The 1,016,416-nt window shown below is 45.3% G+C and overlaps 1 protein-coding gene across 1 annotated transcript; it reads left to right on the top strand.

Annotated features, from left to right (window-relative positions):
* Positions 1–162,707: 162,707 nt before the first annotated feature.
* OGDHL (oxoglutarate dehydrogenase L) lies at positions 162,708–826,958 on the top strand. Its single transcript, XM_069240663.1, has 23 exons — positions 162,708–162,820; positions 212,092–212,333; positions 290,876–291,061; positions 301,655–301,757; positions 328,165–328,280; positions 376,718–376,872; positions 378,076–378,222; positions 380,966–381,056; positions 426,910–427,089; positions 428,092–428,220; positions 439,810–439,989; positions 440,713–440,865; positions 470,587–470,689; positions 478,996–479,124; positions 512,430–512,580; positions 545,881–546,008; positions 647,269–647,447; positions 708,339–708,410; positions 737,788–737,913; positions 789,714–789,786; positions 795,689–795,852; positions 811,114–811,268; positions 818,327–826,958. The coding sequence occupies exons 2-23, from the start codon at positions 212,127–212,129 to the stop codon at positions 818,448–818,450; spliced, it is 3,051 nt and encodes a 1,016-aa protein (XP_069096764.1). The 5' UTR covers positions 162,708–162,820; positions 212,092–212,126; the 3' UTR covers positions 818,451–826,958.
* Positions 826,959–1,016,416: the final 189,458 nt, after the last annotated feature.

Here is a 1,016,416-nt window from a genome sequence, read left to right as displayed (position 1 = left end):
ATACTTTCTCAAATGGAAGCTGATGTTCATTTAAGGCAAATAGATCAGGCAAACTTAGAGAAAGCATTAGCCATTGTTTATAATGTTGTCCACTGTCATTTACACATTACACAACATTGTGTCATCTGCTATAGACAATATACAAAATAACATGTAATTTTTGCAACATGAACAGAGTCAGCTTAGGTCCATCATGCAGTTGAGTTGGACTTTACAAGTTCTGAAATTGAACCATGTGCCTTGGAAGCACGAAACTCGAAAGAATTGTTTTCACCATTTAACCTAAAATGCAAACAAAATATAATGTCGAAGAGGGGTGCGACACACATGATGCCTAATATAGAAAAGTTAGCAAAGTTTCATTTTAAAGTGGCTGAAAAAGAATCCTCAGTGTGGTTAATACATGGAGTAACCTTCCTGCCAATATCGAGTGTTCAATTCACTTTATGTTAAAACATTTTCTGGTAGGCAGGTTTGAAGGTATAGGGGAGAGTTTTATTCATGAGGTGTGTGACCTGCCTTTCAATACAAATGCATGAGCAGGGAAAATGAAGCTTTTTCTTAGCTGTAGTGACTGTGAAACCTCTGTAAGCCACTCAATGATTTGTAAACAGGTGGCATTCTACAGCATATGTAATGCTTCAGCAGTTAATTTTGCTTGCTACTTGAAGGGTATTCCCATACCCTTGATTTGCCCAGTGTTTCAGTTACCTTTAAATGAAAGTTACTACATTTTGAGTGATCAAGGATGCTGTGGGATGAGAGAAGGTGCTCCATGTGTGTTTTTAGTTTCTCCAATAGTGACCTGCTGTGGAAATGTGTTATTCCCCCTATGCATGAGATTAAGGTATCAGGTTTGTGGCCTTCCATTCCTACCTTTAATGCTAACTTCAACAATCTGAGCCAACTGAAAACACTATTGTCCCAAAAACATGTGGCACTCACCTGTGAAACATTCGAATTGCATTTGACGAGGTCATCTGCTGAGACACAGTGGCTTTTAAATACACGGTAAGGCACTTCAGTGAACTTGCGAGCCACATTTTTAATGCTTCCAACATTGTGGATGTTGTGCACTTTTTTAAGACGATCAGGTCTGGTTTTGTTAGCACTTTCCAGACTGTTTTTAAATTAAAACCGTCATTCATCCATGCTCTATTTTTGCTTGTTTTTTTAGGTATACAGCTGGTATTGGCATTATTTGGCAGTATTTTGCTATTACTAATTTTGCTTTGTAACGAATGTCCCATTTCAAAGCCAAATGGTGGTGGGGCCACCACATGTCCAGCTGTGTTGTGAACACATGATACAGCTCTTTGGAGTATGTTTATTTGAGGAACTAAGCCACAAATGGTCTCTGTCATTTAGACCGGTTTGATTTATTCTGGGCAGCCTGTGTTCTGCTGTCTTTGGTACTCTTTCAAGTGTGCAATGGATGTGTGTCTTGCAAAGCAATTACTACTATCAACGGACATGGATCTTGTGATGTTCCTGTTGAGGGTTCATTTCTGGAGGTGTCCGATGAGACTACGACTGCTCCAAGATGACTTTTATGAGCTATCCTACTTGGATATGGATGTTATCGTTCCCATGATGTACCTGCTTGGCTCTACAACTGAGGGCATTGCACAGGGTGCTGCTGCCTCGGCGGAGGTTGAGGCTTCAGATCATGCATGTTCCTTCGATCTTCTCACTGAGGCTTTAGTGACTATGGGGGTCATTACAACCCTGGCGGTAAAAGCCGCTTACCGCCGTGCAGAAGATCGCCAATACACTGCCGCGACCGTGGAATTCCGCCACGGTCATTATGACCCAAAGCCCGGATTCCGCCAAAATCTAGACACCCACACAAGTCCGCCACACCAGAAGTCAGGGATAAACTGGCGATAAGAAATCCTCCACCATCACGCCAACAGGAATACGCCCACACTATCACGACCCACGAATCCACGTGGCGGTCTTTCAACCGCGGTATTCCATTGGCGGTACACACCGCCGTGCTCAAAATACACACACGTTTACAAAACATTACCACATTGGACAATTCCAAATGCACACACCTGATACACATATACACACCACTCCCACACACCCAATACAATATAAAACACACACCCACATCACCCACAAACCCCTACGACAACAATTGTGACTGAAGGCCAGAGAGAGACACCACCATCTACAAACGAGCATCCACAGGCACTCAACACCATCACCCACATAACATCCACGCACCTCACACAACACACCACTAAATATTACCCCCCACATCACAACAGACACCACCCCACACATCACCCACACCACCCCATGGCACCGCAAAGACACCCCAGGTTCTCTGAGGAGGAGCTCAGGGTCATGGTGGAGGAAATCATCTGGGTAGAGCCACAGCTATTCGGATCACAGGTGCAGCACACCTCCATAGCTAGGAAGATGGAGCTATGGCGAAGAATCGTGGGCAGGGTCAATGCAGTGGGACAGCACCCAAGAACTAGGGATGACATCAGGAAGAGGTGGAACGATCTGCGGGGGAAGGTGCATTCCGTGGTCTCCAGACACCACATTGCGGTACAGAGGACTGGCGGCGGACCCCCACCTCCTCCCTCACAACTAACAACATGGGAGGAGCAGGTCTTGGCTATTCTGCATCCTGAGGGCCTCGCAGGAGTAGCTGGAGGAATGGACTCTGGTAAGTCAAATCTTTCACTACTTCATCCCCCACCCTACCTGCATGCTATCACATACCCCCACCCTCGCCCTCACCCCCATCACTCCTACTCCTCACACGTGTCCCAATATCACAAACCACCCATCCCAACACCAAGCCCTGCATGCAACATCAAAGCATGGCCACTGCACATACCCATACACCCCCCTAAACCATCATCACACAAGGTCCTACACAGGAATGCAAGCACTGGGGTACACGGTCACCCACCCATTGCACACCATGGCACACACAGATGCAATAATCATGCTTTTACACCCCTGCAGGACCCCTACCCAACGTCACCGGTAAGGAGGGTCCAGACATGTCCACTCCACCCACAGAAGAGGTCCACAGTGATGACAGCAGCTCTGTCCAACTGGATCTAGACAACCAGCCCGGCCCATCTAGTACCTCGGGACAGTCGGTTCCCCTCACACTGGCACAAGCCACTACAGGGCTTCCCCCCTCTGGAAACACCAGCACAGCACCCACCCAGCGGGCCCATACCTCTGTCCCCAGGACACGTCAATCAGCAGTGTGTCCACCACTTCAGGGAACCCAGGCTAACCCACCACCCCAACAACAACAGGGACCTGGGAGCAGTGGCAGTGGGCACACGGTTCAGGGGACAGAGGCCCAGGAACACAGGGGAACTGGGAGGGCTGCTGTGCGACAGGGGGAGGACAGGCCCAGGGAACCCACTCTCCACGAGGCCTTCTCCAACATCATGGGAGCCTACCACCATTCCCAGGTGACGATGGCAACGGTACTGGCCAAGTTTCAGGAGACCCAGCGGCTGCAGGAGGAACAGTATTTGGGGTTCAGGGAGGAACTCAAATCCATCAATTCCACCCTGGGCACCATTGTAGGGGTGCTGAAGGAACTCGTCAACACCAGGAGGGACACTGTGGCACAAGAAGGGGCCCATGACACTAGCCTGGACGATGAACTGCCCACCACCTCCACCGGCGCTAGTGGACAGGAGGCACCGCCACAGGACCACCACACCAGCACCCCACCCCCTGCAGAGGGAGAACCACCCCGCAAACGGTCCCTGAGATCCAGGACAAAGACAGAGAACGATGCCAAGACCCCTGCCAAGAAATGAGACCACCCTGATTGTCATCCATTTGTCCCACCTTGTCACCCTGTCCATTCTTAAACTGCCCCAGCTCCACTTCCTATGCCCCTTTGGACAATGCACCTGTGAGACTAATAGACTGGACTCTGCCATGGACATTCCTCCACCATCACCCCTCACCATTTTACAACCCCCTCCAATATTGAGCACTTAAATAAACTCCCTGAAAGCACAAAACAATCTGGAGTCTGTCTGTGATTTCGAAATAGTGTATTAGCAATTACAGTGCCAAGGTGCTCTTTCAAATGTAATGTCAACATACCTATGTCACGCAGCTATACTCCATGAGGAAACAAAGCAGATGTCACACAGTAGGGCCCACATCTGTGAAATCGGAAGGGAAATTGACAACTCAGAGACCATACACTGGGTGAAAAAGACAGACAGTAGAGAGGTATTAGATTTAAATTAGATGTAGCAAGCAGTGTTGTCTTCTTACCTGTGACTCACTGGAAGTATTGCAGGATCACCATGTTCCTGTTGTCGATATCCTCTTCTTCTGCTTCCTCGTCTTCACTGTCCACAGGCTCCACAGCTGCCGCAACACCTCCATCTGGACCATCCTCCTGCAGAAAAGGCACCTGTCGTCTCAAAGCCAAGTTGTGAAGCATACAGCAGGCCACGATGATCTGGCATACCTTCTTTGGTGAGTAGAATAGGGAACCATCTGTCATATGGAGGCACCGGAACCTGGCCTTCAGGAGGCCGAAGGTCCGCTCTATAATCCTCCTAGTTCGCCCATGGGACTCATTGTAGTGTTCCTCTGCCCTTGTCCTGGGATTCCTCACTGGGGTCAGTAGTCATGATAGGTTGGGGTAACCAGAGTCACCTGCAAATGGCGAGGGACAACTGTTAGACACACACTAACTCTTAGGGACATACCCAGACACCTAGTCACACTGTATTGGGTCCATGTCCTCACCTAATAGCCACACCCGGTGCCTCTGTAGTTGCCCCATCACATAAGGGATGCTGCTATTCCGCAGGATGTAAGCGTCATGCACTGAGCCAGGGAATTTTGCATTAACTAGGGAGATGTACTGGTCTGCCAAACACACCATCTGCACATTCATGGAATGGTAACTCTTCCGGTTTCTGTACACCTGTTCACTCCTGCGGGGGTGCACCAAGGCCACATGTGTCCCATCAATGGCACCTATGATGTTGGGGATATGTCCCAGAGCATAGAAGTCACCTTTCACTGTAGGCAAATCCTCCACCTGACGGAAAACGATGTAGCTGCGCATGTGTTTCAGCAGGGCAGACAACACTCTGGACAACACGTTGGAAAACATAGGCTGGGACATCCCTGATGCTATGGCCACTGTTGTTTGAAAAGACCCACTTGCTAGGAAATGGAGTACTGACAGCACCTGCACTTGAGGGGGGATTCCTGTGGGATGGCAGATAGCTGACATCAGGTCTGGCTCCAACTGGGCACACAGTTCCTGGATTGTGGCACGATCAAGCCTGTAGGTGATGATCACATGTCTTTCCTCCATTGTCGACAGGTCCACCAGCGGTCTGTACACCGGAGGATGCCGCCATCTCCTCACATGCCCCAGCGGACGGTGCCTATGGAGGAAAACGGCGAGCACAGAGTCAACCAACTCTGAGGTACGTAAACACAGCTTAATCTGAAAAGATTCATAAATCAAAATTTGCCTGTATGAGTGTTTAGGCAAGGCCTAGGTATGTGTGACGCTGTCAAAAATAATGCCATGTGGGCCCCTGAAATGGCGGCTGCTTGACCTGTAAGGTGGGACAAGGGGATAGGAGGTAACTGCGCTGGCGTTGTACACCGTCGCGTTAGGCGGTCGAAGACTGCGGCGCAATTCTGCATTGGTTAACATTGGACCCTATGGGTCCCAGGAGCCAATGACGATGTACGCCAGCGGTGACGGTTCGCACCGCGGCAGACGTGACTGCCATTTTCTCTCTGTTCAATCACTCGATACCTGATCTTCGACAGGAGAGGACCTACACTGCAAGTGCTGCTGTGACCTCAGTCTGGAAGAGACAATGGGTCGTGTGTATGGGGAAAGGGCCCCTGCCTTCAGCACAGAGGAGTTGGAGAAACTCGTGGATGGGGTCCTCCCCCAGTACACGCTACTCTACGGTCCTCCAGACAAACAGGTAAGTACACTGTGAGCATGCTGTATGGGCAATGCCTGTGTGGAGTGGGGTGGATGAGAGATAGGGGGGGGTGAGAATGAGGCGTGCATGAAACGACGGTGAGTGCATGTGCGACATGGCAAGGGTAGGGATGCGGGCCAATGAGAGTGACGGTGCAGTTGGTAATTACTTCTCTTTTTCCCCTGTACAATTCTTGTAGGTCAGAGCCCACCAGAAGAAGGACATCTGGCGTGCCATCGCCAAGGAAGTCCGGACCCTCGGGGTCTACCACAGACGGAGCACCCACTGCCGGAAAAGATGGGAGGACATTCGCCGCTGGAGCAGGAAGACGGAGGAGGCCCAGCTGTGGATGGCCTCCCAACATGGGAGGGGTGCCCGTCACACCATGACCCCCCTGATGTTCAGGATCCTGGCGGTGGCATACCCGGAGTTGGATGGGCGCTTGAGGGCATCACAGCAGCAACAAGGGGGTGAGTACACTCTCATTCTGCTGATTCAGCGCGCAATGTAGATGTCTGGGTGGGGGAGGTGGGTTGTGGATTCCCCTAGGCCAGGGCGAGTTTGGTAGTTAAGTTCCCTTCTTCAGGCAGGCCTGTGTACAGTGCCAACTACACCTAGTCAGGCTCCTGTGACATCCATGTGTGCAGAAATCGGCCATAGTCTTGTAAGCCATGTCCCAGGGATTGAATAGTGGACCCCAAGTGTGCGGCGTAGTGCAGGGGGATTCTGTGTCTGTCGTGTCCGCCAACGGTAGCGGTATTGCATGCACTGAACATGTCTTCTGTCTCCCCCCCCCTTTTTGTGGTCTCCCTGTTCTTGTGTGCATTAGCATCATCAGGTGGAGGAGCAGTGGCACCGGAGCAGGAGGGAGCTGCATCCCACATGGCCCTGGAGGGCGACACTACGGAGTCTGAATACACCAGTGGGACGGAGGGCGGGGGGAGCTCCACGGCGGGGGCAGGAGCTGACACCAGCGATACGGACTCCTCCTCTGATGGGAGCTCCTTTGCGGTGGTGGCCCATCTGTGCCCCCGCATCTACAGGTACAGCCGCCAACCCCCCTACCAGCATCGCCCTCCCAGCAGCCCCTCAGCGTTTGCCCCGTGCCCGCTCACCCAGGAGGGTGGGCATCACCTTCTCCCCAGGCATCTCAGCCCCTGCCCCAGTCACCCCTGCTGCCCTCAGTGAGGAGGCCACTGACCTCCTCAGGTCCCTCACTGTTGGGCAGTCTACCATTTTGAATGCCATCCAGGGTGTAGAGAGGCAGTTTCAACAAACCAATGCATACCTGGAGGGCATTCACTCTGGTCAGGCAGCCCTTCAGCAAGCTTTTCAGACTCTGGACTCAGCACTGATGGCAGCCATTGTCCCTGTCTCTAGCCTCCCCCTCCAACTTCCTCCACACAGACCCACACCCCTGTACCTCAGCCTATCCCAAGCACACCATCAGACCAGCATGCACACACCTCAACACACAAGGGAAGCTCTGGCAAACATAAACACCACACATCCCACAGGCACTCATGCAAGCATCACACACATCCACAGCCTCCACTGTGTCCCCCTCCTCCCTCCCAGTCTCGTCTCCACTCACACCTGCATGCTCTACTTCCTCAGCCACTACGTCCATCACCAGCACACCCACCACCACACCCCGCTCACGTGCAGTCACCACCCCCACTACCATTCACACATCCCCTGTGTCCTCTCCCAGTGTGTCTGTGAGGCCACCTCCCAAGGTACACAAACGCAGCCACACACCCACCCAACAGCCATCCACCTCACAACAGCCTCCAGCCCATGCACCTTCACCCAAAGTCAGCAAACGTACACATCCTTTAACCACAACCTCTTCCTCCACTCCCAAACCGCCTCCAGCTACCCGTCCCAGTGTTGAACGAGAAACTTTTCCTGTCCAACCTTGACCTCTTTCCCTCACCTCCCCCACCCCTTCAGTCTCCTAGGGCCTGACTCTCCAGGTCCCAACCTAGCACCTCAGCCACAACATCGGCGGGACCAGTGGTGCACCGGATTATGGAGTGCACCAGGCTTCAGGGCAGCCAGCGTGGCAAGGAGCCACAGCACGGACAGTCCCCCACCTGTCAAGCATAAAAAGTTGGAGTGTGGAGACAGCTGTGACACCATCCAAGGTGGGGAAGGGGCACAGTAAAACCGGCAAGTCTCGGAAGATCAGCACGACGGACAAGACCGCCAGCAGCCCCGCTGCCCAGGAGACGACCGCCAGCAGCCCAGCTGCCAAAGACAGGACCGCCAGCAGCAGCCCCGCTGCAAAAAACAGGACCGCCAGCAGCAGCCCCGCTGCCCAGGAAACGACCGCCAGCAGCCCAGCTGCCAAAGACAGGACCGCCAGCAGCAGCCCGCTGCCCAAGAGACGACCGCCAGCAGCCCAGCTGCCAAAGACAGGACCGCCAGCAGCAGCCCCGCTGCCAAAGACAGGACCACCAGCAGCAGCCCCGCTGCCCAGGAGACGACCGCCAGCACCCCAGCTGCCAAAGACAGGACCGCCAGCAGCTGAACCGCTGCCCAGGACTCGACCGCCAGCAGCCCAGCTGCCAAAGACAGGACCGCCAGCAGCTGAACCGCTGCCCAGGACACCGCCGCCAGTTGAACCGCTGCCCAGCACACCGCCGCCAGCAGCACCGCAGGCCAGTGAGCGCCAATGATTCCGACGCTACTGAGTCTGCCACAGGCAGGATGAAGCACTCTGGGCACAAAGCCCCCTCCAGAACCATTGGAGAAAGGCATCCACTACCTTAGTCCTTGGCAGGATGAAGCACTCTGGGCACAAAGCCCCCTCCAGAACCAGTGGAGTATCACATCCACTACCTCTGTCCTTGGCAGGATGAAGCACTCTGGGCACAAAGCCCCCTCCAGAACCAGTGGAGTATCACATCCACTACCTCTGTCCTTGGCAGGATGAAGCACTCTGGGCACAAAGCCCCCTCCAGAACCAGTGGAGAAAGGCATCCACTACCTCTGTCCTTGGCAGGATGAAGCACTCTGGGCACAAAGCCCCCTCCAGAACCAGTGGAGTATCACATCCACTACTTCTGTCCTTGGCAGGATGAAGCACTCTGGGCACAAAGCCCCCTCCAGAACCAGTGGAGAAAGTCATCCACTTGAGAGACTGTGGCTTTGCACTCCCCAGGATTGAACAGTGGGCATGGAGCCCCCTCGTGGATCTGGCGTCGTGCACTCAACCGGCTGAGGTGCCCCCCCTTCCCTTTCCCCTGAGGTGCCTGTTTTATTTCTAAATGATGCCCCTGCAGTGCTCTCTCTGTTCGGAGTCTGGTATTGAGTGTGGGCCTCGCCCATGCCTTTTGGGCCCAGTGATCCACGGACTATGATGGTGGAATCCCTTGGACTTGTGTTCTTGGTGTATATAATTGTATATGGTATAAATGTATATATCTGTAAATATTTTTGATGTATGTAATTAAATATATCACAATTATTCGAATCATTTCCTTTTGTCCTTGCATTCTTCCAGGGAGGGTTGGGGGGTGTAACTGTAATGTATCATGATGTATTAGTGCGTGTGTTGTCGTGGGTGAGGGTGGGAGTGTTGCGTGTTGTGTGTGTGTCACTGTTTTTTCCCTCCCCATCCCCTGTGTCGTAGGTGCAGTACTCACCGTGGTCTTCGCCGCCAGCGTTCGTGCTCCTGGTAGAGGAGCAGGAAGATAAAGGCTGGCAGAATCTGGAGCTCGGGTTCCATGGCGTCCTGATTCCTCGTGGGGTGTGTAGAGGTGAGCGTTTTCCCTTCGAAGTCCTGTTTCCGCCGTGTTTTTGTTCGCGGTGAATCCGCCCCGGAAAAGGTGGTGGATTGGTGGGTTGTAATAGTGTGGGCGGTACACTGTCCTCCGCCTGTCTGTTGGCGGTAACCGCCGCGGTGTTTGTTTGTACCGCCGTGGCGGTCAGAGTGTTAAAGTGGCTGTCTGTGTTGGCGGTTTCCGCCACGGTTGTAATTCCATTTTTTTCCCGCCGGCCTGTTGGCGGTTTTACCGCCGCTATAACACCGACTGCCAGGGTTGTAATGACCACCTATGTCTTCTGCGGATGTGGAATCCTCTTGGACTTCCTTTCTATTGATGTGTTGGATAACATCATGAATGCCTCTGATGACCTTTGAATTCGGCCTTTGTTTTAAGCAAACTGTTCATTTTTAATTGGCTTGTTTTCATTGATTGCTTTGCTTTTTGGTGTGAACATTTTATATTGTCTAGTATTTTAGGATGGGTTTTAGAATCTGTCTACTATAACTGGCAAAGGGAGGTTGTCGTGAGGGCCTGTAGGACCCCGGTTGGTCACCCCTGTTTTGGTTTAGTTTTACAGCTCATGTTTTCATTCACATTTTATTCATGTTAGTAAGGCTAATTTTTAGCGATGGTGTTTTACACATTTTATCAGTTTGCTTTTATTCCAGGAAAGCAAGGAACACACTGCTCATTTAATTAGCCTTTGCACCATATAATCAATACGTTTTGTCCATGGCTGTGGAACACAGTACATGATATGCTAACTTGTGTTGCCCATTCAGGAGACAGCTTCTACCACCTAGATACAGCTTTGCACTGGAACTGTATTTCCAATGTGGTATCGTTTATTATATATATGGTGCACTGACCCACGGAGTGCAGAGGGCATTCCAGCCATGACTATCCTGGGGCACATGCTGTTTGACATGCAGCCCAGCTGGCAGTGATCTGCCAGTTCTCTCAGAGGACTGCCATCTACACCCCAGGCTGATTCCTGACACTTATTCCTGGTATGGGAATAATCACTTAGATCGGGCCAGAGGTTACCACCGCTATGCTCTCAGAAGTAGACCTAGGGTTAGGTAGGAACTTCTAGCACATCTAGAACCACAAACATCATGGTTGGATTGTTCATCTTCTTTGCCACGTTCATAATGCTGATTACTTTGCTTTGTTTCATTTGCTTAATTATCACAGTTCGCTCTTTTTTTTGTTAGATTGCGATTGTTTCAGTAAATGTATTGAGAATGTTTCTTGCCTGTTTTTGTTTCTCCTTGGCATGCATGAGTAATAGTATGAAAGTGATACGATCTATTTCCAAACCCTGGGGAGTCCGAGTGTCATGTTCAGGTTGCCATAATCGCCTTTTATCCCAGTGGGGTTGGAGGTTTGGGTGAGCACTGTGAGTTAGCCAGGAGTTAGGTTGGTAGCTACCAACCGTGTGGATAGACTCATTCTCCTTCACCTCGCTCTTCTGCTGTCCTAAACACACGGTCCTATTACCAAAGTAGGAACCACACAACATGGCGCTCGCAATGTATCAAGGCCAGGTACTTATTTAATGAATCTCCCAAGTAATTTTCTCTGGTATGCCTGAGATGATCTATTCATCTATTATACGGAGTCATCGACGGTATTAGGGAAATATGCGACTCAGCTGTATAGGTAGCACCTATATTTGTCTGTAGGCTTTTCAAGCTTGAATAGTTAAAATGATACTCTGACTTCTGTTTTCTATGAATGGTGAATCCAGTAGTTATTCCAGTAAATTGTAGACATGTTGTCACACAACATTTACTTCTAAATGAGCTACCAAATGGGAGTGGAGATATTACATTTGTGCTTGAAGCACACAATGCGTACAAAACAGAAACATTTTATTTATGGGATGGCAATCCTCTCAGGCAGCTGGCAGATCAGTGGCAGCCGAGCTGTAAGTCACACAGCATGCATCCCAGGATAGTCGTGGCCGGAATGCCCTCTGCCCTCCTTGGGTCAGTGCACGGTATATGTCATAAACCATACCACATTGGAAATACAGATGTAATGCATGCTTTGTCTAAGTGATTGAAGCTTGTGGAAGGCTGAGAGGGAGTCAATCTTCCTCATCACAAAGGAATACACCGGGACTAATGCTTTCTGTTTTCACAAATGTCTTTTATTATGCACTGTGGTTTCTGTCAAGTTTTAATGGAGCTTCTCTCCATTTTATTCTTTCTTTTCCTTTCTTATGGTATGACTCATCTTTTTCTAGGTGACGGACTGCTGGCTCTTGCGTTGTCATCAACCTCGGACAGAACAAGCATGGAATCAGGTAAGTTATTCCCCAGCTTCGGAGTTATGGGTTTAGGTTTAGGTTTAGGTAGGGGTGGTGCTCATAAGGGGGAAGTGAGGCAGTGTTGAGGGTTCCTTTGGTGCTCAATCTTTATTAATGTTTTTGCTTCCCAATCTCCCTTGTGTGACCCCCCTCCTTCTCAAAGCACTGCACCACTCCCTCTCTTTTAATGCCTCTTTACCAGTATAGAACATACTTTTGATAGCCACATCCCTCCTGGGACGTGGCTGGGTCTCTGGACCATGTCTTCTTCTCTGGGACTTCTCACAGCATCGTCTCTCCTTCCCTCTGTATCCTCGCTCTCTGCCTCCAGTTTCTCTCTCCGCTCCTCTGTCTCCACTTGCTCCTCGTCTGTTCGCTCCCTTTGTGTCTCTGTCTCCTCTCGCTCGTCGTCTCTCCTCTTGCTCTGTGTCTTCGTCTCCTCTTGCTCCTCGTCTGTCTTCTTCTGCATCACAATCTTCTCCTGCTCTTCATCTCGACGGACGCTCTTCTCCGGCCTAATCATCCACAAGTCAGAAGGACTTCCTGGTGAAGGTCTCTCCATGGTTCCCCCGGTGGCCCAGGAGGGTGGCCCCCCACGCTCAAAGAGTCATCCTCGCAGCACTCCAGAGCAGCAGCCCTGTCACGAAGCTGTCTCCTGAACAAACAACACAAGTTAGCACATCTTGTCCTGAATTCAATAGCCCTGGACAAAAGTACTGATTATATGTTGTGCAATGGCTAACTAAATGAGCAGCATGTTCCTTGCTTGCCTGGAGTAAAAGCAAACTGATAAAACTTGTAAAAAGCCATTGCTAAAAAGGAGCCTTACTAACATTAATAAAATGTGAATAAAAACATGAGCTATAAAACTAAAATAAAACAGGGGTGACCAACCCAGGTCCTAGAGGCCCCACAACACCTCCACACCTTATTATTATTACTACTACTGTGCCTGCCTGAGGTGTATAACGGGAATGCACTCCCCCTTTGAAGCTCCTTTGTCTCTAGAAGTGACTTGCCTCCCCCTGAGGTGCAATTGTGACTGCTTGGCAGCTTATGGCTATGTATGATCCATTTGAGAGGGAGCTGGACCAATATTAAGATGGCCCTGAGGGGTCTCTGGAGCAAGACTTGGTGGAAATTCTTGATGCTGGGTCAGGCAGATGGAGAATAAAACCTTGGTTAGGGCCTTGGGCCCTTTTACGTGACATCTTCGTGGCTATGCAAGTTAGCAAGGATGGATCTCTGCCCCTCCCTTTTTAACTGTAGATGATAGCCCTCCTCGCAGTCAGGGTAAGTCCATAGGGAAATCTGCGAACGGACTTCACTCTGTGGCCTTTAGGAACGTTGCAGACTCCCTTTCGGAGGATCACACATATAGCGCTCCTCCTGTTAACTCCTTTGCAAAAATTTGGGGATTCGGATTCTTGTAGCTTCAATAGCTCAGATCATGATGACAAGTCCCATAGGCATCCCAAGGTGCTGGATTTTGAACCAGGGGACATCATTCACCCATGTTCCACCAAGTGGTTTCCCCCGCAAGAAGTGGCTGATTATGTTCAGTCCCACATTCGGCAGGGATTTGATAAGAATGTCAGAGGCTGACTGCACTCTGAGTGCCCCAAACCTGATTCTCCTAGCAAGGTGACCAAAACCCCTGAAGTGGATCCCACTTGTGCCACGTTCCTCAAGAAGGGACTGGACCATGCCTGGTGCAATTCTCAGGATAAATGATTAGATGTCACTGGCCCCCTCACCAAAATCCTGGAGTTAGCTTTCCAAGCCAACAGTTCGGCGACTACCATCGGCCTAACATGCTAGTAGGTTGGGCTCAACGAGCCATGTGTCAGCTTAGCAATGCAAACTGTGCACACTCCACTGAGCGTAGACGCTCCATACGAATGAAGATTGAACCCAAACTCAGCGAGCTGGCATCATTGGATGCAGATCCAGTGGCAAACGATCTCCTCTTTGAGGCTCTGTTACTCAAGGAGCTGTCTAAATTCGTTTCAATGTATAAACTCTTGATACGTCTCAAGGGTCTCTTACAAAGGTGTTCCATCAATCCCTTTTTAGTAGGGCCAGATGTTTTAGGGTGTGCGTGTCTGGCCGGGATTATAGCCGAAGCCTGCAACATGGTTACTACCAGTGAGGTAGAGGTCTTGGACAACTCCACCTTCTACCCTTCCTGCACCCATGAAACCACTTAAGGAAAGGGCAAGATACAGAGGTGCACCCAGGTGTCCAGATCTACAGGTGAGACTTATTCCTCTCTGAAAGGTCTCTTTGAGCAGAAGGACTAGTTTTTTCTTACACAATTGGAAATCATTAACCCAAGACTCATGAGTTCTTGAGTGCATATAACGGTCCAGATTGGAGTTTTACAATACACCTTTCCAGGGTTCCCTGCCAAATGAGATGTCTTTTTTCCAACAATTTCATTACTTTAGAAATTAAGGCTCTCCAAGTGAAAAGGGCTATGGAGTGACCAGTCCTCACCAGAACGGCTTTCTCAGCTTTATCTTCCTTGTAAAAAAGGAAGGAGGCGGGTCACATTGTGTTCTCAACCTGAAAGACTACAGCGCTTGGATAGTTTACCAACACTTCAAGATGTAAGGCATACATCTTCTAGGGACATTCTTGAGGAAGGGGATTGGATGGTGTGTTTGTATTTAGAGGATGCATACTTGACTGTTCCAATGTATTTTCCTCATTGTTGTTTTCTGCAGTTGCTGCAGCAAGGGTGTTTCTTCAGGTTCAGAGTCCTTCCCTTTGGCTTCTCCTCTGCACAAAGATTTTGAGGCTGGTGCTAGAGACCCTTTGGGGCAAAGGGAGTTCACTTGATCATCTACCAAAACAACATCTTTCTTGTGGCCCAAAGTCCTCAGACTGCCTTGACCCATTTGGAATGGGCGAGTCTCCTCCTTCAAGATCTAGGTTTCATTATCAATGTTCAGAAGTTGTTTCATGTCCTGACTCAATGCCTGGAATTCCTGGGGTTTCAGGTGGACTCAGTCCTAGGGCAGCTAGTTCTTTCCATTCCAAAGATCTGAATGTCAAGAAGGAGTTGAATTCTACTTTGTGCAAACAGACAATATCATTGAGATTAATAGCTCGGCTTGTAGGACTTCTCCTAGGCCCTCTCCTCTACAGAGCCTTTAATGGCTCAAGATCCAACACCTCTGCAAGGGTCTCAATTATTCAGAGCAAGTCACTTTGTTGGGGGAGGCCAGGACAGAAATATCCTGGTGGTTGGCTCACATGGAGGCCTGGAATGGTAGAGCGATATTTGACTCACCTCTGGAAATGATTATCAAATTGGATGCTAGCCAGTGGGGCTGAGAAGCGAAATGCACCACAATTTCCATGGGGTTCGCTGGTCCAAATCTGAGCATTCCCTCCATATCAAATTGTCTGGTGGTATTTTCTGGTTCTTTTGCAATACAAGTCTCTTCCCGAAGAAGATAGACTGTTGCATCCTTCTGCGGATCGTCAAAATTTCTCCAGTTTCGTCTGTTAACATATTGGGTAGAACCAAATCTTGCCTCCTCGTGGAGATAGCCAAGGACTTTTGGCACTTTTGCCTTCAATATCAGATCTCGGTGGTGGCAGGGTATCTTCCGGGCTAACGCAATACAGTTGCGGATTGGCATTCCCAACACCTTAAGGATATCAGCAATAGGAGACCTGAAGATCTTCAACGCGATTCACCGCCAGTGGGGCCCATGCTCATTGGACCTTTTAACTTCTTGCCTCAGCCGGCAACACCCAGCATTTTTCAGTTGGTGCCCAGATCTGGAAGCTCAGGCCACAGATACTTTCCTTCAGGACTGGTCCCTCTCTTTTGATCCACGCATTACCCCTGTCAATGATGATTCTCAGGATTCTTTTCCAGGTGAGGCATGAGAGAGGGGAGATGATTCTAGTAACGCTATTCTGGACAGCGCAGGCGTGGTTTCCAATAGTCTTCAAATTGAGTTGTGCTTGCCCTACATTGATTACATTCTTCTGGAACCTGTTGCTGGACCCAGTGGGGAAGTCTCATCCTCACATCCTCTCAGGACACTTGTGGTTATTGGTATGTAGGGTTTCCAGGAGAGATGGAGTCTCCCAGGAATTTCTCAAGAAGCTGCGGCCTTCATCAGACAGGCATGGTCTGCTGGCACACATAGATGTTATGCCTTAGCATGGCGCCATTGGTGTGGTTGGTGCCTTGAACGGGGTGCAGATCCCATTCGAGCAGATTGCTGTTTAGTCATAAACTTTTTTTATCTTCTTTGGAGTCTGCAGGTATGGTCTATTGGTTGATTAGCAATTTTAGATCAGCGATTTCCACGGTCATCTTCTGTTGGATGGTTAACCTACTGGTGAGCATACTATGGTGTGTAAGCTTTTGAGGGGTATTCAAATGTCCAACCCCCCTCAACCAAGGTATTCAAATTAGTGGGACATCAACATAGTCCTTAGAGTTTTGGAGAATTGGCCAGATAATAAATATTTATCACACAAGCAAATGTCAGACAAACTACCTATGCTTTTATGTTTAATATCCTGTAAAGGAGTGTCTAATGTTCAAGTGTTAAATCTGTCACCTACAACATTCTTTCCTGAACGATTTTTCTTTGTTATCACCAGGAGAACAAAAACCAACTGCAAGGTGGTTTCCTATCCAGGGTTACCTGGTAATAGCAAGCTTTGTGTGGTACAATGTTTAAAGGCTTATGAGGTGAGTATCAGTGAGTTTCATTCTGATATGATCAGTTGTTGATTACATTGCAGAAGCCCTTCAGGTCATTAATCGCTGCCACCTTAGCCCGGTGGATGCGCTGGCTGCTGTCAGAGGCTGGAATTTAAACTTCCATTTTTGGGCCAGCCATTGGTTATCCATGGCTTCAAAGTCTTTTTCTATAGGGTCTTGGTTAAATGATATCCTTAAAGCAGTGAGCTAGTCATCTGAATCCACTTTTATTATAAGCCTGTCTTGGATGTTGCTTCAGTGATGGTGGCTCAGCGTTGACAAGCATAATCGGAGCCTTAGGTCCTAATATAGAATAAAAATATTTCTAACATTTACAATAAGAACTTTCATTTCTATTAAGGACACGGAAGCGAGTGTTGAAGTAAGCCTCAGCAGGGCCTACTAGTGCAAGGGGTTTACCTTTCTCTGCACAAAGTCCTCAGACCATGTAGGAAGAAGTTGGCACAGAAACTGGAATAAAAGACAAAAGTTTATTAACCTCCTGAGGTGGTACTACAGTTCAAACAGCACCCTAGGGTAATGTCTGAAGTAGCACACTGAACTGAGAGAGCATGGTCCTTTTATACCCACACAGGGGCTAAAAGGAGATGGTACAATTATGGAAACAAGACTTGTATACATGTAAGGTCATGTGGAAAATGCACAGTCGACAGGTAGGAGGAGCTGACAGTTTCCAAGGACTAACAGCTACAGACCTTACTGAGCATGTGCGAAAGTAAGAGATGCTAAATATAACTTGTCACTAGGCAGATTTCAAGAGCAGTTAACAGAAAGGTAGGACAGAGCACATGGTGAGCACATGGCAGCATGTAGCAGAGAAAAAGGCTGCCATGAATACAAAATGGATTCCGCAAAATGTTCACAATAGTTACTAAATACAAGATGTCTTCTGCTAATGCTTAATCTAATCACTGCTAAATTACAACAGACGACCCTTTCAGCATTAGCTGAAGACATTCGTCTTTCTGGGATAATCTAAATATTCATCCTGTATATTTATGCTCATCATTTCAGCTATTTCCTTATCTAACATATGTTGTGCCTTCATTTCTGTAATATTTCTTTTGGTAGGCATACAAGCAGTAATACACATGGAGCAGAACATTGGACCACACTGAATACAGATACAGCATGTAAAAAATATTGCAATTATTACACATAGGATAGTCAGTAGTTTCCAGCCCCAGGCGGAAACAAGAGCCCAAAACCATCCAGAAAAAGTCCAAGTGCCAGTCTCTGTATGGATTTCTGCAGCAATTTTATGCAATTTAGATATTGCATCATATACTGAAGGTGAGTGATCTGGGATAAAAACACAACAACTACTACCGATGATTCGACATGCACCACCTCGATCAGCTAGTATCACATCTAGTACCATACGATTTTGGAGCGCTACAATCCTCGCAACTTGGAGCTCCTCAGTAATATTCCCAAGTGCCAGAGCTGCCTGATTGGTAACAGCTTCCACAACCCTAGTCAATTGTCTCACTTTCCTACTGTTTAACGCAACAACTACAAAGGGGAACAATCCTAAATTAAAATCAACATATTGTTGCAGGCTAGTATCCGTTTGGTCTACCTCATTTGTACTTATTTCCCTTTTATATCTATTGTTAATGATGTCATTGGACAGTTTTAAATCTCGGTGATATGATGCAGGAGCCAAAAACACAGGGGGTAATAGAAAAGATACATAACACACACCTGACCACCCAACAGGTAGTTGGTAATATCCATAGTTACCACAAACAAAATATGTATTATGTGAAGCTGTAAAACTACTATTATTTACACTCTCAATAGTTATAATCAAGGTACAATCGCTTATCCCTACTGGAATTCGTCCAGTGCTTCGTATACATAAATCTGCTTTAGTTTTTGTAACAGAAATCACAAATTGTTCTTTCTTGTCAGAGTCTCGTATATTTGTGAAGACATATGGTATTGAAACATTGTCCGGTTGATACTCTTCCGATTCCCATTTAGTTCCTTTAGCTTGGGGATACCCATCTTTGTCTTGGTAGCACACTTTATTAAGGTGAAATAGAAGTCCGCCCTCTGTACGTTTTCCAGATGCAAACAAAAGCATGTACCAAGCTTGACAAGAACCATTGTGTGAAAAAGGAAGAGGAATGAAAGGTGTTCCTCCTTTCTTTTGATGCACAGGTATCATTCCACATACCCAACAGTTAGTAGTATTTGTAGCATTATGAGTATGATGCAACATCTGAATGAAAGTATTATTTAAGTATGATTGACGGCGCTTCTGCTCCTGATAGGGAAGCGTAAAGTAATAGTGATCCTCTGGTACTGGAGTAGTGGCAACAAAAAACTCACGAGCAGGAGACTTCTTTTCAATAAACCAGGTGATTGTTGCTGTAACCACCAAAACAACAACAAACCCCATAATACTAATGATCAATTTGTTATTCATTTTAGCAACAGTGATAATCGACCCTTTCAGAAATGAATTAAAAACAATCGTTGGAGCTCTTATCCCTGGGCAGCCGCTGATTTCTTCACCACGGGCCAAGACGGGTGTCACTACTCTAATGCACGGCTGATCCACCCCCCTTGCCACATTGGCTCTCCGTTTCACTAACCCAGGGCGGTAGCTCAACCAGTCTTTTCAAAACAATTTTCAGATTCTTTCCTTGGTCTCAAATTATATCGCGACACTCCAGAGGTCGTATGGTCCGGGAAGACCTCTGCAGATTCGTCAGGTGATATAGCACGGCCTTTCTCCGTAGTCAAAATCTCTCGATGATCGGTCAGCACAGCAGGTTCCACCAAGGTAGGTAGCACTCTCTTGCAGTGAGTACTATGGACCCAATTCTTTCGGTTCGTCACTCGAACCGCTGTCCTTGTCGCAAGGAGCACCTGTTTTGGGCCTCGCCACCTTGGTTCCAAGCTGCTTGATCTTTCAAAAGACTTAATCATCACCTGGTCACCAGGTCGGAGTTCATTGCCTTCACCTGTAGATCTGTCAGGAAGTGCTTCTCGAACCTGTTGATGAATAGAAACCAAATTGTCGGTTAACTGTGCCAAATAATCATTCATCAGGACACAAGGTACATCATATACAGATTTTGGTTTAGGAACTCCCCAAATATTCATTGGTCTCCCAAATACTACTTCATAGGGGCTAAGGCCAAGTCGGGAGTGTGGCACTGACCTAATAGACAATAATGCCAATGGTAATGCATCCGGCCAAGTTAAGGATGTGGAAGCCTGTATCTTCGCTAATTTCATCTTCAATGTAGCATTATACCTTTCCACCAACCCTGCTGATTGTGGGTGGAAAACCGCATGGAACTTCTGTTTGATCCCTAATCCTTTCAGGACATACTTAATAACTTCCCCAACGAAATGAGGTCCGTTATCACTCCATAAAAGTCTGCAAACACCAAACCTAGGGAAAAATTGTATCAAAAGCACCTTCGCTGTGGTAATAGCAGTATTATCCTTTGTGGGGTACGCCTCTATCCATTTACTGAAGGCACAAACCACCACCAAGACATACTTTAAATTGTTGCAGCGTTCAAGCTGAATATAATCCATTTGTAGAACTTCAAAAGGTGCAGTTGGTGTAGCAAACCCTCCTTCAGGAGTACGTGTCCCTTTTCCAGGATTGTATTGTAAGCAGATCAAACAAGACTGTACTACTCTCTTAGCTGTACTGGAAATTTCTGGATGCTCCCAAACTTGCGTAAGCAACTTCGTTATTGTTGAAGCTCCAACATGTGCCAGCCCATGTGCCATCTGAACCATAGGTTGTACAAAAGCTATAGGCAATTTCCATTTATCCATCTGCTTATTCCGCCAACAGCCCTCATCATCCAATTCTCCATCTTTAGACCATTGCTCACGTTCTTTCACAGAAGCAGATTTCTGTATATCTAATACGTCTTGTCTAGCATTATGCCAACGTTCAGCTTGTGACTTCACTACATACATAGAAGTAGTACTTCGCTGCATCGCAGTCTCACGTGCTACACGGTCTGCAAGAGCATTACCTTGCCCTATCTTATCGGTCACTTTCTTATGTGCACTACATTTCACAATAGCTAGTTTATTTGGATATGTCAATGCAGTCAAGAGGTTATGCACTAATTCTCCATGCACTATCTGCATCCCGTGGGATGTGAGAAAACCTCTCTCCTTCCAAAGCAAACTAAAATCATGAGCCACTCCAAAAGCATAGCGGCTGTCTGTGTAAATGTTCACACTTAAATCAGTACTAAGCTCACATGCTCGTGTCAAAGCTATTAGTTCAGCTGCTTGAGCTGACTTCTGTGGTATACGAGCTGTCTCCACTACCGTGTGTATTGTGGTGATTGCATATGCAGCTGAGGTCGTACCATCTGGCAACTTCAAACAAGACCCATCAACCCACAGTTCCCCGTCTACATCTAAAAGGGGCGTATCTTGTAAATCAACACAACCCTTTGTCTGTTCTTCGGTAAGGAATATACAATCATGTGTTTCTTTTGACTGAGGCTGAGTCACCGGATATGGCAACAAAGTAGCTGGATTTAGTGTCGCACATCTCTTCAGTGTAATGTGAGGAGCCAACAATGTCAACTCATAACCTGTCATACGGGCGCTAGTTAAATGTTGTGTCTTTGTTTGATTTAAAAGAGCATCAACCGCATGGGGTACTAGCACCAACAGCTTATGTGACAAAACTATCCCTTCACTCTGACGTATTGAGACAGCTGTTGCGGCAACTGAACGAAAACACCCGGGCAACGCTCGAGCGACAGGATCAAGTACTGCTGAAAAATATGCACAGGGACGCTGCTTATCGCCATGTGTCTGTACTAAAACTGACAATGCACATCCATCTTTCTCGTGTACGTAAAGTGCAAAAGGCTTCATGTAATCTGGAGTACCTAACACTGGTGCAGAACAAAGGGCTTGTCGCAGCTGCCGGAAAGCAGTCTCACATTCATCTGTCCATGGGAGGGGCATTGGAGTATCTTTAGTCAAAAGTGCTAGCAAAGGTTTGGCAATGTGTGAAAACCCTAATATCCATTGCCTACAAAAAGAAGTAAGACCAAGGAATGCACGAACATCTTTCTGAGTAGAGGGTACTGGTGTGTCTAAAATTGCTTGAATACGATCTGATGTAAATGCACGGCCCTCCTTAGACAAACGTGACCTAAATAGGTTACCTTTGGTCTACAATATTGCAATTTCTTTCGTGACACTTTATGATGGTGTGAAGCAAGAAAAGAAAGTAAGGACAAAGTGCACTTTTCACATTGCTCCGGGGTATCAGCTGCCAACAAAATATCATCAACATATTGTATGAGAGCCACACCTTCAGGCAAAACAAAAGAATCAAGTTGTCGTTTTAACGCCTGACTATAAATACTTGGACTCTCCGTATAGCCTTGAGGAACTCTGCAAAATCTATATGATCGTTTATTCAAAGTAAAACCAAACAAATATCGGCTGTCAGGATGAATAGGGATCGAAAAGAAAGCATTCTTCAAGTCTATCACAGAGAACGTAGTTGCTGTCGGGGGAACCAAAGTAAGGAGTGTCGTGATGTCAGATACCACAGGATATTGTGGTATCACAATCTTATTGACTTCTCGTAAACCAATAATGAATCGGTAAATCCTAGTATCAGTATCCTTTTTCAGAATAGGAAGAATCGGAATGTTACAAACATTATACAGAACTTCCTCGACAACTCCAACTGCAATAAGATCATACACAATTCGTGTGAGTGCTTCTTCGCCCTCCTGTGAAATTTTGTATTGAGGCAAACGTGGCAATACAGCTCCCTCCTTGACACTAATATGTACCGGTGGAATAATCATTTGTCCCACATCAGTATCTGAAGTAGCCCACAAAGTACTAGGGAGTGAAGCTAATGCAACATCCTCTTTAACAAGACAAACTCTTTCCATCACAGGATGATTATCATTTAAAATAACACGCACCCCTTCAGGAGAGCATCGTATTGTAGCCCTGAAATACTTGAGCATATCAAGACCCACAATATTGTCTGGTGTATTTGGAGAAAGCAAAAATGGACATGGAGCAGTAAATTTATCAACATGGAATGCAAGTGGTTGTGACAATGGGCTAGGGGAAGGTGTTCCATCGAAACCTATCGATGTAATGGTTAAGCCAGACAGGGGAGCCCTTGGAATCAATTGTTTAGACAAGGCGCTACGAGTAGCTCCTGTATCAACCAGAAACTGATCAGTAAGACCCAAAACATGTGCTGTAACATAGGGACCCCTCTGATCTACTGGAACTTCAACTGATTCCTTACCCAATCCTAGGCAATCCTATGCATAAGCAGAATCTTGGAAATCAGGCTGCACATGATCAGACATCTGGTATTGGTTCCGTCTATCAAAAGTGTTAAACCCATCCTGCCCTCGTGTATTAGCAACAACCCTAGCATGATCATTTGTGCTTCTTCTAGGTCCTGAATATCCTGAGCGATTTCTCATTTGTCCCCGACCACGTGAACACTGCTGAGCACGTAGTGCTGGACAATCGGCAGCCCAGTGCCCAAATTTCTTACAATACGCACACTGATCATCAGACAAATTCGAACGAGTGTAAGAAGAACCATAAGATCCACGTCCACCTCTATCACTACCTCTAAAAGGCGGACCATAAGCTTGAGCCAACATAACCTTCGTCTTTAATTCTTTAATCTTTTTCTCCTCGCTACCTTTTGCTTCTAATTCCTGTCGTTCATAATACTGAGCCATAGTCAAAAGAGAAACCGGAGTAGAGGTAGTCCATGAACTTTCACTAGCTTTTAGACGACTAGCTATTCCTGGTAACAGATTTGCAACATATTTATCGACGAACAAATGTCTGCCCGTATCATCTGACAATGACTGACCGCTAAAATCATGAAATGCTTCTTCAAAGCGTGTAAAGAAATCAGAGACCGATTCATCTGCCTTTTGTTTACAAGACGCTAAAACAGTCCAATCTATCTTTTTAGGGGGATAATCGTTTTCAACTTAACTAATATGGCTGCAGTAAGATCTAGAATCAACTGATATGGCTTTTTCGCAGGTTCCCTATCCCCGTCCATCTGTTCTATTTCTTTCCATGATGCCCCAAAAACTGTACGATCATCAATTTTACGAACAGTTCTCCACATATCTGGCGGTAATATCAATCCGAAAAATAAATCAATGTCAGCCAAAGTCATAGTACAAGAACTAATTGCTCCCTCAACTTCCTCATAAAAGGCGGCTGGATTTTTCCGCGGGTCAGGTAATGCTGTTTTAAGTGCCATTACATCTGCCCTATTCCAAGGAGTATACACCCAATTATAAATAAAATAACCCTTAGCATCAACAGAAGTTTTATCATCATTTGTACCCAATCCTTTAGGAGGAACATACAAAGGCGCGGCCTCCCGCATTGGTTTCGCGTGAACTATCATAGTCTTATCTGTTTCAAAGATGGAAGCTTGCGCCCCTTCGGTCTGAGATGCTCGTGCAACCGCGTCCGCAGCCCTTTTCTCTTCTTGCAAACGGACTGCCACAATACGTAATTTCATTAAACGCCTGATTGCATCAGCCACCTGGGAGAAAACAAAAAGACCATCACGCATTTGCTTATGATCAGCTGCTACATCATCGGGCTCTAACTCATCAGAATATTTCCGATATAGTTCAATAACTTCTGAGCCAAATGCCTCAGTAAAATATAGCTGCTCCTTTTCCGTCCACCCTTTCATGTTGTCTAAAAGTTCAGAAGCAGAAACAACGCTACGAATTGTTTTACGAGCAATAGATCTAAGCTCAGACGCACGGTCAGCAGGCAGCATAGAGCGACTGTCCCGCATCTTCTGTTGCTCCGAACTGGAGACTTTAGGTAACTCATGAGGGGCAGAAGGGACGACATACGGAGGTGGAGGGCGATCTAGTAAGAATAAATCATCATGTGGTTTATTAAGGATAGGATAGAGAGGTTGCCTAACAGTGTATTGGTCAGTTACCTGTAGCTTACGTTCTTTCTCTTCTAGCTCCTTTAACTCATTTATTTATTTATTTCTCATTTTCAATGCTTTCACATATACATTCTTCCGCTGCTCTTTCTCAAGCAAGGCTTGCTCACGCTTCACTCGTCCACGCGCTTCTTTCTCCCACATTCGTACACAGTCAAACATATCTTGCCTAGACTTTCGCTTACACATACATTGTTCCACATACTCAATCTTTCGCAAATCAAATGACCCATGCATAGGCCAACGTAACTCAGGATCCGCGCGGGTGTATTTATTCCATAATGTGCTGTACATTATAGAAGAAAGACCATGTTTAACATACATATCTCTATTTGGCGTCCCCTCTGGGGGTGCCGGTTGCGATTCTTCCAATCTCAAATTGGTACCATTACAAAAGCAACACATCCTACAAAGTGCGCTAAAAACAGGCATGCCAAAAATAGTGCAGAATATGCAATATTATAATCAAAGTAGCACTTAAGGTGCCGTTCAAATCAAAATTAAATTGGAGAAAATTCTCCTCATTACCTGCCTATATAAATTGCAATTTATATATCAAATCCAAAGAATACAAATTGACTAGTCACCCAAATCACGAGAGCCACAGTAAGTAGTGCTAAACTACATTACCAAACACAGGCATCAAAACCCACAGCAAGTGCCGTAAAACGGCTCTTACCAATCACAGGGTGTCCAGGTTCCAACTGCCAAGTTCTAAAATCGACCAAATGGTCACTGCATGACGAATGAACAAAAAGGATCTCAGTCGAGGACCGGCGCCACCTGGATGGTCAAATCAGAAAGAAGGGAAAAACGCCATGGTTGCCAAGACTCGGGTCTCCTCAGGCATTGATCGTCCGCAGCGAGATTCCAATCCTTCGTCGCGACCAATCTGTTGGGCATCCGAGTCGCCGATGAGTCCCTGTTCGGGCGCCAATTTGTTGAAGTAAGCCACAGCAAGGCCTACTAGTGCAAGGGGTTCACCTTTCTCTGCACAAAGTCCTCAGACCATGTAGGAAGAAGTTGGCACAGAAACTGGAATAAAAGACAAAAGTTTATTAACCTCATGAGGTGGTACTACAGTTCAAACAGCACCCTAGGGTAATGTCTGAAGTAGCACACTGAACTGAGAGAGCATGGTCCTTTTATACCCACACAGGGGCTAAAAGGAGATGGTACAATTATGGAAACAAGACTTGTATACATGTAAGGTCATGTGGAAAATGCACAGTCGACAGGTAGGAGGAGCTAACAGTTTCCAAGGACTAACAGCTGCAGACCTTACTGAGCATGTGCGAAAGTAGGAGATGCTAAATATAACTTGTCACTAGGCAGATTTCAAGAGCAGTTAACAGAAAGGTAGGACAGAGCATATGGTGAGCACATGGCAGCATGTAGCAGAGAAAATGGCTGCCATGAATACAAAATGGATTCCGCAAAATGTTCACAATAGTTACTAAATACAAGATGTCTTCTGCTAACGCTTAATCTAATCACTGCTAAATTACAACACGAGTATAATCCCACCCTAACTATTTATGTATGGATACGCATTTATTTGATAAAGATATGCTGATTGCAGATGATATAAGATCCCAACCTGTTATTCGTACTATGTAATGGAATTAGTTCATTATGGTAGCCAGTGATTATGGCTTCAGTGTTCTTTTTCCTCACAGGAAACACTTGAGAAGTAACACCATCTTGGGTTAAGTTTGTGTGATGTTGGAGTGTTCTACTTCTATGGTTTCTTAGCCTCAGCGGATGTTTTCTGTCTTCAGAAGAGGTCACTGATCCCCTGGAGCAATGGTCTTCAAGTTCGGACTCCAATTGATTCCTCTGGGACTTTTGTTGTAGGATTCTGGAGAGATGGACAGTTATTTCCACATCTGGGCAAAGAAAGATGACATAAGATGGGGTTTTGGGGTTGTAAAGGGCTTGGTCTCTATGAATGGTAAATGTGATTGTTTGTGTTAATGGGAAATGTAGTATTTTCCATTTAAAAGTTCTGTGGCTGCTGTAATAAATAAAGTAAAGAAAGAGAAACATAATCCTCGCTTTCATGTCCTTAACAGAATTGAAAATTCTTATAGCAAATGCTACAAACTTTTTTATACCCCACCTCTAGCTGAGGCCATGGAACTGCAGGTTTGAAACGCTAGTTGAACTACCAATTGATGGCAGGTTACCTGTCTCATCAAACTTTTAATTACCCCCTTCATCTGCTTGATGTCTCTGCCTTCAACCCAATGAGTTTAGAATTCAGCCAAACAACAGATTTTGCGAGCAATCATGTTCACTGATCCAATCTAATGCTGCTAATAAACTATAATGCACTGGGGAGAAGATGCAGCGAAACTGCCATGGCTCCTGACTTTGAAAGTGGGGAATCAGGTTCGAGTCTCTGTGACTGCTCAACATCCTGTGATTCTGGGCAATTCACCTAACAATCTTGTTCTTAAAAAAAGTAATATTATATGACCTTATGTAATGTAACTGCTGCTCATATAATGCGCTCCAATACTTTCTTGTGGAGTTTGCGCTATCTAAACCTGAAAAAAATAAAATAATAACACAGGGTAAACTAAACAAAATCTGTACTTTCCCATAAGGCACTTGCACCTAAATTAAAAAAATAAAATCTTGATGATTGACTAGGGTGACCAGATGTTCCTGATTTCCCCATATAGTCCCGGTTTTCTCTGGATTGTCCCAGAGTCCTGACACTTTTCTTCATTTAAAATGAATGTTCTGGTTTCTGGGACAAAGGTCAGCTAATTCGGCAAAGCAGAGTTGCAAATGTTATGCTCTCCTTTCACTGTTGCCTCTGAAGACAAAAACAAAGAGTCATTCATCTGCCAGGCAGTGCAGGACGTGCGTCGCTGGGCTGAATGCTCCTAGCAGAAGGGAGACAGAGTGGGGAGGAGGGCAGGGGCGCCAGGGTGGAGGTTATGTCATCCTGCCATGGAATGTTAAGACAATGTAGCCTTATTAATGTGTGCTACTGGCGGTCACGAATAGGTAGATAGAGTTAGGACCATGTTTCCATAGTAAAAGCTTTTATTGACTTGCCTATATCTTTGCCACCTTTTGACGAATCTTCACAAAATTTTCCAAAAAAACGTGTTGTGGTGATTTGGTGATTCTTGTTGTGCATGGAAAACTTTGAGGTGATCCGTCAAGCAGAGGCTGAGAAAAAGGGGCTTAAATAACATAGCGTTTCCCATGTTAATTTCTATAGGATTCTTTAGACACGACAACAGGCCGAACCGCTGGACAGAATTACATCAAATTTGGCAAAATGCTAGCTATCGGAACGCAGATCACGCTTTTGCTTATTTGAAGTAAATCTGTTCAGTATTGTTTGAGAAATTTAGGGAAATTCAAATTTGTGTATCTCTGGACGCAAAGTATTCGCGATTAAAGACGAGCTTGTGCAGAGAAATGCACAGCTCTGATTGGATGCCAACACTTCAAACCAGGAAGTGTTGGCAGCCATCTTGGTACTCAGCTTGAGCCAAGTCCAAGAAAAAAGTAAAAATAAATTAAAAGGGGCCAGGGTAGGGACACCCTGACCCCTTAACACTGGTGGGGGTTTGGACCCCCAAGAGCAAAAAAACATTTCTTTTATTATTTTTTTTGCCGAGAGTTCGCAAGATTCACAAATTTGCGAGAATTTTGTTTTTTTAAAAACAAGAGCAGGCTCCAGCTCTTGTTTTTTATATAGGCCCCCGGGTGGGCCAGGTCCCGGGCGCATTAACATGTAATGTAGCTCCAGGGAACACCACCTCCACTAAGCTTTTATTTTCCTTTATAAGGGGGGGGGGCGTGCCTCCCCCCCTGACCTGGGGAATACCACCTCCCCAGGGCTTCCATTTTTATCTATGCGGTGGGTGTGGCCCCCCCACTGTCCTAGGGACTGCCACATCCCCAGGGCTTCTTATTGAATACATGCGGGTGGATCCGCGCCCCCGCGTGCCTGGGGACCACCACCCCCCAGGGCTTCTTATTAAATACATGCGGGGGCCCACGGCTGCCTGCACCCCTGGGACCACCACATTCTGGGGCAAAGTGTAAAAAAACAGAAAGAGGGTCGCCTTGGGACCCCCCACCGACACCCTGATGCACCCACTCACAGACCCGCGCACATACTGACGCACCCACTTAAACACGGATGTACGCACTCTCACACCCAGACTCTCTGACAGCCAGTCTTTTCCCCAGATACAGCCTCTCACATGTATTTTCACTTCCACAGAGGGCGCAGCTAACTTCCGCCGTGCATGTTCAAAGGGCGTGCACAACATCGAGTTGGGTAGTTAGGGAGGTTGGCCGCAGGGACTGGCTGCAGGTCAGCCTTTGCAGTCAACCCTTACTGCGCACGGGAGAAGGCAGTGCACGGTACAAGGTTGGGTACTTATAGGGGGTTAGCCTCACTATAGTAAAAAAGATATAGAAATTCACAGAAAAAAAAGAAAGGTTACAGGGACATTATAGTTAGGTTCTGAATTTACTTGTACAAAACCATAGAAATTCAGCAGTTTTAGTTAGAGTTCTTTCAAGTGACTAAAATTTACGCCCTAAGGCACCTACACCTGTGCCTTTGCCATGCACGGCTAAGACTAAAGGCTTTTGTCCTACTTTTATTTCTGGCCTATTCGGTTTTAAGTACTCGAAATCTGGTCACCCTATCATTGACCATCACAGTATGAACAACAATCATCCGCTACAAAATTCTCGAATTTAGAAAACACTCCCAAGAAAATATGAATTCCACAATTAAACGCACTGCGCCTCCGCCTACGAGGATTCGTTAATGCAAAGGGGACTGATTGGACGGCAGCTAAATGTCATTGAAATAAATTAGGGTAATCATATGTCCCACATGTAATTTACGCAAGGGGGAGAGGAAAATAAAAGCCCCCAGCAAATTCTATTACCGAACCCTTAGCTAACTTTATCATCTAAATGCCTACACTGTAAGGTAATTATTCTGCCGGCGTTTGAGCGCATTACTCCTAGAGTTGCCTCAGGGGCCCATCTCGAGACGAATTGTATTAATCAGGTGCCAGGGAAAGGGGGAGCGCAACTTCATCTCTGTCACAAACAGGAGTCCTACAAACAAGATGGCATTTCTATTCATAATTGCTTGACACGCATCCGTTCAGGGTCATGGCTACGGGGTGCCCGATATCGTTCTGTGTTCCATGAAAACGGAGACTTGCACAAGAGGCGAGACAGGAAGGAAAAATAACACGTTCTCTATCTACTGTGTGGTCCCCGACTGCGTATTGCCCTGACAGGTTGTATTGAGATCGTGCCTTGCCCTCTTCAGCGCCTTAGTGTTTGTGATTGCTTAATCGTGTCAATTTGTGCTTTGTTTTACATGGACTTGCGAGTTTGGTGGCAAATGAGGTCATTCAGGCCTGACTAGTCTGCCTAAATCCCTATCTACTGTATGAAGTAATTGTACTTTGCCCTCAGAGCTGTCCTTTCACCAAAAACAGAAACACCCATGTAACCTTACCAAATCATCCTTTTAAAAGTGTGTTAGTCCAATTGACTTAGTTGAAGATGAACTAAGAAAACAGCTACCAGAGGGCAATATACATGACTGGACTGAAAACCACAGGAATTCTTGTCCAAAGAGTCCAAACAAATCATCTCTCTTGCTCTACTGTCTGTCTCTCTGACTATCCATCCACTCATTCTTTCCCCTCATCCTCATTTTCATTCTCTCTCTCCCCCTCCCCGCCCCTGTGGTGCCTGCTGCTATGAATGTAGTGAAGTTGGAGAAAGAGAGTGAGGCACCAGCAGCAATCCCAGGCCTGTGAAAACTGGCCTCCAATGGCTCCAGCCTCTCAGGAAAATCGCCCAGTAGAATAGATAGCCAGTCCGGCCGTAGGAACAGGATAACATTGTGTGTCTGACGACATGGAGTCATCTGGTATCCTTTCTACTCATGTCTGTTCAGGCCCTCTTGTAAATTCAATCAATCAATCAATCACTCAGGAATTTGTAAAGAGCACTACTCACCCGTGAGGGTCTCAAGGCGCTGAGGAGAGGGACGGGGATGGGGGGGGAGGTGCTGCTACTGCTCGAACAGACAGGTCTTGAGAAGTTTCCTGAAGGTAAGGAGGTCTTTGGTCTGGCGCAGGTGGGTGGGAAGAGTGTTCCATGTTTTGGCGGCGAGGTGCGAGAATGATCTACTGCTGGTTGTAGTTCTGCGGACGCGTAGGACAGTTGCGAGGGTGAGGTCGGCGGAGGAGCGGAGATGCCGGGTCGGGGTGTAGAAGGCAAGCCGTCTGTTGAGGTATTCTGGTCTGGTGTTGTGCAGTGCTTTGTGAGCATGGGTGAGGAGTTTGAAGGTGATTCTCTTGTTGACTGGGAGCCAGTGCAGGTTTCTCAGGTGGTCTGTGATATGGAAGTGGCGGGGGATGTCCAGGATGAGGCGTACGGAGGCATTCTGGATGCGTTGCAGCCTCTTCTGGAGTTTGGCCGTGGTTCCTGCGTAGAGGGCATTGCTGTAGTCCAGTTTGATGCTTACGAGGGCTTGGGTGACTGTTCTTCTGGTTTCAGTGCGTATCCATTTGAAGCTCACTGCTAGAGGTGCGTGATCCAGCAAAAAGCTTGAGCTAAGCTGTAGCCAGATGCATGGCTCTGGCTCAGCTCAAGGTCCTTTTGAAACCCCAAGCCCAAAATGAACCCAGCTTTCATGTGGCTTCGGCCCTTTACCCACGCTCTAACCTCATGCATCAATAAATAAAAACAACACATTAAACTTTGATGCAAAAAAGGTGAGAAAAAGAGTAATCTAGTTAGTGACTGAATCAGCTGAACAGTACAAAGTGAAACCAAAAAGCAGGGCTTTCCTGCTTAACCAAATTGTGTGATCCTAGGCAAATATTTTATTTTACGGGGCCTCCTTTTCCTTAATTATCACAGAAGGGAGCAGAATACAGGCTGCACAAAACAGTTTGTGTTTGATTTAACAAACTATAATTGTGTTTAATCTATAATAAGAATTTAGGCCAAGTGCACAGTGCGCATGACATCTAACTTGCCTCTTAGTTCACTAATGGCATTGTCATCGGCAGAGTGTGGCAGGAAGTTTAAAAACTGTTACTTTTAAGTACCTTTCCTTGTAGTGATAAAATAAGATGTACTAAGATGAAACAATTCCGGGCAAGTTAAAGAAATGCGTGTTTTTGAATTTAGGAGACTTTCTCTTATTTTACATGATGGTTTCTCCATGAGTTAGACGGCAAACATTTTCAGGGATCGGCTCGTGCATGAGCTCTTACAGCCAGGCCAGACTCTTGCCTGGCCACTGGGTCGGCTCACCCTGTTAATCTGGTGGCTTACCCACCTCTGCCCACTACTTCCTGTTGCAAGGGACTTCCATACATTTATCAACCTGTGTGCGAAGATCATTCATGTTATAATGTTATACCTCAGCTTAGCCTCCCTAATGTCCATAACTAGCAGCTGTTAGAGACACAGGCGGTCATTCTGACCGCGGCGGGCTGCGGTAGCCGCCTGCTACGCGGTTACCGCCATATGGCCGCTCCGCGGTCAAAAGACCGCGGCGGCCATTCTGGCTTTCCCGCTGGGCCGGCGGGCGACCGCCAAAAGAGCGCCCGCCGGCCCAGCGGGAAAGGCCCTGCAACAAGGAAGCCGGCTCCGAATGGAGCCGGCGGAGTTGCAGGGGTGCGACGGGTGCAGTTGCACTCGTCGCGATTTTCACTGTCTGCTAAGCAGACAGTGAAAATCTTTATGGGGCCCTGTTAGGGGGCCCCTGCACTACCCATGCCAGTGGCATGGGCAGTGCAGGGGCCCCCAGGGGCCCCACGACACCCGTTCCCGCCATCCTGTTCCTGGCGGTAAAAACCGCCAGAAACAGGATGGCGGGAAGGGGGTCGGAATCTCCATGGCGGCGCTGCTTGCAGCGCCGCCATGGAGATTCAGCCCATGCATGGGAAATCCGGCGGGAAACCGCCGGATCCACTTTTCTGACCGCGGCTTTACCGCCGCGGTCAGAATGGGCTGGGAAGCACCGCCAGCCTGTTGGCGGTGCTTCCGTGGTCCCCGGCCCTGGCGGTCTTGGACCGCCAGGGTCAGAATGACCCCCACAGTGACATGCTGAAACATGCTAACCTCACTATAGCAGTAACTCCTCAGCTACTAAAATGTATTTTATTTTCCCCCCACCGTGACTTTATTATTTATATTTATGAAAAGCCTGTAGATGCTTCGAGAAAGCCATAACACCTGGATAAAATACTAACCTTGGGTTTCTGGAGTATGACGCTTCCCACCATAAAGCTATTTAGCTCCTCGTTGGAGTCAATGTATAAATACAATTAAAGTACAATATGTTTTGCTTGTTTGGCATGTTAGTCATGAGTGAAGCTTGGTGTGACTGAAAAAGTACAACCAGTGGTGTTACAAAGGCCCCTGCTCCTGAGTGAGTTCGGAGAGGGGACCCTCCATGTACTTTGCAGGGGGGAACTTCAAGGTTCATTACGCCACTGAGTGCAACTGAGAAAGTGATTGGGCAGTATTGTGTGGTGCTCGGTCTAAAAAACGAGATCATGCAGTACCAAAGTGTGGCCAGTTAGTGGCAACAGTTAGCAAAATGAGTGTTAAGTTTTAAGCAGAAGTGAGAGTGAAGGGATGCCGAGGTAAAAGCTTAGGACTAGGTGCAACTGTTGATGGCTTTGAGGGGTTCACCTTGACTCCACTGGGCCTGCTTGAACGTAATAATAAGGAAGAGAGTGTAATATATTGAACATGTGGTCGATACCCTAACATGCTAAAAAACTATGTTGGGGCAAGGTCAACAATCCCTTTAGGGATTGTGGCAGTTTTTTATATGGTTGGTCACTGTCTGTAATGGCACAGATGAGTTAAATACAATTGAATGGAACACACCACAATAATTACAGGTGTTTACAATAGATGTAAACATGTACATGTGTCTGTTGGTGTTGTAGAGTGAATCCCCTTAGTGGCAAAGATATGGCCAATTACAAGTTCTGAGCTCATTGTGTCCCCGGAACTTAAATTGCACCTTATCAATAATGCCCAATTAGTGTGAAACACTTGTCAGGTTAATTGTGTTTATGTGCATGTGGAGACATTGTCTAGCTGCTAAGACCAGACTGTCCATTTCGCTTCAGTGCCAAGAGATATGGTTAATCCCTGCCCATACTAAAACAATTAAAAAATATAGATGGAACGGAAAGAGCACAAAATAAATGTCAGTGGTGCAAACTGGCTCAAGCATTTCAATCCGTCATCTTTTCACTACCACAGGAGTTCTGGTCTCGATAAGCCAGTAAATGTTTTGGGTCTTTTGGTTGATGACTACCACCTTGAAATAAAGTGTAAGGAATGGGGAGATGAAGTGATCACCCAATTTGTAATATTGTGTGATGATCACCATGAGCAAAACTCTTCATCAAGTTGTCAAATCTTGTGCCTCGCCTTGTATTTTTTACATGGGACACCTGCATTGTTACCCTATTGCTCCCTAAAACAGCTACCTACAGGGACTATAGGGACAACACCCCAAATAATTTGCTTGGTTACCAAAACAAAGACATCATACGAGAACAACACCTTGGATGCAGTGTTTTTCATACCCTTATGGATATATTTCCTTTGCTTGATTTAACCTTTAAATGACTCTAACCCCCTTTAGATGTTTCATTCCACTTTGGCTCTAATCAACCCCAGCAGCCATGATCGCTGCTAGAAGGCTGCCCGGGATCAACTTGTGCTCACTAGCACCGATACACTGTGCCCAAAGAGAAATGCTACATTGACCCACCAGAACTTAAACCCATTTTGAGTAGGGTGGTGTGGATGTAGAACCCCTTACTTATCGGTATTGTTAGGAATGTTCCTTTAGAGCCACCTGATTAATCCTACATTCCTAACACATCTAGTGAGAAGTAGAGATATGCTTTCAAGAGGAGAGCTGATGCTATTGCCCTTCTCTGAGTCTGGTAAAAGAACAGATGCACAGGTCCTTGTATGAGTCTTCTTATTGGGCTCAGTATGACTGTGCCATTGCCATGCTAATAGATATTAGATAATTGGACAACCAAGTAAGCAACTAGTTGCCAACACTGATGGCTGACTGGCGGGCTATGGACACACAGGGGTATGTTCAACCATTGCATGGGAGGGGAAAACTGGCCTCGCTGCCACCCCAACAATGATGGTGATTAGGACATCAAGGGAAGGCACTAACAAGACTCGGTTGGAAGGAAAAACCACACTAGAAACTTCCTTGTGGGATGCAGCAGTCTTGACCCCGCTGCAAAAGGTGGAAGGAGGAAGGAAGTGGGGCTTGTTGAGGATCTCAAAAGTGGGGTATATTTGGACAGAATCAGGCATTATGTCATTTTACAGACCTGCAGGCACAGTATGAACTTACACGGACTCAATATCTAGGGTATCGCAGGTTAAACATATACTGCAGAAGAGTAATGCAATGCCTGAGGAGGTACCTGATAAAAGTCCCCTAGAATATAGAATATTGGGAGCCCCACAGAAATGCCTTCTTACTAATATATAGAACAGTACTAGTCAACATCACATCCCCGTTGACAGCACGACGGGACAATTGGGAAGGAGCTCTGCGAATCATTAAAGACGATACATAGAGCAAAGCTTGTGGATACCTCCATGAAGTCACAATCAGAACAGGGTTTAGGTTCATCCAAATTAAAATCCCACACAGAGCATACTGCACAAGGATTCAACTATTCACAATGGGCAGGGTGCTTCAGATCACTGCCTGGGAGGATGCGCACAACAGGGTACGTTGGATCACACGCTTTGGGACTGTCCTAAGTTGGATCCTTTTTGGAGGGGTGTCCAAAACCTGGTAAGACAAGCCACTGACCAGCCACTGGAGCTCAACCCTGCTGGGTATCTGGGGGGAAGCAGACATTAGATAATTATGCAAATTTTGTAATGTGGCCTTGATGGTTGCCAGATGCAACATAGTGAAACTATGGGGGATGCTCAGTGTACCAAAGGTGGCTGGGCGGGAGTCCAACATGGATTGGTGTATGAGGGCTGAGCAGCAGATCTAAAAGGCCAGAGCATACTCAGGTAAGTTTAACAAGCTATGAAGACCCTGGCAAGATCTGATGGAGGATACAGAATAGGTTATTGGATGCTGACCCTTGAGCTTAAGCTGCGGAGGCAGGCCACTACGCATTGCAGCAATGTGGGGAGGGTGTGAGGTGGTCTACCACATCCTGTCAGGGCAGGAGGAGGACTTAGAGGGGGTGGAGGACCCACTGGAACTGTAAATGAATGTATTATGCTTTGGTTTCCCGGTGCCTTCTCTGTTTTGTTGGGTTGAGGGGGCACTCTATAATTAAAATGGTTTTTTTTCTTCCCATTGACAATGATTTCAAAAACTTGAATAAAAAGAGTTAAATACAAAAATATGCAACTAGTTCTGAACTGGATATCCCCCAGATTCCACATCGATTTAGTAGGAAGAAAACGGATTGGTGAAAACATAATGCCCATACTGGCATTAGCTGTTAACACTAGGAGATCATATTTACAAGGAGCTTACACTGCTGCTGCAACATTTTTTTTGACACAACGACATTCAGTGCTCCATATTTACAAAGTGACGCATTCAGTGAAATGCATCACTTATCCCAGTTCTGCAGCAGTTTTTTCTTGTGCAACTATCGCCTCAGGTAATGTTAATCTTATGCAAGCTAGGCATTCCCACTTAAAAACCCACGCAGAACTGACACATCCATATGTACAAGATTTTGGGAAAGTGACGTATCGCTGGCAAATGACGTACTGATTCCAAAATGCATTAAAATTCCTGTGCATCAGCAAACAAGGTGTAAAAATGACTCATTGCCACTGGTACATTAGCAGAACATGCCCAAATCACTCAAGCTCAACCTACGCCATGGAACTACTCCTACTGCAGCTTGGAGCACCAAGAAGAAGATAGCCATCACCCCCACTACCACACTACCCCCACCCACAGACAGCAGAAACAACTGGAAAACAAGCAGGGCTTTTATGCCATTGCCAGGCTTCCACCTGAGTTGGGGGCAATAGACTGCACCCTTGTGCAACTGGTGCCTCCTGCTGCTACCTTTCACCTGTATCGAAACTGAAAGCACATATATTCCATCAACATGCCTGCCATAGTGGACCATCTTGGGAAGTTCTTCAATGTGCTGCCAAAGTACCCTGGAAGTGCGTATGATTCATACATCTTCTGACATTCCATCATCAACAAGTGCTTCAAGAACGGGAGAAATGAGAATGGTCTACTGGTTGATAAGTAATTTCAAACACATGGAATGCATTCAATACATTCCCAGATGTACAAGGACATGTTGAACTTCACATTTTCCATATATATATATATATATATATATATATATATATATATATATATATATATATATATATATATATATATATATATATATATATATATATATACATACACCTCCCCAGGGTAGGTGCAACAAGGACAACATTATTCCATTTTTTTTATTAGTTACTCTTCATATAAGCCTTTCTTGCTTGTCCATATGCATGAAGGTTTCCCTTACGGCATAAAAACAAGTGAGTCCACAATGCAGACACACCTGCACCATGCTACAAGGGGCAAGGGTTGCCACCATTCACCAATTTGTGATATTGCGCATGCAGAAGAAACACAAATGTGCCGTATTTCATACATATGACACATTCATGTCCTTTTCATTTAATGCAGGGCAGTGCAGCAAAGTAACTCTCTCTGCTGCCCTGGAAATGAGTCCCTGTGTGTGTCTCAAAATGGTGGAAAGATCCTCAGCAATGCAACAACATGTAAAATGCAGTGTTGCAATACTGGGTTCAAGGAAGGGCTTCCATTTTTGATGTCTGTGTGTCTACAGGTAACTCCCATATTCATGAGGAATGTCATGTATCCAATACCTGTGAAACTTAATGAGGACCAAATATTTGATCATACCCAGCGCATGTGCACCATGGGATATTGCCTCACTTGTTAAAAACACCTGCCATACTGTGTCTGCTCCATTTTGTAATACAAAAACCTAACCAAGCAGTCACCCAAGGCTTCCCAATGTGCAGCAAGGTAGGCCATTAGGCACAAAGTTTAGCTCATACACCAGGCAGCCATGCATTCACCATTTCTATATTTTGTCTGTCTTGGTGCAATGCTGCCCATTGTCTACAAGTGCAGGGGGCAAACCCACAACAATGCATCATGTAGAAATATGTTTCCAACACTGTCCTCAATAAGTGATGCAGGGTAGTTTTGAGGGGTTGACAGATGCACTGTACAGTGCAAAACATTAACAAATCTCTCAAGTTTGTACTATCAAAACAGTGGACACAGTTCACTGCAAGGGGAGACTATCATGTAGCATAATGTCATGCACGTATAAACTCTCCATGGCTGTAGCTAATGAACAACAGTGATCACTACTGTCACATCCAAATTTGTTTGAATAAATGGGACAACAGCATCAGCACTTGCCAAATTTTAAACATTCAGCAATGTATGAGGTCAGACATGCCAGCATAAGTTCCCAAAAATAATTTAGAAGTGTGTTAGAAGTGCCAGCTCAATTTCTTACTTACTATCCAGAAGATTAATGGCTCACCACGGTCATGGCATTTGCAGTCACAAGTTAAACAAATAGTAAGTGTAAAACCAAGGCCAGTACACTTGTATGTGCAGTAGTGTGTCAACCATAACAAAAATTAAAGTCAATCAATCAATCAGTGTATTTGTAGAGTGCACTACCACCCGTGAGGGTCTCAAGGCACTGAGGGGGGGGGGTGCTGCTACTGCTCAAATAGCCAGGTTTTGAGCCACTTCCTGAAAGTCGGCAGGTCTTTGGTCTGTCGTAGGGGCAAGGGAATGGTGTTCCAGGTCTTGGCGGCGAGGTGGGAGAAGGATCTGCCTCTGGTAGTCGCTCTTCGGATGTGGGGGACGGTGGCGAGGGTGAGGTCGGCTGAGTGGAGTTGGCGGGACGGAGTGTAGAAGGTGAGTCGTCTGTTGAGGTAGGCTGGACCGGTCTTGTGGAGCGGCTTGTGTGCGTGGGTGAGGAGCTTGAATGTTATCCTTTTGTTGATGGGGACCCATTGTAGGTCTCTCAGAAGGGGAGTGATGTGGCTGTGGCGGTGGGCAATGAGGATCAGAGGCGTTTTGTATGTGTTGCAGTCGTTTGAGGAGTTTGGCCGGGGCTCCAACGTAGAGGACGTTTCTGTAGTCAAGTTTGCTGCTGACGAGGGCATGGGTGATTGTTCTTCTTGTATCTGTGGGCATCCATCTGTAGATCTTGCAGAGCACGCGGAGGGTGTTGAAGCAGGATGAGGAGACGGCTCTGACTTGCTTGGTCTTGGAGAGTGTTGAGTGAAGGATGATGCCCAGATTGCGTGCGTGGTTGGTGGGTGTTGGGGCTGCTCCTGGAGCAGTGGGCCACCAGTAGTTGTCCCAGGCTGAGGGGTTGGCGGCGAGGATGAGGACCTCCATCTTATCTGAGTTCAACTTCAGTTTGCTGTTCCTCATCCATTTGGCAACGGCCTTCATTCCTTCGTGGAGGTTGGATTTGGCGGTGATTGGGTTCTTGGTGAGAGAGAGGATCAGTTGGGTGTTGTCGGCGTAGGAGATGATGTTGAGGTTGTGTAGCCAGGCGACGCGGGCGAGCGGGGCCATGTAGACGTTGACAAGTGTAGGGCTGAGGGAGGAACCTTGGGGAACGCCGCAGATGATCTTGGAGGCTTCGGAGCGGAAAGGGGGGAGGCGGACGCTCTGGGTTCTGCCAGAGAGGAAGGAGGTGGTCCACTCCAGAGCTTTGTCCCGGATCCCTGCGTTGTGGAGGCGTGTTGATAGGATGCAGTGGCAGACGGTGTCGAAGGTGGCCGAGAGGTCCAGGAGGATGAGGGCTACGGTTTCGCCGTTGTCAAGCAGGGCCCTGATGTCATCGGTGGCGGTGATGAGGGCGGTTTCGGTACTGTGGTTGCTGCAGAACCCTGACTGGGATGGGTCCAGGATGTTGTTTTCTTTGATGTAGTGGGTCAGTTGTCTGTTGACGATCTTCTCGATAACCTTGGCCAGGAATGGGAGCAGGGAGATGGGACAGAAGTTCTTGAGGTCTCTCGGGTCCGCCATGGGTTTCTTGAGTAGGGGTTTGATCTCAGCATGCTTCCGGCTCTCTGGGTAGGTCGCGGTCTCGAAGGAGATGTTGATGACTTTGCGGAGGTGGGGTGCAATGGTTTCTTTTGCTTTGTTAAAGATGTGGTGCGGGCATGGGTCTGACGGAGATCCAGAGTGGATGGTACCCATGGTTTTGGTTGTGTCGTCTTCGTTCACGTTGGCCCAGACGAGCAGGGGGTCATAGTTGAAGGTGGGTGGAGAGTCTGAGGAGTCGGTGATTGGTGAGGTGGTCTGGCTGTTAAAGCTGTCATGGATGTCTATGATCTTGTGGTGGAAGAAGGCGGCGAGGGAGTTGCACAGGTCTTGTGAAAGTGGGATGTCGTTTGTGCTGGAGCTGGGGTTGGAGAGTTCATTCACGATGTTGAAGAGCTCCTTGCTGTTGTGTGCGTTGTTGTCCAGGCAGTCTTTGAAGGAGGTTTTCTTGGCAGATCTGATGAGGTGATGGTGATTGTGGATGGCGTTCTTGAAGGTTGTCCGGTGTCTGTTCGAGGAGCCACTTTCTCTCCAGTTCCCGCCAAGTTTGCTTGGAGGCTCGAAGGTCCGAGGTGAACCAGCTGGCTCTCTTGTTGGCACCTCTGTTGGAAGGTTTGTTGAGCGGGGCGAGAGTGTTGGCGCAGTCGTCGATCCAGCGCCAGATGTTGCAGGCTGCGAGGTCGGGATTGGTGGGTTCGGTGGGTGGTTTTCGAGCGAGGCTGGTGTTCAGCCAGTCTTGGCTGATTTTGCTCCAGTTGCAGCGGGAGATCTGTTGGGTGCGGTGGTGCGTGGTGGGTTTCTGGAAGGTGAAGTGGATGCAGCGGTGGTCGGTCCATGGGAGTACGGTGGTGTGGCTGACGGTGACAAGGGGGCTAGCGGAGAAGACGGGGTCCAGCGTGGTCATGTATGTCAAACAATGTCAGTACACCTCATACAGTGTGAGAAAAGTGATTGAGTGAATCAGGACATAAAACATTATGTAAATGAATGAGGGCACAGCAACCATTATGAACATTGTCTGATTTTTTCCCCTCCTATCTTTGCAGCTGACCAAGCATATGGTCTACAGCTATGAGTCATGACCCCATAGGCACATTCCTAGACAGAGGCACAGTGCAACTACAATACTGTCCTCAATAGGACCCGGTCCATTGTCAAGCAGACTTTCCTGATTCTGTAATCACGCTTTAGATGTCTTGATATGTCCCGGAGGGGGAGATTCCTCTACTACCCTCCTAAGGTCTGTAAAAGCATCCTGGTCTGCTGCATTCTGCACAATATTGGCGTGTGACAAATGTTCCATGGGATGCAGAAAATGTAGAGCAGGAAGGATGAAGAGGAAGATGAGGTCAAACATCAAAATGTTGCATCAATTGCCGGGGCACATGGAGAGACCAAATTCTGAATAATGTTTTCACAGAGGCATGAGACAATTAAAGCCAATTACAAATGCATTTTCTACCCAACAAAAGAATTATCAACAAAAATATTCTATACCACTTGCAATGTGTAAGCTTTCTTTATTCCAAGTTACTGTAAACCACTAAAACATCTAATCATATCTGCTAGTCATTAGCACACAAACATTTTTTATGTAGCAATGTGTAGCAAACAGGGCTGGACAACATCTTATAATCCAAAATTAGTGTCCATGTCAATGACCTGTGGCAAATGCAGGTATGTTGGGAATACAGACCACAAACAACTATTGTAATGTGGCAATGTATGTACAACTCATGATAATACGTTATGTTGCATTGTAAATAATGTCAGTCAACAAAACATGTACAAAAATGTATTTAAAAGTAAATATTGTCCAAATACTATACTTGTGTTGTTCAGGTACCCATTTGTACTGCCACATACTTGTGAAGGATAGTAGAGTGAACTCACAGTCTGATGCATATCGGCTGAGGCATATGGTATGTGCGTTGGAACCCAGTCCAACCCGTACAGTTGACATATGCTTCATCAATGTGAGCAGGCAAATATAAAAAAAAAAATGTGATATATCATAACACACCTGTCACTTAAAAATACACAAACATGGCAGTACAAGTTGTCTATCTACTATCAATGCTGTCACGTTAGCCCCACAAGGCGATTAGGGGAATAGACCAAGCACGGATGTCTCATGCCATGTTCCTGTGTTGCACTCAGATACAAACTCATCTAACAACATTTCACATGTGAATGCTAAAACACAACACAAAGAGTCTGATCATGTAAACTTTACACAGAAGCAAGGACTAAATGGAGGCTGTATCCAGCCAAGTTACCATGCAGTGATGCATTCCAGGTCAGAGTGACAAAATGTGACAATAAATACAAAGCTTAACAACTTGTGTGAATGCATGACCACATCTGAAGCACAAGTTGCCCATCAATAGTTCCACATATGGCGATGTCTGTCAATACCAAATGGATCCCTTCTTGGAAAAGATCTGACTTCTTTTTAGCTAGCCAAGCTAGCCTCATGAACACAAAGATGATGTGCAAGATATGAGTTGAAAACTATTGTATGATGGCATTGTGTCCATGCAACACATATTCTTCAAGACCCAAGTTCATACAGCAGTTCATACACCAGATGTGTGTGTCCCATGACATCATCTGGTGGTTGTTCAACAAGACTCTCTGGTACCTGTTGGTATGCACATATCAACATGGACCTCAGGTGGCACATGCATCTCAAATATATCCTTGAGGGCATACCAAATCACCCTGTGTGGCTTATCCTGATCTCATAGCTGTCAGCTAAATCAGGGCACCTCAGTAGGCTGCCTTGATCTACTCTGTGTCATGTGTGCATGCTATGCGACTTGCAGGGAATTTTGAGAGCAACACACATGGATATTCAGGATTAGTAAAGTAAATTTAAGTATTAAAACTTGGAGTAGCAGAAAAGCTTATGCCTTTATCCACTCTGATGTCAAGTTCGATCAAAGTCACCTATCCAGCTTCATTTACATAAACCATACATGATTTTGTTTGGCATGTACCATATGTGCTGCATGCTGCGGCACACATGGGAAGTTGAAAGTCAAGCAGTTTTTTTAATAAAGATTCACCTTGTCACATCTCTTCTGGGGATGTGTCAAGGTTTGGCCCTGTACCTGGTTCATGTGAGTCTAAGAACCCAGGTCAGTGTCAAACTCCTTGGGTCTTTATTGTGAACACCCACTGCAAAGCACATGCCACACCTTCTTGATACTGACTCAAGCTACACTGTGCTTCATACTTCCCTGCTTTACCCAGTGAACAAGAGGTCATGCACAGCTATGCATGCTTGCTTTGCTTTGTACAAATAGTATGAATGAAAATCCTGTGCACCACAACATTGAAGAAAGGAAGTTTTCTGTGGGGCAGGATCCTTCTATATGAGCAGCCAAATGTCAAGAAAAGTTGCACATTCCTACCATTTTGTGTCAACATTGCACCACTATTGTTACGCATCCATTAGCCAAAAAGTCCAAACTCAGTCCAAAAGCCAGGGAAAGGGCAATCTGACATCTCTTGTGTGTGCCTAAAATACATTTCTACAAATCTGCGTCAAGTAATGCAATACATTACATCTCATTCAGGAAAACATTCCATGTGGGGAACATGATCGTTATCATGCATCCACCCACGGATTTCAGGCAATAACTGATTAGACAAGGTATGTAACCCATAGTTGAAACTTCACCAACGCATCACCGAGGATGTTGTGACCATGAGAGAATATGTCTCTAACATTACCAATGACTTTTTCCATATGTGCTGTTTTCTGCAGCACACACAGGGAAAAGGAAACAACTTCATTTATTGTATTTCTATATTTTGTATAGGAAGGGATCCCTTTTGCCACATAAACAACTGTGCAAACAACCCAGATGCCCTTGCACCTTGCTGCAAGGATGCCTGTGCTGGTGTTAGTCTGCCTACACTGCATGAGCACAAAGAGACCCAGGAAAACCAGTATCTCTTCATGTTCATGCAGGATTTCGAACCTGTTCATACCATGAAACGCAGTGCATTAACTTACCTTTCTTCACTGCATAGCGTCAATATTTAGTCTGCAAGGGGATCTGTGATAGCCCATGAAATGGCAGCTCGGTGTGGCATGCACAATACAACATGGAGCTGGTCTGAAAAAATGCTTCATGTAACACTTCAGTGTCCAGCCAGGAGGGCAATGCAACTCTGGCCCAAACCTGGGCTTAGTGGAAAATTTAAATTGTGTGCATTTTTTGAGTTAGTGCAGGATGCACCTCTTGTAAACGGTAGTGTTACACAATTAGAAGTAATGTCCATTACAGGTAGTGGGTCACTAGTTATGCAAATAGTCACACATATTCGCACTCTCAACATGCACATGCAACACATTCATATACACTACCCAAGCCCACACCAATAGTCCTATGCAATACACTGATTTATGTACTTGTTTACATGCATTTCAACATACTCTATACTGTAAAACACACATGTGTACCATTGCATAAAAAAAAACACATTCACGTAATGAGGGAATTTTTGAAGCCATCTCATCAGGCAGATGTGACGCTTCTCAGCCGATGTGTCAGAAATACCGCATGGTGCCTTGTCAGGCCTTGTGTGAAATTCATGCATTGGCTAGGTTTACATTGGGAGCATCAAAAAAACGATGCATTAGCTGAAAACGTGAGGCATCCACCCAGTAAACCAACCAGGAACTGTGAAGTTACTTTCACTTTGCCTCACAGTCTATCTGCCTGTGCTTGGTAGATGGTATGTTTTGTCTGTGCTGGAGTGTATCTTGGTGTATTTTTGCAATTGTTGTAGTGTGTGCTGTCCCTGTAGTGTCCCTAAAGTTTAATTTGTGCTCTGTATTTATTTATTGTATTGCTTTGTGCTGTGTATTGTTGGGTGTCTGTGTTTTGGGGTTTTATTAGTCGTAGGGGTAGTTGTGGGTTTTTGGGGTATTTTCAGATTTTTGGGGGTCAGATTGTTTTTTGGGTGGGACATATCTGGGAAGGGAAGGGCATGGAACATGAATGCCCCAGACTTTGGTGGCTTCCTTTGGCTCATAACCCACTCTCTGCCCAACATGATAGCCTGTGGTGGACAGGTGATCCCAGGATACCCAACGCAGGAACAGAAGACCAGGTGGGAGAAGGTGCAGGAACACATGATTCGCATCTACAACGTTAACTGGATGATACACCAACTCAAACATCGCTGGTCGGATGTGGTCAGCCAAGAGGGTGACCTCCGGAGCTACAATGGTGTCCCAGTTGGTGGATATGTTGATAAGTACACATATTCTGTGAGTTCTTCCCTGTGTCTCATTTGCCTGTGGATGATTTGTGTCCATGGTTTCTGTGGCTCACATATGTTTTTGTGCACAAGTGCCATGACCCCACAAAACTATGTTTAAAAGATGAAGCATGCCACAAAGGCATTAAAACACTGGGTTGTCATTAGCCCACACTAACTATTGTCCCTATTATACATAGTGCACACTTTCTCTGTTTGCACCACGGTGCATATGAAAACAGGTTTGCTGTCACAAACAGATAAAGTGTGCACCATTCCATGTAATAGCCGGCACCCAGGGCAGCCGAAACTTGCGCCGCCCTGGGGTCAGTGCTCTTACCTGAAAAAATGGAGCGTGTTTAACGAAGCAGCTCTGTGGATGCGCCAAGCCACCTGCGCTTTTAAGGGTGTTTAGAGAGCCCCTTGTAGAAGGGTGGAGTGACTTTACCGGCCTGCTAGGGAATGTCTGGGGGGTCCTGAATACCCTGTTTTCCCCCTCCAGATGGCTGCCATCAGCGAGCACACTGACAGTTCGCCTCCTTTTAGGGGATGTGCTGTCAGTGCACCTCCTGACAGATTATTTGCATCTGTGCCTGCCTCTAATATATGACGCAAAAACAGAGGGAAAGGGAGTCCCTCATTTGCATGTGGCCACACCCCCATGCAAATGCGGGAACATGCTGTGACGATAACACTGGCACTAAATGTACCCCAGTGCTATCAGTGTCACAGAAAGGGCAGCACAAGTGTCTGTGGCCCTTTTGGTAATACAAGCGTGTCCCAGGGAAGCATAAAGCACCCGCACATGCCCCTAACATCCCCTGGGCAACTTCTCTGATACTGACCTAAGTACTGCAGGGCAGCTTCAGAGGTACTTCTTGCACCACAAGCATTTGGCAGGTGCTGTTGTGAGCATTACAGAACACAAATGACACACAAAGGTTTCAGCAAAACTCTGTGGGAGCGCAATGCACAAGTTATTTTGCAGGGCAGTTCAACAAGGCTTCTGGCTGTGCTGGCAAGCATCAAAATGAAAGTGCAGAATTATTCTGAAGTCATGACATATGGGGCATTCCATTGTGTTATGCCTGCACAGGGGCTCTATTTGGTGTCTTAAGCAAACACAGGCACCCTTGCCCCATGGTGAAGGCATGCCTGCATTGTTGACACAATTGTTTTTTGTACTGGAAGGGACACCTTCCTGCACAAAGACATTCAATGGAGGTGTTTTCCATTTTCTATGTGTGCATTGTAATGAAGCACACATCCAATACTGAAAAACACAAAGATAATTGCTGATGATCCTCCTCATTATGCCTCCCCTGGCTAAGCATACAGTAATAAGGCTTTGGGGCGTGGCCAACATGGCGACTGGAGCAGCTGCATAATCTGAAGCTCCGCTCCCTGCCGTAGCAATTATCCTGGTAGCGGCGCCTCCCGGCTCCTCTTGACAGGCGCCGGCCTCCCTGCTGCCCGGGACCCCCTTGGAGAAGCTTGTGGGCTCTGGTCCTGTCAACGGAGACATCCCTCGGCGACAGCAGCGGCTCGAATGGAGGAGAGGCGGGGCCCGTAGCCTGCGGCCAGGTCGCGCGCCGCCTGGGGGGGCTGGGGCCCGGCGCCGCCACTGAGAAGGCGCCAAGACGTTGAGTCCCGCGGGACTACAAGTAAGCGGGCTCATGACGGGTATTTCGGCCCGAGCGGACCCAGGCGCTCATACGGGAACCGGCGTCAGCCGGCGGGGTCTGGCCTGGGGTTCTTCGGTGGCGCGAATCGAGCCGCGGCGCGCACAATGAGGCCCAATTCCCTATCCAGGACGGAGGAAACTATTGTGGGCGTGGACCGGCAGCAAACACCGCAGCGGCTACCATACGAACTTTTGATACCCCATGTGCCCCACCCGCGGGGTATTGACTCCTATACACCCTTGAAGTTGGGCGTGAACGGGGCCGTCCGCTTCCTTCTCCCCGTTGCCTTCCTGCGCCCTGGTTGATTGGTGGGCCTGGAGGGGATCGGGGTGCGAGGGCCGGGAGCCCCTGCTGTGGACCCATACGACAGGTCCTGTGGCCAAGCAGCGCTCAACCAATGTAACCGGGTTGCACCGCGGATCACTGCACAGCACAAAGCAAGGAGGGGATCCGGGCCCTACCCCTAACCGAACCCGGACACGACTGCGGTGGGGAGAGCGCGCGGGCAACCCACTGAGAAGGATCGTGAGGAGGAGTGGATCGAATTGCAGCGCGAACCACGCACTCTTCATCACGATTGGCAAAAGCTACCTCCAATACCTCTAGGAACACTGGTCGTGCCCGAATCGCAGCAGGGGCCCGCACTTATTCCCCATCGCTACATGGCGGACGACTAACCAGCATAGGACAATGGCATCCTAGTCGCGTCGTCTAACCTGGGAAGCAAACGACTAGGCGCACAATACCTTTAGCCTTTAACTGCCGAAGGCGTCAAATGGGCAAGCCGAAGACCCCATGGGCACCCCCGGGGACCATGGAATAAAATGCTCCTCCCCCGGTGACCACAAAGTGACATGTCAAGTGCTACAGAAAATGGAACGCACCCTACACACCCATACAGCGCAGTTCGAAAAGATACTACAAGCCATCTCAGACACCAGGATTACTCTAGAAGCGAAAATAGGATCTGTCGCGGCAGACGTCAGCATACTACGGACAGACCAACATGCACTGTCAGATCGTGTGATAGAACTGGAAAAAGACATAGCAACCCTTCCCCGACAGTGAAGGAATTACAAGCACAGATGAGCCATTTGGCAGTGGAAGTAGACGACCTAAAACGCAGAGCTGAGGATGCGGAGGGAAGGTCACGGCGCAACAACATCCAACTAGTGGGGTTCCCAGAACGTGTCGAAGGCCCCAGCACAGAACTATTCGTGGAACAATGGCTCACGGAGATGATTCTAAAAGACAAAGTCCTGAAGGTCTTCTCAATAGAACACGCCCACAGAGTGCCTGGCAGACCTCTACCACCTGGAGCGCAGCCCCGCCCCTTGATAGCAAGGGTACTTAACTATCGAGACAGAGACCTCATATTGCAGTTATTCCGCAAAACAGGACCTGTACGCTTTGAAAACTTAACAATCACAGCCTACCCAGACTTCACTACGGAGGTACAAAGGAAACGTAGCTCTTTCTACCGAGTCAAGGAACGCCTCCGCGAGCACAACATCAAATACGTGCTGTTATACCCAGCCAGGCTCCGTGTACAAGATAACTCCCAAGAGCATTTCTTCACCACTCCGGAAGACGCCTGGACCTGGCTACACACCAAGGGCCTGGCCGGCTCGGCGGACGCTGAAAACACAGAGGAAAGTTGGTCCCCCTCAAAGGCAAAACGCAGGCAGCGCAAAAAACAGGGAACTAAACCCACACCAGAACAATCAGTCGAAGAGCGCTCCTGACTGCTGCAGGCTACATCGCGATTTGTAAATGAATCCCCAATAACTATGTCCAGTCATAAGGATGTCGAACTGGACCGAGACGCCCACTCGGACTCCACAGACTCCCCCCGGGGCCCGTCCCTTCCTCCACGCTTGGCCGACGATATTTGACACACACCTAATGCCCGGTCATTCACCAAACTTATGATGTAGCAGGCCTGCAGACCTTAGAGTTTTCTCAAGCAGATAACCAAGCGCCCGACTGGCTGGCGCAGAGGGCCCACGGCGCTACACTCCACTGCGGGGCCTGTGACAGGGGTCCCGGGCGGCAGGCTGGGGGACAGCTGCATAAGGGACTGGGAACTCTGACGACCAGACCCCATTAACTCTATGTACACCCCACTCCATATGGACCAGTCTCTCCAGTCGTTAATCGGTGGAATTCTACCCGCTGTGGCACAGCTAATGTTAATGTTTTATATAGTTATTTGTTCTTTCATCACCCAATGGGTTTTCCCCATGACGTTTACACGGGTACATATCATCAGCATTGCATGTCACATGTGCTCCACAAGCCGTAGCGTGATCAACAGAACCAAGGGTACAAACATGTCAGTGTCGGGTGGTAGAGGGCGTCTCTCAAACACAAAAGAGGTGGGGGTCCCGCTCGATCCTCAACCAAATAAACCCACAACCTCACATGGCTGCCGAAGGTCAAAAATACATCCCACGATATAATGTGCTCACATGGAACATAAGGGGAATGGCGTCACAGCGTAAGCATAACCAACACGACTTCTTATGCACACTATCAACCGGAATTTTGGCAACCCGGCTGCAGACGGTATATGGGGTGGTGATTTCAATTGCGTCTTAGATATCCACATGGATAGCTCCTTTACCCCACTCGGCACCGCACCGACCAACCGCGCCTCACACGACCTGGTAACTTGGGTCTCAAACAATGGCTTGAGAGATGTTTGGAAGTCTGGGCATCCAACTCATCGTGAATACTCCTAGTATTCCCCAGTGCACAGCCTACACACCAGGATAGATATGCTCCTTGCGTCAGCGGCAGTAATCCACAAGATATGTACATCAGACTAACTGGCCCACACCATATCAGACCATAGCCCGTTATGCTCAACATTAGAGTGGGTTCGCACACACACACGCATACCCACATGGCGCCTACAAACAGAGACACTCGCAGATCTCCCCTTCCACGCAGAACTAGCCAAGTGCTTGTCCACTTATTTCTCCCTGAATAATAACACAACTGCATAACGCACAACCGAATGGGACGCCCATGAAGTTGTGGTGCGTGGGCACTGCCTAGCAGCTTCAGCTGGGGTAAGGCGTACACTAACCAAAGAGCTGAAAGGATTAGAGACTAAGTTACGAGAGGCAAAGGTGGCGGACTCCAGAAATGAGATGCCAATGGAAGAGCTGAAATGATTAAGGGCTAGACACAGAGAGGCAGACAACAGATTGTGTAAACATGATTACTGACATTATACGACACGTCAATTCGCAGAAGGAGATAGATCAGGATGGCTATTGGCGTGGCTGGTTCGCCAGCCATCGCAACCCTTACCCATAGGTGTGATCCGGCTGCACTCAGGTAATATTATTAACACTCAGGTGGAAATTAAAGAGGCCTTTTATACATTCTACCGTTCCCGATACTCACCCCCTCCTCCATCAACCATGCAGCAAAGGACTGAATTTTTGTCAATAATCCCCCAAAACCGACAACTAACCGAAAACGCAGACGTACTGGATAGCCCAATCACTATAGAAGAAGTCCATCTGGCGCTGTCACAGATGGCACGCAGCAAAGCACCCGGCTCAGATGGTCTGCCAGTAGAATATTGAAACTCTCAAGCAACCCATCTTTTGCAGCCACCACTAAAGGTGTTTAACGAAGCGCACGACTGGGTGCAACTGCCAGACACTATGCGCAAAGCTCTAATTGTGGTGCTTCCGAAGCCAGGCCGCGACCCCCTAGATGTCAGATCATACCGACCACTTTCCCTACTTAACTCTGATTGCAAGCTTCTTGGGAAAATCCTAGCAAACAGATCACTCCCCGTTCTACCAAGTTTGATACACAATGATCAATCTGGATTCATACCCGGGAGAAGCACCTTCTTAAATATCAGAAGATTAATCCATATAATACACAGCGGCGTGGGTGGGGAGACGGTAGCATTGTCATTGGACATAGAAAAAGCGTTTGACATGCTGAGTTGGGACTTCGTCGTGCACACTCAAAGCGCTGGGTTTTAGCACCGGCTATAGAAGATGGATTAAAACTCTATGGCCCTCATTACAACCCTGGTGGTCGGTGGTAAAGCGGCGGTAAGACCGCCAACAGGCTGGTGGAAAAATCAATGGAATCACGACTGTAGCGGAAACAGCCAACATAGACAGACACTTTAACACTCCGACCGCCTCGGCGGTACAAACAAACAGCTTGGCGGTCACCGCCAACAGGCAGGCGGAAGACAATGTACCGTCCACACCTCTACACACCCCACGAGGATGCCATGGAGCCGGAACTCCAAATACTCCCTGCGATTGTCTTCCTGCTCCTCTACCAGGAGCACGACCGACGGTGGCGACGACCACAGTGAGTACTGCACCTACAAAACAGGGAAGGGGGAGGGAAAAGAGAGTGACACACACACGCCACACGCAACACCCCCACTCTCACCCACAACAACACCCACACAAATACATGCTGAAACGTTACATTTCCCCCCCCAACCCTCCGAGGAAGAACGCAAGGACAAAAGGAAATGATTTGAACGAATGTAATCAAGAAAAATCCATTTCTCAAAAAAGTATATACACTATTAACAAATATGTACACCAAGAATTCAAGTCCAGGTACTGCACCTATATAGTCCGTGGACCACTGGGCCCAAAATTGTATACACAAGGTACCCGATCCAAACAGAGAGACCACTGCAGGGGCATCAGATCGAAATAAAACAGGCACCTCAGGAGGAAGGAAAGGGGGGGCACCTCAGCTGGATGAGTGCACGACGCCAGCTCCACGAGGGGGCTCCATGCCCATTGATGTATTCTGGGGAGTGCAAAGCCACAGTCTCTCAAGTCTCTACAGTGGGTGGTTTGCCCACTGCTTTATACTGGGGAGTGCAAAGCCACAGGCTCTCAAGTCTCTCCAGTGGGTGGGGTGCCCACTGCTTTATCCTGGGGAGTGCAAAGCCACAGTCTCTCAAGTCTATCCAGTGGGTGGTCTGCCCACTGCCGTATCCTGGGGATTGCAAAGCCACAGTCTCTTAAGTCTCTCCAGTGGGTGGTTTGCCCACTGCTTTATCCTGGGGAGTACAAAGCCACAGTCTCTCAAGACTCTCCAGTGGGTGGTTTGCCCCCTGCTTTATCCTGGGGAGTGCAAAGCCACAGTCTCTCAAGTGGATAACAGTCTCCACTGGTTCTGGAGGGGGCTTAGTGCCCAGAGTGCTTCATCCTGCCAAGGACTGAGGTAGTGGATGCCTTTCTCCACTGGTTCCGGAGGGGGGCTTTGTGCCCAGAGTGCTTCATCCTGCCAAAGACTGAGGTAGTGGATGCCTTTCTCCACTGGTTCCGGAGGGGGCTTTGTGCCACCCAGTGTGCTTCATCCTGCCAGGGACTGAGGTAGTGGATGCCTTTCTCCACTGGTTCTGGAGGCGGCTTTGTGCCCAGAGTGCTTCATCCTGCCAAGGACTGAGGTAGTGGATGTTATACTCCACTGACGGTGGGGCAACATGGAAGCTGCCCAGGCCCCTGGAACTGACCACCAGCCTTGTACGAATGACCACTGGGGATGGCAGCCATGTCTGCAGTGGTGTCACTGGCTCAGGATGTGGCGTGGCCGCTGGCGGTGCTGGCGGCGGGCTCAGTAGCGGCGGTGCATGCAGCGGTCCTTGGGCAGCGGTGCTGGTGGGGGGCTCACTGACCTCAGTGCTGGCGGCGGTGTCATGAGCGGCGGTGCTGGTGGGGGGCTCACTGATCTCTGTGCTGGCAGCGGTGTCATGAGCGGTGGTGCTGGTGGCGAGCTCACTGACCTCGGTGCTGGCGGCGGTGTCATGAGCGGCGGGGCTGGTGGCGGGCTCACTGACCTCGGTGTTGCTGAAGGGCACAGTGTCTGCGGTGCTGGTAAAGGGCTCAGTATCTTGGCGGTCTTGTCCGCCGTGCAGGTTGGCGGCAACTTGCCTTTCTTTTTCAGGCCCTTCCCCACCTTGGATGGTGGCGCAGCTGTCTTGCCACTCCCAACTGTTGTCTTGGCTGAGCCCTTGGTGGCAGGTGTTTTGGCCTTCTCCCTCCGGGATGTGGGCAACTTCTTCTGTTTTGGAGGTGGGGGAATGTCCTTTGCCTCGCCTCTTGGGACACTGGCAGCCCTGCTGCTTGGCGCACTCCAGAAGCCGGTTACTGCTGGCACCACTGTGCCCGGTGATGTGGTGGCTGAGCTGCTGGGTTGGGACTTGGAAAGGCAGGCCCTAGGGGACGGAAGGGGTGGGGGAGGTGAAGGGAAGAGGTCAAGGTTTAACAGGAAAAGTTTTTTAGACACACTGGGACGGGTAGATGTAGGGGGTTTGGGAGTGGAGGAAGAGGTAGTGGTTGTAGGAGGTGTCCGTTTGCTGACTTTGAGTGAAGGTGCATGGGCTGGAGGCTGTTGTGAGGTGGATGGCTGTTGGGTGGGTGTGTGACTGCGTTTGTGTACTTTGGGAGGAGGGCTCACAGACACACTGAGAGAGGACACAGGGGATATGCGAATGGTAGTGGGGGTGGTGACTTCACGCAAGCGGTGTGTGGTGATGGGCGTGCTGGTAATGGAGGTAGTGGCTGAAGATGTAGTGCATGCAGGTGTGAGTGGAGACGTGACGGGGAGGGAGGAGGGAGTCGTGGAGGAGGGGGACACAGTGGAGGTAGTGGATGTTGGTATGTGTGCATGGGAATGATGCTTGTGTGAGTGCCTGTGGGATGTGTGGTGCTTATGTTTGCCAGAGCTACCCTTGTGTGTTGAGGTGTGTGCATGCTGGTCTGATGGTGTGCTTGGGATAGGCTGAGGTACCGGGGATTGGGTCTGGGTGGAGGAAGTTGGAGGGGGGAGGCTGGACACAGGTACAATGGCTGCCATCAGTGCTGAGGCCAGAGTCTGAAATGCTCGCTGTTGGGCTGCCTGGCCAGAATGAATGCCCTCCAGGTATGCATTTGTCTGTTGCAATTGCCTCTCTACACCCTGGCTGGCATTCGGAATGGTAAACTGCCCAACAGTGAGGGATCTGAGCAGGTCAATAGCCTCCTCACTGAGGGCAAGAGGGCTGACTGGGGCAGGGCCTTAGGTGCCTGGGGCGAAGGAGATGCCCACCCTCCTGGGTGAGCGGCCACGGGGCACACGTTGAGGGGCTGCTGGGAGGGCGGTGCTGGTAGGGGGGGTGGCGGCTGTACTTGTAGATGCAGGGGCACAGAGGGGCCCACCACCGCAATGGAGCTCCCATCAGAGGAGGAGTCGGTGTCGCTGGTCTCTGCTCCAGTCCCCGCCGTGGAGCTCCCCTCGCCCTCCGTCCCACTGGTGAATTCTGACTCCGTAGTCTCACCCTCCAGGGCCATGTGGGATGCAGCTCCCTCCTGCTCCGGTGGCACAGCTCCTCTGCCTGATGATGCTAATGCACACAAGAACAGGGAGAGCACAAAAAGGGTGGGGGAAAGAAAGTAGAAAGACATGTTCAGTGCATGCAACACCGCTACCGTTGGCGGACACTACAGACACAGCAGCCCTCTGCACTACGCCATGCACTTAGAGTTCCCTAATTTATCACAGGGACATGGGGTACATGGCCTATGCCCGATTTCTGCACACCTGGAAGTCACAGGAGCCTGACTAGGTGTAGATGGCTCTTACTACCGGTGGGTTTGGGATGCCACTTAGCCTGCCTCACAAAGGGTCCTTGCCTACAAGGCTCGCCCTAGCCTAGAGGAACCCACAGCGCACCTCCCCCACCCAGACACCTCCTAATGCGCGCAGAGTCACATGGGTGTGACTGTACTCACCCCCTTGTGGCTGCTGTGATGCCCTCAAGCGCCCATCCAACTCCGGATACGCCACTGCCAGGATCCCGAACATCAGGGGGGTCATGGTGCAACGGGCACCCCTCCCACATTGGGAGGCCAACCCCAGCTGGGCCTCCGCCGTCTTCTTGCTCCAGCGGCAAAGGTCCTCCCATCTTTAACGGCAGTGGGTGCTCCGTCTGTGGTGGACCCCCAGGGCCCGGACGTCCTTGGCGATGGTATGCCAAATATCCTTCTTCTGGTGGGCGCTGACCTACAGGAATAGGACAGGGGAAAAGGTCAAACATTAACCGTCCGGACCGTCACAATCATTGACCCACATTCCCACCCTTGCCCTGGCACACATACTCTCACCGCCGTATCATGGACACCTCATTCCCCCCATCTCCCACCCACACCACTCCAAACAGGCATTGCCCATACAGCATGCTCACAGTGTATTCACCTGTTTGTCTGGAGTACCGTAGAGTAGCGTGTACTGGGAGAGGACCCCATCCACGAGTTTCTCCAACTCCTCCGATGTGAAGGCAGGGGCCCTTTCCCCAGACACTTGAGCCATTGTCGCTTCCAGACTGAGGTCACAGCAGCACTTGCAGTGTAGGTCCTTTCCTGTCGAAGATCAGGTATCAAGTGAGTGAACAGAGAGAAAATGGCGGTCACGTCTGCGGCGGTGCGTACCATCACCGCCGGCGTACATCGTCATTGGCTCCTGGGACCCATAGGGTCCAATGTTAACCAATGCAAGATTGCGCCGCGGTCTTCGACCACCTACCGTGACGGTGTACAACGCCAGTGCAGTTACCTCGTATCCCCTTGTCCCACATTACAGGTCAGGCAGCCGCCATTTCAGGGGGCCACATGGCATTAATTTTAAATGCGTCACACATATCTAGGCCTTGCATACACACTAAGACAGGCACATAGCGGATTGACAATTGTGTGCAATAAAGTTGTTTTATTTGTACCTCAGTGTTGGCTGAACCTCTGATCGCTGTTCTCATCCATAGAGCATGTCCGCTGGGGCAGGTGAAGAGATGGCTGCATCCTCCGGTGTACAGACTGCTGGTGGACCTGTCGACAATGGAAGAGCGACATGTAATAGTCACCTACAGACTTGATCGTGCCACAATCCAGGAACTGTGTGCCCAGTTGGAGCCAGACCTGATGTCAGCTATCCGCCATCCCACAGGAATCCCCCCTCTAGTGCAGGTCCTGTCAGTACTCCATTTCCTGGCAAGTGGGTCTTTTCAAACTACAGTGGCCATAGCATCAGGGATGTCCCAGCCTATGTTCTCCAACGTGTTGTCCAGAGTGTTGTCTGCCCTGCTGAAACACATGCGCAGCTACATCGTTTTCCCTCAGGTGGAGGATTTGCCTACAGTGAAAGGTGACTTCTATGCCCTGGGACATATCCCCAACATCATAGGTGCCATTGATGGGACACATGTGGCCTTGGTCCCCCCGCAGGAGTGAACAGGTGTACAGAAACCGGAAGAGCTACCAATCTATGAATGTGCAGATGGTGTGTTTGGCAGACCAGTACATCTCCCATGTGATATCCAAGTTTCCTGGCTCAGTGCATGACGCTTGCATTCTGAGGAATAGCAGCATCCCTTAGGTGATGGGGCAACTCCAGAGGCACTGTGTGTGGCTATTAGGCGAGGACAAGGACCCTATACAGTGTGAATAGTTGTTTGGCTCTGGGGTTGTCCCAAAGGGTTGGTGTGTGTCTAACAGTTGTCCCTCACCATTTGCAGGTGACTCTGGCTACCCCAACCTGTCATGGCTACTAACCCCAGTGAGGAATCCCAGGACAAGGGGAGAGGAACGCTACAATGAGGCACATGGGCGAACTAGGAGGGTTATAGAGAGGACCTTCGGCCTCCTGAAGGCCAGGTTCCGGTGCCTCCATATGATGGGTGGTTCCCCTTACTATTCACCAAAGAAGTTGCGCCAGATCATCGTGGCCTGCTGTATGCTGCACAACTTGGCTTTGCGACGACAGGTGCCTTTTCTGCAGGAAGATGTTCCTGAAGGAGGTGTTGTGGCAACTGTGGAGCCTGTGGACAGTGAAGAAGAGGAGGCAGAAGAAGAGGACATAGACAACAGAAACACTGTGATCCAACAATACTTCCAGTGAGACACAGGTAAGAAGACATCACTGCCTCCTCCATCTGATAAAATTGTTCGACCTCTCATCTGTCTGTCACTTTCACCCAGTGTATGGACCCTAATTTGTCACTTTCCCTTTCGATTTCACAGATGTGGGTCCCACTGTGTGACCTCTGCTATGTTACCTCATGGACTAGAGCTGTGTGACATAGGTATGTTGACAATAGAATGGACATTGCTGTTTCCTTCAGTTATTGCAAAAACACATTTGTGAAAGCACAGACTGACTCCAGATTGTTTTGTGGTTCAAGGGTGTTTATTTAAGTGCTAAATAGTGGAGGAGGTTGTACAATGGTCAGGGGTGATGGTGGAGGAATGTCCAGTCTATTTGTCTCACAGGTGCATTGTCCAAAGGGCATAGGAAGTGGAGCTAAGGCAGTTTAAGGATGGACAGGGTGACAAAGTGGGACAGAAGGATGACATTCAGGATGGCCTCATTTCTTGGTGGGGGTCTTGGCATTGTTCTCTGTCTTTGTCCTGGATCTCAGGGACCGCTTACAGGGTGGTTCTCCATCTGCAGGGGGTGGGGTGCTGGTGTCGTGGTCCTGTGGCGGTGCCTCCTGTCCACTTGCGCCGGCGGAGGTGGTGGGCAGTTCATCGTCCAGGCTAGTGTCAGGGGCCCCTTGTTGTGCCACAGTGTCCCTCCTTGTGTTCACGAGGTCCTTCAGCACCCCTACAATGGTGCCCAGGGTGGTATTGATGGATTTGAGTTCCTCCCTGAACCCCAAATACTGTTCCTCCTGCAGCCGCTGGGTCTCCTGAAACTTGGCCAGTACCGTTGCCATCGTCTCCTGGGAATGATGGTACGCTCCCATGATGTTGGAGAGGGCCTCGTGGAGAGTGGGTTCCCGGGGCCTGTCCTCCCCTTGTCGCACAGCTGACCTCCCAGTTCCCTGGTTTTCCTGGGCCTCTGTCCCCTGAACCGTGTGCCCACTGCCACTTCCCCCAGGTCCCTGTTGTTCTTGGGGTGGTGGGTTAGCCTGGGTTCCCTGTAGTGGTGGACACACTGCCGCTTGACGTATCCTAGGGACAGAGGTATGGGCCCGCTAGGTGGGTGCTGTGCTGGTGTTTCCTGAGGGGGGAGGCTCTGTGGTGGCCTGTGACTGTGTCAGGGAAACCAACTGTCCCAAGGTCCCAGATGGGCCGGGCTGGTCATCTAGAACCAGTTGGACAGAGCTGCTGTCCTCACTGTGGGCCTCTTCTGTTGGTGGAGTGGACATGTCTGGAACCTCCTGTCTGGTGACGCTGGGTAGGGGTCCTGCAGGGGTGTAAAGGCATGATTATTGCATCTGTTTGTGCCATGGTGTGCAATGGGTGGGTGACCCCGTACCCCAGTGTTTACATTCTTGTGTAGGACCTTGTGTGTTAATTGTTTAGGGGTCTGTTTGGGTATGTGTAGTGGACATGCATTGGTGATGGGTGTCCATGCTTTGTTGTTGCATGCAGGGCTTGGTGTTCGGATAGTGGGACATAGTGAGGAGTTGGAGTGATGGGGATGAGGGCGAGGGTGGGGGTATGTGATAGCATGCAGGTAGGGTGAGGGATGAAGGGGCATATTTATACTCCGTTTGCGCCGGAATTGCGTCATTTTTTTTTACGCAATTTCGACGCAAAACGAACTCCATATTTATACTTTGGCGTTAGGCGCGTCTAGCGCCAAAGACCATGGAGTTAGCGTCATTTTTTAGCGTGGACACCTACTTTGCGTTAATTATATGCAAGGTAGGCGTTCCCGTCTAAAAAATCGACTCCGAGGCATGTGCGTCGGATTTATACTCCCGAGCAAAAATCACGCCCGGGAGTGGGCGGGTCAAAAAAAATTACGTACAGCCGCTTTTGCGCCGTTTTTTAGCGCCTGCAAAAGGCAGGCGTTAAGGGACCTGTGGGCTCTGAAGGAGCCCAGAGGTGCCCTCCCATGCCCCCAGGGACACCCCCTGTCACCCTTGCCCACCCCAGGAGGACACCCAAGGCTGGAGGGACCCATCCCAGGGACATTAAGGTAAGTTCAGGTAAGTATTTTATTTTTATTTTTTTGTGGCATAGGGGGGCGTGATTTGTGCCCCCCTACATGCCACTATGCCCAATGACCATGCCCAGGGGACATAAGTCCCCTGGGCATGGCCATTGGGCAAGGGGGCATGACTCCTGTCTTTGCTAAGACAGGAGTCATTTCTATGGGGGTTGGGAGTAAAAAAAAATGGCGCAAATCGGGTTGAGGCGAAAAAATTGCCTCAACCTGACTTGCCCCATTTCTTGACGCCCAAGCCCCATATCCCCCTACGCCAGCGCTGCCTGGTGTACGTCGTTTTTTTTAACACACACCAGACGGCGCCGGCGGCTAACGCCGGCTAACGTCATTCAATAAATACGGCACCCGCATGACGCTTCAGAATGGCGTTAGCCGGCGCTAATTTTTTGGACGCAAAACTGCGTTAGCGTAGTTTTGCGTCAAAAAGTATAAATATGGGCCGAAGTACTTAAAAATTTGACTTACCAGTGTCCATTCCTCCAGCTACTCCTGCGAGGCACTCAGGATGCAGTATAGCCAAGACCTGCTCCTCCCATGTTGTTAGTTGTGGGGGAAGAGGTGGGGGTCCGCCGCCAGTCCTCTGAACCGCAATGTGGTGTCTTGAGACCACGGAACACACCTTCCCCCGTAGGTAGTTCCACCTCTTCCTGATGTCATCCTGTGTTCTTGGGTGCTGTCCCACTGCGTTGACCTGTCCACGATTCTGCGCCATAGCTCCATCTTTCTAGCTATGGTGGTGTGCTGCACCTGTGATCCAAATAGCTGTGGCTCTACCCGGATGATTTCCTCCACCATGACCCTGAGCTCCTCCTCAGAAAACCTGGGGTGTCTTTGCAGTGACATGGGGTGGTGTGGGTGATGCGTGGATGTGGATGTGTGATGGTGTTGTGTGCCTTTGTATGCTGGTGTGGTCTTTGCTTTGCTGTCGCTCTGCTTCTGCCAAATTGTTTATTGTAAGGGTTTGCGGGGAATGTGGGTGTGTGCTTTATATTGTATTGGGTGTGTGGAAGTGGTGTGTGTATGTGTATCAGGTGTGTGTATTTGGAATTGTCCAATGTGGTAGTGTTTTGTAAATGTGTGTGTATTTTGAGTGCGGCAGTGTGTACCGCCAATGGAATACTGCGGTTGAAAGACCACCGCGTGGATTCGTGGGTCGTATTCCTGTTGGCATGACGGTGGAGGTTTTGTTATCGCCAGTTTATCTTGACCTTTGGTGTGGCGGACTTGTGTGGGTGTCTAGATTTTGGTGGATTCTGAGCTGTGGGTCATAATAGCTGTAGCAGATTTCCGCGGCGGTGTGTTGGCGGTCTTCTGCACGGTGGTAAGCGGGATTTACTGCCAATGTTGTAATGAGGGCCTATATGCTAAACCCACAGCCCGTGTCAAAACAGGACAAGTTATCTCTGAATCATTTCCAATAGGAAGAGGCACTAGGCAGGGGTGTCCGCTATCCCCCTTATTGTTCGCGATAGCCATGGAACCACTAGCGATCAAGCTTCACAGCCATGCCTAAATATGGGGCATCCCAGAATTTAACACATACCACATTATGGCCCTCATTATGACCCTGGCGGTCGGCGGAGAAGTGGCGGTATTACCGCCAACAGGCTGGCGGAAAACAAAATTGAATTATGACCATGGCGGTTACCGACATGGTTATCCGCCACTTCTCCGTTCCGACCGCTAGGGCGGAGACGACCGCTGGGCTAGAGACTTGGGTCTCCAGCCTGGCGGCCGTCACAAGACACATACTCACACGCACACCTCCATGCACGCACACAACGCCCCCTCACCCCCTTCCCCTAACGGACTATCGACTCACCTGGTCCGTTAATCCTCCAGGAGGGGACAGAATCCATGGGGGCTGCTCCACCGCCAGCACCACGTCACCAGAACACCGCCACGCCGAATCCCGGAACGTGATTCTGTGGGCGGTGTTCTGATGTCTGGGCGGTGGAGGTGGAGCAACCTCCACTTCCCCGCCGACTGCCAGTATGGCTGCCAGCAGTCATAATTCGCCGAGCGGAAAACCACCTGCACTGGCGGTCTTCAGCACGGCGGTCCCTCGGCGGTCTTTCAAAAAGACCGCTGAGGTTGTAATGATCACCTATATCCCTATACGCAGATGACACCCTGATATATTTACGCGATCACGCCTCCTCCATAGCTGGGGTAATGACAATCCTGGACACCTTTGCATCTACCTCCGGCCTACGAATTAACTGGAATAAGTCATGCATCTTCCCTCTAACTCCTATAGCAACTGAAATACGCAGGGCACTACCGGAATATCAACTACCATGGTCCCATTCCACCTTCAAGTACTTAGGCATACAGATGTATCACTCCATGGCGGACCTCAAAGAAGGCAATATTGATAGAGTTCTCAGATCTGTCCGTAGCTCCTTACCGTTCTGGGGTTCGCTCCCCTTATCCCCTATGGGATGGGTAGCCATAGCCAAAATGCTTATCCTCCCGAGATTTCTATATTACTTTGCTGCGCTCCCGATACTCCTACCACGATCGTTCTTTCAATCACTGCACTCCCTGGTGACTGACCTACTCTGGGGCAGAGATAGGCGCAGAGTAGCATTATCCACAACGCAACATCCGCAGGACGTGGGTGGATTAGGCATGCCAAATTTTGAATTATACTAGGCCGCTGCCCAACTGCAATGGCCATCCACGTGGCTCAGTGAGTCCCTTTCAGAAGAGCGTAAAGTGATAAAGGAATCAATAGCACCGCTCCCGATCCTAAGTTCGCTATTAGCTAGTCCCCACCGCCCACAGAAAGGGCTATATTGCTAGATGTAGCCAGATCTTGCTGGCACAGATTCGTCCAGGGCAGAACCCCTACGATTCCTTACTCTCCCTCGCTGCTGTTGGCACAACTACCGGGGGCCCAAAAGTTATCAATGCATCACAATATACGCAGTGTGGGGCTGTTAAGTGTAGGCGAATACTCTTCAGGCTCTACGCTGTGTTCCTTTGGGGATCTAGTGGACTCGGGGGAGACTCACGCAAGGGCCTTTCTGACATGCGGCGCAATCAAACTACTACTCGACAACATATGGGAGCACGGTAACGCTGAGCCACAGGAATCACAACTGCTCACCGCGATTCTCACAATGGGCAATACAAAAGGCATAATAACAAAACTATACAAGCTGCTCCTAGCTGGAGCTTGCTCGGAATTACCACAAGCCAATTCCCGCTGGGACACGGCCCTCCCTTCACCCTTACCCCAGAATACCTGGTCCGCAGCATTATCAATGGTCAAAAATGTATCTCGCAATACTAGACTGCGCTACACTCAGTTCAACTACTTTCACCACTCCTTTCTATCACCGGCCTGCATAAAAAAGATATACCCGAACTCAGACCCAGAATGCCCCAGATGCGCTACCCCAGCAGCAGATTTCTATCATATGGTGTGGAGCTGGTCCCCTGTGAACACGGCCTGGCAACGTATCACCGACACCACAGCTGACATTGCTGGACACTTCCTAACACCCACCCCAGAATCTTGCCTGCTAGGCATACGTCAGCGTGGCAAAGGTCGCAAACAGCTTCATAAATTTATTGACTTAGCCTTTGTGGTGTTCAAGCGCTTGATAGCCACGCATTGGAAGGCCCCACACGCCCTGATACATGCTACCTGGCTCCGAGACTTGCTCAGATGCTCACAGGCAGAGGGTCAGACATTACAACAGCTACCACACAGGGGATTGATCCAGGGCGACGCTGAAATCTGGGATACTTTTGTGGTAAACTTTGAGGCCAGAGATGATACATATCCGCCTTGAACCCCAGGTAAACTACATGAAACAGACCTCGTTAAACCCTCATACTGTATATCCCCCCAGGGGCCACTGTAGATAACCCAGACATCATACTCATAGTACACCACTTAGGGCCCATGCCCACAAGTTAAGCAAGTTCCCCCCCTGCAGCAGAAACCTTTGTTGCCACGATGGGACCACCTCCAGTGTAATACCCACTCCAGGTTCAGCCAAATTCCTCCCACAATCTGCAGACATAACCAGTGCGCCACATCCCCTCTCCAGACAAAGACAGCCCAACCCACTCCACATACCCGTTAACCCACATCAAGGATACAAATGTGACGTTATTTATAAGTTTTTATGTTATGTGTTATTTCGCAGTACGGCAAAATACGAACTGCATTACATAAGTTTATATATGCTTGTAAACAGAATACCAGAATTAATGGAGAAATGTACTGCCGCTTGTTTATCATGATTAATAAACAGATAAAAAAAAAAAAATACAGTAAGAAGGCCTTCTATGATTTACACAGTTTTGCAATTCTGGGAAGGTGTCAAAACACATTTCTTTTGTTAGGGACTGAAATTGCAATGGAAAAGGAATGCCTCCTTGATGTAGAGTATGACTACACTGTGCTGTACACTGCCATCCCTTACTCCATACCTCTGAAAGCATGCCAAGCCATGCAGGGTGGCTTTACATGGCCTCATAGAAATGATTGAGAGGGCTGAGAACGGTTCTTATAAATGACACTCCAGTTGTTCATGCCTCTTGTAAATGAGGCATGATGTATGTTACAGGGGACCCCACTCACATGTAACGTTATCCAAATGTCTGACAGGCTGAATTAGACACTTCTGAACATCTCTCATACATGTTAGTGTTCAATGTTCCAAAATTCATCTTAGGGGCTGCACAGGACATATATGGACAAGGTCTGGAAGTATGCAGCACTGACGGGTACTGATCTCAGTTAAATTAAGGAACAAGGATGGCTACTGTGTGATGTATATAGCGTAGTCATGGACATGCAAAGATATCATAAAGGCACAAGTATTGCAACACCTTGCAGAGTGTGGTATGTGAATTCTTTGGGTGCACAGAGTCATGAAAGTTAGCTACTCTTGTGAGAATTTGAAGTAGTGAGGTATTTAAACTGGTTCCACAATCTGGCCACCAGGTGCATGTTTTGGCTAATCATATGTATGTATACTTCAGCCTGCCTTACCGATGTATTTCATTTACGCATGTCAACTGTGCCATTTGATTCATTACAACCTGAAGAGTGGCATAGCCAATTGCTATTCATATATAATGTGGTTCACTTGCCCACCGTGTATGTGTTCTACATTCACAGTGCAATGTAATATGTTATGTCTCATAGGTGGACCAGACCTCTACACAGTCGGTGAGGTGAAGAAATTCAAAGAACTTCATATTACCAGTGAGTGTCATCCTGAATGCTTATTGTGTTTAGAGAGGAGTGTGTGATGTAGGATGCTGTGTGCAATGCCATGTTCAATGTACATCCCTAACACAAACGAAACATGTGTCATATAAAGAATTGATCAGAAATCTAGATTTTAATTGTAGTGTGTGCAGTTGCATCTGACTTGTGTCAAGGTGAATATATTGCCAATCTCTGAGGGGCTGACAGAAGAGCCATGACCAAAATGCCATAATCTGTGAAAATATGTGGTAGTGGATTTTTAGGTGAACATGACTGGGAATGGTAAACCTTCCAAATGCATGTCACATGCACAATTCTACTGTGGGTGCTCACATTGTATTCTCTGTCTGATTTGTAAGGCTATTCCACACAGGAGGGGAGGAATCACACCACAGTAAAGACAGAAAGACCATGGCCCATATTTACAAGGGCATTAAAAGCCACGCATGGTGGCTTTACGTGGGCTTGTAAATATGGCCCTGCTGTGTGTGCCACAGCACTGTTACTAAAAGTGACGTTTCAGTGGCACAGAAGGACTTGTAAAAAGTACCTAAGTGTAGCAAGCCAGATATCATCATTCCACACATGGTAATGCATTTGAAGGCCTCACTCATGTTGTCTAATGCCCCATACTCTATATACTCTATGGTGGATACATAAACATACCTTTGCCCTGTCTGCCTAACAGAAATTCCAAGGTGTGTTTGATCTGAGGCATGCCTGCACAGCCTAGGCATCCAACATGCCATTGCCCAATCCACCTTCAGAATGTGTTGCCCATAACAGTCTCCAAAATGTACCACAAACAGGATCACACTTTGGACAGCAATTGCTTTTCACATCACAAAATACCTGGGTAGGTGAGATGTAGAGCAGGCATGCACACACCCATCACATGGATGTGCTGATGTGCTGATGTGCAGCAACATGACATTAATATCTGACAAGTAGGGACAGACACTAGGCTGTATAGAGGGACACATGCTATTACATCGGTTGCTTCTAATGAGCCATAGCATGGCCCACCAAGGACTTACATCAGTTCATTTTGGAGATGTTTTATACATCTCTGTGTGACGTGAGTTAGCTACCCACTCTCCATTCTTAGATCTAATACATGGCAAATGTTATGTCTAGGTAGCAATGTATTTAGATATGTGTCCTTGCCATATAAGGTACCCAATGTTGTGACACAATACATGTACTTTGCTGATATTGCTCATCTTACTTTGGCTAAGACTAATGGAATCAAGGCCATTGAGGGTTGCAGAAAGGACACTAATGATCAGTAATTATTAAATGTGTACCATAAAATGGGTACACAACAGCATTCTTCCTAAGCATACTCTGTACTTACATTGTCATACCTAGATGTGCCAAGATGGTGCAATTGTATTGGCCAACATTTGCTAAGCCTTGGTACTTTGGTGCTAGTAAATTTAGAGATGATCAATATTAGGTAGATGTATGCTCACTTTAACCTTAGAGATAATTTTAGGGTTTAGGAAATGCAGCATGTGATGTTTGAAAATGAAATGACATATTATGATGATTGTACCATTTCCTAATTACCCTTTGTCTGACAGTTTTTCACTCTGCCTAAACAGACAACATGACCGTGCAGCAGAAGAGGGTGCATTACATTGATGCAGAATGTTACCACCACATCCAGCTCATTGCCAAAACCTATAAGGCAATGAGAAAGCAATTTGTTGAGGAGAGGGCATCAGGGAAATGGTGCATCACACCACGGGGATCACCAAAACCAAGACAAGCCTACCAAAGCCCAGGATTTTGCTGCAGACCAGGGTGGTTCTGTAGAACCTGTTTCCAGCACCTCCACCAGCCAGGCCACAAGAGCAGCCTTACCCCAGACTCAGGCCACAGGACAGGTCAGCTCCTTTTAGCAGCTTATTTTGAAGGATGTTTCTAACCTCAAGTACCAAGTTGCTGGCCTGGAGTACAAAATGAACACAGTAATTCAGCTCCTCCACGATCTGTAGAAGGCTGTAGTTAGACTTTCATTCCTCCCCCTTCCCCCAGTGAGCCACAGGGACCCTTTCTGCCCTTCCCCATGTTTATAGTTGCTTTTAGGAAATAATGTTTATAGAGTTTACGTTAGGGTTAGTTAGTGTAGATATAGTACAGGTATAGTCGTTTTAAGGTCTTTGGTGGGTGTTGTACAATTTTAGCGGGTAGGGGTATTTAGGATTGTTTGTGGGTGTGGGGTTGATGTGTTGTATATGTGTTTTAAAAATAAACACAGTTTTAAAAAAATCCCCAAAAATAGATATTTGTTTACAGTTTTATGTGTAGGTAGTTTTTGTATAGGTGTAGTATCTGTTGATTCTACATGTAGATGTGTATTAATGTGGGTTTTGGGATAATGTTTAACCTGTTGAGTTATATGTTTAGAGTAGGCTAAGCTAAGATGTCTTTAGGGTAAGATAGTATAGTTTATGTAGCTTACTTTAGATTAGGTTTAGTTTAGTTTAAGTAGGTTAAGGTAGTGCAGTTAGTTATTTTTTAGGCTAAGTTTTATATTTACATAAAGTATGCTTGAAATCTACATACGAGTCTAGCTCATGTTTTCTATGTAGGTGGTAGCATATGTGCCTACGTAATATGAACTGCATGCATTTGTCTCTGCTAGCATTGTTTTTAGACATGTGTGACTCAGTGAAATGCCTATGGAGAGGAATCTGTCAGGTTGGGCACAGAATTTCATCATGATTGACAAACATAGCTGTACAACATAAGTGACACTCTTAATGTGAAAGGGGAGACAGGTCAAACCATGTTTCCTCACGTTATTGCTGTGTGCGCGTGTGTGTGTTTGGGTGTGTCATGCCACATGCACTGGAGGTGTGGTGATGTAAAACCATTGTCCAGAATCCTGAACCTCCATGGTCACACACTGATTGACAGGTCCTTGCATAGAGTCTTCCACCATTTGCTTGTCACAGTAGTGTAGTGTTGTTTGGCTACTGTTAATGGTTAGACTCCCCTCCACACTGTGACTTCATTCACCATCGACATTGACTGCATCTTCCATGCTGCATTCATGCTTGGGACCTTAGAAGACTACATTCTGGTCTGCATACACATAGGGTTCACATGATCTGTTTCCCTCAACCTGTGGAGTTTTGTCCATGGCACCATTACAAATGTGTCCCTTTGGGGACTATGTTTTGTTTTTACCTCACGCATACGATCAGGTTCTATTTAGTCCATACTCCTACAGATATACAACACACAGATTTGCATTGTTTACATGTGCAGTGTAACAAAATCAACCCTTAAACACATGGATGCATGATGTGCATGGTAGACAGCACAACAAGTTAGAGTCACATAGACCCATATTTATACTTTTTTAGCGCCACATTTGCGTCACTTTTTGACACAAAAGCGGCACAAACGTACATAATACAATTGTATTTTGTATGTTTGCGCCAATTAAAAAAATTATGCAAATGCTGCGCAAAAAAAGTATAAATATGGGCCATAGTGTATAGTGTGAAACCGAGAGGGCAGAATTATAACAAAATCATGAGCAGAGCCACACCACATGCACTGGGGCAGTGGGATAAATACTGGAACAGGGAATGCAGCCACCCTGGGGATAAGGTGCAATCTGAATAGTAGTGGGGTCAACATGTCAAAACACAATCACTATAGGCATCATGTCAACCAATTCCAATTACTGACACAGATGTTGAGATGATCGCTTCACCTATGTCCAGGATTTGTAGGCCCAGTGACCTGTGTAACAGTGTTGCAATATGTGTCATGAGTGCAAAAGTCTGCTTGGGCACACTGTGGTCGTAGTGATAATACAGAGATACTACTATTAGAAAGGCAAGTACAGTACAACTTGGACTCAAAGACTACATGTAACAGACATCCAAGACAAAAATGCTGTTTTGAAATTCAAACATTACCAAGTCAGATTGTAAAATAGTTTAACCATGTCAACATCTCACGAAGGACACCCTTAATATTCCTCCCTCATTGCAGAGGATGTACCTACACCTCCAGAGTAGCTGCCTGTCCGGGATGCCGGCTGAGGATGACAGCCTGCCCACCCCTGATCAAGATTCCCTCTGGGAAATCCTGGGTCCCTGAGACATACCATCTCTGGTTGTGAGAAGCACTGACCGTGTTGCAGGTTGTCCAAAGGATCCAACCAGCACACAGCAAACACCACCTGCCACAGCATCCCCAGCACTGGACTCTGAGGACCCCCAAGTAGAATTCCAAAGTCATGCGGTAGGAGTCCAGCGGGAGATGCTAGATGCTCGGCGGGTGGGTGGTGATGGAGGCAACCCCAGGCCCCTTAAAGGCAGCCCATAGGTGCCTCAGTCCAAATAAGAACACACATAAAAGAAATTGATAGACTGCACAAATGTGTGAGGGCATGCATGTACTTCCCATGTAGTTCCGATTTCTGTCTCCTCATTCCTAATGATTGATTACACTTTTGGGTCCATCATTGTGGACAGTGGGCACTATGTACGCAATCTGAGGCTCTGGTCAACGTCACACTAGGTAAATTAGTAGCACTGACACTCCCCCCCAGTTGATACTTGCCAGATTAGAGTATCTGCATAGAGTGACACATCCTGCGACTCTGGGCAGCTCGCTTGTACATTGACATGTCTCCTTTGCCACTCTTCATTTAGGCCCAGGGACACAACTTACTGCTGCACAGTGATGTGACCCAGATCATATATTGACCATGTCCAATGTACTTACATGTCTAGCTGTTATTACGGGGTATGGTTCAAGCTGTACCCACATGGTAGTATTGCTGGAAATAGTGACATGGATTTATCTAGTTTGGCAATATGGCTGATAGCATCCACCTCAGTCTTCAACCATCACTGACTTCTGCTGTTTGTGTTGGCCATCTATTTTTACATGTCCCTGGACAGATCCATATTTCACATCTTCCCACCGAGAAATATGTGGCAAGGTGATACAATTTCCCTTCAGACTCCCTCCTGCCAGATGCTACCTATTCACCCAGGACCACAATACATGTAGGATGGTGTACCCCAATTGACTCTTCTCTGTCTACCCTTACCAGCTGCAACACAAGAATGACACTGTCAGACACAGCAGTGCATAAGTATTGGTTAGGTTACCTTGACAAATATGTGTCCATTCTGATATCCTTGCTATGCAATGTCTCCCCATTCAGACACAGTGGCAGGTCCACCTACTGAGCCATCATTTACAAAGCACTTCATAACCAAGGGTCCAGCTGGGCACCAGACCATCTTTGATTTCAACACATATGGACCTCTGATGTGCATCACTTGCATTTATCCTGACCCAATCAGATTTAGTACGAGATGGCATGAGTTAAGGAGGTCCCTACTATGGCAGCTGACACATGTATGGTCTCACCACACACATCAGGGAAGCTGTGTGCTATGTATTGTCATGCCAGTCAAGGTACAAGAGTCTCTTGGTATGTTCCTACATGTTTATACTTCACATTCTCCACACCTGACCACTGGCTCAGGTGGGATGATTCTTCTTTTACAGGCACATGCCTTTGATTTCTTTAACAATGCATATAAATGTTTGCATGCTCATGCAAGACACAGTGGCCTCAGTGCAAGGTGGTATTCATTGTTAATATCAAGTTGTATAGGTGTCAGGTGTCCATGCATAAGGTGTAATTCCAGTCCAGAAAGTATATGTTAATACAACTTCCACCACCACTACATCACTTTTTGTAACACAGCAGCAGTGCTAACTGCAGACCCTTTTCGACAAGGCCACAAGAGGCCAGGATGCTTGTGTTTGGCCCTTAGCAGCCCAGTGTGCATCAGCGCAGGGGGGAGAGGACAAGAATACATGTCATATTGTTGGTACAGGCCATTCCTCCCTTTTCCTTGTGACACAGGACAGCGCAGCAAGGTGACTTGCATTGCTGCCTTGCACCACCTAGCTTGTGATTTGGCCTCCATGTCTTTGACTTTGTATTGTGTGACTTGTAGTTCTGGTGACTCATGTTGTGCGTAGCACTACAAGTGCAAGTATTCACAGGTTGGGCAGGACTGGTGCTGCACTATACACATGTAATGGATACATGTGACAGAGCCTGACTGAGTTGTGCAACATATTACTGGACAATGTGAGTGACATTTCAGTGGCATTTGGAGGAACATAATCCATATTCCTGCCCTATACCCTGCAGATAGTGCAGTGGATCACTGCAATATAGCTAGTTGAACTGCACAACATGACATTCTTTGCCCCTTGTTGATATTTACCCTGTGTCTGTGGTGGTTCCTTGTGTGCTGTGCTGTCCTGTCTGGGGATTCCAGCAACTAACTCATCTGGGATGACAGCTGCCACTTGCTCTTTCAAGGCATCCAGCTCCACCATGGGCGCAGTGTTCCCTTCTCCGGTCTTCATTGCTACCTTCACATTTTTAGCCAATTTCTCCTTTGTCTCGCGCTTCTAATCGTGCCAGCACTTCTTGCAGTTGGTAATGGTCCTCTTTGCTTTCTCCACGATGGACTGCAAAATAGCCTCTTTCCTCCCTAGTGGCAATCTAGAGGTGAAAAAGAGCTGATGTTGATGCTCTGTCACCTCAGTGATGAAGATGTCATTCTCCTTATCAATAAAGTTCCAATTCCTCTTCCCCTGTGAGTCTCATCATGGCTAATTCTGGGGTTGCTGTCTTTGCTGTTACTGTCTGCTGCCTGGCCCATGGCTGCCTTCTGTGTAGTATGCCCTTTTTTTCCTACAAAGCATCATTTTTTGAACTTTTTTTTGCTTACGCATTACACTCTCAAAAGTGACGTAGGCCCAATTTGCATCACTTAACGTGCTACAAGTCAGCCCTGCATCACTTCTGCAATATTGATGTGAGATTTCCCTATGACATGGCACACACGGAAGCATCCTTTTTTCTGCCACAGCAAGGTTCCTTAAGCCATGGTGCACCATTTTGTAAATACAACACATGAATGACATAGGATTCTGACGTCCTGACTTGTAAGTTATTCAGACGCATTGCTGACGCAACTCAGCAATGCGTCAATTCTTGTAAATATGGCCCTTGATCTGTGAAACTAAACACATGGATGCATATGCAATCAATTAACAAACATTATAAAAACAAGTGCATTTACGTTACCCAATACATTTCTTTACCTTTCATCATGTGGTGTACCCAGGTATAGCTTGGCAAAAACAAGGTCAATGGTTAAGCGAGGGCTGACAGTAATGGCTTTGGAGAACATATAAAGAAATAAAAACAAACTGGTGTGTGTTAAACACACTCATTTAGAATTCTGTATACAGAAATATAGGACTTAGTAATAAATGTGATTGGGTTAAACAGGAGTTGTGGGAAAGGGGTTATAGTGATTGCAGAATGGATGAGGTAATAGAAAAGTAGAAAACGATTTAGGGAGGGAAATGCTAATACAAGCAAAACTCACATTAGAAGGAGATAATTGGTATTTCAAAATACACTCCCAATTCTAACGTAGCACCGATAGTGACAAAAAGCTTAAATGTACCCCAGCCCAACTTTGGGGTAGGTCAAGTACATACATGATCAATCGCTAGTCCTGCAATACACTCCGATAGGAAACAATGCAAACTGGCAGTAACATCAACACCCCACAAGAAATACGGTAAAATGAATTACATTAATTCTAAATTTAACATATATAGATATTCTTAGTGTTGAAATTGTAAGTGTAATTAATGCTGTATTTTATTATTTTTTATGTTTAATAAAAACACTTGCATTTAAAATAAATGAAATTACATATTCAACTTAGTTCAAAAAGTCTAGAATTATTACAAATTAATTAAAAACATAACATAATCACATTTTTTACAAATTAAACAAAAATTAATAGGGTCAGGCGTGGTAGGTTGTTTTAATGTTAAAGCATTGTTAAAAATATTTAAACAATTCATAAATACATTTTGTTTCATGAACTTTATTGGTTTTGTGCAGTATTGTATAAACATAATATTGCAGATATCAAAACATAAGCAATATTGCATCCTGCATGTCTCATTGCACGTCTTACTTAACAGTTGGTATTAGGGTGCAGTGTAGGAGGAACAGTACATTGGGCTTGTCAACTATTAAGAATGAATGTAAGCAAATGACAAGTTTCATTTGACATGGATTACCAAACACCGCAATTAGCTAATTTACTCTCAAACTATATCTAGCTAGTCTTTACAGAGGAATAACCCCAGTCAACTTTTAAGGTCTGCAGCAAAACATGTCAAACTTCTGAACGGCACACTCCACCCTCCACTCCTCCCCAGGTCTGCTAGCGTGTTGAATGTTGTGTTTGGTATTATGAGGATACTTGTTGGACAGTCTATCTATCAAATACCTCACTGGCTCAAGATATGCAGGACCTTTATGATAGTCCCTGGTCATCTTTATGCTCTAGCTGATGGTCAGGCTTTTCTGGTCAGGCATTACCATCCCCAGAAAGGGGGTGGTCATTCATCTCTTGTAGGTCAGATAACATAGCCAATCAGGCTCGCAAATCCTCTTTCAATCATTCATATCTTCTAGCATGACGCATTCACACTTCCTCTGCACTTGCTCATTCCACTACATCTTTCAACCATGTTTTATGGCTAAGGGGCATCAGCCTGAGCCACACCAGGGCTATTAACCTTTTTGGCCAGTACTAGTCCTAAGAGGATAAAGTTCCTGGTTAACTATTTAGGTGCAGGCGAAGGGACTAACCCCAGCACCACTTGTCGAATTTCCAGCCAGATGTCTTAACCCAACATCCTGTTAACTCTCTGCAGCATATTTTACCAATGCTCGGATAGGGACGGGTATGACCATATAATATTCAGGAAGTCTGCTGTTTGCGCGCTGCAACAGGGACAACCATCCGGTTGCCTATTATATATTGTATGGAGTGTCTGTGGGGTGAGGTAGGTCTGATGGATAAAGTTATACTTTGAAGCGGGCATTGGGACTGACTCTACGTACGTCCTCATGGACCTTTTCCCATTCTTTGGGCGACAGTGGCTCCCCCACCATCTCTTGCCATTTGGTTTGAACCGGGAGGACCACACAAGTAAGATCATCGCGGAGCACCCGATACAGGTGAGTGATCAATGATCTGCCCCCAACAATGTTTAACAGGGTCGATAAAACAGCTGATCTTTTGGGTTCTTCAAGAAAGGAAAGCCATTGTTCGCAAGCTGTACTCAAACTCTTCTGTATTGTAGGTATTGACCCCCTCCCAAAGAAAAAGTCTCTATGGCCTTGTCTCTGGTGATAAAGCACTGTCCATAGTAGTGATCACCCTCCATTTCACACCCCAAGTCTTCCCATCTCCGTACTGACATGGAGTTTGCAATTTGGACAAAGGGTTCGATCACCCACAGGGGCATATCTGGAGAATATGAGGCATGGCCGACAACCCACCCGATTGTATCCTCCCAAACCCCTGCCACCATTTGGATGATTTGGGCAAAAGTATGGGGGACCCTTCGACCCATCATCAACAGGAACTGCAATGTGTGCCTCTCAAGAGCTTCCGTTCCCAATTATCTTCTTGATCAAACCAATGAACTGTGTATTGTAGTTAGGCCGCCATATATTAGAGTTCCAGATGGGGAACCTCGAGTCTTCCCCAATCCCATGGATGCTTAAGGTGGACTAACTTAACTCTTTAAGTCTGGTTCCCCAGAGTAGTTCTACTATCAGACTGTCTAGTGTCAGAAGGTATTGTCGGGGGATCGCTTATAAGGTGTTTTGCAAGGCATCAAGGCACTGGGGCAAAATTATCACTTGCATAGTGGCAATCTTACCCAGTAGTGATAACGGGAGCTGTTTCCAGAAACGTAGTGAAGAACGAACACCCATCACCACTCGGCCTATATTCCGCTCAAGGTCCATCAGGGCTGAATGCGTTAAGTGAATCCCAAGTTATCAGATCTTTTCCAGTTCCCGTGGGATACCCACTCTAGCAAGATCATCATCTGGGATCCCCATCAGGTTGCCCAGCGGAAAAAGTTTAAGCTTGTTCTGGGTAATGTATAGTCCTCAGACTTTGCCAAAAGCATGCATTATGTTGAGTAGGATAGGAACGGAGTACGTCGGTTGCTGTAGATACCCTAGTGCATCATCAGCATATAAGGCGATCACATGCGTGGTATCACCCAACATTATGCCCCACAGGCTCAGTGCCCTTTGAAGAGTCACTGCCAATGGGTGCAAGTCCACAGCAAACACGAGGGAAGCCCTGCCATGTGCCCCTATTGCGTCGCAAGGGATCAGACACAGTTCTGCCTTAACGAATGCGGGCATACGAGTTGGCGTACAGGAGACAGACCCATCTGATGAATCCAGTTCCTAGACCTGGTATCTGAAGTACGTGCCATAGATATTCCCAGTTTAGGAAATCAAATGCCTGTTTAATATCTAAGGGTACTAAGGCATGATCATCGGTTTAGAGCTTCGGTGCATGATAAACATGGGAAACTGCCTTAAATTGTGTAAGGTGCACTGGCATGGTATAAAACCCAATTGATCCTGGTGGATCAGGGTGGCCATATAGGGAAGAAAACGGGCTTCTAGGACACTGCTGAATATTTTCATGTCCATGTTTAATAAAGATATTGGTTTATACGCAGAGGCACTGTTGAATCCTTACATGGTTTTAGAATCATGACCACTAAAGCCTCACAAATAGAAGTTGGCAATATGCCTGCCTCTAGTGCCTTACTGTAGACCTCCAGCAGGTGGTCAGCCAATACATCAGCATAATTGTGATAAACTTCCGTGGGTAGATCCTCGCTGCCAGGGGTCTTTGTGTTTTTTAATCACTTAATTGCCATTAGTATCTCCTCTTTAGTGAGTGGGGCATTCACACGTGCAGCAGAATCCTGGTCCAGATGAGGGAGATAGACCCCCAGGATGAACTCTGGGAGAGTCCCTGGGAGGTGCTCACTCAACATGTATCGCTAAGGTGGTTGAAAAATACTTTATTGATCGCCCTTTGTGTGTGGACTAGAGCTGTCATATCCAAGTGATAACATGGTGTGGTCTAGGGACCCCGTCTGAGCACCCTGGCCAATATAGCACTCGTCCTATCACCCTAGGCAGGCAAATGTTATCCATAGGCTGTGTAATTGTGTTTTTCTAGACGTACCATTCGTCTCATAGATCAATGCGTGCTCTGTGCCAGGCTTTCATCACATGAGGGACAAAAGGCAGCTGAGCTTCAAGCTTAGTTATTTTCTTTTCTCGCAATTGTATATCTCGCTATAACTGGTGCCAAACCCCATAAGACATTGTGATGCAGACCCCTCTCACCACAACCTTCAGGGCCTCCCAATCAAGGGCCTTGGTACTTGCCGAGCCCCAATTATCTAAAAAGTAACATGTGTGAGAGTCTTGGGCTGTTTGTGCAAACAGTGGATCCGTTAGGGCTTCTGCTCTAAGATGCCATATAGGAATTGCAGAGTGACTTGTTCCCATCCCCAAGCTCATTAAGACCAGTGATTTTTCTGAGAGATACCTGGGCAGATAAGAGATGTCATCAATCTCAGGAGCTACTCTGGCTGAAATCAAAAAGTAAACTACCTGGCTAGAAGTGTGTTTCGCAGATGAATAACAGGAGAACTGTTTTTGCATGGGGTTTGGCTCCTGCCAGACATCACAGAGGTGCAACCCCGCCAGTATGTCCTCAAGTGTTGCTGTAAGACAGGGCTTAGTATCACAACTGGGGGGTTCTCGATCAAGCCCTCTATTCAGAATGCAATTACAGTCACCGGCTATCACTATGGTTGCGTCCATGTATGGCAACGCTGCCACCATAACCTTGTGGAAAAGATCCAGGATATCCGTGCTAGGTGCATATACATTAATAAAACAAATCTCCCGGCAACCAAGTGTCCCATGGAATATAAAATAAAGGCCGACTGGGTCCACTGCATGATTTTTTTAGTTGGAATGGCACCCTGGGGCCACCCAGATAGAAGTCTCTTGTGCATAACCAGAGTAAGAGTTGTCATAAACTTGCTTCCTCCAGCGCCTACGCAAGCTTGGAATACAGTCCCCCCACACATGGATTTCTTGGAGGAATAACTTTGGTCTTATTATCAGTCATCCTCCCTTAGGCACGACAATGTACCAATCACTGTTCCAGAGGTGTCCATATTCGAGTCCTCAACATTTTAACCCCTACTGGACTGGATACAGGCCCCTAGTACACACAAGCATCATCCCATTTTTTAAGTGTTCCCCAACAGACAAAAATAAAAATGTTCCCAATCCCCTCACCCTTTTGGTGGTGGTGCCCACCCACCCTGTCCCAACAGAGACACAATGGGAGTCTGCAAGCCCCCTTAAATGTAGCAGGAGCAACTACTCCTACCCACCAATTTTAACTTGTGCTTCGCAAGTGGCTAGCTCATCGGGAAGGTGCGAAGCCGGGGGACTCAAGCTCCCTCCCTGTGTCTGCTGGCCTCTAACTTGAAGGCACTCCACCGATATCTCCAAATATCAAGGACAGGGAAGCATTAATTAGCAGTTCCTTTTCCCCTCTGTTAAAAAAAGATAGAAGGTTACATGACTCATAGCACATCATGCGAGTAGTCCTGTCACACCCTATCCCTGGTGGGGTCACAAAGGGTCCTCATGCCAGGAAGGTGGGGGGTAGCATCCACCAGGGCATAAGCCTAGAATTGCCTTTTTTCAGTAACTTCCAATAGTCCCATCAGGCCTAGATCAAACGTGAGCCAAGTTAAAATCTGCAACTTCTTGATCTTCTGGGAGGTCCTGAGAGTTTTCCATCGACTCTGACACCACCTCCGTCACCTACAATGTACCATCTGGGTGAACAACTATTTTCTCCAGCCTTCGACTCTCCTCCATGTTCCTCCATCATCCTCTGCTCCGTCGCTGGCGCAATGACAGATTGTGGACCACAGAGTGTGATGATGATGCCTGAGGTCTGCCACCCCCCAGCATCCAGCCAGTCACTGGCTTCCTGTGCAGTAAAGAAGAAGTGAGCCTTCCCTTCATGCTGGACCCTCAATTTCGCCGGAAAGACAAGGCTGTATTTTAGATTAAGGTCTTGCAGCCGTCTCTTAACTGATATAAAGTTCTTCTTCTGTTCCTGTATCATTTATGTATACCCCAGGTATATGGATATAGGATGACACTCAAACAATAGGGGTCTGCGAACCCTGGCTGTCTGGAGGATCGCATCTCACCCACATAAATTAAATAATCTGGCAGGGATCGCCTGAGGCGGGGCACATGGTTTAGGAGGAGGGGCGAGTGCTCATTGCACCCTCTCAGTTGTAAAGAATTTTGAAAGTTTATTTGGAAGAAGGCTGGTAGTAATCCAGTCTTCTAAAAAGAGTTTTGTTGTCTGACTCTGCTCGTTCCAGGCAGCCCACAAATCTCAAGCTGCTCCTGTGGGACCTGCCCTATGAATGCTCTTGATGCTCATCCAGGAGTATTATTTGCTTTTGTAGTTGAATTACTGTGTTTCTGAGCACCTGGACCTCTTGCCGCAGGGTGGACACCCGTTGTTCTGTGGTGGCAAGCCATTCCGCCACCTTACGCAGGTCAGTTCGGAGTAAGTTAACATCTATGGAGACGGAGTCTATTTTATGCCCCAGCTCATCGCACAAGGTCTGAATTGCTGCCATGAGGTCCGCCAGAGAGTGTGATGCCACGGATGTGCCCTCCACAGGAGGGGCCTGGGTATCATCATGTTTTTTATTGTCTTGAGGGGGGAGTTGCGTGTAGTTGAGAATTTTATTTGACTAAGATGACTTGGTAGATTTGTCTTTGCCCATGATGCTGGGTGTCACTGTCAATCCAGATAGGTGGAGTCAAATGTTAACACACTCAGCAGACCTCAAAATACTCCCTTTGATGGCTCCCAGAGGTGACCCAGCCCCTTGAGGTGATCTGCCCTCTAGGGGCGGGCTATATCCTCACCCAGAGAGTAGCAGGATTTTTTAATATGCCTCCAGGACCAAATTATAAATCCCAAAATGAAGATGAGTGCGAGTTCATGCATAGATTGACCAAGATCTTGAGTCTTTATTACTCTGCTGGGAGGGGTGTACAAGACATGTGTAGTTTGGAGTAGCACTTTTTAGTCAGTTCTCTCCTCCATGGACTGTCCGCATGTTCCATAGCCAGGGTACGCCCAGCCTTGTTTCACCTCTCTTCCCCCTCAATGGTGCCTAAGAGGGGGCCCCAAGATAGTCTAGAGGGAGTGTCATCCAACTGATCAGTATCAGGCCCACTCTTCTCTCCCACCTGGCAAGATCCCAGACCACATCGTTGTTTATTATGTCCCTGCAGTGGGGCCAATCTTGGCGTCAGTGACAAGGTGCCAGTCATACAGTAGTCGCACCACAGCCCCAGGTCACTGTGAAGTATGAGTCTCTATGTGCCATAGTGGGATCAAAGGCGGCCACCCTCTAGGGGCTCAGTCCACAGCCAAGGGCACCCCCCCTTGATTGAGACTTCTCGCCCCTGCGGGTGCCAGCACACCAAGCCCACAGTCTGGTTGTAATAACTGCTTGCAGGGGAGCCAGCACCATGTCCCACAACCCCCCGGAACCCAAAGCGCTATGCAGGAGTCTTCAGGTGGCTGAGGGCTGGTCCGTCTATGTCACTCACTGGGGCAGTTTTAAGTTCAGGGTCGCTGCCATGACCTCCTGCAGGTGCCTGGTTCGACAGTTGCCCTCGTGGGCTCTGTCTCGCAGGCCTCCTCCAGTCAGAATGGGTGGCAGGCGGGTGGGCTCCCAGGCGATGCCGGGCTCTCCCATCTATGTTTTCCTGTCGCGCAGCCATGCTTGAGCCACGCAGCAATGTCAGGGTTAACCAGGCTCTTCGGCTGTGTCCCGTCTGTACACTGTACGGGCCAGGGCCACCGCACTCAGACCACACCTGCAACACCCAACCTAGCCCCGGTGAATATAGGTCAAGGGGCTCATCAGGCGGAGTCCCCTCAGGGGGCAGCCACGGTGGACACCACAGCCTCTAGACGCACCCCAGCTGCTCGTTCCAGAAATAAAGATGGTGGCAAGTCCACTCCAACCAGGACCACTCCCCTTCAGTGGTTCAGAAGCTGTCCATCCTTTGTGACACAAGTTGCTCAGGAGGTGGCCCCGGTTGCTCTGATAGAGTACAGTGGTCCAAGGGTTACTGTCCCTCGGATGGAGCAGGATACAAGCAGGATAATTTTGATCCCGGCAGTAGCGCTGGGAAAAGATGTCTGAACGTCCACCTTGCCTGGCCACGCCCCCCCCCATAGATGCATTTAAATGAATTTTCAATTTAAGGAGCAATTGTGGTATATGCTTTTTCTTCAAGTAGTCATAGATTTGTATATTAAGTTTAATTTTATTTTGCATTACATTGTTTTTTATTTTTAACTAATACACTTTGTTAAATTTGCTTATATTTCCCTTTGGAGAGACTGTATCCAGGTGGTGGAGATCTCCACATACAGGTTGAAAGTATCTTTATACTCATAACATCTGTCATATGAGACTCCACCTCCTCATTTGAAGAAGTTGAGACTCTTAAGTTTAGCTCTAGATCTAAATCTCCACTCAGAAATTAATGGTGAACAGCAAAAAAGTGGAGATGTATACCTAGAGCCGGAATACGAGTCTGGCATTCTCAAACCGCCAAACCCACGGCTGTGGAGGTCAGACCACCATGCTACACCCTTGCAGTCCGACCGCCATAGTACCGCCGTCTCCGCCAGGATCTCTGATGCCGACCAGATGACGGCAGTCTTGGTTGTGATCCGCCAGGGCAGTGCTGAAGTCAGCACCGCCCTGCCGATTACAACCTTGTTCTCCACCAGCCTTTTCAGGGTGGTCTAACCACCCTGAAAAGGCTGGTGGAGAACAACTGCAGTGGGCAACAGGGGGGCCCCTGCCCAGCACCCTTGAAATACGCATTGTCTGCTGTGCAGAAAAACGCATTGCAAGGGTGCTGGTGTAGCCTGCATGTGGCAGGATTGCCGCCAGCTCAATTATGAGCCAAGAACAATGCAGCCACACCTTTCCCACTGCGCTGTTCCCGCCCATCAGGCCACTGGGAAAGTTGAAAGTTATAATGGGGAGATGGTGAGCACCGTGGTGGTTTCCTCATCAGGAGTTTAACGGTCGGATGATTCCGACCGCCAAACTTGTAATGACCCCCTAGTCTCAGTCTCAGAGCAGATCTACCCTTCAACAGATCTAAACATACAAACTTACCTTTGTGAATCAGGCCCTGAGATTTGATTTATTTGAATTTTTCTTTAATTTTGTTGGGGATTTATTGGGCGGGTAGGGTTTTATTGTAAATATAGCTTATTCTAAATTTTAAGATAGATGTATCATTTAATTGATAAATATTTGTTTAATTGAAAACACACATTTGGGGTTTATTAATTGGTTTATCTAATTAGTTTTAGTCAAACAGGTTGTATGTTCTGTCTGATGATCAGGTGAGTAGTATTTTATACTTTTAATTAATAATTAAGGCTCCCAGTTTTTCGTTTTTACTGATTTGTACATATAAATATAGACAGAAAACAGTGTATTTTCTGTCTGTGTTTATTTTTAAAAGCAGAAAATTACTGAAAATTATGTTTTATGTGAAAGACACTCCGTGCAGTCTTTGATGAATTCCAGGCAAGAGCTAAGCAGATAGACAGATAGGGAGTTACAAAACAGGATCAGATTTCCTTAAATACAGTCAAATGTTAACAAATATTTGTATTATAAAGCTAATATGCATCTATGGGTGTAGTGTTTTGTTATATGTGGCTGCTTAGTCTGTCGAAGCTCGACAAGCTTCCACATATGCGTGCACATCTGAGAAAAATGTGGAAATGTACCATTTTATGACTCCATTTATTCTCAAAACACAAAATAAATATGGATAAATACCAATAAGATGGCCAAAAAATAAATATGGATAAATACAGAAGGAAATGATTTTAAAAAACCACCATAAAACCGGGAGCCCTATTAATAATTAACAAGTATATGGGAGGGGGAGTTAAAGTGGCATTAATGCTTTTAGGAAATATCATTTGTGGTATCTGTAAAAACATTGTTAGAAAATAAAAGTTGGGGGGTCAGCATTCAAGTGAATATGTAAAGTAAATAGAAAACAATACTGGGGTTTCGATTTTTTGTTGTGTTTGTATGTATGTTTTTAATTTTTGGTAGGACTCTATTTAAGTTAAAATTATATATGAAAACAATATTATTTTAAGAATAAAACTGTAAGAATACCATAAAATTACCTCTTGATAAAATAAAAATATTTAAAAAATGTTGTAATATTAGTTTATGAAGTTAAAAATATCTTTTGATTGAAATTCATATTTTATGTGAATTTCCCTATGTATGCACTTCTATAATATTTGCAGAATTGGAGATAGATGACCTCTCCAACATAAGCACTTTCCCTGAGGTGTGGGACTTGTGTTATAATATTAAATAAGGCCCCGTCCAAGATATACACTTTCCTTACTGTTTGTGGGAGAGCAGCAATAATAGTAAATCTTACCCCTCTCAAGATATGCAGTTTCCAAAATGGATTTAGGGATTGGAGTTAGAGTAGTAAGTGTGACCCCCATGTAATATGTATACTTTCTCCATTATCTGTAGGATTGGAGTCAGAACAGGTAATGTAACTCACCAATATATCTGTTTTCCACAAAGTGTGTTGGATTGTAGTTAGAATAATAACTTTGCCCCCTTTCAGGATATAAACATTTTTCCAAATGTTTTAGGATTGAAGATAGAATGGTCCGCATGAAACTCCTTCTAACATTTACACGATCCTCAAAGCGTGCAGGATTGAAATTAGAATAGTAATTATGACTTTTTTACACTACAATAATATCTACATTTACTCAGTATATGGGGAATTGAAGTTATAATACCGAAATCCGATCCACCCTCAATAAGCACACCTTCCCCATGGTTTGTGGGATTGCAGTTAGAGCACTAATTATGAACCCCTACACAATATATGAACTTTCTCAATGTGTGTGGGATTGAAGTTCAAATAGTAACTATAACTCTACTCTTTATAAGCACATTCCCTGAGGTGTGTGGGATTGGAATTGCAACAGCAAATCTGACTTCCCCAATGTATGCCTTTTCCCTGGTGTTTGTGGGATTGGAGTTAAAAGAGGAAATTCAACCCTTCCCCTATTTCACCCCTTCCAACAGATACACTCAGGCTTATGTATGGCGGACTGAAGTCAGAATAGTAAATTTGACCTCCTTCATGTATGTGTTTTTCTCAGTGTTTATGGGAGAGAATATAGTTAGTATTATTTGAAAAAGTATGTCTTTTTCAAGAGTGTTAATGGAAGTTAAGTTAGATTAATAAATAACAACAAAAATGTATTTTTTTTTAAATCTTTGTAGAGTTGTAATTAATATAGTGAATTAACAGACTTTGGTTTTTTAACTTTAGAATGTACATTTGTAAATCATTTTATGAATGTTTATTATATTTATGAAACATTTTTAAAATGCATTTCAATTATTTATTTTACTATACAATAATTTATTTTTACTTCTTCCATTTGTTTACAATTTTAAAATATATATGATTAATTATTTTAAATTGTATTTTAATAAAATTGTGTATATAATGAATAAGTAAAGAGGAACTATGTTATAATTAAAAGTATTTTGTAAAAAAAAAAGTAGCTACATTTTACTATTATTTTAATTAAATTATAATACAATATATATACTTTATTTGTTAATTTAGAAAACATATTTCTTTTGCATGGCAAATGTTTGCAACTATAGTATGTACTTCAATTAAAAAATTAATTAATTCAGTTTTTATTCAATTGATTTTTTTTCAGATTAGAGCATGGTTTTTCAAAATGTGTCTTTAGGATATTCTTTACAAACAAAAAAATTGTTAAGTAAATATTTTTTAAAACACAGTTTGTACTTTACATGACTGTAGTCAATATTTTGTAACTGCTATATTTTTACTGATGATATTTTAGTTGTTTTCGTTTACTTTCTAAGTACTGGATATCAATAATTTTCTTTTGATATTTGTGGCATAATATATTTGTTTTAAAATATTTTGTAGTCGATGTTCTGACATGCATTCCCAATTAACAGTATGTGGAAATGTGTATAGCGTACAACTTCGCATTGGGAACAGGTAGCCCACAGTGCAAATGCACTCTATAAATAAAGGCACACGTCCCACCAATGTCAATTACTAGTCCATCTCCAATTTTTTATTGCGTGATGCTCTTCTCTTCACAGCATAGCTTCCAATTAGGCTCTGATGTTATCACCAACCACTCTTGCCAACACGTGTTTCGTCAGGGAAATCACCCGTAGACTTCATCAGGGCTGCAATTACACATCAGATATTACATAATATAATATATCCAGATACCCTGGTACCCATTGATACACCTCTGTAAATATTGTAGAAATCAATACATATTGTACACCAATTTTCTTAACCTACCAGTGAATAAAGTGGTCATCCAACTAAATGTATTTATATCCATGCTAGTACATAATTACACTTGTCTTGCATCAATTTGCACCATTAACAAAGCATATTATGCCCGTGTACATCCACACACATGTGAGACTCCACTATATAGTCGATTATTTTTATCTCAATAAAATGTATTGTAGAACTCATAGTAGGTACCTGTAATCCAATAAGTCGTCCACCAAAGTGATAATCACTAGTAATTCAAATGTACACCTTTCTTCTTCATGTAAATATACCTGTTTTTATGTCACATAAATTCCCTTCCCCTTTGGGTTTTCTGAAATCGCAATTATCAGTATCATTGTGTTAATGAGTGTCCACGTTATTAAATGCACCAAACTCATAATATTGTTTCACCTTCTACCTTCAGTTGTCGCAATTACATCCGCTAATGCTTATTCATTATACTGCTTATATCAGTCCCTCTTTTACCTTTCCCCACATCAAGTGCCTAATCGTACCCTTCATTGTTTTTGTTACTCTAATTAATATTACCAACCACAAATGGCTTCTTCCACGGTTTCTTATTTATACTACGTGTTATTATTTAGTTACTTATCCAAAATATTGTGCCGCTCGTATCATTAGCGCCAGACTTGCGCCGGAATATAATTAGCCTGCTTATTTCCCTCATATCGCTTACCCGCCTTGCTGATGTGAGTCCGCGGGTACGCTCCTCGGTTTCGACGTGAGTATGCTTCCAAGTATCTAGCAGTCCGTATTCGCCCTCTTCCATTTAAATATCCGCCTTAACGCAAACGACGCTAGCCACACTTCCTCTCCTAGTGATAAGTCCTACTTCTATGTCATCTGTTCCCTATTTTATAAGCTAGAGACATAAAAAAAGGACTGCTGTACCATGACAACTCTAATTATTTTGTATTCACCCAATATTTTAGTGACCCATTTTCTACATTAAATTATAGAATTGTTCCCTATTCTTTAAACTAGAGACATAAAAAGTGGACTGTTTTGCCGTGACATCTCTAATTATTTTATACTCACCCAGTATTAAATTACAAAATTAGTTCTAATAGTACAAACTATTCAATTCTTACTATATATCCATCCTATGATGATTATCTTCATTATAATATAACTTCTGCCCACTTTCCAATTCCTCCTGAGTTCTATATGTCCATAGTTGAATCATTAGCTTGTGAATTCTACGTGTCAATAGTTGAGTTCTAGCATGTCTGTAAAAGTAGCTATAAAATTCATGCCCATCCAATTTTTCATCATTCATGGCAAAATCATGTACAAATTAGTCAAATCAAACCATTATTCATATTGAGCATTCAGAGACATCGACTTCACGACCTAGTCAGCTATCTATTTTTACATTCCTAAAAAATATTCTAGTTCGTGATCTGTATTCAATCCCTCCTCAACAGCTTGTAATTTCATGATCCATAGGGACTCCCTTCATCTTAAATATAGTTCCCTGTTACCTCCCCTGGGGTCCACAGGAATGTGTTAAAATTCAAAGAATTTCACACTGTCATGAACATTTTGTATTTCACATGTTTTTAAATGTTGTACAATCGGATATCTGTCATCTCTTTGTTTAATTGCCCTCAAATGTTCGCCAATTATCATTCTGAGAGGGCGAATTGTACTTCCAACATATAAGCGTTCACATTTAGATATTATTATATAGATTACATACTTTGTTCCACAAGTAATATTTGTTCTTATTTCAAAACTGTTTCTTTTCTGATCAACATATTCTCTAATACCACGCCATGCCCATTTACAAACCCCGACTAAATAATAATATTTAGTATAAATAAGAAACCGTGGAAGAAGCTATTCGTGGTTGGTAATATTAATTAGAGTAACAAAAACAATGAAGGGAACGATTAGGCATTTGATGTGGGGGAAGGTAAAAGAGGGACTGATATTAGTAGTATAGTGAATAAGCATTAGCGGATGTAATTGCGACAACTGAAGGTAGAAGATGAAACAATATTATAAGATTGGTGCATTTAATAACGTGGATACTCATTAACACAATGATATTGATAATTGCGATTTCAGAAAACCTGATGGGGAAGGGAATTTATGTGACATGAAAATGGGTATATTTACATGAAGAAGAAAGGTGTACATTTGAATTACTATTGATTATCACTTTGGTGGACGACTTATTGGATTTCAGGTCCCTACTATGAGTTCTACAATACATTTTATTGAGATAAAAATAATCGACTACATAGTGGAGTCTCACATGTGTGTGCATGTACACGGGCATAATATGCTTTGTTAATGGTGCAAATTGATGCAAGACAAGTGTACTTATATACTAGCATGGATATAAATACATTTAGTTGGATGACCTCTTGATTCACTGGTACGTTAAGAAAATTGGTGTATAATATGTATTGATTTCCACAAGATTCACAGAGGTGTATCAATGGGTACCAGGGTATCAGGATATATTATATTATGTAATATCTGATGTGTAATTGCAGCCCTGACGAAGTCAATGGGAGATTTCCCTGACGAAACACGTGTTGGCAAGAATGGTTGGTGATAATATCAGAGCCTAATTGGAAGCTATGCTGTGAAGAGAAGAGCATCACGCAATAAAAAATTGGAGATGGACTATTAATTGACATTGGTGGGACGTGTGCCTTTATTTAGAGTCTGTTAATCAGCAATTCATTGCTGACTCAGGGATTTGGGGTGTTTGCCCTGGTTAGTGCACCGTCTGAGAACTCATTAAATATTGCATTTGAATGTTGGATACAGAGGCCAGGTAGCGCCACAGTACTCCTGAAAACTTCCTGTAAGACTAACATCACAGTGCAAATGCTCATTGCTTTTTTTTAACGTGCAGCAACAAGTTAGAGGTGCCTCTTCCTGAACTGCTCATGGATGATACTGATGGTAGTGTGGTGTCAATTGTGGGTTACATCCACACCCGTGGCAGTCCGTAATGTGAGTGTGCTGTGGGGTGGACCCCGCATGCATACAAATACTCACCCATGCACACTCACTCACACTCAACCGTTCACAAGTGCACACATATACACTCACTGTTCATAAACACGTATTGATGCACACACACATTCACAGCACAAACTTGCAAATAAACATACACTCATACATGCATGCACACACCCAAACATTTTTTTAAAAATTGTACTTACTGGGCTGCATCTGAGATGGAAGGTCTATTGGAGGGAAGGCTGGAGGCACAGAAGGGAGCTGCACACTTTGGGCCATAAAACAAGCATATCCTGCTTCCTCCTCTCACTGATTGACCTTGTCATGGGTCACCCATTGAGAGCAGGAAATTTGTTCACTCTCCACAGAGTGGGCTGGAGACACTGAGGGGCATACTTATACTGTGTTTGCGCCAGATTAGCGTCATTTATTTTGACGCAAATTCGGCGCAAAACTAACACCACATTTATACTTTGACCGCTAGACCCCGCTAACGTCAAAATATCTCAGTGTTTCATTTTCTGGATGAGTGAAACCATCTTGTGTTAATGACATGCAAGGTAGGCGTTCCCATCCAAAAAATTACTTAAACACCCATGCGCCATATTTATCCAACCGCGCAAAAATCCCGCACAGCTGGCAGGCGGAGTCGAAAAATGCCGCACATCCCAATTTGCGTCAAAAATTCGCGCCTGGGTCAGGGCAGCCGTTAAAATGGGGCAAACACACCAGTACTTAAGGAAAACCCACAGAAGCAATATCAGAGCTCCAAAAGGAAGACAGGGATGTGCTATTCATCCAGCATGCATGAAGACGCAGAGCACAGAAGCAAAGGCAGCAGCTTCCACCACACCAACAGGGACCCTAAAGGCAACGCCAAAGGCAGGAGAGGATATTTGGGACCAGGACAACCCTACAGGGCCTCAGGGAACATGACATCATCCAGAGGTACAGACTAAACTGGCAAGCCATACAGCAGCTGCTGCGCCACATTGAGCCACAGTTGGCACCCAGCTTGCAGACACCCCACATCATTCCACCAGAGACCAAGCTGCTGGCTGTCCTCCACATGCTGGCAAGTGGCTCTTTTCAAACCACTGGTGCCCTGGTTGCCGGAATCTCACAGCCCTCATTCTTTGCCTTCCTACCCAAGGTACTGGATGCCATCATCTCCCTCACACCCCGCCACATCAGCTTCCCCAACACACAGCAGAGGCAGCAGGAGATCAAACAGGGCTTCTTTCAAATCAATGGCTTCCCACACGTGCTTGGTGCCATTGACTGCACACATGTAAGGATTGTGCCACCTGCTGCAACCGAGCATCTATACCGCAACAGGAAGCACACACACTCCATCAATGTGCAGGCCATTGGGGATCACCGGGGATTGATCACCAACATTGTCGCAAAGTATCCTGGGAGTGTGCATGATTCATTCATCTTCCGCCACTGCACAATCAATCAACACTTCCAGGATGGACAATATGGCAATGGCCTATTTGTTGGTAAGTACAGAAACCTAGTTATATACACACAGCACAGCAACCCTACAGGACACACAACACATACACCACTACATGGACACGTGGCCAGGAAGACACTGAGGTTATGACACTGCTAGTCATGTTTGATATCCTGACCCAATAGGATACACACCTATGGACAAAAGACAGATGCAAATAACAACAGATGCCACTCCAGAGCAACAAGGGACCAATTTAAAACCACACAGTGACAATGACATGGGCTTAACTGGCAGTACAACTTGGAAGATGAATCTTACAATATCACATCAATAACACTCAATCACACACCCTTCCAAGCAATACGTACTGTGTAAGGGGTGTGTAATGTGTTTTGCTGCAGGTCAAACACCATGAGACACATAGCATGATGATGATGACTCTAATGAAGGTGACATGGAATCATTGAGGCAGTACCAAAATCTCACATCACTCCTGGGGTGACATTGCCTGCTAGCAATAAGGAAGTAGACTGTGCTAAGAACGCATATTGATGTGACAATATTGCAAAGTGCACACTGCTACACATACGGATTGAGACAATTACACACACACACAACAGATGTACAGACACATGGACCTTCTGACACTTAACCTTCACCCCCACAACCAAGTTAGCCTGCTTACCTGGACCAGGTTCAGTAGTGTAGGTACACGTTTGCACATGAGCCAACTCGGTGAGGGCACAAAAATAGGTTTGCATAGAACTTGTCACACATGGGATATTTGTGCATTGTCAGTTGTGAACACTTCAGTGCTACCAACTTATGGAGATGTGTTGTACATTGTCACCTAGCCAAATCAAAGAGCCTCACTGTTGTTTTTCACATGCTATTACATATGTTGAATTGGATGGGATGTTCAGGCCAGATAGTGCAACCGTGTTACCACCACAGTGGAATCGATTCTGTGTGTGGAAGTATCATGTCACCTCCAGCGAAGGCACATGGACACTTCTTTCACATGACATAATGCATGGGAGATACACAATGAACTGCAAGTTTACAAACATACCGCTGATATCCGGTCAATCAACCAAACACCAGTTTTGATAATTAAACAACCCAATGCTGAAAGAACATCCTAGAAGCCTAGTATCCCACACACTAACACAAACACAGCTTAGTCACAGATGACACAAGATAACAACTGCCATGCAAAGTGATAATCAAGGTGCAACCAACATCCAAATATTTACACTCATTTTCTCTTTCAGCTAATCAGGGTTATGAGATCCAGCCCAACCCAAGCACAGCATCAGAGCATGCCTATAATGAGGCACATTGGAGGACACGAACCATAGTAGAGAGGACCTTTGGCATCCTGAAGTCAAGATTCCGGTGCCTCGACATCACGGGAAGCAGCCTCATATATTCACCTGAAATGGTCTGCAAGATCATTTTGACCTGTGCCATCCTGCACAACATTTGTGTAAGGAGGAACATTCCCCTCTATGAACCAGACCCACAAATGCCTGAAGAAGAGGAAGAGAAGGATGCTGTTCGTGAACATGAGGGGGACCATCCAAACACTGCAGCAGGATTGCGTCAGAGACAACACATTGTACAAAACATCTTCTAACTATAGTCACCATCACCACTTTGTTACCATATATCATTAAACACCTCACTTCATCACTCAATCATGCTCTGGGTAACTATTTAGGCATCACATGATCCCTAGGAATCATAATCAGAGTTTAGCCTCATGGAGCATTGCAAAAATACAGATTAGGATACTGAAAAAGCCACATCACATTTGATGGGTATGAATGTACAGCAGTATCACACACAGTGGAAATGACATATGTCCTGTCTATTTCACATGTGAAGGGCAAAATCAGAGGACCACAGCTATGACACACATCCATGTTGCCAACATGGTTCGTTGCAGCACATGATACACAACTAAGAAACCATCGATCATAAGGGAAAAAAGTGTTTCATACATGAGGCAGTGGCTGTGCTATTGCATTGGTAACAGGAATGTATCACCAGACCCTTGACAGCAGTAAGTGTGACATCAGCTACCTTTGCAAGGAGCAAGTGTGACAAGGAGTCCAACTAAGCTGAAAATGGATAGCACGAGTGGCCCAGGCATGACAAGCATTGCTCACAAGACATCCCCTGCGCAGTCCATCCCAGGTAATAAGTCCTGCACCTGCCATGTTTTCAGTCTCTGCCACCCTTCTCTAAGGGGCCCTGTAAATGGACTACCTGTACCCTGATAACCTTCATCTACATACACCCAGACTCCCATTCTGACTCCTGTGTGCTTCCCTCTTCAGTATGGCATGCTATAGTCATAGTTCATCAGTCTGCATGGACTTCTGTTCCGATAATGCACTGCCTGGTAGTCGGTAGGACCTGTAATCAGCTGTCCATTGCTTCTCATGTGAAAGGTCCAGTTGGCCTTTTGAACTGGATTCTCAACTACAGGACTTGTGAGAGACTGAAGCTGCACACACCTGTGAGCACTTCCATGCAGACCAGCCATTTGAACCTTCCATTGCTTCTGCCTGGAACTGCTTAGAATCTGCCATTTTCTGAATCTCGCAGTTGTGCATTGGTGTACAAATCACTTGTGTACCAGAGCCCTTGGGGGATTGTGTAACGTTGCAATGTTAGAATCTGCCATTTTCTGAATCTCGTAGTTGTGCATTGGCGTACAAATCACTTGTTTACCAGAGCCCTTGGGGGATTGTGTAACGTTGCAGTCCACAGCACAAATACAGTTTTTAGTTCCCATAGTGTTGTTCCAACTTTTCCCAGTCAGAGTCACTGTGTATTTGCCTTGTTCATGTTTGTTCCTGACAGAGCCTGCATCCTGTTAGCCTGACTGGTTCCTGTCTTTGCATTAAGCATAAAGGTTCCCTGTGGCTACATTTGGCTCATAGTTGCTTTCCATGCCCTCTCTTTCCTCCTGGAGTATTGTGTCTGGTAGGTCTACGATGAATCCTCAAATTTATAGTGTAGTTAATCAGTTTACTTATCGTATGCTGTTCTGGGACATGTTTTCAATGGCCTAATCCAGGCCCCATCCCTTGTCTGGGTTTCATGTATTCATGAGTGCCAAACAGTGACAGTGTACTATGGCTGTATGCATGGATTTGGTACCGTGCCTCCAGCACAACAAACAAAGGTTGCTAATGTGTATGTAAGGACAAAACATGTTTGTGCCCTGACGGTCCACACACAGATTCACTTTGGCCGCCACCTTTTGATGAGGCTTGCGTGGTGACTAGCTGTGAGATTAATCAGCACGGAGGCACTGATGTTCCCTGTTGCAGTGGGAATTTTACAGCCCACCCTGTGTACAAATGTTGTGATGAAACCTGCCTGTTTCCTATTACTGATCCATTAGGTTTTTGAGCACACCAAGGTTGCCCTGTTGTCAGCCTTATAAAAGTTCTGCAGTGCCATAGCTGGACTATCCCCATGGGTGTTGTCAATTTATCTTTGGCTTTAGGTCAATTCTGCTTTGAAGGATACTCTGTTAATGCAGGCAATGGCTCCACAGACTCATGACTAGACCTGCACATAACTGTGACAACATGGAGGCCAATACATACACAGGGTACACATGGCCACACACTTGAACTGGACACCTCTGTGCAATGAACCACTGGAAATATGTGAACACATGCAGCATGGTCTGCTGGTCCTCCACAGCCACAGGAGAAACATAGGTCATTTACATGACTCAAACTGTGGTGTACCATAACTTTTTTGGATTGGTGTTGGGACTCTGTGTCACAAACACTGTACCTACCTAGCCTGTTCAAATGCCTGACTCATGGGTAGTATACACACAAGTGACCAGGAAGTGGTATCCAACATTCCAGTACATGTGATGGCTTACCTTTGTAACATTGCCATTATCAACCATCCTCGATCTATCCTGTGCATAGTTTGTCATGTGAGATGTTTTGTCCCCAAAGTCAGGGAAGTTCACACAGCATAAGACACTACGGGTATGACAAACACATATCCTGACTGATGTACCTCAATGAGTGGCATCTGAGGGTTATCCACAATTACAACACATGCATACAAGCACATTATGCAAAACACGTCTTGTGACGTTCACCCAGAGGCACAACAACAATTGAAATAGCCAATTTCACAGACATAAACACACAGGCCATGAGTGAATGTATTAAGTTGCGTAGCCTTGCTATCCTCTATTGATGCACCACCTGTTCAAACTAGGGAATACAATTTAAATTCCAAATGTTTGGGTTGCTGTTGCGTCAGTTAAGAGTGCTAATCCAGCACAACAACATGAGTATTATGGTCTGCCACATGTGCCCAAACACTGGAACACACACTGCAGGCCCTAACAGCCTATCTCTGTATAGTTACAGCTTTCATGTACATTAAAAATGAGAAAAATGACACAAACACAGTTAAAGACAGATATTTTGACGCAAACGCATAAAAAATTACGCATATGCGACAAAATATGCCCCATGTGTGTTAAAAAATTACGCTCACAACCATTATACATCGATTGGTCCCTAGCCGTAATTCCAACACTGCACCCCATGAAATTGGTTATCCATGAAAAATATATTGATCTTTGAATGCGGGGTAATTTTTAAGCATATGCATCAATAAATATTGACGCAAAGCCCGTAAGCGGCATTAAATTTTCACGCATCATAATATAAAGCACCGCATGTGAGACAGGAAGTGATGTAATAGGATATCCTGTTTACAGAAATGGTGCAGTGGGTGTACTTTCACTTTCACTTTGCAGTCTGTGATTCTTCTAGACTGTGTGGCTGTATTAAGAGTTGTGTCTGTCCAAATTGTGCTTTTGTCTCCTGTGTGCCATTCCAATTGTCATCTGTTGTTTTTGTAATTGTCTCAGTAAATCAGTGTAAGTGTACTTTGTCATTTTTTGTGTCTAAGTTATTCTTTGTACTGTTGGGAGTGTGTAGTGGGTATTGTTAGTTGGGGTATTGTTGGGCTGTTTGTGGGTTCTTTAAGTTTCATTTTCCTACCTCCTTTCCCTGTATTTTCATCTTTTCCCTTTTCTATCCCTATTATTTTTGTCCTGTTGGGAAGCCCACATCTGGGGAGAATGGGTGAGGAGGAGCTGGGGGCTTTCATTTGGCTGGTGTGCCACTTCCTCCCCCTGATGTTAGAGGCTGGTGGCAGGGTGATACAGGGGTATTACACTGAGGCGAGGAGGCTCAGGTGGTCCAAGGTGCTGGTCCACCTGAAGAGAGTATTCAACGGCCAGTGCAACGACCACCAACTCAAACATCGCTGGGCTGACCTTGTGGCCAGAGAGCAAGACCTGCTGGACCGCCTGGGTGTGGTGATTGGTGGCCCTGTTGGTGAGTACAAATCAGACTAATGTGTACATTAAAATGTTCTGTAGTGACAGTAGCAGATTTGGTGACATGCTGCATGCAATGTTTATGGACATGTGAAATGCAAGTTGAACATACAGTGGCCCTGATTTGTACAATATTTGCTACGCATTACCGTCATTTGTTGACGCAAAAGGTGCACAAACTTACAAAACACAACCTGATCTTGTAAATTAGTGCTGCTGTGCCGTCAATAGATGATGGTAATGCGGCACAAACAAATGTTCTATTCATGGTTTGTGAGTGTACCAGGAATGAGATGTATTTCACATGCTAAAGCAAGGAACGAATATAGTCCCCAATAATTTTGAATACATGTCTGAACTGTATTCATGGCCATACGTACCAAGATCTTCCTAACGTTTGGTAATATCTTAGGCTGATACTTTGACTTGGTTTGTGCAGCATTTAAATTAATTATGGATGCCAAAGTAATGCACACTTGATAATATCTAAATGTTTGGTGCTACTTTCCATAGCTGTAGCGTAAAAATGTGAAGCAAATGCTACAGATAATTTTTTTTTTTTTAAATCTGGCCCTATGTTCATTGTTCCTGTGTGTTTTAATTTGCCTTGGGCACAATTGCTGGTACAGAGCTGATGCATATGCCATCTGTGTCACTTTAGAAGCCAAGCAATTTTCAGAAGTTAATGGGTCATCATGGGATCCCTGAAATTGGTGAATGCATGGCCACAAATTATTTATTTGCATGATGTTGTGCAAGGGACCCCTGACTGCTTCCATCATACATTTAAAGTGACCAAATAGTTTGGTAGTTTACGTTTGGTACACCCCTGCTGATCTAGTGCAGCGTATGTACAATTGTTAACTTCTCAGTATGAAAGCTATCACAGACATGGGTGTATGCTAAGATCAGCAGACCAGCATTCGTGTGACTGCTGCCATTCCCAAAGTGCATACAAATTGAGACCTACCTTAGCAAGATTGCCACAGTAAGACATTTGCTAAACCAAGTTTCAATTAGGGAACAGTGTCAGTTTGTTGTATGACCACAGATCACCCAACTTGGCAAATGTAGATGATGAATGTGGCTAACTGTGATCTACAATACCTGATGTAGGTACACAGGGCCCTGAGTAACACATTTCAAGTACAATGACTACACCTGTGCCCATGCATTCTGTCACGGATGATCAAATTAGACACTGTTAGCATACATTTCTTTGTTGTATTGATTTAGATAAATAGCCAATCCATGTTTAGCGTAACATTGTCATCAAGTAACACACAGGATCCCTGCCATCATGGTGTTATTGGGGTCATATACAGCTCTGGGTACACTGGCAATGTGGCATATGTCACCTACAGACAACACAAGCCCACATATAATGGACCATAGAAAGCACAATAATTCAAGAGCTAAACTCAACCCACATGAGCATCACCCAGTCACTGATTGCCCCTTGATGCACAAGCCACAATACCTGAGTGACTGGTATTGCAGTGCACCAGGAATGTGGCTTTGCATGTCTCTCATAACAACACACGAAGAAATGGAGTACCCTCTAGTAATAAATATGCACAAAATTGAGTAATCATGTTTGTCACCACATGATTGTTAGGGCCAGTGCATGTGTGCATATGTGTTTCTATCACTCACTGGAGTGACAGGGTCAATACATGTTTGCAGTGGTATGTCTGTTGGGGTGTCTACATGCCTGAGGTGCTGCTTTATCATATAAAATGTCACACACAGTGAGTTTTTGTTCCACGTTTTGTACAGTGAGCAGACATTGAGCACATTTCACCCTTCCATGTTTTACAGATGGACCAGCCCCATACACAATTGGAGAAGTGGCTCGATTTGCGGACCCAGACATATCCAGTAAGTGTTGATATGTTAGTTCTGTGTTGTGTTTGGAGCTGTTGTGTGATTGACTCCTGTGTGTTGGACACATAGCAAGGTATGATGTGCTGACACATGATCTGATATGTGACCTGACTGGACTTTGACATTTTGTTCCATGTTTGAGTTGGAAAATCAGTGGCGGAGAGTCATATTTTGGGAATCTAGTGCTGCGCTGTAGGCATTGGCAGGTGAACGGGATGATATTTGCTGCTACATTTATGCCAATGATAAATTTGGAGGTGGCCATGTTCATGATTTAGTCAGCAAGTCATACCCTGATTCACACAGACCAGTGATGCTGAAGTATTACCCACAGACTTGAGCCTCCTTGTTAACTAATGAACATGTAGGACTGTATGTTTGACTTCCTAGCAGCATCTAGCTCCACATGTTGTGCTACGTTTACGTGGCACTTGAGTAGAATGTCATAGGTGTGCATGCAGCTCAAGCCCAGATGGCTGCTTGCATCTATGTGCTTGTTTTTGGAAAGGTATTAGTGAGATCAAATGATGTTGACAATTGTCCGCAATTAGGAACATAAATGTGGATGTGATTGTCCAATGTTTGAGTCAATCGTAGTTGGCAGCCCTCCTTACCTGTGGTGGCCTGACTAAACCCATGGACAGCTGTCCAAAGCTTCCTGGCTGTCCTTGATGTTTGAAAGTAAGAGTTGCATGTCCATCACCCCCTGAGCCCCAGGGTTAGGGTTATGAAATATGTGTACCTAGATGTGAGGATCCCAGTGTAGAAGACAGACATGTAATTCCAACATTCCTTTGTTCCAACCTTGGATACCCCTCATGATTAGCAACTGCATACCGTCCTGGCAATTCCATTTACAAATCACAGATCTTGTGGGCCTTGATTGTCATCCAGAAGATAGTCATTAGTTGGCCTGTCAAATGTGGTTTACTTGCAGCATTTGTTACGTGACTAGTGGCAGAACAATGATGCACAGATCATTTAAGTAAGTACACATCTTTTTGAGCATTGCTGTGCTGTTAGATAGGAGATGTGTAGGCTGCGTTGGCATGTCATTCCTCAGGGACAATCTATGATCTGTACTGTGATTTGGACTGTTTAAGCTAATTTCGAGGAAGTGTTAGACTATCATCAGTAGATGTATCACACAATGATGTCACTAATGTTTGGCTTTCTCTATTTTTACAGCTGCCAACATGAATGCCAATCAGATCAGGGAATTCCAGAGGCTGGTGATGCGTTACTGCCACATTCTAGATGTGGAGTTTGGGTTCCGCAACATGGCACGGCGTTATCGCCATGAGAGAGCCACAGGGGTCTGGAGGGCATTTGCCCAAGGGGGCCATCCTTGCCCACAACAGCCACCACCACCAGCACAACCGCTCCAACCACAGTCGCACAAAGGATGACAGCCACTGTTGCAGGTCCCTCTACCTCATCAGCTCCAGGCCCCTAGAGTGCAGCTCCTGCACCTCCCCCTCAAAGCATGGCACCGGCACCAGCACCAGCACTACCATCCACTAGTGGCACACAGACAACCCCCTGCGGCAGTGATAGACAATGCAGAAGTGCAAGCAATGAGACGTGACATGCCACGGATGTTGCGCAGGATGGACAGGCAGCCGCAGGAGGTGTCCCGCATTAGCAGGAGACTGCGTGGAATAAAGAAGATCCTGCAGAGGGCAAATTTGTAACTTTGTGACCCTAAGCCATGATTCCCTCCCCTCCCTCCTCTTTCCTGGTTGTTATGTTTAGTGGGTTTAGGGGGCTTAGTATTAGGTTAGAATAGGCTGTTAGTTTAGTTAGTATAAGTGGGTTGAGGGTGGAGGGGGTTATGTTATTACATGTGTTTTTTTTGGTGGGTGGGTGGGTGGGTGGGGGATGATGTTGGGTTTATGTGTGTAAAAATAATAAAAGAAATAAAAAGAAAAGAAAAAATTAAATACCAAAAAGTATATATTTGTTTAGGAAAAGATAGTATGTTTTTAGGTTAGTATATGTTGTCCTACATGTGTCCCGTCATATAAGGGGGGTGGATGGTTGATGTTTAGAGTGTTTAGTTAAATGTGATAGGTAAGTTTAGCTTAGGGTAGTTAGGGCCAGTTGTGGGTAATGTGTAGTTAGGTTAGTTAAGGTGTTTCTCCTAGTTTTATTATCCTTTTTTACTGTTCAATAAATATTTAGGTACTCCTTTACAGTATGTGTCATATATGTGGGGATCAGGGCCTTGGCATGGGTGAACAGAGTCAATTTAGTATTTGCATTTGTGTACCATCCTGCATCTAAATCCCATTATTGACATGGTTATTCACAATTCCTAATGTGCAGTCACATTGGCAGCTACACCACAGCAACTTCTCAATGCATCTGCCATCCATTGCACCCACCACTCAAGGTTACTATGGTTCCCAATGTGTTGTGAAGTTTGGATATGTGTTTTAAATCTGTCATTGTTTGAGACCTGATTTGGAATCTTGGCCACTGTGGTACGTCTGCCTGCAGCCTGATGTTCACGTGAACCCTGAAAAGTTGAATGATGTTATAATCTTATGTACGAGTGTATACATAACTCACACCTATCATTTCTTACATTGTTCTCCCAGGTTACATAGATGTCCATACACTCGTACACATCCATTCCTGGTGTGTGTGTGATGAAAGTTTATAGTCAGATGTCACATACATAAAGATTGTCTTGAAGGGAATTTTGAACCATTGATTTTCAGCTTAAACATACCTTGAAGCGAATTTTTTCAGTCCAACACAGCATTATACTGTTAGTTTTCAATTTACTTCAGAAATAAGCCTCAGGAAGCGCAGATGAAGATACAATCCAGACCCCAGTGCATAGTTATCAGCCCACAATCTTTCAACGCAGTTGTATTGACATTCTATGGCCATTGACATGTGACATACATCACTAATCTCATACACAGTTGTATTGTCACATTACACAGAGACAAAGTGGTTGTGTAAGTGATATTTATTTTAAAGTGCTGTAGTGCAATAATTACATAGTCCAGGATTGTGAGTCCATTAGTGTGACACCTTCTATTGTGATGCTACACAAGTGCAATGGGACATGTCATTGGACATGCTGGGGTGAAGTGCCATACAGTGCAGAGGAACATGAATTGCCAATGAGGTAGTGAGAGACAATCGCAGAGCATAGTGTCAAGGTAAACAGTGTGCTGGAGAACGGTGCATGTGAGCAGCTGTTGCAAGACTGGCATGTTTAGAAGCACAGGACCTAGGAAATCTGTGCCCATGTGGCATGGACTTGTGCTACCGGGTACTCTTACGGGTGAAAGTGATCTGTTCCACGTCTTCATCCTCTGATGTGTGTGTCGTCTCCTCTGCCCTTGGTGGTGGTGGGTTTGAAGGTGCAACACACACTTCAGTGTTTGAAGACGTGGAGTCAGAAATCCCAGTGGCTGCCAACTGTGGGGCTATTAAGGATAGCAGCTACATCACTGTGGTAGACAGTCAGGTCAGCCCTGAGGGGGTCATGATTGCATTCGTGCACGCAGTGAAAGGTTTGGGGTGCGAGGAGTTGTGGCAACTCCCTTACTGCAGTGGTGAATTCCTTTACACTTTGTTGTAGTCCTTGCAGGATGGATGTTAGCGCTTGCATGGCTGATGCCTGTTCTGTAGATGACATCATGCACAAACGCTTCCCCTCAAGCCTGGCTGCCATATTTTGCATCCCCACCCGCACCTCCTTGGCCATCTCCCACTGTACTCCAACTACAGTCCTCTCAAAGGTGATACCAGTGTCCTTAGAGTCCTCAGCTGGGTTGGAGCTGGCAGGTCGTAAAAGTGGGGTGGTGGGTGGGTCCTCTGTGATGGCTGCTACTTCTGGGCTCCTCCTTGCGACTGACGGTGGGGTCTGGAGAGTTCCAAGGACATCTTGGAGGGTCTGCTGGCTAATGTATGTCAGCTCGTCATCCATGTCATCAAGGAAGTCCAGGACAGGCATATCCCCAGGAGAACCTTCGTCCTCTGCAATAAGATATTGTACAATTAGTGTGTCTGTGTTGTGGCATTTGTAACGTGACATTCCTGACTTCCTATTAGTTGCACATTGTGATCTTGGTTCCTGTTCATTGTTCCTGTCATTAATATTAGCATTTTACCAGGCCTATGCCCCACCTGCATGTCACATGTAGTGTGGGCAGTTTGGGGAAATGTCTGCGTCACATCCTCTAGTGTAGGTTCTGTCCAAATTGTATGTTGCCACCTTCTTGTACTATTCAACCCTCTGTCTACTCCCGTTATCATGGTGTGGCCTTGCACTGGCTGTGGGTGTTCTGATGGCACTTGCACCACACTTAGCAATCTGGAACTGACCCAGTCTCTGATATTTCACATCCACTGATATGTTGCTGAGACCGAGCATATACTATGTATAGCATTGGCATGGCACGATACGGGTGTCAGCATTGGTAGTGTGTACTGCTGATGTTGGGGAATGTGTGCTACATTGGATTGCACTGGTGGTCCTAGCAGTATTCCATTTCCTCTTATGACTGTGCGGGTGTGTTTCACTAGCTAGAAACATATGTCCTCCCCCTCAATGCTGTTGTCTTAGCACTATGACACTTGAGATGTTGCTTGGTGGCATTGCAGCTATTGTAACACAGCACAGGGTAGACCCTGAAATGTGCAGCATGGGTATGACATTACTGCTGTGTACTGGTGGTAGTGGCAACTGATGTCATTGTTAAATACCACTTGCGGATATGGCCTGAGACTGGAAATTGAGCCAGAGTTCATGTAGCGACAATACCAGCTGTTGTGTGACAACAGGCCTGTTTAACGTTGTACCCTACCCTCCTGGACTGGCTTTGTACCCCCATGCAAAGGTTGTTGGTGTAGTGTTGTACTGTGCCCCTGGTTTCCCCTGCACAGCCCATGCACCTGTGCCGTGCCCCTTTGCCCTTTCCACTACCTGATTATCATGACTGACATGCATTGTGTAGTAGGTATGTCCCCCCCTGCTTGCAGTTCACAATTAGGCATTTTAGTTCCCCATGCCACTTACCCTGCATTTGTGTTGTATCCTGGTAGTCTGCGCTGTCCTGTCCTTGAATCCCTGTGACGATCTCCTCCATGTGGTCCAGGGCATCCTGTGGTGCTGGACTCCCACCTCCAGTCTGCAGTGCTGCCTTCCTGTTCCTTGCCATCTTTTCCTTGGTCCTGCGCTTGCAGTCATGCCAGCGTTTCTTGCACTCGGTGACTGTTCTCTGTACTTCTGCCACACTGTTGATCTTATCAACAATTTGTTGCCAAATTGCCTCTCTCCTCCCAATTAGCAATTTAGAGGTGCCAAAAAGTTGATGCTGGTTCCGTCACCTCTTTCACCAGTATTTCCTGCTCCTCTGCACTGAACCGACACTTCTTTTTCTTCTGCTCCCTCTCCTGGGTCTTGTGTGGGTCCTCCTGGCTGGTTCCTGGTCAGTTGTCATCTTCCTGGGGTCTCTCATGGCTTCTGGAATCCATTTTGGGGCTCCTTTCCACATTTTGCTGTGTTTGCACCGCTTTTTGATGCCATTGCAGCAAAAAAAGGCACTTATCCGGTTTGCGATGCCGTAACCCGGATTAAAGATATTTTTGCCGCATTAACGTTCTTTTTCTTTACAACGTGGCGCATTGGTTTGAGTAAAAAAAAATGACTAACCCTTGGTTTGCGCTGCTGAGTGCCAAAGTATGAATTTGAAGCCCGGGTGGCGCAAAGAAATGGTGTTAGCCGGCGTTAAACTTTTTGACGCAAAACTGCGTCATCGCAGTTTTTCATCAAAAAGTATAAATATGGCCCTGAGAGTTGCTGACCCCACCCCACTTTGTGACAAGGCGTCATTGCCAGGTTTAACAGTGACTCTCACCATGAAGGAGAGGACATCTGACTTTGCTGGGCTAGTGACGTCTTGTACATTTAGTGCATGTACAGCGCCTGGCTGTCTGACCTGAAAATGATGAGTGTCTGTCAGGATGGCTGTTTCACAGCTTGACAGATACTCTTCATGCTATGTAAAAGGGAGGACCCCTGTACCCTTAATGAGGGGACTCGCCTGCCTGCCTGCCACCCACATGTTTGAGCAGATAATTAATAATTTCTAGACACTCCTCTTTATTATTTGCTGGTTGGTTGAAACTAAGCGGTATTTAAGTGATTATATCTGCTTATTGTGCTGAAATGAGTAGCCAATACGTCTTTCATTCTGGCGTATACTACGCATGCTTTGATAAGGCCTGCTCACGCCACTTGTTCTGTAAATGGTCAGTAACTCTCTGATCTTGGAAGCAGTTCTGAAAGCTATCATTTTTTTATTTTTCATTTTCTGTTGTCTTCCCCTTCGGGATCATTTTTCCCAAGGAGTGACCCCCCTTCCCATACATTGCCAAGGTGGTTGAGTTGTTCCTTAAGCCTTCCCACACTATAAAGAGATTTACTCCAGGATTTTGCTGGAACAAATCTCTGACTATTTCCGGGCTCTGAATGGGTAAGAGTGGAGTTTGCAAAAGCCCACAAACTCACAAATTTGTAGGCTTTCACAAACTCTCAAGACAAACTATGCCTTGAATAGCCAACTCCTTGTGTGGGTTTTACTGAAGCATAATTGTATGCAGCTATTCTTTCCAAATACACTGTAGTAAAAGCACCTCTATCCTGGCTTTTGTGCTGACTATTTACCAATACATGCCTTTTTCGATTATCCCTGATTCTTTTGTAACCCATTGTGCACCTATTGCCCATGCTGAAAAGACTAGCAGCTGTCTAGAAACTCTTCTTGCTGTGTGGATGCTATCAGTTTACTATATTTTTGTTATAGTGCGTTACATCAAGAAAAATAATGTTGGAGTCTGACTGGGCAAACTTGCAGGCGCCTTGGTTGAGTGATATGCTCCAACTTTCCAGTTGTAGGTAAGGATGATTGGTGCACCATAGGGTGTGACCTGAAGAAGGTACATGACACATATCAGGCTACTAATCATGCTAAAACATTCTGACTAGAAATATTAAGAGTAAGACACAGTGCTCTTGTTTTTAATTCTCTGCAAGGGAAGCACCAATTAAGCTATATTGCTTACCTTCACACACCTTTAGTCTATGAATACCCATTGACACTTAGACAGGAGAGTTGACTTCCTGCATCAAAAGCAAAACAATATCATATTTGTGTAGCAGATATGTAGTTAAATTCTGAGTTTCTAGAACTCTGACGAGTGGAGAAAGTCCCACAAACAAAACCCCTTCCACTCAAATATTATGTTCAGACCTTGCAGATTTCTATCTTATTAAGATCTCTACTTTATTATCTTCTCTCAGCTTGGCCTCCATGCTTGAAGAGAAAACAGGACTTGCTATTGCAGTATTATATTTCTAGTCCAATTTCATTTATCTGACTGGCAAAATAACTCTTGTTAAAATAAATAAGGTTAACTGAGTGTCTCTGTTAGATCCTTGTCCTGTCAAAATGTTCACATATATTGGTCATGCAGTTACACCAACTATTATGGCTCTTTGCAGTAAGTCTTTGGCTGCAGGCAAGGTCCCCCTCTTTTTTTAAATGGCTCTTGTCACACGTCTCCTCGAGAAGCCTTTACTCGATCTTAATATTTTAGAAAACTATTGTTCTATTTTTCTTCTTTCTTTTGTTAACAATTTTTTCGAGAGTTTGGCCTATCCCAACTGTCTCAATACCTGAACGAGAATAATATTTTTTATTTCTTCCAGTCAGGTTTCAGGCTGTGCAGGAGTACTGAGACTGTGCTCTTCACCACCGTCAATGACATCTGCATGTTTCTTGATTCAGGGGGCTCAGTGGCCCTCATTCTTTTAGATCGGTCAGCAGCATTTGACAGGTCTCACGTACCATCTTATTAACCAGGCTTCAGGATATAGTCATTCAAGGTAATAATGTACAATTATGGTTTGAATGATGCTTGACGTCTAGAAAACAAGCAGTTCAATTGCCACCTTTCCACTCCAAGGTGAGTGATCTAGGATGTGGGGTCCCACTGGGCTCTGCCCTCAGTCCGACACTGTTTAATGTATATGTGACTCCACTGGTGAATCTTATTGCCTCTTTTGGGTATAAGATTTATGCTTATACAGATAGTACACACATAATTGTATGCATACACAGTATTTCCAATTGTTTACAGGGAAATTCTAAAAGGTGCTTACACGTGGTAGCAAACTGGATGAATACACACTCACTGTCTAAATTGTGACAAAACTGAGGTCCTCATCTTTAAAGGGACTCCTGCTGGTCCCCTTCTTGGTGTCCAGTATCTATGGGTACATATCCTATTGTAGAGGATCCCGAGCGCCCACTTAACCCTAACATAACACCCCTTTCTGGTAACATATCCTATTGTAGTTACTAAGGCACAAAATGTGGGTCAGATTTCTGACTCCAAATTCTCCTTTGCAGCCCATATCAAGAAACTGACAGTTGTCTTTTTTAATTCTATGAAAACCTTCAAGAAAATTTTCCCCACCATGCCACTGATAAGTAGGCAGCCATTTATACAAGCCTATCAGTAAAAGTGATTATTGTAATATTCTGTATGTTGTCCTAGTGCCTACTTAATGCATAGACTGCAGCTAATTCAAAAAGCTGCAGCGTGATTCCTATTGGGCTTTAGTATATACAATAATCTTAAAACCCTACATTGGCTCCCTGTTCAGAAGAGTAGTCTTTTTAAAGCTCTTTGTTTCTGCCAAAAGTCTGTTTCCTAACCACCGTCCTACATACATTTCCGATATGTTCATGCAACAAATCCCCGTCAGACTGTTGTGTTTCTCTTCTTCTATTCAGGTGGTTGTTCCCAAGTTCAGTAAGGTTAGATGTGGCAGACAAGCTTCCTCGTTTATTACAGCGCAAGCATGGAATACACCTCCTATTGATACCTAGCAGAACCCAGCCTTTTAGATTCTGTAAGTCTTTGAAAACGTTTTTGTTTCAACAACTTTAATAGTTTTTGTCATTATCTAAGACTCTTTTTCTGCTCACACAATCTTTGTTTTTCATTTCCAGAACACATTCGAGTTATTGGGCGCTTTATAAATTAAACAGAAATATAAGAAGCGTTAAAATGCACCAGGAAGGGCGTCCAATACACACAGGGGGGAATTAAATGATTGATCTTGGTAATAAATAATAACATATCATCAAAGTACTTGAAATTGGGAATTATGAGCACTACCTTAATGTGTGTGTATCTGGTTAAGAACTTCAGGACAGACGTCTGAACAGACAGTCGCAAATAGTGAATGCAAATCATGTACCAGCCTGTGATTTTGCAATGTGATTCGTGTACTGATAAATGAAATCTCAAAATGACCATTTGCAGGAGGTTGCTTAATTAGACATATTGCTATTTGCAACTCGTGCGTTGAATAACAAACAATGCAGAGATGATGGCATGCAAGTGACTACACATCTCAGTTATAGCGTTCTCGTATTGAAGTGGGAAAAAAATGAAGAAGCCTTTCTTCCTTAAAGGAACATTTGCCGCTTTCCCAAAAATGTTTTCAGTTGACCACTATCTGCCCTCCCTGTGGTTGCCAGGAATGACACCCACATGGAAGCTCTCCCACAGGGACAACTTCCTATTTGTCAACTAGTTACCCTCAAGTGAAGTGACAGTATGCAGTCAAAGGTTTGCAAGTTCCGTTTAGGAGACATGTCATTGACACACAGCATTCCAAATCACACTTAGGAAAGGACACGTCTTTCACATCCTATTTTAATGACAATTTAGAATGAGCCTTAAAGCCCCTTTTGTGAGTTGGAAATGCCTTTGTGACTCACAAAAGGGATCTAGTGCAAGGCCAACCACCGTTTTCAAATTGGACAGCCATGATTTTGAGTACTTCAGGATTTGTGAAAGCAAAATAGTTTCATACACCTGTCTATTTGCTTTTACAAAATGAAAACACAAGTGATGTAGCAAATGTCACTGAGGGCTTCATTACGAGTTTGGCCATCTGAGGACCGCCACAGTGGAGGTGGCGGTCGCACGGCCGGTGCCTGGCAGAGAAGACCGCCAAATTATGACCATGGCAGTGTTCCCAACAGAACACAGCTAATACACCGCCAGTACTGCCAGTGCAGACGGACCACCAAAGCCGGCATCTCCAGTCCGGTAGGGACCATGTTACAGCTGAGCATAGTATGAGGTTGCACACCGCCAGGATTTCCTGGGCGGTCGGACCGCCACCAAAACCCTGGAGGAAACTAACAGTATAAAAGGAGACACTCACCTTCAGGAACACGAACACGTCAGGAGCCGCCATGGAACTTGAACTTGAAGTCTTCCGACTGCTCCTGATGGCACTACGACTCCAGACCCAGTGAAGGCGACGAAGACAACAACCGTAAGTACACCCACCTAGAACACACTGGAGGGAAAGGCATTAGTACACACCCACCCACATCCGGGATGGCTAGCCACACACACGCAAACAAACACCCATACCAACACACACAAACACAAACTACACACACCACGATAAACATACATGTGCCATACACACACCACCCCGCACACACACACATCACCGCCATTGTCTAACACAAACATACACAACACCACAGACTCACACAATGACATCACTACCACAATCACACAAAGGCATTGGCAAGAAAGAACACTGCACACCTCCACATGAAAACACATACTGACAGCAACACGTAACAACCATACACAACCAATCAATACCAAGACACTGACATACAACGTGTCAGATGTCACACCACATCCACACAACACACATGACAAATTCATCACCACACACACACAATGCCACACATCACACCAAGTATAAAGCACAAGTAAACCACACAACACATGCTGCAACATAATCCCATCACATAAACATAACACACACAAACCAAATCGCACAAACACAACACATCAATCATGAAGGAAAGGCAGGACAAGTATGTCTCCATCGAAACCAACAGGCAGATGGTCCATATATATTAGGCATGAATAGATAATATTAAATAATCTGTACAAAATGGACCAACTGGCCAGTCCAAACAGTCCAAGTGCCCCAGGCACATATGAAACTTGTAATTGCCCCAACTTGACTCCTGACTGCAAAGTGGCCTCCACATGGTGGGGCATCAAGGGGGCAGGAAGGCACCTCAGGGGTGATGGGGTGGTGTTTGGGGGGGGGGTTCTGTGGGGGTCCCTGGGTTTGCCCTTGGGTTTGGGGGGGGATCTTGGGCTTGGGTTTTGGTGGAGAGTCTTAAGGTTTGTCCTTGGGAGGGGGGAAGCTTGGGTTTGGGGGGTGTTGATTTTTTTGGCAGGGGGAGGGGCATGGGCAACATCAGGAGGGGCAAGGGAGGATTGAGAGGTGGAATGATTGGGCTCAGGGAGGGACACAGTGAGCTTTGGGGAATCACGGAGTGGGAGAGTGGTGGGGAAGAGGGAAAACTCATAAAGGAATCTTTTCTTATGGACACAAAGGAGGTCATGGGAAAAGCGTTTGGGAGTGGAGGGAGAGGGAGTGGTTGTGAGGTGTGTTCGTGTCTTGGGTGCAGGTGCATGGGTGGGAGGCATGTGTGTGCTAGGTGGCTGTTGGGTGTGTGAGTGCGGGTGTGTAGGTGTTTTGGTAGGAGGGGGTGGAGGTGCAGGGAGATGCCATGGTGGATGGGTGACTGACTGTTGGGGTGGTGCCTGCAGGTAAGGTGGATGTGCTACATGTGGGGGTGTTGGTAGTTATGGTGAGTGCGCTTGTGGTGAATGGGGTGGATGTATGCAGGTCTGGAAGTGTGGTGACTGTGGGTATGATGGGACTTGTGGCTGGACAGGGAGTGTTGGTGTTGTGCCAGCAGGTGTGAGTGGTGTGGGGATCGGTGTAGGGAGTGGATATTATAGTATGTGCAGGTGGGTGTTGTCTGTGTGCATGCCAGTGGTGGGTCTTGTGGTGGCTGTGTTTCTCACTGCGAACCGTGCCTGTTGAGGTGGACGAATGGTGGTCTGACTGTGTGCTCTGGATGGGTGGGAAGTAGGGATATGGGATTGGGCATTGGTAGCTGGAGGGGGAACAGAAGACAAAGGGACACTGGTTGCCGTCAACAAAGAGGCCAGAACCTGAAAGGATCTCTGCAGGCCAGCCAGGGCACTGTGAATGCCTTCCAGGAACGTATTGCTCTGCTGTACCTGAGCTGCCAGTCCCTGGATGGCATTCACAATGGTTGACTGACCCACAGAGATGGACTTCAGGAGGTCAATAGCCTCCTCACTGATGGCAGCAGGGCTGACTGGGGCAGGAGCACAGATGCCTGCAGTGAAGGCACGGACAACTGGGTGGGGAGCTACAGGGAGGGTGGTGCTGGTCCCAGATGAGTCCGCCCCAGCCAGGGAGCGTCCATTGGAGGTTGAATCTGAAGATGATGCATATGATCCCGTCTCCCCCATGGCACTCCCCTCCCCCTCCCTCCCACTGGTCACCTCGGCTCAGCTGGTGTCAGCCTCCTGGGTCGCGCGGGCTGCTGCTTCCCAACTCAGCGGTGCCCCTTCTCCTTTGCCTGATTATGCTGATGCACACAAAGACAGAGGAGGAGAGGGAAGGAGGGAGAGAAAGATAGGGTGGAATAGGATCAATACCTACCTATCATTAACACAGATCAACATGTACATGTCTCCAATTATATTATGGCATGCCATGCCAATACAATGACACTGCATTTCAGAAAATACATGTGAATAGCAAGATGCGGTGCTCAAACACCTGCTATTGTGGGAGCATTTTGACTTAGTGAATTGGTCAAGGCTGAAAAACTGCATAGCAGCATTGTGATTGCTAGGGCGATGTCATTCATGACATTTAAACAATAGGGTTAGACTCCCACATCTACTAACATACCATAGTTGGAAAGGCTGGACCACGGAATGATAGCTTCTACAATATAATTTGCTGTGCTATTTGCCACCATAGAGTCACATGTAGCAGAATGCCATGGTTGTTTCCCTACACATATCCTACACTCTTGGGTCAACATATGTCAGCATGGTAGGGTATCATATCCAAAATACTGTCCCATTGAGGCCATCCATGTAGAGGACCCCTGATGACACCCCCACAATCAGTCCATGGCAGCTACTGTGCAAGATAGAGACAGGCTCCGTCATAGTGGGAGACACATACTGATGTGATAGCACTTACACCTCAGGTACACTGATGAAGATGGAAGAAGCTGGTCTGATACAATGTGTGCAGGGGTCCACACTCACCCAACCATCGAAATCATCAATTGGATATGCAGTGACAGCATTGTATTGCCACACATAATTGATTAAGAGCCTGCCAGGGTGACTGATACCCATTGTTGATGTGCATCTACCACTGATCACATGCACATCTGCCCACAAGTAAGCCACCCAATCCCAAACAAGGCCAATCAAATGGGAGGTGGGAGCCTGTACTTACCCCCTTGTGGCTGCTGTGCTGCTCTCAAGCGCCCATCACCTCAGGGTAGGCCACTGCCAAAATGTGGGCTATTAGGGGGTTCAGGGTCCAACTGTCACCCCTCCCTCATTGGGAGGACGTTCCCAGCTGGGCCTCTGCGGTCTTCCGGGCTCAGCATCCCAGATCTTCCCACCGATTTCTGCAGTGGGTGCTCCACCGGCTATGGACCCCATGGTCCGCACTGGCTTGGCGATGGCACGCCATATCCCCTTCTTCTGATGGGCACTGACCTGTATCAGTGACACAGACAGAAGGAAAAAGTCATGTAGCGGGGCAACACATCAGTAGCAGTGGACTAATCACATCATGCACATCTCATGCCCACACTAACTTTTCTTCACAGCACAAATGCATGTACTCTATGGCCCCTGCATGCATCCATTCCCTGTGTGGCATGGAAATGCCTTCCAGCCTCAAACGCCTCTATCACACAGGACAATGGAATTGGGCTCACCTGCTCCTCTGGTGCCCCATACAGCTGTCCATACAGGGGTAGTACCCCATCCACAAGCTTCTTCAGCTTCTCATGGGTGAAGGCTAGGGCCCTACCACCTGCAGGATGTGGCATGATGTCTCCCAGAGACAGTACACAGCAGCTCACGTAGCGGAGGTCTTGCTTGCACGAGTGTCAGGAGTCAAGTGCGCTAGGCGGCAGAAAATGGCAGTTTCGGCCACCGCTTACATGACTGTCCCAACCGGCGGTGATCATCATTGGCTCCAGTCCCCCGTAGGCAGCAATGTGATCGAATAAGGAGTTGCACTGCGGTTGCGACTTCCTACCGCCATGACGACATACACTGGAGGAATTAAGTCACTTCCATCTTTCCAGTGCACGCAGGAGAGGCGGCTTCCATTTTAGGTACATTTAATGGTTTGTAAAGAAAAAAATAAGTGCGTCATGCTAGACATATGTAACGAATGCAGTATAGGCCTATTTTCTGCCATCATGGCTGGGCCCATTAATGTGATTATCATGCCACAGTGGTGTACGATGGGCGGGTGTCAATTCCAGTGAATGTCCAGCGGCTTGGTACCACATAAGCGGTGTAACCATATTAGGCACTGGCATTTGTACATACGTGGGACGTGCTGCACAAATATGCTGCTTTTACATGGACCATTGAACATGTGATGTGTGTGACATGCTGTTGTCCAGGCCCTGTAACTGGCAGCTAGGTTATTTTACATGGGCCCTCTACATGGCCATAGTGGTATGTGGCAACTATTGGGGCCTGTCTCAAGTGTTTGTTGTGTGCAACAAGGATCTTGTTAGCTAGCATGTGTTGAGTGGTCATCAAGTTTCACATTCTCCCCTATGTAACCTAGATAACCAGTATTGGGGATAATGAGACATGCACCAGTGTACCACCTGCTAGTGGACCTTTCAACCCTGGAGGAATGACACATCATCCACATCTATTGCCTGAGTCGTAACACCATAATGGAACTATGTACCCAGATCTTTTGCCTGCTATACATAATCCCTATGCCATTTCTCCTACAGTACAGGTCTTGTCTATGCTACACTTCTTTGCCTCTGGCTCTTTCCAGATTACAGTGGGTTTGGCAGCAGGGATGTCACAGCCCATGTTCAGTCTTGTGTTGACAGATGAACTGTCTGCTTTACTGAAACACATGGACAGCTTCATCAGGTTCCCTCAATGTGTGGATTTGCCTGTTAAGGTTTACTTCTATAATACTGGACGCAACACTCGTGTAATTGGGGCCGTTGCTTTGGTCCCTCCCAGGGCCAATGAATACGTCTATGGGAACAGGAAAAAACACTACTCCATCAATGTACAAGTGGTGTGACTCACGGACCAGGACATCTCCCAAGTGACGGCCAAGTATCTAGGATCTGTGCATGACTCCTTCATTCTGAGAAACTGCAATGTCCCACACATGATGGCACAACTACAGGGAGACAGAGGATGTGTGTCACTTTAATGTCAACTGTCATCCCATTTAGCCCTGTGCCTCTACCAGTAATGTGACAGGTCCTACCTTTGTGATCACAGGTGAGTCTGGCTATTCTAACCTTCTCTGGTAGCACCAGTGAGGTACCCTATCACGGATGGGGAACACTGTTTCGATGAGGCTCAGGGCACAAGAAGGCACGTTATAGAAAAAACTGTTGGGCTCCTGAAGGCCACATTTAGGTGCATCCATGTCTCTGGAGGTTCCCTCCTCTACACTATCCAAAATGTATGGCAGATCATAGTTGCCTGGTGCATGCTACACAATCGGGCCCTGAGACGTCAGATTCCATTACTGGCTAATGAGGAGGAGGAGGCATATGGACCAGTGGCTGATGATGTAGACATGGAAAGTGAGTGATGAGGAGGCTGATGAGGAAGGTGCTGTCACGGTTTCTGGTGGGTCTGATCAGGACTCTGGTTGGGGCACCCCTTGAGGTTACAGAATATCCCAAAGAGGTAGTCTACTGGGGCAGAAGAGCAGCTAAAGGCATACACTGGAAAGGACAGCTATGGACAGGCACAGGAAACAGGAAAGTAAAATCCGAGCAACCCTTGTGTGAACAAACAGGAAACAGATTACTAATGGACAAACACACTGGGGTTGTACACAGGGTAGGGCGCAGAACCTCCCACAGCAACAGGGAATGTCAAGCCTCTGTGCAGTTTGCTCTTACAGCTAGTCACCCCGCCAGCCCCATAGAAAGGAGGCAGCAGAAGTGATTCTGTCTCTGGACCCTAAGAGCACAAACACACATAGGGGGTCATTACAACATTGGCAGGAAAAGGCGCTTACCGCCGTGCACAAGACCACCAATACCCCGCCGCGGAATTCCGTCACAGCTATTATGACCCACATCTCGGAATCCGCCGAAATTCAGACACCCACACACCTCCGCCACACCAAAGGTCAGTGATAAACTGGCGAAAACAAAACCTCCACCTCCACGCCAACAGAAATACGCCCACACTATCACGACACACGAATCCACGCGGCTGTCTTTCAACCGCGGAATTCCATTGGCGGTACACACTGCCGTGCTCAAAATACACACACATCTCCAAAACACCGCCACATTGGACAATTCAAAATACACACACCTGAGACACATACACACACCACTCCCACACACCTATTACAATATAAAACACACACCCACATCACCCACAAACCCCTATGACCACATTTACTGAGAGAAGGCCAGAGAGAGAGCACAGAATAGACAACCCCACCACACAGAGGCACACAACACCATCACCCACACAACATCCACGCACCAAACTCCACACACCACTACACATCACCACACTCATCACCACATACACCACCCCACACATCACACACACCACCCCATGTCACACCAAAGACACCCCCGCTTCTCCGAGGAGGAGCTCAGGGTCATGGTGGAGGAAATCATCCGGGTAGAGCCACAGCTATTTGGCTCACAGGTACAGCACACATCAATAGCCAGGAAGATGGAGCTATGGTGCAGAATAGTGGACAGGGTCAACGCCGTGGGACAGCACCCAAGAAATAGGGAGGACATCAGGAAGAGGTGGAACGACCTACGGGGGAAGGTGCGTTCAACGGTCTCCAGGCACAACATCGCGGTGCAGCGGACTGGCGGCGGACCCCCACCTCCTACCCCACAACTAACAAAATGGGAGGAGCAAGTCTTGACCATCATGCATCCAGAGGGCCTCGGAGGAGTCGGTGGAGGATGGGACACTGGTAAGTCAAATCTTAACTATCAGATCCCCCTCCCTACCTGCATGCCATCACACACCCCTACCCTCACACCCTCCCCTATCACTCAAACTCCTCACTAATGTACTAATAACACAAACCACACATCCCAACACCAAGCCCTGCATGACACAACTAAGCATGGTTACCCCTCACTAAAGCATGCTCACTGCACATACCCAGAACAACCCCCTAACCATCATCACACAAGCCCCCACACAGGAATGCTTGCACTGGGGTACACAGACACCCACCCATTGCACACCATCACACACACATGCAATAATCATGCTCTTATTCCCCTGCAGGAACCCTAAGGACCGTCACCACACCAGAGGGTCCAGACAACACCACTCCACCCCCAGAAGAGGCCCACAGTGACGATAGCAGCTCTGCCCTACTGGATCCTGATGACCAGCCCGGACCATTGTGGGCCTCGGGACAGTCGGTTCCCCTTGCACAGGCACAGCCCAACACTGACCTTCCACCCTCTGGTAACACCAGCACAGCACCCACCCAGCGGGCCCAAACCTCCCTACCCAGGACAGGTCAATCAGCGGTGTGTCCACCACTACGGGGAACCCAGGATAACCCACCACCCCAACAACAACAGGGACCTGGGGGCAGTGGTAGTGGGCACACGGGCCAGGGGACGGAGGCACAGGAACACAGGGGAACTGGGAGGGCTGCTGTGCGACAGGGGGCGGACAGGCCAAGGGAACCCACTCTCCACGAGGCCCTCTCCTCCATCATGGGAGCATACCACCTCTCCCAGGAGACGATGGCGACGGTCCTGGCCAAGTTTCAGGAGACCCTGCGCCTGCAGGAGGAACAGTATTTGGGGTTCAGGGAGGAGCTCAGGACCATCAGCTCCGCCTTGGGCACCATCATAGGGGTGCTGAAGGACATACAGAACACCATGAGGGACACCGTGGCACTCCAAGGGGACCCTGACACTAGCCAGGACGATGAACTGCCCACCACCTCCGCCTGCGCTAGTGGACAGGACGCCCCGCCACAGGACCAACACACCAGCACCCCACACCCTGCAGACGGACAACCACCACGCAAGCGGCCCCTGGATCCAGGAACAGGACAGAGCAAGATGGCAAGACCCCCGCTAGGAAATGAGACCACCCTGTTTGTCCTCCCACTGTACCACCTTGTTACCCTGTCCATACTTAAACTGCCCCAGCTCCACTTCCTATGCCCAGATGGGCAGTGCATCTGTGAGACTAATAGACTGGACTCTGCCATGGACATTCCTACGCCATCACCCATCCTCTTTTTACAACCCCCTCACATTTCTGAGCACTTCAATAAACACCCTTGAAACACAAAACAATCTTGAGTCAGTCTGTGATTTACTAATTATGTATTATCAATGACAGTGTCATAATGCGTTTCCCATTGTAAGGCTAACATACCTATGTCACACATCACAAGCCCTTGAAGGATGCAAGCAGATGACACGTTGGTAACCACACCTGTGAAACCGTAATGGAAAGGTACAACTCAGTTACCAAATAGTGTTTGAAATCGACAAACCGGATAGAGGTAGACGTGTGAAAGTCAATGTAATGTTAAACATGCAAATGTTCTCACCTGTGTGTCACTGGAAATATTGCTGTATGACTGACTCCCTGTTGTCGTTCTCTTCTTCCTCACTTCCTCCTCATCAATGTCCACAGGCTCCACAGCTGCAACAACACCGTCATCTGGATCATCCTCCTGCAGAAAAGGCACCTGGCGTCGCAAAGCCAAATTATGGCGCATGGAGCAGGCGATGATGATCTCGCACACCTTCTTCGGTGAGTAGAATAGGGATCCACCTGTCATATGGAGGCACCTGAACCTGGCCTTCAGGAGGCCGAAGGTGCGTTCGATCACCCTCCTAGTCCGCCCATGGGCCTCATTGTAGCGTTCCTCTGCCCTGGTCCTGGGATTCCTCACTAGGGTCAATAGCCAGGAAAGGTTGGGGTAACCAGAGTCCCCCTATAGCCATACACGGTGCCTCTGGAGTTGACCCATCATATCAGGGATGCTGCTATTTCGCTGGATGTAGGCGTCATGCACTGAGCCAGGGAACATAACATTTACCTGCGAGATGTACTGGTCCGCCAAACATACCATCTGGACATTCATTGAATGATAACTCTTCCTGTTCCTATACACCTGTTCACTCCTGTGGGGAGGGACCAGAGCTACATGGGTGCCATCAATGGCACCTATGACGTTGGGGATATGTCCAAGGGCATAGAAGTCACCTTTCACTGTAGGCAAATCTGCCACCTCAGGGAAAATGATGCTTCTCCGTACGTGTTTCAGCAGGGCAGACAGCACTCTGGACAACATGTTGGAAAACATAGGCTGGGACATCCCTGATGCCATGGCCACTGTTGTCTGAAAAGACCCACTTTCAAGGAAATGGAGCACTGACAGCACCTGCATGTCAGGGGGGATTCCAGTGGGATGGCGGATTGGTGACATCAGGTCTGGCTCCAACTGGGGACATAGTTCCTGGATTGTGGCACGGTCAAACCGGTAGGTGACAATGACATGTCGCTCTTCCATTGTCAACAGGTCCACCAGCGGTCGGTACACCAGAGGATTCTGCCATCTTCTCAACTGTTCCAGCTGACGGTGCCTACGAAGGACAACAGCGAAGAATCAGTCATTATTCCTCCAGGTATGTACCCACAGTTACACACAAGACTACACCACTCACAGAACCCTTCCTGTATGTGTGTTGAGTGTAGGCCTAGCTATGTGTGACGCAGAGGTAAATTAAGCCATGTGGGCCCCTGAAATGGCGGCTGCCTGACCTCTAAACTGGGACAATGGGATTGTGGGTTAACTGCGCTGGCGTTGCACACCGTCGTGGTAGGCGGTCGTAGACAGCGGCGCAATGCTGCATTGGTTAACTTTGGACCCTATGGGTCCCAGGGGCCAATGAACAGGTGCGCCGGCGGTGATGATGCGCACCGCCGCGGACGTCACCGCCGCGGACGTCACCGCCATTTTCTATCTGTTCAATCACTAGTTACCTGACCTTCGACAGGAGAGGACCTACACTGCAGGTGCTGCTGTGACCTCGGTCTGGAAGCGACGATGGCTGCTCCGTCTGGGAAAAGGGCCCCTGCCTTCACTGCACAGGAGTTGGAGAAACTGGTAGACAGGGTCCTCCCCCAGTACACGCTACTTAGTACACAGGGAGCACGTGGGATGGGCTAGGCCTGGGTGGAGAGGGCTGGTTGGAAGAGGGAAGGGGGCAGAGTTCATAGTACATTAATGCATGGGAATGAATGGGCCACATGGCCAGAGTAGGGAGGGGGCTACTCACAACGACGGTGCCGTTGTTAATGACTGTTCCTCTTTCCTTGTGCATGTCATGCAGGTCAGCGCCCACCAGAAGAGGGACATTTGGCGTGCCATCGCCAAGGAGGTCTGGACTCTGGGGTCCCACCAGAGACGGGGCACCCACTGCCGTAAGAGATGGGAGGACATTCGCCGGTGCAGCAAGAAGATGGCGGAGGCTCAGCTGGGGATGGCCTCCCACGTGGGAGGTGTGCCCGTCGCACCATGACCCCCCTGATGTTCCGGATCCTGGCGGTGGTCTACCCGGAGTTGGATGGGCGCTTGAGGGCATTACAGCAGACACAAGGGGGTGAGTACACTCTCATTCAGCGGACTTTGCGCGCAGTGGAGGTGTCTGGGTGGGGGAGGTGGGCTGTGGGTGTCTCTAGGCCAGGGCGAGTTCGGTAGGCAAGGCCCCTCCGTAATGTAGGCCATGTGGCACGCTACCCCAACTCAGCAGAGTGTCAAGTCGAGGTATAGTTGCCCCTGTGGCATCCATGTGCGCAGATGTCCACCATTGCCATGTAGGCCATATCCCAGGAATTGCATGTGCAGAGGGCAGGAGCACGGCGTAATGCAGGGGGCTGCTGTGTCTGTCTTGTCCGCCAACTGTAGCGGTATGCCATGCACTAAAACGCTCTTTCTTCTGTTTCCCCCCCTTTTTCTGCTCTCCCTATCCTTTTGTACATCAGCATCATCAGGCGGAGGTACAGTGGCACCGGAGCACGAGGGAGCTGCATCCCACATGACCATGGAGGGCCAGACCACGGACTCTGAATGCACCAGTGGGACGGAGGGCGAGGGGAGCTTCACGTCGGCCACCGGATCACCAAGCAGCGACACGAACTCGTCTGCCGATGGGGGCTCCCTTGTGGTGGCGGCACCATCTGTGTGCCCCACTTCTACAGGTACAGCCGCCACCTCCCCTACCAGCACCGCCCTCCCAGCAGCCCCTCAGCGTTCGCCCTGTGCCCGCTCACCCAGGAGGGTGGGCATCACCTTCGACCCAGGGACCTCAGGCCCTGCCCCTGTCACCCCTGCTGCCCTCAGTGAGGAGGCCATTGACCTCCTCAGGTCACTCACTGTTGGACAGTCTACCATTGTGAATGCCATCCAGGGTGTAGAACGAGAGTTGCAACACGGTAATGCATTCCTGGAGGGCATTCATTCTGGTCAGGCTGTCCTTCAGCGAACCCTGCAATCTCTGGCCTCAGCACTGATGGCAGCCATTGTCCCTGTGTCTAGCCTCCCCCCTCCAACCTCCTCCACCCAGACCCAATCTCCTGTACCCCAGCCCATCCCAAGCACACCTACAGACCAGCATGCACACAAGTCAGCACACACAGGTAGCTCAAGCAAACATAGGGCACCACACATCCCACAGGCACTCACACAAGCATCACCCACATACTGACACAGCAACATCTACTGCCTCCACTGTGTCCCCCTCCTCGTCGTCTCCCTCCTCCCTCCCAGTCTCGTCTACACTCTCACCTGCATGCACTACATCTACAGGCACCAGGACTCGCACCAGAACACCCAGCACCACACCCCGCTCACCTGCATTCACCACCTCCACTCCCATTTACACGTCCCCTGTGTCCTCTCCCAGTGTGTCTGTGACGCCCCCTCCCAAAGTACACAAACGCCGGCAATCACTCACCCAACATCCATCCACCTCACGACAGCCTCCAGTACCTGCACCCAAAACACCTAAAGTGACACCTCCTACAACCACCTCCTCTTCCTCCACTCCCAGGCCCCCTCAAACTACCCATCCCAGTGTTCGTCAGAAACTGTCCCTCTGTAAAGTTGACCTTTTTGCCCCCACCCACCCCCTCTCCAATTCATCAGTCCCGTCGTAGCGCCTCAGCCAAAAAGCCTCCAATACCAGTGGTGCCTGTTCAAGGTTTGTGGAGTGCACCGGCCACCAGGGCAGGCAGTATGACCCGGAGCCAAGGCACTGGCAGCCCACCCCCTGTAAAGGCTCTAAAATTGGAGAGTGGACGACGGGACCGTGTGAAGACTCCTGGTGGGAAAACAACTCACATGGGTTCCAAAGGGATTGGAGAGTCAGCTGTGACTCCACCAAAGGTGGGGAAGGGCCAGAGGAAGTCTGCCCAGCCTGTTGTGAGTGTCACGGCGGAGAAGTGCGCCATAATTTCCGGCGGTCGAGACACAACCGCCAGCACCGTCGTCACTGGTCCAGAGACCACCGCCAGAGTCAGTGCCCAGTAGGGCCCAAGTATCGTCACTGGTCAGGAGACCACCGCCAGAGTCAGTGCCCAGGAGGGCCCAAGTATCGTCACTGGTCAGGAGACCACCGTCACCGCCGGAGTCACAGCCCAGGAGGGCCCCGGCTGCCACAGCCCAGTTGGGCTATGATGGAACAAATACAGAAGTACACTGTTCCAAAACGGGAAATGAGGGGAACCTTTATCTACAGGAGTAAGAGCCCTCAAGAATCACATTGGATGTCTGGTTTCATCATCGGGAATCACTCCTCGTTAGGCCGGTGTTGCAATGCCTAACGGGCTCCCCGAAGAGAGCTCTTAACCGTATTGCAGATGGAATTACGTTGAAGTACTCACGCAATAATGGAGAGAGAAATAGTAAAATTGGTTATCCATCTAATTGTTATAATCATGAATTTTAATCAGTTGTGATAAGATGGAGACCAAGGTTAAAAACAGGAAGAGAGACAAAGGGTGAGTGGTGATGCTCACATGCTCTCAACATATAAACAAGCGGAACTAACTATTTGTTATCCTACTTGATGTGAGGTCTACATGTTTCGCGTCTATTGGCCCAAAAGGGTCCGCTGACGCTTCATCAGGACCAAAGGTAACAAGAACTTCTCCAACAAAAATTAATAATTGTACCCTACTCGGGGTAGTTTTTCCGGGACACGGTCGGCAGGGTAGGTCTAATAACCTACGAACGACGTACTTATACCGTCAGTTCCAGTTTCTGATTAGCGATCCCAAGGAGCTCTCTCCTAAAATCGGGGATGGGCGACCTTTTTGACATAACAGACGCATCAATGTAAGTGACTGTTCTATTATCCTTTTCCCGAGTAGGGTACAATTATTAATTTTTGTTGGAGAAGTTCTTGTTACCTTTGGTCCTGATGAAGCATCAGCGGACCCTTTTGGGCCAATAGACGCGAAACATGTAGACCTCACATCAAGTAGGATAACAAATAGTTAGTTCCGCTTGTTTATATGTTGAGAGCATGTGAGCATCACCACTCACCCTTTGTCTCTCTTCCTGTTTTTAACCTTGGTCTCCATCTTATCACAACTGATTAAAATTCATGATTATAACAATTACATGGATAACCAATTTTACTATTTCTCTCTCCATTATTGCGTGAGTACTTCAACGTAATTCCATCTGCAATACGGTTAAGAGCTCTCTTCGGGGAGCCCGTTAGGCATTGCAACACCGGCCTAACGAGGAGTGATTCCCTATGATGAAACCAGACATCCAATGTGATGCTTGAGGGCTCTCACTCCTGTAGATAAAGGTTCCCCTCATTTCCCGTTTTGGAACAGTTTACTTCTGTATTTGTTATATGTTATTCGGGAGACTGTACACTGGACCACTAATCTCCCGGTCCCTCCTCTGTGATTTCGGGCTATGATGGAACATCATGCCACACACCAATGCCCAGTGTAGGGAACGTCATGCCACACACCAATGTCCGTACCAGAACCACCATGGCAAAGCACCGCTGAACAGGGCAAAGACCGCCATGGCAAAGTACCGCTGAACAGTCCTGAACCGCCATGTCGAAGCACCGCTGAACAGGGCAAGCACCGGGTAGGAATGATTAGACCGCCACATCAGGCATCCTTATCCCATGTGCAGCTGGGACAGTGACAGGACAGGAACTTTCACGGGGAGGCTCATCCAGTCTGGGCACCAGTCCCCCCCAGTACCAGTGGAGACCTGCATCTACTTGAGAGACTGTGGCTTTGCACTCCCCAGGATGGCACAGTGGGCAACCCCACCCACTGTAGAGACTTGAGAGACTGTGGCTTTGCACTCCCCAGGACCAAGCAGTGGGCAACCCACCCACTGGAGAGACGTGAGAGACTGTGGCTTTGCACTCCCCAGGATGGCACAGTGGGCACCCCACCCACTGTAGAGACTTGAATGACTGTGGCTTTGCACTCCCCAGGATACATAAATGGGCATGGAGCCCCATCGTGGATCTGGCTTTGTAGTCATCCGGCTGAGGTGCCCCCCCTTCCCTTCCCCCTGAGGTGCCTGTAGTATTTCTATCTGATGCCCCGGCAGTGTTCTCTCCGATTGTGGTCAGGTATCCTTGCATCCTCGCCCATGCATTTTTGGACTGTTGGTGCACGGACATTGTTGTGTACATATCTGCACTACTTCTCGTACTGTATATAATTATGACTGATTTTCATATATATCTGTATATTTTTGTATGACATGTATATTGCCAGATTACAATGTTTGACCGAATTTCGCTTTGTCTTTTCATTCTTCCGGGGGGATTGTAGGTTGTTACTGTGATTTTTGTGAATGCTTTGGTGTGTATGTTGTATAACGCGAGGTTGGGGTAGGGGTGGGGGTGTTTGGTGTTGGTGGGTGTCCCCCTAACTTTTGCCTTCCCCCCTCCCCCATGTCGTAGGTGCAGTACTCACCATTGTCTTCGGCGCCTAAGTAGATGATGGTCGTAGAGAAGCAGAAAGACAAGGGCAGGGAGTATTTGGAGTTCCGGGTCCATGGAGTCCTCGTTCCTCGTGGGATGTGTTCAGGTGAGCGTTTTCCCATTGCAGAAACTGTTTCCGCTGTGTTTTTATCCACGGTGAATCCGCCCCGGAAAAGGTGGCGGATTGTGATACTATGGGCGGTACATTGTGTTCCGCCTGTCTGTTGTCGGTGACCGCCGCGCTGCTTGTCTGTACCGCCGTGGCGGGCGGTGTGTTAAAGTGCCTGTCTTTGTTGGCGGCTCCCGCCAGGGTAATAATTCTCTTTTTTTGTCCGCTGGCCTGTTGGCGGTCTTACCGCCGCTTTAACACCGTCCGCCAGGGTTGTAATGACCACCATAGTACTGTCACGACTCACGTGCTGCTTGCGCCTGGAATTTGCAGATCTGGTGGCGTGAATCTTCAATGTTCGGCTTTGGCCCAAAAAGGGGCGACTCTTTCTGGTAGCCACGGTGCTGTAGGTAATGGAGACACCAAGAACAGACCGTGCCCTTCAGAAAGTAGCGCCAGAGGGAAAAAACCCCTTAAAAAGGGGAAAAAACCTCCAAACAGGAAGACTCCTGGAGAAAAACAAGAACAAACAAACAGGAATCCAAAAGGAGCAAAAATCAGAAAACACAGAATGCTGAATCCAAAACCAAAAGGCAAGGAAATCAGGAGCGAAGACACTAACTGAGCAGAAAGTGTTGCAGCGCAAAGAAAGAGGAAAAACACAGCCCTTATATACCAAAAAACAGGAAGTGACCCACAGGAAGTAAAAGGACACCATCTTAGATAGGGAAACAATACATAGAACAGAATAGTAGAGGAACCATAGAGAATAGGGAACAAGGAATGCTGGGAAAGCACAGGAATCTGGGAAGGAGGAAAAAACATAAAGAAAGGCACACAACAGACTGCAAAAAAGAAGAAGGACAAAGAAACGAAGAAAAACAGGTAAGAGGGTTCAGAGACCCCTGGGACAGTGAAAGGCAGAAGGAAGAACGAGGCCCCAAGCAAATCTGGGGCCTCGAAACGCGCAGGAAAGGCTGGGGGCGCGCCGCGTCTTAATAACGCGGTGCGCGGCCCGAGCCGAACGCCCGGCAGAAGTCGAGCTCTCGGCTCGCGCCGCACCGCGCGGCGCGACAGTAGGTCCCCCTCCCGAAGGCCCAGGTTTAAGAGGGAATAAACGGTGAAAGCGTTGAATCAGGAGAGGAGCGTGAACGGAAGAGGCATCTTCCCATGAACATTCACTGAGAGGATAACCCTTCCAATGAATCAGATACTGAAGTCGTTTATGAAAAAGACGAGAGTCACAAATTTCCTGCACTTCATATTCAGGAGCATCATCCACAAGGACAGGAGGTGGACAAGGAAACTGACGTGAGTAAGGATCAGGCACATAAGGTTTAAGCTGAGAAACATGAAAAACCGGATGGATCTTCCATGTATGGGGTAAGTGAAGACGGACAGTGACAGGATTGACCAACTGGAGAATACGGAAAGGCCCATAGTAACGAGGTGTGAACTTGTTTTGAGAGAGACGTGAGGGCAAGAATTTGGAGGAGAGCCAGACTTTATCTTGCAGATGATAATTTGGATTGGTTGTACGTCTCTTGTCTGCAGCCTTCTTCATATACCTCTTGGTATGTAACAAATTAGATCGAATTAGTTTATGGAGTTGGAGAAGGCGTTTGGAGAAATAGTTAATAGCAGGTAGAGGAGAGTTGGATTGTGGAGAAGTAGGGAAAGAGGTAGGATGAAAACCATAGGAACAGAAAAAGGGAGTGACCTTGGAGGCACTATGGACTGAGTTATTGTAGGAAAACTCAGCTAAAGAGAGGTAAGTGCTCCAGTTACTTTGGGTAGAATTGCAAAAGCACCGAAGATATTGCTCTAGTCCTTGGTTCAGACGCTCAGTCTGTCCGTTGGTCTGAGGATGGAACCCTGAAGACAAGGCTCTATTTATATTCAGGGTTTTACAAAAATGCTTCCAAAATCGGGAGATGTACTGAGGTCCTCTATCAGATATTATGGTATGTGGAAGTCCATGGAGACGGAAGACATGATCTATGAATATTTGACTTAGTTCTTGAGAAGTAGGCAGCTTTTTTAGGCCAGTGAAATGAGCCATTTTTGTGAAAGAATCCACTGTGACCATGATAACCCGGTTTCCTGCTGATGGTGGGAGCGAACACATAAAATCAGTAGAGATAGTATGCCATGGGGCCGATGGAACAGGCAAAGGCTGTAGTAATCCTGCCGGTCTGGTGTGAGGTATTTTGACTTGGGCACATATGGGACAGGCCTGAACGTATTCTTCCACATCCAGTTTCCAGGTAGGCCACCAGAAAAATCGTGAAAGTAGTTCTTGTGTGGCTTTGATGCCTCTGTGACCAGCTACAGGGGAATCATGGCACATTTGTAATGCTTTCTTTTGCACCTTGTTTGTAGGGAGGAATATCAGGTCTTGGTAACAAAAATATCCTTGTTTCTTGTACAATAATGGTCTTAGTTCTTCTATGTCATGGTCCGATAGGTTGGCGTATTCTTGTTGTACTTCTTCCAGGAAAGACTGAGCCACTCCAATGATCTTACTGGGTACTAGAAGATACTGGGATGAGGAAGGAGAACACTCTGGATATCGGCGAGACAGAGCATCAGCCAGAATGTTTTGAGATCCTGGAATATATGTAATATAAAAATCGTACTGACTGAAGAAAAAGGCCCAGCGGGCCTGACGACTATTCTGGCATACAAAATTTCTTAAACATTGTAAATTACGGTGGTCTGTCCTCACCTCAAATGGTTCCTTGGAACCCATCAGAAACTGTCTCCACTCAAGGCAGGCTGTTTTCAGAGCCAATAATTCCCTTTCAAGTACAGAATAATGTTGTTCAGCTGTGGAAAGGATATGAGACAAATAGAAAACAGGATGTTCAAGGCCATCATCCTCTTGTCGTTGGAGTAAGACAGCTCCGATGGCTCTCTCAGAAGCATCAGTTACTACTATAAATTGCTTGGTGGTATCTGGATGTCTTAAGATGGGGGCTTGGGTGAAGGCTCTCTTTAAGCTTTGAAAGGCTGCTTCAGCAGCCTCAGTCCAGACAAACCCCTTCTTTAAATTGTCCTTCTTTAAGGTGTGAGTTATGTGGCTAGTCTGACTGGCAAAGTCTAGAATGAATTGTCGATAGAAGTTTGCTAAACCTAGGAAACATTGTGTTTCTTTTATGGTAGAAGGAGAAGGCCACTCTAGGATAGCTTGTACCTTTTCTTGATCCATAGCTATGCCGGTGGGACTTAAATGATAGCCCAGATATTTGACTTCCGTCATGTCGAACTCACATTTCTCTGGTTTGCAAAATAGTTGATGATCACGAAGTCTTTGAAGAACTTGTTTAACATGGGAGGTATGGAGTTCAGGATTTCTAGAATAAATAAGAATGTCGTCTAGGTAGATCACGACTGTCTGATTCAGTAGGTCTGAAAACACTGAGTCCATAAATCTCTGGAAGATTGCGGGGGCGTTAGTAAGACCAAACGGCATAACCCTATATTCAAAATGGCCAAATGGGGTCCTGAATGCTGTCTTCCATTCGTCGCCTTCTCTTATGCGTAAAAGGTGGTAGGCTCCTCGTAAATCCAATTTAGTAAAACGTTGGGCCCCTCTGATTGCTTCCAGTATGTCCCTGATGAGAGGCAAAGGATAACGATCTTTAATGGTAATTTTATTCAGACCTCGAAAATCCAGGCACGGACGAAGATCCTTAGTCTTCTTGGGCACAAAAAAGAGAGGGGCCCCAGCCGGAGACGACGATGGAACAATAAGACCACTCTGTATATTTTCGTCCAGATACTCCTTTAGAACTTCCTTTTCGGGTTCCGTGAGGGAGTACATCCTCCCAAAAGGAACAATTGTGCCGGGTTCCAATGGAATTGCACAATCATATTCTCGATGTGGAGGTAGCACAGGTTTTGACGGTTTTTGGAAAACATCCTGAAACTCCAAATAGTGGTCTGGGATCCCTTGGACCGTATTAATGGACATACCAGTGGCACCTTCAGTAGCTAAGGATCTTTTCGGAGACCAATACTTGTCGGAAGTAAAACAGTTCTCATGACAAAATTGCGAAGACAAAGAGACTGTCCGGGTAACCCAATTTATATATGGGTTATGTCTGATGAGCCACGGAATTCCAAGAATGATGGTATGGTTAGGGGACGTAATAAGATCGAAGGAGATGTGTTCTTGATGGTTTCCCACCTGTAGACTTAACATCAGGGTAGTGGTGTCTACAGGACCAGAGGATATCAAAGATCCATCCACAGTGTGTACCTGTTCGGGTACTTCTTTTGCTTGAGTAGGGACTAGGTTAGCAGCAGCCCACGTCTTGTCCATGTATATACCACTAGCACCACAATCTAGTAATGCCATAGTCTTTTCTTGACGACCGTCCGGAAGTTGTAACAGGACCGGAAAGATGAACAAGGCAGTTGTATTGTCATCAAAGGAGCTGATGGAAGGTATAGCTGTAGATCCCGTCCCCTCCCTTCTTACAGAGGACGGGAGGTGGCGTTTCCCGAAGGCCTGGACGGACGTACTGGACAGGTACGGAGCATGTGACCAGCAGAACCACAATACAGGCACAACCCTCTCTTGCGTCTGTCTTCTCGTTCACTAGCAGAGAGCGGACCTCGGGTAGTATCCACCTGCATGGGTTCCCCTTCGATGTCTCTAGCAGGAGTGCGAGGTTCCTCGGAACGCTGCAGGTATGCACGTGAGCTACTTGGCTGGGCAAACCCTCTACTCCTTTTCTTCTCCGATCTCCGTTCCTGAAGACGATATTCGATGGACAGTGCTTGATCCATCACGCCACGAAGATCTTCCGCTCTGGTAGAATGCACTAGTTCATCTTTTATTTCTTCTTTGAGTCCTCTACGAAATAATGTTACCAGAGTACGTTCCACCCAAGTGGTCTCTGCCGCCAGCTGACGAAAACGGGTTATATATTGCAGGACGTCTTGGGAGCCTTGTTGGATGTCGCACAAGGCTTCTTCAGCGGAGGCTTCCAATCCAGGACGACTAAACATCTGTTTGAAGCGACTCACAAAGGCGGAATAGTCTGACAATACAGGGTCGTTGGAGGACACCATCGGGGTTGCCCAGGCCAAGGCTGGACCGGATAAGGCACTGATAAGATAACCCACCTTGGTCCTGTCGTGGGAGAATTGAGTAGGTCGGAAGGCGAAATACACCGTTAAAGCATCCAAGAACTCGCGAAGCTTGGTTGGTTCACCAGAGAAACAAGGGGTAGAAGCGGAGATTGTCGGAACATCACTGGTGCGGAGGGCCAAAGCCTGTCTTAACGCAGCATTTTCATTACGTAGTTGTTGCAATTCCTGGGCTTGTTGCTGAATCGTGGTCAACAGAGATTGCTCCGGATCTGCAGCAGCCGCCACTGTATTATCCATGGTGTTTGAGGACGTCGGAATGGTTTGGCGCTGCAATCTGTCACGACTCACGTGCTGCTTGCGCCTGGAATTTGCAGATCTGGTGGCGTGAATCTTCAATGTTCGGCTTTGGCCCAAAAAGGGGCGACTCTTTCTGGTAGCCACGGTGCTGTAGGTAATGGAGACACCAAGAACAGACCGTGCCCTTCAGAAAGTAGCGCCAGAGGGAAAAAACCCCTTAAAAAGGGGAAAAAACCTCCAAACAGGAAGACTCCTGGAGAAAAACAAGAACAAACAAACAGGAATCCAAAAGGAGCAAAAATCAGAAAACACAGAATGCTGAATCCAAAACCAAAAGGCAAGGAAATCAGGAGCGAAGACACTAACTGAGCAGAAAGTGTTGCAGCGCAAAGAAAGAGGAAAAACACAGCCCTTATATACCAAAAAACAGGAAGTGACCCACAGGAAGTAAAAGGACACCATCTTAGATAGGGAAACAATACATAGAACAGAATAGTAGAGGAACCATAGAGAATAGGGAACAAGGAATGCTGGGAAAGCACAGGAATCTGGGAAGGAGGAAAAAACATAAAGAAAGGCACACAACAGACTGCAAAAAAGAAGAAGGACAAAGAAACGAAGAAAAACAGGTAAGAGGGTTCAGAGACCCCTGGGACAGTGAAAGGCAGAAGGAAGAACGAGGCCCCCAGCAAATCTGGGGCCTCGAAACGCGCAGGAAAGGCTGGGGGCGCGCCGCGTCTTAATAACGCGGTGCGCGGCCCGAGCCGAACGCCCGGCAGAAGTCGAGCTCTCGGCTCGCGCCGCACCGCGCGGCGCGACAAGTACTTACATACACAAGACAAGCTCTTGTGGGTCCAGCTGGAAACACAGTGGCAATTCCTGGAAAAACAGCAATAGCACACTGTCAATGTTAGGCACTAAAGACAACGTATAGCACTAGACAAAGGATGGGGGATGGAATTGCCTCCTGGAACCCAGGAGCCAATCCCAAAACAAAGGAAAACACTTATACACTGGTGAAGACTGATAGAACACTTACCAGACACAAATACCCAAGAGGAAATGGAAATAGAATGAACAAACTAGGAGGCAGGAACTGGGAACAGGCTCAGGCTGAAGCTAAGGCAGGAAAGGGACTGGAAAACAGAGCACAAGCTCTGGCTGGAACAAACAGAAACAGGAATGTGAAACAGAGAGCAGGCTCTGGCTGGATCCAGCAAGGACAGGGCTGGAATACAGGGAGTAGGAATAAGCAGTAAACAGGACTGGGAAACAGAGCAGGCTCTGGCTGGAACAAGCAAGGACAGGGCTGGAATACAGGGAGTAGGAATAAGAAGTAAACATGACTGGGAAACAGAGAGCAGGTTCAGGCTGAAACAAGGCAGGAACAGGACAGAGAAACAGGGAGCAAGCTCTGGAAGAAACAAACAGGTACAAGGCTAAGAGATAAGGAGCAGACTCTGGCTGGAACAATCAGGAGCAGGGCAGAGAAACAGGAAACAGGTTCAAGCTGGAACAGAACAGGAAAAGGAACAAGACTGGAACACTATCCAATAAGGGGTCTTTAACACAAAGGAATCAAACTCCAATGCACGGCGAGGATCTTGAGGAAATGGCTGCTTATAAGCAGTTCCAAGCTGCAGAAAACCCCAGTTGGAATCACATGACTGGGCTGCACAGGAGAGATCTCAGGTGTGTGTAGTTTCAGATACTCGCAAGTCCTGGAGGAGAGGATCCGGTAAAAAGGAGCAACTGGATTTCTCCCATAGAAAACAATGTAAAACAGAATCCAGGTTTTCCTGACTACCAGGCTGTGCATTATGGAATTTACAGTCCCAGGAAGCAAATGTAATACTACATAAGCATACCATGGCAAAAAGAGAAACAAACGGGAGTCAGCAAGGGACTCTAGATAAGTGTTCAAGGTGATTCCCAGGCTACCGACAATCCCCTTACAGTGCCCCCTAGAAATGGGACGACAGAGTCGTAACAGGTGCAGCCAAATCTAGGACTAAGCTGATCAATCATTACTTCCAGTAACATACAGGTATGTTGTGTGTGTATTGTCAGCTGTGTTATTTACAAATTGCCTTATGACATTGCTCCTCATGAACAGGTACATCATTGGAGATGTTCAGTGTACCTATCCTTCAGTGTGACTTATGGTAGGAGACAGCCTATCAGGAGCTGTGTTACTGATGACATCTCACTGACGTGTGTTGAATGCAGATTGGTAGGTTGACATTTCCTATGTACAGGCATGTGGTGTGTCATTTGTCCTGCAATCTCCGGTGCAGATGTTTTCCCAACTAAAGATTGTGTAGTGTGTCTCACTCCCTATCAAAACTGTTGGCTGTGGCATCCATGGACATTGTCCTTTCCTAACAGTAATAAGTGTAATTATTTACCTATTTCTGCTGTGGGCTACTGCATAATAGTCATATTATTCCTGATCCTGTGGGTGTGGCATTGTCTTCTGTTGTTCCCTGTGTTGTTGCCAATCCACACTGTGCACAGCAACAATGTACTGGATATGTGCTGTGGCTCCCACCTTGCCTACTATCCTAATGTGAGTCCCTGTCTTGGTCTATTTTCAGGTTGGATTTGTGGATCTACTCCTCTGTGTGGCTCAGCTAGGGACTACCTTGCAACTAGAATTTGTACCTTGTCTGGGTTAGGGGATCATCTGGAGGGAATGCCTCCCTCTGCTGTCCATGTGACATACTTTTGGTGAAGGGGAATTGCCACACATTACATTTCACTAGGATTTACATTCGTACATGTGACAAGAAAGACACAAAGACAGTTCCTGTGTTCTATGTGTTTATTGTGAACAAAGTGTGGAAGAGTTCATGAGTGGGGTCATGGTTGGAGTAATCATCAGAGGAGGTGGCCTAGCTGTAGGCAGTACAGGTCCAGTATCCAAGGGCCATGTCAAAATGGAGTAATGACATTGAACAGCCAACAGGATGCCTCAGTGGCACACAAGGGAGAATTTTCAGAAGAAGGCCATTTCCTGGCATTGGGTTTGGTATTGGAATCTGCTCCTGCAGGATGCCTGCTGGATGCCATAGAACGCACCTTCATCCTAAGGTCATTCCACCTCTTCCAGAAGTCCTGGCTTGTGCATGGATGGTTGCCCACTGAGTTGACCCTGTCAACAATTCTCTGCCATAACTCAATTTTCCTGGCTATGGATGTTTGCTGGCCTGTGCTCCAAACAGTTGTGGCTCTACCCTGACGATTTAATCAATCATGATCCTCAACTCATTGTCTGCGAAGCGTGGGTGTTTTTGACAGGACATAGTGGTTGTGTTTGAGTGTGTGTGTGTGTGTGTAGCGTGCAAGGATGCAGTGTAGGGTGCTTGGTGGGCTGGGGGGTGCTTGGTTTTGTTTGCTGGTTGTTTGTGGTGTTTGTGTGGTGTGACGATGTGTGTATAGTGTCAATGGTGCAGTTGTGTGCTGAGTGTTGTGTGTGATAGTGCATATGGTGTATGAGTGCAGTGTCTTTGATTTGTGTGGTCCTCGCTGTCAGTGTATGTCGTTTTGGCTGTAAAGGGTTGTGGGTTGTGTGGGGATGTGTTTTATAGTGGTGTGTATTGGTGTGTCTAATGAATGTGTGTCAGGTGTGGGGTATTCAAATTGTCCAATGTGGTGCTGTGTTCTGGTAGAGGTGTGTTTTTGACCGCGGCGGTTCACACCGCCAATGGTTTCCCGCCGTGCAATGACCGCTATGCTGATTTCTGGGTCGTAATATGGAGGGCAGTATATGTTTGTCGTTGATGTACTGGTGGTGGGACCGCTTCTATCCTGCCCTTGGTCTTCCTGGCGGTGTCGGATTTGTGGATGTTTTTCAGCAGATTTATTTGTGGATTCAATACGGTGGGCAGGATACCACCAACATTGGCTGTCTTTTGGCACCCACAACAGCAACAGTGTTGCTAAAAGATCTCTAAACTCGTAATAAGGACGCAAGTCTCCACAAAGCTGGTATTGGACAACAAGCTGTGCTAGCACAGGTTCATGACTGTTTGGTGGGGATATGCTTTGGAAAATTGCGTGAAAAGAATAATTCCATATCCAAAGGAGCTACCCTTTGAAATGCTGTAACACCAGAGGTAGTATAGACAGGCAAGTCCTGAGTTGTGTGCAAGAGGGAGACACAAGATATGATTGTACAATGTGCTGTATTTCAAGTATTGTGGGATTGGTATTTAGTTATCATTTCTAATTTACGAGAAGCTCAAACTATTTTGGAGAAAATTAAAGAATGTATTGTTGAAATCTGAATTAGTTGGTAGATAGTCAAATGAGGTGGACAGAGGTGCGAATCATAAAATCATTTTTGAGTACAGGAAGTAGTACATCAGTTGTACTAATTCCCTTACCTACAAACACTATTCACAAATCTCCAGCTGGAGATCTCCACCTATGTCGATCCTACCTCTGATGTGAAGAGATCACCTCCAAGGGTGCGGAGATCTCCACATACAGATGTATACTTGTTTGTAGTAACAGTTTGAGAGACAAGGGGAGTGGAGAGAACATGGGATATATTTACTATTAAGTTGGTGGGTTTAAGGGAAATGTATGAAGAGGTTTATGGCAGGATAGGCAAAAACTAGGATACACTCAGAAAAGTGTAAGTCAATTGCTATTCATAAAAATTACATCTAAATCTACTACACTGTTATTACTGACAAAATAGGATCAAATCCACTGCAGGCAAGCCTTATAGTAAGTTAAGCACCAGTCAATCACTGGTTCTGCAACACACTGTCGTAGAAATCATTGGAGGCAAGGAATAATACGAACAACACCTGGGAGAAAATAGTTAAATAAATATAAAAATATTTTTGAGTGACTACTTTTTCTTACATTATGTTTTGTTTTTAGTTAGTTTAAATATAAAAATTAAAACAACTTTAATTTTAGCTTCAATTCGTATAAAACAAATATATATATTCCAATGGGACTTCAAACACATGCAGCACACCTGCTATGGCAAGTGGAGGGGAGTGAACAGTTGGAACTCCACCACACTACTAGATGAAACTCATTACAATACAAACCAATCACACACAGGCTGCTCTCAAACGAAAGAAAGAAACAGATTGAAAAAATATATTTTTCAGCATGTCTGTGACCACTTTAGTTGCTTTATCTCTCATTTTGAGTACAAATTATTCAAGAATGCGAGAGAGGGTTTACAGGATAAACATCTTTGGCATGTCAATGGACTTAGTCATTGCTAGATATTACTTGTCTCACTATGTAGTCACTAATGTGGCTGCAGACTAAGAGCAGGAGCTACTTGCCCCACAGCAAACTGACAGACCATACCTGCACTCGAGAAAATAATGGCTGTACTCCATTATCTGGCCACTGATGCTTTCTTTAGGACCAGTGGAGACACCATAGCTGTCTTACAGGAAGCTAATTACAATTCTTGTGAGAGAAACTGAGATACATTACTAGAAAACTGCACCAGTTTATCGCCCCGCCGCAGTTGGAAGTAATTTCCACAGCCACCTCAGTGGCTTGATTCATCATCAGGCATGTTTGCATACACCCTGTCCCATCATGTACTGGGGTGCAGCTTGGTTAAAATTTTCAGCTCTGTATCAGAAATAGGGATCTTATAAAGAGTGCTTAGACAGAATGTAAAAGAATTTATGGATGTTCTTAGGGCATAATCACCCTCCCATCACTAGATTCTTTGCCAACATGTTTCAGCCATTTTCCTTTCCGCCTCTAAGGGTCAATGGCCTTTGTTAAGACCAAGATGTCTCTGTCTTACCCAAAGAGTCAGTTGTTGTCAAGGTGGAGGGTGAGGAACGGCTTAATGTAAGAAGAAACATGGAGAAAAAGAAGGATCATTGCTAAAAGGAAGGAAGAATGAAAGGAAGCAAGGAATTAAACATGAAAGCAAGGAAGGTGAAAGGAAAGGTTGAAAGAATTTTGTAAAAAAGAAGAATGAAAAGTTGTGTGCTACATGGGTGAAATGACGGATTGTTAAATGGATGGCTGCAAAGGTGAAAGGGCGGATGAATGGTTGATGAATTGATAGAAATATGAAAGGATGGATTGATAAAGTAATGGAGGGTTGGAAAGGTGGTGAGAACTCTCCTTGGAAGGGCCACACTCACTCTTTTGGCTTGATGCCATTAGAGGTAAGGTTCAAAGGGGTCAGTGTTTTTATTTTCTGGCTATTCCCTTGTGGGAATCTGTGCAATGGCAATAATTTGTACTGTGAAGCAGAAGGTCTGAGGTGGGAGGAAGATGTTCAACTTTTGTAAGAAGCTTACAATGCTCCTGGGCCTTATTATGCATAGAACCCCAAGGTATTACAGAAGGGACTGCAGACACTTGTGCAACCCCTTCTGTAATACTGATAGTGCTGGTGCACATGTAGAACCAGTGCTAAAATGAGAGGACATGCCCTCATTTGTATGGGGAAGTGGCACCATGCAAATGAGGGGCTCACTTTGTCTCTGCGCCTATGGCATTCACAGAGGCAAACATACCCTTAGTAGGCACACTGACAGTGCACCACTAAAATGTGGTGCACTCTCAGTGCGCCCTCCTGGGTGAAGCCCTCTTGAGAGGGGGACGGGATTCCATGGATTCCCAAGGCATTCCCCTGCAGGTGGGTGCAATCACTCAGGGTGATCTCTCTCCCCTCTTTAAAACTCTGTGAAACATGGAATGGCTAGGAAGCTGCTGCTCAGTATTTCTGGGCAGTGCAAGCTTCAGAACAGGGCGCACTATCCTCGTCTGTCCGAGGCACACTTTTTGAAAGTCGTGCAATAGCGCAAACAGGGACGGGGCGCCCAATGTATAATAGGGGCCCTGAAAGGTAAAACTACGTTTCTATTTCTGAACTAAACGTATGGAGTGAGAACATTTGTTTTCACACTGAACACCATCGGCGGGTACCTCACTCACAAGACAAAACAAGGGTGGTCTTGGCTAGTTGTATTGAATGCATCATCTGTTCAGTGCGGCTCAGTCAAAAAGGATGCTATGAAAAATAGATTTGTCAACGACAACAGCAGACTCTCTCGGGCCAGTGGGGATACCCCAGTAGGGGAATTGCATCTGAGAGCTGTCAGCTTTGAGGAGCTGCAGGACGTTGATTATGGCTCAGAAGCCTGCGGCCGAGGCACCTCTTAGCAATTACAATCAAACACCACCTCAGAGGCTTCAAACGTTTCATTAGCGCCCGCCAACCCCTACCCTGTATCAAGGGGGGTGCTTTAAAACACGCCAGATAATAAATAAGCTGTGCCGATCAAGAGGTTTTGACTCCTATTTTATGGCGTCTCTTGAGTTTTACATTTTTGACAAAAACAACATAATTACAGCCAGTGTCTGTGAAAAAAACACACACTCAAAGCCAAACGGCAGCTTGCAGCGCTCTCCACAGACCTTTAAATTTCACGTCGCAGAAAATATTATTTCAGCAACTTCGCCGATAGAGAGATCCAAGCAAAACTCTGACAGAAACGGATTAGATTTCAATAGGAGCAGCGCATGGCGACTACCTGTCCGAACAGTAACCCAATATACCTTATAATACCATACTACAAATGTTAAGTAGACCCGCCTCGGGACAATATACATAAAAATGTCCTAAAAATCGAATGAAAGGTGCGTGGCAACGTCACGTGGAAACCACATTGACCCATATTTATACTATTTTTGAGCCGCATTTGCGTCTTTTTTTGACGCAAAAACGGCCAAATTTACAAAATACAATTGTATTTTGCAAGCTTGCGCCACTTTTGCGTCAAAAAACGACGCAAATGCGGCGCAAAAAAAAAGTATAAATATGGGCCACAGTGCTTTACACAGTTGAACAAATTCTTGCACAGGAGGGTCGCGGTCCAGCGCCAAATATGGTAGATGACTGCCCCAGGAGCTCCCAGTCAGAAGTATGTGATGCCTCGCCCTCTGAAGAGGACCGTTCACTACGCTCGTGGCCTAGAACTAAGATCGTGAGGAAAGCGGAGACGGACAGTGATCTCCTTTTTGATGCATGGGGGACCAGCGTTCACTTCCGGAGCCACAGAGTTGGGGGCCTACACTTCGGCCAGCGGACGCTGGTGCAAGGACCACTGATTACTTATTTATTTAAAGGTTTTGCACAGTGCCATATATCAAGAGACACAGGAGCCCTTTACATAGTAACATAATAGAGATTTATGTTACTTAATCCAGAACTTCCGAAAGTTAGGGAGTAGGTGGTTTTGGGCTGTGTTTATGGCTGAGGCATCATCCTTAAACATGGGCACCTCTCAGTTCTGAACAGAGAGGACCCATGGTATGGCTCTGCCAGACCACGGGGAGAACGCATGCCTGTAGAGACTAACAGCGACCAAGACAGGTTGAAGCCCAGATTACAGCCTTGACCTACGGGGAGGGCTTGAGGTGCCATTAAAAGCAGCTATTCCGAGATGTATGGTACATACCAAGCCTTTTTCCTTGTTTCGTTCTGGCAGATTTTACCTTCTAAAATGTGGTCAGGAGATGCAGACTTTATGGCATCCTGGTAATTACTGGGTGTGGGAAACATTGTATAATGGGCAGTTACCATCCCTGTTCGAACGGTTGAGAACTTCATGAAGAGCTTTGAACGCTGGAAATAGATATATATATATATGGTGTGCAGTTCTGCACACGCGTGTCTTAGTTTTGTCACTGAGCAACACAGGAGCAAGATGGGGATTGTTACCACGCTCGACTCTTTTTTTAATGCCAAGAACAGAGGCCCTTCAATGGAATGAAAGAAGAGCAATACAAAGGAGCACAGAAACTGCGAGGGGGGATGTTTGTTTGCTTTTAGGGCCTCGTCAGTAAGAATGTATGAATATAATTTAAATTTCATTTAACTCAAAATGCATGCCATGCCTCTTCATACCTCCCTGACGGTCCCAACGGGTTCTCTTCAACACACAAATTCTTTCCCCCGTCCTATTCCTTGGGTTCAATCACCTGTACCATCAATAGGAAAGCTGGTCCTGGGCGCACTCCTTCTGTCTTCAGGCTGTCCCTTTCCCCTCCTTTTTTGTTCACCCCCTTTCTCCCTCCCACTTCATACAGCCCCAGCCAACTGTGTTATTTCCACCATTGGTAGTCCGGCAGCCATAAATAACATAAGGTTATATATAGGTGGGTAAAAAGTAAGTAATGGGGATTTTTTAACCTCAGGATTCTGAGTGACAAAGGAAATCTCAAGGTTCTCTCTCATTGTCTATTTGATGTCAGTCGGAACCCCTCGGTGAAAAACATCCATATTATCTATCTATAATGGTATATGTCGCAGAGATCCTCCTGTTCTTGCAGGTCACAAGGGTCAATACTGGTAAAATAGCCGAGTGAACGCTACACTCACTGCATCATTTTGCACGTAACATGTAAGGTGTATACATGCAGGTTTTATCTCAATTTTTATGCTTCTAAGATTGATAAAATAATTACCAGGGAAATGGGTAGGATTTAAAACACATATTTAAAAACCTGCAGTCAGCCCGTTGCATCAAAGCACATTCGCAAGTGAGCAACCCATGCTGACCACAGCTTTTGGTAGTGCACAGGGACGGCTGACTGCAGGGTGTTGTCTTCAGCCAGGCCATACAACCAGCCCACCAATAGCAACCATGCAGGGCCTTGAAGCTGATAGGGATCAGCTCTTTGATTGATTTTGGTTGGCGAGTAACAAAAGAATCGTGTTTGTTTTTTTGTTTTTGAGGAGTGTTTTTTTTACCCATTTTTTAACTTCTGTTGTGGCAAAGGGCCACTTCTAAACGTTTTTCTTACCAATAGTACTTCCTGAAATGTTCTTCCATTTTTTCTTCACCTATTCCTTTGTACTGTTCACCATGTCATATGTGAACCTGGCACTCCACAGAGTTGAGCACATAGATTTTGAGGTGCAGATGTGTTACCGCTCTTCCTTGTCTAGCACCTTTGGAGAAACACTTCTCAGCATTTCACCCCCCTTCAGTATATGATCTCACCCTCTACTACACTGAATGCTCCTTTTCGTGCTTCAACTTTCATGGTTGATGTACGAAATCAGTAGTGTATTTTTGTCACCCTGTTCAGTTTTTGGTTAAATAGCTGGGACGTGACCGGATGAACATTCATTATCTTCTCCCTGAGAGGATGGATGAAGAACTCCCACACATCTGACTGCTTCTCAACAAGTCTATCCTCTCCTTCACTCTGGCTGTCATCTTCCTCTATGTATGAAGTAGCAGCGGCTGATCTAGGGGGCTCTCTTTGTGCAGAATGTGCTAAAGTTGAGCTGAATGAAACTTTGAATAGGAGCAGACCTGGTCAGGTCTGTTCATTCTCACAACATGTTGGATGTACCTTCTGTTGCAAGGAAAAGTACTTGTCATGTGGTCCAAGGGTACCTGAGTTTCAGCCAATGAGCTCATTATGCCCTACAAAATGTAAAATAGGCCACCGACTTGACAGGAAGCCTGCAGACTACACATGAAGTGGTCTGTGCTAGGTGTTCTGGCAGACTCATGAGAATGACCATGGACTCAGCGCACTAAAAATGTTGAGTTCAGCAAAATAAGACCCCTTAAAAATTTAATGTGGTGCCAGAGCCCAGCTAAGTGGGCCCTTTTATTTGGGGAAAGTATTTTTTTAGTTGTATGTGGCCTCTGCATGTGCCCGTCATCTACCGATGTTTGTTAGAGCCCGCACAACTGGCACACACAAAATGACACCCATAGTCTGTGGCCTCAGCACCTAAACCACAGACCTGAAAGGCACATATCCTCTACCTTCCTCCCACCCAAATTCTGCACTCATAATCTGTGACTTCAGGACTGAATCTGCTGACTATAGAAGGGGATTCAATATCGCTTCATATAGTCCACGGTCTGATTATTAAGGTTGCGGTCTTGGTACATTCACAATGGCACCCATAGTTCACTGCCTTGGTGTTAAGACTGTAGACTAGGAAATGTTGGGTAAAACACGCAAAAGTTGATGAGAGGCTCCTTGCAATAAGTCTAATCACTGGCAAAGGCTGGGTCCAAACTGAAGTGGCATGGTAAGCAAAAGAACGATGGGTTGGAATGCTACCCCAAGCGATTGATACTGGTTAGACAACTTGCAAGCATTCCCACCATCACTTTTTGTGTGTTTCATGTATGGCCCAATGTGGTATAGGTTGCCCAGATGTGGGTCCCGTGCTCACTGTGTAACTGAAACCAAGCTGTACCTGGCTGATGAGCCCATAACTAGGGTGAAACCAGTCCTCGTTTGCATGTGTTCCGGTTCAGGGTGGAACTGGCTTGGCAGTTTGGGCTGGGCTGTTCCCATGAGGAGCAGGGTTAAGACTGGTTTGTATATGGTTCGATCCAAACTGAGGAAGCATGGTGAGCAAAAGAACCATGGGTTAAGATGCTACCCCAAGTGATTGCCAGTGGTTAGACAAATTGAAAGCATTCCTCATCTTTTGTGTGTTTTAGTAAATGGTGGGTGCCTTTCCTAGTTCAAATACCAAAACCACACATTCGGGGACCTGGATTTGAGGGGGCAGTGGCTGTTGGGTTCCATGGTTATTTCACAGAGTTTGCCGATCCAGTATTACTGACAACTTTTTTTATCTGATGTATTGTTGATTCTTTGGGGGATGCTCCACATAGGCATGGGAGTTATGAGGCCTGTCTCAAAGGTTCTGCAGGATGAAGGTACCATGCCCAGTATCCTATAAAGGAGGATGCAAGAGAAAATATTGTTTTGCAGCCAGCCAACCGGATAGCTGAATTCTGCAGTCTATTTTGATGTTTGCCAACTTGAAATGGTTGAAGGGAGAATAAAACCCCTCAACCAATAGATTTGAGTAGTTTCAAAACTCTGGCTCTGTGTTTTGTTTTTGAACTGTGAACTAGCAGTCCAGATAGCTCTATCCTGACTGATATGTAGACCTAATTTAAGAGATACAAAAAGAATTCTAATTTGAATTTCTCATAATCTATTTAATGTACTTATACCAAAACAGGCATTGCAGTTCCTTGAAAAAAGTTCTATTGTCATATCAAGTTTGGTTTAATATGTTCAGTAGTGTTAAAAAAAAAGTGTTGTATAGGCCTCCAATTGAGCAGGCCTTTCAATCAAACGTAGGATAGTGATAGCTTTATAGTTGAAAGTTAGTTTTTTCGTTTGTCTATAACCTTAGTAGAGCTAGATGCATTAGCACAAAATCTGGCAGACGTTTAGTATGACTTGCTTAGTCATTGTATTTTTAAATTTCAGTAGATTCATCAAACGGGGGCAGAGTTAAGATCAAAGAATCAAACAAGTGTTCATTTGGTTCTAACTGAGGCATCATTTGAATTAGTAGATTAATCCACACAACATTTGGCAGACATTTAGCATGTTTATTTGTCTGTAGGTATGGCAAGTTTCGTGCTCCCCCTGCTCCAACAAGGGCAGGGGGGACACGGCTAAAAGCAAAGGAGAAAAATGATTTAATGTGCAAATATCTTGCTTGGTAATGAATCTGAATCAAATCTGGCAGACTGGTAGCAAGCTGAATCCAGTATAAGAATCTCAGGCTTCATATAGATTCGACAAGGGAGGAAAATCAAATGGGGGCCAAAAACAATTTGATTTGCTTATAATTTTGACATAGTTTTCCGGATATGCACATTTGGGACTAATGGTATTGCAAATTTAATAAAAATCCATCACAAGAGGCAACACTTAAGGATTGCCAAAAAAGCAGTGTTTCCTATTTTAACTCCTGTAGGAATCTCTGCTCTCTACTAAAAAAAAATCCTTCAAAGAATTACAACAAACCTGGCATCATTCTACAACGGTACTCAAGAAAGTGCCTTTGCTTTGTTTGGTGTAAATCAGTTGAGCAGTTTTTGAGACATTAGCATCACAAAGAAGTAATGAGTGGCTAAAAATGGTAGAAAGTTAGAGATATCTAGAGTGCTAGTACATGGACAGTCCTCAAACCAGATTAGTGGACAATCTCCGAACCTGATTTTTTTCTATAAAGAAGGCCTCCATTGGAAGAGCGAGCTCTTTTCTCCCATCGTCCATTACAAGTCCATGGTCCCAAAGATGGATCCTCAAAGGCCAAAAAATGGTCCTCAAACCTTTAAAAAAATGTAAAAATATTTTCTAGACCACAGACCAAAGTCTATGTGTAGAAGGGTTCACTGGCCAATCCCCGTTGTGCATGGCCTAAGGCTATGCAAAGTAGGGATTGGATGCTGGCAGTGTTAGGTGCAGGTCTATGTGGAAGGCCAAGTTCTGTTGCCAACTTCTGCTGTGTGCAGCATTGAGCTCTATAGGCCCTGACCAACCTCATTTATCTATGGCCCTTTCACCTTTTCCTCCTTTGCAGACTGTGTTGAAACATAAGACCCCTGTACTCGGCTTAATGTGGCAGGAGCCTGTCAAGTATCATGTAGATTCATACAGATTCATTAACTGGTACCAGAGTTCTTAAGTCCTTAGCATATGAGCAGTTTTATGACATGTTCCCCAATTTAACTGTGCCTCTCCATGATAGACTGGAATGAAACCCAATACATCAAGAATAAGCTAAACATGATAATGGTCTACCAAATTTCATAGCGATCCGTGATAAGGTACCATAGTTATAAGCACAGCAAATATTTTTTGCCCCTCCCCTTTATACTTGCTCTCCTTTTCTTCAGCTACATACACCTTGACATATCAAGGGGAAACTAAACAAACTAAAGGTATGAAAAATGTCATGCAGACTCGTGAAATGCTGCCACAGTTATTAGTAAATGCACACTTTCTTGACCCCTCTTTTAACTGTGCCTTCCTTGATAAATCAGCACAAATTTGAAGACGTTAAAAGGTAAAAAAATCATTTAAAACATACCATTTTAACTAAACAAAAGTTATAACATACCAATTTAAATGAACAAAACCACTGAAATTCAACAGTTCTTTATCTCAAGTAATTATAGCTTGTGCCCTCTGGTAACTATAACTTGTGGTCCCACCATGCACAGAATTGTCATCAATTATGTCATTTCAGAAGTTGCAGTGGTTATCAATGATGTCATAGAACATCATAAGTGATGTACTATGTAAGGTATTTAGCAGCAAATCGCAAGGGTGTGAGGTATAGTTACTTTAGAGCATGAGTTATCGTTACTTGAGATAACTATAACTGGTAAATTTCAGTGGTATGTTCTACCTGACATTTTCACCAAACTCCAACGTCCCTTTAACCGTTGTTTTTTTTCAGTGATTTTTTAAGGTTTTTTAAAAATGTAAAGTAGGATATTATTACATTTCCTAACTATAATGTCACTTTTACCTATGGAGGTTTTCAGTGAAAATGTATATTTTGTTAGATCAGAGTTTACACTGAAAAGGCATTTTTTATTTTCTGAATAACTTTGGTGCTGTGACATCTGCACAAAACTTTCCAATAAAAAAGTTGATTCGTTTTGGACGTGCCATGGCAAGTTTCACGCAGATCTACAAAGCGGGGGCAAAATGGGGAGTAGGTGGTAAAAATGCAGACATTTCACATTTGAATTTGCTTACAATAAGTTGCTCTCTGATGGATAAACAAACAGATGAAGTGAGTTAGACCAAACCTGGAATGACGGTAGACATTTATTGAAGAAAGTGCCTTTGCTTGATTTGGTGTAGACTTTCTCAGTAATTTTTGAGAAATTAGTATTTTAGACTGGCTTGATAGGTTTAAAAAGATATAGCCATTTGGACATTTGGAGATCTGCGAACTCAGGTTTGCCGACCTTCGGCAGGTCCAAATTAAAAAATATGAAAAATGGCTTTTCTCCTGTCATCCATTTTGTGTCTGCAAACCCAAAATCTGAATGTCTGGGCACTATTGTAAAACATGCTCCAGCCACCATTGCACGAGTAAGGCTCACTTCCAGAGTCCTGAATAGGAAACTGAAAAGAGCCTAAAGTGCCATGGGTAGCATTTTATTACCGCTCACTCAGATAGGGGGTGGAGGAGGTTCAAAGAAATCTCCCTTCTGTCAGAATAAAAATACATTGATGCAGGAATTGCAAATCACAGAACTTGGTTTGTGACTTCCAGCTCCAACTCATGAACCCGTGAACTCTCGAAGGGTACCCCAACACATGAGAAGGCCTCCTAGACCCGTGCAGGACATGCAGGTGGCATCAAGGGCCCGTACTGGGGTCGTGAACCAGGAAGGATGTGCAACATGGGATAATCCCTTAAAACTGTATTAAAATGATAAAAAATACATGAAAAATCAAACAAGCTTTGGCTATAGGCCACACACTGCGTCCTTATCCTTGCTAGTCACAGCCAAGAAGAGAGTGAAGAGCAGAGCTTAGAGGCGAGTAGGTTGGGTACTAGGAACTGTTTTGGATGTGTTGTATGATAAAAAATATCACTGATTACTGAAGAAACAAAAGATAAAGTGAATTTATAGGTACTTTTGGTGCTAAATCTTTAAACATAGGTTAAAAAACTCAGAAACCCATGTTAAAAAAGCAAAGTTAAAGTGCACGTATGGTTACAAAGCACAATTTAACAGCTATGGTTAGGGAAATGTGTCAGTTCCTCAATTAGACAGTATTCTAATTTCCCTAGGCCAAATTGGGTTGCTTAGAGTGGCTAATATGTTTAGGGTAAAGATGATCCCTGTGACATTTTGGCAGACTGCGCTCTAACCAATGGGTGGAATGTGTTTGCTGGTGTATCGCTATTTGGGGTGGGTCCCTAGGAGGATTAGCAGAAGCGCTTTGGAGACACTTTGGGCGAGGTTCCTGGTCCTCCTTCAATGACCTTTTCTTGCATTTTAGAGTTGCTGACTGTCTCAAAAATATGCTTGCATTTTTAATTACTTCCATCTATATTTTCTGCATTGCACTTGAGACTTTGTAAAATACCCAAACTAGGCTCTGACTTCTGCACCTCTGCTTCTTTGTGTCTCTTCACCAGTTATGTATTACTGTTCTTCACCAACATCTGATTCAGTTGTTGTGGATTGCAGACATATTTGGAGGGAGGTATTGAGTTGCTTCCGAGTGCAATCTGAGTATGTTGCCCTCTTGCTTCCAATCTGACATGTTTGCTGGAAGACATCTACTTCAAAGTGTTTCCTCCATGGATTGATAGGAGGTTCCATGGGCTATTGTGTGTGAGATTGTTGTTGCTCCTCCCTCCTTGTACTTCTCTTGGACTTTAATTTGCTCTTTTAGATTGTGTTTGCATTTTTAATAATACAATCTATATTTTTTACATTGACTGGGGGGTGTTTGTGAAATACTCTGACAGTAGTGTTTGACTTTTTATCCTTTGCAGCTTTGTGGACATTCCTCTGTTAGAATTACTGTTGCTCCCCTAGGTTACTATGTGTTGCTGTGGGTGGCTGACACATGGATGGTAGGGTTCATTTGACGTCATCTTTGCTCTCACTTCCTGGAGGGTTGTGTTTGCCTTAAGACTGCTAGTAAGGGGTGGCATCTAAGCAGGCCAAAAGAAGTCTCTTGAGGGTTCTGGTGAGGTTGTTGTTGCTCCACCCTCCATGTATTTTTCTTAAAGTCAGTGTTGGTGGCTTTACAGCTTTGCATGTTTGCATTTTTCATTACTACTATCTATATTTTCTGCATTGTTATTAAGACTTTGCAAAATACTTACACCGTACTTTGAATTCAGCCCCTGTGCTGCTTGGTGTCTATTCACCAGTTAGGTATTACAGTTGTTCTCTGATTAAGTTGCTATAGACTACTGATTAGTGAGGCTTCCGTAGAGGCCACTGTGGAACTCTGCAATCTCAACTGGACTTTGCAAAGGAGGTTGCTGCTGCTCATACCACCTTGTAAGTCTCTTTCACTTTAGCGTTGTTTACCAATTCACATCATCATTTAACCACCCCACACTTAAATTCATCCTATTTTTTCACACATTGCCAAAACAATAAATACATTACCACCAACAGACCTATCATCCAGAGTTAAATACCAAGCAGACGTCAACGTATATAGAACCCCAACCCAACCAGATACTTTGTTTCTTTTTCCTTATGGAATGTCCTATGTGTTTGCAACAAGGTTCTTTTTTTACTGAACACTCTGTCTTCAATTTCCCCGCCTCACAGTTATCCCCAAAACCTGGATTGAGACAAAGACTCTGCCACATCCACAGCTATTCACACTGATGATACTGCCTTCGCCTACTGACCTTAATAACTCTGGACATGTTAGTAGTATTCTCTTCAAAAGGGCTCTCACAACTGCCACTGTCCCACCACTCTTCACACCATCATCCTATCTTGAATATCACTCCAGTTCAATCATAGTCCCCTTCAAAGCCAACTTCTTCGCCTGATACTGCCCACTAGGTGCCATTGGATCATTCTTTGAAAATGATGACTGTTAGACGTGGCATCCATGGTGTGTCCCCCCCCCCCTAACCTTTTGCCTCTGTTTCCCCAGTTGTTTCTGTGTGCTGGACTCTTGTTTTTGCTGTTTTGTTTGCTCTGGACAAATTACCAGTGCTAAAGTGTGAATGTTCCCTGTATAAATTATATGTTTACATTGTCTCATCCATGATTGACATATTTGATTTACCAGTAAGTCCCTAGAAAAAGTGAACTGGTGGTGCCCAACGCCTGTAAATCAAATGCTACTCGTGGACCTGCAGTACTGGTTGTGCCACCCACATGCGTAGCCCTGTAAACATGGGTCAGACCTGCCACTGCATTGTTTGTGTGTGCAGTTGTAAACTGCCAATTCGACTTGGAAAGTGTACCCACTTGCCAGGCCCAAACCTTCCGTTTATACATGTAAGAAACCCCTAAGGTAGGCCCTAGCTAGCCCCACAGGCATGGTGCAGTGTATGTTAAAGGTGGGACATGTACTAATGTGTTTTACAAGTCCTGACAGTGAAAAATTGGCAAATTTGTTTTTCACTGTTGCAAGGCCTATCTCACTCATAGGTTAACATGGGGGCTGCCTTTAAATATCCTTAAAGTACAGATTCCCTTTGGGAGCAGATAGAAATTTGGAGTTTAGGGTTTCTGAACTCACATTTTAAAAATACATCTTTTAGTGAAGTTGGTTTTTAGATTGTGTGTTTGAAAATGCCACTTAAAAGTAAGCATTTTCTTGCTTAAACCATTCAGTGGCTCTGCCTGTTTGTGGATTTCCTGTGTGGGTCAGTTTGACAGTTGGGCTGTTTGCACCTCTCCTCTAGACAGTAACACAAAGGGAGCTGGGGTGTGACCTCCATATCCTGGTGGACCATCTGGGCTGAGGGGAGGGCAGGAGTGGTCACTTACACCTGAAAAGGCTGTGCCTACACTCATACAATGCAGTCTCCAACCCCATGGTGTGTGTCTGGGGCCTGGCCTGGGCAAGGCAGAATCTTGAAAACAACAGAGACTTTTCTTTGAAGTAGGCCTTCTTCAAAAGCAGAAAGGGGTATAAGAAGATGACCCAAAACCCCTGAAAATCAGATTACTTCTGGAACCAAGAGGAACCTTGGAGAAGAGCTGGAGAAGCTGGAGGAGAAGTACTGCCCCTTTGCCTCTGATTGTGTTTTGCTGGGTTGGCCTTCAGTAGCTGTTCCTGTCTGAGAGAAGACAAAAACTGACTTTTGTGTGACTTCCCACTGGTGATAAATCTCCAAGGGGGCTTGAACTGCGCTTGCCTCCTGTTGTTGAAGTCTCAGGGACAACAAAGACTTCTCTCTTCCAGCACCTGGGCTTTCTGCTGAGAGTCCTGCCTGCCAAGTGGTGCCCTAACCTGTCTCTGGGCACTTGAAAGGTGCAGCTGGTGAAAAAGGACAGAAATCCACGCAAAGACCACCGTGCAGGGAATCTTTCGACACATCACCCTCCCCTCGGCTGAAAAACGACTTGCTGCCACCTTGCGTGTCAAATCGATGCTCCACTTGCATCGCGGCTGGAAAATCGAGGCAACGCTCCTGGAGAAACAATGCACAACACCCACTGCGGCTGCTGTTACCAACACAAGCCCCCACATAGTGCGGTTCCTTGACACAGTGCAACCGGATTTCAACACAACATTGCTGGGCGCAGAAAATCAACGCAAAGCCTGGCCGGACTCAAGATGCCCGTCCAGGATTGACGCATCAGTCTCTTGCGGGAGAGTATAAATGACGCACGCTGATCCAACTGGAAGAGGAATGACACACGGTCTCGCTTGCGAGTGAGAAATCATCACATCGCTGGCCTTTTTCGATGCACACTCACCTGTGCAGCTTTATTTTGACGCTACCTACGTACTTTGTGCAATAACAGCGTTCTCGCTGTTTTCTAAGGATTAAGGGGGTCATTCTGACCGCGGCGGACGGCGGTCGCCGCCCGCCAAGCGGTTCCCGCCGAAAGACCGCTCCGCGGTCAAAAGACCGCGGCGGTCATTCTGGCTTTCCCACTGGGCTGGCGGGCGACCGCGGAAAGTCCGCCCGCCAGCCCAGCGGGAAACACCCTTCCCACGAGGACGCCGGCTCAGAATGGAGCCGGCGGAGTGGGAAGGTGCGACGGGTGCAGTTGCACCCGTCGCGAATTTCAGTGCCTGCAAAGCAGACACTGAAATTCTTCGTGGGGCCCTCTTACGGGGGCCCCTGCAGTGCCAATGCCATTGGCATGGGCACTGCAGGGGCCCCCAGGGGCCCCGCGGCACCCCCTACCGCCATCCTGTTCCTGGCAAGAGAACCGCCAGGAACCGGATGGCGGTAGGGGGTGTCAGAATCCCCATGGCGGCGGAGCGCGCTCCGCCGCCATGGAGGATTCTCAAGGGCAGCGGGAAGTCGGCGGTACACCGCCGACTTTCCGTTTCTGGCCGCGGCTGAACCGCCGCGGTCAGAATGCCCAGCGGTGCACCGCCAGCCTGTTGGCGGTGCTACCGCCGACCTCCGCCATGGCGGTAATTACCGCCAGGGTCAGAATGACCCCCTAAGACTCTTATTCTTTTCAAAAATCATATCTTGACTTGTGTATGTTGGATTTTTGTTGTTTTGGTCTTGTTTTGTTTAGATAACTATTATCTACTTTCCTAAACCTGTGTTGTGTCATTTTGTAGTGTTTCCATTGGGTTACTGTGTATGTTGGTACAAATACTTTACACATTGCTTCTGAAGTTAAGCCTGCCTGCTCATGCCAAGCTACCAAGGGGTTGAGCAGAGGTTAACTGAGGGTGATTCTCCTTTACCCTGACTAGATTGAGGGTCATTGCTTGGACAGGGGCTAACCTGACTGCCAACCAAAGACCCCATTTCTAACAATGACAATGTCCTTTTTAAAAATTGAGGTCCTCATTACAACCCTGGTGGTCGGTGATATAGTGGCAGTAATACCGCCAACAGGCCGGGGGTAATAAATATGAAATTATGACCACGGCGGAAACCGCTCAGACAGACAGCCACTTTAACACACCGACCGCCAGGGCGAAATTACCAGGCACCGCGGCGGTATCCGCCTACAGCCAGGCAGAAGACAATGTTCCGCACACTGCATTATGAGACACCAATCCACCACCTTTTCCGGGGCGGTACCAACGACATCAAAAGCCTGGCAGAAACACTGCACAGAAGGGAAACGACTCACCTCTGGAGACTCAAGGAAGAACCACGCCGCCATGGAGCCCGAGTTACATGTGTTCCCCATGATCTTCTACGTTCTGCTCCACTACGAACACCGATGCTGGCGAGGACGACCACGGTGAGTACTGGCACCTAGCACAAAGGGGAGGGGAGGGAGGAAAAAGAGAGTGACACACACACACGCAACACCCCCACCCCAACACCATACACACAAACAGATGCACAAACATTACATAGTCCCCCTGAAACCCTCAGGAATAATGCAAGGACAAAATGAATTGATTAAAATGAGTGTAATAAGATAAAATACTATAAATACATGCATCCAAATCAACAAGTATATACATATTTACAAATGTAGGGACACTGCCCAGTCCTCAATGTCTGTGGGCCGCAGGGCCACATCACATAGTACAAGGCCCCACCTCACTCCTGCAACAACACGGGAAGAACACTGCAGGGGCATCAGGTCGAAAATAGCCAGGCACCTCAGGGGGACGGGGAATGGGGGGCACCTCAGCCAGAAGATGGTGCAACGCCACTGGTCCTGGAGGGGGCAACTTGCCCATTACTCTGTCCTGGGGAGTGCAAGGCCACAGTCTCTCAAGTGGGTGACTTGCCCACATGCTCTGAAAGGGGCAACATGCCCTGTGCATGATCCTGGGGAGTGCAAGGCCACAGTCTCTCAAGTGGGTGACTTGCCCACATGCTCTGGAGGGAGGCAACATGCCCTGTGCTTGGTCATGGGGAGTGCAAGGCCACAGTCTCTCAAGTGGGTGACTTGCCCACATGCTCTGGAGGGAGCAACATGCCCTGTGCTTGGTCCTGGGAAGTGCAAGGCCACAGTCTCTCAAGTGAGTGACTTGCCCACATGTTCTGGAGGGTGGCAACATGCCCTGTGCTTGATCCTGGGGAGTGCACGGCCACAGACTCTCAAGTGGGTGACTTGCCCACTGGTTCTGGAGGGGGCATTGTGCCCAGTAAGCGTCATCCTGTGGAGGATGGGGTGAGTGGATGGCTTCTCCACTGGTTCTGGAGGGGGCATTGTGCCCAGTGAGCTTCATCCTGTGGAGGATGGGGTGAGTGGTTGGCTTTTCCACTGTTCTGGAGGGGGCATTGTGCCCAGTGATGCAGATCTTGGGGAGTGCAAGGTCACAGTCTCTCACCAGGGTGTCAGACCCACAGGATTTGCTGGGGCCAAGCCGCACAACAGCCCATGGAGGCAGGACTACACACTGTCTGCCGGCGGCAACGGCTGCTCAGTGGTGGTAGTGGTGGTGCTGCTTGTGGAGCTGGCAGTGGTAGGGGGAGGCTCCAGCCCATCCCCTGCAGCCTCGGACAGCTTCCCACTGGGGCTGCTGCTGCTGGCAGTGGTGCTGGTGGCGGTGCTGGTGGCAGTGCTGGCAGTGGTGGGGGGAGGCTCCAGCCCTTCCCCTGCAGCCTCGGACGGCTGCCCACTGGGGCTGCTGCTGCTGGCAGTGGTGCAGGTGGTGGTGCTGGCAGAGGTGGGAGGAGGCTCCAGTCCTTCCCCTGCAGCCTCGGATGGCTGCCCACTGGGGCTGCTGCTGGCAGTGGTGCTGGTGGCAGTGTTGGTGGTGGTGCATGTGGTGGTGCTGGGGGAAGGCTCCAGCCCTTCCCCAGCAGCCTTGGTCGGCTGCCCACAGGGGCTGCTTCTGCTGGCAGTGGTGCTGGTGGCAGTGCAGGTGGCGGTGCTGGCAGTGGTAGAAGCGAGGCTCCAGCCCGTCCCCTGCAGCCTCGGATGGCTGCACCAGGCCCCTTGTCTCTACTGCCTGCTGTTGCAGGCCCCTTGCCCCTCCGTCCTGCAGCTGGTACTGCCTCCTTGCCCTTCCATCCTGCAGCTGGTGCTGTCTCCTTGCCCTTCCGTCCTGCAGCTGGGGCTGACTCCTTGCCTTTCCTCGATGCACTTGGAGTTGGCACCCTGGCCGTCTGCCTGGCTGGTGGCCGGGATCCTTTCCCACCTTGAGTAGTTGGGGACCATACTGTGCCCGTGGACTGGGTGGCTGAGGTGGTTGCCTAGTTTTGAACTCCCTGGCCTGACGTGAAGGAAGAGGGGGAGGAGTAGGGAAGAGGTCAATGGTGGAGAGGAAAAGCTTCTTAGGAACATTGGGGCAGGAAGAGGGAGATGGTTTGGGTTGGAGGAAGAGGGAGTGGTGGTAGGAGGTGTCAGTCTGCTGTGTTTGGGTGCAGGTGCATGGGCTGGATGCTGTTGTGAGGTGGATGGCTGTTGGGTGTCTGAGTGCTTGCGTTTGTGTTGTTTAGGAGGAGGTGGCACAGACACAGTGGGTGAGGACATGGGGGCTTGTGCATGGATGTGTGGGTGGTGACTGCCAGTGAGTGGCGTGTACTGTTAGGTGGGCTGGTGATGGTGGTAGTGGATGAGGATGTAGTGCATGCAGGTGTGAGTGGAGACGCAACTGGGAGGGAGGTGGATGAGGAGGAGGAGGCCACAGTGGAGGCAGTGGATGTTGGTATGTCTGATTCTGGATGGTATTTGTGTGAGTGCCTGTGGGATGAAGTGTGGTGCTTGTGTTTGCCATGTCCACTCTTGTGTGTCATCTTTTGTGTATGCAGGTCTGACTGTGTGCTTGGAATAGGTTGGGGTTGAGAGGAATGGGATTGGGTAGAGGATGTTGGAGTGGCGAGGCTGGAAACAGGGACAATGGCTGCCATCTGAGAGGAGGCCAGAGCCTGGATTGATCTATGTTGGGCCGCCAAGCCAGTGTGAATGCCCTCCAGGAATGCACTTGTCTGTTGCATTTGGGCTGCCAGCCCCTGGATGGCATTCACAATGGTTAACTGCCCAAAAGAGATGGATCGCAAGAGGTCAATAGCCTCCTCACTCAGGGCAGAAGGGCTAACTGGGGCAGGGCCTGAGGTGCCTGGGGCAAAGGAGATGCCCACCCTCCTGGGTGAGCGGGCACGGGAACCTCGCTGAGGGGCTGCTGGGAGGGCGTGCTGGTACCGGGGGTGGTGGCTGTGCCTGTAGCTGGGGTGGGCACAGAAGTGTCCGCCTCCACCAGGGAGCTCCCATCGGAGGAGGTCTCCATGTCCGAACTGTCAGAACCTGTCTCTACAGTGGTACTCCCCTCACCCTCCGTCCCACTGGTGCCCTCTCCGTCGGTGGATGCGGCCTCCTGGGTCCTGTGGGATGCAGCTCCCTCCGTTGCCAGTGCCTCTGCTCCTCCGCCAGATGACGCTAATGCACATAAGGACAGGGTGACAAAACAAAAAGGGGGGGGAGACACAAAGGATACACTTGGTCAATGGCGCCAACAACACCACCGTTGGCGTACACAACACACTCACACACAGGGAACAGCCCTACGCACTAGGAAATGCACTACCAGTCACAATGCTAGTCACCAGCCCATGGATAGGGACACCTAACGCCAATTGCAGCATACTTGAGACCCACAAACCCCTGTCCAGTGGTGGATGCCTACTATCTTGGTTGGAGTACTTTCACATCAGAACCCTGCCCAATATGGGGACCTACCCTGCAATGCCAGGCCTGGCCTAGGGGCACCCACAGGGCCCCCACCCGGATACCACCCCACCAGGTGCAAGTTGTATATTTGGGCACTGTACTCACCCCCTTTGTGGCTGCTGTGATGCCCCTAAGCACCCATTTAGCTCCGGATAGGCCACCACCAGTATGTGGGCCTTCTGGGGGGTCAGGGTTCGACAGGCACCCCCTCCTCATTGGGAGGCTATCCCCACCTGGGCCTCCACCATCTTCCTTGCCCAGCGTCTCAGGTCCTTCCACCGTTTCCGACAGTGGGTGCTCCGCCTGCCGTAGACCCCCAGGTTCCGCATGTCCTTGGCGATGGCACGCCATATACCCTTTTTTTGATGGGCTCTGACCTGCAGGGAAATAAACACAGTGAAAGGTATTAGTCCGACCGTCCTGCCTGTTACACTCATGGCCCACCATGCCCCTTCCCATCCTCATTTGCCCAGCCAAGGCTGACCAAAAATGCTGCACCCTGCCCAAGGCCCATCCACCACCCACCCCCTACATGAGGCATTCACACACAGCACTCCATGCATTCATGCACCATGCATCGTACTCACGGTGTACTCACCTGTTGGTCTGGAGGCCCATAAAGCATTCGGTACTGGGGTAGAACCTCATCCACCAGTCGCTCCAACTCCGCCGAGGTGAAGGCAGGGGCCCTTTCCTCAGTCACACGAACCATGGTCAGTTCCAGACACAGGTCACAGCAGCACATGCAGTGTAGGTCCTCTCCTGTTGTGTTGAAGGTCAGGTAGCAAGTGAGGAATTAGATAGAAAATGGCGGTTACGTCTGCCGGCGTACATCTCCATTGCCCACTGTATCCCCATAGGGCCCAATGTTAACCAATGGTGAGTTGCACAGCGGTTCTCGACCGCCTCCCGCAACGGTGCACAATGTCAGCGGAATTACCTAATTTCCACCTGTCCCTCCATACAGGACAGGCGGGGGGGCAGGCCATAGATCCTAACTGCATCACAGTACACAAATGCACCATTTAGCCATCTCCAACAAAATACTGTTACAATCAAAATATGCATTGAACTGTAGTGGTTGGAATTAAGAGATAATGACCAGCTGCTCACTATTTTACCCCATAGTTTGCAACTGCTGTGGATGAATAGGAGCTGGAGACATCCCCCTGTGTACAGACCCCTGGTGGACTTGGCAACAATGGAGGACAGGCACATTATCCTCACCTATCCTCACCTATCGACTTGACAGGGCCACAATCACGGAGCTGTGTGCTCAATTGGAGCCTGACCTAATCTCTGCTATCCGTCACCCCACCGGGATCCCCCCTCTTGGGCAAGTGCTATCAGTACTCCATTTCCTGGCAACTGACAGTGGGCTTGGCAGTAGGAATGTCACAGCCAATGTTCTCAATAGTGCTTACCAGAGTGTTGTCTGCCCTGATAAAACACATGTACAGCTACATCGTTTTCCCCCAGGTGGAGGATTTGGCCACAGTGAAAGCTGATTTCTATGCAATGGGACATATCCCAAACATTATTGAGGCTATTGATGGAACACATATTCCATTTGTATCCCCCCCACCCCGGAGACATGAACAGGTGTTCAGAAATCGAAAGAACTTTCACTCCATGAAAGTGCAGATGGTGTGTTTGGCGGACCAGTACATCTCCCACGTCAATGCAAAGTATCCTGGGTCTGTGCATGATGCCTTTATCCTGAGGAACAGCAGCATCCCAAATGTGATGGCACAACTCCAGAGGCTCAGATCAGAAGTTACCACTTAAAAGTATACAAGGGAATATCCAGTGCTGGCCTGTGAGCGGAGCAGGCTTCACAAAAGTGAAAAAATGACTTTGCTGTTTTTCACTTTCTGGACATATAAAACTTCCAAGCATTTGTCCTGCCTTTTAGTACATTGCACTCTGCCCTATGGGCTACCTAGGCCCTACCTTAGGATGACCTATATATAATAAAAGGGGATTTTAAGGCTTGGCAAGTAGTTGTAAATGCCATGTCAAAGTGGCAGTGAAACTGCACACATAGGCCTTGCAATGGCAGGCCTGAGACATGATTAAGAGGCTACTTACATGAGTGGCATAAACAGTGCTGTAGGCCCACTAGTAGCATTTAACTTACAGTGGCTGGGCACATGCAGTGTGCTTTACTAGGGACTTACAAGTACATTAAACATGCCAGTTGGGTATTGGCCAATGTTACCATGTTTTGGGGAGAGAGCACATTAGCACTGGTTAGCAGTGGTAAAGTGTCCAGAGTCCTAAAGCCAACAAAAAAGAGGTTAGAAAAAGAGGAGGAAGGCAAAAATGTTTGGGGTGACCCTTCAGAGAGGACCATTTTCCAACAGTTCTCAAATCACAAGTGGTAGCACTACCAATCCACAAATCATTCTTGGAGATTTTAACCTAAATATGCGCAATCAACGTCAGTATATTCTTTTCTCGTAGCTCCAAGAGGACTTTGTGAAAAACAAACAATTTAATGCTTCACTTCTGCTAGTGCACTCCTTTGTGCCTGTGTCTCAGCTAGGGATTACATGTTCCCCTAGGATAGAGAGTGGCTTGCTACACACTACTGACTTTTTAGGTAGGGTGACACGTTTACTGGCAGACTACTATTCAGGGATGATTTCTCCCAGGGTGTTCAGCCAGTGCAGGAAAGCAGGCACAGCATCAATGCATCAAAGGCATGTTTAATAGAATGTATCTTCACCTGTTCAGTGACCCATAGTGCCAGGGTACTGGGTTAGACTAGGGCAGAAAAAGCAGGGGCACCAAATTAAAAGTAGCCTCCGTTAGCAAATCAGATTTGTAAAAAACTAGGCCACATTTGCAAATTGGGCCGTTTTGAAATTGTAAAGATAAGCTAAAGAGGTGCTATGTAAGGCATATTGGAACAAATTAATGAGTGTGTGTGTGTGTTTATCAACTCTTTGCTCACCTCTGAAGTTGTTCCACCACTGTCCAACATTACAGGGAGTGCAGAATTATTAGGCAAATGAGTATTTTGACCACATCATCCTCTTTATGCATGTTGTCTTACTCCAAGCTGTATAGGCTCGAAAGCCTACTACCAATTAAGCATATTAGGTGATGTGCAGCTCTGTAATGAGAAGGGGTGTGGTCTAATGACATCAACACCCTATATCAGGTGTGCATAATTATTAGGCAACTTCCTTTCCTTTGGCAAAATGGGTCAAAAGAAGGACTTGACAGGCTCAGAAAAGTCAAAAATAGTGAGATATGTTGCAGAGGGATGCAGCACTCTTACAATTGCAAAGCTTCTGAAGCGTGATCATCGAACAATCAAGCGTTTCAATCAAAATAGTCAACAGGGTCGCAAGAAGCGTGTGGAAAAACCAAGGCGCAAAATAACTGCCCATGAACTGAGAAAAGTCAAGCGTGCAGCTGCCACGTTGCCACTTGCCACCAGTTTGGCCATATTTCAGAGCTGCAACATCACTGGAGTGCCCAAAAGCACAAGGTGTGCAATACTCAGAGACATGGCCAAGGTAAGAAAGGCTGAAAGACGACCACCACTGAACAAGACACACAAGCTGAAACGTCAAGACTGGGCCAAGAAATATCTCAAGACTGATTTTTCTAAGGTTTTATGGACTGATGACATGAGAGTGAGTCTTGATGGGCCAGATGGATGGGCCCGTGGCTGGATTGGTAAAGGGCAGAGAGCTCCAGTCCGACTCAGACGCCAGCAAGGTGGAGGTGGAGTACTGGTTTGGGCTGGTATCATCAAAGATGAGCTTGTGGGGCCTTTTCGGGTTGAGGATGGAGTCAAGCTCAACTCCCAGTCCTACTGACAGTTCCTGGAAGACACCTTCTTCAAGCAGTGGTACAGGAAGAAGTCTGCATCCTTCAAGAAAAACATGATTTTCATGCAGGACAATGCTCCATCACACGCGTCCAAGTACTCCACAGCGTGGCTGGCAAGAAAGGGTATAAAAGAAGGAAATCTAATGACATGGCCTCCTTGTTCACCTGATCTGAACCCCATTGAGAACCTGTGGTCCATCATCAAATGTGAGATTTACAAGGAGGGAAAACAGTACACCTCTCTGAACAGTGTCTGGGAGGCTGTGGTTGCTGCTGCACGCAATGTTGATGGTGAACAGATCAAAACACTGACAGAATCCATGGATGGCAGGCTTTTGAGTGTCCTTGCAAAGAAAGGTGGCTATATTGGTCACTGATTTGTTTTTGTTTTGTTTTTGAATGTCAGAAATGTATATTTGTGAATGTTGAGATGTTATATTGGTTTCACTGGTAATAATAAATAATTGAAATGGGTATATATTTGTTTTTTGTTAAGTTGCCTAATAATTATGCACAGTAATAGTCACCTGCACACACAGATATCCCCCTAACATAGCTAAAACTAAAAACAAACTAAAAACTACTTCCAATAATATTCAGCTTTGATATTAATGAGTTTTTTGGGTTCATTGAGAACATGGTTGTTGTTCAATAATAAAATTAATCCTCAAAAATACAACTTGCCTAATAATTCTGCACTCCCTGTAATGTCACTGTCCCACTGATCAAGAAGCCAGGACTAGACCATGAACATTTTAGAAAGCTAACATTCCATTACCATTCTCTGATCCATTTCCAAATGTATGGAAAAGTACCTGGCTAAATGGCTCTTTTGATATTATGACTCTTTCCGGATCCTTAAACAGTCTCAACTTTTTTTTATTCCATACATTGAACTGACTTGCCCTGGTTGCTGTCCTCCATGAGTTGCAAGCCAAGAGCCTGCCTATATATTTTTGGGATCTTTTTGCAGTTTAGACATGGTGAGGTGTTCCAATCTGGTTGGCTCTTTGAGAGCTGTGATCCTGGCTAAACAGGCACTCGACTGGATATTTTCTAGCAGGCCATACCCAACCAGACTCTTTGCCTCCTTTCAGGTTTTCTGAATTCCCCTTCAGGTCTGGAGTACACTAAGGCTTGTCATTATCTCCTACTTCATTTAATTAATACTTTCAGCTGCTGTGCTCTTCTTTGCTCCCTATTTTCTCTCAGGACACTGGAAACACCTCGTCACTACAGTATGCTTTGCATAACATTTACATTCATCTGCACTGCACACACACAGATGTAAAGTGTTATTTTCATATTAAAGTTGAGCCATAGTTAACGTAGGCCTCAGTTTAAAGGAATCATGTTATAATGAAATGCTCCCTGTTGTGTATTTCCTTCTTTCTCTAATTTCAGGGGCCAAACTACAACAGAATACACTAATTAAAATGGTATCATAATTGTTATAGTTTCTGTGTGAATGTTTATCTGTATGTGTTCCATGGAGAGCTGGATAATGGACCTCTGCACATGCACAAAGAGCACGCTGACTGAAATGTATCATCCTACTATAAGATATCTGTTGAAGGTCGTGTAGCAGAGACATCAATTGTGCAATGGCTGTGGAAAAGGCTAAAACTGCCTCATCAGAGAATGTTTAATCCTAATTGGGTCTCTTCATGGGAATAGTGGGGAGCTGATTTCGACTGAAGACCTGTACTTGTTGAGTTAGTTGGATTTGGATGCCCTGTCCCACTCTCCTCAGAGGAAATGATTCTTTGCTCCTGCCTGATAGACTCCTGTGCAAATCAATTCTCACTTATTTGACTGAATCTTCATGTAATTCTGCCTTTAGAGGCTTTACTGGCTGACACCTCCTGCCTGAATTCACACATAAACTTCTAGATTTCCTCTACCTTACCTTATTGGGCAGCTTCCCTCAAGAGAAGCAGAGCCTTTTTAATTTGTTTTCAGACAACTTTAAGCAATTTGTCTTTGTAATTGCTATTTTTAATTGATTTTCATTATACTAAATGATATATTCATCTATTGACTACAGCTTGTTGACAACATATAATGACTTTAGGTAATACCTTTGCTAATCTGGTAATAAACCATTACGGTTTGCAAAGCAACTACTCTCAGTCATCATTGTGGGGCCTAATGTGGTTCACTGTCATTGATGTGCTGTGATTTGGTTATGTCACACCTCAATCTGGGACTAAAGGTCCATCCGCTAGACTGCAGCTTGTACTTGAAGTTTGCACCAATGATTTGCAAGGTGCAAATTCCACTGCACATCCAGTGACACCTAGCTGTTGTTGAAATTTCACCAGCACTCCAGTGACTCTATCTACAGATTAGTAGACTGCCACCTTCAAGTTAATGTTTGGTTGTCTGATAGCGTTCCGAAATTCAATGGGGTCAAGATGGGGTCATAGCTATTGTTTACAACATCTTTTGCTAAACTGCAAGGCTCTTCTCCGATAGTTTAGGGCATATAGCTTCTGTTGCTCACAAAGGAAAATAATTTGAAGATATTGTTCGACCAACATTTTCCTTTGATGATCATGTGTTCAGTTTCTTGTTGGCTGGATACTTGCAGCTCAAAGTTGTTTGTAATGTTCAGGTTTTTTCGAACATTCCCATCCCCCTGTGGCGGTGGGTGTGCTGTGTCCTCTCTTTGCTGAATTACTGAAATACTACTTGATAACAACACGGATTCAGCTGTATAACCAGGAATTAAGACTGGTTTAATCATTAAAGAAATCTGATCAGATTTTCTTTGCTCGCCAGGCAATAAAATGGCTCCTGATAAAGCAAAGCATCTGGTTCAAGACCTTTTCCATGATCGACAAGTCTTCTGCAAAAACACACCTTTTCTCTCAGATGTGTTTGTTATCATAACAATTACCCAAGCCTAGTTCTTTCACCGGTTCAATTCTTCAAATGTGCTGGATGCAAAGGCAGGGCTATCAGGGTGTTTCGCCTCATAGCCATGGAATCCCCTGAACATGGAAGTCCGTTCCATGTTGGATTCTGCCAATTTCATTAGCCTAATCTTTTTAGATTGTGGTGAGTTATTTCAGTTTCTCCCTGTTAGGTCTCTGGGGCTCCAAACACCAAGATGCCTTCAAGCACTTTAGAAGTAAAGAAGTAATCTTTCTAGACAGTGCCAGCACCTTTTTGTCTGTTCTGAACTCTGTGCTTAACTGTATTGGGAGTTTCAGGTAGTGGACACATCGGTGATTTTGGGAACTGGTGCTTGTTTTTCATTTTCACACTTGACCTAGACCGAGAGAGAAAGAGTCAGAATGGATAAATAAGGTAGAAGAGAAAGATAGAAAACCATAACAAAGCGATAAATCAGGCACAGGAAATTACCTGTAAGACTGAGATAAAGAGAAAAGAAGTGTAGCAAGGAAACAGCATGAGGTGGAATCAAGACCAGGTGCAGCACTGCCAAGTACCAAGCACTTCAGGTTAGAATAATGCATTTCGAATTTCTTACCTTATCACTGTGAACACCTGAGATTGTCACACAATCAGAGTATCAGCATGCTTGATGTTTGTCACAAGCTGTCGCCAGTTCCACCTCACGTGTTAAGAATGCACTCCTACACAGATGCATGCACAGGTCTCTTCTTCTGAGCTTGCTCCACAGGGCCATGAGAGGTAATCTCTGATGGTGATCACAATGGGAATATGCTCATCACACTGTGCTCTAGTGAGTGTCTTTTACTGGCTCCCTCAAAGCCTACTTCAGCAGTGACTGGGTGAAACTGAGGCTGTACCCATGTGCATACTGTGTATAATGCGGGTAGGGCCCACGGAAGAAGCTGGTAGCTAAAGAAACAATGGCACAGGACCTAAAGTGCTCCCCACCCAGACTTTGCTTTTGCAACTGCTGCAAGGAGCTCCCTGAACACATGTACTCAATTTGGGCCTGATGTTCGAAATTTCCATTAGCAAAAAGTGGTCGCACACTGTGCATCAAGTTTTTTATGAACAGAAAGGAATTTTGCCAATCGACCTAGTACTATCGATCAGTTCACAATATTCTGTATCATAATGGGTCACAATCTGACCCACCTCATCAATATTTATGAGGTACATCGCAAATTGAGACTCACTACAATTGGATGCCATCATGGAGAATGGCAGCTAGCTTGGGTCTGCAAACTACCGTATGTGTGATCCTACTATTAATAAATGTAGCCCTGTTTTCCTTTACATAAATTGGGCTGCATTTACAAATAAAAGGGATTTTTGTTTGTTTGGTTGGTTTTTGAGAATTAGTTGTGGTCCCATAGAGCACGGCCTACTTCCCAACAAACACTTTTTTGACAATCACATAGGAAAGGGTCCCAAGGGGACCCCTGCCATTTGTGAATTGATTATCACCTCCTTTGGGGTTTTGGTAAAATGTAAATGATTTGCGACCACATTTCAGTCACAAAACATTGATACATACCATTACTGATTGTTATGTGGAAGTAGCACCATAACCACACCTTTTCCAAATAGCTATTCATTGTAGATTCTTAAAGCCATTTTGCAATTCGGTAACTATTACCAAATCGCAAATTGGTTTAGAGCATTACAAGTATTCATTTTGCAATTGAAAATCTTGTAATGTTGCAAATCACAGTCTTTGAGACCTAAAAATGGCTTTGTACATCAGGACCCTTATTCTGGGCATGGCACACATCTGACCCTGGATCACTGCTGTCACGGTGCTCTAAACAGAATAAATATTAAAGAGCCAGAAGCGAGAGGCCTTGACTTAACCAGCTTGGCTGAGGTATGGCTGTAGCACACTATGGGCTGCCTGTACTAGGCCAGCTGCTTAGAGCAAACCAGCACTTGTCTCAGCTTGCTAAGTCTGAGACTAGTGCTGGTGGCCATACAACAGGCTGGGCAAACCAAATAGGATCAACTCCACCTTGCTGAAACTTATCCAGCACTGAAGTGGTTATGTCCATAAAGTGAAACATTAATTTGTAGTGGAGATAATGTTTTTAAATTTGTTTGAAAGTTGGCTGTTGCTATGAAATGGGACGCAGTTGTAGAATTCTTTAGAGCCCAAATGAAAGAGGATTGATGACAGGTTGGTTGAAGTACAATATACTATACACATCTTTTTAAGTGTCTCTGTGGCAATTCTCTATGATTTCAGCACTTAAATAATACAGGTCTTATACCCGGTGCCACTTCATTAACCTGCATACCCACATTGCTGGGTCCTGGACATCATGGGTTCCCCCAGTGATTCTTCTCCTTGACAGAGCATATTAAATAGAAGATTGTTTTACGGTTAGGGTGGGGGCAAGTTGCTGACATTTTTTCTTTGGGTAAGCAATACTTGGCGAAGAGGTGACTTATAGCATATGATTATCCTTAACTCCTATGTTTATGTCTCTTATGTGTGCAATGTTATTTTTATCCTCTCCTGTTCTGAAGATACTGTTATTTTACCTTGACATTTGGAATTTATACTGCGGTAAATGACTGTATTTTCGAGAGAAAAAAAACAACAAAGTATGGTTTGAAAGGTGGCTGTCTGTTCTTGCAAGTGTTTGATCTTAACAGCACTACTTAATATTAAGAGCCTAGACCTACAATGTTGCTCATTTTATCTTTCTTTTCTAGTTACATATTTCACAATTCAAAGAATGGCATATATTTCAAATATTTTTCTACGTAAGTTTAAATATATTCTTTCTAGGTAACAGCACAAGAGAAATTGTAATGAGACCCTCCACACATTTAGAAGGATGAAGGAGTACACATTAAACGTTGGTGTCTGTATGAAAGTTAGCAATGTATGTTCTAACATGAACAGGGCTTTGAAGTGTTGTTTGTTAATGCTATTTACCTATTCAGTTCACCCCTGATTCTGTGCGGCTAATTCAGAGACAGAGTCCTACATTAGTGTTTAGGCCTAGCTCAAAAAGCCAGGTCATCAGCAGAGGAGGCCCTTTTGTGTAGCGACAGGTCATTCCACACTTCAGGAGTGATGTGAAAGGACGATTGACTACTGGATCTGGTTTTCCATTTGGGTAGGATGTGTACAAGTTGGAGTCTGGACAAACAAAGGCATCAGGAAGGTTTGTGAAACCAGATGCACTTTTTGAGATATGTTGGGCTAGTCTTCTCTAGGGCCTTGAAAGTTTGGGAGAGGTGTTTGAATTATTCTCATTTGTCTTTGAGGACCCAGTGGTGATCCTTCAGGTATGGTGTGATGTGTGGTGTGAGAGATATGGGAATAACTGCTTAGTCTTACATGTGTAAAAAGATCTCTCAAGGGTCACACGTAAGACACTAAAACGATACACACAATCACAATGCAGACATGGAAATGCCACAGATATGCAAACTGACAACTTGGCACTTATGAAGATGGAAAGGTCGACATTCTACACCGCTATTGTTAACGCTGAAATCTCACTAATGAATATTTATGTATTCTGAATGTTAAAGCTGCATTGAAAATGAGTAATATAGAAAATAATACACAAGTTTAAAAATGTGCCTACTTGGGTGACCACCAATAATCGTGAAGTGTACTTATTAACGGCTTACTAATGTAAAATGTCGAGCTCATGTTTGGATTAATGTAGTAGTATGTCATATTGATGGCTATGTATTGTGTATTTGCTTTCTTAATCATAGGCCTTAATTTAGCAATGTCTTGGGCCTAGTTGTACAGCTTCATGTTAAGTTGCCTTACTTAGACAGATCATAAAATGGCTGCTTAGAGAATTAATTTGTAATTTTTATCGCATTAACCGAATGTTAGTAGCTAGAATTCTTTCCCATGAGAACTGCTTGCTAGAAAATGTTGTACTAGCTAAGGATACTTTGTAAAACTTAGATTGTGCAGAGGTGATGTTCCCAGGAACTAACAAAGTATGCACTGACTGGAGTATAAGCTGATACAAATTTATTACCTGACGATCCCAACGATGGGAACAGGAGGACAGTAGCCAATCATCGACATGTGAACAATGGTTTAGTAAATTCTCAGATTTGAGGTTCTACTTTCATTGGACTAAATGTAAACGTGCAATTCTTTGACCAACAGCAACGTGGGAAGTAGTTTTAGGGGATCTAACTTAGCCAGACTGCACGGAGAGGAGATACACTATTATCTTTCTTGACCTTTCCGAGAGGAGATGTGCTCACTTCTTCCTAACGCTATATTGAGAAGCGACATTCTAATCTGTCCGTTCCTGAGATATTTCTATCTTGAACTTTAATGCTGAATTCCGATGCTTTGCTGACGGAACAGATGTCCAATTGACAAAGACAGTTGCAGCTTGCTGAACCATACTGAGGCAAGGTATAAGACGATGTTACTGATTGCTATGTCTATTTGCTTTTGTTCTTATGTTCCAACCGCTAATTTTGATAGAGCCATAATTAGATGTTTTCCAAATTTGTGTTGACTAAAGTGTTTTGCATGAAGCCCAAACATGATATTCTAATCAAAAGGGTAGTTAAGTGGCTCACTGATTGATACCTGCTAGGTATTAACAACAGTTGATGTATTTTCTTTGCTGAATCTAAATGCATGCTATTTCTATTGCACGGCTATTCTTGCTATTGATTTGTACTGTAACTCTAGCATGTGTAGTGATCCAAGCTTTGATTAAACTGAGATTCTTTAAAAGATTCAGTCAACCAGTATTGTTTTTGTATGCTTATCATTTGAGACTAAGTTACGTGATATTAGCATTGTTAATACAGGAAAATAAACATTCTAATTTTTACATAAAGGTGTGGTTATTCATGGCCAAGGGGTCATGGTGCATGGAAATTATTGATTCCCAAGATTATTGATGTTATTGATTGGTATTGCTATTGATTTGTATTGGAACCGAGTCTTGTGGTGAGAATGACTCTAAGCAAAGACAAAAGGTCCCTCAAACCCCTAATGCGTCCCCTTATAAACTAATGACAAACAACCGAATAAGGTCAGACGCGGTGACACTCTCTTAAAATAAGCTTTGGGCCCACGCAGTTATTTTCTATTCCTTTTTCTTAAGAAAGCCAGCAGACTGTATTAATATAACCAGTAAATAAATTAATTTCACGTATGTCCGTCCATTGGCATGCACGAGAACCTCCTCACGCGCCTCAGGAACAAGGACAAGTTTTGTTTCCACTCAGGCTAAGTAGCCTAGCTACACCAGCGGAAGTAAACACGGTACCGAAAAGGCTCTGAATCTGACACCAAAAGGCAAGCCGTTATTAAGAATCCCTTTTAGGTAGCGGTGTCAGACAAGACGTCCTAACGTTCGACGCATAACAAGCACACCCTGCGCGAAGATTACAGCTTCCGGCGCTTCAGCACCGCGGAGAGCAGCCGCATGTCACGTGCGCAACTTCGGAGCAAGAAGTCCCGCCCCTTTCTTCAGATGATCACGCTGCCCTCTGTGACGTCACCGCGCTGACAAGCTTCGAACGCTTTGACCTGGATCGTGATTTGGGTCGTTTTGTGTTAAGTGGTCTGTCGCTGCATCACGTTTTCAGGTACTGGGATGTGGGGTGCCGATAAGGGAGTGCGTGTGAGGGGGCATTTCGCTACCTCCTCTGCGGCTGCGTTACTACTTGGTGGCATAAAAGATGGGATGAAAACAGGAGGGGGAAATCGGTGATGGACAACAAGGGCAGGAAATAGAGACAGGACAAGAGACTGAAGAGGCGGAGACACGGTGGTGAGGTGACAGTTGAAGACAGAAGGAGCAGTCTAAGGAGGGAACAGTATATGGTAATTTTAGACAGTTAAGCGGGAGCAATAAGGAAGTAAACAGAGACACGCTTTAACTGAGTTCAAGGTTGATTAGGAGAGAGCCCGAAGAGGTACAAAGGGAGGAAAGAATCCCCCGCTGGGCTCAGCTCTGTGTGGATACAGGAAGGCTCTTTCTCTGATGGGCTTTGGAGGAGAGAGTGATCCACTGGGGGAGCAGCAGCCGCTTGACCATTTTTTAATGAATCCCTTACGGACACTATTTTTGAGTGTCTTTTACCAGACTAGCCTGATTCATCCTGCATATGTGCCCAGAGAAAGTGTCCATTTAGGGCATGCATTGTAGTTGGAAGTGGTTTAGCTCACGTGCAGACTTTCATTTTCAGCACAAGAGACTGGCAAGGCAGGACGTCTCGGAGTTCTATGAAAGTGATACTTTATGATTAGGAAAGGTGGATAACATGGGTGGGTTCGGTATTCCTGCCTGTACCGAGTGACTTCTATTGAATCAGTTCTTGTCTGTTGCTGTACTGAGATTACTCTTTTATTCTTCATAATAGGCAAGCATACAACCAAAATAAAACATACCTCTCCTTCTTTGGATTTCTCCAGGTCTCCACCACTTAAGAGATCGAGGCATGGCATAAGAATTGACAAGGACGAAAAAAGTAAGAGGCCACTTCTAAAAACAGTGGTCTCTTTAGATTAGAAGATTTATATTAATCTAACTACGAATGTTCCAGAAGAGGATATCGTATATTCTGATTTGTTTATACCCATTGATATGAATGATGCGGTGCCTCCTAGGGAACAAAAAGGGAAATGCATTACTATGGATACGTCAGAGGACGTTTACCATGTGAAGGCAAATGTGGAATTTTCAGTGCCTCCGGCTTCTGGAAGGTCTGAAAAAATGTCCATCAGTTTCAGCGAACACCTATTCTAGGACTTCCTATTCACCCTTATATGTTAAATGTCATAATCAGAGAGTGAAAGTGGAAAGACCCTGACAGTATACATGCGCTGAGACTTGTGTTGTAAATTTATCCTCTAGAACACATTAATACCAAAGTGTCTGATTCTATTCCTGTTAATTCTTTAGTGGGCAGTTTTGTCAGAAGAACTTCAGTGACTGAAGAGAATATGCTGAAAGATTCAGCTGATTAAATGTTTGCTTAAGATTTAGACAAATTATATTCAGGCTCTCATCTTGCTTTAAGAGCAGACATCTCAGGTGCTTGTATTTCACAATAATTAATTTCAGAATTCAAAAAGTTGTTCCTCCGAGCACAAGTTGTCTTTCAGACAATCATTCAGAAGGGTGCAACCACTGAAGCAGTTCAGGACATCTCATGAAAAGTGCTTTACTGACAGATATTCCAATAAACAGAAACAGGATCCTTCTGAGAAAAATCTTGGTTCCTACTTGTGCCGATTACCAGGCAGACGCGGCCCATAGTTGCTGGTTGGAGATATTCTTCTGCATTTTCTGGAAGAATGAAAAAATAAACTTCAGATGCCTGAATATTGAAGATAGGTCACGGGGACTGCAAGACAGCATTTCTGTCTCTTATGCCAGATGGAGGAACGGCAGCAGCTTCTGGGCAAAAGGTTGGACCCCCCCACTTATTATTTTACAAAGTAACTATTGCCTACTCCTTGGCCGAAGGAGACAAGTAATGAGACAAGGTATAGCTGACATGGTGAAGAAGCAAGTTGTAATTCATTTTTTTAGTATCAGCGATGGGTAAAGGAGACAGTCATTTTCCGGGTTCCCAAAGTAACTATTGGATTTCAAACGATAATAGACCCAAGGAGAGTAAATAAATGGATGATGAATACTCAATTAAACATGGAAACGATAAAAGGAATAATTCCTTTTTTACTGTGCCTGTTTTTTTTTTTAAACAGTAGCTCTGATGAATGCATATTTCTACAACTCTATTGGAAACTGCATCAGACGTTCCTAAAGCTTTGTGCCCAGAAATACCATTGTAAGTTCTGTATTTTTTACTATGATCTCTGCTCAGCTTCAAGCATCTTCCCTAAGATGGTAGCACCATTTTTATCTTCAAGGAATTAAGAATTTCCATATCTACAGTGGCTGATCTATACTCCGTCAGTAATCAACACACTGCAACACCTTGAGGTGAAAAATAATTATGTTCATTGTCATTCTTCTGAAATGCCAAGTACTCCGACCCGAGGGTCTGACCTTTATTGGAGTCTGAATCAGGACAGATTTAATCATTTTCATTAAGCCAATATCACTTCACAGACGATTGAGATAATAAGTTCAACTCTAGATGCAACCTGTCCTTAATACAGGACCAAACAGGAGGGCTTCAGAAACATGATGTTGAACTGCCTTTCAAGCAAATGATCTGGCAAATGGTGTGGGCCTGTTGGAAATCACAGTGGGACAGAACCAGTGTAGGACTTTAGAAAGTTGCATACTGGGATTATCCCCTCACTTCAAGAAAGGGAAAGCAGATACGAAATTTGCAGATCTTTTTTTCCTGTTGGCCAAAATACCTGTTACAGTGAACTGGGCATCTGTGGTGAGCGCTACTATGGCAAGGTGTAGTCCTACAGTGGTGTATGTGTGAAAGACAGACTTCCAATAGGGAGGAGTTCTGTGACACTAGGTAACACCCACTAGCATGCACCTGCATGAATCAGTGCTTTCTTTCACACAGGCTTCCAAAGCGACAATATGCTTTCCTGAAGGGTATAGCTGGTTTACTCAGTCCTGTACTAGGCACTTCTTTATTAGATGGGGTTGTATATTTGTGTTTAGAATAGAGGTGTTTGCGCATGGCAGAAAAGCCTTAACTTAATTTAAGAAACCTTGAATTTATCTTCTGGATTCATCATCACAAGATACTTCCTTACTGTCTCAAGCACCCTGCCCCTTTTTTCGGTATCACAGGCAAATCCAATATATATATTTCCTTATGTGGAAGAAAGAAATTGGATTAACATTTTGGGTGGGTGACTACCCATCTCAAGGAATGGAATAATCACAAGGCTTGTCAGGGTGAACACTTTAAAGTCAGTAACTTAACTTTGGTATCTACAACACAAAGCAGACTGGTTTAACTTAGGGCAATGTGTATAGTATTAAAGCTCTATCAAAACAGTGATAGAGCCAAAATGCAATACCCAAACTGAATTGGACAATTTAATAAACAAAATTAAAAATATCCAATAAGGGTAACTGGAGCTATGAAATGTAATTTTTTAGGTAGAAATAGTGCCAAAAAGCACAACTCGCTAATGATAGTCATTTGTCACGGTGGGCCGGGACCAAGGCGCAATTTGAGGCTGACCTCAATGGAGCATATTTTGGATACCCCAACCTGAGTGGTCGTGGTCAAAGATTACACCTCTGACTTAGTCTTTTAAGTCCCAGTCCAACACATGCATACACTTCTGTAGCCCCACTAGACCTCAGGGAGGCTCTTTGAGACTAACAGGGTGTCAGAAAGAGGCCAGCAGCAGGGCCCGTTCAGGTTCACTTGCTACAGGGCAGCTGGATACTTCCAGGAAATGGCCTCAGGTAGCTTGTTGTTTTTGTGTTGCCAAGACCCTGGTTTCTCAGGAACAGTGCCCTCAAATGCCCACCTTCCGGCAGCACCAACTTTGATTCAAATATCACAGAGGCTGGGAGAGGCCAGATGAGGGGAAAGGAGTTAGAAAGGATCTCTGGGGAGGAAGACCTTGAACAAGATGGTAGTTCTGTTTAACCCCTTCGCTGCTAAGCCTTTTCCCACTCCTGTGCTAAGACTTTTTTTTTGTGGTTATTTGGGGTAGTTTGCAGTTAGCCCCCCATATCTTTTTGTGCACATAAGCTATCCATGCTAAATTTGTGTCCTTTTTTCCAACATCCTGGGGGTTCTAAAGGTACCCAGGGTTTGTGAATTCCGCTAGTGGGTACCGAGAAATTAGCCAAAACACAGCTAAACTTTGTGTTTTTGGGAAAAAAAATGGAAAAAAGTGCTGCAAAGAAAGCATCTGGTTTTTCCCTGCATATGGCACCAACAAATGCTTTGCAGTGCTAAAATCACCATCCATCCTCCCACCTTTTATGAACAGGCAACCTAAAATCAGAAACCCACATTTTCCAACACAGTTTTGGTGTTTTACTGGGACATACCCCATTTCCCCCATTTTTTAATGCATTCAAAATCCTTCCAGTTAGTGACAGAAATTGGACTGAAACCAATGGTGGATCCTGGAAAGCTATACATTTCTGAAAAGTAGACACAATTCTGACTTCAGCAAGGGGCCCTTTGTGTAGATGCTTCAAGGTTTTCCTATAAAAAGTAACAGTTGGAATACAAAATATTGAAATTGTTGAAAAAAAACATACATTTCTGTCTACATTTTTATCTATAACTTTTTCCAGCTGTGGCAGATTTTCAAAAGCAATATCGTCCGCTGAACCCTTCTAATTGCGGGGATATATAGGGCTTGTAGGTTCACCAAGAACCCAAGGTACCCAGAGCCAATAAATGAGCTGCACCTTGCAGTGGGTTTTCATTGTATACCAGATATACAGCAATTCATTTGGTGCAATGTAAAGAGTGAAAAATAGGTAATAAAACCTACCTATTTCTGAAATGGGCACAACATATGAGGTTTAGAAGGAGTGTTTATCTGCACATCTCTGAATTTGGGGGTACTCATACAAGCATGTGAATTACAGGGCATTTCTCAAGTTGACTTATTTCTTACACTCTGTCTTACATTTGGAAGGTGCAAATGCAGATAATGACAAATGTTAATAGCACTTGTTCTGCTATTCTGTGTTCCCCCAGGTCTCCGGATAAAAATGCTACCTCATTTGTATGGGTAAGCCTAGTGCCCGGGACACGAAACACCCCAAAATACTGCATGGATACATCACAATTTTCCACTGAAAGCTGACACATTTTTTGCAAAGTGCCCAGCTAATGATTTTGAGCTCTAGCTCAGCCGGCACCTAGGGAAACCTAACAAACCTATACATTTTTGGAAACTAGACACCTAGGGGAATCCAGGATGGGGTGACTTGTGGGGCTCTCACCAGTTTCGGTCTCCCAGAATCCATTTCAAACCTCAGAAATTGTCCCCAAAAATTTTTTCCTCACATTTCAGTTATGGAAAGTTTTGGAATCTGAGGGGAGCCACAAACTTCCACCATTCCCCCAAGTCTTCCAATAAAAATGCTGCACCACTTGTGTGGGTAGGCCTAGTGCCTGCATCAAGAAAAGGCCCCAAGACACAACATGGATACATCACATTTTTCCTCAGAAAACACGCTTTTTTCAAAGTGCCTAGCTGTGGATTTTGGGCTCTAGTTCAGCCCTCATCTAAGTAAACCTAGCAAAACTGTACATGTTTGAAAACTAGACACCTAGGGGGATCCAGGATGGGGTGACTTGTGGGGCTCTCACCTGGTTCTGTCACACAGAATCCTTTGCAAACCTCAACATTTGGGTAAAAACACATTTTCCTTACATTTCGGGGATGCAGAGTTCAGGAATCTGAGGGAAGCCACAAACTTCCTTCTAGCCAGCATTTTCCCAAGCCTCCCGATAAAAATGCTACCTCACTTGTGTGGTTAGGTTTAGATCCGGCGACAGAAAATGCGCTCAAAATGCAATGTGGACCTATCACATTTTTCCACTGAAAACTGACTCGTATTTTTCTAAGTGCCTTACTGTGGATTTTGTGCTCTAGCTCAGCTGGCACCTAGGAAAACCTAGCAAACCTGTACATTTTCTGAAACGTAGACACCTAGGGAAATCTAGGATGGGGTGACTTTTGGGGCTCCCACCAGGTTCTGTCACCCAGAATCCTTTACAAACCTCAAAATTTGTAAAAATACTGAAAACACATTTTTCTCACATTTCTGTGATGCAAAGTACTGGAATCTGAGGGAAGACACAAACTTCTTTCCACCCAGCATCCCCAAAGTCTCCTGCTAAAAATGCTACCTCACTTGTGTGGGTAGACCTAATGCCCGCGACAGGAAACATCCCAAGACACAACATGGGCATATCACATTTTTACACTGAAAACGGATGCATTTTTTGCAAAGTGTGTAGCTGTGGATTTTGGGCTCTAGCTCAGCGGGCACCTAGGAGAACCTAGCAAACCTATAAATGTTTTTAAACTACGCACATAGGGGAATCCAGAATGGGGTGACTTGTGTGGCTCTCACCGAGTTCTGTCACCCAGAATCCTTTGCAAACCTCCAAAATCTGTCTTAAAAAACACATTTTCCTCACATTTCGGTGATGCAGAGTTCTGGAATCTCTGGGGAGTCATGAACTTTCTTCCACCCAGCATTCCCCCAAGTCTACAGATAAAAATGGTACCTCACTTGTGTAGGTGGGCCAAATGCCGGTGACTGGGAAGGGCCCAAAACACAATGCGGACACCTCAAAATAATCTATCACAAAACAACCTGTTTTTGCAAGGGGACATCTGCGTTTGTGGTTCCGGGCTCGGCGGCCATCTAGGGAAACCTACCAAACTAGATATTTCTGAAAACTAGACACCCAGGGGATTCCAGGGAGGTGTGGCTTGCTTGGATTCCCCAACGTGTTTTTACCCATAAATCCCCTGCAAATATCAAATTTAGCCAAACAGTCAAATTTTCCTCACATTTCCTTGTGGGATCAGCGCACCGGCACAAATTTCCTACCACCCAGTGGTCCCTTCGGTGTCCAGATAAAACTGATACCTTACTTGTGTGGTTGCCCAAAGCAGTCGGCCTAAATTCGTATTAAAAAAACTGCGCTTATGAACACGCTTTGCTGCCCCCTAAATCTCTACATGTTTTTGGCCCTTCCTTGTCTTGGGCACTTGGCCCACCCACACAAGTGAGGTAGCATTTTTATCGGGTGACCGAGGGAAACGCTGGGTGGTAGAAAATGTCTGGTTTATTTACGTTTCTGGAAGAATATGGCACAGAAATGTAAGGAAAATATGTGATTTTAGTCACATTTTGAGGTATCAGGGCATTGTGGGTAAGAACGCTTGTTGGGATCCACAAGAGGCACACCACCCTGTACTTCCATGTGTGTCTATTTTTCGAACATATCTAGAGTTGAGAGGTTTTTCCTAGACAAGAAGCGAGCATGCTACCAAGTCTCTAACTTCAGTGATGTCCCAAACGTTCAAATTGTGAAACAAAAATGCCCTTAGATTTTGTTAAAAAGACCTCTCACCCACTATACTAGTTGGTAGCATCCTTCGTCATTGGGGTCCCACCCGAGACACCTAGCGTGTCAGGGTTGTGCTTCAATGCATGATTACAGCCGATCGGGTTTTTTTCGTGACAGCATATGCATACTGGTTGGATTTGGCACGAGTGTAAGTGATGGTTCAATATATAAAATTATATTAACAAGAGATTTCACAAAAATGAAATGCTCTGTTATTGATATGTAAAAAATGGAACTAATAGCTAATAACTAGTGAGCTGTAAAGCCACAACAAGGCACCAACTGCTTTACAGGCCATTCACACCTTTCATACATGACATACACAAGGCCAGTCGCGGCCCAGCACATTACACACTCACATCAACAGACAGCGCCATTCAAGGGCCCATCACTTTCAAACACCCACATGCCTGACAAAGCAATCACACCAAGTGACAGAGTGTGTGGTCTGGCGTTTGTCCAGCAGTGTGTGTTGTGACCAGCAAGCAAGTCACTACTCACACACCGCCAGCCACTCACCAGCCCATACACACTGCCAGCCAATCACCAGCCATGCACACCCCCAGCCAAGCGCCAGTCCACACACACACCCAGCAAGTGCCAGTCCATGCACACCACCAACAAAAAAAGAAAACACAAACAAACTGTAAGTAAATACAAAACTACAAACACAACAGTAATAATTAAATACATCACAATAACACCAACAGTAAAACTGAACAAAAAATATAAAATGATACAGACCAGGCAACGCTCACGGGTGCTCCCAAAAAGTATTTGTCTTGTGGTACAACAATCTCACCCAAAAATACATTGTCCATAAACAACTCAAATTTTAGGCAAAATGTTTTCAGTATTCACTCTACACCCTGCAACACCAGTAAAGGCAGGCAACTCCAGCTGCAGTCATCCTGTGGCTAGCCATGATCCTGCCTGATAAAAGTAACTTGACAAATACGTTAACAACAACCAACACTGTGTAAAATATATAATAAACAAAGTGTGGCTTTATCACAAAGACCTATATACAAAAAAATGATAGCACCTAGTTGCCAGAGACAGCCAGACTCACCAGCTCCTACTCTGCAAAGACACAGCAGGCACCGACGTTATCCCATTGAAAAGGAAAAACAAAATACAGTTACACACAAGACACCACAATACACATAGTGCTCAAATCCAAGGAGAATTTCACACACAATAAAACATAAGCTAAATATGCTGCTGTTATCACACCATTTACAAAAAACTAATCCGCACATGGCAATGATACTCACGGAAATAAACAGCACAAAAATATTTCTCACCAAATACAAGCACCTATGCAAACTGCAGATCTACCACTGCCGAAACCGCAAGCAGGAGTCAGCAAAGGAATCAAAAGCTTAGCACTAGAATAAAAAAGGAGTAATAAACATTACGATCACAAATGCAAATAATGGGTTGGTCCACACACCAAGCTGGGGGGCAGTTGGGCCTAAAATTATGGCCAAAATATTCACCTCCTAAAGGAGAGCGACCCTTGCCCAAGGGGCCGCTCCCTATAGCAACAACAGCAGCAACATAGTGAATAAAATATCCCTGTTGTCTACCGGTTTCTGCCCCCCCTTTGGGGCAGATGAGCCTTAAAAATGGCCGATCTGTCCCCAAAGGGGGAGGGCAGAAGTGGCCAAAATATGTGCCCCTAAAGGGCAGCGACCCTTGCGTAATGAGGCGCTCCCATACATCAAAATACACACACAAACAAAAATCCCTGGTGGCCCAGTGGTATTGCTGCAGCACGCGATCGCGACCCCACGCGCAATCATGCATCAGGAATCCTTTTCAGAGTGGCACTGAGAGAAAGGAAAAGCTCTTTCCTACCGGTGACACCGCCCCCCTCCGAACAAAACATACCTATGGTCTCCTCCGGAGCTGGAAGCCCAAATGTTTTGTTCTATCCAACGTTTAGAATGGTCAGGATGTTTAGGCAGTCGGTGGACATGACACCATGGGACGGCTTGTTTTCGAGGAGTTACGGCTGGAATAAAGAGCTTCTGTTCCTGGAAGAGTAATTAGTACCATACAGAGCGGGCCTTGCTTTGAGCTTGCCAAATATCTAATTGTTTCTCTTCCTATGGCTGTAAGTGAATGACAGTAATTAAAGCTTGAATATTTCTAATGGGGCCCATCTGCATTTATTTTCTCTTATCTGGCACTCATTTATTTAATTAATAGTCATGACCTGAAGTTGAGTGAAGCTGTGCGACAAGTTGGGTTTGGAGTGGCCTCAGTGCATCTAGGTCTGTAAGGAAAGATGTGTTTTTGCTGCAATTAAATTGGCATGGGCACTTTGGGATGCTTACTGCCCCAACCCTCTGGACTTTCTGCGGCCTCTGAATGTCATTGCAGAGGGTTTGTAAGAAGTAGATGTGAGCCAGTCAAAACTTAATATAATTGACATTGTTTCAGGGAGGCCAGAAGTGCTGGGGAGGGGCAAGTGTCATTGCTCTCAACCATTTGCTGCAGAATGGATGGCGAGAACAAGGTCTGTCTAAAATGATTATTTACAACTGACAATTATATAATTCTCATTCTAAAAAAACAAAAAGGATGCTGATGTTACATGCATGTGAAACCTTTTGTGATATCAAAGTCACTCCATATAAAAGAATGTTACTCATTTTTTATAAAACTTAAATAAAATGTAGAGTTAAACTTGCTGAATGTCAGATCTGTCTCCTGAAGCCCCAGGATGTTTTCTAAGCAAAGTGGGCTCTAATTCCAGATTTTCAATGATCTTGATCAGTGAACGAGTAAGCTAGGCCTTCGCTCTTAAGGTCTTTATTTAACTGACAGATTCAGAGTAAATCAAGTTTGGCAGACATGGCTTTAACCAGGTAGATGCAACAAGTACCATTGAGGTAATAGAAACACTTGTTATTTCCATTGTTATGGAGTGGCACAGTTACTTCAGCCGCTTCATAGAAAGTTTTTCTTTACTCAGATGTTTTTTGCAATAAATGTAAATGATAGGATGTTTCCAAAGTGAGTATTCATATTTGCTTTCGTATGGAATGCTTGCTAGGGTGTATGTTTATATAAGGTTATCTGGTGTGATTCTGTTCAGTGCCGATATTTATGCTCTACAGAATGTGTAGCTTTTTACATACTAAAAAAATGATGTCATGAATGTTGTTAAAGAAGAGTTAAACAATTGCACAATACACACTATTCTGCAAAGAAAGATCAGTGACATGACATGCTAGCTTTCTCAGAAGTGGGAATAGCCACCATTGTACAATTTTGCTTGAATCTCATGACCCTACCAGCACCATCTGTAAATGCAGGTTTTCAGATGCCTTTATTCCATGAACAAATCAGAAAGATCCTCAGTGTCTGTACAGTCTCTTGAAATGCATATACTACTATTTTAAAGTTATCTGAAGTGATCATGTTTCTTCATTTATGCCGATATAAATAATTTCTCACTAACAATGAAGTGCAAGTGTGCATTGTTTAAATGTGGAAAAACACTACCAGCAGCACCTCCTTTTGCCTGCAAACAAAATAAACGTGGATAAATGCAGATAAAGTGACTAAAAAATAAATATGGATAAATACAAACAGAAATTTCATAAAAATAAATACCATAAAACCGGGAGCCCCAATCATAAAGCCGTTCAGAGACTTATAGTCAATGTAAGTTCAGACTTCACCATTGGTCCTAGGGCCAAAAAACAGAGGGGATGTGGCTTGACATTTAAAAGGCCACTTGAACCAGTCATAAAGATATTTATCCTGGTATTCTTATAGGTGTTTGCACTCTTGCTGTGTGAGAGCATAGATCCTGCTGCATGGTATTTTGTCACCTGGCACTAGGTCGATCTGGAAGTCGTATGTTCAGTCCTGTGGGAGAGTTTTCACCTTGCTTTTATTGAAGACATCTGAGGACTTGTATTCCTGAGGAAGAGTAATATCCTGTTCTGAAGCAGTTGCAATCAAGTGAATTGTTGCTAGAGCATTACTAATACCAGAGAATGATTGGGATCTTTTATAGAATTGGATGCACCATTCAGAAACAAAATGCACATTTTGTCTCATCCCAATAAATTCTAGGTTTATAAGCTTTTATTCATGGCATTCCCACAATGATCGTTGACTGTGGTGCATCTATAAGTTCGAAGCGATCCTCTTCCCCATGACTAAGTCATTCCTGAATACATGTCACCTGAACCAATTGAGTTAACTTGACTGTTGTCCTCGAGGCCAGCATGGTACCGTCTACGGCTCTCAGAACCTCCGGTTGATCTTTGCCAATCATGGGTATCTCTAGACTATGGCAATATTTGGTGTCGCTGAAATTTTCTGTGGCTCCTGAGTCTATCATGACCACTTTGGGTACATCTTCACTCAAATGTTTTAAAAAAAAATCAAAGTGTTGTAAGGCTGAGCTTTGCAGAGTGTTTGCCATTGACCGGTCAGGAGATTGTTTTCATAAGCTCAAATGACCCTCCTGGTTAGACCTTGAGCTGATTAGTTTCCCTCATCCTTGCCAGAGGTGCTTAAGGTCGATCTTTTAGGGATCTTTTGTTTCGCTAAATAGTCTTGCACAAAATTATCCTTTTTCCCACAGTAAAGATGTTGTCCATTCTTTTGACAGAGTTCTTTTTCCTTGGGTGCCACAGGTCCTTGAATTCCACCAATGTCCATAGGTTCCTCAGAGTTTTCAGATGATGAGTCTATCTTGTACTTGGGTTTAACAAAAACTCTCTGGGGTTTCCCTTGTCACCTTTTCATTAGGCTAACCAGTGGTCTAGCTGTAAGGTGAGGTTTTTGAGGTCGGCAGAAGTTACTGGTTGGGGTCAATTTGGGCCAAGTTGTCTTTCCTCTTGTCTTTAAGGCCTCAGTAATAAACTACAGCTTTCTTGTCTTTGGGGCAATTGGTCTCAGGGTTCAGCCAATTGAATTGGGTTCAATTGGTAATTCAATCCCTGTTGCCATGTTTGAGATCTAATAGTTCTCTAGCAGCATAATTTACTTTGTTTCTCTGATTAAATGTCTTTTCTAATTATTATTTTTTAATCTCTCCTGTTATATAAGGGGTCATATGAATTGACTAAGTGGCCAGCCCAGGTTGCTATATCTCCACTGAAATAAGAGATTAAGAAGGCTATGCATGATTGCGCATCTATGAAGGCAGTACGGCAAACCATAAAAGGGAGTCGGAGTGGCCTCAAAGGTTTAAGAAACCGTTCTGGGGGGAGGGGGGGGGGAGGGGGGGTTGGGTCAAGGGGCTCAGGGGTAGGTATGGTGACTGAAACATCAGAAGCTGGGGTTGTAAGGACTCGATTGACTGGAGAGGTCACAATGTGAGGGACTCTAGGGGTACCAAGCTGGCTCCTTATCTGAGCAACATGGATAGTCAAGGCTGCCTTCGCTAATTGAGCTCTGATTAAACCCCTCAGCATGTTCACTAGCATCCTACGTAGATCATCCATAATTGACATCCTCAGGATTCCCCAGAAAGACGTAATAACGTTCGCCCTGGTATTCTGTCTTCACCCTGGTCCGACAGAAGCAGTGCCCTCAAATGCCCAACTTATGACAGCACCAATTCTGAGTTAAATATTCCAAAGGCTCAAATTTGTCAAATGAGGGGAAGCAAATTGGGGAGGTGTTAGAAATGGGATTTCTGCTTGGCTAGGGTATGTACCTAAGCCAGACAGAACCCACCACTCTGGTCAGGCCAAAGATAACCTTTGGTAGCTTTGCACCGAGCAGTCAGGCTTATCCCCAGAGGCAATGTGTAAAGCATTTGTGCAACACAATCACACCACTGACACAGTGAATACACCACAAAAGATAAGCCTCCACACAGGATTATATAAAATAAATTATGTCTTATATTGTAAATATATCGTTAGACCAGAACGTCATAGACTCTAAATATTGTGCAGATGAAACAATTATTGCAGTGTAACTCAGTATCCTAATTATGCAGGAATCAACATGACATACATGAGGCAGTGCCTTCGAGGCTTAGTAGAAGGCTCATATGGTGAATCAACATGAATTATACGGTCAGTCTAAGCAATGCAAAAGACAAGCATGTATGGCAAAACACAAGATCAAAACAATACAAGTTATATGGGTATTCCTAAGGGGCTCAAGCACCAAAGACCAAGTTGTGGCTCCAAAGCAACTTGAACAACAAATACCTGGCGCCCGTCTTACGCAGGGCAGCTACCCGGAGCGCAGGTCCAAGTGACCTAGAGGGTGGCCTGCCCCATACCCTACAGAATGTCCTCCGCCCAGGAGGGCTGGGGCCAACCGTCTGGGAGAAGTAGTGGCGATAGCTGCACGGTTCTGCCCTTGGCTGGCTGAGTTCTCCTTTCGTAAGCGTGGCGGTCTCCAGCAGGGAACACTAGGAGCAGGGCCAACCATCACCACAGCAACCTTGGCCACAGCTGAAAAGACAGTAAGCGGATGTAGCCCTTCCACTGTTGCAGCATGAAGTGCTGCTTGTTCCTCCACAAAGTTATTTCCTCTAGCAGCATGCTCTGTAGGCATACAAAGCCTTTTGTGGTTGTAGCACAAGGGCAAGAATGGAGCAAGGAAGTGTTTTATTAGTTCCAAGAGTGCTCTGAAAACATGGGTTCAGAGCCTCTGAACGTATGCTCATAAATGCCTTTGATGTATGGTGACTTTAAAGGAACCCTTTCAAGTGTATAGCAAACCCCTTTCAACCCAACCCTGGCTCCGGAAATTGGTAGGGGGTAAATCAGCCCTTTGTGTGAGGGCAGGATACAACCTTTAGACATGTAAGATGTGAACGACCTCTCTCTCTCTCACTCCCCACCCAGGAGACTATCAGTATGCAGTTGAATGCAGATGTATCTGCTGTTGTCCCCAGCCCTTCCTGTATCATGGCTGTCTGGAAAGTATGCACCAAATGTAGCTGTCACTATGCCATAGACGTGGTTTGGAGTCAGGCTGCAAAGCCCATAGAGTTATAAGCACAGAGAAATGCCCACTTTCTAAAAGTGGCAGTTCTAAAATAGCAATGTAAAATCCAGCCACACCAGTAAACATGGTTTCTCACTGCATTCCAAACATACCAAACATGTCAATGCTACTCCTTTCAGATCAGAAATTAACACTTAAAAATATAGAAGGGAATTCCCTGTGCTAACCATTGAGAGTAGCAGCCCTCACTGTAGTAAAAAATGAAATAGGCTGTTTATCACTACTGGAACATGCAAACCATAAGAGTACTTGTCCTACCTTTTACATACACTGTACCCTGCCCATAGGGCTACCTAGGGCCTACCTTAGAAGTAACTTAGGTGTAGTAAAAGGGAGTTTAGGCCTTCGCAAGAAGTTTGAAATGGCAACTCAATGTGACAGTAAGCTGCACATGCAGGTCCTTCAGTGGCAGGCCTAAGACTAGTTTGAAAGGCTACCTCTGTGGGTGGTGGTATCAGCGCTTCAGGCCCAATAGTAGCATTTAACTTACAGGCCCTGGGTATATTGTATACCACCTGCTAAGGGATGTACAGGTCAATTAAATATGCCAAACAGGTGTAATCCAATCATACCATGTTTTAAGGGAGAGAGTGCATGCACTTTAGCACTGATTAGCAGTGGTAAAGTGCCCAGAGTCATACAGCCAACACAAAAAAGGTCAGAAAAATTGGAGGAGGAAGGCAAAACGTTTGGGGATAACCCTGCAGAAAGGGCCATTTCCAACAGGAGGTTACTGGGTGGAGAGAGATCTGGAAGGAGATGGATGTTGCTGTTAAAGTTGTCTGTCGTAGGAAGCAGTACCATCATGCAGTCTTTTAACAATCACTTGTAAAACAATATGTTATTCTTACTTGAAAAAGAAGAGTGATTAGCCTCGATTGACTGTAGCAATAAGCCTTGTGCTTGACAATAATCCTAAGAGTTCCATGAGTTTTCCTCTGTGGAGAATAATTTTACAACACCTTGGGCAACACAATTCCTTAGAGTTTGCAAATCACGCTAGATTATTCCTTATTTCAAAATCACAGTTTATCCACACAATGGGGGTTATTCTAACTTTGGAGGAGGTGTTAATCCGTCCCAAAAGTGACGGAAAAGTGACGGATTTACCACCAGCCGTATTACGAGTCCATTATATCCTATGGAACTCGTAATACGGCTGGTGGTATATCCGTCACTTTACCGTCACTTTTGGGACGGATTAACACTCCTCCAAAGTTAGAATAACCCCCAATATTTCTTCCCAAGCAACAATTGAACTCCGGAAAGGCCTTACTTGAATGAAACAGTATTTCTTCGAAACAACTCGAATAGATTAAGCCTTACCCAGATTCAGGGGACAGAGCCTGGATTCTTAAAAAAAGTCAATTTGCAGACCACCTCCACTGTTCCTCCCATGATGCCAGTTACTGACAGAGCAGCCGGAACTCTCAAAGCGACTGCTCTCAGGAGCAGCAGCCACGATATTTTCAAGCACATCTATAACAGGTGTTCTCTTCCAGGATTGGTCGCCTTTTACAGACACACTGATCTAAGATGGCACCCAGGGCTAGCGAGAACTTGCAACTGTGAGTTCTTATGCTGCTCTGGAGAAAGGAGCTGCAATACTGATAATTCATGGTATTTAAACATGTGTGCAATGGAAGGCACTTAAACACAGTAGCACTTGAGCACCACAGATGTGACTGCAAGCCACCTGTCCTTCAGACAGCAGGGATGTACACAATAGCACATGTTGTAAGGCGCAGAGCTATAAATCACAAGGTAAGAGCATAATGTTGTCAAACACATGTTTATAGGCACAGTGCAAATGGGACAGTAAGAACGTTTGACAGCACAGTGCGACAAGACCAGGCGGTTACCAAGCATAATGAAGGCATAGCATAGGGTGTATATGTTGAGATTCTCAGTGCAAATAGACCAGCAAGCACACGCTGATAGCATAGTGCAACAGTGACAGATCATGACAGAAGATTTGAACTTTATAAAGCTGACAGGAGAAGAAAGTGTAAGTTGACCCTTGGAGACCATGACCTTGTCCTTGGTACAGAAGGGAGAAGGTCCAGGCCTTTAGAGCTCCTCCTGGTTCATCTGAAGCAGGTCCAGTCCTCTTCTGATCTCTCGCAGGTCCAGGTTTGTTCTGGAGTGGGTGCCTTGCAGAGCCACATTTATACCTGACTCTAGCTAATAGTTGGAATGACTCCTGGGCATGCCCTACCCTATGGGGTAAATGTTCCCATGGTCAACCTTACACACTTCAGCATTTTCAAAACGGCCACATTCTTTGGCCACACTAAAGTTTGGCTCTGAGGGTTGGGATGTGTGTGTAGGCAAAGTAGTATGGTAATCACAGTGTCCTTTCACATCTGACACTAAAATCCAGCTTGGAGTCGGTACTGTTACCACAACAACCCCAAACCCAGAGTCAGAAGGCTGGTAGGACGCTCCAGATCTCACCCATGTTAACTCTGATGAAACATGTGAGTAAGGTATACGTTCTTAGCTAAAGTCATCCAATTTTTTTGTAAAACCCTCACTCGAAACCAGCTGTCAAACCTGGAACCACATACATTGCACATTCAGTGGAATATGTGATGCAGCACCGTCCCCAACAACTTTCTTCTCAGCAGGAGGAATTACTACATTTACAGGAATTAAGAGAGTTTTATTGATTTACTTTGACAAGTCCAGATTCTTTAGAAAGTCAGACCACTTTTTTTTTTTTTAGTCATGTTAATAGTGCATGATCTATAACCATAGGTAGATTGATGAAATCAATCATTTTGTGGGTTTATCTAGGACAAACATTTTCTCTTCTTGAAGGAATTTAAGTGCATTCTACCAGAGGGATATCTGCCTTTTGAGCAGAATTTAAAAGTGTTTAAAGAAAGTATATGGAGCTGGTATTTGGGGAATATGAATATACTTTCATTAGGTATTGTCATTGCAAGGAATACTGAAGGACGCTAAACATTATGATTGCGGAGTTCACAATTCTGTAAAATCATAATATAGTATTTCTGTGTTTATGTTTTATGATTTTGTTTATTTATACTGTTACATTTCAGTCACCATTTGTGCATTAAAATTTCATGGGTTTGCATTTAGTAAATGTGGATTATCTATCTTGTTGAAGACCTATAGTCTTGGGTGCATCTAAAAAATAATCTCTAGTCTGACAAATGCAGGTCACTTTACTGGTAATCTTAACTGCTTTTCGTCCTTCTCGTCCTCACTGTAGGGCCTGACTTCATAAGTATTGATTGGATTGAGGACGAATAGGACGAAGAGTAATTAAGGTTACAGGTAAGTAATTACATGTTATCGGACCTGGATGAGATAAAGGACCATGTAATTTGTAACTTAGATGGCATTATGAGGAATAAACATCATGCTTTTTGAGTGCCTTTTGTGCACTTTGTCAGTTTTGAGTTTAACTCTTTTTAGTGTTTTATTCAAATTTTAACAAGTTTAGCCGCTTTTAACCTTGCTACTACATATCTTCATCGGCAAGTATACTTCCTCGATGTGAGGATGTGAGTAAGATCAGCAACCAGGCACAGAGCATGCATTTCAGTTCGTAGCCCTGCTCCAAGAAACGTGTAGTATTTTGCAGAAAGCTAAGTTTCACCTTGTAATAGATTCAATCTCCAGCTTCCCCAAAAAGCAGCAAAATCGACCAGGAAAATATTTAGGCTGCAGTTTTGCTGAAAATGAGTAGCCTACCTCCTAAGTCAGTAGAGTTGGAACGTAAATTAATAGTGTGAGCTATGGTAGCTTCAAGCTGTAAAGATTGGGTAGTGAGTCATTAACTATTTCTAGTGGACTGAAGCAGATTCGGCAACACAGATACACAAGCTACAGACTCTTCTAGTCAGATGTGTCTTTTGAACTCCGGAGATCACGGGACAAGTCATAATTACACCTGGAATCTAAAGATTACAGACTTTCTTCACCACTCTTATTCTACCTCTCTCTTTGTCTTATTCTCTTCCCATACTTCACCAGCACCTTTGTGAATATGTCACAAACTTAAAATTGGTGTTCTATTTATGCATGTTTTTTTCATCTATTTTGCAGAATTAGCTTTAATTAAGGAGTTATCATGCTTAGTACAATGCCAAGTGCATGCCTGAACCTTTAAGACAGTAGCAGGGAGAACTCAGCATGAGTGGCTGAGCACAACACATAGTAGAGCTGGAGGAAACCAACGACTCCTTTATTCAGGGACACATTTTGGTTGTTTATTCTAGTCTTCAGTGTTGCTGCGGGCAAAATATTATTTCATAGTCTTAAATGAGCTCAAGCCCCGCATAGCCTGGCAACTTCCCATCAGCTAATGATACACTACTTATAAACAATTCCCAGATTTTTGCCTGCATAGTAAATACCATCACTGACCTTTGTATGTTGCACAGAAATATTAATTTAATGTTTCTACAAACTCTGCCGGTAGACTCTTCTGTGTATTAATGGGCGTTTCACTGCAGAATTTATTTTATGCTGGTACTCTCAAGACTTCCTCTCTAGTTTTGCACTGAAAATGCCTTCATAACTTTTAGGAAATTGCCTGTCACATTACCCATTTTTTTCTTTCCTATATTTAATGTATTTTTGAACCCCTTCTCTTGGGATCTCAAGGGCTCCTTTCATAAGTCTTCATTGGATCTCAAATGAACTTTGCCCAGACAGACTGATTGGGTCTTATTTGATCCTTAAAGAGAAATCTAAACTCTCACCAAGAGCATCCTTGCACAGACCTAAATAGATTAATTTGGACAATTAAGAACATCTGCTCAGTGACACTCCCATGATCATTTCCCAGTTGTCATTTTATCCCAAAGTTTTTTGCACAGACCTGCTCACAGGGTTCAATGAGATTTCCTACCAGACATGCTTATCAGATCTCAGTCACCTGCCCTTACAGTGAGTCAAAGAGTGCTAGCTGCATAAGGTGCCTGCTGCAACCAACATCTTGCGTAATATAAATTGTATAGTTTTTTTGGGCTAGACGTCTCTTCTCTACAGAGAATCGAAAGCTACATAGTACTCAACATGTTAGAAGCACCATCTGTTGCACTGTAGCCCCCCCCACACCTTGCTTGCTGGGAGCCCTTTGATGTGTGCACTCTGACCTGCCACACTGTGTGCTTTATGGTATTTGCCACTGTAATCTTACAGCCTGCCTTACAGTTTTAAATCTGACCTCTTTCCTTTCCACAATATGACATCTGCTTTCTCCACTAAATGGGTTATGTAACAATACAAAAACGTGTTTAATATCTACAACTCCAGTTTTTACGTTTTGAAATAACATGTGACAGGTGCTACTGATCCCAGATTTGACTGTATTCAGTTTATCGATCTTGGCAAAGAATGAACATCGATTTTACCATGCTAGGAATGTGATTGTTAATGGTTATGCATATGAGATAGATGTCATCTTATCCGCATCTGAATTCCAATGCTTTCATTAATCCAAAATTGTTCAACTGTTTAAACGATCAAATATCTACATTATGTGTGAGCATGAAGCCTTTCTTCAAAGTGTGCAAAATCTAGTTTTCTTCAATTTTTACCAGGCTACCAGAGAAGTCTGATAGTATGCCTTTTCTTGAATTGATGAGTGCTGGTTCAAAAATATTTGTGGGAACCAACCCACGACTAAGGGAATGTAACTAGAATTTTAAAATGAAGCTAGCATGGCAGCATAAAGAATTCAGCGTACCAGCTGCAGGAAAATAGACCCCCTGCTAGAAACCAAATGCAGATACTCTGCAGCTTAAACTGTTAAACAACACAATTTTTCTGAGGGTGATTTAGAGATAGTCTGCTACTTTCAGTAGCAGGTATTTCAATCAAAGTTTTCATTTCATCCTGTATAAATTATACAGTTATTTGATATTGTCTCTGTGGAACTTCTTTCTCTGGCTAATTCTCCATTAAACGTCCTTCACCACATCTGCCATAATTTACCCCAAAAAGTTTGCCTTTGGCCATTTCGAATAATAATCAACATTATGCATTCTTTCCTTGTAACCATTCTTCAACAAATGGACCATAAATATCCATTCTCGCATGCTGCATGCTTGTGAAACATTATAGACACAGTTGGTGATGCCCTCAAAATGTATGACTTATTGCTCATGGTACATGGAATCCCTGGTCATCTAAAATCTAGACTCACTTTCCTTTTCTTGAAAGACTTGCTGCTACGTCCTTCATGCAAAATTTCCACCAACCTTTCATAAAACCCCTCTGTAACCCAAAAATTGTCTGATCTGCAAGAAATACTCCTTCCTACAGATAGTTCTGACTAACCCATTCTATACTTCTCCAACAAATCGCACTTCTTCATTCTTGTTAAATTTTACCCTAATTTTGGCATGACCTCTGTCTTGCTGACTTTCTGTACGTTTTCCTTCCACATAACCTCACCTGTTGCACCTCAAAATTGCCACCAAGCAGTCTTTCTCTTCGTAGGCCACCTTCTTCCTGAACTAGCTTTTGAGGCATGCAGTCCACGTTTATGTTGAGAGTGCTAAGAACATATTTTAACTCAATGTAAGTTCTTGCAAGTACATGTATATAGCTAACTGATGAGTAGCTTTTCCTTCTCCTTTTCTTGAAAAATCAAAACTCAGAACTAGTACTTGTAGGAAATGACCATATTTTGCGAGCTGTACCCACAGATGTTTGCGGAACTGTTTTTGCTGACTGTAGAACTCTGTGAACTTTACCTGTGCTATGCACTGATAAAGTGCTTGTGCTCCTCCTTTCAACATGATGACATTGGTATTGGCACATACAACCTACATATAGGCCCCTAGTATAAGGTACAAGTTGTACTTAGGGCCTGTAACAGGGATGTGGAATTCCTATCGCCCGAGTTTGGGGTCAAGGGCAACAAGTTTTTATGTTTACTTTGTCCTTGGGACAAGTAGGCCCAACCCTCTGCAGCACAAACCCTATGGCTGCCTGTTTACAGAGAGTGAAACCCTCTGCAGTTGAGGTAATGTGTTTCCAAAAGACAATGCTGTTCGAACTTGTATTTATGGTTCATTATTTGAAAGCCTTCATTATTATGGTAAGTGCTGTAAATAAATGTTTTACGGTCACACTTCACTACTGACGTTGGTTCCAGTACAAAAAAACAAACAAACATGTATACACATTTTTGAAAAGTTTAGGCTATGAGGCTAAGTATAATGCTCCCAGAATGCTCTCTGATTAGATGCAAATGAAGTGTCATTTAGTAAAATGTGTTGATGCATGCTAGTATTTCCCAAAAATATTTCTAATGGAAAATCAGTGTAACCATTTTCAACACGATTATGGGAAGCATGAAAATAAACAAACACTGACAAAGCCAACTGATCTGACATATTTTTATAAGTCTTTTAGTTTCATCAATGCGTGTCTTATTTTGACATGGCTTTTGTAACACTTTATTGTTGTGGGAGCTACCAGGCCCTCAACATTGTAACAAACACTGGCAAAAACTCTAAAAGCACACGTTGCCACCAGTGGCATAACGAAGGCCCCGCAGCCGCCTTCCAGGGGGCCCCTTCAGCACAGCACCTGCCCTGAGTGAGTCTGGAGAGGGGGCTCCTCTATGTTCTTTGCAAAGGGGCACCCTCCAGTTTCGTTACGTCACTGATTGCCACTGTAGTTTCTGACACTGAACAAAACTACTTTGTGTGCCAATATGCTCCGTGTGGAAGAGCAGAATGCGATCACTCACAGTAAAGCCAGCCGAAAGAGAGAGAAATAGAAGTTTAATAAAAACAAATTGTCTTTGTTAACACTAGACCTAATTAGGGACCAAGACCCACATGTAGGTAGCTTTTTGCATGTCGAAACTGCGACTTTAGCTGTTTGCGACGTGCAAAAAGCACATTGCGATGCACAAACTCAGTTTTGCGATTCGGTAACCTGGTTACTGAATCGCAAAACGGGTTTGCGACTCGCAATTAGGAAGGGGTGTTCCCTTCCTAATTGCGACTCGCAGTGCAATGTAGGATTGTTTTGTGACCGTGAACGCGGGCGCAAACCAATCGCAGTTTGCACCCATTTCAAATGGGTGCTAACACTTTCGCAAAACCATTGTGAATGTCACTGTAAACATTTTTTCAGAGCAGGCAGTGGTCCTGCGGACCACTGCCTGCTCTGAAAAAATGAAACGAAAACATTTCATTTTTCGTTTTTGTAATGCATCTCGTTTTCCTTTAAGGAAAACGGGCTGCATTACAAAAAAAAAAAAAATGCTTTATTGAAAAGCAGTCACAGACATGGTGGTCTGCTGTCTCCAGCAGGACACCATCCCTGTGAGGGCTGCCATTCGCAAGGGGGTCGCATATTGCGACCCACCTCATGATTATTCATGAGGTGGGCATTTGCGAAGCCCTTGCGAATCACAGATGGTGTCAGGGACACCATCCTACATTCGGATTTGCTCTGACTCGCAATTTGCGGGTCGCAAATCTGAACCTACCTACATGTGGCCCCAAATTCTTAAAGAAAGTCACAAAAGTGTACCCATGGTATATGTCGTACCCCTATAAAATATTTGTGAACTGCATTTTAGCATGGGTAAATACGATGTGTAGATTTGCTCATGTGAAAATCTATTGAGCATTTGCAAGTTCATTTTCCCTCCAGCCACTTTCTTCCCAACCCTGGAAGAAGTTCTAATTCTGCCATTGTCAGGAGCAAATGTCCAACCTTTCTTATTATGGGAAAATATTGGAGAGAAGCTGGTGAAAATCTTTAAAACATGCAGGTTAGTAGGTTTGCAGACTCAAAGGCATTCCAGCCCTGCAGCTATTGCTTACTGCTTCCTCCAGCCCCAGTATGCAGATCTGCAGAAAGGTGGCAAAATAAGGAAATTGCTACAGTAGGGATTGAAACTGCAAGCCCTACTATGGTAGTAGCCCTGGCATAATCAGAGAGGCTATTATCAGAGCTCTTACATAATGAGATCGCTGCCATAATTTGTCGCCACACTACATGGCACCAAAGGGACAAGTAGATCTTTTTACAGGACAAGTAGATTTGAGAAGCAACCTGTCCCCTGGACAAGTAGATATTTGAATAAATTCCACAACCCTGAGCCTGTAAGTTAAATGTCAGTAGTGGACTGCAGCACCTATTGTGCCGTCCAATACAGTGACAGTGTAAAACATGGTTTCAGGCCTACTATTGTAGCTTGTTCGTCAATTTAAATACTTAAATTCGACCTGTCAAAATTACCTCTTTTTTCCCTTCTCTGAGCTTTTTCACAGTAGCAAATCCTATTTAGCAGGCTCTGGCGGTAAAGTATCCGGCCTTGGGCAGCCCTTTTCAGCTACATCCTGCTGCCTTGCCCTGCTGAAAAAATCTTCAGCTCCAAAAAAGTGACTAACTGCAAGCAAAGAAATCTTGACAGGGTGTAGGTGCCAAAAGTATCCAGTTGTAGAGCGACATTCCTGATCGTCAAATTCAAAGTCCTCCTGCTTTGCCAGCCAAAAAGTCAGCTCCTTGACCAGGACCTTATCTGATTTGTCTTACCAGCCCTCCTGGATCACAGCCTGCTGTCTTGTTCCGCTGAAGAATTTGTTAAAACTTGTAACTGGGTCAAACCTGGTTGCTCTGTCGGTCAGCAATCCATCATGATAGGCCTCAAATATCGCTTAGGTTCTGGTCTACTGCGACCCAGTGGCTGCTGTCAGCACTTAATGCTTTTTGGCAATTTTTTTTACTTAAATGTTTAAACCTTCATGTCTCTGCTTCTCATTATTGGATTTCTGTAATTATCGTGTAATTTTATTTATTAATATTGACTCTTAATTTTCTGAATTGATTTCGGATTTTACTTTTCTTGTGTTTTGATTTTATTACTGTTTTGTTCCCCCATAAGTAATTTACAAAGGTATGTTTTCTCCTTGCCACATCTACGAGGAGGGTTGAACTGAGGTTTAGTGGCTTTAGTTGTTCAACCCGACGAGGATTGTGCTTATTTTTTGAGTTGAGTATTTACCGCCTCAACTAATACCCTTTTTCTTACAGTTTTAAACTCCATAATCACCCACTGACACACCAACCTCTCAATCTTAATTTCAGAAATACAGACTCTGCAGGAATTAAAGTTCATTCCACGCTGTCCTTCACTTGCATGAGCACAGCACTGAGCCTATATGTCTTGGTGGCAGCTACAGCAATACGTTCATTAGTTGGGTCATCATACGGGTTTAAGAACTGAAATATATCTATATATCTGTTAACCTCCTGGAAAGAAGTCTCACACTTGTCAGACAATGCAAAACACTTTTCTTCAATAGCCCTCTCATTTCCTTTTAGCATTTTCACTGCCACGCCTAGAAATAAATGTAACTACACTTTGTTAACTGGACTGGATAATTCTGAATGACACTGATAAGTTTCAGTGTTGGTTTAATGCCATCTCCAGAAATAGTGTGTCCTAAATATTCATACTCAGTGACAGCAAACTTATAGTTCTCAATACCAGTAGTCAAACCTGTCTCCTGCAATATGTCCAAAACTCTGTTCATCACCCTGTCTTCATTAGCTTTGTCTTTCTCCCTTGCCAGATTGTCATCGTGAAAATATATCACTTGAGACAGACAGGGCATGAAACAATTGTGTACTGTACATTGGATAACAGATGATGCAGGTGCAAAACAGAAAGGAATCCTTAAGAACCTCTAATCACCCACTGGCTTGATGAATGAGGTTAGGTGCCTGGAATGAGGGTGAAGCATAATCTGGTACTGAACACTGAATGAATACAGAAGTGTGAACACCCTCACCTCGCCCTTGGCAGTTAAAATTTCATTAATGTTGAGCAATGAGTACGCATCCTAATTTTACTTTTTACATTGCATTCCAAACTCTTTGCACTGAACCAATCCGAAGCCTTGTTCGATTCTTTTATTTCTTTTCTGTACAGTCTGTGTGAATCCATCTTCAAATCTTCCCTCAGAGTTAATGGCACATTCCTTACCTTGAACCTTGATGTGTCAGACCCTGGCAAATTAAATTGGTAAATAATGCTGAGAATATACAGGACAGTAAAGAGGCAATCAGGACACGTTTTAGAAATGTATATTAAATGGATTAGGAGCTTATTTAGACCTTGGCAAACATAGCACTCTACCACAAATGTGGCAGAGTGCCCCGTTTGTCAAACTTGCAGTACTCTACTCTGTTTTAGAAGAGGGTGAACGGTCATGTTTCTACCAGTGAACCCAGAGGATAATCTTTGCCCATCTGGCCTATGTAGGGCTGATGTTCCAGCATAATAACTAAATTAGCCCTATATGCTGGGGGGAAACTCCCAGGATGTGAGGACCATTTGTTTTTTTTCTTTTTAAAAATAAACACTCTTTGGGACCATTAAAGAAGCTCTTGTTCTGCCTGTTTGTTTGAAGAGTTGGAATTATGAAGAGGTTGGCCATTTGGACATGAACTGAGCCTGATTAAGATAAAGGTGATCTGCTAAGTATTTGTTTATTAAGTAACAGGGCAAAATGTTTTTACTGGTCTGCTAACAAGGAATAGGCGTACATCAGTCTGACACCTATATGTTGCAATAGATTAAGGTATCCTTGTTCTCCTTTTGTTTGATTACATGTATGCTTCCAAACCTTAATAAGTACATCAGGTGCCATTCATCAGTTTAAATTTTTTTATTTAATCTCAAATTTTTAAATAGTAATAATGTCCTTGAATGAACATGAAAATCGTAGTACATTTTTAAAAACATTTCTGTAGGCTGCATTTCCAAACCATCAAACATTTTCATTATGTGGATTATTAAACATAATTATCTTAGTCTTCTCAATATTTAATTTTGTATCCTGAAGCTTCAAGATATAGAAGATTTGCTCTGTGACAATCCTTGTTAGGCCCTTCAAGGAGACATGGAGACAAAGTATGCTGCTTAGCCAACTGTATTTTTGTATACATTTGTAATTAAGTGATTGTGTACCTAATAGTTGCCTCTGGGAAAGTTTACCCTCAAAACAGCATGCCTGAGTTGGTTATGGTGGCTAGCTACAGACCTATGCACTGGGAAAAAAGTTATGTTTAATACTATAGGTCTGATCTCCTTAATATAAAAAGTTATGACAAAGGTAATAGACCTAGCTCATTTATTAGGTCTTGTCTGAGACAGTGCATGTTCACTTGTATTTTCTTCCCTTTCATTAGAGAGCATGTGTCAGTGAATGTCGGCTTCATGCTGTCTCAGTGTTTGTTTTCTTCCCTGGAGCATGGACCAAGTACTTATTGTTTTTTTGATTAGTATTCTTCTGTTCTGCTTGTGCTCAGATTGTTTTACTTTTTTTGTGTGTGTGCATTGTTTTTCTTTTTTTACACACTCCTATGCCTCTCATGTTTTTTATGCTTTCATGCCTCTTCATTTTTGCTTTTTCATCTTGGGCCTTGCCCCCAATTCTCATTTTTCAAACCTTCATTTTTTAGTAATCCGCTTTTCACTGACCAGTTTTGTCTGAGCTGAATAACTGCACCACAAAAACAATTCATAAACTGGTAATAAAGTTACATGCTACAGCCTTAACTAAGGGTGTATTTGTTTATGGTTTGTTCTCGATTTGGTCACATTTCGTGTATTGCTGCCTTCCTTCCCAATATGCCAAAGCAAGTTAAACATGTTTAAATTGTACCAACTGGTGATAACGGACTATAACCGTACACTGCAATGATAGTCCACACCATTTCATACCATATTATATTGTAGTATACAATAGCAGAAACACATCATGCAATAATAGCCCATACCTACTATAAACCAACAGGCCATACTATACCATACCATATCATTACATAATATACCATACTGTACAGTGACAGGCCTGTAGCTAGCCACCAAAATCATACTATCCAATTATGTCACCCTCACCTCCCCTTACCTCTGACCACCACTGAGCCCTTAAATCACCCTCACCTCCTTTTTTTTCTACCCACCACAGAACCCTCAATTCACCCTCACCATCCTTTACCTCTACCCACTTGGGAGCCCTCAAGCCAGACTCATCTCTCTTTACTTCTACCCATATCCAAACCCTGAACCTTCAAGTTACCCTCACCTCTTCCGCCCCTGAACCCTCAAGTCATCTTCGCGTCCCTTTACCTCTACCCTCCATGAACCTTCAAGTCACGCTCACCTCCCTTTACCTCTACTCACCCCTCAGCGCTCAAGCCACCCTCACCTCCCTTTACCTCTACCCACCCCTGAACCCTCAATTCTCCTTCACATTCCTTTATCTGTACCCAACCCCTGAGCAATGAAGTCATCTTTACCTCCTATTACCTCTACCTACCCTTGAAACCTTAGTCACCCTCTCCTCCCTTTACCTCTACTTACCCCTGAGCCCTGAAATCATCCTCACCTCCCTTTATCTCTACCCACCTCTGAACTTCAAGTCGCCCTTACCTCCCTCTGTCCACCCTTGAACCCTTGTCAGCTTCACCTCCCTTTACTTCTACTCATCCCGGAACCCTCAAGTCACCCACACCTCCTTTTACCTCTACCCACACCTGAGCAATGAAGCCACCTTTGCTTCCCTTTGCCTCTACCCACCACTGAGCACACGTTTTGGCTTGTGGCAAAGCTAATACTGAGTACAGCAGGACTTAGTTAGTAATGGTGACAAGCCAATGATCATGGCTATAGGCCTGATTTGTTTATTGTTAATTGTTGCAGTAAAGGTACAGGCCTGACAAATTTAATGTAAAACGCATATGTTAACATCCATGCATTTAAATGTGAGTTTTTAGCGCTGTGTTGGAAAGCCTGCAAAGAAGGATTTTGTTACTTGGAATCACACAGCTTGCTGTATTTAGGCAAGGGCAATTCACCCTCAACTTCTTTTACCTCTACCCATCCCATAACCCTCAAGTAATCCCCTCCTCCTTTGACCTCTACCCATCCCCGAACCCTAAAGTCACCCCTACCTCTCTTTCCTCTAGCCAGCCCTAAACCCTAAAATCCTTTTTTTCCAAATATCATACAGTTTGTCTCGTCCCTGAAAACCTTATACTTTAGGTTTTGCCTAGGACAGCGCGTGTGCTCTGTCGCTTGCAAGACATTTTGTTTACTTATGGCACTTCGAGCCTGCTCGTTAGTTGTCTTCATCATCACTCTTATCGCCTTGCTTCTTTTTGGTCAGCAACTTCTGGCTTTACTTCCTGTTTGTGTGCTTGTCCTTACACTGGAGCATTGATCAAGTACTGCTTCTTTTATCCTTTGTCCTTACAATTCTTTCTGCTTTCAAAGTTACTTTTTTCCTTTTACTTGCACTTGTTTCTTCCCTGTCCATTGTTGCTTGTCCTGCCCCCCAACCTTCTCTTGTGTTGTTGTTTTTCTGGTCTGCCCATCCCCAGTTGTAGCTTGCCCCATACACCACCACCACCACCACCACCACCACCACCTCCCTGTGTAGAAGGCAAAGAGTTTGGTGTTGGCCACCCACTCTGACAAACCCTGGGGATATCGGTGAGATGATTCTTGTTGAGCCCTATTAATAAGGATTTTTATTTATTTTGCAAACTGTATTTTTCTACATATTTCTAATTTTAGAACTGTGTGCTTGATGGTTGCCAGTTTATGTGCACTCCAGTGTGTCTGTTTTGGTTAAGGTGTCAACACAATAGTTAAAGCTATAGGCTGTATTGGTTCATTGGTAAAAGTTATGTCAGTTCCATAGGTTTGATCTGTTTATTTTGTCTTGTAATGGCAAAGCTAGTAGACGTGACCTAATTAATGTAAAACGCACGTGATGAAGGCATTTATTTATTTTGGATGAACCATTTTTTACACTTTGCTAAAGCCTGTACGTGGCTAATTTTGTGTATATTTGTAATTCTATAACTGTATGCCTGATGGTTACCTTGTGTGAAAGCTAATACTCAGAACAGCCTGTCTGATTTGTTTATGGCGACAAGCCAACAATAATATTGATTGGCCTGATTGATGCACTGGGAAAAGTTATGCCAGATGTCACCAGCCTGGTCTGTTTATTTTGACAATTTATGACAAAAGCAGTATACCTGGCTTAGTTTCACGAAATGTGTCTGTTAAAGAGTCAATAGGCCTCTATCTGTGGATTGTTCTCCAACTAGGTTAAAGGCTGTCTACAGGTAGTATGTTGCATGTAATCTCACAGATTACAATAGCAGGCAAGGGTTTTGGTGTTGATTACCCTCTCTGACAAACCCTTGGATTAGACGATTTCACACTGATGTTTCCTGTGAAGCCCTATTGAGAAGAGTTGTATATTGTGTTGCCAATAGTTTTGTACATACTTGTAATTTTATAACTATGTGCATGATGGTTGCCAGCATTTGTTGGCCTGTACTAGTTGTAGTGCCAAGCTAATAGTAAATGTAATCGGCCTTTTAGGTTCACTGGAATACATTAGGGCAGATTCTGTAGGTGTGATCTGTTTATAAAGACATGTTATGACAAACAAAGTACACTTGAATCACTTATTGTGAAAATCATTTGTTAAAGACAATGAACTTCTAAGCTTGGATTGTTGTTAAAGTTTGCTAAATCCTGTAGGCAGTTAGTTAGCTGGAATCTCGCATATTACTGAAGCAGGCCAGGATTTTGTTGGTTATGGCCCATCTGAACAAACTGTCAGAACAGAAGATCTGCACTGTGATAATATTTCTTAGACTCCTTTAGGGGGGATTTTATAGTGTTTTGACAGCTATAATTTTGTTTAAATTTGTAATTTTAGTACGGTATACCAGATGGTTGCCTTGTGGGAATGCTTATGCCTACCACAGTAGCTCTGTGGTGTTTATGATGACAAGCCAGTGATAAAGGGTATATGCCTAATTGTTATGAAATGTTGTGATAAGGCTTTAGGCCTGACATTGGCTGTGAAAAGCACATGACAACTTAAAAAGGCTTTACGGTGGATTGTTATTGCTCTATATCAAAGCCTCCAAATGGGTGTTTTGTTATATGGAATCCCAAAGGTTACCATAGGGTTTGGGTGTTTGATACTCGCGCTGTTGATCCCTGGGTATAGAAGAATTTTACTGTAACAATCATTGATAGGCCATCTTAGGAGAGAGATAGTATTTTGTTTTGCAAACTGTAATTTTGTATATGTTTGCAATTTTGTGGTTATGCCTCTGATATTTGGCTTCTAGGAAAGCTTAAGCTCAATGCACTAGGCCTGAGTTGAATATGCTGGCAAAGCAATGATAAAAGCTATTGGTTTTATTTCTTCACTAGGAAATATGTATTTCAGATGCCATTGGTCTGATATGTTTATTATGAAAAGCTATGTTAATGGTAACATATATGATTTGTTTATTGTGTAACATATGTTAAAGCCAAAAATAATTTACTGGTGGATTATTTTTGTAGCATTTTAAAGCCGGCAGTCAGTTATTTTGTTACATGAGATATCACAGATTACCTTTGAAGGGAACAATTTTTGATATTGATTGACCAACCCTGCAAGTAGATGATTTGCACTTTAGTAGATATTTTTTGAATCTCTTCAGAAGGCCTTACAGGCTTAGCTTTCAGACTGCAGGTTGTAACGAAAAATCATTAAATAATACATACATCCACATACATAAATATTCACTGAAAAAAGCCATAGGTTAAAGTGATGTTACAGTAAGGTAAATATGTCAGTGACCACATTAGCGTTTTGAACTGAAAAAATAGCACAGAAATTCACCAGATATAGTTAGCAGGGCTTACTATAACTTGTGCCCTGCCATGCACTGCTTATGACCTCCCATATTACATCACTCAATAAATGTTCTATGACATTGTTTATAACATCACTGATATCATTTCAAATGATGTTATTGATGACATCACTGACATCCCTGATGACATCATCCAATAAGTATGTTTGTTTCATTGTTTACATAGTGGCGGTAAGTACCATATTACTTCTCTACCTAATTTTGTACAGTCTGTGTCCAGCTAGTGAGTATAGGTGTTTACAAAACCCATGTGTTGCTAATGCATCATAGGTGTGTAGATGTATTGAACACAATATAAATCTTTGTTTTCAAGAAGATCTCTGTGTGCAGTTGGCAGTTGATGAAGGGATCGCATAAAAAAATGCAGAATTATTTTTGGGGGGCTCTGGATCAGCCCTTCAAGGCCTAGGGGGTAGGGTATCTCACCCCTTCTCCATTAATTTACTTATTGTTTTAATTAAGATCAGGGGACTAAGTTCTCAAGTCATGTAATGTCTAGCACCAAATATTTTCTCATGTTGCTGTCAGCCAGTCAGAGCGTTCACTCCTGGGGGAGTCTTATTCCTGCAGGAGCGAATTGGCCTAAGGATACTGAAGCTCCCTAGGCTAGTCAGAATGCTCTGTTTTTAAATTGGTGCTCCTGCAAGATTCTCAAGAGACTTGGTGTAATTCCCCTTAGCAGTTTTTTATAGTAGCGGTTCTTAAAGAAGTCTATGGATCACCCCTAAGCTTGCCATGCACAATCTATACAAAAAAGAGCAATTTTGGGGGAAAATTTTGTGAAGATTTGTCAAGGGGTGCCAAAATGATAAACAAAGCAAAATAGGCATTTCCTACGGAAATGCTGACTTAACTATACCTATCCAGTGATGTCCGTCTCTGGGTAATATATCCTTTAAGATAATTAAAGGTTGTAAGAAAATTTGTTTTTTGGCATCATCACCCCTAGAGTTTTGGACTGATGCTTCTGGTTTTTCGCCACTGACAGTGTACTGAGGCCTGCTAACCAGACCACAGTGCCAGTGCTCTGACCCTTGAAAGTGTATCAATAACTGGCCACTATAGATAAGTAGAGTAGTTTTAAACCGCTAACTCAACTTTGCCATTTAAACAAATGACAAAGTCCAAACCTTCAGTTTAAACATAAATGTCATCCCTGTTGGACCCTAAGGTAGGGTGCTGTATATTATAATGTTGGATATTTATATTTGTATGTCTTAACAGTAAAAAACCCAAATTTAGCCCTTTTGGCAAATACAGGGTTACATGCCGCCAACTCAGCTGTGCTAACTCCTGAGTGGAACTGCTAAAGTTGATACTGCAGGTTATCAAAAGAATCATGACAATAACCCCGGCTTGATCCCCATGTCGATTTTAATGTAACTTTTTAGTAAAGGTGACTTCAGAAAGTTACCACTCTGTTTCCCAAGATTTCCAGTGTCTGTTTACTGTTGCTGTCCACAAGAAACCTTCTGCTCTCCTGAGTAGAAGTGTTAACGACTCCCAGGAAAGGACAGAATTGCCGCTGGAAGAGGTTTTACCTTTTTTTTTGCCAGGAACCCACACCCTGTGTGGGCCCAAAAGGCGAGCTTCAAAAGGGAAGCTGCCTTTGAAGGGCAAATGGTGGACAGACTTGAGAGGGGCTGCTCTTTTGTTCTGATAGACAAGTTGATGTCCGGGACAGAAAGGGGAACACAGTTGCCAGATCGTTTTTTCATTGGGTGTGTTGGCCTCTGGTAGCCAGACTTCTAGGGTGTGCTACCCAGCCCCACACATAGAGAGAATGGTTCTGCCATCTTGATAGTGGGCAGAAAATTGTACTCTGCAATAGCTAGATGCCACACATTTCAGGAAGTCGTCATCGGGCGGGATGGGACCTTGTAGCCCATTGGCTAGTAGTTACAGCATTCCGAGGGCAAGTTGTGAGCATAAAAGCGGCACCCCTTGCACTCAGACCTCAGGTCACATCTGTGCTGGAGAGAGGACAGAACAACTGCCCTGCGTTCCTTGGCCCTGGCAAAGAGAGGCTGCTTCAAAGACTGGACTGCACCTGCTACTCCTGGGCTATTAAAGACAGAACTGTGCCTGTGAAGCCCTTCTCAAGGGGATGTCGTCCCCTGAGCCCCAGACAGAAGAAGTGAACTCCCGGAGTCAGTTGTCTGACTTCCTGTTACAGCTCCAGGGCCACAAAAGCTGAAGAACTTGCCTTGGTGAGTTGGTAGCCACAACCGCTTAGTTGCAGCTGACTGCTGAAGAGCAGCACAGGAGAATGACCTCGAACACTGAAACATTGCACCTGAGTCTGCTGGACCTGGGAGTTGTCAAAGTGCAGCTTGGTTGCTGAAGATGGACACTATCCTCAGTTAAAAGGAACTGTTGAGTTTGCTGTGATCTGAAAACAAGAGACCAGTGGCTGGACTTCACTTAGACCTTGAGGGACATAGATCTCTGTGGCCAAAGTCGCCCAACTATTTTGTGGACCGAGAGAGCCTCAGGAAGACCCTCTTTGACCGTATCAACATCCTTGGCATCTTCAGCATTCGGTATCACTTGCATCAGGACCACTCTGTTGACGTCTGTGACGGTTTGCCCATAGAGCCTAGAACTGGACTGGAGACTGCTTTGACTGCAAGGCAACTGTCCTGCTAAGCCTTTTTGGCTGCTGTGACTTGCTCCCTGCCGAAGTTGGCATTCAAAGTGTGCAGGAGTACTCAAATTCAACTTCATGAAAGGTTTTAAAAAATGTTCAAAGTAACTGCTAACCACGCTAGTTACTAATGCTTGTTTGCATTTTGAGTGAAAAGCAGTCATTTACGATTTGCTTAATAATTACCTCTGGTGGATTTTGGTATTTAAAAATTGAAAAAAATAATATCTATTTTTATAAATTGGTGTAGGATATCTTCTGTGTTGCATTCCGTTCTTATTCAGTTGTTTTGACACTTCTAAATTCTTTGCACTTGTTTCTTTGTTACAACATAACTGCTTGAGGTCGCAGCAACCCACTATTAAGCTAAGGTTTTACATCCAAACCTGTCTGGACCCAAGATGGGTTTATGAGTTTATTATATGGTGAGGCTGCCCAACCACAAAATATAATAAACAACAGTTCCTCACATTTGAGACTAGTGGTGGGATCCAGCACTTGTGTCTAGCAGTAGCATGCAGTTTTTTCAAAATGTATTTATCTATTTTCAAACCACGAACAGGCGGTTAGGGGGGAAGGGAAACAAGGGAGGACGTTACAAAAAGCAAGGCATCATGAGATAATGACATTTTGGCAAGCACAGTGGACGTCATAGCACAGAAGGCAGCCACAGTCCACTTCAAGGAGAGACAAAAGCGGAGGTCATGCAGAAATGGGTCCCTTCAGACACATGGCCGATTGTGAATGAAAGTCACTCACTAACAAGAGTCAACTCTGAGTCAGCGGAGCCGCCACATCCTTTGAATTCTAAAGCCTCATCCTGCCTCCACAAATAGAGAGTGAGTGGGGCCCAGATGTCTTTGGGCCAGGAGCACATGGCATAATTCCCCAACAGTGAGACAGTGTACCGCCCTACAACCAATCAGAGATCTTGGGTGCAGGCAGTCTCCCCCAGTGGATAGCCACCCGTCATTTAGCCAGCAGAAGCAGGATTGCAGTGAGGCTCCTAGGCTCGGAGGGACCCCTTTGACATACCCCAGGAGAGCTACCATCAGCATCTTCCGAGGAAGGTAACTGGTGATCTGTGCCATCGTAGCATACACACTGGACCAGAAACATGCCAACTTTGGGCAGTTCCAGGCTGTAAGTAGGAAATGGCCTGTGGAGCAGTACATTACAAGCACTGGGCATCCCCTGCAAGTCCCATCGTGAGCAGCTGAACAGGTGTGCGATAGAGTCTGTGGAGGAGTTGCAGTGGATACGATGTAGTAGATAGTTTGGGGAATTCGAAGATAGGGCCTTGGATTGGGTGCAGCAGTAGCACCACTGCACTGCAGTGATGGCGGAGCAGTGGTCTTTGTCCGCCTCCCAGGCAGCACGAGGCCAAGGGTCACATGCGGGCGCCTTCTAGTGCATCGTGATCTGTAGAATAGAGATTAGGTTGCTTGGGGGAGGGACTGGCAATCGAATGTCCTAGAGCGTGAAGTATGGGACGATCTACTGGAATTGTGCTGTGTAGAGCCCGGCATGTAGCGCATAGCTGGTGATATAGCAGGACCTCGAACGCAGTGGGCTCAGAGTGAGTGTCAGTGGCAAGAGGTGAAAGAAGCTGGGTATAGATTGCCAAACGTGAGTAATCTAAACTTTTGAGTACGTCAGCCTGTCCCCTTATCGGTCAGCATGTGGAGAAGAGGATTTTTGGCTTGTGGCATGCTGAGCACATATAGGTGGGTATTATGTGCTTGCCTCCACAGTCAATCCCAGGCCCAGCGGACACACGCAATTGTGCCGACCTGGGCACGGGGGTCTCTGTATGTCTGGTATAGCTCTGTACTCAAGGCACGTGGGGCCACTTGATCAGCCGTCGCCGCAGTGTGTGGTTGAAAAGAGGTAGGTTGAAGCCAGAAATTAATTAAATGGATTTGTGCACAGTAGGCAAAAAGACATGTCTATGGTGTTAAGACCACCTTGCTGAATAGGCAAGGGTTCCCATGCTACTTTTGGCTGCCCAGGTCAGGAACACTAAGTTTGAACGCAGCCTTTTAAAATAATGTGTAGTGAGCGGGAGTGGGATATTTATGAATAATTATAGGAACTTGGGGAGTACATCCATTTTGATGATAGCTGTCCTGCCTGCCATTTATAAGGGCAAGCGGGTCAAGGAAGGAATACACTCCTCAAGCCGTGTTATGGTTTGTCCGCAGTTTACCCACCACAGCTCGTCAATATCCCTACTTAGCCAGACGTCCAAATGTCAAATTGGTTCAGTCGCCCATTGGAGTGGATCTCTGGTTTAAACAGACCTGTGACAGCAGTGAGAGGGAAGAGTGTGGACATCGACCAGTTGATGAAGATTCCAAAGAGACCACCAAACTGAATTGCCTCACAGATTATAGGAGAGGGATTTGACTAGGGTTCCCAAACATATAGAGTGATATTGTCTGAATACATAGATACCAGAATCCCCCTGGGAGTGAAGTAGAGGCCCCTGTCAGCGTGGTGGTGGGGTAATCTGACAGCCAAGGGCTCCACGGCTATTGCAAATAAAATAGGGAATAGAAGGGAACCCTCGCCTGGTGCCACTAGCGATGGGAAATAAGGTGGAGCAATCTCCCCCCCCCCCCCATTGATGAAACGCTGCACCTTAGGTGAGTGATACAATAATCTGATCAAGCGCAGGAAGCACGCACTGAAGCCGAGGCGGGGAAGAAGGCCAAATAAGTACGGCCATTCCATCTAGTCACACACCTTTGTGGCATCTAGGAGCACTACAAGGGCCTCAAGCTGAGCTTATATAGTGCACATCAGTGCACACAGTGTGTTGAGGTTGTGCATAGCCGCCTGACCGGGCACGAATCCAGATTGAGCTGCAGAAGGCGGTTAGCTATTAGTTTGGCAAATATCTTATTATCAATGTTTATCATCAACAGCGGGCGATAGTAGTCGCACCTATCTGCCAGCTTCTCCAGGTTTCAAAATAGTTACAATGACCGCTTCACGCAGTGACAGCAGGAGCTGGCCTGAGGTCAGGGAGTCTTCATACATTGCTAATGAGAGCAAGGAGCGAAACATATTATTTGTAGAAGAACATAGTGAGTCCATCTAGACCTGGTGCCCGGTCACTCGACATGCTCCAAATTACCTGCACTATTTCCTCTGTCATAAAGAGGACATCCAAATACAAGCGGTAAGCGTTGTCAAGCCACATGAGCTGGAATATGTCCAGGTATGCGTCTAGAGCCTCTGAGTCAGGGGCCATAGTGGCAGTGTACAAGTTAGAGTAGAAGATCATCATGACCTGCACTATCTCATCCGGCCTGATGTGGAGTACCTGCTAATCATCCAGGAGTTCTGGGATGTATGAGCTGGCCCACTGTCTACGAAGAAGACCCACCAGCATCTTGCTGGATCTATCTCCCACACTATATCCGTTATTGCCACCTTGTTCAGAAAGTGGGTTTCCTGAGTCGCCTCCTCTGCATATTCAGACATGTTTACCCTGAGGACAGCAAGGATAATTAGTGGTGTAAAATTCCAAATCTAGTGCCCAAATGTCTGCTTTTCAGATGCCGATTTGTGTATGGATTGTTAAGGATGCTAGATTGTTTTGTCATGCAAATGTCTTATATAACATCCTTGAATGCCTTCAAGAACGTGGAGTGGGAGTCAGCTGACCCCAGGTTATGTGCAAAGAAATCTAGGATGGCCTTGTGAAGTTCATCCCGAAACACAGCATCCCGTAGTGTGTTCGGGACTAGCTTCTATATGAAGAACCAAGATGGGTGTTGGGGTTAGTGAGTTCCAGCAGGACCGGAGCATGGTCCGAGAGGGTTTGGGGGAGATGAGTTACATTTGTAGTCCAGGTGAGGGCATCGCGCAAGACTAAGTGTTGTGTGAGGAGTTGAAGCAGACACCCTCAGCGCTGTTGACATGTTGCTAGCGCCAAAAAGCCATGTAAACAGTAGTCTATAATGATAGTGTACAATTGATCCCTGGTGCCTGGTTTGGGCTCCTAGGGTCAACAGTGTTGTCTTTGATAACATTGAAATCTCCTCCTCAGATAATCTTACCAGGCACCAATGTGGTAGTAAAGCGCCAGATGTCCATGAAAAATTCCAGACTATCTGTGTTTGGGCCATATATGGAGGCTACTATTACTTGGAAGTTATGTAGGATGCCCTGGATAATACCAAATCTGCCTTCCAGGTTGCAGAGAGTACCAGTGTGTACCAGTGTAGTCCCTTGCATAGGACAATGGGCATTCCATGGGCATAATTAGAGTACAGAGAGGCATGTGGCTTGAAATTGCCAAAGTCAGATGTAGCTGCTGGAGGAAACATATGTCAATGCAATATTGAGGTACCCATGTAGGAGTCACACCTTATTCTGGTCATTGGTTCCCTAGATATTCCAGGTAAAGCAGTTAATGGATGTCATAGTAGTTGCAGCATGCGTGGGTGAGCCTCCACTGCAGCGCCAAGGATTTCTATTTCTAGTGTGGAGCTATTAGGAAAGGGGCAGCTCCAGCATGTCAGGTAAGGTATGCAGAAAAACACAAAGGTAATACAACATTCAAAGACCCACCCTCCACCCACTTCAACCCCTCCAACTGGTTGAAATGATCCATCCTATCCTCCACCCAAACCCAATACCAATACCAATAAACAATGTAGTACATTGGGAATCATCCCACAGGGGCAGTAGAGGACCAGACGAACACCCCAGACGGAGGTTGTCTGGGTGGCCGAAGGGAACTGAGAAGAACCCCTGTAGGAGTAGGTGCAAGTGTTACAACAGGATAGATGAACGGCGGACATGACTCCGTGATAAGGCTGTTGCCCCAGCTGTGAAACAATGAAGGCATCAGAACTACAAAGGGTAGGTCGGGGGAGCTACAATCTCACCCGCTTCAGAGGAGCAACACAACACACAAAAAAACAAACAAACAGATGTTAGCTTATTAGTCATTGTCACTGAGGCGGCCATCCCCATCAGGTGCAGGACCATCTGAAGCAGCCGTCTTGGCAATGGCTAAGCACTGGTAAAACTTAATGGCAGCCTTTGGATCCGTTAAGAAGTGTTGTTTTCTGTCTAGTTGAATTTGCAAGATAGAGCAAGGAGTACGTAATCTTGGATGTCTGGAGTAAACATTTCACTGGGAGGATCTTTCTGCAGGCAGCCTGAATCGCAGTAGTGGAGCCGGGGTATATGCTGATGGTATTGCCTTGATACTGGACCCCTCAGCGCTTCCAAGCAATCCTTAAGATAGTGTCTCTATCTCTGTAATTAAGCATCCTGGCAACAGTGGGTCACACAGGTGTGCAAGGAGTGGGGGGTGTGGGTCCAGCGCTCAATGCGCTCCCTCAACAATGAAGACAGGTGAGAGGGCATCATCAAACAGGAAGAACAACATGTTTTCAACTTATGTTTCCATTTTGCCTCCAGCCATGGACTCAGGAACCCCTAGGATGCAGAGATTATTTCGTCTGGAACTGAGTTTGAGGTCTTCATTTTTCAGCTTAATGACTTATAGCACTTTCTCCATATGTAGAAAATGGTCACTTGCAGTAACACGTGAGTCTTTAATATCAGAGGTGCAAGTCTCCATGGTGATCAAGACATTTATCATGCTTGTCCGCTCTTTCTTTTATGTGGTCTATTCTGCTTGTCAGTATATCTATTTTCAAGTCACTGTTACAGAGGCTGTTTTTGACATCAACCAGCATGTCTCTGATGTATTGATCCAGTGTGGCAACCCAGTAGGGGACTCATTAGTGGAGCTGGAGCTCTTGTCCGGATCAGTTTTGCATGCTTGTCATTTGCCCTCAAATGGCAGACTAGGGTCCGGCTTCCCCAGACCGGGCAATCTTCATCTGCTCCTATTTAATGATTCACACCTTACACAAGCGCAGGGATCCTCACTAGGCCCCGGGGGCACAAGCAGACTCCCGCAGAAACTTGGGCAGCGAGGTCAGGCAAAATGGGCAGAGCGCAGGGTCTCCACAATCCACGCATATATAGGGCAGCCAAAACTGTCCACCAGATGGCAGGAGTGGCATAGTGGGCAAACATAAGTCAGTTGCGCTCTCCCTGGCAAGGGTCCGCGGTCCCCACTCCCTCAAGTCCCGCCTTGCCCCAGCACCTCAAGTAGGCATGCGAGTGGGGGGGGGGGGGGAGTACAAGCAGGTCCTTGCCAAGAAGCACTGTAGGACTCGTCTCAGGAGGCAAGCTCCGGTTGTTGCAGGTCTGTGGGCAGCCTGAAGGGGTGGGAAGAAGGAACCCGCCCTCAAGTGCCGCAGATACTTGGGCCCACCCAGGGCCATCACGCCGGCAGTGCTTGCAGACTCCCCTCTCTAGGTCTTAGGGCCAGAGCAGGGTTGCCTGGGCCCAGCAACATCCTCACCTGCTTCATGACGGCTCACTCTGTCACAGTACCGTCCTTGGTGCGAGATTCAGCATGGGGCACCCCATAGCCAATCTAGACCGCAGCCGAAGCCCCTCCGCCCGTGTGGCGCACTGTGATCCGGGGCACAGTGCGCTGCTCTGCAAATCCAAGCATGTGCACCCAGCCCAAGGCGGCCCACCAGGCACAGCCGCGGTGCTCTCCAAGGGCCTCTAATGTGAGAAATCAGGAGCCCGGCCATCTTACTCCACAGACCTCTGCAGATATCAGCTGTTTTCTGGTTTTCTGAAAGATAATAGTCCCCACACCCCAGATCTTTGAAGGATTTATTTTTCGGACGGCATAGCCTTGCTAGGTGGCAGCCATCTTAAAGGCGGACTCTGGCACCCCCCCTCACAGTACCATACAATGAATAAGTCTGAGACCACCAAAAATCTTCCACGTTAACACCTAGAAGGAAGTTCGTGTAATTTCTAACCAAGTTGCCAAGTTTTGGAGTCTACAGAGCACTGTTTTTAAACTGTTAGCAAACTTAAAAAGTTTTTAAAAAGTTAAAAAAGTTTGTAAATAGTTTGCCAACATTTTTGTATTGATCCTAAAGATTGCAAAAATGGCCAGGATACATGGAGATTGACCCGGCCATTGTGCCCTTCATGACATTCCATGAAATGAGGGCAGGGTGCAAAAATAGGAAGATCATGGTGGATCCCTTAGCTAAAAAGGAGGTCCTAGAGAAAGCCCTCGGGGCTTAGAAGAAGCCTATGAAGCCCAACGACTATTGGATAATAGTCATCCCTGACAGTGGGGAAGAAAATGATGATGAGGATGCCATTGAGGATGAGTGGGGCCATGACAGCCTGGTCCCCCACTATACAAAGGAGATACCCCTCTGCATCTGGTAGTGATTGGAGCACAGCATCAGAGAGAGAGTCAGGGAACCTTGAGGCCCAAGTTAGCCTCCTGGAGTTGGAGGAAAGGAGACAGGCCTTGGAGGAAGGAAGACTGGCACTTGATGAGAGAGGAGTCAAACTGTTCTTGAAGGTCGAGGCGAATGGAATCGCAAATAAGACATATATGTAACTGCAGGGGTGCCTATGATCGTAGGTTGCTCAAGGGTGTTGTTCCTAATATGTTGAGAGAGGTGACATTGATAAGTGGCTGGCAATCCTTGAGAGAGCTTGTACTTTGAGAAAAGTGGGTGTTCAACACTAACCCTGAACTGAAGGGCCTGGTGCCTGAAGGGAGGATGTTCCTTTGGCAGACTTTCCAGAGCTGGCAGAACTGCAAGGGCAGGTGTTCCATCCAGTGAGGAATTTAGCCAGGGGCAAAAGACTTGTCTCACTCTTAAAGGCCCAAGGTAGCATGCTGAAAAGCTTGGTGGTGGTACCAATAAGGTATAATGGGAGGAGGGAGTCCTGTACAGTGAGGCAAGGAACCCCAAACCTGGGGCCACCAGAACAGTGGTGGTCTCTCAACAGTACAGAGAATTCCTCCTTAAACTAGCCCTTGACATCTTCGTAGCTTACCATCTGGGGCAGACCAAAACCTGGGGGAGGTTGGGTTAGTCAATTATATTCACCTGAAATTTCAGATTAAGTGGAGGAGTTCTTTTGTTCCTCTATATGATGTCAAGCCAATGGCACAACAGGGGTTAAGCCAGAGGCTCCCCTGTTGCCACGTCACGTGGTGGAGACTCCCTTTCAGAGAGTGGAGATTTAACTTGTTGGTCCCCTAAACCCTCAGACTGCATTTGGAAACAGGTTCATCTTAGTGGTAGTGGACCATACCACTATATATCCAGAAGCAAGTCCTCTCAGCACAGTAACAGATCCTGCAGTGGCTAGGGCCCTACATGGGATATTCACAAGAGTAGTTTTTCCTAAGTAAGTAATCTGAGATAGGGTGATTAACTTTGCCTATCTAAAAGCAGTGTTGGATTGGGGTGGTGTTATCTACAGGTTCACCACTCCCTACCATCCCCAAGGGAATGGTCTGGTTGAAAGTTTCCACAAGACCACGAAAGGCATGATAATGGGTTTGCCAGAGACCCCTGAGGAGATTGGATACTCCCCTACCATGCCTGCTGTTTAACTACAAGTCAGTACCTCAAACAGGACTGGGGCTCAGGCATTGTTGGCACCTCTTTAGTAACCCTGTAAGAGGTCCACTGAATTGAGTAAGAGAATGATGGGGTGGGAAAGGCTCATCAAGTAACCAAGCAAGATATTGTGGACTATGTACTAGTCCTTCGCTCCAGGATAGTAAAGTACATGAAGAAGGGAAACAAGAATTTTTAGACCAGCCAGGAGCTTATGAAGCACTGATAATACCAGAGGTCCTCCTTGGAAGAGTACCAACCAAGACAGTTTGTGTGGGGGGGATTTAGAGCCTGTAGATCCCATGACCCTCCAGGATAAGTGGACTGGACGCCAACCCATTTTTTTTAAAGAAAGGAAAATTCACCTATCAGTTAGACTTAAACACCCCAGGAAGCACTCACAGGATTATCCATGTCAGTAGACTAAAACGTCATCATGACAGGGCAGACATGACTATTCCCATGGTGACAGGTGGAGAGGTAAAAGAGAAAAGTGAACCTCTCCTTGACCTACTGTCAAGTGATGCTAAGGATGGTTCAGTGGATGGAGTAGTCCTTTCTTCCACTCTGACAGACAATCAACAGAAATGTTATTTCAGACTCCTGCAACAGTTTGCTGGTCTGTGTTCATTGAGCTGTGCTAATTTATGATTTGGACTACAAAGGTTGTATCAAAATAATCATTTCATTCATCTAACTTGATGCCTATGTTGAATTGTTTTTAAATACATTGTTTATTGTTTGCAGCTATCAGAAACAATACAAATAAAGAGACTTGAACATTACAGCCATCCCCATACAATTGACATGCGGAATTGAGTTATCGCAGATCAGAGCCCATCGAGTTAAAAATCACATGTATATAAGTCTCAATAATCCCCCCCTCCTGGTACCATATACGCCACAGTTCCTATACCAAGAGAAGCTTACTCCTCATCCTCAGAGGATACAACCTGCAGCCCCTCCCTCCCCCGCCCTCAAACTTGGTCAGTAGTGCCCCCATGCCTGGGGTCAGCTTCCACCCTTTCATTGCATCTGCATTTTCAAAGGCGTACTTCCTCAGCCACTGTCCACTCACCAATATCCCTCACCCAGCCATGCTCCCTAGGGCCCATCTGTCCCATACAGGTCATTGGGACTCTCCTTTTCGCCAACAGCAGTAGCAATTGCAGGAATTTAAATTCCATTTTTCTGCCTTTACTCTTTTTAACATCTCTCAACAGGCAGGCAACTAGGTTCTGCTTTATCATTGCACCAAACACCATTGCCATTCGCCTCACCACAGAGTCCCAGAAAGTGCTGACTTAGTGAGCAGTACCATGCAAGGTGCAGAAAGGAGGCCACCTGCTTCTGGCATCAATGGCATCCACCAGCTTTATTGGGGTCTATCCGATGAAGCAGTGCAGTATTAATGTATGTATGATGCAGAAATTTAAATTGACCAATTTAAATCGTGCATCACAGAATACCATCCTGACCATAGAGCAAGACTTGCTCCAATGTGCATCCTCAAGGGGCATCCCCAGTTCCTCCTCCTATGCAGCTCTGGCCGGAAAGTGATTTTTGGATTTATCTGCAAGCATGGCTTTATATAGGTGTTAGACTAGGTGGTGGGCTCCCCCATCTCCAGCAAACCTCCAAACAGGAGTGAGGTGATGGAGCAGTAGGGTACGTGAGCCATATTTCTTGGACTATGGCAGCTATACTGGTGTAGAATGGCCTATTTCTTACATCAAAGACCCCTGGGCCGCATCCAAGGTGATAAAGTTCCCATTATGATACAAGTCACCAAGAGTCTGACATCCGCCGCGCCTCCTCCCCAGAGGAAGAGTGTTGAGCGAGTGCTGTAATGTGCATAGGCACCATAGCAGAAACACCATTTTAACCACAACCACTCTTCCATCAGAGACAGTGGGAAGGTGTGCCAAAATTTCACTGGGGCGCCCAGACCCTCTGTGATTCTGTCAGTGTTACAGCACTTTTGCTGCTGCTCAGTGCATTCCACTGTGATCCGCAAATAACAAAAATGTTCAGGTTCTCATCATAATGGCAGGGAAGCAGGATCCGTAGCCGCCAGCAATCCCAGCTGGAATACCAGTGACTTACCCTGGTTGATCTGTAGACCATTATGCTCCCCAAAATGCATCCAGGTATCGTAAAAGCAAAGGTAAGGATTCATGCGGCGCAGTAAGATAAAAGAGGGTGTCAACATAGAGGGACACCAAATGACTTACATCCCTCACTCGTATACCACATTCCAGCATTTCCTGCAGAATTTGAATTTCCAGTAGCTCTAGCGCTATGGAAAAACATATGGGCTAGAGCGGGCTGCCCTGTCACGTGCTCCTGCCCACCACCCATGGTTCAGGACATAAGTGACCATCCTTCACCCCGGCCGTTGGTGCATTATAGAACAAATGCACTTATGACCGAAACTACAGGTCGAATCCCATTGCTTCCAGTACACACATCAGGTAGTGCCAATCCACCAAATCAAAAGCCTTGGCAATATTGATAGAGACCACTGCCATTTCCTCTCTCCTCTCTTCAACCTCATGCATGACATGCATCAGTTGTCTCAGGTTCATAGTAGTGTTTCGTCCCGGGATAAACCCGCACTGGTCCAGCACAGAGATCACTGGTTGCAGCCGCAGAGCAAAGATCTTACAGAAAACTTTTGTGCCTATGTTGATCATTGTAAGCAGGTGATAAGCGCAAAGGTCAGAGGCTACTGCGCCTGGCTGTAACACCATAGTAATGCAGCCTTCTCACAAGTTCGTGGGCAAAGCACCTCGTTCATGGGCCTCTTGGTACACCTCAAGCAGCTGCTGGGTAATGTTTGGAACAAAGGCCTAATAAAACTCGGCTGAGAAGCCTTCACTTCTCAGCGTTTTCCCTCCTGTAAGGAGCCATACTAACCTCCTCCAATGTGAGTTCTGCATCTAGCTCCTGAGCTGCTACACCCCCAAGCTGCAGCATAGGCAGACTTATCTGAAAATTAGCAACATGCTCAGGACCTGGGTGCTGTGGTGTTAGAGACTGTACTATTTTGTGCTGGGTACATGCATCCTGCCCTGGAATAGTCTTGAGATGTAAAATAGGATGACGTGTTGTCTCTCGACGGAGGATCCAGGCGAGGAGCTGTGCTGAGCTATCCCCCTTCCCTATACAGGAACTGACGATAAGACTTCAGGGTGTAGCATTTAAGCCAGTCTCTCACCAAGGGCACCTGATGCTATGACATCGGGGGGAAGCCTCTGGAGCTCTACCAGCGCTTCCTCGTTTTGAAGGAGCTCTGCCTCTAATACTCGGAGCACCCTACAGTTGAGATCCACACACCATCCCCTCAGGACAGCCTTCATTGCTTCCCATTCCATCGCCCAGCTCTGAATAGTTGCCTAGTTGATCTCAAAGTAGTCTTTCAGGGCGCCTGATAGGACAGGGTCCTGCAATATCTCCAAAGGGAACCTCCACGTCTGTGGCGACCGAGGACCAACCCCTTTCAAACAAGCAAGTTACCAGAGCATGGTCCGAGAGGTAGTGGGACAAATGGGATACCTTCTGCACTTTGGGAACCAGATGAGTGGATAATAAAATATTATCAAGCCTGATAATAGTACCATGTATCGGGGAGAAACAGGTGTACTCCTGCTTTCGTCAGGTGGGATCCCCTCCAAACATTGCACAGCCCCAATTGCACCGTGACCACCCGCAATTTGGATGTCATCCTTGGATTAGTATGTCGCCATGGTGGGTGACAATCAAGCATGCCATCAGTAATACAGTTGAAGTTGAAGTTCCCCACGCAGAACAGACTGGATTCAACCGGCGGGAAGACAACATCCCATCATTCACATTCTGCCCATAGGAGTTAACCCTTGCCACATCAACACCATCCAGCCTGCCTTGAAGCAGCAAATAGTGCCCCTCCACATCTGCCTCCATATGTCAAACAGGGCACCAGTGGTAAAACACACCAACACCCCATGGGAGAATGATGAATAATTGGCATGCTATACCTTACTCATCCGTTTTTTCTTTCCAGTTTTCCCAAGTCATATTTAATGTAACATTTTAGTATAAGGCAAATCTAGAAAGTTGCAACTCTGTTACTCAATTTTCCAGTGACTATTTACAGTTTCTGGCAATGAGACAGCCTCCTGACCTCCTAGGTAAAGGTGTGAACGACTCCCTGGAAAAGACACATTAGAGGCCTGCCGTTGGAAGGGAAGTTACCTCCCCCTGGCAGAAAGCCAAACAGGGAGTGGGCCCAAAAGGCGAGCTTCAAAAGGGAATCTGCCTTTGAAGGGCTGGGTGCCACACATTGCAGGAAGTCATCAGGTGGGAGATGACCTGATAGCCCATTAGCTAAGAGTCAGTGCATCCCTCGTGGGCAAGTTGAGGGCATTAAACTGGCACCACGGACACCCAAACCCAGATCATGTCTGTGCTGGAGAGAAGACTGAAGAAGCACTACCCTGCTGTTACGTAGACCTGGCAAAGAGAGGCTGCACAAAAGACTGGACTGCACCTGCTGCTCCTGGGCTGGAAAAGAGAAGACTGCGCCTGTTGTACCCAGCTCAAGGAAAAGTCATCCTCCAAGCCCCAGACAGAAGAGGTGAACTCCAAGCGTCAGTTGGCTGACTTACTGTTACAGGTTGAGGGCCATAATTGCCTAAAAAACTGTCTTTGCGATTTGGTAGCCACAATAACTTAGTCGTTGCTGGCTGCCAAAGCACGGCCCATGTGACAGAGCCCTGACACTCTGTGGTTGCACCTGTGTCTGTTGGACCTGGGAGGATCATCAAAATTCAATTTGGTCGCACAAGACGGACGCTAGTCTGAGTTAAAGGGAACTGCTGGTTTTGCTGTGACGGAAGAAAAGTGGCAATTGTTTAGTGACTGAACTTCACCTGGACCTCTGTGACCAAAGTCACCCCACAGCATTCGTGGACTAAGGGGTGACCACAGCAAAACCACTATCGACTGGATCAGCATCCTAAACATCTTCAGGATCCTGTATCCCTTACATCAGGACAACTCCTTTGATGCCTTTGATGGTTTGCCCATAGAGTCTGTAACTAGAATGGAGAATGCTTTGACTGCAAGGTAACTGTCCTGCTAAGCCTTACTAACCCCTGTGACTTGCTCCCTGTCGGAGTTGGTCGACCAAAGCGGGATGGAGGACCTGAACACAACTTCATAAAAAGACTTCAAAGTAAACTTCAACTGCGATAGCTGCAATTTTTGTTTGTATTTTGAGTGAAAATCGGTGATTTAGGAGTTGCTCACTAATTTATATCTCAAGAACCTTTCGGCTGAATTTTGTTCATTTTAGTCTCTAAAAATTCATTAAAATGAAGTCTGTTTTTATAAATTTGTGTTGAAGTTCCTTGTGTTGTGTTTTTTTGTTACTCAATTGTTTTGGTACTTCTAAATGCTTTGCACTTGTCCCTTTGTTAAAGCTTGCCTGCTCGAAGTCACAGCTACCCAGGATGGAGCTAAAGTTTTACAAACGAGCCTGACTGTATCCAAGATGGGTTTGTGAGTTTAATACATGGTGCGGTTGTGCAACCATGCCATATAATAAACCACATTTCCTCACAGAGGGCCTGTGGGCAGTCATTTTCTATCATTGGTGTGTATGAATATAATTTACATTCTGCTTCCATCAATGACTGTGTACTGCACTGGGTAATGGTGGCCTTGTGAATGACAGCGTTTTCTTATCGCATGTGCACATCCACCTGAAAATTTGTGTTTCATTATCGGGGACAATTGGGTTGCCCTTTAGTTTTGATTTCCTCCATTTATAGTCTTCCTTTCATCTCTTTGCTTTTTCATATTTTATTTTAATTTCCTTAAGAGAATACTACGCCACTCCAGGTTTCCGCTTTCTTGCCTCCCGCGTGGCTATTTCCTCTAAACCAGGTGACCATTGCAGGATGCAGCTGTCTATGGTGCATAATTGCTTTACTATTCCATGACAGCCATCTTGGTGGTCTAACATGGCGGCCATACTGGAACTTTACAACTACTATAAATTACAAAACCATTGCAACACAGATATCCACTGCTATGTTTAGTTTTGTTATTTTAGGTACATTCCGGCTATGTTTAGGATGCAGCATGTTTTTTATTGCATGTATTCTTTTAACATATCCTAGATATGTTGTTGAGTTTGTGTTTTGTTGTGGGTGTGTCAGAGGTTGGATTCAAGAATGTGTCAGTGAATGGATGCATGAGTGGAAAGACGTATGATTACTTTTTCTATCAATGACTCCAAATGCACTTTATTTCATAAGGCAGACCTATTGGCATTGCCAGTGCTTGTTGTTATGTGTAATAAGTTCTCCTGGTTATGTAGATGTTGATATTTGATGTGGCCGCTCTGGTTTGTAGGTAGTGCTTTATGACGGTAGATAACTTACCTAGTGCTAATAAACATTATGAAATCATTTTAGGCTCCTTTTACCTACCCAACATATTTATATCGCCCGATTCTGTATAGTAATGCTGTCCATGCATGCTTGAAGCGGAAGCTTTCCACGTAGGTTTGTGTGTCAAAGTTGCTTGAAAGATTTCTTGTTAGAGCTTATTCTGCTTGGCGCGAGGAGCCACTGCATTTTATTGTAATTACTGAATAATAAGTGATATGACCTTGATTTTACATTAAAGTGGAGTGTGTCTAATCTGTAGCTCATAAGCATTCAGTCAGATTTTTGTAGTTTGACCTGACAGGACAAACCTGTTCCTGTCGGAGCTCACGTACTAGGAAAACTGGATACTGTCAGTTTTATCGAGAGCCTTTGCTTACTGTAAGCAAACATTAATGTAGTTAGTTTGGAATTCTTCAGTTTTTGGTATATCTGTGTGATGCATCTCTAACACTTTTACCCCTTCATTTTCTTTAGGCCAAGCTCTTGCCTTATGCCCACACACCATCACCATGAGCCACCTGAAGCTGCTGGCTGCCAGGCTGAGACCGTGCGCTTTTCCTCTGCTCTCAAAGTACTCTGCAACCTCACAGATATGTTCACGTGGCAACCGTGTCTTCTCATCGGGGGGCACAGAAACTTTCTTGAGTGGGACCAGCTCAAATTATGTCGAGGAGATGTACTATGCGTGGCTTGAGAATCCCAACAGCGTTCACAAGGTAAACTGAGATTTGAATCGTAGGTGAAAGTGTCAGCACTGCAAAATCTTTGGATTGTTGAAGACGAAAATTCTAATATTTAATGACAAATCCTGCGGATCGTCATGAAACTTTGGCAAATTGTTGGCTTCTTATCACAAGTCCCTTTGTATTTTTGTTATTGAATCTTAAATATGGAGCAAGAAATATATTGCTCTTCTGCACAGTCGGATTTTGGGTGGTTTTTTTGCTGGTTTTCGCTTATGTACACTTGAGCAATTTGCTTTGCTATCGATTTGTAACTATATACCTAGATTCGGGTGGCTTGCGTGAATTGTTATTAAAAAGGTTTTATTCAAATGTATATTTAAAAATGTTGCCCCTAAGTTGAGTTTTAGTATTGTTTTAGCATTCCACGAAGTAAGAAAACTAATGCTGACAGATTAAGTGAAATTCAATTCTCCTAAATTTTAGTGACAAACGTAGCAGAAAGAAACCAGAAATTGATGAAACCATTACCTTGTAGTACTTGAGGAAAATTAAAAGTGCAAAACACCAATTAAATGTATGTACAATTGCAAATATATCCTAGTTTCCAGCTAGCAGAGCAGCTAACACTGTTCTCTGAGCAATACGGTCTGATTTTCATTGATAAACTGAATTATAAGCCACAGCAGTGCCCTTTTGTTGCTAAAACGCTGTAGTGATTACTCAGTCATAGACCTTTTCTACTAGTCTGTTGCTGTAAGGCAGATTTTCAGTGTTTTACATAAGCACAGTTGAGTAGAATGTCCTTCTTTGAAGTGGAGAGTACTTAGTTGAAGGGACAAGTATATTAATTTCAATGTTTTGTTAGTTGGACATCAATGGCTGTGCTTCCACTTTGAACATTGTGAAATCATGACATTCTTAATAGCTTGTTGAAGCCACGTGTTGATTATTGTATAGGGCTGGCTCATACAGGATACAATCAATCAGTCACAAAAACCTGTGGCCATTGGTTGTGTGAATTCCTCCATGAACAATGTAAAGAAAAATGAATTAATTTCTGGAATCCTTTAGAAGTTCGTCATCTAGTGAAAAATTACAAACTAAAGGGATACCTCTTCTTGAAGAATGTAAGACGTCCAGCAACAAGGAAAAACACAAGCCTCCGGCTTCACACCCCTTGCCTTTTTTGTATAAAAATAAAATCATGTTTAGTCAGTAAGTAGTATAAACTGCCTCTGGCAAAGTTGAATCAGAAGGTGAGCCACAGCTTTGACAGAAGCCATATTATTAGCAGCCATACCAGCGATCATCATATATTTTACCGGGCAGAAACGCTTTTCTACTGCAAGTCTATGTCAGCATTAGAGTTCAGCTCGTAGAACACAATGTTTGAGTGAAAAACCAAGGCTTCCACCGCGCCTATTATGTGGACATGTACTTAGCTCAGTTTTATGGTTTAAGTGATTTGGAAGATTCCAAAAATGCAGTTGTCATCAGGTTCCTACTCCTTGTCATTGTATATAAACATTTAAAAAAATGACTGCCAATTGGACCATCTGCGATTTGAGCTCTTTAGAGCACGAGAGTGTATAGTACTGGAAAACAAAAGACAGCAGAAAGTTTAATCCAGTCCTATGCAAAGCTTTTTGTAAATTAATCTGCTGTTTATTAGCAGGTGACAAAGTTAAAATGTAGATGCTACCATATAGTGATTTCAGTTTAATTTAATATAGATGCACAAGCCGACCTCGTCCATTATAGCGGTTCCACTTGGAAACCCCTCCCTCCCGTCTCCCCCTCCCAGGCTAGGTAGCAAATCTGATACACTAAGGTGTGAAAACTGATGCTGTTTCTCATTAATCTAAGTGGTAAATCCAGAAGTTATCTATGGAATTCACATGAGCAGAGAGGCTAAGTGCACAATCTATTCACAAACCCAGATTTCTTTTTTGTGACCTTTAACAGTGCAGAAATGATGTGATAGGCCACTGATGTGATCGGCTACTGAAGATAAGTTCCTCATTCTTTGTTAGGCTGACTTTCCAGGAGAATTGTTGCAACAAAGACTGGGTATGAAAAAACATATGCACGGTGTTAAAAATGGGGACTTTGGTTGACAGTCAGGTTACCCCCCTGTTCAAGCAAGGACCCTCACTTTAGTCAGGGTAAAAGAGAATCACCCTCAGCTAACCCCTGCTTATCCCCTTGGTAGCTTGGCAGGGCAGTAGGCTTAATTTCAGAGTGCTAGGTGTAAAGTATTTGTACCAACAAACATAGTAACTTAATGAAAACACTACAAAATGACACAACACAGGTTTAGAAAAATAGGAAATATTTATCTAAACAAAACAAGACCAAAACAACAAAAATCTGACACACACAAGTCAATTTATGAATTTTTAAAGATTTAATTAAAAAATAGCGCTTAGAAACACAAAATGCTTCGATGAGGTGTTAACACGGCATCGTGGCTGAGTCGTTCCCAACAATCCGACAACAGCGGCTCCGGCCACGGAGTCACGCGAACCCCCAGGTACAGTACCTTGGTGAAGAGTGAAAACAAGCGGATGCATGAAGTTGGGGATCGCGGCGTAGGTGCGAAACGTTGAATCTGCGCACTTCGAGCGTCATCGGTCACGACGTGGTGCGGCGACTTCCACGGAGTCGTGGACTTCGGCGGGGCTGCACCAGTGTCGGGCCTGCAAAGGTCGTCGCGTTCCAGTGAAGATCACGGAGTCGGTTGCAGGCGGCGTCACCGGATTCAGCAGCGGCGTCGGTCCGGAGTCGTCCTAAGCTGATTTCCTTGGATTTTCACCAGCTTTTCCTTTCAAGGGCCCAGGGACTATATTGGGCACCACTTGTCAGGGCAGGAGTCTCAGCAGAGAGTCCAGGTGCTGGTAAGGGAAGTATATGATGGCCCTGAGACTTCAAATAGGGGGCAAGCTCAGTCCATGCCCTTGGAGAGTCCTTCTCAAGCAGGAATATACCACAAAGTCCAGTCTTTGTCCCCTTGCACAGGCAGAAGCAGCAACTGCAGGATAGCTCCACAAAGCACAGGCAGGGCAGCACTTCTCCTCAGCTCTTTTCCAGGCAGAGGTTCCTCTTGATAGGAAGGCGGGTTGGGAGCACACTGCCTCACATCCCAGTCGAGTTCGCCCCTTTGCATCCTGGTAAATGCAGTTCAAATTTAACGCTTACTTGAAAGTGTCCGTAGTTTTTCACTAAAGGTAGTGCAGTCATTGCTGTTCATCTCTATACACATGTTTCTGGGTTATTGCCCTTCATCAGTAGAGAGTAGAAAACATCGAAAAATATTTGGGGTTGCTGGAAATGCTGCCAAAATCGTCTCAGGTCTAGTACCACTCACAGGCTCACAGGTGCATCTCCAGAGCTCGTCAGCTCAATGGCTCAAGGGAGCCTTTTAAACAGGAAGGCGGGTTGGGAGCACACTGCCTCACATCCCAGTCAAGTTCGCCCCTTTGCATCCTGGTAAATGTAGTTCAAATTTAACGCTTACTTGAAAGTGTGCGTAGTTTTTCACTAAAGGTAGTGCAGTCATTGCTGTTCATCTCTATACACGTGTTTCAGGGTTATTGCCCTTCATCAGTAGAGAGTAGAAAACATCGAAAAATATCTGGGGTTGCTGCCAAAATCATCTCAGGTCTAGTACCACTCACAGGCTCACAGGTGCATCTCCAGAGCTCGTCAGCTCAGTGGCTCAAGGGAGCCTTTTAAACAGGAAGGCGGGTTGGGAGCACACTGCCTCACATCCCAGTCGAGTTCGCCCCTTTGCATCCTGGTAAATGCAGTTCAAATTTAATGCTTACTTGAAAGTGTCCGTAGTTTTTCACTAAAGGTAGTGCAGTCATTGCTGTTCATCTCTATACACGTGTTTCTGGGTTATTGCCCTTCGTCAGTAGAGAGTAGAAAACATCGAAAAATATCTGGGGTTGCTGGAAATGCTGCCAAAATCGTCTCAGGTCTAGTACCACTCACAGGCTCACAGGTGCATCTCCAGAGCTCGTCAGCTCAATGGCTCAAGGGAGCCTTTTAAACAGGAAGGTGGGTTGGGAGGTTCCTTTTGATGTCCAGAAGTGATCTAAAGTCTGTGGTTTTGGGTGCCCTTCTTATACCCAATTTCTCTTTTGAATTAGGCCTACTTCAAAGCAAAGTCTCTTGTGAATGTGAAATCCTGCCATGCCCAGGCCAGGCCTCAGACACTCACCAGGGGTTTAGAGACTGCATGGTACAGCCCTTTCAGGTGTGAGTGACCACTCCTCCCCTCCCTCCTAGCACAGATGGCTCATCAGGATATGCAGGCTACACCCCAGCTCCCTTTGTGTCACTGTCTAGTGTGAGGTGCAACCAGCCCAACTGTCAAAGTGACCCAGACAGGGAATCCACAAACAGGCAGAGTCACAGAAATCATATAAGCAAGAAAATACTCACTTTCGAAAAATGGCATTTTCAAACACACAATCTTAAAATCAACTTTACTAAAAGATGCATTTTTAAATTGTGATCTCAGAGACCCCAAACTCCACATGTCCATCCGCTCCCAAAGGGAATCTACACTTTAATCAGATTTAAAGGTAGCCCCCATGTTAACCCATGAGAGGGACAGGACTTGCAACAGTGAAAACTAACTTAGCTATATTTCTCTGTCAGGACATATAAAACATGTTACTATATGTCCTACCTTAACCATACACTGCACCCTGCCCTTGGGGCTACCTAGTGCCTGCCTTAGGGGTGTCTGACATGTAAGAAAAGAGAAGGTTTAGGCCTGGCAAGGGGGGTACACTGTGGCAATGGCAGGTCTGAGACATGATTACAGAGCTACTTATGTGGGTGGCACAACCAGTGCTGTTGGTCCACTAGTAGCATTTGATTTACAGTCCCTGGGCATCTCTAGTGCACTATGCTAGTGATTTACTAATAAATCAAATATGCCAATCATGGATAAGCCAATTACATACACATTTTGTAAAGGAGCACTTGCACTTTAGCACTGGTTAGCAGTGGTAACGTGCCCAGAGTATCAAAAACTGTAAAATCTGAGTCCAGCACACATCAACAACCTGGGGAACAGAGGCAAAAAGTTAAGGGAGACCAAACCAAGGATGAAAATTCTAACACTTGTCCCCCCCAGCTGAAAGTGGGTAGCAACTACCCAACCTCATGGGAGTTCTCATCACTAAGGCTGAAGAACCTGGACAGACCATCAGCATTGGCGTGCTCTGTACCGGGATGGTGTTCCACTGTAAAGTCCATCCCCTGTAGGGAAATGGACCACCTCAACAGTTTTGGATTCTCACCCCTCATCTGCATTAACAGTCTGAGGGGCCTGTGGTTGGTCTGAAATCGGAAGTGAGTCCCAAACAAGTAGGGTCTTAGGGGGTCATTCTGACCTTGGCGGTCCATGACCGCCATGGCGGAGTGCGGCGCAAGCACCGGCAACAGGCTGGCGGTGCTTCCTGTGCGATTCTGACCGCGGCGGTAAAGCCGCGGTCGGAAAAGGGGAGCCAGCGGTTTCCCGCCGGTTTCCCACTGGCCCAGGGAACCCGCCATGGCGGCGCTGCTTGCAGCACCGCCATGGGGATTCCGAGCGCCTTCCCGCCAGCCTGTTTCTGGCGGTGTCCACCGCCAGAACCAGGATGGCGGGAACGGGTGCCCTGGGGCCCCTGGGGGCCCCACAAAGATTTTCACTGTCTGCTGTGCAGACGGTGAAAATCGAGACGGGTGCCACTGCACCCGTCGCACCCCTTCAACTCCGCCGGCTCCATTCCGAGCCGTCTTCATTGTTGAAGGGGCTGTCCCGCTGGGCCGGCCGGCGGTCTTCTGGCGGTTGCCCGCCGCCCCAGCGGGAAAGCCGGAATGGCCGCCGCGGTCTTTTGACCGCAGAGCGGTCTTTCGGCGGGAACCGCTTGGCGGGCGGTGACCGTCGACCGCCGCGGTCAGAATGACCGCCTTAGTTTCTTCAGTGCCCAGACCACAGCAAATGCTTCACGTTCTATGGCACCTACGTTCCCTGGGTAGTAACCTCCTGCTAATGAAGCCTGCGGGTTGATCTAGGCCCTCTTCATTAAGCTGTGAGAGTACTGCTCCAATGCCATGCTCTGAGGCGTCTGTTTGCACAACAAACTCCTTGGAGTAGTCAGGTGCCTTCAGCACACGTGCTGTGCACATGGCAGCCTTCAGGGCATTAAAAGCGTTCTGGCAAGCCTCTGTCCAGATCACTTTCCTGGGTTGCTTCTTAGAAGTCAACACAGTTAAGGGGGTAAAAATGGTACCATATCCCTTAACAAATCTCCTGTAATAACCTGTGAGACCTAAAAAGGCTCTCACTTCAGTCAGGGTCTTGGGAGGCTCCCAAGCCAGAATTGTATCAATCTTAGGCTGTAGGGGTGCCATCTGGCCACTACCCACCTGGTGTCCTAAGTGCACCATAGAACCCTGCCCTATTTGACACTTGCTTGCCTTAATAGTGCAGCTTGCCTTCTGCAGGGCCTCTAACACTCTCCAGAGGTGTTGCAGGTGTTCCTCCCATGTGGAACTAAACACAGCAATGGCATCCAGGTAGGTGGCACTGAACTCATCCAGTCCTGCCAACACCTGGTTGACCAACCTCTGAAAGGTGTCAGGGGCATTCTTCATCCCAAATGGCATCACTTTAAATTGAAAGTGTCCATCTGGGGTAGGGAATGCTGACCTCTCCTTGGCCCCCTCAGTTAAGGCAATCTGCCAGTAACCAGATGTTAAATCAAACATACTGAGGTACTTGGCAGCGCCTAACCGGTCAATGAGCTCATCAGCTCGGGGGATGGGGGGTGCATCAGTCTTGCTGACCGCATTGAGCCCCGGTAGTCCACACAGAACGCGAGTTCTGGAGTGGCACCAGGTGCAGCAGCCTTTGGGACCAATACCACTGGGCTGGCCCTAGGACTGCTAGAGTGCTCATTAACCCCTAGGGCAAGCATTTTAGATACCTCATCCTTAATGCATGCCCTGACCCTGTCAGTCACCCTGTAAGCCTTCTTTTTAATAGGTGTACTGTCCCCAGTGTCCACATCATGTGTGCACAAGTGTGTGACTCCTGGGATCAGGGAAAACAGTGAGGAAAACTGTCCTAACACATGGCGACAGTCACCTTGCTGCTCCTCAGTCAGGGAGGGGGAGAGGATCACTCCCTCCACGGGACCATCTTTTTCTCCTGCAGACAGGAGGTCAGGAAGAGGCTCACTCTCCTCCTCTACCCCATCATGTGTCGCAAGGAGCATTCACAGCTCAGTCTGCCCAAAGTGCGGCTTGAGGCGGTTGACATGCAGGACCCTTAAAGGGTTCCTTGGAGCCTGCAAGTCCACCAGGTAGGTGACTTCGCTCTTGCGCTCCACCACCTGAAATGGCCCATTCCACTTATCCTGGAGCGCCCTAGGTTCCACTGGTGCCATCACCCACACTTTTTGTCCAGGTTGAAACTCGACCAGAGTGGCATTCTGGTCATACCAGTGTTTCATGTCCTGGCTTGCTTCCAGGTTCTCCGGAGCGAGACTCCTGAAGCGGGCAGTCTGGATTCTCAAAGCCAGCATGTAACTGAATACATCCTGGGGGGGTTTACTAGGAGCTTTCTTCAAAGCTTCCTTAACCAGACTCAAAGTTCCCCTCATAGGGTGGCCATAAATCAGCATAAAGGGACTAATCCCAAGTCCCTTTTGAGGCACCTCCCTGTAGGCGAACAGAAGGCATGGCAAGAGGACGTCCCACTTCCGCCTCAAGGGCTCCGACAGGCCCATGATCATGCCTTTTGAGGTGCGGTTGAATCTCTCAACTAGACCATTACTTTGGGGGGTGGTAAGGGGTGGTGATCTTGTAGGTTACCCCACACTCCTTCCACAGAGACTTCATATACATGGATATGAAGTTGGTGCCCCTATCAGATACCACTTCCTTTGGGAACCCCATGCGGGTAAAACCCCCCATCAAAGGACTACCCACCACAGGGGAGGTGATTGATCTCAAAGGAATGGCTTCTGGGTACCGGGTGGCATGGTCCACCAAGACCAGGATAAACCTGTTGCCCATGGCTGTCTTAGGATCCAGAGGCCCCACAATGTCAATGCCCACCCTCTCAAAGGGAGTACTGACAACAGGCAAAGGCTGGAGGGGAGCCTTACATTTCCTCCCACTCTTGCCACTTGCCTGACAAGACCTGCAATATGCATCGAGGTCATTGCCTAGCAAATAATCAACAGGCATGATTGGACTCACAACTACCTTAAAGGAACCTGAGATCCCCCCCCCCCCCCCCCCCCCCCCATTCAAAGGGAACCTGCGCAACTCTGCACAGGCGCTCTGAGTTGTCCACTGCAACTACTTGGTGAAGTACCCGGGTATCTATCTGCTCTTCAGACACCAGCTGACTCATCAATGTAGTCACGCTGGCTCCTGTGTCTCTCAGAGCCTCCACCCTCTGTCCATTAATGGTCACCCACTGCCTGTACTTCTTAGTGTTTTCAGGCACTAGGGTTCTCTGGACCATCTCACTGTGTCCTAGTGAGACATGGGTCATCTCAGCTGGTTCCCACCCACCTGAAACCAACTCCTCCCCAAGTGCTACACTGGCCAAACCCTGGGACTGCGCATCAGTGGGTGCTGGTGTACTTTTGGGGCATTTGGGGTCCCCCCTCACATGACCCACCTCTTCGCATGCATAGCACTTACGTGGGGGACCACCTGCCACTGGCTTCCGTTTGGAGAACTATGGCTTCTTCTCACTGGGGGGTTGGGAATCCTTACCCTGGGAATCAGGTTCGAACCCTTTAGAGAACTCCCACTGTTTACCCTTACCTCACCCTTTCTTCTGAGAGGGACCCTGCCCACCCTTGGCGTGGTCTCCCTGTCGTAGTTTGGACTCTTGCCCTGGGCATGACTGCTGGTTTAAGGATGACTGTACTTATGTTTGTAGGTGACTATGCTTTCCTACAACAAGTCACAACTGTAGCCCCAACCCTTCTGGCTCACTAGCAGTACCTCACCAACAACCGAAACAGTCAAAGGTGAATTGTGGCAGCCTTTACACATGGACTCAGAAGTATGACGTCTCAGGGAATGTAGTGGTTAAACTGAGATTACCACTTTCTCACAGATATATTATATCTCAACCAAACACAGGCAATGATAAAGATGCAGTAATGTTTCAATAGTTTTGATTCAACATAATGTGGTAAATCGTATTGGCTGCAATGATTAGGATAATGAACAGTACAAGAGATAGCATTGTAAAGTCGAGGGTCATGATTTTGAAGACCCCAACCATCTTGTATTAGCATAGGAAGACATAAAGCGTATCATATGTCCGTGTACCCTATCATGATAGACCTAACCTTCTAGCTAGAGGAGTGCTGGGTATGTTAAACCTAATCTGCCAATGCCATGTCCCTGGAAAGAGCCCCCAACCCTGGTTACCTTGAATGAGTTCTCGAGCTTAGACTTCGGCAGAACACGAAGTCCTGGGTCAGCGTCAAGGCGACGTGCAGCATAGATAGCAGCAATGGAATCTGGTCAGAATCCCTCTGATTATCTGTCTAAAGTGTGATGTATTTATACAGATCTACTTGGACCCCTGACGTAGGTTGTTCCAAAACAATAAATAACGCTGCATGCTTGGGACGGTAATTTCTAATGTGATCCCCTATAGTTTGTTTGTCTTTGTTGCATGAGTTGACGCCTTGGCAAGGTGACACTGATAACATAACTCTAAACAAAAAGGCATAACTATAAACACGGCAGCCATCTTAGAAGATTTAATTAAATAAATGGTCTAAGACAGAACAAGTTAAGTAGGTTAAAAGTCACTAGGTGACGGGGGCACAAGTCTGCAAGCCAAAAGCTGAGCTAACTCCCATTATCCCATTAAAACAAACTAGGATTCACTACACCCCCATAGCTCTTTCGGACCCTGGTGCTCTCCCAGCGGTCCGCTTCATGCGCAAGCTTCCTGGGGTCAGTCATCTTGCTGTCAATCAGGTGCTGGCGCAGCTCTGGAAAACATAAACTGTAGAAGTGCTCCCAAGCAATCAGATTGTAAAGCCCGTCATACGTAGTTACCTTACTGCCCTTCACCCAACCATCTAGTGACCTGCAATAAGAATCAACACATTCCAACCATGTTTGGGAGTCCATCTTCTTGTAGGATCTAAACTTATCCTTGTACTGCTCAGGGGTAAGACCATACCATGTAAGCAAGGCATCCTTCATGCTAGAGTAGGTGAGATTCTGAGCATCCCCATAGGCTGTCAGTGTATCCCTCCCCTCTACCTCAAAGTGCTTCCAAAGACCCGCCCCCCAATGATCTTCAGGGACCAGATTCATATGGATAGCAGACTCATACCCATTAAACCGCAAGTATATGTTGTCCTCCCTTTTATAATCCTTCACAAGATCTTTAGGAATGTGCACCCTCCTTTCAGGCTGCACTGTGATGTGGCTGCCACCATCCCTACTAGACTGGCTCCTCTGATCCAGCTCCCTCAAGCTGAGCTCATTAGCCAACAACAACTTTTTCTCTTCAGTGGCCATCCTAATTTTCTCCAACTCCCTCTGGTGCTCCCTCTCTGCCTGTCTGTCCTGCAATTCCTCAGGGGTCAGACCCTTAGATGAGACACTGCTACCTGCCCTGGAGACCCTCTCCCTGGACATAACAGGCCCACCCACAATACCATTGTGTATGGACTGCCCTTCCTCCTCATCATCCTCCTCATCCTCTGTGTGCCCTTCAGTGCTCTTGGCTGTCACCCAGGCCCTCAGTGCCTTTTGTAGGTCCTCCTTCTTGGATGAGCTCTTAATGGGACAGTCAAAACCTTTACAGAACTGCTTTAGCTGAGCATTGGTATAGCTATCCAATTTTTCCAGGTCAAAAGCAGCTCCAACTGATGCATCTCCAGACTGAGACATGTTGAAAAGTCAACAAAAGTGCAAAGTTCCAAAAAGCAGAAAAGTTCCCAAATGAAGTTCAGAAGTTAATCAAAGATTACCACGAAAATGGATGTAGGGAAAAATCCAAGCAAAAGAGAAAAAGTCAAAGATCGCGAAACAATTAGTATGTGGTCATGTAGTGGTCTGCACTCAAAACAGTAGTGTACACCTAATTACTGTATGTCAAGTACAAATACAAGTCCAAATCCCAACCGCTGATCACCAATGTTAGAAATGGGGTCTTTGGTTGACAGTCAGGTAACCCCCTGTTCAAGCAAGGACCCTCACTCTAGTCAGGGTAAAAGAGAATCACCCTCAGCTAACCCCTGTTTACCCCCGTGGTAGCTTGGCAGAGCAATAGGCTTAACTTCAGAGTGCTAGGTGTAAAGTATTTGTACCAACACACACAGTAACTTAATGAAAACACTACAAAATGACACAACACAGGTTTAGAAACATAGGAAATATTTATCTAAACAAAACAAGACAAAAACGACAAAAATCCGACATACACAAGTCAAGTTATGAATTTTTAAAGATTACATTCAAAAATAGCGCTTAGAAACACAAAATGCTTCGATGAGGTGTTAACACAGCGTCATGACGGAGTCGTTCCCAACAATCCGACACCAGCGGCGCTGGCCACAGAGTCACGCGGACCCCCAGGTACAGTACCTTGGTGAAGAGTGAAAACAAGCCGATGTGCGAAGTCGGGGATTGTGGCGTCCATGCGAAACTTTGAATCTGCGCACTTCAAGTGGCGTCGGTCACGACGTGGTGCGGCAACTTCCACGGAATCGCGGACTTTGGCGGGGCTGCATCGGAGTCGGGACTGCGAAGGTCGTTGCGTTCCAGCGAAGATCACGGAGTCGGTTGCAGGGGGCGTCACCGGATTCAGCAGCGGCGTCGGTTTGGATTCGTCCGAAGTCGATTTCCTTGGATTTTCACCAGCTTTTCCTTCCAAGGGCCCAGGGACTTGATAGGGCACCACTTGGCATGCAGGAGTCTCAGCAGAGAGTCCAGGTGCTGGTAAGGGAAGTCTTTGATGGCCCTGAGACTTCAGAACAGGGGGCAAGCTCAGTCCAAGGCCTTGGAGAGCCCTTCTCAAGCAGGAATAAACCACAAAGTCCAGTCTTTGTCCCCTTGCACAGGCAGAAGCAGCAACTGCAGGATAGCTCCTCAAAGCATAGTCACAGGCAGGGCAGCACATCTCCTCAGCTCTTCAGCTCTTCTCCAGGCAGAGGTTCCTCTTGATGTCCAGAAGTGATCTAAAATCTGTGGTTTTGGGTACCCTTCTTATACCCAATTTCTCCTTTGAAGTAGGCCTACTTCAAAGCAAAGTCTCTTGTGAATGTGAAATCCTGCCTTGCCCAGGCCAAGCCCCAGACACTCACCAGGGGGTTGGAGACTGCATTGCGTTAAGGCAGGCACAGCCCTTTCAGGTGTGAGTGGCCACTCCTCTCCTCCCTCCTAGCACAGATGGCTCATCGGGATATGCAGGCTACACCCCAGATCCCTTTGTGTCACTGACTAGTGTGAGGTGCAACCAGCCCAACTGTCAAATTGACCCAGAAAGGAATCCACAAACAGGCAGAGTCACAGAACTGGTATAAGCAAAAAATGCTCACTTTCTAAAAGTGGCATTTTCAAACACACAATCTTAAAATCAACTTTACTAAAATATGTATTTTTAAATTGTGAGCTCAGAGACCCCAAACTCCACATGTCCATCCGCTCCCAAAGGTAATCTACACTTTAATCAGATTTAAAGGTAGCCCCCATGTTAACCTATGAGAGAGACAGAGCGACCTCTGACCCTGGTTCTCAGTCAGGTCGCTCCCCTCACCGCCACGCAGCCTCCAGCGTGACCGCTCTCGCTCCTGTGCCCTGTGCTCCTGTGCCCTGACTGCCTTTTCCCGCCTCCAGTGACCTAGCGCCAGCGTCCTCTTCGTTTTGTGCCTGAGTGCCTGTGTCCGCTCTTTCTTCTGTACCCCGAGTGCCTGTGCCCCTGGTATTGTTCCACTGTACATTTTACCTTTTTGCCCTTACTGTGTTCTTTTTTCTTCCAGCCTCGCCGCGTCACCCCATCGCCGCCCGTTTTTTCCCCGCTGCTACACTCCGGTAGCTCCGCCCCCTTGCTCCCCATTGGCCGCCCCTCTCCCACCTCCCAGCTGCTCCTCCCTCCCTCTTCCCCTCATATGGAGGCCGCGCAGCGATAGAGAGAGCGACCTCTGACCCTGGTTCTCAGGCAGGTCGCTCCCCTCACCGCCACGCAGCCTCCAGCGTGACCGCTCTCGCTCCTGTGCCCTGTGCTCCTGTGCCCTGACTGCCTTTTCCCGCCTCCAGTGACTTAGCGCCAGCGTCCTCTTCGTTTTGTGCCCGAGTGCCTGTGTCCGCTCTTTCTTCTGTACCCCGAGTGCCTGTGCCCCTGGTATTGTTCCACTGTACATTTTACCTTTTTGCCCTTACTGTGTTCTTTTTTCTTCCAGCCTCGCCGCGTCACCCCATCGCCGCCCGTTTTTTTCCCGCCGCTACACTCCGGTAGCTCCGCCCCCTTGCTCCCCATTGGCCGCCCCGCTCCCACCTCCCAGCTGCTCCTCCCTCCCTCTTCCCCTCATATGGAGGCAGCGCAGCGGGCGCGCCGCTGGCGCGCCGAAGGCGCGCCAAAGGCAAGCCCGTCTGCGCCCGTCTGCGCCCGTCTGCGCCCGTCCGCGCCCAGCGCCAGACCCCCTGGCCCCCGCCGCTGCGAGCCTACCCGCCGGACCTACGAAGCCGCCACCCTCATCGCACTCAACACCGGCCGGATCCCCGGGTGCTGCCGTGCCGCCCCAAGACGCACCCACGGACCCTTCACCTGCCAATCCTGCAAGTTCTCCTGCATCCAGACCCGCACCGCGCCCGCCAAACCAAGCACCAGCAGCAACCACCTGAAGTGCATCCTGCTCAACACCCGCTCCATCCACAGACACGCCGTGGAACTCTGGAACCTGCTCAACACCACATCTCCAGACGTCGCCTTCCTCACAGAAACCTGGATGAACGCCTCCTCAGCGCCCGACATCGCCATCGCCATCCCGGACGGATACAAGATCACCCGGAGGGACCGCGTCAACCAGACAGGAGGAGGCATCGCCATTGTCCACAAGAACACCATCCGCATCACGACCAACTCCGACGACACCCTCACAGCTGCCGAACATCTCCACTTCCAGATTCACACCGACCCCAAGACCACACTCAGAGGCACCCTCATCTATAGACCCCCAGGACCTCGCACACAATTCAGCGAAGACATCGCAGACTTCATCAGCCCACACGCCCTCCCCTCCGCTGACTACATCCTCCTAGGGGACCTCAACTTCCACCTGGAGAACAACAACGACAACAACACCACCACCTTGCTGGACAACCTCGCCAACCTCGGACTCAAGCAACTGGTGAACACCCCCACCCACTACGCCGGACCCAGACTTCTCCTCCAGCAAGTACATCTCCTTCAGCCACTCCACCGGACTCCATTGGACAGACCACAGCTGCGTCCACTTCAGCTTCAGAAAAACCACGACTCACCACCACCCACAACAGGCTCCCCGCAGGAGCTGGAACAAGATCACCACCGACCAGCTCTCCACATCACTAAGCCAGAACCCCCCCGCCAGCTCAGCGGACCCCAACCAAGCAGCCAACAACCTTACACAGTGGATCACCAACTGCGCTGACAACCTCGCACCTCTGAAAACCCATCCCATCAGGCCCAACAGCAAGAAAGCCTCCTTGTTCAACAACGACCTCAAGAACTCCAAGAAGAACTGCTGCACCCTCGAAAAAGGCTGGCGAAAAAACCCGACTACAGACAACATGACCGCCCTCAAGTACGCGTCCCGTAAACACCACCAGCTGATCCACACCACCAAGAAGACAGCATTCAAAGAACGACTAGACAACAACGCACACAACAGCAAGGAACTCTTCAGCATCGTCAAAGAGCTCTCCAACCCCAGCGCCGGAAACAACAACATCACCCCCTCACAAGACCTCTGCGACTCACTCGCCTCGTTCTTTCACCGCAAGATCGCCGACATACACAACAGCTTCGGCGCACAGACCACGCACCCAACCACCAAACCGACGCCCCCCAACACCACCCTCCGCGCCTGGACCCCGGTCAGCACCGAAGACACCATCCATACGATGAACACCATCCATTCCGGATCACCAACCGACCCATGCCCCCACCACGTCTTCAACAAGGCCGACTCCGTCATCGCACCCCATCTCCGGGACATCATCAATTGCTCCTTCAACACCGCCACCTACCCGGAGAGCTGGAAGCAGGCCGAACTCAGCGTCCTCCTGAAGAAACCAACAGCAGACCCCACCGACCTCAAGAACTACCGCCCCATCTCCCTCCTCCCGTTTCCTGCCAAAGTCATCGAGAAGACCGTCAACAGACAGCTGGCCGCCTTCCTCGAGACTAATGGATCCCTCGACCACTCACAGTCCGGCTTCCGAGCCAACCACAGCACCGAGACCGCCCTCATCGCAGCCACTGACGACATCCGAGCCCTGCTCGACAACGGGGAAACAGCGGCCCTCATCCTCATGGACCTCTCCGCAGCGTTCGACACTGTCTGCCACCACACCCTAGTGCAGCGCCTCAGCAACATCGGAATTCAAGAGAAGGCACTAGAGTGGATCATCTCGTTCCTCACCGGAAGAACCCAGAGAGTCCGCCTCCCCCCGTTCAGATCCGAGGCCACCGAAGTCATCTGCGGCGTACCACAAGGATCATCACTCAGCCCCACCCTCTTCAACGTCTGCATGAGCCCCCTCGCAGCCATCGCACGCCATCACAACCTCAACATCATCTCCTACGCCGACGACACCCAGCTGATCCTCTCCTCCACCAACGACCCAGCCACCGCCAGAACCAACCTGCACGAAGGGATGAAAGACGTAGCCGAGTGGATGATGAACAGCCGCCTGAAACTGAACTCAGACAAGACGGAAGTCCTCATCCTTGGATCATCACCCTCTGCCTGGGACGACTCCTGGTGGCCCCCTGCCCTGGGCAGCGCACCCAAACCAACGGACCACGCAGCAACCTGGGCTTCATCCTGGACTCCTCCCTCTCGATGACCAGACAAGTCAACGCCGTCTCATCATCATGCTTCAACATCCTACGCATGCTCCGAAAGATCTTCCGATGGATCCCCACCGAAACCAGGAAGACGGTCACCCAGGCACTCGTCACCAGCCGACTGGACTACGGTAACACCCTCTACACCGGAACCACGGTCAAACTACAGAAAAGACTCCAACGCATCCAGAACGCCTCCGCACGCCTCATCCTTGACATCCCCCGACACAGCCACATCTCCGGACACCTGAGAGACTTGCACTGGCTCCCCGTCAGCAAGAGAATCACGTTCCGCCTCCTCACCCACGCACACAAGGCCCTCCACGACCTGGGCCCCAGGTACCTCAACAACCGCCTGACCTTCTACACTCCCACCCGCCAGCTACGATCGACCAGCCATGCCCTCGCCGCCGTGCCACGCATTAGAAAAGCCACCATGGGAGGAAGATCCTTCTCCTACCTGGCAGCCAAGACTTTTAACTCCCTCCCCATCCACCTCCGTCTGACCCAAGACCACCTCTCCTTCAGGAAGCAACTCAAGACCTGGCTGTTTGAGCAGTAGCGGTCCCCCCTCCCCCAGCGCCTTGAGACCCTCCGGGTGAGTAGCGCGCTATACAAATTTCTTGATTGATTGATTGATTGCCTTGCAACAGTGAAAAACGAATGTAGCTATATTTCACTGTCAGGACATATAAAACACATTACTATATGTCCTACGTTAACCATACACTGCACCCTGCCCTTGAGGCTACCTAGGGCCTACCTTAGGGGTGTCTGACATGTAAGAAAAGAGAAGGTTTAGGCCTGGCAAGTGGGTACACTTGCCAAGTCGAATTTACAGTAAAAACTGCACAAACAGACACTGCAATGGCAGGTCTGATACATGATTACAGAGCTACTTATGTGGGTGGCACAACCAGTGCTGCAGGCCCACTAGTAGCATTTGATTTACAGGCCCTGGACACCTCTAGTGACTGTACTAGGGACTTACTAATAAATCAAATATGCCAGTCATGGATAAGCCAATTACATACACATTTTTTAAAGGAGCACTTGCACTTTATCACTGGTTAGCAGTGGTAAAGTGTCCAGAGTAACAAGCACAGTAAAATCAGAGTCCAGCACACATCAACAACCTGGGGAACAGAGGCAAAAAGTTAAGGGAGACCATGCCAAGGATGAAAAGTCTAACACACAGTGACTTGCAGAAATTGAATTTGGAATATTCTGAAAATAACTTTGGTTTTAAAGTTTGCATGTAAATCAAGAAACGAAAGAAGTCAAGGAAAAAAGAAATCTAAATTCAAAACATGCTGTGAAATATTACATTTCTGGGTTTTCCCAATGGAAATGGGTTGTTTCGGGAATTCGTTGGCAGGAAGGAAAAAATTGTATGTCTGGGTCTGTGAAAATAATAAGCAACCTAATGTAAGACCGCAAACCCCACTCCAACCTTTTATGTTATGTTGATTTTTATAGCACACTAATAACCCTACATGGTACCCAGTCGTGGGGACAGGTGTGTAGTTTTGTAGTTACCAAGGTGCATATATGAACAGCCAAGTCTTCAGCTTCTTGCGGAACTCAAGAAGTGAGGAGGAGGCTCTGATGTGTAGGGGGAGGTTGTTCTATGTGTTGAGCGCGATGTGGGAGAATGAGCAACCTCCAGTTTTGATATAGTGGATACGGGGAATGTGTGCGTGTGAGAGTGTGTCAGAACGTAGGTGTCTGGAGGGTTGTTGAAAGTGTATGCGGTTGTTTGGGTATTCTGGTCTTGGGTTGTGCAGGGCTTTGTATGTGTGCAGGAGAAGTTTGAATTGGCTGCCTTTGTGAATGGGTAGCGGTGTGGTATCGGTGCGGAGTGGGTGGTCAAGTTTGAGGTCATGTTAAGCTGGTCATCTAGTATGCTCCCTAGATTTCTTGCATGGTCTGTGGGCGTGAGTATTAGTCCTATCTCCGAAGGCCACCAGGTGGAGGCACATGGGGAGGTCTTGTTGCAGAAGACCTGTGCTTCAGTCTTCTCAGAGTTGAGCTGCAGGCATTTGGTTTGCATCTAGTCTGCTTCCATGGTCCTTCTGTTGGTGAAGTTGGTTCTGGAGATGGTTGTTTTGTCAGTCAGGAAGAGAATGAGTTGGTTGTCATCAGCGTAGGAGATGACGGGATGCCTTGTGATTGAATGATGTAAGCAGGTGGTGTCTTGTATATGTTGAAAAGGGTGGGGCTATATTGATGACATTGGCTGATGGCTAGGTGAAATCCTTAATGTTGAGAATATTTCCGTGCAGCTGTTTGAGCTTCCTTTCATGAGGTCCAATTGTGCTTATTTCTTGGTATCTCTTATTTGCTGCTGATAGCGTCTGAGTGCAGCCTTGTCAGTAGTGTCTGTCTTGTGACTGGCTCTCTATTTCCTCTCTAGCTGATTACAGAATTGTTTTGAGTCTTTGCGGTCTTCTGTGTCCCAGCTGACCTGGTATTGTGATCTACTATGCTTGTTGGGTTTGATGAGTGTGAGAGAGTCTGCGCAGTGCTTGATCAAGTTGTTGAATTTGTTGATGTCCTTGTTGAGGTTGTCTGTTGGGGCTAGGTTGATCTGTACTGACGGCGCTGAGTCAGTCTGCTTCAGTGATCTTGCTCCAGCTACGGCTTAGAATGCTGAACCTGGTGGGGTGTTCATTTGAGGTGTGTTGATTTGGAAGTGGATGATGACGTGTTCGGTCCATCTGAGTGGTGTGGTGGAATTGTTTTCAATGCTGGCACTTGTTGTGAAGAAGGGGTATCCTGTGGTGCGTTCTGGGGCGAGTTGGGTGAGTCCGATGTTACTCAAGCTTTTGAGGAATGCTGTGGAGCAGGGTTCATTACAGTCTTCCAATGAAAGTTGAGGTCACCAAGAAAAATGTAGGCTCTGGATTCAGTGGTTAGTGGAGTGACGAAGTTGGTATTGAGGCTGGCAAAGGTGGCTCATGGTCCCGGTGATTGGAGGCATTCGGAAAGTATTTTGTTGTTGATGGAGGTAAAACAGCTGGCAGATATGTAGTAGGTGTAGCATGTTGACACCATGGAAATTGGTGCCAATGTATAAAATTGTGTGAACACTTGTTGCGCAGAGTGGAAAAGATAATAGGGTTCACTAAGACCCCGGCGGTGAAAGCCACTTACCGCCGCAGCGACGGCCGCCTAAAGACCGTTGCCACGGCTACCAGCCGTCCGCCGGATTATGAACCACAGCCGGATTTCCGCCAGAAGGATGGCGGTAAGGTGGCTCTGTTGCCAGCAGCAACGCCTCGCTAGGAGACTGCCGCCGGCCGTATTATGAGAATAATACGGCCTGGCGGAGTTGCGTTGGCGGACGCTGCTGCTGGCAGCAGCGCCCCGTTTCGTCTCCTGCCGAAGGGCCCCCTGACTACAGGTAAGTCGGGTGCTCTGACGGGAGGGGGATGGGGGATGTGTGTAAATGTGCGTGCATGTATGGGGGTGTGTGTTGCATGTTATGTGTGTGCGCTTGTATGGATGTGTGAGTGCGTGTGTGCGTGTATGTATGTAAGTGTGTGTGGATGTGTGTGTGTGAATGGATGTATGTATGTGTGGATGAATGTTGGAATGGGTGTGTGTATGCGTTTGTGCGTGTGTGAAGGGAGGGGCGTTTATGGGGGGTCTGGAGAGGAAGGAGGTGGGGGGAAAACCTGTGGAGGGGGAGGGGGTGGGGAAGACCCCTATCAATGACGGGGAAGAGATTCCCTGTCACTGATAGTGCCTACCGCCATGGTTTTCGTGGAGTAAGGATGCCATGAAAACCATGGCGGTAGGCAGGGCCATAATCCCGCAGGTGGGCAAGTGACGGCCGGTGGGCTGGAGAGTGAAGTCTCCAGCCCGGCAGTCGTTACTGCTGTGGCGGTCAGTGTGGTACATTGGCGGTTTGGCTATGTCATAATATGGAGAAAAGTACCTACAGCCTGTTGGCAGTACTTTCCTCTACATTAACGCCGACCGCCAGGGTCATAATGACCCCCTATGTTTTTGAACTCCATTAAAGTTCTACGACTGTCATCACAATTAGCTTGGCAGGCTAGATTTCAAATTGGCTAAAACCAAACTGGGCCGGGCAGGCTTACAATGAGTATCTCAGAAATCTGCAAATGGGTCACTGTGATATCTTTCTGAGACTTGTGAACAGCAGAGGAAATAGTTCTTGGTGGCTAGCATTTGTGGTACAGTAGCATTACAAAAACTCCCAAATATTTTTGAAGGACCTAGGTCAACTGATTGCCGAATAATGTGTCCCATGAATTCTCTTTGTACATTGTTTGGCTCACTCATTTAGAATCCCATTTAGTTTCATGGCATATGAGCCTGATTTGTATTGTGACAATAGAAATGTTTAGCTATGCTACAGATTGAGCACGTCTACTTATAGGTTCCTAAGTGTTCTTAGTGCACAAACTCTATTGTTTTGTTTCTGTGGCAGATCTTAAATTATTGAAATAGTTATACAAGTATCTCCTAATTGCATGGGCTGTAGCCTGTGTGTTTGAAACTGTTTTCTTTATAAGTCACTGTGTCAAATCTGATTGACAAATCAATCTGAGTGGAATGGGCAGTCTTTTTTGTGAACAAAATTCTGCTGGATCATCTTCAGCTGCCATCAGTTTTGACTCTAGCAAGATGGGGATGAAGTTTAAACATTGCAGGTATCTCTGTTTTTTATAATCTTGGTAGCCACTTTGTGATAAGCAAATTTACTTGGATCTCTTAATCTGCTGGAATTTTAACTGAGGATTGTCAAGAAATGTGTGATCCTTGCAAGTTGTTGGGAGAATACAATGTCTTAGGGTCTTATATAGATAAGAATACAGAAATGAACAATAGGTGTGCTGTGCAAAAACAATTTATTTTCTATCTCTGTGCACTTCATGCTTGTTGTATCTGTACATTTGTCCTTTGACTACTCAGGATAGGCTATAGCACCACAACTGGAACTGAACATTTTTTAGTAGGATCGTTCCAAATTTATAATACTATTTTTAAACACTTCAAGGTATTTTTTTGTTAATTTTCAGAGCTATATTGGTTGCAAACTGGCATTGCACAGCTGCTTCAATTCTGTGAGATCCTGTATGTGACTTAGCTAGGAAGCATTTTTTTTTAAATAATCTTTGTTGACGTTTCAACATTATATTCCCGACAAGTTTAAAATAGCCACAGGTTCTATCAGGTTTACAATTCATCAATACGATCATAATACCAATAAATTCCCTTCCCAACCCCCATCTGCTCCTGCAACAAGCATCTCTTAAACATAAAAGGCATTATAATACATATCTTCAAGTTTAGCAAACGTTTAAGTTTTATCTGTGCTGCAAGGTATTTCACATGAATGATCTGAGTTATCCTTGGAGGAGGTGTCCTTAAGGTCCATCAGCATGGTTGTCCATGCCATTAGGTCATCTGACAGTTTGTCATCAGTGCACACATATTTCATGCAAATTTCTTCTGCAGTTGCCCATTCAAAAATATCCCTGAGTGAAGCAGAGTGTAAGGGGGCGAAGGGCTCAGACTTTATAACGTTTCTTACCCAAAGGAGAAGGCATGAGACCTAGGAGTAGATTTGTTGTGTCTGATGGAATAGTCCAACCCGTGGCACTATGAAGGCTATCTAGCACCTGTCCAATAAGGTTAAAGGATAGTACAGTTACAGACCATATGTAAAAAGTCAGCATTCGGGGCCTGGCAGCGGGGATACCTATTGGAGCATGTGGGGTAAATCCTAATGAGTGTGATGGGGAGAGGTATGTTTTGTGAACAAAATTGTACTGTGTGAGTTTAAAGGGAGCATTAGTGCTTACAGTACGGTCTCCTTTGTGTATGGGCTCCCACTCTTTATCTGTCAAGGTATCAGATTGTAGTTTCTCCCATCTAGCTTGGATTCGTATCTAGCAGTGCCTGATATAGATGTGTAATTATGTGTTGTCCTCCAGCCATTTGTACCAATGTGGTGATAGAATTAGTGGGAGATGGTGCATCGGGAAATGTGGACAATATCTCGTGTCCTGTGGCTGAAATTTTCATGTATTTTAAAAATTGGCCAAGACCCAAGGTGAATGTGTGTACTGCGCCTACATAGTAGATAAATCAACCTCCCGGATTCGGGTCTCCTAGTAATAGACATCCCCTAGCTTTCCATCTTTGTATCAACATAGAGTCCTCTATTTTGCTAAAGGGTTGCAATATCCATATAGGGATATCTGGGACATAGGGGGCTTTTTGGAGCACCCTCTTAACTGTTTCTTACCAAATCTCGGCCACTAGATGTATTTTGTAGGGTGTGCCTGGAAGGAGATTCAAACCAGCCATCAGTAGTGTAGGGAATGTTGTGTCCCCATAGGTACCTTTTAGGAGGACAACCAGTGAATGGAATGTTGCATGTGTGTAGCCATATAATACAATTTTAAGTGTGGGATATCAGTCTCACCCCGGACCAGGGTCACTTTAGGGTAGAAAAGCTGACACGTCTACGTGTATCAGCCAGTCACAAATTGGTCAATATACCGTCTAGTTGCCGAACATAATGATGGGGAATTTGAAATGAAGTGCTCTGGAGGGCATACAGACAGCGGGGGAGAATAATCATTTTAGCTATTGCCATTTTTCACATAAGGGAGAGTGTGGTAAGTTTCTCCAGAAACCGACTGATGTCTTAAGAGCAACAAGAACTCTGCTTGTATTTAGTTCTAGCAAATCCGTCTCTGTAAGGGCCAGGTATATCCCCAAATAGCAAACATCCTGGCTTTTCCATGGTATCCCAGTGGAGGACAAAGCGGTGGCTTCAACTCCTAATTCTTCGCTCATGGGGTATGAGGTAGATTTGGAAAGATTAACACACAACTCAGAGACTTACTGAATTCCTGCATCACTTGCACAAGCTCTGGGGTTGAACGGGACGGATGACTGAGATAGACCAAGGCGTCATTTGTATAAAGGACCACCACATGCATAGTCCCTCCTATCGGAATCCATCAGGAGTGGAGTATGTGGCGCAGTCACATCCCTATAGGTTCCATCGCCAACACAAAAAGAATGGGCGAGATGGGGCAACCTTGTCTGGTGCCCCTGTTTAAACTAAATTGATCGGAAATCAACCTTCTAGTGTGCACCAGAGCACATGGGCCTGTATGCAATAATTGGACCCATCGGATGAACATGGGACCCAAATCTGCCTTACCAAGTAACTGCCAGAGATAAGTCCAGTTAGGTAGTCAAAGTCTTGCTCAGTATCAAGGAAGGCCAATGCATAGTTATCGTTGAGGTGTTGCGAGGTATGGTATATGTGGGAGAGTTGTCTCAAATTACGTAACGTGTTTCTCCGGGTAATAAGCCCTGATTGGTCTGGTAGTATGATGGACTGAAGATGTGGTCGAAGGTCATTGGCAAGGACACTACTCAGACTTTTAACATCTACATTAAGGAGAGAGATGGGTCTGTAAGCAATGGCTATGGTAGGGTCCTTGCCAGGCTACGGGAACATTACCATGCCAGCTTCACAGAGCATGGGAGGGAGGGTTTCTCTTTATAAAGCATCCTGAAATACCTCTAATAACTTATCACTTAGGATATAAGATTTTTTTGTGTAGAACTCCACTGGAAGATCATCGTTCCTTGGAGTTTAGCCGTTTTCAATGTCTGAGTGACAGCGAGGAGCTAGTCTTGTATGAGGGGTTCATCTAGGGACATACCATCCTCTGTGGAAAGCGCAGGGAGTGGGGTGGCAAGAAGGTATTCTGTTATATTGTCTGGTTGGGGTTGTTCAAGGCTTGCATACATCACGCTTAACTGGGCGTAAATGATGTCCTTGAATGCCTTTTGTGTATAAACAGGATGGCTCGACTTATTGTGTAAAGATAGGATCGGGGTCTTAAAGTGTTCCTGTTTGGTCAGTCGGGATAACATTACACCATTTTTATCTCCCTCTGCGTGGAGTCTTTGGCGATGCGCCGTAAAGGTGTATTTTTGTTGTTGGTGCTGATCATCCAGGAGGGACTTGTGTGTGTCCTTCCAGTTCACTAGGCGTTCCGGGTGAGAAGGGAGATTCCTCTCAATATCACAAAGGGTCTGCTCCCTCTGAGTGATGTCCCTCTCTGTTTGTTTTTTAACTCCATAAGTGTTTTTGAGACAGATCCCTCGAATCACTGGTTTCATTACATCCCAGTCGTTTACCCCATTGCTCCTGGAAATAATGTACAAGGGCGTCTCTAAGTGTATTTGCAAAGGGAAGATCTGTGAGGGCTTCTGAATAAAGCCCCCAAAGTGGGATCCTTGGTCTGCCCTCTAGCCGCCCTGATCAAACAGGATAGGGGAATGGACTGATAAGTACCTGGGTAGATAAGAAATGTGATAGACCCAAGGCACCAAGGAATCTGAAATGAGGGCATAGTCCAGCCTACTATGGGTTCCTGTGGCTGGGGTATAACATGAAAATTGTTGAACTTCAGAGTTTTAGACCCTCCACAGAGGTCACATAAGTGTATTCTCGCATGAGATCATGTATGGCCTCTGTCATATGAGGTTTGGTGTGGTGTTGTGGGGGATGACGGTCTCTATTGCCCTCTAGTATACAGCTGCAGTCCCCTGCCATGATCACCTCCGTCCCTAAATACGGAGCAGTGGCCTGGGTTACAGTGGTGTAAAAGTCTGGGGAATCGGTGTTAGGAGCATAAATGATAATTAAATGGATTACTCTACTATCTAAAGTGCCATATAAAATGATGTATCGTCCCTCTGGGTCTAAGACATAATGATGATGATGTAGAAATGGGCCACCCTGGGCCAATCGGATTAGAACCTCACAGGCATAACCGGAAAAGGACGTGGCATAAAGCTATCCTTTCCAGCGTTTACAAAGACATGATATACAGTTACTCCAGATGTGGGTTTCTTGCAGAAAGGCGATAGAGACCTTATAACGAATAAACCTTCTTCCTCTTATCCAGGTGGGCAATGCTACAGACATTCCATGTCAATAATTTAGCCATGTGTACAGCAATAAAAACATCATAATAGGTTTATTATAGTCTCTACCTTTCTCAGATATGCAGTTGAAAACCCTCCTTCATCCTGTACTTGATGGAGGGTGTTTCGGTATTGGTAGATGCTGCGACAGTACACAAGATCAGAGTACACCATGTCTAACCTATAAACTTTAATAACTCCCACAGAAATGCCCAGCCCCCCCTCCCCATGGGCAGTAGCACCATATCCACTCACCAAAGTGGCCGTGGTAGGGGGAACAGCCACCCCATTTCCCAAGGCAGTAACTTGTTGCAGGTCAAAACATAAAACCAATAATACATGTGAACACTCAGTTGCTTTGCTAGAATCAGGGGCGAGAGACAGGAAAACGAGGTGGAAAGTCCTCAAGCTCCTTCCCCCTCCCTCACAACTCTCTCCTAGAGCTTCCCATTGTAGGAATCGGAAAACAGGATAAACATTCCTTCAGGAGGTCTATATAATAACCCAACCATCCTTGCAATCAAGGAAAGCATCCACATACAATATGCAAGCTCCTCGATCTACGGGATATTGAGTTGGTAAAAGCAACTTCCAGGTACCGTCAAGAAGTTCAGTGTTCATTCCGTGCCAGACCCCTCACTGTTTGACACTGAGAGATCTTGAGACTCCTGATACAAGTCCCTCGAGTCCTTGATTATAGCCTCTGTTTGGAGTGTACCATCCAGGCACACTATAATTTTTCTTGTTTTGGAGGGGTAGTGATAGCCTTTTTTTTCCCTTTGTCCTGAACGATTCTGGCGAGCCAGTCGGTTGCGCCACCGAGGTGAGTCACAGGGCAGGGACCCCTCAGAGGTCTGGGGCAGCGTGTCCAACCAGTCACTTGCTTTCAAAGTTGAGCCTTTATATTAGATTTGAAGTTTCACTGGAAAGAGGAGACTGTACCTCAGATTGAGTCCCTGAAGACGCTTCTTGGCTGACATAAATGTTTTTTGATGTTCCTACATACTTTGTGTGTAATCGGGGAGAATGGCAATGGCTATACCTTGATACATCGGGGGATCGGAGGCTCCCGTGCTTTGTAATGTAGCATCTCGAAAGTTGAAGAGACGGGCTGTTATAGCTTGTGGAGGCGCACATGGTTTTTGAGGGCGGCACTAATACTCTGTGGGCCCGTTAAACAGAAAATAATTTGGAAAGACATTTTGGTTTAAGGATTGTAGTCATCCATTCCTCTAGGAAGAGTTCGGCGGTGGGCCCCTCTGCTTTCTCAGAAAATCCCACAAAACAGAGGTGTTCCTTCTGGATCTGCCCTTGGCATCTTCTACACATTCGTCAAGGCGTGCCGTAAGTTTTTGGAGTGATATAGCAGTAGTGCGTAAATTGTGGACATCCTGGTGCAGTTCCTCCACATTTTTCTCCGTTAAGGTAACCCTCTCTGAAATCTTCCGAAGATCTTCTCGGGGAGGGTGACGTCCACTGCTACTTTTTCGTTCTGGGTAACCACTTCAGTTTTGAAACTCTGGAACATATGCGTTAAATCGGACAGGGAAGGGGTTTGAGTTGCAGGGTCCGTGGAGGGCATCTCAGTGTTGAGAGGCCCCCCTCGTCCTCCACCTGGTCAGCAGGTGGAATTGAGTGGGTATAGTGCTTATTTTGTTTGCCTGGGCAGTTTTTGAATTTTTATCGTAACTCATGATAGGCATGTTAGGGCAGAATATTCTGTGTCTCAGGTTGAAGGGCAGTCTTCAGAAGTGGATGCTGGGGGCTCCAGATGAACTCTCCGTCAGAGTAGCACAGGTACCACTCTAGGGGTCCCAGGGATGCTCCACAGGGTGCCTGTGGTGGGGTAGGCCCCCACACGCCCACGCCAGTGAGATTGGTACCTCAGTCTCAGAGAGAGTGAGGTTCACACCACATTGCAGGGTAATGACAGATGGGGAAGTCTCTGGGAGCGATCGACACAGTAGTTCTTTAAGACAGCTCTGGCTGCCCGTTCTGGCTGGTAAGTCCCCAGGTGTTCCCCCTCTTTCCCCCGCACACCCTCTACGCAGGGGTCACTCAAGTGGATTATGTAACTTCACTTTTCCGGGTTGTCCAGTGACTAGAGGGATGCAGGCTAATTTTTTTTAAAGAAGGACTTAGCCAACTCAGCGGATACATCATGACCCCATCCGATAATAGCACTGTAGGCATCAACATCTAGTGGCTCCAAGCCTCTTGGAGGGGAGAGAAATCTAGGTGGATGGGGGAGGGTTACATGGCAACGAGTCTGAAGAAATGTCCAGCATGTACCTCCTTGTGCCCAGGATCACACCCTCCTCATTGACCCCACTCACACGGCCTTAGTCATGTGTCAATGTTTATTGTTCAACAGAATGGCCAGGTAATAAAGTAAAGGGCACTGGAGCTCCATTTACTCACTCAGGAAACTGTAGGAGGTCAGTATGCAGGTAGGTGATCTTGCAAGTTTGTGTTATTTGAGGAGGAATGGTGTAGGGGGTCGGGCCCGGACATCACCTGATTCCCCTACTAGTCTCCGAGCACCCTAGGCCCCAACACCGCCAGGGCCTGGTCATCCATGGAACTTTCTCGCGGGAATGCATAAGTGCTGCCTCGTCCGCTGCCTCCCAAAATCTGTATATGTTGCTCCACTGGGTCCTCGGAGCAGGCGTGTGAGGTAAACCAGGAGAGTGACAGAACAGGTGGCCCCCAGATCAGAACCCCTGTTCTCCAGCCAGAGGCTCCACCAAAGCACCCCGGGCCTCAGGAAGGAAAATAGTAGCTGGACATGGGGAAGTCGCACACTCACCCGATCAGCCGCCTGCCAGGCCTCTCCAGCTCGGCCGCTCAATGAGTCAGGTGAGGAATCTCAGAATCAGTGGGATTGCCTCAGGGCAGACAGCTTCCTACAGCTTCCCTGCGCTGGCTTCCTTCCACGTGATGCCCCGGACCGCCCCCGTGGTTGGCCTCGCGAGCCCTGTACCACCACCATGGGGACATAGGTGGCACATCTGTTTCAGTTGGGGATGTAGAAAGTCCCCTCTGTGTAGGCTACAATCCAAGTGTACAAACAGGTGGAGAGGGCTGGGTATAATGTAGGATGTTAGCCAGATTCTCCTTGCAAGCATGAGAGCTTCTGAGGGAGCATCTAGTCGGCCATCTTGCTTGGCTCCTCCCCTCTTGGCTAGGAATTATATCCTTTACATTCAGTGTAAAGCCATCTGCTGTCATTATTGTATTCCAATAGGGCTTCTCCTCGGTATTCATCCGGTCAGTGGTAGGAGAATATGGACTTTCTACTGCATTCACATTGTGTATTTGGGTCTAATTTAGCTTATCTGAAAGAACAGAAGATCTCATTAATTTCATGACAACTGTGAAGCATAGATTAATTTTCGTAGAAGAAACTTTGATTTAAGTTCCCACTGACTTGAATGGCAGCTTGGGTACGAAGCAAACTTTTCCAAAAATGCAGCTAAGTTGTAAGTGCACAGACGCTATAGGTAAAGCCACACCTGGTGATGACTAACAGCTCAACAGTTTTTGCTACATTTAGGTATTTTTGACAACAATTAATTTTTGTAATTATTATCATAGGCACATGCGAGCTAGTCATCCTTGATACAAATAGCTGTAATCCGGTAAGTTGTTGTGTGTTTATACATAGATGTTGGATAGGACTTACACAGTACGTCCTTACTTATAATGTTAAACCCAGGATACAAGCTTCAATTCAAAATGCTGTTGGACAAAAAGCCATCATGGGTTGAATTTGTCTCAGATGTTTTGGGGCATGATGGCAGCCATTTAAAGCCTATCACCCCCCCCAACACCCAACCCACCCCGCACCCTCCTACCACCCTACTACCCCCCCCCCCCCCACCAGACTGTCACCGAACCATGCTGCAGGTGCTGTTTTGGGGCCACAGGAAGAATGGAAAGTTACACTAACTGCTGCAGTGGCAGGGGTGTTTCAGGTCAGCATATTATAGCAAGGGGTCACTTGGGTCAGGATGGTATTTGAGTCACACCCAGAACTACAACTAACTGCAAGGATTTACTATGGGATATTGTTGCAGTTTTGTTGAGGCAGGTCAGGTGGCCAGGAGTTGGCAAACTACACTGCTGTATTAGACTGATTATGTGATGTCCATTGTCAAATTTCCCAAGAGGAGATTGCAGAAGCCTTGTGTCCCCTCAGGGCACGAGTGTGCATTGGAGCATCCCATGTAACTGGCACAAAGATATCGAAGACTGCAAGTGACAGATGGAAAAAAAACAGCAAGTGATCGAGAGAGAAATAAATAAATAATTGGGGGATAAGAAGATGCAACAGTGCAAAACATATAGAGGGAAGACTGTGGGGGAGACGGAAAGGTAGATATAGTAGGAAAAAGAGGAAGATAGATAATTTAGCCAACTGAAAGTCTGAAATACAAAGGGCAAAAACAGACCACCAAGTCTAGATTCTTAGAAATAGAATAAGTAAAGGAAATAATTTCTTCTTTTTATTTCGCATACAAACAGAAATAATTATTCACATCAACATATTGTCCCTCTGTGCACTAATTGGTTCTCCATTGGATAAGGTGAGTGCTCTTTTTTTAGGGCTTCCAGCTTGCCAACCACAACGCCTTCAGCTAGAACAAATTTGTAAAGCCTGTCTACTTTTAAACCTACCACGTGATGCCCCCAAATGTAGCCATGTCTGTTCTTTGCTGTTGAAAAACACTTTGATTTCAAATGCTTACGCAGTGTTTTAGATCTTTACATAGTTGTTACCTTGCCATTATAAATTAATTATTTTCTTATGGGCCTTCAAGAGTACTTCGCTATTCATCCTCTCATTTTCTCGAGGGTCCCAAGTTCAAGAAAACTTGAGGTCCTTTCCCTAAAAGCTCACAATACTGTGAAAAATATTTTCCCTGCACCCAGCAATAAATAGTAAAACCTAAAGAGGGTCGTAGCTGAGGCAATGCGAGACATAGCCAGAGCAAACAAGCATCGGCAAAGGCAATTGGTCTCTCCTGTGCATAAGCTATTGGCTTTGCCAATGTATTTTAGCCATGTTCTTCACCAGCATGGCTAAAAGTTAGTGGCATCAAGGAGAGTGGTGTGGAGTGTCGTAGAGTGAAACTGCGAAGAGTGGAGTATAGTGTTGTAGAGTGTAGTAGCAGAGAGTGTTGTGTATTGGAGTGGCATAGTGTAGAGTCGCTTAGAGTGGCATAGAAAAGAGTCGACTGGTGTAGAATGCATTGGTGTATAGTGCCGTAGAGCGTAGTGGCATTGAATTCAGTGATGTACAATGCAGCATCATAAATGCAGTGGCGTAGATTGGAATGGTGCTTAGGAGAGTGGAGAGGTGGAGAGTGGAGTGGCGCACAGTAGAGTGGCGTAGAGTTAGGGTTGCGTAGAGTGGTGCAAAGTCGAGTAGCGTACAGTTGAGTTATGCAGAGGTGCAGAGTAGAATCGAGTGGCATTGAGTGCAGTGGCATAGAGTGCAGAGTCGAGTCAAGTTACGTTGAGTGCAGTGACACGGAGAGGTGTAGAGTAGCATAGAGTGGTTTAAAGTAGAGTGCAGTGGCATAGAGTACAGTGACGTAGAGTGGAGTAGTGCAGAGTAGAGTGGTGTAGAGTTCAGTGGCAGAGAGTGCAGTGGTGCAGAGTAGAGTGTCAGAAGTCAGTGGAGTAGAGTGGCATAGAGAGCAGTGAAGTAGAGTACAGTGATGCAGAGTAGAGGGCATTGGTGGAGAGTGCAGTGACAGAGGGCAGTTGTGTACGGTGTGTTGGCGTAGAGTGCACAGGTTAAGAGTAGAGTGGCTTTGAGTGCAGAGGCATAGAGTGGAGTAGAGTGCAGTGGTGTAGAGTAAATTGTTTAGTAGTAGAGTGAAGTGGCATAGTGTGGAGTGTTGCTGGGTAGAGTGGCATAGAGTGTAGTGGCATAGAGTAAAGTTGGCTAGAGCGCAGTTTTGCAGCATAGATTAGAGTGGTGTACAGTGGATTGGTGAACGGTGCAGGGGCATAGAGATGAGTGTTACAGAGTAAAGTGCATTGTCATAGAGTGTATTAGCATTGAGTGTAGTGGTGCAGAGTACAGTGGCATAGAGTGGCGCTGTGCAGAGTGTATTGATGTGTCCTAGACTGGAGTGGTCTAAAGTGCAGTGGCGACGAGTGCAGTGGTTTAGAGTAGAGTAGCAAAGAGTCTGTTAGCATAGAATAGAATGGTACAGGGTAGAGTAGGGAGGCGTAGCATGAACTGGCATAGAGTGGAGCGGTGCAGAGTGCAGTGGCGTGGACTGGTGTAAAGTGGAGTGGTGCAGAGTAGAGTTCAGTGGAGCGGAGCAGATTAGAGTGGCATAGAGTGGGGTATTCTTGGTGTGGTAGCACAGTGTCATTATAGACAACACATTTTCAATCGAAATGAAAATTACATTTGCACAGACATACAGTTTTACTAATAAAACTATACAGTGCACAGATAAAAATGTGTGGAAATTGCATCACCTAGATTATTGATTTGTTTTGAACATATTAAAGTATTTGTGTACAAAGCACTTCAGAAATACCCCCAAAAAAGTGCTTCATTTGTGTGTTCATAATTCTGATATATTCTGAAATACGTTTACAGTTCATTTAAATGTTGTTGTTGGCTAGAAAACAAACTGTCTTTCCCCCAGTATCAAGCAAGATTAGCACATAAATACTCTCACTTTGATGTCAGAGAAAGTAAAGTAAACAAGTGCCCTTGGAAGAAAGAGCCTGACATTTGACCTCAGTCTTTGAATGCACAGCATATATGATGAGATAAGAACAAGATTTAAAGACCTGTTAACAAAGCAAGTTTGTGGAACAAAACAGAAAACACGGTTTAGGCAAATGTAGGGACAAACTGAATCTGAAGCGCCTAATGCAAATAAAGCCTGCAAATGGAAAACCAGAAAGTGTGAGTTTCAAACCACAAAGGTAACGGTAATCAACGAGCAGAATGCATTCCTAGGTCAACTTTCTGAAAGTCACCAAGATGTCTTTAGCAAACCAGACAGCTGTGCTGGCTGTTATGCTGTGACCTAAAAGGATGGAAACTGGAGAGATGGGCCATAAGCTGGAAAGGGTGCCTGGATGGCCGGGGATTATGTCTGGTGAGGCTGTATAGCTTTGAACTGTTTTCATGAACTTTTTCACCACCATTCCCTTCGTGTTAGTTGGGGAGGAAAGATGACAAGATCCAGTTAATTTAGGTGGGCAAATGGGGTAAATAAGATATGGATAACTTGGGGTTAATCATGTTATGGGGACAGTTTGTAATACAAGTTAACATCCTTCAAATTATATTAGTGGTCGGTGCCAGAAGGTTCAGAAGGAATTCCCTTGGCTCTATGTTCAAGAGGAGCTGAGTGGGAGACATAACGATGAAGTAAAAAGCATGGAAAATAGTGTGGAGTCAACTAGGGGGAATGTGTGTTCTAGAGGATATTGTTAACTGGAACCGTTAAAGATGGGAGAGTAGCAGTAGCTAAGTGGGGATGAAAAGGATTATGGCAACAAGGAGTTAATGGGAGTGGGGTGGGTGGCAGCAACAGATGGGGTGTGATGGAAGACTTTAACTGCTTATTAGGTGAGAATCGGGTTCTCATTCCAGCAGATATACATTTCACTGTGAGAAGAGTGGTTTGCTGACATGGCAAGGATGTAATTTTTGTATATTTAGTTCTATTACTATACTCTAAATTACACCACAAGATGAGGGTGAGATGGTAGACAAAATGAGAGCACAGTTACGAGAGACAAAACAAAACCTGATGTGTCCATTTATGGACATCTTGTAGTTAATAGTTCTGCACGATACCCCTGGGACATTACTTTTTTTAAACAATATTTCACTGCTAGCATCCAACACCCACACACATCCAAGCAATACTACAAAACACCAATGCAACAGTAACATGACATGACTATAAAACATGTGAACACTTTCACTAAAGCACAAAATAAATCACGGCAACCGAAAGCAACAACAGACCACAACACACAAAATTACCTTAAAAGAAGACACAACAAAAACCATAGAACAGTGCAACAATAACGCAATAAAGCAGCATAACACCAAAAACATTATATTAAAACATCAAGACCAGACAGCACAGTGCACCATATCATAATTTAACCTAACCGGCCATGAAACTAAACAGTTAAAATAGATAGAAAAACATATTGAAATTGAAGTTAGAACTCTACATTGAGTCTGATTTATACATTCATCTTTAAAATATAATTATTCCTGCTCATGCTTTAGATAAATACACCACAGTGTGACAAAAGTACAACACAGCTTCCGTCGAATGCTGGCGCATCAGGAGAATTCATAACGTGAGGAATCCACAGCCAGCTACTGTATCCACCAGAAAAAGTGTCACTGAAGGTAAGTACCTTGTATATATATGTTCGATGGCATGTGTAGCTGCAGATACACATGCTGTGCATACGTCTGTCATCTAGTGTTAGGCTCGGAGTGTTACAAGTTGTTTTTCTTCGAAGAAGTGTTTTCGAGTCACGGGATTGAGTGACTCCTCCTCTTCGGCTCCATTGCGCATGGGCATCGACTCCATGTTAGATTGTTTTCTTCCCGCCATCGGGTTCGGACGTGTTTCCTTTCGCTCTGATAGTTTGATTTGGAAAACCTTGAAAACGCTTCATTTCTCGTCGGTATTGTTTAGATCGCGTTACACCTTCGATCCACACTTCGGTACCTTTGGAACAAACATCTCTACTTGCCCTTCGAAGCGCACGTGCCCAACTCGGGCCTGGTTTGGCTGACCGCGTGGAAGCCTCATGGATTGGACTCCATTCCCATTTTGTTCTCGGTGCCACGCTAAATTCCCCTGTACAGACCAACACCTCGTCTGTAATCTCTGCCTTTCCCCCAACCATCGGGAAGAAAATTGTGAGGCCTGCAGATCCTTTTGGTCGAAAAAGACACTCCGGGACAGAAGAGTACGGAGGCTCGAGATGGCATCAAAAAGCTCTGAACATCTCAACATCGAAGAGGAAGAGATCATGCAGACCGCAGTCTCTGTTCCAGGATCCGAATCCAACCAGGATTCTGAGGAAGACAGACCAGTCACGGCAGGACAGCACGTGAGTACGCCTGCCCCTGTACCCTGTAAGCCCAAACATAAGGCCTTGGGGACGCCACTGCCGGAAGGCCATGGCTCGGCCCAAAAAAAGACGCTCAGTGACCAACCCATTAGCTCGGCACCGAAGAAGGCCATCCCACCGAAGCCATCGGACTCGAGCCGCAGCTCCATCTCGGAGCCGAGCAAACACTGCTCTTCCGAAGCCAAATCTCGAAAATCATTTTCGGAGCCGATATCATCCTGAACCCCATCTTTTTTGATACCGAAGAAGGCAGATCCGGGCCGAAAAGACCTAGTTATGCTGAGGAGCATGGACTTTCAAAAACACTTAGAGAAAGCCATAAATCTACTGAGGAGGGCTCACAAATACAACCAATCATGGAAGTAATGGATGAAAGGCAAGCCAGGATTCATATCCATAAAGAAACTGGCAGAATTTTAACTGCACCTCCTCCAAAACCAAAGAGGAAATTAGCCTTTCAGGAGGAATGTCACCATGCACACTGAGCCATTAGAGGATGATTTCTTATTTAATACACTCTCCTCCACGCATGCAACATATCAGTCGCTTCCTATGCTCCCCGGCATGCTAAAACATGCTGACCAAATATTTAGCAAGCCTGTAAAGGCAAGAATAATTACTCCTAGAGTAGAGAAGAAATATAAGCCACCTTCCGATCCTGTCTATATTACCCAGCAACTACCTCCAGACTCAGTAGTGGTAAGCACTGCCAGGAAGAGGGCAAACTGTCAGTCGTCCGGTGATGCACCCCCACCAGACAAAGAGAGTAGGAAGTTTGATGCTGCAGGTCAGAGGGTGGCATCTCAGGCAGCCAACCAATGGAGAATAGCCAACTCACAGGCGCTGTTGGCTAGATATGACAGGGCCCATTGGGACGAGATGAAAGATATAATCCAGCATCTCCCCAAAGAACTGCAAAAAAAGAGCACAGCAGATAGTGGAGGAAGGCCAAGCCATCACTAACAATCAGATCAGGTCTGCCCTGGACTCAGCAGATACAGCGGCCAGAAGCATCAATACTGCTGTAACCATAAGGAGACATGCATGGCTTAGGTCCTCAGGATTCAAACCTGAAATCCAACAGGCAGTGTTGAATATGTCATTCAACCAAAAACAGCTTTTCGGCCCAGAGGTTGACACTGCTATAGAAAAAATGCAGAAGGATTCAGATGCCTCAAAAGCCATGGGTGCACTATACACCACACAATAAAGGGGATCCTTTCGCAAACCCCAGTTTAGAGGTGGATTTAGAGCCCAAACTGCGGAGTTATCCACATCACAGCCAAAGCCGGCCTACCAACCTCAATACCAACGAGGTGGTTTCAAAAGCACTTATAGAGACCAGTACCCCAGAGGCAGGTGAAAATATCAAACACCAAAACAAGCCTCACAACAAAGTAAACAGTGACTTGTGCCACTCCTTTCCAATCCACACCTCCCCTGTGGGAGGAAGACTGCAAAAGTTCCCAAAAAATTGGCTAAACATTACCACAGACAACTGGGTATTATCAATTATCTGCAATGGTTATTGCCTAGAATTGATACAAACTCCACCAAACATTACACCAAAACCACACAGGCTATCCACAGAACATATCACTCTGTTACAGGAAGAAGTCAAATCTCTATTACTCAAACAAGCAATAGAAGCTGTGCCACAAAATCAAGTATGGACGGGAGTTTACTCACAGTATTTCCTCATTCCCAAAGAGGATGGCACCCAAAGGCCAATATTAGATCTCAGAACCCTCAATCTTTACATCCTGTCAGAACACTGTCATATGGTAACCCTACAGGGTGTTATATCACTACTTCAGCAACATGATTTCATGGCAACATTAGACCTCAAAGATGTGTATTTTCCTATACCAATCCATCCTGGGCACAGAAAATATCTCAGGTCTGTCATTCAAGGAAAGCACTATCAGTTCAAGGTGTTACCCTTTGGAATAACAACAGCTCCAAGGGTATTCACAAAGTGCCTAGCGGTAGTCCAGCCTACCTAAGAAGACAACACATACATGTCTTTCCATATCTAGACGATTGGCTGATAAAATCAAACAGTCATAAGCAGTGTCAAAACCATGCGCATTATGTAATACAAACTCTGCACACGCTAGGGTTCTCAATAAATTACCAAAAGTCACAACTACAGCCTGTGCAAATACAGCAGTATTTAGGGGCAGTACTAAATACTCAAAAAGCGATTGCAAGTCCAAATACCCAAAGAATACAAGCATTCCAGAATATAATAGCACAAATACAAACAAATCAACAGTACACCATCAAATTTGTCCTGAAAATATTAGGGATGATGGCATCATGTATTGCAATTGTTCCACATGCAAGACTAAACATGTGGCCCTTGCAACAGTGCCTCGCACAACAATGGTCACAAGCACAGGGTCAACTTCAATATCTAGTGTTGATAGACCGCCAAACATACATGTCCCTTCAGTGGTGGAATTCCACAAATCTAAACAAACGGCGGCCATTTCAAGACCCTGTGCCTCAGACCATAATTACAACCGATGCATCAATGATTGGCTGGGGAGCTCACCTCAACAATCACAACATCCAAGGACTAGCACTCCAAGCTTTTCAGCCTCTCCTCATTCACAAAAATGTCCTGATTAAAACAGAAAACATGACCGCCATGTATTACCTAAACAAACAGGGAGGGACACATTCGTCCCAACTCTCCCTCCTAACTCAAAAGATTTGGAAATGGGCAATACACAACCAAATTCACCTGGTAGCACAATACATTCCAGGGATACACACCCAATTAGCGTATGTTTTCAGCAGAAATCATCAACAGACACACAAGTGGGAGATTCACCCTCAAGTACTTAAAAAATACTTTCAACAATGGGGAACACTAGACATAGATCTGTTCGCCACCAGCGAAAATGCAAAATGCCAAAACTTTGCATCCAGATACCCACAGCCCCTATCCAAGGGCAATGCTCTCTGGATCAATTAGTCAGGGATGTTTGCTTACGCTTTTCCCCATCTCCCACTCATTCCATTTCTAGTCAACAAATTGCGTCAAAACACGCTTAATCTGATACTCATAATGCCAACGTGGGCACGTCAACCGTGATACACAACACTATTAGACCTGTCAGTAGTACCACACTCCAAACTCCCAAACAGACCAGACCTGTTAACACGAAACAAAGGGCAGATCAGGCACCCGAATCCCAAAACACTCAATCTGGCGATTTGGCTCCTGAGGTCATAGAATTTGGGTATTTACAACTATGAACAGAATGTATGGAAGTAGTTAAGCAAGCAAGAAAACCCACTACTAGACAGTGCTATGCGAACAAATGGATAAGATTTGTATATTACTGACAATCTAAACAAATTGCCCCTCTTTCAGCATCAATACAAGATATTGTATGCTATTTCCTTCATTTACAAAAATCTAATTTAGCATTCTCTTCCATAAAAATACATCTCACTGCAGTTTCCGCATATTTGCAAAATGTACAGCACAGCTCTCTATTTAGAGTACCTGTTATCAAAGCCTTCATGGAAGGCTTAAAACGTATCATTCCACCCAGAACATCTCCAGTTCCTTCGTGGAACCTAAACATAGTGCTTACATGACTTATGGGCCCACCATTTGAACCTATGCACTCGTGTCAAATACAATTCTTAACATGGAAGGTTGCCTTCCTAGTCGCAATTACCTCATTGCGAAGAGTCAGTGAAATTCAAGCTTTCTCTATTGAAGAACCGTTCATACAAGTACACAAACATAAAGTCGTACTACGAACTAACCCCAAATTTCTTCCAAAAGTAGTATCACCTTTTCATATCAATCAAACAGTGGAACTGCATTCTTCTTACCACAGCCAGATTCTGTGGCAGAAAGAGCTCTACATACATTAGATATTAAAAGAACACTAATGTATTTTATAGATAGAACAAAACCATTCAGAAAAACTAAACAGTTGTTTGTAGCCTTTCAAAAACCTCATACTAGTAACCCCATTTCAAAACAAGGATTAGCAAGATGGATAGTAAGATGCATCCAAACATGTTACCTTAAAGATAAAAGACAACTTTTAGTTGCTCCTAAGGCACATTCTACAAGAAAAAAAGGTGCTACAATTGCCTTTTTAAGAAACATACCGATGGCTGAAATATGTAAGGCAGCTACTTGGTCAACACGACACACGTTTACTAAACACTATTGTGTAGATGTTTTAGCAACACAGCAAGCCACAGTAGGTTAAGCTGTACTAAAAACATTATTTCAAACAACTTCAACTCCTACAGGCTGACCACCGCTTTTATGGGAGGACTAACTGCTTTGTAGTCTATGCACAGCATGTGTATCTGCAGCTACACATGCCATCAAGCTGAAAATGTCACTTACCCAGTGTACATCTGTTCATGGCATGTTCCGCTGCAGATTCACATGCACCCACCCACCTCCCCGGGAGCCTGTAGTCATTTAAGTTAAACAATACTTGTACATATGTAGATATTTATATATATTTAACATTCCATTAGCCTGGACATCTCTTTTCTTTATACTCTATCACTCCTACCTTACCCTCTGCGGGAAAACAATATAACATGAAGTCGATGCCCATGTGCAGTGGAGCCAAAGAGGAGGAGTCACTTGATCCCGTGACTCGAAAACACTTCTTCGAAGAAAAACAACTTGTAACACTAGATAGCAGACGTATGCACAGCATGTGAATCTGCAGCGGAACATACCACGAACAGATGCACACTGGGTAAGTGACATTTTCCATTATATATATATATATGTATATATATATATATATAAAACAGGCCACTACAGCAGACACTTTACTTGGTTAAAAGACTAGATATGTTGCATTCCAAGGGATGAAAATGAATGAACAGAGCTTGAGGAATCTCTTTGGTTTTCCTTATGACTTGATTATTCTGTTCACATATGGTTCATTAGAATGTATTGAAAATGTAAGAATATTTTATAAAATTAGGATGTATTAGTCATTGTGTTGTTTGTGTATTTTTACCAGTTGAATTCATTGTTTTGTGCATAAGTATATGGTACTTGCATTGTGCAAACATAGCTGAAAGTCAGAGAACTGTATGTCATTCAGAGGCTAAGAACAGAGCATATGACTTCTTCATGAATAGGGTAAATCTCTAGAAATCATTGTGAAACCATTAACAAAAGGAAAACAGCCCAGATGTAAAAGATGCTACTCTTGGGAGCTGCAGTGTTCTTGGAAGCTCCGAGTTCAGCAGAGCAGCAGGCACATGAATGGCCATTATACAGTTAAGCCTTTATAAATATGTCCTAAGGAGTTCTCCCAGGAGTAAAAGAGAGCAGCCCTTAGGAATGGGCAGTTGTACAAACATTGATGACATATACCTTGAGGAGTTCACCCAGGAGTTGTAGTTATGTGCCTCCTGTATGCATTGGCATTATCTTAACAGCACTGGTACGTGGCCTGAGTAATCCTGCCAAAAGCAGCAGGAAGAAACCCATTAGTAGGGGCATTGTGCCCTACTAATGGGTTTCTTCCCAAAGTGTATATTGTGAGGAAGCCACGCAATAGCATCAAGGATCAGTCCATAGGAATGGACGGGATACAACCAGCCAATGTATGTGCCCCACCTTGGAGTGACAGAGTTTTCTAATGCTTATAGGAGTGGATATTAAACAAAAGGCCTTAGTTTAAGTTTGGAGGAGTCCACCAAGGAGCATCAGAGAGCAACTCATACGTGGGTGCGGCTGTAACACTCACTGAATGTAATAGCTGATAAGTTCTCTCTGGGCGATGGGGGCAACCCCTAAAGAATATCTGGTGCACCAGAGTTTAGATGTTGATTTAAGTGAACATTTTTGGGAGGCAAACAGTTCGATTTGGATGAGGCGAAGGAGAAGGGAGTTAGTAGAGGAGAGGTGCTGAAAGACAGAGTGACCTAAGAGTCCACTCGAGAGCTGGTCAGTGTAACGCACAGGAGTGGTTGACACTAGGGATAACATGATGATACTAAGAGGCTGTAGGTCCCACATGTACCTTCTTACTGTGGTCACTTCCCGTTGCTCCATGCCTGCTGAAGCAAAGGAACATAGTGCAGGGTATGTATACCTGCTTGTCTCTGTAGCCATTTAAGAACAGAAACCCCACAAGAAAGAATTGGTAAGGACGCCAAATATTGAAATCTTACCTCATTGCCACCTGCAGTGGAACAGCGACCACCTGTCCACACGAGACATGAAAAATGGTGGCAAGATGGAGAAGGAGGAGTTATCAGTAGGCAAATAGGAAGACAGGTAGTTTGGAAACAATATCTAAGTAAGGTACTTATTGTGAAATCCTTGTTGTTTTTTTTTCTTAACTTGTTGTGACAAATCCTCTGCAAAACTTTGGTTACATTGTGCTGCAACGCCCTTGTACTAGGCCCAACAGTTCAGCTATTTTCCAGTGGTGAGCCTGTCTTAATCCTGCCAGTTCCCTGCAGATAATCCTTTTCACATTACGTTTTTGTATACCTCTTTTTGAGTGATAGCAACTACTTTCCTAAAAGTCCAAGTCCTAGCTATGCATTGGTGGTAGCATGCGTACCAGCAGGAGTGAATGTCAACTTCTGCTCAGTAGCCACAGACCAGAGCCACAATGTTATTTTTTACTGCAGATTTATCCGTTGACTGTGGCTTGCACAGAATCCAGGTTGTGTGCTAGATTAAATTTGGCAGTGTCAGATGTTTAGATGTCAAAGTGTATTTCACGAAGGGCTTCAACTAGTGAAGAACTAGGTGATCTGTTTCATTTTACAATCTTAGTAAATGTCAGCATGTTTCATATGCCTCACTAACTTCCAGTTGTTCAGTGTATACAATTAAATGTACTTTGCTTTTCTCACGAGGCTTTTTACTTGGCAGAGACTTAAGAAGCATCTGTACTAGGCCCTTCCATCTTGTTCCGGTGCACCTTTCGCTCCATGAGTCTATTTCTCTGCCATATAAGTGTCGTTCATCTTTGGAATTCGGTGTACAGGGTATGTCAGTTTACAGTGCATAACCTTCAGCCTGCCAGTCTGGAACAAGAGTTTGTGATCATTTAGTTACAATATTTTGTGGTTATGTTTTTTTGGTTATGTCACAAACAGTGTGGACTGAGGGTTAAGAGGCATGCAAGGCGATATTAAGATGAGCCATTGGATAGGCTGTGGCCAGTACCGTGATATGTTTTCAGTTTGATTTCCCAGCTCACAAATAAGTTGCATAAAGGCATGCCACACACTGTATACCCCTTACGATGGACATAATCATATCATTTACTTCTTTAGGCTTCGCCTGCACAAATCTCTTGTATTGAAAAAATCTTAAATGATGTTTAGAGCCTGCCAGTACTTTCTTTTACTTACCATGTGTTAGAAACTGGGTCTCTAGTTGGCAGAGGTATACACCCTTGTCCAAGTAGGTACCACAATCCTAGTCAGGGTAAGTCACAACACAATCCAAATTATTCTGTGCTCACCCTCTCGTACCTTGGCACAGAGCAAGCAGGCTTAACTTAGAAGGCAATGTGTAAAGTGTTTATGCTGTAACTAATACAGTAACACAGTGAAAACACTACAAAACGTACTCCACACCAGTGTTGAAAAATAGATATTTATCTGAGTAATATAAGATCAAAATGACAAAAATCCAATATGCACAAGGTGAGATATCTCTTTGTAAAGGTTTAAAAGAGTCTCAATCCTTAAGATTCAGTGGTTATATCATCGTAGCACACAGTACCTGGGATGGGTCAAAAATAACAATGCACAGTGGCAGCAAAGGAGGAGATGTGTTGAAAAGGAATGCGCTGCGTTGGATTTTCCAGTGCATCACAAACAATGCCTTGTTTCTTTCCACGCTGCAAGGTGATGCGTCGATTACCAGGAGTGCAACCTTGGGTCCTCACTGCGATGTGGGGATAATTTGATGCCCAGGGACGATCCTTGATGAGCTGGTAGAAGGAGCAGGCACTGCGTCGATCCGGTAGGCGATGCAGCTCTTATTCCACTGCAAGGCAGACGCTGCTTTGATTTCTGCAGGTGTTGCATTGATTTTTCATCGCACAGGGATCTTCTTCTCTGGGGTGAAGTCTTTGTGGCCCTGAGACTTCAGAACAGGCGGGAAGCTCATTCCAAGCCCTTGGAGAGCACTTGTGGGAAGGCAGGGTCCTTCCCGCAGAGTCAGAGTCCAGCAAGCAGCACAGCAACTAGCAGGACAGCAGTCCTTCTCAGCAAAGCAGTGCAGATGAGCCATTTGGGCAGACTGACAGTCCCTCTGACAGAGTCCAGGTGTAGGTCCATAAGTGTCTCATTGGATGGGGTCAGAGACGCAGTATATATACCGAAAAGAGCCTTTGAAGTGGGAGAAACGTCAAAGAGTGGTTTTGGAGTGCACAAGTTCCTCTTTCAGCCCAGTCCTGTCTGCCAGGATCCCTGTGGGTGGGTTATCAGTCCTTTGTGTGAGGGCAGGTTACTGGCCTTTGAAGTGTAAGAGAGAGCCCCTCCACCTTTCCTGCTCAAGGACACCCATTTAGTATGCAGATGAATGCAGATGTGATTGAGTGTCTTGTGTTTTATGGCTGTCTGTGTGGAATGCATAAGGGGAGCTGTCAACCAGCACAGACCAGACGTGGATTGGAGACAGGTTGCAAGGCACAGGTGGCAGTAAGTGCAGAGAAATGTCCACTTTCTAAAAGTGGCATTTTCTAAAATAGTAATATTTAATCCAAATTTAGTAAGTAAGCAGGATTCTCTATTACCATTCTGGCCATACTATACATGACAGGGTTGCTCCTTTGACATCAGAATCTACCACCTAAAAGTATATAAGGACAGTTCTAATGCTGGCCTATGAGAGGAGCAGGCCTTACAGTAGTGGAAAACTAAGTTGCGAGTTTTTCACTACCAGGACATGTAAACCACATAGGTACATGCCCTGCCTTTTACTTACAGCCCTATGGGTTATCTAGGGCCTACCTTAGGAGTGACTTATTTGTAGAAAAAAAGGATTCTGATGGATACAACTACCTGTGGATTCCTCACCTAATGAATTTTCCCAATGAACCAGCATTCGACGGAAATTTTATTCCAAGCTCTGCACGTCGACGAGGATGTCACAATTGCCCGACTCCCATGCGACACCGTCTGACGTCATCGAGGCAATAAGATGTCCTTGCGGCGTGCTTACGTCAGTTCCCTTTTTTCCGGGCCTTTGAGTAACGTTTTTTTCTCCAGGCTCTAGGGAGCAACTGTTTCTCAGAAAGTGATAATTTGTATTATGTCTCTTCCTAGGAAATCCGGGCTTAAGCCCTGTAGGGAGTGCAGGGCCATATGTCGGTGATGGACCCGCACAATGACTGCTTGTGGTGTTTAAGCTCCGAGCACGATGTGGAGGAGTGCGGTTTGTGCCAACGGATGAATCCGAAGGCGCTCAAAGAACGTGAAGCCTAGTTGTTTTTGGCTAAGTCGAAGAAAAAGGAGAAGCGCCGACATCGGAGGTCGTCTTCCAAATCTTCGAAGACCCATAAGCGTCGTCGTCATGACTCCCGACATCGGTCTGAGAGGGTCAGGTCTTGTTCAAGGTCTCCATCAGCTCGGCTTCGTTCCACGTGGGAGATCAGCCCAACAGTGACGCCTCAGACCCAGAGCCCTCTGGCTTCTCCGGTGCCATCGGTCTTTGAATTTGATCATTAACAGAGCCCTGGCTTCTCGCCAGCGCAATTGGAGGTGCCTGATCCGACGCCGGCTCCACAGGAGTCTATGGCACCGACGCCGCAAGGGTATCTGACGCCGCAGGGATCCCTGGTGTTCCTGGCTCTAGGTGCGGATCCGGCCGCATTTTTTAATGCGATGTTCAATATCTTCGGCTCCATGGCCCCTGGCGCTGCACCGCCTGGTCCCTCAGGTCTCTTGGCCTTTGATTTTGGTGTTTCGGCTCCACGCAGGCCGACGCCTTCCATGCCCTTCTGTCCGGTAGAGGGTGCTGGTTTGGTGCCGGTACCGTTGGCGTCACCAAGAAGAACTGCGACGTCAAAAACTTCTGCTGCCCCAGCGCCGTTGACTTCGCCACGGCTCCAGTCAATGCCGGTGAAGAGGGCCTGCCTGTCCATAGCGCCGATGGATCCGGTGTCGGGCGAATCCGAAGATCTACATCATCCGAGGTCTTCGACGTCGGTTAACTCCTTGTCGACGCCAAGGATAGAGGCCAGGTTGTACTCCAGGAGAAAGGGTCTGAGACTGTTAGAGGGGCAGGAATATAGAAGGCAGCTCCTGGAGGAAGGAGAGAAGTATTGCCTCCTGCTTCAGCTCCTCTTTAACAAGACGCTCACAGAACCGATTATGGAGTTGTGGAGAAAGCCAGTATCTTCGCCTGCTGTGAGTAGATCTGTGGCAAGGAGATACCGAGTGGCTCCTGGGGATCTAGATTTCCTTTCAAGGCACCCGACTCCGGAGAGTCTGGTGGTACAGGCCTTGTGTTCCTCACGCACAGCTCCTGGGTCCTTTCCTGGGGCCCCGTCGGACAGAGAATCGAAAAAGATGGAACAATCTGCAAAGAAAACTTTCTCATCCTGCAGTATGGCCCTGAAGTCTACCAACGCAACCTGTGTCTTGGGCAGGTATATCTATGCTTTGATGGACGCGGCCAAGACTGCGCAGCCTGATTTGTCCCAGGATGTTCTCGGCCTTCTGACTGATGCGCAGGCAGCAGCCAATCAGGTCATCCAATCAGGACTAGATACATCTGATTCGGTGGCCAGGGCGATGGGCACGTCTATAGCAACCAGGAGGCATGCTTGGTTGAGGTCGTCAGGGTTTTCATCTGATGTGCAATTGACCCTCCTTTTGATGGGGACAGACTGTTTGGTACTAAGGCTGATTCTGCCTTGGAACGTTTCAAGGAGAGCAGGGCTACCGCTAAGTCTCTGGGCTTGCAGGCTTCTACCACCACCCCTTTTAGATCATTCAGGAGGTTCAGGGGGTTTGGGCTTGGCTCTTCCTTTCGGGGGAGATTGCAGCCAGCAGGCCAGCAACCTACCACTACTCTTCCCTATAGGTCATATAGGGGGTGGGGTAGAGTTAGGACCAGAGGGGCTGCCCAGCAGCACCTTGCCTCTTCCTTTTCCTCGGGAGGGGTGCAACAGGGAAAACAGCCTTAGTCCTCCAGCCATTCCATTCCATACTTCTCCTGTAGGGGAAGGCTATTGCATTTTCTCCGTATGTGGGAGTCAATCACATCGGACTCCTGAGTCATCAATATTGTGGAGAAAGGCTATGCCCTTCCTTTTTGGGAGTTTTCTCCTCCCATCCCTCCCCGCCCATCCTTCTGCACGGAAGCCCATCTCCTGATGTTGCAGCAGGAGGTTCTTGCCTTTTGTCAAAAGGTGCAGTGGAGTTGGTTCCAGGTCGGGAAAGGGGTCAGGGTTGTTATTCAAGATATTTCCTGATCCCAAAGATGGATGGTCGGTTGAGGCCTATCCTGGACCTGAGGGTTTTGAAGTGGTTCCTCAAACAGGAGAAATTCAAAATGCTGACCCTAGCGCAGGTGCTTTTGGTATTGAACAAAGAGGATTTGATGGTGTCTGTCGATTTGCAGGATGCTTACTTTCATATCCCCATTCTGAAGTCGCACAGGAAGTATCTCCGGTTTGTGGTGGGATCGCAACACTACCAGTTTGCGGTCCTTCCTTTTGGTCTTACTTCCGCACCTTGAGTCTTCACGAAGGGGATGGCGGTGGTTGCAGCAAATCTCAGGAGGAAGGGAATAATATTCCTTTACCTGGACTATTGGTTCATTAAAGCCAAGTCTCCAGATCTCGTGCTGCATCACCGGCGGTTGACAACCCAGTTGTTTTTCGACCTGGAATTTTTGGTGAACCTGCCCAAATCTCACCTGGAGCCCTCTCAACGCCTCCTGTTCATAGGGGCAGTACTGGACACAACATTGAATCGTGCCTTTCTTCCACCTCAGCGGATTCAGGACATTCAGGCTTTGATTCCAATGTTTTGAAGTGGAGCGGTTGTTCCAGTCCTCAAGGTCCTTCGTCTGCTTGGTCTGTTCGCTTCATGCATTCTGTTGGTCACTCATGCACGCTGGCACATGAGGGCTCTTCAGTGGTGCCTCCGCAGGCAGTGGTTTCAACACAGAGGGAATCTCGAGGAGTCAATAAGGATCTCCAGTGACACTGCGGCGGATCTGCAATGGTGGGCTGTGGATGGCAAACTTTCCCAAGGAAGGCCGTTTTCACTACCACCGCCAGTGGCCACGGTCATAACGGATGCTTCCAGTCTAGGGTGGGGAGCTCATCTGGGGGACCTGGAGATCAAAGGTCATTGGTCTCCAGTGGATCAGAGGTTTCATATAAATCTGTTGGAGTTGTGGGCGATATGTCTAGCTCTCAAGGCCTTCCTCCCTTCCCTTTGCGGTCAGTCGGTTCAGGTCCTGATGGACAACACTACCGCAATGTGGTACATCAACAAGCAGGGGGGAGTAGGGTCATACCTTCTCTGCAGAGAGGCTCTGCGGCTCTGGTCCTGGGCACAGGACCATCGGATTTGCATAGTAGCAAACCATTTGGCCGGAGTTCTGAACGTACGTGCGGACAGTCTCAGTCGGAACATCTCGACCGATCACGAGTGATGTCTCCATCCAGACCTGATCCTTTATATCTTTCGGATGTAGTGATTTCCATAAGTAGACCTGTTTGCCACCCGAGAGAACGCGCACTGCCCGCCGTTCTGCAGCCTCCAGTATCCGGTGCAAGGAGCGTTGGTGGACACTTTTCAGATGTCCCGGTTCGACCACTTGCTTTACGTGTTCCCCCCCATGCCCTTGATTCCTCGGGTTCTGAGGAAGACTCGCCAGGACCGGTCCCAAGTTATCTTGATAGCTCCGGATTGGCCAAGAAGGGTGTGGTACACAGATCTTCCCCAACTCTCACTGTGCTCTCCGCTCCGTCTCCCTCACAGGGCAGACCACTCGCAGTCGCAGGGGCAGATTTTACACCCTCACCTCCAGAGTCTGCACCTACATGCCTGGAGATTGAACAGGGCAATCTGAGTTGCTTTTCTCTCCCACCAGAAGTGGTGGATGTTATTTTATCGGCCAGGCAACACTCCACCAAATCTATCTATGCTGGCAGATGGGCAAAATTTGTGGCTTGGTGTGGAGAGAGTCAAATTGATCCCTTATGTGGCCGTTTGTTGGACGTGTTATCGTTCGCATTATCCTTGGCGCAGAGGGGTTGTGCAGTTGCAACTGTTAAAGGCTATTTGTCAGCACTGTCAACCTTTCTGTGCCTGCCTGATCAACCTTCCTTATTTAAGTCCCCTATAGTTTTAAGGCTCTTAAAGGGCCTTTCTAACAGGTTTCCTCCCACTCCTTTTGTTATGCCTCAGTGGGATTTAAATTTGGTATTAACATTCCTGATGGGTTCACCGTTTGAACCTTTGCATTCGTGTCCTTTAAGGTTTTTGGTTTTAAAAACAGTTTTTCTTATAGCCATTACATCGGCTAGGCATGTGAGTGAGCTTCAGGCGCTTAGTGTTAAGCCCCCTTTCACTTCCTTTCTTGTGGACAAGGTGGTGTTGAGGACCAAGGCGGCTTTCCTACTGAAGGTTGTTACACCCTTTCATTTAGGACAGTCTATAACTCTCTCGTCCTTCTGTCCTCCTCCCCATCCATCAAAGGAGGAGGAGAGACTGCATCGGCTGGACCCAAAAAGGGCGTTGAGTTTCTACATCGACAGGACAAGAGAATTCCGAGTGGAGGATCAGCTCTTCTTCGGTTATGTGGGGAAGAGGAAAGGCAAGGCTGTCCACAAGCGAACACTATCAAGGTGGGTTGTTCTTTGCATCAAAGTGTGTTATTCTTTGGCAGGGAATATTCCTCCTGTGGGAATTGGAGCCCATTCCACCAGGGCTAAGTCGGCCTCTTCGGCCTTGGCTAGAGGTGTTCCTTTGGCTGACATTTGTAAGTCCGCAACTTAGGCATCCCTCCATACTTTTGCAAAGCATTATTGTTTGGATTCGAAGGTTAGGAGGGATGGCCATTTTGCACGGTCCGTGCTGCAGGATTTTTTGGTTTGACCACTCAGGCACCCACCACCGAGTGCGGTACTGCTTTGGGACTCTATTCATTAGTTGAGGAATCCACAGGTAGTTGTATCCATCAGAAGAACATGTTACTTACCTTCAGTAACGCCTTTTCTGGTGGATACACTAGCTACCTGTGGATTCCTCATGGTGCCACCCGCCTCCCCGTTGCCTGGATAGTCTTGCGAGGATATCCTTTGTATACAAGATTGTGTATTTTTGCTTGATGGTATATGTATATATTTGTTCACATGTGAGGTTATACGTATATATATATATATATATATATATATATATATGGTATTTTGCTATTTATGTCAAATTAAATTTTGTGTTTTATATTTGATTGATGTACTCATGTCAAGTATGTTTTGTCGGTAGTCACCGGTTCGCCTCAAAGGCACGTAAAAAAATGTTGAAAACTGACGTCAGCACGCCGGCGAGGACATCCTATTGCCTCAATGACGTCAGATGGCGTTGCGTGGGAGTCAGGCAATTGTGATGTCCTCATCGACGTGCAGAGCCTGGAAGAAAATTTTCATCAACTGCTGGCGCATTGGGAGAATTCATTAGGTGAGGAATCCACAGGTAGCTAGTGTATCCACCAGAAAAGGCGTTACCGAAGGTAAGTAACTTGTTCGTTTAAGGCTTGGGAAATAGTTTTAAATCCCAAGTTGAAGTGGCAGTGAAACTGCACACATATTCTTTACGGAGGCCTGAGACATGTTTAGGGGGCTACTTGTGTGGGTGACACAATCAGTGCTGCAGGCCCATTAGTTGCATTTAATTATAGGCCCTGGTCACATGTAGCGTGCTTTACTAGGGACTTACAGGTAAATTAAATATGCAAATTGGGTAGGAACCAATGTTACCATGTTTAGGGGAGAGAGCACATGCACTTTAGCACTGGTAACAGCGGTAAAGTGTGCAGAGTCCTAAAACCAGCAAAAACAGGGTCTCAAAAATGGAGGGAAGGAGGCAGGCAAAAGGTTAGGGGATGACCACCCTGTGGCTGTCAGATCTAACACCATGGCTGGCTCCCATGTCACTCTTGTTTCCTTGCTTCCTATTTGGCAGCACCTCCTCCTTTTCCCATCATCCTCCTGGGCTTCGAGCCTTCGTCCTGCACTGGAGCCTGAACCAAGTACTGCTTCATGCCACCAGTGGCCTTCCACCAACGCCCATATATCTGTAACCCAACCAAGTAGAACGTGATGGAACGATACCTGTGTTAAGTTCACAAGCCAGGTCATCTCCATGTGAGAGTGGACTTGTGTCATGTAATTATTTTAGATGCCATTTGATACTTTTGGAGTTTAAAAATATGGAATTTAAATGCACATTTGCAAGCACTGCCAAGCCACACCCCACCGCATGTCATGAATATTATCACCTTGATCCCCCCTTCATTCTTAGCCAGAACCTGAATTTCAGAGTACACACCTCGGTCTCTATTATCTGGTGTGTAAAACAGTGACCCTCGCCGAGGTGACGCACACCTCTGGGCACACTCGGGAGAGCAAGCACCAGGCAAGACGCGTGGAAGAAAGGAGCCTAACATAATTTATTACTGAGGGAAAGAACATAACAAGCATTGGCGACAGCCACCTTTTTGTCTTTACAGAAGCCTTGATCAGCCTCAGTGTATCGCATGCACCCAGTAGGAATTAGTTTGTGAGAAACTGGGCCAGGCCCCCGCCCTCAATTCTGCGGTGCCATCGCCGACACCATCGGCTCCCACGCCCTCGCTCACGGACTACATGCTCCTCAGCGACCTGAATTTACACCTGGAGAACACCAACAACAGCAACTCCTCTGCCCTACTGGACAACCTCGCCAACCTCGGCCTAAAGCAACTGGTCACCTCGCCCACCCACTCAGCCGATCACACATTCAACGCCATCTTCTCCTCCAGCAGCCACATCACCTTCACTCACACCACCGAACAGACCACCGTTGTGTTCATTTTTCCTTCCTGAAACCCACCAGCCACCACCAACAGCTTCGGATGCCCCACCGCAAGTGGAACAAGATCTCCAAGGACCAATTGATCTGCAACCTTGCCCACGCCCTACCACCCACAACCAACAACCCCAACACCGCCGCCCTCAACCTCACACAATGGCTCGACAACTGCGCCAACACCATCGCTCCACTCAAGAAAACCACCATCACCCACGCCAACAAGAAAGCTCCCTGGTTTACCGCAGACCTTCAGGCATCCAAATGAGAATTCCGGAAAGCCGAGAAGATCTGGCGCCAAGAACAATCAGGAAGCAACCTCGTCGCCCCCAAATCAGCCATCTGCAAACACCACCAGCTCATCCGGACCACCAAAAGATCCTTGTACAAAGAACGAATTGACAACAACGCGCACAACAGCAAGGAGCTATTTATCATCATCAAGAAACTCACCAACCCCAAGTCCTGCTCTGCCGACCCACCCCACTCGCAAGACCTCTGCGACTTCCTCGCCACCTTCTTTCAGCGCAAGATCACAGACATCCATGGAAGCTTCACACCGCTGTCTCCTACCACCACCACTGCCAAGATCGACCCCAACGGACCCGGCCGCACCAACGTACTGAGCGCCTGGACCCCCACCAACGATGAGGAAATCACCAGGACCATGAACACCATCCACTCCGGCTCCCCCGCTGGCCCCTGCACTCATCACATCTTCAATAAAGCCAGCCAAATCATCGCTCCCCAGCTTCGGACCATCATCAACATCTCCTTCGAGACCGCCATCTTCCCGGAGAGCTGGAAACACACCGAAGTCAACGCCTTGCTCAAAAACCCCAAAGACGACCACGAAGACCTCAAAAACTACCGACCTATCTCCTTTCTCCCCTTCCCTTCAAAGGTGATCAAGAAGATAGTCAACAACCAAATTTCCCGCTTCCTGGAGGACAACGACCTACTCTATGTCTCCCAATCCAGATTCCGCAAAAACCACGGCACCGAGACCGCACTCATCACCTGCACCGACGACATCAGCAGCAGGCTCGACAAAGGTGAAACCGTTGCCCTCATCCTCCTTGACCTTTCCGCAGCCTTCGACTCTGTCTGTCACCACACCCTGCGCACACGCCTCTTCGATGCCGGAATTCACCACAAAGCCCTGGACTGGCTCACCTTCTTCCTCTCTGGAAGAACCCACAGAGTTCACCTCCCACCGTTCCTGTCTAAGGCCACCAAGACCATCTGCGCAGTTCCACAGGGTTCCTCTCTCAGCCCCGCCCTCTTCAATGTCCACATGGCTCCACTCGCCAACATCGTCCGATCCCACAGCCTCAACATCGTCTCCTACGCAGACGACACCCAGCTCATTCTCTCTCTCTCACGAAGGACCCCGCAACCAATAAGAACAACCTCCACACCGGACTCCACGCCATCGCCAACTGGATGAAAGCAAGCCGCCTGAAGCTGAACTCGGAGAAGACAGAGATCATCATCTTCTGCCCCAACAGATCAGCATGGGATGACTCCTAGTGGCCTGCCACTCTGGGGTCAGCCCCAACGCCAACCACCCACCCACGCAACCTCGGCTTCATACTGGACTCTTTGCTCTCTCTAACCCAGCAAGTCAACGCCATCTCGTCCTCATGCTTCAACACCCTTCGAATGCTCTGCAAGACCTTCAGGTGGATTCCCGTGGAAACCAGAAGAACGGTCACCCACGCCCTCGTCAGCAGCAGACTGGACTACGGCAACGCCCTCTATGCAGGAACAACGGCCAAGCTCCAGAAGAAACTCCAGCGCATCCAGAACGCCTCAGCACGACTCATCCTCAACCTCCTTCACCACGAACACATCTCAGCCCATCTCAAAGACCTCCATTGGCTACTCGTCAACAAAAGGATCGTCATCAAACTCCTAATCCACGCCCACAAACCTCACCACGACGCCGGACCGGCCTACCTCAACGAGCGTCTCAACTTCCACGTCCCAACACGCCATCTTCACTCCGCCAACCTCGCCCTGCATCTGTCCCCCGCATTCACCGTACCACAACCAGCGGCAGATCCTTCTCCCACCTTGCGGCCAAAACCTGGAACTCCCTCCCCGTCATCCTACATATGACCCAGGACCTCCTGACCTTCAGGAAGCGCCTCAAGACCTGGCTCTTCGAACAGTAGCAACCCCTTCCCCCCAAATCCCACACCCAGCGCCTTGAGAACCTTCCGGGTGAGTAGCGCACTTAACAAATTACTGATTGATTGATTGAAACACGATGAGTATACTACACTTTCACTGATGTGCAGTGTAACCGCTATGAGAAAGTGACATTGATGCTCTCTCTAGCAAACAAAGAAATCATCATTGATATTGGAATTTTTTGCCACATGCCCCAGTCTTGTAATATATGCAAGATAATTATCCTAAACGTGCTGAAGTGCTACAAAACAAAACTGTTGAGGACACCGTCAATGACCGTTGAAAATTAATATGTACAACCATCTTTTATAGGGTCTGTTGTTGGATGTCTTAGTCTGCTAGTGAAGCCAATAGAGTAGTGTGTACAGAAAAATATGAGGGCAACATAAATCGTTTAAATTAATCCTAAAACACTTCTTCGGACTGCTGGACTATCACCCATTAATTGATGTTAGGAATGCCATAGTGCAATTACTTTGTCCTGAAGAGGAACCCCTGTGGCTATTTCCATACTTAGCTGTCAGTGCATTCTTTCCAACCAAACCCCTGTTGAGGACTGCATCTAGAAACAACTCACGAGAACTCACTCAGGAACAACAATTAAAAGCTCTTCAGTGCTTTCACACTGGTAGGGGATGCTTTACTATACCTGTCCACGTCCACCCAGCATACTGAATGATATTCTACAAACGTAACTCGACAGATTACTCGTACGACAGTTTTCAAGAAATAGGAACGATAGTGAACAAGCCATGGCAAAGCCAATAAATTTCGCCTCTGTGAAAGCTAAAGGTTTTGTCATTGTGTTTTTTAAGACACGTTGCATAGCGACACTATCTGTGGTAAAGCATGGCCCAAAGTTTAATGAAAGCGCTATGATGTCGGCAGCGTTGACCACGTTTCTTTAAGCCTTGCAGCACAGCAGTTAGTGCTGCTGTTTAACAGATATTTTTCCTGTGTGAGGGAGACCGAAGAGAAATATCTTTTGGGAAATGCCATGTAATAACGTAAGCCGTGTTCAGCTATATTTCACCGGTTGCTTGTGGAAGGTCATACACCTACAATATATCCCTTAGGCTTAAAGTGGCACGGTTTTGCTTTGTTTCTCTATTGCTCTTGAGTTTATATCTGTCATTACATCAGTTCTGTCTCCTCGGTCGTTAGATTACCAAAGGAGCGATGTTCCCTAGATCTAGTTAAGAGAGAGTTTATTTTAAAAAGTCTCTACTCTGTTGTCTGCTTTGGTCTTCTGGGAAAAGCAGAATTATTCAGCGCTTCCTATTTGCGTGAAAACAAAAACTATTGAGCAATTTTGTTACAAAAAACTGCTTCCACACCAACGTCTGCGATGGAATGCTCAACTAAATGCTCTAGTTGTCTTGAAAAGCAGTGCTTAAGTTTGCCTGGGCCGCCACACGGTGCAAGAAGCACCTTTTTGCCTCAGAAGCACGCACATCCTGGCGCTTTACATGTGAAATAATTATTTCGCACATTGAGCACAGTCCTTTTCTTTGCACCATTGGCATGGCTGCAAATCATTTAACAGACACCATGTCCATTTTTGTTCATATTTTTCTTTGTTTCTGATGCCACTGTGCTTTTTTTTGTTTGTTTGTTTTTTGGGAGGCCGACAGAACAGTGAAAGTACCTGAGCTTGATCATAAACTGTGCATTTTATCATACTTTTCAAGGGGACCGAACAGAAGCTTCCGTGCAGAGTTGGTATTTGCTTAGTGTTTAACTAGACAACAGGTTGCAGGAGCAGCTGTACCCTTTCATCCAGTTTTGTTCAAGTTACTGGTTAACATATGCTTCCACTTAAAGCAGAGAGGAAGCTGACGTCCTAGATAATGTAATGTTTAGCTTGATGTACATCCTAAATGCTGTTAGTTGCAAATCAGTTTGGAGGTGCAAGGGTCATATTTTCCGAGACAATGTGCAAATGCAATGTTCACAGAACAAAGCACTTTTGGCATAAAGCCCCACGCTTTGTCTTTGAAATAGCCTGAAGTATTTTCGTCTCTGTACGTTAAACAAGGTTACCACGCTGATATGCATTGCAGCGTTTGCAGTCGCCCCCGCCTTTAGTAGTTATGCTCTTGCCAATAGAAAATCTGATAATGTTTGCTAGAATGTATTCTAGTAAGTGCAACTTCAGCTAGTGGCTTTGAAAGCTGACAACCTAGTCTAAACATTGACACGTGCGTTCATTGGCTGCTTTCGAAAAATACTTGTCTATTGCTCGGTTTAGGTTGGTTGTTATCTGTGACACCTCATTGCCCATTATCAAACGTTAATGGAGTTGTGTGTGCTGTTTTCTCTTACAAGTAGATATGTTATACCTATTGGGTTATTATGTATTGCACACAGACTGTCAGTAATTATAAACTATGGTTAACGAGACTATCAATTCAACATTAGCCGACTCATATGAAGAGTGATTCAGTCTACTAGTATACAGAAAAGTTTGCTTCGCTTAGGTTTTTTAATTGTAAGCTGTTTCCGAAAAAAAAGAGATTAGTAATTACACATTTAGTATGATTGATACATAAAATGTACAAATGAAAACTGAATGTACATGCCTATGTCTAACCTTCAACAGGTGGATTATCTATAGCTGACCCTTGTAGCACCAGAAGGAAATTCCCAAAAGGGATTTTTATGACAATCCAACAAGTTAGAAATTAGTTTGTGCCCATCAGCATCTTTTCAGTGACTACCCAAAACTTTCCTCCATCATCACTCCTTTTGCCACTCTCCTCCTAACTCTGAATGAGAAGGATCGCCTACACTAGCGGGTTCTCCACAGTTAGAAATGTAATATACTCAGCACCGAAAACTGAAGGTGTGGGACCTCCTCAGTTCCAGGTGGCAAACACGGAAGAATTTTAAAGAAGCACCTGATATTGGTACAGTTCTGCAAAACTGCTGCTCTGTAGATGATAACACACTCATCGAGAGGGTCAGAACTAAGTTGGGCAGTACAGTGGAGACAATGGAGTACATTATTATGTTAAATAAGGGACTTCATAATTGTAATATTTGTGTACTTTGTACTTTCAGAAGGTTGGGGATGTCTCTCTTCATTAGGATGCTCTACTCTTCTAACCAGCTATCTTCTGAAACAAATGTCAACTTAGACTAACTTATTCATTAACACCTTGTGACTGTTTCAGCCAGGGCCCACCATAGAGTACTTCAGTCTTTCCAAATCTCCGTTTTAGATGCTGTCAGAGCACAGGCCACGAAGTTTTCTTGCCCTGCCTGTGCCTGCCTTCTGTTACCTCTGCTCTTTCATAAACGCACACTTTGCATCAAGAATGGGGTGTAATTGGAGCCCCTATTTCCCACGTTGAATGTACTCTCCTGAGCTACAATTCTATCATACACAGCAGTGAACGATCAGCAGAAGAGTCCACGAGTTGCCTCCCTCTCTCATTCTCCTGGGAAGATAGGGGTTCGCTGCAGTTGCCGAGCTGCATACATGGCCCGGTCTTATATGTGCCTCTAAGAAGAGACTTATAGATTTTCCTCCCTTCTGAAAAAATAAGTAGGTTTATCCTTCCCTTTGCCTGAATACCTATTCATCTATGTCTTTCGGCTAAGGCTGGGAAGCTAGTCTCTTGTTTAACATCCCAACCCACTGAAGTAGTCTTCCTGCTGAAGTTTTTCAGCTCTTCTGGAAAGTGCAGTCATTCTTCTTTTTCAATGCAGGAAGTGTAGGTGCTTGGAATTTGTATGCGCCTGTCCATGTAAAGCAGTGAACGGGAGAATGTGCAGCCTGGAAGAGCCTTTTGGGTGATCTACCTCTGCATACATGCATAGATTACTGAGCACGTTCAACGCTGGCTCTCTAAGTGTGCAGATACGTCTGATTGTCTAGAAAATCAGAACCAATTCAAAATTGTGTTTAGTCAGGTGATTGCTAGTCCAGGTTGGAGTTTGAATGCGAACAGAGGCAACATGGTAGACTTTTAAGTATAATTGTTACTTGATGAAGCTATCACCCTCATAGAAGAATCCACCTTTATACAGTTACTTAGCTCAAATGCTTATGATTATTGACAGAGAATAAGGGTTAGAAGTCAAATGGGTCTGCAAACCCACTGATTAGAGGTCATGGTCCCCAAGTGTCTACGCTCTACTGGGTAAGAACTGCTGTCCTAATGCATACATTGATTCTGGCTATATGCTTTCTAGCAGTGGTTACATTTTAGTTCTGGCTTTGACCTATCGTTATCAGTTCTTAAAAATATACATTCAGTGGACTCCGCCCAAGGAGTATATCCCTCTAATCTCATGCGGTTTGCTTTTTGATGTATCATTGAGTGTCCTCTTGAGTGCTTGCAGTGCAATGTAAAGCATACTATTTTACTTCACAGATGTACTCTGCATCATCACAAATTGTCACTGAAGCAGGTTTTTGTTAATATTTTGGTCAGAACTCAAAATGCAAGCCAGGCCCCTTGGCTTTGCCAGTGATTGTTAGCTTCGATCATGAAAGAGGACCAGTGCTACCCTTGATCCTAAGAGTAATATTCTTCAATATTATTATGCCATGTCACCTATGTTCATTCGGGCGCTTTGGTTTGGGTGAGGGAGGGGAAGAGGGACTAGGGCAGTGTAGAGAACTAGCTGAAGTATCCCAATTTATTGACCTGTAGTCTCCGTGCTCCCTGAAAAGTTGGGTGCTAGAAACACCCCCCTCCTCACCGCTAGACTGCTGTTGACATGAAGTTCTAGTTTGCACCTTACAACTGTGCTTTCTCAAGCTTCTTTTCATGCACTCCTTGGGAAGAAAATAACTGGTACAAAAACTACATACACACCAGCTGGCTGGATTAGAGATCCTGCGTTATGGCATCCAGAGAGGGCTTGTGCTAGACCTACTCGCTGCCAGTGGCTTCAGCTAGATTTTTTAAAATTAATAATAGTATCAAAAGTATCTTTGTATTTCGTTTCCATTAGGCAGAAGAAGCATGCTTGCTGTCGGGTGCACAGCTGCAATCTGTGTTACAGTTCATTGTTATCTTCTACTGACAGACTGCTGCTGCTTTCACCTCTGGACCAATCATTAGTATTACACCAGAATAATAGTGCATAATATGTGGGGTAGACCCGACAAAGTATCCTACACTGCATGCAAATCAGTCGTTTGAAAATGAAGCCTAGGCGTGCTTTGTATCTGGAGGTGACGATGAACAAGATTCCAGGGAGTTCAATTTCCGTTTCAGTTATGTTTTTTTTTGTTTTGTATACCTTTAAGGTTGACAGTCGGACCTCACACATTCTGTCACACCAGGAAAGTTAGCAGTGTGTCCAGTATCACACCAGGTAATTAAGTGTAGATGCCAAGATTAATTAATTACTCTTTTCCGAATTTAGCTGCTAGGCGACACCTCTGTCATTTCATAGTCCTAAATTCGTTTTCAGTGGTTGGTACTTAGAGATAGCCCTAGGACGCTCAGTAAGGTAACAAGATGCTGAAGGTCATGGTAGTAATTTGGGGTGATTTAAGGCTCTCACATTCTTCTCTTCTCCAGAAACATCTAAGATTTGTCCCTTCGCACAATAGATTTGGGGTTTGACGAAGGCAGATACATGTCTGAATCTTTACAAATGACGACTGCCAGCATGAGCACCTAACACCTGAGGCTCTTCTGGGAATAGAGGAGACTGAAATGGCGCCATTATTTACGACCGTTGAGGCCTGTCAGGTGCATAGATCACTGGTCCGCATCCTGACAACCTTCAGTTATTAATGCCACATGATTGATTGCAAACGTGCCCCTTTGGATGTTAGACGTATGAGATGACATGTGCAGCTTGCCTGCCAGGGACTATTGACCTGGTGACCCGCGAGGTTGTTTTGAAATATGTTGTGTACAAGCATGACAATAATAAAGCCTGTGCTTGTGAAAAATCAAATGAAACTGGAATCTAATAGTCTCGGAAGTTATCAAATCAATGTTTCTCGTGCATGTCACTCTTCTGAAAAGCTATCAAGGTAGTGTTGACTGCTGAAAGAGAAGGCTGTGGGGGTACAGATTTTACTAATCTCACTGCTCTCCACATATAAAGGCTTAGTTCTCATTCTCCGGCGACAGCTAGCCTGGGAAAGGTCTTGACTGAGATTTATGAAAACAGAATTCTTACATGTGAGCCACAACTACCTGACAAAAGTCAAACGTGATGGTAGCTGTTTGAGCTGGGGAGGTTTGTGGTGAGGGGTTCTCAAAGGCCTAACCAAAGTTAGGGCCTCTGTCTGTCTTCAGAGAATATGTGGGGTAGCTGTCTGTTTAAGGGCAACTACTTGAGGCAGTTCTCTGGCTATAGAGAGTGAGTTTTGCTTGTTGGTCGTTGTGTGGCAATAGATTGTAGTAGATTTCTTTGCTTGTTCATTGAGATATGTTAATTTGCGCACTGTGAAAATCAAGCATTATTTGGTGTCAGGCTATGGAGAGCATTCTACACTGCCTCTACCTACTTGGGTATTTGTTTTAGGTAGCTGTCCAGTTATGATTAAGTGGTTTGCGGCAGCAGTCTAGTTGTGAAGAGTTCTATATGATTTCATTTGTCTGACCTAGAGGATTGTATAGCAGGCACTGTTAGTCCAAGGAGAGTGCTGTGTTCCGTAAAGAGTTTGCCCTTGCTGTTGTCTGGCTATGTGGAATGACTCAAGTAATTTTCTAGTTACAGAGAGTGGTTGGTTTCAGCTGAATGATCATTGAGGGTGTTTTATGCCATTTTCTCACCTGTATAAAGTGACCCCCAACGCAACTGGAACAATATTTCAGACATCCGCTGGGTGGACACTCTCAACGCCTCCAACCCAGCTGCCCCCAACCTGGAACAGGGAATTATGAACTTCAACAACTGGATCACCAACTGTGCCAATAACATCTCCCCTATCAAGAGCAGCAATCGCAGAAGATCCCCCAAAAAGGCCAGCTAGTTCATCCAAGAATTCAGAACAGCGAAACAGGACACCAAGCAGCTGGAGAGGAGATGGCGCACCAGCAAGGACACCCCTGCAGAGCAGCCTTTTGGACCTCCTTCAAACATTACCACCAGCTAACAGCAACAAAGAAGACAGCTCTGGCCGCTCAAATCAAAACCAGTAACAGCAAGGAACTTTTCAAAATTGTTAAGGAGTACTCCAACCCAGCAGCCAGCGAAAACAACATCACACCCTCACAAGAGCTCTGTGACAGCCTCGCCAAATTCTTCCATGACAAGATCGCAACCATAAACAGAAACCTCAAACCCTAACCTACACCCATAGACTTCCTCTACCAATACAACCTCACCGCAACTGACAAAAACACAGACTGACCACCTGGGACCAGCTCTCCAACCAGGACACCACCTCCATCATGAAATCCATCCACTTGGGAGCTCCCACTGACCCATGCCCGCACCACATTTTCAACCTCGGAAATCAAAGGATCGGCAGGAACTCACCACCCTGCTCAACACCTCAATCACCACTACAGCAATTCCGATGCCTGGAAATATGCCTAAATCAGGCCACTACTCAAAAATCCCTCCACCGATCCCAGCAAACTCAACAAATACTAGCCTAACATCTTGCTCCCATTCCCATCCAAATTAGTGGAAAAGTCTATAAACAAGCAACTCACAACACACTTAGAGCAAAACCAGCTACTCAATGCTTCTGAATCCTCCTCGACCAAGGAGAAACAGCAGCTCTGATCCTCCTCAAACTATTGGTAGCCTTCAAAACCATTTCTCGCCACACGCTGATTGAAAGACTCCACCACATTGACATCCAAGGGGACGTGATCTGATGGATCACCTTCTTCACCGGAAGAACACAGTGAGTCCACCTACCACCTTCGAACCCAAGGATATCCTTTTCAGTGTCCCCCCAGAGCTCATCCCTCAGCCCTACTCTGTTCAACACATGCATGATTCCACTGGCCAACATATCCTATGCAGTCAACACCCAACCCATCATCTCCCTGATGACCCTACCACCACCAGGACCAACTTTCACAGATGCATGACAAATGTTGCCAACTGGATGAAGACCAACTGCCTGAAGCCGAACATGGACAAGACGGAAGTACTGATCTTTGGCAACAACAACAACCCCTGGAATGACTCATTGTGGCCCCATGACCTGGGGCCCAGCACCCAGACCAAGACGTCCACACCATAAACCTAGGAATCATCATTGACAACAAGCTCACCATGAAATTACAACGTGTCAGGAAAGCCCTTGAACCTCAAGTTGTTGTGACGAGCTCTGCCCTCCGCGTCCTCCACTTTTGCCCGCAGATACTTAGTCACAGCAGTAAGGTTGGTCATATTCTGTTTCAAATTGTTCACTGAGTCTTCCACCCCTGATACCATTGTTTTGGCTTCTGTAATCCGCTCAACGGCTTTCTGAAGATCTTGGCGGAGCAGCATAACATCGGTGGCCACCCCACTGCTCTGATTTTAGCATCAAGCTTGTCACGCAACTAAGTGATAGCTGCCAGGAGTGCAGCATTATCTGGAGTCAGATCATCCTGTCCGCACACCCCGATGAAAGAGGAGGACCCCTGGGGCTAGGCGCATTTGTTGAGAGTGCGTTGTTTAGTGCCGGGTGAAACCTTGTCTTTGGGTATGATGAGGGTTGCAGGGAACAAAGGTGCTTCGTCATCTCAGCATGGAGCAGCACAATTGACCCGCCAGGCCTGACTCCACCATGATATAGTGCGGGAGGCGGCACAAGCAGTCAAAATCCAAGGCCCTCTGCAGTTGCAGCAACACGGGTGCCTCCACGACGGCTGAAGAGAATGGCTTAGAGGCGCAGAAACAGAGTGGGGGGGTGGGGGGGGGGGCGCACCGCTGCACACCACACCAAGACCGTGCCTAGCGGTCTCTGCAGTGGGTATACCCTCCCCCAGCGCAGCCCCATAACCAGGTCACCCACTAACTCAATGGAAGGGCCTAATAGGGGCTCCGGTGTTCAGGCACAGTAGGAGGAGAAGCGAACAGGCACAGCTTACCACACCATCAGACAATACCGATGCCCTCAGATGTGCACCACTAGAATTGCCGATAGCTCAGTTCACCCCAGGATCCACAGTCGTCTTAACTGCAGAAGTCGCCTGCGTCTCATGAGAGACTCATGAGAGACAATTAAACCAGGCTGAGTCCTGACTGCCACCGGCGTATGTGTCCAGGCCACAAGCGATAGCCAGCCTTGACTGCACTGTGAGCCCAGAAGAGACAGCTGCTCCCAGCAGAAAAGTCCACAGCATCTCTCACGTGTGGGTGGGGAGGGGGTCGGGGAGGAAGATGCTCACACAGTCAGACAAAAGTAGTGGCCCCTGAGGCCAGCTGCCCATGGTTTCCACACCACTGTTTACCCCGGGGCCTGCCGCCTCCTTACCAGCATCCATTGCTCTTGTTGTGCGGAAGGTATTGGGGTCAATACAGAAGGTGAGTCTCGCCCTCCCCCCCTGACGTAAGCAATGGGGCCAGAGTATTCTTAGAGATGGGCTTCTGGGATAAGTGGAAAATTACAATGGTGCACTCCACAACTGCTCCTCGATCGATGCAGAGCGAGGCCAGTACCACCGCATGCTGCATCATCTGCCTTGGCCCGTACTGTACAGCCACATCTTCCTGCCAGTGAAGACTGCTCTCTCCAGTCTGGTAGCCAGGGGGGCTCAGTCGTCAGGTGGGAGCATGACGGTCCGTCCAGAAATTTCTTCTCCCTGATGTCAGCCAGGATTTAGGTCAGATTGCCAGAGACCGCACAGAGCGTTATTAAAATACGCCCACCATAATCCGCATCTAAGCCACGCCCAGTTTATCCCATTTATGACTCTTTTTATCTGTTTATGCAATTCTTGTTGACTCTGCCTGTGCCTCTGTTTCCTGCTGGCCTGCATCCTGCACACCTCCTCAGCCTGTCCACGGCCCCAGCTCTGCTTCCCCCCTTCCCATGACCTATTTTATGGCAGCTGCAGTGAGGACAAACAGTGGGCACACTGCTATAGTGCTGAAGGTGGGATTGTCTCCGCCCTATCACGTCTGACTACCCCAGAGCCAGAAACCCTGGTCCCCCAAACCCACGACAACCTGCTGCATTGCCCCACACTCTTAATACCAGTCACTTCTTTCCACACTGCTGCTACACTGCACCCCACACCATAGAGGGAGGATCCACCTGCTAATTTGTGTGCACTCCCCCACACCCACCAATCTTCTATCCAGCATCCCCTTTGATCACACAAATCAGCCACCAACCAAGCAGCACGCCGCACTTGCTTGCATGCTCCTCAACACCCGCTTACTCACACAACACAGCAGAGATATGAGACCTCCTACATGACCACATCCTGGACCTGCTCTGCCTCACATAAACATGGCTGAACCTAACCTCTGCAGTGGACATACCTATAGTCATCCTCACTGACTGCAGGATAGCTAAGCAGGACCCTCAGCTAAAGCCAAAGGGAAAGTTGCTATCATATTCAAAGACACCATCAGCTGCACCACCTTCCCAGACCCCTCCACCTGTTACGTGGAACACATTACGTAGAAGCTCAAGCTCCTCCATCTGCTAAATCCTCATCTGCAGGCCGCCAGGACCCCACACCAACTTTGCCAGCGACATTGCAATAATCATCACACCCCTCATCATCAACTCCTGTGCCTTCATCTTCCTCAGGGACTCACCTAAATTACACAGCACTCCTAGAAAACCGTGGAAATCTCAGCCTCGTACAACATGTGACAAGACCCACCCAGGATACTGGGCATCCATTGGACCCATATTTCATCTCCCTCATCAACATCACAGTCAACAAGCCATTACCGATGACCTGGACAGACCAAACCCTCTCATTTTCAGCATCCCAGTCCAGCAGAACCATCTGCCGCAGATGGAAAAACATCACTGAAAAGGACTAGGCTTCCGCCCTCTCTGCACAATGGCCTGAGCACACCAGCAGCCTGCTGAAGGCCATCAATACCTTTAACAGGTGGATAATGGCATGTGCCACTACCCTGTGCTCCATCTAGCGCAACCCAGCGACAAGAGCACGACAACACAACAGCAGGTATACAGAGGAACACAAAATATCGAAATGTTGATGTGGGCAACTAGAGCACATGTGGAAAACTAGGCAAGACACCTCAGACAAAGAAGTTCTTCAGGTCCGTCATAAACTGCTACAACCATTAGTTCTGAAACACCAACTGCACAGCTTTCACAGACCTCGCCAAAGAGTTCACAGGTCTTCCAGCACGCGTTAGCAACATTACCCCCTCACAAGGCATCTGCAGCACGCACTTGGAATTCTTATGTAGCAAAATCACCTTCATATACGACAACTTCAGTCCTCAGCTGGACCCTGTCACCCTCGGATCTCAGCTTCCCATAATGGCCAAAGAACAAACCCTGACTGTGTGGCCCGCCTTCGCCACTGATGTAAGCACCACTACCATGAAACCCATCTACTCAGGGGCCTCGTCTTAACCCTGTCCCCACCACTCCTTCACCAAAGTGTTCCTTCCAATCAACAAAGCACTAACAACCCTCCTCAATGCCTCCCACAACTCAGCCACATTCCTGGACACCTGGAAACATGCCACTGTCCATCCCCATTCAAGAAACCATCCATCAACCTGGAAACATTCACTAATTACAGACTGGTCTCCATGCTGCCTTACCTAGCCAAGGTATTAGAGCTCCTCACCAACCAACAACTCGCTGACCACCTCAGCAGCCACAGGCTCCTCAATGCCACAGAGTCCAGCTTAGGGCCCCACCACAGTCCGGATACAGCATGCATTGCCACCACAGACGACATTAGCATGATCCTAGATAAATGAGAAATGACAACCCTCATCCTACTGGACTGCTCTGCAGATTTTGATGGTGTCTCTCACCCCATCTTCATCAGTTGCCTGCACAAGATTGGCATTCAAAGACCCTCTTTTTGCTGGACTTGCTTCTTCTTAACGGAAAGAACAGAAGCTTGTCAGCCTGGCACCTTACTCCTTGGAAGCCTGCAGACTCACCTGTGGATTGCCTCAAGGTTAATCCTTCAGCCGCTCTTTCTTCAGTGCTTACATGGCCCTCTCGCCAACACCATCCGTGCACACAACATTATCATCCTGTCCTACACCGATACACAACTCATACTCTCCCTCTCAGACAAGACCCCCAACATAAGGTTCAAATTCACGGCCTGCATCACTGAAGTCGGAAAGTGGATGAAAGCAAACTGTCTCAAGCTCAAGACAGAAGTAGTGTTCCTTTGACAAGAACTCCTCACCATGGGACTCCAGTTGGTGGCTAACCGAACTCAGCCCCACACCTATGCCCAGCAGTCATGCCGGGAACCTCAGAATCATCATTAACAGCAAATTAGACATCTCCTCAAGTCGGTGCTGTTACCGTATGCCTACTTCTGCACCCTAAAGATGCTGAGAAAAATCTTCAAATGACTCCCAAGCAAAATGAGAAAAAAATGTCCCTCACTCCATAATCACCAGCAGGTTACACTACAGGAACATCCTCTACGCCTGCATCACCAAGCAGTGCACAAAAACCATCAAATCATCCCGAGCACAGCAGTTAGACTCATACTCAACCTCCCATGCAGAACTCACATCACACTGCACTGCACCGCACCGCAGGGATCTCTGGTGGCTTCCAGTATTTCCTGTTCAGAGACCTCACTCACACATTCAAGGCACTACATAACCTAGGCTGCATGTACCTGAACAATCACATCTCCTTCAAACAACCACCCACACACATCTGCTCTGCAGGACTCCTCTCACACACATCCCACGCATACATAGAAGCAGAACCTGAGTACGAGTCTTCTCTTACACCGCTCCTAAAGAGTGGAACACACTCCCACTTCACATCAGAGCCACCTCCTTTCTTTTTGAATTCTACAAAACCTGAAGACCTTGCTTTTCAAATAAGCACCCTGCTGTTGGCAAGCCTAGGCACACAACCAGCTCAATGCCAGGCTACCCTCACAGATGTGGTGCCCTATACAAATCCATATAACTTAGCACAGTATAACAAAGAAGATGGACTGGTCTTTACTGCTTTGAAATCAATATTCTGTATTCCGGTATGCATTTGGTGTAGCTGCCTTGAACACTGCCACCAGTGCCATGTTATCACAATAGGATGATGAAGTCAGGAAGGCTGACGTCAGTCCCCTATCTAACCATTCAAAGCCGATGATATCTACAGAAATGAAGTATCATATTTATAAGTAGTTATTGGTATTCTGCCAGTGAGAAACATGTTTTTGTATTAGTGACACTCTCTAGATGGGGCTGCCAAGCCCGTTGATCTAATGCCGAAACATTTCAGGTGTACATTTTGTAAAGGTCAGCCAGGTGCCTCAGCCGATGAGACATGGCCTAACTCATTGATGAGAAGGGTAATGGCTTTGAATACCTGGATCATGTTCTATTATGTACATGTCTCCAAAGTAGGATGGATGTTTCACGGATGTGGTCCTAGTAACATCTTGACATACATCCCCAGCGGTCGCTCTGGGGCACCCGGGAAATGGGGTAATGCCATGGTTTGAAATCAAACATGTGTCTTCTGCCATTCTGGGTGCCCAGTTGGCAGCTCAGAGAGTCAACTTTTTATATAAGTCACAGAGTGACTTGTAACTGTGAGCCAGGATGCTCCTGGCACTTAGGGCAACCACTGGCAATGGCTGTACATGACTATAGGGCAGGTATGTTGCTTCAGGAGAAACTATTATATCCACCATCTTGTTAACTCTGTGCACAAGATCACTCTCGTCACCCACTGTATTTGTTGGATGCCAGGAGTGTCACTGTTAGAATGTGCCTAACATAAGGTAAAATGCTTACTGATCAAAGTTAGCTTGTACTGCTAAATATATGTTCACTTCATTAATTACCATTTGCAACTAGATTATACTAGATTACAAGACTATCAAGATATTATTTTACCTTGTTTCCAAATAGGATCTTGGAATTCAGCAAGCCTTTCAGGCTCCACTTTATTTTATTTTTTATTTTTATCACGCAAAGCCCAATATGACAAACACCAGTTTAGAAACATTCCCATCCAACAGTACTAGTCCGTCTGCAGACTATGAATTAAAAGTATTCATTTAATCTGTTGTTTGTTTCTGTCTTTTTTGCCTGCAGATCCTTACCCCATTGAGGCTACCCTGACTCCTTATTTCCTCTCAGACCTTGTTTCTCTTTCAATAGGCCTTCTGTCGTTCCGTATTAGACCTGTGTTTATGACCATACACCCCTATCTGGATGTCTTCTAACAGACATTGGTGCGCCTTGATTCCCTCAAGATCCTTCTTATGACATGCAATGGTGGAACTGAGAGTTGTTGTGACTTTCATGGAATGGATGATAGGATTTGCCTAGCAGTGCTATATGTTGTCACGAACAACCTCAGAAGTTCTTGATGGATAAACAGGACCAGCATTCCAAAGGATTACTCACCCACGCCAAAAAAAATAGTTTAATGAATGGGCACTGTAAAGGTATGGACATCGACTTACCAAAATGTCAGGTATAGTTGAAGTGACATCATGCACCTTTTGACCTCAGATGCCATCATAATGCTGACTTTCTACACATTCATTTCCTCTCGGCAGCCTGGTATTTGTTGCTGAGTGATAAGGGAAAGGGTAAAAAAAAGTAGAGACTAGTAAAATTAAACCTGGCCCTGCATATTGTCTGTTGTTGCTTCTACCTACGAATTGCAAGGGGAACCCATTCCTCTGTACTAGTAGTAGTGCTGATTGATGCCCGTGCTTTTTGTCCTGCTCAGAAGTTAGAAACATAGCATTTCATTGTAATGATTGATAAAATCATACAGATTGACTTTCCCTAAAGGAAATTAGTAGGTTGGAGCTTTGAGATTCAGAGTATTCGCCCAAAAATGCATCATTCAGGATCCTCTAATTGCTTCTTTGTCTCAGGACAAAAGTTTGGACCTTGGTTACCCCAAACCTCTGTTAAGCCCAGTAAGAATTCTGGCTTAATTGAACCTTTGATAACTTTTCAACATGTAGTGTTATTTCTTCTTCTGAGAGTATTAATAAATGTTAATTTTCATCACCACATTGTAGGACCCAAGGCACAGATAAGTAAAATGAGCAATTAACAACTGTTAATGTCTAGAAGAACGCTAGTATACCAGACTACTTCATGTTCCTGCTCCAGACTTTTAATAAACGTTAAATGTAGGGAGTCATCTGCAGTTAATGGCAGTATTGTAAGCATTCTAATTAGCGGAGCTAACCTCAGCATCTCAGCAATCTTTAGAAGGTGCGATGTTAAGAATTTTCAAATTGAGCCATGGGATTCCAAGATTGCTCTATGTGCTCAAGATGAATTATTTGTTGGGGTCATTTGCAGACATCATCCAAAGTTCCTTTTATTATACAGTAGCATATGTATAGCACTTCACATGCCCATTGTTATGTGCCAGGGCACTCACCTAGAGGCTAGGTCAAAAGTCTACCCTGTTAGACACATGCAAAAACTTTTTTTCTGCTTTACTCCTTTAACCTGCTCAAGTTGACATGAAATCCAGCAAGTTTCATCCCAATGTATTGCATAGTTCCTTCACAAAACAATAAGGGCTTTGAGTTATGACCGTCAAACATCTGCAATACTCTACAAAAAGTGCTCCCTTTATTCGGCTCTGATTACAAACTGTATGCCCTTATTCAGTCCCTACCCAAAGCTGCATGCCATTAGGCTTATTTTTCAACATGTACTTGGGTTTGTTGCTACATCTCGACAGGTATCCCACAAATGCTTCCGTCTCACAAATTGGTAATCACTTGCCTGCAATTTAATAATTTCCTAAGCTTCCTCTACCCTTTCTGTACACCCCTACAAGCATTCCCACAAACTAACATACCCACAAACCCTTCTAGCAATGACATCTAAATCTCCAGTGGGTGCTTACTCTGCGCCATCTATTCACGCCACCAATCATTCAAGTGAACTTACAAAAATCACCCAACGCTATGAAATTCTAACTCCCTCTGATTCCACCACACACAGACTGTGATAATGCACATAAGGTTTTCTTCTTAGGACACAAGACTGAACGTGATAACCAGAAATCACTAAATTAACCACAACGCCTGGGTTCCTGAGTAGCATTCTATTCACCAGAAAGTGCTTTTGCATCTTGTTAGGGATAGCATTGGCCAGATGTATGACCTTTGATTTGCAACTTGCAATTTGCGATCCGTTTAGGAATCGCAAATTGCGAGATGCAAAACAAAATGTACAACAGTATTGGGTACACTGTTTGCGATTCCCAATGGTGTCGTAAATGACCTACTTCATCAATATTCATGAGGTACGTCGCAGTTTGCAACCTCATTGGGAATGGCCGCACTCACATTGATGGTGGCCTGCTGGGGATAGCAGACCACCATGTCTGTGACTGCTTTTTAAATAAAGCAGTTTTGTTCTTTGAAATGCAGCCCGTTTCCCTGAAAGGAAAACGGGCTGCATTTCAAACAAACAAAAAAATGAAAAATTTTCTTTTCATTTTTCCTTGGGACAACTACCTGCTCCGAAAAAATATTTGTGCTTCCATTCACAAAGGGGAAGGGGTCCCTGGGGACACCTTCCTGTTTGTGATTGGGTTAACACTAATTTGAATTGGTGTTAACTGCGATTGTTTAGCAACCGCCGCATTCATGGTCGCAAAAGAATCATACATACCGTTTAGAGTCGTATTAAAAAGGGATGCCCTGAACACGTCCATTCCTAATACCGAATCTCAAAACCCAAATTGCAATGCAGTAACAAGTTACTGAATCGTAGTTTGGGCTTTGTACATCTCAAAAAACATTTTTCTAGTCGTAAACGGGGCGATTTGCGGAATCGGCCCATTTGTGACTAGAAAAATGATTTGTACATGTGGCCCGAAGTGATATAAATGCAGTTACAATACAACTTGTGGCAGTGCTTAGACTTGAAGTGAAGCAAAAGGGTGTGAGGCACTTTTGGAAGCGCTTATAGTTACCGACCAACTTCCAGTTGTCAGACGAACAGACCATTGTTTTCTGCATTTAGGTTAACCTGAGAACAGGATCAAGTGTTCAGGAGTTGACAGTTCTTTACAGTTTTTTTGCAGCTCGAGGTGGTTGTAGAGGGTCCATTTTCTTACTGGTAAAAAGTTCTAGAGCATCACTCTGTACTGGTCACTAACTTGAAATGAAGAAAACATTTGTAACTTGGACGGATCTGCCAACATTCATTTACTTGGATAAATCAAGTGACTATGGAGCCTTAGATCCTCTTGTATTAAGATATTTAATTGCAGGGAAGTTACAGGAGGTTTAATTGTTGTAGGCATTCTTTAGGGTACTTAGCACAGAAAAGCTTAGGGCCATATGTACAAAAGGTTTTAGTGGTCACAAAAGGTGAATCAAGCCTTTTCACATGTACTAACCCTATTTTGCGATCTGGTAAACTATAACTGAATCGCTAAGTAGGGTTTGCGAGGTTGTATTAGGAAGGGGTGTGTTAAGGGCATCCCTTTCTAACAGCGAGTCACAGGGGCATGTATAACTGTTGTGCGATCGAAATGCGGTTGCAAAACATTCACATTGTACTGACTCCATGAAAGAGGTGGTAACCCAATCTCAGATGGGAAGGGGTTCTCAAGGGAGCCCTTCCCCTTTGTGAATGAGGGCACCAAGATTTTTTAAGAGCAGGCAGTGGTCCTTTGGACCACTGCCAATTCTTACACAAAAAAAAGGAAACTTTTCATTTTGAAATGCATCCCGTTTTCCTTTAGGGAAACAGGCTGCATTTAAAAAATATTGCTTTATTGAAAAAGCAATCGCAGACATGGTGGTCGCAAAAAGTAACAGTTAGGAACGCGCAAAATGTAGCGATCGTACATGTGACCCTCGGTTCTCTGTTTCAACAAGCAACAATGATGTTGAAGGATACCACTTTCCTTCTCTGACACGGGAATATGGTTTCTTGCAGGCTAAAAGTTTCCATAATGGAAGAACTGTTCCCTTAGTTTTGCCCGGTAAAATGGGGTCAGTACTCTGGGCAGTAAAAAAATGATTTCAATAATAGTTCGTACTGAAATTTGCAGGTGGGATGGGACACCTCATTCCAACCGCAAGTAGCTCATCTGCTACTGTTGCTTGATCTGAAGAAGGTATCTGAACTGAATTCACCTCTGACTTTATTAACTACAATTTACTAGCTTGATGCCTTATATTAATTTCCACAAAGGTGCTGCTGTTTTAAGAAGAAACCTGTTTAAAATATTCCTTTTGCAAGTGATCGTTGATTATTTTACTCCCATTTGTAAAGGATTTAAATGATCAGTCTTGAAAATCGTGCTACTTATTGGAGCCTCCGTTTGTATTTTGTTTCGACGGAACAATCCTAGAATTGTGCATTGCTGTCTAAAAAAGAAACAGAACAAAAAAGAAATAGAAGAAGGAACAGTTGGTGTGGGTCCGAGAGGCGTGACGCTGTGCAGTTACGTGTTGGACCTCGGAGGCAGGCGCCGTGAGAAGCAAAGCTGCTTGCTGCCTGTATGACTTCAGGCTCTACAGGAGTTCTCATACTTGAGAGGTTTTGAAGGCCTTGATTGATGTGTGCCTACAACAATTACCAGGACAGAAAACGAATTTTGTGTAGCCAAGTGATGCTTTTTTCTCCTGATGACATGTCCAAACCACTCCGCGCAGCGGTCAATACATCCAGGAAGCTCCGTGTCTAAAGAAAATAGTCTTTTTTGTGTTCTTGCTAAATGAATCTTTCACGGTCAGGTGCGAGCGGCTGGAGCCAGCTTTCCTATAGAAGCGTGGGGACTAAATGAGAATGGAAACACTACGTTTTTGATAGATGCAAAATGCCACGAAGTCGTTTGTTGTCATGTGAAATTATGAGTATAAACTTGCTGAAATGCTGGGTTCATAGCAACTGACTGGCATTTAAGTGCTTCACAATATAGTGTAATAATGTAACATTAAGTTCAGTGCTTACTTTGTAAAATAATAAGTGTGTCGTCGAGAGTTTTTTTTTTTTTTTTTTTACCGAATGCCAAGGTATATCGGTCTTGAATCCGAAGTAAATACAAAACCTGTAACTAGTGGATATGGGTGAAAAAGAAAGAAAGGAACTATAGTCTATGTAGAACGTGCTGGGACGAAAGTATTAAAATTGAGTCGGCAATGCATTCTTAGGAGGAAGGAGACGCTGAGCCAGTGTTACAGTTTCATTTCACGTGAATGTAGTCACTTTGGGGGGAAAGTACTAGACAGAAGTGACAAATGTTTCCAGAACAGCAAGGCTGTGGGCTACTGGGGGTGTGCTGACAACATTCAATGAATCATTCAGGGTCTCTAGGAGCATGTCCTAAGTAAATGCTACGGGGCATCTACAGAGGCCTGGCCTCCTCCCTGTCTTGTCCTCTGCCCTCAGCCCACCAAAGCAGGGTATAGCGCCACCCTGCAAGGGAAGGAGAGGACTTAACTTTTCAATGTGCAATGATAGTTTGTTTCACTATAAGGAAGACAACATTAGCCAACCATGAAGCCATTCTGTCTTTCTGGAATATTTTCTAGATAACTAGTGCAGCCGATACCCAAACATGGAGATGAGCTTGACTATGACATTGAATACTGAATATATTATTTCGGCCCAGTAAGGCCCTAAAGAGGGGCATGCTCAAACCATGTGTTAGAAGTCGGCTGATTCTGTATGGCAATGCGGAAAAGTGGTGCTTGCCTGCAGGTAGCATTTATGAATAGTGGCAAGGGAGAGGTAGACCCTATTTACAATATAGAACTGTTTGAATTTAGCATTCTTGATACTGAATATGAAAAGGTAAGGTCCTTTGACCGTTCATTTTTATGATGCACCTTGATCGCCTCCGTCACTGACTTGTCATGTAGCAGCAATAGCAAAAGAGTTGTGAGGGAGAGCTGGTCCTTGCAAAACTAAGGGCCTGATGTAGAGTTTGGCAGAAGAGTTAACTCCATCTCAAAGATGACAGATATATTACAAGTTATATAACCTATAATGGAATTGTAATATGGTGGATGGGATATCAGTCACGTTTGTGATGGAGTATCCCTCTCCGCTAAACTCTAAATCAGGCCCTAAGTGACGTGGCTGTGACCTAGTCCCATGGTGAAGATGCCTTGAAATAAGGATTGCGACTGACTTGGTGTCAGTAATGGACCAGTATTTGCAAAGGGTGTGTTGTATAGTGTGGTACATAAAGAGTCGGCCTCTGTGTAGGTCAATTCGGTACCAGATTAGCAAATGACAAAAGGAGGCCCTCTTCGAACAGGTTGCTCAAGGCCATTAGGTTAGAAGCATACCAGTGGCTTAGGTTCCATTGTCTAAAGTGGCCACCTGGGTTGGGAAGGCCACCGAAGAGGAATAGTTGGGGCATCTTGAGTCTTCCATTGGGTGAGGTTTGTAGTGCACGAGAACAGAACCATAAAGTAAATGGGAGGAGGCGAGGGTGGAATTGGGGATCAACAGGTATTTGCCTGCAAGAGACCATTTAATTGTATAGTTGAAGTGGACATCAGTGAGTATCAGGTTGAGATCCGAGAGCCAGCTGCACAACTGTTGTAGCCATTGGAGCAAGGTAATAAAATTCGAGGAAGGGAGCCTCCAGACTTCCCATGTAAAATTGAGGTTGGAGCATGGCAAGAGCCAGTCTTTGCCTCCAGGTGTGCCAGATGAATTCCTCTAAAAGCTTGTCCAAGACTTGGAAAACTCGTTTGAAAAGGTAATAGGTAAATTGGTTAAATAATATAATCAGTGGAGCAGGACTACCATTTGTGAAAGTGCCACTCACTCTATTGGGGGGGGGCAAGGGGAAACTCTTCTAAAAGGCCACCTGAGAAGTGAGGGCAAGGCCACCTTGGTTAAATTGCCATTTAGCAGATGCCTACCATTGTGGTAGAATCTGATCCCCAGATAGTGAAAAGTATCACCATCCTAGAGAAGGGGACTACCCTCCATACAATCCTCTGGGGCTTTTGGACTAAAAGGAAAGATAGAGGACATCGACCAGTTGACACGCAGGCCTGAGGTGTCAGCAAAGTCTGAGAAGAGCTGGACTGTCACAGCAGCACCACCTTTAAAGTTCCTAAGATATAATAATAATTATGTAATATGCTTCATGAAATCCAATAGCACGTTCCAAACTCCAATCATGAATCACCATACACAGGGAATCCTTGTTGGTGATACAATATTGGGTAAATGGGCCTGCTTTTTCCCATATAACCCCTCATAGCCAGCATCATGTGATAATTTAGCAGTTAAATATGTCCAGTTGGAACCTGTCACATTCAAGTGAAGAATTTGTATCACTCTAAAGTTAGATGCAAATTCCACTTTTATGTAAAATGGACCTCAGATCATTAACTGTCCCCTATACTTACAAATGCCACCTGCCACAGTAATCTCTCTATGAAACTGTACTTCGCTGATGATTATACTGAGACCAGCAGTAAATCCTGCCACAGCTTTCCAATTATGCATTAAGCCAATAATCTTGTACAGCTTCTTAGCCTATTAGTAATAGGTCTTGTGTTGATGCTTGCTGCTACTTTCTTTTTCTTGGCAGCACCTATGAGCAGCCTTTCCCTAAGAGCAAATTGTTAGTCCCTTCGGGGGACAGGAACACACGGAAAGGAACCAGAGGAAGCAATATTCATAGAACTGCTATCCTCTCGGAAGGATATAGCACAGGGTAGCACCCTGGAAGATACCATTTTCAGGTTGAAGAGTAATGACCTTGAATTGCTGATTAGTTACGGTTGACTGGAGATGATTGTTGGCCTGAAAACTGAAAAAGAGTTAAACGCTAGAGCTAGAACTGAGGCTGAAGTGTCATTAAAGTTTGAAACAGAAATTCTAAAAGAGAAAGAGTCAGCAACTTTAAAAAAAAATCTTTTTATTTTGAAAGCAATGCAACACATTACAATACTAGGATGATACAGTAACCAGGAGGCGAACTTTCCAGGTCAAATTGTGCTGTAAGAAATGACGTTCATATTCTTCCGCAGTCAAAGTAAATGAATGGTCATTACCTTTATTGTTTGTGAGATGATGAATAACGCACATGCATACACGTATAAAATGATCACAGACATAAATAGTATTGCAAGGATTATTTCATGTGTCTTCATTCCTCGGCCAAAAAAGGTCCCTGTGAGGCACGACCAAACACGGCTTTCATCATGAGTAAACTAATCATGGACTTCATTCAGTTTATTTAGACTATTCCTATTGTAGTCTTTTTACTCATGAATACAAAGTGAGTTGTTCAGTATGCATTTACAACATTCTGAGCCTACAGTGGCATAGACACTGCCCTTACCAACCAGGGCAGCATTGAGAGCCATTCTGTTTTGTAAAATGACAACTCAGCAGGTATTCAGTTGATTTGAGACAAGTCCCAATGAGGTAGCTGTAGCATTAGCTATTTCCACCAAGATTCTAGCATCAAGTCAGGTCTCATGGATAGCCTGTCCTACTTCATCCATAAGGAAGAGAATAGAAATCTTATGGGGGAGTCTTTGTCGAGGAGGAAGCTGGGTAGGATTGTGATGGATGGGAGGTGTGACATAGGAATATTAAGTCCCATACTAGTCCAGTGGCAATCAGCAGTAAGCTTGTTTACCACATACAAAATATATCTCATATTTTTCGTTAAGCAAACTGTGGAAATACAGGACTCTTTAAACAGTTCAAAAGGTATATAGTTCACATAGTCTGGACCACATCAGTGACCCTGCAAAATGCATTTTGGTCTGCTCCCATTGCGAGTCTTACAAAACATGGACCAAGAAAACGAGGCCATCATCATGCACAGGTATGTTTGTGAGGATGGGTAATCCTCTTAGCGATGCCCATGAAAGTAAAAGTGAAGATAAGACTCATCTTTAATGAGGTATGCATGAATCATTAGCAAGATTTCTAAAGCATTGGTGGGTAAGTGATTGCAGATCCAGTAAGAAGAAAGATTGAAGCCTTGTTAGTACCCTTCCAGTAGATACAGATTGGTGTTGTCTTGATAAACAGAGTGGCAGTCACTTCGATGTAGTACCAGACAGGGATCCAGAGCACAGACCTGCTGCAGAGACACAAGGCCAGAGCCATAGAGGGATTCTGTAACATGTGGCTAGCTGGTCAAAGCGGACAACAATAGTAGTGGTGAAAAGAAGCTGCATCTCGTCAGGGCTGAGGCTGTGAGGGTGCATATGGAGAAACCCATATCTTTGAAACCTGCACCGACTGCTTAAGAGGGGAAGGTCTGGCAGCTGGAGGCTTGTTGGCGGTAGCAAAAAAAAAAGAAGAGGTGGCAGGAATGATGTCACTGACATTAGGAAGAATGCTCCCAGGCAGGGTGCTGTCAGCTCTCGCATCAGTGTTGGTAGTCTTATGGGGTCTTCTCCAGTGTAGCAGCAGGCACAACTTCTGTCGATGTTTTTTTACAAAGATCCTACAACGGGGCTTCAGATCATCCTGGCAGGCTTCACAAGGACAGTCAGGCAGGACAGTTTGGATCTTGGAATGGAAACTTCATCTTTATACCTAACCACACATAGTACAAAGCATACTACATTAATTAAATGTTTTTGGATGTTATTGCACCTTGCATGTTTCATTCTCTTACAATTTGGACTTTGGCTGTTTTTTGACATTGTAAGTACAATGCACTGTCAGTCATAAACGAACAATTAATTGTGTTACTTTTCTCTGATGTAAGTACAATTTTCCTTCAGTCAAAAAAAATCGCCAAAAAAATCAAGTGTACTAATTTTCGTGATTGCTCATAGAGGGTAGCACAGTAAGTTTATATATAAAGCGATGGCCCATGTATGTCACCGTCATAAATAGTGCGTGTATGTATACGTTGCTACGGTGCAGAGTAAAAAGCCATAGTGATAATTACAAGGAACCTGCAATGTTATTTGGAGACTTTAAAAAGCGCACTCGCTAGGCGTCCTCACACGGAGACGCCGGTATTCGGAATACTGATGTGATGATCTTGAATATCGGAACTTCCATTTGGATAATATATACGTTGAAGCACATTTGGATTCGGGTTAACTGTTATTACCGCTTGTTTCTTAAATATTGGTGGATAAATAAGCTCTGAAGAAGTCGTAAGGGATGTAAACATTTCCCAAGACGAAACACGTGTTGGCTGGAAGCACAAATCTCTTTGGATTTCAGACTGTCTAATGTGAAATCACATTCTGAATAAACTTTGGACTCATCGATTGACTCTATTGGTTGACTCTAGGACCTGTTTGGTGCAATATGGACTGATATATGTAATTATTTTTCCATGTGAATTGTGTATTTAAATTCTCTTTTTTACTAGAGGGATCCCTCATTGTGCATTTTCTTAGTTTTGAGGTTGTTTTCAACTCTAAGGGTAGGGTGTTTCCCTAGTGAGGTTCCCCGGTATATACATAGGGTGGTTTGGAATCCTGAGCGCCACATCTCCTCAATTTACACCCCGTTCCATTATTGCTATTTGGAGACTTTAGCCTTATTTTTCATTTATTTCAAGACAGATGCAGTCATACTCCTTTCTTAACTCCATGTAGATGTCAATCAGTTTAGCTTCTCATGTATTTTCATCAAGGTTCAGGGATTAGATTGTTTTAACACTCCTTGCATATTTGCAGTGTAAGTGGTACATGCTTCACATTTCGTTTTATACTTGTCATCTCACAATACTACTCATATTTTAATCTAAATGTGACTGCCATGATACTTATTGAAGTAGAGATACAATGGTGAACATTAAGCATTAGGCTGATTACACCGTGTATACTTTACATCTGTGAGTATGTATATATTTAATATGAACAGTCGACCTATAACTTCCAGTCTGATAGGTGAATAACCACCACCGACTTCTTTGCTCAATTTTACGTTTCTGCATTATGTTTTTAATTCATGCTGCTACACTTTGCGATTCATTTATTTTTTCGTCATTCCTCTGCAACTGCAGTTGTTTTAATTTCATAACAGAGTATACTTATCATCCTGTATTGATCTTTTGAGAACCTGTCATTGTCTGTGCTTATTACTAAATGTAACATATCTGTCCATATTTCTATTTTTTCCTCTGCTATTTTAACAACTCCTATCATTAAGCTGTTTGCGTTTTCTTTATTATCGTCAGTTTTTCAGACCAGCGTTGCTCGTCTTGTCTGCTTTCTGATCATGGTATTATACTGTTTTAAACATATAGGATCTCCTCTTTGGTAGAATTTCTGATTTGATGTAACTTTTCGATTGTTGATCAGAGTGTCTTTGAACCACTTAATGAAAAGCATCTTTGAATGTATCATTTTATCGTAACGGAGTACGAGGCCTCGTACAAGGTATTTTAATGTATCACGCCCTCTGATTCGGTCAATCTGAGGGCCTGTAACCGATAAAACAGTTCCTAAAATGTATTTAACCTAATTAACGATTTGGAATTTTCTGAATTGTTAAACTGGTTTAAGAAACAATAAGGAATGCGTATTTGGGCATCCCTTCAAAATACCGATTTCATATGGTGTGTATTAATGTTTTGCAACTGAAATCCGGTCTCAAAACATTAATATTTATTCGCAAGCAAGAAGAAGTTCGTTTGTGAATATTGACAAACGCTTTTTTTAGGAGTAGGCAGTAGTTTTTGAGACTACTGCCTACTCCTAAAAAAGTTTGTGTTACTTTTCATGTTTTTTTTTAATGCATCCCATTTTCCTTTACGGAAAACCTGATCCATTAAAAAAAAAAAATTATATTTGAAAGCACTCACAGACCTGGTGGTTTTGCTGCACCCACAGGCCACTATCCCTGTGATTGTGACAAATCACCGTGGGTAAAAAGATTATGTTAAAAGATGTTCATGTGGGAGTGACCCCCCTTAAAATATTTTATTATATCTCATCCTTTGCCCCTGCAGTCTTGGGATGCGTTTTTTCGTAAATCGGATCCGGATGCCATCAGTGGAGAAGGGCTGAGTCGGCCACATCTGACCAGGCCTGAGTCCAGAGTGGCCCTGAGCCAGACTCTGGGAATGAACCCAATCAATGCAGAAAAGCTGGTGGAGGATCACCTGGCAGTGCAGTCCTTGATCCGGGCATACCAGGTGAGCAGATCTTTTTTCATGTTGAGAAGAGTATGCTGCCAGGTATAGATATGGTTTCGTGAATCACATAACCCAGGATGTATTATTTGACTTGGAAAGTGAACATGGAGCCTCAAAGTGGCAGATGTGTGTTCTGCTTACAAATGTGATCAGTGCAGGGTTAGCCCATTAGCTTGTCATCCATGTTTCACGCCCACATGCCAGAGACTGTCATCTCCCCATCAACACCACTATTGCTGAGGATGTTGCAGAACAAGCCATATTTTCTCACTCTCACCATATGAGGTGAGACTTTGAAAATTGATGGGCAGGGACCTAGTTCAGACTGTCTTTTTGTGGCTATTTGGGGTCTAGTTCGGACTTGCTTTTTGTGGTTGTTTCGGGGAAAAAGAAGATGATTTGGTATCAGGAACGTCAGGGCTGAGAGGGAAATAAAAACATTTGCATGATTTTCTACACTGGCATATTGAGTGAAAACAATAATCATTAGTACCTCTGTTTTTATTAGTCCAAGGCGTGGGTACGCAAGGGCCAGTATACTTTTTCTGTGAATTGTAAAAAAACGTTTTAAGTGTCCTTACTTCAATTCACATTGTGGTTTTTGGAGGGTGAATTCGGTGTCAGAAACTTACAAAGGTCATCGTGTAAAAATGCATTTCTTATGCGTTTCTCCTGTTTTCTTTGGTAAAGCGGTTTCATACTATTGTTACACACCGTAGTGTGATCCAGCTCATGGCATTGCTTATTAATGCACCTTTTGTATCACATAATCGTTCCTGTTTTTATTTTGCTGCGTTAATACTTTGAAGTTACATGGCTAAACTATTAAAACAGGAGAGTGGCATGCTGCAGTAAGTTAGAATAGTCTTGATGTTACCTGACTCTTTCCAAGAGTTCCCCATAGCACAATTGCAAGAAGCATAGCACACTGGCACCTTTTTATGCAATCAGTGCCTCACAGGAAGGAGTGCAACCACGCCATGGCGGACATTAGAACAGTTCTTCCTCCAAAAACAGCAGAAGCAATTCTTCAGTTGCAGTCCCAATATGGTTTATTTGGCTAACAGGGGTTTCTAGGTAGTCACTCTGGTCTCTCATGTTGTCTCTGTTGCTAAAACGAGCGCCCCACAACCATTCATACCACTGACCCTTACCCTCATCAGTATGGACCCACGTTTATCCCCATTTAACCTCCAGCCACCTGCATGTGCCTGTTCATTTAAAAACATTTTATTGCCATTTAATAAGTAATGCATTACATGATAATGGCAGTGACTTAAGAGTTCAATGATATAATCACATATCCAAGAGGTCAAGCAGAGAAAAAAACCCTAATCTGAACCTTCTTTCAACTCATCACTTTACCATTAACTCAAGCAAATCACCATTTTTTTTTTGTGACCTGGTGAACCAATCCAGTGCTGTTCCTCCATATTAACTCCCCTCATATTTTCACAAACGTTTGTGAGCAGCCCCCCGTTGTCACGCCGTGATTTCCAATGCTAGGCAGTAATTCACCCCCTATGCTGTGATTCCAGTGGTAGTGGTGATACTTTGCACCGCTATCATGCAGTCTCTCTTTTAGCGATGATCAGGCCAATCCATAACAATGCCGATTTATAGTGACTAGAGCCGCATCATTTGTCACATGCAGTAGTGCAAACTTTGGGTGAACAGGGAATTTCCAACCTAATACCTCCTCCAACGTTTAGTAGAACCACTTCACAGGCTGGTTTTATTTTAAAAAAATTCTAAACTGTATGCCAAAAGTCTCTTGTTAGCTGTTTGCATCTACTACTCATTGAGATATTGATTTGGCTATATTTCCACAGCTTAACACGAGCTAGATATCCTCGGTGTAGATATTTCAATGTAAGTAATCTAAACTGCGCAGCAGTGACTGATTCACATGGGGCTTTTCTCGCGTCTTGACGCTCATAATCAGTCAGCACCGCCCATATCATCCTTCCTCCTCTGTTTCAGCTTGTCAGAGGAGTCAGGGTGTTCCACAACGGCGAACAGTACAGAAGGAGTATTTTCTGCATACATGTTTCCCCCATTATTATCTTCTCCTCCAACGGAGGAAACCTAGATATTCGGTCAGATTTTCTATACTATATATGGAGTAAGTGTATGGTAAAGCTGGAGGTAACAGAACTTGAACTTATTGTCTTCCTTAATATCTTCAAAGTAGTAAACAGAATTGTTTTATTTCTCCCGGCAAACCATATTCCAGAAATTACTGTAGGAGAGCTGCATGCTTAAGTGAATTGTGGAAAGCAAAAATGAGGAGAACGAAATCATGGACAAGAGGTTGAACCAAAACAATAGCCAACACATGGGACACCATTAAACTGACAAAGCTGGTCATATGCGCAGTGACCCGAGTATCCCAAACCTCTACATTGCTTAATTTGTTAAAAAAATATAAGCGTTGGGGACAAACCTTTTGTTCAGAAGCCAGGTCAGGGTTCTGAATAAAAAAGCTGCGTTGTCTTCATTCCACACCAAGACTCTTTAATCCACACACAGACGCTCCTTGTCTCTTTATCTGACTCCTGTGAGTTCTTTTTCATCCCTGCTTTCTCCTTGCCACTGGTTTCTGTCTTTCTCTTCCTCCTACTTCTCCTTTAGCTCTTTATCTTTCTTGCTCTGGATCAAAGTCTGTTGAGGCAAAATAAGTGCTTTTGACCTAAAATAAGTGCTGGCGTACTACAACTGCAACCAGCAGCTCAAATTAGGCTTCTGCTGTTTGACATATACATTCCTCTTAGAGCCCAGGGTGTTGTACCTAACTCATTGTAGTGGCTTTCTCTCTTTGTTCGTTTTCCAGATTACAGACTATTTTGCGAAGTTTCTAAATGACAGCATGGATACATAAACTTTATTCCTGACACACTGAAATCAGTAGCGTGCCCTTCCTTTACTCACTTTCCCCACCAAATTTAGGTTCCTGTCCTTACAGTAGTATACTTCTCATTTAAAAATGTGCATGTTTGATTTTGGCAACATATTTAAATGATTTTTGCATAGTTTTTTTTACATTTTTTTTTACATAAAAGGCGTTTGGCCAATAGTGTATTTTTAGTAAAGAAAAAAAAATTGACTAAGGGATTTCATCCATCATCTAAATGAAAGCTTTAGTAAAGTAAATCGGATATCATTGATGTGCAGCATTCCACTACTCCTTCAAACTCAGCATTGCGTGGAGAGTATCGAATCACTATGCATGGCCCAGTTGGATCACTGCAATGTGGTTTATAGTGACTACCTAAGAAACCCCATAGATTGACTGTTAGTTTAGTCCGATTTGTGAAGAAAAACAATTTTGAAAGTAATCTGTTCTGCTTCTTAAGAATCATGGAACTATGGTGCCTGGTGCTGTCAACCTGCTTTCTTGAATGAAAGTCATCTTTATTAGAGAAATCCAACTTCTTCAAAAACAACTTGTACAGTGTTCCTCAGTGATGGAAATGTTCTTTAAACTTGCTCCTGCCAAACGGTCATCTAGTCATAAATAATCTGAATACTTTCCCCGCGTGACCTTTTGCTAAATTCCCTTTAAGTATGTTAAAGAGTCCTTCTAGTTTTGTGTTCCTCAAATTTTACTTATAAAGCACAAAGCAATTGACCGCTACAATCAAAATATGTGTTACCTTTGCTGACTTTAAACCATTGAATCTGACAACCAAAGTCCTTCCGAATGCTTTGCTGTTTGGCAAGGGAGTGCCAGAAGGTTTCCAGCAGAAGCTTTTCTAATGTTATCTACTAAGCAATGTCTAATTTGAGTGTCTGCTTCAGAGTTGATAATTACAAGCTCATTTAGAGTTGGTTGGATAAAGGACATCTGACAAAATTACTGGATGCCCTCACCATTATTATACAAATTCTTTGATGTCAGCAGCACTGTAAATACAGCCGAAGAGACAAGTACCATCTCACAAAAAACCCTTCCAATCACTACCATGCATATTGGTTTAGTAGTATTGCCCCCTACGAAACCTGAGCAATCTCAACGGGCCTAAACTTTTCCTATAATAAGCTCAGTGGTACTACTGTTGATGCACACATTGAATCAAAGTACTCAGGGAAATACAATACTCACTTAAAAAGATAGGAGACACCTCATGGAAGCTACCAAAAGTGACACTGAAGAGTCATTGCAGTGCCTCGACTTATCATCAAAGGCATAATTCTCTGAGTGCAAGAAAGATGTAGCTATGCGTGACTAATTTACTGAAGCCACTATGATCATAAAAGGATGGTATTGTGGTGTTGCCCTACTAACGTGTGGCCTACTTATGTCCTATCCCTCTACATGTAGATGTATTCTCTCAATCCAGACATTTGTCTTTCTCATCTTATGTGACTTAAAACTGTGTCTAAGACAGCCTAATTAATTTTTTGGTTTAGGTTGCTTAGTGCATTGTTAAAAATAATCGTGCATGTTCAGATCTATTAGTTACGACTTACCAGCATGTTTATATGCCTCTGGTTATTGTCACACTTTCATCATGTGGGAAAACAACAAGGTGATGGATGAAATGCTTGAATTAGTCTAAGCCACTGGCAATCTTTCGGGCCGCATTCCAATCCATTGTTTTTTTGCCCATCTTGCCATTCCAGTTTGGACCCAGCCATATGCAAATCAGTCTTAACCCTACTCCCTATGGGAACAGTCCAGCCCGAACGGCCAGGCCAGTACCTCCCTGGACCAGACACAAGCATCCTGGAACCGGTTTCTGAGTATCACCCCTCATTAGTCAGGCTAGCTTGAATCCAGTGGCACACTGAGCCCAGACCTACGTCTGGGCATACCCGGTGCCCTTAAGGAAGCAAATGCAAAAAGAACACAGTGATAGATGAAATGCTTGAATTAATATTAGCCACTGGCCAGAGGACCTGCTTGTTATGTATTATTCACCACAGACCTGCAAGGGATTAACCATTAGAGAAAAGAGGAGAAATAATCAGGACCCACTTTATGTACTACTGTTCAAACCTAAAAGGCAATATCAAGAGATAATGGGCCTCGCTGCAGTGGCGGTCGGACCCCCGCCAATGTGGCAATCTGACAGCCACATTATGACCTCTTACAAAACTCTGTTTCCGCCTGCTGTCCCAGCGGCAAACTCTTAATAGGGGCCGCGGGAAGGGAACCACACTGGCAGTAACCTGTCTGCGGGACTTCAGTGGACGGCCTTTTCCATCTGCCAAAGTCATAATTAGGGCCAATGTGTTTACCTCAAGCCTGCATGGCCAAACTTTAAATAAGGCCCCCACTTTGACCCAGATATGCTGTTGCAAACTTAGCTAAACCGTCTGGCTTTCCTGTCAGCCTTAAGGAAAGGGGCTGTGTCATTTGTACCCTTACAGCCCTCTTCCCTCTCTATGGCCCGTCAACTTCCTCTCTGACATAAAAATGACTATTATATCGGCTGGAAGAAATGGAAATGTTCAGGAAGCAGAGCACCTACGTGATTAGGTTGGGGACATCGTGCATGTGTCAAGTTTTTGAGCATTTTTTTTTTAAATGGTCTTGCCTTCAACATCTGAGGGACAGCTAGTCGCTCACTCTAGATGACAGGGCCTCTTGGACTGGGAGTGCAAACATCTCCAAGGTTATCCCCCTCTGATCCCGTAGATGGTTATATTCAATAAGCAGTATCCTTGTCCCTTTCATTTCGCTTCTCTACCTGGCTGTTAATGCTTTGCTACTTTTTCACTGCTGATATGTATTTTTCAAAGTCTAGTTGTTGAGAGTAATTCATTTAAATCCTCAAGAATGTTTCGCGGAACAAGTCAATCATAATGGTGCAGACACGGCTTGCGCTAAAAGTTAAAATGTTGCCCTGTCAGCTGACTTAAAACTGAAGCAATGTACCTTTCTCCTTAAACAGAAAACTAGCAGGATCAAAAAGTTGGCTAAGCGCGCTTTTAAGTCTGGTTTCTTGGTGTTTTGTCACTGTGCAGTTTTATGGAAACCACCTTTTGTGCGCTGCCAGAGCAGGACAGTAGAAGTCGTAGAAGTCCAAAGAGGGATGGTGAATACAATAAGGTTCCTTAGAGTCAGGAATTTGTCTTAAGTTCACCTCTGTCACCAGCAGAAAAACAGCCAGTAATTGGATATATGTTAAAAAATATTATAACAATAATAATTGACTGCAGCCGTTGAGATTGATTGAACGCCTCATAGCACACAATGCCTGAAGTCTTACCTTTGGCATTTTAATTAAATGGCAAATTACACCAAAGGCAACAATTAATTTTTGGGAAGCTCTGTGGTGCCCAGTAACATCCTCTGGGGACTGGCAGGAGGAGGTGTTTAAGATGTGGCAGCTGTCTTTCCAGTCACCTCTTCATATCGTTTGCTTGTATTTTTGAAAATATTGAATAATTAATGCATTTTCTACTAAAAGATAAAACCATGATGGGGCCTGTTTGGCGCCTGTGATAGTGCCCTTTGACGGCTTCTGATATGGCCTTGGTCGTAGTAAATTCATACCTCTGTGTTAAAGGAGGGGGCAGGCAAGGATGCAGTGCAACAGGTGCTGATTTGGGCAACAGCGATACATATTACATTTGCTCATTTGGAGGCTTAGGCAATCAGCAACAAACCATGTATGCAGTATTCCTTGGGTGTGCATAGGGCACCAGCAGAGACCACAGGCCATGAAGCATGGTGCACTGCTTTGCACTTGAAGCGTGTTGAGGTGTATAGAATTGAATCACTGGAAAAGACCACTCACTAGTTTATTAGCTAGTGCATGACATATTTTTGCCAAGTCGTTTAGGTTCACTGAGATTTTGGTTGATGTGTATTTTGGAAAAGAAGTACTAGAAATGTTTTCAGTAGGTTCTTAAACTAAAGGGTTAGATATGTGCAGCCCTTTGTTTTAGACAGGATAACATCTCCCCTTTCTTTCTCGAAATGATGTGGTGTCCACTTGTTGAGAGGAAAGTGCAGGGAACCCTTAATAAGGAGGAACTGCCCGTTGATGCCCTGCAATAGGGCATGTGAGGTGCTTGTTGAAAACTAGCATGTGGGGTTCACCCTACCTTTTGGCACCCAGTCTACCTCCACCTTGCATTCATAGTTGAAGGAAGCCAGTCAATAAACAAATTTCTCGCAAACAAATACACCATGAAATGCATTTCAATATAATATGCTCTTTGGGAAACAACTGTTACTTATGCCCTTATCTTTGTTATATGGAGTTTTGGGAAACAGCCAAGTTTAAAATGTTTGTGCAAGTGGAGAAGTTGAGTTTCTATACTTGAGTGAAAAGGAAGTGAATTTCGTAGTTTGGCTCAAATAACACAAAAGACGCAGCCTTGGACTGACGTGTCGAAAACAGGGAACCACTAGCAGCTGGCTATTGAGGATCCAAAGACTTAGATTTGGAGTACCAGAGAAAAAAACAGTAAGAAATCTAGTACCTGTGTAACCTTTTGGTTGCCTATAAGCGAGGAAAAAAAGGTTGCTGGCAGAAATCATTTCACATCGAGAGCAGCCATTGAACTTTCTTTCTTGCATTAAATCCAGAGTTTAACTCCTGACTTGCACATTATTCCTTTATTAAAAAATACACACACACAAGCCAGGAAATTTTAAGCAACAGGCCGCCAAATTGCCTTATCTTCCCTTGGAACCATCAGGCATTCTGTCAGCATGTAGGGCTAGTCACACATTCAGCCAATCTAGCCACAGATGACATCACATTGAACACCAATCACACATCTCCCTCAGATGTATTCTGCACAGGCACTGGGTGGCCTATGTGGGCCTGATTGCAAGCGTCTCGGAAGCACTGAGGATAATTATTGCCCCCATTAAAATGTGGTACTCCTGGAATCATAATTTATTAGGTGAGATAATTATTGCCTATTAGAAGTTTAGCCCCTAGAAACTGGGGAAACAATAGAGATTTACCAAAGTCATCACACAAATATCTGAAATCCCCGATCTTTATAGACTATTTTTCCGTGGTATAGATTTGAAGGATTAACCTATCAAGGATTGGGGGAAATTGCAAGGCCTTATTACATCACTCATGGTTTTGACTTCTGCAGAGACACAGCTTTGCACAGCCGTTGATATTTCTTACCAGTTATAGTGTAAGCCTAGGTAGTCCTAAAGTGCACTGTGAAGAAAATATGGGGACCTACAGGTTTTAATAATCCACTGTCTACATGGGAAAAGGGCTAAATCCCATTCCATTGAATGCACACGACTTGCATTATATTGAAAAGGAAATATAAACATATTTTTGCCATTTCACTTCCTTCTGTCTGAGTCATTGGTGTGAGATAGTTAATCTCTGTTTTGGTGATCACCCAGGTGATGTGCTACTGCTATTGATTCTATTTTTATATTAGCATTGCACAAAAAACAGCACATTCCTTAATGTTGGCCAGTGTTGGGCCAGCATCAGGCATGTGGTTTCTGTCTTTGTTCATTTGGTGTCCCACAAAGAGCTGGCATGGCTTGATGCGGGGGAAACTCGCCCCACAAACCAGTAGTGAGTGCTGTAAGCTGACTACTTGCCAAGGTGTTAGTACCACATCAGCAGCCCTCCTGTGTTCAGGTGGCAAAGATGTCATGGACTACTCGTTTTTATGTCTTTGTCCCACAGGAACTACAGAGAGGTCTTGATTTTTGCAGGTTCTGCCTTGACTCAGGTAGGGGCGGCCCTTTCTGGTAGCCACGGTGCTGCCGATGGAGGGAACGCCAAAAGCAGTCCGTGCCCTCCAGAAGGACTCCCAGAGGGAAAAACCCAAAAGGGAAAAAACCTCTAAACCGGAACTCCCTGGAACAAAACAAAAAGTAAAAAGGTAAGTCTTTCCAACAGGACAAAAATAGTATTGAAAAAAGCTGGAACAGGCTAGGAAAAAATGTAACTGGTGAAGAAGAAGCAGTAGCGAAGATCACCAGCAAAGGAAGTGTTGCAGCGCAAGGAGAACAAGAATCACTCACTTTATATACCGAAGAACAGGAAGGGACCAACAGGAAGTAGAAAGGCACCATATTGGATTGGGAATAAATCATAGAAACATATAGAGAAAGACACCATGTTAGAAAAGGTTCCTAAGGCATGCAGGGAGAAAGAAGGCATGCTGGGAAGAAGAAAGAACATGGCAGCTGGAGAAGTGCATAAATACAGGAGGAAAAGAAGAAAAAAGAAAAGAAGAAAGGAAAAAAGGACAGACTCATGAGGTAAGTGGTGGGTGTGGAGGGAGGTGTCCAGGAAAATAGTGAGGCTGTGCCGCACCCGCAATTTGCCAAGGCCCCATGCCCAATTTGGGGCCTCGGCAAAAGTAAAGAATTGAAGGGGCGCGTCCATGCCATGGACCGTGGCCGTGCCCCAAGCCGAATGCTCGGCTTGCTCCGTGGTCCGCCGCGGCGCAACAAAACATTCCTAGAAGCAACACTTCCAGATCCAACAGATCCAACAGATCCTTCACACGTCTGATTTGAACACATACTTTTTCACCTGCAAGAATTCCATCTATGATATGCCATGACTTTGAGAAGTTAATTTTCCATTTTTTTTCCCTGTGAAATCCTTCAGCTCTTGCTTTCTTTGTTCTCTATGGCAAGGATATTTACTCTCGCCCCTAGTTCTCCTTCAGTAGTATGAGAAGATGTATTTGGCTAGAGCATGGACTTAGCAGCAACCTGCACCAATTTTGGGTTAGAGGGATCTTGGACTCCATTTTTCCCACGGTGAAGAACCATGCTATACTTGGAATCAATGAGATTGTGAACTTGGTGCCACCATCAACTTTGGAGAGAGGAAAGATGCTGTGAATTAACAAATAATTAAAGGCGATGTGTCTTTGCAATGGAGATGCCATGTGGTTCTGGGGTCATGTTGAGATAATGAAGAGTTTGCTGCTTCACAATAGGTAGTGACATAGGTGATTCTTTAACTGCCTTCTGTGTAAAGATGTCTTGTAAAAGATTATTCGGATTCACCTACATTATTATCTATGTCTGATCTAGACAGAAGATGTCAGTCATGTTCCAGTATGCAAAGTAATTGGTGGGGAATCTGCAATCATTAAATTGATTTGTATGTTATAGTTCATTTCGTAAGGCTGTGTTCATTTTGTAACCTATAAAATGCTCTAGATTGTAAAATACTGAAGCTCAGTGTTTTCTCAGACATTACTGTTTCTGTACTCCTCTGACCCATGTCTCCCCCCCACTGCTGTTGGTTAGAAAGTTTGCACCTTCATGAAACATCTTTTGTTGCAACGTTTTGTGGGTAACCTGTGATAGGGATATAGGAGCTATGTTTGATATAGGAGCTATGTTTGTTCAGAAAGTGAGAGGGAAACTAGTTTGTAGGATTAGTGAGTCAGTCAGTGCCTGTTTTCTAATTTGCAGGTCAGGGGTCACCATTTTGCGAACCTGGACCCTCTAGGTATCACCAAAGTCTTTTGTCATGATTCAGTGAGTGAAGAGGCAGTGGAGCGCTTAAAGATAGGTGAGCTCCCTCCTCCCCTGACTGTTACTCTTTGACATTCTGCACAGTGGTGTTTATTGCCTTTTCTCCCTCCCTCTCCTAATGCAACCCCTCCATCCAGATCCGAGGACATCACGTGGCCCTGCTGGATCCTCTGGGAATCCTCGATGCCGACTTGGATTCGTTTGTTCCCTCTGATTTAATAACTACTCTTGATAAGTTGGGTGAGAGTTTTGCATGTTACATGGGTTCATGAAATTGGCTTTGTAGGTCCAAGTTAAACCCTTGCCCCCCTTTCCATACAGTGCAAGTCAGTGGTGTCCAGCAACAGCTCCATAAACCTGCCTGAATGGTCCAGTAATTGGATTTTTGATTGTGAGATGTGAATTTAAAATAAGGGAATTCTTTATCTTTTCCCTGAGAACTTAACACAGTTAGCCATTATATTTTGATGGTTAATTACAACATTTGTCTCTAGAAAACCTCGCGTTATCCTACAAGATACTAAAATGGACAACTATGTCTGGCTTATGGCAACTGTAGCCTACTTTAGTATGCTCAGTGAAAGTAGCATATTTGCTTGGACACCGCTGTTAACATGCTTCTCTCTTCCTAGTTCTCTTCATCCCATCATGGTGAAATTATTTGTACTCCAGCACTAGGTTTCTCAAGGTTTTGTAGAAGCCATAAATCTGCTTTGGACACTTTCCTTAAGAAATGGTTATCTTTGTGAAAAATGCACAAATATAGACTTAATTGTAGTTCCTCACAATAAATTGTCCTTCCGGCCTACACATCAAGTCTCAGTCTTCTGAAATAGCCAGGTCCCAAAGAGCCTTGGCGTGTCCCTTGCTTTGATTTGGTGTCCCTATCCTAGTCCCATCATTCCTTCTTGAGAAACCCTGGTCTGGGACCACAAAAGCTCATTCAGTGAGATTGTCTCATCAGTGGTTGTGGTAACACTCATGCTTGTTGCATGTAGATTCAAACTGTGTAACTGATGAAGTAAACCTAGGTTAGTTTGTGATGATTCTATGTGGTGAGTTTAAATATTAAGTCTGAATTGGATCTTGTTGTCAAATTGTTTGAATGTTAATGCTTTGAAGGAGACATTTTCAACGCAAAATGTATTATTCCAATTTTATTTTATTTGAAACTGCAGTTGCTTTAAATTATTTGCAAATAAAACCAAGGGGTAGGGTTGCCCTTCTTTCCACACATCCTCCTCTTTATTATCATCTTCCACTTTTTTCTCACTTTTTGACTATTTCCCTCCTTCCTACTTTCCAGTGATAATTTCTCCTTGTCTCTTTCACCAGTGGAGTGCCCTCTCAAGCCCTTTTTTATACCCTAAACCAGTGGTTCCCAAACTTTTTCGACCCGTGGCTCCCTTGACCTATTGGCCATTGGCTGCGGCTCCCTGTTATGTCACTTTTTTTGACGGGTGGGGGGATGTAAGCCAGGATTTGGGAGCACTTCCATTTTCCTTCCTAAAAAATAATTGGTATGAAGGTGATAAAGGGCTTCTGCGATAGGGACTTGTCTTTAGTGGCTTGGAGTAAGCACTGCCAGTAATCTGCTGCTGAAGGCCAGTGCACAACATTTTTATCACACTCTTGTTGCCTGCCATTGCGCTTTCTCCTTGTTCCTGGCAAGTTAAAAAAAAAACAGCACATTAGTATTTTTGATCTCAGATCCTCCAGCACCACACTTGGAAGTCCCATATATGACAATAGACCTGATTCAGGCCTCAAGGGGAGAAATACATTCTCCTGATTCTTATTTTTTCAATTTCCCGCTTTCCTCTTAAATGTTTACATTTTTGTAATTTCATGATTACCCTCTTTTCTTGAGTAGCTGCAGAACACTGACAGAAGTGACACTCTATCATTGTCCTGATTGGGCCTGACCCTGCCTAAATGGACATACTCTTTATTTATTAGGCAAGACGTCATGTGCTAGTCCAAACCATTCCAGACGCTGACAGCTGTGGCTTCCATAACATCCCCACATGGCATTCCCACATGGGTTACTCAGGGCTGCAAATGCACATTGCAAAACCCTAACAAGTTTGATTTTTGCACTGTGATTCTTTCTTTATCATACTACCGTACGGCTCTGTTCCAAACATAACATCTTTATAATGGAGCCGTATGGTAGTATGAAAGAGAAAGAGTCGCAGTGCTAACAGTGCTTAATTTGAGCCAGTGCTTTCCGCAGGGATTAATTTGAGCAGGTGGTTTCCGGTTTTCTGCATCAGACATTTAGGAAGAGCAAAAGATACATATGGGAAACGTGGAGGAAGAGAAACTAAAAAGCATCACTAAGGGAGAAAGTAGAAAGCTGCATGAGTGAGCTGAAGGAGTAGGGAGTGGCTGTAAATGGATTAAAGAGGCCCGAGAAGGCTCGCACATTTAAATGCAGCATCCGCTTGTTTCAAAAGAGAGCTTTCATCACCATCACATTTTTATCTACAAATTAAGCACTGGGTATACAGTGGGGGGCACAGCACTTATTTTTAAGGACTGGCACTTAGGCCCATATTTATGAAACGTTTGTGCTACATTTGCATTATTTTGTGACGCAAAAGCAACGCAGACTTACAAAATATACTTATATTTTGTGAGTTTGCGCTGCTTTTGCATAAAAAAATGACACAAATGCGGCACAAACTTTTCATAAATATGGGCCTTAGTTTTCTGCATCAGGCATTTACTGTGAGCAAAGGCACATATGGGAAGGATGAAGAAAAAGAAGGACGTAAAAGCTCCACATTGGGAGAAAGATGCAAGAGTGAGCTGAAGGGGCAGGGAGAGGCTGTAAATGGATTGAAGAGGCCCAAGATGGCTTTAGGATTACTGCTGCCTCAATATTCTGTGCATGCATATTTAACTGCAGCAGCCACATGTTTCAGAGGAGAGCTTTCAGGCATGTTTTTATTTATAAATATTTAAACACTGAGTGGAAACAAATCAAACTTGATGGGTTTTACAATTTACTATGTAACATTGCAAAACCCTAACAAGTTTGATTTATTTCCACTGTGATTCTTTCTTTTTAATACTACTGTTCGGCTCCATTCTAAACTTAACTTGTCCTTAGAATGGAGCCGTACAGTAGTATGAAACAGAAAGAATTGCAGTGCAGATAAATCAAACTTGTTAGGTTTTTGCAATGTTATGATGTCTATTGTAAAATCCATCAAGTTTGATTTGTTTCCACTGCAAGTCTTTCTCTGTCATACTACCATGCAGCTTTGTTAGCTGTACCGTAGTATGAAAGAGAGACTCGCAGTGGAAACAAATCAAACTTGATGGGTTTTACACTTTACAACATAACATTGCAAAACCCTAACAAGTTCGATTTATTTCCACTGTGATTCTTTCGTTTTCATACTCCTGTAAAGCCTCATTCTAAATGTGATGTATTTTTAGAATGGGTCCCTACGGTAGTATGAAAATGAAAGCATTTCAGTGTTCCTTTGAAGTGTGCGGCGCCCCTGGTGAGTTCTGATGGCGCACCAGGGAGCCACGGCGCGCACTTTGGGAAACACTGTCTAAAGGGGTTGCAGTTTGGTCCCCCATGTGTGCCAATAATAAAGTATTCCCAATATCAACCCCACCTCCTCTGTGTGCCGAAGGCTGTATGTGTCCAAAGTGCTTTGACATCCATGTTGTTGTAACTAAACAGTGAAGGCTCACAAACTCCCTCCCCCGGTTAAGTACTCCGTGTACCAAACTGTGAGTGAATGAAGACCTATCACTTAGTTTGTTAGCGTCTGTTCACAACATGTTGACTTCCAGTGATATGATGTCTATTTTGTTCTCAAGGGCTTGCCTCGAGCTTTAGATTGCTGATAATATCTGAACTCCCCTTGGTTCAGTGCTTGACGTTGGCCCCGTGCTTCTTAACAAACCTCTGTTGCCCTGTCAGTTCAGGAGCTTGTGCAAACTTTTCTGTTTTACTTTGTTGGGGTCCCTTGGGAGGCCTCTCTCTACCTATGTAGTCATGTATCCAGAACATTCAAAGTTTCTGGCTAAAATAGGGTTTGTCGCTGCTACCCCTTGATCAGTTGAGCATCTCAAAAAGCCATGTCTACTCATTTTTGCTACGGAGTAACATTTAGGGGCCCTTTTAGATCATTCCTGGATCGGCTGCTGAGATACAGCACTTACCCCAGCAGGAGAGGAGACAGTAATTCAGGAAGTACGGAATTGGAAAAGGTCTCCGACCTCCAGTACACTTTAAATGTCTGGTGTGCAAATTTCTATTCTACCAACAGGGGAAAAGGAGAAGCCACCCACATCAGTGCAAGTGTGGCCGGCCCCACATGCACCACCACCTCCAAGTCTGTGTCAGTAGGACTCCATTCAGGACTACACAACCCACACAGTTTCTGGGAGTGCACAAAGGCCAGGCCATTGATAGCTGGATCACAGCGACCTCAATAACGCAGCCACCAGACGTGGGAGGTAGCCAGAGTGTGCACCTGCCAGTTCAGATGGCATCTCAAGCCCAGTCCCAGAGGGGTTCTTGGGGGTCTCCGGAGGCCCCCAGGTCTCACACCAGATTGACTGAGCCCGCACACCTACAGGGTAGCTCCACCTCATTGCCTCGTCTTCCTCAGGACAGCGTGCTCCGCAGTGGCGCATCTAGGCAGGAGGACCACACCACAAGAGCACTCTTGCAGTCCAGTGAGGCGAACTACCAGAAAAACTGCCCACTTCAGCTCCACTCATCCACTCGAACAAGTGTCCAAAGTCCCAGCTCTCTGTCTGCTCTTGGGCGACTCAGGCACTCTGGTTTTCAGTCTGCTGCTGTAGCACTTTTTATTGCTCAAAGTTCGCCCTCCTGGCGACAGCATCCAGCCGCAAGTGCCATGTTATACAGAGCAGAAATGCTTAGGCCAGGGTCAGGAACATCAGTCTCCTCAGGCTAAAGCTGCCCACCCTCTTCGGTATTGGCCTTGTGACGTGGAAGGTAGGCATGACAAATTAATTTCCCACACTTGGGGACAGGATACTGGAGGATCGCGACGGGACCTCTAGCTTAATCCATCTTGTTGGCCATAGTGCTAGTTTCCGTTCTGCCACTGTACAGTCTTAAAATGGTTTAAGAACCATTCCAAGATGGCTGCCTGTGCTTATGCATTTAAACAAATGCGTAAGTGGCATCTTTGAATGAATTTTCTTTAAACCTAAGAACATTAATTGAAAGATGCCTGTTGTAAATGCATGTGTATTCAAGCCAGCCATATTTTAATGGGTTTTCTCTTATACATTCGAAAACTAATTCAAAGATGCCAGTCATAGGTATTCATCGCTACCCGCTGGAGGTAAAACAAGCCTTGGCGAAGTCAGAAGGTTACAGGTGTCAGACCTGTTGGCTTTCAAGTGCTTATTTTCTTAGTAACAATGTAAACACTTTCCCTATTTTGGAATTTGGGTAAGATCTTTTCCTCTTTCCAAATCTGCCAGATTTCCATCAACTTTTTGCTGGTGACTTTGAAAATGCACATGTGGCAGGTCGGCGCTATTTTTTGGGGGATCTTGGACTTCTTTTGTACCATAAGACTTGACCCAGAACAAGAGAGAGGTGGACGAAAATAGAAGCATGGTGAATAGAAAGATGTTAAAACAATCAAGAGGTTTAGAGCAGGAAAGAAAAAGAACCTACAAGAATGAGATAACGTTGCTGGAAATGTAGAGCGGAGGGAGAGAGGGGTATTAAGTGGAATCAAAACTAAGCCTTTTTGTATTCAACAACACCAGCATTTGGCAGCGGGGGGTCCCTAAGAAAACGTTTGGCAGCAACGAGCTGCATTTTTGTGAAGTAAATATTTCTCCCTTTCACAAAAACTGAGCCACAGACGAGGTCGAGCCGGGGCGTTAGGGGTAGCATTTTTTTCTTATGTGACCTCTGATCTAGAGCTCCAACATTTTGGGTGCAGTTCTGAACAGCTCCTGGGCCAGAGGAGGCAGTAGCACAAGGGCAAAATACACAGATGCTGCCGTGGCAGTGAACGCTTTAGCATTTGCACTGAAACGAGTGTTTCATTTCTCATGGCATCACTTAGAGTTCGGAGGAAAGTGACGATTCTCCACTTTCTGAGGAAATATCTGAATACTGAGTACCATCTATCAGTTGAATTTCCTCCGCTATAGATACAGTATGGTGGAAATTTAGCCGGAGGATACGCTCCTTATTTAGAGGTTTCCTCCAGTCTGTAAACCAGGCCCTTAGTTTCACTGTCTAAGAAGCTGTCTGTGTCGTTAAGCACCCTTAGCCATGTTTTAAACGAAATAGAAGCATAAGGGGAGTGTGGATATATTCTGTAATAGTTCTTTATCTTGGCAAATCTTGTTGCTACTTTTGCTGTAATAGTAATTTGGGAGTGTTGCTTGTGTGGGTAAGAACCTTCTCGCTTCCAGTCCAATTTGCCATGGAAACAGCCCAGGAATGTGTGGGTCCTTAAGCTGCCTTTGACCATCCGCTCTACAGGTTGCTGTACTCGAGGTGCAGCCTGCGGGACACTAGGACACATGGACGGAGGAAGCAGGTCCTTTCCAGCCGGCCACTAGCGCAGTAATGCAAAATATGGTTGTAAAATTGAACCAAGTGCGTTTAGATCCCCTCTGAGGGAAAGGTTCACCATTTAAAATATACAAAACATCTTAAGACTTCAAGTCATAGCGACTCAGTTCTCTTAATTTTGCAGGTGATGCCCTGACCCAGCTACTCTTAAAATGTTAAATAAAAACCACTTCTAAGCATGGTTGTGCTTTTCCCTCCTTGTCGCATGCAAAATTCAGCTGCTGATCTTGGTGCGGCTGCTATGTGAACATTTTGATTGACACATCTATAATCAAGGTATTTTCCAATATGTATGGGAACACTGTCATTACCACTTAGGCTTCGGGGAGTGAGCTGCGTGACAGATGTGAAAGCTGTGGCCGTTTGTATTGTAATTTTTTCGTGTCATTGCAGTTAATCCTATAAAGTAGTCGTTGGCTTACTAAAATACAAACTTTAAAATGCCATAGTAAATTGTTCCAGGAACTTCTAAACTCGAGGTGACTGCCGTGTTATTCTTAGGAAATTGTAATACATTCCGTTTTGTTGATAGAGCTCCCCTAAGGTCTCTACAAAAGTGTGTGCGCTTTCCAGCTGTCTCCCTCGTGTGCTTCTCTGCCCAACCTGTCTCTGGGTTGCTCTGACTTACTGTGTGCTTCTCTGCTCGTCCCTCATTTCTTTGTTGCTCTGTGTCACGTGATGCTTCTTGGCCCTCTATCCCCAGTCTTCCAGTGTTGCTTTTTCTCGCTCGGTGATCCCCCACACGTGTTTTTGTTGCTGTGTCTCCTAGTGTGCTTCTCTGCACCTCCCATGTTGTATCCATCACCAGGGTTGTTCCTCATTTCTTTATTGCTGTGTTTCGACATGTGCTTCCTGTCTACGTATTGCTCTGCCTCACCGTGTGCTTCTGTGCTCCTCCATGTTGCTTTGCCTTGCAGAGTACTTCTCTTCCCCTTTCTGTGTTGTTTCCTACGCCCATGTAGTTTCATACCAGGTGAACTGATGATGTACTGGAGCGTAATCTGTATCTGACTGTGACGCGCGGTTTCTATCTTCCTCTCCTGGAGACACAGAGTAGAAGGTTCCCCCTTTATGAAGCACCTGTAAGCTCCGCCCGCTGAGCCACGCCCCGTCAACCCTCGAAATAGGTAGGGGAATTTCCCACCTCTTGCCAGAATGATGGACAGCTTTCCAAGGCGACCCCACTGCGTTTGCCGCCGACTCGCGTGGTGCGTCGTTGATGCGCAGGGGCGCGAGGACATCTCCGCGGGGACGCACTAGTGGCAATGACATTGCCGGGGGCACACAAGGTTGCTGAAGACGTTTTGCCCCCGTGGCCCATCACGTACCCTAGTGTACAATGTGGACGCGGCAGATGCCGCGGTTTGAAGCTCACCTTCTGGAAAGGACGGCCCACCCTGGCTCTTGGGCTTAGCAGGGATGGGGCGGGGCGGGGCTGTGCGCTCAGAGATCCCATGGCGGAGGGGATCTGGAATCCTTCCTGGAGGTGAGCTGATGATGTGCTGGAGCGTGGTCTGTGTCTGACTGGGACGCGCGGTTTCTGTCTTCCTCTGCTGGAGACACAGAGTGGAGGGTTTCTCCCTTTGTGGAGCACCTGTGGGCTCCGCCCGCTGGGCCCGCCCCGTCCACCCTCGAGGTAGGTGGGGGAGTTCCCGCCTTTTTACCAGGATGATGGATGGACGACTAAGTATTTTTTACCCATGTTTCTAATTATGTATTGTATGTGCAGATGTGTGTGTATAGTCATGTGTGTGTGTGTGTATAAATATATATATATATGTGTATATGTTGTTTCTGTGCCTGGCATGTTTCTATGAATTTCTGCTCTCTTTTTATCACACTTATCTACTCATCGCTCTTATGTCATGTCTCTATCAAACTATCCTCCATTCTCACTCGGACTCATCCCAAATCCCTTCGACCACTTCCATCTCCTAAATATCTCTGCCTAAGCTCATCCCTCCACCCCCACATCTAACTCACCAAACCTCACTCTACCTCTGTGACCTCCCACACAACCCTACTAAATTCTCCTGCATTCATCTCACCCTGCTACTATGCTCTCCCTAACCCTTCCACATCCTCTTTCCCCTCCGCCCCCCTTTTATTCATCTCAAGCCTTTGGATTGAGCAAATGAAGGATAAACTCCCAATTAACACTTCTGGATTTCTTTCCTCCTCCACCCCTCCATTACTCCAGTCAATCTAACTAACAAACTCTCATATCCGCAACTCAAATTAACTCAAAATAATACTAAAACTGTACTCCTTATTAAATTATACTAATCCATCACTAATTCTTGTTGGGTACCGGAGTAGCGTGCTACTCATCGAAAAGCGCTTCGACGCCTCGTCAGGGGTAGTAAGCGCTATATAAATACGATTACAATACAATACAATACAATACCCTGCTTTCGTCCTCCATTTTGCTTCTCTGCCCATCTGTGTCCCTCGTTTTACTTATGCGCCCCTCCTCTGTCATATTTTATTTTTTGAGTTACCGATCCAACTAGAATCGATAACAAAAAAAAGTACTGCGTAATTATTTAGGCGCACGCATGCGTGTTGCGTGTGCCTCCAAATTGACTTAAACTCCTGCGTCAAAATGTTTTCATTCTTTCATTTTTCATTTTTCATATTTTAGCCATGTTGCACAGCATCAAGGGTGCTATGCAGTATAGTTAAAACCCTTTGGCAAAGCAAATAGGTCCCCAGAGCGAGAACTATTGGCTTTGCTATTGCTTGTTTTTGTTTGTGATGATTTAATTGTCAATTGCTGAAAATATATATTTTTTAATTTTCCTCCACACTGGCCACAAATCTGTTTGTAAGGGTCCCTAGTATAACCAGTAGAATAGAAGTGGGTTGATTATGAGGTTGAGACGGAAACACAAGTCTCGTAAAAGCATTAGTCCCCGTATTCTGCATAAGTTCTGTGTGCATTGTGCTTTACCTGGTGATGTAGTATGTAGAAGCCTCTGCCTTCAATTATCAAAGCTGTGAATGCCACATTTTTTTACGGAACCACTAACCGGACGTTGTAGACATACTTATACTCTCCCTCACCAAGGACCCTGCCAGCGCCAAGACCAACCTACAAGTGGGTATGAAGGACGTCGCAGATTGGATGAGGCTCAGCCGCCTAAAGCTGAACTCTGACAAAACGGAAGTCCTCATCCTCGGCAACACCCCGTCCGCCTGGGACGACTCCTGGTGGCCCACGGCCCTCGGCACTGCACCGACCCCCACAGACCACGCCCGCAACCTCGGCTTCATCTTGGACCCCCTTCTCACCATGACCAAGCAAGTCAACGCCGTGTCCTCCGCCTGCTTCCTCACCCTCCGCATGCTCCGCAAGATCTTCCGCTGGATCCCCGCCGACACTAGAAAAACCGTGACCCACGCCCTCGTCACGAGCCACCTGGCTACGGCAACACCCTCTACGCTGGGACCACCACCAAACTCCAAAATCGCCTGCAACGCATTCAAAACGCCTCGGCCCGCCTCATCCTCGACGTACCCCGCAACAGCCACATCTCTGCACACCTGAGACCCCTGCATTGGCTCCCAGTCAGCAAAAGGATCACCTTTCGACTTCTCACCCACGCACACAAAGCCCTCCGCAACAAGGGACCGGAATACCTCAACCGACGCCTCAGCTTCTACGTCCCCACCCGCCTCCTCCGTTCCTCTGGCCTCGCGCTCGCTGCCGTCCCTCGCATCCGCCGCTCCACGGCGGGTGGGAGGTCTTTCTCCTTCCTGGCAGCCAAGACCTGGAACTCCCTCCCCACCAGCCTCAGGACCACCCAGGACCACTCCGCATTCCGGAGACTCCTAAAAACCTGGCTTTTCGAGCAGCAGTAACCCCCCCCCTTTCCCCTAGCGTCTTGAGACCCGCACGGGTGAGTAGCACGCTTTATAAATGTTAATGATTTGATTTGATTTGATTTGATTTGACGTATGCTGTTAAGGTCAATTGCCAACCGAGCATCAGCCCCAATTAGGATCAACTGTCAGGAGTAGGGCTTCCCCAGGTCCAAGGTTGTGTGATCTTTCCCATCACTTTGACAAAGCGTAAAATGGCCCTGATTTAATTAAAACAGCTTGAACCAAAGAGGCTGGAAGACAAATGGCAATAGTACCAGTGTAACGGATGAGGCCCGTCATTTCATGTGTCATAGAGCCTTCCCCCTTTCTCCAGCACCTTCTGGCGAGGGTCCGCTTTTTTGGAACTCGCGCTTATCTGACTAATAATGAGGATGTAAAATGGAAAATAATTTTCTGGTGTTGATTCTTTTGCATTGCTTGGGTTACAAAACGTTTATAGAATGGGTGAAAAGGCTCCCTGCTGCTAACACCAACACCCACTCAAACCCAAAGGCAGCTGGTCAAAAACAATGCTCATGTCAAGGTTGGCTCCATTTGCACAGCTGATCAATTTTAAATGCAGTTGTCTGCAGAAAAACATGTCTAGAACAATAACTTGTTTTGTATCTGTTTTTAAGGAAATCAGTGGGAAATAAACCTAACACTCCTGCATACCAGCTTCCTTTCTTCAGACTAATGCGGTGTACAGAAGGTTGACCGGAGCATTTGAGTACAGCAGAATAAAAGTTTTGCGTTCTTCCAGACCCTGCTCCAGTGGCATTTGCTAGCTCTCCTAAGGCTAGTAGTCCCTTTTCGTTTCTTGATGGATCACGATACCTTGAACAGCTAGTAAATATGTTATTTGTTCTCAATACTCTTGCAGAAATTAATCTTCTGCTGTCTTCAGACTTCCCTGCTTTCCTTTATTGACTCCCTGTTATACTGTAGGTAACTAGATTTCAGGAAAACGTGTTCTGCAGATCTCACTCCTTGGAAGTTGACTTTTACCTGTTTCACATATAGTGCTTGGGGCATGACAACTCCAAACACACATGCCTTATGCATGATTCTTCTTCAGCTGAGCATTGAAAGTTGTCATAAGGAAGGGACATTTTCGAAAATGTCACTGCTGTCTGCGAGTGGGGCTTGCTTCATGTTGACAGTATAGCCTAACACCAACGATCGCCCTGATGACCCTTCCTCAGCATATGCCAACATATCCTGCTGCCTAGTCCAGCAGCACCACACTGCCTGTCAACAAAGGATCTGAATTGGTCTGGGGGATTTGCAAGAAGCATAATGTTAGCATTTGCTTCCTGTAGAACCCATAAATATCTCCTTGTCTGGGTTGCGAAGAAGGTTGTATGGTGAAAAGAAGGGAGTATAAATGGGGCGAAGGGGCATTTTCCCGGCCCTGTAGTAGCCACAGCCTTGAGATATTGGGGTATCCATATACACTCTTACAGGATCATTGATGACGATCTTCTCTCCATAAAGCTTTGTGGAGGGGTAATGAATCATTGTTCTTGAATTGCCAGACAGTAAGGAAACATACAAAACATGAATTACGGGTATAGTTAGGGCCATATTAAAGAAACTTTGCAACGGTACAAAAAATCAGAGGCAACACATTTTGCCCTGTTATGTTGCTTCAGTAATGTGGAATGCAGAAAAACTGTTTTGCCCGACTTCGTTACAGGAAGGTTTTTGCGGCAGGGCACAAAAATATAAATGTATTTTTGAGCTATTTCTAAATATTGTCAGAGTACCACAAGTTTGATAATAAAGATTAGGACGCATACTCCGGTTTCTGACCAAGCGCTTCTAAATGGTCACTTGTAACCTGGGTTTAGTTGGGATACAGTGCCTTGGAATAGATGCAGTGGTTCGCTAGTGGAAGGCGTACAGAATGAGGGTGATGCAGTTTCTAATTCCTAAGTGTATAGGATAGGACCACATTATCTTGAATGTTAAAAGCCACACAGCGTTGTTGTTCAAATACTTAATATAGCTAGAAGTCGTGTGTTACCCATTTGCAATGCTTCTCCATTACCTCACTATTTTATGACCTATGAATCAATATAACCTCCAGAAAGCTGCAGCAACAAAGCGAGGCCTTCCTCATTACCCATCAATATTCCAGTTTAAAATGCTTTTTTTTTTAACGAATTCCATCTCGTCTTATGCAGTTCATCATTTTCTCCATTCCTAATTCCGACATTGCATGCAATTCATCAACGTATTAATCACTCTGCTGCTTTATGTTAAAAAGACAGTAATTTATTGAGCATTTAGGCCTGCCACATCGATGGTGCCCCGTTGGAATGTGACCTTTGCTGGTGCATGCTGCCTCTTGGCCTGTTTAAAGCTGAAACATTAGTCTAGCTTCTGCTGCATTTTAGCAAGAGTTGACAATCCTTTTTGATGTTTCGTTGCTCTTGTTGGTGTATAAGGTGAAGGTGGTCATCCTGAATTTTGAAACTAAAATATGAAGAGAGGCAGTTCAGTTCAGTTCATTAGCTTTACTCGGCCAATACAAAATAGCCTTAAAAGTACATAAATATACAAGTACATATTCAACATACTCCTATCCTAATTCATAATACAGATACTAGCTAATCATAATAAATAAAAAATATAAATATATGATATATAATAACAATAACACCGACCCCCACCATATTCACAGTAACAATTATCTTAAAAAGAATAATAAAAAGCTAGTTTATTGCACTTATCCAGTTTCGCCAAAAATCAAAACAAAACTTTTCCTGACTTGTATGGCATTTCATATATGTATATATTTATAGATATATATATATAATGCTACCCTATAACACACATGTGTTTTGTTAAGTGTTAACAAAAATTCCAGTGCCACCTGATGGGTTCTTATGCTATATTTTCTAAAAAGGGATTTTAGTTTAAAAAAATTCTAGCATGTTCATAAAACTTGCAAAATAACATAAAGTGCAAAGTGCTTAAGACAAGACCTCATACTAGGAAATGCTACTAAATGATGCACTATACCCAGTCTTAATCTTGTCAGAACGAACCAGTGCTGCATATCAGTAACACCAAGTTGGTATCCTTCCTCTACTTGCCTCCAGTGAAAGAGACATATATATGCCAACAGTGGGTTTTATGGATTCATTTGTTCTTTATACATTTCTTTGATAACATCAGCACTTCCTCTGGGTCTGATTTTATATTTATATTGAATACAGATTTGAACGAGGAATCAATAAAAGCGAGCCATGGGATACACATAGCATTATCCAGTTTTAAACAGTCTAGAATAATTTGCTTAGTGAAAACAGTTTCCTCCTTGGACAAAATACTACGCCATAGGAGCAAGGGGCTCTCCCACAACACGTCCTCCAAAAACTGGAGGCCCACCTCTTGGTGTACAATCCAATTAGATGCTGAAGTAAGTAAACATAACAAACGTTTTAAAAAACAGTTTTCTTCTAATTGTAAAGGGGTGCTTTTTGTGTACCCCTATACGCCGGCCCCATACTCTACTGTGGATAATGCTCTAGCCCTATATATGTTTACCATAGTGGAAATGGGGTGACTCCCTAAATTGCTAGCAAGTCCAAAAATGGCACTAGAATTCCTTCTTAACTTATCCTTTCCCAACTGAATATGTTGTTCCCATAGCCCCTTGCTCGAGAACAATACACCCAACTATCTAAAATAATTTATAGTGGTAATCTCCCTATTTTGGATATAAAAACTCTTGCATTTCTTTACCCTTTGGCCACAGGTCATAGTAAAAGATTTAGATTTGTTAATCACATTTGAGGTCATGAACTGTTCTAGACCATCCATTAGTTTTTGGAGCCGCACTGGGGTCCTAGAAATCAGGACATCATCAACATAGAGTAATGTGGGTACGGGACACCCTGCCACATTGGGAGGGGGGGGTTTCCACCTTAATTTGCTGCAGGAAATTGTCCCCCCTGTTAATAGATAGAGAAAACAGTAAGTGGCCAGTACACAACGTTGGCGAATACCTCTTTAAATTTTAAAAGGGATAGTGCACTCTCCCAGTTGGCCAAAGCGGACTTTGCATGTTAAGTCTGCATAAAGGTGGGCAATGAAGTCAATGATGTACTTTGGGGCACCCATGTCCAGTAGTATGGTCCAAAGAAGGGCATGCTCAACTAGATCAGAGGCACTACTAAGATCTGCAAAGCAGAGGTAGAGAGCCCCCTTTTTGGCCTTTGTATACTTGCCTATGATCAGATCTAAGCTAACACATTGATCAATAGTGCCCAGTCCTGTCCTAAATCCAAACTGGGCAGGTGAAAGAATATTATTATCCAATGCCCAGTCATTAAGTCTTGCCAAAATTACCCTACTAAAAATGTTCATGGATGAATCCAGGAATGATATTAGGCAAAAGTTTTTGGGATCAGCTTTGTCACCTTTCTTATATATAGGTATAATAATGGACATAGTCCAAGACATCAGGATTTCCCCGGCCATGGCTATATTAAACAGCCTAGTCAGAATAGGTACCCAAAAATCACTTAGATATTTAAGAACATGCATTGGTAGTCCATCCGGGCCTAGGGCCTTGTCCCCAGCACTTTCGGAGATAGCTGCTAAAACCTCATCTATGGTGATTTGTAAATGGTTGGGAAACCCCATCTCCAGTTGCCTAGTTATATCTCAAAAGTGGTCCACCCCTGCTACATAGGATACACTAGAACCCAGTTCGAGAGGTGCCCATTTGGTCAGAAAGGGGGAATTTACTATTTCCCAGAACAATTTAGAATTATTTGAATCCGTCACTAGCATCAGATTTGTCCATGCCTCTTCCCTCAACTCTTCTTTCTTCATTCCAGGGGTTCCCTGTATTTTACCCGCAGTGACCTGATTGCCACTGGGTCACTTGTAGATGTATGAAGGGCTAGTTTAAGATCCCCCTGGCTTTGATACATGCGTGGTCAAACCACCATTTATTCTTCGTAGTCTGCCTAAATTGGGGGGAATATGTCAGAACACCCTTAGTATGTGATATAACTTTACTAAAACTACTGAGCAACCGTGAGGGTTCTATTTCCTCTTGTAGGCAGTAATTAATTGCTGACGAGCACCCTCGTACAATCTGTAAAAGATCAGCTGGATCTGTATCTTCCCATTTCAGTCTCACTCCATTTATTCTGTGTGCCTCTAACTGGTTTGCAGTAATATGGAGCTCTTCATTGGGGCCCCAAAATGCTGTCAAAAGAAAATCGGATCATGATCGCTCAGTAATGACTGAGGAATATATGAGGTATCACATACGTTGTTAACAAATGAGGATGCTACAATATGATCAATTACAGACGAGGAATTAGTTCCTCTAAATGATTGTATTACCTCACCATTAATACCTTGTTTACATTCCATTAACATCAACTCATATTTTGACAGAATCATATTGAGCGCCTCTCCATAATCATTATGATAGAAATGGTCATACCCTACGCCCTCATGACTGGTTAGCCCACATGTTCGAGATATTGGTAGGGAACATGATTGGATGTTAAAATCAGACGGCATAGAACGTAGGAATTTATCTAGGTTCTGATCTAGAGCATGAGCTACTCTACAGCAGGTAGAATCAAAAACATTATTATAATAATTAATTAATACCACATCAGTCATACTCGGATACCTCAGCCACAACAGTTGAAAGTTTGGGGTCTCCCAGGAGGGCTTTTTAACCACCATAGGGAATTTATTTGAAGTAAGCACCTGGAGCCCACTCTTTGCCCAGATTAAGAACTAATAGCTGGCAAGAAGTATGAAGTAAATCCCTGCATATGAACCAGGGAAACACACCATGTTTCTTTAATACCAGGTCAAGTTTATTAATGTAATTGCCCCGCTTCTTTGTCTCAGTCTTACTACGTAGACCTTGACCTTTCTATGTAGCAAAGCTCTGGCACTCTTTAATATTTCGAATGAACTCTTTTTCGCCATTCCTTGCTTCTATTTGTCTGTTGGTACTTAGAAAATTTCCACTTAGTTCCCTATGAGAGTTATTAGTACAGCTTCATAGTCCGACCCTTCTGTCCCCTGGGTCTCTATGGGGGCATTGCTAAAACCAGTAGACGTTATCTTTCCACTGAACCCCACCATACTAGACCCTTTCTTTAGACTATCTGCGTGTCCCCTATATTTTTGTCAATCGTTATCTGAAAGTGTACTCAATGCCTAATATCTATTGCTTAGTGGCACTGAGGCGCTATGGTAAAACTTTTTAATTAGCACAGAATAGTGTTGTACCGGTGGCTGCCCTGATTTTACAGGTTGCACATGTTGATAGAATGTACCCAACGGGAGCAATGATGGAGAATTAACATGGTGTGGGTTGAAGGTAGCCCTAAATAAGATGTCCCTCACAAGTCGAGGGTTTCTAAAGTTGATAATTATACAATCTCCCCCACACTCTTTCTCTAACGGGCCCACCCAAGTTACTCTTCGAGTTAGGATGATCTGGTGGGCATTATCTATTGTAAGTAAGTTGTTTTGAACCAACCAATGCAATACTTTGTTCTTCAGAGTCCCTTGGGGTTCACTCTGACCAGGCCGTAAAGGAGGAGGAGCATTGGCCATGATAATTACATAGGGGCAACACTCTGGTGGTAAATTAATAGCTGGAGGATTCTCCCTCAGTTGCAACAGGACTGGCGCAGGGCTCGTTGAGTTCAAAATGTCACAACCAGTGATCCACGATAAGGTGTGTGTAACTCCCAAACGAGACCCTGAACTTATCACCTTCCTACTCAAGATGGAACCAGGCCCAATAAAAGTCCTTGGGAGTACTCTGAAACTTTGTCAAGATCGTCTGCTGGACATAGTTGGTTTCCTGGGGAGGATAATAGATATGTCCGAAGAGGCGTATATTAAAGGTCTTCCTATTGATTTGGATCTCTTGCGAGGATTGAGCCAGCGGGCCATGGTCCTTTTGGACAGTGCCAATGCTGGACTTAACTCTGAGAGTCGCAAAGTAGTATTCCTCAAAATTAACCCTCAGATTGGAGATTTGGCTGAGGTTTACCCTTTGGGGACAACATGGTCAAGAGCCTGTGAAAATACGTGGCCACATTCACTGCTCTTGATAAAGCTTAAAGTAATATGCACAGGCTTGTTAACCCATTCTTTGGCAGGGACAGCCGAAGGCGACTTTCTGTCGGCCGAAACCACCAAATGTCCCAATTCAGCAGTTCCAGTCCAACAGGAGGCTACTGTAGAGGTTACCAAACACCACTCCAGAGTTAGTACTATCATCTCTCTTCCTTTTTCTCACCAAGGAAGTGTAGGGGGATGCCGCAAGTATTTTTTCCAGGCCTGGGAAACTATTAGTAAGAATCCTCGGATGCTACAATGATACAAGGCTTTAAAATAGAATTTTGGGAGACTCCCTCTCAAACTTTCAATCCAAAAGAACTTGTTTTAAGAATAGAACAACAAGTAATTGTGGACAAAGAGGTAGAATCTATGTTCTTAAAAGGTGCCATCTGGAAATGGGTTTAGATAAGAGTATTCACCAGCAAACTGTTTCTAGTAGGGAAAAAAAGACAAAGGTTGGAGACCCATGATAAACCCCTGAGATCTAAACAAATTCTTAATTTACAGACACTTCAGAATGGAAGGGATCCATCTTTTAAGAAACATATTACTAAAGGACGACTGGTTAGTGAAGTTGGATCTGAAGGACACCTACTTCACAATCCCCATGCATATAGAGTCCCAACCCTATCTTCAGCTCACCTGGCGGAATATTCTCTACTAATTTTGCTCTCTCCCATTCGGATTGTCTTAAGCTCCTTGGTGCTTTACCAAAGTAATTAGACCAGTAGCTTCCTATCTTAGGGAAAGAGGTGCCAGAATGATACATTTTGGTAATGTCCCAAAGTTTTTCACAGGTTCTTGAGGACTTGAAACTAGTCATGTCCCTACTAGCTAGTTTGGGTTTAATAATCAACAAAGAGAAATCAGTTCTTATCCCTTTCTCTGGAATTTCTTGGTTTTACAGTAGATAATGTAAACTTCATTTTTCTCCTTCCCTTGAAAAAGATAAACAAAATTCTGAAAGAAATAAAATGTGTTCTCAGTCAGGATTCTTTAACTTTGAGAGAGTTGGCAAGACTTTTGGACCTATTATCATCTTCCATCCAGGCTATTTTCCTGGGCATTTTACACTGCAGTGCCTTACAGAGGATAAAAGTGAGTTCAGGTTTTTGGTATGGGGCCAAATCTTTTATTAGCTCAGACAGCAAAGACAAAGCTGACTTGGTGACTCGACAATTTAGATGCCTGGAAAGGCCAGGCAATTTTTGGTTGCTCTCCAGACTTTATTCTGGAATCAAATGCAAGTCTGATTGGCTGAGTTGTGCATCTGGGGGTTCAGGAGACTGGCGGATCATGGTCAAACACAGAGAGACAACATCATGTAAATTTTTTAGAGTTAACTGCAGGACTTTACACTCTCATGCAGAGCATGATACAAGGCAGAGCAGTATTATTGAAAATGGACAATGTCTCTGTGATAGCTTATATAAATCTCTTAGACGGTACAAAATCCACACATCCAGCATTCTTAGGGAGGAATCTTTAGTTTTTCTGTCTAGAACACAAGATCAGCCTAAGGGCAGAATGTTTGCCTTGGGAGTCGAATGTTTCCGCAGATTGGAATTCAATATTTTTAAAGGATTACAGTGACTGGAAAGTGAACGAAGTGTGTTTCAGGAAAATATTCCATATTTGGGACACATTAGAGAGAAATCTATTTGCGAGCAGACTAACCTTTCAACAGAAGAAATACTACAGGTGGATGCCAGGCCCGAGTGCTCTGGCAGTGAATGCATTTGTTCAGACTTAGAAAGGAATGAAAACATATGCCTTTCCACCTTTTGAAACAATCCAGAGAATCCTTCAGAAAGTGAGACAGGAGAAATGCTTCCTTATTCTAAGAACTCCGTTTTGGGTTTCACAAGCATGGTTTCCCATGACTTTGGAACTCGCTTGCGTCATTCCATTCTTTCTTCCTGCTATGCTTTTGAAAGACTTAGATGGAAGGGAACACCCACTGGTGCATACAGGGACTATGAATCTCTTTGCATATAAGCCACCAGACGACCTGCTGAGTTGCCAGGCCTTTCGGGAAAAGTTGCGGAGCTCCTCGAAAAGTCTTGGGCTCCAGGAACTTGATCTAGATATAAGGGGATCTGGAAGATCTGGGTACGTTGGTGCTTGGAAAGGGACTTGGATCAAGTGGAGACTCCTGTAGTTGAAGAGGTTAACTTCCTTGTAAATGAATTTCATAAGGGTGTAAGTTATAGGACTATTAATTGCCACAGATCTGCTATCTCTGCCTGCCACAATTTGGTTATGGTCAAAATGTAGGGAAGAATGTTTTAGTTTGTCATGTTCTTAAGAGAAAAGCATTAGTTTAAGAAGACCACCTCAGAGCAAGATATCAAACTCTTTGGGATGTAAAATTAGTTCTTACCTTGTTTCAGGTTGGCCAATTAACAGATATTTAGATAAAAAGAAACTCTCTGTGAAACTGGTGTGTTTGTTATGTTTAATCTCCTGTTGTAGAGTTTCAGATGTCAAAGTATTGGAGGTGAGTAATACAATGTATGACCTCTTTTAGGGTCACCTTTGATATTACAAAAAGAACATAGAAAGAAAATGTCTGATACTATCTTTTATCCTTAGCTCGGTCCTTGTAAAAAAAAAAAATGTGTGTGTAGTTGAGTACATGAGGGAATATGACTCACCTACAATTGAATTTAGACCTGATGGTGTCAGTTATAATTTAATTAGTTAAACCTTTTCATGCAGTTTCCGCAGCAACAATTGCTATGTGGGTAAAATATATTATGCAAGAAGCTGGTGTTGACTTAAAAAAATCTGTGCACATTCCTTGAGAGGTGCCATGGCCAGCGAAGGCTTATGGGTGGGTGTAAGTTTAGAGGGCATTATGAAAGCAGGCGATTGGTCTAATGCTGCCGCTTTCGCTAAACACTATTGTAAACCTATTGAACACAAGTAAAATTTTGTTTTAGAGGACTACCGTCATGCATAATGGTAGCCTTCGGTGTTGTCATGAAATAGCGATTCTCAAAGTTTTAATGTCTTGAGAATCTGATTTTCAGTAAAGAAATGGAAGCTAACATTATCCCTACCTCTCATCCCAGTAAATATATTTTAAAGTTTAAAGAGTTAAGTAAGTAATAGAAATATGTTTAAAATGAAATGATGAATTAAGAAAAAAAGGTTTAAAGATACATGTATCTCTACTTTGAGTTTCAATAGTAATATAATGATTCTCAAGTGTATTATTTGTTATGATACATCCTTTAGTTGTTCTGGTCTAATCAATTTCTTTCTTTCAGACAATGCACAGTGTGGTGACTCTTCTAATTGACTATGTTTCCTGTTTCTTCCTGTGTTTCTTCTTTACTGTATAAGAGAAAAGTTCATGTTTTATTTATCAAGTCATACATTCTAAAGTGAACGGTTGTTTTATACATGGACCTTTTGTCTATTGCTATGGATTCATTCTTGACAGCATTTCTTTATGATGTAATGTACTTTTAAGTGCTGCTGTGTGGAGTAGCATTAAAAGATTGATGCATAATGTTAGCCTTTATGTCTTTAATGACATTCAGATTCTCGTGACATTAAAACTTTGAGAATCGCTGTTCTCTAGAAACAGTAGTATCTAATTTCTCTAGAATCTGTTACTCGTGACCCACCAAGTCGCTGATTATAAAGAAAAGATGTCGGAACTCTGCCATTTTAAGTTATTACAGTTGAGTTCTGGCGTCACAATGCCTCCTGCCAGAGCCAGCAGGCAAGTCAAAGGCAGGCCATGGAGCATAATTAAAGCAGCTGTTTAAAGTAACACAGTGAAGGTTGCTTTCCATTCTTCTGCTTTTTTAATAGCCTATTTCAAGCAGAGAGAATATGTTTATTTTTTGAATTCTTTAGATAGAAAAAAGCTAGAATCGTTTTAGTACCTGCACTGGAGGCAGGCTGGGAAAGGGCTAAAAATTTGTCCCTGCCACCAGTGGATAGTTTTAACCAGGGAATTGCTACTGCTATGAACCAATTGGCCCCTCTTAAGGCCTATAACTCATGGAAAACAAAAAAACTTAGCCAACTTTGGTTTACAAAGGACCTTAAGTTATTCCAAAGAAAGTATCACCAACAAGAGCAACAATGGAAATTTAATTCTACTCCTATTGAGAAAGAAACATTAAGAATTGCTCTTAAAAATTATAAAGAGGGAAGCACTAAAACTAAATCTGAATATTACACCTAAAAAATTCAAGAGGCCTGCAATGCCCCCAGAGAACTTGTTAAGGTTATTAATGCACTGACTTCTCCCCCGCCTCTGTTAGAGTTGGGGAATTCACAGGAATTTTGTAATAAAGAGGCCTTACATTTTGAAAATAAAATTGTACGAATTGATGATAGTTTTAATCATCCTGAGGAGAGGGAGGGCTTCCCTGATGTAGTCAATATTGAATCAAATACTAACTACTCGACACTAACTAATTTTCAACCCCTATTTCCTGAAAGGATAAAAAAGTTTATTTCAGAAATCAAATCAGGCTCCCCCTCCGATCCTTGCCCCCCTTTTAGTCTTCAATTAGCCCCTGATCCTGTTTTGACAGCCTTAGCTCCAGGTCCTCACTTCTGGAGTCTATCCTACTTCTTGGAAGGAGGTTACAATAATTCCTTTGAAAAAGAAACAAGATGGAATCAGTCATGACCTGAATAATCTGCCACCGATTTCCTTACTTCCTTTTCTGGCCAAGATCTTGGAGAAGCATATTAGTATGGAATTAGACAATTTTGTAATGGATTCAGGAGGACTAGATGCCTCTCAACATGGTTTTAGGAAGGCACATAGCACAGAATCAGCCCTCATTACCTCATCGGATTCGATCCGGAGAATGGTGGATGAAGGACAAGGGGCTATATTAGTCCTACTGGACCTATCTGCGGCATTTGACACTATTTCTCCACAGGTTATGATATCTCGCTTATATCAAGCAGGGATTAGAGATGAGGCTCTTAAGTTGCTGGAATCTTTTCTGAAAGATAGATGGACCACTGTGAGCTGTGGCGACTTTACGTCCCCTGCATACCACTTACCTTGTGATGTCCCCCAAGGATCATCACTTAGCCACACTTTATTTAATTTGTATGTTGATCCTCTAGCCAAATTGATTCGTTCTTTTGGCTTTAGGCCAACCTCCGATGCTGACGATACCCAATTGATCATCCCAGTCAATAAAAATTGGGAGGAATCGCTTTAATGAATGTAGGCGTGAAGTCAATGGATGGATGAACTCAAATTCGCTCAAATTAAATGGTGATAAAACTGAAATAGCATGCTTTGGATCAGGAAAGGAATTGTGGGACTCTCGCTGGTGACCGAAAGACTGTGGCACGCTCCCAGCTCCTATTACTGCTACAAACAATTTACGTGTCACTTTTGACAATTGCCTCTCCTTTAGATTGCATGTCAATCAAATTGTTAAAACTAGTTTTTGGACATTGAAGATGCTAAAGAAAGTTTGCCCTTTCCTTCAAAGCGAATGGAGAATTACAGTGACTTTAGCATTGATAGTATCCAAATTGGACTACTGCAAAGCTCTGATGCTTAATTTGGATAAAACATCTCAAAAGAAACTTCAGCTGATTCAAAATACTGCTGCACGGGCTATTTTGAACCTCCCATGTTCAGCATCGGCCAGTAGCAGTTTAAAACAATTGCACTGGCTTCCAGTGGCCCAGCGTATTATTTTTAAGACCTTATGTCTGGCTTACAAAGCAGTACACGGAAATGGTTCTAAATATTTGACTTCCAGGCTACGTTGGTATAAACCCAATCGAGAACTCCGCTCGGTAGGAGCTTTCAGAATTCAGGTCCCCCGCACCTATAAAGCAAAATGGGGAGACAAACCTTTTACGGTGGCTGCATCTAAATGTTGGAACTCTTCCCCTGGTTATCAGGAAGGAACAACATTTCTTAGCCTTTAGGAGGTTGGTCAAAACATGGCTTTTTCTGCGCTAGTGTTCTCCTTTGAATTTATCTTTACTCTGTGGGCTCTTCTCCTTACCGTCTTAGCGCTTCGATGCCTCGGTAGGAATGCGCTTTATAAATACAAAATACAAATACAATACAAATTTCTGCAGGTTTCTACATGTTCCGAGGTACAGCTGATTTTTTTTTTAACTAACTTGTGTTGAACTGTTTTTAATATCTGTTTGCAAAAAATATCTAAAAGGATTTTGATGTGTTTAATTTTGCACTTAAGGTTTTATTTTTATTCTTCATGTTTGCAAACATGCGTGCTCTTTCATATGAAAGAGCTCTTGCACCAAGGTTTTAAGTGATTTGTGGATGTAGGAGCTTGGCCTTTGGCCTCATTCCTCTATATGGTTATGGAACTGCTTGGTGACTTGCTATAGCCTCATTATGTATGGTAAGGGGTACTTTATCACTAGTATATTTGTGACCACTACAGCTGAGCTAGATAGTGAGAATTGGTAACTAGAAACACTATTCAATCGTATTGAGCACTTGTTTTCTCTCTTCTTAGTGGCAGTGTGTGGTTTTTGTTCCCGATTGCATTGCCTGCCTCTCTGTAAAGTTCTTCCTATGGAAGGATTCCATCAGAGAGAGGGTAGAAGTTAAGAGTACTAGTTTTGGTAGACAGTGTCCTCTTGGAAGAGCCATACACTTATATCTGGAGGACCCAGCCTACCGGGTTGATTTTATCAGCAGCTGAAAGCACTACTGCTCAAATGAACACACACCACACCTGTTGGGAGCATGGCTGAGTGTAATCATTTAGAGCCATCACTGCCCAGAAACCCTGAATCTGAACATGTACAGCTAAGGTGGACCCCTCATAGCAGAGCGCCAGCTCTTATCTGCTACCAGCCCAACATTTGAGTGGGTTTAAACACAGCATTGTATCCACAGGAAGCTGTGTCCTGTATGGCGTCAGTATAAGGTTAGATGTGCATTCATATAGGCCAGTTGTACTTAAAGTATGGGTCGCGTGCAGCCCTCCTGACCTTCACATGAAGGGCTCCGTTGAACGAATGCACTGGGCTGCTGTTTATGTCAGAGAGGACTACATCTGACTAGATGTTAAATGAACAGACAAGCGTTTATTTACACACTAACTTATGTAAAAGTAAAAAAGCAAATAAGGTGGCCTGCGACATTTCTTTTTTAAGACATCTTGTAACAAACGTGTAAAAATATGTTGAAGTCTTCAACATTGAAAAAATTGTGTTTCATTAATATGCAGAAGCGTTTCACCTTAGTAGTAAGATTACATCAGTGCATCGGAAGTATATTTTAACCTGACAACAATGCCAATAGTGAACATAGAGGCGAGTCAGCTGTCACGTGGAACCCTCTGGGCACGTTGGGGTTGTTATTATACATAGACAACATTACAGTGTATTAAATCAAACACAAGCGAAGGTTTGTACAGCATATATCCTCATGTATTTCAAGATGCCCTTATATGTCATAATTAATTAAAAGAAGGCAAAGTGAAATTAGACAATTTCCTGGAATCTCACAATTTGGTCAGGTGTGGAAACCAGGATTCATCCTTGGTTTTACGGTTTCACATTGGGCAATTCTGTTTCATTCCAATTCACTAATCAAGTTACTTTCTTTTTACACTTGAATCTCCCAAGAAAGTGATAGCAAGCAGAGAAGGCTTACCTCAAGGTGCAGCAAAGGGATTCAGATACTACATTGCACAGTTTTGCCAAATCTATGACATCTCTAGAGACTTGTGCCTTAAGTTAGAGGATAGTATGAAATGAAACTCTCAAGACAACTCCTTAACTAACTGACCACACCATGTATATGATTTGCTTTGACTACACCCACCTTTTTCCCATCCCCTATAAAGTCCCTCTGCCACCGTGCTGGTATTATTGCGGCCAGCAGGCACACCACAGACCATAATTTGTAACACCTGGGACAATAATTGCGAGTACCCATGATATAGGCTACATATGTTAATGAAGCCAATCAATCAGAAATAATTGTCTGGCTTTGTAACAGTGCTGTGATCCTGCTCCTGTGGCTCAAGAAGTGAATCTTAATTATCAAAAGTTTCCTCTTCTGCCGGTCTGTAAAATATAACAGTTACTCAGTTAATTTATTTGACAATTCTCCATTTTTTAAGTGGAGTGGACCATTTCTCTTGATTGCATGTCGCGAAAAATAATGGCATTGAATAGCCTTATACTCTATTCTAAAAAGGTCAATACCTTAGTTCACAGTATTATGCATGGATGAATGTCTTAGTATGCTGCATGATAAATGTTTAGCTGTGCATTTAAGTGAGCGAGGTACATTTTCAGTCTTCGGGCGGAATAAATGCTTGCATGTGCAGTGTTGTGCAGAAGGCAATGTCTGAATTTGCTGTATTCTGTATTGGGAAGTGCTTTGTCGTGCAGGGTGTGACACCACCAACTATAGCCATCACCTTCAAGAGCTGGACAAACTGACCTGGCAATAAGATTGATGTGTATGTTGGCATCTGGACTGAGGATCAGCACTAACATTGTCAGTTACTCCCGGAGGGTCTGCAGATGTTCTTCTGCTTGCTTGACTTGTGGGATTCTGCTCATTTTGTAGCGTTATTCATGGCCCGCTGTGCTTGCAGCAAGTCTGCATGGACAACAGTGGCACCGAAATCATACTGTACCGCTTATCTATGACAATTCATCCCAAGGATCAGAAAGCTCTTAATAACTTTATGTACATATTTCACACTGAATCAATCTTGTATTCCCCTTAGTGCTTGATTTATTCTCCACACAAGGTGAAATGGCTCTATTGAATCAAGCTTTGAGTCAGTAGCCTGCAGCTTTGCATAGATCTCTGTAGGTGCCTGTGCCAGCTGAGCGGTCTCTGCATGCAACGCCAAATTAGTTCTAATTCACTAACATGCATAACCCTTGATTACATTAATCCTGTTTCAGACATGAGCATATTGTATTGTGCTGTGGTGTTTACTAGTGTGCTTGTGTTGCACTTGAGGTTGCTTACTATACTCATTGTGTGCCTTTTGATGTCTCCCCTGGCCTTCAACGACACAGGGTTTTACGGCTTGCATGAATCGGACCTGGACAAAGTGTTCCGGCTACCTACTACCACGTATATCGGAGGCAGCGAGAGCGCTCTCTCTTTGAGGGAGATAATACGAAGGCTAGAGGTCAGTACCGCATTAACATTTTTTTTTTTTGTAGCAGAAATCATTCCTCGATACCCATGACTAGACCCTCTGCGGTACCATCCACCCTCTGGAATATTAAAAGAAGTTGCACCTGAAATATTGTCTGATCTCTCTTGTTCTAAGTATATTAGGTCTAAGCCTCTAAAACCCAATTTAAAACGCCACTAGACCCGTCAGCTTAACTAGTACTTGGCTGAACATCTAGAGTGCAAAATCAGGAGTGGTAGCAAATAGGGTATTGCAGTATTCAGCCAGGTAACACATTTTTGTCAAGTGTTTGGCCAAGCCGTATTCGAGACCTGCTTGATATTGTTTAATATGTACATTTCCATCCACAAGAAGCATAACTGAGAAACACTCCTGAATTTTTGTTTGCACGTTAATTTAATTTCTCTCTTTTTCATCTGCACATTGTATGAAATTAAAACATTGAAGTGTGAAACATGAGAATTATGTGAAAACATTTTAATTCAATTTCTGTAACATCACATAAATTTTGTCTGAATAAGCATGAGAAGAATGCAGGGTTTACTTTTCGGCTTTAAATAAGTAAATAAAGGCATGCCAAATGGCTGGATTTTGATCTTCATTGTTTGTTTTCCATGTTTTACATCTTCTTTTGGTAATTTGCTGCATGGCCTGTGGGATTTGTGCACCTCCAGCCTCTTTGTCTCTTCAGGTGAAGTCGCCATATGAGAATATGTAGTCGCCAGCAGAATTACATTGCATTTCAGCTGGGCCAAGTTGCTGGTATACCCTTAGAAATGTAATTCACGGCAGAATAACAACACATCCCGTGACGTCCCTTGGTGTGGAGTGATTTAAAAAAAAATCTGGTGCCCAGAAAAAGAACATCACATCCTGTGAAATACCATGCAGTGAGAGCCCGTAGAGAAATGAAGTTTCCTTGTAGGACGACAGTGACGTTTTGAGGACGTTAATCCCCTTTTATACTTTCTTTTCACTTCTTTATGGTTATGCGCTTCCCGCTCCATAAGCCATTCAGACCCCCATTCTCCACATGTACTGACAACACACTTACCCAGTCACTTACAATGCCAAAAAACGTTTCCACTTCCCTCACACGTTCACATTTTCTCTTGCGTTCCCCTTCAACCACTCTCGAGTACCCCTCGAAAGCCCACTCACAAAATCAAACACTTTACCACTGTTCCAAAGCACTCATGTTTAGGCCAGCAAGTTCATTCATAAGTCAAACTCTGCCCCTCACAATATCATTCAACATCAGGCACTGGCTTCACTAGTCACCCTCAGCTACTCACATCACAGTTTGCTCACTGGCATTCACAATAGTACAGCGACAGCCACTTGGGGTATCACTAACTGCACACATGACAGTCAACCACTTCTGCACCACTCACACTCAGAAATTAATATCACCACCAGGCGCGGCCTGTCCTTTAGGGCAAAGGGGGCACGCCCCCCACCTTTTGCCCCTAATGAAGAGTATCTTTCTGATGGATACACCTACCTGTGGATTCCTCACCTAAAGATTCCTCACATAAAGAATTCTCCCCTCGCGCCAGGTTCGATGGAAATTTCTTCTAGCTCTGCATGTCGAAGATGACGTCACAGTTGCCCGACTCCACGCGACGCCGTATGACGTCATCTAGGCAATAAGAAGCCCTCGTCGACGTGCAGACGTCAGTTCCCTTTTTTCAGTGACTTCGAATAACGTTTTTTCTTCGAGGCTAACAGGGAGCTACAGTTGCGCATCTGTAGTTACAATGTCGCAGCCAATAAAATCTGGTTTTAAGCCTTGTAACCAGTGCGGGGGTCGAATGTCGGTCATTGACCCCCATGAAAATTGTATCTGGTGCCTTAGTTCCGACCATGAGGTCGAGTCATGCGGTTCCTGCCAGCGCATGAACCCTAAGGCGCTTAAGGAAAGGGAGGCTAAATTATTCCTGGCCCGTTCCAAGAAGAGAAAGGAAAGGTGACATCGGAGAGAGTCCTCTTCGAAATCTTCAAGGACTCATCGTCGTCATGGAGACTCTCAGCGCCGTCACGACTCCAGGCGCCGATCGAGTAGAGGTCGGTCCAGGTCCAGATCTGCATCTCCGTCAGCTCGGCGCCGTCTGACGTGGAAGATTAGCCCGACCGTCACTCCTCCACCTCCTACAACTCCGACTTCACCTTTGTCGGTGTTCGAAGTCAACCCTCTTCAGGAGCCGGCGGCTTCTCCGGAGCAGGAGTTGCCTGGCCCTTCATCGGCTTCTATACCGGCACCGACACCGCAAGCATACCCAGCTTTCCCAGGGCTGGGTACGGATCCTGCGGCATTTTTAAATGTCATGTTCAATATCTTTTCCACCATTGCGCCTGGTGGAGGGCATGCGGGTCCGTCGGGCCCTTTGGCTTTTAATTTGGGTGCTCCGGCTCCCTACAAGCCGGTGCCCTTCATGCCCTTTTTGCCGCCTGGAGCCGCTACGGCGACGCCTACAACGTCTGCAACTCCGGTGCCAGTGGATTCTCCACGGATCCAGCCTACTGTCAAGGTGCCTGTGGCGCCGGAGGGTCCGGCGTCGGATGGATCCGAGGAATGGCGCCGGCGAAGATCTTCGGCGTTGGCCGACGCCTTATCGACGCCGGGTCTCGAGTCCAGACTCCAGTCCAGACGTCTAGCTTTGCGCCTTCTAGAGGAAGAGGAGTATAGCAGGCAACATCTGGAAGAAGGCGAAATCTTGGAGCCTTTGGGTGATTTTCAAGGGCTGGACACTGCGAGCGGTATTGATACTTCCCCTGAATGGGATTTGGCTTCCCCTGGGGAGTATACTGAAGAGGCTGCATCTTTTCATGCAGTGATAAGGAAGGCTGCAGTCTTTTTAGATCTTCCTCTTCCTGCTGCTGAGATGAAAAGGAACCTTTTGACGGAAGTGCTGCATCCAGCCTCTGTGGTGGCAGAGCCTCTCTTGCCCTTCAATGAGGCTCTCCTGGACCCCATCAAAGACATTTGGAAGAAACCTGTGACTTCTACAGCTGTCAACACGACGGTAGCAAGGCGCTATCATGCAGCTCCAGGTGACCCGGACTTCCTCTCCAAACATCCAACTCCGGAGAGTTTGGTTGTTCAGGCTTCCTGTTCTTCCCGGTCCTCTCCTGGTTCGTTCCCCGGGACCCCTGCGGACAGGGAGTCAAAGAAAATGGACCACGCTGCAAAGAAGGCCTTTTCGTCATGCAGTATTGCCTTGAAGTCGACCAATTCAACCTGCATTTTGGGACGCTATATTCATGCCCTTATGGAGGAAGCAAAAGGTCATCCAAACTTGCGCAAGAGGTGTTGCATTTGCTAGCGGACGCTCAGGCGGCGGCGACCCAGGTGATCCAGTCTGGGTTGGACACCTCTGACTCTGTGGCAAGGGCTATGGGCACATCCATAGTATCGAGACGTCAGGCTTGGCTGCGCTCATCCGGCTTTTCTACGGACGTGCAGGCGACTCTCCTGGATCTGCCTTTTGATGGAGAAAAACTCTTTAGGAAAAAGGCAGATTCTGCTCTTGAACGGTTCAAAGAGAACAGGGCCACAGCGAGGTAGTTAGGACTTCAGGCAGCTACTTTCTCTTCCTTTAGATTGTATAGGAAGTTTAGGGGTTTTGGACGTGGCTCCTCCTTTCGTGGCAGATTCCAGGCGCCACAACAACAATGTGCAAGCTCCCTGCCTTATAGATCCTTTAGAGGCAGGGGCAGAGTACGTACAAGAGGAGCAACCCAGCAGCACTCTGCCTCTTCCTCGGGTGGGGTGCAGCAGGGAAAGCAGCCTTAGTCCTCCTCCACTCCCTGTTCACTTGTCTCCGGTAGGGGGGAGACTTGCCCAATTTCTTCCAATGTGGGAGTTTATAACATCAGACTATTGGGTCATTGACATTGTGAAATCTTCCCTTTCGGGAGTTCCCTCCTCCCTTCCCTCCCCGCCCATCCTTCTGTTCGGAAGACCATCTTCTGTTACTGCAACAGGAGGTGTTATCCCTATTAGCAAAAGGCGCAGTAGAGTTGGTTCCCGAGCAGGAGAGGGGTCAGGGCTGTTATTCAAGATATTTCCTGATCCCCCAAAAGGATGGTAGGTTGAGACCAATTCTGGACTTGAGGATTTTGAATTGGTTCCTCAGGCAGGAAAAGTTCAAAATGCTGACCCTTTCACAGGTTCTTTTGGCGCTGAACGAAGGAGATTGGATGGTGTCTGTTGATTTGCAGGATGCGTACTAACATATTCCGATCCTCAAATCGCACAGGAAGTATCTCCGGTTTGTGGTGGGATCGCAGCATTATCAGTTTGCGGTCCTCCCGTTTGGTCTTACTTCAGCGCCTCGAGTCTTCACAAAGGTGATGGCGGTGGTAGCGGCAGAGCTCAGAAGAAGAGGGATAGCGGTGTTTCCCTATCTGGACGATTGGTTGATCAAAGCCAAGACTCCGGAGCTCGTGCAGCGTCACCTGCAGTCAACAACTCAGTTGTTGTACGACCTGGGTTTTTCAATAAGTGTGCCCAAATCTCACCTGTTCGCCTCTGTGGCTCGTAAAAAATGGTGATAACTGACGTCTGCACGTCGAAGAGGGCTTCTTATTGCCTAGATGATGTCATACGGTGTCGCGTGGAGTCAGGCAATTGTGACGTCATCGTCGACGTGCAGAGCTAGAAGAAATTTCCATTGAAGCTAGCGTGAGGGGAGAATTCTTTAGGTGAGTAATCTTTAGGTGAGGAATCCACAGGTAGTTAATGTATCCACCAGAAAAAGCGTTACCGAAGGTAAGTAACTTATTCGTCAGGCTGAACAAAGGTCAGCCTGACAGACACTCTTCATTTTCAGCTCAGACAGCCAGGAGTGAGACATGCGCGATTTGCGCATTACAGTCTGCCTGAGCTGAACTTTGCTATGCTGAAGAGGTCACAGCTCCTATGGGCGTGACCTCCTCGGCTCAGCAAAGGTGCCTCGAGGCCCCCCTGGGTGACGAGGAAAGTGTGCCCCATTGACTTCGACCTAGGTGCTTCAGGTTTAAGCCCTGAAGCGCCCAGGGCAAGTGTCAATCAGTGACACTTCATCACAGAGTGTGGTGGGGTCAGCAGTCTCACTGACCCCATCCCACTCTGTGACAAGGCTGGGACTGCTGCCCTCCCTCATTGGCTACCAATGAGGGAGGGCAGCAGTCCCAACCCTCCTGGGACCTCGAGGCTGAAGGTAAGTGTGTGTGTGTGTGTGTGATGTTTTAGAATGAAAGTTTGGTGCGTGCCTTCATGTTTGAATGTTATGAGTGTTGTTAATGGATGTGCGTGCGTGTGTGAAAGAATGAGTGTATGTGATCTTTTAAAATTAATGTTTGGTGCCTTGCTGTATGTTTGAATGTTATGAGTGTTAATGGATGTGCGTGCGTGTGTGAAAGAATGAGTGGGTGTGTGTGATGTTTTAAAATGGATGTTTGGTGCATGTTTGAATGTTATGAGTGTTGTTAATGGATGTGCTTGCGTGCGTGCGTGTGTGAAAGAATGAGTGTGTGTGAACTTTTAAAATGAATGCTTGGTGCATGCATGCATGTAATGAGTGTTGTTAGTGGGTGTGCCTGTGTACATGTGTGTCTGTGTGTGAAAGAATGAGTGTGTGTGTGCTTCCCGCCCGCCCCCCCTCCCTCCTAAAGCTGGCCAGTGGGTGCTTCCCTCCCTTTTTGCTTACTAAGCTGGTCATCCTTCCCACAGCATATTAGTGTCATTTGCTGCTGAGGCTGCTATGGGTGCATCTTCTTGGTATTTCCCACATTTCTCAAACTCGGAGAAAAGATTACTTTCCACTGTTCTATTCCTTTCAGTGGACAGGAGTCTGTTTTCTGCTTTCCTAAGTAATTTTCTGGCACTGCTGTCACCAAACCCGCCTTGCCATATGTCTCGTTCATTGAAAGATTTGAAAATTTCCCTACGCTACTCTTTATGAATATATGATTCTCTGCTCTGAAAACGAAATTCTGCTTCTCAGTTCAACTTGAAATTACACTTTCTATTATAGTTACCTATTATTCAGTGCCCAGCAAAGTTTTTTTTATTTTTTTTATAAAACTTTTTTATTAGTTTTACATAGAACAGCACAAACAAAACCCAACGGGTCACAGGTACAATTGGCGCAATTACAATAACACATTAACACATCGGGTAGGTCCAAGGCTGAAACACACATTGGAACCACCGCCCCATTCGCTGCACTACACATCCCACCCCCCCTCTGATAAGACTAGATTCCTTGCCCCATCCCAGCTTCCCCACACCTTTGTATACTTGGCTGGGCGCCCCGTGCTTCATAGACCAGTTTCTCCTGCTGAGCACACCAGTCCACCCCACGATGCCACTTGGTAATCGCCGGGGCGGTCTTTGCCTTCCAGTTCGCTGCAATGTCTCTCTTGGCCATCAAGCAGGCCATCCCCACAAATGTCCGGAGTGCTCTGCTGGGACCCACCCCATCAAGTACCCCAAGAAGAACTTGCAATGGAGCGACCTCGACCTCCATTTGTATAACTCCTGAGATCTCTCTGAGCACTGCTCTCCAGTAACTGGCTATCTAAAGACAGGTCCACACCATGTGAAAGAAGTCTGCACTGGGGCCTGCACAACGGGGACAATCCGCCTGGGGCCATAGGCCGGCTCTATGCAACCTGTCGGGTGTGAGGTATGCCACATTTAGAAAGTATGTCTGCACCACTCGGAGCTGGAAGGCCATGGTCAGAGACCGCGGGGCCATCAATGCCTCTCTCCACTCGCCATCATCGATCGGGCCCACCCACTGCTCCCGGAGCTTGGCAAGCATTTGGTTTGTGTTAGCGACCAACGAGCGGTAGATGCGCGACACCCCTCCCTTACCCAGAGTGCCCATCATAACATTGGCCTCTATGGGGCTAAATTCTGGGAGATCCATCCCTGCCTAAATATGTATCTGTAATGCATGCCTGAGTTGCAGGTATTTGTGAATTTAGGATTTATTAAGCTCAAATTGCTCCTGAAGCTCCTGAAACGACCTAATGTGGGAGCCAGTCCAAACATCACCTAACTGGGAGATACCTATGAGGTCTCATTTGTGCAACCCCTGAAGAGCTGAGACCTCCCCCACCCACAGACCCCTCCACATCGGCGTCTGCTGGGAGAGACGGCGCCACCACCCCGTCGTCTGCAGCGTGGCCCTCCACCCCGCCAGCACCACCTGAGTCACTTCCGGAACGTTACGCGTTAGGGGGTTGTAAGGAAATGCCTCCTTGGCATGGTTACCCCCTGACTTTTTGCCTTTGCTGATGCCAAGTTATGATTTGAAAGTGTGCTGAGGCCTGCTAACCAGGCCCCAGCACCAGTGTTCTTTCCCTAACCTGTACCTTTGTTTCCACAATTGGCACACCCTGGCATCCAGGTAAGTCCCTTGTAACTGGTACCCCTGGTACCAAGGGCCCTGATGCCAGGGAATGTCTTTAAGGGCTGCAGCATGTCTTATGCCACCCTGGGGACCCCTCACTCAGCACAGACACACTGCTTGAAAAGCTTGTGTGTGCTAGTGGGGATAAAACAACTAAGTTGACATGGCACTCCCCTCAGGGTGCCATGCCAACCTCACACTGCCTATAGGTATAGATAAGTCACCCCTCTAGCAGGCCTTACAGCCCTAAGGCAGGGTGCACTATACCATAGGTGAGGGCATAAGTGCATGAGCACTATGCCCCTACAGTGTCTGAGCAAAACCTTAGACATTGTAAGTGCAGGGTAGCCATAAGAGTATATGGTCTGGGAGTCTGTCATGCACAAACTCCACAGCCCCATAATGGCTACACTGAAAACTGAAGTTTGGTATCAAACTTCTCAGCACAATAAATGCACACTGATGCCAGTGTACATTTTATTGTAACATACACCCCAGAGGGCACCTTATAGGTGCCCCCTGAAACCTTTACCGACTACCAGTGTGGGCTGACTAGTTTTAGCAGCCTGCCACACACCAGACATGTTGCTGGCCACATGGGAAGAGTGCCTTTGTCACTCTGTGGCTAGTAACAAAGCCTGCACTGTGTGGAGGTGCTTCTCACCTCCCCCTGCAGGCACTGTAACACCTGGCGGTGAGCCTCAAAGGCTCACCCCCTTTGTTACAGCACCCCAGGTCACTCCAGCTAGTGGAGTTGCCCGCCCCCTCCGGCCACGGCCCCACTTTTGGCGGCAAGGCCGGAGGAGATAATGAGAAAAACAAGGAGGAGTCACCGGCCAGTCTGGACAGCCCTTAAGGTGTCCTGAGCTGATGTGACTCTGACTTTTAGAAATCCTCCATCTTGCAGATGGAGTATTCCCCCAATAGGATTAGGGATGTGCCCCCCTCCCCTCAGGGAGGAGGCACAAAGAGGGTGTAGCCACCCTCAGGGCTAGAAGCCATTGGCTACTAAACTCCCCAGACCTAAACACACCCCTAAATTGAGTATTTAGGGGCTCCCAGAACACAGCAAGATAGATTCCTGCAAACTAAGAAGAAGAGGACTGCTGAACTGAAAAACCTGCAGAGAAGACGGAGACACCAACTGCTTTGGTCCCAGCTCTACCGGCCTGTCTCCCCACTTCTAAAGACACTGCTCCAGCGACGCGTTCCCAGGGTCCAGCAACCTCTGAAGCCTCAGAGGACTACCCTGCATCTAGAAGGACCAAGAACTCCTGAGGACAGCGGCTCAGTTCACCAAAGACTGCAACTTTGCAACAAAGGAGCAACTTTGAAACAACACATGTTTCCTGCCGGAAGCGTGAGACTTTGCACTCTGCACCCGACGCCCCCGGCTTGACTTGTGGAGAACAAACACCACAGGGAGGACTCCCCAGCGACTACGAGACCGTGAGTAGCCAGAGTTGACCCCCCTGAGTCCCCACAGCGACACCTGCAGAGGGAATCCCGAGGCTCCCCGTGACCGCGACTGCCTGCTTCAAAGACCCGACGCCTGGTAAAGACTCTGCACCCGCAGCCCCCAGGGCCTGAAGGATCTGACCTCCAGTGCAGGAGCGACCCCCAGGTGGCCCTCTCCCTTGCCCAGGTGGCGGTTACCCCAAGGAGCCCCCCCCCCTTGCCTGCCTGCATCGCTGAAGAGACCCCTTGGTCTCCCATTGATTTCTATTGCAAACCCGACGCCTGTTTGCACACTGCACCCGGCCGCCCCCGTGCTGCTGAAGGTGTACTTTTTGTGTTGACTTGTGTCCCCCCCCCGGTGCCCTACAAAACCCCCCTGGTCTGCCCTCCGAAGATGCGGGTACTTACCTGCTGGCAGACTGGAACCGGGGCACCCCCTTCTCCATTGAAGCCTATGTGTTTTGGGCACCACTTTGACCTCTGCACCTGACCGGCCCTGAGCTGCTGGTGTGGTAACGGTGGGCTACCTTGGACCCAAACTTGAACCCCGTAGGTGGTTTACTTACCTGCAAAAACTAACAAACACTTACCTCCCCCAGGAACTGTTGAAAATTGCACTGTCTAGTTTTAAAATAGCTATATGTCATTTATGTGAAAACTGTATATGATATTTTGCTAATTCATAGTTCCTAAAGTACCTACCTGAAATACCTTTCATTTGAAGTATTACTTGTAAATCTTGAACCTGTGGTTCTTAAAATAAACTAAGAAAATATATTTTTCTATACAAAAACCTATTGGCCTGGAATTGTCTCTGAGTGTGTGTTCCTCATTTAATGCCTGTGTGTGTACAACAAATGCTTAACACTACTCCTCTGATAAGCCTACTGTTCGACCACACTACCACAAAATAGAGCATTAGAATTATCTCTTTTTGCCACTATCTTACCTCTAAGGGGAACCCTTGGACTCTGTGCATACTATTCCTTACCTTGAAATAGTGCATACAGAGCCAACTTCCTACAGGGGTCACCATACAACATCCCCAACAGGCCAGGGAGGACCAACTTCAAGAGTTCTAACTGGTATGCTGGGTCTGACCAGCCCCCTCTCAACCAGTCGTGAACGACCAAAAGATGCATCGCTATGTGATAAAGGTGCAGGTTGGACATCCCCAATTCCCCTTCGTAGACATCTCCCTGACAGGTACGGAGTATCAGCCGTGGGCGCGAACTGTGCCAGAGGAACCGCCGTGCCACTGCCTCCATCTCATTAAACCACCTCTTAGGAATATGGTGTGGAAAGTTTTGAAGCATGTAGAGGGGCCGAGGAAGCACCATCATTTTATACAATGCGATTCGACCCAGAATATTGAGGGGTAGCGACCGCCAGCCCTGGAGGTCCTCTTTAAGTCTCTTAGTCAAGGGTGCCACATTAAGGGACCAAGCTAGCTCAGGTAAGAGTGCTACCTGTACTTCAAGGTACCGGAAACTATTTCTGTGAAGGGGGATACCATGCTGCGAATCAGAGCTGTCCCTGGTCAGACTCAGTGGGACCAGGAGAGACTTACCGGGGTTTACTAAAAGACCTGACGCCTCTGCGAACAGGCCTAAAAGCTGCAACACCCGTGGGCCGCTGCTAGCTGGATTTGCCAAGAACACAAGCAAGCTGTCTGCGTACAACGTTATGAAGTCCTCCTGCCCAGTGGGCCAGGCCCACCCATCAATCAAAGGATCCTCCCTTATCAGCCTCGCCAGCAACTCCATTGCCAGTGCGAACGAAAGAGGGGAGAGAGGGCAGCCCTGACGAGTCCCCCTCCGGATGGGGAACAGATCCGACACCACCTTGTTCACCTGCACTCGGGCCGTGGGGTTAGAGTAGAGGAGTCTCACCAGTGCCCGAAACCGCGGTCTAAACCCGGCCCTCTCCAGTAGTCCACGGAGATAGGACCAATCCACTGTATCAAACGCCTTCTCGAAGTCCACGAGAAGCAGTGCCAGTGGAGGGGCCAGTACAGCCCTGTTAGCCAGAGCTATGTGTAGTCGTCTGATACAATGCCTAGTACTCCTATTCGTCATGAAGCCACACTGGTCTGGATGTATTAGCGAGGTCAACACTTTTCTCAGCCTGGCAGCCAGAATCGTGGAGAAAATCTTAACCTCCGTGTTAAGGAGTGAGATGGGACGGTACTCCGCGCAACTCCGCTAAGGGGGCTTCGTCTTAGGAATTACTACAATAGTTGCCTGATCGAGTCCCGATGGGAATCCCCCGGTCCTCTCTGCCTCCTCAAACATGGCTTGTAAACTTGCTATAGAACTCAGCCGGGAACCCATCCGGGCCTGGAGTCTTACCCGCCGCTAGTTCAGATATGGCCACTCCGACTTCTTCCACCCCAGTAGTCTCATCCAACTCCTGCCTGTCCGCTACCGAAATCTTCAGGAAGGATACCTCATATAAAAGGGGGTCGTTCCTCTCCGCCATGGGCCTGGGGTGCTCCTCATACAGTTTCGCAGAATAGGCGGCAAAGCTCTGTGCAATCTCGCTGGGTGATTGCAAGACCACTCCCAAGTTGTCAGTGACTTCCGGAACAATTCTTCCCGCCATCGGGCTAGTCGCTAGCCAGTGTAGAAGCTTGCCATTTTTGTCTCCCCACCCATAAACCCAGGCCACAGATGCCCTCCACATGTTCTTCGCCGTCTCGAGAGTAATGTGTTTAATCTCTTGCCGAGTCAGAATAATCTGTCTTGTGATCGCTTCACTTTTGGCCTCAGCAAGGCAGCCCTCCAAGTGCGTCGCCCGAGCTTCCAACACTGACACCGCCTGACTGCGCGCCCATTCCCGCACACGAAGAAGGTGCTTGGCGTGCCCTCGAAGGGTGGTTTTACACTATCTTGAAGAAACCAGGCGTTGAGCCGCCACACCGGGCGGCGACCCGCATCAGCATCATCCAACCGAAGCAAGAGTGGCACATGATCCGAGACCCCGTGTGGGAGCAATTCCACCCCGAGACCCGGCGTACGTCGAAGGCCGGAACAAGAAAGAGATCTATCCTGGCGTGAATATGGTGCGCTGCTGATTTGTGGGTGTACCGCCGCAACCGGGGATGCCATATCCGCCAGACATCACAGAGCTGAAGGCCCTCCACCCAATTAAGCAGCCCTGATGCCCTGGCAGCTCGAGCCGAAGACAAAGGCCCCACGACGTCCAACTCTGGATTCAGTACAGAATTGAAGTCTCCCCCCAAGACAATCAGCCCCGGGGGAAGCCCCGCCACCACACTCCTAATGGCCGTCAGAAAACTCTGCAGCGCCCCCGAAGGGGCATAAACACTAAGGATATTGATGGGTTGCCCTCCCACCAGCCCGGAGATCACCACATATCGGCCCTGCGGATCCGAGTGAGAGGTAGTCACCACCATGGGTAATGAACGGTGCAGTAAAATGGCCGTCCGTCTTGAGCCTCTGGAAAAGCCCACATGATAGGCTCTATCGTACCCTCCCCTCAGCAGCATGGGGCATCTAGTACCAAGCAGATGGGTCTCTTGCAACAGGACCACAGACGGAGCAAAGCGATAGAGGGTGCTAAACACCGCTGACCATTTCATTTTATCGAGGAGCCCATTTACGTTCCAGGATAATACCCGCTTAGCAGATTTGGACATAAGCAAGAGATGAAGGACCGTGTGCCCCGAGTACCAACCCGGCATTTCCATTGTGACCTGTCAAGCCCATCCTGAAAAGAAAAACATTGTGTCAACCATAGCAAAAAACAGCTAAACAACCCCTGAACTCTCCCCAACTGCTCCCCTCCCCATACTTCCACCCCAGAAGCATCTGTCACCCCAAACAGTAGGTACAAAGTGTCTACAGTAGTTGTGGAGTGGTGGACCCCTCCATTTAGGTCAGAGTTCTGCAATTTGGCCAACCGCCGTCCTTCACCTCGTCTCCGGGAGGGGGTATTCACCCACACTCTCCCAAGTATACACAGTACAAAGGATCAGAATCAGGAGAGCAAGGGAGATTGGCTCGGGCGCTCCCCCTCAACATCTCAGGTCGTCCTCTTCCCCTCAGGGCCACCCAGCGCGGTCTCTCCTCCAGAGGGAGCCAAGTCCAGTTAAACATCTTCCACTGAGTCCACACAAGGACCACTTCTCCTTCTCCGATGGGACTGGGTGTGTCCGAGGCACCCCCGCATCCCCGGGTGGCCCGCCTAGCCCGCCGCCGACATTGGGTCAAAGATCAGTGGTGCGGTCGTCCGCCGTCTTGGCAACGATGGGGGGGCGCCCATTCGGCCCCCCCAAGTATACAGAGAGTATACAGGTCAGCATCAGGAGAGCAAGGGAGATTGGCTCAAGTGCTCCCCCCAACATCCGGAGCCGATAGTTTTTTCACCGGGCCATCTGGCGCAGCCTCCCCACCGTCAGGTCCCGACTGTACGTCCTCCAATGAACCGCTGCGGAGGCCGCTCCTTCGCCTCCGATGGGACCGGGTACGCCTGCGGCTCTTCCTTGGCCACGGGGAGCCAGACAACCTGAGTTGTTGAGGGGGAGCACCCCCCGGTCGGGGGGAACTTCCCCGGTTCACACGTTGTTCTCCCGTGACCCACTCCCACGCCGCCTCCGGCGAGTCAAAGAAGAAGGATTTCCCCGCCATCAAAACCTTGAGGCGCGCGGGAAAGAGGAGCATGTATGTCAACTATAGTGCCCGCAGCTTCTGCTTGATCCTTCATACGAGCGCCCGCCAGGCCTGAACCTCCCCGGGTTAGTCTGGGAACACCAGGATCCTGTGGTTATCCCAGCGGAGGTCCGGCTGGGCCCTACCCTCCCGAAGAACAGCATCCCGGTCTCTGAAGCTAAGGAATCTTGCGATCATCGGCCGCCAAATCCCCCCAGGCGGCCGGGGCACCAGGGCCCTGTGGGCATGCTCAGTGGCGAATCCGGGAGACAGCCGCTGATCAGGGACCCACTTCCGAATCCAATGCTACAGAAAGACGACAGCTGAGTTTGCCTCTACGGCCTCCGGGAAGCCCACAAAGCGCAGGTTGTTGCACCTGGAGCGATTTTCGGCGTCCTCCGCCCTATCGTGTAATTCGCCCGTGCGTGTCTGCACCTGGGCAACTTTAATTTTGAGTTCTGCAATCTCATCTTCAGCCTGGGAAACACGGTCCTCAACCTCTTTGATGCGGTCCACTGCCTTCGGAGGTCTTGACGCAGCAAACCCACATCTTCTCTCACCTCGCCGACCTTGGTTTCAACAGCCAGCTGCGTTTGGATGGCCTGAAGGATAGTATTCACCCCATCCGCCGCTGGGGCCTCGTGTCCTGGTTCTCCTGCCGCTCGTAGGGCAGCCTGTCTGGCAAACTGGTCAATGCGCTGCTACGATGCTGGAGGCTGCTTGGTCGTTTTATCCTTCCCCATGGAGCGTATGGACCCAGTGCCGATGGATCGCCACCAGTTTCTTCCACCAGCTCAGACACAAAGGGGGCCTCTGGGGACTCCCAACAGGGCACTCCGGGGGGGGGGGAATTGGAAAGGAAGGCAAGCTGGGGTCCGCCGGTCTACTCTCATCAGTCCGCCAGGGCCTCCTTCAGGGCATCTTCAGCCCCTGTGGTCCATCGCATCCGGGGCCCCCTGAGGCCGGCCCTCACCTCCAGAGCACCAGTCGCTGGCCGTCGCCAACGCCAGCCTCAGGGCGGATCTGGTCCTCTGCCGCATCTACGGCCTCTCCTCCTGACCTGGGCCGCAGCACGGGTCCCCAGCCGCAGTCCCGATGGCCTCCTCACCACCCTTCCTCCTCACCACCAACTGGCAGCACCCCAGCCCGGGGGGGGGGTTAGGACGGTGGCAGCCCCCCAGCCCGGGCGCGCCGTCGGCAGATCTGAGCCCCACCCCCGAGGGGACCGGCCCACTCCTCCAAATTAAGTCCTCTGTTGGCGGCACTGGCTTCACCCCCCCCCCCCGCCTCACCAGCCCCTCACCAGGCCCCGGGCCACAACACGGACCACAGGCCACAGCCCGGGGGGCCGCCACACCGCTCTTCTTCCTTGCCGCGGGACGCAGCGCAAACTCCAGGCACGGCGGACGACGCCCCCGATCTGGGAGGTGCCCTCGCCTGTGCAGCAGGTCGTCTTCCGCCGCTGCCCAGGCCCAGCCGCAGCCCGCCTTCTCCTTCTAGGCCGCCCGCACCAGCCGCAATCGCTGGAATCCGTTCACGGCTCCACCGTGGGTTTCTGGTGAAAAGTTGGCTCCCGCTGCCGGACCGCACCTCCTTACAGGCGGGGCCCCCGGTTGGGGCGAAATAGGCACCAGGACAGCGTGGCTTATTAGGGCGAATGACGGAGGGGTCCGGAGCACTCTTAGAGTCCGACCGCCATCTTGACGCCCTTGACCACACCCGCCCAGAAAAGTTTTAAACTATGGTTTGAGTTGCTCATGAATTTCACGCTTATGATTGTAGCAGATTATCCCATTTACATGACCACTTGGTCCGATCTTAAATACAGCTTTCACTCTTGCTATTCATTCTGCAAGCTAATAAACACGCAATTCAATCAATTTTTTATCTATATCACACACCCACAGCATCTTGAGCCACACAATTCCAGATGCTCACACTATTACTACGCCACCACTGACTTGACCATGCACATGAAGAATTTGCAGCTTTATTTATCTGCAGCTCACCCAAATTACCTGCAACGATCCTCAACGCATACCCCTATCTGCTTCAACCCACAACTTCCACCACTTACAGGTCTCATGATCCCTGTCAGTAACACACAAATTCACTTACTTCCAGTGACCTCACCTTTTACCCACCAATCACCCAAGGTTCTCTCATCCAGGTTCAACATCACCATTCCCTTACAGATTAGCTTAACTGTGTAATCATTGAATTGATACCAACACATGCTTACTACTCTCTTAATAATCTCAACTGTAAAACATGCACAGATTGCAGCGAGGTGGTCTGGATTGGGGCAGATTGTTTTGGATTGGAACAGGCTGATTGGTTTGGATTGCAGTGGGACAGATTTGACTGTTTTAGATTGGGGCAATTGGAGTGGGACAGATTGTTTTGGATTGGAGTGGGGCAAATTGGAGTAGGGTAGATGGGAGTGGGGCATATTGTTTTGGATTGGAACGGGCAGATTGTTTTGGATTGGAGTTGGACACATTTTATTTGGATTGGAGTGGGGCAAATTGGAGTGGGGTAGATGGGAGTCGGGCATATTGTTTTGGATTAGAGTGGGACAGATTGTTTTAAATTGGAGTGGGGCAGATTGTTTTGGAGTGGTCCAAATTGTTTTGGATTAGAGTGGGGCAGATTAGATTGGAGTGAGTTGGGAGGATTGGAGTGGAGTGGGGTGGGTCGGACTGGACTGGACTGAGTAGTTTGGTTTGGAGTGGGATGGATTGGTGTGGGGTAAAGTGGGATGGCTTCCAGTGGGGTGATTTGGGGTGTACTGCACAATCATGTGTTAAAGCATAATTTCATAAATTACACATAATAAAGAAACAACATCACATTGCAATATTTTGAACAAGATATTCTTTTGAGATGAGCCCACGAGCAAAAACAAAATGAAATATGAGTGGAAAGTGAGAAAAGACGACTTGGCAAAATAAAAGAAAGTTAGCTGTAAAAAGAAAACTTTCCAATTTTGCTTGTCCTGCTGGATACGTGTTTGCCAGTCACAAGCCTTCTGTTTGCAGGGCACTAGAAGTCAAAAAGAACAAAGTAGTACCTTGATCACATTGGGAGCAGCGAACTAGCATTGGTTAAGTTGAATCATTCAGTGCTTGGTCCCTGTGTAAGCACCACAATGGAAATTATGCCAGGCCTGAAGTGGATGAATTACTAGGGTGTAAAGAAGAGTGCCATGCAAGCCAACAAATGGTGAGCAACAGACGGCCTCCATGCCCTTTACTGTATACAACAGAGTCCCTAGCAAGCAAGATGCATGCACTAGCAGGCTTGACCCTATAAGGGGCTCTCGGCATTCAGATATCTCTCTTTTTTTAAAATTTGCAGTCCCCCACGATTACCAAGGTACTCCTGCAGGACAAACCGTCCAGATATCACTATATTGGGAACCTTAATTTCTCTAAAGCAGTGGAGCAAATTTACACCAAATAACAAAAAGCATGCTTTCTGAGTAAAAATCTATTTTTTTTTCCAAATTTGGTATAAATCAGTCTTCCAGTATTTTCTGTATGGCTTACCAAAATTCCTATTGGAAATTGCATTGAAGAAAGACGTTTTGGCACTCCCTCTTTACATGCCCCCCTCTTGATGGATCACCCAAAAAACCTTCCTGGATGAGCTTAAGAGAATTAACTTTTTTATTTTTTGGAAAGTTTTATTAATAATCGTCAAATAGTGGCAAAGGTATTAGCAAAAGAAGAAATGGTCTTCCTATGGAACTTTGTGACCTAACTATAACTACCCATATTTTAAATGTTACATTACTCATGCCATGTTAAATTACATCATTGATGACATCACTGATGACATTGTACATTAATTGTGATATCGTCCTATAGGGCTTGTGGACTTGAAGTCATTAAACATGCTACTCCTCTGGACAATATTCTACTCTCCTTAATGAGAGTGCCCTCTTAAACACTTCACATGACCTACAATTTTAGGTCAGAAGGATGACAGGTATACATTTTCCACTACAAATACACCTTCAGGCAACGTAGAGCTTCGTATTGTTTTAAATGCACTACATTTATTCCTGAGATGGGCATAATGGCCTTCAACCTTAAACCCTTCAACCTTAGAAATGATCTTCCTATGGAAACTTGTGACCTATCTATAACTTTACATATATTAAATAAAAAATAATCAAAGGTTAGCGAAATTATAGATAGGTACTGAAATAAGATATGACCTAACGTTTAAAAACAAAAAAAACTCTGAAATTCACCAGCTATAGTTTACTGAGCTAACTATAGCTTGCACACCGTCCTGCACTGCTTATGACCTCACATATTAAATTACTGTGGCATGTTAAATTACATCATTGATGTAATCACTGATAACATCTCATATTACATCACTGATAATATCATTGATGACATTGTATATTAATTGTGATATTGTCCTATAGGGTTTGTGGATTTGAAGTGATTAAACGTGCTACTCCTCTGGACAATATTCTACTCACCTTAATGGGATTACCCTCTTAAAGACTTCACATGACCTGCAATCTTAAGTCAGGAGGTTGACAGGTATACATTTTCCGGTGTAAATACACCTTCTGTCAGGCTACATAGACAGCGCTTCGTAGTTTATTAAACACACTACATTTATTTCTGAGATTGGCATAATGGCCTTCAACCTTAGAGCCTGCCAGTATGAGATAAGCCACCTCTAATTGGAGCATCCCAACATTGTACATTATTAAATAATCTGTAGTGCCTCGAAATTGTTAATGAAGTTTTGAAAGTAAACATTCATGTCTTATAGAATTGGTACATAGCATAGTAATATAGCTGTTTAACATGGGCATGTGCCTAGATATTACCGAGTGGTGTATATATTTTTAACCACATTTGCTTTGGCTTTCCTCACACATTTTTAATACAGGCTTTGGCTTCAAAGTACAATCTACTATCAAATATACCTCTGCATCCCATGTCAGGTGCACTTAGCCCTTATCTTGCTAAACGGATAGTACTTCTTCCACACCAGACTTGAATGATTTGTAAACAGTGCAGCTTATAACTTTTAAAATGAACAGTTAAAATTATCTGCAGGACCAATGTTATTTCCATGCTAATGACCCACGTGTGTACATGCAGTAACTTTATGCTGTGTATGACTATGGTGTTATCGCTGATATCATCAGTGATATAATTTGAAATGTCACCAGTGATGTCATCAATGATGTTATTTAACAGGTCATAAGTAGTGCTTGGCGGGGTTGCAAGTTATAGTTATCTGTAGTTTTCTCACCCGAGAAATTCACTGAAAAAACAAAGGTTATTGTGATGCTAAAGTAAGATGTGGTGATAATATCTTACATTTTACATTAAAGAAAACCCTTTAAATTCACTGCAAAAAACATAGTTGAAAGGGGCGTTATGGGTAGGTGAAAATGTCAGTCATAACGTGATGTTTTAAACCCAAAACGCCACAGAAATTAGCCAGCTGTATTTCAGCAACCTAACTATATCTTGCGCCCTCACAAGGCACTACTTATGATTTCACATATTACAGCACTCATAACATGTTCAGTGACATCATTGGATTAGGACACTGCTATTCTTGCGAAACTGTAAATTACAAACACCTTTCACTACTCCAGGAGTGATGAAGGCGTTTGTCATTTACAGCTTGGCAAGGATAGAACTGTGCTAATTCTGTGCCTAAAAATGTTGCTGTATAAACAGCAAAAGACTTTGGGCCTCATTAAGAGTTTGTCAGTCCCTCCACAGGACAGCCAAACTTGCTGGGAGGACACCACTGCCATGGCATCCCCTCCTGCCCTATTACAATGTTCCTGCCAGTCTGACCGGTGGGAACCTTGCAATAGAGCGTTCAACAGGAACAGTGCTAATAAATAGAACTCGGGTCCCTTAAAGGAGCCGAGTACTATCTCATAGCACATAGGCCGAAGAGCACGCTCTGAATGCGCACTGTCTGCTAAGCAGACAATGTGCATTCTGAGGGTGCTGGGCAGGGGGGCCCTGGACTGCCCATGCCATGCGCGTGGGCAGTGCAGGCCCTCCCCTGTGGCCTCCAGTACTTGTTCTCCACCACCCTTTTCATGGCTGGGTCCCTATCATGAAAAGGCTGGTGGAAAACAAGGTTGTAATCAGCCAGGCAGCCCTGAGTTTAGCGTCGCCCTGGCTGACTGCAACCAAGACCGCCATCACCCTGTCAAGATCTCTGATCCTAGCGGGACGGTGGTCTTTAGGTGGGTCCGCCCATCAAACTCATAATGTGGCAGTCCGACTGCCACAGCCACGGTTGTCTGACCGCCAGCCTTGAAATTAGGCCGTCTGTCATTTTGTAGCTCGGCATAGATGGCACTGTGCTAATCCTGTGCTTAAATCTTTGCTAGAAATACAGACATTTGAGGTGAGAAAATATTGTAGGGTGCTCTATACTTCACCTGCTCTTCACCTAAACTTCGGAACTACCCAGAGTTCTCTCTTCTCTTTTGCATACTTTACGTGCCACTCTAACCCTGAAAGGGTTTTGTTTAGACTTACACTGGATGGTCGCTTGTGTCTGGACAAAGCTAATCCTCTCTGAAGAGCTATAATGATAGCGAAAAACTTGTCAGGGGTTGCTTTTGCTCATTCCAGGTTGGCTTGGATAGTATTTTACCAGTTCAGAGCTGTAATAATGTGCCTGGAGTGGTGAAAGGATTTTGTCGTTGTCTAGCTTGACTTGGATGGCACAACTATGCTTAAAAACTTTGATAGAAAAAAAACCAGACATTTGAGGTGAGCAAATCTAGAGTGTAGCTGGTGTTGTAGGGTGCTCTATTCTGGGGCTGCTCTCCACCTAAACTTGGGAACTACCCAGAGTTCTCTCTTTTTTGCATAATTTATGCGTCACTCTAACCTTGAAAGGGTTTTGTTTTGACTTATATTGGGTGCTCCCTTGTGTCTGGGAAAAGCTAAACCTCTCTGAAGAGCTATAATGATAGCAAAACATATGTCAGGGGTTGCTTTTTCTGAGTCCAGGTTGGCTTGGATGGTATTTTTACTATTTCAAAGCTATAATACTTTGCCTGGAGTGGTGAAAGACTTTTGTCATTTACAGCTCGGCAAGGATAGCACTGTGCTAATCCTATGCTTAAAAACTTTGCTGTATAAATGGCAAAAAACTTTGGGCCTCTTTACGAGTCTGCCGGGCCGAAACCCGGACTGCCAGACCAATAGAGGTGGGGGGAGACCACCATGAGGCTGGCGGGCTCCACCACCCCACCCTTGTTACGAGGTTTCCACTGAGCTGACTGGTGGAAACTTCAGAAATTTGACTTTTCCACCAGTCAGCCCAGTGGAAGCCCCGAGGAGGCATTGGCCTCGGCTCCTCATGGAGCCGAGGCCAATGCCGTCACACAGAGGGTTCCCCCAGCACCCTCGGAATGCGCACTGTCTGTCGTACCAGAGAGTTCGCATTTAAAGGGTGCTTGGCAGGAGGATCTCTGCACTGCCCACAACACGGTTGTGGGAGTGCAGGGGCCCCTTTCTGACCCCAGCACTTCCTTTCCGCCTGCCCTTTCATGGCTGGGACCCCACTATGAAAGGCTGGCAGAAAGGGGACTCGTGATCAGCACTTCGGCCCTGAACTGACCATGATTCTGACCGCCAGCGCCCCATTGGGAACCATATTCCTGGCGGTGGTGACGGTTCCCTGGTGGTCTGTCTGTGTTATTATGTAGCGGTTTGTTGTTTTAATTGTGCCTAGCATTTTATGGTTGCTAATAAGCTACAGAATAAAGTTTATTGAATAGAATTAACCCCTTCAAAGTTTACTTTCTAGTTGATTTTTTAAATTCGTTTTATGTTTTAGCATCATTATTTTGTGATTTATTTGTAAAATTTATTTTAGTTTGAGTTTTATATTTTATTGGATATTTTATTTTTCGGCTTAATAGTATGTTCATTAAATTTTTTTACTTTTATTAATTGTTTTGTATAGGTTTATATTTATAATCTAATGTTTTCTGTAATTATTGTTAATGTTTATTTAATAATGTTATTTACATATTCTGTTTAATATTTTTTCACATTTATGTTTACGTATATATTTTTATTTTATGATTTTAAGTCATAAATATGTATTTATATTTTAAATGCATATTTTAATACATTTACTTTGTTTATATTTTTAAAGTTAAAATAATGTTAAATATTTTACATTTGATATACTTGATATAGTTCTATTTAATAATTAGATTTTTGTCCACTATATTTTTGCAGTCAATATATTTGTACTTTATATAGAAAGAGTGTAAGTCGATACTTACATCCTCAGTATTTTTTGTGATATTTAGAATTACTTTATTGTTCTTGGTGATGTTATAGAAGCCTACTGCAGGTGACAGGGTGTGATGAATCCCAGAAAGAATATGCAAAAATGACAAGCTACATGCCCGAGTACTGTGTATCCAGGGCATGCTTCACCAGTCCATGTATGGCAGTTTGTGGTCCTTGTCTTGAGTTTTGTGCACTTTCTGTGCACTTCAGCAGCAAACATGATCAATAAAAACATTGGAAAATTGTGTGTTATCCAAATATGGATCCTCATATGCCTCGTGGAAGTCACCTTCTTAAAAAAACACAACCCAATAAACAACAGAATTGCTGTTAATGAGCTCCAGACAAAACACTGATTATCATTCCACTCAAACCTTTCATAGCCTAGAACAAGCAAGCACAACATGCTTCAGAGTCTAATGCTTGGGGGCCACGTGTGATTCATTCACTCAGCAAATATATTTGTCTTTCACCAATATCTCAATTTCCTTCAATGGAAGATGCCTTCATCCCCAGGGAGAACATTTGGTAATGAATAGTGTAGGAAGTTGGCTCTGTATGTGCTATTTCAAAGTAAGGAATAGCATGCACAGAGTCCAAGGGTTCCCCTTAGAGGTAAAATAGTGGTAAAAATAGATAATACTAATGCTCTATTTTGTGGTAGTGTGGTCGAGCAGTAGGCTTATCCAAGGAGTAGTGTTAAGCATTTGTTGTACCTACACATAGACAATAAATGAGGTACACACACTCAGAGACAAATACAGCCAATAGGTTTTGTTATAGAAAAATATCTTTTCTTAGTTTATTTTAAGAACCACAGGTTCAAATTTAACATGTAATATCTCATTCGAAAGGTATTGCAGGTAAGTACTTTAGGAACTTTAAATCATAAAAATTGCATGTATACTTTTCAAGTTATTGACAAATAGCTGTTTTAAAAGTGGACACTTAGTGCAATTTTCACAGTTCCTAGGGGAGGTAAGTTTTTGTTAGTTTTACCAGGTAAGTAAGACACTTACAGGGTTCAGTTCTTGGTCCAAGGTAGCCCACCGTTGGGGGTTCAGAGCAACCCCAAAGTCACCACACCAGCAGCTCAGGGCCGGTCAGGTGCAGAGTTCAAAGTGGTGCCCAAAACACATAGGCTAGAATGGAGAGAAGGGGGTGCCCCGGTTCCGGTCTGCTTGCAGGTAAGTACCCGAGTCTTCGGAGGGCAGACCAGGGGGGTTTTGTAGGGCACCGGGGGGGACACAAGCCCACACAGAAATTTCACCCTCAGCAGCGCGGGGGCGGCCGGGTGCAGTGTAGGAACAGGCGTCGGGTTCGCAATGTTAGTCTATGAGAGATCTCGGGATCTATCCTGCGCTGCAGGCAGGCAAGGGGGGAATTCCTCGGGGAAACCTCCACTTGGGTGAGGGAGAGGGACTCCTGGGGGTCACTTCTCCAGTGAAAGTCCGGTCCTTCAGGTCCTGGGGGCTGCGGGTGCAGGGTCTCTCCCAGGCGTCGGGACTTTGGATTCAAAGAGTCGCGGTCAGGGGAAGCCTCGGGATTCCCTCTGCAGGCGGCGCTGTGGGGGCTCAGGGGGGATAGGTTTTGGTACTCACAGTATCAGAGTAGTCCTGGGGTCCCTCCTGAGGTGTTGGATCTCCACCAGCCGAGTCGGGGTCGCCGGGTGCAGTGTTGCAAGTCTCACGCTTCTTGCGGGGAGCTTGCAGGGTTCTTTCAAGGCTGCTGGAAACAAAGTTGCAGCCTTTCTTGGAGCAGGTCCGCTGTCCTCGGGAGTTTCTTGTCTTTTCGAAGCAGGGGCAGTCCTCAGAGGATGTCGAGGTCGCTGGTCCCTTTGGAAGGCGTCGCTGGAGCAGGATCTTTGGAAGGCAGGAGACAGGCCGGTGAGTTTCTGGAGCCAAGGCAGTAGTCGTCTTCTGGTCCTCCTCTGCAGGGGTTTTCAGCTAGGCAGTCCTTCTTCTTGTAGTTGCAGGAATCTAATTTTCTAGGGTTCAGGGTAGCCCTTAAATACTAAATTTAAGGGCGTGTTTAGGTCTGGGGGGTTAGTAGCCAATGGCTACTAGCCCTGAGGGTGGGTACACCCTCTTTGTGCCTCCTCCCAAGGGGAGGGGGTCACAATCCTAACCCTATTGGGGGAATCCTCCATCTGCAAGATGGAGGATTTCTAAAAGTCAGAGTCACCTCAGCTCAGGACACCTTAGGGGCTGTCCTGACTGGCCAGTGACTCCTCCTTGTTGCTTTCTTTGTTCCCTCCAGCCTTGCCGCCAAAAGTGGGGGCCGTGGCCGGAGGGGGCGGGCAACTCCACTAAGCTGGAGTGCCCTGCTGGGCTGTGACAAAGGGGTGAGCCTTTGAGGCTCACCGCCAGGTGTCACAGCTCCTGCCTGGGGGAGGTGTTAGCATCTCCACCCAGTGCAGGCTTTGTTACTGGCCTCAGAGTGACAAAGGCACTCTCCCCATGGGGCCAGCAACATGTCTCTGGTGTGGCAGGCTGCTGGAGCTAGTCAGCCTACACAGACAGTCGGTTAAGTTTCAGGGGGCACCTCTAAGGTGCCCTCTGTGGTGTATTTTACAATAAAATTCACACTGGCATCAGTGTGCATTTATTGTGCTGAGAAGTTTGATACCAAACTTCCCAGTTTTCAGTGTAGCCATTATGGTGCTGTGGAGTTCGTGTTTGACAGACTCCCAGACCATATACTCTTATGGCTACCCTGCACTTACAATGTCTAAGGTTTTGTTTAGACACTGTAGGGGTACCATGCTCATGCACTGGTACCCTCACCTATGGTATAGTGCACCCTGCCTTAGGGCTGTAAGGCCTGCTAGAGGGGTGTCTTACCTATACTGCATAGGCAGTGAGAGGCTGGCATGGCACCCTGAGGGGAGTGCCATGTCGACTTACTCGTTTTGTCCTCACTAGCACACACAAGCTGGCAAGCAGTGTGTCTGTGCTGAGTGAGAGGTCTCCAGGGTGGCATAAGACATGCTGCAGCCCTTAGAGACCTTCCTTGGCATCAGGGCCCTTGGTACTAGAAGTACCAGTTACAAGGGACTTATCTGGATGCCAGGGTCTGCCAATTGTGGATACAAAAGTACAGGTTAGGGAAAGAACACTGGTGCTGGGGCCTGGTTAGCAGGCCTCAGCACACTTTCAATTGTAAACATAGCATCAGCAAAGGCAAAAAGTCAGGGGGCAACCATGCCAAGGAGGCATTTCCTTACACAACCCCCCCCCAAACGAAAGAGGATGAGACTAACCTTTCCCAAGAGAGTCTTCATTTTCTAAGTGGAAGAACCTGGAAAGGCCATCTGCATTGGCATGGGCAGTCCCAGGTCTGTGTTCCACTATAAAGTCCATTCCCTGTAGGGAGATGGACCACCTCAATAGTTTAGGATTTTCACCTTTCATTTGCATCAGCCATTTGAGAGGTCTGTGGTCAGTTTGAACTAGGAAGTGAGTCCCAAAGAGGTATGGTCTCAGCTTCTTCAGGGACCAAACCACAGCAAAGGCCTCCCTCTCAATGGCACTCCAACGCTGCTCCCTGGGGAGTAACCTCCTGCTAATGAAAGCAACAGGCTGGTCAAGGCCATCATCATTTGTTTGGGACAAAACTGCCCCTATCCCATGTTCAGAGGCATCAGTCTGCACAATGAACTGCTTAGAATAATCTGGAGCTTTTAGAACTGGTGCTGAGCACATTGCTTGTTTCAGGGTGTCAAAGGCCTGTTGGCATTCCACAGTCCAGTTCACTTTCTTGGGCATTTTCTTGGAGGTGAGTTCAGTGAGGGCTGTCACAATGGATCCATATCCCTTCACAAACCTCCTGTAATACCCAGTCAAGCCAAGGAATGCCCTGACTTGAGTCTGGGTTTTTGGAGCTACCCAGTCCAGAATAGTCTGGATCTTGGGTTGGAGTGGCTGAACTTGGCCTCCACCTACAAGGTGGCCCAAGTAAACCACAGTTCCCTGCCCTATCTGGCATTTGGATGCCTTGATAGAGAGGCCTGCAGATTGCAGAGCCTTCAAAACCTTCTTCAGGTGGACCAGGTGATCCTGCCAGGTGGAGCTAAAGACAGCAATATCATCAAGATAAGCTGTGCTAAAGGACTCCAAGCCAGCAAGGACTTGATTCACCAACCTTTGGAAGGTGGCAGGGGCATTCTTTAAACCAAAGGGCATAACAGTAAACTGATAATGCCCATCAGGTGTGGAGAATGCTGTTTTCTCTTTTGCTCCAGGTGCCATTTTTATTTGCCAGTACCCTGCTGTCAAGTCAAAGGTACTTAGGAATTTGGCAGCACCTAATTTATCTATGAGCTCATCAGCTCTTGGAATTGGATGAGCATCTGTCTTGGTGACAGAATTGAGCCCTCTGTAGTCCACACAAAACCTCATCTCTTTCTTTCCATCTTTGGTGTGAGGTTTGGGGACTAAGACCACTGGGCTAGCCCAGGGGCTGTCAGAGCGCTCAATTACTCCCAATTCCAGCATCTTGTGGACTTCCACCTTGATGCTTTCCTTAACATGGTCAGACTGTCTAAAGATTTTGTTTTTGACAGGCATGCTGTCTCCTGTGTCCACATCATGGGTACACAGGTGTGTCTGACCAGGGGTTAAGGAGAAGAGTTCAGGAAACTGTTGTAGGACTCTCCTACAATCAGCTTGCTGTTGGCCAGAGAGGGTGTCTGAGTAGATCACTCCATCTACTGTGCCATCTTTTGGGTCTGATGACAGAAGATCAGGGAGAGGTTCACTCTCTGCCTCCTGATCCTCATCTGTTACCATCAACAGATTCACATCAGCCCTGTCATGGAAGAGCTTAAGGCGGTTCACATGGATCACCCTCTTGGGGCTCCTGCTTGTGCCCAGGTCCACCAGGTAGGTGACCTGACTCTTCCTTTCTAGCACTGGGTAAGGGCCACTCCATTTGTCCTGGAGTGCCCTGGGAGCCACAGGCTCCAGAACCCAGACTTTCTGCCCTGGTTGGAACTCAACCAGTGCAGCCTTTTGGTCATACCAAAACTTCTGGAGCTGTTGGCTGGCCTCAAGGTTTTTGGTTGCCTTTTCCATGTACTCTGCCATTCTAGAGCGAAGGCCAAGTACATAGTCCACTATGTCTTGTTTAGGCTCATGGAGAGGTCTCTCCCAGCCTTCTTTAACAAGAGCAAGTGGTCCTCTTACAGGATGACCAAACAGAAGTTCAAAGGGTGAGAATCCTACTCCCTTCTGTGGCACCTCTCTGTAAGCGAAAAGCAGACATGGCAAGAGGACATCCCATCTCCTTTTGAGTTTTTCTGGGAGCCCCATGATCATGCCTTTTAATGTCTTGTTGAATCTCTCAACCAAGCCATTAGTTTGTGGATGGTATGGTGTAGTGAATTTGTAAGTCACTCCACACTCATTCCACATGTGTTTTAGGTATGCTGACATGAAGTTGGTACCTCTGTCAGACACCACCTCCTTAGGGAAACCCACTCTGGTAAAGATACCAATGAGGGCCTTGGCTACTGCAGGGGCAGTAGTCGACCTAAGGGGAATAGCTTCAGGATACCTGGTAGCATGATCCACTACTACCAGGATATACATATTTCCTGAGGCTGTGGGAGGTTCCAGTGGACCAACTATGTCCACACCCACTCTTTCAAAGGGGACCCCCACCACTGGAAGTGGAATGAGGGAGGCCTTTGGGTGCTCACCTGTCTTACCACTGGCTTGACAGGTGGGGCAGGAGAGGCAAAACTCCTTAACCATGTTGGACATATTGGGCCAGTAGAAGTGGTTGACTAGCCTCTCCCACGTCTTGGTTTGTCCCAAATGTCCAGCAAGGGGAATGTCATGGGCCAATGTTAGGATGAACTCTCTGAACAGCTGAGGCACTACCACTCTCCTAGTGGCTCCAGGTTTGGGGTCTCTGGCCTCAGTGTACAGGAGTCCATCCTCCCAATAGACCCTATGTGTTCCATTTTTCTTGCCCTTGGACTCTTCAGCAGCTTGCTGCCTAAGGCCTTCAAGAGAGGGACAGGTTTCTTGTCCCTTACACAGCTCCTCCCTTGAGGGTCCCCCTGGGCCTAAGAGCTCAACCTGATAAGGTTCAAGCTCCAAAGGCTCAGTTCCCTCAGAGGGCAGAACTTCTTCCTGAGAAGAGAGGTTCCCTTTCTTTTGCTGTGTTGCAGTTGGTTTCCCAACTGACTTTCCTGTTCTCTTGGTAGGCTGGGCCATTTTTCCAGACTCCAGCTCTACTTTTTCACCCTGTGCCTTGCATTGTGCTCTTGTTTTCACACACACCAGTTCAGGGATACCCAGCATTGCTGCATGGGTTTTTAGTTCTACCTCAGCCCATGCTGAGGACTCCAGGTCATTTCCAAGCAGACAGTCCACTGGGATATTTGAGGAGACCACCACCTGTTTCAGGCCATTGACCCCTCCCCATTCTAAAGTAACCATTGCCATGGGATGTACTTTTCTCTGATTGTCAGCGTTGGTGACTGTGTAAGTTTTTCCAGTCAGGTATTGGCCAGGGGAAACCAGTTTCTCTGTCACCATGGTGACACTGGCACCTGTATCCCTCAGGCCCTCTATTCTAGTCCCATTAATTAAGAGTTGCTGTCTGTATTTTTGCATGTTAGGCGGCCAGACAGCTAGTGTGGCTAAATCCACCCCACCCTCAGAAACTAGAGTAGCTTCAGTGTGGACCCTGATTTGCTCTGGGCACACTGTTGATCCCACTTGGAGACTAGCCATACCAGTGTTACCTGGATGGGAGTTTGGAGTGGAACCTTTCTTGGGACAGGCCTTGTCTCCAGTTTGGTGTCCATGCTGTTTACAGCTATGACACCAGGCCTTTTTGGGATCAAAGTTTTTACCCTTGTACCCATTGTTTTGTGAAGAGGCTCTGGGCCCACCCTCCTGTGCAGGTTTTTGGGGGCCTGTAGAAGACTCTTTACTATTTTTAGTTTTGGTTGTCTCATCACCCTTCCCCTGGGGAGTCTTTGTGACCCCTTTCTTTTGGTCACCCCCTGTTGAAGTCTTGGACACCCTTGTCTTGACCCAATGGTCCGCCTTCTTTCCCAATTCTTGGGGAGAAATTGGTCCTAGGTCTACCAGATGCTGATGCAGTTTATCATTGAAACAATTACTTAACAGGTGTTCCTTCACAAATAAATTGTACAGCCCATCATAATTACTTACACCACTGCCTTGAATCCAACCATCTAGTGTTTTCACTGAGTAGTCTACAAAGTCAACCCAGGTCTGGCTCGAGGATTTTTGAGCCCCCCTGAATCTAATCCTATACTCCTCAGTGGAGAATCCAAAGCCCTCAATCAGGGTACCCTTCATGAGGTCATAAGATTCTGCATCTTGTCCAGAGAGTGTGAGGAGTCTATCCCTACACTTTCCTGTGAACATTTCCCAAAGGAGAGCACCCCAGTGAGATCTGTTCACTTTTCTGGTTACACAAGCCCTCTCAAAAGCTGTGAACCATTTGGTGATGTCATCACCATCTTCATATTTAGTTACAATCCCTTTAGGGATTTTCAACATGTCAGGAGAATCTCTGACCCTATTTATGTTGCTGCCACCATTGATGGGTCCTAGGCCCATCTCTTGTCTTTCCCTCTCTATGGCTAGGATCTGTCTTTCCAAAGCCAATCTTTTGGCCATCCTGGCTAACTGGATGTCCTCTTCACTGGGGCTATCCTCAGTGATTTCAGAGGTGTTGGTCTCTCCTGTGAGGGAACCAGCATCTCTGACTATTATTTTTGGAGTCAGGGTTTGAGGGACCCTGTTCTCCCTAGATAGGATTGGTAGGGGGGAATTGTCCTCCAAGTCACTATCCTCTTCCTCTGAGTTGCCACCCTCAGAGGGGTTGGCCTTTTCAAACTCTGCCAAAAGCTCCTGGAGCTGTATTTTGGTAGGTTTGGGGCCCATTGTTATTTTCTTTATTTTACAGAGTGACCTTAGCTCCCTCATCTTAAGATGGAGGTAAGGTGTGGTGTCGAGTTCCACCACAGTCACATCTGTGCTAGACATTTTGCTTCTAAAAGTTGGAATACTTTTTAAGAATCTACAACTGGTTCTAGAATCTAATTCAAACGTTTACAAACTTTTATACTCTAAAAGAAATGCTAAACAGGATCTAACACAAGGCCCTAGCAGGTCTTTTAAGAATTTAGAAAACTTTTCAAATTGCAAAAATCAATTTCTAATGACAATTTTGGAATTTGTCGTGTGATCAGGTATTGGCTGAGTAGTCCAGCAAATGCAAAGTCTTGTACCCCACCGCTGATCCACCAATGTAGGAAGTTGGCTCTGTATGTGCTATTTCAAAGTAAGGAATAGCATGCACAGAGTCCAAGGGTTCCCCTTAGAGGTAAAATAGTGGTAAAAATAGATAATACTAATGCTCTATTTTGTGGTAGTGTGGTCGAGCAGTAGGCTTATCCAAGGAGTAGTGTTAAGCATTTGTTGTACCTACACATAGACAATAAATGAGGTACACACACTCAGAGACAAATCCAGCCAATAGGTTTTGTTATAGAAAAATATATTTTCTTAGTTTATTTTAAGAACCACAGGTTCAAATTTAACATGTAATATCTCATTCGAAAGGTATTGCAGGTAAGTACTTTAGGAACTTTAAATCATTAAAATTGCATGTATACTTTTCAAGTTATTGACAAATAGCTGTTTTAAAAGTGGACACTTAGTGCAATTTTCACAGTTCCTAGGGGAGGTAAGTTTTTGTTAGTTTTACCAGGTAAGTAAGACACTTACAGGGTTCAGTTCTTGGTCCAAGGTAGCCCACCGTTGGGGGTTCAGAGCAACCCCAAAGTCACCACACCAGCAGCTCAGGGCCGGTCAGGTGCAGAGTTCAAAGTGGTGCCCAAAACACATAGGCTAGAATGGAGAGAAGGGGGTGCCCCGGTTCCGGTCTGCTTGCAGGTAAGTACCCGCGTCTTCGGAGGGCAGACCAGGGGGGTTTTGTAGGGCACCGGGGGGGACACAAGCCCACACAGAAATTTCACCCTCAGCAGCGCGGGGGCGGCCGGGTGCAGTGTAGGAACAGGCGTCGGGTTCGCAATGTTAGTCTATGAGAGATCTCGGGATCTCTCCAGCGCTGCAGGCAGGCAAGGGGGGAATTCCTCGGGGAAACCTCCACTTGGGTAAGGGACAGGGACTCCTGGGGGTCACTTCTCCAGTGAAAGTCCGGTCCTTCAGGTCCTGGGGGCTGCGGGTGCAGGGTCTCTCCCAGGCGTCGGGACTTTGGATTCAAAGAGTCGCGGTCAGGGGAAGCCTCGGGATTCCCTCTGCAGGCGGCGCTGTGGGGGCTCAGGGGGGATAGGTTTTGGTACTCACAGTATCAGAGTAGTCCTGGGGTCCCTCCTGAGGTGTTGGATCTCCACCAGCCGAGTCGGGGTCGCCGGGTGCAGTGTTGCAAGTCTCACGCTTCTTGCGGGGAGCTTGCAGGGTTCTTTCAAGGCTGCTGGAAACAAAGTTGCAGCCTTTCTTGGAGCAGGTCCGCTGTCCTCGGGAGTTTCTTGTCTTTTCGAAGCAGGGGCAGTCCTCAGAGGATGTCGAGGTCGCTGGTCCCTTTGGAAGGCGTCGCTGGAGCAGGATCTTTGGAAGGCAGGAGACAGGCCGGTGAGTTTCTGGAGCCAAGGCAGAAGTCGTCTTCTGGTCTTCCTCTGCAGGGGTTTTCAGCTAGGCAGTCCTTCTTCTTGTAGTTGCAGGAATCTAATTTTCTAGGGTTCAGGGTAGCCCTTAAATACTAAATTTAAGGGCGTGTTTAGGTCTGGGGGGTTAGTAGCCAATGGCTACTAGCCCTGAGGGTGGGTACACCCTCTTTGTGCCTCCTCCCAAGGGGAGGGGGTCACAATCCTAACCCTATTGGGGGAATCCTCCATCTGCAAGATGGAGGATTTCTAAAAGTCAGAGTCACCTCAGCTCAGGACACCTTAGGGGCTGTCCTGACTGGCCAGTGACTCCTCCTTGTTGCTTTCTTTGTTCCCTCCAGCCTTGCCGCCAAAAGTGGGGGCCGTGGCCGGAGGGGGCGGGCAACTCCACTAAGCTGGAGTGCCCTGCTGGGCTGTGACAAAGGGGTGAGCCTTTGAGGCTCACCGCCAGGTGTCACAGCTCCTGCCTGGGGGAGGTGTTAGCATCTCCACCCAGTGCAGGCTTTGTTACTGGCCTCAGAGTGACAAAGGCACTCTCCCCATGGGGCCAGCAACATGTCTCTGGTGTGGCAGGCTGCTGGAGCTAGTCAGCCTACACAGACAGTCGGTTAAGTTTCAGGGGGCACCTCTAAGGTGCCCTCTGTGGTGTATTTTACAATAAAATGCACACTGGCATCAGTGTGCATTTATTGTGCTGAGAAGTTTGATACCAAACTTCCCAGTTTTCAGTGTAGCCATTATGGTGCTGTGGAGTTCGTGTTTGACAGACTCCCAGACCATATACTCTTATGGCTACCCTGCACTTACAATGTCTAAGGTTTTGTTTAGACACTGTAGGGGTACCATGCTCATGCACTGGTACCCTCACCTATGGTATAGTGCACCCTGCCTTAGGGCTGTAAGGCCTGCTAGAGGGGTGTCTTACCTATACTGCATAGGCAGTGAGAGGCTGGCATGGCACCCTGAGGGGAGTGCCATGTCGACTTACTCGTTTTGTCCTCACTAGCACACACAAGCTGGCAAGCAGTGTGTCTGTGCTGAGTGAGAGGTCTCCAGGGTGGCATAAGACATGCTGCAGCCCTTAGAGACCTTCCTTGGCATCAGGGCCCTTGGTACTAGAAGTACCAGTTACAAGGGACTTATCTGGATGCCAGGGTCTGCCAATTGTGGATACAAAAGTACAGGTTAGGGAAAGAACACTGGTGCTGGGGCCTGGTTAGCAGGCCTCAGCACACTTTCAATTGTAAACATAGCATCAGCAAAGGCAAAAAGTCAGGGGGCAACCATGCCAAGGAGGCATTTCCTTACACAACCCCCCCCCCAAACGAAAGAGGATGAGACTAACCTTTCCCAAGAGAGTCTTCATTTTCTAAGTGGAAGAACCTGGAAAGGCCATCTGCATTGGCATGGGCAGTCCCAGGTCTGTGTTCCACTATAAAGTCCATTCCCTGTAGGGAGATGGACCACCTCAATAGTTTAGGATTTTCACCTTTCATTTGCATCAGCCATTTGAGAGGTCTGTGGTCAGTTTGAACTAGGAAGTGAGTCCCAAAGAGGTATGGTCTCAGCTTCTTCAGGGACCAAACCACAGCAAAGGCCTCCCTCTCAATGGCACTCCAACGCTGCTCCCTGGGGAGTAACCTCCTGCTAATGAAAGCAACAGGCTGGTCAAGGCCATCATCATTTGTTTGGGACAAAACTGCCCCTATCCCATGTTCAGAGGCATCAGTCTGCACAATGAACTGCTTAGAATAATCTGGAGCTTTTAGAACTGGTGCTGAGCACATTGCTTGTTTCAGGGTGTCAAAGGCCTGTTGGCATTCCACAGTCCAGTTCACTTTCTTGGGCATTTTCTTGGAGGTGAGTTCAGTGAGGGCTGTCACAATGGATCCATATCCCTTCACAAACCTCCTGTAATACCCAGTCAAGCCAAGGAATGCCCTGACTTGAGTCTGGGTTTTTGGAGCTACCCAGTCCAGAATAGTCTGGATCTTGGGTTGGAGTGGCTGAACTTGGCCTCCACCTACAAGGTGGCCCAAGTAAACCACAGTTCCCTGCCCTATCTGGCATTTGGATGCCTTGATAGAGAGGCCTGCAGATTGCAGAGCCTTCAAAACCTTCTTCAGGTGGACCAGGTGATCCTGCCAGGTGGAGCTAAAGACAGCAATATCATCAAGATAAGCTGTGCTAAAGGACTCCAAGCCAGCAAGGACTTGATTCACCAACCTTTGGAAGGTGGCAGGGGCATTCTTTAAACCAAAGGGCATAACAGTAAACTGATAATGCCCATCAGGTGTGGAGAATGCTGTTTTCTCTTTTGCTCCAGGTGCCATTTTTATTTGCCAGTACCCTGCTGTCAAGTCAAAGGTACTTAGGAATTTGGCAGCACCTAATTTATCTATGAGCTCATCAGCTCTAGGAATTGGATGAGCATCTGTCTTGGTGACAGAATTGAGCCCTCTGTAGTCCACACAAAACCTCATCTCTTTCTTTCCATCATTGGTGTGAGGTTTGGGGACTAAGACCACTGGGCTAGCCCAGGGGCTGTCAGAGCGCTCAATTACTCCCAATTCCAGCATCTTGTGGACTTCCACCTTGATGCTTTCCTTAACATGGTCAGACTGTCTAAAGATTTTGTTTTTGACAGGCATGCTGTCTCCTGTGTCCACATCATGGGTACACAGGTGTGTCTGACCAGGGGTTAAGGAGAAGAGTTCAGGAAACTGTTGTAGGACTCTCCTACAATCAGCTTGCTGTTGGCCAGAGAGGGTGTCTGAGTAGATCACTCCATCTACTGTGCCATCTTTTGGGTCTGATGACAGAAGATCAGGGAGAGGTTCACTCTCTGCCTCCTGATCCTCATCTGTTACCATCAACAGATTCACATCAGCCCTGTCATGGAAGAGCTTAAGGCGGTTCACATGGATCACCCTCTTGGGGCTCCTGCTTGTGCCCAGGTCCACCAGGTAGGTGACCTGACTCTTCCTTTCTAGCACTGGGTAAGGGCCACTCCATTTGTCCTGGAGTGCCCTGGGAGCCACAGGCTCCAGAACCCAGACTTTCTGCCCTGGTTGGAACTCAACCAGTGCAGCCTTTTGGTCATACCAAAACTTCTGGAGCTGTTGGCTGGCCTCAAGGTTTTTGGTTGCCTTTTCCATGTACTCTGCCATTCTAGAGCGAAGGCCAAGTACATAGTCCACTATGTCTTGTTTAGGCTCATGGAGAGGTCTCTCCCAGCCTTCTTTAACAAGAGCAAGTGGTCCTCTTACAGGATGACCAAACAGAAGTTCAAAGGGTGAGAATCCTACTCCCTTCTGTGGCACCTCTCTGTAAGCGAAAAGCAGACATGGCAAGAGGACATCCCATCTCCTTTTGAGTTTTTCTGGGAGCCCCATGATCATGCCTTTTAATGTCTTGTTGAATCTCTCAACCAAGCCATTAGTTTGTGGATGGTATGGTGTAGTGAATTTGTAAGTCACTCCACACTCATTCCACATGTGTTTTAGGTATGCTGACATGAAGTTGGTACCTCTGTCAGACACCACCTCCTTAGGGAAACCCACTCTGGTAAAGATACCAATGAGGGCCTTGGCTACTGCAGGGGCAGTAGTCGACCTAAGGGGAATAGCTTCAGGATACCTGGTAGCATGATCCACTACTACCAGGATATACATATTTCCTGAGGCTGTGGGAGGTTCCAGTGGACCAACTATGTCCACACCCACTCTTTCAAAGGGGACCCCCACCACTGGAAGTGGAATGAGGGAGGCCTTTGGGTGCTCACCTGTCTTACCACTGGCTTGACAGGTGGGGCAGGAGAGGCAAAACTCCTTAACCATGTTGGACATATTGGGCCAGTAGAAGTGGTTGACTAGCCTCTCCCACGTCTTGGTTTGTCCCAAATGTCCAGCAAGGGGAATGTCATGGGCCAATGTTAGGATGAACTCTCTGAACAGCTGAGGCACTACCACTCTCCTAGTGGCTCCAGGTTTGGGGTCTCTGGCCTCAGTGTACAGGAGTCCATCCTCCCAATAGACCCTATGTGTTCCATTTTTCTTGCCCTTGGACTCTTCAGCAGCTTGCTGCCTAAGGCCTTCAAGAGAGGGACAGGTTTCTTGTCCCTTACACAGCTCCTCCCTTGAGGGTCCCCCTGGGCCTAAGAGCTCAACCTGATAAGGTTCAAGCTCCAAAGGCTCAGTTCCCTCAGAGGGCAGAACTTCTTCCTGAGAAGAGAGGTTCCCTTTCTTTTGCTGTGTTGCAGTTGGTTTCCCAACTGACTTTCCTGTTCTCTTGGTAGGCTGGGCCATTTTTCCAGACTCCAGCTCTACTTTTTCACCCTGTGCCTTGCATTGTGCTCTTGTTTTCACACACACCAGTTCAGGGATACCCAGCATTGCTGCATGGGTTTTTAGTTCTACCTCAGCCCATGCTGAGGACTCCAGGTCATTTCCAAGCAGACAGTCCACTGGGATATTTGAGGAGACCACCACCTGTTTCAGGCCATTGACCCCTCCCCATTCTAAAGTAACCATTGCCATGGGATGTACTTTTCTCTGATTGTCAGCGTTGGTGACTGTGTAAGTTTTTCCAGTCAGGTATTGGCCAGGGGAAACCAGTTTCTCTGTCACCATGGTGACACTGGCACCTGTATCCCTCAGGCCCTCTATTCTAGTCCCATTAATTAAGAGTTGCTGTCTGTATTTTTGCATGTTAGGCGGCCAGACAGCTAGTGTGGCTAAATCCACCCCACCCTCAGAAACTAGAGTAGCTTCAGTGTGGACCCTGATTTGCTCTGGGCACACTGTTGATCCCACTTGGAGACTAGCCATACCAGTGTTACCTGGATGGGAGTTTGGAGTGGAACCTTTCTTGGGACAGGCCTTGTCTCCAGTTTGGTGTCCATGCTGTTTACAGCTATGACACCAGGCCTTTTTGGGATCAAAGTTTTTACCCTTGTACCCATTGTTTTGTGAAGAGGCTCTGGGCCCACCCTCCTGTGCAGGTTTTTGGGGGCCTGTAGAAGACTCTTTACTATTTTTAGTTTTGGTTGTCTCATCACCCTTCCCCTGGGGAGTCTTTGTGACCCCTTTCTTTTGGTCACCCCCTGTTGAAGTCTTGGACACCCTTGTCTTGACCCAATGGTCCGCCTTCTTTCCCAATTCTTGGGGAGAAATTGGTCCTAGGTCTACCAGATGCTGATGCAGTTTATCATTGAAACAATTACTTAACAGGTGTTCCTTCACAAATAAATTGTACAGCCCATCATAATTACTTACACCACTGCCTTGAATCCAACCATCTAGTGTTTTCACTGAGTAGTCTACAAAGTCAACCCAGGTCTGGCTCGAGGATTTTTGAGCCCCCCTGAATCTAATCCTATACTCCTCAGTGGAGAATCCAAAGCCCTCAATCAGGGTACCCTTCATGAGGTCATAAGATTCTGCATCTTGTCCAGAGAGTGTGAGGAGTCTATCCCTACACTTTCCTGTGAACATTTCCCAAAGGAGAGCACCCCAGTGAGATCTGTTCACTTTTCTGGTTACACAAGCCCTCTCAAAAGCTGTGAACCATTTGGTGATGTCATCACCATCTTCATATTTAGTTACAATCCCTTTAGGGATTTTCAACATGTCAGGAGAATCTCTGACCCTATTTATGTTGCTGCCACCATTGATGGGTCCTAGGCCCATCTCTTGTCTTTCCCTCTCTATGGCTAGGATCTGTCTTTCCAAAGCCAATCTTTTGGCCATCCTGGCTAACTGGATGTCCTCTTCACTGGGGCTATCCTCAGTGATTTCAGAGGTGTTGGTCTCTCCTGTGAGGGAACCAGCATCTCTGACTATTATTTTTGGAGTCAGGGTTTGAGGGACCCTGTTCTCCCTAGATAGGATTGGTAGGGGGGAATTGTCCTCCAAGTCACTATCCTCTTCCTCTGAGTTGCCACCCTCAGAGGGGTTGGCCTTTTCAAACTCTGCCAAAAGCTCCTGGAGCTGTATTTTGGTAGGTTTGGGGCCCATTGTTATTTTCTTTATTTTACAGAGTGACCTTAGCTCCCTCATCTTAAGATGGAGGTAAGGTGTGGTGTCGAGTTCCACCACAGTCACATCTGTGCTAGACATTTTGCTTCTAAAAGTTGGAATACTTTTTAAGAATCTACAACTGGTTCTAGAATCTAATTCAAACGTTTACAAACTTTTATACTCTAAAAGAAATGCTAAACAGGATCTAACACAAGGCCCTAGCAGGTCTTTTAAGAATTTAGAAAACTTTTCAAATTGCAAAAATCAATTTCTAATGACAATTTTGGAATTTGTCGTGTGATCAGGTATTGGCTGAGTAGTCCAGCAAATGCAAAGTCTTGTACCCCACCGCTGATCCACCAATGTAGGAAGTTGGCTCTGTATGTGCTATTTCAAAGTAAGGAATAGCATGCACAGAGTCCAAGGGTTCCCCTTAGAGGTAAAATAGTGGTAAAAATAGATAATACTAATGCTCTATTTTGTGGTAGTGTGGTCGAGCAGTAGGCTTATCCAAGGAGTAGTGTTAAGCATTTGTTGTACCTACACATAGACAATAAATGAGGTACACACACTCAGAGACAAATCCAGCCAATAGGTTTTGTTATAGAAAAATATATTTTCTTAGTTTATTTTAAGAACCACAGGTTCAAATTTAACATGTAATATCTCATTCGAAAGGTATTGCAGGTAAGTACTTTAGGAACTTTAAATCATTAAAATTGCATGTATACTTTTCAAGTTATTGACAAATAGCTGTTTTAAAAGTGGACACTTAGTGCAATTTTCACAGTTCCTAGGGGAGGTAAGTTTTTGTTAGTTTTACCAGGTAAGTAAGACACTTACAGGGTTCAGTTCTTGGTCCAAGGTAGCCCACCGTTGGGGGTTCAGAGCAACCCCAAAGTCACCACACCAGCAGCTCAGGGCCGGTCAGGTGCAGAGTTCAAAGTGGTGCCCAAAACACATAGGCTAGAATGGAGAGAAGGGGGTGCCCCGGTTCCGGTCTGCTTGCAGGTAAGTACCCGCGTCTTCGGAGGGCAGACCAGGGGGGTTTTGTAGGGCACCGGGGGGGACACAAGCCCACACAGAAATTTCACCCTCAGCAGCGCGGGGGCGGCCGGGTGCAGTGTAGGAACAGGCGTCGGGTTCGCAATGTTAGTCTATGAGAGATCTCGGGATCTCTCCAGCGCTGCAGGCAGGCAAGGGGGGAATTCCTCGGGGAAACCTCCACTTGGGTAAGGGACAGGGACTCCTGGGGGTCACTTCTCCAGTGAAAGTCCGGTCCTTCAGGTCCTGGGGGCTGCGGGTGCAGGGTCTCTCCCAGGCGTCGGGACTTTGGATTCAAAGAGTCGCGGTCAGGGGAAGCCTCGGGATTCCCTCTGCAGGCGGCGCTGTGGGGGCTCAGGGGGGATAGGTTTTGGTACTCACAGTATCAGAGTAGTCCTGGGGTCCCTCCTGAGGTGTTGGATCTCCACCAGCCGAGTCGGGGTCGCCGGGTGCAGTGTTGCAAGTCTCACGCTTCTTGCGGGGAGCTTGCAGGGTTCTTTCAAGGCTGCTGGAAACAAAGTTGCAGCCTTTCTTGGAGCAGGTCCGCTGTCCTCGGGAGTTTCTTGTCTTTTCGAAGCAGGGGCAGTCCTCAGAGGATGTCGAGGTCGCTGGTCCCTTTGGAAGGCGTCGCTGGAGCAGGATCTTTGGAAGGCAGGAGACAGGCCGGTGAGTTTCTGGAGCCAAGGCAGAAGTCGTCTTCTGGTCTTCCTCTGCAGGGGTTTTCAGCTAGGCAGTCCTTCTTCTTGTAGTTGCAGGAATCTAATTTTCTAGGGTTCAGGGTAGCCCTTAAATACTAAATTTAAGGGCGTGTTTAGGTCTGGGGGGTTAGTAGCCAATGGCTACTAGCCCTGAGGGTGGGTACACCCTCTTTGTGCCTCCTCCCAAGGGGAGGGGGTCACAATCCTAACCCTATTGGGGGAATCCTCCATCTGCAAGATGGAGGATTTCTAAAAGTCAGAGTCACCTCAGCTCAGGACACCTTAGGGGCTGTCCTGACTGGCCAGTGACTCCTCCTTGTTGCTTTCTTTGTTCCCTCCAGCCTTGCCGCCAAAAGTGGGGGCCGTGGCCGGAGGGGGCGGGCAACTCCACTAAGCTGGAGTGCCCTGCTGGGCTGTGACAAAGGGGTGAGCCTTTGAGGCTCACCGCCAGGTGTCACAGCTCCTGCCTGGGGGAGGTGTTAGCATCTCCACCCAGTGCAGGCTTTGTTACTGGCCTCAGAGTGACAAAGGCACTCTCCCCATGGGGCCAGCAACATGTCTCTGGTGTGGCAGGCTGCTGGAGCTAGTCAGCCTACACAGACAGTCGGTTAAGTTTCAGGGGGCACCTCTAAGGTGCCCTCTGTGGTGTATTTTACAATAAAATGCACACTGGCATCAGTGTGCATTTATTGTGCTGAGAAGTTTGATACCAAACTTCCCAGTTTTCAGTGTAGCCATTATGGTGCTGTGGAGTTCGTGTTTGACAGACTCCCAGACCATATACTCTTATGGCTACCCTGCACTTACAATGTCTAAGGTTTTGTTTAGACACTGTAGGGGTACCATGCTCATGCACTGGTACCCTCACCTATGGTATAGTGCACCCTGCCTTAGGGCTGTAAGGCCTGCTAGAGGGGTGTCTTACCTATACTGCATAGGCAGTGAGAGGCTGGCATGGCACCCTGAGGGGAGTGCCATGTCGACTTACTCGTTTTGTCCTCACTAGCACACACAAGCTGGCAAGCAGTGTGTCTGTGCTGAGTGAGAGGTCTCCAGGGTGGCATAAGACATGCTGCAGCCCTTAGAGACCTTCCTTGGCATCAGGGCCCTTGGTACTAGAAGTACCAGTTACAAGGGACTTATCTGGATGCCAGGGTCTGCCAATTGTGGATACAAAAGTACAGGTTAGGGAAAGAACACTGGTGCTGGGGCCTGGTTAGCAGGCCTCAGCACACTTTCAATTGTAAACATAGCATCAGCAAAGGCAAAAAGTCAGGGGGCAACCATGCCAAGGAGGCATTTCCTTACAAATAGCATACCTATATATTCTTGAGTTGACTAAGTAAAGTCCCTCTGTATACTGTATTCCCTGTATACTGAGTACCCTGCCTTCACATAGCTGAGAATGCCATTCCAGGTTTCACATTAAAAAAAATTATGGATCTTGATGCTTTGCTCTAAGAGGCTTGGAAGGTGGGCGTGTTTCACTATGGAGCGGCTAAGGTCATCCTCTTTCCTGACTATGCTTAAAGGTGCAGCACCAGTGTTGCACTTTCCAGGCTGGGAAGCAGCATCATTGGACCTTTTCGGATCACATACATGTTGAAATTTCCGGCACACCTCGAGGTGATCCACAACAACCTTTCACTGTTCTTTGACACCCCGGAGATTACCTGGGCCTAGGAGGAGGAGCCCCAGGTCCTGGGGCATGAAAAATGTAGGTCGCCCTCGTCTCCCAGTAAGGACTTGGTTGACAGTCCCTGAAGGCACTTGCCCTGGTACACAAAGTGAAACAGATGGTGATATAGGTCGGATGCGGCGATGCACTACCCTCCAAAGCACATGAGATCAACTTCCGTGGAGGGCTTCCTCAGACCTGGCGGATATGTAACAGTAAGACTCCTTGCAACATCCTGGACCGGCAGCATGTTGAATAGCTGGGGGGGACGTAGGACGTAGGAAGCTCAGCCCCCATGTGCTGTTTAGTTTCTTTGGTAAGTTTTAGTTATCTGTTTACAAGAGTGACAGATGCTTCTAGGGGGGAAGAATAGAGTGCGGGGAGGTATGGGTGTTTGGATTTTGCTGGTTCCCGGGACCCGAAAGGGTGGTTGTTTGAGTTGCAAACGTATTATATTGTTTCACTTGTTCGAGATGTGGGGCCTCACTCATGTCTCTCTTGCCATTGTGTTTCATGCAGTGTCAACTACTATGGTTACGAAAACAGTAGTAGGTCCATTAGGTGAATATACGATAGTCACCTAAAATGTAAATGGCCTTAATGTCAAGATTAAGCAGGGCGGTGGTGATGGCATATGCCAAGCAGTACCACTGAGCTGTTCTTATGCTTCAAGAAACGTACCTTCGGAGGGTCAACTGTTCCTTTCTTGGGCTGGTTGGATATACATGGATCTATAATTCAGATTACACAAGGGGTTCTATTGCAATGGCTATTTTTCTCAAAAAGATGTTTCCACTAGCAGTGTGGGAGGTGCATACGGCTCCCTTGGGGTGGTTTGTGGTTATGCACAGGACTCTTGAGGGTGTAACTTGGAGGTTAGAGAGTGTCTGTGTTCCCCCTCAGCTGTTGAGCACCATGCTGGAGGCAGTAGTCCAGATTCTGATGGTGGCTACTCCTAGATTCGCATTGATGGAGGAGATTTTAAAGCAGTATTGGACCCAAAAAAGGATATTGCCTGCGCTCCCGGTATTGTTCCCTCTACAGATCTTAGGCTGAGGTGTTTTGGGGGTTGGTGGAGACTTGAAGGATGCAACACCGGGCCAAGCAACAATTTACGTATTACTCTCAAACCTGTTAGACCTCTTGGCACCTTGATTATTTTCCTCTCCCCTTCTCAGACTTTGGCTTTGTTACACAGTCCAGTATCCTCCCAGTGAGTCTCTCTGATCACTCCCTGGTGTTGCAGGCAGCCAGGGGTAGATGTCAGGGTGAGCAGGGTCTGGGGCGATTAAATGCCTGGTGATTTCAGGATGGAGATTTTGCAGAGGAATTCCAAGAGACCATCACGGCCTGCTTTGACCTCAATAAAGAAACTGCCTCCACCCCCACTACCCTCTGGAAGGTTTTAAAAGCGGTCCTCCAAGGATGAGATTTCTCCTCCATAGGTGGGCGTACGCATAGGGAGTAACTCCGACTAGGGAATGTGATTGAGGACCTCAAGCAGATGATGCCGGTCTCACCCTCCCCATCTTTGGAGCATGGGTTAGACCAGGCTCTTCAAGTCCTTCGCCAGAAGCTCTTGGATTTGGCAAAGCTGAGCTGGCTTAATTCCCAGTGTCTGGTGGATGAAATGGGGGACAAGGTGGGAAAGTTGATTTATTTGCCAGTCCCCGCCAGCTGCCTGGTGACAGTGACTGCTGCGGGTGTGACGTTGAGAGGCTCAGACATCTTAGCGTGCAGATTTGCTTCTCACTTCCGGCTCGATATGCTGGCCGGGTTCCCATCACTCTGGAACACGATAGGTCCATCATCCATGTCCTGCCCTAATCGTCGCTGTCAATCACAGAGAGTGGAGAACTGGACGTTCTGCTTACTGCCAAAGAGATACACCATGTGATCTCAGAGATGCTCCCTGAGAAGGCCAAATGGGTTCCTGCTTGAACTATAAAAAAAAAAAAATACATATATATTATGTTTAAAAGATACGCCTCTCTGTTAATCCTGCATCTGTTAAAGTTATATGAAAATGCCTTTACCCGCAGGGTGCTCCCCCCGGACATCCAGGGAGAGGCTATTACAGTTATTCCTAAGCCTGATAAGCCCCTTAAGGATTGTGGGTGTTATCGCCCCATCGCCTTAATCAATTTAGAGGTGACAGTCTCAGCCAAAGTTCCAGCCTTGCACTTAGCCACGGTGTTTTGGTTGGTAGTGCATGCTGATCAAAGTGGTTTCATGTCAGGGAGGAGCACTAGACATATGTTTATGCATAGCCAAGGATAGTTTTCATTATTTAGGTATTACGGTGGCTCTTATCACATCGAGGTATTGGCAACATAATGTGGCCCCACTGCTGGCGAGGGCTCGGTAGAACATGGAGGAATCGGCTAAGATGTTGCTCATAATAGCAGGCTGTGGCACACACTTTACAATGGTGTCCCTCCCCTGTTTCCTGTATGTCCTAGAGCATTATCCCCACTCGATCCCACATAGTTTTTTTCACAGATCTGCTGGCACCTATCCCCAGTTTCCTCTGGGCAAGAAAAACACCTACAGTGTCCTTCGAGAATTGTAGTTCACTCCTTTTGAAGCAGAATTAGGGTGGGCAGATATTCAACTATATCATTGGGCCTCACAGTTGATCAACATCAGTGATCAGTTCCAAGTGGACAGAAGTGACCATACTCACAAGTTGGAACTGGACCTGTTGCATCCCCATGTCTTACTTCCATTGTTATACAGAAGGGACCCCCCACTCGCTGCTGCGGTTCACAAAGGTCCCTGTCCATTGCTGGTACCTGGCCCTCTCCCATATTAAGTGTTATGGTACCCTCACAGGGTCAACTCCTCTTTGGCTCTGGACGTGGTTGTCTGAGAAGGCAGGTCTTACTGCATTTCGTTCTTGAGACCTCATAGGCGTCTCCATGTTTGGAGATGTTTAGAGGAAGGGGCACATGTGGTCTTTTCAGGACCTGGAGGCTGAGTTCCAGCTGCACTTCTCACAGTTCTGTTTCTACTTTCAGCAATGTCACACTCTAGAGGGATAGGAAGAAAGACTGGTCACTCTCCCGGAATTTGATCCATAAGAATGTAAGTTGGTGACAGATGAGATGGGCATGTAGTATCTTGAGGCTGTCTAAATCTTTGACAATGAATTCACCAGACCCCCACAGGACCCTGAGGATGCAAAGGAGGGAGGTTCTGGAATCCTCGATGATTAATACAATTATAATACAGTTCCAGTATTTTTATAGGATTTAACATGCCCGGCATGTCTGTGGTCAATGGGATGGGCCTGGGCCCGGAGTGTCTGCGGTGCTGCCGCTTCCCAGGCTCCCTGAATCACGTACTATGGGATTGCCCGGTAGCTCAAGGGTATTGGGGGACGCCAGTGATCGAATTGGGCAGGTTGCTGGCTTGCCATTGGCTCTGGACCCCAAGGCCCTATTTTTGAGAATTATGGATACACTGGTGAGATATAGGCCATGCAAACCCTTGTCTCCATGGCTTATTAAGTGGCCAGAGGGAAATGGCCAGGCACTGGAGGGATGTGCAGGCACTGCCGATACATGAAAGGATCCATGGCATGGACAAGTGTGCAGCAATTGAAAAGTTGGTGTTTAAGGCACAGGGGATCAGCAGAAGTATAAGGAAATTTTGACGCCCAGGACTAGGTTCAAAGGCCCCATGGACTGCTAGTGATGCTGGATGCATAGGGAACCCAAAATGTGTATGTTGTTATGTGTCACCGCGTGTCAGCAGTTTGCTGACTGTCATAAAGCATATGTGGCACAGATTAATTCCTTGTGTTTTGCCCTGCACTTAAACAAATGGTCCTGGAGTTTTGTTACTTATTATTTCACTTTTGACATGAAACCAATAAAATGTGTTCACAAAAAACTTATTTAGTGTGTTGTTTAGTGTATAAATAGCATCTACGTTATTAAATATATTCAATACAGAGAATTTAAGTTCTTGAAGCAGAAGCTGAATTGCTACATCCTTTAGTGGATGAAAGAAATAGTGGCTAGCATTAATATATCCGATAGAGCCTTCTGATTGCAGATTCCTTAACATGGAAATTTCCCCAGTCGTCAGACCGGATCCAGAGATTTTTCTTCGAGCCGTACTCCTGCACGCCATCAAGTGGCATAAGTTGACTCCACGAGTGTCTGTGGCATTGTGGTCACCATAATGACGTTACAGTCATATATCGGTGCCACCGCGGCACACTGATGTCAGTTCTTTTCTTTCCACGCTAGCCTACACGCCGATCCGGAGAGCTACCCCTAGTCATTTTTTTTTTTTACCAACTGCAACACTTTTGTCGATTCTTTTTGCTGAGTTTGGGATGCGTAGGGGGATGTCCCAAAAGACCGGATTCAAGCCCTGCGACTCCTGTCATCGAATGATGTCGGTGACGGATCTTCATTTCGTGAGCCTCTGGTGTCTGGAGCGCGACAATGATCCGAAGTTGTACTCCGAGTGTCAGGCCATGAACCCGAAAGCTTTGAGGGAGCGGTCACTGAAGCTCTAGGCGGCCCGGCACTCGACTCTGCGTCGATCCCGGTCTCGTTTGAGAGAAAGGTCAGGAGACCGGTCGCAGAGTCCTCCCCACTCCTCCCCGTCCAAGTCATCTGGACAGTCCGGTCACAAGAAGAAGACCAAACATCCTTCGACTACGCCCTGTCGCTCGGACAACGCGACACGGGAAGAACGGCAACACTGTAGGCTTCCACCATCGAAGCTTCCGTCTGGGTTGGCTCCACACCTCCCCGACTTTCCGTGAGCCAGTGCCACCCCTTCCCAACTCGAAGAATTTTATGAGACCATGCGCCTCATCTTTGGGCAGACCGACCAACCCTCAGCGCCGTCAGGCCCTGAGGAATCTGCTTCAGCCCTGACGTCAGAGCGCACCTCCAGATCCGTTCCCGGATCCGTCCCGGTGCCGGTCGTGCCAATGTGACCTTCCCCGACGTCAGGACAGACATCGACGTTCCCGACGTCGGCTGGGCCCACAATCGACGTCGACCCTATACTGATCCCCAACGACCTAGAGCCGGAACAGCGTCACTCAATCTTCTGGGCCCAGGGTGGGTCCTGACCCCTATTGCTATGGGTATGGATATGGGGATGGGTAGTCTTCTGCATCAAAATGTGCTGCGCTTTGGCAAAAAAGCAACCCCTCCGAGGGTTTGCACACTCATTCTACCAGAGGAACTGCTGCTACCGCAACGTTGGCAAGCAAAGTTCCAGTCTTGGATATCTGCCAGGCGGCAAAATGGTCATCTTTACAAATGTTCACTAAGCATTACTGCCTGGACAGTCAGTTCCTCAGAGACAGCTACTTTGGCTGTTCGGTCCTGCAGGACTTTTTTGGTGTGGCCTTAGTTCGCAGCCCTCCACCTGGGATGGTATTGCTCGGATAGCTATTCTAAGATAAGGAATCTTTAACTCGGAGTCTCTATCAGATGTACAAGTTACTTACCTTCGGTAACAATATATCTGGTAGAGACATATTCTAGTTGCAGATTCCTTAGAGACCCGCCCATCCTCCCCGCACTGCAAACTGATTTCTAGGGACAGGAACTTCCCTTTAAGGGCCCTAGGTTTGGTGTTCTTCATGGCTCTGCGGTACTGGTGTGGAAAGTTGTGAAAAGAAACAGACGTCAGTGCACTGGGGTGGCGCCTATATATGACAGCAACGTCATCACGGCAACCACAGTGCCAATGATGCCCGCAGATTTGACCGACGGCTAAAAGAAACATTTCCGGATCCAGTCTGACTCCTGGGGGAAATTCTGAGGTGAGGAATCTGAAACTAGAATATATGTCTGCCAGATCTATTGTTACTGAAGGTAAGTAACTTGTACATTACGTATTGTAGAGTGGTGTATAGTACAGTGACATAGAGTGGATTGCCATAGAGTAGAGTTGAGTAGAATTGAGGGGGGCAGACTAGAGTGGCACGGCATGAAGTGGTGTGGAGTGGCGTACAGTGTAGTATAGTGGTTTGTAATTACGTAGATTAAAGTAGATTGGTATTGTGGGAATCGTGCTGTGTTTCATTGAGTGGAATGGCACAGAGTGGATTGGCATGGAGTTGCATGGAGTGGCATTGAGTAGAGTAGACTGGCTTAGACTGCAGTAGTCTAGACTGCAGTGGTGTAGAGTAGAGTGGTGCAGAGCAGAGTGCAGTGGCGTAGAGTGGTGTGGCATAAGATGCAGTGGTGTACAGTGGTGCAGAGTAGAGTGCAGCGGCATTAAAGTGCTGTGGCATGGAGTGGTGCAGATTAGAGTGGCATGGAGTGGTGCAGAGTGGCATGTAGTGACAGAACAGTGATGCAGAGTCGTGCAAAGTAGAGTGTTGTAAAGTGCAATGGCTTGTGGTGCAGAGTAGATTGTCTTATAGTGCAGTGGCCTAGGGAAGATTGGTACAGAGTAGAGTGCAGTGGTGTAGGGTGGTGCAGAGTAGGGTGCAGTGCCACTGAGTGCAGTGAGAAGAGAGTTCAGTGACATAGAATAGAGTTGTGCAGAGTAGAGTAGATTTACATAAAGTGCAGTGGCTTAGAGTGGCATGGAGTGCAGTGGCATAACGTAGAGTAGAGTGGTTTAGAGTAGAGTGGTGCTGAGTTGCATACTGTGCAGTTGCATGCTGTAGAGGTTTGTAGAGCGGAGTACAGTGACATAGAGTAGAATGCAGTTGCTTAGAGTACTGTGTAGAGGGTGGGAGGAAAAAGAAACAACATGGAAGGGAGATGGGTGATTGCGAGTAGAAGCTACATAAACGGGCATATTTGAGACTGTTGGGAGACAGGCTGAAAACACAAACCCTCATATGGAGTGCTTGAACACAAATAAAAAAGTAGCTCCATGTATGGTGTGACAACATGGCACGAGGAAAATGAGAATGATGCTGAAGCTAACAAATGTTAAGGTATGAGTGGACTGTAACTCACTGTATGTTAACAAAATGTCTTGCAAGGAGAGCACATGCGCAGTCTAGGCGAAGCCTAAAATGTATGGGTTAGGCATATCCTTTTGAATTTACTTTACATGAGATCAGTTTACCAATGGAAAAGGACACTCAGTCTAGACTCCAGGATATCAGGTGAAGGTTAGAGAGCTTGTTTGTTTACAGAAAGCATTGCAGGGACACGAAAGTGGTTCCCAGTTGATGATGTTGAATAATAAATCGGAAATGGAATTCTAGAAAAAACAATGCTTGGTGTACATTAATTTTGGTTACATGAAAGGCCAGGGGAGATGCAGGGCTTGTAGTGTGGTTGGAAAGTGAGTAATCTGAATTAGCCCAATAGTTTCTGTCTGCTAGTCTGTACGTTACAATTAATACAATTTTTAATTTGTGCCCTTCTGTAGATTTTTCCCCCTAAGACTATATATGGAAAACCTAACTACACTGTTTTGGGCTTGCTTTCCAGAATTCCTATTGTCAGCACATTGGATTAGAATTCATGTTTATTAATGATGTTCAGCAGTGCCAGTGGATCCGACAGAAATTTGAGACGCCAGGCATCATGAAGTTTACAAATGACGAGAAGAGGACATTACTGGCGAGGCTGGTCCGTTCAACTAGGTATTAAAATTCTTTAGTAGCTTTCGGCAGTGTTTGTAAGTACTTTCAGTTTTGCTTTCCTGAGATAGTAGCTGGTTTCTCTGCTAACAGACTAAGGGCCTGATTATGACCTTGGCAGAGGAGGTCACACCATCACAAATGTGTTGGATATCCCACCCGCCGTATTACAAGTTCAATTATATCCTATGAGACTTGTAATATGGTGGACAGGATATCCGACATGTTTGTGACGGAGTAATCCCCTCTGCCAAGGTTGTAATCAGGCATTAGGATTTTATTCTTAGTTGTTTAATGTAGCTGGATCACTCAATCTCACCAGACAGTAGTTGTGCAGCTGCCCAGCCCAAGCAACTGTTTTGCTTTAGGGGAATCTATTTTTTTATCATTTGAATGTTGGCTTTACTAGCTTGAGAATTGAGGTTACAAAAAGATGACCTAAGAAGCGTTGCACCGCCCTTGTTGCTTGCCCCTTCACTTCCCCCTTTCCGTGTTATTGCTTCACCCGGTACTCTCTCTCCTGCCCCACTACTCCTGTCATTGCTTCCCTCATCCACCTTTCGTTGCTTGCCCAATTACCCTCCCCCTGCATTATTCCCATGTTGTTGTTAATTGCCCACTCCTCTGCTTCCCTCCTGTGTTGTTGCTCGACCCATTGCCCCATCCCCTGCCTCTTTCCTCCTGCCCCCCCAGTCGTTGTTTCATACACCCCACCTGACCCCTTCCCCCTGTTTTTTCTTGGCATGTCCCTCGCTTCTTCCCTCTGTCATTGCTGCCCCATATCCCCTACCTCCTCCGTCATTGCTTACTCCGTCCCCTGACCCCCCCTTTCCTACTGTTGTTGCTTCCCCCTTCCCCTCCTGCCAGAACAAAAGAGCTATGTCATGGCCACTGCTGACTGCAGCATAGCACTTGTAAACCCCCATGGTAAGCCTTACATGTTTATACCTATCATCTCATATGCCACAAATTATCTTGTCCTTTACATGTGAAAAGAGCAACACTCATCATATCAATGAAATGTTTCCTCAGAGAACATCACATAAATATATTGTTGCATTATCCAGTTACCATCATGATTGTAAGCTTCAAAAAAAATTCAGAAACGCAATGTTTGTACTTTACACACCACTCCATAAAAAAGGTACAGGTTTCAGATGCTTCTTAGATAATTAGGGGCTTGTCAACCTTTAATTTTTTCTGCAGATTTGAAGATTTTCTTGCTCGCAAGTGGTCCTCAGAGAAGCGCTTTGGCCTAGAAGGGTGCGAAGTGATGATCCCTGCCTTGAAGACAATCATTGACAAGTCAAGCGAGATGGGGCTGGAATATGTCATCCTGGGAATGCCACATAGGTAATGCAGGCTAGATCAATACTCCCTGGCTAGCACAGCTTAGGAAATAACTCTGTCTAACTTCGATAGCATGCTCAACCAGAGTTGTTTAAGCATTTTAACGTCCTGTCCTGTACCAAGCATGAGAATTATCTGTGATACTTTTGTCCTGCAGAATGCCTGAGTTGAAGAACAAAATAGATGCGCATGTGTTCAGTATTGGTGGCAAACATACTTGCTGGTGAAAAAGTGATGAATGGACGGCCCATTTAGTCGACTAAATTGTTACCCTTTCCAGACATTGAAAAAAAAATCAGTGCAGCTCTCAGTACAAACATTCACAGCTACAGCACTAGTCTAACTCCCCCCGGAGTTCGTGAAGGTGCCCTCCAGCCCATTTTTGTATTGCAGAGATCCTGAGGTGAATCATACCAAAGGTTGCAATTAGACTCCTGTCTTCTAAGGATTAGAGTCTATGGCCCTCATTCCGACCTTGGCGGGCGACTACTGCCGCCCGCCAGGCGGGAACCGCCAAGTGGCCTCCATGCGGCCACTTTACAGCGGCCCACATTCCGACATTCCAGCTTGGCCGGCGGGCGCTAACCATGTTAGCGCCCGCCGGCCCAGCGGGAATGAGGCCGCAACACAGGAGCCGGCTCCTAATGGAGCCGGCGGTGTTGCGGCTGTGCGACAGGTGCAGTTGCACCCGTCGCGCTTTTCACTGTCTGCCAGGCAGACAGTGAAAAGCAGGCCGGGGCCCTGTTAGGGGTCCCCTGGACACCCGTTACCGCCAGCCTCTTCCTGGCGGTGTACACCGCCAGAAACAGGCTGGCGGTAAGGGGGTCATAATCCCCAGGGCAGCGCTGCTTGCAGCGCTGCCCTGGCGGATTATCACCGCCGGGGGAAAATCGGCGGGACACCGCCGTCCCCGGTGGTGCGACCGCGGCTTTACCGCCGCGGTCGGAATGTGGTTTGATTGTTGGCGTGCTTCCGTCATTCTTGCCCTGGCGGTCTTCTATGTACTCTATTGAATTATTATTTTTTATTATAAAATTATAGCCTTAATTGAATCTCTAATTTTAAACTAAATGTAATTAAATATAATTGCTATCCTTAAAGTAACCCTTATGCCAAATGACATTATTAAAATAAATAGGTATTATTAACGTAACTCTGATATTAAAAGTAACCTTTAATTTACACATATTTAAATTGACTATTTCCCTTACCCCTTCCCCATTACTAATTCTAAACGTAATTTAAATTAGATAATTTGTCTTTGACTTAATTCTAACCTCTAATTTATCTTCAAGTAAGTTAAATCATTATTAACAACAACCTAACACTACCACTAATACTGTAATTAACCTGATCCCACTACTAACCATAATCCTTTATTAATTTAGTTTATGTTATACTTACTCTAACACTAAACCTAATCTAGTTCCCTTATGTATATAGTTTCTCTAACTTACTTAATAGTCTTACTCCAATCCTTGTGGTAAAACTAGCCTTAATAACCTATTTCATGGGTTTAATAATCATGGTAAATAAACAATTACCCCGTAATTACATTGCAGTAACTGAAAATTAAAATAAGCATTTGCTGTACTTATCCTGAACATGATAGTACCTTTCTCTGTAATTCCAATCTCAGTGTTTTACTTTTATGTAATGCTGTTGGTGTAGTAGATTATCGAGTTAGTGGATGTCCCCTTAAAGCAAGCACACCACAGTTGTATTGTTACTTATATTTCTAAGTGCTGACTTGCTACTGAAATGGCTTTTTCATGGAAGGGCTAGATGGGTCATGACCACTTCTTGACAGGAGGATGAGCTTGATTGTTCAGCTCCTCTGAAGTGCAAGACGATTATCACTTTTGTTTACAAAATGGAGATGCATTTCATATATTTTAGTAGGTTCATCTGCCACTTTAGACAAAGTAGAAATATACATTGTCACCTGGCTTATATTGTTTGTGATGTGTATTGTTAGTGATGATTGTGGGCCAGTCTTAGTTATATTCTCTTTCACAAATCCTTTTGAAAATATAATTTAGGGTTGAAACAAGTATATTGAATTTATGCTTGCTGCTGGGTGACGTTTTTTCTAGAATATATCCAGTAGGTTGTTTGATACATTAAATCCAGTGTAGATGAGTACTGGTGGATTGCGGTAGTTGGCAAGATCATCTGGAGTGATTTTAATTTAGAGAGAAAAGTGCTGGAGATTAGGGACCACTTTAACATTAGCAGTAGTAGTGACAACAGAAAAAGTAACACTAGTATTGCTAGCATTAATCACATTTGTAAAGTGCTTTTCTGCCGTATCGAGCAGACATAGAACCATTAGAGTGAAGAAAAGGCTAATAGTTCAATTTGTTTCCAAACTGGACATGGTCAGAAAGTAGGAGCAGATTGTAGAGAGAATAATTCCTCAAGGCTGTGTGGCTGAGGAGTTGGGAGTGGATCCTGAGACTAGGACCTCAGTACATGAGGACATATGGTTGCAGTTTATCACAAACATCGCTCAATGTTATCCCATATTTGGACTTATCCAGGATATAGAGCTTACTAAAATGAAATAAATGGGCTGTTTGCCCAGTACATGGCGTCAGCTGGAAACATTTGTTTTCAGGCTTAACAGATCTTTAAGCCTTTTGAATGCAATATTTAATTGCTGCTATCATTATAAATATGGTTTTTAGTGCTGGATAATGACCGTTTGTCTTTATAATGCTAACTGTTGACTTTGGTTTTGCAGGGGGCGGTTGAATGTACTAGCAAATGTGATTCGAAAGGATTTGGAGCAGATTTTTTGCCAGTTTGACCCAAAACTTGAGGCTTCTGATGAGGTGAACATCTTCTGCCTTATTTGTTTCTGTGTACATATTTCTTGTTGACGAACATTTGTGCAGATATTCGTCCACCCAAGCAGGCCAAATAATTTGTAATAACGGCATGGGATTCAGTGTGGTAGCTTTACTCAACACTTTTATGCAAAAAGTACACTCTTCCTTTGCTTTACATTCATATTTAAACTAAGGTTTCAGATTCAGATTTACAGAATCCTCACCTTCCAGCAAGTAGCTTGGCATTTCCTTCCACATACTTCAATTATGAAACATTGCACACACCTTGTCAGGATTTGTTCTGCCCTGTAGTAGATGGAGGTTGGGTAGAAGCATTGAAAGGCCTCAAACCAGAACTACAGTCAAAAACATAGCAAAAGTCTCTTTTCAAAAGTTACCTTTGCTTTCTTTTTTGTTTTATGCAGAGCATAAGGCTACCCTTTAGAAGTGTCAGTTGTAGTTCAACAGGTTTTAAAACATCAGAAAATTGAATGTGAAATGCCCTTACAATATATATTAAATACGGTAAAACATAATTAAGCAAAATGTACCTAAATGTATAAAGGAATCAACCTCAACTGGTATAAAAATCACTACAGGGAAGCTGGGTATAAAATTGAATACATGAAAGGTCGCCCATTAGATACAAATTATTAAATATAATGCTGTCTATTTATGGAGATTTGTTAGCTTCAGCTATCGGATCATGTCACAAGAATAGCACTTGAATGGTCAGCGATCGGCAAGACTACCTGCAGTGGGTTTTCTCTTCCTGGAAAAACAGAATTCACCACAAAAAGCTCATTATGAAGCTTACATCCAAGTCAAAGATTGTTACGCAGTAGATCTTTCCACTTGAAGGACATGTAACAGCAGAGGCACAGAAAACAGAAACATAGCTATACTTGCCTTTACACATATAAAGTTCACTTAAATACCTTTAGCTACTGATACTAATAAAGGACTTTGGCAGTTGTCACCACAGAACCAGCAGTTGATTTGCCCCAAGTATAACTTTGCTCAAATACAAGAGGATATGTGACATTTGCCCAAAGACGAGCCACCCTGGTCAAAATTATATGCAGAAAATCTAAAATGTTTTGTGAGGAGGCAAAGCAGATGAAACTCCTACACCTCATACCTTTAATTATCTTGGGTCAGATCCAGCCATGGTTCTTACTAATGCAAAAAAAAAAGGGAGCACACTGCCTCACACTCCAGCAAAAAGTTGGCCCCAATGCATCTTGGTAAATGCAGTCAGATTTGTTTCACATTAACAAAAGTAATCAAAGTCTTTCACCTTAGTAGGTGCAGCAAGTGCTGTGTATCTCTGGACACGTGTTTCTGGGTTTCGCCCGTCATCAGCAGAGAGCAGCATATTTTGTGGGGTTGCTTGAAATGCCACCAAACGTCTTCTCAGGTTTATGTACCACTCTGGTGCGCAGGTGCCTCACCAAGGCTCGTCAGCCCGTTAGCTCAAGGGAGCCGTCATTCGACACAGTGCAAAAAAAAAGGGAGCACACTGCCTCACACTCCAGCAAAAAGTTGGCCCCAATGCATCTTGGTAAATGCAGTCAGATTTGTTTCACATTAACAAAAGTAATCAAAGTCTTTCACCTTAGTAGGTGCAGCAAGTGCTGTGTATCTCTGGACACGTGTTTCTGTGTTTCGCCCGTCATCAGCAGAGAGCAGCATATTTTGTGGGGTTGCTTGAAATGCCACCAAACGTCTTCTCAGGTTTATGTACCACTCTGGTGCGCAGGTGCCTCACCAAGGCTCGTCAGCCCGTTAGCTCAAGGGAGCCGTCATTCGACACAGTGCAAAAAAAAAGGGAGCACACTGCCTCACACTCCAGCAAAAAGTTGGCCCCAATGCATCTTGGTAAATGCAGTCAGATTTGTTTCACATTAACAAAAGTAATCAAAGTCTTTCACCTTAGTAGGTGCAGCAAGTGCTGTGTATCTCTGGACACGTGTTTCTGGGTTTCGCCCGTCATCAGCAGAGAGCAGCATATTTTGTGGGGTTGCTTGAAATGCCACCAAACGTCTTCTCAGGTTTATGTACCACTCTGGTGCGCAGGTGCCTCACCAAGGCTCGTCAGCCCGTTAGCTCAAGGGAGCCGTCATTCGACACAGTGCAAAAAAAAAGGGAGCACACTGCCTCACACTCCAGCAAAAAGTTGGCCCCAATGCATCTTGGTAAATGCAGTCAGATTTGTTTCACATTAACAAAAGTAATCAAAGTCTTTCACCTTAGTAGGTGCAGCAAGTGCTGTGTATCTCTGGACACGTGTTTCTGGGTTTCGCCCGTCATCAGCAGAGAGCAGCATATTTTGTGGGGTTGCTTGAAATGCCACCAAACGTCTTCTCAGGTTTATGTACCACTCTGGTGCGCAGGTGCCTCACCAAGGCTCGTCAGCCCGTTAGCTCAAGGGAGCCGTCATTCGACACAGTGCAAAAAAAAAGGGAGCACACTGCCTCACACTCCAGCAAAAAGTTGGCCCCAATGCATCTTGTTAAATGCAGTCAGATTTGTTTCACATTAACAAAAGTAATCAAAGTCTTTCACCTTAGTAGGTGCAGCAAGTGCTGTGTATCTCTGGACACGTGTTTCTGGGTTTCGCCCGTCATCAGCAGAGAGCAGCATATTTTGTGGGGTTGCTTGAAATGCCACCAAACGTCTTCTCAGGTTTATGTACCACTCTGGTGCGCAGGTGCCTCACCAAGGCTCGTCAGCCCGTTAGCTCAAGGGAGCCGTCATTCGACACAGTGCAAAAAAAAAAGGGAGCACACTGCCTCACACTCCAGCAAAAAGTTGGGCCCAATGCATCTTGGTAAATGCAGTCAGATTTGTTTCACATTAACAAAAGTAATCAAAGTCTTTCACCTTAGTAGGTGCAGCAAGTACTGTGTATCTCTGGACACGTGTTTCTGGGTTTCGCCCGTCATCAGCAGAGAGCAGCATATTTTGTGGGGTTGCTTGAAATGCCACCAAACGTCTTCTCAGGTTTATGTACCACTCTGGTGCGCAGGTGCCTCACCAAGGCTCGTCAGCCCGTTAGCTCAAGGGAGCCGTCATTCGACACAGTGCAAAAAAAAAGGGAGCACACTGCCTCACACTCCAGCAAAAAGTTGGCCCCAATGCATCTTGGTAAATGCAGTCAGATTTGTTTCACATTAACAAAAGTAATCAAAGTCTTTCACCTTAGTAGGTGCAGCAAGTGCTGTGTATCTCTGGACACGTGTTTCTGGGTTTCGCCCGTCATCAGCAGAGAGCAGCATATTTTGTGGGGTTGCTTGAAATGCCACCAAACGTCTTCTCAGGTTTATGTACCACTCTGGTGCGCAGGTGCCTCACCAAGGCTCGTCAGCCCGTTAGCTCAAGGGAGCCGTCATTCGACACAGTGCAAAAAAAAAGGGAGCACACTGCCTCACACTCCAGCAAAAAGTTGGCCCCAATGCATCTTGGTAAATGCAGTCAGATTTGTTTCACATTAACAAAAGTAATCAAAGTCTTTCACCTTAGTAGGTGCAGCAAGTGCTGTGTATCTCTGGACACGTGTTTCTGGGTTTCGCCCGTCATCAGCAGAGAGCAGCATATTTTGTGGGGTTGCTTGAAATGCCACCAAACGTCTTCTCAGGTTTATGTACCACTCTGGTGCGCAGGTGCCTCACCAAGGCTCGTCAGCCCGTTAGCTCAAGGGAGCCGTCATTCGACACAGTGCAAAAAAAAAGGGAGCACACTGCCTCACACTCCAGCAAAAAGTTGGCCCCAATGCATCTTGGTAAATGCAGTCAGATTTGTTTCACATTAACAAAAGTAATCAAAGTCTTTCACCTTAGTAGGTGCAGCAAGTGCTGTGTATCTCTGGACACGTGTTTCTGGGTTTCGCCCGTCATCAGCAGAGAGCAGCATATTTTGTGGGGTTGCTTGAAATGCCACCAAACGTCTTCTCAGGTTTATGTACCACTCTGGTGCGCAGGTGCCTCACCAAGGCTCGTCAGCCCGTTAGCTCAAGGGAGCCGTCATTCGACACAGTGCAAAAAAAAAAGGGAGCACACTGCCTCACACTCCAGCAAAAAGTTGGCCCCAATGCATCTTGGTAAATGCAGTCAGATTTGTTTCACATTAACAAAAGTAATCAAAGTCTTTCACCTTAGTAGGTGCAGCAAGTGCTGTGTATCTCTGGACACGTGTTTCTGGGTTTCGGCTGTCATCAGCAGAGAGCAGCATATTTTGTGGGGTTGCTTGAAATGCCACCAAACGTCTTCTCAGGTTTATGTACCACTCTGGTGCGCAGGTGCCTCACCAAGGCTCGTCAGCCCGTTAGCTCAAGGGAGCCGTCATTCGACACAGTGCAAAAAAAAAGGGAGCACACTGCCTCACACTCCAGCAAAAAGTTGGCCCCAATGCATCTTGGTAAATGCAGTCAGATTTGTTTCACATTAACAAAAGTAATCAAAGTCTTTCACCTTAGTAGGTGCAGCAAGTGCTGTGTATCTCTGGACACGTGTTTCTGGGTTTCGCCCGTCATCAGCAGAGAGCAGCATATTTTGTGGGGTTGCTTGAAATGCCACCAAACGTCTTCTCAGGTTTATGTACCACTCTGGTGCGCAGGTGCCTCACCAAGGCTCGTCAGCCCGTTAGCTCAAGGGAGCCGTCATTCGACACAGTGCAAAAAAAAAGGGAGCACACTGCCTCACACTCCAGCAAAAAGTTGGCCCCAATGCATCTTGGTAAATGCAGTCAGATTTGTTTCACATTAACAAAAGTAATCAAAGTCTTTCACCTTAGTAGGTGCAGCAAGTGCTGTGTATCTCTGGACACGTGTTTCTGGGTTTCGGCTGTCATCAGCAGAGAGCAGCATATTTTGTGGGGTTGCTTGAAATGCCACCAAACGTCTTCTCAGGTTTATGTACCACTCTGGTGCGCAGGTGCCTCACCAAGGCTCGTCAGCCCGTTAGCTCAAGGGAGCCGTCATTCGACACAGTGCAAAAAAAAAGGGAGCACACTGCCTCACACTCCAGCAAAAAGTTGGCCCCAATGCATCTTGGTAAATGCAGTCAGATTTGTTTCACATTAACAAAAGTAATCAAAGTCTTTCACCTTAGTAGGTGCAGCAAGTGCTGTGTATCTCTGGACACGTGTTTCTGGGTTTCGCCCGTCATCAGCAGAGAGCAGCATATTTTGTGGGGTTGCTTGAAATGCCACCAAACGTCTTCTCAGGTTTATGTACCACTCTGGTGCGCAGGTGCCTCACCAAGGCTCGTCAGCCCGTTAGCTCAAGGGAGCCGTCATTCGACACAGTGCAAAAAAAAAGGGAGCACACTGCCTCACACTCCAGCAAAAAGTTGGCCCCAATGCATCTTGGTAAATGCAGTCAGATTTGTTTCACATTAACAAAAGTAATCAAAGTCTTTCACCTTAGTAGGTGCAGCAAGTGCTGTGTATCTCTGGACACGTGTTTCTGTGTTTCGCCCGTCATCAGCAGAGAGCAGCATATTTTGTGGGGTTGCTTGAAATGCCACCAAACGTCTTCTCAGGTTTATGTACCACTCTGGTGCGCAGGTGCCTCACCAAGGCTCGTCAGCCCGTTAGCTCAAGGGAGCCGTCATTCGACACAGTGCAAAAAAAAAGGGAGCACACTGCCTCACACTCCAGCAAAAAGTTGGCCCCAATGCATCTTGGTAAATGCAGTCAGATTTGTTTCACATTAACAAAAGTAATCAAAGTCTTTCACCTTAGTAGGTGCAGCAAGTGCTGTGTATCTCTGGACACGTGTTTCTGGGTTTCGCCCGTCATCAGCAGAGAGCAGCATATTTTGTGGGGTTGCTTGAAATGCCACCAAACGTCTTCTCAGGTTTATGTACCACTCTGGTGCGCAGGTGCCTCACCAAGGCTCGTCAGCCCGTTAGCTCAAGGGAGCCGTCATTCGACACAGTGCAAAAAAAAAGGGAGCACACTGCCTCACACTCCAGCAAAAAGTTGGCCCCAATGCATCTTGGTAAATGCAGTCAGATTTGTTTCACATTAACAAAAGTAATCAAAGTCTTTCACCTTAGTAGGTGCAGCAAGTGCTGTGTATCTCTGGACACGTGTTTCTGGGTTTCGCCCGTCATCAGCAGAGAGCAGCATATTTTGTGGGGTTGCTTGAAATGCCACCAAACGTCTTCTCAGGTTTATGTACCACTCTGGTGCGCAGGTGCCTCACCAAGGCTCGTCAGCCCGTTAGCTCAAGGGAGCCGTCATTCGACACAGTGCAAAAAAAAAGGGAGCACACTGCCTCACACTCCAGCAAAAAGTTGGCCCCAATGCATCTTGGTAAATGCAGTCAGATTTGTTTCACATTAACAAAAGTAATCAAAGTCTTTCACCTTAGTAGGTGCAGCAAGTGCTGTGTATCTCTGGACACGTGTTTCTGGGTTTCGCCCGTCATCAGCAGAGAGCAGCATATTTTGTGGGGTTGCTTGAAATGCCACCAAACGTCTTCTCAGGTTTATGTACCACTCTGGTGCGCAGGTGCCTCACCAAGGCTCGTCAGCCCGTTAGCTCAAGGGAGCCGTCATTCGACACAGTGCAAAAAAAAAGGGAGCACACTGCCTCACACTCCAGCAAAAAGTTGGCAGTGTGCTCCCTTTTTTCTTTTTGTCCAATGACTGCTCCCTTGAGCTAACGAGCTGACGAGCTCTGGTGAGGCACCTGTGCGCCAGTGAGTGGTACATAAACCTGAGAAGACTTTTGGCGGCATTTCAAGCAACCCCACAGACTTTGGCTGCTCTCTGCTGATGACGGGCTAAACCTAGAAACACGTGTCCAGAGATACACAGCACTTGCTGCACCTACTTAGGTGAAAGACTTTTGATTACTTTTTCAACACAAAACAAAGTGACTGCATTTACCATGATGCATTGGGGCTAACTTTTTGCTGGAGTGTGAGGCAGTGTGCTCCCTTTTTTCTTTTTGTCCAATGACTGCTCCCTTGAGCTAACGAGCTGACGAGCTCTGGTGAGGCACCTGTGCGCCAGTGAGTGGTACATAAACCTGAGAAGACTTTTGGCGGCATTTCAAGCAACCCCACAGACTTTGGCTGCTCTCTGCTGATGACGGGCTAAACCTAGAAACACGTGTCCAGAGATACACAGCACTTGCTGCACCTACTTAGGTGAAAGACTTTTGATTACTTTTTCAACACAAAACAAAGTGACTGCATTTACCATGATGCATTGGGGCTAACTTTTTGCTGGAGTGTGAGGCAGTGTGCTCCCTTTTTTCTTTTTGTCCAATGACTGCTCCCTTGAGCTAACGAGCTGACGAGCTCTGGTGAGGCACCTGTGCGCCAGTGAGTGGTACATAAACCTGAGAAGACTTTTGGCGGCATTTCAAGCAACCCCACAGACTTTGGCTGCTCTCTGCTGATGACGGGCTAAACCTAGAAACACGTGTCCAGAGATACACAGCACTTGCTGCACCTACTTAGGTGAAAGACTTTTGATTACTTTTTCAACACAAAACAAAGTGACTGCATTTACCATGATGCATTGGGGCTAACTTTTTGCTGGAGTGTGAGGCAGTGTGCTCCCTTTTTTCTTTTTGTCCAATGACTGCTCCCTTGAGCTAACGAGCTGACGAGCTCTGGTGAGGCACCTGTGCGCCAGTGAGTGGTACATAAACCTGAGAAGACTTTTGGCGGCATTTCAAGCAACCCCACAGACTTTGGCTGCTCTCTGCTGATGACGGGCTAAACCTAGAAACACGTGTCCAGAGATACACAGCACTTGCTGCACCTACTTAGGTGAAAGACTTTTGATTACTTTTTCAACACAAAACAAAGTGACTGCATTTACCATGATGCATTGGGGCTAACTTTTTGCTGGAGTGTGAGGCAGTGTGCTCCCTTTTTTCTTTTTGTCCAATGACTGCTCCCTTGAGCTAACGAGCTGACGAGCTCTGGTGAGGCACCTGTGCGCCAGTGAGTGGTACATAAACCTGAGAAGACTTTTGGCGGCATTTCAAGCAACCCCACAGACTTTGGCTGCTCTCTGCTGATGACGGGCTAAACCTAGAAACACGTGTCCAGAGATACACAGCACTTGCTGCACCTACTTAGGTGAAAGACTTTTGATTACTTTTTCAACACAAAACAAAGTGACTGCATTTACCATGATGCATTGGGGCTAACTTTTTGCTGGAGTGTGAGGCAGTGTGCTCCCTTTTTTCTTTTTGTCCAATGACTGCTCCCTTGAGCTAACGAGCTGACGAGCTCTGGTGAGGCACCTGTGCGCCAGTGAGTGGTACATAAACCTGAGAAGACTTTTGGCGGCATTTCAAGCAACCCCACAGACTTTGGCTGCTCTCTGCTGATGACGGGCTAAACCTAGAAACACGTGTCCAGAGATACACAGCACTTGCTGCACCTACTTAGGTGAAAGACTTTTGATTACTTTTTCAACACAAAACAAAGTGACTGCATTTACCATGATGCATTGGGGCTAACTTTTTGCTGGAGTGTGAGGCAGTGTGCTCCCTTTTTTCTTTTTGTCCAATGACTGCTCCCTTGAGCTAACGAGCTGACGAGCTCTGGTGAGGCACCTGTGCGCCAGTGAGTGGTACATAAACCTGAGAAGACTTTTGGCGGCATTTCAAGCAACCCCACAGACTTTGGCTGCTCTCTGCTGATGACGGGCTAAACCTAGAAACACGTGTCCAGAGATACACAGCACTTGCTGCACCTACTTAGGTGAAAGACTTTTGATTACTTTTTCAACACAAAACAAAGTGACTGCATTTACCATGATGCATTGGGGCTAACTTTTTGCTGGAGTGTGAGGCAGTGTGCTCCCTTTTTTCTTTTTGTCCAATGACTGCTCCCTTGAGCTAACGAGCTGACGAGCTCTGGTGAGGCACCTGTGCGCCAGTGAGTGGTACATAAACCTGAGAAGACTTTTGGCGGCATTTCAAGCAACCCCACAGACTTTGGCTGCTCTCTGCTGATGACGGGCTAAACCTAGAAACACGTGTCCAGAGATACTCAGCACTTGCTGCACCTACTTAGGTGAAAGACTTTTGATTACTTTTTCAACACAAAACAAAGTGACTGCATTTACCATGATGCATTGGGGCTAACTTTTTGCTGGAGTGTGAGGCAGTGTGCTCCCTTTTTTCTTTTTGTCCAATGACTGCTCCCTTGAGCTAACGAGCTGACGAGCTCTGGTGAGGCACCTGTGCGCCAGTGAGTGGTACATAAACCTGAGAAGACTTTTGGCGGCATTTCAAGCAACCCCACAGACTTTGGCTGCTCTCTGCTGATGACGGGCTAAACCTAGAAACACGTGTCCAGAGATACACAGCACTTGCTGCACCTACTTAGGTGAAAGACTTTTGATTACTTTTTCAACACAAAACAAAGTGACTGCATTTACCATGATGCATTGGGGCTAACTTTTTGCTGGAGTTTGAGGCAGTGTGCTCCCTTTTTTCTTTTTGTCCAATGGTTCTTACTAATCTTTACTATTGGTTACATAATGGCAGTTATGTTTGCGGGCAAAGGTTCATTAAGAAATGCCATTACCAGCTTTGCAGACTTTTTAAATTAAATTCTAATGTTTGGGTAAACTACTAGAATGACTGAAACGCTGTACTGAAATTGTTCCATTTGTTCTAACATTTCTATGCTCTGTGCAGACCCCAAAGATAAGGACCTCAAGTGCCACCGCTTATGTGCTTCAATTCAACATTTTTTAATTATGTGATGCTTATACACTGTGCGGCACAGAGGTTTTAATTGCTTTGACAGGGAAATGACAAAAGATTGAATCCAAAAAGAAAGTGAAGTGTAGGGAGTATTAGTCAAAAGGCAAATGTATGGAGGAGAGGCCTTGTATTCTCAACTTGACCTAATGTTTGAATAGTTGGTTGACAAATTTAGCTGTGATGTGCTAAGTGATAAGTGCCTTGGGTTAAATTGAGAAAGGTGCTGTATCCCAAAAAAGCATTATGATTAATGTCCAGCACAATTTACCTATGGAGTTTATCAGATTATAATAAATTATAGACTGTAATTTGTCATTCATAAAGTAGATTTCTCCGTTTAGCACTTTATCCGATTAACTGTACTTTGCATCAGTTCACAGCTGACAGATAGTGAATTCGGCTGCAATTTTTTAAACTGAAATTGCCATGCTGATTGGATACCAGCTTGCTGTCATGCATAGGGTGGAGTGTGAGTATTGTGAGTTCCAGACGGGTTGTGGTCATGTAACTGCTTTAGGTGTGATTTCTGTTCTAGAGGGTGCTATGTGTTGGAGCATCATTGATTCAGCAGCCTTGTTATTAATTGGGAAAACCATACTGAATAATGTTGCTAACCCATCTCTTGAAATAAGCCACAATAATTATAGAAAGTGTCTTGATGATGTTACTGTTACTGCTGGAGCTCTGTAAAACTATATCACAGTTGAAATATCACAAATATAATATCATAATATCAACCTTACCACTTTATCACCAGTATAGGTAAGTGGATATGAAGGTAAGAATGGTAAATACATGCTTAATGTCGATATTGTGGATGAAGTATTTTTCTTTTTGATTTTAAGAACTTTATTTTTCATTTTATTACAAAACAAGCACACAGCTTCATACAGCATTTCAGCACACATACCTGTAAAAACCATAAATTACCAGTAATATACTTGTAAAACTGGGGAAGCCACTCCACCCCATGCCTTACTTATAGAGTAAACATAGATACGTCCTGATTGTCTGCCTGACTTTACTGTGACTCACCTCTTCAACATGGGCCTCCTATCCCTTTGATCTCTAGGCCCCTTCACGATCTGAATCGTCCGCTGAGGTGGACCCCTCCTCTGGAACATCTGGGTTCAAGAACCGCTCACTAAGCGTTCGCCAAGTGCCCAGATCTTCCTCCACCTTCCTATCTCACCTGGCTAGCCTAATGTACATTTCGTCTGCTAGAGACCACTCTCCCATGTCCCCCAACCATTTCGTCATGTGTGGTGGAGCTGTGCCCATCCAGGTAATGGCCACTCTGCATTTTGCAAGGACCAGTCCTAGTTGCAGGAGCTTGTATGCCATTTTCTTGCCTGTTAGATATGGGGTCTTTGGTTGACAGTCAGGTTACCCCCTGTTCAAGCAAGGACCCTCACTCTAGTCAGGGTAAAAGAGAATCACCCTGAGCTAACCCCTGGTTACCCCCTTGGTAGCTTGGCAGAGCAGTAGGCTTAACTTCAGAGTGCTAGGTGTAAAGTATTTTTACAAAAACACACAGAGTAACTTAATGAAAACACTACAAAATCACACAACACAGGTTTAGAAAAATTGGAAATATTTATCTAACCAAAACTTCGTCAAAACGACAAAACTCCACAATACACAAGTCAAGTTATCAATTAAAAATCAAAAAGAGTCTTAAAGTAGTTTTAAACACACGCTAGTGCTTCTAGCATGAAAATGTACCTGGTGCGCGTCAAAAATAACCCCGCACGGGCTGGTGTGCGTCAAAAAGGGCTTGCGATGCGTCAATATCACTCACGAGCAAGACCTTGTGTCATTTCTCCTTTAATCGGGTCGAGCGTGTCGTTACTTCTCTCCACAGGAGAGCGATGCGTTGATACGGTCAGCACTCTTGGGTCCGGGCAGGCCTTGCGTTGTTTTTACACGCCCAGCCGTAATTGCATCGGAAATCCAGCTGCACGATGATCCGTAAACCACGCAGCGCGGGTTGCGATCTCCCAGCCTCCGTCAGCGATGCTGCGCGTCGTTTCTCCTGCTCCGTGCGTCGATTCTTCGGTCGCGTTTCCAGTGAGCGTTGATTTTCAGCTGCGGAGCCGGCAGCGCATCGTTTCTTCAGCCGCAGATCAGAGCCGCGCCGATCTTTTCCCCGCACGGCGTCCTGAGCGCTGATTTCCTCCTCTTAGGTTGCCAGCTTCTCCTTTCAGGGTCCCAGGAACTGGATGGGCACCGCAGAGTAGGAGTCTCTCCAGAGACTCCAGGTGCTGGCAGAGGGAAGTCTTTGCTGTCCCTGAGACTTCAAACAACAGGAGGCAAGCTCTAAATCAAGCCCTTGGAGATTTCATCTCAAGATGAAAGGCACCCAGAGTCCAGTCTTTGCCCTCTTATTCTGGCAGAAGCAGCAACTGAAGGATAGCTCCACAAAGCACAGTCACATGCACGACAGCTGTTCTTCTTCAGCTCTTCTCCAGGCAGAGGTTCCTCTTGTTTCCAGAATGTTCCTAAAGTCTGTGGGTTTGGGTGCCCTTCTTATACCCAATGTCTCCTTTGAAGTCGGCCTACTTCAAAGCAAAGTCTCTCTTGAATGTGAAATCCTGCCTTGCCTTGCCCAGGCCAGGCCCCAGACAGTCACCAGGGGGTTGGAGACTGCATTGTGTGAGGACAGGCACAGCCCTTTCAGGTAAGTGACCGCTCCTTCCCTCCCTCCTAGCACAGGAAATGCAGACTACACCCCAACTCCCTTTTTGTCACTGTCTAGTGTGAGGTGCAACCAGCCCAACTGTCAAACTGACCCAGACAGGGAATCGAAAAACAGGCAGAGTCACAGAAATGGTATAAGCAAGAAAATGCTCTCTTTCTAAAAGTGGCATTTTCAAACACACAATCTTAAAATCAATTTTACTAAAAGATGTATTTTCAAATTGTGAGCTCAGAGACCCCAAACTCCAAATGTCCATCTGCTCCCAAAGGGAATCTACACTTTAATCAGATTTAAAGGTAGCCCCTATGTTAACCTATGAGAGGGACAGGCCTTGCAGCAGTGAAAAACGAATTTAGCAATATTTCACTGTCAGGACGTATAAAACACATTACTATATGTCCTACCTTAACCATACACTTCACCCTGCCCTTGAGGCTACCTAGGGCCTTACGTAGGGGTGTCTGACATGTAAGATAAGGGAAGGTTTAGGCCCGGCAAGTGGGTACACTTGCCAAGTCGAATTTACAGTTAAAACTGCACACACAGACACTGCAGTGGCAGGTCTGAGACATGATTACAAAGCTACTCTGTGGGTGGCACAACCAGTGCTGCAGGCCCACTAGTAGCATTTGATTTACAGGCTCTGGCACCTCTAGTGCACTTTAATAGGTACGTACTAGTAAATCAAATATGCCAATCATGGATAAACCAATTACATACAATTTATACAAAGAACATATGCACTTTAGCACTGGTTAGCAGTGGTAAAGTGCTCAAAGTTCAAAAGCCAACAGCAATAGGTCAGAAAAAAATTGGAGGCAGGAGGCAAAAAAGTCCAACATTGCCCTTCTGGCATCTAAGATACCCTAGGAGGCAGCTGGCCAGGGTTACCTGAATCTGGATAACCACTGCTTTATTTATCCATTTCACCACCTGTACCCAGTAATTCTGTACTTCTCTGTATTCCCATGCCAGATGCCAAAAGCCCACGTTATCCCTCCCACACCTAGGGCAGCTGTCCAGTCTTGAGGAACAGAATCTGGAAAGATCCGTGGGCGTCAGGTATGTCCACTGAAGGAAATTGAAATGTATCACATTAAAAGGCGCATTACAGGAAACGATGTGCGTAATGGAATGAATGCTGAACCATTTCACCTCCCCCAGCTGCTTCTCTAATGAGTATTCCACACTGCTCGGGAGTGTGGTGTATGTGTCGTCCTGTCCTCTCTCATAGCTCTGTACCGCAAAGAAATCCGGTGGCTACCTGACTTGCAGGACAATAGGATCCCCAGAGTGCGTGATGCCTTGGGTGCATTGGGGTAAGAGGGCCAGATTGCTCTTGCAATGTTAGATAAACCCGCATGTTGCAGGAAATGCCCTTGTCCTAGCTCAAACGTGTCACATGCTTCCTCAAACAACCCCAGGGTAAATGTCGCCTAAAGTGTCTCAGCCTCCATTTCTCCAGTCCTGGAAGGAGGCACTCTCCAACAGCTTCCTTACAGATTGTACTGTCCAGATCGGGAGATCCCTGTGAATGGGGGGCCCACTTCAGGATCTTTTGTGCAAAGTTTTGTCAAATAGACGCTGTGACTCGGGCCACCAGAGGGACCGTGGAGGGAGCTCTAGCTCATTCCATTATTATCGCCACAAGGTAGTTACAATTAGGACCTAGTTCCCATAGGAAAAGCGCTTTTTTGACATGCTTATATCTTTGGCCCCGAATTATGAATGTACACAAAATATTCTGAAAAAACAATTGACGCTCACTTCAGCTGCTGTCTGGTAAGTTTTGGATTAATACGTCCAACGGGGTTATCTCAAGTAACTATAGCTCGTGCCCGAAGGTAACTATCACTTGCGCCCTTGCCATGCACTGCTAATTACCGGACATATTACATCAGTCATGGCTACTTTAAAGACATCCTTGATAATATCATTGCAAAATTTTCTGTAAAACTATTAACAAGAAGATGCATGGCGAGGGCGCAAGTTATTGTTACCTTAGGGCACGAGTTGTACTTACTTGAGATAACTCTAACTGCTGAATGCCGAATTTCAGTGTTTTTGTACCAATGAAATCTGAGCCTAACTATAACTTCTCTGTAACCTTTGTTTTTTTCAATGAATTTATATCTATCTATCGATCTATTTGATTGTTAACTTGTGCCTGTGTAGGTATGTCTTATAGACACTTCTAAATGCAGATTTCTAACTTTAGGGTATTCTCCAAGCATCATGTGGCACCCAGAAAACTTGAGCAGTACCTCTGCTCATCGATAGGCAGTGTTGCTTTGATTCTACATTGTTATGGCAGCTGTGAGTCATACAATTGCACATGCTGCCTGCACAAATTAGGATGCAAGTATTAGTGATAACCTATAGTTAATGAAGGTGCTCCCATGTTATTAACAACATGCTTCCACTAGGGTGCACATTGATCGGAAATCAAAGGTTTACCAACCCCACAATAGAAAACAAACATCCCAGAAAGTGTGCTTCGGTGTCTCTTGTTTTCTATTGTGGATCAGCATTTTTGTTTTTGTGCCGGAAGTGATGTTGCAGTGGCCATATAAGCACAACCTTGGTGTGTGAAATCAGTTCCTTTCGTTCCACACCAACTGCACTGATCCGGAGAGCTACATCAGTCACCTTTTGACTACTTTTTTACGTTTCATCAACCCTCCTTTGAGCGTTTGGTCCTAGTGCCCTTAGGGATATGTTCCCTCCAACACCTACAAGTTTTAAACCTTGAGGGGACTGCCACAGAGAAATTTCAGTATTGGATCCTCACTTGGTTTGTCTCTAGTGCCTGGGATTGGACCACGACCCCAAATCCTGCGCTGAGGGCATGTCCGTGAGCCTCACAGTGACCTGCAAGCAGTTGAAGCTCCTGGTGTTGCAGCAGAAAAGGCCTTACGCTGCACCAGAGGAAGATCTCTGGAATGTACCCATGGAGGCTCGTCTTCCCACTCTAAAACATTCTCTTCGAAGTCAGGTAAGTCGAAGAAGCACAAAAATAAGTAATTGAAGCATTTTTCAGCTTCTCCCACCTGAACCCATGCTTTGAGGCCCCGGTCCTGCACTCCACCTGCGGAGCTACCGTCTAGCAATGCTCTGTGGTTGTGGAGCAACTTTTGCTCTGTTGAATGAGTTCTAGGACATCATACATGCCATATTTTGGACACCTACTCCTTCTGGTATGCCTTTAGGCCACACAGAGCTGAGAGGTGCTCGACAGGGTTACTGCCAGTGAGTCCACCCCTGATGCCAACCAGCTGCTCTGGATCGGCTTCCAGATGTGGATTCAAGCTGCCACTGGTGCCTTCTTCCACTCTGGCTCCTTTCTATCTGACACCATCCCCCACTTTACCGGCGCTGCTTGACATTGAGCCCAGCATAATTTATGCTAGGGCCATCCAAGCTCTACCAACCTGTGGACTTACTGCCCCTAGATAGACCCTTCCTTCCTGAGAGGAGGACCCTGAGCCAGAAGAAAACTGGTATGCAGAGCAGAGTGATGCCAGTGGCTTGGAATATTCTCTGAACTCTGATATGCTTTCCTCTGTGGACCCGGTTTCGGAGGAGGGTGCATCCTTCATCACCATGGTGCACAGGGCAGGGGGGGGTTCCTTGACCTACACTGCCAGCAATTGACTTCAATACCATCGTGGTGCTTCACCATGGTTGGCCTCGGCTGAACTGTTGCTCCCTTTCAATGAAGCCCTGATCGTCGTTCTAATGGAGGCTTGGGCAAAACGTTGCACAGGGGCTCCTGTGCACCACATGATTGGCCGACGTCACCCTCCTGCCCCAGAAGTCCCAGCCTTCCTCTCTCAGTTCCCCTTTCATGAGAGCATGGTTGTGCAGGCTTCACAGCCAAAGTAAACCCAAATGTTTTCCCTTCCCCTCCACCGGACAGGGAATCCAAAAGGTTGGACACCTTTGAGAAGTGCATTTTCTCTTCCACCAGCCTAGCTTTGCAGTTGATGAAAACTGCATGCCTCATGGGCTGATATTCCCATGCCTTCTGAAACTCGGGTGCAGAGCTGCTTCCTGTTATGCCTCGGGAAGGAGTGCCATGTTCAATCAAGTCTTAATGGACGATCTGGATGTAGCGAAGTTCGCCATCAGGTGCGGACTGAATACCATGGACTTTCTGGGTAGAGCCATGGCCTCTATGGTTCTGCTGCTTCTCCACACCTGGTTGCAGGCCACAGGGTTCCTGGGGGATGTCCAGTTGTCCTTGATTGACATGCCCTTTGATGTTTCTCACCTATTTGATGCCAAAGCTGACATGGCGCTCAGGCGCTTCCAGGAGAGCCGGGTCATCACCTGTTATCTTGGGCTTTCATTAACTGTCCATCCCAGCAACAGGCATTTCATCCGTACAGCGGCCATGGTCTGGGCATATTTGGGCGTCTGCAATACCAGCCATCACCTGGAGTCCAGCAGACTACCCAGTCCTTTCGTGGATGAGGTTACGGATCCCAAAGAAGACGCAGGGGCCAGACCCAACGTGCTGGTCAGTTCCCTACTCCTCTGGCTGCCACAGCCTCCACGCTTCTCTAGTGCAACCTCTGTCGAGCACAGCCATCCTGTTGGCAGTAGGATCAGGCACTACTGGCCCCAGTGGTCTGTAATTACCAAGTGGGTGCTTCATTTTGTGCAGAAGGGGTACGCCTTTCATTAATGGAAACCCGTCTGCCTTTGCCACCATCCCAAGAACGTCTGATGGAAGATCATTTATCCCTCATCCATAAGGAAATGTAGGCTTTTCTGGCCAAAGGATTCATCAAGATGGTGCCTGTACCAAAAGTAGGAGATGGTTGCTATTCCCGCTACTTTCAGGTTCTGAAAAAGGATGGAGGACTTTATCCTATACTAGATCTGCACCCTTCGAACACCTTTCTGTGGAAAGAAAAATTCAAGATGCTCAGGTCTTGTCTGCCATGGACCCTGGAAACTGGATGGTAGTGTTGGACTTGCAGGACACTTATTTTCACATCTCCGTTCTGCAAACCCCGATGTGTTACCTGCGGATCACGGTGGACCGTGACGATTTCCAGTTTTGCTGTTCTTCCCTTTAGCCTCACCAGTGCCCGTGGATGTTCATGAGAAGGATGGAAGTATCGCAGCTCATCTTCAGAGGTCCGGGTTCCAGTTTTCCCTTACCTTGACGACTGGCTGCTGAAGGCGGGCTCACCCCAGGCAGTCATCACCTATCTCCAAGCTATGGCAAACCTTTTGCACCCGCTGGGGTACACTGTCAATATACCAAAGTCTCACCTGGCTCCCTTACATCAGAGCCATTCTGGATACAGTGCATTTCCATGCCTATCCTCCAGATCGGAGAATCTAAGACATTTGAGATATGATCCTGATGTTTCAGCCTCAATTCTGGATTTTGGTGAGTGTGTCTCTTGGGCAACTGGGTCTAATGGCATTCTGCATCCTGCTGGTGAAGCCTGCCCGGTGGCATATGCAAGCTCTGCAGCAGGATCTGAAGTCCCAGTGGGCGCAGCATGTGGGGAATCTCTCTGATCTGGTCCAGAGTTTGAGACTGCAAAAGATCTGCAATAGTGGCTGACAGAGTGTAATTGGATTTATGGCAGGCCCCTTTCTCTTCCTAACCTAGAGTTCACATTATTGACCTATGCATCACTTCTGAGTGAGGGTGTCATCCTGGGAGATGTAGAGATCAGAGGACCCTGGTGTCCGGGGTTATCCCATCTCCATACTAAACTTCTGTAACGGAAGGCTATCCACTTGGCATTGCAAGCCTACCTCCCATTTTTGAAGGGAAGGCTGGTTCAGGTGTTTCATGGACAACAATACTTGTGGTATTGCAACAAACAGGGCAGGTTGGGTTGTGGGCCCTGTGCCAAGAGGCTTTCTGCCTCTAGATTTGTCCTGAGTGCCAGGACATCTTCCTGGTCATACAGCACATGGAAGGCTCATTGAATGCTAGGGTGGACAAATACATTGATACCTTGCAGATAGATCACAAAAGGCAACAACATGCAGAGAGTGGCTCTTCTAAGAATGGGGATAACCTTGGCTTGGTTTGTTGGCCCATGCTGAGAACATGCAATGTTAGCAGTTCTGATTGTTGGAGTTTCTAAAGAGGCTCACACTCTGAAACTTATTCCACCTCAAGTGAAATTCAGGACTCCTGAATGCCTTGCCGCCAATACATTCCTGCCCCAGATTCTCAAGAGGACCAGGACCGACTGCCTAAGTCATTCTAGGGGCTCTGGATTTGGCACAGAGAGTATGGTATCCCAAACTCCAGAGCAAGAGCATTGGTGCTTCAAACTGGTTGCACATTTGACAGGATCTCCTGTCGCCAAAACAGGGCATGGTCCTGTACCCGAACCTGTTCATGTTCCACCTACATGCATGGAGATTGAGTGGCAACAGTTGAGAGTTTTCGATCTTCCTGATGAGGCCTGTGATGTCATCCTGGTCGCCAGGCAACCCTCCACTAAACTGTATGTTCCCTTTGGGATACATTTGTGGCCTGGTGACCACAACTCATGTGGACCCCTTTATGCACCACTATCTGAGATGTTGCTGTTTGTTCTATCTTTCGCCCTGCAAGGCCTTGCCCTGGCCACTGTTAAGGGTTACCTATCGGCTATTTCGGCTTTCCTGTGGTTGCTGGATCAACCCTCCATGTTTAAGTCACCATTTGTGACTCAGTTTCTGAAAGGTTTGCAACACTTGTTCCCTCATGCCTCTTTTGTGATTCCCCAATGGGACCTCAATCTGTTCCTCATATGTTTCCCCCGTGAAACCCCCATAGCTTTTATGTTATTATGTTATATTGCATTATGTTATACTATGTTATGTTATGCCTTGTCATGTTATGTTATTTCATGTCATGTTAATGCAATATCTTGTTATGTTAAGTCATGTTATGTTAAGTCATGTTATGTTGTGTCATGTTATGTTGTGTCATGTTGTGTTTTGTTATGTCATGTCATGTTGTGTTTTGTCATGTTGTGTTTTGTCATGTTATGTTTTGTTATGTTATGTTATGGTATGTAAATTTTTATGGCACAGCTAACCACCCTTGAAGTTATCCAGGCACTGGAGCAGGAATGTTGGTGTGGGGCTAACGTATTGGGTTTGAACCTGGCTCTTTTCTATCAAAACTGTCCTTCTTATGGTCATTACATTGGTCGGGAGGGCCAGTGAGCTTCAAGCCTTGTTGGTTCACCCTCCGTACACCAACTTTTTCTCTTACTAACTAGCTCTACAGATGCGTGCCTATTTTATGGTAAAGGTGGTCACTCCCATTTCATGTCTGTCACAGCTTTATTCTGCGTCCATTTCTCGCTCCACCTCATCCTTCCAAAAAGGAGAAGAGACTACATCCCCTGGACCAGAAGACAGCTCTGTCTTTCAACATTAATCACACCAAATACCTTCAGATGGATGATCAGCTCTTCATTGGGTTAATTGAAGTCAAGAAGAGAAAGGCTGTACAGAAGCAGACCATCTCTCTGTGCATTGTACTGTGCATTAAGATCTGCTCTGCATTAGCTAAGAAGCAACATCATGACGATTTGAGGGGCATTTTACCAGGGCAGAGTCCACTACCCATGCATTGAGATGCAATGTACCTGTCCTGGATGTCTGAGAACCCACTACGTCGGTGTCGCTCCACATGTTCTTGAAGCACTACTGCTTGGCCAGTCAGGTCCATCAGGATGGGCTCTACCCATTTGGTTTTCCAGGATTTTCTGGTTTGAGCCAGCTTGCAGACCCACATGGTCAGAGGTATTTCTTGGGTATATATTCTAAGGTGAAGAATCTGTGGTTAGAACTTTCTATCAGAAGAACAAGTTATTTACCTTCTGTAGTGCTTTTTCCAGGAGAGACTAGCAAACCACTGATTCCTCACTAACCCTACCATCCTCCTTTCTGTGCAGACTAGGCTCTTCACCTTAAAAATCCCATTAGACACTGCGCACTGATCAAACATTGGTTTTAGCTTGGCTCTGCATTTGGAAATAGACACAAAAGAAACTGATTTCAGTGCGTCAGTATGGTGCTTATATGGGAACCACAACGTCACTTCTGACGCAGACTCCGCCAGTGCAGAGCTGATTGACACCACCTACCAGCACGCAGAGGTACTGCTCAAGATTTTCCCTATCCAATCTGCTGTCTGAAGAATATTCTAAGCTGTGGAATCTGTGCTTAGGTAGAGCCTCTACCAAAAAAAGTGCTTTTTAAGGGGCGTGTTTTATTTTGTTAATGCATAGATGTTTCAGAGGAATTAAGAGAACAAAAGCTTTCTTTAGCCATCCATATAGTGATTGTACAGAATTGATTGACCAGATCTTTATTTGAGGTAAGCACGTTTTCTAGTGCCTCCAAATTCATTTTGTTCCAAGGTTGATATGTAGTTGAAGGTGAGAGGATTTTATTTGCTGCGAGTTGTGGTGTCTTGTGTTGGAACAAGAAGGTGTGGTCTAACCACATAACTACAGTAATCCTTTGGAATGTGAGTAGGTCTGGGTTGACAAAGATTATATCTAATCTGTGTCTAGTGATGTGTTTATAGAATTGTCTAGAACTGTTGTAGGTTGTATATGTCCAGGCGGGTGAGGATGGTTCAGGGGTGTGACATATTAGGTTTGTCAAACCATATGTTGAGGTCACCAAGGATGCACAGGTTTGATTATATTGTAAGAAGGTTAGAGATTGTGTCTGCCAAAGTGTCAGGAAATGTTGCATTGCTAGGTAGTGGTCTATAAAGGAGAAAGTAACATGAAAAGGCTGGGGTAGGGTTGCATCGGACAAGGAGGGCCTCTCAACCTCGTAGAGAAATATATCTAACTTTGGTGAGATTTGTTGTTTCTTTAAATATAACAGCTAAGCCAACTCCTCCTTTGCCAATGTGATTTTGAGTTATTTTGTGAGTGTACACAGCTAGCGAGCTTGCCCACTGCAAGGGGGACATGGGGGTGTTCTGCACGCAGGAAACGTTTGACGATATATTGGGTTTCACAACACGTTTCATTATCAAACTTTGTCCACTTATTTAATGAATGGCTAGAGATTGGAGACGGGTGCATGGCTCAATGAATGAATAGTTGTGTGGTGAGTAGTGAGTGGATGAATTAATTCAAGAATGCATGCCAATAAATAAAGATTATTAGGTATGTGGAGTAAATGGTCTCAATACACAGTCCAAGGAATGGGTGCTTAGCTTCTGATTTAAAACATTCCCCTTCTCAAACATGCCTATTAGCAGCACTTATAAAACATGCATAGCCTGGATGTTATTAACACAGTGCACTTATTTAGCGCCTAAAAGAGTTAAATACAAAGCATTAAGCTTTGACGTCAAGTGGAAAAGAGAATGAGGAAAATATAGTGGTTGAATTGCACAAAACCTTGCAGCGATCCTTACTTCCACTTGACCACATTCTGTGATCCTAGGCAAGTTTTTTTTTCCACAGTGCCTCCTTTTCCTTTGTCTTCACATGAGAGCACCTTCAAAGATATCATTTCGGGGTGCACGCTGCACAAGAGTAAAAAACTATAGGTTTACTTCATGTATAGTAACAAACTAGGCCACGTATAGAGGACAAAAGACAACTTTCCTCTAGGTTCACTAACACTGTTGTCAGGTGGGCAGTGGAGTGGGGGGAACAAAACCTTTTCTCGTGCATGATTAGAATCTGTCACTTTTAATAATTGCCACTCAATGCAATAGTATAATGAAATATGCTAAACTGAAATGTATTGCAAAGATCACATTATAAAGAAAAATACGCTTATGAACTTAAAATAGTTTTTTATCATATGTGTACAGTGCTCTCTGAGCCCAGAGTAGCCCTTCTCACACCCTCCCACCCTGCTGGTCACTGCTGCTTGAGACTAGCCTGATTTATTTTGTTTATTTTTTAAAACGCCTAAGTGCTGAAGACGGGAAAAGCAGCCGGCCCGTCCCCAGAAACAGAGCCGGTCTCCACCAGCAACTAAACTGGCCCCACCCTGCCAACCCACTTGGAAACCGCCTGGTGTCCCACATCACCAGTTTGGCCCTGCTACTCCTGCATTTAATGGGAGTTGCTTTTTGAACGTGTTCAGTTATTTGGAAAAAGTTTGTGAATACCAAGAAATCCGCAACAATTTAGGTGTTAAACTTATGCAGAATGGCATCCACCCCTTCAACCAGATTTCCTTGTATGAATTCAGCCATGGTAGACTAATTACCTAATTGTGCTGATCATGATTCTGTGGATTAGGATTGTGGTTTTGCGCGTTTACACAAATATTATTTGCTCAAATAGCTTTGTGACTTATTTAAATGTGTCGTACCATAGCTTTCAAAACGTATTATGTGAGTACAGGTTGCACAAAGAAGGCACAATTCATGAAAGAGAAACAAGGTAACAACATCAGTGTAATTTTACCTTACTTTTCATTTTAAGACTTTACCTTGTGCAGTATCAGCTTTGTTATAAAGACAAAGGAGAACCAGTTTAATTAACTCCTGTTGAGAGGCAACGAGTACGAAATACGAAGTTACTTGTTTTTAGGTCAGCCGGAGGCCGTGCAAGATAGTGGTAAAGTACAATGTGTGAGTCGTTTCTAAATTCTAGTATGCACCATGCAAACCCCTGTGAGTCAGACTTCCATGCACATTTTCTGTTTCCATTGAGATTGAAAACATCTAGGACGCTGCTTTTAATCTCTAAAATGGAGGTGTCATAAATTGGAAAAAAATGCATTTAGAAAAATACAAATTCATAGCAAAAAATCCACGTTACGAGATTTAATTTAGAATACCACATTTATTAATTTAATCAGAACAAACCCTTGCTGTAATAAATGATTAGCATGTGAACCCCCTACTGTTCATTGTGAAAGAGGGCGTTGAGCATCGGGTCCAGTGCCACTGATGAACAACCTTTGCTACAATAATCAGCCTCTGATCTCAGTGTAGCGTTTTTAATATATTTTGTCATTCGATATGGTGTTCGTAAGACAATTTGTTTTGTAATAAAAACCGAAGTCTGTTCAATATATTTGTGTAGTTCCTGTTTCCCTTTCAGCTAATTTAGTTAGTGAATTTCATGTACATCTGCTAAACATAACCTTATCCCCTTTGCTTATTTGATTAGTAAAGCTAATAACGTTTTTACCAGGTGAGTAAATCGTGCAAAAACATTGAGACAGTTACGCCCTTGCCTTCGATGGAAGCAGGGAATAATTTGGCAGAAGAGCAGATATAAAAGTGGTATGGCCATTTAATGCATCAGGAGAGAGAAAATGAAGGCGTTAGAGTTTTATTATGTTTTTGTTATTACGGCGCGATATGTTCATTCCTGGCGGTTCGGTGTTAAGATAGGTTGGCCATAATGATAATAGTGAACATTCGCGTTGCCAGCTGTGTTTAGATTATAAAACATCAATTTTTGCATTCTCAAGTCTAAGGGTAGGGCTTTTTGATACCATTGCCTGTCCTTGGTCGGCGGAGCCCCTTAAATATGCCCAAGCAAACCCTTCCCTTTGCACTTTAGCACATTCTTCCTCCTGTTTATTTTGTTTTTGGCATACCTTCGTTTCTGTAGCTACTGTTGGCACATATTTCATCTCTTTGATCATTCTTAAACGAATAAAAGGCTAAGCAATAGTAAAGCGATGCTAATTATTACCTTTAGGCGACACACAGATCTCCTCTTTTTTGATAGCCTGTGAGAACTTCAAGATAATAAATGCAGAGTTTATTAAGCTTTTTGGCCCTCTGTCAGGCGATATGTACCATTTGAGTTTTCAGAGAAAGCATTGGGGTGGATCAATATTTGTGGTTCATCCAAAGTGTTGGAAGTCAGAAAAGTAACTGAGCAAGAGCAAAATGAGGCACCATGCTGTATTATTTTATGGAGTTTTTATATAGTTCAGTGATCCCAATTTCCAACAGCACCTTGTCGCTATGCCCTTAGTAGAGAGATTGTTGAGCCAAGAGATTGTGGCTTTTACTAGGGATTAGGTTGCGTGACCTCAACTTTCAACCGTTCTTTGTGTTCATACTCCTAATTACGTTGTGCTGTTGTATACTGATAGTATCGGTATTTGCAGATTGCATATGCATTTCTTGGACCTTTTCAAGAGATGCCATTAGAAATTCACACTCTTGCTCTCCATGGCATCCCCGACTTCCTGATGACTCAGTTTTTTGTGGGTTATCATCATGGAAATCTTCATGCAGTGTGTGGGGGTGAAAGTTGTGCCTTTGAGTTTTCATTGGGTTGTTGTGAATACTTTAAAGTGTTGTTAAAGTGCCTTTCTTGTATTATAGTATTGGGTGGTACTTGCTTATCTATTTGTGTGCACTGTGCCTTGGTCCATCAGGCATGTGAGATGTTGCGTGGTGATGGGATGGAAAAAGGTAGAAAGCTTGAAATGAAGACCGAGAAAGACTGGAAAACAGAGGAGTAAAATGTCAGTTAGCCAGAAAGAGGAGGAAAGGCTGATCAAGGATAAGATCATATACTGAAAGGATGGATGTATGGAAAATAGTATTAGAGAGCGAAACTCAAGGGTATCAAGTCATAGAGAGGAAAGGAGGAAAATCAAAATGAGGGGGGGCTGCAAGATGATTCAAGAAGATTTCAGGAAATGTTTAATAAAGATTGTGGAAGGGAGACAGCTCCCGCCAAGTCAAAGCAAACACTCCAGTTCCAGTGGGCAAGAGCTGTCAAAGTGCTCACATTTGCTGAAAGTGGAGGTTTATGAAACGACTGCTCTTGCACACAGGGAGCTGCATGTTTAGCAGCTCCCTATGTGCAATAGCAATGCTGGCTCCCACAGGAGATGGGGAGCCGGCTGGGACCGCTGGGGCCTTAAGGCTCCCCCTGCTTTCCCATTGCACACTGGGTGCCCAGGAGACATGGCCGGGCCCCTGGGTATGGGGTCCCCAGGGCTGAAATCGTCCTGGGGAGAGGAACCATGCGATCCCTTTCCCCATTGAATTGTGTTGGGCCCCGGGGAATGGGCTCAATGGGGCTGAAATTAGCCTGGGGAGGGGGGGACACACGGCCCCCTTGCCAATTTGTATTAATATTGACAGGTCTTCCTGCCTTTTGCCGGGATGATGGACAGCTTGCCAAAGGGCCATCCAGTGCGTTTGCTGCCAGTTGTGGCACATTATTGATTGCGAGGGATATGAGGACATCTCCACAAAACAAAGAAGAACTTATGTCATCTTGATAAGCGGAAGTACCCTGGTTGGGTGGGGAGCTACGTCTTTGTAGTCTTGTTGGACTCTCTATAGGAGGATTCACGTTACCACAAAACTTTGGTGAAAGACGCACAAGTCACAATCACATTGTCAAATGCACACAGGGCGCTGGAACTATTTCCTTGTGGTTCACTACACAGGTGTAGTGTAGAACACACACACTGGACATTTACCAAAGAGGCAGAACTCCACTTGGTAAGATATTTTATGCAAAACTGTGGACTCTTGTTGGATAAAAGGGAAGGTGAAGTTCCTTTGTGGCTGAATCACTCACACAGCTACTGACACACAGACACTCATCCACCCACTCACAGACTCACTCAGCCACTCACTCAGACTCTCATGCACCCACTCACAGACCCACTCAGTCTCACGCACCCACTCGCAGACCCACTCAGAACCTCACACCCATTCACATAGCCACGCAGTCCCTCACGCATCCACTCACAGACCCATTCTGAGCCTCCCGCACCCACTCACAGACCCACTCAGAGACCCAGGCACCCACTCACAGATCCACTGAGGTACTCATGCACACACTCACAGTCCCACTCACACTGACGCCACAGGCCAGGCCATGCCGTCAACCCCTGCCGCACACGGCCAAAGGTCTTGCGCAGCGGTCATTACATAAACGTATAGTATTTAAAACTACTTTATGTTAAAAGGCCTTAGAAATTCACTGAAAAAAACAAAAAAAAGAATAAGAACAATAGAAATTAACTTAAAAGAAAACAAAGGTTACACGGACATCATAGTTGGGATCTGAATTTATTTGCCCGAAACCATAGAAATTCAACAGTTGTAGTTATGATTAGCTCAAGTAAGTATAACTTGTGCCCTCGTCATTACCCCAGATATTACAGCACAAATGACAACTTTTATAGCTTCATTTAAAAACATCTATGAAATATTAGCAGTCAAATTATTGAAGAAGAAACTTGTGCATGGTGGGGTCGTGAGTTATAGTTACCTTAGAGCACGAGTTATAGTTACTTGAGCTAACCATAACTGCTTAATTTCTGTGGTTTTGTGCGAGTAAATTCAGATCCCAACTGTAATGCTCCTGTAAATGTTGGTGTTTTTTCAGTGAATTTCCATGTTCTTTTAAAATTCTATTTCCTAACAATAATGCCACTGTAACCTTTGTTTTTTTTCAGTGAATATATACGTTATATGTATATATATATTTACAAAAGTTGTGACCTAGTTTACATAGAAAAAGCATTTTTGACTTGGCTATATCTTCAGCGCCATTTGGCGAATCTCCACGAAATTTTCTAAAAAAAAGTGTGTCTTGTTGTCCATGGAGAGTTGAGTGATCCGTCAAGTGGGACAGAGAAAAAGAGGTTCAAGAAAAAATGTGTTTACCATGTTAATTCCCATAGAATCTTTAGATACGCCTGCAGCCCGAACCTCTGGACATCACAATTGGCAAAAAAGTAGCCTTTGGTCCGTACAACACCCTTTTTATTTGCTGTAAATCTGTTCAGTAGTTTTTGAGATAATAAATGGAAAATAAATTTGTATGTCTAGTGCAGCGGATCCAGGGGTATCTCCTGCTGAGTTCTGATTGGCTGCCAGCACTTCACACAAGAAGTATTGGCAGCAATTTTGGGTCTCTGCTTCAGCCCAGCCCCCCAAAAAAAAACTTTAAAAAAGAAAAGGCAGTAAGTTATGTATTCCCTACCCCCTAGCCTTGGTCCAGGGGTCCCCCGGAGACCACCCCCCAAGGCTTAGAACCTTTTTTTTAAATCACGGACAAAACTCCAGCTGGATCTGTGGAGTTATTTGTTTTTAAAAAAAAAGCATGATTTAAAAAAAAAATGTAGTGTCCCATGTTTAAAAATGCTTTTACCCCTGGGTGGGCCAGGTCCCAGGGGAGTTTTAGGCACAAGGGACTCCCCCCTCCCCCAGGGCTTACTAAGCACCGGCGACCACCACCTCCCTGGGGCAAAATGTACATTAGATGCCCTGGGGACCACCACCTTATCAGGGCAAATAGAATATAAGTAGGGGGACGTACCTCCAGAGCCATATATGTCCCTGGGAACCGCCATCCCCTTGGGCTGGCTCCTGCTACCTCGCTTGGGAGGAAGCTGTTTGCTTTTGCTTGGCCGGAGCCAACAGCTTCCACCAAGGAAAAGCAAACACTCCACTTTAAGCAAGCGGGAGCAGTCAAAATGCTTCAGCTTGCTGAAAGCTGAGATTTCATCTCTTTAAGTGTCCACTGTCATGTGGGCAGGGAAAGAGATCAAAACATTGCCCCTGCAAGCAGGGAACTGCTATTTAAAGCAGATCCCTGCTTGCGGGAGCAATGCCGGTTTCCTCAGGAGGCAGGAACCGCGGCGGCCGTGAGGCTCCTCCTGCTGTCCCCATAAGCAATTAAACGTGTAAAGTAAAAATAATCCAAGTGGATTTCTTTACATTTCCACCTTGTATGGATATCTGATGAAGTCACTTGAGGAACAATCATATTGGCAAACTTAGATACACACAAGGTCACTGAAGATATTTCGTTGGTGTCTTTTACGCAGCTGTAGTATAGGAAATGCACTACACATTTACCCACCGAGGTGGCACTTAATAATTAGCCGTAGAAAGTATTCAATTTGGGTAGACATTTTACACTAAACGCTGGATTCTGGCACAATGCTTGTAGGAAGTTGGCTCTGTATGTACTATTTCAAAGTAAGGAATAGTATGCACAGAGTCCAAGGGTTCCCCTTAGAGGTAAGATAGTGGCAAAAAGAGATAATTCTAATGCTCTATTTTGTGGTAGTGTGGTCGAGCAGTAGGCTTATCAAAGGAGTAGTGTTAAGCATTTGTTGTACACACACAGGCAATAAATGAGGAACACACACTCAGAGACAATTCCAGGCCAATAGGTTTTTGTATAGAAAAATATATTTTCTTAGTTTATTTTAAGAACCACAGGTTCAAGATTTACATGTAGTACTTTAAATGAAAGGTATTGCAGGTAGGTACTTTAGGAACTTTGAATTAGCAAAATAGCATATATACTTTTCACATAAATCACATATAGCTATTTTAAAACTAGACACTGTGCAATTTTCAACAGTTCTTAGGGGGAGTAAGAGTTTGTTAGTTTTTGCAGGTAAGTAAACCACCTACGGGGTTCAAGTTTGGGTCCAAGGTAGTTCACCGGTGGGGGTTCAGAGCAGCCCCAAAGTTACCACACCAGCACCTCAGGGCCGGTCAGGTGCAGAGGTCAAAGTGGTGCCCAAAATGCATAGGCTTCAATGGAGAAGGGGGTGCACCGGTTCCAGTCTGCCAGCAGGTAAGTACCCGCGTCTTCGGAGGGCAGACCAGGGCGGTTTTGTAGGGCACCAGGGGGGACACAAGTCCACACAGAAAGTACACCCTCAGCGGCACGGGGGCGGCCGGGTGCAGTGTGCAAACAGGCGTCGGGTTTGTAATTGAAATCATTGGGAGACCAAGGGGTCTCTTCAGCGATGCAGGCAAGGGGGGGACTCCTCGGGGTAGCCACCACCTGGGCAAGGGAGAGGGCCTCCTGGGGGTCACTCCTGCACTGGAGTTCGGATCCTTCAGGTCCTGGGGGCTGCGGGTGCAGAGTCTTTACTAGGCATCGGGATCTGAGGAACAGGCAGTCGCGGTCAGGGGGAGCCTCGGGATTCCCTCTGCAGGCATCGCTGTGGGGGCTCAGGGGGGGCAACTCTGGCTACTCACGGTCTCGCAGTCGCCGGGGAGTCCTCCCTGAAGTGATTGTTCTCCACAAGTTGAGCCGGGGGCGTCGGGTGCAGAGTAGCAAGTCTCACGCTTCCGGCGGGAAACGCAAGTTGTTTCAAAGTTGCTGCTTTGTTTCAAAGTTGCAGTCTTTGGTGAACAGGGCCACTGTCCTCTGGAGTTCTTGGTCCTTCTAGAGCAGGGCAGTCCTCTGAGGATTTAGAGGTCGCTGGTCCCTGGGGAAAGCGTCGCTGGAGCAGTGTCTTTAGAAGGGGGGAGACAGGCCGGTAGAGCTGGGGCCAAAGCAGTTGGTGTCTCCGTCTTCTCTGCAGGGTTTTTCAGCTTAGCAGTCCTCTTCTTCTTAGGTTGCAGGAATCTAAGTTCCTAGGTTCTGGGGAGCCCTTAAATACTAAATTTAAGGGCGTGTTTAGGTCTGGGAGGGCAGTAGCCAATGGCTACTGTCCTTGAGGATGGCTACACCCTCCTTGTGCCTCCTCCCTGAGGGGAGGGGGGCACATCCCTATTCCTATTGGGGGAATCCTCCAAAATCAATATGGAGGATTTCTAAAAGTCAGAGTCACCTCAGCTCAGGACACCTTAGGGGCTGTCCTGACTGGCCAGTGACTCCTCCTTGTTTTTCTCATTATCTCTCCTGGACTTGCCGCCAAAAGTGGGGGCTGTGTCCAGGGGGCGGGCATCTCCACTAGCTGGAGTGCCCTGGGGCACTCCACGAAGCCTGAGCCTTTGAGGCTCACTGCTAGGTGTTACAGTTCCTGCAGGGGGGAGGTGTGAAGCACCTCCACCCAGAGCAGTCTTTTGTATCTGTCCTCAGAGAGCACAAAGGCCCTCACCACATGGGGTCAGAAACTCGTCTCTCAGCAGCAGGCTGGCACAGACCAGTCAGTCCTGCACTGAACAATTTGGTAAAATACAGGGGGCTCTCTAAGATGCCCTCTGTGTGCATTTTTTAAATAAATCCAACACTGGCATCAGTGTGGGTTTATTATTCTGAGAAGTTTGATACCAAACTTCTCAGTATTCAGTGTAGCCATTATGGAGCTGTGGAGTTAGTTTTTGACAGACTCCCAGGCCATATGCTCTTATGGCTACCCTGCACATACAATGTCTAAGGTTTTGCTTAGACACTGTAGGGGCATAGTGCTCATGCACCTATGCCCTCACCTGTGGCATAGTGCACCCTGCCTTAGGGCTTTAAGGCCTGCTAGAGGGGTGACTTACCTATGCCACAGGCAGTGTGAGGTTGGCATGGCACCCTGAGGGGAGTGCCATGTCGACTTAGTCATTTTCTCCTCACCAGCACACACAAGCTGGCAAGCAGTGTGTCTGTGCTGAGTGAGGGGTCCCTAGGGTGGCATAAGACATGCTGCAGCCCTTAGAGACCTTCCCTGGCATCAGGGCCCTTGGTACCAGGGGTACCAGTTACAAGGGACTTACCTGGGTGCCAGGGTTGTGCCAATTGTGGAGACAATGGTACATTTTAGGTGAAAGAACACTGGTGCTGGGGCCTGGTTAGCAGGGTCCCAGCACACTTCTCAGTCAAGTCAGGATCATTATCAGGCAAAAAGTGGAGGGTAACTGCAACAGGGACCCATTTCTTTACAATGCTTATTTCACAAAAATTAAGGATCAACAGGAAGCACTTACAGGTAGAAACAAAGCAGGCTCTCAAGTTGAAGCTCCACTTCTATAAAGTCCTAATTGCCCTAAAGTCGTGCACTAGATCAAGGCAGCGTGTCAGGATACTTCAATTCGATTTCCTCAGAAGCAGAAGATAACTCCTCAGTCCCGACCCGAGCTACTCACAACGAATATTAATCCTTCGTGCTGAGTACCCCGGAGGGGGAAAGGGGAATGGGATGGTAAAGAGACTGCCACAGAGATGATGAACGCCAGTACTCAGTCTGCCTCTTCACATCTAAGATTGGATACAGCACCTGCAAGAGTCACAGTCGCAATTACTTGGGACATACAACATCAGTTTTTCACTTTCTACTCTCAACACTTAATTCTCTTTAATTCTATTATTTCTTCACTCACCCTGAGTTCTCTGTAGCCTTGCTTCTCTCTATAAATGATAGCTCTTCTTAAAAAAAAATGCTTATTACTGATTCTGGAAAAACTTCTCAACCTTTGTTAGAGATTGGTTTTATGTTGCTATATATATATATATATATATAGATATATATATATATATATATAGTTGGTGACAATGAGTTCTTCAAATCAGCTGATGTTATTTAATTTCTCCTGTCTTATTGTGACTTCTGTCAATACTTGTATTTGTAAATGCTTGTTTATTAAAGTTCGTTTCTCCTTTCTTACTTCGACATTTGTTGATAACTTGTATTTGTAAATGCTTGTTTATTACAGTTAGTTTCTCCTTCCTTACTTCGACATCTGTCGATAACTTGTAGTTGTAAATGCTTGTTTATTTAAGTTCGTTTCTCTTTTAAACTCTATTTTGGTTTATTACCATTGAATTTGTAAATGCTTATTTGTTAACAGTTCGTTTCTCCTTTAAACTTGCCCTTTGTTTATAACCTTGACATTTGTAGATACTTGCTCTTTTAAAGTTCGTTTTTTCTTTGACTTTAATATCTTAAACAAGAATCTTGTAAACATAAGGTTAATTCATACATTAACTCTGTAGCCTTGCCGACTTCCACGGGAACGGTCTACTATCAAACTCTTCTAATAAACCTTGACAATATTTATCTGTTTTCTGTAATATAATCTTCAAATGTAATTTTACCTCACAGGAGTTTCTGTTCTGAAGCGCGCTCTCTCTCCACACAGTTGATTCCTGTCAGACCTCAGTTGAAGTGCAAGGCTTCCAGCTGGAGAGCTCGTAACCTAGCAACCAACCGATTGCAAGACTAGAACTGTAACTAACCTTCAGGACTCACAGCGGCCATCTTGGATCTTCTCTTCTTGATTCTTCCTTTGAAATAAGCGCAAGATTACTCTGCAAACCTTCTTCCAGTTTGGGCTTTGCTGTCTCCACTGAGGATATCTCTTTGCTTTTCTCATGCACTTCTTTGATTTGACTTGCCGAGTTTGTGTGGTAATGACAGTACTCCCCCTCAAGGAACAGTTCTCCAATTTATGTTTGCTTGGCTAGGTTCTATGAAAGTTTCTCACTACTCTTGAAGCATGTACATACTCGTGCGGCTCCCAGGATCGTTCCTCTGGACCATAACCTTTCCAATCAATTAGATAATAAAGCTGGCCATTACGGATTTTGGAATCTAAGATTTGATTGACCTCATACTCTTCTGCAGAGCTAATCTGGATAGGAATTGGAGGGGAGTTTTGACGTAAATTTGGAGGACTGTTCTTTAACAAGGAGACATGGAAAACAGGATGTATCTTTAGATGAGCTGGCAACTGCAATTTAACTGCCACTGGATTGATCATCTTGTCAACTTTGAATGGGCCTATAAATCGTGGCTGAAATTTGCGATTTCCTTTGAGACGTAAATGATGAGTGGATAACCAAACCTTGTCTCCTTTCGAATAAATGGGGCTCTCTCTTCTTTTTCTATCAGCCTGAGTCTTATATGAGTCTTTTGCTTGAATGATGTTTTTTCTAGCCCTAACTAACGTGGTCTGCAAATCCCTCACCATCTCTTCTACTGCAGGCACTGAATCATCTTCTTTACCCAACATTACATTAGGATGTCTACCATGGTTCAGATAAAAGGGGATGAACCCAGTGGTGGAATGAACAGCATTATTGTAAGCAAATTCAGCTGCCCACATCAACTCGGGCCATTCCTTCTCTTTATCGAATAAATTGAGTCTTAAATACTGTTCTAACTCTTGATTCACTCTCTCTGTTTGCCCATCGGTTTCAGGATGGTAACTGGTAGAGTAACGAGAATCAATTCCTAATCTTTTACTAAAGGCCTTCCAAAAGCGAGAAACAAATTGGGACCCCCTGTCTGAAACTAGAATTTTTGGGATACCATGGGCGCGTACTATGTGTTGTGTAAACAACTGTGCAACCTGTGGGGCTCGAGGGACTTCTTTCAAAGGAATGAAATGCGCCATTTTAGTGAAAGTGTCTACAAAAACTAGGATAGTGTTAAAACCTTATCTACTAGGGAGGTCCACTATAAGATCCATAGTAACAGTATGCCAGGCATGGGGTGCAGTGGGCAAAGGTCTTAACAGACCTTGTGAAGCTGTTCTATTTGATTTCCCTCTTTGACATTTGTCACAAGTTGACACATATTGCCTTATCTGAGTTCATTTTTGGCCACCAAAATTCTCGTATTAGATTTTGAGTCTTTTGAATTCCTTTGTGTCCAGCCAATTGATCGTCATGATAAGCCTGAATAATTTTTTCTTGCAGCTCCACAGTCGGAACATACAGTGCACCTTTAAAGTATGGCAAACCTTTTTTGATTTCTCTTCCTTGGCCTTCTTTGGACCACTTCCGCATTCCTTCGAATGTTAAGTTTTCTTGAATTTCTTTGGTTAAATTTTCATACAATATGGCAGATATGAACTGCTCTTGTGGAATAATCAATTCTTTTTCTGGAGGCTCTTTAACTGCACCGGTATCAATTCGAGATAGAGCATCTGCCTTCCCATTTACTTTTCCTGGTCTGAAAGTGATAACAAAATCAAAGTCTGCAAAATATAGGGACCAACGCAGTTGTCTAGCTGTTAGAGTTCAAGCTGATTTTAAAAACTGTAAATTTCGGTGGTCGGTGTAAACGGTCACTTTATGCTTAGCTCCCAAAATGTAATGCCTCCACTCACGAAAAGTTTCTTTGACTGCCAATAGCTCCTTATCCGCAATTGAATAATTTATCTCTGGTGGTGTTAATTTTCGAAAGAAATAGGCCACTGGATGTAATTGACCTGTATCTTTATGACGCTGGGAACGGATACCTCCTATGGCAACATCTGAAGCATCTGCCTCCACATAATATAGCTCATCTGGATTGGGGTGGAGCAAGATTGGAGCTGAGACGAAGGAATTCTTCAAAAAATTAAAAGCATTTTCAGCTTCTTTTGTCCACCCAAACTTCACTCCTTTCTTCAACAATCGAGTAATGGGTGTAACTGTTTGAGAAAAATTGGATATGAATCTTCGATAAAAATTAGCGAACCCCAAGAAACTCTGGATCTCCTTGACATTGCAAGGAGAAGGCCAATGTTGCACTGTCTTTATCTTGGCAGGATCCATACTAACTCCTTCTGGTGACAAAATGAATCCTAAGAACTCAACTCGTTCCACATGAAATGCACACTTCTCTAATTTTACATACAGATGGTTTTCTTGCAAACTTGTGAGGATGGATCGAACATGGGAAATGTGCTCCTGTAGATTGTCGGAAAATATTAAAATGTCATCTATATAAACCACGGCAATCCGGTCGAGGAATTCTCGTAATATATCATTAACGAAATGCTGGAAGGCAGCGGGAGCATTGCATAACCCATAAGGCATCACTTGATATTCAAATAATCCGTATCGAGTCCGAAAAGCGGTTTTCCATTCATCCCCTGAAGCCACTCGAATCAAATGATATGCTCCTCGCAGGTCCAATTTGGTGTAGATTCTAGCATTCTTTACTTGATCTAATAAAACTGACACTAAAGGCAGTGGGTATCGATTCTTGATGGTAACCAGATTGGGGGCTCGATAATCAATGCTAGTTCGAAGACACCCATCCTTCTTTGGTATGAAAAATAGTGGGGATGACACTGGAGATTCAGAAGGACGAATAAAACTATTAGCAAGATATTGATCCAAATACTCCTTTAAATGTTGATTCTCTGCTTCGGTCAATGCGTATATTCTGCTACATGGCAATATCGCACCTGGCTCCAGTTCAATTTTGCAGTCGTAGGGTCGATGTGGTGGCAATTTCTCAGCCTCCTTTTCATCAAAAACGGCGACTAAATCCTCATATTCTTTTGGGATTTCTGCTGTCTTTAGTGCACAGATCATTGAAGAGTGTGATGATAAACAGGCCGCTTGGGACTTGGTGGACACTTCCACTCCATCATGAAAGCAATTCTCTTTGCAGTAAGAGGAATTCATCTTGATCGTTCTTTTGCTCCAATCAATTTGTGGATTATGTTCTGTAAGCCAGGGCAGACCCAAAATGAGTTGAAATTGTGGAGCATCTATCAAATTAAAGATTATCTGCTCCTGATGTCCACCAAAACCTTGCATCTGAATTGGTTCGGTCTCATGGGAAATGGGTCCTGAAGAAAGATTGGTTCCATCCACAGCTCTTACTACTTCCAGAGTAGATTTCTTGATAAATCGAATACCCATTTTACGAGCGTATTTCATATCACAGAAGTTGCCCGTAGCTCCAGAGTCTATCATAACTGAGATCCCTTGAATTTCCTTCTCAAGGGTCTTAACTGATACTGTTTGTACCAAATGTGGCGCTGCCGTTTGTAAGGTATTCGCCACTCGTTGATCTAAAGGAGTTGTCTTGGGTTCTGCTTTCATCAGGGCAACTCCCTCTACTGATGAAGCTGGCCTTTTCCCGACTGAAGAGCTTTGGGTTTCTTGGGACAGTTTTTAACAAAATGCCCAGATGCACCGCAATATAAACATAGTTGATTCACTCTTCTTTTCTCTTTTTCTTCCTTAGATAAAGGACCTCGGATGGAACCAATTTGCATTGGTTCTTCTATCGTTATCCCTTCTCCGGCTCTCGTATGATCATTTCTTACACAATCAATTCTCAGGGGAAATGGTCGATACTCTCTTCTCTTTTCTGCTCTTCGTTCAGTTAACCGGTGGTCAATCTGTAACACAAGATCAATTAACTCCGAAATTTCGGTGGGTCTATTTGGAACTTGTGCTAAGGCATCTTTCAATTCATCTCTCAGTCCACGATAAAATATGGCGGCTCTTTTTGACTCCGGCCAGGCAGTCTCTACAATGAGTTTATTGAAATGAGCCAGCTACTAGATCTTTATTACCTTGCCTGATTTCCAGTAGTTCATTGTCAGTGGCTTGAGCTGCAGTTCGCCGATCAAATATTCTTAAGAACTCTTCCTTGAAATTTTGGAAATTATATAAAACAGGATAATTTCTGGAAATTATTGGCATGGACCATGCGGCCGAATCTCCTGTCAGATAAGACAATATAAATGCCACTTTGGACTGGTCTTTGGAAAAAATGACTGGTCTACATAAAAAATGCAATGAGCATTGGGTCAGAAAATCTGCACCTTATTTGGATCCCCACCGAAGCGCTCGGGTTGAGCCAAAGGAATAATAGGGGAAACCGCATGAATTACTTGAGTGGATATACCTGCAGACTGTGAAGGGCTAGGGATTTGTGAAAACACAGATTCATTTGATTTAGCGGTGTTCCCTAACTAATTTATACGCTGTTTTATTTGGACTGTTTCTTCTATGGTGTTATTTAATTGTTTCTGTAACCCTTCCAAAACGGTGGCTAATGCTTTTATATCAATTCCTTCTGCCATTCTGCTCAGGAGGAAATCCGTTTTTTCCCTAAAATTAGGGTGATGGCACTTCAATCTGTCAGGATACTTCAATTCGATTTCCTCAGAAGCAGAAGATAACTCCTCAGTCCCGACCCGAGCTACTCACAACGAATATTAATCCTTCGTGCTGTGTACCCCGGAGGGGGAAAGGGGAATGGGATGGTAGAGAGACTGCCACAGAGATGATGAACGCCAGTACTCAGTCTGCCTCTTCACATCTAAGATTGGATAAGGCACCTGCAAGAGTCACAGTCGCAATTACTAGGGACATACAACATCAGTTTTTCACTTTCTACTCTCAACACTTAATTCTCTTTAATTCTATTATTTCTTCACTCACCCTGAGTTCTCTGTAGCCTTGCTTCTCTCTATAAATGATAGCTCTTCTTAAAAAAAAATGCTTATTACTGATTCTGGAAGAACTTCTCAACCTTTGTTAGAGATTGGTTTTATGTTGCTATATATATATATATATAGTTGGTGATAATGCGTTCTTCAAATCAGCTGATGTTATTTAATTTCTCCTGTCTTATTGTGACTTCTGTCAATACTTGTATTTGTAAATGCTTGTTTATTAAAGTTCGTTTCTCCTTTCTTACTTCGACATTTGTTGATAACTTGTATTTGTAAATGCTTGTTTATTACAGTTAGTTTCTCCTTCCTTACTTCGACATCTGTCGATAACTTGTAGTTGTAAATGCTTGTTTATTTAAGTTCGTTTCTCTTTTAAACTCTATTTTGGTTTATTACCATTGAATTTGTAAATGCTTATTTGTTAACAGTTCGTTTCTCCTTTAAACTTGGCCTTTGTTTATAACCTTGACATTTGTAGATACTTGCTCTTTTAAAGTTCGTTTTTTCTTTGATTTTAATATCTTAAACAAGAACCTTGTAAACATAAGGTTAATTCATACATTAACTCTGTAGCCTTGCCGACTTCCACTGGAACGGTCTACTATCAAACTCTTCAAATAAATCTTGACAATATTTATCCGTTTTCTGTAATATAATCTTCAAATGTAATTTTACCTCACAGGAGTTTCTGTTCTGAAGCGCGCTCTCTCTCCACACAGCTGATTCCTGTCAGACCTCAGTTGAAGTGCAAGGCTTCCAGCTGGAGAGCTCGTAACCTAGCAACCAACCGATTGCAAGACTAGAACTGTAACTAACCTTCAGGACTCACAGCGGCCATCTTGGATCTTCTCTTCTTGATTCTTCCTTTGAAATAAGCGCAAGATTACTCTGCAAACCTTCTTCCAGTTTGGGCTTTGCTGTCTCCACTGAGGATATCTCTTTGCTTTTCTCATGCACTTCTTTGATTTGACTTGGCGAGTTTGTGTGGTCATGACACAGCGCAAGTGTTTTTTCTCTGCATTTTCACCTTGAAGAATAATCTGTAAACCTTGATCGAGGTGTTTGCATCCTTGCTTTCTTTAAGCCAGTATCTCATGTAGTGAATGTGACGAGTGGGTTCTTTCTTGTTAAGTGCAGTTGAGAGCCAACCCCCACCGCTCGCGCCCAAAGGCTGTGCATGACGTGGGGTGGGTGGTTATAGGGGTTTGGCCTTAGGACCTGGTCATAAGCTAGGCCCTGCGGCCAACCCCCACTGCGCACTGCCAGAGGCCGTGCGTGTCACAGGTTGGGTGGTTCTAGGGGGTTGGCCACCAGGGCTGCCAACCTCTTCGGTCGTGCGCGGTAGTTAGATGAATGTATAGTAATTAAAATTACTTTACACAAAAACATAGAAATTCACTGAAAAGACCAAGGGGGTTACAGGTACGTTATAGTTAGGAAATGGAATTGCAAAAAACATAGAAATTCACTTAAAAAAAACAAAGGTCACAGGGATGCTCAGATTTTGAACTTACAAAACCATAGAAATTCAGCAGTTATAGTTAGTTTTTTCATGTAACTATACCTCATGCTCTAAGGTAACTGTAATTTGTGTTCTCGCCATGCATTGCTAATTACCCCGCATGTTGCAAAACTCATGACATCTTTGATAACGTCCCTATAACCTGTGTGTGTGTGTGTGTGTGTGTGTGTGTGTGTGTGTGTATATTTATTTGTTCGATGGCATGTGTAGCTGCAGATACACATGCTATGCATTGCTTCCCCCATCTAGTGTTGGGCTCAGAGTGTTACAAGATGTTTTTCTTCGAAGAAGTGTTTTCGGAGTCACCGGATCGAGTGACTCCTCCTCTCGGTCATACTGCGCATGGGCATCGACTCCGTTGATATATTGTATTATTTCCGCTGTCGGGTTCGGACGTGTTTCCTCTCGCTCTGAGATTTAGTATCGGAAACTTTAGATAACTTTCTCTGACCGTTGGTCTTGTTTCAATTGCGTTTCCACCCAGAGTCGAACCGATAGTACAGTCACAAAACAAATTTTGCCCTTCTGGGCACGTGTGCCCGACTTTGGCCTGTTCGGGCCTACCACGTTTAAGCCTGATGGATCGGACTCCATTTCGATTTTGTCCCTGATGGCATGCAAAATTTCCATACACAGACCATCACCTCATATGTAATCTGTGTCTCTCTCCTGATCACCGAGAAGATGATTGTGAATATTTTTGATCATTTTGATCTAAAAAGACCCTGCATGACCGGAGAGCCAGGAGACTGGAAATTGCATCGAAGAGTATTGAGTATACCGACACCATGGAGGAAGAACAGGCACAGACGGCAGTTATCATCAGAGACACCGACTCCGAAGAAGACTCGGAGGAAGATAGACTCGTCACTGCCGGTCAGCACGTGAGTACGACCTGCCCCTACGCCCACTCCTAAAAAGTCCTCGAGGGCCTTGGGTGCACCACTGCCAGAGAGCCATGGTTTGCCCCCGCAAGAAAGTTCTCGTCGACCAACCTTTGGGTTCGGCGCTGAAAAAGGCCACACCTCTGTCAATACCGGAGTCGAGCAAGTCCACGAAAAGCTCAACTTCCGACACGAGCTGGCGCCAACACTCTTCGGAGCCGAAGCCTCGACTTCCTGCCTCGGAGCCGAAACAACCAGCTGTATTGTCGGGCCCGAAAAAACTGTCATCTTCAGAGCCGAAAAAGTCTTCTTATTCAGAAGAACAGGAACTTTCGAGCCATCTTAAGCAGAGCTCTAAATCATTTGACGAACAGTCCTCTAAATCACTGAAACCATCTGTATATGTTTCTGAGGACACAGAGATTCAACTCATTCTTGAAATCATGGATGAGAGACAATCAAGGATCCATATCCATAAAGAGACTGGCAGAATAATTACTACACCTCTTCTACAGACCGAGAGAAAGTTGGCTTTTCAAGAACATTTAGATACTGCTCCACCACCAGCAAAGATTTTCAAACGGAAGGAAAAGCCATTACCTATCCATACTTCTGCCCCTCATTTACACAACTTTCTTTTTTGCCACCACCCACTAGCCCACCACCTTTTCCTTCACCAACTCATTCACAAACATATGCTCATGGTGATACGGTTGATCCTTGGGATCTGTGTGATACAGATCTTATTCCTGCTAATTACCCAGACTTATACCCTTTCAAACCTTCCCCACCAGAAGACACTACTGCATACACGCAGGTTATTTCTAGGGCTGCAGCGTATCATGGGGTACTTATGCACAGTGAGCCTTTGGAAGAGGATTTTCTTTTTAATGCGTTATCCTCCACGCACTGGCGACACCAGTGCCTCACAATGCTACCTGGATTGACAAAAAATATAAGCCTGCACCTACAGACCCTGCTTGCATTACCCACAAAGTACCTCCAGACTCAGTGGTTGCTCCTCTCCCTGGCAAAGAGAGTAGGACATTCAGTGCTGCTCTACAAAAGCAGCTAACCAATGGCAAATTGCAAACTCACAAGCCTTGCTAGCAAGGTATGATAGAGCCCACTGGGACGAGATGCAGGAACTGCTACAACACTTGCCAAAAGAGCATCAAAAAAGAGCTCAACAAATTGTTGAGGATGGTCAGGCCATAAGTAATAACCAAATACGGTCAGCCCTTGATGCTGCAGATACAGCAGCTAAAAACGTGAATACTTCTGTCACCATACGTAGACATGCATGGCTACGGTCCTCTGGATTCAAGCCAGAAATACAGCAGGCAGTGCAGAAAATGCCTTTCAATAAAAAAACACCCGTTCGGTCTTGACGTTGACACCACCATAGATAAACTCAGGAAGGACTCGGACACTGCCACAGAAATGGGAGCCTTATATACAACACCTTACAGAGGCTCCTTTCGTAGCAGCAATTTAGAGGAGGATTCAAGCCACAATCCACGGAGGCTTCTACCTCCAAGTCTAAAGAAGGGCAACAACAGCAGTACCAGAGAGGGGGATTTAGAGGTTCTTATAGACGCCAACATTTTAGTGCCAGAGACAAATTCCAGGCCTCCAAACAAGCCACGACCCCATCAAAACAGTGACCTATTAAGCATGCCACAACCCCACACATCTCCTGTGGGGGCAGACTGCAGCAATTCCACTCCCAATGTCAAAATATCACCACAGACCAATGGGTACTGTCAATTACCTGCAGTGGTTATTGCCTAAAATAGGTTTCTACCCGTCCAAACATTCCTCCATGTTATCACAGGTTTTCCCCAGAACACAATGTTCTATTACAACAAGAAGTACAATCGCTACTACTAAAACAGGCAATAGAATTTATCCCACATTCTCGACAAGGAACAGGTGTATACTCACTATACTTCCTCATTCCCAAAAAGGATGGCACTTTCAGACCCATTCTGGATCTCAGACCCCTAAAGCTATATATCCTGTCAGAACACTTTCACATGGTAACTCTGCAGGACATCAGTCCACTACTACAAAAACAAGATTACTTGACTGCATTAGATCTCAAGAGTGCATATTTTCATATACCCATCCATCCAGCTCACAGAAAATACCTAAGGTTTGTGATAGCAGGAAAGCATTACCAATTCAAAGTTCTGCCATTCGGTATAACAACAGCTCCAAGAGTATTTACAAAATGTCTAGCGGTAGTAGCAGTTTACCTAAGAAGACAACCCATACATGTCTTTCCTTATCTAGACGATTGGCTAATAAAATCAAGCAATTTTATACAATGCCAACAACACACTCAATACACAATAGAAACCCTACATACATTAGGGTTCACTCTCAACTACCAAAAATCCCATCTTCAGCCAGCACAGGTACAACCTTACCTAGGTCGTATTCTCAATACACAAAAAGCTTTGGCCTATCCAAATACACAAAGGATACAAGCTTTCTAAAATCTCATACCACAAATGCAGCCAAATCAACAATACACTGTAAGATTTATCATTAAACTATTGGGAATGATGGCATCCTGCATAGCAATAGTATCGCTTGCCAGACTAAACATGAGAACACTACAACTGTGCCTCTCACAGCAGTGGCCTCAAACACAGGGTCAATTGCAAGATCTAGTGTTGTTAAACCGCCAAACACACAGGTTCCTTCAGTGGTGGAATCTGAGCAATTTAATGAAGGGCAGTCATTTCAAGACCCTGTTCCTCAGACCACATTAACAACAGATGCATCCATGATAGGTTGGGGAGCTCATCTGAACAAACTTACCATTCAAGGGGAATGGGATTTAAAGCAGCTAAATTATCACATAAACCATTTAGAATTATTAGCTGTGTTCCTTGCCCTAAAAGCATTTTAACCACTTCTCAAACACAACATGGTCTTGATAAAAATAGACAATATGACCTCAGTGTATTACCTAAAGAGACAAGGCGGGACACATTAATCTCAACTGTCCCTTCTAGCCCAAACAATATGGAAATGGGCAATTCACAATCACATTTATCTACTAGCAGAATATATCCCAGGAATACACAATCAGCTAGCGGATCTCCTAAGCAGAACACATCAATGGATACATGAATGGGAGATTCACTCTCAGGTACTTCATCAGTACATTTAAAAGTGGGGAACACCAGAAATAGACCTATTCGCAACAAGCGAAAACGCAAAATGCCAAAACTTTGCATCTAGACACCCACATCCTCTGTCCAAAGGCAATGCTCTATGGTGAGGGAAATTTGCTTACGCTTTCCCCCCTCCCCACTTCTTCCATTTCTGGTCAACAAACTGTGTCAGACCTCTCTCACCATGATACCCATAGCCCCCACTTGGGAACGACAATATTGGTACACAACACTCCTGTCAGTAGTACCTCACTGCAAACTTCCAAACAGAACGGATTTGCGAACACAAAACAAGAACAAATCAAATATCCAAATCCCACTGATCTCAAATTAGCAATTTTGGCTCCTGAAGCCATAGAATTTAGATACTTGCAACTTCCATTAGAATGCATGGAAGTCTCAAACAAGCATGCAAGCCTACAACTAGGCAATGCTATGCTAACAAATGGAAACAATTTGTTTATTATTGTCAATCTAAAAATACTGACCCACTTACAGCATCAATACAATATATTGTATGCTACATACTTCATTTACAAAAGTCAAATTTAGCTTTCTCATCTATTAAAATTCATCTTACCACAATATCAGCATATTTGCAGACTATACAACATACCTCACTCTTTAGAGTCCCAGTTATAAAAGCCTTCATGCAAGGACTAAAACGTATTATTCCACCTAGAACACCACCTGTTCCTGCTTGGAATTTGAATATTGTCCTCTCAAGACTAATGGGCGCCCCTTTTGAGCCCTTGCATTCCTGTGAGATTCAATTATTAACCTGGAAAGTTGCTTTCCTAGTAGCGATTACTTCATTAAGAAGAGTTAGTGAAATACAAGCATTCACTCTTGAGGAGCCTTTTTTCCAAGTACACAAACATAAAGTCGTACATAGAACTAATCCAAAATTTCTGCCAAATGTCATATCGCCTTTTCACATAAACCAAACAGTGGAACTGCCAGTCTTCTTCCCACAGCCAGATTCAACTGCAAAAAGAGCCCTTCACACTCTTGACCTTAAAAGAGCTCTAAAGTATTATGTGGATAGAACAAAAGAATATAGAAAAACTAAACAGCTTTTCATTGCCTTTCAACAACCACATAGAGGTATTCCTATCTCTAAACAAGGGTTAGCTAGATGGATTGTTAAATGTATTCAAACATGTTACATTAAGGCAAAAAGACAACTTTTAATCACACCTAAAGCTCACTCCACTAGGAAAAAAAGGTGCATCTATGGCATTTTTAGGAAACATACCAATGGCAGACATGCAAAGCAGCCACATGGTCTACACCACATACATTTACAAAGCATTATTGTGTAGATGGATTTTCAAAACACCAGGCCAATGTTGGTCAAGCAGTCTTAAGAACATTGTTTCAAACTACTCCAACTCCTACAGTCTAGCCACCGCATTTTTGGGGGGAGAGTAACTGCTTTGTAATCTATGCATAGCATGTGTATCTGCAGCTACACATGCCATTGATTGGAAAATGTCACTTACCCAGTGTACATCTGTTCGTGGCATGTAGTGCTGCAGATTCACATGCACCCTCCCTCCTCCCCGGAAGCCTGTAGTTGTTGCAGTTTTCTTATTTGTACATATGTATATACATTTACATGAACAACTGTTTTACTTACTATTTTATATAGCATTTATATTCTTACACACTATCACTCCTTCTTTCACCCTTTTGCGGGAAAACAATTTAACAACGGAGTCGATGCACATGCGCAGTATGACCGAGAGGAGGAGTCACCCGATCCCGGGACTCCGAAAACACTTCTTCGAAGAAAAACACCTTGTAACACTCCGAGCCCAACACTAGATGGCGGAAGCAATGCATAGCATGTGAATCTGCAGCACTACATGCCACAAACAGATGTACACTGGGTAAGTGACATATTCTATATATATATATATATATATATATATATATATATATATATATATATATATATATATATATATATATATATATATAAATGTATGTATGTATATATATATATGTATATATATATACACACACACACACACATACATATATACACACACACACACACTAAAATGAGATACAGAAATAAGACTTCCTACTGACCCTTTAATACCCACAGAGAAAGATAACAGCTCACAAATGTTAGCGATACTCCCAAAACAAAGGTGAATAGATTGCTGAATACCTGTGGTCTCTTAGTGAACTCGAAAGAAGTCTTTGTTTTGGCCTGTGTGACACTTTAAGTCACTTAAGCTGCCTTTGTTACTATAATCTGTTATTGTGCATATAAGTGGCACTGTAAAGGCCATTCTATTGTGTTTGATCATACAAATTCAAGATTTCCATTTTAGTGTTGCCAAAGTATTGTAATTAAAGCTCTTCTCTGTATTCTTATCATAGGTCTTAGAAGCTTAGAGGTACAGACTTCGTCTTTGCCTCTTGCGTGCCTACTTGTAGAAATGTTTTACCATACTACCTCATGTACAAGTTGCACATTTTGTTCATATGTCTTTATTGGTAAATTTGAAGTGGTTGATGATGCACATGTGAAACCAGAATGCAGTGCATTTTGTGAGCTGAATTCCTGTGTATTTGCAGGGATAGACCTTTAAGAAGCAATATAGCTCTCTAGATGTTATTTTCAGTGAAGAGGACATGAAAACGATGAAGTTTTGAAACTGATACTGATTGGTAATATTGATAGGGTACCAGCAGTTGCTGTGTCATGTTCTGACTTAATGCATTGTTATTATGATTGTGAATTGAATTTTTCCTCTTCATCCTCAGGAAGATATAACTATTTATTAAATATTTGTGCTCCTCTTTATTCCATTATGTTACAGTATAGTAGATTAGAATCAATACTAAGTGCATTCAGTGGATCCTTTTGTACAAGGCTGTGTTCGCAATAAGCTGTTGTTTTGTCTTGTCTGTTATGGCTGACCTTTCACACTTGTTGCTTAGGGTTCTGGGGATGTCAAGTACCACCTTGGAATGTACCATGAAAGGATAAACCGCAGCACAAACAAGAACCTCACGTTGTCACTGGTGGCCAACCCATCTCACTTGGAAGCAGTGGACCCTGTTGTGCAAGGAAAGACCAAAGCAGAGCAGTTCTATCGTGGCGACACAGAAGGTAAAAAGGTAAGATGCTCTTTAGCTAGCGGTAAGATCATTCTCGTCCGCCATTCTAGGTTTTGTTTACGACTGCTTCTCCGCATCATTGGTGCTGCTCTAGTCTTCGCACTGAGGGGCACTACCGCTACCATTGCAGCACCTTTTCCCAGGCCAGTTCCTATTTTTTGTTTCCCTGTTGATAGGATTCAGGAAACAGCACTTTGGTGCTTTCTCTTTTTGGACTGGTCTTGTGGGGAAGGATTTTGTTTCCTTCCTGCAGCACAGACAGTTAGTACCAATTAAGTTGTGAAGCAGGAAGCGCAAGGAATAAGAGTTGTGGAATCACTATAAAGGCCTTTTTTTTATTTTCCTGCAACAGCGACATTAACACAGAATGATATATTGTTGCGCTGTTGACATGAGCATACAGATTAGGAGCAATTTTCTCAGCTAATATTTTTTTCAGAGCTGACATATTTGAATGGTGGTTTTTAGAAAACTGTAACTTTTTGCATCAACGTAGTCCCCAAAATAACCAACTTAAGTAATTCAACGTTATGAAGGAGGCCTATGAAATATAAATAATTGTTATCATGGTATCCTTTTTGGCTTGTTCACTGATTCAGCACTTGACATTTGTTGTATTCACTGTTGATGGCCTTTCCTTTTAATGATTTACATGACGATTCATCAGTGGTAGCTGTGCATTCTGTTACAAATCTAACATGTAGCGGTTACAGTATCAAAAGGTTTCGCATTAAGTTTGTAAAAGTTTGTGGATGTTCTCTTTGATAGGACAGGTCGCTTTCAAGAACAACTCTGGATCGCACTTTTGGAATATGGATTTTAATGAATTGCGCGTATTGGTTTGATAATGAATTAGTGGTATTCCCTCAAACTGCCTTAACTAAAATGTTTTGTTTATCTTAGCACATTTAATGCATGAGTTCTAACTCCCTGAATTGATAGTCTGTTTCGCTGCTGTATCTGCAACGATTGTTCATATCTATTTTTACCCTCATTTGTTAGGTCATGTCAATCCTTTTACATGGAGATGCTGCTTTTGCTGGACAAGGTGTTGTCTATGAGACCTTTCATCTCAGCGATCTCCCGTCCTACACTACAAATGGTACCATTCATGTTGTAGTCAACAATCAGGTATAGTATTTCGTATATTTACATTTTTGGTAGTGTATGTTCAAACGTTTGCCCCTTGTTTCTTTGGTAGCTCATTTGGCATATTCTGTTTTATTTACCCTATTTTATGTGTTTGAGACATTTCATTCTGTACAGTGAAAGGGTGAAAGACATATTAAAGCCATAAACCTGGCAAAAGTAGAGTAACTATTAGGCAGTATTTACACCAAGATCAAAAAGGACAGGAATTCCAAATGCTAAAATGCTAGTTATGTTGGTTGAGGAGCATTGATCTTTAAAGAGAACTTCGCAGAGAAAGTAAATGTGAAAGGCTAAGTTATTCTACATTCGAAAGGCATAATACCTTTTATATTTCTTTAAAATAGTTGTGTGGAACAATTATCTGGCAAGAGATAGAAGCCATCTGTTACCTACTTTGAAGGAACTGTTACAACTTCTAAGTTCTTTTTGGAGTTGGTTCTTTTACCATTCTATTGCCTTGTTCCGAAGACTGCAAGCTATTTCAGGCACAGAGTTTAAATCTCTTTTTCTCGGGGTTTGTTTTTGTTTTGTTTTATATACTGAGTAAGAGCAGGGGTGTTGAATTCTTATAGGCACGGTCCCGGGACATGTTGTTTGGGGTCACGGGCAACAAGTTTTCATGTTTATTTTGTCCTTGGGACAATGAGGCCCAGCCCCTGAAGGACAAACCCTTTAGCTGCCAGTTTACAGAACTACATTATGGTTAAAGGAAGGGGATTGTCTGCAGTTAAGGCAATATTTGTGTTCATATGTTAATGCTGTTCAAACTCGTATTTATAGTTCATTAATGCAAAGCCTTTATTATTATGGTGAGATCTCTCGGTAAGTGTTGTAAGTTCGGTCATCACTGCTGACAGTGGTCCCAGTATAAAAATGTGTACACATGTTTGCAACGTTTAATAATTTTAGCCATTTGAAATTGGCGTTCTGGATCTCACTTGAATCCGTGCCCCCTTGTAATTTTACCTGAAGTTGGGCACATTATCAGTACTTTAATGTTTTCGCATGTACATGTCCCACATTATCCACGGGTAGGCTTGCACAGACCTCCCTCCCCTACTGCGTACTGACGCCAGGCAGTATGCGTTGAGGGAGGTCATGAGGAAGGAGTGAGGAAGTCACGAGCCACGAGCAAACAGAGCCCACAACACTGAAGAGATGCAGTAATGGCGACGTGAGGAGGACATAAGACCACCGGGACACGGGGAAAAGATGCCTATTGCTCTAGTCCAAGCTTGTTTTAAGAGGAGCCATTATTGTAGCCGAGGGTGCTGCATGCTCGACCGTAGCATTGTATTGGGCTCTGGGAGAATCGGTGCAGCCACAGAGAACAGAGGTAATTATTGCTCGGTCCGCCAGGTTTCTCTCTGCCTAGTAAATGCCTGCTTGTTGAAGTTCAGCAATTTTTGTTAGCGGTTGAGGGTTGCAGGTCTGGCCCCGCACCTACGCCATAAGCTTGGCCTGTGTTTTGACAATCTATGCGGTGAGGGCTTTGTTCCTAATGCCTTTTTCCAAAGAAAGACAAAATACAGCAACAAACTCTGTGACCTTTTAACTGATCTTTAGGTAGTTGGCCAGGCCTAGACGTAGTTAAGAAGAGATGTGGCATCCCTTTAATAGGGGCCACTAGTCCAGCCCTGTGATCTACGACTCCCCTGCTAATATTAAAAAAGGCGTTAAGCGGCTTACTCACCCCTGGTCGTACAAAAGGGTAAAGTATCCGGTATCCTCTCTGGGATGGCACTGGTCAAGGCCACACTACCATCAGGGTCAACAACTCAAGGATTAGTTGATCCAGACTCTGAGGCCCCCGGCTAGAAATGCTGAGAACTCTGACTAGGATAACTAATCAAGAGGCCATGTTGTCGCTAAATGGACAGGTTATGCCTCCCCCTTCTAATGTACTCCCCAGGGTATGTGTTTCAGCAGCTGGTACAATCTCCCAGGAAGGTGCCTGTGGTTTAGAAGGGGGTTCTGATGGAAGGCGTGATAATCCTCTTTTCTTTAAGAATTTCAGCATTCAGGTAAATATCACGCCATCTGAGGCTGAAGCCGACATGGCACCAAAGGAGGCCGATAGACTGCATCATGAACAAGTATCTCAGTTGTCAATGGCTTCACCAATAATGGGGCAACCCCAGGAATTATTTAACCAGGCAGTGTGTCAATCCCAATCATCAGTAGATCTTTCAGGAAAGGGGTGCCAATAGCCAAGTCAGCTGTCTAGAGAGAGTAGTGTTGATCAGACTCTCATGCAGGCTGAGATTTCAGGCAGTCAAATGGAGCAACTCAAGTTTAGGCATAAGAAGGCTACTGTGGATCAGCTCCAGGCGCAGTCACACGCTCTGCTTGAGACAATATTGATGTTATTGCGTGAGCTCAAGGACATGTAGCGAAAGGAGACAGCAGTGCTTATTCAAAGGTTAGACAAAATTGACAGCTCAATTGGAAAAATGTTATCACGTTTCCAGAAATTTGAACAGAGAGAATCAGGTTTGGAAAATCCAGAAAAAGCTGACTCAATCCCAAACTAAAATGGAAGAGATAGAAGACTATGGCAGGAGGTCAAACCTCCATTTCATATGGATCTCAGAGGGGGCAGAAAACCAGGGCAAGCATCAGGATATGCTCCAGTTCATGGATGATGTGATCAGGATTTATATTCTGGAAGAGCACCAGACGATTTGACAATTATGTGAGCACATTGTATTCCTTCCCAACAGCAGCCAAATGCAAAGTTCTCTCATACCACCATCGTCAATTTTGCTGACTTAAGGAATAAAGAACGCATTCTTAATAAAGCAGTACAACAGAAATCTTTCCCTCTGGCAAGGAATGAACAGGTGCAGGTATTTTTCCCGACATGTCTGTAGCTATGTCCCTAAGAACAGGCTGGCATGATTGCACAAGTTAATGCAGCAGAGGCTCAGGCCTCTATTATTAAATAATCAAAGTTATAAGTTTGCCCAAGGGCCAATTTAATTTTAGATGTTTACAGCCTTTTGGATAAGGTTAAGACTGGTTGATGTGGGGACCAGAGCATGTTAATGTATTGGCTATTGGTTTTCAACTGTCAGAGGACCCCATGGCCCGATCCAGCATGTATCTAGTTAGCAATAGGCAATCTAGTAAGGGAGAAGGGGAATCAGCGGGGGTACCATGGCCACAGTTGTCTAAGGTTGCATCATGAGTAGGCTATGTTTTTAGGACAGGAAGGGAGGAGGGAAGGACATGGGGTGTTTGTCCACCTTCCAAGCAGGCCAGGTGCTTTTCCAGGGCACCCAACTTGTAGTTAGGAATGGTTGGGGGTAATGTGAGCTATTCCCCCTCCGGGTTGAGACGGGCACTTGTGGTGGGTTGGGTTTGGTGGTGGGGGTGAGTATGGGGTGCAGTGGATGGGGTGAAATAAAAAAATTAGCATATTCAGCGTGTTTGCATGCAATTTTAGGTAGAGTAGATCCTTTTAAAGTTAGCTTAAGGGAGTTTTGCTCTATAGGCTTTACCTCTAGGAGTCTCTCTCTTGCCATGGCGGTAATGAGCAAAAAACAAGACAAGAGTAAAATAAATGGTGCAGTTGCCGTTTCTATTAAAGTTGAGAGTGACAGTGTAAGGAAAGTTAGGTGTTATGTCTAAAATTACAATTCTTTCATGTAACATTAATGTCATTTTAAAAAATAAGCGAAAATATCGCTCTGCAATGAACTGGTTGGCCATGTTTAATCCTGAAGTAATTTTTCTCTAGGAAACTCATTTGAAAGAGAGCTCACCAAAAATGTTTATACCTGAGACCTATACCCAAGACTTTTTCTTATCTACAGGGTTAGCAGTGCGAGGGGTAGAGTTTTTTTTTTGTCTAGATGGTTAGATTGGGAAGTTAGTGAAATCATTAGAGATAAGGAAGGACAATGGATCCTCTTGAAAGTTCAGGTCCAGGGAGTGTTTATTACCCTTTTCAATTAATATGGCCTAGTCCAAGATAATGACGCTCCCCTGAAGGAATTTTGTTTCTCTGGTGGTGGGTGTGACAAGCCCGTTAATTTTGTGGGGGGGGGGGGGGGGGGGTGATTTTACATTCATACAGGATCTCAAGCTGGATACCTCAAACACATTTTAAAATAGTTGAAACCCAGAACAGCCAAACTGATGACAGCAATAAAAAGTAGTTTAAATTTAATAGATCCATGGCAACTCGACCATAGTGGCCAAGCACAATTTACATGTTTTTCAAGCTGTTATAATACAGTTTCCAGGCTGGGCTATTTTTTTATTTCCAAGTCAGTTAAATGGGAAGGGACCGGGACCTGGGCTAATCCATTTTCAGACCATTTGATGGTTGGGGTTAGCGTGTCAGTTGAGGACATCAGAATTTTAAGGGCATGTTGGTGATTCAATAAACCCTCCTTGTCAATCCGGAATAGGTGAGTAGCACACTAAAATGTATTTAGGAGTTCTTTGAGATTAACCAGGGCACAGCTTTTCGTTTCTCAGTATGGGAATCATTCCTGCATTCCGAGGGCAGATTATTGCTTATAAGTCAGCTCAGAGACGGGTTAGGTCAACAGCTTTCAAGGAACTGCAAGATGCCCTGGATCAAGCACATAAAGCTCTAATTAAGGAGGTGGATGGGTGTAGAATTGACTGTAAGCATAAGTTTGACCAAGCCAGACTTGGGCCCTGCGACTTTTATGTGTGCAAAGAAATTGCCAGCTCAAAAGAATTTCTCCAGCAACACTATGAAGAGAGTCAGCTGGTGGGTAAATTGTTAGCTTGGTCTCTGTGAGGGAAACAAGGAGCGCTGCGGATCAGGGAAATTAAAGATCCAATGTCTAATTTAAATAAAAACGCTGACGATAAAATGGCCCACATTTTTTCACACCATTATCCCAACAGTTACTGCCACAATATGGCTGTTTCTCGACCCAGTCTGGAAGAGTTTTATAGTCAAATTAAGCTTCCAAGTCTGGCAAGGGCCGAGGTCAAGTATAATGTAGCAGATATTACAGTGGAGGCGGTGGCAAAACGCTTCAGCAGATGCCCAATGCCAAGGCAACTGGTATAGATGATATTCGATCTGATGACTATAAGCTACTCCAGAAAGCGTTATTGCCTCAGGTAGTACTTTTAGCTAATCAAATAAGTGATGTTATTAATATTCCAGTGACTTTTAAAGAATCAGTACTCGTAGACTTTCTAAAAAAACTAATATCCTCTCAGTGTCAATTCTTTCTGTCCAATTATCTTACTCAATACTAATTATAAATTACTCGATAAGATTTGGGCATCTCGTATAGTTGATGTTGGGCAGTCTTTGGTCCATAAAGACCACTGTGGAGTTCTGCCAAGCGCATGTTGGCTGCCAATACACAGTATTTGGTTCAGACTATAGACTTCTTGTTCAGTGCCCAGAATGGGGCCGCAATTGCAATGGTCAACGCTGAGAAGGCATTTGATCTGGTGAACTGGGATGCATTTTTTTTGCACTAGAGAAATTTTGATTTTCAGATCAAAATATCTCAATGCTTAAAAGACTATATCAAGGGGCAGAAGCACGTCTCATCATCAATACAAGGCCGTTTGGCAAAGTGAAGATACAATGTGACACCCAGCAGGGGTGTCCAGTGTCCCCTATACTTTTCACACTGTTCATTGATTATTGGCCGAACGCATACAGCGCACTGGCAGTATTACCCCTCCTTTACAAGGGATGTCCAAATTGAAGCTAATCGTGGATGACCTAGTACATTATTTGAATGCCGGCCAGCAAAATATTGAGGGGGCACTTGAGGCTATTCAAGACTATACGAATCCGGGACGCTACAAGATCAAACAGGATAAAATGGAGATATTGCTTTTTTATGCCTGTCCATCAGTGTTGACCCCAGCATTAATCCAGAGTTTTGGTAACAATTGTCCCATAAGGTACCTTGGTAGCATGGTGACGCATAATTATATGGATCTATTCTAACTTAATTATGAAAAAATGCTGCTTAAAGTGAAAAAAGTCTACTTGAAAAATGGTCCCTTCTCCCACTCACGTTACTAGGCAAAACCTCACTAATTAAAATGTCAGCGTTACCATTGTTTTTATTTCTTTTTGCAAATCTGCCTATAAAGGTTAACGACAGTTTTTTAAAAATAATTGGACTCCCTTAATAATACATTTGTATGTAAGATGGAATACATTGACGTATTCCATGTTACAGTTGGATAAAGAGCAGGGAAGTCTGGCTTTACCCGATTTCTTTTCTATTTTAGGCTGCATAGCTGGATACAATGGTTAAAATGGGTCTGGTGGACAGGTGCTCAGTTGGAGGGCTTGATATTTTCTTTATGAGGAAAATGGTTCAGGAGAGTGGAGGTAGTTTGCCCGTATTTCGCAAAATGGCAAAACTGCTAAAAAAATAAAACCAAGGTAAAAGGTGTTAGGTGATATATGCTGGTTTATACAAACGTTTTTTAAATCAAGACAAATTCCGCCCTGTCATTGATTGGTAAGGTTGCAGGCCTGTCAGAGGTTCGATTTGGTAATCACAGAAACTATTTGTAGGATTTGGAATTCTAAAGGGTACTGGACACTTGGTGGTTTTTTTCTTGCCACACGTTTGGCTAATTGGGCGGAGATCATATTCCGAGTGGGGGCTGAGGCCCCTAACATTGGTACAGTTTCAGCCAACTTAAGCCTGATGAACAGCAGTCTTAATGAGATAAAAAAAATTAAGAAGCTATCATCAAATTATGGTACAAAAGTCAGTTCGTCGGAATATGAAATTGGTTTAGGTCTTTATGGAAATATACTGATTCATCATTGATAGAAAGACACCTCACCAAGTTAGAGCATGCAACAGGATGCAGTCTGACAACCAGGGAATGGAACTGTATTTCGATTTTAGGCTATTAATGACTCCGGGCAGCAAATTTTAAAAGAATGTGTTTTCTATCACATTGGTGTGCATACTACACCCCCAAAGCTATCCATACAATGTATTCATCTGTTACTAATGCATGTTTCAAGTGTTTCCAAGAGGAAAAAGTGTACTGGGTACATATTTTTTGATTGCCCCAAACTAGTACCATTCTGGGATCTTGTATTTAGCCAATTGAGCCGAGGAATCCAGTCAACTCTGTCTGTGGATTTGAAGTTGGTACTGTTTGGGGCATTAAATCAAACATCTATCGTTAGCAAGTACATGCTGAGCTTTATTGCTGCATCTTTAGCTGTTGCAAGATCATTGATTCTACAATGTTGGCGCACCACTAAAGTGCCCACTCCTCAGGAGTGGTTGGCAAAGTTAATGGAGGTAGGGCTATTTGCAGAAGCATATGCTAAACGAATGGGATGCCTGAAGGAATATCGGAGCATCTGGGTTCCATTAGACGTGATGAGTCTGTAAGCACCAATACAGCAATGCATTGGTTCTGTGAGGTCTAAAATGCCCAGGGGTTCAGGCTTTATACAAATTGCTTGTGCAGGGTATCACTGCAGTCGATCAAGCCATTTCCATCCAGCACAAACTACTGAAGCACACAGCACATTTGGTGTCAAATTCTATAACTTTCCTTCTCTACTCAATCATGTGTAAATAGCACGTTGTCCTAAATTAAGTATGTGGGGTACTAAAGATTGGTCTTGATTCAGTAGGTCAATATTGTAGAGCATATAAGTACCTCTTTGTATTAATGTACCCTAAAGCTCGCTATTGGGTTTTTGCCATTCGCATTTTTTAAATATTGTTTAATATTGTACAACAAGCTTATATTGGCTCTATATTTGAGTACTGTTAGGCACAACCACTTTAAGAATTTATGCACTTTACTGCAGTAAGAAAAGAAGCTAATTGTGTGAAAAACGTATTGAGTAACACATAGTGTATCATGTTAAATCAGGAGTTTAGGGTGTAAACAATTGGTCCTGATTGAATAGGTTAATATTGTGAAGTATGTAAGACCCCTTAATTATGTATGTGTTTCTACTTTGCCTCTGTAATAAACGGGTTTGGGCTCATTAAAACCTTTGAGTACTGAATCTGGCGTACGCAATGCATTTTATACATTTCTGCACTCTACATAGTCACTTATTGTAGTGAACAAGGAGGTTTGCAGTGTAAAAAGTACTGCGGCACAAAGCACTTTAAGTACTAAATTTTGTAACTCTCTCCTGTACATAGTTATGTTTCACCTGAGTTCTCTTGATTTGTCTATATGAAGTTGCCTGCGTGGTCTTATTATGGATTGTGAAAAATATGCTCAATAAAAAGGATTTTAAAAGAAGGAAAAAAGAACCCTTTAATTAATGTTTTGCTGAACACCTCCTTATGTCGGGCAGTGGTTCCTAAGTCCTGGAGACATGCCTTCTTACTACTCTCCTGAAAAAGTAACTGGAGACCCTGAGGTCTTCTCCAACTGTATGTCTATTTTTCTGCTTCTGGTTCCGAAATAGAGGAAAAAGCTGTAAATGACCAGCTTATCCAGTTTTGAAAAGATAATAATATTTTCCATGAGTCACAGTCAGAGTTTAGACCTTGTTACAGTACTGAACCAGCATTATTGAAGTCTCTGAATTTGTCAAATTGAGTCTTGCTCAAGGGAAGGCCGCCATATGGTCGTACTTGATGTCTGCTGCATTTGATGCAGTCTCACACCCTATATTACTTCAGCTGTTATCTCACTGTGGCATTGGAGGTCCGCCACTGCAATGGAATTTGTCGTAATTATTTGATCATGACCAATTAGTTTTCCTCCCTCCATTCCTATCTTCTTCCATGCCTCTTCTGTTTGGGGTTTCTCAGGGGTCTAGCCAAAGCCTGACTCTTCTTAATATATACTTAGCTCCTTTGGCAAACATTATCCAACATTTGGGATTTAAGATAGTGCCCTGTCCTCAGCTCATACTGTCCTTCTCTGAGGACAACTTGCAATTTACAACAGTCTTTTCAGTTGTGTCTGTTGCGAGTGACAGGTTGGATGAAGCAGAGTTGCCTTAAGCTAAACGCCACTAAAATGAAGGTTCTACTTTTCCACTGTTCATCTTCCTTTTGTACCAGTTGGCCTTTGAAACTTGGTCCACTGGGTCTTCTTGTCTCCGGTGATGGAGGCCAGGAATTTGGGGTCAGATTCGAAAATGAACTCTTTTGCCCCACACGTGAAGGCTCTCGGGTGTGCCTGCTTTTCAGTTTTAAAAAGTTCCTAAACCTGTTTCCAGAATGTGCCAGGAAAACTATAGTTCACACTTTGATTACCTCCAGCCATGGTTATGCAAATATTGTTTATCTTGGCCTTCTGTAATACCTTCTCTAGCATCTACAGCTAGTTTAGTATGCTGAAGCTCGGCTGCTTTTCAATATCCAAAGACAGCAACCTATCTCAGCACACCTAAGGCTGCTACATCAGCTGCCAGTTTATAAGCATATTTCTTTAAAATGTCTATTTCTCACATTCCATGCCTTTCATAATGGTTTATTTCAGAGAGAAAATTCAACTCTATGCCCCTTCCAGATCCCTAAGATCTTCCATTAAACTGTTACTCAGGGTTCCCCCTGTTAGGCATGCACTTTTGGGAGGCCATTCTGTTACTCATCTGGCCCCTAAAATATGGAAAACCATGCCATTTTCTTTTAGGTCATCTCCGGATGAATGCTCTTTTACGATGAGGCTTAAAATTCAACTCTTTAAGTTGTGTTTATCCCCATCATCTTTATTTTCTACATAGAGTGGCAGGACGTCTTTGACAGCTGTACGCATTATAAGTGGTATATTCATTATTCATTCATATTCATATACAATGCTTAGGAAAGAGTCTCCAGACCTATTTTGAGCATTGATCAAATTCCTTGTGACTTACACCAACAGTGTGTGTTTTATGTAGGTATACCGGGTTCAACTCATCCTGCAGGAACAACAAAGCCATGTTTTAATAAGATGTATCTGTAGGTAATACTTGACATCATGCACAGATTTTTGATGATAGAGACCTTTAAAGTGACAACCTTTTTTTAAATTCCAGTATCATGGTCACTGGATTCACAAGCCACATGCATTCATTTATAGATTCAGATAATCTCATTGGAACCTCTTTGCTTTGTGTTTGATGATGCACCCCATTTGCAATGCTGGTTTGTGTAGTTCTGCATTACAACGGCAGAAGGGTTCGTCTTTCTAAAGAAGCATCTATTGGGGCTACTTTTTGCAAAGCCCTGGTTTTTTGATCACCCACCCAGATGAGATCTACAGCAAACAGTAAAGCTTCAGTTCATCAGCTCAGTCTTGGGTAACTGGCTATAGGCAAGGCTTCTAACATTTAGTGTCTGGTACTAGAGATGCCCCTAGATTTTGCAATTGCATTTGAGTCACTCTGATGTTTGGGTGGAGGACCCAGGGGTTGTAAATTGAACCATCTTACAGTGTCACAGTTTCTTCCTATCTAAACATAATCGGTGACAGAAAACTAAGGGCCTGATTTAGAGTTTGGTGGACGGGTTACTCTGTCACAAACGTGACAGATATCCCATCCGCCATTTTGCAATTCCCATAGGATATAATGAGATCGTAGTACGGATGTCTGTCATGTTTGTGACAGAGTGAGCCCTTCCTCCAAACTCTAAATCAGCCCCCAGTTCTGTTATTTTTTTTAAAGTGGTGTCTTCCGGAGCAAGATGATTTTCCTGTTCTAGAATTCAACCACAATATAATCTCTGTAAAAAAATGTTCCCTTTGTGCAATTTCCACAAAAACAGCTACTTTCAAATGTTAGTTGCTGGAAATTTTCACTTCCATGTACACAGCATTTGTGCTTGAATGCAGGATATTTCCTGACATTTTTCACATGAGAAAAAAAAACTAATTTAATTAATGGACAACGCCCTGTTGTGACAGAATGAGGGTTAGTTCAGTAAAAATGTGTATGCAAAAATAAACTCCTCATATGACCTTCTGATTTTGCTGCAGTAACTTGTTTGTGATTTTGGATTGAGTTGAAGTTTTTCAAACACTGCTTGCTGGCATGTTCTTGAGGCCTTTGTGTGTATTAAATAGGGATTGTTGGGCAGTAGCTATACCTGACATCACTCACATTCCTTTTCATGCCACGCAGTCTGTAGCCATCTGAGTCCAAAATGATTTTTGATGTTTCCTGACAGTTCTTTTCCTGGGGACTTTAAGTGCTTGAGGAAATGATCCTGTTAAGTATGGCGTGAAAAGTAAAGGTAACAGATATTTTTTTAATAAGTAGCCACCCACTTGAAATGTATAATTTACCAAGGAAACTCAGATCTATGCAGTTCATTATTTCTTCACTTTTGGGTAAAACTGCATCTTCAACAAAATCTTTTTTTGTTCCTTTTCTGTCTATCCGCCTATTGTTTTTGGATCTGAAACAACCATGTTCAAGGTCTTCTGGGCTTGTGTAGGTACTTTGAAAGCTCTGAATAACATAACAATGAACATAACATAAATCTTGTTGTATGACATGAAATCATGAGCCCTTCAATCTGTGATTGAATATCAGTGACTTAGAAGAGTAGCTTGAACTTCAGACAAAGTAGTAGTCAAGTGACAATTTTGTTTGTTTTTTAGATTGGATTCACCACTGATCCCCGAATGGCACGCTCCTCTCCTTACCCAACAGATGTCGCACGTGTGGTCAATGCTCCCATTTTCCATGTGAATGCTGATGATCCTGAAGCAGTGATGTATGTGTGCAACGTTGCCGCGGAATGGAGGCACACCTTCAACAAAGATGTAGTGATAGACTTGGTGAGTGTGCATTTCCTTAATGTTATTTGTATAGCAAGTAAATGGCTTCCAACATGGATATGTACCCTTACACGTTTCCTTGCATACATTTACAGTGATAGTGAAAATGTCTTATAGTATTGAATGGAGTAAAGTCTGTTGCCATGTGGTGCCATGTTAGGATAAATCTAACAAGCTGTGAATGTTTTTTTCCATGTAATAACTGTTTACACAATTTCTATAACTATTCATAAAACTGGTTTTGAGCAGATTATGGCCTCACAGATATGGCATGGCAATTTGGATCACTGTGATTCAGTAGCCTGGGTATTCCTGTCTTCTCTGTTGGCCATTGTTTCTCTTGGCCTTGGAACAATCCAAACAATCATTATGAATGACCTTTTGACATTCATAATGATTTTACTTTAATTGTCTAACTACTGTCTACAAGGATTGTCTAACTACTGCTTGATTGTCTTCAGATTTTCCTATAGAAAGTTACAACTTGTTTGTGTATCCTGTTGTGTCATATTATATGTTCTCTGTGAAGTTTTTGGTGTTTCATTCTTTGTTCTATTTGAAGTTTCAATCCATGCAAAGAAGTCTGAACATTTATTATGTATAGATCAATGTTTTTCAAAGTGGTTTGTTAACAACATCTTTGTCATGATTTTTCAACCCTTCATTACACTTCGGTGTCCCACTTTTTCTTCTGGTTGGGATAATTGAGCATACTCTTTGCAGGTCTGCTACCGGCGAAGCGGTCACAATGAAATGGATGAACCCATGTTCACCCAGCCTCTGATGTACAAGCAGATCCACAAGCAGGTTCCAGTGCTAAAAAAGTATGCAGACAAGCTAATTGCGGATGGAACTGTGACCCTGCAAGAATTTGAGGTATAGAGTGCCCCAAATAATCCTGTGTGTCTTTGGTTGTTAGTGACTGTTGTGTGACTTTTCTTTTGTAAAAACTAAAAGGTGGTGGGTTAATTATTCATTCATTGATTTCATGTGATGTACCAGAAGTAAAATTAAGCATCCTTCGATATAATGTTGTTACCCTGAGCTCAGTTTGACCAAAGAGAAATGGCTGATGTCCACATTTCATTGTAAGGCATCAGTGTGCCAACAGTAATCCAACTTGACTATTTTATAAGTAGATAAAACAAACAGTTGAAAAAAAAGTATGGCACCGAATGATTGCACATCATAAATTATAACAGTTTTCTTCTTTCATGTAGTATGTTGCATAACACTAATAACATTTAGATGTATAAAATCAGTAAGCAAAAAACAGAAACATTTGTTGTTTTTTATTCCCATGTGTACAACTTTATCAGTATACAAGTCGTAGTAACTGTGGTGCTTGCTAAGGAGTGCTTAATTTCTAAACAAAAATCACATTTTAATCATGATCCTACACTATGTGTTTAGAGGAGTCGTCACTCATTTTAAGATCCATTAGTGCTCCGGCAAGCAAGTGGGTTTTTGGTGTGAGCACCACCTTACAGAACATTTGTCTCACTCCACCACACCTTGAGATTGCGCACTGTTGCACAGCAGTTTCCAGCTAGGAAATTTTAGGGATAAAAAATAACGCAAATGGCAAATGCTGCTATTTACGTGCCACAGACTCGTAAAAAAAGGAAGAAAGCAGAGGCACTGGGGTGCTCCACAGAAAAATAAAAAAGAACTAAGAAGTGGGCGCCAACCAACGTCAATGACATTTTCATTTCCATCACACCCTTCTCCTAGTCAGCCATGATACAGTGCCTCACTTCGTAATAAACCACAGAATTGTAGGAAATTGAGGGACAAGAAAAAACAAAGAGAATAGAGGACCTAACTCACAAATGAAACTGAAAACTGTTTGGTTGAGTTTCTCTGTGGTAATGATATTGTCATGTTGCAGGTAGTGGTGAATTTCCCAGGAAAAAAGCCTAGACGTGCTTTAGAATTTTTTTTTACATATTCATGTTAACAGTAAATGCTACTCCCTTGTAATCTAGATCTTTAGCATTAGCTTTATTGGTTATGACATACTTTTAAGTTTTTGCAATCCCAGAAGGAATTCTTGCTAATGAAAGCTGCTATATGAGTCAAGTGTCCTAGTGCTATAGGATATATGGTGCATGCTTATTTACTTTGAAGCATACTTCATGAACCATATTTTTTGTTCTAGCTGCATTGTCTGTAAGAGTTTTTGTGTTTGCTAAACAAGAACCCAAACATTGAACATATCATTCTTATTGCTTAGTTCAGTGCTTCTTGAAGGTGAAAGGAAGTGTTCCAACCAAATGTAACTTTTCTCACACAAAATACCTTATTTCTGTTTGTAAAATACACATATCTTTATGTGAAACCACAGTACAGTGCTTTTTGGTGCTATATACAGTCAGTTGTTTGAGGCATGCAAAACTCTTTGTTATGAGACCTACTCTGCAGATGCCACTGTGCCACATAGAAATGGAAGTTGACCCCACAGTCTCCAACTGGAACATTAGGACTTTTGGGATTCGCCCAGGTCTTGCACTTTGCTTCAAAGTGCTACTCAAGCCACACAGCAATGCATCGTGACTTGCAGGGGTCAGGGATCCATAGGAAATGATTTCCTGAATTGCTAGACATTTCTGTATACATTTCCTTCTTTACATTGGTGTACAGTCATCAGAAATGTGTGACAGCTGAGCCTAGGTATTCCAACCAGATATGTTTCTCAGACTTCCTAATTTTAAGCAAGAAGGAAGACTCAACCAACTTCCCCCCGCCTTCGACAGTGGCGCTAGATCCCTCCTGTCTTCAGAAGTAAGAAGGGTTTCTTCATTCCACACATACAGTTCGAATGTTCAGTGCCTCGTTCTCTTCCAGAGGATCCTCATCAATAGTCATAAACATTGAATATTCCTGCCCCCGTGCGGGGATCCCGGAGCATATGTAAAACACACATGTAAAAGTATGAAATAAACATGAAAAAATGACATTTTAGTAAATAATTTTCATACAAGAATCATGTATACATGTGCTTAATAGCAATGCAGTCTATGTTGATAAACAGGCTAAAATGCTTTATTTTAAAAAATAAAGTGGCTCAGTGGCTCTGAGGCAAACACACAATGCAGACAGAGTGTGGATCTGACTGGGCCTTCTTCTTCCCACAGGAAGGGCACTTCACAAAAAGAGAAGGCATTTTCCAGACAGGAAAAAATCCCTTCACTCAGAAAAAGGGTGAAAACGGCGAGTGAAGGTGGAAAAATAAGGTTTTTGAATATTTTTCTCTGAAAAACTCAGAAAAAACTTGATCTCAATGCTCCAGTATCCTCTCAGAAGAAGCCGGAAAAAAGTACTGAACTAACTGTGAACCAACTCTCACCCCACCTTCACCCCTGAGGCATGGTGGGATACTGGAGGTGCTCAGGGTCTTAAAGGCACGGTGCCAAATTTTGTGATTCTGCTGTATTGTTGCATGCAGCCTATTGGCTAATAATGCTTTGTTATTTTCAATGTAGTTTTTCTCTTTTCAGATGTGTTGCTTGTATTTTCTGTGCCTTCCAATTTGGCTTCAGAAAGATTTGTAATTATAATGGAGAGTGTTAATGCAGTGGTTCCCAAACTTTTGACTTCCGTGGACCCCCACATTATGATTACTGGAACCCGGGGACCCCCACTGAATCATTATTGGAACCCGAGGACCCCCCACTGAGTCATTACTAATAGCTGGGGGCCTAATCTGTTAATATTATTTAATTTTCCCAGCAGTCGGGGACTCCCTAAGGAGGCTTCGCGGACCCCCAGGGGTCCCCGGACCACAGGTTGGGAACCACTTTGTTAATGTATTTAAAAAATAAATAAAAACTCCATAGAAATAAAGCATTTTAGCCTGTTTATCAACATAGACTGCATTGCTATTAAGCACATTTATACATGATTCTTGTATGAAAATTATTTACTAAACATTTTATTTTTTCATATATATTTCATACTTATACACGTGTGTTTTTACATATGGTCCGGGATCCCCGCACGGGGCGGGAATATTCAATGTTTATTACTTTGATGAGGATACCCCTGGAAGAGAACTAGGATTTACAGGTAAGTAACTTATCCTTCCCGAGGAACTGCCATTCAGTCTCTTAAACCTGTATCCTCCTGTTGTTGAAGATCCATAAAAGTGTACCAGATCACAGGACAGATGAAAGGGCACTGAGTTATTTTAGTGTTCCGTAAAAAAAATTAAGTTCTCTCACTGTTAACATAGTTTCTTACATATTATGCACTTGACTCACAGATGCTGTAGAGAGCACTGGGGTGTGTAGGGTTTTTGGTACTGTGTGGAGATGGATGACACAGATACATATCTTTGGTAGAAACCTCTGAAGTATGTAAAAAGGAACATAGATAATCAACAGTGCTTTAAAATTGTATTATTGGTTGTCAGTGGGCCATATAAAAGCCAGTAATACAGCATGTAAGTGGGCATTAGAAGACACTCAGAAACTGTTCACAGCGTTCCAGTGAGACTGTTTCGAAATCAGAAACATATTCTGTTTGTTAATAAACACAAGGCAGTTATTCACAGCTATTCATGCCTTTTCTCATGATTATTTTCTTCTTTCCTAAGCCCCTTTTTAGGTCTGGCAATACATACTTTGAAAGTGACTTGCTGTGATGGTTTAGTGCTAAGTGAACCACTGTGGTCGAATATACATCTTTGGTTTGTGTGACTCATGGTGGAAAATCACGTTATAATGCATGGTAAATGCACCCTCATTATCCTAGAACAAAGGCAGCTTTTGTGACGTTTATGGGGCAGCACTGTGTCACATATAATAATTTTGAAAACACTACTGTCTGGCTGTACCCCTAAGAAAAGATGTACAGATATGCAACAGTTGCTTATATTTATTTGGAATTGTAGCCCTCCCAGCGTATGTGCAGTGCTTTGCATCATCTTAAAATAAAAGAGCATTTGCACTAGGGTGAGAACTTGAACGTGAATTAGTGATGTATATTGATTTGAATAGTGAAACCTATACAGCTAAGTAACACATGAACATTAAACATTGCAGGTTAGTAGACACATTATAAATACAATATTGTACATGGAATTTGGCTATGTCAAAGAATGAGGTGGATATATAATCTTAAACTCTTCTGCTCCCAATATCCCCTTGAAAATGTGAGCTTAATCGAAGTTAGAGAAAACCATGCACTCACACCAAGGTTAGAATAAGGCCTCTCCTACTCAGAAATACTCTTTAACTGCTCCTTGTGGTTATCCAAAGCAATCTCCTCACACCAGAAAGTCCGAATCTAAAATGGTGCTAGTGGCCTTTATGTGGAGCAAGCACTATCAAACTCAGCATGGAACCAGCTGAACATACAGCAACATACAGTTGTATCACCTGTATTGCTAGAGCCCTCTTTGTTGTGGGGGTCACCTCTGAATGACAAAGTCGCTGAACAGCTTGCAAGAATGCAAGGGGATCAAACCAGCATCCCAGTATGCACCTCAGGTTTGGACATACTACCTGGTGGTTCAACGTTCTGTTGGCTGGAGAGACCCTTCCTTCTAGTCCTTGGATAGTTCTTGGGTGGACCCGTAAGAACACAGACGAACGAAACATGACAGAAAACTTCCAACTAGCCACACCCATCATTACTGATGGGAGATGCAACATCAAGGTAGGTGAAATCACCTGTGAAGTAGGAAAGGTGAGATGAGCAAGTATGATCAGGAATGACATAATTGCTTACAACATAATGTGGAGCTCTTGTGCCCTGACTGTAATACTGCTGATGGCCACCAGACAGCAACATATCAGTTGGAGGGTGGTGTCATTAAGGAATTCAAATGTGTGCCTGATCTTGGAATGAAAGACTGATACGTTTGATATTGGATTTTCCCCATGGGTAATGTCATAATTGTGGTACTGACGTGGTTTACTAAAGGGCACCCCTGAGATGGATCAGGTGAAATTCCGAATTCTCTGTAGAGGGATTCTGACTGGTACACAAGGGAGCTACTCCCAGCTCTTCTCTCCTAGTAGGAAGAAACAGGAGTTTGGAGGAATATGTACTGCATGAGACTACTGGAACCCAGGTGGGGAAAAGTGGAAGACTTGCCCCAGAAGGAAGAATGAGAAGTAGAATGGCCAACCAAGGATATAAGTAACTCATGCAACCCCCAAGGCCCAAATGATCTATTCCTGGAGATTTAGAAGTGATTAGGCATAGGATGATAAAGGAAGACTCAGCACTCAGACAGGTGGATTTGAGAACGTGACTGATTGATTTCCAGGAAGATTGAAACTCATCTTCAGGAGGTAAATGAAGGAAGAGAAGAGGGGATTATCTGTTACAAAGGCGAGGCTCAACATTGATCCCTCTAATGTGGGGGACAAAAGGGTCGAATATGAGACATTTTCAGAAATTGTACAGCGTTGATACATTCTCAACTGACTCTTACTGTTCTACCCTTCAATGAAGCACTGTTGGAGCCTGGAATAGCTGCCTCGAAGAAGGTATTTGAAAGCCAAGCAGACCATAACCAAATCAGTCACCAACACAAGCTTACACCCTGTGATATGATATTCTGAAGTTCTTCTCACACGTCTCTCCATGGAGTCTAGCGGCTCATGCTTCCTCTGTGAATTTGAACACAAATGCCTTTTCACACCCTCTGGGAGCTAACTAAACTGACTGACTGTTTACCGACCAGATGAAAAAGTAATTCTCTGATCTGGTCAAGACAGTTTGGATGCAAAGTGCAGCTGTGATTCAGCAGATATTATGAATTGATGCATGAACGCGGCTGTCACACTACCTCACCACTTTTGAATGTTTTTCACTGGATTCTCAGGAGAGGTTCAGACGACTCATCTATATCCCCTTCAGTGGAAAGCAGCTGTTTGGAGAGAAGACTGACTTCTCCCTGGAGCGATTCAAGAACAGCAGAGCTACAGCCTGCTTGTTGGGAAAAGCCTTTCCTGTGAAACATTTCCTCTAGCAATATAGAAAGTTTTGAGGCTTTTCCAGGACTTAGCGTTTTTGGCAAAGCCAACCTTTGCAGCTAAACCAAACAACCCAGCAAATGCACCCTTACTTTTGCAGGTGGGGGGCTAGAGAAGATGTCATCATCCCCTCCCAATGCCACCACCGTCTGTTGGATGGAGGATCACCCATTCACCCACCTATTAGGGGTGATAACTATGGATTGCTGAGTAATTCCAACTAATTTGTGCTCTGTCTTTTCTACACACTCCTCTGATTGCCCTCCTTTCACCAGGGCGTGCTGTCTGGCACACACCTTGATTTTTGAGCTGGACATTAATGCCCTACTGAACAAAGGATATAGAAGTAGTGCTAATGAAAGAAATGGGCACACAATTTTATTACCTTCATTTTTCGGCCACCAATAAGGATGTGGTATGAGACGCATCCTCGACCTTAGCCTCTTGAACCTTTGTGTTCTGCATTGTAGCTTTAAGATGCAGGCCTTGAGCCCACAGTGAGGGAGATTGACTGTTGTTCTTGGACCTCCTGTTGGAGGTTGGCCCTCTATGTAGTGTACAAAATCGAGCACACTATGCAGAGGGTCTGGCCAACCACACGTTGGTTTCCAGAGGTAAAAATGAGATCACCTAATGCTCCAATTTTTAAGGTAGCTAGTCAAGCAGTTAGGCTAATCCAGGAGATGTGCTAAGCATTTGCTGTAGTCACAAAACCAGTCATGCACCACACACACTCAATGAATAACTAGAGACGAGAATTTATAAAAATACTTCAGACTTTTATATACATTTTAAGACAGGGATCTTTAAAATACGTTAAGTACTTTTAAAGTTTTAGCAAAGTTAGTCTTTCTGTGCGTAACTACGCACCATTGGAATCAATGCACAGTCATCTTTAAAGATGCAGTAAAAATTCACACACTTGAGTTACCAGTCTCTTCTCTTGCATGGTGGTCGCAGCAGTCGATGGTCACACTGTGCCAGCTGGAGAGTCTCTGGTGGCTCCCGGTTCCGGCCGGAGCAGCGTTGGAGAGGTTCTTTGCACAGGCACAGGGCCACCTGGAGGACCCACTTGGAAAAGGAGCTGGTTTGCAGGTGTAAAGATGGTGCCTTGGTGTCTCCTTGGGATGTTGAGGTCGTAAGGGGGTGGGGATCTGGCGCACACAGCAGATCCTGCGATGCAAGGCCCAGGGCGGCCAGGTGCAGGGTGAGTTGGAGGTCCAGGAGCTGTGCGCAACGGAGTCCTTTGGAGCTGGAGGTGAGTCACTTTGAGGGCTTCTTACAGGACAACAGGAGCACTCTGGTTGGAGGTCCGTGGTGCTCCTGATGTCCCTCGGCTGGGGCTTCCTCCTGATACTTTTTCAGCTCTGGGGGAGCTGGTTTTCTGCTTGTCCCACGTCAGCTGACCAATACCCAGGGTATTGGTGTAACACAGCCACTAGAGGGCGCAGTGCCACCAAACTTGGCACAGTTGTAGGTCACATCCGGGCAGGTGTCGGTGTGTCGTCTGGTCCGGCTGTGACTTTCGGTCGCAGAGTTATTGGCGATTCAGTGAAGTGACCCTCACTGGTTTGTTGGTCCTTTGCAGGTTTCTTGATTTACTTGAGTGGTGCCTCCACTCAGGAGGGAGATCTGGGATGATTCTTGAAGCCTGGGGGTCCCCTGGGTTTCTTGGGGTCGGTCCAGTGTCCAGCTCCTCCGCAGAGTCGATTTTCAGGTCCTGGCTGCAGCAGGCAGGGTTTGGCACCTTTTCTTGTGCAGCAAGTCCTCAGTTCTCTTGTTATGATCTTCTTTTGGTTCTGGTCTTTCTTCTTCGAATCCTTTTCAAATCTGATTTCTTGGTCTAGGGGAGCCCACTAAATACTGAATTTAGTGGGCGTTTTAGGGAGAACCTGGTAGTGTGGGGCACTTACACTTGGGTGGCGACACCCAGTACAGTGACCACTTCTTGTGGGAATGGTCACTTCCCTAAACCTGATTGGCTATTTTCCTCCATTCCAAGATTGAGAAAAATGAAATGAAGGCTCCACTTCGCCTGCAAGCCACTTAGGGGTGGTGCAGGCTAGGTGAGGCCACTCCTTCTACCCTTTGTGTGGTTTCCTGCCTTTGCTCACTCCAAAAGTGTGGGTTTGCAAAGGGGGAGGCGATCTGTTGCTAGCAGCAGGCCTGGGGGTCGAGATTCAAGGGCGGCAGCTCCTTGCCAGGGCAGTGCACATTCCTGTGAGAGGCGGAGTTAGCTCCACCACCCAGGAAGTGCTTTGTTTCACAAACCAGAGAGACAGGGCTCTCCCCCAGGGTTTGGGTATTGGCTGTTTGGATGTGGCAGGCTTGCTGGAACCAGTCAACAACCATGCCAGGATAGCTGCCTTTTTCAAGGGACACCTTTAAGGTGACCCCTGGGTACGTTTTATAATAAATCCAGTACTGGTACCAGTTTGGATTTATCATTCTGAGTTTTTTATTATCAAACAACCCAGGGTTCAGAGTAGCCATTCTGTAGCTGGAAAACTCGTATTGACCAGTGTCCAACACATATATTAAAATGGCTGCTCTGTTCACTCATTATGTCCCAGGTTTGGCTAGGACACAGTGGGGACATATTGCTCATGTAATTATGCCCTCTCATATAATATGGTGCACCCTGCCATAGGGCTGGAAGGCCTGCTAGAGGGGCGACTTACCCATAACATATGCAGTGTAGGGTGGACAGGGCACAAAGAGAGTGTGCCATGTCAGGTTTGTATTTTAGATTTGCACCAGGACAGTCAGCCTGGTATGGAAGTGCTGGGTGCACCTGGATGCAAGGCTCTTGAGGGTGGCACAATCCGTGCTCCTACCCTCAGGGGCTTACCCATAGTACCCCAGGCCCTGGGTGCCTAAGTACCTTTCACTAGGGACTTATAGTGGTAGCTAAAGGTGTATCCAATTACTTTTACCATGTTTTAGGGAAAGAACACTGGCACTGGGAGCCTGGTTAGCAGGATCCTAGTGCACTTCAGTCCATGTTGCATTCAGAAACCAGGCAAAAAGTGGGGGGGTACTGCAACAAGGAGCCAGTCTCTCACATTACTCCCCCCAGCTAACAGACCAGGAGACTCAGCCAATATCTGGGAGAGGTGTCCTAGTCTGTCAGGCGTGGAAAAGAAGGGAGACAGGCTGGTTAGTTGCAGGGCCTACTCTGCCTTATATCCTACTGTTCAGGTCATTCCCTTCGGGGAACCGACCTACCTCAACAGTTATAGGACCCGATCTGAAATGTCTTATACCTGTACTACCAGTGTCTGTACTTTCCCCTTCTGTATTGGGGGTCAGAGGTGTCCTCCTCTGCTATCCGTATTTTAGCCAGGGCAACACTGAGCTTACCCAAAGAGACTACCTATAACTGTAGTAACCCCACTATGACCAACAGGGTCATGTGGCCTAACTTACTATTTGGTATAGGGTCAGACCACCATGCCAAGGACAGTGCAGCCATAAAAGCTGACACCCAGCAGAGGCCACTGATAGCTCTCAGTATCCAGAACCACACGTTTAGCTCAATACCCAGGGCTAACTTATAGGCTTTTTTGGTTTCAGGGTGCCTCTCTGCTGTAAGGGAGTAGGGGACCTCTACATCCTGCAGAGAACACCCTCCTTCAACCTCTTTTCTACCAGCTGAGGAGCTACCAACTCAGGCTGAGCATGTACCTTACTAGTCAGGTTTGTTTGTGGGTCAAGCTGGGCTTCACCAGTTCTGTTAGCGCGTCAGACCTTAATACGCAAACTTACAAGGGGACTTGAATAGATCGATGAATCTTTTGACTCGTTTAAGATGATCTCGCCATAGCTCTAGGGCAGAAATCATTTAACTCAATAATCATTAGTAATCAATAAGACCAATAATCAATGGAGTTAGTAAATGTCACACACCATGACCTTTCAGTCACGAAGAACCACACCTTTAATGAAAGTTTAGTAAATTTATTTCCCTTATAATAACAAAGTTAAAGTAATGTAGATAAATCTCAAAATCAAATGAAACACAAATAAGAACATAACTGGTTGTCCAAAGCGACAGAAGAACCACAATCTAATCAAACCTTGAATTACAACACATTCTAAGATTACGGTGCATATTCATAGCAAAGTCAGCTGCAACGAAGTAATGACAAACATAGAATTCAGACAAGATAACTCGTCAAACGTTAGTCCATGTAATTCGTCAATCATTATGTGAATGCCCTCATCTAACCTCAGATTAGCATCAGCCTGTTGGGCTTCATGCAAAACCATTTAGAAACACAAATTTAGAAAAACATCTAACTATGTACCTATCAAACAGCGCAGTTGGTACGTAGAAAGAAAAGGCATAAAATGTATAAAAGTCACATTTCGTCATATCTACCTATCCACGGTTTGGGTCAGCAAGCAGAATCAGTCTTCGTCCTCAGGTCATCAATCGATCAGCAAAGCATCAGGCTCTCAGTTAGAGAGTATGAGCCCAATGACAGAATCTCAAATCTCTTCTAAGGTCTCTTCTTCTCCCAAAATCTGCCTAAGTCTGAATAATTCTCCTTTGTCGCGTTGTTATATCAAAGTCACCTAAACTATCCACTAATTCCCTATTGGTCAGTTAATCGTACATTTATACTTTATCCATAATATCTCTATACCAAATCTATGAATTCTACTATTTCACTCTTCTCTTGAAGTTGATTGGTTCACTTTACGATGTCCTCATCATCCGGCTCAACAGGTAACAATATTGTTGCATCTTCAGCTCCAGTCAGTGTCTTTATTGTTCGCGGCCTGGGAAAGTACATCTCACAAACATTACATACGATTTGTTACTCTAGCGAGACCATCATCTCCTGTTAGTCTGTTCTCACAAAAAGATTATGCTAAGCACTTTTAACAAGACAATGGTCATTTCACAGTTTAGTTCACTCTGTCGGCATTTTTATTAAACTCTAAGAAATACAGCTTCTGCATGAGGACTGGCAAGACTAGGCCAAGACACTTGCTAAGTTAAGACCTGAGATTAATAAAGCTAGAGCATACTTCATAACCCTTGATATGACATATTACTACATTAATCTAGTACATTTTCAATATTTCATAAGTATTAATCATCAATTAGAACATTTAGTGGACAGCGGTGCCCATTGTTAGAGGTCACCTTTACAAACGTGTGCATTATTTTTCTCTACGTTATTCATTTTCTACAAAATTCATCATTCAAATTTACATAAACACTCATCAATAATTTCTAGTTAAAACATCTGCTTTAGCAGTTCCCACAGTGGAGTTCTTCCCTAAAGGAGTAGAAAACCCTCGGCTTTCTGGTGCCTTAGTTAAAGGTTACCCACCTTTCCTTTTCTTTTGTTTTCCCTTTTTCTTCTGGGGCCTACTTGCTCTTACTGCAGGGGCAGAACCTCTAGAATCCTTGGGAGAAGGCTGGCACTGGATCAGTTCCTCTTTTGAACTCGAACCAACCTCTGGGTGGTCATTTCCAAGGAGACAGTCAAGGGGGAGGTCTGTACTAACTACCACCCTTCTCCAGCTAAGGGACCCATCTATCTATGGGCACTACAGCTACTGGCCTATCAGTGACTTTCCCTGGGATAACCCTTACTCTGGCAGTCTCTCCTGGGATGTACTGTTTTTTTTAGCACCAGCCTGTCATGCACAATTGTGTGACTGGCAAAGGTGTCTCTCAGGGCAGTGGTTGGGATTCCATTCACCAGTAGGTGGTGGAAGTGGCTACTCCCCTCTGGAATCTTCAACTCACCTGTGGGGCGCACTTTCCAGTTAAAGATTATGAGGACTTCCTCATCTGAGGAGTCATCCCCAGTGGCTACACTGGCTACCCCTGGGGGCTTACTAGTGGGTCTGTTTCTGGGACAAGAAGTGTCCTTGGTGTAGTGCCCTGTCTTTTGACAATTGTGGCACCATGCCTTAGTGGCATCCAAATTTTTACCTTGGGATCCACTTTTGTTTTGTGAGATGTCATTGGGCCCACCGTCCTGGTCACATTTTGGGGAGGCTAAGGACTCCTTTTCTTTATTTCTAGGGTGCTCCATCTTTTTCTCTTGGGGGGGGGCTTCCCTGACTCTTTCTTTTGGTCACCCCCTCCAGTTTTGGGCACCCTAGGTCTTACCCAATGATCAACCTTCCTCCAAAACTCTTCAGGGGAGACTGGCCCCACATCTACTAGGTAGCGGTGCAACTTTTCATGGACACAATTACTCAAAAAGTATTCCCTTCATCATTAAATTATACAGCCCTTGATAATCATGTACCTTGTTGCCTTCTAACCAACCACCTGGCATCTTTACTGAGAAGTCCACAAATTCTACCTTGGACTGACTCCGGGATTTTTGAGTCTCCCTGAATTTTATGTGGTATTCCTCAGTGGTAAATCCTCAATTAGGGTACCCTTCATGAGGTCATAGGATTTAGCATCAATTTCACTCAGTGTCAGGAGTCTATCCCTGCACTTTCCTGAGAATAATTCCCATAATAGAGTGCTCCAGTGCTTCTTTTGGACATCCCTCCCAATGCAGGCTCTTTCAAAGGAAATTAACCATTTTTAATATCATCTCCTTCTTGGTGGGGGGGGGGGCAACTCCTTTTGGGAGTCTTAAGTTGAAAGGTTTCTCTTCCTCACTAGTTATAAATATGCTGCCACCAGAGATGGGTCCTAGGCCCACTTCTTTTCTTTGTTTTTCTATTTCCAAAAGCTGTCTTTCTAAAACCAGTCTTTTGGTCAGCCTGGCAAGTTCCAGGTCTGTGTCTGTGTCTGCGTTAGAGCTGCTGAGTGAAGAGGTGCTACTCTCATCCCTATTCTCAACAGGATCTTCATCCACCTCAGATGTATCATCATCATCAGCTGAGGGATGATCTCTTTCATACTGGGCCACCAGAAACCCAAGTTTCTCAGTTTTGGGACTTTTTCCAGTTTGAATTTTGTATAGTCTGCAGAGTCCCATAAATTGGTCATAGGTATAAAGTTTCAGGTTGGGCCCCTGGGTTCTGGCCTCGGTGTTAGACATTTTTATCTTACAAAAGTTGGGACCTTTTTGGAATTTAGAGTTCCCCTTTTTTGATAACCAACTAAAGCAAAGACTTTTAAATGTTTTCTAAAGTTGTAGGGATGTAACTAGGGCCCTAACAATTATTTGTAAAAAATTAAAAAAATTGGTAGTCAATTAGAAAAATCAAAAACAATTATCTAAAAGACAATTTGGAGAGGTATTTGTGTGTTGACGCAATTGTAAGAGTGGTATCAGCAAACACAAAAGTGGTCATTCTGACCTCGGCGGTAAAAGGCGCTTACCGCCGGTCAGAAGACCGCCATAACACCGCCGCGGTCGCGGTAAACTGCCACGGTCATTCTGACCCTCAACTGGCAAACCGCCAAAAACCCGACATCAACAAAAGTCCGCCACAGCAACGGCCAGCGCAAAACTGGCGATGACCAAACCTCCACCGTCACGCCAACAGAAGTACGCCCATGCCATTCCGACCCACAAATCCCCGCAGCGGTCTTTCAACCGCGGTATTCCATTGGCGGTACACACCGCCGCGGTCAAAATACACACACCTTTACAAAACACTACCACATTGGACAATTCAAAATACACACACCTGAGACACATACACACACCACTCCCACACACCCAATTAAATATAAAACACAACCCACATCACCCACAAACCCTTACGAACACAATTGCGACTGAAGGACAGAGAGAGACAGCACAGCATAGAGTAGACCATCACACAGAGGCAAATCACAACATCACCCACACAATTTCCACGCACAAAACACCATACACCACCACACTCACCACACTCTACAACACATACACCACCCCTCACCTCATCCACACCACCCCATGGCACCCCAAAGACACCCCAGGTTCTCTGACGCCGAACTCAGGGTCATGGTGGAGGAAATAGTTTGTGTAGAGCCCCAGCTCTTCGGGGCACAGGTGCAGCACACCACCATTGCCAGGAAGATGGAGCTATGGAGCAGAATAGTGGACAGGGTCAACGCTGTGGGACAGCATCCACGAAATCGGGACGACATCAGGAAGCGGTGGAACGACCTACGGGGGAAGGTGCGTTCCATGGTATCAAGGCACAACATTGCGGTACAGCGGACTGGCGGCGGACCCCCACCTACTCCCCCAGAATTCACAGCATGGGAGGAGGAAGTCTTGCACATCCTGCATCCTGAGGGCCTCGCAGGAGTAGGCGGAGGAATGGACTCTGGTAAGTCAAATCTTCACTACTTCATTCCCCCCACCCCACCTGCATGCCAAATCATACCCCCACCCTCACCCCCAACCCCATCACACCAACTCCTTGCAAATGTCTCACCATCACAACCCACCCATCCCAAAACCTAGCCCTGCATGCCTCCCCAAAGCATGGACACCCATCACCAAAGCATGCCCACTGCACATACCCATCTCCCCCACAAGCCACCGTCACAAAAGCCCCCACAAGGGAATGCCAGCACTGGGGTACACGGCCACCCACCCATTACACGAAATGGCACACACAGAAGCAATAACCATACTCTTATACCCCTGCAGGACCCGAACGCCGCCCAGGAGGGTCCAGAGATGTCCATCCCACCCCCAGAAGAGGCCCCCAGTGATGACAGCAGCTCTGTCTCCCTGGACCCAGATGACCAGCCCGGCCCATCGGGGACCTCGGGACAGTCGGTTCCCCACAGACAGCCACAGGCTACAGCAGACCTAACCCCCTCTGGGAACACCAGCACAGCTCCCACCCAGCGGCCCATGCCTCTGTCTCCAGGACACGTCAATCAGCGGTGTGTCCACCACTACAGGGCACCCAGGTTGACCCACCACCCCAACAACAACAGGGACCTGGGGGCAGTGGTAGTGGGCACACGGTCCAGGGGACAGAGGCCCAGGGAAACAGGGGAACTGGGAGGGCTGCTGTGCGACAGGGAGGGGACAGGCCCAGGGAACCGACTCTCCAAGAGGCCCTCTCCTCCATCATGGGAGCATACCACCGCTCCCAGGAGACGATGGCTACGGTACTGGCCAGGTTCCAGGAGATCCAGGTACTGCAGGAGGAACAGTACATGGGGTTCAGAGAGGAACTGAGAAACATAAGTTCCGCAATGGGGACCATCGTCGTGGCCCTTAACCAGATAGTCACCACATTGCGGGACCATGTGGCACCACAAAGGGCCCCTGTCACTAGCCTGGACCAGGAACAGCCTACCACCTCCGCCGGCGCTACTGGACAGGAGGCCCCCACACAACGACAGGCCACCAGAACCCCACCTCCTGCAGAAGAAGAACCACCCCGCAAGCGGAACCTGAGATCTCACAAGAAGACAGAGTAGGATGCCAAGACCCCCGCCAGCAAACGATACCCCCTGATGTCATCCCACTGTCCCACATTGTCACCCTGTCCAAACTTAAACTGTCCCTGCTCCATCCTTCCACAGGCGTATGGACAATGCACCTGTGAGACTGAAAACTGGACTCTGCCATGGACATTACTCCACCATCACCCATCACCGTTTTACAATCATGTCCCTAAATTTAGCACTTTAATAAAATCACTTATTGCACTTAAAAAATGTGGAGTCTGCTTGTATTTTGAACAAATGTATTAGACATAACGGTGCCAAAATTTTCAGTTACATTGTGATGACAACATACCACTGTCACACAGCTGTAGTCCATGGGCAAACAAAGCAGAGGTCACGCAGTGGGGCCCACAGCTCTGAAAACGGAAGGGAAAGTCACAACTCAGTTAACAGGAACTGGGGGGAAACACAGACAGTAGAGAGGCAGGAGACTTTAAGTAAATGTAAAATGGCGTGGTTGATTCGTACCTGTGTGCTACTGAAAATACTGTTGTATCACTGTGTCCCTGTTGTCTGTGTCGTCCCCGTCGTCTTCCTCCTCTTCACTCTCCACAGGCTCCACAGCTGCTACAACACCACCATCTGGACCATCCTTCTGCAGGAAAGGCACCTGGCGTCGCAAAGCCAGGTTGTGAAGCATACAGCAGGCCACGATGATATGGCACACCTTATTTGGTGAGTACATTAGGGATCCACCTGTCATATGCAGGCACCTAAACCTGGCCTTCTGGAGGCCGAAGGTCCGCTCGATCACCCTCCTAGTACTCCCATGGGCCTCATTGTACCGTTCCTCTGCCCTTGTCCTGGGATTCCTCACTGGGGTCAGTAGCCACGACAGGTTGGGGTAACCAGAGTCACCAATTAGCCACACACGGTGTCTCTGTAGCTGTTCCATCACGTAAGGGATGCTGCTATTTCGCATGATGTACGCGTCATGCACTGACCCAGGGAACTTGGCATTTACATGGGAGATGTACTGGTCATCCAAACAGACCACCTGGACATTCATCGAATGATAACTTTTTCTGTTCCTGTACACCTGCTCACTTTCACTGGGGGGAACCAAAGCCACATGGGTCCCATCATTGGCACCAATGATGTTGGGGATATGGCCAAGGGCATAGAAATCACCCTTCACTGTAGCCAAATCGCCCACCTCAGGGAAAACAATGTATCTCCGCATGTATTTCATCAGGGCAGACAACACTCTGGACAAAACCTTAGAAAACATAGGCTGAGACATCTCTGATGATATGGCCACTGTTGTTTGGAATGATCCACTTGCCAAAAAATGGAGTACTGACAGAACCTGCACCAGAGGGGGAATCCCTGTGGGTTGGCGAATGGGGGACATCAGGTCTGGCTCCAGCTGGGCACACAGTTCCTGTATAGTGGCTCGGTCAAGTCTGTATGTCAGTATGACATGTCTTTCTTCCATTGTCGACAGGTCCACCAGCGGTCTGTACACGGGAACATTCCTCCATCTCCTCGCAAGTCCCAGCGGACGGTGCCTAGGAAGGACAACATGGAGCACAGAGTCAAGCAACCCACAGGTACGTAACCACAGCTTGCACAGAACACGATTCGCTATGCATTGAATGGCTTGTATGAGTGGCAATGCAAGGCCTAGGCCTGTGTGACGCAGTACAAATTAAGCCATGTGGGCCCTTGAAATGGCGGCTGCCTGACCTGTGAAGTGTGACAATGGGATGTGAGGTCAATGCGCTGGCGTGGCACACCGTGGCGGTAGGCGGTCGAAGACCGCGGCGCAAAGCAGCATTGGTTAACATTGAACCCTATGGGTCTCAGGAGCCAATGACGATGTGCGCCGGCGGTCGCGGTACGCACCGCCGCGGGCGTGACCGTCATCTTCTATCTGCTTAATCACTCGAAACCTGATCATCCACAGGAGAGGACCTATACTGCAAGTGCTGCTGTGACCTCGGTCTGGAAGATACAATGGCTGCTGCGACTGGGGAAAGGGCCCCTGCCTTCACATCTGAGGAATTGGAGAAACTTGTTGATGGGGTCCTCCCCCAGTATGCGCTACTCTACGGTCCTCCAGACCAACAGGTAAGTACACTGGGACCATGCTTTGTGGGCAATGCCTGTGTTGAGTGGGGTGGATGAAAGATGGTGGGGAGGGGAGCGAATGAGGCATGCATCGCACAACAGATGAGAGCATGTGCCATATGGCAAGGTTGGGGAGGGGGGGGGGCACTCACATCGACCATGCAGAAAATGATGATATTTTTTTTCCCACCCTGTCCATGTCACATAGGTCAGCGCCCATCAGAAGATCCACATTTGGCGTGCCATCGCCAAGGACATCCGGACCCTGGGGGTCCACAACAGACGGGGCATCCACTGCCGCAAGAGGTAGGAGGACATCCGCCGCGGGAGCAGGAAGACCGCGGAAGCTCTGCTGGGGATGGCCTCCCAACGTAGGAGGGGTGGCTCCCGTCAATTGACCCCCCTGATGTCCCGGATCCTGGCGGTGGCCTACCCCGATTTGGATGGGCGCGTGAGGACATCACAGCAGACACAAGGGGGTGAGTACCAGCACATTCTGCTATGTTAGCGCACAGTGGAGGTGTCTGGGTGGGGGAGGAGGGCTGTGGGTATCTCTAGGCCAGGGCGACTTCTGTAGGCTGGTCCCCTCCGTAAGGCATGGCCCTGTGCCCCCGTCCCCCACCTCTTTAGGGTGCTAAGTACAGCTATCCATGGCCCTTGGTCACCTATGTGTGCAGTTGTCGTCCATAGGCTTGTAGGCCAAGTCACAATAATTGAGTAGTGTACACCGAGTGCGCGGCGTAGTGCAGGGGGCTTCTGTGTCTGTCCTCTCCGCCAACGGTGTCGCCAATGCATGCACTCAACATGTCATTTTTTCTTCCCCCCCCCTTTTTTGTGGTCTTCCTGTTCATGTGTGCATTAGCATCATCAGGTAGAGGAGAAGTGGCATCGGAGCACGAGGGAGCTGCATCTCACATGGCCCCGGAGGGCCATGCAACCGACTCCGAGTTCACCAGTGAGACGGAGGGCGAGGGGAGCTCCACAACGGGGACCCGTGGAGACGTCAGCGACACAGACACGTCCTCGGAAGGGAGCTCCCTTGTGGTGGCGGCAACATCCGTGCCCACGGCTACAACAGGTACAGCCGCCACCCCGCGCACCAGCTCCGTCCTCCAAGCAGCCCCTCAGCGTTTGCCCCGTGCCCGCTCGGCCAGGAAGGCGGGCATCTCCTTCGCCCCAGGCACCTCAGGCCCTGCCCCAGTTACCCCTGCTGCCCTCAGTGAGGAGATCATTGACCTCCTCCAGACGCTCATTGTTGGGCAGTCTACCCTTCTGAATGCCATCCAGGGTGTAGAAAGGGAGGTGCACCGGAGCAATGCATACCTGGAGGGCATTCATTCCTGTCAGGCTGCCCATCAGCGATCGTTCAACGCTCTGGCCTCAGCACTGACGGCAGCCATTGTCCCTGTCTCCTGCCTTCCCCCTCCAATTTCCTCATCCCACTCCCCTGTTCCTCTGCCTATCCCAGCCACACCTACAGACCAGCCTGCACACACATCAACACCCAAGGGCAGCTCATCCAGACACAAGCACCACAGATCACACAAGCATTCACACATGCAACATCCACATGCAGACATGCCAACAGCCACTGCCTCCTCTGTGTCCCCCTCCTCCTCGTCTCCCTCCTCCCTCCCTGTGACGTCTCCACTCACACCTGCATGCACACCACCATCAGCCAGTACGTCCATCACCAGCACACCCACCAGAACACTCCGCACACGTGCAGTCACCACCCCCACTGCCATTTACACGTCCCCTGTGTCCTCTCCCAGTGTGTCTGTCACCCTCTCTTCCAAACCACACAAACGCAGGCAGCCACCCACCCAACAGCCATCCACCTCACGACAGCCTCCGTCACAAGCACCTGCACCCAAAGACAGCACACTTGACTCTCCTACAACCACATCCTCTTCCTCCACTCCCATACCCACTGCACCTACCCTTCCCACTGCTCCTAAAAAGTTTTTCCTCTCCAAAATTAACCTCTTTGCATCACCTGACCCACCCCCTCCATCTCGTAAGAGTCCAAACAGCACCTCAGCCACCACAAGCCCTGCACCTACAAGGACCATAGTCCAGGGCTATTGCAGTCCACCAGCTTCTAGGGCAGCAACATCAGCCAGCAGCAAGGGGACAGCCAGCCCACCCCCTGGGAAAAAAACTAAAAAAGGGAAGGGCCGGCGCGAGAGGCCAGAGACGGCATCCCCCAAAGGCAATACCCTGGCACCGTCACCTGGCACATCCACAAAGGGAGGCAAGGGCCCCAGAGAATTGGCGAAGGAGGGCAAGGGCAGCAGGGCGGACATTTCCGGCAGCAGGCGAGCTGCCCAGGAGGGCCCCACCAGCCCCATTTCGGGTGTGAAGGAGGACACCCACGGGCCCAGGACTCCAGCAGAGGAGGGCCCCGCAAGCGAAAGGTCGGATGGCGACTGTGCGGAAAATATTTGCCCGATCTGGTTCCCTGGGAACACATGTCAAGCACCGCTGAACAGGGCCCCGCCGTGGCAAGCACCGCTGAACAGGGCCCCGCCGTGACAAGCACCGCTGAACAGGGCCCCGCCGTGGCAAGCACCGCTGAACAGGGCCCCGCCGTGACAAGCACCGCTGAACAGGGCCCCGCCGTGGCAAGCACCGCTGAACAGGGCCCCGCCGTGACAAGCACCGCTGAACAGGGCCCCGCCGTGGCAGGCACCGCCGAACTGGGCCCCGCCGTGACAAGCACCGCCGAACTGGGCCCCGCCGTGACAGGCACTGCCGAACAAGGCCCCGCCGTGACAAGCACCGCCGAACAGGGCCCCGCCGTGACAGGCACCGCCGAACAGGGCCCCGCCGTGACAAGCACCGCCGAACAGGGCCCCGCCGTGACAGGCACCGCCGAACAGGGCCCCGCCGTGACAGGCACCGCCGCACTGGGCCCCGCCGTGGCAGGCACCGCCGAACTGGGCCCCACCGTGACAAGCACCGCTGAACAGGGCCCCGCCGTGACAAGCACCGCTGAACAGGGCCCCGCCGTGACAAGCACCGCTGAACAGGACACCGCCGTCTCAAGCACCGCTGAACAGGGCACTGCCGTCTCAAGCACCGCTCCGCTGGGCCCTTCATCTCTGCACCGCTCCGCTGGGCCCTTCATCTCAAGCACTGCTCCGCTGGGCCCTTCCTGTCAAGCACCGCTCCGCTGGGCCCTTCATCTCAAGCACCGCTCCGCTGGGCCCTTCATCTCAAGCACCGCTCCGCTGGGCCCTTCATCTCAAGCACCGCTCCGCTGGCCCCTTCATCTCAAGCACCGCTCCGCTGGGCCCTTCATCTCAAGCACCGCTGGCCCATTGGCAGGGCCGGATCTGTGTCGGCCAGGGCTTCACGAAGCACTCTGGGCACCATGCCTCCTCCAGAACCAGTGGAGTCTGTAATCCACTTGATGGACTGTGGCTTTGCACTCCCCAGGATGGTACAGTGGGCAACCCACCCACTGTAGAGACTTGTGAGACTGTGGCTTTGCACTCCCCAGGATGGTACAGTGGGCATGGAGGCCCCTCGTGGATCTGGCGTCGTGGACTGAACTGGCTGAGGTGCCCCCCTTCCCTTCCCCCTGAGGTGCCTGTAGTTTTACTATCTGATGCCCCTGCAGTGTTCTCTCCAATGGAATCGGGTCTCGTGTGTGGGCTTTGCCCATGTGTTTAGGCCCATTGGCCCACGAACAATGGATGATAGCCAATATGGGCCGGACTTTTGACCTATGTATATATTGTTCATGATGTGATATATTTTATTTTTATTTTCATATTTCACTTAACTTCAATTATGCTATAATATACTTCATTTTTAATGATCATTTTATTTTGTCTTTGCATTCTTCCGTGGGGGTTGGGGGGTGTCACTCTGACTTGTTGCTCTGCATTGATGTGTGTGTTGTAGTGGGTGAGGGTCGGGGTGGGTGTGTGGCGTATGTGTGTCCCCGTTATTTTTTGCCTCGCCCCTCCCCTGTGTCGTAGGTGTAGTACTCACCGTTGTCTTCTGCGCCGGCGTTCGTGCTCCTGGTAGAGGAGCAGGTAGACAATAGCTGGTAGGATGTGTAGTTCGGGTTCCATGCTGTCCAGATTCCTCGTGGGGTGTATGGAGGTGAGCGTTTTCCCGTTTGAAGTCTGTTTGAACCGTGTTTTGGTCGGCGGGGCTCCCGCCCCGGAAAAGGTGGCGGATTGGTGAGTTGTGATAGGGTGGGCGGTACATTGTCTGCCGCCTGTCTGTTGGCGGTGACCGCCGCGCTGCTTGTCTGTACCGCCGTGGCGGTCGGAGTGGTAAAGTTGCGGGCTGTGTTGGCGGTTCCCGCCAGGGTCGGAATTCCATTTTTTTGGCCACCTGCCTGTTTGCGGGTTGGCCGCCGCTTTAACACCGACCGCCAGGGTTGGAATGACCCCCAAAGTCTTTAACCCACGCTGATCCACCAAATGTTGGGGCTGGCCCTCTATGAAGTGTATAAAATTGAGCACACTATGCAGAGGGTCCATGGTAAAAATTAGACCACCTAATGCTCCAATTTTTAAGGTAGCTGGTCGAGCAGTTAGGCTAATCCAGGAGATGTGCTAAGCATTTTCTGTACTCACAAATCCAATCATGCATCACACATACTCAATGAATACCTCAAGAACAGAATTTATAAAATTACTTCAGGCTTTTATATTTTAAGACCAAGATCTTTAAAATACGTTAAGTTATGAATTTTTTAAGTTTTAGCAAAGTTAGTCTTTCTGTGTGTAATTACGCACCTTTGGACTCAATGGACAGTTATTTTTAAAAATCCAGTAAAAATCACACAGTTGAGTTACCAGTCTATTCTCTTGAAGGGTGGTCGCAGCAGTCGGTGGTCACACTGTGCCAGCTCGAGAGTCTCTGGTGGCTCCCGGTTCCGGCAGGAGAAGCGTTGGAGAGGTTCTTGGCACAGGCACAGGGCCACTTGGAAAAAGAGCTGGTTTGCAGGTTTAAGGATGGTGCCTTGGGGTCCCCTTGGGCTGTTGAGGTCAAAATGGGTTGGGGACCCAGGGCACACAGCATATCCCGTGATGCAAGGCCCAGGGTGGCCAGGTGCAGGACGAGTTGGGCGTCCAGGAGCTGTGCGCAACGGAGTCCTTTGGAGCTGGAGGTGAGTCACTTTGAGGGTTTTTTTACAGGACAATGGGGCACTCTGGTTGGAGGTCGGGAGTGTTCCTGAGGTCCCTCAACTGGGGCTTCCTCCTGATACTTTTTCAGCTCTGAGGGAGCTGGTTTTCTGCTGGTCTGATGTCAGCTGACCAATACCCAGGGTATTGGCTAACTTAGCCATTAGAGGGCGCAGTGCCACCAAACTTGGCACAGTTGTAGGTCACATCCGGGCAGTTATCGGTGTGTCATCAGGTCCGGCTGAGATTTCTGGTCGCGGAGATATTGGCGATTCAGTGAAGTGACCCTCAGTGGTTTGTTGGTCCTTTGCAGGTTTCTTGATTTTCTTGAGTGGTGCCTCCACTCAGGAGGGAGATCTGGGTTGGTTCTTGAAGCCTGGGGGTCCCCTGGGTTTCTTGGGGTTGGTCCAGTGTCAAGCTTCTCCGCAGCGGCGACTTTCGGGCCCTGGCTGCAGCAGGCAGTGTTTGGCACCTTTTCTTGTGCAGCAGGTCCTCGGTTCTCTTGTTGTGGTCTTCTTTTGGTGCAGGTCTTCTTTTCTTCTTCGAATCCTTTTCAAATCTGATTTCTTGATCTAGGGTAGCCCACTAAATACTGAATTTAGTGGGCATTTTAGGGGAAACCTGGTAGTGTCAAATGGGACACTTACCCTTGGGTGGCTGCACCCACTACAGTGACCACTTCCTGTGGGAAGGGTCACTTTCCTAAACCTGATTGGCTATTTTCCTCAATTCCAAGATGGATAAACATGAAATGAAGGGTCCACTTCCCCTTCAAGCCCCTTAGGGGTGGTGCAGGCTAGGTGAGGCCACTCCTCCTATCCTTTGTGTGGTTTCCTGCCTTTTCTCCCTCCAAGAGTGGGGGTTTGCAAAGGGGAAGGCCATCTGCTGCTGGCAGCAGGCCTGGGGGTCGAGTTTCAAGGCCGGTAGCCCTTTAAAGCTCACTGCCAGGGCAGTGCACATTCCTGCGGGAGGGGAGTTAGCTCCTCCACCAAGGAAGTGCTTTGTTTCACAAACCAGAGAGACAGGCCTCTCCCCACGGTTTGTGTTTTGCCTGTCTGAATGTGGCGGGCTTGCTGGAACCAGTCAGCAACCATGCCAGGATAGTTGGCTTTTTCGTGGGGCACCTCTAAGGTGACCCCTGGGTACTCTTTATAATAAATCCAGTACTGGTAGCAGTTTGGATTTATCATTCTGAGTTGTTTGATACCAAACAACCCAGGGATCAGAGTAGCCATGATGTAGTTCAGAAACTGACCAGTGTCCAGCACATATATTAAAAAGGCTGCTCTGTTCACTCATTATGTCCTAGGTTTGGCAAGGACACAGTGAGGGCATATTGCTCATGCAATTATGCTCTCACATAGAGTATGGTGCACCCTGCCTTAGGGCTGGAAGGCCTGCTCGAGGGGCGACTTACCCACAACATATGCAGTGTAGGGTGGACAGGGCACACAGAGAGTGTGCCATGTTGAGTTTGTATTTTAGGTTTGCACCAGGACACTCAGCCTGCTATGGCAGTGCTGGGTGCACATGGATGCATAGCTCTTGAGGGTGGCACAATCAGTGCCGCTGCCCTCAGGGGCTTACACAGAGTTCCCCATGCCCTGGGCACCTAAGTCCCTTTTACTAGGGACTTATAGTGGTAGCTATTACTTTTAGAGGTAGCTATTACTTATTTATGTTTTAGGGAAAGAAGACCGGCACTGGGTTCCTGGTTAGCAGGATCCCATTGCACTCCAGTCCAAGTTGCATTTAGAAACCAGGCAAAAGTGGGGGATACTGCAACAAGGAGCCAGTCTCTCACACCTCCAGGGTGCTTGCTTTAATCTGTCAATATTACGGGTTCATAGGGCATCAGTACCATTCTGCTGTTTGGACTGACAAGTGCTCTGCTCGTAAAAAACAATGTGATGGCTGTGGTGGAAACTCACTGCAGGGGTCAGAGGACTGTGTATTTCTATTGTACGACTAGGTGGTGAAGGCTGTTATGCCTGCCTTGGCTTGGTCATTGAACAGTTAACAGAAAATGTTCAGCACATCTGGACTCTTCTTCACAAGCTGGGCTTCAGGAACTACAACCAGAAGTCTCATCTAGCCTCTGTGCAGAGGCAAATGTTCAAAGTATCCGTGCTAAACACCACCCCTATGAAGGGTTTTCCTCTTTCTTAGAAGGTTGCTGATATTTAGAATGTTTCTGTTCCTTCTTGCTCAGACCCCGATTTAGGTTGTGCAAGTCCCGTGCTATGTAAGCCTTATGGCCTCAAGAGTCCTGTTGTTGCCACATGCTAGAAGAGGGTTGAGGACCCTTCAGTGGTGCTTAAGGAGACATTAATTGCAGTATCAGGGGAGGCTCTCAGCCTAGGTGCAGATTTTTGACTCCATCCTACCACGTCTGCACTGATGAATGTTAGTGAATCATCCCTTCATTCTTGCATCTAGAGACCTCAATAGTTACAGACACTTCCTTGTTGGGCTGGGTGGGATGTTTATCTCTGCAATATTACAGTGCAGTCTTTAGTCACATTGGAGAAGCCCCTGCACATAAATGTGTTGGTACTGTGGCAGTCCATTATTCCATTAATACCTTCATCCCTTTTTTGTCAAGTAGTGCCATTGACGTTCTGTTAGGCAGCACTGCCACATCCACTACATCAACAGACAAGTTAGTTAGGGGTCATGGATCCTGTGTGTGGTGGCAATTGGTCTGTGTTGGTGGGCCCTACAACTGGCCATTTTCCTAGCAGCAACACCATATCCAGGCACCCTTGTCTTGACAGTGGGTGTTCACTGTTTTCTTTCCTGGAGAAGTGTGAGTGGAAGCTTCATCCTTGGGTAGCAGAAATAATCTTTCACACAATGAGGTGTCCATGCCTAGCTCTCTTTGTCATGGTGCAGAACTGGAAGTGTCCTCACTTTTGGCCCATACACTTCCCTTAGAATGTTTCCTGGGGGGTGTCTATTGATGTGGAGTGCTTTACCCATTCCGGATGATTCCACTTTCATTTATGAGAATCTCTGGAATAAGTTTGCTCATTGGTGCAATTCTGAAGGTCTAAAACCATTTCAGCCATGTCAGTATCTTCCCATAGATTCCTAACTGCCCTCAATCCTCCCATCTGAGTTAGTTCTGTGATTACTACGATCCCACAGTATGCACATATATCATATGCTGTATTTCGCTGTCTTGGATCTTTCTTGATAGGGGGCTTGGAAAAGTGTCAGGTACTGACTTCAACACTTCAGTTGTTAGCTTGTATTCTCTGATATTGTAACACCTGGTGTGGGCAAAGTGGCAGCTTAGGCTTCATAACACCACCTGGCTGTGCTAGGGAAATAATTTCTGAATCCAATCTGGCTGTTGTCAAAAACTCATAGTTGAGGAATCTGCGGGAAGACAGTAACCAACAGAAGTATTATTACCAAAGGTAAGTAACATTTTATTTTCTGCCCATTTAAATCGTGGAATACAATTCCTTTCTATTTGGCAGTCACCGAGGGACAGTAGGGAACAGACACATCCTCTTACTTTGAGAACATTACATCTGTTTGACTGACTTCTAGCAAATTTGATTCTGAGAACATCAGAGATACAGGTTATGCCAAAACTGCAATGCAATAACTTTTACAAGTGTGTCCAAACAGTTTTATTTCATTCATTTGAAGGAGTGGTTATTAAGCCCATCTCATTTCTTGTGGCCTTTTGGCACAGTGGTAAGAGTGTTATGAGACTAATGTGAAATATAGTTGCATACATGAGTGGAGCTTTTCGCTTGTAATGATTAAAAATGTCCTGTAACAGTTTCTCTATGAAAACCCCCAAAAAAGAGAAATTAAAAACAAATATGTATACATAATTATGATGTTTTTCTTGTGAGCAAAGGGAAACAAACGTTTTGAACACCTTCAGGGGTTTCCCTGAATTGGTATAGGATAATGCTTGTGACTCAGCAGCAATGTTGAAGAATCAGTATAACAGATAAGACTAATACCACAGGGTTCTAAGCTGAAGGAGAGGGTATTAGAATAGCTGTGCTGAGGTGAAAGAGGTAGGAGCAGTTAGATATGGAAGTAGAAAATGTTTGTTTGGGAGGAGTTCAGTATTAATAAGTGGAGTACCATCCAGTGCCTAATAGGTACTAAATAGTCTGAGGTGTTCGTTTCTAGGAGCGGCACGGAGAGGACAAACAAATGTATTTGGGTATCTTAGGCATATAGATTGCAAAAGAGGCCTGATAAAGTGACTGCTGGAGGGAAGTGCAGAAGGAGCGATCTCACAACTGTGGCCTTTCGTACACTAGTTGGTTGGAGTGGAGGTATTACATAAGGAGCAACAGGAGAGTGGCAACAAGTGGTGAAAAGTGTAAGAATAGAACCAGCTGTGTGCCTTTCTTGTGGCTGATAGGTTGACTAGAGTTGGGAGCATGGTGTGGTGGTCAACTGTGTAGAACGTAGCGGAGAGATCAGGTATAATATGAATAGAAGATGGCTGGTTGGGGTTAGCAGGCACGACAAATTAGAGAAATTAATGAGAGTGTATAGTGGAAATCATGAAAACCAGAATGGAGTGGATTTGTTAAGTTAGGGGAGGAGTGGTAGTGGGTGGGATGATTGACTTTCAAGGCTTTTAGAAAATCGGGAAGGCTTGGGTTCTATAAGTTAATAGAGATAGAGAAGGAGAATCAGTGCTCTGCTTTTGTCAATAGGATGAAAGTACTCCAGACCTGAGGAATTTGTAAAGAGTAGTGAATGGAACTGTTAACGTGTCCTTTTATGTTAATTTATTACACATTAGGACTTGTTTTAGGCCAATGAATCTTTTGACCCAGTTGAGAGACACCATAGGACGAGATTGCTGATCAATATGTCAACCAATCTATCAATAATGTCATCAATATTTATCACAACAATACATTTCACTTTGGTCAAAGACATTAATCAAATTGACGACGCAACCATGACCTTTCAGCCATGAATAACCACACCTTTAATAGAATTTTATGAATTTTATTCCCTATTAATTACAATCTAAGATTAAGGGTGTCAATCTTAAAGCCAAGAAACACAACAGCATAGTTACGATATGGCAACTTTGGTAAGATTTCAACAAGGCAAAAATCATAAACATTAAAATGTAATACGGCGTAAACATAGATCAGAATATAGCAGAATGTCAAATACGCGTCAGTTCAGCATAGCAATAATGTCAGTCGTTTGTCTATTTGCGTCAATTTGATGATCACCTGTTTTAACCACTAATTAGCATTGGCATGTTGGGCTTCATGCAAAACAATTTAGAACACCAATTTGGAAAACATCTAGCTATGGTCTCTTTCAAAAACGAGCAGTTGGTACCTGGAAAGGAAAAGCAAATAGACAAATTACAAATTGCATTGTCATATTTGCCCTCCAAGGATTAGGTCAGCGCACAGGTTCAGTCTTCGTCCTCAGGACATCAGTCAAAACGCCATCAGTCTAAACTCAACTAAAAGGCATAGGGGCACTTCCCTCTTAAGGAGGAAAAGTGTAAATGGGCAGTCTGTGGGTGAGGATGGTTTTAATAAGTCTCAAAGTCACCAAACAGAGTGACAGAGTTTCTGGATAAAATCAATAGCATTCCCTACCTAATTCCAAAGACCCTTCTGTGACATGGGTTTTTATCCCTTTTTCGTAGTACGTTCCCCCAAAATTCTATTGGACACTTACTATACCCCACTATCTTTAACCTATCAAATTTAGCATTTGGTAATCCCAATTGTCACCCCACATTAATTCGTGGTTCTTTGATTGGTCTTCATAATTGACGTCTTCGGAGGTGGCACATCTGGTGTTACTTCACTCTTTGGCACGTCTTCTGGGTCAGCAGATTCATTGTCCATCGGTCTAAGTGACCTTGTACATTTCATTAATCTACATTTGTTTCAATTTATTCATAACTTTTAAACCAAGGCACCGAATATGCGCTTGGGAACGGAATTTATATGGTTCCAATCGTCTTCCAAGTTGAAGAAAAAGAACATTTGCAGGGTCATGGCCCTTTGCGAGTCAGCACACTGGAAAAACAGAAAAATGCATTTAATATGAGAGCTGGGCAGCTAAACCTTGCAGCTCACGCTAACTTAAGGCCTATAAAGATTCACAATACAGATGAAGTAACATAAATTTTAGTATAAGCTTAATTAAACATAACATAAATATTTTATTCATCATTATTAGTTTGCGTATACATTGGTGGCCACTCTTCGTGGTCATAATTCAGGTGCACGTTTAAGCAAAATCGTTATTATTATTGTTTTCTTTGCAGCATCATTACACATTGATATAAGCATTTCATTTTAATATAGGTTGTGTAAGCTACGCTCTCTCAAACTGATGGATGATACAACAGAGAATGCAAGGAGTTGCATAGGTGGTGGATGGGATGGAGTGGGGAATAGTAAGATAGGCCTTTAGGCGGCTGCAGTGTTTTCCAGGCAGTTCAGATTTTAGATTAAAAATAGGAATACATGTTATTGGCTTTGAGTTTGCTCTGGGTCTTGCAAGTGTAAGTAGAGAAATACTTTGATGATAAGGGTTGGTTTCTGTGGTTGTGGTTTGGGGAAGGTGTTTACATCAAGGTAGTATGTTGCTTTCTTTGAGTTAGGAACTGACTTTGCATTTGCAAAGAAGATCAGTGTGATTCGGGCTGTAAGGGAATTGTGTGTGTGTGTGTGTGTGTGTAGGAGAATGAGTGAAATTGAACATAGGGTAGTTAAAGGTATATATCAGTGTACTGTCGAAGGAGGTAGACAAGGACTGTTATTATCTGTGGGGAATCGGGCAAGAAGAAGCCCTTTCAAGCTGGCATATAATATTTCCATTTGTTTTGTAGGAAGATGTGCTTAATACATGTTGTACCACTAACCTTTTTTCATCCTTTGATGTTTTGTAAGAAAAGTTTTACTGTATATGAAATTTCTGACCCCAGCTTATTGCCCTGCAGGAAGAAATTGCAAAGTACGATAAAATATGCGATGAAGCATATACAAACTCTAAAGACAAGAAGATTCTGAATATTAAGCACTGGCTGGATTCACCTTGGCCAGGTAAAAATACTTTGTATTTAACTGGCTTGCAGTATAAAGTTGGGGTTTAGTTATCATGTTGTCTAGTTACCATTTCTGTCTCAGTCCAGCTGTGATGGCACTGTGGTTACCACATAAATAGCTTCCTTGCTGTTTAGTTTAAAGTCATTTCTGTGCCTGTATCATTATTTGATAAATGCATTGTTTGTACTGATTCCTTTCTTTCAATACCTGTTAACCTTTACACATTGATCTAGTCTTGATAGTTCAAATCTCTCTCCAGTAAATGTGCACTTCTCTAGTTGTCAGAGTATGACCTTCTAGCCTGGATTTGTTTCAGAAGGTTTCTGAAATATTGAAAAATAAAAAGTATACAGCTACCACTCTGGAATTTTGTTACTAGTATAGAAACATGCACTTTTATGTAAACACCACACATGATTTGTCTTTGTTCACGCCAATGTTAATGTCTACACTCAAATACAGACACTAGCTCTAAATATGATTCTCAGTTAGATTGGGCATGCCTTCTAGCCCCCTTGTTTTATGAGGAAAGTAGTGATTCAGTCCACTCAACATGGTACTGATTTAGTTACTTTTATAGATATTGCCCACCAGGTTTCAAAGAATGTGAGAGGGAAAAATTAAACTAACATAAACAAAAAGAGGTGGAGTACATTATATCTCACGGATTTTGGACAAATTCTAAGGTCCTTACTCCCATTTATCTTTAGACGAATATATAATGTGAAGCATGAAGAAATAGTATTGACTTATTCTGTAATAAATGCATACAGGGCCCTATTCACCCAAAAAGTAGTAATACTGATGGATATTTCTAACCACAGATTCCTCATTTGTTAAATTCGAAGAAATGCCAAACTGGATCTGGAACATTTTCAGAAACTGCTCCTGCTTGTTACCACCAGACATCGCAGTACCTGACACTTTGTCCGAAAGTGATGGCCTGGAGCCGTAAATAGGCACCACCCCTACACGCTGACATAATTTCCTTTTATTCTGCTTCCTGTAATGCAGACCCAGACCTTTGATCTCAGATGTTTTGATGGTGTCTTGCCCAACCCAAAATCTTCTTTTTAAAAACTATATGTTAGGAAAATGTTTCCCTTGAAGACTACAGGCTTCAAACCGTGCAGTGACTACAGGAAACTGATGTGGATTACAGATCCGCATGACCTCAGCCTGTGCTATCTAGGGTCCAAGCATAGCTCTTAGGTCTGTGAGAAATGGTCTTCGATGCATCTGCAGGCCAACATATAGTACAAGGTGAAGCTATATGTCGCCAAGCATAAGAAACCAGGTAGGCCAGCACAGCGCACGGGGGGTGGTACCGCTACATGGCTCAGTGCTATTACTTCTGGAGATAGTGCGAGGCCACAATGAAGTTGTTGGCACCACCTACCGGAGCACTGCAGCAATTGCTGAAAAAGTTCCCAATCCAGTCTCATGTCCAGAGGAATTCAAAAGGTGAGGAATCTGCAGGTAAATAGAATTTCCACCAGAAAGAGATTTTTGAGGTATGAACTGGTTCCCCTGCACCTGTGGAAGTAGTCCTACACATGGTTGCAGACTTACTACTTTTTGCTATTAAAAACATTTATAATAGTACATCTGTAATGTGGTGCCAGCCACAGCTCATCAGGCATACTACTGGCAGTCATGCCACAATTTTTAAGGGCTTTTATTTCCCCTTGGTAGATTTCCACAGTGTGTAGAACTTTGCAATGCAGGTATGGAGCCTTCTCTGCAAATGTTTTGGATTATTTTGTTTTTCTGCAGGAGAACTATTTCCCTTTGTTTAAAGCCATTCTCCTACACTCTGCCACAAACCCCCAGAAGTGCGACTGATTAGTTCCCCTTCTCATCTTAGAAGAGGAGTCGGTCCAGCCTTTTGCTATGCTAATTCTCTGACCATTTCCTAAACTGAAAAGGGTAGGAGACAGAATTGTTAATGCCCACAAATGTACTTGTGTTTGGGTGTTTCCAAATATCAAGGCAAACCACACCTTGAAATGCACTACAGGGGATTTCTTCACAACAGTGGCAAACAAATCTAGAATAGTAAATACATGTTCGGTGGCATGTGTAGCTGCAGATACACATGCTGTGCATAGTCCGCCGTCTGGTGTTGGGTCGGAGTGTTACAAGTTGTTTTTCTTCGAAGAAGTCTTTTCGAGTCACGAGACCGAGGGACTCCTCCCACTTTGGTTCCATTGCGCATGGGCGTCGACTCCATCTTAGATTGTTTTTTTTCCGCCATAGGGTTCGGACGTGTTCCTTTTCGCTCCGTGTTTCGGGTCGGAAAGTTAGTCAGAATCAACGGAAAATTCATCAGTATTGTTTCGTTCGGTATCAGGATAGTTAGGGCAAATCGACACCGAGCCTTAAAGAGCTCCGGTAACCCTTCGGGGTATTTTCGATCCCCCGTCGGGGCCTGGTCGGCCCGACCGCGTGCAACATCGAGACTGATGGAACGGACCCCGTTCCGATTCTGTCCTAAATGCCACAGTAAATATCCTTATACAGACCAACATTTGGTCTGTAACTTGTGCCTGTCCCCCGAGCACAAGGAAGAGTCGTGTGAGGCCTGTCGCGCGTTTCGGTCGAGAAAAACGCTCAGGGACCAAAGAGCCAGGAGGTTGCAGATGGCTTCCACGCCGACAGGACAACAAGGGTTCGAGGAGGAGGAAGAAGAAGAAACTTTCTCCATCCGCGATTCGGATTCCGAAGAATTCGACGTCGACGAGCAACCAACCGTGAGTAAGACGTCGAAAGAAAGATCACACGAGAAAACAGACAAAGCCCAGGGGGTGCCACTGCCAACAGGCCATGGCATAACCCATAAAGTAGGTGACCGTCCATCAGCACCGAAAAAAGGCGAGCTGGTGCCGAAGTCGTCCGACTCAGGTCGAGACACAGGCACGCAACACTCTCGGGACCGAGAGAGTGGTGCAGAAAAGGCTCGACACCGAGATAGCGGCACCGAAGCTACTCGACACAGAGACAGCGGCACCGAAGCTGCTCGGCACAGAGATAGCGGCACCGAAGATGGTTGGCACCGAGAGGCCAAGACACCAAAAAAGAGAAAGATCTCGTTGGAGCCGAAAACAACTAAAGACACGGTTTCGGTGCCAAAACACCCGGCAACCGAACCAAAAACCAGTTCCTACTCAGAGGAACAATCACTGTCCTCCCAACTAAAAAAGACACAGATTTGAGGAGGAATTACAAACTACAGAGGTAGATCACACGCAAAAGCGGATCTTTATCCAAAGGGGTACAGGGAAAATCAGCACTCTTCCCCCAATCAGAAGGAAAAGGAAACTTGACTTCCAGCAACAAGACAAGCCACCACAAGCAAAGGTGGTAAAGAGGGTAACTCCACCACCCTCTCCACCTCAGTCAACTCATGTATCACCGGCACAGACTCCACCTCAATCACCAGCTCATACCACCATGAGCCAGGATGATCAGGCAGCATGGGACCTCTACGATGCTCCAGTATCGGACAATAGTCCAGAGTCGTACCCAACTAAACCCTCACCACCTGAGGACAGTACATAATATGCACAGGTGGTAGCTAGGGCAGCCGAATTTCATAATGTATCTCTACATTCGGAGCCTATTGAAGATGACTTCCAGTTTAACACCCTGTCCTCCACCCACAGCCATTATCAAAGCCTTCCCATGCTCCCGGGAATGCTAAGGCACGCTAAACAGATTTTCAAGGAGCCTGTTAAAAGCAGAGCAATAACTCCAAGGGTGGAGAAAAAATACAAGGCACCGCCCACAGACCCTGCTTTTATTACATCACAACTGACACCAGATTCACTAGTCGTAGGAGCAGCTCGTAAAAGAGCCAACTCGCAGACATCAGGCGACGCACCACCTCCGGACAAGGAGAGCCGCAAGTTTGATGCAGCTGGGAAAAGGGTTGCAGCACAAGCTGCAAATCAGTGGCGCATCGCCAACTCGCAAGCACTCCTAGCGCGATACGACAGGGCCCATTGGGACGAGATGCAGCATCTCATCGAGCACCTCCCCAAAGAATTCCAGAAACGAGCGAAACAAGTGGTTGAAGAGGGGCAAAATATCTCCAACAACCAAATACGTTCTTCTATGGATGCAGCAGATACAGCTGCAAGAACAATAAATACTGCTGTGACAATAAGGAGGCACGCATGGCTGCGCACATCTGGCTTCAAACCTGAGATACAACAGGCAGTGCTCAATATGCCGTTCAATGAACAGCAATTGTTTGGCCCAGAAGTGGACACTGCAATTGAAAAATTAAAGAAGGACACTGACACAGCCAAAGCCATGGGCGCACTTTATTCCCCGCAGGGCAGAGGCACATTTGGCACATTTCGCAAAACAACTTTCAGAGGAGGGTTTCGAGGTCAAGCCACAGAAGCCAGCACCTCACAAACAAGACCACCTACCTACCAGGGACAATATCAAAGGGGTGGCTTTCGAGGCCAATACAATTGGCCCCCAATTCCCAAGAAACCGGGGAAAGTTTCAAGGTCCCAAAACCCCTCAAAATAAACAGTGACTCACAGGTCACCCAACCCCTTCACACAACACCAGTGGGGGGAAGACTAAGCCAGATCCACAAATCATGGGAGGAAATAACAACAGACACTTGGGTCTTAGCAATTATCCAACATGGTTATTCCATAGAATTTCTCCAACTCCCTCCAAATGTCCCACAGAAAACACACAATATGTCAAAACAGCATATAGACCTTCTAGGACTAGAAGTTCAAGCATTACTGCAAAAAGACGCAATAGAATTAGTACCAAAAACACAAAAGAACACAGGAGTTTACTCACTGTACTTTCTAATACCGAAAAAGGACAAAAGTCTAAGACCAATATTAGATCTCAGAACACTAAACACCTACATCAAATCAGACCACTTTCACATGGTCACGTTACAAGACGTAATACCACTACTGAAACAGCAAGACTACATGACAACGTTAGATCTAAAAGACGCGTATTTCCATATACCGATACATCCCTCGCACAGGAAATACCTAAGGTTTGTATTCAAAGGAATACATTACCAATTCAAAGTGCTGCCATTCGGAATAACAACAGCACCAAGAGTCTTTACAAAATGTCTAGCAGTAGTAGCTGCACATATCAGGAGGCAGCAAATACACGTGTTCCCGTACCTAGACGATTGGTTAATCAAAACCAACTCGCTAACAAAGTGTTCACACCACACAGATTATGTTATACAAACCCTTTACAAACTGGGTTTCTCCATCAACTATGCAAAGTCACACCTTTTGCCGTGTCAAACACAGCAATACTTAGGAGCGACAATCAACACAACAAAAGGGATAGCCACTCCAAGTCCACAAAGGGTTCAAAATTTTCACAAGGTGATACAAGCTATGTATCCAACACAAAAGATACACGCAAAGATGGTATTAAAACTCCTAGGCATGATGTCCTCATGCATAGCCATTGTCCCACACGCAAGATTGCACATGCGGCCCTTACAACAGTGCCTAGCATCACAATGGTCACAAGCACAGGGTCAACTTCTAGATCTGGTGTTGATAGACCGCCAAACATACATCTCGCTTCTATGGTGGAACAGTACAAATTTAAACAAAGGGCGGCCTTTCCAAGACCCAGTGCCACAATACGTGATAACAACAGATGCTTCCATGACAGGGTGGGGAGCACACCTCAATCAACACAGCATCCAAGGACAATGGGACGTACATCAAAGAAAGTTTCATATAAATCACCTAGTATTGTTAGCAGTATTTCTAGCGTTGAAAGCATTCCAACCAATGATAACCCACAAATACATTCTTGTCAAAACAGACAACATGACGACAATGTATTATTTAAACAAACAGGGGGGAACACACTCGACACAGTTGTGTCTCCTAACACAAAAAATATGGCATTGGGCAATTCACAACCACATTCGCCTAATAGCACAGTTTATTCCAGGGATCCAGAACCAGCTAGCAGACAATCTCTCTCGGGATCACCAACAGGTCCACGAATGGGAAATTCACCCCCAAATCCTGAACACTTACTTCCAAATTTGGGGAACACCTCAAATAGATCTATTTGCAACAAAAGAAAACGCAAAATGCCAAAACTTCGCATCCAGGTACCCACACCGGCAATCTCAAGGCAATGCTCTATGGATGAATTGGTCAGGGATATTTGCGTACCCTTTTCCCCCTCTCCCTCTCCTTCCATATCTAGTAAACAGATTGAGTCAAAACAAACTCAAACTCATACTAATAGCACCAACATGGGCAAGACAACCTTGGTATACCACACTACTAGACCTGTCAGTAGTACCTCATGTCAAACTACCCAACAGGCCAGATCTGTTAACACAACACAAACAACAGATCAGGCATCCAAACCCAGCATCGCTGAATCTAGCAATTTGGCTCCTGAAATCCCAGAATTTGGACACTTGAACCTCACACAAGAGTGTATGGAGGTCATAAAACAAGCTAGAAGACCATCCACTAGACACTGCTATGCAAGTAAATGGAAAAGATTTGTTTGTTACTGCCATAATAATCAAGTCCAACCATTGCATGCATCTCCAAAAGATGTAGTAGGATATTTACTACATTTACAAAAATCAAATCTAGCTTTCTCTTCCATAAAAATACATCTCGCAGCAATATCTGCTTACCTGCAGATTACTCATTCAACTTCCCTATTTAGAATACCTGTCATTAAAGCGTTTATGGAGGGCCTAAAGAGAATTATACCACCTGTTCCTTCATGGAACCTCAACATTGTCTTGACAAGGCTCATGGGTCCACCTTTCGAACCCATGCATTCTTGTGAAATGCAATACTTAACGTGGAAAGTTGCATTTCTCATTGCCATCACATCTCTAAGAAGAGTAAGTGAAATACAGGCGCATACCATACAAGAACCATTTATTAAAATACACAAAAATAAGGTTGTTCTAAGAACAAATCCAAAATTCTTACTAAAGGTTATCTCACCGTTCCACTTAAACCAAACAGTGGAATTACCAGTGTTCTTCCCACAGCCAGATTCAATAGCTGAAAGAGCACTACATACATTAGACATCAAGAGAGCGCTAATGTACTACATTGACAGGACAAAAGAAATTAGGAAGACAAAACAACTATTTATTGCCTTCCAAAAACCTCATACAGGAAATCCAATTTCAAAACAAGGTATCGCCAGATGGATAGTAAAGTGCATCCAAACCTGCTATCTTAAAGCAAAGAGAGAACTGCCTATTACACCAAAGGCACACTCAACCAGAAAGAAAGGTGCTACTATGGCCTTTCTAGGAAATTTTCCAATGACCGAAATATGTAAGGCAGCAACATGGTCTACGCCTCATACATTTACTAAACACTACTGTGTAGATGTGTTATCTGCACAACAGGCCACAGTAGGTCAAGCCGTACTAAGAACTTTATTTCAAACTACTTCCACTCCTACAGGCTGAACCACCGCTTTTGGGGAGATAACTGCTTACTAGTCTATGCACAGCATGTGTATCTGCAGCTACACATGCCACCGAACGGAAAATGTCACTTACCCAGTGTACATCTGTTCGTGGCATTAGTCGCTGCAGATTCACATGCGCCCACCCTCCTCCCCGGGAGCCTGGAGCCGTTTAGAAGCAGATCTTGAACATTTGTACATTTGTAAATATATTACATTAAACCTTCATTTTGTACATACGTATTTATTCCATTGCATGGGCACTATTATTAGCATACACAACTCCTACCTCACCCTCTGCGGGGAAAACAATCTAAGATGGAGTCGACGCCAATGCGCAATGGAACCAAAGTGGGAGGAGTCCCTCGGTCTCGTGACTCGAAAAGACTTCTTCGAAGAAAAACAACTTGTAACACTCCGACCCAACACCAGACGGCGGACTATGCACAGCATGTGAATCTGCAGCGACTAATGCCACGAACAGATGTACACTGGGTAAGTGACATTTTCCTTACGGCCACCAGATATCCGTTTGTCAATTCCTGGCAAGCGAAAGAAAAGGTGTTTTTGACTGTAAACTATTGTTCATTGATGATCCCTTTGTCAGTAGACACCATAGTTGGGACACGTATGGATGCATGAGTGATGCACAAACACGTTCTCTTTTTTCTCTCCCTCTTCCAACCTCACCATTTTCCAGTAGAGCTACACATTTGCAGCAGTGATAAGTATCTACTCAGCTAGATAATTATATAGTTCATCTGAAATTACTGTCACTCAAGTAACATTTTTGCAACAATGTTTTATTATAGGCTTTTTCACATTGGAAGGAGAACCTAAGAGCATGACCTGTCCTCCAACTGGAATCCCCTTGGAAATGTTGGATCACATTGGCAACATTGCTAGCTCTGTTCCTGTGTCGGATTTCAAGATTCATGGAGGTCAGCTAAGTATTTTGATTTGTCTCCTAAGATTCCCTTAATATGTTTGTTTCTTTTAGTTTTCTTGGCCGCTCCTTTGTTCCTCAATGGGCAACATTTCTTAGAAGTTCTCAGTGCACCTTTTGTGTGCATGCCATATGTCATCTTTGTTAAGGAGGGAAATCAGAGTACACGGCCACAGAAACATGGACGTCTGTGCAAATGTGGTCCTGGTTTGTGTTCTAGCTCAGTGCAATACCGCACCCCTTTTCTTTCATCCCATCAGGAAGAATAGGGGCCCATCTATTATTCTTGACCTCCAGCTCCATCTACAAAACTTTCCCCAAGGAAGTCTAATGATAATAACAGTGGTGCTGATCTAAGCAAGTTTTCAACAGCATGATTGCTTTTGTATTGTTAACCTCAAGGATGCCTGTGCTCACATCCTCATCTGAAAACCTCTCAAATATGTGAGTTGTTTTGTTTATGTTAGCTACATTTACCTAATTGAATGTTTTGGTCACAGTTCAAGTTCTCAGTCTTTTTACCTTCAATCCCCAGTTTCCTTATGTGTTCCTTGTTGGTGTGGCTAGTGGAGGAAGTGAGGAAGTAGTTGGTTGGAACTTCAACCCATCCCACAATAAGCATCGCAATAAGCTTGGAGGGAGGAGAGTGGCTGCAAAAACCCCTAGTCCTCCCTCCCATTGCATCCAACAGAAGGTTCTGTGATGGTTTGCTGGGGTAGTAAGGCTTACATGATTTTGCTTTGATTTTCTACACTCCTAGGGTTGGTCATCAAAGAAACTGTAGGGTTCGGTCCTTTGAGGTGTCCAAGTTAATATTTGAGGGAAGCTCACTTTATGTACATGGAGAGACCTCGATCCCTTTGCATAATTATGCATGACATTTATCCCAGTCTTCTGGAGTTCCGTAGAAAAAACAACATTCTGACCTGTTACAGTTTCCTGTATATAGGCATCTTACAAGTTGGCAGCCGTGCATGTGCACTGCTGTTTGAAAAAGAATAAGGGATGTATTTGTTAGACCTGGCATCCTTGGTGTGGTTTCCCCCTGACTTTTTGTCTTCTGACCTCCTGTTTTGCTGACTTCCTTTTTATTGGCCTTAGGATTCTGGTCACTTTGCCACAGCTGACCAGTGCTAATGTGCATGTGCTGTTTCCCTAAAAAATGGTAACATTGGCCTCTCCACAGTTGGCATATTAAATTTACTTGCAGGTTCCTATTAAAGTGCACTATATGTGCCCAGAGCGTGTAAATTTATTGCTACTACTGGGCCTGCAGCACTGATTGTGCCAACCATTTTAGTAGCCCTTAAAACATGTCTCAAGTTTGCAGTTGCAGAGCCTGTGAGTGCTGTTTAAACTGCCATGTGAACTTGGCCAGTTAGATCACTTGCTAGGCCCAAACCTTCCTTTTTAATATATATATGTCACCCTTAAGGTAAGCCCTGGACATCTCCAAGAGCAGGGTGGAGTGTTTTTAAAAACGTGGACCTATACTTTTAAGTTATACATGTCCGGGGTAGTGAAAAACTTTTACATTTGTTTTTCACTACTGCAAGGCCTATCTCTTCCATAGATTAACATTGGCATCACTTTATTCCATTTCATGTGTCGTTTCCAATTTGGAGCACATATTTATTTCCACTTTGGTGTCTCTGGACTCATAATTTTAAACCGCAGATTATGGTAAAGTTGGATTTTAAGCAGCAAGTTTGAAAGTGCCACTTTTAGAAAGTTTACACTTTCTTACTTTAACCATTCTGTGCCTCTGCTTGTCTCTGAGTACCCATCAGGGTGGGTGTCAGCTAGGCTTTTGTACATTCCCTAGGACAGCAACACAAAGGGAGCTTAGGTGTGAATGAGTGGCCATCTGCATGTTGATGGCCCATCCTGAGCAGGACAAGAAGGAGGAGCTGACACACCTGAATGAACTATGGGCCAGATGTACCAAGAAGGCCTTTTGCGAGTCGGAAATAGCGATTTTTAAGAAATCGCTATTTCTGATTCGCAAAATGCAATGTATCACATTTGCGATTCGGTAATAGTGATTTCTTAAAAATCGCAAATGCTATTACCGAATCGCAAATTGCGATACCGGCCCCATTCGCACCTATGGGCAAAACCCCAGGGTGCTGGGGGCCTAAGGCCACGTGTGCTTTACATGTACATTTTAAAAATGCATTTTAAATGCATTTTTAAAATTTGCACATGGTTACCACCAGGTTCAACCTGGTGGTAGATAGCGATTCCTAAATGCCCAATTCGCATTTAGGAATTGCTTCTTAAATATGCTTTAGAAATCGCACGAAATCGCAAATAAGGAATCCTTATTTGCGATATCTTATTTAGAGAGTCGCAATTTGCGACTCTCTAAACAGGGTTGCAATTTTAAGGAATCCCTATTTTAGCGATTCCTTAAAATTGCTTTCAGACTGCCTTTAATACATTCTGAAATGGCTTTTTGGATTAGCAAACGGGCATTCGCACCGTTTGCGAATGCTAAAAGCTTTCATACATCTGGCCCTATGTCTTGAGCCCTCACAAAGGGCTGGAAAACCGCCTGTAGCGTGTCTCGAGCAAGAGCAGGGACTTTGGTCACTTTAAAGGCTCATCTTTGAAGTCTCCCCCACTTCAAAGTCACAGCTTGGGTATAAGTACTGGGCTTAAAATACCACTGAATCAGTACACTTCTGGACCTGAGGATATTCTGCCAGAAAGAAGAGCTGCTATGCTGCTGAAGAGACTGTCACTCTGTTGGAACTCTCTTGGAATTTGCTGGACTCATGCTTTGCTGTACCTACCCTGCTGCCTGCTGCCCTCCTTGCAGGGGAGAGAGAAGGACAGGACCTGTATCTCTACATCCGCCAGAGCCAAAGTGACACCAAGGGCTTGCTGACTTGCTTCCTGTTCTGAAGTCTCAGGGGCATCAGATACTTCATTCAGCTCTGCTACAGCATCTGGACGCTGCCAACTGTAAATCCTGCCCAGCCTAGTAGTGTCAATCCAGCCTTGGGCCTTCGAAATGAGTTCTGCAGGTGTTCCTACAAAATACCCACAGATCACTATCACTGCGCCAATCAAAACCACTGCATCTCTCCTCGACGCTGAAGCATCGCTGCTGAGGAAAGAGACATCATAGCACCAACTGTGTGTCTTGGAACCTGTACACTGCCCTCAGTGCCGACGCATCGCCGGCTGCGGGACAGCGACATATCACCTTCATTGCAAAGGGTTTCATGCTGCACCGCTGCTCGAGGAGATTGTATTGACGACTGCGCAGCTCGACGTTGACAGATCCCTGACTGTGAGGATCTGAACTGATGCATCGCCTTTGCATTTCCACTCTGCTCCTTGCATCAAATCTTCAAGGCAACTCTCCATACTGTTTCACTGGGACAAGATTGGTCCCTGTAGCTGGCTGTGCTCCATCGCGATCGGCCTGAACTTTAGATTTACCATGGTTTAGCATGACCAGATATCCCAGATTGGCACTTTAAGCTTTTAAGAGCTACATTTGCAGGTATTCTTTAAAAATTAACATCCCAGCTTCTACTTATTGGATTTCTGTTGTTTTGGTCTTGCTTTATTTATTATATTAAGATCTATTTTTCTAGCTTAGTGTGGGTCAGGTGACAATTTCCCAGATCTCCAGGCATATATACTTTTTTTTAAAGTGGTTGATCATTATCCTCATTTTCCACTTTTTGTTTGTTTTTAATCTTGATCGCAACTCCTTGAGATAAACCAGTAAAAATAGATTACGTAGGAGTTCCTAATCAATTTTAATATCCACTCTCCTGCCATAAGGAGTGTCTGACCTTTACGAACTTTACGGCAGCCACCCCTGACATATCAAAAGATCTCCGGTAAAGAGCCCCCGAAAGGGGAGCCCGTCAGATATTGCACCGCCGGTCTGACGAGGAGCTTCCCGATGATGAAGCATGACACCCATCTGGGTGTGTGAGGGCTCTTGCTCCTGAAACTAAAACTGTCCCCCTAGTTCCAGGAACAGTGTACCTTTTTGTTGACTTAATCCTAATATACTCTGAAACATCAACACAGTCCTTTTTTTGTTGTGTGCTAGAAACAAATCCCACACCCTTTCTGCTTACACGAGTACTCACCAGGATTGTCCCATAAATTCTCTCACTTTGAAGTCAGGGAGAGAAAAACACCAAGCTCCCTGGCAGAGGAAGCCTGACATTTGACGTCTGTCTTTGAATGCACAGCAAATGTGACAAAATAACATTTAAAGGCCTGTTTACAGGAAGCGAGTTTGTGGAACAATACAGTAAGCATTGTTTGGGCAACGGGAGGGATTAGGTCAAGCTGGACAGCCTAAAGCAAATAAAGCTAGCAAATAAAAAGCCAGAAAATGTGAGTTAAAACCACAAAACCAATGGTAAGCAACAGATGGAATGCATTCCTAAGCCCGCTTTCTGAATGTCCCAAGATGTCTTTAGCAAATCAGACAGCTGTGCTGTTTGGCAGTCTTCGACTTAAGAAGTGCTTTGGGGTGTCATTTGATCATAGAATGTTGTGTAGTGCAAAGAGAAGGGAAAGATGGAAGCATTGGTTAATTCGTTATTACTTTTTACAAGACGTGTGGTTCCTATTAGATATCATCTATGACCAAAACTTCTAATGGAAAGCTTCTCCCAGTACTTGTGCATGGTGGCTCTGTTTATGCATGCGGCTGACAACTTGTGTATTGGTGTTGAGAGAAAAGTTTTGGGATACTGTGCACCTTGAGCTTGGGTAAGCATTGTGTTGGAGAAAAGCACGGCTCTATTTTTTTAACTGGTATTTTAGTCTGTACAGTGCAGCGCCTAATAGTTGCAAGCCTTACTTGATAAAGAAATTCATATATTTTAACTGTGAAACATTTTAAATAATGTGGCATAAAATTTAGAAAGGTAGGGAATCATTTTTTTCCACAAGACGCTTTTGAGGCCAGCTTTGAAAGTGCGTTTGCTGATTACTCATGTACAGTGGAAATATGTATTTTAATAGAAAAATCATTAAGTGCCCAGCAGTCTTGTAACAGGGGGGTACAGCTAGTTTTTTGTACTGAGATATTTTGCCCACCTCTCACTCATTAAAGATCTAGATTTGGCCACATGAAAACTCGATGGCCAATGTAAAAATGGATAGCCTATCTGAGTAAAACTTTTAACGTAGCTAAGTTTAATCTCTCTTGTGAATCTTAAACATCTTATCATTGAATGCATTATAATTTCAGGTATTCGTGGCAATAAAGTAGCACCTATTGGCAAAACTAGTTCTAGTAAGGGTAAAATTGTAGACAAAATGATCTTTTGCAACTATTTAACTAGCGTTCAGCTAACTGACATTTTTAGAGTTTTCCAATCTACAACAGATGTGGTATGTAAGTATTGAATTGTAATAATATTACTAACAAATTGTTTTATTTCTATAACAAGACACATAAGTTGTTTTTGAGGATTCTTGGTATTTGTTACCAAACAAAATTAAATAATTTCCAAAAAGTAATCTTTAATGCCTGTGTAACAGGTATCCCATCAGAAGTCACCAGTCCACCGGAGCTTCCTGTCCATCTCCAAAGTGTGAACGTTTGAATAATTTAAGCAAATAGTAAGCCACACTGAGGGGCGAATATTTGAGGCAGTGACAGGCACTGATAAAAACCAGCAGTGCCCTAGGGCTCAACATCAACGCTCTTAATCGTGGTCCGTTTTAAAAGAGGTTTATAACGGAACCCGAATGAAAGTTGTGGAGTTGAGTCTGAAGGCACTGCGAGTTCCCCAAGTGAGTTAAATTCAATTTTAAAAAATAACTAAAAGGTTTACTTACCTACTGCCTCGGTGCTCAGTGCTCCTTTCCACCTCAACATTAGTCTGTGACTCCAGCACAGGCTCACAGAGCCTCAGCCAGCTCATTTCTACCAATCCACATGCTGCTCTCATGCTGCTTAGACAACATGAGAGCAGCATCAGGACTGGCTTTAGCGGGCTTGCTCGACGATCACTCTGGCACTGACGGCTCATGCCTGCTTTTTACCCGGCTGTTTAAGACTGCTGGGTGGAGAGCACTAAAGTATGCATGTCAGGCTGGCTGTTGCACACTCTAATTTGGGGTGAGCACCACTGCCCTGCTGCCAGTCAGCAGCAGTGCCAACCTCTGAAACACGGCTCGCGCAGTAAATAATAAAACGGTTATAAATTCATTGTATTACCATTTTATTTTTTACTTTGCTGCTCATGCAACAGGGGGGCGACTCTCCGCTGCCCTATTGGAGTGGGGGCCGCTCGTGAGCCAATTCACCTAGTCCAGTCTAATAAAGTGTAAACATTGAGCTACAGTCCACTGCTCAGCACTGCACTGTTCAGCAATTTTCCAGGGTTTCCTACTATTTAGGACCAGTAAATAATCAGCGAGCATCATCTGGGCTGATAGACCAAGCATAACACCTGCCACAGTGCGAGCATGGCTTCATTTTAACACACTCGCAATGTGAGCACGCTCATTCAAAAGACATCCATTTTAGAATATTCACCAACTTCAGCTGTTCACAGTACCCCATACGCATTTGCAATGAGTCCTTTTCTGCACACATTTATGAACAATTAAATCTGTTGTTTTTTTCGAAGAAATTCCAGTATTATACACACGTCCATGTTATTTTAAAAAGTGGATTAAGCCAGCTTTATTTACTCTATTTTGGAAAAGATTACATAATTTTCATCGCACAGGCTTTTCAGGCTGGTCTGCTAGGGAAATACAACTAAAGGTTTTTGCAGAGTTGATAAAACTGGGGCAATAAGAAAGGGCTTAAAAGCGGGAACCAAATTCTTCAAGAGAAGCTTTTGTTCCAAGCGTAGCAGATACAGCTCAGACCTGAAGTCCAATTTGTGACTGTCTCCCATCAGATTTTGATTGTTGAATATCTTTTGTAAAGTCAGCTTGGTTAAACTTTTCCAGGAAGCCAGCTGTCAAAAATCTCCAAAAACTGTCACTATGGAACCTATCCCCAAAGCTTTGATAGTAAAGACAAGACTCCCTGAGAAAAGTGAAGGCCACCCGTATGATGGTTATAAGGTTGTCAAGGCCTTGCCAAAAATAGTGTTTTATGGGTGTCAACATAATTTGGTAAAACTATGGAGTTCAAGGGCATACCTTTTTCAACAGTAATGCCTTATTGCTGCATTTCATGTTGAAATTGCAAATTTATAACATGGACCCAAAGAACTTAACTCCTCAACCAAGCTTTCTCGACAATGGAACAGTCTGCTTGAACACATAAAACGCAAGCCAAATCTACTCTCATTCAGAAAGGACCTAAAGACATTACTCTTCAATCTGACTGAAAGGCTAAGCCTCCCATCTCACCCAAGATGACAAACTTCAGCCCACCGAAAGACTGTATTTTTGTTTTTGCTGCAAGTCGAGGTTTATGCTGTTTTACAATAATCCAAAGTGTATGTACCCGTTGTTACCTTACCTGTTTCTTGTGCCACGTGTGGCTGTTAATTAATAAAAATAGACGACTTTGGCAGTGGCCAGAAAGCCAGTTCTAAAACCCCGGACTGGTACTCTGGTATTAAAATGTTCCGACACACTGTCTTCCTTCAGTGTCCACATTTAAAAAACTGCCCAAGTTCAAGATTCACTAACTAGATGGAAAGGACATTTCATGGTAGAGCTGGTAAAAAGGAGCTCCACAGGGGTATGAACTGAAGGTCAGACAACTAGGCAATGGCAGGAGGAGACTGACAGATATTGAAGGTACTCAGTTGAGTGTGTGTCTTTGCAGATGAGTTATGACCAGGTGGAAACCAAGGCAGTGCCATGTTCTTGTCGTCCAACAAAACTGAATGGGCGAAAAAGTAGAAGTCACAAAGCATTTGCATAGCCTCTTCTGCCAGGGGCAGGAGGGAGAAGGGGAGATAATTTAGGCAACTGTTAGATAGCTAAGTGGCACCTCTGGAATTATGAGGCACCTCTTGAATCAGGCAGCCATCATTAGCATAACTCATTATTGAAAGGGTCAATGGACCTTGGTTGTTCGCATATCGGATAGCAGCCAGAAAACGTGGGTAGATGACAGAACAGGACCAACAACAGGCAGGAAAGGGAAAGCTTTCCAGTAGTTAGTCTGTAGGAGAGTTTACAAGCATGACGTGCGCGCGTGTGTGCATGTGCGCGTGTGTTTTTTTTTTTTTTTTACCCATGTCCATCCAAAACTGCCAAGAGGTCAAACCAACATTGCATTATTCAAACGTTAGTTAAAATAACAGCAGGTTACAATGCTCGAATCCAGGCACAGCCAGCTCAACTGTTCAGCAAACGGAGATCTGTAAAATAAGTACCGTTGAGTTGGAGAAGAGTTGCACCTGCTAATTTGAGTGCCTGCACCTAGTGTATAAGCACTATGAGTTTGTCATGCTTTTTAAGATGATAGTCCGGTGGTGAGGATTTTTTTCTACCTCTCGTTCAAGTGTCCACAGATGTCCATTCAGGTGTTGTAGGAATCAACCACAGGTTTTTGTTAAGAGCACCTTTGAACTTTAGGATGTTTCATGTGTTACTTGTAGGTGCAGCAAGATTTTTTTCATGCATTTTGTAGGTGTCTGTCAAAAATATTACATATTTTCTGGTACCAGGCAAACCTAACTTCCCAATTAAATATTTTTACGTAACCATCTATATCTGTAGTTAAATGTATGTAAATATTCAATTAAAAACAATTCAGTGCAAATAATATTTAAAACCGGTAACTTTCTTAAACATTGTGCAAAAGCAATTACTTTCTTATCCATTTAGACAAAATATCATGTACTGCCAGGCCTTTGTAGTACGGGCGAGTATTCCTTGGTCTTATGAAATGCTGGTTAAAAGGCTCTAATGTGCGGCTTTTACCCTTTCATATATGACCTCTGGCCTACAACCTACTCAGAATGGCCTATGATTTGTTTCATACAATAGTAGAGCGCTCTTGACTTCTAGGGCACACTATTATATATTGTGGGTCCCTGCAGAGTGGAGGAAATTGACTGGTGTCCCACAAATTCTCCTTAGATTGTACTGCAAGGAAAACCCGGATAAGGACTTAAAATCAGAACTGCTAGATATCCCATCATTATTTAGATGTGGGCTCACCGTGAGTCAGACCACATCTCCCTCGATTTAGCAGACATCCTTTGGAATTTTTCTGAAAGACTTTATTATACATAGTAATGAACATGGGGAGCAAACCCGTAGCCGTTAACGAATTATATTGTAGAGGTGGGCGAGGCACGGACAATTTAAGCAGTGCTCGAGCCAGATGCCTGGGTGTGCTCGAGGGCCTCTTATAACCTCAGGACTAAAAAGAGCCGAGCCCAACCCTCACCGAAGTTAATGTGGCCAAGTGGGTACAGCAGCTGACCTGGTAAAATAGGGAACAGGTTTGAATTAGGCCTAGTTTTGGCATCCTGTGAATCGCGGCAAATCTCCCTGTGGCAAAAAAATAAAAATAACTTACAACCTAGACTGTGTTGCTTGTGACTTACTTATATATTCTTTGGCACAGGCTGTGCTATATACAACTACCAAAAATAAATTGCGAATTATGTTTTCATCTTTGCTCTAATTTCATTGTCTGTGAATTAAGGACACAGCTGTAACATTCGGTGTCAGAAAGAAATACCGATCTAGTGACTGAACTAATCCTTGTTTTGCCAAATTGTGTGACAGTAGGCAAACACTTAATTTTATTGACCCTCTTGTTAGTTCATTGTCACATATGATAGCACCTTCAACTACGTCAGTCCAGCATGTACGTTGCGAAAACAACTTTATTTTTTAATAGGCTGTTGTTTTCCTCCATGTGTAATAAGATTCTATCCTACTTAATGGTTTACGCATGACCCCTTTCTTGACTCTTTGTTCACTAATAACCTTGTCATGAGGGCGGGAGCAGGCATGTTTCTCGATTAATGTTTTAAAACTCTCACTATTAATAAGTACTTTGCAATGCAGTGATATAATCCTATGTGATTCGGTGAAATGCTTCCCGGTGTTAAGGAAATGCACTTTTTTGAATATTGAAGACAATATATCATATTCTAACATGATCTTTGAGGCATTATTTCCATACCAAATATTTTTAATGCTCGCTCGTGCACTGGCTCTTCGAGCCAGAGTCGACATTTGGTTTATCTCTTTAATTTGTTGGCTTGCCCACCTCTATCATATTGGCAGCGGTAAGAAGTAAAAATGTATACAATTGAATAACCCAAAACTTGTGTATGTAAGCATGCGTTCTTATGGGATCTGCTTAGAGTTGCCATAAGCAGAAGTGTGATACCAGTGGCACATACCTGTGCTAGGCTCTTGGAGCAGCTCACTAATGCCCAGGAGCTGGATGCTGTTGTTCTTTACAGCCCAGGTAAAGATACCTCCTGCATCCAAGGCCCCTTGATAAAAAGGCTTCTTTCAGCATGTTTGCAGAATAGAGCGCCATTGTGCCGTCTCATGCACAATGTGAAAAAACACATGTGAATCACGGTCTCTGTTCCTCACCCCACGCCTGAGAATCGAGAGTATTATTGTTCTAATACTTACTTATTACCATTCATGACATATATGAGCAACTTTTACTTTACTTGGCCACACACAAATTGACTGCACCATAAGAAACGTTTGTATACCAGTAACATGCCTTTGCATGTAACATAACTCGGTGCTAAAAAATAAATATAGCATCAGGTTATAGGATACATATCATAGGCTGTACAGGCAATAAGATGTAGGTTATAGGGGGTAACGAATTGCGCTACCTGGATGCATGATGATTAAAGTAGCACAGCAAGTAAAAGGAATTGGGTTCAGATACCTATGATGAACATTAGGGAAACACGCCAGTTCATCCCAGGCAGCCAACCAACGGAGAATAGCCAACTCACAGGCGTTGTTGGCTAGATATGACAGGGCCCATTGGGATGAGATGCAAGATATAATTCAGCATCTCCCCAAGGAACATCAAAAAAGGGCACAGCAAATAGTGGGGTAAGGGCAAGCCATCACCAATAATCAGATTAGGTCTGCCCTAGACGCAGCAGACACAGCTGCCAGGAGTGTCAACACTGCTTTAAAAATAAGGAGGCATGCATGGCTCAGGCCCTTGGGTTTCAAACCCGAAATCCAACAAATGGTGTTGAATATGCTGTTCAACAAAAAACAACTTTTCGGCCCAGAAGTGGACACTGCAATTCAAAAATTGCGTAAGGACTCAGACACTGCAAAAGTGAAGGGTGCACTATACACCACACAATACAGGGCATCCTTTCGGAAACCTCAGTTTAGAGGTGGATTTAGGGCTCAAACGGCAGAGACATCCACATCGCAGGCAAAACCAGCCTACCAACCTCAATACCAACAAGGTGGTTTTAAGAGCACAGCCAAGGTACAGAAAACAGCTATTTCCGGGGGTGGGCACCCCGTGGGGAAAAGCAAGAGCTGGCCCTGGAGGGTGGCAGTCCCCAGGGATATCTGTGGCTCCAAGAAGGGGGCCACTTGGACACCCTCCAACATTTGCCTAGCCCTGGGGGGTGGTGATGGTCACCACGGCTAACGGGGATCCCAAAGGGACCCCCTGTAGATTATTAAGTATGTGCCCCGGGGGAAGTGTTGTTCGGGGCATGTGGGGCACTGCGTGCCACCCTGCTCCTAATTCATTGCAACCTCAGGGAGGTGGTGGTCCCCGGAGCTGTCAGAGAGACCATGGGGCCTCCCCACATATAAAAACATTTTTGCCCTGGGGCGCGGTGGGCCACAGACCCCCACATAAATTACATTCATAGCCCTGGGGAGGTGTTGGTCCCCAGTGCAGCAGGAGGGGGCATGTGGCCCCCACACATATGACTCATTCACCCCTGGGAGGTGGTACCCGAGGCAGTGCAAGGGGGCAGGGCACCGCTCCTGTATATTGAAGACACAGCTCTGGGGAGTGGCGTTCCCCAGGGCAGCGGGTGGCACACGCCCCCGCATACATCAATTATAAGCGCTGGGGAGGTGGTGGTTCCTGGGGCAGCGGGAGGCGACCAGGAGGCCCTCCCCCCACATTTGTAAATATAAGCCCCTGAGATTTGGCCAACCCAAGGGCTTTATGATAACAAAGGCCGGGACACCCCGCTTCGTTTTTTATTTTTTTATTTTATTTTACCACTGATCCGATTTATAAAATAAAAAATAAAAAGATGTTTTTTTTTAGCCCTGGCTGGGTCCCATAGGGACCCCAGCACCAGGGCTAAGGGGTCAAGGTGACTCTACCCTATGCCCTTATCTTTTTCTGTTGTCTTTTTTTAGGATTTGGCTGAAGCCGAGTCCCAAGATGGCTGCGAACAGTTTCTTGATGAAGTATTGCCAGCCAATCAGATATAAGCACAGGAAGAGTTGATCCGCAAAGGATCTGAGTCCTTACATATCTATGTTTTTTGGCCCCAAATTACTCTTAAACTATTGAATGGATTTACATCAAACCACAAAAAGCGTGATCTGCGGAACAGAATCTGGCCTCCTGCCAATTTTGGTGTAATTCTGTTCAGTAGTCATGTCTAAAGGTCCTATGAAAAATGAATGGGGTAACGCGTTTTTCTCTGCCCCCGATTGACGGATCACGGCGAAACGTTCAAGACAGAAGCTGAACTTCTGAGGTTTTAAAATGTTGTGAAGATTCATCAAACAGCGCCAACGTTATTAGCAAAACAAAAAATGCTTTTTCTATAGAAACTAGGTCCTAACTATAACTACCTTGTGGCGACCGCTGCTAGGTAACCTATATATATATATATATATATATATATGTCCAAAAGCTCTAAAATGGAGCATACCTTACAGTCAATTCCTGCGGGCGCGCAGGTTATGTTTTGAAGATGATGTTTTTGGGCTAGCTATGGAAGATATGACCCAAAGATTTTTGAAGAGGGGTTATCCCCATAAAATTCTTGTTGATGCTTATAACAGGGTCAAAAGCAAAAATAGAGACGATTTGCTTTTTCAAAATCATTCTATGTTGGACAATCCAGATTCCAATCGATCTCCACCTAGACTGTTTCTGGAATTTAACCAGCAACATATGACTCCGAAAAACATTTTACAACGAAATTGGCATATTCTACAACAGGATCCACATATTAAGGACTGTATTGGCCAACATCCTCATATTACATATCGTAAGACCAATTCGTTGGGAGACTAACTGACAAGAAGTCTATTCATAACTAATGACAACCGGTCATGGTTGACCAAGAAAAGTGTAGGATTCTTTAAGTGTGGACATTGCAAGGCCTGCAATTATGTACGTAATACACAGGAATATCAAACATTTGATGGAAGGAAATGTGATATTAAAGAACGGATCACATGTGACACTCAATATGTCATATATGTGATTGAATGTGGCTACCAAAAAAAATACGTAGGAAGCACCATTCATAAACTCCAAATCAGATTTCTACAACACTTCAGAGCCATTAAGAACCAGGACAGAACCTATCCATTGGCCAAACATTTCTGGGATGTACATGGAGGTGACCGTAGTACGTTATGCTTCTGTGGTATCAAATCTATTAAATTGGGCCCGAGAGCAGGTAATAGATTATCTGAACTAAGGCAAATGGAATCTAAGATGATCCTATTACTTGGTTCAGGAAATCCGTGGGGACACAATTTTGATGGGAACTGTATGTCCATCTATGAAATGACATAAGAACATTAATTTTGGAATGTTTCTGTTGTTTGTTATTGAAATCATTGGTCAACAAATGATTGTATAGCTGTTTTTGCCATGATCATATTGGTGCTGCTATATAACTATCTGGTATTTTCAATTAATGTTTTTTGTTTTTGCTTTTCATTTAGACTTTAGCTAATAACTGTTTTTATTATTCACTGATGATAATCAATTTTCTGCACCAGACACTTTAGGGATATGCCCATGAGCTATTTCAGAAACTATTGGCTGGTCTTCCTCCATTGCTAACAAGAAAGAGATGATATACCTTATGAATTTAAGTTATGATATTTAGGGGCTCAATTCTGTACATTCATATCAATGTTAATGCACTGATATCTCTTAATTATAAATGACCAATTAGGTGTTTATGACGACCATTGACGGGTAGCTTTTTAAGAATAAAAATGAAGGTTTTTTATTGTGTGAACTAACCTTTGAAGCCCTCATTCGATGTTTGAGAAGAATATGTGTTTTGCAGTATGCAAAATACTACTATGCTTGGGTTTTAGATTGAGAATGTAGTTAGATTGACATGAATATTTGTATCATCATTGTACTTTATATCATAGATGACAACATAGAACACTACAATTGTATGCAATGGATGAAGATCGAACAATGTGTTTATTTAAAGATGACCGCCGTCTTTACAAACACCAGTTGATAATGAAAATAGACGAGGGCTTACAAGTGTTATACTTATAGCGTGGGTTTTGAGGGGGCAAACATGTCCAGTTGAAGGCGTTTGCCGAAACACGTAGACATTTTTGTTGGGTGAAAGCGTTTTGTTTTTTTCAATAACGCATTTACAATAAAGGAGACGAACTCCATGGAAGAATTTCTCTTTCCTCGTTATTTTTGCTGATGGTACATTTGAATACGGTACAGCTGTTTGGTGAGCGGGTCTCACCACTTTGAAGCATATATATTTATATATATGTTCGATGGCATGTGTAGCTGCAGATACACATGCTATGCACACATCTCATGGATCGGACTCCATTCCGATTCTGTCTTCAGTGCCACGCTAAATTCCCTTATACGGACCAACACCTAATCTGTAATCCCTGCCTTTCCCCCGACCAGCGGGAAGAATATTGCGAGGCCTGCAGATCCTTTCGGTCGAAAAAGACGCTCCGAGACAGAAGAGCTCAGAGACTCGAGATGGCATCAAAGATCACCGAACATCTCGACATTGAAGAGGAAGATATTATGCAGACTGCAGTCTCCGTTAGAGGATCCAACTCCGACCAGGATTCCGAGGAGGAGAGCCCGGTCATGGCAGGACAGCACGTGAGTACGCCTGCCCCTGTGTCATCTAAGCCCAAACATAAGGCCTTGGGAACGCCACTGCCGGAAGGCCATGGCTCGACCCGAAAGATAACGCTCAGAGACCAACCCACCAGCTCGGCACTGAAAAAGGCCACCCCTCCGAAGCCATTGGACTCGAGCCTAAGCTCCGTCTTCGAACCGAGCACACACCGATCTTCCGAGTCGAAATCTCGAAAATCATTTTCAGAGCCAAGACCATCTTCAACCCCATCTTTTTCGATACTGAAAAAGCCAGCTTCGGAGCCGAAAAAAACTATTTTTACTGAGGAGCATGGACTTTCACAAGCACTTAAAGAAAGCCGCAAAATTACTGAGGAGGACTCACAAATAGAAGCAATGGATGAAAGGCAATCCAGGATTCATATCCGTTAAGAAAATGGCAGAATTTTAACTGCACCTCCTCCGAAACCAAAGAGGAGATTAGCCTTTCAAGAGGAATTGGACACTACACAGCCTCCAGCTAAAGTGCCAAAAACATAGGAGAGACCTCCACCTCCTCAATTTTTTCCTCCTCAGTCTCCTCCTCACTTTCCACATTTACATATCTCTCCTCCTACTAGTCCTACACCTATGCAGTCAACATCTCACTAATTTGATTCGCAGCAGGACAATGTGGATCCATGGGATCTTTATGATCCAGACCCCATTCCAGACAATAACCCAGATTGCTATCCCTCTAAGCCTTCACCACCAGAGGATAGTACAGGCTACACTCAAGTAATACTGAGCCATTAGAGGATGATTTCTTATGTAATACACTCTCCTCCACGCATGCAACATATCAGTCGCTTCCTATGCTCCCTGGCACGCTAAAACATGCTAACCAGATATTTAAAGAGCCAGTTAAGGCAAGGATAATTACTCCTAGCGTGGAGAAAAAAATATAAGCCACCTCCTTCTGATCCTGTCTATATTACCCAACTACCACCAGACTCAGTATTGGTAGGCGCTGCCAGAAAACAGAGCGAGCTCACAGTCGTCAGGTGATGCACCCCCACCAGACAAAGAGAGTAGGAAGTTTGATGCTGCAGCGAAAATTGTGGCATCCGAGGCAACCAACCAGTGGAGAATAGCCAACTCTCAGGCATTGTTAGCTAGATATGACAGGGCCCACTGGGACGAGATGAAAGATATAATCCAACATCTCCCCAAAGGGCAGCAAAAAGGGCACAACAGATAGTAGAGGAAGGGCAAGCCATCACTAACAATCAGATTAGGTCGGCCCTAGACTCTGCAGATACAGCAGCCAGAACTATTAATACTGCTGTAACCATAAGGAGACATGCGTGACTTAGGTCATCAGGATTCAAACCTGAAATCCAACAGGCAGTGTTGAATATGCCATTCAACCAAAAACAGCTTTTCAGCCCAGAAGTCGACAGTGCTATTGAAAAGATGCAAAAGTATTCAGACACCACAAAAGCCATGGGTGCACTGTATACCACACAATACAGGGATCATTTCGTAAACCCCAATTTAGAGCCCAAACTGCTGAGGCATCCACGTCACAGCCAAAGCCAGCCTACCAACCTCAATACCAACGAGGTGGTTTCAAAAGCACTTATAGAGGCCAGTACTCCAGAGGCAGGGGAAAATATCAAACACCAAAACAAGCCTCACAACAAAGTAAACAGTGACTTGTGCCATTCCTTTCCAATTCACTCCTCCCCTGTTGGGGGGAAGACTGCAAACGTTCCACAACAATTGGCTAAACATTACCACAGACAACTGGGTATTATCGATTATCTGCAATGGCTATTGCCTAGAATTGATACCAACTCCACCAAACATTTCACCACAACCACACAGGCTATCCACAGACCATATCACTCTGTTACAGGAAGAAGTCAAATCTCTATTACTCAAACAAGCACTAAAAGCTGTGCCACAAAATCAAGAAGGGACAGGAGTTTACTCACTGTATTTCCTCATTCCCAAAAAGGATGGAACCTTAAGGCCAATATTAGATCTAAGAACCCTCAATCTTTACATCCTGTCAGAACACTTTCATATGGTGACCCTACAGGATGTCATCCCACTACTTCAGCAACACGATTTCATGGCAACATTAGACCTCAAGGATGCGTATTTTCATATACCCGTCCATCCTGCACACAGAAAATATCTCAGGTTTGTCATTCAAAGAAAGCATTATTGGTTCAAAGTGTTACCCTTTGGAATAACAACAGCTCCAAGGGTATTCACAAAGTGCCTAGCAGTAGTCGCAGCCTTTCTAAGAAGACAACATATACATGTCTTTCCATATCTAGACGATTGGCTGATAAAATCAAACAGTCATACTCAATGTCAAAACCATGCACATTACGTAATACAAACCCTGCACACGCTAGGGTTCTCCATAAATTACCAAAAGTCTCAACTGCAACCTGTGCAAATACAACAGTATTTAGGTGCAATACAAAATACTCAAAAAGCGCTAGCAAGTCCAAATACACAAAGAATACAAGCATTCCACAATATAATCTCACAGATACACACAGGTCAACAGTACACTGTCAGATTTGTCATGAAAATATTAGGGATGATGGCATCATGTATTGCAGTACTTCCACATGCAAGACTAAACATGCTGCCCTTACAACAGTGCCTTGCACAACAATGGTCACAGGCATACAGTCAACTTCAAGATCTAGTGTTGATAGACCACCAAACATTCATGTCCCTTGAGTGGTGGAATTCCACAAATCTAAACAAGGGGTGGGCTTTTCAAGACCCTGTGCCTCAGACTATACTTACAGCAGATGCATCAATGATTGGCTGAGGGGCTCACCTCAACAATCACAACATTCAAGAATAATGAGATGCCCAACACAAACAGCTACATATAAATCACTTAGCTGTTAGCTGTTTCCCTAGCACTCAAAGCTTTTCAGCCTCTCCTTATTCACAAAAATGTCCTAATCAAAACAGACAACATGACCACCATGTATTAGCTGAACAAACAAGGAGGGACACATTCTTCCCAACTCTCCCTCCTAACTCAACTTCATTTGGAAATGGGCAATACACAACCAAATTCACCTGGTAGCACAGTACATTCCAGGGATACACAACCAATTAGCAGATGTCCTCAGCAGAAATCATCAACAGACACACGAGTGGGAGATTCACCCTCAAGTACTTCAAAAATACTTTCATCAATTGGGAACACCAGACATAGATCTGTTCGTCACCAGCGAAAACGCAAAATGCCAAAACTTCGCATCCAGATATCCACATCCCCTATCCAAGGGCAACGCTCTATGGATCAATTGGTTAGGGATATTTGCTTATGCTTTTACCCCTCTCCCACTCATTCCATTTCTAGTCAACAAACTGCGTCAAAGCACGCTCAATCTCATACTCATAGCACCAACGTGGGCACGTCAGCAGTAATACACAACACTACTAGACCTGTCAGTAGTACCACACTCCAAACTCCCAAACAGACCAGATCTGTTGACACAAAACAAAGGGCAGATCAGGTACCCAAATCCCAATACACTCAATCTAGCGATTTGGCTCCTGAGGTCATAGAATTTGGATATTTACAACTACCAACTGAATGTATGGAAGTAATTAAACAAAGAAGAAAACCCACTACCAGACAGTTCTATGCCAACAAATGGAAAAGATTTGTATATTACTGTCACTCTAAGCAAATTGCCCCTCTTTCAGCATCAATACAAGCTATTGTATGCTACTTACTTCATTTACAAAAATCTAATTTAGCATTCTCTTCCTTAAAAATACATCTCACTGCATTTTCCGCATATTTGCAAAATATACAGCACAGCTCTTTATTTAGAGTTCCTGTTATCAAAGCCTTCATGGAAGGTTTATAACGCATCATCCCACTCAGAACACCTCCAGTTCCTTCGTGGAATCTAAACATAGTGCTTACGCGACTTATGGGCCCACCATTTGAACCTATGCACTCATATCAAATGCAATTCTTATCATGGAAGGTTGCCTTCCTAGTCGCAATTACATCATTGCAAAGAGTTAGTGAAATTCAGGTTTCCACTATTCAAGAACTGTTCATACAAGTACATAAACATAAAGTCGTACTACGAATTAACCCTAAATTTCTTCCTAAAGTTGTATCACCTTTTCATATCAATCCAACAGTGTAACTACCAGTCGTCTTCCCACAGCCAGATTCTGTGACGTAAAGAGCTCTACATACTTTAGACATTAAAAGAGCTCTAATGTACTACATAGATAGAACAAACCCATTCAGGAAAACTAAACAGCTATTTGTAGCATTTCAAAAACCTCATACTGGTAACCCCATTTCAAAACAAGGTCTAGCAAGATGGATAGGAAGATGCATCCAAACATGTTACCTTAAAGCTAAAAGACAACTCTTAGTTGCACCTAAAGCACATTCCACAAGGAAAAAAGGTGCTACAATGGCCATCTTAGGAAATATACCAGTGGCTGAAATATGTAAAGCAGCTACTTGGTCAATACCACATACATTTACTAAACATTATTGTCTAGATGTTTTAGCAGCGCAGCAAGCTACAGTAGGTCAAGCTATACTAAGAACATTATTTCAAACAACTTCAACTCCTACAAGCAAACCACCGCTTTTATGGGAGGAATAACTGCTTTCTAGTCTATGCATAGCATGTGTATCTGCAGCTACACATGCCATCGAACGGAAAATGTCACTTACCCAGTATACATCTGTTCGTGGCATGTTCCGCTGCAGATTCACATGCACCCTCCCACCTACCCGGAAGCCTGTAGCCGTTTAAGTTAAACAAACAATTGTACATATATATATATATGTTCGATGGCATGTGTAGCTGCAGATACACATGCTGTGCACAGTCCGCCGTCTGGTGTTGGGCTCGGAGTGTTACAAGTTGTTTTTCTTCGAAGAAGTCTTTTCGAGTCACGAAACCGAGGGACTCCTCCTACTTCGATTCCATTGCGCATGGGCGTCGACTCCATCTTAGATTGTTTTTTTTCCGCCATTGGGTTCGGACGTGTTCCTTTTCGCTCCGTGTTTCGGGTCGGAAAGTTAGTTAGAATCTCGGAAAAAAACATCGGTATTGTTTGCGTTCGGTATCGGGTTAGTTAGAACAAATCAACACCGAATTTTGAAGAGCTCCGGTGGCCCTTCGGGGTTTTTTCGATCCCCCGTCGGGGCCCGGTCGGCCCGGCCACGTGCGACTTCAAGGCTCATGGAACGGACCCCTTTCCGTTTCTGCCCAAAATGCCATCACAAGTATCCGTATACGGATCACCATCTGGTCTGTAACTTGGGCTTGTCCCCCGAGCACAAGGAGGATACTTGTGAAGCCTGTCGAGCGTTTCGGTCGAGGAAGACGCTGAGAGACCGAAGAGCCAGGAGACTACAAATGGCATCCACGCCGACAGGTCAAGATCGTTTCGAGGAGGAAGAAGAAGCTTTCTCCGTCCGCGAGTCGGATTCGGAAGAACTCGACGCCGAAGAAACAACCAAAACCGTGAGTAAGACGTTGAAAATCAAGACTCACGAGAAGTCTACAAAAGCCCAGGGGACGCCACCGCCAACAGGCCATGGCTTAACCCGAAAAATAGGTGACCCATTCAAGGCACCGAAAAAGGGCATGCTGGTGTTGAAGTCATCCGACTCCGGTCGAGATACCGCCACACAGCAACCTCGGAGCCGAGACGGCGGCTCCGAGAAACTTCGGCACAGAGACAGCGGCACCGAAGAATTTCGGCACCGAGACACGCCGAAAACAAAGAAGGTTTCTTTGGAGCATAAAAAGACTTCCGAAAAGGTTTCGGTTCCGAAACAGCCAGCCTCGGACCCGAAAACTAGTTCCTATACAGAGGAACAAGGACTAACCTCCCAATTACATCGATTTGGAGAGGAGCTTCAATCTGCAGAGCCTGACTACACACAAAGAAGGCTTCATATTCATGAGGACACAGGGAAGATAACCACTCTTCCCCCAATCAAAATAAAAAGGAAACTTGCCTTTCAACAAAAGGACAAGCAACCACAGGCAAAGGTGGCAAAGAAAACAACCCCACCACCGTCTCCACCACCATCAATACATGCATCACCAGCAACAACTCCACCACTGATGCACTCACCAGCTCATACCACAATGAGTCAGGATGATCCCGATGCATGGGACCTCTACGATGCTCCAGTGTCTGACAATAGCCCAGACTCTTATCCTACAAAACCGTCACCACCTGAGGACAGTACATCCTATACACAGGTGGTCGCAAGGGAAGCCGAGTTTCACAATGTGTCCTTACATTCGGAACCAATTGAGGATGACTTTCTCTTTAACACCCTATCCTCCACCCATAGCCAATATCAAAGCCTTCCCATGCTCCCAGGAATGCTAAGACATTCAAAACAAATATTTCAGGATCCAGTTAAAGGCAGAGCCGTAACTCCAAGGGTGGAGAAAAAATATAAGCCACCGCCCACTGATCCAATATATATTACAACACAACTAACACCAGACTCAGTAGTTGTGGGGGCAGCTCGTAAGAGAGCCAACTCTCATACCTCGGGCGACGCACCACCTCCAGACAAGGAGAGCCGCAAATTTGATGCTGCAGGAAAAAGGGTTGCAGCACAAGCAGCAAATCAGTGGCGTATCGCCAATTCACAAGCACTTTTGGCAAGATACGACAGGGCTCATTGGGATGAAATGCAACATTTCATCGAACACTTACCCAAGGAGTTCCAAAAAAGAGTGCAACAGGTGGTGGAAGAGGGACAAAGTATCTCAAATAATCAGATACGGTCTTCCATGGATGCAGCAGATACAGCTGCAAGGACAATAAACACTGCAGTCACAATACGAAGGCACGCATGGCTGCGCACTTCTGGGTTCAAACCGGAAATCCAGCAGGCTGTGCTCAATATGCCGTTTAATGAACAGCAATTGTTTGGGCCGGAGGTAGACACTGCCATCGAAAAACTCAAGAAGGACACCGATACAGCCAAAGCCATGGGCGCACTCTACTCCCCGCAGAGCAGAGGCACATTTCGGAAAACACCTTTTAGGGGAGGGTTTCGAGGTCAACCCACAGAAACCACAACCTCACAAACAAGGCCTACCTACCAGGGTCAATACCAAAGGGGAGGTTTTCGGGGGCAATTTAGAGGGGGCCAATTCCCAAAAAATCGAGGAAAATTCCAAGGCCCTCAAAATAAGCAGTGACTCACAAGTCACACACCCCCATCACATAACACCTGTGGGGGGAAGACTAAGCCAATTTTACAAACTTTGGGAGGAAATAACAACAGACACTTGGGTCTTAGCAATTATCCAGCATGGTTATTGCATAGAATTTCGCCAATTCCCTCCAAACGTCCCACCGAAAACACACAATATGTCAAAACAACATATAGATCTTCTAGGACTAGAAGTTCAAGCATTGCTACAAAAGGACGCAATAGAATTAGTACCAACTCAACAAAAAAACACAGGAGTTTACTCACTGTACTTTCTAATACCCAAGAAGGACAAAACTCTGAGACCAATACTAGATCTCAGAACACTAAATACCTACATAAAATCAGACCACTTTCACATGGTCACGTTACAAGACGTAATACCACTGCTCAAACAGCAAGACTACATGACAACATTAGATCTAAAAGATGCGTATTTCCATATACCAATACATCCTTCACACAGGAAATACCTAAGGTTTGTATTCCAAGGAATACATTACCAATTCAAAGTGTTGCCATTCGGAATAACAACTGCGCCAAGAGTTTTTACAAAATGCCTGGCAGTAGTAGCTGCACATATCAGAAGGCAGCAAATACATGTGTTCCCGTACTTAGACGACTGGCTAATCAAAACCAACACGCTAAAACAGTGTTCACAGCACACAAAATATGTCATACAAACCCTTCACAGGCTAGGTTTCTCCATCAACTACGCGAAGTCACACCTTCTGCTGTGTCAAACGCAGCAATACTTAGGAGCGACAATCAACACAGCAAAAGGGATTGCCACTGCAAGTCCACAACGGGTTCAAACATTTCACAAAGTAATACAGGCCATGTATCCAACACAAAAGATACAAGTCAGAATGGTAATGAAACTACTAGGCATGATGTCTTCATGCATAGCCATTGTCCCAAACGCAAGATTGCACCTGCGGCCCTTACAACAGTGCCTAGCATCACAATGGTCACAAGCACAGGGTCAACTTCTAGATCTGGTGTTGATAGACCGCCAAACATACATCTCGCTTCTATGGTGGAACAGTACAAATTTAAACCGAGGGCGGCCTTTCCAAGACCCAGTGCCACAATACGTCATAACAACAGATGCTTCCATGACAGGGTGGGGAGCACACCTCAATCAACACAGCATGCAAGGACAATGGGACATACATCAGAGACAGTTTCACATAAATCACTTGGAAATGTTAGCAGTATTTCTAGCGCTGAAAGCATTTCAACCCATAATAACCCAAAAATACATTCTTGTCAAAACAGACAACATGACAACAATGTATTATCTAAACAAACAAGGAGGGACACACTCGACACAGTTATGCCTCCTAACACAGAAAATATGTCATTGGGCGATTCACAACCACATTCGCCTAATAGCACAATTTATTCCAGGGATTCAGAACCAGTTGGCAGACAATCTCTCTCGAGATCACCAACAAACCCACGAATGGGAAATTCACCCCCAAATACTAAACAATTGCTTTCAAATTTGGGGAACACCTCAAATAGATCTATTTGCAACAAAGGAAAACTCAAAATGCCAAAACTTCGCATCCAGATACCCACAAGATCAATCCCAAGGCAATGCTCTATGGATGAACTGGTCAGGGATCTTTGCATACGCTTTTCCCCCTCTCCCTCTCCTTCCATATGTAGTAAACAGGTTGAGTCAAAACAAACTCAAACTCATACTAATAGCACCAACATGGGCAAGGCAACCTTGGTACACGACACTACTAGACCTGTCAGTAGTACCTCATGTCAAACTACCCAACAAACCAGATCTGTTAACACAACACAAACAACAGATCAGACATCCAAATCCAGCATCTTTGAATCTAGCAATTTGGCTCCTGAAATCCTAGAATTCGAACACTTGCACCTCACACAAGAATGTATGGAGGTCATAAGACAAGCTAGGAAACCTACCACTAGACACTGCTACGCAAACAAGTGGAAAAGATTCGTGTATTACTGCCACAATAATCAAATTCAGCCATTAACCGCATCTCCAAAAGATATAGTTGGATATTTACTACATTTGCAAAAATCAAATCTAGCTTTCTCTTCCATAAAAATACATCTCACCGCAATATCAGCTTACCTACAAATTACTCATTCAACTTCACTATTTAGAATACCAGTCATTAAAGCGTTTATGGAAGGCTTAAAGAGAATCATACCACCAAGGACACCACCTGTTCCTTCATGGAACCTCAACATTGTCTTAACAAGACTCATGGGTCCACCTTTCGAGCCCATGCATTCTTGTGAAATGCAATACTTAACGTGGAAAGTTGCATTTTTGATTGCCATCACATCTCTAAGAAGAGTGAGCGAGATTCAAGCATTTACCATACAAGAACCATTTATTCAGATACATAAAAGTAAAGTCGTTCTAAGAACAAATCCAAAATTTTTACCAAAGGTTATCTCACCGTTCCACTTAAATCAAACAGTAGAATTACCAGTGTTCTTCCCACAACCAGATTCTGTAGCTGAAAGAGCACTACATACATTAGACATCAAAAGAGCACTAATGTACTACATTGACAGAACGAAAATAATTAGAAAAACAAAACAACTATTTATTGCCTTTCAAAAACCTCATACAGGAAATCCAATTTCAAAACAAGGCATTGCTAGGTGGATAGTTAAGTGTATTCAAACCTGCTATCTTAAAGCAAAAAGAGAGCTGCCTATTACACCAAAGGCACACTCAACCAGAAAGAAAGGGGCTACCATGGCCTTTCTAGGAAATATTCCAATGAACGAAATATGTAAGGCAGCAACATGGTCTACGCCTCATACATTTACCAAGCACTACTGTGTAGATGTGTTAACTGCACAACAAGCCACAGTAGGTCAGGCTGTACTAAGAACATTATTTCAAACTACTTCAACTCCTACAGGCTGAACCACCGCTTTTGGGGAGATAACTGCTTACTAGTCGGTGCACAGCATGTGTATCTGCAGCTACACATGCCATTGAACGGAAAATGTCACTTACCCAGTGTACATCTGTTCGTGGCATGAGTTGCTGCAGATTCACATGCGCCCACCCGCCTCCCCGGGAGCCTGTAGCCGTTTAGAAGTAGATCTTGAACATTTGTACATTTGTAAATATATTACTTTAACCTTTATTATGTACATACGTATTCATTCCATTGCATGGGCACTATTACTAATATACACAACTCCTACCTCACCCTCTGCGGGGAAAACAATCTAAGATGGAGTCGACGCCCATGCGCAATGGAATCGAAGTAGGAGGAGTCCCTCGGTCTCGTGACTCGAAAAGACTTCTTCGAAGAAAAACAACTTGTAACACCCCGAGCCCAACACCAGACGGCGGACTGTGCACAGCATGTGAATCTGCAGTGACATTTTCCATATATATATATATATATATATATATATTCCATTTGCATGGACATCTCTTTTCTTTATACTCTATCACTCCTACCTTACCCTCTGCGGTAAAACAATCTAACATGGAGTCGAAGCCCATGTGCAATGGAGCCGCAGAGGAGGAGTCACTTGATCCCGTGACTCGAAAACACTTCTTTGAAGAAAAACAACTTGTAACACTCCGAGCTCAACACTAGATGGCAGACGTATGCATAGCATGTGAATCTGCAGCAGAACATGCCATGAACAGATGTACACTGGGTAAGTGACATTTTCCATATATATTGTTAGACCTGACAGCCTTAGGGTGGTCACCCCTATCTTTTTGCCTACCTCCCTCCACTTTGTAGATACTGTTTTTGCTGGTTTTAAGAGACTGCACACTTTCCCACTGCTAACCAGTGCTAAAGTGCATATGCTCTCTCCCTTTAAACATGGTAACCTTGGATCATACCCAATTGGATTATTTAATTTACTTATAAGTCCCTAGTAAAGTGTACTATATGTGCCTAGGGCCTGTAGACTAAATGCTACTAGTAGGCCTGCAGCACTGATTGTGCCACCCACCTAAGTAGCACCTTAACCGTTTCCCAGGCCTGCCATTGTAAGGCCTGTGTGTGCAGTTTCACTGCCAATTCGACCTGACTTTTAAATGTACTTGCCAATCCTAAAACTCCCCTTTTTCTACATATAGGTCACCCCTAAGGTATGCCCTAGGTAACCCATAGGGCAGGGTGCTGTTTAGGGAAAATGCAGGACATGTACCTGTGTAGTTTACATGTCTTGACAGTTTAAAACTCCTAAGTTCGTTTTTATACTGCTGTGAGGCCTGCTCATAGGCTAACATTGGGGCTACCCTCATATACTGTTTGAGTGGTAGCTGCTGATCTGAAAGGAGTAGGAAGGTCATATTTAGTATGTCCAGAATGATGATACAAAATCCTGCTGACTGGTGAAGTTGGATTTAGTATTACTAGAAAGCAAACATTTCTCTGCACTTAAATCCTTCTGTGCCTTACAATCCATGTCTGGCCGGGTTAAGTTGACAGCTTCTTGTGCATTCACTCAGACACACCCCAAACACAGGATACTCAGCCTCACTTGCATACATCTGCATTTTAAATGGGTCTTCCGGGCCGGGAGGGTGGAAGGCCTGACACTTCCATGTCAAAGGACAGTAGCCTGCCCTCACACAAAGGAATGCCACACCCCCTGCTGGGACACTAGCAGACAGGATTGGACTGAAAGGAGACCTTGTGCACTTTTAAGCCACTCTTTGATGTCTCCCCCATTTCAAAGGCACATTTGGATATTTAAACAGGGCCTCTGCCCCTACCTACTCAGACACTTCCTGGAGAAGAGAACCCGAACCAGAATCTGCAACCTGCCCAGAAGAACTGCCTGGCTGCCCAAAGGACTCAACTGACTGCTTTCTGTGAAAGACTGCTGCCTTGCAGTTGTCCTGCTGCCTTGCTGCTCTCTGGCAGTGCTGAGAAGTGCTCTCAATGGGCTTGGATAGAGCATGCCTCCTGTTCCCTGAAGTCTCAGGACCAAAAAAGACATCATCTCTACAAGAAGGACTCCTTGTGCTGCGAAAATTGACACACAGCCTGCCAGAAACGATGCACAGCCTGCATTGCGGTGAAAAATTCACCGGACGTCGAACCGGCCCGACGCAGCCCGACTTCGCAACGAAAAGATCGATGCAGTGCCAGCATAGCAACCGGAAATTTGGCGCACGGTCTACTGGATCAACACACAGCCGAGCCGGAACGACGCAGCCCGACTCCCAGAGAGGAATCAACGCAGCATCTGCCGCGCAGTAGAAATTTCCATGCAACGCCGACTGGATCGACGCAGCCACAGTGACTTTGTCCTGTCAGTGCCGGAAATCCACGCATCCTCCCCCGGGGCATCCGAAAGCCCCATAACCCGAAGAGGATCCACGACTGAGCGCCAGAAATCGACGCACATTGCTGTCCCTGCATAAAAACTAAACGACACATTGCTGTGTGCAGCCTGAGAATCAACGCACACCTCCTTGTTTTCCATGCATCTCCTTCTCTGCGGTTCTTTGCGGAGATTGTGAAAGCAAACCAGGTACTTTTTGTGCTTGAAAGAGACCTTATTGCTTTTACAAGACTAAAGACACTTTATATCACTTTTACAGTGATATCTCAACATATACTTACTGCATCTTAATCGTTTTGACCTGCATTCTTATCAGATAAATATTATATATTTTTCTAAACACTGTGTGGTGTATTTTTGTGGTGTTATACTGTGCTATTGCATGATTTATTGCACAAATACTTTACACATTGCTTCTAAGTTAAGCCTGACTGCTCAGTGCCAAGCTACCAGAGGGTGAGCACAGGATAATTTGGATTGTGTGTGACTTACCCTGACTAGAGTGAGGGTCCCTGCTTGGACATGGGGTAACCTGACAGCCAACCAAAGACTCCATTTCTAACATACATATATATATATATATATATATATATATATATATATATATATATATATATATATATATATATATATATATACATACACATACACATACATACATACATATACATACGTATACACACATTATAGTGTGGAAAGGTCCTCTTTTTGTTATGTGATCTCAATTTGTTCAGTAGTTGTTAAATAATAAGGGACAAAAACTTAGCAATTTATTGGGCTGTGAAACACCGCTATACTTTCACTGTATATCCCAGTAAATGGTGATGACAAAACACAATATTATTGGTTAATGAAAGCCCTTGCAAAATAAAAATGTTGCCATATTGTTTAGTGCACAATTTGTCTTTGTTCTGCATTTGACAGTAAATTATAGCTTATTTCTCTTTTTGTACTCCGTAGGGAGAAATGAAGCACTTCAGCAAAGTCTGTGGAGTTAGGCAAAAGCATTTTTATTTTTTATATTTTTTAAAAAAGTTTATTGGGTACCACTGTATTTCCTCTAAACGATCTAGGAAGTACCACTATACCTATTGAAATCTAAAAAAAAATATGTATGACAAAAGACGTACTACAATATGCCAATCCCCTCCACTCTGTGATACGTCACTTCACTCTACAACACACTACTCCACTCTGTGGCCTTTTTCTCCACTCTACGACACTCCACTCCACTCTCCTCCACTTGAATACACTCTACAACACGCCACTATATGACATGCCGCTCCACTCTAATCTGTGACCCACCGCTGCACTCTTCTCCACTCCAAAACACTCCACTCCACTCATACCCCTCCACATGCCACTCTATTCCACTCTCCAACACTGTACTACACACCACACCACTCCACTCTATGGTATTCTATCCTCTCTACAACATGCCACTCCAGTCTATGACACTCCACTCAACACTACGCTACTCCACTTAATGACATACCACTCCAGATATCTCCAGTCTACGCCACTCCGCTCTAAGACACTTTATGACATGTGACATTGACAAGCCAGTCTACTTTACGACACGCCACTCCACTCTACTGCACTCTACGACATGCCACTCCAGTCAATGGCACTGCATTCAAATCTATGCCACTTCACCACACTCCTCTGTATGAGACCTCACTCCACTCTGAGACGCCACTCTACTCTATGACACACCACCCCGCACCACTCCAGTCTCTGCCAGTCCAGACTGTGCCACTCCTCTCTATACCACACCAGTCTGTTCTACTGTACGGCGCGCCCCTCCGGTCCATGACATGCCTCTGCACACTATAATACTCCACTTTATGCCACTCCACTCTATAATACTTCACTTTACGACACTCCACACACCTTGACTCTGACATGCCCCTCCACTTTACGAAACACCACTCCACACAACTCCAGTCTACAGCACTGCTCTTTAAGACACTCTACAACACGCGGTTCTGACACCCTACCCCACTTTATTCTATGACATGCTACTCCACCCTTTGCCACTCCACTCTACAACACTCTACTCCACACTACTGTACTGCACTCCAGTCTATGCCACTTCACGTCACTCCACTGTACAAGACATCACTTGAGTCTGTGAGACACCATTCCACTCTGAGACACCCCTCCACTCTATGGCATGTGACTGCACTCTGTGCCAAGCCACGTTTTGCCACTTCACTCTGTGATGCCACTCTGTGTGACTCCACCCTATTGCACAAAACTACTCCAGGGCACTCTACACCACAATACTCTGCGACACAACACTGTGCAACACTCCATTCTGTGCCATGACACTCTATGCCACAACACTCCACTCCGCTGTAAGACATGTGACTCCACTCCATGACATGCCACTCCACTCTGTAATACTCCACTTTTTAGCACTCCACAGTGCTCTACTGTACGACATGCCACTCAAGTCTGCAACACCCCACTCCACGACACTCTACAATACACCACTCTATGCCACACCACTCAACTCTAAGCCACACCACTCCGACTCACCACTCTACTCTATGACACGCCAATGCACTGCACTGCACTTTATGCCCCTCGACTCTGAAACTCTACAACACACCACTATATGACACGCCACTCTACTCAAATCTACGACACGCCACAGCACTCTGCAACAAGCCACTCCATGACACGCCACTCACTCCACGTCACAATCACGCAACTCTATGCCACTCCACTCTGCAACACTCTAAGATACTCTACTGCACTTTGTGGCACTTCATTCTACAACACTACTCTATGCCACTCCACTCTACAACACTCTACTATACAGCACTACACCACGACAACAACTCTGTACTCCACCCTATGCCTCTCTACTCTACTCTTTGACACTCTAGGCAACTCCCTCTATTCCACTCCATGCCACTTTACTTTGACACACTACTCCACTCTATGCCACTCCACTCTACCATGCGACTCTAACACACACTACAAAACTCTACTCCACTCTGTTCCACAACTCTACTCCACTTCACACTACGACATTCCACTCTGTGACTCCACAACACGCCACTCTGACATTCTCCTCCACTGTACAAAAATCTACTCCACTCTGTGCCACTGTACGACACTCCACTCCATTCCATGACACTTCAATCTCCGACACTCCGCTCTCTGACACTTCACTCTGCAACTCTCTGCTTCACTCTAAATACAAACAACTTTTTTTTAAATAAAAAAACATACAAATTCAAAGAAAAAACAAAGGTTTAAGATTATAGTTAGGAAAATTTAATTTATTATTTCTGTAAAAACGAACTTAAACTACACAAAACTTAGAAATTATAAAGATATAGTTATAACTTTACACTATATTTTGCACCCCACTCAAAACTTACTAAAACGTGTGCACCTCCGTACGTAGTGTTGTCATTTTGCTAGCCACAGTAAATGAACTATATCTCGTCCCTCTACCAATCACTGTTCTCATAATTGAAATTGTTTTGAGATGTCATGAGTCTTTTTATGAATGCTATCATTTAACATGCTATAAGTGATGTAATATGAAAGGGTATTATAACCAGTGCATGCGGAAGGTGCAATTTATAGTTCATTTACTTTGGCTAGGCATTCTAAGCCTGAAACAGTATAGACTTTATATATATATTTTTTCTGATGAAAAAACACGATTTAAGTGGAGTTGTGATTTTCATTGGTTTCCCAGTTGTAGTTATCCTTCACAATTTATGGTTAGATAAGCGGTCCCTAACTCATAAAATCTTAAATGACACACTAAATGCAATGTGTATGACCTAACCCTTGATCTGCCAGATTCGCTTATAAAGTTTGTAAGTAAGTAATCTTTAAGATGAGATTGAATATCACATTACTCTTAACTCTGTGAATGAAACGAGTGTGAAAAGCATATTACACTCCGTGCATCTGCATATCTACCATTTATGCCATGGTAGTGAAAATAAGTGTAGACCAATTACACATTACTTAGAGCAACTGTACTAATAAAAGCACATTTCCACTTTTTTTCTGCAATCAAAAGTCAAAATCAAATTCATTAGCTCGGTACAGTAAAACTGACTAAGAGAAAATCACTGTTTAGCACCTCACACCTTGTATGCTACAATGCCTTGAGGTAAGAGGCCTTTGAAGTGTGACGTTACCTTATTAAAAACAAATGTAACCTCTGGAATCCTGGATTTGGTCAATACCTTATTTTAAAGACAAATACACATGATACATGCATTGGCACAGTCAATAAGCCTGCCATTGGCCATCAGTCGTTTGGCTTTGTTAATGCCTGGTTTGTTAGGGATTTGCAAAATGTAATTGGGAAGCTGACAAGCCCACGTCAATCTAATAAGAAACACTGGCTGAAAGTAAAAATATTTTTGATGTCAGAAAGCCCACATTTCCATGTCAGACATTAAAATGAACCATTTTGCATGTGAAAGAGAAAAACATGTCACTCACAGTGAGGGTAGTGGCTAAACTGCGTTAATCCATTGCTGTACGCTTTAGTGGGCAGAACACAATGTGAGTGATATGATGATAGACCAATAGATGAATAAACCAGCGTGAAAGTCACAAATAAGTAAGTATATTGCAATATAATTTTAGTAAAATCAAAAAGTCTTGCTCTTGCCATAGCTAAAAATGCCATGTTAGATGGTGCTTTTTATTACCATTGTTGCGAGAGGCCTAATCAGAGTTTCACCTCTTGTCAGATATTACCTTTCCTCACACTCAAAACTTGAAATAAATAGTGTACATCACTCTGCAAACTGCACATTACATACTGGTGGTCGCCACACTGTTCAAATTATGTTCCCATTGAAAAGGCAGTTTTTGAAGTGCATGTAACATGTTACCAAATAAACGGATTTGCACAATTTTTTTTTAACCTGCTGATTCAGTCAGCTGATTTTTAGACTACCAAATTTTGTGATGATCCATGCATGGGACAGAAAACTAACAGGGGTAGATAAAGGAATGGTTTTCCATTTTAGCTTTCATAAGAAATTTTGCTCATACTTACAGCATTAATAGCAGAATGGATTTACGCTAAATGTTACTTGAAAACAGAACTTTTTTTAATCAAAAAAGCATGTTTTAGTTTGGTGTACATCTGTTTAATAGTTTCTGGCATATTATCATTTTAAAAAGCTGCAGAGTAGGGTTTAATGGGTTATACGTTTTCTGTGTTCTGCTATTTTAACTTGGGAGTCACGACCCACAAACCCTGTTAATCATATTTGGATTTTTTACTAAATGTGATTGGCTGTATTAGTGCTGATAATTGTTTTCCCTATCATCTTGAAATTTGTGAGTTGGCTCAGATTGCAGGTTTCTTGCTCTGCAAAAACCTTTTCCACGGTGATGGGGTGCAGCCACCCCAAAGGTGACTGACCACAAGGCAGCCTAGGGGTCCCCAGGACAAAGAAAAAATAAGTCTATTATAAATTGTATACTAGAACATTGCAACACAGCTCGTTTTTCATAAGCTGAAAACAGTTATTGCTTATTACTTGTGTTCTTTTTCTCAACGGCTTTGACGTAAATGGAGTACCTGCCCTGAACATTTTAGAACTGATTTAGTTATAATTTTTCTCCCTTTTTTCTCCCTTTGTCGACCAACCCAACACAGGTCTCTCAAGAATCTTGAAAAGCCGATCGGAGATGACGAAAAATCAAGTTGTGGATTGGGCCCTAGCGGAGTACATAGCATTTGGCTCCCTGTTGAAGGAAGGGATACACGTGCGACTGAGTGGTCAAGATGTTGAAAGGGGCACTTTTAGGTGAGTTGTGTCTCAAAAGAGCCAAAGCAGTTCAATGCAGCATGGATATTTTTCACACCTGGTTTGCTGAGACATACCTCCAAGACGGCGTCCAGTGTTTTGTGTATAGCCGGGTAAAATGGACTGTACTGTCCCCATAGAACTGTTGTGCTGGACACACGCCTCACCACCAACATCTTCACAAAAACACGCACGTACCAAAAACAACCTGCCATACTACACCAAGCCCACGCTTTCACACTACACCGGTTGCCAAAATATATACTTCTTCCGTTAGATAAAAAGTAATAATTTGAGGCTACTTTTTCCAGCCAGAAAAAAAAATATGTTTGGATCTCCCACCCCGGAAAATACGGGTGTGGAAAACCCAAACAATTGATAACCAGGTATTCCGAAGTTAAATCATGCATTCATTTCTTTCTGACCTTGTTATACTCGGGGCCTCAGTTGCTGAAAGTTTTGCCTGCATTTTAAGAACGGGCTTTGTGTCTTCTAACAGTCTAACATTGTCTGCATGGTGCATTTTTGCCAATGAGTTTTAGACACTCCTCTGCGCATCTCGTGGCATCCAGTATTTCATACCACATTGAAACTTTGGCATTTGAAATCTGGCTACGTAGGTTGAGTGGAAACAACATTAAGTGATGGGAGGAATGTTTGACCCTGGCATTCCCTCAAATCGAACTGTAAACCATTGTTTTATGCCAGCTTCACTCCTGATGTGGGGCACCTTTCCGTAAATCACTGTAGATCCTGCTGCAACAGGAAGAATCCAACCGAAATGGCCAGCCCTCCCTTGGGCCGTGTTATGAGCTGATAGACTCAGTGGCTGAGACTTATTCATGCATTGCACTCATTACCTTTTGTTGTTCTTCCCGATTCTTCTAGTTCCAGTATTGGTATGGAGAGAGACTCCTTAGGTTTTGTGGAAAAGGTGAAGTACAGCATTCGCAAACATAGTCCGTTCTTATGAGAGGTATCCCTTTCATACCTTTCCTGTGTACCTTAGCACCAGAGATGGAAAACATAGTTTGGTTAAAATAGGGTATCCTTCGCCCAGTTTTGTATTCCAAAAGCTGAGCTTTACATAAGATAAAAAGTCTATTGCTCTTTGCTATTGATCAGCTAGTCCTCAGGCTTTCCTAGTCAGTGACATCTTTTTGAGGAGTCTTACTGTTTGTTTCTTATTTATTTGCTTTTACATATGTGATACATATATATATATTAGAGACTATGCCCGTTATTGTTCCGGTTACTGTTCCCGTTACTGTTCCTTTTCTTGCTCATTCTGCCTAATCTCATCTGTTGTTAATGCTAGTTTATGGTGTATGTAATAATTAAAACATATACTGGTGGCTGCTATTCATGCAACAAATTCAAACAAGTAACTTTATGGTGGGGGAACATATTCGGACATGGGTTCTACTTAGCCTAAGTATTCTCATTATAAATCGAAATGGTGAATGAGTTCCGTGTTGTTGGTGTGGCTAATAAATAGTATACCAAACGAAAAACAAAAAAATGAAATTATAAAAATACCATTCAATTGGCAGGGAAAAGGATAAGCTGTGGTAAAAGATATGTGTGAGATGCCACAGCATAGTAATATGTAGCAGAGGAAACAAATAGACATCTTCCAACAATGCAAACAGAGACCTTGAGATCCTGATCCTAGTTTTCTTGTTTTTTTGTGTTCCTTGTTTTATTTTGCTTATTCTTAGTTTGCTCTGTGACAATGGAATGTTGGCAAATGGAACACCTCCAAGTTTGTGAGTCTGCTTTCTCTAGTGCTTTGTCTTAACAGTATGGGAATTGGGAGTTGGCAGAGCCCAGGGTCAAGGGAGCTAATGGGACAGCCGGAACTTTTGATGGATACTTTTAACTGCAGGTCCTCAATTTAGAAATATCTCCAGGTGTCAGACTAGAACCTTAAAATGTTCTCAACAGGGCTCCACATACGGTGGCTTGACTATGACTTGACTCTTGCCACTGGAAGTGACAAAGCAGTGCTGCATGTATGTGCCACTCCTTTGTCTTTCAATATCGTTCCAGGGCTTGGGGGGTTGCAGAAATACCGTTGAGGTCATTATTATGTGGCCTGATACCTGGGCAGGATGTTGCCACTCCCTCCCCCACCCCCCCCTCAACAGCACTGATTGGGGTGAGCTCCTCCAATCAGACCCTCTGGGGGAGGGCAAAAAGAATGTGGTTACCTTTGAAGGGTGTATGCTTTCTGCTCCTCCCAGTGGGTGAGGGGTGAGCAGGGGCGTTTTGGGTAAAAAGATTGGTTGGCCTGTTATAGGTTTGAGAGCATTGCCTAATGTTGGTGTGGCCAGCCTTCACCCTCCTTTTCCAATTGGAATCCCTGTGCTTAGTGGGCTTTCTGGCATTGGGGGTCAGAGCGGAGGTAAACCAGTACAGAAATATTGCTTGGAAATTTTGGAGTGGAGAGCACTACCCCAAGTCCAGGGGGCTGCTCTTCACAAATGGCCTCCATGGTTGTCTAGTCGACAGATTCCTACTTAATGAATCACTCTGCTGCTGTGACCCACAGAAATTGATCCACTTGAGATCCTGCTGTAAGGGGGCAATGTTCCCTTTTCAGTAGGACCTCTTCCTCCTGAATCAGTGTTGAGGGACAGAGTTATGCCCCCTGGCATCGATCGAACTGAAATCAATTAGCGATTAATGGCCCTGACTGCTTTCAGTTTCTTTGAGTGATGTCAAGGTTAGCAAAAAACTGATAGATTATACCCTAATCTGTGACTGGAGTGAATGTTTGATTAGTTCTACATTCTGTCCATCAACTGTTCTTTTTGCATTTGTCGCTCCAAGTGGGAAGAGTATGCCCAGACGTGGGTCCTGTGCTCACTATGCCACCAAATTCAAGCTAGCCTGGCTGAAGAGGGATGATACCCTGAAACCGGTCCCAGGATGCTTGTTTCTGGTCCAGGGAGGACCTGGTCTGGCAGTTTAGGCTGGACTATTCCTATGGGGAACAGGGTCAAGACGGATTTGCATATGGCTGGGTCCAAACTGGAATGGCATGGTGAGCAAAAAAACTGATGGATTAAACCCAGATCTGTGACTGGGGGTGAATCTTTGATTTGTTCTGCATTCCGTCTCTCAACTATTATTTTTGTCTTTGAGTGATGTCAGCATGCCGTGCTGCCTTATTGACACACAAATGAAAAAAAAAAAACCTTTAGGACATAAGCGAAACTGTTTCCTCGCATTCTGAAGTTTTTTTTGCTTAAAGCAAGTCATTCTGGTCCAAGTACTAGAAGGCATTTTTTGCCGCTGTGCATTGAATGAACTGTTCTTGTCCTTCACAATATGGAGGTGCGGTGGGCATTTATGTCTTATCCACCTCAGTTAAGAGGTTAAAGGATATCGGTTAGCTCTTTCGGCCTTTCTGTTTTTATCTGATCAGCCAGCTCAACTTAAATCACCTATTAGGAGTCTTTTTATTGGAGATCTGCCTCACATGGTTCCCCCAAAGCAGTTTGTTGTGCTTCAGTTGGACTTGATTTTAGTTCTGACGTTCTTTATGTGCATGGCTTTTGAGTCTCCGCACAGCTGCTTACTGATCGCTATTTTTTTTCTCAAAATAGTCTTACTGATTACCATCACCTTTGTTCTGCACCTGAGTGAACTGCTGATGCTCTCAGTGAAACCACCCTATACCACCTTCTTAATATATAAATCAGTGCTGGAGATCCAGACAGTCTTCTTGAACAAAAGCCTTGATCCATTTCCAATTTGGGCAATCTATGATACAGCCAACGTTTTACACACTGCTTCACCCTTCAAAGGAGGAGGAGAAGCAACACTGGCTCAATGCTTAAAGCCATAGAACGTTTACATTGAACTCACAAGGGATCATTGTTTGGATGATCAGCTCTTTGTAGGATCCCTTGTAGCAAAGAAATGGAAAGTGGTTCAGAACAGAACCTAGCCAAGGTGAATTGCCCTGTTCATCAAAATCTTCTGCCCACTGGCCAAGAGGCAACCCCCACACGGTGCCACTTCTTGGCACACAAGTGCATTGCTTGGAAAATTCTCTGGGTCCAGCCAGGTGCCTGTGACTATTCGGACGGTGAGGAATCAACAGATAGATAGATTATCCACCAAAAAGGCATTACAGAAGGTAAGTAACTTGTTCATTTGTTTCGTATCAGGTCAGCCTGTGGATGGCCAAGGCCATGCATTTAGACGAGCAGTAGAGGTTACTGTGAAAGGGCTTGTTGTAAGGGCATTTGTGTAGTGAAAGACGTGGCAACAAGTTCTGGGCCTCATGTCGGGCAGGACATAAGAGACTAATGGTATGTAGCAGGTATATACTCCAGAGTGCACATGTCACATAGTTGAGCTTCTGCCTGTATATTCGCCTCTGAATTTCCATGTATTTACAGTTGAAAGAATATGTGTTTATCGTTGATTGGCTGAGTACCGATGCATAATTCTGTTTGAATGTGTTTGTGCATATCCATTTCTGCCTGTTTTTGAGCACATGTTGCAGTGCATGTGAATGCATTTTGAGTAGCTGAGTGATGCCTTCTGCGTCTGCATGCTTCTCTGCATTACTGTGAGTGTAAAAGTGTATGTATTTGCACATATTTGTGTATGTGTGCATCTGTACAAACACATTTTAACACATTGTGTACAAGTTTTTCTACAACGTAGGCATGTCAGAATATCCGACTGAGGAGCTCTTGAACCGAGGAGATGTACATTTAGGGAGTGGGGGAGATCGAGGGAGTGTGTTTTTTTAAGAGGGCAACCCTTTCCGTACAGAACTGCACTGATGGTTGCTGCCTCATCCCTGCCAGAAAATACCACCATGACATCATGAACTTTAATTACCTTTTACACTAGAATGCACCTGTTGAGTGTTTATCATTCACAAGCCCGTCGGTACATCAGCGGCGCCCCTTCAGCCCATCAGCAGCAGTGTATTTCCTACACCTCTTGCATCCATCCTTCCAGCTCTCCCAGGCTCCATTAATCAAAATCTGAACGGGGCACCGAGGCACATTATCAAAACAGAGATGACTGGAGCAATTACTGTAATCCATTAACTGCCTGAGTAATGGGTCCGGGCAACTGAGTGTATCGCTCCAATATGTTCGGCTTCTCCAGCAAGGAGGCGGGGCAGACTCGGAAGAGACATCCTGCGTCCAGCCGGTAACGTGGCTGCCAGAATTGAACGGATAAAAAGGTGCTGGTTGCCGTCTGCTCGTCATTTACCCATCCCGCACCTCAGGAACCATGTGAATTGTAGGCCTGTGATGTTACTTAACGTTGGGAGGAGTGGGGCAACAGCGGTATATGACCCCAGGGTATAGAGGGAGCAGTGGAGATAGTGTGTACTTAAAGCCGCGGGAGAGCGCAGGCCTTCAAGGAACCCTGTCAGATCTTCTCAGTCAGTCCTGTGCTGAAAAGCCTGACTACCCAAATCAACGTGGGGTTGTGGGAGAGAGTACAAAATGGAGTGACCTAGGCTTGAATCTAGGCCTCAAATCACGAAAGCTTGTTCCCTGCCTAATCTGCATCTCAGGATGATTGCTTGAAAACGTGATATTCGTTTGTTTAGTTTGCAGCCATACGTTTTTGAACACGATGGCTGTCCACGAGGATATTAGTAGTGTATAATAACTCATAATAATGGGGTGTTAACAAAAAAACAGGTTGATAATTCAAAGAAAGTAAACAACTTTTTGTGAGCAAAACTGCTAATGCAGACTACAGACAGACACACAAATAGGTATTTAATTCCTGTATTTCCACGGCTAATAGTTTTTTTGCTTTTTTAATATGTGACAAAAAGCTACTTATTTCCAAGTATTTATTTTTTTGTTTTTCCAATTTCTTGTTATTCTTTTAACCCCTTCGCTGCCAGGCCTTTTTTTTTGGCTATTTGGGGCAGGGCGCTTAGGCCCTCATAACGTTTTGTCCACATAAGCTTCCCACGCCAAATTTGCGTCCTTTTTTTCCAACATCCTAGAGGTACCCAGACTTTGTGGGTTCCCCTGAAGGAGGCCAAGAAATTAGCCAAAATACAGTGAAAGTTTCGTTTTAAAAAAAATGGAAAAAAGGGCTGCAGAAGAAGGCTTGTGTTTTTTCCCTGAAATTGACATCAACAAAGGGTTTGCAGTGCTAAAATCACTAGCTTCCCAGCTTTCAGGAACAGGCAGACTTGAAACAGAAAACCCAATTTTTCAACACACTTTTGGCATTTTACTGGGACATACCCCATTTTTATGATTTGTTGTGCTTTCATCCTCCTTCCAGTCAGTGACAGAAATGGGTGTGAAACCAATGCTGGATCCCAGAAACCTAAACATTTCTAAAACGTAGACAACATTCTGAATTCAGCAATGGGTAATTTGTGTAGATCCTACAAGGGTTTCCTACAGAAAATAACAACTGAAATAAAATAAATATTGAAATTGAGGTAAAAAAACAGCCATTTTTATATACGTTTTACTCTGTAACTTTTTCCTGCAATGTCAGATTTTTTAAAGCAATATACCGTTACGTCTGTTGGACTCTTCTGGTTGTGGGGATATATAGGGCTTGTAGGTTCATCAAGAAACCTAGGTACCCAGAGCCAATAAATGAGCTGCACCTTACAGTGGGTTTTCATTCAATACCTGGTATACAGCAATTCATTTGCTGAAATATAAAGAGTGAAAAATAGGTATCAAGAAAACCTTTGTATTTCCAAAATGGGTACAAGATAAGGTGTTGAGGAGCAGTGGTTATTTGCACATCTCTGAATTCTGGGGTGCCCATACTAGCATGTGAATTCCAGGGCATTTCTCAAATAGACGTCTTTTTTACACACTGTCTTATATTTGGAAGGAACAAATGTAGAGAAAGACAAGGGGCAATAACACTTGTTTTGCTATTCTATGTTCCCCCAAGTCTCCCGATAAAATTGGTACCTCACTTGTGTGGGTAGGCCTAGTGCCCACAACAGGAAATGCCCCAAAACACAAAGTGGACACATCACATTTTCTCAAAGAAAACAGAGGTGTTTTTTGCAAAGTGCCTAACTGTGGATTGTGGCCTCTAGCTCAGCCGCAACCTAGGGAAACCTAACAAACCTGTGCATTTTTGAAAACTAGAGACCTAGGGGAATCCAAGATGGGGTGACTTGTCGGGCTATCACCAGGTTCTGATACCCAGAATCCTTTGCAAACCTCAAAATGTGGTTAAAAAAATACTTTTTCCTCACATTTCGGTGACAGAAAGTTCTTGAATCTGAGAGGAGCCACAAATTTCCTTCCACTCAGCGTTCCCCCAAGTCTCCCGATAAAAATGGTACCTCTCTTGTGTGGGTAGGCCTAGTGCCCGCGACAGGAAATGCCCCAAAACACAAAGTGGACACATCACATTTTCTCAAAGAAAACAGGTGTTTTTTACAAAGTGCCTACCTTTGGATTTTGACCTCTAGCTCAGCCGCCACATAGGGAAACCTACCAAACCTGTGCATTTTTTAAAACTAGAGCCCTAGGGGAATCCAAGACGGGGTGACTTGTCGGGCTCTCACCAGGTTCTGTTACCCAGAATCCTTTGCAAACCTCAAAATGTGGCTAAAAAAATACTTTTTCCTCACATTTCGGTGACAGAAAGTTCTGGAATCTGAGAGGAGCCACAAATTTCCTTCCACCCAGCGTTCCCCCAAGTCTCCTGATAAAAATGGTACCTCACTTGTGTGGGTAGTCCTAGTGCCTGCGACAGGAAATGCCCCAAAACACAACATGGACACATCACATTTTCTCAAAAGAAAACCGAGGTGTTTTTTGCAAAGTGTCTACCTGTGGATTTTGGCCTCTAGCTCAGCCGCCACCTAGGGAAACCTACCAAACCTGTGCATTTTTGAAAACTAGAGACCCAGGTGAATCCAAGACGAGTGACTTGTGGGTCTCGCACCAGGTTCTGTTACCCAGAAACCTTTGCAATCCTCAAAATTTGGCAAAAAAAAAAACACTTTTTCCTCACATTTCGGTGATAGAAAGTTCTGGAATCCGAGGAGCCACAAATTTCCTTCCACCCAGTGTTCCCCCAAGTCTCCTGATAAAAATGGTACCTCACTTGTGTGGGTGGGCCAAGTGTTTGTGATAGGGAAGAGCCAAAAACAGGTCGAAATTGAGGGGGAACCAAAGTGGGTCCAAAAGGGCAGTTTGAAAAAAAATATTTAGGCTGACAAGTGCAGCAGAAATTTTATCGGTATAGATGAGACAATGCTGTGTGGTAGGATTTTTGTGGATTCCTGCAGATTCGGAAGGTTCCATCGCAAAAATGTGGGAAAAATTTGTGCTTTCCAGCAAAGTTGCAGGTTTGGAGGGCATTATGGGTAAGGAAATGGTGCGGGTGCATGTGAAGCACACCACCTTGGAATCAACTAGATGTTTAGTTTTCAGATGTGTCTAGGTCTTGTGGATTTTTCTACATGGCAGCTTCCCAATGTAAAAACAAAAGTGCAGCCCTCACCATTCCAAGTGGGACGATTTTGAGTTACCAAGGTCTCATGGCCCAAATGTAAAACAAAAAACAAAAATAATCAAATGTCCTCACTTGCCATGGGATAAGATGTTTTAGTGTGCAGGGGAGAGCTGAATGACTGTTAGCCCCTTCAGTTCTGGTGGGGGCATAACCAGGCCCATACTGGTTTGTAGCCACCACTCCACTATTTTCTGTTATTGTTTTTATTCCCTGGCATCTAGTAGACTTTCTGCCCCCCCCCCCCCCGGGTTTGGATCAGGGGTAATTGCCAATATGTCCAATGTGGGCAGAACAACTTTGGCCCCATTCATTTGGGGTGGGGGTATGGCCATACCCCCAACCTCTTATTTTGAAAAAAACAAATCTTCCCTGGTCTCTGGTGGGCTTTCTGTCCCCCTTGGGGGCATGTGAGCCTTCCAAAAATAGGCCAATCTGCCCCAAGGGGGGCAGTTATGGGCAACAGTAATGTGCCCCCATGGAGAGCGACCCTTCCCTAAGGGGCTGCCCCCCAAAACAAAACACACACATACACACACACAGCAATCCATGGTGTCTAGAGGTTTCGATCTGCCCCCGGGGGGACAGAAATGGCCTAATATTAATCCCCACCCCCGAGCGACCCTTGCCCAAGGGGTCGCTCCCCAAACATAAAAAGAAAAAAAAAAACAATAAATAAAATGATACCTGGTGTCTAGTGGATTATTGGCCTAATAATTTTAGGCCGAGCCTAGAAATAAATTGCCCCCCTGGGGAGCAGCCCTTGCCCAAGGGGCCGCTCCCCTTATTTCATAAGCAGAAAAAAAAAAATCCCTAGTGTCTAGTGGCATTTCTGCTGCCCGATCGCATCGCGATCGGGCAGCAGAAATGCTCTTTCGAGACATGAAAGGAGAGGAAAGGCCTTTCCTCTCCTTTCATGCCTCTCTGCCCCCTCCACGTGATCGGAGGAGAAATACTTTTGCATTTCTCCTTCGATCGGGCTCTGGAAGCTGAGCTTCCAGTGCCGGGGGGAAGGCCTCTCATGAGGTCAGCGTGCAAAAGTGCGCTGACGCCATCAGGCGCCACGGGGGGCGGGGGTGGAAGGGGAAGCGATTCTCCTTCCATCTCTGCCCAGGGGAGTGGGGTACTGGCCATAGGGGGGAGCGCTAGCTCTCCCCTGGGGGCCCATAGCCGGACGAGGTGGTCTCGTCCGCGGCACCCAAGCAGTTAATAATCTTATGCAATTAATGTATTAATTCCCCCATAGATGCACACATACTTTTAAGGCTACTTGAGGTGCCAGTTAAGCTTTGCCTTGAGTATTTTACCCTACTGAGTTGAGAGGCTGACCTTGATGTCAAGACTCACACATGATACCGGTAGACCTTCCCCTATGCTTTTCTTACATAGCTTGACCGTGTTTGTTTACCCGATTCCTACATTTCTCAATCTACCACAAATTTTTCAGGAATTACAGACAGGTATTGTGTTGTCAGTACGCATTTTATAGACTTGCTGCAAGTCAGACAGTTGATTTCACAAGGAGATTGAGTGAATTAGGTATTTCTTTGAAGAGATGCATCGATATTTTTACTTTGAGATGGAAAACAAAGATTACGTTTAATCTTCTGGTTCCACTGAAAGAAATTATGAATAACCCTTTGTTATATCCCAATTTCCTCGTGGAAGATATGCGCTGTCAACATTCATTCTGTTCTCAACAACTAAAGGTTTCCACAAACAGACCAGGAAGAAAGTTGTACTGTGAACATTATTAAAAAGAAGGATACGCAGAGAGAGGTAAAGTTCAGCGCACGGCACAGGTGGCCTGACCTTTCATTTAATCTAGTTAATGAGTGTTCGTCTGGCTGCTCTGAAGGCTTGGTGGCGGCTGTTACACTTGTGCCAGCCTGGCTGCATGTTATCACCTTCCTTCTTATTAGCATCTGTGAATGTAAACATATTTTTTTAAAGCTGCAGTTTTCATGTGACTCTGCGCAGTAGCTCCTCCCTTGCAGTCACCCTGCAAACAAACATTGGAACCTCATAGGCACTTTGACGTATTTAATGCCCATAGCATGCATGGTTGCCCAAGGGGCATCCAACTGGTCCACTTCAACTTTCCCATTCTATCCAAATCTAAGAATGGATAAAAATGTGGAACTAGAGATTTATTTAGGGACACTTTACATTTCTGCATCTGCCTTGCCTGAGCCCGTCCAGGATGCTTTTCTGAGAACTCCTGCTGCTCCTGAATATGAAGGTAAAGATGACCTGTGCCTCCTGATATTGGCGGCCTCTCAGCTGCCTTCAATACACAAACCATCCTACTCACATATGCACCCTGAAGTGTCAAATGGGATTCATCAGCAGTGTCTGTTTCTCCACCTAGCTTTCTAACTGACTCTGGGTACTCCAGTTCCCAAAAGAACCCTGTTACCTGCAGAGTTCCCTATTATTCCATACTGTTCCTAGCATCTTCAGTCTCTAAGTGGAGCTGTTTGGTGCTCTACTTACAGAAGAATCAAGCTTCACGAACTTGCTGATGATACACAAGTGTACTTGATAGTCTTCTCTGCTACAGACACCCAAAGCCTGAAAAGCTGCCTGCACTTAATGCATACCTGGATGTCAAGCTTAACCCAACTATGGCCCTTATTACAACCCACAGCGGTAGCAACAAACACCATGGCGGTAACCGCCAACAGCCAGGTGGAAGACAATGTACCGCCCACAGCATTACAACACGCCTATCTGCCAGCTTTTCCGGTGTGGTACGAACGCCATCAAAAGCACGGCGGAAACAGAACACTGAAGGGAAACGACTCACCTCTCGACATTCAAGAAAGAACCACAACGCCATGGAGCCCGAGCTGCACTTTTTTCCAATGCTGGTGTACTGTCTCATTCACCAGGAACACAAACGCCGGCGAAGACGACCACGGTGAGTACTGCACCTAGCACACAAGGGAGGGGGGAGGAAAAAGAGAGTGACACACACATGCAACACGCAACACCGCAACCCCCACCACCCACAACACCATACACACAATCAGATGCAATAACATTACATATACACCCTGTAACCCTCAGGAATAACGCAAGGACAAAAGGAATGGAGTAAAATGAGTGTAAAAGTACAGTTTTAGATATATACATCCTTAAACAATAAACAGTATGTACACTATATACAAAAGGAGGGACAATGCCCACTCCAAAGTGTCCGTGGCCCACTGGGCCATAACACATAGGCCAAGGCCACAGTCTCTCAAGTGGGTGACTTGCCCACTGCTTGGTGTTGGGGAGTGCAAGGCCACAGTCTCAAGTGGGTGACTTGCCCACTGCTTGGTCCTGGGGGGTGCAAAGCCACAGTCTCTCAAGTGGATGCCTTCTTTAACTGGTTCTGGAGGGGGCCTTGTGCCCAGTGTGCTTCATCCTGGCAAGGAGGGGCTGAGTGGATGCCTTCTTCCACTGGTTCTGGAGGGGGCTTTGGGCCCAGTGTGCTTCATCCTGGCAAGGAGGGGCTGAATGGATGCCTTCTTCCAGTGGTTCTGGAGAGGGCCCAGTGTGCTTCATCCTGGATGGGGCAAGGTCACAGTCTTTCACCTGGGTGTCACACCGACTGGTGTTGCATGGGCCAGGACGCACTGCAGCCCATGTAGTCACCACTACACACTGCTCGCTGGTGGTGACGGCTGCTCAGTGGATGCCAGTTGTGCTGCAGGTGGCGGTGCTGGCATTGGTGGTGGTAGCCTCCAGGCCTTCACCTGCAGCCTTAGACGGCTGTCCACTGGGGCTGTTGCTGCTGGCAGTTGTGCTGCTGGCGGCGGTGCTGGCAGCGGTGCAGGTGGCAGTGGTGGTGGTAGCCACCAGACCTTCACCTGCCTCCTCAGACGGCTGCCCACTGGGACTGCTGCTGCTGGCAGTGGTACTGCTGGCGGCGGTGCTGGCGGCAGTGCAGGTGGCAGTGCTGGCCGCGGTGTAGGTGGAGGTGACAGCAGTGGTGGTGGTAGCCTCCAGGCCTTCACCTGCAGCCTCGGACGGCTGAAGTGCAATGGCTGGTGTTGTGTGCCCCTTCCTGCCCTTGGCAGATGGTGGTGCCTCCTTACTTCTGCCAGCTGGTGTCTTTTTCTTGCCTTTGATGGTTGGTGGTGCGTCTTTCCCCTTGCTGGCTGGTGTCCCCTTCTTGCCCTTGCTAGGTGGCGGACCCTTCTTGGCCTTGGCAGGTGGTGCTGGCACACTGGCTTGGCTGACGGGTGCATCCTTGGAGCCTCTCACACCTTCAGTTGCTGCAGAAAACACAGTGACCGTAGTCTGGGTGGCTGAGGTGCTGGGCTGGGTTCTGGCCACCCTGGCCTGAGGTGAAGGATGGGGTATGGAATAGGTCAATGTTGGCGAGGAAAAGCTTCTTAGGGACACTGGGGTGGGAAGAGGGTGAAGGTTTGGGTGTGGAGGAAGAAGGAGTGGTTGTAGGAGGTGTCAGTCTGCTGCGTTTTGGTGCAGGTGCATGGGCTGGATGCTGTTGAGAGGTGGATGGCTGTTGGGTGTCTGAGTGCTTGTGTTTGTGTACTTTGGGCGGAGTGGGGCACAGACACAGTGGGAAAAGACATATTAATATTGAATTTGTTTGAAAATCACCTCTGCTCACCCTTTTTTCACCCTGGAGTTCAACCATTGAGGATTAATAGGAGATGGAGACATCCCTCGTGTACAGACCCCTGGTGGACCTGGCGACAATGGAGGACAGGCATATTATCCTGACCTACAGACTTGATAGGGCCACAATCCAAGAAATGTGTGCCCAATTGGAGCCAGACCTGATATCTGCTATCCACCACCCCACAGGTATCCCCCCTCTAGTGCAGGTCCTGTCAGTGGTCCATATCCTGGCAAGTGGTTCCTTCCAAGTGACAGTGGCCATGGCATCAGGGATGTCACAGCCTATGTTCTCAAACATGCTGACCAGAGTGTTGTCTGCCCTGCTGAAACACATGCACAGCCCTATCGTATTACCCCAGGTGGAGGATTTGGCCACAGTGAAGGCAGACTTCTATGCACTGGGCCATATCCCCAACATCATTGGTGCCATTGATGGTACACATATTGCATTTGTCCCCTGTGCCCCTTCTGCCCCCTGGAGAAATGAACAAGTGTTCAGAACTAGGAAAAGCTTTCACTCTCTGATTGTGCAGATGGTGTGTTTGGCGGACCAGTACATCTCCCATATCAATGCAAAGTATCCTGGCTCTGTGCATGATGCCTTTATCTTGAGGAATATTAGCATCCCATATGTAAAGTCTCAACTCCACAGGCACCGGGTGTGGCTAATAGGTGAGTTTATGGTCCCCACCCAGTTGATGTAGGTATATGGGTGTGGGTTTGGCCTTAAAGGTGAGTGTGTGGCTAACAGGTATCCCTCGATATTTTCAGGTGACTATGGTTATCCCAACCTCTCATGGCTACTGACCCCAGTGAGGAATGCCAGGACAAGGGCAAAGGAACGTTACAGTGAGGCACATGGACGAACAAGGAGGATCATTGAGCGAACCTTTGGCCTCCTGAAGTCCAGAATCCGGTGCCTCCATCTGACAGGTGGATCGCTGTACTACTCACCCAAGAAGTTGTGCCAGATCATCGTTGCATGTTGCACAACCTGGCCTTGCGATGCCAGGTGCCTTTTCTGCAGGAGGATGAGCCTGGGGATGGTCGTGTGGCAGCGGTGGAGCCTGTGGACAGTGACGAAGAGGAGGCAGAGGAAGAGGATGTGGACAACAGAACAACACTAATTCAACAGTACTTCCAGTGACACACAGGTAAGACACTGTAACTTCACCTTCCATTGCAGATTTGTGTTTGACATTGAACATGGCAGCCCAATTTCCCTATTTTCATGGCCACTTACTGTACACATACAGTATCTGTGCCCCACTCTGGCTCCTGGTGTGTTTACTGCTGCCCACTACAGGTCATACCTTTGTAAATATTACAGTACATTTGAATTGCAATGTTTACAGTTTGTGAAACTAATACATATGTCAAACAATTCACAAACTCCATACTTGAATTTGCTCAAATGGTGTTTATTTAGGTGCTAATAAGTGGAGGGGGTATTGCAATGGGCTGGATTGGTGATGGAGGAAAGTCCAGGGTAGAGTCCAGTCTATTTGTATCACAGGTGCATTGTCCAAGGGGACATAGGAAGGGGAGCAATGTCAGTTCAAGGTGGACAGGGTGACAGAGTGGGACAGAAGGGTGACAATCAGGAGAGTCTTATTTCCTGGCAGGGGTCTTGGCAATGTTCTCTGGCTTCTGCCTGGATCGCAGGGACCGTGTGCGGGGTGGTTCTCCTTCTGCAGGGGGTGGGGTGCTGGTGGCCTGTTGTTCCTGTGGTGTGGCCTCCTGTCCACTAGCTTTGGCGGAGGTGGAGAGCTGTTCATCGGTGTGGCTAGTGTCAGGGGCCCGTGAGTGTGCCACTGCCTCCCTCGTGTTGGCCATGTCTGCCAGCATCCCTGCAATGGTGACCAGGGTGGTGTGGATGTCCCTCAGGTCCTCCCTGATCCCCAGCTACTGTCCCTCCTGCAGCCGCTGGGTATCCTGCAACTTGGCCAGTATCTGGCCCATGGTCTCCTGGGAATGATGGTATGCTCCCAGGATGTTTGTGAGTGGCTTGTGGAGAGTCGGTTCCCTGGGCCTGTCCTCCCCCTGTCGCACAGCATTCCTCCCATCTTCCCTGTTGTCCTGTGCCTCTGTCCCCTGAACCGTATGCCCACTGTCACTGACCCCAGGTCCCTGATCGTCCTGTGTTTGTGGGGTTGCCTGCCTGGGGTCCCTGTAGTGGTGGACACACTGCTGATTGACGTGTCCCGGGGACAGAAGGATGGGCCTGCTGGGTGGGTGCTGTGGTTGTGTTTCCTGAGGAGGGAGGCTCTGTGGTGGGTTGGGACTGCGCCTGGGTAACCGACTGTCCAGAGGTCCCTGATAGGCCAGGTTGGTCATCGTGATCCAGGCATGCAGAGCTGCTGTCATCACTGTGGGCCTGTTCTGGGGGGGACTGGATGTGGCTGGCACCTCCTCTCTGGTGACGTTGAGTGGGGGTCCTGTGGGGATGTAAATGCAATGTTATTGTTTCTGCGTGTGCCATCATGTGCATGGGTATGTTTCTTTCTATGGTTAATATTAGCAAGTCAGCTTTGGCTTGTGTGAGTTGTGATTGGTTTGGCTAAGTGATTGTCACTAGTGTGCATGCTGTGGTGATGGGTGTCCATGCAGGTCTGTGATGGGGGTTTATGCATTGCTGTTGCATGCAGGGCTTGATATTGGGAATGGTGGGTTGTGATGGTGGGGTATATGTGAGGTGGTGGAGTGATAGGGGTTAGGGTAGGGGTTGTTGTCTGTGATGGCATGCAGGTAGGGTGGGGGATAAAGTAGTAAGGATTTGACTTACCAAAGTCCAGTCCTCCTGCGACTCCTGCCAGGCCCTCAGGATGCATAATCGCCAAGACTTGCTCCTCCCATGTTGTTAGTTGTGGGGGAGGAGGTGGGGGTCCACCGCCAGTCCTCTGTACAGCTATCTGGTGTCTTGCAACCACGGAACGTACCTTCCACCCTAGGTCGTTCCACCTCTTCCTGATGTCATCCCTTGTTCTGGGTGCTGTCCCACGGCGTTGACCCTGTCCACGACTCTCCGCCATAGCTCCGTCTTCCTTGCAATAGATGTCTGCTGCACCTGTGATCCGAATAGCTGGGGCTCTACCCGGATGATTTCCTCCACCATGACCCTTGGGCTCCTCCTCTGAGAACCTGGGGTGTCTTTGTGGTGCCATGGGTGTAGTGTGAGTGGTATGTGTGAGGGTGGGTGGAGTGATTTGTTGGGGTGTGTGCTGTGAGGTGCGTGGATGGTGTATGGGTGATGGTGTTTTGTGGCTCAGATTCAGTGGGTGCTCCTGCTTGTCTCTCTCATTTGTCAAAATCTTTGGGTCGTAAAGGGTTGTGGGTAGTGTGTGTGTGTGTGTGTGTGTGTTTTATAGTGGTGTGGATGTGGTGTGTGTATGTGTGTCAGGTGTGTGTAGTTTGAATTGTCCAATTTGGTGTAGTTTTGTATGTGTGTGTGTATTTTGAGCGCAGCAGTGTGTACCGCCAGTGGTTTACTGCGGTTGAATGACCGCCGCACTGATTCGTGGGTCATGATGCTGTGGGCGTATTTCTGTTGGCATAACGGTGTGGGTTTTGGTACCACCATTTTATCACTGACCTTTGGGCTGATAGACTTGTGTGTGTGTTTGTATAGTTGCGGATTTCTATGTGTGGGTCATAATATGGGTAGCGGTATACCGCCGCGGTATGTTGACGGTAGTCAGCATGGCGGTAAGCGGCAGTTACCGCCAATGTTGTAATGAGGGCCTAAATCAGAATATTCACAATTAGCCATTAACAACAAACATGAAACAATACAAACCTGTCTCAATCACATGAACCTTGACAGTTTAGAAGCCCAAGTTTTACTGAATACCAGGTCAATTGAAATCACCCTAGACACCATCCTCACCTTCAAGCAGCACATTGCCAAAAAAAGAATGATGGCCTGGTGCCAGCTCTGTCTTCTAAAGAAAGTGAAGTAATTTCTCCCAGAATGCTGTGTTAGCACTGCTGTTCAAATCCTCCTATTCTTACATCTGGATGATGCCAACACCCTGCTCCGGAGCCTCCCACAGTGGGACCTCTTAAGGACACCCCACACACTGCAGCGCATCTCAGCCAGGGCCTAAAGAAATATGATCACATCACCACAATCCTGAGGGAACTTCATTGGCTCTACTTGCTAGCCCACACCAGCTTCGAAGCCAGCATGCCATTTAAAAGCACTCAGAGTCAACAGCTCCTCCCACCATTCCAACAGGCTCACTTTCTAGTTGTTCTTGGCACACCCACAGGTTGGACATTTTGAGACGGCAGACTATGCAGTATAAAGGATTAAAAAAAACAGGCTGCTGACATTCTCCTTTGTGCACCCAAGTTTGGAAGCAACATTTCTATATCCATCAGGATCTCCCTACTGCTGCTCCTATTTAGGGAAGAGTTGAAGAAGCACCTGTCAAAACCTGATTCAGAGAGCCAGAGAGCAAGCAGGAATTACAGAAACAAAAGACCCACAGTGAGTTCAAAAATTTGAATGTCAAGCCTAATACTTAGTTTGGGTAGTGAAGCAGTATTTACTCTACATGCAAAAACAATATACTAAATAATCCACACAGTTATCTTTCAAGGCTAGCGCCCTAGTACAGAGTGCAGCCCCTCGCAGGTTCTCTATCCCTGTTCTAACTGTATGCTAAACACTGCATCCTTGGCGGGTTTCAGGAGGTTAGTCCAGGTGCGGCTCACATTAGCATGTGCATTAGTGTCTGGCTTTAGCCTCGGAAGTTCAGCTCTTCATGTTGTAAACCGGCAAGCTCGTACAACTTCCAAAAGTTTCTGTGGCGCTGCTTCTTCTGTCCCAACAGTGGCTTTCAAAAGCAACCAAGTGTCTTGCCTGCATTCCAACAATGAGCATTTAGCACTGTATCCTCCTGATGTCAGTGAGGTTGGTGCGCTGAGGCAGCAGACAGCACCGCCTTCCAGGTGCAGCAGCTCCTTCTTCTCGGTTCTTGCCGTTAATGTGTTGCAGCAACAGCAGTGCCACACAGTGACGACTTGTATCTATGATTCTCTGACTCTCTGAGTCCCTATGATGGTCTCTGAGACTCCTTTAACACAGGTGATGACCAATGTTCCCTCTAATTTTTTTCCACTGTGTGCGGCAGTGTGCAGTCTCTGTGCGCTGCAGCCAAGGATACGTGCGCCAAGAAATTGACCATTCACGCGTGCGCAGCGCATAACTAGCCAAGATCTTTGGCATTATCCTCTCCATACCACTAAAGCAAAAAAGGGATATCATTGCTCCATGCAATAGGGCATCAAGGCAGTTTTGTGACCTGGTTGCACACCCCAAGGACATGACCTGTTAGGGGAGCACGTATATTGTTCTAAAAGGCTTATTTAGGCTTAGAAAGTGATAACGCATATAAACTACCACAAAGTATAGGAATGGTGGAACATTCGATAACAGCACATTTTCTACTGTTCTGAAGCATTTCCTAGCTCATTAACCATTAATTTCCAAGACAAATATCACTTCCTCGCTTGTATGCTAAAGTACGCCAAATGATGTTTAAAACACTCCCCGCAGCATTTAAACGCTGCTTTCATTGACTTCAATCCAGATTCAAATATGAGCATTATCTGCCTTAGGGGAGCACGTATATCGCTCTAAAAGGCTTATTTAGGCTTAGAAAGTGATAACGCATATAAACTACCACAAAGTATAGGAATGGTGGAAAATTTGATAACAGCACAACGTGTACGCTTGCCAAAGGGGCCTGCGCGATGGGGGAAGGAAAGGTGCGTGCGCGCCTTACAGGGAACATTGGTGATGACCCAGTGTTCCTAGTGGCCCCTTACTGCCATCTGGGGGTCATGGGCATCGGTGACGATCCCCGTGAAGTAGGTTCTTCCAGCCCATGGGTCCAACAGTCTCGGTGACCTCTTTCTGATATAAGGGAGTCCAAAGACAGGTGAAAATCCCAGTAGCCAGAGCTGCCATGGGCAACGGCTCCAAAAGTCTCAGTGGCAATGTGCGGGACCCCAGCACTGTTAATGGTCACCTCAAAATATACGGGAGGTCACAGACACGGGCAATGGCCCCAATGGGACCCATGACCCCACCTACAGCCTGCAACTTCATGGCCTCCCGGCGGGAGTTACCGACTTCTACCAGACAGCAGATGGCACTCTCCAACACTGGTACTGAATGGACCCTGGCCATGCTCACAACGATCCACTTGCCAGAATCCCTTCTCATCCTTGCTCCCTCCAGGCTTTCTCCTCCTCCTCCTCCCAGTGCACACTGGTCTTGGCAGGTAAGAAGTAGGCTGGTGCTCCAGACACAGAGCAGGTGTTCCTGGCTTCCTGGATGATGGCCCATCAGCCATGTGTGAGTCAGACAGACCTACTAATCATGGTTACAGCAACACGCAGCCTTGCAGTCTCCACCTTTCTTGAGATGAACAGTAGTGTTGAACAAAGTGTGGGAGTATGGCTCCCACCTTTATAGTCTGAATCCACAAGCTTCCATGTTATATACCATATGCAAGCACACACATGCATCCTGGCATGCACACACAAGTAAACCTGTGGTATCTGGTGCTACTTACAATCGGTGGAGGCCAATGGTAATTTAACACACAGCCATGGAATTTTGCATGAGTAGGTCAGTAGGCACACTTCAGTGACACAGGTAAAAAGGCCTGTTCTCACTACTTATTACCTTTGAATGAAAAATCGTTATTTTGCCAGCACGGTACTTATGCCATTTAACTTTTGGTAGGGGAGTAATCAGGTACTTTTATGATGGTAGCGCTTGCTTCTCCCCTCCTGGGGTAACCAAACCACGCATTACCTTGGGACAAGCCCGGGTCATGGCACGCTTACATGATCCGTGTTTGCCCATGACCAAAAATCATTCAGTGGTCCAGATATCCATACAGATAGGGAATTAAGTAGGGGTACATGTCTGTCACCATGCAGGGGACTTTTTTGCTCCAACAGCACCACTTTAAAGAGCACTACATGAAAATGCATTGGCAGTTCACAAACCAGCGAGCTCCTCTAACCCTCATCGAATTTATGCTTCTCTGGACCCTCTGGACCCTTTACAGTGCTCCACTACCTTTTGGCTGGGCTTGTGCTATAGAAATACCTCATAGGAATATAATATGTATCTGTTTAATAAATAAACAAAACTTCTTATTCTAACCTGGTGGATCTAGCAACCTTCTACTGCAGTAGTCCCTGTCCCCAATAGGAGAGCTATATTTAACGTAACACACTTTCTAAAGGTCGTAATGCCATGTACTGAAGCTACATTTGGTCAAATACAGATGATAATAATGAAGGACACTTCCGTTCCCCAAAAGCCATCCATCACAAAAATGCATTGCTTTATCAACAGTGTCCCTCCTCTTGCGTGGTTGATAAGGCCTTTGAAAGAAACTAGCTTGCATTTTGAATCCTGATTAAAACATTACAAGAAAGGGCTGCTGCAGGGAAAAAAATCAATTGTTTTCTGTATGCAGTGTATCCATTAAATAAATAATTAAATGTGTGATTAGAAGATAAACGTCTGAATATTCGTGGTTCATGAACGCAAACAACAGGACTTGTAATAATATATTGAAAGGCCAATAAAATGAGATGAGTGAGTTATACTCCTCTTTTAAAGCCAAAAGGCTACTTTATGTAGACTTTAAAAGAATTGGTAACAGTAGGTATGGCAAACAGCAAGCTTTCAAGCTAGACCTATAATGGAGGTTTTGTGGACATACTCTCCTGTTGCACGTTGCTGGGTACGTGTGTCACAATTGACTTAAAAAGTGATTACTCCGACCTGTCTTTTTATCCTCTCTTTAGTCATTGTTTATGCCTTTAATGAGACTCCTTTATGACTGTGGTGGCTTTTAAGCCAATTAAGTTTTGGCCTAATCATATTTCCTCTCGTTTACTACCTTTATGGATCTTTTCCTCCAGCAACCCATAATAATGTTCACTTTCTGTAATGAGCCCTGTACTGTACTTAATGCTCTTGCACTTGTCTACTTATCTTCTTAATGACTATTTCCGACCTTTGTTTTGTGTTTGAATGTGCAAACTTCAGTCTCTTTAACACTTGGTAAATTTTGGCAATTCAACAAGAAATCAATAAAGCTCTTGAATTTCATGCTGTTGTAAAGATTCAAAGGTATTCTGACAAAACTACTTCATGGTATGTTCTGTTCATAGATATACGTGCTCCTTCTTTCACAAATCAGTGGGTATTTCTCGCTTTTGAATATCTCTTTTGTGCACGTAACTACATTCTTTCTTTTGAAATTGTCTGACGATGTGTACTTTGTAAAATTGTTTTTTTAAATGAGTGCTTTGGAGGGGGGTGTGGCTAAGGACGTTAAGATGGCGGTCGCACTCTGAGTGCTTCAGGGTCCCTCCGTCATCTGTCCTAAAGATATGCCATCGAGGGCAACACTTTGCCGTCGGGCACACTTTGATGACTCGCCTGATGTTCAGCTGATGAGAGGTGGTCCCTGTCGCTGGAGGTGAAGGACTGGAAAAGAGGTGGAACTGCAAGGGCCGTGAGGCGACTACAAAATAATGTCCCTCGCGGCTTGGACTGCGCTTGTGCTGGTCAACCGCACAGATGCAGGAATACAGCAAGAGAGTGTAGGGGGCAGAGCCCCTTGGGATGTCTACTGTGGGTCCCTTGCTTGGAGGCCCCCACGACTGTTGCTGGCTGGGGAGTGAGCCGTAGCCCCGCCCCCCGGTCGAGGGCATCCGGATGGGAGTGGAGTAAGAGGAGCAGTGAGTCTGCTGCTGCTGGTGCCTGCCGGGAAGGAGATTGGAGGCAGTATGCTCTGTGGCCCGGGGAGTGGCAGCGGAGCCGTGGGCTGCCCTGACTGGCCCCGAAGAGGGGCGGTGTTCCAGCTCCAAGGATGGAAATGAAAATGGAGGAGCGGTGGGGAAAACGCTGCTGGTGGCTACCTGCCCTGGGGCCGAGTGTTGGTTTTTGGTGCCCTGGTGCACCTGGTCGGCTGACGGAGCCACGGACTGCCCTGGATGACATCCGAGGAGTGGGCAGCCTGGATCCTAATGTTCGCCTGAGGTGACACCGCCGTACCCCTCTCCATTACACCACCCCACGGATTGAGGGAATTAGACACTGGCCCCAACTGGAGGGGCAGGGCCTAGCACATCCTGAGGGGGTCCGGACTCACGCCCTCGGGTCTGGGGCCACACCGACCCCAGGGCCCCCTGTGGATGCTCTGGTCTCTTGGGACCAATCCCCACCCAAGGCTTTCCACTACAAGCTACTGCAGGAGCAGAGATCTGCCAGAGGAAGAGGGCGATCTGGCCTTGATTCTGGTTGGCCCCGCTGATGTGGGGTTCAGAGAGGAGGGAGTGGCACTTGATGCCACATACATTCGATGTAACATACCTGAGATACCTCCATACCGAGCACCTCCCTGGAGTGGCTACAGTACGTGGGCTGGTCGTGGCCCCTGGTGTCCGTATGCAGTAAACGAGGGCAGCACGGGTCCCTGCTCTCCCCGGGATGGAGTCTCATTCGTGGCCGGGGATAGGAAAACGCTGAGACCCCCAATACACTATCTGCTCTGAACACTCTGACTTATCTCAAGTAGTGCTGTGGGGCAGTGGTGACGACATGGCTGAGGCTCTCATTAGAGTGGCTGAGAGACATGAGGAAAGACATGACAGTACCCTCCACAGCAGTCCAGGCTCACATAGACCATTATATTGCCGGCCACACCACTGTTGCCGTTAGGAATTCAGTGGGGGTTAAGTTGCCACCCACAAGCACTGATTTAGAGACTATCCTTCAAGCCATTCAAATATCTCAATCAGCAGTGGAGAAAAAAATTGGAGAGGTTCATGAAGATGTTGCCTTGCTTAGACAGGATATGCGCAACGCGACAGCACGCATTGCTGAAGCGGAATCCAGGAAATCCACAGTGAAAGATGAGGTGGGTGTCCTCAAAACACAAATGACGAAGCTGCTTGCACGCACGTCAGAGCCTAATTGTCGTGATGAGGATGCCGAAATAGATCTTAGCGCAACAACCTTCGACTAGTGGCAGTGTCGGAAGGAGTAGAACCCCAACAAGTAGCTGACTTTCTCGAGGCATGGATCAGGAAATGGATGCCCGCAGACCTCCTCACACCATGGTTTGCGATTGAATGTGCCCACCAGGCTTTGGCGCCAAAGCCACCTCCTGGAGCGCCACGTAGGCCACTTATAGTGCAAATCCTAAATTTTCCTGACAGAGATGCAGTCCTTAAGGAGACCCTCACACACCCAGACCTTCACTGCAGAGAATCTAAGGTCCTTATCTTCCCAGATTATATGAGGGAGGTCCAGCAGCAGAGGCGCTCATATACTGAAGCCAAACAGAAAATGAGGGCCATGGGGCTCCAATATCGCCTCCTTTTCCCAGCTAAATTGCGAGTAATCGATGAGAATAAAACTAATTTATTTGATATGACATGGCAATGGCTTACAGGGGAGTGCCCCCGCCGACACCGTCTGGAGAACCGCACAGGACAGTACCAGACCTGGTGGACACGGGAGGGAAACCTCAGGCTCAGTGTCACAGGACACGCCCAATGCGACGACCGCGGGGGGGCCTCAGACTCCTGCTCCAGGTCCCCCCCTTGCGCAGGGGGGTTCCTCTGCAGTCGGGGATGCATATGACAGCAGGAAAAGATGAGGGAAACACACTAGCTGTAGGCGAGCTGGGGGTACCTCTTCAGGCCAGCGGCTCTATGAACCTGTTCCTACTCGGATACAACTCTTGATTGCGATCACAGCACTGATATTTCACACATAACACAGACAAATAGTAGTACAGAAGGCTAACATTTATCCTTAAGAAGGAGGGGTCCACCGTCACGCTCCTCTTCTTTCTGGGTTCAGTTGGAATTACCCTTCCCCTTTATTTACGGTTTTGTTGTGAATTCTTGTAATGTTTTTATCATTTGGGCGGGGGAACAACAGATGCTTTGTGGAGGGAAGTATGGGGAGGGGTGGGAGTTGGGGGGAAGGGATTCTGTACTGTTTGCTTGTTTGATATTTTGGATGTTTCTACCTTGGATGATACTTGAAGCTTTCACAGGTCCACCTCCGTGAACGTGTTCATTTCCCCTTGAACGTGTTCATTTCCCCATCTTGGCTAATAAGGGTACTCCGTCTGGCCTCTGTTGACCCTTATACAACACCCCAAGCTGGGAGATGTGTTGTGAGGACCCCTTCTCCACCCCTAGTGACCGTTTAGTACAAACCGGAGAATGACACATTTACGTGTCCTGTCATGGAATGTTAATGGCCCACTAGATAGCAGCAGTTTTTTATTTTGTGCACTGCCATTCCCCAGATGTATTGCTGCTGCAAGAGACTCATCTTTTGGGTAGCCAATGTCCCTTCCTGGCCCGTAAAGGATTTGATTGTGTATTTCATGCAGGGCATGCTAGGGGCTCTAGAGGGGCAGCTAATGAGCTGAACAGATCCTTCCCTCTGGTGGTTTCTCCGGGGATCCACAAGGCCCCTTTCTAACCCTGACAGGCACGCACAAGGGTTGCATTTTTAACTTGGTGAGTATATATGCCCTACCCGTGGCACTTCATGTCTTTCTCCTGGACTTGTCATCCAATTTACTTGATCTCCCTCAGGGACTGACTCTGATAGGGGGTGACATCAACACTGTTCTGGATCCTGAGCTGGATACTTCGGCCCACCTTCCGCGTCCCAACACACAAATGCTTGTCACTTGTCAGACTGGATCACCTCATTAGGCTTAAGCTATACGGGGCGGACACGGCACTCAAGACAGCAACAGTTGAATCACATGTCTTCGGCCCATCATACTCACTTAGGCATTGACATGGTATTCATGCTGGTGCGGGACTGCCACTGCATCACTCAAATCTAAATCTTGCCAAGAGGTATCTCAGATCATGCACTTAACCTAGTTCATCTGGGATCTCCCAGGGAAGGCATTCATCCAATGTGGCGTCTTAATGCTTGGTATTTGCAGGATAAATTCCTTGTTCAAGCTCTAGAGAGGGAGATTCAGAATTACTTTAAAGACGATGAGTGTTCGGTCTCTTCTGCCGACACCATTTGGGCCACCAGCAAGAAGACACTGGTAGCTTCACCAAGGGTCATCTGAGAACGCAGGAAAAAGCCTGCCTGCTCCAAATTACCCGTTTGAAAGCCCAGGCCCTGCAGATACAAGCTAATATTGCAAGGGGGTACACTCAGAACGGACATCAGGCCTAAAAAGAGATGATATACATCGGCTCTCTCTTGATGCTGCCAAACACATATGAAGAGCTACGCAGGCAAATATATATGGCCGAAATGATTGATTGATGGATGACACGGCTAACAGAGTACGCACATCCACTGAAATAGCACAAGCATTTGCGCAGTACTACCGTACTCTTTACATGGTCCTGTCTCAACCTGACGCAGAATACTCTAAGCAGTTCCTTGAGGAATATTCCCTCCCTCGCATTTCCAGTTCGAAAGGCCAGTTGCTGGAAGAACCCCTTATGGATAATGAAATCACCGCAGCTCTTGCGGAGATGGCATCCGGAAAAACTCCCGAGGCAGATGGCTTCGCTAAGGAATATTACACTACGTTTTGTGACATTTTAGTTCCTAAACGATTAGCTATTTATCAAGAGATAGAACACACGGACTCTTTTCCATCGGAACTGGATGCAGCAACAATCATAGTAATCCCGAAGACCCAGCCTCCTGCAGTGTCGTGTGGAGCCTACCGGACCATCTCTCTTATCAACTGTGAGGTCAAGATATTTGCCACCTTGTTGTCCTCTTGATTGAGACGTGTTATCCCCACTCTAATCCATCCAGACCAGAGCTGCTTCATGCCGGGGCGGAGCACAAACCACTGTCTTTGACGCCTTCATGTGGCCCTTGCCCGCAGACACCAGCTCCCAGCTTAACTTGCACTGTTATTTCTCGACTACGAGAAGGCGTTTGATATGGTGGACTGGGGTTATCAGAGGGCAGTATTGGTCTGTGCTGGGATTGGTTCCCGATTCTGCAGACTGGTACAGGCCCTTTGCTCCAATCCCACATCAAGAGTGCAAGTCATTGGTGTCCTGTTTGCCTCTCTTGCCGTCGGACAGGGAAACCCGGCAGGGGTGCCCCCTGTCTCTCCTTTTGTTTGCGCTTGCGATTGAGCCTCTGGCATATTTGATTCGTACTGACCCTCTGATTCAGTGCTGGAATTGGGGAGATGGGAGGGAAGACCAGATCACCCGGATGATGTCCTCCTATATCTAGCTAACCCTGCTCTTTCCGGGCCTCTTGCAGACACCTTCTTCAGTGTCTCAGAGCCACCTCGGACTCAGGCTGAACCCTTCTAAGTCGGTGTTGGTGCCCCGGGGCCCCTCTCAGGATTGTTTTGCCTGTCAAAATTACATTCTTATCCTGCGCTCGAGCATGAAATATCTAGGTATATGGGTGTCCGTAGTTCCGTAACTCACGTGGAGTTCTAACCTGGAACCCTTATTTAGGAAAACCAAACAAGATTTTGCTAACTGGCAGCACCTCCTTTAAATGTCACTTGCCAGGTAGCCCTGTTTAAAATGATGGTGCTGCTGTGGTTTTCCATGTTTTTCAAAATATTCCAATTGACATACCACGGAACTGGTTTTGTCTACTGGACAGAGACATGATCTCCTCCTCCCTTTGGAAGAGGATACGCTCCCGGTTGGCACTTCAAAAGTGTTCAACGCACAACGTTTGAAGGGGTTTTGGGTATGACAAACCTGTACCTGTATTACTTGGCGTCCCACATCCTGGTAATTCATGAGTGGCTCAACAGAGGATGGGACTACCCGGCTTTCTGCTTAGGGTTGTCCAAATTGCCGTTACTGGCTTGGAGAATGGCTCTGCACCACATCCAATGGCTGAACAAAATTACACAACAAACGCTTCTCTGGCGCTGCACTTGGCTTCGAAGCATGACGCAGCTGCAGGGCTTTGTGCTGTGGGGCATGACGCAGCTGCAGGGCTTTGTGCTGTGGGACAATATTGGCCTGTCACGAATGGAGGATGTCTGGTCAGTAACGCAAATGAACTCATTCCAGGAAAATTAAGTTTAAATTGGCACTCACAAACAAAAATTTCAATAAGTATCTGCAACTCAGATGCCCAGTGGCACCCCCCTGCCAGAGTTCAATCCCCTTGAAGCCAAACTTTTTTATAGGGTCTGTGGGCAAGGGGAAAATATCTCATATATACTGTACACTCATCTTAAATACCCCGGGAGACCTCAAGACCTTTAGATCTCGGTGGGAGGAGTGGGTGGGACCTCTTGGGGAGGAAGACCTGGGTGATGCCTTGATGGCACCTAGAATGATCACTACTTCATTGCACCTACGGCTAATCCAACTCTGCTAGCTCCATGTCACATACCTCTCCACATCGCAACTTTATTGTGCAGGTCTACACCTGACCCCTGACCCCGCTGTAGCAGTGGTCCGGATTACTTTTATCACATGGTATGGTTCTGCAGCCCAATTTAAAATTAATGGTCGATGGTGGTGGCTGAACTGACAAGGGTTCTGGGATGGGAAGTTCTCCTCTCCCCTATTATGATCCTGCTGGGAGGGATGGAAGGGATTGGAGGACCTAGATCTGCCAGATCATGTTTAGGAACTGCTCTCTTAGTGGCTAAGAGAGATATTGTGGCCTAGTGTCAGGCACCTGGCCCTCCTACCCTTACACAATGGGGTTGTGGAGTGACTGGGGCGCCCTGCAGGTCGATTTATGAGGCCAGAGGTTGTCCCCGTAAACAACAAAATATGGGGGAAATGCTCGGGGCAAATTCTTTAGGTGTGGTGGGGGAGGTTGGGTGAGGGTAGACCTTGCCAAGCAAGAAGAACGCAGGCAGAAAGACGGGGCTGGAAACGGGGAGTGATAAAATGTATATGCAAGGTACTGTTTCTTGGATGAAAAACCTAATAAAATGTGTTATTTAAAATTAAAAAACAAGTGATTTGAATACAGACCTGTACATTAACTTTGTACTGAAGTAGCCACTGGTTCCTAAGCGACATTGCAGGCACTTAGTCTATCTTCTCTGAGCCACAAATTTCAGATGACTGGAAATTATAAAGTACGTTATATGGATAAAAGCTAAATTTTGTTATAAATCACATCTTGTCACAAAATGCTTGCCTTCTTTTCCGATATATTTTCCCATATCTTTAGTTTACTTTCAGAGTTTGTGACTCACTGATCTCCCGGCTCTCAGTACCTCCTTTAACAACCTCCTCTTGTTTGTTTTTTCTTTCCAGCGGTCCTTTGCGCCCACTGACCCACCTTCACTCTTTTACCTCATCCACTCTCATTGTCACCATTCTGAACCTTTCTGCTCTCATTCTTTTGCATCACCCACTCCCTTTCCATGCTCACATCATGACTGTCACTAACCTATTTACTTTCTCTTTGTCCTTTCCACTTTTTACTCACTCATCAGTCGAGTTCCTTCAAGCACATTCGCGCTCTGTCCCCATATTCTCACTCCCAGTAAGACACCCATTGTTTTTTCTCTGCCTCCATAGACTCACTCTCCCAGTGAGACACCCGTTGTTTTTTCCCTTCTTTTCCCTTTGAAGCATTTGAACGCAGCATGTAGTTGCTCTCCAGCCTGAAAAAGTGAAACGCTTCCTACTCAAAATCGAAATTAAATAAACAGCAATGCTGGTCTTCCACCTGTCTGGAGGCAACATACTGCAAAATACCCACCCTTTTCTTTGGCACACCTGAAGGCATTTTACATACTGCGGTTAATCTAATAAAGTCCCTGATGAAATTCTCCAGGTCCACATCATCTTCAAGACCAGCGACATCACCTACGAGGCTTTTAGACACAAAAACCAGCATTACTAGCTGATAAACTAGCAGTCTTTGGAGGACAATTCCACGCTAAGAGCCAAGACAACACCATGTTGGTAAAACCACATGGCAATTCAGAAAAAAAATCTGTAGCCGCAATTATTCACTTAACATTATAATTCCACGTGTTAGTTACCCTCCTATTTTGGCCTTACTGTAAATGTTCCAATACTGTTCTTTGGGGGGGGCTGGGGTCACACTGACATCTAATGATATGTTGTTTCTTAACTGTGTTTGCAGTATAAAAAAACATACATTGTTACAAAAATAAAAACCATTGTAGTAAATTGCATGAGTTTCTTTGTTAAGTACCGTTATGATACTTCATAGAAAATAAACATGCAGCTCACGGCAAATTATGAACTTCTACTTGTATACATATAAATTCAGAGAAATGCTCCTTCTTTGACCATAAATAAAGACTTGTTTAGCTTTTTCCTGTTTTGGCGTACTCTTTCTGTGTGTGTGTGTGTACAGATATCAGCATAAACACTTTCTGCATATGTTTGTATCCACCAGCTAAGCAAATGTATATCTTTTTTTCTATGTGTACAATTATCATTTTAGAAAAGGCACTGACTGCAAATTTCTTGTAAGCAAAATTGAGGAATAATGTGGCACACCCAACTTGAGTTTAGGAGTACAACATAGCCAGTTTGGTTACGTAAATTGCGTATGCTGACTCACGGAATTGAGGTTGAATGGAATTTTATTTGTGCAAAATACATTTGCTTTTGTGAAATTTCCACCGATGTGATGACATTTTGCAGATTTATCATTTGGGTGCCCCGACCTGCAGAAGTTGGGGAATTTTCCCAAGCTGTCACTTTGTAAGTGTACACATACATATCTCAAGTTTTTGGTCACTTTGAACACAAGCAGGACAGACGAGGCTTCATGAGCATTGGGATGGATACTTCCTCCAAATTCTGTTTCGCTGTCGCTTTGGTAGCCAGAATTTCACAATTTGAAGAGTGCCCAGCGCTCAGCCGTACTCCTAGTGCTAGTGGAAGCAAGAGTTGTGGAGGAGCTCTCAAGTAAACCTACAGCCTGGTTTCCTCTGCACTGTCAAATGGGCACTTACAAGATCGCATTGGTAAGGAAGGAATGCTCAGTTATGGCCTGAATGAAACCTGTCTGAGGTACCTTTGAATTAGATGTTCTGTGACTGGTCACTATTTTACTGTTTCTCTAAAGCTTGTAATCTAGTGGCTGATGAAAACTGCCTGAATTATTTTTATACACTTTGGGACAGATGTAGGAAGAAACCAATTTGCGAGTTGCAAATTGCGAGTCCTTCCGACTCGCAATTTGCAACTCGCAAATTGGTATGCAGAAAGGTGTCTCAGACACCTTCTGCGACTCGCTATGGGGTCGCAAAGACCCACCTCATAAATATTTATGAGGTGGGTCGCAGTTTGCGACCCCATAGCGAGTCTAGGCACTCACGGGGATGGTGGCCTGCTGGAGACAGCAGACCACCATGTCCGTGACTGCTTTTAAATAAAGCAGTTTTTTTTTTCTCCATTTTGCAGCCCGTTTTCCTTAAAGGAGTTGCAAAATTAAAAAAATACCGAAACATTTTGTTTCGGTTTTTTTCAGAGTAGGCAGTGGTCCATAGGACCACTGCCTGCTCTGAAAAAATAATTTTGTGATCATTCACAAAGGGGAAGTGGTCCCATGGGGACCCCTTCCCGTTTGCGAATGAGTTACCATCCACTTCAAGTGGATGGTAACTGCGAGTTTATCGGTCGCAAATCAACTTACATTGCGGTGCGAGTCGCAAATAGGAAGGGAACACCCCTTCCTATTTGCGAGTCGGAAACACATTTTGCGAGTTGGTTCTGACTCGCACAATGTGTTTCTGCATCGCTTGCGAGCATTAGCGCCTCGCAAACGGCGTTTTTCGCCGTTTGCGAGGCGCTAATGCCTTGCTACATCTGGCCCTTTGTGTATAGGGTCGTTGATGTTTTAAGACTACAAAAATATAATTAACGAGAAATTAAAAGACTAAAGATGGCATTTGTGGCACTCCTCATCTAGAAAATAATGGCAGTAGAGAACAAGTTATATGCTTTGCTGGCGATGTTACATGGGGTGGAAATAGCAGGACATATATTGGAAAGGAAAATGAGCGTGTGGAGGTCTTCCATTCCCAACTATGAGAAACTAGCAAGACTTTCACTGACTGTCAGCCTTTAGTGCCCATTTAGAGGATAAGCTTGACAACAGCAGAAAGGCAGCTTATGGTTAGCTGATTAACTGGCCTTGGTCTAGAAAGGAAGGTGGGTTAAATAACTCAATTGAGGATTTCTTTAAGAAGAAAATAGGCCCTAACCAGCACCTTGGCTACTTTGTTTTGGGGAAGGTAGAGGGGGTTTCCTACGAAGAATATGAACAAAGCAGGTGGTGTTTCTTGCACAGTGCTTCTAATCTTCTAGTACAGGTGTCTGCAACTAGTTGATCATGAGCTACCAGTAGCTCACAGACACCTTCTGAGTAGCTACATGGCCTGAGTTCATTTTTAAATAAGCACAGGATCACATTTTTCTTTTAACATTAAGGGAAATTTGTATTTATTTCACAGTATTATCATTAGGCTGCAGTTAACACGGCCTTATAAGGATCAGTGCTTGAGTCAGATTTATGACCCAGGGCATAAAGGTGAAGAATAGAAGCACTAAAGTATTTAATTCCTAAATAAAATACCTTCTCAGCTCAATACTGGAGGTAAGAACAAAAATATGTTTCTCAATGCTTTTAAATCAGAAAAAATTACAATGAAAAGTTACCTTATGATTTGTTTTTACAAAGTGTTGCATTTACAAACAGCAGGCATCTTCCTCCCAGTGAGCAGTAGATAACTGTGGCATATTTAGAGCTGAAACATACAGTCATTTTTTTAAATGAGAGAAATTTAAAGTGCAGAAAAAGTTCCACATTATGAATATGTTTGCACTTGAATTTTCTCCCATTTAAAGAAAATGGCTCTATGTTTGGGGGGGGGGCAGGCTGGGCATGGAGGGTGGGGTCTGGTAGTCATGCGTGAGTTGTTTAGCCTTCGGTAGCTCATGATGATTTTCACTGATCAGAAGTAGCCCTCGATACAGAAAAGGTTGGAGACCCCTGCACTAGTCTGAAATACTGCAAGGGTTGGTCCTGGTATGAGCTACTGGATGGATGCAAATTTTATTCCAGGGCTGTTCCAGACATGAGTCTTGAACTGTTGCTGAAAGGAAATACATACAGAGACTGAGGAAAACCTTTGTTGTCTGGGTTGCAAAGGTCAGAATGCTAAAGCCTCAACACTGAGTGATTGTAGGCATAAAACTGTTCCTGTGAATGTGATGTAGGTTGTCAAAGGCTTCACCGTTTTTGGAGATAGTCTAGGACATGGGGTGGCACTTTTTGTGTTCTTTTAGTCTTGATCTGTGGTCTCTGTCGGTCTATTGTTGGTGTTCACAGACATTTATTGCATTTGCACATTTGCATGAAGTGGATGGTGGGTTGTCACATATAACTCGCTGGCCCAGACTTGTGGCCCAGGGCTCAGTAGAGAGGATTTTATTAACAACATGCACCATTTCGAGGTTATTCTATGCAAGTCCTGACCCCCTCTCCCCAAACTTGCCTCTGTAGTATTAATTGGTCAAACCCCTACTTGATATAAGCTATTTATGTTGAAAGTATTGAAATGCTTGGTCCCAGGCTTACCCTTCTGGTGTTTTGCTCTGTTTTAGTGTACTGTTTTTAAGTAAGTTCTAACGTGTCTCTGGGTTGTGAACCTGGACAAAACCAACCTTTTATTTAAGTGAGAAAAAGGCGTTCTCTGTGGAGAGAAAAAGTATGAAATATCCAAATCCACATTTGAGCCACTTGTAAGCTTGTGGAGCGTCCCACAGATTCAAATTTCACATGCATGAACTTAGCACATGCGAGTATTGATGGAAATCAACGCCTGACAGATTTCTAGGAGTTCACCAGAGATTGTTTTTAAATCCCTTTGGAATTTTGCTTCACATGAAGTTATAATCCTACAGGATTAAATTCACGGCATCTTTTCCACTTACTTTGTGTTCACAGCAGTCTCTTTAATGTAAACAGTTTTCTGCCTATATCCATAATATTTTATCTTAAATATCTTGCCCTCGTATGCATGTTAATAGTGATGTCTTTAGAAGTATGTTTACAGCAATCTTTTTTGCATTTGAATACAGTCATCGTCACCATGTGCTTCATGACCAAGATGTTGACAAAAGGACATGTGTACCAATGAACCACCTTTGGCCAAACCAGGCTCCCTACACCGTGTGTAACAGCTCTCTCTCAGAGTATGGAGTTGTGGGTAGGTACCTCTAAATCAAAGGACTTTACTATTTTGTACATCTAGTGTTGTGTTTGATTTTGGCAAATATGTTTAGTTGTACAAGTTAATTTACACCAGATGTTGGTCGGCTATCCTTCAATCTTCTATAGTGAAATACCTTTTTTTAAATCACATGTTTGAAGCTGATGGCTTCTCTTCAAATTGTTAAGCCTTGCGTTCCTATCATAACTTTCTAATGAATCTGTCTAAATCAGAGTCTTTGCCTTTAGAATGTCCCTGGACTCCAGGCTTGATTGAGAGATTGTTCCAGCAGTACTTCCCATGTGCTGGTGAATGCCACCATATGGATCCACAGTGACTTTGCCACACCTCAGAAGTTATAGTGCATAGCTGCATATAAGTAGCAACCCTACACATTGATTTACATTTCTTTCTTTCTTTCTGTGCCCTCCCATGCAGATCTGGAGCTCTGCTCCTAAGTTGTCGGGTTTCTGAGGACTCCAAATTCTTTTCAGTCAGTGTGAAAGGCACGATGTCTTCCCCTGAAGCAATTCAGTTCAAGCCATGCCATAACTGCAAGAAGCAGATGTTGTCGAAGGACCCCACAAGTGTATCTCTGATGCCTGAGCTCTGGTTATGACTCAAAGTCATAAGTGTGGCTCTATACACCTAAAAGCAGTCAGGAAGAGTTAGATGAAGCGTAACGTTACTGAGCATAAGAGGCTGTCTATTTTGAAACAGAGGTTCTGCTCCTGTTCCAAGTCACCGACTCATTAATAGTCGAGGGCATGAGATCAGTGTCCAACTAAGCCAAATTCAAAAAGGTAAGTTATATTTTAAAAGCGTGGAAAAAGTGCAAGTAGGCCTAATGGGACTAGACCCTATCCTGCCACTTAAATTCAGATGAGATGTTGCGAGGGCGACACTTAAAAGGTTCCTACTCTCCATTGTCTTCCAGATATGATCCAGCTCCTCAGTTAGTCCCACTGCACCCTGAAAACCCAAGGCCGTCATTGATCTCACAGAAAACTCCAACCTTCATGGAGGCCATGCTGCAGATATTTTAGATGCTGCCCGCTCCCTCTGGTGCATCGTTGGGCCCTTCAGAGTTGTAGCATCCCTTAGTAGGACACCCTCCGGTTGATCCTCCCCCAACCCTGACTGTTGTCTCTGTCCCCCTTCAAGGGGCTGGACCTAGACGATCCAGACTGCCACACTTGCCTTAGGGTACAAGTCAATTCCTTCTTTGCCAGTGCCAACCACTGGTAATGGAGCCGATTACAAAGGTGGTTCTGACCCCAAACTGTTGTTGGCCTATTCCAGGCATATATTATGTTATGATATAACTAAAGCACAAGGCGCAGGCGTACAGCTAGATGTCTAACCTTGATCTCTCCCCTGGTGCCACTACTATCAGAGAGTAAAGGCTGTCTTTGGCTCCAACTCCATACCATTCCAGGGCATGCCTAATGTCTATCACAACACTGATGATGAGAAGGGGCGGGCAGTCTCCTCCTCTCATTACACTGATGGTGGGGTGTACTTAGATTTGACAAAGGCCAGAAGGCTAGATAGCTGACCAGAGGCAGAGCTAGGCTCTCTACATGGTGCACCAGTCGAAGAAAGTGCTTCTTTAATTGTCATAGTATGAGGAGCAGAAGAACCGCAAGATTTGCAGTTACCTTCTGTGGAAACAAGAGCCATTTTAACGACTTATCGACTGAAAAACTAGGCCAAACTTCATATTAAATTTAACTAAAGAAATCGGATATCCCCAGATACTGGAAGAGGACGCCTTGCCCACATTATTGTGCATGCTTCGTCCTTGGTGTCCTCTCCCCCCAGGGTAGGTAGGTATCACCTTGAGGAACTCAAACAAAAATGTGAGTTCTTAATAAGAATTTCTGGAAATAAGCTAGGATTGTGTCTTTATATCTGTACTAGGGTCTCCACTGGGGTTTATTTTAATGTCTGTCTTTGCATATTGACAACTTTTTGGGGACCAAATTAATGTAAATAGAACAGGCAAACATAACCAGTGCTGCTTGACTTGTAAAATATCTCACTATGGAGTACATATTTTACAATAGGCAAACAAATATCTTGTACAAAGAGGCCAGTATATCGCGTGCTTTTTTAATAGTATTCATTTTTTTATGCATCTGTATGATGTTTTGTGCCCACCATGCATTGTTATATGGGGTGTCTGTTAACCTGGTTACTTCTAAAGAAGCATCTCGCATAACAATAAAGAGACGTGAATGAACCCAAGTATGGCAATCAATCCTTGCAGCGGGGGGGGGTGTCTGCCAAGCAACCACTTTGGAGACAACTGAGTATAAATGTTCAAGACTAGGTGTCACTATAAGCAATCATTTTAAACCCTTTGTAGAGTGTGCCTCAAGGAGGTGTTCCTCATAAAACCGATGAATGAAAAGCAACCATAATAGGGTAAGTTATGATAGGTCACAACACACACAAAATCACTTTTTCAAAGTTGCCATGTTTTTCTGTGATATATTCACTGGGCCACTCGCCGATTTTGTTTGTTTTTTATATACTCATTGTAGGTGTGTGTTGATAGAGACACATATTTTATAACAAACACAATAAGTTGGATAAAATATGTATACTAAAAATACTTGTTTCTCTTTATAATCAGTTGTTCCTGTGTCATTACTCAGGTATAAGAGGGGTAGGCCTCATCACTAACACCCAGAATGTAACTAACACTGTAGATAGCTAGGGATAGCCATAAAACACCACCCTGAAGAAGAAGGCATTTGACCTTGTTGGCCATCTTAAGAGTCTAAAACATGTTGGTAAATGGGTATATGAATCATATTCAGGAAGCATCCCAGTGCAACTCCTTTTAACCATACCACAGAGACTCTATAAATTAAGAGAAACATGCTCTGGGTATACCCATAGGTATTTTTAGTTACTGGATCCTAAGTGAAATTACCACTAAGAACTCCCATTATTGATTGAGTTCCTCAAGGTTGGTGCGTCCATGCTGAGGGGGAGAGGACACAAAAGATTAAGCATGCCACAACAATGTATGTGAGGTGTCCTCTTCCAGTATACCTGATTTCTTTTATGCGATCTAAGATGCATGAACAGAACATTAGGGGCCCATGTGCTTGTTGTGTTTACTATATCAGACTGGGGGGCTGTATGTAGACGTCTTTCCTCCCACTCTCCCTTTAGTGTAAAACCAACTTCATCTGAGACAGTGTTGCAATTTAACAAGTCCCTTACAGTCATTCTCGTGGCTACTTGGTCTAAACAATGCTCAGCACCTGCAGTGAGCCGACATGTGGCCAGTCAGCACAGAACAGCCCCTGGCGACCTTGACATTTTGATTAGACATCCAACACCTGAAAGACTTATGCGGCAAACGTCCATAAGTAATGTTAATTCCAATCAGGAGCATAGCTTCAGTGGGGTGTTTGAGGTGTTACACCAACTAATAAATATATTTTCTGGTAATTAGTTGGGTACAGGTGCTTTCAGTTGGGTATGTGAGGTGTCTGTCAGATTTAACGAGGATTTTTTTACATAAGTACTGGCAAACATCACACACACACTTTACCTCCCTGCTTTGCAAGTCGTCAAAATATTAGTTATTTTACAAAATGTTGTGTTTTTTTCCTCACTTACTACCCCTGCCATTCCTCATATGTCTCCCATTCCAATGCCCCTTTAGCCCCTCTCATGTGTCCTTCTTGTATTTATTGGAAATTCTGAAGCTAACGCTCCCACCAATCCTACTGACCAAGCTACGCCCCTGATCCCATTTCTTTCTGTTTGAACTTCACTGATAGAGAGTAGAAACATGTCAGTGTCTGACAAGAAACTGTTTTCTTCAGCTAGTTTTGCTTTTATGCTCTTTAAAAGAAGTATAAACATGGTTTAGGAGCAATACCAGTTAGATCTTGCGGGCAATTCCGCAGGCCTAAAGAGCTCACTGGCCCAAACGATCCAGGATCTACAGGATGCAGTGAAATAAGTGCTGTGTAGGCAGGCCTAACCACTGTATTTGGGTTATCTATTTGTTAATATTCATGCCAGGCAAGAGGCCACAGTAAGAATACCTTTAAAATTGTGTGGCATCACCCCCACTTCTATATTAGAGTCTGCTTTGCAGTTGCTGAAAAGCATGCAGGTTTTAAAATAGATCACGCTACTAATAAAAATAAATGTTAACTCTATCGATGGTTTTGCAGCTTCAGACTATTCTCGATTCACATGATAAAATGACTGTTACCATATATTTTAATTGAGCAATATATTTTGCTTCGGACACAATACACTGTTAGGGAAAACAGAAACCGAAGAGCTGTTACATTGTGAGGTGGTATGGGTGTCATCATGAGTCATACTGATACAACAGTTTTAGCCGTATATTGTCGAATTAGTGCACATCATGTGAATCTGGAGTAGTTGAAAACTCAAAAAATATTGTTACAGGTAAATAAATGTTTTCCATCCTTTATTTGAGATTTACCTGAAAGTGGGTGGATATGAGAGGAGCACTCTCCCAACTGACGAATGGGGCTGTTTCTAAGTAAGGATCTCTCACAATACCACGTATTTGAATAGCATCATACCCATTAAACGCCTCCTGCACCGGTACATTCGTAGGCATAAACCACAGACAGTTTCAAATAAAACAAGGAAAAGAAATCTCCACAGAGAGAGCTATAAGAGGAAAGGCTAAAGTTAATAAATCAGGAAACGTGCAACAGTACCACATTTGGTGTACCTTGCTACATGTGGAAGGGTTCGGTCTTACAACCATACAGAACAAGGCCTAAAACAAAAACAGGGTAGTAAGGGTGAAGAGATGCCGCACATCTAGGAAGTAAAACAGTATGGTTGGTGGAAAAATCCGGGCCATTGATGAGCTTCTTCAGTTTAGGCGGGCTATTAAGACCTTTTTATTTGTCTAAGTTTATTTGTTGTGTTTTGTCTTCTTTTGCCCGCTTTTAGTGCTGTGTTGTGTTTTCCTTCTCAAAGCGCCGGGACGCCCCTTTGCTGGGGCAGCTGTGCGCGGTACAAATAAAAATAACATAACATAACATAACAGATGTAAATGCAGTCGGAGTCTGGTGCCAGATGTCAGGTGCCTTACTACCCAGTAGGCACAAAATTGAGTACCAAAGTACACAGAAACATCAAAAGCAATGTGACCACAGCACACAGAAATAAATAGTCTAATCACGTAGCAAGGATTTGTATCCCTGGTGGTATAGTTGAAGTTGGAGAGAACAAAAACGTGAAGATCCCAAATCTGTTATGGCAAGTGTCTTTATTTGTAGGCACAGTTAGCCCCAGGATTGTGCATTTATCAAGATACAGCCAACACGTGTTTCGTCACTCAGGTGACTTCATCAAGGCTGGGCCGTCCAGCCAGAGAAGCAAAACTTGGAAGAACCCTATGGTAAGGCAGGTGGGCCTTAGGCGGTAGGTGGAAATCTTGTAAAGTAAGATATAAATATGGGGTAGTAACCTCACAGCAACAGGTGTGATGGGTCCAAGTGGTGACCACGTAAGATTGAAGATAGGAGGAGGCCCTGATAAGCCTGAAGTCAAGACCCTTCACACAGGGCTGGAGCAGTGAGGCAGTCAATAGGCACCCATTTACACGGTGCGTGATTGGACTATTTATTTCTGTGTTCTGTGGTCACATTGCTTTTGGTCTTACAACCATATCCGGTTCTGTGTAGGCTATGTAAGAATAAATAGAACAGTATTGTTGTGTTGGTTAATAAAATGGACAAAAGCAGAAAACACTGTTTGGCATTTGGATAAGTTTCATTTATCAATGTTACTATGTCTTTAAGAAGTAGTGTAGCAGGTAAGGCACTACTAGCATATCAGTAGGCTGATGTGCAATCTTGGCACTTTAGTATGGATATGTATTAGGATTTTCAGTGTGAAGAGAGAATCATGGAGTTGTGGAGACTGGAATGCAGAGGTCTGTTTGAGCATGGATGCATGGTTCTCTGCCCATACACCCACTGATGGCACCCCTGAAGACTCGTAGAGTGAGTTAACAATGGAGATCACTGTGCTGCCATTCAGTGCTGTAGTTGGCAGATCGTGCCCCTCATACCTGTCCCCCGGAAAAAACAGAGAAATCTTTCTCCGTCCTAAACCATATTACTCCAGGAACAAGAGCTAGATCTCTGGTGAAAGGTTCTTGTTCTGGCATGCATGACCGTCCCTGTGCGGTATGGATGGAAGCAAGAGCTCAGGGTCATGAAGAAACTAGGAAGCAGGGGCGTAGCTTCAGGGGAGGTGTTAGGGGTGTTACACCCTCTAATAAACGTATTTTGTGATAAATAGTTGGGTACATGTGCTTTCAGTCTGGTACCACAAGATGTCTCTCGGATTTCCCCAGGAATGTTTACACACAGAAAAAAAAACACAAACTCTCTCTCTCTCCCTCTCTGCGCTTGGAAAGGTTTTACACATGGTATTTCACACCATAATGTGCTTTCTCTCACTTAGCACCCCTAACAATCCGCATTCCTGTTTTCTGCTGTCCTTTGAGCCCCTCTCGTGATCCCTGTTTGTTGTATCACTTATATTAACATGATACGCCAGCGTGATTGTTGGGAAATCTAAAGCTCCCCGCTCCTCAATCTTAGTGACAAAACTACGCCACAGCTGGAAAGTCCTCCTAGACAATACCACACAACAGGACAGTAACACCCGTCCATCCATCCAGTTATTGACTAAGCACTCAGTATTTCATTCATCCATACACTCCAGCTATTGACTCACATTCTTCGCCTGTTCATCAACAAAAACGGATAAACAAACTGCCAGTCACAGAAGAAGCCCTTAAACTTCAACAAGTGCTAGACCTCCTGACTATGCCAATGGCTTTTCTAATAATGTTCCTTACAGGCACATATTCGAACCCCATGTTTAACGCGGTGGCCCGTTTTCATCATGTCACTTTCCAAGCTAGGAGCCATAAGCCGGTGGTTCTTGACGCTTGATTGTAATTGTAGTGATTGATCTGATATCGATCCAGCGCCTAGCCTGTAAATGTTTACTGATTGCTTAATATTTCGATGTGAAACCTCCACATTTATATGGGTATTCGCTCTAATTGTGTGGCCGGTTGCTGCCCCATATTACATCCTCTGTTCCAGGGGTTGCAAGACCTCGCTCTTGGACCCTTCTTTCTGCGAGGTCGTGATTTAACTTGTGTTAATTTTGCATGTGCAGCTTCACAAAGTGAAACTCTTTGCTTAGAGTGCTTGAAAATGTTTACCTTGTGAAATGTTCTCCGCTAGCAATCGTGGGCTGCATTATTCTGACTCAGTTTCACATATGAATGTGTCAGTAACCTCACTCTAACGACACAAACTGCAATATCCAGGTTGGTTAAACCTTAACATCCCAAAGTAACACTGCCCTGCTTAAAAAAATAGTTGTTTCATGTTTCTTAAAACAAAAATATAATTACATTCTTCACATTTTTATGTTTCTAGTGCAAAACAAGTTTTTTCATCCTATAATTCAGTCTCCAGTAATTTACGAACACAATATATGAGGAAGAAACAATGACGATCACCACCACTACCGAACGTTCAGTTAGGTTTCAATCTTCAGAATCTAAAACAATGCCGAAATCAAGTCTAATAAGTAATACAACATTGTCAGTCATTAAAATCCAATAAAATACTTTCAGTATTTACTAATAGCTCCATTTCTGATTTTAAAAAACTGTCGACGTCCCAATGGAAGCTTTTAGAATTACGAGTAAGTGTAGTCTTTATTTTCATGTTCATTCATGTCAGTCCGGACTATGGGTAGGTCTAAGATTTCCTTTTTTTACAGAGCTACACGATAAATAATAAAAACTCCAACCTTGCCCACCCGTGCCCTATCGTGGTCCAGGGTGCCCTACCCAGAGACCTCCTGGAGTAGGAAGTTGATGGATGAGACCTTCCACCATCAACGGAAGGTGCGCGGGATGCTTGTAGGTAGGGCTAAAGTGAACTAGTACCAAGGAGTGCCTATGTATAGTTCAGAGCTGCATTTCTATAAGATCTGCTATAAATAGATTCTTCAATTTTTCGCCTTTCTCATAAATGTTAACATCAAGGGCAGAGCAGCCTTCACATCAGCAAACACTGTCATAATGGCTGTCCCAATAAGCATAAAACGTGTGTAATAGCATCGTAATAACCATCAACTAGATAATAATAGTGACTTGAAAATCTGCATTCATCAAAAGCACCGAAAGGTGACAATCCTCAAGGACTGCTACACAAAGTGTCTTTTTGTATAATTTTACTGTGCCCGCAGAGGGTGGGAATGACAGATAGAAATAATGCCATTTCAACTGTTCGTCTTAAGTGAAGCTGAAAGAAAAGAAGAATCTTGTGCACTTGTGTTTTTCGCAGGTCTTCTTGGTGAGGTTGGTAGCTCTTTCTTCTCACAAAGCATGGGGCAATTGTTTTCCTCTGCCATCGAGGTAACCCAGGAAGAAGTGGCAAGATGTATGCCCGAAATTAGAGCAAAGGCGTAAAAGCATAGTACAAACAAAGCATAGTACAAACACAGGGAAAACCTGGAAATATCTTGTTTTCTTGCTGAATGGACAGGTGACAAATAACCAAAAATGTGAAGCGATTCCTGCTGATAAGTCCTACAGAGGTGAGAGGACTGAGAGCAGATTGGAAAGGACGTAGGAGTAGCAAACAGCAGGAACCAAGCACAATTGCAACCCATCGGGGCGTTGTGCACTGTCCTATGGGCACTAGATAAGTGTCCTCCTTCGGAAGTGTGGTACTCTCATGTTGGATTGGGAAAAGTAAGTTAGAGAGACTGGATTGACTTCATGTTGTGATACATTAAAGACCACAAACAAAATGGTTGTGTCCAAGAAACTTAAGGGAGAAATGGTAACATGGGATAAATATTACCTGCATGGTGTGGTCACAATAAAACAATAAGGAAGACACGGCTGGAAACGGGGCTGGTTCATTAATGTAAGCAAAGTGGGCAGGAACATCTGGGCCTGCACAAGACAGCTGTTTGGTTGGAGTTCTGATATAAGGCGCAGTTGAATGACAAATGAAAATGTCTAAACAGCCAAATGAATCTCTAAAAATATATTGTAAAAAAAGTAAGGGCATGCAAAACCACCATACCGATTTCTAAGGAGCATCTTTCCTGAATATGGACCTGTAATGGGCATTTGGTATCAAAACACTCCATTGCAATACGTCTACCTAAGTGCCATAATAAACATTGTAGGCTGTAGTTTTCCCCAGCTGTAACCTGTTCAATCCAGTAAGATCAACAGCAGTTTAACTTTTCCACAGTGTTCGCCTCTGCTCGATCAGGGTAACCGGGGTAAGAAAAAATAGATTTTTTTAGCATACTACACAGTACGTTTCAAGCATTGTAGTCAAGCATTAAGGCGGTGATTCTAACCGCGGCGGGCGGCGGTCGCCGCCCGCCATGCGGTTACCACCAAATGACCGCGGCGGCCATTCTGGCTTTCCCGCTGTGCTGGCGGGCGACCGCCAAAAGGCCGCCCGCCAGCACAGCGGGAAAGACCCAGCAACGATGAAGCCGGCTCCGAATAGAGCCGGCGGAGTTGCTGGAGTGCGACGGGTGCAATAGCACCCGTCGCGAATTTCAGTGTCTGCTAGGCAGACACTGAAATTCTTTTTGGGGCCCTCTTACGGGGGCCCCTGCAGTGCCCATGCCATTGGCATGGGCACTGCAGGGGCCCCCAGGGGCCCCGCGGCACCCCCTACCGCCATCCTGTTCCTGGCGGGAGACCCGCCAGGAACAGGATGGCGGTAGGGGGTGTCAGAATCCCCATGGCGGCGGAGCGCGCTCTGCCGCCATGGAGGATTCTGTAGGGCAGCGGAAAACCGACCCTGGCCCCGGTGGTCTGAGACCGCCGGGGTCAGAATGACCCCCTAAATCTGTGCAGCACAGAATATGCCAATACAGTATATTCCAGTATATTATCCGAGAACTAACCTGGACCATATGCAAGGATTGTGCCATTTCATTGTGCGGAGAAAGCCAGAGACGTTTCTTAAGCAGCTTGTTGTGCGTCTCTTAGAGAAGGACAAAGACTTTCAAAGTCTGCCACTCTGCCTTTCTGCTTGAACTTCGAAGTAAAGTAAAATGTCAGGATCTGTATGTTCTTGAAGTGCCCTGAAGCCACCGCACCACCTGGAGAAGCTGGTGTGGGCATGACATCATGGCTGCTATTGTAGATTTTTTGCTCTGTTTTGCATCAGGAGCAGGACTACTACACTTCTTTTCAGTTAAGCACTAATAGAAATACAACTGCGATATTCATGTGATTCGTTTTTGGGATGCAGAAATCCCTGTTACACAGCCTGTCTTCACAGTTTCCACGAATGACCGCAATCACCACGTTGAAGCACTGGCTTGTTCCTACTCTTTCGGGAGTAAACTCTTTCTTCAGCTGTATTTAATTCCAGGCCACGTTTTGCAGGTGTTCCTGTAATTGTTATGCACTGACTGTGGAATTGATGAAACGTTCATCACTGACTAATTTTCTTCTCTTGTCGGGACACAGACTATCAACAAACAATTATCCTTAATGAGCTTTGCTTCTTTTAAGATAGTGGTTACTTAAACAAAACAAAAACATCTGAATCTCCATTAGTGTAAATATAGTGTGGTCTCATTCCCAGTTCAACTGTTCCGTCTCAAGTCTTGTGGTCAGAGAGATGGAAAATATTAAAAGAGCCATCCTGCGTGAATTTATGATGCAGTTCAATTATTCTCACAATTTTGCGCACTTCTTTTTTTTTTTTTAAGTGTAACATATCACAGTTTGGTGTCCTGTAGTTAATTATTATTGTAAACCCGGTTTTATCGACATAGCTGTGGGTGACTTTTTCTCTCATCCTTTGTGCTTTAAAAGTTGAACGGACATTCATCTATTATGTCTTTAGTCCTAGATTTGTTGTTTGGAGCAACATTCAAAAGCTCCTTGGAATTGTTATGCGCTGCATCTTTTCTTTTTGTTTCATTTTTGGTTTCATAGTGATAATTGTATGCATGGCTAAATGCCATATGTAGCCTGGCCACATGTATCTTCCAATATCACCGTACTGCAATGTTGATATACAACCAAAACGTCTCTTTTGTGTTATAGATGACATCAAAAGTTATATTTTTGATTACATCTATGGTACTGTTACGTACCAGACTCTAAGGTTCTGTTTTAAAAAAAAAATATTATTAACATTTGCTTATTTAGTTCCTGATGTTGATTTTTTATGGTAAAATTGTAGGGAGCGGTAGGCATATCTCTTTCAAACTGTTGTGTGAACTGGTGCAGGGATTGTTTAGTAGAGATTGTTGATATATTCAGGGCCCAGAGGGCTCGCTGGTTCTCCTCCACTTTGATCCACAAGTGATTGAAGCAACAGTTTCCCACTCACTTGGCAGGTGGAAGCAGCCTTCCCCTTCTCCTTACCAGTTGTCTTCTACTTCTGTCTGCATTTGGGTTACAATCACTGTTTGACACTCACAAGGCAAGTGTAAGAATGGTTGCTCTTGGTCTACGTTAGTACGCAGCAAGACGACCCATAAAGGTGCAGGTGCTTGTTTGGGCCTGTTTGAGTTTTGTGTGTGCATGACGTTGATGTACCGGGACAGTTTAGACTCAACCTGGATCACTGTTACAAAGTACATCATGGGTAGGGTATTGGCAGTATGGCAACCAAGCAGTCCATCAAAAATACTTTTATAAGTGGGAGGAGGAACAGAACAGAATAGGAGGGACAGTTGAGTACCCATGATATTGTTTGAGGAATGCCAAGTTCCTGACTGACTGCTTACCGTAGCAAACTTAATTGTGATAGATATTCAGACTGCGTGATACCTTGGGCTGACCACAGCCTTATATCTTGCACTCTTGATTTATGAGATTAAACAGGATGCAGTGACGAAGAGCACAAGTAACAATGTTTCTGTTGTATACAGCAGATTCCTCACCTTTAGAATATCCCCAGATGCCAGATTGGACCCAAAAACCTTTACACAGCAGTGCTCCTGCTCACCGGGGCCTAGCACTGTGTGACTCAGCGTTGACTTCTTTCCGCCTGAAAGTGATGAATGGAGCCTCGTGTAAGGGCCACCCCTGCACACTGACATCAGTTTTTATTTTGACTCTGTTAGTGCCCTCTTATGCAGAGCCCAAAAACCAATTTGAATACCAATTTTCAGATATTTAATTTAGAAACCTTTTAGATGAAAGAGAGCATTCCACAGAACAGGGAGGCGAGAGGGCAGTGAGGAATCTGCAGTTAGAAAGAGTATCTGCCAGAAAGAGTGTTTAAGGAAGGTAAGCAACTTAATCTTTTGATGGCTAGTTCTTATCATGCATCTTCCACCTTTAGACTAGTTACCAAAGCAGTACCTCCCAAGATGGTGGGTCTGTCTAATGGTCTCAGACCAAAAGGTACAACAGGACAATATGACTTCAATCTCCTTCCTGTCAGACCTGGCTGTCAAGTAAGTAGTGCTTGATGAACATATTTGTCCATGCCCAGGTCGCAGCCTGACAGATGGCCAGAACATGACCTCCGCATAGTAGTGCAGTGATGGCAGCCTTGGCCTTAGTGGAATGAATCCTCATTCCTTCCTGAGGCTGCTTCTTGGACAGTGCATAGCAAATCTTGATGCAGAGATCTATCCGCATTGACAAAGGACTTTTCTTCACCAACTAGCCTTTCTTTACTCCGGATAACCCAATGAAAAGCTGATTGTCAACCTGATGGTCTTTGGTGCTATTAATGTAGACATTCAAAGCTTTCTTGGGGTCTTGCCTGGGGAGGCCCTCCGCCTCCTTCAAGGGGTGAGGTGAGCAACAAACATGGAGAGGGTGATAGATTGTGCCACATGAAAAGGAGTCACAACTTTTGGTAAGAAGAATGCCTCGGTCATCAGCACCAGTTTGGGGAAAAAGGTGGTGTAGGGTTGATGCACCGGGAAAGCCTGAAGCTTACTCATGTGACTAGCTAAAGTAATTGCAATAAGAAGCACAATTTTCAGAGTCAGAAGACAAATTGAGGAGCGCTACATGGCTGGAAGGAAGTACACATGGGGAAAATCAGGCCCAAATTGATATCCACCTGTGACATTACCATGGATTTAGGAGGAATCATTTGTGTGAACCTTTCAGGAACCTCACTACAACAGGTAATTTTATGGACGGCTGGTTTGGCAAATAACAAAAGGCTGAAAAGTCCAAAAAACTACCTTTATTGTTGCCCACAGCAACACTTTGCTGGTCCAAAGACAAAACAAACTATAAGACATCTGTCGGTTTGGCTTGTTGCAGGTTTGGGTTGCAGACACCACATCAGGCAACTAATTTGTCCCACCGCCCTCTGTAATTGAACTTTGTAGAATGGCACCTTGTGGTAAGGATAACATCTACAGCCTCAGGAGGAAGATCAAATGCAGTCAACTACCACTGCTCAGTCTCTTCACATGGAGGTGAAGATTGTGCAGGCTTGGGTACAGAATCCTGCCCTGCTGCTTCTCCCCCACATCTACAACATTGCACATCATTTTTGACAAACATTTGCATCATTTGTCCAGGTGTAAGGTATGCTCTGCGTAGAAAATAGTAGTTGATAAGCTTAAACCTCCCATTACGGGAAACTGTATGAATTATTGAGTATTGAGGATCATTGCTGGTCGGGTTTCTGGGTCTTCATGTCCTCCTCCCATTTATGTCTCAATTCTTCTAGTGGTACATTGGTGTTCGCTTGTGTAGCTTGGTGTAGAAGTGTAACTACTTTGGTTTTCCTGGAGGTTTGCAGAGTATGTGACTACTGTTATGTGTCGGGGGTTCTGCCGGTCTGCCATCCCAATGACTCATAGTGTCCGTACAACTGCGTAGTGCAGGAGGGATTGGCCTTGGGGCAGAATAGAAATGGTCAAAAACTCTTCAAATGACAGTAATTCTCCTTCTCTAAACAAATCCACTAGTCGTTTTATGTCCCTGGCAGACCAGTTGTTAAGGCTTCTAAGGGCCCCTTTTGTGTTTGCACTTTGAGGCACTGCAGTGGCAGATCCTGAGGGTAGGGGCTGGGAGAGGTTGTACGCAGGAGGCAGCATTGCCAGCACGGCTGAACTGTTCCATGGTTCCCCCTTTTATGGGGCTTTTAGGGGTCACAAGCAGTTGAAGTAATACCTGTATCTCGTGAGTGTTCACGGGTGTCACTCCACCAGTATTAAGTTGCATGTGTAGCCACTTGTTGAGCCACTGAAGCTGGGCAGCTAAGAAGTCAGGGGCTGCTAGCCCCCCATCTGATGTAGCCCTTTTTAGTTTAGATAAAGCCACTCTACATCTGCCTTTGCTGCAGATCAACTCCACTAGAAGTGTGTCTAGCTCTCAGAAGGGTCCATGGGGGATTAATAATCATAGCGTAGCGAAGAGTATAGTAGTCGAGGGAACACTTTCATGTTAGCAATTGCGATTCTGCCAGGCACCGATAGTGTGTGGAAGTTCCAGAAGGTCACTCTGGTACGGGACGTCCTGACCGCCTCTCCAATCTTCTCATCAATGATATCCTTGGAGTTGTGGGATATTTTGACTCAAAGATATTTCATAAAAGAACCCTCCTAGCTCAATCCACGCAGTTCTGTAGGGCGCTGCTTCTGACTGGTCAAAGGGAACAGAAGCGACTTCTGCCAGTGGATTGGCAAACCTGAGAGATTGCTGATCTGTTCCATAAGGGAAACCACTCCGGGCAAGTTCTCTCTGGCATTGGCAAGGAGCAGCAGCATATCATCCACGTATAATGCTATATTATGAGTGGTGTCCCAGTGGGTCAGTCCTCGGTACGCCGCTCCCATTCTCGCTCTACAAGCCAATGGCACATTGGCAAATAAGAGGGGGGAAGGGGACAGCCTTGTCCAGTACCCCTCCCCACTAAATAAAAATGAGAAATTACCTTACGAGTGTGGACCTGAGCGATGCGTATAAAGGAGCCAGGTCCATAGGAGAAAGCCCGTTGCCAGTCACATCTTAGCTAATACTTGATCTAAGTATTCCCATTTGAAGCTTTTGAATGCCTTCTCAATGTTGATACAACATGTAATTGACTAATTGACGCCGAAGAAAAGATCCACCCATGGTCCTCCCTACGGTGGGAAGATGCCCTGCAACACCTTGGGGTGCAGGCAGCTTTTTGATCCTTCAGTTGCTGGCGGCTAATCATGTCAGCCCTGGTGTTCAAATATCCTGCCAGGTGGTTCACACTCAGGTAAATCCACTGACACCCCATCCATCTCAAAAGGTGAAGTGCCTCTCGGCACAGAAACTAAAACTGCACAACCAAATCCTTTGTTTGATCCGACCTTCTATGGTAATCATGTGCGACTAAGGGTAAGCTAAAGTGGCTTGGTGTTTGATAACTCAAGGCTAAAGTGGCTTGGCGGCTGATACCTCAGGGTTGCGGGACTGGAATGATAACTTTCCCTGGTGACCTGGACGCTGTTGGCCCTCATGCTGAAAGGACTGGGGAGCCTGCAGAGGATTAGGAGGGAGGCCTAGTGCTGCCTGTTTACCAACCCACTCGAGTATCCTTGAGGGGAATGAATTGCTGGGGAAACAGCTTGACAGGCACAGGAAGGCTCAAGGAAAGAGCTGTGTCTCAGTCTCTTAGAAGTGTTCAAAAGCTTGAATCTGCCTTCTTATCAAACAAGTGATATCTATCAAAAGGCATATCTGATAGAGACTTCTAGTCGCAGATTCATTACCTTAGAGTATTCCCCAAGTACCAGACTGGATCCAGAAATTTACCTGAGCAGTTCCCTTGTGCGTTGGTAGGTGGGGTCAGCATCATCCATCCCAGAAGTGATATGCACAGTACGTTAGGGGCCACCCCAGTCCTCTGACCTCAGTTCCTTCTTTTCTGCGGCATGAGTTTGGATCCAGATTGCGTTCCTCTTGGTCATTGTTTTTTTACAGGATTTTTGTGACTTTTGTCGACATTTGAACACCAGCATGCCTTTTTTTTGTATCAACTACTTCCTGAAAAAGAAAAAGTTCAAAATGCTTACGGGCTCAGGTTTTGCCTGCCCTGGCTTCAATCCCATATCCTGAATGGTATAGCTGAACTCACAGGACGCATATTTCCATATTCTTGTCCTGCAAGCCTACAGAATTTAGCTGGGGTGCATTGTAGGTCAGGAGCATTGCTAATTCCCCATGTTCACCTTCTGCCTTACCAGAGAACCTCGGTTGTTCACAAAGATGTTGGTGGTGATCACTGCCCATCTACGAAAGCTGGGGATTTCAGTCTTCCCCTACCTTGACCACTGCCTTTTGAAGGGGGGCTTGCCCCAGGCAGTTGTCTCCCACCTCCACTGTTTGGTGACCCTCCTGTGTTCGCCATGATTCTCCGTCAACAAGCCTAAGTCACACCTGACTCCTTTTCAGACGTTCTATTTCATTGAAGCCATTCTGGACACAGTGCAATTTCGTGCTTATCCTCCAATATAGAGAGTCAAGAATATTTAGGGTGCCTGACAAACTGAGATTGGGGCAGTGGCAGACCCCTTTCTTTTCCCCACCCGAAGCTCACAGTGGTGACATATGCTTCACTTCTAGGTTGAGACAACAATCTAGGAGAGATGAAGGTCAGAGAACTCTGGTCCCCGGCAGAGTCTCAGCTCCACATCAACTTCTTGGAGCTAAAGCGGTTCGCTTGGCATTGAAAGCCTAAAGGAAAGGCTGGTTTAGGTGTTCACATACAACAACACAACTATGTGTAACTGCAACAAATAGATAGTGGAGTGGAGTCCTTGACCCTGTGCCAGGAAGCTATGTGTCTCTGGACGTGCCTGGGGCGTGTCTGGTTATTCAGCAGCTGTGGGCTCCTAAAACTTCAGGGCGGATGCACTCAGACAGTGATGCCTGGTGGATGACAAATGACATCCCACCTGGTGGTGGTGCAGTGTCTCTTCTGCGACTGGGGTGAACCTTAGTTAGATGTCTTCACAACTGCCGAGAATGTGCAATCCAACACTTCTGCACACTGGAGTTTGCAAGGTGGCTCTCGCTCAGAGGTCCATTTAATCTTGAGTGGAACTCAGGCCTCCTTCTGCCCATCCCACTTCGGCTCAGAGTTCTCAAGAAGATCAGGCCCAAATCATCCTTGTGGCTTCAGATTGAGCACAGAGAGCATGGTATACCAAACTCCTGAGCACGAGCATCAGTCCTCCAATCAGGCTGCCCTTTTGGTAGGACCTCCTGTCACATCAACAGGGCAGGGTTCTCCACCTCTTCCTGCACACTCTCCAGCTACATGTGTGGAGACCAGAAACTGCTGAGAGTGTTCAACCTTGCTCTTGTAGTGTGTGATGTCATCTTGGCAGCCAGGAGTCGCTCAACTCAATCAATGTACGCCTGCCAATGGGACAGATTTGTAGCTTAGTGTATTGCAAAACAAGTTGACCCTCTATCTGCACCCATATCTGAAGTTTTTACGTTTGCACTGTCTCTACCCTGGCAATGCCTTGCTGTGGGCACATTTAAGGGGTATCTTTTGGCCATCTTGGTTTTCTTTCGGTTGTCGGATCACCCCTCCCTGTAACCACAAAACATTTCCACCCACACCTTTTATTATGCCCCAGTGGTACCTTCATTTATATAATACAGTCCTTATGTGATCACCTTTTGAGCCCGTGCACAGCTTCCCTCTTCGAGTGCTCGAAATCAAAACAGTCTTTCTCCTGTCGATTACATCTCCCAGGAGGGTTAGTGAGTTGCAGGCCCTCTCAGTTAACTCTCTTATACCACCTTCTTTCCGGACAAGCTGGTCCTTAGAACCCGTGCCTCCTTTCTACCCAAGGTTGGGAAACCTTTTCATGTCAGTCAGAACATCACCCTACCGACTTTCTTTGCTCCACCTCACCCTTCCAAAGAAAAGGAGAGACTTTCCCACTTGGATCCAAAAAGAGCATTCTAGTTCTACATTGAACTCACTACAGACCTTATTGGTGGACGATCAGCTCTTTGTTGGTTTAGTTGAAATGAAGAAAGACATAGCGGCACACAAGATAAGTACTTCCTAATGGGTCGTACTCTGCATTAAAATTTGCTACACACTGGCCAAAAAGCAACTTCATGAAGGCTTGTGGGCTCCTTCCATCAGATGAACAGGTTATTTACCTTTGGTAATGCCTTATCTAGTAGAGACTCTATCCAGACTCAGATTCCATATCACCGCTCACATCCTCCCCGTTCTGCAAATTACGACTTCTTCTTAAAGAGGTCTTTCTGGACCTCACTCGGGCACACTGGTTTTATGCCTCAGCATGGCTTTGTGCTTTTAGCGTGGACAAATATTCACAAAATGGAGGTCAGCGCACTGGGGTGGCACCTATATAGGCACTGCACATGACACTTTCGGCACAGACGGAGCCAAACAATGGCTCCTACCGGCACACAAGAAAACTTCTCAGAAAGTTTTCTGGATCCTGACTGTAACACCTGTATAAGTAGTCTTTACCTCCACAAATGGCTTCATAGGTCCAAAATATCTGCTTGTCTAATCAGCACAGCAAAGGAAGCACTTTTCTCCTTTGGTGGTCTGGGGGAAGGAATCAAGCCAATATCAGGGTAAGTATTAAGCCTGCTTGCCTCCTGCAAGTCCATGTAGAGATTGGTGTCATCACTAGGAGAAGGAAAGTCATCTTCTTCATCTCCATTATCATCTTCAAAGGCTGTCTGACTCTGAATGGTTGGTGAAGCTCTTGAAGGCGGCTGTGTGTCAGTGCTAACATTCTATCTGACTGAATGGGGATCAGGTATGTCAAAGTAGTTTCGGGTCACAGTCTCAGTGACAACGAGTTTGGCTCGGTCACCAGTATCAGTTGGGGATGGTGTCTTCTTGTGACAGGCTTGGGGCCGAAGTTGAAGGAGTTTGTGGAGATTTTTCGTCAAAGAATGCACAAAGCCGGTGCAGAAGCTGGTTCAAGAGGCACGGATGAAAATGAGGACAGATCTGCCAGTGGTAACCTGACTGGAGGTGGCTGCGGATCCTTGGGGCCCTAAGTCACACCAGAGGGATCCGGAAGAGTGAGAAAGATGCACAATAAGGCCTCCCTACATTTCTCCATTTATTATGAGGTTGTCAATGACTTGGAAGTTAGGGATTTATTAGGATCAATTGTGGAACCAGATCCTCTGTATTTGGAGCGAGACCGAGTAGTAGGTTGACACCACTGCATGTATATCCTGTGTGAAGGGAAAGGTTTCTAAGTGAATGTGCAGCTCATGTAGTGCAGAGAAGAAGAAATAGTTGCTTGTTTGTGGGTGAGTAACCCTCCATGTATCTATGATTCCCCAGTCACCCTGCCAGTCTCTAAACTTTTTAGCCAAGCGCCCCCCAATGCACCAGGCATGGGAGGATGTGAACGTTAGAGATGGGGATCCGCCACCCCATTGAAGCACCCTACTACCCCAAACAGAACAGCTCCAGGTCATGTGTGAAAGTCTGTCCAGGAATCGGGCCTGATCGGTGTTGGAAGCATACTGACCAGGGTAATGACCCTACCCACCAGTCTGCGACTGATGAGAGCATATTGCCCTGCAGTGTCAATGAGCTGGCATGTTACCTGAAAGGGAACCTCAGGGCGCCTCCAAATTAGGATCCCCATGCAAAAGCAGAGTATGTTGTATAATATGTTTCACCCTGCCAGTGCCTGTGGAGTGATATCCTCTCAGCGCCTTTGGAGGGCTACCCCCTCAGTAGCAGTCAAATATGTTTCCTGAAGCAGTGCTACATGCCGCCCCCCCCCCCCCACTGCTTCAAGTAGGCCTGCACCTTCTATGTCTTAGTCGTGTTGTTGAGCCCCCAAACTTTCCAGGATACAGTATTATAGTTTGCATGTTCCCCTGCTGTCAGAGTATGCACCAAGTTCCTTCCCCCCAGCCGCGTCATCTTAGCCTCCAAATGCACTACCCTCAGCTCAATGACAGTCACATATTTTAGTCATACATCATACTGAATCTCCAAACCAAACAACCCCAACTCCCCCACTCCAGGACAGTAAGGCAGCATCGCCCCATCCAAACTAGGCACAAAGAATATAATTCTACCAACGAGTCAGTGAAAGACAGCAGCACCTTTAAGGGAAGGTGGTGTGCATTGCAGGAAGCGGTCCACCAGCTCTGCCACTTACCACACAACAAAGGTAGTCAATTCACTGAACTATATGTGCGTTTCAAGCCACTCCATATTACAAGATGTTCTCCTTCCCCAGCCTCACCAGAGCACACAGTCAGTTAGTGCATCTGCCACATTATGGATCTTACAGTTCTGGCAGGAGCTCAGCCACCAGCACTTGTCACTAATGAAGTCCGCTGAACGTGTATGTCCAATCCAGAAGTCGGGCTCAAGGTGGAGTTCAGTTCAGAGTCTGTATGCTACGAAGGTGAGTCCTCTCAGTCTGAAAGGTCATCTTGCTCATCCTCTCAAAGGTCGCTCCTGCTGTCACTGCACTCAGTTGGTCTTTGTTGGAATGTTCCTTAGTGGGGAAGCTTTCCTAGCAGAACAAGTAGGAAGGTCTGGCTAGCCGCCTTTAAGTTTCTGGTGACAGTTGAGTGAATTTTCTGGGGCCAATGGGTATGTTTTGATCCATTCCTACAACTCTTGCGGTTCAGTAATAAAGCGGGCACCTAAAGCTGTTGCCACCCTCAATTTAGTCAGGAAGAGCATTACATATTTAATGTCCATCTGCCTTGGGTATTTTTTAACTTCCACAAAGGACGACTAGCATTCTAAAGTCCAGATAGATCATTATTTTGCAGTTCTCCAGCAAGAGTGCTCCCTTCTCACAAACTTTGGCCATGATGTGATCTCTGCCCCTGTAATGGAGCAACTTCTCCTCCACCGGCCTGATGGTGCCCCGGGGTGTGTCTCACCAGGACCCTAAGTGTTTGGTCCCAGTGCAAAAAATGGAGAGAGGCTCTCAGGAGCAACAGAGGCTCTGAGCCAGGATTTCGGGAAAGCATATATGTACCTTCCAAGCATTTATGTTGGCCAACAAGCCATATATTATTTCCACATGTTCGGTGTTCAACATCTTCAGCCCTGTGTATAACACCCAGACTCTTCCTCACAGTCCCTGTTGCTGCTCCTGCAGGACACACGTTGTTGGTTCCAGTTCCAGCTAGAACTGTCTAATTGTGTTTGATCCTGTCAGTCATCTTGTGCTGGTCATCCCGTAGTAGGCCAATGTCAGCCACCACATGTCCATTTTCACTGTAGGGTCTCCTTGGTATCCTTGATTGCCAGGAGGATGGCCTCCAGTGAGGTAAAATGCACAGCGTCTGGCATCTAAGAAGGTCTTTGTTCATGGCCCCCTTGTCTGCAAACAAATGCAGCTCCTTCAATTGGTCATCCTCTTTCACTTCCATTTCATATGCCTTCCCATTGCCCTCCTGTTAATCCACCAGGAGGCAGAAAACTGACCAAGTAGCTCAATGACAGCAATAAGTCGATTGGGTCCACCTGGCCCAGAAAGCATTCCCTGGTTAATGTTGCAAAGTCCAGACTCCTCCAGATGAATGCACCCTCATCCACTTGGCACTCCCAGTCATCGCCAGTGGGTGGCAAGCACCCCTCCACTCAACTCTACAAAGTCACCCAGAAGGATATATCATCACCTCTCCCCAGAGAACCAATTATGGCGGCAGGTGCGCGGCAGTCCCCTCCCTTGCACAGGCACCACGCGCTCTGTATCTACTGTGGTAAAGTCAACATACCAATTCTATAGCTTCTAAGCAGGTGCCATCCAGTGTACAATGCTGGGGTGGGGGAGTCACTGCCTGCCATGTGCCATCAGCCCCAGTTTGAGGCATTCAGCAGAAGGCCTCTGTGCTCTTCTAGGGGCCCCAGGTCTTTCCACTGCTCCTTGGCAGCCTAATCTCATGCCCTGTAGTGTCACATGGTTGATCTCTGCCTCTTCTCACCACAAGCCGCATTGCTCTGCTGCTGCAGAATACCTTTTCTTCTGTGCAACTGCTCCCTGTCGTGTCATAATCTATTGTCTTCCTTACAGGACTGCAGCAAGTGCCCATGGTGTCCACCTGGCTACACAGGAACAAGCCTCATTGCACCTCGGCCAGGCAAAATCTATTGTGCCACGTTGGTTGCCCTTTTTTTTTCTGGCTGCCACCCAACCAGAGAGAAAAATGTCGGTCAGTAAAGTCTGTCAGGTCTCCAGCAATGCTTTCAGTCTACTGTCTGTTGTTTACTTGTGCCCTGTGTGTTTTGGGGGCTCACTGGGCAGAATGTGCAACAGGATGGCACTAGATGGCGACACAACACCGCAAGCTTCACAGGGTGCCTCTCACTCAATCAGTGGCAAGCCACCCCTCTGCCCCCCAACTTGTTTTTTTGTGTTTTGTCTTCGATTTGGACATACTTGAAGACTTCGATTGCAACAAGGACCTGCCTTGGAACAACCATGGAACAAGAACAGGCCAGTGCTCTGGACTTTGAATGGGAGCAAGACTTGACAGTTTCTTCTGGTGTTTGGTGACGTACAGCTTTGCTTCACGTTCCCTGGTCACATTCAGATTCAGGAGTGCGCATTCCTCTTTTGACTTAGAGTCATGTTCCAAGCTTGAACATCAAAGGCATATCTTGTGTAGATCTGTCACAGACATTTAGGTGCCACAGCTCTGGCTTTGCTTATTTCCTGTGGATGTTAGGGGGCATATTTCCCTTGCTGAGTGGTTGCAAATGTTTTTGAGAAAACATCTTCCTCAACGATAAAAAGGGGAGCGGCAGTCCATATCAACATTCAAAAGTGCTGAAAGAACTGAACTGACATCAGTGCAGACGGGCGTGGCTCTGTTTGTCACTTCTGGATGGAACAAAGTCAGTGTGGAGCCACATGGTTCCATTTTCTGGCATGATGGAGAGCTGCTATGTAAAGGTTTCCTTATCCAGCCTGGTGTTTGGAGTATTCTAGAGGTGAGGATTCCTAGGTTAAAAGTATCAATCAGAAATTGTATACTCATGGCTTCAACAGTTCCCAATCTGGTATAGAATACTGATGAGTGGTACTTCTCTCTATTACTTTCCAAAGAGTATCCTACCCTTGCTGGATACCCTGTTGAATGATCTCTACTGGTAGGGAAAATTAGAGATATTTTCAATTAAAAGATGTAATTCTCATATCTCGAAAACTCTACTTGCCAACTGTTTTTATCAGGATGAGCTATTTTTAGGGTCTACTGGCCGGTTCTGGTGAGAGAACTCGACCAGGCAAAGAACATGTGTTCTGTTTATTAAGAAAGTGAATGAGTACTAAAGATGATTTTAAATCTTTCTTTTTTAATCTTGTCACAGAGGTCAAATGTGAGTGTTCTCTTCACAAAAATTGCTGCCTATTTAATTGTGTAGATTGTTTTTGCCTTTCCTTCTCTGATTGCAGAGTTAGTGGATTCTGTAAAGTAAATTGTCTGACAATCGTACAGTGGCACAGGGAGTGTGCAGTGGAAGACTGTAGGATGTCAGTTGGTTTTCGAAAGCGCAACATTTAAATAAATTGTAAATGAGCTGTACAACTATTTCAAAATAAATCCAGAGCTAGAAAGGCACATTTTTTGTAATTCTGAAGTGTGGTAGAAACAAATATTTTAATAGGATAAAAAAAATCAGCACATTTTACTATGATAAATGTTTGCTGAAACATGATTTTCACGCATTATCTTTTGTAAACTATAGTTTTATCATTAAAACTGCATGTCGGTGGGAAACTTTGTGGCCATGGAACAATGCGATCTGTTAATGGCAGTGCACTCCCACCTTATGCTTTTGTAATGTATTTATTAAAAGTGAAATGTTTTACCAGGAACTGAGAAACAGTCCTGCCCCACCCTGATGACAAAGCTAATGGGGAACTAGGGGCCAGGTGTACTAACATTGGGGATAGCGATTTCCAAATTGTGATTTTCTGTGACATGCCTTGAGGAAATCGCTATTCCTAATGTATGATACTTTTTTAAAATCACTCATTCCTAGTGGGTTACAAATCAAACTACCTCATGAATATTACTGAGATAGGTCGCAGTTTGCAACCCATTAAGAATCACAGTAATAAGAGGCATGTCAGCCTGGGGACCACAATTCCTGTATTTGCTTTTAAATAAATCAATCGTATTTTTTTTTAAATGCAGCCCGTTTTCCATGAAGGAAAACTGGGAGTGTTTAAAAAAAAAAAAAAAATGAAGTGTAATTTTCATATTTTAGGAGTAGTTCAAAAAATATTTTTGGGAACATTCACTACGGGAATGGAGTTCCTTGCGAACCCCTTCCCATTTCCAAATGTGTTGTGAATGCTTACCACCACCTTTGAAGAAGTGTAGGAATATTAATGAAGCCTCAATACATACCATTCCAATTCAGAATTTGGAAGGGATTCCTTAAACACGCCCCTCCGAAATAGCTCCAACATTCCTGTTAGACTTTTCATCCTTGGCGTGGTCTCCCTTAACTTTTTGCCTCTGTTTCCCAGGTTGTTGATGTGTGCTGGAGTCTGTTTATGCTGTTTTTGTTACTCTGGGCACTTCACCACTGCTAACCAGTGCTAAAGTGCAATTGCTCCAATACAAAATGTGTGTGTAATTGGTTCATCCATGATTGGCATATTTGATTTACTAGTAAGTCCCTAGTACAGTGCACTGGAGGTAAATCAAATGCTACTAGTGGGCCTGCAGCACTGGTTGTGCCACCCACCTTAGTAACTCTATAAACATGGCTCAGGCCTGGCACTGCAGTGTCTGAATGTGCAGTTTTAAACTGTGAATTCTACTTGGCAAGTGTACCCACTTACCGGGCCTAAACCTTCCCTTTTCTTGCATGTAGGACACCCCTAAGGTAGGTCATAGTAGCCTCAAGGGCAGGGTGCAGTGGATGGTTAAGGTAGGACATATATTAATGTGTTTTATGTGTCCTAACAGTGAAACACTGCCAAATACGGTTTCCACTGTTGCAAGGCCTATCCCTCTCATAGGTTAACATGGGGGCTGCCTTTAAATATGATTAAAGCATAGATTCCCTTTGGGAGCGGATAGACATGTGGAGTTTACGGTCCCTGAACTCACAATTTAAGAATACATCTTTTAGTAAAGTTGATTTTAAGATTGTGTGTTTGAAAATGCCACTTTTAGAAAGTGAGCATTTTCTTGCTTAAACCATTTCTGTGACTCTGCCTGTTTGTGGACTCCCTGTCTGGGTCAGTTTGACAGTTGGGCTGGTTGCACCTCTAACTAGACAGTGACACAAAGGGAGCTGAGGTGTAGTCTGCATTTCCTGATGAGCCATCTGTGCTTGGAGGCAGGGGGGGAGTGGCCACTCACACCTGAAAGGGCTGTGCCTGCCCTTACACAGTGCAGTCTCCAACCCACTGGTGTGTGTCTGGGGCATGGCCTGGGCAAGGCAGGATTTCACAAACAAGAGAGACTTTCCTTTGAAGTAAGCCTACTTCAAAGGGCAAAATTGGTATAAGAAGGGCACCCAAACCCACAGACTTTAGAACACTTCTGGAAACCAAGAGGAACCTCTGCCTGGAGAAGAGCTGAGGAAGAAGAGCTGCCCTGCCTGTGACTGTGCTTTGTGGAGCTATCATGCATTTGCTGCTTCAGCCTGGGCTAGAGGACAAAAACCGGACTTTGTGTTGCCTTCCTTCTTGTGAAGAACTCTCCAAGGGCTTGGATTAGAGCTTGCCTCCTGTTGTTTGAAGTCTCAGGGACAGCAAAGACTTCTCTCTGCCAGCACCTGGAGCCTCTGCTGAGACTCCTACCCTGCTAAGTGGTGCACATCCAGTTCCTGGGACCCTGAAAGGAGAAGCTGGCAGAACAAGAGTGAGAAATCCACGCACCGACTGCCGTGCAGGGAAAGGATTGACGCAACTCCGATCTGCGGCTGAAAAATTGACGCGTGTATTTTGGATTTTTTTCGTTTTGGTCTTGTTTTGTTTAGATAAATCTTTTCTATTTTTCTAAACCTGTGTTGTGTCATTATGTAGTGTTTTCATTAAGTTACTGTGTGTGTTGGTACAAATACTTCACACCTAGCACTCTGAAGTTAAGCCTGCCTGCTCGTGCCAAGCTACCAAGGGGGTGAGCAGGGGATAGCTGAAGGTGATTCTCCTTTACCCTGACTAGAGTGAGGGTCCTTGCTTGGACAGGGGGCAATCTGACTGCCAACCAAATACCCCATTTCTAACAATTCCCATTAAAATTAAACTTATTTTTCTATATTTATTTGTCAATTAAATAAAATATTTCATAATTTGTTTTCTTATCTTTTGTGTATTGTTCTGTGGTTCAAATAATCGAAAATGGCTAGGCCAGGTTCCCCGGCTTCAAGTAATGACTTAATGGCAGTCCCCAGGTTCCAATAATGATTCAGTGTGGATCATCAGGTTCCAGTAACGATTAAGTGGGGGATCCACTGGAGTCGGAACGTTAAGAACCATTGCTCTATTCCAATGCAATAAAAAGAAAATTCTTATAAAACCATGTTCAGATGGTACCTCACACCAGTAAGTTTGAAGGTGATGTTCAGTAGCTCTGATTAGATGGGCTCACATCTGCATATGTTGTGGATGTACGAAAACATCAAAGGATTCTGGTAGGCAGCCTTGACTCTTGTCAAAGAAACCATTAATGTACAACTCCCAATTAATCCACTTACTGTGTTACTGGGAGCAAGTTGAAGAGGATGGCCTGTATGCACTCTCTAGGACAATTATTAAGTTAGTCGTGCACTTTCTGTTGAGAACCAGATCATCACTAGCTCAGAAATTTAGGTTCCCCGATCCCCTACAAATGGGAATGTGGTGGACAAAAGTTTGGAAGCTTTACCCCGCGGAAAAAAAACTGGCCAGTTGGCATGATTTGAAACTGTGTGTACTCTTTGTATAGGAATTTGGGCATAATAACATTGAGCATATCTTTGTCAATCGTAAAAATGCTAAAATTAATCCTCCTCATTTTTTTAATATTTGTATTCCTTTTTTTAGAACAAACCTGAGTGTTTGTGCAATGAAACTTTGCACTGTGTTGACACAGCTTTATTGCCATTGTCGGAGAACAGATATTTATTCATAGCCTTCAGACAAGTGAAAACTCCGTTGGTTCTTGATAAGTATGTGATCCTTGTGATTGATAAAAGAACGTATAGTTTATGAGACATTATCATTATCTTCCATTGCAGTGTTGCAATGTATTGATGTTAAAATTATACGAAATGAAAAAGTATTATTTAAATCCCACTAGAGCCAAGAAATGTCAGCCCATGCCCTAAACTTTAAGGAGAAAAATGAATTGCTTTTAGTTGACGATGCCAAAGGAATGGCTTGGTACACAGACTTCTGCAGATAATAAAATACACCACTATAGCTAACGTTGTGCTATACTGTTTTAGATTATAAACATCCTTCAGTTGCATCTGAATTGCTTCAGGCATATTGAAACACCATAAAGAAATTACATCTTTGCAGACTAGGCAAGAGAATGTCCTAGATGTTCTGACCCTTCCTCACAAAATTACAGAACACGTAGGGCAACCTAACTGCACCTTAAAGCACCCTACAGAGCACGAATGACCTCATGTTGCAAAGAGGTATAATATTAACAGCATATCCCATTCCTCACTATATCGTCCCTTCATCCTTAATAGAACCAACAAATCTTGCTATCTCGCACACAGCACAGTAACAAAGGCCATATCGTTGGCAATAGCAAACCACACAACCCAACTGAGCTCGTTCGGCTTAGACAACTGTTAACTAGTGCATCAGAGTAAATGGCAATATAGTTTAGCTTACCGTCACAGACGCACACCACACCGCACCACAGATATCCCCGCAAGCTGAGAAATATTGTATTCATCTCACTGAACAATATGCACCATCACTAATCATTACAGATAACAGACTGGTCATCACTGACCGAACAGAAGGACACGATATCATCTGACTCTCGTCACTGAGATACCTTGAAACCGAATGGAAAGGCCATCCATAATCCACAGCTACTAAGTGGCACTCAAGTGGTAGAACAGCGCTGTACAAACAGTAACAATTTACAGAATCTATGGTGATCACTACATACAGAATGTACACTTGTGGCACTGTTTCTGCTTATGCCTCTCTCCGTCTGCCTTGCTGTTTGTCTTTTTCCCTCAGAAGCACTGACTGTGCAAAATGATTGACAGCAGTCACAGTATGAGCATTTGAAAATTCAGTACAGGCCTTGATGGTAAACAACACCTTAGCCACGCAACTTTGTGAAATAAGTTGCAAACACCGGTGTGGGACAGCTGGAAGTTTCTTAAATTAAGGACTCCTAGGATATTTGTGGGAAGACACGGCAGGGGAAGTATGTGGCCTTGATATGTCTAGCTGGCCATAACAGTTTGAAATTCAGTATATACAATTCTTATTTTCTTGAAGAGAAAACCATAAAACATAGGAGTTTGAAGACATTAAGGCCCTCATTTTACGTCATTGGAAGCAGTATCCCCAGGGTTTCATTATCGGGCAGTTCTGTGGTGCCTGGTGTGAAAAATAAGAGTTCTTACCCATTTAGTGCCTCTAGATTGTTTTGCATCTGTACTACTTGTGTATTTTTTCTCTTCTTTGAGTGAGTCTCACATGTCAGATTTGGTAAAAACGTTTTGAGTGCTAAGGCTTAGGGCCCGCCTTTTAAAATGCAGTCAGCTGCTGCACATCTGGGTTACACTTGATCACTTTTGCACATGCTTGCATATCTCTATGTGGACTGAGCAAGTAGAAATGCTGTGTATCACAGCCCGGTCTATGTGCACAGGTAGCTTGTCATAGATGGGACATTTATTTAATAAATTGTTAATGTCCTGTGCAGGCTTTATAATTGATCTGGGCAGTTTGAAAAGAAATAACCCCATTTCTTTTTTACTATAGTGTGACTCTAAAGTGATTTTCTATGAGTCTGTAGTGCTCTTCTTTATTCACATGACAGATGAAAGCTGCACCAAAATGACCATTTTACATTGGCTTAACCGAGGGAACAGTTTACCATACCTTTGTACAGGTAAACCAAGGTACTAAGTACAAATATAGTATTAATAATGTGGCCGTATTTGCACTCCTTTATGTATTTCGGGCTTTGGTTACGTGTTTCTGGATCCGTTTTTAGATTTGGACTTTAAACATGCTTGTTGAGCCAAGTTACTAACTCTGCTGCCTGCAGATAGAGCAAAGCCTTCCCATCACAATAGGCTTAGCATTAAATACTATTACGATACAATACAATACAATACAATACAATACAATTAGGGGATTAAGACTGTTCCAGGGAGAAGAAAAGGGTGGTGGCAGAATCTGCAGATTGTTTGCATTTATTCTGCCTGACATGTCTAGATATGCCTTTCTCAGAGACAAATAAGGGGGCATCCTGACCTCGGTTTCCATTCTCTACAGGAGGCTTCTTTGAAGGTTTAGTGGGAAGGAACCATTTTGGCGTTGACATTTGAGTTTGGCTTCTTAAAGCTCTCAGACAGCTGCGACCATTGATCACTTGTACCCGCCATTTTGAAAAGTCCAAGGTGCCTGACAGGAGGGATGGGGCAGGTGTGGAAATGTGTGTCATGATGTGTCACCTTTGGATTGGGAAAATGTGCCCTTTTGCTGAAATTTTCCACCTCCCACTTTATAACCCCTGGATGAAGGAGAGGCTTTGAGAAGCACAGTACTCTGCAGTAGACAAAGTCATATGGACCACTCATGGATGAACCCCTGTGTGCAATGGTGGTGCACCTTGGAATTGTACCGACTTGGACTATGGACCTGTGTCTCCAGGGCCAATGGCACTGACCTTTCCAGTCCCTCTGGGAGTCGGTAGAGGTGAACTTGCTGGACCCTGGATGACAGTGTTTTCCTGGAACTTCTGTTTACTGGTCCTCTGGGGTGAGAGCACTAACGGTAGACCCCATGACTCCTGCTGAACACACACATGAATCCTGTAAATGACCAGGAGGCTTTAGTCCTGGGGACTGCAGGCAGGCTGGTAACTTGCTTTGAGGGACACTGGGTGCTGCTGAGGAAGACTGAGAGCCAATGAAATGGTTCACGTGCCCAGATAGAAGAGTGGGCCCTGAATGCTTCCAAGAAACTATAATCAGCAGGTTGCGAGGAATTAAGGACAGGAGGGTACATGAGGGATAGCAGTTTTAAAAAGCAAAATATTTCTGAAAATCACGAAAATTGAGAGGTCAGGAGGCATAAAAGAAACACTCCTGGTAGGCAGTGTGCGCCACCGGGAGCAAAACAAACCAAATTACCTCCCAATCAGCCGTCTGGGATGGAAAAAAGCAACATCTGTCTGGCACCCTCGTTTGCGACATGTGTTGTCTGCCCTATTGTCACTAGGTGAAGGAAGCCACCATCGCATTGAGCAGTTTGTCAGCCAACTTTCCACCAACCCCTCTGCAAAGGATTAGGACAATGGAGAATTGTTCAAAATAAAATGAGCATAGAGTGCTCCCTACCTGCAACTGTGTGCACATCCCTCCGTGGGGTGTGAGCACTGAGAGGGAGTTTGGAGCACCACTAAGCCCCAGTTTAAAGAACTACTGGAGAAGGCAATAGCCCATTCAACATTTAATTTTGGCCTGGAGTTGAGGAGAATGCTTTGTGAGGTGTGGTGCTCCACCTGGGCTGGTACACGTGCATTACACTTCTGCACAGTAGCGAGAGAGCCTAAAGCTCCGGTTCGCCCTGCCTGCACTGCCAGGAGCCCAGAAGGGCAGTGAATGTAGCTTACTCCTGCATCTATGAGGAGTCTTCTCTGAGGCTAGGCTGCAGTTTCGGCTGCAGTTTCGTTGTCCCTTGATTGATAGCCAAATAATATGGATCTGTGGGGTCATTAAGTAGAATGATTACCGAATGTGGATGATTTGCAGATATTTGTACGTTGCTAGTGGAGATGAAGAATTTACTAGGCCCTTTGGATTCCCCAAAGTCAAATACATTGTGAGAACCAACAGTAACCAACCCTTCTTGCTGACCAACGAGGAACATGCACCTTAGTAAATACAGCGCTTACAACTGTTGGTTTTAGCCACGCTAGTCCCTCTTCACTATTGCAGAAAGCATAAATGCTTCACTCACTGTTTCTTCTAACTGACTCCGTTGGAGTCAGGCGGCCTGCAATTAAATCAATGAAGTTGTGTACAAGGAACATTTCTATAACTAAACCATGGCATAGCTCCCTCAAATACCAAACAGCCGAAATTTTGAACATTCATTGATTCTGACTTTAATGGAAAGTCCTGTTCCCAAGTGTGTACGTTGATTTCCTGTTGAAATATTAAAATATAGTTTGTGACTAATAATTTAGAAAATCATGACCTAGGAAAGGGTGTGCCACATAAGGAGGTACAGAGTGCTGCGGAGGGTCACACGGGGATGCTTTCAAGGCTGTATAAATTAATGGAAACTTTGGATGAAAAGGTTTGCCATGTGACTATGGTTAATGCAAATTCCAGTTCTTGCAATTATTGCTGCACAGAAGTTCATCCCTTAGAAGAACACACTGATTAGGGTGAGCATGGGAGCCATTGAAATAGTGGAACATGTACAACTGTATTGCTCAGGTTTTCCAAGGAAAAGGAAACTTTTACTTTGTCTGTTTAGGATGACAACAAAAAAATAGGAGTGAGAACTGATGATGTGATCTCTCAAATACGGGCAGTTGATTGAGTTTGGCACATTTTAAAATTTATTAATTCACAATTTCTACATGTTTTTTCTCCTGCGAATTAGCCTGAGGCTCTTATTGAAACAAACAAGATGGACCTCGAAGTATAAAATAGGTATTTCGCTCAGAGCAAAATTTTCAGACGAAATATCGTGGCTGTTAAGCAGTTTTCAAACATTTGCATAGCTTGAGTATTTGAATAAATATAACAGATGCTAAACGGCAAACATACAGAGAGGTGTTTCCTTCTGAAATAAATATTGATTGCAATCTGACTAGTGGGCCTGGCAGGAAAATAAGGAGAATGAAAAAAAACTGAGGAATTGTACTAATACATCAGGTCAATCAATCGGAACCAGGCGCTTCCACCACCAGTAGCGCCCCTCTGACAGAACGCTACCAGACTTATTACAGGTCGTCATACGGCTGGTGAAGTCCTTTTGGCAGGGCAGGGCCAGTGGTGGAACCGCAGATGCGCCTCCAGCCACCAGCATATGACTACTGAAGGATTTCCGCCCAAAATGTGTACTTGTAATATGGTGTCTTTGTGTGATGATAGTGTGAACTGTTCTGCTTACGAAAGCCGTTTTCTCTTTGATCTTGAGTATTTTTTCAGAATTTTATATTTTATTTTACTTTTTGTGATAACTCCGTGCATATTTTTTGTTGAGCTTTATTTGTGATACTCATGGGTTTAGTAAATAAGTCTCTTCTCACAAGTTAAACATTTTCATTTTCTGTATGTGCTGTGTCTGGGCTTTTGTTTCTATCGTACAAAGTACATTTCCTGCAGGTTTTTCCGCACTTTTCACACATGTTTCTATGTGTAAGTGGTGTGCACTAGTTGACTGATGCTTCTTTGACTTTTTACGTACTACCAATAAGTGTTTCACAGTTATCTTTCGATATCTAAAATATGAAGCTTTATTTAAAAATTAGAGAGTTTTCTTCATTCCTAGTGCACACCTAAAATTTAAAGTTGTTTATTGATACTCATTGTATGCATTTTACTAAGCAATCCATAAACCAAACAATAACGTTTATCATAACTATAGAGATTGTTTCTGACAATCTGCCATAATTTGCCATAATCATGGAGGCTGCACATGACGTCTTAAATTAGACTTCATGTAGTTTGCAAAATAGTTTGATGACGCATTCAAATGCTCTTGTACATAGTTCTAATTTACCGATTTAACCTTACTCCTTATCAGACTTTTACCGTCAAATTCAAGATTTGACTTTTGAACATTTGCATGGAATTTTTGTATTCTACATCGAGTGCATATCAAGGCTTGAAATGGCGCCTTCTTCGGGGAAATTCCAACTGTTTTGTAATTTTGTAGAACACATATTTTCATAAAAGGAAGGCACCCCTTTCAAACAAAAGAGCAGAAGCTATTCAATAAAAATATCACCGTATCAATCAAATAATCCACATTAATACTCTTGATAGAGATTTATCTGTTGTTAGTGAGTAAAAAGTCTGTAAAAAAACAAAAAGTAGACTTTGCAATTTATGCATAGTAATTATTCCTTACATATACTTCATAATGTGTATTGACCATAAACACGTACAATCCGCCTTTTAACTCTTTCCAGCCCCTAAGAGGATTTCGAATGCCCTTTAGGCACAAGTGCAAATGACTGTCCACATCCAGATTTCCTGCAACATTTAAATGTAACTTTGTGATATGTCATTATTTCATTGCACATTCTTTGACATGGTAGTTCAGAAAAGAGCCTTTCTTGGTTTGTCAGTGATGCCAGTTCCTCTGGCGAAAGCTGTGCATATTGCCAGTTGCTAATCAGTAGTGAGTGTTAGTTCATGGCACCTTGTTATCCCTTATCCTCCTTTCAGGAGTAAAGAAAACTCTGCACATTCGCTGAGCAGGCATAGCGAGGGAAGCTACAATTTCAAGTGGTGAAGCCTATTTCTTGGCATATTTGCTTGAGCTCTGAACAAAGAGGGTAAACAAAGTGCTACATGTTCTTATATTTAAGGAGAAAGGGGCCCTTTTTAATACTTACTGCTAATGAGCTGATCAACCGAAGAGTTGCTGCCACTGCTAAGCCATCTTACACAAAGTAGTGAACAGGCCTTTAAGAATTTAGGATTTAAACCCCATTTTTTCCACATCAGATTGAAATCCTTGATATGTGTCAGTTATTCTATTTACATCTTGACCTCAGCCAGAGATTTATTTCTCCACCATATGATTGCATGAAATAAAGTATGACAGACGTAGCCTTTTTTGTCGCGGTATGTGTTTTTTGGACAGCTTTTCCATTTCATTGGTTAATGTGCTAAATCATATTTGGTTTCCATGGTCCAAAGGGCCTAACAGCACAGCCTTCAGTGTAGATTGCACCTCAGTGATGCGTGGGAATGTTGAAATATCTGAAACATAATAATTACTCTGAGTACCTTTCCCCTCCATACTTTTTTAGGTTGTGATGTGTCGTAGCAGATGGAGCCCAGTAATGTGCACATGAGTCTATTCTACTCTGACTATGTGCCGTCCACCCCTAGGACACATGCTAGAGCACATCCTCTGTAAAAGAGAACACAAGTAGAGCAAGTTGAATTCTGGGTGTTACCGGGTCTGATTTATGAAGTGCAGTTTCAGCACCAATGGAACAGTGTGCCTGAGAGCATATGATGCTCCCACATTTTTAAATCCACTGTGCACTTTGTTGGAAGTTATGTGGTTGTTTCACAGCAATTTAATATTGCTGTGAATGAACCATTACTCATAAACTGCTTTAAGTTTGCTTGCTAAAGATTTCTTTGACGCTACATTGCCCCTACACTCATGACCAGTTTCTTAAGTAAAATTGGTGTTTTTCACTAGGTATCAATTAGCCCTGTGTATATTTTCACCACACCCTGTGCTTACATATTATTTTGCACACAAGATTATGTTGATTGTTTGACTCTACAGTACATAATTGTGCCTGTTCTTAAACTGCTGCTGATGAAGGGCATTTCATGAGCTTGATGGCAATCAACCGAAAGCTTTTGTCTCAGACTGAGATTGCAAGAATAACAGTTTATAAAATACAGAGGCAAAGAGCGAACCTGTAAATCCAACCGCTGTATTGTAGTCCATTGGCTGTTATCGTCTGTCGTTTGGCAGATAAGGCCATTCATGAAGTCAGGACCAAGACTAGTTGAATTCAAGAGTGTGTGGTGTGTGCCATTTTGGAGGGATGTGATCTGGTCTTTTGTCATGCTTTATGCAATCATTACTGTCTTGACATCAGCTAAAGGACGAAGATCTGTTATGGATGGATTGTTCTACAAAACCTTTTTTCTTGGGGCCTACTTTCCGGTATGTCCCTCTTAAGTATTTTGTGTTTGGCATTTTCTTGAAGAGAGAAATTCTGTGGAGGTCAAACTATTGATCAGAAATAATTGCTCAATAGCAGTAGTTCTAGCAGTGCATTTTGTTAGCTGGGTCAACACCTGTTCCCACAGCCACCAACCCTGATTCCTTTTGTGGAATGGTCTCTATTCTCCTTCTGGGCCTGAAATAAAAGCGGGACACATTGTACAGAGTCATGCTGTGAAGCATGCTTTGTATGGGACAAGCCAGTTCTATTTCACTTTTTGGTGTTCACATCTATTTCTGGGTGATCCACTATGTTGACATCGAGTAGCAGTAGATTCAAAAGTATGATTGTGCACCATGACGACGAATTTTGTTTGAAAAAGTTTTCCCATTTGTGCGCAGGAAGTAAGAAAACACCAACAGTTATGTTTTTTCAGTAGAACTTGCTGTAGAACGGAGTTGGTCAGTGTTATCTTTTTTCTAAATTTAAAATGTATAATTCAATAATCAGTTTTATCGTACACACTCATTTTCTTTTGCATATGGTTACCATTAAGCTTTATGTGGTTAAAATTTCATATAATTAAATCTATTCATATTTCTGAGCAGTTAATTAAAGCATTATCGTATTGTTCTGCAAAAATGATACACATTAGGTCATGCATAAGCAGTACAAGCACACTAACTGATTTTTATTAATATTTTTTCTGTGTGCTTCGTTTCTGCCATTTCGTTATGTGCAGTAGGGCAGTCTGTCCCATCAAAGAAGCTGATGATTGTTTGAAATCTTTCTTTATTTTGCCTTGATGCCACTGACATGGATATGAATTGTGATTGGTTTAATAATGACTTGTCATCTCAGCTAATTAAAAATGCCATCTTCTGTCCTTATTAGGGACAATGTTCTGTGCAAAGAAATAGCTTATAAACCGTCCAGATTGCACAAGTTCTCAAGCATGCCTGTTTAGCAGATGAAATGGGCCTCTTAATCTTTATTTTAAATTAGTGTGGGATTAACGGCAGTCTGGAGAAATCCATTGATTACACTTTTGGGGAAATAACTGAATTGAATTTCCTTCAGGTACCATTCTTTGTGATGTTTTAAAGAAAGTGCAGACTGTTGTTCTAGTACACCTGTATTCTCAAGACTTGTCCAGCTCTAATAAATCTACGGTATTAATCTACGTAGAAGCATGTGTAAAGTGCGCCCCAAACTTCTGAACATGAAAGAAAAAACATTACTATGGTACACTCAATTTTGAGAAAATAACCTGTAACATATCTCCCCCTAAGTATAACTGATAATCCAAAAAGAAACCTCCACTAAAATAAACTCCGGATCGTGTGTCTGTTGGTGACACTCCTTGGCCAGGCAACAGTGAGGATTTGGCAGGAATACTGGTAGCTTCGGATTAAGTCTGAGAGATTGCTTTGGGAACATTATTGAAGACCCTGGCTGGAGTAAAGTTATTGGAACAATCCGAGAGCTGTGTAGCAGAGGAGCTTTTATGTGCAAGCTGTGCAGCAATACGAACAAAAAATTACCTCAAAAACTCCTCTGAAATGCTTGCAGCTGACATTTAGGAATGGAAGAAGCCTCCCACTGGTCATAGACAAAGCCACCATACCTTGTGAAAGGGCCAAAAATGCATTTGCTATGCTTTTTTACCCTTCGGCACAATTACTTAAACCCACTAGGGCACAAAGTGTACTCTGTCAGCTCAGGCAGCAGGAATTTCACTGCTAACACCTCAGGCAGCCATGTGGTGGCCACAACAAACACCTTCTCCATTTTAGTTCAGTAAGATCCAGTGAGACCAGGGCAAAGACCCGTTGAAAGACAAGGCTGGCCTGAGGGTCTTAGAGATACTGGTGAAGCATATTGGTTGGAAAATAAATATGCTTGACAAAATGTTGATGGTTTAGTTACTTCACCTTAAGCTGTGAGACTTGATCATCTGAGGCTGATGATGGGACAAAAGTGCAGCCACAGAAATGGTCTTTAAAAGACTTCTAATAAAATTAGAGGATCAAAAATATTGTGTCAGTCTTGGCAACTCACTGATGGCTTAGGGTACAAGGGGATTTTGTATGGTATTGATTACTGCAAACTCATACCTAATCTCTAACGCAGTTATGCACCCATCCCCAAAAAGTACTTTTCAATAGCCAGGGGCCACTTTCCAAGGAATAAAGGAGCCCAAGGAGGATAACCAGCATTTTCAGGGTTTCCTTTTAAAATCGAATGTAAAAGTGATCTTTTAAAGCCCTGCAGAGCCTTAACTTTTGAAATATTTCCATCCTTTTTAATATAGATGCTCCGAGAAAGTATGGCTTCCATCTGCTTTTTCTGGCTTTTCGGCAGAAGGTAACACAAGACAATATTGTACAGGCCATAAACTAAATGTGCTGCATCAAGGAAATCAGGTGATCGTTACAGAACCCTGCAAAAATGGATTATCTGAACAGATTTTCTCCACATAATATATACAGGAAGAGTAGTATCACTATAAGAGCATTAATAAAAAAATGTTGAAGATTGTAAGGACATCCTAAATAATGGGGTCCACAAAGCTGGCCCCAACAGCTCTACTGAGAAATTGCTTTGGTTACTCTTGGACCTTCATGAAAATCCATTAGCAGCAAGCTTGAGAATACAATCTGCATTTTCTTTTTTATACCCCTGAAAACTATAGAAGATAGGATGTAATGACTGCTCAGTCTTCACACAGTGTGGTTCCATCCGTGGATGTGGTAACATATGCCTAATGACCCTAGGTTAGAATTAATTTGAAAACTAGTCTTGTGGTCCTTTGCATAATCTATGAGATTAGAACTGAACCTGATGAAAGTTCAATGGAACATAGCTCCATCCCCATTTGCCTCTCTATAAATGCACAGTTTAGATTTATTTAGATCTCTAGTTACTTTGTCCAGTTTTAGAAATCCGAAGGAGCCTTGTAAAGGAAATTCCAGAGGCTGTTGGTATATTTTTAGGGAGGGAGTGTAGACTGACTAGGAGAAATAAAGGTAGACTGCAAGAATGCAATGAGTTTCTGTAAGATAAAGTCGGTATGATTTTGGATACCTCTGCCTGGCATGTGTTATTAACTCTGTCTTCCATTTTAACATGATATTTTAGGTAATTGCTGCAATTGATAAGTTATTTAGAAAATACAGTGATGCACCTTTTTTGCCTTTTAACTCGTGGGGGAACTGTCTTGTCACATTGTTCTGAAAAGAAAGGATGTGAGAAAAATAACTTGGTACTCTCTCAGTTTTTACAGTACATATATTTACGATTTAGTGCTAGCAAGAGGGGTGGTTGTTTTAATATAATTGCAATCATTAAATCTCTTAATACTAGGTCAGAAAGGGTCAAGGTGGGCAATCTTCTTGCACTCAAAAGCAGACTCCATTGGACTAAATTATTCATTTGTCAAGTAAATACACCACTAGATACGTGGACTACTAAGGAGAAAGAAAAGTGAGATACTTTTCTCAACTTCTATCAAAACCTCTTTGACCAAAGGACCGAAAATTCAGTGGACATACAGAAATACTTGTGCCAATGCGAATGGGCCCCCTATAATTCCTCATTATGGGGAGCCGTTTTAAGCCCCCATAGACTGTACTGTACTCATCAAGAGCTCAAATCAATGCCAACAAGAAAATCCCTGGGCAATGGAGGCCTCACACTGGAGTGTCTTAAAAATGTCCTCTCTACAGGATCACATAATCGTATTGTTTAATTACTTTTCCCAGAGAACTAGCCTTACTCCCACAATGTTCAAAGCAGAGATTGCACCTTTTCCCTAACTGGGCAAAGACGCATCTAAGTGTGTGTCCTACTGCCTGATTGCTCTCTTATACAGAGATATAGAACTGTATACAAAAAAATAGCTATGTGGCTAGACCCATACCTTCCAACCTCCCAGGAATAATAGATCTCAACAACATTGGCTTTTACTGGCAATTGTCAGAGAGCTGACATCATCAGGCCTCTTGTTCAACTGGTTGAAAAAGCACACAGACGCATCATCCCATCCCTGTTATTATCTCTTGTCTCTGAGAAAGCGTTCGACCGTGTGAGCTGGGACACTTTGGGGCATAGCATGGCTCCTGCAGTATGCTTGACTAAAAAGCACATGCGTAGCTACTCCAGTTAAAACTGTTCTTAAGATATGGGACCACATGGCTGTTAGAAAAAGCCGCCCCACCTTTCACTCTCTGAACACGCCCGTAGTCAGAAACCCTGACTTCATGCCCGTAATGTCTCCCATGTCATTCACTCAGTGGGCCGAGGGACACTGTAGAAACTTAAAAGTCCTCTTCCTCATTTCATTACTATAAAATGGCTTTTCATGGCATTGCGAAATTCCACCTCCAGATACCTTCAGCTAAGACTTCCGACCCTGGATCTGACAAATATCATGGCCTATGCAAGACCACTCGCACACTTTTAAAAACTAGTTTGCTCTTTCGTGGGCATTAAAGGCCGAGTCTCCAGAATTTACTGCACTATCTAAACAAGTTACCATCCACCGATGCCAATCACAGTGAGAAGGAGATTTAGGAAGGGAACTCCCAACTAAGAACTGGGATAAAATATGGCGAGTCATACCTAAAATGCTAAGAAGCACTGCCTAAGAGATTCAGCGTACAAAGTAATATACCAATGGTACTTAATTCCTGCCTGATTACATCGAATATTCCATGCAGCGTCAGCACAGTGATGTCATTATCATCAAAAGATGAGTTCTTTTGTGCACATATGGTAGTCCAGTGCACTTATTCAAATATTCTGGAAGGAAATACTTGCTCACATTAAAGTGATTCGGGGATATCTGCTGCCAGCCGACCCAGGTAAACTGATCCAAGGAATAAGACCACCAGACATGGGAGGTGTGACAGACTCAGATTGGACACTCATTTGTCACATGTTGGGAGCTGCTAAACAACTTATTGCTTTATTCTGGAAAAAAGACCCCACGTAGCTCACTTTGGTTCCACAGGTTGTGGCATACTTTAGCCACGGAGCAAATAACACATAACAAATCCCACTCTGAAAAGAAATTTGTTGGCGAACGACAACCTTTAATAGATTATGTCCTGGTTGGAATACCAGTGCTTCACACCACTGCGACTTCGAATACTGCAGATCTTTGGCTGATCTGAAGCATCTGCACCCGCACTCCTTCGGTGAGGAGGATTCCATCTTACCCTATTACACTTGCAAAGAAACAAACATGAGGGCACTTACACTCCGGCCGATCAAGCCAGATGACTCGCCCTTGACATTAAATAGCTCTTATCGGACAACAATTGATCTTCCAAGTTCATTTTCACCGTTGGACCATTTGTATTCCACATCATTGACTGGCCTAGCATTTTCTCTCTAAGAGGCAACTCTCCACCCACTTCCTCTTTCCTTCCCCTACTTCCTCACACTTTTCTTTTGTGTTCTCTTGTTTGCAAGTTGCCGGGATGGTGGTGTTGGTGATATTCATGTTTATTTAACTTTGGATCTCTTTGAGTGGGTCAGCGCTAATGTCAGCAGATGTTATGACAGCATGAGAATACTTTCAATCACTTACATTACTGGTATAAGCATAATTAGTAGAACCATATTATATTGTAAACTTTGAAAAAACTGTTTGAGCAAAAAGCTGAATAACTCCTTGAATGCAGAAACGTGCTTTTTTATGTAAAATTTTGGAATTTGGTGTTCACTTTTATTTTCAAAATAAAAAATAACAATAAACAAGGGGAATCATCGGGTGTACCCCATTATGACCACCTTTGTAACATCTAAAACACTCCTGTGCCTCCTTCGGTAAGGCCTCCCTTTACCTAAGTAAGTCAGACAGCTACTTTCTTATGGGTGGCCTACTCAAAAGATCTTCACAAAATGGTAACAGCTCCACACAGTGTTGCAGAGCACGATTAACCCATGTGGCAGTTCTATTTCTTTGAGATTAATGCAGGATTACATAGCATTACAAACAAATGATTCCTCGCCTTGCTTAGAATATTGTTAGCTGTCTTAACAGCATTGGACACAGTGGACCATAGATCATTTTGTGCTGCCTGCAGAGGGCAGCCATGGTCTTACTCACCAGTCTAAAATGGCTCAGACTATTCCTTTCCTTCACAAACCGAGTGCTGAGGTTCTGAGATCGCTCCTCTGCCAGCCCAGTGATCTTCTGTATCCACTGAGCTACTTCACTGACCACCTGTACCAGCTTTGTAAAACCATTCCTGGACCTGTTTCTTTCCTGCTATCGATTTCCCTAGTCAAATGAAGACAATGAGCAAATCTCTCTATATATTGCATGCAGTCAAGATCAATTTTCGGTTGTCTTTGATGGTTAATATAGTGTTGGCTGTCAGAACAACCTCAAATTAGGTGGGTCTAAAACTGAAATGAATAAACTTCAGTCCTTTACTGCACAAATAGCCAGATGCTATGTGCAAATTTTATCACTGAGAAGATGGGCATTAAAATGCTGAATTTGAACTAGACTGCACCTACAGCAAATAGGGTCTCACCTAGCCTTGTCTCATTGTTTGAGCTTGCATGGGTGTGTCGGCCTTTCAGTTTGTTACTATTATTGTATGTGAAAAACAGGGAAATAGAGTTGGCTTCTGGAGGGTCTGAGCAGGCTTTCATAGTGGTACTCTACAAGGTTTATGGATCCACACTTATGCCCATACTGGCCTAGGAGCTAAAATAAAACACAACCTTGGAAAATGGCACAGAATTTTGAACAGTTAAGAGGTCATCACATTTACTGTCTTCAAAGCATATTTTCTGTTCTTGGTTCCTGGCAGCTACTTTTGGTCAGAAACCATCAGGCGTAAAAAAACACTTCATACTGTATGCACCACAGTATAGAAGGGCTGTGCAACTAACCATAGTCTTGTGCGTATATCCTTAGCTATTAAAAACCTTTAATAGGTCGGGTCTCAGTTTGCTCTGTAATCTGCTAATTTGCCTCTGCTCTGTTGTTGTTTCAACCCTTGCAAAAGTGAGGTTGGTGGTATTTAGTCTAGATGATCTTGGGGAATGTTTCCTTCCTACTTCAAATGACATGAATTTATTACTGATTTGTTTCACTTACGTGCCATAACATTACTCTTATAATGTCAGTAGGGATAAAGGCTTCTCATGTGCCTCAGACACATTGTAAAGAAAGTCTCTGGGGCCTTTTCTTGATGTCAGGCATTCACTTAGCTTTAACCCTGTGTCGGGAAGATAGTTTATAAATAGTGTTCCATTGCCAAAATACTGTTGCACTCCAAATTGGATAACTAGGAGGTTCTCTTAGGGACCAGAATCCAGATGTACAAAGATAGTAGTTGCAAAAAAATAGTTGCATTTATGTACCAACTTTTTGCTACCAGTATCTGATTTTGCCAACCAATCTGTGAAATAATAGGTCAGTTCACAAACTATGGAAACACAGGTGGTTGTAGAATTATCTAATATTCAATAGGCAAGTTGCGATTTTCGACCCCTCGTGATTAGCTGCAATTATATGGCTGGTGGCCTATAGGGGACAGCAGACCATCATCTTCTGCAATTGCATTGCAACTCGTAAACTTTTTTTTGTGGGGTGGGGGATTTAAACAGTCCATGTTCCTTGCATGTACCGGGCTGCTTAAAAAAAAAAAAAGGGTTTCTGTCGGACACTGCCTAATCCCCCTGAAGCTGCGAACCCAGATTCGAAAAGCGGAAGGGGTTCTCTGGAGACTCCTTCTCCTTATTGAATCAGGTGACACCCCAACCTGGAGTCAGTAACTGGTCAGTGGTTTGCAACCATATTTGCGATCACAAAGCATTGATACATACCAAACCCACTCGCAGATTTCAAGGAAAGCCCCTTACATGACGCTTCCCAATTGTTATTCAATATGGGTTAGAAACCCCATTTTGCTGTCATGATATGGAGTTAGTGTATATGAAAAACAATTTTTGTGGTCAAAACCCTTAATACAGCTAGCCGCAAGATTCAGAGTAGCAAGGTAGAGTAGTAAAGATTTACATCAGAAGGTGACGAGTCTTAGAGACTCAGAATATGTAGGCCACAATAGATAACTTCAATATCCATTCAGGGATAAAATAGTACACTTAAAAGCATATACATGTCTTAAACCAGATGGTTGGAGAACCTTTTGGAGACAAATCTTGACTGCAAGCATTTTTAACTTCATCATGCACGGTGTTGCTAGAATGACAGATAATAGTAAAGCTTATGGTCATTGTTCTCATATGAGGATAATTTGGGCCAAATCATTAATGTTCAAAATCGTCTGGATTTCTGAAATAAAAATAGGCTTTGGAGGTACAGGATACAAGCAGCGATAGTGGCACCCAAGTTTTACTTTGAGTTACCTGCCTGTGTTGTGAATGGTACCATTGAATAACATAGAGAAACTATCACCTTAAAAAGGCCTTTTCACAAAAATCATAATTAAAACATTATTCCAATGCACAAAAGGTATGTGAAATTTTGGTAATTGCGTGAATGTTTGGGAAAATGACGCACATTTATGAAAAATGCATATCTATCATTTAGTGGTATATTTTTGTGTGAAATGCGTTGTTCTGTCAATTTATTATGCTAGGATGCATTTTCTGCTAAAAAACAAAATTGCGCAAAAAACAAACACCAGCTGTTACTCGTGTCCTGGCTATTCGTGTTATTTGTGTACTATCTAGGTAACATTTTACAACGAACAGTGCTTAAGTGCACAACGTGTCATAATAGCATAATTTGGTGAATTCCTTGTGTCCGTTATCCCTTAATCTGTAGATTTTTCTGCAGTTATTCGGTGTGTCCTGCTGATCACTGGGTACCTGGCAAATGTTTTTTTGATTCTACAACGACCTTCTACACTACTACATGAATAAGTTGAAAAGAACTTCTTGATTTGTCCAAGCTATTGGTTATGATTACCTTTTTTTTGCTGAATAAAGTTCTTTCTTAATATTTATTAAGTTAATTCTTTAATTTTATTCCGGAATGTTTCTTACCACAAATTGAATTAGTGGATCATTCATATTTATTTGAATTGTTCACACCACGTGCTTCAGATAGCCACAATTTATCTGGGGCTGAATTTCTAAGCCCTTCATAAAGGGCTTAAAGTTAGATTCACATGTATGAATCTCAGACTTTAATGTCTCCTGCTTTATATCCTGAATGGTGTCCTCCTCCTGCAACGGGAGGACAGCAAGTCCATGTTGAAATGGTACAAGCAAAACTAAATACGGTTAACAAGCATTTTGCCTTGCAGAAATATCATGTCTTAAATATTGCTTACAAAAATCTGCTCATTGGTCCTAGATTTTCTATTATTAACTCATATGTGGCGATACTTTACAAACGATATTTACGACAGAATATATATCAGACAATATTTTGATTACAGTGTTCTGATATCGTGCCATCCCAATAGGTGCCCAAAATTCTCAAATGCCTCTAACTAATTTCCTACTAGTTGTGGTCGAGATTTTCCAGTGATGAGCACCTACGTAAACTGGGGACACCTTCAGCAAGTGCAACAATGTTAGCAACAGGTGATGTTTAAGTTTACAGGACTACAGAAAAATAATGGTTCAAATGAATCAGGACAACCTTTTCCTGCCTGAGTGACCAGACCCCTGAAGAGGGGTGTGATAACACTGGGGCATAGAAAAGGGTGCTGGGAGCACCTTAGGGAATAGTACAGGTTGAGGCCAAAGCAGGCTCAACCTTCTTGATTCCTCAAGTAGTTGAGAAGGTGGTTCTCAACAGTGTAGCACTTCCCTGTGACAACTTTATAGCTCCTGGGTAGTCTCTGTTTTTAGAAATGTCCTCACGACTGCCCAGTCTAGGCAGGGAATGACAACCATGCAGAGTTTCCCCTCCTGGTGCAAAGATCTGCCTTACACAGATGTGTAAACCTCCTTGGTGTGTTTTGACAAAGATGAACTCAGTAGTGTTTGAGGGCCATTATTAGGTTCTGTGGTGTTCAAAGTCTCAAGGATCCTCTAGTCAAGAGTGAGCAGTTTTCCTGCTGTTACTGGCTTAATGTGCAGACTTCCTGTCCAATGTCCTCAGTGAGACCAGTTTGGGATGTCTAAAGTGTGATATGAATTCACCTCTTTTTGAGACTTCATAGTCAGGAGAGAGAGGCAAATACAGAAAAACTGAGAGGGGTGGGCTTACATTGGTAGCGAAAATTCACTCTGAAACAAATGAGATGGCTGCCTTGCTTGCCCAACAACTACACCGGGTTTAGGAGTGGGCAGGCAAGTGTGTATACACAGGCAGAGATGTTCAGGATTGTTGGGAATACAATCACTGGCTTTGGCTAAGAGCAAAAATATTTTGGGATATGAAAATACACATGGCGGTAGAAGTCCCTGGCGTATAAAGGAGCAACTTTTTAATGTGGGTGTGCTCTTGTGAGAGGGCAGAATGGCATCAGTCACATCGAAGTTAGCCAGTGGCTGAAATTGGCTGACCTCATGTCCCATTGTGTGTGCTTAGTGGGCGGAAGAAAATGTGACTGACACAATAAAACACAAATGTAACACACAAATGTATATTAAATGTATAATTTTAATAAAATCAAAAGGTTTTGGCTAACATCAGGCCTTAAAAGTGTACCTTCCACGGGCTTGTATTGTTGTCAGTCTCACTCGAGAAAAACACACACGGCTCTTCTGAAACGTGCAAAAGCGTGGAGGTAGCGCATTAGACAGCCACGCAGATGACTTTCGTCCCAACACAGTCAGTCATTCAAAGGTGCCCAGATCTGGCCTTGCCGTCAGCTTTTGAAGGGCCTACATTGGGCAGTTACTTCTAAAGGGTGCGTCATCCCAGGGAAACTTCTACCCTCTCGTCACCCGTTATGCAAAGTTCCTGTGACAGCTACATGACACCTGCCAGCCAGCTCTCACGGGCAGCTTTGCACTGAGGTCACGCTGCGCGTGCTGAGAATGACAAGGTGCGCGGTGCTGGCCTTTGCCGGCGCTGCCAGCAGGCCCACTTCACAAACCACTTCCTAATTAAGAGCCTGCCGGTATCTCTGTCTGCACACAGTCAGGGACCTCAGACTAGAAAGGAGCCACCGGTGTAGGGCCACTACCTGGCTCCAATCACTCCTAATTAGGAAATTATTTCTGTATGTGAATTAACAAGTATGTTGGAAACTGCACAGAAAACTGGAATTATTTCCCAGGCTGAATAATCTGTCAACTCCCCTAAAGAGTTCTCGCATATGTTTGAACACAGTGTCAGAATCCATCATTGTATTTATTTGGGCTTTTCGGAGGTTATCCAATACTTTTTTCAGAAGATTAGCGCCGTTGAATCTGATATGTCTACGTGTTTTATTTAGGGTCGTAGTGCAGGACATTATGTCACGATTTCCACAGTTTTACCAGTCAGCCGGATGGGTATTGGACGGTGTGCGAAGTTAAACCTTTTTTCTCGTGACCATAGTTTATGTTTTGCAAAAACGACAAAAAATGTGAAAACGTTGCAAAGTTCTACAGAAGTTGCGCTTTCCCGTGAAAATGAAATGTGGGCACTCACAATATTTAAATGTTGCTGAGTCCACATTTTTAACTTGTAGGTGGTTGTAATTTATTACCGCACCTTTTCCTCGAGTTACACTTAAGGGAAGGCTAAGCACATGTGGGTCTTCCAAAGGCCAGTAATCAGAAACTTGGTGTAGAATCTCCCCTCGCTTCTAGGATGTGACAATGATTACTGAGAGAGTGAAGGCTGAGTGATGAAAATAGAGTCAATAAATCTACCAATAAAACGTTATTTCGAATGTTATCAAAATGCTCATGATAGTATAAGAGAGAACATAGCAATCATAATACATCAAAAGAGGAAGAAAGAAAACGTTTTAAAACATCAATGATTTACCATAACGAACAGCGGACTTTAAAAAGGAAAATAAATAAATTGGCCTCCTGGCTTACAATCTGCAAGAATAGTAAGGCGACCCTGCACCTTTTAAAATGGAGAAGCTTTGACTGAATCATACTCGTAGTTTCCTGTGCTTTTTGTGGTACAAAAATATCACTCTGTTTGGAGCTTACAAGAGGTGCTTGTCTCGTTTAGTGCTCGATTAACAGATATTTCCAATTGGGATTTTCGTCTCCTCACTTAGCAGGACTAACAGTATGCACATGCTTTTCACAAATCAGTATCCGTACAGCCTTGAAAAGATTCTCTCAGCAAGCTGCTGGCTGTTGTTTTTATGTCTCACTCACTAGGCCACTGAGTGTGGAGTCCGCCCATGGCTTACCGTTGGTTGGATTTCCTGTCTCTCTTAATTGTCTGCTTCTCATTGTTGTACCAACTTGTCAATGTTTCGTTTGGCCCTCTCACAAAGAATAGCTTCTTTACCATCTCTTTTGGTTGTGTGCCTTTGATGCTTCCACTGCTTGCTTTTCAAGCACTACATTTTTCTTTTTAGTTGAACACAAGACTGCATGTGTTTTCCAGCTGTTCCCCTTGTGCCATTCTCTTCCCCTGAACTCTGTGTTGCTTACTGTTGCCTGGGTTCCTCTCCCCACTACCCTCCATGTTGGCTTCTCTCTTGTTTCCACACCCTTTGCTTTCACGCCTGGGTGCTTCTCCCATTCCCACCCTACCATGCTCTCTTTCGTCGGTTTGGTCCTCCATGGCTCCACTGTGTCATCTGCTTTCCCCCATCTGAGCCATCCATGTTGCTTTCACCCCTCCAGCGCACCTGTGTTCCATCCGCCCTAGAGCTCTGTTTTGCTTTTTGCTCCCCATGTGGCCCTTCCCACCCACTTTTAAAATGGAGAGAAAACTGCTTTTACATGATTTTTTCTTTTTAGTCACCGATCCAACTTGGATCTGTAAGTACAAATATTAAGGTATCTCATTTTGGAGCATGGTGCGCGGGCCTACAAAATGCCGAGGCCGTCAACGTCAAAGGCTTTTTAAAAAAACTCCTTACCCGTGCTGCCCAGCATCGAGGATACTCGCAGCATGACTAAAAATCAGAGGCAAAGGAAAAAGGTCCCAAATATGTGATCAGTTGGCTTAGCTAGTGCTAGTTTTCTCATAACCCCCTTAACTAGTGTCCCAGTCCTACCCGGTTTAAATAATAAAAATTTGAGCCTTGTATGATTTTTGCGTTTGGCATTATCAAAGACCCTTTGTTTTTTAGTAAAATTAAATATATAACATTCATAATTATTGGATCTTTCTTTGAACCAACCCTTTTCATTCATTGGTCTGTTGTGTCATTTGCATTTTAATTCCACCCTCTTCAACTCTTGGCTAACTTCAGTGTGAGTGATGGCATACTGCTCTTTCAAAAGGAGCACATCCACGTACAACGTAGTTCCCCTTGTTACCATGGACTACTATGAAAATCTATGATTTTTGACAGCATAAATATTTTTGCTTTTTCCACTGTTTTTTTTTATTTTTAACATTGGCAAGGCCCTGGCAGCTACCACACAATGTTTTATAAAAAAAAAAAACCTGGCAAAACAAAACATGCATTGACAAAGCCAAAATGCTGGCAGCCAACGCCAGGCCTCTTGGTTTTGCCAATGCTTCTTTTGTTTGTAATGATTTGCAGTTCTAGTTTAATGCTTACAGTTTTATACGTCGCATGTTCAAAGATCTTTAACAGTATGTGTAGAAAGCTGAGGAACCCAGCATGGATTTAAGTATACAGGGAGTGCAGAATTATTAGGCAAATGAGTATTTTGACCACATCATCCTCTTTATGCATGTTGTCTTACTCCAAGCTGTATAGGCTCGAAAGCCTACTACCAATTAAGCATATTAGGTGATGTGCATCTCTGTAATGAGAAGGGGTGTGGTCTAATGACATCAACACCCTATATCAGGTGTGCATAATTATTAGGCAACTTCCTTTCCTTTGGCAAAATGGGTCAAAAGAAGGACTTGACAGGCTCAGAAAAGTCAAAAATAGTGAGATATCTTGCAGAGGGATGCAGCACTCTTAAAATTGCAGCGTGATCATCGAACAATCAAGCGTTTCATTCAAAATAGTAAACAGGGTCGCAAGAAGCGTGTGGAAAAACCAAGGCGCAAAATAACTGTCCATGAACTGAGAAAAGTCAAGCGTGCAGCTGCCACGATGCCACTTGCCACCAGTTTGGCCATATTTCAGAGCTGCAACATCACTGGAGTGCCCAAAAGCACAAGGTGTGCAATACTCAGAGACATGGCCAAGGTAAGAAAGGCTGAAAGACGACCACCACTGAACAAGACACACAAGCTGAAACGTCAAGACTGGGCCAAGAAATATCTCAAGACTGATTTTTCTAAGGTTTTATGGACTGATGAAATGAGAGTGAGTCTTGATGGGCCAGATGGATGGGCCCGTGGCTGGATTGGTAAAGGGCAGAGAGCTCCAGTCCGACTCAGACGCCAGCAAGGTGGAGGTGGAGTACTGGTTTGGGCTGGTATCATCAAAGATGAGCTTGTGGGGCCTTTTCGGGTTGAGGATGGAGTCAAGCTCAACTCCCAGTCCTACTGCCAGTTCCTGGAAGACACCTTCTTCAAGTAGTGGTACAGGAAGAAGTCTGCATCCTTCAAGAAAAACATGATTTTCATGCAGGACAATGCTCCATCACACGCGTCCAAGTACTCCACAGCGTGGCTGGCAAGAAAGGGTATAAAAGAAGGAAATCTAATGACATGGCCTCCTTGTTCACCTGATCTGAACCCCATTGAGAACCTGTGGTCCATCATCAAATGTGAGATTTACAAGGAGGGAAAACAGTACACCTCTCTGAACAGTGTCTGGGAGGCTGTGGTTGCTGCTGCACGCAATGTTGATGGTGAACAGATCAAAACACTGACAGAATCCATGGATGGCAGGCTTTTGAGTGTCCTTGCAAAGAAAGGTGGCTATATTGGTCACTGATTTGTTTTTTGTTTTGTTTTTGAATGTCAGAAATGTATATTTGTGAATGTTGAGATGTTATATTGGTTTCACTGGTAATAATAAATAATTGAAATGGGTATATATATTTTTTTTGTTAAGTTGCCTAATAATTATGCACAGTAATAGTCACCTGCACACACAGATATCCCCCTAACATAGCTAAAACTAAAAACAAACTAAAAACTACTTCCAAAAATATTCAGCTTTGATATTAATGAGTTTTTTGGGTTCATTGAGAACATGGTTGTTGTTCAATAATAAAATTAATCCTCAAAAATACAACTTGCCTAATAATTCTGCACTCCCTGTATTTTCATGCTCACTTGAAAGTCCAGACTTACTGTCTATGGAAAGTGCCTATATTTGAATACCGTAAAGCTTCCTCTTCCAGATTTATCACTGTTTCCTTTGTTTCCAGGTAGGGCCTTTCTGTGGATGAGCTAAATTTGTCTTTTTGGCAGTGGGCTTGTTTGTGAAAACCACCAATGTGTGATTTACTGCTAAATGTTGGGACCAGAATTTGACACAGCGTTTTTTCCTAGGCTTGCCTGTTATCATTAAGCTATGCAAATAATTTCCAATCTGCTATTTATGTATTTGATTTTGGATATTTGTATGTGGATTTGGAGGACTGGATTGCCCCATCTTGCTAAATGTTGTGATCCTGGGCAAATGTTTTATATCCTTCTTTCATATTTCGCTTATCCCTAATAGTCAGGCGAACTTAAGAACTTTGGCCCAAGTGGCAAATGCTTCATTGAAAAACAGAATATTTATAGTGCTGCTGCGTTGGTTCATTCAAGACTGTAGGGGTTTATAACAGGCCAAATGGGATGACAGAGCCACTGATATGTAATGCTCCTGAGTTCTCGTGCTCAAAAGTTCATAGCTTTATCTTTAAAGCTTGGGTTCATTTATTTATTTGAGTCATTTGCGGGTCATGAACATGATCTTTCATTAGAATAGGTACAGTAGAGTTTATTAGGAGCACACAGGGCCCTCTTTGTTTACAAGGAAAACCAAAGCAGGTTGACTATGTAAACATGTTTAGTGACCTAAAGTTTGACAGTGTACACATTGGCGTGTGCCTTTGCAAAACTACGTTGACAACAGAGGCACTGGTGCGTGGTAAAAGAGCACAAAACAACCTTATCCTCTAATGGCTATACTGCTTCACAGAAGCTTGACCCTAGTCCAAGGTTTGAAAAGTGTTGATGTGGTAGTAGGTTCAGAGCTTGCCTTTCCTACTTAGTAGTCAGGGGAGAAAGATTGTGAGTAGACTCCAAAAGGTTCCTCGCTCGCCTGCGGATCTGACTAGAGTACCATCTTAATTACAGATCTCTAGAACATGAGCAATGCAAAATAAGGAGTATGGAAAGCCTGAAGGATAGACTAACCGCAACTACTCCCAGCAGTCGGGCAGTTTCTCTCTCAATGAAGAACTGATAAGATATGGTCTTAAAGGAAGGGCTTTTCGCATTAGTGCAAGAAGACAAGTTACATCCTGGCTGACTGCCCAGAGAAAACTGAAAGAAGAACGCAACCAGCAAGCTATGTGTCTAAAGTCCCTAACTAAAAGTACCTTACTAATGCTAACTCTGGAACTGAGTTTCTTGAGAAGGATGTCGCTCTCTGGACCGCTCACAGCAAACCAAATCCATTAAATATTAATAATCTAATATTTCTTTCTTTTTGACGGATGATTCATGCATTGGAGTTTTGTTTATTGAATTTCAAAACGGCTTCAAGATTTGAAAAGTGGTGGCAGAATTCTGCTGAAATAGCAACATGTAAAGCAATTAATAACTCAAAGTTACTCTTCGGCCTACTTTTCACTGTAGCTCTCGAATTCTGCATTTTCAGTCCGAGGTAAGTCTCCCTATAACAGAGAAATTGATTCACCATAACCAACATGTAGCATCTTAGTGTGAAAAGCTTATGCTTGTTAATAGTGTCTAGTATCAGTAGCATTTTTACTTTTATCGTGTCTTTATTTGGCGTTTGTCTGACTGTTCAGTCTCTACAGTGGCATAACATTAGCCCCCGCACTCCGCAGTGCAGGGGGTGGCCCGAGCTCCAGGGGTCCCCCTTAGTACAGTACACCGTCCACGGGCCCCTGGCCTGAGAGCTCCTGACTAGGTGGGGACCTTCCATGTACTTTGCATGATGAGGGGCCACCGTCAAGTTACACCCCTTCTCCACTACCTCGTTTTTGTAGGTGCAGGACGTCTGTCCGTTTGTTGAAGTTGGTCTTATTTAATGGTGTGATACTGTCGTTTACAAAATACATGGCCACCACTGCTTGTGCCCTCCTACAGACGCTTTGGTCAGCCTTGGTGCTTGCTAAAGACATGCAGCTGTGCCACTGTTCCTGACATGGAGAACCAACTGGAAATCTGGGGTCCTTCTGTTCCTGACATACCTTAGCTGACCTACACATAGTCTTTACCTTTGTGTGTCCATTTATAGCACCTGTGTTGCCAAGCTTTATCTACTGTATATCTTTGTCAATAAGGCAATATATTTGCCTGTCTGTACAAAAAATGATTAAAATAGATTTGAGTTGGCAAACATTCCTAGGTGGTTTTAGATGGAGTAATTATGCAAACATGGTTGCTTCAGCAGTACAAGTCTTATGTTTTGGATTGACATAACGTGCTTTTTTAGGAGAAACTGGGAGATACTAGAGAGCTTAGGGGAAAAGGAAATCATGTTTCGGGCACCTCTCTTCACCAGTACTTAAATGCTATCCATCTCTATTTTGGGGCATAATCTGTAGTGAATGAGAGTTATTTACTGACTGTCTCAGTACTAGAAAAGACTAGATACTCCTTCCCTTTTGAAGCTTAATCCACTTAATATAAAAAAAATTGCAGCTACTGCCATATTCTATCCTCCTCTACTAGACTCGCTAGCCTTAATTTTATTGAAAGGTTGGACAGTGTTAGTCCCCTCAAAAATCGAACCACTTTAGATTTTGAAACATTTATTGCAGTGTCAAAACGTACCATATCAGGGCGATGGTTGCCAGCGTGGTAAATGTCAAGCTGGTACAGTATGTTAGCTTGCAAAGTTACACTAATTTCTTCAGATAGTATTAAAAAATGGCTGTTGTAGTATTAAAGTAGCTGAATTGGATAGCATTTGTGAGCATTCGACCCAATGAGTATTAAAAAATGACTATTAGAGTATTAAAGTAGCTGAATTGGATAGATTTTTTGAGCATTCGACCCTAACATTGGGGGAGAAACTGCAGTGTTTGTCTTCTTACACTCCTCTCTCAGCATCTGCACAACACATGTCCCTACAGTGAAATAGCAGATGCTTTTTTAAAGTATTTATTTGCTGTTGTACAGTGCAAACCGAGCAAGACAGCAGTGAACTAAAAAAATGGTCAGAAGCCCTGGGTATGATTGGGGGCCATTTAGAGTGAGAGACAGTATTCGTAGATGAAATGTAGTGTGTAGAAATATACAGTTCTCTGATGAGCAAATCTTTAGATACTTTCTGAATTATAAAATGATTTGGAAAGTTCTGATATAGTCACTGTTGTATGTGCTGGGGGAAGGGGTGCACAAATTAAAAGGCGTCTTCTGTTTTATTTTTTGCAGTTTTTTTTTACAGTCTCATTGACTTGACACAAAGGGATGAGGGAAACATGTTTTTCAGAGCTTTTAGAAAACGTAATGCAGTAGGCAACTTAAATAGGGATGGCTGGTCCGGATGGCAGAGGAAAGCCGACAAGGCTGCTGAGTATCCCTTGACAGCCCCCACTTTACTTCCTTGTTGGCTGACAATAAGGCAAACCTGGAGACATTCGGCAGTTGGTCTTTCAAGGGATTGTCATTGTTCTGAGCACACCGGGTGATGAATCTGTTCCCCTTCCCAGTGTACACTGGAATCATAGCAAGCTGACAGAATGACATCTTTTACCTCATAAGATAATTGGAAAGAAGTCTGATGTCCTTACTCAATCTGCAGGCACGAATGTGCAGGGTCTGGAGGTTTGGGGTGCAATGCTTTCCTGTTTCGGCGCCGAGGTATGCCCTATGTAAAAGACAGAGCGTGGCGCATAGGAGTAGTGCATAAGGTCAGAGTACCAGACACTTTTTGGCCAATTCAGTGCGGTGAAGAAGACTTCAGCCCATTCTTTTTGCAGCTTTCTCAGAACCCAAGGAATGAACAGTAAGGGAGATAGCATAGTGAAGGAAAGAGGACTATTCCACTTCAGCTGAAAGGTGTCCTCCAAGGCTCCATGCAATGTATGCTGGAGGGCACAGAACTGCGGGTAATGTGTGTTGTTGTGGGTTGGAAACAGATCCAATCTGAGGGGTACCTTACTGAGCAAAGATTCCACTAATCAAAGGGAAGCTGGATCACTTCTGAAAGGAGATGCCGCTCATGATCGGCAATTGACGCCGACTGCGGCTGTTGTCCATGGTGTTTAGAGTGCCTGCCAAATGTTTGCAACCAGCCACATTTCATGCTTGTGAGGCCACATGTAGTGTATTGATGCTTCCCAACAGAGAAGTTGAGACCCTCCTTCTCACTATTTATTGACATACCACACATTGTTATGTTGCTCATGAAGATCTGGACATATCTGCTGTGAAGGGAAATAAGGACTGCCTTGAGCACCAACTGAATTGCCCTTAGTTCAAGCACATTGATATACAACCACAGGCCTCTGATCTCCAGTTTGTCGTAGTTTGGACTCTGGCTCTGGGCCAGACTGCTGGTTCGAGGATGACAGTACTTATGTTTGTAGGTGACTATGCCTATCCTACAACAAGTTGCAATTGTAGTCCCAACCCTTCCGGCTCACTAGCAGCACCTCACCAACAACCCAAACAGTTAAAGGTGATTTGTGGCAGCCTTTACACATGGACTCAGAAGTATGACATCTCAGGGAGTGTCGTGGTTAAACGGAGATTACCCCTTTCTCACAGTTATATTATGTCTCAACCAAACACAGGCAATAACGAAGTTGCAGTAATGTTTCAATAGTTTTTATTTAATACAATGTGGTAAATCGTATTGGCTGCAATGATTAGGATAATGAACAGTACAAGAGATAGAATTGTAAAGACGAGGGTCATGGTTATGAAGACCCCCACCATCTTGTATTAACATAGAAAGACATAAAGTGTATCATATGTCCGTTTACCCTATCATAATAGGCCTAACCTTCTACCAAGAGGAGAGGTGGGTATGTTAAACCTAATCTGCCAATGCCATGTCCCTGGAAGGAGCCCCCAACCCTGGTTACCTTGAATGAGGTCTTGAGATGGTGTCTAGTTGGAATCCCTCTGATTATCTGTCTAAAGTGTGATGTATTTATACAGATCTACTTGGACCCCTGACGTAGGTTATTCCAAAACAATAAATAACGCTGCATGCTTGGGACAGTAATTTCTAATGTGAGCACCTACAGTTTGTTTGTCTTTGTTGCATGAGTTGACCCTTAGTGCGGTGACACTGATAACATAAATCTAAACAAAAAGGCCTAACTATAAACACGGCAGCCATCTTAGAAGATTTGATTAAATAAATGGTCTAAGACAGAGAAAGCATAAGTAGGTTAAAAGTCACTGGGTGACAGGGGCATGAGTCTGCAAGCCAAAGGCTAAGCTAACTCCTGTTAACCCATTAAAACAAGTTAGGGTTCACTACAAGTTCATCCCTGATGAACCAACCCAGAGTGGATGCACCCATTATCACCACGGCCATGGCTGTAGGATGTTGAAAGGACATTGTTGTCACAAGATTCTCCTCTACACCCCACAAGGCCAAATCCGCAACATTGTGAGAGATCACAAGGGTGTCCAGTAGGTCAACCTAATGCTTGAATGAGTGCCCTTGGGAGAACCACCAAAGGGCCCTTATTTGTCAGTGTGCACAGGTGACTAGGATGATGCAGGAAGCCAGCAGACCTAGCAAGTGTAAAAGAGTTTGTGTTGGAATTTGAACACCTTGAAACATCTGGAGAATATCCAGAATGTCTAGGATCCTCCAGCTCCAAGTGATGTTGTATCCAGTACAGCCCTTTTGAACCAGAGATGATGATTGGAAGCGGGCCCGCAACTTGGAGTGGATCCACAATCTTTTGTGCGACTTGCCTAGTTTGTTTCCTCTGACATACACTGACAAAAGTTGAGAGCAGAGCGTGGAAAGAAAGGAAAATATGTCAACAAGTGGTGACTCCTATATACAGCTCTGTGCTATCACTTTTGGAGTCAACGTGATGTTTGCTGCAGAGCTGGATAGCACCACCTATCAACACGTAAGAGCAATTACGATGAAAAGCTTCTGATCAGATCTATCAAAAGGTAAGGATTTTAAGGTTAGATGTGTCCATCAGAAACACATTTTTTTCTGTTAACTGATTTTCCTCTATATTCAGATCAGACAACTGTAGTGCCAGCATACCTCAAGGAGTGAACATGCACTCCTAAATATGAAATAAATAAGTAACATGAATTTATACTAGTGGAGCCATTGGCAACATCAATAGGTCTGGCATTTTTCTCATATGCACCCGCTCCGAATCATAATCACGTACAACAATTCACCAATCCATGCAAAAGCACTTTCAGATCGAAACTCAACGTTAGGCCCATTCTGGAGTCCTAGGAGGAGCGTATGTGATATATTCCTGTAGAAAAATAACCTGAACTAACTATTTCGTATAATTTCAGAATCTTATATTAACCAGTGGCAAATACTTGAGTAAAATCGGCATTTACAAAATAAAAACTCGTAGCTGCCAAGCAACCCCTTGTCATATATTATACCTTCAGGAATCCCTTGCTTTTTAATCAGCCACAGTTTGTAATATGACACAAGTAGTTTTGCTTAAAACATTTTAAGTATGGGATTAAATCCCGGCACGTAAACTGCTCACAACTACAAAACAATAGTACTGGCTAGGGACATCACACATGACCTGGCTGCTACGGATGGGACATACAATAAGTACCTTGTGATGTGAGCAGGTGTAAACAAAACAAACAGAACAGAACCGTGAGAAATAATAGAATTGAGGTACTGTCGTGTATAGCCACCGATGGTAATGTATGCTCGTAAAAAGGGAAACTTCACAGTACTTCAGAACTGGCATATACAGGTATTCTGTATTCAAATTTCGCAAATATTCTAAAAAACAATTCTGCCGAAACAGCGTAATCCATTAAGACAATCTTCTTCCATTCGGTCCAAAACTTTGATGCACATTCTGTGCCGTGTGAACAGCTATATAGACTTAGGCACATAGATATCATAATTGTTTCAATGTATGTGCACTCAGGTCCAGCTGCAAATACATTAAAGATGACAATTAGAATTAGTGCAACTGCCATTAATTTAGCCATAACTGGTTAGTAAAAACAGGCTTCGGAGAGTAACCACTCATGGTTCATTGAAATATTTTCAATTCCAGCAGCAATGACAAAATGCAATACTTTTTAAAATATTTATGGATCCACCTGTAAAATGAAAGCCTGCACTAGATTGTTCTCATGATATTTTCCAATAGTCACATTGACCCTGCTTGAGTTGATTTCTGAATTCAGTCTTGCCAGTGGTTGTGGACGCTAGCTGATGGGCAGCTGCCCGTCTACAAAAAATTCTGGAATTCATTCTCAGATTTCTGTTAAGTTTTTAATTTTGTAAATAGGCATTCTGGACATGGGGAACGGCTTCCATTGTATTTTAAACCACATTCCCCTCCGCCCTTATTGAAAGAATTAGTTCTGTGATCCTACATTAACTGCACGCATCAACAACTGATGTTAGTCCCGCAACACAAAGCCCAAACTGCATACTGAGAAATGTCTCTTGAACAGACCAAGTTACATGCAAGCCAGCAAAAATTCAGCAACACTGTGGGTACATAGTAAACGTGTCCCATGTTTGGTAGCATGAGGCCGAACATCTAACATTTGGCCTCTGAGACTGGACGTTGAAGTTCTGTTAGAGGAGCTAGATATCTGATGCTTGGCAGTGTCAGGATCATGCACACAACTTTTGCCTAGGTTAGGCACAGCAGCTGGCACTTCCGGTCTAGACTCTGCCAGGCAGAACCAACCCAAGCTTTTGGGAATTTCAGGCTGGGCATGCCACTGTTGCCACTCTCAAGGCCAACATGGCATCAATGTCAGGTCAGGTGAGCATGCAGCCAGTTCCAATGTCAAGGTAGGTAAATGACTTTGCCCATGTCAGGGATTTCAGGCGGTCTTTGCCAGCAATAACAATGGAAACCTAACCTTTGGCACTTATGGGTGGAATGCGACCACTAATGGTACCAGGTTGGTAGGCAACCACTGGCTGGGCGTGTAACCTTTTCACATTGACAGACAATATTCCTGACATTTACCTGTGTCAAGCAAGAAATGCAAGCTTAGTTGGAATCAGTTGTAGGAAAAGCCCAAAAAGTATTATAGCTGTGCTGGATGGCATATTGGATAATCTTCCTCAAGGATGTTATCATGATGGGACAGGTGCAAACAACTAGAACTGTAGGGTGTGAAATATAAAGTATGATTTTGCTGGACGCGGTTGGCACATTGATGGTATTTGTAGCTTATAAAAGAGTGTTGGGTCATACTTGGATAACTGGGAGATCCCTTGGTAAGGTATTCCCAAATTGCAGAACTACGTTTTTAGAGAAAAATGTGTGCAGCTACATGGAGAGAACTCACCAGCTATGTAGGTGTGGTAGTACCAGCAGCAAAACCAAGTTCCTTGCCAGCTGACCTGAATGGGGACTCTTGCCTGGTGACACTGTGGCACGAACCAGTCAGCTATGAAGTGTATACCTATGCAAGATTCTTCACATCTGGCAAGAAAGTCAAGATCAGGCATGAAGGGGTGTGTGAAGAGAGAAAGCACGCAATCACTTAGCTGGAAGAATTGAGGAACTTGCAGTGCGAACTAAAGATTGACCTAAGACAAAAATACAGAGTTACTTTCCGTTCGTACTGATAATTCTGGTGACTACTCTGTCAACCTGCAGGTTCCTCACCTCTTGAAAAATAGAGACATGGATTCGATCTGGAAACTTTTTCTAGCTATCCCATGCTGGATAGAGGGTGCCCACTGCACGTTGGCACCAGAATCAATGTCATGGTAATGTCAGTGAAGCTGTAAAGCACCTCACTGGCTGTGCAATATCAGTTCCCCTTTTTCTGCACCTTCAGCGCAGATCTGGAGCTCTCTTTGTGGAGCTTTTATTGAAGACATTTCCTACCTAAATGTTTGGTGCAGTGCTCATGTCGCCCCTTTATGTTCAGAGTTTGAATGTGTTGTAAAATGCAGTGGGCATATGTCCATCACAAATCCCATGGTGATTGCCTCTAGTGTTCTTGGCTCTAAGCACAGCACCAAAACCTGCAACTCTTGGCAGAGCATGCATGCCAAGGCCGTGAAAGAGACGGAAAGCCAAGCTCTTTATGGCCAGAGCCTGAGATAACAGATGATGCCAAAAAGCCCATCCTTGGTCAAGAACACCAGAGTCTTCCTCATCGCAGTCGAGGAAGAAGCAAAAGAAGGAAAGGAGACTAAGGGAATCTTCCAAATGTCGTTCTGAAGGCAAGACCTCAAGATGATCCCTGACAACGGAGGATTCCTTTTAGGAGCTTGAATTGGTTAGGAGCAGCACGTGCAGCTCCGAGTGACCCGACAACATTCACACTGCAAGATCCAGCACTGGGGCCTCAGGCCCTTCTGGAATTCCCTACTACAGGATCTGATCCTGCCTTCTTTTCAGTGCCATGTAAGACCTGTTTAGGTGAGCTATGGTCCCCCTTGGAAAACCTACAGAGTGGGTGTCTCTCTGCTGGCAGGCCTGCCTTGGCTCTGCTTGCTCCTGTCTTGCTCTTACCATAAGCACCGATGCCTCCAACAGCACCTCTGGTTGTTCCATCAGAATCACCCATTTTCGTACCTCCTTTGCCATGGGCATCATCCCTCTCGTCATCAACCCTGATGACAGCTTCTGTGCCACATGCTCTATTAAGCAGATCCTGCATGACGACTCAGAGGTTATTGGAGGAAGTACAATATAGGATGGAAGCATCCTACAACAATACAATCCATGCCTTTTTTGGAACTAATTCCAACCCTCTGGAAGAGGATCCTGGGGAGGTTCAATTTGGACCTTGATTATCAAGCCCTTTCAGAAACTAGTGACATTGATACTTTGCTGGAACTGGACTTGAACACCACTAAGGACCCCCCACCACCTTAGGTCATCCCATATCTCCCCATTATTAGAAAAGCAGCAGAGGTGCTTGTACTCTCTCTGTCACCAATTGAAACCATATCCAACATTCTTACTGGGGTGCTTCAGCCTTTTACCCCCTCAATAATGCTGTTTTGAACCCTATTTTGGCATTCTGGGAAACATTTTCCACATCCACGGCAGTCAAAAGGGTTATAGCCTGATGATATAGCCCTGCACCCAACAAGCCACCTTTATTCAACGCCCATCCTCCACTAGAGAGTCTAGTAATTCAAAGCCTGTGTTCTTGTAAAGCAGGCCACTGGAGCTTTTCTTAAAGCTCCTATTGAAAGAGAATCAAAGAAAGTTGAGCTGTGTGACTGTTTTCTGTGGGCAGTCTAGCATTAAAGTTGCTGAATGTGACCTGCCTTTTGTGCCTTTACCCCCATGCCCTGTGGGATATGGCCAGGATGGTGGTGCCCAAACGGCCAGAGCATTTACAAACTCACTTCATGGAGCTCCTAACAGATGGGCAGGTTGCAGCACACCAGATCATACAATCTGGGATAGATAATGCAGGTTCTGTGGTGAGATTCATATGTATTTCTATTGCAGTACACTGCCATGCATGGCGCTGCACATATGGATTTCCTACTGATGTACAATCCACCTTAATGGTTGGAAATATCCTTCGATGAATCCAAGCTATTCGAAAATAAAGCAGATTCTGATTGGATTTTTTTTTTTAAAAAGCATGGCAACAGTGATATCCCTTTGGTTTACCAATCTCTCAGCGAAACTACACAGTTTCACCAATTTAGGAGTTTTGAGAGAAGCTTCAGTTTTCATCAATGACAGGACATGCTATGACAATAGCAACAATAGTGTCAGACTCCTCTCTTCAAGCAGTTCAGAGGCTCTTGTAAAGAGAAAGTACAACCTCTCTGCCTTGCACTTCCCTATCATTCTCCTCCTCCCCTACACCTCCCAGGAAGCAATTCTAGTTCCAACTTGATCAGCACCTATGGGAGCCCAGAAGTTCTCCTCTCCACGGGTTTGAAGGTGAATACTTCGGACCTGTGGGTTAATTAAATTGTGGAACACGGGTATATCCTACCCGTCTAAAATCTAAAAGACCCTACCCCCTATTTCCCCTCCATCCCTCCTCCAGTCAGACAGAAGAACACCTGTTCATCTTGCAACAGGGGGTGGAGATCTTCTTACAGGAAAGAGCAGTGGAACACTGCCATAGCAGGAAATTCAACAGGGGATCTACTGTGGATATCTCATGGTTCCCAGAAAGGATGACAGTTTGCCTCCAGTCCTCCAAGACCTCAGGGTCTTGAACCTCTTCCTTCACAAAATCCACAAAAGCAATTCAGTATGGTATCCCTAGCTCAGGTGCTACTGGCGCTGAAAGCAAGAGACTGGATCGTGTTCCTGGGCTTAAGACCCATATTTCCATATAGCAATGCTGGATTCGCATAAGAGTTACCAGTGATTTGTCATGGGTTCCACTCATTATCTAATTTGAGTCCTCCCATTTGGTTTGACATCAGCACCTCGAGTCTTTGCAACGATGATGGCAATGGTAGCAGCCCATCTCTACAGATCGGGTTTCCCAGTTTTCCCTTACCCGGGTGACTGGCTACTGAAAGCAGATTTGCCAGCGTTGATATCCGCCACCTGCACTCAACACCAGCTCTGCTGTTTGAACTGTGCTTTACCATCAGTGAACCCTAATCTCACCTGGAGCCCTTTCATCACCTCCAGTTCAAAGGCACAGAGCCAACGTGCTTAACTTTGGGTAGAATGTGAAGTTTTAATATAGTACCAAAGCAGCAATAAAGTTAAAACACCAGACAATATTAGAAAAAATAAATGCACCCAAATCTCACCTGGAACCCTTTCAGAACCTCCTGTTCAAAGGCACAGAGCAGACAGGTTTAATTTAGAAAGATTAGAATTAGAAAAAATTGAATTAGATTATAATGGAGTAAATTTTAATTAAAAAAAAGACCTAAAAACTGAAAAAAATCCAGTATGGAGAACCCCGGATATGAATTTCTAAAGAGGTAAAGGAAAATAGCCTCAAAAAGTACTAAGCGTCAATCGTAGTCAATGGGAACAGTAGACAATGGCCTAACACAATTTCAGGCCGACTGAGATGGAGCATGGGTCCTATACACTAAGTGGGTTCGTCCTGGTCAAAGAATTTACCCTTTTACCTAGCCTTTTTTATTGAGCTCAAAATCCTCCAGCCGAACAAGTCAGAAGCGTTATCTAGCAAAGTTGCATCACAGTCTGACATCTTTTCTGCTAATGCTCCAGAGGTCTATTAAGTCCAAAATCTTTTTAGGGTTTCTGGAGCAGACCCTCCAGCTCACTTCTAAGGCTCCCAGAATCTCAAGGACAGCACTTGGCGGCCAGGACTCACTCCACCAGAGGCAACCACAAGGTCCAGTTCAGGTCAGTTGTCATAACCTCCTGCCTCAGTGAGCAGTCACAGCAGACAAAATGCAATTTCTGAAGGCCGTAGCAGTAATTTTTGGTACCCCACCGAATCCCAGTGGCGCTCCTTCATGCCCCAAAGACTCAAGGTGGTAGCCTTTTGAAGGTCTGTCAGAAGATCTTTCCTCAACACGAGCCACGCCAGTTAACCTCCATCCAAGGTCGACCCTGTCAATGAGCCCTGCTCCACCAGCTCTATCCCCATTGCAATGTTTGAAGCCACCCACAGTGGCAAGACCAACGCCACAGACACAAATGTTGACGCCTGCACCAACATCAGTGACGCCAGATTTGGATCCGATGGTCATATCGAATTCAGAAGCTCAACAATGACCTGAGCAACATCACTACAGTTTTTAAGACCAAGAACAGAGTTATGAGGGTGATGATGACCTTTATGAAGAGGCCAAGACTTTCGAGATGCCAGTGGGTTGGACACTTCCCAACATGAATTCCCCAAACCCTATGACCACTGAAGCTTTGCCTTATTTGCAACTGTCATCAGGAGGGAAGCAGAAAGGCTTAACTTAACACTCCCATGCAGGAGGTCTAAACGAGCATTTTGACAGAGGTCCTCAACCCTGTAGCTTCCACCTAGGAACCTCTGGTCCCCTTTAACAAGGCTCTCACTGATGTGCTACTGGGCATTTAGGAGGAACCAGGTTCTTGCCCCACAATAGAGAGACGGTACTAGCATCAGAGATCAGGACTGGTTACCCTCATTATTTTCTGGTGCTGAAAAAGGATGAAAGTCTTCATCCATCCCATTCTAGATCTTCACACTCCAAACATTTTCCTCTGGAAGGGCAATGCCAGCCCTAGATCCAGGTTACTGGATGGTGGGGCGGACTTGCAGGACACATACTTTCACATTCATGACCTGCAGTCCCACAGGTGATACTCATGGTTTTGAGTAGGCCATGAGCAATTTCAGCTTTCTGTGCTCCCCTTTGGCCTTAACATCATACCTCAGTTGTTCACAGAGGTGATGGTGGTGGTCATGGCTCATCTGTGGAGCCTAAGGATACCTGTCTTCCCATACCTTGATAACTGGCTGTTGAAAGCCAACTCACCCTAAACAGTCTTGAGCCTGCTGGCATGGTAACTGCTGGCCTGCTTACATTGTTGTGGTTCGCCATTAAGGTGCTAAAGTCAGAACTGACTTCTTAACTAAGGATTTACTTCATCAGAGCCATCCTGGACAAGGTGCTTTTCCAAGTTATTCCTCCACCTCAACCAGTCGGGCTATGATCACGATGTTTCAGTATTTCGCCTGGGTCTCAGTGAGAGCAGCTCTGAGGCTTCTGGACCTCCTGCATCCTGTTTGTGGACTACACCAGGTGGCACATACGGTCTCTGAAGTCTCAGTGGGCTCAACACCAAGGCAACCCCTGAGATTCCATCCAGGTGTCGAAGGAAACAGAGAAAGACCTGCAGTGATTGTTATTTGATTACAGTTGGACCGACAGCACACTCTTTTCCCTAACCCGTCCACATCTAACAGTCGTGAGAGATAATCTTTGCTGGGTTGAGGAAGTGATCTGGGAGAGATGGAGATCAGAGGACTCTGCTCTCCGGTAGAGGTTCGCCTCCATATTAGCTTGTTGGAGTTATGAGTGATTTGTGTGGCACTGAAAGCATTTCTTCGGACCATCAAAGGGGGGGGGAGTAGGTGCAGGTACTAATGGGCAATAGACCGACATGTGGTATTGCAACAACTAGTGCGACATGGGCTCCATGCCAGGAGGGAGTGGCTGAACGCTTAGGGCATTTCCTTGATGGCCCAGCACCTGGCAGGATCTTTAAAGGCCAAGGCAGATGAACTCAGCCAACACTTCCTAGTGTATCACAAATGGCTGGTATACTCGGAGGTGGCACTGGGCATCTTCCAAAAATGAGGAAACTCCGAGCTTGATCTGTGCTCAACTGCAGAGAACACGCAGTGTCAAAACTTTTACACTTTGTAATTCCAAAGACAATTCACCCTCGGAGACTCCTCCCACCAGTGCAGAACATTAGGACTTCTGCATGCCTTTCTGCCCCTACCTCTCATAACCAGAGTACTGAAAAAGATCAAGAAAGACCTGACCCAGCTTATTCCAGTGTCCCTGGACTGGGCAAGGAAAGTGTGGTACCTGCAACCTCTGGCCATGTGCCATCTTCCAAAGTGGCTGCCCCTTCAGGAGATCCTCCTGTGGCAGCAGCAGGACCAAGTCTTGCACATAGGCCTGCAGAATCAACACCTCTGTGCATGGAGATCGAACAGCAATAATTGATGGCTCTCAGTCGTCTTCCGTAAGTGATTGGTGTCATCTTAGCAGCTAGACATCCATCAACCAAATCGATTTATGCAGGATGCTGAGAGATGGTTATTGTCTGGTGCTTTTCCGAAAACATACAATCCCTGAATGCACAGTTATCTGATGCTCTTTTGTTCCACTTGTCATTAGCCCAGCAATGCCTTGCTGTGGCATAAGTTAAATGTTAGCTGTCGGCTCTTTCGATCTTATGTTTACTTGGCCAGTCATCCCTCTTCAAATCACCTGTTATGGGGCTAAGAAATCTTAGGCAATGCAAAAGAGCAGCATCTAAAAATGGATTGTGCAAGGCATCAAGATCTGGTATGAGCTAGCCAAGAAGCACTAGAGGGCAATGCATTCATTCCATCAGAACAAAGCCTGGTACTACTGCCCTGTAGTGTGGTGAGCCTGTTATGGGCATTTACCATGCGGTGACATGGGCATCCCTCCACAATTTCACACAGTATTACTGCCTGGATAGCCAGGTCCGACGGGGGGGTGGGGATGGGGGGGGATGCACTTCGCCCCAAGCTGTTTTGCAGGATTTCCTGGTTTGAATCATTCCGCAGATACACCACTAGAGGAAGTGACCCAGCACTTGTCTCCCAAGAACTTGGTAATTTAAGCCTTCCCCAGCAGAGTAAATCTGTACACCTTCCCTATTGCACTGGCAGACAGGTAATTGAAGTTCATTGCTGCATTCAGGAAAAGAGTCTTTTTTTCTGTTGTTCTTTCCTCTGCTAGCTTTTAGGGATCTCTGAGGTCCGTGAATGCCATCTGCCTACTGGAATGCTATACACATGCCATTTTAGGGATGGCTTACAAGATTTTAAAGGCCATCTCTGACGATTTCAAAAATTACTTTACCCAAACAATTAAAGATAGACAGGACTCAGCTAAGTATGTGTTGCGGGCCAGCAGGGATATGACGGACTATTTGAATTGTGCCATGGGCAAGGGTTCTGGAGGCAGAGAAGGGCAGTGGGTGTTGCTATCAATTTTTCATGCTCAAAAAAGTCAGAGGACTCAGGCCGATACTAGACTTTTGAGCTCTGAACAACTTCCTTCGGATGTTGATTTTGACTCATGTCCTTGCCCGCCTGGGTCCACTGTATTGGATGGTGTCCTCCGACTTGCAGGATGCATACTTTCATGCGCACATCCTGCAGTCCAGAAGATGCTTCTTTCAGTTTGGGATGGGGTTGGAACTCTTTCAGTTTATTTCCCTACCCTTTGGCCTCACTTGAACTCTTCTGGTGTTTACAAAAGTGAAGGAGGCGGTGGTGATTGCAGCCCATCTTGACAGGCCAGCGATACATGTTTTCCCCATAATTGATGGTGAAGATCGGAGTCTGCATAGTCAGCCTGATACATTTTGTAGCTGATTATTCTAGAACAGAGCACTGAAATAGGCTTTATAGAACCCCTGCACTAAGGACTTCATCAGTATGCCAACCTGAGACAGAAAGCCAGTAGCCTGTAGCCACCCTATAACCCACTGAGCAGTGTGCAAATGGAAAATGTTGTAGGTAACGATCAATCCTATCACAGGGACAATTTGTGGAATCCAGATCCCTGTTCATATTGGAAGGGCATACTCAAGAATATTAGGAATCCAAGTATATATTTTAAAGATTTATTTTAAAATCAAAATCCTATCCTAGTGCACACAATATGAATATTAACAGTTAGAAAAATCATGAATAAAATGACAGAAAAGTTTAACAATAGCACAAAAAAAAATGGTATTGTAACGTATAAGTGAAATCATAAGATTATTTTACATTAAAATCTCTAACCCCACATTTATTGCTTTGGCTAACTATACTACACCTAGCCCCCACAGACAAATCCTAATTCTGAGTTTCAAAGGTGGGTCACACCTGCATACCTCCTCTGAACAATTAAACCAGTGTTCATTAAAATAGCAACATATGTTATTCTCATCTGTGTCAAATGAAAGGTTTATAAGCCCACAAACCGAAGGCTAAATATGCCTCCATGTAGCCTTCAACAAAGGAATGTGAAGGTGATATGATTCTGTATGGCCATTCTTTTTGTTTAAAGAACAATAAAAAAAAGAAACAAAATTATCATCTTCTATAAAACCTTTTTCATCATTCAAAACAATCACTATAACAGAGGATTTGAAATGTATTCACTCAGACTTGATTATCACGTTGCAAAGAATAATAGCATGAATAAATGTGCATTTTATATTTCAACATTTATATCTACTAATAATAAACATATATATTTAAAAAAGAAGATACCTAAAAGGAAAAAGTGTGAAAATTATAACATTCGGTTAGAAATTGTGTTTCTGGTTTGCACCCTGTCCAAGTAAGATCCACAATCCAAGTCAGGGTAAGGCAGTTGCACACCATAAAATAACATGTGCTCATCCTCTGGTAGCTTGGCACAGAGCAGGCAGGTCTAACTTAGGAGGCATTGTGTAAAGTATTTTAAAACAATGAAAACCCCACCCAACAATAATCTACACCTTGTTAGAAAAATAGATCTTAATTTAATGAACAAAACAAGACCAAAACGGCAAAAATCCAATAGGTAGAAGTTGAGATATGAATTTTTAATGTAGTGCTTAGGTGCCTAAAGCGCCCACTGGGGCTAGACCGGAGTAAAACCAAAGTTCAGGTTGACCACGATGGAGCATGGGCCGGCTTCAGGGACTAATCTTGTCGCGCCGAAACAGTACCTTGTGTGGAAGGTTGCGTCGATGTCAAAGATCAAATGCGAGGAGCAGTGAGGTGAGTCGAAGGCGATGCGTAGATTCTGATCCCCTCAGTCAGAGATGCATCGTCTTCGATCCACGCAGCTGTTGAGCAGTGTTGCGGTGTCAGCCCTTTGCGATGAAGGCAGTGTGTTGTCGGCGAGCCATTCAGCCGGAATCGCGAAGGCGAAACATCGGGCTGATGACAATGGATCGATCGTGAGGTGCACAATCAGGGATGCGATGTCCTCATCTGCAGGGGCAGTTTGAGGGGTGATGTGGCAGTTCCGATTGGCGTAGTAATGGTGCTATGTGTATTCTGCTGGATCCGTAGAAGGAATACCACTTGCAAGGACCTGGGACTGGATGGGGACCCCTTGGTAGGACAGGACTTAGAGTTGGCAGCATTCAGCAGCTGTAGCAGAGGTGAGTGAAGTCTTTCATGTTCCTGAGACTTCAGAACAGGAAGCAAGCAAGCCAGCAAGCCCTTGGAGTCACTTTTGTTCTTGGGATGTAGAGATGCAGGTCCAGTCTTTCTCACTCCCAGGCAGGGAGGATATTAGGCAGCAGGGCAGGCTATCAAAGCAGGAGTCCAGCAGAGTACCTTCAGCACAACATTATTTCTTCCTGGCACAATGTTGTCAGGTCCAGGCCTGTTCTGGTTTGGTGGTGTCAGTACTAATATCCAGTTGTGACTTTGAAGTGAGGGAGACTTCAAAGAAAGGCCTTAGAAGTGCACAAGTTCCCTGCTCTCCCTACCCTGGCTCCAGACACATTACAGGAGGTTAAGGTGCTCTTTGTGTGGGGACAGATACAGCCCTTTCAGATGCAAGTGTAAGCTCCTCTCTCCCATCCTGCCCAGGATGACCCATCAAGATGTGGATGGCCAATCAGGAAGGGGATGGCCCATCAGGCACACCTAAGTTTCCTTTGTATGTGGCTGTCTAGAGGGAATGCAGAAGAACCCGACTGTCACCCATCCAGTCATGTCTTGAGAGACAGAGGCACAGAATGGTTAAAGTAAGAAAATGCCAACTTTCTAAAAGTGCCGTTTTTAGACTTGCAATTTAAGATTCAACTTTACTAAAGGTTGTGATTTTGAATTGAGAATCCAGCGACACTAAGCTCAAAATATCTATCTTGTCCCAATTGGGAATTACACTTATAAAATGCAATAAGTCACTCCCAATGTTAACCTGTAGGTGAGATAGGCCTTGCAGTAGTGAACAACAAATGTAAGAGTTTTTCAGCACCTGGACATGTAAAACGTGAGAGTATATGTCCAACTTTTTAAATACAGTGCACCTTGTCCTTGTGGCTGTCCAGGGTCTAGCTTAGGGGTGACATATTTATTTTGTTTTTAAAAAGGAAGGTTTGGGCCTGGCAAGTGGAATAACCTGCCAGGTTAAAATGGCAGATTAAAACTGCTTACACAGGCTCTGCAATGGCAGGCCTAAGACACGTTTAAAGGGCTACTAAAGTGGGCAGCACAATTAGTGCTGCAGGCCCACTAGTAGCATTGTAGCATTTAATTTACAGGCTGTGGGCACAGGTATTGCACTTCACTAAGGACTCACAAGTACATTAAATATGCCAGTAGTGGATATGCCAATGTTATCATGTTTTAGGAAAAAGGCACATAGTCTTTAAAACTGGTCAGCAGTGGTAAATTGGCCAGAATCCTAAGGCCAGCAAAAACTAAGAAAAACAGGAAGTCAAAAGGCAAAACTCAGGGGCAAAAGATGCAAACTCTAACACATCCCCAGAATGATGTGTTTTTGATGAATATATTTTATATAAGCATTTATGTGCAATGAGAAATGAAATAAGCTAGGCATTTATAGTTAATTTTTGCCTATAGAAGCTCGGTACAAAAACTGTTTTAAACATTAACCCCTTCGCTGCCAGGCCTTTTCCCCCTCCTGTGCCAGGCCTTTTTTTGCCTATTTAGAACAGTTCTCACTTAGGCCCTTATAACTTTTTGTCCACATAAGCTACCCACGCCAAATTTGCGTCCTTTTTTTCCAACATCCTAGGGATTCTAGAGGTACCCAGACTTTGTGGGTTCCCCCTGAAGGAGGCCAAGAAATTAGCCAAAATACAGTGAAAATATCGTTTAAAAAAAAAAAAAGGTGGAAAAAGGGGTTGCAGAAGGCGGCTTGTGGTTTTTCCCCTGAAAATGGCACCAACAAAGGGGTTGCAGTGCTAAAATCACCAGCTTCCCAGCTTTCAGGAACAGGCAGACTTGAATCAGAAAACCAATTTTTCAACACAATTTTGGCATTTTATTGGGACATACCCCGTTTTTATGATTTTTTGTGCTTTCAGCCTCCTTCCAGTCAGTGACAGAAATGGGCGTGAAACCAATGCTGGATCCCAGAAAGCTAAACATTTCTGAAAGGTAGACAAAATTCTGAATTCAGCAAGGGGTAATTTGTGTAGATCCTACAAGGGTTTCCTACAGACAATAACAACTGAAATAAAAAAATATTGAAATTGAGGTGAAAAAAAACAGCGATTTTTCTCTACGTTTTACTCTGTAACTTTTTCCTGCAATGTCAGATTTTTGAAAGCAATATACTGTTACGTCTGATGGACTCTTCTGGTTGCGGGGATATATAGGGCTTGTACGTTCATCAAGAATCCTAGGTACCCAGAGCCAATAAATGAGCTGCACCCTGCAGTGGGTTTTCAATCTATACCGGGTATACAGCAATTCATTTGCTGAAATATAAAGAGTGAAAATTAGCTATCAAAAAAACCTTTGTATTTCCAAAATGGGCACAAGATAAGGTGTTGAGGAGCAGTGGTTATTTGCACATCTCTGAATTCCGGGGTGCGCATACTAGCATGTGAATTACAGGGCATTTCTCAAATAGATGTCTTTTTTACACACACTCTTATATTTGGAAGGAAAAAATTTAGAGAAAGACAAGTGGCAATAACACTTATTTTGCTATTCTATGTTCCCCCAAGTCTCCCGATAAAAATGGTACCTCACTTGTGTGGGTAGGCCTCACGCCTGCGTCAGGAAATGCCCCAAAACACAACGTGGACACATCACATTTTTCTACAAAAAACAGAGGTGTTTTTTGCAAAGTGCCTACCTGTAGATTTTGGCCTCTAGCTCAGCTGGCACCTAGGAAAACCTACCAAACCTGTGCATTTTTGAAAACTAGAGACCTAGGGGAATCCAAGGTGGGGTGACTTGTGGGCTCTCACCAGGTTCTGTTACCCAGAATCCTTTGCAAACCTCACAATTTGGCTAAAAAAACACGTTTTCATCACATTTCGGTGACAGAAAGTTCTGGAATCTGAGAGGAGCCACAAATTTCCTTCCACCCAGCGTTCCCCCAAGTCTCCCGATAAAAATGATACCTCACTTGTGTGGGTGCGCCAGGTGCCTGCAACAGAAAAAGGACACAAACTTGTAGAGATTATGGGGATAGCACAGCGAGTTGATAAGCACATATTCTTCTTTTATACATCTTTAGGCTGACTCTGCTTTGGGGACCCACACAATTGAGGTGTCATTTTACTTAGGAGACTGAGGGGAACGCTGGAGAGTAGGAATCTTGTGCTGGAGCAGTGATCGTACAAAGAAAAGTCAGGAAAATATGCTTTTTTAAGCAAATTTTGAGGTTTGCAGAGGAGTCTGGGAAAGAAAATGTTGGGGGATCCACGCAAGCCACACATACCTGGACTCCTTGGGGTATCTAGTTTTAAAAATTGTCTGGGTTTGGTAGGTTTCCCTAGATGAAGGCCACACCCAGGACCAAAAACATAGGTGCCCCCTCCCCCCCAAACACAGGTAGTTTTGTAATATATCATTTTGATGTGTCCACATACGTCTGTGATGTGCCAAACACTAAAATTGTGAAGAGAAACTCACTTAGGTTATGTGAAAAAGACCCCTCACCCACCAACCAAGTTGGTGGCATGCTTCATCATCGGGGTCCCACCTGAAACACCTAGGGTGTTACAAGTGTGCTGCCATGCCTGATTGCAGCGGAGCAGGTTTTTTAATTTTTACCACACATACTGGTTGGATTTGGCATGAGGGTGAGTGATGGTTCAATAGATCAAATTTTATTAACAAGAGATTTCACAAAAGGTAAATGCACTGTTAGTAACTGAAAGGCCAAAAAACTGAACCAATGACTCACAGCTCGTGAGCTGTATAGCCACGGGAAGGCACCAACCACTTTACAGTCCATTCACACACCTTTCATACATGACATGCACAAGACCATTCACGCCGCCAGCCACGGGCCCAGCACATTACAACACTCACATCGACAGACAGTGCCAGTCAAGGGCCCTTCACTTTCATACGCCCACATGCCTGATACAGCAATCACACCAGCTGATGAGTGTGTGGACTGGCGTTTGGCTGGCACTGCTAGCCAAGCGCCACCCCACGCACACCGCCAGCCAAGCGCCACCCCACACACACCGCCAGCCAAGCGCTACCCCAAGCACACCGCCAGCCAAGCGCCACCCCACGCACACCGCCAGCCAAGCGCCACCCCATGCACACCGCCAGCCAAGCGCCACCCCACGCACACCGCCATTCACTTTTTTTGTTGTTTATAAACAACAAAGAAACCACTAACCAATTATAAAATAAATACAAAACTACAAACACAAAAGTTCTAACTAAATACATGACAGTAATGCCAACCGTGAAACTGAACATATGAAAATATAAAATAGTCAGTTTACGCTCACGGTATTTCCCAAAAGTTTTTCCGGGTGTGGTAACTTCTAAAACAGCTGGGCACACACAGCCCAGGCTTTGAAGGGCAATCGGGGCAGTCCATCAGGCTCTTCCTCCAGATTGCTCTCTGGGCACATACTCTACATTTCTTTGTGGGCAAGTCTTTTTCGGGAGTGGGAATGTGATCTTGAAAGTGCTGATCTTTCAATCTAGCCACATCCTCCACCACTTCTACTCTAGGAACTCTTGCCTGTTCCACCACAATAAGGCTCTCAATCACTGACTCCTGAAATTTAACAAATGTCATCCTTGACTCAGGTGAACAATCCTTGAACACAATAAAAGCATTAAAAGTTGCCAAATGAAATAAATGTAGGGCCAACTTTTTATACCGCACTTAAGACTTACGAAGAGCAGTGTAAGGTTCCAACCTCTGATCTACTCTATCAACACCACCCATGTGCCTATTGTAGTCCAAAATGCACGCAGGTTTGCACACTTCTGCAACCTGACCCCAAACAGTCACAGGGGAAGTACTCTCATCATGGATGGTAGATAGCATGTACACATCCCTCCTGTCTGAAAATTTCAGAGCTAGCAGCTCATTATTCTGCAAGGCACTGCACTGTCCCCTCTCAAGTTTTTTTACAGACAAGCTCCCTTGGATAGCCTTTCCGGTTAGAACGGATTGTGCCACAAGCAACAGTGTCCACTCTAAACAACTCCTTGAACAACTGCACTCCAGTGTAGAAATTATCTACGTACAAATGGTGACCTTTGTTAAACAGTCGTCTACCAAGTTCCCACACAATTTGTTCGCTAACTCCAAAAGTGGCCGGACAACCAGGAGGTTCAATACTGGAATCCCTACCAGTGTAGACCCGGAAATTATACACATATCCTGTACTGCTTTCTGACAGCATATACAATTTAATCCCATACCGTGCCCTCTTACTAGGAATGTACTACTTAAAAACTAAACGCCCCTCGAAAAGGACCAAAGACTTGTCCACACTTATCTCTTTGCCTGGAACATAGACCTCTGAAAACCAATCTACAAAATGATCAAGGAAAGGCATAATCTTAAAAAGACAGTCACAATCAGGGTGATCTTGTGGCAAGGCTAAAGCATTGTCCACAAAATGCAGCTTACGAAAAGGAAGCAAATAGCGATTACGTGTCATAGTTGCCGGAAATATAGCCGTTGCGATGAAGGGACTATTAGACCAATAAGAAGCCAGTGACGGCTTCCTTATCAACCCCATCAAAAAAGTCAAACCTAAAAACTTTTTCATCTCTTCCAGATATGTGGGAAACCACTGAGTAGCTCTAGACTGAGGCCTAAGTCTGGCAGCGTTGTCCCTCAAATATTGCTCTGCATACAAATTAGTCTGCTCCACAATCTCTTCCAAAAATACATCGTCCATAAACAAGTGAAAGAAATGGACAGGCAAAAAGTTTTCCGTATTGACTCTACACCCTGGGAGACCAGTAAATGCAGGTAACTGTGGCTGCTCCATGTTTGGGGCAATCCAGGTGTCAGGTCTTCTAATGGGAAACCCTTCAGACCCAGGCTGCCTCACTCTTGGCACATCAATGTCCTCCTCTAAAACAGGCCCTTCATCTGTCCTGAGAGTAGCTTCCTCATCAGAAGAATACTCTCGGACAGAAAACTCACTGCCAGAATCTCTCACTTCCTCCTCTGCCTCAGATGCAGAGTCAGTCTCGTAATCATCGTAATCATGGTCTTAAGACGACTCAAAGAGCATGCCAACAACCTGCTGAGCGGTCACTCTGCGGCTAGCCATGATCCTCACGAACAACAACTTGATTGCCAACAACAACTAGCACTAAAATAAGTAATAAACAAAGTGTAGCTTTATCACAAAGAGTTATGTACTAAAAAACTATACCACTCACTTGCCTGAAAAAGCTACTCATCAGCAACTACTCAGCACAGACACAGCAATCACCAATGATATCCCACTAAAAAGAAAAAAGAAAATTAGACATATGACAACACAAATATCATTGTGCTCAAATCTAAGGACAATTTCACACAAAATACTGCATTTAGTACACCACCTACAAACATGTCATTCATGCATGTCAACAATACTTCTTTGGAGTAAATTGCTTTCACTTACCTAAAACATGCAACTATACAAACCGCAGGACAACTACTGCCAAAACTGCAAGGATCCACAGCAAAGGAAGCAAAAGCTTTGAACTAGAACAAAAAGAAGAAATAAACTGTTATAATCACAAATACAAATACTGCGCCAGTTGACAAACACCCGCCACCAAGAAATCAGAAATTGTCCCTGGTGCCTAAGTGGCTTCTGCCCCACTAGGAGGCAGATGGGCCTAAAAAAAATAGGCTGATCTGCCCCCAAGTGGGGCAGAAATGGCCAACAGCTCTGTACCCTGTTTGGGGGGGCGGCCCTTGCCAAATGGGCCGAATGGGGTGCCCCAGCACAAAAGAAACAAAGGGAACCAAAAAAAAAATCTCTGACATCTAGGTGCCTTCTACTCCCCTTGGGGGCAGATGGGCCTAAAAAAAATAGGCTGATCTGCCTCCAAGGTGGGCAGAAATGGCCATCACTAACGTGCCCCCTTTGGGGGACGACCCTTGCCAAAGGTGCCACCCCCCCCACACAAAACACACACACACGTAAGATAAATTGGCCGATCTGCCCCCAAGGGGGGCAGAAATGGCCAACAGTACTGTGCCCCCTTTAGGGGGCGACCTTTGCAAAAGGGGGCAACCCCAGCACTAAACAAAAAAAGGGGAAAAAAAAATCCCTGCCATATTGGTGGTTTCTGCCCTCCTTGGGGACAGATGGCCCTACAAAAATAGGCCCATCAGTCCCCAAGGGGGGCAGAGATGGCCAATACGAATTTTCCCCCCTTTTGGGGGGGCGGGGTTGGCCCTTGCCCAAGGGGTGCCCCCAAACACACAAAACACACACCACACAATCTCTGGCGCCTAGTGGGTTTCGACCCCCCGGGGGCCATATTGGCCAAAAACATGGCCGATCTAGCCCCGGGGGGGCCAAAACATATAGAAGATGATTGCCCCCGGGGCAGCGACCCTTGCCTAAGGGGTCGCTGCCCAAAAACAAAGAAAATAAATTCTGTGGTGTCTAGTGGTTTTCAGGAGCGACCCTTGCCCAGGGGTCACTCCCCTAAATCCCATAATAAAGAGTCCCTGGTGCCTAGTGGGGATACCTGCTCCACACCCGCGATCGTGGAGCAGGAATCCACTGAAAACAGGCACAGGGGGAAAGGAAAAACCCTTTCCTTTCCCCCGTGTCGTTTTCCCCCCCAAACCCCCAAAAAGGGAAGGACTCACCTGTTTGGAGTCCTCTTCCCTCGACGCACTGGAAGCAAATGGCTTCCAGCGCATCCTCGGCAATACTTGATGACGTCGGCGTGCTGTGAGCGCGCTGATGTCATCAGATTGCCGAGGGGGGGGTGGAAGGGGAAGGGATTCCCCTTCCATCCACAACCGGGGTGTGTGGGTGGGGGACCCACCGGGGGAGCACTAGCTCTGGAGGACCGGTGCCTTGGACGAGATCACCTCGTCCTCGGCATACAAGAAGTTAAAAGAAAAATGTAAAAAGATGCTAATTGCCCTGTTTAAATTTGTTTCATGTCTGGGTATGATGATTCTCTATCAGGGAACTTGAAAGAGGGAAAGCATTCTTACATTTCAGTCTAAGGTCAACAGTTTTCTCCAGATGTTAACGATTGCAAGGTTGCCATGAGTGTTAAAAAAAAAAAAAAGAGGAAGTCAAAGTCATAGGTGAAATCGGTGTAATTGAAGGTGAAGCTGTTATCATTTGAAGAACTGCTGCAATTGGATATAACATTGTAGGCCCTGTCAACATTGAAGATGTAGCTTGTGTATTTTGCAGAACAGCAGCAATTAGGTCAGCAAATGTAAATACTTTTTGTTATGCAACTCTCACCAGAGGCAGGATCAATGAACGTGGAGTAGGTGCTGTTGTACTTGTAGATCATAATATATGGCTTATCTAACAATTGCTTACTGCATTGCAGTGCACTACACTTCATGCATTCTCATAGGTTTGATTACTTCACTTATGTTTAGGACCACTACGATTTGTTGCTCAAGCACCATTTTCAAATAAATCAGTTCAAAACAGTTCATGCATCAGAATGCAGGTCTCATTGGAGGAGCTTACATTTTGTGAAATTAAAAGTCAGATTTTCAGTAATCTTCTTCAATAACTCTCCTCCAAATTAGACTGCCTTTGTTTCTTGACATTGTTTTTCAATCTGGTAACCGTAATTTCCATTCACATTAGCATTCATGCTGGCTTTAATTTTTTACTAGCAAGAAAATGAGAATTACACTACCAGCTATCAGTAGTGCAGTTGAAATTTCACAACACATATTTGTCAGCGGTGAACTGAGGAAATATGAAATAATCCATTAATAATCTTAAAGGCCTCTTAATAGGCCAGATCCAGATTTCTTCACAGCATGAACTATGTTCTTTACATTTGATGTGTGGAACATGGTGTGCAATAGGTCAGCCAAGTGTGTCGGAAATTGTGTCTGCAGAAGCAGTTACATTTCAGAAGCAGACCGGGCTCATTGCTGGGGAGACATTTCTGCCACTGAGGTTGAAGATTCCTATTTTGCAGTTAAAATGAAAACAGTTGTGCATAGCGTATAACGTATGTTTATCATACCATTTTTTTTTAACCTAGGAACACTTTCAAACAACTTCTTTGGAGGAGGATAAAATGTAAGGCCACAGCATTTTACTTTTTTTTAACAATTAACATGAAAATGTAATCAGAAGTCAACTCACAGAAACTATAATTTGTTGTGATTAGATGAGAACCATTTCCTAGGAGTGTATGCTAATAAGGAATTAATAGAGCAGGTTCTGAAAGTAATGTACAAGCAAGGCTGGGATTCAAATGGGTTACAGTCCTGTGTGAAGTGATTTCGTGTGTTCGTATATTGTTCCTTGCAGATGAACTTATGAATGTGTTTTTTTGTTTTTTTTTTGTCCAACTTTGGAATTCAAAAGGGAATTTCCAGACATGGTAAAGGAAGGCATTGTGTATTTTTTTATTTCAGCCTAAGGACTTATGTTTTTGACAGTCATAGAAATGAAAAGCAGTGATCGTCAGGGAAATTACTAGATAAATGATCTACATCAGAAGTTTGTCTTCTACCATAGAAAATCAAGCACTCTCTGTTCTATTGACAACACAAGAGTGCAGTGCTTCCTTTTTTTGCAATTGTTGTCTGTTTTAAAATCAGAATGTAAATATTAAACATGACATATTGATTCATGACTGCCTTGGTATTTTGTTCATTTTCAATGTTTGCAGTGCCCAATTTCATTTAGTTATTTCTCTCACTGAGCCTGCCCAAGTTGTCAATGTTCTGACATTTACACAAGAGATTGACAGTGGAAGAGATGAGGGCTGAAATTGTGTCTTTTGTATATTCTCTTTCCAGTATGTTTAACATTGTTCTACAAGTGACTCACATAACTATGTGGAATAAATACATCCTTGCTTTGTGATCAGGGTTTTTTAAAAGGTTTTCTGATTCCTAAGAATAAGAAAAGGAGTTAGACATGTCATTATTATTATTATATTAATAATATATTAATGATGAGGCAATCTTTTCAGACAACTTCCAGATATATTTATGCGGGCAGCCCAACATTGCCTCCACTGTGTGTAATTATACATTTCTTTTTTTATCTGTGAATGTAATGGTGTTCATAATGATGAAAACAAAACAGAGCTAGATGATTTTCCACTTTTAAATAGAGATCTCCACTGTCTAAAGAGACATATGACCCTAGATCTAACTTTTTTAAAGTATTTGTCACATACATTTGCAAAAGAGACAGGAATTATAATGTCATTGGGGGTGTTTTTAAAACATACGGAATTCATTTCTGTTGGACCTATGATCTGATAAGGAACTATTACACAAACAATGCTGTCTAGCACAGGAATAGCATTAATGTTGGTACCATGATAATCCTGGGGTGCTCCGTGAGAAGACAAATGTGGCTGCAGTTCCTGAACCACAGGAAACTGTACTGTTTTGTTAGGAATATAGTTTTTGCACTAAATGCAAAACTATGACCAACATTGTAATCCACATTAAGATGGATATGACTGTCGCTAAACCAAAAGCAAACAAAAAGCCATCATTAGCGTTGATTATCTGGAGGAGGGATGAACTTTTCTCTTCTTTTAAAATCTGCATCAGAGTCATTCTCATACAACTCAAATTCTTGTTGTGGTATCATTTCAGTGTATGTGGGGTAAGTCGGTGGCTCCTAAGACACCATCCTTGCAGGATTGCAGTTATTGATATTGCACAGTCAAGTCCTCTCTTTGAATTTGGCTCTTGGTGTAAAGTTGAAGACACAGCAAACTTACCAAACCCTGGACAGGAAAGAGGATTTCCGTGTGAATGCCCTCTTCTTGGGGCAGTTCCTTTAGGTAAAGAATCGATTTGTTGATCTACTCTGGTGTCGATTTGGGTCTGCTGAACAGAGTCAACCACATAGTGCTTTTTAATGTGATTGATCATCACCTTTTTGTTACAGTAGAACACCACAGCAGGAATACTGTCTTGAGTGCCTTTTACCCCAGGAACTGGAACATGTGGTTGTTATGAGGCTTTGAAGACCTGCTTGTCAGGCGCTCTTTCCTGAACAAGGTGTCCCACGTTGGACAGCGATCCATCAGCAGCTTTAGTAGCTTTATATTAGTTGATGGCAGAGTCAGAGTTCTTCACTATGGACAATTTAGTTCTAGTTAGGGTCATCAAGATCTGGCACATACATTGGTACTAAGAGGAAGTCATATGAGGTGTGACCACCTGGTACCCCTTTAGGCAAATTATTTAGTGTTTTATGAACCCTATAAAATGTACGTAGCCTAGACAGTTCAATCATGTATCTTACACCATACGGGCCAAGCCTTGTGAAGCATTCCATTGGTGTGCTGCATGACCCCTTTGATTCCAGACATAAGTGGTGTGAGTATAGCAGTCGTACTTCAAGAGCGGCCATAGCATCCGTGAATGCCTTAACTGCAAAGGCAGGACCTTTGATGAATGAACTATAGGAACTACTCCATTTTTACCAGACACTGAAAGACTTTTATGACTATTTAAGCAGTGACAATCTTTTGTGACAAGATCTAGAGCACAAATAAATTGCTACCAATGTATATTTATATTCATTAACACTCTGGAGTGGCCCGACATGGTTAAGAAAATGACCTTAAAGGGTTTATTGGAACTAGTAAATGGTGTCTAAGCTGGTCTAGCTGCAGTTTTTTAATTTGTTGACAAATATTGCATTACTGGACATATTTTTGTTAGCTACATTAAATATGGACACGAGTATTACTGTAGCATTGATACAGCTGGACTATTGATGGCGTGAGTTGATGCTATCTCTTTGGGAGCTGCCATTATAGGTGTAATTCAGCACGCTCATTTGGAATATGTCTGCCTCATACCCAAGGTATAAAAACATAGGAACATGATCTGTAGTAATTGTATAAAAAAAATTAGAGGGAAAACCTCCTGGAGGTTCTTCTCCTTTCAATGTTGCCTGTATTACTGCCAAAATGTCTGCATCAATTTTAGTTTGAGATTGAGTTACAGCAGCTACCCTAAAGGTCTGCACTGCTGTGTTTGCAGCCAGATCTGCTGCACTCTTCCCTTTAGTGTGGATTTCTTAACTTTAATGGGCCATGATGTGCTGCACATAGACCAATGGAAATTTGCCCTGTAGAATAGCTACCTTTCGCAAGAGTTGTTTACTTTTTATTGCTTTCCCCTTTGAATCTCCGAATCTGTTCAGGTCTCAGTGTTGTAAATTCAAATTATATCCTTGTAGATAGTATTCTGAATTCGACACAAGTATGGTAATGGAGAAATCAGCCTTCTGAAGGGCAGGTAGAGGGGCATATACTTCTGTTAACTGCATTGGAATCACCCAGAACTTTAGTATGTAGGCATAGTTTCTTGAAGTTGCCATCTTAGAAAAGCAGAAGAATACAGGGAGTGCAGAATTATTAGGCAAGTTGTATTTTTGAGGATTAATTTTATTATTGAACAACAACCATGTTCTCAATGAACCCAAAAAACTAATTAATATCAAAGCAGAATATTTTTGGAAGTAGTTTTTAGTTTGTTTTTAGTTTTAGCTATGTTAGGGGGATATCTGTGTGTGCAGGTGACTATTACTGTGCATAATTATTAGGCAACTTAACAACAAAAAAATATATACCCATTTCAATTATTTATTATTACCAGTGAAACCAATATAACATCTCAACATTCACAAATATACATTTCTGACATTCAAAAACAAAACAAAAACAAATCAGTGACCATAATAGCCACCTTTCTTTGCAAGGACACTCAAAAGCCTGCCATCCATGGATGCTGTCAGTGTTTTGATCTTTTCACCATCAACATTGCGTGCAGCAGCAACCACAGCCTCCCAGACACTGTTCAGAGAGGTGTACTGTTTTCCCTCCTTGTAAATCTCACATTTGATGATGGACCACAGGTTCTCAATGGGGTTCGGATCAGGTGAACAAGGAAGCCATGTCATTAGATTTCCTTCTTTTATACCCTTTCTTGCCAGCCACGCTGTGGAGTACTTGGACGCCTGTGATGGAGCATTGTCCTGCATGAAAATCATGTTTTTCTTGAAGGATGCAGACTTCTTCCTGTACCACTGCTTGAAGAAGGTGTCTTCCAGGAACTGGCAGTAGGACTGGGAGTTGAGCTTGACTCCATCCTCAACCCGAAAAGGCCCCACAAGCTCATCTTTGATGATACCAGCCCAAACCAGTACTCCACCTCCACCTTGCTGGCGTCTGAGTCGGACTGGAGCTCTCTGCCCTTTACCAATCCAGCCACGGGCCCATCCATCTGGCCCATCAAGACTCACTCTCATTTCATCAGTCCATAAAACCTTAGAAAAATCAGTCTTGAGATATTTCTTGGCCCAGTCTTGACGTTTCAGCTTGTGTGTCTTGTTCAGTGGTGGTCGTCTTTCAGCCTTTCTTACCTTGGCCATGTCTCTGAGTATTGCACACCTTGTGCTTTTGGGCACTCCAGTGATGTTGCAGCTCTGAAATATGGCCAAACTGGTTGCAAGTGGCATCGTGGCAGCTGCACGCTTGACTTTTCTCAGTTCATGGGCAGTTATTTTGCGCCTTGGTTTTTCCACACGCTTTTTGCGACCCTGTTGACTATTTTGAATGAAACGCTTGATTGTTCGATGATCACGCTTCAGAAGCTTTGCAATTTTAAGAGTGCTGCATCCCTCTGCAAGATATCTCACTATTTTTGACTTTTCTGAGCCTGTCAAGTCCTTCTTTTGACCCATTTTGCCAAAGGAAAGGAAGTTGCCTAATAATTATGCACACCTGATATAGGGTGTTGATGTCATTAGACCACACCCCTTCTCATTACAGAGATGCACATCACCTAATATGCTTAATGGGTAGTAGGCTTTCGAGCCTATACAGCTTGGAGTAAGACAACATGCATAAAGAGGATGATGTGGTCAAAATACTCATTTGCCTAATAATTCTGCACTCCCTGTACAAGAATATATGTTTAGTATCAAGCCCAAACTGAGCAGATGTGCTTGTGTAGAACATGCTCTTATACGGATGTATAAGTAGTATGTTTGTAGTTTCTGCAATACTTTGTGTGCATTGCAGAAACTCCTGACTGGAAAGTTTATATCGGAAGCATTTAAAAAAGAGGCCCAGTGCTCCTAATGCAGTTGCGGAGTGCGCACATTAGGGATACTAGCTTTGCTTGCTCCTGCCATTGTATTGTAGATATAGGGGAAAATATTATGATTTGTATTCTTTGTGATAGAGGACTCTCCTTCAAAAATGCTGTATCCTACAGTGAGAATGTACTCTGTAGGAGTAAATCATTCCTCCACAGAGGTGTGATCTACATGCTATGGAAGTTGTCTGCCCTACGTAGTATACTATAACAGTGTTGGCTGAACTGCTAGGCACATTCTGATTACTAGGTTTGTAAATAATTAATCTCTAACATGTCTGCTAGCAGTCATTGTGAGATAGCCATATGACTTTTCATCCACTTCTTTTCAGAAAATGTTGACTTAATTAATTCTTACGTAGGCTTGACCAGCTCAGCATAGTGTGTCAAAAAAGCTCTTCCAAAGTTAAAAGACCCCATCAAAGCGTTAACTATCTTAATGTATGTATTTATAAGTAGCACACTTTTGCAATAACTTAGGTGTTAACCCTTTGCCCTCACTGAATAACTCATATCCAAGAAAAAACACATAAAAATATATAATTTTGCATTTCTTAAAATTATTTTTATACCCATTTCGGGGTAAAAGTGGCACATTCTGTCTACCCCAGCTAGGTATTCAGTCAAGTCATTTATTGCCTGTAATATTGATGTCATCAATATACGATCGAGCCTCAGGATCTTCTTGTAAGTCAGAATATAGCACCTGGATGTCAGTGTAAAGATACAGCCAAGGTGGTGTCTCCCTTCCATGTGGTACAGTCTATCACTCTGCCTATTCCCCATGTTAGTTTTTTTTACAATGTCACATTTCTAAATGGTCATGGTTGAGCTGCTTCTAAAGACGTGGAAGAGTTTCAACAAGATCTGAAGTCAGCACACCGGGTGACATAGTGGGGAAGATGGTCTATATGCTATGGCTCTGTGTTTTCACTTACAGGTTGATGTTTGAGTGATGCGGACCCTAATGGCGCCATCTGTTGGCACATCAGAACAGTTGTATCACAAATTCCAGATCTTTGGGAAATTCAGAAGGTAAGGAATCTGCAGTTACAGGATCTACCAGAAAGTGAGGACTCGAAGTCTGTTTATTTCTGCTTCTAGGAGTCCTATGTACAGCTATTAAAATAGCTCAGTCTTGTAAGAGCACACGCTAACACTGCAATAGCATGCAGTGCTTTCGGGCAGGAATGAGTACACCCTCCATGAAGCAACTGGCAGTGACACCACCGATCTACATGCTTAAAACAAATTCTCAATGTTCCAGAATCCTAGGGATTTTACCGTGGGAACTTATAGGAGCGGTGGACCTAGTGATAGAGGCCAGATCGTTTCATGGCTTCTTTGAGTTTTGTTCCAAGAAGGAGAAAATTGGTCTTGTTACCGTAAAGCTCAAGGAAATTTGGTCATTTACAAGCTTGACGTTAGTCAAGCATTTAAGTTAGTGAGGGAGCGTTGAGCATTTTTAACAGTTGCATAAGGAGCGGATTATCATCAGAATTCAAGACCGCCTGTCAACTGTGATATTTGATAAATTGGAGTGAGGAAACGTTGAAAAGAAGTGGCAAGAGGGAAAACCATTGTGACACACCACACCTAATTTCTCTGCTCGTGGATCTGCATAAATTATTATTATTGCTCTTATGACTGTATTCTACAGGTTACCTTTGTTCTCTACATTATCTTTCTTTGGTACAGCCCCTATCTAGTTTTAGTAAGCATTTTCGTTGTGCCAACTTCTTTAACGTGGTATATTGCATGTTACTTGTATTCCATTCTGTACATTTTCCTATTGTTCGAGAGGGTGCTCTTAATGACATTTTAAATAAAGGAACGACTGCAAATGCCCATTCTTCCATAGTAAAGGCATACTTAAATGAGGGTGTGACCAGATCTGGGTTACACATTTTAGCGCATCTTTGCTGCTTATGAATTTACAGGAACTGTTTTGACTTAGTGATATTTTCGGGTAATTCGTCTTCTCTGCTGTAACATAAATCTCTTGAGTATTGTAATGCGATCAAGACGTTCAGAGACATTTCAAACAAAAACGAATGAATGTGTTTGCTGCTTGTGCCTTTTAAATTAGAAAAAATAGATTTTTTTTCTGGAAGGAAGAGACTTTAATCTAACTATTCAGGGCATTTTCCGGTTTCATCCTAGAAGGATGAACGGGAAATAGGATTTAATGTCACCCTTCTTCTCATGTATTTCCCGCACATTGTGTACTTTATGAATTTGGTGGTGAAATTACTGTTTACAATGAGCACACTAAAAATTAATTGACTCGTGGCGCTTACGCTGGTCATCAACCAAAATCAGTAGTACCCGTTTTATGATGTTGAGGTCAGGGACATCCACAATCATAAACTGGTGACGATCCACTTCTCCAACCTTGCGGTTCCGTCCCCTCATTTGTAGGTGCAGGAACTGCTGAGCTTCCAGTAGTCAAACCTCATCTAGTTCCTCCAATAGAAACTCTTGTCAGAAGCAGGGCCCACATCTGACAGGTGTCTAGAGAAAACTTCCTGCACGCCATGGACATTTGTTTTTAGTTTCGTTTCTGAAACAAATGCCCGCCTGAGGGTTAGCTCCTGGAAAACACACAAAATGCCGCAAGCATTATTTTTGCCAAAATTGTTTCTGCAACCAGACAGGCGACGTTTTGCCAAATGATCTCTGCAAAGCAAACTGAGATATCTAACTGTGGTGGGGGAAGATCTGTGCTTGGCTTTTGAAGGGTCATACAGCACTCTGGCGTATTGTCAAACAACCTCTCCAACTGTGACTGTGTCTCTAAATTTCGCCTGTGAGGAGTTGAGCCTATAATCTGAAGGCCACACACAGATCTATGGAACAGGCTGTCATCCCACAGAGCAACCGGCTCAAGACTGCATTTAGTCAAACTACTGCACATCACTGATAACGTCCCATTAGGCCGAAACTGGTCAGGAGTTGCTTGGTTTTGCTATTCACTATGTACTTGACCTATAGTTTGGGATAAACTGTTTCTGTTGGAGCACTACCAAGGCAGAATTGTCCCAAGTGGCACATTGAGCGAACAGCAGTGGACTAGAATGCGACCCAGAGTAGCTAGTGTCTTTTTGTTCCTTGTTACTTTTATCATCTTTACCTCTTTACATGTATTGCAATATCACTAGTCGCCCGCCATGCTTTTCTTGACCCCATTCCCCGCTTATTCCCGTATGGCTCTGTTCCAATGTGTAACCTTGTTTCCAATGCCCCTGTTCTGTTTCTGCACTTGAGTTAATCGGCTGTGTGCAGGGTAGGAGCTAGTCCCAGTTCCATTAATATTTAAAACATCGTTCAACAATATTAGGAACTGCAAGTTCCTTTGCTGCAGTTGATCGCTTTAATGATGTACTGTATCGTTGTGTTCTTTGTTTGCTGAAGGCATATCTAATGCAATAAGAAGGACAGTTTTAATGAAAAGCTGAAATTCCACTCATCTAGGTTTGCTCCTGTGTTTAAGGTACATTTTCAAGTTTATTTTTATTTTTTAGACTATGTTGAGGAGTCCAGAAGTACTCTTCAGATGCTGCAGGTGTCACAGTTTCCCAGGTGTACTTCCAGAATTCTTTCCTCTCATGCAAAATGATTTTTACAAGCTTAAGTGTAACAAGGGTGCATTTATGCATGTACACGTTTGCACTTTCAAACATTAGATTTTTTGTCCAAGTGAAACATGTTTTCTCTGTGGGGGACACTCCTTCCCCTACTAGCCACTTTTGGCGATGTACCCTTCTCCTTCTCATTATGCAAAACACCTTTTTGGTGGTTCTTGACATTACTATTCCCAAACAATACACTGATAAAGTTAATTTACTCTGTGCAGCAGATGATAAGTGGTTAACCACAACCAACTATATTATATAATCATATCAAAGAAGACCAGGAGGCCATTAACAGCTGTCCTAGGGACTCTATATCTTACCTCCAAAGAGGTGCTTCCCTGTCAGGTTTGTCCACCTGTGTTTTTATTCCATCCCTCATTTCATGTGAAGAAAGAAAACCGTATCCAGGAACCCAAGACGTTTTCATACTTCCTCATACAGCACCTCCATTCATAAACCAGTGCATATTTGAACGTCATCCTCTGTTCCACAGGAGCCTCTGCTGCTCCACAGTCTACCTGTATCTCAGCGAGCCATCGTCACCCCAATATTACAAAACATTTTCCTGTACTAGGCACAGCCTGTTTTTCCAGACCCCTAACAGCATTGTTTTGTGATCATATTCTGTTGAGACCTCTGTCTCTTTGGTGAGAATATCCCTGGCTTCATGCGATAACCTTTCAATTTTTGGGCACAGCAAAATAATAATTATGAAGTTTCCCTTTTGCCCACATACTCTTGTTCATCAATCCGTGTGTCTCCTTCCAAATCTCAATAATTGGATACTAGTGTAATAGATTCCATTAAATATTTTAAATTTAGGTTCTATTCTAAATCCGAGCCTCAATACACATTGTCACTCAGGATGCAAACTTTATGCTGTCCTTGTAGGCTTATACCTCTGAACATAGACAGGGCAGTAAGGAGCCAGGTGCGAATTTGAGAATTCCCCCCCAAAAAAACTATTTTTCAAGACATTCCAAACCCAATTTACCCCTATGACCAAATTTGCTTACATGTAATATTACAGATTATCATTGCCTGCGAGAATATAACTTTGCAGTGTAACTTGATGATTTTTTAATATACCAGAAGTATAGACTTATTGTGACCGGTTGTATCTGATCTTGGTGAAAACCAAACATGTCTAGACCTATTCTTACCTTGCCTTTTCATCTGATCTTTTCTGTCTTGAATAGCATTTACCAGTTTATGTGACTCAACCTGGTGAAACGCCTTCTTGGTGAAATATACTCTTTTTTATGTGTGTTTTTCAGCATCCCACTATTTGCGGCTTTTTTTTCAAAGCCCATTTCTTTTTCTTTAATTGGGTGTGTGTGTGTGTGTGTCATATTTCTCTTTTTCCTTATTCTTCACATTACAACAAACACCTGACCAATGTGCTGCTATGACACCGTGGTTCCACGCTGTTGTTGTTTTCTTTCCTTTTACTGGATAGTTCTTGTCTGGCTTTCAGTCCTCCACCTGTCCCCCAAACCATGTTGTTTGGTTGAGGGGGGAACTTCACCCACAAGTCCCTCCTTCGCCCTACTCTGCTTATCACTTTAAGAACATGCTATGGGTCCTTTCCCTTGCTCTTTATGGAATTCCCTGCCCCCTTGCCTACATGCCTCCTTGCTCCTGTCCCACTTTTTATTTTACTTGTTTTTTTATTTAAATTCTTTTGTTAATGTGATAATTCTTTGAACATTAATTTTTATTATTTGAATATATAATGGTATTAGTTAAGTTGGGTGTAAGTCAGTATAAAGTAAATCTGTTGACCTGCACCTCTAGCTATATGTTTTTAGTGTTGAATAATTGCATTGTATTTCTTGCAAAGCAAACTGGAGGTGAATGTTTTAAAATAAAGAATATATAATGCTGTTGTTGCTGTCATTTGAATTTGAGTTCATGTGAAGGGAGGTATTTAAATGTAGTTGGAGATCAGCTGCTGCCTTGACCACTCATTATTAGGGAGAACAATTATTCAGTGGCATTCCATTGGTTCAGTATTTTCAGATTTAGTTCCAGAATATTACTACAAATTTAGTTTTGTTCTCTTTTTTTTAAGCATGGTTTGTTTTTTACGATCGCTGTCCAGTCCAGTCTGAAGCCAGTTATATCTCTTTCTGAAGATCCCAACCTGGCATACCGCCATCCCTACTTTGGCTTGGTTTAATTGTGTTGCATTCACTGACATATACAATGTATTGGCCTTAAAGGGGTGAACATGTCAAAGAAGAAGTAGCACATGCACACTTAGGTGGTCATTACGACCCTGGCGGATTACTTCCGCCAGGGCCGCGGGACGCGGTGGCACCGCCGACAGGCCGGCGGTGCCCCGCGGGGCATTCTGACCGCGGCGGCTTAGCCGCGGTCAGAGAAGGGAAACCGGCGGTCTCCCGCCGGTTTCCCGCTGCCCCCAAGGAATCCTCCAAGCCGGCACAGCTTGCTGCGCCGGCTTGGGGATTCCGACTCCCCCTCCCGCCATCCAGTTCCTGGCGGTTCTCCCGCCGGGAACCGGATGGCGGGAGGGGGAGTCGCGGGGCCCCTGGGGGCCCCTGCAGTGCCCATGCCAACGGCATGGGCACTGCAGGGGCCCCCGTAAGAGGGCCCCAAAATGTATTTCACTGTCTGCATAGCAGACAGTGAAATACGCGACGGGTGCAGTAGCACCAGTCGCACCTTCCCACTCCGCCGGCTCGATTACGAGCCGGCTTCATGGTGGGAAGGTCGTTTTCCCCTGGGCTGGCGGGCGGCCTTTCGGCGGCCGCCCGCCAGCCCAGGGGAAAACTTGGAATACCCTCCGCGGTCTCTGGACCGCGGAGCGGTATTCCTGACGCGCAACATTGACGGGCGGCCTCCGCCGCCCGTCAATGTTGGAATGAGGGCCTTAGTCCGGTTGAGAGAAAAAAGTATCAGTACACCACAATACCCATGTGTTTATGCCAAGCAAGTGCAACTTGGTGAGCCAGTGAATGAGAGACTCAGGAAAGACAATACTAATACTGTATTTAGCTGTGGTATAGAAAATTGATAGGCAGGCATGTTGACTAAATAATGAGATGGGTTTCGTTATTCACAAATGTATGGAGTGGGTTTCTTTACTATTGTAAATTTAAGTTTGATTCATAAAGTTTGACATGAAAGGGCTGTTCTTCAAAGGAATACTTTCTTTAACCTTGAACGTCCTGACATACATTCTAAGTTGTCCAAAGTCTAGTGTTCCATAGTCTAATAGAAAAATAAAGTGTGTTTATATGACCTCCTAGAAGTGTGCTACGTGAAAGCTTGCTGTGAAAAAACTGGCATGGATCATTGAAAGGCACCCTTCTTGTCCAGAGATGCAAAGTCATGTGGTAATGCTCAGCCTTAGGTCAAAACTAACATGCATGGAAAAAAGGGAATCATGGTAGGACAAGATAAAATACATTTTAAAACAACATCTGAAATGTTATGGAATTAAAGAAGGTCCACTTAATATCATTGGAATTGAGAATGAACGTGATGTTCAGGAACAGGAACGAACATTGTTTGTATTGTCACAAGTTGGAATGCGCCCTACAAAGCATGAACTTTGGCTGGGTCTCTTTCGGGTCATTTTTATCCAGATGGCCACCTTCCAAGTGAGCTATCGATATTTAAATGATGGAGTGAGTTTGAAATAATAGGACAACATGTAGCCCCTGACTGTTACTGCCCAGTGATATTCCAGGTTATCTTCATGACATCCACAGGCACATGACCTCTTTTTGTTTTCCTCCTCTTTGCTGGGCAGGCATGCGTCACTGATATCAAACAGCCCTATTCTTGGATTCAATGAGGCTGAATTAGGTGAAATGGTGGAGAGATTCACAGAGAGGGGCTTGACCCACCACAACTTGGCATCCTTTGTGGTTGTGTCAGAGGGATCATATGCTGCTCAACACTTTTGCCCTCTCCCTCTTGGCCCATATTGAACCACCGCTAATTCCTATTTTTTTGTAGTGGAAGCTCACTTTTAAACTTTGTTGGCTTAAGCTTCACTCCCTTAAAAGGCACAGACAACAATAGCCACAATCCCCAACAGTCTAGATTTGCTAAATGGCTGATAGTTGCAGCACTGTTGCACATGACAACAGTAACAAGGTAAAGGAAGAAAACAAAAGTATCTAACATTCCCACACAGAGGACTAGAGAGACCTAGGTATAATAAAGGATCTCTTTCTCCTCTTCAGGGACTCTCTGCTCTCAACAGTGCTGTGCAGGAACCTTGTAGAACTGCCCTTTGAACTCCTGCTCCATCTCAAGGCATACTTTCGCCCATATGTTCTGTTGTGGTCTGCAGGGACAAACTTCACATAGCTAAAAAGAAGTGAGGGTGACTAGATTCTGGCCTCTGACATGCAAGGTAGCCCATAGTATACAATCCACCCCCTCAACGTGGATGGAACTGCGTGTCTGTGGAGTCACTGATTCTACTGCAGTTTTTGTGCAGCAAATCAGCTGCGTGTGTGGATTCACAGTTCTTCCATCAGTACTCCAGAAGCAGAGAGGCCAGAGCAAGCAGACAGTGCTGTAACAGCAACCTCTGGATTGTCTTCCGGTCACTTAGCCTGGTATTGTCCGTGCATAGACAGAGACTTAGTTCTATGCCAGTTTCAGGGTCCCAATAATGGTCCAAGTTTTATAGTGGAGGCTCTTTACATAATAAGGTGGGTTGGAATAGATCGGTGATATCGGTCTGGCAGGAAGCTATGGCTTTAGGGTTTGAGCGCTTTAATAGGGGGTGGGGAGAGGATGTACTTGAGTCCTGCTGTTAGAGGGAATCAGCTTGAAAGTGAGAAGTAAAAAGAAGGGGGTTGATGAGAGGACAAGGCAGAGGGGGATTTTGAGACAAGCTCGTATGTGGAGATTGTGTTTGTTGCCCTTCGGCTTGTGTTGAGTGTTTTCTGACAGTACCTAACTCACTATCTGGAGGGCCTTGAGATCTCATCAGCTGCTTCGCCTCTTGGGTTTGAAAACTGTACTGCTTCTGCTGATTGATTTTTAATCTATTGTTTCGTGCAAGACCAATTCTTTAATCCCCACTGCCTTAAAGTTTGTGTTTCGAATTTCTGTTGTTAGTGAAATATCCAGACATATTTCACTCATAGATCTGTTGTTTCATAAGCTCTGATTTTTTAGACTGCCTAATCACTCCACTGCGAGATCCTCTTCCAGTCTTTTTGGCTTGCTGTTCCTTGGTTCCAGTCTGGATGCTCAGCAGATCAGTCAGTTGTCATTCCTGCGATACCTTCAGTGAATCTGGTATCAAAGCTACTTCAAAGCTCTTGACTTCATCTCTTACGCCCCTCAAAGGATTCCTAAGACACATACATTAGTTTTGCTTTATGTTTTTTTCTATTCTACTATGTGTCATCTTTTCATCCAGTCTGCATTGTTACGCGTTGTAAATGTTTGTGTCACTTAGACATAGACTTTCTTATGAACTTGCACACATTGATCTCTGCCTCTTTGTCATCCTCATGAGCCAAAATTGTGAGTGGAGTTGCATGGAGTAGACTAGTGTAGGGGACACTAGCATAGAATGGATTGGCGTGGAGTGGCATAGAGTGGAATGGCGTGGACTGGGGTAGAGTAGAGTGGCGTAGAGTGCAGTGGCGGAAGGTGGACTGTTGTACAGTGGAATACTCTATGTTAGAGTGGCACACACTGGAGTGGCATAGAGTGGAATAGCATTGAGTGGAATTCCGTACAGAGAAGTTGTGTACAGTGGAATAATGTAGAGTTGATTGCCGTACAGTGCAGTGGCAAACAGTGGAGTGGTGTACACTAAAGTCGTCTAGAGTTTACTGGCAAAGAGTGGAGTGAGGTCCAGCGTAGTGGCGTACAGTGGAATAGCTTAGAGTGGAGTGGTGTAGACTGGAATGGCAAATAGTGAAATTGTGTACACTGGAGTGACATACAGTAGAGTGGCATAGAGTGGAGTGAGGTATAGGGGAATAGCATAGAATGGGATGGTGTAAAGTGGAGTGTTGTAGAGTGGAATACCATGCAATGGAGTGTTGTAGAGTGTAGTGGCATACAGTGTAATAGCATAGTGTGGAGTGGTATAGAGTGGAGTGGTGAACAGTGGAAATACATTGAGTGTGCTGCCGTAGAGTGGACTGGCATATAGTTGAGTAGTGTACAGTAGAGTGGAATACCGTACATTGTAGTGATGTAGAGTAGAATGGCATATAGTAAAAATGGCATACAGTAGAGCATGTTGAATGGAGTGTTGTGCACTGAAATAGGGTAAAGTTTAGTAGGGGAATAAAGAGTGGCGTAGAATGGAGTGATGTATAGTGTAATAGCCTACAGTGCATTGTCGCTCACAATGCAGTGGTGTAGAGTGGAGTGGAATACAGTGGAATAGTGTATATTAGAGTACCACAAAATGGAATTCTATAGAATGGAGTGTTGTGCAGTGGAGTAGTGTAGAGTGTATTGGCGTACAGTAGAGTTGCATAGGCTGGAGTGTCATACAGTTGAGCAGCATATAATGGAATAGAACACAGTGGAGTGGTGTGCAGTGGTGTACACTAGAGAGTGTTAGAGTGGAGTGGTGTGCAGTAGGCTAGTGTAGAGTAAAGTGGTGTACAGCAGATTGTTGTAGAGTGGTGTGACGCAGAGTGGAGTGAGGTACATTGGCATAGCATAGAGTGGAGTGGCGTACACTGCAGTTTCATTCACTGGAGTAGCATACTCTGGAGTGAGGTAGAGGTTTGTAGCATAGAGTGTAATAGCGCAGAGTGGAGTGCCAGACAGTAGAGTAGCGTAGAGTAGAGTGGAATGGAGATAGGTTCATTGTATTGGTGTGTAGTGGAATAGCGTAGAATAGTGGCATACAGAGTGGAATACCGTAGAGTGGAGTGTTGTAGAGTGGGACATGGTACAGTGTAGTGGGGTATAGTGTATTGGTGTACAGTGTAATAGCATAATGTGGAGTGGCATACAGTGGAGAAGTATACTGTGGAGGGGTGTAGGAGTGGAGTAACGTTAAGTGTTACTGGCATACAGTGTAGTGACATGGAGTGGCATATAAGTGGAATAGTGTAGAAGAGAGTGACATAGAATGGAATAGCATAGAGTGGATTGGCATAGAGTAGTGTTGCATAGAGTGTAGAGCCGTAGAATGGAGTGATGTACAGTGTAATAGAATACAGTAGATTGTTGCAGAATGGCACACAATGAAGCGCTCTAAATTGCAGTGGTGTACGGAGGAATAGCGTACAGTACAGTGGTGTAGACTGAAGTGGCATGCAGTGTAGTGGCAAAGAGTGGAACAGCGTAGAGTGGAGTAGTGCAGAATGAAATGGCATACAGTGTATTGGCATACACTGGAGTGTCATAAAACGGAGTGACGTAGAGTGTAATAGGGTACAGTGTAGTGGTTTTGAGTGAGGTAGAGTGGGGTATATTGGAGTGGCATAGAGTGAAGTGGGGTATAGTGAAGTGGCATAAAGTGCGATAGCGTAGAGTGGAGTGGCATAGACTGTAGTATTAAGTGTATTAATTGAAACAGACATAGCAAGAAAGTGTTACAAATGTAGATGTAATGTGGCAGGAAAATATCTTATTTGTGTAAATGGTAATATTTGGTAGTATGTGTGAGGAGTGCAAGTAGATTTAAAGTAATAATGTTTAAAATACTTAGTTATATATTGTGATATTGTGCTGCGGTATACCGTAAATATGTTAAAAATGAAAAACTCACTGTGGTACACTATATTTGTGAAATATAGGGTACTACGGTGTATTTTTAATCTTTAAAAAAAAAAAAATATATATATATATATATATATATCACATTTAAACTAACCAAACCATAGAAATTCATCTGTTATAGTTAGTTATCTCCAGTAACTGTAACTCATGCCCAAAGGTAACTATAATTTGCACCCTTTCCATACACTGCTAATTACCCTACAAATGATGGCACTCTCAACATCTTTGATAACATTATTGATAATATCAATGTAATATTTGCAGTAACATTTTTGATGAAAAAACTGTGCATGGCAAGGGTGCAAGTTATAGTTACCTTAGGGCATAAGTTACAGTTACTTGCGATAACTCAAAAATAACAAGTGAATTTCTATGGTTTGGTACGTTTAAAATGTGATATATATATATATATATATATATATATATATATATATATATATATATATAGCAGCTCACCTTCAATTGCATAATTTTAATTACATGACATGAATGTGCATGATTGTTTCACTTGCAGATTTGGGTACTCAAACTCTCGTGTTCACTTCATCCACAACACTAGTAGGTCGCACAGTCCAACATGGCGGGTACTCACATATCAGATCTTTTAGTCCATCTTTAATTACCTTGATAATGGGGAGTTCATAGTGCACACAGAACATGGTGTTCAGTAAGGTGAAAGAACCTTATATACCAGTGTGGGATGACACCCCGGAGAGTTGGCTATCACTTGTGTATCAAACTTCCAACGTGTAGTTTTAAGTTTTATTATAGCACATGTACTGCATGTATTTTAGGGGGTCACTAGCGTTTAAACTTTCCAACTTGTATTTTTAGGGTTTGTTATAGTGCATGTACCACATAAATATATGGGGGGGTCACCTCTTTGAACAAACCTTGCTAGAATTCATTCTCGTCGTCTCTGAGGGAACTTTTTCTTATATAGTGTATGTACCACATGTATTTGAATGGTCACCTTTTCGTTTACATCCAGTGCTTAATTTGTAAATAAAGAGGTGTCGGTGCTCAAAGACCTTCTCTTAAACACGAGACTGTTGTAATTAAATCTGCACTGAATACTGAGGCAGCGTAATCCTGAAGCCATCTCGGGCCTCTTCAATCCATTTACGGCCACCCCTGCCCCTTCAGCTCATCCTGCAACTTTCTACTTTCTCCCTTTATGACGCTTTTTTAGTTTTTCCTTCTTCCGTCTTTCCCATATGTGTCTTTTGCTCGCAGCAAATGCTTGAGGCATAAGAGTAAGTCCCTGCCCTCGCAAATAAGTGCCGGTGCTCAGCACCGGAAACAACAAGCACAAATTAAGCACTGTTTACATCACGCTCTAATTTATACTGATCGGCATGAGGCATTACGCTTTCCCCAGTAACCAGTTTTGCATGGCACGTTTTACGATGTTGACTACTTGCCTTTTAACGGTAATGCATGTTTACTTGTCACTACCCATGTGAGGTCACCAGCATGACACAATGGGTAACGCAAACTTGTTTGGGCTTTATCCCATGGCAGTAGTATTGAATGGTTACTCAGGAAATATGCACTGGCATGGAATGACGCTTTATGTCACCATTAGGTTTGATATAGGCACTAGACCACTTATTGGGTACAGAAACGCATGCAGAATCATGACGACTGTTCCTTATAAATGCTTGGACACCACATCCTGAGATATTTGCATTATACATTTTTTCATGGATTATTCCCCTGATGAAGGGCAATGCCCCGAAATGCATCGGGATTGGAATTAATTTTTTCCACACCACACTGGATTTAATTTTTAAGTGGAAAAATGTTAGTTTCACCTTAGGATCATTAAGTCATTGTTGAAACTGTATCTGACTATTGGTTATGCATGCAGTCAAGTTAAACTTTATGGAACCAAGAGAAGAATGTCATACGACCCAATGGGAGTCATTAAAGTAGTGCCCCAAGGGGACACCACTCGTCACATGGTGCGTCTTACATTATATTTCACATCTGGACCAGTAGGTAATACCCGGGAGGCACACAAATCAAGATTTACTAATTTGTTTGTTAATTCTGCCACTTCACACAATGTTTGAACTTGGGCTAACCAATTTGTCTCTCTGTACTTTGATCCTCTCACTTTAAATTTGTGGGGTTCTGCTCTACATCTTTTGGAGGCATCATGAAATATACAAAGATGGCCATTCACTCACACCATAGCTGCACTCAATAGCTTTTTGGGGGCCAGCCTGCTGCTCCCATACTGCGACTGCTAGGGATCTTGGCGCCATGTGCGGCTGCTGTTACTGAGGGAAAGTTATATCCAGCCATAACATACATAAACATTAAAACGAGGCACTGAAACTTCTCAATGGAGAAAACAGACATTTGTTTGGAAGGGCTGCTGCATTGACTGGGTGGAGCAGTGCCAAGGCATAGCTCTGCAGTTGGAGGGAGGTGCAACTGTTGGGAAATCCTCCACTGTACCCGTAGGTTGGGGACGTTACATGTTTAGCCACGAAGACCAGAGCCACTGGAACAGTTTTGCATATTCCCTATGTGAATGAGTTCTATGCACATTCACTTTATGGAAATGTTTCTTTGTTGGATATCCTAAAAATGTGGCATGGATCCAGCCCACGTGGACAAACGCTGGACACTCCTGAGACTGGATAAGTCCCTCTGATCGGATGCGTTGGTGGGCTCATCACTGAGGCAAACTCCGTCACCTCTGCAGTCACTAAGCTGTGGGGTTAAGTTTCAAAGTGAGGGCCCTTCGAGGACCGTTGGAGTCACCTCCAAGAAACAAAGGTACCGTTGACGAAGACAGTGTGGTATTATTATCTGTGAACAAAGATCTACACAAATGTGCCAGGGCATTTCACACTGATAAATTCAGCTTGTTGCCAGAGCATTGACATGTCTCACATCTTCTGACATAGGAATAATTTTTATTGTATAATAACACAGTACAGGAGGACATCCGAGAAGCGTTTTCATTGCCTGTAACCTTAAACAGCTCTTGACGTTGTGGCACAACAAGCGTTTGAGTGAGGCGCCTTTTCACAAACGTAGCTTCCAGGGTTCACTTCATCGGGCCGTTCTGTCTTTGTGGGAGTAGCTCATGCTGCAGTTTCTTTCCCATGAGCGCCATGATCTTTGCCAACTTCACATTATTTAACAGTTCGATATTTCCTGTCACATACCCGCTCGAAAGCAGAGCTGGTAAGATATCTCGCACGGATAGCTTATTTGATGCAGAAACCAGCGTGTGATCTGCAAGTCACAGTTCCGGATTGCAATGGTGTTTTCAATGGCTGAACCTTAGTTGCAGCTCATGAGTCCCCAGCCTGTGCCAGCTTAAGTGCTTTAAGTTATCAGATGCCCTGTGCATGCACTCCAAATCTCTGTGGGACAGAGGGCAGACAGTACAGCAATGCCTCATGCCTGGTCCCTCCTACATGGTGCCGCCGGTGGCAGACAACATCTGATGACTCTTGACAGTCATTGCTCACAGCGCGCTAGGTTAACGGACCCGAGTCACTCAGCCTCGTGAACCACTGCAATACAGCCTTGAAGAAACACAGAAGTGCCAGTGATTCCAAGTATCTCGATATGTCGGCGGCTCCAAATATTGTGCCACATCCTCTCTCCAAGACAATTGGCATTTTTTTAGGGTTGTGTGTAGCAGTTGTATAGCTCTTCAATCCCTAGCAGCACAGCAACCAGGATAATGTGCTGCGTGGTTAATCACTTAAGGTCCCAAAGGCGAGACCTGTTGGCTATGCCAATACTTTTTAATTTAGGGTCCCCTGGCGAACACTATCCTTTCCCCATCCTACCTTGCTTCACTCTGTTTGTGCCAATTTGTATGTCAGTTGCTCTAGGGCCTTGGGTTTTGGGGTTTTCTACCTTTGATTAACTATTTACCAGCTCAGGAACTGGGGTTCATTGTAGCTCCTGTCTCAGGATCACACATTTTTGTAGTTATCAAAGAGTTCCTAGATAGACAGGATTTTGTTTTCACATTGTGATTCAGTTATTATGTTAATACTGTAAGTGGGTTGAGGCCTATGGCTGATGCCTGGGCTTAGTTTCCCACATACCATGCCCTATTGACGCTGTGAGGAGGATTACAATACATGTTTTGCATTTAACCAGTTAGTTAACGCATATCACATTTATTCAGCTGCATCCTTAACCTAATTTTTGACCTTTTCTTTTCAGTGTCTTAAACTGCACAGATATCTATATTTCTGCCTTGGATACCTAAGATTTCTCTTACTTGATAACAGAATGGACAGTCTAAGTTTATCCTTGCATAGGGGATCATACCTCCTTGCACGTTTCCAAACGTTTTTTTTTACTGTAACTAGTTTTGGTAGTACATGCACCCATGTTCCTTGTTGCTTATGTGTTGGTGCAGTGATCTGCAGATTCTCAGTTCCTTATCTCAAATATAAACGTAGTTACCAAATCCCTGATTTAAAGTTTGACAGATTGGATACTCCGTCATAAATGTGATATCCTATCCACTGTATTACAAGTGCAATACGATATAATGCATGTGTAATATGGCTGACATAACACACACACAACTTTTGTGACTGAGCATCCCATCAACCAAACTGTAAACCAGTCATCTAGTATTGTTTTCCTGATGACCATAATGATCAGCTCCTACTGTGTCTACTAGACTCTCCTCATCTCTTGCCCTATGCAACACCATAACTCAAACTTCAACCTACCTACCCCTTGCTGTTCACTAAAGCAGGCCAAAACTCATTCTAGATCACTTATATCCATACGCTACCGTATCCAAAATACAGCCATATATGTCAAATACAGGTCGCTAAAAGAGTTGCCATTGGCTCTCATTGTCAACCAATACTGCTACCTTTGTAGAGATCTTCAAAAACAGATCTCACAATTTTCTCTTAACAGAAGTCTATTATGACAGGTCAGCTTCACTAGCAACCCATTGGTATCCTGTAAAAGCAAGATTCCCTGTGGTCAGAAGGTATTATGCAATCACATAGCAAAGGTCTCAATCTCAAATAATGGCTATATTATGATCACATTTTCTGATGGCAATCTGCAATCTTTTGACAAGCACTTTGAATTCCCTTTATATGCTTGAGAAATCATTGATCTCTCATGTTTTGAAGTCATAGAAATTATACCACCTACCTCCTCAAATAGGTCTCAAAACAGGGTCCAGATAGCTGACCACCCCCCTTGAACCCAATGTGCTCTAAATCCATACTCCTCTCAGAAAACCAGTTGGAATTCCCTGAACGACCTCTTGAAGTTACGTCCTCTCAGCCCAATTTACCTTTCCATTTAGAGATATAGTGAAAGTCCCTCTCCCAGTGCTCCATCTGAGAGGGCGAGTCAGACCACTCATTACCTTCATTCCATAACCATCACCTACAATTAAAATAAACCCCCTGATTTCTGCCCCTCATTTCTAAAGTCCAGAGCAGAGGTAAACTCAATATCTTGTACAGTACTTCACCAAATATTGACTTTTTCAGAAATACAAAATCATAGGACATTTACAACTCTTAAATTAGAAACAGCAGTTCTAGCAAGATCTCTCACTTCTACACAAATCCAATGCCTTCTTTTCCAGAGCCAACATCCTCCTCCTGGAAATGAAATCACTAGCCACGAACCAAAGGTGAAAATGCTCTGCTCTGTATCCTCTTAAGAATTCTTGGACTCTCCAAATTCTATCTCATTCAACAGGCATGCTATCAATTAAAACTGTGAGACTATATCAGATAGAGATTCAGGGCTTTACATTAGCAGAACCTAAACATCTCTTGATAACAAAGGCATTGATTGTTTACTTTTGGAACGTAACCCAGAATCTGCGACCAGCAGACCTCGGGAGACGCCTCTGGGCAGCATACAATGCGCTCTATATGTTTTAAATCATATCAGATTTCCGGCTAGTGAGAGCATGAGGTAAAAAATATCATTCACTGCAAATGTACTACAGGTAGACAACCTGATAGAACTACAATGCTTGTGATACCCATGAACAGCACAACATAATCCTCCCTTAACTACTTCGTGTATACCCACAGCTTGGCTTTGAAACATATCCTGAGATTGCAGATGTAATAACTTTAAGTAACCTAAGCCTAATGTTTCAACCCGAAACTTGGCTGAACGAATTATTTTAACCATGTTAGACCTTCTTGTCCTACCAGTGTACTCTCTCATAACCATTGGCCAAAAAGGTAACACTGGTGGTGGGTTGGCAGTTATTCACAAAGACTCCAAAATATGCAGAAGTGTAAAACATTTTTAGTTAACAACTTTTCAACATCGTTAGTTGAAATAAAAACAACCCAGTCCAACCAAAGTTTAAATATTGAACCAAAACTTAGCAGCATTCACTAAAGAGTTGCCCTCTGATGAGGAGAGATCAGCACACACATTTATACCTTCTTTGGGAAGTTTCGAGCTCAAAATTACATGGGCCAAGTTTGGGGTTTCTAACAGGTAGGTGGATGTCTGATGACGTGAACCAGGGAAACTCTGAGCAAGTGGCCTTCCAAAGCATCTACACAGGAATAAGGCTTCTACAACACAGTAATTTTCAAAAATCAAACTTGAGGTGGTGAGATGCAAACTGTATCTAGCTTGAAGCAAGGGTTTCTGGTTAATAGTCTAACTAAACTGGTAGGTGTTAGAACCCCGTTCAGAGGGACATGGGGCATTCTGAGGTGTTCAGTCCAGACCCAGTGGGATTTTTCTATTTTTCATGGTTACTCCCAACTCTGTCAGAAAACTAAGAGGAATTTGACTTGAGACACTGTTGTATCTCAGCATAGATATGAACATTAAACAACTCTACATAGATTTCCAGTGACAAAGCATGGAGAATTTCTTTGAGTTGGGAAAAATTGTTGTATATAATGACAGAATTTCTCATTTTACTGACTAGTAATTTTAGTTCATAGTAGGTCGGACTGGACAGTGCTGTCCGACAGGTTGACAGCAAAAGTGTTAAGTAGTATTTAATTTTACTATATGTGTTTTGCTATTTAATTTAAGTGAATTGACTGTGGTGAGCTTGGTCTACTTATGTAGAACAGTCCTAACAATAACACTATAACATTTTAAAGCTTTCAGGTTTGCTGGCAGTCTTGCTTCATAGACCAAAGATTTGTTGAGTATGGGATTTTAGCTATTCTTGCCCTTCCGTGGTAAGATAGGCAGACCATTGAGACAAGTCTCACCTGTTCATTTTGGGCAATGTGTGGGGTGTCTATACGTTGTGTCTTGTAAATACATTTAGAGCTGTAGGGGGATGGTTGAATGCTTTCTTCTGGTGTCTTTCACAAGCAGAACACCTGCACAGAAATTCCAAATAATATAAAAATAACTACAATGTAAACAGTAAGGAGTATCTGTCTTCTTTTCATTGGTAGGTTTTGAATTGGGCTTTGCCATGTCCAGCCCCAACGCTTTGGTCTGCTGGGAGGCTCAATTCGGGGACTTTCACAACACTGCCCAGTGCATCATAGACCAATTCATCAGCACTGGTCAAGCCAAATGGGTCCGTCACAATGGGATTGTGTTACTGCTCCCTCATGGAATGGAAGGCATGGTAAGATTTTCCTCTGGGCCAACTCGCAATCAGTTGTGCTCATACCCATAAGAAGAACAGGAGGGTTAGATGTAAGATGGGGATTTTTTGAACGATGAATGTAAAACTGTGGGATTTTCAAAGCCTCCCACCCCTACTTCTTGTTTTGAGAAATTAAGAGCTAAAGGTTATGTCACTATTTAACTTTCAGTTCAGTTGGCCTTGCCCTGCCACTTACAGCTGTGTTAAATACAGCCATTGATATTCAGAAAAGAACAGTTTTTAGAGAAAATAACTTTACAATGTGAGGCTGAAATGGAATGTGTAACCTGGCAGCCCCATTAAATAATGAATGATGCTTCCAGTGCTTAGCAACCAGGAATGTTTTCCTAGACCAAAACATGAAAATTATACTTAGTTGTCTCTTTTAGTTGATGCATAACATCAACATGTTATTTCGCCAGTGAAGGTGAAGTAAGATGTTTAAGAGGGTGATCCTATTAAAGTCAATTGAAAATTGAACCTTTTTGGAGAAGATTATATAGGTTTGATAAGAGGATAGACACATTGAAGTCTACGAAGCCATTTTGTTTGCTGTCATGAGAGTAAATGTGAGTAAAAAAGAGTGTGACAGTCTTCTAATGAGGTTGATTACACTCGTTTGTTAAAGATGTCTCCTTTAGTGAGGCATACATGTTTTAAGAAACATAGGGCCTGATTAGGACATTGGCAGAGGGGATTACTCTGTCACAAACATGACAAGTATCCCATCTGCTGTAATACAAGTTCCATAGGATATAATGAAACTTGTAATGCGGCGGGTGTGATATTCGTCACGTTTATGACGGAGTAATCCCCTCCGCCAAGGTCGGAATCAGGCCCATAGTTTCTTATGTAATGAGTGTTGCTGTGTGTAATATACACCTTTAGGTGCTATTAGGTACAGCTTTAGTCTTTCAGTTAATCTGCCGTAGTATATTCTCCTTCAGGAACTTTCCTTTTGCCACGTCTTGTACAGTTGGGTGTTCCTGGAGTTCACTGTTCAACTGTGGAAGAGTATTCCTTTGTTGTAAGGGGCTTGGCACTAGGGAACAGTTTGGAAATCCCTGTTATTCATTCTTTAGTTTGAGAAACCTTCTGAAAACACTGATTTCTTTGGTAGACAAATGCACTTTTGTCTTAACCCTAGTTGTTACTAGTTCAGTTTAAGTACAAGACGTTAAATAAAATTAGGTTCTGTAAGATTACTGCAAGGCCGAGAGATGTTTCATGATCAGTTTTCGACAGCCCTGGTGTCATCAGGCCCCTTTGCGCCTATTTCCGCCCCTTTCCGTCTGAGCAGGGACTACCTGAGGCAAAAGCATTTTTAAGGCCACTCCCAAGTGATCAGCAGCCCACCAGCAGACCTAGTCAAAGTACTCAGGTTTATGGTCCAAACCTGGCAAAGAGAGTTAGCAGTAAAACCCCCGAACTTGGAACACAGAGTTTCTCAGACATTCCTGGTGTGGATATTTGGAGAGCTGATAGATAAATATTGGCACTCTGGCTGAAAGTTTCTGTCCTAATGTTATGCTATAGTTCCAGACAGTTGTTGTGTGTTTGAGAAGTCAGCTCTGAGGCCAGATCAATTTTCCTCTTCCACTCAGATTGGTCCATCCAAGGTCTTTGTTACATAATGCTAACAGGGAGGTGTATTTCCTGGGAGTCTCTGTCAGAATGAACCCCAAAACCATGGTACAAAGGAAATGGAGATTGCTGCACTTAACTACCTGTTAACAAGTAAGAGGGGGGCGGGACAAGGAAAGGAAAACTCATTAGCTTTCAGAGAGGCACTCTGAGCCCCCCTGCCCCTCCCCGCCACACACACATATCTGATCTACTACAAAGCATCCCAGAAATGGTCTTGGGAAGCCCTGCAATTCACAGCTACTGTCTGATTTTCCTCCAACCCTCCATCTTAGGTACCCTTTGAATTTCGTAAATACAGCATGGATTCCAGAGTGCATATTGCCACTTGTCATACTCTCTCAAGACCCACAGCCTATACACACAGGGCAAGGGACACAAATGGCCTAGTTGCAGGCACTCGCAGACCAATTTTAAAATGTGGGAGATGCTGGTAGGCATTTCTCCCAGGCAGGCTCACGATAATATTATCTTCTTGCTGCCACAACTATCATTCCTCTATATCTCATCGAGCTGACAATAGTCGCACTTGGTTGAAGGAAGGTACACATGGTGTTGCCTCTATCGGCCACCGGCCTTTGTTCCGGGTGTTAGAGAGTGTGGATAGAGGTGCAACTTCCTGTCAAGTTTAGTTTGAGTGTGAGGAGACAGTACTTCATGACTATCTGCACTGAGTGCCTTTCAGTTCAGGAGATGTTGGTGGTCATTACAGAATGATGGTGCAGACTGAAATCAGGCTGAGCATGTGTTGAAATCACGCTGCAAGGTAGAGTACCAGCAGAGAATTAAGGCCCTCATTATGACATTGGCGGTAAAACCCACTTACCGCCGTGCTAATGGCTGCCAACTTACTGCTGCGCTGGCGAATATCCATTCACCATCTTATCACACACACACACACCAATCGACAGAATACAGCCACATACACAAATCCGCCAGACCAAAGGTCAGGGATAAACTGGCGGTCCCAAAACCCACACTGTTACGCCAACAGAACAGCGCCCATCACATTATGACCCACGAATCACCACAGCGGACATTCAACGGTGGTAAACCATTGACAGTACATACTGCCGCGCTCACAAAGGACACCCACAGACAAAACAAAACCACATTGGCCAATTCAAACAACACTCACCTGACACCCCAAACACACAGCATACCCACACCACAAAAAAAAACACCCCCACATTACACACAACCCTTTACCAACAGCTATTGCCACCATGAGACTGGAAAGAAGAGCACAGAGACAACTAGAAACGCACACCACTCACACCCATACACCCCACACGCACTCCACATCACACACCCCAACACATTACCCAACACACCCTCACCAACACACATCACACAACACCCATGGCACCTCAAAGGCACCCCCGTTTCAATGAGTAGGAGTTAAGGGTCATGGTAGAGGAAGTCGTCAGGGTAGAGCCACAGCTCTTTGGAGCACAGGTGCAGCAGATATCTATAGCAAGGAAGATGGAGCTATGGCAGAGAATTGTGGACAGGGTCAACTCCATAGGACAGCATCCAAGAACAAGGGGCGACATCGGGAAGAGGTGGAATGACCTACGGGGGAAGGTACGTTCCATTGCAGCAAAACACCAGCTCGCTGTACAGAGGACTGGTGGTGGACCCCCACCTCCTCTCCCACAACTCACAGCATGGGAGGAGCAAGTCTTGGCATAACTGCATCCTGAGGGACTCGCTGGAGTTGGTGGAGGACTGGACACTGGTAAGTCAACTTTTAACAATTATCACGCCCCATACTTGCATGCCATCACACCCCCTCACCCTCACTCCTGTCACTCCACTCTATCCCACACACTCCACCATCACATCACACTAATCCCAGTGCCAAGCCCTGCATGCAGTACCAATGCATGGACACCCCTCCCAGCCCTGCATGAACACTCATCACTAAAGCATGCACAGCATAGGGAAACTATCATAAACACTATACATCAACAGACACAAACAAAAGCTGGCAGGGGAACAGCAACCATAGAGGGAAAGCTACAGAAGTACAAATGTCAGATACATGAAGAATAATACATCATTTACATCCCCACAGGTACCCCAGCCAATGTCACTGGAGAGGAGGTGCCACCACTATCCAGTCCCCCAACAGAAGAGGCCCACAGTGATGACAGTAACTCTGGACTTGAGGATCGGGACGATCTACCTGGCCCATCAGGGACCACTGGACAGTCGGTCACTCAAGCCCAATCACAGACCACCACAGAGCCTCCCCCATCAGGATCCACACCGCAGCACCCACCCAGCATACCTACACCTCTGTCCCCAGGACCCGTCAATCAGCAGTATGCCCACCAGTACAGGGACCCCAGGCCACTCCTCATAACCAAGCCAATCAGGGACCTGGGGTCAGTGGCAATGGCCACACCGTTCAGGGGACAGAGGCACAGGCCAACAGGGACACTGGGAGGACTGCTGTGCGCCAGGGGGATGACAGGACAAGGGAACCGACTCTCCAGGCGGCACTCTCTGAGATCCTGGACGCCTACTAACATTCCCAGGACACGATGGGCCAGATCCTAGACAACATGCAGGAGAACAGGCGGCTGCAGGAGGGACAGTATCAGGAGATCAGGGAGGACTTGCAGGCCATTAACAACACCCTGTTCTCCATAGCAGGGGTGCTGGCAGACATGGGCAACATCATGAGGAAGGCACAGCACAGCAGCGGGCCCCTGCCACTAGCCAGTAATCTGAACAGCCCTCCACTTCCACTGCCGCTAGTGGCCAGGAGGCCCTGCCACAGGACCAACAGGCCACCAGCACCCCTCCCCCTGCAGAAGGTGAACTACCCCGCAAACGTTTCAAGCGAACCAGACAGAAGCCAGAGGCACTTGTCGAGACCACCTCCAGGAAAGGAGACTCTTCTGATTGTCCCCCTTGTGTCTCAATCAGTCACCTTGTCCACCTTGAACTCCCATTGCTCCCCTTCCTATGTCCCCATGGACAATGCAGCTGTGCTACAAACATACTGGAACAATACCCTGGACTTTCCTCCATCATCACCCCATTCCATTGCACTTTTCTCTCTATATTTTAGCTCTACAATAAACACTCTTGGAAAAAACTTGACTACTAGAATTTCATGTATTGCAAATTTATATTGATTGAAACAGCTACACCATTGCAAATGAACTGTACATAGAATGAGTAGAATAAATGACCTGTAGCTGGCTGTTGTGATCACACCAGGAGAATGTTGTCATATCACCAACATCAACAAAATGAAATACTCTAACTACGTGTGGGTGTATTGTACTGGGAGAAAACTAGGCGCTCTGGGTAGCGAGGTGAATATCAACGAAGAATGTCGAATCTCGAAATGGTGCACTCTTGAAAGACCACACCCAAAAGGTCTTGATAGATGCTAAAAGCACTGTTGCAAATATAAAGTACAAGAGGCACTCATTATAACATGAAAAATAATAGTACTCATAAGTCAGTATACATAGGTAATGTTTTGTCATATATTTCTGAAAATTAATAGGATTATTTCCAACATAATCCCCAATTACAGTATCACTGTCCAAATCCAAATAGTAGAATTAATTGATCTGTTGTTCCAAGATTGCTATGATCCAAAGTCCAAGTCCAAATTTCTCTAATCAAAGTTCAATCATATTCTTCAAAAGATGATACAGCTTATTATTTAAACTTTAGCAGCTGCATCCAAATTAATAGCCAGTCCAGATTTTCTCAAATCAAGGTTCAATCATTTCCTGATCTTCCATAGGAGAGGCCCTATATTGCAAGTGCTGCTGTGACCTGTGTCTGCAACCTACCATGGCCCGTGTGACTTGGGCAAGGGCCCCAGCCTTCACTTCTGAGGAGTTGGAGCGACTGGTGGATGGGGTCCTACCCCATTACGGACTGCTATATGGGCCTCCAGACCAACAGGTGAGTACACCGTGGGCACGATGCATGTGGCATGAATGCATGGAGTTGTGTGTGAAGGCCTCGTGTAAGGGGGGTGGGTGGATGTCCTCTTGGCGGTGTACATGTTGTGAGCTGGGCTATGTATGTGCCGATGGTGATGCAAACGAGTATGGTTGGCCATTTGTGTGACAAAGCTGGACTGTTTGTCTAACGGTGTTCTCCAGTCACTATTGCCTCTGCATGTCAGCGCCCATTAAAAGAAGGGAATATGGCGTGCCATCGCCAAGGAGGTGCGGACCCTGAGGGTCTATGGCAGGCGGAGCACCTACTGTCGCAAACGGTGGGAGGACCTGAGACACTGGGCATGGAAGACCGCGGAGGCCCAGGTGGGGATGGCCTCCCAACGAGGAAGGGGTGCTTGTCGGACCCTGACCCCCCTGATGGCCCGCATACTGGCGGTGGCCTACCCTGAGCTGGATGGGCGCTTGAGGGCATCACAGCACAGCTACTAGGGGGTGAGTACAGTGGCTATCATTACAACTTACGGCGGGTGGGGTGGTATCTGGGTGGTGGCTGTGTGTCCTTGGGTGCCCCTAGGCCAGGCCAGACATAGCAGCGTAGGTCCTCTGGGGGCTAAGGGTTTGAATGTGAAATACTGTAACTAGCTTGTTAGTATTCCCTTCTGGGCAGGGCTGCACGGGTCCCATGTGTGCTGCAGCTGGCGGTGTGTGCCCCTCCTCATTCCTTGGTGACTAGCCATTTCACTGGTAGTGCCATGCATAGTGTGTATGCCTGTTCCCTGTGTGTGAGGGTGCTGTGTACGCCAACAGTGGTGTTGGTGCAGTCATTGACCCTGTGTATCCTTTGTCTTTCTTCCCCCCTTTCTTGTTTTGTAATCATATCCTTATATGCATTAGCATCATCTGGCGGAGGAGTAGAGGCACCGGCTACAGAGGGAGCTGCATCCCACAGGACCCTAGAGGCAGAGTCCACCAACGCTGAGGGCACCAGTGGGACGGAGGGCAAGGGGAGCACCACGGCGGAGACTGGAGGGGACAACACTAACTCTGATATCTCCTCCGATGGAAGCTCCCTGGTGGTGGCGGGTACCTTTGTGACCACCCCAGCTGCAGGTACAGCCGCCACCCTCATACCAGCACCGCCCTCGCAGTAGCCCTTCAGCAAATTGCCCGTGCCCGCTCACCCAGGAGGGTGGGCATCTCCTTCGCCCCAGGCACCTCAGGCCCGGCCCCAGTGAGCCCTGCTGCCCTGAGTGAGGAGGCTATTGACCTCCTGAGATCCATCTCTGTTGGGCATTCAACCATAGTGAATGCCATCCAGGGGCTGGCATCCCATATGCAGCAATCAAATGCATTCCTGGAGGGCATTCACGGTGGATTGGCGGCCCAACAGAGACTGATTTAGACTCTGGCCTCCTCTCTTATGGCAGCCATTGTCCCTTTTTTTACCGTCCCCCCTCCAACTTACACTTCCCAGTCCCATTCTCCTCAACCCCATCCCATCCCCAGCACACAGACAGACGAGCATGCACACATGACAACACCCAAGAGTGGCACAGGAGAACACAAGCACCACACTTCATCCCACAGGCACTCACACAAACACCATTCAGTTGCAGACACAACAACATCCACTGTCTCCACTGCTTTCCCCCTCCTCCTCCTCCTAATTCCACCCTGTTACGTCTACATTCACACCTGCATGCACTACATCAATATCCACTACCAGCATCATCACCACACCAAGCAGAACACACTCCTCACTGGCAGACACCTCCACAACATCCATTCAGGCGTCCCCTGTGTCCTCTCCCACTGTGTCTGTCCCCCCCCCCCCTTTTAAAGGATACAAACGCAAGCACTCAGACACCCAGCAGCCATCCACCTCACAACAGCATGCAGCCCATGCACCTGCACCCAAATCCAGCAGACATACACCTCCAACAACCACTCCCTCATCCTCCACTCCCATACTCCTCCCGCTTCCGCCCAACGTACCTAAAAAGCTTTATCTTTCCACGATTGACCACTTCCCTAACCCCCGGACCTCCGTCCTGCACGTATGGAAAGGGTAGCAAGGACCCAGCCCACCACCTCAACCAAACAGTCCACGGGCCCAGTGGTAGCACCACCTACTCGTGGTGGTAGGGATTCCAGACCAACACTACTAAAGGGGAAGAAGCCTGCACCAGCTGCGAAGAGAGGGAAGGAACCTGCACCAGCTGCGAAGAAGGGGAAGGAGTTTGCACCAGCTGGAAAGAAGGGGAAGGAGCCTGCACCAGCTGGAAAGAAGGGGACGGAGCCTGCACAAGCTGGAAAGAAGGGGAAGGAGCCTGCACCAGCTGGAAAGAATGGGAAGGAGCCTGCACCTGCAGGCAGAGGGGGGGAGAGCCCATCGACACCTGCCAGAAAGGGTAAGGGATCCCCAACCCATGAGAGATGAGGCAATCTACGCCAGCGGAAGCTGTCAGGCAAACACCGCCAACACAACCAGCTGTCACAGGGCCCTCACCACTAGCCATGATTGTGCAGCCATCAGAGAGTGCACAGGCTGAGAAGGAGCCTCCCCCAACCACCACCATAGTGCAGCCATCGGAGAGTGCAGGGGCTGAGCAGGAGCCTCCCCCAACCACCACCACAGTGCAGCCATCAGAGAGTACAGGGGCTTACCGGAAGCCTCCCCCAATCACCACCACAGTGCAGCCATCAGAGAGTGCAGGGGCTGACCAGGAGCCTGCCCCAACCACCACCAGCATGCACCCATCACTGCCGGCAGACACCATGTAGACCAGCCTCCAGGGCTACTGTGCGGCCTGCCCCCTCCAGAACCAGTGGGGATGACACACACTCGAGAGACTCTGGCCTTGCACTCCCTAGGACAAAGAGCACAGGGCATGTTGCCCCCTCCAGAACCAATGGCGAAGACACCCACTTGAGAGACTGTGGCCTTGCACTCCCCAGATCAAAGAACACAGGGCATGTTGCCCACTCCAGAACCAGTGGAGATGACACCCACTTGAGAGACTATGGCTTTGCACTCCCCAGGACAAAGAGCACAGGGCATGTTGCCCCCTCCAGAACCAGTGAGGAAGACACCCATGAACCAGTGGGGAAGACATCCACTTGAGAGACTGTGGCCTTGCACTCCTCAGAACAAAGAGCACAGTGTATGTTGCCCCCTCCAGAACAAGTGGGCTTGTGCCCAAATCCGGCTGAGGTTCTCTCCCCTCCCCCTGAGGTGCCTGCCTATTTGACAACTGATGCCCCTGCAGTGTTCTGTCCGGATTGGGGCAGGATTCAAGTGGGGCCGTGGACTGTTCCCTGTGGCCATGTGGGCCCTTTGAACTAGGGACTGGGCAGTGTCACTTTTTTAATGCAAGTTGTACATATCTGTTTCTTGGCCAAATTGGAATGTTGATTTTATTGTTGATCTGATTACAATCACTTTTGTCAATTCCTGTTGTCCTTGCATTATTCTACAGATTTTCAGTGTCAAGTTGTTTTTGTAATGCAGCTGGTTGTGTGCATGGTGTGTGTGTGTTGTGTGTGTGTTGGGTGTGTGTTGTGCGTGTGTGTGTGTGTGTCGCTCTCGTTTTCCTCCCACCCTCCCTTGTGTGCTAGGCGGCTGTACTCACTGTCGACGTCTTCGCTGGCGTTGGTGTTCCAGGTGTAGCATAATGTAGAAGATCATCAGGAATACTTGTAGTTCGGGTTCAATGGCGGCGTTGTTCTTCCCTGTGTCTCCAATGGTGAGTCCTTTCACTTTTGTTCTCTGTTTCCGCCAGGCTTTTGATGGCGTTGGTACCGCCCTGGATAAGTTGGCGGTATTTGTGTGTCTTAATATGGTGGGCGGAACTTTGTCTTCCACCTGGCTGTAGGCGGCTACCGCCGTGGTGACTGTTGTTTCCGCCCTGGCGGTCGGTGTGGTACATTGGCTGTCTATCAGAGATATCACTGCCATTATCATAATTTGACGGTAATTACCGCAAGCCTGTTGGCGGTAATACCTCCACTTTATCACCCACCACCAGGGTCGTAATGAGGGCCTAAGTTTCTTATTGGGGCTCAGCCTCAATCTTATCTAGAGAGATAGCAGCCATCTTGGTTCTTCAGGTATAAGTTTCCTCATGCTGCTTGATGTCTTTGTTTACAGTGTTGCTACAGACAGACTTTGCTACATGGATGTTGGGTTTCAAGTGTCAAGATCCCTAGTAAATAAAGATTGGATTATGGACATTTCCGTTTACACACAAAAGCCCTGAAGATGTTTGTTATTTGTAAACAAACTTTGAGCTATTTTCATTTGTTTGAAAAAGAAGTCTAGGGCTTTATGTTCTGCTAAGAGTTCCTGTGAACCAACAGGACATATTTGTAGGAGGACATTGTGCTTGTATATAAATATTAATGAGTGTAATGTGCAAGGTATTAGATATATATTTGATTTCTCATATGTTTGTGTGTTCGTGTGCACACACATATGTATCTTAGTTAATAAAAGTAACATTACAGAGCAATGGTATAGTTAGGATTTTAGAGAGAAGAATTCCTTGGATTTGTGGTTACTGATAACCTTGCGCCCTGTTTGACAAATCCCCACAAACCTTTGCAAACCTATTCCTTTTTAGATCGAGCATACAAGCACTTTTTCGACCTATTGTAAGTATTCTGTGGGCTTTTAACTATGCCCATCAGACGTCCATCACCTTCACTCGTTAAAAATCCCTTGATGTCATTGGTAAATGCTTTACGTTTTTCCCACATTGGGGCGGTTTTGTTACCGCCTTGCAGACTGATGCTCTTTCAAGGATTATTTCATGATTGCTGATATACTTCAGAGTTTGGGCCAACTATTTTTTTACTTTTGTCTCTGCCCTTTGTGCTTCATGGAGGCTCACAGCATGAACAACACAGAACAGCAGCGTGAACTCCATCAGTGGTATTGAAGTCCTGGTCACATTGTTCACACTGTTAACTAATCAGAGTAATTTCTTGTGTCTCTCCCCTTCACGTTCCATAGCTTTCACAAATACACTTGTAATTAATAAATGCTTCACTTAAAAAAACCTCAGAAATCCTCAAAGCTGCCCTCCCGACACAGCAAGAGAGCCAATACTACAATGTTCACTGCACTCGGGAAACTCACCCCAAAATGCTTTGCAAGCCTTCTTTAACAAAACATTTTTGCCCATAACTCGGCCCGTGGTGGTCCTAGGACAATGAGACCACCACCAAAACCTTCAACATGACACACTTTTTCTATCTAGGTCATCTCTGGGCCCCCACTCTAGGTTAGTGAGGACCCAAAAATAATAACCCCTCCCACCATTCACTATCTTTTTTAGCTCTCTCATGGCTAGAACTGTTGTTTTACAGCTGCGAGTAGTTAATGTTTTAAGGGCCTTGTTTGTAATTTTGTTGCATTGTGCCTGCCAGCCCTGAAAATGTGTAATGCACTACACTCTCTAGGGGCTAAATATAGGCTTGCACTGTATTATTTTCTGCTACTCTGTTTTCTAGGGTTATGCTCTTTAAGGTTTAACTATATGCTTACATGATCATGTTTCTTATGCTGTTCTGAGCATTACAGTCAACATGCTACAATATTTGCAGCACTCGGAAACTCGCCACGTAATGCTTTGCAAGCATTCTTTCACAAAACATGTGTGCCCATAACTCAGCCTGTGGTTGTCCTAGGACAATGGGACCGCCACCGAAATGTTTACAACAGCATGCTCTTCATGTCTACATCATCTCTTCTCCCCACCCTCTGGGTTAGACGGACTCCAAAATAATACTTTCGCTTGTCAGCATATGTAGACTAAAGTATTTTGAGTTTATAGGTGGAGAAGCATTATTATATTAGGTCCTGAGGAAGCGTCATAGGATCCTTTTTGGACCAAACAGACGCGAAACATGTCGACCCGATTTTTGAGGTGGGTCTAGTAGTCCCTGACCACCCATTTCCATGTGAGAAGGGTCAAACATTACATTGACCTAACTCTCCTGGTAATTGTTTTAACCTTGGCCAGCTCCCTGCACCAATAAAGATAAACCTTTCAGAGAGTTTTTGAGCCAATTTTACTTCTAGTTTTTCCCGCTCTCCTTTTTCTTCTTTTCTCTCCTCCCGACTCATCTGCGGGACAGTGTGGCATCATCAAAAAAGATCTCCGGCAAAGAGCCCCCCGAAAGGGTGGTGCCCGTCAGACATTGCAGCGCCAGTCTGACGAGGAGCTGGTCCGATGATGAAGCATGACACCCATTTGGGTGTGTGAGGACTCTTGCTCCTATTGAATAGGATCCCCTATTGAGTAGGATCCCCTAACACTCTCCCTGTTTTTTGTTTTTGTTTTTCATGTCTCTTAGGAACAGTGTATTTCATTATTAGTAACAGTTACCGGAGGGTATGCACTGGACCTTTAATTCCTCCTAATCCCTATTGATTTTTTGATGTCCAAAATAATACCCCCTCCCACCATTCAGTGTCTGTTTAAGCTCTCTCATGGCCGGAACTTTTGTTTTAAAGCTGAGAGTAGTTTGTGTTTTAAGGGTCTTGTTTGTAATATTGTTGTATTAGGCCTGCCAGCCCTGAAAACGTGTAATGCACTACGCTGTCTAGGGGCTAAATAGATGCTTGCACTGCATTATTGTCTGACATTCTTTTTCATGTGTTTATGCCTTCTAGGCGCCAACTATATGGTTACATGACCATGTTTCTTATAAAGGCTATTTTTACTGTAGTGTCCTTTAGGGGCTGTTCTGAGCATTACAGTCAACATACTGCAATATTTGCGGCACTCGCAAACTCACCCCATAATGCTTTGCAGGGCATTCCTTTTAAAGCATTTTTGCTCATAACTCAGGCTAATGGTGGTCCTAGGACAATGGGACCACCTTCAAATTGTGTTCACAACAACCTGCTCTTTCTGTCTAGATCATCTCTGGGTCCCCACACTAGGTTAGTAGGGACCCTAAAATAATAATCCATCCCACCATTCAGTGTATTTGCAAGCTCTCTTATGGCTGGAATGTTTGTTTTGCACCTTGGAGTTGTTTGTATTTTAAGGGCCTTGTTTGAAAAATGATTCCAGTAGGCCTTCTAGCCCTTTACTTTTATCCGTGGCCACTGGAACTTATATGCAGCACGGATGACCAATTCATGTGGCAAAAGAAGTCCAGTTATAAATTTACAATGCCAATAACTACAACTCTAGTAAATGTGAGACCTATTGCATTGCAAATGCTTGTTTTACATTGACAGATGATGCAACGTTTTGTGGAGATTAGTCAAGGCGGTGGAAAGTAAAAAGGGGAGTCCAAAAACCCATTTTGGCACCATTGCATTTTCCTTCCACTTTACTGCGTAGCTGGAAATTGGCTGAACGTATTTAGCAGGAATATAAATTATGGTGTGTAGATGATCCTTTTGGGTAGTACAGGTAAGTAGAGAAAGTATTTTTAACTTATAACATATTTTAACTTGGTGATATTTGTTATTGCAGTTCTTTTGTGTCAGTTCACAAAAGTTCTGCTGTACCTAGCAACGTCAAGGCATTATGTGATTGGCTAATGACTGCCTATACAAACATAAGGCATCCATGTTGTTTTAAGGCCCCTTTCCCTGTGTTCTTGTTTAGGGGCTTAGATATAGGTAAGTATTAGTTTTTTTAATTTCCCCTAACTATTATCACCTAATTAAAGTGTTAATAGGTAGGAAACAAAATATACATATAGGGGGTCATTCTTACTTTGGCGGGCGGCGGAGGCCGCCCGCCAAAGTAACCCCGTCAGAACACCGCACCGCGGTCGAAAGACCGCTGCGGTGATTCTGAGATTTGCCCTGGGCTGGCGGGCGGGCGGGCGGGCAGGGCAAATCAACCTTCCCACGAGGACGCCGGCTCAGAATTGAGCCGGCGTAGTGGGAAGGTGCGACGGGTGCAGTGGCACCCGTCGCGTATTTCAGTGTCTGCATAGCAGACACTGAAATACTTTGCGGGGCCCTCTTACGGGGGCCCCTGCAGTGCCCATGCCATTGGCATGGGCACTGCAGGGGCCCCCAGGGGCCCCGCGGCACCCTCTACCGCCATCCTGTTCATGGCGGGTTTCCCGCCATGAACAGGATGGCGGTAGGGGGTGTCTGAATCCCCATGGCGGCGGAGCGCGCTCCGCCGCCATGGAGGATTCAGAAGGGCAGCGGTAAACCGGCGGGTGACCGCCGGTTTACCCTTTCTGACCGCGGCTGAACCGCCGCGGTCAGAATGCCCTTCGGAGCACCGCCAGCCTGTCGGCGGTGCTCCCGTGGCCGGTGACCCTGGCGGTCACCGGCTGCCAGGGTCAGAATCAGGCCCATAGTTTCTAGATATTTTTGAAATATTTCACAGAGACCCTCGGTAATACCAAGATGGTACAGAGGTACTTAAAAAAAAAAAAAATATGTAGATGAAAAATAAACACTGTAATACACTATATTTCACAACTATAGTGTACAACAGTGCATATACATATAGGGGGTCATTCTTACTTTGGCGGGTGGCGGAGGCCGCCCGCCAAAGTAACCCCGTCAGAACACCGCACCGCGGTCGAAAGACCGCTGCGGTGATTCTGAGATTTGCCCTGGGCTGGCGGGCGGGCGGGCGGGCAGGGCAAATCAACCTTCCCACGAGGACGCCGGCTCAGAATTGAGCCGGCGTAGTGGGAAGGTGCGACGGGTGCAGTGGCACCCGTCGCGTATTTCAGTGTCTGCATAGCAGACACTGAAATACTTTGCGGGGCCCTCTTATGGGGGCCCCTGCAGTGCCCATGCCATTGGCATGGGCACTGCAGGGGCCCCCAGGGGCCCCGCGGCACCCTCTACCGCCATCCTGTTCATGGCGGGTTTCCCGCCATGAACAGGATGGCGGTAGGGGGTGTCTGAATCCCCATGGCGGCGGAGCGCGCTCCGCCGCCATGGAGGATTCAGAAGGGCAGCGGTAAACCGGCGGGTGACCGCCGGTTTACCCTTTCTGACCGCGGCTGAACCGCCGCGGTCAGAATGCCCTTCGGAGCACCGCCAGCCTGTCGGCGGTGCTCCCGTGGCCGGTGACCCTGGCGGTCACCGGCCGCCAGGGTCAGAATCAGGCCCATAGTTTCTAGATATTTTTGAAATATTTCACAGAGACCCTCAGTAATACCAAGATGGTACAGAGGTACTTAAAAAAAAAAAAAATATGTAGATGAAAAATAAACACTGTAATACACTATATTTCACAACTATAGTGTACAACAGTGCATTTTTTATTTTTTACATGTTTAATTCTAACGCAGAAATACACAGAAATTAACTCACAATTTCAAGACAATAAAAAACTGGAAGTATCTTAAGAAAGGTACTTCCTAGGTACTCCCTAGACTTATTTGCAAGTATATAAAAAAATCTAAAGTAATTTTCCTACTTATTCACACTTTAAATAAGTGGTAAAAGTAGGGAATTATAATAATAAATAATACTACCTGCCTAAAATTAAGGGCCTAACCCAGAACTCAGGTGAAGTGTATTAAAAACATATGCCTGCCTTTTAACTTTGTAAAGGCAACCATTAGCCAATTATATAATGCCTTGTCATTGGCATGTAATATGGTATATCGTGAATTTACCATGGTACACTGTTGCACAATGTACAACTAAGGGCCAAATGTATTAATGTATTGTGTTACCCTTGCGTCACGCATGGTCTTGCATGGACAACACAATATTTAAGTTACATTTACATAGCAACACAAGGCCACCATGCCTGGACTTGTGTTGCTTGGTAAATCCAGAGAAACTCCAGGCAGTTTAAATCACTGTCTTGCATCAATCTGCACATCATACTGTACACTTCTGACAAATTTGATATACATCCGCATGCCACTCCACTCCGCCACTCTACTGTATGCTACTCCAGTCTAAGACACTGCTCTTTTTGCCACTCCACTGTATGCTACTACACACTGCACTATTCCACTCCACTGTATGACACTCTACGCCTCTCAAGTCTATGCTATTTCATTGTATGCCACTCCAGTGTAACCTACTCCACTCTACACCACTCCATCCTATGACACTGCACTCCATGCCACTCTAAACTATTCCACTGTATGCCATGCCACTCTGTGCCACTCCACTCTATGCACTATACTCCATCCACTGTACTCTATTTCGCTGTATGCAACTATACTGTACGCAACTCTACTATATGCTGTTCCACTGTATCCCACTCCACTGTACCCCACCCCACTCCACTGTCACCACTCCACTATACGCTACTCCACTGTACACTAATACACAGCAATTCAATGCACTCTATGCTGTTTCACTCTTTAGAACTCTACTCAATACCACTGCACTATGCTGTTCCACTCTACACTCCATTGTATGCTATTCCACTCCACTGTACACCACTCCAGTCTAGCCATTCCACAGCCGTGCACTACCACTTCACTGGACACTACTGTACTCTTTTCCACTCTGCACCATTCCACTGTATGCCATGAGGCTCTTCCACTGTGTGGCACTACACTCTATGCCATTCTACTGTACACCATTCCACTGTACGGTACTCTGATCTGCGTCCCTCCACTGTATGCCCCTACAAGGTCTGCTACTGCACTATATATTCCACTATATCCCACTCCATTCTTCACTATTCCACTGTGTACAACTACACTCTAAGCCACTCCACCATTTGCTATTCCATTCTACCTCATTCCACTGTGCACTACTCCAGTCTACACCACTCCACTGTACGCCACTCTATGCTATTCCACTCTAATATACAACACTCCACTCTGCGCTGTTCCACTGTATGCCACTCCACTTTCTCTGTGCCACTGTATGCCACTCCACTGTACGACACTACATCTACACTGCTTCACTCTGTTCAATTCCGCTGTACACCACTCCACTCTACACCATTCCACTGTACACTACTCTACACAGTTTACTCTACACTGTTCAACTGTATGTAATGCCACTCCATGCCTCTCCCTTTGGCTGTTTCATTCACCCCACTGTACTGTATGCCACCCAGTGTAATCAGCTCCACTGTACACCACTCCACTGTACACTACCCCACTCTAACCTATTCCACTCTACTTCACTGCAGTGTACGCCACTCCAATCTATGCTATTCCACTGCATGCCACTCCACTCTACACCACTCCATAGTACACTGTATGCTAGTCCACGGTACCCCACTCCACTGTATACTATTCCACTCTACCCCATTCCGCTGTATGCTACTCCAGTCTATGCCACTCCACTATACACTGCTTCACTGTAAACCATTCCACTGTATGCGATTCCACTAAATGCAACTGTAGTATAAGGCACTCCACTGTAACCACTCACCTGTACTCTATTCCACTCTACGCCAGTCCACTCTACGCTATTCCAATGTATGCTACTCCACTCCGCTATGTTACTCCTGTGTACGCCACTGTACTCTATGCCACAACACTCTACCCCACAACATGCTACGTCATGACACTGTACGCCATGATACTCTACAATATGATACTCTGACACAACACTCTATGCTACTCCAGTCTATGCCACTCGAGTCTAGTCTGCTCTAGGATCCTTTGTTACACTGTATGACACTCTACGCCCCTCCACTCTACCAAACTCTACTCTACTATACCCTATAAAAAGCAGTACTCCTTTATATGTGACTATACAACACTATTGTCCATTTTGTACTGTTCTACCAGACTGTACTCCACTCTACGCAACTCCCTCTAAGCCACTCCACTAGAATTTACTCCACTCTACTGTAAAACACACTGCCCCACACTATTTAGCTCTATTCCACTACTGCACTTTAGGCCACTTCACTTACGTGCACTGTATGCCTCTCTACTGTACAACACTGTGCCACTGCACTGTACCACTCTACTCAACTCCACTCTACAACACTGTACTCCACTCTATGCCACTAAACTCTACAACAGTTTGCCTCACTCTGTGGCACGACATACCATTTAACTGTACAGCCCCCCACTCCACTCTATAATACTTTACTCCATTCTGTGCTATGCCACTACACTGTACTTTACTTCACCCCACTGTTCTAAACAAGACTACACTTGAGTCCACTGTATGACAGTTTACTTCACTCTGTGCCACTGTACGATACTCCAGTGTGTGAAGCTCCACTCTACTGCACTCTACATCACTGTATTACACATTATGCCACTGTACTTTACAATATGCCCCTACACTCCACTGTACAGTGCTCTACTCCCCTCTATGCCAATCCACAACAGTGTACTTGATTATGCCATTCTAAAACACTCTGTTCCACTCTAAGACACACTGTGCAACTACCTCTATGCCACTCCACCTTACTTTAGTCCACTGTATCTATGACACACTACTCCACTTTACTTTACTACTCAACTGTATGCCTCTCCACTCTGTGCTACTCAATGCCACTAGACTCTACAAAACTCTATCCAAGTACACTCTACCATACTGTACTGTACGCCACTTCAATCTACAACAGGCTGTGCTCTGTGCCACTCCACTGTATTCTATTGAACAACACTTTCCAACACTCTACGAGAAGCCACTCCTATCCACTGTACCACACAGCACTCCACTTTATGACACTTTACTATACAGTATGGTATACCTGGCAATTGTGCTCCACTCCACGCTCCCGTACTTTACGACATAACACACCACTGCGTTATAGTTTTCTTTAATAACTACAAAACTACAGAACAGATTTGCACCAAATTAAAGAAAGTACTCTTCTGGATCAAGATCTAGCTTTCTGCCAAATTTGGTGCAATTCCATTCAGTGCTTTGGGCTGGGGAAAATGCATTTTGCCTCCCTCATCCCCCACACAAACACACACTTTTTCTCGACCTCCCCCTGCTTTCCAAATCACCCCAAAACGTTCAAGACAGCAGCTGAAGTAAGTGGCAAATTAGTTTAGTAAATGTTGTGAGGATTTGTCAAATGGCCCTAAGGTTACTCCAGTATTGGGACTTTCATAGATTCACATGCTTGAATCATTCCACATCATTGAGATGGAAGTCCCCGGTGTAATACAAAAGCCATGCTCAAGTGCATATAAAGCTCAGAGGCACTAGGCCTCTTAATTTAGTAACATCTTATAATCGTTTTATAAAAAAAAGGACCAAACTTAAGAGACAACCAATCAGCTTTCACCACCCTCTAGTACCCTCCTGTGATGAGCTGATTTCCCTCAGATTTTCCACCGCACGTTGTGCTAAGGAGTCTCCTCTGAGCTCTGCTCAGTTTTTTCTCTCCGAAATCCTTTCTGAGGGGATTTGGATATTTTTTTTTCACTTCAGAAATCATTCAAGGTGGTTCAACCTGGCTATCATGTCAGAGACACCTGAAAAAGGGCTTTTTAGAGCCTGTGCTACCTGCATGAAGAAAATGCTGCATGTTGATGATCAGCATAAGGACTGTATATACTGTCCTAGCCAGAAACCTAGAGACTGTAAGGTATGTAGAACCTTTTCTACTAATACTCTTAAGGACAGAGAGGGTTGTCTTCTCATCTGGCTACAAAAATTGAAGTCCAGAGACAATCCTGTTTCTGATGAGGACAGTGCCTCTTATTCTGTTTCTGTGGTGAAAACACCTGTCAAACGACAATCCAAAGTTTCTTCAGAGGAAAGACCCAGAAAAGCATTTTAAAAATCTGCTGAGGTATCCTCAAAAATTGGTAGCCCTTCAAGGATGAAGACTAAAGCTTCAGGCTTAAAGTAAAAAAAGAAGCCTGTTTCTGAGCTGTCGAGAACCACCATTCAAGGTAAAGCATAACTTCAAAAAAATAACTTCTGTGCCGTCGACAGGATCATCGTCGACGACAGCGCAACGACGGCTGATGTCCTGACGAGGACTTCCACTGTCGACACTCTCATTGACCATCCCGTCGGCGACGGCCTCGTCAACGCTGTTTCCACTGTCAACAGCCTCGACGACGCTGCTTCCACCGACGACAGCTTCGTTGACAGAGCAACAACCATCGATGGCATCGTCAACGACACTCCAACCGTCGACGATGCTCCAACCGTCAGCGACATCTCTACAGTCGAGGTTTCCACCGTCGACGACAACCGATCCATCGATGCTCTCGTCACATCTCTTGTCGACTACGAAGACTGCAGGGAAAGTACAGAGACTATGTTCCTTGCCTCTGTTTTCGGCAGCAGACCAGGATGCACACAGGAGGGCGAAGAAGTATCACCTAACACCCTCAGTCACGTCCCCTACCAAGGTTTCCAGTCTTCTAACCTCACAATTCTTAGATGATGATGACTCGGATGAGGAGGGTATTTTTGGAGTAGCCAGCAACCCTTCCCAGTTAAGGGTTAAATGCCAAGAATAGTCAGATGATGATACTTCATACTATACACAAGGCTATTGTGAGCAGCAGGGGCTAGTAGGTCTTCTCTCTGGGCTTGTTTCTGACTTACAAGCAATGTTGGCGGACTATCAGGAACGTTTTCCAGCTAAGCCTTCCTCGGTGCAACAGCTGATACTTCCGCCTCAGCCGCATCATACACCTCAGCCAAGATCTCAGCATTCTGTACTTTCCACACCTAGACATCAGGTCTCCTCTGATCAGGATGCGGAGGAAGGTGAGATACAGCCTGACAATGATAAGTTGGATGATTACATCATACCGGCACCTGCTTCTCCTACAGCACCCATGGTAGGGTCCCCACCTGAAGATATAGGTGGCTTCCATAACCTGCGTGAGCGTGCCACCACGCGTTTTGATCTTCCAATGCCCCCAACTCAGCAGGATTGCTTCCTTTATGATTTTAAAGAGCCCCACAGGAAGATGGTCAGAACTACACCCATCTCAGACCATGTTTGGAGCCAGGGCCTAAAAATTTAGCAGAATCCGGCAATGGTCCCTGCAGTTCTGCCGAGACTGGATACAAAATATAAACCCACAGAGGATACTCCGGCTTGCCTCTCGGGACACCCGAAGCCGAACTCCGTGATATTGCAAGCCGCCCAACGTTGCTCCAGGAACCCCTCTACGCCATTGACATCACCACCGGATAAAGAAGGGAGACGCTTAGATAACATTGGCAAGCGTTTCTCCTCCATGTCCGCTATTGTAGTAAGGGCGGCCAATTCCCTTGCTCTACTTGGCAGATATGATCAACAGCTCTGGTCAGACATATCCCAATCATTGGAGGAGCTTTCAGAAACTTCCAAAAGAGAAGCTAGGAAAGTACTCATAGATGGCCAGTGATCTTCAGCAGAGATCATCGATTGTGCACTGCATATAGCAGCAATGGGCTTCAGATTACTCGCGGGTTCAGCTGTATTGAGGTGTCAGGGTTGGCTCAAAGCCACCAACTTTTGTCCGGAAGTATAGACAAAAATTCCGGATCTTCCACATGACTTGGAAGCACTATTTGGCAAGCACGTTGACGACGCTCTTCAACTCATCAAGTCTGATACGGAGACTGCAAAATCCTCAGGCACTCTGCAATACAGGAAAGTGCCCTTTCGTGGTGCTAGGGGCAGAGGTCAGCCTTCCACTCGTGGAGGATACCAGCAATATAGGTACCCATCCTATTCCTCCACGTTCCAGCCTTCTAGGATACTATACCAGCCGAGGCAACTGCCTCCCACAGCCTATACCAGGCCCTACCACAAGAGCAAGTCGGGCGACAACCTAAAGAATCTGCACGTAGACAATGACTGTCTAACGACATGTCCTATACACTCTCCTCCTACAATTTATCACGGAATTCTAAAACATCATATCCAATGCTGGCAACAAATAACCAAAGACAAGTGGGTGCTGGATGTCGTCCACTTCGGACACCTGTTGGAATTCACCCAGATTCCCCCTTCAATGCCTCTATCCCAAATTCGACAAAAACACCTTTGTCTAATAACCATTCAGAAGAAAGGGGCTATAGAGTCTATTCCACATGCCCAGATGGGAAAGGGTTTCTACTCGCCCTTCTTTCTCAACCGAAATAAGTCTTGCCTATGGAGGCAAATTCTGGACTTATGGGAGCTAAACAAGTACCTCAAGAAACAAACATTTGGGATGGTCACCCTACAAGACGTACTCCAGCTTCTGAACAGATTAGACTACATGGCCTCTCTAGACCTTCAGTATGCGTACTTTCACATTTCCATTCATCCGCTCCACAGACAGTACCTGAGGTTTGCAGTCAACGGCAAACGCTTCCAGTTCAAGGTCCTTCCCTTTGGCCTAGGTTCAGCCACACGAATCTTCACCAAATGTCTAGCGCCAGTGGCGGCCTACCTAAGGAGAAACAAACACCAGGTTTTTCCCTACCTCGAAGACTGGTTAGTAAAAGCTCCAGATATCCAGTCAGCAGAAAACTCAGTCAAGGCGACTCTGCACCTTTTCAAGGAATTAGGCCTCAGCAAAGAAAAATCGTTCCTACAGCCATCCACTTGATTAGCCTTCCTAGGGGCTATCTTAGACACTCAACGGTCCAAAGCCTATCCAGCGCCGGACAGACAAGCAAGGTTAATACAACTGTCAAGGCGCTTCCAAAGAAAAAAGTGTCTTTCAGTTCGGCGGTACAAGTCCTTACTAGGCATGATGTCGTCTTGTATAAGCCTCATTCCATTCTGCCGCCTGAGAATGCGCCCAATTCAGGAGGGGCTGGACATGCAATGGATGCAAGCACGAGGATCTTTTGAGGATATCATCCTCATCACACCGCGGATGGTCCATTCTCTGGATTGGTGGACAAATCCAGAGAACATTTCAAAAGGACTCAGCTTTTTGGCACAAGTTCCTCCAATGATTTTAACTACGGATGCATCGCTCACAGGATGGGGCGCATGCATGCAGGGCCTTCAGGTGAGCGGCAAGTGGCCACCTTCTCACCATCTGTTCCACATAAATCTTCTTGAGCTGAGAGCGGTCTATTATGCCTTGCAAGCCTTCCCTCCAAGGATACGGGGGTCAGCAGTGCTTGTCAGGACAGATAATACCACCACAATGCACTATTTAAACAAGCAGGGAGGAATATGGTCTCACATACTCTCTTGAGAAATGGTGCTTTCACCACTCAATCCACACAACTGCGGAGCATGTCCCAGGCCTACAGAATACCATTGCGGTTTCGCTAAGCAGGTAGGTGACATCCTCCCACGAGTGAGAATTAGACCAGAGAACATTAGATCGAATCTTCGACCAGTGGGGAAAACCGACTTATTTGCATCCTCCCAGAACGTCAAATGCCGACATTATGCAAGCTAGCATCACCAGCCGGGATCATGGGGGATAAATTTTTGATCGCATGGTTAGGGATCTATGTGTACGCTTTTCCTCCGATCCCTCTCCTCTCAAGGGTGATCAGGAAGATGAAGTCGGAACCCTGTCAGCTGATCCTAATAGCTCCAGCATGGCCGCTTCAATGGTGGTACACGGAGTTACTTCTCCTGTCTGCCTGTCCATCCATCAGACTCAGACCAGTTCTGGAGCTGCTTACCATCAACTGGGGACAAGTGAGGCACCCGGATTCCAAGTCTCTGAGTTGATGCGCATGGCTCCGGAATACAACAAATTTGGCCATGTAGATCTACCGACTGAGTGCAGAGAAGTGCTAGCTAACGCACGTGCAGCTAGCACCAACAAATCTTACCGCCAAAAATGGAAACAATTTTGTGTATGGTGTGAAACCCAAAATATGCACCCTCTCTCCTCCGCACCGGAGGCGGTGTTGCCATATTTCTTACAGCTGGCACGTTCCGGACTGGCCCATTCCTCAGTTAGAGTCCATTTAGCAGCCATCTCCAGATACAGAAGAGTACCAGGCAAACCGTCCTTATGCTCTCTCAGATTAGTCAAGCAATTCCTGAAGGGTCTCTTCAGATCTTTTCTTTCAATAAAGCCTCCACCTCCAGCATGGCAACTCAACATCATCCTTGGCCAGCTTATGAAGGAGCCCATTGAGCCGATCCACAGGGTGGACATCAAGTACCTCACTTGGAAGGTGGCTCTCCTTCTCGCCCTTACTTCAGCGCACAAAGTTAGTGAAATTCAAGCTTTCACTATACAAGAACCTTTTTTGCAGTTCAAACAAGATAGTCATCCTGCGCACCAATCCCAAATTCATTCCTAAAGTGCCTTCGGAATTCCATATCAACGAGCCGATGGTGCTCAAATCTTTCATCGCGAACCCGCAATCTACTCACTCGACCTTAAAAGGTGCATAAAATTCTATCTGGACAGAACAAAGTCGTTCAGTCAGTCCACTCAGTTATTTGTAGTGTTCAGTGCTGCTAGAAAGGGTCACTCTGTAACGAAACAGACTAAATCCCCATGGATTAAAGATGCAATCATATTCTGCCATCAAAAAGCAGGAAGCCCATTGCACACAAGTGTAAGGGCGCATTCTACCAGAGTTACATCTGTGTCCTGTGCGCTGTTTGCTAGTGTATCAATTAAAGACATCTGTCGTCCTGCGACATGGAGGACAACTCACACCTTCACGCAGCATTACTTCTTGGACACGGAGTCACTCGGGATGCAGCCGTTGGGCAAGCGGTCCTTCGAAACCTGTTTCAATGAAGGTGAGCTAAATCATTATTTCCCTCCCTTCCCTTATCTCAAATTTTCTTTATAATAATGCTGTAGATCATACAAAGAAGTGTATGTACATAGTCTCATGCCAGTTCGCATTTCAGAGTGCTATGCTGCTTTCTATAGGACGAAAATGTTTTATCCACTGCTTACTATTCTGATTCAAGCATGTGAATCTATGAAAGTTCCAATACTGGAGTAAGAAACAAGTTACTAACCTGTAACTGTAGTTCTCCAGTATTGCAAACTTTCATAGATTCACACGCGACCCACCCTTCCTCCCCTGGGGAGCTCACCTTTATTTTTCCTCAGTCCTAGATGCATTATTGCACTTGTGCTTGGAAAATCTGAGGGCAATCAGCTCCTCACAGGAGGGTTCTAGAGGGTGGGGAGAGCTGATTGGTTGTCTCTTAAGTTTGGTCCTTTTTTATAAAACAACTATAAGATGTTACTAAATTAAGAGGCCAGGGGCCAGATGTATGAAAGGTTTTTACCCATTCTACGTCTATGGAAAAATTTGTTCATACATATGGCCCCTAGTGCCTCTGAGCTTTTTATGCAATTGAGCATGGCTTTTGTATCACACCGGGGACTCCCATCTCAACAACAGGGAATGATTCAAACATGTGAATCTATGAAAGTTTCCAGTACTGGAGAACTACAGTTACAGGTAAGTAACTTGTTTCTTATAGACAAAACAAAAAACTATTTTCCTATGGAAACTAGGTCCTAACTGTAACTACCTACTAGTGACTACCATTAGGTAACATCTAGAGATGAAGATCCACAACAGTGGGTCTGCAGATCCACTTGCCAACAGCAGTGCTGTGATTGGCTGACTGCAATCTGAGAGAAAAGTTGTGGCCCCAGTTTTGTGTATCAGTACTCCGTCCCATTGGTGGGGGGAAATAAAGATGAAATAGGATATGAGGGGTCAGGCTAGAAATATCCTGACTTCATGGGACTGATGGGGTGTCTCAGAGGGGCCCCTCATGGGCAAGAAATTGCCCCAAAATGTTTTTGGGGGGATGTGAGGGGGGGATCTGCTGAGCCTCCACCATGCTCAGCATGACCCAGTATGTGAATCTACACTGGATTTGCAGATCCACACCGCAATTAAAAAAAAGAATACACTCACTCACAGATCTACTCATTCACACACCTATAAAACCACTACCACTCACACACCCAATGACACACTCTCACACTTACTCACACACTCTTTTACTCACTGACTTACAGACCCAAAAAACCACTACCACACCCACTCAGAGAACCACCAAACCACTCACACCCTCTCACAGACACACACACTCCCACTTAAGCACCCATCTGGAATCCCACAAAACCACCACCTCCACCACTCAAAGACTCACAAAGCCACTCACTCACCGACTTACCCATTCACACTCGCACACCCACTCACAGACCCACAAAACCTTATCACTCCCTCTCACAGGCCCACACAGCCTCTGACACACCCATTCACACACGCCCAGTCACACTCCCACTCACAGACCTAGAAAACTATACCCACTCACAGACCCACTCACTCAGCCACTCACACACACAGTCACATATCCGTACAGCCACTCGTACACCTACTCACACACCCACCAAACCACTACCACACCCACTCACAGACACACACATCCACTCTTACACATGATTTGCGAGGCTCCTGGGACCCATTCTCTGGGGCCAACATGATTAGAAAGAGGAGGGGCAGGCGGCTCCCTCCTGGAGCCTGAAAAGGATCTAGGCACCCCATTCCCTTTGCCAACACACATTTTAAAAGAGGAGAAAGGCTGGTCTCTGCCCTCCCAGAGCCTGAAAGGGCCCTGGGTACCCCATCCCCTGGGGCTAGCACACATATTGAAAGAGGAGGTCAGGTGACCTCTTCCTTCAGCATGAAAGGGCCCCGGGGACCCCATTCCCCAGTCCTGATACATACATTGAAAAGGAAGAGGGCGCACAGCCCCCATCCCCGAGCCTGTTAAGGCCCTGGGAACACCATCCCCAGGGCTTGCTCAGAGATTATGTCCCGGGCGCCCACCCCTGGGACAGATTAGTTTCCCTACCCACAAGAGCACGGGAAGAAAAAGTGTGTCTGTTCTCACCCAGAGGGTGCTTTAAAAATGCTCCTGCTGGGTGAAAGCTGACTTGTGTTTCCTTGCCCCTGCTCTTTTGGGCGGGGAAACTCAAGTTGTTCCAGCCTCGGGGGAGCAAGCAAAAACAGCTGCTCCCTTCGGGCAGGGTCAAAGCTGGCTCCTGATGCACTTGCGATGGCTGCATGGTGGGAGCTGGCAGGCTGTGGGGGCCCTGAGGCGCCCCTTGCGGCCCCCAACTTAGTGTGTTGTGGGTGCCCAGTTAGGCACTGGGGTTTTCACGTAAGGGGCTTTCACATAATGCCCAGAGGATATTGCCCCTGAGGTCACCATTGCCTAGGAAGAGGGTGGCCATGCGCCATCCTCATTTAAAAAAAAAAAAGAGAGACCCCAGGAGATGGAGTCCCTGAAGTCCATAGAGGTTTGGGGATGGGGGCTGTGTGCGCCCTCCCTTTAAAAATAAATAAAGGCTCCAGGGAGTGAAGGGTGAGGTCCTGGGGCCCGTGGTGGCTCAGAGAGAAGATCGGCGCAGTGCCAGCGTAGTGACTGGAAATTCGACGCACGGCCCACCGGATCAACGCACAGCTGAGCCGGGACGACGCAGGCCGCCTTCCAGAGAGGAATCGCCGCAGCGCCTGCTGTGCGGTAGAAAATTGGACGCAACGCCCACCGGATCGACGCAGCTCCTGTGACTTCGTCCTGCCAGCACAGGAAATCCACACATTGTCCCCGGGGTGTCTGAAAACCCCACAAACCGAAGAGGATCCACGATCGAGCACCAGAAATAGACGCACAGCCGTCCCTGCCTGAAAACTAAACGACGCATCGCCTGTTACGGCCCGAGAAATCAACGCACACCCCTTTGTTTCCACGCCTCTCCTCCTCTGCGGTTCTTTGCGGAGAATTTTCACGCGAACCAGGTACTTTGTGCTTGAAAGAGACATTGTTTGCTTTTACAAGACATAAGATACTTTATATCACTTTTCAGTGATATCTCAACAAATACTCATTGCATTTTAATCGTTTTGACCTGCATCTTATCAGATAAATATTATATATTTTTCTAAACACTGTGTAGTGTATTTTTGTGGTGCTATATGGTGTTATTGTATGATTTATTGAACAAATACTTTACACATTGCCTTCTAAGTTAAGCCTGCTCAGTGCCAAGCTACCAGAGGGTGGGCATAGGATAGTTTGGATTGTGTGTGACTTACCCTGACTAGAGTGAGGGTCCATGCTTGGACAGGGGGTACCCTGACTGCCAACCAAAGACTCAATTTCTAACATTGGTGATCAGCGGTGAGGATAGCACTTGCATTTGTACAGTGACATACAGTAGCTAAGTATTTCACTTCCTACCCACAGTTGAAGGTCAACTTGATTTTTTTATCTTTTTCTGCAATTTCGTTTTTCCTGACAATTTGTTACTAAAATCCTCATTCAACATGTCTCTGGCTGGGTGTCAAGCAAGAGATGAAGATTTTGATCTGGCTATAGTGGAGACCTACATTGTTAAACAGCTGAGAACGTTCTGCAGGGACATGGGAGTACCCACCCAAGGTGCCTCCAGAAAGGAGGAATTTCAAGTGGCGCTGAGGGCCTGGGCAGAAGCCCATTCAGAAGATGATGTGGAGGAGGAGGGTCCAAAGGATGGCCCCTCAGAGGATTTTTTGACATCCGTGGATGATGTTACCACTGCAGTTGTGCCCCCTGCCAAACCAGGGAGCAGTGTCTCTGATCAAGGCCTGTCCGCAGCGTAAAGGAGAGAGAGTTTCAATTGCAGATGGCAAGCTTGAAAATTGAGGCTCAACAGGAGGAAAGGAGGGCAGACAAAGAAGCCAAACAAGCTGAGGCTGAAAGAGCAGCCAAGCAGATTGAAGCTGAGAGAGCTGAAGCTGCAGCTGAGAGAGCCTTGGCTGAGAAAAAACTTTTGTTGGCTCATGAACTGAGTCTTAAGGAGCTGGAGATCAAGGCAAGACAGTTTGAGTCCAGCAGTGATGGTGGCAGCATACATGCAGGACCTGTTGGGGAGAAAAAGGTAAGTATACCCAAGAATGTGGTGCCAAGTTGTGTGGTGGGAGATGACATTGACAAGTGGTTGGCTGCCTATGAAGTTGCACTAAGGGCCCATGGGACCTCTGAGGAGCACTGGGGGGCGGCCTTGTGGTTTTATGTACCAGCAGTGGGAGGGACACACTTCTTACACTAGGTCCACATGTTAGGAATGTCTATGCATCCATGAAAGCCCCTTTACTGGCCAAGTTTGGGGTGACCTCTGAGAAATACAGTCAGTGGTTTAGGGACAGCACCAAACTATCCACAAAATCGTGGGTATATTGTTATGATTTCTCCAATAAGGCACTGGATGGATGGGTGTGGGGCAGAAAAGTAGATGATTACAAAGGGTTAAATGACTTGATTCTGAGAGAGCATATGCTCAGTATTTCTTTTACAGAGTTGCGCCAGCACTTAGTAGATAGCAAGCTGACTGATCACAGGAGGCTTGCTAAGGAGGTGGACCTCTGGGTTAGCACCAGAGTGTCCAAGAAGGCATCTGGGAGGGAGGGGCACCCACAAAGGTGGTCAGGGTTCCCACCAGAAGAAAGAGGGGGCAGATAAACTTAAAGATAAGACATTCTCAAAAGGCCCCCAAAACAATTCCCGGGCGGAGGGGGGTGGGGGGTGGTAACCATTCCTCTTCTAGATTTGGGAAGAAACCAGGGTTCTTTGACAGAAAGTTAAGAAAGTTAGGTAAGTTCATCCCCAAATGCTTAGAGTACTACCAGCATGGACACTCTAAGGGCGACTCCCAGTGTTCCAAGAGAGCACAGTCCACCACTGGACAGACACCTGGGTTGGCTAGTGTAGCGCTCGGGGAGAGACAGTCCCAGTTAGCTTTGGGGGGCAGACCGAGGTTTTCCTAGTGTCCCTGGGAGATAGCAAGATGGTGCCTAAAGTTCAGATGCCTGCAAATACTTCAAAGTATAGGCAGTGGGTCACCATTGATGGGCAAAGGGTGGAGGCTCTGCATGACACCAGAGCCAGTATGACTACTGTCAAGAGTCAGCTGGTGTCAGCAGAGCAGATAGTCCCTAATACATTCCACAAGGTCATAGTCGCTAACAATCGTGAGAGTCACCTACCGGTGGCTCTGGTTCCCTTTGAGTGTGGAGGGGTGGGTCTCTAGTACTCTGAAAGTAGCTGTGAGTCCTGCCATGCCTGTAGATTGTCTGTTAGGCAATGATCTTGAGCATACTGCTTGGAAGGAGGTAGAGCTCAGATCCCACCTGGAGATGCTAGGTTTGCCTGAGTTGGTTTGCTTGACCACAAGGTCCATGGCCGCCCTGGATGGGAGTCAAGGGCGTCTGGAGCCTGGAACAATGGCCCAGACAGCTGCAAAGAGGAAGGACAAGAGGCACAGGAAATCCACCTCAGATGTTCCCACAGTGGTGGACGGGGCCCCTGAGGAGGAGGAGGCCCTTGAGCCAACTGGAGAGGACATAGCTGACCTGGGCAACCTACCTGAACTTGCTGGCTGGCAAGAAGAGGGTGGGCCAACCAGGCCAGAATTCTGCAAGGCCGAGAAAGAATGCTCTGCCGTTGAGGGTCTGAGGCAACAGGCCACAGCCCAAGCAGCTGGTGAAGCCTCTGGCACTCACCATATCTACTGGGAGAATGACCTCCTATTACAGTGAGCCTAAGGTTCCAGGCCCTGGGGCAGCACGTGTGCTGGTGGTCCACCAGTGTTACCAAGCCTTCCTACTGTGTCTGGCTCATGACATTCCCCTGGCTGGACATCTGGGCCAAGACAAGACCTTTGACAGGCTTGTCACCCACTTCCATTGGCCTAGAATGAGGGTAGCCACAGATAATTTCTGCAGAGCCTGCCCCACCTGCCAGGCTAGTGGGAAGACAGGAAAAAAGCTTAAAGCCCCCCTGTTCCCACTCCCCGTCGTTGGCACCCCATTTGAAAGGGTGGGCATCGACATCATTTGTCCCTTGGACCCCAAACCTGCCTTGGGCAACAGGTTTATCCTCGTTTTTTGGTGGACCATGCCACCCGCTATCCAGAGGCCATCCCTCTGAGAACAGTGACTGCACTGGTGGTGACCAGAGCCCTGAGGGGAATATTTACCTGTGTGGGATTCCCTAAGGAAGTTGTGTCTGACAGAGGCACAAACTTCATGTCTGCATACATGAAGTCCATGTGGGATGAGAGTGGGGTGACCTACCGGTTTACCACCCCTTATCATCCTCTATCCAATGGGCTTGTTGAGAGATTCAACAAGACCCTTAAAGGCATGATCAATGGCCTAACTGAAGCCATGAGGCGTAAGCGGGACGTCCTCTTGCAATGCCTGCTTTTAGCTTATAGGGAGGTGCCCCAGAAAGAGGTGAGGTTCAGCCCCTTTGAGCTTCTCTACGGTCACCCTGTCAGGGGACCACTAGGCATAGGTAAGGAGGGCTGGGAGAAAGCTCCCAGGACACCACCCCAGGATGTGGTTAGCTACATGCTGGCCCTCCTCAACCAAACCCAACACTTATGGAAGCAGGCCAATAGAACCCTTGAGGCCAGTCAAGAGGATATGAAGGAGTGGTATGACCCAAAGGCCACTCTGGTTGAGTTTTCACCTGGAGACAAGGTTTGGGTAATGGAGCCAGTAGAGCCTAGGGCTCTCCAGGACCGCTGATCTGGCCCATTTGAAATTAAGGAGCGGACGGGGGAGGCCACTTACATAGTGGACCTCAAGACACCTACGCACCCCCTAAGGGTTCTCCATCATAACAGACTCAAACCTCACTTTGAGAGGTCTGAGGTCAGTATGCTCCTGGTCACAGATGAGGGCATGGAAGAGGAGAGTGAACCTCTCCCCGACCTCCTCTCTGCCAAAGAAGAAGGTGAGGGGTCAGTGGAGGGTGTCATTCGCTCTGACTCCCTGACTCCAGATCAGAGAGGAGACTGCTATGAGTTAGTTATTGGAGCAGTTCTCTTCCCTGTTTTCCCTTACTACTGGACTCACCCATCTGTGTGTCCATGACATTGATGCGGGAGACAGTCCCCCTGTAAAGAACAAAATTTACAGGTTGTCGGATACGGTGAAGGCCAGCATCAAGGAGGAGGTCTCCAAGATGTTGACCCTAGGGGCTATTGAGAAGTCCAGTAGTCCCCGGTAAAGCCCTGTGGTGCTGGTACCTAAGGCTGCTGCCCCCGGTGGAAAGCCAGAACTCCGGTTCTATGTGGACTACTGGGGTCTCAACTCAGTCACACGGACTGACGCTCACCTTATCCCCCGAGTTGATGAGCTCGTTGACGTGCTAGGTGCTGCCAAGTTCCTGAGTACTTTTGATCTCACATCGGGGTACTGGCAGATTGCTTTGACTGAGGGGGCTAAATTGAAATCTGCATTTTCCACACCTGATGGCCTTTACCAGTTCCGGGTGATGCCCTTTGGGTTGAAAAATGCCCCGCTATCTTAAAGCGGTTGGTTAATGGGGTCCTAGCTGGCAAGGATACCTACTGTGCAGCCTACCTAGATGACATAGCTGTCTATAGTTCCAGCTGGGAGGAACACCTGCTCCACCTCAAGGAGGTGCTTCAGGCTCTGCAACAGGCAGGCCTGACCATCAAGGCTAGTAAGTCCCAGATCGGGCAGGGTTCCGTGGTATACTTGGGACACCTAGTAGGTGGTGGCAAGGTGCAGCCACTCCAGGCCAAGATTGAAACTATCAAGGCCTGTCAACTACCTAGAACACAGACCGAAGTGAGAGCCTTCTTAGGCCTCACTGGATACTCCCGTAGGTTTGTCAAGGGCTGTGGTACCATTGTGTCACTCTTGACAGAATTTACCTCCAAAAAGCAACCTAGGTTGGTGAATTGGACAGAGGCTTGTCAGAAAGCCTTTGATTTTCTGAAGGAAGCCATATGCACGGCTCCTGTGCTCAAGGCCAAAGACTACTCCCAGGAATTTATTGTACAGACATATGCTTCAGAGCATGGCATAGGGGTTGTTCTAGCACATCTAAATGAGGAGGGCTCAAACCAACCAGTAGTCTTTATTAGCAGAAGACTATTATCACAGGACCAGAGGTGGAGTGCTATTGAGAGAGAAGCATTTGCTGTGGTCTGGGCACTGAAAAAGCTGAGACCATACCTGTTTGGGACTCACTTCCGGGTTCAGACAGACCATAGGCCCCTCAGATGGCTCATGCAGATGAGGGGTGAGAATCCTAAACTCTTGAGGTGGTCCATTTACCTACAAGGGATGGACTTTACGGTAGAGCATCGCCCGGGGATTGACTATGCCAACGCTGATGGTCTTTCCAGATACTTCTGAGTTAGGTTATTAGAGCTCCCAGGAGGTCGGTTAGCTCTCCCCACTTTCAGCTGGGAGGGAGGGAACACATGTTAGACCTGACAGCCTTATGGTGGTCACCCCTAACTTTTTGCCTGCCCCCCTTCACTTTTTAGATACTGTTTTTGCTGGTTTTAAGACTCTGCACACTTTACCACTGCTAACCAGTGCTAAAGTGCATATGCTCTCTCCCTTTAAACATGGTAACATTGGAACATACCCATTTGGACTATTTAGTTTACTTATAAGTCCCTAGTAGAGTGCACTATATGTGCCCAGGACCTGTAGATTAAATGCTTCATTATAAGGGAATGTAATTTATTCTTACACAGGTCCCTTTATTTTCAAGCAGGTCCTCGTGGAACTTGGACTGAGTTATGAACAATGACTGGTTCACCTTATTTTAAATAAGATAAAGAATGAGTGATAACGCCCACCGCACTGTAAGGCGTAATCATATAGCAGTAGAATTAATGGATTTGTTCTTTTATCTTGTTCTTGTGAATAGAGAAATCAGTAACACGAATGACATAAATTATTCTTATATTTTGTGGTATTGTGAAAACAAGAGGTGAAATGGTAACGCCGTATGCTTTACCCTATGCACATAGAATAAGTAGTGTTGTTAGCTGTAGTCAAGTTCAGTTGCTCAAAGTAGGATTTATCACAAACAATTTGGACATGAACCATCTTTTTTTCTCCCATTGAAAATGTTCAATGGAAAAATGAACAGTCTCTGACAAATAATGAACACATGTGTTGTTGTTTGCTCCATATTCCATATGCAATGTACATTTTTCCTGATGAAGTACCAGATTGGCGCAAAATGCTTTAAAGTGTTTAAATTTGTCCTGATGGGCCACTTTTTCAAGTGCCCGGGCACTTGTTCTTTTACAAATTAAGCACTGCCCCAAACCACCCTCAAAACGGCCTGGAACTGCAACAGAAATGAATGAACATGAATGTTTAAAGGCTGTAGGGGTGGAGCACAATACAAATCAAGTATAGGTTCCAGCAGAGAGGCTGTTGTTACCATCAGTGCTAGAAGATAAGTCCCCTTGTTGGTCATACCAGTTTCAACAAAACCAACAGCAGCCATCTTATCCCAAGAGTCATATCTACAGTCTTGCTCAGGAGGGAGCCCCCCATCCAGTTCTAGACTTTTTCTCCTCTGTTCATCACTCCAGGGTAGGTATCAGAAATCATTAGCAATGTCAAGCATTAGCAGCGACAAATTGTGCAATATATTGTGTAACATGGATAGGTTCTTCATTTCAAGACACCAATCTGTTCTTTCTTCTGGAAGCTGTCCCCAAGTTCCATTTGATCTTACTGAGCTTTCAAGTTGGCTTCTTAGACATTGTCCAAAGGTATGGCAGTAGAAGCTGCGATTCCTCACAAGAAGATCTCTGTCTGTATGACTGTTTGATCCCGACCCTCAAACCTGAGGAGTCAAGACAAGAATTTGAAACTACAATGTTTCTCCTTGATTGTCAAGGCCTTCAAGTCAACTTCCCAAAATCCACTTCAGTGCCAATCAAGGTTCTGTCTTGCCTTGACAAGACATTGAATACAAGCAAAGGTAGTGTGTTTCCTTTGAAAGAGAGAATATCATTCATTTTGCTAAGTGCCATCAGTTACTGCCTGCACATAAACATGTCTGCAAATGTCCTCTCTTCTTGGATCGTTACACAGAGGAATAGTGGGGGAGCCATAAATACCATGGTCTGTCCTCCCTGTCCCAAATTAAACAAATACAGGGCCTCCTGCCACCCACCCCCACCACCCTCTGTGCCTTCCCTTTCCTCTGCTCCAGAAGTTTTGCATCCTGCTTTCCAGCACTGCTCTGATAGGCTCTCGGATGAGCCCAGCAAGAACAGCCTGGAATTATTTTAAAATGTAGCTACAGTAGTTATAAACTTCTGTCACTCAGTACTGATACGTCATAACAGTGAATTGCTGGATTTAGAATCCAGTTGCTCCTGCTAATGGCTCTCTTTGAAAGCCATGCATAACATGTAGGATTATGGTTTTGCAGGAAAAGTACAAGCAGACCCGGAGTAAGGCCAGGAAGGACTGATAGGAGGAGAAATTGAGCCTTATGAAGGACGCTTGCGAACGCAGGGACTCCAAATCCTTCTGGCTTATGGTAAACAAGAGCAACCAAAGGGGAGTTCCTGCTATTGGCAATAACATCCAGCCCTCAGACTGGTTTCAATATTTCAATTCTCTCTATAATGCTGAAAGTCAACTCCCGACCATCTCTGCCCCTTTACTCCCTCTTCACCTGAGTACTAGCCACTGGGATGGTCTGTTTAGCCTGGGAGATATTCACGTTGCAATCAACAATATAGTACGTTTGAAAGCTGCTGGCCCTGATGGTATCCCTAGTGACATTTTTCTCCACAACATTGACAAATGGGCTGAGTACATCCTCCTTTTATCCAATGCAATTGCTAGGGGAACCTCCCTTCCTGAGTCATGGAGGGATGCTGAGGTAATACCCATCTATAAGTAAGGTGATAGGTCTCTACCCGCCAATTATAGTCCCATAAACCTTATAGATACAATTCAAAAGGTATTCTGTTGTGCCCTATTATCCAACATCCACAACTAGATCACTGTTAACAACATCTTGTCATCATTCCAGGCTGGCTTCAGGTCTAAAACGAGCACCTTAGATCAGGTGTTCTCATTTTTGCTTTTGTATTGGAAGCTTGTAGCGATAGGGAAGGAGAGTCTCTATGTAGCCTTTTTAGACCTTAAATCTGCCTTCAACCTGGTCACCAGAGGTAAACTCTGGGAGGTTCTCAACAAGATGGGAATGCCTCCGGAGTTCCTGGCCATAATCATTCGATTACATGAAGGCAACTTCACAAGAGTATGTTGGGGGAACCAAGGTGACCTCACCGATTCCATCAGGGTAGTCAGGGGCGTCCGGCAGGGTTGGGTACTAGCTCCAATTTTTTTCCCTTATATCTGAACCAGGTTGTTCAACACCTCACCTCACAGCCCTCTGACGCACCAGCCCTAGGCAAGGGAAATATTGCGACACTTCTGTTTGCTGATGACACCTTGATAGTATCTAAAACCTTGACGGATCTCCAATTTTTGCTGAATCGATTTGCCGACTTTTGTTCTCAGAGAGGTCTAGAAATAAACACTTCCAAAACCAAGTTTATGGTTATTAACCCACACAATATCCTGGAAAACCTATATCAATTCTCATCGTTAAAATTTAACCAGCTGGTGGGAGCTCTTCTAAGGGAGCACCATGCATCCACTACTCGACCAATAGCTGCAGCTCTCCAGATCTATAATATGAAGTCGGTTAGCACAGCACTCTACTGGGCAGAACTCGAGGGCTTCGAGGATGTAAAGAAGCTCACCCGTATAGAAAATATGTTCATGAGAAAACTTACCTCCCTGCCCCTGAGTACTTCGCTGGATCTGGCCCGTAAGCCACTAGCTGCCATAGTTGGTCTTAGACCCTTGCTGTTTTGGAGGAGAATCATGGCTACTCCCGAACTGTCCTCCTATGCCACTGCTTTTAGGAAAGTTTGTTTGCTGGATACCTCCAGTAAGATCAAGTGGATCAATTCAGTTTAATCATCATTGATCGCCATTGGGATGGGAGATTCATGGAATTGACCATCCACAGGGCCACTACCCACCAAAGAAAGAGTGAAGTCTTGCTACGGGGAGTGGGTAGCTCAGTCTATATCTCACTCACTCTCTGTAGTGAATTTCTGGATTTCAAGTTTACCTGGCTGTTAGAGCCCTACCTGGATAGTATTCTAGAACCGGCCAACAGGAGGCTCTATATGAAATTTAGATTTGGCTCCCTTCCTCTTAACACTCTCACTAATACATGGCAGAATATGGCCTCCATTAACTCGTTATGTCCCTGCTGCAACCTGTCACAGGAGTCTATTGCCCATGTTCTTTTCGCATGTCCATTTTACACTTCCCCACAGAGGAAATGGCTGGCTCGAACCTGCAAACGGTTGGGGACTCGAGATCATGGTGCAGCCATGAAGATTTTAAAATCAAACCCTAGCCTGCCTATTGCCACACAGTTGCCAAATTCCTCGGAGGAATGTGGCGCATCAGAAGAAAGCTGACCAAGACTGCTTAGCTCCAATGTCCCCATGTAGTTCCACTTATACTTTGTACTCATACTATAATTTGGAATTGTACTTTGATTGTATTGTCTTCTGCGTTTTGTTTTTATTTATTTTAAAGTAATTCTTTTATGAATCTACTATTTATTGTGGTGTTATGTGACTTTTATGGCACTGGATGCCAAAATAAAGTTTTATTAAATGCATAACATATAGAATAATAGATGAGTAACTGTGAGTTAAGGTGATGCTTTTCACCAAGGAGTTCCCAGTGAAATCAAATAGAAGAGAGCCAAGCAGAGGCTGAGTTTTATAAACAATACTCAGTACGATTTCATCTCATTTGCTTTCCTTGTTTTAAGGCCGATTAAAGGCAGATGCAATATTGGGGTCATTCTGAGTTTCCGTGTCTTTGGTGAGACTGAAACTTAGTAAAGTCCATGTTGAAACTCTAAACTACCATTCAGTATTGCTGTGTAATATGTATTGAAAGCTATGTGTGACTATCTTAGTAGAGAGTCTTAATTCTTAGATACAGTGTTGTATAGGAATCAAGGCAGATTCCTTAATGGATGGCCCTTTGCTGCCAACACTATAATCTGTATCGTTGTTGCCCATGCGCCAAAGAGAATACCTTGTTGTCTGATTTCCTATGACCCTTAACAAGCCTTCGATAACAGGAATTGTCATGTACCTTTCTTTTTAATGGCTAGAATGAGACCGGAATGGGTTTTGTCCTGCTTTTTAGCTGTTTATTTCCACCCTAGTGCCTTTCTTTACTTCTTTAGTGTTCACTTTTGAGACGGGAAAGTATCAAGATTTTTCTAGGGTGGTTCGAAATTAGCATAATTTGCTTTTGCATAATTACACAAAATTATGGCAAAAATACATAAAATTACAAGTAATTATGTGAAATGCAAATCTGTCATTTTGTGCTCTAGAGAAGCACAAAATACATTATTGCATTAATTTTTTGCACAAGTACACATTTGAACAAAAGTGCTAACAGCCGCCACTCGCTTTCTGTTGTTTGGATGAATTTGCAGTAAATTTTTAAATACCTTGCTCTGGTGGTTGGTGTTCTCCATGTTTGGTTGTCCAGTCAGCTGCAAAACCATTAGTGGTACTGCTGGGGTCCAGATATGAGCACAGAGTTATGGTGGACCTGGAGTCTACAGAGGCCAGAGACAGCAGTTGCAAGTGGAACTGGAGGAGAGAGTCCCAGCACCGGTACCATCTGCAAGCAGCATTAAGGTCCATAGACCAAATGGGATGTTACCTCTTTTACCAAAATCCTCTCACTCTTCACAACCAGGGGTCGTCCTACATCAACAATCAACTGAGCTTCTACATCCTACATCAACAGTCAACTGAGCTTCTACGTCCCAGCAAGACAACTAAATTCCGCCTCGCTCAACCTCACACACGCCCTGCATCCATCGCAGCGGAGGCTTCTCCTTCTCCTACACAGCAGCCAAGTCTGGAACAGCCTGCCCCCTCCACTTCTGAACAGCTCACTCTGATGAACTTGAGAAGGAAATTCAAGATTTGGCTTTTCCACTGAGACACTGCATCCTCAGCACCCAGATACCCGTAGGGGTGATAGTGATGCGCTATACAAATCCTGTAATTGATTGATTGATTGCTTGATTAGAAGGTTGTTGGGCTGGAAAGCTAACCTTTCTACTTCTTCATGTATTGCAGTTTGTAAATTTGGCTTGAACAACGATGGGGACTCAGGCTACGCTGGGAGTGTCCATGTTGGTCCACTAAGACAAAAAGGGCAGGTTTTTCATGAAAGCATTTCATTCACACCTAATATAAATGCAGGCATCCAAATAAACTTCAAAGTCCGTCATCCTCCCTTTTACGAGATTTTGGCAGTCTTAACTTGGTGCAGGGCTTAGTGTCAGAAATTGGAAGGGTCAAGACTTGATGCCTGGTCATAAAGCCTGGAAATAATAAACACAGGAAGATGACCCATACAGTGTAGTTTATTTGTCTACGCTCAATATGTAGATAGGAGTTCCTGGTCTGTGACCTTTACTTGTGTACATTGCTATGTTATTTTGCTACCTCTATAGTTGGTCATTCAGTCTTCCCATCCTTCACATATTGTTGTCCCCTTGCTCAGCCCCTCGATTCTGCTTCTACTCTATATATATTTTGTGTTAAATTCAGTTAACTGAAGGACACTGCTGCTGTGGGGATTCCCCGTCTCATTCTAAGCACCTGAGGAGTGCCCACGCGAGGGTGAGGAGGAAGAGAGAAACCACCCCCACAAGCTATATGGCGCGCCAAGGCTCAGTTTGCACGGTAAGGACACTGCTACTGTGAAGACCACCTTTCTCATGATTCTAAGTGCCTGAGGAGCGCCAACTCGAAGAGGAGGCGAATAACCACCCCCATGCGCTAAATTGCATTGGAAGACTCCCACTGCGCGGAAGGGACACTGCTGCTGTGGGGACTCCCTGCCCTATAATTCAAAGCACCTGGAGAGCACAAACATGAGGGGGAGAAGGAGGAGAGGTACCACCCTCATGCGCTTGATAGTGCAGCTAGACTCACGCTGTGTGGGGCTTGCACGGAAAGAGCGCGGGACAAAAGTGGGCCAGTCTGTCCCCACCAGAGCCCGGACGAGCTTGGCTAGGCCAATACCTATTGGCTTTTTTGTTTGGAGGTACCTTTTTTCACTTTACTTTTACTGTGATTGGTTGCATTTTGCAGTATGGACAAAAGAAATGCTGTAGGGGGCTGTTTGCCCTCCACCTCCTTGTGAAAGGTACCTCAATTGACAGGATGCTGGAGAGGGCAATGGGGCTCCTCAGCACTGCACTAGCTGAAAGGAGACTCTCCATTAACTCCGGTGTGGCACGACTCTACAGTGACCTCGCCTTCTGCTTCTCTTCTTGTGAGCACCAGGCATGTGCTTAATATTGCGCCTGTTGGCTCAAACAGCCCCCAGCCATCTCTCCACACTAGGCAGCCTAGGTAGGCTGCCTGAATTAAACTTAGGGATATTGCTAGTCAAACCTGTTCCTCACGTTGGCCCTTAAGTCAAGTACAATTGCCTTCATTGTCATCGAAGGCCGTACCTGTGTCTAAACCTTCTTGGGCATCGCAGTTAATGGAAGACTGCATCATCAAAGTCAAGGAATTCCTCTATGCCGAGCTCGCCCCTCTTTCTGTCCCTCTAAATGTAATCAAGCATGAACTCGCTGGCTTTAAGCAGCTTCAGGTTTCTCCTGCATCAACCTCAAGTTTGGCTCCTAAGGAAACTCAGGCTTTGGTCTAGGGACACGTTACCTCCACCAATGCTCTTAGATCATTGTCTTGTATGAGGTCCCCGCAAATAGGTATCATCCTGACTTTGCCACCCAGTTCTCCGAGCGGAACCCTCCTGATTCGCCCCCCAGCCCCATTTACTTCATCAGGTCGAGTTGCCTATCTTATCCAGGTGTTAAGTCCCACAGAAAACTTTCACCTCAATGGAAACTGAGGACAGTGGGTCTCCACCAGATTCCACCGTTGGTAAATTCTCCCCCTGCTTCTTGTCCTTATGTGGGGATTTTAATAGCTCCTCCTCTGCGTAAGGATTAGTGGGAAACATATGAAGAACTTTTCAACAAAATGTTGGACTGGCTGGTGCAGTACAGGAGTGTTCCCTTTGTCTCTGCAAGGCATATTTTATTGACTTCCAGGGTTGGTTGGATTGGGTCTGATTTGTTGGATAGGTGTGTAGACTGTTATCATCAATTTAAGATCTTCTTTACTGGAAAGTTTGCTTTTTAGGTGTTTGAGCACACCGGTGTCTAGGAGGAAAATTACTTTACTTCCCTTAGGGTATTTTTTATAAACCTCGCCCTCAATCCCTGCCAGTCACAAAACTCAAGCAGCCAACAGCTTGTGTCCTACAAATGTTTGATCATGTTAACTCTGTTCTCTTGTGTAATGCTGATGTTTTTAGTGTTCTGACTTCTAACTGCTTTGACACATTGGCGGTCATTCTGACCCTGGCGGTCTTTGACCGCCAGGGCGGAGGACCGCGGGAGCACCGCCGACAGGCCGGCGGTGCTCCAATGGGGATTCCGACCGCGGCGGTAAAGCCGCGGTCGGACCGGCACCACTGGCGGGCTCCCGCCAGTGTACCGCCGCCCCATTGAATCCTCCACGGCGGGATCCGGATGGCGGTAGGGGGGGTCGCAGGGCCCCTGGGGGGCCCTGCAGTGCCCATGCCACTGGCATGGGCATTGCAGGGGCCCCCGTAAGAGGGCCCCTACATGTATTTCACTGTCTGCTGTGCAGACAGTGAAATACGCGACGGGTGCAACTGCACCCGTCGCACAGCTTCCACTCCGCCGGCTCGATTCCGAGCCGGCTTCATCCTGGAAGCCTCTTTCCCGCTGGGCTGGCGGGCGGTCTGAAGGCGACCGCCCGCCAGCCCAGCGGGAAAGTCAGAATTACCGCCGCGGTCTTTCGACCGCGGAACGGTAACCTGACGGCGGGACTTTGGCGGGCGGCCTCCGCCGCCCGCCAAGGTCAAAATGAGGGCCATTATCAGGTGTGGATTGACTCCATAGTGGCCCCCAGGCCACTGCCTCAGTTGTCAGTATGTAGGGGAACGATACTTTGGTAGTTGACTACAAACCTGTAGATGATTGTTTAGCTACTCCTGGCTCCGTGGTAAGTGAAACCCTTTCTAGTTTCTATAATAATGCCTTTGTTCATTCACACTGTGCTCTTTATATACAGCTGTTTACCTTTCTTTCACATCTGAGACTCATGGGGGAGTGGGTCAGCACCCTGCCATTCTACATTGTATGCCGGGATTTTAATGCAAAATTACCTGCCTTTTGTGGGGATCTGGGAGTGAGGATTTAGTTGTCCCCTGTAGACAGAGGGATGCTAGAGGGAAGGAACTTGGACATTTTGTTTCTAAATTTGATCTTATTGATTTGAATGATTGGTTTAATGAAGATGGACCTCATACAGCTTTTTTCGGGGGTGAGTTTTGATTATGGATTATATCCTCTCAACTAGGGCTCTTTCATTATGGTTCTCTCAAGGCTAATAAAGGATATTGTGTATGGGGATCATAACACCCTAATCATTGAAGGCTGTTTCCATGTAAATAAGGATGAAGTTCTGGTTGTCACCGTAGTGATCACCCAGCATTGTATTGACTGTCTTAAGTTAGTCTGGCAGTTGAAGGACCTCATTTCAACTCTTACCCATCTCGAAAAGAACCATCAATGATCTTTTCAGGGCTTTTTGGGAGATGGGAGTAGTGGTGTCCGTCTGGCTCATTATGCAGCCCTTTGCTCTTGCATCAGGGACCATCTGTTCAAGCCAAGCTGGCGTAAAAACAAGAGTGTCCATGTTGGTCCTATAGTCACTGCTCTGCAGCCAACTGAGGAAGTATTCTTTCCAAAGACTCCCAGGAGATCAGGGCAGCAAGGCGGGACTATAAAGCACCCTGATGGTGAGGAGGGAATTTTTGTTTAACAAGGATTGTTACCAGGATTAGACTCAGGGATGCGCCACTTAAACCCTCTTATCTTGTAATGTGTCTGGTTCCGATTGGGTTCAGCATTTTGGTACCATATATCACATTGTAGAAAATGAGGGACAGGAGGCCTGTCTGTGGGATAAACAGAGGAATGCTCCTCCCTGCTAATGACCTTGCGGGAAGTGTACGAAAACATTAAGCAAAGCCCAGGTAGAAAGGCTTCTGGGCTGGATTGGGTACCCATGATTCTTATAAAATGTAACATCGATCTCTGTGGCTACTTGCTCGTTACCTCTTTCAATAACTCTTTTTGCCACAAGATCCTGAGTTCCTGTAGGGTGTCCACCATAGTACCTATCTTTAAAAAGGTGGATAGGAACATGCCTAAATGCTATTGTATGATCTCTTTTGAATTTTATGGTTTTTTAAATAATTTTGACAGATCATCTCTTGTTATCTACCTTAAGCCCATTTTAAAGTTTCTGGAATTTAGAAAATGTTGTGATGCTTTATTTTATCTACAGCTTCTAGGAAGTTAAACGTGTTTTAGGGTTTTCTCTTTTCTTAAAGAGGCTGTCAAGTATGGAAAATCTAGGGAGGACTGACCTAGATTGTTATTTCCTGTTGGTTTAGTCTGACAGCAAATAGGAAGCAAATTTGAGTTCTATTGTCCTTTTGGGATTTGCGCTTGTTCTGTATGTCTTGTGCAGTTTATTTTTCTAAAGTATTTACTGAGGTTCGTTTTCTGCACAGCTGAATGAAGGTCAGTTGATTCTGATTCAGTCAATTATAGGGTTAAGCATTAATATTCATATTACAAAGAGGCATTCCTATACCATCATGAAGGAGAGGTCACTGCACCTGTGTCTGTCTGTCTCTCACTGTCACCAACCCCCCCCACCCCCACCCCTCACATGGCTAAAACTGGGGACTGCGTTCACATCAGATGCAGTCATATGGTTCCTAACCTGTATTCGTTGAGAAGTGCAGAAAGATGTGACAGAGTATTGCTCTTCTAAGATAAGTGGCATGGACCTGCCTGTGAGGAGTGTACTAAGGGTGTGGCCGTCCTGCAAATACTGGATCTGCAGTAAAGTGGTTAGAGGAGCTCTCATTTCTGCAGAAATGCGAGAGATGCATGTCTTGTAAGAATTGAGAGCATGTGCTGCCGACAGTGTCACAGTGTGCTGACGGGTGAACCTCTCAGAGGACGCATGTGATACAATAGTTTCGGCAGTAGGATTTTTCTGACTGTCTCACTGAATTAAGGCTCTAAGTGATCTATTTATTAATCCACAGAGCGAAAGCCATCTGCTTTGGTTTGCGAAACAAACATTCCTCTGCTAATGCTGTTGGTAGTATTCTGTGTGAATCACAACTGAACAAAGCTAGTTTTGTCTCGTATCCCTAAAGTTCCACGAATGTATTCTTACATTTATTAACACACTTGTGTTTTTTTATTATGCTTTTTTAATTTACAGATATGGTTCATAAAACCTTCACTCTGTGTTCTAAAATATTTAAGGTAGTCCCGAATAGAGAACAATATAAGAATAAACGTGTAGCAAATGTGCAAGTTATTAGGCACACCCTACAAATATATCAATTAGAATTGTTCCAACGAGACTTTTCCTGTATTTCACGTTTAAAACAGACTTCTGCTGTTTCCTTTCACGAGCTCGATGGCTATGCTTTGGAGGTCAGCTGCTAGTTCTATTATTTGTTCATCCCTGTCGCTGTCTCTGTGAACCATTTTTGATAGCAGTAAATACTCCTGGCTAGCGCAGAGATATTTGAACAAAAACAAACATGTGGCACTTTCATGTGTACATTGTATGCTAGCTCGCTGCTGATTGACTAAACTAGTCAGGTCCTTTCTTGGGGAGAACACCTGGTTAGGAATCTTCCAGGGCATGTCATGGGGGTTCTTTGTTAATAAATTGCTTAATCTAATGAATAAAAACATTCACTGCAGCCCAAAAAGAATTTCCGTGATTCTACTTCACTGATCCCCAAATGTACAGCTCTGAAAGTGAGCAGTTTGCAAAAGGACCATCGAGTTACAGAACGCGTGAGGTACTTGATGTTTCCATAAAAATGCATTAGATGAAGGGATAATATTGATTGTTGCAAAAAGAGAATTATTACTTTCGATATGAACTCTGGTGGCAAATGTGATGGCAGGCTCCGAGAAGGGAGTTACTGGATGCTGGGAAAGGTGAATGTATTCATTGTGCATCAGTTAGTGCAGCAGAACCCAGAAACATAAAGGGGGTGATTCTGATTCTGGCGGGCGGCGGAGGCCGCCCGCCAGAATTCCGCCCCCATTATACCGCTCCGCGGTCAGAAGACCGCAGAGGGTATTATGAGTTTTTCCCTGGGCTGGCGGGCGGTCTCCAAAAGACCGCCCGCCAGCCCAGGGAAAAACTCCCTTCCCACGAGGATGCCGGCTCGTAATCGAGCCGGCGGAGTGGGAAGGTGCGACGGGTGCAGTGGCACCCGTCGCGTATTTCAGTGTCTGCAAGGCAGACACTGAAATACTTTGCGGGGCCCTCTTACGGGGGCCCCTGCCGTGCCCATGCCATTGGCATGGGCACGGCAGGGGCCCCCAGGGGCCCCGCGACCCCCCCTACCGCCATCCTGTTCATGGCGGCTTTCCCGCCATGAACAGGATGGCGGTAGGGGGGGTCAGAATCCTCATGGCTGCGGAGCGCGCTCCGCAGCCATGGAGGATTCAAACGAGCAGCGGAAAGTCAGCGGGAGACCGCTGACTTTCCGCTTCTGACCGCGGCTGAACCGCCACGGTCAGAATGCTCGTTGGAGCACCGCCAGCCTGTTGGCGGTGCTCCCGTGGTCGGTGGCCCTGGCGGCAGAATGACCCCCAAAGTGTGTGCTCTAAATCGTCCAACACACAACTCCTAACCTGGCACACATATTAGACGAGTGTTTGTGACAGTAGAACACTAGTGGTGCTAAAGTGAATTTTACAGTGAGGCATACACCAGAAAGGGCTATCATTTGTGCTACAGTGCAACTTTGGAGCTCTGTAAATATGTTCTAGAGCAGTGGTTCCCAACTTCTTGACTTCTGTGGACCCCCACTTTATTATTACTGAATCCCACGGACCCCCACTGAATCATTATTGGAATCAGAGGACCCCAACTGAGTCATTACTGAAAGCTGGGGACCTAATCTGTTTTGATCAATTATTTTTCAAAGTAGTCACGGACCCCCTGAGGAGGCTTCGTGGACCCCCAGGGGTCCACGGACCACAGGTTGGGAACCACTGTTCTAGAGCAGTGGTTCCCAACCTGTGGTCCGGGGACCCCTGGGGGTCCGCAAACCCTCCTCAGGGGGGTGGCGACTGCTTTCAAAATTAAATAATATTAACCTAATTTGTCCACATCTATCAGTAATGACGCAGTGGGGGGGTCCCCGGATTCCAATAATGATTTAGTGGGGGTCCCCGGGTTCCAGTAATGAAAAAGTGGGGTCCACAGAAGGCGAAAGATTGGGAACCACTGTTCTAGAGTGTTTCATGGGAACTGCACAAGAACATATGTCACATTTATTGTAAAAGTGTATTGCTCTTTTGTGGTGCTGGTTATCATCATTTGGGATGCCGTAAGATATTGTTTCTGCCATATAAGCCCAAATAAAGCCACCAGTTGAATAGTTCATTAAATGCATAGATAATCAAAACCGTTGTACCAATCTGTGAGCAAATACATACTAAACAATAAAATGTAATAGGTGACGTGCATGTGCAAAATAAAAGGAACTAAAAATGTGACCTGAATAATATAATGAATTAAAATGTAATTTTAAGGGCGTTCATTGCTTCACTGTATAGAAATCTTTACCACCTTTGTAGTAAAGTGGCAGTGCAAAAGTGTTAGTATTATGAAATGAAGAGTCTCAGTCCAGGGTTCAACTTAGGAGTTCGTACTGCTACAGACATGTGGATTTTCTGTTCAACTCTTCTCAGGTATTTCACCGGTCTGCAGTTTAGATGAATGTTGGAAGAGTCAATGGCGATGACTGCCTGTCTGCCTGCAACTCTGCAGCTCTCTAATGTTAAAGCTGACTTGAACATGGCTTTACCATCCCCTAAAGTCAATTTTCATATACAGATTTGGTGAGTTATTGTTTCTGGAGTTAGCCGACGCAGACGGCATGTTTCCTTGCTGTCATAGCGAATCCAAGATGGTAAATAGGGAAGCGATGTCGGGCAGCCCAGTCAGTATTTCATAAAAGATCATTTGATACGGGTATTGCTGCATGCTCCTAAGTAGGGCCGTATTGCTAAAGTTTTTTAAGTGGCTGTGATCTACCAGGCATGCCGTTGCTTGGAAAAGACATCTTTGTTGGCCAGAAGGGAGGTGCATTTGGTTGCTTTGTTAACAGTGGTCTTGAATTGGGAGTAATTATTACTTGGGCTCTGCCGGACAGTGAAATTCATTTATCTGTGTGCAGATTATCCTAGCCTGTCAGCGGCTGTTGGGGCGTCCCAGAACCTGCTGTTGGGCAGTGCCAAAGGGAGGAGGCTGCCAGACCCAGGTGTAAGGACAGTGATTCGGCTGGGAGGCCGCCCGGGAACTTAAACATGGCCCAGGGTGAGGAGTGCAGACGGAGCCCGTTCTTCCTCCACAGGTCAGAGAAATCCTGCGAGGCGGGGGAGAACTGTTCCAACCTTGATTGCCTCACTAGCATGATCGTGCGCGAGGCGAGAAGACTGCCGTCTTTGGAAATGAGACGGAGGGGGCGGCCTGTCTGCTCTGCGAGGGCCGTGTGGTGACTCAAGCGCGGCTCTGGGGAGTGCGACATGGATGGAGCCCGCTCTCGGCTTCTGGGCCTGAGAAATCCTGCAGGGCGGAGAGGATCTTTGCTGCCCTGCCTGGCTTGATTGATGCGGACGAGGAGAAAGCGGGCCCGGCCAATTCTGACAGAGAATGTGACTCTGGCTGCTACTGGGGGTGGGGACCGGGAGCCCATCTCGAATGCAAATGTATTGAGGGTAGACTCACCGGCGTGAAGTTGAGATGGTGAGGCAGGCTATGCCACACTGTTATACGTGTTGGAGTACTGGTGCGGGCAGTGACCCCAGGTTTGGTGCGAGAGGGCACGAGTCCGCCACCCTAGAGGTCTTGGAAAGCTCGCCCTTGTGAGGTTGGATTCATTTGGAGGTGTGACTGCGGCGAGGCCCTGGGCTGTGTGGGCGGGAGCTACCTTGGCAAGGGTACGGCCCGAAGAGCGACAGAGTTAATTGGTGCCAGCAAAGGAGCGGGGTCTGATACCTGGCATAGCCTGGTCCCCCTTGGTGAGCTGTGGGCTGGGGGGGATTCCTCGAGGCGGCCCCTGCTTTGGATGGCGAGCAGAAGACTGCAAGGCACTGCATCATGGGTCGGGCCGGTCTGTGTGGTTACAGCTGGAGAGAGTATAGCTGGCTTGTAGGCCCTCATGCAAGGTTGACGCAGCTGCATGTCCTGTACTGGCCCCAGAGTGCCTGACGACTGGGCCCGCCGTCAGTTGTGCAGACAGTATGGGGAAATCCGAACAAAACCAGCCAAAACTATTGTTTGATGCCTGGAAGAAAGCTGGGGCATATGGTCGTATGGGAGGCGACGACATTCCTCGGGAGTTGTCAGCTGAGAACAAAGCTTCAACTGGGTCGATCAAAGCAATGTTCCTTGATCTAAAACAAAGTCTTGCGGGCATTGATTCTAAGCTGGATCACCTTACCGACTGGATGGATCATCTCAAGGACAGGGGGCACGATCATGACACCAGGCTAGAGCAATTGAAATGCCGCGCTTGGGACCCAGGTCGTGGAACACGGGTTGTGCTTCTGCCTCTGGGATGAGCCAGCAGGAGTATGTTCCCTCCCTGCTCATGGGGGGCATATTGGGTTGTTCTATGGGAGAGCTTGGCCACCCATTTGGGGTGGTCGACGTGGGAGATGGGAGGACTGTTGTATGTTGGTTTGATTTTCACTTTCCCTGTGGCTTTCGCCACTGCTCCCGTCCTGAAGTTCCCTGGCACTCTAGCGCTATACTCGCACACGACTCTAAAGCGTTATTTAAACTTTCTCCATGAATAACACTGCGTTAATTCATAAGGCAACCAATGCGGTGAAGTGTTTGTCATGGAATGTACGTGGGTTGAATGATGCACGTAAGGTATGACGCAATGGATATATGCATGTTGCAAGAAACACACCTCAGTGCATACTGGGAAGTGCCTGTGAGCGGGGTCGATTAAGGAATCATAAGCTGCACACTAATTCTGTTATGCGCGTGGCTTTGCCATACTAAGTTTTGTGCGACCCAGCCGTTGATATGTTATGACTGCAGGTGTGCTTTGTGCCCGCCCATTCTGGGCTACTTTCCATTTATGGTCTAAACGTGAACAACCCTGAATTTTTTACAGAGGTCTGGCGACTGGCATGAACACTGGGCCGTGCTCCTTTCTATGGGGTGGGGGGATGACTTTAATGTGTTGCTGGACCCCACATATGACTGCGGCAGCGATGCGCGTCCCCCACATCTGGCAGCAGCACGAGCGCTAAACTCAGTAGTGGGGAAAAGGATCTGGTTGACTTGTGGCGCGCGAGACACAGAGGTGTCAGGGAAGGTACCTGCATTAATGCCACACACAACAGCTGGTCTCACATAGAAATGTGGGTCACTTCTAGAGACACATTGCCCCTTCACGCTGTCTGATCACTCTCCAGTTCTGTTGGAGATGCGGATTCCTGACGGAGCCTGGCAGGCTTTTACTTGGAGGCTGCTATCGGGAGCCCTGCAAGACCAGGTCTCTCGTAATGAGGTGCAGAAGGCCATAGTAGATTACATTACTCATAATTAAGAGTCAGTGCAGTCCCCGGACACTGTCCGGGAGTCCTTTAAGGTGGTTATAAGAGGGGTGTGCCTGGCCAAGGAGCGTGGAATACTGCACGTTCTGTGCCAGGACCTTGTCCGCCTAGAGCAACAACTTAGCGATATCAAAAAGAATAACTACGATACTGGTGATATCCCATGGATGGTGGAAGCCCGGGCTAAACTGGATCAGTTTGATGAGGCGGTTAAATGCGAGATGTGCTACCTGGGGTGAGATGCGCAGGTGAGACGTTATGGTGAGGGGGATAGGGCTGGCAAAACGCTTGCCAACCTTTTGCGTAGGCCATGGGCAAGTGAGTATGTAGTGGAATTGGAGGATGAACAGGCAGGCCACCAGGTGGATGCAGTGGTAGTGCAACAAACAATGAAGAACTACTATTCCACTTTGTGCTCTTCTGTCCACTCGCTTAGCAGGGAAGTATTTACAGAATATTTTGATACGCTTAGCCTTCTCTGGTTAGAAGACGGCCACAGGCAATTCTTAGACTCAGCCTTCTCGGAGAACGTAATAGTCCAGGTCATCTGGGGTCTTCCAGGTGATAAAGTACCTGGCCTGGGTGCTCTAATGGTGGTGTTTTATAAGGAATATGCAGATTTACTTGCACCACATCTCCTTGAGGTACACGCAGAATCAATTGAGAGTGGCATCCTCCCGCCTTCAATATGGGAAGCATTGATAGTCACGGTGCGTATGCCTGGTAAGAACATGAGAAAATGTGACTCCTACCGACCTTTGTCGCAAATAAATATTGATGATAAAATTCTGGCCAAACTGATTGCCTCCAGACTGCTACCCCTGATACCAACTATTGTCTTACCGGATCTGTCCGGGTTTATCCCAGTTAAATCAATCTTCTATAATCTAAGAACATATTTTGCAGTGGCACAGTCAAAGATCCTGAGAGCCGTGTGGCAGTAGTGTTCTTAGACGCCACAAAGGCGATCGATTCCTTAGAATGGTCCTGCCTGTTTGCGCTTTTGGCCCGCCTGGGCCTCAGCCCCAAGTTCATCTGACTAATTAGACTGCCCTACACCGAGCCCTTGGCCAGGCTGCACATTAACAGATCCATCACTGTTGCGTTCCCTATTTCCAGAGGCACTAGGCAGGGCTGCCCGCTTTCGCTTTTATTTGCAGTTGCGATAAGAGCCACTGGAGGCACGCCTAAGGCAAAATCATCATAATTGAGGGCTTCCGTTTAGACCGCGGCTGATACTAGTGTTGATGTACGCAGACGATTTCACGCTATATGTTCGTTACCCGCAGACTAATCTTGATCCCCTAATAGGTGAATTCATTCAGTTTGGTGATATCTCCAGAATCACAATCAATTGGACCAAATCAGTTGTGTTCCTGCTTTGTTATGTGACCATACAGCACGTTTCTGAATTCCCTCTTTGCTGGACAGAGGAGCCGGTCTGCTTCTTAGAATCTGGCTGATCAGGGATATGGATGAACTGTGGATAGAGAACTACGGGAAAGTGATCTCTTCGTTGGAGGGGAAGGTGGCTTGCGGGCGGTCCCTGCCATTATCACTCAGGGGCTGGATTGCCATTGCCAAAAATGGTGGTCCCTCCCTAGTTCATCTACTTATTTATTAACCTCCAGTGCTGCTCACTAGCAGTTTTAGGAGACGCTCGCACTCCCTTTTGATCTCCATGGCGTGGGCAGTGGTTGGGTGGGGGGGGAGGGCAGGGGGGACAGCCACGGGTGTCAAGAGAACTGCTCACACTGCCCTTCGAACAGGGTGGTCTTGCTGCACCTGATATGAATCTATACTACTGCTGCGCTCAAGCGCAATTTGTGCATTTCTGGGTACACCCAATACAGAATTTACCCCGTACAGCACCAGAACACGACGTGGTGTGGCCCGGCCAACTGTCGAGAGCCATATATGTGGGACATCAGCTGTCCTCGTAATGCAGTAAACACGGTGGCGTGCACGGTGGGGGTGTGGCATGGACTTTGACGCAGGGCGAAGGCGGACATGCTATTTGCGCCAACAATGCCGCTTTTGGATCAGCCGATGGTGCCCATGACATCTGATACAGGAACATGCATGCGACGTTAGATGAACCTGACCACAGTGGGATCGCTGTACCCTGAGTGGTAATTCATCGCCCCTGAAGTAGCGATGCGAGTGCCGTACAATACTTCATATTATAGACTCACCTACCTTCAATTACATGGCGCTCTCCGCGCACTGAGTAGAGAGTTTCTGTCCGCGCCGAGGTACCTTCAGGCACTTGAGGTTCTCCCCACCTCACAGACACCTCGCCGGCTTATAACTAGACTATACATTGCTATGCAGGAGGCTGCCCTTGCAGCCTCCTTTGGAGCCTGTGCCTTATGGGACCGCGATTTGGACACCCCAATATCAGATGTTAACCGGCTATATTGCTGCTTGCATATCCGCGCCCTCTCCCCTAACTATTGCCTGCGGCTAATTCATTTTAAATTCTTGCACAGGGTGTATTATACTCCAGAAGGCTACACCGCATGGGGATCCGTCCAGACTCCTGTTGTCAGCACTTCCGTGCCATAGGGGTAGATTTCTTACACTGCCTGGGGATGCCCTGGAGAGCAAAGCTACTGGCAGGAGGTGTTTGCCGCTATTGACTCTATGGTAGGTGACACAATCCCACGTTCTCCGATGACCACACTCTTGGGTTAAGTAAGGAATGTCCCGAGCGGGGTGTAGAAACTAATTGACATGCTGCTTCTATTGGCAAAGTGCAGGGTGTCCATGAGATGGGGTCGCTGGAACTCGCTGCGTAAGGTCGATTGGTTAAGAGATGCAGCCTATTGCCAGGAGCAACTTTGCCTATGCCTGCAAACTAATGCCTGCTGGTTCACAACCTTCAGACTGTTGGGCACCCCTGTCGACATGGCTTCAGATGCAGGCAGATACTGAACTTGCAACGGTGAGGGAGCATGCACAGGAACCTCTTTCATTGATAGAGGTGCAAGGCTGCTGCTCTGTGTGCGCAGTTATGGATCAAGGCTGTACTGTTCTTATCTCATTGAAAGCATGAGTGCCCCCCTTCCGCTTTGCGTCCTTCCCCTTCACTTCCCTTCTATGAACTACTTCTTTCCTCTTGGTGATACTGCCTTAGATTTATATATTGTGGACAAATGACTGCTTCAACGGTCTAATAATGATTTACAATTTGTGACCAAGTTGCTATGCACTTCACTGATGAAAACAGCAAGGTAGAAAATGTCTAGAAGTATTTTGTGGTTATCCAGTATTGGATCTTTCATAAATTCACATGCTTGAATCATCCCCGTCGTCGAAGTGGGAGTCCCACGGTACATAAAATAGCAATAATTAGCAAAAAAAAATGTTGGGACATAGGCTATAATGGAGACAGCAATTGCTCACATAGCCTATCCATGTCCTTTTGTGAAAGGACCCAAACCTGCCTGCTGTCCAATCAGGCACCAGCACTCTCTAGAACCTTCTCCAGAGAAGCTCCCTTCCTCAGATTTTCTACCGCACGTCGTGTGAAGGGAGTCTCCCTGAGCTCTGCTCAGTTTTTTTTCTTCTACTTCAGAACTTTTTCTCTCAAAAGAGTTGAAAATATGTCAGATTCTTCTAGAAAAGGCCTTTTCCGCCCTTGCAAGACTTGTGGAAAGAAAAGGCTCCATGTGGATGACCCACATAAAGACTGCTTGTATTGTCTCTACCCACAACACCAGGTTAAGGACTGCAAGATATGTCGCACCTTCTCCACAAAGACCCTCAGAGACCGTGAGGGCAGGCTCCTGACATGGTTACAGGATAAATCCTGTACTTCAGGTGAGGAGAGTGGGTCAGAGAGGCCACACGAAAGGTCCAAATCTGAGGACCTGGGCCACACAGAAAAATCCAGGAAGAGGCAGAAATCACATAATGGGAAGGGCTTACAGACTGCTGTCTCCTCTGAGCCTTCCTCTCCTCTTCAGAGGAAGGAGTCCTACCGTCTCTCTCCTTCTTCAGAGCATTCTACTTCTGGAAAAGTGACTCTAAAAATCAGATCGACGACGACATCACCGTCGACGACCGTGACGATGACGACGGTACCAACAACTACCGTCTCCACTACATCGTCGACGAGGCCGTCGTCAGCGTCGACTACTTTAACATCGACTGTAAGGGATCCTATCCCCTCAATCAAGTCCCCGTCGACGAGTATACCATCGACGACAAAAACATCGTCGTTTATAACACCGTCGACGACTGCCCCGTCGATTATGACGTCAGCGACGCCATTGTCATCGGCGGTTTCGCCATTGACGGAGACACCGTCAAAGAAGTCTTCGTCGACGGAGACAACACTACCGTCGACGACACTACCGTCGACGACACTACCGTCGACGAGACCACCGTCGGCGAGACCACCACCGTCGACGAGACCATCGTCGATGGAAAAATCTGTACCATCCACGGCTACATCAACTTTCACGCCATCGACAGCACTGGTGCCTATTAGACAGATAGAGGCCACTCCTGCCTCTTCCAGGTCTCCAGATCTCCGAGCCATGGTCAGGATCACATCTCTACCCACACCGGACATTTATCCAATAGACACATCTCCAAACAAAGTGTCGACTTTAGTACCCAGTCATCTTCTTGACTGGGAGGAATCTGACGAAGGTCCATTCAGAGATGCACACAGCCCCTCGCAGCTCCATGTCAAGTACCAAGATGAGGATGACGAGGATGAGTATGACCAATACCAACCATACTACTCTCATCAGGAACAATATTACCAACCACGAGAGCCTCAACATAGAGATTCTGTACAGATGCCTTCCTCCTTAATCCAGGATTTACAATCTATGCTACAGGATTATAGGAGAAGGTTCCCACTGGCAGCAGAACATCAGCCACCAGCGCCAGTTTCTCCAGTGACACCAGTCAATGTCCCTCCTCCTCCAGCTACTCCAAGATTGACATCCCACTCGGTGTTAGCTGCACCCCTAGAGACGAAGGTTCCACTTCAGGGGAAGAGGAAGAAGAGGAAGGAGAAATTTCCACTCCACAACATCCTACCGAGGAATGGAATGATTACTTGGCCCCCACTCCTTCTCCACCACCTCCTCGCCCCTCTGATTCTCCACCCGAGGACATAGGTGGTTTCCATAATCTTATGGACAAAGCCGCGGTACGTTTCCACCTTCCAACATCTGTCTCCCAGTCGGAATGTTTCCTATATGATTTTAAGGAGCAATCACGGAAGTCGGTACGGTCCATTCCGATTATTGATTTCATATGGAGCAAAGGTACAAAGATTATGCGAAACCCGGCTACGGTTCCTCCAGTTCCGCAAAAACTGGACAAGAAATACAAGGCAACCCAAGATTCTCCGGAATGCCTTACTGGCCACCCAAAGCCTGACTCAGTGATCTCACAGGCTGCTCAAAGGTGCTCCAAAAACCCATCGACGCCTATCGCTACTCCTCCAGACAAGGAAGGACGGAGATTGGACAATATAGGCAAAAGATTCTCCTCCATGTCAGCAATCACTGTCAGGGCAGCAAATTCTTTGGCAATTCTAGGTCGATATGACCGCCAAATGTGGTCCGACATGCAACCTTTCCTGGACCTCATCCCTGAAAATAAACAAGCAGAGGCACGGAAGATCCTCCAAGAGGGTGAGCGTACGTCGGAAGAAATTATCGACTGCGCTCTTGACATAGCCTCTACTGCTTTCTGTCAACTAGCGGGTGCCGCGGTCTTACGACGGCAAGGTTGGCTCAAGGCCACATCTTTTAGGCCAGAAGTGCAGTCCCGAGTCCTAGACATGCCCTACGATGGCGAATCTCTATTTGGCAAACATGTAGATGACGCGCTCCAAGCCATCAAGACCGACACTGACACTGCCAAGTCCCTGGGTACCCTGCAGTATCGGAAACAGCCCTTTCGGGGGAGCTAGAGGAAAAGTTTTCACCTCATTTCGAGGTTCCTTCCAACGGCAATACCAGCAATCCCAGTACAGGCCTTCATACCACCAACAGTACAGGCAATCATTGACTGCTTCCTATACCAGACAAGGAGGTAAACGAAGACAGGGTTCGCAATCCAGGGATCAACCCAGAAAACAATGATCTTCTACAGGCACCAGCTATGCTCCCCTAATGCCCACAACATCAGCAAATAGGAGCAAATATTTCCAACTTAATCCAAGAGTGGAAGAAAATAACATCAGACAGATGGGTGCTGGATATAGTGACAAGAGGTCATACCCTGGAATTCACACAAAAGCCACTGCTTCATCCACCAACATCAGGCAGATCTCTCCATCTTCGTCTGCTTCAAGGGGAAGTATTTAACCTTCTTGCCAAAGGAGCTATAGAGGCAGTTCCTGTGCAACAACGGGGTCTCGGATTCTACTCCTGTTTTTTCCTCATAAGGAAGAAGTCAGGGGAGTGGCTTCCTATACTAGACCTCAGGAAACTCAACAAGTTCCTTCGGAAGCAATCTTTCCGAATGATCACACTGTCAGATATCTTGCACCTCCTGAATCCTGGAGATTTTATGACAACTCTAGATCTCCAGGACGCCTACTTCCACATACCAATACAACGAAAACATCGCAAATATCTCCGCTTTACAGTAGCCGGTGTCCATTATCAGTTCAGAGTCCTACCATTTGGTCTCAGATCAGCTCCAAGAATCTTCACGAAATGCCTTGCCCCGGTCGCAGCCTTCCTCAGAAGCAAGGGTTTCCAGGTGTTCCCATACCTGGACGACTGGCTCATAAAAGCTCCGTCATCTCTACTAGCTTCCAAAGCTACAAACGCCTGCCTAAAACTATTCCACAGTTTGGGTCTAACAGTGAACCTACAGAAGTCAGTCGTGTTTCCCTCATGCAGGAGAGTTTTCCTAGGAGCAGAATTAGACACTATCCAAAACAAGGCATATCTCACTCTAGCAAGGCAGCAGAAGCTGACCCACTTAGCTGTCAGAATCTCCGCAAAAGAGTTTGTTTCAGTACAACTGTTCAAATCGCTCCTGGGCATGATTTCCTCAGCCATAGTCCTAGTACGGCTAGCAAGACTCAAGATGAGGCCGCTGCAAGAAGAACTGCAACTTCAATGGACCCAGTCGCAAGGATCCTTCGACGACTTAATAACTATCACACCAAAAATTCGGCAGGCGTTAGAATGGTGGTCTCACACCAACCACCTCTCCCAAGGTCTTACTTTTCTAGCACCAATAACAGACTTTGTCATCACCACGGACGCCTCCTTGGAAGGATGGGGAGGCCACTTACAGGACATGCGCAGTCAAGGCAGATGGTCCAAGCTCCAAAAAGAGATGCACATAAATCTGTTAGAGCTGAAAGCGATTCATCTCACGCTCAAAGCTTTTCTGCCACGCATCGCAGGATCATCAGTGTTAGTCAGAACGGACAACACAACAAGTATGTTTTACATCAACAAGCAGGGAGGAACAAGATCCCTCTTCCTCTCAAGAGAAGCTCAGTCTCTTTGGAACTGGCTCACACTGAACAATGTCCGCCTCAGGGCGGAGCACCTGGCTGGGGTCAACAACGCTCTAGCGGACTCTCTCAGCAGGACGGACGACAACTGCCACGAGTGGGAACTCAACCAGAACATACTCGAGGGCATTTTCCAATGATGGGGTCGGCCGATCCTAGACTTATTTGCCACCAATCTGAACGCCAAATGCCAGTTTTACGCCAGTCGATACCCACTCCCGGGGTCGTGGGGAAATGCTCTTTTGATGAGATCGTCCGGGATCTTTGCATACGCTTTTCCCCCCATTCCACTGATTCCCAGGCTCCTCAGGAAAATGAAGGCCGAATGCTGCAGGATCATTCTTATAGCCCCCAAGTGGCCCAGGCAGTACTGGTACACGGAGCTCCTACTCCAGTCAGTAGCCAATCCAGTCCGCCTGCCTTGCAACCACAATCTTCTAACGAAGAATCAGGGTCTCATCCTACATCCCGACCCAACTTCACTACAATTGCATGCTTGGCTCCTGAGTACAGAGAGTTTCACGATATGAACATTGATCAAGAATGTAGACTTAGATTATCTAAGGCACGAGCAGAGAGCACGAACAAGACATACAAGCTCAAGTGGAAGAGATTCTGTGTTTGGTGCTCTCAGAACAATTTTCACCCATTTCAAATTAACCCTGAGCAAATTCTTTCTTACCTGCTCTCTCTCTCTCTCCAAAGCTGGTCTTTCCCATGCATCACTCAAGATTCACCTAGCAGCTATAGCCTCTTACAGGCGATCGGCTGACATGCCATCTATCGGCTCATCCAGAGTCATCAAACAGTTTATGAAAGGGCTTTTCCGCACTTTTCCTCCGGTGCGATTACCTCCGCCAGAGTGGCATCTTAATATTGTCCTTTCCCAGCTCATGAAAGCTCCTTTTGAGACCATTCATAGGGCGGAGCTCAAGTACATCACTTGGAAAGTGGCAACCTTGCTCGCTCTCACCTCTACCAGGAGAGTCAGTGATATACAGGCGTTCACTACTAAGGAACCCTTCTTAGTTTTCTCTGAACACTTCGTTATGCTCCGAACCAATCCCAAATACATCCCCAAGGTTCCATCTTCGTTCCACCTCAATGAACCCGGTATTCTACGAACCTTTTTTCCAAACCCTACTACGATCGCAGAGAAAACTCTCCACTCTTTGGACATCAAACGATGCCTAAAATTTTATCTTCAAAGTACCAAACACATCAGAAAATCAGACCAACTCCTAGTATCTTATTCCCTTGGACGACAGGGAACAGGAGTAACCAAGGCCACTATAGCCCGATGGATTTCTTCGACAATCCAGTTTTGTCACACCAAGGCAGGAAGACCGTTGACTAGGCGCCCGAGAGCCCACTCCACAAGAGCAGTCTCCACATCGGCTGCTTTGTTTCAAGGTATTGCCCTTGATAAAATATGCAAGGCTGCGACATGGAAAACTACGCACTCCTTTACGCAGCACTATTGTTTGGAGTCATCACAAAGAACCGACTCTCTAGTAGGACAAGCTGTTCTACGCCATCTCTTTCATTAAGGTGAGACCTTTCCTTAGTTATAGACAAATGGTTTGAAACGCAAATAACCATGTTTTCTATTATGCTTCCATATGAATATGTAATGTGTATGTATGTATTTATATATATATATATATATATATATATATATATATATATATATCGGCATTTACAGCATGAATTTCAGTATTTGTGTACATGTACTTAAAAGTATCTATATTCCTTCGAAGCTCACGATGAGAAATTTATGAGTTAACTATTTATATTGGAGATAGAAGGTCTTCATGCTCGCACCCTCCATCCACGTTGGTTACAATGTTTATCAACCATACTGCTGTCTATTCAGATTCAAGCATGTGAATTTATGAAAGATCCAATACTGGATAAGAAAACAAGTTACTTACCTGTAACTACAGTTATCCAGTATTGGTATCTTTCATAAATTCACATGCAACCCACCCTCCTCCCCTTTGATGCTCACATTTCCTCTCAGGTTATAATTTTTTCACTCTCGTGCTGGAAAATCTGAGGAAGGGAGCTTCTCTGGAGAAGGTTCTAGAGGGTGCTGGTGCCTGATTGGACAGCAGGCAGGTTTGGGTCCATTCACAAAAGGACATGGATAGGCTATATGAGCAATTGCTGGCTCCATTATAGCCTATGGCAAAAAAATATTATTTGTTAATTATTGCTATTTTATGTACCGTGGGACTCCCACTTCGACGACGGGGATGATTCAAGCATGTGAATTTATGAAAGATACCAATACTGGATAACTATAGTTACAGGTAAGTAACTTGTTTTCTTCTAGTTTATACGTTATCATAATAAAATCCAATAAATAAATAATTAAAAAACTATCTACTTGGTCCCATTGTTGATTTAAGCTTAGTGATGCTAGGGATGTAGAAAGATTGTTCCTGGATGGAGAGTGGTCCCTGTCAGCAATTTCTTACCACAGGGGGTAGTTCATTGTAACAGAAGTAGCATTTCTTAGTTTGTTGCAAAGTTTTCTGAATGCCCCTTGCCTTGCGAGAATTTGTTTGAGGAGGCCGAATTACAGTCTCAACTGGGCTGGTGACGAATGACATGGGAGATGGAAAACTGACTTATAAATCCTGGTTACCAGTTTATCCAGATGGGTGGCATCTCTGCTTCTTAGTGCTTCACTGCCATAGGCTATGGTAGGAACTAATTTGGCCTTGTATGATCTTCAGTAGGGGTCTGTGTGATAATGCGGAAATTGTTGGCTTTAGACGCTGGAAAATGGCTGAAAGAGTTGGATTTCAGCCACATGTGCTGCTTGAAGGAGCCCTGTCTTTCAAATAAGAAACCAAGGTATTTATATTAAGACATGATCTTGAGTTCTTCATTTCTGAAGTTCCACTTTGGTGAGCCAGGTGGAGGCTTGCCCATTATCATGATTTTTGTTTTCCTCAGATTGATCTCCATGGTGGACTTTCTGGAGTATGTGGTAGTGGCATTCAAAATTCTCTTACGACTGACTTGTCCAGCTGAGTAGCACTAGATCATCCGCATACACTAGACATGGGAGAAGTATGATCCCAACCTTCGGGTATGAGCGATAAATCTGTTTAGGATAGGTGGGAGGTCAGCCAGGAACAAGTTGAAAAGCATGGGGGCTAAAACGCATCTTTGTGGAAGACTTTAATAAGTTTGAATCTTTCAGGACAGATGGGTGCCGTCTCCCAACTTTGTTGTAACCCAGGTGTTGGTGTGCAGGAGTATCAGGGCTTGCAGCAAGAGGTGAGATATGTTCCAACTTGCTGGTTTTCCCTCAAATTTACTCCGATAGACTCGGTCATATGCTGCCTTGTAGTGAATGGAACAGAGGTAAAGGGGCTGGCGATTAATTTTGTGTTCGTTGAACGCTAGCGATAGGGTTAGTATGTTTGATGCTGTTCCCATGCCTGTTGAGAACCCTGTTTGATTGAAGAGTATATAGCACTCTTCAGCAGCATGTTTTTTATAGAATGGTCCACCATCATTTTGATCGATTGTCATTATTGTGCTATGAAGTCTAGAACAACCCTTTTTGAGACTGGCCACTTGTAGAGATATTCTCAGCAGTATTTCAGTCTGCGTCCTCTCCTTAGCATAAACTTGATATACCGCTAGTCATTTATTATGCCATGGTGTTGGCGTATCATCAATAGGAAAGGTAAGAAAATGAGAGACGCCTTTTGGGAGGTATGTGGCCTATTTTAATGGGAAAATCAGCAATTTGTCCAACATCTGCGATTCCCAACGAAGTTGCAACAACCTTGCCTTCAAAATGCCCCTGTATTAAAACTGGGTATAACAGGGTCGCTAGGCTACTGCATTGGCTGCGGCTAAATATTGTGAGAATCCAAGAATGTCCTTTTGTGTTTGGAGTATGGTCCCCTCTACCCTCCTACCAACAGTCTTAACCATCATGAGGCATCTTTCTTTTTAACTAATAAATAATGTTTCATAATGTAGTTTGCCTCCTTAAGAAGCAATCCTAGTGAACGTTCTGTTCTTGTATGATTAATTTCAGTGACTATTGCCATTCAATACTTCCAGCGCACCCCACCCTCCACCTTCGCCCTTTTTACTTATGTCAACTGGGAGGTCACGTGAGGCACAGATTTGTAATCTCTCTTTTTTTCTCTGATTTGATTAACAGGGCCCGGAACATTCTTCAGCGAGGCCTGAAAGGTTTCTGCAGATGAGCATTGACGATTCCGACGCGCGCCCAGTAAGTTGATTTGTCTTAAACGTGCTGTGCTGTCCCATCGTCTTCGCTCTGTTTCTATAACCTGTCCTGCTCACTGCCTCCTCGGTATGTCTGTGTCCCTGTCTCTAGAGCAGTGTACAGTGTTGTCCAATTTGTATAGTGCTCACTACTCCGGTGTGTGGCACTGAAGGACTTGCCCACAAAGGCAGCATGCAACAATGCGTGGGGTGTCTATTTAGAGGAGTTTTGTTTTGAGCCCTTGTTGAAAGTTTTTTGTGTCATGCGTGATTCACCAGGGAGGTGCTCTAATCTCGCTTTGGGGTGCAGCACATAACGGTGTGATGGGTATGAGAGAGGCTGCAGTAGAAGGGGGTTGACTTGCATTATTGTGGTGCAGTAGGGTGAAGCCAGCTATACAAGAGAGGTTCCACCTCGATGACTCAAATTAATTTTATTTTATGTAGTATTAGAGTACACTTCACACACCACACAGAGGGCTGATACTGCAGCCTCCCTCCTGGAACTAGTCAGTTGGCCTGCAGGGTGTGCGCTGAAAGAAGAAGGTTCACAGAGAGCTAGGTTATAAGGTGTGAGCTGAAATTCTGTTGTTCCTTAAGTGCTAGGGTTTGTGCAGGGTGTAGGGTAAAATAATAAGGTTCTTAAAAATCTAGGGTATATGCAGAGTATGGGCTGAAAGATGTTTTACAGACTTCAGGGTATATGCAGGGTGTGATCTGAAAGACTGGTTCCCCAAGCACTAGGGTTAATGCAGGTGTGGGGTGAAAGAATAATGATTGCAGAGAGCTATGGAGTATCCAAGTTTTAGACCAAAATAATAAGGTTCCTGAACCCTTGGGTGTTCTTAGTGTATAAGGTGGAAGAATAAGTTACAAAGAGCACTGTGAATTGGGTAGTCAAATAATTTGCGTTGTGAGACTTTACCCTTTTGCTCTACTCTTACTGATGTGGTAACTCAGACAAATGTCTTCCCAAACAGTTTAGTCTTTAGAAGTATCCTCAAATGAAGGTGATTGGATTCTGCTTTCAGGCACCGGTTTGGTGCATTTCGGTACGTGTTTTTGATGCCTGAAACTCTCTTGGTTGACCAGATAATATTTCACTTAGCCTAGGTTTTTGGCCGCAGCGGAAGCCAGAGCTGGTTACTCAAATGCCTGTTGGCCATGTATGAGTTGTTAAATGAAAATGATTCCTTAACAGAAGATAAATATACAATTGCAAAACCTATACTGTGTGTTCTACATTTCCCTTCTCGCCTTCTCTTGGCCGCCTCTTTACTTTTGTTTTCCACTAAAGCATCTTTTCATTCTGAAGCGCTATTTTTCAAGCTAGCTCCGACAGGAGGATTTGTGTGTTGTTTTCTTACGCCTCTTGCACGGCGCCTGTATCTGACTCATTTTGCTGTTCTGTGAGAATGATGAGGATTTGTCTGGCAAGAAAGCAAATAAATAACTTTTTGTCTTGTGCAGTCAAGCCGGGACGAAATCTTTAACTGAGACAATATGACCCGATCACAGAAAATGAGCTGGGGAAGTGTTAACTTAAAGCATGCTGTGTCAGTGGTGTGGGCTAACTGGTGCTCTGAACATTTGTAGAGCTGTTGTTTGTTATCACATTTGTCAGTGTAAATGTTTTTTTGTTTTTTTACAAAACTATTGGAATGGTTTCTTTCGATGGAAAGCATAGCTGCACGTATTGATATCTAAACAGGAAGCTGTAGAACACCTCAATACGAACACAAAAATTATACAAAATAACATCAAAACGGTGACAATAGAACACACCATTCATTACACCACCGCAACACATAGTCCTCACAACAGTGCAACACTTAATCTCAACAACAAAACACAGTGCAAACCTAATAGCACACAATGTACAACAAAAAATGCTATGTAACGTAATGCAAAAGAAACATTGACATTTTTGTGTTATTTGTTATGTTGTGTTGCCGAAGTGTGCTGTTCTGGTGTATTACAGTGATGTTTTGTTTTGTTTCGTTAATGTGATTCGTTTTGTTGTTGATTTTGTATGTCATGTTGTGATATTGTGTTTATATTTGATTGTCTTTTGTTGCTATTGTCTTATGACTTTTTTCTTTTATTGTAATGTGGTGTTGTATTGTTTATGCACTTCAAGTGCAGCCTGTCTCCTTAAACATTCACAAGCATCCTTGTCTCAGAATACCACCACCGAAAATCCCCGCATTTTCCATCAAGTATTACTGACTTTGAATAAATAAACAAATACTGTTGTATTTTGTACATAACTAATAGACAGCACCTCTGATTTAAATATTATATCACAAGTATGCCCGCCAGTTGTGCTAGTACATTTAGTAAATATTGATAGTATCATTCGGACCAGTTTTGGTATCTGATGATGCAAAATGGCCTGACTAGTAAATGACAAACTAATACTGGGCTCTTCCAGGCCCTTTCAAAGATGAAAGTTGATGTCTACCTCGTTGGAGTAGCCCACACACTTCACCATACACTGTAGTACCCTGTTCCCATTGGTGGTTAGTTTTGGGTTGCAATACTTCCATAACACTGTTCTATAATCCTCATTGCTGTGCTAGTGGGGCCTCGCCTGGGTTGCCAGTGTTGGATCTTTCATGGATTCATATGCTTGAATCATGCCCCGTCGCGAAAGTGGAAGTCCCACGGAATACTTAAAAAGCAGTACAAAATTATGCACATGGCCTAAAATGCCTATAAAACATTCACTTCAATAACTTATCCATACCATTTATAAAGAACCAAACTTCAGCAAATCAGGCAACAGAACCCTTTAGAACATTCCTCTCAGAGGCTTCACTCCCTCAATTTTTGTTTTAGCATGCCATGTAACAGGAGTCTTTCTGAGCTCTGCTCAGTTTTTTGCAAATGTATTCCTTATATAAAGAGTTTTCATAGGAAAGAAAACATTCAAACTACACCTGCCAATATCTGACTACTCAAAATGTCAAAAACAAAAATAAAGGACTTTTCAGACCTTGTAAAACATGTGGCAAGAAAATGATACACTTAAAAGACCCACACATGGAGTGTATTTAGTATCTCTATACTTCACATAAGGTAAAGCCCTGCAAAATGTGTTGTACCTTTACTTCTAAGACACTGAAAGAGACAGATGGAAGGCTTGTCATTTGACTCCAAAAACTGAAATCCAAAGAGGCTCCTCTTTGAGGAGGAAAGTGAGGATTCCTGAACAACAGAGATGAGATGCTGACAAAGTGACAGATCTCATGATCAATTACCTTCAGGATCACCAAAAAAGGCACTGAAAAATCCTTGTCATGGTTCATCGGGAGAGCTTAGAAAATAAGGACCACAACAATATGTCAAGAAGCCTGCTCCGTATATAGACCAACACTATGGTCATCATCAACTTCATGAGGGCATGGTTCAAATGCCAGTGACTCTAATAAATGATCTGCAAAGTATGTTGCAGGATTATTATAGGAGGTTTCCAGAACCTGCAAAAGCTGCATCTTAATTACAGCCAGGAAGACCACCACAATCCCCTCTAATACACCCCCCCCACTCTGCTCATAGTACAGAGTACGTTTCCTATGCATATCACACCTAAAAGGACACCAACTTCGCACCTACAGATGATGCAATGTCCTCAGACGAAGCTGTAGAAGGAGGAGAAATTCTTGACAATTGATGTACACACAATGAATGGAACGACTACCGAATCTCAGCACTATCTCTGCCAGAACCACAGCCGGTACACTCTCCTCCGAACAACATTGATGGTTTTCATAGCTTGATGAAAAGGGCAGCAAAAATGTTTCAACTACTACTGATAATAAAACAATTGGATTGTTTTTTTATACAACTTTCAGTAACCAGATAAAAAATCAGCCAGAGTAATCCCTAGCATAGATATTATTTGGGAAGAAGGTATAAAAGTAATGAAAAACCCAGCTATGAATTCTGCTGTGTTACCTAGGCTGGATAAAAAAATATAAGGCACCGGAAGATTCACAATTATGCTTATCTGGTCATCCAGAACTGGGTTCAGCAGTAACACAAGCAGCTCAATGTCGATCCAAAAATCTATCCACACTTTTTACCACACCACCTGATGAAGAAGACCGGCACTTGGATAACATAGGAAAACGTTTTCCACCATGTCAGCAACTACTGTTGTAGTCGACAATTCATTGGCAATTCTCGGCCGCTATGATAGGCAAATGTGGTCAGATATCCCCACAAATCTAAATCTCTTGCCAGAAGATGAGAGGAGAAGCAAAAAAGATACTACGAGAAGGTGAAAGAGTTTCCTCTGGAATAATTGACTGTGCAGTGGACAATGGTTCAACAGGTTTTTGCCAGCGGGCGGGAGCTGCTGTTCTCAGGAGGCAGGGTTGGCTGAAAGCAACATTGTTCAGACTAGAAATGCAAAGTAAAATCTTAGACATGCCATACGATGGGGAAGCCATGCTTGGCAAGCATGTAGACAATGTTTTGCAGGCAACTAAAGCAGATACGAATACTGCAAATCCTTTGGGTACCTTACAAATGCCTTTCTAAGGAGCAAGAGGAAGCAGTGAATACAGCCACCAACTGCAGTTTACAACAAACAAATTCCAAGAAGGAAACAAGCTTCTCAAAGAATGGAAACTGCTCCGAAAACAATGATGACTTGATGGTGCTGGTTACCCTCTGTTTGTGTCAGAAACATATTGGGAGCTGAATCACAAATTATTTACAACAATGGAAACTGATAACTAACAGGTAGGTTTTAGATCTAATCACCAATGGTCATACCTTGAAATTCGTTCAAATACCACCCCATGAAAGGCAGCATCTCCTCCTTATCTGCACCTGCTTCAGCTGGAAATATTACCCATGATCAGCAAACGCATGATGGAAAGAGTACCACTCACCCAGAAAGGAGTGGGTTTTTATTGCCAGTTCTTCTTGATCCAGAAAAATGGTGGATTGGTGACCTATTTTGGATCTACGGAAGCTAAACAAATATATATGAAAATTATCCTTTTGCAAGGTTACTGTCTAATACATCATGCATCTTCTTAATCACAGGGATTGTATGTCAACACTGAATCTCCAGGATGCCTGCTTTCAATCCCAATTGACAAAACATTGCAAGTTCCTAAGATTCAGGGTGACTGGCACTCATTATCAATTCAACGCCCTCCCTTTTGGACTGAAATCGTCTCCCCGTATCTTCACAAAATGATTAGCTCTACTTGCAGCTCATTTGAGACAAAGGGTTTTTCAGGTATCCCCATACCTCGACGTTTGGTGGATAAGACCTCCAACTTCTGGTCAGGCAACAAAGGCATCAAGAGCCTGTCTTACACTGTTCAGCAGCCTAGGCCTTACAGTCAGCCCTCAAAACTTGTCTCTCAGTCTTCAACAAAGAAAATGTTTTTGGGGGCAGTACTTGGCACAATTCAAGACAAAACATTTGTGTGCAAAAAAAAAAAAAGAATACAACTCACGCTCTTAGCACAAAGATTACTGAAAAGGAAGTTGATTTCAATTTGCCTATTCAAGTCACTCCTAAGGATGGTGTCCTCTTGCATTTCGCTAGTACCATGTTTCCGCTTTCCAAATGGGGCCTTTAAAAGAGGAGTTGGAGAAATAAAGACTTCAAACTCAAAGATCATTCCATGATGTAATACAAAACACTCCAAACATGAAAATGTATTTTCAGTGGTGGATGAAATCTACCCACAGTATTAACGTTCCTGCCTCCGATTCCTCAATTTTTCCTCACCACAGATGTGTCCCTAGATGGGGTGGGGCGCTCACCTACGGGATTTGAGAATCATTGCGAAAATGGACTCAGTGCCAAATGAAAATGCACATAAATCTGCTGCAGCTCAAAGAAATATTACTGAGTCTGCAGACATTCCTACCAAGGAAGTAAGGTTCACCATTATTGATTCATATAGAGAACACAACCAGTTTACATTATAAAAATCAAATGGGATAAAAAACATCAGCTCTATCGAGATTTGGAAGTGGGCTCTGCAAAAACAGATACCAATCAAAGCAGAGCATGTTCCAGGATCAGCCAGTGTTCTAGCTGATATGCTGAGCAGAATCAACAACAGAAGTTCTGGACAGCATTTTCGATCATTGAGGTAAAGCAAACTTATATCTGTTGGCGACACAGGAAATTCCAAAATACTGGTTCTAGGCCAGTTGGCACCCATATCAGGTGTCATTGGGGAATGTAGTTTCGATCAGATGGATAGGGATCTCTGCCTGCTCGTTTCCTCCAACCCTATTACTCCCAAGACTTCTCAGCAAAATGAAAAAAGTACCCCTGCCAAATGATTGTGATTGCCCCAAGTTGGCCCAGACAGAATCGGTTCACAGGACTACTGCTTCTATCAGACAAAACTCATATTTGGCTGAAACCTCTACCTATACCACTGTCAATAAATCACAACCAGATCCTGCATCAAAGTCCGACATCCTTGCACTTGTCGTCCTGGCTCCTGAATACAATGAGTTGACAAACTTGATTATCCCTCAAGATTGTTAAGAAATGTTTGCAAAAGCCAAGGCTGATACTTCAAATGGGACGTACAAGCTGAAATGGGAGCATTTCCGTTTGTGGTGCCAAAAATCATAAGTTCATCCTATTTCAGCACCACTAGAGCGACTTCTGCCCTAGCTGCTTCTTTTAGCAAAATCAGGTTTGGCACATACTTTGATTGAAGTGCACTTAGCAGCAGTCTCAAGATTTAGAAGATCCAATGGATCACTTTCCCTATGGTCCAATAGAGTGATCAAAAAATTCCTTAAAGGCCTTTTCAGGGTCTTTACCCAATAAAGAAACCTCCTACATCTTGACAACTCAATACAGTGCTGTCACAACTGATGAAGGTTCCATTTTAGCCCATTCACAAAGCTGATATGACATTTTTTATATGGATAATGGCACTTTCATTAGCTCTCCCATCAGCAAGAAGAGTTAGGGATTGTCACATGTTTACAATTAAAAAAACAGTTATGCAGTTCAAGCATAATAGTGTGGTTCTTAGAACCAATCTTAAATATATACCGTTGTTTCTATTGTAGTTTTATTTAAATGAACCAGTTGTCCTATAGACATTCTTCCTGAATCCTCAAGTGCGGCTGAACAATCCCTACATACTTTGAATGTTAAAAAATGCCTCAAATTCTATCTACACAGGACAAAACAATTATTGAAGTAAATATTTTCTAGCCATTAAAGCCTATATGTATCATTTTGTACTGCTTTCAAATTATAATGTTGGACTCTCACTCGATAACGAGGACTGATCCAAGCATGTGAATCTATGAAAGATACCAATACTGGTGAACTAAAGTTACAGGTAAGTAACATGTTTTCTATTTCTCCGTGAAAGCAGACTTGATAACATCCCATGCTTGGGCCAGTTTTCATTTTCCAACTCCCTCCTAGTGTAAGGGAGTGCTTTCCCATCCAGCCGATTTCAGGGCCTTATGTCTCAATGTGTGTTAGTGCAGTTCCTTCCCCGATTTCCAGCAAATTGCAGTTTGCCACCTTGATTGTACTAGTGCTAAGTCACAGAATTTGTTACTAGCTTTTTTAGTTTTGAAGTGTGGAAAACAGCCCAGCAAACAGATCAGTTGTGAGACCTCGAAATGCCAACATGTGTCTTCATTTACATACCATACTACCTCTTCCCTGTTCTGTTCCAGGTTCCCTCAACTCCACACCATGTGGCAGAAGCCTGCATCTGCTTTCCTCCATATGAGGCCCTGTGCTAAACCCCTCTGGTAGTATTTGTTGGTTGTCTGGGGCATGATGTACATACTGTGTAAGTAATTGAACTCTATCAGTTTGAAGCTAGTGGTCCTTGAACGTCATCAGGTATAAGGACACACCTCCATTCATTGTCTTCTATGGGTGTGCCAGTGTCAGATGAAAATGACTCCCTGAGGTTGTCTAATGAGCCTTTAGTGTGTTCAAGAAATGCTCTGTACAATAACATCACCTCTTTGTACCTCCTTTCTAATGTGTAGGTCTTTTGTAGTACCCTGTATGTGGGTGGTTCTGGCTCTCCCCCTTTTCCAAATTTGCTGTATAGCCTCTTTCAATGATTTAAAGTGAGAATTGCTAGGCGGAGATGTCATGTTTGTTCATTGATTTTTGATAGTCTTTAATGGTTACTTCTTTATATAGACCTTGCGCTAGTCGCCACTCCTTCCAGAATCATTCCTGACGCCCCACTGCTGTTGCCCAGTAACATTATCAGTGGAATTTCGGGTGCATACGGTGCTGTAGTGTACGTCCTTTTTAAGCATTGCACCCAACAATATTGAAAAAATTTAAGGAAGTGAGGCAAATTTCTGATCCTTCCCCTGTGTTTGAGAAGTATTCCTATTATTGCCTTTTGGGAGGGAGCTCCAATGCCACGTAAGGACCCATTGTTTCCATTAATTATTATTGATGATCGCCCTCGCATCATGCCAGTGTCTGTTGGTTTGAATACATTGTGATGCCACCTAGCCTGGCTTCACTGTGCTGTCTTCTCCATTCACTTTGTTGTTATGCTGGGAGCCGCCCTTATTCACATGGAGGTCATATCATGTCTTTGAAAATGACCATCTGCAAAATAAATAGTGCAGAAAGAGGCTGTCTGCACGCAGAACAGCTTCAACCGTAAACTCCCTCTACACCTCCAGGGTGTTTTGGTTTATTCATTTTGATGGCTTGAAGCATGCTTGCATGACCTCATCAAGAAGGAACCTTGAGGCTTTTCTTAGCTGTTGCCTTGAAAACTTAATCAGGGCAGCCCTGTAGGCAACTGTTGCTCTGCTCCCCGTGGCCCTCTCAGCTGGGGATGCACTTTTGGAAAGGGGGAATTTATCCATTCCAGTGATAACCACCCCAACACAATTCCTGCTTGCGGATCAAGGCAGAGGCACAATCCCCTAATACAACTCCCTCCAGCAGGCCACCAAGAACATTTCTTGAGGGAGCACCCTGAGCACTAGAGCTGGCTCACTCAAACCCTACAGGAAAACAAACTCTTCCTCCTCACTATTCACCTTGGAGTAGGGGTGAAGTGGAGCAGATCAGGAGCCAACATCTCTATCTGTCCCCACACATGGAAAGGAAAGGCCACTGCACACCACAAAAGTTATCCGACTGAACACATACCTACAGGCAGATGGCCATGTGCCCCGTTCTTCCATCACAAAGTTTTTCCTTGGCCAAGAAAGAGTAGGGGTTGAGCTGGTTAATGATGTGCTATTGCTGCATTCCCCTTATCTAGTGATGTGAAAGGGGCAGTAGGCACTGATTATAAGAGGCCCTATACCAGCACACCAGAACCCATCTTCCCCACTCAGGAACCTTACCAAGCATTTCATCTCCCTTCTGTCGGGATCTCAAATGTTCACTAGACACCAGGGAAAGAGAATGGGGAAGTGCCCCAGACCAACTTCATCAGAAACTCCAAATAGTAACTGCCTTCACCCCTCCCCCCAACTCCCCTAACCCCCCACCCCCAAGAGGGCATATTAAGTGAAATATATTTCCTGATCATCCCTCTTCTCCCCCCCCCCCCCAACTATACCTTCAGTAACATTCCCACTCCCCTGGGGGCACATAGAGGGATACCCCGATTAACAAACTGTGGGTAATAAGAAGCCCGCTAGTCACCTGGGATTGAGATTGAGAGGGGGGGTCCCTTGCCACATGCTCGATTTCCCATATGGACAAATAGCTTTTCCCCTTAGTTGGTGGGATAGATTGGTGCATTTCCCACCAATCTGAAAAGCACAATGGGCATCAAGAACTCTGTGTCACCTTTCTATGCTAGTGTAAGGGTTGAGAAACACAATTCTTTAGACACAAAGTCAGGCAAGAGATGCATTGTTGAAATGGGGAGATTCTCCCCATTCCACTTGTTCCCCTCCCAGAATCATTCCTTCTCGAGAAACAGTGGCAGGACCAGGATGTTTAAGCAGGAAACTTTGTGAGATGGACACCGTCTCTCTGCTTAATCGATAACTGCTCAGAGATTGTGTTCTTTTGCAAGTTTCGGTCAAGGAATTTTTTTACAACGGTCATTGTTTCAAAAGGTAGTCTCACCCTTTTCAAACGTTCCTCTCCTATCACTCTTGATGCAAATGGTGTTGCAATTTTCCCTATTATTTGTCGCAAAAAGGAAGCAAAATATCCATGTAGTCTCGTTAGCTTTCCATTCACCGAGGCTTGGTCAGTTTGGAAGGTAACGTCCGATTTAGCCCATCTAGTCAAGGGGGAAAATTGTTTGTGGATGAAGTGGGGTACAGCGTTGTGGTGGCATACCATTCACCCTGGTGTCTAATGGCAAAGATTTCAGTTCAGGGAATGCCGTCCTATTGCAATCCCCATGGAGGCATATTGCCACTTTCACAGCTCCCTATGGGCTCAGGGCCCCCAGCCCAAACCGTGTTTCCAACACCTGGAACTGCAACATACATTGTATGTTATCCCCTTCTTGCAGTTGTGTGTGTGGACTTACATATTGTACACCAAAGAATAGGGTTCATTTTTCAAGGGCAGTTTTAAGACATTAACCTTGAAGGACATTGTCAGTTTCTGGCCCTAGCATCAGCTGACACAAGAAATCCGAACAAAAGCAGAGATTTTAAAATCCTAGGGACCCAGTGGAATCTAGTGAGGTATGACTAACATAGATTGAACCACTTTTTCTTAAACGCTGAATTGAGGCAAAAGCTACACTATATTATTAAATGTATGTGTCTTCAGGGACCAAAATAAGTTTCCCTTGATAAATGTCCTGCTGGACTGCATTCTCACACGTCTCCCGATAAAAATGGTACCCCCACATCTGTAGGCATGTAGTACGAGGCAAAGTCACAACTATGTCAAAGTAGTAAAGCCAAAACTCCTGCAAGCGCTCATATTAAACGTTACTGAAAACTGCCCTGCAAAGCCCCACTTGTCATGGTTACGTTTTTTACCCGTTCCTGTTCCTAACAGAAAGGCAGTGATTTTATTTTCAGATATGTGGCAGTAGAGGAACATGGTTTATTTGCTACTATCACATGATGTTTTGTGATTTTTCTCTAACTACCATTTGCAAACCTTCCTCGTCATTGGATGGTATTTTAGGCTTTCGGAAATTCCAGACGGTGCTAATGACAACTATCCCCGAAATAGTATTACCAGGCGCATTTCTAACATGTATAACTTTATTTTAATATCCAGTTTGAATTAATTATACTTTTGAACTACAAGTCGATATACAATACACAGAATTATAAGCAATGGCGCACTTGTTGACTTTGTCTGTTGTGTGTTTTTGGTCAGATTCTGAGAACTGTAGATCTTTTTCTTTGAATGGAAGAGTAAGGAAAATGTAGTGGTATGTTAGTTGTTTACACTAGATATGGCAACATTACAACAAATTACAGTTATAAATCTTTTTGAAAAAAATCGTCCTTGTCCCGCTCATGTACACTGTTTTCTAATTCAATGATGATTACGTTTGGAAATAGTTTTTGAAATTATCTAATGCTAAATTCGTAATATTTCGTTTTCAGAGCTGTATTGCTTTATATGTTCATGCATGGGTTTTTCTTTTATTTTCAACGCAAATTAGAAGCATATAATAGCAAAAATTGGAAATATTGACTATCCATCTTTTTTTGTTTACCCTTATAAGAAGCTTGAGAAAATGGCAATTTTAGGAGAGCAAATCTTTTGTTTGTCTATTTTTTTTTTTTTAGAAACGCCCCACTTTTTTGCACAACAAAAAAAAGAAAACTCAATTTTGCCGTATATTGGCTATTTTATATGCAAATCATGGATATCTTTACAATTCCCAACGTGAGGTAATAAAAGGTGCATATGGGAAAATGGTTAGAATGGCTGAAGTGTGGCCTGTTTTAGTGGTCATAAAAAGAACTTGGGGGAAACATAAGCAGTGAGGTGGTAAAATAAAAGGATGTGTCTTTATCTGGGCAAAAATCTAATTCCAAACGTGGATATTTGCATTATCTAGTGTGATACTTTACTGAGTCTTACACTCAACTCGATGTTTATTCTCACAGTATAATATTAAAATCTTTGTTGATAGCTTGCAAAGGAGTTTACTGAAAAAATATAGACTGCAAAATTATTATTTGGGAAAATCTCACTTTAAAATAGATATTCGACTAAAAAAATTGAGAAGCACAAGCCATTGCCCCGAAATAAGCTGTGATTTGAGTTGAAGCAGTAAATTAACCCAGTCCTATAGTATATGGAAAGTGAGTTTTTTCAGGAACTTAAACTTGATTGAAATTTATTAGGAGAATTATTTAAGTAAGGTTGATATTTTGCCACTGTGTATATGAGTCAGTTTTTAAGCTGTCTTTTGACATGGTTCCACCTTAATTTAATCAAGACATAATATCCTCTTATGTCTTCAACCTCTGCTCCCTTCAAGACCTCATCTGTGCCCTTGTCATTAAGACATGGCCTTAGAATTGCAATCTTCCAAAAGTAAACTTCAACCCATGCCGTACATATCACCAAAGTGCCAACTTTATCATCACAAACCTCAAATGCAAAGGCACTAATCAATATTCACCGATTATTCAGCTCCAATCCACCCATTGTTCTAACATCTGGAGAGCCTCTGGTGCAAAAGTTTTTGCTAGTGAGTGTTGTCCTTGGATATTTATCTACCACCTCCCAAGTCACAGATATTAGTTGGTGAAGGAATTCCCCAATTTGACCCTGAATCTCAAGTAAATAGGCACGCAAATACTTATTCTGATAGAAACTTCTAGCTGCAGATTCCTTTCCCTCCAGACTGGATCCAGAAGATTTTTCGTGAGCAGCACCCTTGAGCGCTGGTAGGTTGTGTTGATCCTCCGTGCGGTGGCGTCCACTCCAGAAGTGATGTGGCAGTCACCCTTATAGGTACCACCTCTGTGCACTGATGTCAATTCTTTACTTTCCATGGCAGTTACCAGTGATCCGGAGAAGAGCTATCCCTCTGTCATTTTTTGACAGACCTTTTTCGACAGTTTGTCAACATAATTTTTTTGAGGAGACCTTCCTCCTGGTGTGTCGAGAAAGAGAGGGTTTAAACCATGTGACGCCTTTCACCGTGCCATGTCATTTAGGAACTCCCACTTGGTGTGTCTGTGGTGTCTCGAGAGTGACCACAACTCCAAGTCATGCTCGGACTGCCAGGCCATGGCACTGAAGGCTTTGAAGGAGTGGTCCCTGTGAACACTGTGGCGCACGACCACTAGTAGGTCTCGGTCCCGGTCGAGGGGAAGGTCGTGGGACCGCTCCAGGAGCCCCAAGTCCTCTTCTTCCCTCTCAAAGTCCTCAGGACATTCAGGACAAAGGAATACGAGGCACAAGAAAACGAAGCATGCTTCCACTTCTCCGTGCCTGAAGGCCGACGTGATGAAGAAACAATCGCGATCGAGGCATGGTTCAGAGGAGACGTTCCCAGGTTTGATTTTGTGCCTCCCTGCTTTTCCAGGAGCTGGAGTGACCCCCACTCTGGTAAAATAATTTTACAAGGCCATGTGCCACGTATTTGAGCGGGCTGAACCCTCTGGAGTGCCTTCGGGCTCCGCAGAGTCAGAGGGGGCACCATCAAGTTTCACATTGGTGGCTTTGGCCTTGGCTCCGATGGATCAACGTGGATATAGGCAAGAGTAGTTCTAGCTTATGTTTGGAGAAGCATTATTGCACTAGGTCCTGAGGAAGCGTCAGTGGATCCTTTATGGACCGTATAGACGCGAAACATGTCGACCCGATTCTGAGGTGGGTCTTGTAGTTCTTGACCACCCGTTCTTGTGTGTGAATCAGTGTGAGAGTGGTCGAGCATCACATCGACCTTACTCTCCTGGTAATTGTTTTTAATCTTGGCCTGTAGCCCGCTTCAATAAAGATAGTTCTTAATAGGGTTTCTTGAGCCAATTTTACTCCTTGTTTATCTGTTTGCTCTCCTTTCCTTTTCTTCTTTGGCACACCCTACTCACCTGCGGGATAGTGCGGCATCGTATAAAAGAACTCCGGCATAGAGCCCCCCGAAAGGGTGGTGCCCGTCAGACATTGCAGCGCCAGTCTGACGAGGAGCTGGTCCGATGATGAAGCATGACACCCAATTGGGTGTGTGAGGATTCTAGCTCCTAATGAATAGGACTCCCCAGTACTCACCCTGTCTTTTTCTTACTGCTCTTTAGGAACAGTGCATTATATTATTAGTAACTGTTTTTGGAGGGTATGCACTGGACCTTGAATTCCTCCGAATCCCTTTACTTTTTGATGTCCACGTGGATCTGACCTTCCCCAGCACCGATGCTCCACCCGCCCCATTTGGATGCTGAATATGGCACAGAATATCAGTTGGATGGCCAGGAAAGCATGGGCTGGTGTGAGGAACTGGGTGATGCCAGTTGACTGGATGCCTCTCCGGATACTGACATGCTTGCTCCCATTACTGTGGCTATGGAGGTGGGAGCTACATAAGCTATGGTGATGGGCAGCTGAGGTCCTGGACCACGAGTTACCCTCGGTGGCAGTCAAGGTGATTATCTTGACAGGCATGGTACAACCAGGAGATTCCTCCTCTGAACCCCTGCTCCATTTTAATGAAGCACTGACTGATGTCCTACTGGGAACCTGGCCCAAGCCCAGCACAGGGGCTCCTGTGACTAGGTCAATTGCCCACCGCCATCGCCTGCATCTGGGCACCAACCTCCTCTCACAACACCGCACCCCTGAGAGCTTGGTAGTCCAAGCCTCTACCTGTCATGGCACATTCCCTGCTGCTCCGCCAGACAGGGAATCACAGAGGCTCGATAGCTTGGGGAAAGTAGATGTTTTCTTCCACCAGCCTTGTATTGCGGTCAATGAAGACCAAATGCTTATTGGGCCGCTATTCCCACACTCTGTGGAATACAATTGCCCAGGTGCTGCCACAGGTCATATTAAGCCAGGTTGGTGGACTTGGCTTCCTACCATGTTTTAACTGCTTTTAAGCTGTTAATCATTTTTAAGTTTTAAAAAAATATTTCTGGGGGCATATTGTTGGGCTATTAGTATTGTAATATATTGTCTTTTAATTGATTTTATTTTTAGGCGCTATCTCACTCTCCGCTCACTTGGCCCGTGTTTAGTGGCCAGTCAGCTGTTACCCTGGGCCTCTAGATATTTTTTGAGGGTCCCCCTTCCCTTTCACTTGCCCTTCCCTTCCCTCTCACCAAGCTAGCAAGGGTCGGTCCTGCCCTGTGAGGATTCTCTGATCGCCGGTAGCGCGGCCGCCATTTTTCCTTGGGGTCTCTGTGCTTCCGACGACCGCCATTTTGTAGGGTCAGCAGTCTAGTTGCAAACATCGTTTTGCCTAGACCCTGATAAAACGGGCGATGTTGCGGTCGCGCAGCAGACGAGCGCAGGGGGCGTTCCTAAGGCAAGCCCGTCTGCACCAGGCCGGGCCCAGGGGCCAGCCCCCCTGTTCCGGCCAGGACCATGGGCTTAGTTTACTCCCCTGGGGCTCTCTTGAGCCTCAAACCATCCTCTTCCGATCTTTGTCAGATCTGCCCCGATCTGAAGAATAACACATGGTCATGTTCTGCGTGTCATTGAGCCCCGCTTCAGGAGGTACCAATTGTATCCTCGGACGTTAACCTTCACATGACTCTGCTGCTGGCTAATTGTAGATCGCTATCAGCACACAAATTAGATATAAATCTGCTGTTAAGCGAAGCCGCTCCCGCGGCCCTGTTTCTTACTGAGACATGGCTGCACAAGGGGTCATGGCCTGATATATCCCTGGCATTGCCTCCAGGCTATCAAATAGTGAGAATGGATAGAACTACCTTAAGGAGGGGCGGAGTGGCCATTATTTATAATGAAGACCTGAAGCTTACTTTTTGCCCTATTTAGCTAACGGATTGCGAAAGTATGTCCTTTTCGGTGACCGTTAATCCTCACTTTACTTTCACAGGAGTATTGCTCTACCGGCCTCCTGGACCCCCAGATAACTTCCTACATTCTCTTCCTGACCAACTTACCGATTTAATATGTAATAGATCAAATTTGACTATCCTAGGCGACTTTAATATTCAGGTAGACAATGTTGATCAGACTCCGGCCAGAAGTCTTCTGGCGGACATGGAAGCTCTGGGTATAAGACAGTTGATTAAAGGCCCGACACATGAAAAGGGGCATACTATTGATCTTGTCTTTAGTAACTTAGCTGTTCTTTCCTCTAGCCATCCCTGCCCTCTGACATAGTCTGACCATTACTTAATTCCACTAAAATTAGCCATTTCTACTGCAAGAATCCTCCCCCAACCCACAGTTCGGTCCTGCAGGTCTTGGCATAACCTCAATTCAGATGAATGGATTAGGCTTCTGGACAGCCGGAAAGCCTGTTTTCTTAAGGAAAATGAGATAAACACCGATCCTTTTAATGATTGTATTACCGACTGTCTAGATACCCTTCTCCCACACAGGACAACTACCGTCATGATTCTGAAAACTGGCGGTCAGTGGTTTACCCCTGAACTGCAATCACTTAAAAGAAAGTGCAGGTCTTTAGAAAGGAAGTGGTAGAAACTTCTAGACCCAATGACCAGAGAGGAATATAGGAAATCAATCAGACTCTATCATGCAGAAATAAGATCCGCTCAAGGGGCTTACTACTCTAGTAGAATTATACAGGCCTCCGGTGCCCCTAAAGAGGTCTTCCAGGTGCTTAAAGAAATTCTTCAGCCCCCTCCAGAGGGTAATCTGGTTGAAGCCTCAGAAGAACATTGCAACAACTTAGCTAGGTTCTTTTAACAAAAACTTAGTACCATTCACTCGAATCTCTCGAAGGAGAAGGCCAAGCAGGTGGTGCAGGCAAAACAACTATTGAATAGTAAAGCTACGATATTGCATTTCCCTCCTCTTTCTCAAGACCAGACTGTCTCTCTCCTGGCGGCACTGAAGTCAGGCTCTCCCCTTGATCCTGCTCCCCGTTCGAACTATCTCTTGGGGCGTCGGCCATTGCTCCAGCTCTAACGGAATTACTGAACTCCTCACTTGTCAAGGGTATTGTCCCTGAACAGTGGAAACACGCTATAGTTAAGCCTTTGTTGAAAAAATCCAACCTGGACGCCACTGATCTTAACAACTATAGGCCCATATCACTACTTCCTATAATGGCAAAATTATTGGATAGGTATATCAACAACTCATTATCCACGTTTTTGGAAAGTAACAATATCCTTCACCCTACTCAGATGGGTTTCAGGCCGCTTCATAGTACTGAGTCAGCTCTGATAGCTGTTATGGAAGATGCAAAGATGCGGATGGATCAGGGCCAGATGACAGCCGTGATTCTCCTGGACCTGAGTGCGGCATTTGATACTGTGGACCACCTCACCCTCACCGCAGGATGAGGGATGTAGGAATTAATGGTTTAGCTCTCGGCTGGCTTACCTCATTCCTTGAGGATAGGTCCTTTCAGGTGCTGGACCGATCATATTTGTCCGATAGGTTCAACTGGAGCTGTGGGGTGCCACAGGGATCTTCTCTTAGCCCTACGCTATTTAATATTTACTTGGCCCCCTTGGCGGAGCTGGTGGAATCCATTGGCCTCTCATTGGTTTCCTATGCAGATGACACCCAGTTTAGTGGTTTCTTTTTCCACTAATGGAGGGGCAATAGGATCGTCCCTGTCTCCATGTCTATGTGCAGTTGCAGGTTGGATGACAAACAGTTTGCTCCAACTGAATGGGAACAAAACAGAAATAATGATTTTAGGCCACTACTCCAATCCAGTCGACATTCCTCTACTTCCTCCCCTTTTGGAGGACTTGCCTCCTCCCAAGAAGTACCTTAAAAGTCTGGGAATCTGGTTAGATCCCCTTTTCACTCTAGAACATCACGCCAAGAAAATTTCCGGCTCTTGCTTTGGATCACTAAGACTGCTAAGAAAGGTTTTTGGAATACTTCCTCCTCTTGCTAAAAGGCTTACGGTTCAAGCAATTATTATGCCTAAACTTGACTATGGCAATAGTTTGTTCCTTGGTTCCCCCAAATTTGTGATTCAGAAATTACAGGTAGTCCAGAATGCCGCAGCATGCCTCTTTTTAGATATTCCAAGGCATACCTCAGCTAAACCGGCCTTGGTTTCCCTCCACTGGCTCCCTGTGGAGCAACGTATAAAAGTTAAAACTTTATGCTTCGTTCATAGATCACTCCATAATAGGGGTCCGCACCTATTAAAAAATCTTGCCACCTTCTATAAGCCCAACAGAGTCCTTAGATCTGCCACATTAGCCTTGGCCACTTTGCCTAAAATCAAAAAAGCTAGATGGGGTGGCACCACGCTGGGATATTTAGGGGCAAAACTGTGGAATTCTCTCCCTCTTAGCATTCGGCTACTTAGCCATGAACTTGATTTCAGAAAGGCCATTAAAACCTGGCTCTTTTAGGCATTATTGTCCCGGCCTCGGTTTATGTTGTTGTCCTTCAAGCGCTGCGAAGCCTTTCAGGTAGATGGCACTATACAAGTCAACTAACATAACACATAACATAACAGGCCCTAGAGGACCCCCCGGGCCATTCTCTCCCAAGCTGTCAAGGACAGGAGAGACGCAGCCAAGTTCACCATTCACTGTGGTTTAGACACAACCGAAACGCTGGGCAGATGGGCTTCCTTGACGATAGTGCTCCAACGCCACGCCTAGCTGAGAACATTGGGCTTTCAGGGGGATGTCCTGAATACCCTCATGGAGATGCTCTTTGATGGCACCCATCTCTTCGAAGACACAGCAGACTCGGCACTGGAGCACTTTAAGGACTCTTTGGCTACGGCCAAGACTTTGGGCCTCTCAGCTGCCCTGCGTCATCCCCAGTCGTCATCCCCAGTCTTTCTTTCACCCCTCTTGTGGATACGGAAGGGGCGTTTAACCGCACCAACCCTATTTTAGCCAGCATCCCATGCAAGCTTCCCAGGCAATGTGTAATGTGGGACATACCTACCCCGTGGGTCAGGTAGCCAGAGGTCTGCTACAACCACCACTGTCACCCAGGCAGCGCCAACCCCTAACCTCTCCTATTCTTGCCCTACAAGATCATGGGCATCCAGCTGTGCAGGATCAGCCATCATCTCCAACACAGGCAGTCCATAACATTGGACAGGTGGGTCTTGCAGATCATTGCGAGGGGCTACTCCATCCCTTTCGAATCCTCCCTTCCCCCTATATCTCCAACTCACATTCGGCTGATGAAGGATCATTTGTCCTCGCTCGGCGGGGAAGTCACAGCTCTTTTGGCCAAGGGAGTCATAGGGAGGTTTCCAGTGTCAGGAGTAGGCAGTGGTTGCTATGCTCACTACTTTGTGGTACTCAGAAAGAATAAAAGTCTTCAACCTATCTTAGATCTGCGAAGCCTCAATCTTCTCCTCAAGAAGGAGAATTTCAGATGCTCACATTGGCTCAGGTCTTGTCTGCCCTAGACCAAGGAGACTGGATGGAAGTGTTGGACTTGCCGGATGCATATTTCCATATCCCCATCTTGCCTTCCCACAGACATTACCTGCAGGTTACAGTAGGTCACGAGCACATTCAGTTCACCATGCTCCACTTTGGCCTTACCAGCGCCCCTCAGGTGTTCATGAAGGTTGTGGCGGTGGTCGCAGCTCATCTCATAGATCAGTGGTGCCAGTCTTTCCCTATCTCGACGACTGGCTGGTGAAGGTTCGCTCACCCCAGACTGTCATCTCCCACCTCCAGGCAATGGCAGACCTCCTGCATTCTCTGGGGTTCACTATAAATGTGCTGATGTCACATCTGACTCCCTCTCAGATTCACCCTTTCATCAGAGCTGTTCTGGACACAGTGCAGTTTCAGGCTTATTCTCCCCTAGGTGCCACGCTTGGTTGAGGATGTCTGGCTTTTCGAGGGATGTCCAAGCTGACTTCATGGACATTCCCTCTGATGGTACCTGTCTCTTCAATGCGAACGCAGACTCAGCGCTCGAGCGTTTCAAAGATTATCATGCTACGGCCAGGTCCTTATATCTGATAGCAGCCCATCGTCCTCTTCAGTCTGCTTTTGCTCCTTTTGTGGCTCCAGAAGGGACACTCAGGCAGGTGTGTTCCCCTCCAGTAAATGTGCTGATCATGCTGCCCTGCCTCTGTGTGGTCAGGGAAGTGGAATTCACCGTCCTTGTGGATCAGGGAGCTAGAGGTCTGAACAGTCCCACTCCTCCATCCTCTGCAGCTGCCTCCAAACCTTCCTAGTCTGTTACTTCCCCACCAGGGATCAATCGGAGGCAGGACCTGCTATCACCTGCTCCGCTGGCAGTCCATCACGTTAGACAGGCTGGTTTTGCAGATAATCTAAAGAGGTTACTCCCTCACCTTCAAGACTACCCCTTTATCCACCATGCCACTGTCCTACGATCAAATAACTGAGGATCACTTGGCACTTCTCTGAGAGGAAGTTACAACTCTTTTGGCCAATGGAGCCGTAGATCGGGCCCCTGTGCCAGCAGTAGGTGGTGGTAATTATTCCTGCTACTTTCTTGTGCCCAAAAAGGACAAGGGCCGCCCTATCATAGACCTTCGGTCTGTCATTCACTTTCTCAAGAAGGAAAACTTCTGAACTCTGGCTCAGGTTTTATATGCCCTGGACCCAGGAGACTAGATTGTAGCCAGGATCTTACAGAACGCTCATTTCCATATTCCCATCCTTCCTGCTACAGACGTTACATGCAGTTCATGGTGGGCCACAACACCTTCATTTCACTGTGCTCGCTTTTGGCATTACCTACACCTCTCAGATGTTCACCAAAGTGATGGCGTTGGTCACAGCTCATCTGCGCAGGTCAGGGGTTTCAGTCTTCCCAAATCTTGACAATGGCTTTTGAAGGCGAGCTCACCCCAGGCTGCTATCTCCCACCTCTAGATTATGGCAGACCTCCTGCATTCGCTGGGGTTCACTATAAACGTGCCAAAGTTACACCCTCATAGACACTCCCTTTTATCGGAGTTGTTCTGTACACAGTGCAGTGACTGGCTTATCCTCCCGAGCAGTGAGTACAGGATATTCAGGCTGTGATACCAATGATTCAACCTCTGTCCTGGATTTTGGTGAGAATGACTTGGAGTGTACTGGACCTTATGGCCTCCTGCATCCTGCTAGTAACTCATGACAGATGACACATGCAGTGGGACCTGAAGTTTCTGTGGGCTCAGCATCAGTGGAATCTCTCCAACATGGTCCAGATCTTGGGAGGAACTGCAAAAGACATGCTGTGGTGGCTAAAAAACCACAATTGTGTCTGTGGCAGACTCCTCTCCCTTCCCCAACCAGATCTCACAGTAGTATCAGATGCGTTACTTCTGGGTTGGTCAGCCTCTGTTACAGATGGAAATCAGAGGACCCTGATGGAATCAGGACTCCACATCATCTCACTGGCATTGAAAGCCTTCCTACCTTCCACCAAGGGAAGACTAGTGCGGGTGTTCACGAACAACACCACCGGTGTGGTACTGCAACAAACAGGGACGTGTTAGGTCGTGGAACCTTTGTCAAGTGTCTATGGACTTGGCTGTAACAGCAGGGCTTAGCATACTCTCTGAACCCCAGAAAGGACAACCTCAGCCTCAATGCCTAGCAGATCACAAGTGGAGTCTTCTTCCGGAGGTGGCACAAAGTATCTTTCAGCAGTGGGGAGAGCCTTGGTTAGATCTGTTCACCTCTGAAGAGAACATGCATTGTCAGCAGTTTTGCGCACTGGAGTTTCCAAGGCGGCTATCACTCAAAGACGTTTTTCATCTCGAGTGAAGGCTCAAGCCTTCTGTATGACTTTCCACCCATACTACTCCTGGCCAGAGTTCTCTAGAAGATCAGGAACAACCGGGCCCAAGTCATCCTTGTGGCTCTAGATTGGGAATGGAGAATCTGGTATTCTCTGAACATGAGCATCAATACTCCGATCAGGCTGCCCCTCTGGGAGAATCTTCAGGTGCAGCAGCAGGGGATGGCCCTCAACCTGAAACTGTCAACTCTCCCCCTTGTTGGGTGGAGATTGAGCGACGACAGTTGACAGTTTTTGACCTTCCTCCTGAAGTCTGTAATGTCATTCTTGCAGCCAGACGTCCCTCTACCAAGACTGTATACACCTGCCAGTGGAAGAAATTTGTAATATATTGTACAGAGAAGTCCATCGACCTCCTCTGCTTTTCTATCTTGATCTTCTTTTTATTCTTACACTTGCTGAGCAGGACTCTGCATTGGGTACTCTGATGGGTTACCTTTCTGCTCTGTGTTCCTTCTTGCGGCTGCCTGACCGACCCTGCTTATTAAGTCGCCTACTGTAAATAGATTTCTTCAAGGTCTTGCACATATGTTCCCCCTCTCACCTTTCATTATGCCTCAGTAGGACCTTAATTTGGTTCTTACCTTTTTATTGTGTTCTCTTTTCGAGACTCTATACAATTGTCCCCTCTGACTGCTCACACTCAAAACAACATTTCTTGTGGTAATAACATGTGTCCAGAAGGTGGGTGAGCTGCAGGCTTTGTCATCCAAGCCTCCCTACTTTACCTGTGCTTCCAGACCAACTAGTGCTTCGCACTAGGGCCTCTTTCCTCCCGAAAGTGGTGTGACCATTTCATAGGGGACAATCCATCACCTTGCCCACATTCTCCACTTCTCCACATCCCGCCAAAGGAGCAGAGCGGCTGCAGTGTCTGGACCCAAAAAGAGCATTGTCTTTCAATCTAGATGGAACAAAGAGTTCCAGGTGCATAACCAGCTCTTTGTGGGGTATGCTGGTGCAAAGAAAGGTCTTTGCAGAAACAAACTATCTCCCGATGGGTTGTTCTCTGCATCATAATCTGCTATGCATTGGCGTAGAAGCAACCCAGGAGGGCTTGCATGCTCATTCCGACAGAGCCCAAGCTGCTATCAGTGCAATAACATGTGGAATCCCAGTTCTGGACATTTGTCAGGCAGCAATGTGGGCATCCCTGCACATGTTTACCAAACACTACTGCCTGGACAGTCAGGTCGGCAGAGATGGGCATTTTGCCCTTTCAGTCCCGCAGGACTTCATAGTTTGACAAATTTGTCCGCAGCCTGCCACCAGGGGCTGTATTGCTTGGGTATCTATTCAAAGGTAAGGAATCTGCGGCTACAAGTCTCTATCACATGAACAAGTTACTTACCTTTGGTCGTGCCTTATCTGGTAGAGACAACATCTAGCCTGGAGATTCCTTACCAATCCATCCATCCACCCTGCTCTGCGTACAGGTTTCTAGAGTTTAGCATGACTCGTTTCAGGGCCCTGGTTTGGACACACCGCTGTAAGTGCACTTCATGGTGCTGTGCTTGTGGCATGGAAAGTCGTGCAAAAGTAACTGACATCAGCGCGCCGAGGTGGCGCCTATATTGGCGAATGTGACATCACTTCTGGCGCCGACGCACAGAACCGATCAGCACCACCTACCGGCGCACTGGGTTATTGCTCACGAAAAATCTTCTGGATCCATTCTGACACCTGGGAAATTCAAAGGTAAGGAATCTGCGGCTAGATATTGTCTCTACCAGATAAGGCTTTACCGAAGGTAAGTAACTTGTTCTTTAGGGTGACTTCAACCAGTGGGCTGGCAGACTAGATTCAAAACCAGCCTCTGACTTCCTCAAAAATATGAAGGGCTTAGAGTTCACAGTGCTTGGTTTACCGATGTAGCTGATCACGTTTGACCTAGCCTTCACACCTAACATAGCTATCAGTGATGTATCAATACACCAGCAGCTGTGGTAAACCCATTCTTTTTTCTTTCTTAACCTGATAAATCTGTTGTATTGCCCCACCATTGAAAAAAACAGACCCCACAACCAACCACATACAGACAGTTCAACAAACATAAGCATTGAGGAGTGTGAATCAATCCATACCACAACCACTACAACCTCCTTGACTACTAAAATCTTAGAACAAATGGTTCAGCAAAAAGCTAAAAGAGCGCAAACACACCAGCTGTAATCTTGAATGCTAATAGTACAAATCAAAGAAAGACCAGTATTATTTATGTTGCATGAGATAGGAGCTGTGCTACCACAAAGCCATTAAGGATACGAAAAAGGCCTAACTTGTCAAAAAATCAGTGAGGACACAACTCAAACTAGGGAGATCTTTAACATCTGTCTTGAGATCACCAATCCAGAAGTCTTGAAAAACACTCTGTTTGATTCTCTATAGAAATTGTAAATGCTTCTGTTGATCTTTTTTTTTTTAATTCAATTTACCAAAATACATGACTGCGTCTCTAGCAACACTGAACCATCTTCCTGCCTTTGCGTGCCTCGCATAAGTATTCTTCCTGCACCTCATTCAACTAAGTGATCAAATTTGGCCCAAGGGACAAAAGCATACAATATACCTGCCTAATCTTACATGGCATAATGCAGCAAATAATTCCTCCCTTGTCTAGAGGGAGGTCTCACAACCATGATCAATCATTCTTTCTCTAAGGAGTCTTACAGAGCCCCTGCAACACTTCACTTTCGTGCCTGTGCTAAAGAAATGGTCTGCTGACTGGAAATTATTGATTAACTTCTGCCAATTCTCTAATCTACTCTGTCCCAGCAGGATGGCTTTATGTCAGCATATTGTATGCTACAATATCTTCTATAATAAATATTATTTACAAAAATATTGTACCATTGGGTGCAGATTTCCTATTACCACCTGGGCTGTATTATTGTAAAAGTGTTCCTCATCTTAAGCATATCCCCTGAGGTGAGGCAGGATCCGGTGATTTTTGTAGAAGTGCTCCTGCAGGTATTGGTGGGCAGTGCCTCCATAACTCCCTGAATATGACAGAGTGTAACACCATATAATCACCCCTGTGAGCTGATACAATTTCCTTTCTTTCCATGCCCTTTGACTTGGATCTGGAGCCTCGCTCCAAATGTTTCCAACAACTTTCAGATTTCTACAACAGTGGCTAGGGAACAATGTCCCCACCAAACACAGGAGGATTCAAGCAGTGCAGAGGCTACAGGAAGCAGATGTTGGTCACAAATCTGAACAAGATGTTTTTGTGGTGCTGGGTATCTGGTCACGACTCAATTCATGCAATAAATGTGCTCTTACGCACCCAAAGGCTCTTTGAGAGCGTGAGGCGAAAATAAGAAGAGGTCACAAACGTAAGAGATCACAGTCGAAGAACAGATCCCTCTCCAAATCACATGCCCCATTGTGGTCTTGAGGCTGCTCCTGTGAAATGTCAACTCCCCGGTCAAAGTCTTCAAATAAGTCAAAGCATAAACATAAGCACAAAAGACTAAGAGGGACTCAACCTCATCCTGCCACTTACAATTTAGCAAGCTGGAGCAAGTACATCAAGATGGAGATCGCACGTCTCAATGTCACCTGGATACAACCCATCTCCACAGCTGGGCACAGCAGGCCACAAATTTCCAAGGCTGTCTTTGCCCCCAGAGCAGATAGCGGCCTTCAGTGTGGCTGTGCCGCAGATCTTCAGTGCAATTCCTGCTCCCTCTAGTGCATCTTTGTGCCCTACGGAACTGTGCGGTTCTCCAGACATACTTCCACCAGAGGGGCTGCCTGACAGAGTTTGTCCTCCCAGGCTCCAAGACTGAGACTAAAACACCAGGGTCATAGCCTGAATGTCCTAGACTCATTTTGGAGGAGGAAAGTCCCGAAACTGCACTGCATCCTAGATGGCTTAAATTAAAGGGAACCTCTGCGGAGAAGTCGGATTTTTCAACCTGCTGATTTTCCACCCACATCATAGTGGCTTTCAGAGGAGTAGTCCACCATTTGGTGCAGGCTCTCTTGTCCAAAGAGAGGAGACTGGTGTCTGTCTTGGAAAAAGGGACTGGTTGTTACTCCCACTGTTACCTTGTGCTTAAGATAGATTAAGGCTTTCGACCTATTTTAGATCTTCATCCTTCGAACTCCTTTCTGCGGAAGGGCAGATTCAAGATGCTCACAATAGGACAGGGTCTGTCTGGGAGACTGGATGGTGTCCCTGGATCTGCAGGATACATACTTTTGTTTACCCGTCCTACAGTCCACAAACGTTACCTGCAGTTTAGGGTAGGCCAGGAGCATTTTCAGTTTGCTGTGCTCCTCTTCGGCCTTACCACTGCCCCTCGGGTGTTCACAAAAGTGATGGCAGTGGTTGCAGCATACCTTTAGGGTTGGGCATACCAGTTTCCTCTACCTCAGTGACTGGCTGTTGCAGGTGGGCTCACCGCAGTCACTTGTACACCACCTCCAGATGGCGATGAACCTCTTGACATTGTTGGGGTTCACAAGAAACATTCCAGAGTCACACCCCACTCTTTCGTGAGGCTCCTTTGCATTGAGGTCTGAGGGTTCTTGGCATGTTGGCATCTGAGAGTGTGGTACCCAGAATCTATGAGCATCTGTTCCCTTGACAGGCTTTTACTTTGGAAGGGTTTTCTGTCACAGCAGAAGAGCAGTGTTATACACCCAAGCCTGTGCAATCTGCACCTCCAATTGTGGCTATTGTCGGTGGCAGTTGCCTGCGTTCTAACTTCCTCCTGAGGTTGTGAATGCTATCCCTGCTGCTTGGCACTCCTCCACAAAGTCTGTCTACGCCGAGTACCTGGACAAATTTGTGGTCTGTTGTGGTGTCGGCAACACAGACCAGTTGTAAGCCAGTCTGTCAGATGCTAACTTTGAAGACTGTGGGCCTGATTGCAACTTTGGAGGAGGGTGTTAATCCGTCCCAAATGTGACGGATATACCACCCACCGTATTACGAGTCCATTATATCCTATGGAACTCGTAATACGATGGGCAGGATATCTGTCACATTTGGGACGGATTAACACCCTCCTCCAAAGTTGTAATCAGGCCCTGTGTCCCTTGTCGCGCTTACTTCAGCTCCATACAGGAATGAGCTTCAGGCAATCACTGTAGAGCAGGCCTGCACCACCTTTTGCAAGACAAACTGGTGTTGAGGACTAAGGTGGGCTTTTTGCCAAAAGTTGTGACTCCATTCATGTTACGCAAACCATCACACTCCCAATTCTTTTTGATCTACCTTGTTCCTCAAAGGAGGAGGAGAGACTCAATTGACAGGACCCCAAGAGAGTGTTGAGCTTTTGGATCAGTCGCTCCAAAGAGAATTGGGCAATCACCTTCTTGTGGGGTTTTCTGGAGTGCAGAAAGGCAAGGCTTCGCAGAAAATACTTTGTCAAGGTGTATAGTCCTTTGCATCAATATCTACTGCACATTGGCCATGAAGCAGCCTCCTGAAAACTGGGAGCCCATTTCACCAGAGCCAAGGCTACTTCTACTGCATTGCCATTCAAAATGCCTGCCCTGTAAATATGTCAGGCTGCAACGTGGGCATCCATGCACACATTCACGAAGCACCAATGCCATGACAGCCAGGTCCAACGGGAAGGGCATTTCAGCCATTCGGTCCTGCAGGGAGTTTTTTTATCTGAACCCTCTACACAGAACATCCACCTTCCATTGGTATCTTTTCCAAAGGTAAAGAATTTACAGTACAAGTTACTTACCGTTGATCACGGTTTTTCTGTTGGATACTCCAACCACAGATTCCTCACTACCAGAACCGCCTTCCCGTTCTGTGGAATGGTCTCTTTATTCATCCAAATAGAGCCCAAGGTAGGGATCTGCACACTGATAGTCTGGTAATTTTTTGATCTCCATGTTTGCAGGTGCAGACTAAATCAAGAAAGAAACTGACAGTGCAAAGTGTTAGCACTTAAAAGTGTCTCCATTCATCACTTCTTGACAGAATGAAAACAGTGTAGACCTGCATGGCGCCACCGAATGACGCACTTAAGCACTGTTGTTTAGAAGTTTCCCATTCCAGTTTGACACCTTTCTACTAGCCCAGCTCATATTAGAGTGCTAGCTACACCTCCAAACGTACACCAAATATAACCAGGTCCACTTTTAGCTAAAAAACACGCTGGGGAACCAGACCATCATCTTCACCTGTCTGGACCATGTATATGTTTGGATTAAAATTATATGGACATAAATACTAATTATGGGGTGATGCTGATCTAACTCACTATGCTTTGAGGGCCCTGCTAGTCAAAGAGGACCCCACCTTAAACACATGTAATTAGGAACATGGAATTCAGATTTGCTATCGAATTTTCCTACATTCCATGGTCAGTGCGATGATAAGAGCATCAATCCACTGCTCTTCCTTATCAAGAATCCTCATACTCCTCTGAACCAACACTGAGTAATACTGGTGAGAGCCCTTGTTTGTAACAATGTTTACACAAGCTGAGAAATAAGTTCATCAACAGGCTAGAGAGGGTCCACGACTAAGGGGCCAGATTGTGTATGAACCTGGGGCAGTTGAAAATTATTCGTACCCTGCTTAATGGGGCAGAGGACCAGGATACCTGTGGGGAGTGTCCACCCATCACATGCACAACAGAAGCTTGTGATCAGCAAAGTTAACCTTATCTCACAGCGAGCCTGTAGACAGAACAAGCTTGAATGCAGATCTATTGGAGTCTAGGGACCCACACTTTGAATCCAATTAAGGTGGATTCAAATTAAAACCCTTTAAGTAAAGGTTTGGAAACTGATCTGTTCCAGGAGACATTTTATTAAACCCTCCACTTCTTCGAGAGTACCAACTGAAGAATATCGGACCTGGAGCTTCTCGTAATAGATTGGACTCTAACCCACATTCTGGTTCTCACCTAGTGTTATGAGATTACTGAAGGAGGTATCTAGCGCTATATAAATACTGTAAATGAATTATAAATTCATGAAGTCCTGTAGTACCAGAGGAAAGGAAAGTGAAAGATTTGGTTCAGAAAAGTGTGTGATTCTTCACATGGTCCACTTGCGGACTAATTATTTATTTAAAAAAACTTACTTTGACTGAGCTACTAGATGTATATGGGAAAGCCAGTCATACAGTAGCTGTTGAGAGGGCAATGTGAATAAGTTATTTGTATGCTGGCTGTGTGAAAAAGGCTTGGGTATTAGAGGGAAAAGCATTAGATGATGAGTATTTGAGTTAAAATGTAGTGTGTCTTCGAGAGACAGATGAATGTGAGTAAGGGGGCAGCTTGTGGAGAAATGTGGAGCATAACAATGCATTTGTACTTGTGGGTGGAGAAGTGATGAAATCAGTGGCAAATTTCCAATAAAACAAAATGAAAGCACGTTGTAAAAACAGCACCCCCGTCACTGCTTTCTTGTAAAGCAGCAACTCCCTGAAACTCCTGTATCAAACTGAAGGAAAACATTATACCATACAAATAAAAATAAGGTCAGGAGAATTGATACATACAAGGAGGATAGCTCATTTGTTTACCCTTCTTTCCTGTAGGAATTCACCGAAAATTTCGACATCCATCAGCTGTATGATTGCAACTGGATTGTTGTGAACTGCTCGACTCCTGCCAGCTACTTCCACGTTCTCAGGAGGCAGATCCTGCTGCCATTTCGTAAACCGGTGAGTGTGGTAACAGAGTTCTAGTGAGCCAAGCAACACTGTGCGGGCAGTGGCTCAACATCGAGGGTCCTATTCTGGCTCTTCCCTCTTATTCACCGAGCCATGATGGACGCTAACTCTGCATTCAACAGTTTTTACTGTGGAAAAACAGAATGATTTTGTCAGAACATAACAACATCCTCCGAGGAAGAGCATAGTTCTAGTGCGTTTGGTTTAGCTGGTCAGCTCTCTGCCTAGCATTCGTCCCTGACCTCTTCTTGGACAGAAACAAAAGGGTAAACAAAAAGCTCGTGGGGTTGAATGGCTGTCCTGTGGCCTGCAGGTCACAGGTTTGATTGTGGCAGGGCCTACTCAAACTTTCCCCCTTCCTTGATTAAAACGACTATTGTAGTTAATGATAATAACACGTGTAATATTTTAGCTGGGGTGCAGATACTGCATAATTTCCAGTTTCAGACCTTGAATGGGGACTGACATGCTAATGGTGTTTGTCCTCACGACTTAAGTCAGGTTTTTCCTACCACAAATTTTGCAGTCAAAACCCACTGGTGCATCCAGTTATGACGCCAAGCTTGCACCCGAACTTGAATTAGATGCACCAAGCGCATGAATTAGGGTAAGTCCCTTAGTGTTCATGAACCTAGACACAATTACGTTTGTTTTATGCTCTATATCAGTAGTTTTTAACATTTTGACTTCTTTGGACCCCCATTGTTTAATTACTGTGATTCGAAGTCCCCAACTAAGTCATTAATGGGAGCCTAGGACCCTGGCTTAAGCATTATCGATGATTTAAACAGCAAAACAATATACAAAAAAATAATGAAACATGCATTCATCAAACTGATACTGAAATGATTAAATATTGTGTTTAATTCACAAACAAATATAAATAAAATGTCAAAATTGTATTTTGAGTGGGAAGGGTGAACTGTTTCTGAATTCAATTTAGGCCACTTATCATCCACGAATCAATCTGATACTTAGTTTAGAAACGTCTATGCTTTGCATTGGGTATAAGATCCAGATGTTTGAAGCAAGTGAGCAGAAACATAAACTTTTAAATTACAGTTAGGACAGCTAAATGCCAGTTTTAATGTACTAAACCAATTTTAGTTTGGTAACATTTTACCAAATTGCAAAAGGAGTTTAGAAAGCTATAATGACTCGCTAACTCATAAGGCTGTCTTTACTACGACGCTTTTAAAGAGCGATACATTATGGTATGTATTTGTGTTTTGCAACCAAAATGCGGTCACAAAACATTGGAACATAACCAATTCTCGAATGTAGTGAAAACACATTTGCAGAGTGAATTAGCCAGTACTCCACGGAACCACTGCCATTTAAAAAGTTTAAAAAAAGGTTTATTTAAATGCAGTGACATTGTGGCTTTCTCAGCTCAGCAGGCCACCATCCCTGTGATGGTATCTAAATAGTGAGTCACAACTTGTAACGTACGTCATTACTGAGGTAGGTTGGTTTGCGACCCACTAAGTTTTAGAATTTTGCAATAACAAAAATGTTTTTTGTTCAGAAAAAGTTGGTGCGCAATTTGCAACCACTTTTTGTGAATGATAATTTTGTACGTCTGGCACAAAACAACCTTTTTAAAGTTGGGTAGGTGCAGGACACCTGACAAAAATGGCAGATGTCCCTTCTGCAGTATTATAAGTGGATCAATGTCAGTGGCTCTCAAAATACTGCAGGCAGGACATCTGCCACTTTCTTGCTTTTGTCCCATTATCAAAAACTCTAAATACGCTTTGGTGATTACATTCTGACATGATGCTTGAGACATAAACTCCTAGTGGCATCCATATGTTTTAATCCAACCAAGTGTACCTGCCAATAAAGGAAATCATTGGGTTTACACTTAGGTTATTATATGGTTAACTAGACCCCACATATGACCAGAACATTAATTTTCTGATCTCCGTCCTCAGTGAGGATGAGACCACCGTATTAGTATCAACTTAACACAGTGGGTCTGATTGATCGATGATGAAGCATGCCAAAAAACAGTGGGTGAGGCCTTTGCGACCAATATCTTTGTTTTGTTGTGGTCACTGCCCTGTAGTGTTGTGTTTTCCCTTTGCCCTGAAAAAAGAAGAGGAAATGATCCTTGCCATACCACTTGGGTGATATATGTTATTTGTGGGTGATGTGTATGGTGTGTATACCTCTAGCTCCTTTTTGGTATGATTTAAACTCTAAATAAGGCATAACACTAGGAATGGTATTTGACTGCTAGTCACAGAATTATTTTTAAGTACTAGGTTTTATTTCTTATCTGATTTGAAATTTGTGAGAAAGAGTTCTCACACTCCAAAAAAACGTTTTATTTAGGTTTTCTGAAACTTAATTTAGGAGTGCATGCTTTGCCGTGGTACTCATACAGTGTTGTGTTTTCAAATGCTTGTTTGCTGGGCTATGAATGTTTTCCTGTGTGAAATGATGTCACCTCTGTTGCTTTCAACGTGTCTGCAAGATTACTTTTCACTTGCAGAATTTTCCCTAGCGATGTATCTGATGCTCGACTTGCGTATTCGACTGATGTCTGGCCAAAACTCAAATGTTTAGTTTCAAATTTAGCTGTATTAGAACCCAAATGCTTGAAATTCATGCTCACAAAATTGTAATTTGAGTTTAAAAATTACTTCAGCTCAACAATTGCATTGTAAAATGTAACTCAAGTTGTTTATTAATTAATATGTTTCTTATTGATTATTTAACAACCAATGTTGAGTTGGCGAAAAGAAGAGAAATAAAAGATAATGTGAAGAGACACTTGTTAACTGCTTTCATAACGATTTTTCATCAGGTTTGAAGGTTTAAGAAGAAAAATCTTAACGGGCCACTATTAGTTATTTGGAAAAATACTATGGAGCTTTTCGGCTCACCCACATTTTCCTTTCAGTTACCGTCGACTTTTGACATTTGTGGTTCATGGTGCATTCCTTACTCATTCAAATTCTCTGTCATGGGATTTTCGTTAACATTCATGTTAAAATGTTCAGTTACTTGCAGGTTCTCTGAGCTCTTTTATCAAAGAGAAAACAATCTTCCCCCCAAAACATCTTTTAACATGTCTTTCTGAAACAACATTTTTCTTTTCGTTTTTCTACCTAAGCCAAATAGAATTACGTAATACTTGGAAAACAACTCGGCTGTTAGATACATTGTTTAAGCCTCCATTTACAAGAGCGGTCTCAGATAGGCAGAGGCTTTTCAAAAAATTAATTTCACCTGTCACTTTAGACCAGCATGTCTGTTCCAGTTTTGTTATGCAGGACAATTAAATCTCTCTGTTGATTAGGTCTGGCAAAACCAACCTCTTCCATGCAGTAGTACGTAGGGTGAGCTTTGGGTCTGCACTACCTCTCCATTGCTTCCATCAGATCAGCCCTCGTCAGCTATTGGCTTGAGACATTGCCAATCAAATTTTGGATCAGTCTGTCGTGTAGGTTCTCATTCTGCGAATGAGACTACTGGATTTGGGAGACAGGATCACATGCCTTGTGGGTACTCAGTATGATTCCGCATCGCATGACGCCTGTCGGCCTAATCCAGGTTCTCCGGCTAACTAGCAGCGCCTCATCTCTGACTGAGATGATTGTGGCAACCGGGCGCATGACAAGGAAGACTCCTCAGGGGAATCGTAGTCGATCAGATCCCAACCCTTTCTCTCAGTTACCGAAAGTCTCATATAGGCGAGGACAACAGAGGCAGAATATAGTTCAATAAGGATTTATTGAAGTAACTGCATCTTATATAAGAAAAAAGCCTGTATTGCAATAACTAGCATGATAAAACACAATATAAGCAAGCAGGTGACTAACAGAGTAAAACACAAGAACAGTCCTACCATACTGTCACTAGGAGTGATATATATATATATATATTTATATTTTGCCTGTCTACACTATGTTTGAGCACAGCGAAATAAACCTCATCTGCCCTTCGAGTTTTCCCCCTGGGGGTACATCATCCCTCACACCTGGAGGAAGAAGCCTGTAGTCTAGAGAGACAGCGTCCCCGTGTGGATCAGGGGTCCGCCCATCTAAGCAAGTAACCGCAGCGAAGCAATCAGCATACATTTGTGGTCATCTGGCTGGAATCTCCCTCTAACGTGTCTAGGACCAAGGGGTGTTGTTATAATAAAACAACTGTCATTCTAAGAAATGATCCCCATGTATGAGTGTGTATTTTTCTGTGAATGTTGGAGACACAGCATACCACGTTTGTCGGCAACCCTATCTGACTGTAGCCTTAATGAAAGCACAAATTGAAATACATGTCCAACTAAGAATGGGATGCTTTCCTAGTCGAAAGTACAATAAGATAAAGAAAATAAAACAGCACCACAAACGTATTATTTCCTAGCAATAAAGCAATGCTGAATAAAATGTAACTGATTTAAAGTGCACAGCGGCAGGCCTAGTTAGCTAAAACAACGTGTCTAAAACATGGCTAAAATAGCTATACAACATGTCCAAAGTAAAGGTGTCTGCCAGCTAGTCCTATTGACGTTTTGGGTGTATTACTACACCTTCTAGAAGCTGCTTCTAATTGAATGCACAATGGACTATTGAATATCTGAAAATATACATAATCATCACTCTTCATAGCACATTAATTTATCTGATAATTCAGTCTTCACTGGAAGAAGTCAGCTTCTATTTTATTCTCTATAGCTGCTTGTACTTTCATCTACTCATTGTTTCTTGCTTCTCCCGTCTTCTGCCCTCTCTCCTCTTCTTGTGTAACTGCCCCTTCCTATATTCTATCAAAGACCATGCTAGCTGTCTTTATCTCATCCAGCTCATGAAGGAAGCCCTTGGACGGAAGCACAGTCCCCGATTGGAGCTGTGGTCGCATTTCAATGTTGTGTACTTGCATTTCAGTTTCTTATACTTTAACTATACCAGTCACCCCTTCCAGTCGTGGTACCCCCTAGCTCCTGCATCCATTTTCTAAGTATATGAATAAGTCCTTGTTCTCCAGTACTTGGACTTGCGTTTTGATGTATTTGTCAAATCGAAAGATTGAGATGTGCTTGATCTCTTACTCCGTCCAGTACTTTTAGCTGCTTCCTCCACTTTAAACATGGCCTGGAATGTGGTTAGAACTGAGGCTGTAGCTGCCTGTCAGATACCAGTGATCTACTTGAATGTATTAATGTCTGCCATACAGAGTATCTATGCTATACAAATACTGCAGTTGTACTCAGCTACAAGAATCATATTGTCATTTCACCTTATAGGACCCCCCTCAAGGACCCTACTCATTCTCTTTTGCCTCTGGTTCTTGAGGCTTAGAACACGCAACCTAGCACTTAGTTGTCATATCTTATTCTGTATTAAGTGGCTTTCACCAGCAGTGCTAAGAATAAAGCAGCAGGGGTGTTATATCCAGTTTTAATTAAAGAAAAAAATGTGTTTCCATTCAGTTACAAATACAAATTTTGAAGCAGGGATTGGTTTTAAAATATGGTATAGAGCCCTTTATTTATGCTTTCATGGGGCAGCTTGACGTGTAAGAACATGCTGCTTTTCCCTTTATTTTGTTCTGTATGGGATGTTGTTGTCCTTTAAAATGTTCTTGTGGTCGTTCAAACATATAACTACAAGCACCAGCACTCTCCACTCACCATGTGCTCTCAAAAAGGACCCATTTAAAACGTAAATGAAGGTTCCTCACTGAGGTTGGTTCTCTAAGACTGCAGTGCCCATGGATGTTTGTTTCGGTTTATGTGCACTTGTGTCCAGACCTATTGTATTGCGAGGAACTTCACTGCATAGCTACACAACAGGTGCAAAGAGATAGAGTGTGCAGTTTGATACTTGGACTCATCCTGGATGTCAGGCAGTAACACTTTGAATACTGGTTGTTTTAACCTGACACTCCTTACCTGCATTACCAAACTATTATACATGCTACCTCACCTATCTACAACGCCAACCACACTCTCATACCTAACGTACCTGTCTCCCATAATTATCCACTGCACCTACCAGCCTAACATACTTCCATAATTCCACTATTAACTAAACAAAGCCCCTCAAACCAGACCTATTAACATTACTAATGCTTATTTTTCTGAATGTGGGACTTCATCCTTATTAAATATTTTCTCAGTAAGGCACTTTTTGAAGCTGGTTTTCTTACCTCACTAAATCAAGTTTTGTTTACTTTCATCTAGAACTTTTTGTTAAATAAAGGTGCACACAGCACAGGTGTCAGTTCAGATGGTTGTGAGGTTGTGAGAGTCTCCTTGTGGCATTTCCATCCCCCCCCCCCCCCCCACCTCCGCGAGAGGAGACGGGCCAGGAACTCTGCTCTGTTTTCTTACATCTTTTGTTAAATTTCAACAGTCATCCCATCTCTTGTTTGGTAACCCCAATGTATTCTTTGTCAGATTCATGGACTAATACTTTGATTTACTTAAGGCTTCTCTCACTGACAGATTGGACTAGCAATTCTCCTTGGTGGAACTCCCATTCTGTACAACACATATGATTAGTTCTTTCCATTCCTAGGAGGTGCTTCTGCCACAGTTGTGTGTACGTCTTTGACCATACACATACACTACAGAGTGCTTCATACTTTTTCGTGCTTTGCCATTCTGGGATAAACTCAATATACTAATCTCTAATCACTCTGCCTAATATAACTATAAAAGCTAACGCATACAATTTATCACACAAAAAATATGATAAAACATTTAAAAACACTTAAATCATGCAAGAAAAAAGTAAAAAATTACAACAATTCATCCATTCAGCCCACTAAGAAAAAATAGTTAAAAGACATTCTAATTTGATAAAATGTCTACGTGCATATTCGGGAGAGTTTTCCTGATTCTTGCAGCAGTATTTATGAAGCGTTAAATGGCATTGCAGGTTGATGGAGATGGTCATTTAACTTTAATTCCACGGTTTAGGCTTCTGTTTCTTGACGACGGACCCTATATACTTTTTTGTTATCCCTTAACATGATCTCCAGGATTTGAGCTTCTCTTGCTCCTGGATGAGTTCTGTATGGTGTTTTCCTTGTTCACTTAACAGTGCCTCCAGGGGTTGGGCTTCTTTTGTTCCGGGTAAACCGGATATAGTATTCTCTGGTTGCACAACAGTACCTCCAGGGCTTGTGTCACTTTTGAGTGGACTCTATAAAGTGTTCTGTCGTCACTTAAAAGTGCCTCCAGGGTTTGATCTTCTGGCAAAAACAAGTAGACCATTATAGCATATTACATGTTGACCAAATAATCCACATCAGTCTTGGCTGCTTCTTCTTCATACAGACCACCAAAATATGGGAAGTATCTTCAAGTGTGACTCTGTTTTCACACTCCTCTGAACACTTTATTCTTATACATAATGCAGGGATGATGCTATTTCACAAGTGTGGTGGTCTTGCACTTGGCCCACCATCCAACCACCAAGCATTCTGCTTCTTGAGTTGGATGAGAACATGATTCTGATCCATTCAGGAGAGTACCAATCGTACCTATGCCCTTATTAAGAGTTGTGTAATTTCACCTGGATTGATAGCTCGGGTTTAATTACGCTACCCCCAGTTACCAGTGTCTCTGGAACAGGAATTATTGCCTCTTTAAACCAGCCGAGAGACACTGAATCTTTCAGGCACTGCAGAAGCTGGGCTGTGGGTAGCAGCACAGCCCAGCTCCTGCACAATCCTTGTAGCAACAAGGGGGAAAGAGACAATGCTGTCCCTGGATGGATACAAGCCCTCCTTCCTCACCTCCCCTTTCACCCTCTCTGACAAATCCTCACCAGCCGTCTAGCTGACACTTTCCACCAGCTCGGAGCAGTCGGGGTGCTCAGAGCTTCCTTGTCCTTCTAACTCTTTGTTGCTGTGACACTGTGTTCCATGCAATGCCCTGAAGTTCTAGGATGTTTCTCTGCCTTCACAAGGTGCCATACTACTTGCTGAAAGACCACCATTGCTCTGTGTCAAATATTTATTTCTCTGGTATGAAATGTTATGGAATCTGTTCCTGGTCTAGCGACCATTTATATGGCCAATTACTTTTATGTGCTCTGCAACCTTTTCTTCACATAAACTAAGCATTATAAACATCCTGCTTTTCTATTACTAATATATTCTGAGCATTGAACAAGTGGAGCTCCATTATGTTCTGTCCCTTGCCATTATGAAACCCAGTCCCTTTTGCCAGATAACCTTTCATCTCTCTTTTTTTTATTTATTTTTTAAACATTTTTTATTTGGAAAGGAATAATACAGCACATATACTCTTAGATCGCTTTACACTGCATGAAACAAAAAAAAAGAAAAAAAAAAGAATTCCAAACCAAAGAGAAAAACAAAAGAGCCTTAGAAGGGCGGCACCACCTAAATCTCTACTGAGAAGCACATCAGCCCAACTAAATCCAGACGGAGAGCGATTTCCCAGATATTAAAATTAAATTAAATTGGGGGAGGATAATCTGGTTTTCAATTTAAACATTGATCATTATGAGCCAGGATCCAATCCTGAAGTGACCCCCAGATTGCCTTTCCTCCGACCACGTTTCCCCTTACGTTCGTATAGTGCCATCTCCAAGTAATATACAGACAACAATCTAGCCAGCCATTGCTGCCAGGACGGGGGTCGTACATTCAGCCACGCAGATGATATACATATTCGATACACTGCCATGGCCACAAAAATAAATGCTCTATGTGGGCCACCCACTTCTCCAGCGACTCCTAAAACCATAATCTCTGGGGTAAGGACCAGATCATATCCCAGAACCCCTTTCAAAACGGCTTGAATACCCTCCCTCAGAGCCATTAGCTCCCCACATGTAGCCATCATATGTACAATGTCTGTTCCATGCATCCCACATCTTGGACAGTTTATTCCTGACAAACGCCCCCATTTGACAAGATGGGCTGGGGTATGGTACAGGTCAAATATGGTTTTATAGTGTTGTGCTTGCAGGGACGACAAAAGTAAAATGGAATATCCCAGCTCTAATGACCTTATAAAATTATTACTCCCGTCCACTAACTTCTTTCTCCACCTCTCCTTGTTTTTTTCTAAATCATCAGGCTGTTCTGCCAGCAGTAACGCGTAAATCGATCTAATTGCTATATTGGGGTTAACCAAGATATCATTCAACAGTTGATTACTTCTAAATCCCTGCACACCTCCTGTTTTCCGTGTAAGAAAATCTCGTATCCGAAGATATTTTAAAAAGTCCCTTCGCTCTAAACCGTACTGCTCCTGTAGATCCCCAAACGACTTGACCCCAGAATTATCGAAAAAATTCCCTAACCTCGCTATACCTGAGGAGGCCCACCTTGCCATACACCTATCCTTAAATATTTCGGGAAGCAGTGGATTCTTCTCAATCATGGTGTAATAATTATATCTACCAAGTCCTTTCTTTTTATACCATAATCGCCAACACTTATAGGCCGCTTCCATTACCTTAAATCGGGTTTTCTTATAATATCCGGGCTCATGAAATGTTACCAAACACCCATTGGCTGCTGCTCCTATCTGCAGCTCGTATATATTAGGGCAATCTTCTTCCGCGGTCCCCTCTCTCTTAGGACCCCATAGTGGGCGCATATACTGAAAGGCTGCAGCCATTTGATATAATTTTATATTTGGTAAGGACCACCCCCCTCTTTCTCGCGGAAGAGACATAAATTTACTTGCTCTTCTACACTTACCATAAGCCCAAATAAATCTCATAACCAATCTATCTATCTCCTTGAATCTTACATTTGTGAAACTCAGTGGTATAGCACGAAACAGATACAACAGCTTAGAAAGGAAAATCATTTTCACCATATTACACCTCCCCATAATAGTCAGATGTAAATTATTCCATCTGGACATATCTTTTCTGGCTTTCGAAAGTATGGGATCCAGATTCAAGCTAACAATTTCTCCTACTTTTGGTGTAATATTTATACCCAAGTATACTGCATGGTCCACCCTCCGCGTGTCCTGGGTGCTTGTATATTGATTAGCCAATAACTGTGTTTTACCTCTATCAACAGGTACCCTGAGAATCTTCCAAATTTCGTCGTCACCTCTTCAACCTCTCTCAATGCCGAATCAGGGGTGGGGGTTAATATAGCTATATCATCTGCATATGCTAGGACTTTTGTATCCCATCCCTGCCTGCGTATTGGCAAAATCTTGCAGTTCTCTTCCAACTGCCTAAGCAAGGGATCTATATATAAAGCAAACAGGGGCGGAGAGCATGGGCATCCCTGCCTAGTACCTCTCCTGACCTGAATACCCTCGGACTGTCCTCCCATTAGTTGTATTTTCACTGCCGTGTAAGAAAATCTCGTATCCGAAGATATTTTAAAAAGTCCCTTCGCTCTAAACCGTACTGCTCCTGTATAGCGCCTTTACTGCTACAATGAATTTCTTCCCTAACCCATAACGCTCCATTACACACCACAGGTAATTCCAGTTCACCCGGTCAAATGCCTTCTCTGCATCTAGTAATGCGACTGCCATAGGTTCCTCTGCTACTTCCGTAGCATCAAAGAGTGCGAGAACTCTTTGAATATGATTGGTAGTATCCCTTCCTGGGACAAACCCATGCTGCCTAGGGAAAACTAGCTTCCTTATCACCAAAGATAATCGGACGGCCAATATTTTTGAATATATTTTCACATCACTGTTAATTAATGTAATCGGCCGATATGAAGCCGGATTTAAGGGGGGTTTCCCTTTTTTCAAAAACATTACCATATTGGCCATATCCCATGATGGGGGGGCTTCCCCTCCACTCTGAACCTGGATAAATAGCTCTATCATTACCGGAGATAATAATTCTTTAAAAGTTTTATAAAACTCTAAGGGAATCGAGTCAGGGCCTGTGGTCTTTCCAGAGGTAAGATCACTCATTGCCTTGTCAATTTCCGAGATATCTATCTGTTCTCCCATATATAGATTATCGCTCCCAGATAGCTTGTCTACCTTAATAGGGTGTAAGAATTCCACCATTTCTCCCTCCAGATATACCGATGTATCGTTATATAGTTCCGTATAGTATCTATGAAACACCTTCCTAATTCCGTCCACTTCAGATACTATCTGTCCTTGCCAGTCTCTAATCTCTCTAATCACCCCAGATGCTATCTTCTGACTTGCCCTTATTGCTAGCAAGCGACCGGATTTTTCTCCATACTCATACCCTTGTGAGCGCTGCGCTAAATATTTCTCAGCTATTCTTTGAGCCATAGCCTCATTCATTACTGCTTTGACTATAGCGACGTCCTCCTGGGCCGTCTTTACAACCTCCCCAGTTTCTATAGCTATGACCAATTGTCTTTCAGCTACCCTCAGCTTTGTTTGGAAGTCTTTTATTCTATCTTGGGAGTTATTCTGCCTTCTAAAGCTAAAGCTCAAAGTTTCACCTCGAATTCCTGCTTTTAAGGTATCCCAGACTATCTCTACTGGAGCTGATCCCTGGTTGAACCCTAAGAATTCAACTATCCACTTTCTCATATATTCACAATATTCCGGGTCCTTAAGAAGCCCTCTTTCAAATGTCCATCTCCTGACTTTTGATTCTAGCCCACCCAATTCCAGATCGAATACCAGGGGGTTATGATCTGATATAACCCGTGGGTAAGACTCCATCCTACCCTGCTTTAATAGTCCAGGAGATATAAAAAAATAATTGAGTCGTGCTAATTTCACATGAGGGGTCGAATAGTAAGTATATCCAGGGTCTGGCTTACATAGTTTCACCCAAGCACCTACTAGTCCTAATTCTTTCTGAATAGCGACCAATGCCTTATATACCCGAGGTTTACGCCCCTGATATTTCTTAGCTGTGGGTGCTAGTATATCCTGCAATCCCTCCCAAGAGCCATTGAAGGTGAAGTCACCACATAGAAAATAGGGAGGGGGCCATCCTGTTAGCTCAATAGCGAGGGTATCTAAAACTACTGGGTCGTCCGTGACTGCCCCATATACAGAACATAATGAGAAACTGCTATGGCCGTAACTGCACTCTACAATTACCCATCTCCCACCCCTGTCCGCCTTCTGCCTGGTGAAATTTAATTTATTAGTCTGATCTAATATTGCCACCCCTTTAGTTCTGACCTCTTGTTCTGACCGGGCGATCACTTTCAAACCAAGTGAGGCAAGAATTCCAGAATTTTTATATTCCACATGTGTCTCCTGTAGACAATAAATATCTGCCTTAAAAGTCTTTAATTCTTCAGCCACTCTCCTTCTTTTACGAGGGTCACTTAGTCCACATATATTGATTGAGGCGATTCAAAGTCTTGCCATTTACTCCTTTTTTTTTCCCCCCCCTCCACTGTTTTATTTATTTTCTCTTTCTATTATCCGACTGCACACTCTCTTGAATTCTCTTCTCTCTTTGTTCCCCTCCTCCTATTCTTTCCATTTCCCTTGCTTCCCTTGATCCTTTCCTTTCCGTTTTATTCCCCTGGTTTCTTATCCCTTCCCTCCATCTCCTACCCTTCTCCCCTATCCCTCTCCTCCTCCCTACCCCCCTCCCCCTTCCCCCCCCCTCCACCCCAGACCAGTCTCCTCCATCCCCTTCCCATGCTTCCTCCCTCCCCGGGACTGGCCCCCCATCCTGTTGAGCAATCAGACCACCCATGGCCTGAGTATTGGCGTCGTGTATGTGCGGGCCCACCCTCCAGTCTCCCGAGCACCTTTGCCTTCTATGTATCTCCACCCTTTGCTACTCGACCCCCATCAAGTATTCTTTTGCTTTAATTTCCGAAGTGAATATTTTTATTTTCCCATTCATTATTATTTTAAGTAGAGCAGGGGCCAGCAGATACTCCTCCCCGCCTTTATCTGAAACTGGTTTAATAAGCTGTCGGAGCCGCCATCTCCGCTCGACAGTGGCATGACAGAAATCAGGGCGAGTGAAAAAGGTAACCCCATCCACGGTGCGACGGGTATTAGGACGGTCTTTATCAGATATCTCCTGTCGCAATAAGTAATTTCCAAAATAAACTAGAATAGCTCTAGGGTACTTAGAGTCTGCCCGTTGGCCCCCCTCCCGCCGGGTTACCGGAAACCTGTGAACACGCTGCAGTTCTTTCTCCCAGTTCCAATTCCCCAGTTCCGGGAAAGCCCCGCGCAGGAGGTTGACCATATACATCTGTATATTGCTTCCTTCTAGCCCTTCCGGGTACCCAAAAATCGAAGATTATTCCTTCTCTGTCTATTCTCAAAATCTTCCAATTTCCACATTACATCCATCAGTTGTTCGTCTCTCGTAGTGCTCTGCTCTTTAAGATTATCAACATCCTCCTCGACTGCCACTATCCTTTCTTCCATTGAACATAGCTTAGTCTCAATTTCTGTGCATGATTTTGCAACCTTGCGAACCGTTCCCTGTAATCTCTTTGTAGCGATCCTCGCACGTCGGCTTTCAGTCCTAGTCTCTGTTTGCAACTCTTTAATTGAACTATATATTGACTGCAGCATCCCTGCCTCGGCACCCATCGTAGACGAATTGTAAGTGGGGAGCCCTGTATCTGGTTCCTTATTACCATTACCTGAGCCCTGGTTAGTTATAGATGAAGGATCTGCTAATCCAATACCGGAATAATCCCACTTTAAAGTCCTACCACCCGTGGATGTCAAGTTTTCGAGAGACTCCTGAGAACAGGGTCGTATTTTCACAGATTTCCGATGTCGGCGCAGCTGTCGCACTGTAGGTTCGTTATTTTCGGCCTCCGATGTTTCGCTATCATCAGATCCACCAAAGCTGTGATCGCCGCTACTGAGATCTGACTCTTCTGTCAGAGAGTAGAATTTATCGCTATTATCCTTGCCCCAATCCACAAATTGGGGGTCTTTTCCTGTTATTTTGCCCTACTTTTTAGGGCTTGCTGAAGACTTATGTCGATTCTCTCCTTCTGTTGCAGGTCTTGATATACTTACAACTCCTTCCCCACCCTGATGCTCGAGTTGCTCAAACTAGTCGAATTGTTGTACTTGAGACTGCTTGTTCCCAGCAGGAGGGCAGAACTCCTTCTCTCTTGTCTCCCTATGATTGTCTTCCATCTCTGACACACTCTCAATGCCTTGTCTGAGTTTAATAAGGGGGTCATTGTTTACAGTACACACCTTCTTGATGCTGGTACTCAGGAGAGTAGGTTCTTTCCCTGGCATGTTAATTTCAGAGGGGGGGGTTATATGTGCAGACCGGCTATCCTGCGCCCCTTGTGCAGACCGGCTATCCTGCGCCCCACCTGCAAGAAAAGTCATAATAGTAGATTGACTTTTGCCTTTTACCTTACTTTCCAGCGGGGAGTAGCAGTACTATCACTTATCTTAACATCTTTCCCCAAACTGAACATGTTCTCCCCAGCTGGTTTGGCTGCAATTGCCGTCGGGCGTTTGTTTACTCCCGGTAGCTCACCTTTACCTCTACCAACACGCGTCGCTTTTACTCCTTCAGTCTTATCTCCAGGATTCCGAATGGCTTTGGGTGCCATCTTTGTTTTCAATACATGCGACAACAGCCTAAAAAGTCCTATTATTCTGGCCGGTGCTGATGATGCAGCAAAAATTGTTTGTTTTATCAAGCTCTTCCAGGGCCGTGAGGGGGTATATAGATGCCAAAGTGGATTGACTTGCGTACCCAACAACATCAGAGCCCCCAGATCTTTAGTTCTCCTTTTATACCTCTCCCCCCCTCTTTTTTTTTCTTTCTTTCTTTGGATGACCCCCTCCTCTTTTTTTCAGTTGCAGGGCAAAAAAAAAAAAAAAAAGGGGGCAATATCAAATAGCATTAGGTGATAGAGACTGTATCGGATTTTTTAGGGTTCTCCACACTTTAGCGAAAATTTCTCCCCCTTTTTTCTCTTCCTTTTCTTTAGCAAAAAAACAGGTTACTTGCGAAGTGGAGTAAACTGGACTCTCCTCCTGCCTCCTCCTGGTACCTTGTTGGTTACAAGCTTCAGAACTGCTCACACACTCTTCTCCTCTGGGTGTGAGCAGAACTGGTCCAAACCGATCCACCTCGTTACTTCAGGCAAGGCCTCCAGCCCTGTACTGCCTGGGGGGTCCAGCGCGCTCACCCCGAAGCAGTCTCTGTGTCTCATGCGGCGCTCTCCGTCCTCTAACCGAGCGCCGCTATATCCTCGCCTCTCCCGCAAAAAGAGCGATGGCCAGGCACCTGGGCACCCAGTGGAGGAAGGCTCCTCGTTGCCCCGTTTCGGTGGTGAAAAACAAGCCGAGTTCGGCCGCTTGTCCAGCCGCTCCGCTGCGGCGGCGGCGGCGGCTGTGCGCTCGGCTTCCTGGTGGGCGGGACTGCGACCTCGCAGTTACGCCGATACCGACGCCATGTGGCTCCAACCTTTCATCTCTCATAAGGTATGTCAGGCGAATGACAGGCTTACCTGGCAATGTCTGTTTGTTTTAATGCGTCTATCGGTGGCAGAGTTCTGCATGTTTTGTGCATTTTGAGCTTAAGCTCTTTCAACTGAAACCTAAGATTGTAGGGTGTGTGAAATTTGAGGAACAGTACAAATGTTTGTTAGGTATGCTTGCAGCTGGTGACTTGTAAGCTGTTGGGAATTTGATCATTGAACTGTGGTCTGTCACTTTATTTGTGCTCCACTATCACCTTGGTGGTTTTTTCCTCATGTACGCCACCAAGTAACCTTGAAACCCACCAACTTTCTAAGGTGGTGCTGCTACACTTTAGACATTAGTACTTCAGTTCCTGTTACGCATTAAGATGACTACTAGCCCTGTTACCGAACATAGTGGGGTTCAGCATAAATGTACTGTCTGGTAGGATAATGATTGGACTGGACTGTGGCCCACCTAGGCCTATATGACAGAGGAAAAATAGAAAAACAAAAAACATACTCGTCCCATCACCACCACAGTAACAGGATGCATCTCTTAATTTGTGTAACGCGGTCACCTTATATACCCTATGTTAGAAATGAGGTCTTTGGTTAGCAGCCAGGTTACCCCCTTTCCAAGCAAGGACCCTCACTGTAGTCAGGATAAAGGAGAATCACACTCAGTTAACCCCCGCTCATCCACTTGGTAGCTTGGCACGAGCAGGTAGGCTTAACTTCAGAGACAAGGTGTAAAGTATTTGTACCAACACACACAGTAATATAGTAAAACCACCACAAAATGACTCAACACAGGTTTAGAACAATAGCCAATATTTATCTAAACAAAACGAGACCAAAACGACAAAACTCTGACACATGCAAGTCAAGTTATGAATTTTTAAAGATTAAACTTAAAAATAGCTCTTAGAAACACAAAATGCTTCGATGAGGTGTTAACACGGCGTCGTGACTGCGTCGTTCCCAACAATCTGACGCCAACAGCGCCGGACACGGAATCACGCAGACCCCCAGGTACAGTACGTTAGTAAAGTGTGACAACAAGCCGTGTGCGGAGTCGGGGATCGCGGCGTTGCTGGATCCAAGGCAATGTCGGTTTCAGTGCTGCGGGGCAAAGGAGCTGAGGCGTCACGAACGGGCGTCGGGTCCTTGCTGCGGAGCAGTGGAGGTTAGGTGGCATCGGTGCGAAGCATTGAATCTGCGTACTTTGGGCAGAGTCGATATCTGGCAGTCACGAAGTGGTGCGGCAACTTCCACGGAGTCGCGGACTTTGGCGGGGCTGCAACGGTGTCGGTGCCTGCGAGGGTCGTCGCAGTCCAGCGAGGACCACAGAGTTGAGTGCAGGCGGCGTCATAGGATTCAGCAGCGGCGTGTCCAGAGTCACCTAAAGTCGGTTTTCTTTGATTTTCACCAGCCTCTCCTTTCAAGGGCCCAGGGACTGGATAGGGCACCACTTGTCAGGGCAGGAGTCTCATCAGAGAGTCCAGGTGCTGGTGGGGGAAGTCTTTGATGGCCCAGAGACTTCAGAACAGGGGGCAAGCTTAGTCCAAGCCCTTGGAGATTCTTCTCAAGCAGGAATATACCTCAAAGTCCAGTCTTTGGCCCCTTTCAAAGGTAGAAGCAGCAACTGCAGGATAGCTCCACAAAGCACAATCACAGGCAGGGCAGCACTTCTCCTCAGCTCTTCAGCTCGTCTCCTTTGCATAGGTTCCTCTTGATTCCAGAGGTGATCTAATTTTCAGGGGTTTTGGGTGCTCTTCTTATACCTCTTTCTGCCTTTTAAGTAGGCCTACTTCAAAGGAAAGTCTCTCTTGTTTTTAAGATCCTGCCTTGCCCAGGCCAGGTCCCAGTCACACACCAGGGGGTCGGAGACTGCATTGTGTGAGGGCAGGCACAGCCCTTTCAGGTTTAGGTGACCACTCCTCACCTCCCTCCTAGCACAGATGGCTCATCAGGATTTGCAGGCTACACCCCAGCTCCCTTTCTACAAACAACCCAACCGTCAAACTGACCCAGACAGGTAATCCACAAACAGGCAGAGTCACAGAATGGTTTAAGCAAGAAAATGCTTACTTTCTAAAAGTGACATTTTCAAACAAACAATCTAAAAAACAATTTCACTAAAAGATGTATATTTCAATTGTGAGTTCAGAGACCTTAAACTCCTTATTTCTATCTGCTCCCTAAGGGAATCTGCACTTTAATAATATTTAAAGGCAGCCCCCATGTTAACCTATGAGAGAGATAGGCCGTGCAATAGTGAAAAACGAATTTGGCAGTATTTCACTGTTAGGACACGTAAAACACACATAAGTACATGTCCCACCTTTTACATACACTGCACCCTGCCCATGGGGCCACCTAGCGCCTATCTTAGGGGTGCCTTACATGTAAAAAAAAAAAAAAAAAAAGGAAGGAAGGTTTAGTCGAACTGGCAGTTTAAAACTGCACTCACAGACACTGAGCCATTTTTTTGCCATGTGGATGGCACAACCAATGCTGCAGGCCTACTAGTAGCATTTGATTTACAGGCACTGTACTAGGGATGTACTAGTAAATCAGATATGCCAATCAGGGAAAGCCAATGACACATACATTTTACATAGGAGCACTTGCACTTTAGCACTGGACAGCAGTGGTAAAGTGCCCAGAGTGACAAAAACAGCAGAAACAGAGTCCAGCATACATCAACAACCTGGGAAACAGAGGCAAGAAGTTAGGGGAGACCACGCCAAGGATGCCAAGTCTAACACCCTATATTATACTTCTCAAAAGTGTTACACCAAAAATAAAAGTATACCTTTCAATCTCTCAGCCTATGTTGCTAATTGCACATCATATGGTCTTCCAGAGCTCTTTTAGCAACATACATTCAGAGAACCTCACCTACTGTTGTGCATCCCATCTGGCACATGGAGCAGAACGTGTAGGATTGAAGTTACTTCTTTTTGATGACAACCAGTAGAGCCGGTTGACATTGTAGAATTTTTTGGGGTGTGCCGAATGAGTACCAAAGAGTAACAAATGTCAACATACTTGTAGAATTTCTGTTAACTTGTATCTCATAGCTGTTACTACCATGTCACAGGGTAGAACAATGGATGCTTTTTATGCCCTTGTAACTGTGTGCTAGTAAATCCAACCTCACTCTAAAAGAAATAGACAAGCTCCTCTGCTAAGCCTCACCCTCTCTACTTTGAACAACAAGCAACTTTAGCTTCATTGCTGCTTTTTGGGGCCTTATCATTGATATGTGGCTTAGGTTTTTGAATATTACATGCAGGTTGTGTTCTGGAAGGGCATACCGTCTGAGGACACAACTAAACACAAATGTTGTACAGTTTTTACTTTGTGCTGGTGAAATACCCTCTGACCTCTATTGACTTACTTTTTATCGCTTGTGTGTCCTGGCATTCTGCTGTTCCCAACAAGATTGAAGCTTTACAGTTTGTATCAGCACAACCATGCAGTCTTACCATTTTCCATTTCTCTGCCAGTCAAGGTATGAATAAATATGGCATGGTGCCTTCTGACTCACTTTTTCCTTTTCCCCCTTGTATGCCAGGTGTAAGTATAATATTTTGCAGTGTTTTTGATTCAAGTAATGCACGCTGTCCTCCAAGCAGTTTGCAATAGCTAATGCATACCCGCACACCTGGTTTGGGCAATAGCCACCTGGTACAAAGCTGCTTTCTGTTCTTTCCTATGTTTTCACTATGTCAGTACAGTGTCTCAACTATTCTTCCCAGTTTATGCAGAGCAAAGACAACTCCATCCCACAGAGGACAGTGTATTTCATTTTGAAAAGAGAAAATGTATTTTGTGGTGTGTGGTAGGGAAACACAGTACCCTGGTACTCCAAACAGTACAATGCCATTGGCATCCAATAGAGTAATCATCTAACATAAAGGCTGCTCTATCAGCCTCTAGACAACAGTTACTGGTAACCTGTCAAGCACTGGAAGCTTTGGAGATCTTTGTACTTTTTTTCTTGGAAATGATACGATTCATGGGTTGACAAGCAAGGCTCCAAAACCACCTTGAATTGAGGGTCAAGAAAAAAGCCCAACATACACCTTCCAGAAAAAAAAGAGTCCGAAAAGAATCATGCTATTGAAGATCACAAATCTAGCCCATAAATGTTTTAAGAAGGGTTATTAAATTGATGAACAATAGGAGACTAAATGCAATGAGATGCATCCTTCTCTGACCAATCTTTTCTTATATATACACTAGGCCGAAAATGACATCACAGGAAAGAAGGGTGACAACATCTTTCACTGGGAACGTTAGATAAAAACACTGGGAAGGCAACCATGTGGATAGGAGTAGACTTAAGGCTAACTATGCCCGCTTTTTCTAACAAGCATTGGCAATAGCTGTTGCCTTTGGGAGTGTGTTTTGCATTGTTGTACACCAGTATGGCTGCTATTCAGCATGGCTAAAAGTTAGTGGGGTGGAGTAGTAGAGTGGATTTGTTGGAATGTCGTAGAGTGGAGTAGGAGGAGTAGAGTGTCATAGAGGGGAGTAGAGTTCAGTGGTTCAGTGGCAGAGTGCCATGGAGTGGGGTGGAATAGGGTGGAGTGGGTTGGGGTGGATTGAGGTAGTGGGTTGGGGTGGATTGAGATAGTTGGGTGGATTGGATTGGACTAGAGTGGGTGAATTGGAGTGGAGTGGATTGAAATGGGGTGAGGTAGATGGGATTGGGGTTGATTTGATTGGATGAGGAAGAGTGTTTTGTATTGGGGTAATATGGCTGGAGTAGGCTGGACTGGATTGGGGTGGGGTGGAGCGGGATCGATGGATTAGGATAGAGTGGGTGGATTGGAGTAGAGTACGGTAGATTGGAGTGAGTGTGGATTAGAGTGGGATGGGGTGGATTGGATTGGAGTGATGTAGATTGAAATGTGGTGGGCTGGGTTGAATTGGGGTGTGGTGGGCTGCAGTGGGATGGATTGATTTGGAGTTGGGTGGGGTGGATTGGATTGGGATGGGGTGTGTTGGATTAGATTGGGGTGGATTGGAGTGGGATTCATTGCATTGAGATGGGATGGATTGCAGTGGAGTGGAATGAACTGGGGTGGGGTGGGGTGGATTGGAATGTAGGGGATTGGAGTTGAGGGGGTGAGTTGGCTTGGGTTGGATTAGATTGGGGTCGGGTGAATAGTACTGGAGTGGGGTGAATCGGATTGCAGTGTATCCAGTTGGGGATAGATTGTATTGGGTGTGGTGGATTGGATTGGGGTGGATTGGAGTGAAGTGGATTGGATTGGGGTGGATTGGATTGGAGTGAAGTGGATTGGATTGGGGTGGGTTGATAGGAGAGGGATGAACTGGATTGAGGTGGGGTAGATTAGGGTGGTTTGAAGTGTGGCGGATTAATGTGGTTGGGACTGGAGTGGGGTTGATTAAAGTGGATTGTATTGGAGTGGGATGGATTGTATTGGAGTGGCGTGGATTGAATTGGAGTGAGGTGGATTGGGTAGCAGTGGGTTTGATTGGATTGGAGTGGAGCTGAAGGGGTTGGATTGGAGTAGGGTGGATTGGACTGGACTGGAGTGGGGTGGGATGAACTGGAATGGGATGGATTGGACTGGTGGGTGGATTGGACTGGATTGAAGTGGGGTATATTGGACTGGAGTGAAGTGGGGTAGATTGGACTGGAGTGAAGTGGGGTAGATTGGACTGGAGTGAAGTGGGGTAGATTGGACTGGGGTGGAGTGGGGTAGATTGGACTGGGGTGGAGTGGGATAGATGGTACTGGGCTGGATTGGGGTGGATGTGATTGGTGTGGAGTAAATTAGATCATTGTGGGATGGACTGGATTGCAGTAGGGTGGATTGTGGTGGATTGGGTGGGGTGGGGTGGAGTGGATTGGAGTGGGAAAGATTGTTTTGGCTTGGATTGGGTTATTTGAGATTAGAGTAGGGCAGGTTGTTTTGTATTAAAGTGGGTTAGATCGGAGTGGGGCAGACTGGAGTGAGGCAGACTGGAATGGATTAAAGTGGGGCAGGTTGTTTTGGATTGAAATGGGACCTGTTGGAGTGGCGCAGGTTGTTTTGGATTGAAATGGGGCGGATTGGAGTGGGGCAGACTGTGTGGATCAGAATGGCGCAGATTGGAGTGAGATTGGTTGGAGTGGGACAGATTGTTTTGGATTGGAGTGGGGCAGATTGGATTAGGGTGGATTGGAGTGAGGTAAATTGGGTTGGTGTGGTGAACTGGATGGGAGAGTGGTGGATTGGATGGGAGTGGACTGGATTGAAGTGGGGTCAATGGGATGGAGTGGGGTGGATTGGGGTGAGGTGATGTGGATTGGATTGGAATGGGGTGTATTATTGTTTTGGTGTGGATTGGAGTAGGACAGATTGTTTTGGATTTGAGTGGGGCAGACAGGAGTAGGGTGGATTGGAGTGGGGCAGATTATTTTGGATTGGAGAAGGGAAGATTGGAGTGGGGGTGGATTTGAGTGGTACAGATTGTTTTGGGTTAAAGTGAGGCAGATTGCAGTGGGGGCAGATTGTTTTGGATTAAAGTGGGGCAGATTGTTTTGGATTGGAGTGAAGCAGATTGCTTTGGAGTGGTGCATATTGTTTTTGATTAGAGTGGGGTGAATTGGAGTGGGGCAGATTAGATTGGGGTGGTTTGGGAGGATTGGAGTGGGGTGGGTTGGGTTGGAGTGGATTGGATTGGGGTGAGTGGTTTAGATTGCAGTGGGGTGGATTTCCTGTGGGGTAAAGTTGGATGGATTGTAGTGGGGCGGATTGGAGTGGATGGACTGGGGTGTACTGCACGATTATTGTTAAAGCACCATTTCAGAAATTACACACAATAAAGAAACAATGTTGATTGAACAAGTTGTCAGCAAATACTAGAGGGCCATTTCTGGACCCCCTTGGAGGATCACCACCTTGAAGTGGTTGAGAGGCTTGAGTGCCTTAGTGTTGACGGGAGCTTAGTAACCTGGCAGGGTTGCCTAAGCGGACAAGTCATAGGGGTAGAGACCAGACGAAGCGCAATCCCCTGATCCTCCAAGTTAGAGTTTGGGTACAAAGCTAACAACCTTGTCATGTTAAAAGCATTTGTTAGGGGAACAGCAGCAAAAAACACTAAATCGTCTGGACATGAGGTACTTCCATAGTCTCTGCATGAGGATTGCATGATTGACAGTAGTTAAAGCCACAAGGAAACCACTGAAGGGATGACAGAAGTCATGGGTGCCAATTGCAAGACCAGAATCATATTCTGAAATGTACGGACTATGTATGAAAATAGAAAGCTGGCTCAAGTAACATCTTAAGCGCTACAGCCTACACATCCTGGGGATCAGAGAACGTAGGATGACCGATCCGGCAGGAAATTAAAAAACACAACAGGAAAGATGGTACTGTACTTGTAGAGAGAAGGTGATCAACATCGTGGAGGAACTATCATCCTGAGCATGGGGACAAAGAAATGCCTCATTGAATTGAAGCCAGTCAACAGCAAACTCATGACAGCCAGATGAAAAGGCAAGCACATCATTGCCACAATTATCCGGTGCTATGCGCAAAGAAATGGTACTGAGGGAACAGAAAAGGACATATTCTACCAACAATGCAAGCTGAGCTTGAAGTTGTATCGAACCAGACTTGAAGATTGTGATGGAGGACTGGAATGCTTGAGTGGGAAATGACAACACAAAATATGACAGAGCCGTGGGAATGGTAGGATGTGGAACAATGAGCAACAATGCAGAAAGACTTTAGGAGTTTTTGCCACAAATGACTTAGGCATATGAAGAACTCTCTTCCCCAACCATGATATTAAAAAAATAACTTAGTGCTCACCCAGTAGCAGAGAAAGAAACCCGATTGACCAGCTGATAAGTGGCACCTAGGGACAGTCACTGCAGATTGTCAGAGGAGGAGGGGAGCGGACATTGGCAGTGATCACCATCTTTTGCCCGCTCAGGGAAGCAGAAGCTCAGAAAAACAGAAAGCAAAACATCACTACTTCAGCACTTCGATGTTGCAAAATTACTGGACCACAAAGGAATTTGTCTTACAATTCAAAAAACAAGCGCTAGCTCCTGGCAGACATGAAAGAACAGTCTGAGCCAGTTGCAGAGAACATAGTAAGAGATCTCTTCAATATATATGTGAAGAGCAGTGAAAACATACCTAGGGCCAATGTTAGGAGAGGAAAGAATGAATAAGGCAAGGCACGTGGCAACCTATTGAAGACCGGAGTGCAGCAAAAAAGTAATTAATGAAGTACTTCCATAGTCTCTGCATGAGGATTGCATGATTGACAGTAGTTAAAGCCACAAGGAAACCACTGAAGGGATGACAGAAGTCATGGGTGCCAAGTGCAAGACCAGAATCATATTCTGAAATGTACGGACTATGTATGAAAATAGAAAGCTGGCTCAAGTAACATCTTAAGCGATATACAACATCCCTATCATGGGCAAGCAAGGCAAACAACTCACAAGCAAAAGAGCAGGAAGCATGATGGGCCGAACACTTCAGAAACATCTTGTACAGACTAGTACCAACAGTGGACTCAAACATCCAAAAAGAATAGATAGACTTTGATGTGGACACCACTCCAACATACAAAGAAGAAATTGTCACTGCCATCTGATCTTTCAAGAATGGAAAAGCTCCTTGCCAAGGCAACCTGAATGCAGAACAATTCAAGGCAGACCCTGAAACATCAGGCTATATCCTACAAATAATGTTTACATCATTTGGAAGGGGAAAAAAGTTCTAGACTACTTGAACCAAAGCATCATGGTCAAGATTCAAAAGAAAGCACTAACCAACTTTAACCATCAACGTGGAATCACTCTTCTGTCAATCCTGAATAAAAGCCTAGCAAAAATCATTATATAAGGCAGTTCTGATGCTGAGGACAAGTAGTTTAGAAAAGAACAGTCAGGGATCAGCAGGGGCAATCTGTGTGTTGATCAGGTCCAGAACATCACAGAGCAGTGCACAGAGTGGCAAATACAATTATACATCAACTTCATTGATTTTGAGAAAGCCTTTGACAGGATCAACTGTGAGAGCCTCTGGTTTACACTGAGAGCCTATACTGCAGCATAGTTCTTCTCATCAAGAGCTACTATGATAACCTTACCTGCAAGGTAGGAGATAGTGAGTATAGCTTCGAATTCAAGACTGGTATGAGGCAAGGATGCATGATTTCAGCATTACTCTTCAACCTAGTCATCAACTAGTTGATGCAATGCATAACATAAGAGCAAACCAGAGGCATCAGATGGATGTTATCCTCTACATTGGAGGACCTTGACTATGGGGATGACCCAGCCTTGCTCTCATACACACACACTAGCATATGCATTAAAAGAAGTCTCACCTCAACTTCTGTGTGCAGCAGGGGGCGTAAAGATCAACATGAAGAAGTCAGCATCCCTAACCCTTCACCACTCAGGGTGGATGGAGAGGACCTTGCCATGACCGATGACTTCATCAATCTAGACAGTACTATCAGACATAATGAAAGAGCACCCAGTGACATCAGGGGCAGACTGAACAAGGCCAGGACTGCCATCAGGATACTGAAAAATGTGTGGAGGTCATTTCAGTACAGCACCAACAACAAGCTGAGGCTTTACCAGAGCTGCATTCTGTCCACACTCTTCTATGGATCAGAACACTGGTGGATGACAAAAATGTACATTATCAAACTATCAGCCTTCCATACCAGTGACCTGAGAAGAATCTTGAGCATGTTTCTTACCACAAATGATTTCCAATCAGGAACTGCTCTCCAGATGCAAGCAAGACAGCATCAACACCATCAACATGAAACAAACATGAACAAGTAAACAAGATTCCATCACAAGACCATCCCCACCACTGAACCCCAGAAGACAAACAGATGAGAGGCTGGCCAAAGAAGACACGGAGGCACACTGTCAAAATAGAAATGAAGACTCTTAACCACACCTGGGGCGCCATAAAGAAACTTGCCCAACGTGACAGTCTGCATAGCGGACAGTGTTTTAATTAATAACTAATTAATGGACCACTTGGGCACATGCAGCAAGCTCAGGCCAGAGTATGTCAGTGGTCTTGCATCAAACCCCCTCAGTACAGAAATGTTTTTTTCAGGAACATTCAGTAGCAGTTAGGACCTATTGGACGACAGTCTTTACCAGGATTCGACTTGTGTACACAATTCATGGTGTGATTTGGCTAACACATCGTCTTTCATCCTCATCCTCATCTTCGATTCCTTGTCAGCTTGAGTGCTAAGTTGAAAGTTATTAACAAGGCTTTCCCTAGATTTTCAGCCTACTAGAACTGTTGATCTGAGCAGTCTTTCAAGCCCTTTCGGTACCTCTGTCAAATCATCACAGAGGTCGAGATTGAAGTTCCTTATCATGACCATAAAACCAGTTCAAATTGTGAAGTTGGTACTGTCAATACAGAGGACCTGCATACCATAAGTAAATAATGTGCACTCATCTCAGATGCATACCAAGCTTAATGGAAGAAGATGACAACCTCCCCGCTGGAGAATAATTGCTTTTGTGTAGTAATAGGTGCATCAGCATCTCAAAGAGCTCTGCATTAAGCTGCGAGTTCTCAGAAAAAGTTAGACGTGAGGTTAGGTGATCATTGTGCATTTGATTTTCAGTCTGAGCATGATGCAAATGCCATCACACTGGCATATGAGGGGCTGCTGCAAAGCAAGGGTTCAGTAACATTGGTTATCTGCCCTCAGGTAAGTCATATGGGCTTGATTCTAGAAGCCACTTCTCTTTAGACACTGGGCAGCCATCACAGTGATTGACCAGCCCTCTGCATTCATGAATATCAGATTTTTCATAAGACAATCAGATTGTTGAAACATCCTGCATCTGAAACACCCTGCAACATTTTCAGTCTGCCAATGTTTACAGGAAGGTTAAGGGGTGCGGGGTATTGGTCAATCTAGTGCATGCCAAGAGACCTGTACCCATTGTTGTTACTGGAACTCCCCCACCTCCCCACACGGCAGATGTCCCAGCTGCCTTTGACTCCACCTAGGGGGTTGAAATGACAGCTGTTTTGCAGCTCTGCTTCAAAGAGCAGCAGTAGTAAAAATCCAGCAATAATTATAGGGACAAAAAATAATGAGTCACCAATGATGGACTAGTTTTGTGTCTGAGAAACTGCCTGCTAAGTCATTGATGTTGATGGCAGCTTCGATGAATACCAAGGCAATGTCTTCTCTAGTGGACTAGAATGTCCATCAGCCCTGTGTTCTTTCTTTGAGACAAACCAATGTCACTGTGATCAAAGCCAGCTATGGTTTTCACCTATAGCCTGAGTCTGATTGAGATACTACATTGCTACTTGTAGGAAGTTGGCTCTGTATGTGCTATTTCAAAGTAAGGAATAGCATGCACAGAGTCCAAGGGTTCCCCTTAGAGGTAAAATAGTGGTAAAAAGAGATAATACTAATGCTCTATTTTGTGGTAGTGTGGTCGAGCAGTAGGCTTATCCAAGGAGTAGTGTTAAGCATTTGTTGCACATACACATAGACAATAAATGAGGTACACACACTCAGAGACAAATCCAGCCAATAGGTTTTTATATAGAAAAATATCTTTTCTTAGTTTATTTTAAGAACCACAGGTTCAAATTCTACATGTAATAGCTCATTCGAAAGGTATTGCAGGTAAGTACTTTAGGAACTTCAAATCATCAAAATTGCATGTATACTTTTCAAGTTATTGACAAATAGCTGTTTTAAAAGTGGACACTTAGTGCAATTTTCACAGTTCCTAGGGGAGGTAAGTTTTGATTAGTTTTTCCAGGTAAGTAAGACACTTACAGGGTTCAGTTCTTGGTCCAAGGTAGCCCACCGTTGGGGGTTCAGAGCAACCCCAAAGTCACCACACCAGCAGCTCAGGGCCGGTCAGGTGCAGAGTTCAAAGTGGTGCCCAAAACACATAGGCTAGAATGGAGAGAAGGGGGTGCCCCGGTTCCGGTCTGCTTGCAGGTAAGTACCCGCGTCTTCGGAGGGCAGACCAGGGGGGTTTTGTAGGGCACCGGGGGGGACACAAGTCCACACAGAAATTTCACCCTCAGCGGCGCGGGGGCGGCCGGGTGCAGTGTAGAAACAAGCGTCGGGTTTGTAATGGAAGTCAATGGGAGATCTAGGGATCTCTTCAGCGCTGCAGGCAGGCAAGGGGGGGGTTCCTCGGGGAAACCTCCACTTGGTCAAGGGAGAGGGACTCCTGGGGGTCACTCCTCCAGTGAAAGTCCGGTCCTTCAGGTCCTGGGGGCTGCGGGTGCAGGGTCTCTCCCAGGTGTCGGGACTTTGGATTCAAGGAGTCGCGGTCAGGGGAAGCCTCGGGATTCCCTCTGCAGGCGGCGCTGTGGGGGCTCAGGGGGGACAGGTTTTGGTACTCACAGTATCAGAGTAGTCCTGGGGTCCCTCCTGAGGCGTCGGATCTCCACCAGCCGAGTCGGGGTCGCCGGGTGCAGTGTTGTAAGTCTCACGCTTCTTGCGGGGAGCTTGCAGGGTTCTTTAAAGCTGCTGGAAACAAAGTTGCAGCTTTTCTTGGAGCAGGTCCGCTGTCCTCGGGAGTTTCTTGTCTTTTCGAAGCAGGGGCAGTCCTCAGAGGATGTCGAGGTCGCTGGTCCCTTCGGAAGGCGTCGCTGGAGCAGGATCTTTGGAAGGCAGGAGACAGGCCGGTGAGTTTCTGGAGCCAAGGCAGTTGTCGTCTTCTGGTCTTCCTCTGCAGGGGTTTTTCAGCTAGGCAGTCCTTCTTCTTGTAGTTGCAGGAATCTAATTTTCTAGGGTTCAGGGTAGCCCTTAAATACTAAATTTAAGGGCGTGTTTAGGTCTGGGGGGTTAGTAGCCAATGGCTACTAGCCCTGAGGGTGGGTACACCCTCTTTGTGCCTCCTCCCAAGGGGAGGGGGTCACAATCCTAACCCTATTGGGGGAATCCTCCATCTGCAAGATGGAGGATTTCTAAAAGTTAGAGTCACTTCAGCTCAGGACACCTTAGGGGCTGTCCTGACTGGCCAGTGACTCCTCCTTGTTATTCTCATTATTTTCTCCGGCCTTGCCGCCAAAAGTGGGGCCTGGCCGGAGGGGGCGGGCAACTCCACTAGCTGGAGTGTCCTGCTGGGTTGGCACAAAGGAGGTGAGCCTTTGAGGCTCACCGCCAGGTGTGACAATTCCTGCCTGGGAGAGGTGTTAGCATCTCCACCCAGTGCAGGCTTTGTTACTGGCCTCAGAGTGACAAAGGCACTCTCCCCATGGGGCCAGCAACATGTCTCGGTTTGTGGCAGGCTGCTAAAACTAGTCAGCCTACACAGATAGTCGGTTAAGTTTCAGGGGGCACCTCTAAGGTGCCCTCTGGGGTGTATTTTACAATAAAATGTACACTGGCATCAGTGTGCATTTATTGTGCTGAGAAGTTTGATACCAAACTCCCCAGTTTTCAGTGTAGCCATTATGGTGCTGTGGAGTTCGTGGTTGACAGACTCCCAGACCATATACTCTTATGGCTACCCTGCACTTACAATGTCTAAGGTTTTGTTTAGACACTGTAGGGGTACCATGCTCATGCACTGGTACCCTCACCTATGGTATAGTGCACCCTGCCTTAGGGCTGTAAGGCCTGCTAGAGGGGTGTCTTACCTATACTGCATAGGCAGTGAGAGGCTGGCATGGCACCCTGAGGGGAGTGCCATGTCGACTTACTCGTTTTGTCCTCACTAGCACACACAAGCTGGTAAGCAGTGTGTCTGTGCTGAGTGAGAGGTCTCCAGGGTGGCATAAGACATGCTGCAGCCCTTAGAGACCTTCCTTGGCATCAGGGCCCTTGGTACTAGAAGTACCAGTTACAAGGGACTTATCTGGATGCCAGGGTCTGCCAATTGTGGATACAAAAGTACAGGTTAGGGAAAGAACACTGGTGCTGGGGCCTGGTTAGCAGGCCTCAGCACACTTTCAATTGTAAACATAGCATCAGCAAAGGCAAAAAGTCAGGGGGCAACCATGCCAAGGAGGCATTTCCTTACACAACCCCCCCCCAAACGAAAGAGGATGAGACTAACCTTTCCCAAGAGAGTCTTCATTTTCTAAGTGGAAGAACCTGGAAAGGCCATCTGCATTGGCATGGGCAGTCCCAGGTCTGTGTTCCACTATAAAGTCCATTCCCTGTAGGGAGATGGACCACCTCAACAGTTTAGGATTTTCACCTTTCATTTGCATCAGCCATTTGAGAGGTCTGTGGTCAGTTTGAACTAGGAAGTGAGTCCCAAAGAGGTATGGTCTCAGCTTCTTCAGGGACCAAACCACAGCAAAGGCCTCCCTCTCAATGGCACTCCAACGCTGCTCCCTGGGGAGTAACCTCCTGCTAATGAAAGCAACAGGCTGGTCAAGGCCATCATCATTTGTTTGGGACAAAACTGCCCCTATCCCATGTTCAGAGGCATCAGTCTGCACAATGAACTGCTTAGAATAATCTGGAGCTTTGAGAACTGGTGCTGAGCACATTGCCTGTTTCAGGGTGTCAAAGGCCTGTTGGCAGTCCACAGTCCAGTTCACTTTCTTGGGCATTTTCTTGGAGGTGAGCTCAGTGAGGGCTGTCACAATGGATCCATATCCCTTCACAAACCTCCTGTAGTACCCAGTCAAGCCAAGGAATGCCCTGACTTGAGTCTGGGTTTTTGGAGCTACCCAGTCCAGAATGGTCTGGATCTTGGGTTGGAGTGGCTGAACTTGGCCTCCACCTACAAGGTGGCCCAAGTAAACCACAGTTCCCTGCCCTATCTGGCATTTGGATGCCTTGATAGAGAGGCCTGCAGATTGCAGAGCCTTCAAAACCTTCCTCAGGTGGACCAGGTGATCCTGCCAGGTGGAGCTAAAGACAGCAATATCATCAAGATAAGCTGTGCTAAAGGACTCCAAGCCAGCAAGGACTTGATTCACCAACCTTTGGAAGGTGGCAGGGGCATTCTTTAAACCAAAGGGCATAACAGTAAACTGATAATGCCCATCAGGTGTGGAGAATGCTGTCTTTTCTTTTGCTCCAGGTGCCATTTTTATTTGCCAGTACCCTGCTGTCAAGTCAAAGGTACTTAGAAATTTGGCAGCACCTAATTTATCAATGAGCTCATCAGCTCTTGGAATTGGATGGGCATCTGTCTTGGTGACAGAATTGAGCCCTCTGTAGTCCACACAAAACCTCATCTCTTTCTTTCCATCTTTGGTGTGAGGTTTGGGGACTAAGACCACTGGGCTAGCCCAGGGGCTGTCAGAGCGCTCAATTACTCCCAATTCCAGCATCTTGTGGACTTCCACCTTGATGCTTTCCTTAACATGGTCAGACTGTCTGAAGATTTTGTTTTTGACAGGCATGCTGTCTCCTGTGTCCACATCATGGGTACACAGGGGTGTCTGACCAGGGGTTAGGGAGAAAAGCTCAGGAAACTGTTGTAGGACTCTCCTACAATCAGCCTGCTGTTGGCCAGAGAGGGTGTCTGAGTAGATCACTCCATCTACTGTGCCATCTCTTGGGTCTGATGACAGAAGATCAGGGAGAGGTTCACTCTCTGCCTCCTGATCCTCATCTGTTACCATCAACAGATTCACATCAGCCCTGTCATGGAAGAGCTTAAGGCGGTTCACATGGATTACCCTCTTGGGGCTCCTGCTTGTGCCCAGGTCCACCAGGTAGGTGACCTGACTCTTCCTTTCTAGCACTGGGTAAGGGCCACTCCATTTGTCCTGGAGTGCCCTGGGAGCCACAGGCTCCAGAACCCAGACTTTCTGCCCTGGTTGGAACTCAACCAGTGCAGCCTTTTGGTCATACCAAAACTTCTGGAGCTGTTGGCTGGCCTCAAGGTTTTTGGTTGCCTTTTCCATGTACTCTGCCATTCTAGAGCGAAGGCCAAGTACATAGTCCACTATGTCCTGTTTAGGCTCATGGAGAGGTCTCTCCCAGCCTTCTTTAACAAGGGCAAGTGGTCCCCTTACAGGATGACCAAACAGAAGTTCAAAGGGTGAGAACCCTACTCCCTTCTGTGGTACCTCCCTGTAAGCGAAAAGCAGACATGGCAGGAGGACATCCCATCTCCTTTTGAGTTTTTCTGGGAGCCCCATGATCATGCCTTTTAATGTCTTGTTGAATCTCTCAACTAAGCCATTAGTTTGTGGATGGTAAGGTGTAGTGAATTTATAAGTCACTCCACACTCATTCCACATGTGCTTTAGGTATGCTGACATGAAGTTGGTACCTCTGTCAGACACCACCTCCTTCGGGAAACCCACTCTGGTAAAGATACCAATGAGGGCCTTGGCTACTGCAGGGGCAGTAGTCGACCTAAGGGGAATAGCTTCAGGATACCTGGTAGCATGATCCACTACTACCAGGATATACATATTTCCTGAGGCTGTGGGAGGTTCCAGTGGACCAACTATGTCCACACCCACTCTTTCAAAGGGCACCCCCACCACTGGAAGTGGAATGAGGGGGGCCTTTGGATGCCCACCTGTCTTACCACTGGCTTGACAGGTGGGGCAGGAGAGGCAAAACTCCTTAACCATGTTGGACATATTGGGCCAGTAGAAGTGGTTGACTAACCTCTCCCACGTCTTGGTTTGTCCCAAATGTCCAGCAAGGGGAATGTCATGGGCCAATGTTAGGATGAACTCTCTGAACAGCTGAGGCACTACCACTCTCCTAGTGGCACCAGGTTTGGGGTCTCTGGCCTCAGTGTACAGGAGCCCATCTTCCCAATAGACCCTATGTGTTCCATTTTTCTTGCCTTTGGACTCTTCAGCAGCTTGCTGCCTAAGGCCTTCAAGAGAGGGACAGGTTTCTTGTCCCTTACACAGCTCTTCCCTTGAGGGTCCCCCTGGGCCTAAGAGCTCAACCTGATAAGGTTCAAGTTCCAAAGGCTCAGTTCCCTCAGAGGGCAGAACTTCTTCCTGAGAAGAGAGGTTCCCTTTCTTTTGCTGTGTTGCAGTTGGTTTCCCAACTGACTTTCCTGTTCTCTTGGTAGGCTGGGCCATTTTTCCAGACTCCAGCTCTACTTTTTCACCCTGTGCCTTGCATTGTGCTCTTGTTTTCACACACACCAGTTCAGGGATACCCAGCATGGCTGCATGGGTTTTTAGCTCTACCTCAGCCCATGCTGAGGACTCCAGGTCATTTCCAAGCAGACAGTCCACTGGGATATTTGAGGAGACCACCACCTGTTTCAGGCCATTGACCCCTCCCCATTCTAAAGTAACCATTGCCATGGGATGTACTTTTCTCTGATTGTCAGCGTTGGTGACTGTGTAAGTTTTTCCAGTCAGGTATTGGCCAGGGGAAACCAGTTTCTCTGTCACCATGGTGACACTGGCACCTGTATCCCTCAGGCCCTCTATTCTAGTCCCATTAATTAAGAGTTGCTGTCTGTATTTTTGCATGTTAGGCGGCCAGACAGCTAGTGTGGCTAAATCCACCCCACCCTCAGAAACTAGAGTAGCTTCAGTGTGGACCCTGATTTGCTCTGGGCACACTGTTGATCCCACTTGGAGACTAGCCATACCAGTGTTACCTGGATGGGAGTTTGGAGTGGAACCTTTCTTGGGACAGGCCTTGTCTCCAGTTTGGTGTCCATGCTGTTTACAGCTATGACACCAGGCCTTTTTGGGATCAAAGTTTTTACCCTTGTACCCATTGTTTTGTGAAGAGGCTCTGGGCCCACCCTCCTGTGCAGGTTTTTGGGGGCCTGTAGAAGACTCTTTACTATTTTTAGTTTTGGTTGTCTCATCACCCTTCTGCTGGGGAGTCTTTGTGACCCCTTTCTTTTGGTCACCCCCTGTTGAAGTCTTGGACACCCTTGTCTTGACCCAATGGTCCGCCTTCTTTCCCAATTCTTGGGGAGAAATTGGTCCTAGGTCTACCAGATGCTGATGCAGTTTATCATTGAAACAATTACTTAACAGGTGTTCTTTCACAAATAAATTGTACAGCCCATCATAATTACTTACACCACTGCCTTGAATCCAACCATCTAGTGTTTTCACTGAGTAGTCAACAAAGTCAACCCAGGTCTGGCTCGAGGATTTTTGAGCCCCCCTGAACCTAATCCTGTACTCCTCAGTGGAGAATCCAAAGCCCTCAATCAGGGTACCCTTCATGAGGTCATAAGATTCTGCATCTTGTCCAGAGAGTGTGAGGAGTCTATCCCTACACTTTCCTGTGAACATTTCCCAAAGGAGAGCACCCCAGTGAGATCTGTTCACTTTTCTGGTTACACAAGCCCTCTCAAAAGCTGTGAACCATTTGGTGATGTCATCACCATCTTCATATTTAGTTACAATCCCTTTGGGGATTTTCAACATGTCAGGAGAATCTCTGACCCTATTTATGTTGCTGCCACCATTGATGGGTCCTAGGCCCATCTCTTGTCTTTCCCTCTCTATGGCTAGGATCTGTCTTTCCAAAGCCAATCTTTTGGCCATCCTGGCTAACTGGATGTCCTCTTCACTGGAGTTATCCTCAGTGATTTCAGAGTTGTTGGTCCCTCCTGTGAGGGAACCAGCATCTCTGACTATTATTTGTGGAGTCAGGGCTTGAGAAGCCCTGCTCTCCCTAAGTAGGACTGGAGGGGGGGAATTTCCCTCCAAGTCACTATCTTCATCCTCTGAGTTGCCATCCTCAGAGGGGTTGGCCTTTTCAAACTCTGCCAAAAGCTCCTGGAGCTGTACTTTGGTAGGTTTGGGGCCCATTGCTATTTTCTTTAGTTTACAGAGTGACCTTAGCTCTCTCATCTGTAGATGGAGGTAAGGTGTGGTGTCGAGTTCCACCACATTCACATCTGTGCTAGACATTATGCTTCTAAAAGTTGGAATACTTTTTAAGAAACTAAAACTGGTTCTAGAATCTAATTCAAACTTTTAACAAACTTTTAAACTCTAAAAGAAATGCTAAACAGGATCTAACACAAGGCCCTAGCAGGTCTTTTAAGAATTTAGAAAACTTTTCAAATTGCAAAAATCAATTTCTAATGACAATTTTGGAATTTGTCGTGTGATCAGGTATTGGCTGAGTAGTCCAGCAAATGCAAAGTCTTGTACCCCACCGCTGATCCACCAATGTAGGAAGTTGGCTCTGTATGTGCTATTTCAAAGTAAGGAATAGCATGCACAGAGTCCAAGGGTTCCCCTTAGAGGTAAAATAGTGGTAAAAAGAGATAATACTAATGCTCTATTTTGTGGTAGTGTGGTCGAGCAGTAGGCTTATCCAAGGAGTAGTGTTAAGCATTTGTTGCACATACACATAGACAATAAATGAGGTACACACACTCAGAGACAAATCCAGCCAATAGGTTTTTATATAGAAAAATATCTTTTCTTAGTTTATTTTAAGAACCACAGGTTCAAATTCTACATGTAATAGCTCATTCGAAAGGTATTGCAGGTAAGTACTTTAGGAACTTCAAATCATCAAAATTGCATGTATACTTTTCAAGTTATTGACAAATAGCTGTTTTAAAAGTGGACACTTAGTGCAATTTTCACAGTTCCTAGGGGAGGTAAGTTTTGATTAGTTTTTCCAGGTAAGTAAGACACTTACAGGGTTCAGTTCTTGGTCCAAGGTAGCCCACCGTTGGGGGTTCAGAGCAACCCCAAAGTCACCACACCAGCAGCTCAGGGCCGGTCAGGTGCAGAGTTCAAAGTGGTGCCCAAAACACATAGGCTAGAATGGAGAGAAGGGGGTGCCCCGGTTCCGGTCTGCTTGCAGGTAAGTACCCGCGTCTTCGGAGGGCAGACCAGGGGGGTTTTGTAGGGCACCGGGGGGGACACAAGTCCACACAGAAATTTCACCCTCAGCGGCGCGGGGGCGGCCGGGTGCAGTGTAGAAACAAGCGTCGGGTTTGTAATGGAAGTCAATGGGAGATCTAGGGATCTCTTCAGCGCTGCAGGCAGGCAAGGGGGGGGTTCCTCGGGGAAACCTCCACTTGGTCAAGGGAGAGGGACTCCTGGGGGTCACTCCTCCAGTGAAAGTCCGGTCCTTCAGGTCCTGGGGGCTGCGGGTGCAGGGTCTCTCCCAGGTGTCGGGACTTTGGATTCAAGGAGTCGCGGTCAGGGGAAGCCTCGGGATTCCCTCTGCAGGCGGCGCTGTGGGGGCTCAGGGGGGACAGGTTTTGGTACTCACAGTATCAGAGTAGTCCTGGGGTCCCTCCTGAGGCGTCGGATCTCCACCAGCCGAGTCGGGGTCGCCGGGTGCAGTGTTGTAAGTCTCACGCTTCTTGCGGGGAGCTTGCAGGGTTCTTTAAAGCTGCTGGAAACAAAGTTGCAGCTTTTCTTGGAGCAGGTCCGCTGTCCTCGGGAGTTTCTTGTCTTTTCGAAGCAGGGGCAGTCCTCAGAGGATGTCGAGGTCGCTGGTCCCTTCGGAAGGCGTCGCTGGAGCAGGATCTTTGGAAGGCAGGAGACAGGCCGGTGAGTTTCTGGAGCCAAGGCAGTTGTCGTCTTCTGGTCTTCCTCTGCAGGGGTTTTTCAGCTAGGCAGTCCTTCTTCTTGTAGTTGCAGGAATCTAATTTTCTAGGGTTCAGGGTAGCCCTTAAATACTAAATTTAAGGGCGTGTTTAGGTCTGGGGGGTTAGTAGCCAATGGCTACTAGCCCTGAGGGTGGGTACACCCTCTTTGTGCCTCCTCCCAAGGGGAGGGGGTCACAATCCTAACCCTATTGGGGGAATCCTCCATCTGCAAGATGGAGGATTTCTAAAAGTTAGAGTCACTTCAGCTCAGGACACCTTAGGGGCTGTCCTGACTGGCCAGTGACTCCTCCTTGTTATTCTCATTATTTTCTCCGGCCTTGCCGCCAAAAGTGGGGCCTGGCCGGAGGGGGCGGGCAACTCCACTAGCTGGAGTGTCCTGCTGGGTTGGCACAAAGGAGGTGAGCCTTTGAGGCTCACCGCCAGGTGTGACAATTCCTGCCTGGGAGAGGTGTTAGCATCTCCACCCAGTGCAGGCTTTGTTACTGGCCTCAGAGTGACAAAGGCACTCTCCCCATGGGGCCAGCAACATGTCTCGGTTTGTGGCAGGCTGCTAAAACTAGTCAGCCTACACAGATAGTCGGTTAAGTTTCAGGGGGCACCTCTAAGGTGCCCTCTGGGGTGTATTTTACAATAAAATGTACACTGGCATCAGTGTGCATTTATTGTGCTGAGAAGTTTGATACCAAACTCCCCAGTTTTCAGTGTAGCCATTATGGTGCTGTGGAGTTCGTGGTTGACAGACTCCCAGACCATATACTCTTATGGCTACCCTGCACTTACAATGTCTAAGGTTTTGTTTAGACACTGTAGGGGTACCATGCTCATGCACTGGTACCCTCACCTATGGTATAGTGCACCCTGCCTTAGGGCTGTAAGGCCTGCTAGAGGGGTGTCTTACCTATACTGCATAGGCAGTGAGAGGCTGGCATGGCACCCTGAGGGGAGTGCCATGTCGACTTACTCGTTTTGTCCTCACTAGCACACACAAGCTGGTAAGCAGTGTGTCTGTGCTGAGTGAGAGGTCTCCAGGGTGGCATAAGACATGCTGCAGCCCTTAGAGACCTTCCTTGGCATCAGGGCCCTTGGTACTAGAAGTACCAGTTACAAGGGACTTATCTGGATGCCAGGGTCTGCCAATTGTGGATACAAAAGTACAGGTTAGGGAAAGAACACTGGTGCTGGGGCCTGGTTAGCAGGCCTCAGCACACTTTCAATTGTAAACATAGCATCAGCAAAGGCAAAAAGTCAGGGGGCAACCATGCCAAGGAGGCATTTCCTTACACTACTTAAATACTTTCAGCAGTATAACGCTAAACCTCAGCAAGGAGGCTATTGAATAGAAACACCTCCTATCCTGAGGCATCGAAAATACACTTCTCTGTCCGGGAATAATGGCCATCCATGAGGTGGGAAGCATATTTGAACACTTTGGACTTAGAAGGCAGATATCACCATAAAGGTCAACAAGTCCCTTGCCACTCTTCCAGGGTTTTCCATTTCGTGAATTGAGGATTTCAGTTTGTCCCAAGCCGTCTGGCAGGCCTTCGTCCTCCTTTACACCCAATGGGAAGAGCGTCTGAGAAAAGACAGTGAATGCAACTCCGGACTAATCTAAGGTCAAAATATCCCATTAGCTCCCATTTTCTCAGATACCTGCCAACCTGTCATATCATGATTTACATCTATGCCACAGAGGCTTTCCCTTCAATATCTGCAGTGGTAACAAATCATTCAGGGCTTCTAGGTGTTTTCCTTTCTGTTCAGTGACTATACAACTACCACCAGAGTCAAAATACCTTTTCTGCAGCATTTTATGAAGATTCAGAAACTTCTTCTGTTAGTGACCATAAATCCCTTCCCACCCCATAGGCCAGGGAGGGTCTGTTTCATCTAACGTCTGGTATAAATTAAAAAGAGAAACAGACCTCTATGGATGATTATATTTTAAAAGGACTAAATATGGACCTACCCGCCCTGCTCGCCCCAGGTCCTTGGAACCCCTTCTGATCAAGTCTTTACTGTAATCTTTCAATAATATTCTCTGGTTTCATTCAGAAGGCTTGGGTTAATAGTGTCTGTTTTGAACAAAAGCCATACAGTAACTTTCTTCTTGAGACGTCAAGGTCATTTAGAAAACAGATCTCTTCCTTCAGCTCAGCACAGTGGTTGCTTGATAGTTCAGGATGCTTCTGCCCCTTCCAATATGCGGCATCTCGGTTGTTCCAAGACTAGCCTACATATGAGCCCCACTAAATTGGACCTCAACGTGAAGTGGGATCATATATAGAAGTGCCTGTCCAGACCTGTTCTTCCTGTCATCTCTCACATAGTGAGTCCATGATACCAAACAGCTTTGGATTACCTCTTTCATGTCTGAGACACTCAATCTCCACAGAAATGGATTCTTAACAACTTAGTTGGAAGGGTGACCATAAATAAGTTGGACTTGAAAGACATTTTCTTCACCCTAAACACCTTCATGGCATTGATCAGGTGCAAGCCAGTCATGATTCTCACAGGAAAACCACTACTTAATTTTAAAAATGAAAGCAGGGAGTCACCTCCACACTGCTGCCTGTAATTGAAGATCTGGGGTTGAACCATTTCTCATACAGGGTTTCTTTTGGTTCACATTCTGAGGATATTTAAACTGATGTTGGACCATCAAACCAGAAAGCTTTAGACACCTCAGATAAAGGAAATCAACCAGGCAGTCCTCGACTTCATCTTGGAAGGAGTCATCCAGGCATAGATCTCTTCAAAAATGTCCTGAAAACAGACCATAAGAGCTACACCTTCATCACTCCCTTTTTCATTGGGTGGGATGGTATTACAATCTGTGGAGGTTCCTCCATGCCTTTTGTCCAACACCCCTAAATCTAAGCATTCTGTCGCAGTTTGGTAACCAGATGGTTGCTTAGCCACCCTTGTAGTTTCATCTAAAGTCTTAAAGGTCTGGTCTCCGAGCGAATGCACCACAGTCATTTGGCAGCCATTCATTTCCCTCTGATTTAATATCGAAGAATGCGAGGAAAACATTTGAACCCCTCCTTACAACTGATTAGTTTGCCTGCACGGATGCTGGGAAATTTAGCATCACTGTAATAGGCCTCTTCTTTCTTCAGACAATCTAGATGATCTGGCGACTCCAAGAAACTTTCTGTATAGCCACCATTCTGTTTTTTTTCTTTCAAGTAATTGGAAGAACAACACATTCAAATCAACATATGCAAGACCTATTTGTCAGCAACAGACCCCACAGAAGCAGGGAAGGAGAGTGTTTATACCACTCCAATGAACCCATGAAAAGTCATTACATTTGTCATCTACATCTTTCTTCCATTCCCTGTCTGCAAAAACCCATATCTAAGTGGGATTTGACCTTTGTAAGCTCTCATCTTAATCACAGGTCCTTTACATTTTTTGCCTCCTGTGACCTAAAAAATCTCTCCAGGATGATATATTTTTTAGTGGTGGTTACCTCTAAAACGAGCCGCAGATCTAGTACATGTTGGAGCCCTAACCTTGTTTCTTCAAAAAAGACAATACTCCTGGCCCATCCATCCTTTAACCTTTATCCTTAGGAGACTGGCTAAATTCCAGCTCAGGAGAAACTCTTTCTTCCTTGTCTTTTTCTTGGACCGTCACAGCTTAACCTGAGGATGCATGTAACGACAGAGGTAGGAATGCCTTTTTAGGAAAAGAGGTATAAGGAACCTTGTTCCATCAACTATCTCTTTGTCATCCATTGTGGTGTTAATTAGAATGAATTAATGCTTGTGATACTTGTTAAATGTGAACTATGACTCCTCTTGGTCTTGCTGAGCTTAATATCATATTTTCCAGAAACAGAAGTGAAAAACAGAACCCTTAGAAGGTGGCTGAGTAGGTCTAAGTACCAAGGTCTTTCCTAAGACTACCATGCTTCTCATTGACAAATAAAATAATGGTAATGTATCCTCACTATTTGGCTGCCACGTACGAGTGGGAGCAGCAGCCTTCTTCCACAAACCTTGTGTTTTTTAGAAGATGGCATCTATTGAAACAGGAATGAAAATAAGAATGGATGATTCCAGGGAAGGCCTTTAAAGTGATGCACGTTCCTTTAAAGATAATTTACTGAACCAGGAAACCAGTGAAGCGTTTTAGATGACCAGCCATAAATTATCAGGGCACCAGTCAGACATGCTATGGAGTCTATTAAATGCAACAACAAGTGCTTAGTAAGACCAAAACTTCTGACTATTTAAAGGTCAGAGGCGCCTCTTGACCCGCTGCATGAGGAGGCTGAATCTTTTAGATCCAAGGACATCAAATGAGTAAAACACTCCAACTTTAACAGTTTATAAGGATGTTGTAAGGAAGGAAGATGGAAATTATTTTCCCAACAGTCCTCAAGAAAGTATGAGGGCATTTGTAGACAGTCTTTGAAATGCAGGAGTCTCCATGCTTGGTGCTTGGTGTGTGTTTATACAGTTCATGATCGACTCTATTTACTCTTGCAGTGAACGTTTCAGTAAACATTCTCAGGTGCACATTATTGGGGTTCAGGTGGTCTCTTTGATCTGCACATCAGAGACAGCCACTAACATGGCATAGGTGTTGGTGATTACTCTTTAGTCTCTGATGCTGTTTTTTAGTTTTATTCTCAAACTATATCTGGCATAGGTGTTGATGATTACTCTTTAGTCTCTGATGCTGTTTTTTAGTTTCATTCTCAAACTATATCTGTATTAAAATAGAGATGTCCTTTAAGCTGTCAGATGTTGGTGCTCAACAACTGACCAGGTTCAAATTCTGAAGAACCTTGAAAAACACTTTGGTGAATCACAGCTCCAGATATTAGCCTTCTTGAGGTAAAATCCTGAAGAACCTTGAAAAACACTTTGGTGAATCACCAGCTCCAGATATTAGCCTTCTTGAGGTAAAATCCTGAATAACCTTGAAAAACACTTCGGTGAATCACCAGCTCCAGATATTAGCCTTCTTGAGCTTATCACTAACTCAGCTGTCAAAATGCCAAAAGACTAAGGCCCTCATTACAACCCTGGAGGTCGGTGTCAAAGCGTCAGTAATACCGCCAACAGGCCGGCGGAAAAAAATGGAATCACGACCATGGCGGAAACCGCCAACATAGACATCCACTTTAACACTCCAACCACCACGGCGGTAGAAACAAACACCGCAACGGTAAGCGCCAACAGACAGGCGGGGGACAAAGTACCTCCTACCCTATCACAACAGGCCTATCCGCCACATTTTCCGGGGCTGAACCAATGCCATCAAAAGCACGGCACAAACAGTACACAGAAGGGAAACCACTCACCTCTCGACACCCAACGAGGAACCAGGACGCCATGGAGCCCGAACTACAGGTCCTGCCTATGCTGCTCTTCCTCCTGCTCTGTCAGGAGCAGGACAGACGCCGTTGACGACCACGGTGAGTACTGCACCTACAACACGGGGGGAGGGAAAAGAGAGTGACACACACATACACAACACGCAACACCCCCACCCTCACCCACAACAACATACACACAAATACATGCAGCAACATTACATATACACCCTGCCCTCCACCCCCAGAAGAACGCAAGGACAAAATTAAATGATTGCAACGATTGTAATCATGACAAATCTGATAGTCACAGTTCAAAATTCAGTAGATACAAATATGTACACCAACTACACAAGTCCAGATAGTGTACCAATCATTATCCGTGGACCACTGGTCCCAAAATGCATTGGCGAAGCCCACACAAGATACCTGACTAGAAACGGAGAGAACACTGCTGGGGCATCAGATCGAAAATAAACAGGCACCTAAGGGGGAGGGGGAGGGGGGCACCTCAGCCAGATGAACGCACGACGCCACTGCTGCACGAGGGGGCTCCATGCCCATTGCTGTATCCTGGGGAGTGCAAAGCCACAGTCTCTCAAGTCTCTCGAGTGGGTGGTTTTCCCACTGCTTTATCCTGGGGAGTGCAAAGCCACAGTCTCACAAGTCTTTCCAGTGGGTGGTTTGCCCACTGCTTTATCCTGGAGAGTGCAAAGCCACAGTCTCTCAAGTCTCTCCCGTGGGTGGTTTGCCCACTGCTTTATCCTAGGGAGTGCAAAGCCACAGTCTCTCAAGTCTCCCCTTTGGGTGGTTTGCCCACTGCTTTATCCTGGGGAGTGCAAAGCCACAGTCTCTCAAGTCTCTCCTTTGGGTGGTTTGCCCACTGCTTTATCCTGAGGAGTGCAAAGCTACAGTCTCTCAAGTGGATAACAGTCTCTACTGGTTCTGGAGGGGGCCTGGTGCCCAGAGTGCTTCATCCTGCCAAGGACTGAGGTAATGGATGTCATTCTCCACTGGTTCTGGAGGGGGCCTGGTGCCCAGAGTGCTTCATCCTACCAAGGACTGAGGTAGTGGATGTCATTCTCCACTGGTTCTGGAGGGGGCCTGGTGCCCAGAGTGCTTCCTCCTGCCAAGGACTGAGGAAGTGGATGTCATTCTCCACTGGTTCTGGAGGGGACATGGTGCCCAGAGTGCTTCATCCTGCCAAGGACTGAGGTAGTGGATGTTATTCTCCACTGGTTCTGGAGGGAGCATGGTGCCCAGAGTGCTCCACATGCAGTGTGGCCGGTACCATTCCCTCACCTGGGTGTGTGTGCCACGAGATTGCTGAGGAACAGGTAGCATGATACGCTATGGAGGCAGAGACATACCCCACACTTCTGCGGCTTCGCCTTCCACCTGCAGGTGCAAATAGTGATGGAAGTCATGCCTCATGGAAGCTGGCCAGGGTCCAGGAAGTCTCCTCCAGCGTCGGACGCCTGACCACTGGGGATGGTAGCCATGTCAGCGGTGGTGCCACTGTCCGAGCACGTTGCAGGGCTGGTGTCGGTGCTTGCGGTGGTGCTGGCGGAGGTGTCTGTGGCGGCGGTGCTGGTGGTGGTGCATGGGTCAGCACCTGCTGAGGGACACAGCAGGACGTCTCCAGCACCCTCTGACGGCTGCCCACTGGGGAAGATGCTGGGGATTGTCGCTGAGGCTGCAGACGTGCTGGTGGCTGTGCAGGTGCAGGTGGAGGTGCTAGTGGCGGTGCTAGTGGCGGTGCTGGTGGCGGGGCAACTTGCGGTGTTCGCCTCCGTACAGGTGCCACCGTGCCCTGTCCTGACCTGCTCTTCTGCTTTTGTCCCTTCCCCACCTTTGATGGTGCCGCAGGTGTCATGCCACTATCCCCTTTTGTTTTTGCGGAGCCCTTGGTGGCTGGTAGGTACAGTTTCTCCCTCTGGGATGTGGGCACCTTCTTCGCCTTGGCAGGTGGCGGAATGTCCTTGCCCTCGCTACGTGGCACACTGGCAGCCCTGATGGGTGGCGCACTCGATGACCCCGCAGTTGCTGGCACCACTGTGCCTGGGGATTTGGTGGCTGACGTGCTGGGCTGGGACCTGGAAAGCCTGGCCCTAGGGGAAGGACGGGGGGGGAGGTGAAGGGAAGAGGTCAAAGTTTGCCAGGAAAAGTTTTTTAGACACACTGGGACGGGAAGATGTAGTGGGTTTGGGAGTGGAGGAAGAGGTAGTGGTTGTAGGAGGTGTTCGTTTGCTGAATTTGGGTGGAGGTGCATGAGCCGGAGGCTGTTGGGAGGTGGATGGCTGTTGGGTGGGTGTGTGCCTGCGTTTGTGTACTTTGGGAGGAGGGCTCACAGACACACTGGGAGAGGACACTGGGGATGTGCGCATGGTAGTGGGGGTGGTGATTGCACGTGAACGGTGTGTGGTGATGGGTGTGATGGTGATGGAGGCAGTGGATGAAGATGTAGTGCATGCAGGTGTGAGTGGAGACGAGACAAGGAGGGAGGAGGAGGACGTGGAGGTGGGGGACACAGTGGAGGCAGTGGATGTTGCTGTGTCTGCATGGGGATGGTGCTTGTGTGAGTACTTGTGGGATGTGTGGTGCTTATGTTTGCCATGTCCACTCTTGTGTGTTGATGAGTGTGCATGATGGTCTGATGGTGTGCTTGGGATAGGCTGAGGTACAGGGGATTGGGTGTGGGTAGTGGAAGTTGGAGGGGGTAGGCTGGACACAGGGACAATGGCTGTCATCAGTGCTGAGGCCAGAGCCTGAAATGCTCTCTTTTGGGCCCGCCTGCCCAGAATTAATACCCTCCAGGTATGCATTTGTTTGTTGCAAATGCCTCTCCACACCCTGGATGACATTCAAAATGGAAGATTGCCCAACAGTGAGGGATCTGAGGAGGTCAATGGCCTCCTCACTGAGGGCAGCAGGGCTGACTGGGGCAGGGGCTGAGGTGCCTGGGGCGAAGGAGATGCCCAGTCTCCTGGGTGAGCGGGCACGGGACACACACTGAGGGGCTGCTGGGAGGGCAGTGCTGGTAGGGGGGGTGGCGGCTGTACCTGTTGATGCAGTGGGCACAGAGGTGCCCGCCACCGCAAGGGAGCTCACATCAGAGAAGGAGTTGCTGACACTGGTGTCCCCGTCATGGAGCTCCCCTCGCCCTCCATCCCACTGGTGGCTTCAGACTCCGTTGCTTCACCCTCCAGGGCCAAGTGGGTTGCAGCTAACTCCTGCTCCGGTGCCACTGCTCCTCTGCCTGATGATGCTATTGCACACAAGAACAGGGAGACAACGAAAAGGGGGGGGGAAAACAGTTCCTAGCAAAATCACATGCCCATGGGTAACCAGGCCTAAGCCCAATTGCTGCACACCTGGAAGTCACAGGAGCCTGACTAGGTGTAGATGGCTCTTACCACTAGTGGGGTTGGGGTGCCACAGAGCCTGCCTCACAAGGGACCTTGCCTACCAAGTTCGCCCTGGCCTAGGGGAACCCACTGCCCACCTCCCCCACTCAGACACCTCATAATGAGTGCAGAGTCAGCTGAATGAGAGTGTACTCACCCTCTTGTGGCTGCTGTGATGCCCTCAAGCGCCCATCCAACTCCGGATAGGCCACCGCCAGGATCCGGTACATCAGGCGGGTCATGGTGCGACGGGCACCCCTTCCACGTTGAGAGGCCATCCCCAGCTGGGCCTCCACCGTCTTCTTGCTCCAGCGGCGCAGGTCCTCCCATCTTTTACAGCAGTGGGTGCTCCGTCTGTGGTAGGCACGCCAAATACCCTTCTTCTGGGGGGCGCTGACCTGGAGGAATGGTACAGGGGGAAAGAAAATTACTCACCCGCCCGGACCGTCATACTCATTGCCCACCAGTTCCCACACATGCCCTGACGCACATACACTCACCATCCGCACATGCACGCCTCAGCCCCCCCAATGTATCTTCCATCCACACTACTCAAAACAGGCATTGCCCACGCAGCATGCTCACAGTGTACACACCTGTTTGTCTGGAGGACCGTACAGTTGCGTGTACTGAGGGAGTACCCCATCCACTAGTTTCTCCAACTCTTCCGAAGTGAAGGCAGGGCCCTTTTCCCCTGACACTGTAACCATCGTCGCTTCAAGACACAGATCACAGCAGCACTTGCACTGTAGATCCTCTCCTGTTGAAGGTCAGGTATCAAGTGAGTGAACAGACAGAAAATGGCGGTCACGTCCGCAGCGGTGCGTACCGTCACCGCCGGCGTACATAGTCATTAGCTCCTGGGACCCATAGGGCCCAATGTTAACCAATGCAGAATTGCGCCGCGGTCTTCGACCGCCCACCGCAACAGTGTATAACGCCAGCGCAGTTACCTCATTTTCCCTTGTCCCACCTTACAGGTCAGTCACATGGGATGGATAAAAACTGCGTCACACCTATCTAGGCCGGGAATGCAGACAGATACCGGCACATTGCGGATTAATTACGTTTCTGAAAATAAAACATTGTGATACCTCAGTGTTGGATGACTCTGCTCGCTGTTCTCCTCCATACGGCACATCTGCTAGGGCAGGTGATGAGATGGCGGCATCCTCCGGTGTACAAACCCCTGGTGGACCTGTCGACAATGGAAGAGAGACACATCATAATCACATACAGACTTGATCGTGCAACAATCCTGGAACTGTGTGCCCAGTTGGAGCCAGCCCTGATTTCAGCTATCCTCCATCCCACAGGAATCTCCCCTCAAGTGCAGGTCCTGTCTGTACTCCATTTCCTGGCCAGTGGGTCTTTTCAAACAACAGTGGCCATGGCATCAGGGATGTCCCAGCCAATGTTTTCTAACGTGTTGTACAGAGTGTTATCTGCCCTGCTGAAACACATGCGCAGCTACATCGTTTTCCCTCAGGTGGAGGATTTGCCCACAGTGAAAGGTGACTTCTATGCCCTGGGACATATCCCCAACATCATTGGTGCCATTGATGGGACACATGTGGCATTTGTACCCCCCCGCAGGAATGAACAGGTGTACAGAAACCGGAAAAGCTACCATTCGATGAATGTGCAGATGGTGTGTTTGGCAGACCAGTACATCTCCCATGTCAATGCCAAGTATCCTGGCTCTGTGCATGACGCTTACATTTTGAGGAATAGCAGCATCCCTTATGTGATGGGGCAACTCCAGAGGCACCGTGTGTGGCTAATAGGTGAGGCCAAGTCCCAACACAGTTAACATAGGTGTCTGGGTATGGGGTTGTCCCTAAGAGTAAGTGTGTGTCTAACAGTTGTCCTTCGACATTTGCGGGTGACTCTGGTTACCCCAACCTGTCATGGCTACTGACCCCAGTGAGGATCCCAGGACAAGGGCAGAGGAACGCTACAATGAGGCACATGGGCGGATTATAGGAGGATTATAGAACGCACCTTCAGCCTCCTGAAGGCCAGATTCCGGTGCCTCCATCTGACAGGTGGATCCCTATACTACTCACCGAAGGTGTGCCAGATAATCGTGGCCTGCTGTATGCTGCACAACCTGGCTTTGCGACGGCAGTGCCTTTTCTGCAGGAGGATGCGCCAGATGGTGGTCTTGTGGCAGCTGTGGAGCCTGTGGACAGTGAAGAAGAGGAGGCAGAAAAAGAGGATGTCGACAACCGAAACAACATCATCATGCAATACTTACAGTGAGACACAAGTAAGAAGATGTAACTGCTTCCCACATCTCTTACTATTGTTGGAGCTAGCATAAGTCTGTCATTTTCACTCAGTGTATGGACACTGACTTGTTACTTTGGCTTTCCATTTCACAGGTCTGGGTCCCACTTTGTGCCCTCTGCTATGCTTACTACTGGCCTACAGCTGTGTTACATTGGTATGTGAACAAGTACATTGACATTGCTGTATTCCATAGATATTGCAATTACACATTTGTGAAAGCACAGACTGACTCCAGATTGTTTTGTGATTGAAGTGTGTTTATTTCTGTGCAAATAAGTGGAGGGGGTTTTAAAATGGGCTGGGGTGATGGTGGAGTAATGTCCATGGCAGAGTCCAGACTATCTGTTTCACAGGTGCATTGTCCAAAGGGCATAGGAAGTGGAGCAATGGCAGTTTAAGGTGGACAGGGTGACGAAGTGGGCTTAAAGGGTGACATTCAGGGGGGTCTTATTTCCTGGCGGGATCTTGGCAATGTTCTCTGTCTTGTTCCTGGATCCCAGGGACTGTTTCCAGGGTGGTTCTCCATCTGCAGAGGGTGGGGTTCTGGTGTCCTGTTGTTCCTATGGCGGTGCCTCCTGTCCACAAACGCCGGCGGAGGTGGAAGGCTGTTCATCGTCCAGGCTAGTGTCAGGGGCCCGTTGGTGTGCTACTGTGTCCATCCTGGTGTTGAGAAGGTCTGCCAGCACCCCTGCAATGGTGACCAGCGTGGTGTTGATGGACTTCAAGTCCTCCCTGATCCCCAGGTAGTGTTCCTCCTTCAGCCGCTGGGTCTCCTGAAACTTGGCCAGTACTGTGCCCATGGTCTCCTGGGAATGGTGGTAAGCTCCCATGATGTTGGAGAGTGCCTTGTGGAGAGTGGGTTCCCTGGGCCTGTCTTCCCCCTGTCGCACAGCAGTCCTCCCAGCTTCCCTGTTGTCCTGTGCCTCTGTCCCCTGAACCGTGTGCCCACTGCCATTGCCCCCAGGTCCCTGATCGTCTTGTGTTAGTGGGGTTGTCTGGGTTCCCTGTAGTGCTAGACACCCTGCTGATTGACGTGTCCTGGGGACAGAGGGATGGGCCAGCTGGGTGGGTGCTGTGCTGGTGTTTCCTGAGGGGGGAGGTTCTGTGGTGGTTTGTGACTTAGTCAGGGGAATCGACTGTCGCGAGGTCCCTGATGGGCCGGGCTGGTCATCTTGATCCAGGGGTGCAGAGCTGCTGTCGTCACTGTGGGCCTCTTCTGTGGGGGGACTGGTTATGTCTGGCACCTCCTGTCCGGTGACGCTGTGTAGGGGTCCTGTTGGGGTGTAAATGCATAGTTATTGAATCTGTGTGTGCCATCTTGTGCAATGGGTGAATTACCCTCTACTCCTGTGCTTGCATTATTGCTGTGGCCCTTGTGTGATTGGTGATTTTGGGGCATGAGTGAGTTTCTCTACTGGACATGCTTTGGTGATGGGTGTCCATGCATTGGTGTTACATGCAGGGCTTGGTTTTGGGATGTGTGGGTTGTGTTAATGGGGTATCTGTGGGTTGTTGGGGTGATGGGTGTGAGGGTAAGGGTGGCAGTATGTGATGGCATGCAGGTGGGGTGGGGGGGAAAAGTAGTAAAGATTTGACTTACCAGAGTTCAGTCCTCCTGCTACTCCTGCGAGGCCCTCAGGATACATTATTGCCAAGACTTGCTCCTCCCATGTTGTTAGTTGTGGGGGAGGAGGTGGGGGCCCACCGCCAGACGTCTGTACAGCAATATGGTGTCTGGATACCACGGAACGTACCATCCCCCGTACTTCATTCCACCTCTGCCTGATGTCATCCTTTGTTCTTGGATGCTGTCCCACTGCGTTAACCCTGTCGACAATTCTGCGCCATAGCTCCATCTTCCTTGCAATGGACGTCTGCTGCACCTGTGATCCGAATAGCTGTGGCTCTACCCGGGCGATTTCCTCCACCATGACCCTGAGCTCCTCCTCGGAGAACCTGGGGTATCTTTGAGGTGCCATGATCTGGTGTGGGTGATGGGTGAGGTGGTGTCGGTTGTGATGTGTGAGGGGATGTGTTGGTGTGTGTTGTTTGAGGTGCGTGGATGTTGTGTAAGTGATGGTGTTGTGTGTCTGTGGATGCTGGTGTTGTTTTAGGTAGTCTCTCTCTGGCATTCTTTCAAAATTATGGTTGTATGGGTTTGTGGGTGTGTTCTTTATATTGGATTGGGTGTGTGGGTGTGGTGTGTGCATGTGTATCAGGTGTGTGTATTTCGAATTGTCCAATGTGGTTGTGTTTTGTAAGTGTGTGTGTATTTTTAGCCCGGCGATGTGTACCGCCAGGGGATTAGCGCGGTTGAATGACCATTGCGTTGATTCCTGGGTCGTGATAGTGTGGGCATATTCTTGTTGGCGTGACGGTGTAGGTTTTGGTATTGCCAGTTTATCACTGACCTTTGGTGTGACGGACTTGTGTGGGTGTCTGTATTGTGGCGGATTACAAGATGTGGGTCGTAATACCTGTAGCGGAATTCCTGGGCAGCAGTGGTATGTTGGCAGTCTTCTATACGGCGGAAAGTGGGATTTACCGCCAGGGTTGTAGTGAGGGCCTAAGTAATTAGTGGAAGTGCACTCCACACAAATGGGCTACTTCACTTCAATTTACATTACATACAGCTGTGTTTGTCTATGTTGCCAGCTTAACTATTGACTGATTACTTTGTCATGAGACCATGATCTTGAGACCTCAAAGATCCTCTGTGAACCTCTTTTGCTATATTCCTGGTCTACTACCTGGCCGGTGATCTTGTAAGTGGTGCCAATTCATTGATTATTACCTCCAAGTTATTCTTGTACAGCTTAACTTATTTGCTGAGGTAATAAGGGCAATTTTAAAAAAATTAGTTTTCCTTCCTAAGAAGTTGTTATTACCCTAACATATAATATGGGCTGGACTATTCTCTATTTGATGTCTAAGTTGACACATGGTAGTACCTGGAGGGTGTCACCCTTATTAAAAAAAAATATGTCAAGCCACTGCGTTCTAAGCTTTTAGGTGGTTAAAAATAAAGCAGCCGAATGGTTCACACCTTTTCTTCCAAGATTTTAGTCCGTAATAATTCGAATTTGCTTCATATGAAACACAAAGTCCACTTCAACACCACCTACTTACCTAGAAAGCCCATTCAGAGATGATCAGTGCTACAAGTGTTCCGGGCTGAGCCCAGGCAAAACAAAATAAAGATGTGAAGTCATGGATGCACGAGAACGTCTCTTTCTGATGTTAATGATCTCCCTATCTGTCATTCGCCAGAGCTGTAAAGCAACATCTTTGGAAGTAGCCTTTGTGACACAATGATGAAGCGAAATGGTGGATTCTGTACTTTTCCAGCAGTGTTCCACTGCCTAAGATAAAATTACATTCAGTTGAACTTCCACGTTAGCCCATTTGTACAGTATAATATATAGGGGTAGCAATAGCAAGCAGTTAAGGTGCAGCTTACTTTTAAATATATGCTGTCAAGTGTGTTATTGCTTCTGGACCAGGATACATGTGCATTTTAAAGTGTTAAAGAAATATTTTGTTGCCCGCTGATTTCAGGTATCCTTTTTCTATTAAGATTCTAGTTATGAATTTGCCAAACAAACTCATCTCTTGGAAATGTATTATGCTGCACCCTTACTTACACGGATCACACCTCTTGGAAAGGTTTCTTAGATAAGCTTCTTAGGTCACACCCTTTTAGAGGCCTCTCACCTTTTTCATCCTACTGAAAGCCTTGGGCAATACCATTGTCTCAAAATAGTTAAAAGTAGCTTGCTTATTAGGTTTAGCAGACAGCATGTTTTGTAACCAATGTGACTCCTTCCATGTAATCATTGTGATACAGAATGTATCTTGGAGCAGTCAATGTATATCTAAACGCAAAGGTTCTTAGAACCTAATTTCATTGAGAATTAAAGTACCTATTTTTGAGTCATTTGATAAGTAGGTCTGAGGTGTTAATGGGGGTTACTTTCGGAGTTTCACCTGTCAATGTTTGTTGCTGAATTATTTAGTTAGTACAAGGATAGGCGCTCCCTAAGGAAAAAACATTAGTAGTGGCTGAATTAGTTAGTTAGTACAAGGATAGGCGCTCCCTAAGGAAAAAACATTAGTAGTGTGTGTTCCACTAGCAGTTGTTGCCTTGAGTTGCTAATAAAGTATTATTGACTGACTGACATGAGCTGCTAATACTGTCACTTTAGGTGACTGAAACATGAGGCACTGGGTTCAAATCGTGTTTGTTCTTCAGGTGAAATATGCAAATCTTGCAAACCCTTTTTGGGTGAGCTTTCCCACTTTATTAATCAAAACTCAATTGTGTCAGTTTTATGAAGAAATGTACCACAGAGGTTGTAGAGTCGTAATAATTAACAGAAAGATTCTGGTAATTGTGTATGAAGTGCAACAATATTCTGCTATTTCATTCTGGGCCAGAGCTTATCTAATGCAGCAGGTCTTCTTTTTCCTATTATAATACTTAAGGGTGTAGGGGATTTGATGATTTGTATGTGATACAACCAATTGGGAGATTGCATATTGCCCCCCCCTCCCCCCACACACACACTTCTGCCTGTGACCAGAGTACTGCAGCTGATGTGAGTGGCTCCACTCTTATTATGGTTCTTTGTGATGGGAAGGTTATAAAGGGAACGTCAGCGAGAACAGGAAGAAGGTTTTATGAGGGACACATGGAACACCATTTGATTCAAATATATAGCCTTCAAACAAATGTTGAACGTTAGTGTCTTGGACTGATAATTCCCATGCTTGTTTAATCCAGTATGATAAGGATTGGTATGCAAGATGTGGTGGGTTGCTGTTCAACTGAGTTTAACTGCATTCTTTGTTTCAGCTGATTATCTTCACACCAAAATCATTGCTGAGACACCCAGAAGCCAAATCTAGCTTTGAAGATATGAAGACAGGTATGTAAAGTTTGAGATTCAAATGTTTTAGCATCAACCAAATTCTCTTTCAGTGTTACACCCCACCTACTAATTTGGGGTCCCATTTTATGTGTGGCTACAGATAGCTGTTGTGCAGCGTGAAGTCCATCTTTTTTTGTCAATTTAGTCTGCAGAGGCATTCACTGGTGCCCTGTAATATCAACCGGTGATCTAATTAACTTATTGTGAGTTTCACCTTGTGTCATGGATAGTGACCGTGGATGCTGAGAATCAAAAAACAAATTCTGAAAGTATGTGTCTTGGGAGGATTAGGGTGACGTGTCTCTTTGAGTTTTATATGTTTTTTATTTGCATTACACTTTATGATTCTGTGTTCAACATTGATGATCGATCGCCCCACGATTTTTCAGCATTTGCCGAAATGTGTACTCTGTCCCAAACCTGACAGATATCCATCTGCCTTATAACAAGTGCATTCAGAAATAACGTAATGCACTTGTAATAAGGTGGACGGTCAAGTTTGTGATGGAGTACCCACCTGCCAAATTCTAAATTAGGCCCTTAGCTGGATAGGAAGGGTCTGAAATTTAGTGACTAGCCTACGATCAGTGACCTGAGGAAAAGTAAAGGACCTCCTGTAACAACCGGATATAGGAGACATAGCAGCAGAGTCAACCCCCTGCCTAAAGCTAAATTGTGGTCAGTCATGGCATGCAGTATAGCTGCAAAGTTCCCTAGCCAGCTGCTCACATTACATGGACCGAGTTCGCTCATCAAAACACTGAATAATTGCCCAACTGCTCACAGATGCAGAACGAGAACTAAGAATTTAGAACTAAGAATTTTCACACAATACATTTATAAACAACCCCCACACATACACACTTATAGGCAGAACTAACAAAGGCAAGCCCTTTATCAGCTGAGGAATCCATGATCCATACCAAAACCGATCTGCCTTTGAAGGCAACTTGATGGTAGACTGATATCATCTGTCACCCAGGCACACCGTGATCTCACCAAGTGTGAAAGTTACAGACAGCAAAGAGAAAAAGGAGTTCTTTGTGAAGGAGTTGCTGACTCTCACGTGCTTCTAGAAAAAATCTACCAGCTGTGTTCTCATTTCACTGAGTCTCCATGGATAGGTGTGTCACACATCCAGAACCAAACCACATTTCATAGGGCAACCGTGTGCTCTTTTTCAGGAGATAAAATGCAAAGCATGATGAATAGTTGGGTGTGATAATCCAAAGAGAACTGATAGTACAAAACGTTCAATGTGCATTGTACTTATATAGGTTTAATAAGATGGATTTTGAGGTTTGCTTTAAAAATGTCGAGATAATTCTGAAACTGGCCAATGGACACACCAGTCCCCCTAGATCGCACCCACAGAGTACCATCCCGGAGCCTTTACAGAGAGTTTCCGCATGACATCATTCACCTTTTGAGGATATGAAAGAAATCATAAATGTGGGGCCACAGAGTAAATGGTCTGTAAGCAGCACCCTTCAGGACCTCTCCAAAACCACATTCTGAAAAAAAGAGCTTTTTGGCCGAAATACAGCTGCAAAAAGTTTCCCACTACTGTATTGAAGCCTTCAAACGTGTGTTGTCTTGGGAGCACAGAAGACTAAGGATAGAGGAAGAGTGATCATTGCTGCAAGCTCTTGAAATCCTGGTAATTGGAGATGAAATGCAACAAAACTGAAACAGTATCAGACCCATCAAAGGCTGAGCGATCTAGCTAGATTTGCAAATGGCCAAACATACTTTCGGAGGCAGCCTATCTTCCAGTAAAGACGTGGCCATGCTACAAGCATGCATACAACACATGAAGAATATCAGTGCGAAAGATGAGTCGAGAGCAGAGGCATATGCAACTGTCTTGAAAACTGATCCCAGTCCTCTTGCAGGTATCTACTGAGTGAACAACTTTCATTAATATTAAAAGAGCAGATGAGACTGGGATAGTAGGAGTTTGGGGTTGATTATACTATTTATATTTTGGGAATACGGGGGTGGTTTCATAAGGGAGGTGGGGGAGTGTGACGACACATAGGGAGATTGAGCCTGAGGCTGGGACTTGTTCATAAAGTTGAGGTTTCTTTTCTGTTTTGTGGGTAAGATTAATTGGAACATATGACGTAGCCAAAGAGTGCACAAAGATGGAGCCAAGGGGACCATACGCAGAGGATAGTTTCCACAGGAGGCAAGCAGTACACCCACCACAACAGTGCAGATAGGTTAAGAATTGATGGAATGCCAACAGTGATTGCAACAGACTTCACAGGTAAAATATTAAAATGTGATGCCAGAAGAGTACAGAAAGTCCCTTATTTTGATTGTGGATATAGGGGCGGAACAAATATATGCTTGCAAAACCCAGAATGTACTAGAACAATTTTGGGAAGAATAACATCACAGAAATCATCCAAGAAATACAGAGTGTGACACCAGCAAGGAGGATTTCAGTTTGATCGTGGAAGAATGCCAGTGGCATCTTGCTCACGAACTGGAAGATATGCCTACATCTATGGGGCAGGCAGACATATGGTGGTAAGACCTCAGGCTACACGTATTATTCTGCAAGACACAAAACATATGGACATTTAAATCACTTTGTTGTAGGGCTCACAACTTAAGCATTGGCCTATAACTCTGACCAGAAATACATTGATCTAGAATGGTCTGCTTGACCCAGGATATCGACGGAAGTTCTGGAGAGTTAATGCTATACACCAAGCTGATAAAACTGCACTCAGCGACATTCAAGATAGCATACCCCAGTGCATAACATGGAGGATGTAGATAGACAGTGTCCTATGAAATTTCCTAATAGCAATGCTATGTGGCTTCCTAATTGAAGCCTCCCCCACAAGAATAAACAAAGAGTGATTCTGAACCTAACCTGAAAACCTTACAGGAGAGACGTAATGGCTCACTTTCAGAATCTGTGGGAAAAAGTTGTGGTGCTTAACTCCCAAGTTATGGTCTTAGACGTGGATGAAGTAGAACACTTACTAGACCCGGTCAAACCAAAATACCACACTGCAGGCAGCAAGACTGCCCAGATGTTAGATACCCCACTCCAGGGTCAAAGTAGTGAAAGATTCAGGTACTTCTCATGGGTTGGCACTGTGTACTGGGTTGGTTTTTGGCCGTGCTGTTGTTACCTTGTTCGACCTGTAAAACCAATAAAGGAATGTAAAAAAATAAAAGTACTGACAGAGACAGCAGAGCAATATGGGTAAAGGTTAGCAAATTGTCAGCTGTTCCTGTCCTTCCACTGATATCTATGCAGGAATGAGGAGCTAGGGAAAGAGAAACCAAACACCTATTTGGACCCCAGTCCCTGTAGAGACTGACTCCTCCTCCTGCAGAGTCTTTGGAAGAGTTTGTAGTAACCACAGAACTAATAACCCAGTATCGTTCTGCTAAAATGTGGTCTACTTAACAAATTTGTAGCGCAGGGTGACACAAGGAGCACCATGTAATAAACCCTTGTTTTAATAATCGAACAACCTGACATTCTGTAGCTTCCACAGACATCTTGCTCTCCGTGTAACTATCTTCATGGGCATCTTGGCACTCTGTTTGAATGTATTGATGCCTTAATTGGCTGACTCCTCCACCCCCACCCCATCACTTTGGTTTTATCATGGACTGATAAAGAGGAGATAATATTGAGGTAGTTAGCCATCTCATGGATAAAGTGGGACGCTCACATAAGAACATCCTCTTCGCAGGCGTGATTGAAAAGGCATTTTACTATCCTTGCAGGTACTTTGTGGTGCGGATATTGGGGATGCTATGTTTTCATAACTTGGTGATGGCTAGCTACTAGTCTCCGGGTGCTGGGGTCTGGGAAAATGGCAGGTGTTCTCAAATGTTTTGCTTCAAGAGGTGTCATATGTTTCCCCTTTGTTGCAACATTTAAACTTTTAATGAACCTAATACCAAATGACACTATTTTATACAGAGACAAGAATGGCCACAGCATTGTAAGTTGCTGATGTATGCAACCTACATTCTGGTACTGTTCCCCAACCCACTAGAGTTCTTGCCCAGCTTCTGGATAAACAACTGACTGAATATGAAGAAGTCTTGGGATTTAAACGTAACTTCCAAGGGTTTGACACTTTGAACTTCGCTACACACAGCAATCAAGAAGCAGCAGTGAGATCCAGCTTCCCTCTGTGAAAGGGATCTCTCTCCATGGTAAACAACGAGAGGTTTAACAAGAGCTCCAAACTTGAGGTAAGAGAAATCACCTGTATATCAGATACACAGCAGCTCTCAGAATTATGACATTATGCAAACAATATTTGCATTCTCATTGTGATTCAGAAAGGCCTCTCGGGCAGTTTACAGATTCATGTTGAGCAGTAAAGCCCAGAGAATTTGTAGGGTACAGATGATTCGTCGTCTTAAGGAGGATGGATTTGTTGCCCCAAACATCCGAGCCCACTTTCTGACAGCACAGCTGCATTTCATATCAAGATGGTGCCATATAAAATGGAAAAGCAAGGGTGCTTTGTCAACCAGATGTTTGCAAATACCTCACTATATGTTTTTTGACATACAGAGCTGTAAGAGAGTGTTCAAGTATCGAGTCACAACCATCATATTGAGAGTGTAGGAGGAAATAGCCGTCTTCAGAGAATTTAAATTCTTCCCATCACCTCTTAACCCTGTTGGGTTGAACCGTGTCTACACACTAACCCTCTGGGGCAAACGATATGCACTTTGTAGGGAGAGTGGCTACATCATGAGTGTGGATCTGTACATCTGCAGAGGTGTCAGAACTCCGTACAAACGAAGGACAAATTCAGCCTTCCAGGATCAGAGTGGTTCTGATACTCACCCCAATATTTACACCAGGGTAGGCAAGAAAACTTACTCCATTTGAAAAGGCATGCGATCTCTGATATTTATAAATTCCTGGGTTCCTGGGTACCTCGAGTGGAGAAGAATGAACAGCAGTGCAAAATATTGGGCTAATGACCTGGGTTGAGACTTTACTTACAGAGAATGGAGGGACACATAAAACTGCTAGATACCTCAAAGGCGTAGAATTCCTCTTTAAATTAATGCTTTACTGGTACAACATGCCAGCAAAGCCGCTTAAGTCGGATATGTAACTGGTGCTCAAGAGGGAACAGGCACTGTAGTACTTATGCGTTGCTTTTAAAAATAGAAATTCTGGGATGAAGTTCTAAACTTGAGTGATGAGATTTGCATCACTGCTTTATTTAGGACCCCTGAGGTTGTACTGCTAGTGTTCCCATTACAGATGTTCACCTTTATACTCCTTTTGAGAGAAATTTACAGTCCTAATCCTTGTTGCTGCAAAACAAATGATAACACCATGCTGGGGCAATAGCAGACGCTAGCTGGAAAGGTACATCTAAGTCCTTTGACACTGACTGGAGTTCCATACTGTGCTTCTTATCTGCTGTGTTCTGAGTGCTAAATTGCCCTAGTTATTTGGAAATGATCAGAGTAACCTTGCATGGGCCTTGTCAGCTCCCTGGTCAGTGTGCTGGCCCTAATTTGGACTCTTCAAGCCCTAAATCGTTATGTCTGTCACCAAGGAGCCCACCGAGAACCCATCCTTATTGAGTACCATCCCAGGTGTAGGTAAGGTCTTGGAGTTCCTTATTTGGTGAGGATAGGGGATTTGGAGGGAAGAGGTAGGAGGAATGATTGTTGGGGATACCCCTCCCTCCCCCCACTTGTGGGGTACGTTGATGGGAAATGTTTGTGATTAAATTAAACTAATTAAAAACAGTTAAACCATGAAACTAGAGCGGCAGGAAAGTCTACCTCTTGGTTTCGGAATAAATGTGTATGTGCAGTTTTATAATGTTTATGTCTGCTGAATTTATTTTGCTATTCCCTTCCCTGCTTCCTTAAGGTACATATTTTCAGCGCCTGATTCCAGAAAAGGGCGTTGCATCACAGGAGCCTATGGACGTGAAGCGGGTGATTTTCTGCACTGGAAAAGTATACTATGAACTCATCAAAGAAAGAAACGCTCAAAATTTGGACAAACAAGTGGCAATCACCAGGTTGGAGCAGGTAAAGCCCATTATAGATATGACATATTTCCCCTCTTAGTTTTTCAGATTAGAGACCGAATAGGATGAATTAGGAAATGTGTTACTCGAGTCTGCAATGTAGTTATATATTGTTTATGTCCATCCCCTCCTATTAATAAATATTAGGATTGGCACCTTATGATGGCACAAAGTGAAAACAGTTTGCCATGTGCACATACTTACATGCCCACATACCTTAATTTAATGTGTCTGCATGCCCTTCCTTCAATTAATTTTGCTTAGCAGAGCACCGCTAATTTGTCGTTATTCTCCTAAGGGACATAAAATAGTCAGGGACAGAGGAGCAAGTAAAATTTATTTTTATTGACACAAATCATATTCTGCTCATTCATATTCAAAGTAATCATGCCGTTGTGCACGCTCTTCCACGCATACATCCCAACACCTCCATATCTCATTTCATATTGACACCTCATACCGATAAAACCTCTGCTGCAGATAATACAATAAATCCACGTGTAGTGGTATAAATTATTTCACAACTGATGTACATGCTGTGATAGTTTTCTCAAGTTATAAACTTGACTTTTATTTGGTCTATTCTAAAGGTTAAATGCTCTTAGTCCACTTTTAGAGACAAAGCCCCTATGATCGGCTCATGTTCATTACAATCTTCTTGCTTATGTACCATTACATCGATCATATTCCATTATTTTTCACTCGATTTAGTCCACACATTCTCAGTTATTTCAGCACTTTAAATATGACAACTCTTGTTTTCGTCATACTCATTCTCCTGGAACACTGTTTTTCACCTAGTCTCACTCTTAACCTTAATAACTCCTACCATCTTAATGTAATCATACTTCCGTTTTGCTCCCTAGTCAGCTTTACACCCTTCTTTTCTATAAACTATTGTTTAGACTAAGGGGTTAATTTGGAGTTTGAAAGATGCAGGATATCTACCAAAAGTAGAAATATGTCCATTATGCCTTATTTAGAATGCATAGGTCCTATTTTGCACGATGCCACAGAGACTCCAAACTCTTCATAAACCACGGAATCTCCTGGCAGCATGTTCTAGCCATCCTAATAGACATTTGTGTCTGACTTACCACATTCAGGGCCAAATGTATAAAGCCTTTTTGCGATTTCAAACCCTATGATCATAGTTTGCAACTGCAAAATGACTTTTTTTGCATATGTATTAAACCCATTTTGTGAGCCAGGAAACTCTTTTCACCTTGCAAAATGAATGTAGTGACCAATAATGAATTGCCTCTAGGAAAGGGTGTAAAAGGGACTAGCTCTCCTAACTGTGATTCAGTACAGCATTCCTGATCAGTGGTTTGCGACTACAGAAAAGTATGCAGCACCTCTAAGGAGGTAGTAACAGATTCGTAAAGGGGGTGATACCGTGCATGTGAATGCTGTTGGCAGCCTTTTTTTGAAGTAGGCAGTGATCCACTACCTGCTCCTCTTTATGATTTCCCAAGCGGGATTTTTAGGAACGTGGGCTGCTTTAAACGAAAAAAAATAAATTTTGAAATGCATACACAAGGATCCTTTGTTGTTTGTAGTCAATTGCAGGTGGTAGATAATAGTGAACTGCCTAAACTGATAGAGACTTCTAGTTGTAAATTCCACAGGCGTCAGTCTGGATATGGAGATTTTTCTCGAGCAGTAGCCCTGCGCGTGTCAGTCAGCTCCGCGTCAGCATTGTGTTCGCCGGATATGACATCGCAGGACCTATATAGGAGCTACCCAGACGTACTGACGTCAGTTCTTTTCTTTCCACGCCACCCTCCCCGCAGATCTGAAGTAGAACTACCCCTATAGTCACTTTTTGACTGGACCTTTCAACTTTTATCAAAGCTTTTTTGACATATTGGTGTGTCGAGATGTCGTCACGGTAGACCAGATTCAAGCCTTGCGACTCCTGTCACCAGATGATGTTGGGACGGATGCGCATCTCGTGTGTCTCTCGTGTTTGGAGCACGACCACGACCTGAAGTCATGCTCTGAGTGCCGGGCCATGAACCTGAATGATTTGAGGGAGCGGTCTCTAAAGCGGCTTGCGGCCCAGCTCTCTGCTCCGCATCCCTCCCAGTCTTGGTCGAGAGGAAGGTCCCAAAGCCGCTTGCAGAGCCCACACTCTTCATTGTCCCACTCCAGGTCCTCGGGACGTTCAGGTTAGCAAAAGTAGAAGTCGAATAAGAGCAAGCATTCTTCATCTTCAAACCCCCAGTTAGCTCACGCAATGCGGGAAAAGGGGCATCACTGCTCTAGGCCTCCGTTCCGGAGCCTACTTCTGGTTTGGTTCCACGCCTCCCTAAGTTTCCGGGAGTTGGAGCCACCCCTGCCCAACTACATGAGTTTTACGAGTCCATGTGCCTTATCTTTGGGCAGTCTGACCCCGCCGAATCATCTTTGGGCACGCAGGGTCAGCAGAGGCCTCTTCGGATTCCGGGCTGGCGGCTTTGGCCTCGGCTCTGGAGGGCACCCAAGGATCCGTTCCTGGATCCCAACTGGCGTTGGTCATGCCATCTTGACCTTCCCTGAAGATAGTTCCGAAGTTGACGCTCCCGACGTCCCCTGTGCCCATGGTTGGCCTCGATCCTATACTCATTCCTGACTCTAATAAAGAGACCTACCGGTGTTGCGCAATGCCGACTCCGACTTTTGCGGGGACCTGGCTCCTTAGGTCAGATCCTTACCCTTATTCTTATGGGTTCGGGTACAGTGAGAGTTTGGAGGGGTCGCTGGACCCTTTAGAATACCAGCTTGGTGACCCCTTGGACTGGGCTATGTTCTTGGGGAAGCCAGTGGTTTGGACACTTCCTCTGACACTAGCATGGTTTATCCTCCTCCCGCAGTTACGGAACGGGGAGGCTCTTATTCCCTGGTCGTGAAGAGAGCGGCTGGGCCTCAGCTGCCTTCAGTGGCCATCAGGATTAACCTTCTTACTGGGGTGCTTCAGCCCAGGGCTTCCTCTTCAGAGACCATTTTGCCCTGTAATGAAGCCCTTGTTGGTTTCCTGCTGGGGACTTGCTCCAACCCCAGCACAGTGGCTCCTTTTAACAGAACAATTGTCTGCCACCTTAGACCATCACCAATGACCCAGTGTTCCGAACGCAACACCCAACCCTTTAAAACTGGGTTATCTCTAAATCCCCAGGCGCATTCCCTTCTGCACTCCCAGATAGGGAATTCAAAAGACTGGATCAGATTGGGAAGAAGATATTTTCTACCTTCTGAATGGCATTGTGGTCCATGAACACCACATGCCTCTTGGGCCATTACTCCCATACTTTATGGGACACGGTTGCGCCGGTGCTGCCACAGGTCCCAGAGGAGGCCTGGGCCACACTCTCCCAAGCTGTTGCTGATGGGAGAGACGCAGTGAAGTTCACAATAACATGTGGATTGGATACGACCAGCTCACTAGGTAAATCGATTGCATCAACTGTGGCCTTGAGGTGCCACACTTGGTTGAGGATGTCTAGTTTTTTGGGGGATGTCCAAACCAAGTTTATGGACATGCCCTTCGATGGCATTAATCTCTTCAGAGACAAAGCAGACTCTGTGCTCGAGTGCTTTAAGGAGTCCCAGTGTATAGCCAGGTCCTTGGGCCTCACAGCTGCCCCTCACCCCCCTCAGTCTGCATTTCACCACTTTCAAGGTTCCCAACTATGTCTCTTTCCCTCCAGCCATCATGCCAAGCATGCTGCCCAGCCTCTGCGTGGCCGGGGACGTGGGATCCAACTTCTACACAGCCCAAGTAATTCTTGCGGCTCCGGATTGGGCATGAAGAGTCTGGTAACCTGAGCTATTGAACATGGCCATCGATCCTCCGATCAGACTTGCCCTTCGGGAGGATCTTCTGTCACAGCAGCACGAGGTGGTTCTCCACCCGAACCTGTCCAGTGTCCACCTTTTTACGTGGAGATTGAGCGGCAGCAGTTGACAGTTTTTGACCTTTTTCCCAAAGTCTGTAACCATATCTTGGCAGCCAGGCATCCCTCCACCAAACGGTATATACCTGTTGTTGGACCAAATGTGTGCCATGATGCACAGCAAAGTCTGTTGACCCACCCCCTGCCCCTCTATCTGAGGTCCTCTTATTTATTATTTCTCTAGCTCAGCAGGACTCTGCTTTGAACACTCTCAAGGGTTACTTGTCTGCTATCTCTGCTTTCCTGAGATTACCTGACCAACCCTAATGTTTAAATCTCCTATTGTTGGTGGATACCTCAAGAGTGTTACCCATTTGTTTCCTTCTTCCCAGTTCATCATGCCACAATGGGATTTCAATGTGGTTCTTAATTTTCTGATGTGTTCTCCTTTCAAGCCACTTCATAACTGACTTTCTGGGCTTTTTATTCTTTGGTTTTGATTTTTTTGAGGGCGAGCATTGACTGAGCATTTTAAGTGATGCTGGGGCATTTGATCAATTTTGCTGGGAAGAGTGGTTGTGCCTTTAAATGCAAGGCTGCCATTTGCCATTTGAGAGTGTAACTCTACATGTGTTGACTGTGCATTGGTATCTGATTGCTGTATCCATGGCAAACAATATTCTTGCACCCTTGATGGCAACAGCTATTTAAAATATGGGCAGTACAATCAATTATTTTATTATTTATGGAATGCAGAATGGTCACTCTATAGAAAATCCTAGTTCTGGCAGTTTCTACTGCATAAAGTGCATGGCAGGAGCTCCATACCGAAAGGCCTTACAAAATAAGTGTTTTTTAGGGCTTTGCAAAAAGAGAGAAGGCTGTTAATATGGCACAGGATAGGAGGGAAGTGTGTTTTAGAGGTTGGGCCGTACATACCTCAAAGAACTCCTACACAGTCAAGCTAACTTAATGTCGGAATTATCCATAGATTTGGAGGAGCATGACCACAGAGATCTGCCTTTCTGTAGCTTAATTTCACTTCTACCTTCTTCTCAGACCTTTATTGTTTTATTGACATTGGCCTAGTATTTTTGGTGGCTGCATTGATGCCACTTTTGATTTCATCACACTTAAAGGTCATATGATACTGCTTCCTGTGATGTAATTGTGGTGAAAGGTCATGTGATATCCCTACCGGTGGTACAAGTGGTCATCAAAGAACACAGAGGTGGTCATTACAACCCTGGCGGACGGTGTTAAAGTGGCGGTAAGACCGCCAACAGGCCGGTGGTAAAAAATGTGCAATTACAACTGTGGCAGAAACCGCCAACAAAGACAGCTACTTTAACACTCCGACCGCCACGGGGGTACAGACAAACAGCGCGGCGGTCACCGCCAACAGACAGGCGGGAGACAATGTACCGTCCACACTATTACAACCCACCAATCCGACACCTTTTCCGGGGCGGATTCACCGCGGATAAAAACCCGGCGGAAACAGGAATTCCGAAGGGAAACGCTCACCTCTACACACCCCACGAGGAACGAGGACACCATGGACCCGGAACTCCAAATTCTCCCTGCGATAGTCTTCCTGCTCCTCTACCAGGAGCACGAACGCCGGCGGCGAAGACCACAGTGAGCACTGCACCACTGCACCTACGACACAGGGGAAGGAAAAAACAGGGACACACACATGCAACACCCCCACCCACTACAACACACACACTAATACATATTGATACATCATAACCATTGTAATATATTAAAATCAAGTAGGCAAAAATATATATATACACCATTTACAAAATATATACCAAGCATAGTAGTCCAGGTAGTGCTCCAATTAAGTCCGTGGAACACTGGGCCCACACAAGATCCCCGGCCATGACGGAGAGAACACTGCAGGGGCATCAGATAGCAACAAAACAGGCACCTCAGGGGGAGGGAAAGGGAGGGCACCTCAGCCGCTTGAGTGCCCGAGGCCAAATCCACGAGGGGGCCACATGCCCACTGTACAAGCCTGGGGAGTGCAAAGCCACAGTCTCTCAAGTCTCTACAGTGGGTGGTTTGCCCACTGTACAATCCTGGGGAGTGCAAAGCCACAGTCTCTCAAGTCTCTACAGTGGGTGGTTTACCCACTGTTCCATCCTGGGGAGTGCAAAGCCACAGTCTCTCAAGTGGGTGGTTTGCCCACTGTTCCATCCTGGGGAGTGCAAAGCCACAGTCTCTCAAGTCTATACAGTGGGTGGGTTGCCCACTGTTCCATCCTGGGGAGTGCCAAGCCACAGTCTCTCAAGTGGATAACAGTCTCCACTGGTTCTGGAGGGGGCATGGTGCCCAGAGTGCTTCATCCTGCTAAGGACAGAGGTAGTGGATGGATCTCTCCACTGGTTCTGGAGAGGGCATGGTGCCCAGAGTGCTTCATCATGCTAAGGACAGAGGTAGTGGATGGATCTCTCCACTGGTTCTGGAGGGGGCATGGTGCCCAGAGTGCTTCATTCTGCCCGTGACGGACTCAGTAGCATCAGTGCCCTTGGCGCTCATGGGCGAGCGGTGCATGAGACAGCAGTGCCCTGTTCAGCGGTGCTTGAGGCGTCGGTGCCCTGTTCAGCGGCGCTTAAGGCGGCGGTGCCCTGTTCAGCGGCGCTTAAGGCGGCTGTGCCCTGTTCAGCGGCGCTTGAGGCGGCGGTGCCCTGTTCAGCGGCGCTTGAGGCGGCGGTGCCCTGTTCAGCGGTGCTTGTGGCGGTGGTGCCCTGTTCAGCGGCGCTTGAGACGGCGGTGCCCTGTTCAGCGGCGCTTGTGACGGCGGTGCCCTGTTCAGCGGCGCTTGAGGCGGCGGTGCCCTGTTCAGCGGTGCTTGAGACGGCGGTGACCTGTTCAGCGGTGCTTGAGGCGGCGGTGCCCTGTTCAGCGGTGCTTGAGACGGTGGTGCCCTGTTCAGCGATGCTTGAAGCGGCGGTTTCCATTGCAGTGACTCAGCTGCTGGTGGATCTTTATGGCCCAGCGGGGCTTTTGCTGGCGGTCCTTCATGGCCCAGCGGGGCTTGTGCTGGCGGTGGCCTCCTGGGCAGCTGGGCTTGTGCTGGCGGGGGCCTCCTGTGCAGCTGGGCTTGTGCTGGCGGGGGCCTCCTGTGCAGCTGGGCTTGTGCTGGCGGGGGCCTCCTGGGCAGCTGGGCTTGTGCTGGCGGTGGCCTCCTGGGCAGCTGGGCTGGTGCTGGCAGTGGCCTCCTGGGCAGCTATGCTTGTGCTGGCGGGGGCGTCCTGGGCAGCTGGGCTTGTGCTGGCGGTGGCCTCCTGGGCAGCTGGGCTTGTGCTGGCGGTGGCCTCCTGGGCAGCTGGGCTGCTGCTGGCGGTGGCCTCCTGGGCAGCTGGGCTGGTGCTGGCGGTGGCCTCCTGGGCAGCTGGGCTGGTGCTGGCGGTGGCCTCCTCGGCAGCTGGGCTTGTGCTGGCGGGGGCCTCCTGGGCAGCTGGGCTTGTGCTGACGGTGGCCTCCTCGGCAGCTGGGATGATGGCGGTCTTCTCCGCCGTGCTGCTCTTCCCAGACTTGCTGACCTTCTTGTGCCCCTTCCCCACCTTGGAAGCTGTCGCAGCTGACTCCACACTCCCACCTGTACCCCTGGGAGCGGCTTTGGTGGCTGGAGTCTTCCCCCTCTCCCGCCAGGCACTGGCCAACTTCTGATGCTTCACAGGTGAGGGACTGTCTGTGCTGTGGCTCCGTGCCACACTGGCTGCCCTGGTGGCCAGTGCACTCCAGATTCCGGTGACTACAGGCACCACTGGTCCCGGAGAAGTTGTGGCTGAGGTGCTAGTTCGGGACCTAGGAGACGGACGGGGTGGGGGAGGTGTGGGAAAGAGGTCAAGGTTGGACATTAAAAGTTTTTGGGACACACTGGGACGGGTAGCTGGAGGGGATTTGGGAGTGGAGGAAGAGGTTGTGGTTGTAGGAGGTGTTTGTTTGCTGACTTTGGGTGAAGGTGCATGCGCTGGAGGCTGTAGTGAGGTGGATGGCTGTTGAGTGGGTGTGTGCCTGCATCTGTGTATCTTCGGAGGGGGCGTCTCAGACACACTGGGAGAGGACACAGGGGACGTGTGAATGGTAGTGGGGGTGGTGACTGCACGTGAGCGGGGTGTGGTGGTGGGTGTGCTGGAGAGGGACGTAGTGGCTGTAGAGGTAGTGCATGCAGGTGTGAGTGTATACGAGACAGGAAGGGAGGAGGGAGACGAGGAGGAGGGGGACACAGTGGAGGCAGTGGATGTTGCTATCTCTGCATGTGTGTGATGCTTGCGTGAGTGCCTGTGGGATGTGTGGTGCTTATGTTTGCCAGAGCTTCCCTTGTGTGTTGACATGTGTGCATGCTGGTCTGTAGGTGTGCTTGGGATAGGCTGAGGTACAGGGGATTGGGTCTGGGTGGAGGAAGTTGGAGGGGGGAGGCTAGAGACAGGGACAATGGCTGCCATCAGTGCTGAGGCCAGAGGCTGAAAAGCTCACTGAAGGGCCGCCTGACCAGAATGAATGCCCTGCAGGAATGCATTGGTTTGTTGCAACTGCCTTTCTACACCGTGGATGGCATTCAAAATGGCAGACTGCCCAACAGTGAGGGACCTGAGAAGGTCAATGGCCTCCTCACTGAGGGCAGCAGGGGTGACTGGGGCAGGGCCTGAGGTGCCTGGGGCAAAGGTGATGCCCACCCTCCCGGGTGAGCGGGCACAGGGCGATGGCTGAGGGGCTGCTGGGAGGGCGGTGCTGGAAGGGGGGGTGGCGGCTGTACCTGTAGATGGGGGGGGGCACAGATGTTGCCGCCACCACAAGGGATCTCCCATCAGAGGACGAGTCCGTGTCACTGGTCTCAGCTCCTGTCCCCGCTGTGGAGCTCCCCTCGCCCTCCGTCCCACTGGTGAAGTCCGATTCCGTAGTGTGGCCCTCCATGGCCATGTGGGATGCAGCCCCCTGCTGCTCCGGTGCCACTGCTCCTCCGCCTGATGATGCTAATGCACACAAGAACAGGGAGACCACAAAAAGGGGGGGACGACAGAAGAAAGACATGTTGAGTGCATGCATTACCGCTACCGTTGGCGGACACGACAGACACAGAATCCCCCTGCACTACGCCGCGCTCTTGGGCTCCACTGTTCAATTCCTGGGAAATGGACGACATCTGCACACTTAGATGACACAGGGGCATGACTAGGTGTACTTGCACTCTACAGAGGTGGGCTGGGGTGCCACATGGCCTGCCTTACGGAGGGACCTTGCCTACTAAACTCGACCTGGCCTAGGGAAACCCACAGCCCACCTCCCCCACCCAGACCCTTCCACTGCGTGCAAAGTCAGCAGAATGCGAGTGTACTCACCCCCTTGTGGCTGCTGTGATGCCCTCAAGCGCCCATCCAACTCCGGGTACGCCACCGCCAGAATCCTGAACATCAGGGGGGTCATGGTGCGACGGGCACCCCTCCCACGTTGGAAGGCCATCCCCAGCTGAGTCTCCGCCGTCTTCTTGCTCCAGCGGCGAATGTCCTCCCATCTTTTCCAGCAGTGGGTGCTCCGTCTGTGGTAGACCCCCAGGGTCTGGACGTCCTTGGCGATGCACGCCAAATATCTTTTTTCTGGTGGGCGCTGACCTACATGATTTGTACAGGGGGAAGAGAAAGTTATTACCAACTGCACCGTCAAAGTGATTGGCCCCCATCCCTACCCTTACCATGTGGCACATGCACTCACCGTCGTTTTATACACGCCGCACTCTCCCCCCTTCCTTCTTACATCCACCCCTCTCCACACAGGCATAGCCCATACATCATGCTCCCAGTGTACTTACCTGTTGGTCTGGAGGACCGTAGAGTAGCGTGTACTGGGGGAGGACCCCATCCATGAGTTTCTCCAACTCCTCCGATGTGAAGGCAGGGGCCCTTTCCCCAGACACTCGAGCCATTGTCTCTTCCAGACTGAGGTCACAGCAGCACTTGCAGTGTAGGTCCTCTCCTGTCGAAGACCAGGTATCGAGTGAATGAACAGATAGAAAATGGCGGTCATGTCCGCGGCGGTGCGTACCGTCACCGCCGGCGCACATCGTCATTGGCTCCTGGGACCCATAGAGTCCAATGTTAACCAATGGAGCATTGCGCCGCGGTCTTCGACCGCCTACTGCGAAGGTGTACAACGCCAGCGCAGTTACCTCACATCCCATTGTCCCCTTTTACAGGTCAGGCAGCCGCCATTTCAGGGGGCCACATGGCTTCATTTTCAACTGCGTCACACATACCTAGGCCTAGACTCAACACACATACAGGCCACTTTTTGAGTATGAATGGTGTTCTGTGTAAGCTGTGGGTACGCACCTCTGAGTTGTTTGACTCTGTGCTCGCTGTTGTCCTTCATAGGCACCGTCCGCTGGGACATGTGAGGAGATGGCGGCATCCTCCGGTGTACCGACCGTTGGTGGACCTGTCGACAATGGAGGAAAGACATGTGATAATCACATACAGACTTGACCGTGCCACAATCCAGGAACTGTGTACCCAGTTGGAGCCAGACCTGATGTCAGCTATCCGCCATCCCACAGGAACCCCCCTCAAGTGCAGGTGCTGTCAGTACTCCATTTCCTTGCAAGTGGGTCATTTCAAACAACAGTGGCCATAGCATCAGGGATGTCCCAGCCTGTTTTCCAACGTGTTGTCCAGAGTGTTGTCTGCCCTGCTGAAACACATGCAGAGCTACATCGTTTTTCCTCAGGTGAAGGATTTGCCTACAGTGAAAGGTGATTTTTATGCCCTGGGACAACATCATAGGTGCCATTGATGGGACACATGTGGCTTTGGTACCCCCCCCACAGGAGTGAACAGGTGTACAGAAACCGGAAGAGTTATCCTTCGATGAATGTACAGATGGTATGTTTGGTAGACCAGTACATCTCCCATGTGAATGCCATGTTCCCTGGCTCAGTGCATGATGCTTACATCCTGCGGAATAGCCGCATCCCTTATGTGATGGGTCAACTCCAGAGGCACCGTGTGTGGCTATTAGGTGAGCACCTGGAAGCTAGTCAGTGGGAATGGTTGTCTGGGTCTGGGGATATCCCTCCAGGTTAGTGTGTGTCTAACAGTTGTCCCTCGCCATTTGCAGGTGACTCTGGTTACCCCAACCTGTCATGGCTACTGACCCCAGTGAGGAATCCCAGGACAAGAGCAGAGGAACGCTACAATGAGGCCCATGGGCGAATTACGAGGGTGATTGAACAGACCTTCGGCCTCCTGAAGGCCAGGTTCAGGTGCCTCCATATGACAGGTGGTTCCCTATTCTACTCCCCAAAGAAGGTGTGCCAGATCATCGTGGCCTGCTGTATGCTTCACAACTTGGCTTTGCGACGACAGGTGCCTTTTCTGCAGGAGGATGGTCCAGATGGCAGTGTTGTTGCAGCTGGGGAGCCTGTGGACAGTGAAGACGAGGAAGCAGAGGAAGAAGACATGGAGAACAGGGACTCAGTGATCCAGCAATATTTCTAGTGAGACACAGGTAAGAATACAAACCTGCCTACTACATGTACTTTAACACTAATACCTCTCTACTGTCTGTCGTTTTCACCCAGTGTATGGTCACTGAGTTGTCACTTTCCCTTACGATTTCACAGATGTGGGTCCCACTGTGTGACATCTGCTTTGATTCCTCATAGACTAGAGCTGTGTGACATAGGTATGTTGACATTACCAATGAAAAAGCTTTGTGCCACAGTTATTGCTAATACAGTATTCCGAAATCACAGGCAGACTCCAGATTGTTTTGTGCTTTAAGGGTGTTTATTTAAGTGCTCAATATTGGAGGGGGTTGTAAAATGGTGAGGGGTAATGGCGGAGGAATGTCCATAGCAGAGTCCAGTCTATTAGTCTCACAGGTGCATTGCCCAAATGGGCATAGGAAGTGGAGCTGGGGCAGTTAAAGGATGGACAGGGTGACAAAGTGGGACAGTAGGATGACAATCAGGGTGGTCTCATTTCTTGGCGGGGGTCTTGGCATCGTTCTCTGTCTTTGTCCTGGATCTCAGGGACCGTTTGCGGGGTGGTTCTCCCTCTGCAGGGGGTGGGGTTCTGGTGTGGTGGTCCTGTGGCTGTGCCTCCTGTCCACTAGCGCCGGCAGAGGTGGTGGGCAGTTTATCGTCCAGGCTAGTGTCAGGGGCCCCTTGTAGTGCCACAGTGTCCCTCCTGGTTTTGAGTACTTCCTTCAGCACCCCTACGATGGTGCCCAGGGTGGAATTGATGGTTCTGAGTTCCTCCCTGAAGCCCAAATACTGTTCCTCCTGCAGCCGCTGGGTCTCCTGAAACTTGCCCAGTACCGTTGCCATCGTTTCCCGGGAGTGCTGGTAGGCTCCCATGATGGAGGAGAGAGCCTTGTGGAGAGTGGGTTCCCTGGGCCTGTCCGCCCCCTGTCGCACAGCAGCCCTCCCAGTTCCCCTGTGTTCCTGGGCCTCCGTCCCCTGGACCGTGTGCCCACTACCACTGCCCCCAGGTCCCTGTTGTTGTTGGGGTGGTGGGTTAGCCTAGGCTCCCTGTAGTGGTGGACACATTGCTGATTGACGTGTCCTGGGGACGGAGGTATGGGCCTGCTGGGTAGGTGCTGTGCTGTTGTTTCCAGAGGGGGGAAGCTCTGTAGTGGCCTGTGACTGGGTGTGGGGAACCGACTGTCCCGAGGTCCCCGATGGGCCAGGCTGGTCATCTAGATCCAGTTGGACAGAGGTGCTGTCATCACTGTGGGCCTCTTCTGTTGGTGGTGTGGACATGTGTGGACCCTCCTGTCCGGTGACGTTGGGTAGGGGTCCTGCAGGGGTATAAAAGCATGATTATTGCATCTGTGTGTGTCAAGGTGTGCAATGGGTGGGTGACTGTGTACGCCAGTGCTAGCATTCCTGTGTGGGACCTTGTGTGATGATGTTTTAGTGGGGTGTATGGGTATGTGCAGTGGGCAAGCTTTAGTGATTGGTGTCCATGCTTTGTTGTTGAATGCACGGCTTGGTGTTGGGATGGGTGGGTTGTGATAGTGGGACATTTGTGAGGAGTAGGAGTGATGGGGATGGGGGTGAGGGTGAGGGTGGGGGTATGTGATGGCATGCAGGTAGGGTGGAGGATGTAATAGTTAAGATTTGACTTACCAGAGTCCATTCCTCCACCTACTCCTGCGAGGCCCTCAGGATGCAGAATCGCCAAGACCTGCTCCTCCCATGTTGTTAGTTGTGGGGGAGGAGGCGGGGGTCCGCCGCCAGTCCGCTGAACCGCCAGGTGGTGTCTGGAGACCACGGAACGCACCTTCCCCCGTAGGTCGTTCCACCTCTTCCTGATGTCCTTCCAATTTCTTGGGTGCTGTCCCACTGCGTTCACCCTGTCCACTATTCTTCGCCATAGCTCCATCTTCCTTTCAATTGAGGTGTGCTGCACCTGTGATCCAAATAGCTGTGGCTCTACCCGAACAATTTCCTCCACCATGACCCTGAGCTCCTCCTCCGAGAACCTGGGGTGTCTTTGCCGTGCCATGGTGTGCTGAAATGTAGTGGTGTGTTGTGTGAGGTGCGTGGAAGTTATGTGGGTGATGGTGTTGTGTGCCTGTGGATGCTAGTGGTGGTGTCTCTCTCTGGCTTTCGTTCGTGATTTGTGGTCGTAAGGGTTTGTGGGTGATGTGGGTGTGTGTTTTATATTGTATTGAGTGTGTGGGAGTGGTGTGTGTATGTGTATCAGGTGTGTGTATTTCGAATTGTCCAATGTGGCTGTGTTTTGTAAGAGTGTGTGTATTTTGAGCGTGGCGGTGTGTACCGCCAATGGAATACCGCGATTGAAAGACCGCCGCGTGGATTTGTGGGTCGTGATAGTGTGGCCGTATTTCTGTTGGCATGACGGTGGAGGTTTTGTTTTCGCCAGTTTATCACTGACCTTTGGTGTGGCGGACTTCTGTGTGTGTCTGAATTTTGGCGGATTCTGAGCAGTGGTCATAATGACCTTGGCGGAATTCTGCTGCCGCGGCAGTGTGTTGGCGGTCTTCTGCATGGCGGTAAGCGGCTTTTACCGCCAATGTTGTAATGAGGGCCAGAGTCTCCTTGCAAGCCTGTTCATTCCTTCCAAAGTGTGGTTTTCTCTTTGTTACCAAAAAAAAACTTCTTCCCTGATCCCTTTAAGCCAGACCTCTTCCCATTAAAACAACTAATAAGAAATGTATCCTTTAATTGCCTATTTGGTTGTCCCCCAGGGCTGTTAACAGTTATATTATTAAACAAGCAGGGTCTCCGTATCACACCTCTCAAACAATCATCATGAATTGCATTAATCAACACTAAACATGTTAGTAATTGCTGGCATTGCATGCAAACCAGGTACTGATGACTTTCACCTTATTTCAGATAATTTTGATGATTAGTACACAAGTACCACATTTCTGCTAGTTACTCTTTCTGCATTAAAAACGTGTGGATTATGGCTAACATGACTAATGGCAACTACCTGAAAACAATTGTGGGTAAGAAAGTTTGAAGATGGTATTGCTAACCTTGGGTTTTAAGCCACTAGAGTGTGGATGCTAAGTCCAATTTAAATGAGGCTACCATTCCTAAGTCTCTAGTTCCACAGCACAAACTTGAGTGAATTACAAAACGCCTGTAAGGACAATTTACAAAATCAGTTATTAAGGTTGTGGCTCAGGGACCTGAGGGTGGGGGTCCGCTACGCCTACTCGGGGAGTCTGCAACTGCTAAAAAAATTGAATAGTTTTAACTTATTAATAAAGTGTAAATAGGTAAATATACAAAATAGAACATTTTAAAGTGTTCTGTAAATGTCAAGGAATTTGAAATTGGAGGCGAAAAATTCAGTTGGTGTCCTCAGGTTGATTCGTGGCAACAGTGCAAGTGCATCTAACAGAATATAGTATGGAGGCTAGGTGGCCTCAATTGAATTTAGTAAACCACGAACCTTCCCTTTAAAATTAAAATGTATATTTTGTAATATTTGTGAGTTAAATAAATAATCTCATTACTTGTGTGATGAGTGCTTATTTCTGTATTTTTGTGTATTGAATTGCAGTTCAAACCATCGAAATTGCTGAGGACTGGGTCCCTAGATATCAGTGGTGGCTTAGGGTGGTCCCCTGACTCTAATAGTGATTCAGTGGGAGTCCCCTGATTCTAGTAAAGATTAGGAGGCGGTTCACAGAAGTGAAAAGGTTGAGAACCAATGCAGGAAAGCACCATAGCTTTTATAGTCCTAAGAAACATGGAGCACCAAAACCATTAGTTTGGACAGAGGTGTCTTGTAATAAACAGCAGTTTCATGATAATCTAAGAATAAGTTATAACTCCTTTTAAAGAGAATGTAATAAACACTCTCTCTCTCTGTCTCTCTTTTTAGATCTCCCCTTTCCCCTATGATCTGGTAAAGAAGGAGGCAGAGAAATACCCTGAAGCAGATCTGGTGTGGTGCCAGGAAGAACACAAGAACATGGGATACTACGACTATATTAAGCCTCGCTTCCTCACCCTTGTCAACCACACTCGCCCCATATGGTATGAATCCCTCCAGCAATTGGTGTTTGGGGAGGCCGGGAACAGAGTTTAAATGTTAAAAAAAAAAAGAAGTGATGTGCTAATTCCGTGACATAGGGGGAGTTGGGAGTGCCCTTTGACTTCCTCAGGACGTCCTAAACAGCATTTACAAAGGATATGCATTAATTTCAAATTAACATAATTTAATAATGATAACCCAATTATAGCATGTTTAGGGGGGCACATTCATTGACTAATTGGTTGAAATATTGGGTTAAATATTGGGTTAAAAGTTCACGGTTTCCACATGGAGAGCATGGAACTTGCAAAAGAATAACTTACATTATTTGTTCATTTGAAATTAATGTCCTGAGGAAGTCAAAGGGCACTCCCAAGACGAAACATGTGTTGGCTTGGCTTAATGGACGGCTGCATTGATTGAGCATACAATCATGGATATAACTGAAATTTGCTAAGGATTTTGTGATGACTTTTGGACATTAACTGGTCATTATAAAAGAGTGTGACGAACTTGGATTTTGTGTTAAAAAATATTAAAATGAAACTTATTTTGGAACAATTTGAAGTGAACCATTACATGTATTTCAATACTCATTTCAGATGATTTTTTGAGTTACAATGCAGGTTGTTTGAGTAACTGAATATGGTGTGGTGTACTAGACATCTTTCGATTAGACAGTTGTAACGCAGGCTGTTTTGGTTTATTGCTAGTGATAACCTTAGTTATCGTGTAGGGCTTTAGTGGGTGTGTAGCTCTCCTTTAACAGCAGCGTTACGAAATCATCGGATTTAATTGGTGGGACATAGAGCGCCACGTACTCTGCATCACCCCCATATAGAGTGAAAATTGGCATCAACAAAGGGTTTGCGGTGCTAAAATCACCATCTCCCCAGCCTTTAGGAACAGGCAGACTTGAATCAGAAAACCACATTTTTCAATACAATTTTGGCATTTTACTGAACAGACCCCATTTTTACTATTTTTTGTGCTTTCAGCCTCATTCCAGTTAGTGACAGAAATGAGTGTGAAACCAATGCTGGATCCTGGACAGCTAAATATTTTTTAAACGGAGCCAAAATTCTGAATTCAGCAAGGGATTCAGTGCGTAGATCCTTCAAGGTTTTCCTACAGAAAGTAACAGCTAAAATAAAAACATATTGAAAATGAGGTGAAAAAAAGAGCCATTTTTGTCCACTTTTTCTTCTATAACTTTTTCCAGCTATGGCAGATTTTTTAAAGCAATCTACCATTACGTCTGCTGGACTCTTCTGGTTGTGGGGATATATAGGGCTTGTAGATTCATCAAGAATCCTAGATGCCCATAGCTAATAAATGAGCTGCACCTTGCAATGGGTTTTCATTGTATACCGGATATACAGCAATTCATTTGGTGAAATATAAAGAGTGAAAAATAGGTATCAAGGAAACCTTTGTATTTTCAAAATGGGCACAAGATAATGTGTTGAGAAGCAGTGGTCATTTGCACATCTCTGAATTCCTGCGGTCCCCATACTAGCATGTGAATTACAGGGCATTTCTCAAATAGACTTCTTTTTTACACACTGTCTTACATTTGGAAGGAAAAGATGTAGAGAAAGACAAGGGGCAATAACACTTGTTCTTCTATTCTGTGTTCCCCCAAGTCTTTAGATAATAATGGTACCTCACTTGTGTGGGTAGCCCTAGTGCCCATGACAGGAAACACAACATGGACACATCACATTTTTGCAATGAAATCTGACGTGTTTTTTGGAAAGTGCCTAGCAGTGGATTTTGGCCTCTAGCTCAGCAGACACCTAGGGAAACCTATCAAACCTGTTCATTTTTTAAAACTAGACACCTAGGGGAATTCAGGATGGGGTGACATGTGGGTCTCTCACCACTTTCTGTTACTCAGAATCCTTTGCAAACCTCAACATTTGTCCCAAAAAAAACAAACTTTTTCCTCGCATTTCGGTGATGGAAAGTTCTGGATTCTGAGAGGAGCCACAAATTTCCTTCCACCCAGCATTGCCCCAAGTCTCCTGAAATGGTACTTCACCTGTGTGGGTAAGCCTAGTGCCCGCGACAGTAAATGCCCCAAAACACAATGTGGAAACATCACATTTTCCCAAAGAAAACTGACCTGTTTTTTCAAAGTGCCTAGCTGTGGAGTTTGGCATCTAGCTCAGCCGGCACCTAGGGAAACCTAGAAAACCTATGCATTTGTGAAAACTAGACATCTAGGGGAATTCAGAATGGGGTTACTTGTGGTGCTCTCACCAGGTTCTTGCACCCAGAATCCTTTGCAAACCTCAAAATGTATTTTTAAAAAAACACTTTTCCCCCACATTTCGGTGCAGCAAAGTTCTGGAATCTGATAGAAGCCACAAACTTCCTTCCACCTAGCTTTTTCCCAAGTCTCCAGATACAAATGGTACCTCACTTGTGTTGGTAGGCCTAGTGCCCGCGACAGGAAACGCCCCAAAACGCAACATGGACACATCAAATTTTTCCATTGAAAACTGACGTGTTTTTTGCAAAGTGCCTTGCTGTGGATTTTGGTCTGTAGCTCATTCGGCACCTAGAAAAACCTACCAGACCTGTGCATTTTTTTAAAAATAGACACCTGGGGAACCCAGGATGGTGTTACGTGTGGTGCTCTCACCAGGTTCTGTTACCCAGAATTCTTTGCAACTCTCAAAATTTGGCAAAAAACACTTTTTCCTCACATTTCAGTGATAGACAATTCTGGAATCAGAGAGGAGCCACAAACTTCCTTCCACCCAGCATTCCCCCCAAGTCTCCCAATAAAAATGGTACCTTACTTGTGTGGGTAGATCTAGTGCCCGTGACAGGAAATGCCCCAAAACACAACATGGACACATCAAATTTTTCTTATGAAAACTGACCTTTTTTTTGCAAAGTGCCTCACTGTGGATTTTGGCCTCTAGCTCATCCTGCACCTAGAAAAACCTAGCAAACCTGGACATTTCTGAAAACTAGACACATAGGGGAACCCAGGACGGGGTAACTTGTGGCGCTCTCACCAGGTTCTGTTACCCAGAATCCTTAGTAAACCTAAAAATGTGGCAAAAAAAACTAAACATTTTCCTCACATTTCGGTGCCTCAAAGTTCTGAAATCTGAGGGGAGCCACAAACCTACTTCTACCCAGCATTCTCCCACATCTCCTGATAAAAATGATACCTCACTTGTGTGGGTAGGCCTAGTGCCTGAGACAGGAAATGCCCCAAAACACTATGTGGACACATCAAAATTATCAATTACAAAACTGCCTGTTATTGCAGGGGCCGGGGCACCTGCGTTTTTGGTCCTGTGCTCAGCAGCCATCTAGGGAAACCTACCAAACCCAGACATTTCTGTACCCTAAGGAGGCCAGAGTGGTGTGAGTTGCGTGGATTCCCCAGTGTTTTCTTACTCAAAATCTTCAGCAAACCTCAAATTTAGCTAAATAAATCACATTTTCACACATTTCTGTGTGTGCACTGCACCGGCACAAATTTCCTACCACCCAACGTTCCCCTCAGTCTCCCGATATAAAATGATACCTCACTTGTGTAAGTGGGCCAAGTGGCTGTGACATGGAAGAGACAAAAACGTGTTGAAATTGAGGGGGAACCAAAGCAGGTCCAAAAGGGCAGTTTGGAAAAAAAAAGGTTTTAGGCTGGCAAGTGGGGGCAGAATTTTTATTGGTATAGATGTGACAATGCTGGGTGGTAGGAATTTTGTGGATTCCTGCAGATTCCAGAAGGTTCCATAGCAAAAATGTGGGGAAAATGTATGATTTCAAGCAGAGTTGGAGGTTTGCAGGGTATTGTGGGTAAGAAACTGCATGTGAAGCACACCACCCTGGACTCACCCAGATGTTTAGTTTTCAGATGTGTCTAGGTCTCGTATATTTTTCTAGATGGCAGCGTCCCAAAGTCCAAAAAGTGCAGCACTCTCTATTCCAAGTGGGACAATTTTGAGAGTTAGCCAAGCTCTCATGGCCCAAATGTAAAATCAAAACCCATAATAATCAAATGTCCTCTCGCTTGCCATTGGGATAAGATCTTTTAGTGTGCGGGAGGAAAGCTGAAAGTTTGTTAACCCCTTCTGTTGGGCTGGGGCATAACCATGCCCATACTGGTTGGTAGCCACCAAACCACTATTTCTTATTTTCTTTAAATTCCCTGGCATCTAGTAGGCTTTCTTTCCCCCCCCCCCCTCCCGGGGAGTGGATCGGGGGAATTGCCCCATCTGCCCAACGGTGGGCAGTACAACCTTGTCCCAATTTATTTATGGTGGGAGTATGGCCATACCCCCACCCTCTTTTAAAAAAAAAAAAAAAAAAAATCTTCCCTGGTGCCTACTGGGCTTTCTGCTGCCCTGGGGAGCAGATGAGCCTTACAAAAACAGGCCTATCTGCCCTCAAGGGGTACAGAAATGGGCAACAGTAATGCGCCCCCATGGGGAACGACCCTTGCCCAAGGGGCTGCCTCCCCCAAACAAAACACACACACACACCAATCCCTGGTGCCTACGTGGTTTCTACCCCCACCTTGTGGGCAGATGGGCCTAATAGAAATAGGCCGATCTTCCCCCAAGGTGGCCAGAAATGGCCTAAAATAAAATTGCCCCCCAGGGGAGCAACCCTTGCCTAAGGGGTGGCTCCCCTTGCGGAAAATTGGCGCAACAAAAAAAAATCCCTGGTGTCTGGTGGTTTCTGCCCCCTTGGGAGTGGATCAGCCTAATCAAAATAGGCCGATCTGCCTCCAAGGGGGGGCAGAAATGGCTTAAAATAAAATTGTCTCCCAGGGAAACGACCCTTGCCTAAGGGGTCGCTCTTCACCTGTTAAAAAAAAAAAAGATCCCTGGTGCCTAGAGGTTTCTGCCCCCCTTGGGGGCCGATGGGCCTAATTAACATAGGCCGAACTGCCCCCAAGGGGGGCAGAAATGACCTTATAAAAAATTGCCACCCTTAGGCAGCGACCTTTGCCCAAGGGGCTGCTCCCCTTCTTTGTTTAGTAACAGTAAACAAAGACCCTGGTGTCTAGTGGGCGTTCCTGCAGCATGTATCTTATGTAAGGGGTTAAAACACTGGTTTCGTTTAGTTGCTGATATCACATTAATTTGCCCCACTATGTATTTTTAAATGTTGTGCTGTAAAAAAGACAAGGTTTAGCAAAAACTATGGGTTCTTACAGTGTGGAGAAAGAGTTCTTTTTGTTTTGCTCTTATGAGGATGCTAAACTTCTGAGGTTTTTTTAGGTTTTCGCTACAGACATTAGATTATAAGATATATTAGAAACATATTTAGATATTGAATGTATTAGAAACTGTCGATCTGTTGGCAGACCCATCGTTTCGAATACATATTATATTAGTCTTATTCATCGGCGAATGGCTTTGTTGTCTCTCTTAACTTTTTGCTTTCAATCCCACAGCGTTCCTTTCTATTCTTGTGTGTCCTGCCCAAGGTCATCGCCATCTCACCATGTTCAGATTGGATAACTCAATGGGATTTTGTTTGTTTAACATTTTGCATTTAGCACTGCGTGGGAGTACCTTGTGCTTCCTTACTCTCTCCTCTGTCCCTGTGCCAACCACCTTTCTTACCCACAAACCATTTGTACCCCTCCCCCCCCTGCTTTGATGCACCCCCGTCCTGCTTCCGACTTTCAATATTTTTTCTTGTTTTATGAGGGTGTTTATTAGCTATAAATTCCCACCCGGTCACTCTCTTCCTTCTTTTGTGCTTGCATGCACTTTCCTTTCCATTTTTTCTACTTTTATTTGATGTCCCTCATGTTACTGCAGTAAAGTAAAAATATGTACCATGCATCATGACGCATGTGTGCTACACTTCACAACGTTTGTTTCACCCATGACATTTGCCTGTGTAACTGTCCTTGTCTTGGAATGGCTTTCTTTGATACAAACCCAACTACAAATGTGCTTGACATGCATTCCCATGCATATGCATGTGTCATAACCCACTGGGTTGCATGCAGGTAATTCAAATGCACTGGTAAACCAATAACTTAACTTTTTAGAGCAAAGACATAATACCCTTGCTAGTGTTTATTTTAATTGTGGCTGGTGTTATGAATAAGAATGTATATCTAGAGTTTAGAGATTAAAACAATAACTGACTTTCGACTAGAGCAATAATACATCCATCTGAACATTTGAACATCGAGTGATTAAAGGTCCTGTCAGTTTGCTTACTGGGCTAAATGTGGTTTTTCTTATATGGGAGTTTTTACTCCTGCTTTCCAGCTGACATATTAGGATGTACATTTTCTGGATTTGCAAGTAAAACTCCTATGTCACTTGGGAAAGCCTGTAATTCGACATCTTTGTGCTCATTTTATTGAGTCGATGCTGAACTGATCCTGGCTAGAAATCCTTCTGTTCAATCCACTATTTCGCTTTCCACAGTTTTTAAAATGTTGGGCTCATAGTGTACATTGAAATACATTACTAATAGATGTATCAATACAATGGCTTTGTTGTGGTACACTGATTCAAGGTTATTAACTATTGCTGTTTCAAATTTTTACAAACAGTAGTGTTGAATAGGGTCTAAGTTAGAGATGTGACATTTACTATTTTCCTAGCTAAGGACAGAATATTGAATGGATTTACATTATATTGCTGGAATTCAAACATGTTATTGCCGCATTGCCCACTACTAAATGGTGAAATGCAATAAACTGCAGGTTTTGATTGCAACAGTCTAATTAAATGATGTGATGTGACTTGGGAAATTCTCAATGGCAGAGAATGCTGGGTATGCTATCTTTGAATGATAGAATGTTTAGTGGATTTTTATTTGGTGACTGTGTTTCCAATGAGTACTCATTCGAATTAATGTTTTTTTTTGCTGACACAATATTGAATTGTTTCTCTGCCAAAGCACATTCTTGGTGTACAACGTAATGATGAACACAAGCATACTGATTTTGAAGCCATTTTCTGGCATTAAAGTTATCTGAATGGAGATGCTACTATTGTGCATGTCGGATTTATTAATGTTCCATCCCTTCTCACTTTTCCTTGTGCTCATTCAGGTATGTTGGACGTGACCCAGCCGCTGCTCCTGCCACCGGCAACAAAAATACTCACAACCTAGAGCTGAAGAGACTACTCACTACATCCTTCAATCTTGAGTCATTCCATGGAAAGAAATTTTAATAACCAGGCCAAAGCACATCTTCAAGGCACAACATATTCCCTTCAGAATTAAATATTAAAACAAGATAACGTTATAGTAGAAGCTATCAGATAGTTGTTAGTTTGTATAAACCATTCAAACTAGATTTTGAAGGTGATGGAAGACAGGGGCATAGGAGGAGATTGTAATTTGTTTTTGAATTTATATAACAAAGGAATGTTGGATTTGGTAGCACAGATGTTTTCTTATTTGTGTGTTGTACTCTAAACCTGGGGGTTGATGAATTTGGTTACAGAACCAGATTTAAATTGCACTTTAGAAGTTGTGCACCATGGAACTTCATTCACTAAATATTATAGTTGCAGTGGAGACTCATGTTCAGCAATTTACAACAGGTTTATTATGCATGGTATGCTAAACTGTAGAATTAGAGTGTAACAGTTCTGTTGAATCGAATTCAAAATGTTCCTAAAATTCAAAGCAAGTGTCACCAAAGGTTCTAGGCCAGGATAAGCATTCCATGTCCATCCGTTTTTCTTGTGGAACCTAATATTTGCTGGTACTTTGGTCTAATTCTTTTTCACTAAGTGGGTGATCAAGTTTAGATCTGCATTCCTACCATACTGATTTAACCAACTACACTGTTTACCAAAGTCTGGTAATTAGTTAACCAACTCTAGAACTGCTTCTCCTTTTCCCATCTTCTTTAAAACTACTGAAACATGATTGAAAGTTGCAATCAGTATGGCTCCTCAGCCTTTCATATTCATGTTTTCATAGTCCGGCTTTTGCTTCACAGCTGTCATTTATTCTTACCTTGTTTGTAACATGCTCGTGAAAAAGCCTCAGAAACTAGTTTTTGCTTTGATGATGTGAATCTTCCTTAATATTTGCAAACATAGGGATGGAATGTATTGAGTGTGGCATTTCTGTGTACTGTAGTTCGTTATGCTATTTTATTCTGTATTCTGTATTGGGTTTTGAGTTGAAGCCACTTATATTTTTGTCCAGTTCAAAACTTTTCAATGTATGTTAAAAGAATGCAAATGGAAAGCACTGTAATATTAAGGTCAGACTCCTTCACTGTCATTATGATAGTGCAGCATGTATTCTTTGAGTCTGTCAGGTTGGGTAAGGCAGTGGGACAAGAAATGGTGAAGGGAGCAGAGGAGAGGTTAGCTTATGTGGGGCAATACTGTATCATGAGAATATTTGTTAAAATGTGCTTAACGAAAGGGCTCGCCTTAGTAGAAGAACGCATCTATCTTGTAATCAGACCTCTTATGTAAATCTTTGACTAAGGAAAAGTATGTCTTCTTTTCGTAACACCTGACACAGATTTGGGTCTCTCTTAGGCCTGGACATACACTTTGAAATTATAACAGAAAGTAGGGGTGTTGTGCTTGATCATTTTGTTCAATCCTGCTCAAGCATGCTTGCAAGAATCAGTCAGCCGACAAGAAATGGTTACCTACTTTATTCAGCCTGTTGTATCTAGAATATTGATATATCTGTCGCTAACAAGGTACTAGAGCATGTTTTGCATACATCAATAAAAAAGGAACACTTTGGAGGTCTTGACTGCTCTAGTCCTCTGACATCATGCTACCCTTTACTTCTAAATGACAACTCCAGCTCATTTTCTTTTCTCTGCTTCTGGAGAATAGATGTTTCTGCAGGGTGCTCACCAATGCCCAGTCACATAGCGCTGTTTCGTTTTTAACTCAGTATCTATTGCCACCATGTTTTTCTTATTCCCACTGATCTCCTCAAACAATTGTCCTGGTTACAGAGGGTACCGTTTTGAAGAGTGCTATTTCTGCTATTTGTATTATTCAAATTCTGCCCCTCACAGGTTTCATTGACATTATTTGGTTTTTAACCACGCCTTTTGCACCCGCTGTATATCTGATTGACTTTCAACTCAAACGTGTAAGATTTAGTTTTTCAGCCACTTCATGTCTGGCACTTTCATGCCAGGGAAGGGTATCCACAGTTAAAGAGTGTTTTACATAAGAGATCACCCCATTGAATCAGCAGTACAGATGTTGCTGGTCAGCTTAACACCAAGGACCTTGGTGTCAGTGTCTCCTACCGCAGATGTGACCCAAGGTGTTTAAACAGCTTAACAGTAGCTACTGGCTTAAGGTGCTTTCTGACCCTCTTTCTGCCATCTATCCCTTTACCATTCACAACCTGAGCACATAACATGATAAATCTAAGATGACTTGCTCCACACATAACCAGACATTGTACCAGATAACGAGGGCCCCTGGTGCACAGCCATCAGCATCTTGTTGCCTACCAACTCAAACAGTAGCAAACAACAAAAATCCATTCCCACAAAAGTACATAGCTTTTGAAGCCAGTAAAGGATGATAGCAGTAAAGCACACCCCCATGTTGCATGGAGGGACACAAAAGCCTTGCTAAGTAGAATACATGTTTGTGGGTCTCTACCCCATTACTCACTGAACTGAGTTTTGGACCCGGTGTCTCTGACCTTTACTTATTCACACAGTGTTTAGCCATCCAGCCACTCAGGAAAGGAAGAAGACGTGGTCACTTCGAGACAGTGTGTGGAGAATTAGTGGTTGACATGTTGACATGTCTCCTGCTACTTCTTCCCCACCCGTTACACCTTTCTGTTCTGGATGAAAGTCATCTTCAGGCACTCAGAGCTTCCTCACTTAAAACACTTCACAAATCGTGAAAGATTTTGAAGAATGGGGGTTCCTAGACTCCTTGCTGTTTAATTACTTGCTCATTCCCAAAACGGCAATACATCACTTTGGACATAAAGCCCTGAACACCTATGCATCTTACCTCCCATGGTGTGAGACTCTGTATAGAACTAGATTGAGGCGTAGTCAGGAAATCTTTGTGCCCGCAGCCCCGGGATCAAGCTCTGCAAGACTTTCTTTATCATTCGCAGTGATCATGAAGTTCCCATAAAAACACTTATTTAATGAGCTTATTTACAAAATGTTTTCCCAGTTTACCGTCACCAAACACTGATGCTGTCTGACTACCAGGGCTTCTTTCAAACATGGAACTCATCATCATGACCCCTTCACATGCCTTCTTCTTCCCTGAGGTGTATGCACCGCATGTACACAATGTACAATCTTCTTCTGGCAACTCTGGACCGGGGACACTGACACAGACTCCGATGAGGCACAGGAAGATTACGCTGCAGGATTCAGCACTTTCATGTACTAATAGAAAATGTGATTACTTGCCATCATCCACCCTCAATCATAGGTCTGTACCGGCAGTCCTGTATGAGGACAAATGCCCTACACGTTTTCACTTCTTCTGTCCACGTAAGAAAGCTAGATATGTTTATTGGCAAGGAAACGTACCAAAATGCTGCACCACCTTTCATTCCAAGACGAGCATACAATGTTCTCCGTGGCTGCAGGCTAGTTAGGAGGAAAAGTTAAAGCCTTAGCCCCTATTTTATAAAGTGAGTTAGTGGGAAGACAGGTGGATGCTGTGTAAATAGCATTGTATTGTTTAGACCGACATAGGATCATCTATACCTGGCAAGCAGTGGCATAAACTTCAAGTAACATTAAACATACACTGGACAGAGATGCCCCCACTTGGCCATTGAGGTTTTGACACAATGCAGGATGAGATTAGTGGCGCTAAAATCTTTATGCGTGTTCCAGCATGGCTAGAGCATCTAGTGGAGTTTGTACTTTGTGATTCTGACATCCCCTTGCCTGTATGCCAACTCAGCTCTTCATAAGAACTGGCATTTCCCAGGCAAGCTTAAGCAACCCGTCAGCAACACAGGATAGATCTTCTAATTTGCAAAGTTCGTAACATCAGCAAACCTCAACTTTTTTTTTTTTTGCATCCCCACCTGTGCAAAACTGTGGTTGTTTGCCAGATGCCTAGGGTCATTAAAAAAAACCCTGACAGATTTACTCAGGCTTTCCGAAACATCACTTAAATGGACCTTGCAGAGTCAACTAACACCATGCCTCTTTCGTAAATCTGTGCAACCATGCCTAGATCGTTTCATCTTCAGGTCAATGCAAATTTCAACCTGTTAACGTTGTGGTTAGGCGAAGACCCGAATTAATTGAGGAACACTTTCTATCCCTCTTTAAGGGATAGTTCAGAAAAGCACGGTACGCACCCTGGGTGAAGGATGACAGTGCAGTTCAGTTTCTGAACTTGTATCATCCTATTCCAGAAAACACCTTTTTACAGCAGTTAGTTAAAAAGTTAGATATTCATTGCTGTCTGCAAACGAGGTAGTTAGATTCTGATTCACTTTGATCATAAGAGAATTACAAAGAAGAGATGCCAGTGCTTTTAAAAATAAAACATCCACCCCATATGACTTGCTTACATTGTTGGACTGCAAGCCCATGTTTTGAGGCCGTTTCAGTGCGCTGTCTAGGGTGACACAGCTAAAAGGATTGACCAAGGGCAGCAGTTAAAAAAAAGTAGAAAATGTGGTCTAACAGGCAAACAGCCTTGAAATAGATTTTGTTGTTGTTAATAACTAGTGAATCTGACAGATTGAACTGAACAGAATCAGATTTATTTAGGCAAAAAAACGTAAATGCAGCATGTTCTGTATGTGTTCTAACCAATGTAGAGATTAATTAGGAAGCTCAAGATAAACTGAGTTGCAAATATCAATACACAAGTGTATGAACGCAGTCAGTATCATAATTTTACTTATGAGTCAAATTTAGAAATGGGAGAATCCCACGAAGGGAATGTAGGTAGTAAAAACAGTTTTGGACACTGCAGATCTGGTTCTGAGCAGTATGGACAAAATTCGCTGGAGTAGGGCTGGAACCGCCAGCAAGTGGTTACCATTCAGGTGTTGATCTTATAATGGATAAAAAGAATCTCCAACTAAGAGCAGTTCAACTTAAGGCAATTGTGTTCCATTTACTGGTAGGTGCTGTTCGGTACTCCTGGAAAGAGTTCACAAGGCAAGCTTTTTTGCTGTTGCTCATGCATCCATCTATAACTGGGTATCCTCTATATACATGATGGACGGAAAACTCAGTCCATGCATGCTGATAAGCAAGAGGAAACACAAAGAGATTGAACATCAAAGGGAGAGCGTGTCCCCGCTTCCCTCCCCTTGCACCCCATCTGAAGGAAGAGATGTAAGGGTCCACTTTGATGGCTGACTAAGGCTGTCAATAGATTTAATAAGATCAATATCCTGACACCCCCAGTCTCTGTCATCATGAATAGTTCTTTCAGTAAGGCAGGTATTTTCCATTCTGTCCTTAGCCGAAACATGGACAGGTAAGCATCTAAGAGGAAATGGGATTCTACAAAGTCCCAGAAGTATTTACCTGCTTCCTGCTCACGTAGTTAAGAGGCATATGGTCATAGGAAAATCCAACAAAAGTTTGCTTTACTAATAAAGAGGGAGAGGAAATTCTTGCGAGCTTCCATCCTTAATGGAAGTTGGTACCCAAGTCACAGAGTCTAAGGCTGCCAGATGATTGTGGTAGCTCAACAGATCTTGGCTCTCTGATCTCCCAGAGCTTGAAATGGGAACTCTCTCTTTTCACTCCTGAACGATACTTTGGTATCCAATATCTGCTGAGAGGTGTTGTGTTACATCATTTCCCCTCTGTCTCTGCAGTATATGATTAGTTCACAGGAAACCAACTCCACATTTTAGTTTACGCCTTACAACACTGAAGTGTTACCATAGGACATAGGTACCAATACATTAGTGATTGGCTTATATCAAGCTACTTAAACATTAGAAAATATGAACCTATGCCAATGCACAGTTTGTAATATTGTGATATTTGTGTTTCTTTTCTAGTTTTACTCGATATACAGGATGAATAGTCCCAGTCCAGCTCCATTTTGCATCTACTACACTGTACTGTAGCATTTCTCCTTGCTGTAGGATTTTGTGAAAATTCATTTTGATTTGAAACTCATATTAACCTCCTCCCCTCCACACACCACTGGTTTCGGTGACCCAATCTAGTTAGGGATTTAAATGTTATAATGCAAGTTTGGATCCTAATTGTTTTCAAGCACATGGCTTCCACATTTTGTTAAGATAGTGAAATGGAAGACCTTTACTTATAGGTAGATTGCAAACGTCTCTAGATCGTTCTTTTTTGTTGAAATTTCTCTGAGAATTTGATATGAATTATTTAAAAAAATCATTGCTAAGTTCATTTTTTTAAACTCTACTTTGTGTTTAAAGATAATAATCTTGACATGCAGAGGACTCTCAGATTCTATTATGGCTACATAATGCCTTACAGATCATTAAACAAACCTTTTGCCCCTAATGGCGGCACTACTTTTGGAAAAGAGATTCCCAAAGATGTGTTTGCTTGTTGGAATTGGTTTTCATCTTGCAGGGCTTCAAAATGACTGGGGTGGGAGGGTTTAATTAGAGACATTATCCATGCTCAGACTGCCAATGGTAGGTTATCATGAGTTACTATAAGCTATCAGTTTCATCTAAAAGCAAAACGGCCCATTGAGCTACCCCTCCAACTTTTTGTAAACACTTTGGGGGGGGGGGGGCATTTAACATTCGGTGGAAGGCCATCCCTCCGGCCTGCCAGGCACCCACCTGGTCACTAGGGCCCTTGCCTCTCCCCAGCACATGACCACAAGACTTACCTTGGGATCCCTGCCTCCGTGGCAGGAACCTCTGTAGCAAACGTGGATCTGCTGAAGTGGCTGATACACTTTGACTCAGCTGAGTGCTGACATGGTTACTCAGCCTACTCAAGATCCATCTTAGCTTTTCTAAAAGAAACCTCTAAAGTTTGGGTTTATTTCTGAAAAGCAAAAAAGACAATGGCTCAACACAAAGGGGATTCTCTCTGTGTTTGAGTGCTGTTGTTTGTTTTCCCTTTCCAGAATTACCTGTCCTTGCATGGTGGACACAGCCAGTGAAATATGTATCAGTAAGGCCACCCCCCTAAATATGCTGGACATCCTGGTGCATAAAAGGTGGCAACGTTGTAGGGGACCGGTTCCACCCTTTGACTGACTATTGGCGGAGCCTTTAGTGGTTCTACAAGTGGCCGATCGGTGATTACCACTCGTTAAAAGGAGGAACTGCCACAAGTTTGGCAGGGGAACCCTTAATACTGACCAGTTGTCCCATCTCTCCACTCTAAATGACCCTTTATGTCATAGTCATTGGGTCGATAGTTCATGCACAGTTTGACAAGGTTGTGCTGAAATTATAAATTATATTTGGCTGATACGTAAATGGGTTTTTCACTTCACTCCCTCCCTCGAATTCTGTTCACTCGTTAACCTTACGATAAGTATAGAGGAAGAGTGGCTGTGACATAAGATAAGGACAAGTTATTGACCTTGAGAAAGCCCCGGTATCAGTCACTTCCCATCACACCGCTCTGTAGCCACAAGCTCTAGAAGACCTTAGATGTGTATATTCGCACAAAGAGCAGGTACTATTTTCCAACATTGTCTGGTAATGTGAACAATTTGCAAATGTAACACAGCTTTGAAGGTTTGAAGGCTGCATTTCAACTACCGTTGTGCCTGTTAAATAGTAAAATGATTGTCATATTGTGTTTCAGTCACCGTCAATAGTGTTGATCATTTGAACTGTACCCCAGCCTGAGCTGAAACTAATTCAAATGGGGGCAGTCTTCAGTGGCGTAACAAAGGCCCCCGCGGTGCGGGGGGGAGGGGGGGAGTGTCCGGGGAGGTCCCTGGCCCGACAGCTCTTGCTTGGTTCCGGAGGCGGGGGCTTTATGTACTGTACAGGGGGGCTCGCTCAAGTTTCCTTACCGACTGGCACTCTCAGAACACACTTTTAGTCAGTGATAAAATGTAACCACTACTTTGTGAGCAAAAGTAATTAGAAATTCTACTTTTCACTCCAGCGTGTAATTAACGAATCTACTCTTGAGGGACTGGTGGATGGGATTGTCACCCATTTTAGGATTCACAGTTGTCTTTTTCTGTAACATCTTAGAAACATTAGAAAAACATAAAATGCGTCTACCCCAGTTTTAACAAGTGTAATGAAATATTACTGAAATGTATACCCCGAGGAAAGTGAGTTATCTAAGGTCAATAAAAGCACAATGTACTTAATTGAAAACGTATATGATTCCATACTATGTTCGTTGTATTCATATACTCAAGAGAAAAACGTCATTTGTTGTTGTCATTAATACTTTCTATGCAAAAAGGTTTCTTAAGTTCATGTTTAGTGAATGTGAAGACATTTTAGTGAGAGGAAACGGTTTATTAGTTTACCATTAATTCAGTGATACCTTGTGCACACACAGTACTGGGATATTATCCACACGTTATTTTTTTGTTACTATTTTGTTACTGTTTGTCAGCAATATTGTACATTTGTCTACGGACGTATGTTTTTCTTTGCATACTGAGATATCATCAGATTTTCTCTTTTGCGTTTATCAGCAGGTGTGTCATGTGATAATCTGTTAAACATGTACATTTTGATGCAATATCTGTGCGAACATCAATAAAATTCAAGGAAAAGTGTTTTGGTGTAGTGATGAATCCAAAATGCAGAACTTAGGCTTCTCTGCTTCATAGTTTGTAATTTAGTTGTGAGATTGTATGTGTAGGGCCTATTTCTTTTGTTTAAAACGTTGTAGGTTCTGGGTTCCCCTGAGTGCCCACACTATACTACCAATATTTGTACAAGAGCAGTACAAAAGTTTGTCCTGATCCTGTCTTCTAAAGGCTAATCACACTCTCAGGGCATTCTGTCAAAATGTTGTGGCACCCAAGAGCATAAAACAATAAAGCTGAGAGATGCTTTTTGATTTTTTTATGTGCGCATTTTTGACAGTTGCTCCTTTGAGGATATGAATTAGCATTATATCCACAGTGAAAATTGACATTTCTCTTGTTTCTAATTCCACTGGCAGATCAGAATTCCAGAGAGGTGAATAAATGGGGAGATTCTGTATGATTAATTGACTTAAAGTCACCCTGGGTAAATAAACTAAAGTGCAGCGGCGAGGTCACTGGAAGATTTTTCTCTGATGGTTGTGTACCAGAGAAGTGCTGGGAGATCATGCGACTGCATGCTAGAACATGGTAAGAAATGAGAAGGATCGGTATCATTTTCATTCTTCGGGTGTATGGTTCAGGCCGTAGGTGGTTTGCTTCCTTGCTAAGGTGTCATTTCCTTTCAATTTTTGCCGTGAGCACACGGAGGGACTTGAGTGAATGGCATTTTATTGTGAATGAGGTGGCATGCGATGGGAAAAGCACTTCATCGAGGAAACAGTCCCAGCACTAGAGCATCCACAGGGAATGTCCTGAATCTTTACTTTCTGTGTGTGGCATGGTACAAGTCTTCTAATTCCTGAAAACATTCTAGCTGATCAAAGGTGATATACCAGGCTCGTAGTAAACCAGGCTTATGTTAAATATGATGCAGGGTTCAGTGGGGATCTTAGTTACGACACTTAGGGGGTCATTACGACCTCGGCGGTCTTGCAATAAGACCGCCGAGGCCGCGGGAGACAGAATACCGCCATTGCCGGCGGTATTCCTGGCTCCCTATTATGACATTTCCGCTGGGCCAGCGGACGGTAACAGTGTTACCGTCCGCTGGCCCAGCGGAAATGTTACATCAACATTGCTGCCGGCTCGTAATAGAGCCGGCGGCAATGCTGATGTGCAGCGGGTGCAGTAGCACCCGTCGCGCATTTCACTGCCCGAAATTCGGGCAGTGAAATGCGCGACGGGGCTATGCCTGGGAGCCCCTGCACTGCCCATGCCAAGTGCATGGGCAGTGCAGGGGCACCCCAAGTCCCCTTACCGCCAGCCTTTCAATGGCGGTGTTTACCGCCACGGACAGGCTGGCGGTCGGGGACTCATAATCCCCAGTGCCCTGGGGATTATGACCGCCAGGCGGAAACCTGGCAGGAAAGTGGAGGGGCCGGCGGTATGGCCGTGGCATTTCCGCCACGGTCATAATTGGTGCCGGAACACCGCCAGCCTGTTGGCGGTGTTACCGCCAACTTACCGCCCGCCGCCAGGGTCGTAATGACCACCATAATCTGAAAATGGGCAAGCTGCTGTGGGGAAGCTGTTTTGATTCCCTCTTTGGTGTAGTTGGTTGAGACAGGTGAAAATCGCAGGCAGTAGCCATTCCTTAGATCCTGAACGAAGAACATACACATGGCTGAAGTGGCTATGTTTTTGGGTGTAAATGTTCAAAAACATAATATATTTAATTACAGCAGGAGTTGGTGTTACAAATGGGGCCTTTAGTTCCGTTGCAGTGAGTAAAACCATTCCCTGTAGCACAACACTATGGCCAAAACCCAGAACCAAGAACCTCCAGAAATGGACAAGAGAAAATTCAAAACCTTGTCACACTTTTGCCTACACCGGGGTGTGCTGTTTCCCAGATCATGGATGAATATTTAGCCATGCAGCTCCTTTTTCCAATCAGAACAATATGCCCTTGCACGTCCCTCCACAGTGGCGCAGGCGTTCCTATGCACTGGGCTGTAGAGTCAGAACTGGAGAAGGGAGAGCAGGTCAGCAGACTCGTGCCTTTTGGCAAGAAACGTCAGGCAAATACTGCACACTTTCGGAGCCTACTGAACAAAGGTTTGCTATAAGAGAAAACAAGTGCATGTACACACACAATGTTGATTTGAAGAAAGTGAAACGTGGGGTTAAAATACAAATATCACTAGAAATCAGCAATCTAGTTCTTCAGATGAACTAGGACTTCCAACATGTAAGCCTCCAGGTGGTGTAGCATGTTTGTTCTGGTTTCTTCCACAGCATTTGGGACAGAGAGGCAGATCATGCTGCACAGTGCTGACATATTGGAAGCTGTGACCTTCACAATCCAGGAAAAATACACCGCAGCTCATGCAGAGTTGCTACTTGTAAAGCTTAGACTACGCAAAGCCAATACTGGCTGGCCTCCTGGGCTGCACTTTGCTAAATTACCTTTGATTACTAGCAGTGAGTCTGGCCCAAGGACTGCCACACTCCGCCCACTGCACAGTGCACCCGTTTTAAGAAAAGAAATTACGGTCCACCATGCAACCGGTGAAAAACACACATTTAATTTTTGTGATGCTGATAATATTATTTGGCAACACGGAGGACGGTCACTGACTCGAGTTCCTAAAATTTCCCTGGATTGGTTATCACTGGCCTACTAACAATTGATGAGATGCCTGTTATTGTCAGAACAAGTGACTTTTCCCTGATAACTGGACACTGTAGCCAGGGCTGAACTTCCTGTCTCACGTAGCCACAGAAATGTACTTTTACAAGCTATAATCATCAGGAGTGCTTCAAATTAGTGTGAATTTTATGGTGCAATACGAAGTGACTGTGAGGACAAAAGAAAATAAACTATACATAATTTGGCTGAGTGGTCAACTAAAAGTCAGAAAACAGATAACACTTTCACATTCACGAGGAAGTCCCCTCTTTTAAGTGATACTGTCATGAATTTATCAGTCCCAGATTTCTCCAGGACTAGCCTGCAATGTTCGATTGCATACCCTCTTGAATTTTTTACTTAGCTAAGGAACCCCTACTAAAGTGATACCACGCCTCCCCCCCCCGCGCTCCCCCCCCCTCTTCATGTGTGGATGGCTGACAGCTAGCCTGCTCTATTGGGACCCCGTCTGGAGAGTCCACATAAACACACTGAGCTGCTCAAACTGGCGTGACATTGGTCTCATTACACCAGAACATCACAATAGCAGTTATAAAAGGAGGAAGACTCATCTCTCTCTGTCCCTGTTTGTGAAAGGAGTTTTAAAAGGAACTTTTGGTTGGCTCAAGCGTCCTGCATTCCACCATGGAGATGAGGTTCTCAAGCCGTGGCATCCCTGGCCGGTGATTCCTGCCATACTATTAGCGGTGATGTGATAAAGAGTTTTTGTTATGGACCTAAATGTTTGTATTGAAAAAACAAATCACTGGATTTCTGTTAAAAAAAACAGACGTGCACGTAAGCTTTCTTTTTTCTAGGTGTCCCATATAGATACACATCACAAGGGCAGTGGTGCTATCATTGGTGGACGTGAATGGGGGAAACTTCCTGAACAATGCGTTGTAAACAACGCAGATGTTTCCCACGCAAGCGTAACCACGCTTGCCGGAACGACAATTGCATTTTTATGTGCCTTAACCAAGCATGTGGCAAACTACGCATATGCGTGGTTAAGGTACAGAAAAAGACAGAGTGGATCGGGAGAGGACGTGGTGAGAAAAGTGGGGCTGGGGCAGGGGTGGAGGTAGTCTATAGTGGTGGGGGTGGGTTAAGGGCTTTTTTTGTTTTATGAGCGGGGGAGTGTGGGTATTTCGTTTTTAGGGCTTAGGGTGGTGGTGGGGTCGGGCTATTTTATTTTTTAGGAGCGGGGTGGGGGCTTTCGTTATTTTTATTTAGGGTGGAGGGTGGGGTAGTTTTATTTTTAGAAGGGTGGGGGAAGGTTTAAGGAAGGGCAAGAAGAGGAAGGATCGGGTGAGGACGCGGTGAGGTAAGTGAGGTTGGGATGGGGGAAGGTATTAGGGTTCAGGGCAGGTGGGTGGATCGGGTAGTTTTGTTTTATGGGTTGGGGGTCAGGGTACGGTTTTTATTAGGGTTCAGAGCAGGTTGGGGGTCAGGGTACTTTGGTTTCTAAGAAAAGGTATTGGGGGTTAGGATAGTATTTTTTTAGGGCTCATTCGGGGTAGATTAGGTATTAGGGGTGGGGGTTGTTTTGGGCGTTAGCGCCCATGTAGGGTTTGTATGATAGAGCAACACATGGTGTTTCTCATGCTGTCTCAACACATGCCTTTACTAGGCATGCTTTTACAACAAAATTTGTTGTAAAGATATGCGTGGTAAAGGCATGCGTGGAAACAACGCGGTCATGGTTCCGACCGCATTATGGCATGCGTTGTTCGTGCATGTACAATCCCTAAATAGGCTCAAATCATGATTACCGGCTGTTTATCAGTTGATATTTCCACAAGACACTTCATCTTGAAATGACTGGAATGCAGCACAATTTTTGGAAGGAACTAAGGATCAAGGCGACCCTTAACACATGTTCCATTTTTGAATGGTGTCTGTAAATGTGAGAACACTTCAGAACTGTCTAAAGTTATTGGTAACTCCAAAGGTTTATTTTGAATCAATAACAATGGCAACACTTTGGTTTACTGCGAGGGCAGTAGTTTTTAAGCAGTGGTGTGCGAACCACAGAGGATCCATTACTGTATAGAAAAATACATATTATTAAATCAATAAAGTATAAATGAATAAGGAAGGAAAACTGTACTGAAACATTTAAAGTATTCAGTAAATGTATAGGAATTTGAAAACGGAGGATAAAAATTAAGTTGATATCCTTAGCTTGATTCATATCAGCAGCACAAATAAAGCAAACGGAATATAGTTTATATATTTAGACAACGTGTGGCCTCAGTGAAAAGTCCAAACAAAAAGAGAACATATTCTAGTTGCATATTCCTTACCTCAGAATTTTCCTCCAGGCATCAGACTGGATCCAGAGATTTTTTCTTTATGCAATACCCTTGCGAGTCGTTAGGTGGCGTCGGTCGACTCCGCAGGCATCGTTGGCGTCATAGTCACTGTCATGACATTGGGAGTAGTACATAGATGCCGCCTCAGTGCAGTGACATCAGATCTTTTCTTTCCGCGCCACGCGCTGATCCTGAGAGAGCTACCATGGTCTCTTAATGACCAAGTTTAAACATTTTGTTGAGTTTTTTGGTGAGTTTTTGGTGCGTTGACATGTCCCCAAAGACCGGTTTCAAGCCGTGCGAGGACTGTCACCGCATGATGTCGGTAACGGATCCGCATTGGGTCTGTTTGTGGTGCTTGGATCGCGACCATGACCCGAAGACGTGCTCCGAGTGCCGGGCCATACACGCAAAGGCCTTGAGGGAGCAGTCCCTCAAATTCATGGCGGCTCGGCGCTCGACTATGCGTAGGTCCTGGTCTCACTTGAGGGGAAGGTCTTGAGACCGTTCGCGGAGCCACCACCATTCTTTTAATACGTTTTCAGGCACAGGCAAGAAGAAGAAGTCAAAGCGGTCCTGTCACCCTTTGACTTCACCCAGTCACTCGGCTGATGCATCGGGAGAGGAGCGTCGAAGCTCAAGGCCTCCGTCTTCGGAGCCTGCTACTGAGTCTGCTGCGTGCTTCCCCGAATTTTCTGGAGCCGGAGCGACCCCTGCCCAATTAAAGGAGTTTTATGAGTCCATGAGCCTCATTTTTGGGCAGGCTATCCCCGATACGGCATCTTCGGGCCCAATGGGTTCGTCGGGGGGCCTTTGGGTTCTGCGCCAGCGGCTTCGGCTCTGGCCACTGAGATCCCCTCTGGATCCGCTTGCGGATCTGCACCGACGCCAGTCGTACCACTGAGCCTTTCCCCGGCGCTGGTTGAATTGTCGACGCTCACGCCGTCGGTGGTGCCCACCATCGACCCGATCCTTATCCCCAAAGACTCGGAGTCGTAATGGCTTTGGCCGACGCCGCCTCTGTCTTCCATGGGGCCTACTCACCCCAGGTCAGATTTGGACCCTTTTCCTTATGAGTACGAATTCGGGGAAGGATTGGAGGGGTCCTTGGACCCTTATGAATACCAGGATGACCCATCTTTGGACTGGGCACAGGAATTGGGCGAGGCCAGTGGACTGGACACTTCTCCAGACACTGGCATGCTGTGTCCTACTGTGGCTACTGCGGAGGGAGCAACTTATGCCATGGTGGTCAGTAGGGCGGCTGAGGTCCTTGGCCTTGAGCTGCCTACTGTACAGATCAGATCAAATCTCCTGACGAAGGTGCTTCAGCCAGGGGCTTCCACATCCGAGCCCCTTTTGCCATTCAATGAAGCCCTCACCGATGTCCTTTTGGGCACTTGGTCAAAACCCAACACAGGGGCTCCTGTGAACAGGACTATTCCCCCCACCATCAGCCCACCCCGAACGACCCTAAATTCCGGTCCCAATACCCCACGCCTGAGAGTCGTGTCATCCAGGCTTCCTCTTCCTTAGGTGTTTTTTGAGGGATGTCCAACAGTCTCTTAGGACATGCCTTTGATGGCTCCCGTCTCTTTAGAGATCAGGCAGACTCGGCCTTGGAGAGATTCAAGGACTCCCGGGCTACGGCTTGGTCCCTTGACCTTTCTGCTGCCCCTCACCCCCAACAGTCTGCCTTTGGCCCCTTCCGTGGCCACGAAGGGGCTCCCTGTCGCGTCCCCACCCCAGCCACCGTGCCACCCATGCTTTTCAGCCGCTGCGTGGCTGGGGTCTGGAATCCCACGTGGGGCAGGGAACCAGAGGTCTGCCTAGTTCTCCCCTGCTCCCACTGCAGCCTCCAAACCCTCCTACTCCCATCACTCCTATCCAGTTGGTGGCAGGATTCGCCATCACCTGCCCCACTGGGAATCCATCACTATGGACAGGTGGGTTTTACAGATAGTTTAAAAGGGCTATTCCCTCCCCTTTGAATCTGCCCCACCAGCCATGCCTCCATCAGTTAGCCAACTTGCGGAGGATCAACTGGGACTTCTCCGCCAGGAAGTTGCAGCTCTCTTGGCCAAGGGAGCCATAGAGAAGGTTGCTGTGCCAAAAGTAGGTCGTGGTTGTTATTCCTGCTACTTTCTGGTGCCGAAAAAGGACAAGGGCTTATGTCCTATCCTAGCCCTTCGGGACCTCAACTACTTCCTCAAGAAGGAGAAATTCAGAATGCTCACCCTGGCTCAGGTCCTGTCTGCCTTAGACCCCGGAGACTGGATGGCAGCATTGGACTTGCAGAATGCTTATTTCCACATTCCCATCATGCCTGCCCACAGACGTTACCTGCAATTCATGGTAGGCCACAAGCACTGTTAGTTTACCGTGCTCCCCTTCGGCCTTACCAGTTCCCCTCAGATGTTCACGAAAGTGATGGTGGTGGTTGCAGCTCATCTGCACAGGTTAGGGGTCTCAGTCTTCTCCTGCCTCGACAACTGGCTGTTGAAGGCGGACTTGCCCCAGAAAGTCGCCTCCCACCTTCAGACACTGGCAAGCTTCCTGCACACACTGGGGTTAACTATCGACGTGCCGAAATCACACCTGACTCCCTCACAGACGCTCCCTTTCATCAGAGCTAATCTGGACACAGTACACTTTCCGGCTTATCCTCCCAAAAGCGAGTCCAAGATATTCAGGCTATGATTCCAATCTTTCAGCCTATGTCTTGGGTTTTGATGAGACTGACTCTGAGGCTGCTGGGCCTCATGGCCTCCTGCATCCTGCTAGTGACACATGCCAGATGGCATATGAGGGTTCTGCAGTGGGACTTGAAGTTCCAGTGGGTGCAGCATCAGGGGAATATCTCCTACATGGTCCAGATCTGAGAGGGGACTGTGAAAGACCTGCAGTGGTGGCTTTCGAATCTGTATTGGGTCCACGGCAGATCCCTCTCCCTTTCCCAGCTAGATGTATCCATAGTGACAGATGCGTCGCATTTGGGTTGGGGCGGCCACATGGGAGAGGCAGAGATCAGAGGCCTCTGGTCTCCGGCGGAGTCTGGGCTTCATATCAGTCTTCTGGAGCTCCGGGCAATCAGGCTTACGTTGGAAGCATTTTTTCCCTCTCTCAAAGGGAAAGTAGTGCAAGTGTTCACGGACAATACTACCGCCATGTGGTACTACAACAAACAGGGCGGGGTAGGGTCCTGGACCGTTTGTCAGGAGGCACTGCTCCTCTGGACATGGCTGGAACATCATGCCATTACCCAGGTGGTTCAACATCTGGCGGGTTCTCTCAACGCCAGAGCTGACGAACTCAGCCGCCGATGCACAGCCGATCACGAATGGCGTCTCCATGCGGAGGTGGCTCCAGGTCTCTTTCAGCAGTGGGGAGAGCCTTGGCTAGATCTTTTTGCCTCTGCAGAGAATGCGCATTGTCAGCTGTTTTGCGTGTTAAAGTTTCCAACGCGGAACTCGCTCGGAGACCCTTTTCGTCTCAAGTGGAACTGCAGTCTCCTTTACGCCTTTACGCATATACCACTTCTGCCCGGAGTTCTCAAGAAAATCAGGAACGACCGGGCCCAAGTTACCTTGGTGGCTCCAGACTGGGCACGGAGAGTATGGTATCCAGAGCTATTGAGAATGGCCACCGATCCTCCACTCAGACTGCCTCTTTGGGCGGATCTTCTGTTGTGGCAATAGGGGACGGTTCTCCACCCAAACCTGTCCAATCTCCGCCTTCATATGTGGAGATTGAGCGGTGGCAGTTGACGGCTTTTAATCTTCCACCCGAAGTCTGCAATGTTATCTTAGCAGCTAGGCGTCCCTCCACCAAAACAGTATACTCTTGTTGTTGGCATACATTTGAGGCATGCTGTACCAACAAATCTGTTGATCCCCTCTCTGCTCCTCAATCTGAGTTTCTTTTGTTCATTCTTTCTTTGGCCCAGCAGGGCTCTGCTTTGGGCACCTTTAAAGGGTATTTATCGGCCATTTTGGCCTTTCTTAGGCTACCTGATCAGCCCTCACTCTTTAAATCTCCTATTGTGAATAGATTCCTTGAAGGTCTTCCCTTCCATTCCATCTATCATGCCTCAGTGGATCCTCAAGGCTGACCTTACTTACTTTATGTGTACTCCCTTTGAGCCGATGCACTATTGCCTTTACGGCTCCTCACTTTCAAGACTGTCTTTCTTGTTGCCATCACTTCTGCTCGTGGAGTGAGTGATCTTCAAGCTCTTTCTTCCAAGCCTCCATTCTTGTCTGTGCACCCTGACAAAGTGGTGTTGCGCACTAAGGCTTCCTTCCTTCCCAAGGTTGTTACGCCTTTTCATGTAGGCCAGTCCATCACCTTGCCTACTTTTTATGCACCCCCACATCCTTCTCATGAGGAGGAGAGACGCCACTGCCTGGTCCCAAAAAGAGCGTTGGCATTCTATCTAAATCGTACTAAAGATTTCCGAGTGGTGGATCAACTCTTTGTCGGGTATGTGGGTGCAAAGAAAGGGAAGGCGGTTCAAAAACGTTCCATCTCTCGATGGGTACTTCTTTGCATCAAGATATGCTATGCTTTGGCCAAAAAGCAGCTCCCTGAGGGCTTATGCGCTCATTCCACCAGAGCAACTGCTGCTTCCACTGCATTAGCATGCAGAGTTCCTGTCTGCCAGGTAGCTACGTGGGCATCCCTGCACACATTTGTTAAATATTACTGCCTGGACAGTCAGGTCTGTCGGGACGGCTGTTTGGTCATTCGGTCCTGCTGGACTATCTAGTGTTATCTTGGTTCGCAGCCCACCTCCAAGGAAGGCATTGCTTGGGTATCTATTCTAATGTAAGGAGTCTGCAATTAGAAGTCTCTATCAGATGTATAAGTTACTTACCTTCGGTAACAAAATATCTGGCAGAGACATATTCTAGTTGCAGATTCCTTACTGACCCACCCATATTCCCCGCTTGCGAACTGATTTCTAAGGACAGTGATTCCTCCTTCAGGTCCTTAGATCTAGCACACCAATCTCAGTGTTCTTAGCAGCTCTGCGCTCTGGCCTGGAAATTCGTTAAAAGAAACTGATGTCACTGTGCTGAGGCAGCGTCTGTGTACTACTCCCGACGTCATCACGGCGACTATGACGCCAATGATGCCCGCGGATTCGACCGACGCCACCTACCAACACGCAAGGGTATTTCTCGAAGAAAAAATCTCCGGATCCAGTCTGACGCCTGGGGTAAAATTCTAAGGTAAGGAATCTGCAACTAGAATATGTCTCTACCAGATATTTTGATACCGAAGGTAAGCAACTTGGACTTTAGGAGCAAAAAGGATGGAGTGGTATGCTTGAGTTTAGCACACCTGCTCGCTTTTAAGAATTAATAAATTCAATTAGAAAAGCTCCAAACTTCCCATTAAAATTCAAATTTCTATTTGTCTATAATTGTAAATTAAACAAAATCTTTCAATATTTGTGTATTTGTTTGATGTATAATTGTTTCTGTATTTTTTTTTGGGTAAAAATATAGAATTGCTTAGGCTGGGGGTTCTCAGGCTTCCATTAATGATTCAATTCCATGGATTTCAGTAATGATTCAGTGGGGATCAACAGAAGTTAAAACATTAAGAATCATTGTGGGGTAAGGTGCAGACTGTAAAAGAGCAACTAGCTTGGTCACCACAGAACTGTGCACTTGGGAAAGACACCCAACCTCTCCTAATTAGTTTTTCTGCACACAATATATCCTGCCATTTGGTGTCTGGAGCGCGACCACAGCTCGAAGTTGTGCTGCGAGTCCTGGGCCATGAATACTAAAGCTTTAAGGGAGCAGTCCCTGAAGTTGATGATGGCTCCGCTCTGCGTAAGTCCTGATCTCGGTCAAAAGGAAAGTCTCTGTATCAGTCACAAGCCCCCATCTTCTTTGTCCCACTCCTAGTCCTTTGGACGTTCGGGTAAGTAGAGGCATAAGAAGAAGTCAAAGAAGGCGAAACGTTCTTCGACTTCTCTTCGCCCGTCAGCTGACGAGGGAGAGGAAGCATCGTCGGTCAAGGCCTCCATCTGTTTAGCCTCCGTCTGGGGTGACTTCAAGTGTCCCTGAGTATCTGGGAGCGGGAGCGACCCCTGTCCAGCTTAAATACGTTTATGAGGCCATGTGCCTCTTTTTTGGGCATTCCGAGTCTGCTGGCATCCCTTTAGGCCCAGCGTTTCAGAAGGGGGATCCTTCAGTTTTCGCACTAGCAGCTTCGGGTTCGGCTCTGGGGGCACCAAGGGATCCATTCACAGATCTGAATCACCACCGGTCATACCACTGCAACCTTTCCCGGCGCTGTTTCCGATGTTGATGCCTCCCGTGCCTCGGACTGCACCACCCGATCCTCGTTGCCGACTACAACACAAAGGCGATGGTCATTGTATGACACCAACTTCAGTGCTGGCAGTTGCCTTTCCCCCTATGTTGAATACTGTGCCTTATTTTTATGGGCTAGGTTACGGTGAAGACAGGGGAGGGGTAGCTGGACCCTTTAGAATAGCAGCTCCAAGTCCACATGGACTAGCCTACATACCTGGAAGAAGCCAGTGGACTGGATACCTCTCCAAACACTGGCATGCTCTCTCCTGTTACCATGGCTGCGGAGGAGGGTGCTTCATATTCATTGGTGGTGCAGAGAAAAGCTGAGGTCCTGGACCTTGAGCTTCCTTCGGTGGCAGTCAGGACTAACCTCCTGACAGAGGTGCTTCAGCATGGGGCTTCATCCTCTGAACCTCTGCCCCCCCATTAATGAAGCCCATATGGATGTCCTTTTGGATACTTCATCCAAACCCAGCACATGTTCTGCTGTGAATAGGACTATTGCCTGCGCCATCGCCCTGCACCGGGTAACCCACATTTCCTGATGCAACACCCCACTTCTGAGAGCTTAGTTATCCAAGCCTCCACCTCCCAGGGCATTTTTCCAGCAGTTGTTGATGGGAAAGATGCAGCAAAGTGCACGATCCAATGTGGATTGGACATGACCGAATCACTCGGCAGAGCGGTTACATCGATAGTGGCCCTTAGGTGCCACACTTGGTTGAGGACATCTGGCTTTTCGTGGGATGTCCAAGCTGACCTCATGGACATGCCCTTTGACGGTACCTCGTAGCGACCCATCATTTCTTCCAGTCTGCTTTTCGCCCCTTTCGTGGCTCTGCATTTCTTGTCGAGCTCTGTTCCCATTCCGCATATCCACCTTGTCAAACACCCCATTGTCTAAACCATATCTCATAGCCAGTGTACTTTTAAACCTCGCCTACACCTACTTAATGTCCTTTTTTTTCCCTAAAACATGCTTTGGAATTAAAAGACCTGATGTCTGTCCTCCACCTCCTACATGTGTGTTGCTTAGCCCACTGACTACAAAATTCTTCACATCAACTGACTTGAAAGCTTTGGAGGTGAAGTCAGGATCATCTTTTGTGACTTGCTCCTCATCGCTACTACCTACTAGATTTTTCTCTTCAGTTGAATTTTGGATTTTTTCTCTCTTCCAACCACCTTCTGTCACTGACATATACCACAATGCTACTGACTTTCAGGCCATCATTCTGACTTCTGTATGGATCTTGGCACCTTTTTACCCCTTTTGTCCTGGCCGCATCCAAGTTTCTTTTTTTGGGGGGGTGGGGCATAAACCTGTGGTTAGAAAACTCTTTATACTCGGGTGTCTCTTACCTTGTGTTAGAAATTGGTTTTCTTGTTGGCTGAGGTATGCACCCTTTCCAAGCAGAAACCACAATCTTCATCAGGGTAAGTCAGATGCGCACCATAAATTAACCTGTGCAGACCCTCTCATAGCTGGGCACAGTGCAGTAAGGCTTAACTTAAGTGGCAATGTGTAAGGTATTTGTGCAATACTTTAAATAGCAAAACAGTGTAAACATCACACAAAAAGGTACCACACCTAATTAGATAAACAGAGCTTAATTTAATGAACAGATCAATACAAAAATGATAAAAATCCAATAAGTAGAAGTCGAGATATGAATTTGTAAAGATTAAAATGCAATATAGTGCATAAAAGCATAAAGCGCCAACCAGGGCAATCTGGTCGCACTAGACCAGGTGTAATCTGAAAAGTCAGACTGACTTCTATGGAGCGTGGGTCCGATAGAGGGACCAGCCATGTCCTGCTGAAAAAGTACCTCTTTGTGCTGTGTACGGGACCCAATGCGTGGGGCAGAGGAGGCATGTATGAGCGTCAATCCTGCTGGATGTAGGCAATGCGTCTGTTCTGAGCCATGCAATCTAAGATGCGTTGGCTTCTTAGAGATGTAGGCAATGCGTCATCAAGCCACACAGCCAGTGTTGTGATGTGCTTGCCCTCAGTGGCAGCAGTGATGCTTCGGCGTCCAGGGGAGATGTCAGTTTGACTGGCGCATCAACAGCAATGCATGGATTTTTGCAGTTACAGCACTTTATACCCACTTCCAGGACTGAATTGGCACCACTTGGCCGGGCAAGACTTGCAGCAGGCAAAGTCCAGGTGCTCTTGCAGGATGGAGTGAAGTCCTTGATGTTCCTGAGACCTTAAAACAGGAGGCAAGCCAGCAAGCCCTTGGAGTCACTTTGGTTCTCGGAATGTAGAGATGCAGGTCCAGTATTTCTCACTCCCAGGCACGGAGGGCAACAGGGCAGGCACTGAGGAGTTACAGTCCCTTTAGCAGTACAGCAGTCCTTCCTGGCAGAATGTGTTGAGGTCCAGAAGTGTACTGATTTTGTAGGATCAGAAGTCTATTTCTTATACCCAGTGGTGCCTTTAAAATGGGGGAGACATTAAAAAGAGGCCAATTGGAAATTACACTTATAGAAAGTAATAAGGCAAATGCAATGTTAACCTATGGGAGAGATAGGCCTTGCAGTAGTGAAAAACGAATGTAAGAGTTTTTCACTACTTGAACATGTAGAACTTAAAAGTACATGTCCAATTTTTTAAATACACTGCACCCTTTCCTTGGGTTATCCAGGGCCTAAATTAGGGGTGACATATGTATTGAAAAGGAAGGTTTGGGTCTGCCTTGAGGGTTAACTTGCCAGGTTCACATGGCAGTTTAAAACTGTACCCACGGGCTCTACAATGTCATGCCTGAGTCATGTTTAAAGGGTTACTGAAGTGGGTGGCAAAATCAGTGCTGTAGACTCACCAGTAGCATTTAATTTAATTTGCAGACCCTGGGCACAGGTAGTGAGTGCACTTTACTAGTGACCTATAAGTAAACAAATATGCCAATTGTGGATAAGCCAATGTTACCATGTTTTAAGCAGAGAGCACACGTGCTTTAGCGCTAGTTAACGGTGGTAAAGTGCCCAGAGTTCTTAAAGACAGCAAAAACAAGGTCCGCAAAACAGGAGGTCAGAGGGCAAAAAGTTATGGGAAACCACACCAAGGGTGCCAGGTCTGACACCTTGCTATTGTCCTTTGATGATATTTCTGTTTAATCTCCTTTGCAGTCTATCACCACTATCCTCCCTGATCTCTCATCTCTGCAACACCTAATTTATCTCCTTACATAACCTACTAAGCTCTTGAAAAGCCATATTAATGGTTGATTTTTCCATCAATTGTGAATCCCACTTGGTCTTAGACGCCTCTCCATCCAGCCTTTGTAATCACCACAGTATACAAACTGTACTTTTCGCTGTTGTAGATGATCTTTGCATGATCTTTGAGCAGGGTTCCTCGGCAGCCTTGTTCCTGCTTGATCTTTCGGCTGCTTTTGATAGTGTATCCATCCCTTATTGCTACACCAGCTTTATCAGATTGGTATCTAGGGCAAAGTACTGGCATGGTTTTTCATTTATCTATCCAATTAGACGCAAGAAGTACACCTTTCCCCTTTCCATTCTAAACCTTCAGCGTTTCTTGTGTGGGTTTTTGGCTTGATGATAACAATTGGTCAAATAGTGAGGACTTCAAGAGCTGTACTTCCACTGTGGCCACATGGATAAATACCAACTAGCTCACAATAAAGTCAGAAAAACTGAAGAACTGGTACTTGCACGGTCCGACTCCATCTGTTCGTCCAGTTTGTGACCTGCAAATTTTGACCCCACTCCCTTTCCCTTATCCACTTTTTGCAGTCTAAGTGTGCTCTTTGATTCCTTCTTCTCCTTTGCTGTTCCCATTTCCCATACATTAGCTACATGTTTTTACTACGTTTGGCTTCTAAGAATGATCCTTCCCTTCCTTCCTGTTGATTTGAAGGAAACAGTTGTCCAGGCATTATATCTTTCCCACCTGGACTGTGGGACCTCTCTTTCTTTGGTATCCCACACTACGTGGCCCCTCAACGTGAGTTGGTGCAAAATGCCACTGCCTATTTTCCTCTCAGTCTTCCATGTCATTCACCTATTTTGCATCATCTGACAACCTTACACTGGTTTCTTGTTGCTAACCATTCTTTATTCAGTGCACTTTGCCTGTGTCATTGGGGTATCCATGGTCTTGGTCCCTGTTATGAGCATATTAGAATAAATACATTATCAATCTAATGCCTCCCTCCACTCTTTCTCCCTCCCCAAGATCCTTTGTTCCAGGTATGAAGTCTGTTTCTCCTCTTACTGCAGGCTGAAACACTGGAACTCGCTCCTGTTCTCACTTTGCATGCAACCCACTTTTTTTATTTTCCTGAAATCACTGAAAATTCCTCCTTTCCCTCTGGGTTTCTGACACTGTCTTTGTTTCTGCTCCTCCATTAGGTTCAGAGACGTGACACTCATTTGGGTATTTGTGCGCTGTATACAACCACTTCTTTGTCAGCATCTTCATTATTTTAGGCTAGACCCATTGACATTTAACACAGTCTCACAGTTCAATATTGATGTAACTCTGAGGTGATACAGGCTTGGTGAGGTAGGTAGTTGTTAGGAAACAGTCATGGGGTTCACCTCTTTGGGGTAGGGAACAATGAGGCAGATGGATCATTGGGCATCTTGCAAGACTAATATGAGAAGCAGACAGAAGTAAAATGTCATACTTTGACCTGCCTGAGATTCATATGTATTACATTTTAGTAGTGAGCAAGAGGGTGACAATAGTAAAAGGAGCGGCAACTGTGAGTGGATATCCCAACACAATATTTACATATACTTCAGGTAGGCAGCAGCCGCAAAAGGATCCGTAGCAGAGGACCAATGAGCCTTCTTTATAAAGTTATTTAGGGGTCACAAACCCTGAACTACAGGTTTCTGATGGATACATCTACCTGTGGATTACTCACCTTTTGAATTACCCCAGTGCGCCAGTATTTGATGGAAACCTTTTCTTTCTATCACTCCATGTTGACGAACATGTCACAATGGAACGGCTCCGCACACTACTCCGTCTGATGTCATCGGGCCATTAGAAGTCCTCGCTGGCATGCGGACGTCGGTTCCCTTTTTCTTGTGCCTTCAACGCTGACGGTTTTTCTACCTCTCCAGGGGCTACACTGTGTTGAGGGAGCTTCTTTGTATGAATATACTTCGTGTGACAATGTGTCCGCCGAAGAAGTCGGGCTTTAAGCCTTGTAGGGAGTGCGGAGGTCATATGTCTGTTACTGACCCGCACAAGATCTGTCTTTGGTGCCTGAGTTCTGACCACGGGGGATGTTCTTCATGCCAGAGTATGAACCAGGAGGCACTTAAAGAAAGAGAAGCAAAGCTGTTCCTGGCAAAGGCTAAAAATGAAAAGTGGGGCCGTTGAAGATCCAGGCCTTGAAAGGAGTCTTCATCCCATAAGTCTTCTTGTTCACATTAGAAGCGGCGTCGCCACAATTCTCGGAGTCGCTCATCTCAAGATGTCAGCCTGAGGTCTTTGTCACTGGCATCCAAGTCATGGCACCGTTCAACCTGGGAGGTGAGCCTTACACTTTCACCTCCATCACTGAAGTCGACAGAGATGTCACCAGTGCCATCTTTGGTCGAGATCTCGGCATCACCCGCAAGTCCTACGGCGCAGTTCTCCTGTTCTTCCACCAGAACAGAAGATTAAAGAGCGGGAGTCAAGTGGGGTCCAGTTTCAATTAGAGTATCTGGCCTTTCTGTCTCCTGGTGCAGACCCTTCTGTCATTTTGAATGCTATGTTCAGCATTTTTAAAAGGGCCATAGCCCCTGATGGTGCGCCTGTGGGCCCCAGGGGTCCGTTAGCCTTCAATCTAGGCATCCCGGCACCATCTAGACAGGCACCTTTTATGCCCTTTTCGCCCATGGCTCCTTCACCTTTGGGGATGACTGCGCCATCAGTGCCGATACCGACGTTGGATAATACTAGTTCAGCTTCGAGTCATTCAACGCCTCACCGGGGAAAGGTCCCAGCGCCAGCTCTGGCTTCAACCACGCTGCAACATGCATTCTCTGTGTCAGTTCATTCTTTATCGAGGCCAAGATTGGAGTTTAGATTAAGAACGAGAAGAGAGGCATTGAGACTCTTAGGTGGAGCAGCAGTATTTGGAGGAACATTAGGATTTGGAGGAAGGAGAAATTATTTTGCATGCTCATGGTATTGAAGCGATTAAGGTGGCAGCGGTCTAGAATTTCTCCTGAGTGGGAATTGCTATCTCCTGGAGGTATTCCATCTCTGGAGGTTACTTCATATCACAGTGTGATGAGGAAGGCTGCTGACCTTAGAGATGCCATTTCCAACATTGGAGCTAAACTCCAACATACTGACTGAGGTTCTCCAGTCCTCCTCTACTACATCAGAATCTTTGCTACCCTTTAATGATGCCTTGTCTGAGCCAATTCTGGATTTGTGGTGGAATCCTGTGTCTACTCCGGCTGTAGCCCAAGTCATTTGCTAGGAGATATAGGGCTGCACCAGGAGACCCGCAATACCTCAGCCAATATCTGACCAGGCTTCTTGTTCTGTTAAAATGGCTCCTGGCTCCTCTCCTACCCCGCAACTCCTGCAGAGTTCCTAAACTACCTCAAGATGTGCAAGAGCATTTTAAAGAGTTGCTGCAGGACAGGCAGGCAGCGGCTAAGCAGGTCATCCAATCGGGCCTGGACACTGCGGACTCTGTTGCCAGGGACATGGGTGGCTAACAGAAAACATGCATGGTTAAGGAGATCGGGGTTCTACCTTGATGCTCAGTCTTCCTTAATGGATCTCCGTTTTGATGGGTCGAAACTATTTGGAGAGAAGGCTGATTCAGCACTAGAGAGAATCAATGAGAACAAGACCACAGCTAAGTCTCTGGGTCTCTAGTCTCTCTCCTCGTCCTATAGACCTTTCCAAGGGTTTATGAGGTTTGGCCGCGGCTTCTCCTTTTGTGGGAGGCAGCAGTTCCAGGGACAAAAATCTGCCAACCCCCTCTACAGGTCCTACAGGGATCGGGCGAGACTTAGGCAACATAGTGCCGCCCAGAACCTTCCTTATCCTCCTCTGGGAACCTGTCAGGAGAGCAGCCCTAGTTCTCTCCTCTTTCAGCAGCATGTGTTGTCTGTAAGGGGAAGGTTAATTCATTTTCTACAAGAATAGGAGTCAATAACATGAGACTCATGGGTGTTGAGCATTGTAGGAAATCGATATGCCCTTCCTTTTCTGGAGATTCCCCCTCTCTACCCTCCCCAGCATACTTGTTGTTCAGAGGATCACCTGCAGTTACTTCAGCAGTAGGTACAAAATCTGCTGTTAAAAGGTGTAATGGAGTTGGTTCCGGAGCAGGAAAGGGATCAGGGATGTTATTCAAGATATTTCCTGATCCCCAAGATGGTATTTTGAGGCCCAACCTAGACCTGTGGATTTTGAATTGGATACTCAAACTGGAGAAGTCAAAATGCTGACCCTAGCTCAGGTGCTTCTGGCGCTGGACAAGGAAGACTAGATGGCTTCTATCGACTTGCAGAATGCGTACTTTCACATAACCCTTCTGCTGTTGCACAGGAAGTATCTCTGGTTCATAGTAGGATCGCAACAGTACCAGTTTGTGGTACTTCCTTTTGGTCTTACATCCACACCTCGAATCTCAACAAAGGTGATGGCAGTGGTTGCAGTGCATCTCAGAAGGAGAGGGAATATCGGTATTCCCTTACCTGGACGATTGGCTGCTCAAAGTGAAGACGCCAGAGTTGAAACTTCATCATTTGCAGGTCACAACCCAGGTGTTGTTCAACCTGTTTTTTTCATTGAACGTGCCCGAATCTTACCTGAAGCCCTTTCAGCGCCTCCTGTTCATAGTGGCAGTACTGGACACAACATTCAATCATGCCTACCCCCCTCCTCAGAGGATTTGGGACATTAAGGGTATAATTCCAATGTTTCAGGACAGAGCGGTTGTTCCGGTCCTAAAGGTCCTACGCTTGCTCTGTCTGTTCGCTTCCTGTATTCTGTTGGTCACTCATGCACATTGGCCCATGAGGGCCCTCCAGTGGTGCCTCATCAAGTAGTGGTTTCAACACAAAGGAGATTTCAAGGAGTCAATAACAGTCTCCAGAGACACTGCAGTTTAACTTCAATGGTGGAGTGCAGATGGCAATCTATCGCAGGAGAGGCTGTTTTGTCTACCACCTCCGATGACCACAGTCATAACAGATTTTTCCACTCTAGGGTGGGGGATCTGAAGACCAAAAGTCTTTGGTCTCCAGTGGAACAGATGTTTCACATCAATCTGTTGGAGTTAAGTGCGATACGTCTGGCTCTCAAGGCCTTCCTCCCTTCCATTTGCAGTCAGTTGGTTCAAGTCTTGACAGATAACACTACTGCGATGTGGTACATCAACAAACAGCGAGGGGTAGGGTTGTATGTTTGCTGCAGAGAGGCTCTATGACTCTGGTCCTGGGCTCAGGACCAATGGATGTGCATAGTAGCAAACCATTTGGCCGGAGTTCTCAACGTACATGTAGACAGTCTCAGCCAGCACTTTACAGCCGATCACAAGTGGCAATCCATCCGGAGGTAGTTCTTCACATCTTTCAGCTGTGCAGGATGCTTCAGATAGACCTGTTCACCACTCAAAAGAACATGCACCGCCTGTCATTTTGCAGCCTGCAGTATCCGATGCCAAGGGTTCTGAGGAAGATTCGCCAAGACCAGGCCCAAGACATATTAATCACCCCAGATTCGCCGCGAAGGGTGTGGTACACGGATCTCCTTTACCTCTCACTGTGTCCACCACTCTGTCTCCCTCACAGGGCAGACCTCCTCTCGTAGTCGCAGGGGCAGGTTCTACACCCCCACCTCCAGAGTCTGCACTTACATGCCTGGAGATTGAATGGGGCAATCTGAATTCCTTTTTTTTTCCCCCCTGAAGTGGTGTATGTTATATTATCGGCCAGGCAACACTCCACCTAAAACTGTCTATGCTGGTAGATGGGCCAAGTTTGTTAAATGGTGCGGGGAGAGACATGTTGAGCCTTTGAAGGCCCATTTGTCCAATGTTATACAATTTGCTCTCTCCTTGGCACAACAAGGTTGTGCAGTTGCTACAGTGAAGGGCTATCTGTCTGAACTGTCGGCGTTTATTTGCTTACCTGACCAACCCTGTTTGTTTAAATCCCCTATAGTTCTAAGGTTTCTTAAGGGTTTGGCTAATAGGTTTCCTCCTACTCAGTTTATAATGCCTCAGTGGATTTATATTTAGTTTTAACGCACTTGGTGGGTACACGGTTTGAACCATTGCATGGTTGCCCATTGAGGCTCCTAACGTTTAAAACTGTTTTTCTCATAGCAATCACGTCGGCTAGGAGTGTTAGTGAGCTACAAGCTCTGAGTGTAAAACCCCTGTTTACCACTTTCCATGCTAACAAGGTGTTTTTGAGAACTAGAGGGGCTTTCCTGCCGAAGGCCGTGACGTCTTTTAATTTAGGGCAGTCCATCACCCTTCCGTCCTTTTACCCTCCTCCCCATCCCTCTGAGGAGGAGGAAAGGCTGCACAATCTAAATCCGAAGAGAGAGTTGAGCTTCTACTTGGACAGGACAAGAGAGTTGAGGATGGACGATCAGCTCTCCGTTGGCTACGTGGGCAAGATGAAGGGCAAAGCGGTTCACAAAAGAATGCTATCAAGGTGGGGCATTCTTTGAATTAAAATATGTTATGCACTGGCAAAGAAATATCGTCCTGAGGGCATTAGAGCTCATTCTACCAGAGCTAAGTCTACTACTTCTGCTTTGGCTAGAGGTGCACCTGTTGAAGATATTTGCAAAGCAGCAACTTGGGCTTCCCTCCATACTTTTGTGAAGCATTACTGCTTGGATTCAGAAGTGAGGATGGGTAATTTTGCCTGTTCAGTGCAGCAGAATTTCTTGGTATAGCCAGGCAGGCACCCACCTCCTAGTGCAGGGTTGCTTCGGGATTCTATTTAAAAGGTGAGGAATCCACAGGTACATGTATACATCAGAGGAACAAGTTACTGACCTTCGGTAATGCTTTTTCTGGTGAATACAGTATCTACCTGTGGATTCCTCATGGTCCCACCCGCCTCCCAGTTGACTGTCTGGTTATGCCGGAAGGATATTAAATGTATATATTGTAGTTAAATGTATTTCTGGCTTGTTGTATATGCAGAATGTATGTTTATATATGGATATATATATATAAATTCTTGTGTTGTTTGCACATGTGCTTGCGATGTTGATGTTCACCAGTTCACCTCGAAGGCATGGTAAAAAAAGAAAAGTGGGTGAAACTGATGTCAGCATGCTGGTGAGGACTTCTTATGGCTCTGATGACATCAGACGGAGTCGCGTGTGGAGCCGTTCAATTGGAACGTGGAGAGCTAGAAAGAAAAGATTTCTGTTGAATGCTGGCACGTTGTGAGAATTCAAAAGATGAGGAATCCTCAGGTAGATACTATGGGGTATATTTATACTCTGTTTGCGCCGAATTTGCGTCGGTTTTTTTTACGCAAATTCGACGCAAAACTAACTCCATATTTATACTCTGGCGTTAGACGCGTCTAGCGCCAAAGTCCATGGAGTTTGCATCACTTTTTAGCGTGGACACCTACTTTGCGTTAGTGATATGCAAGGTAGGCGTTCCCGTCAAAAAAATTGACTCCGAGGCATGTGCGCCGTATTTACACTCCCGGGCAAAAATCACGCGGGGTAAAAAAAAATGACGTCCAGCCGCTTTAGCGTCGTTTTTTAGCGCCTGGTCAGGGCAGGCGTTAAGGGACCTGTGGGCTCGGAAGGAGCCTAGAGGTGCCCTACCATGCCCCCAGGGACCCCCCCTGTCACCCTTGCCCACCCCAGGAGGATGCCTAAGGATGGAGGGACCCATCCCAGGGAACATAAGGTAAGTTCAGGTAAGTAATTTTTTTTTTTTTTTGTGGCATAGGGGGGCCTGATTTGTGCCCCCCTACATGCCACTATGCCCAATGACCATGCCCAGGGGACAGAAGTCCCATGGGCATGGCCATTGGGCAAGGGGGCATGACTCCTGTCTTTGCTAAGACAGGAGTCATTTCAATGGGGGTTGGGAGTTAAAAAAAAATGGCGCAAATCGGGTTGAGGCGAAAATTTCGCCTCAGTCTGACTTGCCCCATTTTTTGGCGCCCAAGCTCCATATTCCCCTACGCCGGCGCTGCCTGGTGTACGTCATTTTTTTTTACGCACACCAGGCAGCTCCGCCGGCTAATGCCGGCTAACGTCATTGAATAAATACGGCACCCGCATGGCGCTTCAGAATGGTGTTAGCCGGTGTTAGATTTTTTGACGCACAACTGCGTTGGCGCAGTTGTGCGTTGAAAAGTATAAATATGGCCCTATATCTACCAGAAAAAGCGTTACCGAAAGTTAGTAACTTGTTCTTTGCGACCAATAAATCACTTTTTCTGATGTCCTCATTCCGTTTTGTAACTTGAATACTTTTTCCAAAGTGCAATATAGTTTTACAAACCTAAAGTGAATCACAGTGCGGAATTAGTGTGTTAATGGTGGTCCCTCCAATTACAAATGGGTAAGGTGTGTATCAATGTTTTGTGACCTTAACTATAGTTGCAAACCATTGATCTGTTACCAACTCCCAAGTTGTGGTGGTAACTGATTGACAAAGGGGAAAGGGATCCCTTCCCATTTTTGAATTGGTGTGGCTTTTCAAGGGTGTAAGAAGCAGTGGTCAATGGCACCAATACCTGCTCTCACTGACGTTTTCCAAAATGAAAACCTTTTCCTTTTAAAGCAGACGAGGTTCCTTTAAGTAACTTGGCAACTTTAAAACAGTTTTCCAGTTTGGAAAAGAGTCACAGGAATGATGGTCTGCTGTACCTTGCAGGCCAACATCCCTGTTATTGCAACCAATCATAGGGGGTTGCAAATTGCAGCCAGCTTAATTAATATTATTTAGGCAGTTTGTTCTCCAACCACCTGTGATTCGGTATATCTGATAGAGACTTCTAGTTGCAGATTCCCTTCCTTAGAATTTTCCCCCAGGTGTCAGACTGGATCCGGAGATTTTTTCTTCGAGCAATACACTTGCATGTCGGTAGGTGGCATCGGTCGACTCCGCGGGCATCATTGGTGACGTAGTCGCTGTGATGAAGTAGGGAGTATTACATAGACGCCGCCTCAGCGCAGTGACATCAGTTCTTTTCTTTCCACGCCACAGGCTGATGTGGAGAGAGCTACCCTGGACTCTTTTTGACTGAGTTTGACCGTTTTGTCGTGTTTTTTGGTGAGTTTTTGGTGCTTCGAGATGTCCCCGAAGACCGGTTTCAAGCCGTGCGAGGACTGTCAAAGCATGATGTCGGTGACGGATCCGCATCCGGTCGGTTTGTGGTTCTTGGAGCGCAACCACGACCCAAAGTCGTGCTCCGAGTGCTGGGCCATGCACCCAAGGGCCTTAAGGAAGCGGTCCCTCAAGCTCATGGCAGCCCAGCGCTTGACTCCGCATAGGTCCTGGTCTCGCTCGAGAGGAAGGTCTCGAGACCATTCGCAGAGCCACCACCATTCTTTTCCTCCAAGTCTTCGGGCACAGGTAAGAAGAAGAAGAAGTCGAAGTGGTCCTGTCGCCCTTCAACTTCACCCCATCGCTCGGCTGATGCGATGCGGGAGGAGCGTCAAAGCTTGAGGTCTCCGTCTTCGGAGCCTGCTTCTGGGTCCGCTCTGCGCTTCCCCAAATTTACGGGAGCCGGAGCGATGCCTGCCCAATTAAAGGGGTCTTATGAGGCCATGTGCTTCAGTTTTTGGCAGACCAACCCCGATAAAGCTCCTTCGGGCCCAAGGGGTTCGGACGAGGGGCCTTCAGGTTCTGTGACGGCGTCTTCGGCTCCAGCCGCCGAGGTCCCCTCCGAATCCGCTTGCGGATCCGCACGGACGCAGGTCATACCATTGAGACCTTCCCTGGTGCCAGTTGGATCGTCGACGCCCCCGACATCGGTGGTGCCCACCATCGACGTCGACCAGATCCTTATCGCCGACGACTCGGAGTCGGAACGGCGACTACCGGTGCCACTTCTGTCTTCCATGGGGCCTACTCACCCCAGGTCGAATTTGGACTCTTTTTCTTAGGAGTAGGAATTCCGGGAAGGATTGGAGGGGTCCCTGGACCCTTATGCATACCAGAATGACCCATTTTTGGACTGGGCACAGGAATTGGCCGAGGCCAGTGGATTGGACACTTCTCCAGATGCTGGCATGCTGTCTCCTCCTACCGTGGCTACTGCGAAGGGAGCGACTTATACTATGGTGTTCAGTAGGGCGGCTGAGGTCCTTGGCCTTGAGCTACCTACTGTGCAGGTCAGGTCCAATCTACTGACGGGGGTGCTTCAGCCATTGGCTTCCACATCTGAGCCCCTTTTGCCATTCAATGAAGCCCTCACCGATGTCCTTTTGGGTACTTGGTCCAAACCCAACACCGGGGCTCCTGTGAGCAGGACTATCGCATGCCGCCATCGGCCCTCCCTGAATGACCCTAAATTCCTGTCCCAACACACCACGCCTGGGAGTCTTGTCATCCAGGCATCCTCTTCCTCAGGCGCATTCCCTTCTGCACCCCCGGATAGGGAATCAAAAAGGCTGGAACAATTTGGATGTTTTCTTCCTCCAGTCTTGCACTGCGGTCCGTGAACACCGCATGCCTTTTGGGCAGCTATTCCCACTCTCTATAGGATACGGTCATGCAGGTTCTGCCGTAAACACCGGAGGGTATCCTGTACTATCGTCTCCCACGCTGTCAACGATGGGAGAGGTGCAGCGAAGTTCGCAATCCGATGTGGGCTGGACACGACCGACTCTCTGGGCAGATCGGTTGCTATGACGGTGGCCTTGAGATGCCACGCCTAATTGCATACTTCTGGTTTGTCGGGAGATGTCCATCAGTCTCTTATGGATATCCCCTTTGATGTCTCCCTTATCTTTGGAGACAAGGCGGACTCAGCCTTGGAGAGGTTCAAGGATTCCTGGGCTACAGCTTGGTCCCTTGGCCTTTCCACTGCCCCACACCCCCAACAGTCCGCCTTTCGCTCCTTTCGTGGCCACGGAAGGGGCTCCCTATCGTGTTCCCCACCCAGCCACCTTGCCACCCATGCTGTTCAGCTGCTGTGTGGCCGGGGACGCGGAATCCCACATGGGCGTGGGACAGGGAAACAGAGGTCTGCCCAGTCCACCGCTGCCCCCGCTGCAGCCTCCAAACCCTCCTAGTCCATCCCCTCACTCCGATCCAGTAGGCAGCAGGATTCGCCATCACCTGCCCCACTGGGAATCCATCACTACAGACAGTTGGGTTTCGCAGATAATTCGAAAGGGCTATTTCCTCCCCTTCAAATCTACCCTGCCAGCCATGCATCCATCAATCAGCCAACTTCCGGAGGACCATTTGGCACTTCTCCACCAGGAAGTCACGGCTCTCTTGACCAAAGGAGACATAGAGAGGGTCCCTGTGCCAGAAGTAGGTCGTGGTTGGTATTCCCGCTACTTTTTGTTGCCGAAAAAGGCCAAGGGCTTACGTCCTATCCTAGACCTTAGGGACCTGAAGTACTTCCTCAAGAAGGAGAAATTCAAACTGCTCACCCTGGCTCAGGACCTGCCTGCCTTAGACCCAGGAGACTGTATGGTAGCGTTGGTCTTGCAGGATGCTTATTTCCACATTCCCATCCTGCCTGCCCACAGATGTTACCTGCGATTCGTAGTAGGTAACAAGCAGTTTACCGTGCTCCCCTTCGGCCTTACCAGCGCCTCTTGGGTGTTCACAAAAGTGATGGAGGTGGTTGCAGCTCATCTATGTAGGCTAGGGGTCTCAGTCTTCCCCTACCTCGATGACTGGCTGTTGAAGGCAGACTCGCCCCAGAAAGTCATCTCCCACCTTCAGACTATGGTGATCCTCCTGCACACACTGGGGTTCACTATCAATGTGCCGAAGTTACACCTGACTCCCATTCAGATGCTCCCTTTCATCAGAGCTATTCTGGACACATTGCAGTTCCGGGCTTATCCTCCCAAAAAGCGAGCCCAAGATATTCAGGCTATGATTCCGATCTACTGACTCTGAGGCTGCTGGGCCTCATGGCCTTCTGCATCCTGCTAGTGACACATGCCAGATGGAATATGCAGGGTCTGCAGTGGGACTTGAATTTCCAGTGGGCGCAGCATCAGGGGAGCCTCTCCAACATGGTCCAGATCTCGAAGGGGACTGTGAAAGACCTGCAGTGGTGGCTTTTGATTCCACATTGGGTCCATGGCAAATCCCTTTCCCTTCCCTAGCTAGATCTATCCATAGTGACAGATGCGTCGCTTCTGGGTTGGGGTGGCCACATGGGAGAGGCAGTGATCAGAGGCCTCTGGACTCAGGAGTCTGGGCTCCATGTCACACTTCTGGAGCTCCGGGCCATCAGGGCGACGTTGAAAGCATTTCTTCCCTCTCTCAAAGGGAAAGCAGTGCAAGTGTTTACAGACAATACTACCGCCATGTGGTACTGCAACAAACAGGGTGGGTTAGGGTCCTGGACCCTTTGTCAGGAGGCGCTACGCCTCTGGACATGGCTGGAACATCAGGGCATTACCCTGGTGGTTAAACATCTGGCAGGTTCTCTCAACGCCAGAGCGGGCAAACTCAGCTGTCGATGCACAGCTGATCACGAATGGCATCTCCATCCAGAGGTGGCGGAAGGTCTCTTTCAGCAGTGGGAAGAGCCTTGATTAGATCTGTTTGCCTCTGCAGAGAAAGCGCAATGTCAGCTGTTTTGCGCGTTGTAGTTTCCAAGGTAGCACTCGCTCGGAGACGCTTTTCATCTTGAGTGGAGTTCCGGCCTCCTTTATGCCTTTCTGCCTATACCACTTCTGCCCAGAGTTCTCAAGAAGATCAGGAATGACCGGGCCCAGGTCATCTTGGTGGCTCCGGACTGGGCACGAAGAGTATGGATACCAGAGCTATTGAGCACGGCCACCGATCCTCCACTCAGACTGCCTCTTCGGGCGGACCGTCTGTCCCAGCAACAGGGGACGGTTCTCCACCTGAACCTGTCCAATCGCTGCCTTCATGCGTGGAGATTGAGCAGTGGCAGTTGACATTTGATCTTCCACCCGAAGTCTGCAATGTTATTTTGGCAGCCTGGCGTCCCGCCACCAAAACGGTAAACGCCTGTTGTTGGCATAAATGTGTGGCATGGTGTACCAACAAATCAGTTGATCCCCTCTCTTTTCTGCTGTCTGAGGTCCTTTTGTTCATTCTTTCTTTGGCCCAGCAGGGCTCTGCTTTGGGCACCCTTAAAGGGTGTTTATCTGGCATTTCGGCCTTTCTAATCAGCCCTCACTCTTTAAATCTCCTACTGTGAATAGATTCCTTAAAGGTCTCACCCATTTATTTCCTCCCACTCCATTTATCATACCTCAGTCTTGTCCTTACTTACTCAATGTGTACTCCCCTTGAGCCGATGCACAATTGCCCTTTACTGCTCCTCACTTCCAAGACTGAGATTCTTGTTGCCATCACTTCTGCTCGCAGAGTGAGTGAGCTTCAAGCTCTTTCTTCCAAGCCTCCATTCTTGTCTATGCACCCTGACAAAGTGGTGTTGCACACTAAGTCTTCCTTCCTTCCCAAGGTTATTACACCTTTTCATGTAGGCCCGTCTATCACCTTGCCTACTTTTTACGCACCCCACATCCTTCCAATGAGAAGAGACGTTAGAGTTCTATCTTAATCGTAGTGAAGATTTTCCGGGTGGACGATAAACTCTTTGTCGGGTATGTGGGTGCGAAGAAAGGGAAGGCGGTGCAAAAACATACCATCTGTCAATGGGTAATTCTTTGTATCAAGACGTGCTACGCTTTGGCCAAGAAGCAACCCCCTGAGGGCTTGCGCGCTCATTACACCACAGCATCTGCTGCTTCCACTGCGTTAGCACACAGAGTTCCTGTCCTGGATATTTGCCAGGCAGCTATGTGGGCATCCTGCACATGTTTGCTAAACATTACTGCCTGGACAGTCAGGTCGGTCGGGACGGCTACTTTGGTCATTCGGTCCTGCAGGACTTTCTGGTATGATCTTGGTTCGCACCTCACCTCCGAGGATGGCATTGCTTGGGTATCTAGTCTAAGGTAAGGAATCTGCAACTAGAAGTCTCTATCAGATGTGCAAGTTACTTACCTTCTGGTAGATACACATTCTAGTTGCAGATTCCTTACCAACCCACCCATTCTCCCTGCTTGCAAACTGATTTCTACAGACAAGGATTCCCCCTTCAGGGCCTTAGCTCTGGCACATCAATCTCAGTGTTCATTGGGGCTCTGCTTTTTGGCGTGGGAAGTCGTTAAAAGAAACTGATGTCACTGCGCTGAGGCGGTGTCTATGTACTACTCCCGATGTCATCACAGCCACTACAACGCCCACGGAGTCGACCGACGCCACCTAACGCGCGCAAGGGTATTGCTCAAAGAAAAAACCTCTGGATCCAGTCTGACGCCTGGGGGGGAAATTCTAAGGTAAGGAATCTGCAACTAGAATATGTCTACCAGATATTTCGTTACCAAAGGTAAGTCACTTGTACTTTGCAACCTGCCCTATTTGTACACAGGTCGGTCAGCAAAATCAGAGGACATTTGCAAAATGTCCGTGCACAACTTGCAACCACTTTGTATATGAGGCCCTGAGTTTCTTTTTGCCACCATGTTCTTGAGTTTGTGACGGAGGTCAAAACCCTCTTGCTCATGACAGAACCTTGAAAAGAGTTCCAAATAATCTGCAGACCTAGTGTAGGGGCGCAACTAAAGCAGTCACAATAGCATTTTCTGCTTTCTTGGACCATGACATATTGTGAGGAGTGTCTTTCTTAGTAAGGTCATGAATGGGATTAACAGTCACCATAGCCCAAAATCCAACTGCAAAAAAAAGACATCCAGAAAAATGCGTGCATTTGGGATATAATAGCATAGCATGGTGACGTGAGAATAGCTTGATGTGATCTGTGGTCAACTGCCTTTCTCCCGTTGTAAATTTATGGCATAAATAAAGAACATGGGATTGACAAAATTACAATTGTCCTTTGAAACTACGTGCGCTTTCTTGGCTGATTCAGTAAGGAAATACAATTAATCCCGTTTGCATAGGTCCAAAGAATGGGAGGTAGCCAACATGTTGCTCAAATACTGTATAAGAACCACCTGTAAAAGTGAAGGAATCAAGGGGCATATTTATACTCTGTTTGCGCCGGAATTGCGTCGTTTTTTTTTACGCAATTCCGACACAAAACTAACTCCATATTTATACTTTGGCGTTAGACGCGTCTAGCGCCAAAGTCCATGGAGTTTGCGTCATTTTTTAGCGTGGACACCTACTTTGCGTTAATGATATGCAAGGTAGGCGTTCCCGTCTAAAAAATTGACTCCGAGGCATGTGCGCCGTATTTACACTCCCGGGCAAAACTCACGCCCGGGAGTGGGCCGGTCAAAAAAAATGACGTCCAGCCGCTTTTGCGTCGTTTTTTAGTGCCTGGTCAGGGCAGGCGTTAAGGGACCTGTGGGCTCGGAAGGAGCCCAGAGGTGCCCTCCCATGCCCCCAGGGACCCCCCCTGTCACCCTTGCCCACCCCAGGAGGACGCCTAAGGATGGAGGGACCCATCCCAGGGAACATAAGGTAAGTTCAGGTAAGTAATAATTTTTTTTTTGTTGTGGCATAGGGGGGCCTGATTTGTGCCCCCCTACATGCCACTATGCCCAATGACCATGCCCAGGGGACAGGAGTCCCCTGGGCATGGCCATTGGGCAAGGGGGCATGACTCCTGTCTTTGCTAAGACAGGAGTCATTTCTATGGGGGTTGGGAGTCGAAATAAATGGCGCAAATCGGGTTGAGGTGAAACATTTGGTGCCCAAGCTCCATATTCCCCTACGCCGGCGCTGCCTGGTGTACGTCATTTTTTTTCACGCACACCAGGCAGTGCCGGCGGCTAACGCCGGCTAACGTCATTGAATAAATACGGCGCCCGCATGGCGCTTCAGAATGGCGTCAGCCGGCACTAATTTTTTTTACGCAAAACTGCGTTAGCGCAGTTTTGCGTCAAAAAGTATAAATATGGCCCCAAGTGTTTCGTGTGAGCTTGTGAGAAAATGGGGGGTTGATTCCACATAGTCCTTAGCTGTCTGTTTTCAAATGTGAAGTCAATCAAAAATTGATTGTTTGAATGTACTGGGATGGTAAGGAAGGAAGAACACAAATCAATCACCGTGAACTCAGTAGCGGTAGGCAGTATAGTTCCTGGGCTCAGAACAACAGGAAAACTATAGCACTTCGGCATTTTCAGTTCTCAGATCCTGCACAAAGTGATATGTGTCATTTTGTTAGGTAGTATAGGGATTTTGAAAACGCTAGAGTTGGTTATAGGAGACATTGTTTATATAATGCAGATATGGTAGGGTGAATTTCTGCTTCATACTCTGATCGGAGAAGATATTGGGGTATACCTGGAAGCTTTTTCATGGGTTGTAAACAATACTTGACAGGATCAGAAATGAGATTATATACATCCTGTTTCCCTAGTATGTCAGGACAGCAAAGAAGTTGAAACCTGTTCCAAAAATCACAGCCCTATTCTCTGAAGGAGTTGCATCTTCAGTTCTGTGAGGGAGGAGTTGCACTCAGCAAAGCTAAAAACTTCATTTTAATTTTCCAGACGAACATCCAAGTTAGGACAATCAGGAATACAATACCCAGTATAGTTAATTTTGTACAAATGAGCATATCCTTGAAAATCAACTGGGAATGGAGTACTGAGCATAAGCTATAGTGACTTGGCAGGTAACGTTAGTGTGCTGTAAGGTTAGGAATGCCAATTGCATTGTTTTGCATGAGGTAGGAAGGAACAGGAAGTCAGAAACTTCCAATGCTGTATCAGTATCAATAAGACATGGAGTGAGCCTTTCATTGGTAACACACTGGGTATATAGCCCCTTAGGATCTATTGTGATTAAGGTGTGCATGGAGCAGTTTGCTTTATGAAGAATGAGTGAATCACTGCGTAGAAGGGGCAGAAAGAGGGGCTGTTCAGATTGCTCATTGATAGAACCCTGTTCTGCCAATCCTTCTCCTGTGTCCTAATTGCCCAGAGAAGAAGCCGGAGAAATACTTGGGGAGACAAACCCACCTACTCCCCTCCTTCAACACCCTCAATCAACTCCCTCCACCTTTCCACCCTGCCCTTTTACCATTGCTTGCTTGAACGATTTCATTTGGAGAGACATTCATTTGGTTTTTGTCTTGCCATGCTAAACAATGACTAGCTAAAGGGACTAATTCAGACAAGCCCTTTGTATTCCAACGCACACATATGATATGTAATTGACCTGAATTTTAGAGGCTTACATTGGCCGAGTGAAATGTTACTTTTAGATTTTTCTAATTTGCATTAAAGGCTTATTTCTTTTCCCATAAGGTGCATTCCAAAAGACAACACTTAATCCAATCCTCCTCAGTGCACGCACATCCCCATGTCTTTAAACAACCGCACATGCTCTTACCGTGCTGGGTTGTACATTGAGTTTGAAAAGGGTTCCTATATGTGAAACCGCTGCGACCTTAAAGAGTTTGGCTCCCATTTAAACCTAGTTTACCCTCGATTGTGCCAGGAAAAATTAATTAGGCTGCTTGTCAGCTAATGACAGAAAACTGTGAGGGCAGGAGGTTGGAAAATATGCACCCACGCCTGTTGAGTCACAAGGTCCCATTGACGACCCCCTTGCAATCGAGAAATCTCCACTCACAACCCAGTGTAGTTCATAATACTCTCAGCTGAGCTCGTCCCACCCAGACTTGGTCAACAGCATTCAATCTGTAGAGTCTATTGTGGGAATTAAACATTAGCAAAGCCTGGCTCGAGGTCTTCCTTGGACCATGGATTTGTTTCAGGTCATCCTTCCTGGTATCCTGCAATCTCTTTCCTACTCATTTGTATCCTTATCCTGTTCATCCAGTATGAAGTCTTGTACCTAGGCCTTCCAAACAGATAAATAGATATTTTACTTATAGCAATAAGTACAAATACAAACTCTCATTTCAAGTTTAAACTATGAAAAACTGTCTGACCTAGTTGACAAGCTGAGCTTCAGGATGTTTTCCACCCAAGTATCACCTGGAGAAACCTTTCTGTGACCTTTTGCGCTCCTTGGGGCGTGGATGAGAGGTGCGGTCCGACCCCAGCCGTCATGCCTGGTCACATTGTTGCGAATCTGAGCCACGGTGCCAAGATTGTCAAAGAAAACGTAAGGACTCTGCATTCAGGATGAGTCTGCACAATGGTTTAGTAGAAAACAAAAATGATAACAGAAAACAAAACAAGAGTCTTCCTGGCAGTTATGAATAAGATGAGATCCCTGATGCGAGGCAAATCACACATTTATAGCAAATATCATAAACATCGTCAATAGAGCAACATGACTAAGGTTTTGATACTTAGAATTAGATCTTTAGAACCATAAACCTCCGAGTCCTTCAGTTTTACCTAACCACAAGGCGCGGCTCCTCATTTTAAGCACAAAGCAGTTTAAAAAAAAATGTCAAGTTCCATGTGACAATTAACATTTTTATCTCGCTGTGAGGTGATGACTTCCAGTAAATACTGTAATGAGGGCTTGGAAAAGGTAGCTGTCACAGGCTGCATGATTAGAGGGAGCTCAATTTGAATTCTACAAGAGAGCGAGACATTATTGTATTGTGTGGTAGATCTGTTCAGTAGGCTTAGACTCTGTTAGTAAACATATGGCCGGAACTCAATTTAAATCGGGACAAAAAAGAGCAAATACTCTTTATGAACAATATTCATTTCATGTAAATGTTCGGGTAAGTAGCTATTTTACACATTTGAAGCTGTTACCCATGGAGACTGATCGGGTCAAAAGATCTCAATTCTGAAGAGAGATTTTTTTCCCCAGATCTGGTGCACCCTGATATATTCTTTGAACCAATGGATCTGATTTTACAGATCAGTTAACTGGAAAGTCGTCTGTAACAAAGAGAAAGAGAAGAACACAGTGATTACCATGCAGGCCAGTCTTGATCAATAAAAACAAGTTAACCCCTGCTTCTGACTCTTCTCGTAGATCTATGGAGGATCATAGGCCGATATCAAGCATTAGTGAGCCCTTTTCAGGTAAGAGGTATCGTGGGGTTCAGCCTCTATGTTCTTGATTATGTTGTGTCCAGTAGAACTACAGGTTTCTACATTTTCGTGATAAACCGAATGTTATCAATATTAAGAGGGCTCCAACTTTGTTCTTCCTACAAGATGCTATTGCTGAAGAAAGTTGAAAATAAATTGGCAATGGCACACGTCAGATAGCAGCGTAGGGTTCTAGTCCAAATTTGACTTATAATAAGCCACCGATTGTTTTTTTTTTTTTTTTCAACTATTAGCACGCTGTTTCTTTTGACCAGTGTGCCATAGTCATTTACCCCTTGGAATTAGGGATACCCCTGATTGTAAATTGTAAATTGCAGATAGATTGGACAAATCAGTCTATTGGTATAAGCTCAATATTTTGGCATGTGGAATGTTTGGCATTCTCTGGTCATTGGGATCCTACTGATGGTATTACAGAAGAAGCAGAAGTGTTGAAATTTGACATTTTGTAGATGGCACATTAGGTGAATATATTTGTTGTTCTCCATTCTCGAGTTCTTTTGAGGGCAATGGTTTTACTCATTTTCTGTTACTGAAGAACTATAGTTTAGGAGCTCATGATTGGAACTTGCTACTGTTGCTCTGTTTGTAAACATATATCCCTTTTATGAAACAGACAGAGAAGAAGCATAGAACTACCACCCAAAAATGTCTATGGCCTTAAGGTTACGTCACATTCTCCTAAAACTGCTTTTTTTTGTATGTAAGAAGACATTTAATCTGTGCTATTACATTGCTTACACGGAATTGAATAGTGTATGGGTTAAGGATAACTATCCATTACTTTAATTTCGAATATTTTAGATATTCACTATGTTTGATTTTTTACATTCTAACATTGATGTGTAAAGGGATGTAATGAGAGGAAAATGACAGCCAGGGCACGTTTTAATCTATATGAGTATAGGCTAATGATGCTTAAGTTTTTCATTGACTTATGTGGTATTTAAGACTATATTGGGAAGCCAGCCAGGACAACGGGCTGTGTCTCTGCTCCCCTAGTGTATGACTGCCTACCATACTTAGAGATCACAGCTTTCCGTGCAGGGATCCCTGTAATGAAAGTGCATGGTGCTGATTTGATAGGCGCTGTTTCGATACTATTCAAAGCTGTGTATGTGATATGTCTGTTTGACCTGCTTAGCATTCATGTTTTTGTTTTTCCAAAACAAACTCAAGGAGCAGGAGTTTGTTCGAAAAAACAGTGGCCCTGACAGACCATGAGTGTTTTCCCTAGGCATGTGGACCCCTGACGAAAGTTGAGGAGGAGAAAATTCCAGTAAATCTCCGACTAAGGACAGATGGCACTGTTCGAGGAGCAAATTGGGAATGTAGAGAGGCAGCAAGAGTCCAATTCCCTTTAACTACCAGGTAAAAGGCAGCTGTCAGTTTAGAGACTACCAAAGGGAAAAGAAAGCACTAGAGGTTCCAGGAGATTCTCGGTTACAAATAGCCATACATGGAAAAAAGTAGAAGAGAAAATGAGAAACCAGGGATAAAAATAAAAGAAAAATAGACGAAAAACAGCAAGTCCAGCCCTGCAGAACGGGCTAGAGAAGTCCTGAAAGGAAAAAAGATAATTAACAGCATACCAGGAAGGCAGCAGGCTGTTACAAGGGCTAACCATAGCAGAGGTAATTTCACACTGAGTACTCTGGGGGTGCAATGGGCATGTAGGGCTGCATTCTTTTACAGAAGGAGCCACAAACGCTTATGTGGCTCCTTCAGTAATATAGATTGCACCATCACACGCATAGGTGGGCGTTCCTTAATTTGCTTAGGTGCATGATCCATGCAAATGAGTAAGCAATTTGCTGATGCACCTGCCCTGTTTTGTATAAATGGGAGCAGAAGCAAATCAGTTGTCAGGGGACGCACTGACTGTGTGACATAAAGAGGGATACAGAGCCAGTGTGTCCCACAGGGGTGACACTTGAAGTGGGGAAACAAGGTCCCAAGGAGCCCCATCCCTCAGACGTCACTTGCAATACGGTGCAGCCACTCCCTGCACCGCCTGCAGCAGGATCACAGCCGCCCTTTGAAAGGAGGACTACATTACCGCCTGCAAAGTGAAAGGCTGACTGGCTGCCTCAAACAACCTGTCTGCCTTTCACTAAAGTGCTGCCTCCAGGATGGATGCAAGGTCATAACTGCCCTGAGGCATCGTATTGACAGTAATAGGGCGCACTGACCAGTTATGCCCAGTGCACCCATTTAAAGGTTTGCTGCCCCCGACTAGGGCAGTGCACTATATATATATATATTTGGACCCCGGTGGGTGAGGAGATGCCAGGAGAGCGGAAACGCTGTGGCACGTAAAAGGGGCCCTGGTTGAAACGTTGGAGAGGATTGAAACTAAAGGTAAGCGAGGAATGCCACGAGGTAGTGAGTGCACCAACGTGGTAATAGATGGGAAGACACTGGTTAAGTTTGAAAGAAACAAGAATATTTAGCGGTCTTCAAGGGAAAATGCCTGGAGAATAAAGGTAAATGGGCGACAGAAGGAGATAAGAGAGGCAAAGTAACAGAGAAAGGATGATGGGCACGATGGTGTGTGTCACTGGCTACCTTGGAAAGGAAGGACAAGGAGGCATCCTGAACAAAACCAAACGTTCTGTAGTACCAAACGTGAAGGAAAAAAGAACATGTTAGTGGCACAGCCATCCAGAAACAAGGGATTAAAGAGAATAAGAAGGAAAGTACATACAAGACATATTAATCATATTTGGAAATAACTAAGCTGATAAGAACATTTTTTATAGTGAGGACCAAAGAGAAAATATTGATGGGCTGAGTTTGTGGCATTTAAATTATTACAAAGGAAGACAATTAAAAGATTAGTTGAAGCAGAAGAAAGGGAATTTGCCAGGAGGCCCACAATGCCCGTGAACATCAGTACTTAGACCTCAGCTTTCCTAATTTTGCTAGTGCGTACTGTGTGTATGTCCCCAAGCAGATAATGACACTGTTCAAGTACATGATTCGGATAAGTGATGCACAGGTTAACTTTGGAGGAGTGGTCTGGTTCCATTACATTGAAGAATTAAAGAATAAAATGACCCAAAAATAGACAGTTGGTAGGCACTGGACACTGATGTATGTCTCCAGTGCATGGCACTTTCCAGGCTGATACCTTCACACATAAGGTATGCGTCTGCCAGTACCATAAATACCCTCTACAGAGTGTTCTACTTCGGAATGGTTGTAGGAAAAATTGACGTGTACAGAGTTTATTAAGGGCCGTGTAACAGGTATCCATATACATTGTTGCTGGTTCAGGCGTAAGCATCGACTGATGCATTATTACGAGGTGGATATGCAAATCCTAGGAAAGGATAGAGTAATGGAAGAGCGGTCCTGGAAGGACTTGTATGCTGAGATAATCTGGAAAGGAAAACTGATCGATCCTTTACTCAGAAGGAAAGTGGGAAAACAGCATTACACGAGATTTTATATTTGGATTCAGGAAATATTCCCAAGGGTTGAAGTGCAGGGGATCAATTTCAGGTCAGTTAAAGGACCATACAGAGGTGGCAAAATTGAAATTAGAAAAAGATGTTCAACAAAAGAAGATGGCAGGCCCTTTCTGGAGGTTAGCACTATGAGATGTGATTAGTTCTTCTTTGGCCAAGTAATAAAGAAGGTGGAAGGCATATCAGAAATGGAATATTTTGATCTATCAAAGTGGTTGATATAGAGTAGTATAACTGGTGGTGAAAAGCGAGGTGGGTGCAGAAATAGCAAAATGGGCCAAAATGTCAGCTTTTCAGCTGCTGCCATGTACAGCTGGATGGCTTGAATCTGTTTAGTATATAAAGTTATGTTGACAAAAACATGCACAAACTTGTACCATTTCATAGGCAGTTTTTCAAACTTTTAACATAGTCATGGAATGGCCAATGAACAGACATAAGGGGTCAAGCCATATGATGCACTAACTCGATAGTTTCCTTTTTGTACGAGGGGCAAAGTAAAATTTATTAGAACATTGGAATGTTGATAGCTACATTGAAGATAATGGAGCGTATATTAACTGGTATAGGTCTGCTGCTGTCATTATTACAAAGTCCTAATACACAGTCTCAACCTCTCTCTTTCTAGTGCCTCTCCAAAACGTATGGATTGGGCAGGTGAAAAGGAATGGCAGAGCCTGTGCAGCAGGGCACACAGAAGCCTTCTCCCCGTCCACCACCCGTAGCTCACAGTGTCACTGGAGCCTCGGAAGGATGGAGGGAGAGAAGCTGCTCAGCTCCTGGGTTTCCCTGGCTTGACTGAATGATGAAAACTAGTTTAGCCGAGCCCAGAGAAAACCAGGTGCTGACTTCAGCCCCCTTTCACAGCTATTGGTGTGAATGATCTACAGCAACAGCCATGGCCTTGCGCGCAGCTGTTATCTGTACAACATTCATACCAACATCTGTGAAACAAATTCTTTAGAGTTGCAAACAGGTTCCAGCCACCTCAGTCTCTGAAGGGCCTTTGTGTTTTTTATTATGACATTCTACCCTCATGGACCAGAATGTTTGAATAGCCTTATAGCTCTATAACGGCGATTAAAGGCCCTCCTCCTTTTTAAAGGCCTTTACCTTGAGCTCGAGCCTTTAAACCTGGAGTGGGCCTTTAAAGACCGGTGCACACCGCTAGTGGGGGCTATAAGGCTATATTAGAACACTGGAATGTTGAGAGCCCCATTGAAGACAAGAGAGGGGCTTCGGTCCATTATTGGCAGCATAGGCCTCCTGCTCCAACTTCCCAATGTTTGTATTTGTTTCTTCCTTTTTATTTTAGAACTTTCTACCCTCAGTGAATGGAAAGTTCTGATAGCATTATAGCTCTTCTAGCATGAGCTATACCTGTTGCTAAAGGCCTTCTTCCACTGTTTAGATTCTCTCTCTTGCCAGGGCTTCAACAGCCAGTACACCCCTCCGCAGAGGGTTATAATGATATATAATGTTAAAGAATTTGGGGGCTTGAAACAATAGGGACAAAAAGATGCAAGTTGTGGTCATTGCAACAGCACAAGGGCATCTGAACTTGTAATGCAGAGTGATGCCGCCAGGCAGAGTACTTTGCAGACAGAAGGCACTAGTACTAAAAGGGGGGATGAAACTTCATCACAGTGTTAGAGTTTGGGGAGGACTTACATGCAGGACTTTTTTGGATGGTTAAAGTGGTGTGTAACTGTGGCTGCCATGCAATCTTGTACACTGGAAGGTCAAGATATGAGATGCAAAAGTGACAGGTGAATTTAGCTTGCCCTGAGATAGACTCTTGTGTGCGGAAGAGTGGCCAATGTTACGACAAGCACGGAACCAAAGTGTAGCATTCCTACGTTTTTATTCCGGTTGTGGCGTTAGTGCAATAGAGTGACAGTCATGGGCAACCTAACTAATGTTTGTGGTTGACATCAACGCAATGGTCAGTATAACTGAGAACAAGACAACTAAGAATCACTAGGTACCAACTATGTGCGGAAAAACTTGTTTAATTTAGAACTAAGCATGTACCATGATTGAACAATACTGCAGCCAACTATTTTTTATCTTGGTTGCAGATGTCAAAAATCTTTTGGCTGGCCTAGGAAGTAACAAATCTTCTAGTCCGGCTTTCTGTAGCCAAGAGCCATGGTGATGCAACTAGTTGTGGGATTGCTGGTGTCACCAAAAAGATTGTTTTATAGGCAGCCATTGGCTGCCATCATAAAGAGTAGACCTTAGAGATAATTAAATGAGCAGCAGGCTTTGGGTAAAGGAGGAATCACGTTGACATTTTTCTGTTCAATTTGGTGGAGAAAGAGTTGGAACACCTCATCATAGGGAAATTAGCTCACAGATCTTTCAATTAAAATACTTTTGGGTCTTTGAGACCTTGGTGCCTTATGGAGGGGAATTTGGACCCCATACTGTGGGAGGTTGGTCAAGGAATAAAGATTGAATACAGGTAGGAAGAAAGCAATAATTATAGGCATCTTGACTAAAATACTGGGGCAAGCAGGTGCAACGTGTACTGTTTATGGAAGCTGTTTCAGTGGATTTGTACAATTTGTATCTTGGAACATTTGCTTTCAGAGCTGAGGTGGGATGTGCAGAGTGTATTAAGGGAATAAAGCTAAGCAATGTGATGAAAGTGATGGGAGGTATGCAAATAAATATTAAAAAGAAAACTGGGTCAACACAGAGCAAAGGTGTACCAGTCATACAATGTATGTCAAATGAGGAGCTGGTAGGCCTGGTAAAGGTAGTTTGAAAATACCTGCGAATGAGAAATGAAGGAAATCTACCATTATGAGGATGGCAGAGCAGTGACAACGTGGTAGGCTTTATGAGTCATTAGGAAGTACTTAAAAGCAAAGGAACAATACTGTACAATGTACAGTACTCATTAATTCTGTTTGGTATGAATTCATTTTGGGGCAGCCAGTATTGTGGTTAAAAGACTTTAATTCAAAAACATTGGGTGAGCAAACGATGTTTCAGAGCCAAAAGAGAGGTGAACTGACGTGTTTAATTGTCCAAGTGAACAACATTGGAAATGATATTACATGTCCTGTTAAGTTGGGGAAATGAGGTAAAAGGAATTGAGGGAATGGGGTATCTACCCTGCAAAAAGTGTCAGCTGATAAAGAGGACAAAGTGCTTGCTGCAGGACCAGTAGACCCAGAATCGTTAAAAGGCTGAGAGGAGTAAAATTGGATTTATTCTGAGGGTGAGTTGAGTGACAGTACGTATTAACTAGATCAAAGGGACATGATATAGCATATTAGACCACTGCTGAGGGCTGTCCTGGTTTTTGAAGGTCCTGATCACAAGTTGCATATAACAAGAGACAGGGCCTTTAGCAATAGATATAGCGCCTGATTCTAACTTTGGAGGACGGTGTTAAACCGTCCCAAAAGTGGCGGATATACCACCTACCGTATTACGAGTTCCATAGGATACAACGGACTCGTAATACGGTAGGTGGTATATCCGCCACTTTTGGGACGGTTTAACACCGTCCTCCAAAGTTAGAATCAGGCCCATAGTCTTAGGCAGGAGGGTAATAATCTTATTAAAACATTCCACCCGCTCACGGTAGAATCTGCTAAATCACAGAAGAAGTAAAAAGACAGGCATTGCATTGGAATGTTGAAGCAGAAAGTCTATACTAGCCATGTTTGGCCCTCTGTCACTCCATCGTTAGTAGAGCTTTTAGAATTCCAATGTTCTAATACAGTATAGGGCACTGCAAGGTGTCCACAGCCTCCATAGGTCAAAAGTGTGTCAGTGTGGTTATTTTTCTATGGTGTGGTTTCTTCCAGCTGCTCTCACACACTTTGCATATTTTGAGTTCTGTTTGAACGACAAAAAGGGACTGCAGGAGGGGGAAACTATAATGCATGAGTGAGAAGTGCTTCTGAGGCCTCAACTGTACTCAGGAACACAAATTGAAATTGTTGCTTTATGCGGTGCGAAAGTGAAATTACCTCCTCCTCGCGTGGGAGCGGACGTTCATTATGTTTGTGGAAAGGGAGTGTGGGAAATCGATACCTGTGTGTTTATAGAGCAGAATCATTAACAGTGAGGAAAAAACTACAATTTCTATGGAGTGTCTACATGTAATAATATGATAGAAAATGATTTACTTTAAACATCAATATTTTAAAGTTAGATGTTGAATACACATCTTTCAGGATGCAGTTGATACCATTCATCTGAAAGGAGGGTGCTGGTCACTGTACGTTTTAATGAAATAACCTTGGTGTTTCCGCGTTGCCTCTTCGAGTCTGGAGTCCCCTGTGTCACATTGTGACAACACGCCTGGATAAATGGCACCCAGAGGTTAGTTGAGGGTTATTTAAGGTTTTTCCCACTGGCCGAGAGATTGGCTTACATTAAGAGCCCAAGGACGGAGGCGATGCTATTATGTTTCCTTCAGTCTTGGATGGAGATGAATGGAAGAGGCTGTGATTGATGGTTGTGTTCATCACTAGCGCACCTAACACCCTTGTTTCAGTGTTGTTGGGTTTGTTCTGCGACCGTTTGCGACAGTATTTCAAGGCCCTTCTCGCTTTGTTTTCTTTTTTTGTCACAGTCTTAGCAACTCACTTTAGTATGAATGTCTGGACACTTACAAATGTGGCTGCACAGTCCGATCTTTTATAAATAACTTATGGAGATTTTTCAGTTAACCGTCAGTACAAAATAAAACAACGCCGCACATCTGTGGAACAGCCAGACATGAAATGGTAAAAAGTACACAATAACAACACTCAACAAACACAACTCCAATCTTAAATCCTGTAAAAAAAATCATTAATACGAGCTTGTTCTTGCTGTGCAGAATTAATATCCCAGAATATTACCTTGTATCCTGATGGAAGAATAGAACCTTTTTTTCTTAAAATAAAGTTCAGACCATCTAATAACATTCTTAAGCATGACCCAGCGCTGTGTAGGACCTGCTTGAACTCCGCAGCAGGAAACAGAAAACCTACGGGTGTCTACTTAAAACTGTCTCAAATGTATTAATTGAGGGGCATATTTATACTGTGTATGCCCCAAATGTGCATCAAAAATGTTGATGCACATTCGGCGCAAACCTTGCACCATATTTATACAATGACACCCTAGCCCGCAAAAGCCAAAATACCGCCGTGTGTGTCATTTTCTGGATGCGGGAACCCGCCTTGCGTTAATGACATGCAAGGTAGGCGTTCCCGTCCAAAAAATGACTTAAACACCTGTGCGCCATATTTATGCTACCGTGAAAAATCCCGCACGGCCGGGAGGCGGAGTTGGAAAATGGCGCACAGCCCGATTTGCGTAAAAAAATAAAGCCTGGGGCAGGGCAGACGTTAAAATGGGGCAAACACACCAGTACTTAAAGAAAACACACAGAAGCAACATCAAAGCTCCAAAAGGAAGACATGGAGGTGCTTTTCATCCAGCATGCATGCAGACGCAGAGCACAGGACCAACAAAAGCAGCTTCCACACCACCAGCAGGGACCCCAAAGGCAACGCAGAAGGCAGGAGAGGATATTTTGCACCAGGACAACCTTTCTGGGACTCCGGCAACAAGACATCATCCAGAGATACAGACTCAACAGGCAAGCCATTCAGCAGCTGCTGCGCAACATTGAGCCACAGTTGGCACCCAGCTTGCACACACCCCACACCATTCCACCAGAAACCAAGCTGCTAGCTGTCCTCCACACGTTGGCAAGTGGCTCCTTTCAAACCACTGGTTCCATGGTTGCCGTGATCTCATAGCCCTCATTCTCTGCCTTCCTACCCAAGGTACTGGATGCCATCATCTCCCTCACACCCGCCACATTAGCTTCCCCAACACACAGCAGAAGCAGAAGGAGACCAAACAGGGCTTCTATCAAATCAAGGGCTTCCCACACATGCTTGGTGCCATTGACCGCACACATGTACGCATTGTGCCACCTGCTGCAACCGAACATCTATACCGCAACAGGAAGCACACACACTTCATCAATGTGCAGGCCCTTGTCGATCACCGGGGATTGATCATCAACATCATGGCAAAGTATCCTGGGAGTGTACATGATTCATTCATCTTCTGCCACTGCACCATCAATCAACACTTCCAGGATGGACGATATGGAAATGGCCTACTTGTTGGTAAGTACAGAAACTCAGTTATATACACACAGCACAGCAACCCTGTAGGATACACAACACATACATCACTACATTGACACGTGGCCAGGAAGACACTGAGGTTGTGACACTGCTAGTCATGTTTGATAGCCTGACCCAATAGGATACACACCTATGGACAAATGACTGATGCAAATAACAACAGCTGCCACTCCACAGACACAAGGGAACAATTAAAAAAAACACAATGACATGGTCTTAACTGGCAGTACAACTTGGAAGATTAATCTTTTAATATCACATCAATAACACTCAATCAAACACCCTTCCAACCAATAAGTACTGTGTAAGGGGTGTGCAATGTGTTTTGCTGCAGGTCAAACACCATGAGACACATAGCATGATGATGATGACTACAATGAAGGTGACATGGAATCATTGAGGCAGTACCAATATCTCACATCACTCCTGCTCTGACATGCTCCGCATGTTGTGCTACGTGTATGTGGCACTTGAGTACAATGTCATAGGTGTGCATGCAGCTCATGGCCAGATGTGTGCTTGCATCTATCTGCTTGTTGTAAGACAGGCATTAGTGGTATTAAATGATGTTGACAATTGTCAGCATTTACAAACATAAATGTGCATGGGATTGTCCAAGGTTTGGGTGTATCCTAGTTGGACATCCGCCTTACCTGTGGTGGACTGCCCAAACCCATGTACAGCTGTCCAAAGCTTCCTCGGTGTCCTAGATGTTTGACAGTATTTGTTGCTTCTCCATCCCCCCTGAGGCACAGGCTTAGGGTTATGAAATGTGTACCTAGGTGTGATGATCCAAGTTTAGTACCCAGACATGTAAATCTGTAAATCACTTGCCAAAACTAGGATACCCACTCATGATTAGCAACTGCATTCCTTCCTGGCAATCCATTTACAAATCACAGATCTTGTGGCCCTTGATTGTCATCCAGAAGATAGTCATTAGTTAGCCTGTCACATGTGGCAGACTTGCAGCATTTTTTACGTGACAAATGGCTGAACAATGATGCATAGGTCATTTAAGTTGTTACACATCTTTTAGAGCATTGCTGTGATTTTAGATAGGACATCTGTAGCCTACGTTAGCATGTACTTCCTCAGGGCGAATCTGTGATCTGTATGGTGATATGGCCTGTTTCAGCTACATTAGATGTATTGTCTGATTTTCTTCAGTGGCTATATCACACAATGAAGTACCTAATGTTTGGCTTTATCTTTTTTAACAGCAGCCAAAATGAATGCCATCCAGATTCGGAAGTTTCAGCGCCAGGTGATGCGTTACTGCCACATTCTGGATGTGGAGTCTGGGTTCCGCCACATGGCACGGCGTTATCGCCTTGAAAGAGCCTCAGGAGTGTGGGGGCATTTGCCCATGGGGGCCCATTGGTGTCCACAACAGCCGCCACCACCAGCACCACCAGTACCACCCAAGTGGCACCAAGCATATCAGGCACCACTGCAGGACCATCGACCTCCACTGCTCCCGGACCTATTACAGCACCACCCGCACCTCCCCCTACAAGCATGGCACCGACAAACGGACAAACATCTACAACTGGCACCCAGACCACCCCTGCTGCAGTCATTGACCCTGCAGATTTCCAAAGGATGCAACATGACATGCAACATATGTGTTAGGTTAGAATAGGCTGTTAGTTTATTTAGTAGTAGTGGGTTGGGAGGTGGGGGTATGATAATTTAAAATGTTTTTTTATTATGTGTGTGGGTGGGTGGATGGGGATGATGTTGCGTTTTGGGGTTTAAAAAAATATATAAAAATATAAAAATACAAAAAAATATATATTTGTTTAGTATTAGGTAGTATGTGTTTAGGTTAGTATATGTTGTCCTCCATCTGTCCCTTCTTATAAGGGGGGTGGGGGGGTTGATGTTTAGAGTGTTTAGTTAAATATGATAAGTAAGTTTAGCTTAGGTTAGTTTGGGCCTGTTGTGGGTAATGTGTAGTTAGGATAGGTTAGGTTAGTTAAGGTGTTTCCCTAGGTTTTATCTTCCTTTTTTACAGTTAAATAAATATTTATGGTACTCCTTTACAGTATGTGTCAAATGCTTGGGGATCAGGGCCTTGCCATGGCTGAACAGTGTCCCTTTAGTATTTGCATTTGTGTCCCATCCTGCAACCAATTCCCAATTGAGCTGTTACATTGGGAGCTACACCAGAGCTACTTGGCTAAGATTCTGCCATTCATTGCACCCACAACTCAAGGTTACTATGTGTAGGAGGCTGGCCTGGCTTGTAGTGGGTACCAAACCTTGTGCCAGGTCCAGTTATCCCTTATTAGTGTAGAAGAGGTGTTTCTAGCAGCTTAGACTGATAGAAGGTAGCTATGGCAAAGCAGCTTAGGCTGAACTAGGAGACATGCAAAGCTCCTACTATACCACTTATATCATATGCACAATATCATAAGAAAACACAATACACAGAGTTACTAAAAATAAAGGTACTTTATTTTTAGGACAATATGCCAAAAGTATGTCAGTGAGTACCCTCAGTAAGAAGGTAAGTACTATACACAGGTTATATGTACACAAACCAAAATTAGGTAAGTAAGAGCAAGAAAAGTAATGCAAACATTGTAGAATCACAACAGGTTGCAATAGGAGCACATAGGGATAGGGACAACACAAACCATATACTCCAAAAGTGGAATGCGAACCACAAATGGACCCCAGACCTATGTGAGCTTGTAGAGGGTCGTTGGGACTGTAAGAAAACAGTGAGGGTTAGAGCAATACCCCACCCCAAGACCCTGAAAAGTAGGAGTAAAGTACACCTACTACCCCCAGAGAGCACAGAAGTTGTGATAGGGGGATTCTGCAGGAAGAACAAACACCAGCAGTGCACTGCAAACGGATTTCCGTCCTGAGTACCTGTAAGACAAGGGGACCAAGTCCAATAGTCGCGACAGTGTCCGGGGGGGCAGGAGCCCAGGAAACCCCAGATGAAGGTGCAAGGAAGCTGCCACCAGTTTGAAGAAGCTTGGAGTTCTGCAAGAAAGAAGAGGACTAGGAACTTCTCCTTTGGAAGACAGATGTCCCACATCGTGATGAAGCTTGCAGAGGTGTTCCCACGCAGAAAGACCGCAAACAAGCCTTGCTAGCTGCAAGGGTCATGATACAGGTTTTTGGGTGCTGCTGAGGACCAGGAGGGACCAGGATGTCGCCTTTTGGTGGAGGAGACAGAGGGTGTGCTCAGCAACTCAGAGAGCCCTCACAGAAGCAGGCAGCACACACAGAAGTACCCCAAAAGGCACTTAGAAAAAGAGTGAACCGGAGTCCACGCGAAGTTACAAAAGTGGGTCCCGCGACGTCGGAGGACAACTCAGAAGGTTGTGCACTCCAGGATGGAGTGCTGGGAACCCAGGCTTGTCTGTGCACAAAGGAAATCCTGGAAGAGTGCACAGGAGCCGGAGCAGCTGCAAATCACGCGGTACACAGCTTTGCAGTCTAGCGTGGGGAGGCAAGGACTTACCTCCACCAAACTTGGACTGAAGAGTCACTGGACTGTGGGAGTCACTTGGACAGAGTTGCTGTGTTCCAGGGACCATGCTCGTCAGGATGAGAGGGGACCCAGAGGACCAGTGATGCAGTCTTTTGGTGCCTGCGTTAGCAGGGGAAAGATTCAGTCGACCCACAGGAGATTTCTTCGGTGGTTCTGGTGCAGGGTGAAGGCAGGCTACCCCCAGACCGTGCACCACCAGGAAACAGTCGAGAAAGCCGGCAGGATTAGGCGCTACAATGTTGCTGGTAGTAGGGAGTTGCAGAGGAACTCTGGTGAGCTCTTGCATTCGATATCTGAAGAATTCCCCAAGGCAGAGACCCTAAATAGCCAGAAAAGGAGGTTTGGCTACCAAGGAAGGAGGATTGGCTACCAAGACAGGTAAGAAAGAGCCTATCAGAAGGAGTCTCTGACGTCACCTGCTGGTGCTGGCCACTCAGAGCAGTCCAGTGTGCCCCCAACACCTCTGTTTCCAAGATGGCAGAGGTCTGGGACACACTGGAGGAGCTCTGGGCACCTCCCCTGGGAGGTACTGGTCAGGGGAGTGGTCACTCCCCTTTCCTTTGTCCAGTTTCGCGCCAGAGCAGGGCTGGGGGATCCCTGAACCGGTGTAGACTGACTCATGTAGAGATGGGCACCATCTGTGCCCATCAAAGCATTTCCAGAGGCTGGGGGAGGCTACTCCTCCCCAGCCCTTCACACCTATTTCCAAAGGGAGAGGGTGTAACACCCTCTCTCATAGGAAATTATTTGTTCTGCCTTCCTGGGCCAGGGCTGCCTGGACCCCAGGAGGGCAGAAAACTGTCTGAGGGGTTGGCAGCAGCAGCAGCTGCAGTGGAAACCCCGGAAAGGCAGTTTGGCAGTACCCGGGTTCTGTGCTAGAGACCCGGGGGATCATGGAATTGTCCATGTTCCATGATCTTAGACATGTTACATGGCCATGTTCGGAACTACCATTGTGACGCTATACATAGGTAGTGACCTATGTATAGTGCACACGTGTAATGGTGTCCCCGCACTCACAAAGTCCGGGGAATTTGCCCTGAACGATGTGGGGGAACCTTGGCTAGTGCCAGGGTGCCCACACACTAAGTAACTTGGCACCCAACCTTCACGAAGTGAAGGTTAGACATATAGGTGACTTATAAGTTACTTATGTGCAGTGGTAAATGGCTGTGAAATAACGTGGACGTTATTTCACGCAGGCTGCAGTGGCAGGCCTGTGTAAGAATTTTCAGAGCTCCCTATGGGTGGCAAAAGAAATGCTGCAGCCCATAGGGATCTCCTGGAACCCCAATACCCTGGGTACCTCAGTACCATATACAAGGGAATTATATGGATGTAGCAGTATGCCAATGTGAATTGGTAAATTTAGTCACTAGCCTGTTAGTGACAAATTTGGAAAGCAGAGGGAGCATAACCACTGAGGTTCTGGTTAGCAGATTCTCAGTGAGACAGTTAGGCATCACACAGGGAACACATACAGGGCACATACTTATGAGCACTGGGGCCCTGCCTGGCAGGGTCCCAATGACACATAGACTAAAACAACATATATACAGTGAAATATGGGGGTAACATGCCAGGCAAGATGGTACTTTCCTACACTATGGATCCCAATGTGTTGTTAATTTTTGATGTATGTTTTCAATCTCACATACTTTGGGACCAAATTTGGTATTGAGGACACTGTGTTACGTCTGCCTGCGGCCTGATGTTCAAGTGAAGCCTTATAAGGTGAGTGGTGGTATGATCTCATGTTGTATGGTATACATAACTCACACCTATCATTTGTTACATTGTTCAGCCAGGTTACTTATTTGTACGTACACTCATACACATCCATTCCTGCTGTATGTTGTGTGTGAGGAAAAACTTGGGTCAAATGTCACATACGTAAAGATTGTATTGAAGAAAAATTTGATGACAATAATTTTTGGCTTAGACATCCCTTGAGGAAGACTTATTCTGTCCAACACATCATCATACTGTATAGTTTCTATTTAACCCTCAGGAAGGGCAGATGATGGTACAATCCAGACCCCAGTGCATAGTTATCAGCCCACATTCTTTCAGGGCAGTTGTATTGACATTCTATAATCATTGACATGAGGCAAAAATCACTGATCGCCCTTACGGTTGATGTGTCACATTAAACCGAGACAAAGGCCCTCATTACGACCTTGGCGGGCGGCTGAAACCGGCCGCCTATGCGGCGGCAGTCCCGCACCAGCCATTGTGAGATCCCCACTGGGCCGGCGGGCGGAACCCTGGTTTCCACCTGCCAGCCCGGCGGGGATCTCGGCCGCAACACAGGAGCTGGCTCCAAATGGAGCCGGCGGTGTTGCAGCTGTGCGACGGGTGCAGTTGCACCCGACGCGCTTTTCACTGTCTGCTATGCGGACAGTGAAAAGCTTCACAGGGCCCCCAGGGGCCCCGCGACTCCCCATACCGCCAGCCTTTTCCTGGCGGTACGGGGACTCGTAATCCCCTGGGCAGCGCTGCAAGCAGCGCTGCCCTGGCGGATTATATCCGCCACGGTCATAATGGCCTTGGAAGCACCGCCAGCCTGTTGGCGGTGCTTCCGTCAAAACAGCCCTGGCAGTCTTGGACCGCCATGGTTGTAATTACCCCCAAAGTGGTTGTGTAAGTGCTATTTATTATAAAGTGCTGTAGTGCTATATTTACATTGTCCATGATTGTGAGTCCATTAGTGTGACTCCTTCTGTTGTGATCCTACACAAGTGCAAAAGGACATGTCATTGGCTATGCTGGGGTGAAGTGTCAGACAGTGCAGAGGGACATGATTTGCCAATGAGTTAGTGAGAGACAATCACAGGGCAGAGTGACAAGATAAGCAGTGGGCTGGAGAACAGTGCTTGAGAGAAGCTGTTTCAAGACTGGCATGTTACAAAGCACAGGACCTTGGTTATAAGTGGGCATGTGGCAAGGACTAGTGCGACCAGGTACTCTTACGGGTGAAGGTGATCTGTTCCATGTCTTCATCTTCTGATGTGTGTGTTGTATCCTCTGTCCTTGGTGGTGGTGGTTGTGAAGGGGCAACACACACCTCAGTGTTTGACGACTTGGAGTCAGACATCCCAGTAGCTGCCAACTGTGGAGCTATTAAGGGCAGTACTGCAGCAAGGAGCTGCAGTACTTAAGGATAGCAGCCACATCACTGTGGTAGGCAGCCAGGTCAGCCCTGAGGGGGTCAATATTGCATTTGACACTCCTACAGCTGTGCTGATTTCCTTCACACTTTTTTCAAGTTCTTGCAGGATAGATGTTCGCCCTTGCATGGCTGCTGCCTGTTCTGCAGTTGACATCATGCATGAAAGCACCCCCTCTAGGATGACTGCCATATTTTCCATCCCCACCCACACCTCCTTGGCCAGCTCCTGCTGTACTCCAACTACAGTTCTCTCAAAGCCGGTGCCAGTGTCGTACAATTGGGGTGGTGGGTGGGTCCTCTGTGATGGCGGCTGTATCTGTGTTCTTCCTTGCGACTGAAGGTGGGGTCTGGAGGGTTCCAAGGACATCTTGGGGGGTCTGCTGGCTGATGTTTGTCAGCTCGTCATCCAAGTCATCAGGGAAGTCCAGGACAGGCGTATCCCCAGGAGAGCCTTCGTCCTCTGCAATGAGATATTGTACAATTAGTGTGTCTGTCTTGTTGGATTTGTAATGTGACATGCCTGCCGTCCTATTAGTTGCACATTGTGATCTTGGTTCCTGTTCATTGTTCCTGTCTATAATATTAGCATTCTCCCAGGCCTATGCCCGACCTGCATGTCATATGTAGTGTGGTCAGTTTGGGGACTTGTCAGCATCATATCCTCTAGGTGTTGGTTCTGGCCAAGTTGTATATTGCCACCTTCTTGTCCTACTCAACCCTCCGTCTACTTCCATTCTCATGGTGAGGCCTTGTAGTGGCTGTGGTTGTTCTGATGGCACTTGCACCACACTTAACAATCTGGACCTGAGCCAGTCTCTGATATTTCACATCCAGGTATATGTTGTTGAGACCTAGCATATACAATGTATAGCATTTGCATGGCACACTACAGATGTCAGCATTGGTAGTGTGTAATGTTGATGTTGGGGAATGTGTGCTACATTGGATTGCACTGATGGTCCTAGCAGTGTTCCATTTCCCCTTCTGACTGTGAGGGTGAATTTCACTAGCAGGTGACATATGTCCTCCCCCTCAATGCTGTTGTCTGAGCAGTATGACATTTGGGATGTTGCATGGTGTCATTGGAGCTATTGTGACCCAGGCACAGGGTGGACCCTGACATAGGCAGCATGGGTATGACATTAGTGCTGTGTACCTCATAATGTTTATGACAATGGCTGATGTTTGTAGCAACTATGGACATTAACATTTGACAGGATTAGAACATATAGAACATTTATATTGATTACAGGGGATTGATCAATATCCTGAACCCTCTAATTTGGGTGTGTTTGATCCATGAACCCTCATCCTGAACCCTCTAATTTGGGTGTGTTTGATCCATGGAGATGTTACTGCCATTAGCTACTTGACCTGCACACATAGCAGAGGTGGTAGTCCAACTGTTGTCAATGTTAAATTCCACTTGCAGCTATGACCTGAGACTGTTAATTGAGCCCTAGTTCATGTAGCAACAATACCAGCTGTCATGTGTCAGCAGGCCAGTTTTACATTCTACCCTACCCTCCTGGACTGGCTTTACCTTTCCATCATCCTTGGCATGGCAGCATACCCCAATTCTAAGGTTGTTGGTGTAGTGTAGTACTGTGCCCCAGGTTTCCTCTGAACAGCTCATGCCCCCTTGCCGTGCCCTTTTACCCATGCCACTCCCTGAATATCATGACTTACATGCATTGTGTAGTAGGTATGTCCCCCCCGCTTGCAGTTAACATTTGTGCATTTTAATTCCCCATGCGACTTACCCTGCATCTGTGTTGTCTCCTGGTAGTCTGCGCTGTCCTGTCCTCGAATCCCTGTGACGATCTCCTCAGGGATGATGGCTGCCACCATCTCCTCCATGTGGTCCAGGGCCTCCTGCGGTGCTGGACTCCCACCTCCAGTCTGCAGTGCTGCCTTCCTGTTCCTGGCCATCCTTTCCTTGGTCCTGCGCTTGCAGTCATGCCAGCGTTTCTTGCACTCAATGACTGTTCTCTGTACTTCTGCCACACTTTTTATCTTGTCAACAATTTGTTGCCATATTGCCTCTATTCTACTAATTGGCAACTTTGAGGTGACAAAAAGTTGGTGCTGGTGTTCTGTCACCTCTTTCACCAGAATTTCCTGCTCCTCTGCACTGAAGCAACACTTTCTTTTCTTCTTCTCCCTCTCCTGAGTCTTGTGTGGGTCCTCCTGGCTGGTGGTTCCTGGTCTGTTGTCATCTTCCTGGGGTCTGTCCAAGCATATGGGATCCATTTTGGCTCTCCTTAGCACATTTTGCTGTGTTTGTGCCGCTTTTTGACACAATTGCGTCAAAAAAAGGCGTGTATCCGGTTTGTGACGCCGTAAACCGGCTCACAGTCATTTTTGCTGCGTTAACGTTGTTTTTCTTTACAACGTGACGCATTGGTTTGACTAAAAAAAAAATTACTCACACCTGTGGTTTGCGCCTCTGTGCGTCAAAGTATAAATTTGACCCCCGAGCTGCGCAAATAAATGGCACTAGCCGGCGGTAAAATGTTTGACGCAAAACTGCGTCAGTGCAGTTTTACGTCAAAAAGTATAAATATTTCCCTTAATTTGCCAATGAAGAGGAACAAAGAACGGAGTGCACATTGTAAGGTTTATTTAATTACACAGAGGCTTTCCCACTTTAAGGTTGCATTGTGATCGAACGGGAAAATATAATTAAATATCAAACACTGTTACTTTCATTTATGGGCCACTTTCTATCACTATTGTGTTGAGAGGAGAACACCAGGGAATCTTCTATATAATTGTTTAGTTATGAGAAAATGAATTTACACGTATACACACCTTAATGCATATAAGTTTACTATAAGAATATTGATGGTTCTTTAAGCTTTAATAGGCCCAGTTACATTTTATTAATAATTTGCCATGTTCTTTTTATATCGGCTTTAAGACCATTGCAATCTTAATATTCTTGCTCGTTTACACATATTTTAAATGTACTGTGGCCACATAAGTCCATGTTGTAGAATGCACTTTTACTGAAGAGTGTTAGTAAAGCATATCATCATCCTGAGGTTGGGAGAACAAAGAGGAATTTTAGGAAGCAGAGGAGTCAGCCTGTGTCTCATTGTCAAGGACTTCTCATATTCCTTCCCACAGGAAAATCTTGGTGCATGTCCTTTACTCCTTATCTTTGGGTTTCTACTTTATCACATGGTCTTACTACTATTCACTTGCATTGAAAAAAAATGTATTCAAATTTGGGAAAATCATATGGATTTTAGCATTGCTTACTCCAGCTGGTCAAGAGTAAAGCTCTGATACATTAAAATAGCAACTGCTTGGCCCCGAGTGTTGTGTTATCTTTTATAATTTATGTTTTTTTTTTACTTTGGAGCAGTAGAGTCATCAACTATACATAAACGTGCATACATGGAAAGTTGCAGATATTTGAGCATTCGTGGAGTATGGTGCAGGTTAATTAAGGCAGCAATGATGGCATCAACAGTTAGATAAGATGTACGCAATAACATTTTCAATATTATCCAGACATTCCCTCTGCCATGTAGGGTTCATGCCAGATGATTTAAAAACAAAATACTGCACACGTGTCTTTCTGTCCTTAAATGTATAAAGACATCTAAGTACATGTAGATTGAAGTATGATTTGTGGTATTTTTTAAATATGATTGGAAATGTATTTCACTAACATCCAGGGGTCTCAAACGCCTTTTTATGATATTCTTATGTTAACATCAAAAGGATTTCTTTGGCTATCGGTGTACATATTATGCCATATAGTCTTGTATGTGCCTCAAATGCATGTCAGTCTTGAATGAAGCACAGATGAGTATGAGTGAACGTCAGATAGCAGAACTCCATCGCTACGGTCACGTCCACAGAGTGTCATTATTGTAACCCTCGCCATTTAAAGGGGCACTTTTTGAAAAAGGTACATCGGGGAAACTTGCAGTGGTCCATAACCCATTGCTTACTTTAGACAATTCTCTTGGGTGCCGTTTGCAAAGTGGAACCTGTTCATTAGTATGGTTGCCTTCAACAAATGCAGTTTTAATGGTTGGATCGGAACAGAAATTAGGACCAGACACCAAAATAACGAACCACATAGTTAAAAAACATTCCCACTGTCCCACCGTTGTAAAGCAAAGGAGACAGATATATAGCATGCAGATACTTCGAGTACAAAGGAGTATTGAGATATATATAGATATATATATATGTGTGTTCTTTTTTTCAGTGAAAAAAAACAAAGGCTACAGGAAATAGAATTTAAAAAAACATAGGAACTCACTTAAAAAAACAAAGATTACAGGGATGTTATAGTTAGGTTTTGAATTTACTCATACAAAACCTTAGAAATTCACCAGTTATAGTTATTTCAAGTAACTATAACTTGTGTTCTAAGGTAGCTGTAACTCGCGCCCTTGCCTTGCACAGTTGTTTTTATTAATAATTTTAGAACAGATGTTACACTGATATTATCAATGATTTGACAAAAGATGTCATGAGTGCTTTAATATCCAGGGTAATTAGCAGTGCATGAGGAGGGTGAGAGTTATAACTTAAGCTCTAAAGTAACTATATTTGGCCAGTCCCTGCATACGACCTTTGTCCTTTCGAAAAGTGGAGCTTCATCTGGGGCACTTGCTATGTTTATATTTGTAAGTGCTTTCTGTTGAGGTTTAATATCTGTGAAATGAGCATCTAGGCAAGAACTGAAGCTCACCTGCCTGTTAATCCAACAAGAGTCCACAGTTTTGCAGAAAATGTCTATCCAACTAGAGTAATTTCTACTGGTTAGTTAGTAAGTGCTACCTCGTTGGGTTAATGTCCAGTGTGTATTCTACACTACAGCTGCGTAATTGACCACAAGGAAATGTCAAGAGTGACGACGAGTGCATTTACCAATGTGACTGTTTCCCATGCGTCTTTCTCCAGAATTCTGCGATAACTTGAGTCCTCCTATAGAGAGGACAACGAGACTATAAAGACATAAATCTCTCCCAAACCAGGGTCCTTCCTCTTAGCTATATGAAGTAAGTGCTTCTTTGTTTGGCGGGGATGTCCTCATATGCCTGGGCATCAAGAATACTCCACTAAAATTGTCATGAAACGCACTGTGGGGCCCTTTGGTAAGCTGTCCATCATCTTGGCAAAAGGCGGAAAGCCCTTCGCATAATACTAAGGTGGATGGTGTAGAGAATATTCAATGAGGGGGGTCATTTGGCCGATTTCAGGACCCCATCCTCCAGGACCCGGCCTTTTATTATTTATCTTTTGTGGGAGGAGGCCCCCTCCCCCAGCCGATTTTGGCCTTGGGGATCCCATTACCTTAGGGCCCAGCCATCAATCCTGGGTGCCCTGCAGGGCATAATTGATGTAAATTGCACTGGGGAGGTGCCACTCCCCAGGCCTCACTGGGGCCACTCTGCACCCCATGTTTCATTCACTGTTTCGCTCCGGGAAGGTGGCAGTCCCCAGGACTGTGGGGAAGGGGGCTCACATTTTTATCTCTGATCGCCCCGGGGAGGTGGCGGTCCACGGGGCAAATACAAGCCCATAGAAGATGGTCACCATTCACCCTCTCCTTTTTAACACCGCCAGTGCCCCCGGGACCTGACCCACCCAGGGACAAAAATAGGAAAAAAGGGTGGGAGACCACCCTTTTACAAAAACAAAGTCCGAAAAATGTGCAGAATCTTCTGGCATTTTTTAAAAACTGCTCTTTAGCCTTGGTGATGTCCCTCAGGGCCCCTAGCCAACGCTAGGTGCTCAGGGCGCCCCTATCCTGGCTCCTTTTCTTTTTTTCTTTTTTGTGGGACTCAGCTGAAGCCGAGTCTGAAGATGGCTGCCAACACTTCCTGATTGAAGTGCTGGCAGCCAATCGGATATCACCACAGGATAGTTGGATCTGTGGAGGATTCGCGCACCTAGATATCTATATTTTTTTAATTCTAATATCCCCAAAACTACTGAAGGGATTTACACCAAATTACAAAAAAGCACACTTTCTGGACCAAGACCTAGCGTTCTGCCAAAAACGTCTAATTCCGTTAAGTGGTTCAGGCTATAGTCATGTTCATAAATTTGAAAAATCCCATTGACGTAGAATGGGGAAAAAGTGTTTTGGGACACCCTTTTTCTTGGTCCCTGCTTGACGGATCACTCCAAAACTTTCAAGACAGCAGCTAAACTGACAGAAATATAGGTTTTGGAACTTTCATAAAGATTCATCAAACGGCGTCAAAGTTATTGGTAAAACAAAAAATGCTCCATCTATGGAAAAAGTGGTCCTAACTATCACTACCGACTAGCAACCCTCACTAGGTTTTATATATATATATATATTTTTTTTACTGAAAAAAAATAATTGTTTCCGGGACGTTAAAGTTACGTTGATGTTTTAACCATACAAAGAAATTCAGCAGTTATAGTAATACTTATAGTTATACGTATGGTAAGAAACTTTAACTCATTGCCCAAAGTTATTTTCCAGCACAAGTTATAGTTTCTTCAGATAAGTATACCTATAAGTATAATTATAACTGCTGAATTTCTATGTTTTTTTATAGGTTAAATGTCATCATTGTTTTTTTCAATTAATTTCTATGTTTTTTTTAACAAACACATTCGTATTTCTATCAGATTTTGGCCAGCCGTTCAGGGCCCTGCTTTTTTCCTGGATTTGAGGAGGATCCACGGATCAGGCCAAAAGAAAAACTTGCAATTTTATACCCATGAGGGTCCCCTAAGGGACACCTCCATGTGTCATATAAAAGACTGTCTCTCCTTGACCGTTTCATTCAAGCGGTCCAAGGAGAGGACGGCATAGGCGCACAGCGAGCGCCCCCTTTGATGCAGTGAGTGACTGATCGGATTTCAGGAGTACAGATAAGATATTTCTCCTCTTTCTTTCTTGTGTTCACTCCTGCATTTTTTACTTCTGATTACATTTGTTTTATTGGTCCTTCCATTTACTTTCTTCAGGCTGACATCTTTCAAACAGCCCTCCTTCCTAGATAATGAAGGTACCCTGCTGGACCCCTCTCTGTGTAATTTCTCTCTTCCACAGATGCTGTCATAATTATGGGTTACCTTCCCACATACATATGTATACCGCCTCACCTTACTTCTTTGCTTCTTTTCTTTTATCTTAACCTTAGAGTTTGACAATAAGGGGATACTCCCCCTCCTGGATACCAGAGGCCATCAGCCTCTAGGGATATGGTAAGAATTTCCACTTCCCTCCAGTAGTAGTATTGCCTACTATGTGTATATATTTACTCTGTGCATGGATATTGCTTACAATGAATATATTTATTCTGTGCATGAGTACATTTCCTTGTCACATGTGTGGTTGGTTTGCTGGGCAGTGTCGTGTGCCACTATTGCCTTAATTGTCTGTCTGTTGTTTTATATCCTGCAGGCCACCTCAAGGTATTCCCTTGGGTAAGGTAGGCCATTTACTTTATTCCTTACACTTTTCACCAATTGAGAAGTGTTTCTTTTTAACTCTTAATATGAGTCTTAGGGATCCGAGGCCCTGATGAATGCCCGAGACATTCCTTGGCTCACTACTAAGGGCAGAAACATGTTGGCTACCGTTCTTTAGATAGGTGACCCTGTGAGTCCTTGCTCTCACGGAGGTGTCCCACTCTATGCTTTTAACCACACCAAGCAGACACCTTCATTAAATTGTAACTTTATACAGGTGGCTGTTTAGGTGTTTTTATTTTCCCTAGATCAGCTGGATCCCGATCTTTCCAGACTTTATTTACGCACTTCCTCCTGTTCTTTTAACAGTGAGGTTGAGTCCGCCCAGGTGGCACTGCCCTACCTGGGTGGGGCTAGGTGGTCAGATGATGAAGCATGACACTATATAGTGTGTGAGACCACCTAGTCCGTAAAGTAAATTCCCCCGTTTCCTCTCAATGCTCACTGACCTCATACTGACCTCTTCCCTCTAAACAGAGGATCACGAGGAACCAAGGGCACAAATTGTACCCTTGACGTCTATTCCTTGGTTTTCAAGAGAACCCTATACTTCTTAGTGTGAGTTTTGGTTATATATAAATATAGGGAGCTGAGTACGGTTGTGTACCTCCTAATTTCCCTTGTCTCCCTCATACTCTCTCCATGTGTTTTGGTGGCGGTCCCCAGTGCCATTATTGGCTCCTCAAAGCCCCCCTCCAACATTAGAATTTTCCCTGGGGAGGTGGTGGTCTCCGGGGGTCTGCAACAGACCCCCTATCTTCTTTAATTTTAGCCCCGGGGAGGTGGCAGTCCCCAGAGCTGCTTGAAGTCCACCCAGCCCCCGCATTAAATTCAATGGGAAATGGCTGCAGGGGGCCAGAGGGTCGTGCGGCCCTGCCGCATGTAATTCTGTTTTTTTGGGGGGGGTTGCACCAGGAAGGTGGTGGTTGTGGGGCTGCAGTGGGGGGGAGTATGGCCCCTGCATATAATTAAAACAGAGATGGGGAGGTTGCAGTCCCAAGAGCACAGGGGTCCACAGGACCCCCCCCCTTATTTCAATTAAAGCATCTTGCCCCAGGGCAGTGGCGGTCCCTGGGGCTCCAGTAAGCCCCCTCCTTTATTTTAATAAGCCCCCAGGACCAGGTCCACTCGGAGGCTTCATTACAACAAGTGCAGGAGCTAGCACTTGTTTTGTCAAAAATTTTGGTGCGGATTCGCGACCCCGTTGTGAATTTGCTGCAAATATTTTTGAAAAAAAAATGATTTTCTGATGGATACAACTACCTGTGGATTCCTCACCTAATGAATTCTCCCCATGCGTAGCATTCGACGGAAACTTCTCTCCAGCTCTGCACGTCGCCGAGGACGTCACAATTGCTCAACTCCACGCGGCTCCGCCTGACGTCATCGGGGCAATAAGAGGCCCTCGCCGACGTGCTGACGTCAGTTCCCTTTTTTCCGTGCCTTCGATAACGGTTACTTTTCCAGCTACCTGTATCTTTTGCTGTTCGGAAGGGATACTTTGGGGCATATTTATACTCTGTTTGCGCTGAATGTGCGTCAAAAAATTTGACGCACAATCGGCGCAAACCCTGCCCCATATTTATACTTTGACGCCCGACCCCGCGGGCGTCAAAATTCCACCATGTGCGTCATTTTTTGGAAGGGGGAACCAGCCTTGCGTTAATTATATGCAAGGTAGGCGTTCCCTTCCAAAAAATGACTTTAAGGCCTGTGCCCCTTATTTATACTCTGGCGTCATTTTGACGCACAGGAGGGGGTGGGCCTTAAAAAACGGCGCACAGCCTGATGTGCGCAGTTTTTTAACGCCTGGGTCAGGGCAGGCGTTAAGGGACCTGTGGGCTCAGAAGGAGCCCAGAGGTGCCCTCCCCTGCCCCCAGGGACACCCCCTGCCACCCTTGCCCACCCCAGGAGGACACCCAAGGGTGGAGGGACCCATCCCAGGGAAGTAAAGGTAAGTTCGGTAAGTATTTTTTTCAGATTTTTTTTGTGGCATAGGGGGGCCTGATTTGGGACCCCCTACATGCCACTATGCCCAATGACCATGCCCAGGGGACATAAGTCCCCTGGGCATGGCCATTGGGCAAGGGGGCATGACTCCTGTCTTTGCTAAGACAGGAGTCATGTCAATGGAGGTTGGGCGTCAAAAAAAATGGCGCAAATCCGGTTTGAGGCCTGAATTTTGCCTCAGACATGACTTGCACCATTTTTTGACGCACAACCCCCATTTTCCCATACGCCGGCGCTGCCTGGTGTGAGTAATTTTTTTTAGCGCACACCAGTCCGCAGCGCCGGCTAACGTCATTCCATTAATAAGGCGCCCGCATGGCACGTTGGAATGGCGTTAGCCGGCGGTAACATTTTTGACGCACAACTGCGTTGGCGCAGTTGTGCGTCAAAAAGTATAAATATGGGCCTTTGTGTTTTTGTCGACATGTCGTCCCCAAAAAAGTCAGGCTTCAAACCCTGCAGGGAATGGGGAGGTCGGATGTCGGTGATTGACCCCCACCAAAACTGTCTTGGGTCCCCGAGTTCAGACCACGACGTCCAGGAATGTGGTTCATGCCAAAAAATGAACCCTAAAGCCTTGAAAGAACGTGAGGCTAAATTGTTATTAGCAAAAGCTAAGAAGGAGAGAAAACTGCACCATAGATCATCTTCGGGGAAGTCAAGTCACAAGAAGCAGCGTCATCGTGACTCCAGGCGTCGATCCAGAGGAAGCCGGTCGGAGTCGAGGTCTCCGTCACCCCGACTCTGAAAGTCCTGGGAGGTCAGCCCGACGGTGTCTCCTCAACCGTTGACTCCGCAGTCTTCTCCGGCGTCGTCGGTCTTTGAGGTGGTTGAGCCTCAGAGTCAACATGCCTCTCCGGCGCATCCAGGCACACAGGATTCGAGTCTGGCACCGTCTCCGGCTCTTCAAGACTATCCTGCATTCCCGGCTCTGGGTACGGATCCAGCGGCATTTCTTAATGCCATGTTTACTATTTTCCAGAACATGGCTCCGGGAGGTGGTGCGCCGGCTGGCCCCACTGGTCCCCTGGCATTTAACTTAGGCGTTCCGGCTCCGTACAGGCAGACGCCGTTTATGCCGTTCCGTCCGGCAGGAGACACTAGCCGGGGCCGGTGCTGGCGGTGCAGCCGTCGACTTCGAGGGAGAGGCCTTCGAAGCCGGTGTCCGTTGAGCTGGAGGAGTCCCGAAGCCGTATGGCGTCGATGGGTGCAGGTCGTGTGTCCATGGCGCTGATGGATCCATCTACGGCGTCGGGAGGATCTGGAGATCCTGTGACGATGCCTTCTCAGCACCCCTCTTTGACGTCGTTTCACTCCATGTTGACCCCGGGGTTGGAGGCCAAATTGCGGTCCAGGAGGAAGGCCCTCAGGTTGTTGGAGGAGAGAGAGTACCAGAGGACTGGATACTTCCCTGGAGTGGGATCTGGCCTCGCCAGGGGAGTATACTGAGGAAGCAGCCACGTTCCATTCCGTCATCAGAAAGGCTGCTGATTTCCTGGAACACCCCCATGGAGTGCCCATCTGTCAGATATATTGATGTTTGCTTTGTCGTTAGCGCGGCGAGGTTGCGCTGTGGCCACTGTCAAAGGCTATCTCTTGGCTCTTTCGGCCTTCTTATGTCTTCCTGATCAACCCTCTTTATTCAAATCCCCTTTAGCGCTAAGGTTTTTGAAGGGGCTTAACAATAGGTTTCCTCCCACTCTGTTTATCATGCCCCAGTGGGATTTAAATCTGGAGTTAACCTTTTTGATGGGCTCTCCTTTTTAGCCACTTCATTCTTGCCCTTTAAGGTTTTTAGTTCTAAAAACTGTGTTTCTGATGGCCATCACGTCTGCTAGACGTGTGAGTGACCTTCAGGCGCTTTCTGTTCACCCACTTTTTACAACCTTTCATAAGGACAAAGTGGTTCTGAGGACCAGGGCGGCTTTCCTTCCCAAGGTAGTGACTCCGTTTCATTTGGGACAGTCCATCACTCTCTCGACATTCTATCCTCCTCCACATCCTTCTAAGGAGGAGGAGAGGCTCCATCGACTGGACCCAAGGAGAGCTCTCCGCTTTTACATATACAGGACGAGAGAGTTCCGCTTGGATGACCAACTTTTTATTGGATACGTGGGGAAGAGGAAGGGGAAGGCCGTCCACAAACAAAAGCTATCCAGGTGGGTCGTTCTTTGTATTAAGATATGTTATTCATTGGCGAAGAAGGATCCTCCTGAGGAGATCAGAACCCATTCCACCAGGGCCAAGTCGACCACATCGGCCCTGGCTAGAGGTGTTCCTGTGGCGGACATTTGTAAGGCTAGAGGTCTTCCCTCCACACCTTCGTAAAGCATTATTGCTTGGATTCAGAGGTGAGGAGGGATGGCCATTTTGCGCGGTTTGTGCTGCAGGAGTTCTTGGTATGACCAGACGGACACCCTCCTCCGAGGTGGTACTGCTTTGGGACTCTATTCATTAAGTGAGGAATCCACAGGTAGTTGTATCCATCAGAAGAGCAAGTTACTTGCCTTCGGTAACGCTTTTTCTGGTGGATACACTAGCTACCTGTGGATTCCTCACGGTCCCTCCCGCCTCCCCGTTGTCTGTCTGGTCATGCCGAGATTTCCTTGGGTATGCATTTGTGTATTTTATTCTTTCTGTATTATGAGGTTATATATGTATTTATATATATATTTATATATATAGTTGTATTTCTGTTTATTTTGCAAGTTCTGATATTTGTTCATAATTGTGCAGAACTTTTACGAATGTGCATTGGTATCGTTTCTATTATTGGCTTTTGCTTTTTCCACAAAGGTTTATTGGATACAGTTATGAAGTGTTTGGAATGTCCATGTTGCTCTATTTATCTCAAAGGCACATCAAAAATGGCGTAAACTGATGTCAGCACATCGGCGAGGGCCTCTTATTGCTCCGATGATGTCAGGCAAAGCCGCGTGGAGTCGGCAATTGTGACGTCCTCGCCGACGTGCAGAGCTGGAGAGAAGTTTCCATCGAAAGCTACGCATGGGGAGAATTCATTAGGTGAGGAATCCACAGGTATCTAGTGTATCCACCAGAAAAAGCGTTACTGAAGGTAAGTAACTTGCTCTTTTGCCCTGGAGAGTCCCTCTGGGACCCCAGCACCAGAGCTTAAGGGGTCAGGGTGTCCCTACACAGGCCCATTTTCTTACCTTTTTTTCTGGGATTCGGCTGAAGCAGAGTCCTAAAATGGCTGCCAACACTTCCATATTGAAGTGTTGGCAGCCAATCAGGTCTCATCACAAGATCGGAAGGTTTGCGTCGCCTTTGCGTCACTATATATACATATTTAAATTTTCTTTAATATATCACAAACTACTAAACATATTTACACCAAATAACAAAAAGAGCGCTTCCTGGACCAAGTGCTACCTTTCTGTCAAATGTGGTGTAATTCCGTCCAGTTGTTTGGGCTCTATTCCTGTTCAAAATCCCTGTGGGAATAAACATGGAGAAAATACGTTTTGGGATCCCCCCTTTTTCTTGGCCCGCCTTGATGGATCACCCCAAAACTTTCCAGAAAGCAGCTGATGTGAGCGTCTGACTATTTTGGAAAATGTCATGGTTCGTGAACCGGCCCAAAGACATAGGCAAGTCAAAACAATGCTTTTTAATATATATATATATATATATATATATATATATATATATATATATATATATATATATATATAGATAGAGATAGATAGATAGCTTTGCTGCTCAGCCTTCAATTCCTTCCAACTGACTCTCCTCACACAGGCTTACACTGTCCATACTCCATGATGATGTCAGTAGCAGTCTCTGCAGTCAGGTAGGGCACACAGCTGAGACAGGAAGTACATGCAAGTTACAAAACATCCTCGTCTGCAAATCTAGGCACTTTTAAAGACAGGCTGTTTAAGCATTTTGCAGCGTATAGGAGGCTTCATGTGTTTGTTGTGCTTGCTGAATGCAGGGTTAGTTTTAATAGGGAAATCAACAGTAACAAAAACGGGCCACCTGACCATAAAACAAGTCAATTAACAGCCAAAACAGTCCACACAGTGACCTGACAGAGCACCCTTCGGACATTGTCAGCTAGCCAGTCTGACCCTTAAACCTTTCCAGTAATGTACAATTGCATGAGTGGTCACAAAGCATTGCTGCATTTCCACGTGAATCGCAAGAAACTGCAATAGAAACATTATTGTGACAGTGTGGTTCGCAATGGACTATATAAAGTGTGCCAGACTTGGCCTTCTCCGTTAGTGTAAGTTCCTTGAACCGTCACTACAGTACAGTGATTATTATATGATCTATATGATACAGAGCAATCAATGCCGTTGTGATAACCTTGGATTTTTATTTGATCTTTATGAAATGCTAACTTCGTAAATACACAGCTAACAAACACTATTTATTAGAAGTTGAGTTTGACAAACCTATGCTGGAGATAAAAAGGTGGTAAGAAACTCACCGCATGGTGTTGTATCCATGGTTTAGCTTCACACGTGTATTAAAAAAAAGTTAGCACAATTAATAAAATGAAAGGAACTGAAATATGATTTAAAATAATACTAAACAGGGGAAGGTGGGTAACAAAAACCGTTGTCATAGAATGGCTTCTATTTCTACCATGAAAGGAACTGAAATATGATTTAAAATAATACTAAACAGGGGAAGGTGGGTAACAAAAACCGTTGTCATAGAATGGCTTCTATTTCTACCATGATCAGTACTGCAAAGAGGAGGAGTAAATTATGAACAGGCGAACAGGGTCACCAAAATATTTGTAAGCACTACTGAAACAAGCATTTTCAATGCAACGGGTCTCGCATTTGCTCGAGTTAGAGCTATTAGCGGTGTAAAGAAAAAAAAACGCAGCGCGATCGCACTATGTAAAATGCAGCGCAATGGCGCGTGGAAAATAAACAGATAAAGTAGTCCGGACCCCAGGCTCAAAACATCGAGCCTCGTATGTTTCTAGTAGTTTACCGGTGAGGTGTAGGTGGGCTAAACACCAGAAAAGGCATGACGTATGCATGCCTTTCACAAATGAAAGAAAGTGGATTTTAAAAGGCAAGCCCACGAACCAATGTAAGTGACTGAGGTGACAAGGGCGTGGTTTGAAGCCCAAAGAGAGATTACTGAATGGACTGAGGGCTTTGCGCTCGCCCATAAAAAGGTGGAAATTGTGCATTCGGGGATTGCGCACTTCATTAGTGGTAAGGGTGTAAGATAGTAAACAAACTGAAACAGAAAAAGCATTTTTAAAAGCAATCCATCTGCCCTTGAGTGGAAGACTAAGATAAAAGTGAAAGTAATCTATTTTAGATAATGTAAGCAGATACATGGGAGGAACTTGGCAACTGTAGCAAGCATAGTTTTATTTGGTCGCCCATAGCTAATGTGGAATCCATTAGAACAACTAAGGGCGTGACATGTGTTGAATTCTCGGGGGTATCCTAATGACTGTGGCCAGAAATTGTTATTCCACATGTCAGTATTTTTGCCAATCAGTGGGAGCCCCATTTTATCAGAGACTTTAAAAAGTTGTTGTTCATCCAATTCTGAACGTCTTTGAGACACTTATGTAAGCTGGTTAATGGGTGTAGAGCATTATAGTCAACATGAAGTAGCTATTGCGTACTGTCCATAAAGGAAAAGTTAAGATACTTTGTAGTTAATAGAGAGGGCTTGTTGCACTTGTACTTTACTTGTTCAGTAATTCTGAATCAGTAGATGCTTGTACTGTAGCAGCTGTGTGTGTGATTGAGGGATGCTTCTACTGTGTATAGGTCTGCTGTGCCCTAATTGGGATGTTGTTAAAAAAATGAATAGCAGAATTCAATAAAGTATTGCAGAAAGAAAGAACACAGCATTTAAACAATAGTCCAAGCATTGTAGCTTGGTGGATGTGAATCGGGAAACTTTAGCAACACAAAAGGATGATGGACGGAATGTTGAAACTTTTCAAAAACTCACCTCCAGTCACAGATCTGGGTTAAATCCATTGTTTTTTTGCACACCATGCCACCACAATTTGGACCCAGCCGTGTATATATATATATATATATATATATATATATATATAAACAAACAACTATTTATGCATACACATGACCTCACAAATCACAGGGCAAAGATTGCCTACAGTATGGGCTTGGCCACTAATGTCTGGTTAGTTGCCACATGAGTTCAGCTATCCACAAATCACTCAGTACAGGATGAAGGTGGGTGTATGAAGACCTTGATTAACCTAAGAGTGCCTCTGTGTGTGAACGTTTTTTATGGTTTATATGGTTCTGCACCATTTAGTACTTAATTTCATAAATGAAATCCTGTGCTGTCATAAACAGGGCATGGCAGTGCACAACTTATAAGTAGTTCAGTAAACTGTAACTGGTGAATTTCAGTCTTTTTATGTTTAAAATGTGACATTTTGACTGACATTTTTACTTAACTATATCGTCACTTTAACCCAAGATCTCATGATCATACCTAATTTCCGCAGGTGGCCCATTCTGCCACTGCGCACAGCCTTTGTTCTCCCCGCCCCCATCGAGTTATTCCTTTGGCCAAACTTACACAGGCAGCCAACACCCCCCTGTGCACAGCCTTCGGCCCCAACCCTCATTTTCTTATATTTTTTTGGTTCCATGTACACCCACAACACTACATGGGATGGGGGGGGGGTGCACACGGTGTCTGCGGGACCATGAAGAACCCCTTTTTCTTATTGTGTCTCCTGGGGAAACCACACAAGGGTTTCCTTACCTTTCCCACCTCTATGTCCTTTTAACAATCTTTTTTTAGGACTCTAGTCCCCCCCCCTTTTTCTCAGTCCCAACTTGACGGATCACCCTGAAACTTTTCCAGAAGGCGCTGAGGTGGATGAACATTTTTTGGGAAGGGTTCTGAAGATTGGTCAAACGGCGCCAAAGTTGTTAGCAAAAGAAAAGATGCTCTTCCTATGGAAAGTCTGACCTAATTATAACTATCAGGTGGAGGCCACAACTGAAATTGAAAAAAAAAAATATATATATATATATATATATATATATATTAAAATGTATATTACCTAGTGGTGCTCGTGATTCCTGTTGCAGATGGAAAGTTTTGGGGTGATCCGTCAAGCGGGGGCCAAGAAAAAGGGGGGGTCAAAGAAATTGCACTTTTCATGTTAACTCCCATAAGCCCTTTAGACACGACTACAGCAAATTTTGAGTTTGAAATAATTCTGTCACACCACGTGCGAAATTCGTGAATATTCACGAATTATTTGCAAAATATTTGCGAATATGAACAATTTGAAAGAAAAAACACACTCATTCAGACACTAATGCATTCACTCTTACATTCACTGAGAATCATTTGCCCACTCCCACACCCACTCAGACACGTGTGCACCCACTCACAGATCCACTGAGAGAGACCGGCCCTATGGCCAATCTGCGATGCACACGACCAAAGGCCATGCGTGGCGTGGGGTTGGGTGGTTATAAGGGCTTGGCTGCAAGGCCTGGCTGCAGGCCAGGCATTGCACCAACCCCCGCCATGCACGGCTGAAGGTGGGGGCTGGAATAATGTATAGTTATTAAAATTACTTCACGTCAATAAACTGTAGAAATTCACTGAAAAAAAAACAAAGGTTACAGGGACGTTATAGTTGGGTTCTGAATTTACTCATAGAAAACCATAGAAAATCAGCAGTTATAGATCTTTCAAATAACTATATTTCACACCCTAAGGTAACTATGACTCGCACCTTCACCATGCACAGCTAATTACTCCACATATTATATCATTGATGAGATCTTGTAGGGCGTCTTTGATATTACCACTGCAACATTTGTAATAAAATTAGTGATAAAGAAACTGTGTATGGCGAAGGCACGAGTTATAGTTACCTTAGGGCGCGAGTAAATTCAGAACCTAACCATAACGTCCCTGTAACCTTTGCTTTCTTCAGTTAACATATATATTTTAGCTAGTGGTGGTTGCCACTAGACAGTTATAGTTAGGATCTAGTTTCTATAGAAAAAAATGTTTTGTTTGCTAATAACTTTGGCGCTGTTTGATGAATCTTCACAAAATTGTCCAAAATAATACGACGCTCAGTGCAGCTGCTGTCTGTTAAGTTTTGGGGTGATCCGTCAAACGGGGGCAGAGAAAAATTGAGATTTTCAAAATGCTTTTTCCCCCATGCATTTTTAAGGAGTAGCAGCTGAACAACTGGACGGATTTCCACCACATTTTGCAGAAAGGTATCTGTTGGTCCAGAAAGTAACCTTGTTGTGATTTGGTGTAAATCAGTTCAGTAGTTTTTGAGATGTTAAAGAAAAAACAAATTTGTACATATAGGGATAAGAAGGCTCCACAAACCCTACCTATCTGATATCTGATTGGCCACCAACACTTCAACAAGGAAGTGTTGGCAGCTATCTGGGCTTCATCTGAGTCCCACACAAAAAGGTATCAAATAAGAAGGGGGCCAGGGCAGGCACACCCTGACCCCTTAGCTCTGGTGCTGGGGTCCAAGAGGAACCCCCCGGGGCAAAATTTATTTTCATTTTAAACATTTTTGCTGCAAATCTGAGCAAAAAAAAAGAAAAAACACAGGCTCCAGCGCTTGTTTTAATTAAGCCCCCTGGTGGGCCTGGTCCCTGGGGGCAGGTGAAAAAAAAATGAGGGGGAGCACAGAGCCCCCTTTCTAGGGCATTTTTATGCCTCTGGGCCCATCACCTCCCTGGGGCTTATTAATTTTATAATACCAGTCTTGCCCAGGGACTACCATCTCCCCAGGGTTTAATTTACATTGTGTGTGGGGGTGCGGCCCCCAGCAGCCACATGAACCACCACCACCCTGGAGCTAAAGGCATTATGTATGTGGAGGATCTGCAGCCCCACTGCACCCCTGGGGACCGCCACCTCCCCAACACGAAAGACATTATGTAAACTGGAGGGCCACATGCTCCCCCCCCTGCAGTCCCAGGAACCACCACCTCCTCGGGGCTATCAAAATTATAAATGGGGGGTGTGGTGCCCCCTGCAGCCACAGGGACTGCCATCACCCCAGGGTTAAATATATTATGAATTCGGGGGGCGGCACAGCTGTCCCACAGCCTCGGGGACTGCCACCTCCCCTGGGCTGAATTTAAATAATGAAGGGGATCCATCACAGACCCCGGGGACCACCACCTCCCTGGGGCAGTTTAAGTTGGAGGGGGCCTGCCCTCAAGAAAACATATATGGCTCTGGGGACTGCCCCCCCAGGGCTGGCACATGCTATGTCCTGTGGTGCCCACCCCTGGTACATAGCTGTTAGTTTTTGCTTGCTGGGAACTGACAAACAGCTCCTGCTTCAGAAAGCAGAGTTTTGCGTGTGGGAAACAGATGAAAACAGTGCTCCAGCAAGCAGGGAGCTGCAAATTCAAGCAGCTCCCTACTTGCAGGAGCAATGCCGGTCCCCTCAGGAGTCAGGAGCCGGCTAGGACCGCTGGGCCTTGAGGCTCCCCCTCTGTGACCCTGTCGCTCTCTCTCTCTCTCCGACCGTTATAGCAGTAGTCTCTCCATGCAATAACTTCAAACTGCCAAACTAGCAAGATGTTTGGTTCCAACATCATAGTTATGTTTTGAACCTATAAAAAAACATGGAGTGACTTCTGGTATAGCTATTGCACTTTTACTCAGTAGGTTGAAGATTCAAATCCTGGTTCCTGTGCACTGTGTCTGTTTATTTACTAGTGTTTTGAATGTTATACATTCTTAGAGATATTTTAGTCTTTTTCACCAACAAAATCTTTGGCTTGAATGTCAAAGTTATGTCTGGACGCTATACACTAAGGAGTAATCTATGGAGTAGTGGTTAAGGTCTCTGACCCACACACTGAAGGATTAGGGTTCCAGTATTAGTGTCTCTCTGGTCGTTTGTCTAATTCAATTTCTTTTAAACTTCAAACGCTTAAGGTACATACTGAAAGGTGATCTCACTCTTTTACTTAACAATTACGTTTTCATTTTCACTTTGTCCTAAAAATATATCATTCTAACTATATAATTTACTAAAGTTTAGAAAACCTCTCTGGGTGCTTACTGAGAGTTGGTGGGGTTGGGTACTTATAGGAGTTGAGCGTAGATTAGGCTCTGCGACCAACCACAGCCATGCATGGCCAATGGCCGTGCGAGGCACATTGTTGGGTGATTATAGGGAATTAGCTGTAGGGCCTGGACACAGGCCAGGCCCTGTGGTCAACCACCAATGCACAAGGCCTAATGGCTGTGCGTGATGCGAGGTTGGGTGCTTATAGTGGTTGGGTGCAGGCCAGGCCCTGCAGACAACCTTCACTGCGCACGGCTGATGACCGTGTGCAGTGGTGATGGATTAACGCATAATAACTAAATATTACATTGCATTAAAAAAACATGAAAATTCACTGAAAAAAACAAAGGTTACAGGCACGTTCTAGTTAGGAAAAATAATTTTTTTAAACTTAGAAATTCACAGTAAAATTATTGATCAGATAACTGCAGGGTGAGGGCGTGAGTCATAGTTACCTTAGGGAGCAAGTTATATTTACTTGAATTAAGAGCAGTGCCTAGCGATTGCTTTCTAAACCCCCCAGGGTGGACCATGGCCTGGGGGGAGGTTATGTTTTTTATTTTTATGGGGAGGGGGGCACGTGGACCCCCCTCCTTTGTCCATTTTTAGCAACAGTGACTTCATCCTCCAGCACACTTTTGGGGGAGTGAGGCACGAGTCCCCCCTCCCCGAGCTGCTTTCGACCCCAGGGATCCCATCCCCCCAGGTCCAATGTATTTTAGCGGTGGAGGGGGACATGCAACCATGCTCCCCGGGCCCCTTTCAGCCCATGGGACCCCATCCCTGGGACAGACAAACTTTGTAAATGTTGTGGCCTCAGGGACCCCATCTCCCTGGTCCAGCTCACTAGCTATGCCCCATGAAGCCCACTCCTGGGACATATCAGTTTAGCTGCCCGCACTGGCTCAGCAGAGAAACCTGCGTTTGCTTCTGCTTGGCGGGAGCATTTTTTTTATCTTCTGCCAAGAGGCAGCAAACACAAAATCTGTTTCCAGCTGATGGGTGCTTTAAAAATGCTCCTGTAGGCTAGATGCAGACATGAGATCTGTTGCCCTGCCTGCATTGATGCGGGCGAGGAAAGAGATCAAAATATTCTTCCTCCCCGGAGGAAGCAGCATCAGTAGCTGCTCCCTGCATGCAAGAGCTATACTGGCTCCTGCTGCATGCCGGTAGCCGACTGGGACTGCAGGGGCCCTGTGGCTCCCTCTCCCTACGAATGTATGTTAGGTACCCTATTTGGGCACCAGGGCAACCACCTTTCAGTAATGCATGCCCTAGGGAATGGTGCCCCCCGGCCGATAACGGGTCAGGGAAGGGAGCAGTGCAGCCCCCCTCCCCTTTATTTAACTAGTGTCCCTTGGGGATGGGGTCTAAGTCACCTTAGGGCACGAGAAATATTTACTTGATAGAAGTATATAACTGATGAGCTTTTGTGTTTTTAGAGTTAAAAATGTTACATTACTGAGCATTTCAACTAACTATAACTATATATATATACATCAAACAAATGTGTGGTAAAGATCTAAGAAGTAAAGCACGCATTGTGAAGTTCAACGTATTACATACATGATAAAGGCATGCAAGGTAACGTCTACAACTAAGGATCACTTAGCAGGCATCTGGTTGCAATTGTGACAGAGCGTGCCTGAGATTGTAGAAAGGAAAGAAAACAGATTGTGAAATATATTGAAACATGGAATTGATCAGCATCCGCCAGTAGACCTACCACTAGAACATTATAGGAAACCAAGGGAAAGAAACTGCAACTTCACATGTTCTAGTGCAGCTACACCCACCATGGAAAGCACACAAAGCCAGCAATGCAAAACATATTTAAAAACTCTGAAAACATAACCCCCGCCCCATGGTACACACCATAACTAATCCCAAGATTAAGAACTGTGATGTGATGTAAAAGTAATAAGTTCAATGTCAGAGAAAGCTGAATACTTGATGCCTAAGTGTTTGGCATGGAATCGAGTATTCCTCTGTTCAATCTGCTAACAAATCTCTCCCACACACACGTACACGCTCATACACTCACTTGCTCTCACTTTCTCTCTCACTCCCGCCCCCAACAAATGACCTGAAGTTCTGTGGAGTCCGGATGCTTTCCTGTTGTAGTGTCTGCCTCCTCTTCAAGCTCCAAGGACAGTGACCGCTCTAGGATCTGCTGACCTTTGTAATCTTCCTATTAGAGCCAAGGCTAGAGATCACAAAGTGTGACTCAACTGTTTCACAAGCAGCTATTTAAGCACATTTTGGGCACCTGCTGGGCATAGAGACATTAGTTTGTACCTAAGAATCCAGTTAGACCACGTTTAGTCCACAGTTCTTGCATAGCAAAGCACCACAAACGCTTAAAGATGACAGCAAAGAAAAAAGGCAAAGTACAATAGCTTCTCACAGGACGGATTTTGAATGTCAAAATAACTCAAACATTTTGAAAAGGCAGATTTCACTTTAGTGACATTTTGGAAAGTTATTTTGTGTTACCACATTAGTAACAAGCCCCTTGTAACCTGTAATGGCACGAATGCAAGGACGTATGCAATCAAAACCACTACTAGTTCCAGAAGGATCAATCCTGCATCTGCCACTGATCCTTTGGAGGGTTCCGCCCCTTAACCAATATCTGATCACACTCCACCAGAACCAAGACAACATCTGTGACATTTTCCAGATTTTTAGAGAGGCATGCAAAGCAATAATGTGAACAACCCAATATGCATTCTGTCTGCACAATGTTCTTGTTGCTTCTTCTGAGGGGGATCTCTGACTAAGAGGTCGTAAATAACTTTGTAGACTAATACTCTTGCTGCACAATGGTGCTTTTCCACCTCCCTTTACTGTTTCTTTAGCTGAGGAAAAAGCTAACTGGGAATAAAGAGGAGCAAGAGTATGGAGAAGGATAAAGTTGCCTTTATGTTGACTCTGCTCTGTTTGCTGCTACCAACACACTTCCGCCTACACCTCTGCCATGAGTCAAAGCCACCAACATTTAGACTGTGTGCCAAAAGGTGAATCTGGCACTTACATATTGTCCTTTTAAAATGAAAATGTTTTTATACTGTGTGTTTTTTTTTTTACATTTTAACTGATTTTATGTACTTGGGGCCATATTTATACTTTTCGACGCACAACTGCGCCAACGCAGTTGTGCGTCAAAAAATCTAACGCCGGCTAACGCCATTCTGAAGCGCCATGCGGGCGCCGTATTTATTCAATGACGTTAGCCGGCATTAGCCGGCGGAGCTGCCTGGTGTGCGTGAAAAAAAATGACGTACACCAGGCAGCGCCGGCGTAGGGGAATATGGAGCTTGGGCGCCAAAAAATGGGGCAAGTCAGGCTGAGGCAAAATTTTTGCCTCAACCCGATTTGCGCAATTTCTTTTAACTCCCAACCCCCATTGAAATGACTCCTGTCTTAGCAAAGACAGGAGTCATGCCCCCTTGCCCAATGGCCATGCCCAGGGGACTTCTGTCCCCTGGGCATGGTCATTGGGCATAGTGGCATGTAGGGGGGCACAAATCAGGCCCCCCTATGCCACAAAAAAAAATAAAAAATACATACCCGAACTTACCTTATGTTCCCTGGGATGGGTCCCTCCATCCTTAGGCGTCCTCCTGGGGTGGGCAAGGGTGAGAGGGGGGGTCCCTGGGGGCATGGGAGGGCACCTCTGGGCTCCTTTCCGAGCCCACAGGTCCCTTAACGCCTGCCCTGACCAGGTGCTAAAAAACGACGCAAAAGTGGCTGGACGTCATTTTTTTTTACCAGCCCACTCCCGGGCGTGATTTTTGCCCGGGAGTGTAAATACGGCGCACATGCCTCTGAGTCAATTTTTTAGACGGGAACGCCTACCTCGCATATCACTAACGTAAAGTAGGTGTCCACGCTAAAAAGTGACGCAAACTCCATGGACTTTGGCGCTAGACGCGTCTAACGCCAGAGTATAAATATGGAGTTAGTTTTGCGTCGAATTTGCGTTAAAAAAAACGACGCAAATCCGGCGCAAACGGAGTATAAATATGGCCTTTGGTACATTATATCTCATGTGCTTTTATGGTTGCTTTTTTCACAACTAAATAAAGATATAACTGACACTTGCAAGTGGAGGAGTGTAAACATGGACTTATTGGTGGCCAGCACGTGCACATACTGATTGTACATTGCTCTAATTTTAACAGCTTTGAGTAGGAATTTTCGTCACACCACGAGGTTGTATTGTTCCCTTTTATTAGGCCTGGCAGAAACACTAGAACACGTTTAACAAGAACAAGGTATGTTACACAGCTGTAGACCAGAAAGCATCAGACAACACCAGACTTTACAAGGGTGGAGAAAGAGAAAGACTAGGCAGTTGTAGCTGTGTCAGGGAGGTAGATGGACTAAGGTGGGGAGCACATACTGATCACACGTGCACTTCCAAATCACCAGGGGTAGCATCACCATAAGTTGCACATATTATCATGTGTCAGGCAATTTTCACTATTGTAAGGATTCTTGCTGCTGTTCCCAGCTTGCACCCATCTTCTGTTCCTCACCTTTGTTTCCCACCTCTGCGGTCCCTTTAGGTCAGGGTTTTCCAACCCTTTCATTTACAGCTAGTAGCTAGCAGTGCTCGCCCTTACATATACCTCACCTTTCGAGCTATTCCAGACTCCCTTTTCAGTCCCTGTGACGGTCGCAGGTCTTCCCATGGACCAGCTACAGCATAGTCTTTCCAAAAGCCGGAAAGCTGCATATTACTGTTTTCATATATCTGTATATCTGATTTCCTTATGGCTAGGTACTAGTACATGATATATGAAACTACTCATATGTATCAGAAAACTTCCGTGACCTCTGATAATGTTGACCCACCTATTTGACAGTTTCACCAGATCCGAATGATGACAGTGTGTGCAGTGTTCCCACTTTCTTTCTCCTCCCCTTTTCCCCCTTCGGATCTATCCATGCACTGTGATTTCAACCCAGATACGGATCTGACCTGAGGAGAGAGGACTGAAATAATGTTGAATCTCGCAGGCACTAGCTTGCTCCTGACAGGACCTGGGAGAGACCTTACGAAGAAGGAATAGTTATGTCACCATTACATTAAGATTAACTCCATTACCTAACTGATTTCATGCAGGTTGGCACTCTGGTTCTTTACATTTGCAAATCCATTATAATGGTGGATCTAATAGCTTGGTGAGTGCTTACTGGATTCAGTTTCATCAAAGGGAAATTCAATTTGTGTAGCTGGATTTCTTCGGAATGAAAGAAAGTCAGGACTAGATGCTGGCATAATGTAGCATAACACCAGTGTACGAATTTTGGTTACTGTTTGAGGGTGCCTGAAACCCCATTTAAGCAGCAACCACGATCCTTCTCAGGGTGAAATCACAAGCAAACCCCAAATTAACCTGTGTTCAGCCCTCTGGTAGCTTGGTGCAGAGAAGTCAGGCTTAACTCACAAGCAATGTGTAAAGTATTGGTGCAACACTTCAAACAGTAATAAATTGAAAACATCCCACCAAAGGGATCCCAACCAGATTAGAAACATAGAGTAGATTTTAATAAATAAACCAATACCAAAATGAGAATGAATATATATCCAGAGAAATGCAATTTTAAAGATTTAAGGGAAAATAGCACCAAAAAGAGCAAAGTGCCACTCACTGTTATGTCATTGTGCGAGACTGGGAGAAAGTCACAAGTTCAGGCCAACCGTGATGGAGCGCGAGTTGTATATCAGAACCAGATTAGTCCTGCTGAAAATTTACCTTCTCAGTCCAGTGCAAAGAGTTCCATAAGCGGGGAGGAAGCTGCGAGGAACAGGGAGTCATCGCTAACAGGCCATCGATGTTGTGCACAGAGTAAGCCAGGTGTCTTGGACGGGCATCACGGAACGTGAAGATCCTGTTGTCATCATGAACAGTTGGGCCACTGTCTAACAATGGCGCTTTTTGAGAGCTATCAATACTGTGGCGAGAAGGGTCAGGCTGACGGAACTTCGCTTTGGTGAGCTGTGTGAATGACAAATGGGGCCATGTGTGGTCACAAAGAGCCCAAAAACTTTAATTCAGCCACTATGAGGCCACAGCAAGGGTCCAGGATCAGAGGGGTCCCACTTGGGGTTCAGGGGCTTGCTCCAGCTGAATCTGAGTGAAGATTTAGGTGGTTGTGAGCCTGTTATGCCCTTGTGGCTCTGAACAGAAGGAAAGCAGACTAGCCCTTGGAGTCACTTTGGGAGTCCTGGGTTCAGGTGCAGGTCCAAATCTGTCTCAATCAGGCAGAAGGGCAGCAGTCTAGCAAGGCAGTAGTCCAGCAGAGTGGCAGTCCTTTCAGCAGCACAGCAGTCCTTCTTCTTGGCAGAGTCTCCATAGGTCCAGACATGTACTGAAGAGTGAAAATCAATCCTAACTACTGTGTAGAAAATTTCAGTTTTATTAAGGACACGGAGGTGAGGATTATGCTTTATTTCCTTCATTTTAATTATAGCAGCCAACATCAAAAAACCTTTTTTCAACTTCTAAAAAGTGAAAACTACAACTCCCCTGAACCCATTGGAATGGTCCCATAACAGTCCAATCCTAACATATGTCAGGTTCCTATAGGGGATCCTATCCTGCCAGTGATTGCCCCTCAAGGCACACCTAAGCTCTCTGTTGTGTGTGGCTGTCTAAGAGGAATACACAAAGCCCAGTTGTCAGCTACACCCCGTCACGTGACCCAGAGAAAGGCTGCAGGCCCTAAATGGTTAAGTCAGGCAATTGCCAACTTTCTAACAGTGGTATTTTCAAATTTGTAATTCAAAAACCAACTTTACCATATGATAGGATTTTTCGTTATAATTCCAAAGACATCAAAAATTAACTGTTTTCCTGTTCCCATTTGGAAATTACATCTTATTAAATACAATAAGGTAACCCTAATGTTATCCTATGGGAGAGGCAGGCCTCACAGTAGTGAAAAACGAATCTTGAAGTTTTTCTTTACCAGTGTAAAACGTAAAAGTACATGTCGGACTTTTTAAAAAGGATTCATCCTTTAGCTCTGACATATGTATTAAAAAGGGAGTTTTATGTCTGGTAAGTGATTTATGTTCCCAAGTTGAAATGGCAGTTTGAAACTTCACACAGGCTGCAATGGCAGGCCTGAAGCATGTTTTAAGGATCCACTTAAGTGGGTGGCACAATAAGTGCTGCAGGTGCACTGGTAGCATTTAATGTACAGTCCCTGGGTGCATGTGGTACCGCTCTACAAGGGACTTTTACATAAATTAAATATGCCAATTATATTTAAGCCAATTTTACCATGTGTTAGGGAGATAGCACAAGCACCTTAGCTGTCATGCACTCACCTGGTTGTGATCGCGGAGACAATGCTGGAGCTCTAATCCCACCTAGGGCAGAGAATAAAGCAAGTAACCATAACTTTGATTCACTCACTAACTCTGAGGGGAAGGGGGGTTGAGGGAAAACAAGGAAAAGATAGACTTGCATCACTGGGACTGCTCTGCTGCCTTCCGACACTGCACAGGAGGGTCTGTACTCCCTGGTCATCTTAGTATAGATGCAGGTGCAGTGCACTAAAAACAACCAGAAGATTTTACCTTTGCCTTGGAGCCCACAGTAGTGGGCTATACCGGCCATTAAAGGCCTGATCCAGCATTAAAGGCCCAAGCTGAAGGCCTATAATAAGGGAGTGGGACTTTAATTGCCGGTATAGCCCAGTTATGAAGGGCTATAAGGCTATTTGAACATTCTGCCACTAGGGGGCAGAATGTTCTAATAAATAAAACAAAGTCCTCATGGAGCTGTTGCTGTGAAAAAGAACATTGGAATGTTGATGCTCTGGGTTTTTACAAGCCAGTAATAGCCCAGAGCACTCCATTGTCTCCAATAGAGCTCCCAACACTCCAATGTTCTAATAACAGTTCTTGGCGTATGGTCTTTTAAACAGTTACTTACAACAATATCACTTACGGTTTTCGTCTCAAATAAGTCTTGAGAGCAGGTACAATACAAAGGGAATACTAGAGTTTTCTAACACTCCACAAAATGTTAAACATAATAGTGTTCAATTCAACACTCGAAAGTATGATTTGTGTGCTCTGAGTCTTTCCGTGTTCATAATGCACAAACTTGTCAAGGAATATAAACATAAAGACATACCGTTTTGAATCAAATAAATTTGGAGCACCCACAAGGTAAAAGGCTCAGAGCACTAGGACATTTTAAACAAAGAAATCCTATAATGTCTGATTTCCAAGAACGGGTTTGTTTTCTTTGAAAGAACTCTGTCTTCAGACAATTCTCAAAACTTAACTAAGGATTAGTGGGCACTAACCAGGGAATCAGGTGTAGGAAAGTAGCCTCTTTCTAGCTTGGTTACCCCCCACTTTTGGCCTGTTTGTCAGTGTGCTTTACTGTGTCTACTGGCTAATCATGACCCAAGTAGTTGTGCTCTCTCCCTTAAGTCATGGTTATAGGATACTGGTAACTTAGTATTTCACCCACCACAAGTGGCATGCTGGCCCCCCTAATAAGTCCCTAGTATAGGGTACATAGGTATCCAGGTCATTCAGGTTCCAGGGGATCCCTATAGGCGGCAGCATTTCTTTTGCCACCCATAGGGAGCCCATGCAAAAGCTTCTACAGGACTGCCATGGCAGCCTGTCTGAAATGGTGCATGCACCCTCTTACTGCCATTTACACTGTACCAGGTCACATATAAGTCACCCCTTTGGAAGGCCTTCCAGCCCTGAAGGCAGGGTGCAGAGTACCTGTGTGTGCAGGGCAGCCCTGCACTAGCAGAGGTGTCCTCACAACCTCAAGGACCATTTTTCCAACCTTCGTGAGTGCAGGGACTCCATTTTATGCATGTACTGGACATAGGTCACTACCTATGTCGAGCTACATAATGGTAACTCCGAACATAGGCATGTTTGGTATCAAACATGTTGGAATCATACCCCAAGGCTTTTGCAAGCATCAGTTGTATGATTCCATGCACTCTGGGGGCTCCTAAGAGGACCCCCAGTATTGCCATTACAGCCTTCTGATGTTTTCCAGGCAACCCCAGCTGCTGCCACCTCATAGACAGGTTTCTGCCCCCCTGTTGCTCAAACAGCTCGAGCCCAGGATGGCAGAACAAAGGATTTCCTTTGGGAGAGGGGTGTTACACCTTCCACCTTTGGAAATAGGTGTTACAGGCATGGGAGGGATAGCCTCCCAGAGCCTCTGGAAATGGTTTATCCTTTCATAATCCAGTCTACACTGGTTCAGGGACCCACAGTCCCTGCTCTGGTGCGGAACTGGACAAAGGAAAGGGGAGTGACCACTCCCCTCTCCGTCACCACCTCAGGGGTGGTGCTTAGAGCTCCTCCAGAGGGTCACTGGGTTTTGCCATCTTGGATTCCAAGTTGGCAGGGCACTCTGGGAGCATCTCAGTGGCCAGTGCCAGAATGTGACATCAGAGCCCTCCCCTGATAGGTGCTTACCTGTGTAGCTGACCAATCCCCCTTTCAGAGCTATTTAGGGTCTCTCTTTTGGGTGGTTCTTGAGATTCGGATTGCAAGACTCCAGCAGGAATCCTCTGCATCCTTTACTACACCTTCTTACCGAAGAAACTGCATCTGGATCCTTCAGGAACTCTACAAACTGCAACAAAGAAGCAAAGACGACTTCTGAAACATTGTATCTTCAGCTCCTGCCAGCAACTGCAACTGTTTCCAGGTCGTGCATCCTCAGAGGACTGCCTGTCTTCAGCTTGCACCAGAAGAACGAAGAAATCTCCCTTGAAGTGAAGGAGTCACTTCCCTGCTTTAGCAGGCACCCCTCTGCTGCGGCGACCAGTAGCGTGGGTCCCCTCTGCTGATGAAGTGTGTGGATCCAGCAACACGGGTGGTGGACTGAAGTGGTCTTGACGGTCCTGACGTCCAACTGTACAACTTTGGTGGAGTTAAGAGCTTGCTTCCCCACGCAATACTGTACCCCCATTCACTGCATGTTTTGCAGATGCCAAGGCTTGTTGGCATCCTTCCATGAAGTTCTTCATGCACCGTGCGGTTCCGGCCCCCAGCACTCCTTCCTCTGATGCACAGCTTCCTGAGTGGTTCTCCCGCAGAGTGGGATCCCTTTGTGTAGTGCTGTTTGGGCCTCCTTTTGCACTTTCTTTGTCCCCGTGCTGTTAGACTCCTTTGCATGTTGCCTGGTCTTCTGAGGGCTCTCTGAGTTGCTGAGAGCCCCCTCTGGCTCCCCTCCTGGGTAGAGTCTACTGGGTCGCTCATGGTCCCAGGCAGCGCCCTTTTCTGCTAACCGCAAGCTTTGCGTGCGCCAAGGCTTCTTGATGGAATCCAGCGGTGCAAACCAGACTGCAATCATCCATCCAGCGTGTGACATCATCTGCACCAACCAGGAACCCGCATCCATCTTCTTGGGTGCAGTACTGACTGTTGTTCTTCACTGGTGGTTCTCCTTTTGCACCTTCATCCGGGTTAGCAGGGGCTCCTGTTCTCCCTGGACTCTTCAGTGCTTCTTTAACTTGGTCTCCTTCTTCCACAGGTCTTCAGGTCAAGGAATCCATTGTTTGTGTCTTGCAGTCTCTTCTGGTTCTTGCATAATCTTCTTTCTCGTGTTCTTGTGTGTTCTAGGAAAGTTACTTTGATTTACTCCTGCTTTCCTGGGATCTCTCTACACCCTACACTTGTCTGGGTGGGAAACCAAATTTTGCATTCCACTTTCTTAGTATATGGTTTGTGCTCCCCCTAGGCCCATTTCTAACTATTGTTTTTTTCCGTATGTGCACTGTTTTCTAACAGTTTTTTCTGCTATTTCTGCATACTCATGTATATAATTTGTTTATTACTTACCTCCTAAGGGAGTATAGTCTTTATGGTATTTTTGGAAATTGTGTCACAAAAGTAAAGTACCTTTGTTTTTGTAACACTGAGTATTTTCTTTCATGTTTGTGAGTACTGTGTGACTACAGTGGTATTGCATGAGCTTTGCGTGCCTCCTTGTTAGGCCTTGGCTGTTCATCCACACTACCTCTAGAGAGCCTGGCTTCTAGACACTGTGGCCCATATTTATACTTTTTGACGCAAAACTGCGCTAACGCAGTTTTGCACCAAAAAAATTTGCGCCGGCTAACGCCATTCTGAAGCACCATGCGGGCGCCGTATTTATTGAATGGCGTTAGCCGACCGGCGCTGCCTGGTGTGCGTGAAAAAAAAACACGTACACCAGGCAGCGCCGGCGTAGGGAAAAATGGCGTTTGGGCGTCTAAAAATGGGGCAAGTCAGGCTGAGGCAAAAAAAACTTCTTAACCCGATTTGCGCCATTTTTTTACGACGCCCATCCCCCATTGAAATGACTCCTGTCTTAGCAAAGACAGGAGTCATGCCCCCTTGCCCAATGGCCAAATGACTTCTGTCCCCTGGGCATGGTCATTGGGCATAGTGGAATGTATGGGGCACAAATCAGGCCCCCCTATGCCACAAAAAAAAAAAAAAAAATACTTACCACAACTTACCTTCTCTTCCCTGGGGTGGGTCCCTCCATCCTTGGGTGTCCTCCTGGGGGGGGCAAGGGTGGCAGGGGGTGTCCCTGGGGGCTTGGGAGGGCACCTCTGGGCTCATTCTGAGCCCACAGGTCCCTTAACGCCTGCCCTGACCCAGGCGCTAAAATCTGGCGCAAATGCGGGTTTTTTAGTCCCGCCCACTCCCGGGCGTCATTTTTGCCCTGGAGTATAAATCCGACGCAATAGCATCGCAGTCATTTTTTTAGACGGGAACGTCTACCTTGCATATCATTAACGCAAGGAAGGTGTTCACGCAAAAAAATGACGCTAACTCCATGAACTTTGGCGCTAGACGCGTCTAACGCCAAAGTATAAATATGGAGTTAGTTTTGCGTCGAATTTGCGTCGAAAAAAACGACGCAAATTCGGCGCAAACGGAGTATAAATATGCCCCTGTCTACATTTAACTAATAAGTGATAGCTGGACCTGGTATAAGGTGTAAGTACCTTAGGTACCTACTACAAACTAGGCCAGCCTCCTGCATCAGGTACTTAGCCTAGAATAAGATTCTTCAACTAGAATCCAAAGGAAGGCTGAAGTCTGAGTAGCAAGAAGTGAAGAAGTGAAAGAGGAGACAGAATCATAGCTCAAGACCCGAGGGTACAGTTGTTGTCAGAGACTGGGTGAGAGGATCAACAGTTGGCTTGAAAGACTAGAGTGCTAGAAGTTCCAGGTGACTCAGCAGGTGAGTGACGGGAAGATGATTGAGTAGGACTGTAACGAGGCCAAGTGCGGACTCCAGTTTAGACAGGGTTTATATACCTGATAGGAAGACTGTCCCAGAAGGGCAAGTGGCTCAAATGGAAGTCTGGAAACTTCCAAAGGATACCTGGGAAATGGCACGTATAAACCTAAGGGAAGGGACCTTTGCTGAAGACAAGTGCAAGTAAAACTTGGAAACAACCAAAAAGTATTAGACGTTAGAGTCAATAGGTCATGCCAGTTGGCACCAATAACCATGGCAGGTGGAAAAATACCCCTAAATGGTTACATGCAATAGGTAATGGTTCATGTAGCTAATCAAGTAGGAAACACTGAGGTTCTTACTAAAGTACAACCAGGGGAAGCAATGGTACAGAATGTTTAAGGGGGTGAAGTGCTCTGGGAAGGATACAACGAATAGTAGGAGGCTGTAAGGTGCTAAGGGGAAAAACAACATGAGCTCTGTGTGCAAAAGCTACAGAACAGAGGGCACAAGAGCTGGTTGTGACATTGGCACTGGTCAACAGTGTTAAGGTGCACAGAGTCCTAAGGCTAACAAAAACAAATTGAGAAGAATAGGTGGGATGAAGGCAAGAGGTTGTAGGTGACCCTCCGGAGGGAGCCAAGTCCAACATTATTATAATTCTGATTATTATTATTATTATCATTATTATTATTAGTAGTAGTAGTAGTAGTGGCAGCAGTAGTATTTATAAATTAAGCACTGGGAGAGATCAGCAAAGCAAAACTTCTATTTGTTATCAGTGGCATATTCTACACATATGTAATCACAGAACTGCACATGAATCGAAAAAATTTAAACAGGAGACTACTGTTGAATCAAAATATCGAAAACCGACTTCAGCTCAACACTTGTGGATGTAGAGCTGAAAGCAAGGATAGGACATCTTTAACTGACGTTCATTTTATTCAATACAAAGTCAGCTAATGCTAACATTGTTAGAATGTTCACAATTACATTGCCTGTGTTAGTGTTCCAAGCAACAGATGCTGGAGATAAATTGAAAGTCCAGCATCCATACTGTGCCCCAAGCATCTGATGTAATCTCTTAAGACACTAGACTGAAATCAGTAAATTGGAGATGGACAGAGGCTCTAATAGCACTTCTCCGACTCATGTAGGCGCCATGAAATATACAGCATAAGACAGAATCACCAGCTTAGTCATAAATCAAGGGGCATAAAATGTTCCTGTTAAAAGCTGATGTGACGGAAGCTCTGCTGTTTTCTGAAATATGTTCTTCGACTTTAACTACATCGACAGGGCAATGGCACTGACAAATAGAGAATTATCCTGACTGTAGAGTTTGTTTATTCCAGAAAAATACATTTTGCAGGTACAACATGTTTGTTTTACCCATTTCATGTGGCTGTGTTTAATGACTACAGCTTTTTATCATTTTTATGGCTCCTGGCAATAAAATGCCTAGAAGGCAACTAAATATTCGGAGCTTAAAGTCATCACATCTCAATGGGCATGCAGGGGTACTGTAGGCATTAGCAATGACTGTTTTATATATTGTGTCTGCCGCTTCTAAACACTCTAAATTACAAGTGTTATCAATCTCAGTAAATGGTTCAAATTACCGACGTGAAAAGGATGGAAGGTTGAGGAATTGGTGGAACTGGAACTGTGACTTGTGGATTACAGCACTTGGTGTGCATTTAATTATTTATTTGCAGTCCTATTCAACGGACTAGACCCAATTGGGTGAGAAAGTCCTCTAAGAAATACATACGCATTTCTGTTTCATTACATTACATTTTGGTGAGGTATATGATACAATCAGGCAAGAAAGGCAGTTAGTGATTGAGAATAGGCCAGGTACACCCATTGACATGAAGCCACCACCAGTACTGTCCGGACTAGCATGCCACCCATGTTATTAGGGAATGGGGAGGACAGGCTCCGTTCCAACACCTCTGCAGTCTTTTGAACAAAGTAGTTAAATAGTATAAATGTGTTCATTTATTCAGGATTTAGTAGGGCAAAGGATAAGAGGTGGTGATGAAATTGAGTTCACTTTCAGGTGGCCATTCATTGCGTCTACAGTGTTGGAGTGTGTCCCTTTAAAGGCAATAATAATACGAAAAATTGCAATATATTGTGTGACGAAGTTGCTTAGAAAATGTGTTAACATAGAAAATAATACACGCGTTTGAAATGTGCCCACGGGGAGTGTTCACCAATGTATACGAAGACTAATGAAAAGGCTTGTTACTTCTGAATTTAATGCAATAATGTTTGAATTTGTATTAGTATATCATAATTAGGGTTATGTGTTAAGAGTTTGCTTTATTAAACAAAAGGGCTTTAACATTGCGAGAGTTTGGGCCTAGCTGCCTGGCCTCACATTGAATTGTATTTTCTAGCGTGTAGTGTGCTGTTTTTCCTGAAGGACACAAACCTGTACTTTTCCAGGAGCTAAATGTGTGTAGCCGTAGTACATTTTTTCTCATGAGAACCGGCTTGCTCAAGGCGATGTTCTTGCTAGATGCAACAGTGTAATTTATAACAAGTGCAAGTTTAACTCTCCTAGGAGTAGACAATGAAGACACTGACTGGAAACATTTTCTACCTGATATTCCAACCGTTGAAGTCGTCAAAAACGTGGACCAATCCGTGATGTGGGAACGGTGAACTGTGGAAAATTCTAGCAAGGTGCTTACCAAATTACTGGTCAGAGATATTGATGCACCAAACTTTATCCAATGGGGGATTAGGGAATAGTTAGACAGTTTTGATTTAACGGCGTGACCCAAGGAGAAACTTGGAACTTTAACTTTTTACTTATACTATTGCCATTTGCCATTCCTTGTGCTATGGGACTTTTGCTAGAATGACTTTTGCTAGTTGCCATATTTTAGTTTAGTTGTCCTGTCACTTTAAACCATCTTCTACCCCATTCTTGCCTGATGCTAACTTCTACTCCATCTGAGGGAAATAATCTGTTCCTTAGCTATGCTATCTTGAGACTTTGCCCCGTCCTATCTCTGCTCATGGTGAATCGACTGATGTCCTGAGGACGAAGACTGACGCTCCTTGCTGATCTGCTGGATTGGTAACTATCTGATGCAAACTGTGATTGTCTGTTTGCCTTTCTTTCTAGGTACCAACTGCTTGTCCCTTAACGCCATCCCTGACCCAGGCGTTAAAAAGCGGCGCAAATGCGCCGTTTTTGGCCACGCCCACTCCCGGGCGTCTCTTTTGCCCGGGAGTATAAATACCACGTAAAGGCCTGGGAGTCATTTTTTAAGACGGGAACGCCTCCCTTGCATATCATTAACGCAAGGAAGGGGTTCACGCTAAAAAATGACGCACACTCCGGGCACTTTGGCGCCCGAAGCGTCTAACGCCAGAGTATAAATATGGCGTTAGTTGGCGTTAGTTCTGCGTCGAATTTGCGTCGAAAAAAACGACGCAAATTCGGCGCAACCAGAGTATAAATATGGCCCAAAATGAGCCCAGAGTGCCCTCCCCTGCCCCCAGGGACCCCCCCTGCCACCCTTGCCCACCCCAGGAGGACACCCAAGGACGGAGGGACCCATCCCATGGACATTAAGGTAAGTTCAGGTAAGTATTTTTTTAAAAAAAAATTGTGGCATAGGGGGGCCTGATTTGTGCCCCCCTACATGCCACTATGCCCAATGACCATGCCCAGGGGACATAAGTCCCCTGGGAATGGCCATTGGGCAAGGGGGCATGACTCCTATCTTTACAATGATAGGAGTCATGTTGATGGGGGATGGGCGTCGAAAAAAAATGGCGCAAGTCGGGTTACGACGATTTTTTAGCGTCAACCTGACTTGCGCCATTTTAAGACGCCCTAACGTCATTTTTTCCCAACGCCGGAGCTGCCTGGTCTACGTGGTTTTTTTCCACGCACACCAGGCAGCGCCGGTCTGATTGCGCCGTCTAACGCCATTCCATAAATACGGCGCCCGCATGGCGCTTCAGAATGGCGTTAGACGGCGCAAATTTTTTTGACGCTAAACTGCGTTAGCGCAGTTTAGCGTCAAAAAGTATAAATATGGGCCTTTGAGCCCACTTGTCCCTTAACGCCATCCCTGACCCAGGCGTTAAAAAGCGGCGCAAATGCGCCGTTTTTGGCCACGCCCACTCCCGGGCGTCTCTTTTGCCCGGGAGTATAAATACCACGTAAAGGCCTGGGAGTCATTTTTTAAGACGGGAACGCCTCCCTTGCATATCATTAACGCAAGGAAGGGGTTCACGCTAAAAAATGACGCACACTCCGGGCACTTTGGCGCCCGAAGCGTCTAACGCCAGAGTATAAATATGGCGTTAGTTGGCGTTAGTTCTGCGTCGAATTTGCGTCGAAAAAAACGACGCAAATTCGGCGCAACCAGAGTATAAATATGGCCCAAAATGAGCCCAGAGTGCCCTCCCCTGCCCCCAGGGACCCCCCCTGCCACCCTTGCCCACCCCAGGAGGACACCCAAAGACGGAGGGACCCATCCCATGGACATTAAGGTAAGTTCAGGTAAGTATTTTTTTTAAAAAATTTTGTGGCATAGGGGGGCCTGATTTGTGCCCCCCTACATGCCACTATGCCCAATGACCATGCCCAGGGGACATAAGTCCCCTGGGAATGGCCATTGGGCAAGGGGGCATGACTCCTATCTTTACAATGATAGGAGTCATGATGATGGGGGATGGGCGTCGAAAAAAAATGGCGCAAGTCGGGTTACGACGATTTTTTAGCGTCACCCTGACTTGCGCCATTTTAAGACGCCCTAACGTCATTTTTTCCCAACGCCGGAGCTGCCTGGTCTACGTGGTTTTTTTCCACGCACACCAGGCAGCGCCGGTCTGATTGCGCCGTCTAACGCCATTCCATAAATACGGCGCCCGCATGGCGCTTCAGAATGGCGTTAGACGGCGCAAAATTTTTTGACGCTAAACTGCGTTAGCGCAGTTTAGCGTCAAAAAGTATAAATATGGGCCTAAATATTTTTGCATGCAGCCCAACATGCTAATGCTAATTTGAGGTTATCAAAAAAGAAAAAGGGAGCACACTGCCTTGCATTCAAGCGGAAAATAGCCCCAAGGCATCATGGTAAATGCAGTCATTTAAATATAAATAGCAAGAATTTTTCAAAAAATTATTCACCCTTAGTAGGTGCAGCAAGTGCTGTATCGCTGTAGAAAGTCTTTCACCTAAGGTAGGTGCAGCGAGTGCCGTATCTCTGGACACGTGTTTCTGGCTTTCGGCCGTCATCAGCAGAGAGCGTATGTAACTGAAGGGGTCGCTTGAAATGCCGCCAAACGTCTTCACAGGTTTTTGTATCACTCAGTAGGCACACAGGTGCATCGCCAGTGCTCGTCAGCAAGAGGCTCACGGGAGCCGTCATTTAGACATCCAAAAAGAAAAAGGGAGCACACTGCCTTGCATTCAAGCGGAAAATAGCCCCAAGGCATCATGGTAAATGCAGTCATTTAAATATAAATAGCAAGAATTTTTCAAAAAATTATTCACCCTTAGTAGGTGCAGCAAGTGCTGTATCGCTGTAGAAAGTCTTTCACCTAAGGTAGGTGCAGCGAGTGCCGTATCTCTGGACACGTGTTTCTGGCTTTCGGCCGTCATCAGCAGAGAGCGTATGTAACTGAAGGGGTCGCTTGAAATGCCGCCAAACGTCTTCACAGGTTTTTGTACCACTCAGTAGGCACACAGGTGCATCGCCAGTGCTCGTCAGCAAGAGGCTCACGGGAGCCGTCATTTAGACATCCAAAAAGAAAAAGGGAGCACACTGCCTTGCATTCAAGCGGAAAATAGCCCCAAGGCATCATGGTAAATGCAGTCATTTAAATATAAATAGCAAGAATTTTTCAAAAAATTATTCACCCTTAGTAGGTGCAGCAAGTGCTGTATCGCTGTAGAAAGTCTTTCACCTAAGGTAGGTGCAGCGAGTGCCGTATCTCTGGACACGTGTTTCTGGCTTTCGGCCGTCATCAGCAGAGAGCGTATGTAACTGAAGGGGTCGCTTGAAATGCCGCCAAACGTCTTCACAGGTTTTTGTACCACTCAGTAGGCACACAGGTGCATCGCCAGTGCTCGTCAGCAAGAGGCTCACGGGAGCCGTCATTTAGACATCCAAAAAGAAAAAGGGAGCACACTGCCTTGCATTCAAGCGGAAAATAGCCCCAAGGCATCATGGTAAATGCAGTCATTTAAATATAAATAGCAAGAATTTTTCAAAAAATTATTCACCCTTAGTAGGTGCAGCAAGTGCTGTATCGCTGTAGAAAGTCTTTCACCTAAGGTAGGTGCAGCGAGTGCCGTATCTCTGGACACGTGTTTCTGGCTTTCGGCCGTCATCAGCAGAGAGCATATGTAACTGAAGGGGTCGCTTGAAATGCCGCCAAACGTCTTCACAGGTTTTTGTACCACTCAGTAGGCACACAGGTGCATCGCCAGTGCTCGTCAGCAAGAGGCTCACGGGAGCCGTCATTTAGGTGAAAGACTTTCTACAGCGATACAGCACTTGCTGCACCTACTAAGGGTGAATAATTTTTTGAAAAATTCTTGCTATTTATATTTAAATGACTGCATTTACCATGATGCCTTGGGGCTATTTTCCGCTTGAATGCAAGGCAGTGTGCTCCCTTTTTCTTTTTGGATGTCTAAATGACGGCTCCCGTGAGCCTCTTGCTGACGAGCACTGGCGAGGCAACTGTGTGCCTACTGAGTGGTACAAAAACCTGTGAAGACGTTTGGCGGCATTTCAAGCGACCCCTTCAGTTACATACGCTCTCTGCTGATGACGGCTGAAAGCCAGAAACACCTGTCCAGAGATACGGCACTCGCTGCACCTACCTTAGGTGAAAGACTTTCTACAGCGATACAGCACTTGCTGCACCTACTAAGGGTGAATAATTTTTTGAAAAATTCTTGCTATTTATATTTAAAGGACTGCATTTACCATGATGCCTTGGGGCTATTTTCCGCTTGAATGCAAGGCAGTGTGCTCCCTTTTTCTTTTTGGATGTCTAAATGACGGCTCCCGTGAGCCTCTTGCTGACGAGCACTGGCGATGCACCTGTGTGCCTACTGAGTGGTACAAAAACCTGTGAAGACGTTTGGCGGCATTTCAAGCGACCCCTTCAGTTACATACGCTCTCTGCTGATGACGGCCGAAAGCCAGAAACACGTGTCCAGAGATACGGCACTCGCTGCACCTACCTTAGGTGAAAGACTTTCTACAGCGATACAGCACTTGCTGCACCTACTAAGGGTGAATCATTTTTGGAAAAATTCGTGCTATTTATATTTAAATGACTGCATTTACCATGATGCCTTGGGGCTATTTTCCGCTTGAATGCAAGGCAGTGTGCTCCCTTTTTCTTTTTGGATGTCTAAATGACGGCTCCTGTGAGCCTCTTGCTGACGAGCACTGGCGATGCACCTGTGTGCCTACTGAGTGGTACAAAAACCTGTGAAGACGTTTGGCGGCATTTCAAGCGACCCCTTCAGTTACATACGCTCTCTGCTGATGACGGCCGAAAGCCAGAAACACGTGTCCAGAGATACGGCACTCGCTGCACCTACCTTAGGTGAAAGACTTTCTACAGCGATACAGCACTTGCTGCACCTACTAAGGGTGAATAATATTTTGAAAAATTCTTGCTATTTATATTTAAATGACTGCATTTACCATGATGCCTTGGGGCTATTTTCCGCTTGAAAGCAAGGCAGTGTGCTCCCTTTTTCTTTTTGGATGTCTAAATGACGGCTCCCGTGAGCCTCTTGCTGACGAGCACTGGCGATGCACCTGTGTGCCTACTCAGTGGTACAAAAACCTGTGAAGACGTTTGGCGGCATTTCAAGCGCCCCCTTCAGTTACATACGCTCTTTGCTGATGACGGCCGAAAGCCAGAAACACGTGTCCAGAGATACGGCACTCGCTGCACCTACCTTAGGTGAAAGACTTTCTACAGCGATACAGCACTTGCTGCACCTACCAAGGGTGAATAATTTTTTGAAAAATTCTTGCTATTTATATTTAAATGACTGCATTTACCATGATGCCTTGGGGCTATTTTCCGCTTGAATGCAAGGCAGTGTGCTCCCTTTTTCTTTTTGGATGTCTAAATGACGGCTCCCGTGAGCCTCTTGCTGACGAGCACTGGCGATGCACCTGTGTGCCTACTGAGTGGTACAAAAACCTGTGAAGACGTTTGGCGGCATTTCAAGCGACCCCTTCAGTTACATACGCTCTCTGCAGATGACAACCGAAAGCCAGAAACACGTGTCCAGAGATACGGCACTCGCTGCACTTACCTTAGGTGAAAGACTTTCTACAGCGATACAGCACTTGCTGCACCTACTAAGGGTGAATAATTTTTTGAAAAATTCTTGCTATTTATATTTAAATGACTGCATTTACCATGATGCCTTGGGGCTATTTTCCGCTTGAATGCAAGGCAGTGTGCTCCCTTTTTCTTTTTGGATGTCTAATTTGAGGTTAGTTAAGGCGTTCACTAATACCTTGTGCAAATAGACAAATGATTTAGATCTTGCTTTGTTGATTCATGTATTAATGATGCTCTGCTAAGTTGATTCATATTAAAATTGTGCCCAAATATCGAATGAATAAAGTCTATGCATTGATTGAGTTGTGCTCTGATTGCTAATCTGTAGTGTTTTCTGATGAGTTTATTGCTATTGAAATTAACAGACATGATACTAGATTGTAATTATTAGGGACATAAATAGCCTAACACTAAATTAAACTAGTGTGATTATTCATGACTGAAAGGTCATGGTGTATTCAAATTATCGATTCCTATTGATTGTTCATTGATTAGTGATTGTCATTATTGATTACTTATTGATATTATTGGTTGATGACTGTAAAAAAAAATACTTCGCACTGGGAAGTCTCCAAACACGGTCCAAAGGTTTGTAGACCTAGTCGCGTCTCCTTGTAAGTTTACTTATTAAGGCTCTGACGTGCTAACAACAGCACAGAACTTGTTTGTAAAAACCAAACTGTATGGGTGGGTGGGCATTTTCCTTCCAACATGGCCGCCGCTTGTTGGCAATGTCGCCACGTGCCAGAGCAACTCCAGTAATTCCATCTTTCTGCTTGCTCACAATTCTAGTGGCTTTCTACATTGCTATTTTGAACTTTTGAATCAATGATCACATTGTTTCTTGCATTTAAGTATTTACTAGTTGCATACCCACTCTGACGCTGGCCGTTACACCAAATGCTACTAGCCTTTTTGATCTGACAGTGTGGTTCTTCTGTGTTTAATAAGCTACCAAAGATTACACAAAAATACAAAAGGCGAAACATACTCAGCCAGATCCCTGAAATGCACACAAGCCCCATTAATTTCTATTAGGTACGAAATGGTGCTCTGCTGCTCTTGGAAAGACTGTGTTGGTGGCTTAACACCCCCCATGAGTCTGTCCTCTGTCGCCCCTCAATGGATGGAATTCATATAGCACTTCCTTAGTCTAACTGTGCTTATAGAGGGTGAATCCGCAGTCACCTCTGATTGGCTTGCAATGGGTGTGCAGGGGCATGGGTCTGGGAAGTGGGGGGGGGGGCATTGGGGTGTACAACTGCCCTAATAACTGCATTTTCAGATACATAGTTAGGTACAGGTTCCTTCAGTTGGGCATGGTGAGGTGTGTGTCGGATTTCAGCAGGAAATTTTACATACAGACAAAAACACACACACTCTCTCACTATGTTTTGAAAGTACTCAAAAATATTGGTTATTTTACAAATTATTGTTCTCTGTTAGTCCGCCTATTCATCCGCGTTCCTCTCCCTTTCCACAGCGCCCTTGGCTCCTCTCACGAACCTGCTTGTCGTATAATGTATTTTGACATTATATGCCAGACTGATTGTCGGAAAATAGGAATATCTTACTGACCAAGCTACGCCCCTGTGGATGGGCCCTCTGTTGTCTTATGGGATCCTTAACGGGGCCTCCGGTATTGGCCTCTTCGTGGGACCTGGTGGAATCCACATAGCCTACTGGACGTGACTAATGCACACAAACTGAGATGCTGAATTTCACACTTCCCTCTCTACAGTTAGGAAGTACCCGTTCTCATACTCCCCACTACATCACATGCTTATGTGCAGTGACATTCAGCGGGTCGTGCTTCTGAGTCCCAATCATTCCTACCTCAATCAGCACGTCCCATGTAGGCCAAACTACAAACAACACTCTGTCAGCATGAACTCCAAGGACTTCCGGGGGACCCGATACAACTAGAGGTGCGTCACAAACTCGTCAGAGCTATGAAGCGCTGTGTAGATAATGCAAGCTAACTATCCAAAGAGCGCTTTAGACCTTCCAAGGTTCTAGAAAGTGCTGTAGATATGCCATATCTTAGAATACAGTGCGTGGCTGCTTCGGCCTCTATTACTAGACGTTCCTCCTAATGCAGCAGGCGCTGACGCGCTTCCTTCAAGTTTGTAACAGAATTGAAATTGAGATCGCTCGGTGGATTAATGTGCTTGTTGCCAAGATCTGCATTGAACCTGTGTTCCTGGCACGACCCTTTCAGTCTTATCTTGGTAAGGTCATCATTGTGAACGTCTCTGAGCTGGGTACATTTACAACTCTTCTTTATAGTGCCTAGCTGGTTCGAGGCCATTTGTAGCACTATCAAAACGTGATAATCAGGTAGAATCTTTTCAAGAAAGGCGGGGTTGGAAACTATAACCTAAAAATGTTATATTTCGTAATCAAGAACATAAAATCGCATGGTGTTGAAGATGTTATATAGCGCTTCGTACACCTAACAATCACACAAAACACGTCGATTCATATCGGGTTTTGACGCCCTTCGCGTGCACGGTTGCAAAGAAGCAAGCTGCAAGCCACAGAAAGTCGGATATAAGTCTTACTTGGATGCAGTATTTAAATTGCGCGCAATTTTCAAATTTCAGAATGAACCGTATTTTTTCTTAAGCACTGTATGAATTAAAGCCACATACACCTAGATGTTAGGGTTATTAAAATAATCAATTTACATTTGTGCTTGAAAGAATACCTTAGATTTCAGACACATGGAAAGGAAGATCTTCACTTGAAGGCCTTATCTAGAAAATAATAGTGCATAACTGTTTCTTTTGGTGAAACATGACACTTCACCGACAAATTATGAGTTCCTGAGTGCATGTTGAAAGAAAACGCTTTTTATTATGATAATGTCATATGCTGAGTGGAAAAAACCTAGCACTTTTGTGCCTGGTCTTTCCGGTTTGCAAAACGTCATAAAAGAGTTCCTTTCAGGGACAAAAAGAGAAAAAGCAAAAGTACAGTTTCAGCCTGTTGTTCAGGGATATTCATAATTTATGTTAGCAAATTCATGGTTCCAAATAGACACCTTCCGGCATAGACTAGCACATTTCGTGGTCGGAATTGCGCTGTTTACTCAAACCAGAAAGTGCAAGATTATCTGAAAAAGTATAATCTAGATCGCCGAGTCAGGGATTCTGTTACTATTTTTGGCAATAATAAATAAAAGTTAATCAAACCAACAGATGCATGGCTCAAATAAAAAATCGTGGATGTCAGTGGCAGCTACTGTCACGCTGTAGCATATTTTTGCATGTCTGTGATTTGTGAAGAAGCAATTAAATCCTAACTCTCTGGACAGTTCATGGCATGTGTGAAGGTAGTTTTTTATTTTTGAGACAATTTTACAAACACTGGGACATATTATGACCCTCGCTGTGTCCCACCAAACAACGTGGTGCATGTGCAGCAGAACTCAAAAATAATATTTAAGAAGCCACGCAAGGCCATCTTGGGTGGGCCTCAGTGGCTTCATAAATCTGAAGTACCACAATGTAGCGCAAATTGTTGCGTTGCATTACTCTACCCCCGGTATGCGTTTCCATAGGAGTTGCATGTGTGTTCCCAAACAACATCCATGGATTTTGATGCATTTCCAGATTTACCAGGATTGGTAGTCCTGGGAATGCGCCAAAATGCTATCCTTCCCAGGTGAGTTAAAAAAAGCAAAAAAGCAGAAATATCTTTATTTCTCCTCATTATTTCCTCTATGTGTGCTGCATTTTACAGCACACATAAAAAAGGAGGGAGGAATATGACTCAGGGGCCCTTCCTGCACAAAAACAATCCTCCTTACAATGCAGGCACCCTTGCACCATGGTGTAAGGGTGCCTTAGTTGGAGCTAGGCTGCAATGTATTTTTTCGAATACGGCGCAACAAGGTGACTTGTGGCACTGCACTGCTTCATTTTTTCATAATTATGGCCCACAGTTTGGCAATTCGGACGTGATTGACAAAATGTTTTTGGGCAAACATTAATTTGTGGTTCTAAATTGCATAGTCTGATTCACAAAATGAGGACAAGAGGAACTTTAAAATCGTCATATGTCCCCCAGCATGGTGTATATTTTGCATTTGTAAAATATAGTTTATGGCCAGGAAAAAGGCAATGTTTTAGACAGCGATTGGCCAGAAAAAATACATCCACATCCACAAACCAATAGATTTTTGGCTATTCATACCCAAAAGCTTATCATCAGTCAGTCAGTTCGACTAGCAAGGGAGTAACTGTGCTTCCATGAAAGGAGTGGTAAGGAACGCAACCACATTTCGGTGGTATATGGCAAAGGGTTTCTCAGTAGGGAAAATATTTTGAATTTGGAAGAAAAGAAGAAAACGTTGATGGTGCAGATTCACACAGTCAATCATCAGTATTGGTGACCAATGATTTTATCGGCAATTAAACAATACTCCCCAAAAACTGGAAAAACATCAGAAACACAGAGGTTTCAGAAAGTAAAAAATGTAAATGGACGGACAAGTATGAAGGGATAGTAGTAAGGCTTACTCAGAGGGAATGGAATCATAAAAGAAACCGTTCATAGATCAAGAAACTCAGGATAAGGTCAAGAAAAGGAAGTCATTCGCGTCGCCTTTGTAATTAAAAATAAAAAAATACTACTGTGAAAAGAAATATTTTAAAAAAGTTAGGAGGGGTGTATGGGATGGGTATCTATACTATACAGAGAAAATTAGAAAAACGTGATTCAAAGAAAAAAACAAAAAAGAAACTAGATAAATGTTGGCTTAAAGCTATATTACTGAACAGAAAATCACCACACAGACAATAATACTCATATCAAATCTATATTATTCACGACAAGATTAACCACCCAGTATTGAAATCATGGAAATGAATGTACCTGAAAAAATCACATGAAACCTCCATATGAGTAAAGTTTGGACAGATTGATTAATCCTTGAAATTTAAATGCAGTGTTCCTGCAATTACAGGGGTACGACTTGGGGATATTTGTAGAATGTCCCAAAAGTCATAAATCCACTCGAAATGTGAGAGGAAACCTCCACAAGTATATTCCTATCTTTTTTTAAGCAAGGCAAAGAATATCACAGGGCTGACTTTGCAGCAGTTCAGGATTTTGATCCCCTTGAATCAAAGTAAGTTCTGGACAAGACAGAGGCTAAAGGCATCGCTGATATTTATAGAGCCATGGTAGTGAATACTCCCGACCCACTCTACACAGTAAGGCCCATATTTATACCTTTTGACGCAAATCAGCGCTAACAAAAAGTTTACTGTCGGCTAACGCCATTCCAATGCGCCAGCTGGGCGCCTTATTTATGGAATGACGTTAGCCGGCACTGCGGCCTGGTTAGTGTCACAATAAAGGACTCTAACTGGGCAGCGGAGGCATAGGGAAGAATGTGGGTTGTGTGTCAAAGAATGGCTCAAGTCATTGACTCAAACCTGACTAGCGTCATTTTTTGATGCACAACCCCCATGGAAATCACTCCTGTCTTAGCAAAGACAGGAGTCATGCGCCCCTGCCCAATGGCCAAGCCCAGGGGACGTCTGTGCCCTGGGCATGGCCATTGGGCACAATGGCATGTAGGGGGCCCAAGTTAGGCCCCCCCTATGCCACTTTACAAAATATAAAAAATTATACTTACCTCTACTTACCTCTAGATGGGTCCCCCCATCCATCGGTGTCCCCCAGGGGTGGGCGAGGGTGGCAGGCGGTGTCCCTGGGGGCAGGAAAGGGCACTTGTGGCCTCCTTCCATGGTCTGAGACCTTGGAAATGAGCCCACAGGTCCCTTAATGCTTGCCCTGGCCCAGGCGTTAAAGAATGACTCTAAACTGGTTTAGAGTCATTTTTTAAGGGCCTCCCCCTCCCATGCGTCATTTTTGCACGGGAGTATAAATAAGGCGCAATGGCCTTAGAGTAATTTTTTGCCCTGGAATGCCTACCTTGCATCTCATTAACGCAAGGTAGGTTTCCACTGTAATAAAATGACTCAAACTCCATAAATTTGGAACTAGACTGGTCTAGCGCCAAAGTATAAATATGGAGTTAAGTTTGCGCCAGATTTGCTTAAAACAAAAGACACAAATCCGGCGCAAACAGAGTATAACTATGCCCCTAGAAAGACAATTGGGAACTGGACCTGGTCCCGCTGGAGGAGAAGGACTCGGTATAAGCTAACATGGCAGCCTGTCACCTGACTGTATGAACTGTGAGGAAAAAAATGACAATACAAGCCTCAGATACCACCTGACTGCAGATACTTTTTTTGATGTGGGGGAGAGCCCGGTAAGCCAGTCGTCCAGAATACACAATGCACTTGCACAGGTCTGCAGGAGAGCACTCTCTAAAGACCTCTTAAGTCACCCTGTTAGGGATAGTGTCAGAGGAGGGGGAAGAAAAGCATTAGAGAAAACTGGCATATAACGGCCTTATAATTGCTAAAAGAGATATAGTGCTATACTGGCCCACTAACGTTCCCCCACCCATGTGTGAGTGTTATAGAAGCATAGATATCTGTGCAGTGGCTGAAGAGAGTGTGTAAACAAGGAGCTGCGCGGGAAAACATGACAAACATTTGGGGTTGGTGGATGAACCAACTTCACTCTATAAGCATTGTGGCCTAGAACTGAGGCTCAGTTGGGAAGGAGGCCTTCCATCTAATATGATAATAGTATCTTGTTTCCATTGCTGTCCCGGGTAATGTATTAGTCTCATGAGCCTGCAGTGGGACTGGGCTTTGGCACAGTTGTGGTGTCATGTTATCTTATTGAGGTTTGTATGCAAAACCTCAATACAACGGAAATTACAAAAATATATGCATGAGTTGGAGAATCAGAGGATGATTGACATGCTGCATGGCAGGATCTTTTTTTTTATGTGGTAGTGTCACTGCGGCATGGCTGAAATATGTTATGATGAATTAACTGAGTAGGTGAACCGAAGCCACTTTTTGTGTTCTTGTCATACCTTGGAATATGATAATTCCCAAGGCTAGTAATCCTCCCCTTTCCTGTTCAATGCTTACTAATGGGCACTAGCAGAGTTCGGTTCAACTTTAATTGCATATTGAGGGTGAGTGGAAAAAGATGACACTTATCATAGTTCAGAAGTGGGAACCAGACAGCCAGAGTTTCACCTTTCATCTTCCCATTTCTGCCCACCTCAGAGGCTGTAACTCTGCATTAATAAAAAGAGGTTCAACCTAATTAGAAACAAAGCAGAAACCATCTTCCTTGGAATCCCCCTTCCAGTTGCAGCAACTTAATGCTCTGTCCGCTCAACCAGCGCCAGTCAACTCTCAATTCAACCTAGGAGTACGGTTTGATATCGGAGTTTACCTGTGACATGGATAAGCCACCAACTTCTCAGTGCTTGGGTGGGAACGGCTCCCATATTTTACCACCAAGGTCACACTTCTGCATTTAGAGCATTTATTAGAACCTAATGCTCACTACATGCTTATGATTAGTCAATGAAACAGTGAATCCCGAGCAACTGTATTTAAATCCATGCGGAGAGGCAAAATCTCACTCCAGAAATTTTCAAACGGAGACTTCATGTCCTGGCCATCATCCAAATCAGCCGGAGTATTCTAACCCATACTTCTTCTGGTAATCCATAATAAATACGCCAGGCTTCAGGATGTGCCATGAACACACCAAGTTGGCATAAATGAACTTCATTGAATTCCACCAAAGGTTTAAGGTAAATAGAGGTCAGTCTGTAACACAAAGCCATCGTGCATATCCAAAGGCGTTCTTCTGAGTAAAGGAAAGTTCCATAAGGCTTGAGTTTTGGAGGGCACTGAATGGTCCACAATACAAAAGCCTAGAATCATCAGTTCTTTTATTTTTTCTAATGGAACGTTAGTCACTTTTTTCCAACAACTGAAGGTTCACACGACAGCAATTATCTTTCTCCTGCACTGCTATTCTCTGACACATTTTACGTTGCACTCGTAAGTCAACATATCCACCTAACGTACCAATTGCATGTGTCTCTTTTCAACCTGAAATGTGTCAGGATGAAAAAAGGAGTTATGGAAGAACTTATCTCAGAATTTATAGAAAAGAATGGAACAGGACAAGTATGTCTGCGTATAGTAATTATTTGTGCCCAAGTTTAAAACATAAATCTGACCGGAGAAACTGTACAAACACTAATTCTTAATCACCAGTTTCCCACCTACCCCACTTCTTTCTCCCGCTTCCGAAGTCCCAAACCCTCCACAGTCTTTCTTCCCTTTACCTCTCATGAGGCAAAATGCAAGAATAAAATTGAGTTGCAGACATTAAGTACAAATTGCAAGGATACGGTTTTTATTTTGTTTTATTGTGTTTAATGACATTTGTAATTTGTTTTTAACTCTGGTACAAAAGATACATTACAATAAAGGACTGAGTAAAGTTGAATTTATAGTGCAGGCCATATCTTGTGTATCTCTGGTCTTTGGGACTGACCATAAGAAGTTTCACACAAAACAGTACTACAGTGAGAATCATGAGGACTTTTTAGAAATCTCTGATCTTATTTTCCACTTTTGTTGCAACCCCCTCCCCCATCGTGCCCTCTTCTCTTATTCTCTGCCTCTTAATCTTTTCCATTTCATGTGACCTCTATGCTTCCATGAGAGTGTTGCATGCTCATAAGTAAATTACAAAAGATATAGAGACCGATAATAATGGCAAAATTATGATTCATGTGAAGCAAATTCGAGGCTCAAGGCAGAAGTGATATTGCTCATGCTTGTATAATGTGATGCTAAGGTACTTAAGGGGAGGAATACGTTTTATGATAGGTTTATGAGATTTTGTGTAGACATTTCCTGACTCCCATGTGAATTACTTCAATGCAAAACGCAATGGTACTTTATAACTGCTGGTCTGCTACTTTAATTTTCTTCTCCTAAATAAGCATAAATTAACGTGAAGTACTTTTAAAACTGAAGAATATCCGTCCGCCCGTCTGCCTGTCTGTCTATCTATCTATCTAGCCTCTGTGATAGCAACTATCTAATTTTGGTTAGGTCAGAGTTTCTGTTGTAATGCCGTTTCGTTTGCTAAAAACATGTGGCTCCATTTGACGAATCTGCAAGAAATGTTCCCAAAAGAATGTTTATCAGGCTGTATTTTGTCACGTCAAGATCGAAGAAACTAAGGCCCATATTTATACTTTTTTAGCGCCGCATTTGTGTCATTTTTTTACACAAAAGCGGCACAAATTCCAAAATATAATTGGATTTTTTGTAAGTTTGCGCTGCTTTTGCATAAAAAAATGATGCAAATTTGGTGCTAAAAAAGTATAAATATGGGTCTGAGGCAATTGTATTTTGTAAGTTTGCGCCGATTTTGCGTCAAAAAACACTGCGCTAAAAAAGTATAAATATGGGCCTAAGTTGGGGAGGGAGTGCCACAAATAGCATTTTTCATTTTAATTCTCACAGGAAGCGTTGCTATCTGCTACTGAAAAACACCAAACAGAACTACACCAAACTTGGCAGGAAACAAGGAGTTCCTTTACTTGTATTGGTGTAACTCAATTTGTCAGGTTTTGAGAAATTAACTTAATGGGCTTCAAAGTGTTAAAAATACATAAGTGTCCCCCACTGGATGAGGGAACTTTTTCTCCCATCATCCTCTCTGGGTCTTCAAACTTAGACACAAGTTTGCAGATCCCAATGTTTTCTTTGGCTAGCTCTGAAAGAATGTTTTCTCTTGCAGTTGCCATTAGAGGATGCAGAGTATGAAGAGAAAAAATAAATCCACAGTAGTAGATAAGGTGGACACACCCTGACCACCAGGCCTGGGAAGGAGCCCCTGTATTGGAAACCAAAGAGTGCACTTTAAAAATGGTTTATTCCTTGGTGTCTGCTAACGTATCCCATAGTATATGAACCCTGACAGGCGCCTCCACATGTGCACTCATATTCCCAAGGTTCGCAACCTCGGGTCAGAGTCCGTGAATTATGAAACTGGTGGACACGTTTGGCGCTCCTGCCATATTTCACGGACTCTTTTAGTGGTTGACGAACTTTGAAACTTGAGAACCCATGTTCGCAGACTCTTCAGAGTTTGAGCATTACACTCGCAGTCTGGATTCGTCTTGAGCTCTCAGAATTTATTTAAAGTCTGTGAACTATCAACACAATTGGGTGCCATTTAAAATATAAAAAGTGAAACCTGAAGTCGCAGCATGAGAGTGAGTATGACAATCGAAACATATTAAATGCTGAGAGTATTGTTTTTAACACTCCAAAAGCCTACTCACGAGTACGAGTACAACAGATTCAAGACATGAGAAGGCCAATTTAAAATTGATTATTTGGAATGTAGCTGAAATTGTTTAATTTGAGGAATGATAATGAGTTACCCTTTATCACTGATTTTAAGATTATGCCCCTCATTATGACATTGGCGGTAAATCCCACTTACTGCCACGCTGACTGCTGCCAACTTACCGCGGCGGCGGTGGCGGATATCCGTTCACCACATTATGACACACATACACCAATCCATCAGTATTCAGCCACACACTCAAATCCGCCACACCAAAGGTCAGCGATAAACTGGCGGTATCCAAACGCACACCATTTTGCCAACAGAACTATGCTCGCCACATCACATTATGACCCCCGAATCACCATGGGCGGACATTCAATGGCGGTAAACCATTGGCGGTACATACCGCAGTGCTCAAAATCAACACACACAAACAAAACAACACCGCATTAGACAATTCAAACAACACACACCACATCCACACCCCATACCACTATAGAACACACACCCACGTTACCCACAACCCTTTACCATTACAAACAATTGCTAGCAGTGAGACACCAAGACCACAGACACAACCAGAGCCACACACTATACATACCTATACACCACTCATGCACCCCACATCACACACCCTAACACTTTACCCCACAAACCCTCACCTACACACCTCACACAACATGCATGGCACCACAAAGGCATTCCCCACTTCACAGAGGAGGAGCTAAGGGTCATGGTGGAGGAAATCATCAGGGTAGAGCCACAGCTATTTGGAGCACAGGTGCAGCAGATATCGATAGCTAGGAAGATGGAGCTATGGCTGAGAATCGTGGACAGGGTCAACTCCGTGGGACAGCACCCCAGAACTAGTGATGACATCAGGAAGAGGTGAAACGACCTACGGGGGAAGGTACGTTCCTTTGCAGCAAGACACCAGCTCGCTGTTCAGAGGACTGGCGGTGGATTCCCACCTCCTCCTCCACAACTAACAACATGGGAGGAGCAAGTCTTGGCAATCCTGCATCCTGAGGGCCTGGCCCGAATAGCAGGAGGACTGGACTCTGGTAAGTCAACTCTCTACTACTACTATCCCCCCTACCAGCAGGCCATCACATACCTCCACCCTCACCCTCACTCCCATCACTCCACCACCTCCCACACACCCCACCATCACATATCACTTATCCCAATGCCAAGCCCTGCATTCTCTACCAATGCATGGTCACCCCTCACAGCCCTGCATGGACACTCATCACTAAAGCATGCACCCCATAGACAACTAACAATCCCATCATACAGCAACATACACAAGTGAAAGCTGGCAGGGCAAATACAACCAAAGAGGGCAAGCCACGGATGCCCAATATGCCAGACACAGAAACCATAACACATCCTTTACATCTCCACAGGTATCCCAGCCAATGTCAGCAGAGAGGAGGTGCCAGTAATATCCAGTCCCCCAACTGAGGAGGCCCACATTGATGACAGCATCTCTGGTCTTCAGGATCTGGATGACCAACCTGGCCCATCAGGGACCTCTGGACAGCCGGTTACCCAGGCCCAGTCACACACCACCACAGAGCCTCCCCCGTCAGGAAACACCACCACAGCACTCTCCCAGTGTACCCACACCTCTGTCCTCAGGACACTCAATCAACAGTGTGTCCACTTCTACAGGGACCCCAGGGCACATCTAGCACACAAGACAATCAGGGACCTGGGGTCAGTGGCAGTGGGCACAAGGTTCAGGGGATAGAGGAACGGGCCAATAGGGAAAATGGGAGGACTGCTGGTCACCAGGGGGAGGACAGGCCCAGGGAACCGACTCTCCAGGAGGCACTTGCAGAGATCCTGGGAGCCTACCAACAGAACAGGCGGCTGCCGGATTGACAGTAGCAGGGGATAAGGGAGGACTTGCAGGCCATCAAAAACACTGTGATCTCCATAGCAGGGGTGCTGGCAAACATGGCCAACATTATGAGAGAGGCAGTCACACAACAGCGGGCGCCTTCCACTAGCCAGACAGCTGAACAGCCTCCCACCTCTGCTGCCACAGGTGGCCAGGAGGCCCTGCCACAGGACTCAACGGCCACCAGCACCCCTCCCCCTGCAGAAGGAGAACCACCCGCAAACGTTCCCTGCACTCCAGACTGAAGCCAGAGACACTTGCCAAGACCCCACCAGGAAATGAAACTCTCCTGATTGCCACCCTTGTGTCCCACTCAGTCACCCTGTCCACCTTGAACTGCCATTGCTCCCCTTCCTATGTCCCCTTGGACAATGCACCTATGCTACAAACAGACTGGAACAATACCCTGGACTTTCCTCCATCATCACCCCATCTCATTGCACTTGCCCCTCTATATTTTAGCACTTCAATAAACACCTTTGGAAATAAAAGAATTGTGGAGTATGTCATATATTTCAAATATGTATTCATTGAAACAAGTACAAACATTGCAACTCAACTGTACTGAAAATGAGCATAGATTAATGACCTGTAGCTGGCTGCAGTGATCAAACCTGGAGCATATGTGAAATCACCAACATCTGCAAAATGAATTGCCAGAGGGAACAGTAAGTGGGTATAGAAGTGGGAAATATCAGCATGCCAGTATCACAGAAATTCAAACAAATTTATTTGAAATGTGAAGTAACACTATCCTACCTGTGTGTCTTTGCAAGTATTGTCTGATCACTGATGTTCTGTTGTCCTCATCCTCATCCTCTGCCTCCTCATCCTTACTGTCCACCGGGTCCACTGCTGGCACACGGGCATCTCCAGCCGCCTCCTCCTCCTGTAGAAAAAGCTCATATCGTCAGAGGGCCAGGTTATGCAACATGCAGCATGCCACTACTATCTGGCAGACTTTCTTGGGTGAGTAGCACAGGGATCCACCTCTTAGATGGATGCACTGGAACCTGGCCTTCAGGAGGCCAAAGGTTCTTTCAATTATCTTTCTGGTTCCCCCATGTGCCTCATTATAACGTTCCTCTGCCTTTGTCCTGGCATTCCTCACAGGGGTCAGCAGCCATGATAGGTTTGGGTAACCAGAGTCACCTGCAAATATTGAGGGACAACATTTAGCCACACACTATCCCATATGGCCTACACCATTCCCACACACCAACATCTACTGGGTGGGACCCAGGGCTCACCTATTAGTCACACCCTGTGCCTCTGTAGTTGGGCCATCACATTTGGGATGCTGCCATTCCTCAGGACAAAGGCATCATGCACCCACCCAGGATACTTAGAATTGACGTGTGAGATGTACGGGTCCGCCAAGCACCCCATCTGTACATTCATAGAGTGGAAACTCTTTCGATTTCTGAATACCTGTTCATTCTGAATGGGGGACAAATGCAGTATGTATTCCATCAATCACCCCAATTATGTTGGGGATATGTCCCATTGCATAGAACTCAGCCTTCACTGTGGCCAAATCTTCAACCTGGGGAAATACAATGTAGCTGCACATGTGTTTAATCGGAGTCTTTGTTGGCTTTCCATGAATGGATTAATCATCTTACTCCTGATTTAAACACTGACCCTAGACACATTAATTTTTTAGACTTGTGGATTGAGTCACAAGAGGGTCAAATAGGAGTTAATCTTTACAAAAAACCCACAGACAGAAATTCTTTACTACATTTCTCAAGTAACCATCCACGCAACCTGAAAGAAAATTTACCTTATGGTCAATTCTTGTGAATTCGTAGAAATTGCACCAATAAAGAAAACTATTTTGAAAATGCAAAAAATTTGGTATCGAGATTGATAGCAAGAGGATACCCTAGAAAAATAGTAAAGACGGCCTGTAAAAGTGCTTGGTACACCCGAGGGAATATTTACTAACTCCTAGAGAAAAGGAAAAAGATGTCTCTCTGACTTGCGTCTTAACTTACAATCCAAAAGCCACTCGAATCCGGTCCGTCATTGAAAAAATTACATCCATGAGGGATAAAAAAGCCACTTTTTTCTTCTAAAAGGGGTCGTAACATACGTGACACATTAGTACATGCTTCTTTTTCCACATCCAAGAAGAATTACTTGAGGGCAATGTTAGAGTTACCCCCTTTCATTGGTCATTACAAATGTAATAACTGCACGGCTTGTCAATATACAGAGAACACGAAAAGTATTGAAGTAAATGGGAAGAGCTACCAACATCACAGTTTTTCAAATTGCAATACAAGAAATGTAGTCTATTACATTACATGCTCATGCAAGTTGACATACATCGGCCAGAATATACAACCAGTTAAAGTGCATATCCTACAACATCTGTCTAGGATGAGCTGTGAAATACGAAGTGCACCATTAGTTGATCACTACATGGAAAAGGGCCATAAGAATGATGATATAAGATGGTCAGTCCTATATGTAGTAGAAAAAACACAAACAGCCGATGAGTGTACCTCCATTTTACATCGTATAGAGGCTAGACTAATTGAAAAATTCATTATGGCTAGACGAGGGTTGAATGATCTTGATGAGATGTGGGCATTAATCAAAGATTAAAATTAGGAGATTCCCCTCTTTTGACAGCGTGTTCTGGCCTGTTGAATGTTGAATTATGTGCAGAATTATATGCAGTTTTGGACACAAGTAATATGACCCAATTGAACATGAGTGAGTCATTGACAATAAGATTTAAATAAAAATCAATATCAGGTTCTGTTTTTTACATATGAGTAATTTATTGTAAGTTTCCAAACAGAATAATGATAAAATATCCATTCACAATATAATATTCGATAGTCTAAGATGGCCCCCATGGGAATACAGACCGGACTCAGCCTTCCTCTCAGGAAGATTTGTCCTTTTTTACTTTCGCCTGACGCTGCGATACAATCAGCTTCAGGAACGCCGCATTTAACCCCTTCGCTGCCAGACCTTTTCCCCCTCAGGTGCCAAGCCTTTTTTTGGCTATTTGGGGCAGTTCACGCTTAGGTCCTCATAACTTTTTGTTCACATAAGCTACCCACGCCAAATTTGCGTCCTTTTTTTCCAACATCCTAGGGATTCTAGAGGTACCCAGACTTTGTGGGTTCCCCAGAAGGAGGCCAAGAAATTAGCCAAAATACAGCGAAAAATTCGTTTTTTTCAAAAAAATGGGAAAAAAGGGCTGCAGAAGAAGGCTTGTGGTTTTTTCCCTGAAAATGGCATCAACAAAGGGTTTGCGGTACTAAAATCACCAGCTTCCTAGCTTTCAGGAACAGGCAGACTTGAATCAGAAAACCCAATTGTTCAACACAATTTTGGCATTTTACTGTCACATACCCCATTTTTACGATTTTTTGTGCTTTCAGCCTCTTTCCAGTCAAGGACAGAAATGGGCATGAAACCAATGCTGGATCCCAGAAACCGCAACATTTCTGAAAAGTAGACAAAATTCTGAATTCAGCAAGGGGTCATTTGTGTAGATCCTACAAGGGTTTCCTACAGAAAATAACAACTGAAAAAACAAAATATTGAAATTGAGGTGAAAAAATCTGCAATTTTTCTCTACGTTTTACTCTGTAACTTTTTCCTGCAATGCCAGATTTTTTAAAGCAATATACTGTTACGTCTGCTGGACTCTTCTGGTTGTGGGGATATATAGGGCTTGTAGGTTCATCAAGAACCCTAGGTACCCAGAGCCAATAAATGAGCTGCACCCTGCAGTGCGTTTTCATTCTATACTGGGTGTACAGCAATTCATTTGCTGAAATATAAAGAGTGAAAAATAGCTATCAAGAAAACCCTTGTATTTCCAAAAAGGGCACAAGATAAGGTGTTGAGGAGCAGTGGTTATTTGCACATCTCCGAATTCCGGGGTGACCATACTAGCATGTGAATTACAGGGCATTTCTCAAATAGATGTCTTTTTTTACACACTCTCTTATATTTGGAAGGAAGAAATGTAGAGAAAGACAAGGGGCAATAACACTTGTTTTGCTAATCTATGTTCCCCCAAGTCTCCCGATAAAAATGATACCTCACTTGTGTGGGTAGGCCTAGCGCCCGCGACAGGAAATGCCCCAAAACGCAACGTGGACCCATCACATTTTTTTAAAGAAAACAGAGGTGTTTTTTGCAAAGTGCCTACCTGTAGATTTTGGCCTCTAGCTCAGCCGGCACCTAGGGAAACCTACCAAACATGTGCATTTTTGAAAACTAGAGACCTAGGGGAATCCAAAATGGGGTGACTTGTGGGGCTCTGACCAGGTTCTGTTACCCAGAATCCTTTGCAAACCTCAAAATTTGGCTAAAAAAAACAAATTTTCCTCACATTTTGGTGACAGAAAGTTCTGGAATCAGAGAGGAGCCACAAATTTCCTTCCACCCAGCGTTCCCCCAAGTCTCCCGATAAAAATGGTACCTCACTTGTGTGGGTAGGACTAGCGCCCGCGACAGGAAATGCCCCAAAACGCAACGTGGACACATCACTCACATTTTTTTAAAGAAAACAGAGGTGTTTTTTGCAAAGTGCCTACCTGTAGATTTTGGCCTCTAGCTCAGCCGGCACATAGGGAAACCTACCAAACATGTGCATTTTTGAAAACTAGAGACCTAGGGGAATCCAAAATGGGGTGACTTGTGGGGCTCTGACCAGGTTCTGTTACCCAGAATCCTTTGCAAACCTCAAAATTTGGCTAAAAAAACACGTTTTCCTCACATTTCGGTGACAGAAAGTTCTGGAATCTGAGAGGAGCCACAAATTTCCTTCCACCCAGCGTTCCCCCAAGTCTCCCGATAAAAATGATACCTCACTTGTGTGGGTAGGCCTAGCGTCCGTGACAGGAAATGCCCCAAAACACAACGTGGATACATCAATTTTTTTTAAAGAAAACAGAGGTGTTTTTTGCAAAGTGCGTACCTGTAGATTTTGGCCTCTAGCTCAGCCGGCACCTAGGGAAACCTACCAAACCTGTGCATTTTTGAAAACTAGAGGCCTAGGGGAATCCAAGATGGGGTGATTTGTGGGGCTCTCACCAGGTTCTGTTACCCAGAATCCTTTGCAAACCTTAAAATTTGGCTAAAAATACACATTTTCCTCACATTTCGGTGACAGAAAGTTCTGGAATCTGAGAGGAGCCACAAATTTCCTTCCATCCAGCGTTCCCCCAAGTCTCCCGATACAAATGATACCTCACTTGTGTGGGTAGGCCTAGAGCCCGTGACAGGAAATGCCCCAAAACACAACGTGGACCCATCACATTTTTTTAAAGAAAACAGAGGTGTTTTTTGCAAAGTGCCTACCTGTAGATTTTGGCCTCTAGCTCAGCCGGCACCTAGGGAAACCTACCAAACCTGTGCATTTTTGAAAACTAGAGACCTAGGGGAATCCAAGATGGGGTGACTTGTGGGGCTCTGATTAGGTTCTGTTACCCAGAATCCTTTGCCAACTTCAAAATTTGGCTACAAAACACGTTTTCCTCACATTTCGGTGACAGAAAGTTCTGGAATCTGAGAGGAGCCACAAATTTCCTTCCACCCAGCGTTCCCCACAAGTCTCCAGATAAAAATGATACCTCACTTGTGTGGGTAGGTCTAGCGCCTGCAACAGGAAATGGCCCAAAACACAACGTGGACACATCACATTTTTTCATAGAAAACAGTGCCTACCTGTGGATTTTGGCCTCTAGCTCAGCCGGCCAAAGGGGGGGCAGAAATGGCCTAAAATAAATTTGTCAACCACCCCCGCAACCCCCCCCCCCCTTGCCTACGGGGTCGCTCCCCCTGCGTGACATTGGCGCCCCCAAAAAATCCCCGGTGCCAAGTGGTTTCTGCCCTCTTGGGGGCAGATTGACCTAAAATCGGCCAATCTGCGAAATGGTCTAAATACAATTTGCCCCCCAGGGGAGGGACCCTTGGCTAATGGGTTGCTCCCCATCTCTAAAAAAACAAACAAACAAAAAAAAAACAAAAAAAAGAAAATTTGCCCTGGCGCCTAGAGGTTTCTGCCCCCCTTGGGGTCAGATCGGCCTAATAACAATAGGCTGATCTGCCCCCAGGGGGGGGGAAAATGGCCTAGAATAAATTTGACCCCCCACCCCCCCAACCCCTCCTCGGTAGCGACCCTTGCCTACCGGGTCGCTCCCCCTGCATGACATTGGCGCCAAAAAAAAAATCCCCGGTGCCAAGTGGTTTCTGCCCGCTTGGGGGCAGATTGACCTAAAATCAGCAAATCTGCCCCCAAGGGGGGCAGAAATGGCCTAAATACAATTTGCCCCCCTGGGGAGCGACCCTTGCCTAATGGGTCGCTCCCCATCTCTAAAAAATAAAAACAAACAAAAAAAAAACACTGAAAAAAAACATTGCCCTGGTGCCTGGGGGGCAGAAATGGCCTAAAATAAATTTGCACCCCCACCCTCCCAACCCCCGCCCGGGAGCGACCGTTGCCTACTGGGTCGCTCCCCCTGCGTGACATTGGCGCCCAAAAAAAAAATCCCCGGTGCCAAGTGGTTTCTGCCCCCTTGGGGGCAGATTGACCTAAAATCAGCCAATCTGCGAAATTGTCTAAATACAATTTGCCCCCCAGGGGAGGGACCCTTGGCTAATGGGTTGCTCCCCATCTCTAAAAAAACAAACAAACAAAAAAAAAACACAAAAAAAAAAATTTGCACTGGCGCCTAGAGGTTTCTGCCCCCCTTGGGGTCAGATCGGCCTAATAACAATAGGCTGATCTGCCCCCAGGGGGGGAAAAAATGGCCCAGAATAAATTTGACCCCCCACCCCCCCAACCCCTCCTCGGTAGCGACCCTTGCCTACCGGGTCGCTCCCCCTGCATGACATTGGCGCCAAAAAAAAAATCCCCGGTGCCAAGTGGTTTCTGCCCGCTTGGGGGCAGATTGACCTAAAATCAGCAAATCTGCCCCCAAGGGGGGCAGAAATGGCCTAAATACAATTTGCCCCCCTGGGGAGCGACCCTTGCCTAATGGGTCGCTCCCCATCTCTAAAAAATAAAAACAAACAAAAAAAAAACACAAAAAAAAAATTTGCCCTGGCGCCTAGAGGTTTCTGCCCCCCTTGGGGTCAGATCGGCCTAATAACAATAGGCTGATCTGCCCCCAGGGGGGGAAAAAAAGGCCTAGAATAAATTTGACCCCCCACCCCCCCAACCCCTCCTCGGTAGCGACCCTTGCCTACGGGGTCGCTCCCCCTGCGTGACATTGGCGCCAAAAAAAAAAATCCCCGGTGCCAAGTGGTTTCTGCCCCCTTGGGGGCAGATTGACCTAAAATCAGCCAATCTGACCCAAAGTGGGGCAGAAATAGTCTAAATACAATTTGCCCCCCAGGGGAGCGACCCTTGCCTAATGGGTCGCTCCTCATCTCTAAAAAAAAAAAAAAAAAAAAAAAAACACAACAATAAAATTTGCCCTGGCGCCTAGAGGTTTCTGCCCCCCTGGGTGCAGATCGGCCTAATAACAATAGGCCGATCTGCCCCCAGGGGGGCAGAAATGGCCTAAAATAAATTTGCCCCCCCCGACCCCACCCCCGGGAGCGACCCTTGCCTACGGGGTCGCTCCCCCTGCGTGACATTGGCACCAAAAAAAAAATCCCCGGTGACTAGTGGTTTCTGCCGCCTTGGGGGCAGATTGACCTAAAATCGGCCGATCTGCCCCCAAAGTGGGCAGAAATGGCCTAAATACAATTTGCCCCTCCAGGGGAGCGACCCTCGCCTAAGGGGTCGCTCCCCATCTCTAAAAAAACAAACAAACAAAAAAAAAACATTTTTTTTTTTTTGCCCTGGCGCCTAGAGGTTTCTGCCCCCCCTGGGGGCAGATCGGCCTAATAACAATAGGCCGATCTTCCCCCAGGGGGGGCAGAAATGGCCTAAAATAAATTTGAACCCCCACTCCCCCGGGGATCGACCCTTGCCTACAAGGTCGCTCCCCTTGCGTGACAGCGCAAAAAAAAGATCCTTGGTGCCTAGTGGTTTCTGCCCCCCTTGGGGGCAGATTGACCTATAATTGGCCGATCTGCCCCAAAAGTGTGCAGAAATGGCCTAAATACAATTTGCCCCTCCAGGGGAGCGACCCTTGCCTAAGGGGACGCTCCTCATCTGTAAAACAACAACAACAAAAAAATCCTGGTGCCTAGTGGTTTCTGCCCCCCTTGGGGGCAGATCAGTCTAATTACAATAGGCTGATCTGCCCCCATGGGGGGCAGAAATGGCCTAAAATAAATTTGCCCCCCAGGGGAACGACCCTTGCCTAAGGGGTCGCTCCCCTTACGTGAAAAAAAAAAAAAAAAATCCCTGGTGTCTAGTGGTTTCTACCCCCCTTGGGGGCAGATTGGCCTCATAAAAATAGGCCAATCTGCCCCCAAGGGGGGCAGAAATGGGCTAAATATAATTTGCCCCCCTATGGGAGCGACTCTTGACTAAGGCGTCGCTCCCCATACCTAAAACGCTAAACAAAATAAAAAATAAAAAAACAAAAAAAGTATCCCTGGTGTCTAGAGGTTTCTGCCCCCCGTGGGCAGATCGGCCAAATAATAGGCCGATCTGCCCCCAAGGGGGGCAGAATAGGCCTTAAAAAAAATGCCCCCCTGGGAGCGACCCTTGCCCAAGGGGTCGCTCCCTTATGTCACTTTAAAAAAAAAAAAAGTGTCTAGTGGGGTTTCAAAAGCCGGATTGCAAGCAATCCGGCTTTTGAAACCCTGGGAGAGACTTCAAAGGGAAGGAAATACATTTCCTTCCCTTTGAAGCCTCTCCTTGCCTCCCCCATGTGATCAAAAGAGAAATGCTGAGCATTTCTCTTTCGATCGCGCTGGAAGCTCTGCTTCCAGCGCGATGGGGGAGGCTTTGTGATTGTCAGCGCGCTAACATCACAGGAGGGGGCGGGGGGGGGGGGTCGGGGGATGAAGGGGAAGGGATTCCCCTTTTAGCCCTGACCTGGGGGGGAGGGCCGGTAGCAGGACATAATGGTTACGTCCATGGCGCCACACGGCGCTGCCATGGACGTAACCATTACGTCCATGGCGGGGAAGGGGTTAAATACACGAGCGTCCCCAAACATAACAAGGCTTGAATCCCGAGATAAGGACAGCCTTTTTACGCGTTTGATGTCCTTTCAGGAGTGAAGGCTGAGCATCACTTGTGAGTAGTTTCACAAGTTGTGAAAAAATGTTTGAAGCAAATATAGCATGAACTTGTTTGATTATTAAGAATATTGTAATAATGGTTTCAGCTTAATGGAAGGATGATATAAAACGGACGGCAATATTTTCCATGAAAAATAGTTCCCTGAAAGGCTACTATACACACAAAAATAAGGTCAGCCAATGTTTATCTTGTTTTCAATGACAAAATAACACCAATAAAAGGGAGTGGTTAAAGATAAAAATAACAGGAAAGGCTTGTCATGCCATGATGTGCATGGTTTTTGGTTTCTTTTGTTTGTTTTTTCGCTTATTCTCTAAAAAAAATTGGATATTTATTAAGAGCACTATATGAAAAATACTATAATCTGGCATGCTCCAATGGATGGAATGACTTTGCTTGTTTGTGTTGGGCAATAAGGTAGTAAATAACACATAGTGACATTGCTTGGTTTAGGCGGCACATATATGGGGTAGATAAGGTTCAGCAGCTTACTAAAAAAAGACTGATTTCAGTGCTAAAAATCATTTCTCTTTATTTTCATTCATTTTAATTGTGTGGTTTTAGGATGGTTGTTAGTTTTTTGGTTATTTGTCCATTTGTATAATGTCGGGAATATAGGGGGTCATTCTGACCCCGGCGGTCATGGACCGCCGGGGCCAGGGTTGGCGGGAGCACCGCCAACAAGCTGGCGGTGCCCCGCAGGGCATTCTGACCGCGGCGGTTCAGCCGCGGTCAGAAAGGGAGAACCGGCGGTCTCCCGCCGGTTTTCCGCTGCCCTGTAGAATCCTCTATGGCGGCGCAGCTCGCTGCGCCGCCATGGAGATTCTGACACCCCATACCGCCATCCTGTTCCTGGCGGCACAGGATGGCGGTATGGGGTGTCGTGGGGCCCCTGGGGGCCCCTGCAGTGCCCATGCCAATGGCATGGGCACTGCAGGGGCCCCCGTAAGAGGGCCCCACTTTGTATTTCAGTGTCTGCTTTGCAGACACTGAAATACGCGACGGGTGCCACTGCACCCGTCGCACCTTCCCACTCCGCCGGCTCAATTCTGAGCCGGCGTCCTAGTGGGAAGGCTGTTTTGCACTGGGCTGGCGGGCGGCCTTTTGGCGGTCGCCCGCCAGCCCAGTGCAAAACCCAAAATACCCTCAGAGGTCTATTGACCGCGGAGCGGTATTTTGGAGGGGGGAACTCTGGCGGGCGGCCTCTGCCGCCCGCCAGGGTGAGAATCACCCCCATAGTGATGTAGTTATATGTACAGTTGTGTTTACTATGCAGTTCCACCTTTTGATATGAGTCAAATAGGGAGACACAAAAACATTAATAATTATTAGAAATAAAAAAAGACAATAATTGTCCACAATGATTAATTGATGTTTTCATTTGTAATATATTGGTACATATAAATCTATCCCCTCTGTGTATTGATAACGGCTTAATCAGTGCAGACAACACTCTTTTCAGCACTATTGAGAACACTGGCTGTGACATTCCTGCTGCCAAGCCCTCTGTCACTTGGAAAGAACAAGTTCTCAGGAAATGGATCACTGATAGAACTTGCACAAGAGGGGGGATCCCAGTGGGATGACGGAAAGCTGAAGTCAGGTCAGGTTCCAACTGGGCACACAGCTCTGTGATTGTGGCCCTGTCCAGTCCATAGGTGAGGATGATATGCCTGTCCTCCATTGTTGCCAAGTCCACCAGGAGTCTGTACACAATGTATGTCTCCATCTCCTATTCATCCACAGTGGTAGGAATCTATGGGGCAAAAGAGTGAGGAGCCGGTGACAAACTGAACAATGGAGCTACAGCAGAACTTTGCATGCTGTGAACTTTTAATGGGTAAGTGTGATTTGTCCAGTATGTCCTAATTTCAGCAGTGACGCAGCAATTTTTCAGGGCCGCACCCCCCCAAAATGGCATCCACCTGTCCTGCATGGAGGGACAGGTGGAAGTGAGGTAATACCGTTGAAGTTGAGCGCCGTTGCGGGAGGCGGTTAGGAACCGCTGTGCAATTCCTCAATGGTTAACATTGGCCCTTCTGGGGTACAGTGGTCAGTGGTGATCTTCGCCGGCGGTGACGGTATGCACCGTCGCTGACGTGACCGCCATTTTTTATCTGATCCCTCACTTGCTACCTGATCTTCAACAGGAGAGGAGTAGGTCCTGCATGTGCTGCTGTGACCTGTGTCTGGAACCTACCATGGGCCGTGTGACTGGGGAAAGGGCCCCAGCCTTCACTTCGGAGGAGTTGGAGAGACTGGTGGATGGGGTCCTACCCCAGTTCGGACTGCTGTATGGGCATCCAAACCCACAGGTGAGTACACTGTGGGCACGATGCATGTGGCAGGAATGCATGGAGTGGTATGTGTGAAGGCCTCGTGTAAGGGGGATGGGTGGATGTCCTCTGGGCGGCGTATAGGTTGTGTGCTGAGCCATGTGTGTGTAAATGGTGATGTGAAGGGGTATGGTGGGCCATAAGTGTAACAGGCATGACTGTTTGACTAATTCTATTTTCCTGTGTTTTTTGCCTCTGCCGGCCAGCGCCTATCAAAAGAAGGGTAGATGGCGTGCCATCGCCATGGAGATGTGGACCCTGGGGGTTCCTGGCAGGCAGAGCACCCACTGTCGCAAACGGTGGGAGGTCCTGAGACGCTGGGCAAGGAAGACAGCAGAGGCCCAGCTGGGGTATGGCCTCCCAACAAGGAAGGGCTGCCCGTCGTACCCTGACCCCCTGATGGCCTGCATACTGGTGGTGGCCTATCCTGAGCTGGATGGGCACTTCAGGGCATCACAGCAGCCACTATGAGGTGAGTACAGTGCCCATCATTACAACTTACGCATGGTAGGGTGGTATCTGGGTGAGGGATATGTGTCAGTAGGTGTCCCTAGGCCAGGCATGACATTACAGCATAGGTCCCCTGGTGGCTAGGGTTCAGAAGGGAAAATCTTGCAACCTAGCTTGTAGGCATCCACTACAGGTCAGGGCTGCGTGGGTCACAGGTGTGCTGCAATTGGCGGTGTGTGCCCCTCCCCATGCCTTGGCTGCTAACAATTTCTCTGGTAGTGCTATGGCATATTGCGTAGGGCTGTTCCCTGTGTGTGAGGGTGGTGTGTACGCCAACGGTGGAGTTGGTGGAGCCATTGACCAAGTGTATCCTTTGTCTCTCCTCCCCTTTTTGTTTTGTCATCCTGTCCTTATGTGCATTAGCATCATCTGGCGGAGGAGCAGAAGCACAGGTGACGAGGGAGCTGCATCTCACAGGACCCAGGAGGCAGAGTCCACCGACGCTGAGGGCACGCACAAGTGGGACGGAGGGCGAGGGGAGCACCACAGCAGAGACTAGAGGGGGCAGTTCTGACACAAATACTTCCTCCCATGGAAGCTCCCTGGTGGTGGCGGACACTTCTGTGACCACCCCAGCTACAGGTACCACCGCCTGTATCAGCACCGCCCTCCCAGCAGCCGCTCATCGAGTTGCCTGTGCCCGATCACCCAGGAGGGTGGCATCTCCTTCGCCCCAGGCACCTCAGACCCTGTCCCAGTGAGCCCTGCTGCCCTGAGTGAGGAGGCTATTGACCTCCTGATAGCCATCTCTGTAGGGCAGTCAACCATTGTGAGTGCCATCCAGGGGCTGGCAACCCAGATGCAACAGACTAATGCATTCCTGAAGGGCATTCACACTGGCTTGGCGGCCCAATAGAGATCTATCCAGGCTCTTGCCTCCTCTATTAATGGCAGCCATTGTCCCTGTTTCTACCCTCCAACTTCCACTGCCCAGTCCGATTCTCCTCATCCCCAACTCATCCCAAGCACACAGCCAAATTAGTATGCACACAAGACAACACACAAGAGTGGTACAGGCAAACACAAGCACCACACTTCATCTCACAGGCACTCACACAAACACCATCCAGATGCAGACACACCAACATCCACTATTTCCACTACCTCCCCCTCCTCCTCCACCTCCCTCCCAGTCCCGTCTACACTTACACCTGCATGCACTACATCATCATCCACTACCAGCATCATCACCACACCAAGCAGAACACATACCTCACTGGCAGACACCTTCACAACAGCCATGCACACATCCCCCTGTGTCCCCTCCCGCTGTGTCTGCCCCCCCCCCAGGTACACAAACGCAAGCACTCAGACACCCATCAGCCATCCACCTCACAACAGCATACAGCCCGTGCACCTGCACCCAAAAGCAGCAGACAGACACCTCCAACAACCACTCCCTCTTCCTCCACTCCCATTCCTTCTACCTCATCCCGCCCCAATGACCCTAAAAAAATGTTCCTATCCACCACTGACCTCTTCCCTATCACTTCCCCCTGTCCTGCATGTATGGGCAGGTTTGGAAGAATCCAGCCAAGCACCTTAACCACCCAGTCCACGGGCCCAGTATTCACCACACCCACACGTGGTGGAAAAGGATCCAGGCCACATGTCCTGAAGGTGAAGGAGCCTGCCCCAGCTGCCAGAAAGAGCAAGGAGCCTGCCCCAGCAGCCAATAAAGGAAAGGACCCTGCCCCAGGAGGGAAGAAGGGAAATGAGCCTGCCCCAGCTGCCAGGAAGATGAATGAGCCTGTACCAGCAGGCAAGAAGGGAAAGGAGCCTGCACCAGCTGCCAGTAAGAGCAAGGAGCTTGCACCAGCAGGCAGGAAGACCAAGGGGCCTGGGGCAGGAACTGTGACAGAGCCCCCATCACCAACCATGGTTGTGTAGCTGTCCAAGGTTGCAGGGGATGGGCAGGAGCCACCCCCCCCAGCAGCAGCACCACCTCCACTGAGCAGCTGTCACCGTCGGCCGACGGTATGTAATCCTCCCTCCATGGGCTGCTGTGCGGCCTGCCCCCTGCAAATCCAGTGGGTATGACTCCCACCTGAGAGACTGTGACCTTGCACTCCCCAGGATCAAGCGCACAAGGCACAATGCCCCCTCCAGAACCAGTGGGTAAGACACCCACATGATCAACACTCCCCAGGATCAGGAGCGCAGGGCACGTGGCCCCCTCCAGAACCAGTGGGTAAGACACCCACATGGCCAACACTCCCCAGGACCTAGCACATGGCAGGTTGCCCCCTCCGGAACCAGTTGTCTTGGTCCATCTCCAGGCTGAGGTTCTCCCCCACCCCCCACCCCTGCCCCCCTGAGGTGCCTGCCTATTTACCAACTGATGCCCTTGCAGTGTTCACTCAGTGTTCATGCAGGTGACATGTGTGGCCTTGGATTTTAGCCTGTGGCCATGTGGCCTACGAACATTGTGGACTGGGCTGTGTCTGTTTTTGTGTACATACGTATATATCTATTATCTTGCCTAACTTATTTCTCATGCTGTGTTGATCTCATTACATTCACTGTTTCAAAATCGTTTTGTCTTTGCATTATTCATCCGAGTTATGGAGTAAAATTGTTTTTTTGATGAATCTGGTTGTGTGTATGGGGTGTGTGTGGTGCATGTGTGTGTCACTGTCGTTTTCCTCCCCCCCTTGTGTGCTAGGTAGATGTACTCACCGTTGTCGTCTTCTCCGGCGTTGGTGTTCGTGGTGGAGCAGAACGTAGAAAATCATGGGGAAGACATGCAGTTCTGGTTCCATGGCGGTGTGGTTGTCCCCTGTGTCTCCAATGGTGAGTCTTTTCACTTCTAAGGTCTGTTTCCACCAGGCTTTTGATGTCATTGGTACCACTCCGGAAAAGGTGACGGTTTGAGGTGTCTTAATATGGTGGGTTTGACTTCCGCCTGGCTGTAGGCGGCTACCGCCGTGGTGGCTGTTGTTTCTGCCCTGGCAGTCGGCGTGGTACATTGGCTATCTATCGGAGATAACATCGCCATGGTCATAATTTGGCAGTAGTTATCGCCAGCCTGTTAGCGGTATTACTGCCACTTTAACATCAACCACCAGAGTTGTAATGAGGACCTATATGTTTAAAAGAAACATGGGTAATAGAAGTTTTTTATGTTAACGGTTATATGACCCTCCATACACTTGAGATTACTTTTAGAGCTGGCAGGGCAGAAGGGGTCTTGCACTTTTGGTTTCTCTGAGCCTACCCATGAAAAGGCAGTGGACAAAGACAGGGCCAATATATCATATAATTTGGGACTTAAAAATAGAGGAGCTGCTTATCATCAATTATTTTTTTTAAACTGTCGGAAAGCAACCACACAGACATGCTTACTTGATAGAGGGCAGGATTTGTATGTCACATGGGAAGGGGATCTCAGTGCTCATTTGTGCCAACAGAAAGAGATATATGGAATGGTTTATATCTGGGGAGAAGAACAAGCGCAATTTGCTCATAACTCGTACAGGGTTTCATTAAATGACTTCTTCATGAAACATAATTTTGTGTTTGTACAAGACATATGTGGTACTATAGGGGACTCTGTTCTGACATTTACAGGCAGATGGGTGACAAGTACTTTGTGTTGATCTCATTCAATTAAACTCATATAGGGGCATTAAGGAAAGTGGGGCTGCACCTAGTGCAGCCCCACTTTCCTTGCACCCCTTAGTGACCCCCTAGCGCTACCATGTGTGCTTTGTATCTATGATACAGCACACCATGGTGCAGGGTAGGGGGCAACAGCGTCATTTTTATTCTTGCTATTGATGTATTCTGCAAGAGTAGCATCAAAATATTGGCACTACTTCTGCAGAGTACATAGGGGCCCATTCTAAATAATAGAAGCCCCTTTTAATGCCTGCTCTGAGCAGGCGTTAAAAGTGCCATAAAAAATGACACAAGCAAATCCATTAGATATCCTTGCGCCATTTTTTGCCCCCTCCAACAGGGGTACGCCCCCTTTGCATACATTATGCCTGGTGTAGGATTAATGTAGTGGAAAGGGTTACAAAGTGGTGCAATGCATGCATTGCGCCTCTTTGTAAATATGGCACAAGGATTTTGGCCTCATTAGCATTAAAAAAATGACTCTAGTGTGCCGCAAGGTGGTGCTAGAGGGTTATAAATATGCCCCATAGTTTGTGGTTACCCTGTGATTGTAAATTACTTGAGTGATCACAATCTGATTATGTTTGGCCTAAGGTTGGGTTGCACCTGAGTTTAACCTATTGATCTAGTGAACAACATAGAGTTTATCACAAATAATGGACCAATGACTAAATGGGTGAAGGGCAATCCAGACTGGATTGTTTAAACTCTAGTTATGCAACTTTTACATGGCTTTCAGATATATTTAGATAACAATGCCACAGATAATATGGCTGCAGCCTATTTGATTTAACCTGTGGCTCAAATAAGACATTCTTCACAGACCCTAATATTAAGAAAAAGGCTAAACATTGTGCACGGTTTGACAGTTCCTGCACCTAGGAACGTAAACATTTGAAGGTTGCCTTACATGCAACTCCTAAAGACCGAATAAAAATACAAACAGATATAAACAGATGTTACAAACTAGAAAAACTAGAATCGGAGAGGACGAGAGGGAGAACCTGGTTAAGACTAGTGAGTCTAAAGATTCAAAATTGTTCTGGAAAGCTGTTAAAGCCCATTCCCCATTTTGTAGGGAAGACCTAACACCCCTCACTGACTGCCTGCTCCTTGTTCAAAAATGGGTTTATCATTTAAAAAATATATTTGACTTAGTACAAGAAGCACTAACTGTTTCCCTAGATAGTCATCTGCCTAATGATTTTTTTAAAAATATTCTTTTGTGTGTTGACATGAGTGAAGTATAAGTGTTGATTAACAAAAATAGCCCAGGGAAAGTAGCAGGGCCTGACGTAGTCCCACTGGAGATCTGACACAGATCTGTGGCACCGATCCCAACACAAGTCTTTAGGACCATTGCGGGAGGAGAATTACCGACAACTGGGTCCCAATCAATTATAGCCCCTATTTTCAAGAAAGGGGATAAGACTGATTCCAAATGCTATCAACCTGTTTCCTTTCTTGATTCATCTATTAAGTAACTGGGCAGAATCAATTTAGAAAGACTGGAAATGCGGACAGAAGAATATTGTATATTATCAGATATACAATACAGTTTTAAGAAAGGAATGGGCACTGTGGAACATATTGAAAACACCAGAGCTAAGAAAGGATTTTTGCACTTAGTCTTCATTGACCTTGGCAGTGCATTTGACTGTGTTAACCATGCCATATTGTGGTCAATTATAAGAGCATTGGGAGTAGAAGAAATTATAACCACACTCCTAAGCCAATTGTATTCGAATGCTACTGCTAGGGTCCATTATGGTCAAGATGGAGAATGTACCAGCCCACTCCAGCCTAAAAAGGAAGTCAGATAAGGATGTGTTCTTGCTCACTTTTTATTTACACTTTATATTAATGACCTAGACATGTTTTAAAGCTCAAACTATAAAGATCAGCCTCTTGTAGGTGGCCACCCGACTGAAGTCCTATAGTACGCAGGTGATGCAGTTCTAATGACAAGGACAGCAAATGCCCTTCAAACACTTCGTGGTGGGTTTACACAGTTCATGGATCTATTACATCTTAAAGTAAATCTTATTAAATCATACACCATGATCTGTAGACAGGGCATAGCTAAGACAAACATCCACACGATAAATGCAGTACAAATAAGTAGAGTTTTCAGCCTTTCACATCTCAGCATACAAAAAGATTCACGTGAAAAAAGAAACAACAGTTCTCCAAAATAAGGCTATATTCAGATTTTAAAGTGAAATGAGCTCTCAACGTTTGCTTCATATACAATACCAAAGATGTTTCAGTTGTTAATTATGAGGCTGGATTATGGGGATTGTCAGGCCATTCAGAAAGTTGAGAATGATTGCTTTAAAAGACTACTCACTGTTCTACAGAGTAGTGCATCCTATCTGTCATCAAGAACTGGGAATTAACTTTCAGGAGGACATTGTTTGAATGGTGACAGATGTTGCTCTGGCATTCAGTCAAAACCAAAATGGAGGCATGGCTGAATGAAGCAATCATATAGGACTTCCCTGGCTTGTACATAATAGGAAATGTACAGGCTATACTGTGAGAGTGTGACTCTAGAAGACCAGGAGTTCATCAGTATCTATTCTGAATTGGAAATTAAATGTATATTCAACCATGCAAAGAATAATGGGAGGGAGGGATTGAATGAAATAAGGCAACAGTAAGATCTCATTCTATTTCAATATATAGCAAAGGTATTCAACCCTATCTTATGAAGATACAAAATCTGCATGACAGATTTATATTGACCCGGTTTTGCCTAATTATAGTACACCTTATGGTAGTGTTGCTGAGAACAGATCAATGTATGAGCCTTCTTCCATAGTTTCAATTTGATGGTTATCCGAACAATGCACATTGCACTTCATGTTTCTTTGCAAATATTATGCATTTTCAGGAAGTGCTTTTGAAACCATTGTTGACAAAACTGAACATTTCACAAAGTAGCCTGGCATTAAGTTCTTTGCATAAACTAGACTCTTCCAATTTGTTTAGCGATTATCAGTTTTAGTCAGCAAGTGGTCAGAGTGAGGAAATTGCTTTTAAAAATGTGTTGATATTTGTAAATATTAATTTGTGTTTTTACATTATTTATATTTACCCTGTGTTATGTTCACTTGATAATTTAACTGATTAAAGATTGATTTGATTTGAATATGACAAAGTTCCTGAAGGAAGAGAGAAAAAACAAGCACCAGCAAGCCATTGTAGAGAAACCCTAAAATGCTTCGGAAGAGGTGCTGTAGAGAACAAAAGAGAAAAATCCATACCTCAACATCTTTGAATGTTATTGTGCAAAACAAACATATCCAGTTATAGTTCACTTAACTAACTAATATTTGTCCCCCAGAATTGCATTGCTTCTGACGTTACATATTACATCACCCATGACATTTTAAATGACATAGTCAATGACAGCACTAACAACATTATCACTGAAAACAATACAGTCATTTACACCATACGGTTAGTGAGTGTACAAGTGGGGATCCATAGCACAGGAGAAGTGTATTCTTTGGAGGCAATTGTAATTGTGCATGTTGAAATTCACATTGTGCATCATTTATAAATCACTTAGGTTTGGGGTGGAAGTAGTGCTCCAAGTTAAACAAAATAAAGGCTGAGAGAACCTAATGTAGACTGTAGAACTATGATTGAAAGTAGGCTGTGGTGTAAAGTGAAAGCCTGTTAAAAAAAATCTCTGAGAAAGGCTAAAGCTGCTGTTGACAAAACAATTTCCATCAGTGGATATCTGGCCATGTGCCCATGTTAAATAGTCTCATTATAGGGGTATACACAAATTCAGTGTAAGAAGGGCATTTACAAGGTGTGAGTGTTCATTTACATAACTTTGCTAGAGATTTTGATGAATCGCAGATTGTAGAATAATTTACTAAGTAGGGAATGTGTGTAGGGTATTTTACTAAATTACAGACATCTATCTATAGGAATCATAGAAAGTATCTTTTCAGTGCTAAATCTACACCTGTTATCCTATTGACTTGAAATTGTGGCTCATTTGAAGTCTTTAAGTAGGTAATCCCCTTAAAGGTGAGCAGAACATTGTCCATATGTGTAGCATGTTAAATAGCTTCAAGTCCAAAAACTGTTTAGGACGACATCACAGTGATTGTATGATTTCATTAGTGATGTTATCAATGGGGTCATTGAGATGTCATCAGTGATTTAATCAATTATGTAATTTAACATGTCATAAGTCATGTAATATGTGATGTCATAAGCAGTGCATGATAGGGCCATATGTTACAGTTACCTCATTGAACTATAACTGGTGAATTTCAGTTTTTTTCAATGTTAGTGTTTGACGTATTTCAATATCTAACTATAATGTCACTTCAACCATTGGTCTTCCAGTGAACATCTAAGATTTTGAAACATCATCTAAAATGTTATTATACTTAACTATAATGTCACTTTAGCCTTCGTGCTTTTCAAAGTTTTTTTTAAATGTAAGGTTATTATTATACCTAACCATAACTTCACTTTAACATTTGTTTTTTAGTGAGTTTCTATGGTTTGTAGAATATATTTATTTAACCCCCTGTTTAGCACAGCTGAACAGCCTTTGCCATGCCCTGCGCCAACCCTCTACATTTCTACAAAGTTGCAGCCACAATTGCTTGGAGGAAAAAAGGAACTTGAAGTAAAAATGCACACATTTGTATTTGACTAAAAAGAAAATCTTTTTTATGCAGAATACTCCACTTTGCAATGTACTTAAATAAAACCTGATCAAGATTTTTGTTATATTTTAGCACAGTAGACAAATTTTCCAGTTTAAGAAATTACAATTTGTTGTATCGCTGATATTACTGCTCATTGTATTGTGCACCTCGTAATCTTTGGCTCACAGTAAACAAATACACTACATTAAACCCTTGGGTGCCAAGGATGTAATGGTTATGTCCGGTGGTGCGGAGCTGAGGCGCCACGGACGTAACCATTACGTCCTTGTACTGGCCCTCGGGGGAAGTGCTAGCGCTCCGGGCATGGATGGAAGGGGAATCGCTTCCATTTACACACCCAACCCAATCACGCGCTGACCCCACCGCACTGGAAGCTCAGTTTCCAGCACGGATCGGAAGAGCAAAAAAGCATGTCTCCTCCGATCACGTGCAGGGAGAGAGAAGCATCAAAGGAAAGGAAAGGCCTGCGATTGGGCAGCAGAAATGCCCACTAGACACCAGGGAGTTTTTTTGTTGTTGTTTATCTATAAGGGGAGTGGCCCCTTGGGCAAGAGCTGCTCACCATGGGGGGTAAAATATTTTTAGGCCTTTTCTGCCCCCCTTGGGGTCAGATCGGCCTAATCTAATTAGGCCGATCTGCCCCCAGGAGGGGGGAAATCCGCTAGACACCAGAGTTAATTTTTCTTTTATTGTTTACTTGTGGGGAGTGACCCCTTAGGCAAGGGTCGCTCCCCGGGGGGGGGGGCAGGATTGTTTTTAGGCCATTTCTGCCCCCCTTGGGGCAGATTGGCCTATTTTTATTAGGCCTAGACACCAGGGATTTTTTTTAATGTCAGTTACACATAAGGAGAGCGGCCGCTCGGGAAAGGGCCACTCCCTTGTTTTTAGGCCATTTCTGCCCCCCTTGGGGCAAATCGGCATATTCTAATTAGGCCGATCTACCGCCAGGGGGAGCCGAAACCGGTAGACACCAGGGAGCATTTTTCTTTTTTTTATTGTTTACTTGTGGGGAGTGACCCATTAGGCAAGGGGGGCAGAAAGCCCACCAGAGACCAGGGAGGATTTGTTTTTCAAAAAAAGAGGGCCATACCCCCACCCCAAATAAATGGGGCCAAAGTTGTTCTTCCCGCCAGTGGGCAGATAGGGCAATTACCCCTGATTCACTCCCCGGGGGTGGGGGAGCAGAAAACTTACTAGATGCCAGGGAATTAAAAAAAAATATTGGGGTGGTGGCTACCAACCAGTATTGGCATGGTTATGCCCCCACCCCAACTGAAGGGGGTAACAGTCTTTCAGCTCTCCCCTGCACACTAAAACATCTTATCCCACCGCAAGCAAGAGGACATTTGATTATTTGTGTTTTGGTTTTACAGTTGGGCCATGAAAGCTTGTCTAACTCTCAAAATCGTCCCACTTGGAATGGTGAGGACTGCACTACTTGGACTTTGGGCCGCTGCCATGTAGAAAAATCCACAAGACATAGACAAATCTCAAAACTAAACATCTGGGTGAGTCCAGGGTGGTGTGCTTCAAATGCTCCCCTCACCATTTTGTTACCCACAATGCCCAGCACACCTCCAACTTTGCAGGAAATGTTTGTTATGGAACCTTCCGGAATCTGCAGGAATCCACAAAATTCCTACCACTCAGCATTGTCTCATCTATACCAATAAAACATCTGCCCCACTTGTCAGCCTAAAAATGTTTTTTTTTAAACTGCCCTTTTGGACCTGCTTTGGTTCCCCCTCAATTTTGACATGTTTTTGGCTCTTCTATGTAACAGGCACTTGGCCTACCTACACAAGTGAGGTATAATTTTTACCGGGAGACTAAGGGGAACACAGAATAGAAGAACAAGTGTTATTGCCCTTTGTCTTTCTCTACATTTTTTCCTTCCAAATGTAAGATAGTGTGTAAAAAAGACATCTATTTGAGAAATAAATGCCCTGTTATTCACATACTTGTATGGGGACCCCGGAATTGAGAGATGTACAAATAAACATTGCTTCTCAACACCATAACTTGTGCCCATTTTGGAAATACAAAGGTTTCACTCTATATTTCAGCAGATGAATTGCTGCATACTGGGTATACAATGAAAACCCATTGCAAAGTGCAGCTCATTTATTGGCTCTGGGTACCTAGGGTTCTTGATGAACCTACAAGCCCTAAATATTGCCGCAACCAGAAGAGTACAGCAGACGTAACGGTATATTGCTTTAAAAAATCTGACATCGCAGAAAAAAGTTACTGAGCAAAATGTGGAGAAAAATTGCTGTTTTTTTCACCTCAATTTCATTTCTTTAATTTCAGCTGTTATTTTCTGTAGGGAAACCTTGTAGGATCTACACAAATGACCCCTTGCTGAATTCAGAATTTTATCTACTTTCCAGAAAACTTTAGGTTTCTTATCCATTTCTGTCACTAACTGGAAGGAGGCTAAAAGCACAAAATATAGTAAAAATGGGGTGTGTCCCAGTAAAATGCCAAATTTGTGTTGAAAAATGTGGTTTCCTGATTTAAGTCTGCCTGTTCCTGAGAGCTGGGAAGATGGTGATTTTAGCACCGTAAACCATTTGTTGATGCCATTTTCAGGGAAAAAACACAAGCCTTATTCTGCAGCCCTTTTTCCCATTTGTTTAAAAAAAACATATTTTTCGCTATATTTGGCTAATTTCTTGGTCTCCTCCAGGGGAATCCACAAACTCTAGGTATCTCTAGAACCCCTAGGATGTTGGAAAAAAAGGGCGCAAATTGGCCTTGGGTAGCTTATGTGGACAAAAAGTTATGAGGGCCTAAGCACAGACTGCCCCAAATAGCCAAAAAAGGGCTTGGCAACTGAAGGGAAAAAGGCCTGGCAGCGAAGGGGTTAAGCAAGGGCCCTTGCAGTAAACCACAACATTCCCAAAATACAAACAATTTCTAGTGAAGGTCAGACTTTTTTGCCCATAACCAACATACAACCATGGCTCTTCTAAGAAGGTTGTGGGAACGGGGGGAAGGGTTGTGGGGTGTACACCACCCTAGTAAATTAATTTTCTGATAAATAGTTGGATACAAATCCATTCAGTCGGGTATGGTGTGAATCACCAGGAATTTTTACATTCAGACAAAAATGCACACACTCTCTCCCTCTCAGTTTTTAAGGTCTTCAAAAATATTGGCAATTTTACAAAATATGGAGACAGTTTTAAGAAAAGTGACCACTTTTCTTGCTCCCCTTAGCTCCCTTCTAATGTCACCATATCTATAATATGGCGCACCAGGGCAGTAGTTAGGGAACTAGCATCAAAATATTTGACACTAGTTCGGAGCTTTACAAGATTAGCGTAAAATTATTTGACTTTAATCTTGCAAAGCCCATTGTGGTCCATTGTAAACAGTAGTGGGCCTCCTTTTAACGCCTGCCTGGAGCAGGCGTTAAAAGTGCTGAAATAAACGATGCAAAGAAATCTCTTAAATTTCTTTGTGCCATTTTTTCAGCCACCTGCCTGTTGCAGGCATAATGTAGCGCAAAGGGTTACAAAGTGGCGCAATGCATGCATTGCGCCACTTTGTAAATTTTGTGCGGCCATTTTGGTCTCATAGTGCTACATTAGTGTAAAAATAATTACGCAAATGTGGCTCAAGGAGGCACTAGGGTCTCTTAAATCTGCTCCATGGTGTTTTCCCTCTCTTAGTACCCCTATCGATCCACATTCCTCTCCCTTTCCACTGCCCCTTAAGCCCCTCGAATGCTCCTGGCTTGCGTATAATGGATTTTTACATTATATGCCAGTCTGATCGTCGAAAATCTTAAACTCACCCTCCTCAATCTTACTGATCAAGCTACCCCCCTGATTCTCCCCCTTCAAACCCACCACACCCATAGCAGCAAAAACACTTCGACTAGGACCTCTTAGTGTTGGAGCAATATTAACAAACAAAAGATCATTGCATCTAAAATACAGTTCATGTTGTACTGACAGATGAACATTTCTTTGTCAGTTCCGCTACTTGTGTTAAAAGCACGCTTAATCATGCTTGTGGTATCCAGTCTGGCCCATCCTCATTCACTTAGTGCTTTTAATTCCAAAGTCCATTTTCGCATAAAATGAAATTAATTTCAGTCTGCCAGAAACAATTCTCCAGTTACTTTTGGAGTTGAGCCACGATGCACATTTGAGTTGTATTTGTATGATATTGATGCAAAGGATTGTCTTCTCTCTCTTATGTAAGATGGAGCCCCATATCCTGGTAAATGACCCCGTGCCCTTAAGTTAATTGTCATTTTTTTAAAAAGTGCTATTACCGTGTATATATAACAGTTGTCCCCCATTTGCTTGAGGTCTTCAAACATCTCATCCTAGAAAAATATATATACATATTTTTGAATCGTCCTGCCAAATTTGCTGACAATATTTCTGGCTAAACTTAAAAAATGCGATGTGCCAGTCAACAGCAATGACCAGTTGATTTAATTCATGGATTTCCCGTGAATTGCATACGTCTTTCTTCTGCTTTTGAAACAGTGAACCATTAGCATTTAGAATCAACTCTTCAGCATGTGGTAAAGAAAATATATGGTGCTATCTACAGACCGGCTAATATCACTCTCACATGGAAGAATATATGTTCGGTAAATACATTTTTCTCATACAAACTGGACGCTTCCGAAAGCTTCCGTCACATATTTGCCCCATAACATTTATTTTGCAGAAAAGGGAATATTATTTCCTTAAAACTAGTTGGTTGTAAAGAACTGACACAGCACGACAAACCGTTTGTCACCAAGCTGCTTGGAATATGAAAGGAAGCTCAAAAAACTGTAGTGGTGAGAGATATAGGGCCTTATTAGAAGGCATGTGGCAACACTGCATTGGTAATCCCACACCTGAAATTACTGATGCATCAGGGTATGGTAACTCCAGGATCCTGGATAATTGTGGTGTTAAAAAGTTACTTCTGAGAAATCTGGAAAATCTGTTGGAATAGGTTACCTCCTCAGGGCAGGTTCAGTATTTCCTGGGGGGTTATATGCTAGATGTACAGCAAGTTGCAATATTGTTAATCCAGGGGAGGAAGTCAAATGGGATACTGTTGCAAGTATATTTTAATGTGATGTGAGAATTCTGAACTAAAAGGTCACACAAGAGGGTTTGTGAGGTTTCTAGTAGATGACCTATATGAAGGGCTTTGGCTCATACAGGAATTAGAGGGATGCTGATTTTGTCAGCTGGTTATTTCTCCTTTGCTTGTAATTTTTGTGAAGGTACTGGGTATGATATGTGTTTGTATGCACACACACTCTCACTATGAGTCAGTCGCAGCTGGTGACATTTGAATGAGGTGGAGTGTAAAAGTTGGATATGACTTTTATGTGGCGAGCACGCTAAATGAACAAACATGGGGTCCATGGTGGGTCCTCCTCCTGAGAACAAATTGAAAAAAGATTGGCAAATGGTGCTTTTTAAAGCAAATGATTTGATTGAGAAACAAGGTTTATAAAGCAGTGGGAATGTATAGTCTTGGGATATTAAACACATTAAAAACTGCTCCATATCTTACTTCATTAAAATGTTCAACAGTCACCGTAATGTACACATTGTATAGCACCACAGCTTCAAGCCTTTTCAAATGTGTGCTTGCCCGGTGTCTTGCACTGCATGCAGCATCAACTTTGGAAGAAAATGTTCAAACCAGGATTTGGGAAACACCCACAGCTGCTGGCTGCAATCAATCATATACATATATGTGCAGACAGGTATTCAAGTGGGATGAAATAAGTGGGGGGTTCTCGAAAAAGGAACATGTAAAATAAATTTCTCTAATTTCCATAGTGTTCCACCAGTCCGATGCTTTGGTTTCTCACTGAGATGTCATTGGTTCCAGATATATAACATAACAACTGACATAAACTTAAAACCTGCCACTAAGATTGGCTTTGTCAATAGTGTTAGCTGTTTAGGATAAATAAGTAACAGCAAAGATTTGTTATAAATGAGCATTGGAAATGTGTCAATTCTGAAATTGTGAGACTGAATTAAATATTATTGAGGCCTTTGGAATGAATATTGGCCGTCAGTAATGTGTGTATTATGTTAGATATGTATGCCCTTTTTCTCTGCACATCTCGTCCATCTGCACATCTTCAACCTCCTCTCTTTCCTCTTTGGCACCCTCTTTTCACTCTCCCCCGAATGCACTCCCTCACTTCACCACCCCCAAACATCCACTGCACTCACTCACATAGAAGCATTTTATTTCCTTTTGCATTTGACTTGTAAATATTTTGACACCTGTGTACCCCCTTCACACACATTTACACATAATTTCAATTGCAACTAGAATACATGACTATTCTGTGTGCTCTACAGAGAGGACAACCCACTGACAGGTGCTTTGCTTTGCATTCAGCCTCAGCGCCAGAGCTCTCAATCAAACTGCCTCATAAACACCTGGCACAATGTAAAGTATGCACTATGCAGGAGTAATAAGCTGCATAACAAATGTACAGAAACACAACACAATGAGATACTAACTATCTTGGGGTATGCAAAATTAAATAAAATGTGAAATAAGAGATGAACTAAATCGTTTACATGCATTACCTTAATGTTTTTAACATTCATTGTCTGTAAATCAATCCATGTTTTTGGCATTAATGTCAAGGGCATGAAAGTACCAGTTTTAACGCCATACAGCAGATAAGACAATACGTTACTTACCTGTAAGTGTAGTTTTCCAATATTGGTATCTTTCATAGATTCACATGCTTGAATCATTCCCTGTCATCGAAGTGGGAGTCTTACGGTAACTTAATAAAGCAGTATATATATCACTATCATAGGCTAAAAACAAAAAAGTCAGTTTAATAGGCCATCCATGTCCTTTTTTTTAAAAAAAGGACCAAACTTGAACTATAACCAATCAGGCAACGGCACCCTCTAGAACACTCCCAACAGAGGCTGAGTCCCTCAGATTTTCCAGCACAAGTGGGAATAGATAATTCTGAGCTATAAGGGGAGCCTTTTGGGGAGGAGGGAGGGTTGCATGTGAATCTATGAAAGGTACCAATACTGGAGAACTGCAGTTACAGATAAGTAACTTATTTTCTTCTCCAGCATTGGATGTTTTATAGATTCACATGCTTGAATCAGAATAGCAAGCAATTACTGTATTTGTATAAATTAAAAGTATTAGCGCAAATAGCGGATGTGGGTAGAAAATATATACATAACATTCATATACAATATAATAATTTAATATTTAAACACATATATACACATCACACATTAAAATCCGCATGACTACCTAAGCACATGGAACCATAAGTGGTGTAGTAAAACCTGTCCAACCGCTGCATCACTGCGCTGTACCGATTCCACGTTATAATGCTGCATGAATGATATGCACACTTTTCCAAGTCGCAGCACGACATATCTTCTACAGAGGTACTTACGTAAACAAAGTACTTGAGGTGGAAACTGCCCCAGTAGAATGCACCCTAGTTTTCTCTTTGAGGGGCTTGCTAGTCTTTGAGTGGCAGAACTGGATCACAGCTGAAATACATACAGCGATGGTTGCCATTGTGACTGGAGCAGCCTTGCGAGTGTTCCTATCTGAGTCCAACAGTTTGTCAGTTCACATGAGTTGTTTAGTGCTATGGAAGTAAATTTTTTAGATATCACTTGATACCTAGCATATGAATAGACCTCTCAGCTGGTGATGTTGAATTCAGAAGAAAAGTCTAAAATATTATAGAATAATTGAGGCAAAATCTGAAGTAACCTTGGGAATAAATCTTTGGATTAGTTCAGAGAAGTATTAAATCGCCTGTGAGTCGCAAGAAGGTTCTTGAGTTGAGAGAGCATGCATCTCCTCTACCCTACTTGTTGGAGTGAGTGTTAGTAACAAGACGACCTTCCATGTGAGAATTATGACGTTTACTCTGTGAATGGGTTGAATGAATTCTTCATGAGGTGAAATATAACTTTGTTCAGGTGCCAGTCCGAGGAAGGAGCCCTTAATGTAGGAAAAAACTCTGAATAAATATTTTATGAACTGTTTGATGATTCTGCAAGAGTAGAAATAGAAAACGTGATGAGCATCTATATCTTGATATTGCTGTAAGCCATACCTTAATGGACGCATGTACCAACTGTGACTGAGCAAGTGAGAAGAGATAGTATAGTTATTTTTCAGATTATACTAGTAGAGGATGTAAGTTTGATTTCCTGGGGTCAAAGGCAGAAACGTTTTGCATTAACATTTACATGTTTGTATCGTGGCTTCCACTTTGACTTGGAGAGAATACACCTGCAGTCCTGAGGAATATTGAGATCTTTGAATTCATGGAATTTAGGAGTTGGGCTCCTAAGAGGAGATAGGTCAGGTCAAGGTGAAGGACTTGTCATTAGTTCATCGTTATGTTGGTAGGTGAATTCTGATAGCAGGAGAAGCTCCGTGAACCAAGACTGCGCAAGCCGCCTAGGTGCTGTCAGGATACTTTCCTCTTGGTGAGAATCTTTGGTATTAAAGGTATTGGGGAAATAGATAGGTATAGATCCTGGACCATCTGTCGAAAGACATTCCTCCAAAACCCTGGATATGGATGCCAACTTGCACAGAACTGGCATTTGCTGATTTCGTGTGTTGCAAAGGGATGCGGAGCCGGTTTGCCCCAGAACAAAATGATCATACTTAGAGCTGAATGATTAAACTCCCCTTTGTGGAGGCTGATTCCAGTTTTGTTTAGCATGCCTGCTATGAGATTTCTAGTCCAGGGAACATGTTCGGCCCAAAGAGTTATCCTGGGTGTTGTTAGCTGGCTCCAGATTTCCTGATCTTCCTTGGACAGCCCCAAAGATCCTGTGCCACTTTGTTTAGTCTTGTATTGCATGCTGGTGGTATTGTCTTTGCGAACTAACACCGCAGACTCTGCTACATTGGCATGAAAGTTTGGAGACTGAGCAGATGGGTTTGAGATCTAGGTGAGTGATAGGTATGCTCTTCTAGAGCAGAGACCACTTTTCCCGAATTAGAGGTTCTGTAGATGACTGCCCCAGCATTCCAGGGAAGCATTTGTTGTCTGAGACCACCAGACTAGAGCTTCCATCAATTCACTAGGCCCTCAAATGATTTGCTTGTTGAATCTATTGTTTTTGTAGGTGCTCCTGTAAGGCATTCATTTTCAGGCATACACGAGAGATCATATTGATGGCTGAGGACATATGATGCCCAAAAGATAATTAAACAGACACACTTATTTTTTTTATAGCCTGTTCTCAAAGCATTGTCTTTGGATAAGTCTTTGTTTTTGAACAGCATCTAGTGTTTAGGCCTAGGAACAGTATCTTCTTGGATGGAGGAGTTGATTATCTTTGATAATTCACAAGGAGACTTAGTTTGTGAAACAACTTTAGGCAACCCTCTGTGGCCTTGGACACTTGAAATGGCATTGGTGCTTTTATCAAAGAGCTGTTGAAGTTGGGGAAGACCTTCCTGGAAAAAGCTGATTTTAAGCTAAATGGAAAAATTCGGATGAGTGGGTGGGAATGCAAAAGTATAAATCCTGGAAATTCAGAGCTGTCATGTGCTGAGGGAGAGGGTGACAACATGAAAGGATTGTTTCTAGAAATACTTGTTAATTTCCGGAGGTCTATGATGGATGGACACTCCTCTGTTTTCTGAGACAAAACCGAGAATAGACGCCTATTTCTTGCTGAGAATGTGGGCCTTTCTCTATGGAACCTTTGGTTAGTGTAGCTAGAACTTCCTTCCGAAGGAGATGGAAATGAGGCGGGAGCCCTCGTTTTGGTGGAGTAGTGGGCGGACTCTAGGTGAACTGTAACATCTGTCTATATGTGACAAGATCCATGACTTATTTGTCCTAAGCTATTTACCGCCAAAGAATACAACATTTTTGGATCTGTTTTTCCCACTGGATGGTGTAATCAGCACTAGAATGTTGTCACTGTAGGTAGTCTAGCCTAAGGGCTACTGAAAGGGTTGATAAGTCAAATACCTATCAACAAATGTGTCTTTCCTGGGCCCCACAAAAGTTTTTTTCTTTCGAAATTGTAATGTCCCGAAAGATCTTGCAGTGTCAAGAGTCAGCCTTGACTGCTTGTAAGGAGTCGTCAATGTGTTTGCCAAACAGAGCATTGGCATGGTACAATAAAAATATTAGATACATTTGTACCTCAAATTATAAATGTTGTGTCTTGGAACCTTAGAATCCCAGACCACTGACCCTGGCTTTTGTGGGAATGCTATTGAAGCTTTATCTATAGCGCAATCTATGTTGTCAGATGATGACCTTTCACCCCCCTGTAGCAGCATTTTTTTTAATCCTATGGTAAGCATTTTATTTATGTGGCCATGTCCGACCAGATCTGGTGACTATACCTGCCCCGTATTGCCAGTGGATTGGCAGCCACTACAGTAGTATTGGATATAGATGAGAACGTCTTCTTGCTGGTTAGGTGGGATTATGAATGACAGTGTTTTCCCCGATTGTAATTTCTCCTGGATAGATCAACAATTGGAATAGGTTTTACAGTTTTTCTATTTAAAATCATAAAGAAAAAACAAACTTATTTCTTGTTTGCTACAGGAAGTTGGAAGTGTTTGGTCGCTTGCTCCGCAGGGTATGGAAACCACAAAAATTCATCTGGTGGAGGGAATCCACCAGTTGTGGGTGTAATATGCTCTGTAGGTCTAGTACTACAGCTACATGGACCTGACCCAGGCTCTACAATTCGAGGTGGAGTGGTGTAATTGCTCCATATATTGCCCCTCCATATATCCAGTGGATACCACCATAGACTACAAAGGCAATGAAGGGCTTTAGAAAGGTAAACCCTGTGTTGTTCAAAGTGCAGAAAGTTGATTTACTGCTGGCTTCCATCTCCTACTTGAGAACAAGGTGGTGGCAGCCAACCTGAGCTAGACAGCCCAGACTTAAATACATTGATTTGTTTAGAGATACGATCATATCTCTAGATAATCAATCTATTTAATATTTTTTAAGGTAAATGTGTAGGAATTTCAGAAGGGCGCAGTCCCAGAGCCCTAATGGAGGAATCACCTCCTGTTATGAGTGTAAATGCTTTACAGATTGTGAAGTTGATTGGTTTTACTAATGATGGTAGACCACTATCAAGCTCTGTTTTACATGACAACTTTTAGTTCAGGCATATGGAAAATGTCCTATGTTCATAGATGAGAAGACTGGTAATTTGTGAACCATGTAGTGTGAAAGGACACAATGGACCTGTAAAAAGGTAATTGTTTGGCAGGTATGCAAAGGGTCCAACCCTTTTTAGCGGACAAGGGCAAAACCCCCTTTATTCACTGGATATTGAACACAGGCACTAGTCTCACAGGGGTTTTTTCTCCTGCACAAGGGCTTAGCAATTACATTGCCATTGAAGGACTTAATAAAACAGAGGTGCCTGTTCAGTCACATACCCTTAGAGAAGAGTGATGACAAACAAAGGTTCATTGAGTTACACTGAAGAACATATTTAAACTTATTAATAATCCCATTAATTGTTCCTACTACTTCCAGTTGTACTACAACAGCATGGCAGCACAAAACAGAAACATTATTAAAGCTTAAGGAATTGCAGACCAGACGTGAACTACAGAGACATATTCTCCATGAACATCTAAAAACAGGCTCCATTCATTGGAGATTTGGGGTAAAGAACATTTTCATTCAGGATTCCATATAAAAAACTGCTTTTAGTTATGTTCCTACAAAATGAAGTTGTAACTAGTTGGTCCTTTTTATTGAAAACACACTGAGACTAAATAAAAAAGAACTTGAGCAAACTTCATCATTAAAATGGTAGATAACAAATAATACAGCCACCTCCAATGCAAAAGAACTACTAGACATAATAAAAAAACATTTCCACAACTTTAAAGAGTTCATGCAGGATAAAAAACAATGCATTTGCAAACAACAATTTCAAATTCATAGTGAAAGCAGTGCATCCTTACAACTTTTACAACAGGCAATGTGATGTTCATATTCCCCTGAATTACCCATACGGTCTTTGTGTATGAAGAATGTTGGGATCGCAATAACATTCCACATCGGGACCACATCCAAACATGGCACAAGTATATAGATGACCTATTTTTCATTTGGACTGCTTAAAAGGAGACTCTTCACAAGCTTTGCCTCTGTCCAAACCATAGATCTAGAGATATTAAATTCAGGATTTATGTGGATCTACAACAAATTAAGTTCAGAGCTATAAGGATTACAGAAGAACAAGGAAAGATTTCAACAACCCCAAACACAAGTTGCATGGATAAAACAGTCTTCTCCATTATAGACATTTCCATCCGCAGTCGTCATAACTATCTCCCCTTTTGGCAATTTGTATTTATAATAAAATATATACCATGAGGGAAAATTATTCTGACAACTCTGACACCTTAATTCCAAACCACTTGTAAAGGGGGTTTCCAAAAGAAAACATCTCAAGTCTTCGAGGAGGATCTGCTCACAAGCAAATAATAAGTCAAGAGGACTCCTTCGGTGTGATTAAGCACTTACAACCTGTTGAAAAATGGCCCCCTATGAAGGGCCACCCCATACCTTTGCCTTCCTCCTCCTCTTTTTCTGACCTCGTTTTTGTTGGCTTTAGGACTCTGGGCACTTTACCACTGCTAACTAGTGCTAAAGTGCATGTGCTCTCACCCAAAAACATGGTAACATTAGCTCACGCCCAATTGGCATATTTAGTTTACCTGTAAGTCCCTAGTAAAGGGCTCTACATGTGCCCAGGGCCTGTAAATTAAATGCTACTAGGAGGCCTGCAGCACTGATTATTCCACCCACATAAGTAGCCCCTTAACCATGTCTCAGGTCTACCATTGCTAGGCCTGTGTGTGCAGTTTCACTGCCACTTCGACTTGGCATTTAAAACTACTTGCCAAGCCTTAAGCTCCCCTTTTTCTACATATGTCACCCCTACCGTAGTCCCTACGTAACCCATAGGGCAGGGTGCTATATAAGCAAAAGGCAGGACATGTACTTATGTGTTTTACATGTCCTGGTAGTGAACAACTCACAAATTTGTTTCTCACTACTGTGAGGCCTGCTCCTCTTGTAGGCCAGCATTAGAACTGCCCCTTTATACCTTTAAGTGGTAGATTCTGATCTGGAAGGAGTAGCCCTGCCATGTTTAGTATGGCCAAAATGGTAATAGAAAACCTTGTTTACTGGTGAAGTTTGATTTAATATTACTATTACTATTGTAGAAATGCCCCTTTTAGAAAGTGGGTATTTCTCTGCACTTCCATCCATGTCTTACAGGCTGTCTACAATCCACATCTGGTCTGGGCTGGTTGACAGCTCCCCTTGTGCATTCCACCCAGACAGCCTTCAACACAGGTCACTCAGTCACATCTACATTCATCTGCATACTGAATCGGTCTCCACGAACAAGAAGGGTGGAGGGGCTCTCCCTTACACTTCAAAGGCCAGTGGCCTGCCCTCACACCAAGGACTGATAACCCCCACAGAGATCTTGGTGGACAAGGCTGGGTTAAAAGGGGAAAGTATCCACTTCAAAACCATTCTTTAAAGTATCACCCACTTCAAAGGCACTTTTGGGTATATACTCTAGGTCTCTAAAACCACCAAATCAGACACTTCTGGACCTACACCTGGACTCTGTCAAAGGGACTGCCCCTGGTTGCCCAAAGGACTCATATGGACCGGTTTGCTGAGAAAGACTGCTGCCCTGCTTGTTGCCCTGCTGCTTGCTGGCCCCTGTATCTGCTGAAAGGACTCTACCTTACCAAGAGGTTCTCTTCAAGGGCTTGGATTGAGCTTGCCTCCAATTCTGAAGTCTCAGGGCCACAAAGACTTCACCAAAGAGATGAAAATCCCTGTGCATCGGAAAATCAACGCAACGCCTGCAGAAATTAATGCAGCTCTTGCCTCGTGGCTGAAAAATAACCGCATTGCCTATCAGATTGACGCAGTGCCTGCTCCTTCTTACCAGCGCATCAAGGATTTTAAACGCATCGTCCCTAAGCATCAAATATCCCCGCATCGCAGTGAGGAACCAAGGCTTCGCACCTGGAAATGGACGCATCACCTTGCACCATGAAAACAAACAATGCATTGTCTATGCTGTGCTGGAAAATTCGATGCTGCACCTATTTTTCAATGCATCTCCTCCTCTGCGGCCCCCATGCATCATTATTTTTGGCACATCCCAGGTACTGTGTGTGACACGGATACAACCACTGATTCTTAAGGATCGATACTCATATAAACCTTTAAAAAGTGATATCTTGACTTGTGCATATTGGATTTTTGTTGTTTTTATCTTATTTTAGTCAGATAAAATGTATCTATTTGTCTAAACTGGTGTGGAGTAATTTTTGTGGTGTTTTCACAGTGTCACTCTATGATATATTGCACAAATACTTTACACATTGCCTTCTAGGTTACGTCTGCCTGCTCTGTGCCAAGCGACCAGAGGATGAGCACAGGATAATTTGGATTGTGTTGTGACTTACCCTGACTAGAACCGTGGTCTCTAATTGGACAAGGTTATACACCTCTATCAAGTAGAGATCCAATTTCTAACACAACCCAAACACTGATGAATACAAGAACCTGTATATTCTGAATAAATTTGAAGCATTTCAAGATAAATAATTGTTTGTTCTAAAGAAACTAAAGCATTCAATATCACCTTGTCAGAGCACATCTTCATGTGATCAAACCTAAAACAAATAGCATCACAGCCATTTAAACCTCAACGCAACAATCAGAACACCATAAGTATGGCTTCTGTTCATACTTTGATTCAACTATCCAAGGAGAAACATTCAGTCACTAGAAAATCATATTTGAACATCCCAAATTCACCAATTGCAATACCAGACAATATTGCAATACCAGAATACCTCATTTGCCTATGCTCAAAACTCTACATAGACACAACTCAACAAGACATCAAACAAAGAGTTGAGCAACATAAATCTGGGATAAAACAGAAGGTAGAATCAGACCCAGTAGTTAATCATTGAATTGCAGAGTTACACAGAAACTAACTTAAAATGGACAACTATTTCATTCATTAAGTAGGCTCCCTTTGAGAAACTGGGTTACTGGTTGAGGGGGGTGAAACCCTACTCAAGCAGTAACCACACTCTTTGTCAGGGTGAGGCACACGCCAATCTCAAATTAGCCTGTGTTCATCCCTCTGTTAGCTTGGCACAGAGTAGACAGGCTTAACGTAGAGGTAATGTGTAAATCATTTATGCAGCACTTCAAACAGTAATACAGTGAAAATACATACAAGAAAAATCCCACACCAATTTAGAAAAATAAAGTGAATTTGAACAAATAAATCAAGACCAAAATTACAAGAAACCAATCAGTGGAACAGGAGACATGCAGCTCTAAAGATTTCAGTGTAAACAGCAACAAAAAGCACAAAACACCAACTGTGGACATCTGGTCGCACTGGACATCATCAAAGTTACAAGTTCAGGCTGACAATGGAGCTTGGGCTAGCTACAGGGACCCAATTAGTCCCGGTGAACAATCCTGATTCTGGAGCTTTGCAAGGTTCTGCGTCAAGGATGTGTTGCACAACTGAAGTGATGTGTTGGTTCCGTAGTGCTGCAAAGCTGAGATGTCCTGTTTTGCCATCCTAAGGAGGGTATGCAGCCCTTTTTGTGGAGGCAGTGCCCAACCTATTCAAGTGTAAAGAAGACTGTGCACAGCTCCGCCCACCCATCCTGCCAGTGAGGGTCCATCCAGGCACCTCTAAGCTGTCTATTCTGTGAGGCTGTCTAGGAGGAATACATAAATCCCAACTGTCAGATACACTCGGTCATACAACCCAGAGACAGGCTGCACACACTAAATGGCTAAGGTAGGAAAATGTCAACTTTGTGGCATTTTCAAAATTGTAATTTAAAATCTGACTTCACCAAGTGAGAGGATTTTTCATTACAATTCCGAAGACACCAAACATGAAGTGGTTAACTACACCCATTTAGAATGTATCACTTATTAAACTTAATAAGGCAACTCCAATGTTATCCTATGGCAGAGGCAGGCCTTGAGGTAATAAAAAAATACCCTACTTTTAAAATACACTACATCCTCCCTCCACCCAACCCCCCCGGCTGTCCAAGGCCTCCCTAGGGGTGACATATGTATTGAAAAGGAAGGTTTGGGCCTGGCAAACAGTTATTTTGGGAGGTCGACATGGGCTTTTGAAACTGAACACACACAGGCTGCATGACAGACTTGAGACATGTTTAAAGTGCTACTTAAGTACTGCAGGCCCACTAGCAGCATTTTAATAAACAGGCCCTGGGCACAAGTAGTGCCACTATACTAGGGACTTACAAGTATTTAAAATCTGCTAATTGGGTATTGGGTGTTTGCACTGCTTGTACTGCTACCCATGCCTGTTTACTGTAGGCTCCCTGTGTGTGTGCCCAGCCAGCTTGGCCTTTTGAAACTGCTGTTTTTTACCCGTGACTGGTTGAAATTTCCCTCCTACTTTCTGGCAAAAGACTGCATAAAGCCAACCCCGCCAACTTTTTTAAAAAAAGGCTACATACACCTCAGTGGCTAACCACAGTGTGTTTAGGAGACTCCTTAATCTGTTTGTGTGATTTAAATTGTGTTGAGAAAGTGTCTGCACCACTTGTTTTTGCCTTGAAAAAGCCAAATATCTGGGTGCGTGACAGGTAGTATTTTAGGGCTTTTCAATCTGTCCCTTACCTGGAAAGTAGACTCTGAAGGCTTGGAAGTATGGATTCTGCCTGTTTGTATCCAAGAAGATTCTGAATAGAGCAGCAGCTCCCTCCTCCCTCCCATAGGGGCTTAAACTTTGTGATTGGCTCTCTAACTCCCTGGCAACATGAGCCCTCCTCTAACACCTGCACTGGGCCTTTAAGTTTGTGGAGGAAAACCCAAGACAGCCACCTCCATTTTGTGAGTCCAGCTTTTCCCTGCGCCCTAATACAGCCCAGTGATCAAGGAATCCTAGGCGATTTGTAAGAGCCCCTCACTTTCTGGTAAATCTTGTTATTTGTGAAAAAGTGTTTGTATTGCTATCTATGCCTGTTTATTGTAGGCTCCCTGTGTTTCAGTCAGCTTAGTCTTTTTTAACTGCATTTTTTTTTTACTTGCGATTGTTTGAAATTTCCCTCCTAGTTTGTGGCAAAAGACTGCATAAAGTCAACTGCCACCCACCACCCCCTTTTTTAAAAAAAAGGCTACATACTCCTCAGTGGCACACCAACATGTGTTAAGGAGACTACTTAATCTGTTTCTGTGATTTAAATTGTGTTTAGAAAGTGTCTGCACCACTGGTTTTGCCTTGAAAAAGCCAAATATCTAAGTGTGCAAGAAGAGGTTTTCAGTGCTTTTCCATCTGTCCCTTACCTGGAAAGTAGATTCTGGTAGCTTGGAAGTGTGGATTCTGCCTATCTGTATCCAAGGAGATTCTGAATAGAGCAGCAGTTCCCTCCTCCCTCCCACAGGGGTTTGGGCTTCAGTTAACTTGGCCTTTCTACTGGTTGTTGCATATGTTGTTGTGATTGGTTGCTGGGACTGGTATTTCTATTGGCCTAAGGATTAGGGTTAGTGTTGTGATTAGTACTAAGGTTGGGATTCCTATTGGTTTATGGTTTTAGGGTTAGTGTTGTGATAGTACTAGGGCTGGATTCCTATTGGTTTATGGCCTTAGGGTTAGTGTGATTGGTACATCCTCCAACATCCAAACACAATATCAACAAACACATCCAAGTCATGCACCACAGACCTCATACAAATTGCAATGTCTCATCAACCAGCATAAACCCCACATACCACACCTACACACATGTCCACCTCAACTACAACAGTAAGACACCTTCATTCTCACACCAAACACTACTCTGTCCATTCCCACTAACAAGTCCTGCTATTGCACACACAACACAAAACCACATTATACATCACTTTCAGCCATCCAGATACACACTCCCTGTTCATACAGATCAACATCACTATCCTCTATTTGTTCCTGCCAGACAACCTTTTTATCATGACAATACCTAAACCCAGCCTTCCAACACACCATCCACAAACTGTCACGGTTTCGAGCGGGTCTGATCAGGACTTTGGTTGGGACACCCCTTGAGGTCACTGAATATCCTTAAGAGGTAGTATACTGGGGCAGAAGAGCAGCTAAAGGCATACACGGAAAGGACAGCTATGGACAGGCACAGGAAAGTAAAAGCAGAGCAACCCTTGTGTGAACAAACAGGAAACAGATTACTAATGGACAAACACACTGGGGTTGTACACAGAGTAAGGCACAGAACCTCCCACAGTGACAGGAAATGTCAATGCCTCTGTGTAGTTTGGTCTTACAGACAGTCACCCTGCCAGCCCCATAGAAAGGAGGCAGCAGAAGTGATTCTGTCTCTATACCCTAGAGCACAAACAAGGATAGTACTTACATGCACAAGACACGCTCTTCTGGGTCCAGCTGGGAACACAGTGGCGATTCCTGAGAAAACAGCAATAGCACACTGTCACTGTTAGGCACGAAAGACAACGTATAACACTAGAGAAGGTCGGGGGCTGGAATTGCCTCCTGGAAACCAGTAGCCAACCCCAGTACAAAGGAGGACACTTATACACTGGTGAAGACTGATAGAACACTTACCTGACACAAATAACCAAGAAGAAATGGAGACAGAAGGGAACAAACTAAGAGGCAGAGGCAAGAACTAGGAACAGGCTCAGGCTGAAGCAAAGGCAGCACGAGGACTTGAAAACAGGGCGCAAACTTCTGGCTGGAACAAACCGAGATAGGACTGGGAAACTGAGAGCAGGCTCTGGCTGGAACAGGCAAGGAAAGGGCTGGAATATAGAGAGTAGGAATGAGCAGTAAACAGGACTGGGAAACAGAGAGCAGGTTCAGGCTGAAACAAGGCAGGAGCAGGGCATAGAAACAGGGAGCAGGCTCTGGAAGAAACAAACAGGTACAAGGCTAAGAGATAGGGAGCAGACTCTGTCTGGAACAATTAGGAGCCGGGCAGAGAAACAGGAAACAGGATAAAGCTGGAACAGAACAGGAACAAAACTGGACACCATCCGATAAGGGGTCTGTAACACAAAGGAATCGAACTCCAATGCACGACAGGGATCTTGAGGAAATGGCTGCTTATAAACAGTTCCAAGCTGGGCTGGATAGGAGAGGTCTCAGGTGTGTGTAGTTTCAGACACTCGCAAGTCCTGGAGCAGAGGATCCGGTAAAAAGGAGCAACTGGACTTCTCCCATAGAAAACAATGGGAAACAGAATCCAGGCTTTCCTGACTACCAGGCTGTGAATTATGGGATTTGCAGTCCCAGGAAGCAAATGTAGTACTACATAAGTATACCATGGCGAAAAGAGAAACAAACAGGAGTCAGCAAGGGACTCTAGATAAGTGTTCAAGGCGATTCCCTGGCTACCGAGAGACCCCATACAGCGCCCCCTAGAAATGGGACAACAGAGTCGTAACAGTATACCCCCTTCCACCAGTCTGCTCCAGAAGAGAAGGCGATCCTTTGGCTGAAAAAAGTTGAAGAGGAAAAGCCACAGCAAGAAAATCCAACACCAACCTTGGTGGATAAGTTTCAGTCCTGCCATAGGTGAATCTTCCAATGAGCAAAGCATGTATTAATACCATATGGGCTCTGATATCTTTCCTCTTTATTGTTCGATTGATATGGGAGGAGTGCATGGAGTTGGTTACTGGTGAAGTGGATTCAGGAGCAAGGAGATCTGGAATGGCATCATGGGCGGTATTCTTTATGACATTAGTTTCCTGTTCAATACTTTCTTCTTTGGACGAGATAATTGGCGTATTAGTAACTGCCAGTAACTGTATACAGGTACACTGTTCCAAATGGAAAAAGAACACAGGGAAGAACCTATGATCTCAGGAGCGAGAGCCCTCAAGCATCACTATGGATGACTAGCATCATCATCGGGAAACGCTCCTCACTAGGCCGGCACTGCAATGCCTAGTGGGCACCCCGTAAGGGGGCCCTCTGCCGAATTCTGAGATAGTGACTAAAAAATTCAAAAGTGCAAAACAGAGGTGCTGTAAGTCACCATCGAAGAAAAAAGAGGGATTTAAAATTGGTTAATCATCCATAAACTTCATCATTTAATCGGTCAAGTATAGTGAGGATGAAGACCAAGGTTAAAAACAGTTTTGAAAGTGAGGTTGAGGGTTATGCTCATACGTCTTTCAAAAGATAAATACATAAATTAGAGAGTCCTAAAAATTATAAGGCACCTCTATAATATGGTCGACATGTTTCGCGTCTATTGGTCTATACCGATCCACTGACGCTTCATCAGGACCCATATAACTAAATAACAGACCTCTTTAGAAATATATAGAAACCAGTCACTTACTTAGGTTGACTGGTAAAACAGGTACCCTGAAACATACAGAAAAAGAAGAAAAACGCCAAAAGGCTATAAAACAAATGTCACTTTTATAATGTAACGCAGAAATTCTAATAAGAAATGGCGCAACCACATTTTGGTTAATAACAATGAATGGGATATCACACAAGGAAGATGCTTACCACCCCCTACTTGAGAACGGGTTCCATGGGAAAGGCGTCTGTAACACCTTCTGACAAGCAGAATATATCTGCAGCAGTATTTGCATTGGTTGTGGTCTGAGGCTTGCAAAGTATAGAGACTTGGGAGACATGGGTAACTGGTGTTCTCAAGGTAAACATCAAAAAAGTCTGAATTTTCTTTAGTTTTGGATGGATTCAGAGTATCAAATTCAGGATCAACAAGAGTTTTTAAGTCTTTTGAAACTGGATTAACATCTGAAAATGTAGAAGTTCCACAAGCTAATTCTTTAGAGTGATCTTCAGACAAGACTGAGATTTCTTCATTGCAAGTGCTCTGTGGTTTATTTGTGGTATTAGAAATGGTTTCTTTCCAAAGCGTTTCTACTACAGGTAGTTGATCTTAAACTCTCTTACCACTGAAAGGTTGTTCTTTAGAAAGAAATAGAACTGGAGTCTCTTCAGAAATCGCCTTTACATTGTTATCTATATTTTCAGCTCTAGCCTTTAAATTGATGATGATTTCTTGCAATAAAACACTAAGAACAGTACTTATCATCAGATCTTCGAATACAAGATTCAAATTCAAGTCTTTACTTTTAGTGGGAAATATGACATCTTTAAGTACTTGAGCTTCAGTTTCAGATTGCTGGTTTTCAGGAGTATTTAATTTCAGAGACACAGCAGGTGGCATTGGTGTGGCTGGCTTTAAATCAAGATCAGACACAGGTAGATCAAAGATCTGTTCTTCACTAACCGTTGAGCTGGAAAAAGGATACACAGTGGCAGGGAATAGCAAGTCAGGATCAGTGGTTGAGGCTGCAATTGTGTGCAGTTCTAGGAGAAGGCTCTCATTTCTTATGACAGGCTGTTTAGTTTCAGATTGCTGGTTTTCCTCTTTGTCTGAAATCTCCACGGTTTGCTTTGACACAGAAGAGATTTTGAGATTTTCTGAGAAGTCCATTACATTCTTCATAACTGCAGGTATTTCTTCACGGTCAGAAAAATCCATTAATTCACTTGGAACAGGAACTGTCTCTTCATTACCTGAAAATTCTTTGATATTGTTTGAAAGGGCAGGAGTAACCCCACAAGCTGAAAAATCCGGTGTGTGCGGCATTTGAACAGCACTATCTGCAGGTTTGTTCACCGCAGAGCAGGAACCACTGTCATCACTAGATTCAGATTCTTCAACACTGTTGCACAACTTGCCCTTAATCTCCAGTAAAGTCATATCTTGGTTTCTTAAGGTGCAGCTATTGGCGCCGGCATCCAAACTCACTTCTTCCTTTGGATTTGTTTGTTCAGATAGAGGGGCTGAGACACTTCCTTCTGAAGACTCTGATTCGTCCTTTGAATCAAGAGGTGTCAAATCTTTCAGAAATGTCAGAGATTCAGTCAACTTTACAGGGATATTCTCTGTAGAAATACAAGCTGAGAGAGAGTCTGAAGAAGAGACTGATATATTTATAACTGGAGCTGTGTTGTGACATTCATTTATAGCAGGGAAGATCTGCTCTATAGTAGTCTTTGTGGAGGCACACGGGGTAGCATACTGTTCTTTAAGCCAAAGCTGGTGATTATTTTCTTTTTTCAGGTTTTCAAATTGCGTTGCAGTAGTTTCCATCAGCTGCTCTGTTACTTCTTCTACCTTACAGATATCCAGAATGTCTGGTTCTGGCAACAGTGAAATATGCATGGATGAAAAGAGCCCACGGGCAAGATTTCTAGTGTATGTTACAACATATTCATCATAGAAGTCCAATATCTGCCTTTTAATCTGCCAAAACTGCTATTTTAGTGTGTGTATGTCTATACTGTTGTCAAACCCACTCAGAATAGAAAAGGGTTTAGCAGAGCTTTTAGGGATTGAGACTGGTGTACTATCATTCAGTTTGGGAAGAGCACAAGCCTTTTGAGCAGAACTAAGGAATCCCACAGTCTTTACTGATCCATTTGATACAGGTTCTTTCCTGCTGACTTGAAAGCTCTGAGGGACTGGTAGGTCTTTACAAGAGTCAGCACAGCACTTAGGAATTGAGACTGATGTACTGTCATCCAATTTGGGAGGAGCACAAGCCATTTGAGGTGAACTAAGGAATCCCACAGTCTTTACTGATCCCTTAGATACAGGGTCTGGCCTGCTGATTTGAAAGCTCTTAATGACTGATAGGTCTTTATAAGAGTCAGCACTGCACTTTGAAGTCTGAGAAACAGACCTCGATGGGCTAAAGCATTCAACAGAAAACAAGGGAATCCCTAGTGGGGCTTATTGGGCAGTGTCAGAGTTCTTTGTATAGCAGAGCCCTGGAAGTGAACTTGAGATGTACTAGCATGAGGCAAGGAATTAACTAGTTTTTCATGAGAGTAAGTGTCTTGTGTAGAGGTAGCAAGAGCTCTTTCACTGTTAGAAACATTCTCCCCTGTTTGAGGTAATAGAATCTCCAAAAACTCATTATTTCTTTGTAATTCTTCAACAGACAGGGATTGGGGGTCATAATCACAGATATGATAATAGTTAAACATTGATGGATCAGCAAGCCACGCAATCTAGTACTGAATTTGCAATCTTTGATTTTCTTTAACAAGTCTATCCTTTAAACTAAGGCCTTTTTTAGAGGTCTTCAGAGAATGTATAGGTTTAGAAAGGGGTGTCTTAACATGATAGGAAAGCATTTTAGGTCTGTGTGTGCCTTTGGTGCCTGGGGAGCTTGACATTTTTGGGTTGTGCATTCTGTCATGGTTTCGGGCGGGTCTGATCAGGACTTTGGTTGGGACACCCCTTGAGGTCACTGAATATCCTTTAGAGGTAGTATACTGGGGCAGAAGAGCAGCTAAAGGCATACACGGAAAGGACAGCCATGGACAGGCACAGGAAAGTAAAAGCAGAGCAACCCTTGTGTGAACAAACAGGAAACAGATTACTAATGGACAAACACACTGGGGTTGTACACAGAGTAAGGCGCAGAACCTCCCGCAGTGAAAGGGAATGTCAATGCCTCTGTGTAGTTTGCTCTTACAGATAGTAACCCTGCCAGCCCCATAGAAAGGAGGCTGCAGAAGTGATTCTGTCTCTGGACCCTAGAGCACAAACAAGGACAGTACTTACATACACGAGACACGCTCTTCTGGGTCCAGCTAGAAACACAGTGGCGATTTCTGAAAAAACAGCAATAGCACACTGTCACTGTTAGGCACGAAAGACAACGTATAACACTAGACAAGGATGGGGGCTGGAATTGCCTCCTGGAAACCAGGAGCCAACCCCAGTACAAAGGAGGACACTTATACATTGGTGAAGACTGATAGAACACTTACCAGACACAAATAACCAAGAAGAAATGGAAACAGAAGGGAACAAACTAAGAGGCAGAGGCAAGAACTGGGAACAGGCTCAGGCTGAAGCAAAGGCAGGACTAGGACTTGAAAACAGGGCACAAACCTCTGACTGGAACAAACCGAGATAGGACTGGGAAACTGAGAGCAGGCTCTGGCTGGAATAGGCAAGGACAGGGATGGAATACAGAGAGTAGGAATGAGCAGTAAACAGGACTGGGAAACAGAGATCAGGTTCAGGCTGAAACAAGGCAGGAGCAGGGCAGAGAAACAGGGAGCAAGCTCTGGAAGAAACATAAGGGTACAAGGCTAAGAGATAGGGAGCAGACTCTGGCTGGAACAATCAGGAGCAAGGCAGAGAAACAGGAAACAGGATCAAGCTGGAACAGAACAGGAACAAAACTGGAACACCATCCGATAAGGGGTCTGTAACACAAAGGAATCGAACTCCAATGCACGATGGGGATCTTGAGGATATGGCTGCTTATAAGCAGTTCCAAGCTGGGCTGCACAGGAGAGGTCTCAGGTGTGTGTAGTTTAAGACACTCGCAAGTCTTGGAGCAAAGGATCTGGTGAAAAGAAGCAACTGGACTTCTTTCATAGAAAACAATGGGAAACAGAATCCAGGCTTTCCTGACTACCAGGCTGTGCATTATGGGATTTGCAGTCCCAGGAAGCAAATGTAGTGCTACATAAGTATACCATGGCGAAAAGAGAAACAAACAGGAGTCAGCAAGGGACTCTAGGCAAGTATTCAAGGTGATTCCCAGGCTTCCGGGAGTCCCCTTACAGCGCCCCCTAGAAATGGGACGACAGAGTCGTAACACAAACACCCTCCCACTCTCTTCACCAATTACACACAACCATACAATCCTTATAATCCACTCGACCACACATATTACCTCTTCCAGTGAACAAAACTAACACAAGCACCCCTAACCCTCGTCCATCCCCTCTTGCACACCTCATATACTCTTCTCCAAAACACATCAACACCCCTTGTAATATTCTAATACCACACACCAGAACTAACCCACATACATATCCTTCAAATCCTTCACAGAAAACCACTACATCATTATGTCCTCTCACTATTCCACTAATACAAAACAAACAACACATCAGCACATCAAAATGACACAAACTTTCATACCTTCTGTCACACTTACTCCCACCCTCATGTCTACACAAATAATACAAATCCTTCCCACTCTTTACTCCTAAATCCTCACTCTTCACAAACACCTACCAAAAGCACCCCAACACAGCAACATTCATTCACCCCCTCTTACCCATTGCACAACTTAGAGCCTTACTTTATGATGATCCACATGCTCCTCCACTACCCCTCACCCATACTCCGTCCACAGTAAACAGATGCAAACAAAATAAACAACATGCCACTCTTAACAACTTTGCATCCTTTTGTCTATTACACACTAAGGCTACTCTACAAAAATAAAGTTCATGCATCATGCCACTATCAGCCACCAAGTCCACCACCAACACACAAACCCAACAAAATGCCTCCTAAGCTTGCTGGAAGAGGAACACTTTATAGAACAACAGTACTATTGTGACCCTCAAACACTTATCACAACCAACAACACACCTGCTCAAAGCTCAACATATACTGCTTACCGTTCTCCAAAACAAAACAACACTGCCACAAACACAGATTTTTTAAACTGCCTGCTCATGGATGCTAGATCCTTCTAAAAACAAACACCACATCTACGACCTGCTCACTGACCCACAACCTAACTAACTATTCGTAACAGAATCATGGGTGGGAGATGACGTGGCCCAGTGATGCATGAAGCCGTTCCTCTAGGCTATAAAACCATCACACAAAAGAGTATAGGCAAAAGAGGAGGTGGACTAGCTATTATATTCAAACAAGCAATACATCTCTGTAAAATAGACAACATTTCCATATAAGGTTATTAGGCCCTACTCACCAGATGCAACCTTACACCAACTTCCTCCTGTAACTTTCTCCTCATTTACAGACCTCCACCTTACAACTCAACATTCCCTAACACTTTTCTAGATACAGTCTCAAACCTTTTAACATTATAGTCAAACCTATGCATTCTTGGGGACCTAGGCCCTCATTCTGACCCTGGCGGTCAGTGTTAAAGCGGCGGCCAACCCGCCAACAGACTGGCGGCCAAAAAATATGAATTATGACCCTGGCGGGAACCGCCAACACAGGCCGCCGCTTTAACACTCCGACCGCCACGGCGGTACAAACAAACAGCGCGGCGGTCACCGCCAACAGGCAGGCGGCAGACAATGTACCGCCCACCCTATCACGACCCACCAATCCACCACCTTTTCCGGGGCGGGAGCCCGCCGATAAAAACACGGCAGAAACAGACATCTTCAATGGAAAACGCTTACCTCGACACACTCCACGCGGAATCGGAACAGCATGGAACCCGAACTCCACATCCTCCCAGCCATTGCCTTCCTGCTCTTCTTCCAGGATCACGAACCTCGCCGCAGACGACAACGGTGAGTACTGCACCTACGACACAGGGGAGGGGGGAGGAGGAAAGGTTACGGGCACACACATACGCCACACACCCACCCCCACCCTCACCCCCACCGAAATACCTACACACCCATGCAGATAAAAAAGTCAGAGTGACACCCCCAACTCCCCCCTCCCAAAACAAAGACAAAAGCCAATGCATGTAAAAGTAGAACCATATTATTGCAACAATAAAGTATAGCGACCTTAGCAATATATGAAGAATGAATACACATCTAGAACGCTATCCAAACAAGCAGCAAAAGTCCGGCCCAGTCAATCAAAGTCCAAAGGTCCGTGGGCCAATGTGCAGCAACACATGGGCAAAGCCCACACACGAGATCCAGTCCATTGGAGAGAACACTGCTGGGGCATCACTAAAATAAAAAGACAGGCACCTCAGGGGGAAGGGAAGGGGGGGCACCTCAGCCACATGAGTCCACAACGCCAGATCCACGAAGGGCCTCCATGCCCACTGTGCCATCCTGGGGAGTGCAAAGCCACAGTCTCACAAGTCTCTACAGTGGGTGGGTTGCCCACTGTGCCATCCTGGGGAGTGCAAAGCCACAGTCTCACAAGTCTCTACAGTGGGTGGGTTGCCCACTGTGCCATCCTGGGGAGTGCAAAGCCACAGTCCATCTGGTGGATTACAGAGACCACTGGTCATGGAGGAGGCATGGTGGGCAGAGTGCGTCGTGAAGGCCTGCCCGACACAGAACTGGGACTGCCAATGGGCCAGCGGTGCTTGACAGGAAGGGCCCAGCGGAGCGGTGCCTGAGATGAAGGGCCCAGCGGAGCGGTGCTTGAGATGAAGGGCCCAGCGGAGCGGTGCCTGAGATGAAGGGCCCAGCGGAGCGGTGCTTGACAGGAAGGGCCCAGCGGAGCGGTGCTTGAGATGAAGGGCCCAGCGGAGCGGTGCTTGAGATGAAGGGCCCAGCGGAGCAGTGCTTGAGATGAAGGGCCCAGCGGAGCGGTGCTTGACAGGAAGGGCCCAGAGGAGCGGTGCTTGACAGGAAGGGCTCAGCGGAGCGGTGCCTGAGATGAAGGGCCCAGCGGAGCGGTGCCTGAGATGAAGGGCCCAGCGGAGCGGTGCTTGACAGGAAGGGCCCAGCGGAGCGGTGCTTGAGATGAAGGGCCCACCGGAGCGGTGCTTGAGATGAAGGGCCCAGCGGAGCGGTGCTTGAGATGAAGGGCCCAGCGGAGCGGTGCTTGACAGGAAGGGCCCAGAGGAGCGGTGCTTGACAGGAAGGGCCCAGCGGAGCGGTGCTTGACAGGAAGGGCCCAGCGGAGCGGTGCTTGACAGGAAGGGCCCAGCGGAGCGGTGCTTGAGATGAAGGGCCCAGCGGAGCGGTGCTTGACAGGAAGGGCCCAGCGGAGCGGTGCCTGAGATGAAGGGCCCAGCGGAGCGGTGCTTGACAGGAAGGGCCCAGCGGAGCGGTGCTTGAGATGAAGGGCCCAGCGGAGCGGTGCTTGAGATGAAGGGCCCAGCGGAGCGGTGCTTGACAGGAAGGGCCCAGAGGAGCGGTGCTTGACAGGAAGGGCCCAGCGTAGCGGTGCTTGACAGGAAGGGCCCAGTGGAGCGGTGCTTGACAGGAAGGGCCCTGTTCAGCGGTGCTCCTCACGGCGGGGCCCTGTTCAGCGGTTCTGCTCACGGCGGGGCCCTGTTCAGCGGTGCTCCTCACGGCGGGGCCCTGTTCAGCGGTGCTTCTCACGGCGGGGCCCTGTTCAGCGGTGCTCCTCACGGCGGGGCCCTGTTCAGCGGTGCTTCTAAAGGAGGGGCCCTGTTCAGCGGTGCTCCTCACGGCGGGGCCCTGTTCAGCGGTGCTCCTCACGGCGGGGCCCTGTTCAGCGGTGCTCCTCACGGCGGGGCCCTGTTCAGCGGTTCTGCTCACGGCGGGGCCCTGTTCAGCGGTGCTCCTCACGGCGGGGCCCTGTTCAGCGGTGCTTCTCACGGCGGGCCCTGTTCAGCGGTTCTGCTCACGGCGGGGCCCTGTTCAGCGGTGCTTCTCACGGTGGGGCCCTGTACAGCGGTGCTCCTCACGGCGGGGCCCTGTTCAGCGGTGCCTGTCTTGTGTTTCCAGTGAACCACACCTGGCCAATATTTGCCGCTCACTCTGCATCGGACCTTTCCGTTGCGGGGCCCTCCTGTGATGGAGTCCTGGGGCCCTGGCTCTCCTTCGATACCCCCGGAATGGGGCTGGTGGGGCCCTCATGGCCAGGTCAGCTGCTCCCTGCCCTTTGCTCCTTGCTGCCCTTGCCCTCCTTGGCAGACTGTCCGTGGCCCTTGGCTCCCTTACCCGATGTGGCAGGTGACGGTGCAAGGCTACCCTCCTTGGGGGCAGGCGTATCAGGCCTGTCGCGTCTGCCCTTCAGTTTCTTGGTCCTCTTCCCAGGGGGGGGGCTGGCTGTGCCTTTGCTGCTGGACGATGTCCCAGCCCAAGGAAAGGGCGGACTCCAAAAACCATGCACGACGTTCTTTGGAGTTGCTGGGCTGGTGGTGGCTGAGGTGTTTGTGGAACTCTTACGGGATGGAGGGGGTGGGTCAGGTGAGGAAAAGAGGTCCACTTTAGAGAGGAAAATTTTCTTTGGAGCCATGGGAAGGGTGGCTGGAGTGGGTATGGGAGTGGAGGAAGAGGATGTGGTTGTAGGAGAGTCAAGTGTGCTGTCTTTGGGTGCAGGTGCTTGGGCAGGAGGCTGACGTGAGGTGGATGGCTGTTGTTTGGGTGCCTGCCTGCGTTTGTGTGGTTGTGAAGCGGGGGTGACAGACACACTGGGAGAGGACACAGGGGATGTGTACATGGCAGTGGGGGTGGTGACTGCACGTGTGCGGACTGGTGTGGAGGGTGTGCTGGTGATGGGTGCAATGGCTGATGGTGGTGTTCTTGCAGGTGTGTGTGGAGACGTCACAGGGAGGGAGGAGGGAGACGATGAGGTGGGAGACACAGAGGAGGTAGTGGCTGTTGGCATGTCTGCATCTGGATGTTGCTTGGGTGAATGCTTGTGTGTCCTGTGGTGCTTATGTCTGGATGAGCTGCCCTTGGGTGTTGAGGTGTGTGCAGGCTGGTCTGTAGGTGTGGATGGGATAGGCAGAGGAACAGGGGAGTGGGACTGGGTGGAGGGAGTCAGAAGAGGGAGGCTGGAGACAGGGACAATCGCTGCCGTCAGTGCTGAGGCCAGAGCGTTGAACGATCGTTGATGGGCAGCCTGACCCGAATGAAGGCCCTCCAGGTATGCATTGCTTTGATGCACCTCCCTCTCCACACCCTGGATGGCATTCAAAAGGGTAGACTGCCCAACAATGATGGTCCTCAGGAGGTCAATGACCTCCTCACTGAGGGCAGCAGGGGTGACTGGGGCAGGGCCTGAGGTGCCTGGGGCGAAGGAGATGGTCGGCTTCCTGGCCTTGCGGGCACGGGCCCAGGGGCTGCTGGGAGGGCGGAGCTGGTGCGCTGGGTGGCGGCTGTACCTGTTTCTGCGGTGGGCACGGATGTTGCCGCCACCGCAAGGGAGCTCCCTTCCGAGGACGTGTCGGTGTTGCTGCCGTCTCCACGGGTCCCCGTGGTGGAGCCCCCCTCGCCCTCCGTCTCACTGGTCATGTCGGAGTCCGTTGCATGGCCCTCCGGGGCCATGTGAGATGCAGCTCCCTCTTGCGCCGATGCCACTTCTCCTCCGCCTGATGATGCTAATGCACACATTCACAGAAAAACAAAGAAAATGGGGGGGGGGTGGAAAACATAAAGACAAGTTGAGTGCATGCATTGGGGACACCGTTGGCGGAGAGGACAGACACAGAAGCCCCCTGCACTACGCTGCGCACTTGGGATACACTACTCATTCACTGGGACATGCCCTACAAGCCAATGGGCGACAACTGCCCACACAGTATACACTGGTCCATGAATCGCGTTACTAGGCACCCTACAGAGGTGGGGGGTGGGGGCACAGGACCATACTTCACGGATGGGCCTATCCTACAGAAATCGCCTTGGCCTAGGGATACCCACAGCCCTCCTCCCCCACCCAGGCACCTCCACTGCGCGCAAAATAGCTGAATGTGCTGGTACTCACCCCCTTGTGTCTGCTGTGATGACCTCAAGCGCCCATCTAAATCGGGGTAGGCCACCGCCAGGATCCGGGACATCAGGGGGGTCAAGGTACGACTGGCACCCCTCCTAGGTTGGGAGGCCATCCCCAGCAGAGCCTCCGCGGTCTTCCTGCTCCCGCGGCGGATGTCCTCCCACCTCTTGCGGCAGTGGGTGCCCCTTCTGGTGTGGACCCCCAGGGCCCGGACGTCCTTGGCGATGGCACGCCAAATGTCAATCTTCTGATGGGCACTGACCTATGTGACATGTACAGGGGGGGAAGAGAAACATCATCACTTTTCTGCATGCTCGATGTGAGTGGCCCCCCCTCCCCAACCTTGCCATGTGGCACATGCTCTCATCTGTCGTGCCATGCATTCGTCATTCGCTGCCCTCCCCTCCATCGTACATCCTCCCCACTCAGGCCAGGCATTGGGCACTATGCATTGCCCCCCGTGTACTCACCTGTTGGTCTGGAGGCCCGTAGAGTAGCGCATACTGGGGGAGGACCCCGTCCACGAGCTTCTCCAACTCCTCGGAACTGAAGGCGGGGGCCCTTTCCCCAGTCGCAGCAGCCATTGTCACTTCCAGACCGAGGTCACAGCAGCACTTGCAGTATAGGTCCTCTCCTGTGGATGCTCAGGTCTCGTGTGGTCAAGCAGAGAGAAAATGGCGGTTACGGCCGCGGCGGTGCGTGCTGCGGCGGTGCGTACCACGGTGGCCGGCGCTCACCGCCATTGGCTCCTGAAACCCATAGGGTTCAATGTTGTCCAATGCGGCTTTGCGCCGCGGACTGCGACCGCCTACCGCCACGGTGTGCCACGCTTGCGCAATTACCTCACTTCACATTGTCACACTTCACAGGTCAGGCAGCCGCCATTTCAGGGGCCCACATGGCTTCATTCCTACTGCGTCACACATGGCTAGGCCTTGCACCGACAATCATACTAGCCATTCAATCCCGAGAGATACGTGTACTGGGCATGCTGTGGGCACTTACCTGTGGGTTGCTTGACTCTGTGCTCCATGTTGTCCTTCCTAGGCATCGTCCGCTGGGACTTGCGAGGAGACGGAGGAATGTTCCCGTGTACAGACCGCTGGTGGACCTGTCGACAATGGAAGAAAGACACGTCATACTCACCTACAGACTCAACCGTGCCACTATACAGGAACTGTGTGCCCAGCTGGAGCCAGACCTGATGTCACCCATCCGCCAACCCACAGGGATTCCGCCTCTAGTGCAGGTGCTGTCAGTACTGCATTTTTTGGCAAGTGGATCATTTCAAACTACCGTGGCCATTTCATCTGTCAGCCTATGTTTTCAAAGGTGTTGTCCAGAGTGTTGTCTGCCCTGATGAAATACATGCGGAGCTACATCATTTTCCCTGAGGTGGGTGACTTGCCTACAGTGAAGGGTGATTTCTATGCCCTTGGACACATTCCCAATATCATTGGTGCCATTGATGGTACCCATGTGGCTTTGGTTCCCCCAAAAGACGATGAGCAGGTGTACAGGAACCGTAAAAATTATCATTCGATGAATGTCCAGGTGGTCTGTTTGGCTGACCAGTACATCTCCCATTTAAATGCCAAGTTCCCAGGGTCAGTGCATGACGCGTACATCATGCGAAATAGCAGCATCCCTTATGTGATGGAACAGCTACAGAGACAGCGTGTGTGGCTAATTGGTGACTCTGGTTACCCAAACCTGCCTTGGCTATTGACCCCAGTGAGGAATTCCAGGACCAGGGCAGAGGAACGGTACAATGAGGCCCATGGGCGGACTAGGAGGGTGATTGAGCGGACCTTCGGCCTCCTGAAGGCCAGGTTTAGGTGCCTGCATATGACTGGTGGATCCCTAATGTACTCACCAAGGAAGGTGTGTCATATCATCGTGGCCTGCTGCATGCTTCACAACCTGGCTTTGCGACGCCAGGTGCCTTTCCTGCAGGAGGATGGTCCAGATGGTGGTGTTGTGGCCGCTGTGGAGCCTGCGGAGAGTGAAGAGGAGGAAGACGAAGAGGACGACACAGACAACAGGGACAGAGTGATACTGCAGTATTTCCAGTGACACAAAGGTAATAATCTACTCCAGCATTGTATTATATCTGTAACTGTAGTGGCTCTCTACTGTCTGACCTTTCACCCCAATGTATGGTAACTTAGTTGTGTATTTCACTTCCTATTTCAGTGATCTGATCCCCACGGAGTGCCCTCTGGTTTTCTTCCCCATGGACTACCGCTGTGTGACACTGGTATGTTGTCATCACAATGTAACTAGAAATGTTTTGTTGGTTATATCGAATACATTTGGTTTAAATAAATAGATAGCAGAATCCAGTTGGTTAATGTGCAATAATTGTGTTTATTGAAGTTTTAAAATAGGTGTATGGTTCAAACAGGGTGATGGTGGAGGCATGTCCATGGCAGTGTCCAGACTGTCGTTCCTACAGGTCCATTGTCCATATGCCTGTGGAAGGTGGAGCAGGGGCAGTTCAAGGTTGGACAGGGTAAACAAGTGGGACAGTGGGATGACATCCGGGGGTTTCCGTGCATGGCGGGGGTCTTGACATCCTACTCTGTCTTCTTCCTCGATCTCAGGCCTTTCTTGCGGGGTGGTTCTTGTTCTGCAGGGGGTGGGGTCCGGGAGGGCTGTTGCTGTTGTGTCGGGCCTCCTGACCACTAGCGCCGGCGGAGGTGGTGGGCTGTTCTTCCTCCATGCTAGTGGCAGGGGCCCTTTGGGGGGCCACATGGTCCCGCAATGTGGTGACAATCTGGTTGAGTGCCACCACGATTGTACCCATTTCGGAACTGATGGTGCGCAGTTCTTCCCGGAACCCCATGTACTGGCCCTCCTGCATGGCCTGGATCTCCTGGAACCTGGCCAGGACCGTCGCCATCGTCTCTTGGGAGTGGTGGTACGCTCCCATGATGGTGGTGAGGGCCTCTTGGACAGTGGGTTCCGTAGGCCTGTCCTCCCTCTGTCGCACAGCAGCCCTCCCAGTTCCTCTTTGTTCCTGGGCCTCTGTCCCCTGGACGGTGTGCCCACTACCAGTGCCCCCAGGTCCCTGTTGTTGTTGGGGTTGTGGGTTACCCTGGGTGCCCTGTACTGGTAGACACACCGCTGATTGACCTGTCCTGGAGACAGAAGCATGGGCCCGCTGGGTGGGTGCTGTGCTGGTGTTTCCTGAGGGGGGTAGGTCTGCTGTGGCCTGGGGCTGACTAAGGGTAACCGACTGTCCAGAGGTCCCCGATGGTCCGGGCTGGTCATCAGGTTCTAGGTCGACAGAGCTGCTGTCATCACTGGGGGCCTGTTCTGGGGGTGGGATGGACATATCTGGACCCTCCTGGCCGGTGTGTTGGCGTTCGGGCCCTGCAGGGGTAAAAGAATATGGTTATTGATTTTGTGTGTGCCGTGGCGTGCGATTTGTGGGTGCCCTTGTCGACCCAGTGCTGGCAGTACCATGTGGGAGGAGTTGTGAGGGTGGTTTGTGGGGGGGGATGGGTATGTGCAGTGGTCATGCTTAGGTGATGGGTGTCCATGGTTTGTGTTGGCATTCAGGGGTTTGGGTTGGGTTGGGTGGGTTGTGCTGGTGAGACATTAGCAGGGAGGATATGTGCTGGGGGTTGGGGGTGAGGGTGGGGGTGTGGGTTGGCATGCTGGTGGTTGGGGGGGTGAAGTAGTTGAGATTCGACTTACCAGAGTCCATTCCTCTGCCTACTCCAGCGAGGCCCTCAGGATGCAGGATGTTCAAGACCTCTTGCTCCCATGCTGTGAATTTGGGTGGGGTGGGTGGGGGTCCGCCGCCAGTCTTCTGCACAGCGATGTTGTATCTTGACACCATCAACCGCACCTTCCCCCGTAGGTCGTTCCAGCGCTTTCGGATGTATTCCCGATTTCTGGGATGCTGTCCCACAGCGTTGACCCTGTCGACGATCCTTTGCCATAGCTCCGCCTTCCTGGCTATTGTGGTGTGCTGCACCTGTGTGCCGAAGAGCTGGGGCTCTACCCTGATTATTTCCTCCACCATGACCCTGAGTTCTTGGTCCGAGAACCTGGGGTGTCTTTGGGGTGCCATGGGGTGGTGTGGATGAGGTGTGGGGTGGTGTTTGTGGTGATGAGTGTAGTGGTGTGTGGTGTTTTGTGCGTAGATGTGGTGTGGGTGATGATGTTGGGTTCCTGTGTGTGTTGTGGTTTGCGTTCCCTGTGCTCTCTCTCTGTGTATTGCGCTGTGTCTCTGAATTTCGCTTTGTGGGGGTTTGTGGGTGATGTGGGTGTGTGTTTTATATGGTGATGGGTGTGTGGGAGTGGTGTTTGTATGTGTATCAGGTGTGTGTATTTGGAATTGTCCAATGTGGCTGTGTTTTGTAAAGGTGTGTGTTTTTTGAGCGCGGCGGTGTGTACCGCCAATGGAATACCGCGGTTGAAAGACCGCCACGTGGATTCGTGGGTCGTAATGGCATGGGCGTGTTTGTGTTGGCGTGACGGTGGAGGTTTGGTCATCTCCAGGTTATCGCTGACCGCTGATGAGGCGGCCTTCAGTGGATGTCGGGTTTTTGGCGGTTTGGCAGTTGTGGGTCAGAATGACCGTGGCGGTTTACCGCGGCCGCCGCGGGATGATGGCGGTCTTCTGACCGGCGGTTTGTGCCTTTTACCGCCAGGGTCAGAATGACCCCCCTAAACATTTGGTTTGACAAACCCAATATTCCCCATCCAAAAGCTATCACCACTGGCCTAGTCACATTGAACTTACATCAGATTGTACACAATTCCACACACTTCTCTGGACACATCCTAGATATCCTTTTTGCAAACCCTGAACTAGTTACCGTTCAAAGAACCGCACCAATCACATGGTCAGACCACCATTTGGTAACTTTCCAACATAAAACACCACAAATCAACACACCCCATAGCACCTTACATACATGCATTTATTGACCATGGAGCAAACTCAATTTTGAAGACTTAGAAACATAACTAATAGCCAACACAGATCTAGACACAATTAATTCTGTTTCAAAACTTCCTGAGTGGCTACAGGAAGCTTTTGATATCCTAATACCACTCAGAAAAACTAAACAACTCATAAGAAAACGAACACCTTGGAGAAACTCAGAACTTAAAAAAGATGAAGCAACAAATCAGAAGGCTGCAATGGACCTTGCTCAAAATAAACAACATTTAAGACAAACTTCAGCTACACAAAATAAACAGAATATACAAATCATGAATCAAAAAAGCTAAAAAAGCTACTACTCAGTGTTCTAACTGCTAAATCTGCAACTAAAGAATTTTATAAAATTATCAATGAATTTCGAAAACCTAAATGCATGGAAGGAAGTCATCCCACTACTCAAGATTTCGCATACAAACTGGCAACTCATTACACAACCAAGGCAGACACATTGGACTCCTATTTAAAAGAGAAGAAAATCATCAGCACCAACCCCTTTCCTAAAGTCCCCTCCAAAAGTAAACCAACCCAGCTTCTGCAGTCCTCAAGGTGAATTCATGGATTTGGTTAAAACAAGCAGGCCTTCTGGCTGCCCTTCTGACCCTTGTCCATCACACAACTTCAAGAACATTCTTATATCTACTTCTGCTGTTACACCTGTAAGAAGAATCACCAATAACTCTTTAACTACAGGAACTTTTCTTGAAGATCTGAAAAAGGCATACATACGTCCATTATTGAAGAAAACAAACCTAGACCTGCATGACCCTCAACAGCTACAGACCAATTACAAATGGACCTTTCCTGGGCAAACTGATAGAAAGAGCAGCATTCCCCCAGATATCACAATTCATGGAAGACAACTTTGTACTTTGACTACCAAACAGAATTCCGCCAAGGAACAGTCACTGAACTGGCACTCATAGAAATCTGGGATGATCTTAAAAACACAGTCAACCGCAATGGAGTTGATGCACTACTTCTCCTGTACCTCTCAGCTGCCTTTGATACTGTTGACCATGACACCATAATTCGAAGACTCCATGAAGCCACATAGAAGGGACGGCTCTCGACTGGATTACATCCTACCTTCAAAACAGAAACTAATATTATCTATTCTACCCCCCTTCTCGTCCAACCCTACCTCACAAAAGCAGGGGTCCCCCAAGGATCAATCATCTCACCTATGCTTTTCAACATCTACATGATGTCATTACCAGAAATGATCAATGATTTTTAACTCACATGTACAACTATGCAGATGCCACTCAAATACTACTTATATTGGAATACCCCAAAGACACTGAAAACTCACAAATCTTCAGTTGCCTCAGAGCCATTGATCAGTGGATGACTCGGAGCCATCTCAAACTGAATGCTTCCAAAACAGAAATACTTACATGTGGTGACTGGAAAAATCAAGACCCACTGTGCGCCTGGCCTGACGATCTGGGACTACCTCCTCAAATATCCAAGGACAATAAAAACCTTGGAAACACCATGGACCCCAAGTGAACAATGAATGCCATAGTGGACAAATTAGCACAATCAAACTCTGCAACACATCTTCTCCCACCTCGGATTTCCATACAAGGTGCAGGCTACTATCTTTCTTGTACAATCTAAACTGGATTATGTCAATTGCATCTACTATGGATCATCTCTATTTCGTATGAAAAAACGACAATGTATTCAGAACTCAGCAGCCCGGCTACTATTACATGTAAAACCTCAAGCCCACATCTCCCCTGCCTTGAGAGCACTACACTGGTTACTGGTTGCCAGAAGATCCACCTTTCAAGCTGCTTTGTATCACGCACAAAGCTATACATGGAACAGGACCGCTTTTCATCAGAAACAAAATAATCAAATACATTCAACAATGAAACCTCCTCTCAAGATTGGCACCCCGCCTTAAAACTTAAAACACCCACATACAAGAAAAATACAATAGGTGGTACAACCTTCGCTGTTCAAGCAGCCAAACTATGGAATTTATTACCCCCAAATATAAGATTTACGGATAACTATCTTGTCTTCTGAAGACTACTCAAGAGTTGGCTCTTTCATTCATAACCGCCATATTGAAACAGCAATGGAGTGCATATGCTTGTGTTGATAAATATTTATGATCTGATTATGTGTATATTCAAGATATGTATAGTTCTTTAACAAATATGTATAGTTACTATTTCATAATAATAAATTATGCACATACTCTGTAAGCCTGTTTAACAAATGTATATTTACTCACCGTTAAATATATACACATGTGTGTGCATGTCTGTATGCATGTGTGCATATAAATGTATGGGTGTGTGCGTATATACATTTATATATCTTTTTTATTCTCTGCTTAACATGTTCATAGGTCATTGCATAGCTCCTAGATAAGTTGTTATATGAGATACTTATGAACCCCTGCTTTCTTTTTTATATCACAATGAGCAGATGTTATTTTAACTATTTAACAGTAAGCATTTCGCTATTAAAGAATTGACAAAAGATAAATGAATGTCATAAAAGTACACTTTTAATTAACATCAAATATTACAAATCTTGAAAGTCTGTGTTTATACAGTACTTTATTTCTCATATTATTTTACCCATTATTATATTCCTTGCACATATATTCCTTTACTAGGTATTTACATATCTATTATTTATTACTCTAGTCCTACTGTTCTAGAGAATACAAATAAATACAATTAAATCTAAAAATAAAATTTGAAAATAAATAATTACATTGAAAAAAACATAATATAAATATTACTCTCTTGTAAGCTTTACTCTGTCTCCCCATCACCCTGTGTCTCTATCAATCTATCATCCATCCCCACACTGACTCATCCTAAACCCATTCTACTTCTTTGATCCCCAAAATAACTCTGCCTAAGCTCTTCCCTCCTCCACCGCATCTAGTTCACCCTAAACCTCAGTTTACTACTACGATCTCCCAAACACACCTACTAAATTCTCCCTCATTTATCTCACCTCTGACTCATCCAAAACCCTTCTGCTACTATGCTAACCCCTTTACACAGGATCTTCCCTCCTCCATCTCTCCTTTACTCATGCCAAACCTCATCCTATTACTATAAACTCCCACTTAACACTTCTGGATTCTTCCCTCCACTAACCCTCCATTACTCTAGTCAATCCAACTAACAAACTCACATATCCTCTGCTCAAATTAATTCATATTAATATTAATACTGTACTCATATTTCCCTAAGGTAATCCACCACTAATTCCTCCTGGGTTCTGGAGTGGCATGCTACTTGCTGAAAAGCGCTTTGATGCCTTGTCAGTGGTAGTAAGGGCTATATAAATACAATTACAATTACAAATTACAATAAATCACGCCAAGGATTCCAGGTCTAAAAGCCTGAATGGAGCCACTATAGCAAACAACTCTTACAAAAAGATGCAGAATTGGATCTTCATTTTAAAATGACAGCATCCGGCCTTAAGAACATTAGAATTACATCCACTTGGTGTAAGGCCAAAAATCTTCAGAATATCCCTTAGAGAACCATTCAGCTATTTTGCTGTGTCCATTGTAGGGGTCTGAAGTAATTATTCCATGGGTCAGTGATTTCAAAAACAATTTGAGTACTCATGCAATGCACAGACTAGCGATCACTTGAACCCAATGAGGCTTAAGACTACAAATGTGCAGAATTGGAAGCAAATGAAACCTGCAGCACACCATTCTGCCTCCAAGGTAACATCAACTCTTCAAATACCAAATTCTTAATTTTTTTTAAAGCAATTAGGTGCTGACAAAAGCTTTCAATGAGCATACATTTGAAACAAAGAGTAGCATGCCATGAACCATATATGGTTTCCTAAGCGATGAGTCACAGTCTTTCAACCATGAGCTCTTGATACAAAGTATAATAGACTGACAGATATGCTCCACAAAAATCCTACCTTTCAGTATAATGCTGGCATTTTAGCCATATGTATGTACACATTTACAAGACATTTGCTCACTCAGTGACTTTCCTGGAAGATGCCAGAAGCAAGTTGACTGATTCCCATGCACCACCAATTATTAAGGCTTCTGAAATTTTTGTTTCTTGTGACTACCTGTTGGTTAACATAAAAATATGGATCAAACCTTACATAATTAGAAATCAAACTTCTGACGACAGAATGGAGCACCCAACCATGAAGCGCTCCCATAGTATGGGACGAGGCATATGATAGACTATGCTCAAAGTACACCTTGTGCAACCATGTTAAAAAATCCTACGTTTTTTTTTTTCAGCAATATACACCACATGGTTTGTCCTTTGGGCTACTAAAATGTATTGTCAGATGTTGTATTATGGTCCCACTGTTACTTTAGGTGAAATGAATCATTCTTTTGGACCTTACAGCACCACACTTCCCAATAGGTACAATCTTCAATCACCACAGAAGTGATTCACCCCACATCACCATTGTTCAAGAAGATGAAGCCTCACTACAATTTATCATTTTTTTACTGTTGCAAGTCTACATAGTTCTGATTCTGATAAGGCGCTGCAATTACACAATAAGGGTGAAGTGATTAGACAAAGAAACCAGGGGGATATAAGAACTAATATAGAGTTTGGCAGATGGGATAATCTGCCGCAAATATGGAAATGTTCCTTCCTCTTTATTGCAATTGTATTATAGCATGTGGCAAGTGCAATATGGTGGCTGGGATATCTGTCACATTTTGAAAGAGAATGCAGTCCACTAATTTCTACATAATGGCCACATATTCATTTGATGTGGCAAATAACAATCTGAGTGGACTCAATTTTTCCCTACTTTTCACACTCAGATGCCCTTTTTGAGGACTGTACTGATCAAAGTGACTTTGGTACAAAGATACCTGAATTTGTCTACTACGTTAACCTTTCAGATTCCTTTTCATCCCATTGAGGCTCCTGAACTACTGCTTTTAACTGTTGGTATATTCATGCATATTGTTGATCAGCAAGTCTAAATGATGATGGTAGTTATAATAAAGTATTTTACTTTACATGGTAACGCACAATTTTGGTTGCACTAGCATGCATTGGCATTTTCATGCACCTTGTTGATCAGCATGCACGTCTAAATGATGATGGTAGTTATAATAAAGTCTTTTACTTTACATGATAACACACAATTTTGGTTGCACTAGCATGCATTACTCAAGTAACATAATGATGTAATTGACAATACACTTATCGCTATATCCTATGCCTTAACATTACTAATGGAAAGTGGAGCATCCAAATTGTATTATTGAAGGTGCATTCACAGAAGAGGATTAGCAGTTAATGTATATGTGTGCTCCAATGTTTGACTTTAACATGCTGAATTATAATTACTCGTGCACATTTATATTCATGTATTCTGATCATGGTACTGTGGTGGAACTGTATATATTCACGTTTAATTTCTAAACTTGATTTTATTTATAATTGCAAGATGCACTTATATACATGTATTTCGAATGTGCAGTGGATGTCTTATTAGCATAACCAAAAGCTTGAAACATTTGGTTGCCTGTGGTCAACCTTCAAAGCAGAGTTTTGCTCATGTTGCAATATTCTTTCTTTGCAGATGCGTCCGTGCAAGTCTACAGTTAATGAAGGGGACATTGTGTGTTGAAGACAGCAGTGGGGTACAGGAGGATACTTTGGCAAGGACCAGGAGCGCTAACCAATTGAGAAGAAAAGACTCCTGTTGTTGTACCATAGACCGGGAAACATTCAAGGTCGTCTTGATGTTCGATTTTTAGGGGGAGAACTTGATGGAGTCACCAATTTTGTACTGTGCAAGGAAAGTGGAAAACTACTGGCGTGGATGACACAGCTTTCTCGAAAGTTCTGTAGGTTTAATTGGTATTTACCTAGTTAGACGAGGGCAGATTCCCTTGGGACTCGCAGAGGTACAGACCTGTCTACCCTATTTCTTTTTGTGGCCAAATATTATACATCACCCCTGTAGGAGAACTTCTACTGAGTTTTCTGTTATGCTGGCACTTCCCTTTATATCCCGAGACTTAATTAAGATTGCCCTTACATTGAGCTTAGAATACCTAAAAAAACTAGATTCTCCAATGATTAGACAAGAGGATCACAACTTACATACAGATTTTCAAATTATGTTTCTTATCTTTTGTATTGCCTCAACAAAAATTTGTGTATACCTTATGATTACACAATTTAACTTAATTTGATGCTTTAACTCAACTTTGGTGATTTTGTACTTAAATAGCATGTTTTTTAGATTCATTTACATCAGTTTGGCTCTTAATTTGTAACAACCATTTGAGGTTTACCTAACACCTCCTGGATTTAATGTGTGACCAGATAGGTTACACTGTCAATTGAATCCAAAGATTGATTTTAACTCTCCTTTACTTCTCAAGCATCTTAAAAAGGTCCATCAGAAGAAGAAAAATAAGAATACGGGCTCAGAGCGTCATCAGATAGCAGCAAATGATGGTTAGGTCTAGAGGTAAGGAGACCTAGAAGCTTCCATTCTAAATTAGTTAGTTTCCACACCCAGTCCCTAGTGCCCATGTCCAGACTTTGAAAGACCGACGTAGTTCCTGACTCTCAGGAGAGACATCTACCAGCGAAGGAGTGAGTATCAATAGGGTTATGAGTTATAGTGGTTCATGCGTACCTTGCAGTGCTTTGTGGTGCTTGGATGGTGTTTTACGGAGATGTTTTGAATGTTGTGTGACTGTGGTGTTTAGTACAAAGAAGATGAAGTTGTTATCAGGTCCGACGTGACCTATGATCCCAGGATAGTATTAAAAAGTGTATTGTAATTTTATGGTAAGTGTGGTGGTGCTTGTTGTGAGATGTTGTTGATGGTCCAATTGAAAAATTCTATCTGTGGGTATCGATATTTGATGGAAAAAACATTTTTTTAAGTTCAAACGAGACTTGTTTAGAGGCGATGTAACTGTACCTATTAGAGAGGGAGACTAGGCACCACATGAAGATAAATGTAGGGCTCCACACATGTATTTGGCTTGTCAATGGCACATGATCACAGAAAAGGAGGCTGCTATGAGGTTTCCAAGTTATGGCACATTTAATCTGAGAATTATTGAAAATTTTAGGAGGGCATTATATCAGATGAAACCACCTCCTAAACATGCACATTATGAGGCGTTAAACGCTTGGAAATGTGCTGCTCATGCTAGAGAGAAAGAGAAGTATCAGACAAGAGCTTAAAAAGCAGTGCGTAAATATGCAGATGCTAGATGGGATGCTGAACAAAAGAAGTGGAGAACTGACATGATAGTGGGAGTTAGGTTGTACCCAGCCTTAACAAGTGAAGCATTCGAGAGGGAGATGGAAAATAAAGGACAAGAAAGCAAAAGATGAAAAGCAAAAGGAGGCAGATGACATGAGTGAGATCAGTGACAGTGATTTTGGTGATAGCCTTCCAGGTGCATTGTTGTCAGAATAATGAGACCCATACAATGATACCCCAGTGAGTGGAGAGAGGAGAAAACACTAATTGTGAAGGGAATCTTAAAATAGCTACTGCCTCAATAAATGTGACCCCTGGTTCAGCTGGGGTTACTCCGGTGACTGTGCATCATGAACCGATGGGAGAAAATTCAGGAATTTGTGTTCCTGCAAACTCTATTACCCCAAACACTGCCAATGCTCTTACTGCCTCAGTTACTATTGATCCTGTGGTCCGCATGCATAATCCTGATTTGACAGGAATGGCAACTAGTAATTTGGCTGTCGCCTTGGCAGCAGGCATTTCAGGTAATGTTGCCAGAAGTCTCGATATGAGAGGGTTTGTTCCTCTAGTCGCAAGAACTGCCAGATCTCCATGTATGGCGAGTGCTGGTTTGCCTCTGAATCATACAGGGTGTGGTTCCATAGGTACACTTCAGAGAATGACAACTTCTGGTACACCTGTATGGAAGCAACCTTTAAACTTTAAATTCCACTAGCGGTTCCCATGGAAATGGGAATATGTCTAATGTCCCTGTGGTATCACACCATTAATTAAGGAAATAGATGAGTAGGTGAAAGCTTTTAATTCTCCTTTGAGTGATAGCAAGAGGTGTGAGTTGAGTCAGGGTATGATCCAGTCTCCCGTGAGAGAAAACTTGGCAGATGTAGATAAACTGAAGTTAGAATTGGACGAGATGCTTAGCAGGAATTCTTGAAGTGGCTAGTTTAGACTCTTACCAAGAGAATGAGCTTATATTCTTGTGTAAGCTTGTTACCAGACATGCAGGACAAGTTTATGACAAATTATCAGAGTTGGCTCAAAACTATGAGATAGACTTGAACAAGACCAAAGCCTTGCAGAGGAGTTAACTTGTATGCTATAATGAATAAGACATATATAGTATAAGAACTTTAGGAAAGAAAATATAAATTAAAGAGCTAAGGGCCTGATTTAGAACTCGGCGGACATGTTACTCCGTCACAATGGGGCCGGATGTCCTGTCTGCCAAAATCTTCGATTTGAGAGTTAGATTTCTCTGCTGTGACGGAGTAGCCCATCCTACAAGTTCTAAATCAGACCCTAATTCAGAATATTTACAAAGGGAATGAGTCAGACAAATGGGAAAGTCGATGGGTGAGAAAGAAAGAACCGAAAAGACAGATAGGGGAGCCACCACCTCTTGTACAAGGAGGGGAAAACACATCAAATTTCCCATTAACAGAAGTGCCAAGTGGAGTCTATGTTCATGTGCCTTGGAGAAGAAGTGATCTTGCATCATTCAGTAATGACTTTCTGAAGCTGAGAAAAAGCCAATAGAGTGGTACCAGCAGGTTGAAGAAGAACTCACAAATATTGTGGGTTGATTTGAAAACTCTGTTTGGCATTGTGGGTCTGAGTAACTTGTGGGCAGAATGTATGATAGCCATTGAATGTCTGAGCAAGAACCAATGAGGGACCCAGTTACAAAAGGTCCTTCGTTATTGGTGATGTGGAAGTATCACTAGGTGATGAAATTTCTTTTAAGTTGAAGGTGTCGCCAAAAGATATTGATTGGATTAAGATTGGTAGGACGACTCAGGACAACTCAGGAACCCAAAGAGCCAATTCATGCTTATTACTAGAGATTGTTACATGTGTTCAAGTAGAACAGTGGAATGGAGATTTTTGAACCAAAGGCTATGGGATATTTTGTGTTGAAATTTGTGACAGGATTGAGTCCTGAAATTGGCAACGTGATTCAGCAGCATTTAATTTGTTGGCAGAATAAACCTGTTGATGAAATTATAAGATATGAGAAGTACTCCAGTGATGAAATAGAGATGAAACAGAAGTTGCTGAAGGAGAAGCTAATTTTTTGCGCAGATGAAGGCTACTCAGAAAAGTAGTTAGCCCCAGCCTTTTGGTGGGAATGCTGGTACTATGCAAGGAATGTGTCAGAAGCAGGAAATTATTGAGGCTGATGAGTTCCAATTGATTCCAGTTCAGGAATGGATGTGGGTAGCCTGAAGAAGACAAACCCTTGTCATTATTGAAAAAAAGTTGGGGCACTGGAAGTGGTAATGTCATCTTAACCCAGCAAATCAACTCCAGAATACAGGGTTTGTACAGCCCCAGAGTAGCAACCCAATACAGATGCAAAATGTGCAGGGACAGAGAGTCCAGAATTTTGATGTATCACAAGCTCCAATGATGCAGGTTTCACATCCCCCGATGCCACAGCAAAATGCAAATGGCCCTAGATTGGATTCTAATAAAGTTCCAAACGTGAATTTGAATGCATTTCACGATAATAATCCCTTACAATAGTGTCCTGTGTTTAAGACAGCTGAGAACTATGACTCCGATCAGTCAGCCGGACGGTGCCTGAGGGGAGAGGAAGATTGTGTACTCGATGCAGTCTTGGAGGTAGATCAGAGTGGTCCATTCATACACGGTGAAGTTAATGGCCACCCTGTGTCATTCTTGGTTGACACTGGGGTTATCCATTCTCCCATGAGAACATTAGAAGTTCCACACCTACCCCTCTTGGAAAAATGATCCAAGTTAAAGGAGTTGCAAATAAACAAATGACAACTCAGAAACGATTTAAGTGCCTGGGGAAAAAAGGTCATTTAAGGAGAATCAATGAATTGTGGTGTCTGCGTCTAGCCCTTTGAGTCTCTTTGCAAGCTTAAGTATGTCATCGATTGTACACTGAAAGGTGTAGAAATGCAGACTCATTATGAGGATTTTAAAGTGGGGAGTGATAAATCTTACCTTGCATTATTTACCATGATGTCCATGGATGATGTTGTATCCGCACGCGAATGGAATTGTCATTCCATGCTCCGTGGTGACAATTCCATTCTGTCAATGCGAGGGGGATTCAATAGGAGGCGGTTGGGAGAGACGGCTGAGGACAGAGACGCTGGTCTAAACCCTCGCAGCATGTTTGCATTTTACTGCTTATCGTAAATAAATCAAGATAAAGACTTCTTCCGTCATCGTTCTTTCCATGGGATACAACATATTTATGGGATACGAACCCACGCATGCAAAGCCCAATGGATTTAGGCATGGCACGAGCACCCCACCCTGCCCTACCGAGAGTCAGCAAACGCGAGCAGTTCCGGCATCAGGATTAATTGCCAGTGAGCGCGAGCAGTTCTGGAGAGCGCACTTCTGTAACGAGACATTGGTTGCTTGGATACGCGACGCCAGGCAACGTTGAAGCCTTCAGCACGCGCGCTCTCCCTGCACGAGGAGCTGGTTGCTTGGATACCTGACGCCAGGCAAGTAACGTGGAAGCCTTCAGCACGTGCATGCCGCGTGAAGAATCTCGTGCTTGGAAACGCTTCTCTGCAGTGGAACTTGTTGATTGGAGTTAGATAAAGCAAAAAAAAATAATTATAAGTGGAGAGTTCAAATCATTTATGCAGTACAAGGAACTTTATCACTTTGAGCACAAATAACCAAGGCATAATACCGCCACCACAATTTTTAGCACAACCTGGATCTCCATGCATCCCTTGGGAGGAGTGGGTTGACATTTTTGAAAATTATTTGGTGGCACTGGATGGACAAGACTTAAGACCTACTAGGAAGAAAGCAATTTTACTCAGTACCTTAGGCCAAGAAGGACAGCGCATATTTAAGTATCTACCTCCCATAGTACAGCAAGAAGGTCAACAACCGATGGATGTTTTCACGGAAGCATTGAAAAGATTGGAAAATCGTTTCGCAAAAGAGTTGAATGTTGTTATGATTAGACATAAGTTTTACACACAACCTCAACAATAGGGAGAAAGTATTGACGATTTTGTTTCCAGATTGAGGGAACTAGCTAAGAAGTGTCAATTTGAAACAATGACTGATGAGTCGATTCGTGACCAATTAATTGTACAATGTTGCAGTAAAAAAACGCAAGAAAGGCTGTGGGTGGTGAAAAATCCCACCTTACGAGATGCTATAGAAATTGCTAAAGTGGTTGAACAGTCTGAGTATTGTATGAGAGAAATGGAGAGGAAAGAAGAAGTAAATGCTACCATCATGAATGCTAATATTAACGTGAATGCTGTGAACAAAGTAGGGTACGAGGATAACGAAGTATTAGCGGGTGCAAGGTCGACACGCAAATACACGAGCAAGGCCAGTAATAGTGGGAAATGTGAAAATAGACCGTGTACGAGATGCGGGACCACATTTCATAACTCTAAGAGCAAGACTTGCTTTGCGATAGGAAAAGATTGCATGAAGTGTGGGAAGAAAAGCCACTTTGCACGTATGTGTAAGACTGTGTCCAATAAGTATAGCGTAGGAGTAGTGAGAGATGATCTTGTTTGTGATGAAGGACGTGACAGAGTATTAGCATTTGGATGATAGGGGGGCGTCAAATAATAGTAAGCCTCCGAGACCTACAGCAAATTTTGTGATAAGAGGCAAAGGAGTGCAGCAGATGATTGATTCGGGGTAACTGTATACCATTTTACCCAAGAAACTATTTTTACAGGAGTGTCCAGCTGTTAGACTTTCGCCCAAAGACATTAGTCCAGGCGGTTATCAGGGAGAAAAAATGGATAACTTGGGATACATGGTGGCCAAAATTGAGTTCGGGGCGAGGCATATCGATGGGAAGGTATATATAGCCAACAGTGGTCCACCAATTTTGGGGTGGTATCATCAGTATGATCTTAATATTAAGATTGATCCACGAGCTCATGAAAGTGTTATGTTGGTGGGCAATGATAGTGTTGATGAGATTTTGGAGGATTATAAGGAAGTTTTTAAAGATACCTTACGGGAACTCTAAGGCTATGTGCATAAGATTAAGGTGAAGAAGGATGCTATCCCAGTTCAACATAAGTAGAGATGAGTACCAGTTTTGGCTCGTCAGGAAGTGGGTAAGATGATTTCTAAAATGGTACAGGAGGGCATCATTGAGCCAATAGAAACCTTCATTTGGATTTCTCCAGTTGTGATAACTGGAAAATCAGATGGGAGTCTCAGATTTTGTGTCGATCTCCGCACACTCAATCAAAACATTTTGGTTGACAACTATCCATTACCCAATATCAACGAGTTAATTTTGTTGTTGCAAGGAGAAAAGTACTTCTCCAAGCTTGATCTCAGGAGCGCGTATCATCAAATTAAATTACATACTGAGTCTAAAGAACTTACGGCCTTCATTACCATGGAAGAAATTTTTCAATTTACAAGAATACCGTTTGGCCTCGCGTCAGCTGTAGGAGTGTTCCAAAGGTTGATGACAGAGTTGTTCAAAGGGGTAGAGAATGTCATCTATTTCCAGGATGACATTCTGGTGTTTGGGGACTCAGTAGATAGGCATAATGAGGTTTTGAGGTGTGTGTTGGATAAGATCAAGAGTTCTGGATTAACATTGAAGGAGGAGAAATGCAGATGTTTAGTGAATGAGACTGAGTATTTGGGGTATACTTTGTCTGAACAAGGCGTCAAACAAAAGAAAAATTTGCTAGATGCTATTGAAAAAAAATGCCACCCCCTTCAGGATAAAGATCAGCTCAGGTCATTCCTTGGTGTAATAGAGTACTATTCAAAGTTCATACAGAATTTTGCAGAAAAGACAGAGGATTTAAGAAAATTGTTATGTAAAGGACAGAAGTTTGTGTGGGGTGTGGAACAAAATATTGCGTTTCTGAATATTAAGGAGGAGATGTGTGGAGCGCAAGTGTTGGTCCCATTTGATGTTAATGCTAAAACGATCATTACGGTTGATGCGAGTGCCATCGGTTTGGGTGCAGTATTGTCGCAGATGCATGGCAACGTGGATAGGACAGTGGCATTTGCTTCCAGATCATTAACTATCTCTGAACGCAATTATTCAGTTATCGAGAAAGAAACTTTAGCTGCAACCTGGGCCATTGAGTATTTTAGAACATATATATGAGGGTGCAAGATTATTCTCCGCACTGACCATAAACCTCTATTGAGAATATTACTACCAGGAGTGGTGGGCAAAGTGTCAGCTAGATTGGCCAGGTTGGCATCTCGGTTACAAGAGTATCAGCTTGAGGTACAGTATATTCAAGGTTGGCGTAACGTCAGAGCGGATTGTTTGTCTCACTTGCCACAAGATTGGCAGAGAGTGGATAAGGAAGGTGTGCGAGAATGTGAGGAAGAAGGGGCAGTGGCAAGTATTGAGGATGTGCTGGAGTGCTCACAAGGTGGCCTTTGCATGGCTTGATAAATCTACCCTAAGAGTTGTGTCGCTCTTGCGCCCTGTTACATGGGGCAAGAGCAATGCAAGGTCCCCAAAAGACATGGTCGGACTGGCCTATAAGGTAATCAGGCAGTGGCCGTTGGGCTAATCTGGCAAGTCAGTATGAGTCAGTTTATTCGGCTGCTTGTGGGCCTGTTCTATGGTCTGCGAGGCCGGTTTTTACGGCTGAGTTCCCTGACTGTAAAACAAAAATTGCCTGGAACAAGCTCAAATCCATGTAGTCTTCCATATCATGCAAAACACTTATCCAGCTTGTCTTAACAAGTTCAAAACTGTCCCAGTATGCAAATATTGACCACTTTTTAACTTTCTAATTTACCAATGGGGGCCACTTTTATTTTGGTGCCAAGGCCTATTTTCTGTCCCAGTCAACACTGCTAAAAGGTAATTCCTATAATCAAGTTTGGGCTTAATTAGGGCTTGCAGTACAACCTGAAGGAAATTCCTTTGGAAGGAAATGGAGAATTCTTGGAAGGTGTTGTAGACTGAACAACTTTGTTGACTATATTTCCATGCTTATGCTGGCAAAACAGATGACTGATAGATTTTTAGCTGTTTCTGGGAATTTTTGGGGACACATAGCATGGTGTGATAGCGGGGAAAAACAGAGCACTGCACATATGTAGGTCCCAGCAACATCACCTCAGCCTTTCCTTCCCCTTTTATAATACCACCAGCTGCCAGACAGTATGCTGCATTAATATAGATCTTCAAAGGGTTACTATAAACACTGTTTTAACTGTCACCCAATCCCTCATCACCAGCAAGCTGGACTACAGCAACACACTCTATACTGGAATCAACAATCAACAGACTGTAGCCTCCAGACTATACAGAACTCAATAGCCAGGTTCACACTCACCCTCCCAGCCCACACCTAAAAGAGCTGCACTGGACCCCAATCCACAAATGAACACTCTTCAAATTCTTTACACACAAATTCAAAACCCTACACAACATTGGCCCCACTTACCTTAACAAGTGCATTTACCTCAACAAACTTACCAGACACCTCTGCTCGGCTGGACCCCTTGTTGCGTAGGTTCTTATTATCCTAATGAGACTACTGGAATTTGGGAGGTAGAATCACCTAAATTGTGGGGTACTGAGTACAATCCCACAACATGTAACACCTGCCGGCCTAATCCGGGTTTTCAGGCCAACTAGTAGTGCTTCATCTCCACTCAAGAGCGGGAATGATTGTGGCAACGGGACGCATGACGGAAAGAACTCCTCAGGGAAATCGTGGTCGATCAGATCTCATCCCTTCCTCTCAGTTACATTAGTCTCACACAGGCAAAGACAAACAGAAGCAGAGTATAGTTCAATAAGGTATATTGAAGTAACTGTATCTTAGATAAAATGGCATGTATTGCAATAATTAGGATGATAAAGCACACTAGCAGCAAAATTGTTGCAATGAGAGTGAAACACACACTACAGTCACTAAAAATTATATATATATTTCCTACTTCATCTATGTTAGAGCACAGCGTGATAAGCTGTAATCCCCTCTCTTCAGTCTTCCCCCCTAGGAAGACATCATCCCCCATACCTGAGCAAGGAAGCCTGTTGTCCAGAAAGACACCATCCCCACATAGGCCAGGGATTCGGCAGCCTAAGCAAGCAGCTGTAGCAAAGACATTCAGCAATCAGCATGCAGTCGTGGTCATCTGGCTGGAATCTCGCTCTAACATGTGTGGGACAGAAAAGTGTTTTATAATAAAACAACTGATGTTCTAAGAAAATGCGCCCAGGTAAAGATATGTATGTTTCAAATTCAAAAGTCAATGCTATTTTTAAAATTGCCAATTATATTCAGGATACTGAAGCCAGGAAATGTTCAACTTCAGCAAGTGATAAAATAACCGAATAGTTACCAAGGAAAACCAAAGAGCACTCATGTTCCAAAGCCTGAGCTCCAGCTGAGGCAGCAGCATTCTGTGGTGTGCACAATGTTGAGTTAAGAGCTGCATGATCCATGAAGGGCAACTCATAGACAGCTTCTGTAGCAAATGCATCCTCAATGCTCATGCCTGGTAATGAGCCCTCTGCGAGTACATCAACAGATCAGCATCCAATGAAAGTAAGTGCCACATAGAAAAGCAAACTTTCAGTGCACATTCAAAAAGGCACCAAAGGCATAGAAACACGGGCTGCACACAATCCAAAACCCTTCTAAATGACAGAGATCAGTCGCACTCCAATTCTACCAGGACTGGTGCTCTGAAATACTGCATCATGCGCTTATGACACAGTTGCACTGGTGGAAGCACTTTCAGTCCTCCTTGTTGTGAAGGGACAGCCATTGCACAGAAAAAAATAGTAACAGCAGAATGCCACTGTTAAAGGGTCCAGGGAATGAAACTATCACACAAGAGTGTATACCAGAGTTCTGGTTCCGTTTTATTGGCTCTTTTTATGTATATATTTATATATATCTATGTCTAGAATAAGTCATCCTTTAGGTAATGTCTTTATTTGGGTCTTCTCTTCTTTCTCCCCAGTTTTTGGGCACTCCGTCCTGGCTGGTGAAGGACCCTCGGACAACAGAAGAGATAAGAAACGGATTCAAGGTCAGGTAAGTGATTTTGGGATATCTTTTGTAATTCTTTTTTTAGGTAGGAGAGGGATGGAAGGGTCTGTGTCAGTGAGGGGGTTAAGGGTTGTGCAATATAACACCAATCCTGTGGTTTTCCTCGTGTCTTATTTGGATTGTATACTTTATAGTGCTCCCTAGCCCCTCAACCCTACCATTCCAGCCCTGTCTGATTCCCTCTGCTCTTTTTTATCCAGTGCCAGCCCTGGGCACTTACTTGACTAAGCCACGTCCCTCCTGTGGTGTGGCTGGAGCTGTCACAGTGTGTTTTGGCTTCAGGATCGTCTCCTGGAGGATCCGGTACCTCCTGGGAGTCACTCCGCCACTGTTCTCCTTCTGTTTTTTCTGGTCTCTTTTCCTCTTGGTGGTCGTCTTACTGGATTCTGCTGTCTTTTTTCTTCTCTGGTTGTTCGTCTCTCTCTTTCTCGCTACTCTCGACATCTTCTTCCTTCTCTTTTCTGCCTTCGGCATCTTCCTTCTGCTCGTGTAGGCTTTCAGCATCTCCTTTTTCCTCGCGCTGTGTCCCTCTTTTTCTCATCCCAGGCTAAGAGTGCACTTCCGGGTGAGGCTACGCTTTTCTCAGTGCCCCCCGGGGTACTCTGTGCTCGGCCCAGGGACTTCAGTGGGAGGAACGCTCTCTGTGTTCTCCCGGTAACAAGACGCCCCCACTGAGCCTGGACGATCAGGCCAGAGTGGATAAGGACATCCAGACAAAAAATCAGCTCTGGTTTGTTGGGATCCAGGTGTATGGCTAGTCTGAAATGAGGTTGTAGCGCTGAGAACCACCTCAGTATAAGGTCATTGGTATTTTTGTGTCTTGCTAACCAGGTCTACGGTGTATGATCTGCTAAGAGAATAAAGTTTCTGCCTAAAAGATAATATTACAAGGCCTCCACAGCCCATTTGATACAAAGACATTCCTGTTCGATGGTAGGATATTTTGTTTCTCTAGAGTATAACTTGCGAATTATGTACTTGACCGGATGAAGCAAGGTGGATTCATCTGGTTGAGAGAGGATGGCCCCAAGACCTTGATTTGAGGCATCTGTTTGGAGCAGAAAAGGTTTTGAGGAATCGGAACATTGGAGGACAGGATCTTGACAGAGACATTTTTATAGATATTCAAAACTAGTATTTTCTAGTTCACAAGAGCCCTTATTTTGTTGGGTTTGTTATTCTTCAACAGGTCTGTTAAGGGAGCAGCCTTTTCAGCAAATTGAGGTATAAAGCATCGATAATGCCCAACCAAATCTAAGAAAGATCTTACTCTAGGGTTTAACAGTTTTAATGGCTTGTATTTTTTCTATCTGAGGTTTAATGGTTCCTTTCGTAATGGCATACCCCAAGTATTGGATAGCGTCTCTGGCCAAACAACATGTTTCAGGGTTAGCTGTTAGTCCTGCTCATCTCAGGGTATTCAATACAGCTGTGAGATTTAGGTTTAGGTTTAGGTGGGAGCCCCAAGAGGGGATATGGATCACTATGTCGTCTAAATATGCGCTGCATACTGTTCATGTTTTCGCAAAAGAAGATCCATTAGCCTTTGGAAACTAGCCGGGCGCCATGTAACCCAAATGGCATTACTCTGAATTTATATAATCCTGATGGTGTAGAAAAGGCTGTTTTTTCCTGGTCTGCAACGGCTACGGGAACTTGCCAATATCCCTTAGTCAGATCTAAAGTAGACAGGTACTCTGCGGCACCCAATCGTTCTATTAACTCGTCTATGCGGGCCATAGGATAAGAATGAAATTTAGAGATGGTGTTTAATTGTCTAAAGTCAATACAGAAGTAGATGCTTCCATCCGGTTTTGGTACTAATACAATGGGTGAGCACCAAGGGCTTTGGGAAGGTTCTATTATCTGGTTCTTAAGCATCTTGGTCACTTCTTCTTCTACTGCTGCTCTTCTAGCTTCTGGGATTTGATATGTTCGAAGCCTTACTATCAGTCCTTATCTCATGCTGGATAAGAGATGTCATCCTTGCGATGGATGAGAACATATCTTGGTAGATCTTCGTTAGCCCCAGTATTTGTTTCTTTTGGAGTTTGGATAAGTGATTACCACCTGTGTGGTGTTAATGAGGGTTACATCTCATTTCCTAGGGGTTGTGTTTTCTTCGTCTGTTACTCATTCTTTAAGGAGGTTAATGTGGAAAATATGCCCATCCCTTCTAGTGTTTGGTATTGCTACTCCGTAGGTAACAGGAGTGAGACATTCTAGAATCCTATAGGGTCCTTGCCATTTTTCTAGTAGTTTCTTCTCCGTCGTCAGGAGCAGGATAAGTACTTGGATCCCTATAGCCAATTCTTGCAGTCTACTGGAGCGATTGTACAAAGTTTTTTTAATGTTCTGACTTGTCTGTAAGTGTGTGTGGACCTTACCCCATAGGGTCACTAGGCTATTTCTAGGGTCCTTAGCATATTCTACTAATTCCTTACCTTCTTCAGCCTCATCCTCCCAGTGTTCGGGCGCCATATAGAGAAGACTTCTAGGTTGTCTACTGAACACTAATTTGAAAGGGCTATACCCCGAGGATGACTGTTCATGTGTACGAATAGCATAAAGTACTAAAGGTAATTTCCTATCCCACTCTCTCTCAGCATCTGAAATTTTTTCTTAAGGAGGGATTTGATGGTACGATTATCCCTTTCCACTAACCCATCTGGTTGGGGATGATAGACAGAAGCCTTCAAGTGTTTAATATCTAGTAATTGGCAGATCTCTGCCATAAGTTTCGACATAACGGGGGTCCCTTGGTCGGTCAGTAGTTCCCTTGGAAACCCAACTCTCGAAAAGAAGTCATGGCTTGTGCTACTGTTTTAGTAGTCATGCTTCTCAGAGGAATCACCTCTGGGTAATGAGTAGTATAATCGACTAGAATTAGTATATACTGGTTGCCTTTACTTGACATTACTAATAGGCCTACTAGGTCCATTCCTACTCCTGAAAAAAGGAACCTCTATGATGGGGAGTGGCTGCAAAGGGGCTCTGGGAGGTTAGTGAAGATTGGTCAGTTGACATCGGGGGCAAGAAGCACAATGTCGCCTAACATCCGAATAAACACCTGGCTAATAACATTGGATCAGCAAGTACTTCTCGGTTTTCTCTCTACCAGAATGTCCCACCGTCCTGCTATGAGCTAGGAGAAGAACCTGCCTTCTAAAGGGGCGTGGGACTATGAGTTGTCTTTTAGAGCCCTCAGAGGTAGTTATATTTCTGTATAACAGACCCCTTTGTTCAGTAAAGAAGAGTCCTACCTGTAGGGAGGTATCTTGAACCATTTGAGCCCAGGCATGTTTTAAAGTGGGATCTGCCCTCCGAGTGAGATGGAAACATCCAGGGTTTTCTTCAGGCGTTCGGTCTGACGGAGAAAAATATAAGAAATTAGCAGGAGATATTCTGTCTGCGGTTTCCTTATGTTCTTCAACTAAAGAAGGGCCACCTGTTGTTTTTGTCTCCACCGAATAGAGATGGGCTTTCTCTGGGTTTTTGTCAGGATCGGAATAGAAGGAAGATGCTGTCTGTTTCAGAGATGGGAACAGGTTATAATCTGTTCCGAGAATTAAGGCCCATATTTATACTCGGTTTGCTCCAAATTAGCGTCATTTTTTTAATGCTAATTCAGTGCATACCTAACTCCATATTTATGCTTTGTCGCTAGACACGTCTAGCGCCAAAGTTATGGAGTTTACGTCATTTTCTGGACATGAAAACCTACCTTGCGTCAATGAGATGCAAGGTAGGTGTTCCCGTCTAGAAAATGATGATATGGCCTTAGTGCCATATTTATCCTCCATGCTAAAATCTAGCACAGGGGAATGAGGGCCATAAATAATGGCGCTAAGCTTGCTTAGCGCCATTATTTAATGCCTGGCTCAGGGCAGGCGTTAGGGAACCTGTGGGCCTTTTTCCATGGTCAGAGACCATGGAAAGAGCCCACAGGTGCCCTTCCCAGGCTCCAGGGACACCCCCACCCACACCAGAGGAACACTACAGGATGGGGGACCCATCCCAGGTAAGTATACTTTCTTTTTTTCACCCGCTCGGGGGCCCTGACTTGGGGCCCCCTGCGTGGCGCTGGCCCCAATGGCCATGCCCATGTCCCCTGGGCATGGCCATTGGGGTGGTGGGCATGACTCCTGTCTTTACTAAGACAGGAGCCATGTCCATGGGGGTAGTGCGCCAGGAAATGGCGTTACACTGCTTACAGTCAGTTTTTTGCCTCTAAACAGTGTAGTGGCATTATTCGGGGCACAAGCTCCGGTTTACCCTACGTCCCCCCCACCCAGTTAGCGTCCTTTACAAGGACGCTAACAGAGCATTGGCGCCGGCTAGCGCCACTCCATAAATATGGCACCTGGCCGGCATCCAGGAATGGTGCTAGCCGCCAATATAATTTTACACGCAAACCTGCGCTAACACAGTTTTGCGTGTAAAAGTATAAATATGGGCCTAAGTCTTCTATCAGTTGTGGAATTACCCCTACTTTTACTGCCTCTTTCTGTCCTTCCCACTCTATTTCTACTATTGCCACTGGATAATTTCTCGTTTCACTGTGAGCACAAGTGATGGCAGCCTGTTCGTTTTCTTCCCACTGATGAGGTTGTACCCGTGACGCATTAATCACTGAATAACGGCAGACAGAGTCTATCAGAGCCCGTGCCGGTTTATTATCTATCAAGAGGTCTAAAACCTGGACTGTTGATCCTTGATGATTATGACCCTGCCTTTGGACAAGCCTACTTCCATTGGTTCTTGGGCAGACTGTCTTTGGGGACAGTGTCCAGCTATATGACCCCAGTCACCACATTTAAAACACTGCAGTTGATGGTATATTTCCCTCCGAGTAGAAGATTCCCCCCTGTGTCCTTCTTTATTCCCCTTGTGGCAGATAGGTGTTACCATTGGGGATTTTCCTGCTTTTTTTAACGTTACTGCTGGTATATCGGGTAGTCACTTGTCTCTGCTCATAGGAACGCTGGTATGCAAGGCTAAGTCTAGGGCCTTCTGAGTGGTTATGTCTGTGTTTTGTCTTATTCAGCTTTGGGTACTAAGAGGAAGGGCTTCTAAAAACTGCTCTAAGACTATTTTTGTCTAAAAACTCCTCCTTAGTAGTTCCATATGGGCATAACCATTTTGCAGGATAAATCCTGTACTCTGTAAAATAAGGCTTGGGTGTTCTCTGAAGGTACCCATCTCTCTTTCCGAAATTTCACTTGGTAATGTTCTTTATCGAATCCCATTCTTTCTAATATGGCTGTTTTGATTTCCATATAATTGGTCTCGCCTCCAGGGTTCAAAGCCTATTATGCACTTTGGAGTTCCCCTGTAAATAGAGGAGATATGTATTGACCCCATCTTTCTTTGGGCCAGGCAGCCGAAGAAGCAGCTCTCTTGAAGTTGACAAAAAATGCATCGGGGTCTTCCCCCTTCTGATATTTTTGTAGGACCGAGCTGGGGACATTAGGATGAACTCTAGCATTGACAATGGATTCGGTCAAATTTTTTATTGCAGTCTCATGGGCCAATTGATTACTCGTTGTCAGCATAGACTGTACTCTTAAGGCTTCCTGTAAATGTTCACGCTCCTTTTGGGCAGGCCGGGCGTGTTCTTCCATTACCAGCTGTAAGTGTCTTTGGCCCTCAGCTAACTGTCGAATTACACATTCCATGCTGACAGGATTCTACATGCCTATTGTCTCCTATGTGACTCACCACTGTTAAAGGGTCCGGGGAACGAATATATCATACAAAAGTCTATACCGGAGTTCTGGTTCCGTTTTATTGGGTCTTTTTATGTATATATGTATTTATTCTATGTCTAGAATAAGTCCTCCTTTAGGTACCGTCTTTTTTTGGTTCTTCTCTTCTTTCTTCTCAGGTTTTCGGGCACTCCGTCCTGGCTGGTGAAGGACCCTTGGACAACTGAAGAGATAAGAAATGGATTCGAGGTCAGGTAAGTGATTTTTGGATATCTTTTGTAATTAGTTTTATAGGTAGGGGAGGGATGGATTGGTCTGTGTCAGTGAGGGGGTTAAAGGTTGTGAAATCTAACACCAGTCCCCTGTTTTTCCTTGTGTCTAAATTGGATTGTATACTTTATAGTGCTCCTTAGCCCCTGAACCCCAACATTCCCGGCCTGTCTGATTCCCTGTGCTCCTTTTTATCCAGTGCCAGACCCGGGCATGTACCTGGCTAAGCCACATTCCTCCTGCGACATGACTGGAGCTGTCATGGTGTGTACCGGCTTCAGGGTCATCTCCTGGAGGATCTAGTACCTCCTAGGAGTCACTCCACTGTTCTTCTTCTGTTTTTTCTGGTCTCATTTCCTCTGGGCGGTCATCTTCCTGGATTCTGCTGTTTTTTTCTTCTCCGGTTGTTCATCTCTCTCTTTCTCTACACTGTTGGTGTCTTTATCCTAACCTGGATCTTTTGAGAGACTAGCTTCTCTCTAAGAGAACAAAGTTAACTTAATATCTTCTTTTCTCCAGGAGTCAGAGGTTTCCAAGGTTCTCTGGAGAACAGTTCAAAAGTTCACAAATATACAAACTACTAATGTCTTTTACAGGAAACGAAAACTCCTTCTCAAGGTTCAGTTTTCTCAATCACAGTCTCTAGGAATTAGTCTGAGCACTGGGGTTTGTCTCTAAGACTGACAAGTCTGCAAAGCAAAGAGTTCTTGAATATATATGTACATACATATGTTGGCAAGTCTGGAAATCATACAAAGGAATTCCTTACTGCAGTTGCTTGAAGTTCTGTTAAGCCAAAACGAATTCTCCTCAGAAAGCCAATAGCCAGTTGTTGGAAGAAGGAAAATGTCAGCTTCTTCAAAAGGGAAAAAGTAGCTGGTGTGCACACCGAAACAAGAAAAATAATTAATCATTCAAAACTGGAAGAATTCTCTATGAAACGAAGCGCCTCAGGAACACTGCTCATTCTCCTCAGGATGACAGTTGAAGTGCAGGGCTCCCAGAGACAAACAGCTGGAGGGAAGCTTCAGCACAAGACTAAGGTAGAAACACTAGAGCGTTAGGCCTCACAAGGATTTGCGGCCACCGTCTTGAGTGGCAGTTAAACATGAAGAAGCTAGTTCTAAGAACAGCCTCCACAAGAGCTACCGGGAGTGAGGATGCCACTGCAACCAACGTGGGTACAAGGAAAAGGGGAATCGTTTTTGCTGAGGGAAGAACTTAACAACACTGGCAAACGTTTTCCTGCCACAAACTGCATAATGGATCTTAGTTGACTCTGTCCATGGTGTAAAGATGACATGTCACTCTGTACTAAGTCTATTGCAGGAGAGATAATGTTGTATATCCAGCAGGACAAGGTTTTAATCCCATTATCTACAATGCCTAATGCTTTCTGGAAATTTTAATGTTCTATTTGCCTTAACCGGGCAGCAGCTTCTTGTTAGCAAAGTTTCAAAATTTCATTATATACTGAATATAAGAAGCGCTTTCTGGTTCATCTTCTGGGGCCTAACAGGAAATCCTGCAAATCTGTAACGTTAGACAGGAGACTGAGGTGTTCTTTAACAGCATCAAGTGACAAACGTTTCAACCATTGCTGGCATCATTTCCCTGCACTCTATGTTGTCTCTATACCCAGGTGTTCTGATGACACATAGCGAGGGTCTGGCCTATTTTTTCTAAAACCCCCGTGGAGTTTACAAAACATGTATGGCACCCATTGGTGTCTACTGGCCATAATAACCACGCACCAGGACGTTAATTTTTGCCAAGCGTAAACAACTTGTCTGTTGTACAGTTCCATTAAAAAATATCATTTGAACAGGTATCAGGCATGCTTTAAATAAAGCTTCCTTTCTCCTTATTTGCCACTTTTTAGTTCCCCACACACTTTTTAGTTCTATCGACTCCAACCAATATTCATAGATTTCTATAGGTAACCGGGAAACAAATGAGTCAGAATCAATCAATTTTGTATCAGTCGATAAAATGTGTTGAATTTCCATTACTGGCAATTTAAATTAATATGACTCAGCATTTTTAACACTGCAACTAGAGAAATGTGTAAGCTTTTCATTATATGTTTTGGAACTCCCCACTGGTCGGACAGTGTTCCCACTGTTTATAATTCAAAATAGTCTTTAGGTACTTGACCTGTGAATGAAATAATGATATAGCCGAAATGTTCACTATGGACAAGTCCCTGCAGACTTTGTGAGAAGAAAAATGTGTTTTTAGGAACTCATCCACCAGTTCAACTGTAGAGCGTTCAGGAAGCTAATGACCATGTATCAGTAAAAACAACGATGCCAAACCAAATCCAAAGGAACAATGCAAATACAGTCAGTAAGAATCACAGGTAGTTCTATGAAAAAATGAAATAGTTAATTTTGAGCCAAATGATCAGCTTACATGCTCTTGACAGTTCTGTTACAGTTGAGGCGGATGAGTTAGTGAAAGGGTCATTGATGTCGGCAAAATATGCAGAAGCAGTTCGCGCAAAAACTGGAGTCGTGTTTGGAAGAGGACAGCTGGCGGAAGCCCCTTGCGGTGGTTCATAGTACACTATACCATCCGTTTGTGTTGAGTTTGAGTAAAATCGCTCAATGTTGTTCACCTTACTTGTCGCAGAAGAAGTTAATGGAACTAATAAAAGATCATTTTCCAATCTGTGAGGAGAGGTGTCAGCGTTGCTGCTTAAAACCTGTAGTGGAACATTGTGGTCTGTAATGAGAAGGATTTGGGTGCTACCCAGGAGTCCTCTAGGTCTGCTGTGTAGGATAGACCATATGGTGTAGCTTGACACTATTGATACAGACAAAACGATTTTCTTTAGAACCAGGCAGGGGTGGTAGAATGACAGTTCTGGTACTGTCTATTCCCAGGACTGAAACCGGTGCACAATAGGAAGGAACAAACTCCTTTTTCTCAGAAATCTTTTCACAGTACTAAATCCCCAACTTTTGGAATCCAGCCGGTCGATGTTATTCATATATCCCTTATTCCCAAGGAGGCGGCACTGGCAAATGTGTTATCATCACAGAACTATTGTAAGACCTGCAAGACAGTGACACATTCATTTATGTCAAAAGGTGTATCTGCCGCCTCAGTGCCAGAACCATCAAGATCTGGAAAATACATTTGTGCTTCAAACAGGCAATCGTATGAAGTACGCCCCCCAGGGACATTCTGGGCAGATTATTAAGTGCTCTCTGGACTCCATACAGGTAAGTCAACTACGACTCGTGCCTAATACTCTGGCTGTTAAAGATTGCTTTAAATCACAGTCTATTCGCTCCACAACACTATTTCCCTCGGGAAGAAATGGAGACATATAATGCAGTTGGACCCCTAACGCAGCCATGGCGTCCCTGAGAGCCCTTGAGGCAAATGCAGGGTCCTTGTCTGAGCGGAAAGCTGCAACAGCATATGTGTCGATAAAGACTTGCAAATCTTTACAGTTCGAACGTTAGCCGATCATTGTGGGAAAACCCATAGAAATCTGGAGCATGAGTCAACAGTGACTAAAATGTATTTGTATGCACTGTCAGGTGGCAGGGGACCGCAATGTTTCAATTACACACATTGTAATGGTATGTGTGAAATTAAGAGGGGTGTCTGCAGTAGGCTTTTGACGGTGGACCCTTTTATTTGTTGACAGGTGTCACAAAAAGGGCATACTGCTTGGTCTGTTTGTATAGACCAAGCCACCGGTAACAGGCTTGTAACAATGATAATGTAGCCGCCACACCAGCACGGGCAGAAGCAACTCCCTCATGCACTGCTTTGATCAATTCTGGTCTTCAATCTTAGTAGGGAATCACACGATTACCCACCCCTGGTAATACTACTAGGGTAGTATTGAGCAAGATATGCAGTAGGAATATGTGTCAGGATAAGCCTTTGGTAAGGGCGTGGCATGGGCATGGTTTTGACGGTGGACCCTTTTATTTGTTGACAGATGTCACAAAAAGGACATACTGCTTGGTCTGTTTGTACTGACCTGGCCACTAGTAACGTGCTTGTAACAATGATAGTGTAGCCGCCACACCAGCATGGGCAGAAGCAGCTCCCTTGTGTGCTTCTTTGATCAATTCTGGTCTTTGATCTTTGTTGGGAATCACACGATTACCGACCCCTGGTATTACTACTAGGGCAGTATTGAGCGTGGTATGAGGTAGGAATATTTGGCAGAATAAGCCTTTGGCATGGGCATGCCGTCAGCCGAAGCTTTCACAGCAGCCAGTGTGTCATCATTCAATTTTATTCTAGAATGAGTTACTGCAGCAAAAGAAGGCGTAGCTACTGCTGATTTGGCTGCTTGATCAGCCAAGGTATTGCCAGCAATGTGTATTCCAACACGCTGGTGTCCTAGTGTATGTACAACATGGACAGTAAGTAACGTTTCCTTCAGATCCGCTACTTTCCCCCACAGAAGTCTGTGTTTGATGGTGTTTCCTTTTGAATCTCTGAACCCATTCTGGTGCCGGTAATGCGGAATGTTTTGTGCCTATAGCTGGCGAGGCTGAGCCATCAGTGTACATAATAGTTTGATATTGTTAAATATGCAATGTATTTGCTGGAACTGGGTATCAAGTTCATATAGCAAAAATTCTTGAGTTTGTAATTTTGAGTCAAAAACATAGTCAACATCAGTGGCCATCAGAGGTGTTGCCCATTGAATCCAACGTAGATGTAGTGCTTTAGTGTTGGGAACGGTAGCTTTAGTAACAGCCTCAAGGGCTGGGATGGGAGATACCACAATGAGACGTTTTCCCTGAGCCAGATGTCTCTCTTTGATGACGGCCACCTGAACAGTAGTGAGAATTTTCTCAGTGGGAGCAAAGTGTTGTTCTGCTGTAGAGTACAAATGTGTTTTGTATGCAATCGGGACGCTCTCACCCTCATTGAACGTTGCATAGGTGAAACCAATGGCACCAGCAATCACTCTGATGACCAACTGTTTTTTGTTGTCCCATGTGTGTAAGTGTTTAGCTGCAAGCATGTCTTGTTGTACTGCTCTGAGAATGTGTGTGTTTGACTGTCCAGTATTTACTGTAAAGTCAGGGTGTGTCAAGTCATATAAACGTTTAATGTGCTGTGCATAATCTGAAATGTATGTTTTGCCACAATTTAAAAAGCCCAACAAAGACTGGAGCTTTTTGAGGGTGTTTGGAGGTTGTAATCGTGCACATTTTTTAAAAAATTGGGGGGGGGTAGGCTCTTGCCTTCATCTGATAATTCGTATCCCAAAAACAGGACATGAAGGAAGGCTATTTGTTTTATTTTTTTTATTGAATTTGTAGACTAATTCAGCAAATTCCACAACAATGTGAGCTACCCACCTTACATGTTGCATGAGGTCATCGTCCGTGAGGAAGATATCATCTACATAGGACAATGCCTCAGGGTCAGTGTCGTGTAAAATAGATGTGACACGAGCTGAAAACAGTCTTGGACTCTTCTTGTACCCTTGTGGGAGTCGGCAAAAAAATCTCTGAGAGCCTAAAGCGCTGAAACTTGTTAAGTCTCTACTTTCAGGCGCTATATTTTGGCAGAAAAATCATTTGGAAACATCTAATGTTGTTTTATATATGTTGTGCACTATATTGTTCATAAGTGCTGTGCTATGTGTATGTTATATAGCAAATGTGCATGTTTGACTGTTTAAATGTCTGTAGTCTAAGACTATTCTGTATGAATGGTCTGGTTTAGCTACAGGGAACAATGGATTGTCCATTGGTGAGACACAATGTTCAATTATGCCGTGGTACTCTAACGGTGAGAGGATTTCCCTCATATGTGCTTCATGCTTTATTGGATATTGGGGTTGAGGTTGGGGTTGGAATTTAATGCGTATTACATGATAGGGGGAATCTTTATCCCACCCTACGTAGTTGTGGTATAACGCAGGTGCCCAAGCCACAGCCCAATCAATGGTGTGAATTTCTACAAGCTTTCTGAGAATAAGGGGTGAGAAAGACTTCTCAAATATTTCTTCCCCATAAGGGAGATTATAGACAAACTCTGGTGGCCAATCCTTCTCGGGCAGAAAAATATGATAAATGGCAATGACGCGATCCCAAAAGATGGCGTAGATTGTGCGTTCAATGTCTCCTTCTAACTGTATAGTTACTTTATACACCCTATCGGGAATTGAGGTTTTTGTTGGGGAAGTTTCTCTTCTTTCTTAACAGAACCTTCAGACGAGCATTGTGAGTCCTTTCTCTTTTTCATGTACTCTGTTCGCTGCTCTGGCCACCCACCTTTTTCTCTGCGTTCTTTCAGTGAGTCCTGAAAGGAATAAGATTGGCGTGTATCAGTATATTAATATCAGTCAGATGTTTTTATACTATCTCTATTTCTGAGATTATAGCGGATTTGAGTGGTCTCCGAACGCAGAGATTCTCCCCTTTCTTTTTTAGGTGTTTGTTGCTTTTTATCCCAGCGTTTTCTAGAGCCTTCAGGTGCTTGCTTGGTAGAATCTTTATTAGATTTTCCCCCTTAACTGTGTTTTAATGGGTCTGGCTCCCAAACTATCTTGACCAATACTAGAGTAGGTCTTGGCGATAATCTTTGGAGGCTCATGTTCTTGATCCTGTGCAGAAACGTCCCGGAGCTGTATACGCACTGCTAGTGCAACTGCCTCCCTTTTGAGATTACTTACTATTATTGAGAACACTGAGGCAAAATTGCCCATCAATTGCATCCCGAAATCAAGGGCTGGGACTCGTATTCATCTTGAATATGTTTTAACACCTCCGGAAGACTGGAAAGTGTTGGTGTACCGTGTGCGGTATTATACAGCTTGACAAATACCACGCCCCAAGTATTACAGTTATCTACTGTGGGAACCATCCCAAATGGCAAGCACATATTTAGCATTCTATGTTTATCCTTAGGACCCTTATAAGGAAAAACTGCTTCCAGCATTAATTTTTTGGGCTAAGCAAAATGGAATTTCCTCCCGCTTGGTGGGTTCTTTACCCATGATCGAATGTACAGTCACAGGATTACTGCCTGGCGTAACTGCATGTGGTTGCGCTGGGGCAGCACGTGCTGGGTTAGTATTTAATGCTTGCATTACAAACTGTACTAACAGTCTGTATATTGTCATGAGCTCTGTATATAAGCGGCTAACCTCAGCAACTGCCAAGGCTGCTGCATCACAGTGCCATGTGTATGTGGCCAGTAAAGGACAGGTAGGACCATCATTGCACAGAGGATCTAACCTAACATGTAATATTGTATGTAGTAGGGCGCCATCAAGCCAATTATTATGGTCTTGATAAAATACAGGGCTCTCTAAGTATGCATAAGCTCTGTATTGTGCAGGTATGTTAGCAGGTGTGTAGTAATGACATGTGTTGGTGTTCCCATCAACTGCTGGAAAGGTGACCCAAGAATAAAATGTTTCTGTTCTGTAGGCCGGATGAGCCTCACCAACAAATGTGACTTGTCCCACCTGGCCTGTGAGGCCATTTGTCAATAAATGTGCAGTGAGGGGTGGTCACATGTTTGCTGCAATTACTACTCTTTGTGGGTTCGCCATGGTAATGGTAAAAGTATTTGTTCAGAGACAAGGACACCAAATGGGTATTGATCCTTTTAACTTTCAAGCTAGAACAACCTACAGTGTTGGATAGGTACTACCTACTTAGTTGAGGTGGAAATTTTCAATACCACAGATGTCTCCGTATATAGATTTGATGAGCCTTTAGCACATAGTGAGACAAAGATACTTTGTAGGATCCGAAAATTAGTGCCTGACCAAACGTTGGGGGTGCCATGTCCCATAGGTTCTCATTATCCTAATGAGACTACTGGATTTTGGGTGGCAGAATCACCTGAATTGTGGGGTATTGAGTACGAACTCACACCATGTAACACCTGTCAGCCTAATCCGGGTTTTCTGGCCAACTAGCAGTGCCTCATCTCCATCCAAGAGCGGGAATGATTGTGGCATCTGGGGGCATGATAGAGAGGACTTCTCAGGGGAATTGTGGTCAATCAGATCTCATCCCTTTCTCTCAGTTACAATAGTCTCACACAGGCAAAAACAAATAGAAGCAGAGTATTGTTCAGTAAGGTTTATTGGAATGACTGTCTCTTAAATAAAATGGCATGTATTACAATAACTAGGTTGAAAGAACACACTAAAAGCAAAATTGTGTCAAGGAGAGTGAAACAAAAAACTGCCCACAATACTGTCACCAGGGATAATATATATATATTTCCTACCTAAACTATATTGGAGCACAGCGTGAAAAGCCCTAATCCGCTTTTCAGGTTTCCTCCCTGGGAACACATCCTCCCCTATACCTGAGCCAGTACGTCTGTTGTCTAGAGAGACACCGTTCCCATATAGGCCAGAGATTCAGCAGTCTAAGCAAGCAGCTATAGTGAAGACATTCAGCAATCAGCATGCAGTCGTGGACATCTGGCTGGAATCTCCCTCTAACGTGTATGGGACAGAAAAGTGTTTCATAATAAAACAACTAATGTTCTAAGAAAATGTCCCCACATAAAGATATGTATGTTTCTGTAAATGCCAGAGACACAGCGTACTACTTTGCTGGCAACCCTACCTGACTGCAGCCTTGAGGAAAGCACAAGTGAAAAGAATGCAGTGCTAAGAACGTAATACTTTCCTAGGTGAAAGAACAAACAGATAGAGAAAATAAAACAACATCGCAAATGTGGCTTATGGTAGAAAAACAAAGCAATGCTGAATAAAATGTAACTGGGCTAACGTGCACATTTGGCAGGCCTAGTTTGCTAAAATAATATGTCTAAAACATGGCTAAAATAGCTATTCAACACTCTACTCACTCTACTCACTCACATCCCCTGCATGCACAGAGCCAGATCCAGTAGTTGTGCTTTCTCCTACCATGCTCCTAAATACTGGAATGACCTGCCCCTGCACATCAGAGCCTCCTCCTCAGTTTGTGAATTCCCCAGGAAACTGAAGGCCTGGCTCTTCACCTAGCCCCAACCCTG

This window comes from Pleurodeles waltl, chromosome 6 (assembly GCF_031143425.1).
Source record: "Pleurodeles waltl isolate 20211129_DDA chromosome 6, aPleWal1.hap1.20221129, whole genome shotgun sequence".
NCBI classification, from domain to species: Eukaryota; Metazoa; Chordata; class Amphibia; order Caudata; family Salamandridae; genus Pleurodeles; species Pleurodeles waltl.
The sequence above is the reverse complement of the archived record's forward strand: the minus strand, read 5'-3'. Positions and strand labels throughout refer to the sequence as shown.

Coding starts and splice junctions, on each gene's coding strand:
- OGDHL (XM_069240663.1), top strand. CDS start 212,127: ATGAGCCACCTGAAGCTGCTGGCTGCCAGGCTGAGACCGTGCGCTTTT. Junction 439,990..440,712: donor AAGATGTAGTGATAGACTTG/GTGAGTGTGCAT, acceptor TACTCTTTGCAG/GTCTGCTACCGGCGAAGCGG. Junction 479,125..512,429: donor GGATTTCAAGATTCATGGAG/GTCAGCTAAGTA, acceptor AACCCAACACAG/GTCTCTCAAGAATCTTGAAA.